This window comes from Apodemus sylvaticus, chromosome 1 (assembly GCF_947179515.1).
Source record: "Apodemus sylvaticus chromosome 1, mApoSyl1.1, whole genome shotgun sequence".
NCBI classification, from domain to species: domain Eukaryota; kingdom Metazoa; phylum Chordata; class Mammalia; order Rodentia; family Muridae; genus Apodemus; species Apodemus sylvaticus.
Window position 1 is genome coordinate 152,625,327 of NC_067472.1, and position 1,137,063 is coordinate 153,762,389.

Genomic DNA, 1,137,063 nt, shown 5'->3' on the forward strand with positions numbered 1-1,137,063 from the left:
TCTGAGATAGTGATTTAAATCTACCTTAAAGCCAATTGCTAGCTGTTCATAGGAGGAAATGCTCAATGGGTCTCAGGATATCCTTGAAACCTAGCTTGAGACCAATGTTCATTGGCACTTTCAAAGAAAAACGGGAATTTTTAAATGGATTTTGCATAGTTGATTAAATTTATGGCCATGAGTCAATTTGCACCATGGATTAGAGGATCTAAGTCCCAATGTGGCATGCCTCTGTTGGTGCTACTGAGGGGTTTGTCGTGATAATTCTTTTCAGCAAGGAAAAATCATTGCATAACAGATAAACTATGGTGGTCCCATGAAAGACGAACTATTCACAAGAGACAAAAGAGAAGACAAAAGATGGACCAAAGAGGCATGAAACCACCACTGAGAGCTTATCAAGGAAAGTGAGAGAGCCACACAGAAACACACACAAAGAAACACAGACAAACACCCCCCCCACAAACCCCCACATCCGCACCTCTATACACACACACTCTTAACATACACACACCAAGAGACAGAGACAAAGATGGAGAGAGAGCTAGAGAAAAATATTGAGAGAGAGATCCAGAGAGTCAGAGAGATATGTTGTTCCAGGGCCATTAAAGCCTGCTACTTATGAGCTTGAAAGCAGAATCAGTTTACTTGTTTGATTTCTGCCTCCTTCCAGTAGCCAGTTGAGGAAGTCAGAGTAGGATAAGAGCCATGATGGAAGATACTTATGTGGACCAGATCGACATCCCTGAAAGGACATATTTGTGGTGAACTTCCCCAGAGCCGACTCCACATTCTCACCTTTTATACTGAAGCAGAAGTGTGATTGCCCATGTTAGTGCAATTTTCTTGCTACATGCTGTATCATGTGCCCTGAATTACTTGTTAATATAGTAGAGAACTGTTGTCGAGTAGGTTGGTGTTCAGGACATCTTGGAATTTGCGGTTCATCAGTGGAGCAGCTCCCATTTCATCCTTAAGGCCTTGGATGGAGGTGAAGGCCCAGCAAGCACTTGATAACAAAGGGCGTGCTATGTCCCCAGCCGAGGTCAGAGTGGACACATAGCCCCTATGTGTATGGAGGAAGCCTACAGGTTGAGAAGAGCAGGACTGTTATGGGTGTCTGTAAAATCTGACAAGCCCAAAGGACTCAGTAAGCTCATCTTCATTCTTGCTTTGCATGGGTCCCACTAAAATGGCGGCATGTGCTCTTGCTGTCTTCACAGGGTGGCATTCCTTTCCAGCAAGGGACACTCAGAATAAATGAACACACCAACATTGGTTGACTGGACATGGCACCGCACTGATCATCTGATGAACTGGCTAACTGTTGCTGCCTTGCTCAAGGGTACCTTAGAGAAAAGGTAAGGAACACATGAATTTGCTCCAGGAACTCAATGTGCTCAGGTCTTGGTAGAGCTGTGAGGAACTGTATGGTTTGTACCCTGTGCTTTAGGGACACGAAGCAGGATTAGGGCCTCTGGTTCTCCCTTGTTTGGAGCTTAGGCCGATTGATTGATCCCTAGAAATGAATGGGCAATGGCCGGCAGTTCCTTGCTCTCCCAACACCCAAGCACTCCAGAGTACCCACAAGGTCTTTGTGAAAGGCACTGCAGAGTGCTTGGATCGATGATGATTCCCAGTCATTCCTTGGAAAAGCTGAACAAAATGAATGAAAACTCAGTACCGCAACTCTCATCGAAACTGAGGTCCGGCACCTGGGGTCCTCCAGGTCCTATGGGCATCAGAAAGAGACAGGCCAAGCACCCCTTTGCCCTTGCTTCCTCGGGCTTTAGCCAGACACACTAAAAATGGGTATGTGCTTGTCCTACTCCTCAGGAAACCATGGCCGAGGCCATGGCAGGCCCTTTTGTTCTTGTGGCTTCGTCCCGTAGCTTTTGATGACATTCTTGGCAGGGACTTAGAAGGTAGAGCCGCTTGCTCAAGGAGTGTTGTCCAGCCCTAAAGGACACTGGAATTTGGAGCAGAAGGCATAGGTTTGGCACCAAAGTTTGGCTCTTCATATGGATTTGAGGCTTTTCTGAAATGCTGACATGAATGATAACAAACTTGTGTTGCCAGGCAGAGAGACAATGGAGTGCAGGCTGCAGGAGAAGTGTAGCCTGATTGAGTAGCATAGTTTGGGCACTTTTATAGACTTTGGAAGATTAAAGTGGACAAGAGGGGACTTTGTGTCCTGAAGTCTGCAAGATTCCCATGCAAATAGCTTAGAAATAGAGCAAGGTTGATCAATTAGAGATGATGCTAGACATGTCTCCTGTAAGGTTCCACCTGATTGACACAATTCCTTACGTCCCTGGATTCATGAGCCGTTGGTGGACTCAAGTCAAAGCATGAGATTTGCAGACCTGTGACTGAAATTGATGTGTGGAGGGAGATTGGGCAGGAACCTCCACATTTAATGAATGCATTTGTCTTAAATAGTGTGGTGGAGATATCCGTTAAATCGTGTGTTTGAGATATCCCTTGATATCTTTCCACATTGTTCCAGGCCTCCTTCGCAATGTCAAAATTACAGATCCTTGAGATCTGCTCACAATGGTAGGCTTATGAGAAAATACCGGAACGATCTTCCTTCAAAACTACAAACTCATGGATCATGGTACTATTATATTTTCTGAGATAGTGATTTAAATCTACCTTAAAGCCAATTACTAGCTGTTCATAGGAGGAAATGCTCAATGGGTCTCAGGATATCCTTGAAACCTAGATTGAGACCAATGTTCATTGGCACTTTCAAAGAAAAACGGGAATTTTTAAATGGAGGTTGCATAGTTGATTAAATTTATGGCCTTGAGTCAATTTGCACCATGGATTAGAGGATCTATGTCCCAATGTGGCATGCCTCTGTTGGTGCTACTGAGGGGTTTGTCGTGATAATTCTTTTCAGCAAGGAAAAATCATTGCATAGCAGATAAACTATGGTGGTCCCATGAAAGACGAACTATTCACAAGAGACAAAAGAGAAGACAAAAGATGGACCAAAGAGGCATGAAACCACCACTGAGAGCTTATCAAGGAAAGTGAGAGAGCCACACAGAAACACACACAAAGAAACACAGACAAACACCCCCCCACAAACCCCCACATACGCACCTCTATACACACACACTCATAACATACACACACCAAGAGACAGAGACAAAGACGGAGAGAGAGCTAGAGTAAAATATTGAGAGAGAGATACAGAGAGTCAGAGAGATATGTTGTTCCAGGGCCAGTAAAGCCTGCTACTTTTTGAGCTTGAAAGCAGAATCAGTTTACTTGTTTGATTTCTGCCTCATTCCAGTAGCCAGTTGAAGAAGTCAGAGTAGGTTAAGAGCCATGATGGAAGATACTTATGTGGACCAGATCGACATCCCTGAAAGGACATATTTGTGGTGAACTTCCCCAGAGCCGACTCCACATTCTCACCTTTTATACTGAAGCAGAAGTGTGATTGCCCATGTTAGTGCAATTTTCTTGCTACATGCTGTATCATGTGACCTGAATTTCTTGTTAATATAGTAGAGAACTGTTGTCGAGTAGGTTGGTGTTCAGGTCATCTTGGAATTTGCGGTTCATCAGTGGAGCAGCTCACATTTCATCCTTAAGGCCTTGGATGGAGGTGAAGGCCCAACAAGCACTTGAGAACAAAGGGCGTGCAATGTCCCCAGCCGAGGTCAGAGTGGACACATAGACCCTATGTGTATGGAGGAAGCCTACAGGTTGACAAGAGCAGGAGTGTTATGAGTGTCTGTAAAATCTGACAAGCCCAAAGGACTCAGTAAGCTCATCTTCATTCTTGCTTTGCATGGGTCCCACTAAAATGGCAGCATGTGCTCTTGCTGTCTTCACAGGGTGGCACACCTTTCCAGCAAGGGCCCGTGGTGACACTCAGAAGAAATGAACACACCAACATTGGTTGACTCGTCATGGCACCGCACTGATCATCCGATGAACTGGCTAACTGTTGCTGCCTTGCTCAAGGGTACCTTAGAGAAAAGGTAAGGAACACATGAATTTGCTTCAGGAACTCAATGTGCTCAGGTCTTGGTAGAGCTGTGAGGAACTGTACGGTTTGTGCCCTGTGCTTTAGGGACACGAAGCAGGAATAGGGCCTCTGGTTCTCCCTTGTTTGGAGCTTAGGCCGATTGATTGATCCCTAGAAATGAATGGGCAATGGCCGGCAGTTCCTTGCTTTCCCAACACCCAAGAACTCCAGAGTACCCACAAGGTCTTTGTGAAAGGCACTGCAGAGTGCTTGGATCGATGATGATTCCCAGTCAAACATTCCTTGGAAAAGCTGAACAAAATGAGTGAAAACTCAGTACCGCAACTCTCATCGAAACTGAGGTCCGGCACCTGGGGTCCTCCAGGTCCTATGGGCATCAGAAACAGGCAGGCCAAGCACCCCTTTGCCCTTGCTTCCTCGAGCTTTAGCCAAACACACTAAAAATGGGTATGTGCTTGTCTTACTCCTCAGGAAACCATGGCCAAGGCCATGGCAGGCCCTTTTGTTCTTATGGCTTCCTCCCGTAGCTTTTGATGACATTCTTGGCATGGACTTAGAAGGTAGAGCCGCTTGCTCAAGGAGTGTTGTGCAGCCCTAAAGGACACTGGAATTGCAAGCAGAAGGAATAGGTTTGGCACCAAAGTTTGGCTCTTCATATGGGTTTGAGGCTTTTCTGAAATGCTGACATGAATGATAACACACTTGTGTTGCCAGGCAGAGAGACAATGGAGTGCAGGCTGCAGGAGAAGTGTAGCCTGATTGAGTAGCATAGCTTGGGCACTTTTATAGACTGTGGAAGATTAAAGTGGACAAGAGGGGACTTTGTGGCCTGAATTCTGCAGGATTCCCACGCAAATAGCTTAGAAATAGAGCAAGGTTGATCAATTAGAGATGATGCTAGACATGTCTCCTGTAAGGTTCCACCTGATTGACACAATTCCTTATGTCCCTGGATTCATGAGCCGTTGGTGGACTCAAGTCAAAGCATGAGATTTGCAGACTTGTGACTGAAATTGATGTGTGGAGGGAGATTGGGCAGGAACCTCCACATTTAATGAATGCATTTGTCTTAAATAGTGTGGTGGAGATATCCGTTAAATCGTGTGTTTGAGATATCCCTTGATATCTTTCCACATTGTTCCAGGCCTCCTTCACAATGTCAGAGTTACAGATCCTTGAGATCTGCTCACAATGGTAGGCTTATGAGAAAATACCGGAACGATCTTCCTTCAAAACTACAAACTCATGGATCATGGTACTATTATATTTTCTGAGATAGTGATTTAAATCTACCTTAAAGCCAATTGCTAGCTGTTCATAGGAGGAAATGCTCAATGGGTCTCAGGATATCCTTGAAACCTAGCTTGAGACCAATGTTCATTGGCACTTTCAAAGAAAAACTGGAATTTTTAAATGGAGGTTGCATAGTTGATTAAATTTATGGCCATGAGTCAATTTGCACCATGGATTAGAGGATCTAAGTCCCAATGTGGCATGCCTCTGTTGGTGCTACTGAGGGGTTTGTCGTGATAATTCTTTTCAGCAAGGAAAAATCATTGCATAGCAGATAAACTATGGTGGTCCCATGAAAGACGAACTATTCACAAGAGACAAAAGAGAAGACAAAAGATGGACCAAAGAGGCATGAAACCACCACTGAGAGCTTATCAAGGAAATTGAGAGAGCCACACAGAAACACACACAAAGAAACACAGACAAACACCCCCCCACAAACCCCCACATACGCACCTCTATACACACACACTCATAACATACACACACCAAGAGACAGAGACAAAGACGGAGAGAGAGCTAGAGAAAAATATTGCGAGAGAGATACAGAGAGTCAGAGAGATATGTTGTTCCAGGGCCAGTAAAGCCTGCTACTTATGAGCTTGAAAGCAGAATCAGTTTACTTGTTTGATTTCTGCCTCATTCCAGTAGCCAGTTGAAGAAGTCAGAGTAGGATAAGAGCCATGATGGAAGATACTTATGTGGACCAGATCGACATCCCTGAAAGGACATATTTGTGGTGACCTCCCCAGAGCCGATTTCATATTCTCACCTTTTATACTGAAGCAGAAGTGTGATTGCCCATGTTAGTGCAATTTTCTTGCTACATGCTGTATCATGTGCCCTGAATTTCTTGTTAATATAGTAGAGAACTGTTGTCGAGTAGGTTGGTGTTCAGGTCATCTTGGAATTTGCGGTTCATCAGTGGAGCAGCTCCAATTTCATCGTTAAGGCCTTGGATGGAGGTGAAAGCCCAGCAAGCACTTGATAACAAAGGGCGTGCTATGTCCCCAGCCGAGGTCAGAGTGGACACATAGCCCCTATGTGTATGGAGGAAGCCTACAGGTTGACAAGAGCAGGAGTGTTATGGGTGTTTGTAAAATCTGACAAGCCCAAAGGACTCAGTAAGCTCATCTTCATTCTTGCTTTGCATGGGTCCCACTAAAATGGCGGCATGTGCTTTTGCTGTCTCACAGGGTGGCATTCCTTTCCAGCAAGGGCCCGTGGTGACACTCAGAAGAAATTAACACACCAACATTGGTTGACTGGTCATGGCACCGCACTGATCATCCGATGAACTGGCTAACTGTTGCTGCCTTGCTCAAGGGTACCTTAGAGAAAAGGTAAGGAACACATGAATTTGCTCCAGGAACTCAATGTGCTCAGGTCTTGGTAGAGCTGTGAGGAACTTTACGGTTTGTGCCCTGTGGTTTAGGGACACGAAGCAGGATTAGTGCCTCTGGTTCTCCCTTGTTTGGAGCTTAGGCCGATTGATTGATCCCTAGAAATGAATGGGCAATGGCCGGCAGTTCCTTGCTCTCCCAACACCCAAGCACTCCAGAGTACCCACAAGGTCTTTGTGAAAGGCACTGCAGAGTGCTTGGATCAATGATGATTCACAGTCAAACATTCCTTGGAAAAGCTGAACAAAATGAGTGAAAACTCAGTACCGCATCTCTCATCGAAACTGAGGTCCGGCATTTGGGGTCCTACAGGTCCTATGGGCATCAGAAACAGGCAGGCCAAGCACCCCTTTGCCCTTGCTTCCTCGGGCTTTAGCCAGACACACTAAAAATGGGTATGTGCTTGCCCTACTCCTCAGGAAACCATGGCCGAGACCATGGCAGGCCCTTTTGTTCTTGAGCTTCCTCTCGTAGCTTTTGATTTCATTCTTGGCAGGGACTTAGAAGGTAGAGCCGCTTGCTCAAGGAGTGTTGTGCAGCCCTAAAGGACACTGGAATTTGAAGCAGAAGGAATAGGTTTGGCACCAAAGTTTGGCTCTTCATATGGCTTTGAGGCTTTTCTGAAATGCTGACATGAATGATAACACACTAATGTTGCCAGGCAGAGAGACAATGGAGTGCAGGCTGCAGGAGAAGTGTAGCCTGATTGAGTAGCATAGCTTGGGCACTTTTATAGACTGTGGAAGATTAAAGTGGACAAGAGGGGACTTTGTGGCCTGAAGTCTGCAAGATTCCCACGCAAATAGCTTAGAAATAGAGCAAGGTTGATCAATTAGAGATGATGCTAGACATGTCTCCTGTAAGGTTCGACCTGATTGACACAATTCCTTATGTCCCTGGATTCATGAGCCGTTGGTGGACTCAGGTCAAAGCATGAGATTTGCAGACCAGTGACTGAAATTGATGTGTGGAGGGAGATTGGGCAGGAACCTCCACATTTAATGAATGCATTTGTCTTAAATAGTGTGGTGGAGATATCCGTTAAATCGTGTGTTTGAGATATCCCTTGATATCTTCCCACATTGTTCCAGGCCTCCTTCAAAATGTCAAAGTTACAGATCCTTGAGATCTGCTCACAAAGGTAGGCTTATGAGAAAATACCGGAACGATCTTCCTTCAAAACTACAAACTCATGGATCATGGTACTATTATATTTTCTGAGATAGTGAATTAAATCTACCTTAAAGCCAATTGCTAGCTGTTCATAGGAGGAAATGCTCAATGGTTCTCAGGATATCCTTGAAACCTAGCTTGAGACGAATGTTCATTGGCACTTTCAAAGAAAAACTGGAATTTTTAAATGGAGGTTGCATAGTTGATTAAATTGATGGCCATGAGTCAATTTGAACAACGGATTAGAGGATCTAAGTCCCAATGTGGCATGCCTCTGTTGGTGCTACTGAGGGGTTTGTCGTGATAATTCTTTTCAGCAAAGAAAGATCATTGCATAGCAGATAAACTATGGTGGTCCCATGAAAGACGAACTATTCACAAGAGACAAAAGAGAAGACAAAAGATGGACCAAAGAGGCATGAAACCACCACTGAGAGCTTATCAAGGAAAGTGAGAGAGCCACACAGAAACACACACAAAGAAACACAGACAAACACCCCCCCCACAAACCCCCACATACGCACCTCTATACACACACACTCATAACATACACACACCAAGAGACAGAGACAAAGACAGAGAGAGAGCTAGAGAAAAATATTGAGAGAGAGATACAGAGAGTCAGAGAGATATGTTGTTCCAGAGCCAGTAAAGCCTGCTACTTATGAGCTTGAAAGCAGAATCAGTTTACTTGTTTGATTTCTGCCTCATTCCAGTAGCCAGTTGAAGAAGTCAGAGTAGGATAAGAGCCATGATGGAAGATACGTATGTGGACCAGATCGACATCCCTGAAAGGACATATTTGTGGTGAACTTCCCCAGAGCCGACTCCACATTCTCACCTTTTATACTGAAGCAGAAGTGTGATTGCCCATGTTAGTGCAATTTTCTTGCTACATGCTGTATCATGTGCCCTGAATTTCTTGTTAATATAGTAGAGAACTGTTGTCGAGTAGGTTGGTGTTCAGGTCATCTTGGAATTTGCGGTTCATCAGTGGAGCAGCTCCCATTTCATCCTTAAGGCCTTGGATGGAGGTGAAGGCCCAGCAAGCACTTGATAACAAAGGGCGTGCTATGTCCCCAGCCGAGGTCAGAGTGGACACATAGCCCCTATGTGTATGGAGGAAGCCTACAGGTTGACAAGAGCAGGAGTGTTATGGGTGTCTGTAAAATCTGACAAGCCCAAAGGACTCAGTAAGCTCATCTTCATTCTTGCTGTGCATGGGTCCCACTAAAATGGCAGCATGTGCTCTTGCTGTCTTCACAGGGTGGCATTCCTTTCCAGCAAGGGCCCGTGGTGACACTCAGAAGAAATGAACACACCAAAATTGGTTGACTCGTCATGGCACCGCACTGATCATCCGATGAACTGGCTAACTGTTGCTGCCTTGCTCAAGGGTACCTTAGAGAAAAGGTAAGGATCACATGAATTTGCTCCAGGAACTCAATGTGCTCAGGTCTTGGTAGAGCTGTGAGGAACTGTATGGTTTGTGCCCTGTGGTTTAGGGACACGAAGCAGGATTAGGGACTCTGGTTCTCCCTTGTTTGGAGCTTAGGCCGATTGATTGATTCCTAGAAATGAATGGGCAATGGCCGGCAGTTCCTTGCTCTCCCAACACCCAAGCACTCCAGAGTACCCACAAGGTCTTTGTGAAATGCACTGCAGAGTGCTTGGATCGATGATGATTCCCAGTCAAACATTCCCTGGAAAAGCTGAACAAAATGAGTGAAAACTCAGTACCGCAATTCTCATCGAAACTGAGGTCCGGCAACTGGGGTCCTCCAGGTCCTATGGGCATCAGAAAACAGGCAGGCCAAGCACCCCTTTGCCCTTGCTTCCTCAGGCTTTAGCCAGACACACTAAAAATGGGTATGGGCTTGTCCTACTCCTCAGGAAACCATGGCCGAGGCCATGGCAGGCCCTTTTGTTCTTGTGGCTTGCTCCGGTAGCTTTTGATGACATTCTTGGCAGGGACTTAGAAGGTAGAGCCGCTTGCTCAAGGAGTGTTGTGCAGCCCTAAAGGACACTGGAATTTGAAGCAGAAGGAATAGGTTTGGCACCAAAGTTTGGCTCTTCATATGGGTTTGAGGCTTTTCTGAAATGCTGACATGAATGATAACACACTTGTGTTGCCAGGCAGAGAGACAATGGAGTGCAGGCTGCAGGAGAAGTGTAGCCTGATTGAGTAGCATAGCTTGGGCACTTTTATAGACTGTGGAAGATTAAAGTGGACAAGAGGGGACTTTGTGGCCTGAAGTATGCAAGATTCCCACACAAATAGCTTAGAATTAGAGCAAGGTTGATCAATTAGAGATGATGCTAGACATGTCTCCTGTAAGGTTCCAGCTGATTGACACAATTCCTTATGTCCCTGGATCATGAGCCGTTGGTGGACTCAAGTCAAAGCATGAGATTTGCAGACCTGTGACTGAAAGTGATGTGTGGAGGGAGATTGGGCAGGAACCTCCACATTTAATGAATGCATTTGTCTTAAATAGTGTGGTGGAGATATCCATTAAATCGTGTGTTTGAGATATCCCTTGATATCTTTCCACATTGTTCCAGGCCTCCTTCACAATGTCAAAGTTACAGATCCTTGAGATCTGCTCACAATGGTAGGCTTACGAGAAAATACCGGAACGATCTTCCTTCAAAACTACAAACTCATGGATCATGGTACTATTATATTTCTGAGATAGTGATTTAAATCTACCTTAAAGCCAATTGCTAGCTGTTCATAGGAGGAAATGCTCAATGGGTCTCAGGATATCCTTGAAACCTAGCTTGAGACCAATGTTCATTGGCACTTGCAAAGAAAAACTGGAATTTTTAAATGGAGGTTGCATAGTTGATTAAATTTATGGCCATGAGTCAATTTGCACCATGAATTAGAGGATATAAGTCCCAATGTGGCATGCCTCTGTTGGTGCTACTGAGGGGTTTGTCGTGATAATTCTTTTCAGCAAGGAAAAATCATTGCATAGCAGATAAACTATGGTGGTCCCATGAAAGACGTACTATTCACAAGAGACAAAGAGAAGAAAAAAGATGGACCAAAGAGGCATGAAACCACCACTGAGAGCTTATCAAGGAAAGTGAGAGAGCCACACAGAAACACACACAAAGAAACACAGAAAAACATCCCCCCAACAATCCCCCACATACGCACCTCTATACAAACACACTCATAACATACACACACCAAGAGACAGAGACAAAGACGGAGAGAGAGCTAGAGAAAAATATTGAGAGAGAGATACATAGAGTCAGAGAGATATGTTGTTCCAGGGCCAGTAAAGCCTGCTACTTATGAGCTTGAAAGCAGAATCAGTTTACTTGTTTGATTTCTGCCTCATTCCAGGAGCCAGTTGAAGAAGTCAGAGTAGGATAAGAGCCATGATGGAAGATACTTATGTGGACCAGATCGACATCCGTGAAAGGACATATTTGTGGTGAACTTCCCCAGAGCAGATTTCATATTCTCACCTTTTATACTGAAGCAGAAGTGTGATTGCCCATGTTAGTGCAATTTTCTTGCTACATGCTGTATCATGTGCCCTGAATTTCTTGTTAATATAGTAGAGAACTGTTGTCGAGTAGGTTGGTGTTCAAGTCATCTTGGAATTTGCGGTTCATCAGTGGGGCAGCTCCCATTTCATCCTTAAGGCCTTGGATGGAGGTGAAGGCCCAGCAAGCACTTGATAACAAAGGGCGTGCTATGTCCCCAGCCGAGGTCAGAGTGGACACATAGCCCCTATGTGTATGGAGGAAGCCTACAGGTTGACAAGAGCAGGAGTGTTATGGGTGTCTGTAAAATCTGACAAGCCCAAAGGACTCAGTATGCTCATCTTCATTCTTGCTTTGTATGGGTCCCACTGAATTGGCGGCATGTGCTCTTGCTGTCTTCACAGGGTGGCATTCCTTTCCAGCAAGGGCCCGTGGTGACACTCCGAAAATGAACACACCAACATTGGTTGACTGGTCATGGCACCGCACTGATCATCCGATGAACTGGCTAACTGTTGCTGCCTTGCTCAAGGGTACCTTAGAGAAAAGGTAAGGAACACATGAATTTGCTCCAGGAATTCAATGTGCTCAGGTCTTGGTAGAGCTGTGAGGAACTGTATGGTTTGTGCCCTGTGCTTTAGGGACACGAAGCAGGATTAGGGCCTCTGGTTCTCCCTAGTTTGCAGCTTAGGCCGATTGATTGATCCCTAGAAATGAATGGGCAATGGCCGGCAGTTCCTTGCTCTCCCAACACCCAAGCACTCCAGAGTACCCACAAGGTCTTTGTGAAAGGCCCTGCAGAGTGCTTGGATCGATGATGATTCCCAATCAAACATTCCTTGGAAAGCTGAACAAAATGAGTGAAAACTCAGTACCGCAACTCTCATAGAAACTGAGGTCCGGCTCCTGTGGTCCTCCAGGTCCTATGGGCATCAGAAACAGACAGGCCAAGCACCCCTTTGCCCTTGCTTCCTCGGGCTTTAGCCAGACACACTAAAAATGGGTATGAGCTTGTCCTACTCCTCAGGAAACCATGGCCGAGGCCATGGCAGGCCCTTTTGTTCTTGTGGCTTCCTCCGTAGATTTTGATGACATTCTTGGCAGGGACTTAGAAGGTAGAGCCGCTTGCTCAAGGAGTGTTGTGCAGCCCTAAAGGACACTGGAATTTGAAGCAGAAGGAATAGGTTTGGCACGAAAGTTTGGCTCTTCATATGGGTTTGAGGCTTTTCTGAAATGCTGACATGAATGATAACACACTTGTGTTGACAGGCAGAGAGACAATGGAGTGCAGGCTGCAGGAGAAGTGTAGCCTGATTGAGTAGCATAGCTTGGGCACTTTTATAGACTGTGGAAGATTAAAGTGGACAAGAGGGGACTTTGTGGCCTGAAGTCTGCAAGATTCCCACGCAAATAGGTTAGAAATAGAGCAAGGTTGATCAATTAGAGATGAAGCTAGACATGTCTCCTGTAAGGTTCCACCTGATTGACACAATTCCTTATGTCCCTGGATTCATGAGCCGTTGGTGGACTCAAGTCAAAGCATGAGATTTGCAGACCTGTGACTGAAATTGATGTGTGGAGGGAGATTGGGCAGGAACCTCCACATTTAATGAATGCATTTGTCTTAAATAGTGTGGTGGAGATATCCGTTAAATCGTGTGTTTGAGATATCCCTTGATATCTTTCCACATTGTTCCAGGCCTCCTTCGCAATGTCAAAATTACAGATCCTTGAGATCTGCTCACAATGGTAGGCTTATGAGAAAATACCGGAACGATCTTCCTTCAAAACTACAAACTCATGGATCATGGTACTATTATATTTTCTGAGATAGTGATTTAAATCTACCTTAAAGCCAATTGCTAGCTGTTCATAGGAGGAAATGCTCAATGGGTCTCAGGATATCCTTGAAACCTAGCTTGAGACCAATGTTCATTGGCACTTTCAAAGAAAAACTGGAATTTTTAAATGGAGGTTGCATAGTTGATTAAATTTATGGCCATGAGTCAATTTGCACCATGAATTAGAGGATCTAAGTCCCAATGTGGCATGCCTCTGTTGGTGCTACTGAGGGGTTTGTCGTGATAATTCTTTTCAGCAAGGAAAAATCATTGCATAGCAGATAAACTATGGTGGTCCCATGAAAGAAGAACTATTCACAAGAGACAAAGAGAAGAAAAAAGATGGACCAAAGAGGCATGAAACCACCACTGAGAGCTTATCAAGGAAAGTGAGAGAGCCACACAGAAACACACACAAAGAAACACAGACAAACACCCCCCAACAAACCCCCACATACGCACCTCTATACACACACACTCATAACATACACACACCAAGAGACAGAGACAAAGACGGAGAGAGAGCTAGAGAAAAATATTGAGAGAGAGATACATAGAGTTAGAGAGATTTGTTGTTCCAGGGCCAGTAAAGCCTGCTACTTATGAGCTTAAAGCAGAATCAGTTTACTTGTTTGATTTCTGCCTCATTCCAGTAGCCAGTTGAAGAAGTCAGAGTAGGATAAGAGCCATGAGGGAAGATACTTATGTGGACCAGATCGACATCCGTGAAAGGACATATTTGTGGTGAACTTCCCCAGAGCAGATTTCATATTCTCACCTTTTATACTGAAGCAGAAGTGTGATTGCCCATGTTAGTGCAATTTTCTTGCTACATGCTGTATCATGTGCCCTGAATTTCTTGTTAATATAGTAGAGAACTGTTGTCCAGTAGGTTGGTGTTCAGGTCATCTTGGAATTTGCTGTTCATCAGTGGAGCAGCTCCCATTTCATCGTTAAGGCCTTGGATGGAGGTGAAGGCCCAGCAATCACTTGATAACAAAGGGCGTGCTATGTCCCCAGCCGAGGACAGAGTGGACACATAGCCCCTATGGGTATGGAGGAAGCCTACAGGTTGACAAGAGCAGGAGTGTTATGGGTGTCTGTAAAATCTGACAAGCCCAAAGGACTCAGTAAGCTCATCTTCATTCTTGCTGTGCATGGGTCCCACTAAAATGGCGGCATGTGCTCTTGCTGTCTTCACAGGGTGGCATTCTTTTCCAGCAAGGGCCCGTGGTGACACTCAGAAGAAATGAACACACCAACATTGGTTGACTCGTCATGGCACCGCACTGATCATCCGATGAACTGGCTAACTGTTGCTGCCTTGCTCAAGGGTACCTTAGAGAAAAGGTAAGGAACACATGAATTTGCTCCAGGAACTCAATGTGCTCAGGTCTTGGTAGAGCTGTGAGGAACTGTATGGTTTGTGCCCTGTGCTTTAGGGACAAGAAGCAGGATTAGGGCCTCTGGTTCTCCCTAGTTTGGAGCTTAGGCCGATTGATTGATCCCTAGAAATGAATGGGCAATGGCCGGCAGTTCCTTGCTCTCCCAACACCCAAGCACTCCAGAGTACCCACAAGGTCTTTGTGAAAGGCACTGCAGAGTGCTTGGATCGATGATGATTCCCAATCAAACATTCCTTGGAAAGCTGAACAAAATGAGTGAAAACTCAGTACCGCAACTCTCATCGAAACTGAGGTCCGGCACCTGGGGTCCTCCAGGTCCTATGGGCATCAGAAACAGACAGGCCAAGCACCCCTTTGCCCTTGCTTCCTCGGGCTTTAGCCAGACACACTAAAAATGGGTATGGGCTTGTCCTACTCCTCAGGAAACCATGGCCGATGCCAAGGCAGGCCCTTTTGTTCTTGTGGCTTTCTCCCGTAGATTTTGATGACATTCTTGGCAGGGACTTAGAAGGTAGAGCCGCTTGCTCAAGGAGTGTTGTGCAGCCCTAAAGGACACTGGAATTTGAAGCAGAAGGAATAGGTTTGGCACCAAACTTTGGCTCTTCATATGGGTTTGAGGCTTTTCTGAAATGCTGACATGAGTGATAACACACTTGTGTTGCCCCGCAGAGAGACAATGGAGTGCAGGCTGCAGGAGAAGTGTAGCCTGATTGAGTAGCATAGCTTGGGCACTTTTATAGACTGTGGAAGATTAAAGTGGACAAGAGGGGACTTTGTGGCCTGAAGTCTGCAAGATTCCCACGCAAATAGCTTAGAAATAGAGCAAGGTTGATCAATTAGAGATGAAGCTAGACATGTCTCCTATAAGGTTCCACCTGATTGACACAATTCCTTATGTCCCTGGATTCATGAGCCGTTGGTGGACTCAAGTCAAAGCATGAGATTTGCAGACCTGTGACTGAAATTGATGTGTAGAGGGAGATTGGGCAGGAACCTCCACATTTAATGAATGCATTTGTCTTAAATAGTGTGGTGGAGATATCCGTTAAATCGTGTGTTTGAGATATCCCTTGATATCTTTCCACATTGTTCCAGGCCTCCTTCACAATGTCAAAGTTACAGATCCTTGAGATCTGCTCACAATGGTAGGCTTATGAGAAAATACCGGAACGATCTTCCTTCAAAACTACAAACTCATGGATCATGGTACTATTATATTTTCTGAGATAGTGATTTAAATCTACCTTAAAGCCAATTGCTAGCTGTTCATAGGAGGAAATGCTCAATGGGTCTCAGGATATCCTTGAAACCTAGCTTGAGACCAATGTTCATTGGCACTTTCAAAGAAAAACTGAAATTTTTAAATGGAGGTTGCATAGTTGATTAAATTTATGGCCATGAGTCAATTTGCACCATGAATTAGAGGATCTAAGTCCCAATGTGGCATGCCTCTGTTGGTGCTACTGAGGGGTTTGTCGTGATGATTCTTTTCAGCAAGGAAAAATCATTGCATAGCAGATAAAGTATGGTGGTCCCATGAAAGACGAACTATTCACAAGAGACAAAGAGAAGAAAAAAGATGGACCAAAGAGGCATGCTATGTCCTCAGCCGAGGTCAGAGTGGACACATAGCCCCTATGTGTATGGAGGAAGCCTACAGGTTGACAAGAGCAGGAGTGTTATGGGTGTCTGTAAAATATGACAAGCCCAAAGGACTCAGTATGCTCATCTTCATTCTTGCTTTGCATGGGTCCCACTAAAATGGCGGCATGTGCTCTTGCTGTCTTCACAGGGTGGCATTCCTTTCCAGCAAGGGCCCGTGGTGACACTCAGAAGAAATGAACACACCAACATTGGTTGACTCGTCATGGCACCGCACTGATCATCCGATGAACTGGCTAACTGTTGCTGCCTTGCTCAAGGGTACCTTACAGAAAAGGTAAGGAACACATGAATTTGCTCCAGGAACTCAATGTGCTCAGGTCTTGGTAGAGCTGTGAGGAACTGTATGGTTTGTGCCCTGTGCTTTAGGGACACGAAGCAGGATTAGGGCCTCTGGTTCTCCCTAGTTTGGAGCTTAGGCCGATTGATTGATCCCTAGAAATGAATGGGCAATGGCCGGCAGTTCATTGCTCTCCCAACACCCAAGAACTCCAGAGTACCCACAAGATCTTTGTGAAAGGCACTGCAGAGTGCTTGGATCGATGATGATTCCCAATCAAACATTCCTTGGAAAGCTGAACAAAATGAGTGAAAACTCAGTACCGCAACTCTCATCGAAACTGAGGTCCGGCACCTGGGGTCCTCCAGGTCCTATGGGCATCAGAAAGAGACAGGCCAAGCACACCTTTGCCCTTACTTCCTCGGGCTTTAGCCAGACACACTAAAAATGGGTATGTGCTTGTCCTACTCCTCAGGAAACCATGGCCGAGGCCATGGCAGGCCCTTTTGTTCTTGTGGCTTCCTCCCGTAGATTTTGATGACATTCTTGGCAGGGACTTAGAAGGTAGAGCTGCTTGCTCAAGGAGTGTTGTGCAGCCCTAAAGGACACTGGAATTTGAAGCAGAAGGAATAGGTTTGGCACCAAAGTTTGGCTCTTCATATGGGTTTGAGGCTTTTCTGAAATGCTGACATGAATGATAACACACATGTGTTGCCAGGCAGAGAGACAATGGAGTGCAGGCTGCAGGAGAAGTGTAGCCTGATTGAGTAGCATAGCTTGGGCACTTTTATAGACTGTGGAAGATTAAAGTGGACAAGAGGGGACTTTGTGGCCTGAAGTCTGCAAGATTCCGACGCAAATAGCTTAGAAATAGAGCAAGGCTGATCAATTAGAGATGAAGCTAGACATGTCTCCTGTAAGGTTCCACCTGATTGACACAATTCCTTATGTCCCTGGATTCATGAGCCGTTGGTGGACTCAAGTCAAAGCATGAGATTTGCAGACCTGTGACTGAAATTGATGTGTAGAGGGAGATTAGGCAGGAACCTCCACATTTAATGAATGCATTTGTCTTAAATAGTGTGGTGGAGATATCCGTTAAATCGTGTGTTTGAGATATCCCTTGATATCTTTCCACATTGTTCCAGGCCTCCTTCACAATGTCAAAGTTACAGATCCTTGAGATCTGCTCACAATGGTAGGCGTATGAGAAAATACCGGAACGATCTTCCTTCAAAACTACAAACTCATGGATCATGGTACTATTATATTTTCTGAGATAGTGATTTAAATCTACCTTAAAGCCAATTGCTAGCTGTTCATAGGAGGAAATGCTCAATGGGTCTCAGGATATCCTTGAAACCTAGCTTGAGACCAATGTTCATTGGCACTTGCAAAGAAAAACTGGAATTTTTAAATGGAGGTTGCATAGTTGATTAAATTTATGGCCATGAGTCAATTTGCACCATGAATTAGAGGATCTAAGTCCCAATGTGGCATGCCTCTGTTGGTGCTACTGAGGGGTTTGTCGTGATAATTCTTTTCAGCAAGGAAAAATCATTGCATAGCAGATAAACTATGGTGGTCCCATGAAAGACGAACTATTCACAAGAGACAAAGAGAAGAAAAAAGATGGAAGAAAGAGGCATGAAACCACCACTGAGAGCTTATCAAGGAAAGTGAAGGAGCCACACAGAAACACACATAAAGAAACACAGACAAACACCCCCCAACAAACCCCCACATACGCACCTCTATACACACACACTCATAACATACACACACCAAAAGACAGAGACAAAGACGGAGAGAGAGCTAGAGAAAAATATTGAGAGAGAGATACAGAGAGTCAGAGAGATATGTTGTTCCAGGGCCAGTAAAGCCTGCTACTTATGAGCTTGAAAGCAGAATCAGTTTACTTGTTTGATTTCTGCCTCATTCCAGTAGCCAGTTGAAGAAGTCAGAGTAGGATAAGAGCCATGAGGGAAGATACTTATGTGGACCAGATCGACATCCCTGAAAGGACATATTTGTGGTGAACTTCCCCAGAGCCGATTTCATATTCTCACCTTTTATACTGAAGCAGAAGTGTGATTGCCCATGTTAGTGCAATTTTCTTGCTACATGCTGTATCATGTGCCCTGAATTTCTTGTTAATATAGTAGAGAACTGTTGTCGAGTAGGTTGGTGTTCAGGTCATCTTGGAATTTGCGGTTCATCAGTGGAGCAGCTCCCATTTCATCGTTAAGGCCTTGGATGGAGGTGAAGGCCCAGCAAGCACTTGATAACAAAGGGCGTGCTATGTCCCCAGCCGAGGTCAGAGTGGACACATAGCCCCTATGTGTATGGAGGAAGCCTACAGGTTGACAAGAGCAGGAGTGTTATGGGTGTCTGTAAAATCTGACAAGCCCAAAGGACTCAGTAAGCTCATCTTCATTCTTGCTTTGCATGGGTCCCACTAAAATGGCGGCATGTGCTCTTGCTGTCTTCACAGGGTGGCATTCCTTTCCAGCAAGGGCCCGTGGTGACACTCAGAAGAAATGAACACACCAACATTGGTTGACTCGTCATGGCACCGCACTGATCATCCGATGAACTGGCTAACTGTTGCTGCCTTGCTCAAGGGTACCTTAGAGAAAAGGTAAGGAACACATGAATTTGCTCCAGGAACTCAATGTGCTCAGGTCTTGGTAGAGCTGTGAGGAACTGTATGGTTTGTGCCCTGTGCTTTAAGGACATGAAGCAGGATTAGGGCCTCTGGTTCTCCCTTGTTTGGAGCTTAGGGCGATTGATTGATCCCTAGAAATGAATGGGCAATGGCCGGCAGTTCCTTGCTCTCCCAGCACCCAAGCACTCCAGAGTACCCACAAGGTCTTTGTGAAAGGCACTGCAGAGTGCTTGGATCGATGATGATTCCCAATCAAACATTCCTTGGAAAGCTGAACAAAATGAGTGAAAACTCAGTACCGCAACTCTCATCGAAACTGAGGTCCGGCACCTGGGGTCCTCCAGGTCCTATGGGCATCAGAAACAGACAGGCCAAGCACCCCTTTGCCCTTGCTTCCTCGGGCTTTAGCCAGACACACTAAAAAATGGGTATGTGCTTGTCCTACTCCTCAGGAAACCATGGCCGAGGCCATGGCAGGCCCTTTTGTTCTTGTGGCTTCCTCCCGTAGATTTTGATGACATTCTTGGCAGGGACTTAGAAGGTAGAGCCGCTTGCTCAAGGAGTGTTGTGCAGCCCTAAAGGACACTGGAATTTGAAGCAGAAGGAATAGGTTTGGCACCAAAGTTTGGCTCTTCATATGGGTTTGAGGCTTTTCTGAAATGCTGACATGAATGATAACACACTTGTGTTGCCAGGCAGAGAGACAATGGAGTGCAGGCTGCAGGAGAAGTGTAGCCTGATTGAGTAGCATAGCTTGGGCACTTTTATAGACTGTGGAAGATTAAAGTGGACAAGAGGGGACTTTGTGGCCTGAAGTCTGCAAGATTCCGATGCAAATAGCTTAGAAATAGAGCAAGGTTGATCAATTAGAGATGAAGCTAGACATGTCTCCTGTAAGGTTCCACCTGATTGACACAATTCCTTATGTCCCTGGATTCATGAGCCGTTGGTGGACTCAAGTCAAAGCATGAGATTTGCAGACCTGTGACTGAAATTGATGTGTAGAGGGAGATTGGGCAGGAACCTCCACATTTAATGAATGCATTTGTCTTAAATAGTGTGGTGGAGATATCCGTTAAATCGTGTGTTTGAGATATCCCTTGATATCTTTCCACATTGTTCCAGGCCTCCTTCACAATGTCAAAGTTACAGATCCTTGAGATCTGCTCACAATGGTAGGCTTATGAGAAAATACCGGAACGATCTTCCTTCAAAACTACAAACTCATGGGTCATGGTACTATTATATTTTCTGAGATAGTGATTTAAATCTACCTTAAAGCCAATTGCTAGCTGTTCATAGGAGGAAATGCTCAATGGGTCTCAGGATATCCTTGAAACCTAGCTTGAGACCAATGTTCATTGGAACTTGCAAAGAAAAACTGGAATTTTTAAATGGAGGTTGCATAGTTGATTAAATTTATGGCCATGTGTCAATTTGCACCATGAATTAGAGGATCTAAGTCCCAATGTGGCATGCCTCTGTTGGTGCTACTGAGGGGTTTGTCATGATAATTCTTTTCAGCAAGGAAAAATCATTGCATAGCAGATAAACTATGGTGGTCCCATGAAAGACGAACTATTCACAAGAGACAAAGAGAAGAAAAAAGATGGAAGAAAGAGGCATGAAACCACCACTGAGAGCTTATCAAGGAAAGTGAGAGAGCCACACAGAAACACACACAAAGAAACACAGACAAACACCCCCCAACAAACCCCCACATACGCACCTCTATACACACACACTCATAACATACACACACCAAGAGACAGAGACAAAGAGGGAGAGAGAGCTAGAGAAAAATATTGAGAGAGATACAGAGAGTCAGAGAGATATGTTGTTCCAGGGCCAGTAAAGCCTGCTACTTATGAGCTTGAAAGCAGAATCAGTTTACTTGTTTGATTTCTGCCTCATTCCAGTAGCCAGTTGAAGAAGTCAGAGTAGGATAAGAGCCATGAGGGAAGATACTTATGTGGACCAGATCGACATCCCTGAAAGGACATATTTGTGGTGAACTTCCCCAGAGCCGATTTCATATTCTCACCTTTTATACTGAAGCAGAAGTGTGATTGCCCATGTTAGTGCAATTTTCTTGCTACATGCTGTATCATGTGCCCTGAATTTCTTGTTAATATAGTAGAGAACTGTTGTCGAGTAGGTTGGTGTTCAGGTCATCTTGGAATTTGCGGTTCATCAGTGGAGCAGCTCCCATTTCATCGTTAAGGCCTTGGATGGAGGTGAAGGCCCAGCAAGCACTTGATAACAAAGGGCGTGCTATGTCCCCAGCCGAGGTCAGAGTGGACACATAGCCCCTATGTGTATGGAGGAAGCCTACAGGTTGACAAGAGCAGGAGTGTTATGGGTGTCTGTAAAATCTGACAAGCCCAAAGGACTCAGTAAGCTCATCTTCATTCTTGCTTTGCATGGGTCCCACTAAAATGGCGGCATGTGCTTTTGCTGTCTTCACAGGGTGGCATTCCTTTCCAGCAAGGGCCCGTGGTGACACGCAGAAGAAATGAACACACCAACATTGGTTGACTCGTCATGGCACCGCACTGATCATCCGATGAACTGGCTAACTGTTGCTGCCTTGCTCAAGGGTACCTTAGAGAAAAGGTAAGGAACACATGAATTTGCTCCAGGAACTCAATGTGCTCAGGTCTTGGTAGAGCTGTGAGGAACTGTATGGTTTGTGCCCTGTGCTTTAGGGACACAAAGCAGGATTAGTGCCTCTGGTTCTCCCTAGTTTGGAGCTTAGGCCGATTGATTGATCCCTAGAAATGAATGGGCAATGGCCAGCAGTTCCTTGCTCTCCCAACACCCAAGCACTCCAGAGTACCCACAAGGTCTTTGTGAAAGGCACTGCAGAGTGCTTGGATCGATGATGATTCCCAATCAAACATTCCTTGGAAAGCTGAACAAAATGAGTGAAAACTCAGTACCGCAACTCTCATCGAAACTGAGGTCCGGCACCTGGGGTCCTCCAGGTCCTATGGGCATCAGAAACAGACAGGCCAAGCACCCCTTTGCCCTTGCTTCCTCGGGCTTTAGCCAGACACACTAAAAATGGGTATGTGCTTGTCCTACTCCTCAGGAAACCATGGCCGAGGCCATGGCAGGCCCTTTTGTTCTTGTGGCTTCCTCCCGTAGATTTTGATGACATTCTTGGCAGGGACTTAGAAGGTAGAGCCGCTTGCTCAAGGAGTGTTGTGCAGCCCTAAAGGACACTGGAATTTGAAGCAGAAGGAATAGGTTTGGCACCAAAGTTTGGCTCTTCATATGGGTTTGAGGCTTTTCTGAAATGCTGACATGAATGATAACACACTTGTGTTGCCAGGCAGAGAGACAATGGAGTGCAGGCTGCAGGAGAAGTGTAGCCTGATTGAGTAGCATAGCTTGGGCACTTTTATAGACTGTGGAAGATTAAAGTGGACAAGAGGGGACTTTGTGGCCTGAAGTCTGCAAGATTCCCACGCAAATAGCTTAGAAATAGAGCAAGGTTGATCAATTAGAGATGAAGCTAGACATGTCTCCTGTAAGGTTCCACCTGATTGACACAATTCCTTATGTCCCTGGATTCATGAGCCGTTGGTGGACTCAAGTCAAAGCATGAGATTTGCAGACCTGTGACTGAAATTGATGTGTGGAGGGAGATTGGGCAGGAACCTCCACATTTAATGAATGCATTTGTCTTAAATAGTGTGGTGGAGATATCCGTTAAATCGTGTGTTTGAGATATCCCTTGATATCTTTCCACATTGTTCCAGGCCTCCTTCACAATGTCAAAGTTACAGATCCTTGAGATCTGCTCACAATGGTAGGCTTATGAGAAAATACCGGAACCATCTTCCTTCAAAACTACAAACTCATGGATCATGGTACTATTATATTTTCTGAGATAGTGCTTTAAATCGACCTTAAAGCCAATTGCTAGCTGTTCATAGGAGGAAATGCTCAATGGGTCTCAGTATATCCTTGAAATCTAGCTTGAGACCAATGTTCATTGGCACTTTCAAAGAAAAACTGGAATTTTTAAATGGAGGTTGCATAGTTGATTAAATTTATGGCCACGAGTAAATTTGCACCATGGATAAGAGGATCTAAGTCCCAATGTGGCATGCCTATGTTGGTGCTACTGAGGGGTTTGTTGTGATAATTCTTTTCAGCAAGGAAAAATCATTGCATAGCAGATAAACTATGGTGGTCCCATGAAAGACGAACTATTCACAAGAGACAAAAGAGAAGACAAAAGATGGACCAAAGAGGCATGAAACCACCACTGAGAGCTTATCAAGGAAAGTGAGATAGCCACACAGAAACACACACAAAGAAAAACAGACAAACACCCCCCCACAATCCCCCACATACGCACCTCTATACACACACACTCATAACATACACACACCAAGAGACAGAGACAAAGACGGAGAGAGAGCTAGAGAAAAATATTGAGAGAGAGATACAGAGAGTCAGAGAGATATGTTGTTCCAGGGCCAGTAAAGCCTGCTACTTATGAGCTTGAAAGCAGAATCAGTTTACTTGTGTGATTTCTGCCTCATTCCAGTAGCCAGTTGAAGAAGTCAGAGTATGATAAGAGCCATGATGGAAGATATTTATGTGGACCAGATCGACATCCCTGAAAGGACATATTTGTGGTGAACTTCCCCAGAGCCGATTTCATATTCTCACCTTTTATACTGAATCAGAAGTGTGATTGCCCATGTTAGTGCAATTTTCTTGCTACATGCTGTATCATGTGCCCTGAATTTCTTGTTAATATAGTAGAGAACTGTTGTCGAGTAGGTTGGTGTTCAGGTCATCTTGGAATTTGCGGGTCATCATTGGAGCAGCTCCCATTTCATCCTTAAGGCCTTGGATGGAGGTCAAGGCCCAGCAAGCACTTGATAACAAAGGGCGTGCTATGTCCCCAGCCGAGGTCAGAGTGGACACATAGCCCCTATGTGTATGGAGGAAGCCTACAGGTTGACAAGAGCAGGAGTGTTATGGGTGTCTGTAAAATCTGACAAGCCCAAAGGACTCAGTATGCTCATCTTCATTCTTGCTTTGCATGGGTCCCACTAAAATGGCGGCATGTGCTCTTGCTGTCTTCACAGGGTGGCATTCCTTTCCAGCAAGGGCCCGTGGTGACACTCAGAAGAAATGAACACACCAACATTGGTTGACTCGTCATGGCACCGCACTGATTATCCGATGAACTGGCTAACTGTTGCTGCCTTGCTCAAGGGTATCTTAGAGAAAAGGTAAGGAACACATGAATTTGCTCCAGGAACTCAATGTGCTCAGGTCTTGGTAGAGCTGTGAGGAACTGTATGGTTTGTGCCCTGTGCTTTAGGGACACGAAGCAGGATTAGGGCCTCTGATTCTCCCTTGTTTGGAGCTTAGGCCGTTTGATTGATCCCTAGAAATGAATGGGCAATGGCCGGCAGTTCCTTGCTCTCCCAACACCCAAGCACTCCAGAGTACCCACAAGGTCTTTGTGAAAGGCACTGCAGAGTGCTTGGATCGATGATGATTCCCAATCAAACATTCCTTGGAGAAGCTGAACAAAATGAGTGAAAACTCAGTACCGCAACTCTCATCGAAACTGAGGTCCGGCACCTGGGGTCCTCCAGGTCCTATGGGCATCAGAAACAGGCAGGCCAAGCTCCCCTTTTGCCTTGCTTCCGCGGGCTTTAGCCAGACACACTAAAAATGGGTATGTGCTTGTCCTACTCCTCAGGAAACCATGGCCGAGGCCATGGCAGGCCCATTTGTTCTTGTGGCTTCCTTCCGTAGCTTTTGATGACATTCTTGGCAGGGACTTAGAAGATGGAGCCGCTTGGTCAAGGAGTGTTGTGCAGCCCTAAAGGACACTGGAATTTGAAGCAGAAGGAATAGGTTTGGCACCAAAGTTTGGCTCTTCATATGGGTTTGAGGCTTTTCTGAAATGCTGACATGAATGATAACACACTTGTGTTGCCAGGCATAGAGAAAATGGAGTGCAGGCTGCAGGAGAAGTGTAGCCTGATTGAGTAGCATAGCTTGGGCACTTTTATAGACTGTGGAAGATTAAAGTGGACAAGAGGGGACTTTGTGGTCTGAAGTCTGCAAGATTCCCACGCAAATAGCTTAGAAATAGAGCAAGGTTGATCAATTAGAGATGAAGCTAGACATGTCTCCTGTAAGGTTCCACCGCATTGACACAATTCCTTATGTCCCTGGATTCATGAGCCGTTGGTGGACTCAAGTCAAAGCATGAGATTTGCAGACCTGTGACTGAAATTGATGTGTGGAGGGAGATTGGGCAGGAACCTCCACATTTAATGAATGCATTTGTCTTAAATAGTGTGGTGGAGATATCCGTTAAATCGTGTGTTTGAGATATCCCTTGATATCTTTCCACATTGTTCCAGGCCTCCTTCACTATGTCAAAGTTACAGATCTTTGAGATCTGCTCACAATGGTAGGCTTATGAGTAAATACCGGAACGATCTTCCTTCAAAACTACAAACTCATGGATCATGGTACTATTATATTTTCTGAGATAGTGATTTAAATCTACCTTAAAGCCAATTGCTAGCTGTTCATAGGAGGAAATGCTCAATGGGTCTCAGGATATCCTTGAAACCTAGCTTGAGACCAATGTTCATTGGCACTTGCAAAGAAAACCTGGAATTTTAAGATGGAGGTTGCATAGTTGATTAAATTTATGGCCATGAGTCAATTTGCACCATGGATAAGAGGATCTAAGTCCCAATGTGGCATGCCTCTGTTGGTGCTACTGAGGGGTTTGTCGTGATAATGCTTTTCAGGAAGGAAAAATCATTGCATAGCAGATAACCTATGGTGGTCCCATGAAAGACGAACTATTCACAAAGGACAAAAGAGAAGACAAAAGATGGACCAAAGAGGCATGAAACCACCACTGAGTGCTTATCAAGGAAAGTGAGAGAGCCACACAGAAACACACACAAAGAAACACAGACAAACACCCCCCCCACAAACCCCCACATACGCACCTCTATACACACACACTCATAACATAAACACACCAAGAGACAGAGACAAAGACGGAGAGAGAGCTAGAGAAAAATATTGAGAGAGAGATACAGAGAGTCAGAGAGATATGCTGTTCCAGGGCCAGTAAAACCTGCAACTTATGAGCTTGAAAGCAGAATCTGTTTACTTGTTTGATTTCTGCCTCATTCCAGTAGCCAGTTGAAGAAGTCAGAGTAGGATAAGAGCCATGATGGAAGATACTTATGTGGACCAGATCGACATCCCTGAAAGGACATATTTGTGGTGAACTTCCCCAGAGCCGACTCCACATTCTCACCTTTTATACTGAAGCAGAAGTATGATTGCCCATGTTAGTGCAATTTTCTTGCTACATGCTGTATCATGTGCCCATAATTTCTTGTTAATATAGTAGAAAACTGTTGTCGAGTAGGTTGGTGTTCAGGTCATCTTGGAATTTGCGGTTCATCAGTGGAGCAGCTCACATTTCATCCTTAAGGCCTTGGATGGAGTTGAAGGCACAGCAAGCACTTGATAACAAAGGGCGTGCTATGTCCCCATCCGAGGTCAGAGTGGACACATAGCCCCTATGTTTATGGAGGAAGCCTACAGGTTGACAAGAGCAGGAGTGTAATGGGTGTCTGTAAAATCTGACAAGCCCAAAGGACTCAGTAAGCTCATCTTCATTCTTGCTTTGCATGGGTCGCACTAAAATGGTGGCATGTGCTCTTGCTGTCTTCACAGGGTGGCATTCCTTTCCAGCAAGGGCCCGTGGTGACACTCCGAAGAAATGAACACACCAACATTGGTTGACTCATCATGGCACCGCACTGATCATCCGATGAACTGGCTAACTGTTGCTGCCTTGCTCAAGGGTACCTTAGAGAAAAGATAAAGAACACATGAATTTGCTCCAGGAACTCAATGTGCTCAGGTCTTGGTAGAGCTGTGAGGAACTGTATGGTTTGTGCCCTGTGCTTTAGGGACACGAAGCAGGATTAGGGCCTCTGGTTCTCCCTTGTTTGGAGCTTAGGCCCATTGATTGATCCCTAGAAATGAATGGGCAATGGCCGGCAGTTCCTTGCTCTCCCAACACCCAAACACTCCAAAGTACCCACAAGGTCTTTGTGAAAGGCACTGCAGTATGCTTGGATCGATGATGATTCCCAGTCAAACATTCCTTGGAAAAGCTGAACAAAATGAGTGAAAACTCAGTACCGCAACTCTCATCGAAACTGAGGTCCGGCACCTGGGGTCCTCCAGGTCTTATGGGCATCAGAAACAGGCAGGCCAAGCACCGTTTTGCCCTTGCTTCCTCGGGCTTTAGCCAGACACACTAAAAATGGGTATGTGCTTGTCCTACTCCTCAGGAAACCATGGCCGAGGCCATGGCAGGCCCTTTTGTTCTTGTGGCTTCCTCCTGTAGCTTTTGATGACATTCTTGGCAGGGACTTAGAAGGTAGAGCCGCTTGCTCAAGGAGTGTTATGCAGCCCTAAAGGACACTGGAATTTCAAGCAGAAGGAATAGGTTTGGCACCAAAGTTTGGCTCTTCATATGGGTTTGAGGCTTTTCTGAAATGCTGACATGAATGATAACACACTTGTGTTGCCAGGCAGAGAGACAATGGAGTGCAGGCTGCAGGAGAAGTGTAGCCTGATTGAGTAGCATAGCTTGGGAACTTTTATAGACTGTGGAAGATTAAAGTGGACAAGAGGGGACTTTGTGGCCTGAAGTCTGCAAGATTCCCATGCAAATAGCTTAGAAATAGAGCAAGGGTGATCAATTAGAGATGATGCTAGACATGTCTCCTGTAAGGTTCCACCTGATTGACACAATTCCTTATGTCCCTGGATTCATGAGCCGTTGGTGGACTCAAGTCAAAGCATGAGATTTGCAGACTTGTGACTGAAATTGATGTGTGGAGGGAGATTGGGCAGGAACCTCCACATTTAATGAATGCATTTGTCTTAAATAGTGTGGTGGAGATATCCGTTAAATCGTGTGTTTGAGATATCCCTTGATATCTTTCCACATTGTTCCAGGCCTCCTTCACAATGTCAAAGTTACAGATCCTTGGGATCTGCTCACAATGGTAGGCTTATGAGAAAATACCGGAACGATCTTCCTTCAAAACTACAAACTCATGGATCATGGTACTATTATATTTTCTGAGATAGTGATTTAAATCTACCTTAAAGCCAATTGCTAGCTGTTCTTAGGAGGAAATGCTTAATGGGTCTCAGGATATCCTTGAAACCTAGCTTGAGACCAATGTTCATTGGCACTTTCAAAGAAAAACTGGAATTTTTAAATGGAGGTTGCATAGTTGATTAAATTTATGGCCATGAGTCAATTTGCACCATGGATTAGAGGATCTAAGTCCCAATGTGGCATGCTTCTGTTGGTGCTACTGAGGGGTTTGTCGTGATAATTCTTTTCAGCGAGGAAAAATCATTGCATAGCAGATAAACTATGGTGGTCCCATGAAAGACAAACTATTCACAAGAGACAAAAGAGAAGACAAAAGATGGACCAAAGAGGCATGAAACCACCAGTGAGAGCTTATCAAGGAAAGTGAGAGAGCCACACAGAAACACACACAAAGAAACACAGACAAATACCGCCCCCCACAAACCCCCACATACGCACCTCTATACACACACACTCATAACATACACACACCAAGAGACAGAGACAAAGACGGAGAGAGAGCTAGAGAAAAATATTGAGAGAGAGATACAGAGAGTCAGAGAGATATGTTGTTCCAGGGCCAGTAAAGCCTGCTACTTATGCTCTTGAAAGCAGAATCAGTTTACTTGTTTGATTTCTGCCTCATTCCAGTAGCCAGTTGAAGAAGTCAGAGTAGGATAAGAGCCATGATGGAAGATACTTATGTGGACCAGATCGACATCCCTGAAAGGACATATTTGTGGTGAACTTCCCCAGAGCCGACTCCACATTCTCACCTTTTATACTGAAGCCGAAGTGTGATTGCCCATGTTAGTGCAATTTTCTTGCTACATGCTGTATCATGTGCCCTTAATTTCTTGTTAATATAGTAGAGAACTGTTGTCGAGTAGGTTGGTGTTCAGGTCATCTTGGAATTTGCGGTTCATCAGTGGAGCAGCTCACATTTCATCCTTAAGGCCTTGGATGGAGGTGCAGGCCCAGCAAGCACTTGATAACAAAGGGCGTGCTATGTCCCCAGCCGAGGTCAGAGTGGACACATAGCCCCTAGGTGTATGGAGGAAGCCTACAGGTTGACAAGAGCAGGAGTATTATGGGTGTCTGTAAAATCTGACAAGCCCAAAGGACTCAGTAAGCTCATCTTCATTCTTGCTTTGCATGGGTCCCACTAAAATGGCGGCATGTGCTCTTGCTGTCTTCACAGGGTGGCATTCCTTTCCAGCAAGGGCCCGTGGTGAAACTCAGAAGAAATGAACTCACCAACATTGGTTGACTGGTCATGGCACCGCACTGATCATCCGATGAACTGGCTAACTGTTGCTGCCTTGCTCAAGGGTACCTTAGAGAAAAGGTAAGGAACACATGAATTTGCTCCAGGAACTCAATGTGCTCAGGTCTAGGTAGAGCTGTGAGGAACTGTATGGTTTGTGCCCTGTGCTTTAGGGACACGAAGCAGGATTAGGGCCTCCGGTTCTCACTTGTTTGGAGCTTCGGCCAATTGATTGATCCCTAGAAATGAATGGGCAATGGCCGGCAGTTCCTTGCTCTCCCAACACCCAAGCACTCCAGAGTACCCACAAGGTCTTTGTGAAAGGCACTGCAGAGTGCTTGGATCGATGATGATTCCCAGTCAAACATTCCTTGGAAAGCTGAACAAAATGAATGAAAACTCAATATTGCAACTCTCATCGAAACTGAGGTCCGGCACCAGGGGTCCTCCAGGTCCTATGGGCATCAGAAACAGGCAGGCCAAGCACCCCTTTGCCCTTGCTTCCTCGGGCTTTAGCCAGACACTCTAAAAATGGGTATGTGCTTGTCCTACTCCTCAGGAAACCATGGCCGAGGCCATGGCAGGCCCCTTTTTTCTTGTGGCTTGCTCCAGTAGCTTTTGATGACATTCTTGGCAGGGACTTAGAAGGTAGAGCCGCTTGCTCAAGGAGTGTTGTGCAGACCTAAAGGACACTGGAATTTGAAGCAGAAGGAATAGGTTTGGCACCAAAGTTTGGCTCTTCATATGGGTTTGAGGCTTTTCTGAAATGCTGACATGAATGATAACACACTTGTGTTGCCAGGCAGAGAGACAATGGAGTGCAGGCTGCAGGAGAAGTGTAGCCTGATTGAGTAGCATAGCTTGGGCACTTTTATAGACTCTGGAAGATTAAAGTGGACAAGAGGGGACTTTGTGACCTGAAGTCTGCGAGATTCCCACGCAAATAGCTTAGAAATAGAGCAAGGTTGATCAATTAGAGATGATGCTAGACATGTCTCCTGTAAGGTTCCACCTGATTGACACAATTCCTTATGTCCCTGGATTCATGAGCCGTTGGTGGACTCAAGTCAAAGCATGAGATTTGCAGACCTGTGACTGAAATTGATGTGTGGAGGGAGATTGGGCAGGAACCTCCACATTTAATGAATGCATTTATCTTAAATAGTGTGGTGGAGATATCCGTTAAATCGTGTGTTTGAGATATCCCTTGATATTTTTCCACATTTTTTCAGGCCTCCTTCACAATGTCAAAGTTACAGATCCTTGAGATCTGCTCACAATGGTAGGCTTATGAGAAAATACCGGAACGATCTTCCTATAAAACTACAAACTCATGGATCATGGTACTATTATATTTTCTGAGATAGTGATTTAAATCTACCTTAAAGCCAATTGCTAGCTGTTCATAGGAGGAAATGCTCAATGGGTCTCAGGATATCCTTGAAACCTAGCTTGAGACCAATGTTCATTGGCACTTGCAAAGAAAAACTGGAATTTTTAAATGGAGGTGGCATAGTTGATTAAATTTATGGCCATGAGTCAATTTGCACCATGGATTAGAGGATCTAAGTCCCAATGTGACATGCCTCTGTTGGTGCTACTGAGGGGTTTGTCGTGATAATTCTTTCAGCAAGGAAAAATCATTGCATAGCAGATAAACTATGGTGGTCCCATGAAAGACGAACTATTCACAAGAGACAAAAGAGAAGACAAAAGATGGACCAAAGAGGCATGAAACCACCAGTGAGAGCTTATCAAGGAAAGTGAGAGAGCCACACAGAAACACACACAAAGAAACACAGACAAACACCACCCCACACAAACCCCCACATACGCACCTCTATACACACACACTCATAACATACACACACCAAGAGACAGAGACAAAGACGGAGAGAGAGCTAGAGAAAAATATTGAGAGAGAGATACAGAGAGTCAGAGAGATATGTTGTTCCAGGGCCAGTAAAGCCTGCTACTTATGAGCTTGAAAGCAGAATCAGTTTACTTGTTTGATTTCTGCCTCATTCCAGTAGCCAGTCGAAGAAGTCAGAGTAGGATAAGAGCCATGATGGAAGATATTTATGTGGACCAGATCGACATCCCTGAAAGGACATATTTGTGGTGAATTTCCCCAGAGCCGACTCCACATTCTCACCTTTTTTACTGAAGCAGAAGTGTGATTGCCCATGTTAGCGCAATTTTCTTGCTACATGCTGTATCATGTGCCCTTAATTTCTTGTTAATATAGTAGAGAACTTTTGTCGATTAGGTTGGTGTTCAGGTCATCTTGGAATTTGCGGTTCATCAGTGGAGCAGCTCACATTTCATCCTTAAGGCCTTGGATGGAGGTGAAGGCCCAGCAAGCACTTGATAACAAAGGGCGTGTTATGTCCCCATCCGAGGTCAGAGTGGACACATAGCCCCTATGTGTATGGAGGAAGCCTACAGGTTGACAAGAGCAGGAGTGTTATGGGAGTCTGTAAAATCTGACAAGCCCAAAGGACTCAGTAAGCTCATCTTCATTCTTTTTTTTTTTTTTTTTTTGTCTTTTTTTTTATTTGATATAATTTATTTACATTTCAAATGATTTCCCCTTTTCTAGCCCCCCCCCACTCCCCGAAAGTCCCGTAAGCCCCCTTCTCTTCCCCTGTCCTCCCTCCCACCCCTTCCCAGTTCCCCGTTCTGGTTTTGCCAAATACTGTTTCACTGAGTCTTTCCAGAACCAGGGACCACTCCTGCTTTCTTCTTGTATCTCATTTGATGTGTGGATTATGTTTTGGGTATTCCAATTTTCTAGGTTAATAACCACTTATTAGTGAGTGCATACCATGATTCACCTTTTGAGTCTGGGTTACCTCACTTAGTATGATGTTCTCTAGCTCCATCCATTTGCCTAAGAATTTCATGAATTCATTGTTTCTAATGGCTGAATAGTACTCCATTGTGTAGATATACCACATTTTTTGTATCCACTCTTCTGTTGAGGGATACCTGGGTTCTTTCCAGCATCTGGCAATTATAAATAGGGCTGCTATGAACATAGTAGAGCATGTATCCTTATTACATGGTGGGGAATCCTCTGGGTATATGCCCAGGAGTGGTATAGCAGGATCTTCTGGAAGTGAGGTGCCCAGTTTTCGGAGGAACCGCCAGACTGCTTTCCAGAGTGGTTGTACCAATTTGCAACCCCACCAGCAGTGGAGGAGTGTTCCTCTTTCACCGCACCCTCTCCAACACCTGCTGTCTCCTGAATTTTTAATCTTAGCCATTCTGACTGGTGTAAGATGAAATCTTAGGGTTGTTTTGATTTGCATTTCCCTAATGACTAATGAAGTGGAGCATTTTTTAAGATGCTTCTCCGCCATCCGAAGTTCTTCAGGTGAGAATTCTTTGTTTAACTCTGTACCCCATTTTTTAATAGGGTTGTTCGGTTTTCTGGAGTCTAACTTCTTGAGTTCTTTATATATATTGGATATTAGCCCTCTATCTGATGTAGGATTGGTGAAGATCTTTTCCCAATTTGTTGGTTGCCGATCTGTCCTCTTGATGGTGTCCTTTGCCTTACAGAAACTCTGTAACCTTATGAGGTCCCATTTGTCAATTCTTGCTCTTAGAGCATACGCTATTGGTGTTCTGTTCAGAAACTTTCTCCCTGTACCGATGTCCTCAAGGGTCTTCCCCAGTTTCTTTTCTATTAGCTTCAGAGTGTCTGGCTTTATGTGGAGGTCCTTGATCCATTTGGATTTGAGCTTAGTACAAGGAGACAAGGATGGATCAATTCGCATTCTTCTGCATGCTGACCTCCAGTTGAACCAGCACCATTTGTTGAAAAGGCTATCTTTTTTCCATTGGATGTTTTCAGCCTCTTTGTCGAGGATCAAGTGGCCATAGGTGTGTGGGTTCATTTCTGGATCTTCAATCCTGTTCCATTGATCCTCCTGCCTGTCACTGTACCAATACCATGCAGTTTTTAACACTATTGCTCTGTAGTATTGCTTGAGGTCAGGGATACTGATTCCCCCAGATTTTCTTTTGTTGCTGAGAATAGTTTTAGCTATCCTGGGTTTTTTGTTGTTCCAGATGAATTTGATAATTGCTCTTTCTAACTCTGTGAAGAATTGAGTTGGGATTTTGATGGGTATTGCATTGAATCTGTATAGTGCTTTAGGCAAAATGGCCATTTTAACTATATTGATTCTACCGATCCATGAGCATGGGAGGTTTTCCCATTTTTTGAGGTCTTCTTCCATTTCCTTCTTCAGAGTCTTGAAGTTCTTGCCATACAGATCTTTCGCATGTTTGGTAAGAGTCACCCCAAGATACTTTATACTGTTTGTGGCTATTGTGAAGGGGGTCATTTCCCTAATTTCTTTCTCAGCCTGCTTATCCTTTGAGTATAGGAAGGCCACTGATTTGCTTGAGTTGATTTTGTAACCTGCCACTTTGCTGAAGTTGTTTATCAGCTGTAGGAGCTCTCTAGTGGAGTTCTTTGGGTCACTTAGGTAGACGATCATGTCGTCTGCAAATAATGATAGTTTGACTTCCTCCTTTCCAATTTGTATCCCTTTGACCTCCTTATGTTGTCGAATTGCCCGAGCTAGTACCTCAAGTACAATATTGAAAAGATAAGGAGAAAGGGGGCAGCCTTGTCTGGTCCCTGATTTCAGTGGGATTGCTTCAAGTTTCTCTCCGTTTAGTTTGATGCTGGCTACCGGTTTGCTGTATATTGCTTTTACTATGTTTAGGTATGGGCCTTGAATTCCTGTTCTCTCCAAGACTTTAAGCATGAAAGGATGCTGAATTTTGTCAAATGCTTTTTCAGCATCCAATGAAATGACCATGTGGTTTTGTTCTTTGAGTTTGTTTATGTAGTGGATTGTATTGATGGATTTCCGTATATTGAACCAACCCTGCATTCCCGGGATAAAGCCTACTTGATCATGGTGGATGATCGTTTTGATGTGTTCTTGGATTCGGTTGGCAAGAATTTTGTTGAGTATTTTTGCATCGATGTTCATAAGGGAAATTGGTCTGAAGTTCTCTTTCTTTGTTGGATCTTTGTGTGGCTTTGGTATCAGCGTAATTGTGGCTTCGTAGAAGGAATTGGGTAGTGTTCCTTCTGTTTCTATTTTGTGGAATAGTTTGAAGAGTATTGGTGTTAACTCTTCTTTGAAGGTCTGGTAGAATTCTGCACTGAAACCATCTGGTCCTGTGCTTTTTTTGGTTGGAAGACTTTCTATGACTCCTTCTATTTCTTTAGGCTTTATGGGACTGTTTAGATGGTCTAGTTGGTCCTGATTTAATTTTGGTATTTGGTATCTGTCAAGGAAATTGTCCATTTCCTCCAGATTCTCCAGTTGTGTTGAGTACAGGCTCTTGTAGTAGGATCTGATGATTTTTTGGATTTCCTCAGTTTCCGTTGTTATGTCTCCCTTTTCATTTCTAAGTTTGTTAATTTGGATACTTTCTCTGTGCCCTTTGGTCAGTCTGGCTAAGGGTTTATCTATCTTGTTGATTTTCTCAAAGAACCAGCTCCTAGTTTTGTTGATTTTTTGTATGGTTCTCTTTGTTTCTACTTGATTGATTTCGGCCCTGAGTTTGATGATTTCCTGCCTTCTACTCCTCCTGGGTGAAATAGCTTCTTTTTGTTCTAGGGCTTTCAGGTGTGTCATTAAGTTGGTAATGTATGCTCTCTCCATTTTCTTTTTGGAGGCACTCAGGGCGATGAGTTTTCCTCTTAGCACTGCTTTCATTGTGTCCCATAGATTTGGGTATGTTGTGTTTTCATTTTCATTGTGTTCTAAAAAGTCTTTAATTTCTTTCTTTATTTCTTCCTTGACCAAGGTGTCATTGAGTAGAGTATTGTTCAATTTCCACGTGTATGTGGGTTTTCTGTTATTTCTGTTGCTATTGAAGACCACTTTTATTCCATAGTGATCAGATAGGAGGCATGGGATTAGTTCTATCTTTTTATATTTGTTGAGGTCTGTCTTGTGACCAATTATATGGTCGATTTTGGAGAAGGTACCATGAGGTGCTGAAAAAAAGGTATATTCTTTTGTTTTAGGATAGAATGTTCTATATATATCAGTTAAGTCTAATTGGTCCAAAGCTTCAATTAGTTTCATTGTGTCTTTGTTTAGTTTCTGTTTTCCTGATCGGTCCATTGAGGAAAGTGCAGTGTTGAAGTCACCCACAATTATTGTGTTAGGTGTAATGTGTGCTTTGAGTTTTAATAAAGTTTCTTTTATGAAAGAGGGTGCCCTTGCATTTGGAGCATAGATGTTCAGGATTGAGAGTTCTTCTTGTTGTATTTTTCCTTTGACCAGCAAGAAGTGTCCCTCAGAGTCTCTTTTGATGACTTTGGGTTGAAAGTCAATTTTATCTGATATTAAAATGGCTACTCCAGCTTGTTTCCTGAGACCATTTGCTTGTAAAATTGTCTTCCAGCCTTTTACTCTAAGGTAGTGTTTGTCTTTGACCCTGAGGTGTGTTTCCTGTAAGCAGCAAAATGTAGGGTCCTGTTTACGTATCCAGTCAGTTAGTCTGTGTCTTTTTATTGGGGCATTGAGTCCATTGATGTTAAGAGATATTAAGGAATAGTGATTGTTACTTCCTATCATTTTTGACGTTATTTTTTAAATTTGATTGCTTAACTTCTTTTGGGTTTGATGAAAGGTTACTATCTTGCTTTTTTCAGGGTGGAGTTTCCCTCCTTGTATTGGTGTTGTCCTCCTATTATCCTTTTTAGGGCTGGGTTTGTGGATAGATATTGGGTGAACTTGGTTTTGTCGTGAAATATCTTAGTTTCTCCATCTATGGTGATTGAGAGTTTTGCTGGATATAGTAGTTTTGGTTGGCATTTGTGTTCTCTTAGAGTCTGCATGAGATCTGCCCAGGACCTTCTAGCCTTCATAGTCTCAGGTGAAAAGTCTGCTGTGATTCTGATAGGTCTTCCTTTATATGTTACTTGGCCTTTTTCTCTTACTGCCTTTAGTATTCTTTCTTTGTTTAGAACATTTGGTGTTTTGATTATTATGTGACGGGGAGTATTTCTGTTCTGGTCCAGTCTGTTTGGAGTTCTGTAGGCTTCTTGTATATTCATGGGCATCTCTCTCTTTAGGTTAGGGAAGTTTTCTTCCATAATTTTATTGAAGATGTTTGCTGGCCCTTTAAGTTGTAAATCTTCACTCTCATCTATGCCTATAATCCTTAGGTTTGGTCTTCTCATTGTGTCCTGGATTTCCTGGATATTTTGGGTTACAAGCTTTTTGCACTTTGCATTTTCTTTAACTGTTGAGTCCATGGTTTCTATGGAATCTTCAGCATCTGAGATTCTTTCTTCTATCTCTTGTATTCTGTTGTTGATATTTGCATCTCTGTCCCCTGATTTCTTCCCAAGGCTTTCTATCTCCAAAGTTGTCTCCCTTTGAGTTTTCTTAGTTGTTTCTACTTCTGATTTTAGATCCTGGATGGTTTTGCTTAGCTCCTTCCCTTGCATGTTTGTGTTTTCCTGTAATTCTTTAAGAGATTTTTGTGTTTCCTCTTTCATGAGCTCAGCCTGTTGACCAAAGTTCTCCTGTATTTCTTTAAGAGATTTTTGTGTTTCGTCTTTCATGACCTCAGCCTGTTGAGCAAAGTTCTCCTGTATTTCTTTAAGTGTTTTTTGCATTTCCTCCTTGTTGGCTTTTGTATTCTCCTGGATTTCTTTCAATGATTTTTGTGTTTCCCTTGCAAGGGCTTCTAACTTTTGATCCATTTTCTCCTCAATGTCCTTCATGTGTTCCTGTACCAGCATCATGACCAGTGATTTTAAATCCAAATCTTGTTTTACTGGTGTGATGGGGTATCCAGGACTTGCTGGGAGAGGAGAATTTGGTTCAGATGTTGCCATATTGCCTTGATTTCTGTTAGTGACGTTTCTGCGTTTGCCTTTTGCCATCTAGCTCTCACTGGTGTTACTTGGTCTTGTCAGTGCTGGACTCACCAGTGCAAGCTGCCCCTTCCCCGTTGGCCTCTGGTGCACAGCTTACACCCTGCAATGCCTGTAGACAGGGTGCTGCTGTCCAGGCTGTTCAGATCCCGAAGCAGGCACCTGAAGGCTCCCGCTGGGGCCAGCAGGATTTATTGGAGCACACGACTTCTCCCAGCTGGCCGCCCGGAAGCCCCCACTAGCCTCTTGAGGGACCTGGAGATGTGGCGGCCTCCCAGGCTGATCTGAAGCGGAGAGAGTTGAGCTGGGGGCTTCTGCCTGAGGCCTTGCCCCAGATTGTGTCTGTGGACCAGGTGGAACCCGTGTGCACCCCCAGGGAGCTCCGAAGGTGAATGTTGCTGTGACCTCCCCTGTGCTCCGCTCACTCCGCTGGGCAGCCGATTTCCCCAACCGGGCTGGCGCACACTAGGTTAGCCTTGCCGCCTGGGCCCTGAGTCCAGGCAAACGCTTGGGAGGCCAAGGTCCGAGCAAAGTTCCCCTAGGGCTATGTCTGTTATTTGGGTCCGCCAGGTGACCCGGATGGCGGGCGTGCGCGTCCGCACTCCGCGAAAGCACCGGGAGAGTCTGTTGTGCTAATAACCTCCTGGGCTAGTTGACACACAGATGGCCCAACAAGCCGCCCAGTTCTTGGGGTCAGTCCTGTGCCTTTTGGGGCCTAGACCCCCGTTTTGTTAGCCTCAGGCTACGCTTGTTAGCAGTCTCTGCCCTCCTGAGCACTCTGGCTCCTGTAGACAAAATGGCGGCGCGTGCACCGGCCGGGGCAAAAAAAAAAAACTCCTGGCTGGGTTGGCGCCCCGATGGCTACTCGAACAGCCCAGGGCCTGGGTGAAGGCCAACGCCCGTCTGGCTCAGACCCCTGCGGTGTTGGGCCTAGGATTAAGTTTGTGTACCTCAGTCTGACCGATCTCTGGAGCCCGGGATCAAGATGGCGGTGAGTCTCTCCTGACTGGCGGGCAGCCGAGTTCTGAAGTGGCTTCCGTGCAGCGAAAGGCTCCGCAGAACCGCAGTTGCTTGCCGCCCGGCTGGTCAGCGAAGGTCAGTGGTCGTGGGCGCAGGGCCTAACTGGACCCTGTGTCGCCTTGGTTCCACCACTGATGGCCCTTCAGCTGGAGCAGCCACTGCTACCGCCGCCGCCCACTCATCTTCATTCTTGCTTTGCATGGGTCCCACTAAAATTGCGGCATGTGCTCTTGCTGTCTTCACAGGGTGGCATTCCTTTCCAGCAAGGGCCCGTGGTGACACTCAGAAGAAATGAACACACCAACATTGGTTAACTGGTCATGGCATCGCACTGATCATCCGATGAACTGGCTAACTGTTGCTGCCTTGCTCAAGGGTACCTTAGAGAAAAGGTAAGGAACACATGAATTTGCTCCAGGAACTCAATGTGCTCAGGTCTTGGTAGAGCTGTGAGGAACTGTATGGTTTGTGCCCTGTGCTTTAGGGACACGAAGCAGGATTAGGGCCTCTGGTTCTCCCTTGTTTGGAGCTTAGGCCCATTGATTGATCCCTAGAATTGAATGGGCAATGGCCGGCAATTCCTTGCTCTCCCAACACCCAAGCACTCCAGAGTACCCACAAGGTCTTTGTGAAAGGGACTGCAGAGTGCTTGGATCGATGATGATTCCCAGTCAAACATACCCTGGAAAGCTGAACAAATTGAGTGAAAACTCAGTACCACAACTCTCATCGAAACTGAGGTCCGGCACTTGGGGTCCTCCAGGTCCTATGGGCATCAGGAACAGACAGGCCAAGCACCCCTTTGCCCTTGCTTCCTCGGGCTTTAGCCAGACACACTAAAAATGGGTATGTGCTTGTCCTACTCCTCAGGAAACCATGGCCGAGGCCATGGCAGTCCCTTTTTTTCGTGTGGCTTGCTCCCGTAGCTTTTGAAGACATTCTTGGCAGTTACTTAGAAGGTAGAGCCGCTTGCTCAAGGAGTGTTGTGCAGCCCTAAAGGACACTGGAATTTGAAGAAGAAGGAATAGGTTTGGCACCAAAGTTTGGCTTCTCATATGGTTTTGAGGCTTTTCTGAAATGCTGACATGAATGATAACACACTTGTGTTGCCGGGCAGAGAGACAATGGAGTGCAGGCTTCAGGAGAAGTGTAGCCTGATTCAGTAGCATAGCTTGGGCACTTTTATAGACTGTGGAAGATTAAAGTGGACAAGAGGGGACTTTGTAACCTGAAGTCTGCGAGATTCCCACGCAAATAGCTTAGAAATAGAGCAAGGTTGATCAATTAGAGATGATGCTAGACATGTCTCCTGTAAGGTTCCACCTGATTGACACAATTCCTTATGTCCCTGGATTCATGAGCCGTTGGTGGACTCAAGTCAAAGCATGAGATTTGCAGACCTGTGACTGAAATTGATGTGTGGAGGGAGATTGGGCAGGAACCTCCACATTTAATGAATGCATTTGTCTTAAATAGTGTGGTGGAGATATCCGTTAAATCATGTGTTTGAGATATCCCTTGATATCTTTCCACATTGTTCCAGGCCTCCTTCACAATGTCAAAGTTACAGATCCTTGAGATCTGCTCACAATGGTAGGCTTATGAGAAAATACCGGAACTATCTTCTTTCAAAACTACAAACTCATGGATCATGGAACTATTATATTTTCTGAGATAGTGATTTAAATCTACCTTAAAGCCAGTTGCTAGCTGTTCATAGGAGGAAATGCTCAATGGGTCTCAGGATATCCTTGAAACCTAGCTTCAGACCAATGTTCATTGGCACTTTCAAAGAAAAACTAGAATTTTTAAATGGAGGTTGCATAGTTGATTAAATTTATGGCCATGAGTCAATTTGCACCATGGATTAGAGGATCTAAGTCCCAATGTGGCATGCCTCTGTTGGTGCTACCGAGGGGTTTGTGGTGATAATTTTTTTCAGCAAGGAAAAATCATTGCATAGCAGAAAAACTATGGTGGTCCCATGAAAGACGAACTATTCACAAGAGAGAAAAGAGAAGACAAAAGATGGACCAAAGAGGCATGAAACCACCACTGAGAGCTTATCAAGGAAAGTGAGAGAGCCACACAGAAACACACACAAAGAAACACAGACAAACACCCCCCCACAAACCCCCACATACGCACTTCTATACACACACACTCATAATATACACACACCAAGAGACAGAGACAAAGACGGAGAGAGAGCTAGAGAAAAATATTGAGAGAGAGATACAAAGAGTCAGAGAGATATGTTGTTCCAGGGCCAGTAAAGCCTGCTACTTATGAGCTTGAAAGCAGAATCAGTTTACTTGTTTGATTTCTGCCTCATTCCAGTAGCCAGTTTTAGAAGTCAGAGTAGGATAAGAGCCATGATGGAAGATACTTATGTGGACCAGATCTACATCCCTGAAAGGACATATTTGTGGTGAACCACCCCAGAGCCGACTCCACATTCTCACCCTTTATACTGAAGCAGAAGTGTGATTGCCCATGTTAGTGCAATTTTCTTGCTACATGCTGTATCATGTGCCCTTAATTTCTTGTTAATATAGTAGAGAACTGTTGTCGAGTAGGTTGGTGTTCAGGTCATCTTGGAATTTGCGGTTCATCAGTGGAGCAGCTCACATTTCATCCTTAAGGCCTTGGATGGAGGTGAAGGCCCAGCAAGCACTTGATTACAAAGGGCGTGCTATGTCCCCAGCCGAGGTCAGAGTGGACACATAGCCCCTATGTGTATGGAGGAAGCCTACAGGTTGACAAGAGCAGGAGTTTTATGGGTGTCTGTAAAATCTGACAAGCCCAAAAGACTCAGTAAGCTCATCTTCATTCTTGCTTTGCATGGGTCCCACTAAAATGGCGGCATGTGCTCTTGCTGTCTTCACAGGGTGGCATTCCTTTCCAGCAAGGGCCCATGGTGACACTCAGAAGAAATGAACACACCAACATTGGTGACTCGTCATGGCACCGCACTGATCATCCGATGAACTGGCTAACTGTTGCTGCCTTGCTCAAGGGTACCTTAGAGAAAAGGTAAGAAACACATGAATTTGCTCCAGGAACTCAATGTGCTCAGGTCTTGGTAGAGCTGTGAGGAACTGTATGGTTTGTGCCCTGTGCTTTAGGGACACGAAGCAGGATTAGGGCCTCTGGTTCTCCCTTGTTTGTAGCTTAGGCAGATTGATTGATCCCTAGAAATGAATGGGCAATGGCCGGCAGTTCCTTGCTCTCCCAACACCCAAGCACTCCAGAGTACCCACAAGGTCTATGTGAAAGGCACTGCAGAGTGCTTGGATCGATGATGATTCCCAGTCAAACATTCCTTGGAAAAGCTGAACAAAATGAGTGAAAACTCAGTACCGCAACTCTCATCGAAACTGAGGTCCGGCACCTGGGGTCCTCCAGGTCCTATGGGCATCAGAAACAGGCAGGCCAAGCACCCCTTTGCCCTTGCTTCCTCAGGCTTTAGCCAGACACACTAAAAATGGGTATGTGCTTGTCCTACTCCTCAGGAAACCATGGCCGAGGCCATGGCAGGCCCTTTTGTTCTTGTGGCTTGCTCCCGTAGCTTTTGATGACATTCTTGGCAGGGACTTAGAAGGTTGAGCCGCTTGCTCAAAGAGTGTTGTGCAACCCTAAAGGACACTGGAATTTGAAGCAGAACGAATAGGTTTGGCACCAAAGTTTGGCTCTTCATATGGGTTTGAGGTTTTTCTGAAATGCTGACATGAATGATAACACACTTGTGTTGCCAGGCAGAGAGACAATGGAGTGCAGGCTGCAGGAGAAGTGTAGCATGATTAAGTAGCATAGCTTGGGCACTTTTATAGACTGTGGAAGATTAAAGTGGACAAGAGGGTATTTTGTGGCCTGAAGTCTGCAAGATTCCCACGCAAATAGCTTAGAAATAGAGCAAGGTTGATCAATTAGAGATGATGCTAGACATGTCTCCTGTAAGGTTCCACCTGATTGACACAATTCCTTATGTCCCTGGATTCATGAGCCGTTGGTGGACTCAAGTCAAAGCATGAGATTTGCAGACCTGTGACTGAAATTGATGTGTGGAGGGAGATTGGGCAGGAACCTCCACATTTAATGAATGCATTTGTCTTAAATAGTGTGGTGGAGATATCCGTTAAATCGTGTGTTTAAGATATCCCTTGATATCTTTCCACATTGTTCCAGGCCTCCTTCACAATGTTAAAGTTACAGATCCTTGAGATCTGCTCACAATGGTAGGCTTATGAGAAAATACCGGAACGTTCTTCCTTCAAAACTACAAACTCATGGATCATGGTACTATTATATTTTCTGAGATAGTGATTTAAATCTACCTTAAAGCCAATGGCTAGCTGTTCGTAGGAGGAAATGCTCATTGGGTCTCAGGATATCATTGAAACCTAGCTTGAGACCAATGTTCATTGGCACTTTCAAAGAAAAACTGGAATTTTTAAATGGAGGTTGCATAGTTGATTAAATTTATGGCCATGAGTCAATTTGCACCATGGATAAGAGGATCTAAGTCCCAATGTGGCATGCCTCTGTTGGTGCTACTGAGGGGTTTGTCGTGATAATTCTATTCAGCAAGGAAAAATTATTGCATAGCAGATAAACTATGGTGGTCCTATGAAAGACGCACTATTCACAAGAGACAAAAGAGAAGACAAAAGATGGACCAAAGAGGCATGAAACCACCACTGAGAGCTTATCAAGGAAAGTGAGAGAACCACACAGAAACACACACAAAGAAACACAGACAAACACCGCCCCCCACAAACCCCACATACGCACCTCTATACACACACACTCATAACATACACACACCAAGAGACAGAGACAAAGACGGAGAGAGAGCTAGAGATAAATATTGAGTGAGAGATACAGAGAGTCAGAGAGATATGTTGTTCCATGGCCAGTAAAGCCTGCTACTTATGAGCTTGAAAGCAGAATCAGTTTACTTGTTTGATTTCTGCCTCATTCCAGTAGCCAGTTTTAGAAGTCAGAGTAGGATAAGAGCCGTGATGGAAGATACTTATGTGGACCAGATCGACATCCCTGAAAGGACATATTTGTGGTGAACTTCCCCAGAGCCGACTCCACATTCTCACCTTTTATACTGAAGCAGAAGTGTGATTGCCCATGTTAGTGCAATTTTCTTGCTACATGCTGTATCATGTGCCCTGAATTTCTTGTTAATATAGTAGAGAACTGTTGTCGAGTAGGTTGGTGTTCAGGTCATCTTGGAATTTGCGGTTCATCAGTGGAGCAGCTCACATTTCATCCTTAAGGCCTTGGATGGAGGTGAAGCCCAGCAAGCACTTGATAACAAAGGGCGTGCTATGTCCCCATCCGAGGTCAGAGTGGACACATAGCCCCTATGTGTATGGAGGAAGGCTACAGGTTGACAAGAGCAGGAGTGTTATGGGTGTCTGTAAAATCTGACAAGCCCAAAGACTCAGTAAGCTCATCTTCATTCTTGCTTTGCATGGGTCCCACTAAAATGGCGGCATGTGCTCTTGCTGTCTTCACAGGGTGGCATTCCTTTCCAGCAAGGGCCCGTGGTGACACTCAGAAGAAATGAACACACCAACATTGGTTGACTGGTCATGGCACCGCACTGATCATCCGATGAACTGGCTAACTGTTGCTGCCTTGCTCAAGGGTACCTTAGAGAAAAGGTAAGGAACACATGAATTTGCTCCAGGAACTCAATGTGCTCAGGTCTTGGTAGAGCTGTGAGGAACTGTATGGTTTGTGCCCTGTGCTTTAGGGACACGAAGCAGGATTAGGGCCTCCGGTTCTCCCTTGTTTGGAGCTTAGGCCGATTGATTGATCCCTAGAAATGAATGGGCAATGGCCGGCAGTTCCTTGCTCTCCCAACACCCAAGCACTCCAGAGTACCCACAAGGTCTTTGTGAAAGGCACTGCAGAGTGCTTGGATCGATGATGATTCCCAGTCAAACATTCCTTGGAAAAGCTGAACAAAATGAGTGAAAACTCAGTACCGCAACTCTCATCGAAACTGAGGTCCGGCACCTGGGGTCCTCCAGGTCCTATGGGCATCAGAAACAGGCAGGCCAAGCACCCCTTTGCCCTTGCTTCCTCGGGCTTTAGCCAGACACACTAAAAATGGGTATGTCCTTGTCCTACTCCTCAGGAAACCATGGCCGAGGCCATGGCAGGCCCTTTTGTTCTTGTGGCTTGATCCCGTAGCTTTTGATGACATTCTTGGCAGGGACTTAGAAGGTAGAGCCGCTTGCTCAAGGAGTGTTGTGCAGGCCTATAGGACACTGGAATTTGAAGCAGAAGGAATAGGTTTGGCACCAAAGTTTGACTCTTCATATGGGTTTGAGGCTTTTCTGAAATGCTGACATGAATGATAACACACTTGTGTTGCCAGGCAGGGAGACAATGGAGTGCAGGCTGCAGGAGAAGTGTAGCCTGATTGAGTAGCATAGCTTGGGCACTCTTATAGACTGTGGAAGATTAAAGTGGACAAGAGAGGACTTTGTGGCCTGAAGTCTGCAAGATTCCCACGCAAATAGCTTAGAAATAGAGCAAGGTTGATCAATTAGAGATGATGCTAGACATGTCTCCTGTAAGTTTCCACCTTAGTGACACAATTCCTTATGCCCCTGGATTCATGAGCCGTTGGTGGACTCAAGTCAAAGCATGAGATTTGCAGACCTGTGACTGAAATTGATGTGTGGAGGGAGATTGGGCAGGAACCTCCACATTTAATGAATGCATTTGTCTTAAATAGTGTGGTGGAGATATCCGTTAAATCGTGTGTTGAGATATCCCTTGATATCTTTCCACATTGTTCCAGGCCTCCTTCACAATGTCAAAGTTACAGATCCTTGAGATCTGCTCACAATGGTAGGCTTATGAGAAAATACCGGAACGATCTTCCTTCAAAACTACAAACTCATGGATCATGGTACTATTATATTTTCTGAGATAGTGATTTAAATCTACCTTAAAGCCAATGGCTAGCTGTTCGTAGGAGGAAATGCTCATTGGGTCTCAGGATATCATTGAAACCTAGCTTGAGACCAATGTTCATTGGCACTTTCAAAGAAAAACTGGAATTTTTAAATGGAGGTTGCATAGTTGATTAAATTTATGGCCATGAGTCAATTTGCACCACGGATAAGAGGATCTAAGTCCCAATGTGGCATGCCTCTGTTGGTGCTACTGAGGGGTTTGTCGTGATAATTCTATTCAGCAAGGAAAAATCATTGCATAGCAGATAAACTATGGTGGTCCCATGAAAGACGCACTATTCACAAGAGACAAAAGAGAAGACAAAAGATGGACCAAAGAGGCCTGAAACCACCACTGAGAGCTTATCAAGGAAAGTGAGAGAACCACACAGAAACACACACAAAGAAACACAGACAAACACCGCCCCCCACAAACCCCCACATACGCACCTCTATACACACACACTCATAACATACACACACCAAGAGACAGAGACAAAGACGGAGAGAGAGCTAGAGAAAAATATTGAGAGAGAGATACAGAGAGTCAGAGAGATATGTTGTTCCAGGGCCAGTAAAGCCTGCTACTTATGAGCTTGAAAGCAGAATCAGTTTACTTGTTTGATTTCTGCCTCATTCCAGTAGCCAGTTGAAGAAGTCAGAGTAGGATAAGAGCCATGATGGAAGATACTTATGTGGACCAGATCGACATCCCTGAAAGGACATATTTGTGGTGAACTTCCCCAGAGCCGACTCCACATTCTCACCTTTTATACTGAAGCAGAAGTGTGATTGCCCATGTTAGTGCAATTTTCTTGCTACATGCTGTATCATGTGCCCTGAATTTCTTGTTAATATAGTAGAGAACTGTTGTCGAGTAGGTTGGTGTTCAGGTCATCTTGGAATTTGCGGTTCATCAGTGGAGCAGCTCACATTTCATCCTTAAGGCCTTGGATGGAGGTGAAGCCCAGCAAGCACTTGATAACAAAGGGCGTGCTATGTCCCCATCCGAGGTCAGAGTGGACACATAGCCCCTATGTGTATGGAGGAAGGCTACAGGTTGACAAGAGCAGGAGTGTTATGGGTGTCTGTAAAATCTGACAAGCCCAAAGACTCAGTAAGCTCATCTTCATTCTTGCTTTGCATGGGTCCCACTAAAATGGCGGCATGTGCTCTTGCTGTCTTCACAGGGTGGCATTCCTTTCCAGCAAGGGCCCGTGGTGACACTCAGAAGAAATGAACACACCAACATTGGTTGACTGGTCATGGCACCGCACTGATCATCCGATGAACTGGCTAACTGTTGCTGCCTTGCTCAAGGGTACCTTAGAGAAAAGGTAAGGAACACATGAATTTGCTCCAGGAACTCAATGTGCTCAGGTCTTGGTAGAGCTGTGAGGAACTGTATGGTTTGTGCCCTGTGCTTTAGGGACACGAAGCAGGATTAGGGCCTCAGGTTCTCCCTTGTTTGGAGCTTAGGCCGATTGATTGATCCCTAGAAATGAATGGGCAATGGCCGGCAGTTCCTTGCTCTCCCAACACCCAAGCACTCCAGAGTACCCACAAGGTCTTTGTGAAAGGCACTGCAGAGTGCTTGGATCGATGATGATTCCCAGTCAAACATTCCTTGGAAAAGCTGAACAAAATGAGTGAAAACTCAGTACCGCAACTCTCATCGAAACTGAGGTCCGGCACCTGGGGTCCTCCAGGTCCTATGGGCATCAGAAACAGGCAGGCCAAGCACCCCTTTGCCCTTGCTTCCTCGGGCTTTAGCCAGACACACTAAAAATGGGTATGTCCTTGTCCTACTCCTCAGGAAACCATGGCCGAGGCCATGGCAGGCCCTTTTGTTCTTGTGGCTTGATCCCGTAGCTTTTGATGACATTCTTGGCAGGGACTTAGAAGGTAGAGCCGCTTGCTCAAGGAGTGTTGTGCAGCTCACATTTCATCCTTAAGGCCTTGGATGGAGGTGAAGCCCAGCAAGCACTTGATAACAAAGGGTGTGCTATGTCCCCATCTGAGGTCAGAGTGGAGACATAGCCCCTATGTGTATGGAGGAAGGCTACAGGTTGACAAGAGCAGGAGTGTTATGGGTGTCTGTAAAATCTGACAAGCCCAAAGACTCAGTAAGCTCATCTTCATTCTTGCTTTGCATGGGTCCCACTAAAATGGCGGCATGTGCTCTTGCTGTCTTCACAGGGTGGCATTCCTTTCCAGCAAGGGCCCGTGGTGACACTCAGAAGAAATGAACACACCAACATTGGTTGACTGGTCATGGCACCGCACTGATCATCCGATGAACTGGCTAACTGTTGCTTCCTTGCTCAAGGGTACCTTAGAGAAAAGGTAAGGAACACATGAATTTGCTCCAGGAACTCAATGTGCTCAGGTCTTGGTAGAGCTGTGAGGAACTGTATGGTTTGTGCCCTGTGCTTTAGGGACACGAAGCAGGATTAGGGCCTCCGGTTCTCCCTTGTTTGGAGCTTAGGCCGATTGATTGATCCCTAGAAATGAATGGGCAATGGCCGACAGTTCCTTGCTCTCCCAACACCCAAGCACTCCAGAGTACCCACAAGGTCTTTGTGAAAGGCACTGCAGAGTGCTTGGATCGATGATGATTCCCAGTCAAACATTCCTTGGAAAAGCTGAACAAAATGAGTGAAAACTCAGTACCGCAACTCTCATCGAAACTGAGGTCCGGCACCTGGGGTCCTCCAGGTCCTATGGGCATCAGAAACAGGCAGGCCAAGCACCCCTTTGCCCTTGCTTCCTCGGGCTTTAGCCAGACACACTAAAAATGGGTATGTCCTTGTCCTACTCCTCAGGAAACCATGGCCGAGGCCATGGCAGGCCCTTTTGTTCTTGTGGCTTGATCCCGTAGCTTTTGATGACATTCTTGGCAGGGACTTAGAAGGTAGAGCCGCTTGCTCAAGGAGTGTTGTGCAGGCCTATAGGACACTGGAATTTGCAGCAGAAGGAATAGGTTTGGCACCAAAGTTTGGCTCTTCATATGGGTTTGAGGCTTTTCTGAAATGATGACATGAATGATAACACACTTGTGTTGCCAGGCAGGGAGACAATGGAGTGCAGGCTGCAGGAGAAGTGTAGCCTGATTGAGTAGCATAGCTTGGGCACTTTTATAGACTGTGGAAGATTAAAGTGGACAAGAGAGGACTTTGTGGCCTGAAGTCTGCAAGATTCCCAAGCAAATAGCTTAGAAATAGAGCAAGGTTGATCAATTAGAGATGATGCTAGACATGTCTCCTGTAAGGTTCCACCTGATTGACACAATTCCTTATGTCCCTGGATTCATGAGCCGTTGGTGGACTCAAGTCAAAGCATGAGATTTGCAAACCTGTGACTGAAATTGATGTGTGGAGGGAGATTGGGCAGGAACCTCCACATTTAATGAATGCATTTGTCTTAAATAGTGTGGTGGAGATATCCGTTAAATCGTGTGTTTGAGATATCCCTTGATATCTTTCCACATTGTTCCAGGCCTCCTTCACAATGTCAAAGTTACAGATCCTTGAGATCTGCTCACAATGGTAGGCTTATGAGAAAATACCGGAACGATCTTCCTTCAAAACTACAAACTCATGGATCATGGTACTATTATATTTTCTGAGATAGTGATTTAAATCTACCTTAAAGCCAATTGCTAGCTGTTCATAGGAGGAAATGCTCAATGGGTCTCAGGATATCATTGAAACCTAGCTTGAGACCAATGTTCATTATCACTTTCTAAGAAAAACTGGATTTTTTAAATAGAGGTTGCATAGTTGATTAAATTTATGGCCATGAGTCAATTTGCACCATGGATAAGAGGATCTAAGTCCCAATGTGGCATGCCTCTGTTGGTGCTACCGAGGGGTTTGTCGTGATAATTCTTTTCAGCAAGGAAAAATCAATGGATAGCAGATAAACTATGGTGGTCCCTTGAAAGACGAACTATTCACAAGAGACAAAAGAGAAGACAAAAGATGGACCAAAGAGGCATGAAACCACCACTGAGAGCTCATCAAAGAAAGTGAGAGAGCCACACAGAAACACACACAAAGAAACAAAGACAAACACCCCCCCACAACCCCCACATACGCACCTCTATACATACACACTCATAACATACACACACCAAGAGACAGAGACAAAGACAGAGAGAGAGCTAGAGAAAAATATTGAGAGAGAGATACAGAGAGTCAGAGAGATATGTTGTTCTAGGGCCAGTAAAGCCTGCTACTTATGAGCTTGAAAGCAGAATCAGTTTACTTGTTTGATTTCTGCCTCATTCCAGTATCCAGTTAAAGAAGTCAGAGTAGGATAAGAGCCATGATGGAAGATACTTATGTGGACCAGATCGACATCCCTGAAAGGACATATTTGTGGTGAAATTCCCCAGAGCCGACTCCACATTCTCACCTTTTATACTGAAGCATAAGTGTGATTGCCCATGTTAGTGCAATTTTCTTGCTACATGCTGTATCATGTGCCCTTAATTTTTGTTAATATAGTAGAGAACTGTTGTCGAGTAGGTTGGTGTTCAGGTCATCTTGGAATTTGCGGTTCATCAGTGGAGCAGCTCACATTTCATCCTTAAGGCCTTGGATGGAGGTGAAGGCCCAGCAAGCACTTGTTAACAAAGGGCGTGCTATGTCCCCAGCCGAGGTCAGAGTGGACACATAGCCCCTATGTGTATGGAGGAAGCCTACAGGTTGACAAGAGCAGGAGTGTTATGGGTGTCTGTAAAATCTGACAAGCCCAAAGGACTCAGTAAGCTCATCTTCATTCTTGCTTTGCATGGGTCCCACTAAAATGGCGGCATGTGCTCTTGCTGTCTTCACAGGGTGGCATTCCTTTCCAGCAAGGGCCCGTGGTGAAACTCAGAAGAAATGAACACACCAACATTGGTTGACTGGTCATGGCACCGCACTGATCATCCGATGAACTGGCTAACTGTTGCTGCCTTGCTCAAGGGTACCTTAGTGAAAAGGTAAGGAACACATGAATTTGCTCCAGGAACTCAATGTGCTAATTCTTGGTAGAGCTGTGAGGAACTGTATGGTTTGTGCCCTGTGCTTTAGGGACACGAAGCAGGATTAGGGCCTCCGGTCTCCCTTGTTTGGAGCTTAGGCCGATTGATTGATCCCTAGAAATGAATGGGCAATGGCCGGCAGTTCCTTGCTCTCCCAACACCCAAGCACTCCAGAGTACCCACAAGGTCTTTGTGAAAGGCACTGCAGAGTGCTTGGATCGATGATGATTCCCAGTCAAACATTCCTTGGAAAAGCTGAACAAAATGAGTGAAAACTCAGTACCGCAACTCTCATCGAAACTGAGGTCCGGCTCCTGGGGTCCTCCAGGTCCTATGGGCATCAGAAACAGGCAGGCCAAGCACCCCTTTGCCCTTGCTTCCTCTGGCTTTAGCCAGACACACTAAAAATGGGTATGTGCTTGTCCTACTCCTCAGGAAACCATGGCCGAGGCCATGGCAGGCCCTTTTGTTCTTGTGGCTTGCTCCCGTAGCTTTTGATGACATTCTTGGCAGGGACTTAGAAGGTAGAGCCGCTTGCTCAAGGAGTGTTGTGCAGCCCTAAAAGACACTGGATTTTGAAGCAGAAGGAATAGGTTTGGCACCAAAGTTTGGCTCTTCATATGGGTTTGAGGCTTTTCTGAAATGCTGAAATGAATGATAACACACTTGTGTTGCCAGGCAGAGAGACAATGGAGTGCAGGCTGCAGGAGAAGTGTAGCCTGATTGAGTAGCATAGCTTGGGCAATTTATAGACTGTGGAAGATTAAAATGGACAAGAGGGGACTTTGTGGCCTGAAGTCTGCAAGATTCCCATGCAAATAGCTTAGAAATAGAGCAAGGTTGATCAATTAGAGATGATGCTAGACATGTCTCCTGTAAGGTTCCACCTGATTGACACAATTCCTTATGTCCCTGGATTCATGAGCCGTTGGTGGACTCAAGTCAAAGCATGAGATTTGCAGACCTGTGACTGAAATTGATGTGTGAAGGGAGATTGGGCAGGAACCTCCACATTTAATGAATGCATTTGTCTTAAATAGTGTGGTGGAGATATCCGTTAAATCTCGTGTTTGAGATATCCCTTGATATCTTTCCACATTGTTCCAGGCCTCCTTCACAATGTCAAAGTTACAGATCCTTGAGATCTGCTCACAATGGTAGGCTTATGAGAAAATACCGGAACGATCTTCCTTCAAAACTCCAAACTCATGGATCATGGTACTATTATATTTTCTGAGATAGTGAATTAAATCTAGCTTAAAGCCAATTGCTAACTGTTCATAGGAGGAAATGCTCAATGGGTCTCAGGATATCCTTGAAACCTAGCTTGAGACAAATGTTCATTGGCACTTTCAAAGAAAAACTGGAATTTTTAAATGGAGGTTGCATAGTTGATTAAATTTATGGCCATGAGTCAATTTGCACCATGGATAAGAGGATCTAAGTCCCAATGTGGCATGCCTCTGTTGGTGCTACCGAGGGGTTTGTCGAGATAATTCTTTTCAGCAAGGAAAAATCAATGGATAGCAGATAAACTATGGTGGTCCCTTGAAAGACAAACTATTCACAAGAGACAAAAGAGAAGACAAAAGATGGACCAAAGAGGCATGAAACCACCACTGAGAGCTTATCAAGGAAAGTGAGAGAGCCACAAAGAAACACACACCATAGAAACAAAGACAAACACCCCCCCACAACCCCCACATACGCACCTCTATACGTACACACTCATAACATACACACACCAAGAGACAGAGACAAAGATGGAGAGAGAGCTAGAGAAAAATATTGAGAGAGAGATACAGAGAGTCAGAGAGATATGTTGTTCCAGGGCCAGTAAAGCCTGCTACTTATGAGCTTGAAAGCAGAATCAGTTTACTTGTTTGATTTCTGCCTCATTCCAGTAGCCAGTTGAAGAAGTCAGAGTAGGATAAGATCCATGATGGAAGATACTTATGTGGACCGGATCGACATCCCTGAAAGGACATATTTGTGGTGAACTTCCCCAGAGCCGACTCCACATTCTCACCTTTTATACTGAAGCAGAAGTGTGATTGCCCATGTTAGTGCAATTTTCTTGCTACATGCTGTATCATGTGCCCTTAATTTCTTGTTAATATAGTAGAGAACTGTTGTCGAGTAGGTTGGTGTTCAGGTCATCTTGGAACTTGCGGTTCATCAGTGGAGCAGCTCACATTTCATCCTTAAGGCCTTGGATGGAGGTGAAGGCCTAGCAAGCACTTGATAACAAAGGGCGTGCTATATCCCCAGCCGAGGTCAGAGTGGACACATAGCCCTTTTGTGTATGGAGGAAGCCTACAGGTTGACAAGAGCAGGAGTGTTATGGGTGTCTGTAAAATCTGACAAGCCCAAAGGACTCAGTAAGCTCATCTTCATTCTTGCTTTGCATGGATCCCACTAAAATGGCGGCATGTGCTCTTGCTGTCTTCACAGGGTGGCATTCAATTCCAGCAAGGGCCCGTGGTGACACTCAGAAGAAATGAACACACCAACATTGGTTGACTGGTCATGGCACCGCACTGATCATCCGATGAACTGGCTAACTGTTGCTGCCTTGCTCAAGGGTACCTTAGAGAAAAGGTAAGGAACACATGAATTTGCTCCAGGAACTCAATGTGCTCAGGTCTTGGTATAGCTGTGAGGAACTGTATGGTTTGTGCCCTGTGCTTTAGGGACACGAAGCAGGATTAGGGCCTCCGGTTCTCCCTTGTTTGGAGCTTAGGCCGATTGATTGATCCCTGGAAATGAATGGGCAATGGCCGGCAGTTCCTTGCTCTCCCAACACCCAAGCACTCCAGAGTACCCACAAGGTCTTTGTGAAAGGCACTGCAGAGTGCTTGGATCGATGATGATTCCCAGTCAAACATTCCTTGGAAAAGCTGAACAAAATGAGTGAAAACTCAGTACCGCAACTCTCATCGAAACTGAGGTCCGGCACCTGGGGTCCCCCAGGTCCTATGGGCATCAGAAACATGCAGGCCAAGCACCCCTTTGCCCTTGCTTACTCGGGCTTTAGCCAGACACACTAAAAATGGGTATGTGCTTGTCCTACTCCTCAGGAAACCATGGCCGAGGCCATGGCAGGCCCTTTTGTTCTTGTGGCTTGCTCCCGTAGCTTTTGATGACATTCTTGGCAGGGACTTAGAAGGTAGAGCCGCTTGCTCAAGGAGTGTTGTGCAGCCCTAAAGGACACTGGAATTTCAAGCAGAAGGAATAGGTTTGGCACCAAAGTTTGGCTGTTCATATGGGTTTGAGGCTTTTCTGAAATGCTGACATGAATGATAACACACTTGTGTTGCCAGGCAGAGAGACAATGGAGTGCAGGCTGCAGGAGAAGTGTAGCCTGATTCAGTAGCATAGCTTGGGCACTTTTATAGACTGTGGAAGATTAAAGTGGACAAGAGGGGACTTTGTGGCCTGAAGTCTGCAAGATTCCCATGCTAATAGCTTAGAAATAGAGCAAGGTTGATCAATTAGAGATGATGCTATACATGTCTCCTGTAAGGTTCCACCTGATTGACACAATTCCTTATGTCCCTGGATTCATGAGCCGTTGGTGGACTCAAGTCAAAGCATGAGATTTGCAGACCTGTGACTGAAATTGATGTGTGGAGGGAGATTGGGCAGGAACCTCCACATTTAATGAATGCATTTGTCTTAAATAGTGTGGTGGAGATATCCGTTAAATCGTGTGTTTGAGATATCCCTTGATATCTTTCCACATTGTTCCTGGCCTCCTTCACAATGTCAAAGTTACAGATCCTTGAGATCTGCTCACAATGGTAGGCTTATGAGAAAATACCGGAACGATCTTCCTTCAAAACTACAAACTCATGGATCATGGTACTATTATATTTTCTGAGATAGTGATTTAAATCTACCTTAAAGCCAATTGCTAGCTGTTCATAGGAGGAAATGCTCAATGGGTCTCAGGATATCCTTGAAACCTAGCTTGAGACCAATGTTCATTGGCACTTTCAAAGAAAAACTGGAATTTTTAAATGGAGGTTGCATAGTTGATTAAATTTATGGCCATGAGTCAATTTGCACCATGGATAAGAGGATCTAAGTCCCAATGTGGCATGCTCTGTTGGTGCTACTTAAGGGTTTGTCGTGATAATTCTTTTGAGGAAGGAAAAATCATTGCATAGCAGATAAACTATGGTGGTCTCATGAAAGACGAACTATTCACAAGAGACAAAAGAGAACACAAAAGATGGACCAAAGAGGCATGAAACCACCACTGAGAGCTTATCAAGGAAAGTGCGAGAGCCACACAGAAACACACACAAAGAAACACAAAGACCGCCCCCACAAACCCCAGCATACGCACCTCTATACGAACACACTCATAACATACAAACACCAAGAGACAGAGACAAAGATGGAGAGAGAGCTAGAGAAAAATATTGAGAGAGAGATACAGAGAGTCAGAGAGATATGTTGTTCCAGGGCCAGTAAAGCCTGCTACTTATGAGCTTGAAAGCAGAATCAGTTTACTTGTTTGATTTCTGCCTCATTCCAGTAGCCAGTTGAAGAAGTCAGAGTAGGATAAGATCCATGATGGAAGATACTTATGTGGACCGGATCGACATCCCTGAAAGGACATATTTGTGGTGAACTTCCCCAGAGCCGACTCCACATTCTCACCTTTTATACTGAAGCAGAAGTGTGATTGCCCATGTTAGTGCAATTTTCTTGCTACATGCTGTATCATGTGCCCTTAATTTCTTGTTAATATAGTAGAGAACTGTTGTCGAGTAGGTTGGTGTTCAGGTCATCTTGGAATTTGTGGTTCATCAGTGGAGCAGCTCACATTTCATACTTAAGGCCTTGGATGGAGGTGAAGGCCCAGCAAGAACTTGATAACAAAGGGCGTGCTATATCCCCAGCCGAGGTCAGAGTGGACACATAGCCCTTTTGTGTATGGAGGAAGCCTACAGGTTGACAAGAGCAGGAGTGTTATGGGTGTCTGTAAAATCTGACAAGCCCAAAGGACTCAGTAAGCTCATCTTCATTCTTGCTTTGCATGGGTCCCACTAAAATGGCGGCATGTGCTCTTGCTGTCTTCACAGGGTGGCATTCCTTTCCAGCAAGGGCCCGTGGTGACACTCAGAAGAAATGAAAACACCAACATTGGTTGACTGGTCATGGCACCGCACTGATCATCCGATGAACTGGCTAACTGTTGCTGCCTTGCTCAAGGGTACCTTAGAGAAAAGGTAAGGAACACATGAATTTGCTCCAGGAACTCAATGTGCTCAGGTCTTGGTAGAGCTGTGAGGAACTGTATGGTTTGTGCCCTGTGCTTTATGGACACGAAGCAGGATTAGGGCCTCCGGTTCTCCCTTGTTTGGAGCTTAGGCCGATTGATTGATCCCTGGAAATGAATGGGCAATGGCCGGCAGTTCCTTGCTCTCCCAACACCCAAGCACTCCAGAGTACCCACAAGGTCTTTGTGAAAGGCACTGCAGAGTGCTTGGATCGATGATGATTCCCAGTCAAACATTCCTTGGAAAAGCTGAACAAAATGAGTGAAAACTCAGTACCGCAACTCTCATCGAAACTGAGGTCCGGCACCTGGGGTCCCCCAGGTCCTATGGGCATCAGAAACATGCAGGCCAAGCACCCCTTTGCCCTTGCTTCCTCGGGCTTTAGCCAGACACACTAAAAATGGGTATGTGCTTGTCCTACTCCTCAGGAAACCATGGCCGAGGCCATGGCAGGCCCTTTTGTTCTTGTGGCTTGCTCCCGTAGCTTTTGATGACATTCTTGGCAGGGACTTAGAAGGTAGAGCCGCTTGCTCAAGGAGTGTTGTGCAGCCCTAAAGGACACTGGAATTTGAAGCAGAAGGAATAGGTTTGGCACCAAAGTTTGGCTGTTCATATGGGTTTGAGGCTTTTCTGAAATGCTGACATGAATGATAACACACTTGTGTTGCCAGGCAGAGAGACAATGGAGTGCAGGCTGCAGGAGAAGTGTAGCCTGATTCAGTAGCATAGCTTGGGCACTTTTATAGACTCTGGAAGATTAAAGTGGACAAGAGGGGACTTTGTGGCCTGAAGTCTGCAAGATTCCCACGCTAATAGCTTAGAAATAGAGCAAGGTTGATCAATTAGAGATGATGCTAGACATGTCTCCTGTAAGGTTCCACCTGATTGACACAATTCCTTATGTCCCTGGATTCATGAGCCGTTGGTGGACTCAAGTCAAAGCATGAGATTTTCAGACCTGTGACTGAAATTGATGTGTGGAGGGAGATTGGGCAGGAACCTCCACATTTAATGAATGCATTTGTCTTAAATAGTGTGGTGGAGATATCCGTTAAATCGTGTGTTTGAGATATCCCTTGATATCTTTCCACATTGTTCCAGGCCTCCTTCACAATGTCAAAGTTACAGAACCTTGAGATCTGCTCACAATGGTAGGCTTATGAGAAAATACCGGAACGATCTTCCTTCAAAACTACAAACTCATGGATCATGGTACTATTATATTTTCTGAGATATTGATTTAAATCTACCTTAAAGCCAATTGCTAGCTGTTCATAGGAGGAAATGCTCAATGGGTCTCAGGATATCCTTGAAACCTAGCTTGAGACCAATGTTCATTGGCACTTTCAAAGAAAAACTGGAATTTTTAAATGGAGGTTGCATAGTTGATTAAATTTATGGCCATGAGTCAATTTGCACCATGGATAAGAGGATCTAAGTCCCAATGTGGCATGCTCTGTTGGTGCTACTTAAGGGTTTGTCGTGATAATTCTTTTCAGCAAGGAAAAATCATTGCATAGCAGATAAACTATGGTGGTCCCATGAAAGACGAACTATTCACAAGAGACAAAAGAGAACACAAAAGATGGACCAAAGAGGCATGAAACCACCACTGAGAGCTTATCAAGGAAAGTGAGAGAGCCACACAGAAACACACACAAAGAAACACAGACAAAGACCCCCCACACAAACCCCCACATACGCACCTCTATACACACACACTAAGAACATACACACACCAAGAGACAGAGACAAAGACGGAGAGAGAGCTAGAGAAAAATATTGAGAGAGAGATACAGAGACTCAGAGATATATGTTGTTCCAGGGCCAGTAAATCCTGCTACTTATGAGCTTGACAGCAGAATCAGTTTACTTGTTTGATTTCTGCCTCATTCCAGTAGCCAGTTGAAGAAGTCAGAGTAGGATAAGAGCCATGATGGAAGATACTTATGTGGACCAGATCGACATCCCTGAAAGGACATATTTGTGGTGAACTTCCCCAGAGCCGACTCCACATTCTCACCTTTTATACTGAAGCAGAAGTGTGATTGCCCATGTTAGTGCAATTTTCTTGCTACATGCTGTATCATGTGCCCTTAATTTCTTGTTAATATAGTAGAGAACTGTTGTCGAGTAGGTTGGTGTTTAGGTCATCTTGGAATTTGCGGTTCATCAGTGGAGCAGCTCACATTTCATCCTTAAGGCTTTGGATGGAGGTGAAGGCCCAGCAAGCACTTGTTAACAAAGGGCGTGCTATGTCCCCATCCGAGGTCAGAGTGGACACATAGCCCCTATGTGTATGGAGGAAGCCTACAGGTTGACAAGAGCAGGAGTGTTATGGGTGTCTGTAAAATCTGACAAGCCCAAAGGATTCAGTAAGCTCATCTTCATTCTTGCTTTGCATGGGTCCCACTAAAATGGCGGCATGTGCTCTTGCTGTCTTCACAGGGAGGCATTCCTTTCCAGCAAGGGCCCGTGGTGACACTCAGAAGAAATGAACACACCAACATTGGTTGACTGGTCATGGCACCGCACTGATCATCCGATGAACTGGCTAACTGTTGCTGCCTTGCTCAAGGGTATCCTAGAGAAAAGGTAAGGAACATATGAATTTGCTCCAGGAACTCAATGTGCTTAGGTCTTGGTAGAGCTCTGAGGAACTGTATGGTTTGTGTCCTGTGCTTTAGGGACACGAAGCAGGATTAGGGCCTCCGGTTCTCCCTTGTTTGGAGCTTAGGCCGATTGATTGATCCCTAGAAATGAATGGGCAATGGCCGGCAGTTCCTTGCTCTCCCAACACCCAAGCACTCCAGAGTACCCACAAGGTCTTTGTGAAAGGCACTGCAGAGTGCTTGGATCAATGATGATTCCCAGTCAAACATTCCTTGGAACAGCTGAACAAAATGAGTGAAAACTCAGTACCGCAACTCTCATCGAAACTGAGGTCCGGCAACTGGGGTCCTCCAGGTCCTATGGCCATCAGAAACAGGCAGGCCAAGCACCCCTTTGCCCTTGCTTCCTCGGGCTTTAGCCAGACACACTAAAAATGGGTATGTCCTTGTCCTACTCCTCAGGGAACCATGGCCGAGGCCATGGCAGGCCCTTTTGTTCTTGTGGCTTGCTCCCGTAGCTTTTGATGACATTCTTGGCATGGACTTAGAAGGTAGAGCCGCTTGCTCAAGTAGTGTTGTGCAGCCCTAAAGGACACTGGAATTTGAAGCAGAAGGAATAGGTTTGGCACCAAAGTTTGGCTCTTCATATGGGTTTGAGGCTTTTCTGAAATGCTGACATGAATGATAACACACTTGTGTTGCCAGGCAGAGAGACAATGGAGTGCAGGCTGCAGGAGAAGTGTAGCCTGATTGAGTAGCATAGCTTGGGCACTTTTATAGACTGTGGAAGATTAAAGTGGACAAGAGGGGACTTTGTGGCCTGAAGTCTGCAAGATTCCCACGCAAATAGCTTAGATATAGAGCAAGGTTGATCAATTAGAGATGATGCTAGACATGTCTCCTGTAAGGTTCCACCTGATTGACACAATTCCTTATGTCCCTGGATTCATGAGCCGTTGGTGGACTCAAGTCAAAGCATGAGATTTGCAGACCTGTGACTGAAATTGATGTGTGGAGGGAGATTGGGCAGGAACCTCCACATTTAATGAATGCATTTGTCTTAAATAGTGTGGTGGAGATATCCGTTAAATCGTGTGTTTGAGATATCCCTTGATATCTTTCCACATTGTTCCTGGCCTCCTTCACAATGTCAAAGTTACAGATCCTTGAGATCTGCTCACAATGGTAGGCTTATGAGAAAATACCGGAACGATCTTCCTTCAAAACTACAAACTCATGGATCATGGTACTATTATATTTTCTGAGATAGTGATTTAAATCTACCTTAAAGCCAATTGCTAGCTGTTCATAGGAGGAAATGCTCAATGGGTCTCAGGATATCCTTGAAACCTAGCTTGAGACCAATGTTCATTGGCACTTTCAAAGAAAAACTGGAATTTTTAAATGGAGGTTGCATAGTTGATTAAATTTATGGCCATGAGTCAATTTGCACCATGGATAAGAGGATCTAAGTCCCAATGTGGCATGCTCTGTTGGTGCTACTTAAGGGTTTGTCGTGATAATTCTTTTGAGGAAGGAAAAATCATTGCATAGCAGATAAACTATGGTGGTCTCATGAAAGACGAACTATTCACAAGAGACAAAAGAGAACACAAAAGATGGACCAAAGAGGCATGAAACCACCACTGAGAGCTTATCAAGGAAAGTGCGAGAGCCACACAGAAACACACACAAAGAAACACAAAGACCGCCCCCACAAACCCCAGCATACGCACCTCTATACGAACACACTCATAACATACAAACACCAAGAGACAGAGACAAAGATGGAGAGAGAGCTAGAGAAAAATATTGAGAGAGAGATACAGAGAGTCAGAGAGATATGTTGTTCCAGGGCCAGTAAAGCCTGCTACTTATGAGCTTGAAAGCAGAATCAGTTTACTTGTTTGATTTCTGCCTCATTCCAGTAGCCAGTTGAAGAAGTCAGAGTAGGATAAGATCCATGATGGAAGATACTTATGTGGACCGGATCGACATCCCTGAAAGGACATATTTGTGGTGAACTTCCCCAGAGCCGACTCCACATTCTCACCTTTTATACTGAAGCAGAAGTGTGATTGCCCATGTTAGTGCAATTTTCTTGCTACATGCTGTATCATGTGCCCTTAATTTCTTGTTAATATAGTAGAGAACTGTTGTCGAGTAGGTTGGTGTTCAGGTCATCTTGGAATTTGTGGTTCATCAGTGGAGCAGCTCACATTTCATCCTTAAGGCCTTGGATGGAGGTGAAGGCCCAGCAAGAACTTGATAACAAAGGGCGTGCTATATCCCCAGCCGAGGTCAGAGTGGACACATAGCCCTTTTGTGTATGGAGGAAGCCTACAGGTTGACAAGAGCAGGAGTGTTATGGGTGTCTGTAAAATCTGACAAGCCCAAAGGACTCAGTAAGCTCATCTTCATTCTTGCTTTGCATGGGTCCCACTAAAATGGCGGCATGTGCTCTTGCTGTCTTCACAGGGTGGCATTCCTTTCCAGCAAGGGCCCGTGGTGACACTCAGAAGAAATGAAAACACCAACATTGGTTGACTGGTCATGGCACCGCACTGATCATCCGATGAACTGGCTAACTGTTGCTGCCTTGCTCAAGGGTACCTTAGAGAAAAGGTAAGGAACACATGAATTTGCTCCAGGAACTCAATGTGCTCAGGTCTTGGTAGAGCTGTGAGGAACTGTATGGTTTGTGCCCTGTGCTTTATGGACACGAAGCAGGATTAGGGCCTCCGGTTCTCCCTTGTTTGGAGCTTAGGCCGATTGATTGATCCCTGGAAATGAATGGGCAATGGCCGGCAGTTCCTTGCTCTCCCAACACCCAAGCACACCAGAGTACCCACAAGGTCTTTGTGAAAGGCACTGCAGAGTGCTTGGATCGATGATGATTCCCAGTCAAACATTCCTTGGAAAAGCTGAACAAAATGAGTGAAAACTCAGTACCGCAACTCTCATCGAAACTGAGGTCCGGCACCTGGGGTCCCCCAGGTCCTATGGGCATCAGAAACATGCAGGCCAAGCACCCCTTTGCCCTTGCTTCCTCGGGCTTTAGCCAGACACACTAAAAATGGGTATGTGCTTGTCCTACTCCTCAGGAAACCATGGCCGAGGCCATGGCAGGCCCTTTTGTTCTTGTGGCTTGCTCCCGTAGCTTTTGATGACATTCTTGGCAGGGACTTAGAAGGTAGAGCCGCTTGCTCAAGGAGTGTTGTGCAGCCCTAAAGGACACTGGAATTTGAAGCAGAAGGAATAGGTTTGGCACCAAAGTTTGGCTGTTCATATGGGTTTGAGGCTTTTCTGAAATGCTGACATGAATGATAACACACTTGTGTTGCCAGGCAGAGAGACAATGGAGTGCAGGCTGCAGGAGAAGTGTAGCCTGATTCAGTAGCATAGCTTGGGCACTTTTATAGACTCTGGAAGATTAAAGTGGACAAGAGGGGACTTTGTGGCCTGAAGTCTGCAAGATTCCCACGCTAATAGCTTAGAAATAGAGCAAGGTTGATCAATTAGAGATGATGCTAGACATGTCTCCTGTAAGGTTCCACCTGATTGACACAATTCCTTATGTCCCTGGATTCATGAGCCGTTGGTGGACTCAAGTCAAAGCATGAGATTTTCAGACCTGTGACTGAAATTGATGTGTGGAGGGAGATTGGGCAGGAACCTCCACATTTAATGAATGCATTTGTCTTAAATAGTGTGGTGGAGATATCCGTTAAATCGTGTGTTTGAGATATCCCTTGATATCTTTCCACATTGTTCCAGGCCTCCTTCACAATGTCAAAGTTACAGAACCTTGAGATCTGCTCACAATGGTAGGCTTATGAGAAAATACCGGAACGATCTTCCTTCAAAACTACAAACTCATGGATCATGGTACTATTATATTTTCTGAGATATTGATTTAAATCTACCTTAAAGCCAATTGCTAGCTGTTCATAGGAGGAAATGCTCAATGGGTCTCAGGATATCCTTGAAACCTAGCTTGAGACCAATGTTCATTGGCACTTTCAAAGAAAAACTGGAATTTTTAAATGGAGGTTGCATAGTTGATTAAATTTATGGCCATGAGTCAATTTGCACCATGGATAAGAGGATCTAAGTCCCAATGTGGCATGCTCTGTTGGTGCTACTTAAGGGTTTGTCGTGATAATTCTTTTCAGCAAGGAAAAATCATTGCATAGCAGATAAACTATGGTGGTCCCATGAAAGACGAACTATTCACAAGAGACAAAAGAGAACACAAAAGATGGACCAAAGAGGCATGAAACCACCACTGAGAGCTTATCAAGGAAAGTGAGAGAGCCACACAGAAACACACACAAAGAAACACAGACAAAGACCCCCCACACAAACCCCCACATACGCACCTCTATACACACACACTAAGAACATACACACACCAAGAGACAGAGACAAAGACGGAGAGAGAGCTAGAGAAAAATATTGAGAGAGAGATACAGAGACTCAGAGATATATGTTGTTCCAGGGCCAGTAAATCCTGCTACTTATGAGCTTGACAGCAGAATCAGTTTACTTGTTTGATTTCTGCCTCATTCCAGTAGCCAGTTGAAGAAGTCAGAGTAGGATAAGAGCCATGATGGAAGATACTTATGTGGACCAGATCGACATCCCTGAAAGGACATATTTGTGGTGAACTTCCCCAGAGCCGACTCCACATTCTCACCTTTTATACTGAAGCAGAAGTGTGATTGCCCATGTTAGTGCAATTTTCTTGCTACATGCTGTATCATGTGCCCTTAATTTCTTGTTAATATAGTAGAGAACTGTTGTCGAGTAGGTTGGTGTTTAGGTCATCTTGGAATTTGCGGTTCATCAGTGGAGCAGCTCACATTTCATCCTTAAGGCTTTGGATGGAGGTGAAGGCCCAGCAAGCACTTGTTAACAAAGGGCGTGCTATGTCCCCATCCGAGGTCAGAGTGGACACATAGCCCCTATGTGTATGGAGGAAGCCTACAGGTTGACAAGAGCAGGAGTGTTATGGGTGTCTGTAAAATCTGACAAGCCCAAAGGATTCAGTAAGCTCATCTTCATTCTTGCTTTGCATGGGTCCCACTAAAATGGCGGCATGTGCTCTTGCTGTCTTCACAGGGAGGCATTCCTTTCCAGCAAGGGCCCGTGGTGACACTCAGAAGAAATGAACACACCAACATTGGTTGCCTGGTCATGGCACCGCACTGATCATCCGATGAACTGGCTAACTGTTGCTGCCTTGCTCAAGGGTACCCTAGAGAAAAGGTAAGGAACATATGAATTTGCTCCAGGAACTCAATGTGCTTAGGTCTTGGTAGAGCTCTGAGGAACTGTATGGTTTGTGTCCTGTGCTTTAGGGACACGAAGCAGGATTAGGGCCTCCGGTTCTCCCTTGTTTGGAGCTTAGGCCGATTGATTGATCCCTAGAAATGAATGGGCAATGGCCGGCAGTTCCTTGCTCTCCCAACACCCAAGCACTCCAGAGTACCCACAAGGTCTTTGTGAAAGGCACTGCAGAGTGCTTGGATCAATGATGATTCCCAGTCAAACATTCCTTGGAACAGCTGAACAAAATGAGTGAAAACTCAGTACCGCAACTCTCATCGAAACTGAGGTCCGGCAACTGGGGTCCTCCAGGTCCTATGGCCATCAGAAACAGGCAGGCCAAGCACCCCTTTGCCCTTGCTTCCTCGGGCTTTAGCCAGACACACTAAAAATGGGTATGTCCTTGTCCTACTCCTCAGGGAACCATGGCCGAGGCCATGGCAGGCCCTTTTGTTCTTGTGGCTTGCTCCCGTAGCTTTTGATGACATTCTTGGCATGGACTTAGAAGGTAGAGCCGCTTGCTCAAGTAGTGTTGTGCAGCCCTAAAGGACACTGGAATTTGAAGCAGAAGGAATAGGTTTGGCACCAAAGTTTGGCTCTTCATATGGGTTTGAGGCTTTTCTGAAATGCTGACATGAATGATAACACACTTGTGTTGCCAGGCAGAGAGACAATGGAGTGCAGGCTGCAGGAGAAGTGTAGCCTGATTGAGTAGCATAGCTTGGGCACTTTTATAGACTGTGGAAGATTAAAGTGGACAAGAGGGGACTTTGTGGCCTGAAGTCTGCAAGATTCCCACGCAAATAGCTTAGATATAGAGCAAGGTTGATCAATTAGAGATGATGCTAGACATGTCTCCTGTAAGGTTCCACCTGATTGACACAATTCCTTATGTCCCTGGATTCATGAGCCGTTGGTGGACTCAAGTCAAAGCATGAGATTTGCAGACCTGTGACTGAAATTGATGTGTGGAGGGAGATTGGGCAGGAACCTCCACATTTAATGAATGCATTTGTCTTAAATAGTGTGGTGGAGATATCCGTTAAATCGTGTGTTTGAGATATCCCTTGATATCTTTCCACATTGTTCCAGGCCTCCTTCACAATGTCAAAGTTACAGATCCTTGAGATCTGCTCACAATGGTAGGCTTATGAGAAAATACCGGAACGATTTTCCTTCAAAACAACAAACTCATGGATCATGGTACAATTATATTTTCTGAGATAGTGATTTAAATCTACCTTAAAGCCAATTGCTAGCTGTTCATAGGAGGAAATGCTCAATGGGTCTCAGGATATCCTTGAAACCTAGCTTGAGACCAATGTTCATTGGCACTATCAAAGAAAAACTGGAATTTTTAAATGGAGGTTGGATAGTTGATTAAATTTATGGCCATGAGTCAATTTGCACCATGGATAAGAGGATCTAAGTCCCAATGTGGCATGCTCTGTTGGTGCTACTTAAGGGTTTGTCGTGATAATTCTTTTCAGCAAGGAAAAATCATTGCATAGCAGATAAACTATGGTGGTCCCATGAAAGACGAACTATTCACAAGAGACAAAAGAGAAGACAAAAGATGGACCAAAGAGGCATGAAACCACCACTGAGAGCTTATCAAGGAAAGTGAGAGAGCCATACAGAAACACACACAAAGAAACACAGAAAAACACCCCCCCACAAACCCCCACATACGCACCTCTATACACACACACTCATAACATACACACACCAAGAGACAGAGACAAAGACGGAGAGAGAGCTAGAGAAAAATATTGAAAGAGAGAGACAGAGAGTCAGAGAGATATGTTGTTCCAGGGCCAGTAAAGAGTGCTACTTATGAGCTTGAAAGCAGAATCAGTTTACCTGTTTGATTTCTGCCTCATTCCATTAGCCAGTTGAAGAAGTCAGAGTAGGATAAGAGCCATGATGGAAGATACTTATGTGGACCAGATCGACTTCCCTGAAAGGACATATTTGTGGTGAACTTCCCCAGAGCTGACTCCACATTCTCACCTTTTATACTGAAGCAGAAGTGTGATTGCCCATGTTAGTGCAATTTTCTTGCTACATGCTGTATCATGTGCCCTTAAATTCTTGTTAATATAGTAGAGAACTGTTGTCGAGTAGGTTGGTGTTCAGGTCATCTTGGAATTTGCGGTTCATCAGTGGAGCAGCTCACATTTCATCCTTAAGGCCTTGGATGGAGGTGAAGGCCCAGCAAGCAGTTGATAACAAAGGGCGTGCTATGTCCCCAGCCGAGGTCAGAGTGGACACATAGCCCCTATGTGTATGGAGGAAGCCTACAGCTTGACAAGAGCAGGAGTGTTATGGGTGTCTGTAAAATCTGACAAGCCCAAAGGACTCAGTAAGCTCATCTTCATTCTTGCTTTGCATGGGTCCCACTAAAATGGCGGCATGTGCTCTTGCTGTCTTCACAGGGTGGCATTCCTTTCCAGCAAGGGCCCGTGGTGACACTCAGAAGAAATGAACACACCAACATTGGTTGACTGGTCATGGCACCGCACTGATCATCCGATGAACTGGCTAACTGTTGCTGCCTTGCTCAAGGGTACCTTAGAGAAAAGGTAAGGAACACATGAATTTGCTCCAGGAACTCAATGTGCTCAGGTCTTGGTAGAGCTGTGAGGAACTGTATGGTTTGTGCCCTGTGCTTTAGGGACACGAAGCAGGATTAGGGCCTCCGGTTCTCCCTTGTTTGGAGCTTAGGCCGATTGATTGATCCCTAGAAATGAATGGGCAATGGCCGACAGTTCCTTGCTCTCCCAACACCCAAGCACTCCAGAGTACCCACAAGGTCTTTGTGAAAGGCACTGCAGAGTGCTTGGATCGATGATGATTCCCAGTCAAACATTCCTTGGAAAAGCTGAACAAAATGAGTGAAAACTCAGTACCGCAACTCTCATCGAAACTGAGGTCTGGAACCAGGGGTCCTCCAGGTCCTATGGGCATCAGAAACAGTGAGCCCAAGCACCCCTTTGCCCTTGCTTCCTCGGGCTTTAGCCAGACACACTAAAAATGTGTATGTGCTTGTCCTACTCCTCAGGAAACCATGGCCGAGGCCATGGCAGGCCCTTTTGTTCTTGTGGCTTGCTCCCTTAGCTTTTGAGGACATTCTTGGCAGGGACTTAGAAGGTAGAGCCGCTTGCTCAAGGAGTGTTGTGCAGCCCTAAAGGACACTGGAATTTGAAGCAGAAGGAATAGGTTTGGCACCAAAATTTGGCTCTTCATATGGGTTTGAGGCTTTTCTGAAATGCTGACATGAATGATAACACACTTGTGTTGCCAGGCAGAGAGACAATGGAGTGCAGGCTGCAGGAGAAGTGTAGCCTGATTCAATAGCATAGCTTGGGCACTTTTATAGACTGTGGAAGATTAAAGTGGACAAGAGGGGACTTTGTGGCCTGAAGTCTGCAAGATTCCCACGCTAATAGCTTAGAAATAGAGCAAGGTTGATCAATTAGAGATGATGCTAGACATGTCTCCTGTAAGGTTCCACCTGATTGACACAATTCCTTATGTCCCTGGATTCATGAGCCGTTGGTGGACTCAAGTCAAAGCATGAGATTTGCAGACCTGTGACTGAAATTGATGTGTGGAGCGAGATTGGGCAGGAACCTCCACATTTAATGAATGCATTTGTCTTAAATAGTGTGGTGGAGATATCCGTTAAATCGTGTGTTTGAGATATCCCTTGATATCTTTCCACATTGTTCCAGGCCTCCTTCACAATGTCAAAGTTACAGATCCTTGAGATCTGCTCACAATGGTAGGCTTATGAGAAAATACCAGAACGATCTTCCTTCAAAACTACAAACTCATGGATCATGGTACTATTATATTTTCTGAGATAGTGATTTAAATCTACATTAAAGCCAATTACTAGCTGTTCATAGGAGGAAATGCTCAATGGGTCTCAGGATATCCTTGAAACCTAGCTTGAGACCAATGTTCATTGGCACTTTCAAAGAAAAACTGGAATTTTTAAATGGAGGTTGCATAGTTGATTAAATTTATGGCCATGAGTCAATTTGCACCATGGATTAGAGGATCTAAGTACCAATGTGGCATGCCTCTGTTGGTGCTACTGAGGGGTTTGTCGTGATAATTCTTTTCAGCAAGGAAATATCATTGCATAGCAGATAAACTATGGTGGTCCCATGAGAGACGAACTATTCACAAGAGACAAAAGAGAAGAAAATAGATGGACCAAAGAGGCATGAAACCACCACTGAGAGCTTATCAAGGAAAGTGAGAGAGCCACACAGAAACACACACAAAGAAACACAGACAAACACCCCCCCCACAAACCCGCACATACGCACTTCTATACACACACACTCATAACATAAACACACCAAGAGACAGAGACAAAGACGGAGAGAGAGCTAGAGAAAAATATTGAGAGAGAGATACAGAGAGTCAGAGAGATATGTTGTTCCAGGGCCACTAAAGCCTGCTACTTATGAGATTGAAAGCAGAATCAGTTTACTTGTTTGATTTCTGCCTCATTCTAGTAGCCAGTTGAAGAAGGCAGAGTAGGATAAGAGGCATGATGGAAGATATTTATGTGGACCAGATCGACATCCCTGAAAGGACATATTTCTGGTGAACTTCCCCAGAGCCGACTCCACATTCTCACCTTTTATACTGAAGCAGAAGTGTGATTGCCCATGTTAGTGCAATTTTCTTGCTACATGCTGTATCATGTGCCCTGAATTTCTTGTTAATATAGTAAAGAACAGTTGTCGAGTAGGTTGGTGTTCAGGTCATCTTGGAATTTGCGGTTCACCAGTGGAGCAGTTCACATTTCATCCTTAAGGCCTTGGATGGAGGTGAAGGCCCAGCAAGCACTTGATAACAAAGGGCGTGCTATGTCCCCTTCCGAGGACAGAGTGGACACATAGCCCCTATGTGTATGGAGGAAGCCTACAGGTTGACAAGAGCAGGAGTGTTATGGGTGTCTGTAAAATCTGACAAGCCCAAAGGACTCAGTAAGCTCATCTTCATTCTTGCTTTGCATGGGTCCCACTAAAATGGCGGCATGTGCTCTTGCTGTCTTCACAGGGTGTCATTCCTTTCCAGCAATGGCCCGTGGTGTCACTCAGAAGAAATGAACACACCAACATTGGTTGCCTGGTCATGGCACCGCACTGATCATCCGATGAACTGGCTAACTGTTGCTGCCTTGCTCAAGGGTACCTTAGACAAAAGGTAAGGAACACATGAATTTGCTCCAGGAAATCAATATGCTCAGGTCTTGGTAGAGCTGTGAGGAACTGTATGGTTTGTGCCCTGTGCTTTAGGGACACGAAGCAGGATTAGGGCCTCCGGTTCTCCCTTGTTTGGAGCTTAGGCCGATTGATTGATCCCTAGAAATGAATGGGCAATGGCCGGCAGTTCCTTGCTCTCACAACACCCAAGCACTCCAGAGTACCCACAAGGTCTTTGTGAAAGGCACTGCAGAGTGCTGGGATCGATGATTATTCCCAGTCAAACATTCCTTGGAAAGCTGAACAAAATCAGTGAAAACTCAGTACCGCAACTCTCATCGAAACTGAGGTCCGGCACCTGGGGTCCTCCAGGTCCTATGGGCATCAGAAACAGACAGGCCAAGCACCCCTGTGCCCTTGCTTCCTCGGGCTTTAGCCAGACACACTAAAAATTGGTATGTGCTTGTCCTACTCCTCAGGAAACCATGGCCGAGGCCATGGCAGGCCCTTTTGTTCTTGTGGATTGATCCCGTAGCTTTTGATGACATTCTTGGCAGGGACTTAGAAGGTAGAGCCGCTTGCTCAAGGAGTGTTGTGCAGCCCTAAAGGACACTGGAATTTGAAGCAGAAGGAATAGGTTTGGCACCAAAGTTTGGATCTTCATATGGGTTTGAGGCTTTTCTGAAATGCTGACATGAATGATAACACACTTGCGTTGCCAGGCAGAGAGACAATGGAGTGCAGGCTGCAGGAGAAGTGTAGCCTGATTGAGTAGCATAGCTTGGGCACTTTTATAGACTGTGGAAGATTAAAGTGGACAAGAGGGGACTTTGTGGCCTGAAGTCTGCAAGATTCCCACGCAAAGAGCTTAGAAATAGAGCAAGGTTGATCAATTAGAGATGATGTTAGACATGTCTCCTGTAAGGTTCCACCTGATTGACACAATTCCTTATGTCCCTGGATTCATGAGCCGTTGGTGGACTCAAGTCAAAGCATGAGATTTTCAGACCTGTGACTGAAATTGATGTGTGGAGGGAGATTGGGCAGGAACCTCCACATTTAATGAATGCATTTGTCTTAAATAGTGTGGTGGAGATATCCGTTAAATCGTGTGTTTGAGATATCCCTTGATATCTTTCCACATTGTTCCAGGCCTCCTTCACAATGTCAAAGTTACAGAACCTTGAGATCTGCTCACAATGGTAGGCTTATGAGAAAATACCGGAACGATCTTCCTTCAAAACTACAAACTCATGGATCATGGTACTATTATATTTTCTGAGATAGTGATTTAAATCTACCTTAAAGCCAATTGCTAGCTGTTCATAGGAGGAAATGCTCAATGGGTCTCAGGATATCCTTGAAACCTAGCTTGAGACCAATGTTCATTGGCACTTTCAAAGAAAAACTGGAATTTTTAAATGGAGGTTGCATAGTTGATTAAATTTATGGCCATGAGTCAATTTGCACCATGGATAAGAGGATCTAAGTCCCAATGTGGCATGCCTCTGTTGGTGCTACTGAGGGGTTTGTCGTGATAATTCTTTTCAGCAAGGAAAAATCATTGCATAGCATATAAACTATGGTGGTCCCATGAAAGACGAACTATTCACAAGAGACAAAAGAGAAGACAAAAGATGGACCAAAGAGGCATGAAACCACCACTGAGAGCTTATCAAGGAAAGTGAGAGAGCCACATAGAAACACACACAAAGAAACACAGACAAACATCCCCCCACAAACCCCCACATCCGCACCTCTATACACACATACTCATAACATACACACACCAAGAGACAGAGACAAAGACAGAGAGAGAGCTAGAGAAAATTATTGAGAGAGAGATACAAAGAGTCAGAGAGATATGTTGTTACAGGGCCAGTAAAGCCTGCTACTTATGAGCTTGAAAGCAGAATCAGTTTACTTCTTTGATTTCTGCCTCATTCCAGTATCCAGTTGAAGAAGTCAGAGTAGGATAAGAGCCATGATGGAAGATACTTATGTGGACCAGATCGACATCCCTGAAAGGACATATTTGTGGTTAACTTCCCCAGAGCCGACTCCACATTCTCACCTTTTATACTGAAGCAGAATTGTGATTGCCCATGTTAGTGCAAGTTTCTTGCTACATGCTGTATCATGTGCCCTTAATTTCTTGTTAATATAGTAGAGAACTGTTGTCGAGTAGGTTGGTGTTCAGGTCATCTTGGAATTTGCGGTTCATCAGTGGAGCAGCTCACATTTCATCCTTAAGGCCTTGGATGGAGGTGAAGGCCCAGCAAGCACTTGATAACAAAGGGTGTGCTATGTCCCCAGCCGAGGTCAGAGTGGACATATAGCCCCTATGTGTATGGAGGAAGCCTACAGGTTGACAAGAGCAGGAGTGTTATGGGTGTCTGTAAAATCTGACAAGCCCAAAGGACTCAGTAAGCTCATCTTCATTCTTGCTTTGCATGGGTCCCACTAAAATGGCGGCATGTGCTCTTGCTGTCTTCACAGGGTGTCATTCCTTTCCAGCAATGGCCTGTGGTGACACTCAGAAGAAATGAACACACCAACATTGGTTGACTGGTCATGACACCGCACTGATCATCCGATGAACTGGCTAACTGTTGCTGCCTTGTTCAAGGGTACCTTAGAGTAAAGGTAAGGAACACATGAATTTGCTCGAGGAACTCAATGTGCTCAGGTCTTGGTAGAGCTGTGAGGAACTGTATGTGCCCTGTGCTTTAGGGACACGAAGCAGGATTAGGGCCTCTGGTTCTCCCTTGTTTGGAGCTTAGGCCGATTGATTGATCCCTAGAAATGAATGGGCAATGGCCGGCAGTTCCTTGCTCTCCCAACACCCAAGCACTCCAGAGTACCCACAAGGTCTTTGTGAAAGACACTGCAGAGTGCTTGGATCGATGATGATTCCCAGTCAAACATTCCTTGGAAAGCTGAACAAAATGAGTGAAAACTCAGTACCGCAACTCTCATCGAAACTGAGGTCCGGCACCTGGGGTCCTCCAGGTCCTATGGGCATCAGAAACAGACAGGCCAAGCACCCCTGTGCCCTTGCTTCCTCGGGCTTTAGCCAGACACACTAAAAATGGGTATGTGCTTGTCCTACTCCTCAGGAAACCAAGGCCGAGGCCATGGCAGGCCCTTTTTTTCTTGTGGCTTGCTTCCGTAGCGTTTGATGACATTCTTGGCAGGTACTTAGAAGGAAGAGCCGCTTGCTCAAGGAGTGTTGTGCAGCCCTAAAGGACACTGGAATTTGAAGCAGAAGGAATAGGGTTGGCACCAAAGTTTGGCTCCTAATATGGGTTTGAGGCTTTTCTGAAATGTTGACATGAATGATAACACTCTTGTGTTGCCAGGCAGAGAGACAATGGAGTGCAGGCTGCAGGAGAAGTGTAGCCTGATTGAGTAGCATAGCTTGGGCACTTTTATAGACTGTGGAAGATTAAAGTGGACAAGAGGGGACTTTGTGACCTGAAGTCTGCAAGATTCCCAAGCAAATAGCTTAGAAATAGAGCAAGGTTGATCAATTTGAGATGATGCTAGACATGTCTCCTGTAAGGTTCCACCTGATTGACACAATTCCTTATGTCCCTGGATTCATGAGCCGTTGGTGGACTCAAGTCAAAGCATGAGATTTGCAGACCTGTGACTGAAATTGATGTGTGGAGGGAGATTGGGCAGGAACCTCCACATTAAATGAATGCATTTGTCTTAAATAGTGTGGTGGAAATATCCGTTAAAACGTGTGTTTCAGATATCCCTTGATATCTTTCCACATTGTTCCAGGCCTCCTTCACAATGTCAAAGTTAAAGATCCTTGAGATCTGCTCACAATGGTAGGCTTATGAGAAAATACCGGAACGATCTTCCTTCAAAACTACAAACTCATGGATCATGGTACTATTATATTTTCTGAGATAGTGATTTAAATCTACCTTAAAGCCAATTGCTAGCTGTTCATAGGAGGAAATGCTCAATGGGTCTCAGGATATCCTTGAAAGCTAGCTTGAGACCAATGTTCATTGGCACTTACAAAGAAAAACTGGAATTTTTAAATGGAGGTTGCATAGTTGATTAAATTTATGCCCATGAGTCAATTTGCTCCATGGATAAGAGGATCTAAGTCCCAATGTGGCATGCCTCTGTTGGTGTTACCGAGGGGTTTGTCGTGATAATTCTTTTCAGCAAGGAAAAATCATTGCATAGCAGATAAACTATGGTGGTCCCATGAAAGACGAACTATTCACAAGAGACAAAAGAGAAGACAAAAGATGGACCAAAGAGGCATGAAACCACCACTGAGATCTTATCAAGGAAAGTGAGAGAGCCACACAGAAACACACACAAAGAAACACAGACAAACACCCCCCCACAAACCTCCACATACGCATCTTTATACACACACACTCATAACATACACACACCAAGAGACAGAGACAAAGACAGAGAGAGAGCTAGAGAAAAATATTGAGAGAGAGATATAGAGAGTCAGAGAGATATGTTGTTCCAGGGCCAGTAAAGCCTGCTACTTATGAGCTTGAAAGCAGAATCAGTTTACTTGTTTGATTTTTGCCTCATTCCAGTAGCCTGTTGAAGAAGTGAGAGTAGGATAAGAGCCATGATGGAAGATACTTATGTGGACCAGATCGACATCCCTGAAAGGACATATTTGTGGTGAACTTCCCCAAAGCCGACTCCACATTCTCACCTTTTATACTGAAGCAGAAGTGTGATTGCCCATGTTAGTGCAATTTTCTTGCTACATGCTGTATCTTGTGCCCTTAATTTTTTGTTAATATAGTAGAGAACTGTTGTCGAGTAGGTTGGTGTTCAGGTCATCTTGGAATTTGCGGTTCATCAGTGGAGCAGCTCACAATTCATCTTTAAGGCCTTGGATGGAGGTGAAGGCCCAGCAAGCACTTGGTAACAAAGGGCGTGCTATGTCCCCAGCCGAGGTCAGAGTGGACACATAGACCCTATGTGTATGGAGGAAACCTACAGGTTGACAAGAGCAGGAGTGTTATGGGTGTCTGTAAAATCTGACAAGCCCAAAGGACTCAGTAAGCTCATCTTCATTCTTGCTTTGCATGGGTCCCACTAAAATGGCGGCATGTGCTCTTGCTGTCTTCACAGGGTCGCATTCCTTTCCAGCAAGGGCCCGTGGTGACACTCAGAAGAAATGAACACACCAACATTGGTTGACTGGTCATGGCACCGCACTGATCATCCGATGAATTGGCTAACTGTTGCTGCCTTGCTCAAGGGTACCTTAGAGAAAAGGTAAGGAACACATGAATTTGCTCCAGGAACTCAATGTGCTCAGGTCTTGGTAGAGCTGTGAGGAACTGTATGGTTTGTGCCCTGTGCTTTAGGGACACGAAGCAGGATTAGGGCCTCCGGTTCTCCCTTGTTTGGAGCTTAGGCCGATTGATTGATCCCTAGAAATGAATGGGCAATGGCCGGCAGTTCCTTGCTCTCCCAACACCCAAGCACTCCAGAGTACCCACAAGGTCTTTGTGAAAGGCACTGCAGAGTGCTTGGATCGATGATGATTCCCAGTCAAACATTCCTTGGAAAAGCTGAACAAAATGAGTGAAAACTCAGTACCGCAACTCTCATCGAAACTGAGGTCCGGCACCTGGGGTCCTCCAGGTCCTATGGGCATCAGAAACAGGCAGGCCAAGCACCCCTTTGCCCTTGCTTCCTCGGGCTTTAGCCAGACACACTAAAAATGGGTATGTGCTTGTCCTACTCCTCAGGAAACCATGGCCGAGGCCATGGCAGGCCCTTTTGTTCTTGTGGCTTGCTCCAGTAGCTTTTGATGACATTCTTGGCAGGGACTTAGAAGGTAGAGCCGCTTGCTCAAGGAGTGTTGTGCAGCCCTAAAGGACACTGGAATTTGAAGCAGAAGGAATAGGTTTGGCACCAAAGTTTGACTTTTCATAAGGGTTTGAGGCTTTTCTGAAATGCTGACATGAATGATAACACACTTGTGTTGCCAGGCAGGGAGACAATGGAGTGCAGGCTGCAGGAGAAGTGTAGCCTGATTGAGTAGCATAGCTTGGGCACTTTTACAGACTGTGGAAGATTAAAGTGGACAAGAGGGGACTTTGTGGCCTGAAGTCTGCGAGATTCCCACGCAAATAGCTTAGAAATAGAGCAAGGTTGAACAATTAGAGATGATGTTAGACATGTCTCCTGTAAGGTTCCACCTGACTGACACAATTCCTTATGTCCCTGGATTCATGAGCCGTTGGTGGACTCAAGTCAAAGCATGAGATTTGCAGACCTGTGACTGAAATTGATGTGTGGAAGGAGATTGGGCAGGAACCTCCACATTTCATGAATGCATTTGTCTTAAATATTGTGGTGGAGATATCCGTTAAATCGTGTGTTTGAGATATCCCTTGATATCTTTCCACATTGTTCCAGGCCTCCTTCACAATGTCAAAGTTACAGATCCTTGAGATCTGCTCACAATGGTAGGCTTATGAGAAAATACCGGAACGATCTTCCTTCAAAACTACAAACTCATGGATCATGGTACTATTATATTTTCTGAGATAGTGATTTAAATCTACCTTAAAGCCAATTGCTAGCTGTTCATAGAAGGAAATGCTCAATGGGTCTCAGGATATCCTTGAAACCTAGCTTGAGACCAATGTTCATTGGCACTTTCAAAGTAAAACGGGAATTTTTAAATGGAGGTTGCATAGTTGATTAAATTTATGGCCATGAGTCAATTTGCACCATGGATAAGAGGATCTAAGTCCCAATGTGGCATGTTTCTGTTGGTGCGACTGAGGGGTTTGTCATGATAATTCTTTTCAGCAAGGAAAAATCATTGCATAGCATATAAACTATGGTGGTCCCATGAAAGACGAACTATTCACAAGAGACAAAAGAGAAGACAAAAGATGGACCAAAGAGGCATGAAACCACCACTGAGAGCTTATCAAGGAAAGTGAGAGAGCCACATAGAAACGCACACAAAGAAACACAGACAAACATCCCCCCACAAACCCCCACATACGCACCTCTATACACACACACTCATAACATACACACACCAAGAGATAGAAACAAAGACGGAGAGAGAGCTAGAGAAAAATATTGAGAGAGAGATACAGAGAGTCAGAGAGATATGTTGTTCCAGGGCCAGTAAAGCCTGCTACTTATGAGCTTGAAAGCAGAATCAGTTTACTTGTTTGATTTCTACCTCATTCCAGTAGCCAGCTGAAGAAGTCAGAGTAGGATAAGAGCCATGATGGAAGATATTTATGTGGACCAGATCGACATCCCTGAAAGGACATATTTGTGGTGAACTTCCCCAGCGCCGACTCCACATTCTCACCTTTTATACTGAAGCAGAATTGTGATTGCCCATGTTAGTGCAATTTTCTTGCAACATGCTGTATCATGTGCCCTTAATTTCTTGTTAATATAGTAGAGAACTGTTGTCGAGTAGGTTGGTGTTCAGGTCATCTTGGAATTTGAGGTTCATCAGTGGAGCAGCTCACATTTCATCCTTAAGGCCTTGGATGGAGGTGAAGGCCCAGCAAGCACTTGATAACAAAGGGAGTGCTATGTCCCCAGCCGAGGTCAGAGTGGACACATAGCCCCTATGTGTATGGAGGAAGCCTACAGGTTGACAAGAGCAGGAGTGTTATGGGTGTCTGTAAAATCTGACAAGCCCAAAGGACTCAGTAAGCTCATCTTCATTCGTGCTTTGCATGGGTCCCACTAAAATGGCGGCATGTGCTCTTGCTGTCTTCACAGGGTGGCATTCCTTTCCAGCAAGGGCCCGTGGTGACACTCAGAAGAAATGAACACACCAACATTGGTTGACTGGTCATAGCACCGCACTGATCATCCGATGAACTGGCTAACTGTTGCTGCCTTGCTCAAGGGTACCTTAGAGAAAAGGTAAGGAACACATAAATTTGCTCCAGGATCTCAATGTGCTCAGGTCTTGGTAGAGCTGTGAGGACCTGTATGGTTTGTGCCCTGTGTTTTAGGGACACGAAGCAGGATTAGGGCCTCTGGTTCTCCCTTGTTTGGAGCTTAGGCCGATTGATTGATCCCTAGAAATTAATGGGCAATGGCTGGCAGTTCCTTGCTCTCCCAACACCCAAGCACTCCAGAGTACCCACAAGGTCTTTGTGAAAGGCACCGCAGAGTGCTTGGATCGATGATGATTCCCAGTCAAACATTCCTTGGAAAGCTGAACAAAATGAGTGAAAACTCCGTACCGCAACTCTCATCGAAACTGAGGTCCGGCACCTGGGGTCCTCCAGGTCCTATGGGCATCAGAAACAGACAGGCCAAGCACCCCTTTGGCCTTGCTTCCTCGGGCTTTAACCAGACACACTAAAAATGGGTATGTCCTTGTCCTACTCCTCAGGAAACCATGGCCGAGGCCATGGCAGGCCCTTTTGTTCTTGTGGCTTGCTCCTGTAGCTTTTGATGACATTCTTGGCAGGGACTTAGAAGGTAGAGCCGCTTGCTCAAGGAGTGTTGTGCAGCCCTAAAGGACACTGGAATTTGAAGCAGAAGGAATAGGTTTGGCAGCAAAGTTTGGCTCTTCATATGGGTTTGAGGCTTTTCTGAAATGCTGACATGAATGATAATACACTTGTGTTGCCAGGCAGAGAGACAATGGAGTGCAGGCTGCAGGAGAAGTGTAGCCTGATTCAGTAGCATAGCTTGGGCACTTTTATAGACTCTGGAAGATTAAAGTGGACAAGAGGGGACTTTGTGGCCCGAAGTCTGCAAGATTCCCACGCAAATAGCTTAGAAATAGAGCAAGGTTGATCAATTAGAGATGATGCTAGACATGTCTCCTGTAAGTTTCCACCTGATTGACACAATTCCTTATGTCCCTGGATTCATGAGCCGTTGGTGGACTCAAGTCAAAGCATGAGATTTGCAGACCTGTGACTGAAATTGATGTGTGGAGGGAGATTGGGCATGACCCTCCACATTTAATGAATGCATTTGTCTTAAATAGTGTGCTGGAGATATCCGTTAAATCGTGTGTTTGAGATATCCCTTGATATCTTTCCACATTGTTCCAGGCCTTCTTCACAATGTCAAAGTTACAGATCCTTGAGATCTGCTCACAATGGTAGGCTTATGAGAAAATACCAGAACGATCTTCCTTCAAAACTACAAACTCATGGATCATGGTACTATTATATTTTCTGAGATAGTGATTTAAATCTACCTTAAAGCCAATTGCTAGCTGTTCATAGGAGGAAATGCTCAATGTGTCTCAGGATATCCTCGAAACCTAGCTTGAGACCAATGTTCATTGGCACTTTCAAAGAAAAACTGGAATTTTTAAATGGAGGTTGCATAGTTGATTAAATTTATGGCCATGAGTCAATTTGCACCATGGATTAGAGGATCTAAGTCCCAATGTGGCATGCCTCTGTTGGTGCAACAGCGGGGTTTGTCATGATAATTCTTTTCAACAAGGAAAAATTATTGCATAGCAGATAAACTAAGGTGGTCCCATGAAAGAAGAACTATTCACAAGAGACAAAAGAGAAGACAAAAGATGGGCCAAAGAGGCATGAAACCACCACTGAGAGCTTATCAAGGAAAGTGAGAGAGCCACACAGAAACACACACAAAGAAACACAGACAACCCCCCCCACAAACCCCCACATACGCCGCTCTATACACACACACTCATAACATACACACACCAAGAGACAGAGACAAAGACGGAGAGAGAGGTAGAGAAAAATATTAAGAGAGAGATACAGAGATTCAGAGAGATATGTTGTTCCATGGCCAGTAAAGTCTGCTACTTATGAGCTTGAAAGCAGAATCAGTTTACTTGTTTGATTTCTGCCTCGTTCCAGTAGCCAGTTGAAGAAGTCAGAGTAGGATAAGAGCCATGATGGAAGATACTTATGTGGACCAGATCGACATCCCTGAAAGGACATATTTGTGGTGAACTTCCCCAGAGCCGAATCCACATTCTCACCTTTTATACTGAAGCAGAATTGTGATTGCCCATGTTAGTGCAATTTTCTTGCTACATGCTGTATCATGTGCCCTAAATTTCTTGTTAATATAGTAGAGAACTGTTGTCGAGTAGGTTGGAGTTCAGGTCATCTTGGAATTTGCGGTTCATCAGTGGAGCAGCTCACATTTCATCCTTAAGGCCTTGGATGGAGGTGAAGGCCCAGCAAGCACTTGATAACAAAGGGGGTGCTATGTCCCCAGCCGAGGTCAGAGTGGACACATAGCCCCTATGTGTATGGAGGAAGCCTACAGGTTGACAAGAGCAGGAGTGTTATGGGTGTCTGTAAAATCTGACAAGCCCAAAGGACTCAGTAAGCTCATCTTCATTCTTGCTTTGCATGGGTCCCACTAAAATGGCGGCATGTGCTCTTGCTGTCTTCACAGGGTGGCATTCCTTTCAAGCAAGGGCCCGTGGTGAAACTCAGAAGAAATGAACACACCAACATTGGTTGACTGGTCATGGCACCGCACTGATCATCCGATGAACTGGCTAACTGTTGCTGCCTTGCTCAAGGGTACCTTAGAGAAAAGGTAAGGAACACATGAATTTGCTCCAGGAACTCAATGTGCTCATGTCTTGGTAGAGCTGTGAGGAACTGTATGGTTTGTGCCCTGTGCTTTAGGGACACGAAGCAGGATTAGGGCCTCTGGTTCTCCCTTGTTTGGAGCTTAGGCCGATTGATTGATCCCTAGAAATGAATGGGCAATGGCCGGCAGTTCCTTGTTCTCCCAACACCCAAGCACTCCAGAGTACCCACAAGGTCTTTGTGAAAGACACTGCAGAGTGCTTGGATCGATGTTGATTCCCAATCAAACATTCCTTGGAAAAGCTGAACAAAATGAGTGAAAACTCAGTACCGCAACTCTCATCGAAACTGAGGTCCGGCACCTGGGGTCCTCCAGGTCCTATGGGCATCAGAAACAGGCAGGCGAAGCACCCCTTTGGCCTTGCTTCCTCGGGCTTTAGCCAGACACACTAAAAATGGGTATGTGCTTGTCCTACTCCTCAGGAAACCATGGCCGAGGCCATGGCAAGCCCTTTTGTACTTGTGGCTTGCTCCCGTAGCTTTTGATGACATTCTTGGCAGGGACTTAGAAGGTAGAGCCGCTTGCTCAAGGAGTGTTGTGCAGCCCTAAAGGACACTGGAATTTGAAGCAGAAGGAATAGGTTTGGCACCAAAGTTTGGCTCTTCATATGGTTTTGAGGCTTTTCTGAAATGCTGACATGAATGATAACACACTTGTGTTGCCAGTCAGAGAGACAATGGAGTGAAGGCTGCTGGAGAAGTGTAGCCTGATTGAGTAGCATAACTTGGGCACTTTTATAGACTGTGGAAGATTAAAGTGGACAAGAGGGGACTTTGTGGCCTGAAGTCTGCAAGATTCCCCTGCAAATAGCTTAGAAATAGAGCAAGGTTGATCAATTAGAGATGATGCTAGACATGCCTCCTGTAAGGTTCCACCTGATTGACACAATTCCTTATGTCCCTGGATTCATGAGCCGTTGGTGGACTCAAGTCAAAGCATGAGATTTGCAGACCTGTGACTGAAATTGATGTGTGGAGGGAGATTGGGCAGGAACCTACACATTTAATGAATGCATTTGTCTTAAATAGTGTGGTGGAGATATCCGTTAAATCGTGTGTTTGAGATATCCCTTGATATCTTTCCACATTGAGTGAATACTCAATTCCGCAACTCTCATCGAATCTGAGGTCCTGCACCATGGCTTTAGCAGGTCCCATAGGCATCAGATACAGGCTGCCAATCCACTATGTTGCTCTTGCCTTCCTCTGGATCTCACTAGACTTTCTAGCGACTAGCAAGTACTTTGCCTCCTCTGCCTGATAACATGTTCAAGGACAAGACACCTCCTTTTTATCTTGTGCCTTGCATTGTTTTGTAGTAAGGAGAGAAATGTCAGGCACCCAGAAGATAGGGATGCTGGGCCCAAAAATGCCCTTTTGCTATATTGTATTCTTGATTTTGAGGCAAAAACAGAAATAGTTGTCCCTCCAAAATAGGGTTGTGAATTTTGAAATATCTCTCTTTGTGCTCCCAATTCTCAGAAGCTCTGACATGAATGCTATCCATCCAGTGCTGCTATACTTAGAGACAAAGGATTAAAGACTGGAGAGTGAATGTAGCCAAATGCAGTAGAATATTTCAGACACTATTTGACTGTTGAGTACTCTCGTGGTCTAAGTAATACTCTTGTAATCCTTTGTCTTGCAGACTGCAAAATGACCAAGCAACAGGCTTGGAAATAGAAAAAGGCCCGTAAAATTCAAGTAATGATGTGCATATCTCCTGTCAGTCTCCAGCAGGTATACACACTGCCCCCTTGTCCTTGGCTACATGTCACTTTATTGCATTTTACTGGAAACAGGGGATTTGCAGACCTGCGTCTCAAAGACTTGTATTCAGGGCTCTTGGGTGTGACAGAACACTTGTATAAGTGTATTGGCTTGTTTTTTTGGATGTTGCTTTTGTTTTTGCACATCATGACATGACAGGCCTCTTTGGCAATATGACTGTGAGTATCCTTGAATTCTGGTCTCCCCAATGTCAATGAACTACCCACCTCTCTGTCAATTCTCTCAAATCTTGAGACGCCGGGATTATAGAACTGTTTATCTATATGAGATTTTGATTTTACTGTGAAAGGAATCATAGAAAGGCTAGCATTTCCTTGCATTGAATGTTCAGTGGGTCACCAGAGTTCATGTTGCCCTCGATTGATAACTATTATCAGTGGAATTTTCAAGGATAAAGAATGATTCTGAAAGCAGACTGAGCATTTGTTTTTTAGATGTTTGGAGTCAAATCGCACCATTTATTGGCCTATATCAAAACCAATGGGACTTGCCAGTGTTTATGCTAGTGATGGCTTGCTCTGATATCTCTTTTTCTTTATGTCAGATCATTGCAGACAAGTTGACAAATGGTGGTACCATTAAAGAGACCTCGTTCAAAAAAGAAGAAAGAGAAGCCAAATATGGAGAGAAGAAATGACAATCCACAACTATAATTGGGTCTATACGAGACAGAGAATTAGAGAAATAGGGAGAGAAGAAAAAAGGGTAGGAAGTGAGTCAGACACACACACACACACACACACAAACAACAAGAGAGAGATCGACAAAGATAGATAGAGAGATAGAGAAGTGAGAGAGGAAAGAGAGCATAAAAAATCCACGTCCCTATGAGCTGGAACACTGAACCTGTAGAATATTTAAATCTTGTTGTTGCAATGACACAGTTGTAGAGATGATATTAGGATTAGAATCTTGATGTAATAAATTCACCTCTAGGAAATATACATTAATGGAATAACATTTTCTGATCATTTCCAGGAATGTCCCTTTTTTGTCCCTTGGCATAGCCCAAGGAAATTTGGATAGTCATTGTTAGTGATTTTTCCTTGCTTGATGCTGTGATATGTGCCTTCAATTCCTTGATAACTTTGTAGAGGTCTCTAGTTGAACAGGTTGATGTGCTGGCATTTTGGAATGTGTTGGGTACACGTACAGGAGCACACATATCTTCACCTAGGACTTTTTGTGAGCTGAAGGCCCAGCAACCACCTGCTAGCAAAGGATATACTATGTCCACGGCCAGGTCCGAGAGGAAAAACATTCCGAGTTGGAAAGGGTTAGACCTACAGGTTGGGCAGAGCAGGAATACCCAGGGTGCCTGGGAGTTCTGACTAGCCAAGAGGACAGAGAAAGTCAGTCGGTAGTCCTGGATTACCTGGATCCCACTGAAATGGCAGCATGTGCTCTGTGCTGTCTTCCCAGGGTTGCATTCTGAATCCATCACAGAATATGGATGACACCCAGCGGAAATGTTCCCACAGATTAATCTGAGTGGTGATGGAACCCTATTGTGTTTGCAGTGAACTGCTTTCCTGTTGCTCCCTTTCATGAGGGCACCTGAGTTAAAAGGTAAGGACGCATGAATTATTACTAGAACTCAATGTTCTCAGGACAATGTTTGTGTGGGAGCAGAGCTGCAGTCCTTGCCTTGTCCTTTGGAGACATGGAGCTTGCTTCAGGTCTCTGAATGCTCCCGGGTTCTATTTTGGCTGGTTGGATCCTGATAATGTATGGGCAAGGTCTAGCAGTTTCTTGTTCTCCCTGGGACCAAAGCCTTGCAGGGGACACTGATCCTCTTTTTGCTATGCACTGCAGAGTGCTTGGATCGATGATGATTCCCAATAAAACATTCCTTGGAAAGCTGAACAAAATGAGTGAATACTCAATACCGCAACTCTCATCGAATCTGAGGTCCAGCACCATGGCTTTAGCAGGTCCCATAGGCATCAGATACAGGCTGCCAATCTACTATGCTGGTCTTGCCTTCCTCTGGATCTGACTAGACTTTCTAGCGACTAGTAAGTACTTTGCCTCCTCTGCCTGATAACATGTTCTAGGACAAGACACCTCATCTTTATCTTGTGCTTTGCATAGTTTTGTAGTAAGGAGAGAAATGTCAGGCACCCAGAAGATAGGGATGCTGGGTCCAATAATGCCCTTTTGCTATATTGTATTCTTGATTTTGAGGCAAAAACAGAAATAGTTGTCCTCCAAAATAGGGTTGTGAATTTTGAAATATCTCTCTTTGTGTTCCCAATTCTCAGAAGCTCTGACATGAATGCTATCCATCCAGTGTTGCTATACTTAGAGACAAAGGTTTAAAGACTGGAGGGTGAATGTAGCCAAATGCAGTAGAATATTTCAGACACTATTTGACTGTTGAGTACTCTCGTGGTCTAAGGAATACTCTTATAATCCTTTGTCTTGCAGACTGCAAAATGACCAAGCAACAGGCGTGGAAATAGAAAAAGGCCCGGAAAATTCAAGTAATGATGTGCATATCTCCTGTCAGTCTCCAGGAGGTATACACACTGCCCCCTTGTCCTTGGCTTCATGTCACTTTATTGCATTTTACTGGAAACAGGGGATTTGCAGACCAGTGTCTCAAAGACTTGTATTCAGGGCTCTTGGGTGTGACAGAACACTTGTATAAGTGCATTGGCTTGTTTTTTTGGATGTTGCTTTTGTTTTTGCACATTATGACAGGCCTCTTTGGCAACATGACTGTGAATATCCTTGAATTCTGGTCTCCCCAATGTCCATGAACTACCCACCTCTCTGTCGATTCTCTCAAATCTTGAGACGCCAGGATTATAGAACTGTTTATCTATATGAGATTTTTATTTTACTCTGAAAGGAATCATAGAAAGGCTAGCATTTCATTGCATTGAATGTTCAGTGGGTCACCAGAGTTCATGTTGCCCTCGATTGATAACTATTACTAGTGGAATTTTCAAGGATAAACAATGATTCTGAAAGCAGACTGAACATTTTTGGAGTCAAATCACACCATTTATTGGCCTATATCAAAACCAATGGGACTTGCCATTGTTTATGCTAGTGATGGCTTGCTCTGATATCTCTTTTTCTTTATGTCAGATCATTGCAGACAAGATGACAATTGGTGGTACCATTAAAGAGACCTCGTTCAAAAGAGAAGAAAGAGAAGCCAAATATGGAGAGAAGAAATTACAATCCACAACTATAAATGGGTCTTTATGAGACAGAGAATTAGAGAAATAGGGAGAGAAGAAAAAAGGGTAGGAAGTGAGTCAGACACACACACACACACACACACACACACACACACACACAAACAACAAGAGAGAGATCGACAAAGACAGATAGACAGATAGAGAAGTGAGAGAGGAAAGAGAGCATAAAAAATCCACGTCCCTATGAGCTGGAACACTGAACCTGTAGAATATTTAAATCTTGTTGTTGCAATGACACAGTTGTAGAGATCATATTAGGATTAGAATCTTGATGTAATAAATTCACCTCTAGAAAATATACATTAATGGAATAACATTTTCTGATCATTTCCAGGAATGTCTCTTTTTTGTCCCTTGGCATAGCACAAGGAAATTTGGATAGTCATTGTTAGTGATTTTTCCTTGCTTGATGCTGTGATATGTGCCTTTAATTCCTTGATAACTTTGTAGAGGTCTCTAGTTGAACAGGTTGATGTGCTGGCATTTTGGAATGTGTTGGGTACACGTACAGGAGCGCACATATCTTCACCTAGGACTTTTTGTGAGCTGAAGGCCCAGCAACCACCTGCTAGCAAAGGATATACTATGTCCACGGCCAGGTCCGAGAGGAAAAACATTCCGAGTTGGAAAGGGTTAGACCTACAGGTTGGGAAGAGAAGGAGTACCCAGGGTGCCTGGGAGTTCTGACTAGCCAAGAGGACAGAGAAAGCCAGTCGGTATTCCTGGATTACCTGGATCCCACTGAAATGGCAGCATGTGCTCTGTGCTGTCTTCCCCGGGTTGCATTCTGATTCCATCATAGAATATGGATGACACCCAGCGGAAATGTCCCCACAGATTAATCTGAGTGGTGATGGAACCCTATTGTGTTTGCAGTGAACTGCTTTCCTGTTGCTCCCTTTCATGGGGGCACCTGAGTTAAAAGGTAAGGACACATGAATTATTACAAGAACTCAATATTCTCATGACAATGTTTGTGTGGGAGCAGAGTTGCAGACCTTGCCTTGTCCCTTGGACACATGGAGCTTGCTACAGGTCTCTGAATGCTCCCGGGTTCTATTTTGGCCGGTTGGATCCTGATAATGTATAGGCAAGGTCTAGCAGTTTCTTGTTCTTCCTGGGACCAAAGCCATCCAGGGGACACTGATCCTCTTTTTGCTATGCACTACAGAGGACTTGGATCGATGATGATTCCCAATAAAACATTCCTTGGAAAGCTGAACAAAATGAGTGAATACTCAATACCGCAACTCTCATCGAATCTGAGGTCCAGCACCATGGCTTTAGCAGGTCCCATAGGCATCAGATACAGGCTGCCAATCCAATATGTTGCTCTTGCCTTCCTCTGGATCTGACTAGACTTTCTAGCAACTAGCAAGTACTTTGCCTTCTCTGCCTGATAACATGGTCTAGGACAAGACACCTCATCTTTATCTTGTGCCTTGCATAGTTTTGTAGTAAGGAGAGAAATGTCAGGCACCCAGAAGATAGGGATGCTGGGCCCAAAAATGCCCTTTTGCTATATTGTATTCTTGATTTTGAGGCAAAAACAGAAATAGATGTCGCTCCAAAATAGGGTTGTGAATTTTGAAATATCTCTCTTTGTGTTCCCAATTCTCAGAAGCTCTGACATGAATGCTATCCATCCAGTGTTGCTATACTTAGAGACAAAGGTTTAAAGACTGGAGAGTGAATGTAGCCAAATGCAGTAGAATATTTCAGACACTATTTGACTGTTGAGTACTCTCGTGGTCTAAGAAATACTCTTGTAATCCTTTGTCTTGCAGACTGCAAAATGACCAAGCAACAGGCTTGGAAATAGAAAAAGACCCGTAAAATTCAAGTAATGATGTGCATATCTCCTGTCAGTCTCCAGCAGGTATACACACTGCCCCCTTTTCCTTGGCTTCATGGCACTTTATTGCATTTTACTGGAAACGGGATTTGCAGACCAGTGTCTCAAAGACTTGTATTCAGGGCTCTTGGGTGTGACAGAACACTTGTATAAGTGCATTGGCTTGTTTTTTTGGATGTTGCTTTTGTTTTTGCACATTATGACATGACAGGCCTCTTTGGCAATATGACTGTGTGTATCCATGAATTCTGGTCTCCCCAATGTCTATGAACTACCCACCTCTCTGTCAATTCTCTCAAATCTTGAGACGCCGGGATTATAGAACTGTTTATCTATATGAGATTTTGATTTTACTGTGAAAGGAATCATAGAAAGGCTAGCATTTCCTTGCATTGAATGTTCTGTGGGTCACCAGAGTTCATGTTGCCCTCGATTGATAACTATTATCAGTGGAATTTTCAAGGATAAACAATGATTCTGAAAGCAGACTGAACATTTATTTCTTAGATGTTTGGAGTCAAATCGCACCATTTATTGGCCTATATCAAAACCAATGGGACTTGCCAGTGTTTATGCTAGTGATGGCTTGCTCTGATATCTCTTTTTCTTTATGTCAGATCATTGTAGACGAGATGACAAATGGTGGTACCATTAAAGAGACCTCGTTCAAAAGAGAAGAAAGAGAAGCCAAATATGGAGAGAAGAAATGACAATCCACAACTATAAATGGGTCTATACGAGACAGAGAATTAGAGAAATAGGGAGAGAAGAAAAAAGGATAGGAAGTGAGTCAGACACACACACACACACACACAAACAACAAGAGAGAGATCGACAAAGACAGATAGAGAGATAGAGAAGTGAGAGAGGAAAGAGAGCATAAAAAATCCACGTCCCTATGAGCTGGAACACTGAACCTGTAGAATATTTAAATCTTGTTGTTGCAATGACACAGTTGTAGAGATCATATTAGGATTAGAAGCTTGATGTAATAAATTCACCGCTAGGAAATATACATTAATGGAATAACATTTTCTGATCATTTCCAGGAATGTCTCTTTTTTGTCCCTTGGCATAGCCCAAGGAAATTTGGATAGTCATTGTTAGTGATTTTTCCTTGCTTGATGCTGTGATATGTGCCTTCAATTCCTTGATAACTTTGTAGAGGTCTCTAGTTGAACAGGTTGATGTGCTGGCATTTTGGAATGTGTTGTGTACACGTACAGGAGCACACATATCTTCACCGAGGACTTTTTGTGAGCTGAAGGCCCAGCAACCACCTGCTAGCAAAGGATATACTATGTCCACGGCCAGGTCTGAGAGGCATAACATTCCAGGTTGGAAAGGCTTAGACCTACAGGTTGGGAAGAGCAGGAGTACCCAGGGTGCCTGGGAGTTCCGACTAGCCAAGAGGACAGAGAAAGCCAGTCGGTAGTCCTGGATTACCTGGATCCCACTGAAATGGCAGCATGTGCTCTGTGCTGTCTTCCCAGGGTTGCATTCTGATTCCATCATAGAATATGGATGACACCCAGCGGAAATGTCCCAACAGATTAATCTGAGTGGTGATGGAACCCTATTGTGTTTGCAGTGAACTGCTTTCCTGTTGCTCCCTTTCATGAGGGCACCTGAGTTAAAAGGTAAGGACGCATGAATTATTACTAGAACTCAATGTTCTCAGGACAATGTTGGTGTGGGAGCAGAGCTGCAGTCCTTGCCTTGTCCCTTTTAGACATGGAGCTTGCTTCAGGTCTCTGAATGCTCCCGGGTTCTATTTTGGCCGGTTGGATCCTGATAATGTATGGGCAAGGTCTAGCAGTTTCTTGTTCTCCCTGGGATAAAAGCCATGCAGGGGACACAGCTCCTCTTTTTGCTATGCACTGCAGAGTGCTTGGATCGATGATGATTCCCAATAAAACATTCCTTGGAAAGCTGAACAAAATGAGTGAATACTCAATACCGCAACTCTCATCGAATCTGAGGTCCAGCACCATGGCTTTAACAGGTCCCATAGGCATCAGATACAGGCTGCCAATCTACTATGCTGCTCTTGCATTCCTCTGGATCTGACTAGACTTTCTAGCGACTAGCAAGTACTTTGCCTCCTCTGCCTGATAACATGTTCTAGGACAAGACACTTCATCTTTATCTTGCGCCTTGCATAGTTTTGTAGTAAGGAGAGAAATGTCAGGCACCCAGAAGATAGGGATGCTGGGCCCAAAAATGCCCTTTTGCTATAATGTATTCTTGATTTTGAGGCAAAAACAGAAATAGTTGTCGCTCCAAAATAGGGTTGTGAATTTTGAAATATCTCTCTTTGTGTTCCCAATTCTCAGAAGCTCTGACATGAAAGGCTATCCATCCAGTGTTGCTATACTTAGAGACAAAGGTTTAAAGACTGGAGGGTGAATGTAGCCAAATGCAGTAGAATATTTCAGACACTATTTGACTGTTGAGTACTCTCGTGGTCTAAGGAATACTCTTGTAATCCTTTGTCTTGCATACTGCAAAATGACCAAGCAACAGGCTTGGAAATAGAAAAAGGCCCGGAAAATTCAAGTAATGATGTGCATATCTCCTGTCAGTCTCCAGGAGGTAAACACACTGCCCCCTTGTCCTTGGCTTCATGTCACTTTATTGCATTTTACTGGAAACAGGGGATTTGCAGACCAGCGTCTCAAAGACTTGTATTCAGGGCTCTTGGGTGTGACAGAACACTTGTATAAGTGCATTGGCTTGTTTTTTTGGATGTTGCTTTTGTTTTTGCACATTATGACAGGCCTCTTTGGCAATATGACTGTGAATATCCTTGAATTCTGGTCTCCCCAATGTCCATGAACTACCCACCTCTCTGTCGATTCTCTCAAATCTTGAGACGCCAGGATTATAGAACTGTTTATCTATATGAGATTTTGAATTTACTCTGAAAGGAATCATAGAAAGGCTAGCATTTCATTGCATTGAATGTTCAGTGGGTCACCAGAGTTCATGTTACCCTGGATTGATAACTATTATCAGTGGAATTTTCAAGGATAAACAGTGATTCTGAAAGCAGGCTGAACATTTGTTTCTTAGATGTTTGGAGTCAAATCGCACCATTTATTGGCCTATATCAAAACCAATGGGACTTGCCATTCTTTATGCTAGTGATGGCTTGCTCTGATATCTCTTTTTCTTTATGTCAGATCATTGCAGACATGATGACAAATGGTGGTACCATTAAAGAGACCTCGATCAAAAGGGAAAAAAGAGAAGCCAAATATGGAGAGAAGAAATTACAATCCACAACTATAAATGGGTCTATACGAGACAGAGAATTAGAGAAATAGGGAGAGAAGAAAAAAGGGTAGGAAGTGAGTCAGACACACACACACACACACACAAACAACAAGAGAGAGATCGACAAAGACAGATAGAGAGATAGAGAAGTGAGAGAGGAAAGAGAGCATAAAAAATCCATGTCCCTATGAGCTGGAACACTGAACCTGTAGAATATTTAAATCTTGTTGTTGCAATGACACAGTTGTAGAGATGATATTAGGATTAGAATCTTGATGTAATAAATTCACCTCTAGGAAATATACATTAATGGAATAACATTTTCTGATCATTTCCAGGAATGTCTCTTTTTTGTCCCTTGGCATAGCCCAAGGAAATTTGGATAGTCATTGTTAGTGATTTTTCCTTGCTTGATGCTGTGATATGTGCCTTCAATTCCTTGATAACTTTGTAGAGGTCTCTAGTTGAACAGGTTGATGTGCTGGCATTTTGGAATGTGTTGGGTACACGTACAGGAGCGCACATATCTTCACCGAGGACTTTTTGTGAGTTGAAGGCCCAGCAACCACCTGCTAGCAAAGGATATACTATGTCCACGGCCAGGTCCGAGAGGGAAAACATTCCGAGTTGGAAAGGGTTAGACCTACAGGTTGGGAAGAGCAGGAGTACCCAGGGTGCCTGGGAGTTCTGACTAGCCAAGAGGACAGAGAAAGCCAGTCGGTATTCCTGGATTACCTGTATCCCACTGAAATGGCAGCATGTGCTCTGTGCTGTCTTCCCAGGGTTGCATTCTGATTCCATCATAGAATATGGATGACACCCAGCGGAAATGTCCCCACAGATTAATCTGAGTGGTGATGGAACCCTATTGTGTTTGCAGTGAACTGCTTTCCTGCTGCTCCCTTTCATGAGGGCACCTGAGTTAAAAGGTAAGGACACATGAATTATTACAAGAACTCAATATTCTCAGGACAATGTTGGTGTGGGAGCAGAGCTGCAGACCTTGCCTTGTCCCTTGGAGACATGGAGCTTGCTTCAGGTCTCTGAATGCTCCCGGGTTCTATTTTGGCCAGTTGGATCCTGATAATGTATGGGCAAGGTCTAGCAGTTTCATGTTCTTCCTGGGACCAAAGCCATCCAGGGGAAACTGATCCTCTTTTTGCTATGCACTACAGAGTGCTTGGATCGATGATGATTCCTAATAAAACATTCCTTGGAAAGCTGAACAAAATGAGTGAATACTCAATACCGCAACTCTCATCGAATCTGAGGTCCAGCACCATGGCTTTAGCAGGTCCCATAGGCATCAGATACAGGGTGCCAAACCACTATGTTTCTCTTGCCTTCCTCTGGATCTGACCAGACTTTCTACCGACTAGCAAGTACTTTGCCTCCTCTGCCTGATAACCTGGTCTAGGACAAGACATCTCCTTTTGATCTTGTGCCTTGCATAGTTTTGTAGTAAGGAGAGAAATGTCAGGCACCCAGAAGATAGGGATGCTGGGCCAAAAAATGGCCTTTTGCTATATTGTATTCTTGATTTTGAGGAAAAAACAGAAATAGATGTCGCTCCAAAAAACGGTTGTGAATTTTGAAATATCTCTCATTGTGTTCATGATTCTCAGAAGCTCTGACATGAATGCTATCCATCCAGTGTTGCTATACTTAGAGACAATGGTTTAAAGACTGGTGAATGTAGCCAAATGCAGTCGAATATTTCAGACACTACTTGACTGTGTAGTACTCTCGTGGTCTAAGGAATACTCTTGTAATCCTTTGTCTTGCAGACTGCAAAATGACCAAGCAACAGGCTTGGAAATAGAAAAAGGCCCGTAAAATACAAGTAATGATGGACATATCTCCTGTCAGTCTCCAGCAGGTATACACACTGCCCCCTTGTCCTTGGCTTCATGGCACTTTATTGCATTTTACTGGAAACGGGATTTGCAGACCAGCGTCTCAAAGACTTGTATTCAGGGCTCTTGGGTGTGACAGAACACTTGTATAAGTGCACTGGCTTGTTTTTTTTGGATGTTGCTTTTGTTTTTGCACATTATGACAGGCCTCTTTGGTAATATGACTGTGAATATCCTTGAATTCTGGTCTCCCCAATGTCCATGAACTACCCACCTCTCTTTTGATTCTCTGAAATCTTGAGACGCCGGGATTATAGAACTGTTTATCTATATAAGATTTTGATTTTACTCTGAAAGGAACATAGAAAGGCTATCATTTCATTGCATTGAAAGTTCAGTGGGTCACCAGAGTTCATGTTGCCCTCGATTGATAAATATTATCAGTAGAATTTTCAAGGATAAACAATGATTCTGAAAGCAGGCTGAACATTTGTTTCTTAGATGTTTGGAGTCAAATTGCACCATTTATTGGCCTATATCAAAACCAATGGGACTTGCCATTGTTTATGCTAGTGATGGCTTGCTCTGATATCTCTTTTTCTTTATGTCAGATCATTGCAGACAAGATGACAAATGGTTGTACCATTAAAGAGACCTCGTTCAAAAGAGAAAAAAGAGAAGCCAAATATGGAGAGAAGAAATGACAATCCAAAACTATAAATGGGTCTATAAGAGACAGAGAATTAGAGAAATAGGGAAAGAAGGAGAAAGGTTAGGGAGTGAGTCAGAAACACACACACACACACACACACACACACACACACCAAGAGAGAGACCGACAAAGACAGAGAGATAGAATAGAGAGAGAGACAGAGAGCATAATAAATCCACGTCCCTATGTGCTAGAACACTGAACCTGTAGAATATTTAAATCCTGTTCATGCAATGACACAGTTGTAGAGATCAGATTAGGATTAGAAGCTTGATGTAAAAATTTACCTCTAGAAAATATACGTTAATGGAATAACATTTTCTGATCATTTCCAGGAATTTCTCTTTTTTGTCCCTTGGCATAGCCCAAGGAAATTTGGATAGTCATTGTTAGTGATTTTTCCTTGCTTGATGCTGTGATATGTGCCTTCATTTCCTTGATAACTTGTGGAGGTCTCTAGTTGAACAGGTTGATGTGCTGGCATTTGGAATGTGTTGTACACAAGTACAGGAGGACACATATCTTCACCTAGGACTTTTTGTGACCTGAAGGCACAGCAACCACCTTCTAGCAAAGGATATACTAAGTCCACTGCCAGGTCCATGAGAAAAAACATTCCCAGTTGGAAAGGGTTAGACCTACAGGTTGGGAAGAGCAGGAATGCCCAGGGTGCCTGGGAGTTCTGAAAAGCCAAGAGGACAGAGAAAGTAAGTCTGTAGTCCTGGATTACCTGGATGCCACTGTAATGGCAGCATGTGCTCTCTGCTGTCTTCCCAGGGTTGCATTCTGATTCCATAAAAGAACATGGATGACACCAGCGGAAATGTCCCCACAAATTAATCTGAGTGGTGATGGAACCCTATTGTGTGTGCAGTGAACTACTTTCCTGTTTCTCCCTTTCATGAGGGCACCTGAGTTAAAAGGGAAGGACACATGAATTATTACAAGAACTCAATATGCTCAGGACAATGTTGGTGTGGGAGCAGAGCTGCAGTCCTTGCCTTGTCCCTTGGACTCATGGAGCTTGCTTCAGGTCTCTGAGTGCTCCCGGGTACTATTTAGGCCTGTTGGATCCTGATAATGTATGGGCAAGGTCTAGCAGTTTCATGTTCTCCTTGGAACTAAAGCCATCCAGGGGACACTGATCTTTTTGCTATGCACTGCACAGTGCTTGGATCGATGATAATTCCCAATAAAACATTCCTTGGAAAGCTGAACAAAATGAGTGAATACCCAATACCGCAACTCTCATCGAATCTGTGGTCCAGCACCATGGCTTTAACAGGTCCCATAGGCATCAGGTACAGGCTGCCAATCCACTATGTTGCTCTTGCCTTCCTCTGGATCTGACTAGACTTTCTAGCGACTAGCAAGTACTTTGCCTCCTCTGCCTGATAACATGGTCTAGGGCAAGACACTTCATTTTGATCTTGTGCCTTGCATACTTTGGTAGTAAGGAGAGAAATGTCAGGCACCCAGAAGATAGGGATGCTGGGCCCAAAAATGGCCTTTTGCTATGTTGTAGTCTTGATTTTGAGGCAAAAACAGAAATAGATGTCGCTCCAAAATAGGGTTGTGAATTTTGACATATCTCTCATTGTGTTCACGATTCTCAGAAGCTCTGACATGAATGCTATCCATCCAGTGTTGCTATACTTAGAGACAAAGGTTTAAAGACTGCAGGGTGAATATAGCCAAATGCAGTCTCTATTTCAGACTCTATTTGACTGTTGTGTACTCTCGTTGTCTAAGGAATACTCTTGTAATCCTTTGTCTTGCAGACTGCAAAATGACCAAGCAACAGGCTTGGAAATAGAAAAAGGCCCGTAAAATTCAAGTAATGATGGACATATCTCCTGTCAGTCTCCAGCAGGTATACACACTGCCCCCTTGTCCTTGGCTGCATGGCACTTTATTGCACTTTCTGGAAACAGGGGATTTGCAGACCAGCGTCTCAAAGAGTTGTATTCGGGGCTCTTGGGTGTGACAGAACACTTGTATAAGTGCATTGGCTTGTTTTTTTTGGATGCTGCTTTTGTTTTTGCACATTATGAGAGGCCTCTTTGGCAATATGACTGTGAATATCCTTGAATTCTGGTCTCCCCAATGTCCATGAACTACCCACCTCTCTGTCGATTCTCTCAAATCTTGAGACTCCGGGATTATAGAACTGTTTATCTATATGAGATCTGGATTTACTCTGAAAGGAATCATAGAAAGGCTAGCATTTCATTGCATTGAATGTTCAATGGGTCACCAAAGTTCATGTTGCCCTCAATTGATAACTATTATCAGTCGAATTTTCAAGGATAAACAATGATTCTGAAAGCAGGCTGAACATGTGTTTCTTAGATGTTTGGAGTCAAATTGCACCATTTATTGGCCTATATCAAAACCAATGGGACTTGTCATTGTTTATGCTAGTGAGGGCTTGCTCTTATATTTCTTTTTCATTAGGTCAGATCATTGCAGGCAAGATGACAAATGGTGGTACCATTAGAGAGACCTCGTTCAAAAGAGACAAAAAGAAGCCAAACATGGAGAGGAGAAATGACAATCCACCACTATAAATGGGTCTATAAGAGACAGAGAATTAGAGAAGTAGAGAGAGAAGAAGAAAGGTTAGGGAGTGAGTCAGACACACACACACACACACACACACACACACAAACACACCAAGAAAGAGACGGACAAAGAGAGAGAGAGAGAGAGATAGAGAAGAGAGAGAGACAGAGAGCATAATAAATCCATGTCCCTATGAGCTGGAACACTTAATCTGTAGAATATTTAAATCTTGTTCATGCAACGACACAGTTGTAGAGGTCAGATTAGGATTAGAAGCTTGATGTAATAAATTCACCTCTAGGAAATATTCATTAATTGAATAACATTTTCTGATCATTTCCAGGAATGTCTCTTATTTGTTCCTTGGCATAGCCCAAGGAAATTTTGATAGCCATCGTTGGTGATATTTTCTTGTTTGATGCTGTGATATGTGCCTTCAATTCCTTGATAACTTTGTAGAGGTCTCTAGTTGAACAGGTTGATGTGCTGGCATTTTGGAATGTGTTGTGTACACGTACAGGAGCGCACATATCTTCACCTAGGACTTTTTGTGAGCTGAAGGCCCAGCAACCACCTGCTAGCAAAGGATATACTATGTCCACGGCCAGGTCTGAGAGGAAAAACATTCCGAGTTAGAAAGGGTTAGACCTACAGGTTGGGAAGAGCAGGAGTGCCCAGGGTGCCTGGGAGTTCTGACAAGCCAAGAGGACAGAGAAAGCCAGTCTGTAGTCCTGGTTTACCTGGATCCCACTGAAATTGCAGCATGTGCTCTGTGCTGTCTTCCCAGGGTTGCATTCTGATTCCATCATAGAACATGGATGACACCCAGCGGAAATGTCCCCACAAATTGTTCTGAGTGGTGATGCAACCCTATTGTGTTTGCAGTGAACTGCTTTCCTGTTGCTCCCTTTCATGAGGGCACCTGAATTAAAAGGTAAGGACACATGATTTATTACAAGAAGTCAATATGCTCAGGACAATGTTGGTGTGGGAGCAGAGCTGCAGTCCTTGCCTTGTCCCTTGGAGACATGGAGCTTGCTTCAGGTCTCTGAATGATAAAGTGTTCTATTTAGGCCTGATGGATCCTGATAATGTATGGGCAAGGTCTAGCATTTTCTTGTTCTCCCTGGGACCAAATCTATCCAGGGGACACTGATCCTCTTTTTGCTATGCACTGCAGAGTGCTTGGATCAATGATGATTCCCAATAAAACATTCCTTGGAAAACTGAACAAAATGAGTGAATAACCAATACTGCAACTCTCATCGAATCTGAGCTCCAGTACCATGGCTTTAGCAGGTCCCATAGGCATCAGGTACAGGCTGCCAATCCACTATATTGCTCTTGCCTTCCTCTGGATCTGACTAGACTTTCTAGCGACTAGCAAGTACTTTGCCTCCTCTGCCTGATAACATGGTCTAGGTCAAGAAACCTCCTTTTGATCTTGTGCCTTGCATACTTTTGTAGTAAGGAGAGAAATGTCAGGCAGCCAGAAGATAGGGATGCTGGGCCCAAAAATGCCCTTTTGCTATATTGTATTCTTGATTTTGAGGCAAAAACAGAAATAGATTTCGCTCCAAAATAGGGTTGTGAATTTTGAAATATCTCCCATTGTGTTCACGATTCTCAGAAGCTCTGACATGAATGCTATCCATCCAGTGTTGCTATACTTAGAGACAAAGTTTTAAAGATTGCAGGGTGAATGTAGCCAAATGCAGTAGAATATTTCAGACACTATTTGACTGTTGAGTACTCTCATGGTCTAAGGAATACTCTTGTAATCCTTTGTCTTGCAGACTGCAAAATGACCAAGCAACAGGCTTGGAAATAGAAAAAGGCCCGTAAAATTCAATTAATGATGGACATATCTCCTGTCAGTGTCCAGCAGGTATACACACTGCCCCGTTGTCCTTGGCGTCATGGCACTTTGGTGCACTTTACTGGAAACAGGGGATTTGCAGACCAGCGTCTCAAAGAATTGTTTTCAGGGCTCTTGGGTGTGACAGAACACTTGTATAAGTGCATTGGCTTGTTTTTTTGGATGTTGCTTTTGTTTTTGTTTTTTAAGTGTGAAAATGCTGCTTTTATTTCTTTTTTTTATTCGATATAATTTATTTACATTTCAAATGATTTTTTACACACACACACACACACACACACACACACATACACACACACACACACACAGAGAGAGAGAGAGAGAGAGAGAGAGAGAGAGAGAGAGAGAGAGAGAGAGAGAGAGAGAGAAAGCAAGAGAGATGATAGAGAGAGAGACATAGAGCATAATAAATCCTGGTCCCTATGAGCTATAACACCGAACATGTAGAATATTGAAATCTTATTCATGCACAGACACACTTGTAGAGATCTGTTTAGGATTAGAGCCTTCATGGGAGAAGTTCACCTCTTGGAAACAGATATTGATGGAAAAACATTTTCTGAACATGTCTGGAAATGTCTCTTTTTTGTCTCTTGGCATAGCCCAAGGAAACTTGGATAGTCATTGTTAGTGAGTTTTCCTTGCTATATGCTGTGATAAGTGCCTTCATTGCCTTGATAACTTTGTAGAGGTCTCTAGTTGAACAGGGTGATGCAATGGCCCATTTGGAATGTGTTGTAAACACTTACAGGTGCACACATATCTTCACCTAGGGCTTTTTGTGAGCTGAAGGCCCAGCAACCACCTGCTAGCAAAGGATATACTATGTCCACGGACAGGTCTGAAAGTAAAAACATTCCCAGTTGGAAAGCGTTAGACCTACAGATTGGTAAGAGCAGGAGTGCTCAGGATGCCTGTGAGTTCTGTCTAGCCAAGGAGACAGAGAAAGCCAATCTGTAGTCCTGGATAACCTGTATCCCACAGTAATGGCAGCATGTGCTCTGTGGTGTCTTCCCAGGGATGCATTCTGATTCCATCATAGAACATGGATGACACCCAGCGGAAATGTCCCCACAAAATAGGCTGAGTGGTGATGGAAACCTATTGTGTTTGCAGTGAACTGCTTTCCTGTTGCTCCATTTCATGAGGGCACCTGAGTTAAAAGGTAAGGACACATGGACTATTACAAGAACTCAATATGCTAAGAACTTTGGTGGAGTGGGGGCAGAGCTGCAGTCCTTGCCTTGTCCCTTGGAGACATGAAGCTTGCTTGAATTCTCTGAGTGCTCCAGGGTTCTATTTATGCCTGTTGGATCCTGATAATGTATGGGTAAGGTCTAGCAGTTTCTTGTTCTCCCTGGGACCAAAGCCTTCCTGAGGACACTGATCCTCTTTTTGCTATTCACTGCAGAGTGCTTGGATCGATGATGATTCCCAATAAGACATTCCTTGGAAAGCTGAACAAAATGAGTGAATACTCAATACCACAACATTCATCGAACCTGAGGTCGGGCACCATGGCTTTAGCAGGACCTGTAGGCATCAGATACAGGCTGCCAATCCACTAAGTTGCTCTTGCCTTCCTCTGGATCTGACTAGACTTTCTAGCGACTAACAAGTACTTTGCCTACTCTGCCTGATAACATGGTCTAGGGCAAGACACCTCCTTTTGATCTTGTGCCTTGCATACTTTTGTAGTAAGGAAATAATTGTCAGGCACCCAGAAGATAGGGATGCTGGGCCCAAAAACTTGCGTTTAGTCCTATTTTAGTCTTGATTTTGAGGCAAAAACAGAAATAGCTGTCGCTGCAAAATGGGGTTGTGAATTTTGAAATATCTGTCAGTGAGTTCATGATTCTCAGATGCTCTGACATGAATTCTATCCATCCAGTGTTGCTATACTTAGAGACAAAGGTTTAAAGACTGCAGGGTGAATGTAGCCAAATGAAGTAGAATATTTCCAACACTGTTTGACTGTTAAGTACTCTCGTGGTCTACAGGAATACTCTTGTAATTCTTTGTCTTGCAGACTGCAAAACGACCAAGCAACAGGCTTGGAAATAGAAAAAGGTCCTTAAAATTCAAATCATGATGGGCATATCTCCTGTCAGTCTCCAGGAGGTATACACACTGCCCCCTTGTCCTTGGCTTTATGGCACTTTGGGGCACTTTGCTGGAAACAGGAGATTTGCAGACCAGTGTCTCAAAGAGTTGTGTTCAGGGCTCTTGAGTGTGAAGGAACACTTGTATATGTGCATTGTTTTTTTGGATATTTCTTTTGTTTCTTCACATTCTGACAGGCCTCCTTGGCTATGTCACAGTGAATAACCTTGAATTCTGCTCACACAAATGTCCTTAAACTACACTCCTGTCCTTTGATTCTCTCAAACCTTGAGATGCAGGGAATGTAGAACTGTTTATCTATCTGAGATTTTGATTTGACACTGAGAGGAAGCATAGAAAGGCTAGCATTTCATTACATTGAATGTTCAATGGGTCTTAAGAGTTCATGTAGGCCTCGATTGATAACTATTATCAGTGGAATTTTCAAGGATAAACAATGATTCTGAAAGCAGGCTGAACATGTGGTTCTTAGATGTTCGGAGTAAATTGCACCATTTATTGGCCTATATCAAAACCAATAGGACATGCCATTGTGTATGCTAGTGAGGGCTTGCTCTGATATTTATTTTTAGTTAGCTCAGATCATAGTAGGAAAGATGACCAATGGTGGCACCATTAGAGAGACCTCGTGTAAAAGAGACAAAGGAGAAGCCAAACATGAAGAGAAGAAATGAAAATTCACAATTATAAATGGGTCTATAGGAGAGAGAGAGTGAGAGAAAGAGGGAGAGAAGAAGAAAGGGTGAGGGAGTGAGTCAGACACACACACATACACACACACACACACACAAAGACAGCCAGAGAGATGAGAGAGAGAGACAGAGAGCATAATAAATCCTGGTCCCTATGAGCTGAAACACCGAACATGTAGACTATTTAAATCTTATTCATGCAAAGACATACTTGTAGAGATCTGATTAAGATTAGAGTCTTCATGGAAGAAGTTCACCTCTTGGAAACAGATATTGATGGAAAAACATTTTCTGAACATGTCCAGAAATGTCTCTTTTTTGTCTCTTGGCATAGCCCAAGGAAACTTGGATAGTCATTGTTAGTGAGTTTTCCTTGCTATATGCTGTGATATGTGCCTTCATTGCCTTGATGACTTTGTAGAGGTCTATAGTTGAACAGGTTGATGCACTGGACCTTTTGGAATGTGTTGTATACACGTACAGGTGCACACATATCTTCACCTAGGGATTTTTGTGAGCTTAAGGCCAAGCAAACACCAGATAGCAAAAGATATACTGTGTCCATAGCCAGTTACAAGAGGAAAAGCATTCACATTTGGAAAGTGCTAGACCTACAGGTTGGAAAGAGCAGGAGTGCTCATGGTGCATGTGAATTCTGACTAGCCAAGAGGACAGAGAAAGCCAATCCTGGATTACCAAGATGCCACTGTAATAGCAGCAAGTGCTCTGTGCTGTCACCCTAGGGTTGCATTCTGATTCCATCATGCTACATGGAGAACACCCAGAGGAAATGTCCCCATAATATTGGCTGAGTGTTGATGGAGCCCTATTGTGTTTTCAGTGAACTACTTTCCAGTTGCTTTCTTTCATGAGGGCACCTGAGGTAAAAGGTAAGGACACATGAATTATTACAAGAACTCAATATGCTCAGGACTTTGTTGGAGTACAACAGAGCTGCAGTCGCTGCCTTGTCCCTTGGAGACATGGAGCTGGCTTCAGGCCTCTGAGTGCTCCTGTGTTCTATTTAGGCCTGTTGGATCATGATAATGTATGGGCAACGTCTAGCAGTCTCTTGTTCTCCCTGGGAATGAAGCCCTCCAGAGGACACTGATCCTCTTTTTGCTATGCACTACTGCAGAGTGCTTGGATCGATGATGATTCCCAATAAAACATTCCGTGGGGAGCTGAACAAAATGAGTGAATACTCAATACTTCAAATCTCATCGAACCTGAGGTCCAGCACCATAGTTTTAACAGGTCCTATGGGCATCAGATACAGGCTGCCAATCCACTCAGTTGTTCTTTCCTTCCTCTGGATCTGACTAGACTTTCTAGCGACTAACAAGTACTTTGCCTACTCTGCCTGATAACATGGTCTAGGGCAAGACACCTCCTTTTGATCTTGTGTATTGCATACTTTTGTATTAAGGAGAGAATTGTCAGGCTGCCAGAAGATAGGGATGCTGGCCCCAAGGACTGGCCTTTAGCCCTATTGCAGTCTTGATGTTGAGGCCAAAACAAAAATAGCTGTTGCACCAAAATAGGGTTGTGAATTTTGAAATATCTGTCAGTGGTTTCAAGATTCTCAGAAGATTTGAAATGAATTCTATCCATCCAGTGTTGAGATACTTAGAGACAAAGATTTAAAGACTGCAGGGGCAATGTAGCCAAATACAGTGCAATATTTCAGACACTGTTTGAATGTTGAGTACTCTGGTGGACTACAGGAATACTCCTGTAATCCTTAGTCTTGCAGACTGCAAAAAGACAAAGCAACAGGCTTGGAAATAGAGAGAGGCCTGTGAAATTCAAGTAATGATGGGAATATCTCAGGTCAGTTTCCAGCAGGTATACACACTGCCCCCTTGTCCTTGGCATCACAGAATTTTGGCTCATTGTACTGGAAACAGAAGATTTGCAACCAGAGTCTCAAAGAATTGTGTTCAGGGCTCTTGAGTATGAAGGAACACTTGTATATGTGCATTGGCCTGAATCTTTTTTTGGATGTTGCTTTTGTTTTGGCACATTCTGACAGGCTTCCTTGGAAATGTCACAGTGAATATCCGTGAATTCTGCTCACCCCAATGTCCTTGATCTACCTTCCTCGCTGGAGATTGTCTCAAATCTTGAGAGCCAAGGATTATAGAACTGTTTATCTTTTTGATATTTGATTTGACTCTGAAAGAAAGCCTAGAAAGACTAGCATTTTATTGCATTGAATGTTCAGTGGGTCAGCAGAGATCATGTATGCCTCGATTGATACCTATTATCAGTGACATTTTCAAGGATGAATAATGATTCTGAAAGCAGGCTGCACATGTGCCTCTGAGATGTGCTGAGACACATTGCACCATTTATTGGCCTATATCAAAACCATTGGGACATGACAATGTGTATGCTAGTCAGGGCTTGCTCTGATATCTCTTTTAAGTTGGGTGAGATCATTGCAGGGAAAATGACCAATGGTGAAACCATTAGAGCATCCTCAGTCGGAAGAGACAAAAAAGAAGCCAAACATCGAGAGAAGAAATGAAAATCCACCACTAAAAATGAGTCTAAAAGAGACAGAGAGGGAGAGAATAAGGGAGAGAAGAGGAAAGGGTGAGGGAGTGAGTCAGACACACACACACACACACACACACACACACACACACACAGAGAGAGAGAGAGAGAGAGAGAGAGAGAGAGAGCCAGAGAGATGATAGAGAGAGAGAGAGACAGAGAGCATAATAAATCCTGGTCCGTATGAGCTGAAACAAGGAACATGTAGAATATTGAAATCTTATTCATGCAAAGACAAACTTATAAAGATCTGATTAGAATTAGAGCCTTGATGGAAGAAGTTCACCTCTTGGAAACAGATATTGATAGAAAAACATTTTCTGAACATGTCCAGAAATGTCTCTTTTTTGTCTCTTGACATAACCCAAGAAAACATGGATAGTCATTGTTAGTGAGTTTTCCTTGCTTCATGCTGTGATAAGTGCCTTCATTGCCTTGATAACTTTGTAGAGGTCTCTAGTTGAACAGGTTGATGCACTGGCCCGTTTGGAATGTGTTGTACACATGTACAGGAGCACACATATCTTCACCAAGGGCTTTTTGTGAGGTGAAGGCCCAGCAACCACCTGCTAGCAGAGGATAGACTATGTCCATGACCAGTTCCAAAAGGAAAAGCATTCCCAGTAGGAAAGTGTTAGACCTGAAGGTAGGGAAGAGCAGGAGTGCTCAGGGTGCATGTGAATTCTGACTATCCAAGAAGACAGAGAAAGCCAAACTGTAGTCCTGGATTACCTAGATCCCACTGTAATGGCAGCATGTGCTCTGTACTGTCTTCACAGGGTAGGATTCTGATTCCATCATGGGACATGGATGACACCCAGTGCAAATGTCGCCACAAAATAGGCTGAGTAGTGATGGAGCCCTATTGTGTTTGCAGTGAACTGCTTTCAGGTTGCCTCCTTTCATGAGGGCACCTGAGTTAAAAGGTAAGGACACATGAATTATTACAAGAACTCAATATGCTCAGGACTTTGGTGGAGTGCCACAAGGCTGCAGTCGTTGCCTTGTACCTCTGAGACATGGAGCTGGTTTCAGGCCTCTGATTGTTCCTGGGTTCTATTAAGGCCTGTTGGATCCTGATAATGTATGGGCAAGGTCTAGCAGTCTCTTGTTCTCCCTGGGACCGAAGCCCTCCAGAGGACACTGATCCTTTTTTTGCTATGCACTACTGCAGAGTGCTTGGATCGATGATGATTCCCAAAAAAACATTCCGTGGGGAGCTGAACAAAGTGAGTGAATACTGAATACATCAAATCTCATCTAACCTGAGGTCCAGCACCATAGTTTTAGCAGGTCCTATGGGCATCAGATACAGGCTGCCAATCCACTCAGTTGATCTTGCCTTCCTCTGGATCTGACTAGACTTTCAGGCAACTAACAAGTACTTTGCCTACTCTGCCTGATAACATCGTCTAGGGCAAGACACCTCCTTTTGATCTTGTGCCTTGCATACTTTTGTATTAAGGAGAGAATTGTCAGGCACCCAGAAGATAGGGATCCTGGGCCCAAGGACTGACCTTTAGCCCTATTGCAGTCTTGATTTTGAGGCCAAAACAAAAAATAGCTGTTGCACCAAAATAGGGTAATGAATTTTGAAATATCTGTCAGTGGTTTCAGGATTCTCAGAAGATCTGACATGAATACTATCCATCCAGTGTTGATATACTCAGAGACAAAGGTTTAAAGATTGCAGGGAAAATGTAGCCAAATACAGTGGAATATTTCAGACACTGTTTGAATGTTGAATACTCTGGTGGTCTATAGGAATACTCCTGTAATCCTTTGTCTTGCAGACTGCAAAAAGACAAATCAACAGGCTTGGAAATATAGAGAGGCCCGTGCAATTCAAGTAATGATGGGCATATTTCAGGTCAGTTTCCAGCAGGTATACAAACTGCCCCCTTGTCATTGGAATCATGGCACTTTGGTGCACATTACTGGAAACATGAGATTTGAAGACCAGTGTCTCAAAGAATTGAGTTCAGGGCTCTTGAGTGTGAAGGAACACTTGTATATGTGCATTGGCTTGAATGTTTTTTTGGATCCTGCTTTTGTTTTGGCACATTCTGACAGGCATCCTCAGAAATGTCACAGTGAATATCCGTGAATTCTGCTCAACACAATGTCCTTGATCTACCTTCCTGTCTGGAGATTGTCTCAAATCTTGACAGCCAGGGATTATAGAACTGTTTTTCTTTTGAACATTTTGACTTGACTCTGAAAGAAAGCCTAGAATGACTAGCATTTCATTGCATTGAATGTTCAATGGGTCACCAGAGATCATGTACACCTCGATTGATACCTATTATCAGTGACATTTTCAAGGATGAATAATGATTCTGAAAGCAGGCTGCACGTGTGCCTCTTAGATGTGCTGATACAAATTGCACCATTTATTGGCCTATATCATAACCATTGGGACTTGCCGTTGTGAATGCCTGTCAGGGCTTGCGCTGATATCTCTTTTATGATGGGTGTGATCACTGCAGGGAAAATGACCAATGGTGAAACCATTAGAGCAACCTCGGTCAGAGAAGACAAAAAAGAAGCCAATCATCGAGAGAAGAAATGAAAATCCACGGCTAAAAATGAGTCTAAAAGAGACAGAGAACAAGAGAAGAAGGGAGAGAAGAAGAAAGGGTGAGGGAGTGAATCAGACACACACACACACACACACACACACACACACACACACACACACACACACACACAAAGACAGCCAGAGAGATGAGATAGAGAGACAGAGAGCATAATAAATCCTAGTCCCTATGAACTGAAACACTGAACATGTAGAATATTGAAATCTTATTCATGCAAAGACACACTTGTAGAGATCTGATTAGGATTAGAGCCTTGATGGAAGAAGTTCACCTCTTGGAAACAGATATTGATGGAAAAAGATTTTCTGAACATGTCCAGAAATGTCTCTTTTTTGTCTCTTGGCATAGCCCAAGGAAACTTGAATAGTCATTGTTAGTGAGTTTTCCTTGCTTGATGCTGTGATAAGTGCCTTCATTGCCTTCATAACTGTGTAGAGGTCTCTAGTTGAACAGGTTGATGCACTGGCCCTTTTGGAATGTGTTGTATACATATACAGGAGCACACATATCTTCACCTAGGGCTTTTTGTGAGGTGAAGGCCCAGCAACCACCAGATAGCAAAGGATATACTATGTCCATGTCCAGTTCCAAGAGGAAAAGCATGCCCAGGTGGAAAGTGTTAGACCTGAAGGTAGGGAAGAGCAGGAGTCCTCAGGGTGCATGTGAATTATGACTAGCCAAGAGGACAGAGAAAGCCAATTTGTAGTCCTGGATTACCTAGATCCCACTGTGATGGCAGCATGTGCTCTGTGCTGTCTTCCCAGGGTTGTATTCTGATTCCATCATGGGACATGGATGACACCCAGGGGAAATGTCCCCACAAAATTGGCTGAGTGGCGATGGATCCGTATTGTGTTTGCAGTGAACTGCTTTCCATTTGCTTCCTTTCATGAGGGCCCCTGAGGTAAAAGGTAAGGACACATGAATTATTACAAGATATCAATATGCTCAGGACTTTGTTGGAGTGCCACAGAGCTGCAGTCCTTGCCTTGTCTCTTGGAGACATGGAGCTGGCTTCAGGCCTCTGAGTACTCCTGGGTTCTACTTTGGCCTGTTGCATCCTCATAATGTATGGGCAAGATCTAGCAGTCTCTTGTTCTCCCTGGGACCGAAGACCTCCAGAGGAAACTGATCCTCTTTTTGCTATGCACTACTGCAGAGTGCTTGGATCAATGATGATTCCCAATAAAACATTCTGTGGGGAGCTGAACAAAATGAGTGAATACTCAATAATTCAAATCTCATCGAACCTGAGGTCCAGCCCCATAGTTTTAGCAGGTCCTATGGGCATCAGATACAGGCTGCCAATCCATTCATTTGCTCTTGCCTTCCTCTGGATCTGACTAGACTTTCTAGCGACTAACAAATACTTTGCCTACTCTGCCTGATAACATGGTCTAGGGCAAGACACCTCCTTTTGATCTTGTGCCTTGCATACTTTTGTTTTAAGGAGAGAATTGTCAGGCACCCAGAAGATAGGGAACCTGGGCCCAAGAACTGGCCTTTAGCACTATTACAGTCTTGATTTTGAGGCCAAAAAAAATAGCTGTTGCACCAAAATAGGGTAATGAATTTTGAAATATCTGTCAGTGGTTTCAGGATTCTCAGAAGATCTGACATGAATTCTATCCATTCATAGTTGATATACTTAGAGACAAAGGTTTAAAGATTGCATGGGAAATGTAGCCAAATACAGTGGAATATTTCAGACACTTTTTGAATGTTGAATACTCTGGTGTTCTACAGGAATACTCCTGTAATCCTTTGTCTTGCAGACTGCAAAAAGACAAATCAACAGGCTTGGAAATAGAGAGAGGCCCGTGCAATTCAAGTAATGATCGGCATATTTCAGGTCAGTTTCCAGCAGGTATACAGACTGCCCTTTGTCATTGGCATCATGGCACTTTGGTGCACTTTACTGGAAACAGGAGATTTGCAGACCAGTGTCTCAAAGAATTGAATTCAGGTCTCTTGAGTGTGAAGGAACACTTGTATATGGGCATTGGCATTAATGTTTTTTGGATCTTGCTTTTGTCTTTGCACGTTCTGAGAGGTATCCTTGGAAATGTCACAGTGAATATCAGTGAATTCTTCTCAACCCAATGTCCTTGATCTACCTTCCTGTCTGGAGATTGTCTCAAATCTTGAGAGCCAGGGATTATAGAACTGTTTATCTTTTTGACATTTTGATTTGACTCTGAAAGAAAGACTAGAAAACTAGCATTTCATTGCATTGAATGTTCAATGCCTCACCAGAGATCATGTATGTCACGAATGATACCTATTATCAGTGACATTTTCAAGTATGAATAATGATTCTGAAAGCAGGCTGTACATGCGCCGCTTAGATGTGCTGAGAAAATTTGCACCATTTACTGGCCTATATCAAAATCATTGGGACTTGCCATTGTGTATGCTAGTCAGGGCTTGCTCTGATATCTCTTTTAAGTTGGTTGAGATCATTGCAGGGAAAATGAGCAATGGTGAAACCATTAGAGCAAACTCGTTCAGAAGAGACAAAAAAGAAGCCAAACATCGAGAGAAGAAATGAAAATCCAGACCTAAAAATGAGACTAAAAGAGACAGAGAGGGAGAGAAAGAGGGAGAGAAGAAGAAAGAGTGAGGTAGTGATTCAGACACACACACAAAGAGAGAGAGAGAGGGAGCCAGAGAGATGATAGAGAGAGGGAGACAGAGAGCATAATAAATCCTGGTCCCTATGAGCTGAAACACCTAACATGTAGAATATTGAAAACTTATTCATGCAAAGACACACTTGTAGAGATCTGATTAGGATAAGAGCCTTGATGGAAGAAGTTTACCTCTTGGAAACAGACATTGATGGAAAAAGATTTTCTGAACATGTCCAGAAATGTCTCTTTTTTGTCTCATGCCAACGCCCAAGGAAAATTGGATAGTCAATGTTAGTGAGTTTTCCTTGCTTGATGCTGAGATAAGTGCCTTTATTGCCTTCATAAATTGTAGAGGTCTCTAGTTGAACAGGTTGATGCACTGACCCTTTTGGAATGTGTTGTATACATGTACAGGAGCATACATATCTTCACCTAGGACTTTTTGTGAGGTGAAGGCCCAGCAACTACCAGATAGCAAAGGATATTCTATGTCCATGTTCAGTTCCAAGAGGAAAAGCATTCCCAGGTGGAAAGTGTTAGACCTGAAGGTAGGGAAGAGCAGGAGTGCTCAGGGTGCATGTGTATTCTGACTAGCCATGAGGACAGAGAAAGCCAATCTGTAGTCCTGGATTACCTAGATCCCACTTCAATGGCAGCATGTGCTCTGTGCTGTGTTCCCAGGGTTGCATTCTGATTCCATCATGGGACATGGATGACACCCAGTGGAAATGTCCCACAAAATTGGCTGAGTGGTGATGGAACCGTATTGTGTTTGTAGTGAGCTGCTTTCCGTTTGCTTCCTTTCATGAGGGCTCCCGAGGTAAAAGGTAAGGACACATGAATAATTACAAGAAATATGCTCAGGAATTTGTTGGAGGGCCACAGAGCTGCAGTCCTTGCCTTGTCTCTTGGAGACATGGAGCTGGCTTCAGGCCTCTGAGTGCTCCTGGGTTCTACTTTGGCCTGTTGCATCCTCATAATGTATGGGCTAGATCTAGCAGTCTCTTGTTCTCCCTGGGACCGAAGCCCTCCAGAGGACACTGATCCTCTTTTTGCTATGCAGTACTTCAGAGTGCTTGGATCGATGATTCCCAATAAAACATTCTGTGGGGAGCTGAACAAAATGAGTGAATACTCAATACTTCAAATCTCATCGAACCTGAGGTCCAGCACCATAGTTTTAGCAGGATCTATGGGCATCAGATACAGGCTGTCAATCCACTCATTTGCTCTTGCCTTCCTCTGGATCTGACTAGACTGTCTAGCGACTAACAAGTACTTTGCCTACTCTACCTGATAACATCGTCTAGGGCAAGAAACCTCCTTTTGATCTTGTGCCTTGCATACTTTTGTATTAAGGAGAGAATTGTCAGGCACCCAGAAGATAGGGAACTTGGGCCCAAGAACTGGCCTTTAGCCCTATTGCACTCTTGATTTTGAGGCCAAAACAAAAATAGCTGTAGCACCAAAATAGGGTAATGAATTTTGAAGTATCTGTCAGTGGTTTCAGGATTCTCAGAAGATCTGACATTAATTCTATCCATTCAGTGTTGATATACTTAGAGACAAAGGTTTAAAGATTGCAGGGGAAATGCAGCTAAATACAGTGGAATATTCAAGATACTGTTTGAATGTTGAATACTCTGGTGGTCTACAGGAATACTCCTGTAATCCTTTGTCTTGCAGACTGCAAAAAGACAAATCAACAGACTTGGAAATAGAGAGAGGCCCGTGCAATTCAAGTAAAGATTGGCATATTTCAGGTCAGTTTCCAGCAGGTATACAGACAGCCCCTTTGTCATTGGCATCATGGCACTTTGGTGCACTTTACTGGAAACAGGATATTTGTAGACCAGTTTCTCAAAAAATCGAGTTCAGGGCTCTTGAGTATGAAGGAACACTTGTATATGTGCATTGGCATGAATGTTTTTTTGGATCTTGCTTTTGTCTTTGCACATTCTGAGAGGCATCCTTGGAAATGTCACAGTGAATATCCGTGAATTCTGTTCAACCCAATGTCCTTGATCTACCTTCCTGTCTGGAGATTGTCTCAAATCTTGAGAGCCAGGGATTATAGAACTGTTTATCTTTTTGACATTTTGATTTGACTCTGAAAGAAAGCCTAGAAAAACTAGCATTACATTGCATTGAATGTTCAATGGGTCACCAGAGATCATGTATGCCTCGATTGATACCTATTATCAGTGACATTTTCAAGGATGAATAATAATTCTGAAAGCAGGCTGCACATGTGCCGCTTAGATGTGCTGCGAAAATTTGCACCATTTATTGGCCTATATCAAAACCATTGGGACTTGCCATTGTGTATGCTAGTCAGGGTTTGCTCTGATATCTCTTTTAAGTTGGGTGAAGTCATTGCAGGGAAAATGACCAATGGTGAAACCACTAGAGCAACCTCGGTCAGAAGAGACAAAAAAGAAGCCAAACATCGAAAGAAGATAGGAAAATCCACGACTAAAAATGAGTCTAAAAGAGACAGAGAGGGAGAGAAAGAGGGAGAGAAGAAGAAAGGGTGAGGTAGTGATTCAGACACACACACAAAGAGAGAGAGAGAGAGCCAGAGAGATGATAGAGAGAAGGAGACAGCATAATAAATCCTGGTCCCTATGAGCTGAAACACCGAACATGTAGAATATTGAAATCTTATTCATGCAAAGACACACTTGTAGAGATCTGATTAGGATTAGAGCCTTGATGGAAGAAGTTCACCTCTTGGAAACAGATATTGATCGAAAAAGATTTTCTGAACATGTCCAGAAATGTCTTTTTTCGTCTCATGGCATAGCCCAAGGAAACTTGGATAGTCATTGTTAGTGAGTTTTCCTTGCTTGATGTTGAGAAAAGTGACTGCATTGCCTTGATAACTTTGTAGAGGTCTCTAGTTGAACAGGTTGATGCACTGGCCTTTTTGGAATGTGTTGTATACATGTACAGGAGCACACATATCTTCACCTAGGGCTTTTTGTGAGGTGAAGTCCCAGCAACCACCAGATAGGAAAGGATATAATAAGTCCATGTTCAGTTCCAAGAGGAAAAGCATTCCCAGGTGGAAAGTGTTAGACCTGAAGGTAGGGAAGAGCAGTAGTGCTCAGGGTGCATGTGAATTCTGACTAGCCAAGAGGACAGAGAAACCCAATTTGTAGTCCTGGATTACCTAGATCCCACTATAATGGAAGCATGTGCTCTGTGCTGTCTTCCCAGGGTTGCATTCTGATTCCATCATGGGACATGGATGACACCCAGTGGAAATGTCCCCACAAAATTGGCTGAGTGGTGATGGAACCGTATTGTGTTTGCAGTGAACTGCTTTCCAGATGCTTCCTTTCATGAGGGCACCTGAGGTAAAAGGTAAGGATACATGAATTATTTCAAGAACTCAATATGCTCAGGACTTTGTTGGAGTGCCACAGAGCTGCAGGCCTTGCCTTGTCTCTTGGAGACATGGAGCTGGCTTCAGGCCTCTGAGTGCTCCTGGGTTCTACTTTGGCCTGTTGCATCCTCATAATGTATGGGCAAGATCTAACAGTCTCTTGTTCTCCCTGGGACCGAAGACCTCCAGAGGACACTGATCCTCTTTATGCTATTCACTACTGCAGAGTGCTTGGATCAATGATGATTTCCAATAAAACATTCTGTGGGGAGCTGAACAAAATGAGTGAATACTCAATACTTCAAATCTCATCGAACCTGAGGTCCAGAAACATAGTTTTAGCAGGTCCTATGGGCATCAGATTCAGGCTGCCAATCCACTCATTTGCTCTTGCCTTCCTCTGGATCTGACTAGACTTTCTAGCGACTAACAAGTACTTTGCCTACTCTGCCTGATAACATGGTCTAGGGCAAGACACCTCCTTTTGATCTTGTGCCTTGCATACTTTTGTATTAAGGAGAGAATTGTCAGGCACCCAGAAGATAGGGAACCTGGGCCCAAGAACTGGCCTTTAGCCCTATTGCAGTCTTGATATTGAGGCCAAAATAAAAATAGCTGTTGCATCAAAATAGGGTAATGATTTTTGAAGTATCTGTCAGTGGTTTCAGAATTCTCAGAAGATCTGACATGAATTCTATCCATTCAGTGTTGATATACTTAGAGACAAAGGTTTAAATATTGCAGGGGAAATGTAGCCAAATACAGTGGAATATTTCAGACACTGTTTGAATGTTGAATACTCTGCTGGTCTACAGGAATACTCCTGTAATCCTTTGTCTTGCAGACTGCAAAAAGACAAATCAACTGGCTTGGAAATAGAGAGAGGCTCGTACAATTCAAGTAATGATGGGCATAATTCAGGTCAGTTTCCAGCAGGTATACAGACTGCCCCTTGTCATTGGCATCATGGCACTTTGTTGCACTTTACTGGAAACAGGAGATTTGCAGACCAGTGTCTCAAAGAATTGAGTTCAGGGCTCTTGAGTGTGAAGGAACACTTGTATATGTGCATTGGCATGAATGTTTTTTGGATCTTGCTTTTGTCTTTGCACATTCTGAGAGGCATCCTTGAAAATGTCACAGTTAATATCTGTGAATTCTGCTCAACCCAATGTCCTGGATTTACCTTCCTGTCTGGAGATTGTCTCAAATCTTGAGAGCCAGGGATTATAGAACTGTTTATCTTTTTGACATTTTGATTTGACTCTGAAAGAAAGCCTAGAAAAGCTAGCATTACATTCCATTGAATGTTCAATGGGTCACCAGAGATCATGTATGACTCGATTGATACCTATTATCAGAGACATTTTCAAGGATGAATAATGATTCTGAAAGCAGGCTGCACATGCGCCGCTTAGATGTGCTGAGACAATTTGCTCCATTTATTGGCCTTTATCAAAACCATTTGGACTTGCCATTGTGTATGCTAGTCAGGGCTTGCTCTGATATCTCTTTTAAGTTGGGTGAGATCATAGCAGGGAAAATGACCAATGGTGAAACCATTAGAGCAACCTCGGTCAGAAGAGACAAAAAAGACGCCAAACATCGAGAGAAGAAATGAAAATCCACAAATAAAAATGAGTCTAAAAGAGACAGAGAGGGAGAGAAAGAGGGAGAGAAGAAGAAAGCGTGAGGTAGTGATTCAGACACACCCACAAAGAGAGAGAGAGAGAGCCAGAGAAATGATAGAGAGAGAGAGACAGAGAGCATAATAAATCCTGGTCCCTATGAGCTGAAGTACCGAACATGTAGACTATTGAAATCTTATTCATGCAAAGACTCAATTGTAGAGTTCTGTTTAGGATTATTGCCTTGATGGAAGAAGTTCACCTCTTGGAAACAGATATTGATGGAAAAACATTTTCTGAACATGTCCAGAAATGTCTCTTTTTTGTCTCTTGGCATAGCCCAAGGAAACTTGGATAGTCATTGTTAGTGAGTTTTCCTTGCATGATGCTGGCATAAGTGCCTTCATTGCCTTGATAACTTTGTAGAGGTCTCTAGTTGAACAGGTTGATGCACTGGCCCGTTTGGAATGTGTTGTATACATGTACAGGAGCACACATATCTTCACCTAGGGCTTTTTTGTGAGGTGAAAGACCAGCAACCACCAGATAGCATAGGCTATACTATGTCCATGTCCAGTTCCGAGAGAAAAAGCATTCCCAGGTGGAAAGTGTTAGACCTGAAGGTAGGGAAGAGCAGGAGTGCTCAGGGTGCATGTGAATTCTGACTATCCAAGAGGACAGAGAAACCCAATCTGTAGTCCTGGATTACCTAGACCCCACTGTAATGGCAGCATGTGCTCTGTGCTGTCTTCTTAGGGTTGTATTCTGATTCCATCATGGGACATGGATGACACCCAGTGGAAATGTCCCCACAAAATTGGCTGAGTGGTGATGGAACCATATTCTGTTTGCAGTGAACTGCTTTCCACTGGCTTCCTTTCATGAGGGCACCTGACATAAAAGGTAAGGACACATGGATTATTACAAGAACTCAATATACTCAGGAATTGTTGGAGTGCCACAGAGCTGCAGGCCTTGCCTTGTCTCTTGGAGACCTGGAGCTGGCTTCAGGCCTCTGAGTGCTCCTGGGTTCTACTTTGGCCTGTTGCATCCTCATAATGTATGGGCAAGATCTAGCAGTCTCTTGTTCTCCCTGGGACCGAAGTCCTCCCCAGGACACTGATCCTCTTTATGCTATTCACTACTGCAGAGTGCTTGGATCAATGATGATTTCCAATAAAACATTCTGTGGGGAGCTGAACAAAATGAGTGAATACTCAATACTACAAATCTCATCGAACCTGAGGTCCAGAACCATAGTTTTAGCAGGTCCTATGGGCATCAGATACAGGCTGCCAATCCACTCATTTGCTTTTGCCTTCCTCTGGATCTGACTAGACTTTCTAGTGACTAACAAGTACTTTGCTTACTCTGCCTGATAACATGGTCTAGGGCAAGACACCTCCTTTTGATCTTGTGCCTTGCATACTTTTGTATTAAGGAGAGAATTGTCAGGCACCCAGAAGATAAGGAGCCTGGGCCCAAGAACTGGCCTTTAGCCCTATTGCAGTCTTGATTTTGAGGCCAAAACAAAAACAGCTGTTGCCCCAAAATAGGGTAATGAATTTTGAAATATATGTCAGTGATTTCAGGATTCTCAGAAGATCTGACATGAATTCTATCCATCCAGTGTTGATATACTTAGAGACAAAGTTTTAAAGATTGCATGGGAAATGTAGCCAAATACAGTGGAATATTTCAGACACTGTTTGAATGTTGAATACTCTGCTGGTCTACAGTAATACTCCTGTAATCCTTTGTCTTGCAGACTGCAAAAAGACAAATCAACAGGCTTGGAAATAAAGAGAGGCCCGTGCAATTCAAGTAATGATGAGCATATTTCAGGTCAGTTTCCAGCAGGTATAGAGACTGCCCCCTTGTCACTGGCATCATGGCACTTTGGTGCACTTTACTGGAAACAGGAGATTTGCAGACCAGTGTCTCAAAGAATTGAGTTCAGGGCTCTTGAGTGTGAAGGAACACTTGTATATGTGCATTGGCATGAATGTTTTTTTGGATCTTGCTTTTGTCTTTGCACATTCTGAGAGGCATCCTTGAAAATGTCACAGTTAATATCTGTGAATTCTGCTCAACCCAATGTCCTGGATCTACCTTCCTGTCTGGAGATTGTCTCAAATCTTGAGAGCCAGGGATTATAGAACTGTTTATCTTTTTGACATTTTGATTTGACTCTGAAAGAAAGCCTAGAAAAGCTAGCATTACATTGCATTGAATGTTCAATGGGTCACCAGAGACCATGTATGACTCGATTGATACCTATTATCAGAGACATTTTCAAGGATGAATAATGATTCTGAAAGCAGGCTGCACATGCGCCACTTAGATGTGCTGAGACAATTTGCTCCATTTATTGGCCTTTATCAAAACCATTTGGACTTGCCATTGTGTATGCTAGTCAGGGCTTGCTCTGATATCTCTTTTAAGTTGGGTGAGATCATTGCAGGGAAAATGACCAATGGTGAAACCATTAGAGCAATCTCGGTCAGAAGAGACAAAAAGAAGCCAAAATCGAGAGAAGAAATGAAAATCCACAAATAAAAATGAGTCTAAAAGAGACAGAGAGGGAGAGAAAGAGGGAGAGAAGAAGAAAGCGTGAGGTGGTGATTCAGACACACACACAAAGAGAAAGAGAGAGAGCCAGAGAAATGATAGAGAGAGAGAGACAGAGAGCATAATAAATCCTGGTCCCTATGAGCGGAAGCACCGAACATGTAGACTATTGAAATCTTATTCATGCAAAGACACAATTGTAGAGTTCTGTTTAGGATTAGAGCCTTGATGGAAGAAGTTCACTTCTTGGAAACAGATATTGATGGAAAAACATTTTCTGAACATGTCGAGAAATGTCTCTTTTTTGTCTCTTGGCATAGCCCAAGGAAACTTGGATAGTCATTTTTAGTGAGTTTTCCTTGCATGATTCTGGCATAAGTGCCTTCATTGCCTTGATAACTTTGTAGAGGTCTCTAGCTGAACAGGTTGATGCACTGGCCCGTTTGGAATGTGTTGTATACATGTACAGGAGCACACATATCTTCACCTAGGGCTTTTTGTGAGGTGAAGGCCCAGCAACCACCAGAAAGCAAAGGATATACTATGTCCATGTCCAGTTCCAAGAGGAAAAGCATTCCCAGGTGGAAAGTGTTAGACCTGAAGGTAGGGAAGAGCAGGAGTGCTCAGGGTGTATGTGAATTCTGACTATCCAAGAGGACAGAGAAAGCCAATCTGTAGTCCTGGATTACCTAGTTCCCACTGTAATGGCAGCATGTGCTCTGTGCTGTTTTCCCAGGGTTGCATTCTGATTCCATCATGGGACATGGATGACACCCAGTGGAAATGTCCCCACAAAATTGGCTGAGTAGTGATGGAACCGTATTGTGTTTGCAGTGAACTGCTTTCCAGTTGTTTCCTTTCATGAGGGAACCTGGTGTAACAGGTAAGGACACATGAATTATTACAAGAACTCAATATGCTCAGTACTTTGTTGGAGTGCCACAGATCTGCCTTCCTTGCCTTGTCTCTTGGAGACATTGAGCTGGCTTCAGGCCTCTGAGTGCTCCTGGGTTCAACTTTGGCCTGTTGCATCCTCATAATGTATGGGCAAGATCTAGCAGTCTCTTGTTCTCCCTGGGACCGAAGCCCTCTAAAGGACAGTGATCCTCTTTTTGCTATGCACTACTGCAGAGTGCTTGGATCGATGATGATTCCCAATAAAACATTCTGTGGGGAGCTGAACAAAATGAGTGAATACTCAATACTTCAAATCTCATCGAACCTGAGGTCCAGCACCATAGTTTTAGCAGGTCCTATGGGCATCAGATACAGGCTGCCAAACCACTCATTTGCTCTTGCCTTCCTCTGGATCTGACTAGACTTTCTAGTGACTAACAATTACTTCACATACTCTGCCTGATAACATGGTCTAGGGCAAGACACCCCCTTTTGAACTTGTGCCTTGCACACTTTTGTATTAAGGAGAGAATTGTCAGGCACCCAGAAGAAAGGGAACCTGGGCCAAGAACTGGCCTTTTGCACTATTGCAGTCTTAATTTTGAGGCCAAAAAAAAAAATAGCTGTTGCACCAAAATAGGGTATTGAATTTTGAAATATATGTCAGTGGTTTCAGGATTCTCAGAAGATCTGACATGAATTCTATCCATCCAGTGTTGATATACTTAGAGACAAAGTTTTAAAGATTGCATGGGAAATGTAGCCAAATACAGTGGAATATTTCAGACACTGTTTGAATGTTGAATACTCTGCTGGTCTACAGTAATACTCCTGTAATACTTTGTCTTGCAGACTGCAAAAAGACAAATCAACAGGCTTAGAAATAGAGAGAGGCCCGTGCAATTCAAGTAATGATGAGCATATTTCAGGTCAGTTTCCAGCAGGTATACAGACTGCCCCTTGTCATTGGCATCATGGCACTTTGGTGCACTTTACTGGAAACAGGAGATTTGCAGACCAGTGTCTCAAAGAATTGAGTTCAGGGCTCTTGAGTGTGAAGGAACACTTGTATATGTGCATTGGCATGAATGTTTTTTTGGATCTTGCTTTTCTCTTTGCACATTCTGAGAGGCATCCTTAGAAATGTCACAGTTAATATCTGTGAATTCTGCTCACCCCAATGTCCTGGATCTACCTTCCTGTCTGGAGACTGTCTCAAATCTTGGGAGCCAGGGATTATAGAACTGTTTATCTTTTTGACATTTTGATTTGACTCTGAAAGAAAGCCTAGAAAAGCTAGCATTACATTGCATTGAATGTTCAATGGGTCACCAGAGATCATGTATGACTCGATTGATACCTATTATCAGTGACATTTTCAAGGATGAATAATGATTCTGAAAGCAGGCTGCACATGCGCCACTTAGATGTGCTGAGACAATTTGCTCCATTTATTGGCCTTTATCAAAACCATTTGGACTTGCCATTGTGTATGCTAGTCAGGGCTTGCTCTGATATCTCTTTTAAGTTGGGTGAGATCATTGCAGGGAAAATGACCAATGGTGAAACCATTAGAGCAACCTCAGTCAGAAGAGACAAAAAAGAAGCCAAACATTGGGAGAAGAAATGAAAATCCACAACTAAAAATGATTCTAAACGAGACAGAGAGGGAGAGAAAGAGGGAGAGAAGAAGAAAGCGTGAGGTAGTGATTCAGACACACACACACACACACACACACACAGAGAGAGAGAGAGAGAGAGAGAGAGAGAGAGAGAGAGAGAGAGAGAGAGAGAGAGAGAGAAGCCAGAGAAATGATAGAGAGAGAGAGACAGAGAGCATAATAAATCCTGGTCCCTATGAGCTGAAGCACCGAACATGTAGACTATTGAAATCTTATTCATGCAAAGACACAATAGTAGAGTTCTGTTTAGGATTAGAGTCTTGATGGAAGAAGTTCACCTCTTGGAAACAGATATTGATGGAAAAACATTTTCTGAACATGTCCAGAAATGTCTCTTTTTTGTCTCTTGGCATAGCCCAAGGAAACTTGGATAGTCATTGTTAGTGAGTTTTCCTTGCATGATGCTGGCATAAGTGCCTTCATTGCCTTGATAACTTTGTAGAGGTCTCTAGTTGAACAGGTTGATGCACTGGCCCGTTTGGAATGTGTTGTATACATGTACAGGAGCACACATATCTTCACCTAGGGCTTTTTGTGAGGTGAAAGCCCAGCAACCACCAGATAGCAAAGGATATACTATGTCCATGTCCAGTTCCAAGAGGAAAAGCATTCCCAGGTGGAAAGTTTTAGACCTGAAGGTAGGGAAGAGCAGGAGTGCTCAGGGTGCATGTGAATTCTGACTATCCAAGAGGACAGAGAAAGCCAATATGTAGTCCTGGATTACCTAGATCCCACTGTAATGGCAGCATGTGCTCTGTGCTGTCTTCCCAGGGTTGCATTCTGATTCCATCATGGGACATGGATGACTCCCAGTGGAAATGTTCCCACAAAATTGGCTGAGTAATGATGGAACCGTATTGTGTTTGCAGTGAACTGCTTCCCAGTTGTTTCCTTCCATGAGTGCTCCTGACGTAAAAGGTAAGGACACATGAATTATTACAAGAACTCAATATGCTCAGGCCTTTGTTGGAGTGCCACAGAGCTGCCGTCCTTGCCTTGTCTCTTGGAGACATTGAGCTGGCTTCAGTCCTCTGACTGCTCCTGGGTTCTACTTTGGCCTGTTGCATCCTCATAATGTATGGGCAAGATCTAGCAGTCTCTTGTTCTCCCTGGGACCGAAGCCCTCCAGAGGACACTGATCCTCTTTTCGCTATGCACTACTGCAGAGTGCTTGGATCGATGATGGTTCCCAATAAAACATTCTGTGGGGAGCTGAACAAAATGAGTGAATACTCAATACATCAAATCTCATCGAAACTGAGGTCCAGCACCATAGTTTTAGCAGGTCCTATGGGCATCAGATACAGGCTGCCAATCCACTCATTTGCTCTTGCCTTCCTCTGGATCTGACTAGACTTTCTAGCGACTAACAAGTACTTTGCCTACTCTGCCTGATAACATGGTCTAGGGCAAGACACCTCCTTTTGATCTTGTGCCTTGCATACTTTTGTATTAAGGAGAGAATTGTCAGGCACCCAGAAGATAAGGAATCTGGGCCCAAGAATTGGCCTTTAGCACTATTGCAGTCTTGATTTTGAGGCCAAAACAAAAATAGCTGTTGCACCAAAATACGGTAATGAATTTTGAAATATATGTCAGTGGTTTCAGGATTCTCAGAAGATCTGACATGAATTCTATCCATCCAGTGTTGATATACTTAGAGACAAATTTTTAAGATTGCATGGGAAATGTAGCCAAATACAGTGGAATATTTCAGACACTGTTTGAATGTTGAATACTCTGGTGGTCTACAGGAATACTCCTGTAATCCTTTGTCTTGCAGACTGCAAAAAGGCAAATCAACAGGCTTGGAAATAGAGAGAGGCCCGTGCAATTCAAGTAATGATGAGCATATTTCAGGTCAGTTTCCAGCAGGTATACAGACTGCCCCCTTGTCATTGGCATCATGGCACTTTGGTGCACTTTACTGGAAACAGGAGATTTGCAGACCAGTGTCTCAAAGAATTGAGTTCAGGGCTCTTGAGTGTGAAGGAACACTTTTATATGTGCATTGGCATGAATGTTTTTTTGCATCTTGCTTTTGTTTTGGCACATTCTGAGAGGCATCCTTGGAAATGTCACAGTGAATATCCCTGAATTCTGCTCAACCCAATGTCCTTGATCTACCTTCCTGTCTGGAGATTGTCTCAAATCTTGAGAGCCAGGGATTATAGAACTGCTTATCTTTTTGACATTTTGATTTGACTCTGAAAAAAACCATAGAAAGTCTATCATTTCATTGCATTGCATGTTCAATGGGTCACCAGAGATCATGTTCGCCTCAATTGATACCTATTATCAGTGACATTTTCAAGGATGAATAATGATTCGGAAAGCAGGCTGCACATGTGCCTCTTAGATGTGCTGATACAAACTGCACCATTTATTGGACTATATCAAAACCATTGGAACTTGCCATTGTGTATGCTAGTGAGGACTTGCTCTGATATATCTTTTAAGTTGGGTGAGATCATTGCAGGGAAAATGACCAATGGTGAAACCATTAGAGCAACCTCGGTCAGAGAAGACAAAAAAAAAAAAAAAAAAAAAAAAAAAAAAAAAAAAAAAAAAAGCCAAACAACGAGAGAAGAAATGAAAATCCACAACTAAAAATGAGTCTAAAAGAGACAAAGAGGGAGAGAAAGAGGGAGAGAAGAAGAAAGGGTGAGGTAGTGAGTCAGACACACACACAAAGAGAGAGAGAGAGAGAGAGAGAGAGAGAGAGAGAGAGAGAGAGAGAGAGAGAGACAGAGAGAGAGCCAGCGAGATGATACAGAGAGAGAGACAGAGAGCATAATAAATCTTGGTCCCTATGAGCTGAAACACTGAACATGTAGAATATTGAAATCTTATTCATGCAAAGACATACTTGTAGAGATCTGATTAGGATTAGAACCTTGACAGAAGAAGTACACCTCTTGGAAACAGATATTGATGGAAAAACATTTTCTGAACATGTCCAGAAATGTCTCTTTTTTGTCTCTTGGCATAGCCCAAGGAAACTTGGATAGTCATTCTTAGTGAGTTTTCCTTGCTTGATGCTGAGATAAGTGCCTTCATTGCCTTGATAACTTTGTAGAGGTCTCTAGTCGAACAGGTTGATGCACTGGCCATTTTGGAATGTGTTATATACATGTACAGGAGCACACATATCTTCACCTAGGGCTTTTTGTGATGTGAAGGCCCAGCAACCACCAGATAGCAAAGGATATACTATGTCCATGTTCAGTTCCAAGAGGAAAAGCATTCCCTGGTGGAAAGTGTTAGACCTGAGGGTAGGGAAGAGCAGGAGTGCTCAGGGTTCATGTGAATTCTGACTATCCAAGAGGACAGAGAAACTCAATCTGTAGTCCTGGATTACCTAGATCCCACTGTAATGGCAGCATGTGCTCTGTGCTGTCTTCCCAGGGTTGCATTCTGATTCCATCATGGGACATGGATGACACCCAGTGGAAATGTCCCCAGAAAATTGGCTGAGTGGTGATGGAACCGTATTGTGTTTGCAGTGAACTGCTTTCCAGTTGCTTCCTTTCATGAGGGCACCTGACGTAAAAGCTAAGGACACATGAATTATTACAAGAACTCAGTATGCTCAGGACTTTGTTGGAGTGCCACAGAGCTGCAGGCCTTGCCTTGTCTCTTGGAGACATGGAGCTGGCTTCAGGCCTCTGAGTGCTCCTGGGTTCTACTTTGGCCTGTTGCATCCTCATAATGTATGGGCAAGATCTAGCATTCTCTTGTTCTCCCTGGGACCGAAGCCCTCCAGAGGACACTGATCCTCTTTTTGCTATGCACTACTGCAGAGTGCTTGGATCGATGATGATTCCCAATAAAACATTCTGTGGGGAGCTGAACAAAATGAGTGAATACTCAATACTTCAAATCACATTGAAACTGAGGTCCAGCACCATAGTTTTAGCAGGTCCTATGGGCATCAGATACAGGCTGCAAGTCCACTCATTTGCCCTTGCCTTCCTCTGGATCTGACTAGACTTTCTAGCGACTAACAAGTACTTTGCCTACTCTGCCTGATAACATGGTCTAGGGCAAGACACCTCCTTTTGATCTTGTGCCTTGCATACTTTTGTATTAAGGAGAGAATTGTCAGGCACCAAGAAGATAGGGAACCTGGGCCCAAGAACTGGCCTTTAGCCCTATTGCAGTCTTGATTTTGAGGCCAAAACAAAAATAGCTGTTGCACCAAAATAGGGTAATGAATTTTGAAATATCTGTCAGTGGTTTCAGGATTCTCAGAAGATCTGACATGAATTCAATCCATCCAGTGTTGATATACTTAGAGACAAAGTTTTAAAGATTGCATGAAAAATGTGGCCAAATACAGTGGAGTATTTCAGACATTGTTTGAATGTTGAATACTCTGCTGGTCTACAGGGATACTCCTGTAATCCTTTGTCTTGCAGACTGCAAAAAGACAAATCAACAGGCTTGGAAATAGAGAGAGGCCCGTGCAATTCAAGTAATGATGAGCATATTTCAGGTCAGTTTCCAGCGGGTATACAGACTGCCCCCTTGTCATTGGCATCATGGCACTTTGGCGCACTTTACTGGAAACAGGAGATTTGCAGACCAGTGTCTCAAAGAATTGAGTTCAGGGCTCTTAAGTGTGAAGGAACACTTTTATATGTGCATTGGCATGAATGTTTTTTTGGATCTTGCTTTTGTCTTTGCACATTCTGAGAGGCATCCTTGGAAATGTCACAGTTAATATCTGTGAATTCTGCTCAACCCAATGTCCTGGATCTACCTTCCTGTCTGGAGATTGTCTCAAATCTTGAGAGCCAGGGTTTATAGAACTGTTTATCTTTTTGACATTTTGATTTGACTCTGAGAGAAAGCCTAGAAAAACTAGCATTACATTGCATTGAATGTTCAATGGGTCACCAGAGACCATGTATGACTCGATTGATACCTATTATCAGTGACATTTTCAAGGATGAATAATGATTCTGAAAGCAGGCTGCACATGCGCCACTTAGATGTGCTGAGACAATTTGCTCCATTTATTGGCCTTTATCAAAACCATTTAGACTTGCCATTGTGTATGCTACTCAGGTCTTGCTCTGATATCTCTTTTAAGTTGGGTGAGATCATTGCAGGGAAAATGACCAATGGTGAAACCATTAGAGCAACCTCAGTCAGAAGAGACAAAAAAGAAGCCAAACATTGGGAGAAGAAATGAAAATCCACAACTAAAAATGAGTCTAAACGAGACAGAGAGGGAGAGAAAGAGGGAGAGAAGAAGAAAGTGTGAGGTAGTGATTCAGACACACACACACACACACACAGAGAGAGAGAGAGAGTGAAGAGAGAGAGAGAGAGAGAGAGAGAGAGAGAGAGAGAGAGAGAGAGAGAGAGAGAGAGCCTGAGAAATGATAGAGAGAGAGAGACAGAGAGCATAATAAATCCTGGTCCCTATGAGCTGAAGCACCGAACATGTAGACTATTGAAATCTTATTCATGCAAAGACACAATAGTAGAGTTCTGTTTAGGATTAGAGTCTTGATGGAAGAAGTTCACCTCTTGGAAACAGATATTGATGGAAAAACATTTTCTGAACATGTCCAGAAATGTCTCTTTTTTGTCTCTTGGCATAGCCCAAGGAAACTTGGATAGTCATTGTTAGTGAGTTTTCCTTGCATGATGCTGGCATAAGTGCCTTCATTGCCTTGATAACTTTGTAGAGGTCTCTAGTTGAACAGGTTGATGCACTGGCCCGTTTGGAATGTGTTGTATACATGTACAGGAGCACACATATCTTCACCTAGGGCTTTTTGTGAGGTGAAAGCCCAGCAACCACCAGATAGCAAAGGATATACTATGTCCATGTCCAGTTCCAAGAGGAAAAGCATTCCCAGGTGGAAAGTTTTAGACCTGAAGGCAGGGAAGAGCAGGAGTGGTCAGGGTGCATGTGAATTCTGACTATCCAAGAGGACAGAGAAAGCCAATATGTAGTCCTGGATTACCTAGATCCCACTGTAAAGGCAGCATGTGCTCTGTGCTGTCTTCCCAGGGTTGCATTCTGATTCCATCGTGGGACATGGATGACTCCCAGTGGAAATGTCCCCACAAAATTGGCTGAGTAATGATGGAACCGTATTGTGTTTGCAGTGAACTGCTTTCCAGTTGTTTCCTTCCATGAGGGCACCTGACGTAAAAGGTAAGGACACATGAATTATTACAAGAACTCAATATGCTCAGGCCTTTGTTGGAGTGCCACAGAGCTGCCGTCCTTGCCTTGTCTCTTGGAGACATGGAGCTGGCTTCAGTCCTCTGACTGCTCCTGGGTTCTACTTTGGCCTGTTGCATCCTCATAATGTATGGGCAAGATCTAGCAGTCTCTTGTTCTCCCTGGGACCGAAGCCCTCCAGAGGACACTGATCCTCTTTTTGCTATGCACTACTGCAGAGTGCTTGGATCGATGATGATTCCCAATAAAACATTCTGTGGGGAGCTGAACAAAATGAGTGAATACTCAATACATCAAATCTCATCGAAACTGAGGTCCAGCACCATAGTTTTAGCAGGTCCTATGGGCATCAGATACAGGCTGCCAATCCACTCATTTGCTCTTGCCTTCCTCTGGATCTGACTAGACTTTCTAGCGACTAACAAGTACTTTGCCTACTCTGCCTGATAACATGGTCTAGGGCAAGACACCTCCTTTTGATCTTGTGCCTTGCATACTTTTGTATTAAGGACAGAATTGTCAGGCACCCAGAAGATAAGGAATCTGGGCCCAAGAATTGGCCTTTAGCACTATTGCAGTCTTGATTTTGAGGCCAAAACAAAAATAGCTGTTGCACCAAAATACGGTAATGAATTTTGAAATATATGTCAGTGGTTTCAGGATTCTCAGAAGATCTGACATGAATTCTATCCATCCAGTGTTGATATACTTAGAGACAAATTTTTAAGATTGCATGGGAAATGTAGCCAATTACAGTGGAATATTTCAGACACTGTTTGAATGTTGAATACTCTGGTGGTCTACAGGAATACTCCTGTAATCCTTTGTCTTGCAGACTGCAAAAAGGCAAATCAACAGGCTTGGAAATAGAGAGAGGCCCGTGCAATTCAAGTAATTATGAGCATATTTCAGGTCAGTTTCCAGCAGGTATACAGACTGCCCCCTTGTCATTGGCATCATGGCACTTTGGTGCACTTTACTGGAAACAGGAGATTTGCAGACCAGTGTCTCAAAGAATTGAGTTCAGGGCTCTTGAGTGTGAAGGAACACTTTTATATGTGCATTGGCATGAATGTTTTTTTGCATCTTGCTTTTGTTTTGGCACATTCTGAGAGGCATCCTTGGAAATGTCACAGTGAATATCCCTGAATTCTGCTCAACCCAATGTCCTTGATCTACCTTCCTGTCTGGAGATTGTCTCAAATCTTGAGAGCCAGGGATTATAGAACTGCTTATCTTTTTGACATTTTGATTTGACTCTGAAAAAACCATAGAAAGTCTATCATTTCATTGCATTGAATATTCAATGGGTCACCAGAGATCATGTTCGCCTCAATTGATACCTATTATCAGTGACATTTTCAAGGATGAATAATGATTCGGAAAGCAGGCTGCACATGTGCCTCTTAGATGTGCTGATACAAACTGCACCATTTATTGGACTATATCAAAACCATTGGAACTTGCCATTGTGTATGCTAGTGAGGACTTGCTCTGATATCTCTTTTAAGTTGGGTGAGATCATTGCAGGGAAAATGACCAATGGTGAAACCATTAGAGCAACCTCGGTCAGAGAAGACAAAAAAAAAAAAAAAAAAAAAAAAAAAAAAAGCCAAACAACGAGAGAAGAAATGAAAATCCACAACTAAAAATGAGTCTAAAAGAGACAAAGAGGGAGAGAAAGAGGGAGAGAAGAAGAAAGGGTGAGGTAGTGAGTCAGAAACACACACAAAGAGAGAGAGAGAGAGAGAGAGAGAGAGAGAGAGAGAGAGAGCCAGCGAGATGATACAGAGAGAGAGACAGAGAGCATAATAAATCTTGGTCCCTATGAGCTGAAACACTGAACATGTAGAATATTGAAATCTTATTCATGCAAAGACATACTTGTAGAGATCTGATTAGGATTAGAACCTTGACAGAAGAAGTACACCTCTTGGAAACAGATATTGATGGAAAAACATTTTCTGAACATGTCCAGAAATGTCTCTTTTTTGTCTCTTGGCATAGCCCAAGGAAACTTGGGTAGTCATTCTTAGTGAGTTTTCCTTGCTTGATGCTGAGATAAGTGCCTTCATTGCCTTGATAACTTTGTAGAGGTCTCTAGTCGAACAGGTTGATGCACTGGCCATTTTGGAATGTGTTGTATACATGTACAGGAGCACACATATCTTCACCTAGGGCTTTTTGTGAGGTGAAGGCCCAGCAACCACCAGATAGCAAAGGATATACTATGTCCATGTTCAGTTCCAAGAGGAAAAGCATTCCCTGGTGGAAAGTGTTAGACCTGAGGTTAGGGAAGAGCAGGAGTGCTCAGGGTTCATGTGAATTCTGACTATCCAAGAGGACAGAGAAACCCAATCTGTAGTCCTGGATTACCTAGATCCCACTGTAATGGCAGCATGTGCTCTGTGCTGTCTTCCCAGGGTTGCATTCTGATTCCATCATGGGTCATGGATGACACCCAGTGGAAATATCCCCAGAAAATTGGTTGAGTGGTGATGGAACCGTATTGTGTTTGCAGTGAACTGCTTTCCAGTTGCTTCCTTTCATGAGGGCACCTGACGTCAAAGGTAAGGACACATGAATTATTACAAGAACTCAGTATGCTCAGGACTTTGTTGGAGTGCCACAGAGCTGCAGGCCTTGCCTTGTCTCTTGGAGACATGGAGCTGGCTTCAGGCCTCTGAGTGCTCCTGGGTTCTACTTTGGCCTGTTGCATCCTCATAATGTATGGGCAAGATCTAGCATTCTCTTGTTCTCCCTGGGACCGAAGCCCTCCAGAGGACACTGATCCTCTTTTTGCTATGCACTACTGCAGAGAGCTTGGATCGATGATGATTCCCAATAAAACATTCTGTGGGGAGCTGAACAAAATGAGTGAATACTCAATACTTCAAATCACATCGAAACTGAGGTCCAGCACCATAGTTTTAGCAGGTCCTATGGGCATCAGATACAGGCTGCAAATCCACTCATTTGCTCTTGCCTTCCTCTGGATCTGACTAGACTTTCTAGCGACTAACAAGTACTTTGCCTACTCTGCCTGATAACATGGTCTAGGGCAAGACACCTCCTTTTGATCTTGTGCCTTGCATACTTTTGTATTAAGGAGAGAATTGTCAGGCACCAAGAAGATAGGGAACCTGGGCCCAAGAACTGGCCTTTAGCCCTATTGCAGTCTTGATTTTGAGGCCAAAACAAAAATAGCTGTTGCACCAAAATAGGGTAATGAATTTTGAAATATCTGTCAGTGGTTTCAGGATTCTCAGAAGATCTGACATGAATTCAATCCATCCAGTGTTGATATACTTAGAGACAAAGTTTTAAAGATTGCATGAAAAATGTGGCCAAATACAGTGGAGTATTTCAGACATTGTTTGAATGTTGAATACTCTGCTGGTCTACAGGGATACTCCTGTAATCCTTTGTCTTGCAGACTGCAAAAAGACAAATCAACAGGCTTGGAAATAGAGAGAGGCCCGTGCAATTCAAGTAATGATGAGCATATTTCAGGTCAGTTTCCAGCGGGTATACAGACTGCCCCCTTGTCATTGGCATCATGGCACTTTGGCGCACTTTACTGGAAACAGGAGATTTGCAGACCAGTGTCTCAAAGAATTGAGTTCAGGGCTCTTAAGTGTGAAGGAACACTTTTATATGTGCATTGGCATGAATGTTTTTTTGGATCTTGCTTTTGTCTTTGCACATTCTGAGAGGCATCCTTGGATATGTCACAGTTAATATCTGTGAATTCTGCTCAACCCAATATCCTGAATCTACCTTCCTGTCTGGAGATTGTCTCAAATCTTGAGAGCCAGGGTTTATAGAACTGTTTATCTTTTTGACATTTTGATTTGACTCTGAGAGAAAGCCTAGAAAAACTAGCATTACATTGCATTGAATGTTCAATGGGTCACCAGAGACCATGTATGACTCGATTGATACCTATTATCAGTGACATTTTCAAGGATGAATAATGATTCTGAAAGCAGGCTGCACATGCGCCACTTAGATTTGCTGAGACAATTTGCTCCATTTATTGGCCTTTATCAAAACCATTTGGACTTGCCATTGTGTATGCTAGTCAGTGCTTGCTCTGATATCTCTTTTAAGTTGGGTGAGATCATTGCAGGGAAAATGACCAATGGTGAAACCATTAGAGCAACCTCAGTCAGAAGAGACAAAAAAGAAGCCAAACATTGGGAGAAGAAATGAAAATCCACAACTAAAAATGAGTCTAAACGAGACAGAGAGGGAGAGAAAGAGGGAGAGAAGAAGAAAGTGTGAGGAAGTGATTAAGACACACACACAGAGAGAGAGAGAGAGAGAGAGAGAGAGAGAGAGAGAGAGAGAGAGAGAGAGAGAGAGGGAGAGGGAGAGAGAGAGAGAGAGAGAGAGAGAGAGAGAGAGAGAGAGAGAGAGAGCCTGAGAAATGATAGAGAGAGAGAGACAGAGAGCATAATAAATCCTGGTCCCTATGAGCTGAAGCACCGAACATGTAGACTATTGAAATCTTATTCATGCAAAGACACAATTGTAGAGTTCTGTTTAGGATTAGAGTCTTGATGGAAGAAGTTCACCTCTTGGAAACAGATATTGATGGAAAAACATTTTCTGAACATGTCCAGAAATGTCTCTTTTTTGTCTCTTGGCATAGCCCAAGGAAACTTGGATAGTCATTGTTAGTGAGTTTTCCTTGCATGATGCTGGCATAAGTGCCTTCATTGCCTTGATAACTTTGTAGAGGTCTCTAGTTGAACAGGTTGATGCACTGGCCCGTTTGGAATGTGTTGTATACATGTACAGGAGCACACATATCTTCACCTAGGGCTTTTTGTGAGGTGAAAGACCAGCAACCACCAGATAGCAAAGGATATACTATGTCCATGTCCAGTTCCAAGAGGAAAAGCATTCCCAGGTGGAAAGTTTTAGACCTGAAGGCAGGTAAGAGCAGGAGTGGTCAGGGTGCATGTGAATTCTGACTATCCAAGAGGACAGAGAAAGCCAATATGTAGTCCTGGATTACCTAGATCCCACTGTAATGGCAGCATGTGCTCTGTGCTGTCTTCCCAGGGTTGCATTCTGATTCCATCGTGGGACATGGATGACTGCCAGTGGAAATGTCCCCACAAAATTGGCTGAGTAATGATGGAACCGTATTGTGTTTGCAGTGAACTGCTTTCCAGTTGTTTCCTTCCATGAGGGCACCTGACGTAAAAGGTAAGGACACATGAATTATTACAAGAACTCAATATGCTCAGGCCTTTGTTGGAGTGCCACAGAGCTGCCGTCCTTGCCTTGTCTCTTGGAGACATGGAGCTGGCTTCAGTCCTCTGACTGCTCCTGGGTTCTACTTTGGCCTGTTGCATTCTCATAATGTATGGGCAAGATCTAGCAGTCTCTTGTTCTCCCTGGGACCGAAGCCCTTCAGAGGACACTGATCCTCTTTTTGCTATGCACTACTGCAGAGTGCCTGGATCGATGATGATTCCCAATAAAACATTCTGTGGGGAACTGAACAAAATGAGTGAATACTCAATACATCAAATCTCATCGAACCTGAGGTCCAGCAACATAGTTTTAGCAGGTCCTATGGGCATCAGATACAGGCTGCCAATCCACTCATTTGCTCTTGCCTTCCTCTGGATCTGACTAGACTTTCTAGCGACTAACAAGTACTTTGCCTACTCTGCCTGATAACATGGTCTAGGGCAAGACACCTCCTTTTGATCTTGTGCCTTGCATACTTTTGTATTAAGGACAGAATTGTCAGGCACCCAGAAGATAAGGAATCTGGGCCCAAGAATTGGCCTTTAGCACTATTGCAGTCTTGATTTTGAGGCCAAAACAAAAATAGCTGTTGCACCAAAATAGGGTAATGAATTTTGAAATATATGTCAGTGGTTTCAGGATTCTCAGAAGATCTGACATGAATTCTATCCATCCAGTGTTGATATACTTAGAGACAAATTTTTAAGATTGCATGGGAAATGTAGCCAAATACAGTGGAATATTTCAGACACTGTTTGAATGTTGAATACTCTGGTGGTCTACAGGAATACTCCTGTAATCCTTTGTCTTGCAGACTGCAAAAAGGCAAATCAACAGGCTTGGAAATAGAGAGAGGCCAGTGCAATTCAAGTAATGATGAGCATATTTCAGGTCAGTTTCCAGCAGGTATACAGACTGCCCCCTTGTCATTGGCATCATGGCACTTTGGTGCACTTTACTGGAAACAGGAGATTTGCTCACCAGTGTCTCAAAGAATTGAGTTCAGGGCTCTTGAGTGTGAAGGAACACTTTTATATGTGCATTGGCATGAATGTTTTTTTGCATCTTGCTTTTGTTTTGGCAAATTCTGAGGCATCCTTGGAAATGTCACAGTGAATATCCCTGAATTCTGCTCAACCCAATGTCCTTGATCTACCTTCCTGTCTGGAGATTGTCTCAAATCTTGAGAGCCAGGGATTATAGAACTGCTTATCTTTTTGACATTTTGATTTGACTCTGAAAAAAACCATAGAAAGTCTATCATTTCATTGCATTGAATGTTCAATGGGTCACCAGAGATCATGTTCGCCTCAATTGATACCTATTATCAGTGACATTTTCAAGGATGAATAATGATTCGGAAAACAGGCTGCACATGTGCCTCTTAGATGTGCTGATACAAACTGCACCATTTATTGGACTATATCAAAACCATTGGAACTTGCCATTGTGTATGCTAGTGAGGACTTGCTCTGATATCTCTTTTAAGTTGGGTGAGATCATTGCAGGGAAAATGACCAATGGTGAAACCATTAGAGCAACCTCGGTCAGAGAAGACAAAAAAAAAAAAAAAAAAAAAAAAAAAAAAAAGCCAAACAACGAGAGAAGAAATGAAAATCCACAACTAAAAATGAGTCTAAAAGAGACAAAGAGGGAGAGAAAGAGGGAGAGAAGAAGAAAGGGTGAGGTAGTGAGTCAGACACACACACAAAGAGAGAGAGAGAGAGAGAGAGAGAGAGAGAGAGAGAGAGAGAGAGAGAGCCAGCGAGATGATACAGAGAGAGAGACAGAGAGCATAATAAATCTTGGTCCCTATGAGCTGAAACACCGAACATGTAGAATATTGAAATCTTATTCATGCAAAGACATACTTGTAGAGATCTGATTAGGATTAGAACCTTGACAGAAGAAGTACACCTCTTGGAAACAGATATTGATGGAAAAACATTTTCTGAACATGTCCAGAAATGTCTCTTTTTTGTCTCTTGGCATAGCCCAAGGAAACTTGGATAGTCATTCTTAGTGAGTTTTCCTGGCTTGATGCTGAGATAAGTGCCTTCATTGCCTTGATAACTTTGTAGAGGTCTCTAGTCGAACAGGTTGATGCACTGGCCATTTTGGAATGTGTTGTATACATGTACAGGAGCACACATATCTTCACCTAGGGCTCTTTGTGAAGTGAAGGCCCAGCATCCACCAGATAGCAAAGGATATACTATGTCCATGTTCAGTTCCAAGAGGAAAAGCATTCCCTGGTGGAAAGTGTTAGACCTGAGGGTAGGGAAGAGCAGGAGTGCTCAGGGTTCATGTGAATTCTGACTATCCAAGAGGACAGAGAAACCCAATCTGTAGTCCTGGATTACCTAGATCCCACTGTAATGGCAGCATGTGCTCTGTGCTGTCTTCCCAGGGTTGCATTCTGATTCCATCATGGGACATGGATGACACCCAGTGGAAATGTCCCCAGAAAATTGGCTGAGTGGTGATGGAACCGTATTGTGTTTGCAGTGAACTGCTTTCCAGTTGCTTCCTTTCATGAGGGCACCTGACGTAAAAGCTAAGGACACATGAATTATTACAAGAACTCAGTATGCTCAGGACTTTGTTGGAGTGCCACAGAGCTGCAGGCCTTGCCTTGTCTCTTGGAGACCTGGAGCTGGCTTCAGGCCTCTGAGTGCTCCTGGGTTCTACTTTGGCCTGTTGCATCCTCATAATGTATGGGCAAGATCTAGCATTCTCTTGTTCTCCCTGGGACCGAAGCCCTCCAGAGGACACTGATCCTCTTTTTGCTATGCACTACTGCAGAGTGCTTGGATCGATGATGATTCCCAATAAAACATTCTGTGGGGAGCTGAACAAAATGAGTGAATACTCAATACTTCAAATCTCATCGAAACTGAGGTCCAGCACCATAGTTTTAGCAGGTCCTAGGGTCATCAGATACAGGCTGCAAATCCACTCATTTGCTCTTGCCTTCCTCTGGATCTGACTAGACTTTCTAGCGACTAACAAGTACTTTGCCTACTCTGCCTGATAACATGGTCTAGGGCAAGACACCTCCTTTTGATCTTGTGCCTTGCATACTTTTGTATTAAGGAGAGAATTGTCAGGCACCAAGAAGATAGGGAACCTGGGCCCAAGAACTGGCCTTTAGCCCTATTGCAGTCTTGATTTTGAGGCCAAAACAAAAATAGCTGTTGCACCAAAATAGGGTAATGAATTTTGAAATATCTGTCAGTGGTTTCAGGATTCTCAGAAGATCTGACATGAATTCAATCCATCCAGTGTTGATATACTTAGAGACAAAGTTTTAAAGATTGCATGAAAAATGTGGCCAAATACAGTGGATTATTTCAGACATTGTTTGAATGTTGAATACTCTGCTGGTCTACAGGGATACTCCTGTAATCCTTTGTCTTGCAGACTGCAAAAAGACAAATCAACAGGCTTGGAAATAGAGAGAGGCCCGTGCAATTGAAGTAATGATGAGCATATTTCAGGTCAGTTTCCAGCGGGTATACAGACTGCCCCCTTGTCATTGGCATCATGGCACTTTGGTGCACTTTACTGGAAACAGGAGATTTGCAGACCAGTGTCTCAAAGAATTGAGTTCAGGGCTCTTAAGTGTGAAGGAACACTTTTATATGTGCATTGGCATGAATGTTTTTTTGGATCTTGCTTTTGTCTTTGCACATTCTGAGAGGCATCCTTGGAAATGTCACAGTTAATATCTGTGAATTCTGCTCAACCCAATGTCCTGGATCTACCTTCCTGTCTGGAGATTGTCTCAAATCTTGAGAGCCAGGGTTTATAGAACTGTTTATCTTTTTGACATTTTGATTTGACTCTGAGAGAAAGCCTAGAAAAACTAGCATTACATTGCATTGAATGTTCAATGGGTCACCAGAGACCATGTATGACTCGATTGATACCTATTATCAGTGACATTTTCAAGGATGAATAATGATTCTGAAAGCAGGCTGCACATGCGCCACTTAGATGTGCTGAGACAATTTGCTCCATTTATTGGCATTTATCAAAACCATTTGGACTTGCCATTGTGCATGCTAGTCAGTGCTTGCTCTGATATCTCTTTTAAGTTGGGTGAGATCATTGCAGGGAAAATGACCAATGGTGAAACCATTAGAGCAACCTCAGTCAGAAGAGACAAAAAAGAAGCCAAACATTGGGAGAAGAAATGAAAATCCACAACTAAAAATGAGTCTAAACGAGACAGAGAGGGAGAGAAAGAGGGAGAGAAGAAGAAAGTGTGAGGTAGTGATTCAGACACACACACACACACACACAGAGAGAGAGAGAGAGAGAGAGAGAGAGAGAGAGAGAGAGAGAGAGCCTGAGAAATGATAAAGAGAGAGAGACAGAGAGCATAATAAATCCTGGTCCCTATGAGCTGAAGCACCGAACATGTAGACTATTGAAATCTTATTCATGCAAAGACACAATTGTAGAGTTCTGTTTAGGATTAGAGTCTTGATGGAAGAAGTTCACCTCTTGGAAACAGATATTGATGGAAAAACATTTTCTGAACATGTCCAGAAATGTCTCTTTTTTGTCTCTTGGCATAGCCCAAGGAAACTTGGATAGTCATTGTTAGTGAGTTTTCCTTGCATGATGCTGGCATAAGTGCCTTCATTGCCTTGATAACTTTGTAGAGGTCTCTAGTTGAACAGGTTGATGCACTGGCCCGTTTGGAATGTGTTGTATACATGTACAGGAGCACACATATCTTCACCTAGGGCTTTTTGTGAGGTGAAAGCCCAGCAACCACCAGATAGCAAAGGATATACTATGTCCATGTCCAGTTCCAAGAGGAAAAGCATTCCCAGGTGGAAAGTTTTAGACCTGAAGGTAGGGAAGAGCAGGAGTGCTCAGGGTGCATGTGAATTCTGACTATCCAAGAGGACAGAGAAAGCCAATATGTAGTCCTGGATTACCTAGATCCCACTGTAATGGCAGCATGTGCTCTGTGCTGTCTTCCCAGGGTTGCATTCTGATTCCATCGTGGGACATAGATGACTCCCAGTGGAAATGTCCCCACAAAATTGGCTGAGTAATGATGGAACCGTATTGTGTTTGCAGTGAACTGCTTTCCAGTTGTTTCCTTCCATGAGGGCACCTGACGTAAAAGGTAAGGACACATGAATTATTACAAGAACTCAATATGCTCAGGCCTTTGTTGGAGTGCCACAGAGCTGCCGTCCTTGCCTTGTCTCTTGGAGACATGGAGCTGGCTTCAGTCCTCTGACTGCTCCTGGGTTCTACTTTGGCCTGTTGCATCCTCATAATGTATGGGCAAGATCTAGCAGTCTCTTGTTCTCCCTGGGACCGAAGCCCTCCAGAGGACACTGATCCTCTTTTTGCTATGCACTACTGCAGAGTGCTTGGATCGATGATGATTCCCAATGAAACATTCTGTGGGGAGCTGAACAAAATGAGTGAATACTCAATACATCAAATCTCATCGAAACTGAGGTCCAGCACCATAGTTTTAGCAGGTCCTATGGGCATCAGATACAGGCTGCCAATCCACTCATTTGCTCTTGCCTTCCTCTGGATCTGACTAGACTTTCTAGCGACTAACAAGTACTTTGCCTACTCTGCTTGATAACATGGTCTAGGGCAAGACACCTCCTTTTGATCTTGTGCCTTGCATACTTTTGTATTAAGGACAGAATTGTCAGGCACCCAGAAGATAAGGAATCTGGGCCCAAGAATTGGCCTTTAGCACTATTGCAGTCTTGATTTTGAGGCCAAAACAAAAATAGCTGTTGCACCAAAATACGGTAATGAATTTTGAAATATATTTCAGTGGTTTCAGGATTCTCAGAAGATCTGACATGAATTCTAACCATCCAGTGTTTATATACTTAGAGACAAATTTTTAAGATTGCATGGGAAATGTAGCCAAATACAGTGGAATATTTCAGACACTGTTTGAATGTTGAATACTCTGGTGGTCTACAGGAATACTCCTGTAATCCTTTGTCTTGCAGACTGCAAAAAGGCAAATCAACAGGCTTGGAAATAGAGAGAGGCCCGTGCAATTCAAGTAATGATGAGCATATTTCAGGTCAGTTTCCAGCAGGTATACAGACTGCCCCCTTGTCATTGGCATCATGGCACTTTGGTGCACTTTACTGGAAACAGGAGATTTGCAGACCAGTGTCTCAAAGAATTGAGTTCAGGGCTCTTGAGTGTGAAGGAACACTTTTATATGTGCATTGGCATGAATGTTTTTTTGCATCTTGCTTTTGTTTTGGCACATTCTGAGAGGCATCCTTGGAAATGTCACAGTGAATATCCCTGAATTCTGCTCAACCCAATGTCCTTGATCTACCTTCCTGTCTGGAGATTGTCTCAAATCTTGAGAGCCAGGGATAATAGAACTGCTTATCTTTTTGACATTTTGATTTGACTCTGAAAAAAACCATAGAAAGTCTATCATTTCATTGCATTGAATGTTCAATGGGTCACCAGAGATCATGTTCGCCTCAATTGATACCTATTATCTGTGACATTTTCAAGGATGAATAATGATTCGGAAAGCAGGCTGCACGTGTGCCTCTTAGATGTGCTGATACAAACTGCACCATTTATTGGACTATATCAAAACCATTGGAACTTGCCATTGTGTATGCTAGTGAGGACTTGCTCTGATATCTCTTTTAAGTTGGGTCAGATCATTGCAGGGAAAATGACCAATGGTGAAACCATTAGAGCAACCTCGGTCAGAGAAGACAAAAAAAAAAAAAAAAAAAGCCAAACAACGAGAGAAGAAATGAAAATCCACAACTAAAAATGAGTCTAAAAGAGACAAAGAGGGAGAGAAAGAGGGAGAGAAGAAGAAAGGGTGAGGTAGTGAGTCAGACACACACACAAAGAGAGAGAGAGAGAGAGAGAGAGAGAGAGAGAGAGAGAGAGAGCGAAATGATACAGAGAGAGAGACAGAGAGCATAATAAATCTTGGTCCCTATGAGCTGAAACACCGAACATGTAGAATATTGAAATCTTATTCATGCAAAGACATACTTGTAGAGATCTGATTAGGATTAGAGCCTTGACAGAAGAAGTACACCTCATGGAAACAGATATTGATGGAAAAACATTTTCTGAACATGTCCAGAAATGTCTCTTTTTTGTCCCTTGGCATAGCCCAAGGAAACTTGGATAGTCATTCTTAGTGAGTTTTCCTGGCTTGATGCTGAGATAAGTGCCTTCATTGCCTTGATAACTTTGTAGAGGTCTCTAGTCGAACAGGTTGATGCACTGGCCATTTTGGAATGTGTTGTATACATGTACAGGAGCACACATATCTTCACCTAGGGCTTTTTGTGAGGTGAAGGCCCAGCAAGCACCAGATAGCAAAGGATATACTATGTCCATGTTCAGTTCCAAGAGGAAAAGCATTCCCTGGTGGAAAGTGTTAGACCTGAGGGTAGGGAAGAGCAGGAGTGCTCAGGGTTCATGTGAATTCTGACTATCCAAGAGGACAGAGAAACCCAATCTGTAGTCCTGGATTACCTAGATCCCACTGTAATGGCAGCATGTGCTCTGTGCTGTCTTCCCAGGGTTGCATTCTGATTCCATCATGGGACATGGATGACACCCAGTGGAAATGTCCCCAGAAAATTGGCTGAGTGGTGGTGGAACCGTATTGTGTTTGCAGTGAACTGCTTTCCAGTTGCTTCCTTTCATGAGGGCACCTGACGTAAAAGCTAAGGACACATGAATTATTACAAGAACTCAGTATGCTCAGGACTTTGTTGGAGTGCCACAGAGCTGCAGGCCTTGCCTTGTCTCTTGGAGACATGGAGCTGGCTTCAGGCCTCTGAGTGCTCCTGGGTTCTACTTTGGCCTGTTGCATCCTCATAATGTATGGGCAAGATCTAGCATTCTCTTGTTCTCCCTGGGACCGAAGCCCTCCAGAGGACACTGATCCTCTTTTTGCTATGCACTACTGCAGAGTGCTTGGATCGATGATGATTCCCAATAAAACATTCTGTGGGGAGCTGAACAAAATGAGTGAATACTCAGTACTTCAAATCTCATCGAAACTGAGGTCCAGCACCATAGTTTTAGCAGGTCCTATGGGCATCAGATACAGGCTGCAAATCCACTCATTTGCTCTTGCCTTCCTCTGGATCTGACTAGACTTTCTAGCGACTAAAAGTACTTTGCCTACTCTGCCTGATAACATGGTCTAGGGCAAGACACCTCCTTTTGATCTTGTGCCTTGCATACTTTTGTATTAAGGAGAGAATTGTCAGGCACCCAGAAGATAGGGAACCTGGGCCCAAGAACTGGCCTTTAGCCCTATTGCAGTCTTGATTTTGAGGCCAAAACAAAAATAGCTGTTGCACCAAAATAGGGTAATGAATTTTGAAATATCTGTCAGTGGTTTCAGGATTCTCAGAAGATCTGACATGAATTCAATCCATCCAGTGTTGATATACTTAGAGACAAAGTTTTAAAGATTGCATGAAAAATGTGGCCAAATACAGTGGAGTATTTCAGACATTGTTTGAATGTTGAATACTCTGCTGGTCTTCAGGGATACTCCTGTAATCCTTTGTCTTGCAGACTGCAAAAAGACAAATCAACAGGCTTGGAAATAGAGAGAGGCCCGTGCAATTCAAGTAATGATGAGCATATTTCAGGTCAGTTTCCAGCGGGTATACAGACTGCCCCCTTGTCATTGGCATCATGGCACTTTGGCGCACTTTACTGGAAACAGGAGATTTGCAGACCAGTGTCTCAAAGAATTGAGTTCAGGGCTCTTAAGTGTGAAGGAACACTTTTATATGTGCATTGGCATGAATGTTTTTTTGGATCTTGCTTTTGTCTTTGCACATTCTGAGAGGCATCCTTGGAAATGTCACAGTTAATATCTGTGAATTCTGCTCAACCCAATGTCCTGGATCTACCTTCCTGTCTGGAGATTGTCTCAAATCTTGAGAGCCAGGGTTTATAGAACTGTTTATCTTTTTGACATTTTGATTTGACTCTGAGAGAAAGCCTAGAAAAACTAGCATTACATTGCATTGAATGTTCAATGGGTCACCAGAGACCATGTATGACTCGATTGATACCTATTATCAGTGACATTTTCAAGGATGAATAATGATTCTGAAAGCAGGCTGCACATGCGCCACTTAGATGTGCTGAGACAATTTGCTCCATTTATTGGCATTTATCAAAACCATTTGGACTTGCCATTGTGTATGCTAGTCAGTGCTTGCTCTGATATCTCTTTTAAGTTGGGTAAGATCATTGCAGGGAAAATGACCAATGGTGAAACCATTAGAGCAACCTCAGTCAGAAGAGACAAAAAAGAAGCCAAACATTGGGAGAAGAAATGAAAATCCACAACTAAAAATGAGTCTAAACGAGACAGAGAGGGAGAGAAAGAGGGAGAGAAGAAGAAAGTGTGAGGTAGTGATTCAGACACACACACACACACACACACACACACAGAGAGAGAGAGAGAGAGAGAGAGAGAGAGAGAGAGAGAGAGAGAGAGAGAGAGAGAGAGAGAAAGCCTGAGAAATGATAGAGAGAGAGAGACAGAGAGCATAATAAATCCTGGTCCCTATGAGCTGAAGCACCGAACATGTAGACTATTGAAATCTTATTCATGCAAAGACACAATTGTAGAGTTCTGTTTAGGATTAGAGTCTTGATGGAAGAAGTTCACCTCTTGGAAACAGATATTGATGGAAAAACATTTTCTGAACATGTCCAGAAATGTCTCTTTTTTGTCTCTTGGCATAGCCCAAGGAAACTTGGATAGTCATTGTTAGTGAGTTTTCCTTGCATGATGCTGGCATAAGTGCCTTCATTGCCTTGATAACTTTGTAGAGGTCTCTAGTTGAACAGGTTGATGCACTGGCCCGTTTGGAATGTGTTGTATACATGTACAGGAGCACACATATCTTCACCTAGGGCTTTTTGTGAGGTGAAAGCCCAGCAACCACCAGATAGCAAAGGATATACTATGTCCATGTCCAGTTCCAAGAGGAAAAGCATTCCCAGGTGGAAAGTTTTAGACCTGAAGGTAGGGAAGAGCAGGAGTGCTCAGGGTGCATGTGAATTCTGACTATCCAAGAGGACAGAGAAAGCCAATATGTAGTCCTGGATTACCTAGATCCCACTGTAATGGCAGCATGTGCTCTGTGCTGTCTTCCCAGGGTTGCATTCTGATTCCATCGTGGGACATAGATGACTCCCAGTGGAAATGTCCCCACAAAATTGGCTGAGTAATGATGGAACCGTATTGTGTTTGCAGTGAACTGCTTTCCAGTTGTTTCCTTCCATGAGGGCACCTGACGTAAAAGGTAAAGACACATGAATTATTACAAGAACTCAATATGCTCAGGCCTTTGTTGGAGTGCTACAGAGCTGCCGTCCTTGCCTTGTCTCTTGGAGACATGGAGCTGGCTTCAGTCCTCTGACTGCTCCTGGGTTCTACTTTGGCCTGTTGCATCCTCATAATGTATGGGCAAGATCTAGCAGTCTCTTGTTCTCCCTGGGACCGAAGCCCTCCAGAGGACACTGATCCTCTTTTTGCTATGCACTACTGCAGAGTGCTTGGATCGATGATGATTCCCAATAAAACATTCTGTGGGGAGCTGAACAAAATGAGTGAATACTCAATACATCAAATCTCATCGAAACTGAGGTCCAGCACCATAGTTTTAGCAGGTCCTATGGGCATCAGATACAGGCTGCCAATCCACTCATTTGCTCTTGCCTTCCTCTGGATCTGACTAGACTTTCTAGCGACTAACAAGTACTTTGCCTACTCTGCCTGATAACATGGTCTAGGGCAAGACACCTCCTTTTGATCTTGTGCCTTGCATACTTTTGTATTAAGGAGAGAATTGTCAGGCACCCAGAAGATAAGGAATCTGGGCCCAAGAATTGGCCTTTAGCACTATTGCAGTCTTGATTTTGAGGCCAAAACAAAAATAGCTGTTGCACCAAAATACGGTAATGAATTTTGAAATATATTTCAGTGGTTTCAGGATTCTCAGAAGATCTGACATGAATTCTAACCATCCAGTGTTTATATACTTAGAGACAAATTTTTAAGATTGCATGGGAAATGTAGCCAAATACAGTGGAATATTTCAGACACTGTTTGAATGTTGAATACTCTGGTGGTCTACAGGAATACTCCTGTAATCCTTTGTCTTGCAGACTGCAAAAAGGCAAATCAACAGGCTTGGAAATAGAGAGAGGCCCGTGCAATTCAAGTAATGATGAGCATATTTCAGGTCAGTTTCCAGCAGGTATACAGACTGCCCCCTTGTCATTGGCATCATGGCACTTTGGTGCACTTTACTGGAAACAGGAGATTTGCAGACCAGTGTCTCAAAGAATTGAGTTCAGGGCTCTTGAGTGTGAAGGAACACTTTTATATGTGCATTGGCATGAATGTTTTTTTGCATCTTGCTTTTGTTTTGGCACATTCTGAGAGGCATCCTTGGAAATGTCACAGTGAATATCCCTGAATTCTGCTCAACCCAATGTCCTTGATCTACCTTCCTGTCTGGAGATTGTCTCAAATCTTGAGAGCCAGGGATTATAGAACTGCTTATCTTTTTGACATTTTGATTTGACTCTGAAAAAAACCATAGAAAGTCTATCATTTCATTGCATTGCATGTTCAATGGGTCACCAGAGATCATGTTCGCCTCAATTGATACCTATTATCAGTGACATTTTCAAGGATGAATAATGATTCGGAAAGCAGGCTGCACGTGTGCCTCTTAGATGTGCTGATACAAACTGCACCATTTATTGGACTATATCAAAACCATTGGAACTTGCCATTGTGTATGCTAGTGAGGACTTGCTCTGATATCTCTTTTAAGTTGGGTGAGATCATTGCAGGGAAAATTGACCAATGGTGAAACCATTAGAGCAACCTCGGTCAGAGAAGATTAAAAAAAAAAAAAAAAAAGCCAAACAACGAGAGAAGAAATGAAAATCCACAACTAAAAATGAGTCTAAAAGAGACAAAGAGGGAGAGAAAGAGGGAGAGAAGAAGAAAGGGTGAGGTAGTGAGTCAGACACACACACAAAGAGAGAGAGAGAGAGAGAGAGAGAGAGAGAGAGAGAGAGAGAGAGAGAGAGAGCCAGCGAGATGATACAGAGAGAGAGAGACAGAGAGCATAATAAATCTTGGTCCCTATGAGCTGAAACACCGAACATGTAGAATATTGAAATCTTATTCATGCAAAGACATACTTGTAGAGATCTGATTAGGATTAGAGCCTTGACAGAAGAAGTACACCTCTTGGAAACAGATATTGATGGAAAAACATTTTCTGAACATGTCCAGAAATGTCTCTTTTTTGTCTCTTGGCGTAGCCCAAGGAAACTTGGATAGTCATTCTTAGTGAGTTTTCCTTGCTTGATGCTGAGATAAGTGCCTTCATTGCCTTGATAACTTTGTAGAGGTCTCTAGTCAAACAGGTTGATGCACTGGCCATTTTGGAATGTGTTGTATACATGTACAGGAGCACACATATCTTCACCTAGGGCTTTTTGTGAGGTGAAGGCCCAGCAACCACCAGATAGCAAAGGATATACTATGTCCATGTTCAGTTCCAAGAGGAAAAGCATTCCCTGGTGGAAAGTGTTAGACCTGAGGGTAGGGAAGAGCAGGAGTGCTCAGAGTTCATGTGAATTCTGACTATCCAAGAGGACAGAGAAACCCAATCTGTAGTCCTGGATTACCTAGATCCCACTGTAATGGCAGCATGTGCTCTGTGCTGTCTTCCCAGGGTTGCATTCTGATTCCATCATGGGACATGGATGACACCCAGTGGAAATGTCCCCAGAAAATTGGCTGAGTGGTGATGGAACCGTATTGTGTTTGCAGTGAACTGCTTTCCAGTTGCTTCCTTTCATGAGGGCACCTGACGTAAAAGGTAAGGACACATGAATTATTACAAGAACTCAGTATGCTCAGGACTTTGTTGGAGTGCCACAGAGCTGCAGGCCTTGCCTTGTCTCTTGGAGACATGGAGCTGGCTTCAGGCCTCTGAGTGCTCCTGGATTCTACTTTGGCCTGTTGCATCCTCATAATGTATGGGCAAGATCTAGCATTCTCGTGTTCTCCCTGGGACCGAAGCCCTCCAGAGGACACTGATCCTCTTTTTGCTATGCACTACTGCAGAGTGCTTGGATCGATGATGATTCCCAATAAAACATTCTGTGGGGAGCTGAACAAAATGAGTGAATACTCAGTACTTCAAATCTCATCGAAACTGAGGTCCAGCACCATAGTTTTAGCAGGTCCTATGGGCATCAGGTACAGGCTGCAAATCCACTCATTTGCTCTTGCCTTCCTCTGGATCTGACTAGACTTTCTAGCGACTAACAAGTAATTTGCCTACTCTGCCTGATAACATGGTCTAGGGCAAGACACCTCCTTTTGATCTTGTGCCTTGCATACTTTTGTATTAAGGAGAGAATTGTCAGGCACCCAGAAGATAGGGAACCTGGGCCCAAGAACTGGCTTTTAGACCTATTGCAGTCTTGATTTTGAGGCCAAAACAAAAATAGCTGTTGCACCAAAATAGGGTAATGAATTTTGAAATATCTGTCAGTGGTTTCAGGATTCTCAGAAGATCTGACATGAATTCTATCCATCCAGTGTTGATATACTTAGAGACAAAGTTTTAAAGATTGCATGAAAAATGTGGCCAAATACAGTGGAGTATTTCAGACATTGTTAGAATGTTGAATAGTCTGCTGGTCTACAGGGATACTCCTGTAATCCTTTGTCTTGCAGACTGCAAAAAGACAAATCAACAGGCTTGGAAATAAAGAGAGGCCCGTGCAATTCAAGTAATGATGAGCATATTTCAGGTCAGTTTCCATCGGGTATGCAGACTGCCCCCTTGTCATTGGCATCATGGCACTTTGGTGCACTTTACTGGAAACAGGAGATTTGCAGACCAGTGTCTCAAAGAATTGAGTTCAGGGCTCTTAAGTGTGAAGGAACACTTTTATATGTGCATTGGCATGAATGTTTTTTTGGATCTTGCTTTTGTCTTTGCACATTCTGAGAGGCATCCTTGGAAATGTCACAGTTAATATCTGTGAATTCTGCTCAACCCAATGTCCTGGATCTAACTTCCTGTTTGGAGATTGTCTCAAATCTTGAGAGCCAGGGTTTATAGAACTGTTTATCTTTTTGACATTTTGATTTGACTCTGAGAGAAAGCCTAGAAAAACTAGCATTACATTGCATTGAATGTTCAATGGGTCACCAGAGATCATGTATGACTCGATTGATACCTATTATCAGTGACATTTACAAGGATGAATAATGATTCTGAAAGCAGGCTGCACTTGCACCGCATAGATGTGCTGAGACAATTTGCTCCATTTATTGGCCTTTATCAAAACCATTTGGACTTGCCATTGTGTATGCTAGTCAGGGCTTGCTCTGATATCTCTTTTAAGTTGGGTGAGATCATAGCAGGGAAAATAACCAATGCTGAAACCATTAGAGCAACCTCGGTCAGAAGAGACAAAAAAGAAGCCAAACATCGAGAGAAGAAATGAAAATCCACAACTAAAAATGAGTCTAAACGAGACAGAGAGGGAGAGAAAGAGGGAGAGAAGAAGAAAGGGTGAGGTAGTGAGTCAGACACACACACAAAGAGAGAGAGAGAGAGCCAGAGAGATGATAGAGAGAGAGAGACAGAGAGCATAATAAATCCTGGTCCCTATGAGTTGAAGCACCGAATAAGTAGAATATTGAAATCTTATTCATGCAAAGACAGACTTGTAGAGATCTGTTTAGGATTAGAGCCTTGACGGAAAAAGTTCACTTCTTGGAAACAGATATTGATGGAAAAACATTTTCTGAACATGTCCAGAAATGTCTCTTTTTTGTCTCTTGGCATAGCCCAAGGAAACTTGGATAGTCATTGTTACTGAGTTTTCCCTGCATGATGCTGGCATAAGTGCTTTCATTGCCTTGATAACTTTGTAGAGGTCTCTAGTTGAACAGGTTGATGCACTGGCCCGTTTGGAATGTGTTGTATACATGTACAGGAGCACACATATCTTCACCTAGGGCTTTTTGTGAGGTGAAGGCCCAGCAACCACCAGATAGCATAGGCTATACTACGACCATGTCCAGTTCTGAGAGAAAAAGCATTCCCAGGTGGAAAGTGTTAGACCTGAAGGTAGGGAAGAGCAGGAGTGCTCAGGGTGCATGTGAATTCTGACTATCCAAGAGGACAGAGAAACCCAATCTGTAGTCCTGGATTACCTAGACCCCACTGTAATGGCAGCATGTGCTCTGTGCTGTCTTCTTAGGGTGGCATTCTGATTCCATCATGGGACATGGATGACACCCAGTGGAAATGTCCCCACAAAATTGGCTGAGTGGTGATGGAACCATATTCTGTTTGCAGTGAACTGCTTTCCAGTGGCTTCCTTTCATGAGGGCACCTGACGTAAAAGGTAAGGACACATGGATTATTACAAGAACTCAATATGCTCAGGACTTTGTTGGAGTGCCACAGAGCTGAAGGCCTTGCGTTGTCTCTTGGAGACCTGGAGCTGGCTTCAGGCCTCTGAGTGCTCCTGGGTTCTACTTTGGCCTGTTGCATCCTCATAATGTATGGGCATGATCTAGCAGTCTCTTGTTCTCCCTGGGACCGAAGTCCTCCCCAGGACACTGATCCTCTTTATGCTATTCACTACTGCAGAGTGCTTGGATCAATGATGATTTCCAATAAAACATTCTGTGGGGAGCTGAACAAAATGAGTGAATACTCAATACTACAAATCTCATCGAACCTGAGGTCCAGAACCATAGTTTTAGCAGGTCCTATGGGCATCAGATACAGGCTGCCAATCCACTCATTTGCTTTTGCCTTCCTCTGGATCTGACTAGACTTTCTAGTGACTAACAAGTACTTTGCTTACTCTGCCTGATAACATGGTCTAGGGCAAGACACCTCCTTTTGATCTTGTGCCTTGCATACTTTTGTATTAAGGAGAGAATTGTCAGGCACCCAGAAGATAAGGAGCCTGGGCCCAAGAACTGGCCTTTAGTCCTATTGCAGTCTTGATTTTGAGGCCAAAACAAAAACAGCTGTTGCCCCAAAATAGGGTAATGAATTTTGAAATATATGTCAGTGATTTCAGGATTCTCAGAAGATCTGACATGAATTCTATCCATCCAGTGTTGATATACTTAGAGACAAAGTTTTAAAGATTGCATGGGAAATGTAGCCAAATACAGTGGAATATTTCAGACACTGTTTGAATGTTGAATACTCTGCTGGTCTACAGTAATACTCCTGTAATCCTTTGTCTTGCAGACTGCAAAAAGACAAATCAACAGGCTTGGAAATAAAGAGAGGCCCGTGCAATTCAAGTAATGATGAGCATATTTCAGGTCAGTTTCCAGCAGGTATAGAGACTGCCCCCTTGTCACTGGCATCATGGCACTTTGGTGCACTTTACTGGAAACAGGAGATTTGCAGACCAGTGTCTCAAAGAATTGAGTTCAGGGCTCTTGAGTGTGAAGGAACACTTGTATATGTGCATTGGCATGAATGTTTTTTTGGATCTTGCTTTTGTCTTTGCACATTCTGAGAGGCATCCTTGAAAATGTCACAGTTAATATCTGTGAATTCTGCTCAACCCAATGTCCTGGATCTACCTTCCTGTCTGGAGATTGTCTCAAATCTTGAGAGCCAGGGATTATAGAACTGTTTATCTTTTTGACATTTTGATTTGACTCTGAAAGAAAGCCTAGAAAAGCTAGCATTACATTGCATTGAATGTTCAATGGGTCACCAGAGACCATGTATGACTCGATTGATACCTATTATCAGAGACATTTTCAAGGATGAATAATGATTCTGAAAGCAGGCTGCACATGCGACACTTAGATGTGCTGAGACAATTTGCTCCATTTATTGGCCTTTATCAAAACCATTTGGACTTGCCATTGTGTATGCTAGTCAGGGCTTGCTCTGATATCTCTTTTAAGTTGGGTGAGATCATTGCAGGGAAAATGACCAATGGTGAAACCATTAGAGCAATCTCGGTCAGAAGAGACAAAAAGAAGCCAAAATCGAGAGAAGAAATGAAAATCCACAAATAAAAATGAGTCTAAAAGAGACAGAGAGGGAGAGAAAGAGGGAGAGAAGAAGAAAGCGTGAGGTGGTGATTCAGACACACACACAAAGAGAAAGAGAGAGAGCCAGAGAAATGATAGAGAGAGAGAGACAGAGAGCATAATAAATCCTGGTCCCTATGAGCGGAAGCACCGAACATGTAGACTATTGAAATCTTATTCATGCAAAGACACAATTGTAGAGTTCTGTTTAGGATTAGAGCCTTGATGGAAGAAGTTCACCTCTTGGAAACAGATATTGATGGAAAAACATTTTCTGAACATGTCGAGAAATGTCTCTTTTTTGTCTCTTGGCATAGCCCAAGGAAACTTGGATAGTCATTTTTAGTGAGTTTTCCTTGCATGATTCTGGCATAAGTGCCTTCATTGCCTTGATAACTTTGTAGAGGTCTCTAGCTGAACAGGTTGATGCACTGGCCCGTTTGGAATGTGTTGTATACATGTACAGGAGCACACATATCTTCACCTAGGGCTTTTTGTGAGGTGAAGGCCCAGCAACCACCAGAAAGCAAAGGATATACTATGTCCATGTCCAGTTCCAAGAGGAAAAGCATTCCCAGGTGGAAAGTGTTAGACCTGAAGGTAGGGAAGAGCAGGAGTGCTCAGGGTGTATGTGAATTCTGACTATCCAAGAGGACAGAGAAAGCCAATCTGTAGTCCTGTATTACCTAGTTCCCACTGTAATGGCAGCATGTGCTCTGTGCTGTTTTCCCAGGGTTGCATTCTGATTCCATCATGGGACATGGATGACACCCAGTGGAAATGTCCCCACAAAATTGGCTGAGTAGTGATGGAACCGTATTGTGTTTGCAGTGAACTGCTTTCCAGTTGTTTCCTTTCATGAGGGAACCTGATGTAACAGGTAAGGACACATGAATTATTACAAGAACTCAATATGCTCAGGACTTTGTTGGAGTGCCACAGATCTGCCTTCCTTGCCTTGTCTCTTGGAGACATTAAACTGGCTTCAGGCCTCTGAGTGCTCCTGGGTTCAACTTTGGCCTGTTGCATCCTCATAATGTATGGGCAAGATCTAGCAGTCTCTTGTTCTCCCTGGGACCGAAGCCCTCCAGAGGACACTGATCCTCTTTTTGCTATGCACTACTGCAGAGTGCTTGGATCGATGATGATTCCCAATAAAACATTCTGTGGGGAGCTGAACAAAATGAGTGAATACTCAATACTTCAAATCTCATCGAACCTGAGGTCCAGCACCATAGTTTTAGCAGGTCCTATGGGCATCAGATACAGGCTGCCAATCCACTCATTTGCTCTTGCCTTCCTCTGGATCTGACTAGACTTTCTAGTGACTAACAAGTACTTCGCCTACTCTGCCTGATAACATGGTCTAGGGCAAGACACCTCCTTTTGATCTTGTGCCTTGCACACTTTTGTATTAAGGAGAGAATTGTCAGGCTCCCAGAAGAAAGGGAACCCGGGCCCAAGAACTGGCCTTTTCACTATTGCAGTCTTGATTTTGAGGCCAAAACAAAAATAGATGTTGCACCAAAATAGGGTAATGAATTTTGAAATATATGTCAGTGGTTTCAGGATTCTCAGAAGATCTGACATGAATTCTATCCATCCAGTGTTAATATACTTAGAGACAAAGTTTTAAAGATTGCATGGGAAATGTAGCCAAATACAGTGGAATATTTCAGACACTGTTTGAATGTTGAATACTCTGCTGGTCTACAGTAATACTCCTGTAACCCTTTGTCTTGCAGACTGCAAAAAGACAAATCAACAGGCTTGGAAATAAAGAGAGGCCCGTGCAATTCAAGTAATGATGAGCATATTTCAGGTCAGTTTCCAGCAGGTATACAGACTGCCCCCTTGTCATTGGCATCATGGCACTTTGGTGTACTTTACTGGAAACAGGAGATTTGCAGACCAGTGTCTCAAAGAATTGAGTTCAGGGCTCTTGAGTGTGAAGGAACTCTTGTATATGTGCATTGGCATGAATGTTTTTTTGGATCTTGCTTTTGTCTTTGCACATTCTGAGAGGCATCCTTGAAAATGTCACACTTAATATCTGTGAATTCTGCTCAACCCAAGGTCCTGGATCTACCTTCCTGTCTGGAGATTGTCTCAAATCTTGAGAGCCAGGGATTATAGAACTGTTTATCCTTTTGACATTTTGATTTGACTCTGAAAGAAAGCCTAGTAAAGCTAGCATTACATTGCATTGAATGTTCAATGGGTCACCAGAGACCATGTATGACTCGATTGATACCTATTATCAGTGATATTTTCAAGGATGAATAATGATTCTGAAAGCAGGCTGCACATGCGCCACTTAGATGTGCTGAGACAATTTGCTCCATTTATTGGCCTTTATCAAAACCATTTGGACTTGCCATTGTGTATGCTAGTCAGGGCTTGCTCTGATATCTCTTTTAAGTTGGGTGAGATCATTGCAGGGAAAATGACCAATGGTGAAACCATTAGAGCAATCTCGGTCAGAAGAGACAAAAAGAAGCCAAACATCGAGAGAAGAAATGAAAATCCACAAATAAAAATGAGTCTAAAAGAGACAGAGAGGGAGAGAAAGAGGGAGAGAAGAATAAAGCGTGAGGTGGTGATTCAGACACACACACAAAGAGAGAGAGAGAACAAAGAAATGATAGAGAGAAAGAGACAGAGAGCATAATAAATCCTGGTCCCTATGAGCTGAAGCACCGAACATGTAGACTATTGAATTCTTATTCATGCAAAGACACAATTGTAGAGTTCTGTTTAGGATTAGAGCCTTGATGGAAGAAGTTCACCTCTTGGAAACAGATATTGATGGAAAAACATTTTCTGAATATGTCGAGAAATGTCTCTTTTTTGTCTCTTGGCATAGCCCAAGGAAACTTGGATAGTCATTTTTAGTGAGTTTTCCTTGCATGATTCTGGCATAAGTGCCTTCATTGCCTTGATAACTTTGTAGAGGTCTCTAGCTGAACAGGTTGATGCACTGGCCCGTTTGGAATGTGTTGTATACATGTACAGGAGCACACATATCTTCACCTAGGGCTTTTTGTGAGGTGAAGGCCCAGCAACCACCAGAAAGCAAAGGATATACTATGTCCATGTCCAGTTCCAAGAGGAAAAGCATTCCCAGGTGGAAAGTGTTAGACCTGAAGGTAGGAAAGCGCAGGAGAGCTCAGGGTGTATGTGAATTCTGACTATCCAAGAGGACAGAGAAAGCCAATCTGTAGTCCTGGATTACCTAGATCCCACTGTAATGGCAGCATGTGCTCTGTGCTGTTTTCCCAGGGTTGCATTCTGATTCCATCATGGGACATGGATGACACCCAGTAGAAATGTCCCCACAAAATTGGCTGAGTAGTGATGGAACCGTATTGTGTTTGCAGTGAACTGCTTTCCACTTGTTTCCTTTCATGAGGGAACCTGATGTAACAGGTAAGGACACATGAATTATTACAAGAACTCAATATGCTCAGGACTTTGTTGGAGTGCCACAGATCTGCCTTCCTTGCCTTGTCTCTTGGAGACATTGAGCTGGCTTCAGGCCTCTGAGTGCTCCTGGGTTCAACTTTGGCCTGTTGCATCATCATAATGTATGGGCAAGATCTAGCAGTCTCTTGTTCTCCCTGGGACCGAAGCCCTCCAGAGGACACTGATCCTCTTTTTGCTATGCACTACTGCAGAGTGCTTGGATCGATGATGATTCCCAATAAAACATTCTGTGGGGAGCTGAACAAAATGAGTGAATACTCAATACTTCAAATCTCATCGAACCTGAGGTCCAGCACCATAGTTTTTGCAGGTCCTATGGGCATCAGATACAGGCTGCCAATCCTCTCATTTGCTCTTGCCTTCCTCTGGATCCTACTAGACTTTCTAGTGACTAACAAGTACTTTGCCTACTCTGCCTGATAACATGGTCTAGGGCAAGACACCCCCTTTTGATCTTGTGCCTTGCACACTTTTGAATTAAGGAGAGAATTGTCAGGCACCCAGAAGATAGGGAACCTGGGCCCAAGAACTGGCCTTTAGCCCTATTGCATTCTTGATTTGAGGCCAAAATAAAAATAGCTGTTGCACCAAAATAGGGTAATGAATTTTGAAATATATGTAAGTGGTTTCAGGATTCTCAGAAGATCTGACATGAATTCTATCCATCCAGTGTTGATATACTTAGAGACAAAGTTTTAAAGATTGCATGGGAAATGTAGCCAAATACAGTGGAATATTTCAGACACTGTTTGAATGTTGAATACGCTGCTGGTCTACAGTAATACTCCTGTAATCCTTTGTCTTGCAGACTGCAAAAAGACAAATCAACAGGCTTGGAAATAAAGAGAGGCCCGTGCAATTCAAGTAATGATGAGCATATTTCAGGTCAGTTTCCAGCAGGTATACAGACTGCCCCCTTGTCATTGGCATCATGGCACTTTGGTGCACTTTACTGGAAACAGGAGATTTGCAGACCAGTGTCTCAAAGAATTGAGTTCAGGGCTCTTGAGTGTGAAGGAACACTTGTATATGTGCATTGGCATGAATGTTTTTTTTTGCATCTTGCTTTTGTTTTGGCACATTCTGAGAGGCATCCTTGAAAATGTCACAGTGAATATCCCTGAATTCTGCTCAACTCAATGTCCTTGATCTACCTTCCTGTCTGGAGATTGTCTCAAATCTTGAGAGCCAGGGATTATAGAACTGTTTATCTTTTTGACATTTTGATTTGACTCTGAAAAAAAAACCATAGAAAGTCTATCATTTCATTGCATTGAATGTTCAATGGGTCACCAGAGATCATGTTCGCCTCAATTGATACCTATTATCAGTGACATTTTCAAGGATGAATAATGATTCGGAAAGCAGGCTGCACGTGTGCCTCTTAGATGTGCTGATAAAACTGCACCATTTATTGGCCTATATCAAAACCATTGGAACTTGCCATTGTGTATGCTAGTGAGGACTTGCTCTGATATCTCTTTTAAGTTGGGTGAGATCATTGCAGGGAAAATGACCAATGGTGAAACCATTAGAGCATCCTCGGTCAGAGAAGACAAAAAAAAAAAAAAAAAGCCAAACAACGAGAGAAGGAATAAAAATCCACAACTAAAAATGAGTCTAAACGAGACAGAGAGGGAGAGAAAGAGGGAGAGAAGAAGAAAGGATGAGGTAGTGAGTCAGACACACACACAAAGAGAGAGAGAGGGAGAGAGCCAGCGAGATGATACAGAGAGAGAGACAGAGAGCATAATAAATCTTGGTCCCTATGAGCTGAAACACCGTACATGTAGAATATTGAAATCTTATTCATGCAAAGACATACTTGTAGAGATCTGATTAGGATTAGAGCCTTGACAGAAGAGGTACACCTCTTGGAAACGGATATGGATGGAAAAACATTTTCTGAACATGTCCAGAAATGTCTATTTTGGCTCTTGGCATAGCCCAAGGAAACTTGGATAGTTATTCTTAGTGAGTTTTCCTTGCTTGATGCTGAGATAAGTGCCTTCATTGCCTTGATAACTTTGTAGTGGTCTCTAGTCAAACAGGTTGATGCACTGGCCATTTTGGAATGTGTTGTATACAAGTACAGGAGCACACATATCTTCACCTAGGGCTTTTTGTCAGGTGAAGGCCCAGCAACCACCAGATAGCAAAGGATATACTATGTCCATGTTCAGTTCCAAGAGGAAAAGCATTCCCTGGTGTAAAGTGTTAGACCTGAGGGTAGGGAAGAGCAGGAGTGCTCAGGGTTCATGTGAATTCTGACTATCCAAGAGGGCAGAGAAACCCAATCTGTAGTCCTGGATTACCTAGATCACACTGTAATGGCAGCATGTGCTATGTACTGTCTTCCCAGGGTTGCATTCTGATTCCATCATGGGACATGGATGACACCCAGTGGAAATGTCCCCAGAAAATTGGCTGAGTGGTGATGGAACCGTATTGTGTTTGCAGTGAACTGCTTTCCAGTTGCTTCCTTTAATGAGGGCACCTGACATAAAAGGTAAGGAAACATGAATTATTACAAGAAGTCAGTATGCTCAGGACTTTGTTGGAGTGCCACAGAGCTGCAGGCCTTGCCTTGTCTCTTGGAGACATGGAGCTGGCTTCAGGCCTCTGAGTGCTCCTGGGTTCTACTTTGGCCTGTTGCATCCTCATAATGTATGGCAAGATCTAGCATTCTCTTGTTCTCCCTGGGACCGAAGCCCTCCAGAGGACACTGATCCTCTTTTTTCTATGCACTACTGCAGAGTGCTTGGATCGATGATGATTCCCAATAAAACATTCTGTGGGGAGCTGAACAAAATGAGTGAATACTCAATGCTTCAAATCTCATCGAAACTGAGGTCCAGCACCATAGTTTTAGCAGGTCCTATGGGCATCAGATACAGGCTGCAAATCCACTCATTTGCTCTTGCCTTCCTCTGGATCTGACTAGACTTTCTAGCGACTAACAAGTACTTTGCCTACTCTGCCTGATAACATGGTCTAGGGCAAGACACCTCCTTTTGATCTTGTGCCTTGCATACTTTTGTATTAAGGAGAGAATTGTCAGGCACCCAGAAGATAGGGAACCTGGGCCCAAGAACTGGCCTTTAGCCCTATTGCAGTCTTGATTTTGAGGCCAAAAGAAAAATAGCTGTTGCACCAACATAGGGTAATGAATTTTGAAATATCTTTCAGTGGTTTCAGGATTCTCAGAAGATCTGACATGAATTCTATCCATCCAGTGTTGATATACTTAGAGACAAAGTTTTAAAGATTGCATGAAAAATGTGGCCAAATACAGTGGAGTATTTCAGACATAGTTTGAATGTTGAATACTCTGCTGCTCTACATGGATACTCCTGTAATCCTTTGTCTTGCAGACTGCAAAAAGACAAATCAACAGGCTTGGAAATAGAGAGAGGCCCGTGCAATTCAAGTAATGATGAGCATTTTTCAGGTCAGTTTCCAGCGGGTATACAGACAGCCCCCTTGTCATTGGCATCATGGCACTTTGGTGCACTTTACTGGAAACAGATGATTTGCAGACCAGTGTCTCAAAGTATTGAGTTCAGGGCTCTTAAGTGTGAAGAAACACTTGTATATGTGCATTGGCATGAATGTTTTTTTGGATCTTGCTTTTGTCTTTGCACATTCTGAGAGGCATCCTTGGAAATGTCACAGTTAATATCTGTGAATTCTGTTCAACCCAATGTCCTTGATCTACCTTCCTGTCTGGAGATTGTCTCAAATCTTGAGAGCCAGGGATTATAGAACTGTTTATCTTTTTGACATTTTGATTTGACTCTGAAAGAAAGCCTAGAAAAGCTAGCATTACATTGCATTGAATGTTCAATGGGTCACCAGAGACCATGTATGACTCGATTGATACCTATTATCAGTGACATTTTCAAGGATGAATAATGATTCTGAAAGCAGGCTGCACATGCGCCACTTAGATGTGCTGAGACAATTTGCTCCATTTATTGGCCTTTATCAAAACCATTTGGACTTGCCATTGTGTATGCTAGTCAGGGCTTGCTCTGATATCTCTTTTAAGTTGGGTGAGATCATTGCAGGGAAAATGACCAATGGTGAAACCATTAGAGCAACCTCGGTCAGAAGAGACAAAAAAGAAGCCAAACATCGTGAGAAGAAATGAAAATCCACAACTAAAAATGAGTCTAAAGGAGACAGAGAGGGAGAGAAAGAGGGAGATAAGAAGAAAGGGTGAGGTAGTGAGTCAGACACACACACAAAGAGAGAGAGAGAGCCAGAGAGATGATAGAGAGAGAGAGACAGAGAGCATAATAAATCCTGGTCCCTATGAGTTGAAGCACCGAACAAGTAGAATATTGAAATCTTATTCATGCAAAGACACACTTGTAGAGATCTGTTTAGGATTAGAGCCTTGACGGAAGAAGTTCACCTCTTGGAAACAGAAATTGATGGAAAAACATTTTCTGAACATGTCAAGAAATGTCTCTTTTTTTTCTCTTGGCATAGCCCAAGGAAACTTGGATAGTCATTGTTACTGAGTTTTCCCTGCATGATGCTGGCATAAGTGCCTTCATTGCCTTGATAACTTTGTAGAGGTCTCTAGTTGAACAGGTTAATGCACTGGCCCGTTTGGAATGTGTTGTATACATGTACAGGAGCACACATATCTTCACCTAGGGCTTTTTGTGAGGTGAAGGCCCAGCAACCACCAGATAGCAAAGGATATACTATGTCCATGTCCAGTTCCACGAGGAAAAGCATTCCAAGGTGGAAAGTGTTAGACCTGAAGGTAGGGAAGAGCAGGAGTGCTCAGGATGCATGTGAATTCTGACTATCCAAGAGGACAGAGAAATCCAATCTGTAGTCCTGGATTACCTAGATCCCACTGTAATGGCAGCATGTGCTCTGTGCTGTCTTTCCAGGGTTGCATTCTGATTCCATCATGGGACATGGATGACACCCAGTGGAAATGTCCCCACAAAATTGGCTGAGTGGTGATGGAACCGTATTTTGTTTGCGGGGTACTGCTTTCCAGTTGCTTGCTTTCATGAGATCACCTGACCTAAAAGGTAAGGACACATGAATTATTACAAGAACTCAATATGCTCAGGACTTTGTTGGAGTGCCACAGAGCTGCAGTCCTTGCTTTGTCTCTTGGAGACATTGAGATGGCTTCAGGCCTCTGAGTGCTCCTGGGTTCTACTTTGCCCTGTTGCATCCTCATAATGTTTGGGCAAGATCTAGCAGTCTCTTGTTCTCCCTGGGACCGAAGCCCTCCAGAGGACACTGATCCTCTTTTTGCTATGTACTACTGCAGAGTGCTTGGATCGATGATGATTACCAGTAAAACATTCTGTGGGGAGCTGAACAAAATGAGTGAATACTCAATACTTCAAATCTCATCGAACCTGAGGTCCAGCACCATAGTTTTTGCAGGTCCTATGGGCATCAGATACAGGCTGCCAATCCACTCATTTTCTCTTGCCTTCCTCTGGATCTGACTAGACTTTCTAGCGACTAACAAGTACTTTGCCTACTCTGCCGGATAACATGGTCTAGGGCAAGACACCTCCTTTTGATCTTGTGCCTTGCACACTTTTGTATTAAGGAGAGAATTGTCAGGCACCCAGAAGATAGGTAACCTGGGCCCAAGAACTGGCCTTTAGCCCTATTGCAGTCTTGATTTTCAGGCCCAAAGAAAAATAGCTGTTGCACCAAAATAGGGTAATGAATTTTGAAATATATGTCAGTGGTTTCAGGATTCTCAGAAGATCTGACATGAACTCTATCCATCCAGTGTTCATATACTTAGTGACAAAGTTTTAAAGATTGTGTGGGAAATGTAGCCAAATACAGTGGAATATTTCAGACACTGTTTGAATGTTGAATACTCTGCTGGTCTACAGGAATAGTCCTGTAATCCTTTGTCTTGCAGACTGCAAGAAGACAAATCAACAGGCTTGGAAATAGAGAGAGGCCCGTGCAATTCAAGTAATGATGAGCATATTTCAGGTCAGTTTCCAGCAGGTATACAGACTGCCCCCTTTTCATTGGCATCCTGGCACTTTGGTGCACTTTACTGGAAACAGGAGATTTGCAGACCAGTGTCTCAAAGAATTGAGTTCAGGGCTCTTGAGTGTGAAGGAACACTTGTATATGTGCATTGGCATGAATGTTTTTTTGGAACTTGCTTTTGTCTTTGCACATTCTGAGAGGCATCCTTGGAAATGTAACAGTTAATATCTGTGAATTCTGCTCAACCCAATGTACTTGATCTACCTTCCTGTCTGGAGATTGTCTTAAATCTTCAGAGCCAGGGAATATAGAACTGTTTATCTTTTTGGCATTTTGATTTGACTATGGAAGAAAGCCTAGAGAAACTAGCATTTCGTTGCATTGAATGTTCAATGGGTCACCAGAGATCATGTATGCTTCGATTGATACCTATTATCTGATACCTATTATCAGTGACATTTTCAAGGATGAATAATGATTCTGAAAGCAGGCTGCTCATGCTCTGCTTATATGTGCTGAGACAATTTGCACCATTTATTGGCCTATATCAAAACCATTGGGACTTGCCATTGTGTATGCTAGTCAGGGCTTGCTCTGATATCTCTTTTAAGTTGGGTGAGATCATTGCAGGGAAAATGACCAATGGTGAAACCATTAGAGCAACCTCGGTCAGAAGAGACAAAAAAGAAGCCAAACATTGAGAGAAGAAATGAAAATCCACAACTAAAAATGAGTCTAAACGAGACAGAGAGGGAGAGAAAGAGGGAGAGAAGAAGAAAGGGTGAGGTACTGATTCAGACACACACACAAAGAGAGAGAGAGAGATAGCCAGAGAGATGATAGAGAGAGAGACAGAGAGCATAATAAATCCTGGTCTCTATGAGCTGAAACACCGAACATGTAGAATATTGAAATCTTATTCATGCAAAGACACACTTGTAGAGATCTGATTAGGATTAGAGCCTTGACAGAAGAAGTTCACCTCTTGGAAACAGATATTGATGGAAAAACATTTTCTAAATATGTCCAGAAATGTCTCTTTTTAGTCTCATGGCATAGCCCAAGGAAACTTGGATAGTCATTGTTAGTGAGTTTTCCTTGCTTGATGCTGAGATAAGTGCCTTCATTGCCTTGATAACTTTGTAGTGGTCTCTAGTCGAACATGTTGATGCACTGGTCCTTTTGGAATGTGTTGTATACATGTACAGGAGCACACATATCTTCACCTAGGGCTTTTTGTGAGGTGAAGGCCCAGCAACCACCAGATAGCAAAGGATATACTATGTCCATGTCCAGTCCCGAGAGGAAAAGCATTCCCAGGTGGAAAGTGTTAGACCTGAAGGTAGGGAAGAGCAGGAATGCTCAGGGTGCATGTGAATTCTGACTATCCAAGAGGACAGAGAAACCCAATCTGTAGTCCTGGATTACCTAGATCCCACTGTAATGGCAGCATGTGCTCTTTGCTGTCTTCCCAGGGTTGCATTCTGACTCCATCATGGGATATGGATGACACCCAGTGGAAATGTCCCCACAAAATTGGCTAAGTGTTGATGGAACCGTATTGTGTTTGCAGTGAACTGCTTTCCAGTTGCTTACTTTCATGAGGGCACCTGAGGTAAAAGGTAAGGACACATGAATTATTACAAGAACTCAATATGCTCAGGACTTTGTTGGAGTGCCACAGAGCTGCAGTCCATGCCTTGTCTCTTGGGACATGGAGCTGGCTTCAGGCCTCTGAGTGCTCCTGGGTTCTACTTTGGCCTGTTGCATACTCATAATATATGGGCAAGATCTAGCAGTCTCTTGTTCTCCCTGGGACCGAAGCCCTCCAGAGGACACTGATCCTCTTTTTGCTATGCACTACTGCAGAGTGCTTGGAACGATGATCATTCCCAATAAAACATTCTGTGGGGAGCTGAACAAAATGAGTGAATACTCAATACTTCAAATCTCATCGAACCTGAGGTCCAGCACCATAGTTTTAGCAGGTCCTATGGGCATCAGATACAGGCTGCCAATCCACTCATTTGCTCTTGCCTTCCTCTGGATCTGACGAGACTTTCTAGTGACTAACAAGTACTTTGCCTACTCTGCCTGATAACATTGTCTAGGGCAAGACAACTCCTTTTGATCTTGTACCTTGCATACTTTTATATTAAGGAGAGATTTGTCAGGCACCCAGAAGATAGGGAACCTGGGCCCAAGAACTGGCCTTTAGCCCTATTGCAGTCTTGATTTTGAGGCCAAAAGAAAAATAGCTGTTGCACCAAAATAGGGTAATGAATTTTGAAATATCTGTCAGAGGTTTCAGGATTCTCCGAAGATCCAACATGAATTCTATCCATCCAGTGTTGATATACTTAGAGACAAAGGTTTAAAGATTGCAGGATAAATGTAGCCAAATACAGTGGAATATTTCAGACACTGTTTGAATGTTGAATACTCTGGTGGTCTACAGGAATACTCCTGTAATCCTTTTCTTGCAGACTGCAAAAAGACCAATCTACAGTCTTGGAAATTGAGAGAGGCCCGTGCAATTCAAGTAATGATGAGCATATTTCAGGTCAGTTTCCAGCAGGTATACAGACTGCCCCCTTGTCTTTGGCATCATGGCACTTTGGTGCACTTTACTGGAAACAGGAGATTTGCAGACCAGTGTCTTAAAGAATTGAGTTCAGGGCTCTTGAGTGTGAAGGAACACTTGTATATGTGCATTGACATGAATGTTTTTTGGATCTTGCTTTTGTTTTGGCACATTCTTGGAGGCATCCTTGGAAATGTAACAGTGAATATCCGTGAATTCTGCTCAACCCAATGTCCTTGATCTACCTTCCTGTCTGGAGATTGTCTCAAATCTTGAGAGCCAGGGATTATAGAACTGTTTATCTTTTTGTCATTTTGATTTGACTCTGAAAGAAAGCCTAGAAAGACTAGCATTTCATTGCATTGAATGTTCAATGGGTCACCAGAGATCATGTATGCCTCGATTGATACCTATTATCAGTGCCATTTTCAAGGATGAATAATGATTCTGAAAGCAGGCTGCACATGTGCCGCTTAGATGTGCTGAGACAATTTGCACAATTTATTGGCCTATGTCAAAACCATTGGGACTTGCCATTGTGTATGCTTGTCAGGGCTTGCTCTGATATCTCTTTTAAGATGGGTGTGATCATTGCAGGGAAAATGACCAATGGTGAATCCATTAGAGCAACCTCGGTCAGAGAAGAAAAAAAAGAAGCCAATCATTGAGAGAAGAAATGAAAATCCACAGCTAAAAATGAGTCTAAAAGAAACAGAGAGCAAGAAAAGAAGGGAGAGAAGAAGAAAGGGTGAAGGAGTGAGTCAGTCACACACACATACACACAAACACACACACAGAAAGACAGCCAGAAAGATGAGAAAGAGAGACAGAGAGCATAAAAATCCTGGTCCTTATGAGCTGAAACACTGAACATGTAGAATATTGAAATCTTAGTCATGCAAAGACACAATTGAAGAGATCTGATTAGGATTAGAGCCTTGATGGAAGATGTTCACCTCTTGGAAACAGATATTGATGGACAAACATTTTCTGAACATGTCCAGAAATGTCTCTTTTTTGTCTCTTGGCATAGCCCAGGAAACTTGAATAGTCATTTTTAGTGAGTTTTCCTTGCTTGATGCTGTGATAAGTGCCTTCATTGCCTTCATAACTGTATAGAGGTCTCTAGTTGAACAGATTGATGCACTGGCCCTTTTGGAATGTGTCGTATACATGTACAGGAGCACACATATCTTCACCTAGGGCTTTTTGTGAGGTGAAGGCCCAGCAACCTCCAGATAGCAAAGGATATACTATGTCCATGTCCAGTTCCAAGAGGAAAAGCATTCCCAGGTGGAAAGTGTTAGACCTGATGGTAGGGAAGAGCAGGAGTGCTCAGGGTGCATGTGAATTCTGACTAGCCAAGGGGACAGAGAAAGCCAATCTGTAGTCCTGGATTACCTAGATCTCACTGTAATGGCAGCACGTGTTCTGTGCTGTCTTCCCAGGGTTGCATTCTGATTCCATCATGGGACATGGATGACACCCAGTGGAAATGTCCCCACAAAATTGGCTGAGTGGTGATGGATCCGTATTGTGTTTGCAGTGAACTGCTTTCCAGTTGCTTCCTTTCATGAGGGCACCTGAGGTAATAGGTAAGGACACATGAATTATTACAAGAAATCAATATGATCAGGATTTTGTTGGAGTGCCCCAGAGCTGCAGTCCTTGCCTTGTCTCTTGGAGACATGGAGCTGGCTTCAGGCATCTGAGTGCTCCTGGGTTCTACTTTGGCCTGTTGCATCCTCATAATGTATGGGCAAGATCTAGCAGTCTCTTGTTCTCCCTGGGACCAAAGCCCTCCAGAGGACACTGATCCTCTTTGTGCAATGCACTACTGCAGAGTGCTTGGATCGATGATGATTCCCAATAATACATTCTGTGGGGAGCTGAACAAAATGAGTGAATACTCAGTACTTCAAATCTCATCGAACCTGAGGTCCAGCACCATAGTTTTAGCAGGTCCTATGGGCATCAGATACAGGCTGCCAATCCACTCATTTGCTCTTGCCTTCCTCTGGATCTGACTAGACTTTCTAGCTACTAAGAAGTACTTTGCCTACTCTGTCTGATAACATGGTCTAGGGCAAGACACCTCCTTTTGATCTTGTGCCTTGCATACTTTTGTATTAAGGAGAGAATTGTCAGGCACCCAGAAGATAGGGATCCTGGGCCCAAGAACTGGCCTTTAGCTCTATTGCAGTCTTTTTTTTATTCGTTATAATTTATTTACATTTCAAATGATTTCCGTTTTCTAGCCCCCCCACTCCCTGAAAGTCCCTTAAGCCCCCTTCTCTTCCCCTGTCCTCCCACCCACCCCTTCCCTCTTCCCTGTTCTGGTTTTGCCGAATACTGTTTCACTGAGTCTTTCCAGAACTAGGTGGAAAGTGTTAGACCTGAAGGTAGGGAAAAGCAGGAGAGCTCAGGGTACATGTGAATTCTGACTTGCCAAGATGACAGAAAAGGCCAGTCTGTATTCCTGGATTAAATGTATCTGTGCTGCCTTCCCAGAGATGAATTCTGATTCCATCAAGGGACATGGCAGACACCCTGCGGATATGTCCCCACAAAATTGGCTCGGTGGTGATGGAACCCTATTGTGTTTTCAGTGAACTGCTCCTGTTGCTCCATTTCATGAGGGCACCTGAATTAAAAGGTAAGGACACATGAATTATTACAAGAACTCAATATGCTCAGGACAATGTTGGTGTGGGAGCAGAGCTGCAGTCCTTGCCTTGTCCCTTGGAGACATGGAGCTTGCTTCAGGTCTCTGAGTGCTCCTGGGTTCTATTTAGACCTGTTGGATCCTGATAATGTATGGTCAAGGTCTAGCAGTTTCTTGTTCTCCCTGGGACCATAGCCTTTCAGAGTATACTGATCTTCTTTTTGCTAGGCACTGCAGAGTGCTTGGATGTATGATGATTCCCAGTACAACATTCCTTGGAATGCTGAACAAAATGAATAAATTCTCAATACCGCAACTCTCATCCAACATGAGGTCCAGCACCTTGGCTTTAGCATTTCCTCTGGGCATTAGATACAGGCTTCCAATTTTCTCAGATGCTTTTGCCTTCCTCTGTATCTGATGAACTTTCTAGCGACTAACAAGTACTTTGCCTACTTTGCCTGATATCATGATCTAGGGCAAAACACCTCCTTTTGATTTTGTGACTTGCATACTTTTGTATTAAGGATAGAATTGAATTGTCAGGCACCCAGAAGATAGGGATGCTTGGCCCCAAAAATGGCCTTAAGCCCTATTGCAGTCTTGATTTTGAGGCAAAAACAGAAATAGCTGTCTCACCAAAATAGGGTTGTGAATTTTGAAATGTCTGGCAGTAGGGTCAGGATTCTCAGAATCTATCCATCCATTGTTGCTATACTTAGAGACAATGGTTTAAAGACTGCAGGGGGAATGTAGCCAAATGCAGTAGAATATTTCAGACACTGTTTGACTGTTCAATACTCTGGTGGTCTTCAGGAATACTCTTGAAATCCTGTGTCTTGCAGACTGCAAAACGACCAAACAACAGGCTTGGAAATAGAAAAAGGCAATTGAAATTCACGTGATGGTAGGCATATCTATGTCAGTTTACAGCAGGTATACACACTGTCCCCTTGTCCTTGGCTTAATGGCACTTTATTGGAAACCTGAGATTTGCAGGCCAGTGTCTCAAAGAATTGTGTTCTGGGCTCTAGAGTGAGAAGGATCACTTGTGTATGTGCATTGGCTTGAATGTTTTTTTGATGTCACTTGTGTTTTTGAACATTCTGACAGGCATCCTTGGCAATGTCACAATGAATATCCTTGAATTCTGCTCACCCCAATGTCCTTGAACTTCCCTTCTGTCTGTAGATTCTCTCAAATCTTGAGACTCAGGTATTATAGAACTGTTTATCTTTCTGAGATTTTGATTTGACTCTGAAAGGAAGCCTAGAAAGACTAGAATTTCATTGGATTGAATATTCAATGTGTCACTAGAGTTCATGTAGGCCTTGATTGATAACTATTATCAATGGCATTTTTAAGGATAAACAATGATTTTGAAAGCAGGATGCACATGTGGCTTTAGATGTGAAAGGTAAAATTGCACCATTTATTGGCCTATTTCAAAACCAATGGGACTTGCCATTGTGTATGCTGGTGATGGCTGCCTCTGATATGTCTTTTTAGTTAAGTGAGATCATTGAAGGGAAGATTACCAATGGTGATACCATTAGAGAGATTCGGTCACAAGAGACAAAAGAGAAGCCAAACATTGAGAGAAGGAATGACAATCCAGAACTATAAATGGATCCATAGGAGACAGAGAACAAGAGAAAGAGGGAGAGAAGAAGAAAGAATGAGAGAGTGAGACGGACACACACACACAGAGGGAGATAGAGATAGATAGATAGAGAGAGAGGAGAGAGAGAAGAGAGGAGAGAGAGAGAGTGAGAGAGAAGAGAGAAGATAGAGAGAGGGGGGAGAGAGAGAAGGGAGGAGAGAGAGAGAGAGAGAGAGAGAGAGAGAGAGAGAGAGAGAGAGAGAGAGAGAGAGAGAGAGAGAGAAGGGAGATAGAGAGACAGAGACCATAATAAATCCTGGTCCCTATGAGCTGGAACCCTGAACCTGTAGAATATTGAATTCTTTTTCATGCAATTACACAGTTGCAGAGATCATATTAGGATGAGTGCCTTGATAGAAGAAATTCACCTCTTGGACATGGAAATTGATGGAACTACATTTTTTGAACATGTCCAGAATTATCTCTCTTTTGTCCCTTGGCATAGCCCCAGGAAAGTTGGATAGTCATTGTTAGTGATTTTTTTCTTGCTTGATGCTGTGATAAGTGCCTTCATTTCCTTGATAACTTCGTAGAGGATTCTAATTGAATAGGTTGACTGCTGAACCTCTTGGAATGTGTTGTATACACATACAGGAGCACACATATCATCACCTAGGGCTTTTTTGTGAGCTGAAGGCCCAACAACCACCTGATAGCAAAGGATATACTATGTCCATGGCCAGGTCTGAGAGGAAAAACATTCCTAGTTGGAAAAGGTTAGACCTACAGGTTGGGAAGAGCAGGAGTGCTCAGGGCGCCTGTGAGTTCTGACTAGCCAAGAGAACAGAGAAAGCCAATCCTTTATTCCTGGTTTACCTGGATCCCAATGTAATGGCATCCTGTGCTCTGTGTTGTCTTCCCAGTGTCTCATTCCATTTCCAGCATTGGACATTGATGACACCCAGAGGAAATGTCCCCTCAAAATAGGCTGGGTGGTGATGGAACCCTACTGAGTTTGCAGTGAACTGCTTTCCTGTTGCTCACTTTCATGAGGGCATCTGAGTTAAAAGGTAAGGAGACATGAATTATTACAAGAACTCAATATGCTCAGGACTTTGGTGAGTGGGGCAGAGCTGCAGTCCTTGCCTTGTCCCTTGGAGACATGGAGCAGGCTTCAGGCCTCTGAGTGCTCCTGGGTTATATTTAGGCCTACGGGATCCTGATAAAGTATGGGCAAGGTCTAGCAGTTCCTTATTATCCCTGGGACCTTAGCCTTCCAGAGGACACTGATCCTCTATTTGTTAGGCACTGCTGAGTGCTTGGATCGATGATGATTCCCTGTAAAACATTCCTTGGAAAGCTGAACATTGCCTACTCTGCCTGATAACATGGTCTAGGGCAAGACACCTCCTTTTGATCTTGTGCCTTGCATCCTTTTGTTTTAAGGAGAGAATTGTCAGACATGCAGAAAAGAGACATGCCGGGCCCTAGGACTGGTCTTTAGCCCTATTGCAGTCTTAATTTTGAGGCAAAAAGAGAAATAGCTGTAGCACCAAAATAAGGTTGTGAATTTTGATATGTCTGGCAGTGGATTCAGGATTCTCAGAAGCTATGACATGAATGCTATCCATCCAGTGTTGTTATATTTAGAGACAAATGTTTAAAGACTGCAGGGGTTATGTAGCAAAATGCAGTAGAATATTTTAGATGCTGTTTGAATGTATAGTATTCTGGTGGTCTACAGTAACACTCTTGTAATCCTTGTCTTGCAGACTGCAAAACGTCCAAGCAATAGGCTTGGAAATAGAAAAAGGCCAGGGAAATTCAAGTGATGGTGGGCATATCCCATGTCAGTTTCCAGCAGGTATACACACTTCCCCCTTGCCCTTGGCTTCATGGCACTTTGGTGCACTTTAGTGGAAACATGAAATTTGCAGACCAGTGTCTCAAAGAGTTGTGTTCAGGGCTCTTGAGTGAGAAGGACAACTTGTATATGTGCATTGGCCTGAATGCTTTTTTTGGATGTTGCTTTTGTTTTGGCACATTCTGACAGGCCTCCTTGGCAATGTCACAGTGAAAATCCTTGAATTATGCTCACCCCAATGTCCTTGAACTTCCCTTCTGTCTGTAGATTCTCTCAAATCTTGAGATGCAGGGATTATAGAACTGTTTATCTTTCTGAGATTTTGATGTGACTCTGAAAGATAGCCTAGAAAGACTAGCATTTCATTGGATTGAATGTTCAATGGGTCACCAGAGTTAATGTAAGCCTCGATTGATAACTATTATCAATGGCATTTTCAAGGATAAACAATGATTCTGAAAGCAGGCTGCACATGTGGCTCTTAGATGTGAAAGGTCAAATTGTACCATTTATTGACCTATTTCAAAACCAATGGGACTTGCCATTGTGTATGCTGGTGAGGGCTGCCTCTGATATGTCATTTTAGTTAGGTGAGATCAATGCACGGAAGATGACCAATGGTGATACCATTAGAAAGAACTCAGTCACAAGAGACAAAAGAGAAGCCAAACTTGGAGGATAGGAATGAATATCCAGAACTATAAATGGATCTATAGGAGACAGAGAGCGAGAGAAAGAGGAAGAGAAGAATGAGAGAGTGAAACAGACACACACACACACACAGAGAGAGAGAGAGAGAGAGAGAGAGAGAGAGAGAGAGAGAGAGAGAGAGAGAGAGAGAGAGAGAGAAATCCTGGTCCCTATGAGCTGGAACGCTGAACCTGTAGAATATTGAATTCTTGTTCATGCAATGACACAATTGTAGAGATCAGATTAGGATTAGAGCCTTGATGGAAGAAATTCAACTCGTGGACATAGATATTGAAGGAATTCCATTTTTTGAACATGTCCAGATGTGTCTCTATTTTATCCCTTGGCATAGCCCAAGGAAATTTGGATAGTCGTTGTTAGTAAGTTTTCCTTGCTTGATGCTGTGATAAGTTCCTTCATTTTCTTGATAACTTCATAGAGGACTCTAGTTGAAAAGGTTGATGTGCTGGACTTTGGAATGTGTTGTATACACGTACAGGAGCACACATATCATCACCTAGGGCTTTTTGCTAGCTGAAGGCCCAGCAACCACCTGTTAGCAAAGGATATTCTATGTACATGGCCAGGTCCGAGAGGAAAAACATTCCCAGTTGGAAAGGGTGAGACTTACAGGTTGGGAAGAGCAGGTGTGCTCCGGGTGACTGTGTGTTCTGACTAGCCAAGAGGACAGAGAAAGCCAATCCCTTGTTCCTGGTTTACCTGGATCCCACTGTAATGGCATCATGTGCTCTGTGCTGTCTTCCCAGTGTCGCATTCCGTTTCCAGCATGGGACATGGATGACACCCAGCGGAAATGTCCCCACAAATTAATCTGAGTGGTGATGGAACCCTATTGAGTTTGCAGTGAACTGCTTTCCTGTTGCTCCCTTTCATGAGGGCACCTGAGTTAAAAGGTAAGGACACATGAATTAATACAAGAACTCAATTGCTCAGGAATTTGGTGGAGTGGGGCAGAGCTGCAGTCCTTGCCTTGTCCCTTGGAGACATGGATCAGGCTTCAGGCCTCTGAGTGCTCCCGGGATATATTTAGGCCTGTTGTATCCTGATAATGTATGGGCAAGATCTAGCAGTTCCTTGTTCTCCCTGGGACCATACCTTCCAGAGGACACTGATGCTACTTTTGCTAGGCACTACAGAATACTTGGATAAATGATGATTCCCAGTAAAACATTATTTGGAAAGCTGAACAAAATGAGTGAATACTCAATACCGCAACTCTCTTCGAACCTTAGGTCCAGCACCATGGCTTTATCAGTTCCTATGGGCATCAGATACAGGCTGACAATCCACTCAGTTGCTCTTGCCTTCCTCTGGATCTGTCTAGACTTTCTAGGGACTAGCAAGTACTTTGGCTACTCTGCCCGATAACATGGTCTAGGGCAAAACATATCCTTTAGATTTTGTGCGTTGCATACTTTTGTATTAAGGCGAGAATTGTCAGGCACCCAAAATATGCTGGGCCCAAGGACTGGCCTTTAGCCCTATTTCAGTCTTAATTTTGAGGCAAAACAGAAATAGCTGTAGCACCAAAATATGGTTGTGAATTTTGAAATGTCAGGCAGTGGGTTCAGGATTCTCAGAAGGCCTGACATGAATGCTATCCATCCAGTATTGCTTTCATAGAGACAAAGCTTTAATGACTAAAGGGGGAATATAGCCAAATGCAGCAGAATATTTCAGACTCTGTTTGACTGTTCAGTGCTCTGGTGGTCTATAGGAATACTCTTGTAATCCTTTGTCTTGCAGACTGCAAAACGACCGAGAAACAGGCTTGGAAATAGAGAAAGTCCCATGAAATTCAAGTGATGGTGGGCTTATCTCATGTCAGTTTCCAGCAGGTATACACACTGCCCCCTTGTCTTTGGCTTCATGGCACTTTGGTGCACTTTAGTGGAAACATGAGATTTGCAGACCAGTGTCTCAAAGAGTTGTGTTCTGGTCTCTTGAGTGAGAAGGACAACGTCTTTATGTGCATTGGTTTGAATATTTTTTTTTGATGTCGCTTCTGTTTTTGCACATTCTGTCAGGCCTCTTTGGCAATGTCACAGTGAATATCCTTGAATTCTGTCCACCCCAATATCTTTGAACTACCCCCCTGTCTGTAGATTCTCTCAATTCTTGAAACACACGGATTATAGTACTGTTTAACTTTCTGAGATTTTGATTTGACTCTGAAAGGAAGCCTAGCATTTCATTGTATTCAATGTTCAGTGGGTCACCAGAGTTCATGTAGGCCTCGATTGATGCCTATTATCAATGGCATTTTCAAGGATAAAGAATGATTCTGAAAGCAGGCTGCACATGTGGCTCTTAGATGTGTGGATTCAAATGACCAGTTATTGGCCTATTTCAAAACAATTGGGACATGCCATTGTGTATGCTAGTGAGGGCTTGCTCTGATATGTCTTTTTAGATAGGTGAGATCATTGCAGGGAAGATTACCAAGGGTGATACCATAAGAGAGACCTCGGTCACAAGAGACAAAAAAGAAGCCAAACATGGAGAGGAGAAATGACGAGCCACAACTATAAACGGGTGTATAGGAGACAGAGAGAGAAAGAGGGAGAGAAGAAGAAAGTGTTAGAGAGTGAGTCAGACACACACACACACACACACACACACACACACAGAGAGAGAGAGAGAGAGAGAGAGAGAGAGAGAGAGAGAGAGAGAGAGAGAGTGAGGCAGAGAAAAAGAGGCAGAGAGCATACTAAATCCTGGTCCCTATGAGTTGGAACGCTGAACCTGTAGAATATTGAATTCTTTTTCATGCAATGACGCAGTTGTAGAGATCACATTAGGATTAGAGCCTTGTGGAAGGAATTCAACTCGTGGACAAAGATATAGATGGAATTAATTTTTTAACGTGTCCAGAAATGTCTCGTTTTTGTCCTTTGACATTGCCACAGGAAACTTGGAAAGTCATTGTTAGTGAGTTTTCTTTGCTTGATGCTGTGATAAGTGCCTTCAATTCCTTGATAACTTTGTAGAGGTCTATATTTGAACAAGTTTATCTGCTGGATATTTAAGAATGTGTTGTGTATATATACAGGAGCAGACGTATCTTCACTTAGGGCTTTTATGAGCTGAAGACCCAGCAACCACCTGCTAGCAAAGGATACACTATGTCCCCGGCCATGTTTGAGAGGAAAAACATTCCCAGTTGGAAAGGGTTAGACCTACAGATTGGGAAGAGCTGGAGTGCTCAGGGTGCCTGTGAGTTCGGACTAGCCAAGAGGACAGAGAAAGCCAATCCGTAGGTCCTGGTTTACCTGGATCCCACTGTAGTGGCAACATGTGCTCTGTGCTGTCTTCCCAGGGTCACATTCTTTTTCCAGCATGGGACATGTATGACACTCAGCAGAAATGTCCCCACAAAATTTGCTGAGTAGTGATGGAACCCTATTGAGTTTGAAGGGATTTGCTATCCTGTTGCTCCCTTTCATGAGGTCACCTGAGTTAAAAGATAAGGACAAATGAATTATTACAAGAACTCAATATGCTAAGGACTTTGGTGGGGCAGAGCTGCAGTCCTTGCCTTGTCCCTTGGAGACATGGAGCAGGCTTCAGGCCTCTGAGTGCTCCCAGGTTCTATATAGGCCTGTTGAATCCTGATAATGTATAGGCAAGGTCTAGCAGTTCCTTGTAATCCCTGGGACCATAGCCTTCCATAGGACACTGATCCTCTTTTTGCTAGGCACTGCAGAGTACTTGGATAAATGATGATTCCCAGTAAAACATTCCTTGGAAAGCTGAGCAAAATGAGTGAATACTCAATACCGTAACTCTCATCGAACCTGAAGTCCAGTACTATGGCTTTACCAGATCCTATTGGAATCAGATACAGGCTGCCAATCCACTAAGTTGCTCTTGCCTTCCTCTGGATTTGACTGGACTTTCTATCGACTAGCAAGTATGTTGCATACTCTGCCTAATAACATGGTCTAGGGAAAGACACCTCCTTTTGATCTTGTGCCTTGCATAATATTGTATTAAGGAGAGAATTATCAGGCACCTAGAGGATAATCATGCTGGGCCGAAGACTGGACTTTAGCCCTTTTGCAGTCTTGATTTTGAGGCAAAAACAGAAATAGCTGTAGCACCAAAATATGGTTGTGAATTTTGAAATGTCAGGCAGTGGGTTCTGGATTCTCAGAAGGTCTGACATGAATTCTATCCATCCAGTGTTGCTCTACATAGAGACAAAGGTTTAAAGACTGCAGGGAGAATGTAGCCACATGCAGTAGAATATTTCAGATTCTGTTTGACTGTTGAGTACTCTGGTGGTCTACAGGAATATTCTTGCAATCTTGTGTCTTGCAAACTGCAAAACGACCAAGCAACAGGCTTGGAAATAGAATAAGGCCCGTGAAATTCAAGTGATGGTGGGCATATCTCATGTCAGTTTCCATCGGGTATACACACTGCCCCCTTGTCTTTGGCTTCATGGCACTTTGGTGCACTTTAGTGGAAACATGAGATTTGCAGACCTGTGTCTCAAAGGGTTGTGTTCAGGGCTCTTGAATGAGAAGGACCACATGTATATGTGCATTGGCTTAAAATTTTTTTGGAGTTCACTTTTGTTTTTGCACATTCTGACAGGCTTCCTTGGCAATGTCACAGTGAATATCCTTAAATTCTGCTCTCCCCAAGGTCCTTGAACTACCCTCCTGTCTGTAGATTCTCTCAAATCTTGAGACACATGGATTATAGTACTGTTTATCTTTCTGAGATTTTGATGTGACTCTGAAAGGAAGCCTCAAAAGACTAGCATTTCACTGGATTGAATGTTCAATGGGTCACCAGAGTTCATGTAGGCCTTGATTGATAACTATTATTAATGGCATTTTCAAGGATAAACAATTATTCTGAAAGCAGGCTGCACATGTGGCTCTTAGATGTGCGGAGTAAGATTGCACCATTTATTGGCTTATTTTAAAACCAATGGAACTTGCCATTATGTATGCTAGTAAGGGCTTGCTCTTATATGTCTTTTTAGATAAGTGAGATCATTGCAGGGAAGATGAAAAATGATGATACCATTAGAGAGAACTCTTTCACAAGAGACAAAAGAGAAGCCAAACATGGAGAAAAGAAATGATGAGCCACAACTATAAATGGGTGTATGGGAGACAGAGAGAGAGAGAAAGAGGGAGAGAATAAGAAAGAGTGAGAGAGTGAGTCAGACACACACACACACACACACACACACACACAGACAGAGAGAGAGAGAGAGAGAGAAAGAGAGAGAGAGGGGGGGGAGACAGAGAGACAGAGAGAAAGATACAGAGAGCATAATAAATCCTGGTCCCTATGAGTTGGAACGCTGAACCTGTAGAATATTGAATTCGTTTTCATGTAATGACACAGTTGTAGAGATCAGATTAGGATTAGAGCCTTGATGGAAGAAATTAAACTCGTGGACATAGATATAGAAGGAATTATTTTTTTAACATGTCCAGAAGTGTGTCTTTTTTGTCCCTGGGCATAGACCCAGGAAACTTGGATAGTCATTGCTAGTGAGTTTTCCTTGCTTGAAGCTGTGATAAGTGCCTTCATTTCCTTGTTAACTTTTTAGAGGTCTGTAGTTGAACAGGCTGATGTGCTGGACCTTTTGGAATGTGTTGTGTACATGTACAGGAGCTCACATATCTTCACCCTGGGCTTTTTGTGAGCCGAAGGCCCAGCAACCACCTGCTAGCAAAGGATATATTATGTCCACGGCCAGGTCGAGAGGAAAAACATTCCCAGTTAGAAAGGGATAGGCCTACAGGTTGGGAAGAGCAGGAGTGCTCAGGGTGCCTGTGAGTTCTGACTAGCCAAGATGACAGAGAAATCCAATACACTAGTCCTGGTTTACCTGGATCCCCCTGTAATGGCAGCATGTGCTCTGTGCTGTCTTCTCAGGGTCGCATTCCATTTCCAGCATGGGACATGGATGACACCCAGTGGAAATGTCCCCACAAAATTGGCTGAGTGTTAATGGAACCCTATTGAGTTTGCAGTGAATTGCTTTCCTGTTGGTCCCTTTAATGAGTGCACCTGAGTTAAAAGGTAAGGACACATGAATTATTACAAGAACTCAATATGTTCAGACCTGCTTTAGCAGGTCTTATTGGCATCATAAACAGGCTGCCAATCCACTCAGATTCCTCTGGATCTGACTAGACTTTCTAGCGACTATAAATGGGTGTATAGGAGACAGAGAGAGAGAGAAAGAGGGAGAGAATATGAAAGAGTGAGAGAGTGAGTCAGACACACATACAGAGGGAAAAAGAGAGAGAGACAGAGACAGAGAGAGAGACATTGAGAGAGAGAGAGAGAGAGAGAGAGAGAGAGAGAGAGAGAGAGAGAGAGAGAGAGAGAGAGAGAGAGAGAGAGAGAAAGAGCATAATAAATCCTGGTCCCTATGATCTGGAACCCTGAACCTGTAGAATATTGAATTATTGTTCATGCAATGAAAGTGTTGTAGAGATCAGATTAGGATTAGAGCATTGATGGAAGAAATTCAACTCGTAGACATAGATATTGATGGAGTTACATTTTTTGAACATGTTCAGAAGTGTCTCTTTTTGTCCCTTGGCATAGACCCATGAAATTGGATAGTCATTGTTAGTGAGTTTTTCCTTGCTTGTGTTCAGGGCTCTTGAGTGAAAAGGACCACTTGTATATGTGCATTGGCTTGACTGTTGTTTATAGGATTTCGCTTGCTATTTTTGGACATTCTGATAGGCCTCCTTGGCAATTTCACTGTGAATGTCCTTGAATTCTGCTCACCCCAATGTCCTTGCACTACCTTCCTGTCTGTAGATTCTCTCAAATCTTTAGACACAGGGATTATAGAACTGTTTATCTTTCTAAGATTTTGATATGACTCTGAAATGAAGCCTAGAAAGGCGAGCATCTCATTGGATTAAATGTTCAATGAGTCACAAGAGTTCATGTAGACCTCGATTGATAACTATTATCAATGGCATTTTAAAGGAATAACAATGATTTTGAAAGCAGGCTTCACATGTGTCTCTTAGATGTGTGGAGTCAAATTGCACCATTATTGGCTTATTTCAATACCAATGGGACTTGCCATTGTGTATGCTATTGAAGGTTTTCCCTGATATGTCTTTTATGTTAGGTGAGATCATTGCAGGAAAGATGACCAATGGTGATACCATTAGAGAGTCCTCGGTCACAAGAGACCAAAGAGAAGCCAAAAATGGAGAGAAGAAATGAAAATCCACAAGTAAAAATGGGGCTAAAGGAGACACAAACAGAGAGAGAGAGAGAGAGAGAGAGAGAGAGAGAGAGAGAGAGAGAGAGAGAGAGAGAGAGAATCTGGATAGACTTTCTAGTGACTAGCAAGTACTTTGCCTACTCTGCCTGAAATCATGGTCTAGGGCAAGGAACCTATTTTTGATCTTGTGCCTTGCATACTTTCATATGAAGGAGAGACTTCTCAGGCACCCTGAAGATAGACATGCTATGTCCAAGGACTGGCCTTTAGCCCTATTGCAGTCTTGATTTTGAGGCAAAACAGAAATGGCTGTAGCACCAAGGTATGGTTGTGAATTTTCAAAAGTCTGACATTGGGTTCAGGCTTCTCAGAAGCTGACATGAATGCTTTCCATCCTGTTTTTCTATCCTTCTTCAATTTCCTTCTTCACAGGCATGAATTTCTTGTTGTATAGATCTTTCGCTTCTTTGGTTACTCACACCAAGATACTTTATGTTGTTTACGGCTATTGTGAAGGGTGTCATTTCAGTAATTTCTCTCAGTCTACTTATCCTTTGAGTATAGGAAGGCTCCTGATTTGCTTGAGTTGATTTTTGTAACCAGTCACTTTGCTGAAGTTGTTTATCAACTGTAGGTGTTCTATGGTGGAGTTTTTAGGGTCACTTAAGTATACTATCATGTCATCTGCAAATAGTGATACTTTGACTTCTTTCTTTCCAATTTGTATCCCTTTGACCCCCTTATGTTTTCTAATTCCTCTGTCTAGGACTTCAAGGACTCTATTGAAAAGATATGAAGAGAGGGATAGTCATGTCTAGTCCCTGCTTTAGTGGGATTGGTTCAAGTTTCCTTCCATGTAGTTTGATGTTGGCTACAGGTTTGCTGTATATTGCTTTTACTATGATTAGGTTTGGACCTTGAATTCCAGTTCTTTTTAAGTCTTTTTGCAAGACAGGATGCTGACTTTTGTCAGATGCTTTTTCATCATCTAATGAAAACACCATGTGATTTTTTTTATTTGAGTTTGTTTACGTATTGGATAGCATTAATGGATTTCCATATATCGAACTTTCCCTGCATCCCTGGGATGAAGCCTACTTGATCATGATGGAAAATTGTTTTGATGTGTCTTGGATTCAGTGGGCAATTATTTTTTTGAGTATTTTTGCATCCATGTTCATAAGGGAAATTGGCCTGAAGTTCTTTCTTTCTTTGTTCTTTGTGTTCTTTTGGTATCAGTGTAATTGTGGATTCATAGAATGAGTTGGGTAATATTCCTTCTGTTTCTATTTGTGGAATAGTTTGAAGCGTATTGGTGTTAAGTCTTCATTGAAGGTCTGATAGAATTCTGCAATAAAACCATCTGGTCCTGTGCTATTTTTGGTTGGAAGGCTTTCTATGACCCCTTCTCTTTCTTTAGTGGTTATGGGACTGTTTAGATGATTTATTTGAGTCTGATTTAATTTTGGCATTTGGTATATGTCTAAGAAATTGTCCATTTCCTCCAGATTCTCCAGCTGTATTGAGTATAGGCTTTTGTTGTAAGATCTGATGATTTTTTGAATATCCTCATTTTCTGTTGTTATATCTCCCTTCTCTTTTCTAATTTTGTTAATTTAGATACTGTGTCTGTGCCCCTTGCTTAGTCTGATTAAGGGTTTATCTGCAGTGTTGTTTTTTTCAAAGAACCAGCTCCTAGTTTTGTTGATTCTTCATATGTTTCTTTGTTTCTACTTGGTTGATTTCAGCCCTGAGTTTGAGGATTAGCTGTCTTCTCCTCCTCCTGTGTTAATTAGCTTCTTTTTGTTCCAAAGCTTTCAGTTGTGCCTTTAAATTTCTAGTGTATGCTCTCTCCAGTTTCTTTTTGGAGGCACTCAGGGCTATGAGTTTTCCTCTTAGCACTGACTTCATTGTGTCCCATAGATTTAGGTATGCTGTGCCTTCATTTTCGTTAAATTCTAAAAAGGTCTTTGATTTCTTTCTTTATTTCTTCCTTGACAAAGGTATCATTGAGTATTGTTCAGTTTCCATGTGTATGTGGGATTTATGTTGTTTTTGTTGCTATTGAAGACCACCTTTACTCCATAGTGATCTGATAGAAGGCATGGGATTATTTTGATCTTCTTACATTTGTTAACGTCTGTCTTCTGATCTATGACAAGATTATTATCACAATGATTATATGATTGATTTTGGAGAAGGTGCCAGGAGGTGCTGAGAAAAAGGTATATTCTTTTGCTTTACGATGAAATGCTCTCTCTATATATATCTGTTAAATCCCATTGGTCCAAAGCTTCAATTAGTTTCACTGGGTTCCTCTTTAGTTTCAGTTTTCCTGATTGGTCCACTGAGGAGAGTGGGGTATTGAAGTCACCCACAATTATTGTGTTAGGTGCAATGTATGCTTTGAGCTTTGGTAAAGTTTCTTTTACAAATGGGGTTGCGCTTGCATTTGGACAATAGATGTTCAGAATTGAGAGTTCTTCTTTGTAGATTTTCCCTTTGACCAGCAAGAAGTGTCCTTCTGTGTCTCTTTGATGACCTTAGGTTGAAGGTCAATTTTATCTAATATTTGAATGGCTACTCCGACTTGTTTCCTGAGACCATTTGCTTATAAAATTATCTCCCAGCCTTTGCTCTAAGGGTGTTTTTGTTTTGACACTGAGGTGTGTTTCCTGCATGGAGCAAAACGTAGGGTCCTATTTATGTATCATGTCCGTTAGTCTATATCTTTTTATTGGGTAATTGAGTCCATTGATGTTAAGAGATATTAAAGAATAGTGATTATTACTTCCTGTCCTTTTTGATGTTAATTTTGTATTTGAGTGGTTATCTTCTTTTGGGTTTGATGAAAGATTACTATCTTGCTTTTTCCAGGATATAGTTTCACTCCTTGTATTGGTGTTTTCTACTATTATCCTTTGTAGGACTGCGTTTGTGGAAAGATATTGTGTAAATTTTGTTTTGTCATGGAATATCTTGGCTTCTCCATCTATAGTAATTGAGAGTTTTGCTGGGTAAAATAGCCTTGGCTGGCATTTTGTTCTCTTAGAGTCTGCATGAGATCTGTGCAGGCACTTCTAGCTTACATGTTCTCTGGTGAGAAGTCTGCTATAATTATAATAGGTCTTACTTTATATGTTATTTGGTTTTTCCCTCCTTGTATTGGTGTTTTACCACTATTATCCTGTGTAGGGCTGGGTTTGTGGAAAGATATTGTTTAAAATTGGTTTTGTCATGGAATATCTTGGTTTCTCCATCTATGGTGACTGAAAGTTTTTCTGGGTATAGTAGTTTTGGCTGGCATCTGTGTTCTCTTAGAGTCTGCATGAGATATTCCCAGGACCTTCTAGATTTCATAGTCTCTGGTGAGAAGCCTGGTGTGATTCTGATAGGTCTTCCTTTATATATTACTTGGCCTTTTTCTCTTACAGCCTTTAATTTTCTTTCTTTGTTTAGTACATTTGGTGTTTTGATTATTATGTGGCGGGAGGTTTTTCTGTTCTGGTCCAGTCTGTTTGGAGTTCTGTAGGCTTCTTGTATATTCGTGGGCATCTTTCTCTTTAGGTTAGGGAAGTTTTCTTCCATAATTTTGTTGAAGCTATTTGCTGGCCCTTTACATTGTAAATCTTCACTCTCATCTATGCCTATAATCCTTAGGTTTGGCCTTCTCATTGTGTCCTGGATTTCCTGGATGTTTTGGGTTACAAGCTTTTTACATTTTGTATTATCTTTGACTATTGAGTCCATGGTTTCTATGGTACCTTCGGCATCTGAGATTCTTCTATCTCTTGTATTCTGTTGTTGATATTTGCATGTATGGCCCCTGATTTCTTTCCAAGGTTTTCTGTCTCCAATGTTTTCTCACTTTGTGATTTCTTAGTTGTTTCTACTTCTGTTTTTAGATCCTGGGTGGTTTTGCTCAGTTCATTCACTTGCTTGTTTGTGATTTCCTGTAATTCTTTAAGAGATTTTTGTGTTTTTCTTTTATGACCTCTGCCTGTTGACCCAAATTCTCCTGTATTTCTTTAAGTGATTTTTGCATTTACTCCTTATTGACTTCTATCTTTTGACTCACATTCTCCTGAATTTCTTTAAATTATTTTTGTGTTTCCCTCATAAGTGCTTGTAACTTTTGATCCATTTTCTCCTGAATTTCTTTAAGAGATTCATGTCCTTCATGTGTTCCTCTAAGAGCATCATGACAAGTTATTTGAAATCCAAATCTTGATTTTCTGGTGTGTTCGGGTATCCAGGACTTGCTGTTGTTGGAGAATTGGGTTCAGATGCTACCATATTGCCTTGATTTCTGTTAATAGGTCCTACGTTTGCCTTTTGCCATCTATTTCTCAATGTTGTTAGTTTGTCTTGTCACTGGCTGGTGCTTCAACCTCATGTAAACCTGTAAAGGCTTATTTCTGCAAAACAAGATGACTGGGTTTCCTCTGGCAAAGATTGCTGATCTGCTGTTCTCCTCTTGTGTGCCACTGGAGCCATGCTGTGTCTTGCTCCAAGCAATGTTATACTTGGGTTGTCTCAGTGAACCTAGTGCTGCTCGTCTGCTCTGTCATGGAGTGGAGGTGGCAGCAGGGAGTCACTCCAAATGCTGATAACCTCGTAGGTCACAGGACCCATGACTGACTGGCACACAGATGAAGCACTAATCAGCCCATGTCCTGTGCACAGGCAGATCCCTGGTGTTTTGTGCCCCCAGAGATCTTAAACTTGGGATATCTCAGTACCTTGTTCTGCCCTTCTGCTCTGTCAGGGATAGAACAACAGGTTGGGGGTTTGTAGGGAGATTCTGGTCCTGTTCTTAAGACTGTGGTGGTAGTTTAGGTCTGAACAAGTACTAGATAGCTGTAGTCATGCTATATCACCGGACAATTGCTGACAGGAAAAGAGTCTGTGACTGACTGGCAGAGCAAAAGTTTTAACAATAGTCAGAGTGTTAACTGCTGCCGGGTGGTGGCGGCACACACCTGTAATCCCAGCACTCTGGGAGGCAGAGGCAGGCAGAGGCAGGCAGATTTCTGAGTTCAAGGCCAGCCTGGTCTACAGAGTGAGTTCCAGGACAGCCAAGGCCACACAGAGAAACCCTATCTCGAAAAACCAAATCCAAAAAAAAATTAGTGTTAACAGCCCCTGTGTGTTCTGACCATCCCAAAATACGCACTCAGAACATCATCAATCTCAATTTCTATGGGTTCCACTATAATGGCTGGTTTGATAAGGGTTAATGACATCATAATGAGCCAGCAGTGAACCTATTTTGATATTATTGACTTGTCTGAGAAAATTACAGGAATATAACTGAGAAATCATGGTGCTCAGGATTTAGTTTATCAAGCAGGAGCTCCCATGATTTGATCATGACACTTTAGTACCTGGAACAAACTTAGTACCTCCTGCTGCTCCTGTGATCAGAGCTTTATCCCATTGTTCCCTGGTACTGGATGTGACAGCCTTGCATTTATCTAGTCTTACCAAAACTGAACACTTTTGAGTATCATAATCTTCTTTGCACAAGGCCCTCTACTGTGCTTGGACCAATGATGATCCCCAATCAAACATTCCTTGGAAACCTGAACAAAATTAGTGAAAACTCAGTACTGCCACTTTAGTTGATACTGTGATATAGCACCTGTGATCTTTCCTGTACTCTTTGGGTCAGACCCGGGTTGTTCAATTACTCCACTGCACATGCATTCCCCTAGTTCTATTCAGAATTCCTAGTAAAGTGTCTGTAATTTGGCTACTTTGCCAGAAATCATGGCCTAGGGCAAGCCAGTCCCTTTGGTCTAGTTAGAGGCTCCCTGTTCTTTCGAGGGGATTCTTGCCAGGGTCTTTGTATAAAGTTCTACCAGTACCAGCAGTGTCCTCCAGCCTCTTGTTGATTAGACTATGAGGCAGAATTTTGGTGAGGAATGGCCCCCAGCTTGCCTGTACAAACTGGAATGCCAGGAAATGGGTTCAACTTACTTCTCATCAGTACTGATAGGAAAGGTAATTCTTTTGATCTGCTACACTAGGAAGTGTAGTCTGTATGCACAATGTGAATTGATACAGTTTTATGTCTCAGGGACTGTGTGACTGTGGTCTGTTCATGTCTGGATCTTGATGACTCTGTTCTGGAAACCTGAATAGATCCCTTGCAATGAACTTGGGAATAGAGAAAAAGCCACATAATGGAGATGATATCATGCAATTCGAGTGTCAGTAACCACTTTGTATACATGCTTCTGTGGGTCACAGGACTCAATTTGGTGGACTCGAGTAGAATATGAGACTATCTGACAGGTGACTGAAATGAGTGTGTAGTCATTTGTAGGAATCTTCCATTTTATAGATGTTGTTGTTTTGGTTGTTGCAGTTGGGATGTAACTTAGAATGCTTGAACATAATTCTAGGCCTCCTAGAATTATGATGTTCCTAGGGAAAAATCAATGTGTGCAGCACTCACATTCAAAATCTTACAAGGAATTCTAGTAGGCTGGAGGGATACTGAAATGTAGAAACAGGAAATGTGGAACTGTTTTTCTTTCAAGTTATTGTTAGGTTTGTATGGAGAAATGGGTTTAATGTGTCATGTGATTTCATGCAAACCCATGTTGATACCCATACTCATGGTCATTGTTAACAAGAATGTGGGCTTTCAAATGGAGTAGTATGTCTTATGGACTCTGTGACTGTGGTCTCTTCTTATTCTGACCACAAATTGGGAAAGGATATTCACCAACCCTACATTTGTTAGAGAACCAATATTCAATATATACAAAGAACTCAAGAAGTTAGACCCCAGGGAACCAAATAACCCTATTAAAAAATGGGGTACAGATCTAAACAAATAATTTTCACCTGAATAAATTCGGATGCCCGAGAGGCAATTAAGAAGTGCTCAACATCATTAGTCATTAGGGAAATGCAAATCAAAACAACCCTGAGATTTCAACTTACACCAGTCAGAATGGCTAAGGTCAAAAACTCAGGAGACAGCAGGTTTTGGCAAAGATGTGGAGAAAGAGGAACTCTCCTGCACTCCTGGTGGGGCTGTAAGATGGTACAAGCACTTTGCAAATCAGTCTGGCGGTTCCTCAGAAAACTGGACATGACACTTCCGGAGGACCCTGCTATACTTCTCCTGGGCATATACCCAAAGGATTCCCGGGCATGCAATAAGGACACATGCTCCATTATATTCATAGCAGCCTTATTTATAATAGCCACAAGCTGGAAAGAACCCAGATGTCCCTCAAAGGAGGAATGGATACAGAAAATGTGGTATATTTACACAATGAAATACTACTTAGCAATTAGTAACAATGAATTCACAAAATTTTTAGGCAAATGGTTTGATCTGGAAAACATCATCCTAAGTGAGGTAACCCAAACATGAAAGAATACACATGGAATGCAATCTCTGATAAGTGGATATTAATTAGCCCAGAAGCTCTGAATACCGAAGGCACCAATTGCATAACAAATGACTCCCATGAAGAAGGATGGAGAGGGTCCTGATCCTGGAAAGGATTGATCTAGCATTGGAGGGGAATATAAGGACCGAGAAAAAGGAGGGAAGTGATTGGAGAATGGGTGGAGAGAAGAAGGTTTCTGGGACATATGGGAAGCGGGTATATGGGAAAGGGTAAATAATTTTGAATGTAAACAAAGAATATAGAAAATAAAAATATTAAAATGAAAAAGAATACAAGAGATAGCAGAAAGAATTCAGATGCTGAAGATACCATAGAAACCATGGACTCAACAGTCAAAGAAAATTCAAAATTCCAAAAGCTTGTAACCCAAAATATCCAGGAAATCCAAGACACAATGAGAAGGCCAAACCTAAGGATTATAGGCATAGATGAGAGTGAAGATTTACAACTTAAAGAGCCAGAAAAAAATCTTCAATAAAATTATGGCAGAAAACCTCCCTAATCTAAAGAGAGAGATGCCCATGAATATACAAGAAGCCTACAGAACTCCAAACAGACTGGACCAGAACTTAAATATATCCTGTCACATAATAATCAAAACCCCAAATGTACTAAATGAAGAAAGAATATTAAAGGCAGTAAGAGAAAGAGGCCAAGTAACATATAAAGGAAGACCTATCAGAATCACACCAGACGTCTCACCAGAGGCTATTAAAGCTAGAAGTTCCTGGGCAAATCTCATGCAGACTCTAAGAGAGCACAAATGCCAGCCAAAACTACTACACCCAGCAAAACTCTCAATCACCAGAGATGGAGAAACCAAGATATTCCATAACAAAACCAAGTTCACCGAATATCTTACAACAAACCCAGCCCTAAAAAGGATAATAGGAGGAAAACACCAATACAAGGAGGGAAAGATCACCCTGGAAAATGCAAGATAGTAACCTTATTTCATCAAACCCAAAAGAAGATAAACAATCAAATATAAAAGATAACCTCAAAAATGACAGGAAGAAATGATGACTATTCCTTAATATCACTTAACATCAATGGACTCAATTCCCCAATAAAAAGATATAGACTAACTGACTGGATATGTAAACAGGATCCTACATTTTGCTGCATACAGGAAACACATCTCAATGTCAAAGACAAACACTACTTTAGAGTAAAAGGTTGGAAGACTATTTTACAAGCAAATGGTCTCAGGAAACAAGCCAGAGTAGCCATTCTAATATCAGAAAAAAATTGACTTTTACCCTAAAGTCATCAAAAGAGACACTGAGGGACACTTCTTGATGGTCAATAGAAAAACACACCAAGAAAAACTCTCAATCCTGAACATCTATGCTCCAAATGCAAAGGCACCCTCATTCATAAAAGAAACTTTACTAAAGCTCAAAACACACATTGCACCTAACACAATAATTGTGGGTGACTTCAACACTGCACTTTCCTTAATTGACGAATCAGGAAAACAGAAACTAAACAGGGACACAGTGAAACTAATTGAAGCTTTGGACCAATTAGAGTTAAGAGATATATTTAGAACATCTCACCCTAAAGCAAAAGATTATACGTTTTTCTCAGCACCTCGTGGTAGCTTCTCCAAAATTGACCACATAATTGGTCACAAGACAGACCTCAACAATTATAAAAAGATTGAAATAATCCCATGCCTCCTATCAGATCACTATGGAGTAAAAGTGGTCTTCAATTGCAACAAAAACAAGAGAAAGCACACATAAACATGGAAACTGAACAATACTCTCTCAATACTCTACTCAATGATACTTTGGTCAAGGAAGAAATAAAGAAAGAAGTTAAAGACTTTTTAGAATTTAATGAAAATGACGACACAGCATACCCAAATTTATGGAACACAATGAAAGCAGTGCTAAGAGGAAAACTCATAGCCCTGAGTGCCTCGACACAACTGGAGAATCTGGAGGTAATGGATGATTTCCTAGACCACACACCAAAATTAAACCATGATCAAATAGATCATCTAAACAGTCCCATAACCCCTAAAGAAATAAAAGGGGTCATAGAAAGTCTTCCAACCAAAAAACGCGCAGGGCCAGATGGCTTTAATGCAGAATTCTATCGACCTTCAAAGAAGACCTAACACCAATACTCGTCAAACCGTTCCACAAAATAGAAACAGAAGGAACACTACCCAACTCATTCTATGAAACCACACCTACACTGTTACCAAAACCACACAAAGATCCAACAAAGAGAGAGAACATCAGGCCAATTTCCCTTATGAATATCGATGCAAAAATACTCAATAAAATTTTGGCCAACCAAATCCAAGAACACATCAAAACGATCACCCACCATGATCAAGTGGGCTTCATCCCAGGAATGCAGGGATTGTTCACTATATAGAAGCCCATAAATGCAATCCACTACATAAACAAACTCAAAGAAAAAAAACATATGATCATTTCATTTGATGCTGAAAAAGCATTTGACAAAATTCAACATCCTTTCATGCTTAAAAGCCTTGGAAAAAACAGGAATTCAAGGCCCATACCTAAACATAGTTAAAGCAATATACAGCAAACCAGTAGCCAACATCAAACTAAATGGAGAGAAATATGAAGCAATCCCACTAAAATCAGGGACTAGACAAGGCTGTCCTCTCTCCCCATATCTCTTCAATTAGGACTTGTAATCCTAGCTAGAGCAATTAGGCAACATAACAAGGTCAAGGGGATACGAATTGGAAAGGAAGAAGTCAAATTATCACTATTGGCATAAGACATGATAGTCTACTTAAGTGACCTAAAAAACTATACCAGAGAAAGCCTATAGATGCAAAACAACTTCAGCAAAGTGGCAGGTTATAAAGTCAACTCAAATAAATCAGTTGCCTTCCTATACTCAAAGGATAAGCAGGCCGAGAACTTAGGGAAATGACACCCTTCACAATAGCCACAAACAATATAAAGTATCTAGGTGTGACTAACCAAACAAGTGAGAGATCTTTGTGACAAGAACTTCAGGTCTCTGAAGAAGGAAATCGAAGAAGACCTCAGGAAATGGAAAAATCTGCCATGTTCGTGGATTGGCAGGATTAATATAGTTAAAATGGCAATCTTGCCAAAATCAATCTACAGATTCAATGCAATCCCCATCAAAATCCCAACTCAGTTCTTCACAGAGTTAGAAAAAGCAATTCTCAAATTTTTCTGGAATAACAAAAAACCCAGGATATCTAAAACTATTCTCAACAGTAAAAGTACTTCTGAGGGAATGAGTATCCCAGACCTCAAGCAATACTCCAGAGCAATAGTGTTAAAAACTGCATAGTATTGGCACAGGGACAGGCAAGTGGAACAATGGAATAGAATTGAAGACCCAGAAAAGAATCAACACCTATGGTCACTTGATCTTCAACAAAGGAATGGAAAATATCCAGTGGAAAAAAGATAGACTTTTCAACAAATGGTGCTGATTCAACTGGAGGTCAGCAGGCAGGAGAATTCGAGTTGATCCATTCTTATCTCCTTGTACTAAGCTCAACTGCACGTGGCTCAAGGACCTACACATAAAACCAGACACACTGAAACTAATAGAAAAGAAACTGGGGAAAACCCTTGAGGACATAGGCATAGGGAAAAAGTTCCTGAACAGAACACCAATTGCTTATGCTCTAAGATCAAGAATTGACAAAAGGGATCTCATAAAATTACAAAGTTTCTGTAAGGCAAAGGACACCGTCAAAAGGACAAAATGGCTACCAACAAATTGGGAACAGATCTTCACCAACACTTCATCCAATAGAGGGCTAATATCCAATATACACAAAGAATACAAGAAGTTAGACCCCAGGGAACCAAATAACCCTATTAAAAATGGGGTACAGACCTAAACAAAGAATTTTCGCTTGAAGAAATTCAGATGGCTGAGAAGCACCTTAAGAAATGCTCAACTCCATTAGCCATTAGAGCAATGCAAATCAAAACAACCCTGAGATTTCCCCTCACACCAGTCAGAATGGCTAAGTTTAAAAACTCAGGAGACAGCAGATGTTGGCAAGGATGTGTAGAAAGCAATCTTTCACTGCTGGTGGGATTTGTAAGATGGTACAACTACTCTGAAAATCAGTCTGGCAGTTCCTAAGAAAACTGGACATGGCACTTCCGGAGGACCCTGCTATCCCTCTCCTGGGCATATACTCAGAGGATTCCCCAGCATGCAATAAGGGCACATGCTCCACTATGTTTGTAGCAGCCTTATTTATAATAACCAGAAGCTGGAAAGAACCAAGATATCCCTCAATGGAGGAATGGATACAGAAAACATGGTATATATACACAATGGAGTACTATTCAGCAATTAAAAACAATGAATTCATGAATTTTTTAGGCAAATGGCTGGAACTAGAAAATATCATCCTAAGCGAAGTAATGCAATCACAAAAGAATACACATGGAATGTAATCATTGATAAGTGGATATTAATTAGCCCAGAATTTCTGAGTACTGAAGATACAATTAGCAGATCAAATGATTCCCATGAAGAAGTAAGAAGAGGTCCCTAATCCTGGAAAGGCTTGATCCAGCATTGTAGAGGACTACCAGGACAGAGAAAAGGGAGAGGGAAAGATTGGAGAATGGATGGAGAGAAGACTTATGGGACATATGGGGGGGAGTGGGAAAGGGGAAAGCTTTTAGAATGTAAACAAAGAATATACAAAATAAAGAAAGAAAGAAAGAAATGTGTAGTAAAAGGTAAGGGACACATGAATTTCCCTAAGAATTTAAAGTGCTCAGGACTTGGTAGAGCAGGGAGAAGCTGTCATTTTTTAAATCATGCAAGCACTACCTTTCAAGACTTGTATCAGGCATAGTGTCTCCATCTGCTCCTGTGAATTGAGCTGAGTCCCATTCCTCCATTGATGGGTAATATCTTACATTTTTTGCTCTCCCCAAACCTGAACAATTTTTAGTATTCTAATCCTCTTTGCACAAGGCACTTTAGTGTTCTTGGATCAGTGATGAAGCACAATCAAACATTTCTCGGAAAGCTGACCAAAATGAGTGAAAACTCTGCACCACCACTCTTATTGAGACTGAGGTCCAGCAGCTGGGGTTACCTTTTTCTTTGGCTATCAGATCCAAGATGAACGAATATTCCACTGCACTTCCGTTCCTAGATATATAACCAGAATTTATGTAGATGTGCCTGTGCTTTGCCTACTTTGACAGAAACCATAGCCTAGCAAAACCAATCACCTTTGGTCAAGTGACACCCTCCCTTTGCTGTGAGGAGATGCTTGGCCAGGATTGGTATGGTAGTTCTGCTAGCTCAATGGTGTATCCTACAGCCATATTTTATAATAGACTATGAGGCAGACATTACAATAGCTGTGGCACCAAAGCTTGACTTTGCTAACTGGAGTGCCATGCAGTAGGACTAAGGTTCTTCTCTTAAGCTTTGACATAATTAGTAACCTTGCAATTTTGCTACACAGAGAGACAAGAGTACAGACTTAATGTAGAATGTGGCATGATGCAATAACTTGTCTCAGGGACCATGTGTTTGTCATCTGCTCAGGTTGTGAAAAGTAAGACTCTGTGTCCTTGGTAGACTAAAACTCCATTGGTAATCGAATTTGAAATTGACCAGAAGCCAAAAAAATATGAGTTTGTGTAAAAGAAAATGGCCGTTTTCTCATAGAAAGTGTCACTATTTTGAGTTATGGCCTTGTTGACATACGTGTGCTGTTGGTGGTGGAAGTTGTCAGAGGGGATTGGGCTTTAAGGTCTTTTGTTCTCAAACAAAGCCAAGTGTTGTATTAACCCTCAACCTTTTTTGCTTACTGAACAATTTATAGTACTAACATCTCATTTTCCTGCACCATGTATACCCACATATTGCCATGCTTTCCTTAGTGGTAATAATAGATATAACTGATGAAACTGTAAATCAGCCCCAATTAAACAATTTTTATGGTAGTTGCTGTTGTCAATGTCTTTTCATAGTGTTAAACCCTAACTAAGAAATACACAGAATACCCAATAGTAGCCTCCTCCTTTACTGATTTTTGGGGTTACCATATCAATCCATGAAAAGATGAAGATACTATACACACAGGGTAATCAATCATGCTAATGTTTATCCAGTGTGCCAGTAAAGTTCTTTCTGACCCAAGATCAATGTATATCTTCTGAGATTTAATATGAGGGAACTGCACATTCTACGGTCTTTCTCCCTGACACTGTTATGCATTTGTGTTTAAGAGAACACCGCCTCTCATACTTGTGTATTTATTATCAGGTGAATATAAAACTCTTAAACTGCAGGCTTGGAACATCATATGAGAAATATCAGGGACGTGCAGAGCTAGGAATGTTAATATTTTCAGGAGGCAAAGGACACATGAAAATATATCAATATATTTCAAACACAAAAATCAAGAATAACAAAACAACCCAAAATGTCTTCAAAGCTCCAAAAGAACCTGAAAGCCAAATGCTTTTAGGGATCTGAAAGGAAGCAAAAAGTCAAATCAAAACACATATTTAGAATAAAATTCTGTCAAAGCTAATAAATATGCACTAAATGCATGGATTAGTACAATTAATGATAGACTTCCCATCACCATAATGTATTTGTGTCACAGTAAGGAAAAAAGGGAAATAAAAGTATTTACTTGTGAAGTCTTATATCCCATTGTTTTGAGTTCTGTACATCACACTTTCTGTGTATCACCTACTATGTCTATTATCTGATTATGGATCTGTCCATATTACAATGATGACTTGAGAACCTGTACCTGTTTGTATCTTCTGCCTATGTGAGACCAGGTGTGAGTATGTGTGAGTGTACATGTGCATGTACATGAGCATGAGAGTGTGTGTGTCTTTAACAGATTCTGTATCTTTTTTCTATATATCTAGAGTCTCTCTCTCTCTATATATATATGTATGTATTTTATGTTTCTGCCTAGACAAATGTCTTTTATTTTCTGGATATCATAGAAAGAATCACATGTAGAAGAAATGGGAAACTATAGAAATCATTAACAGTATTTCATTAAGTCACTGGCCCTTATTCACTCTAACTGAACAAAACAATAAACATTATTGCAAAATGTCATTATTTATCAATCAAAATGAAGAAATAATCATTTATTTTAGAAACATGCTTACAATGTCTGTATTTGCCATATTTACTATTTTCATTTTCTCTGACACTTAAATAACTAAAAGGAAGAAAGAAATCTCAACAGGTAACTGCAGAGATTTCTCAAAAACATCAAACAGGTGCAGGAAAAATAAAGATTGACTTTTAGTGCAGGTGAGACAGTATACATATGTAGTACACACACAGAGAAAATCATTCTCCTCAAAATAGAATGGAGACTTAAAAAGCTGAAAAATGGCTAAGATTAAAAATTCAGGAGACAGCAGGTGTTGGAGAGGGTGTGGAGAAAGAGGAACACTCCTCCACTGCTGGTGGGGTTGCAAATTGGTACAACCACTCTGGAAAGCAGTCTGGCGGTTCCTCCGAAAACTGGGCACCTCACTTCCAGAAGATCCTGCTATACCACTCCTGGGCATATACCCAGAAGTCTCCCCAACATGTAATAAGGATACATGTTCTACTATGTTCATAGCAGCTCTATTTATAATTGCCAGATGCTGGAAAGAACCCAGGTATCCCTCAACAGAAGAGTGGATGCAAAAAATGTGGTATATCTACACAATGGAGTACTATTCAGCCATTAGAAACAATGAATTCATGAAATTCTTAGGCAAATGGATGGAGCTAGAGAATATCATACTAAGTGAGGTAACCCAGACTCAAAAGGTGAATCATGGTATGCACTCACTAATAAGTGGATATTAACCTAGAAAACTGGAATACCCAAAACATAATCCACACATTAAATGAGGTACAAGAAGAAAGGAGGAGTGGCCCCTGGTTCTGGAAAGACTCAATGAAACAGTATTCGGCAAAACCAGAACGGGCAAGTGGGAAGGGGTGGGTGGGAGGACAGGGGAAGAGAAGGGGGCTTACGGGACTTTCGGGGAGTGGGGGGGCTAGAAAAGGGAAATCATTTGAAATGTAAATAAATTATATCGAATAAAAAAAAAGCTGAAAAATCCAGTCTCACTTAGTAGGCTGTTTTTTAAATGTGGTTTGGTCTGGTAAGGTTTGGTTTGGTTTGGTTGTTTAGTTGTTCAATTATTTGTTTATTCACTTGGTTTTTTTTTTATTTTTATTTTTTTAAATCTCTGATATGTCTTTCTCCTCTAATTGAGAATTGGTCAGTGTGAAGGACAAAATGGATGAGGATAACCACAGTGTTGTATTAACACTTCCTGATATAGTCCCAAAAGGTTTAATCTAGTTTAAAAGCAGGTGCTTGATGAAAGGAGAAAGGCCTTCACAGCCTTTCTTCTAAAATGACCATCATTTGCCTCAGGTCTGTATGATAAAGAATACTCTTGGAGTTTCACCACCTTTATTAATTAGCCATTACCCCTTTGCTTTTCTCACTGCTTACCAGGGGGTCTGTCTAATTACTAGTCTCATGTTTTCATGAGATCAACCAAAGATGAACATGCATTATTTTGGGCCTGGGGTACAGAATAGTATACAAGGTAAGATAACAGTTATTCATTAGCTTATACTGCAAAAGTTGTTGTAGGGAGATTTAAAACAATTAATGTTATTTATACATTGTTCTCTTAAAGCCAGATTAAGAGGCTCGATATATAGTAGTCTTAAGCTTCAACTGTGATCAAGTAATTGTATTAATGCAGGGTCCATCAAATGTTTCAATCTCTCAAAATATAAGACTTTTTTTCATAATGTATTGTCACATCTGATACTTTGAAAGCAGATTTTAAAATATATCTATTAAATTATCATTCTATTATGAGGTCATCAATCAAATCAATGGCGACCCAAGTGCTTTTCAGAAAGAACTCGCGGAGAAATCTACCTGGGAGAAATTGCATCAGATGATGTAGACTCAATGGCACATGACTTCTATTGATGTGATTCCTCCAGAGAAAAGTGGTTCATTTTTGGAGTCCCAACTTGTAGCTCAACACTTTTGGCACTTGTCTTAGTTTAATAAACCACTTTCATACTTGGGTCTGTTCATGCTCAACTTGTAAACTAGGCTTTTATTCCAAATCAAGTACTCTAAGAAAACTTGTGGTGCCCACAGCCCTGGTTACAAATGAGTTATAGAAAATCCAGATAGGGAAAGAAACACAGAGAGGTTAGAACTAGTATGCTGGAATATCAGCTATCCTTTTTCAGAGATATTGCTTCCTATATGCATATATTACTGAGAAAATGAAATGAGAGTCAAGGAAGACATAATGATATGGTATGGAATCAAGTTGCTGAATATTAAATTTGAGAGCACTTTCTACTCCTTTGATTTAGAATTCTTAGAGATTCCAGATATAAATCTCCCTGATGAATTTCAGGAAGATAAGAATTATTTGTTATTAGAGGTTTAGTCATTATTTCAGATGTTCAGTGATGCAATATCCAGATTCTTGTGTCCCAGAAAAAAAACTGAACTCAAAATAAATGCATAACAATTTATTAAGGGGGAATGTGCTCACAAGAGTAGCAGAAGGTCAGAGAACGGGAAAATAGTATAAAGTTACTTATGGTTCACTTACATGAGTTTATTTTTCTTTGTGCATTCTCTGTTGGCTACATGCAGGTGGGTATTAGTCTTCAAACTAAACTAAAAAATAATATCTTAATTTCAATTGTGGTCCCTTCATTGAAGATCCTCTATACTTTATTCAACATTTGTTGTCTCATGTTTACGCTTGAGAAGATGTATAACTATGCTCTCCCTGTCAAGATTTGATCCTTCTCATGTTCTTGGAAATCTAATTGGCCCTTTGGTCTACAGCAAGCTTTTTAACCATTTCCCTACTCCCATTAAAAGATTCATGGGAAAATTCCAAATTCAAATATATTACATTAGTTTCTCCACCCTCCATTTATCCTTATTCTACAACAACCTCATTCCACACCCTATATATCTCCTTCAAAAAGGAGAAATTGTCCCAGAGACATCAACTGAACACAGAGGCCTCAAAAGGGTCAATAAGATTAGGCAAAAGCATATATATCAAGCCTGTATAAAGCAACACAAATGGAGGAAATGTGTCCCAAGAACAGGGAAAAGTGTCAGAGATATACCCCATCCCCACTCTTAGGAGTCCCACAAGGATACCAAGCTACACAAGCATAACAAATATGCAAATGAACTAAGATCAATACAAGATCTATGGTTGTCCCTTAAGTCTCAGTGATCCCTATGCAGTTAATTCTGTGGGCTTTATTCTGAAAGTATCCTTGACCCTCTGGCTCTGACACTCCTTCATTTCCTCTTCTGCTGGTTCCTAGAGCTCTGCCTAATGATTCAAATTTCTTAAATAACTTTGTGATAATTAGTTTGGTAACCAGGATTCTCAGGTTCTGAGCACAATTGCTAGACATAGAATAAATTTTTCCCTGATGAGATATTTAAGATTTCACCAAAGGTATCTACAGTATAAGTAAGTATATCACTTATTAGATGAAAAGTTAAAAAAATTCAATAAAAAGTCAAAGTAATAATTATAAGTATCCAAAAATTTATATGAAACCAAAAAGGGACACAAGCGAAATCAACTTGGATCTAAAGAAAAGAAAAAATCAGAAGTAGAATTTACATTGTTAATACCCGTGAGCAAGAATAACATCCCTACTACAGTTTTTGGGCCAAAATTTAAACAATCCTTTTTAAATAAACTTTATAAAAATGGATACTGCTTATGTTTCTCCATACACTGTATTTTCAGTGAATGACTGGGTATTATATTAGTCAATTTCTTATAAAAGCAAAGCCACAAGGCCTTTTCAATTAGAGGTAAGCATATATACTAAGGTGCCTACATTAATATTGCCTAGATTGCCTAGATGTGTGCAAGTATATCCTGTGCAATTGGGACACTTAGCCTTACTTATTGATATGAGAACACTTAGCTAGTTATCTTGCATGAATAACCCAATATCCCAGGATATTATTAATACTTGGGCAAATGGGACTTATATATATATATATATATATATATATATATATATATATATATATATATATATATATATAAACACACTAATTTAAGTTTAAAACTATGAGCCCTTAAAGCATCTTGAATTTAAAATTTACTACAAATAAATTCAAATACCCTAAATGCAGCAAAATGAAACACCAATATATAAAAATAATTTTTACGTTGGTTTCAAAGGGTGTACAATAGAAAATCATCCTGTTGATAAATTGGATGTACATATACAATATAGTCATTCCATACACTAATTTAGTACTGTATGTGAAAATATCCTCAATGGAATATCCTTTAAATGTAAAGTTAAACCTGTAAAATTTCTTGAAGAAAAAAAGAGTAAAATGTAAATTTATGAACTCGGACAAAAATAGAACAACAACAAATGACATGCAAAAAGTATAACCAAAATCTAAACAGCTTCTACATAGTGTCATATGTAATGTTCAGAATGTAGTAGAACTTTATAGGATAAAAAACATATTAACTACATATCTGATAAGGTGTGAGTAACTAAATATGCAAGTTATTCATCGAATATAGAAAAATCATTTTATTATATTTTTATTTTAAAATAAAAAGTACCTAAATAAACATAAATTCAGTAAGGAGATCAGGAGGTATGAAACCCTACTAATTGCCAAGATAATATTATCAAAATTTCAGCTAAATACCACCTTACATATGTTTGGATGGTTACTATAAAATTAATAAAAGATGAGAAGTTTGTTACTGCATATAGGGAAGATGTAAAAGTATTTATGGTAGCTTCTGAACAATCCAAGGCAGAAAGAGAGGATTTTCTGACCTTAGGTAGAATAATGTCCTTTAAAACAAAGGGACATTATATCACCCACATGAGTGGATAACCAAAAGTCCTATAGTAGGACACTACCTGAAGGTAAGGAATGGTATTTACATAATGATTATTTAAATTAATTCAGTCATTATAAAAAAGCAATATGGGATCATTTTAAAATATAAAACTATATATACCACATGTTCAGCACTACTAATTTTCATAATGCTTTTACAGTCAATGAAGTCAATATGTTGAAGACTTACTAAAGACACAGTACCTTCACAGATCTGAGTCCATCTAATTGTCCATGAACATGAGTAGCTAATTAGTATAAGTATTAATCCCATCCACTATGCTTTTGTTTTTGTTATGATTATTTGTCTCTATTATTTGCATTGTTTCACTAAATAGCATCATATGCATAGTTGTAATTTTTTACTGTTTCATTTGTTTCAAAAGAAAGCAATAATGACTTATAATAATATGACTTTTAAGACATTAATCTAACAACCATAATATTTAATATGAAGATTGTTGTCATCAATTGAATGTGTTCTTATTCTCTTTATTAATTTTCTTGGGCTATTTCTAATCATGATTTGTCTTGGGCTTATGATTATTTAGTAAATGGTGTATTGCTTCTTTGTTAATATTTTGTATCAGAGAATTCCTTTAATTTGACAAAAACTAGTCATAGTATATATTTGAAGAAGAAATATGCAGGGAGATATTCATATATTTAAATACTTGTTCTTCACCTTGATGGTGCTGTTTGGGAGCTTTTAGAACCTTTGAATGTTGATTCCAACTGGAGGTGGGATTTGAGAATTTAAAAATTCTCCATATACCCATTCTGCTTACTGTAAATAATGTTAAGATTTGGGGATATTATATCTTATACTCTTCCTCCAAGTGTCTGCTAGCATGTATCATCTACAGGTATTTTCACCATCTGAACACCAAGCCAAAATAAATTTATTCCTGAAGCTGATCTTTGTCATGGTATTTTGTCAACAGCAACAGAAGTTTAGTCACAGCAACAATAGTCATATACACTCTTCAGGTCTAAAAGGCTTAAAGTTTTACGACAGAACTTCATTGAATGTGGTTTTAGTAGCAGTTTAATGGCAGAGCTCTTTCAGTGCTGTCTGTTTAGTTCATTCATTTTGTGTTCCTACGGTGCTATGTGAGATAACAAATACTTATTTATGCCTTGGATACCTAGTCCCTTTAAATAGAAGAAAAACTCAAGCACACTGACATGAAGAGAACCTCAACTATATAATCTATCAAATGGCTCCAACTAATATATGAGGATATACTCCAGATAAATCCAACAATATGGAAATGCCTAGGCAATTGTTGGACATCTTTCCTCATTCTTTTCTCTATTCTTTCAGTTCAATGGAAATTCATCTCTAAGAATTGCAGAGAAGTGGTAGAGAATATAAGAAGGACAGCCTCAAACGTCAAGGCTCAATGAGAATAACTACAAGGTATGCAAACTTTCTAATTTTTTTTTCAAAATACATCAACATGTCTTTAACAACAGATGTTGCCTATGGAAGGCAGCTATGAGGCTGACCATCAAGTGAATAACATGGCTCCTTGTCTACAGATATGCTAGGCTCTTGATTATACTTATAAATATGATTACTAACAATGTGAACAGACAAAAAATGATCTCTTTGGAATTTAAACAAAACTATTGTGCCACAATTTGATTTAAAACATTTTCTTTTGTAACTTTCGTAAGATCTCTTTTGGAAAAGATCAAAAGAGGGAACATAGTTACTAACTTTACTCAATAAAATCAACTTCTTTTTTTTTCTGAGAAAGAAGGCAATGATAAACTCTAGTGGAAATTCTCATTGTAACATTTTCTTCATATTAATCTTGTTATTGCATTAACTATTAAGAAATGTACATGCAACGTTTTAGACCTTTCTAAATCATATACTGTTGATTTTATTGATATGTTAAATTGCTCAAAGTTGCCATTTTATTCTCTTCTGTAATTTAAGATATTTTATTCTTCCTGATGACACCTTATGTGGTAACTCTGCATGGAGACTGATTCAGATGTTCTTTCTCATTCATGTAATGCACAAAAGCTTGGCTCCTCTGAGATGTAGGTTTCTGAGCAATTCTGAGGACTCAGAAGTATGGCTAGAGAACATACTTATAATAGAGAGTTGAGTTATGGTAAGAGGGATCAGTATCTCTCCTTGTGCACTGTCCTCAAACACACAATCATTCTAGTCACATATCCATATTTTATTCTGTATGCACTTTGTCTGAAATGCTGTGCTTATACTATGTAGAATGTCCTATAGCATATAGCCTTTTGTATCCTCTACAAATTGGCAGTTTGTTAAGCTCATGAAACTTTAATATTGTGATCAATATTTAGAAAATTTGCTCTCATTGCTATATAGTATCTTTTTGGAACTTCATCCACAGCCAATTAATGAATCATTTAATCGGTAAATTTTAATACTAATTTATCATTTATTTTATTATAATTTATTATTCATTATTATAACTTTAATACTAATTCATTTATTTTAAATACAGATATTGCTATATATTGTTGTTGATGGAATCTTATCCACTCTCTCAATGATTCCAATTAATTTATCTCACACAGCTTGTTAGAAAATATTTGATGTGGTGAATTGTGGAGACAAATATAATAACTGTTGACAAACATAGTAAAAGATGAAATAACATGGAGGCATGTATGAACCTTCCCATTCTGTAGATAGCAAACTAAAATGTATGATTCTATTTGTCTCATCTTTTTATATATTTATTCTACTGCCATGGATCAGCATGCACAAAGTACTGGAATTTATACAAATGTCTTTTCCTCATCACAAGACGTGAAATTAGGTCAAATGCCATGAATAATTTTTGATATTATATCTTCATGGACTGATGGGAATTCTGAAATTGATAAAAATTTTATCTTTAAGAAATTGAAATTATATTATCCTTAAAAGTAATACATAATAATCTCGGAGATGCTGTCTTTGCTAGCCATCAGAGAAATTAGGTCACAAAGTTCCTTTCCTAATTTGTTGGTTGCTGTTTTGTCCACTTGACAGTGTCCTTTGCCTTACAGAAACTTTGTAATTTTATGAGGTCCCAATTGTCAATTCTTGATGTTAGAGCATAAGTTATTGGTGTTCTTTTCAGGAACTTTTCCCCTGTGCCCATGTCCTCAAGGGTCTTCCCAAGTTTAATTTCTATTATTCTTAGTGTGTCTGGCTTTTATGGAGGTCCTTGATCCACTTGGAGTTGAGCTTAGTACAAGGAGATAAGGATAGATCAACTTGCATTCTTCTGCACGCTGACCAACCATTTGTTGAAAGGGTTATCTTTTTTCCACTGGATGGTTTCAGCTCCTTTGTCAAAGATGAAGTGACCATAGGTGTATGGGCTTATTTCTTATCCAATATATACAAAGAACTCAAGGAGTTAGGCTCCAGAGAGCTAAATAACCCTATTAAAAATGGGGTACAGAGCCTAAAAAAGAATTTTTACCTGAAGAACTTTGAATGGCTGAGAAGCACTTTAAAATGTTCAAAACATCACTAGTCATTAGGAAAATGCAAATCAAAATAACCCTGAGATTTCACTTCACACTATTCAGAATGGCTAAGATTAAAAACTCAGGAGACAGAAGTTGTTGGCGAGGATCTGGAGAAAGAGGAACACTCCTCCACTGCTGGTAGGAATGCAAGTTGGTACAACCATTCTGGAAATCAGTCTGGTGGTTCCTCAGAAAACTGCGCATAACACTTCCAGAGGACCCTGCAATACCACCCCTGGGCATATACCCATAGGATTCCCTGGCATGTAATAAGGACACATACTCTACTATGTTCATAGTGTCCTATTTATAATAGACAGAAGGTAGAAAGAATGCAGATATCCCTCAATGGAGAAATGGATACAGAAAATGTATATTTACACAATGGAATTTTGTTCAGTAATTAAAAGCAAATAATTCATGAAATTCTTAGGCAAATGGTTGTATCTGGAAAATATCATCCTAAGTGATGTAACCCAATCACAAAAGAGCACACATGGAATGTAGTCACTGATAAGTGGATATTAGCTCAGAAGCTCTGAGTACCCAAACACAATTCACATATCAAATGACTCCCAACACAAAAGAAGGAGAGGTCCCTGGTCCTGGAAAGGTTTGATCCAGCCTTGTAGGAGAATAGCATGACAGAAATGTAGGAGGGGCTTGATCAGAGTACCAGTAGAAAGAAGAGAGCATTCCGGACTTTTGGGGTGGGAGAAACCAGGAAAGGAAAAATCATTAGCAATGTAAACGAAGAATATAGAAAATAAAAAAAAACATTTTAAAAAATTAAAAATTAAAAAAAAAAAAAGAAATTAAGTCACTAATGTGTGAAAATGGTCTCCATGCCTGATTGTGCTCGTTCAGCAGGTTCCAAATCAATGTGTTAGTTGCAGAAGGTCCTTTAAAAGCAAACAAACTAAAAACCAAAACCAACCAACCAAACAAACAAACAAACACACACACACACTCACACTCACACACACACACACTCACACTCACACACACACACACACGCGCACACACATGCACACATACACGTACACGCACACGCACACACACACACGCACACACACACACACACACACACACACACACACAAACATATCAGTGATGGCTATATTGATGAATGTTCTAGAGAAATTAACTGTAAAATCAATTCTGTAAGATAAGAGAACCAGCACATTAGGGAAAATATAGATGGAGAGGTTTGGCAGTTTGTCTAGATTTACAGACTATTAAATCTACACAAGGCATCTATGATCTGCTAAACTTCTGGTAAGTGTGATAGCTGTACAAACAATAAGCAACATATTTAAGGAAAGAGGCTTGGGATGTGTATAAGTTAACATCCCTTGAAATACTTGGTTGTATACAGAAAACATAAAAACCTAACTATGCTTTAGGAGGATGTGGTTAGATAAGAGAATTGTTGCTTTGTTGTCATAAATTGGTATTTCCACTTTTGGAAATTGTAAGGACTTATTTTTTTTCTATATTAGAGAAACAGATCTAAGTTAATCATTTGTATGAGGTACTTAATGATATTTTAATTAGTTTTAATCACATATTTTAAGGCTATGTTTTGTGAGAGCTACATACACATTTCTCTTTATATAAGTTTTAAATAATTTAAATTTATGCACAAATGTATGAGAAAGTTATTGAGTTCTCTGCTGAATAACTTTTCTTACTAATTGTGAAATATAAATTATTTTTTAAGAAAGCTAGAAAGATAAATTTAGTGAGACTCATGTGAACCACTGTGAGGACCTTGGTCCTATGAAGGCTAGATAGATGACCCAGTGTAGGGGAATTTAAGGGTGGGGAGGCAGGAGTTGGTGTGTGGAGGACCATCCTCATAGAAGCAAGGGGACTTGGTGTGGTATAGAGGGTTTCCAGGAGGGCAGAAAACTAGGAGAGGGGATAACATTTGAAATGTAAATAAAGAAAATATCCAATAAAAGAGATGAAGACCTTGAAAATATGCACAAAAATATATTGTGATGGAACAGATATGTACAAATTACTTCTACATTTTTCTGCACCATTGTAAATGGTGTTTCTTCTTTGTTTGTTTGTTTGTTTTCTATTCAGAAAATTGCCAAATACAGAAATCTATTCAATTAAACATCACTGAATGAAGACTCCTCAAACAAAGATCACATCACCATATATTAATCAAAGATGTAATCTAGAGGTATGCACATTAGTAACTTTCCTATCACTGGGATAAAACATTACCAAGAAAATTTATTAATAAATGAAAATATTTAGTTGAGTCTAACCTGCCAGAGACTTGCCCTATATTGTGGTAGAGTAAAAGCATGGCAGCACGAATATATAAGAGCTCACATCTTAATCCACATACAAGAGACAGAAAGCACACTAGAAATATCATGATTTTTTTTAAACTTCAAAAGATATTGGGAGTGTCACAATTCTCCAACAAACAAGGCTACTTCTAGTACTTTCCCAAAAGGTTTCTTTCTGGAAAACAAGTGTTAACACAGAAGAGACTATGGCATACATTCTTTTTAAAAGCACACAATACATCCTCTGGCCTAATTCATGGTCATATCATGACAAAAAAGGCATTCAGTTCAAATTCAAGGTTTCCCATAATATTTTTTGACACCATTTGAAAGGCCAAACTCTTTTCTGAGTCTCAATGCAATCTTTTCTTTATAATTCTCTATAAAATAAAAAAGCACATTGCACACTTTAAACTCACATTGTTGTAGACTATATGTTGTCATCGTGTAGCAATATGAAATAATAATGGAACAAAGCAAAACCAAAACCTATCAGGGAAAATTCAAAATCCTATAACTCCGTATCTGATGTTAGAAGTCTTCGATGTCTCTAATTTTACAGATGTCCTGCCATCAACATGTGTTTTTCAGGCTGGTTATAGTCCATATACTCAATTCTACTTGATAGATATCCCACAGTTTTGAAATATATACAGGGTTGTCATCCCCAACACAATTCAGGCTTCATTTTCACTACTTTCTGCAATTGTTCCTCAAGGCTTCATTTTGTGTTCTTCATATAAAACCTTCCCTACCACATATTTTATGACCTCTCTAGTACTTCTTACTCATATAGAAAAATTCTGCAATTTCTTTACTTGTTTATCCTTCTTACCTCTAAAATAATTACCAAATAGGTGACATTTCCAAATTTGAAAGCCTACTTAGGAGGGAACATCAACCTCTTGAATTACATTTGCATGCAATTTCATTTGTTGTTTTACAGCATCACCAAATTCCTAGACCTTTCCCTTTCACAAGTTGGAAGCTTAGCTAATTGATCTTATGTCCGAAGGTCATCCTTTCTTTCCAGTCAATATTTAATCAGGTTTCTCCTTGATTTTTTCATTAATTTAAGCACAAATCTTGGCTGTAATGTTACTTCTGGCAGCATTATTTTTCTCTTTCAACTTTACATTTTCTAAGGTTTTTGCCAAGTTTTTTTCCTTTTCCATTTTGTACTTCCGTAAAAGTGATCAATAAAAGCCACATGAGAGTATCAATATTGATATGTCTTAAAAATCTCCCAGGAAAATATTTCATTATGTTTCAGTTCTTAGGTTAGTGCTGAAGGCAGAAACATTCTTTGTCAAAAAATATCACAAGATTGTCTATACCACAGATGCTAATATTATTTCCCTTAATTTTTTTTAGACTGGCCTATATAGTACATATTTCACTTAGCCCTACTCTCTTGTATTCTCCTAGTAGTATAGCATATAAAACTTTACTTACAGCATTCTGCCTCTTTTAAAGTTGAACGTTAACTCATTCCAGAGTCTTGCAAAAAATGCTAGTTGGTTTTCACAGCAATACAACACTCCTTTTTTTAGGAAAATCTGTCTCAGTTCATTATTTGTGCTGTAATAAAGTACCATGACTATGGAAGCTTGGGAAAGAAATAATTTAATTTAGTTTATTGTTCTAGAAGTTTAGAGTCTGTGATGGTAGAATTGTTCATGGCAACAAGAACATCTGTGATCTTACATCTTGATGTACAAGCAAGAAAAAAATAAAAACAATGAACATGAAATGAATCTTTGAAACCCAACAACCACCTGAACCTACATACCTCATCCAACAAGATCGCAACTTCTATACATTCCACAACAATTTTAGACTAATGATTCAAACAAGTAAGCCTATGTGATGCATTATTATTCAATCTGCCATATTAAGGGTTTTCGGGATATACAATCTTATATTTCAAGTCATTGATATAGATGTATCTGTATGGAAACTGTAATTTTGATTTCCTTAAATTGATAACATTTGGGTATCTTCTACATATTTTATTTGCCAAACTATATAACAAGCCAATATTACAAAAATCTTTATAGTTTTTCTATAAAGCATTTCTTTGTAATTTTGCCCTATCTAATAGACAAAACTTTTTCTGATGACTCTTGTCATTGTTTTCTAGAAAATTATTTATGCAGTAAATAATTAAATAATAGTTGTTAAATTATTTTATATAAACTTATTTTATTCTCAGAAAGTAGAAAATAGAAACATGACAAATAATCCTTGGCCTAGGATTTAAGCTATGAACTAAAGAATGAACAGCATAGAATATGTAGTTCCTGGATGGTGGTTGTTACTTTTAAACTTGTATAAATGTATGAGAAAACCAAAAAAAATAAAGCAGAAAGGGAGAAAAAGGAGAAAAGGAGGAGAAAGAGGGGGAAAAGAAGAGAAAGAAGAGGAAGAAGAGGAAGAGAAAAAGAGAAAATAAAAGCAGCAGAAACAGAAATGGAAGAAGCAGAAGAAGAATGAATAGGAAGAGATGGAAGAAGAGGAGGAGGACAAAAGGAAGTGGAAAAGAAAGAAGTAAAAAGGGTGACACTATGTTTATGTTAGGAAGTTATAAAGTCATTCTTTTTTCTGGACACTTTATGAATCCATGCTTCAGTAAAAATGACTTTATGTAGTGTACCCAGATATGTTCTAGTCTATGTAAATGTACAGTATTTTCCAACCCTCTTCCTCTTTAGGAAATATATTCCTAAACTCTGCCATTTTTCTTCTGTCTCCTGGCAGATGACACCTACCGTGATGAGTTGGAGTCATTATAGATGGTGCCATTTCTTCTAACAGCAGCTTCACCAAAGCAATCTTCATTACACATGCTGATGCCTCTTTCCTGTGTAGCAACAGAGAACACCTGCAGATAATGAATGCTTAAGTGAGAAATGCTCATTTTGGGATATCATCGCTGAAACTATAATTTGGGCATGGTGACTATTTCCCTTGCTGCCACTTGACTCAATCCCAGGAGTTTAATAGATGAAATTATATTGTATAAGAAGCTCAAAATGGTGGAAGTAATTAGTGCTCCTATAAATATAAATTGATGATTTTAAATATATCATATAAAAAGAAATCATGATTGAACAATGTTGAATGCATGCTTATATGATTAATAGATAAATTATGTGCCAGACTATCCCCATGGTTTCTCTTTGTGAAGTGAAGGGCATACAAGCTTTTAAACAATAAATATAAAAGCACATACACATATTGTCTGGTGGAGGGACTTCTAGTAGTTAGGCAATATTGTTTTATAAATTGCTACTTTTGTTTGAGCTTTTTTGATGCAATTTTGCTATTTCAGTACCATAGTCATATCTATGTCATTTGTTGAATGACTACATAAATGTTTTATAAATGAAATAGAATTAAATATTTTAACATTGCTTATATATTAGCCTTTATATAGGTGCTAATTATCTGTGCAATTGACTTCCATATATATTAACATTTTGGCATTTTTCTCCTCTATCACAGTAAATTTACCTAGAACATAAATTATTGAAAATAAGTATACTGACACTTTAATTTTTTTCAATATTCATGATTCCTTTAAGAATGTACTTAAAGAGCTTTCTTCTAAAGAGACACTGAATTAGATTGTCAAATTCTTCAAAATACCATTATAATAGATTTTTAAGAAGGATTGACATCCTTTCCAGTGTGTTAACCCATACTGTTGATCTGAATTGTATTTATTTTGTTTTTGAGTTTGATCATTTTCATGTTTATTAGCCATTTGTGTTATTTTTTATTTATGCTAAAATTTGGGAGTATGTTGGAGGCTTACTCTCCTTAACAGTCTTAGGCATTGGGGAAAGATAATATTTTGGAATGTCAAACATTACAGGTTTTTCACACTTTTAAACTTTGTTTTGTTATCAGAATGTGTATTATTGCTACATGTCCAAGTATAACTGTTTGCTTTTATGGCTTCTGAGTTTCATGATATTTTTTTAAAAATATTCTACACCCATAAATCCTTTCACCTCTGTTAATTTAATTATTTTGATTTTGATGTCAAATTCTTATATCATGAAAAGAATTTTATTTTGAAATTTATAGTTGCAAAGTTATTTGTCTTTACTTATAATTATTTGCCAATAATTGCCCATTTATCTGTAATGCCATCTTGCATATGTGCTGTATTCTCATTCATGAATAGCTCCATTTTTGTTGTGTGGATATGTGTGTCTCTTCTGCCTTCTATTTCATGTTTCTTTTGTTGGAAGAAATTACAGTTTAGACTGTAATTTCATCAACCTTAATAAATTAATCTCGGAAAACTTGTTTTAAATGATATTGTCTTCATAAATAAGGACATGTCTCTTTTATTAAATATTTAATTATCATTGATATTTTCACTATGATACTGAGCTTTTCTCTCTGTTTTGATTCTTTGTTTTTGGTTTTAAAGTTTTTGAGATTTTGTTTTAGGGGCATGATTTAAAAGACTGATAGAATATACCAATTTTGCAAATACTGAGCCAATTGATAATGATTTTGATTATGTCGATAAAACTCTATGGACTGGTACTCTCAGAGCACTTAAGCAATTCTAGAAATATTTTCCACCTTTGATTTAAATGGAATTTACCACAATGCTTTGTGCATATGAGTTGCACATTGCTAATTGTCTATGTTTTCAGGAAGACAACCTTAAAAGAGCAATGATTAAGCAAACTTGACTTTACTAAACTTACTGCAGCAAGGGAAAACAACACCATAATAGGGTTTAATAGTGGTTGAAAGGCAAAATAATGGCCTTTCTCCTTGGGATACTATGGTATGAGGAATAGACCGAACAATGAGTGGCCCAAATAAGCATGCAATACTTTAGATGGATTGGGATGTGCTTCTTGATAATTAAACTGCTACGTGAGTTGTTGGCCTCAATAAGATATTAGTGACAGAATAGATATTTACATATATTTGCATATATAATTTATCCTTTAATAGTTGTGTCTTGATGAGCAGGACTCTACTATGTGTGCTATCAGCTCTTATTACCAAAAGGTAAGTTATTTTTTTCATATGACTGGATGTAATTATAAACGAAATATTGTAACTTTAACATTGAGATATTTGATTTATTATGTAGGAAGGTTATACTTCCATTTTTCATATTTTTGAATTTGAAATTAATGAATTTGAATTAAAGCCAGATGGAGGATACAATAGCTACTTTTTACACAAATACTTGTATTACAGTTTTATTAATTATTTATTACTATAAAAGATTTCCATTTTCAGTCATTAGTAATCCTTTCATTCCATGCTCAGTCATACTCTCCTTTCATTTAATTCTCTTTATTAACTGCAGAGTTCTAAGCATTAGGATTTGATTTGGATTCATTTTTGAGATTATTTGATTAAATAAAATCACATTTCCATTAACTGTCTTATCTATTTCATGCATTGGTGTTAGAATTTCTGATTATGTTTAAGTAATTTAGTGAGTTTTCATTCTGTGAAGTGATCAATGGGTTGTGACTGCAGTTAACTAAGCACATCAGGGAAAGGTCTGGTCTTTGGTGGGTAATGGAATCTTTGAGCTTATTCACACCACTACTTATTTTTTGTTTCATATCCAATGTATTATGTTTTTTTCTTTTTCTCCCAGATTACAATGCACGCGGATTTTTCTATCACATTATTTACACTCTGCATTTTCAAGTTAATAAGTTACAAATTTGGCTTTTTAGAATAGCCCATTTTCTTCTCTCTTCTTCAATCAAGATTTGATATTTTTCCTGCTTTTAAAAATGTTCCAAATGCATTTATATATTTCCCTATGCATATTTCCTACTAATTGCATAAACATTTTAACCAATTATTTTTTTGTTCTTGATAATAAAAAAATGTTCTCACATATACTTTCTGAAATAGCAAACATGGCACATGAGAAATAAGAACAGTGAAGATCTGCATACCAGTCCAAGAGCCCATGCTGTACAATTATTTATCTGCTGTGTGTTCTTAATTTTATTTTAAAAACAATTTTAAATAATTGTTTAAGAGGTTCAGGTGTTTATGAATTAGTTTCAAATCATAGAACCCATGATTAAAAAGTTGAATGTGCTGTTACATTATTTTACATATTTATACTTCCATTGCTAGTAATCAGAAACCACTTGATTGCTCTGGTTCATTGTCATTCAGGCTTTCTTAATCTCCAGAAAAATGAGAGACCCTATCTTAAAAGCAACCAACCACAAATACAAACATGCTAAGGCATACTATACTTAGGAATAACACCTACAGTTGTTCTGGCTTCATCCAAACCCTATTCCCTGAAGAAAGCACCATTAAACACAGATGTGCCTAGGTACTCAAAAATGTCCACACAAACTATATTTCAAATCAGTGAGGCTTATCTTAACAATTTCTCCCACAGACATTTTACAATATCTTCTTTTATTCTGAAAGGGCCATACATACTTGCCATAGTGCACATGGTGAAATCAGAGGGCAACCTTATTTGGTTCTTCTAGTATATAGGTTCTTAGGATTGATTTCAAAGACATGAGGCTTGGTCTCAAGCACATTTACCTGCTGAGACATCTTGATGGCTATTTTTAAATGTATTTTAAGTGACTTTATATTACAAAATTTATAGTTTACAAAGTGAATTCAGATAAATATAATTATTAATTCTAGAATCTCTGGACATGCAGTTCTTTCTTCTCCATAGACAACTAGTAGAACTACATCATTTTCATTGTCTCTGTCTCTCACATTGTCTCATAAACTCTAAATTCTCCAATGTATATCTGTGTAAATATGCATAGATAATTTTCTTCTATTACACATTAAGGCGATATTAAACAAATTTTAGTATTTTAAATAAATTATAATGTTATCATAGTAGGACCTTTTTATCTTATTTAGTACTTTATGTAACCATAACCACTCCTATTTTTTCTCCCAGCCTACACTGTGTCCTTAAAAAATAATTCAAGATAATAATTCTTTCTAATACCTTCTTTGATGTGTGGCCTTCCAATGCATATATAAATTATTTAAAAACATATACGGCTATTTTAGGTATATTTATGTTTTTCCTACGTGTATGTCTCTACTACATACATGCATGATAGCTACAATAAGTATTTGGATCCTCAAGAACTGGAATTAGACACAGTTCTAAGCCACTATGTGGATACTTGGAAAAATATCCAGGTCCTCTGGGAGAGCAGCCCGTGTTCTTAGCTTCTGAACCATATATTTTCATGGTTATATTTCCTTCTTTTTTTTATTCTTTTTTATTTTAATTTTGTATTTATTTTTACTTTTTAATTATTTACATTACATTACTTTACATTAAAGTATCAGTCTTCACTCTCCTTCAAAAGCACCATCACACAGATTCCCCCCCCCCCACTTTCTCCTCATCTTGTCCCTTGAGAACAAGGAGTCCTCCCATATAATCATCCTCCCACATATTCATTCTCCCACACTTTGACATATCAAGTCACAGTATGACTAGGTGTATTCTTTCATACTGGAGCCAAAGGATTCATTCCAGTTATTGGAGCAAGAACCACTCAGAAACAACAGATTCAGAGACAGTCTTCCCTCTAGTGGTTCAGAGATCCACCAGACAGTCAAACTGAACATTTGATACACATCTTGGGGGTGTGGGCACCACGCATTCCCTAATTGGTGGTTCAGTATATGGAGTCCACCAAGTTTCAAGGTTAATTGCCTCTGTTTTTCTTATGTTGAGCCCCTATCCACTTTGAGTCCATCAATCCTTCTTAGAACTCTTCCACAAGATTCAAAGAGTGGCTCCAGGCTGAGAAAGAAATTAGGGAAATCACACCCTTCACAATAGCCACAAACAGTATAAAGTACCTTGGGGTGACTCTTACCAAACATGTGAAAGATCTGTATGACAAGAACTTCAAGACTTTGAAGAAGGAAATGGAAGAAGACCTCAATAAATGGAAAAACCTCCCATGCTCATGGATCGGCAGGATTAATATAGTTATAATGGCCATTTTTCCAAAAGCAATATACAAATTCAATGCAATACCCATCAAAATCCCAACTCAATTCTTCATAGAGTTAGAAAGAGCAATTCTCAAATTCATCTGGAATAACAAAAATCCCAGTATAGCTAAAACTATTCTCAACAACAAAAGAAATTCTGGGGGAATCACTATCCCTGACTTTAAGCAATACTACCAAGCAATAGTGTTAAAAACTTCAGGGTATTGGTACAATGACAGGCAGGTGGATCAATGGAACAGGATTGAAGATACAGAAATGAACCCACACACCTTTGGCCACTTGATCCTTGACAAAGGGGCTGAAAATATCCAGTGGAAAAAAGATAGCCTTTTCAACAAATGGTGCTGGTTCAAATGGAGGTCAGCATGCAGAAGAATGTGAATTGATCCATTCTTGTCTCCTTTTACTAAGCTCAAATCCAAATGGATCAAGGACCTCCACATAAAGCCAGACACTCTGAAGCTAATAGAAAAGAAACTGGGGAAGACTATTGAGGACATCAGTACCGGGGGAAGTTCCTGAACAGAACACCAATATTATATGCTCTAAGATCAAGAATTGACAATTGGGACCTCATAAAATAAAAAAGTTTCTGTAAAGCAAGGGTCACCATCAAAAGGACAAATCCACAACCAACAAATTGGGAAAAGATCTTCACCAACCCTACATCAGATAAAGAGTTAATATCCAAAATATACACAGAACTCAAGAAGTTAGACCCCAGAAAACCACGTAACCCTATTAAAATGGGGTAAAGAGTTAAACCAAGAATTCTCACCTGAAGAACTTCAGATGGCGGAGAAACATCTTAAAAATGCTCAACTTCATTAGTAATCAGGGAAATGCAAATCAAAATAACCCTGAGATTTCATCTTACACCAGTCAGAATGGCTAAGATTAAAAACTCAGGAGACAGCAGGTGTTGGCGAGGATGTGGATAAAGAGGAACACTTCTCCACTGCAGGTGGGGTTGCAAATTGGTACAACCACTCTGGAAAGCAGTCTGGCAGTTCCTCAGAAAACTGGGCATGTCACTTCTGAAAGACCCTGCTATACCACTCCTGTGCATATACCCAGAGTATTCCCCAGCATGTAATAAGGATATATGCTCCGCTCTGTTCATAGCAGCCCTATTTGTAGTAGCCAGAAGCTGGAACGAACCCAGGTATCCCTCAACAGAAGAATGGATGCAAAAACTGTGGTATATATACACACAATGGAGTACTATTCAGCCATTAGAAGCAATGAATTCATGAAATTCTTAGGCAAATGGATGGAGTTGGAGAACATCATACTAAGTGAGGTAACCCAGTCCCAAAAGATCAATCATGGTATGCACTCACTAATAAGTGGGTATTAGCCTGGAAAACTGGAATACCCAAAACATAATCCACACATCAAATGAGGTACAAGAAGAACGGAGGAGTGGCCCCTGGTTCTGGAAAGACTCAGTGTAGCAGTATAAGGCAAAACCAGAACAGGGAAGTGGGAAGGGGGAAGGGGGCTTATGTGACTTTCGGGGAGTGGGGGACGTGAAAAGGGGAAATCATTTGAAATGTAAATAAAAATATATCGAATAAAATAAAAAAATATTTAAAAAAAGAGCTGCTCCATCTGTCTCTGGATGTGGGCCTCTGCATCAGTTTCAGTTAGCTGTTGGGTGAAGCCACTCAGAGGAGACTCCTGTCAGCAATTATAATAATGTATATTAGTGTTAGATACTAGTTCTTGCCCATGGGATGAGTCTCAATTTGGGCCAGTCATTGGTTGACCATCCCCTCTGTTTCATCCCTGAAAATCTTGTAGGCAGGACACATTTCTGGTCAAAGGTTTTAAAAATGAGTTGCTCTACTTATACCTATAGTGGAAATTACCTACAGGATGTGTTCACTTCAGGATCCATACCCTGACAGTTAAGTGTCTCAGATAGGGTCACCCCCATAGACACCTTGGGTCTGCTTCTGTCCAAAGTCTCTAGCATGTCCTAGAGATGCTTGGCACACCTCTGCTAATTTCCCTTCTGTCTCACTGGCATACCCAATTCTTGCTACCCTCTATTCATCTCCCAGTTCCGTCTCTCATCAAGTTCTCTCCCTCCAACAAGTTCCTATTATCTATTTTATTTCCCTTTCTGAGAAATATCCAACCATCTTCCTTAGGGCCCTTCTTGTTATTTGGCTTTAATTGGTCTGTGGATTGTAACATGGTTATATTGTACTTTATGGCTAATATTTATTTGTAAGTGAATACATACCATGCATGTCTTTTTAGGTCTAGGTTTCCTCACTTATGATCATTTTTTTTTATTTCTGGTATTTGCCTGCAAAATTCATGATATCCTTGTTTTTAAGAGCTGAGAAATATTCCATTGTGTATATGAACCACATTTTCTTTATTCATTCTTCCATTGAGGGATATTTAGGCTGTTTCTGATTTCAGACTAAGCATAGTTAGTTATATGCCCTGAAGTGGTATACCTGGGTATTGAAGTAGTTCTATTTCAAATTTTCTAAGAAATTACCAAATTCTTTCCCAGAGTGGTAGTATAATTTTATACATCCACCAGCAATGAGTGAGTGATCACGTGGCTTCAGCTCCTCACTACCATGTGTGGTCCTTTGTGTTTTTGATGTCAGCTATTCTGAGAGGTGTAAGATGGAATATCTGTGTCATTTTGATTGGTACTTACTGATAACTAAGGATATTGAACATTTCTTTAAGTGTATCGTGGCCATTAGAGACTTCTGTGGTGAGAATTCTACTTAGCTCAGTAAGAAACATTTTTTTTTTTGAAATCAGTCCGGCGGTTCCTCCGAAAACTGGACATGACACTTCCGGAGGACCCTGCTATACCTTTCCTGGGCATATACCCAAAGGATTGCCCGGCATGCAATAAAGACACATGCTCCATTGTGTTCATAGCAGCCTTATTTATATTAGCCAGAAGCTGGGAAGAACCCAAATGTACCTCAATGGAGTAATGGATACAGAAAATGTGGTATATTTACACAATGGATTACTACTCAGCAATTAAAAACAATGAATTCACTAAATTTTTAAGCAAGTGGTCGGATCTGGAAAATATCATCCTAAGTGAGGTAACCCAATCACAAAAGAATACACAAGGAATGCAATCTCTGATAAGTGGATATTAATTAGCCCAGAAGCTCTGAATACCAAAGGCACAATTAGCATAACAAATGAATCCCATGAAGAAGTAAAGAGAGGTCCTGATCCTGGAAAGGCTTGATCTAGCATTGGAGGGGAATATCGGGACAGAGAAAAAGGAGAGAAGTGATTGGAGAATGGGTGGGGAGAAGGTTTATGGGACATATGGGGAGTGGGGAACTGGGAAAGGGGAAATCATTTGGAATGGAAACAAAGAATATAGAAAATAAAAATATATAAAGAAAAAAGAAACATTTTAATTGTGTCATTTGTGTTGCTTGTGTTGAAATTCCTGTGTTCTTTACATATTTTGGATATTAGACCTCGGTCAGATGGAATGTCTGTGAGGAACTTTTTTCAACCTGTAGGCTTACTTTTTAAAGTAAAACCATATGACTCTGAATTTCTTCAGTGTCTGTTGTTCTGTCTCACTGATTATTTCTGATTTTATAAATTGGATATTGTCTGCTTTTTGTTAGTTTGGCTAAGGGTTTTTCAATCTTGCTGATTTTTCCAAAGCTATTGGCCTTGTTTATTCTTTTTACTGCTTTCTGATTTATTTCATCCCCGATTTTGATGATTTCCTTCTACCTTTTTCTCTTTGTTGTGCTTGCTTCAATTTTCTAGAGCTTTCTGTTAGTTTTAAATTACAGGAATAGGAATTAATTTCTTTCTGGGGGAACTTAGCTCTATGAACTTCCTTTTTAGCACTGTTTTCAATGTTTCTCATACACTTGAGTATATTGTGTGTCCATTTTTTTCTTGAATTCTAGGACATCTTTAATTTAATTTATTATTTCCTTCATGACCCAGAGATTATTGAGTAGAGAGTGTTTCAATATCCATGAGTGGGTAGGCTTTCAGGTGTTTCTGTTGTTGAGATCATGGTCCCCTGATAAGGTACAAGGTGGTCTATATTATTTAAATGACCACACTAATTTAATATATATTCTTTAAAGTATATTTCCATGTGCAGTTTTTCAGTTCTTAATAGTCAATCTTCAGTTAACACATTGAATTACAAACATGGTAAATTACACCACTATTTAGGAAAATCATGAGATTTAAACCACATAGGTTTAGATGATATAAATCAAGGGGCTAAATTCTTTGTATAAATCGTCATTACATTTTAATATTTTCATATATTTCTTTGAGCATATGACAGTATCCTTGAGTCCTGCCTACTTTGAAATGACTTGCAATTGATATCTACAAGGAAGCATGGCTCTCCCATAGCCAGTGATTGAATTGAAGGGTTTTGAAATAAATGTTATGTATTATTTAAGTATACTATCAGATTTCCATATTTGTATAGAACGAATTGTCATCTCTTTCACTGTAGGTATCTTCCTTTAATCTTCTTCCTCTCACACTGAAATACTCAATGATGCTCTCATATTTTCATTGGCATACTTTTGTTTTCAGCTGCACAGTTCTATATTGGAGGCAGTTTATTTTTATTTTTTATTTTTTTAATATTTTTCTTTTCTATATTCTTTGTTTACATTCCAAATGATTTCCCCTTTCCCGGAACCCCCCTCCCCATATGTACCATAAACCTTCTTCTCTCCATCCATTCTCTAATAACCTCCCTCCTTATTCTCTGTCCTTATATTCCCCTCCAATGCTAAATCAATCCTTTCAAGGATCAGGACCCTCTCCATCCTTCTTCATGGGAGTCATTTGTTATGCGATTTGTGCTTTGGATATTCAGGGCTATAGGGCTAATTAATATCCACTTATCAGAGATTGCATTCCATGTGTATTCTTTTGTGATTGGGTTACCTCGCTTACGATGATATTTTCCAGATCAAACCATTTGCCTAAATTTTTTGTGAATTCATTGTTTCTAATTGCTAAGTAGTATTCCATTGTGAAAATATACCACATTTTCTGTATCCATTCTTCCTTTGAGGGGCATCGGGGTTCTTTCCAGCTTCTGGCTATTATAAATAAGGCTGCTTTGAACATAATGGAGGATGTGTCTTTATTGCATGCCGGGGAATCCTTTGGGTATATGCCCAGGAGAGGTATAGCAGGGTCCTCCGGAAGTGTCATGTCCAGTTTTCTGAGGAACCGCCAGACTGATTTCCAAAGTGGTTGTACCATCTTACAGCCCCACCAGCAGTGGAGGAGTGCTCCTCTTTCTCCACATCCTCGCCAACACCTGCTGTCTCCTGAGATTTTGACCTTAGCCATGCTGACTGGTGTGAGATGAAATCTCAGGGTTGTTTTGATTTCCATTTCCCTAATGACTAATGATGTTGAACACTTCTTAAGGTGCCTCTCGGCCATCCGAATTTCTTCAGGTGAAAATTATTTGTTTAGATCTGTACCCCATTTTTTAATAGGGTTATTTGGTTCCCTGGGGTCTAACTTCTTGAGTTCTTTGTATATATTGGATATTAGCCCTCTATCAGATGTAGGGTTGGTGAATATCCTTTCCCAATTTGATGGTTGCTATTTTGTCCTTTTAACAGTGTCCTTTGCCTTACAGAAACTTTGTAATTTTATGAGATCCCATTTGTCAATTCTTGATCTTAGAGCATAAGCTATTGGTGACCTGTTCAGGAACTTTTCCCCTGTGCTCATGTCCTCAAGGGTCTTCCCCAGTTTCTTTTCTATTAGTTTCAGTGTGTCTGGTTTTACATGGAGGTCCTTGATCCACTTGGAATGAAGTTTAGTATATGGGGATAAGAATGGATTAATTCGCATTCTTCTGCAAATGAACCAGCACCATCTGTTGAAAAGGCTTTTTTCCAGTGGATGTTTACAGCTCCTTTGTCGAAGATCAAGTTGCCATAGGTGTGTGGATTCACTTCTGGATCTTCAATTCTATTCCATTGGTCCACTTTTCTGTCGCTGTGCCAATACCATGCAGTTTTTAACGCTATTGCTCTGTAGTATTGCTTGAAGTCAGGGATACTGATTCCCCCAGAATTTCTTTTGGTGTTGAGAATAGTTTTACCTATCCTGGGTTTTTTGTTATTCCAGATGAATTTGAGAATTGATTTTCCTAACTCTGTGAAGAACTGATTTGGGATTTTGATGGGGATTGCGTTGAATCTGTAGATCGCTTTTGGCAAGATGGCCATTTTAACTATATTAATCCTGGCGATCCATGAGCATGGCAGATTTTTCCTTTTTCTGAGGTCATCTTCGATATCCTTCTTCAGAGACCTGTAGTTCTTTTCATATAGATCTTTCACTTGTTTGGTTAGAGTCACAACTTATATTCTTTGTGGTTATTGTGAAGTGTGTCATTTCCATAACTTCTTTCTCACCCTGATTATCCTTTGAGCATAGGAAGGCAACTGATTTGCTTGAGTTGATTTTATAACCAGCCACTTTGCTGAAGTTGTTTATCAGCTATAGGAATTCTCTGGTGTAGGTTTTCGGGACACTTAAGTAGACTATCATGTCATCTGCAAATAGTGATAATTTGACTTCTTCCTTTCCAATGTGTATCCCCTTGACCTCCTTATGTTGTCTAATTGCTCTAGCTAGAACTTCAAGTACTATATTGAAAAGATATGGAGAGAGAGGACAGCCTTGTCTAGTCCCTGATTTTAGTGGGATTGCTTCAAGTTTCTCTCCGTTTTGCTACTGGATTGCTGTATATTGCTTTAATGATGTTTAGGTATGGGCCTTGAATTCCTGTTCTTTCCAAGACGTTTAGCATGAAAGGATGCTAAATTTTGTCAAATGCTTTTTCTGCATCTAATGAGATGATCATATGTTTTTTTTTCTTTGAGTTTGTTTATGTAGTGGATAGCATTGATCGATTTTTTAATACTGAACCATCCCTGCATCCCTGGGATGAAGCCTACTTGATCATGGTGGATGATCATTTTGATGTGTTCTTGGATTCGGTTGGTGAGAATTTTATTAAGTATTTTTGCATCAATATTCATAAGAGAAATTGGCCTGAAGTTCTCTTTCTTTGTTGGATCTTTGTGTGGTTTTGGTATCAGCGTAATTGTGGCTTCATATAACTAGTTGGGTAGAGTTTCTTCTGTTTCTATTTTGTGGAAGAGTTTGAAGAATATTGTTGTTAGTTCTTCTATGAAGGTCAGATAGAATTCTGCACTGCAGCCATCTGGTCCCATGCTCTTTTTTTTTTTTTTTTTTTTTTTTTTTTTTTTTTTTTTTTTGGTTGGGAGACTTTCTTGGATCCTTTTTATTTCTTCAGGTGTTATGGGACTGTTTAGATGATCTATTTGATCCTGGTTTAGTTTTGGTGTCGGGTATCTGTCTAGGAAACTGTCCATTTCCTCCAGATTCTCCAGTTGTGTTGAGTATAGGCTTTTGTAGTAGGATCTAATGATTTTTTTGATTTTAATGATTTTTCTCAGTTTCTGTTGTTATATCTCCCTTTTCATTTCGAAGTTTGTTAATCTGGATACTGCCTTTGTGCCCTTTGGTTAGTCTGGCTAAGGGTTTATCTATCTTGTTCTTTTTTTAAATATTTTTATTTTCTATATTCTTTATTTACATTTCAAATGATTCCCCCTTTCCTGGATTCCCTTCTCCCCACATCCCATAAACTTTCTTCTCTCCATCCCTTCTCCAATCACTTCCCTCCTTATTCTCCTTTCTTATATTCCTGTCCAATGCTAGATCGATCCTTTCCAGGATCAGGACCCTCTCTTACTTCCTTATGGGAGTCATTTGTTATGAAATTTGTGCATTGGGTATTCAGGGCTTCTGGGCTAATTAATATCCACTTATCAGAGATTGCATTCCATGTGTATTCTTTTGTGATTGGGTTACCTCACTTACGATAATATTTTCCAGATCAAACCATTTGCCTAAAATTTTTGTGAATTCATTGTTTCTAATTGCTAAGTAGTATTCCATTGTGTAAATATACCACATTTTCTATATCCATTCTTCCTTTGAGGGGCATCGTGGTTCTTTCCAGGTTCTGGCTATTATAAATAAGGCTGCTATGAACATAATGGAGGATGTGTCTTTATTGCATGCCGGGGAATCCTTTGGGTATATGCCCAGGAGAGGTATAGCAGGGTCCTCCGGAAGTGTCATGTCCAGTTTTCTGAGGAACTGCCAGACTGATTTCCAAAGTGGTTGTACCATCTTACAGCCCCACCAGCAGTGGAGGAGTGCTCCTCTTTCTCCACATCCTCGCCAACACCTGCTGTCTCCTGAGATTTTGACCTTAGCCATGCTGACTGGTGTGAGATGAAATCTCAGGGTTGTTTTGATTTCCATTTCCCTAATGACTAATGATGTTGAACACTTCTTAAGGTGCCTCTCGGCCATCCGAATTTCTTCAGGTGAAAATTATTTGTTTAGATCTGTACCCCATTTTTTAATAAGGTTATTTGGTTCCCTGGGGTCTAACTTCTTGAGTTCTTTGTATATATTGGATATTAGCCCTCTATCAGATGTAGGGTTGGTGAATATCCTTTCCCAATTTGATGGTTGCTGTTTTGTCCTTTTAACAGTGTCCTTTGCCTTACAGAAACTTTGTAATTTTATGAGATCCCATTTGTCAATTCTTGATCTTAGATCATAAGGTATTGGTGACCTGTTCAGGAACTTTTCCCCTGTGCCCATGTCCTCAAAGGTCTTCCCCAGTTTCTTTTCTATTAGTTTCAGTGTGTCTGGTTTTACATGGAGGTCCTTGATCCACTTGGAGTGAAGTTTAGTACATGGAGATAAGAATGGATCAATTCGCATTCTTCTGTAAATGAACCAGCACCATCTGTTGAAAAGGCTTTGTCATCTGTGGATGTTTTCAGCTCTTTGTCAAAGATCAAGTTGCCATAGGTGTGTGGATTCACTTCTGTATCTTCAGTTCTATTCCCTTGGTCCACTTTTCTGTCGCTGTGCCAATGCCATGCAGTTTTTAACACTATTGCTCTGTAGTATTGCTTGAAGTCAGGGATACTGATATCCCCCTGTTCTTTTGGTGTTGAGAATAGTTTTGCCTATCCTGGGTTTCTTGTTATTCCAGATGAATTTGAAAATTGCTTTCCTATCTCTGTGAAGAACTGAGTTGGGATTTTGATGAGGATTGCATTGATTCTGTAGATCGCTTTTTTCAAGATGGCCATTTTAACTATATTAATCCTGCCAATCCATGAGCATGGCAGATTTTTTCCATTTTCTGAGGTCTTCTTCGATTTCCTTCTTCAGAGACCTGAAGTTCTTGTCATATAGATCTTTCACTTGTTTGGTTAGAGTCACACCAAGATACTTTATAATGTTTGTGGCTATTTTGTATTTTGTCATTTCCCTAACTTCTTTCTCAGCCTGCTTATCCTTTGAGTATAGGAAGGCAGCTGATTTGCTTGAGTTGATTTTATAACCAGCTACTTTGCTGAACTTGTTTATCAGCTATAGAAAATCTCTGGTGGAGGTTTTCTGGTCACTTATGTAGACTATCATGTAATCTGCAAATAGTGAAAATTTGACTTCTTAATTTCCAATTTGTATCTCCTTGACCTCCTTATGTTGTCTAATAGCTCTAGATATAACTTCAAGTACTGTATTGAAAAGATATGGAGAGAGAGGACAGCCTTGTCTAGTCCCTGATTTTAGTGGGATTGCTTCAAGTTTTTCTCCGTTTTGCTACTGGATTGCTGTATATTGCTTTAACGATGTTTAGGTATGGGCCTTGAATTCCTGTTCTTTCCAAGACGTTTAGCATGAAAGGATGCTAAATTTTGTCAAATGCTTTTTCTCCATCTAATGAGATGATCATATGTTTTTTTTCTTTGACATTGTTTATGTAGTGGATAGCATTGATCGATTTTTTAATATTGAACCATTCCTGCATCCCTGGGATGAAGCCTACTTGATCATGGTGGATGATCATTTTGATGTGTTCTTGGATTCGGTTGGTGAGAATTTTATTAAGTATTTTTGCATCAATATTCCTAAGAGAAATGGGCTTGAAGTACTCTTTCTTTGTTGGATCTTTGTGTGGTTTTGGTATCAGCGTAATTGTGGCTTCATATAACTAGTTGGGTAGAGTTCCTTTTGTTTCTATTTTGTGGAATAGTTTGAAGAATATTGGTGCTAGGTCTTCTATGAAAGTTGATAGAATTCTGCACTGAAGCCATCTGGTCCCATGCTTTATTTGGTTGGGAGACTTTCTAGGACCCTTTTTATTTCTTCGGGTGTTATAGGACTGTTTAGATGATCTAATATTAAGATTAGATAAACTAAATTTTATCCTGATTTAGTTTTGGTGTCCGGTATCTGTGTAGGAAACTGTCCATTTACTCCAGATTCTCCAGTTGTGTTGAGTATAGGCTTTCGTAGTAGGATCTTATTATTTTTTGATTCTAATGATTTTCCTCAGTTTCTGTTGTTATATCTCCCTTTTCATTTCTAAGTTTGTTAATCTGGATACTGCCTTTGTGCCCTTTGGTTAGTCTGGCTAAGGGTTTATCTATCTTGTTCTTTTTCTCAAAGAACCACCTCCTGGTTTTGTTGATTCTTTGTATTGTTCTCTTTGTTTCTACTTGATTGTTTTCGGCCCTGAGTTTGATGATTTCCTGCTTTCTACTCCTCCTGGGTGAAATAGCTTCTTTTTGTTCCAGGGCTTTCAGCTGTGTCTTTAAGCTGTTAGTGTATGCTCTCTCCATTATCTTTTTAGAGGCACTCAGTGCTATGAGTTTTCCAGTTCGCACTGCTTTCATTGTGTTCCATAGATTTGGGTATGTTGTGTCTTCATTTTCTTTTTCTTTTTTTTTATTCGATATAATTTATTTACATTTCAAATGATTTCCCCTTTTCTAGCCCCCCCCCCCACTCCCCGAAAGTCCCGTAAGCTCCCTTCTCTTCCCCTGTCCTCCCATCCACCCCTTCCCCCTTCCCCGTTCTGGTTTTGCTGAATACTGTTTCACTGAGTCTTTCCAGAACCAGGGGCCACTCCTCCTTTCTTCTTGTACCTCATTTGATGTGTGGATTATGTTTTGGATATTCCAGTTTTCTAGGTTAATATCCACTTATTAGTGAGTGCATACCATGATTCACCTTTTGAGTCTGGGTTACCTCACTTAGTATGATATTCTCTAGCTCCATCCATTTGCCTAAGAATTTCATGAATTCATTGTTTCTAATGGCTGAATAGTACTCCATTGTGTAGATGTACCACATTTTTTGCATCCACTCTTCTGTTGAGGGATACCTGGGTTCTTTCCAGCATCTGGCAATTATAAATAGGGCTGCTATGAACATAGTAGAACATGTATCCTTATTACATGGTGGGGGGTCTTCTGGGTATATGCCCAGGAGTGGTATAGCAGGATCTTCTGGAAGTGAGGTGCCCAGTTTTCGGAGGAACCGCCAGACTGATTTCCAGAGTGGTTGTACCAATTTGCAACCCCACCAGCAGTGGAGGAGTGTACCTCTTTCTCCACACCCTCTCCAACACCTGCTGTCTCCTGAATTTTTAATCTTAGCCATTCTGACTGGTGTAAGATGAAATCTTAGGGTTGTTTTGATTTGCATTTCCCTAATGACTAATGAAGTTGAGCATTTTTTAAGATGCTTCTCTGCCATCCGAAGTTCTTCAGGTGAGAATTCTTTGTTTAACTCTGTACCCCATTTTTTAATAGGGTTGTTTGGTTTTCTGGAGTCTAACTTCTTGAGTTCTTTATATATATTGGATATTAGCCCTCTTTCTGATGTAGGATTGGTGAAGATCTTTTCCCAATTTGTTGGTTGCCGATTTGTCCTCTTGATGGCGTCCTTTGCCTTACAGAAACTTTGTAATTTTATGAGGTCCCATTTGTCAATTCTTGCTTTTAGAGCATACGCTATTGGTGTTCTGTTCAGAAACTTTCTCCCTGTACCGATGGCCTCAAGGGTCTTCCCCAGTTTCTTTTCTATTAGCTTCAGAGTGTCTGGCTTTATGTGGAGGTCCTTGATCCATTTGGATTTGAGCTTAGTACAAGGAGACAAGGATGGATCAATTTGCATTCTTCTGCATGCTAACCTCCAGTTGAACCAGCACCATTTGTTGAAAAGGCTATCTTTTTTCCATTGGATGTTTTCAGCCTCTTTGTCGAGGATCAAGTGGCCATAGGTGTGTGGGTTCATTTCTGGATCTTCAATCCTGTTCCATTGATCTTCCTGTCTGTCACTGTACCAATACCTTGCAGTTTTTAACACTATTGCTCTGTAGTATTGCTTGAGGTCAGGGATACTGATTCCCCCAGATTTTCTTTTGTTGCTGAGAATAGTTTTAGCTATCCTGGGTTTTTTGTTGTTCCAGATGAATTTGATAATTGCTCTTTCTAACTCTGTGAAGAATTGAGTTGGGATTTTGATGGGTATTGCATTGAATCTGTATAGTGCTTTAGGCAGAATGGCCATTTTAACTATATTGATTCTACTGATCCATGAGCATGGGAGGTTTTCCCATTTTTTGAGGTCTTCTTCCATTTCCTTCTTCAGAGTCTTGAAGTTCTTGTCATACAGATCTTTCACATGTTTGGTAAGAGTCACCCCAAGATACTTTATACTGTTTGAGGCTATTGTGAAGGGGGTCATTTCCCTAATTTCTTTCTCAGCCTGCTTATCCTTTGAGTATAGGAAGGCCACTGATTTGCTTGAGTTGATTTTATAACCTGCCACTTTGCTGAAGTTGTTTATCAGCTGTAGGAGCTCTCTAGTGGAGTTCTTTCGGTCACTTAGGTAGACGATCATGTTGTCTTCTAATAATGATAGTTTGACTTGTTCCTTTACAATTTGTATCCCTTTGACCTCCTTATGTTGTCGAATTGCCCGAGCTAGTACCTCAAGTACAATATTGAAACGATAAGGAGAAAGGGGGCAGCCTTGTCTGGTCCCTGATTTCAGTGGGATTGCTTCAAGTTTCTCTCCATTTAGTTTGATGCTGGCTACCGGTTTGCTGTATATTGCTTTTACTATGTTTAGGTATGGGCCTTGAAATCCTGTTCTCTCCAAGACTTTAAGCATGAAGGGATGCTGAATTTTGTCAAATGCTTTTTCAGCATCCAATGAAATGACCATGTGGTTTTGTTCTTTGAGTTTGTTTATGTAGTGGATTGTATTCATGGATTTCAGTATATTGAACCAACCCTGCATTCCCGGGATAAAGCCTACTTGATCATGGTGGATGATCGTTTTGATGTGTTCTTGGATTCGGTTGGCAAGAATTTTATTGAGTATTTTTGCATCGATGTTCATAAGGGAAATTGGTCTGAAGTTCTCTTTCTTTGTTGGATCTTTGTGTGGCTTTGGTATCAGCGTAATTGTGGCTTCTTAGAAGGAATTGGGTAGTGTTCCTTCTGTTTCTATTTTGTGGAATAGTTTGAAGAGTATTGGTGTTAGCTCTTCTTTGAAGGTCTGGTAGAATTCTGCACTGAAGCCATCTGGCCCTGTGCTTTTTTTGGTTGGAAGACTTTCTATGAATCCTTCTATTTCTTTAGGCATTATGGGACTGTTTAGATGGTCTAGTTGGTCCTGATTTAATTTTGGTATATGGTATCTGTCAAGGAAATTGTCCATTTCCTCCAGATTCTCCAATTGTGTTGAGTACAGGCTCTTGTAGTAGGATCTGATGATTTTTTGGATTTCCTCAGTTTCCGTTGTTATATCTCCCTTTTCATTTCTAAGTTTGTTAATTTGGATACTTTCTCTGTGCCCTTTGGTCAGTCTGGCTAAGGGTTTATCTATCTTGTTGATTTTCTCAAAGAACCAGCTCCTGGTTTTGTTGATTTTTTGTATGGTTCTCTTTGTTTCTACTTGATTGATTTCGGACCTGAGTTTGATGATTTCCTGCCTTCTACTCCTCCTGGGCGAAATAGCTTCTTTTTGTTCTAGGGCTTTCAGGTGTGTCATTAAGCTGGTAATGTATGCTCTCTCCATTTTCTTTTTGGAGGCACTCAGGGCTATGAGTTTTCCTCTTAGCACTGCTTTCACTGTGTCCCATAGATTTGGGTATGTTGTGTTTTCATTTTCATTGTGTTCTAAAAAGTCTTTAATTTCTTTCTTTATTTCTTCCTTGACCAAGGTATCATTGAGTAGAGTATTGTTCAGTTTCCACGTGTATGTGGGTTTTCTGTTGTTTCTGTTGCTATTGAAAACCACTTTTAGTCCATAGTGATCAGATAGGAGACATGGGATTAGTTCGATCTTCTTATATTTGTTGAGGTCTGTCTTGTGACCAATTATATGGTCGATTTTGGAGAAGGTACCATGAGGTGCTGAGAAAAAGGTATATTTTTTTGTTTTAGGATAGAATATTCTATATATATCTGTTAAATCTAATTGGTCCAAAGCTTCAATTAGTTTCATTGTGTCCCTGTTTAGTTTCTGTTTTCCTGAGCGGTCCATTGAGGAAAGTGCAGTGTTGAAGTCACCCACAATTATTGTGTTAGGTGCAATGTGTGCTTTTAGTTTTAATAAAGTTTCTTTTACGAAAGAGGGTGCCCTTGCATTTGGGGCATAGATGTTCAGGATTGAGAGTTCTTCTTTTTGTATTTTTCCTTTGACCAGCAAGAAGTGTCCCTCAGGGTCTCTTTTGATGACTTTGGGTTGAAAGTCAATTTTATCTGATATTAAAATGGCTACTCCAGCTTGTTTCCTGAGACCAATTGCTTGTAAAATTGTCTTCCAGCCTTTTACTCTAAGGTAGTGTTTGTCTTTGACCCTGAGGTGTGTTTCCTGTAAGCAGCAAAATGTAGGGTCCTGTTTACGTATCCATTCAGTTAGTCTGTGTCTTTTTATTGGGGCATTAAGTCCATTGATGTTAAGAGATATTAAGGAATAGTGATTGTTACTTCCTGTCATTTTTGACGTTATTTTTTAAATTTGATTGCTTAACTTCTTTTGGGTTTGAGGAAAGGTTACTCTCTTGCTTTTGCCAGGGTGAAGTTTCCCTCCTTGTATTGGTGTTGTCCTCCTATTATCCTTTTTAGAGCCGGGTTTGTGGATAGATATTGGGTAAACTTGGTTTTGTCATGAAATATCTTAGTTTCTCCATCTATGGTAATTGAGAGTTTTGCTGGATATAGTAGTTTTGGTTGGCATTTGTGTTCTCTTAGAGTCTGCATGAGATTTGCCCAGGACCTTCTAGCTTTCATAGTCTCCGGTGAAAAGTCTGCTGTGATTCTGATAGGTCTTCCTTTATATGTTACTTGGCCTTTTTCTCTTACTGCCTTTAGTATTCTTTCTTTGTTTAGAACATTTTGGTGTTTGATTATTATGTGACGGGAAGTATTTGGAGTTCTGTAGGCTTCTTGTATATTCATGGGCATCTCTCTCTTTGGGTTAGGGAAGTTTTCTTCCATAATTTTATTGAAGATATTTGCTGGCCCTTTAAGTTGTAAATCTTCACTCTCATCTATGCCTATAATCCTTAGGTTTGGTCTTCTCATTGTGTCCTGGATTTCCTGGATATTTTGGGTTACAAGCTTTTTGCATTTTGCATTTTCTTTAATTGTTGAGTCCATGGTTTCTATGGAATCTTCAGCATCTGAGATTCTTTCTTCTATCTCTTGTATTCTGTTGTTGATATTTGCATCTCTGTCCCCTGATTTCTTCCCAAGGCTTTCTATCTCCAAAGTTGTCTCCCTTTGAGTTTTCTTAGTTGTTTCTACTTCTGATTTTAGATCCTGGATGGTTTTGCTTAGCTCCTTCACTTGCATGTTTGTGTTTTCCTGTAATTCTTTAAGAGATTTTTGTGTTTCCTCTTTCATGAGCTCAGCCTGTTGACCAAAGTTCTCCTGTATTTCTTTAAGAGATTTTTGTGTTTCATCTTTCATGACCTCAGCCTGTTGACCAAAGTTCTCCTGTATTTCTTTAAGTGTTTTTTGCATTTCCTCCTTGTTGGCTTTTGTATTCTCCTGGATTTCTTTCAATGATTTTTGTGTTTCCCTTGCAAGGGCTTCTAGCTTTTGATCCATTTTCTCCTGAATTTCTTTAAGTATGTTCTTCATGTGTTCTTGTACCAGCATCATGACCAGTGATTTTAAATCAAAATCTTGTTTTACTGGTGTGATGGGGTATCCAGGACATGTTGGCAGAGGAGAATTGGGTTCAGATGTTGCCATATTGCCTTGATTTCTGTTAGTGACGTTCCTGCGTTTGCCTTTTGCCATCTAGTTCTCACTGGTGTTAGTTTGTCTTGTCAGTGCTGGACTCACCAGTGCAAGCTGCCCCTTCCTAGTTGGCCTCTGGTGCACAGCTTACCTCCTGCACTGCTTGTAGACAGGGTGCTGCTGCCCAGGCTGTTCAGATCCCAAAGCAGGCACCCGAAGGCTCCCGATGGGGCCCGCTGGATTCACTGGAGCACACTGACTTCTCCCAGCTGGCCGCCTGGAAACCCAGCTAGCCACTTGCAGGACTTGGAGATGTGGTGCTGCTGCCCAGGCTGATCTGGGCAGCAGAACTCCCAACCGGGTTGGTGCACACAAGGCTAGCCTAGCTGCTCAGGCCCTGAGTCTAGGCAAAAGCCTGGCAGGCCAATGTTGGTGCAAAGTTCCCCTCAGCTGTGGGTGTTAATTGGGTGTGTCAGGTGGCTAGGATGGTGGCGTGCGCGAGTTCCCTGAGAGTGCTGGGAGAGTCTGCTGGGCTAACAACCTCCTGGTTGGGTCAGCACACAGATGGCCCAACGAGCAGCCCATGGCCTGGGGGCAGTCCAGGGCCTGACTGTCTGAGACCCCTGCTATGTCCGCCTCGGGCTATGCCTGTTAGCTGGTTTGGTTTTGCCTGCTAGGTCTCTCTGGCTTTCCATAGGCAAAATGGCGGTGGTGCGCAAACTGGCCCGGATAAACAACCTCCTGGCCAGGTTGGCACACAGATGGCCCACCGAGCAGCCCAGGGCCTGGGGGCAGTCCAGGGCCTGACCGTCTGAGACCCCTGCTTTGTCTGCCTTGGGCTATGCCTGTTAGTTGGTTTGGTTTTATCTGCTAGTCTCTCTGGCTTCCCTTAGGCAAAATGGCGGCGGTGTGTGCCGGCCTGGGCAAACAAGCTCCTGGCTGGGTCGGCACACAGATGGCCCACCGAGCAGCCCAGGACCTGGGGGCAGTCCAGGGCCTGACCGTCTGAGACCCCTGCTATGTCTGCCTCAGGCTATGCCTGTTAGCCGGTTTGGTTTTGCCTGCTAGGTCTCTCTGGCTTCCCGTAGGCAAAATGGCGGTGGTGCGCAAATGGCCCCGATAAACAACCTCCTGGCCGGGTTGGCACACAGATGGCCCACCGAGCAGCCCAGGACCTGGGGGCAGTCCAGGGCCTGACCGTCTGAGACCCCTGCTATGTCTGCCTCGGGCTATGCCTGTTAGCCGGTTTGGTTTTGCCTGCTAGGTCTCTCTGGCTTCCCGTAGGCAAAATGGCGGTGGTGCACAAATGGCCCCGATAAACAACCTCCTGGCCGGGTTGGCACACAGATGGCCCACCGAGCAGCCCAGGGTCTGGGGGCAGTCCAGGGCCTGACCGTCTGAGACCCCTGCTATGTCCGCCTCGGGCTATGCCTGTTAGCTGGTTTGGTTTTGCCTGCTAGGTCTCCCTGGCTTCCCTTAGGCAAAATGGTGGTGGTGCGCGCGCCGGCCCTGGAGGAAAAATCCTCCTGGCCGGGTTTGCACCCCGGTGGACCCCCGATCAGCCCAGGGCCTGGGTGCAGGCCAACGCCCGTCGGGCTTAGACCCCCGCGATGTTGGTCTCGGGTTATATTTGCGTACCTCAGTCTGATTTCTCTGGCCGAGAACCAATATGGAGCCCTCGTAACTGACTGGCGGGAGGCAGAGTTCTGATGTGGCTTCTGTGTGGTGAAAGGCACCGTAAATCCGCCGCTGCTTGCAGCCTGGCTGGCCAGCGATGGCCAGTGGTTGTGGGCGCCGGGTCTGCCTGGACCCTGTCCGCTTGGTTCTACTGCTGATGGCCCTTCCTCTGGACCAGCCGCTGCTGCTGCTGCTGCTGCTGCTGCTGCTGCTGCTGCTGCTGCTGCCGCCGCAGAACAGTGTCCTTCATTTTCTTTAAGTTCTATAAAGTCTTTAATTTCTTTCTTTATTTCTTCCTTGTCCAAGTTATCATTAAGTAGAATATTGTTCAGTTTCAACGTGTATGTGGGTTTTCTGTTGTTTTTAATTAATGTTTTAAACATTAATTTATTAAAATATCTGTCTCACTTCTTACATCCAGAATAGTGATATTGAGATTTATCTATGACATTCTCCATAACATGTTTTAAAATATTTTCTTTACATTTTAATAAAATTATTTGAAAATACATATTGCAACTGTTAATAACCAGTCACTTCACTTACTGATAGATGTCTGAGTAGTTTGTAGCCAGTATATGTGTGTGTTTGTGTTTGTGTGTATATACATATATATGTATAGATATATACATATATATGATACATATATATCATATATGTGTGTGTATGTATATATGATATAATTACTTAAAAAGTGTAATTTCTTCACTATTTGATAGCATTTAGCTTAATTTTAATAAGAAACTGCCAAATAATCTCCTAAAATTGTTTGCATACACTTTCAATGATATATGAAACTTGTAATTTTTAGCAAAAGACTATGGAGAAAAATAAATATTTAAGTGGCAGTGTTAGTACCTAGAATTTTATGAAAACAACAATAGTTTTTTCTACTAGTGCCTAAACTTCATTTGTTATGAGCTTAAAATAGATACTATTTGATTTTTAATTATATGTCTTTGTTATTGGTGGGTTTAAGAAATTATGTGTATGTAGTACTCATGAGATCCTTTAAGGAATACAGCTGAGAGAATGAAAACACACATATATAATATTAGCACATAATGCATATAATATACTATGTAATGATTAAAATACAATAGATATAATATATATCTTTAGGAGATTTATTAGAACAGTTTGCTGGCTATGGGGTAAATAGATCAATAATGGATATCTCTTTAGAGAAAAGAAAAGGATGCAGTAGTTTTCAATTTATGTCCAGCCAATTGGTTATCCCTAAAATTGTCATTTACAATTGCAGCAGTTGTGAGACACATCTGACCAAGCAAGACAGAACTGTAGCAGTAAAGGATATGTCTGTTGTCATTTCTCCCCAGTAATCTTGCATGATACTTTTTGTCACAATGAAAGGTAGCTAGTAATGTGAGTTCCTGGTCTACTATGAGGATGTTTTTTCTATGTCCTGCATCCAAAATGTTTGGTATTTTGAAAATAATATCTTACCATGTAGTGTGGCGGAAAATCAAGAACAAAGAAGACCACCTTGCATTGTTTGGAATGCCCATAGAGTCATCCTGACTAATAACTCATAACGAAGTGTCCAGTGCCTGAAGTGGAGATTATAGTTAAAAATGCATAGCTTCTGGGGAGACCATTTTCCACCTATATGGTATATTTCTCTGTTAAATTTTATTATCATTATTGCTATTATTATTGTTGTTGCTGTTGTTCTTATTATAGACAAGTGCATGTGTGCATATATATTTATATCTATATATGTGTAGATATCTATAGATATATGCATGTATTTGGTATATGCACACATTTGTGCTATGGCATAGGTATGAAGGTAAGAAAATAACTAGTAGTTACCTGTTCTCTTCTTCCCAACTTATATTGTTTCTAAATATAATACTCAGCTAACTAGTCATGAATGCCCAAGAAGGTACCAGCTGAGTTATGTCAATAAATCCTCATCCTCATATAATATGCTATTTAATAATAGCATATTATAAAACATCTTATGTTATTATGCATAATAATTTTTCATTTTTATTAGATATATTTTTTAATTAAATTTCAAATGATTTTCCCTTTCCTGGTTCCCACCACCCACCAAAGTCCCATAAACAATTTCCCCTTCCCTGTTCCCCAATTAAGCCTCTTCCACTTCCCTGCCCTGGTATTCCCCTACACAGCTGCATCAAGCCATTTCAAGACCAGGAGCCTCTCCTTGCTTTGATATCCAACAAGACCATCCTCTGCTGCTTATGCATCTGTAGCCATGGGTAACAACATGTGAACTATCTGGTTAATGTTTTTGTCCCTGGGAGCTCAGTGAGTACTGGGTGGCTCATATCACTGTTCCTCCTATGGCACTGCAAACCACTTCAGCTCCTTGGATCATTTCTCTACCTCACCCATTGGGGAACCCATGCTCAGTTCAATGGCTGTCTGAGAGTGCCCATCTCTGTATTGGTCATGCACTAGCAGAGCCTCCCTTGTGACAGTTATATGCAACTCCAGTCAGCAAGTACTTGTGGGCATCAATAATAGTGTCTGGATTTTGTAACTGTAAATGTATTACTGGGTGTGGTAGTCTCTGGATGATCTTCCTCTCAGACTCTGCTCCACACATTATCTCTGTATCTTCTTCTGTGGGTATTTTGTTCCCCCTTCTAAGAAGAAAAAGAATATCCACATGTTGTTCTTCCCTCTTCTTGGGCATCATTTAAAATGTGAATTGTGTCTTGGGTATTCCAAGCTTCTGGGCTAATATCCACTTATCAGTGCGTGCATACCATGTGTGTTCTTTTGTGATAGGGTTACCTAACTTAGGATGATATTTTCCAGTTCCACCTACTTGCCAAGTAATTTCATAAAATTCAGGAAATTCATTGTTGTTAATAGCTGAGTAGTATTACATTGTGTAAATATACAACATTGTTTGCATCCATTTCTCCATTGAGGGACATATGGGTTCTTTCCAGTTTCTGGCTATTATAAGTAGGGCTGCTATAAACATGGAGCATGTGTCCTTATTACATGCTGGGGAATCCTCAGTGTATATATCCATGAGTGAGTGGTATAACAGGGTCGTCCGATAATATCATGCCCAGATTTGTGAGAAATCGCCAGACTGATTTCCAGAGTCGTTATACGAACTTTCAATCCCACCAGCAGTGGAGGAGTGTTCCTCTTTCTCCACATCATTGAAAGCACTTGCTGTCACTAGAGTGTTTGATCTTAGTCATTCTGACTGGTGTGAGGTGAAATCTCAGGGTTGGTTTGATTTGCATTTCCCTGGTCACTAAGGATGTTGAACATTTCTATGAGTGCTTTTCAGTCATTCGATATTGTTTAGGTGAAAATTCTTTGTTAGCTCTGTACTCTCTTTTTAATATTGTTATGTGGCTTTCCGGAGGATAAACTCTTGAGTTCTTGAGATATATTTGAAATTCTCCTGCTGTAGGATGTAGGTTTAGTTAAGATCTTTTCCCAATTTGTCGTTTGCCATTATGTTCTATTGACAGTGTCCTTCACCTTTACAGAAACTTTGTAATTTTATGAGGTCCCATTGTCAATTCTTGATCTTAGAGCATAAGTTATTGGTATTCTGTTCAGAAATTTTTCCATTGTTCTCATGTGCTCAAGGGTCTTCCCCAGTTTCTTTTCTGTTAGTTTCAGTGTGTCTGGTTTTATGTGGAGGTCCTTGTTGCACGGGGACTTGATTTTAGTACAAAGAGATAAGAATGGATCAGTTTGCTTTCTGCTGCATGTTGGCTGACAATTGAACCAGCACCATTTGTTGAAAAGGCTTTTTTCCACTGATGAGTTTTAGCTCCTTTGTCAAAGATCAAGGAACCACATGAGTGTGGGTTTATTTCTGAGTCTTCAATTCTACTCCATTGACCTACCTGCCTTTCACTGTACCAATACCATGTACTTTTTAAAACTATTGATCTGTAGTACTGCTTGAGGTCTGGCATACTGATTCCACAAGAAGTTCTTTTACTTTTGAGGATAATTTTAGCTGTCCTGGGTTTTTTGTTTTTCTAGATGAAGTTGTCAATTACTCTTTCTAACTCTATGAAGAATTGAGTTGGGATTTTGAGGATTGTACGGAATCTGTATATTGCTTTTGGCATGATGGGCATTTTTAATATATTAATGCTGTCAATCCATGAGCATAGGAGAACTTTCCATCTTCTGTGGTCTTCTTTGGTTTCTTTCCTCAAGACTTGAAGTTCTTGTCATACAGATCTTTCACTTGTTTGTTTAGTGTCACAGCAAGATATTCTGAAGGGTGTAATTTCCCTAATTTCTTTCTCAGTTTTTTAACCCTTTGATTATAGGAAGGCTACTGAATTGTTTGAGTCAATATTATATCTGGACACTATGCTGAAGTTGCTTATCACCTGTAGGAGTACTCTGTTGGAGATTTTTGCATTTGTTTTTTGTTTTTGTTTTTGGTTGGTTAAGTATACAATTATATCATCTACAAATAGAGACAATTTGACTTCTTCCTTTCCAATTTGTATTCCTTTGACCTCCTTTGTTGTCTAATAGCTCTTGCTAAAACTTCAAGAACTAAATTAAATAATAATGCAGAGACATATCAGCCTTTTCTAGTTTCTGATTTTAGTGGGATTGTTTCAAGTTTCTCTCCTTTTAGTTTGATGTTGGCTACTTGTTTTCTGTATATTGATTTTACTATGTTTAGGTATGGGCATTGAATTCCTGTTCTTTACAAGACTTTTAACATGAAAGGATGCTGAATTTTGTCAAAAGCTTTTTCAGCAAATAATGAAATGACCATGTATTTGTTTCTTTGAGTTTGTTTAGGTAGTGGATTACATTGATGGATTTGAATATATTGAATCATCTCTGCATCACTGAGATGAAGGCTACTTGATCTAGGGGACATGTTCTTGTATTCGGATGGCAAGAATTTTATTGTGTATTTTTGCATCGATATGCATAAGGGAAATTTGTCTGAAGCTCTCTTTCTTTGTTGGATCTTTGTGTGGTTGTGGTATGAGCATATTTGTGGCTTCATAGAATGAGTTGGGTAGTATTTCTTCTGTTTCTACTTTCAGGAAAAGTTTGATGAGTATTGGTGTTAGGTATTCTTTGAAGTTCTGATAGAATTCTGCCCTAAAACAATCTGGTCCTGTGCTTTCTCTGTTTGGGAGACTTTCAATGGTCGTTTCTATTTTCTTAGGTGTTATTGGACCGTTTAGATAGTCTATTTGATCCTGATTTCACTTTGGTATTTGATATCTGTTTAGGAAATTGCCCATTTCATACATATTTTCCAGTTGTTTTGAATATAGCCTTTTCTAGTGGGGTCTAATGATTTTTTAAAATTTCCTCAGTTTATATTGTTACATCTCCCATTCCATTTCTCATTTTTAATTTGGATACTGTCTGTGTTCCCTCTGGTTATTCTAGCAAAAGGTTTAGCTATCTAATTGATTTCCTCTCAAAGGATCAGCTCCTGGTTTTGTTGATTCTTTGTATAATTCCTTTTGTTTCTACATGATTCCAGCCCTGAGTTTGATGATTTCCTGCTTTCTAATCCTATTGGGTGTATTAGCTCCTTTCTGTTCTAAAGGATACAGGTGTAGTGTTCAGTTGCTAGTGTATACTCACCCCAGTTTTTCTGGAGGTACTCAGAGCTCTGTGTTTTCCTCCTAGCACTGCTTTCATTGTTTCTCATAAATTTGGGTGTGTTGTGCCTTCATTTCCATTAAATACCAGAAAGTCTTTCATTTCTTTCCTTATTTCTTACTTGACCAAGGTATCATTGAGTAGAGCATGGTTCAGCTTCCATGTGTATGTAGGCATCCTGTTGTTTTTCTTGCTCTCGAAGAACACCATTACTTCACATTGTGATCTGTTAGGAGTCATGGGATATATTTGATCTTCTTATATCTGCTGAGCTCTCTTTTGTGACCAATTTTATGGTCAATTATGGAGAAGGTACTATGAGGTGCTGAGAAGGTATATTCTTTTTGATTTAGAATGAAATGTTCTTTACATATCTATTAAATCCATTTTGTCCAAAACTTCTGTTAGTTTCACTGTGTCTCTGTATAGTTGTGTTTCCCTGATCTGTCCTTTGAGGAGAGTGGGGTGTTGAAGTCACCCCCAATTATTGTTTGCCATACTATGTGTCCTTTAAGCTTTAGTGAAGTTTCTAATAGTAATGAAGGTGCCCTTGTATTTGGAGCATGGATATTCAGAATTCAGAGTTTTTCTTGTGTTTCCTGTGTGAAACAAAATGTTTGGTCCTGTTTATGTGTCCAGTCTGTTAGTCTATGTCTTTTTATTTGGGAATTGAGCACATTGATGTTAAGAGATATTAAAGAATAGTGATTATTGCTTCCTCTTATACTTGATGTAGTTTTTATGTTTGTGTGGTTTTCTTTTTCGGTTTTGTTTAAAGAAGATTAATTTTTTTGCTTTTTTCTAGTGTGTAGTTTCCTTCCTTTTATTGGTGTTTTCCATTCATTATCTTTTGAAGGGCTGGATTTTTGGAAATATATTGTGTAAATTTTTTTATTGTCTTGGAGTACCTTGGTTTCTGCCTCTATGGTAACAGAGAGATTTGCTGAGTATAGCAGCCTGTTTTGACATTTGTGTTCCCTTAGAGTCTGTATGACATCTGCCCAGGCTCTTCTAGCTTTCATGTTCTCTGCTGAGAAGTCTGGTGTTATTCTGATAGGTCTACATTTGTACATTACTTGACCTTTTTTCCTTTTGTTGTCTATTTGCTCTTGGTAGCACATTGAGTACTATATTGAACAGGTAGGGAGAGAGTGGACATCCTTTGTCTAGTCCCTGATTTCAGAAGAATTGCTTCAAGTTTCTCCCCATGTAGTTTGATGTTGGTTACTGGATTTCTGTATATTGCTTTTACTATATTTAGGTATGGACTTTGAATTCTTGATCTTTCTAAGACTTTTATCATGAAGATGTGTTGTATTTTGTCAATTGCTTTCTTAGCATCTAATGAAATGTCCTTGTGTTTTTTCTTAAAGTTTGTTTATATATTGAATTACATTGAAAGATTTCTGTATATTGAGCCAGCCTTGAATCCCTGGGATGAAACCTACTTTATCATGGTGGATGTTTTTTTGATGTGTTCATGGATTCGGTTGGCAAGAATTATATTGAATATTTTTCATCAATATTCATAAGGGAAATTGGTCTAAAGTTCTCTTTCTTGATAAATGATTTAAACAATCCCATATCCCCTAAAGAAATAGAAGCAGTAATTAATAGTCTCCCAACCAAAAAAAAAAAAAAAAAAAAAAAACCAAAAACAAAAAACCCAAAACAAACAAACAAACAAAAACACCCAGGACCACCATATTGATTCAATGCAGAGTTCTATCAGACCTTCAAAGAAGATGCAATGCCAATAATCTTCAAACCATTCCACAAAATTGAAACAGATGGAACACTATACAATTTGTTTTATAAAGCCACAATTAATTTGATAGCTGTACCCAACTTTTAAATTTTGTTTTGTGTTTTCTGAAGTCTATCTTCTTGAGTTCTTTTTATATTTTGTATATTAGCCCTGTTTCAGATTCAAACTTAATGAAGATCTTTTTTCCGAATCAGTAGGTGGCCATTTTCTCCAATTGACTGTTTTGTTTGCCTAATAGAGAGTTTTTAGTTTCATGATGTCCCATTTGTCAATTGTTGATCTTATAGACTGAGGCCTCAAAAGCCTATAATCAACAAAACTGGAAAGTCATGATGCAATGGATGATATTCTAGACAGATAAAACGTAGTCACAGTTAATTCAATATCAGGTAAACTACCTAAATTGTTCCATAACCCCGAAGGAAATAGAAGCAATCATTAAAATCTCCAAATCAAATAAAGTTGATGGTCTTAATACTACCATCTCTTTTAAAGTAACTAATGCTGATATTCCTCAAACTGTTCCACAAAATAAAGTGCAAAAAACTCTTCCTAATTAATTCTGTGCAACCACAGGTACTCTGATATCTAAACCACATAAAAAGAACGAAATGCAGACCAATTTGCTTGTAAATATCAATTCAAAAATATGTAATAGAACTCTAACCAAACAAATCCAAGACCACCTCAAAACCATCAAACATCATCATCAAGTACACTTTATCCCAGAGTTATAGGTTTAGTTTGAAATGCAAAAATCAATTAATTAATTCCACTGTATACACAAACTCTAATAAACATCACATGACCATCTCATATGCTGAAAAAGCCTTTGACAGCATACAACATATTTTCATGTTAAAAGTCTAGGAGAGATTAGGAATTCATAACACATATGTAAACATAATATAAACAATATATAGAAGACCAACATTCAACAAAATATTAAATGGAGAGGATCTTGAAACAAACCATCTAAAATCAGGAACAAGAAAAGGCTGTACACTCTCTCCCCATATATTCAATATAGCATTCTAACTATAGCATTTAAGAAACAAAGGAATTCAAAGGAATACATGTTAGAAAGAAAGAAGTCAAGATATCACTATTTGTGAATGATATAATAATATACATAAGCAACCATAGAAATTCTACTAGAAAACTTCTTCATCTTATAAACAAACTCAGCAATGTAGTTGGATATAAAAGAAACCCCAGCAAATCAGCAGCTTTCTTTTATACAAAAGGTAAACTGGGTGAGAAAGAAATTAGAGATATATCACCTTTCATAATAATCATAAACAATATAAGATATCTTGGTGTAAATTTAATGATGCAAGTAAAACATCAATATAAGAATTTCACGTCCCTGTGAAAGAAATTGAAGAAAACCTTAGAAGGTGGAAAGATCTCCTATGCTCATTTACTCGTAGGATTAACAGAGTAAGAATGGTTGCCTTACCAAATGAAATCTACAAATTTACTTCAATCCCCAGATAAATCCCAGCACAGTTCTTCACAGACATGGTCAGAGCAATTTTTAATTTCATATGAAAAACCAAAAATTCCAGGATAGTGGAAGCAATTTTCTCAGAATAAAAGTATCCTGGGATAATCACCATCCGTGAACTTGAGTAGTACTACAGAGAAGCAGTGATGAAAACCACATGGTATTGGCAGAGAGACAGACAAGTCAATAAATGGAATAAAATCCAAGACCCAGGAATAAACCCATACACCTATGGAACTCGATCTTTGACAAAGAGGCCAAAACATACAGTGAAGAATAGAAAACATCTTCAACAAATGTTCTGATAGTCTGCATGTAAAAGAATGCCAAATGATCCATATTTATCACTTTACACACTTTACATGCAGATCAAGGAATTCAACATAAAACTAGATACACTAAACCTAATAGAAGAAAAGTGGGAAATAGCCTCAAAAGCATTTGCACAGGAGGATTTTTTTTTAACAAAACACTAATGGCCTTGGCCCTAGGGCTATTTTTGATATCATTTATTCAAAAAATAAATAAGTGTGCATCTAAAAGATAAGAATATTATGTTTCAAACTGGGAACTAATGGCTGAATTGCCTATTTAATATATCAAATTAGACCAGGCAGCCCGATTCTCCCAGTATCCCTTACTACCAACCTATAACAGAGAATGGCTAGCAAACCTTGCATCCTATACTAAAATTTCCACCACAGTTGCTGGGCAGTCCTTCTTGTAGGGGTTCTTGTCTATATTATCCAGAAGTTTTTTGGTTACTTGCTCTTTTGTACTTTTTGACATCATGACTGCTACACCTGATTCCCTTCCCTCATTTCTTTCTTCCATCCTTTGTTTCTTCACATGGCACTTGGTCATGTCCAATCTAGACAAGACCCTGATGTCACTAACTCTGCATATGCTCTATATTTCACCTATGAAAAAATTTCCACTCCACCGTAATTAGAAACATACATGTCCTTTCTTTTTGTTTTATTTCTTTTTTTTTCTTTTTTCATTTGAAAGAGTTTTACATAATGACATGAAATTCAGCCATTCTCAATTTTGGTTCACTTTTATCCTCACCACAGTTATTACTTAAAAATATTCAAAGGGAATACATTGGTATTTAAGTGAATGTCTTTGAATGCCTACTTACATTAAACAGTTATTGTTCTTCTTAATATTTATTAGTTTTGGGATGATTTCAAACATTGTGTTTTGCCATGTTAACCCCAATTACTTAACTTGTTCCAGATCCATTACCTCTCTTTAACTGCTCTAATTTCTGTCCTCATTTTTCTTGAACCCACGATCATAGGTAATTTTCAATTTTTCTGATGAGACACCATGATGAAGGCAACTTATAAAAGAAAACTTTTTTTTGGGTGGTAGCTTATACTTCTATGGCTTGAGGTGATGACTATTACGGCAGGGAATATAGCAGCAGACAAATAGGCATGGCACTGTAAGAGTAGATAGAACTTATATCCTGATTTCAAGTTGAAGATAAGAACTAGAAAAATAGTGAGAGTGGGTTTGGTGTGAGCTTTTGAAACCTTAAAGTCCATCCCAAATAACATCGACAACAATGCCACGTATTTTAATCCTTTCCCAAACAATTGTACTAAGAAAAAACAAAGCATACAAATACTTACAAGATTTTGCAGTTTATTGTCATTCAAACTATCATGCTCTACACCATGGGCCCCATAGGCTTGTAGCAGCATTATAATGAAAAGAGCATTTAATCATTTTCCAGCCTCCATAGTACTTCACAGTCTCAATACTGTTCAATCAGCAATGCTATTTAAATGCTCATTTTTTTGACATTCTAGTCAACCCCTTATTGTAATCCCATATAAAACCAAAACCGAACATCATATTTCATTATTCTAGAAGAAAATGGTGCAGAATATATATATATATATATATATATATATATATATATATATATATATATGTGTGTGTGTGTGTGTGTGTGTGTGTGTGTGTGTGTGTGTATGTATATGTATGTGTATGTGTATATGTATACATATACCTGTATGTGTATGTATATGGTGTATGTGTATGTGAATGTGCATGCGTACGTGTATGTGTATGTGTATATGTATATGTGTGTGTGTATATATATATATATATATATATATATATATATATATATAATCACTCTAATAGAGAGAAGAGTGGAAAAAAAAGAGGAAACAGTGAATTAAACAAAGCCTAAATCCCAGCAAGGCTCCAAATATTGTAACTTTCTGTATAGACTGCACTGTGTACAACTTGTACTTCAGATCTTCAACTAATTTTGTTTTCTTTTAAATTAGGCCTACGACATAATAGGCAAGATCGCTATTGGAAATGATAGTGTTCTACTGAATTTCCATTTTCTATTTTTTTCAGTCAGTATTACCTTCACCCTTGATAAAGTTTGAGTTCCCTTAAACTGTATACCTTAGTATCCCTACTTCCTAGGCAATCTGAAGATTCTGGTACATGCTCATTTTGAAGAGTTTCAATGCCATGGATATTTACATGTAAATTGTCTATGTTTTAAAGAAAACAAGGAAATAATTTATTTAGAAACAAGCATGAGTAGTCATTGGCACAGAGCCTGTATTCAGTACCCAGAATGACGTCTTCTGCAACAAATAGTGTGCATGAACTTTTATAGCCAGCAAGAGAGATGTATATCAACACACTTCACAAACACTTTGAAAAAAGTTTATTTAGGGATGATAGCCTCAGTCAATTTATATCAACAATATATTTCAGTAAGCTAACAATCTAGGTGAAAATTATAAAATAAATTCCTATTTTCTAAAAGAACTATGAAAGCAGAACATAAAATTGAGTTTTTACCTAGAACATAAAAAAAAAAAAAACACTCATTCTCTCCAAGGTTCTCCATATGGAATAAGAAATCTAGACAGTACTTAATAAATTTCATAGTTTTAAAATGTTTTATTAAATGATTGAGTGAAATAAAAAAATAAAAATAACTGAACAAAAATATACAAATCCATGGAAACTGTAAATGGTATGATTTCCTTCAATGTAGAAGCTTATTGTGGACACACATGTAAATAATAGAATAAGGGAAGCTTGTTTATCAGACATGGAAATGAAAATCATAATTAGTATATATAAAGGCTTCAATATCACCCCTTTGGGTATTGACACTATACTGAGTTCTGTAAAAGCAGTCTCAAAGAGGCTTTTTTATTACTTTTCCTGTATCTAACACAGCATTTGACATAAAGGAATGGCACAATGGAATATATTCCTTGAATTAATTTATCAGTAGTTTGGTTGACTAAATTAAGTTGACAAGCAAAATTTTTTTGGAAGCTGCTCTTTTCTGTCTCTTTTACTTATGACCATCGTGAGTTTCAACTAGAGAAATTTCATAGATACAACTTATACTTCTTAAAACACAATGAATATAATTTAGACCAATCAGAAGTATACCTCAAACAGTGACATGTGCATAGATAGATTCATTTTGTTTATGATCTGGATTCAGAAGCTTCCGTCCGTATGATAATATTGTCATTATCATTATATATTGTGGTGGTGTCATATACCATAAGTAGATGTTCAGCATAGTATCATTTATCTTTTATACCTACATGTATGTATGTATATCAATACAGAGTATAGAAAGTCTCCCAACCAAAAAAAAAAGCATGGGACCAGATGGCTTCAGTGCAGAATTCTATCAGACCTTCATAGAAGAATTAACACCAATACTCTTCAAACTATTCCACAAAATAGAAACAGAAGGAACTCTACCCAACTCGTTCTATGAAGCCACAATTACACTGATGCCAAAACCACACAAAGATCCAACAAAGAAAGAGAACTTCAGACCAATTTCCCTTATGAGCATCAATGCAAAAATACTCAAAATGTATTACTCCTTATATGGTAAAAAAAAATTCTTCCAGATGCTAGTCCCTATGGACTCAGAGACATTCAATAAATAACAACAATAAAATGAAAACCAAGACTTCAGAAAAAGGATACACTATTATTAAATAGTCAGTGACAATCTGAAGTATCAACAATACTAAAAATATGCAGCCTCATTTTATTATACTCATAATAAAATGAATAAAATTTTGGGTTAAAATATGCAGTTAGTATTATTTTCTGAGAAAAAATATGATTCTACCATATAATTTTTAAATTATTTTTATTTTCTATATTCTGTTTGCATTCCAAATGATTTTCCCTTTCCCAGATCCCCCTCCCCATATGTCCCATAAACCTTCTTCTCTCCATACATTCTCTGATCACCTCCCTCCTTTTTCTCTGTCCTTATCTTCCCCTCGAATGCTAGGTCAATCCTTTCCAGGATTCAGGAGCCTCTCCATCCTTCTTCATGGGTGTCATTTGTTATGCGATTTGTGCCTTGGGTATTTAGGGCTTCTGGGCTAATTAATTTCCACTTATCAGAGATTGTATTTCATGTGTATTCTTTAGTGATTGGGTTACTTCATTAGGATGATATTTTCCAGATGAAACCATTTTCCTAAACATTTTGTGAATTCATTGTTTCTGATTGCTGAGTAGTATTTCATTGTGTAAATATACCATATTTTCTGTATTCATTCCTCCTTTAAGAGACATCTAGGTTCTTTCCAGCTTCTGGCTGTTATAAATAAGGCTGCAATGAACATAATGGAGCATGTATCTTTATTGCATGCTGGGGAATCCTTTGGGTATATGCCCAGGAGAGGTATAGCAGGGTCCTCCGGAAGTGTCATGTCCAGTTTTCTGAGGAACCGCCAGACTGATTTCCAAAGTGGTTGTACCATCTTACAGCCCCACCAGCAGTGGAGGAGTGCTCCTCTTTCTCCACATTCTTGCCAACACGTGGTGTCTCCTGAGTTTTTTACCTTAGCCATTCTGACTGGTGTGAGATGAAATCTCAGGGTTGTTTTGATTTCCATTTCCCTAATGACTAATGATGTTGAGCACTTCTTAAGGTGCCTCTCGGCCATTCGAATTTCTTCAGGTGAAAAATTCTTTGTTTAGATCTGTACCCCATTTTTAATAGGGTTATTTGGTTCCCTGGGGTCTAACTTCTTGAGTTCTTTGTATATATTGGATATTAGCCCTCTATCAGATGTAGGGTTGGTGAATATCCTTTCCCAATTTGATGGTTGCAGTTTTGTCCTTTTAACAGTGTCCTTTGCCTTACCGAAACTTTGTAATTTTATGAGGTCCCATTTGTCAATGCTTGATCTTAGATCATAAGCTATTGGTGATCTGTTCAGGAACTTTTCCCCTGTGCCCATGTCCTCAAGGGTCTTCCCCAGTTTCTTTTCTATTAGCTTCAGTGTGTCTGGTTTTACATGGAGGTCCTTGATCCACTTGGAGTGAAGTTTAGTACATGGAGATAAGAATGGATCAATTCACATTCTTCTGCATGCTGACCTCCAATTGAACCAGCACCATCTGTTGAAAAGTCTATCTTTTTTCCACTGGGTGTTTTCAGCTCCTTTGTGAAGATCAAGTGACCAGAGGTGTGTGGATTCATTTCTGGGTCTTCAATTCTATTCCATTGGTCCACGTGTCTGTCACTGTGCCAATACCATGCAGTTTTTAACACTATTGCTCTGTAGTATAGCTTGAAGTCAGGGATAGTGATACCCCAGAATTTCTTTTGGTGTTGAGAATAGTTTTAGCTATCCTAGGTTTTTTTGTTATTTCAGATGAATTTGATTATTGCTTTTTCTGACTCTGTGAAGAACTGAGTTGGGATTTTAGTGGGGATTGCGTTGAATCTGTAGATCTCTTTTGGCAAGATAGCCATTTTAATGATATTAATCCTGCTGATCCATAAGCATGGCAGATGGCTTCAGTGCAGAATTCTATCAGACCTTCATAGAAGACCTAGCACCAATACTCTTCAAACTATTCCACAAAATAGAAACAGAAGGAACTCTACCCAACTTGTTCTATGAAGCCACAATTACGCTGATACCAAAACCACACGAAGATCCAACAAAGAAAGAGAACTTCAAGCCAATTTCTCTTATGAATATTGATGCAAAAATACTTAATAAAATTCTCACCAACTGAATCCAAGAACACATCAAAATGATCATCCACCATGATCAAGTAGGCTTCATCCCTGGGATTCAGGCATGGTTCAATATAAGGAAATCCATCAATGCTATCCACTACATAAACAAACTCAAAGAAAAAAAAACATATGATCATCTCATTAGATGCAGATAAAGCATTTCACAAAATTCAACATCCTTTCATGCTAAAAGTCTTAGAAAGAACATGAATTCAAGGCCCATACCTAAACATCATTAAAGCAATATACAGCAAACCAGTAGCCAATATCAAACTAAATGGAGAGAAACTTGAAGCAATCCCACTAAAATCAGGGACTAGACAAGGCTGTCCTCTCTCTCCATATATTTTCAATATAGTACGTGAAGTTCTAGCTAGAGCAATTAGACAACATAAGGAGGTCAAGGGGATACAAATTGGAAAGGAGGAAGACAAATTATCAGTATTTGCAGATGACATGATAGTCTATTTAAGTGACCGGACAACCTCCACCAGAGAACTCCTACAGCTGATAAACAACTTCAGCAAAGTGACTGGTTATAAAATCAACTCAAGCAAATCAGTTGCCTTCCTATACTCAAAGGATAAGCAGGCTGAGAAAGAAGGTAGGGAAATGACACCCTTTATAATAGCCACAAACAATATACAGTATCTTGGTGTGACTCTAACCAAACAAGTGAAAGATCTATGCGACAAGAACTTCAGGTCTCTGAAGAAAGAAATTGAAGAAAACCTCAGAAAATGGAAAAATCTACCATATAATTTTTAAGACACATACTACTAGTAGTCACCACTCCAATTTCAAGGTTGATAGAATCAAAGTAAATAACTAATAATTAACAAATATTATTCCAGCTTCTAACTTGTTTAAATTATAATTTTCTATGTTATTTTTGATTGCATCTCTTGGGAAAGAAGATGATCTGTTTAATCTACCACAAACATTAAAAGATACATTGTAAAATATTGTACTAGAAAAACATATGGGGTTTTAAATATGTTCAATATATGTTATAACTATTTAAAGCATTTAAAAGTCATGTGTTATGTTATATATCAATAATCAAATTTTGAAAGCACATCAAATAAAATATTTCTTAATAAAATTAAAATAAATGTATGTTACAGGGAATACAGTGAAATACAGAATTTCAAGATTGTGGTTTTGGCTATTTTCCATTTGATAAATGGCATCGTGAAGTTTCATTAAGTTTGTGTGGTAGTCATTCAATATAGGACCTTAGGAATGGTAATGAACACGGTTTACAATTTATGAGGAGACACAAAGAAGAACAGTTAAGAGATTCTAAGAGAGTGGAAAAAACTATAGTTTAGGGATGTATCTGAGTTAATTGTCTTTCCAGAAGAATTTCAAAGGAACAACACTATTTTGAACATGAGTTTTGGAAATGAGTTTTCAAGACATTTGACTATTACATGGATTAATATGGTGATCTCTCTCCTCCTCTCCTCCTTTCCCCCTCTCACTGTGTGTCTGTCTATGTCACTCTGTGCATGAATGTTAGGTTTTTTGTGTGTATGGTATGTATATATGTGTGTTTGTATATTTGTGCGTGATGACACCTTATGTCTTCACGTGTACCATTTAATTGACGAGGATAAGCAATCAGAGTTATGATTCGAGAGATCACACATATTTAGGCAACAAATCAGATGACATGAAATATTGTGTTTGGTGTATGTTAACCTCTTTTCAACCAGGATCCAGAATTTTTTCCATTGAACCAAACATCACTTCTCCTTTCAACATTCCATTATTAAATTTACAGTGTTTTGAACAATTTTATATTGCTTTGCAGTCAGGGGAACATTTCCTAACCCATCTGTGGCTTAAGACAAATCAGACATCATGAATTAATGATTTTTACTGGACCTTCATTAAAATATGAACTGTAGTGACATAATAAAAGAATAAAACAATATTTAATTCCCTCTGAATGACTAGAGTTTCAGTTCCAAAATCGATGACTGCATTTTTTTTCCCTGTAGGGCTACCTGCAGACTTTTTAGAGTAGAAATAAATGAGATTTTAAAAAGTTGATATTAGATATTATACAGAAGGAAGATACTTGTTCATGAAGAAATATCTTCAGGTCTGTGTTGTAGGTAGTAACTGACCTTTATTTAATAATAAAATTTCTGTCTTTCAGAGCTATTCAATGTCTACTTAATGTGAAATTTCTCCTGAGCTTGCCAAGTAATACAACTGTTCATATTACTTTTCAAAATAGTGATCTTGACGTCAAGAGAGTTCACAAAAAATGAGTTTTATTCATAATTTCAGTGAAAATAAGATACATCCAAGGTAATAGCCTCAAATTTATAGTCCCATAACGCCTAAAGGAATAGAAGGAGTCATAGAAAGTCTTCCAACCAAAAAAAGCACAGGACCAGATGGTTTCAATGCAGAATTCTATCAGACCTTCAAAGAAGAGTTAACACCAATACTCTTCAAACTATTCCACAAAATAGAAACAGAAGGAACACTACCCAATTCCTTCTATGAAGCCACAATTACGTTGATACCAAAGCCACACAAAGATCCAACAAAGAAAGAGAACTGCAGACCAATTTCCCTTATGAACATCGATGCCAAAATACTCAATAAAATTCTTGCCAACCGAATCCAAGAACACATCAAAACGATCATCCACCATGATCAAGTAGGCTTTATCCCGGGAATGCAGGGTTGGTTTAATATACGGAAATCCATCAATGAAATCCACTACATAAACAAACTCAAAGAAAAAAATCACATGGTCATTTCATTGGATGCTGAAAAAGCATTTGACAAAATTCAGCATCCTTTCATGCTTAAAGTCTTGGAAAGTACAGGAATTCAAGGCCCATACCTAAACATAGTAAAAGCAATATCAAACTAAATGGAGAGAAACTTGAAGCAATCCCACTAAAATCAGGGACTAGACAGGGCTGCCCCCTCTCTCCTTATCTTTTCAATATTGTACTTGAGGTACTAGCTCGGGCAATATTTTCTATTCTTGATTAATTTCTTCTGACTATTTTTGTGACTTTTTAAATGATACGTATATCCATTTTTATAAATGTGTAAAAATATTATTTTCTTATAATTAGCTCACAAGGAAACATATGACTTTATAGCATTTTCAAACACTATTTTAGTTGATTCTTCCCTGACTTTTCTCTCTTTGTAAATACTTTCAGTACTCTACTGATTTGCTTCAAAAATTGACCATTCTTTTTATGTCTCATATGTCTAATATCTTTTATACTTCTTCTTTATGACTTACCCTTTTCTCACATCTTATATTTCCTTTTGTAGTTTTCTGGAACTTAGTGATAATTAACATATATATGATATTAACATATATATATATGTATATATATACATATATATATATACCGGGATGGCCGGCGTGCGCGTCTGCGCTCCCCGAAAGCACCGGGAGAGTCTGTTGTGCTAACAATCTCCTGGGCGGGTGGACACACAGATGGCCCACCAAGCCGCCCAGTTCTTGGGGTCAGTCCTGTGCCTTTTGGGGCCTAGACCCTCGTTTTGTTAGCCTCAGGTTACGCTTGTTAGCCGTCTCTGCCCTCCCGAGCACTCTGGGTCCTGTAGGCAAAATGGCGGCGCATGCACCGGCCAGGGCAAAAAAACCTCCTGGCTGGGTTGGCACCCCGATGGCCACCCGAACAGCCCAGGGCCTGGGTCAGGCCAATGCCCGTCAGGCTCAGACCCCTGCGGTGTTGGCCTCGGATTATGTTTGTGTATCTCAGTCTGTCCGATCTCTGGAGTCCGAAATCAAGATGGAGGTGAGTCTCTCCTGACTGGCGGGAAGCCGAGTTCTGAAGTGGCTTCCGTGCAGCGAAAGGCTCCGCAGAACCGCAGCTGCTTGCTGCCCGGCTGGTCAGCGAAAGTCAGTGGTTGTGGGCGCAGGGCCTAACTGGACCCTGTGTCGCCTTGGTTCCACTGCTGATGGCCCTTCAGCTGGACGAGCCACTGAATTCATTGTTTCTAATGGCTGAATAGTACTCCATTGTGTATATATACCACATTTTTTGCATCCACTCTTCTGTTGAGGGATACCTGGGTTCTTTCCAGCTTCTGGCAATTATAAATAGGGCTGCTATGAACATAGTAGAGCAAGTATTCTCATTACATGCTGGGGAATCCTCTGGGTATATGCCCAGGAGTGGTATAGCAGGATCTTCTGGAAGTGAGGTGCCCAGTTTTTGGAGGAAACGCCAGACAGATTTCCAGAGTGGTTGTACAAATTTGCAACCCCACTAGCAGTGGAGGAGTGTTCCTCTTTCTCCACACCCTCTCCAACACCTGCTGTCTCCTGAATTTTTAATCTTAGCTATTCTGACTGGTGTAAGGTGAAATCTCAGGGTTGTTTTGATTTGCATTTCCCTAATGACTAATGAAATTGAGCATTTTTTAAGATGTTTCTCCGCCATCCAAAGTTCTTCAGGTGAGACTTCTTTGTTTAACTCTGTACCCCATATTTTAATAGGGTTATTTGGTTTACTGGGATCTAACTTCTTGAGTTCTTTATATATAGAATATTAGCCCTCTATCTGATGTAGGGTTGGTGAAGATCTTTTCCCAATTTGTTGGTTGCCGATTTGTCCTTTTGATGGTGTCCTTTGCTTGAGGTCGCATTTGTCAATTCTTGGTCTTAGAGCATACGCTATTGGTGTTCTGTTCAGGAATTTTCCCCCTGTACCGATGTCCTCAAGGGTCTCCCCCAGTTTCTTTTCTATTAGCTTCAGAGAGTCTGGCTTTATGTGTAGGCCATTGATCCATTTGGAGTTGAGCTTAGTACAAGGAGACAAGAATGAATCAATTCGCATTCTTCTGCATGCTGACCTCCAGTTGAAACAGCACCACGTGTTGAAAAGGCTATCTTTATTCCATTGGATGTTTTCAGCCCCTTTGTCGAGGATCAAGTGGACATAGGTGTGTGGGTTCATTTCTGGATCTTAAATCCTTTTCCATTGATCCGTCTTCTTGTCACTGTACCAATACCCTGCAGTTTTTAACACTATTGATCTGTAGTATTGCTTGAGGTCAGGGATACTGATTCCCCCAGAATTTATTTTGCTGTTGAGAATAGTTTTAGCTGTCCTGGGATTTCTGTTATTCCAGATCAATTTGAGAATTGCTCTTTCTAACTCTATGAAGAATTGAGTTGGGATTTTGGTGAGTATTGCTTTGAATTTTTATATTGCTTTTGGCAAAAATGGCTATTTTAACTATATTAATCCTGCCGATCCATGAGTATGCGAGGTTTTTCCTTTTTTGGAGGTCTTCTATTTCCTTCTTCAAAGTCTTGAAGTTCTTTTCATACAGATCTTGCACATGTTTGTTAAGAGTAACCCCAAGGTACTTTATACCGTTTGTGGCTATTGTGAAGGGTGTCATTTCCCTAATTGCTTTCTCAGCCTGCTTATCCTTTGAGTATAGGAAGGCTACTGATATCAGCTGTAGGAGTTGTCAAGTCGAGTTTTTTGGGTCACATCGGTAGACTATCATATCATCTGCAAATAATGATAGTATGACTTTTTCCTTTCCAATTTGTATCCCTTTGACTTCCTTATATTGTCTGATTGCCCGAGCTAGTACTTCAAGTACAATATTGAAAAGATAAGGAGAAAGGGGGCAACCCTGTCTAGTCCCTGATTTTAGTGGGAATTTTTTAAAGTTTCTCTCCATTTAGTTTGATGCTGGCTACCGGTTTGCTGTATATTGCTTTTATTATGTTTAGGTATGGGCCTTGAATTACTTTTCTTCCCAAGACTTTAAGCATGAAAGGATGCTGAATTTTGTCAAATGCTTTTTCAGCATCCAGAGAAAAGACCATGTGGCTTTTTTCTTTGAGGTTGTTTATGTAGTGGATTGCATTGATGGATTTCTATATATTGAACCAACCCTCCATCCCTGGCATAAAGCCTACTTGATCATGGTGGATGATAGTTTTTATGTGTTCTTGGCTTCGGATGGCAAGAATTTTATTGAGAATTTTTGCATAGATGTTCATAAGTGAAATTGGTCTGAAGTTCTCTTTCTTTGTTGGATCTTTGTGTGGTTTTGGTATCAGCATAATTGTGGCTTCATAGAAGGAATTGAGTAGTGTTCCTTCTGTTTCTATTTTGTGGAGTAGTTTGAAGAGTATTGGTATTAGGTCTTCTTGAAGGTCTGATAGAATTCTGCACTGAAGCCATCTGGTCCTGTGCTTTTTTTTTTTTTTTTTTTTTTTTTTTTTTGATTGGAAGACTTTCTATGACACCTTCTATTTCTTTAGGGGTTATTTGACTGTTTAGATGATCTATTTGGTCCTGATTTAATTTTGTTATTGGGTATCTGTCTAGGAAATTGTCCATATTCTCCATATTCTCCAGTTGTGTGGAGTATAGGCTTTTGTAGTAGGATCTGATGATGTTTTTGAATTTCCTCAGTTTCTGTTGTTATATCCCCCTTTTCATTTCTAATTTTGTTAATTTGGATAGTTTCTCTGTGCCCTTTGTTCAGTCTGGCTATGCGTTTATCTATCTTGTTGATTTTCTCAACGAAACATCTCCTGGATTCGTTGATTCATTGTATGGTTCTCTTTGTTTCCACTTGACTGATTTTAGCACGGAGTTTGATGATTTCCTGTCTTCTACTCTTCCTGGGTGAATTGGCTTCTTTTTGTTCCAGGGCTTTCAGGTCTGTCATTAACCTGCTAGTGTATGCACTCTCCATTTTCCTTTGGGAGGCACTCAGGACTATGAGTTTTCCTCTTAGCACTGCTTTCATTTTGTCCCAAAAATTTGGGTATGTTGTGCCTTCCTTTTCATTAAATTCTAAAAAAGTCTCTGATTTCTTTCTTTATTTCTTCTTTGGCCAAGGTGTCATTGAGTAGAGTATTGTTCAGCCTCCATGTGTATGTGGTCTTTCTGCTGATTTTGTTGCTATTGAAGACCACTCTTACTCCATAGTGTTCTGATAGGAGGCATGGGATTAGTTGGATCTTTTTATATTTCTTGAGGTCTGTCTTGTGACCAATTATATGGTCGATTTGGGAAAAGGTACCATGGGGTTCTGAGAAAAGGTATATTCTTTTGTTTTAGGTGAAATGTTCTATAAATATCAGTCAAGTCCAATAGGCCCAGAGCTTCAATTAGTTTTATTGTGTCCCTGTTTAGTTTCTGTTTTCCTGTTCAGTCCACTGAGGAGAGTGGAGTGTTGAAGTCACCCACAATTATTGTATTAGGTGCAATGTTTGCTTTGAGCTTTAGTAAAGTTTCTTTAATGAATGAGGGTGCACTTGCTTTTGGTGCATAGATGTTCAGAATTGAAAGCTCTTCTTGGGGGATTTTTCCTTTGACCAGCAAGAAGTATCCTTCTGTATCTCTTTTGATGACTTTAGGTTGAAAGTCAATTTTATCTCATATTAAAATGGCTACTCCAGCTTGTTTCCTGAGACCACTGGCTTGTAAAATTGTCTTCCAGACTTTTACTCTAAGGTAGTTTTTGTCGTTGACACTGAGGTGTGTTTCCTGTATGGAGCAAAATGTAGGGTCCTATTTCCTTATCCAGTCTGTTAGTCTATGTCTTTTTATTGGGAATTGAGTCCATTGACATTAAGAGATATTAAGGAATAGTGATTATTACTTCCTGCCATTTTGGTGTTATTTTTATATTTGAGTGGTTATCTTCTTTTGGGTTTGATGAAAGAAGGTAACTACCTTGCTTTTTCCAGGGTGTCATTTCCCTCCTTGTATTGGAGGTTTCCTCCTATTATTCTTTGTAGAGCTGTGTTTGTAGAAATATATTGTGTAAATTTGGATTTGTTGTGGAATATCTTGGTTTCTCCATCTATTGTGATTGAGAGTTTTGCTGGGTATAGTAGTCTTGGCTGACACTGTGTTCTCTTAGAGTTTGCATGAGATCTGCACAGGATCTTCTAGCTTTCATGGTCTCTGGTGAGAAGTCTGGTATGATTCAGATAGGTCTTCCTTTATATGTTACCTGGCCTTCTTCTCTTACTGCCTTTAATATTCTTTATTTGTTTAGTACCTTTGGTGTTTTGATTATTATATGACGAGAGGTATTTTTGCTAACGTCCAGTCTGTTTGGAGTTCTGTAGGCTTCTTGTATATTCATGAGCATTATCTCTCTCTTTAAGTTGGGAAAGTTTTCTTCCATAATTTTGTTGAAGATATTTGCTGGCCCTTTCAGCTGTAAATCTTCACTCTCATCTATACCTATAATCCTTAGGTTTAGTCTTCTCATTGTGGCCTGGATTTCCTGGATGTTCTGGATATAAGCATTTTGCATTTTGCATTTTCTTTGACTGTTGAGTCAATGGTTTCTATGATATCTTCGGCATCTGAGATTCTTCTTCCATCTCTTGTATTCTGTTGATATTTGCATCTGTGTCCCCTGGATTCTTCTCAATGTTTTCTATCTCCAAAGTTGTCTCCCTTTATGATTTCTTAGTTGTTTCTACTTCTGATTTTAGATCCTGGATGGTTTTTCTTAGTTCCTTCACTTCCTTGTTTGTGTTTTCCTGTAATTCTTTAAGAGATTTTTGTGTTTCCTTTCATGACTTCTTTTTTTTCTTTTTTTTTCTTTTTTTTAATTTTTTTATTCGATATAATTTATTTACATTTCAAATGATTTCCCCTTTTCTAGCCCCCCCACTTCCCCAAAAGTCCCGTAAGCCCCCTTCTCTTCCCCTGACCTCCCTCCCACCCCTTCCCAGTTCCCCATTCTGGTTTTGCCGAATACCGTTTCACTGAGTCTTTCCAGAACCAGGGACCACTCCTCCTTTCTTCTTGTATCTCATTTGATATGTGGATTATGTTTTGGGTATTCCAGTTTTCTAGGTTAATAACCACTTATTAGTGAGTGCATACCATGATTCACCTTTTGAGTCTGGGTTACCTCACTTAGTATGATGTTCTCTAGCTCCATCCATTTGCCTAAGAATTTCATGAATTCATTGTTTCTAATGGCTGAATAGTACTCCATTGTGTAGATATACCACATTTTTTGCATCCACTCTTCTGTTGAGGGATACCTGGGTTCTTTCCAGCATCTGGCGATTATAAATAGGGCTGCTATGAACATAGTAGAGCATGTATCCTTATTACATGGTGGGGAATCCTCTGGGTATATGCCCAGGAGTGGTATAGCAGGATCTTCTGGAAGTGAGGTGCCCAGTTTTCGGAGGAACCGCCAGACTGATTTCCAGAGTGGTTGTACCAATTTGCAACCCCACCAGCAGTGGAGGAGCGTTCCTCTTTCTCCACACCCTCTCCAACACCTGCTGTCTCCTGAATTTTTAATCTTAGCCATTCTGACTGGTGTAAGATGAAATCTTAGGGTTGTTTTGATTTGCATTTCCCTAATGACTAATGAAGTTGAGCATTTTTTAAGATGCTTCTCTGCCATCCGAAGTTCTTCAGGTGAGAATTCTTTGTTTAACTCTGTACCCCATTTTTTAATAGGGTTGTTCGGTTTTCTGGAGTCTAACTTCTTGAGTTCTTTATATATATTGGATATTAGCCCTCTATCTGATGTAGGATTGGTGAAGATCTTTTCCCAATTTGTTGGTTGCCGATCTGTCCTCTTGATGGTGTCCTTTGCCTTACAGAAACTCTGTAACCTTATGAGGTCCCATTTGTCAATTCTTGCTCTTAGAGCATACGCTATTGGTGTTCTGTTCAGAAACTTTCTCCCTGTACCGATGTCCACATGGTCATTTCATTGGATGCTCAAAAAGCATTTGACAAAATTCAGCATCCTTTCATGCTTAAAGTCTTGGAGAGAACAGGAATTCAAGGCCCATACCTAAACATAGTAAAAGCAATATACAGCAAACCGGTAGCCAGCATCAAACTAAATGGAGAGAAACTTGAAGCAATCCCACTGAAATCAGGGACCAGACAAGGCTGCCCCCCTTCTCCTTATCTTTTCAATATTGTACTTGAGGTACTAGCTCGGGCAATTCGACAACATAAGGATATCAAAGGGATACAAATTGGAAAGGAGGAAGTCAAACTATCATTATTTGCAGACGACATGATAGTCTACCTAAGTGACCCAAAAAACTCCACTAGAGAGCTCCTACAGCTGATAAACAACTTCAGCAAAGTGGCAGGTTATAAAATCAACTCAAGCAAATCAGTGGCCTTCCTATACTCAAAAGATAAGCAGGCTGAGAAAGAAATTAGGGAAATGGCCCCCTTCACAATAGCCACAAACAGTATAAAGTATCTTGGGGTGACTCTTACCAAACATGTGAAAGATCTATATGACAAGAACTTCAAGACTCTGAAGAAGGAAATGGAAGAAGACCTCAAAAAATGGGAAAACCTCCCATGCTCATGGATCGGTAGAATCAGTATAGTTAAAATGGCCATTTTGCCAAAAGCACTATACAGATTCAATGCAATACCCATCAAAATCCCAACTCAATTCTTCACAGAGTTAGAAAGAGCAATTATCAAATTCATCTGGAACAACAAAAAACCCAGGATAGCTAAAACTATTCTCAGCAACAAAAGAAAATCTGGGGGAATCAGTATCCCTGACCTCAAGCAATACTACAGAGCAATAGTGTTAAAAACTGCATGGTATCGGTACACTGACAGGCAGGAGGATCAATGGAACAGGATTGAAGATCCAGAAATGAACCCACACACCTATGGCCACTTGATCCTCGACAAAGAGTCTGAAAACATCCAATGGAAAAAAGATAGCCTTTTCAACAAATGGTGCTGGTTCAACTGGAGGTCAGCATGCAGAAGAATGCGAATTGATCCATCCTTGTCTCCTTCTTCTCCTGCATTTCTTTAAGTTTTGTTTTTCTTGGCGTTTTTTCTTTATTGGCTTCTATCCTTTGAGCCTTATTCTCCTGAATTTCTTTAAGTGATTTCTGTATTTCCATTATACGGGTTCCTAGCTTTTTCATGTTCCCCTGTATTTCTTTAAGAGATTCATTTATGTCCTTTTTGTGTTCTTCTAGCAGCTTCATTAACAGTGATTTTAAATCCAAATCTTGTTTTTCTGGTGTATTTGTATAACCAGAACTTGCTGATGTTGGAGAGTTTGGTTCAGACACTGCCATATTGCCTAGATTTCTGTTAATAGAGTTCCTGTGTTTGCCCTTTGCCATCTTGTTATTTCTGGCATTAGTTGGTCTTGTCTCTGGCTGGTGTTTGTGCCTCTTGTGAGGCTATAGGGCTATTTCCATAACACTGGATGGCTGGGTTTCCCCTGTTACAGACTGTTGATGTGCTGTCCTCCTCTGGGGTGCCCTTGGAACTCTAGTGTGCCTTGCCCCAGATTGTCTGTGTGAACGAGGTGGTGCCCGTTTGCTCCTTCAGGGAGTGCTGATGGTGTATGCTGTGGGACCTTTTCCAAGTGCTGGTCAATCTGCTGGGCAGCCGGTCTCCCAACCGGGTTGGTGCACACAAGGCTATCCTAGCTGCTGAGGCCCTGAGTCTAGGCAAAAGGCTGGCAGTCTAAGGCCCTAGCGAAGTTCCCCTTGGGCTATGACTGTTAATAGGTTCTATCAGGTGGCAAGGATGGCAGAGTGTGCCCATGCTCCCTGAAAGTGCAGGGAGAGTCTGCTAGGCTAACAACCTCCTGGCCGGGTTGGCACACAGATGGCCCACTGAGCAGCGCAGGGCCTGGTGGCAGTCCAAGGCTTGTCTGACTTAGACCCCCACTATGTTGGCCTCGGGCTAAGACTCTTAGCTGACTTTGCCTGCTAGAACTTTCTGGCATCCCATAGTCAAAATGGCCTCATGCAGGCTGGGCAAACAACATCCTGACCTGGTTGGCACACTGATGGCCCCCGGAACAGCCCAGGGCCTGGGTGAAGACCAACGCCCATCGGGCTTACTTTGCAGACCAACAACTGCAATGTTGGACTCGGGTTATATTTGCGTACCTCTGTCTGATTTCTCTGGCGCCTGAGATCCAAGATGGTGGAGAGTCTATCATAACTGACTGGCATCTATATTCTTTGTTTACATTCCAAATGATATTCCCTTTCCCAGTTCCACCCTTCCCATAAGTCCCATAAGCTCTCTTCCATCTGCCTGATCTCCAATCAACTTCCTCCTTCTTCTCTCTCCTGGTACTCCCCTACAATGCTGGTTCAAGCCTTTCTAGGACCAGGGACCTCTCCTTCCTTCTTCTTAGGAATCATTTGATATGTGAATTGTGTCTTGGGGATTCAGAGCTTCTGGGCTAATATCCACTTATCAGTGACTGCATTCCATGTAAGTTCTTTTGTGATTGGGTTACCTCACTTAGGATGATATTTTCCAGTTCCAAACATTTGCCTACGAATTTCATGAATTCATTGCTTTTAATTGTTGAGTAGTATTCCATTGTGTAAATATACCACATTTTGTGTATCCATTCCTCCATTGAGAGACATCTGGGTTCTTCCCAGCTTCTGGCTATTACAAATAAGGCTTCTATGAACAGAGTGGAGCTTGTGACCTTATTGCATGATGGAAAATCCTCGGGGTATATGCCCAGGAGTAGTATAGCAGGGTCCTCCATAAGTGTCATACTCAATTTTCTGAGGAACCGCCAGACTGATTTCCAGAGTGGTTGTACCAACTTGCATTCCTACCAGCAGTGGAGGAGTGTTCTTTCTCCACATCCTAGCCAAGATCTGCTTTCTCCTCAGTGTTTAAACTCAGCCATTCTGAATGGTGTGAGGTGAAATCTCAGGGTTGTTTTGATTTGCATTTCCTTAATTACTAATGATACTGAACATTTCTTAAGGAGCTTCTCAGCCATTCAAAGTTCTTCAGGTGAAAATTCTTTCTTTAGCTCTGTACCCCATTTCTTAATAGGGTTATTTGTCTCTCTGGCATCTAGCTTCTTGAGTTCTTTGTACATATTGGGTATTAGCCCTTTGTCAGAAGTAGGGTTGGTGAAGATCTTTTCCCAATTTGTTGGTTGCCCTTTTGTCCTTTTCACAGTGTCCTTTGCCTTATGGAAATTTTGTAATTTTATGAGGTGCCATTTGTCAATTCTTGATCTTAGAGCATAAGCTATTGGTGTTCTGTTCAGAAACCTTTCCTCTGTGCCCATATCCTCAAGGGTCTTCCATAGTATCTTTTCTATTAGTTTCAGTTTGTCTGGTTGTATGTGGAGTTCCTTGATCCACTTGGAGTTGAGCGTAGTACAAAGAGATAAGAATGGATCAATTTGCATTCTTTTGCAGTCTGACCTCAGTTGAGCCAGCACCATTTATTGAAAAGGATATCTTTTTCCCCACTGGATGGTTCCAGCTCCTTTGCCAAAGATTAAGTGACCATAGGTGTGTGTGTTCATTTCTGGGTTTTTAATGCTATTCAATTCATCTACCTGCCTGTCAGTGTGCCAATACCTTGAAGTTTTTATCACTATTGCTTTGTAGTACTGCTTGTGGTCCAGGATACTGATTCCCCCTGAAGTTCTTTTGCTGTTGAGAATAGTTTTAGCTATCCTTGGTGTTTTGTTATTTCAGATGAATTTGAGAATTTCTAACTCTATGAAGAACTGAGTTGTGATTTTGATGGGGGCTTGCATTGAATCTCTGTATTTATTAAGGCAAGATGGCCATTTTTGCTCTATTAATCTTGCCTATCCATGAGCATTGATGACTTTTCCATTTTCTGAGGTCTTCTTCAGAGATCTGAAGTTCTTGTCTTACAGATCTTTCACTTATTAAGTCAGAGTCACACCAAGATACTTTTTATTGATCGTGGCTTTTCTGAAGGGTGTAATTTCCATAATTTCTTTCTCAGACTGTTTATCCATTGAGTATAGGAAAGTTACTGATTCGCTTGAGTTGATTTTATATCCGGCCACTTTGCTGAAGTTTTTTATAAGCTGTAGGAGCTCTGTGGTGGATTTTTTTTGGTTCTCGTAAGTGTACTATCCTATCATCCACAATTAGTGATAGTTTGACTTCTTCCTTTCCAAATTGTATCCCTTTGGCCTCCTTATGTTGCCTAATTGCTCTAGCTAGAACTTCAAGTACTATATTGAAAAGATATGGAGAGAGGGGCCAGCCTTGTCTAGTCACTGATTTTAGTGGGATTGCTTCAAGTTTCTCTCCATTTAGTTTGATGTTGGCTACTTGTTTTCTATATATTGCTTTTACTATGTTAAGGTATGGGCCTTGAATTCTGGTTCATTTCAAGACTTTTAGCATGAAAAGATGATTATTTTTGTCAAATGCTTTTTCAGCATCTAATGAAATGACCATGTGATTTTTTTTCTTTGAGTTTGTTTATGTAGTGGATTGAATTGATAGATTTCCATATATTGAACCATTCCTGCATTCCTGGGATGAAGCCTATTTGATGATTTTGAATTATCATTTTGATGTGTTCTTGGATTCAATAAGCAAGAATTTTATTGAGTATTTTTGCATCGATATTCATGAGGGATATTGGCAGGTAGTTGTCCTTTGTTGGATCTTTGTGTGGTTTGGCATCAGCATAAATGTGGCTTCATAGAATGAGTTGGGTAGTGTTCCTTCTGTTTTTGTTTTGTGGAAGAATTTGAAGAGTAATGCTGTTAGGTATTCTTTGAATGTCTGATTGAAATCTGCACTAAAACCATCTGGTCCTGTGCTTTTTTTGTTTGGAAATCTATCTATGATCCTTCTATTTCTTTAGAGGTTATGGAACTGTTTAAATGATCTATTTGCTCCTGATTTAATTTTGGTATTTTGAATCTGTCTACGAAATTGTCCATTTCCTCCAGATTTTCCAGTTGTGTTGCATATAGGCTTTTGTTGTAGGATCTGATTTTTTTTAATTTCCTCAGTTTCTATTTTTATATTTCCCTTTTCATTTCTAATTTTGTTAATTTGGATACTTTCTCTGTGCCCTTTGGTTAGTGCCCTTGCATTTGGAGCATATATGTTCAGAATGGAGAGTTCTTCTTGGTGGATTTTACCCTTGACCAGTAAGAAGTGTCCTTCCGTGTCTCTTTTGATGAATTTAGGTTGAAAGTGAATTTTATCTGATATTAGAATGGCTACTCTGGCTTGTTTCCTAAGACAATTTGGTTGTAAAATTGTTTTCCAGCCTTTTCCTATGAGGTAGTGTTTGTCTTTCACACTGACATATGTTTCATGTAAGTAGCAAAATGTAGGGTCCTTTTTAAGTATCCATTCTGTTAGTCTATGTCTTTATTGAGGAATTGAGTCCATTGATGTTAAGAGATATTAAGGAATACTGATTATTCCTTCTTGTTATTTTTGATGTTACCTTTATATTTGAGTGGTTATCATCTTTTGGCTTTGATGGACGAAGGTTACTATCTTGCTTTTTCCAGGGTGTAGTTTACCTCCTTGTATTGGTGTTTTCCACCTATTATCTTTTGTAGGGCTGGGTTTGTGGAAAGATATTGTGTAAATTTGGTTTTATCATGGAATATCTTTGTTTCTCCATATATCATGATTGAGAGTTTTGCGAGGTATAGTAGTCTTGGCTGGCAGTTGTATTCTCTTAGAGTCTGTATGAGATCTGCCCAGGATCTTCAAGCTCTCATGGTCTCTGGTGATATGTCCGATGTAATTCTGATAGGTCTTCCTTTATATGTTACTTGACCTTTTACTCTTACTGCTCTTAATATTCTTTCATTGTTTAGTACATTTCTGGTTTTAATTATTATGTGATGGGTGGTATTTCTGTTCTGGTCCAGTCTGTTTGGAGTTCTGTAGGCTTCTTATATATTCATGGGCATCTCTCTCTTTAGGTTAGGTAAGTTTTCTTCCATAATTTTGTTGAAGATATTGCTGGCCTTTTAAGTTGTAAATCTTCACTCTCATCTATACCTATACTCCTTAGGTTTGGTCTTCTCATTGTGTCCTGAATTTCCTGGATGTTTTGGTTTAAAAGCTTTTTGTTTTTTTGCATTTTCTTTCACTATTGAGTCAATGGTTTCTAAGGTATTTCGGCATCTGAGATTTTTTCTTCTATCTCTTTTTTTTTGTAGTTGATATTTGCATCTATGACCCCAGATTTCTTCCCAAGGTTTTCTATCTCCAAAGTTGTCTCCTTTTGTGATTTCTTAATTTTTCTTACTTCTGTTTTTAGATCCTGGATGGTTTTGCTTAGCTCCTTCACTTGTTTGTTTGTATTTCCCTGTGTTTCTTTAATAGATTTTTGTGTTTCTTCTTTCATGACTTCTGCCATTTGACTCAATTTCTCCTGCATTTCTTTAAGTGATTTTTGTGTTTCCTCTTTATTGACTTCTATCTTTTGACCCCTATTCTCCTGAACTTCTTTAAGTGAGTTTTGTCTTTCCATTTTAAGGGCTTCTAACTTAGTCATGTTCCCCTGTATTTCTTTAAGAGATTTATATATGTCCTTTTGGTGTTCCTCTAACAGCATCATAACCAGTGATTTTAAATCCAAACCTTGTTTTTTGGTGTGTTGGGGTATCCAGGACTTGCTGTTGTTGGAGAATTGGGTTCAGATGCTGCCATATTGCCTTGATTTCTGTTAGTAATATTCCTGTGTTTACCTTTTGCCATCCAGTTATCTCTGGCGTTAATTGGTCCTGCTGTCACTGGCTGGTGCTTGGACATCCTGTGGTCCTGTAAGCTATTTCTGCACCCCTGAATGACTGGGTTTCCATGGCACAGATTACTGATATGCTGCCCTACTCTTGGGTGCTGTTGGAGCCCTATTGTGCCTTGTCTGGAGCAATGCTATACTAGGGTTATGTCTGTGTACCTGGTGTTGCCTGTCTGGTCCACATGGTAATGAAGATGGAGGATGCCTTGAGGACCCCCTCCAAGAACTGATTACTCTGTAGGTTAAACGACCCAGGACAGGGCTTGCTGCTAGATTTCAAATGCTCTGTTGATGTTAGTTCGCTAATGCCCAACTTCTACAGAATAACCTGCTCCTGTCCATTCTCGAAAGAGTATCAGCAAGTAGGATCTTCCCCATGTCAGATAAACCACAGGTCTACCACTTCCAATGGAAAGGGGCAGTGGTGATTATCCTGCTGGTTCTCTAGAGAGTATCAGGAAGTGGGATCTTCCCCGCGTCAGTCAGATATGGCACAGGTCTCTGTCTGAGCTGACTGCTTGGCCCCAGGAGCCAAGATGTTGGGAACCTCAGACCACTGGTCTCTCTTTAACCACAGGACTCCCTGCAAATCAGATGCTCCCCTTCAGGATATGTGCCCCGGCAACTCCCTTATGCAGAAGGAACCCAGGCAGACTGTGTCCTGAGCAATCCTTCACTCTGGTGTCCTCTGCACACCTGGCAGAGCTAGCCTCTTTGTCACAGGAGCCAACATGGTGGTGACCTCAGACTAGGGCTCTGTCTAACCGGGGGACTCCCTACAAGTCAGATGCTTCCCTGCAGGATACGAGTCCAGACAGCTGTAGAGTTGCCCAGTTCCCAGGCACAGAAGGAACCCAGGCAGGCTGTGATGCAAGTGATCCCCCACTCCAGTGTTCTCTGTGCACCTGGCCTAGCTGGCTACTTGGCCACAGTAGACAAGATGGTGTGGAACTCAGAGCTCCGGACTCCTTTTAACTGTGGGCCTCCTTGCAAGTCAGGTGATCCCCCACAGGATACATGCCCAGGTAGCTGTAGAGCTGCCCAGCTCCCTAGTGTGGAAAGAACCCAGGCAGACTGTGTCCTTAGCAATCCTTCACTTTGCTGTCTTCTGCATACCTGTCTGTGCTGGCTGCTTTGTCACAGTATCCAAGATGGTGGCAACCTCGGACCAGGGCTCCATCTAACCGCAGGACTCCCTGCAGTTCAGATGCTTTCCTGGCTGAGCTGGCCACTTTGTCACAAGATCCAAGATGGTGGCAACCTCAGACCAGGGCCCAAATCAATCCATTCTTACCTCGTTATACAAAACTCAAGTTCAAGTGGATCAAGAACCTCCACATAAAACCAGATACTGAAACTAATAGAAAAAAAGTGGAGAAGAGCCTTGAGCACATAGTCACAGTGGATATTTTTCTGAACAGAACACCAATATCTAATGTTCTAAGGTCAAGAATTAATATCTTGTTGAGGAGTTACTCCACTTATTAAATAAGAGTTACCAAGATTTATTAACTACTCAAAAGTCTATCATCTGCCCAACAGGACTCTAAATTGAAAACTCCAGGAGTATTTCTGACTCAAATTGTAAAGTAAGATTAATATACAGATACCAGTTGTTTCCTTGCATACAAGTCATGGAGAAATAAAATGAAAAAAAAATTAAATTAGAAATAAACTCTAGAATAAAATATAAGTAATGATGTACAGGATCCATTTTTTTCTCTATACCCAAAATTACATTGCTCTTGTGGTAGGAATTAAAGGTCTAAATAAGTAGGTCAGTATTTGTAGATTTATAGATGCTATACTATCTATATGTCTATTTTTTACTTGATTTACAGACTCAGTGAAGTCCTATTTAAAACAAAATTCTGTTAAAGTTTATATGAAAAGACAAGAGATCTACCTTCGACAGAAAAAATACTAAAGTAGATCAAAAGTGGATAAACAATATATAAGCCGTGTATCTTATATAATATATAATATATAAGATAATTAAGTATCTTTAATTAAAACAATGTAGAAATTGAAGTAATTTAGCACTGAAAAATAGTAAATTTTAATGCACAGTACACTGACCCAGAAATAGAAAGTGAAAATCCAGTGCAAGTAAGGTAAATTTTTAGAGGATGATATTCTAATTAGTCATGGTAATGGAACTGTATTGCAGTCATTTAAGAGGTAAACTTAGCTTCTTTGTCAAAAATTAAGAGACCATAAGAGTGTGGGTTCATTTCTGCTTCTTCAATTCTCTTCCACTGATCTACCTCCCCTTTTCTTTAGAAATACCATGCAGTTTATATCCCTATTGCTCTGTTATACCGCTTGACGTCAGGGATGGCGATTCCCCCAGAATTTCTTTTAGTGTGGAGAATAGATATTGCTGACCTGGATATTTTGCTATTACAAATGTATTTGCAAATTGCTCTTTCTAACTCGATGAAGAAATGAGTTAGAATTTTGATGGGGATTGTACTGAATCTTTAGGTTGCTTTCGGTAAGATGGCCATTTTTACTATCTTTATCCTGCCAATTCAAAAGCATGGGAGATTTTTCCATCTTCTGAGATCTTCGATTTCATTCTTCAGAGACTTGAAATTCTTGGAAAAAGGCCTTGCACTTGCTTGGTTAGAGTCACACCAAAATATTTTATATTATTTGTGTAACTTGTGAAAGATGTAATTTCTCTCATTTCTTTCTTAGCCATTTGTCCTTTGATTAGAGAAACGCTACTGGTTTGTTTGAGTTACTTTTATATCCAGCCACTTTGATGAAGTTGTTTATCATGTTTAGGGGTTCTCTAGGGGAATTTTCTATGCTTACTTATGTATACTATCACATAATTTGCAAGATGTGATAGTTTGACTTCTTTTTTCCAATTTGTATCCCTTTGAGTTCCTTTTTGTATCTAATTGCTTTGGCTAGGATTTTGAGAGCTATATTGAATAGGTAGGGAGAGAGTGGGCAACATTTTCTAGAAGGTAAACCATCCAGTGAAAACATTACAGCATTTTCAACATATGGTCCTCTTACAACTGGCAGTAAGAATGTACAGGAATGCAAATTGATCCATTCTTATATCCTTGTACATAGCTCAAGTTTAAGTGAATCAAGGACCTCCACATAAAACCAGATAAACTGAATATATTATAACAGAAAGTGGGGGAAAGCCTTGAACCCCTATACTCAGGGGAAAATTTCCTGAAGAGAACATAAATGGCATCAAAGGTCCTTTATTCACTTAGACTTGAGCTATGTAGAGGGAGAGAAGAGTGTATCAATTCTTCTACATTCTGATAGTTGAACCAGAGCCATTTCTTGAAAATGTTGTTTATTTTCCACTGGATGGTTTTAGCTTCTTCTTTGTTTTTGTTTTTTGTTTGTTTGTTTGTTTGTATGTTTTTCAAGATAGGGTTTCTCTGTATAGACCTGACTGTCCTGGAAATCACTCTGTAGACCATGGTGGCCTCAAACTCAGAAATCTACCTGCTTCTGCCTCCCAAGTGCTAAGAATAAGGCATACACCAACACTGTTCAGTGGTTTTAGCTTTTTTTTGTCAAAGATTAAGTGACCGTAGGTGTGTAGGTTCATTCCTCTGTCTTTCTTCTATTCCATTGATCAACAGGTCTGTCTCAGTACCAGTGCCGTTGTACCAGTGCTCAGTACCAAGGCAGTTTTTACCGCTATTATTCTATAGTAAAGCTTGATGTTGATTTCCCCAGTTCTTTAATTGTTGAGAATAGTTTTTAAAATCTTGGGATTTTTGTTATTTCAATTGAGTTTGAGAATTGCTCTTTGTAACTAACTCCATGAAGAATTTAGCTGTAATTTTGATAGGTATTGCACTAAATCTGTAGATCGCTTTTGGAAGGATGAACATTTTTAGTATATTAATCCTGTCAATTTATGTGATTGGGATAACTATCCATCTTCTGAAGTCTTCTTCTCTTTCTTTAGGGATTTAAAGTTCTTTTCATATAGATTTTTCTGTTGCTTGGGTAGAGTCACAACAAGATATTTTTTATTTTTCATGACTATTGTAAATGGTGTCATTTTCCTAATTTTCTTTCTCAGCCTTTGAGTAGATGAAGACTACTGATTTGCGTGTGTTAATTTTATATACAGCCACTTTGCTGAAGAGGTTAATCAGCTACAGGAGCTTTTTGGTAAAATTTTTGGGTCACTTTTGTATACTCTTATATCAGCTGTAAATATTGATATCTTGGCTTCCTCCTTTCCGATTTGCATCCCTTTGATTTCATTTTGTTGTCTACTTGATCTGGCTAGAACTTCGAGTACTATATTGAATAGAGAGGGACAGAGTGGACAGCCATAACTTGTTCATGATTTTTATGGAATTGATTTGTGTTTCTATCCATTTAGTTTGAGGTTGGATATTGGTTTGTTTTATATTGTTTTCATTATATTTAGACACTATCCTTGAATTCCTGAATTCTCCAATACTTTTAACATGAATGGGCAATGTATTTTGTTAAAATGACTTCTCAACATCTAATGAGATGAACATGTGTTTCTTCCCTCTGAGTTTGTTTATGTATCAGATTACATCAATAGATTTCCATATGTTAAACCATTACTGCATTCCTTGCATGAAGCTTCCTTAATCATATTAAATGATTTTTTTGGTTTTTATGTGTTCTTGGATTCTGTTTGCACTTTTATTGAGTATTTAAATATTGACATTCATAAGTTAATTTGGTCGAAGTTATCATTCTTTTTTAGGTCTTTTTGTGGTTGAAGTATCAGTGTAACTATGACTTGCTAGAAAGAATTGGGTAGTGTTCTTTCTGTTTCTTTTATATGGGATGCTTTGAGAAGTCTTGGTATTATTTCTTCATTGAAGGTCTAATAGAATTCTCCATTAAATATCTGGCCCTGGACTTCTTTTTTTTCCTTGGGAGACTTCAAATTTCTGTATCTATTTTATTCAGTGTTATGGGCCTGCTTGGATGATATATCTTATCCTGATTTAACTTGGTACCTGATATTTTGCTACAACATCATCATATATATTTTCAAGTTCGTTTTGTTTTGTAGTAGGATATGATTATTTTTAATTTCCTCAGGTTTTGTTATTATGTCTCCCATTTCTCTTCTGAATTTGTTAATTTGGATACTGTCTCTGCTCCCACTGGTTAGTTTGTCTAAAAGTTTTTCAATCTTGTTGAGTTTCTCAAAGAACCAGGTCCTAGTTTTCTTGATTCTATGAATAGTACTCTTTATTCCTACTTGGTTGATTTGAGCCAGGAATTTGACTATTTTCTGCAGTCTGCTCCTCTTAGGTGTATTTGCTGCTTTTTGTTCTAGAGTTTTCAAATATTCTGTAAAGCTTCTAGTGTATGATCTCTCGAATTTCTTCATGGATGCTGTTGGGGCTTTGAGTTTTCCTATTAGTACTACTTCAATTGTGCCCCATAAGTTTGAATATGTTGCAACTTAATTTTCATTAAATTCTAAAAAGTCTTTATTTATTTCTTCCCTGAGGAAGTTATCATCGAGTACAGAGTTGTTCATCTTTCGTGTGTATGTGGGCTTTCAATTGTTTTTGTTGTTATTGAAGATCATCCTTATTCTGTGTTGGACTGGTTGAATACATGTGGTTCTTTCATAAGTTGAGGTTAGTTTTGTGACTGAATATAAGGTCAATTTTTGAGAAGGTACCATGAGATACTGAGAATAGGCATAATATTTTATTTTAGGGTGAAATGTTTTATAGATATCTGTTAAATCCATTTGGTTCAAGCTTCTTTGTTTAGTTTCACTTCTTTTTTTCTCTTTAGATTTTTCTTTCTATGACCTTTCTAATATTGATAGTCGTGTGCTGAAACCAACTACTATTTTTGTGTGAGGTTGAATATGTGTTATATGCATCTGTATCATTTCTTTGGCAAGTTTGGGTAGCCTTGCATTAGGGGCATAGAGTTTTAGAATTGAGAGTTCATTTTGATAGAATTTTCCTTTGATGAGTATGCAGTATTCTTCCCCATCTTCTTGAAAACTTTTTGTTGAAAGTCTACTTTATTGGATATTAAAATTACTGTTCCATATTTTTTCCTGGAACTCTTTGCTATTGAATTTTTTCCAGCCTTCTACTGTGAGATAGTATCTGAGGTGTATTTACTTTATGCAGCAAAATGCTGGGTCCTGTCTACATATCCAGTCTGTTAGGCTGAGTCTTTTTATTGGGGAATTGAGTCCATTGATGTTTAGAGGTATTAGGTACCAATGATTGTTGCTTCCTGCTATTTTTGTTGTTAGAGGTTGCATTATGTTTTGTTTTTCACCTCTTTTAAGTTTGGTGTGAAAAGTTTAATTTCTTGCATATAATTGGTGCTTTTTCCCTGCTTTAGTTGGACTTTTCATTCTCTTATCCTCTGTATGGCTGGGTTGTTTGAATGATATTGTTTAAATTGGTTTTTGTCTTGGCATACTTTGCATTCTCCCTTTATAGTAATTGAGTTTTTTCTGGTTATAGTAGCTTGGACTGGAATACATGGTCTCATAGGTTCTTTATGTTATCTTCCCACAATGTTCTGTCTTTTACATTCTGTCCTTTACAGTCTCCATTGAGAAGTCTGGTGTAACTCCCATAGGTCTGGCTTTATATGTTACTTGACCTTTTTCTCTTTTGACTTTCAATATTTGTTCCATGCAGTTTGTGTTTTAATTGTTATGTGACAGGAGGACATTCTATTCTGCCCTCAACTATTTAGTGTTCTGCAGGTTTCTTGTATATTTGGGGCATCTTTTTGTTTCTTATTCAATATATTCTTTATTTATATTTTAAATGATTTCCCCTTTCCAGGATCTTCCCTCCCCAAAAGTCCCATGAACCCTCTTCCCTACCCCTGTTCCCCAGTCAACCTCTTCCTGCTACCCTGTCCTGGTATTCCCCTACACTGCTGCACTGAGCCTTTCTAGAAACAGGGACCTCTCCTTAGTACTTCTTGGGCATCATTTTATATGTGAGCTGTTTCTTGGGTATTCCAGTCTTCTGGGCTAATATCCGATATCAGTGAGTGCATACCATGTGTGTTCTTTTGTGACTGGGTCACCTCACTCAGTATCAAATTCTCCAGTTCCACCCACTTTCCTAAGAACTTCATGAATTCATTGTTTTTAATAGCTGAGTAGAATTCCATAGTGTAAACATACCACATTTTCTGTATCTATTCCTCCTTTGAGGGACATCTGGGTCCTTTCCAGCTTCTGGCTATTATAAATAGGGCTGCTATGAACATAGTGGGGGCATGTATCCTGATTGCATTCAGGGGAATGCTCTGGATATATGCCCAGGAGTGGTAAAGAGGGATGATCCAGTAGTATAATGACCAGTTTTCTGAGAAACTGCCATACTGATTTGCAGAGTAGTTTTACCAGCTTGCGACCCCACCAGCAGTGGAGAAGTAATCCTCTTTCTCCACATCCTCAACAGCACCTGTTTTCTCCTGAGTTTTTTTTTTTATTTATCTTAGCCATTCTGATTGATGTGAGGTGAAATCTCAGGGTAGATTTCATTTGCTTTTCCCTAATGACAAAGGATGTTGAACATTTCTTTAGATGCTTCTCCACCATTCGATATTCCTTGGGTGAAAATTCTTTGTTTAGCTCTGTAACCCATTTTTAATAGGTTTATGTGACTCACTGGAGTCTACCTTCTTGAGTTCTTTGTATATCTTGGATATTAGCCCTCTGTCAGATGCCAGTGTTGCTAAAGATATTTTCCCAATTTGTTAGTTGCCATTTTGTTCATCTGACAGTGCCCTTTGCCTTGCAGAAACTTTGTAATTTTATGTAGTCCCATTTGTCAATTCTTGATCTTAGAGCATACTTTATTAGTGTTCTGTTCAGGAAAATTTCCCCTGTGCACATGTGCTCAAGGCTCTTCACCAGTTTCTTTTCTATTAGTTTCTGTGTGTCTGGTTTAAGTGGAGGTTCTCGATCCACATAGACTTGAGCTTAGTACAAGGAGATAAGAATAGACAAATTTGCATTCTTATGTATGCTGAACTCCATTTGAACCAGCACCATTTATTGAAAAGGCTTTCTTTTTCCCACTGGATGGTTGTAGCTCCTTTGTCAAAGATCAAGTGGCCATAGGTGTGTGGGTTCATTTCTCGGTCTTCAATTCTATTCCATTGATCTACTTGCCTGTACCTGTACCAATACCATGCAGTTTTAACACTATTGATCTGTAGTACTGCTTGAGATCAGAAATTCTGATTCCCCCAAAAGTTATTTTAGTGTTGAGAATAGTTTTTGCTATCTTGTGTTTTTTGTTATTACAGATGAGTGTGAGAATTGTTTTTCTATCTATATGACGAATTGAGTTAGAATTTTAATGGGGATTGCACAAAATCTGTACATTGCTTGTGGCAAGTTGGCCATTTTTACTATATTAATTCTGGTAATCGAGGAACATGGAAGATTTTCACATCTTCTGTGGTCTTCTTTGATTTCTTTCTTCTATGACTTGAAGTTCCTGTCATACAGATCTTTCACTTGTTTGGTTAGAATCACACCAAAATACTTTATATTGTTTGTGGCTATTATGAATGGTAACATTTCCCTAATTTCTTTCTCAGCCTGTTTATCCTTTGAGTATAGGAAGGCTACTGATTTGCTTGAGTTAATTTTGTATCCAACCACTTCGTTGAAGTTGTTTATCAGCTGTAGGAGTTATCTGGTGGAGTTTTTTGGGTAGCTTATACATACTATCATATCATTTGCAAATAGTGATAATTTGATTTCTTCCTTTTCATTTTGTATTCATTTGACTTACTTTTGATGTCTTATTGCTGTAGCTTGAACTTCAAATACTATATTGAATAAATATGGAGAAGGAGGGCAGCCTTTTCTAGTCCCTGATTTTAGTGTGACTGCTTCAACTTTTTCTCCATTTAGTTTGATGCTGGCTACTGGTTTGCTGTATATTGCTTAGATTATGTTTAGGTATGGTCTTTGAATGGCTCTTCTTTACAAGACTTTTAATAAGAAAGGATGCTGAATCACTTCTTCTGTTGAAAGACATCTGAGTTCTTTCCAGCGTCTGGCTATAATAAGTAAGGCAGCTATGAACATGGTGGAACATGTGTCCTTATTACATGTAGGAGCTTCTTCTGGGTATATGCCCAGGAGTGGTATAGCTGGGTCCTCAGTAGTACTATGTAAAAATTTCTGAGGAATCCCCAAACTGATTTCCAGAGTGGTTTTACAAGCTTTTAATCCCTCCAACAATAGAGAAGAGTTCTTCTTTCCCCACATCCTTTCCAGCATTTTCTCTCACCAGTTTTTAATCTTAGCCATTCTGACTGGTCTAAAGTGGAATCTATTACATTTCCCCAATAACTAAAGATGCCATTTGTGTTTACTCAGTTGAGAATTCCCTGTTTAGCTCTGTACCCCATTTTTATTGGGTTATTTGAGTCTCTGAAAACTAACTTCTTGAGTTATTTGTATACATTGGATATTATTCCTCTATTGGATGTAAGGTTAGTAAAGATCTTTTCCCAATTTGTTGGTTGTCATTTTGTCTTATTCACCATGTCCTTTGCCTTACAGAAGCTTTGCAGTTTTATGAGGTCCCATTTGCTGATTCTTGTTCGTAGAGCATAAGCCATTGATGTTATGTTCAGGAACTTTTTCCCAGTACACATGTGTTCAAGATTCATCCTCTCTTTCTCCTATATAAGCTTCACAGTGTCTGATTTTATGTGCAGATCCTTGATCCACTTGGAGTTGGCCTTTGTACAAGGAGATAAGAATGCATCAATTTCCGTTCTTCTTCATGCTAACTGCCAGTTGACCCAGCACCATGTGTTGAAAATGCTGTCCTTTTTTTTTTTTTTTTTTTTTTTTTTTTTTTTTTTGCCACTCCATAATTTTAGCTCCTTTGTCAAGGATCAAGCGACCATAGGTCTGTGGACTCATTTCTGGGTCTTGAATTCTATTCTATTGATCTTCCTGACTGTCACTGTCCCAATTATTAAGATTACTCAGTATTATGTCTTGATGTCAGGGATGATGTACTAGCCAGAAGTTCTTTTTCTGTTGAGAATAGTTTTTGCTATCCTGGGTTTTTAGTTATTCCAGATGAATTAGGAAATTTCCCTTTTTAGTTCTATGAAAAATTGCATTAGCATTTGAATGGGGATTGCATTGAATATGTAGACTGCTTTTGGCAAGAGGGGGATGTGATTGTTATAATCTAAAAATGCTCATTAGAAAATTGTTTTGGGATTTTTGTCCAAACATAATGGTGTGAACTAAATAATGATAGAGCAAGTTAGAAGAAAATCAGAATAAAATATTGTTTTAGACATTTTTAGGAAAAGTGTTCAAGAAGAATACATATATTCATATGCGTCAACCTTTGCAAGTGAACCACTAATCTTTTATTCTACATTTCTTACTATTTATTTATTTCTCTTTACATCCTAAGATTTCCTTTATTTATGTTCATCCCCTTCTACAATCCTTCCCCCCTCCCTGTTCTCCATCTCCTCTGAGAATGTGGAGAGTGCCATGGGTATCCGTCGACAAAAACATATCATTTCTATATTGGCTAGGCATCTCCTTAACCACTGAGGCCATGCAAGACAGCCCAGCTAGAAGAATATATCAAAAAGACAAACACTTTGGGATATCTCTTGCTCTATTTATTCCACACCCACATGAAGATCTGATACAAATGTGCATGAGGATCTAGTTCCAGCCATTGTATGCTCCTTAATTAGTGGTTATGTTTCTTAGAGCTGCAAAAGATTCAAGTTATTGCCTTTCTTGGCACTTCTGTAGAGTTCCAGTTCACTTCAGAAACCTCAAACCTTCCCCCTGTCTCTTTTGTAACACTCCCCAACTACCATTCACTGTTTGGCGCTAGGTCTCTGTACCATTCTGAGTCAACTGATGGGTAGAACTTCTCAGAGTACAGCTATGCTAGACTACTGTCCTCAAAAATAATTAATTACTATTAATAGTGACAGGGATTGGTACCTGCCCATGGGATGAGTATCTAGTTTGGCCAGTTACAACTTGGAAATTTCTTCAGTCTCTGCTCCATCTCTACTCCCTCCAGGATCCTGCTAAATATTGAAGGTGGCTTCTTCAGGTTTTGTATCTGGAAATTTGTGAGGCACAAGTAAGTAATTCACCCCCATTGATGACCAAGCCTCCCCTCTCCCAGGTCTCTGGCACTTACTGGAAATGTCCACCATCTCCCCATTCCTGTCACATGCAGATTTCTATTCATACCTGTAGCCATCTGGCCATTAATCCTCTTCCCCTACACCTGATCCTAAACTTTTCATTCACCTCCTAATTCCCTGTCCCACCCAGTACCCTACATAGAACTGCCTCATGTGACTCTTTTATTCCCTTTTCTAAGTGGGATTTCAGCATCCTCACTTGGGACTTACTTGTTTATCTTCTTTGGGTCTTTGGACTAGACAATGAATGACCTGTATTTTATGGTTAATATCCACATATATGTGAGTACGTGCCATGCATATCCTTCTGTGTCTGTACTGCTTTGCTCATGTTAATATTTTCAAGTTCTATCCATTTGTCTGCAAAATGAATGTCTTTCTTCTTAATATGTGATTAGAATCCCATTGTAAAGATGTACCACATAATATTTTTTCCCTTCTGCAGTTGAAAGTTATGTAGGTTGTTTTCAGTTTCTGGTTATTGTGATTAAGGCTGCTATGAAAATAGTTTAACAAGTTTCCTTGAAGAAGTTGGAACACCATTTACATATATGCCAAAGAATGGTATAGCTAAGTTTTGACAAAGAACTGTTCCCAGTATTCTGAGAAATCAACAAATTGATTTCCAAAATAGTCATACAAGTTTTCATTCCCGGTATCAAAGAAGGACTGTTGCCCTTTTCTACATTCTTACCAGCATATACTATCACTTGTGTTTTAGAGCTTAGCCATTTTGACCAGTGTAATCTAGAAGCACAAGTCAGTAAGCAACTTTCCTTTATGAATTCTACTTCAGTTTCTGCCACCAAGTTTCTTCCTTGAGTTCCTGCTCTTATTTCCCTTGAATAACTGTTAAGTAAAAGTGTATATCAACTTGGTTTGTGTCAGCATTTTATAATAGCAACAAAAAGCAAATTAGAACACCCAATCTCTCATATCTTACGCTTATGTCAGTCAACTTCCCATAAATCTTATTCCCCTTTTATATATTTTTTATTTTGTGTTATTACACACTAAGTTTATTTTTTTAAATATCTATTTATTTATTATATGTAAGTACACTGTAGCTGTCTTCAGACACCAGAAGAGGGTGTCAGATCTCTTTACGGATGGTTGTGAGCCACCATGTGGATGCTGGGATTTGAAATCATGACCTTTGGAAGAGCAGTCGGTGCTCTTACCAGCTGAGCCATCTCTCCAGCCCACACTAAGTTTATTTATGACTCACTGTGTAATAGTGCATTTGAAATTATGCACTTCACCAAGTGATGATTAGTTATACAACCGAATCCAAAAGATTTACTTTCTATAGAATTCATTGTTAGCCAATAGTTCAGCAGAAAAATATAGGTCCATCTGAACACCAGACAAACAATATTCCATAAAAAAGAATATTCAGAGGCCAAAATTTATACAGTCTTTGTACAGTCAGCTGGGGTTGTAATATCATTATCCAAATGGATGTGTCATATTGAGAAAGTAGCAATTTACAAGCCTTCTTCCTTCATTATAATTATAATTCTTTCATAGCACCTGACTCTTCCACTAAGTTTCTAATGCCATATAAATTCCTTACATAGGGTTGATCACTGAATTGTCAATCAGAGCCTTGAACAGTGCTGATCTCCGAATTCATTACTGGTCAATAAAGAAAAATCTGGAAACACAAATGGTAAAAGAGTTAAGGACACTTCCTTCTCTTGTGCAGCATATCAATCAGGTACTGAGAATCGTCAGCAAACTTAGTTGCAGTTTTTGGGATACTGACACAATATCTTAACTCATCAGAATTAAGTGCATGTATTGTACAGACATATACATAGGTAACAACTGAAGACAGGAAATTAAATAAATGAATTTAGAACATAGGGAAAGAAGGTGCTCAGTTTAAGGCTCATATAAGAAATTGTCAAAGGATATAAACATACAAAGAGAAAGAAGTTTTGTACCATTTCAATTTAGATAAAAAAAAACAGTATCCTCAAATTTCTCTAGTCAGGCAATTCTGATTTTGATTAATGTACTAAATATATATTCACTCTTGTGAAAGAACCTCAATTATAATCATTAATCTATTCATTTTATCAAACATTCTCTACCAGTATTGTGCCAATAGATATACCTTATATGGTAAGTCATTAATGTAGCTCAAACAAATGACTTTTGCATAGAACCATTGATGCATATTCCCCAGCATCCTATGAGCATTTTTCTGAACCATGAATGCTAACCACGAAGTAGAAGGCTTCCATCTCTGTTCTAACTTAATTTCTTACATCTTGAAAAACATGGTATGCTGTATCTTTAAAAGTTGAGTATTACTGCCTATTTCTTGTAGACAACTAGAAACACTGAATGAACATAGTTGATTTGGTAATCTTTATTTTCTAATCTATCTGTAGCTTTGAGGATAGCATTATCCATCCATGCAGAATATTTGCTTTCTATCTTACATTTTAGAATTAGCTTCTTTCATAGTTAGGGTTTCTGTATCTATTGTTGTGACAAAACACCACGACCAAAAGGGAAGTTAGAGAAGAAAGGATTTATTTTTCTTCCATGTAGCATTGAAATCTATCACTGAAGGAAGCCAGGATATAAACTCAAAGAGGCAAAGAACTGGAGGCAAAAGCTTATGCAGAGTTCATGGAGAGTGATTTGGGCTTGCTCCATTTAGATGGCACATCCTGCTTTTTTATAGAAAACTGGGCAACCATGTCAGGATTGCCACCATCTGCAATGGGATGAGCTCTGTACTTTCTATCATTAATTAAGAAAATGATCCAAAATCTGTCCCACAGTTGAATTTTCTTCTATTTTTTTATTTGATATATTTTTATATATTTACATTACAAATTATTTCCCCTTTCCGGTTCCCCACTTCCCAAAAGTCTCATAGGCCATTTTCCCTCCCCCTGTTCCCCGATCCAACCCTTCCCACTTCCCTGTTCTGGTATTGCCCTAAACTGCTGCACTAAGCCTTTCCTGAACCAGGGGCCACTCCTCCGTTCTTCTTGGACATCATTTGATATGTGGATTATGTCTTGGGTATCTCAAGTTTTTAGGCAAAAATCCGCCTATCGGTGAGTGCATACCACGATTAATCTTTTGAAACTAGTATAATGTTCTCCAGCTCCATCCATTTGGCTAAGAATTTCAAGAATTCGTTGTTTCTAATGGCTGAATAGTACAACATTTTGTATATATACCACATTTTTTGGTATCCATTCCTCCGTTGAGGGACATCTGGGTTCTTTCCAGCTTCTGGCTATTATAAATATGGCTGCTACGAATGTAATGGAGCACGTATCCTTATTACATGCGCACAGCTAAATTTTATGGAGACATATTCTTAACTTATATTTTCTCTTCTCAACTGACTGCAGTTTTTGTCAAGTTGACAAAACTCTAGCCAGAAAAACTTCCATATGACTTATTCATAAACCCTTCATTATTGTTCACCCTTCCTACTGGTCCATTTTGGCATCACCTCCTTATTTTTGCCTAAACATTTTCTTTTCTTTTTTTAAGAGTTATTAACACTTAAACAATACTCTTGTTTTTTAATATTTTTTATTTTCTATCTTATTTGTTTACATTCCAAATGATTTCCCCTTTCCCGGATACCCCTTCCCCATATGTCCTTCTTCTCTCCCCATAAACCTTCTTCTCTCCATCCATTCTCCAATCACCTCCCTCCTTTTTTCTCTGTTCTTATATTCCCCTCCAAATCTAGATCAATACTTTTCCAGGATCAGGACCTTCTCCATACTTCTTCATGGGAGTCATTTGTTATGCGATTTGTGCCTTGGGTATTCAGGGCTTCTGGGCTAATTAATATCCACTTATCAGAGATTGCATTCCATGTGTATTCTTTTGTGACTGGGTTACCTCACTTAGGATGATATTTTTCAGATCAAACCATTTGCCTAAAAAATTTGTGAATTCATTGTTTCTAATTGCTGAGTAGTATTCCATTGTGTAAATATACCACATTTTCTCTATCCATTCCTACTTTTAGGGGCATCTGGGTTCTTTCCAGCTTCTGGCTATTATACATAAGGCTGTTATAAACATAAGGGAGCATGTGGCTTTATTGCATGCTGGGGAATTCTTTGGGTATATGCCCAGGAGAGGTATAGCAGGGTCCTCCAAAGTGTCATGTCCAGTTTTCTGAGGAACCGCCGGACTGATTTCCAATGTGGTTGTACCATCTTACAGCCCCACCAGCAGTGGAGGAGTGTTCCTCTCTCTCCACATCCTTGACAACACCTGCTGTCTCCTGAGTTTTTCCCTTAGCCACTCTGACTGGTGTGAGGTGAAATCTCAGGGTTGTTTTGATTTGCATTTCCCTAATGACTAATGAGCACTTCTTAAGGTGCCTCTCGACCACCCGAATTTCTTCAGGTGAAAATTCATTGTTTAGATCTGTACCCCATTTTTAATAGGGTTATTTGGTTCCCTGGGGTCTAACTTCTTGAGTTCTTTGTATATATTGGATATTAGCCCTCTATCAGATGTAGGGTTGGTGAGTATCCTTTCCCAATTTGATGGATGCTGTTTTGTCCTTTTAACAGTGTACTTTGCCATACAGAAACTTTGTAATTTTATGAGGTCCCATTTATCAATTCTTGATCTTAGAGCATAAGCTATTGGTGATCTGTTCAGGAACTTTTCCCCCGCTCCCATGTCCTCTAGGGTCTTCCTCCGTTTCTTTTCTATTAGTTTCAGTGTGTCTGGTTTTACATGGAGGTCCTTGATCCACTTGGAGGAAAGTTTAGTACATGGAGATTAGAATGGATCAATTCGCATTCTTCTGCATGCTGAACTCAAATCCAAGCAACACCATTTGTTGAAAAGGCTATCTTTTTTCCACTGGATGTTTTTGGCTCCTTTGTCGAAGATCCATTGGTCCACTTGTCTGTCACTGTGTCAATACCATGCAGTTTTTAACAATATTGCTTTGTAGTATTGCTTGAAGTCAGGGATACTGATTCCCCCAGAATTTCTTTTGTTGTTGAGAATAGTTTTAGCTATCCTGGGTTTCTTGTTTTTCCAGATGAATTTGATAATTGCTTTTTCTAACTCTGTGAAGAACTGAGTTGGGATTTTGATGGGGATTGCATTGAATCTGTAGATTGCTTTTGGCAAGATGGCCATTTAAACTATATTAATCCTGCCAATCCAAGAGCATGGCAGATTTTTTCCATTTTCTGAGGTCTTCTTGGAGTTCCTTCTTCAGAGATCTGAAGTTCTTGGCATATAGATCTTTCACTTGTTTGGTTGGAGTCACATCAAGATACTTTATGTTGTTTGTGGCTATTGTGAAGGGTGTCATTTCCCTAACTTCTTTCTCAACCTGCTTATCCTTTGAGTATAGGAAAGCAACTGATTTTCTTGAGTTGATTTTATAACCAGCCACTTTACTGAAGTTGTTTATCACCTGTAGGAGTTCTCTGGTGGAGGTTTTCAGGTCATTTAAGTATACTAGAGGGTCATCTACAAATAGTGATATTGAAATCTGTGAAATTTCTGATAAAGGCAGTGGTAGGAATCTTAGAGTCAGCTTCACAGGGGTGCCAGTGTTAAGGTATTATTCATGTAGAGATTTCCTACAATTTCTCTGAGGTTTAAGTTTCATGTATAGGAGTGTCAACCAGGGGTATGACAGCTTGCTCTTTCCTCCTCTAGAGAAATCATTCTTGCCTCCTTTGAAGAGCTTTCTACTATGCAAACTTACCCACTTACCTGTGACCATTCTCAACGCCGAGAAAGTGTTCCTTAGCCAGGTAAGGATGTGGATAGCAGATATAAAAGCATAAAAAGCTACTGTCTCTCTACTCCTGGGTCTATGATGACAGCCCAATGTCATGAAGAGAGGTGATGACATACAAATCATGCTCAATAGGATTACGCTGAGGCCCGACCAGGTTTACAGAGTTCAAAGCCGTGGTCCTCTTACTATTTGGGGATCACTTGGGGACCTTTCCTGAGGTCCTCAGAGGCGCTTTTCCTGTTTCTGATGAAAGCAAACCTGGACACTCATGGTGAAGTTTGGTTGGATAGCAGTGCAGGCCAACAAGCACCGAGTGTAGCATTCTATTTTTGTGCAAGTGTGCGAGGACTACACATTGCTGATGACCATTTCTTTCTACTCTTTTGCAGTCATCTGCCATGCCTTCTTGGAAGCCAGAGAATCACAGATAACATGTAAGTGGAAGTTTCCTGACTCATGGCTTCCCTTAGAAAAGATATGTCCCTAAGAGCATGGACTCAAATTCTCACTCATTCTCCAGGTTTACATTGTAGGGAAAATTTAAGCATGCATAGGAAAGAGAGTTTAATTCTGAGTAAGGACAACCCTGTACACAAAATGATTAAGAGAATTAAAATAATTTCTGAAAAACCCAATAATATTTCACACATCATCATGAGCTATGTCTCATGTGTAGAGGAGGATGGCACATACCCAAATTTGTAGTCTCCACAAATGTTTTCTAAATGGTGGCCAGAGATCATTACCCATATCCATGGCTTTGTAGAATTCTCTTTTCCCATGACACTAGAGACACTCAGTACAAAGCTTAGCCTTATTTTTGAATGAGAGAGATGTTGTCCAGTCTGTGATCTACAATACTGCTGGAGTCCACATGAATTGCTCCCAATTGGCACACCTTTCAGCAATATAGGAAAAACTATCACACAACAGGGAAGTAGCCTTTATTTAAAAGTTGTAGCTCACTTCCTCGCCTATGGACCCTTTTACTACCAGATTTCCTCCCCAAACATCCTTTCTACTCTGACTACAGGTCAGTGTAGAATCACCCAAAAGCTTGAGCTAATTTTCTGAGGTGGTATCAGGGCAATCTGTGTGTTGTTGAACCTAATGCCACTGTGACTCATGACAACATTGCTGGCAAGTTCCTTGCAACCTTGGGAACCTGTGTTAACTGACATGGAAATCCATTAAACCTTATCACAAACGGAACTATTGCAGTCCATATTCCCTGTCCCCTGGAAATCTGTAAATTCCATAATTTTAGTGAGAGCATTTCCCAATGATTGCAAGTATGCAAGATAGATATTGAGGGGGGAGGATATGATCCCGGAATCTTGAATATGGAATACACGTGTCTCTTTCTTTAGACTCGAGATCCTGTATTGACCTTTTGTAGACCTATCCTTAGGATTCAGGGGCTTCAACCTGAGAGTTGTCCCCTACGCATAGTTACATGAAAGTGATAGGTTGTGAGGAGATTGCTTCCACAAGAAGCAGTAAGTCTTTGTGTGAAATGAGTGGAACTCTGTGCCATTTTTACCTCATAAAGTGAAATCCATGAAAATTTGTGGTACAGGCAGTGGTAGGAATCTTAGAGTCAGCTTCACAAGGGTGCCACTGTGATGGTATTATTCATGTAGAGATTTCCTACAATTTCTCTGAGGTTTAAGTTTCATGTATAGGAGTGTCAACCAGGGGTTTGACAGCTTGCTCTTTCCTCCTCTAGAGAAATCATTCAACAAACTTTCCAGGCAAGGACCCCTTGCCTCCTGTGAACAGCTTTCTACCCTGCAAACTTACCCACTTACCTGTGACCATTCTCAACGCAGAGAAAGTGTTCCTTAACCAGGTAAGGATGCGGATAGCAGATATAAAAGCATAAATATCTACTGTCTCTCTACTCCTGGGTCTATGATGACAGCGAATGTCATGAAGAGAGGTGATGACGTAAAAATCATTCTCATTAGGATTACGCTGAGGCCCAACGAGGATTACAGAGTTCAAAGCTGTGGTCCTCTTACTATTTGGGGATCACTTGGGGACCTTTCCTGAGGTCCTCAGAGGCACTTTTCCTGTTTCTTATGAGAGAAAACCTGGAGACTCATGGTGAAGCTTGGTTGGATAGCAGTGCAGGCCAACAAGCACCGAGTGTAGCATTCTATTTTTGTGCAAGTGTGCGAGGACCTCACATTGCTGATGACCATTTCTTTCTACTCTTTTGCAGTCATCTGCCATGCCTTCTTGGAAGCCAGAGAATCACAGATCACAGGTAAGTGGAAGTTTCCTGACTCATGGCTTCCCTTCGAACAGACATGTCCCTAAGAGCATGGACTCAAATTCTCACTCATTCTCCAGTTTTACATTGTAGGGAAAATTTAAGCATGCATAGAAAAGAGAGTTTAATTCTGGATACGGACCACCCTGGACACAAAATGATTAAGAGAATTAAAATAATTTCTGAAACACCCAATAACATTTCACACATCATCATGAGCTGTGTCTCATGTGTAGAGGAGTATGACACATACCCAAATTTGTAGTCTCCACCAATGTATTCTAAATGGTTGCAAGGGATCATCACCAATATGCAAAGCTTTGTAGAATTCTCTTTCCCCATGACACTAGGGACACTGAGTACAAAGCTTTGCCTTATTTTGAATGAGAGAGATGTAGTCCAGCCTGTGATCTACACTATCGCTGGAGTCCACATGAATTGATCCCAATTGGCACACCTTTCAGCAACATAGGAATAACTATCACGCAACAGGGAAGTTGCCTTTATTTAAAAGTTGTAGCTAACTTTCTCGCCTATGGTCCCTTTTCCTACCAGATATCCTCCCCAAACATTCTTTCTACTCTGACTACAGGTCAGTGTAGAATCATCCAGAAGCTTGAGCTGATTTTCTGAGGTGGTTTCAGAGCAATCTGTGTGTTGTTGAACCTAATGCCACTGTGACCATGACAATATTGCTGGCAAGTTCCTTGAAACCTTGGGAACCTGTGTTAACTGACATGGAAACCATTAAACTTTATCACAAAGGGACCTATTGCAGTCCAAATTACCTGTCCCCTGGGAATCTGTAAATTCTATAATTTTAGTGAGAGCATATCCCAATGATTGCAAGTATGCAAGATAGACCTTGAGGTGGGAGAATATGATACCGGAACCTTGAATATGGAATACACGTGTCTCTTGCTTTAGACTCGAGATCCTGTAATGACCTTTTGTAGACCTATCCTTAGGATTCAGGGGCTTCAAACTGAGAGTTGTCCCCTACGCATAAATACATGAAAGTGATACGTGGTGAGGAGATTGCTTCCACAAGAAGCAGTAAGTCTTCGTGTGAAATGAGTGGAACTCTGTACCATTTTTACCTCATAAAGTGAAAGCCATGAAAATTTGTGGTACAGGCAGTGGTAGGAATCTTAGAGTCAGTTTCCCGGGGGTGCCACTGTGAAGGTATTATTCATGTAGAGATTTCCTACAATTAATCTGAGGTTTAAGTTTCATGTATTGGAGTGTCAACCAGGGGTTTGACTGCTTGCTCTTTCCTCCTCTAGAGAAATTATTCAAAAAACTTTCCAGGCAGGGACCCCTTGCCTCCTTTGAAGAGCTTTCAACTCTGCAAACCTACCCACATACCTGTGACCATTCTCAACGCCGAGAAAGTGTTCTGTAGCCAGGTAACGATGTGGATAGCAGATATAAAAGCACAAATAGCTGCTTTCTCTCTACTCCTGGGTCTATGATGACAGCCCAATGTCATGAAGAGAGGTGATGACATAAAAATCATGCTCAATAGGATTACGCTGAGGCCCAACCAGGTTACAGAGTTCAAAACCGTGGTCCTTTTACTATTTGGGGATCACTTGGGGACCTTTCATGAGGTCCTCAGAGGCACTTTTCCTGATTCTGATGAGAGCAAACCTGGACACTCATAGTGACGCTTGGTTGGATAGCAGTGCAGGCCAACAAGCAACAAGTGTAGCATTCTATTTTTGTGCAACTGTGCGAGGACAACACATTGCTGATGACCATTTCTTTCTACTCTTTTGCAGTCATCTGCCATGCCCTCTGGGATGCCAGATAATGACAGGTCACAGGTAAGTGGAAGTTTCCTGACTCATTCCTTCCCTTACAAAAGACATGTCCGTAAGAGCATGGACTCAAATTCTCACTCATCCTCCAGTTTTACATTGTAGGAAAAATTTAAGCATGCATAGAAAACAGTTTAATTCTGAGTAAGGACCACCCTGGACACAAAATGATTAAGAGAAGTAAAATAATTTTTGAAAAACCCAATAATATTTCACACATAATCATGGGCTGTGTCTCATGTGTAGAGGAGGATGACACATACCCAAATTTGTAGTCTCCACCAATGTTTTCTATATGGTGGCCTTGAATCATCACCCATATCCATTGCTTTGTAGAATTCTCTTTTCACATGACACTAGAGGCACTGAGTACAGAGCTTTGCCTTATTGTTGAATGAAAGACATATAGTCCAGTCTGTGATCAACACTACTGCTGGTGTCCACATGAATTGCTCCCAATTGGCACACCTTTCAGCAATATAGGTAAAACTATCACGCAACAGGGAAGTTGCCTTTATTTTTAAAGTTGTAGCTCTCTTCCTCAACTCTGGTCCCTTTTCTTACCAAATTTCCTCCCCAAACATCATTTCTACTCTGACTACAGGTCAGTGTAGAATCACCCAGAAGCTTGAGCTAATTTTCTGAGGTGGTATCAGGGCAATCTTTGTGTTGTTGAACCTAATGCCACTGTGACTCATGACAACATTGCTGGAAAGTTCCTTGCAACCTTGGGAACCTGTGTTAACTGACATGGAAATCCATTAAACCTTATCACAAATGGACCTATTGCAGTCCAAATTCCCTGTCCCCTGGGAATCTCTAAATCCCATAATTTTAGTAAGAGCATTTCCCAGTGATTGCAAGTATGCAAGATAGACCTTGAGGGGGGAGGATATGATCCCGGAACCTTGATTATGGAATACACGTGTCTCTTTCTTTAGACTCGAGATCCTGTAATGACCTTTTGTAGACCTATCCTTAGGATTCAGGGGCTTCAACCTGAGAGTTGTCCCCTATGCATAGTTACATGAAAGTGATTCGTTGTAAGGAGATTGCTTCCACAAGAAGCAGTAAGTCTTCGTGTGAAATGAGTGGAACTCTGTGCCATATTACCTCATAAAGTGAAAGTCATGAAAACTTGTGGTACAGGCAGTGGTAGGAATCTTAGAGTCAGCTTCACGGGGGTGCCACTGTGAAGGTATTATTCATGTAGAGATTTCCTACAATTTCTCTGAGGTTTACGTTTCATGTATAGGAGTGTCAACCAGGGGTTTGACCACTTGCTCTTTCCTCCTCTAGAGAAATCATTCAACAAACTTTCCAGGCAGGAACCCCTTGCCTCCTTTGAAGAGCTTTCTACCCTGCAAACTTACCCAATTACCTGTGACCATTCTCAACGCCGAGAAAGTGTTCCTTAGCCAGGTAAGGATGTGGATAGCAGATATAAAAGCAGAAATAGCTACTGTCTCTCTACATCTGGGTCTATGATGACAGCCCAATGTCATGAAGAGAGGTGATGACATAAAAATCATGCTCAATAGGATTACGCTGAGGCCCAACCAGGTTTACAGAGTTCAAAGCCGTGGTCCTCTTACTATTTGGGGATCACTTGGGGACCTTTCCTGAGGTCCTCAGAGGCGCTTTTCCTGTTTCTGATGAAAGCAAACCTGGACACTCATGGTGAAGCTTGGTTGGCTAGCAGTGCAGGCCAACAAGCGCCGAGTGTAGCATTCTATTTTCGTGCAAGTGTGCGAGGACTACACATTGCTGATGACCATTTCTTTCTACTCTTTTGCAGTCATCTGCCGTGCCTTCTTGGAAGCCAGAGAATCACAGATCACAGGTAAGTGGAAGTTTCCTGACTCATTCCTTCCCTTAGAAAAGACATGTCCCTAAGAGCATGGACTCAAATTCTCACTCATTCTCCAGTTTTACATTGTAGGAAAAATTTAAGCATGCATAGAAAAGAGAGTTTAATTCTGAGTAAGGACCACCCTGGACACAAAATGATTAAGAGAAGTAAACTAATTTCTGAAAAACCCAATAATATTTCACACATCATCATGAGCTGTGTCTCAGGTGTAGCGGAGGATGACACATACCCAAATTTGTAGTCTCCACCAATGTTTTCAATATGGTTGCCAGGAATCATCACCCATATCCATTGCTTTGTACAATTCTCTTTTCCCATGACACTAGATACACTGAGTACAGAGCTTTGCCTTATTGTTGATTGAAAGACATATACTCCAGTCTGTGATCTACACTACTGCTGGTGTCCACATGAATTGCTCCCAATTGGCACACCTTTCAGCAATATAGGAAAAACTATCACGCAACAGGGAAGTTGCCTTTATTTAAAAGTTGTAGCTCACTTCCTCAACTATGGTCCCTTTTCTTACCAAATTTCCTCCCCAAACATCATTTCTACTCTGACTACACGTCAGTGTAGAATCATCCAGAAGCTTGAGCTAATTTTCTGAGGTGGTATCAGGGCAATCTTTGTGTTGTTGAACCTAATGCCACTGTGACTCATGACAACATTGCTGGCAAGTTCCTTGCAACATTGGGAACCTGTGTTAATTGACTTGTAAATCCATTAAACCTTATCACAAATGGACCTATTGCAGTCCAAAATCCCTGTCCCGTGGGAATATGTAAATTCCATACTTTTAGTAAGAGCATTTCCCAGTGATTGCAAGGATGCAAGATAGACATTGAGGGGGGAGGATATGATCCCGGAACCTTGAATATGGAATACACGTGTCTCTTTCTTTAGACTCGAGATCCTGTAATGACCTTTTGTAGACCTATCCTTAGGATTCAGGGGCTTCAACCTGAGAGTTGTCCCCTACGCATAAATACATGAAAGTGATACGTTGTGAGGAGATTGCTTCCACAAGAAGCAGTAAGTCTTCATGTGAAATGAGTGGAACTCTGTACCATTTTTACCTCATAAAGTGAAAGCCATGAAAATTTGTGGTACAGGCAGTGGTAGGAATCTTAGAGTCAGTTTCCCGGGGGTGCCACTGTGAAGGTATTATTCATGTAGAGATTTCCTACAATTCCTCTGAGGTTTAAGTTTCATCTATAGGAGTGTCAACCAGGGGTTTGACAGCTTGCTCTTTCCTCCTCTAGAGAAATTATTCAAAAAACTTTCCAGGCAGGGACCCCTTGCCTCCTTTGAAGAGCTTTATACTCTGCAAACCTACCCACATACCTGTGACCATTCTCAACGCCGAGAAAGTGTTCTGTAGCCAGGTAAGGATGTGGATAGCAGATATAAAAGCACAAATAGCTACTTTCTCTCTACTCCTGGGTCTATGATGACAGCCCAATGTCATGAAGAGAGGTGATGACATAAAAATCATGCTCAATAGGATTACGCTGAGGCCCAACCAGGTTACAGAGTTCAAAGCCATGGTCCTTTTACTATTTGGGGATCACTTGGGGACCTTTCATGAGGTCCTCAGAGGCACTTTTCCTGATTCTGATGAGAGCAAACCTGGACACTCATAGTGACGCTTGGTTGGATAGCAGTGCAGACCAACAAGCACCGAGTGTAGCATTCTATTTTCGTGCAAGTGTGCGAGGACTACACATTGCTGATGACCATTTCTTTCTACTCTTTTGCAGTCATCTGCCGTGCCTTCTTGGAAGCCAGAGAATCACAGATCACAGGTAAGTGGAAGTTTCCTGACTCATTCCTTCCCTTAGAAAAGACATGTCCCTAAGAGCATGGACTCAAATTCTCACTCCTTCTCCAGTTTTACATTGTAGGAAAAAATTAAGCATGCATAGAAAAGAGAGTTTAATTCTGAGTAAGGACCTCCCTGGACACAAAATGATTAAGAGAAGTAAAATAATTTCTGAAAAACCCAATAATATTTCACACATCATCATGAGCTGTGTCTCATGTGTAGCGGAGGATGACATATACCCAAATTTGTAGTCTCCACCAATGTTTTCTATATGGTTGCCAGGAATCATCACTCATATCCATTGCTTTGTACAATTCTCTTTTCCCATGACACTAGAGACACTGAGTACAGAGCTTTGCCTTATTGTTGAATGAAAGACATATAGTCCAGTCTGTGATCTACACTACTGCTGGTATCCACATGAATTGCTCCCAATAGGCACACCTTTCAGCAATATAGGAAAAACTATCATGCAACACGGAAGTTGCCTTTATTTAAAAGTTGTAGCTCACTTCCTCAACTATGGTCCCTTTTCTTACCAAATTTCCTCCCCAAACATCATTTCTACTCTGACTACAGGTCAGTGTAGAATCATCCAGAAGCTTGAGCTAATTTTCTGAGGTGGAATCAGGGTAATCTTTGTGTTGTTGAACCTAATGCCACTGTGACTCATGACAACATTGCTGGCAAGTTCCTTGCAACATTGGGAACCTGTGTTAATTGACTTGTAAATCCATTAAACCTTATCACAAATGGACCTATTGCAGTCCAAATTCCCTGTCCCCTGGGAATATGTAAATTCCATAATTTTAGTAAGAGCATTTCCCAGTGATTGCAAGTATGCAAGATAGACATTGAGGGGGGAGGATATGATCCCAGAACCTTGAATATGGAATACACGTGTCTCTTTCTTTAGACTCGAGATCCTGTAATGACCTTTTGTAGACGTATCCTTAGGATTCAGGGGCTTCAACCTGAGAGTTGTCCCCTATGCATAGTTACATGAAAGTGATTCGTTGTTAGGAGATTGCTTCCACAAGAAGCAGTAAGTCTTCGTGTGAAATGAGTGGAACTCTGTACCATTTTTACCTCATAAAGTGAAAGCCATGAAAATTTGTGGTACAGGCAGTGGTAGGAATCTTAGAGTCAGTTTCCCGGGGGTGCCACTGTGAAGGTATTATTCATGTAGAGATTTCCTACAATTCCTCTGAGGTTTAAGTTTCATCTATAGGAGTGTCAACCAGGGGTTTGACAGCTTGCTCTTTCCTCCTCTAGAGAAATTATTCAAAAAACTTTCCAGGCAGGGACCCCTTGCCTCCTTTGAAGAGCTTTATACTCTGCAAACCTACCCACATACCTGTGACCATTCTCAACGCCGAGAAAGTGTTCTGTAGCCAGGTAAGGATGTGGATAGCAGATATAAAAGCACAAATAGCTACTTTCTCTCTACTCCTGGGTCTATGATGACAGCCCAATGTCATGAAGAGAGGTGATGACATAAAAATCATGCTCAATAGGATTACGCTGAGGCCCAACCAGGTTACAGAGTTCAAAGCCATGGTCCTTTTACTATTTGGGGATCACTTGGGGACCTTTCATGAGGTCCTCAGAGGCACTTTTCCTGATTCTGATGAGAGCAAACCTGGACACTCATAGTGACGCTTGGTTGGATAGCAGTGCAGACCAACAAGCACCGAGTGTAGCATTCTATTTTCGTGCAAGTGTGCGAGGACTACACATTGCTGATGACCATTTCTTTCTACTCTTTTGCAGTCATCTGCCGTGCCTTCTTGGAAGCCAGAGAATCACAGATCACAGGTAAGTGGAAGTTTCCTGACTCATTCCTTCCCTTAGAAAAGACATGTCCCTAAGAGCATGGACTCAAATTCTCACTCCTTCTCCAGTTTTACATTGTAGGAAAAAATTAAGCATGCATAGAAAAGAGAGTTTAATTCTGAGTAAGGACCTCCCTGGACACAAAATGATTAAGAGAAGTAAAATAATTTCTGAAAAACCCAATAATATTTCACACATCATCATGAGCTGTGTCTCATGTGTAGCGGAGGATGACACATACCCAAATTTGTAGTCTCCACCAATGTTTTCTATATGGTTGCCAGGAATCATCACTCATATCCATTGCTTTGTACAATTCTCTTTTCCCATGACACTAGAGACACTGAGTACAGAGCTTTGCCTTATTGTTGAATGAAAGACATATAGTCCAGTCTGTGATCTACACTACTGCTGGTATCCACATGAATTGCTCCCAATAGGCACACCTTTCAGCAATATAGGAAAAACTATCATGCAACACGGAAGTTGCCTTTATTTAAAAGTTGTAGCTCACTTCCTCAACTATGGTCCCTTTTCTTACCAAATTTCCTCCCCAAACATCATTTCTACTCTGACTACAGGTCAGTGTAGAATCATCCAGAAGCTTGAGCTAATTTTCTGAGGTGGAATCAGGGTAATCTTTGTGTTGTTGAACCTAATGCCACTGTGACTCATGACAACATTGCTGGCAAGTTCCTTGCAACATTGGGAACCTGTGTTAATTGACTTGTAAATCCATTAAACCTTATCACAAATGGACCTATTGCAGTCCAAATTCCCTGTATCCTGGGAATATGTAAATTCCATAATTTTAGTAAGAGCATTTCCCAGTGATTGCAAGTATGCAAGATAGACATTGAGGGGGGAGGATATGATCCCGGAACCTTGAATATGGAATACACGTGTCTCTTTCTTTAGACTCGAGATCCTGTAATGACCTTTTGTAGACCTATCCTTAGGATTCAGGGGCTTCAACCTGAGAGTTGTCCCCTACGCATAAATACATGAAAGTGATACGTTGTGAGGAGATTGCTTCCACAAGAAGCAGTAAGTCTTCGTGTGAAATGAGTGGAACTCTGTACCATTTTTACCTCATAAAGTGAAAGCCATGAAAATTTGTGGTACAGGCAGTGGTAGGAATCTTAGAGTCAGTTTCCCGGGGGTGCCACTGTGAAGGTATTATTCATGTAGAGATTTCCTACAATTCCTCTGAGGTTTAAGTTTCATCTATAGGAGTGTCAACCAGGGGTTTGACAGCTTGCTCTTTCCTCCTCTAGAGAAATTATTCAAAAAACTTTCCAGGCAGGGACCCCTTGCCTCCTTTGAAGAGCTTTCTACTCTGCAAACCTACCCACATACCTGTGACCATTCTCAACGCCGAGAAAGTGTTCTGTAGCCAGGTAAGGATGTGGATAGCAGATATAAAAGCACAAATAGCTACTTTCTCTCTACTCCTGGGTCTATGATGACAGCCCAATGTCATGAAGAGAGGTGATGACATAAAAATCATGCTCAATAGGATTACGCTGATGCCCAACCAGGTTACAGAGTTCAAAGCCGTGGTCCTTTTACTATTTGGGGATCACTTGGGGACCTTTCATGAGGTCCTCAGAGGCACTTTTCCTGATTCTGATGAGAGCAAACCTGGACACTCATAGTGACGCTTGGTTGGATAGCAGTGCAGGCCAACAAGCACTGAGTGTAGCATTCTATTTTTGTGCAAGTGTGCGAGGACAACACATTACTGATGACCATTTCTTTCTACTCTTTTGCAGTCATCTGCCATGCCCTCTGGGATGCCAGAAAATCACAGGTCACAGGTAAATGGAAGTTTCCTGACTCATTCCTTCCCTTACAAAAGACATGTCCGTAAGAGCATGGACTCAAATTCTCACTCATTCTCCAGTTTTACATTGTAGAAAAAATTTAAGCATGCATAGAAAAGAGTTTAATTCTGAGTAAGGACCACCCTGGACACAAAATGATTAAGAGAAGTAAAATAATTTTTGAAAAACCCAATAATATTTCACACATAATCATGAGCTGTGTCTCATGTGTAGAGGAGGATGACACATACCCAAATTTGTAGTCTCCACCAATGTTTTCTATATGGTGGCCTTGAATCATCACCCATATCCATTGCTTTGTAGAATTCTCTTTTCACATGACACTAGAGGCACTGAGTACAGAGCTTTGCCTTATTGTTGAATGAAAGACATATAGTCCAGTCTGTGATCTACACTACTGCTGGTGTCCACATGAATTGCTCCCAATTGGCACACCTTTCAGCAATATAGGTAAAACTATCACGCAACAGGGAAGTTGCCTTTATTTAAAAATTGTAGCTCTCTTTCTCAACTCTGGTCCCTTTTCTTACCAAATTTCCTCCCCAAATATCATTTCTACTCTGACTACAGGTCAGTGTAGAATCACCCAGAAGCTTGAGCTAATTTTCTGAGGTGGTATCAGGGCAATCTTTGTGTTGTTGAACCTAATGCCACTGTGACTCATGACAACATTGCTGGAAAGATCCTTGCAACCTTGGGAACCTGTGTTAACTGACATGGAAATCCATTAAACCTTATCACAAATGGACCTATAGCAGTCCAAATTCCCTGTCCCCTGGGAATCTGTAAATCCCATAATTTTAGTAAGAGCATTTCCCAGTGATTGCAAGTATGCAAGACAGACCTTGAGGGGGGAGGATATGATCCCGGAACCTTGATTAAGGAATACACGTGTCTCTTTCTTTAGACTCGAGATCCTGTAATGACCTTTTGTAGACCTATCCTTAGGATTCAGCGGCTTCAACCTGAGAGTTGTCCCCTATGCATAGTTACATGAAAGTGATTCGTTGTGAGGAGATTGCTTCCACAAGAAGCAGTATGTCTTCGTGTGAAATGAGTGGAACTCTGTGCCATATTACCTCATAAAGTGAAAGTCATGAAAACTTGTGGTACAGGCAGTGGTAGGAGTCTTAGAGTCAGCTTCACGGGGGTGCCACTGTGAAGGTATTATTCATGTAGAGATTTCCTACAATTTCTCTGAGGTTTAAGTTTCATGTATAGGAGTGTCAACCAGGGGTTTGACCACTTGCTCTTTCCTCCTCTAGAGAAAACATTCAACAAACTTTCCAGGCAGGAACCCCTTGCCTCCTTTGAAGAGCTTCCTACCCTGCAAACTTACCCACTTACCTGTGACCATTCTCAACGCAGAGAAAGTGTTCCTTAGCCAGGTAAGGATGTGGATAGCAGATATAAAAGCACAAATAGCTACTGTCTCTCTACATCTGGGTCTATGATGACAGCCCAATGTCATGAAGAGAGGTGATGACATAAAAATCATGCTCAATAGGATTACGCTGAGGCCCAACCAGGTTTACAGAGTTCAAAGCCGTGGTCCTCTTACTATTTGGGGATCACTTGGGGACCTTTCCTGAGGTCCTCAGAGGCGCTTTTCCTGTTTCTGATGAAAGCAAACCTGGACACTCATGGTGAAGCTTGGTTGGCTAGCAGTGCAGGCCAACAAGCACCGAGTGTAGCATTCTATTTTTGTGCAACTGTGCGAGGACCACACATTGCTGATGACCATTTCTTTCTACTCTTTTGCAGTCATCTGCGATGCCCTCTGGGATGCCAGAAAATCACAGGTCACAGGTAAATGGAAGTTTCCTGACTCATTCCTTCCCTTACAAAAGACATGTCCGTAAGAGCATGGACTCAAATTCTCACTCATTCTCCAGTTTTACATTGTAGGAAAAATTTAAGCATGCATAGAAAAGAGTTTAATTCTGAGTAAGGACCACCCTGGACACAAAATGATTAAGAGAAGTAAAATAATTTTTGAAAAACCCAATAATATTTCACACATAACCATGAGCTGTGTCTCATGTGTAGAGGAGGATGACACATACCCAAATTTGTAGTCTCCACCAATGTTTTCTATATGGTGGCCTTGAATCAACACCCATATACATTGCTTTGTAGAATTCTCTTTTCACATGACACTAGAGGCACTGAGTACAGAGCTTTGCCTTATTGTTGAATGAAAGACATATAGTCCAGTCTGTGATCAACACTACTGCTGGTTTCCACATGAATTGCTCCCAATTGGCACACCTTTCAGCAATATAGGTAAAACTATCACGCAACAGGGAAGTTGCCTTTATTTAAAAGTTGTAGCTCTCTTTCTCAACTCTGGTCCCTTTTCTTACCAAATTTCCTCCCCAAACATTATTTCTACTCTGACTACAGGTCAGTGTAGAATCACCCAGAAGATTGAGCTAATTTTGTGAGGTGGTATCAGGGCAACCTTTTTGTTGTTGAACCTAATGCCACTGTGACTCATGACAACATTGCTGGAAAGTTCCTTGCAACCTTGGGAACCTGTGTTAACTGACATGGAAATCCATTAAACCTTATCACAAATGGACCTATTGCAGTCCAAATTCCCTGTCCCCTGGGAATCTGTAAATCCCATAATTTTAGTAAGAGCATTTCCCAGTGATTGCAAGTATGCAAGATAAACCTTGAGGGGGGAGGATATGATCCCGGAACCTTGATTATGGAATACACGTGTCTCTTTCTTTAGACTCGAGATCCTGTAATGACCTTTTGTAGACCTATCCTTAGGATTCAGGGGCTTCAACCTGAGAGTTGTCCCCTATGCATAGTTACATGAGAGTGATTCGTTGTGAGGAGATTGCTTCCACAAGAAGCAGTAAGTCTTCGTGTGAAATGAGTGGAACTCTGTGCCATATTACCTCATAAAGTGAAAGTCATGAAAACTTGTGGTACAGGCAGTGGTAGGAATCTTAGAGTCAGCTTCACGGGGGTGCCACTGTGAAGGTATTATTCATGTAGAGATTTCCTACAATTTCTCTGAGGTTTAAGTTTCATGTATAGGAGTGTCAACAAGGGGTTTGAAAGCTTGCTCTTTCCTCCTCTAGAGAAATCATTCAACAAACTTTCCAGGCAGGAACCCCTTGCCTCCTTTGAAGAGCTTCCTACCCTGCAAACTTACCCACTTACCTGTGACCTTTCTCAACGCCGAGAAAGTGTTCCTTAGCCAGGTAAGGATGTGGATAGCAGATATAAAAGCAGAAATAGCTACTGTCTCTCTACATCTGGGTCTATGATGACAGCCCAATGTCATGAAGAGAGGTGATGACATAAAAATCATGCTCAATAGGATTACGCTGAGGCCCAACCAGGTTTACAGAGTTCAAAGCCGTGGTCCTCTTACTATTTGGGGATCACTTGGGGACCTTTCCTGAGGTCCTCAGAGGCGCTTTTCCTGTTTCTGATGAAAGCAAACCTGGACACTCATGGTGAAGCTTGGTTGGCTAGCAGTGCAGGCCAACAAGCACCGAGTGTAGCATTCTATTTTCGTGCAAGTGTGCGAGGACTACACATTGCTGATGACCATTTCTTTCTACTCTTTTGCAGTCATCTGCCATGCCTTCTTGGAAGCCAGAGAATCACAGATCACAGGTAAGTGGAAGTTTCCTGACTCATTCCTTCCCTTAGAAAAGACATGTCCCTAAGAGCATGGACTCAAATTCTCACTCATTCTCCAGTTTTACATTGTAGGAAAAATTTAAGCATGCTTAGAAAAGAGAGTTTAATTCTGAGTAAGGGCCTCCCTGGACACAAAATGATTAAGAGAATTAAAATAATTTCTGAAAAACCCAATAATATTTCACACATCATCATGAGCTGTGTCTCATGTGTAGCGGAGGATGACACATACCCAAATTTGTAGTCTCCACCAATGTTTTCTATATGGTTGCCAGGAATCATCACCCATATCCATTGCTTTGTATAATTCTCTTTTCCCATGACACTAGAGACACTGAGTACAGAGCTTTGCCTTATTGTTGAATGAAAGACATATAGTCCAGTCTGTGGTCTACACTACTGTTGGTGTCCACATGAATTGCTCCCAATTGGCACACCTTTCAGCAATATAGGAAAAACTATCACGCAACAGGGAAGTTGCCTTTATTTAAAAGTTGTAGCTCACTTCCTCAACTATGGTCCCTTTTCTTACCAAATTTCCTCCCCAAACATCATTTCTACTCTGACTACAGGTCAGTGTAGAATCATCCAGAAGCTTGAGCTAATTTTCTGAGGTGGTATCAGGGCAATCTTTGTGTTGTTGAACCTAATGCCACTGTGACTCATGACAACATTGCTGGCAAGTTCCTTGCAACATTGGGAACCTGTGTTAATTGACTTGTAAATCCATTAAACCTTATCACAAATGGACCTATTGCAATCCAAATTCCCTGTCCCCTGGGAATATGTAAATTCCATAATTTTAGTAAGAGCATTTCCCAGTGATTGCAAGTATGCAAGATAGACATTGGGGGGCGGGGGGATATGATCCCGGAACCTTGAATATGGAATACACGTGTCTCTTTCTTTAGACTCGAGATCCTGTAATGACCTTTTGTAGACCTATCCTTAGGATTCAGGGGCTTCAACCTGAGAGTTGTCCCCTACGCATAAATACATGAAAGTGATACATTGTGAGGAGATTGCTTCCACAAGAAGCAGTAAGTCTTCGTGTGAAATGAGTGGAACTCTGTACCATTTTTACCTCATAAAGTGAAAGCCATGAAAATTTGTGGTACAGGCAGTGGTAGGAATCTTAGAGTCAGTTTCCCGGGGGTGCCACTGTGAAGGTATTATTCATGTAGAGATTTCCTACAATTCCTCTGAGGTTTAAGTTTCATGTATAGGAGTGTCAACCAGGGGTTTAACAGCTTGCTCTTTCCTCCTCTAGAGAAATTATTCAAAAAACTTTCCAGGCAGGGACCCCTTGCTTCCTTTGAAGAGCTTTCTACTCTGCAAACCTACCCACATACCTGTGACCATTCTCAACGCCGAGAAAGTGTTCTGTAGCCAGGTAATGATGTGGATAGCAGATATAAAAGCACAAATAGCTACTTTCTCTCTACTCCTGGGTCTATGATGACAGCCCAATGTCATGAAGAGAGGTGATGACATAAAAATCATGCTCAATAGGATTACGCTGATGCCCAACCAGGTTACAGAGTTCAAAGCCGTGGTCCTTTTACTATTTGGGGATCACTTGGGGACCTTTCATGAGGTCCTCAGAGGCACTTTTCCTGATTCTGATGAGAGCAAACCTGGACACTCATAGTGACGCTTGGTTGGCTAGCAGTGCAGGCCAACAAGCACCGAGTGTAGCATTCTATTTTTGTGCAACTGTGCGAGGACAACACATTGCTGATGACCATTTCTTTCTACTCTTTTGCAGTCATCTGCCATGCCCTCTGGGATGCCATAAAATCACAGGTCACAGGTAAGTGGAAGTTTCCTGACTCATTCCTTCCCTTACAAAAGACATGTCCGTAAGAGCATGGACTCAAATTCTCACTCATTCTCCAGTTTTACATTGTAGGAAAAATTTAAGCATGCATAGAAAAGAGTTTAATTCTGAGTAAGGACCACCCTGGACACAAAATGATTAAGAGAAGTAAAATAATTTTTGAAAAACCCAATAATATTTCACACATAATCATGAGCTGTGTCTCATGTGTAGAGGAGGATGACACATACCCAAATTTGTAGTCTCCACCAATGTTTTCTATATGGTGGCCTTGAATCATCACCCATATCCATTGCTTTGTAGAATTCTCTTTTCACATGACACTAGAGGCACTGAGTACAGAACTTTGCCTTATTGTTGAATGAAAGATATATAGTCCAGTCTGTGATCTACACTACTGCTGGTGTCCACATGAATTGCTCCCAATTGGCACACCTTTCAGCAATATAGGTAAAACTATCACGCAACAGGGAAGTTGCCTTTATTTAAAAATTGTAGCTCTCTTTCTCAACTCTGGTCCCTTTTCTTACCAAATTTCCTCCCCAAATATCATTTCTACTCTGACTACAGGTCAGTGTAGAATCACCCAGAAGCTTGAGCTAATTTTCTGAGGTGGTATCAGGGCAATCTTTGTGTTGTTGAACCTAATGCCACTGTGACTCATGGCAACATTGCTGGAAAGATCCTTGCAACCTTGGGAACCTGTGTTAACTGACATGGAAATCCATTAAACCTTATCACAAATGGACCTATTGCAGTCCAAATTCCCTGTCCCCTGGGAATCTGTAAATCCCATAATTTTAGTAAGAGCATTTCCCAGTGATTGCAAGTATGCAAGATAGACCTTGAGGGGGGAGGATATGATCCCGGAACCTTGATTATGGAATACACGTGTCTCTTTCTTTAGACTCGAGATCCTGTAATGACCTTTTGTAGACCTATCCTTAGGATTCAGGGGCTTCAACCTGAGAGTTGTCCCCTATGCATAGTTACATGAAAGTGATTCGTTGTGAGGAGATTGCTTCCACAAGAAGCAGTATGTCTTCGTGTGAAATGAGTGGAACTCTGTGCCATATTACCTCATAAAGTGAAAGTCATGAAAACTTGTGGTACAGGCAGTGGTAGGAGTCTTAGAGTCAGCTTCACGGGGGTGCCACTGTGAAGGTATTATTCATGTAGAGATTTCCTACAATTTCTCTGAGGTTTAAGTTTCATGTATAGGAGTGTCAACCAGGGGTTTGACCATTTGCTCTTTCCTCGTCTAGAGAAAATATTCAACAAAATTTCCAGGCAGGAACCCCTTGCCTCCTTTGAAGAGCTTCCTACCCTGCAAACTTACCCACTTACCTGTGACCATTCTCAACGCCAAGAAAGTGTTCCTTAGCCAGGTAAGGATGTGGATAGCAGATATAAAAGCAGAAATAGCTACTGTCTCTCTACATCTGGGTCTATGATGACAGCCCAATGTCATGAAGAGAGGTGATGACATAAAAATCATGCTCAATAGGATTACGCTGAGGCCCAACCAGGTTTACAGAGTTCAAAGCCGTGGTCCTCTTACTATTTGGGGATCAGTTGGGGACCTTTCCTGAGGTCCTCAGAGGCGCTTTTCCTGTTTCTGATGAAAGCAAACCTGGACACATGGTGAAGCTTGGTTGGCTAGCAGTGCAGGCCAACAAGCACCGAGTGTAGCATTCTATTTTTGTGCAACTGTGCGAGGACCTCACATTGCTGATGACCATTTCTTTGTACTCTTTTGCAGTCATCTGCCATGCCCTCTGGGATGCCAGAAAATCACAGGTCACAGGTAAATGGAAGTTTCCTGACTCATTCCTTCCCTTACAAAAGACATGTCTGTAAGAGCATGGACTCAAATTCTCACTCATTCTCCAGTTTTACAGTGTAGGAAAAATTTAAGCATGCATAGAAAAGAGTTTAATTCTGAGTAAGGACCACCCTGGACACAAAATGATTAAGAGAAGTAAAATAATTTTTGAAAAACCCAATAATATTTCACACATAATCATGAGCTGTGTCTCATGTGTAGAGGAGGATGACACATACCCAAATTTGTAGTCTCCACCAATGTTTTCTATATGGTGGCCTTGAATCAACACCCATATACATTGCTTTGTAGAATTCTCTTTTCACATGACACTAGAGGCACTGAGTACAGAGCTTTGCCTTATTGTTGAATGAAACACATATAGTCCAGTCTGTGATCAACACTACTGCTGGTGTCCACATGAATTGCTCCCAATTGGCACACCTTTCAGCAATATAGGTAAAACTATCATGCAACAGGGAAGTTGCCTTTATTTAAAAGTTGTAGCTCTCTTTCTCAACTCTGGTCCCTTTTCTTACCAAATTTCCTCCCCAAACATTATTTCTACTCTGACTACAGGTCAGTGTAGAATCACCCAGAAGTTTGAGCTAATTTTCTGAGGTGGTATCAGGGCAACCTTTTTGTTGTTGAACCTAATGCCACTGTGACTCATGACAACATTGCTGGAAAGTTCCTTGCAACCTTGGGAACCTGTGTTAACTGACATGGAAATCCATTAAACCTTATCACAAATGGACCTATTGCAGTCCAAATTCCCTGTCCCCTGGGAATCTGTAAATCCCATAATTTTAGTAAGAGCATTTCCCAGTGATTGCACGTATGCAAGATAGACCTTGAGGGGGGAGGATATGATCCCGGAACCTTGATTATGGAATACACGTGTCTCTTTCTTTAGACTCGAGATCCTGTAATGACCTTTTGTAGACCTATCCTTAGGATTCAGGGGCTTCAACCTGAGAGTTGTCCCCTATGCATAGTTACATGAAAGTGATTCGTTGTGAGGAGATTGCTTCCACAAGAAGCAGTAAGTCTTCGTGTGAAATGAGTGGAACTCTGTGCCATATTACCTCATAAAGTGAAAGTCATGAAAACTTGTGGTACAGGCAGTGGTAGGAATCTTAGAGTCAGCTTCACGGGGGTGCCACTGTGAAGGTATTATTCATGTAGAGATTTCCTACAATTTCTCTGAGGTTTAAGTTTCATGTATAGGAGTGTCAACCAGGGGTTTGACAGCTTGCTCTTTCCTCCTCTAGAGAAATCATTCAACAAACTTTCCAGGCAGGAACCCCTTGCCTCCTTTGAAGAGCTTCCTACCCTGCAAACTTACCCACTTACCTGTGACCTTTCTCAACGCCGAGAGTGTTCCTTAGCCAGGTAAGGATGTGGATAGCAGATATAAAAGCACAAATAGCTACTGTCTCTCTACATCTGGGTCTATGATGACAGCCCAATGTCATGAAGAGAGGTGATGACATAAAAATCATGCTCAATAGGATTACACTGAGGCCCAACCAGGTTTACAGAGTTCAAAGCCGTGGTCCTCTTACTATTTGGGGATCACTTGGGGACCTTTCCTGAGGTCCTCAGAGGCGCTTTTCCTGTTTCTGATGAAAGCCAACCTGGACACTCATGGTGAAGCTTGGTTGGCTAGCAGTGCAGGCCAACAAGCACCGAGTGTAGCATTCTATTTTGGTGCAAGTGTGCGAGGACTACACATTGCTGATGACCATTTCTTTCTACTCTTTTGTAGTCATCTGCCATGCCTTCTTGGAAGCCAGAGAATCACAGATCACAGGTAAGTGGAAGTTTCCTGACTCATTCCTTCCCTTAGAAAAGACATGTCCCTAAGAGCATGGACTCAAATTCTCACTCATTCTCCAATTTTACATTGTAGGAAAAATTTAAGCATGCATAGAAAAGAGAGTTTAATTCTGAGTAAGGACCACCCTGGACACAAAATGATTAAGAGAAGTAAAATAATTTCTGAAAAACCCAATAATATTTCACACATCATCATGAGCAGTGTCTCATGTGTAGCGGAGGATGACACATACCCAAATTTGTAGTCTCCACCACTGTTTTCTATAAGGTTGCCAGGAATCATCACCCATATCCATTGCTTTGTACAATTCTCTTTTCCCATGACACTAGAGACACTGAGTACAGAGCTTTGCCTTATTGTTGAATGAAAGACATATAGTCCAGTCTGTGATCTACACTACTGCTGGTGTCCACATGAATTGCTCCCAATTGGCACACCTTTCAGCAATATAGGAAAAACTATCACGCAACAGGGAAGTTGCCTTTATTTAAAAGTTGTAGCTCACTTCCTCAACTATGGTCCCTTTTCTTACCAAATTTCCTCCCCAAACATCATTTCTACTCTGACTACAGGTCAGTGTAGAAGAATCCAGAAGCTTGAGCAAATTTTCTGAGGTGGTATCAGGGCAATCTTTGTGTTGTTGAACCTAATGCCACTGTGACTCATGACAACATTGCTGGCAAGTTCCTTGCAACATTGGGAACCTGTGTTAATTGACTTGTAAATCCATTAAACCTTATCACAAATGGACCTATTGCAGTCCAAATTCCCTGTCCCCTGGGAATATGTAAATTCCATAATTTTAGTAAGAGCATTTCCAAGTGATTGCAATTATGCAATATAGACATTGAGGGGGGAGGATATGATCCCGGAACCTTGAATATGGAATACAAGTGTCTCTTTCTTTAGACTCGAGATCCTGTAATGACCTTTTGTTGACCTATCCTTAGAATTCAGGGACTTCAACCTGAGAGTTGTCCCCTACGCATAAATACATGAAAGTGATACGTTGTGAGGAGATTGCTTCCACAAGAAGCAGTAAGTCTTCGTGTGAATTGAGTGGAACTCTGTACCATTTTTACCTCATAAAGTGAAAGCCATGAAAATTTGTGGTACAGGCAGGGGTAGGAATCTTAGAGTCAGTTTCCCGGGGGTGCCACTGTGAAGGTATTATTCATGTAGAGATTTCCTACAATTCCTCTGAGGTTTAAGTTTCATGTATAGGAGTGTCAACCAGGGGTTTGACAGCTTGCTCTTTCCTCCTCTAGAGAAATTATTCAAAAAACTTTCCAGGCAGGGACCCCTTGCCTCCTTTGAAGAGCTTTCTACTCTGCAAACCTACCCACATACCTGTGACCAACTCAACGCCGAGAAAGTGTTCTGTAGCCAGGTAAGGATGTGGATAGCAGATATAAAAGCACAAATAGCTACTTTCTCTCTACTCCTGGGTCTATGATGACAGCCCAATGTCATGAAGAGAGGTGATGACATAAAAATCATGCTCAATAGGATTACGCTGAGGCCCAACCAGGTTACAGAGTTCAAAGCCGTTGTCCTTTTACTATTTGGGGATCACTTGGGGACCTTTCATGAGGTCCTCAGAGGCACTTTTCCTGATTCTGATGAGAGCAAACCTGGACACTCATAGTGACGCTTGGTTGGATAGCAGTGCAGGCCAACAAGCACCGAGTGTAGCATTCTATTTTTGTGCAACTGTGCGAGGACAACACATTGCTGATGACCATTTCTTTCCACTCTTTTGCAGTCATCTGCCATGCCCTCTGGGATGCCAGAAAATCACAGGTCACAGGTAAGTGGAAGTTTCCTGACTCATTCCTTCCCTTATAAAAGACATGTCCGTAAGAGCATGGACTCAAATTCTCACTCATTCTCCAGTTTTACATTGTAGGAAAAATTTAAGCATGCATAGAAAAGAGTTTAATTCTGAGTTAGGACCACCCTGGACACAAAATGATTAAGAGAAGTAAAATAATTTTTGAAAAACCCAATAATATTTCACACATAATCATGAGCTGTGTCTCATGTGTAGAGGAGGATGACACATACCTAAATTTGTAGTCTCCACCAATGTTTTCTATATGGTGGCCTTGAATCATCACCCATATCCATTGATTTGTAGAAATCTCTTTTCACATGACACTAGAGGCACTGTGTACAGAGCTTTGCCTTATTGTTGAATGAAAGAGATATAGTCCAGTCTGTGATCAACATTACTGCTGGTGTGCACATGAATTGCTCCCAATTGGCACACCTTTCAGCAATATAGGTAAAACTATCACGCAACAGGGAAGTTGCCTTTATTTAAAAGTTGTAGCTCTCTTTCTCAACTCTGGTCCCTTTTCTTACCAAATTTCCTCCCCAAACATCATTTCTACTCTGACTACAGGTCAGTGTAGAATCACCCAGAAGCTTGAGCTAATTTTCTGAGATGGTATAAGGGCAATCTTTGTTTTGTTGAACCTAATGCCACTGTGACTCATGACAACATTGCTGGAAATTTCCTTGCAACCTTGGGAACCTGTGTTAACTGACATGGAAATCCATTATACCTTATCACAAATGGACCTATTGCAGTCCAAATTCCCTGTCCCCTGGGAATCTGTAAATCCCATAATTTTAGTAAGAGCATTTCCCAGTGATTGCAAGTATGCAAGATAGACCTTGAGGCGGGAGGATATGATCCCGGAACCTTGATTGTAGAATACACGTGTCTCTTTCTTTAGATTCGAGATCCTGTAATGACCTTTTGTAGACCTATCCTTAGGATTCAGGGGCTTCAACCTGAGAGTTGTCCCCTATGCATAGTTACATCAAGTGATTCGTTGTGAAGAGATTGCTTCCACAAGAAGCAGTAAGTCTTCGTGTGAAATGAGTGGAACTCTGTGCCATATTACCTCATAAAGTGAAAGTCATGAAAACTTGTGGTACAGGCAGTGGTAGGAATCTTAGAGTCAGCTTCACGGGGGTGTCACTGTGAAGGTATTATTCATGTAGAGATTTCCTACAATTTCTCTGAGGTTTAAGTTTCATGTATAGGAGTGTCAACCAGGGGTTTGACCACTTGCTCTTTCCTCCTCTAGAGAAAACATTCAACAAACTTTCCAGGCAGGAAACCCTTGCCTCCTTTGAAGAGCTTCCTACCCTGCAAACTTACCCACTTACCTGTGACCATTCTCAACGCCCAGAAAGTGTTCCTTAGCCAGGTAAGGATGTGGATAGCAGATATAAAAGCAGACATAGCTACTGTCTCTCTACATCTGGGTCTATGATGACAGCCCAATGTCATGAAGAGAGGTGATGGCATAAAAATCATGCTCAATAGGATTACGCTGAGGCCCAACCAGGTTTACAGAGTTCAAAGCCGTGGTCCTCTTACTATTTGGGGATCACTTGGGGACCTTTCCTGAGGTCCTCAGAGGCGCTTTTCCTGTTTCTGATGAAAGCAAACCTGGACACTCATGGTGAAGCTTGGTTGGCTAGCAGTGCAGGCCAACAAGCAGCGAGTGTAGCATTCTATTTTCGTGCAAGTGTGCGAGGACTACACATTGCTGATGACCATTTCTTTCTACTCTTTTGCAGTCATCTGCCATGCCTTCTTGGAAGCCAGAGAATCACAGATCACAGGTAAGTGGAAGTTTCCTGACTCATTTCTTCCCTTACAAAAGACATGTCCGTAAGAACATGTACACAAATTCTCACTCATTCTCCAGTTTTACATTGTAGGAAAAATTTAAGAATCCATAGAAAAGAGAGTTTAATTCTGAGTAAGGACCACCCTGGACACAAAATGATTAAAAGAAGTAAGATAATTTTTGAAAAACCCAATAATATTTCACACATCATCATGAGCTGTGTCTCATGTGTAGAGGAGGATGACACATACCCAAATTTGTAGTCTCCACCAATGTTTTCTATATGGTGGCCTTGAATCATCACCCATATCCATTGCTTTGTAGAATTGTCTTTTCCCAAGACACTAGAGGCACTGAGTACAGAGCTTTGCCTTATTGTTGAATGAAACACATATAGTCCAGTCTGTGATCTACACTACTGCTGGTGTCCACATGAATTGCTCCCAATTGGCACACCTTTCAGCAATATAGGAAAAACTATCACGCAACAGGGAAGTTGCCTTTATTTAAAAGTTGTAGTTCACTTCCTCAACTATGGTGCCTTTTCTTACCAAATTTCCTCCCCAAACATCATTTCTACTCTGACTACAGGTCAGTGTAGAATCATCCAGAAGCTTGAGCTAATTTTCTGAGATGGTATCAGGGCAATCTTTGTGTTGTTGAACCTAATGCCACTGTGACTCATGACAACATTGCTGGAAAGTTCCTTGCAACCTTGGGAACCTGTGTTAACTGACATGGAAATCCATTATACCTTATCACAAATGGACCTATTGCAGTCCAAATTCCCTGTCCCCTGGGAATCTGTAAATCCCATAATTTTAGTAAGAGCATTTCCCAGTGATTGCAAGTATGCAAGATAGACCTTGAGGCGGGAGGATATGATCCCGGAACCTTGATTGTGGAATACACGTGTCTCTTTCTTTAGATTCGAGATCCTGTAATGATTCGTTGTGAGGAGATTGCTTCCACAAGAAGCAGTAAGTCTTCGTGTGAAATGAATGGAACTCTGTGCCATTTTTACCTCATAAAGTGAAAGCCATGAAAATTTGTGGTACAGGCAGTGGTAGGAATCTTAGAGTCAGCTTCCCGGGGTGCCACTGTGAAGGTATTATTCATGTAGAGATTTCCTACAATTCCTCTGAGGTTTAAGTTTCATGTATAGGAGTGTCAACCAGGGGTTTGACAGCTTGCTCTTTCCTCCTCTAGAGAAAACATTCAACAAACTTTCCAGGCAGGAAACCCTTGCCTCCTTTGAAGAGCTTCCTACCCTGCAAACTTACCCACTTACCTGTGACCATTCTCAACGCCGAGAAAGTGTTCCGTAGCCAGGTAAGGATGTGGATAGCAGATATAAAAGCACAAATAGCTACTGTCTCTCTACTCCTGGGTCTATGATGACAGCCCAATGTCATGAAGAGAGGTGATGACATAAAAATTATGCTCAATAGGATTACGCTGATGCCCAACCAGGTTTACAGAGTTCAAAGTCGTGGTCCTCTTACTATTTGGTGATCACTTGGGGACCTTTCCTGAGGTCCTCATAGGCACTTTTCCTGATTCTGATGAGAGCAAACCTGGTCACTCATAGTGACGCTTCTTTGGCTAGCAGTGCAGGCCAACAAGCACCGAGTGTAGCATTCTAATTTTGTGCAAGTGTGCGAGGACAACACATTGCTGATGACCATTTCTTTCTACTCTTTTGCAGTCATCTGCCATGCCTTCTTGGAAGCCAGAGAATCACAGATCACAGGTAAGTGGAAGTTTCCTGACTCATTCCTTCCCTTAGAAAAGACATGTCCCTAAGAGCATGGACTCAAATTCTCACTCATTCTCAAATTTTACATTGTAGGAAAAATTTAAGCATGCATAGAAAAGAGAGTTTAATTCTGAGTAAGGACCACCCTGGACACAAAATGATTAAGAGAAGTAAAATAATTTCTGAAAAACCCAATAATATTTCACACATCATCATGAGCAGTGTCTCATGTGTAGCGGAGGATGACACATACCCAAATTTGTAGTCTCCACCAATGTTTTCTATAAGGTTGCCAGGAATCATCACCCATATCCATTGCTTTGTACAATTCTCTTTTCCCAAGACACTAGAGACACTGAGTACAGAGCTTTGCCTTATTGTTGAATGAAAGACATATAGTCCAGTCTGTGATCTACACTACTGCTGGTGTCCACATGAATTGCTCCCAATTGGCACACCTTTCAGCAATATAGGAAAAACTATCACGCAACAGGGAACTTGCCTTTATTTAAAAGTTGTAGCTCACTTCCTCAACTATGGTCCCTTTTCTTACCAAATTTCCTCCCCAAACATCATTTCTACTCTGACTACAGGTCAGTGTAGAAGAATCCAGAAGCTTGAGCAAATTTTCTGAGGTGGTATCAGGGCAATCTTTGTGTTGTTGAACCTAATGCCACTGTGACTCATGACAACATTGCTGGCAAGTTCCTTGCAACATTGGGAACCTGTGTTAATTGACTTGTAAATCCATTAAACCTTATCACAAATGGACCTATTGCAGTCCAAATTCCCTGTCCCCTGGGAATATGTAAATTCCATAATTTTAGTAAGAGCATTTCCAAGTGATTGCAATTATGCAATATAGACATGGACGGGGGAGGATATGATCCCGGAACCTTGAATATGGAATACAAATGTCTCTTTCTTTAGACTCGAGATCCTGTAATGACCTTTTGTTGACCTATCCTCAGAATTCAGGGGCTTCAACCTGAGAGTTGTCCCCTACGCATAAATACATGAAAGTGATACGTTGTGAGGAGATTGCTTCCACAAGAAGCAGTAAGTCTTCGTGTGAATTGAGTGGAACTCTGTACCATTTTTACCTCATAAAGTGAAAGCCATGAAAATTTGTGGTACAGGCAGTGGTAGGAATCTTAGAGTCAGCTTCACGGGGGTGCCACTGTGAAGGTATTATTCATGTAGAGATTTCCTACAATTCCTCTGAGGTTTAAGTTTCATGTATAGGAGTGTCAACCAGGGGTTTGACAGCTTGCTCTTTCCTCCACTAGAGAAATTATTCAAAAAACTTTCCAGGCAGGGACCCCTTGCCTCCTTTGAAGAGCTTTCTTCTGCAAACTTACCCACATACCTGTGACCATTCTCAACGCCGAGAAAGTGTTCCGTAGCCAGGTAAGGATGTGGATAGCAGATATAAAAGCACAAATAGCTACTGTCTCTCTACTCCTGGGTCTATGATGACAGCCCAATGTCATGAAGAGAGGTGATGACATAAAAATTATGCTCAATAGGATTACGCTGATGCCCAACCAGGTTAACAGAGTTCAAAGTCGTGGTCCTTTTGCTATTTGGTGATCACTTGGGGACCTTTCCTGAGGTCCTCATAGGCACTTTTCCTGATTCTGATGAGAGCAAACCTGGTCACTCATAGTGACGCTTCTTTGGCTAGCAGTGCAGGCCAACAAGCACCGAGTGTAGCATTCTATTTTTGTGCAAGTGTGCGAGGACAACACATTGCTGATGACCATTTCTTTCTACTCTTTTGCAGTCATCTGCCATGCCTTCTGGGAAGCCAGAAAATCACAGATCACAGGTAAGTGGAAGTTTCCTGACTCATTCCTTCCCTTACAAATGACATGTCCGTAAGAGCCTGGACTCAAATTCTCACTCATTCTCCAGTTTTACATTGTAGGAAAAATTTAAGCATGCATAGAAAAGAGAGTTTAATTCTGTGTAAGGACCACCCTGGACACAAAATGATTAAGAGAAGTAAAATAATATTTGAAAAACCCAATAATATTTCACACATCATCATGAGCTGTGTCTCATGTGTAGAGGAGGATGACACATACCCAAATTGGTAGTCTCCACCAATGTTTTCTATATGGTTGCCAGGAATCATCACCCATATCCATGGCTTTGTACAATTCTCTTTTCCCATGACACTAGAGACACTGAGTACAGAGCTTTGCCTTATTGTTGAATGAAAGATATATAGTCCAGTCTGTGATCTACACTACTGCTGGTGTCCACATGAATTGCTCCCAAATGGCACACCTTTCAGCAATATAGGAAAAACTATCACGCAACAGGGAAGTGCCTTTATTTAAAAGTTGTAGCCCACTTCCTCAACTATGGTCCCTTTTCTTACCAAATTTCCTCCCCAAACATCATTTCTACTCTGACTACAGGTCAGTGTAGAATCATCCAGAAGCTTGAGCTAATTTTCTGAGGTGGTATCAGGGCAATCTTTGTGTTGTTGAACCTAATGCCACTGTGACTCATGACAACATTGCTGGCAAGTTCATTTCAACATTGGGAACCTGTGTTAACTGACATGCAAATCCATTAAATCTTATCACAAATGGACCTATTGCAGTCCAAATTCCCTGTCCCCTGGGAATATGTAAATTCCATAATTTTAGTAAGAGCATTTCCCAGTGATTGCAAGTATGCAAGATAGACATTGAGGGGGGAGGATATGATCCCGGAACCTTGAATATGGAATACACATGTCTCTTTCTTTAGACTCGAGATCCTGTAATGACCTTTTGTAGACCTATCCTTAGGATTCAGGGGCTTCAACCTGAGAGTTGTCCCCTACGCATAAATACATGAAAGTGATACGTTGTGAGGAGATTGCTTCCACAAGAAGCAGTAAGTCTTCGTGTGAAATGAGTGGAACTCTGTACCATTTTTACCTCATAAAGTGAAAGCCATGAAAATTTGTGGTACAGGCAGTGGTAGGAATCTTAGAGTCAGTTTCCCGGGGGTGCCACTGTGAAGGTATTATTCATGTAGAGATTTCCTACAATTCCTCTGAGGTTTAAGTTTCATGTATAGGAGTGTCAACCAGGGGTTTGACAGCTTGCTATTTCCTCCTCTAGAGAAATTATTCAAAAAACTTTCCAGGCAGGGACCCCTTGCCTCCTTTGAAGAGCTTTCTACTCTGCAAACCTACCCACATACCTGTGACCATTCTCAACACTGAGAAAGTGTTCAGTAGCCAGGTAAGGATGTGGATAGCAGATATAAAAGCACAAATAGCTACTTTCTCTCTACTCCTAGGTCTATGATGACAGCCCAATGTCATGAAGAGAGGTGATGACATAAAAATCATGCTCAATAGGATTACGCTGATGCCCAACCAGGTTACAGAGTTCAAAGCCGTGGTCCTTTTACTATTTGGGGATCACTTGGGGACCTTTCCTGAGGTCCTCAGAGGCGCTTTTCCTGTTTCTGATGAAAGCAAAACTGGACACTCATGGTGAAGCTTGGTTGGCTGGCAGTGCAGGCCAACAAGCAGCGAGTGTAGCATTCTATTTTCGTGCAAGTGTGCGAGGACTACACATTGCTGATGACCATTTCTTTCTACTCTTTTGCAGTCATCTGCCATGCCCTCTGGGATGCCATAAAATCACAGATCACAGGTAAGTGGAAGTTTCCTGACTCATTTCTTCCCTTACAAAAGACATGTCCGTAAGAACATGTACACAAATTCTCACTCATTCTCCAGTTTTACATTGTAGGAAAAATTTAAGCATCCATAGAAAAGAGAGTTTAATTCTGAGTAAGGACCACCCTGGACACAAAATGATTAAGAGAAGTAAGATAATTTTTGAAAAACCCAATAATATTTCACACATCATCATGAGCTGTGTCTCATGTGTAGAGGAGGATGACACATACCCAAATTTGTAGTCTCCACCAATGTTTTCTATATGGTGGCCTTGAATCATCACACATATCCATTGCTTTGTAGAATTGTCTTTTCCCAAGACACTAGAGGCACTGAGTACAGAGCTTTGCCTTATTGTCGAATGAAACACATATAGTCCAGTCTGTGATCTACACTACTGCTGGTGTCCACATGAATTGCTCCCAATTGGCACACCTTTCAGCAATATAGGAAAAACTATCACGCAACAGGGAAGTTGCCTTTATTTAAAAGTTGTAGTTCACTTCCTCAACTATGGTGCCTTTTCTTACCAAATTTCCTCCCCAAACATCATTTCTACTCTGACTACAGGTCAGTGTAGAATCATCCAGAAGCTTGAGCTAATTTTCTGAGGTGGTATCAGGGCAATCTTTGTGTTGTTGAACCTCGTGCCACTGTGACACATGACAACATTGCTGGAAAGTTCCTTGCAACCTTGGGAACCTGTGTTAACTGACATGGAAGTCCATTAAACCTTATCACAAATGGACCTATTGCAGTCCAAATTCCCTGTCCCCTGGGAATCGGTAAATTCCATAATTTTAGTAAGAGCATTTCCCAGTGATTGCAAGTATGCAAGATAGACCTTGAGGGGGGAGGATATGATCCCGGAACCTTGAATATGGAATACACGTGTCTCTTTCTTTAGACTTGAGATCCTGTAATGACCTTTTGTAGACCTATCCTTAGGATTCAGGGGCTTCAACCTGAGAGTTGTCCCCTATGCATAGTTACATGAAAGTGATTCGTTGTGAGGAGATTGCTTCCACAAGAAGCAGTAAGTCTTCGTGTGAAATGAGTGGAACTCTGTGCCATATTACCTCATAAAGTGAAAGTCATGAAAACTTGTGGTACAGGCAGTGGTAGGAATCTTAGAGTCAGCTTCACGGGGGTGCCACTGTGAAGGTATTATTCATGTAGAGATTTCCTACAATTTCTCTGAGGTTTAAGTTTCATGTATAGGAGTGTCAACCAGGGGTTTGAACACTTGCTCTTTCCTCCTCTAGAGAAATCATTCAACAAACTTTCCAGGCAGGAACCCCTTGCCTCCTTTGAAGAGCTTTCTACCCTGCAAACTTACCCACTTACCTGTGACCATTCTCAACGCCGAGAAAGTGTTCCTTAGCCAGGTAAGGATGTGGATAGCAGATATAAAAGCACAAACAGCTACTCTCTCTCTACATCTGGGTCTATGATGACAGCCCAATGTCATGAAGAGAGGTGATGACATAAAAATCATGCTCAATAGGATTACGCTGAGGCCCAACCAGGTTTACAGAGTTCAAAGCCGTGGTCCTCTTACTATTTGGTGATCACTTGGGGACCTTTCCTGAGGTCCTCATAGGCGCTTTTCCTGATTCTGATGAGAGCAAACCTGGTCACTCATAGTGACGCTTCTTTGGCTAGCAGTGCAGGCCAACAAGCACCGAGTGTAGCATTCTATTTTTGTGCAAGTGTGCGAGGACAACACATTGCTGATGAAGATTTCTTTCTACTCTTTTGCAGTCATCTGCCATGCCTTCTGGGAAGCCAGAGAATCACAGATCACAGGTAAGTGGAAGTTTCCTGACTCATTCCTTCCCTTACAAAAGACATGTCCGTAAGAGCATGGACTCAAATTCTCACTCATTCTCCAATTTTACATTGTAGGAAAAATTTAAGCATGCATAGAAAAGAGAGTTTAATTCTGTGTAAGGACCACCCTGGACACAAAATGATTAAGAGAAGAAAAATAATTTCTGAAAAACCCAATAATATTTCACACATCATCATGAGCTGTGTCTCATGTGTAGCGGAGGATGACACATACCCAAATTTGTAGTCTCCACCAATGTTTTCTATATGGTTGCAGGAATCATCACCCATATCCATTGCTTTGTACAATTCTCTTTTCCCATGACACTAGAGACACTGAGTACAGAGCTTTGCCTTATTGTTGAATGAAAGACATATAGTCCAGTCTGTGATCTACACTACTGCTGGTGTCCACATGAATTGCTCCCAAATGGCACACCTTTCAGCAATATAGGAAAAACTATCACGCAACAGGGAAGTTGCCTTTATTTAAAAGTTGTAGCCCACTTCCTCAACTATGGTCCCTTTTCTTACCAAATTTCCTCCCCAAACATCATTTCCACTCTGACTACAGGTCAGTGTAGAATCATCCAGAAGCTTGAGCTAATTTTCTGAGGTGGTATCAGGGCAATCTTTGTGTTGTTGAACCTAATGCCACTGTGACTCATGACAACATTGCTGGCAAGTTCATTTCAACATTGGGAACCTGTGTTAACTGACATGGAAATCCATTAAATCTTATCACAAATGGACCTATTGCAGTCCAAATTCCCTGTCCCCTGGGAATATGTAAATTCCATAATTTTAGTAAGAGCATTTCCCAGTGATTGCAAGTATGCAAGATAGACATTGAGGGGGGAGGATATGATCCCGGAACCTTGAATATGGAATATACATGTCTCTTTCTTTAGACTCGAGATCCTGTAATGACCTTTTGTAGACCTATCCTTAGGATTCAGGGGCTTCAACCTGAGAGTTGTCCCCTACGCATAAATACATGAAAGTGATACGTTGTGAGGAGATTGCTTCCACAAGAAGCAGTAAGTCTTCGTGTGAAATGAGTGGAACTCTGTACCATTTTTACCTCATAAAGTGAAAGCCATGAAAATTTGTGGTACAGGCAGTGGTAGGAATCTTAGAGTCAGTTTCCCGGGGGTGCCACTGTGAAGGTATTATTCATGTAGAGATTTCCTACAATTCCTCTGAGGTTTAAGTTTCATGTATAGGAGTGTCAACCAGGGGTTTGACAGCTTGCTCTTTCCTCCTCTAGAGAAATTATTCAAAAAACTTTCCAGGCAGGGACCCTTGCCTCCTTTGAAGAGCTTTCTACTCTGCAAACCTACCCACATACCTGTGACCATTCTCAACACCGAGAAAGTGTTCAGTAGCCAGGTAAGGATGTGGATAGCAGATATAAAAGCACAAATAGCTACTTTCTCTCTACTCCTAGGTCTATGATGACAGCCCAATGTCATGAAGAGAGGTGATGACATAAAAATCATGCTCAATAGGATTACGCTGATGCCCAACCAGGTTACAGAGTTCAAAGCCGTGGTCCTTTTACTATTTGGGGATCACAAGGGGACCTTTCCTGAGGTCCTCAGAGGCGCTTTTCCTGTTTCTGATGAAAGCAAACCTGGACACTCATGGTGAAGCTTGGTTGGCTGGCAGTGCAGGCCAACAAGCAGCGAGTGTAGCATTCTATTTTCGTGCAAGTGTGCGAGGACTACACATTGCTGATGACCATTTCTTTCTACTCTTTTGCAGTCATCTGCCATGCCCTCTGGGATGCCATAAAATCACAGATCACAGGTAAGTGGAAGTTTGCTGACTCATTTCTTCCCTTACAAAAGACATGTCCGTAAGAACATGTACACAAATTCTCACTCATTCTCCAGTTTTACATTGTAGGAAAAATTTAAGCATCCATAGAAAAGAGAGTTTAATTCTGAGTAAGGACCACCCTGGACACAAAATGATTAAGAGAAGTAAGATAATTTTTGAAAAACCCAATAATATTTCACACATCATCATGAGCTGTGTCTCATGTGTAGAGGAGGATGACACATACCCAAATTTGTAGTCTCCACCAATGTTTTCTATATGGTGGCCTTGAATCATCACACATATCCATTGCTTTGTAGAATTGTCTTTTCCCAAGACACTAGAGGCACTGAGTACAGAGCTTTGCCTTATTGTTGAATGAAACACATATAGTCCAGTCTGTGATCTACACTACTGCTGGTGTCCACATGAATTGCTCCCAATTGGCACACCTTTCAGCAATATAGGAAAAACTATCACGCAACAGGGAAGTTGCCTTTATTTAAAAGTTGTAGTTCACTTCCTCAACTATGGTGCCTTTTCTTACCAAATTTCCTCCCCAAACATCATTTCTACTCTGACTACAGGTCAGTGTAGAATCATCCAGAAGCTTGAGCTAATTTTCTGAGGTGGTATCAGGGCAATCTTTGTGTTGTTGAACCTCATGCCACTGTGACACATGACAACATTGCTGGAAAGTTCCTTGCAACCTTGGGAACCTGTGTTAACTGACATGGAAGTCCATTAAACCTTATCACAAATGGACCTATTGCAGTCCAAATTCCCTGTCCCCTGGGAATCGGTAAATTCCATAATTTTAGTAAGAGCATTTCCCAGTGATTGCAAGTATGCAAGATAGACCTTGAGGGGGGAGGATATGATCCCGGAACCTTGAATATGGAATACACGTGTCTCTTTCTTTAGACTTGAGATCCTGTAATGACCTTTTGTAGACCTATCCTTAGGATTCAGGGGCTTCAACCTGAGAGTTGTCCCCTATGCATAGTTACATGAAAGTGATTCGTTGTGAGGAGATTGCTTCCACAAGAAGCAGTAAGTCTTCGTGTGAAATGAGTGGAACTCTGTGCCATATTACCTCATAAAGTGAAAGTCATGAAAACTTGTGGTACAGGCAGTGGTAGGAATCTTAGAGTCAGCTTCACGGGGGTGCCACTGTGAAGGTATTATTCATGTAGAGATTTCCTACAATTTCTCTGAGGTTTAAGTTTCATGTATAGGAGTGTCAACCAGGGGTTTGAACACTTGCTCTTTCCTCCTCTAGAGAAATCATTCAACAAACTTTCCAGGCAGGAACCCCTTGCCACCTTTGAAGAGCTTTCTACCCTGCAAACTTACCCACTTACCTGTGACCATTCTCAACGCCGAGAAAGTGTTCCTTAGCCAGGTAAGGATGTGGATAGCAGATATAAAAGCACAAACAGCTACTGTCTCTCTACATCTGGGTCTATGATGACAGCCCAATGTCATGAAGAGAGGTGATGACATAAAAATCATGCTCAATAGGATTACGCTGAGGCCCAACCAGGTTTACAGAGTTCAAAGCCGTGGTCCTCTTACTATTTGGTGATCACTTGGGGACCTTTCCTGAGGTCCTCATAGGCGCTTTTCCTGATTCTGATGAGAGCAAACCTGGTCACTCATAGTGACGCTTCTTTGGCTAGCAGTGCAGGCCAACAAGCACCGAGTGTAGCATTCTATTTTTGTGCAAGTGTGCGAGGACAACACATTGCTGATGACCATTTCTTTCTACTCTTTTGCAGTCATCTGCCATGCCTTCTGGGAAGCCAGAGAATCACAGATCACAGGTAAGTGGAAGTTTCCTGACTCATTCCTTCCCTTACAAAAGACATGTCCGTAAGAGCATGGACTCAAATTCTCACTCATTCTCCAGTTTTACATTGTAGGAAAAATTTAAGCATGCATAGAAAAGAGAGTTTAATTCTGTGTAAGGACCACCCTGGACACAAAATGATTAAGAGAAGAAAAATAATTTCTGAAAAACCCAATAATATTTCACACATCATCATGAGCTGTGTCTCATGTGTAGCGGAGGATGACACATACCCAAATTTGTAGTCTCCACCAATGTTTTCTATATGGTTGCCAGGAATCATCACCCATATCCATTGCTTTGTACAATTCTCTTTTCCCATGACACTAGAGACACTGAGTACAGAGCTTTGCCTTATTGTTGAATGAAAGACATATAGTCCAGTCTGTGATCTACACTACTGCTGGTGTCCACATGAATTGCTCCCCAATGGCACACCTTTCAGCAATATAGGAAAAACTATCACGCAACAGGGAAGTTGCCTTTATTTAAAAGTTGTAGCCCACTTCCTCAACTATGGTCCCTTTTCTTACCAAATTTCCTCCCCAAACATCATTTCCACTCTGACTACAAGTCAGTGTAGAATCATCCAGAAGCTTGAGCTAATTTTCTGAGGTGGTATCAGGGCAATCTTTGTGTTGTTGAACCTAATGCCACTGTGACTCATGACAACATTGCTGGCAAGTTCCTTTCAACATTGGGAACCTGTGTTAACTGACATGGAAATCCATTAAATCTTATCACAAATGGACCTATTGCAGTCCAAATTCCCTGTCCCCTGGGAATATGTAAATTCCATAATTTTAGTAAGAGCATTTCCCAGTGATTGCAAGTATGCAAGATAGACATTGAGGGGGGAGGATATGATCCCGGAACCTTGAATATGGAATACACATGTCTCTTTCTTTAGACTCGAGATCCTGTAATGACCTTTTGTAGACCTATCCTTAGGATTCAGGGGCTTCAACCTGAGAGTTGTCCCCTACGCATAAATACATGAAAGTGATACGTTGTGAGGAGATTGCTTCCACAAGAAGCAGTAAGTCTTCGTGTGAAATGAGTGGAACTCTGTACCATTTTTACCTCATAAAGTGAAAGCCATGAAAATTTGTGGTACAGGCAGTGGTAGGAATCTTAGAGTCAGTTTCCCGGGGGTGCCACTGTGAAGGTATTATTCATGTAGAGATTTCCTACAATTCCTCTGAGGTTTAAGTTTCATGTATAGGAGTGTCAACCAGGGGTTTGACAGCTTGCTCTTTCCTCCTCTAGAGAAATTATTCAAAAAACTTTCCAGGCAGGGACCCCTTGCCTCCTTTGAAGAGCTTTCTACTCTGCAAACCTACCCACATACCTGTGACCATTCTCAACGCCGAAAAAGTGTTCAGTAGCCAGGTAAGGATGTGGATAGCAGATATAAAAGCACAAATAGCTACTTTCTCTCTACTCCTAGGTCTATGATGACAGCCCAATGTCATGAAGAGAGGTGATGACATAAAAATCATGCTCAATAGGATTACGCTGATGCCCAACCAGGTTACAGAGTTCAAAGCCGTGGTCCTTTTACTATTTGGGGATCACTTGGGGACCTTTCATGAGGTCCTCAGAGGCACTTTTCCTGATTCTGATGAGAGCAAACCTGGACACTCATAGTGACGCTTGGTTGGATGGCAGTGCAGGCCAACAAGCACCGAGTGTAGCATTCTATTTTTGTGCAACTGTGCGAGGACAACACATTGCTGATGACCATTTCTTTCTACTCTTTTGCAGTCATCTGCCATGCCCTCTGGAATGCCATAAAATCACAGGTCACAGGTAAGTGGAAGTTTCCTGACTCATTCCTTCCCTTACAAAAGACATGTCCGTGAGAGCATGGACTCAAATTCTCACTCATTCTCCAGTTTTACATTGTAGGAAAAATTTAAGCATGCATAGAAAAGAGTTTAATTCTGAGTAAGGACCACCCTGGACACAAAATGATTAAGAGAAGTAAAATAATTTTTGAAAAACCCAATAATATTTCACACATAATCATGAGCTGTGTCTCATGTGTAGAGGAGGATGACACATACCCAAATTTGTAGTCTCCACCAATGTTTTCTATATGGTGGCCTTGAATCATCACCCATATCCATTGCTTTGTAGAATTCTCTTTTCACATGACACTAGAGGCACTGAGTACAGAGCTTTGCCTTATTGTTGAATGAAAGACATATAGTCCAGTCTGTGATCAACACTACTGCTGGTGTCCACATGAATTGCTCCCAATTGGCACACCTTTCAGCAATATAGGTAAAACTATCACGCAACAGGGAATTTGCCTTTATTTAAAAGTTGTAGCTCTCTTTCTCAACTCTGGTCCCTTTTCTTACCAAATTTCCTCCCCAAACATCATTTCTACTCTGACTACAGGTCAGTGTAGAAACACCCAGAAGCTTGAGATAATTTTCTGAGGTGGTATCAGGGCAATCTTTGTGTTGTTGAACCTAATGCCACTGTGACTCATGACAACATTGCTGGAAAGTTCCTTGCAACCTTGGGAACCTGTGTTAACTGACATGGAAATCCATTATACCTTATCACAAATGGACCTATTGCAGTCCAAATGCCCTTTCCCCTGGGAATCAGTAAATCCCATAATTTTAGTAAGAGCATTTCCCAGTGATTGCAAGTATGCAAGATAGACCTTGATGGGGGAGGATATGATCCCAGAACCTTGATTATGGAATACACGTGTCTCTTTCTTTAGACTCGAGATCCTGTAATGACCTTTTGTAGACCTATCCTTAGGATTCAGGGGCTTCAACCTGAGAGTTGTCCCCTATGCATAGTTACATGAAAGTGATTCGTTGTGAGGAGATTGCTTCCACAAGAAGCAGTAAGTCTTCGTGTGAAATGAGTGGAAATCTGTGCCATATTACCTCATAAAGTGAAAGTCATGAAAACTTGTGGTACAGGCAGTGGTAGGAATCTTAGAGTCAGCTTCACGGGGGTGCCACTGTGAAGGTATTATTCATGTAGAGATTTCCTACAATTTCTCTGAGGTTTAAGTTTCATGTATAGGAGTGTCAACCAGGGGTTTGACCACTTGCTCTTTCCTCCTCTAGAGAAATCATTCAACAAACTTTCCAGGCAGGAACCCCTTGCCTCCTTTGAAGAGCTTTCTACCCTGCAAACTTACCCATTTACCTGTGACCATTCTCAACGCCGAGAAAGTGTTCCTTAGCCAGGTAAGGATGTGGATAGCAGATATAAAAGCACAAACAGCTACTGTCTCTCTACATCTGGGTCTATGATGACAGCCCAATGTCATGAAGAGAGATGATGACATAAAAATCATGCTCAATAGGATTACGCTGAGGCCCAACCAGGTTTACAGAGTTCAAAGCCTTGGTCCTCTTACTATTTGGGGATCACTTGGGGACCTTTCCTGAGGTCCTCAGAGGCGCTTTTCCTGTTTCTGATGAAAGCAAACCTGGACACTCATGGTGAAGCTTGGTTGGCTACCAGTGCAGGCCAACAAGCACCGAGTGTAGCATTCTATTTTCGTCCAAGTGTGCGAGGACTACACATTGCTGATGACCATTTCTTTCTACTCTTTTGCAGTCATATGCCATGCCTTCTTGGAAGCCAGAGAATCACAGATCACAGGTAAGTGGAAGTTTCCTGACTCATTCCTTCCCTTAGAAAAGACATGTCCCTAAGAGCATGGACTCAAATTCTCACTCATTCTCCAGTGTTACATTGTAGGAAAAATTTAAGCATGCATAGAAAAGAGAGTTTAATTCTGAGTAAGGACCTCCCTGGACACAAAATGATTAAGAGAAGAAAAATAATTTCTGAAAAACCCAATAATATTTCACACATCATCATGAGCTGTGTCTCATGTGTAGCGGAGGATGACACATACCCAAATTTGTAGTCTCCACCAATGTTTTCTATATGGTTGCCAGGAATCATCACCCATATCCATTGCTTTGTACAATTCTCTTTTCCCATGACACTAGAGACACTGAGTACAGAGCTTGCCTTATTGTTGAATGAAAGACATATAGTCCAGTCTGTGATCTACACTACTGCTGGTGTCCACATGAATTGCTCCCAATTGGCACACCTTTCAGCAATATAGGAAAAACTATCACGCAACAGGGAAGTTGCCTTTATTTAAAAGTTGTAGCTCACTTCCTCAACTATGGTCCCTTTTCTTACCAAATTTCCTCCCCAAACATCATTTCTACTCTGACTACAGGTCAGTGTAGAAGAATCCAGAAGCTTGAGCAAATTTTCTGAGGTGGTATCGGGGCAATCTTTGTGTTGTTGAACCTAATGCCACTGTGACTCATGACAACATTGCTGGCAAGTTCCTTGCAACATTGGGAACCTGTGTTAAATGACTTGTAAATCCATTAAACCTTATCACAAATGGACCTATTGCAGTCCAAATTCCCTGTCCCCTGGGAATATGTAAATTCCATAATTTTAGTAAGAGCATTTCCCAGTGATTACAAGTATGCAAGATAGACATTGAGGGGGGAGGATATGATCCCGGAACATTGAATATGGAATACACCTGTCTCTTTCTTTAGACTCGAGATCCTGTAATGAACTTTTGTAGACCTATCCTTAGGATTCAGGGGCTTCAACCTGAGAGTTGTCCCCTACGCATAAATACATGAAAGTGATACGTTGTGAGGAGATTGCTTCCACAAGAAGCAGTAAGTCTTCGTGTGAAATGAGTGGAACTCTGTACCAATTTTACCTCATAAAGTGAAAGCCATGAAAATTTGTGGTACAGGCAGTGGTAGGAATCTTAGAGTCAGTTTCCCGGGGGTGCCACTGTGAAGGTATTATTCATGTAGAGATTTCCTACAATTCCTCTGAGGTTTAAGTTTCATGTATAGGAGTGTCAACCAGGGGTTTGACAGCTTGCTCTTTCCTCCTCTAGAGAAATTATTCAAAAAACTTTCCAGGCAGGGACCCCTTGCCTCCTTTGAAGAGCTTTCTACTCTGCAAACCTACCCACATACCTGTGACCAACTCAACGCCGAGAAAGTGTTCTGTAGCCAGGTAAGGATGTGGATAGCAGATATAAAAGCACAAATAGCTACTTTCTCTCTACTCCTGGGTCTATGATGACAGCCCAATGTCATGAAGAGAGGTGATGACATAAAAATCATGCTCAATAGGATTACGCTGAGGCCCAACCAGGTTACAGAATTCAAAGCCGTGGTCCTTTTACTATTTGGGGATCACTTGGGGACCTTTCATGAGGTCCTCAGAGGCACTTTTCCTGATTCTGATGAGAGGAAACCTGGACACTCATAGTGACGCTTGGTTGGATAGCAGTGCAGGCCAACAAGCACCGAGTGTAGCATTCTATTTTTGTGCAACTGTGCGAGGACAACACATTGCTGATGACCATTTCTTTCTACTCTTTTGCAGTCATCTGCCATGCCCTCTGGGATGCCAGAAAATCACAGGTCACAGGTAAGTGGAAGTTTCGTGACTCATTCCTTCACTTATAAAAGACATGTCCGTAAGAGCATGGACTCAAATTCTCACTCATTCTCCAGTTTTACATTGTAGGAAAAATTTAAGCATGCATAGAAAAGAGTTTAATTCTGAGTAAGGACCACCCTGGACACAAAATGATTAAGAGAAGTAAAATAATTTTTGAAAAACCCAATAATATTTCACACATAATCATGAGCTGTGTCTCATGTGTAGAGGAGGATGACACATACCCAAATTTGTAGTCTCCACCAATGTTTTCTATATGGTGGCCTTGAATCATCACCCATATCCATTGCTTTGTAGAATTCTCTTTTCACATGACACTAGAGGCACTGAGTACAGAGCTTTGCCTTATTGTTGAATGAAAGACATATAGTCCAGTCTGTGATCAACACTACTGCTGGTGTCCACATGAATTGCTCCCAATTGGCACACCTTTCAGCAATATAGGTAAAACTATCACGCAACAGGGAAGTTGCCTTTATTTAAAAGTTGTAGCTCTCTTCCTCAACTCTGGTCCCTTTTCTTACCAAATTTCCTCCCCAAACATCATTTCTACTCTGACTACAGGTCAGTGTAGAATCACCCAGAAGCTTGAGCTAATTTTCTGAGGTGGTATCAGGGCAATCTTTGTGTTGTTGAACCTAATGCCACTGTGACTCATGACAACATTGCTGGAAAGTTCCTTGCAACCTTGGGAACCTGTGTTAACTGACATGGAAATCCATTAAACCTTATCACAAATGGACCTATTGCAGTCCAAATTCCCTGTCCCCTGGGAATCTGTAAATCCCATAATTTTAGTAAGAGCATTTCCCAGTGATTGCAAGTATGCAAGATAGACCTTGAGGGGGGAGGATATGATCCCGGAACCTTGATTATGGAATACACGTGTCTCTTTCTTTAGACTCGAGATCCTGTAATGACCTTTTGTAGACCTATCCTTAGGATTCAGGGGCTTCAACCTGAGAGTTGTCCCCTATGCATAGTTACATGAAAGTGATTCGTTGTGAGGAGATTGCTTCCACAAGAAGCAGTAAGTCTTCGTGTGAAATGAGTGGAACTCTGTGCCATATTACCTCATAAAGTGAAAGTCATGAAAACTTGTGGTACAGGCAGTGGTAGGAATCTTAGAGTCAGCTTCACGGGGGTGCCACTGTGAAGGTATTATTCATGTAGAGATTTCCTACAATTTCTCTGAGGTTTAAGTTTCATGTATAGGAGTGTCAACCAGGGGTTTGACCACTTGCTCTTTCCTCCTCTAGAGTAATCATTCAACAAACTTTCCAGGCAGGAACCCTTTGCCTTCTTTGAAGAGCTTTCTACCCTGCAAACTTACCCACTTACTTGTGACCATTCTCAACGCCGAGAAAGTGTTCCTTAGCCAGGTAAGGATGTGGATAGCAGATATAAAAGCACAAATAGCTACTGTCTCTCTACATCAGGGTCTATGATGACAGCCCAATGTAATGAAGAGAGGTGATGACATAAAAATCATGCTCAATAGGATTACGCTGAGGCCCAACCAGGTTTACAGAGTTCAAAGCCGTTGTCCTCTTACTATTTGGGGATCACTTGGGGACCTTTCCTGAGGTCCTCAGAGGCGCTTTTCCTGTTTCTGATGAAAGCAAACCTGGACACTCATGGTGAAGCTTGGTTGGCTAGCAGTGCAGGCCAACAAGAACCGAGTGTAGCATTCAATTTTCGTGCAAGTGTGCGAGGACTACACATTGCTGATGACCATTTCTTTCTACTCTTTTGCAGTCATCTGCCATGCCTTCTTGGAAGCCAGAGAATCACAGATCACAGGTAAGTGGAAGTTTCCTGACTCATTCCTTCCCTTAGAAAAGACATGTCCCTAAGAGCATGGACTCAAATTCTCACTCATTCTCCAGTTTTACATTGTAGGAAAAATTTAAGCATGCATAGAAAAGAGAGTTTTATTCTGAGTAAGGACCTCCCTGGACACAAAATGATTAAGAGAAGTAAAATAATTTCTGAAAAACCCAATAATATTTCACGCATCATCATGAGCTGTGTCTCATGTGTAGCGGAGGATGACACATACCCAAATTTGTAGTCTCCACCAATGTTTTCTATATGGTTGCCAGGAATCATCACCCATATCCATTGCTTTGTACAATTCTCTTTTCCCATGACACTAGAGACACTGAGTACAGAGCTTTGCCTTATTGTTGAATGAAAGACATATAGTCCAGTCTGTGATCTACACTACTGCTGGTGTCCACATGAATTACTCCCAATTGGCACACCTTTCAGCAATATAGGAAAAACTATCACGCAACAGGGAAGTTGCCTTTATTTAAAAGTTGTAGCTCACTTCCTCAATTATGGTCCCTTTTCTTACCAAATTTCCTCCCCAAACATCATTTCTACTCTGACTACAGGTCAGTGTAGAAGAATCCAGAAGCTTGAGCAAATTTTCTGAGGTGGTATCAGGGCAATCTTTGTGTTGTTGAACCTAATGCCACTGTGACTCATGACAACATTGCTGGCAAGTTCCTTGCAACATTGGGAACCTGTGTTGATTGACTTGTAAATCCATTAAACCTTATCACAAATGGACCTATTGCAGTCCAAATTCCCTGTCCCCTGGGAATATGTAAATTCCATAATTTTAGTAAGAGCATTTCCCAGTGATTGCAAGTATGCAAGATAGACATTGAGGGGGGAGGATATGATCCCGGAACCTTGAATATGGAATACACGTGTCTCTTTCTTTAGACTCGAGATCCTGTAATGACCTTTTGTAGACCTATCCTTAGGATTCAGGGGCTTCAACCTGAGAGTTGTCCCCTACGCATAAATACATGAAAGTGATACGTTGTGAGGAGATTGCTTCCACAAGAAGCAGTAAGTCCTCGTGTGAAATGAGTGGAACTCTGTACCAATTTTACCTCATAAAGTGAAAGCCATGAAAATTTGTGGTACAGGCAGTGGTAGGAATCTTAGAGTCAGTTTCCCGGGGGTGCCACTGTGAAGGTATTATTCATGTAGAGATTTCCTACAATTCCTCTGAGGTTTAAGTTTCATGTATAGGAGTGTCAACCAGGGGTTTGACAGCTTGCTCTTTCCTCCTCTAGAGAAATTATTCAAAAAACTTTCCAGGCAGGGACCCCTTGCCTCCTTTGAAGAGCTTTCTACTCTGCAAACCTACCCACATACCTGTGACCAACTCAACGCCGAGAAAGTGTTCTGTAGCCAGGTAAGGATGTGGATAGCAGATATAAAAGCACAAATAGCTACTTTCTTTCTACTCCTGGGTCTATGATGACAGCCCAATGTCATGAAGAGAGGTGATGACATAAAAATCATGCTCAATAGGATTACGCTGAGGCCCAACCAGGTTACAGAATTCAAAGCCGTGGTCCTTTTACTATTTGGGGATCACTTGGGGACCTTTCATGAGGTCCTCAGAGGCACTTTTCCTGATTCTGATGAGAGGAAACCTGGACACTCATAGTGACGCTTGGTTGGATAGCAGTGCAGGCCAACAAGCACCGAGTGTAGCATTCTATTTTTGTGCAACTGTGCGAGGACAACACATTGCTGATGACCATTTCTTTCTACTCTTTTGCAGTCATCTGCCATGCCCTTTGGGATGCCAGAAAATCACAGGTCACAGGTAAGTGGAAGTTTCCTGACTCATTCCTTCACTTATAAAAGACATGTCCGTAAGAGCATGGACTCAAATTCTCACTCATTCTCCAGTTTTACATTGTAGGAAAAATTTAAGCATGCATAGAAAAGAGTTTAATTCTGAGTAAGGACCACCCTGGACACAAAATGATTAAGAGAAGTAAAATAATTTTTGAAAAACCCAATAATATTTCACACATAATCATGAGCTGTGTCTCATGTGTAGAGGAGGATGACACATACCCAAATTTGTAGTCTCCACCAATGTTTTCTATATGGTGGCCTTGAATCATCACCCATATCCATTGCTTTGTAGAATTCTCTTTTCACATGACACTAGAGGCACTGAGTACAGAGCTTTTCCTTATTGTTGAATGAAAGACATATAGTCCAGTCTGTGATCAACACTACTGCTGGTGTCCACATGAATTGCTCCCAATTGGCACACCTTTCAGCAATATAGGTAAAACTATCACGCAACAGGGAAGTTGCCTTTATTTAAAAGTTGTAGCTCTCTTCCTCAACTCTGGTCCCTTTTCTTACCAAATTTCCTCCCCAAACATCATTTCTACTCTGACTACAGGTCAGTGTAGAATCACCCAGAAGCTTGAGCTAATTTTCTGAGGTGGTATCAGGGCAAACTTTGTGTTGTTGAACCTAATGCCACTGTGACTCATGACAACATTGCTGGAAAGTTCCTTGCAACCTTGGGAACCTGTGTTAACTGACATGGAAATCCATTAAACCTTATCACAAATGGACCTATTGCAGTCCAAATTCCCTGTCCCCTGGGAATCTCTAAATCCCATAATTTTAGTAAGAGCATTTCCAAGTGATTGCAAGTATGCAAGATAGACCTTGAGGGGGGAGGATATGATCCCGGAACCTTGATTATGGAATACACGTGTCTCTTTCTTTAGACTCGAGATCCTGTAATGACCTTTTGTAGACCTATCCTTAGGATTCAGGGGCTTCAACCTGAGAGTTGTCCCCTATGCATAGTTACATGAAAGTGATTCGTTGTGAGGAGATTGCTTCCACAAGAAGCAGTAAGTCTTCGTGTGAAATGAGTGGAACTCTGTGCCATATTACCTCATAAAGTGAAAGTCATGAAAACTTGTGGTACAGGCAGTGGTAGGAATCTTAGAGTCAGCTTCACGGGGGTGCCACTGTGAAGGTATTATTCATGTAGAGATTTCCTACAATTTCTCTGAGGTTTAAGTTTCATGTATAGGAGTGTCAACCAGGGGTTTGACCACTTGCTCTTTCCTCCTCTAGAGAAATCATTCAAAAACTTTCCAGGCAGGAACCCCTTGCCTCCTTTGAAGATCTTTCTACCCTGCAAACTTACCCACTTACCTGTGACCATTCTCAACGCCGAGAAAGTGTTCCTTAGCCAGGTAAGGATGTGGATAGCAGATATAAAAGCAGAAATAGCTACTGTCTCTCTACATCTGGGTCCATGATGACAGCCCAATGTCATGAAGAGAGGTGATGACATAAAAATCATGCTCAATAGGATTACGCTGAGGCCCAACCAGGTTTACAGAGTTCAAAGCCGTGGTCCTCTTACTATTTGGGGATCACTTGGGGACCTTTCCTGAGGTCCTCAGAGGCGCTTTTCCTGTTTCTGATGAAAGCAAACCTGGACACTCATGGTGAAGCTTGGTTGGCTAGCAGTGCAGGCCAACAAGGACCGAGTGTAGCATTCTATTTTCGTGCAAGTGTGCGAGGACTACACATTGCTGATGACCATTTCTTTCTACTCTTTTGCAGTCATCTGCCATGCCTTCTTGGAAGCCAGAGAATCACAGATCACAGGTAAGTGGAAGTTTCCTGACTCATTCCTTCCCTTTGAAAAGACATGTCCCTAAGAGCATGGACTCAAATTCTCACTCATTCTCCAGTGTTACATTGAAGGAAAAATTTAAGCATGCATAGAAAAGAGATTTTAATTCTGAGTTTGGACCACCCTGGACACAAAATGATTAAGAGAAGTAAAATAATTTCTGAAAAGCCCAATAATATTTCACACATCATCATGAGCTGTGTCTCATGTGTAGCGGAGGATGACACATACCCAAATTTGTAGTCTCCATCAATGTTTTCTATATGGTTGCCAGGAATCATCACCCATATACATTGCTTTGTACAATTCTCTTTTCCCATGACACTAGAGACACTGAGTACAGAGCTTTGCCTTATTGTTGAATGAAAGACATATAGTCCAGTCTGTGATCTACACTACTGCTTGTGTCCACATGAATTGCTCCCAATTGGCACACCTTTCAGCAATATAGGAAAAACTATCACGCAACAGGGAAGTTGCCTTTATTTAAAAGTTGTAGCTCACTTCCTCAACTATGGTCCCTTTTCTTACCAAATTTCCTCCCCAAACATCATTTCTACTCTGACTACAGGTCAGTGTAGAAGAATCCAGAAGCTTGAGCTAATTTTCTGAGGTGGTATCAGGGCAATCTTTGTGTTGTTGAACCTAATGCCACTGTGACTCATGACAACATTGCTGGAAAGTTCCTTGCAACCTTGGGATCCTGTGTTAACTGACATGGAAATCCATTAATCCTTATCACAAAAGGACCTATTGCAGTCCAAATTCCCTGTCCCTGGGAATCAGTAAATTCCATAATTTTAGTAAGAGCAATTCCCAGTGATTGCAAGTATGCAAGATAGACCTTGAGGGGGGAGGATATGATCGCGGAACCTTGAATATGGAATACACGTGTCTCTTTCTTTAGACTCGAGATCCTGTAATGACCTTTTGTAGACCTATTCTTAGGATTCAGGGGCTTCAACCTGAGAGTTGTCCCCTACGCATAGTTACATGAAAGTGATACGTTGTGAAGAGATTGCTTCCACAAGAAGCAGTAAGTCTTCGTGTGAAATGAGTGCAACTCTGTGCCATTTTTACCTCATAAAGTGAGAGCCATGAAAACATGTGGTACAGGCAGTGGTAGGAATCTTAGAGTCAGCTTCACGGGGGTGCCACTGTGAAGGTATTATTCATGTAGAGATTTCCTACAATTTCTCTGAGGTTTAAGTTTCATGTATAGGAGTGTCAACCAGGGGTTTGACCACTTGCTCTTTCCTACTCTAGAGAAATCTTTCAACAAACTTTCCAGGCAGGAACCCCTTGCCTCCTTTGAAGAGCTTTCTACCCTGCAAACTTACCCACTTACCTGTGACCATTCTCAACGCCGAGAAAGTGTTCCTTAGTCAGGTAAGGATGTGGATAGCAGATATAAAAGCACAAATAGCTACTGTCCCTACATCTGGGTCTATGATGACAGACCAATGTCATGAAGAGAGGTGATGACATAAAAATCATGCTCAATTGGATTAGGCTGAGGAACAACCAAGTTTACAGAGTTCAAACCGTGGTCCTCTAACTATTTGGGGATCACTTGGGGACCTTTCCTGAAGTCCTCAGAGGCGCTATTCCTGTTTCTGATGAAAGCAAACCTGGACACTCATGGTGAAGCATGGTTGGCTAGCAGTGCAGGCCAACAAGCACCGAGTGTAGCATTCTATTTTCGTGCAAGTGTGCGAGGAATACACATTGCTGATGACCATTTCTTTCTACTCTTTTTCAGTCATCTGCCATGCCTTCTTGGAAGCCAGAGAATCACAGATCACAGGTAAGTGGAAGTTTCCTGACTCATTCCTTCCCTTAAAAAGACATGTCCCTAAGAGCATGGACTCAAATTCTCACTCATTCTCCAGTTTTACATTGTAGGAAAAATTTAAGCATGCATAGAAAAGAGAGTTTAATTCTGAGTAAGGACCACGCTGGACACAAAATGATTAAGAGAAGTAAAATAATATTTGAAAAACCCAATAATATTTCACACATCATCATGAGCTGTATCTCATGTGTAGAGGAGGATGACACATACCCAAATTTCTAGTCTCCACCAATGTTTTCTATATGGTGGCCTTGAATCATCATCCATATCCATTGCTTTGTAGAATTCTCTTTTCCCATGACACTAGAGGCACTGAGTACAGAGCTTTGCCTTATTGTTGAATGAAAGACACATAGTCCAGTCTGTGATCAACACTACTGCTGGTGTCCACATGAATTGCTCCCAATTGGCACACCTTCCAGCAATATAGGTAAAACTATCACGCAACAGGGAAGTTGCCTTTATTTAAAAGTTGTAGCTCACTTCCTCAACTATGGTCCCTTTTCTTACCAAATTTCCTCCCCAGACATCGTTTCTACTCTTACTACAGGTCAGTGTAGAATCACCCAGAAGCTTGAGATAATATTCTGAGGTGGTATCAGGGCAATCTTTGTGTTGTTGAACCTAACGCCACTGTGACTCATGACAACATTGCTGGCAAGTTCCTTGCAACCTTGGGAACCTGTGTTAACTGCCATGGAATTCAATTTAACCTTATCACAAAAGGACCTATTGCAGTCCAAATTCCCTGTCCCCGGGAATCTGTAAATTCCATAATTTTAGTAAGAGCATTTCCCAGTGATTGCACGTATGCAAGATAAACCTTGAGGGGGGAGGATATGGTACCGGAACCATGAATATGGAATACACGTGTCTCTCTCTTTAGACTTGAGATACTGTAATGACCTTTTGTAGACCTATCCTTAGGATTCAGGGACTTCAACCTGAGAGTTGTCCCCTACGCATAGTTACATGAAAGTGATACGTTGTGAGGAGATTGCTTCCACAAGAAGCAGTAAGTCTTCGTGTGAAATGAGTGGAACTCTCTGCCATTTTTACCTCATAAAGTGAAAGTCATGAAAACTTGTGGTACAGGCAGTGGTAGGAATCTTAGAGTCAGCTTCACGGGGGTGCCACTGTGAAGGTATTATTCATGTAGAGATTTCCTACAATTTCTCTGAGGTTTAAGTTTCATGTATAGGAGTGTCATCCAGGGGTTTGACCACTTGCTCTTTCCTCCTCTAGAGAAATCATTCAACAAACTTTCCAGGCAGGAACCCCTTGCCTCCTTTGAAAAGCTTTCTACCCTGCAAACTTACCCACTTACCTGTGACCATTCTCAACGCCGAGAAAGTGTTCCTTAGCCAGGTAAGGATGTGGATAGCAGATATAAAAGCACAAATAGCTACTGTCTCTCTACATCTGGGTCTATGATGACAGCCCAATGTCATGAAGAGAGGTGATGACATAAAAATCATGCTCAATAGGATTACGCTGAGGCCCAACCAGGTTTACAGAGTTCAAAGCCGTGGTCCTCTTACTATTTGGGGATCACTTGGGGACCTTTCCTGAGGTCCTCAGAGGCGCTTTTCCTGTTTCTGATGAAAGCAAACCTGGACACTCATGGTGAAGCTTGGTTGGCTAGCAGTGCAGGCCAACAAGCACCGAGTGTAGCATTCTATTTTCGTGCAAGTGTCGAGGACTACACATTGCTGATAACCATTGCTTTCTACTCTTTTGCAGTCATCTGCCATGCCTTCTTGGAAGCCAGAGAATCACAGATCACAGGTAAGTGGAAGTTTCCTGACTCATTCCTTCCCTTTGAAAAGACATGTCCCTAAGAGCATGGACTCAAATTCTCACTCATTCTCCAATGTTATATTGAAGGAAAAATTTAAGCATGCATAGAAAAGAGAGTTTAATTCTGAGTAAGGTCCACCCTGGACACAAAATGATTAAGAGAAGTAAAATAATTTCTGAAAAACCCAATAATATTTCACACATCATCATGAGCTGCGTCTCATGTGTAGTGAAGGATGACACATACCCAAATTTGTAGTCTCCACCAATGTTTTCTATATGGTTGCCAGGAATCATCACCCATATCCATTGCTTTGTACAATTCTCTATTCCCATGACACTAGAGACACTGAGTACAGAGCTTTGCCTTATTGTTGAATGAAAGACATATAGTCCAGTCTGTGATCTACACTACTGCTGGTGTCCACATGAATTGCTCCCAATTGGCACACCTTTCAGCAATATAGGAAAAACTATCACGCAACAGGGAAGTTGCCTTTATTTAAAAGTTGTAGCTCACTTCCTAAACTATGGTCCCTTTTCTCACCAAATTTCCTCCCCAAACATCATTTCTACTCTCACTACAGGTCAGTGTAGAATCATCCAGAAGCTTGAGCTAATTTTCTGAGGTGGTATCAGGGCAATCTTTGTGTTGTTGAACCTCATGCCACTGTGACTCATGACAACACTGCTGGCAAGTTCCTTGCAACCTTGGGAACCTGTGTTAACTGACATGGAAATCCATTAAACCTTATCACAAATGGACCTATTGCAGTCCAAATTCCCTGTCCCCTGGGATTTGTAAATATCATAATTTTAGTAAGAGCATTTCCCAGTGATTGCAACTATGCAAGATAGACCTTGAGGGGGGAGGATATGATCCTGGAACCTTGAATATGGAATACACGTGTCTCTTTCTTTAGACTCGAGATCCTGTAATGACCTTTTGTAGACCTATTCTTAGGATTCAGGGGCTTCAACCTGAGAGTTGTCCCCTATGCATAGTTACATGAATGTGATACGTTGTGAGGAGATTGCTTCCACAAGACGCAGTAAGTCTTCGTGTGAAATGAGTGGAACTCTGTGCCATTTTTACCTCATAAAGTGAAAGCCATGAAAATTTGTGGTACAGGCAGTGGTAGGAATCTTAGAGTCAGCTTTCCGGGGGTGCCACTGTGAAGGTATTATTCATGTAGAGATTTCCTACTATTCCTCTGAGGTTTAAGTTTCATGTATAGGAGTGTCAACCAGGGGTTTGACAGCTTGCTCTTTCCTCCTCTAGAGAAATTATTCAAAAAACTTTCCAGGCAGGGACCCCTTGCCTCCTTTGAAGAGCTTTCTACTCTGCAAACTTACCCACATAACTGTGACCATTCTCAACGCTGAGAAAGTGTTCCTTAGCCAGGTAAGGATGTGGATAACAGATATAAAAGCACAAATAGCTACTGTCTCTCTACTCCTGGGTCTATGATGACAGCCCAATGTCATGAAGAGAGGTGATGACATAAAAATCATGCTCAATAGGATTACGCTGAGGACCAACCAAGTTTACAGAGTTCAAAGTCGTGGTCCTTTTACTATTTGGGGATCACTTGGGGACCTTTCCTGAGGTCCTCAGAGGCACTTTTCCTGATTCTGATGAGAGCAAACCTGGAAACTCATAGTGACGCTTGGTTGGATAGCAGTGCAGGCCAACAAGCACCGAGTGTAGCATTCTATTTTTGTGCAAGTGTGCGAGGACAACACATTGCTGATGACCATTTCTTTCTACTCTTTTGCAGTCATCTGCCATGCCTTCTGGGAAGCCAGAAAATCACAGATCACAGGTGAGTGGAAGTTTCCTGACTCATTCCTTCCCTTACAAAAGACATGTCCGTAAGAGCATGGACTCAAATTCTCACTCATTCTCCAGTTTTACATTGTAGGAAAAATTTAAGCATGCATAGAAAAGAGAGTTTAATTCTGAGTAAGGACCAACCTGGACACAAAATGTATAAGAGAAGTAAAATAATATTTGAAAAACCCAATAATATTTCACACATCATCATGAGCTGTATCTCATGTGTAGAGGAGGATGACACATATCCAAATTTCTAGTCTCCACCAATGTTTTCTATATGATGGCCTTGAATCATCACCCATATCCATTGCTTTGTAGAATTCTCTTTTCCCATGACACTAGAGGCACTGAGTACAGAGCTTTGCCTTATTGTTGAATGAAAGACATATAGTCCAGTCTGTGATCAACACTACTGCTGGTGTCCACATGAATTGCTCCCAATTGGCACACCTTTCAGCAATATAGGTAAAACTATCACGCAACAGGGAAGTTGCCTTTATTTAAAAGTTGTAGCTCACTTCCTCAACTATGGTCCCTTTTCTTACCAAATTTCCTCCCCAAACACCATTTCTACTCTGACTACAGGTCAGTGTAGAATCACCCAGAAGCTTGAGATAATTTTCTGAGGTGGTTTCAGGGCAATCTTTGTGTTGTTGAACCTAATGCCACTGTGACTCATGACAACATTGCTGGCAAGTTCCTTGCAACCTTGGGAACCTGTGTTAACTGCCATGGAATTCAATTAAACCTTATCACAAAAGGACCTATTGCAGTCCAAATTCCCTGTCCCCTGGGAATATGTAAATTCCATAATTTTAGTAAGAGCATTTCCCAGTGATTGCAAGTATGCAAGATAAACCTTGAGGGGGGAGGATATGATCCTGGAACCTTGAATATGGAATACACGTGTCTCTTTCTTTAGACTCGAGATACTGTAATGACCTTTTGAAGACCTATCCTTAGGGTTCAGGGACTTCAACCTGAGAGTTGTCCCCTACGGATATATACATGAAAGTGATACGTTGTGAGGAGATTGCTTCCACAAGAAGCAGTAAGTCTTCGTGTGAAATGAGTGGAACTCTGTACCATTTTTACCTCATAAAGTGAAAGCCATGAAAATTTGTGGTACAGGCAGTGGTAGGAATCTTAGAGTCAGTTTCCCGGGGGTGCCACTGTGAAGGTATTATTCATGTAGAGATTTCCTACAATTTCTCTGAGGTTTAAGTTTCATGTATAGGAGTGTCAACCAGGGGTTTGACAGCTTGCTCTTTCCTCCTCTAGAGAAATTATTCAAAAAACTTTCCAGGCAGGGACCCCTTGCCTCCTTTGAAGAGCTTTCTACCCTGCAAACTTACCCACTTACCTGTGACCATTCTCAAAGCCGAGAAAGTGTTCCTTAGCCAGGTAAGGATGTGGATAGCAGATATAAAAGCACAAATATCTACTGTCTCTCTACATCTGGGTCTATGATGACAGCCCAATGTCATGAAGAGAGGTGATGACATAAAAATCATGCTCAATAGGATTACGCTGAGGCCCAACCAGGTTTATAGAATTCAAAGCCGTGGTACTCTTACTATTTGGGATCACTTGGGGACCTTTCCTGAGGTCCTCAGAGGCGCTTTTCCTGTTTCTGATGAAAGCAAACCTGGACACTCATGGTGAAGCTTGGATGACTAGCAGTGCAGGCCAACAAGCACCGAGTGTAGCATTCTATTTTCGTGCAAGTGTGCGAGGACTACACATTGCTGATGACCATTTCTTTCTACTCTTTTGCAGTCATCTGCCATGCCTTCTTGGAAGCCAGAGAATCACAGATCACAGGTAAGTGGAAGTTTCCTGACTCATTCCTTCCCTTAGAAAAGACATGTCCCTAAGAGCATGGACTCAAATTCTCACTCATTCTCCAGTTTTACATTGTAGGAAAAATTTAAGCATGCATAGAAAAGAGAGTTTAATTCTGAGTAAGGACCACCCTGGACACAAAATGATTAAGAGAAGTAAAATAATTTCTGAAAAACCCAATAATATTTCACACATCATCATGAGCTGTGTCTCATGTGTAGCGGAGGATGACACATACCCAAATTTGTAGTCTCCACCATTGTTTTCTATATGGTTGCCAGGAATCATCACCCATATTTATTGCTTTGTACAATTCTCTATTCCCATGACACTAGAGACACTGAGTACAGAGCTTTGCCTTATTGTTGAATGAAAGACATATAGTCCAGTCTGTGATCTACACTAGTGCTGGTGTCCACATGAATTGCTCCCAATTGTCAAGCCTTTCAGCAATATAGGAAAAACTATCACGCAACAGGGAAGTTGCCTTTATTTAAAAGTTGTAGCTCACTTCCTCAACTATCGTCCCTTTTCTTACCAAATTTTCTCCCCAAACATTATTTCAACTCTGACTACAGGTCAGTGTAGAAACATCCAGAAGCTTGAGCTAATTTTCTGAGGTGGTATCAGGGCAATCTTTGTGTTGTTGAACCTAATGCCACTGTGACTCATGACAACATTGCTGGCAAGTTCCTTGCAACCTTGGGAAGCTGTGTTAACTGACATTGAAATCCATTAAACCTTATCACAAATGGACCTATTGCAGTCCAAATTCCCTGTCCCCTGGGAATATGTAAATTCCATAATTTTAGTAAGAGCATTTCCCAGTGATTGCAAGTATGCAAGATAGACCTTGAGGGGGGAGGATATGATCCCGGAACATTGAATATGGAATACACGTGTCTCTTTCTTTAGACTCGAGATCCTGTAATGACCTTTTGTAGACCTATTCTTAGGATTCAGGGGCTTCAACCTGAGAGTTGTCTCCTACACATAGTTACATGAAAGTGATACGTTGTGAGGAGATTGCGTCCACAAGACGCAGTAAGTCTTCGTGTGAAATGAGTGGAACTCTGTGCCAATTTTACCTCATAAAGTGAAAGCCATGAAAATTTGTGGTACAGGCAGTGGTCAGAATCTTAGAGTCAGCTTCCCGGGGGTGCCACTGTGAAGGTCTTATTCATGTAGAGATTTCCTACAATTACTCTGAGGTTTAAGTTTCATGTATAGGAGTGTCAACCAGGGGTTTGACAGCTTGCTCTTTCCTCCTCTAGAGAAATTATTCAAAAAATTTTCCAGGCAGGGACCCCTTGCCTCCTTTGAGGAGCTTTCTACTCTGCAAACTAACCCACATACCTGTGACCATTCTCAACGCTGAGAAAGTATTCCTTAGCCAGGTAACAATGTGGATAGCAGATATAAAAGCACAAATAGCTACTGTCACTCTACTCCTGGGTCTATGATGACAGCGCAATGTCATGAAGAGAGGTGATGACATAAAAATCATGCTCAATAGGATTCCGCTGAGGCCCAACCAAGTTTACAGAGTTCAAAGCCGTGGTCCTTTTACTATTTGGGGATCACTTGGGGACCTTTCCTGAAGTCCTCAGAGGCACTTTTCCTGATTCTGATGAGAGCAAACCTGGACACTCATAGTGACGCTTGGTTGCATAGAAGTGCAGGCCAACAAGCACCGAGTGTAGCATTCTATTTTTGTGCAAGTGTGCGAGGACAACACATTGCTGATGACCATTTCTTTCTACTCTTTTGCAGTCATCTGCCATGCCTTCTGGGAAGCCAGAAAATCACAGATCACAGGTAAGTGGAAGGTTCCTGACTCATTCCTTCCCTTCCAAAAGACATGTTTGTAAGAGCATGGAATCAAATTCTCACTCATTCTCCAGTTTTACATTGTAGGAAAAATTTAAGCATGCATAGAAAAGAGAGTTTAATTCTGAGTAAGGACCACCCTGGACACAAAATGATTAAGAGAAGTAAAATAATTTTTGAAAAACCCAATAATATTTCACACATCATCATGAGCTGTGTCTCATGTGTAGAGGAGGTTGGCACATACCCAAATTTGTAGTCTCCACCAATGTTTTCTATATAGTGGCCTTGAATCATCACCCATATCCATTGCTTTGTAGAATTCTCTTTTCCCATGACACTAGAGGAACTGAGTACAGAGCTTTGCCTTATTGATGAATGAAAGACATATAGTCCAGTCTGTGATCAACACTACTGCTGGTGTCCACATGAATTGCTCCCAATTGGCACACCTTTCAGCAATATAGGTAAAACTATCACGCAACAGGGAAGTAGACTTTATTTAAAAGTTGTAGCTCACTTCCTCAACTATGGTCCCTTTTCTTACCAAATTTCCTCCCCAAACATCATTTCTACTCTGACTACAGGTCAGTGTCGAATCACCCAGAAGATTGAGCTAATTTACTGAGGTGGTATCAGGGTATTCTTTGTGTTGTTGAACCTAATGCCACTGTGACTCATGACAACATTGCTGGAAAGTTCCTTGCAACCTTGCGAACCTGTGTTAACTGACATGGAAATCCATTAAACCTTATCACAAAAGGACCTATTGCAGTCCAAATTCCCTGTCCCATGGGAATCTGTAAATTCCATAATTTTAGTAAGAGCATTTCCCAGTGATTGCAAGTATACAAGATAAACCTTGAGGGGGGAGGATATGATCCTGGAACCTTGAATATGGAATACACGCGTCTCTTTCTTTAGACTCGAGATCCTGTAATGACCTTTTGTAGACCTATCCTTAGGATTCAGGGGCTTCAACCTGAGAGTTGTCCCCTACGCTTAGTTACATGAAAGTGATACGTTGTGAGGAGATTGCTTCCACAAGAAGCAGTAAGTCTTCGTGTGAAATGAGTGGAACTCTGTGCCATATTACCTCATAATGTGAAAGCCATGAAAACTTGTGGTACAGGCAGTGGTAGGAATCTTAGAGTCATCTTCACCGGGGTGCCACTGTGAAAGTATTATTCATGTAGAGATTTCCTACAATTTCTCTGAGGTTTAAGTTTCATGTATAGGAGTGTCAACCAGGGGTTTGACCACTTGCTCTTTCCTCCTCTAGAGAATTTATTCAACAAACTTTCCAGGTAGGAATCCCTTGCCTCCTTTGAAGAGCTTTCTACCCTGCAAACTTACCCACTTACCTGTGACCATTCTCAATGCCGAGAGAGTGTTCCTTAGCCAGGTAAGGATGTGGATAGCAGATATAAAAGCACAAATAGCTACTGTATCTCTACATCTGGGTCTATGATGACAGCCCACTGTCATGAAGAGAGGTGATGACATAAAAATCATGCTCAATAGGATTACGCTGAGGCCCAACCAGGTTTACAGAGTTCAAAGCCGTGGTCCTCTTACTATTTGGGGATCACTTGGGGACCTTTCCTGAGGTCCTCAGAGGCGCTTTTCCTGTTTCTGATGAAAGCAATCCTGGACACTCATGGTGAAGCTTGGTTGGCTAGCAGTGCAGGCCAACAAGCACCGAGTGTACCATACTATTTTCGTGGAAGTGTGCGAGGACTACACATTGCTGAAGACCATTTCTTTCTACTCTTTTGCAGTCATCTGCCATGCCTTCTGGGAGGCCAGAAAATCACAGATCACAGGTAAGTGGAAGTTTCCTGACTCATTCCTTCCCTTACAAAAGACATGTCCGTAAGAGCATGGAATCAAATTCTCACTCATTCTCCATCTTTACATTGTAGGAAAAATTTAAGCATGCATAGAAAAGAGAGTTTAATTCTGAGTAAGGACCACCCTGGACACAAAATTATTAAGAGAAGTAAAATAATATTTGAAAAACCCAATAATATTTCACACATCATCATGAGCTGTATCTCATGTGTAGAGGTGGGTGACACATAGCCAAATTTGTAGTCTCCACCAATGTTTTCTATATGGTGGCCTTGGATCATCACCCATATCCATTGCTTTGTAGAATTCTCTTTTCCCATGACACTAGAGACACTGAGTACAGAGCTTTGCCTTATTGTTGAATGAAAGACTTATAGTCCAGTCTGTGATCAACACTACTGCTGGTGTCCACATGAATTGCTCCCAATTGGCACACCTTTCAGCAATGTAGGTAAAACTATCACGCAACAGGGAAGTTGCCTTTATTTAAAAGTTGTAGCTCACTTCCTCAACTATGGGCCCGTTTCTTACCAAATTTCCACCCCAAATATCATTTCTACTCTGACTACAGGTCAGTGTAGAATCACCAAGAAGCTTGAGCTAATTTACTGAGGTGGTATCAGGGCAATCTTTGTTTTGTTGAACCTAATGCCACTGTGACTCATGACAACATTGCTGGAAAGGTCCTTGCAATCTTGCGAACCTGTGTTAACTGACATGGAAATCCATTAAACCTTATCACAAAAGGACCTATTGCAGTCCAAATTCCCTGTCCCCTGGGAATCTGTAAATTCCATAATTTTAGTAAGAGCATTTCCCAGTGATTGCAAGTATGCAAGATAAACCTTGAGGTGGGAGGATATGATCCTGGAACCTTGAATATGGAATACACGTGTTTCTTTCTTTAGACTCGAGATCCTGTAATGACCTTTTGTCGACCTATCCTTAGGATTCAGGGGCTTCAACCTGAGAGTTGTCCCCTACGCATAGTTACATGAAAGTGATACGTTGTGAGGAGATTGCTTCCACAAGAAGCAGTAAGTCTTCGTGTGAAATGAGTGGAACTCTATGCCATATTACCTCATAAAGTGAAAGCCATGAAAACTTGTGGTACAGGCAGTGGTAGGAATCTTAGAGTCAGCTTCACGGGGGTGCCACTTTGAAAGTATTATTCATGTAGAGATTTCCTACAATTTCTCTGAGGTTTAAGTTTCATGTATAGGAGTGTCAAGCAGGGTTTTGACCACTTGCCCTTTCCTCCTCTAGAGAAATCATTCAACAAACTTTCCAGGCAGGAACCCCTTGCCTCCTTTGAAGATCTTTCTACCCTGCAAACTTACCCACTTACCTGTGACCATTCTCAATGCCGAGAAAGTGTTCTTTAGCCAGGTAAGGATGTGGATAGCAGATATAAAAGCAGAAATAGCTACTGTCTCTCTACATCTGGGTCTATGATGACAGCCCAATGTCATGAAGAGAGGTGATGACATAAAAATCATGCTCAATAGGATTACGCTGAGGCCCAACCAGGTTTACAGAGTTCAAAGCCGTGGTCCTCTTACTATTTGGGGATCACTTGGGGACCTTTCCTGAGGTCCTCAGAGGCGCTTTTCCTGTTTCTGATGAAAGCAAACCTGGACACTCATGGTGAAGCTTGGTTGGCTAGCAGTGCAGGCCAACAAGCACCGAGTGTAGCATTCTATTTTCGTCCAAGGGTGCGAGGACTACACATTGCTGATGACCATTTCTTTCTACTCTTTTGCAGTCATCTGCCATGCCTTCTTGGAAGCCAGAGAATCACAGATCACAGGTAAGTGGAAGTTTCCTGACTCATTCCTTCCCTTAGAAAAAACATGTCCCTAAGAGCATGGACTCAAATTCTCACTCATTCTCCAGTTTTACATTGTAGGAAAAATTTAAGCATGCATAGAAAAGAGAGTTTAATTCTGAGTAAGGACCTCCCTGGACACAAAATGATTAAGAGAAGTAAAATAATTTCTGAAAAACCCAATAATATTTCACACATCATCATGAGCTGTGTCTCATGTGTAGCGGAGGATGACACATACCCAAATTTGTAGTCTCCACCAATGTTTTCTATATGGTTGCCAGGAATCATCACCCATATCCATTGCTTTGTACAATTCTCTTTTCCCATGACACTAGAGACACTGAGTACAGAGCTTAGCCTTATTGTTGAATGAAAGACATATAGTCCAGTCTGTGATCTACACTACTGCTAGTGTCCACATGAATTGCTCCCAATTGGCACACCTTTCAGCAATATAGGAAAAACTATCACGCAACAGGGAAGTTGCCTTTATTTAAAAGTTGTAGCTCACTTCCTCAACTATGGTCCCTTTTCTTACCAAATTTCCTCCCCAAACATCATTTCTACTCTGACTACAGGTCAGTGTAGAAGAATCCAGAAGCTTGAGCAAATTTTCTGAGGTGGTATCAGGGCAATCTTTGTGTTGTTGAACCTAATGCCACTGTGACTCATGACAACATTGCTGGCAAGTTCCTTGCAACATTGGGAACCTGTGTTAATTGACTTGTAAATCGATTAAACCTTATCACAAATGGACCTATTGCAGTCCAAATTCCCTGTCCCCTGGGAATATGTAAATTCCATAATTTTAGTAAGAGCATTTCCCAGTGATTGCAAGTATGCAAGATAGACATTGAGGGGGGAGGATATGATCCGGGAACCTTGAATATGGAATACATGTGTCTCTTTCTTTAGACTCGAGATCCTGTAATGACCTTTTGTAGACCTATTCTTAGGATTCAGGGGCTTAACCCTGAGAGTTGTCCCCTACGCATAAATACATGAAAGTGATACGTTGTGAGGAGATTGCTTCCACAAGAAGCAGTACGTCTTCGTGTGAAATGAGTGGAACTCTGTACCATTTTTACCTCATAAAGTGAAAGCCATGAAAATTTGTGGTACAGGCAGTGGTAGGAATCTTAGAGTCAGTTTCCCGGGGGTGCCACTGTGAAGGTATTATTCATGTAGAGATTTCCTACAGTTCCTCTGAGGTTTAAGTTTCATGTAATGGAGTGTCAACCAGGGGTTTGACAGCTTACTCTTTCCTCCTCTAGAGAAATTATTCAAAAAACTTTCCGGCAGGGACCCCTTGCCTCCTTTGAAAAGCTTTCTACTCTGCAAACCTACCCACATACCTGTGACCATTCTCAACGCCGAGAAAGTGTTCTGTAGCCAGGTAAGGATGTGGATAGCAGATATAAAAGCACAAATAGCTACTTTCTCTCTACTCCTGGGTCTATGATGACAGCCCAATGTCATGAAGAGAGGTGATGACATAAAAATCATGCTCAATAGGATTAGGCTGAGGCCCAACCAGTTAAAGAGTTCAAAGCCGTGGTCCTTTTACTATTTGGGGATCACTAGGGGACCTTTCATGAGGTCCTCAGAGGCACTTTTCCTGATTCTGATGAGAGCAAACCTGGACACTCATAGTGACTCTTGGTTGGATAGCAGTGCAGGCCAACAAGCACCGAGTGTAGCATTCTATTTTTGTGCAACTGTGCGAGGACAACACATTGCTGATGACCATTTCTTTCTACTCTTTTGCAGTCATCTGCCATGCCCTCTGGGATGCCAGAAAATCACAGGTCACAGGTAAATGGAAGTTTCCTGACTCATTCCTTCCCTTACAAAAGACATGTCCATAAGAGCATGGACTTAAATTCTCACTCATTCTCCAGTTTTACATTGTAGGAAAAATTTAAGCATGCATAGAAAAGAGTTTAGTACTGAGTAAGGACCACCCTGGACACAAAATGATTAAGAGAAGTAAAATAATTTCTGAAAAACCCAATAATATTTCACACATAATCATGAGCTGTGTCTCATGTGTAGAGGAGGATGACACATACCCAAATTTGTAGTCTCCAGCAATGTTTTCTATATGGTGGCCTTGAATCATCACCCATATCCATTGCTTTGTAGAATTCTCTTTTCACATGACACTAGAGGCACTGAGTACAGAACTTTGCCTTATTGTTGAATGAAAGACATATAGTCCAGTCTGTGATCAACACTACTGCTGGTGTCCACATGAATTGCTCCCAATTGGCACACCTTTCAGCAATATAGGTAAAACTATCACGCAACAGGGAAGTTGCCTTTATTTGAAAGTTGTAGCTCTCTTTCTCAACTCTGGTCCCTTTTCTTACCAAATTTCCTCCCCAAACATCATTTCTACTCTGACTACAGGTCAGTGTAGAATCACCCAGAAGCTTGAGCTAATTTTCTGAGGTGGTATCAGGGCAATCTTTGTGTTGTTGAACCTAATGCCACTGTGACTCATGACAACATTGCTGGAAAGTTCCTTGCAACCTTGGGAACCTGTGTCAACTGACATGGAAATCCATTAAACCTTATCACAAATGGACCTATTGCAGTCCAAATTCCCTGTCCCCTGGGAATCTGTAAATCCCATAATTTTAGTAAGAGCATTTCCCAGTGATTGCAAGTATGCAAGATAGACCTTGAGGGGGGAGGATATGATCCCGGAACCTTGATTATGGAATACACGTATCTCTTTCTTTAGACTCGAGATCCTGTAATGACCTTTTGTAGACCTATCCTTAGGATTCAGGGGCTTCAACCTGAGAGTTTTCCCCTATGCATAGTTACATGAAAGTGATTCGTTGTGAGGAGATTGCTTCCACAAGAAGCAGTAAGTCTTCGTGTGAAATGAGTGGAACTCTATGCCATATTACCTCATAAAGTGAAAGTCATGAAACCTTGTGGTACAGGCAGTGGTAGGAATCTTAGAGTCAGCTTCACGGGGGTGCCACTGTGAAGGTATTATTCATGTAGAGATTTCCTACAATTTCTCTGAGGTTTAAGTTTCATGTATAGGAGTGTCAACCAGGGGTTTGACCACTTGCTCTTTCCTCCTCTAGAGAAATCATTCAACAAAATTTCCAGGCAGGAACCCCTTGCCTCCTTTGAAGAGCTTTCTACCCTGCAAACTTATCCACTTACCTGTGACCATTCTCAACGCCGAGAATGTGTTCCTTGGCCAGGTAAGGATGTGGATAGCAGATATAAAAGCAGAAATAGCTACTGTCTCTCTACATCTGGGTCTATGATGACAGCCCAATGTCATGAAGAGAGGTGATGACATAAAAATCATGCTCAATAGGATTATGCTGAGGCCCAACCAGGTTTACAGAGTTCAAAGCCGTGGTCCTCTTACTATTTGGGGATCACTTGGGGACCTTTCATGAGGTCCTCAGAGGCGCATTTACTGTTTCTGATGAAAGCAAACCTGGACACTCATGGTGAAGCTTGGTTGTCTAGCAGTGCAGGCCAACAAGCACCGAGTGTAGCATTCTATTTTTGTGCAACTGTGCAAGGACAACACATTGCTGATGACCATTTCTCTCTACTCTTTTGCAGTCATCTGCCATGCCTTCTTGGAAGCCAGAGAATCACAGATCACAGGTAAGTGGAAGTTTCCTGACTCATTCCTTCCCTTAGAAAAAACATGTCCCTAAGGGCATGGACTCAAATTCTCACTCATTCTCCAGTTTTACATTGTAGGAAAAATTTAAGCATGCATAGAAAAGAGAGTTTAATTCTGAGTAAGGACCTCCCTGGACACAAAATGATTAAGAGAAGTAAAATAATTTCTGAAAAACCCAATAATATTTCACACATCATCATGTGCTGTGTCTCATGTGTAGCGGAGGATGACACATACCCAAATTTGTAGTCTCCACCAATGTTTTCTTTATGGTTGCCAGGAATCATCACCCATATCCATTGCTTTGTACAATTCTCTTTTCCCATGACACTAGAGACACTGAGTACAGAGCTTTGCCTTATTGTTGAATGAAAGACATATAGTCCAGTCTGTGATCTACACTACTGCTGGTGTCCACATGAATTGCTCCCAATTGGCACACCTTTCAGCAATATAGGAAAAACTATCACGCAACAGGGAAGTTGCCTTTATTTAAAAGTTGTAGCTCACTTCCTCAACTATGGTCCCTTTTCTTACCAAATTTCCTCCCCAAACATCATTTCTACTCTGACTACAGGTCAGTGTAGAATCATCCAGAAGCTTGAGCCAATTTTCTGAGGTGGTATCAGGGCAATCTTTGTGTTGTTGAACCTAATGCCACTGTGACTCATGACAACATTGCTGGCAAGTTCCTTGCAACATTGGGAACCTGTGTTAATTGACTTGTAAATCCATTAAACCTTATCACAAATGGACCTATTGCAGTCCAAATTCCCTGTCCCCTGGGAATATGTAAATTCCATAATTTTAGTAAGAGCATTTCCCAGTGATTGCAAGTATGCAAGATAGACATTGAGGGGGGGGGGGGGATATGATCCCGGAACCTTGAATATGGAATACACGTGTCTCTTTCTTTAGACTCGAGATCCTGTAATGACCTTTTGTAGACCTATCCTTAGGATTCAGGGGCTTCAACCTGAGAGTTGTACCTTACGCATAAATACATGAAAGTGATACGTTGTGAGGAGATTGCTTCCACAAGAAGCAGTAAGTCTTCGTGTTTAATGAGTGGAACTCTGTACCATTTTTACCTCATAAAGTGAAAGCCATGAAAATTTGTGGTACAGGCAGTGGTAGGAATCTTAGAGTCAGTTTCCCGGGGGTGCCACTGTGAAGGTATTATTCATGTAGAGATTTCCTACAATTCCTCTGAGGTTTAAGTTTCATGTATAGGAGTGTCAACCAGGGGTTTGACAGCTTGCTCTTTCCTCCTCTAGAGAAATTATTCAAAAAACTTTCCAAGCAGGGACCCCTTGCCTCCTTTGAAGAGCTTTCTACTCTGCAAACCTACCTACATACCTGTGACCATTCTCAACGCCGAGAAAGTGTTCTGTATCCAGGTAATGATGTGGATAGCAGATATAAAAGCACAAATAGCTACTTTCTCTCTACTCCTGGGTCTATGATGACAGCCCAATGTCATGAAGAGAGGTGATGACATAAAAATCATGCTCAATAGGATTACGCTGATGCCCAACCAGGTTACAGAGTTCAAAGCCGTGGTCCTTTTACTATTTGGGGATCACTTGGGGACCTTTCATGAGGTCCTCAGAGGCACTTTTCCTGATTCTGATGAGAGCAAACCTGGACACTCATAGTGACGCTTGGTTGGATAGCAGTGCAGGCCAACAAGCACCGAGTGTAGCATTCTATTTTTGTGCAACTGTGCGAGGACAACACATTGCTGATGACCATTTCTTTCTACTCTTTTGCAGTCATCTGCCATGCCCTCTGGGATGCCAGAAAATGACAGGTCACAGGTAAGTGGAAGTTTCCTGACTCATTCCTTCCCTTACAAAGACATGTCCGTAAGAGCATGGACTCAAATTCTCACTCATTGTCCAGTTTTACATTGTAGGAAAAATTTAAACATGCATAGAAAAGAGTTTAATTCTGAGTAAGGACCACCCTGGACACAAAATGATTAAGAGAAGTAAAATAATTTTTGAAAAACCCAATAATATTTCACACATAATCATGAGCTGTGTCTCATTTGTAGAGGAGGATGACAAATAGCCAAATTTGTAGTCTCCACCAATGTTTTCTATATGGTGGCCTTGAATCATCACCCATATCCATTGCTTTGTAGAATTCTCTTTTCACATGACACTAGAGGCACTGAGTACAGAGCTTTGCCTTATTGTTGAATGAAAGACATATAGTCCAGTCTGTGATCAACACTACTGCTGGTGTTCACATGAATTGCTCCCAATTGGCACACCTTTCAGCTTATAGGTAAAACTATCACGCAACAGGGAAGTTGCCTTTATTTAAAAGTTGTAGCTCTCTTTCTCAACTCTGGTCCCTTTTCTTACCAAATTTCCTCCCCAAACATCATTTCTACTCTGACTACAGGTCAGTGTAGAAACACCCAGAAGCTTGAGCTAATTTTCTGAGGTGGTATCAGGGCAAGCTTTGTGTTGTTGAACCTAATGCCACTGTGACTCATGACAACATTGCTGGAAAGTTCCTTGCAACCTTGGGAACCTGTGTTAACTGACATGGAAATCCATTATACCTTATCACAAATGGACCTATTGCAGTCCAAATTCCCTGTCCCCTCGGAATCTGTAAATCCCATAATTTTAGTAAGAGCATTTCTCAGTGATTGCAAGTATGCAAGATAGACCTTGAGGGGGAGGATATGATCCCAGGACCTTGATTATGGAATACACGTATCTCTCTCTTTAGACTCGAGATCCTGTAATGACCTTTTGTAGACCTATCCTTAGGATTCAGGGGCTTCAACCTGAGAGTTGTCCCCTATGCATAGTTACATGAAAGTGATTCGTTGTGAGGAGATTTCTTCCACAAGAAGCAGTAAGTCTTCGTGTGAAATGAGTGGAACTCTGTGCCATATTACCTCATAAAGTGAAAGTCATGAAAACTTGTGGTACAGGCAGTGGTAGGAGTCTTAGAGTCAGTTTACGGGGGTGCCACTGTGAAGGTATTATTCATGTAGAGATTTCCTACAATTTTTCTGAGGTTTAAGTTTCATGTATAGGAGTGTCAACCAGGGGTTTGACCACTTGCTCTTTCCTCCTCTAGAGAAATCATTCAACAAACTTTCCTGGCAGGAACCCCTTGCCTCCTTTGAAGAGCTTTCTACCCTGCAAACTTACCGACTTACCTGTGACCATTCTCAACGCCGAGAATGTGTTCCTTAGCCAGGTAAGGATGTGGATAGCAGATATAAAAGCAGAAATAGTTACTGTCTCTCTACATCTGGGTCTATGATGACAGCCCAATGTCATGAAGAGAGGTGATGACATAAAAATCATGCTCAATAGGATTACGCTGAGGCCCAACCAGGTTTACAGAGTTCAAAGCCGTGGTCCACTTACTATTTGGAGATCACTTGGGGACCTTTCCTGAGGTCCTCAGAGGCGCTTTTCCTGTTTCTGATGAAAGCAAACCTGGACACTCATGGTGAAGCTTGGTTGGCTAGCAGTGCAGGCCAACAAGCACCGAGTGTAGCATTCTATTTTTGTGCAACTGTGCGAGGACAACACATTGCTGATGACCATTTCTTTCTACTCTTTTGCAGTCATCTGCCATGCCCTCTGGGATGCCAGAAAATCACAGGTCACAGGTAAATGGAAGTTTCCTGACTCATTCCTTCCCTTACAAAAGACATGTCCGTAAGAGCATGGACTCAAATTCTCACTCATTCTCCAGTTTTACATTGTAGAAAAAATTTAAGCATGCATAGAAAAGAGTTTAATTCTGAGTAAGGACCACCCTGGACACAAAATGATTAAGAGAAGTAAAATAATTTTTGAAAAACCCAATAATATTTCACACATAATCATGAGCTGTGTCTCATATGTAGAGGAGGATGACACATACCCAAAATTGTAGTCTCCACCCATGTTTTCTATATGGTGGCCTTGAATCATCACCCATATCCATTGGTTTGTAGAATTCTCTTTTCACATGACACTAGAGGCACTGAGTACAGAGCTTTGCCTTATTGTTGAATGAAAGACATATAGTCCAGTCTGTGATCAACACTACTGCTGGTGTCCACATGAATTGCTCCCAATTGGCACACCTTTCAGCAATATAGGTAAAATTATCACGCAACAGGGAAGTTGCCTTTATTTAAAAATTGTAGCTCTCTTTCTCAACTCTGGTCCCTTTTCTTACCAAATTTCCTCCCCAAACATCATTTCTACTCTGACTACAGGTCAGTGTAGAATCACCCAGAAGCTTGAGCTAATTTTCTGAGGTGGTATCAGGGCAATCTTTGTGTTGTTGAACCTAATGCCACTGTGACTCATGACAACATTGCTGGAAAGATCCTGGCAACCTTGGGAACCTGTGTTAACTGACATGGAAATCCATTAAACCTTATCACAAAAGGACCTATTGCAGTCCAAATTCCCTGTCCCCTGGGAATCTGTAAATCCCATAATTTTAGTAAGAGCATTTCCCAGCGATTGCAAGTATGCAAGATAGACCTTGAGGGGGGATGATATGATCCCGGAACCTTGATTATGGAATACACGTATCTCTTTCTTTAGACTCGAGATCCTGTAATGACCTTTTGTAGACCTATCCTTAGGATTCAGGGGCTTCAACCTGAGAGTTGTCCCCTATGCATAGTTACATGAAAGTGATTCGTTGTGAGGAGATTGCTTCCACAAGAAGCAGTATGTCTTAGTGTGAAATGAGTGGAACTCTGTGCCATATTACCTCATAAAGTGAAAGTCATGAAAACTTGTGGTACAGGCAGTGGTAGGAATCTTAGAGTCAGCTTCACGGGGGTGCCACTGTGAAGGTATTATTCATGTAGAGATGTCCTATAATTTCTCTGAGGTTTAAGTTTCATGTATAGGAGTGTCAACCAGGGGTTTGACCACTTGCTCTTTCCTCCTCTAGAGAAATCATTCAACAAACTTTCCAGGCAGGAACCCCTTGCCTCCTTTGAAGAGCTTTCTACCCTGCAAACTTACCCACTTACCTGTGACCATTCTCAACGCCGAGAAAGTGTTCCTTAGCCAGGTAAGGATGTGGATAGCAGATATAAAAGCACAAATAGGTACTGTCTCTCTACATCTGGGTCTATGATGACAGCCCAATGTCATGAAGAGAGGTGATGACATAAAAATCATGCTCAATAGGATTACGCTGAGGCCCAACCAGGTTTACAGAGTTCAAAGCCGTGGTCCTCTTACTATTTGGGGATCACTTGGGGACCTTTCCTGAGGTCCTCAGAGGCGCTTTTCCTGTTTCTGATGAAAGCAAACCTGGACACTCATGGTGAAGCTTGGTTGGCTAGCAGTGCAGGCCAACAAGCACCGAGTGTAGCATTCTATTTTTGTGCAACTGTGCGAGGACAACACATTGCTGATGACCATTTCTTTCTACTCTTTTGCAGTCATCTGCCATGTCCTCTGGGATGCAAGAAAATCACAGGTCACAGGTAAATGGAAGTTGCCTGACTCATTCCTTCCCTTACAAAAGACATGTCCGTAAGAGCATGGACTCAAATTCTCACTCATTCTCCAGTTTTACATTGTAGGAAAAATTTAAGCATGCATAAAAGAGTTTAATTCTGAGTAAGGACCTCCCTGGACACAAAATGATTAAGAGAAGTAAAATAATTTTTGAAAAACCCAATAATATTTCACACATAATCATTAGCTGTGTCTCATGTGTAGAGGAGGATGACACATACCCAAATTTGTAGTCTCCACCAATGTTTTCTATATGGTGGCCTTGAATCATTACCAATATCCATTGCTTTGTAGAATTCTCTTTTCACATGACACTAGAGGCACTGAGTACAGAGCTTTGCCTTATTGTTGAATGAAAGACATATAGTCCAGTCTGTGATCTACACTACTGCTGGTGTCCACATGAATTGCTCCCAATTGGCACATCTTTCAGCAATATAGGTAAAACTATCACGCAACAGGGAAGTTGCCTTTATTTAAAAATTGTAGCTCTCTTTCTCAACTCTGGTCCCTTTTCTTACCAAATTTCCTCTCCAAACATCATTTCTACTCTGACTACAGGTCAGTGTAGAATCACCCAGAAGCTTGAGCTAATTTTCTGAGGTGGTATCAGGGCAATCTTTGTGTTGTTGAACCTAATGCCACTGTGACTCATGACAACATTGCTGGAAAGATCCTTGCAACCTTGGGAACCTGTGTTAACTGACATGGAAATCCATTAAACCTTATCACAAATGGACCTATTGCAGTCCAAATTCCCTGTCCCCTGGGAATCTGTAAATCCCATAATTTTAGTAAGAGCATTTCCCAGCGATTGCAAGTATGCAAGATAGACCTTGAGGGGGGATGATATGATCCCGGAACCGTGATTATGGAATACACGTGTCTCTTTCTTTAGACTCGAGATCCTGTAATGACCTTTTGTAGACCTATCCTTAGGATTCAGGGGCTTCAACCTGAGAGTTGTCCCCTATGCATAGTTACATGAAAGTGATTCGTTGTGAGGAGATTGCTTCCACAAGAAGCAGTAAGTCTTCGTGTGAAATGAGTGGAACTCTGTGCCATATTACCTCATAAAGTGAAAGTCATGAAAACTTGTGGTACAGGCCGTGGTAGGAATCTTAGAGTCAGCTTCACGGGGGTGCCACTGTGAAGGTATTATTCATGTAGAGATTTCCTACAATTTCTCTGAGGTTTAAGTTTCATGTATAGGAGTGTCAACCAGGGGTTTTCTCCTCTAGAGAAATCATTCAACAAACTTTCCAGGCAGGAACCCCTTGCCCCCTTTGAAGAGCTCCCTACCCTGCAAACTTACCCACTTACATGTGACCTTTATCAACGCAGAGAAAGTGTTCCTTAGCCAGGTAAGGATGTGGATAGCAGATATAAAAGCAGAAATAGCAACTGTCTCTCTACATCTGGGTCTATGATGACAGCCCAATGTCATGAAGAGAGGTGATGACATAAAAATCATGCTCAATAGGATTACGCTGAGGCCCAACCAGGTTTACAGAGTTCAAAGCCGTGGTTCTCTTACTATTTGGAGATCACTTGGGGACCTTTCCTGAGGTCCTCAGAGGCGCTTTTCCTGTTTCTGATGAAAGCAAACCTGGACACTCATGGTGAAGCTTGGTTGGCTAGCAGTGCAGGCCAACAAGCACCGAGTGTAGCATTCTATTTTCGTGCAAGTGTGCGAGGACTACACATTGCTGATGACCATTTCTTTCTACTCTTTTGCAGTCATCTGTCATGCCTTCTTGGAAGCCAGAGAATCACAGATCACAGGTAAGTGGAAGTTTCCTGACTCGTTCCTTCCCTTAGAAAAGACATGTCCGTAAGAGCATGGACTCAAATTCTCACTCATTCTCCAATTTTACATTGTAGGAAAAATTTAAGCATGCATAGAAAAGAGAGTTTAATTCTGAGTAAGGACCACCCTGGAAACAAAATGATTAAGAGAAGTAAAATAATTTCTGAAAAACACAATAATATTTCACACATCATCATGAGCAGTGTCTCATGTGTAGCGGAGGATGACACATACCCAAATTTGTAGTCTCCACCAATGTTTTCTATATGGTTGCCAGGAATCATCACCCATATCCATTGCTTTGTACAATTCTCTTTTCCCATGACACTAGAGACACTGAGTACAGAGCTTTGCCTTATTGTTGAATGAAAGACATATAGTCCAGTCTGTGATCTACACTACTGCTGGTGTCCACATGATTTGCTCCCAATTGGCACACCTTTCAGCAATATAGGAAAAACTATCACGCAACAGGGAAGTTGCCTTTATATAAAAGTTGTAGCTCACTTCCTCAACTATGGTCCCTTTTCTTACCAAATTTCCTCCCCAAACATCATTTCTCCTCTGACTACAGGTCAGTGTAGAATCATCCAGAAGCTTGAGCTAATTTTCTGAGGTGGTATCAGGGCAATCTTTGTTTGTTGAACCTCATGCCACTGTGACTCATGACAACATTGCTGGCAAGTTCCTTGCAACCTTGGGAACCTGTGTTAACTGACATGGAAGTCCATTAAACCTTATCACAAATGGACCTATTGCAGTCCAAATTCCCTGTCCCCTGGAAATCTGTAAATTCCATAATTTTAGTAAGAGCATTTCCCAGTGATTGCAAGTATGCAAGATAGACCTTGAGGGGGGAGGATATGATCCCGGAACCTTGAATATGGAATACACGTGTCTCTTTCTTTAGACTTGAGATCCTGTAATGACCTTTTGTAGACCTATTCTTAGGATTCAGGGGCTTCAACCTGAGAGTTGTCCCCTACGCATAAATACATGAAAGTGATACATTGTGAGGAGATTGCTTCCACAAGACGCAGTAAGTCTTCGTGTGAAATGAGTGGAACTCTGTGCCATTTTTACCTCATAAAGTGAAAGCCATGAAAATTTGTGGTACAGGCAGTGGTAGAAATCTTACAGTCAGCTTCCCGGGGGTGCCACTGTGAAGGTATTATTCATGTAGAGATTTCCTACAATTCCTCTGAGGTTTAAGTTTCATGTATAGGAGTGCAAACCAGGGGTTTGACAGCTTGCTCTTTCCTCCACTAGAGAAATTATTCAAAAAACTTTCCAGGCAGGGACCCCTTGCCTCCTTTGAAGAACTTTCTACTCTGCAAACTTACCCACATACCTGTGACCATTCTCAACGCCGAGAAAGTGTTACGTAGCCAGGTAAGGATGTGGATAGCAGATATAAAAGCACAAATAGCTACTGTCTCTCTACTCCTGGGTCTATGATGACAGCCCAATGTCATGAAGAGAGGTGATGACATAAAAATTATGCTCAATAGGATTACGCTGAGGCCCAACCAGGTTTACAGAGTTCAAACTCGTGGTCCTTTTGCTATTTGGTGATCACTTGGGGACCTTTCCTGAGGTCCTCATAGGAACTTTTCCTGATTCTGATGAGAGCAAACCTGGTCACTCATAGTGACGCTTGGTTGGATAGCAGTGCAGGCCAACAAGCACCGAGTGTAGCATTCTATTTTTGTGCAATTGTGCGAGGACAACACATTGCTGATGACCATTTCTTTCTACTCTTTTGCAGTCATCTGCCATGCCTTCTGGGAAGCCAGTAAATCACAGATCACAGGTAAGTGGAAGTTTCCTGACTCATTCCTTCCCTTACAAAAGACATGTCCGTAAGAGCATGGACTCAAATTCTCACTCATTCTCCAGTTTTACATTGTAGGAAAAATTTAAGCATGCATAGAAAAGAGAGTTTAATTCTGAGTAAGGACCACCCTGGACACAAAATGATTAAGAGAAGTAAAATAATATTTGAAAAACCCAATAATATTTCACACATCATCATGAGCTGTGTCTCATGTGTAGAGGAGGATGACACATACCCAAATTGGTAGTCTCCACCAATGTTTTCTATATGGTGGCCTTGAATCATCACCCATATCCATGGCTTTGTACAATTCTCTTTTCCCATGACACTAGAGACACTGAGTACAGAGCTTTGACTTATTGTTGAATGAAAGACATATAGTCCAGTCTGTGATCTACACTACTGCTGGTGTCCACATGAATTGCTCCCAATTGGCACAACTTTCAGCAATATAGGAAAAACTATCACGCAACAGGGAAGTTGCCTTTATTTAAAAGTTGTAGCTCACTTCCTCAATTATGGTCCCTTTTCTTACCAAATTTCCTCCCCAAACATCATTTCTACTCTGACTACAGGTCAGTGTAGAATCACCCAGAAGCTTGAGCTAATTTTCTGAGGTGGTATCAGGGCAATCTTTGTGTTGTTGAACCTCATGCCACTGTGACTCATGACAACATTGCTGGCAAGTTCCTTGCAACCTTGGGAACCTGTGTTAACTGACATGGAAATCCATTAAACCTTATCACAAAAGGACCTATTGCAGTTCAAATTCCCTGTCCCCTGGGAATCTGTAAATTCCATAATGTTAGTAAGAGCATTTCCCAGTGATTGAAAGTATGCAAGATAGACCTTGAGGGGGGAGGATATGATCCTGGAACCTTGAATATGGAATACACGTGTCTCTTTCTTTAGACTCGAGATCCTGTAATGACCATTTGTAGACCTATTCTTAGGATTCAGGGGCTTCAACCTGAGAGTTGTCCCCTATGCATAGTTACATGAAAGTGATACGTTGTGAGGAGATTGCTTCCACAAGACGCAGTAAGTCTTCGTGTGAAATGAGTGGAACTCTGTGTCATTTTTACCTCATAAAGTGAAAGCCATGAAAACTTGTGGTACAGGCAGTGGTAGGAATCTTAGAGTCAGCTTCCCGGGGGTGCCACTGTGAAGGTATTATACATGTAGAGATTTCCTACAATTCCTCTGAGGTTTAAGTTTCATGTATAGGAGTGTCAACCAGGGGTTTGACAGCTTGCTCTTTCCTCCTCTAGAGAAATTATTCAAAAAATTTTCCAGGCAGGGACCCCTTGCCTCCTTTGAAGAGCTTTCTACTCTGCAAACTTACCCACATACCTGTGACCATTCTCATCGCCGAGAAAGTGTTCCGTAGCCAAGGAAGGATGTGGATAGCAGATATAAAAGCGCAAATAGCTACTGTCTCTCTACTCTTGGGTCTATGATGACAGCCCAATGTCATGAAGAGAGGTGATGACATAAAAATCATGCTCAATAGGATTACGCTGAGGCCCAACCAGGTTTACAGAGTTCAAAGACGTGGTCCTTTTACTATTTGGGGATCACTTGGGGACCTTTCCTGAGGTCCTTAGAGGCACTTTTCCTGATTCTGATGAGAGCAAACCTGGACACTCATAGTGACGCTTGGTTGGATAGCAGTGCAGGCCAACAAGCACCGAGTGTAACATTCTATTTTTGTGCAAGTGTGCGAGGAAAACACATTGCTGATGACCATTTCTTCCTACTCTTTTACAGTCATCTGCCATGCCTTCAGGGAAGCCAGAAAATCACAGATCACAGGTAAGTGGAAGTTTCCTGACTCATTCCTTCCCTTACAAAAGACATGTCCGTAAGAGCATGGACTCAAATTCTCACTCATTCTCCAGTTTTACATTGTAGGAAAAATTTAAGCATGCATAGAAAAGAGAGTTTAATTCTGAGTAAGGACCACCCTGATCACAAAATGATTAAGAGAAGTACAATAATATTTGAAAAACCCAATAATATTTCACACATCATCATGAGCTGTGTCTCATGTGTAGAGGAGGATGACACATACAAAAATTGGTAGTCTCCACCAATGTTTTCTATATGGTGGCCTTGAATCATCACCCATATCCATTGCTTTGTAGAATTCTCTTTTCCCATGACACTAGAGGCACTGAGTACAGAGCATTGCCTAATTGTTGAATGAAAGAGATATAGTCCAGTCTGTGATCAACACTACTGCTGGTGTCCACATGAATTGCTCCCAATTGGCACACTTTTCAGCAATATAGGTAAAACTATCACGCACAGGGAAGTTGCCTTTATTTAAAAGTTGTAGCTCACTTCCTCAAATATGGTCCCTTTTCTTACCAAATTTCCTCCCCAAACATCATTTCTACTCTGACTACAGGTCAGTGTAGAATCACTCAGAAGCTTGAGCTAATTTTCTGAGGTGGTATCAGGGCAATCTTTGTGTTGTTGAACCTAATGCCACTGTGACTCATGACAACATTGCTGGCAAGTTCCTTGCAACCTTGGGAACCTGTGTTAACTGACATGGACTCCATTAAACCTTATCACAAAAGGACCTATTGCAGTCCAAATTTTCTGTCCCCTGGGAATCTGTAAATTCCATAATTTTAGTAAGAGCATTTCCCAGTGATTGCAAGTATGCAAGATAGACCTTGAGGGGGGAGGATATTATCCCGGAATCTTGAATATGGAATACAAGTGTCTCTTTCTTTAGACTCGAGATCCTGTAATGACCTTTTGTAGACCTATCCTTAGGATTCAGGGGCTTCAACCTGAGAGTTGTCCCCTACGCATAGTTACATGAAAGTGATACGTTTTGAGGAGATTGCTTCCACAAGAAGCAGTAAGTCTTCGTGTGAAATGAGTGGAACACTGTGCCATTTTTACCTCATAAAGTGAAAGCCATGAAAACTTGTGGTACAGGCAGTGGTAGGAATCTTAGAGTCAGCTTCACGGGGGTGCCACTGCGAAGGTATTCTTCATGTAGAGATTTCCTACAATTTCTCTTAGGTTTAAGTTTCATGTATAGGAGTGTCAACCAGGGGTTTGACCACTTGCTCTTTCCTCCTCTAGAGAAATCATTCAACAAAGTTTCCAGGCAGGAACCCCTTGCCTCCTTTGAAGAGCTTTCTACCCTGCAAACTTACCCACATACCTGAGACCATTCTCAACGCCGAGAAAGTGTTCCTTAGCCAGGTAAGGATGTGGATAGCAGATATAAAAGCACAAATAGCTACTGTCTCTCTACATCTGGGTCTATGATGACAGCCCAATGTCATGAAGAGAGGTGATGACATAAAAATCATGCTCAATAGGATTACGCTGAGGCCCAACCAGGTTTACAGAGTTCAAAGCCGTGGTCCTCTTACTATTTGGGGATCACTTGGGGACCTTTCCGGAGGTCCTCAGAGTCGCTTTTCCTGTTTCTGATGAAAGCAAACCTGGACACTCATGGTGAAGCTTGGTTGGCTAGCAGTGCAGGCCAACAAGCACCGAGTGTAGCATTCTATTTTCGTGCAAGTGTGCGAGGACTACACATTGCTGATGACCATTTCTTTCTACTCTTTTGCAGTCATCTGCCATGCCTTCTTGGAAGCCAGAGAATCACAGATCACAGGTAAGTGGAAGTTTCCTGACTCATTCCTTCCCTTTGAAAAGACATGTCCCTAAGAGCATGGACTCAAATTCTCACTCATTCTCCAGTGTTACATTGAAGGAAAAATTTAAGCATGCATAGAAAAGAGAGTTTAATTCTGAATTTGGACCACCCTGGACACAAAATGATTAAGAGAAGTAAAATAATTTCTGAAAAGCCCAATAATATTTCACACATCATCATGAGCTGTGTCTCATGTGTAGTGGAGGATGACACATACCCAAATTTGTAGTCTCCATCAATGTTTTCTATATGGTTGCCAGGAATCATCACCCATATACATTGCTTTGTACAATTCTCTTTTCCCATGACACTAGAGACACTGAGTACAGAGCTTTGCCTTATTGTTGAATGAAAGACATATAGTCCAGTCTGTGATCTACACTACTGCTTGTGTCCACATGAATTGCTCCCAATTGGCACACCTTTCAGCAATATAGGAAAAACTATCAAGCAACAGGGAAGTTGCCTTTATTTAAAAGTTGTAGCTTACTTCCTCAACTATGGTCCCTTTTCTTACCAAATTTCCTCCCCAAACATCATTTCTACTCTCACTACAGGTCAGTGTAGAAGAATCCAGAAGCTTGAGCTAATTTTCTGAGGTGGTATCAGGGCAATCTTTGTGTTGTTGAACCTAATGCCACTGTGACTCATGACAACATTGCTGGCAAGTTCCTTGCAACCTTGGGAACCTGTGTTAACTGACATGGAAATCCATTAATCCTTATCACAAAAGGACCTATTGCAGTCCAAATTCCCTGTCCCTGGGAATCAGTAAATTCCATAATTTTAGTAAGAGCATTTCCCAGTGATTGCAAGTATGCAAGATAGACCTTGAAGGGGGAGGATATGATCCCGGAACCTTGAATATGGAATACACGTGTCTCTTTCTTTAGACTCGAGATCCTGTAATGACCTTTTGTAGACCTATTCTTAGAATTCAGGGGCTTCAACCTGAGAGTTGTCCCCTACGCATAGTTACATGAAAGTGATACGTTGTGAAGAGATTGCTTCCACAAGAAGCAGTAAGTCTTCGTGTGAAATGAGTGGAACTCTGTGCCATTTTTACCTCATAAAGTGAGAGCCATGAAAACATGTGGTACAGGCAGTGGTAGGAATCTTAGAGTCAGCTTCACGGGGGTGCCACTGTGAAGGTATTATTCATGTAGAGATTTCCTACAATTTCTCTGAGGTTTAAGTTTCATGTATAGGAGTGTCAACCAGGGGTTTGACCACTTGCTCTTTCCTACTCTAGAGAAATCTTTCAACAAACTTTCCAGGCAGGAACCCCTTGCCTCCTTTGAAGAGCTTTATACCCTGCAAACTTACCCACTTACCTGTGACCATTCTCAACGCCGAGAAAGTGTTCCTTAGCCAGGTAAGGATGTGGATAGCAGATATAAAAGCACAAATAGCTACTGTCCCTACATCTGGGTCTATGATGACAGACCAATGTCATGAAGAGAAGTGATGACATAAAAATCATGCTCAATAGGATTAGGCTGAGGACCAACCAAGTTTACAGAGTTCAAACCGTGGTCCTCTAACTATTTGGGGATCACTTGTGGACCTTTCTTGAGGTCCTCAGAGGCGCTTTTCCTGTTTCTGATGAAAGCAAACCTGGACACTCATGGTGAAGCTTGGTTGGCTAGCAGTGCAGGCCAACAAGCACCGAGTGTAGCATTCTATTTTCGTGCAAGTGTGCGAGGACTACACATTGCTGATGACCATTTCTTTCTACTCTTTTTCAGTCATCTGCCATGCCTTCTTGGAAGCCAGAGAATCACAGATCACAGGTAAGTGGAAGTTTCCTGACTCATCCTTCCCTTAGAAAAGACATGTCCCTAAGAGCATGGACTCAAATTCTCACTCATTCTCCAGTTTTACATTGTAGGAAAAATTTAAGCATGCATAGAAAAGAGAGTTTAATTCTGAGTAAGGAACACCATGGACACAAAATGATTAAGAGAAGTAAAATAATATTTGAAAAACCCAATAATATTTCACACATCATCATGAGCTGTATCTCATGTGTAGAGGTGGATGACACATACCCAAATTTCTAGTCTCCACCAATGTTTTCTATATGGTGGCCTTGAATCATCACCCATATCCATTGCTTTGTAGAATTCTCTTTTCCCATGACACTAGAGGCACTGAGTACAGAGCTTTGCCTTATTGTTGAATGAAAGACATATAGTCCAGTCTGTGATCAACACTACTGCTGGTGTCCACATGAATTGCTCCCAATTGGCACACCTTTCAGCAATATAGGTAAAACTATCACGCAACAGGGAAGTTGCCTTTATTTAAAAGTTGTAGCTCACTTCCTCAACTATGGTCCCTTTTCTTACCAAATTTCCTCCCCAGACATCATTTCTACTCTGACTACAGGTCAGTGTAGAATCACCCATAAGCTTGAGATAATATTCTGAGGTGGTATCAGGGCAATCTTTGTGTTGTTGAACCTAATGCCACTGTGACTCATGACAACATTGCTGGCAAGTTCCTTGCAACCTTGGGAACCTGTGTTAACTGCCATGGAATTCAATTTAACCTTATCACAAAAGGACCTATTGCAGTCCAAATTCCCTGTCCCCTGGGAATCTGTAAATTCCATAATTTTAGTAAGAGCATTTCCCAGTGATTGCAAGTATGCAAGATAAACATTGATGGGGGAGGATATGGTACCGGAACCATGAATATGGAATACACGTGTCTCTCTCTTTAGACTCGAGATACTCTAATGACCTTTTGTAGACCTATCCTTAGGATTCAGGGACTTCAACCTGAGAGTTGTCCCCTACGGATAGTTACATGAAAGTGATACGTTGTGAGGAGATTGCTTCCACAAGAAGCAGTAAGTCTTCCTGTGAAATGTGTGGAATTCTCTGCCATTTTTACCTCATAAAGTGAAAGTCATGAAAACTTGTGGTACAGGCAGTGCTAGGAATCTTAGAGTCAGCTTCACAGGGGTGCCACTGTGAAGGTATTATTCATGTAGAGATTTCCTACAATTTCTCCGAGGTTTAAGTTTCATGTATAGGAGTGTCAACCAGGGGTTTGACCACTTGCTCTTTCCTCCTCTAGAGAACTCATTCAACAAACTTTCCAGGCAGGAACCCCTTGCCTCCTTTGAAGAGCTTTCTACCCTGCAAACGTACACACTTACCTGTGACCATTCTCAACGCCGAGAAAGTGTTCCTTAGCCAGGTAAGGATGTGGATAGCAGATATAAAAGCACAAATAGCTACTGTCTCTCTACATCTGGGTCTATGATGACAGCCCAATGTCATGAAGAGAGGTGATGACATGAAAATCATGCTCAATAGGATTACGCTGAGGCCCAACCAGGTTTACAGAGTTCAAAGCCGTGGTCCTCTTACTATTTGAGGATCACTTGGGGACCTTTCCTGAGGTCCTCAGAGGCGCTTTTCCTGTTTCTGATGAAAGCAAACCTGGACACTCATGGTGAAGCTTGGTTGGCTAGCAGTGCAGGCCAACAAGCACTGAGTGTAGCATTCTATTTTCGTGCAAGTGTCGAGGACTACACATTGCTGATAACCATTGCTTTCTACTCTTTTGCTGTCATCTGCCATGCCTTCTTGGAAGCCAGAGAATCACAGATCACAGGTAAGTGGAAGTTTCCTGACTCATTCCTTCCCTTTGAAAAGACATGTCCCTAAGAGCATGGACTCAAATTCTTACTCATTCTCCAATGTTATATTGAAGGAAAAATTTAAGCATGCATAGAAAAGAGAGTTTAATTCTGAGTAAGGACCACCCTGGACACAAAATGATTAAGAGAAGTAAAATAATTTCTGAAAAACCCAATAATATTTCACACATCATCATGAGCTGCGTCTCATGTGTAGTGGAGGATGACACATACCCAAATTTGTAGTCTCCACTAATGTTTTCTATATGGTTGCCAGGAATCATCACCCATATCCATTGCTTTGTACAATTCTCTATTCCCATGACACTAGAGACACTGAGTACAGAGCTTTGCCTTATTGTTGAATGAAAGACATATAGTCCAGTCTGTGATCTACACTACTGCTGGTGTCCACATGAATTGCTCCTAATTGGCACACCTTTCAGCAATATAGGAAAAACTATCACGCAACAGGGAAGTTGCCTTTATTTAAAAGTTGTAGCTCACTTCCTAAACTATGGTCCCTTTTCTCACCAAATTTCCTCCCCAAACATCATTTCTACTCTGACTACAGGTCAGTGTAGAATCATCCAGAAGCTTGAGCTAATTTTCTGAGGTGGTATCAGGGCAATCTTTGTGTTGTTGAACCTCATGCCACTGTGACTCATGACAGCATTGCTGGCAAGTTCCTTGCAACCTTGGGAACCTGTGTTAACTGACATGGAAATCCATTAAACCTTATCACAAATGGACCTATTGCAGTCCAAATTCCCTGTCCCCTGGGAATATGTAAATTTCATAATTTTAGTAAGAGCATTTCCCAGTGATTGCAACTATGCAAGATAGACCTTGAGGGGGGAGGATATGATCCTGGAACCTTGAATATTGAATACACGTGTCTCTTTCTTTAGACTCAAGATCCTGTAATGACCTTTTGTAGACCTATTCTTAGGATTCAGGGGCTTCAACCTGAGAGTTGTCCCCTATGCATAGTTACATGAAAGTGATACGTTGTGAGGAGATTGCTTCCACAAGACGCAGTAAGTCTTCGTGTGAAATGAGTGGAACTCTGTGCCATTTTTACCTCATAAAGTGAAAGCCATGAAAATTTGTGGTACAGGCAGTGGTAGGAATCTTAGAGTCAGCTTCCCGGGGGTGCCACTGTGAAGGTATTATTCATGTAGAGATTTCCTACTATTCCTCTGAGGTTTAAGTTTCATCTATAGGAGTGTCAACCAGGGGTTTGACAGCTTGCTCTTTCCTCCACTAGAAAAATTATTCAAAAAACTTTCCAGGCAGGGACCCCTTGCCTCCTTTGAAGTGCTTTCTACTCTGCAAACTTACCCACATACCTGTGACCATTCTCAACGCTGAGAAAGTGTTCCTTAGCCAGGTAAGGATGTGGATAACAGATATAAAAGCACAAATAGCTACTGTCTCTCTACTCCTGGGTCTATGATGACAGCCCAATGTCATGAAGAGAGGTGATGACATAAAAATCATGCTCAATAGGATTACGCTGAGGCCCAACCAAGTTTACAGAGTTCAAAGTCGTGGTCCTTTTACTATTTGGGGATCACTTGGGGACCTTTCCTGAGGTCCTCAGAGGCACTTTTCCTGATTCTGATGAGAGCAAACCTGAACACTCATAGTGATGCTTGGTTGGATAGCAGTGCAGGCCAACAAGCACCGAGTGTAGCATTCTATTTTTGTGCAAGTGTGCGAGGACAACACATTGCTGATGACCATTTCTTTCTACTCTTTTGCAGTCATCTGCCATGCCTTCAGGGAAGCCAGAAAATCACAGATCACAGGTAAGTGGAAGTTTCCTGACTCATTCCTTCCCTTACAAAAGACATGTCCGTAAGAGCATGGACTCAAATTCTCACTCATTCTCCAGTTTTACATTGTAGGAAAAATTTAAGCATGCATAGAAAAGAGAGTTTAATTCTGAGTAAGGACCACCCTGGACACAAAATGTTTAAGAGAAGTAAAATAATATTTGAAAAACCCAATAATATTTCACACATCATCATGAGCTGTATCTCATGTGTAGAGGAGGATGACACATATCCAAATTTCTAGTCTCCACCAATGTTTTCTATATGATGGCCTTGAATCATCACCCATATCCATTGCTTTGTAGAATTCTCTTTTCCCATGACACTAGAGGCACTGAGTACAGAGCTTTGCCTTATTGTTGAATGAAAGACATATAGTCCAGTCTGTGATCAACACTACTGCTGGTGTCCACATGAATTGCTCCCAATTGGCACACCTTTCAGCAATATAGGTAAAACTATCACGCAACAGGGAAGATGCCTTTATTTAAAAGTTGTAGCTAACTTCCTCAACTATGGTCCCTTTTCTTACCAAATTTCCTCCCCAAACACCATTTCTACTCTGACTACAGGTCAGTGTAGAATCACCTAGAAGCTTGAGATAATTTTCTGAGGTGGTTTCAGGGCAATCTTTGTGTTGTTGAAACTAATGCCACTGTGACTCATGACAACATTGCTGGCAAGTTCCTTGCAACCTTGGGAACCTGTGTTAACTGCCATGGAATTCAATTAAACCTTATCACAAAAGGACCTATTGCAGTCCAAATTCCCTGTCCCCTGGGAATATGTAAATTCCATAATTTTAGTAAGAGCATTTCCCAGTGATTGCAAGTATGCAAGATAGACCTTGAGGGGGGAGGATATGATCCCGGAACCTTGAATATGGAATACACGTGTCTCTTTCTTTAGACTCGAGATCCTGTAATGACCTTTTGTAGACCTATTCTTAGGATTCGGGGGCTTCAACCTGAGAGTTGTCTCCTATACATAGTTACATGAAAGTGATACGTTGTGAGGAGATTGCGTCCACAAGACGCAGTAAGTCTTCGTGTGAAATGAGTGGAACTCTGTGCCAATTTTACCTCATAAAGTGAAAGCCAAGAAAATTTGTGGTACAGGCAGTGGTAGGAATCTTAGAGTCAGCTTCCCTGGGGTGCCACTGTGAAGGTATTATTCATGTAGAGATTTCCTACAATTGCTCTGAGGTTTAAGTTTCATGTATAGGAGTGTCAACCAGGGGTTTGACAGCTTGCTCTTTCCTCCTCTAGAGAAATTATTCAAAAAACTTTCCAGGCAGGGACCCCTTGCCTCCTTTGAGGAGCTTTCTACTCTGCAAACTAACCCACATACCTGTGACCATTCTCAACGCTGAGAAAGTATTCATTAGCCAGGTAAGGATGTGGATAGCAGATATAAAAGCACAAATAGCTACTGTCACTCTACTCCTGGGTCTATGATGACAGCCCAATGTCATGAAGAGAGGTGATGACATAAAAATCATGCTCAATAGGATTACGCTGAGGCCCAACCAAGTTTACAGAGTTCAAAGTCGTGGTCCTTTTACTATTTGAGGATCACTTGGGGACCTTTCCTGAGGTCCTCAGAGGCACTTTTCCTGATTCTGATGAGAGCAAAGCTGAACACTCATAGTGACGCTTGGTTGGATAGCAGTGCAGGCCAACAAGCACCGAGTGTAGCATTCTATTTTTGTGCAACTGTGCGAGGACAACACATTGCTGATGACCATTTCTTTCTACTCTTTTGCAGTCATCTGCCATGCCTTCTGGGAAGCCAGAAAATCACAGATCACAGGTAAGTGGAAGTTTCCTGACTCATTCCTTCCCTTACAAAAGACATGTCCGTAAGAGCATGGACTCAAATACTCACTCATTCTCCAGTTTTACATTGTAGGAAAAATTTAAGCATGCATAGAAAAGAGAGTTTAATTCTGAGTAAGGAACACCATGGACACAAAATGATTAAGAGAAGTAAAATAATATTTGAAAAACCCAATAATATTTCACACATCATCATGAGCTGTATCTCATGTGTAGAGGAGGATGACACATACCCAAATTTCTAGTCTCCACCAATGTCTTCTATATGGTGGCCTTGAATCATCACCCATATCCATTGCTTTGTAGAATTCTCTTTTCCCATGATACTAGAGGCACTGAGTACAGAGCTTTGCCTTATTGTTGAATGAAAGACATATAGTCCAGTCTGTGATCAACACTACTGCTGGTGTCCACATGAATTGCTCCCAATTGGCACACCTTTCAGCAATATAGGTAAAACTATCACGCAACAGGGAAGTTGCCTTTATTTAAAAGTTGTAGCTCACTTCCTCAACTATGGTCCCTTTTCTTACCAAATTTCCTCCACAGACATCATTTCTACTCTGACTACAGGTCAGTGTAGAATCACCCAGAAGCTTGAGATAATATTCTGAGGTGGTATCAGGGCAATCTTTGTGTTGTTGAACCTAATGCCACTGTGACTCATGACAACATTGCTGGCAAGTTCCTTGCAACGTTGGGAACCTGTGTTAACTGCCATGGAATTCAATTTAACCTTATCACAAAAGGACCTATTGCAGTCCAAATTCCCTGTCCCCTGGGAATCTGTAAATTCCATAATTTTAGTAAGAGCATTTCCCAGTGATTGCAAGTATGCAAGATAAACCTTGAGGGGGGGAGGATATGATACCGGAACCATGAATATGGAATACACGTGTCTCTCTCTTTAGACTCGAGATACTGTAATGACCTTTTGTAGACCTATCCTTAGGATTCAGGGACTTCTACATGAGAGTTGTCCCCTAAGGATAGTTACATGAAAGTGATACGTTGTGAGGAGATTGCTCCCACAAGACGCAGTAAGTCTTCGTGTGAAATGAGTGGAACTCTGTTCCATTTTTACCTCATAAAGTGAAAGCGATGAAAATTTGTGGTACAGGCAGTGGTAGGAATCTTAGAGTCAGCTTCCCGGCGGTGCCACTATGAAGGTATTATTCATGTAGAGATTTCCTACAATTCCTCTGAGGTTTAAGTTTCATGTATAGGAGTGTCAACCAGGGGTTTGACAGCTTGCTCTTTCCTCCTCTAGAGAAAGTATTCAAAAAACTTTCCAGGCAGGGACCCCTTGCCTCCTTTGAAGAGCTTTCTACTCTGCAAACCTACCCACATACCTGTGACCATTCTCAACGCCGAGAAAGTGTTCTGTAGCCAGGTAAGGATGTGGATAGCAGATATAAAAGCACAAATAGCTACTTTCTCTCTACTCCTGGGTCTATGATGAAAGCCCAATGTCATGAAGAGAGGTGATGACATAAAAATCATGCTCAATAGGATTACGCTGAGGCCCAACCAAGTTTACAGAGTTCAAAGCCGTGGGCCTTTTACTATTTGGGGATCACTTGGGGACCTTTCCTGAGGTCCACAGAGGCACTTTTCCTGATTCTGATGAGAGCAAACCTGGACACTCATAGTGACGCTTGGATGGATAGCAGTGCAGGCCAACAAGCACCGAGTGTAGCATTCTATTTTTGTGCAAGTGTGCGAGGACAACACATTGCTGATGACCATTTCTTTCTACTCTTTTGCAGTCATCTGCCATGCCTTCTGGGAAGCCAGAAAATCACAGATCACAGGTAAGTGGAAGGTTCCTGACTCATTCCTTCCCTTCCAAAAGACATGTTTGTAAGAGCATGAAATCAAATTGTCACTCATTCTCCAGTTTTACATTGTCGGAAAAATTTAAGCATGCATAGAAAAGAGAGTTTAATTCTGAGTAAGGACCACCCTGGACACAAAATGATTAAGAGAAGTAAAATAATTTTTCAAAAGCCCAATAATATTTCACACATCATCATGAGCTGTGTCTCATGTGTAGAGGAGGTTGACACATACCCAAATTTGTAGTCTCCACCAATGTTTTCTATATAGTGGCCTTGAATCATCACCCATATCCATTGCTTTGTAGAATTCTCTTTTCCCATGACACTAGAGGCACTGAGTACAGAGCTTTGCCTTATTGTTGAATGAAAGACAAATAGTCCAGTCTATGATCAACACTACTGCTGGTGTCCACATGAATTGCTCCGAATTGGCACACCTTTCAGCAATATAGGTAAAACTATCTCGCAACAGGGAAGTAGCCTTTATTTAAAAGTTGTAGCTCACTTCCTCAACTATGGTCCCTTTTCTTACCAAATTTCCTCCCCAAACATCATTTCTACTCTGACTACAGGTCAGTGTAGAATCACCCCGAAGCTTGAGCTAATTTACTGAGGTGGTATCAGGGTAATCTTTGTGTTGTTGAACCTAATGCCACTGTGACTCATGACAACATTGCTGGAAAGTTCCTTGCAACCTTGCGAACCTGTGTTAACTGACATGGAAATCCATTAAACCTTATCACAAAAGGACCTATAGCAGTCCAAATTCCCTGTCCCATGGGAATCTGTAAATTCCATAATTTTAGTAAGAGCATTTCCCAGTGATTGCAAGTATACAAGATAAACCTTGAGGGGGGAGGATATGATCCTGGAACCTTGAATATGGAATACACGCGTCTCTTTCTTTAGACTCGAGATCCTGTAATGACCTTTTGTAGACCTATCCTTAGGATTCAGGGGCTTCAACCTGAGAGTTGTCCCCTACGCTTAGTTACATGAAAGTGATACGTTGTGAGGAGATTGCTTCCACAAAAAGCAGTAAGTCTTCGTGTGAAATGAGTGGAACTCTGTGCCATATTACCTCATAAAGTGAAAGCCATGAAAACTTGTGGTACAGGCAGTGGTAGGAATCTTAGAGTCATCTTCACCGGGGTGCCACTGTGAAAGTATTATTCATGTAGAAATTTCCTACAATTTCTCTGAGGTTTAAGTTTCATGTATAGGAGTGTCAACCAGGGGTTTGACCACTTGCTCTTTCCTCCTCTAGAGAATTCATTCAACAAACTTTCCAGGTAGGAATCCCTTGCCTCCTTTGAAGAGCTTTCTACCCTGCAAACTTACCCACTTACCTGTGACCATTCTCAACGCCGAGAAAGTGTTCCTTAGCCAGGTAAGGATGTGGATAGCAGATATAAAAGCACAAATAGCTACTGTATCTCTACATCTGGGTCTATGATGACAGCCCACTGTCATGAAGAGAGGTGATGACATAAAAATCATGCTCAATAGGATTACACTGAGGCCCAACCAGGTTTACAGAGTTCAAAGCCGTGGTCCTCTTACTATTTGGGGATCATTTGGGGACCTTTCCTGAGGTCCTCAGAGGCGCTTTTCCTGTTTCTGATGAAAGCAATCCTGGACACTCATGGTGAAGCTTGGTTGGCTAGCAGTGCAGGCCAACAAGCACCGAGTGTAGCATTCTATTTTTGTGCAAGTGTGCGAGGACTACACATTGCTGAAGACCATTTCTTTCTACTCTTTTGCAGTCATCTGCCATGCCTTCTGGGAGGCCAGAAAATCACAGATCACAGGTACATGGAAGTTTCCTGACTCATTCCTTCCCTTACAAAAGACATGTCCGTAAGAGCATGGAATCAAATTCTCACTCATTCTCTAGCTTTACATTGTAGGAAAAATTTAAGCATGCATAGAAAAGAGAGTTTAATTCTGAGTAAGGACCACCCTGGACACAAAATGATTAAGAGAAGTACATAATATGTGAAAAACCCAATAATATTTCACACATCATCATGAGCTGTATCTCATGTGTAGAGGAGGGTGACACATACCCAAATTTGTAGTCTCCACTAATGTTTTCTATATGGTAGCCTTGGATCATCACCCATATCCATTGCTTTGTAGAATTCTCTTTTCCCATGACACTAGAGACACTGAGTACAGAGCTTTGCCTTATTGTTGAATGAAAGACATATAGTCCAGTCTGTGATCAACACTACTGCTGGTTTCCACATGAATTGCTCCCAATTGGCACACCTTTCAGCAATATAGGTAAAACTATCACACAACAGGGAAGTTGCCTTTATTTAAAAGTTGTAGCTCACTTCCTCAACTATGGTCCCGTTTCTTACCAAATTTCCACCCCAAATATCATTTCTACTCTGACTACAGGTCAGTGTAGAATCACCAAGAAGCTTGAGCTAATTTACTGAGGTGGTATCAGGGCAATCTTTGTGTTGTTGAAGCTAATGCCACTGTGACTCATGATAACATTGCTGGAAAGGTCCTTGCAATCTTGCGAACCTGTGTTAACTGACATGGAAATCCATTAAACCTTATCACAAAAGGACCTATTGCAGTCCAAATTCCCTGTCCCCTGGGAATCTGTAAATTCCATAATTTTAGTAAGAGCATTTCCCAGTGATTGCAAGTATGCAAGATAAACCTTGAGGTGGGAGGATATGATCCTGGAACCTTGAATATGGAATACACGTGTCTCTTTCTTTAGACTCGAGATCCTGTAATGACCTTTTGTCGACCTATCCTTAGGATTCAGGGGCTTCAACCTGAGAGTTGTCCCCTACGCATAGTTACAAGAAAGTGATACGTTGTGAGGAGATTGCTTCCACAAGAAGCAGTAAGTCTTCGTGTGAAATGAGTGGAACTCTATGCCATATTACCTCATAAAGTGAAAGCCATGAACACTTGTGGTACAGGCAGTGGTAGGAATCTTAGAGTCAGCTTCACCGGGTTGCCACTGTGAAAGTATTATTCATGTAGAGATTTCCTACAATTTCTCTGAGGTTTAAGTTTCATGTATAGGGGTGTCAAGCAGGGATTTGACCACTTGCCCTTTCCTACTCTAGAGAAATCTTTCAACAAACTTTCCAGGCAGGAACCCCTTGCCTCCTTTGAAGATCTTTCTACCCTGCAAACTTACCCACTTACCTGTGACCATTCTCAACGCCGAGAAAGTGTTCCTTAGCCAGGTAAGGATGTGGATAGCAGATATAAAAGCAGAAATAGCTACTATCTCTCTACATCTGGGTCTATGATGACAGCCCAATGTCATGAAGAGAGGTGATGACATAAAAATCATGCTCAATAGGATTACGCTGAGGCCCAACCAGGTTTACAGAGTTCAAAGCCGTGGTCCTCTTACTATTTGGGGATCACTTGGGGACCTTTCCTGAGGTCCTCAGAGGCGCTTTTCCTGTTTCTGATGAAAGCAAACCTGGACACTCATGGTGAAGCTTGGTTGGCTAGCAGTGCAGGCCAACAAGCACCGAGTGTAGCATTCTATTTTCGTGCAAGTATGCAAGGACTACACATTGCTGATGACCATTTCTTTCTACTCTTTTGCAGTCATCTGCCATGCCTTCTTGGAAGCCAGAGAATCACAGATCACAGGTAAGTGGAAGTTTCCTGACTCATTCCTTCCCTTAGAAAAGACATGTCCCTAAGAGCATGGACTCAAATTCTCACTCATTCTCCAGTTTTACATTGTAGGAAAAATTTAAGCATGCATAGAAAAGAGAGTTTAATTCTGAGTAAGGACCACCCTGGACACAAAATGATTAAGAGAAGTAAAATAATTTCTGAAAAACCCAATAATATTTCACACATCATGATGAGCTGTGTCTCATGTGTAGCGGAGGATGACACATACCCAAATTTGTAGTCTCCACCAATGTTTTCTATATGGTTGCCAGGAATCATCACCCATATCCATTGCTTTGTACAATTCTCTTTTCCCATGACACTAGAGACACTGAGTACAGAGCTTTGCCTTATTGTTGAATGAAAGACATATAGTCCAGTCTGTGATCTACACTAATGCTGGTGTCCACATGAATTGCTCCCAATTGGCACACCTTTCAGCAATATAGGAAAAACTATCACGCAACTGGGAAGTAGCCTTTATTTAAAAGTTGTAGCTCACTTCCTCAACTATGGTCCCTTTTCTTACCAAATTTCCTCCCCAAACATCATTTCTACTCTGACTACAGGTCAGTGTAGAATCATCCAGAAGCTTGAGCTAATTTGCTGAGGTGGTATCAGGGCAATCTTTGTGTTGTTGAACATAATGCCACTTTGACTCATGACAACATTGCTGGCAAGTTCCTTTCAACATTGGGAACCTGTGTTAACTGACATGGAAATCCATTAAATCTTATCACAAATGGACCTATTGCAGTCCAAATTCCCTGTCCCCTGGGAATATGTAAATTCCATAATTTTAGTAAGAGCATTTCCCAGTGATTGCAAGTATGCAAGATAGACATTGAGGGGGGAGGATATGATCCCGGAACCTTGAATATGGAATACACGTGTCTCTTTCTTTAGACTCGAGATCCTGTAATGACCTTTTGTAGACCTATCCTTAGGATTCAGGGGCTTCAACCTGAGAGTTGTCCCCTACGCATAAATACATGAAAGTGATACGTTGTGAGGAGATTGCTTCCACAAGAAGCAGTAAGTCTTCGTGTGAAATGAGTGGAACTCTGTACCATTTTTACCTCATAAAGTGAAAGCCATGAAAATTTGTGGTACAGGCAGTGGTAGGAATCTTAGAGTCAGTTTCCCGGGGGTGCCACTGTGAAGGTATTATTCAAGTAGAGATTTCCTACAATTCCTCTGAGGTTTAAGTTTCATGTATAGGAGTGTCAACCAGGGGTTTGACAGCTTGCTCTTTCCTCCTCTAGAGAAATTATTCAAAAAACTTTCCAGGCAGGGACCCCTTGCCTCCTTTGAAGAGCTATCTACTCTGCAAACCTACCTACATACCTGTGACCATTCTCAACGCCGAGAAAGTGTTCCATAGCCAGGTAAGGATGTGGATAGCAGATATAAAAGCACAAATAGCTACTGTCTCTCTACTCCTGGGTCTATGATGACAGCCAATGTCATGAAGAGAGGTGATGACATAAAAATCATGCTCAATAGGATTACGCTGAGGCCCAACCAGGTTTACAGAGTTCAAAGTCGTGGTCCTTTTACTATTTGGGGATCACTTGGGGACTTTCATGAGGTCCTCAGAGGCACTTTTCCTGATTCTGTTGAGAGCAAACCTGGACACTCATAGTGACGCTTGGTTGGATAGCAGTGCAGGCCAACAAGCACCGAGTGTAGCATTCTATTTTTGTGCAAGTGTGCGAGGACAACACATTGCTGATGACCATTTCTTTCTACTCTTTGCAGTCATCTGCCATGCCTTCTGGGAAGCCAGAAAATCACAGATCACAGGTAAGTGGAAGTTTCCTGACTCATTCCTTCCCTTACAAAAGACATGTCCGTAAGAGCATGGACTCAAATTCTCACTCATTCTCCAGTTTTACATTGTAGGAAAAATTTAAGCATGCATAGAAAAGAGTTTAATTATGAGTAAGGACCACCCTGGACACAAAATGATTAAAAGAAGTAAAATAATATTTGAAAAACCCAATAATATTTCACACATCATCATGAGCTGTGTCTCATGTGTAGAGGAGGATGACACACACCCAAATTTGTAGTCTCCACCAATGTTTTCTATATGGTTGCCAGGAATCATCACCCATATCCATTGCTTTGTACAATTCTCTTTTCCCATGACACTAGAGACACTGAGTACAGAGCTTTGCCTTATTGTTGAATGAAAGACATATAGTCCAGTCTGTGATCTACACTACTGCTGGTGTCCACATGAATTGCTCCCAAATGGCACACCTTTCAGCAATATAGGAAAAACTATCACGCAACAGGGAAGTTGCCTTTATTTAAAAGTTGTAGCCCACTTCCTCAACTATGGTCCCTTTTCTTACCAAATTTCCTCCCCAAACATCATTTCTACTCTGACTACAGGTCAGTGTAGAATCATCCAGAAGCTTGAGCTAATTTTCTGAGGTGGTATCAGGGCAATCTTTGTGTTGTTGAACCTAATGCCACTGTGACTCATGACAACATTGCTGGCAAGTTCCTTTCAACATTGGGAACCTGTGTTAACTGACATGGAAATCCATTAAATCTTATCACAAATGGACCTATTGCAGTCCAAATTCCCTGTCCCCTGGGAATATGTAAATTCCATAATTTTAGTAAGAGCATTTCCCAGTGATTGCAAGTATGCAAGATAGACATTGAGGGGGGAGGATATGATCCCGGAACCTTGAATATGGAATACACGTGTCTCTTTCTTTAGACTCGAGATCCTGTAATGACCTTTTGTAGACCTATCCTTAGGATTCAGGGGCTTCAACCTGAGAGTTGTCCCCTACGCATAAATACATGAAAGTGATACGTTGTGAGGAGATTGCTTCCACAAGAAGCAGTAAGTCTTCGTGTGAAATGAGTGGAACTCTGTACCATTTTTACCTGATAAAGTGAAAGCCATGAAAATTTGTGGTACAGGCAGTGGTAGGAATCTTAGAGTCAGTTTCCCGGGGGTGCCACTGTGAAGGTATTATTCATGTAGAGATTTCCTACAATTCCTCTGAGGTTTAAGTTTCATGTATAGGAGTGTCAACCAGGGGTTTGACAGCTTGCTCTTTCCTCCTCTAGAGAAATTATTCAAAAAACTTTCCAGGCAGGGACCCCTTGCCTCCTTTGAAGAGCTTTCTACTCTGCAAACCTACCTAAATACCTGTGACCATTCTCAACGCCGAGAAAGTGCTCCATAGCCAGGTAAGGATGTGGATAGCAGATATAAAAGCACAAATAGCTACTGTCTCTCTACTCCTGGGTCGATGATGACAGCCCAATGTCATGAAGAGAGGTGATGACATAAAAATCATGCTCAATAGGATTACGCTGAGGCCCAACCAGGTTACAGAATTCAAAGCCGTGGTCCTTTTACTATTTGGGGATCACTTGAGGACCTTTCATGAGGTCCTCAGAGGCACTTTTCCTGATTCTGATGAGAGCAAACCTGGACACTCATAGTGACGCTTGGTTGGATAGCAGTGCAGGCCAACAAGCACCGAGTGTAGCATTCTATTTTTGTGCAACTGTGCGAGGACAACACATTGCTGATGACCATTTCTTTCTACTCTTTTGCAGTCATCTGCCATGCCCTCTGGGATGCCAGAAAATCACAGGTCACAGGTAAGTGGAAGTTTCGTGACTCATTCCTTCACTTATAAAAGACATGTCCGTAAGAGCATGGACTCAAATTCTCACTCATTCTCCAGTTTTACATTGTAGGAAAAATTTAAGCATGCATAGAAAAGAGTTTAATTCTGAGTAAGGACCACCCTGGACACAAAATGATTAAGAGAAGTAAAATAATTTTTGAAAAACCCAATAATATTTCACACATAATCATGAGCTGTGTCTCATGTGTAGAGGAGGATGACACATACCCAAATTTGTAGTCTCCACCAATGTTTTCTATATGGTGGCCTTGAATCATCACCCATATCCATTGCTTTGTAGAATTCTCTTTTCACATGACACTAGAGGCACTGAGTACAGAGCTTTGCCTTATTGTTGAATGAAAGACATATAGTCCAGTCTGTGATCAACACTACTGCTGGTGTCCACATGAATTGCTCCCAATTGGCACACCTTTCAGCAATATAGGTAAAACTATCACGCAACAGGGAAGTTGCCTTTATTTAAAAGTTGTAGCTCTCTTCCTCAACTCTGGTCCCTTTTCTTACCAAATTTCCTCCCCAAACATCATTTCTACTCTGACTACAGGTCAGTGTAGAATCACCCAGAAGCTTGAGCTAATTTTCTGAGGTGGTATCAGGGCAATCTTTGTGTTGTTGAACCTAATGCCACTGTGACTCATGACAACATTGCTGGAAAGTTCCTTGCAACCTTGGGAACCTGTGTTATCTGACATGGAAATCCATTAAACCTTATCACAAATGGACCTATTGCAGTCCAAATTCCCTGTCCCCTGGGAATCTGTAAATCCCATAATTTTAGTAAGAGCATTTCCCAGTGATTGCAAGTATGCAAGATAGACCTTGAGGGGGGAGGATATGATCCCGGAACCTTGATTATGGAATACACGTGTCTCTTTCTTTAGACTCGAGATCCTGTAATGACCTTTTGTAGACCTATCCTTAGGATTCAGGGGCTTCAACCTGAGAGTTGTCCCCTATGCATAGTTACATGAAAGTGATTCGTTGTGAGGAGATTGCTTCCAAAAGAAGCAGTAAGTCTTCGTGTGAAATGAGTGGAACTCTGTGCCATATTACCTCATAAAGTGAAAGTCATGAAAACTTGTGGTACAGGCAGTGGTAGGAATCTTAGAGTCAGCTTCACGGGGGTGCCACTGTGAAGGTATTATTCATGTAGAGATTTCCTACAATTTCTCTGAGGTTTAAGTTTCATGTATAGGAGTGTCAACCAGGGGTTTGACCACTTGCTCTTTCCTCCTCTAGAGTAATCATTCAACAAACTTTCCAGGCAGGAACCCCTTGCCTTCTTTGAAGAGCTTTCTACCCTGCAAACTTACCCACTTACCTGTGACCATTCTCAACGCCGAGAAAGTGTTCCTTAGCCAGGTAAGGATGTGGATAGCAGATATAAAAGCACAAATAGCTACTGTCTCTCTACATCAGGGTCTATGATGACAGCCCAATGTAATGAAGAGAGGTGATGACATAAAAATCATGCTCAATAGGATTACGCTGAGGCCCAACCAGGTTTACAGAGTTCAAAGCCGTGGTCCTCTTACTATTTGGGGATCACTTGGGGACCTTTCCTGAGGTCCTCAGAGGCGCTTTTCCTGTTTCTGATGAAAGCAAACCTGGACACTCATGGTGAAGCTTGGTTGGCTAGCAGTGCAGGCCAACAAGAACCGAGTGTAGCATTCAATTTTCGTGCAAGTGTGCGAGGACTACACATTGCTGATGACCATTTCTTTCTACTCTTTTGCAGTCATCTGCCATGCCTTCTTGGAAGCCAGAGAATCACAGATCACAGGTAAGTGGAAGTTTCCAGACTCATTCCTTCCCTTAGAAAAGACATGTCCCTAAGAGCATGGACTCAAATTCTCACTCATTCTCCAGTTTTACATTGTAGGAAAAATTTAAGCATGCATAGAAAAGAGAGTTTTATTCTGAGTAAGGACCTCCCTGGACACAAAATGATTAAGAGAAGTAAAATAATTTCTGAAAAACCCAATAATATTTCACGCATCATCATGAGCTGTGTCTCATGTGTAGCGGAGGATGACACATACCCAAATTTGTAGTCTCCACCAATGTTTTCTATATGGTTGCCAGGAATCATCACCCATATCCATTGCTTTGTACAATTCTCTTTTCCCATGACACTAGAGACACTGAGTACAGAGCTTTGCCTTATTGTTGAATGAAAGACATATAGTCCAGTCTGTGATCTACACTACTGCTGGTGTCCACATGAATTACTCCCAATTGGCACACCTTTCAGCAATATAGGAAAAACTATCACGCAACAGGGAAGTTGCCTTTATTTAAAAGTTGTAGCTCACTTCCTCAATTATGGTCCCTTTTCTTACCAAATTTCCTCCCCAAACATCATTTCTACTCTGACTACAGGTCAGTGTAGAAGAATCCAGAAGCTTGAGCAAATTTTCTGAGGTGGTATCAGGGCAATCTTTGTGTTGTTGAACCTAATGCCACTGTGACTCATGACAACATTGCTGGCAAGTTCCTTGCAACATTGGGAACCTGTGTTAATTGACTTGTAAATCCATTAAACCTTATCACAAATGGACCTATTGCAGTCCAAATTCCCTGTCCCCTGGGAATATGTAAATTCCATAATTTTAGTAAGAGCATTTCCCAGTGATTGCAAGTATGCAAGATAGACATTGAGGGGGGAGGATATGATCCCGGAACCTTGAATATGGAATACACGTGTCTCTTTCTTTAGACTCGAGATCCTGTAATGACCTTTTGTAGACCTATCCTTAGGATTCAGGGGCTTCAACCTGAGAGTTGTCCCCTACGCATAAATACATGAAAGTGATACGTTGTGAGGAGATTGCTTCCACAAGAAGCAGTAAGTCCTCGTGTGAAATGAGTGGAACTCTGTACCAATTTTACCTCATAAAGTGAAAGCCATGAAAATTTGTGGTACAGGCAGTGGTAGGAATCTTAGAGTCAGTTTCCCGGGGGTGCCACTGTGAAGGTATTATTCATGTAGAGATTTCCTACAATTCCTCTGAGGTTTAAGTTTCATGTATAGGAGTGTCAACCAGGGGTTTGACAGCTTTCTCTTTCCTCCTCTAGAGAAATTATTCAAAAAACTTTCCAGGCAGGAACCCCTTGCCTCCTTTGAAGAGCTTTCTACTCTGCAAACCTACCCACATACCTGTGACCAACTCAACGCCGAGAAAGTGTTCTGTAGCCAGGTAAGGATGTGGATAGCAGATATAAAAGCACAAATAGCTACTTTCTTTCTACTCCTGGGTCTATGATGACAGCCCAATGTCATGAAGAGAGGTGATGACATAAAAATCATGCTCAATAGGATTACGCTGAGGCCCAACCAGGTTACAGAATTCAAAGCCGTGGTCCTTTTACTATTTGGGGATCACTTGGGGACCTTTCATGAGGTCCTCAGAGGCACTTTTCCTGATTCTGATGAGAGGAAACCTGGACACTCATAGTGACGCTTGGTTGGATAGCAGTGCAGGCCAACAAGCACCGAGTGTAGCATTCTATTTTTGTGCAACTGTGCGAGGACAACACATTGCTGATGACCATTTCTTTCTACTCTTTTGCAGTCATCTGCCATGCCCTTTGGGATGCCAGAAAATCACAGGTCACAGGTAAGTGGAAGTTTCCTGACTCATTCCTTCACTTATAAAAGACATGTCCGTAAGAGCATGGACTCAAATTCTCACTCATTCTCCAGTTTTACATTGTAGGAAAAATTTAAGCATGCATAGAAAAGAGTTTAATTCTGAGTAAGGACCACCCTGGACACAAAATGATTAAGAGAAGTAAAATAATTTTTGAAAAACCCAATAATATTTCACACATAATCATGAGCTGTGTCTCATGTGTAGAGGAGGATGACACATACCCAAATTTGTAGTCTCCACCAATGTTTTCTATATGGTGGCCTTAAATCATCACCCATATCCATTGCTTTGTAGAATTCTCTTTTCACATGACACTAGAGGCACTGAGTACAGAGCTTTGCCTTATTGTTGAATGAAAGACATATAGTCCAGTCTGTGATCAACACTACTGCTGGTGTCCACATGAATTGCTCCCAATTGGCACACCTTTCAGCAATATAAGTAAAACTATCACGCAACAGGGAAGTTGCCTTTATTTAAAAGTTGTAGCTCTCTTCCTCAACTCTGGTCCCTTTTCTTACCAAATTTCCTCCCCAAACATCATTTCTACTCTGACTACAGGTCAGTGTAGAATCACCCAGAAGCTTGAGCTAATTTTCTGAGGTGGTATCAGGGCAAACTTTGTGTTGTTGAACCTAATGCCACTGTGACTCATGACAACATTGCTGGAAAGTTCCTTGCAACCTTGGGAACCTGTGTTAACTGACATGGAAATCCATTAAACCTTATCACAAATGGACCTATTGCAGTCCAAATTCCCTGTCCCCTGGGAATCTGTAAATCCCATAATTTTAGTAAGAGCATTTCCAAGTGATTGCAAGTATGCAAGATAGACCTTGAGGGGGGAGGATATGATCCCGGAACCTTGATTATGGAATACACGTGTCTCTTTCTTTAGACTCGAGATCCTGTAATGACCTTTTGTAGACCTATCCTTAGGATTCAGGGGCTTCAACCTGAGAGTTGTCCCCTATGCATAGTTACATGAAAGTGATTCGTTGTGAGGAGATTGCTTCCACAAGAAGCAGTAAGTCTTCGTGTGAAATGAGTGGAACTCTGTGCCATATTACCTCATAAAGTGAAAGTCATGAAAACTTGTGGTACAGGCAGTGGTAGGAATCTTAGAGTCAGCTTCACGGGGGTGCCACTGTGAAGGTATTATTCATGTAGAGATTTCCTACAATTTCTCTGAGGTTTAAGTTTCATGTATAGGAGTGTCAACCAGGGGTTTGACCACTTGCTCTTTCCTCCTCTAGAGAAATCATTCAAAAACTTTCCAGGCAGGAACCCCTTGCCTCCTTTGAAGATCTTTCTACCCTGCAAACTTACCTACTTACCTGTGACCATTCTCAACGCCGAGAAAGTGTTCCTTAGCCAGGTAAGGATGTGGATAGCAGATATAAAAGCAGAAATAGCTACTGTCTCTCTACATCTGGGTCTATGATGACAGCCCAATGTCATGAAGAGAGGTGATGACATAAAAATCATGCTCAATAGGATTACGCTGAGGCCCAACCAGGTTTACAGAGTTCAAAGCCGTGGTCCTCTTACTATTTGGGGATCACTTGGGGACCTTTCCTGAGGTCCTCAGAGGCGCTTTTCCTGTTTCTGATGAAAGCAAACCTGGACACTCATGGTGAAGCTTGGTTGGCTAGCAGTGCAGGCCAACAAGCACCGAGTGTAGCATTCTATTTTCGTGCAAGTGTGCGAGGACTACACATTGCTGATGACCATTTCTTTCTACTCTTTTGCAGTCATCTGCCATGCCTTCTTGGAAGCCAGAGAATCACAGATCACAGGTAAGTGGAAGTTTCCTGACTCATTCCTTCCCTTTGAAAAGACATGTCCCTAAGAGTATGGACTCAAATTCTCACTCATTCTCCAGTGTTACATTGAAGGAAAAATTTAAGCATGCATAGAAAAGAGAGTTTAATTCTGAATTTGGACCACCCTGGACACAAAATGATTAAGAGAAGTAAAATAATTTCTGAAAAGCCCAATAATATTTCACACATCATCATGAGCTGTGTCTCATGTGTAGTGGAGGATGACACATACCCAAATTTGTAGTCTCCATCAATGTTTTCTATATGGTTGCCAGGAATCATCACCCATATACATTGCTTTGTACAATTCTCTTTTCCCATGACACTAGAGACACTGAGTACAGAGCTTTGCCTTATTGTTGAATGAAAGACATATAGTCCAGTCTGTGATCTACACTACTGCTTGTGTCCACATGAATTGCTCCCAATTGGCACACCTTTCAGCAATATAGGAAAAACTATCACGCAACAGGGAAGTTGCCTTTATTTAAAAGTTGTAGCTCACTTCCTCAACTATGGTCCCTTTTCTTACCAAATTTCCTCCCCAAACATCATTTCTACTCTGACTACAGGTCAGTGTAGAAGAATCCAGAAGCTTGAGCTAATTTTCTGAGGTGGTATCAGGGCAATCTTTGTGTTGTTGAACCTAATGCCACTGTGACTCATGACAACATTGCTGGAAAGTTCCTTGCAACCTTGGGAACCTGTGTTAACTGACATGGAAATCCATTAATCCTTATCACAAAAGGACCTATTGCAGTCCAAATTCCCTGTCCCTGGGAATCAGTAAATTCCATAATTTTAGTAAGAGCATTTCCCAGTGATTGCAAGTATGCAAGATAGACCTTGAGGGGGGAGGATATGATCGCGGAACCTTGAATATGGAATACACGTGTCTCTTTCTTTAGACTCGAGATCCTGTAATGACCTTTTGTAGACCTATTCTTAGGATTCAGGGGCTTCAACCTGAGAGTTGTCCCCTACGAATAGTTACATGAAAGTGATACGTTGTGAAGAGATTGCTTCCACAAGAAGCAGTAAGTCTTCGTGTGAAATGAGTGCAACTCTGTGCCAATTTTACCTCATAAAGTGAGAGCCATGAAAACATGTGGTACAGGCAGTGGTAGGAATCTTAGAGTCAGCTTCACGGGGGTGCCACTGTGAAGGTATTATTCATGTAGAGATTTCCTACAATTTCTCTGAGGTTTAAGTTTCATGTATAGGAGTGTCAACCAGGGGTTTGACCACTTGCTCTTTCCTACTCTAGAGAAATCTTTCAACACACTTTCCAGGCAGGAACCCCTTGCCTCCTTTGAAGAGCTTTCTACCCTGCAAACTTACCCACTTACCTGTGACCATTCTCAACGCCGAGAAAGTGTTCCTTAGTCAGGTAAGGATGTGGATAGCAGATATAAAAGCACAAATAGCTACTGTCCCTACATCTGGGTCTATGATGACAGACCAATGTCATGAAGAGAGGTGATGACATAAAAATCATGCTCAATAGGATTACGCTGAGGACCAACCAAGTTTACAGAGTTCAAACCGTGGTCCTCTAACTATTTGGGGATCACTTGGGGACCTTTCCTGAAGTCCTCAGAGGCTCTATTCCTGTTTCTGATGAAAGCAAACCTGGACACTCATGGTGAAGCATGGTTGGCTAGCAGTGCAGGCCAACAAGCACCGAGTGTAGCATTCTATTTTCGTGCAAGTGTGCGAGGAATACACATTGCTGATGACCATTTCTTTCTACTCTTTTTCAGTCATCTGCCATGCCTTCTTGGAAGCCAGAGAATCACAGATCACAGGTAAGTGGAAGTTTCCTGACTCATTCCTTCCCTTAGAAAAGACATGTCCCTAAGAGCATGGACTCAAATTCTCACTCATTCTCCAGTTTTACATTGTAGGAAAAATTTAAGCATGCATAGAAAAGAGAGTTTAATTCTGAGTAAGGACCACGCTGGACAAAAAATGATTAAGAGAAGTAAAATAATATTTGAAAAACCCAATAATATTTCACACATCATCATGAGCTGTATCTCATGTGTAGAGGAGGATGACACATACCCAAATTTCTAGTCTCCACCAATGTTTTCTATATGGTGGCCTTGAATCATCATCCATATCCATTGCTTTGTAGAATTCTCTTTTCCCATGACACTAGAGGCACTGAGTACAGAGCTTTGCCTTATTGTTGAATGAAAGACACATAGTCCAGTCTGTGATCAACACTACTGCTGGTGTCCACATGAATTGCTCCCAATTGGCACACCTTCCAGCAATATAGGTAAAACTATCACGCAACAGGGAAGTTGCCTTTATTTAAAAGTTGTAGCTCACTTCCTCAACTATGGTCCCTTTTCTTACCAAATTTCCTCCCCAGACATCGTTTCTACTCTTACTACAGGTCAGTGTAGAATCACCCAGAAGCTTGAGATAATATTCTGAGGTGGTATCAGGGCAATCTTTGTGTTGTTGAACCTAATGCCACTGTGACTCATGACAACATTGCTGGCAAGTTCCTTGCAACCTTGGGAACCTGTGTTAACTGCCATGGAATTCAATTTAACCTTATCACAAAAGGACCTATTGCAGTCCAAATTCCCTGTCCCCTGGGAATCTGTAAATTCCATAATTTTAGTAAGAGCATTTCCCAGTGATTGCACGTATGCAAGATAAACCTTGAGGGGGGAGGATATGGTACCGGAACCATGAATATGGAATACACGTGTCTCTCTCTTTAGACTTGAGATACTGTAATGACCTTTTGTAGACCTATCCTTAGGATTCAGGGACTTCAACCTGAGAGTTGTCCCCTACGCATAGTTACATGAAAGTGATACGTTGTGAGGAGATTGCTTCCACAAGAAGCAGTAAGTCTTCGTGTGAAATGAGTGGAACTCTCTGCCATTTTTACCTCATAAAGTGAAAGTCATGAAAACTTGTGGTACAGGCAGTGGTAGGAATCTTAGAGTCAGCTTCACGGGGGTGCCACTGTGAAGGTATTATTCATGTAGAGATTTCCTACAATTTCTCTGAGGTTTAAGTTTCATGTATAGGAGTGTCAAGCAGGGTTTTGACCACTTGCCCTTTCCTCCTCTAGAGAAATCATTCAACAAACTTTCCAGGCAGGAACCCCTTGCCTCCTTTGAAGATCTTTCTACCCTGCAAACTTACCCACTTACCTGTGACCATTCTCAATGCCGAGAAAGTGTTCCTTAGCCAGGTAAGGATGTGGATAGCAGATATAAAAGCAGAAATAGCTACTGTCTCTCTACATCTGGGTCTATGATGACAGCCCAATGTCATGAAGAGAGGTGATGACATAAAAATCATGCTCAATAGGATTACGCTGAGGCCCAACCAGGTTTACAGAGTTCAAAGCCGTGGTCCTCTTACTATTTGGGGATCACTTGGGGACCTTTCCTGAGGTCCTCAGAGGCGCTTTTCCTGTTTCTGATGAAAGCAAACCTGGACACTCATGGTGAAGCTTGGTTGGCTAGCAGTGCAGGCCAACAAGCACCGAGTGTAGCATTCTATTTTCGTCCAAGGGTGCGAGGACTACACATTGCTGATGACCATTTCTTTCTACTCTTTTGCAGTCATCTGCCATGCCTTCTTGGAAGCCAGAGAATCACAGATCACAGGTAAGTGGAAGTTTCCTGACTCATTCCTTCCCTTAGAAAAAACATGTCCCTAAGAGCATGGACTCAAATTCTCACTCATTCTCCAGTTTTACATTGTAGGAAAAATTTAAGCATGCATAGAAAAGAGAGTTTAATTCTGAGTAAGGACCTCCCTGGACACAAAATGATTAAGAGAAGTAAAATAATTTCTGAAAAACCCAATAATATTTCACACATCATCATGAGCTGTGTCTCATGTGTAGCGGAGGATGACACATACACAAATTTGTAGTCTCCACCAATGTTTTCTATATGGTTGCCAGGAATCATCACCCATATCCATTGCTTTGTACAATTCTCTTTTCCCATGACACTAGAGACACTGAGTACAGAGCTTTGCTTTATTGTTGAATGAAAGACATATAGTCCAGTCTGTGATCTACACTACTGCTACTGTCCACATGAATTGCTCCCAATTGGCACACCTTTCAGCAATATAGGAAAAACTATCACGCAACAGGGAAGTTGCCTTTATTTAAAAGTTGTAGCTCACTTCCTCAACTATGGTCCCTTTTCTTACCAAATTTCCTCCCCAAACATCATTTCTACTCTGACTACAGGTCAGTGTAGAAGAATCCAGAAGCTTGAGCAAATTTTCTGAGGTGGTATCAGGGCAATCTTTGTGTTGTTGAACCTAATGCCACTGTGACTCATGACAACATTGCTGGCAAGTTCCTTGCAACATTGGGAACCTGTGTTAATTGACTTGTAAATCGATTAAACCTTATCACAAATGGACCTATTGCAGTCCAAATTCCCTGTCCCCTGGGAATATGTAAATTCCATAATTTTAGTAAGAGCATTTCCCAGTGATTGCAAGTATGCAAGATAGACTTTGAGGGGGGAGGATATGATCCGGGAACCTTGAATATGGAATACACGTGTCTCTTTCTTTAGACTCGAGATCCTGTAATGACCTTTTGTAGACCTATTCTTAGGATTCAGGGGCTTAACCCTGAGAGTTGTCCCCTACGCATAAATACATGAAAGTGATACGTTGTGAGGAGATTGCTTCCACAAGAAGCAGTACGTCTTCGTGTGAAATGAGTGGAACTCTGTACCATTTTTACCTCATAAAGTGAAAGCCATGAAAATTTGTGGTACAGGCAGTGGTAGGAATCTTAGAGTCAGTTTCCCGGGGGTGCCACTGTGAAGGTATTATTCATGTAGAGATTTCCTACAGTTCCTCTGAGGTTTAAGTTTCATGTAATGGAGTGTCAACCAGGGGTTTGAAAGCTTACTCTTTCCTCCTCTAGAGAAATTATTCAAAAAACTTTCCGGCAGGGACCCCTTGCCTCCTTTGAAAAGCTTTCTACTCTGCAAACCTACCCACATACCTGTGACCATTCTCAACGCCGAGAAAGTGTTCTGTAGCCAGGTAAGGATGTGGATAGCAGATATAAAAGCACAAATAGCTACTTTCTCTCTACTCCTGGGTCTATGATGACAGCCCAATGTCATGAAGAGAGGTGATGACATAAAAATCATGCTCAATAGGATTACGCTGAGGCCCAACCAGTTAAAGAGTTCAAAGCCGTGGTCCTTTTACTATTTGGGGATCACTAGGGGACCTTTCATGAGGTCCTCAGAGGCACTTTTCCTGATTCTGATGAGAGCAAACCTGGACACTCATAGTGACTCTTGGTTGGATAGCAGTGCAGGCCAACAAGCACCGAGTGTAGCATTCTATTTTTGTGCAACTGTGCGAGGACAACACATTGCTGATGACCATTTCTTTCTACTCTTTTGCAGTCATCTGCCATGCCCTCTGGGATGCCAGAAAATCACAGGTCACAGGTAAATGGAAGTTTCCTGACTCATTCCTTCCCTTACAAAAGACATGTCCATAAGAGCATGGACTTAAATTCTCACTCATTCTCCAGTTTTACATTGTAGGAAAAATTTAAGCATGCATAGAAAAGAGTTTAGTACTGAGTAAGGACCACCCTGGACACAAAATGATTAAGAGAAGTAAAATAATTTCTGAAAAACCCAATAATATTTCACACATAATCATGAGCTGTGTCTCATTTGTAGAGGAGGATGACAACTAGCCAAATTTGTAGTCTCCAGCAATGTTTTCTATATGGTGGCCTTGAATCATCACCCATATCCATTGCTTTGTAGAATTCTCTTTTCACATGACACTAGAGGCACTGAGTACAGAGCTTTGCCTTATTGTTGAATGAAAGACATATAGTCCAGTCTGTGATCAACACTACTGCTGGTGTCCACATGAATTGCTCCCAATTGGCACACCTTTCAGCATATAGGTAAAACTATCACGCAGCAGGGAAGTTGCCTTTATTTAAAAGTTGTAGCTCTCTTTCTCAACTCTGGTCCCTTTTCTTACCAAATTTCCTCCCCAAACATCATTTCTACTCTGACTACAGGTCAGTGTAGAATCACCCAGAAGCTTGAGCTAAGTTTCTGAGGTGGTATCAGGGCAAGCTTTGTGTTGTTGAACCTAATGCCACTGTGACTCATGACAACATTGCTGGAAAGTTCCTTGCAACCTTGGGAACCTGTGTTAACTGACATGGAAATCCATTATACCTTATCACAAATGGACCTATTGCAGTCCAAATTCCCTGTCCCCTCGGAATCTGTAAATCCCATAATTTTAGTAAGAGCATTTCCCAGTGATTGCAAGTATGCAAGATAGACCTTGAGGGGGAGGATATGATCCCAGGACCTTGATTATGGAATACACGTATCTCTCTCTTTAGACTCGAGATCCTGTAATGACCTTTTGTAGACCTATCCTTAGGATTCAGGGGCTTCAACCTGAGAGTTGTCCCCTATGCATAGTTACATGAAAGTGATTCGTTGTGAGGAGATTTCTTCCACAAGAAGCAGTAAGTCTTCGTGTGAAATGAGTGGAACTCTGTGCCATATTACCTCATAAAGTGAAAGTCATGAAAACTTGTGGTACAGGCAGTGGTAGGAATCTTAGAGTCAGTTTACGGGGGTGCCACTGTGAAGGTATTATTCATGTAGAGATTTCCTACAATTTTTCTGAGGTTTAAGTTTCATGTATAGGAGTGTCAACCAGGGGTTTGACCACTTGCTCTTTCCTCCTCTAGAGAAATCATTCAACAAACTTTCCTGGCAGGAACCCCTTGCCTCCTTTGAAGAGCTTTCTACCCTGCAAACTTACCGACTTACCTGTGACCATTCTCAACGCCGAGAATGTGTTCCTTAGCCAGGTAAGGATGTGGATAGCAGATATAAAAGCAGAAATAGTTACTGTCTCTCTACATCTGGGTCTATGATGACAGCCCAATGTCATGAAGAGAGGTGATGACATAAAAATCATGCTCAATAGGATTACGCTGAGGCCCAACCAGGTTTACAGAGTTCAAAGCCGTGGTCCACTTACTATTTGGAGATCACTTGGGGACCTTTCCTGAGGTCCTCAGAGGCGCTTTTCCTGTTTCTGATGAAAGCAAACCTGGACACTCATGGTGAAGCTTGGTTGGCTAGCAGTGCAGGCCAACAAGCACCGAGTGTAGCATTCTATTTTTGTGCAACTGTGCGAGGACAACACATTGCTGATGACCATTTCTTTCTACTCTTTTGCAGTCATCTGCCATGCCCTCTGGGATGCCAGAAAATCACAGGTCACAGGTAAATGGAAGTTTCCTGACTCATTCCTTCCCTTACAAAAGACATGTCCGTAAGAGCATGGACTCAAATTCTCACTCATTCTCCAGTTTTACATTGTAGAAAAAATTTAAGCATGCATAGAAAAGAGTTTAATTCTGAGTAAGGACCACCCTGGACACAAAATGATTAAGAGAAGTAAAATAATTTTTGAAAAACCCAATAATATTTCACACATAATCATGAGCTGTGTCTCATATGTAGAGGAGGATGACACATACCCAAATTTGTAGTCTCCACCCATGTTTTCTATATGGTGGCCTTGAATCATCACCCATATCCATTGCTTTGTAGAATTCTCTTTTCACATGACACTAGAGGCACTGAGTACAGAGCTTTGCCTTATTGTTGAATGAAAGACATATAGTCCAGTCTGTGATCAACACTACTGCTGGTGTCCACATGAATTGCTCCCAATTGGCACACCTTTCAGCAATATAGGTAAAATTATCACGCAACAGGGAAGTTGGCTTTATTTAAAAATTGTAGCTCTCTTTCTCAACTCTGGTCCCTTTTCTTACCAAATTTCCTCCCCAAACATCATTTCTACTCTGACTACAGGTCAGTGTAGAATCACCCAGAAGCTTGAGCTAATTTTCTGAGGTGGTATCAGGGCAATCTTTGTGTTGTTGAACCTAATGCCACTGTGACTCATGACAACATTGCTGGAAAGATCCTGGCAACCTTGGGAACCTGTGTTAACTGACATGGAAATCCATTAAACCTTATCACAAATGGACCTATTGCAGTCCAAATTCCCTGTCCCCTGGGAATCTGTAAATCCCATAATTTTAGTAAGAGCATTTCCCAGCGATTGCAAGTATGCAAGATAGACCTTGAGGGGGGATGATATGATCCCGGAAACTTGATTATGGAATACACGTATCTCTTTCTTTAGACTCGAGATCCTGTAATGACCTTTTGTAGACGTATCCTTAGGATTCAGGGGCTTCAACCTGAGAGTTGTCCCCTATGCATAGTTACATGAAAGTGATTCGTTGTGAGGAGATTGCTTCCACAAGAAGCAGTATGTCTTAGTGTGAAATGAGTGGAACTCTGTGCCATATTACCTCATAAAGTGAAAGTCATGAAAACTTGTGGTACAGGCAGTGGTAGGAATCTTAGAGTCAGCTTCACGGGGGTGCCACTGTGAAGGTATTATTCATGTAGAGATGTCCTATAATTTCTCTGAGGTTTAAGTTTCATGTATAGGAGTGTCAACCAGGGGTTTGACCACTTGCTCTTTCCTCCTCTAGAGAAATCATTCAACAAACTTTCCAGGCAGGAACCCCTTGCCTCCTTTGAAGAGCTTTCTACCCTGCAAACTTAACCACTTACCTGTGACCATTCTCAACGCCGAGAAAATGTTCCTTAGCCAGGTAAGGATGTGGATAGCAGATATAAAAGCACAAATAGGTACTGTCTCTCTACATCTGGGTCTATGATGACAGCCCAATGTCATGAAGAGAGGTGATGACATAAAAATCATGCTCAATAGGATTACGCTGAGGCCCAACCAGGTTTACAGAGTTCAAAGCCGTGGTCCTCTTACTATTTGGGGATCACTTGGGGACCTTTCCTGAGGTCCTCAGAGGCGCTTTTCCTGTTTCTGATGAAAGCAAACCTGGACACTCATGGTGAAGCTTGGTTGGCTAGCAGTGCAGGCCAACAAGCACCGAGTGTAGCATTCTATTTTTGTGCAACTGTGCGAGGACAACACATTGCTGATGACCATTTCTTTCTACTCTTTTGCAGTCATCTGCCATGCCCTCTGGGATGCAAGAAAATCACAGGTCACAGGTAAAAGGAAGTTGCCTGACTCATTCCTTCCCTTACAAAAGACATGTCCGTAAGAGCATGGACTCAAATTCTCACTCATTCTCCAGTTTTACATTGTAGGAAAAATTTAAGCATGCATAAAAGAGTTTAATTCTGAGTAAGGACCTCCCTGGACACAAAATGATTAAGAGAAGTAAAATAATTTTTGAAAAACCCAATAATATTTCACACATAATTATTAGCTGTGTCTCATGTGTAGAGGAGGATGACACATACCCAAATTTGTAGTCTCCACCAATGTTTTCTATATGGTGGCCTTGAATCATTACCAATATCCATTGCTTTGTAGAATTCTCTTTTCACATGACACTAGAGGCACTGAGTACAGAGCTTTGCCTTATTGTTGAATGAAAGACATATAGTCCAGTCTGTGATCTACACTACTGCTGGTGTCCACATGAATTGCTCCCAATTGGCACATCTTTCAGCAATATAGATAAAACTATCACGCAACAGGGAAGTTGCCTTTATTTAAAAATTGTAGCTCTCTTTCTCAACTCTGGTCCCTTTTCTTACCAAATTTCCTCCCCAAACATCATTTCTACTCTGACTACAGGTCAGTGTAGAATCACCCAGAAGCTTGAGCTAATTTTCTGAGGTGGTATCAGGGCAATCTTTGTGTTGTTGAACCTAATGCCACTGTGACTCATGACAACATTGCTGGAAAGATCCTTGCAACCTTGGGAACCTGTGTTAACTGACATGGAAATCCATTAAACCGTATCACAAATGGACCTATTGCAGTCCAAATTCCCTGTCCCCTGGGAATCTGTAAATCCCATAATTTTAGTAAGAGCATTTCCCAGTGATTGCAAGTATGCAAGATAGACCTTGAGGGAGAGGATATGATCCCGGAACCTTGATTATGGAATACATGTGTCTCTTTCTTTAGACTCGAGATCCTGTAATGACCTTTTGTAGACCTATCCTTAGGATTCAGGGGCTTCAACCTGAGAGTTGTCCCCTATGCATAGTTACATGAAAGTGATTCGTTGTGAGGAGATTGCTTCCACAAGAAGCAGTATGTCTTCGTGTGAAATGAGTGGAACTCTGTGCCATATTACCTCATAAAGTGAAAGTCATGAAAACTTGTGGTACAGGCATTGGTAGGAGTCTTAGAGTCAGCTTCACGGGGGTGCCACTGTGAAGGTATTATTCATGTAGAGATTTCCTACAATTTCTCTGAGGTTTAAGTTTCATGTATAGGAGTGTCAACCAGGGGTTTGACCACTTGCTCTTTCGTCCTCTAGAGAAAACATTCAACAAACTTTCCAGGCAGGAACCACTTGCCTCCTTTGAAGAGCTTCCTACCCTGCAAACTTACCCACTTACCTGTGACCATTCTCAACGCCGAGAAAGTGTTCCTTAGCCAGGTAAGGATGTGGATAGCAGATATAAAAGCACAAATAGCTACTGTCTCTCTACATCTGGGTCTATGATGACAGCCCAATGTCATGAAGAGAGGTGATGACATAAAATCATGCTCAATAGGATTACGCTGAGGCCCAACCAGGTTTACAGAGTTCAAAGCCGTGGTCCTCTTACTATTTGGGGATCACTTGGGGACCTTTCCTGAGGTCCTCAGCGGCGCTTTTCCTGTTTCTGATGAAAGCAAACCTGGACACTAATGGTGAAGCTTGGTTGGCTAGCAGTGCAGGCCAATAAGCACCGAGTGTAGCATTCTATTTTTGTGCAACTGTGCGAGGACAACACATTGCTGATGACCATTTCTTTCTACTCTTTTGCAGTCATATGCCATGCCCTCTGGGATGCCAGAAAATCACAGGTCACAGGTAAGTGGAAGTTTCCTGACTCATTCCTTCCCTTAGAAAAGACATGTCCGTAAGAGCATGGACTCAAATTCTCACTCATTCTCCAGTTTTACATTGTAGGAAAAATTTAAGCATGCATAGAAAAGAGTTTAATTCTGAGTAAGGACCACCCTGGACACAAAATGATTAAGAGAAGTAAAATAATTTTTGAAAAACCCAATAATATTTCACACATAATCATGAGCTTTGTCTCATGTGTAGAGGAGGATGACACATACCCAAATTGGTAGTCTCCACCAATGTTTTCTATATGGTGGCCTTGAATAAACACCCATATACATTGCTTTGTAGAATTCTCTTTTCACATGACACTAGAGGCACTGAGTACAGAGCTTTGCCTTATTGTTGAATGAAAGACATATAGTCCAGTCTGTGATCAACACTACTGCTGGTGTCCACATGAATTGCTCTCAATTGGCACACCTTTCAGCAATATAGGTAAAACTATCACGCAACAGGGAAGTTGCCTTTATTTAAAAGTTGTAGCTCTCTTTCTCAACTCTGGTCCCTTTTCTTACCAAATTTCCTCCCCAAACATTATTTCTACTCTGACTACAGGTCAGTGTAGAATCACCCAGAAGTTTGAGCTAATTTTGTGAGGTGGTATCAGGGCAACCTTTTTGTTGTTGAACCTAATGCCACTGTGACTCATGACAACATTGCTGGAAAGTTCCTTTCAACCTTGGGAACCTGTGTTAACTGACATGAAATCCATTAAACCTTATCACAAATGGACCTATTGCAGTCCAAATTCCCTGTCCCCTGGGAATCTGTAAATCCCATAATGTTAGTAAGAGCATTTCCCAGTGATTGCAAGTATGCAAGATAGACCTTGAGGGGGGAGGATATGATCCCGGAACCGTGATTATGGAATACACGTGTCTCTTTCTTTAGACTCGAGATCCTGTAATGACCTTTTGTAGACCTTTCCTTAGGATTCAGGGGCTTCAACCTGAGAGTTGTCCCCTATGCATAGTTACATGAAAGTGATTCGTTGTGAGGAGATTGCTTCCACAAGAAGCAGTAAGTCTTCGTGTGAAATGAGTGGAACTCTGTGCCATATTACCTCCTAAAGTGAAAGTCATGAAAACTTGTGGTACAGGCAGTGGTAGGAATCTTAGAGTCAGCTTTATGGGTGTGCCACTGTGAAGGTATTATTCATGTAGAGATTTCCTACAATTTATCTGAGGTTTAAGTTTCATGTATAGGAGTGTCAACCAGGGGTTTTCTCCTCTAGAGAAATCATTCAACAAACTTTCCAGGCAGGAACCCCTTGCCCCCTTTGAAGAGCTCCCTACCCTGCAAACTTACCCACTTACATGTGACCTTTATCAACGCAGAGAAAGTGTTCCTTAGCCAGGTAAGGATGTGGATAGCAGATATAAAAGCAGAAATAGCAACTGTCTCTCTACATCTGGGTCTATGATGACAGCCCAATGTCATGAAGAGAGGTGATGACATAAAAATCATGCTCAATAGGATTACGCTGAGGCCCAACCAGGTTTACAGAGTTCAAAGCCGTGGTCCTCTTACTATTTGGAGATCACTTGGGGACCTTTCCTGAGGTCCTCAGAGGCGCTTTTCCTGTTTCTGATGAAAGCAAACCTGGACACTCATGGTGAAGCTTGGTTGGCTAGCAGTGCAGGCCAACAAGCACCGAGTGTAGCATTCTGTTTTCGTGCAAGTGTGCGAGGACTACACATTGCTGATGACCATTTCTTTCTACTCTTTTGCAGTCATCTGCCATGCCTTCTTGGAAGCCAGAGAATCACAGATCACAGGTAAGTGGAAGTTTCCTGACTCATTCCTTCCCTTAGAAAAAACATGTCCCTAAGAGCATGGACTCAAATTCTCACTCATTCTCCAGTTTTACATTGTAGGAAAAATTTAAGCATGCATAGAAAAGAGAGTTTAATTCTGAGTAAGGACCTCCCTGGACACAAAATGATTAAGAGAAGTAAAATAATTTCTGAAAAACCCAATAATATTTCACACATCATCATGTGCTGTGTCTCATGTGTAGCGGAGGATGACACATACCCAAATTTGTAGTCTCCACCAATGTTTTCTTTATGGTTGCCAGGAATCATCACCCATATCCATTGCTTTGTACAATTCTCTTTTCCCATGACACTAGAGACACTGAGTACAGATCTTTGCCTTATTGTTGAATGAAAGACATATAGTCCAGTCTGTGATCTACACTACTGCTGGTGTCCACATGAATTGCTCCCAATTGGCACTCCTTCAGCAATATAGGAAAAACTATCACGCAACAGGGAAGTTGCCTTTATTTAAAAGTTGTAGCTCACTTCCTCAACTATCGTCCCTTTTCTTACCAAATTTCCTCCCCAAACATCATTTCTACTCTGACTACAGGTCAGTGTAGAATCATCCAGAAGCTTGAGCCAATTTTCTGAGGTGGTATCAGGGCAATCTTTGTGTTGTTGAACCTAATGCCACTGTGACTCATGACAACATTGCTGGCAAGTTCCTTGCAACATTGGGAACCTGTGTTAATTGACTTGTAAATCCATTAAACCTTATCACAAATGGACCTATTGCAGTCCAAATTCCCTGTCCCCTGGGAATATGTAAATTCCAAAATTTTAGTAAGAGCATTTCCCAGTGATTGCAAGTATGCAAGATAGACATTGAGGGGGGCGGGATATGATCCCGGAACCTTGAATATGGAATACACGTGTCTCTTTCTTTAGACTCGAGATCCTGTAATGACCTTTTGTAGACCTATCCTTAGGATTCAGGGGCTTCAACCTGAGAGTTGTACCTTACGCATAAATACATGAAAGTGATACGTTGTGAGGAGATTGCTTCCACAAGAAGCAGTAAGTCTTCGTGTGAAATGAGTGGAACTCTGTACCATTTTTACCTCATAAAGTGAAAGCCATGAAAATTTGTGGTACAGGCAGTGGTAGGAATCTTAGAGTCAGTTTCCCGGGGGTGCCACTGTGAAGGTATTATTCATGTAGAGATTTCCTACAATTCCTCTGAGGTTTAAGTTTCATGTATAGGAGTGTCAACCAGGGGTTTGACAGCTTGCTCTTTCCTCCTCTAGAGAAATTATTCAAAAAACTTTCCAAGCAGGGACCCCTTGCCTCCTTTGAAGAGCTTTCTACTCTGCAAAACTACCTACATACCTGTGACCATTCTCAACGCCGAGAAAGTGTTCTGTATCCAGGTAATGATGTGGATAGCAGATATAAAAGCACAAATAGCTACTTTCTCTCTACTCCTGGGTCTATGATGACAGCCCAATGTCATGAAGAGAGGTGATGACATAAAAATCATGCTCAATAGGATTACGCTGATGCCCAACCAGGTTACAGAGTTCAAAGCCGTGGTCCTTTTACTATTTGGGGATCACTTGGGGACCGTTCATGAGGTCCTCAGAGGCACTTTTCCTGATTCTGATGAGAGCAAACCTGGACACTCATAGTGACGCTTGGTTGGATAGCAGTGCAGGCCAACAAGCACCGAGTGTAGCATTCTATTTTTGTGCAACTGTGCGAGGACAACACATTGCTGATGACCATTTCTTTCTACTCTTTTGCAGTCATCTGCCATGCCCTCTGGGATGCCAGAAAATGACAGGTCACAGGTAAGTGGAAGTTTCCTGACTCATTCCTTCGCTTACAAAGACATGTCCGTAAGAGCATGGACTCAAATTCTCACTTATTGTCCAGTTTTACATTGTAGGAAAAATTTAAACATGCATAGAAAAGAGTTTAATTCTGAGTAAGGACCACCCTGGACACAAAATGATTAAGAGAAGTAAAATAATTTTTGAAAAACCCAATAATATTTCACACATAATCATGAGCTGTGTCTCATTTGTAGAGGAGGATGACAAATAGCCAAATTTGTAGTCTCCACCAATGTTTTCTATATCGTGGCCTTGAATCATCACCCATATCCATTGCTTTGTAGAATTCTCTTTTCACATGACACTAGAGGCACTGAGTACAGAGCTTTGCCTTATTGTTGAATGAAAGACATATAGTCCAGTCTGTGATCAACACTACTGCTGGTGTCCACATGAATTGCTCCCAATTGGCACACCTTTCAGCATATAGGTAAAACTATCACGCAACAGGGAAGTTGCCTTTATTTAAAAGTTGTAGCTCTCTTTCTTAACTCTGGTCCCTTTTCTTACCAAATTTCCTCCCCAAACATCATTTCTACTCTGACTACAGGTCAGTGTAGAATCACCCAGAAGCTTGAGCTAATTTTCTAAGGTGGTATCAGGGCAAGCTTTGTGTTGTTGAACCTAATGCCACTGTGACTCATGACAACATTGCTGGAAAGTTCCTTGCAACCTTGGGAACCTGTGTTAACTGACATGGAAATCCATTATACCTTATCACAAAAGGACCTATTGCAGTCCAAATTCCCTGTCCCCTGGGAATCTGTAAATCCCATAATTTTAGTAAGAGCATTTCCCAGTGATTTCAAGTATGCAAGATAGACCTTGAGGGGGAGGATATGATCCCAGGACCTTGATTATGGAATACACGTATCTCTCTCTTTAGACTCGAGATCCTGTAATGACCTTTTGTAGACCTATCCTTAGGATTCAGGGGCTTCAACCTGAGAGTTGTCCCCTATGCATAGTTACATGAAAGTGATTCGTTGTGAGGAGATTTCTTCCACAAGAAGCAGTAAGTCTTCGTGTGAAATGAGTGGAACTCTGTGCCATATTACCTCATAAAGTGAAAGTCATGAAAACTTGTGGTACAGGCAGTGGTAGGAATCTTAGAGTCAGTTTACGGGGGTGCCACTGTGAAGGTATTATTCATGTAGAGATTTCCTACAATTTCTCTGAGGTTTAAGTTTCATGTATAGGAGTGTCAACCAGGGGTTTGACCACTTGCTCTTTCCTCCTCTAGAGAAATCATTCAACAAACTTTCCAGGCAGGAACCCCTTGCCTCCTTTGAAGAGCTTTCTACCCTGCAAACTTACCGACTTACCTGTGACCATTCTCAACGCCGAGAATGTGTTCCTTAGCCAGGTAAGGATGTGGATAGCAGATATAAAAGCAGAAATAGCTACTGTCTCTCTACATCTGGGTCTATGATGACAGCCCAATGTCATGAAGAGAGGTGATGACATAAAAATCATGCTCAATAGGATTACGCTGAGGCCCAACCAGGTTTACAGAGTTCAAAGCCGTGGTCCACTTACTATTTGGAGATCACTTGGGGACCTTTCCTGAGGTCCTCAGAGGCGCTTTTCCTGTTTCTGATGAAAGCAAACCTGGACACTCATGGTGAAGCTTGGTTGGCTAGCAGTGGAGGCCAACAAGCACCGAGTGTAGCATTCTATTTTTGTGCAACTGTGCGAGGACAACACATTGCTGATGACCATTTCTTTCTACTCTTTTGCAGTCATCTGCCATGCCCTCTGGGATGCCAGAATATCACAGGTCACAGGTAAATGGAAGTTTCCTGACTCATTCCTTCCCTTACAAAAGACATGTCCGTAAGAGCATGGACTCAAATTCTCACTCATTCTCCAGTTTTACATTGTAGAAAAAATTTAAGCATGCATAGAAAAGAGTTTAATTCTGAGTAAGGACCACCCTGGACACAAAATGATTAAGAGAAGTAAAATAATTTTTGAAATACCCAATAATATTTCACACATAATCATGAGCTGTGTCTCATATGTAGAGGAGGATGACACATACCCAAATTTGTAGTCTCCACCCATGTTTTCTATATGGTGGCCTTGAATCATCACCCATATCCATTGGTTTGTAGAATTCTCTTTTCACATGACACTAGAGGCACTGAGTACAGAGCTTTGCCTTATTGTTGAATGAAAGACATATAGTCCAGTCTGTGATCAACACTACTGCTGGTGTCCACATGAATTGCTCCCAATTGGCACACCTTTCAGCAATATAGGTAAAATTATCACGCAACAGGGAAGTTGCCTTTATTTAAAAATTGTAGCTCTCTTTCTCAACTCTGGTCCCTTTTCTTACCAAATTTCCTCCCCAAACATCATTTCTACTCTGACTACAGGTCAGTGTAGAATCACCCAGAAGCTTGAGCTAATTTTCTGAGGTGGTATCAGGGCAATCTTTGTGTTGTTGAACCTAATGCCACTGTGACTCATGACAACATTGCTGGAAAGATCCTGGCAACCTTGGGAACCTGTGTTAACTGACATGGAAATGCATTAAACCTTATCACAAATGGACCTATTGCAGTCCAAATTCCCTGTCCCCTGGGAATCTGTAAATCCCATAATTTTAGTAAGAGCATTTCCCAGCGATTGCAAGTATGCAAGATAGACCTTGAGGGGGGATGATATGATCCCGGAACCTTGATTATGGAATACACGTGTCTCTTTCTTTAGACTCGAGATCCTGTAATGACCTTTTGTAGACCTATCCTTAGGATTCAGGGGCTTCAACCTGAGAGTTGTCCCCTATGCATAGTTACATGAAAGTGATTCGTTGTGAGGAGATTGCTTCCACAAGAAGCAGTATGTCTTAGTGTGAAATGAGTGGAACTCTGTGCCATATTACCTCCTAAAGTGAAAGTCATGAAAACTTGTGGTACAGGCAGTGGTAGGAATCTTAGAGTCAGCTTCCCGGGGGTGCCACTGTGAAGGTATTATTCATGTAGAGATGTCCTACAATTTCTCTGAGGTTTAAGTTTCATGTATAGGAGTGTCAACCAGGGGTTTGACCACTTGCTCTTTCCTCCTCTAGAGAAATCATTCAACAAACTTTCCAGGCAGGAACCCCTTGCCTCCTTTGAAGAGCTTTCTACCCTGCAAACTTACCCACTTACCTGTGACCATTCTCAACGCCGAGAAAGTGTTCCTTAGCCAGGTAAGGATGTGGATAGCAGATATAAAAGCACAAATAGCTACTGTCTCTCTACATCTGGGTCTATGATGACAGCCCAATGTCATGAAGAGAGGTGATGACATAAAATCATGCTCAATAGGATTACGCTGAGGCCCAACCAGGTTTACAGAGTTCAAAGCCGTGGTCCTCTTACTATTTGGGGATCACTTGGGGACCTTTCCTGAGGTCCTCAGAGGCGCTTTTCCTGTTTCTGATGAAAGCAAACCTGGACACTAATGGTGAAGCTTGGTTGGCTAGCAGTGCAGGCCAATAAGCACCGAGTGTAGCATTCTATTTTTGTGCAACTGTGCGAGGACAACACATTGCTGATGACCATTTCTTTCTACTCTTTTGCAGTCATCTGCCATGCCCTCTGGGATGCCAGAAAATCACAGGTCACAGGTAAGTGGAAGTTTCCTGACTCATTCCTTCCCTTAGAAAAGACATGTCCGTAAGAGCATGGACTCAAATTCTCACTCATTCTCCAGTTTTACATTGTAGGAAAAATTTAAGCATGCATAGAAAAGAGTTTAATTCTGAGTAAGGACCACCCTGGACACAAAATGATTAAGAGAAGTAAAATAATTTTTGAAAAACCCAATAATATTTCACACATAATCATGAGCTGTGTCTCATGTGTAGAGGAGGATGACACATACCCAAATTGGTAGTCTCCACCAAAGTTTTCTATATGGTGGCCTTGAATAAACACCCATATACATTGCTTTGTAGAATTCTCTTTTCACATGACACTAGAGGCACTGAGTACAGAGCTTTGCCTTATTGTTGAATGAAAGACATATAGTCCAGTCTGTGATCAACACTACTGCTGGTGTCCACATGTATTGCTCTCAATTGGCACACCTTTCAGAAATATAGGTAAAACTATCACGCAACAGGGAAGTTGCCTTTATTTAAAAGTTGTAGCTCTCTTTCTCAACTCTGGTCCCTTTTCTTACCAAATTTCCTCCCCAAACATTATTTCTACTCTGACTACAGGTCAGTGTAGAATCACCCAGAAGTTTGAGCTAATTTTGTGAGGTGGTATCAGGGCAACCTTTTTGTGGTTGAACCTAATGCCACTGTGACTCATGACAACATTGCTGGAAAGTTCCTTGCAACCTTGGGAACCTGTGTTAACTGACATGGAAATCCATTAAACCTTATCACAAATGGACCTATTGCAGTCCAAATTCCCTGTCCCCTGGGAATCTGTAAATCCCATAATGTTAGTAAGAGCATTTCCCAGTGATTGCAAGTATGCAAGATAGACCTTGAGGGGGGAGGATATGATCCCGGAACCGTGATTATGGAATACACGTGTCTCTTTCTTTAGACTCGAGATCCTGTAATGACCTTTTGTAGACCTATCCTTAGGATTCAGGGGCTTCAACCTGAGAGTTGTCCCCTATGCATAGTTACATGAAAGTGATTCGTTGTGAGGAGATTGCTTCCACAAGAAGCAGTAAGTCTTCGTGTGAAATGAGTGGAACTCTGTGCCATATTACCTCATAAAGTGAAAGTCATGAAAACTTGTGGTACAGGCAGTGGTAGGAATCTTAGAGTCAGCTTCACGGGGGTGCCACTGTGAAGGTATTATTCATGTAGAGATTTCCTACAATTTCTCTGAGGTTTAAGTTTCATGTATAGGAGTGTCAACCAGGGGTTTTCTCCTCTAGAGAAATCATTCAACAAACTTTCCAGGCAGGAACCCCTTGCCCCCTTTGAAGAGCTCCCTACCCTGCAAACTTACCCACTTACATGTGACCTTTATCAACGCAGAGAAAGTGTTCCTTAGCCAGGTAAGGATGTGGATAGCAGATATAAAAGCAGAAATAGCAACTGTCTCTCTACATCTGGGTCTATGATGACAGCCCAATGTCATGAAGAGAGGTGATGACATAAAAATCATGCTCAATAGGATTACGCTGAGGCCCAACCAGGTTTACAGAGTTCAAACTCGTGGTCCTTTTGCTATTTGGTGATCACTTGGGGACCTTTCCTGAGGTCCTCATAGGCACTTTTCCTGATTCTGATGAGAGCAAACCTGGTCACTCATAGTGACGCTTGGTTGGATAGCAGTGCAGGCCAACAAGCACCGAGTGTAGCATTCTATTTTTGTGCAATTGTGCGAGGACAACACATTGCTGATGACCATTTCTTTCTACTCTTTTGCAGTCATCTGCCATGCCTTCTGGGAAGCCAGAAAATCACAGATCACAGGTAAGTGGAAGTTTCCTGACTCATTCCTTCCCTTACAAAAGACATGTCCGTAAGAGCATGGACTCAAATTCTCACTCATTCTCCAGTTTTACATTGTAGGAAAAATTTAAGCATGCATAGAAAAGAGAGTTTAATTCTGAGTAAGGACCACCCTGGACACAAAATGATTAAGAGAAGTAAAATAATATTTGAAAAACCCAATAATATTTCACACATCATCATGAGCTGTGTCTCATGTGTAGAGGAGGATGACACATACCCAAATTTGTAGTCTCCACCAATGTTTTCTATATGGTGGCCTTGAATCATCACCCATATCCATGGCTTTGTACAATTCTCTTTTCCCAGGACACTAGAGACACTGAGTACAGAGCTTTGCCTTATTGTTGAATGAAAGACATATAGTCCAGTCTGTGATCTACACTACTGCTGGTGTCCACATGAATTGCTCCCAATTGGCACAACTTTCAGCAATATAGGTAAAACTATCACGCAACAGGGAAGTTGCCTTTATTTAAAAGTTGTAGCTCACTTCCTCAATTATGGTCCCTTTTCTTACCAAATTTCCTCCCCAAACATCATTTCTACTCTGACTACAGGTCAGTGTAGAATCACCCAGAAGCTTGAGCTAATTTTCTGAGGTGGTATCAGGGCAATCTTTGTGTTGTTGAACCTCATGCCACTGTGACTCATGACAACATTGCTGGCAAGTTCCTTGCAACCTTGGGAACCTGTGTTAACTGACATGGAAATCCATTAAACCTTATCACAAAAGGACCTATTGCAGTCCAAATTCCCTGTCCCCTGGGAATCTGTAAATTCCATAATGTTAGTAAGAGCATTTCCCAGTGATTGAAAGTATGCAAGATAGACCTTGAGGGGGGAGGATATGATCCCGGAACCTTGAATATGGAATACACGTGTCTCTTTCTTTAGACTCGAGATCCTGTAATGACCTTTTGTAGACCTATTCTTAGGATTCAGGGGCTTCAACCTGAGAGTTGTCCCCTATGCATAGTTACATGAAAGTGATACGTTGTGAGGAGATTGCTTCCACAAGACGCAGTAAGTCTTCGTGTGAAATGAGTGGAACTCTGTGTCATTTTTACCTCATAAAGTGAAAGCCATGAAAATTTGTGGTACAGGCAGTGGTAGGAATCTTAGAGTCAGCTTCCCGGGGTTGCCACTGTGAAGGTATTATTCATGTAGAGATTTCCTACAATTCCTCTGAGGTTTAAGTTTCATGTATAGGAGTGTCAACCAGGGGTTTGACAGCTTGCTCTTTCCTCCTCTAGAGAAATTATTCAAAAAACTTTCCAGGCAGGGACCCCTTGCCTCCTTTGAAGAGCTTTCTACTCTGCAATCTTACCCACATACCTGTGACCATTCTCAATGCCGAGAAAGTGTTCCGTAGCCAGGTAAGGATGTAGATAGCAGATATAAAAGCACAAATAGCTACTGTCTCTCTACTCTTGGGTCTATGATGACAGCCCAATGTCATGAAGAGAGGTGATGACATAAAAATCATGCTCAATAGGATTACGCTGAGGCCCAACCAGGTTTACAGAGTTCAAAGACGTGGTCCTTTTACTATTTGGGGATCACTTGGGGACCTTTCCTGAGGTCCTCAGAGGCACTTTTCCTGATTCTGATGAGAGCAAACCTGGACACTCATAGTGACGCTTGGTTGGATAGCAGTGCAGGCCAACAAGCACCGAGTGTAACATTCTATTTTTGTGCAAGTGTGCGAGGAAAATACATTGCTGATGACCATTTCTTTCTACTCTTTTACAGTCATCTGCCATGCCTTCAGGGAAGCCAGAAAATCACAGATCACAGGTAAGTGGAAGTTTCCTGACTCATTCCTTCCCTTCCAAAAGACATGTCCGTAAGAGCATGGACTCAAATTCTCACTCATTCTCCAGTTTTACATTGTAGGAAAAATTTAAGCATGCATAGAAAAGAGAGTTTAATTCTGAGTAAGGACCACCCTGGACACAAAATGATTAAGAGAAGTACAATAATATTTGAAAAACCCAATAATATTTCACACATCATCATGAGCTGTGTCTCATGTGTAGAGGAGGATGACACATACCCAAATTTGTAGTCTCCACCAATTTTTTCTATATGGTGGCCTTGAATCATCACCCATATCCATTGCTTTGTAGAATTCTCTTTTCCCATGACACTAGAGGCACTGAGTACAGAGCTTTGCCTTATTGTTGAATGAAAGAGATATAGTCCAGTCTGTGATCAACACTACTGCTGGTGTCCACATGAATTGCTCGCAATTGGCACAACTTTCAGCAATATAGGTAAAACTATCACGCAACAGGGAAGTTGCCTTTATTTAAAAGTTGTAGCTCACTTCCTCAACTATGGTCCCTTTTCTTACCAAATTTCCTCCCCAAACATCATTTCTACTCTGACTACAGGTCAGTGTAGAATCACCCAGAAGCTTGATCTAATTTTCTGAGGTGGTATCAGGGCAATCTTTGTGTTGTTGAACCTAATGCCACTGTGACTCATGACAACATTGCTGGCAAGTTCCTTGCAACCTTGGGAACCTGTGTTAACTGACATGGACTCCATTAAACCTTATCACAAAAGGACCTATTGCAGTCCAAATTTCCTTTCCCCTGGGAATCTGTAAATTCCATAATTTTAGTAAGAGCATTTCCCAGTGATTGCAAGTATGCAAGATAGACATTGAGGGGGGAGGATATGATACCGGAACCTTGAATATGGAATACACGTGTCTCTTTCTTTAGACTCGAGATCCTGTAATGACCTTTTGTAGACCTATCCTTAGGATTCAGGGGCTTCAACCTGAGAGTTGTCCCCTACGCATAGTTACATGAAAGTGATACGTTTTGAGGAGATTGCTTCCACAAGAAGCAGTAAGTCTTCGTGTGAAATGAGTGGAACACTGTGCCATTTTTACCTCATAAAGTGAAAGCCATGAAAACTTGTGGTACAGGCAGTGGTAGGAATCTTAGAGTCAGCTTCACGGGGGTGCCACTGTGAAGGTATTATTCATGTAGAGATTTCCTACAATTTCTCTTAGGTTTAAGTTTCATGTATAGGAGTGTCAACCAGGGGTTTGACCACTTGCTCTTTCCTCCTCTAGAGAAATCATTCAACAAAGTTTCCAGGCAGGAACCCCTTGCCTCCTTTGAAGAGCTTTCTACCCTGCAAACTTACCCACTTACCTGTGACCATTCTCAACGCCGAGAAAGTGTTCCTTAGCCAGGTAAGGATGTGGATAGCAGATATAAAAGCACAAATAGCTACTGTCTCTCTACATCTGGGTCTATGATGACAGCCCAATGTCATGAAGAGAGGTGATGACATAAAAATCATGCTCAATAGGATTACGCTGAGGCCCAACCAGGTTTACAGAGTTCAAAGCCGTGGTCCTCTTACTATTTGGGGATCACTTGGGGACCTTTCCTGAGGTCCTCAGAGGCGCTTTTCCTGTTTCTGATGAAAGCAAACCTGGACACTCATGGTGAAGCTTGGTTGGCTAGCAGTGCAGGCCAACAAGCACCGAGTGTAGCATTCTATTTTCGTGCAAGTGTGCGAGGACTACACATTGCTGATGACCATTTCTTTCTACTCTTTTGCAGTCATCTGCCATGCCTTCTTGGAAGCCAGAGAATCACAGATCACAGGTAAGTGGAAGTTTCCTGACTCATTCCTTCCCTTTGAAAAGACATGTCCCTAAGAGCATGGACTCAAATTCTCACTCATTCTCCAGTGTTACATTGAAGGAAAAATTTAAGCATGCATAAAAAAGACAATTTAATTCTGAGTTTGGACCACCCTGGACAAAAAATGATTAAGAGAAGTAAAATAATTTCTGAAAAACCCAATATTATTTCACACATCATCATGAGCTGTTTCTCATGTGTAGCGGAGGATGACACATACCCAAATTTGTAGTCTCCATCAATGTTTTCTATATGGCTGCCAGGAATCATCACCCATATCCATTGCTTTGTACAATTCTCTTTTCCCATGACAGTAGAGACACTGAGTACAGAGCTTTGCCTTATTGTTGAATGAAAGACATATAGTCCAGTCTGTGATCTACACTACTGCTTGTGTCCACATGAATTGCTCCCAATTGGCACACCTTTCAGCAGTATAGGAAAAACTATCATGCAACAGGGAAGTTGCCTTTATTTAAAAGTTGTAGATCACTTCCTCAACTATGGTCCCTTTTCTTACCAAATTTCCTCCCCAAACATCATTTCTACTCTGACTACAGGTCAGTGTAGAATCATCCATAAGCTTGAGCAAATTTTCTGAGGTGGTATCAGGGCAATCTTTGTGTTGTTGAACCTAATGCCACTGTGACTCATGACAGCATTGCTGGCAAGTTCCTAGCAACCTTGGGAACCTGTGTTAACTGACATGGAAATCCATTAATCCTTATCACAAAAGGACCTATTGCAGTCCAAATTCCCTGTCCCTGGGAATCAGTAAATTCCATAATTTTAGTAAGAGCATTTCCCAGTGATTGCAAGTATGCAAGATAGACCTTGAGGGGGGAGGATCTGATCCCGGAACCTTGAATATGGAATACACCTGTCCCTTCCTTTAGACTCGAGATCCTGTAATGACCTTTTGTAGACCTATCCTTAGGATTCAGGGGCTTCAACCTGAGATTTTTCCCCTAAGCATAGTTACATGAAAGTGATATGTTGTGAGGAGATTGCTTCCACAAGAAGCAGTAAGTCTTCGTGTGAAAGGAGTGGAACTCTGTGCCATTTTTACCTCATAAAGTGAAAGCCATGAAAACTTGTGGTACAGGCAGTGGTAGGAATCTTAGAGTCAGCTTCACGGGGGTGCCACTGTGAAGGTATTATTCATGTAGAGATTTCCTACAATTTCTCTGAGGTTTAAGTTTCATGTATAGGAGTGTCAACCAGGGGTTTGACCACTTGCTCTTTCCTCCTCTAGAGAAATCATTCAACAAAGTTTCCAGGCTGGAACCCCTTGCCTCCTTTGAAGAGCTTTCTACCCTGCAAACTTACCCACTTACCTGTGACCATTCTCAATGCCGAGAAAGTGTTCCTTAGCCAGGTAAGGATGTGGATAGCAGATATAAAAGCACAAATAGCTACTCTCTCTCTACATCTGGGTCTATGATGACAGCCCAATGTCATGAAGAGAGGTGATGACATAAAAATCATGCTCAATAGGATTACGCTGAGGCCCAACCAGGTTTACAGAGTTCAAAGCCGTGGTCCTCTTACTATTTGGGGATCACTTGGGGACCTTTCCTGAGGTCCTCAGAGGCGCTTTTCCTGTTTCTGATGAAAGCAAACCTGGACACTCATGGTGAAACTTGGTTGGCTAGCAGTGCAGGCCAACAAGCACCGAGTGTAGCATTCTATTTTCGTGCAAGTGTGCAAGGACTACACATTGCTGATGACCATTTCTTTCTACTCTTTTGCAGTCATCTGCCATGCCTTCTTGGAAGCCAGAGAATCACAGATCACATGTAAGTGGAAGTTTCCTGACTCATTCCTTCCCTTTGAAAAGACATGTCCCTAAGAGCATGGACTCAAATTCTCACTCATTCTCCAGTGTTACATTGAAGGAAAAATTTAAGCATGCATAGAAAAGAGAGTTTAATTCTGAGTTTGGACCACCCTGACACAAAATGATTAAGAGAAGTAAAATAATTTCTGAAAAACCCAATAATATTTCACACATCATCATGAGCTGTGTCTCATGTGTAGCAGAGGATGACACATACCCAAATTTGTAGTCTCCATCAATGTTTTCTATATGGTTGCCAGGAATCATCACCCATATACATTGCTTTGTACAATTCTCTTTTCCCATGACACTAGAGACACTGAGTACAGAGCTTTGCCTTATTGTTGAATGACAGACATACAGTCCAGTCTGTGATCTACACTACTGCTTGTGTCCATATGAATTGCTCCCAATTGGCACACCTTTCAGCAATATAGGAAAAACTATCACGCAACAGGGAAGTTGCCTTTATTTAAAAGTTGTAGCTCACTTCCTCAACTATGTTCCCTTTTCTTACCAAATTTCCTCCCCAAACATCATTTCTACTCTGACTACAGGTCAGTGTAGAATCACCCAGAAGCTTGAGCTAATTTTCTGAGGTGGTATCAGGGCAATCTTTGTGTTGTTGAACCTAATGCCACTGTGACTCATGACAACATTGCTGGCAAGTTCCTAGCAACCTTGGGAACCTGTTTTAACTGACATGGAAATCCATTAATCCTTATCACAAAAGGACCTATTGCAGTCCAAATTCCCTGTCCCTGGGAATCAGTAAATTCCATAATTTTAGTAAGAGCATTTCCCAGTGATTGCAAGTATGCAAGATAGACCTTGAGGGGGGAGGATCTGATCCCGGAACCTTGAATATGGAATACACGTGTCCCTTCCTTTAGACTCGAGATCCTGTAATGACCTTTTGTAGACCTATCCTTAGGATTCAGGGGCTTCATCCTGAGATTTTTCCCCTACGCATAGTTACATGAAAGTGATACGTTGTGAGGAGATTGCTTCCAAAAGAAGCAGTAAGTCTTCGTGTGAAATGAGTGGAACTCTGTGCCATTTTTACCTCATAAAGTGAAAGCCATGAAAACTTGTGGTACAGGCAGTGGTTGGAATCTTAGGGTCAGCTTCACGGGGGTGCCACTGTGAAGGTATTATTCATGTAGAGATTTCCTACAATTTCTCTGAGGTTTCAGTTTCATGAATAGGAGTGTCAACCAGGTGTTTGACCACTTGCTCTTTCCTCCTCTAGAGAAATCATTCAACAAACTTTCCAGGCAGGAACCCCTTGCCCCCTTTGAAGAGCTCCCTACCCTGCAAACTTACCCACTTACATGTGACCTTTATCAACGCAGAGAAAGTGTTCCTTAGCCAGGTAAGGATGTGGATAGCAGATATAAAAGCAGAAATAGCAACTGTCTCTCTACATCTGGGTCTATGATGACAGCCCAATGTCATGAAGAGAGGTGATGACATAAAAATCATGCTCAATAGGATTACGCTGAGGCCCAACCAGGATTACAGAGTTCAAAGCCGTGGTCCTCTTACTATTTGGGGATCACTTGGGGACCTTTCCTGAGGTCCTCAGAGGCGCTTTTCCTGTTTCTGATGAAAGCAAACCTGGACACTCATGGTGAAGCTTGGTTGGCTAGCAGTGCAGGCCAACAAGCACCGAGTGTAGCATTCTATTTTCGTGCAAGTGTGCGAGGACTACACATTGCTGATGACCATTTCTTTCTACTCTTTTGCAGTCATCTGCCATGCCTTCTTGGAAGCCAGAGAATCACAGATCACAGGTAAGTGGAAGTTTCCTGACTCATTCCTTCCCTTAGAAAAGACATGTCCCTAAGAGCATGGACTCAAATTCTCACTCTTTCTCCAGTTTTACATTGTAGGAAAAATTTAAGCATGCATAGAAAAGAGAGTTTAATTCTGAGTAAGGATCTCCCTGGACACAAAATGATTAAGAGAAGTAAAATAATTTCTGAACTACCCAATAATATTTCACACATCATCATGTGCTGTGTCTCATGTGTAGCGGAGGATGACACATACCCAAATTTGTAGTCTCCACCAATGTTTTCTATATGGTTGCCAGGAATCATCACCCATATCCATTGCTTTGTACAATTCTCTTTTCCCATGACACTAGAGACACTGAGTACAGAGCTTTGCCTTATTGTTGAATGAAAGACATATAGTCCAGTCTGTGATCTACACTACTGCTGGTGTCCACATGAATTGCTCCCAATTGGCACACCTTTCAGCAATATAGGAAAAACTGTCACGCAACAGGGAAGTTGCCTTTATTTAAAAGTTGTAGCTCACTTCCTCAACTATGGTCCCTTTTCTTACCAAATTTCCTCCCCAAACATCATTTCTACTCTGACTACAGGTCAGTGTAGAATCTTCCAGAAGCTTGACCTAATTTTCTGAAGGGGTATCAGGGCAATCTTTGTGTTGTTGAACCTAATGCCACTGTGACTCATGACAACATTGCTGGCATGTTCCTTGCAACATTGGGAACCTGTGTTAATTGACTTGTAAATCCATTAAACCTTATCACAAATGGACCTATTGCAGTCCAAATTCCCTGTCCCCTGGGAATATGTAAATTCCATAATTTTAGTAAGAGCATTTCCCAGTGATTGCAAGTATGCAAGATAGACATTGAGGGGGGAGGATATGATCCCGGAACCTTGAATATGGAATACACGTGTCTCTTTCTTTAGACTCGAGATCCTGTAATGACCTTTTGTAGACCTATCCTTAGGATTCAGGGGCTTCAACCTGAGAGTTGTCCCCTACGCATAAATACATGAAAGTGATACGTTGTGAGGAGATTGCTTCCACAAGAAGCAGTAAGTCTTCGTGTGAAATGAGTGGAACTCTGTACCATTTTTACCTCATAAAGTGAAAGCCATGAAAATTTGTGGTACAGGCAGTGGTAGGAATCTTAGAGTCAGTTTCCCGGGGGTGCCACTGTGAAGGTATTATTCATGTAAAGATTTCCTACAATTCCTCTGAGGTTTAAGTTTCATCTATAGGAGTGTCAACCAGGGGTTTGACAGCTTGCTCTTTCCTCCTCTAGAGAAATTATTCAAAAAACTTTCCAGGCAGGGACCCCTTGCCTCCTTTGAAGAGCTTTCTACTCTGCAAACCTACCCACATACCTGTGTCCATTCTCAACGCCGAGAAAGTGTTCTGTAGCCAGGTAAGGATGTGGATAGCAGATATAAAAGCACAAATAGCTACTTTCTCTCTACTCCTGGGTCTATGATGACAGCCCAATGTCATGAAGAGAGGTGATGACAAAAAAATCATGCTCAATAGGATTACGCTGAGGCCCAACCAGGTTACAGAGTTCAAAGCCGTGGTCCTTTTACTATTTGGTGATCACTTGGGGACTTTTCATGAGGTCCTCAGAGGCACTTTTCCTGATTCTGATGAGAGCAAACCTGGACACTCATAGTGACGCTTGGTTGGATAGCAATGCAGGCCAACAAGCACCGAGTGTAGCACTCTAATTTGAGCAACTGTGCGAGGACAACACATTGCTGATGACCATTTCTTTCTACTGTTTTGCAGTCATCTGCCAAGCCCTCTGGGATGCCAGAAAATCACAGGTCACAGGTAAGTGGAAGTTTCCTGACTCATTCCTTCCCTTACAAAAGACATGTCCGTAAGAGCATGGACTCAAATTCTCACTCATTCTCCAGTTTTACATTGTAGGAAAAATTTAAGCATGCATAGAAAAGAGTTTAATTCTGAGTAAGGACCACCCTGGACACAAAATGATTAAGAGACGTAAAATAATTTTTGAAAAACCCAATAATATTTCACACATAATCATGAGCTGTGTCTCATGTGTAGAGGAGGATGACACATACCCAAATTTGTAGTCTCCACCAATGTTTTCTATATGGTGGCCTTGAATCATCACCCATATCCATTGCTTTGTAGAATTCTCTTTTCACATGACACTAGAGGCACTGAGTACAGAGCTTTGCCTTATTGTTGAATGAAAGACATATAGTCCAGTCTGTGATCAACACTACTGCTGGTGTCCACATGAATTGCTCCCAATTGGCACACCTTTCAGCAATATAGGTAAAACTATCACGCAACAGGGAAGTTGCCTTTATTTAAAAGTTGTAGCTCTCTTCCTCAACTCTGGTCCCTTTTCTTACCAAATTTCCTCCCCAAACATCATTTCTACTCTGACTACAGGTCAGTGTAGAATCACCCAGAAGCTTGAGCTAATTTTCTGAGGTGGTATCAGGGCAATCTTTGTGTTGTTGAACCTAATGCCACTGTGACTCATGACAACATTGCTGGAAAGTTCCTTGCAAACTTGGGAACCTGTGTTAACTGACATGGAAATCCATTAAACCTTATCACAAATGGACCTATTGCAGTCCAAATTCCCTGTCCCCTGGGAATCTGTAAATCCCATAATTTTAGTAAGAGCATTTCCCAGTGATTGCAAGTATGCAAGATAGACCTTGAGGGGGGAGGATATGATCCCGGAACCTTGATTATGGAATACACGTGTATCTTTCTTTAGACTCGAGATCCTGTAATGACCTTTGGTAGACCTATCCTTAGGATTCAGGGGCTTCAACCTGAGAGTTGTCCCCTATGCATAGTTACATTCAAGTGATTCATTGTGAGGAGATTGCTTCCACAAGAAGCAGTAAGTCTTCGTGTGAAATGAGTGGAACTCTGTGCCATATTACCTCATAAAGTGAAAGTCATGAAAACTTGTGGTACAGGCAGTGGTAGGAATCTTAGAGTCAGCTTCACGGGGGTGCCACTGTGAAGGTATTATTCATGTAGAGATTTCCTACAATTTCTCTGAGGTTTAAGTTTCATGTATAGGAGTGTCAACCAGGGGTTTGACCACTTGCTCTTTCCTCCTCTAGAGAAATCATTCAACAAACTTTCCAGGCAGGAACACCTTGCCTACTTTGAAGAGCTTTCTACCCTGCAAACTTACCCACTTACCTGTGACCATTCTCAACGCCGAGAAAGTGTTTCTTAGCCAGGTAAGGATGTGGATAGCAGATATAAAAGCACAAATAGCTACTGTCTCTCTACATCTGGGTCTATGATGACAGCCCAATGTCATGAAGAGAGGTGATGACATAAAAATCATGCTCAATAGGATTACGCTGAGGCCCAACCAGGTTTACAGAGTTCAAAGCCGTGGTCCTCTTACTATTTGGGGATCACTTGGGGATCTTTCCTGAGGTCCTCAGAGGCGCTTTTCCTGTTTCTGATGAAAGCAAACCTGGACACTCATGGTGAAGCTTGGTTGGCTAGCAGTGCAGGCCAACAAGCACCGAGTGTAGCATTCTATTTTCGTGCAAGTGTGCGAGGACTACACATTGCTGATGACCATTTCTTTCTACTCTTTTGCAGTCATCTGCCATGCCTTCTTGGAAGCCAGAGAATCACAGATCACAGGTAAGTGGAAGTTTCCTGACTCATTCCTTCCCTTAGAAAAGACATGTCCCTAAGAGCATGGACTCAAATTCTCACTCATTCTCCAGTTTTACATTGTAGGAAAAATTTAAGCATGCATAGAAAAGAGAGTTTAATTCTGAGTAAGGACCTCCCTGGACACAAAATGATTAAGAGAAGTAAAATAATTTCTGAAAAACCCAATAATATTTCACACATCATCATGAGCTGTGTCTCATGTGTAGCGGAGGATGACACATACCCAAATTTGTAGTCTCCACCAATGTTTTCTATATGGTTGCCAGGAATCATCACCCATATCCATTGCTTTGTACAATTCTCTTTTCCCATGACACTAGAGACACTGAGTACAGAGCTTTGCCTTATTGTTGAATGAAAGACATATAGTCCAGTCTGTGATCTACACTACTGCTGGTGTCCACATGAATTGCTCCCAATTGGCACACCTTTCAGCAATATAGGAAAAACTATCATGCAACAGGGAAGTTGCCTTTATTTAAAAGTTGTAGCTCACTTCCTCAACTATGGTCCCTTTTCTTACCAAATTTCCTCCAAAACATCATTTCTACTCTGACTACAGGTCAGTGTAGAAGAATCCAGAAGCTTGAGCTAATTTTCTGAGGTGGTATCAGGGCAATCTTTGTGTTGTTGAACCTAATGCCACTGTGACTCATGACAACATTGCTGGCAAGTTCCTTGCAACATTGGGAACCTGTGTTAATTGATTTGTAAATCCATTAAACCTTATCACAAATGGACCTATTGCAGTCCAAATTTCCTGTCCCCTGGGAATATGTAAATTCCATAATTTTAGTAAGAGCATTTCCCAGTGATTGCAAGTATGCAAGATAGACATTGAGGGGGGGGATATGATCCCGGAACTTTGAATCTGGAATACACGTGTCTCTTTCTTTAGACTCGAGATCCTGTAATGACCTTTTGTAGACCTATCCTTAGGATTCAGGGGCTTCAACCTGAGAGTTGTCCCCTACGCATAAATACATGAAAGTGATACGTTGTGAGGAGATTGCTTCCACAAGAAGCAGTAAGTCTTCGTGTGAAATGAGTGGAACTCTGTACCATTTTTACCTCATAAAGTGAAAGCCATGAAAATTTGTGGTACAGGCAGTGGTAGGAATCTTAGAGTCAGTTTCCCGGGGGTGCCACTGTGAAGGTATTATTCATGTAGAGATTTCCTACAATTCCTCTGAGGTTTAAGTTTCATCTATAGGAGTGTCAACCAGGGGTTTGACAGCTTGCTCTTTCCTCCTCTAGAGAAATTATTCAAAAAACTTTCCAGGCAGGGACCCCTTACCTCCTTTGAAGAGCTTTATACTCTGCAAACCTACCCACATACCTGTGACCATTCTCAACGCCGAGAAAGTGTTCTGTATCCAGGTAATGATGTGGATAGCAGATATAAAAGCACAAATAGCTACTTTCTCTCTACTCCTGGGTCTATGATGACAGCCCAATGTCATGAAGAGAGGTGATGACATAAAAATCATGCTCAATAGGATTACGCTGATGCCCAATCAGGTTACAGAGTTCAAAGCCGTGGTCCTTTTACTATTTGGGGATCACTTGGGGACCTTTCATGAGGTCCTCAGAGGCACTTTTCCTGATTCTGATGAGAGCAAACCTGGACACTCATAGTGACGCTTGGTTGGATAGCAGTGCAGGCCAACAAGCACCGAGTGTAGCATTCTATTTTTGTTCAACTGTGCGAGGACAACACATTGCTGATGACCATTTCTTTCTACTCTTTTGCAGTCATCTGCCATGCCCTCTGGGATGCCAGAAAATCACAGGTCACAGGTAAGTGGAAGTTTCCTGATTCATTCCTCCCCTTACAAAAGACATGTCCGTAAGAGCATGGACTCAAATTCTCACTCATTCTCCAGTTTTACATTGTAGGAAAAATTTAAACATGCATAGAAAAGAGTTTAATTCTGAGTAAGGACCACCCTGGACACAAAATGATTAAGAGAAGTAAAATAATTTTTGAAAAACCCAATAATATTTTACACATAATCATGAGCTGTGTCTCATTTGTAGAGGAGGATGACAAATACCCAAATTTGTAGTCTCCACCAATGTTTTCTATATGGTGGCCTTGAATCATCACCCATATCCATTGCTTTGTAGAATTCTCTTTTCACATGACACTAGAGGCACTGAGTACAGAGCTTTGCCTTATTGTTGAATGAAAGACATATAGTCCAGTCTGTGATCAACACTACTGCTGGTGTCCACATGAATTGCTCCCAATTGGCACAGCTTTCAGCATATAGGTAAAACTATCACACAACAGGGAAGTTGCCTTTATTTAAAAGTTGTAGCTCTCTTTCTCAAATCTGTTCCCTTTTCTTATCAAATTTCCTCCCCAAACATCATTTCTACTCTGACTACAGGTCAGTGTAGAATCACCCAGAAGCTTGAGCTAATTTTCTGAGGTGGTATCAGGGCAAGCTTTGTGTTGTTGAACCTAATGCCACTGTGACTCATGACAATATTGCTGGAAAGTTCCTTGCAACCTTGGGAACCTGTGTTAACTGACATGGAAATCCATTAAACCTTATCACAAATGGACCTATTGCAGTCCAAATTCCCTGTCCCCTGGGAATCTGTAAATCCCATAATTTTAGTAAGAGCATTTCCCAGTGATTGCAAGTATGCAAGATAGACCTTGAGGGGGGAGGATATGATCCCGGAACCTTGATTATGGAATACACGTGTATCTTTCTTTAGACTCGAGATCCTGTAATGACCTTTGGTAGACCTATCCTTAGGATTCAGGGGCTTCAACCTGAGAGTTGTCCCCTATGCATAGTTACATTCAAGTGATTCATTGTGAGGAGATTGCTTCCACAAGAAGCAGTAAGTCTTCGTGTGAAATGAGTGGAACTCTGTGCCATATTACCTCATAAAGTGAAAGTCATGAAAACTTGTGGTACAGGCAGTGGTAGGAATCTTAGAGTCAGCATCACGGGAATGCCACTGTGAAGGTATTATTCATGTAGAGATTTCCTACAATTTCTCTGAGGTTTAAGTTTCATGTATAGGAGTGTCAACCAGGTGTTTGACCACTTGCTCTTTCCTCCTCTAGAGAAATCATTCAACAAACTTTCCAGGCAGGAACACCTTGCCTACTTTGAAGAGCTTTCTACCCTGCAAACTTACCCACTTACCTGTGACCATTCTCAACGCCGAGAAAGTGTTTCTTAGCCAGGTAAGGATGTGGATAGCAGATATAAAAGCACAAATAGCTACTGTCTCTCTACATCTGGGTCTATGATGACAGCCCAATGTCATGAAGAGAGGTGATGACATAAAAATCATGCTCAATAGGATTACGCTGAGGCCCAACCAGGTTTACAGAGTTCAAAGCCGTGGTCCTCTTACTATTTGGGGATCACTTGGGGATCTTTCCTGAGGTCCTCAGAGGCGCTTTTCCTGTTTCTGATGAAAGCAAACCTGGACACTCATGGTGAAGCTTGGTTGGCTAGCAGTGCAGGCCAACAAGCACCGAGTGTAGCATTCTATTTTCGTGCAAGTGTGCGAGGACTACACATTGCTGATGACCATTTCTTTCTACTCTTTTGCAGTCATCTGCCATGCCTTCTTGGAAGCCAGAGAATCACAGATCACAGGTAAGTGGAAGTTTCCTGACTCATTCCTTCCCTTAGAAAAGACATGTCCCTAAGAGCATGGACTCAAATTCTCACTCATTCTCCAGTTTTACATTGTAGGAAAAATTTAAGCATGCATAGAAAAGAGAGTTTAATTCTGAGTAAGGACCTCCCTGGACACAAAATGATTAAGAGAAGTAAAATAATTTCTGAAAAACCCAATAATATTTCACACATCATCATGAGCTGTGTCTCATGTGTAGCGGAGGATGACACATACCCAAATTTGTAGTCTCCACCAATGTTTTCTATATGGTTGCCAGGAATCATCACCCATATCCATTGCTTTGTACAATTCTCTTTTCCCATGACACTAGAGACACTGAGTACAGAGCTTTGCCTTATTGTTGAATGAAAGACATATAGTCCAGTCTGTGATCTACACTACTGCTGGTGTCCACATGAATTGCTCCCAATTGGCACACCTTTCAGCAATATAGGAAAAACTATCATGCAACAGGGAAGTTGCCTTTATTTAAAAGTTGTAGCTCACTTCCTCAACTATGGTCCCTTTTCTTACCAAATTTCCTCCAAAACATCATTTCTACTCTGACTACAGGTCAGTGTAGAAGAATCCAGAAGCTTGAGCTAATTTTCTGAGGTGGTATCAGGGCAATCTTTGTGTTGTTGAACCTAATGCCACTGTGACTCATGACAACATTGCTGGCAAGTTCCTTGCAACATTGGGAACCTGTGTTAATTGATTTGTAAATCCATTAAACCTTATCACAAATGGACCTATTGCAGTCCAAATTTCCTGTCCCCTGGGAATATGTAAATTCCATAATTTTAGTAAGGGCATTTCCCAGTGATTGCAAGTATGCAAGATAGACATTGAGGGGGGGGATATGATCCCGGAACTTTGAATCTGGAATACACGTGTCTCTTTCTTTAGACTCGAGATCCTGTAATGACCTTTTGTAGACCTATCCTTAGGATTCAGGGGCTTCAACCTGAGAGTTGTCCCCTACGCATAAATACATGAAAGTGATACGTTGTGAGGAGATTGCTTCCACAAGAAGCAGTAAGTCTTCGTGTGAAATGAGTGGAACACTGTACCATTTTTACCTCATAAAGTGAAAGCCATGAAAATTTGTGGTACAGGCAGTGGTAGGAATCTTAGAGTCAGTTTCCCGGGGGTGCCACTGTGAAGGTATTATTCATGTAGAGATTTCCTACAATTCCTCTGAGGTTTAAGTTTCATCTATAGGAGTGTCAACCAGGGGTTTGACAGCTTGCTCTTTCCTCCTCTAGAGAAATTATTCAAAAAACTTTCCAGGCAGGGACCCCTTACCTCCTTTGAAGAGCTTTATACTCTGCAAACCTACCCACATACCTGTGACCATTCTCAACGCCGAGAAAGTGTTCTGTATCCAGGTAATGATGTGGATAGCAGATATAAAAGCACAAATAGCTACTTTCTCTCTACTCCTGGGTCTATGATGACAGCCCAATGTCATGAAGAGAGGTGATGACATAAAAATCATGCTCAATAGGATTACGCTGATGCCCAATCAGGTTACAGAGTTCAAAGCCGTGGTCCTTTACTATTTGGGGATCACTTGGGGACCTTTCATGAGGTCCTCAGAGGCACTTTTCCTGATTCTGATGAGAGCAAACCTGGACACTCATAGTGACGCTTGGTTGGATAGCAGTGCAGGCCAACAAGCACCGAGTGTAGCATTCTATTTTTGTTCAACTGTGCGAGGACAACACATTGCTGATGACCATTTCTTTCTACTCTTTTGCAGTCATCTGCCATGCCCTCTGGGATGCCAGAAAATCACAGGTCACAGGTAAGTGGAAGTTTCCTGATTCATTCCTCCCCTTACAAAAGACATGTCCGTAAGAGCATGGACTCAAATTCTCACTCATTCTCCAGTTTTACATTGTAGGAAAAATTTAAACATGCATAGAAAAGAGTTTAATTCTGAGTAAGGACCACCCTGGACACAAAATGATTAAGAGAAGTAAAATAATTTTTGAAAAACCCAATAATATTTTACACATAATCATGAGCTGTGTCTCATTTGTAGAGGAGGATGACAAATACCCAAATTTGTAGTCTCCACCAATGTTTTCTATATGGTGGCCTTGAATCATCACCCATATCCATTGCTTTGTAGAATTCTCTTTTCACATGACACTAGAGGCACTGAGTACAGAGCTTTGCCTTATTGTTGAATGAAAGACATATAGTCCAGTCTGTGATCAACACTACTGCTGGTGTCCACATGAATTGCTCCCAATTGGCACAGCTTTCAGCATATAGGTAAAACTATCACACAACAGGGAAGTTGCCTTTATTTAAAAGTTGTAGCTCTCTTTCTCAAATCTGTTCCCTTTTCTTATCAAATTTCCTCCCCAAACATCATTTCTACTCTGACTACAGGTCAGTGTAGAATCACCCAGAAGCTTGAGCTATTTTTCTGAGGTGGTATCAGGGCAAGCTTTGTGTTGTTGAACCTAATGCCACTGTGACTCATGACAATATTGCTGGAAAGTTCCTTGCAACCTTGGGAACCTGTGTTAACTGACATGGAAATCCATTAAACCTTATCACAAATGGACCTATTGCAGTCCAAATTCCCTGTCCCCTGGGAATCTGTAAATCCCATAATTTTAGTAAGAGCATTTCCCAGTGATTGCAAGTATGCAAGATAGACCTTGATGGGGGAGGATATGATCCCAGAACCTTGATTATGGAATACACGTATCTCTTTCTTTAGACTCGAGATCCTGTAATGACCTTTTGTAGACCTATCCTTAGGATTCAGGGGCTTCAACCTGAGAGTTGTCCCCTATGCATAGTTACATGAAAGTGATTCGTTGTGAGGAGATTGCTTCCACAAGAAGCAGTAAGTCTTCGTGTGAAATGAGTGGAACTCTGTGCCATATTACCTCATAAAGTGAAAGTCATGAAAACTTGTGGTACAGGCAGTGGTAGGAATCTTAGAGTCAGCTTCACGGGGGTGCCACTGTGAAGGTATTATTCATGTAGAGATTTCCTACAATTTCTCTGAGGTTTAAGTTTCATGTATAGGAGTGTCAACCAGGGGTTTGACCACTTGCTCTTTCCTCCTCTAGAGAAATAATTCAACAAACTTTCCAGGCAGGAACCCCTTGCCTCCTTTGAAGAGCTTTCTACCCTGCAAAATTACCCACTTACCTGTGACCATTCTCAACGCCGAGAATGTGTTCCTTAGCCAGGTAAGGATGTGGATAGCAGATATAAAAGCAGAAATAGCTACTGTCTCTCTACATCTGGGTCTATGATGACAGCCCAATGTCATGAAGAGAGGTGATGACATAAAAATCATGCTCAATATGATTACGCTGAGGCCCAACCAGGTTTACAGAGTTCAAAGCCGTGGTCCTCATACTATTTGGGGATCACTTGCGGACCTTTCCTGAGGTCCTCAGAGGCGCTTTTCCTGTTTCTGATGAAAGCAAACCTGGACACTCATGGTGAAGCTTGGTTGGCTAGCAGTGCAGGCCAACAAGCACCGAGTGTAGCATTCTATTTTTGTGCAACTGTGCGAGGACAACACATTGCTGATGACCATTTCTTTCTACTCTTTTGCAGTCATCTGCCATGACCTCTGGGATGCCAGAAAATCACAGGTCACAGGTAAATGGAAGTTTCCTGACTCATTCCTTCCCTTACAAAAGACATGTCCGTAAGAGCATGGACTCAAATTCTCACTCATTCTCCAGTTTTACATTGTAGAAAAAATTTAAGCATGCATTGAAAAGAGTTTAATTCTGAGTAAGGACCACCCTGGACACAAAATGATTAAGAGAAGTAAAATAATTTTTGAAAAACCCAATAATATTTCACACATAATCATGAGCTGTGTCTCATGTGTAGAGGAGGATGACACATACCCAAATTTGTAGTCTCCACCAATGTTTTCTATATGGTGGCCTTGAATCATCACCCATATCCATTGCTTTGTAGAATTCTCTTTTCACATGACACTTGAGGCACTGAGTACAGAGCTTTGCCTTATTGTTGAATGAAAGACATATAGTCCAGTCTGTGATCAACACTACTGCTGGTGTCCACATGAATTGCTCCCAATTGGCACACATTTCAGCAATATAGGTAAAACTATCACGCAACAGGGAAGTTGCCTTTATTTAAAAATTGTAGCTCTCTTTCTCAACTCTGGTCCCTTTTCTTACCAAATTTCCGCCCCAAACATCATTTCTACTCTGACTACAGGTCAGTGTAGAATCACCCAGAAGCTTGAGCTAATTTTCTGAGGTGGTATCAGGGCAATCTTTGTGTTGTTGAACCTAATGCCACTGTGACTCATGACAACATTGCTGGAAAGATCCTTGCAACCTTGGGAACCTGTGTTAACTGACATGGAAATCCATTAAACCTTATCACAAATGGACCTATTGCAGTCCAAATTCCCTGTCCCTTGGGAATCTGTAAATCCGATAATTTTAGTAAGAGCATTTCCCAGTGATTGCAAATATGCAAGATAGACCTTGAGGGGGGATGATATGATCCCGGAACCTTGATTATGGAATACACGTGTCTCTTTCTTTAGACTCGAGATCCTGTAATGACCTTTTGTAGACCTATCCTTAGGATTCAGGGGCTTCAACGTGAGAGTTGTCCCCTATGCATAGTTACATGAAAGTGATTCGTTGTGAGGAGATTGCTTCCACAAGAAGCAGTATGTCTTAGTGTGAAATGAGTGGAACTCTGTGCCATATTACCTCATAAAGTGAAAGTCATGAAAACTTGTGGTACAGGCAGTGGTAGGAATCTTAGAGTCAGCTTCACGGGGGTGCCACTGTGAAGGTATTATTCATGTAGAGATTTCCTACAATTTCGCTGAGGTTTAAGTTTCATGTATAGGAGTGTCAACCAGGGGTTTGACCACTTGTTCTTTCCTCCTCTAGAGAAAACATTCAACAAACTTTCCAGGCAGGAACCCCTTGCCTACTTTGAAGAGCTTTCTACCCTGCAAACTTACCCACTTACCTGTGACCATTCTCAACGCCGAGAAAGTGTTCCTTAGCCAGGTAAGGATGTGGATAGCAGATATAAAAGCACAAATAGCTACTGTCTCTCTACATCTGGGTCTATGATGACAGCCCAATGTCATGAAGAGAGGTGATGACATAAAAATCATGCTCAATAGGATTACGCTGAGGCCCAACCAGGTTTACAGAGTTCAAAGCCGTGGTCCTCTTACTATTTGGGGATCACTTGGGGACCTTTCCTGAGGTCCTCAGAGGCGCTTTTCCTGTTTCTGATGAAAGCAAACCTGGACACTCATGGTGAAGCTTGGTTGGCTAGCAGTGCAGGCCAACAAGCACAGAGTGTAGCATTCTATTTTTGTGCAACTGTGCGAGGACAACACATTGCTGATGACCATTTCTTTCTAATCTTTTGCAGTCATCTGCCATGCCTTCTTGGAAGCCAGAGAATCACAGATCACAGGTAAGTGGAAGTTTCCTGACTCATTCCTTCCCTTAGAAAAGACATGTCCCTAAGAGCATGGACTCAAATTCTCACTCATTCTCCAATTTTACATTGTAGGAAAAATTTAAGCATGCATAGAAAAGAGAGTTTAATTCTGAGTAAGGACCACCCTGGACACAAAATGATTAAGATAAGTAAAATAATTTCTGAAAAACCCAATAATATTTCACACATCATCATGAGCAGTGTCTCATGTGTAGCGGAGGATGACACATACCCAAATTTGTAGTCTCCACCAATGTTTTCTATATGGTTGCCAGGAATCATCACCCATATCCATTGCTTTGTACAATTCTCTTTTCCCATGACACTAGAGACACTGAGTACAGAGCTTTGCCTTATTGTTGAATGAAAGACATATAGTCCAGTCTGTGATCAACACTACTGCTGGTGTCCACATGAATTGCTCCCAATTGGCACACCTTTCAGCAATATAGGTAAAACTATCACGCAACAGGGAAGTTGCCTTTATTTAAAAGTTGTAGCTCTCTTTCTCAACTCTGGTCCCTTTTTCTTACCAAATTTCCTCCCCAAACATCATTTCTACTCTGACTACAGGTCAGTGTAGAATCACCCAGAAGCTTGAGCTAATTTTCTGAGGTGGTATCAGGGCAATCTTTGTGTTGTTGAACCTAATGCCACTGTGACTCATGACAACATTGCTGGCAAGTTCCTTGCAACATTGGGAAACTGTGTTAATTGACTTGTAAATCCATTAAACCTTATCACAAATGGACCTATTGCAGTCCAAATTCCCTGTCCCCTGGGAATATGTAAATTCCATAATTTTAGTAAGAGCATTTCCCAGTGATTGCAAGTATGCAAGATAGACATTGAGGGGGGAGGATATGATCCCGGAACCTTGAATATGGAATACACGTGTCTCTTTCTTTAGACTCGAGATCCTGTAATGACCTTTTGTAGACCTATCCTTAGGATTCAGGGGCTTCAACCTGAGAGTTGTCCCCAACGTATAAATACATGAAAGTGATACGTTGTGAGGAGATTGCTTCCACAAGAAGCAGTAAGTCTTCGTGTGAAATGAGCGGAACTCTGTACCATTTTTACCTCATAAAGTGAAAGCCATGAAAATTTGTGGTACAGGCAGTGGTAGGAATCTTAGAGTCAGTTTCCCGGGGGTGCCACTGTGAAGGTATTATTCATGTAGAGATTTCCTACAATTCCTCTGAGGTTTAAGTTTCATGTATAGGAGTGTCAACCAGGGGTTTGACAGCTTGCTCTTTCCTCCTCTAGAGAAATTATTCAAAAAACTTTCCAGGCAGGGACCCCTTGCCTCCTTTGAAGAGCTTTCTACTCTGCAAACCTACCCACATACCTGTGACCAACTCAACGCCGAGAAAGTGTTCTGTAGCCAGGTAAGGATGTGGATAGCAGATATAAAAGCACAAATAGCTACTTTCTCTCTACTCCTGGGTCTATGATGACAGCCCAATGTCATGAAGAGAGGTGATGACATAAAAATCATGCCCAATAGGATTACGCTGAGGCCCAACCAGGTTACAGAGTTCAAAGCCGTGGTCCTTTTACTATTTGGGGATCACTTGGGGACCTTTCATGAGGTCCTCAGAGGCACTTTTCCTGATTCTGATGAGAGCAAACCTGGACACTCATAGTGACGCTTGGTTGGATAGCAGTGCAGGCCAACAAGCACCGAGTGTAGCATTCTATTTTTGTGCAACTGTGCGAGGACAACACATTGCTGATGACCATTTCTTTCTACTCTTTTGCAGTCATCTGCCATGCCCTCTGGGATGCCAGAAAATCACAGGTCACAGGTAAGTGGAAGTTTCCTGACTCATTCCTTCACTTATAAAAGACATGTCCGTAAGAGCATGGACTCAAATTCTCACTCATTCTCCAGTTTTACATTGTAGGAAAAATTTAAGCATGCATAGAAAAGAGTTTAATTCTGAGTAAGGACCACCCTGGACACAAAATGATTAAGAGAAGTAAAATAATTTTTGAAAAACCCAATAATATTTCACACATAATCATGAGCTGTGTCTCATGTGTAGAGGAGGATGACACATACCCAAATTTGTAGTCTCCACCAATGTTTTCTATATGGTGGCCTTGAATCATCACCCATATCCATTGCTTTGTAGAATTCTCTTTTCACATGACACTAGAGGCACTGAGTACAGAGCTTTGCCTTATTGTTGAATGAAAGACATATAGTCCAGTCTGTGATCAACACTACTGCTGGTGTCCACATGAATTGCTCCCAATTGGCACACCTTTCAGCAATATAGGTAAAACTATCACGCAGCAGGGAAGTTGCCTTTATTTAAAAGTTGTAGCTCTCTTCCTCAACTCTGGTCCCTTTTCTTACCAAATTTCCTCCCCAAACATCATTTCTACTCTGACTACAGGTCAGTGTAGAATCACCCAGAAGCTTGAGCTAATTTTCTGAGGTGGTATCAGGGCAATCTTTGTGTTGTTGAACCTAATGCCACTGTGACTCATGACAACATTGCTGGAAAGTTCCATGCAACCTTGGGAACCTGTGTTAACTGACATGGAAATCCATTAAACCTTATCACAAATGGACCTATTGCAGTCCAAATTCCCTGTCCCCTGGGAATCTGTAAATCCCATAATTTTAGTAAGAGCATTTCCCAGTGATTGCAAGTATGCAAGATAGACCTTGAGGGGGGAGGATATGATCCCGGAACCTTGATTATAGAATACACGTGTCTCTTTCTTTAGACTCGAGATCCTGTAATGACCTTTTGTAGACCTATCCTTAGGATTCAGGGGCTTCACCCTGAGAGTTGTCCCCTATGCATAGTTACATGAAAGTGATTCGTTGTGAGGAGATTGCTTCCACAAGAAGCAGTAAGTCTTCGTGTGAAATGAGTGGAACTCTGTGCCATATTACCTCATAAAGTGAAAGTCATGAAAACTTGTGGTACAGGCAGTGGTAGGAATCTTAGAGTCAGCTTCACGGGGGTGCCACTGTGAAGGTATTATTCATGTAGAGATTTCCTACAATTTCTCTGAGGTTTAAATTTCATGTATAGGAGTGTCAACCAGGGGTTTGACCACTTGCTCTTTCCTCCTCTAGAGAAAACATTCAACAAACTTTCCAGGCAGGAACCCCTTGCCTCCTTTGAAGAGCTTCCTACCCTGCAAACTTACCCACTTACCTGTGACCACTTAGCCAGGTAAGGATGTGGATAGCAGATATAAAAGCAGAAATAGCTACTGTCTCTCTACATCTGGGTCTATGATGACAGCCCAATGTCATGAAGAGAGGTGATGACATAAAAATCATGCTCAATAGGATTACGCTGAGGCCCAACCAGGTTTACAGAGTTCAAAGCCGTGGTCCTCTTACTATTTGGGGATCACTTGGGGACCTTTCCTGAGGTCCTCAGAGGCGCTTTTCCTGTATCTGATGAAAGCAAACCTGGACACTCATGGTGAAGCTTGGTTGGCTAGCAGTGCAGGCCAACAAGCACCGAGTGTAGCATTCTATTTTCGTGCAAGTGTGCGAGGACTACACATTGCTGATGACCATTTCTTTCTACTCTTTTGCAGTCATCTGCCATGCCTTCTTGGAAGCCAGAGAATCACAGATCACAGGTAAGTGGAAGTCTCCTGACTCATTTCTTCCCTTACAAAAGACATGTCTGTAAGAGCATGTACACAAATTCTCACTCATTCTCCAGTTTTACATTGTAGGAAAAATTTAAGCATCCATAGAAAAGAGAGTTTAATTCTGAGTAAGGACCACCCTGGACACAATATGATTAAGAGAAGTAAAATAATTTTTGAAAAACCCAATAATATTTCACACATCATCATGAGCAGTGTCTCATGTGTAGAGGAGGATGACACATACCCAAATTTGTAGTCTCCACCAGTGTTTTCTATATGGTGGCCTTGAATCATCACCCATATCCATTGCTTTGTAGAATTCTCTTTTCCCAAGACACTAGAGGCACTGAGTACAGAGCTTTGCCTTATTGTTGAATGAAACACATATAGTCCAGTCTGTGATCTACACTACTGCTGGTGTCCACATGAATTGCTCCCAATTGGCACACCTTTCAGCAATATAGGAAAAACTATCACGCAACAGGGAAGTTGCCTTTATTTAAAAGTTGTAGTTCACTTCCTCAACTATGGTGCCTTTTCTTACCAAATTTCCTCCCCAAACATCATTTCTACTCTGACTACAGGTCAGTGTAGAATCATCCAGAAGCTTGAGCTAATTTTCTGAGGTGGTATCAGGGCAATCTTTGTGTTGTTGAACCTCATGCCACTGTGACTCATGACAACATTGCTGGCCAGTTCCTTGCAACCTTGGGAACCTGTGTTAACTGACATGGAAATCCATTAAACCTTATCACAAATGGACCTATTGCAGTCCAAATTCCCTCTCCACTGGGAATCTGTAAATTCCATAATTTTAGTAAGAGCATTTCCCAGTGATTGCAAGTATGCAAGATAGACCTTGAGGGGGGAGGATATGATCCCGGAACCTTGAATATGGAATACACGTGTCTCTTTCTTTAGACTTGAGATCCTGTAATGACCTTTTGTAGACCTATTCTTAGGATTCAGGGGCTTCAACCTGAGAGTTGTCCCCTACGCATAAAACATTAAAGTGATACGTTGTGAGGAGATTGCTTCCACAAGACGCAGTAAGTCTTCGTGTGAAATGAGTGGAACTCTGTGCCATTTTTACCTCATAAAGTGAAAGCCATGAAAATTTGTGGTACAGGCAGTGGTAGGAATCTAAGAGTCAGCTTCCCGGGGGTGCCACTGTGAAGGTATTATTCATGTAGAGATTTCCTACAATTCCTCTGAGGTTTAAGTTTCATGTATAGGAGTGTCAACCAGGGGTTTGACAGCTTGCTCTTTCCTCCACTAGAGAAATTATTCAAAAAACTTTCCAGGCAGGGACCCCTTGCCTCCTTTGAAGAGCTTTCTACTCTGCAAACATACCCACATACCTGTGACCATTCTCAACGCCGAGAAAGTGTTCCGTAGCCAGGTAAGGATGTGGATAGCAGATATAAAAGCACAAATAGCTACTGTCTCTCTACTCCTGGGTCTATGATGACAGCCCAATGTCATGAAGAGAGGTGATGACATAAAAATTATGCTCAATAGGATTACGCTGAGGCCCAACCAGGTTTACAGTGTTCAAACTCGTGGTCCTTTTGCTATTTGGTGATCACTTGGGGACCTTTCCTGAGGTCCTCATAGGCACTTTTCCTGATTCTGATGAGAGCAAACCTGGAAACTCATAGTGACGCTGGGTTGGATAGCAGTGCAGGCCAACAAGCACCGAGTGTAGCATTCTATTTTTGTGCAAGTGTGCGAGGACAACACATTGCTGATGACCATTTCTTTCTACTCTTTTGCAGTCATCTGCCATGCCTTCTGGGAAGCCAGAAAATCACAGATCACAGGTAAGTGGAAGTTTCCTGACTCATTCCTTCCCTTACAAAAGACATGTCCGTAAGAGCATGGACTCAAATTCTCACTCATTCTCCAGTTTTACATTGTAGGAAAAATTTAAGCATGCATAGAAAAGAGAGTTTAATTCTGAGTAAGGACCACCCTGGACACAAAATGATTAAGAGAAGTAAAATAATATTTGAAAAACCCAATAATATTTCACACATCATCATGAGCTGCGTCTCATGTGTAGAGGAGGATGACACATACCCAAATTTGTAGTCTCCACCAATGTTTTCTATATGGTGGCCTTGAATCATCACCCATATCCATGGCTTTGTTCAATTATCTTTTCGCAAGAAACTAGGGACACTGAGTACAGAGCTTTGCCTTATTGTTGAATGAAAGACATATAGTCCAGTCTGTGATCTACACTACTGCTGGTGTCCACAGGAATTGCTCCCAATTGGCACACCTTTCAGCAATATAGGAAAAACTGTCACGCAACAGGGAAGTTGCCTTTATTTAAAAGTTGTAGCTCACTTCCTCAATTATGGTCCCTTTTCTTACCAAATTTCCTCCCCAAACATCATTTCTACTCTGACTACAGGTCAGTGTAGAATCATCCAGAAGCTTGAGCTAATTTTCTGAGGTGGTATCAGGGCAATCTTTGTGTTGTTGAACCTCATGCCACTGTGACTCATGACAACATTGCTGGCAAGTTCCTTGCAACCTTGGGAACCTGTGTTAACTGACATGGAAATCCATTAAACCTTATCACAAAAGGACCTATTGCAGTCCAAATTCCCTGTCCCCTGGGAATCTGTAAATTCCATAATGTTAGTAAGAGCATTTCCCAGTGATTGAAAGTATGCAAGATAGACCTTGAGGGGGGAGGATATGATCCCGGAACCTTGAATATGGAATACACGTGTCTCTTTCTTTAGACTCGAGATCCTGTAATGACCTTTTGTAGACCTATTCTTAGGATTCAGGGGCTTCAACCTGAGAGTTGTCCCCTATGCATAGTTACGTGAAAGTGATACGTTGAGAGGAGATTGCTTCCACAAGACGCAGTAAGTCTTCGTGTGAAATGAGTGGAACTCTGTGTCATTTTTACCTCATAAAGTGAAAGCCATGAAAATTTGTGGTACAGGCAGTGGTAGGAATCTTAGAGTCAGCTTCCCAGGGGTGCCACTGTGAAGGTATTATTCATGTAGAGATTTCCTACAATTCCTCTGAGGTTTAAGTTTCATGTATAGGAGTGTCAACCAGGGGTTTGACAGCTTGCTCTTTCCTCCTCTAGAGAAATTATTCAAAAAACTTTCCAGGCAGGGACCCCTTGCCTCCTTTGAAGAGCTTTCTACTCTGCAAACTTACCCACATACCTGTGACCATTCTCAACGCCGAGAAAGTGTTCCGTAGCCAGGTAAGGATGTGGATGGCAGATATAAAAGCACAAATAGCTACTGTCTCTCTACTCTTGGGTCTATGATGACAGCCCAATGTCATGAAGAGAGGTGATGACATAAAAATCATGCTCAATAGGATTACGCTGAGGCCCAACCAGGTTTACAGAGTTCAAAGACGTGGTCCTTTTACTATTTGGGGATCACTTGGGGACCTTTCCTGAGGTCCTCAGAGGCACTTTTCCAGATTCTGATGAGAGCAAACCTGGACACTCATAGTGACGCTTGGTTGGATAGCAGTGCAGGCCAACAAGCACCGAGTGTAGCATTCTATTTTTGTGCAACTGTGCGAGGACAACACATTGCTGATGACCATTTCTTTCTACTCTTTTGCAGTCATCTGCCATGCCCTCTGGGATGCCAGAAAATCACAGGTCACAGGTAAGTGGAAGTTTCCTGACTCATTCCTTCACTTATAAAAGACATGTCCGTAAGAGCATGGACTCAAATTCTCACTCATTCTCCAGTTTTACATTGTAGGAAAAATTTAAGCATGCATAGAAAAGAGTTTAATTCTAAGTAAGGACCACCCTGGACACAAAATGATTAAGAGAAGTAAAATAATTTTTGAAAAACCCAATAATATTTCACACATAATCATGAGCTGTGTCTCATGTGTAGAGGAGGATGACACATACCCAAATTTGTAGTCTCCACCAATGTTTTCTATATGGTGGCCTTGAATCATCACCCATATCCATTGCTTTGTAGAATTCTCTTTTCACATGACAATAGAGGTACTGAGTACAGAGCTTTGCCTTATTGTTGAATGAAAGACATATAGTCCAGTCTGTGATCTACACTACTGCTGGTGTCCACATGAATTGCTCCCAATTGGCACACCTTTCAGCAATATAGGAAAAACTATCACGCAACAGGGAAGTTGCCTTTATTTAAAAGTTGTAGCTCACTTCCTCAATTATGGTCCCTTTTCTTACCAAATTTCCTCCCCAAACATCATTTCTACTCTGACTACAGGTCAGTGTAGAATCATCCAGAAGCTTGAGCTAATTTTCTGAGGTGGTATCAGGGCAATCTTTGTGTTGTTGAACCTCATGCCACTGTGACTCATGACAACATTGCTGGCAAGTTCCTTGCAACCTTGGGAACCTGTGTTAACTGACATGGAAATCCATTAAACCTTATCACAAAAGGACCTATTGCAGTCCAAATTCCCTGTCCCCTGGGAATCTGTAAATTCCATAATGTTAGTAAGAGCATTTCCCAGTGATTGAAAGTATGCAAGATAGACCTTGAGGGGGGAGGATATGATCCCAGAACCTTGAATATGGAATACACGTGTCTCTTTCTTTAGACTCGAGATCCTGTAATGACCTTTTGTAGACCTATTCTTAGGATTCAGGGGCTTCAACCTGAGAGTTGTCCCCTATGCATAGTTACGTGAAAGTGATACGTTGTGAGGAGATTGCTTCCACAAGACGCAGTAAGTCTTCGTGTGAAATGAGTGGAACTCTGTGTCATTTTTACCTCATAAAGTGAAAGCCATGAAAATTTGTGGTACAGGCAGTGGTAGGAATCTTAGAGTCAGCTTCCCAGGGGTGCCACTGTGAAGGTATTATTCATGTAGAGATTTCCTACAATTCCTCTGAGGTTTAAGTTTCATGTATAGGAGTGTCAACCAGGGGTTTGACAGCTTGCTCTTTCCTCCTCTAGAGAAATTATTCAAAAAACTTTCCAGGCAGGGACCCCTTGCCTCCTTTGAAGAGCTTTCTACTCTGCAAACTTACCCACATACCTGTGACCATTCTCAACGCCGAGAAAGTGTTCCGTAGCCAGGTAAGGATGTGGATAGCAGATATAAAAGCACAAATAGCTACTGTCTCTCTACTCTTGGGTCTATGATGACAGCCCAATGTCATGAAGAGAGGTGATGACATAAAAATCATGCTCAATAGGATTACGCTGAGGCCCAACCAGGTTTACAGAGTTCAAAGACGTGGTCCTTTTACTATTTGGGGATCACTTGGGGACCTTTCCTGAGGTCCTCAGAGGCACTTTTCCAGATTCTGATGAGAGCAAACCTGGACACTCATAGTGACGCTTGGTTGGATAGCAGTGCAGGCCAACAAGCACCGAGTGTAGCATTCTATTTTTGTGCAACTGTGCGAGGACAACACATTGCTGATGACCATTTCTTTCTACTCTTTTGCAGTCATCTGCCATGCCCTCTGGGATGCCAGAAAATCACAGGTCACAGGTAAGTGGAAGTTTCCTGACTCATTCCTTCACTTATAAAAGACATGTCCGTAAGAGCATGGACTCAAATTCTCACTCATTCTCCAGTTTTACATTGTAGGAAAAATTTAAGCATGCATAGAAAAGAGTTTAATTCTGAGTAAGGACCACCCTGGACACAAAATGATTAAGAGAAGTAAAATAATTTTTGAAAAACCCAATAATATTTCACACATAATCATGAGCTGTGTCTCATGTGTAGAGGAGGATGACACATACCCAAATTTGTAGTCTCCACCAATGTTTTCTATATGGTGGCCTTGAATCATCACCCATATCCATTGCTTTGTAGAATTCTCTTTTCACATGACAATAGAGGCACTGAGTACAGAGCTTTGCCTTATTGTTGAATGAAAGACATATAGTCCAGTCTGTGATCAACACTACTGCTGGTGTCCACATGAATTGCTCCCAATTGGCACACCTTTCAGCAATATAGGTAAAACTATCACGCAACAGGGAAGTTGCCTTTATTTAAAAGTTGTAGCTCTCTTCCTCAACTCTGGTCCCTTTTCTTACCAAATTTCCTCCCCAAACATCATTTCTACTCTGACTACAGGTCAGTGTAGAATCACCCAGAAGCTTGAGCTAATTTTCTGAGGTGGTATCAGGGCAATCTTTGTGTTGTTGAACCTAATGCCACTGTGACTCATGACAACATTGCTGGAAAGTTCCATGCAACCTTGGGAACCTGTGTTAACTGACATGGAAATCCATTAAACCTTATCACAAATGGACCTATTGCAGTCCAAATTCCCTGTCCCCTGGGAATCTGTAAATCCCATAATTTTAGTAAGAGCATTTCCCAGTTATTGCAAGTATGCAAGATAGACCTTGAGGGGGGAGGATATGATCCCGGAACCTTGATTATAGAATACACGTGTCTCTTTCTTTAGACTAGAGGTCCTGTAATGACCTTTTGTAGACCTATCCTTAGGATTCAGGGGCTTCAACCTGAGAGTTGTCCCCTATGCATAGTTACATGAAAGTGATTCGTTGTGAGGAGATTGCTTCCACAAGAAGCAGTAAGTCTTCGTGTGAAATGAGTGGAACTCTGTGCCATATTACCTCATAAAGTGAAAGTCATGAAAACTTGTGATACAGGCAGTGGTAGGAATCTTAGAGTCAGCTTCACGGGGGTGCCACTGTGAAGGTATTATTCATGTAGAGATTTCCTACAATTTCTCTGAGGTTTAAATTTCATGTATAGGAGTGTCAACCAGGGGTTTGACCACTTGCTCTTTCCTCCTCTAGAGAAAACATTCAACAAACTTTCCAGGCAGGAACCCCTTGCCTCCTTTGAAGAGCTTCCTACCCTGCAAACTTACCCACTTACCTGTGACCACTTAGCCAGGTAAGGATGTGGATAGCAGATATAAAAGCAGAAATAGCTACTGTCTCTCTACATCTGGGTCTATGATGACAGCCCAATGTCATGAAGAGAGGTGATGACATAAAAATCATGCTCAATAGGATTACGCTGAGGCCCAACCAGGTTTACAGAGTTCAAAGCCGAGGTCCTCTTACTATTTGGGGATCACTTGGGGACCTTTCCTGAGGTCCTCAGAGGCGCTTTTCCTGTTTCTGATGAAAGCAAACCTGGCCACTCATGGTGAAGCTTGGTTGGCTAGCAGTGCAGGCCAACAAGCACCGAGTGTAGCATTCTATTTTCGTGCAAGTGTGCGAGGACTACACATTGCTGATGACCATTTCTTTCTACTCTTTTGCAGTCATCTGCCATGCCTTCTTGGAAGCCAGAGAATCACAGATCACAGGTAAGTGGAAGTTTCCTGACTCATTTCTTCCCTTACAAAAGACATGTCCGTAAGAGTATGTACACAAATTCTCACTCATTCTCCAGTTTTACATTGTAGGAAAAATTTAAGCATCCATAGAAAAGAGAGTTTAATTCTGAGTAAGGACCACCCTGGACACAATATGATTAAGAGAAGTAAAATAATTTTTGAAAAACCCAATAATATTTCACACATCATCATGAGCAGTGTCTCATGTGTAGAGGAGGATGACACATACCCAAATTTGTAGTCTCCACCAATGTTTTCTATATGGTGGCCTTGAATCATCACCCATATCCATTGCTTTGTAGAATTCTCTTTTCCCAAGACACTAGAGGCACTGAGTACAGAGCTTTGCCTTATTGTTGAATGAAACACATATAGTCCAGTCTGTGATCTACACTACTGCTGGTGTCCACATGAATTGCTCCCAATTGGCACACCTTTCAGCAATATAGGAAAAACTATCACGCAACAGGGAAGTTGCCTTTATTTAAAAGTTGTAGTTCACTTCCTCAACTATGGTGCCTTTTCTTACCAAATTTCCTCCCCAAACATCATTTCTACTCTGACTACAGGTCAGTGTAGAATCATCCAGAAGCTTGAGCTAATTTTCTGAGGTGGTATCAGGGCAATCTTTGTGTTGTTGAACCTCATGCCACTGTGACTCATGACAACATTGCTGGCAAGTTCCTTGCAACCTTGGGAACCTCTGTTAACTGACATGGAAATCCATTAAACCTTATCACAAATGGACCTATTGCAGTCCAAATTCCCTGTCCCCTGGGAATCTGTAAATTCCATAATTTTAGTAAGAGCATTTCCCAGTGATTGCAAGTATGCAAGATAGACTTTGAGGGGGGAGGATATGATCCCGGAACCTTGAATATGGAATACACGTGTCTCTTTCTTTAGACTTGAGATCCTGTAATGACCTTTTGTAGACCTATTCTTAGGATTCAGGGGCTTCAACCTGAGAGTTGTCCCCTACGCATAAATACATGAAAGTGATACGTTGTGAGGAGATTGCTTCCACAAGACGCAGTAAGTCTTCGTGTGAAATGAGTGGAACTCTGTGCCATTTTTACCTCATAAAGTGAAAGCCATGAAAATTTGTGGTACAGGCAGTGGTAGGAATCTAAGAGTCAGCTTCCCGGGGGTGCCACTGTGAAGGTATTATTCATGTAGAGATTTCCTACAATTCCTCTGATGTTTAAGTTTCATGTATCGGAGTGTCAACCAGGGGTTTGACAGCTTGCTCTTTCCTCCACTAGAGAAATTATTCAAAAAACTTTCCAGGCAGGGACCCCCTGCCTCCTTTGAAGAGCTTTCTACTCTGCAAACATACCCACATACCTGTGACCATTCTCAACGCCGAGAAAGTGTTCCGTAGCCAGGTAAGGATGTGGATAGCAGATATAAAAGCACAAATAGCTACTGTCTCTCTACTCCTGGGTCTATGATGACAGCCCAATGTCATGAAGAGAGGTGATGACATAAAAATTATGCTCAATAGGATTACGCTGAGGCCCAACCAGGTTTACAGAGTTCAAACTCGTGGTCCTTTTGCTATTTGGTGATCACTTGGGGACCTTTCCTGAGGTCCTCATAGGCACTTTTCCTGATTCTGATGAGAGCAAACCTGGACACTCATAGTGACGCTTGGTTGGATAGCAGTGCAGGCCAACAAGCACCGAGTGTAGCATTCTATTTTTGTGCAAGTGTGCGAGGACAACACATTGCTGATGACCATTTCTTTCTACTCTTTTGCAGTCATCTGCCATGCCTTCTGGGAAGCCAGAAAATCACAGATCACAGGTAAGTGGAAGTTTCCTGACTCATTCCTTCCCTAACAAAAGACATGTCCGTAAGAGCATGGACTCAAATTCTCACTCATTCTCCAGTTTTACATTGTAGGAAAAATTTAAGCATGCATAGAAAAGAGAGTTTAATTCTGAGTAAGGACCACCCTGGACACAAAATGATTAAGAGAAGTAAAATAATATTTGAAAAACCCGATAATATTTCACACATCATCATGAGCTGCGTCTCATGTGTAGAGGAGGATGACACATACCCAAATTGGTAGTCTCCACCAATGTTTTCTATATGGTGGCCTTGAATCATCACCCATATCCATGGCTTTGTACAATTCTCTTTTCCCATGACACTAGAGACACTGAGTACAGAGCTTTGCCTTATTGTTGAATGAAAGACATATAGTCCAGTCTGTGATCTACACTACTGCTGGTGTCCACATGAATTGCTCCCAATTGGCACACCTTTCAGCAATATAGGAAAACCTATCACGCAACAGGGAAGTTGCCTTTATTTAAAAGTTGTAGCTCACTTCCTCAATTATGGTCCCTTTTCTTACCAAATTTCCTCCCCAAACATCATTTCTACTCTGACTACAGGTCAGTGTAGAATCATCCAGAAGCTTGAGCTAATTTTCTGAGGTGGTATCAGGGCAAACTTTGTGTTGTTGAACCTCATGCCACTGTGACTCATGACAACATTGCTGGCAAGTTCCTTGCAACCTTGGGAACCTGTGTTAACTGACATGGAAATCCATTAAACCTTATCACAAAAGGACCTATTGCAGTCCAAATTCCCTGTCCCCTGGGAATCTGTAAATTCCATAATGTTAGTAAGAGCATTTCCCAGTGATTGAAAGTATGCAAGATAGACCTTGAGGGGGGAGGATATGATCCCGGAACCTTGAATATGGAATACACGTGTCTCTTTCTTTAGACTCGAGATCCTGTAATGACCTTTTGTAGACCTATTCTTAGGATTCAGGGGCTTCAACCTGAGAGTTGTCCCCTATGCATAGTTACGTGAAAGTGATACGTTGTGAGGAGATTGCTTCCACAAGACGCAGTAAGTCTTCGTGTGAAATGAGTGGAACTCTGTGTCATTTTTACCTCATAAAGTGAAAGCCATGAAAATTTGTGGTACAGGCAGTGGTAGGAATCTTAGAGTCAGCTTCCCAGGGGTGCCACTGTGAAGGTATTATTCATGTAGAGATTTCCTACAATTCCTCTGAGGTTTAAGTTTCATGTATAGGAGTGTCAACCAGGGGTTTGACAGCTTGCTCTTTCCTCCTCTAGAGAAATTATTCAAAAAACTTTCCAGGCAGGGACCCCTTGCCTCCTTTGAAGAGCTTTCTACTCTGCAAACTTACCCACATACCTGTGACCATTCTCAACGCCGAGAAAGTGTTCCGTAGCCAGGTAAGGATGTGGATAGCAGATATAAAAGCACAAATAGCTACTGTCTCTCTACTCTTGGGTCTATGATGACAGCCCAATGTCATGAAGAGAGGTGATGACATAAAAATCATGCTCAATAGGATTACGCTGAGGCCCAACCAGGTTTACAGAGTTCAAAGACGTGGTCCTTTTACTATTTGGGGATCACTTGGGGACCTTTCCTGAGGTCCTCAGAGGCACTTTTCCAGATTCTGATGAGAGCAAACCTGGACACTCATAGTGATGCTTGGTTGGATAGCAGTGCAGGCCAACAAGCAACGAGTGTAACATTTTATTTTTGTGCAAGTGTGCGAGGAAAACACATTGCTGATGACCATTTCTTTCTACTCTTTTACAGTCATCTGCCATGCCTTCAGGGAAGCCAGAAAATCACAGATCACAGGTAAGTGGAAGTTTCCTGACTCATTCCTTCCCTTACAAAAGACATGTCCGTAAGAGCATGGACTCAAATTCTCACTCATTCTCCAGTTTTACATTGTAGGAAAAATTTAAGCATGCATAGAAAAGAGAGTTTAATTCTGAGTAAGGACCACCCTGGACACAAAATGATTAAAAGAAGTACAATAATATTTGAAAAACCCAATAATATTTCACACATCATCATGAGCTGTGTCTCATGTGTAGAGGAGGATGACACATACCCAAATTTGTAGTCTCTTCCAATGTTTTCTATATGGTGGCCTTGAATCATCACCCATATCCATTGCTTTGTAGAATTCTCTTTTCCCATGACACTAGAGGCACTGAATACAGAGCTTTGCCTTATTGTTGAATGAAAGACATATAGTCCAGTCTGTGATCAACACTACTGCTGGTGTCCACATGAATTGCTCCCAATTGGCACACCTTTCAGCAATATAGGTAAAACTATCACGCAACAGGGAAGTTGCCTTTATTTAAAAGTTGTAGCTCACTTCCTCAACTATGGTCCCTTTTCTTACCAAATTTCCTCCCCAAACATCATTTCTACTCTGACTACAGGTCAGTGTAGAATCACCCAGAAGCTTGAGCTAATTTTCTGAGGTGGTATCAGGGCAATCTTTGTGTTGTTGAACCTAATGCCACTGTGACTCATGACAACATTGCTGGCAAGTTCCTTGCAACCTTGGGAACCTGTGTTAACTGACATGGACTCCATTAAACCTTATCACAAAAGGACCTATTGCAGTCCAAATTCCCTGTCCCCTGGGAATCTGTAAATCCCATAATTTTAGTAAGAGCATTTCCCAGTGATTGCAAGTATGCAAGATACACCTTGAGGGGGGAGGATATGATCCCGGAACCTTGAATATGGAATACACGTGTCTCTTTCTTTAGACTAGAGATCCTGTAATGACCTTTTGTAGACCTATCCTTAGGATTCAGGGGCTTCAACCTGAGAGTTGTCCCCTACGCATAGTTACATGAAAGTGATACGTTTTGAGGAGATTGCTTCCACAAGAAGCAGTAAGTCTTCGTGTGAAATGAGTGGAACACTGTGCCATTTTTACCTCATAAAGTGAAAGCCATGGAAACTTGTGGTACATGCAGTGGTAGGAATCTTAGAGTCAGCTTCACGGGGGTGCCACTGTGAAGGTATTATTCATGTAGAGATTTCCTACAATTTCTCTTAGGTTTAACTTTCATGTATAGGAGTGTCAACCAGGGGTTTGACAGCTTGCTCTTTCCTCCTCTAGAGAAATTATTCAAAAAACTTTCCAGCCAGGAACCCCTTGCCTCCTTTGAAGAGCTTTCTACCGTGCAAACTTACCCACATACCTGTGACCATTCTCAACGCCGAGAAAGTGTTCTGTAGCCAGGTAAGGATGTGGATAGCAGATATAAAAGCACAAATAGCTACTTTCTCTCTACTCCTGGGTCTATGATGACAGCCCAATGTCATGAAGAGAGGTGATGACATAAAAATCATGCTCAATAGGATTACGCTGAGGCCCAACCAGGTTACAGAGTTCAAAGCCGTGGTCCTTTTACTATTTGGGGATCACTTGGGGACCTTTCATGAGGTCCTCAGAGGCACTTTTCCTGATTCTGATGAGAGCAAACCTGGACACTCATAGTGACGCTTGGTTGGATAGCAGTGCAGGCCAACAAGCACCGAGTGTAGCATTCTATTTTTGTGCAACTGTGCGAGGACAACACATTGCTGATGACCATTTCTTTCTACTCTTTTGCAGTCATCTGCCATGCCCTCTGGGATGCCAGAAAATCACAGGTCACAGGTAAGTGGAAGTTTCCTGACTCATTCCTTCCCTTACAAAAGACATGTCCGTAAGAGCATGGACTCAAATTCTCACTCATTCTCCAGTTTTACATTGTAGGAAAAATTTAAGCATGCATAGAAAAGAGTTTAATTCTGAGTAAGGACCACCCTGGACACAAAATGATTAAGAGAAGTAAAATAATTTTTGAAAAACCCAATAATATTTCACACATAATCATGAGCTGTGTCTCATGTGTAGAGGAGGATGACACATACCCAAATTTGTAGTCTCCACCAATGTTTTCTATATGGTGGCCTTGAATCATCACCCATATCCATTGCTTTGTAGAATTCTCTTTTCACATGACAATAGAGGCACTGAGTACAGAGCTTTGCCTTATTGTTGAATGAAAGACATATAGTCCAGTCTGTGATCAACACTACTGCTGGTGTCCACATGAATTGCTCCCAATTGGCACACCTTTCAGCAATATAGGTAAAACTATCACGCAACAGGGAAGTTGCCTTTATTTAAAAGTTGTAGCTCTCTTCCTCAACTCTGGTCCCTTTTCTTACCAAATTTCCTCCCCAAACATCATTTCTACTCTGACTACAGGTCAGTGTAGAATCACCCAGAAGCTTGAGCTAATTTTCTGAGGTGGTATCAGGGCAATCTTTGTGTTGTTGAACCTAATGCCACTGTGACTCATGACAACATTGCTGGAAAGTTCCTTGCAACCTTGGGAACCTGTGTTAACTGACATGGAAATCCATTAAACCTTATCACAAATGGACCTATTGCAGTCCAAATTCCCTGTCCCCTGGGAATCTGTAAATCCCATAATTTTAGTAAGAGCATTTCCCAGTGATTGCAAGTATGCAAGATAGACCTTGAGGGGGGAGGATATGATCCCGGAACCTTGATTATGGAATACACGTGTCTCTTTCTTTAGACTCGAGATCCTGTAATGACCTTTTGTAGACCTATCCTTAGGATTCAGGGGCTTCAACCTGAGTGTTGTCCCCTATGCATAGTTACATGAAAGTGATTCGTTGTTAGGAGATTGCTTCCACAAGAAGCAGTAAGTCTTCGTGTGAAATGAGTGGAACTCTGTGCCATATTACCTCATAAAGTGAAAGTCATGAAAACTTGTGGTACAGGCAGTGGTAGGAATCTTAGAGTCAGCTTCACGGGGATGCCACTGTGAAGGTATTATTCATATAGAGATTTCCTACAATTTCTCTGAGGTTTAAGTTTCATGTATAGGAGTGTCAACCAGGGGTTTGACCACTTGCTCTTTCCTCCTCTAGAGAAATCATTCAACAAACTTTCCAGGCAGGAACCCCTTGCCTCCTTTGAAGAGCTTTCTACCCTGCAAACTTACCCACTTACCTGTGACCATTCTCAACGCCGAGAAAGTGTTCCTTAGCCAGGTAAGGATGTGGATAGCAGATATAAAAGCAGAAATAGCTACTGTCTCTCTACATCTGGGTCTATGATGACAGCCCAATGTCATGAAGAGAGGTGATGACATAAAAATCATGCTCAATAGGATTACTCTGAGGCCCAATCAGGTTTACAGAGTTCAAAGCCGTGGTCCTCTTACTATTTGGGGATCACTTGGGGACCTTTCCTGAGGTCCTCAGAGGCGCTTTTCCTGTTTCTGATGAAAGCAAACCTGGACACTCATGGTGAAGCTTGGTTGGCTAGCAGTGCAGGCCAACAAGAACCGAGTGTAGCATTCTATTTTCGTGCAAGTGTGCGAGGACTACACATTGCTGATGACCATTTCTTTCTACTCTTTTGCAGTCATCTGCCATGCCCTCTGGGATGCCAGAAAATCACAGGTCACAGGTAAGTGGAAGTTTCCTGACTCATTCCTTCACTTATAAAAGACATGTCCGTAAGAGCATGGACTCAAATTCTCACTCATTCTCCAGTTTTACATTGTAGGAAAAATTTAAGCATGCATAGAAAAGAGTTTAATTCTGAGTAAGGACCACCCTGGACACAAAATGATTAAGAGAAGTAAAATAATTTTTGAAAAACCCAATAATATTTCACACATAATCATGAGCTGTGTCTCATGTGTAGAGGAGGATGACACATACCCAAATTTGTAGTCTCCACCAATGTTTTCTATATGGTGGCCTTGAATCATCACCCATATCCATTGCTTTGTAGAATTCTCTTTTCACATGACACTAGAGGCACTGAGAACAGAGCTTTGCCTTATTGTTGAATGAAAGACATATAGTCAAGTCTGTGATCAACACTACTGCTGGTGTCCACATGAATTGCTCCCAATTGGCACACCTTTCAGCAATATAGGTAAAACTATCACGCAACAGGGAAGTTGCCTTTATTTAAAAGTTGTAGCTCTCTTCCTCAACTCTGGTCCCTTTTCTTACCAAATTTCCTCCCCAAACATCATTTCTACTCTGACTACAGGTCAGTGTAGAATCACCCAGAAGCTTGAGCTAATTTTCTGAGGTGGTATCAGGGCAATCTTTGTGTTGTTGAACCTAATGCCACTGTGACTCATGACAACATTGCTGGAAAGTTCCTTGCAACCTTGGGAACCTGTGTTAACTGACATGGAAATCCATTAAACCTTATCACAAAAGGACCTATTGCAGTCCAAATTCCCTGTCCCCTGGGAATCTGTAAATTCCATAATGTTAGTAAGAGCATTTCCCAGTGATTGAAAGTATGCAAGATAGACCTTGAGGGGGGAGGATATGATCCCGGAACCTTGAATATGGAATACACGTGTCTCTTTCTTTAGACTCGAGATCCTGTAATGACCTTTTGTAGACCTATTCTTAGGATTCAGGGGCTTCAACCTGAGAGTTGTCCCCTATGCATAGTTACGTGAAAGTGATACGTTGTGAGGAGATTGCTTCCACAAGACACAGTAAGTCTTCGTGTGAAATGAGTGGAACTCTGTGTCATTTTTACCTCATAAAGTGAAAGCCATGAAAATTTGTGGTACAGGCAGTGGTAGGAATCTTAGAGTCAGCTTCCCAGGGGTGCCACTGTGAAGGTATTATTCATGTAGAGATTTCCTACAATTCCTCTGAGGTTTAAGTTTCATGTATAGGAGTGTCAACCAGGGGTTTGACAGCTTGCTCTTTCCTCCTCTAGAGAAATTATTCAAAAAACTTTCCAGGCAGGGACCCCTTGCCTCCTTTGAAGAGCTTTCTACTCTGCAAACTTACCCACATACCTGTGACCATTCTCAAAGCCGAGAAAGTGTTCCGTAGCCAGGTAAGGATGTGGATAGCAGATATAAAAGCACAAATAGCTACTGTCTCTCTACTCTTGGGTCTATGATGACAGCCCAATGTCATGAAGAGAGGTGATGACATAAAAATCATGCTCAATAGGATTACGCTGAGGCCCAACCAGGTTTACAGAGTTCAAAGACGTGGTCCTTTTACTATTTGGGGATCACTTGGGGACCTTTCCTGAGGTCCTCAGAGGCACTTTTCCAGATTCTGATGAGAGCAAACCTGGACACTCATAGTGATGCTTGGTTGGATAGCAGTGCAGGCCAACAAGCACCGAGTGTAGCATTCTATTTTTGTGCAACTGTGCGAGGACAACACATTGCTGATGACCATTTCTTTCTACTCTTTTGCAGTCATCTGCCATGCCCTCTGGGATGCCAGAAAATCACAGGTCACAGGTAAGTGGAAGTTTCCTGACTCATTCCTTCACTTATAAAAGACATGTCCGTAAGAGCATGGACTCAAATTCTCACTCATTCTCCAGTTTTACATTGTAGGAAAAATTTAAGCATGCATAGAAAAGAGTTTAATTCTAAGTAAGGACCACCCTGGACACAAAATGATTAAGAGAAGTAAAATAATTTTTGAAAAACCCAATAATATTTCACACATAATCATGAGCTGTGTCTCATGTGTAGAGGAGGATGACACATACCCAAATTTGTAGTCTCCACCAATGTTTTCTATATGGTGGCCTTGAATCATCACCCATATCCATTGCTTTGTAGAATTCTCTTTTCACATGACAATAGAGGCACTGAGTACAGAGCTTTGCCTTATTGTTGAATGAAAGACATATAGTCCAGTCTGTGATCTACACTACTGCTGGTGTCCACATGAATTGCTCCCAATTGGCACACCTTTCAGCAATATAGGAAAAACTATCACGCAACAGGGAAGTTGCCTTTATTTAAAAGTTGTAGCTCACTTCCTCAATTATGGTCCCTTTTCTTACCAAATTTCCTCCCCAAACATCATTTCTACTCTGACTACAGGTCAGTGTAGAATCATCCAGAAGCTTGAGTTAATTTTCTGAGGTGGTATCAGGGCAATCTTTGTGTTGTTGAACCTCATGCCACTGTGACTCATGACAACATTGCTGGCAAGTTCCTTGCAACCTTGGGAACCTGTGTTAACTGACATGGAAATCCATTAAACCTTATCACAAAAGGACCTATTGCAGTCCAAATTCCCTGTCCCCTGGGAATCTGTAAATTCCATAATGTTAGTAAGAGCATTTCCCAGTGATTGAAAGTATGCAAGATAGACCTTGAGGGGGGAGGATATGATCCCGGAACCTTGCATATGGAATACACGTGTCTCTTTCTTTAGACTCGAGATCCTGTAATGACCTTTTGTAGACCTATTCTTAGGATTCAGGGGCTTCAACCTGAGAGTTGTCCCCTATGCATAGTTACGTGAAAGTGATACGTTGTGAGGAGATTGCTTCCACAAGACGCAGTAAGTCTTCGTGTGAAATGAGTGGAACTCTGTGTCATTTTTACCTCATAAAGTGAAAGCCATGAAAATTTGTGGTACAGGCAGTGGTAGGAATCTTAGAGTCAGCTTCCCAGGGGTGCCACTGTGAAGGTATTATTCATGTAGAGATTTCCTACAATTCCTCTGAGGTTTAAGTTTCATGTATAGGAGTGTCAACCAGGGGTTTGACAGCTTGCTCTTTCCTCCTCTAGAGAAATTATTCAAAAAACTTTCCAGGCAGGGACCCCTTGCCTCCTTTGAAGAGCTTTCTACTCTGCAAACTTACCCACATACCTGTGACCATTCTCAACGCCGAGAAAGTGTTCCGTAGCCAGGTAAGGATGTGGATAGCAGATATAAAAGCACAAATAGCTACTGTCTCTCTACTCTTGGGTCTATGATGACAGCCCAATGTCATGAAGAGAGGTGATGACATAAAAATCATGCTCAATAGGATTACGCTGAGGCCCAACCAGGTTTACAGAGTTCAAAGACGTGGTCCTTTTACTATTTGGGGATCACTTGGGGACCTTTCCTGAGGTCCTCAGAGGCACTTTTCCAGATTCTGATGAGAGCAAACCTGGACACTCATAGTGATGCTTGGTTGGATAGCAGTGCAGGCCAACAAGCACCGAGTGTAGCATTCTATTTTTGTGCAACTGTGCGAGGACAACACATTGCTGATGACCATTTCTTTCTACTCTTTTGCAGTCATCTGCCATGCCCTCTGGGATGCCAGAAAATCACAGGTCACAGGTAAGTGGAAGTTTCCTGACTCATTCCTTCACTTATAAAAGACATGTCCGTAAGAGCATGGACTCAAATTCTCACTCATTCTCCAGTTTTACATTGTAGGAAAAATTTAAGCATGCATAGAAAAGAGTTTAATTCTGAGTAAGGACCACCCTGGACACAAAATGATTAAGAGAAGTAAAATAATTTTTGAAAAACCCAATAATATTTCACACATAATCATGAGCTGTGTCTCATGTGTAGAGGAGGATGACACATACCCAAATTTGTAGTCTCCACCAATGTTTTCTATATGGTGGCCTTGAATCATCACCCATATCCATTGCTTTGTAGAATTCTCTTTTCACATGACAATAGAGGCACTGAGTACAGAGCTTTGCCTTATTGTTGAATGAAAGACATATAGTCCAGTCTGTGATCAACACTACTGCTGGTGTCCACATGAATTGCTCCCAATTGACACACCTTTCAGCAATATAGGTAAAACTATCACGCAACAGGGAAGTTGCCTTTATTTAAAAGTTGTAGCTCTCTTCCTCAACTCTGGTCCCTTTTCTTACCAAATTTCCTCCCCAAACATCATTTCTACTCTGACTACAGGTCAGTGTAGAATCACCCAGAAGCTTGAGCTAATTTTCTGAGGTGGTATCAGGGCAATCTTTGTGTTGTTGAACCTAATGCCACTGTGACTCATGACAACATTGCTGGAAAGTTCCATGCAACCTTGGGAACCTGTGTTAACTGACATGGAAATCCATTAAACCTTATCACAAATGGACCTATTGCAGTCCAAATTCCCTGTCCCCTGGGAATCTGTAAATCCCATAATTTTAGTAAGAGCATTTCCCAGTTATTGCAAGTATGCAAGATAGACCTTGAGGGGGGAGGATATGATCCCGGAACCTTGATTATGGAATACACGTGTCTCTTTCTTTAGACTCGAGATCCTGTAATGACCTTTTGTAGACCTATCCTTAGGATTCAGGGGCTTCAACCTGAGAGTTGTCCCCTATGTATAGTTACATGAAAGTGATTCGTTGTGAGGAGATTGCTTCGACAAGAAGCAGTAAGTCTTCTTGTGAAATGAGTGGAACTCTGTGCCATATTACCTCATAAAGTGAAAGTCATGAAAACTTGTGATACAGGCAGTGGTAGGAATCTTAGAGTCAGCTTCACGGGGGTGCCACTGTGAAGGTATTATTCATGTAGAGATTTCCTACAATTTCTCTGAGGTTTAAATTTCATGTATAGGAGTGTCAACCAGGGGTTTGACCACTTGCTCTTTCCTCCTCTAGAGAAAACATTCAACAAACTTTCCAGGCAGGAACCCCTTGCCTCCTTTGAAGAGCTTCCTACCCTGCAAAATTACCCACTTACCTGTGACCACTTAGCCAGGTAAGGATGTGGATAGCAGATATAAAAGCAGAAATAGCTACTGTCTCTCTACATCTGGGTCTATGATGACAGCCCAATGTCATGAAGAGAGGTGATGACATAAAAATCATGCTCAATAGGATTACGCTGAGGCCCAACCAGGTTTACAGAGTTCAAAGCCGTGGTCCTCTTACTATTTGGGGATCACTTGGGGACCTTTCCTGAGGTCCTCAGAGGCGCTTTTCCTGTTTCTGATGAAAGCAAACCTGGACACTCATGGTGAAGCTTGGTTGGCTAGCAGTGCAGGCCAACAAGCACCGAGTGTAGCATTCTATTTTCGTGCAAGTGTGCGAGGACTACACATTGCTGATGACCATTTCTTTCTACTCTTTTGCAGTCATCTGCCATGCCTTCTTGGAAGCCAGAGAATCACAGATCACAGGTAAGTGGAAGTTTCCTGACACATTTCTTCCCTTACAAAAGACATGTCCGTAAGAGCATGTACACAAATTCTCACTCATTCTCCAGTTTTACATTGTAGGAAAAATTTAAGCATCCATAGAAAAGAGAGTTTAATTCTGAGTAAGGACCACCCTGGACACAATATGATTAAGAGAAGTAAAATAATTTTTGAAAAACCCAATAATATTTCACACATCATCATGAGCAGTGTCTCATGTGTAGAGGAGGATGACACATACCCAAATTTGTAGTCTCCACCAATGTTTTCTATATGGTGGCCTTGAATCATCACCCATATCCATTGCTTTGTAGAATTCTCTTTTCCCAAGACACTAGAGGCACTGAGTACAGAGCTTTGCCTTATTGTTGAATGAAACACATATAGTCCAGTCTGTGATCTACACTACTGCTGGTGTCCACATGAATTGCTCCCAGTTGGCACACCTTTCAGCAATATAGGAAAAACTATCACGCAACAGGGAAGTTGCCTTTATTTAAAAGTTGTAGTTCACTTCCTCAACTATGGTGCCTTTTCTTACCAAATTTCCTCCCCAAACATCATTTCTACTCTGACTACAGGTCAGTGTAGAATCATCCAGAAGCCTGAGCTAATTTTCTGAGGTGGTATCAGGGCAATCTTTGTGTTGTTGAACCTCATGCCACTGTGACTCATGACAACATTGCTGGCAAGTTCCTTGCAACCTTGGGAACCTGTGTTAACTGACATGGAAATCCATTAAACCTTATCACAAATGGACCTATTGCAGTCCAAATTCCCTGTCCCCTGGGAATCTGTAAATTCCATAATTTTAGTAAGAGCATTTCCCAGTGATTGCAAGTATGCAAGATAGACCTTGAGGGGGGAGGATATGATCCCGGAACCTTGAATATGGAATACACGTGTCTCTTTCTTTAGACTTGAGATCCTGTAATGACCTTTTGTAGACCTATTCTTAAGATTCAGGGGCTTCAACCTGAGAGTTGTCCCCTACGCATAAATACATGAAAGTGATACGTTGTGAGGAGATTGCTTCCACAAGACGCAGTAAGTCTTCGTGTGAAATGAGTGGAACTCTGTGCCATTTTTACCTCATAAAGTGAAAGCCATGAAAATTTGTGGTACAGGCAGTGGTAGGAATCTAAGAGTCAGCTTCCCGGGGGTGCCACTGTGAAGGTATTATTCATGTAGAGATTTCCTACAATTCCTCTGAGGTTTAAGTTTCATGTATAGGAGTGTCAACCAGGGGTTTGACAGCTTGCTCTTTCCTCCACTAGAGAAATTATTCAAAAAACTTTCCAGGCAGGGACCCCTTGCCTCCTTTGAAGAGCTTTCTACTCTGCAAACATACCCACATACCTGTGATCATTCTCAACGCCGAGAAAGTGTTCCGTAGCCAGGTAAGGATGTGGATAGCAGATATAAAAGCACAAATAGCTACTGTCTGTCTACTCCTGGGTCTATGATGACAGCCCAATGTCATGAAGAGAGGTGATGACATAAAAATTATGCTCAATAGGATTACGCTGAGGCCCAACCAGGTTTACAGAGTTCAAACTCGTGGTCCTTTTGCTATTTGGTGATCACTTGGGGACCTTTCCTGAGGTCCTCATAGGCACTTTTCCTGATTCTGATGAGAGCAAACCTGGACACTCATAGTGACGCTTGGTTGGATAGCAGTGCAGGCCAACAAGCACCGAGTGTAGCATTCTATTTTTGTGCAAGTGTGCGAGGACAACACATTGCTGATGACCATTTCTTTGTACTCTTTTGCAGTCATCTGCCATGCCTTCTGGGAAGCCAGAAAATCACTGATCACAGGTAAGTGGAAGTTTCCTGACTCATTTCTTCCCTAAGAAAAGACATGTCCGTAAGAGCATGGACTCAAATTCTCACTCATTCTCCAGTTTTACATTGTAGGAAAAATTTAAGCATGCATAGAAAAGAGAGTTTAATTCTGAGTAAGGACCACCCTGGACACAAAATGATTAAGAGAAGTAAAATAATATTTGAAAAACCCGATAATATTTCACACATCATCATGAGCTGCGTCTCATGTGTAGAGGAGGATGACACATACCCAAATTGGTAGTCTCCACCAATGTTTTCTATATGGTGGCCTTGAATCATCACCCATATCCATGGCTTTGTACAATTCTCTTTTCCCATGACACTAGAGACACTGAGTACAGAGCTTTGCCTTATTGTTGAATGAAAGACATATAGTCCAGTCTGTGATCTACACTACTGCTGGTGTCCACATGAATTGCTCCCAATTGGCACACCTTTCAGCAATATAGGAAAAACTATCACGCAACAGGGAAGTTGCCTTTATTTAAAAGTTGTAGCTCACTTCCTCAATTATGGTCCCTTTTCTTACCAAATTTCCTCACCAAACATCATTTCTACTCTGACTACAGGTCAGTGTAGAATCATCCAGAAGCTTGAGCTAATTTTCTGAGGTGGTATCAGGGCAATCTTTGTGTTGTTGAACCTCATGCCACTGTGACTCATGACAACATTGCTGGCAAGTTCCTTGCAACCTTGGGAACCTGTGTTAACTGAAATGGAAATCCATTAAACCTTATCACAAAAGGACCTATTGCAGTCCAAATTCCCTGTCCCCTGGGAATCTGTAAATTCCATAATGTTAGTAAGAGCATTTCCCAGTGATTGAAAGTATGCAAGATAGACCTTGAGGGGGGAGGATATGATCCCGGAACCTTGAATATGGAATACACGTGTCTCTTTCTTTAGACTCGAGATCCTGTAATGACCTTTTGTAGACCTATTCTTAGTATTCAGGGGCTTCAACCTGAGAGTTGTCCCCTATGCATAGTTACATGAAAGTGATACGTTGTGAGGAGATTGCTTCCACAAGACGCAGTAAGTCTTCGTGTGAAATGAGTGGAACTCTGTGTCATTTTTACCTCATAAAGTGAAAGCCATGAAAATTTGTGGTACAGGTAGTGGTAGGAATCTTAGAGTCAGCTTCCCAGGGGTGCCACTGTGAAGGTATTATTCATGTAGAGATTTCCTACAATTCCTCTGAGGTTTAAGTTTCATGTATAGGAGTGTCAACCAGGGGTTTGACAGCTTGCTCTTTCCTCCTCTAGAGAAATTATTCAAAAAACTTTCCAGGCAGGGACCCTTTGCCTCCTTTGAAGAGCTTTCTACTCTGCAAACTTACCCACATACCTGTGACCATTCTCAACGCCGAGAAAGTGTTCCGTAGCCAGGTAAGGATGTGGATAGCAGATATAAAAGCACAAATAGCTACTGTCTCTCTACTCTTGGGTCTATGATGACAGCCCAATGTCATGAAGAGAGGTGATGACATAAAAATCATGCTCAATAGGATTACGCTGAGGCCCAACCAGGTTTACAGAGTTCAAAGACGTGGTCCTTTTACTATTTGGGGATCACTTGGGGACCTTTCCTGAGGTCCTCAGAGGCACTTTTCCTGATTCTGATGAGAGCAAACCTGGACACTCATAGTGACGCTTGGTTGGATAGCAGTGCAGGCCAACAAGCAACGAGTGTAACATTCTATTTTTGTGCAAGTGTGCGAGGAAAACACATTGCTGATGACCATTTCTTTCTACTCTTTTACAGTCATCTGCCATGCCTTCAGGGAAGCCAGAAAATCACAGATCACAGGTAAGTGGAAGTTTCCTGACTCATTCCTTCCCTTACAAAAGACATGTCCGTAAGAGCATGGACTCAAATTCTCACTCATTCTCCAGTTTTACATTGTATGAAAAATTTAAGCATGCATAGAAAAGAGAGTTTAATTCTGAGTAAGGACCACCCTGGACACAAAATGATTAAAAGAAGTACAATAATATTTGAAAAACCCAATAATATTTCACACATCATCATGAGCTGTGTCTCATGTGTAGAGGAGGATGACACATACCCAAATTTGTAGTCTCTTCCAATGTTTTCTATATGGTGGCCTTGAATCATCACCCATATCCATTGCTTTGTAGAATTCTCTTTTCCCATGACACTAGAGGCACTGAATACAGAGCTTTGCCTTATTGTTGAATGAAAGACATATAGTCCAGTCTGTGATCAACACTACTGCTGGTGTCCACATGAATTGCTCCCAATTGGCACACCTTTCAGCAATATAGGTAAAACTATCATGCAACAGGGAAGTTGCCTTTATTTAAAAGTTGTAGCTCACTTCCTCAACTATGGTCCCTTTTCTTACCAAATTTCCTCCCCAAACATCATTTCTACTCTGACTACAGGTCAGTGTAGAATCACCCAGAAGCTTGAGCTAATTTTCTGAGGTGGTATCAGGGCAATCTTTGTGTTGTTGAACCTAATGCCACTGTGACTCATGACAACATTGCTGGCAAGTTCCTTGCAACCTTGGGAACCTGTGTTAACTGACATGGACTCCATTAAACCTTATCACAAAAGGACCTATTGCAGTCCAAATTCCCTGTCCCCTGGGAATCTGTAAATCCCATAATTTTAGTAAGAGCATTTCCCAGTGATTGCAAGTATGCAAGATACACCTTGAGGGGGGAGGATATGATCCCGGAACCTTGAATATGGAATACACGTGTCTCTTTCTTTAGACTCGAGATCCTGTAATGACCTTTTGTAGACCTATCCTTAGGATTCAGGGGCTTCAACCTGAGAGTTGTCCCCTACGCATAGTTAAATGAAAGTGATACGTTTTGAGGAGATTGCTTCCACAAGAAGCAGTAAGTCTTCGTGTGAAATGAGTGGAACACTGTGCCATTTTTACCTCATAAAGTGAAAGCCATGAAAACTTGTGGTACATGCAGTGGTAGGAATCTTAGAGTCAGCTTCACGGGGGTGCCACTGTGAAGGTATTATTCATGTAGAGATTTCCTACAATTTCTCTTAGGTTTAAGTTTCATGTATAGGAGTGTCAACCAGGGGTTTGACAGCTTGCTCTTTCCTCCTCTAGAGAAATTATTCAAAAAACTTTCCAGGCAGGAACCCCTTGCCTCCTTTGAAGAGCTTTCTACCGTGCAAACTTACCCACATACCTGTGACCATTCTCAACGCCGAGAAAGTGTTCTGTAGCCAGGTAAGGATGTGGATAGCAGATATAAAAGCACAAATAGCTACTTTCTCTCTACTCCTGGGTCTATGATGACAGCCCAATGTCATGAAGAGAGGTGATGACATAAAAATCATGCTCAATAGGATTACGCTGAGGCCCAACCAGGTTACAGAGTTCAAAGCCGTGGTCCTTTTACTATTTGGGGATCACTTGGGGACCTTTCATGAGGTCCTCAGAGGCACTTTTCCTGATTCTGATGAGAGCAAACCTGGACACTCATAGTGACGCTTGGTTGGATAGCAGTGCAGGCCAACAAGCACCGAGTGTAGCATTCTATTTTTGTGCAACTGTGCGAGGACAACACATTGCTGATGACCATTTCTTTCTACTCTTTTGCAGTCATCTGCCATGCCCTCTGGGATGCCAGAAAATCACAGGTCACAGGTAAGTGGAAGTTTCCTGACTCATTCCTTCCCTTACAAAAGACATGTCCGTAAGAGCATGGACTCAAATTCTCACTCATTCTCCAGTTTTACATTGTAGGAAAAATTTAAGCATGCATAGAAAAGAGTTTAATTCTGAGTAAGGACCACCCTGGACACAAAATGATTAAGAGAAGTAAAATAATTTTTGAAAAACCCAATAATATTTCACACATAATCATGAGCTGTGTCTCATGTGTAGAGGAGGATGACACATACCCAAATTTGTAGTCTCCACCAATGTTTTCTATATGGTGGCATTGAATCATCACCCATATCCATTGCTTTGTAGAATTCCCTTTTCACATGACAATAGAGGCACTGAGTACAGAGCTTTGCCTTATTGTTGAATGAAAGACATATAGTCCAGTCTGTGATCAACACTACTGCTGGTGTCCACATGAATTGCTCCCAATTGGCACACCTTTCAGCAATATAGGTAAAACTATCACGCAACAGGGAAGTTGCATTTATTTAAAAGTTGTAGCTCTCTTCCTTAACTCTGGTCCCTTTTCTTACCAAATTTCCTCCCCAAACATCATTTCTACTCTGACTACAGGTCAGTGTAGAATCACCCAGAAGCTTGAGCTAATTTTCTGAGGTGGTATCAGGGCAATCTTTGTGTTGTTGAACCTAATGCCACTGTGACTCATGACAACATTGCTGGAAAGTTCCTTGCAACCTTGGGAACCTGTGTTAACTGACATGGAAATCCATTAAACCTTATCACAAATGGACCTATTGCAGTCCAAATTCCCTGTCCCCTGGGAATCTGTAAATCCCATAATTTTAGTAAGAGCATTTCCCAGTGATTGCAAGTATGCAAGATAGACCTTGAGGGGGGAGGATATGATCCCGGAACCTTGATTATGGAATACACGTGTCTCTTTCTTTAGACTCGAGATCCTGTAATGACCTTTTGTAGACCTATCCTTAGGATTCAGGGGCTTCAACCTGAGAGTTGTCCCCTATGCATAGTTACATGAAAGTGATTCGTTGTTAGGAGATTGCTTCCACAAGAAGCAGTAAGTCTTCGTGTGAAATGAGTGGAACTCTGTGCCATATTACCTCATAAAGTGAAAGTCATGAAAACTTGTGGTACAGGCAGTGGTAGGAATCTTAGAGTCAGCTTCACGGGGATGCCACTGTGAAGGTATTATTCATGTAGAGATTTCCTACAATTTCTCTGAGGTTTAAGTTTCATGTATAGGAGTGTCAACCAGGGGTTTGACCACTTGGTCTTTCCTCCTCTAGAGAAATCATTCAACAAACTTTCCAGGCAGGAACCCCTTGCCTCCTTTGAAGAGCTTTCTACCCTGCAAACTTACCCACTTACCTGTGACCATTCTCAACGCCGAGAAAGTGTTCCTTAGCCAGGTTAGGATGTTGATAGCAGATATAAAAGCAGAAATAGCTACTGTCTCTCTACATCTGGGTCTATGATGACAGCCCAATGTCATGAAGAGAGGTGATGACATAAAAATCATGCTCAATAGGATTACGCTGAGGCCCAATCAGGTTTACAGAGTTCAAAGCCATGGTCCTCTTACTATTTGGGGATCACTTGGGGACCTTTCCTGAGGTCCTCAGAGGCGCTTTTCCTGTTTCTGATGAAAGCAAACCTGGACACTCATGGTGAAGCTTGGTTGGCTAGCAGTGCAGGCCAACAAGAACCGAGTGTAGCATTCTATTTTCGTGCAAGTGTGCGAGGACTACACATTGCTGATGACCATTTCTTTCTACTCTTTTGCAGTCATCTGCCATGCCCTCTGGGATGCCAGAAAATCACAAGTCACAGGTAAGTGGAAGTTTCCTGACTCATTCCTTCCCTTACAAAAGACATGTCCGTAAGAGCATGGACTCAAATTCTCACACATTCCCCAGTTTTACATTGTAGGAAAAATTTAAGCATGCATAGAAAACAGTTTAATTCTGAGTAAGGACTACCCTGGACACAAAATGATTAAGAGAAGTAAAATAATTTTTGAAAAACCCAATAATATTTCACACATAATCATGAGCTGTGTCTCATGTGTAGAGGAGGATGACACATACCCAAATTTGTAGTCTCCACCAATGTTTTCTATAAGGTGGCCTTGAATCATCACCCATATCCATTGCTTTGTAGAATTCTCTTTTCACATGACACTAGAGGCACCCTGTACAGAGCTTTGCCTTATTGTTGAATGAAAGACATATAGTCCAGTCTGTGATCAACACTACTGCTGGTGTCCACATGAATTGCTCCCAATTGGCACACCTTTCAGCAATATAGGTAAAACTATCACGCAACAGGGAAGTTGCCTTTATTTAAAAGTTGTAGCTCACTTCCTCAACTCTGGTCCCTTTTCTTACCAAATTTCCTCCCCAAACATCATTTCTACTCTGACTACAGGTCAGTGTAGAATCACCCAGAAGCTTGAGCTAATTTTCTGAGGTGGTATCAGGGCAATCTTTGTGTTGTTGAAACTAATGCCACTGTGACTCATGACAACATTGCTGGAAAGTTCCTTGCAACCTTGGGAACCTGTGTTAACTGACATGGAAATCCATTAAACCTCATCACAAATGGACCTATTGCAGTCCAAATTCCCTGTCCCCTGGGAATCTGTAAATCCCATAATTTTAGTAAGAGCATTTCCCAGTGATTGCAAGTATGCAAGATAGACCTTGAGGGGGGAGGATATGATCCCGGAACCTTGATTATGGAATACACGTGTCTCTTTCTTTAGACTCGAGATCCTGTAATGACCTTTTGTAGACCTATCCTTAGGATTCAGGGGCTTCAACCTGAGAGTTGTCCCCTATGCATAGTTACATGAAAGTGATTCGTTGTGAGGAGATTGCTTCCACAAGAAGCAGTAAGTCTTCGTGTGAAATGAGTGGAACTCTGTGCCATATTACCTCATAAAGTGAAAGTCATGAAAACTTGTGGTACAGGCAGTGGTAGGAATCTTAGAGTCAGCTTCACGGGGGTGCCACTGTGAAGGTATTATTCATGTAGAGATTTCCTACAATTTCTCTGAGGTTTAAGTTTCATATATAGGAGTGTCAACCAGGGGTTTGACCACTTGCTCTTTCCTCCTCTAGAGAAATCATTCAACAAACTTTCCAGGCAGGAACCCCTTGCCTCCTTTGAAGAGCTTTCTACCCTGCAAACTTACCCACTTACCTGTGACCATTCTCAACGCCGAGAAAGTGCTCCTTAGCCAGGTAAGGATGTGGATAGCAGATATAAAAGCACAAATAGCTACTGTCTCTCTACATCTGGGTATATGATGACAGCCCAATGTCATGAAGAGAGGTGATGACATAAAAATCATGCTCAATAGGATTACGCTGAGGCCCAACCAGGTTTACAGAGTTCAAAGCCGTGGTCCTCTTACTATTTGGGGATCACTTGGGGACCTTTCCTGAGGTCCTCAGAGGCGCTTTTCCTGTTTCTGATGAAAGCAAACCTGGACACTCATGGTGAAGCTTGGTTGGCTAGCAGTGCAGGCCAACAAGCACCGAGTGTAGCATTCTATTTTCGTGCAAGTGTGCGAGGACTACACATTGCTGATGACCATTTCTTTCTACTCTTTTGCAGTCATCTGCCATGCCTTCTTGGAAGCCAGAGAATCACAGATCACAGGTAAGTGGAAGTTTCCTGACTCATTCCTTCCCTTAGAAAAGACATGTCCCTAAGAGCATGTACTCAAATTCTCACTCATTCTCCAGTTTTACATTGTAGGAAAAATTTAAGCATGCATAGAAAAGAGAGTTTAATTCTGAGTAAGGACCTCCCTGGACACAAAATGATTAAGAGAAGTAAAATAATTTCTGAAAAACCCAATAATATTTCACACATCATCATGAGCTGTGTCTCATGTGTAGCGGAGGATGACACATACCCAAATTTGTAGTCTCCACCAATGTTTTCTATATGGTTGCCAGGAATCATCACCCATATCCATTGCTTTGCACAATTCTCTTTTCCCATGACACTAGAGACACTGAGTACAGAGCTTTGCCTTATTGTTGAATGAAAGACATATAGTCCAGTCTGTGATCTACACTACTGCTGGTGTCCACATGAATTGCTCCCAATTGGCACACCTTTCAGCACTATAGGAAAAACTATCACGCAACAGGGAAGTTGCCTTTATTTAAAAGTTGTAGCTCACTTCCTCAACTATGGTCCATTTTCTTACCAAATTTCCTCCCCAAACATCATTTCTACTCTGACTACAGGTCAGTGTAGAAGAATCCAGAAGCTTGAGCAAATTTTCTGAGGTGGTATCAGGGCAATCTTTGTGTTGTTGAACCTAATGCCACTGTGACTCATGACAACATGGCTGGCAAGTTTCTTGCAACATTGGGAACCTGTGTTAATTGACTTGTAAATCCATTAAACCTTATCACAAATGGACCTATTGCAGTCCAAATTCCCTGTCCCCTGGGAATATGTAAATTCCATAATTTTAGTAAGAGCATTTCCCAGTGATTGCAAGTATGCAAGATAGACATTGAGGGGGGAGGATATGATCCCGGAACCTTGAATATGGAATACACGTGTCTCTTTCTTTAGACTCGAGATCCTGTAATGACCTTTTGTAGACCTATCCTTAGGATTCAGGGGCTTCAACCTGAGAGTTGTCCCCTACGCATAAATACATGAAAGTGATACGTTGTGAGGAGATTGCTTCCACAAGAAGCAGTAAGTCTTCGTGTGAAATGAGTGGAACTCTGTACCAATTTTACCTCATAAAGTGAAAGCCATGAAAATTTGTGGTACAGGCAGTGGTAGGAATCTTAGAGTCAGTTTCCCGGGGGTGCCACTGTGAAGGTATTATTCATGTAGAGATTTCCTACAATTCCTCTGAGGTTTAAGTTTCATGTATAGGAGTGTCAACCAGGGGTTTGACAGCTTGCTCTTTCCTCCTCTAGAGAAATTATTCAAAAAACTTTCCAGACAGTGACCCCTTGCCTCCTTTGAAGAGCTTTCTACTCTGCAAACCTACCCACATACCTGTGACCAACTCAACGCCGAGAAAGTGTTCTGTAGCCAGGTAAGGATGTGGATAGCAGATATAAAAGCACAAATAGCTACTTTCTCTCTACTCCTGGGTCTATGATGACAGCCCAATGTCATGAAGAGAGGTGATGACATAAAAATCATGCTCAATAGGATTACGCTGAGGCCCAACCAGGTTACAGAGTTCAAAGCCGTGGTCCTTTTACTATTTGGGGATCACTTGGGGACCTTTCATGAGGTCCTCAGAGGCACTTTTCCTGATTCTGATGAGAGCAAACCTGGACACTCATAGTGACGCTTGGTTGGATAGCAGTGCAGGCCAACAAGCACCGAGTGTAGCATTCTATTTTTGTGCAACTGTGCGAGGACAACACATTGCTGATGACCATTTCTTTCTACTCTTTTGCAGTCATCTGCCATGCCCTCTGGGATGCCAGAAAATCACAGGTCACAGGTAAGTGGAAGTTTCCTGACTCATTCCTTCACTTATAAAAGACATGTCCGTAAGAGCATGGACTCAAATTCTCACTCATTCTCCAGTTTTACATTGTAGGAAAAATTTAAGCATGCATAGAAAAGAGTTTAATTCTGAGTAAGGACCACCCTGGACACAAAATGATTAAGAGAAGTAAAATAATTTTTGAAAAACCCAATAATATTTCACACATAATCATGGGCTGTGTCTCATGTGTAGAGGAGGATGACACATACCCAAATTTGTAGTCTCCACCAATGTTTTCTATATGGTGGCCTTGAATCATCACCCATATCCATTGCTTTGTAGAATTCTCTTTTCACATGACACTAGAGGCACTGAGTACAGAGCTTTGCCTTATTGTTGAATGAAAGACATATAGTCCAGTCTGTGATCAACACTACTGCTGGTGTCCACATGAATTGCTCCCAATTGGCACACCTTTCAGCAATATAGGTAAAACTATCACGCAACAGGGAAGTTGCCTTTATTTAAAAGTTGTAGCTCTCTTTCTCAACTCTGGTCCCTTTTCTTACCAAATTTCCTCCCCAAACATCATTTCTACTCTGACTACAGGTCAGTGTAGAATCACCCAGAAGCTTGAGCTAATTTTCTGAGGTGGTATCAGGGCAAGCTTTGTGTTGTTGAACCTAATGCCACTGTGACTCATGACAACATTGCTGGAAAGTTCCTTGCAACCTTGGGAACCTGTGTTAACTGACATGGAAATCCATTAAACCTCATCACAAATGGACCTATTGCAGTCCAAATTCCCTGTCCCCTGGGAATCTGTAAATCCCATAATTTTAGTAAGAGCATTTCCCAGTGATTGCAAGTATGCAAGATAGACCTTGAGGGGGGAGGATATGATCCCGGAACCTTGATTATGGAATACACGTATCTCTTTCTTTAGACTCGAGATCCTGTAATGACCTTTTGTAGACCTATCCTTAGGATTCAGGGGCTTCAACCTGAGAGTTGTCCCCTATGCATAGTTACATGAAAGTGATTCGTTGTGAGGAGATTGCTTCCACAAGAAGCAGTAAGTCTTCGTGTGAAATGAGTGGAACTCTGTGCCATATTACCTCATAAAGTGAAAGTCATGAAAACTTGTGGTACAGGCAGTGGTAGGAATCTTAGAGTCAGCTTCACTGGGGTGCCACTGTGAAGGTATTATTCATGTAGAGAATTCCTACAATTTCTCTGAGGTTTAACTTTCATGTATAGGAGTGTCAACCAGGGGTTTGACCACTTGCTCTTTCCTCCTCTAGAGAAAACATTCAAAAATCTTTCCAGGCAGGAACCCCTTGCCTCCTTTGAAGAGCTTTCTACCCTGCAAACTTACCCACTTACCTGTGACCATTCTCAACGCCGAGAAAGTGTTCCTTAGCCAGGTAAGGATGTGGATAGCAGATATAAAAGCAGAAATAGCTACTGTCTCTCTACATCTGGGTCTATAATGACAGCCCAATGTCATGAAGAGAGGTGATGACATAAAAATCATGCTCAATAGGATTACGCTGAGGCCCAACAAGGTTTACAGAGTTCAAAGCCGTGGTCCTCTTACTATTTGGGGATCACTTGGGGACCTTTCCTGAGCTCCTCAGAGGCGCTTTTCCTGTTTCTGATGAAAGCAAACCTGGACACTCATGGTGAAGCTTGGTTGGCTAGCAGTGCAGGCCAACAAGCACCGAGTGTAGCATTCTATTTTTGTGCAACTGTGCGAGGACAACACATTGCTGATGACCATTTCTTTCTACTCTTTTGCAGTCATCTGCCATGCACTCTGGGATGCCAGAAAATCACAGGTCACAGGTAAATGGAAGTTTCCTGACTCATTCCTTCCCTTACAGAAGACATGTCCGTAAGAGCATGGACTCAAATTCTCACTCATTCTCCAGTTTTACATTGTAGGAAAAATTTAAGCATGCATAGAAAAGAGTTTAATTCTGAGTAAGGACCACCCTGGACACAAAATGATTAAGACAAGTAAAATAATTTTTGAAAAACCCAATAATATTTCACACATAATCATGAGCTGTGTCTCATGTGTAGAGGAGGATGACACATACCCAAATTTGTAGTCTCCACCAATGTTTTCTATATGGTGGCCTTGAATCATCACACATATCCATTGCTTTGTAGAATTCTCTTTTCACATGACACTAGAGGCACTGAGTACAGAGCTTTGCCTTATTGTTGAATGAAAGACATATAGTCCAGTCTGTGATCAACACTACTGCTGGTGTCCACATGAATTGCTCCCAATTGGCACACCTTTCAGAAATATAGGTAAAACTATCACGCAACAGGGAAGTTGCCTTTATTTAAAAGTTGTAGCTCTCTTCCTCAACTCTGGTCCCTTTTCTTACCAAATTTCCTCCCCAAACATCATTTCTACTCTGACTACAGGTCAGTGTAGAATCACCCAGAAGCTTGAGCTAATTTTCTGTGGTAGTATCAGGGCAATTTTTGTGTTGTTGAACCTAATGCCACTGTGACTCATGACAACATTACTGGAAAGTTCCTTGCAACCTTGGGAACCTGTGTTAACTGACATGGAAATCCATTAAACCTTATCACAAATGGACCTATTGCAGTCCAAATTCCCTGTCCCCTGGGAATCTGTAAATCCCACAATTTTAGTAAGAGCATTTCCCAGTGATTGCAAGTATGCAAGATAGACCTTGAGGGGGGAGGATATGATCCCGGAACCTTGATTATGGAATACACGTGTCTCTTTCTTTAGACTGGAGATCCTGTAATGACCTTTTGTACACCTATCCTTAGGATTCAGGGGCTTCAACCTGAGAGTTGTCCCCTATGCATAGTTACATGAAAGTGATTCGTTGTTAGGAGATTGCTTCCACAAGAAGCAGTAAGTCTTCGTGTGAAATGAGTGGAACTCTGTGCCATATTACCTCATAAAGTGAAAGTCATGAATACTTGTGGTACAGGCAGTGGTAGGAATCTTAGAGTCAGCTTCACGGGGGTGCCACTGTGAAGGTATTATTCATGTAGAGATTTCCTACAATTTCTCTGAGGTTTAAGTTTCATGTATAGGAGTGTCAACCAGGGGTTTGACCACTTGCTCTTTCCTCCTCTAGAGAAGTCATTCAACAAACTTTCCAGGCAGTAACCCCTTGCCTCCTTTGAAGAGCTTTCTACCCTGCAAACTTACCCACTTACCTGTGACCATTCTCAACGCCGAGAAAGTGTTCCTTAGCCAGGTAAGGATATGGATAGCAGATATGAAAGCAGAAATAGCTACTGTCTCTCTACATCTGGGTCTATGATGACAGCCCAATGTCATGAAGAGAGGTGATGACATAAAAATCATGCTCAATAGGATTACGCCGAGGCCCAACCAGGTTTACAGAGTTCAAAGCCGTGGTCCTCTTACTATTTGGGGATCACTTGGGGACCTTTCCTGAGGTCCTCAGAGGCGCTTTTCCTGTTTCTGATGAAAGCAATCCTGGACACTCATGGTGAAGCTTGGTTGGCTAGCAGTGCAGGCCAACAAGCACCGAGTGTAGCATTCTATTTTCGTGCAAGTGTGCGAGGACTACACATTGCTGATGACCATTTCTTTCTACTCTTTTGCAGTCATCTGCCATGCCTTCTTGGAAGCCAGAGAATCACAGATCACAGGTAAGTGGAAGTTTCCTGACTCATTCCTTACCTTAGAAAAGACATGTCCCTAAGAGCATGGACTCAAATTCTCACTCATTCTCCAATTTTACATTGTAGGAAAAATTTAAGCATGCATAGAAAAGAGAGTTTAATTCTGAGTAAGGACCTCCCTGGACACAAAATTATTAAGAGAAGTAAAATAATTTCTGAAAAACCCAATAATATTTCACACATCATCATGAGCAGTGTCTCATGTGTAGCGGAGGATGACTCATACCCAAATTTGTAGTCTACACCAATGTTTTCTATATGGTTGCCAGGAATCATCACCCATATCCATTGCTTTGTACAATTCTCTTTTCCCATGACACTAGAGACACTGAGTACAGAGCTTTGCCTTATTGTTGAATGAAAGACATATAGTCCAGTCTGTGATCAACACTACTGCTGGTGTCCACATGAATTGCTCCCAATTGGCACACCTTTCAGCAATATAGGCAAAACTATCACGCAACAGGGAAGTTGCCTTTATTTAAAAGTTGTAGCTCTCTTCCTCAACTCTGGTTCCTTTTCTTACCAAATTTCCTCCCCAAACATCATTTCTACTCTGACTACAGGTCAGTGTAGAATCACCCAGAAGCTTGAGCTAATTTTCTGAGGTGGTATCAGGGCAATCTTTGTGTTGTTGAACCTAATGCCCCTATGACTCATGACAACATTGCTGGAAAGTTCCTTGCAACCTTGGGAACCTGTGTTAACTGACATGGAAATCCATTAAACCTTATCACAAATGGACCTATTGCAGTCCAAATTCCCTGTCCCCTGGGAATCTGTAAATCCCATAATTTTAGTAAGAGCATTTCCCAGTGATTGCAAGTATGCAAGATAGACCTTTAAGGGGGAGGATATGATCCCGGAACCTAGATTATGGAATACACGTGTCTCTTTCTTTAGACTCGAGATCCTGTAATGACCTTTTGTAGACCTATCCTTAGGATTCAGGGGCTTCAACCTGACAGTTGTCCCCTATGCATAGTTACAAGAAAGTGATTCGTTGTGAGGAGATTGCTTCCACAAGAAGCAGTAAGTCTTCGTGTGAAATGAGTGGAACTCTGTGCCATATTACCTCATAAAGTGAAAGTCATGAAAACTTGTGGTACAGGCAGTGGTAGGAATCTTAGAGTCAGCTTCACGGGGGTGCCACTGTGAAGGTATTATTCATGTAGAGATTTCCTACAATTTCTCTGAGGTTTAAGTTTCATGTATAGGAGTGTCAACCAGGGGTTTGACCACTTGCTCTTTCCTCCTCTAGAGAAAACATTCAACAAACTTTCCAGGCAGGAACCCCTTGCCTCCTTTGAAGAGCTTCCTACCCTGCAAACTTACCCACTTACCTGTGACCATTCTGAAAGCCGAGAAAGTGTTCCTTAGCCAGGTAAGGATGTGGATAGCAGATATAAAAGCAGAAATAGCTACTGTCTCTCTACATCTGCGTCTATGATGACAGCCCAATGTCATGAAGAGAGGTGATGACATAAAAATCATGCTCAATAGGATTAAGCTGAGGCCCAACCAGGTTTACAGAGTTCAAAGCCGTGGTCCTCTTACTATTTGGGGATCACTTGGGGACCTTTCCTGTGGTCCTCAGAGGCGCTTTTCCTGTTTCTGATGAAAGCAAACCTGGACACTCATGGTGAAGCTTGGTGGGCTAGCAGTGCAGGCCAACAAGCACCGAGTGTAGCATTCTATTTTGGTGCAAGTGTGCGAGGACTACACATTGCTGATGACCATTTCTTTCTACTCTTTTGAAGTCATCTGCCATGCCTTCTTGGAAGCCAGAGAATCACAGATCACAGGTAAGTGGAAGTTTCCTGACTCATTCCTTCCCTTAGAAAAGACATGTCCCTAAGAGCATGGACTCAAATTCTCACACATTCTCCAATTTTACATTGTAGGAAAAATTTAAGCATGCATAGAAAAGAGAGTTTAATTCTGAGTAAGGACCACCCTGGACACAAAATGATTAAGAGAAGTAAAATAATTTCTGAAAAACCCAATAATATTTCACACATCATCATGAGCAGTGTCTCATGTGTAGCGGAGGATGACACATACCCAAATTTGTATTCTCCACCAATGTTTTCTATATGGTTGCCAGGAATCATCACCCATATCCATTGCTTTGTACAATTCTCTTTTCCCATGACACTAGAGACACTGAGTACAGAGCCTTGCCTTATTGTTGAATGAAAGACATATAGTCCAGTCTGTGATCTACACTACTGCTGGTGTCCACATGAATTGCTCCCAATTGGCACACCTTTCAGCAATATAGGCAAAACTATCACGCAACAGGGAAGTTGCCTTTATTTAAAAGTTGTAGCTCACTTCCTCAACTATGGTCCCTTTTCTTACCAAATTTCCTCCCCAAACATCATTTCTACTCTGAATACAGGTCAGTGTAGAAGAATCCAGAAGCTTGAGCAAATTTTCTGAGGTGGTATCAGGGCAATCTTTGTGTTGTTGAACCTAATGCCACTGTGACTCATGACAACATTGCAGGCAAGTTCCTTGCAACATTGGGAACCTGTGTTAATTTACATGTAAATCCATTAAACCTTATCACAAATGGACCTATTGCAGTCCAAATTCCCTGTCCCCTGTGAATATGTAAATTCCATAATTTTAGTAAGAGCATTTCCCAGTGATTGCAAGTATGCAAGATAGACATTGAGGGGGGAGGATATGATTTCGGAACCTTGAATATGGAATACACGTGTCTCTTTCTTTAGACTCGAGATCCTGTAATGACCTTTTGTAGACCTATCCTTAGGATTCAGGGGCTTCAACCTGAGAGTTGTCCCCTACGCATAAATACATGAAAGTGATACGTTGTGAGGAGATTGCTTCCACAAGAAGCAGTAAGTCTTCGTGTGAAATGAGTGGAACTCTGTACCATTTTTACCTCATAAAGTGAAAGCCATGAAAATTTGTGGTACAGGCAGTGGTAGGAATCTTAGAGTCAGTTTCCCGGGGGTGCCACTGTGAAGGTATTATTCATGTAGAGATTTCCTAAAATTACTCTGAGGTTTAAGTTTCATGTATAGGAGTGTCAACCAGGGGTTTGACTGCTTGCTCTTTCCTCCTCTGGAGAAATTATTCAAAAAACTTTCCAGGCAGGGTCCCCTTGCCTCCTTTGAAGAGCTTTCAACTCTGCAAACCTACCCACATACCTGTGACCATTCTCAACGCCGAGAAAGTGTTCTGTAGCCAGGTAAGGATGTGGATAGCAGATATAAAAGTACAAATAGCTACTTTCTCTCTTCTCCTGGGTGAATGATGACAGCCCAATGTCATGAAGAGAGGTGATGACATTAAAACCATGCTCAATAGGATTATGCTGAGACCCAACCAGGTTACAGAGTTCAAAGCCGTGGTCCTTTTACTATTTGGGGATCACTTGGGGACCTTTCATGAGGTCCTCAGAGGCACTTTTCCTGATTCTGATGAGAGCAAACCTGGACACTCATAGTGACGCTTGGTTGGATAGCATTGCAGGCCAACAAGCACCGAGTGTAGCATTCTATTTTTGTGCAACTGTGAGAGGACAACACATTGCTAATGACCATTTCTTTCTACTCTTTTGCAGTCATCTGCCATGCCCTCTGGGATGCCAGAAAATCACAGGTCACAGGTAAGTGGAAGTTTCCTGACTCATTCCTTCCATTACAAAAGACATATCCATAAGAGCATGGACTCAAATTCTCACTCATTCTCCAGTTTTACATTGTAGGAAAAATTTAAGCATGCATAGAAAAGAGTTTAATTCTGAGTAAGGACCACCCTGGACACAAAATGATTAAGAGAAGTAAAATAATTTTTGAAAAACCCAATAATATTTCACACATAATCATGGGCTGTGTCTCATGTGTAGAGGAGGATGACACATACCCAAATTTGTAGTCTCCACAAATGTTTTCTATATGGTGGCCTTGAATCATCACCCATATCCATTGCTTTGTAGAATTCTCTTTTCACATGACACTAGAGGCACTGAGTACAGAGCTTTGCCTTATTGTTGAATGAAAGACATATAGTCCAGTCTGTGATCAACACTACTGCTGGTGTCCACATGAATTGCTCCCAATTGGCACACCTTTCAGCAATATAGGTAAAACTATCACGCAACAGGGAAGTTGCCTTTATTTAAAAGTTGTAGCTCTCTTCCTCAACTCTGGTCCCTTTTCTTACCAAATTTCCTCCCGAAACATCATTTCTACTCTGACTACAGGTCAGTGTAGAATCACCCAGAAGCTTGAGCTAATTTTCTGAGGTGGTATCAGGGCAATCTTTGTGTTGTTGAACCTAATGCCACTGTGACTCATGACAACATTGCTGGAAAGTTCCTTGCAACCTTGGGAACCTGTGTTAACTGACATGGAAATCCATTAAACCTTATCACAAATGGACCTATTGCAGTCCAAATTCCCTGTCCCCTGGGAATCTGTAAATCCCATAATTTTAGTAAGAGCATTTCCCAGTGATTGCAAGTATGCAAAATAGACCTTGAGAGGGGAGGATATGATCCCGGAACCTTGAATATGGAATACACGTGTCTCTTTCTTTAGACTCGAGATCCTGTAATGACCTTTTGTAGACCTATCCTTAGGATTCAGGGGCTTCAACCTGAGAGTTGTCCCCTATGCATAGTTACATGAAAGTGATTCGTTGTGAGGAGATTGCTTCCACAAGAAGCAGTAAGTCTTCGTGTGAAATGAGTGGAACTCTGTGCCATATTACCTCATAAAGTGAAAGTCATGAAAACTTGTGGTACAGGCAGTGGTAGGAATCTTAGAGTCAGCTTCACGGGGGTGCCACTGTGAAGGTATTATTCATGTAGAGATTTCCTACAATTTCTCTGAGGTTTAAGTTTCATGTATAGGAGTGTCAACCAGGGGTTTGACCACTTGCTCTTTCCTCCTCTAGAGAAATCATTCAACAAACTTTCCAGGCAGGAACCCCTTGCCTCCTTTGAAGAGCTTTCTACCCTGCAAACTTACCCACTTACCTGTGACCATTCTCAACGCCGAGAAAGTGTTCCTTAGCCAGGTAAGGATGTGGATAGCAGATATAAAAGCAGAAATAGCTACTGTCTCTCTACATCTGGGTCTATGATGACAGCCCAATGTCATGAAGAGAGGTGATGACATAAAAATCATGCTCAATAGGATTACGCTGAGGCCCAACCAGGTTTACAGAGTTCAAAGCCGTGGTCCTCTTACTATTTGGGGATCACTTGGGGACCTTTCCTGAGGTCCTCAGAGGCGCTTTTCCTGTTTCTGATGAAAGCAAACCTGGACACTCATGGTGAAGCTTGGTTGGCTAGCAGTGCAGGCCAACAAGCACCGAGTGTAGCATTCTATTTTCGTGCAAGTGTGCGAGGACTACACATTGCTGATGACCATTTCTTTCTACTCTTTTGCAGTCATCTGCGGTGCCTTCTTGGAAGCCAGAGAATCACAGATCACAGGTAAGTGGAAGTTTCCTGACTCATTCCTTCCCTTAGAAAAGACAAGTCCCTAAGAGCATGGACTCAAATTCTCACTCATTCTCCAGTTTTACATTGTAGGAAAAATTTAAGCATGCATAGAAAAGAGAGTTTAATTCTGAGTAAGGACCTCCCTGGACACAAAATGATTAAGAGAAGTAAAATAATTTCTGAAAAACCCAATAATATTTCACACATCATCATGAGCTGTGTCTCATGTGTAGCGGAGGATGACACATACCCAAGTTTGTAGTCTCCACCAATTTTTTCTATATGGTTGCCAGGAATCATCACCCATATCCATTGCTTTGTACAATTATCTTTTCCCATGACACTAGAGACACTGAGTACAGAGCTTTGCCTTATTGTTGAATGAAAGACATATAGTCCAGTCTGTGATCTACACTACTGCTGGTGTCCACATGAATTGCTCCCAATAGGCACACCTTTCAGCAATATAGGAAAAACTATCATGCAACAGGGAACTTGCCTTTATTTAAAAGTTGTAGCTCACTTCCTCATCTATGGTCCCTTTTCTTACCAAATTTCCTCCCCAAACATCATTTCTACTCTGACTACAGGTCAGTGTAGAATCATCCAGAAGCTTGAGCTAATTTTTTGAGGTGGTATCAGGGTAATCTTTGTGTTGTTGAACCTTATGCCACTGTGACTCATGACAACATTGCTGGCAAGTTCCTTACAACATTGGGAACCTGTGTTAATTGACTTGTAAATCCATTAAACCTTATCACAAATGGACCTATTGCAGTCCAAATTCCCTGTCCCCTGGGAATATGTAAATTCCATAATTTTAGTAAGAGCATTTCCCAGTGATTGCAAGTATGCAATATAGACATTGAGGGGGGAGGATATGATCCCGGAATCTTGAATATGGAATTCACGTGTCTCTTTCTTTAGACTCGAGATCCTGTAATGACCTTTTGTAGACCTATCCTTAGGGTTCAGGGGCTTCAACCTGAGAGTTGTCCCCTATGCATAGTTACATGAAAGTGATACGTTGTGAGGAGATTGCTTCCACAAGAAGCAGTAAGTCTTCGTGTGAAATGAGTGGAACTCTGTACCATTTTTACCTCATAAAGTGAAAGCCATGAAAATTTGTGGTACAGGCAGTGGTAGGAATCTTAGAGTCAGTTTTCCGGGGGTGCCACTGTGAAGGTATTATTCATGTAGAGATTTCCTACAATTCCTCTGAGGTTTAACTTTCATGTATAGGAGTGTCAACCAGGGGTTTGACAGCTTGCTCTTTCCTCCTCTAGAGAAATTATTCAAAAAACTTTCCAGGCAGGGACCCCTTGCCTCCTTTGAAGAGCTTTCTACTCTGCAAACCTACCCACATACCTGTGACCATTCTCAACGCCGAGAAAGTGTTCTGTAGCCAGGTAAGGATGTGGATAGCAGATATAAAAGCACAAATAGCTACTTTCTCTCTACTCCTGGGTCTATGATGACAGCCCAATGTCATGAAGAGAGGTGATGACATAAAAATCATGCTCAATAGGATTACGCTGAGGCCCAACCAGGTTACAGAGTTCAAAGCCGTGGTCCTTTTACTATTTGGGGATCACTTGGGGACCTTTCATGAGGTCCTCAGAGGCACTTTTCCTGATTCTGATGAGAGCAAACCTGGACACTCATAGTGACGCTTGGTTGGATAGCAGTGCAGGCCAACAAGCACCGAGTGTAGCATTCTATTTTTGTGCAACTGTGCGAGGACAACACATTGCTGATGACCATTTCTTTCTACTCTTTTGCAGTCATCTGCCATGCCCTCTGGGATGCCAGAAAATCACAGGTCACAGGTAAGTGGAAGTTTCGTGACTCATTCCTTCACTTATAAAAGACATGTCCGTAAGAGCATGGACTCAAATTCTCACTCATTCTCCAGTTTTACATTGTAGGAAAAATTTAAGCATGCATAGAAAAGTGTTTAATTCTGAGTAAGGACCACCCTGGACACAAAATGATTAAGAGAAGTAAAATAATTTTTGAAAAACCCAATAATATTTCACACATAATCATGAGCTGTGTCTCATGTGTAGAGGAGGATGACACATACCCAAATTTGTAGTCTCCACCAATGTTTTCTATATGGTGGCCTTGAATCATCACCCATATCCATTGCTTTGTAGAATTCTCTTTTCACATGACACTAGAGGCACTGAGTGCAGAGCTTTGCCTTATTGTTGAATGAAAGACATATAGTCCAGTCTGTGATCTACACTACTGTTGGTGTCCACATGAATTGCTCCCAATTGGCACACCTTTCAGCAATATAGGTAAAACTATCACGCAACAGGGAAGTTGCCTTTATTTAAAAGTTGTAGCTCTCTTCCTCAACTCTGGTCCCTTTTCTAACCAAATTTCCTCCCCAAACATCATTTCTACTCTGACTAAAGGTCAGTGTAGAATCACCCAGAAGCTTGAGCTAATTTTCTGAGGTGGTATCAGGGCAATCTTTGTGTTGTTGAACCTAATGCCACTGTGACTCATGACAACATTGCTGGAAAGTTCCTTGCAACCTTGGGAACCTGTGTTAACTGACATGGAAATCCATTAAACCTTATCACAAATGGACCTATTGCAGTCCAAATTCCCTGTCCCCTGGGAATCTGTAAATCCCATAATTTTAGTAAGAGCATTTCCCAGTGATTGCAAGTATGCAAGATAGACCTTGAGGGGGGAGGATATGATCCCGGAACCTTGATTATGGAATACACGTGTCTCTTTCTTTAGACTCGAGATCCTGTAATGACCTTTTGTAGACCTATCCTTAGGATTCAGGGGCTTCAACCTGAGAGTTGTCCCCTATGCATAGTTACATGAAAGTGATTCGTTGTGAGGAGATTGCTTCCACAAGAAGCAGTAAGTCTTCGTGTGAAATGAGTGGAACTCTGTGCCATATTACCTCATAAAGTGAAAGTCATGAAAACTTGTGGTACAGGCAGTGGTAGGAATCTTAGAGTCAGCTTCACGGGGGTGCCACTGTGAAGGTATTATTCATGTAGTGATTTCCTACAATTTCTCTGAGCTTTAAGTTTCATGTATAGGAGTGTCAACCAGGGTTTTGACCACTTGCTCTTTCCTCCTCTAGAGAAATCATTCAACAAACTTTCCAGGCAGGAACCCCTTGCCTCCTTTGAAGAGCTTTCTACCCTGCAAACTTACCCACTTACCTGTGACCATTCTCAACGCCGAGAAAGTGTTCCTAAGCCAGGTAAGGATGTGGATAGCAGATATAAAAGCAGAAATAGCTACTGTCTCTCTACATCTGGGTCTATGATGATAGCCCAATGTCATGAAGAGAGGTGATGACATAAAAATCATGCTCAATAGGATTACGCTGAGGCCCAACCAGGTTTACAGAGTTCAAAGCCGTGGTCCTCTTACTATTTGGGGATCACTTGGGGACCTTTCCTGAGGTCCTCAGAGGCGCTTTTCCTGTTTCTGATGAAAGCAAACCTGGACACTCATGGTGAAGCTTGGTTGGCTAGCAGTGCAGGCCAACAAGCACCGAGTGTAGCATTCTATTTTCGTGCAAGTGTGCGAGGACTACACATTGCTGATGACCATTTCTTTCTACTCTTTTGCAGTCATCTGCCATGCCTTCTTGGAAGCCAGAGAATCACAGATCACAGGTAAGTGGAAGTTTCCTGACTCATTCCTTCCCTAAGAAAAAACATGTCCCTAAGAGCATGGACTCAAATTCTCACTCATTCTCCAGTTTTACATTGTAGGAAAAATTTAAGCATGCATAGAAAAGAGAGTTTAATTCTGAGTAAGGACCTCCCTGGACACAAAATGATTAAGAGAAGTAAACTAATTTCTGAAAAACCCAATAATATTTCACACATCATCATGAGCTGTGTCTCATGTGTAGAGGAGGATGACACATACCCAAATTTGTAGTCTCCACCAATGTTTTCTATATGGTGGCCTTGAATCATCACCCATATCCATTGCTTTGTACAATTCTCTTTTCCCATGACACTAGAGACACTGAGTACAGAGCTTTGCCTTATTGTTGAATGAAAGACATATAGTCCAGTCTGTGATCTACACTACTGCTGGTGTCCACATGAATTGCTCCCAATTGGCACACCTTTCAGCAATATAGGAAAAACTATCACACAACAGGGAAGTTGCCTTTATTTAAAAGTTGTAGCTCACTTCCTCAACTATGGTCCCTTTTCTTACCAAATTTCCTCCCCAAACATCATTTCTACTCTGACTACAGGTCAGTGTAGAATCATCCAGGAGCTTGAGCTAATTATCTGAGGTGGTATCAGGGCAATCTTTGTGTTGTTGAACCTAATGCCACTGTGATTCATGACAACATTGCTGGAAAGTTCCTTGCAACATTGGGAACCTGTGTTAATTGACTTGTAAATCCATTAAACCTTATCACAAAGGGACCTATTGCAGTCCAAATTCCCTGTCCCCTGGGAATATGTAAATTCCATAATTTTAGTAAGAGCATTTCCCAGTGATTGCAAGTATGCAAGATAGTCATTGAGGGGGGAGGATATGATCCCGGAACCTTGAATATGGAATACACGTGTCTCTTTCTTTAGACTCGAGATCCTGTAATGACCTTTTGTAGACCTATCCTTAGGATTCAGGGGCTTCAAACTGAGAGTTGTCCCCTACGCATAAATACATGAAAGTGATACGTTGTGAGGAGTTTGCTTCCACAAGAAGCAGTAAGTCTTCGTGTGAAATGAGTGGAACTCTGTACCATTTTTACCTCATAAAGTGAAAGCCATGAAAATTTGTGGTACAGGCAGTGGTAGGAATCTTAGAGTCAGTTTCCCGGGGGTGCCACTGTGAAGGTATTATTCATGTAGAGATTTCCTACAATTCCTCTGAGGTTTAAGTTTCATCTATAGGAGTGTCAACCAGGGGTTTGACAGCTTGCTCTTTCCTCCTCTAGAGAAATTATTCAAAAAACTTTCCAGGCAGGGACCCCTTGCCTCCTTTGAAGAGCTTTCTACTCTGCAAACCTACCCACATACCTGTGACCATTCTCAACGCCGAGAAAGTGTTCTGTAGCCAGGTAAGGATGTGGATAGCAGATATAAAAGCACAAATAGCTACTTTCTCTCTACTCCTGGGTCTATGATGACAGCCCAATGTCATGAAGAGAGGTGATGACATAAAAATCATGCTCAATAGGATTACGCTGAGGCCCAACCAGGTTACAGAGTTCAAAGCCGTGGTCCTTTTACTATTTGGGGATCACTTGGGGACCTTTCATGAGGTCCTCAGAGGCACTTTTCCTGATTCTGATGAGAGCAAACCTGGACACTCATAGTGACGCTTGGTTGGATAGCAGTGCAGGCCAACAAGCACCGAGTGTAGCATTCTATTTTTGTGCAACTGTGCGAGGACAACACATTGCTGATGACCATTTCTTTCTACTCTTTTGCAGTCATCTGCCATGCCCTCTGGGATGCCAGAAAATCACAGGTCACAGGTAAGTGGAAGTTTCCTGACTCATTCCTTCCCTTACAAAAGACATCTCCATAAGAGCATGGACTCAAATTCTCACTCATTCTCCAGTTTTACATTGTAGGAAAAATTTAAGCATGCATAGAAAAGGGTTTAATTCTGAGTAAGGACCACCCTGGACACAAAATGATTAAGAGAAGTAAAATAATTTTTGAAAAACCCAATAATATTTCACACATAATCATGAGCTGTGTCTCATGTGTAGAGGAGGATGACACATACCCAAATTTGTAGTCTCCACCAATGTTTTCTATATGGTGGCCTTGAATCATCACCCATATCCATTGCTTTGTAGAATTCTCTTTTCACATGACACTAGAGGCACTGAGTGCAGAGCTTTGCCTTATTGTTGAATGAAAGACATATAGTCCAGTCTGTGATCAACACTACTGCTGGTGTCCACATGAATTGCTCCCAGTTGGCACACCTTTCAGCAATATAGGTAAAACTATCACGCAACAGGGAAGTTGCCTTTATTTAAAAGTAGTAGCTCTCTTCCTCAACTCTGGTCCCTTTTCTAACCAAATTTCCTCCCCAAACATCATTTCTACTCTGACTAAAGGTCAGTGTAGAATCACCCAGAAGCTTGAGCTAATTTTCTGAGGTGGTATCAGGGCAATCTTTGTGTTGTTGAACCTAATGCCACTGTGACTCATGACAACATTGCTGGAAAGTTCCTTGCAACCTTGGGAACCTGTGTTAACTGACATGGAAATCCATTAAACCTTATCACAAATGGACCTATTGCAGTCCAAATTCCCTGTCCCCTGGGAATCTGTAAATCCCATAATTTTAGTAAGAGCATTTCCCAGTGATTGCAAGTATGCAAGATAGACCTGGAGGGGGGAGGATATGATCCCGGAACCTTGATTATGGAATACACGTGTCTCTTTCTTTAGACTCGAGATCCTGTAATGACCTTTTGTAGACCTATCCTTAGGATTCAGGGGCTTCAACCTGAGAGTTGTCCCCTATGCATAGTTACATGAAAGTGATTCGTTGTGAGGAGATTGCTTCCACAAGAAGCAGTAAGTCTTCGTGTGAAATGAGTGGAACTCTGTGCCATATTACCTCATAAAGTGAAAGTCATGAAAACTTGTGGTACAGGCAGTGGTAGGAATCTTAGAGTCAGCTTCACGGGGGTGCCACTGTGAAGGTATTATTCATGTTGAGATTTCCTACAATTTCTCTGAGGTTTAAGTTTCATGTATAGGAGTGTCAACCAGGGGTTTGACCACTTGCTCTTTCCTCCTCTAGAGAAATCATTCAACAAACTTTCCAGGCAGGAACCCCTTGCCTCCTTTGAAGAGCTTTCTACCCTGCAAACTTACCCACTTACCTGTGACCATTCTCAACGCCGAGAATGTGTTCCTTAGCCAGGTAAGGATGTGGATAGCAGATATAAAAGCAGAAATAGCTACTGTCTCTCTACATCTGGGTCTATGATGACAGCCCAATGTCATGAAGAGAGGTGATGACATAAAAATCATGCTCAATAGGATTACGCTGAGGCCCAACCAGGTTTACAGAGTTCAAAGCCGTGGTCCTCTTACTATTTGGGGATCACTTGGGGACCTTTCCTGAGGTCCTCAGAGGCGCTTTTCCTGTTTCTGATGAAAGCAAACCTGGACACTCATGGTGAAGCTTGGTTGGCTAGCAGTGCAGGCCAACAAGCACCGAGTGTAGCATTCTATTTTCGTGCAAGTGTGCGAGGATTACACATTGCTGATGACCATTTCTTTCTACTCTTTTGCAGTCATCTGCCATGCCTTCTTGGAAGCCAGAGAATCACAGATCACAGGTAAGTGGAAGTTTCCTGACTCATTCCTTCACTAAGAAAAAACATGTCCCTAAGAGCATGGACTCAAATTCTCACTCATTCTCCAGTTTTACATTGTAGGAAAAATTTAAGCATGCATAGAAAAGAGAGTTTAATTCTGAGTAAGGACCTCCCTGGACACAAAATGATTAAGAGAAGTAAAATAATTTCTGAAAAACCCAATAATATTTCACACATCATCATGAGCTGTGTCTCATGTGTAGCGGAGGATGACACATACCCAAATTTGTAGTCTCCACCAATGTTTTCTATATGGTTGCCAGGAATCATCACCCATATCCATTGCTTTGTACAATTCTCTTTTCCCATGACACTAGAGACACTGAGTACAGAGCTTTGCCTTATTGTTGAATGAAAGACATATAGTCCATTCTGTGATCTACACTACTGCTGGTGTCCACATGAATTGCTCCCAATTGGCACACCTTTCAGCAATATAGGAAAAACTATCACGCAACAGGGAAGTTGCCTTTATTTAAAAGTTGTAGCTCACTTCCTCAACTATGGTCCCTTTTCTTACCAAATTTCCTCCCCAAACATCATTTCTACTCTGACTACAGGTCAGTGTAGAATCATCCAGAAGCTTGAGCTAATTTTCTGAGGTGGTATCAGGGCAATCTTTGTGTTGTTGAACCTAATGCCACTGTGACTCATGACAACATTGCTGGAAAGTTCCTTGCAACATTGGGAACCTGTGTTAATTGACTTGTAAATCCATTAAACCTTATCACAAATGGACCTATTGCAGTCCAAATTCCCTGTCCCCTGGGAATATGTAAATTCCATAATTTTTGTAAGAGCATTTCCCAGTGATTGCAAGTATGCAAGATAGTCATTGAGGGGGGAGGATATGATCCCGGAACCTTGAATATGGAATACACGTGTCTCTTTCTTTAGACTCGAGATCCTGTAATGACCTTTTGTAGACCTATCCTTAGGATTCAGGGGCTTCAACCTGAGAGTTGTCCCCTACGCATAAATACATGAAAGTGATACGTTGTGAGGAGATTGCTTCCACAAGAAGCAGTAAGTCTTCGTGTGAAATGAGTGGAACTCTGTGCCAATTTTACCTCATAAAGTGAAAGCCATGAAAATTTGTGGTAAAGGCAGTGGTAGGAATCTTAGAGTCAGTTTCCCGGGGGTGCCAATGTGAAGGTATTATTCATGTAGAGATTTCCTACAATTCCTCTGAGGTTTATGTTTCATGTATAGGAGTGTCAACCAGGGGTTTGACAGCTTGCTCTTTCCTCCTCTAGAGAAATTATTCAAAAAACTTTCCAGGCAGGGACCCCTTGCCTCCTTTGAAGAGCTTTCTACTCTGCAAACCTACCCACATACCTGTGACCATTCTCAACGCCGAGAAAGTGTTCTGTAGCCAGGTAAGGATGTGGATAGCAGATATAAAAGCACAAATAGCTACTTTCTCTCTACTCCTGGGTCTATGATGACAGCCCAATGTCATGAAGAGAGGTGATGACATAAAAATCATGCTCAATAGGATTACGCTGAGGCCCAACCAGGTTACAGAGTTCAAAGCCGTGGTCCTTTTACTATTTGGGGATCACTTGGGGACCTTTCATGAGGTCCTCAGAGGCACTTTTCCTGATTCTGATGAGAGCAAACCTGGACACTCATAGTGACGCTTGGTTGGATAGCAGTGCAGGCCAACAAGCACCGAGTGTAGCATTCTATTTTTGTGCAACTGTGCGAGGACAACTCATTGCTGATGACCATTTCTTTCTACTCTTTTGCAGTCATCTGCCATGCCCTCTGGGATGCCAGAAAATCACAGGTCACAGGTAAGTGGAAGTTTCCTGACTCATTCCTTCCCTTACAAAAGACATGTCCGTAAGAGCATGGACTCAAATTCTCACTCATTCTCCAAGTTTACATTGTAGGAAAAATTTAAGCATGCATAGAAAAGAGTTTAATTCTGAGTAAGGACCACCCTGGACACAAAATGATTAAGAGAAGTAAAATAATTTTTGAAAAACCCAATAATATTTCACACATAATCATGAGCTGTGTCTCATGTGTAGAGGAGGATGACACATACCCAAATTTGTAGTCTCCACCAATGTTTTCTATATGGTGGCCTTGAATCATCACCCATATCCATTGCTTTGTAGAATTCTCTTTTCACATGACACTAGAGGCACTGAGTGCAGAGCTTTGCCTTATTGTTGAATGAAAGACATATAGTCCAGTCTGTGATCAACACTACTGCTGGTGTCCACATGAATTGCTCCCAGTTGGCACACCTTTCAGCAATATAGGTAAAACTATCACGCAACAGGGAAGTTGCCTTTATTTAAAAGTAGTAGCTCTCTTCCTCAACTCTGGTCCCTTTTCTAACCAAATTTCCTCCCCAAACATCATTTCTACTCTGACTAAAGGTCAGTGTAGAATCACCCAGAAGCTTGAGCTAATTTTCTGAGGTGGTATCAGGGCAATCTTTGTGTTGTTGAACCTAATGCCACTGTGACTCATGACAACATTGCTGGAAAGTTCCTTGCAACCTTGGGAACCTGTGTTAACTGACATGGAAATCCATTAAACCTTATCACAAATGGACCTATTGCAGTCCAAATTCCCTGTCCCCTGGGAATCTGTAAATCCCATAATTTTAGTAAGAGCATTTCCCAGTAATTGCAAGTATGCAAGATAGACCTTGAGGGGGGAGGATATGATCCCGGAACCTTGATTATGGAATACACGTGTCTCTTTCTTTAGACTCGAGATCCTGTAATGACCTTTTGTAGACCTATCCTTAGGATTCAGGGGCTTCAACCTGAGAGTTGTCCCCTATGCATAGTTACATGAAAGTGATTCGTTGTGAGGAGATTTCTTCCACAAGAAGCAGTAAGTCTTCGTGTGAAATGAGTGGAACTCTGTGCCATATTACCTCATAAAGTGAAAGTCATGAAAACTTGTGGTACAGGCAGTGGTAGGAATCTTAGAGTCAGCTTCACGGGGGTGCCACTGTGAAGGTATTATTCATGTAGAGATTTCCTACAATTTCTCTGAGGTTTAAGTTTCATGTATAGGAGTGTCAACCAGGGGTTTGACCACTTGCTCTTTCCTCCTCTAGAGAAATCATTCAACAAACTTTCCAGGCAGGAACCCCTTGCCTCCTTTGAAGAGCTTTCTACCCTGCAAACTTACCCACTTACCTGTGACCATTCTCAACGCCGAGAAAGTGTTCCTTAGCCAGGTAAGGATGTGGATAGCAGATATAAAAGCACAAATAGCTACTGTCTCTCTACATCTGGGTCTATGATGACAGCCCAATGTCATGAAGAGAGGTGATGACATAAAAATCATGCTCAATAGGATTACGCTGAGGCCCAACCAGGTTTACAGAGTTCAAAGCCGTGGTCCTCTTACTATTTGGGGATCACTTGGGGACCTTTCCTGAGGTCCTCAGAGGCGCTTTTCCTGTTTCTGATGAAAGCAAACCTGGACACTCATGGTGAAGCTTGGTTGGCTAGCAGTGCAGGCCAACAAGCACCAAGTGTAGCATTCTATTTTCGTGCAAGTGTGCGAGGACTACACATTGCTGATGACCATTTCTTTCTACTCTTTTGCAGTCATCTGCCATGCCTTCTTGGAAGCCAGAGAATCACAGATCACAGGTAAGTGGAAGTTTCCTGACTCATTCCTTCCCTAAGAAAAAACATGTCCCTAAGAGCATGGACTCAAATTCTCACTCATTCTCCAGTTTTACATTGTAGGAAAAATTTAAGCATGCATAGAAAAGAGAGTTTAATTCTGAGTAAGGACCTCCCTGGACACAAAATGATTAAGAGAAGTAAAATAATTTCTGAAAAACCCAATAATATTTCACACATCATCATGAGCTGTGTCTCATGTGTAGCGGAGGATGACACATACCCAAATTTGTAGTCTCCACCAATGTTTTCTATATGGTTGCCAGGAATCATCACACATATCCATTGCTTTGTACAATTCTCTTTTCCCATGACACTAGAGACACTGAGTACAGAGCTTTGCCTTATTGTTGAATGAAAGACATATAGTCCAGTCTGTGATCTACACTACTGCTGGTGTCCACATGAATTGCTCCCAATTGGCACACCTTTCAGCAATATAGGAAAAACTATCACGCAACAGGGAAGTTGCCTTTATTTAAAAGTTGTAGCTCACTTCCTCAACTATGGTCCCTTTTCTTACCAAATTTCCTCCCCAAACATCATTTCTACTCTGACTACAGGTCAGTGTAGAATCATCCAGAAGCTTGAGCTAATTTTCTGAGGTGGTATCAGGGCAATCTTTGTGTTGTTGAACCTAATGCCACTGTGACTCATGACAACATTGCTGGCAAGTTCCTTGCAACATTGGGAACCTGTGTTAATTGACTTGTAAATCCATTAAACCTTATCACAAATGGACCTATTGCAGTCCAAATTCCCTGTCCCATGGGAATATGTAAATTCCATAATTTTAGTAAGAGCATTTCCCAGTGATTGCAAGTATGCAAGATAGTCATTGAGGGGGGAGGATATGATCCCGGAACCTTGAATATGGAATACACGTGTCTCTTTCTTTAGACTCGAGATCCTGTAATGACCTTTTGTAGACCTATCCTTAGGATTCAGGGGCTTCAACCTGAGAGTTGTCCCCTACGCATAAATACATGAAAGTGATACGTTGTGAGGAGATTGCTTCCACAAGAAGCAGTAAGTCTTCGTGTGAAATGAGTGGAACTCTGTACCATTTTTACCTCATAAAGTGAAAGCCATGAAAATTTGTGGTACAGGCAGTGGTAGGAATCTTAGAGTCAGTTTCCCGGGCGTGCCACTGTGAAGGTATTATTCATGTAGAGATTTCCTACAATTCCTCTGAGGTTTATGTTTCATCTATAGGAGTATCAACCAGGGGTTTGACAGCTTGCTCTTTCCTCCTCTAGAGAAATTATTCAAAAAACTTTCCAGGCAGGGACCCCTTGCCTCCTTTGAAGAGCTTTCTACTCTGCAAACCTACCCACATACCTGTGACCATTCTCAACGCCGAGAAAGTGTTCTGTAGCCAGGTAAGGATGTGGATAGCAGATATAAAAGCACAAATAGCTACTTTCTCTCTACTCCTGGGTCTATGATGACAGCCCAATGTCATGAAGAGAGGTGATGACATAAAAATCATGCTCAATAGGATTACGCTGAGGCCCAACCAGGTTACAGAGTTCAAAGCCGTGGTCCTTTTACTATTTGGGGATCACTTGGGGACCTTTCCTGAGGTCCTCAGAGGCACTTTTCCAGATTCTGATGAGAGCAAACCTGGACACTCTTAGTGACGCTTGGTTGGATAGCAGTGCAGGCCAACAAGCACCGAGTGTAGCATTCTATTTTTGTGCAACTGTGCGAGGACAACACATTGCTGATGACCATTTCTTTCTACTCTTTTGCAGTCATCTGCCATGCCCTCTGGGATGCCAGAAAATCACAGGTCACAGGTAAGTGGAAGTTTCCTGACTCATTCCTTCCCTTACAAAAGACATGTCCGTAAGAGCATGGACTCAAATTCTCACTCATTCTCCAGTTTTACATTGTAGGAAAAATTTAAGCATGCATAGAAAAGAGTTTAATTCTGAGTAAGGACCACCCTGGACACAAAATGATTAAGAGAAGTAAAATAATTTTTGAAAAACCCAATAATATTTCACACATAATCATGAGCTGTGTCTCATGTGTAGAGGAGGATGACACATACCCAAATTTGTAGTCTCCACCAATGTTTTCTATATGGTGGCCTTGAATCATCACCCATATCCATTGCTTTGTAGAATTCTCTTTTCACATGACACTAGAGGCACTGAGTGCAGAGCTTTGCCTTATTGTTGAATGAAAGACATATAGTCCAGTCTGTGATCAACACTACTGCTGGTGTCCACATGAATTGCTCCCAGTTGGCACACCTTTCAGCAATATAGGTAAAACTATCACGCAACAGGGAAGTTGCCTTTATTTAAAAGTAGTAGCTCTCTTCCTCAACTCTGGTCCCTTTTCTAACCAAATTTCCTCCCCAAACATCATTTCTACTCTGACTAAAGGTCAGTGTAGAATCACCCAGAAGCTTGAGCTAATTTTCTGAGGTGGTATCAGGGCAATCTTTGTGTTGTTGAACCTAATGCCACTGTGACTCATGACAACATTGCTGGAAAGTTCCTTGCAACCTTGGGAACCTGTGTTAACTGACATGGAAATCCATTAAACCTTATCACAAATGGACCTATTGCAGTCCAAATTCCCTGTCCCCTGGGAATCTGTAAATCCCATAATTTTAGTAAGAGCATTTCCCAGTGATTGCAAGTATGCAAGATAGACCTTGAGGGGGGAGGATATGATCCCGGAACCTTGATTATGGAATACACGTGTCTCTTTCTTTAGACTCGAGATCCTGTAATGACCTTTTGTAGACCTATCCTTAGGATTCAGGGGCTTCAACCTGAGAGTTGTCCCCTATGCATAGTTACATGAAAGTGATTCGTTGTGAGGAGATTTCTTCCACAAGAAGCAGTAAGTCTTCGTGTGAAATGAGTGGAACTCTGTGCCATATTACCTCATAAAGTGAAAGTCATGAAAACTTGTGGTACAGGCAGTGGTAGGAATCTTAGAGTCAGCTTCACGGGGGTGCCACTGTGAAGGTATTATTCATGTAGAGATTTCCTACAATTTCTCTGAGGTTTAAGTTTCATGTATAGGAGTGTCAACCAGGGGTTTGACCACTTGCTCTTTCCTCCTCTAGAGAAATCATTCAACAAACTTTCCAGGCAGGAACCCCTTGCCTCCTTTGAAGAGCTTTCTACCCTGCAAACTTACCCACTTACCTGTGACCATTCTCAACGCCGAGAAAGTGTTCCTTAGCCAGGTAAGGATGTGGATAGCAGATATAAAAGCAGAAATAGCTACTGTCTCTCTACATCTGGGTCTATGATGACAGCCCAATGTCATGAAGAGAGGTGATGACATAAAAATCATGCTCAATAGGATTACGCTGAGGCCCAACCAGGTTTACAGAGTTCAAAGCCGTGGTCCTCTTACTATTTGGGGATCACTTGGGGACCTTTCCTGAGGTCCTCAGAGGCGCTTTTCCTGTTTCTGATGAAAGCAAACCTGGACACTCATGGTGAAGCTTGGTTGGCTAGCAGTGCAGGCCAACAAGCACCGAGTGTAGCATTCTATTTTCGTGCAAGTGTGCGAGGACTACACATTGCTGATGACCATTTCTTTCTACTCTTTTGTAGTCATCTGCCATGCCTTCTTAGAAGCCAGAGAATCACAGATCACAGGTAAGTGGAAGTTTCCTGACTCATTCCTTCCCTAAGAAAAAACATGTCCCTAAGAGCATGGACTCAAATTCTCACTCATTCTCCAGTTTTACATTGTAGGAAAAATTTAAGCATGCATAGAAAAGAGAGTTTAATTCTGAGTAAGGACCTCCCTGGACACAAAATGATTAAGAGAAGTAACATAATTTCTGAAAAACCCAATAATATTTCACACATCATCATGAGCTGTGTCTCATGTGTAGCGGAGGATGACACATACCCAAATTTGTAGTCTCCACCAATGTTTTCTATATGGTTGCCAGGAATCATCACCCATATCCATTGCTTTGTACAATTCTCTTTTCCCATGACACTAGAGACACTGAGTAGAGAGCTTTGCCTTATTGTTGAATGAAAGACATATAGTCCAGTCTGTGATCTACACTACTGCTGGTGTCCACATGAATTGCTCCCAATTGTCACACCTTTCAGCAATATAGGAAAAACTATCACGCAACAGGGAAGTTGCCTTTATTTAAAAGTTGTAGCTCACTTCCTCAACTATGGTCCCTTTTCTTACCAAATTTCCTCCCCAAACATCATTTCTACTCTGACTACAGGTCAGTGTAGAATCATCCAGAAGCTAGAGCTAATTTTCTGAGGTGGTATCAGGGCAATCTTTGTGTTGTTGAACCTAATGCCACTGTGACTCATGACAACATTGCTGGAAAGTTCCTTGCAACATTGGGAACCTGTGTTAATTGACTTGTAAATCCATTAAACCTTATCACAAATGGACCTATTGCAGTCCAAATTCCCTGTCCCCTGGGAATATGTAAATTCCATAATTTTAGTAAGAGCATTTCCCAGTGATTGCAAGTATGCAAGATAGACATTGAGGGGGGAGGATATGATCCCGGAACCTTGAATATGGAATACACGTGTCTCTTTCTTTAGACTCGAGATCCTGTAATGACCTTTTGTAGACCTATCCTTAGGATTCAGGGGCTTCAACCTGAGAGTTGTCCCCTACGCATAAATACATGAAAGTGATACGTTGTGAGGAGATTGCTTCCACAAGAAGCAGTAAGTCTTCGTGTGAAATGAGTGGAACTCTGTACCATTTTTACCTCATAAAGTGAAAGCCATGAAAATTTGTGGTACAGGCAGTGGTAGGAATCTTAGAGTCAGTTTCCCGGGGGTGCCACTGTGACGGTATTATTCATGTAGAGATTTCCTACAATTCCTCTGAGGTTTATGTTTCATCTATAGGAGTATCAACCAGGGGTTTGACAGCTTGCTCTTTCCTCCTCTAGAGAAATTATTCAAAAAACTTTCCAGGCAGGGACCCCTTGCCTCCTTTGAAGAGCTTTCTACTCTGCAAACCTACCCACATACCTGTGACCATTCTCAACGCCGAGAACGTGTTCTGTAGCCAGGTAAGGATGTGGATAGCAGATATAAAAGCACAAATAGCTACTTTCTCTCTACTCCTGGGTCTATGATGACAGCCCAATGTCATGAAGAGAGGTGATGACATAAAAATCATGCTCAATAGGATTACGCTGAGGCCCAACCAGGTTACAGAGTTCAAAGCCGTGGTCCTTTTACTATTTGGGGATCACATGGGGACCTTTCCTGAGGTCCTCAGAGGCACTTTTCCAGATTCTGATGAGAGCAAACCTGGACACTCATAGTGACGCTTGGTTGGATAGCAGTGCAGGCCAACAAGCACCGAGTGTAGCATTCTATTTTTGTGCAACTGTGCGAGGACAACACATTGCTGATGACCATTTCTTTCTACTCTTTTGCAGTCATCTGCCATGCCCTCTGGGATGCCAGAAAATCACAGGTCACAGGTAAGTGGAAGTTTCCTGACTCATTCCTTCACTTACAAAAGACATGTCCGTAAGAGCATGGACTCAAATTCTCACTCATTCTCCAGTTTTACATTGTAGGAAAAATTTAAGCATGCATAGAAAAGAGTTTAATTCTGAGTAAGGACCACCCTGGACACAAAATGATTAAGAGAAGTAAAATAATTTTTGAAAAACCCAATAATATTTCACACATAATCATGAGCTGTGTCTCATGTGTAGAGGAGGATGACACATACCCAAATTTGTAGTCTCCACCAATGTTTTCTATATGGTGGCCTTGAATCATCACCCATATCCATTGCTTTGTAGAATTCTCTTTTCACATGACACTAGAGGCACTGAGTGCAGAGCTTTGCCTTATTGTTGAATGAAAGACATATAGTCCAGTCTGTGATCAACACTACTGCTGGTGTCCACATGAATTGCTCCCAGTTGGCACACCTTTCAGCAATATAGGTAAAACTATCACGCAACAGGGAAGTTGCCTTTATTTAAAAGTAGTAGCTCTCTTCCTCAACTCTGGTCCCTTTTCTAACCAAATTTCGTCCCCAAACATCATTTCTACTCTGACTAAAGGTCAGTGTAGAATCACCCAGAAGCTTGAGCTAATTTTCTGAGGTGGTATCAGGGCAATCTTTGTGTTGTTGAAGCTAATGCAACTGTGACTCATGACAACATTGCTGGAAAGTTCCTTGCAACCTTGGGAACCTGTGTTAACTGACATGGAAATCCATTAAACCTTATCACAAATGGACCTATTGCAGTCCAAATTCCCTGTCCCCTGGGAATCTGTAAATCCCATAATTTTAGTAAGAGCATTTCCCAGTGATTGCAAGTATGCAAGATAGACCTTGAGGGGGGAGGATATGATCCCGGAAACTTGATTATGGAATACACGTGTCTCTTTCTTTAGACTCGAGATCCTGTAATGACCTTTTGTAGACCTATCCTTAGGATTCAGGGGCTTCAACCTGAGAGTTGTCCCCTATGCATAGTTACATGAAAGTGATTCGTTGTGAGGAGATTGCTTCCACAAGAAGCAGTAAGTCTTCGTGTGAAATGAGTGGAACTCTGTGCCATATTACCTCATAAAGTGAAAGTCATGAAAACTTGTGGTACAGGCAGTGGTAGGAATCTTAGAGTCAGCTTCACGGGGGTGCCACTGTGAAGGTATTATTCATGTAGAGATTTCCTACAATTTCTCTGAGGTTTAAGTTTCATGTATAGGAGTGTCAACCAGGGGTTTGACCACTTGCTCTTTCCTCCTCTAGAGAAATCATTCAACAAACTTTCCAGGCAGGAACCCCTTGCCTCCTTTGAAGAGCTTTCTACCCTGCAAACTTACCCACTTACCTGTGACCATTCTCAACGCCGAGAAAGTGTTCCTTAGCCAGGTAAGGATGTGGATAGCAGATATAAAAGCACAAATAGCTACTGTCTCTCTACATCTGGGTCTATGATGACAGCCCAATGTCATGAAGAGAGGTGATGACATAAAAATCATGCTCAATAGGATTACGCTGAAGCCCAACCAGGTTTACAGAGTTCAAAGCCGTGGTCCTCTTACTATTTGGGGATCACTTGGGGACCTTTCCTGAGGTCCTCAGAGGCGCTTTTCCTGTTTCTGATGAAAGCAAACCTGGACACTCATGGTGAAGCTTGGTTGGCTAGCAGTGCAGGCCAACAAGCACCGAGTGTAGCATTCTATTTTCGTGCAAGTGTGCGAGGACTACACATTGCTGATGACCATTTCTTTCTACTCTTTTGCAGTCATCTGCCATGCCTTCTTGGAAGCCAGAGAATCACAGATCACAGGTAAGTGGAAGTTTCCTGACTCATTCCTTCCCTAAGAAAATACATGTCCCTAAGAGCATGGACTCAAATTCTCACTCATTCTCCAGTTTTACATTGTAGGAAAAATTTAAGCATGCATAGAAAAGAGAGTTTAATTCTGAGTAAGGACCTCCCTGGACACAAAATGATTATGAGAAGTAAAATAATTTCTGAAAAACCCATTAATATTTCACACATCATCATGAGCTGTGTCTCATGTGTAGCGGAGGATGACACATACCCAAATTTGTAGTCTCCACCAATGTTTTCTATATGGTTGCCAGGAATCATCACCCATATCCATTGCTTTGTACAATTCTCTTTTCCCATGACACTAGAGACACTGAGTACAGAGCTTTGCCTTATTGTTGAATGAAAGACATATAGTCCAGTCTGTGATCTACACTACTGCTGGTGTCCACATGAATTGCTCCCAATTGGCACACCTTTCAGCAATATAGGAAAAACTATCACGCAACAGGGAAGTTGCCTTTATTTAAAAGTTGTAGCTCACTTCCTCAACTATGGTCCCTTTTCTTACCAAATTTCCTCCCCAAACATCATTTCTACTCTGAATACAGGTCAGTGTAGAATCATCCAGAAGCTTGAGCTAATTTTCTGAGGTGGTATCAGGGCAATCTTTGTGTTGTTGAACCTAATGCCACTGTGACTCATGACAACATTGCTGGCAAGTTCCTTGCAACATTGGGAACCTGTGTTAATTGACTTGTAAATCCATTAAACCTTATCACAAATGGACCTATTACAGTCCAAATTCCCTGTCCCCTGGGAATATGTAAATTCCATAATTTTAGTAAGAGCATATCCCAGTGATTGCAAGTATGCAAGATAGTCATTGAGGGGGGAGGATATGATCCCGGAACCTTGAATATGGAATACACGTGTCTCTTTCTTTAGACTCGAGATCCTGTAATGACCTTTTGTAGACCTATCCTTAGGATTCAGGGGCTTCAACCTGAGAGTTGTCCCCTACGCATAAATACATGAAAGTGATACGTTGTGAGGAGATTGCTTCCACAAGAAGCAGTAAGTCTTCGTGTGAAATGAGTGGAACTCTGTACCATTTTTACCTCATAAAGTGAAAGCCATGAAAATTTGTGGTACAGGCAGTGGTAGGAATCTTAGAGTCAGTTTCCCGGGGGTGCCACTGTGAAGGTATTATTCATGTAGAGATTTCCTACAATTCCTCTGAGGTTTATATTTCATCTATAGGAGTATCAACCAGGGGTTTGACAGCTTGCTCTTTCCTCCTCTAGAGAAATTATTCAAAAAACTTTCCAGGCAGGGACCCCTTGCCTCCTTTGAAGAGCTTTCTACTTTGCAAACCTACCCACATACCTGTGACCATTCTCAACGCCGAGAAAGTGTTCTGTAGCCAGGTAAGGATGTGGATAGCAGATATAAAAGCACAAATAGCTACTTTCTCTCTACTCCTGGGTCTATGATGACAGCCCAATGTCATGAAGAGAGGTGATGACATAAAAATCATGCTCAATAGGATTACGCTGAGGCCCAACCAGGTTACAGAGTTCAAAGCCGTGGTCCTTTTACTATTTGGGGATCACTTGGGGACCTTTCCTGAGGTCCTCAGAGGCACTTTTCCAGATTCTGATGAGAGCAAACCTGGACACTCATAGTGACGCTTGGTTGGATAGCAGTGCAGGCCAACAAGCACCGAGTGTAGCATTCTATTTTTGTGCAACTGTGCGAGGACAACACATTGCTGATGACCATTTCTTTCTACTCTTTTGCAGTCATCTGCCATGCCCTCTGGGATGCCAGAAAATCACAGGTCACAGGTAAGTGGAAGTTTCCTGACTCATTCCTTCACTTACAAAAGACATGTCCGTAAGAGCATGGACTCAAATTCTCACTCATTCTCCAGTTTTACATTGTAGGAAAAATTTAAGCATGCATAGAAAAGAGTTTAATTCTGAGTAAGGACCACCCTGGACACAAAATGATTAAGAGAAGTAAAATAATTTTTGAAAAACCCAATAATATTTCACACATAATCATGAGCTGTGTCTCATGTGTAGAGGAGGATGACACATACCCAAATTTGTAGTCTCCACCAATGTTTTCTATATGGTGGCCTTGAATCATCACCCATATCCATTGCTTTGTAGAATTCTCTTTTCACATGACACTAGAGGCACTGAGTGCAGAGCTTTGCCTTATTGTTGAATGAAAGACATATAGTCCAGTCTGTGATCAACACTACTGCTGGTGTCCACATGAATTGCTCCCAGTTGGCACACCTTTCAGCAATATAGGTAAAACTATCACGCAACAGGGAAGTTGCCTTTATTTAAAAGTAGTAGCTCTCTTCCTCAACTCTGGTCCCTTTTCTAACCAAATTTCGTCCCCAAACATCATTTCTACTCTGACTAAAGGTCAGTGTAGAATCACCCAGAAGCTTGAGCTAATTTTCTGAGGTGGTATCAGGGCAATCTTTGTGTTGTTGAAGCTAATGCAACTGTGACTCATGACAACATTGCTGGAAAGTTCCTTGCAACCTTGGGAACCTGTGTTAACTGACATGGAAATCCATTAAACCTTATCACAAATGGACCTATTGCAGTCCAAATTCCCTGTCCCCTGGGAATCTGTAAATCCCATAATTTTAGTAAGAGCATTTCCCAGTGATTGCAAGTATGCAAGATAGACCTTGAGGGGGGAGGATATGATCCCGGAAACTTGATTATGGAATACACGTGTCTCTTTCTTTAGACTCGAGATCCTGTAATGACCTTTTGTAGACCTATCCTTAGGATTCAGGGGCTTCAACCTGAGAGTTGTCCCCTATGCATAGTTACATGAAAGTGATTCGTTGTGAGGAGATTGCTTCCACAAGAAGCAGTAAGTCTTCGTGTGAAATGAGTGGAACTCTGTGCCATATTACCTCATAAAGTGAAAGTCATGAAAACTTGTGGTACAGGCAGTGGTAGGAATCTTAGAGTCAGCTTCACGGGGGTGCCACTGTGAAGGTATTATTCATGTAGAGATTTCCTACAATTTCTCTGAGGTTTAAGTTTCATGTATAGGAGTGTCAACCAGGGGTTTGACCACTTGCTCTTTCCTCCTCTAGAGAAATCATTCAACAAACTTTCCAGGCAGGAACCCCTTGCCTCCTTTGAAGAGCTTTCTACCCTGCAAACTTACCCACTTACCTGTGACCATTCTCAACGCCGAGAAAGTGTTCCTTAGCCAGGTAAGGATGTGGATAGCAGATATAAAAGCACAAATAGCTACTGTCTCTCTACATCTGGGTCTATGATGACAGCCCAATGTCATGAAGAGAGGTGATGACATAAAAATCATGCTCAATAGGATTACGCTGAGGCCCAACCAGGTTTACAGAGTTCAAAGCCGTGGTACTCTTACTATTTGGGGATCACTTGGGGACCTTTCCTGAGGTCCTCAGAGGCGCTTTTCCTGTTTCTGATGAAAGCAAACCTGGACACTCATGGTGAAGCTTGGTTGGCTAGCAGTGCAGGCCAACAAGCACCGAGTGTAGCATTCTATTTTCGTGCAAGTGTGCGAGGACTACACATTGCTGATGACCATTTCTTTCTACTCTTTTGCAGTCATCTGCCATGCCTTCTTGGAAGCCAGAGAATCACAGATCACAGGTAAGTGGAAGTTTCCTGACTCATTCCTTCCCTAAGAAAATACATGTCCCTAAGAGCATGGACTCAAATTCTCACTCATTCTCCAGTTTTACATTGTAGGAAAAATTTAAGCATGCATAGAAAAGAGAGTTTAATTCTGAGTAAGGACCTCCCTGGACACAAAATGATTATGAGAAGTAAAATAATTTCTGAAAAACCCAATAATATTTCACACATCATCATGAGCTGTGTCTCATGTGTAGCGGAGGATGACACATACCCAAATTTGTAGTCTCCACCAATGTTTTCTATATGGTTGCCAGGAATCATCACCCATATCCATTGCTTTGTACAATTCTCTTTTCCCATGACACTAGAGACACTGAGTACAGAGCTTTGCCTTATTGTTGAATGAAAGACATATAGTCCAGTCTGTGATCTACACTACTGCTGGTGTCCACATGAATTGCTCCCAATTGGCACACCTTTCAGCAATATAGGAAAAACTATCACGCAACAGGGAAGTTGCCTTTATTTAAAAGTTGTAGCTCACTTCCTCAACTATGGTCCCTTTTCTTACCAAATTTCCTCCCCAAACATCATTTCTACTCTGACTACAGGTCAGTGTAGAATCATCCAGAAGCTTGAGCTAATTTTCTGAGGTGGTATCAGGGCAATCTTTGTGTTGTTGAACCTAATGCCACTGTGACTCATGACAACATTGCTGGCAAGTTCCTTGCAACATTGGGAACCTGTGTTAATTGACTTGTAAATCCATTAAACCTTATCACAAATGGACCTATTACAGTCCAAATTCCCTGTCCCCTGGGAATATGTAAATTCCATAATTTTAGTAAGAGCATTTCCCAGTGATTGCAAGTATGCAAGATAGTCATTGAGGGGGGAGGATATGATCCCGGAACCTTGAATATGGAATACACGTGTCTCTTTCTTTAGACTCGAGATCCTGTAATGACCTTTTGTAGACCTATCCTTAGGATTCAGGGGCTTCAACCTGAGAGTTGTCCCCTACGCATAAATACATGAAAGTGATACGTTGTGAGGAGATTGCTTCCACAAGAAGCAGTAAGTCTTCGTGTGAAATGAGTGGAACTCTGTACCATTTTTACCTCATAAAGTGAAAGCCATGAAAATTTGTGGTACAGGCAGTGGTAGGAATCTTAGAGTCAGTTTCCCGGGGGTGCCACTGTGAAGGTATTATTCATGTAGAGATTTCCTACAATTCCTCTGAGGTTTATGTTTCATCTATAGGAGTATCAACCAGGGGTTTGACAGCTTGCTCTTTCCTCCTCTAGAGAAATTATTCAAAAAACTTTCCAGGCAGGGACCCCTTGCCTCCTTTGAAGAGCTTTCTACTTTGCAAACCTACCCACATACCTGTGACCATTCTCAACGCCGAGAAAGTGTTCTGTAGCCAGGTAAGGATGTGGATAGCAGATATAAAAGCACAAATAGCTACTTTCTCTCTACTCCTGGGTCTATGATGACAGCCCAATGTCATGAAGAGAGGTGATGACATAAAAATCATGCTCAATAGGATTACGCTGAGGCCCAACCAGGTTACAGAGTTCAAAGCCGTGGTCCTTTTACTATTTGGGGATCACTTGGGGACCTTTCCTGAGGTCCTCAGAGGCACTTTTCCAGATTCTGATGAGAGCAAACCTGGACACTCATAGTGACGCTTGGTTGGATAGCAGTGCAGGCCAACAAGCACCGAGTGTAGCATTCTATTTTTGTGCAACTGTGCGAGGACAACACATTGCTGATGACCATTTCTTTCTACTCTTTTGCAGTCATCTGCCATGCCCTCTGGGATGCCAGAAAATCACAGGTCACAGGTAAGTGGAAGTTTCCTGACTCATTCCTTCACTTACAAAAGACATGTCCGTAAGAGCATGGACTCAAATTCTCACTCATTCTCCAGTTTTACATTGTAGGAAAAATTTAAGCATGCATAGAAAAGAGTTTAATTCTGAGTAAGGACCACCCTGGACACAAAATGATTAAGAGAAGTAAAATAATTTTTGAAAAACCCAATAATATTTCACACATAATCATGAGCTGTGTCTCATGTGTAGAGGAGGATGACACATACCCAAATTTGTAGTCTCCACCAATGTTTTCTATATGGTGGCCTTGAATCATCACCCATATCCATTGCTTTGTAGAATTCTCTTTTCACATGACACTAGAGGCACTGAGTGCAGAGCTTTGCCTTATTGTTGAATGAAAGACATATAGTCCAGTCTGTGATCAACACTACTGCTGGTGTCCACATGAATTGCTCCCAGTTGGCACACCTTTCAGCAATATAGGTAAAACTATCACGCAACAGGGAAGTTGCCTTTATTTAAAAGTAGTAGCTCTCTTCCTCAACTCTGGTCCCTTTTCTAACCAAATTTCGTCCCCAAACATCATTTCTACTCTGACTAAAGGTCAGTGTAGAATCACCCAGAAGCTTGAGCTAATATTCTGAGGTGGTATCAGGGCAATCTTTGTGTTGTTGAAGCTAATGCAACTGTGACTCATGACAACATTGCTGGAAAGTTCCTTGCAACCTTGGGAACCTGTGTTAACTGACATGGAAATCCATTAAACCTTATCACAAATGGACCTATTGCAGTCCAAATTCCCTGTCCCCTGGGAATCTGTAAATCCCATAATTTTAGTAAGAGCATTTCCCAGTGATTGCAAGTATGCAAGATAGACCTTGAGGGGGGAGGATATGATCCCGGAAACTTGATTATGGAATACACGTGTCTCTTTCTTTAGACTCGAGATCCTGTAATGACCTTTTGTAGACCTATCCTTAGGATTCAGGGGCTTCAACCTGAGAGTTGTCCCCTATGCATAGTTACATGAAAGTGATTCGTTGTGAGGAGATTGCTTCCACAAGAAGCAGTAAGTCTTCGTGTGAAATGAGTGGAACTCTGTGCCATATTACCTCATAAAGTGAAAGTCATGAAAACTTGTGGTACAGGCAGTGGTAGGAATCTTAGAGTCAGCTTCACGGGGGTGCCACTGTGAAGGTATTATTCATGTAGAGATTTCCTACAATTTCTCTGAGGTTTAAGTTTCATGTATAGGAGTGTCAACCAGGGGTTTGACCACTTGCTCTTTCCTCCTCTAGAGAAATCATTCAACAAACTTTCCAGGCAGGAACCCCTTGCCTCCTTTGAAGAGCTTTCTACCCTGCAAACTTACCCACTTACCTGTGACCATTCTCAACGCCGAGAAAGTGTTCCTTAGCCAGGTAAGGATGTGGATAGCAGATATAAAAGCACAAATAGCTACTGTCTCTCTACATCTGGGTCTATGATGACAGCCCAATGTCATGAAGAGAGGTGATGACATAAAAATCATGCTCAATAGGATTACGCTGAGGCCCAACCAGGTTTACAGAGTTCAAAGCCGTGGTCCTCTTACTATTTGGGGATCACTTGGGGACCTTTCCTGAGGTCCTCAGAGGCGCTTTTCCTGTTTCTGATGAAAGCAAACCTGGACACTCATGGTGAAGCTTGGTTGGCTAGCAGTGCAGGCCAACAAGCACCGAGTGTAGCATTCTATTTTCGTGCAAGTGTGCGAGGACTACACATTGCTGATGACCATTTCTTTCTACTCTTTTGTAGTCATCTGCCATGCCTTCTTGGAAGCCAGAGAATCACAGATCACAGGTAAGTGGAAGTTTCCTGACTCATTCCTTCCCTAAGAAAAAACATGTCCCTAAGAGCATGGACTCAAATTCTCACTCATTCTCCAGTTTTACATTGTAGGAAAAATTTAAGCATGCATAGAAAAGAGAGTTTAATTCTGAGTAAGGACCTCCCTGGACACAAAATGATTAAGAGAAGTAAAATAATTTCTGAAAAACCCAATAATATTTCACACATCATCATGAGCTGTGTCTCATGTGTAGCGGAGGATGACACATACCCAAATTTGTAGTCTCCACCAATGTTTTCTATATGGTTGCCAGGAATCATCACCCATATCCATTGCTTTGTACAATTCTCTTTTCCCATGACACTAGAGACACTGAGTACAGAGCTTTGCCTTATTGTTGAATGAAAGACATATAGTCCAGTCTGTGATCTACACTACTGCTGGTGTCCACATGAATTGCTCCCAATTGGCACACCTTTCAGCAATATAGGAAAAACTATCACGCAACAGGGAAGTTGCCTTTATTTAAAAGTTGTAGCTCACTTCCTCAACTATGGTCCCTTTTCTTACCAAATTTCCTCCCCAAACATCATTTCTACTCTGACTACAGGTCAGTGTAGAATCATCCAGAAGCTTGAGCTAATTTTCTGAGGTGGTATCAGGGCAATCTTTGTGTTGTTGAACCTAATGCCACTGTGACTCATGACAACATTGCTGGCAAGTTCCTTGCAACATTGGGAACCTGTGTTAATTGACTTGTAAATCCATTAAACCTTATCACAAATGGACCTATTACAGTCCAAATTCCCTGTCCCCTGGGAATATGTAAATTCCATAATTTTAGTAAGAGCATTTCCCAGTGATTGCAAGTATGCAAGATAGTCATTGAGGGGGGAGGATATGATCCCGGAACCTTGAATATGGAATACACGTGTCTCTTTCTTTAGACTCGAGATCCTGTAATGACCTTTTGTAGACCTATCCTTAGGATTCAGGGGCTTCAACCTGAGAGTTGTCCCCTACGCATAAATACATGAAAGTGATACGTTGTGAGGAGATTGCTTCCACAAGAAGCAGTAAGTCTTCGTGTGAAATGAGTGGAACTCTGTACCATTTTTACCTCATAAAGTGAAAGCCATGAAAATTTGTGGTACAGGCAGTGGTAGGAATCTTAGAGTCAGTTTCCCGGGGGTGCCACTGTGAAGGTATTATTCATGTAGAGATTTCCTACAATTCCTCTGAGGTTTATGTTTCATCTATAGGAGTATCAACCAGGGGTTTGACAGCTTGCTCTTTCCTCCTCTAGAGAAATTATTCAAAAAACTTTCCAGGCAGGGACCCCTTGCCTTTTTTGAACAGCTTTCTACTCTGCAAACCTACCCACATACCTGTGACCATTCTCAACGCCGAGAAAGTGTTCTGTAGTCAGGTAAGGATGTGGATAGCAGATATAAAAGCACAAATAGCTACTTTCTCTCTACTCCTGGGTCTATGATGACAGCCCAATGTCATGAAGAGAGGTGATGACATAAAAATCATGCTCAATAGGATTACGCTGAGGCCCAACCAGGTTACAGAGTTCAAAGCCGTGGTCCTTTTACTATTTGGGGATCACTTGGGGACCTTTCATGAGGTCCTCAGAGGCACTTTTCCTGATTCTGATGAGAGCAAACCTGGACACTCATAGTGACGCTTGGTTGGATAGCAGTGCAGGCCAACAAGCACCGAGTGTAGCATTCTATTTTTGTGCAACTGTGCGAGGACAACACATTGCTGATGACCATTTCTTTCTACTCTTTTGCAGTCATCTGCCATGCCCTCTGGGATGCCAGAAAATCACAGGTCACAGGTAAGTGGAAGTTTCCTGACTCATTCCTTCCCTTACAAAAGACATGTCCGTAAGAGCATGGACTCAAATTCTCACTCATTCTCCAGTTTTACATTGTAGGAAAAATTTAAGCATGCATAGAAAAGAGTTTAATTCTGAGTAAGGACCACCCTGGACACAAAATGATTAAGAGAAGTAAAATAATTTTTGAAAAACCCAATAATATTTCACACATAATCATGAGCTGTGTCTCATGTGTAGAGGAGGATGACACATACCCAAATTTGTAGTCTCCACCAATGTTTTCTATATGGTGGCCTTGAATCATCACCCATATCCATTGCTTTGCAGAATTCTCTTTTCACATGACAATAGAGGCACTGAGTACAGAGCTTTGCCTTATTGTTGAATGAAAGACATATAGTCCAGTCTGTGATCAACACTACTGCTGGTGTCCACATGAATTGCTCCCAATTGGCACACCTTTCAGCAATATAGGTAAAACTATCACGCAACAGGGAAGTTGCCTTTATTTAAAAGTTGTAGCTCTCTTCCTCAACTCTGGTCCCTTTTCTTACCAAATTTCCTCCCCAAACATCATTTCTACTCTGACTACAGGTCAGTGTAGAATCACCCAGAAGCTTGAGCTAATTTTCTGAGGTGGTATCAGGGCAATCTTTGTGTTGTTGAACCTAATGCCACTGTGACTCATGACAAAATTGCTGGAAAGTTCCTTGCAACCTTGGGAACCTGTGTTAACTGACATGGAAATCCATTAAACCTTATCACAAATGGACCTATTGCAGTCCAAATTCCCTGTCCCCTGGGAATCTGTAAATCCCATAATTTTAGTAAGAGCATTTCCCAGTGATTGCAAGTATGCAAGATAGACCTTGAGGGGGGAGGATATGATCCTGGAACCTTGATTATGGAATACACGTGTCTCTTTCTTTAGACTCGAGATCCTGTAATGACCTTTTGTAGACCTATCCTTAGGATTCAGGGGCTTCAACCTGAGAGTTGTCCCCTATGCATAGTTACATGAAAGTGATTCGTTGTGAGGAGATTGCTTCCACAAGAAGCAGTAAGTCTTCGTGTGAAATGAGTGGAACTCTGTGCCATATTACTTCATAAAGTTAAAGTCATGAAAACTTGTGGTACAGGCAGTGGTAGGAATCTTAGAGTCAGCTTCACGGGGGTGCCACTGTGAACGTATTATTCATGTAGAGATTTCCTACAATTTCTCTGAGGTTTAAGTTTCATGTATAGGAGTGTCAACCAGGGGTTTGACCACTTGCTCTTTCCTCCTCTAGAGAAATCATTCAACAAACTTTCCAGGCAGGAACCCCTTGCCTCCTTTGAAGAGCTTTCTACCCTGCAAACTTACCCACTTACCTGTGACCATTCTCAACGCCGAGAAAGTGTTCCTTAGCCAGGTAAGGATGTGGATAGCAGATATAAAAGCACAAATAGCTACTGTCTCTCTACATCTGGGTCTATGATGACAGCCCAATGTCATGAAGAGAGGTGATGACATAAAAATCATGCTCAATAGGATTACGCTGAGGCCCAACCAGGTTTACAGAGTTCAAAGCCGTGGTCCTCTTACTATTTGGGGATCACTTGGGGACCTTTCCTGAGGTCCTCAGAGGCGCTTTTCCTGTTTCTGATGAAAGCAAACCTGGACACTCATGGTGAAGCTTGGTTGGCTAGCAGTGCAGGCCAACAAGCACCGAGTGTAGCATTCTATTTTCGTGCAAGTGTGCGAGGACTACACATTGCTGATGACCATTTCTTTCTACTCTTTTGTAGTCATCTGCCATGCCTTCTTGGAAGCCAGAGAATCACAGATCACAGGTAAGTGGAAGTTTCCTGACTCATTCCTTCCCTAAGAAAAAACATGTCCCTAAGAGCATGGACTCAAATTCTCACTCATTCTCCAGTTTTACATTGTAGGAAAAATTTAAGCATGCATAGAAAAGAGAGTTTAATTCTGAGTAAGGACCTCCCTGGACACAAAATGATTAAGAGAAGTAAAATAATTTCTGAAAAACCCAATAATATTTCACACATCATCATGAGCTGTGTCTCATGTGTAGCGGAGGATGACACATACCCAAATTTGTAGTCTCCACCAATGTTTTCTATATGGTTGCCAGGAATCATCACCCATATCCATTGCTTTGTACAATTCTCTTTTCCCATGACACTAGAGACACTGAGTACAGAGCTTTGCCTTATTGTTGAATGAAAGACATATAGTCCAGTCTGTGATCTACACTACTGCTGGTGTCCACATGAATTGCTCCCAATTGGCACACCTTTCAGCAATATAGGAAAAACTATCACGCAACAGGGAAGTTGCCTTTATTTAAAAGTTGTAGCTCACTTCCTCAACTATGGTCCCTTTTCTTACCAAATTTCCTCCCCAAACATCATTTCTACTCTGACTACAGGTCAGTGTAGAATCATCCAGAAGCTTGAGCTAATTTTCTGATGTGGTATCAGGGCAATCTTTGTGTTGTTGAACCTAATGCCACTGTGACTCATGACAACATTGCTGGCAAGTTCCTTGCAACATTGGGAACCTGTGTTAATTGACTTGTAAATCCATTAAACCTTATCACAAATGGACCTATTACAGTCCAAATTCCCTGTCCCCTGGGAATATGTAAATTCCATAATTTTAGTAAGAGCATTTCCCAGTGATTGCAAGTATGCAAGATAGTCATTGAGGGGGGAGGATATGATCCCGGAACCTTGAATATGGAATACACGTGTCTCTTTCTTTAGACTCGAGATCCTGTAATGACCTTTTGTAGACCTATCCTTAGGATTCAGGGGCTTCAACCTGAGAGTTGTCCCCTACGCATAAATACATGAAAGTGATACGTTGTGAGGAGATTGCTTCCACAAGAAGCAGTAAGTCTTCGTGTGAAATGAGTGGAACTCTGTACCATTTTTACCTCATAAAGTGAAAGCCATGAAAATTTGTGGTACAGGCAGTGGTAGGAATCTTAGAGTCAGTTTCCCGGGGGTGCCACTGTGAAGGTATTATTCATGTAGAGATTTCCTACAATTCCTCTGAGGTTTATGTTTCATCTATAGGAGTATCAACCAGGGGTTTGACAGCTTGCTCTTTCCTCCTCTAGAGAAATTATTCAAAAAACTTTCCAGGCAGGGACCCCTTGCCTTTTTTGAACAGCTTTCTACTCTGCAAACCTACCCACATACCTGTGACCATTCTCAACGCCGAGAAAGTGTTCTGTAGTCAGGTAAGGATGTGGATAGCAGATATAAAAGCACAAATAGCTACTTTCTCTCTACTCCTGGGTCTATGATGACAGCCCAATGTCATGAAGAGAGGTGATGACATAAAAATCATGCTCAATAGGATTACGCTGAGGCCCAACCAGGTTACAGAGTTCAAAGCCGTGGTCCTTTTACTATTTGGGGATCACTTGGGGACCTTTCATGAGGTCCTCAGAGGCACTTTTCCTGATTCTGATGAGAGCAAACCTGGACACTCATAGTGACGCTTGGTTGGATAGCAGTGCAGGCCAACAAGCACCGAGTGTAGCATTCTATTTTTGTGCAACTGTGCGAGGACAACACATTGCTGATGACCATTTCTTTCTACTCTTTTGCAGTCATCTGCCATGCCCTCTGGGATGCCAGAAAATCACAGGTCACAGGTAAGTGGAAGTTTCCTGACTCATTCCTTCCCTTACAAAAGACATGTCCGTAAGAGCATGGACTCAAATTCTCACTCATTCTCCAGTTTTACATTGTAGGAAAAATTTAAGCATGCATAGAAAAGAGTTTAATTCTGAGTAAGGACCACCCTGGACACAAAATGATTAAGAGAAGTAAAATAATTTTTGAAAAACCCAATAATATTTCACACATAATCATGAGCTGTGTCTCATGTGTAGAGGAGGATGACACATACCCAAATTTGTAGTCTCCACCAATGTTTTCTATATGGTGGCCTTGAATCATCACCCATATCCATTGCTTTGCAGAATTCTCTTTTCACATGACAATAGAGGCACTGAGTACAGAGCTTTGCCTTATTGTTGAATGAAAGACATATAGTCCAGTCTGTGATCAACACTACTGCTGGTGTCCACATGAATTGCTCCCAATTGGCACACCTTTCAGCAATATAGGTAAAACTATCACGCAACAGGGAAGTTGCCTTTATTTAAAAGTTGTAGCTCTCTTCCTCAACTCTGGTCCCTTTTCTTACCAAATTTCCTCCCCAAACATCATTTCTACTCTGACTACAGGTCAGTGTAGAATCACCCAGAAGCTTGAGCTAATTTTCTGAGGTGGTATCAGGGCAATCTTTGTGTTGTTGAACCTAATGCCACTGTGACTCATGACAAAATTGCTGGAAAGTTCCTTGCAACCTTGGGAACCTGTGTTAACTGACATGGAAATCCATTAAACCTTATCACAAATGGACCTATTGCAGTCCAAATTCCCTGTCCCCTGGGAATCTGTAAATCCCATAATTTTAGTAAGAGCATTTCCCAGTGATTGCAAGTATGCAAGATAGACCTTGAGGGGGGAGGATATGATCCTGGAACCTTGATTATGGAATACACGTGTCTCTTTCTTTAGACTCGAGATCCTGTAATGACCTTTTGTAGACCTATCCTTAGGATTCAGGGGCTTCAACCTGAGAGTTGTCCCCTATGCATAGTTACATGAAAGTGATTCGTTGTGAGGAGATTGCTTCCACAAGAAGCAGTAAGTCTTCGTGTGAAATGAGTGGAACTCTGTGCCATATTACTTCATAAAGTTAAAGTCATGGAAACTTGTGGTACAGGCAGTGGTAGGAATCTTAGAGTCAGCTTCACGGGGGTGCCACTGTGAACGTATTATTCATGTAGAGATTTCCTACAATTTCTCTGAGGTTTAAGTTTCATGTATAGGAGTGTCAACCAGGGGTTTGACCACTTGCTCTTTCCTCCTCTAGAGAAATCATTCAACAAACTTTCCAGGCAGGAACCCCTTGCCTCCTTTGAAGAGCTTTCTACCCTGCAAACTTACCCACTTACCTGTGACCATTCTCAATGCCGAGAAAGTGTTCCTTAGCCAGGTAAGGATGTGAATAGCAGATATAAAAGCACAAATAGCTACTGTCTCTCTACATCTGGGTCTATGATGACAGCCCAATGTCATGAAGAGAGGTGATGACATAAAAATCATGCTCAATAGGATTACGCTGAGGCCCAACCAGGTTTACAGAGTTCAAAGCCGTGGTCCTCTTACTATTTGGGGATCACTTGGGGACCTTTCCTGAGGTCCTCAGAGGCGCTTTTCCTGTTTCTGATGAAAGCAAACCTGGACACTCATGGTGAAGCTTGGTTGGCTAGCAGTGCAGGCCAACAAGCACCGAGTGTAGCATTCTATTTTCGTGCAAGTGTGCGAGGACTACACATTGCTGATGAACATTTCTTTCTACTCTTTTGCAGTCATCTGCCATGCCTTCTTGGAAGCCAGAGAATCACAGATCACAGGTAAGTGGAAGTTTCCTGACTTATTCCTTCCCTTAGAAAAAACATGTCCCTCAGATCATGGACTCAAATTCTCACTCATTCTCCAGTTTTACATTGTAGGAAAAATTTAAGCATGCATAGAAAAGAGAGTTTAATTCTGAGTAAGGACCTCCCTGGACACAAAATGATTAAGAGAAGTAAAATAATTTCTGAAAAACCCAATAATATTTCACACATCATCATGAGCTGTGTCTCATGTGTAGCGGAGGATGACACATACCCAAATTTGTAGTCTCCACCAATGTTTTCTATATGGTTGCCAGGAATCATCACCCATATCCATTGCTTTGTACAATTCTCTTTTCCCATGACACTAGAGACACTGAGTACAGAGCTTTGCCTTATTGTTGAATGAAAGACATATAGTCCAGTCTGTGATCTACACTACTGCTGGTGTCCACATGAATTGCTCCCAATTGTCACACCTTTCAGCAATATAGGAAAAACTATCACGCAACAGGGAAGTTGCCTTTATTTAAAAGTTGTAGCTCACTTCCTCAACTATGGTCCCTTTTCTTACCAAATTTCCTCCCCAAACATCATTTCTACTCTGACTACAGGTCAGTGTAGAATCATCCAGAAGCTAGAGCTAATTTTCTGAGGTGGTATCAGGGCAATCTTTGTGTTGTTGAACCTAATGCCACTGTGACTCATGACAACATTGCTGGAAAGTTCCTTGCAACATTGGGAACCTGTGTTAATTGACTTGTAAATCCATTAAACCTTATCACAAATGGACCTATTGCAGTCCAAATTCCCTGTCCCCTGGGAATATGTAAATTCCATAATTTTAGTAAGAGCATTTCCCAGTGATTGCAAGTATGCAAGATAGACATTGAGGGGGGAGGATATGATCCCGGAACCTTGAATATGGAATACACGTGTCTCTTTCTTTAGACTCGAGATCCTGTAATGACCTTTTGTAGACCTATCCTTAGGATTCAGGGGCTTCAACCTGAGAGTTGTCCCCTACGCATAAATACATGAAAGTGATACGTTGTGAGGAGATTGCTTCCACAAGAAGCAGTAAGTCTTCGTGTGAAATGAGTGGAACTCTGTACCATTTTTACCTCATAAAGTGAAAGCCATGAAAATTTGTGGTACAGGCAGTGGTAGGAATCTTAGAGTCAGTTTCCCGGGGGTGCCACTGTGACGGTATTATTCATGTAGAGATTTCCTACAATTCCTCTGAGGTTTATGTTTCATCTATAGGAGTATCAACCAGGGGTTTGACAGCTTGCTCTTTCCTCCTCTAGAGAAATTATTCAAAAAACTTTCCAGGCAGGGACCCCTTGCCTCCTTTGAAGAGCTTTCTACTCTGCAAACCTACCCACATACCTGTGACCATTCTCAACGCCGAGAACGTGTTCTGTAGCCAGGTAAGGATGTGGATAGCAGATATAAAAGCACAAATAGCTACTTTCTCTCTACTCCTGGGTCTATGATGACAGCCCAATGTCATGAAGAGAGGTGATGACATAAAAATCATGCTCAATAGGATTACGCTGAGGCCCAACCAGGTTACAGAGTTCAAAGCCGTGGTCCTTTTACTATTTGGGGATCACTTGGGGACCTTTCATGAGGTCCTCAGAGGCACTTTTCCTGATTCTGATGAGAGCAAACCTGGACACTCATAGTGACGCTTGGTTGGATAGCAGTGCAGGCCAACAAGCACCGAGTGTAGCATTCTATTTTTGTGCAACTGTGCGAGGACAACACATTGCTGATGACCATTTCTTTCTACTCTTTTGCAGTCATCTGCCATGCCCTCTGGGATGCCAGAAAATCACAGGTCACAGGTAAGTGGAAGTTTCCTGACTCATTCCTTCCCTTACGAAAGACATGTCCGTAAGAGCATGGACTCAAATTCTCACTCATTCTCCAGTTTTACATTGTAGGAAAAATTTAAGCATGCATAGAAAAGAGTTTAATTCTGAGTAAGGACCACCCTGGACACAAAATGATTAAGAGAAGTAAAATAATTTTTGAAAAACCCAATAATATTTCACACATAATCATGAGCTGTGTCTCATGTGTAGAGGAGGATGACACATACCCAAATTTGTAGTCTCCACCAATGTTTTCTATATGGTGGCCTTGAATCATCACCCATATCCATTGCTTTGTAGAATTCTCTTTTCACATGACACTAGAGGCACTGAGTGCAGAGCTTTGCCTTATTGTTGAATGAAAGACATATAGTCCAGTCTGTGATCAACACTACTGCTGGTGTCCACATGAATTGCTCCCAATTGGCACACCTTTCAGCAATATAGGTAAAACTATCACGCAACAGGGAAGTTGCCTTTATTTAAAAGTAGTAGCTCTCTTCCTCAACTCTGGTCCCTTTTCTAACCAAATTTCCTCCCCAAACATCATTTCTACTCTGACTAAAGGTCAGTGTAGAATCACCCAGAAGCTTGAGCTAATTTTCTGAGGTGGTATCAGGGCAATCTTTGTGTTGTTGAAACTAATGCCACTGTGACTCATGACAACATTGCTGGAAAGTTCCTTGCAACCTTGGGAACCTGTGTTAACTGACATGGAAATCCATTAAACCTTAACACAAATGGACCTATTGCAGTCCAAATTCCCTGTCCCCTGGGAATCTGTAAATCCCATAATTTTAGTAAGAGCATTTCCCAGTGATTGCAAGTATGCAAGATAGACCTTGAGGGGGGAGGATATGATCCCAGAACCTTGATTATGGAATACACGTGTCTCTTTCTTTAGACTCGAGATCCTGTAATGACCTTTTGTAGACCTATCCTTAGGATTCAGGGGCTTCAACCTGAGAGTTGTCCCCTATGCATAGTTACATGAAAGTGATTCGTTGTGAGGTGATTGCTTCCACAAGAAGCAGTAAGTCTTCGTGTGAAATGAGTGGAACTCTGTGCCATATTACCTCATAAAGTGAAAGTCATGAAAACTTGTGGTACAGGCAGTGGTAGGAATCTTAGAGTCAGCTTCACGGGGGTGCCACTGTGAAGGTATTATTCATGTAGAGATTTCCTACAATTTCTCTGAGGTTTAAGTTTCATGTATAGGAGTGTCAACCAGGGGTTTGACCACTTGCTCTTTCCTCCTCTAGAGAAATCATTCAACAAACTTTCCAGGCAGGAACCCCTTGCCTCCTTTGAAGAGCTTTCTACCCTGCAAACTTACCCACTTACCTGTGACCATTCTCAACGCCGAGAAAGTGTTCCTTAGCCAGGTAAGGATGTGGATAGCAGATATAAAAGCACAAATAGCTACTGTCTCTCTACATCTGGGTCTATGATGACAGCCCAATGTCATGAAGAGAGGTGATGACATAAAAATCATGCTCAATAGGATTACGCTGAGGCCCAACCAGGTTTACAGAGTTCAAAGCCGTGGTCCTCTTACTATTTGGGGATCACTTGGGGACCTTTCCTGAGGTCCTCAGAGGCGCTTTTCCTGTTTCTGATGAAAGCAAACCTGGACACTCATGGTGAAGCTTGGTTGGCTAGCAGTGCAGGCCAACAAGCACCGAGTGTAGCATTCTATTTTCGTGCAAGTGTGCGAGGACTACACATTGCTGATGACCATTTCTTTCTACTCTTTTGTAGTCATCTGCCATGCCTTCTTGGAAGCCAGAGAATCACAGATCACAGGTAAGTTGAAGTTTCCTGACTCATTCCTTCCCTTAGAAAAAACATGTCCCTAAGAGCATGGACTCAAATTCTCACTCATTCTCCAGTTTTACATTGTAGGAAAAATTTAAGCATGCATAGAAAAGAGAGTTTAATTCTGAGTAAGGACCTCCCTGGACACAAAATGATTAAGAGAAGTAAAATAATTTCTGAAAAACCCAATAATATTTCACACATCATCATGAGCTGTGTCTCATGTGTAGCGGAGGATGACACATACCCAAATTTGTAGTCTCCACCAATGTTTTCTATATGGTTGCCAAGAATCATCACACATATCCATTGCTTTGTACAATTCTCTTTTCCCATGGCACTAGAGACACGGAGTACAGAGCTTTGCCTTATTGTTGAATGAAAGACATATAGTCCAGTCTGTGATCTACACTACTGCTGGTGTCCACATGAATTGCTCCCAATTGGCACACCTTTCAGCAGTATAGGAAAAACTATCACGCAACAGGGAAGTTGCCTTTATTTAAAAGTTGTAGCTCACTTCCTCAACTATGGTCCCTTTTCTTACCAAATTTCCTCCCCAAACATCATTTCTACTCTGACTACAGGTCAGTGTAGAATCATCCAGAAGCTTGAGCTAATTTTCTGATGTGGTATCAGGGCAATCTTTGTGTTGTTGAACCTAATGCCACTGTGACTCATGACAACATTGCTGGCAAGTTCCTTGCAACATTGGGAACCTGTGTTAATTGACTTGTAAATCCATTAAACCTTATCACAAATGGACCTATTGCAGTCCAAATTCCCTGTCCCCTGGGAATATGTAAATTCCATAATTTTAGTAAGAGCATTTCCCAGTGATTGCAAGTATGCAAGATAGTCATTGAGGGGGGAGGATATGATCCCGGAACCTTGAATATGGAATACACGTGTCTCTTTCTTTAGACTCAGATCCTGTAATGACCTTTTGTAGACCTATCCTTAGGATTCAGGGGCTTCAACCTGACAGTTGTCCCCTACGCATAAATACATGAAAGTGATACGTTGTGAGGAGATTGCTTCCACAAGAAGCAGTAAGTCTTCGTGTGAAATGAGTGGAACTCTGTACCATTTTTACCTCATAAAGTGAAAGCCATGAAAATTTGTGGTACAGGCAGTGGTAGGAATCTTAGAGTCAGTTTCCCGGGGGTGCCACTGTGAAGGTATTATTCATGTAGAGATTTCCTACAATTCCTCTGAGGTTTAAGTTTCATGTATAGGAGTGTCAACCAGGGGTTTGACAGCTTGCTCTTTCCTCCTCTAGAGAAATTATTCAAAAAACTTTCCAGGCAGGGACCCCTTGCCTCCTTTGAAGAGCTTTCTACTCTGCAAACCTACCCACATAACTGTGACCAACTCATCACCGAGAAAGTGTTCTGTAGCCAGGTAAGGATGTGGATAGCAGATATAAAAGCACAAATAGCTACTTTCTCTCTACTCCTGGGTCTATGATGACAGCCCAATGTCATGAAGAGAGGTGATGACATAAAAATCATGCTCAATAGGATTACGCTGAGGCCCAACCAGGTTACAGAGTTCAAAGCCGTGGTCCTTTTACTATTTGGGGATCACTTGGGGACCTTTCATGAGGTCCTCAGAGGCACTTTTCCTGATTCTGATGAGAGCAAACCTGGACACTCATAGTGACGCTTGGTTGGATAGCAGTGCAGGCCAACAAGCACCGAGTGTAGCATTCTATTTTTGTGCAACTGTGCGAGGACAACACATTGCTGATAACCATTTCTTTCTACTCTTTTGCAGTCATCTGCCATGCCCTCTGGGATGCCAGAAAATCACAGGTCACAGGTAAGTGGAAGTTTCCTGACTCATACCTTCCCTTACAAAAGACATGTCCGTAAGAGCATGGACTCAAATTCTCACTCATTCTCCAGGTTTACATTGTAGGAAAAATTTAAAAATGCATACAAAAGATTTTAATTCTGAGTAAGGACCACCCTGGACACAAAATGATTAAGAGAAGTAAAATAATTTTTGAAAAACCCAATAATATGTCACACAAAATCATGAGCTGTATCTCATGTGTAGAGGAGGATGACAAATACCCAAATTTGTAGTCTCCACCAATGTTTTCTATATGGTGGCCTTGAATCATCACCCATATCCATTGCTTTGTAGAATTCTCTTTTCACATGACACTAGAGGCACTGAGTACAGAGCTTTGCCTTATTGTTGAATGAAAGACATATAGTCCAGTCTGTGATCAACACTACTGCTGGTGTCCACATGAATTGCTCCCAATTGACACACCTTTCAGCATATAGGTAAAACTATCACGCAACAGGGAAGTTGCCTTTATTGAAAAGTTGTAGCTCTCTTTCTCAACTCTGGTCCCTTTTCTTACCAAATTTCCTCCCCAAACATCATTTCTACTCTGACTACAGGTCAGTGTAGAATCACCCAGAAGCTTGAGCTAATTTTCTGAGGTGGTATCAGGGCAAGCTTTGTGTTGTTGAACCTAATGCCACTGTGACTCATGACAACATTGCTGGAAAGTTCCTTGCAACCTTGGGAACCTCTGTTAACTGACATGGAAATCCATTAAACCTTATCACAAATGGACCTATTGCAGTCCAAATTCCCTGTCCCCTGGGAATTTGTAAATCCCATAATTTTAGTAAGAGCATTTCCCAGTGATTGCAAGTATGCAAGATAGACCTTGAGGGGGGAGGATATGATCCCAGAACCTTGATTATGGAATACACGTATCTCTTTCTTTAGACTCGAGATCCTGTAATGACCTTTTGTAGAGCTATCCTTAGGATTCAGGGGCTTCAACCTGAGAGTTGTCCCCTATGCATAGTTACATGAAAGTGATTCGTTGTGAGGAGATTTCTTCCACAAGAAGCAGTAAGTCTTCGTGTGAAATGAGTGGAACTCTGTGCCATATTACCTCATAAAGTGAAAGTCATGAAAACTTGTGGTACAGGCAGTGGTAGGAATCTTAGAGTCAGCTTCACGGGGGTGCCACTGTGAAGGTATTATTCATGTAGAGATTTCCTACAATTTCTCTGAGGTTTAAGTTTCATGTATAGGAGTGTCAACCAGGGGTTTGACCACTTGCTCTTTCCTCCTCTAGAGAAATCATTCAACAAACTTTCCAGGCAGGAACCCCTTGCCTCCTTTGAAGAGCTTTCTACCCTGCAAACTTACCCACTTACCTGTGACCATTCTCAACGACGAGAATGTGTTCCTTAGCCAGGTAAGGATGTGGATAGCAGATATAAAAGCAGAAATAGCTACTGTCTCTCTACATCTGGGTCTATGATGACAGCCCAATGTCATGAAGAGAGGTGATGACATAAAAATCATGCTCAATAGGATTACGCTGAGGCCCAACCAGGTTTACAGAGTTCAAAGCCGTGGTCCTCTTACTATTTGGGGATCACTTGGGGACCTTTCCTGAGGTCCTCAGAGGCGCTTTTCCTGTTTCTGATGAAAGCAAACCTGGACACTCATGGTGAAGCTTGGTTGGCTAGCAGTGCAGGCCAACAAGCACCGAGTGTAGCATTCTATTTTTGTGCAACTGTGCGAGGACAACACATTGCTGATGACCATTTCTTTCTACTCTTTTGCAGTCATCTGCCATGCCCTCTGGGATGCCAGAAAATCACAGGTCACAGGTAAATGGAAGTTTCCTGACTCATTCCTTCCCTTAGAAAAGACATGTCCATAAGATCATGGACTCAAATTCTCACTCATTCTCCAGTTTTACATTGTAGAAAAAATTTAAGCATGCATAGAAAAGAGTTTAATTCTGAGTAAGGACCACCCTGGACACAAAATGATTAAGAGAAGTAAAATAATTTTTGAAAAACCCAATAATATTTCACACAAAATCATGTGCTGTGTCTCATGTGTAGAGGAGGATGACACATACCCAAATTTGTAGTCTCCACCAATGTTTTCTATATGGTGGCCTTGAATCATCACCCATATCCATTGCTTTGTAGAATTCTCTTTTCACATGACACTAGAGGCACTGAGTGCAGAGCTTTGCCTTATTGTTGAATGAAAGACATATAGTCCAGTCTGTGATCAACACTACTGCTGGTGTCCACATGAATTGCTCCCAATTGGCACACCTTTCAGCAATATAGGTAAAACTATCACGCAACAGGGAAGTTGCCTTTATTTAAAAGTTGTAGATCTCTTCCTCAACTCTGGTCCCTTTTCTAACCAAATTTCCTCCCCAAACATCATTTCTACTCTGACTAAAGGTCAGTGTAGAATCACCGAGAAGCTTGAGCTAATTTTCTGAGGTGGTATCAGGGCAATCTTTGTGTTGTTGAACCTAATGCCACTGTGACTCATGACAACATTGCTGGAAAGTTCTTTGCAACCTTGGGAACCTGTGTTAACTGACATGGAAATCCATTAAACCTTACACAAATGGACCTATTGCAGTCCAAATTCCCTGTCCCCTGGGAATCTGTAAATCCCATAATTTTAGTAAGAGCATTTCCCAGTGATTGCAAGTATGCAAGATAGACCTTGAGGGGGGAGGATATGATCCCGGAACCTTGATTATGGAATACACGTGTCTCTTTCTTTAGACTCGAGATCCTGTAATGACCTTTTGTAGACCTATCCTTAGGATTCAGGGGCTTCAACCTGAGAGTTGTCCCCCATGCATAGTTACATGAAAGTGATTCGTTGTGAGGAGATTGCTTCCACAAGAAGCAGTAAGTCTTCGTGTGAAATGAGTGGAACTCTGTGCCATATTACCTCATAAAGTGAAAGTCATGAAAACTTGTGGTACAGGCAGTGGTAGGAATCTTAGAGTCAGCTTCACGGGGGTGCCACTGTGAAGGTATTATTCATGTAGTGATTTCCTACAATTTCTCTGAGGTTTAAGTTTCATGTATAGGAGTGTCAACCAGGGGTTTGACCACTTGCTCTTTCCTCCTCCAGAGAAATCATTCAACAAACTTTCCAGGCAGGAACCCCTTGCCTCCTTTGAAGAGCTTTCTACCCTGCAAACTTACCCACTTACCTGTGACCATTCTCAACGCCGAGAATGTGTTCCTTAGCCAGGTAAGGATGTGGATAGCAGATATAAAAGCACAAATAGCTACTGTCTCTCTACATCTGGGTCTATGATGATAGCCCAACGTCATGAAGAGAGGTGATGACATAAAAATCATGCTCAATAGGATTACGCTGAGGCCCAACCAGGTTTACAGAGTTCAAAGCCGTGATCCTCTTACTATTTGGGGATCACTTGGGGACCTTTCCTGAGGTCCTCAGAGGCGCTTTTCCTGTTTCTGATGAAAGCAAACCTGGACACTCATGGTGAAGCTTGGCTGGCTAGCAGTGCAGGCCAACAAGCACCGAGTGTAGCATTCTATTTTCGTGCAAGTGTGAGAGGACTACACATTGCTGATGACCATTTTTTTCTACTCTTTTGCAGTCATCTGCCATGCCTTCTTGGAAGCCTGAGAATCACAGATCACAGGTAAGTGGAAGTTTCCTGACTCATTCCTTCCCTTAGAAAAAACATGTCCCTAAGAGCATGGACTCAAATTCTCACTCATTCTCCAGTTTTACATTGTAGGAAAAATTTAAGCATGCATAGAAAAGAGAGTTTAATTCTGAGTAAGGACCTCCCTGGACACAAAATGATTAAGAGAAGTAAAATAATTTCTGAAAAACCCAATAATATTTCACACATCATCATGAGCTGTGTCTCATGTGTAGCGGAGGATGACACATACCCAAATTTGTAGTCTCCACCAATGTTTTCTATATGGTTGCCAGGAATCATCACCCATATCCATTGCTTTGTACAATTCTCTTTTCCCATGACACTAGAGACACTGAGTACAGAGCTTTGCCTTATTGTTGAATGAAAGACATATAGTCCAGTCTGTGATCTACACTACTGCTGGTGTCCACATGAATTGCTCCCAATTGGCACACCTTTCAGCAATATAGGAAAAACTATCATGCAACAGGGAAGTTGCCTTTATTTAAAAGTTGTAGCTCACTTCCTCAACTATGGTCCCTTTTCTTACCAAATTTCCTCCCCAAACATCATTTCTACTCTGACTACAGGTCAGTGTAGAATCATCCAGAAGCTTGAGCTAATTTTTTGAGGTGGTATCAGGGCAATCTTTTGTTGTTGTACCTAATGCCACTGTGACTCATGACAACATTGCTGGCAAGTTCCTTGCAACATTGGGAACCTGTGTTAATTGACTTGTAAATCCATTAAACCTTATCACAAATGGACCTATTGCAGTCCAAATTCCCTGTCCCCTGGGAATATGTAAATTCCATAATTTTAGTAAGAGCATTTCCCAGTGATTGCAAGTATGCAAGATAGTCATTGAGGGGGGAGGATATGATCCCGGAACCTTGAATATGGAATACACGTGTCTCTTTCTTTAGACTCGAGATCCTGTAATGACCTTTTGTAGACCTATCCTTAGGATTCAGGGGCTTCAACCTGAAAGTTGTCCCCTACGCATAAATACTTGAAAGTGATTCGTTGTGAGGAGATTTCTTCCACAAGAAGCAGTAAGTCTTCGTGTGAAATGAGTGGAACTCTGTGCCATATTACCTCATAAAGTGAAAGTCATGAAAACTTGTGGTACAGGCAGTGGTAGGAATCTTAGAGTCAGCTTCACGGGGGTGCCACTGTGAAGGTATTATTCATGTAGAGATTTCCTACAATTTCTCTGAGGTTTAAGTTTCATGTATAGGAGTGTCAACCAGGGGTTTGACCACTTGCTCTTTCCTCCTCTAGAGAAATCATTCAACAAACTTTCCAGGCAGGAACCCCTTGCCTCCTTTGAAGAGCTTTCTACCCTGCAAAATTACCCACTTACCTGTGACCATTCTCAACGACGAGAATGTGTTCCTTAGCCAGGTAAGGATGTGGATAGCAGATATAAAAGCAGAAATAGCTACTGTCTCTCTACATCTGGGTCTATGATGACAGCCCAATGTCATGAAGAGAGGTGATGACATAAAAATCATGCTCAATAGGATTACGCTGAGGCCCAACCAGGTTTACAGAGTTCAAAGCCGTGGTCCTCTTACTATTTGGGGATCACTTGGGGACCTTTCCTGAGGTCCTCAGAGGCGCTTTTCCTGTTTCTGATGAAAGCAAACCTGGACACTCATGGTGAAGCTTGGTTGGCTAGTAGTGCAGGCCAACAAGCACCGAGTGTAGCATTCTATTTTTGTGCAACTGTGCGAGGACAACACATTGCTGATGACCATTTCTTTCTACTCTTTTGCAGTCATCTGCCATGCCCTCTGGGATGCCAGAAAATCACAGGTCACAGGTAAATGGAAGTTTCCTGACTCATTCCTTCCCTTAGAAAAGACATGTCCATAAGAGCATGGACTCAAATTCTCACTCATTCTCCAGTTTTATATTGTAGAAAAAATTTAAGCATGCATAGAAAAGAGTTTAATTCTGAGTAAGGACCACCCTGGACACAAAATGATTAAGAGAAGTAAAATAATTTTTGAAAAACCCAATAATATTTCACACAAAATCATGAGCTGTGTCTCATGTGTAGAGGAGGATGACACATACCCAAATTTGTAGTCTCCACCAATGTTTTCTATATGGTGGCCTTGAATCATCACCCATATCCATTGCTTTGTAGAATTCTCTTTTCACATGACACTAGAGGCACTGAGTGCAGAGCTTTGCCTTATTATTGAATGAAAGACATATAGTCCAGTCTGTGATCAACACTACTGCTGGTGTCCACATGAATTGCTCCCAATTGGCACACCTTTCAGCAATATAGGTAAAACTATCACGCAACAGGGAAGTTGCCTTTATTTAAAAGTTGTAGATCTCTTCCTCAACTCTGGTCCCTTTTCTAACCAAATTTCCTCCCCAAACATCATTTCTACTCTGACTAAAGGTCAGTGTAGAATCACCCAGAAGCTTGAGCTAATTTTCTGAGGTGGTATCAGGGCAATCTTTGTGTTGTTGAACCTAATGCCACTGTGACTCATGACAACATTGCTGGAAAGTTCCTTGCAACCTTGGGAACCTGTGTTAACTGACATGGAAATCCATTAAACCTTACACAAATGGACCTATTGCAGTCCAAATTCCCTGTCCCCTGGGAATCTGTAAATCCCATAATTTTAGTAAGAGCATTTCCCAGTGATTGCAAGTATGCAAGATAGACCTTGAGGGGGGAGGATATGATCCCGGAACCTTGATTATGGAATACACGTGTCTCTTTCTTTAGACTCGAGATCCTGTAATGACCTTTTGTAGACCTATCCTTAGGATTCAGGGGCTTCAACCTGAGAGTTGTCCCCCATGCATAGTTACATGAAAGTGATTCGTTGTGAGGAGATTGCTTCCACAAGAAGCAGTAAGTCTTCGTGTGAAATGAGTGGAACTCTGTGCCATATTACCTCATAAAGTGAAAGTCATGAAAACTTGTGGTACAGGCAGTGGTAGGAATCTTAGAGTCAGCTTCACGGGGGTGCCACTGTGAAGGTATTATTCATGTAGTGATTTCCTACAATTTCTCTGAGGTTTAAGTTTCATGTATAGGAGTGTCAACCAGGGGTTTGACCACTTGCTCTTTCCTCCTCCAGAGAAATCATTCAACAAACTTTCCAGGCAGGAACCCCTTGCCTCCTTTGAAGAGCTTTCTACCCTGCAAACTTACCCACTTACCTGTGACCATTCTCAACGCCGAGAAAGTGTTCCTTAGCCAGGTAAGGATGTGGATAGCAGATATAAAAGCACAAATAGCTACTGTCTCTCTACATCTGGGTCTATGATGATAGCCGAACGTCATGAAGAGAGGTGATGACATAAAAATCATGCTCAATAGGATTACGCTGAGGCCCAACCAGGTTTACAGAGTTCAAAGCCGTGATCCTCTTACTATTTGGGGATCACTTGGGGACCTTTCCTGAGGTCCTCAGAGGCGCTTTTCCTGTTTCTGATGAAAGCAAACCTGGACACTCATGGTGAAGCTTGGCTGGCTAGCAGTGCAGGCCAACAAGCACCGAGTGTAGCATTCTATTTTCGTGCAAGTGTGCGAGGACTACACATTGCTGATGACCATTTTTTTCTACTCTTTTGCAGTCATCTGCCATGCCTTCTTGGAAGCCTGAGAATCACAGATCACAGGTAAGTGGAAGTTTCCTGACTCATTCCTTCCCTTAGAAAAAACATGTCCCTAAGAGCATGGACTCAAATTCTCACTCATTCTCCAGTTTTACATTGTAGGAAAAATTTAAGCATGCATAGAAAAGAGAGTTTAATTCTGAGTAAGGACCTCCCTGGACACAAAATGATTAAGAGAAGTAAAATAATTTCTGAAAAACCCAATAATATTTCACACATCATCATGAGCTGTGTCTCATGTGTAGCGGAGGATGACACATACCCAAATTTGTAGTCTCCACCAATGTTTTCTATATGGTTGCCAGGAATCATCACCCATATCCATTGCTTTGTACAATTCTCTTTTCCCATGACACTAGAGACACTGAGTACAGAGCTTTGCCTTATTGTTGAATGAAAGACATATAGTCCAGTCTGTGATCTACACTACTGCTGGTGTCCACATGAATTGCTCCCAATTGGCACACCTTTCAGCAATATAGGAAAAACTATCACGCAACAGGGAAGTTGCCTTTATTTAAAAGTTGTAGCTCACTTCCTCAACTATGGTCCCTTTTCTTACCAAATTTCCTCCCCAAACATCATTTCTACTCTGACTACAGGTCAGTGTAGAATCATCCAGAAGCTTGAGCTAATTTTTTGAGGTGGTATCAGGGCAATCTTTGTGTTGTTGTACCTAATGCCACTGTGACTCATGACAACATTGCTGGCAAGTTCCTTGCAACATTGGGAACCTGTGTTAATTGACTTGTAAATCCATTAAACCTTATCACAAATGGACCTATTGCAGTCCAAATTCCCTGTCCCCTGGGAATATGTAAATTCCATAATTTTAGTAAGAGCATTTCCCAGTGATTGCAAGTATGCAAGATAGTCATTGAGGGGGGAGGATATGATCCCGGAACCTTGAATATGGAATACACGTGTCTCTTTCTTTAGACTCGAGATCCTGTAATGACCTTTTGTAGACCTATCCTTAGGATTCAGGGGCTTCAACCTGAAAGTTGTCCCCTACGCATAAATACTTGAAAGTGATATGTTGTGAGGAGATTGCTTCCACAAGAAGCAGTAAGTCTTCGTGTGAAATGAGTGGAACTCTGTACCATTTTTACCTCATAAAGTGAAAGCCATGAAAATTTGTGGTACAGGCAGTGGTAGGAATCTTAGAGTCAGTTTCCCGGGGGTGCCACTGTGAAGGTATTATTCATGTAGAGATTTCCTACAATTCCTCTGAGGTTTAAGTTTCAGCTATAGGAGTGTCACCCAGGGGTTTGACAGCTTGCTCTTTCCTCCTCTAGAGAAATTATTCAAAAAACTTTCCAGGCAGGGACCCCTTGCCTCCTTTGAAGAGCTTTCTACTCTGCAAACCTACCCACATACCTGTGACCATTCTCAACGCCGAGAAAGTGTTCTGTAGCCAGGTAAGGATGTGGATAGCAGATATAAAAGCACAAATAGCTACTTTCTCTCTACTCCTGGGTCTATGATGACAGCCCAATGTCATGAAGAGAGGTGATGACATAAAAATCATGCTCAATAGGATTACGCTGAGGCCCAACCAGGTTACAGAGTTCAAAGCCGTGGTCCTTTTACTATTTGGGGATCACTTGGGGACCTTTCATGAGGTCCTCAGAGGCACTTTTCCTGATTCTGATGAGAGCAAACCTGGACACTCATAGTGACGCTTGGTTGGATAGCAGTGCAGGCCAACAAGCACCGAGTGTAGCATTCTATTTTTGTGCAACTGTGCGAGGACAACACATTGCTGATGACCATTTCTTTCTACTCTTTTGCAGTCATCTGCCATGCCCTCTGGGATGCCAGAAAATCACAGGTCACAGGTAAGTGGAAGTTTCCTGACTCATTCCTTCCCTTACAAAAGACATGTCCGTAAGAGCATGGACTCAAATTCTCACTCATTCTCCAGTTTTACATTGTAGGAAAAATTTAAGCATGCATAGAAAAGAGTTTAATTCTGAGTAAGGACCACCCTGGACACCAAATGATTAAGAGAAGTAAAATAATTTTTGAAAAACCCAATAATATTTTACACATAATCATGAGCTGTGTCTCATGTGTAGAGGAGGATGACACATACACAAATTTGTAGTCTCCACCAATGTTTTCTATATGGTGGCCTTGAATCATCACCCATATCCATTGCTTTGTAGAATTCTCTTTTCACATGACACTAGAGGCACTGAGTGCAGAGCTTTGCCTTATTGTTGAATGAAAGACATATAGTCCAGTCTGTGATCAACACTACTGCTGGTGTCCACATGAATTGCTCCCAATTGGCACACCTTTCAGCAATATAGGTAAAACTATCACGCAACAGGGAAGTTGCCTTTATTTAAAAGTTGTAGCTCTCTTCCTCAACTCTGGTCCCTTTTCTAACCAAATTTCCTCCCCAAACATCATTTCTACTCTGACTAAAGGTCAGTGTAGAATCACCCAGAAGCTTGAGCTAATTTTCTGAGGTGGTATCAGGGCAATCTTTGTGTTGTTGAAACTAATGCCACTGTGACTCATGACAACATTGCTGGAAAGTTCCTTGCAACCTTGGGAACCTGTGTTAACTGACATGGAAATCCATTAAACCTTATCACAAATGGACCTATTGCAGTCCAAATTCCCTGTCCCCTGGGAATCTGTAAATCCCATAATTTTAGTAAGAGCATTTCCCAGTGATTGCAAGTATGCAAGATAGACCTGGAGGGGGGAGGATATGATCCCGGAACCTTGATTATGGAATACACGTGTCCCTTTCTTTAGACTCGAGATCCTGTAATGACCTTTTGTAGACCTATCCTTAGGATTCAGGGGCTTCAACCTGAGAGTTGTCCCCTATGCATAGTTACATGAAAGTGAATCGTTGTGAGGAGATTGCTTCCACAAGAAGCAGTAAGTCTTCGTGTGAAATGAGTGTAACTCTGTGCCATATTACCTCATAAAGTGAAAGTCATGAAAACTTGTGGTACAGGCAGTGGTAGGAATCTTAGAGTCAGCTTCACGGGGGTGCCACTGTGAAGGTATTATTCATGTAGAGATTTCCTACAATTTCTCTGAGGTTTAAGTTTCATGTATAGGAGTGTCAACCAGGGGTTTGACCACTTGCTCTTTCCTCCTCTAGAGAAATCATTCAACAAACTTTCCGGGCAGGAACCCCTTGCCTCCTTTGAAGAGCTTTCTACCCTGCAAACTTACCCACTTACCTGTGACCATTCTCAACGCCGAGAAAGTGTTCCTTAGCCAGGTAAGGATGTGGATAGCAGATATAAAAGCACAAATAGCTACTGTCTCTCTACATCTGGGTCTATGATGACAGCCCAATGTCATGAAGAGAGGTGATGACATAAAAATCATGCTCAATAGGATTACGCTGAGGCCCAACCAGGTTTACAGAGTTCAAAGCCGTGGTCCTCTTACTATTTGGGGATCACTTGGGGACCTTTCCTGAGGTCCTCAGAGGCGCTTTTCCTGTTTCTGATGAAAGCAAACCTGGACACTCATGGTGAAGCTTGGTTGGCTAGCAGTGCAGGCCAACAAGCACCGAGTGTAGCATTCTATTTTCTTGCAAGTGTGCGAGGACTACACATTGCTGATGACCATTTCTTTCTACTCTTTTGCAGTCATCTGCCATGCCTTCTTGGAAGCCAGAGAATCACAGATCACAGGTAAGTGGAAGTTTCCTGACTCATTCCTTCCCTAAGAAAAAACATGTCCCTAAGTGCATGGACTCAAATTCTCACTCATTCTCCAGTTTTACATTGTAGGAAAAATTTAAGCATGCATAGAAAAGAGAGTTTAATTCTGAGTAAGGACCTCCCTGGACACAAAATGATTAAGAGAAGTAAAATAATTTCTGAAAAACCCAATAATATTTCACACATCATCATGAGCTGTGTCTCATGTGTAGTGGAGGATTACACATACCCAAATTTGTAGTCTCCACCAATGTTTTCTATATGGTTGCCAGGAATCATCACACATATCCATTGCTTTGTACAATTCTCTTTTCCCATGACACTAGAGACACTGAGTACAGAGCTTTGCCTTATTGTTGAATGAAAGACATATAGTCCAGTCTGTGATCTACACTACTGCTGGTGTCCACATGAATTGCTTCCAATTGGCACACCTTTCAGCAATATAGGAAAAACTATCACGCAACAGGGAAGTTGCCTTTATTTAAAAGTTGTAGCTCACTTCCTCAACTATGGTCCCTTTTCTTACCAAATTTCCTCCCCAAACATCATTTCTACTCTGACTACAGGTCAGTGTAGAATCATCCAGAAGCTTGAGCTAATTTTCTGAGGTGGTATCAGGGCAATCTTTGTGTTGTTGAACCTAATGCCACTGTGACTCATGACAACATTGCTGGCAAGTTCCTTGCAACATTGGGAACCTGTGTTAATTGACTTGTAAATCCATTAAACCTTATCACAAATGGACCTATTGCAGTCCAAATTCCCTGTCCCCTGGGAATATGTAAATTCCATAATTTTAGTAAGAGCATTTCCCAGTGATTGCAAGTATGCAAGATAGTCATTGAGGGGGGAGGATATGATCCCGGAACCTTGAATATGGAATACACGTGTCTCTTTCTTTAGACTCGAGATCCTGTAATGACCTTTTGTAGAACTATCCTTAGGATTCAGGGGCTTCAACCTGAGAGTTGTCCCCTACGCATAAATACATGAAAGTGATACGTTGTGAGGAGATTGCTTCCACAAGAAGCAGTAAGTCTTCGTGTGAAATGAGTGGAACTCTGTACCATTTTTACCTCATAAAGTGAAAGCCATGAAAATTTGTGGTAAAGGCAGTGGTAGGAATCTTAGAGTCAGTTTCCCGGGGGTGCCAATGTGAAGGTATTATTCATGTAGAGATTTCCTACAATTCCTCTGAGGTTTATGTTTCATGTATAGGAGTGTCAACCAGGGGTTTGACAGCTTGCTCTTTCCTCCTCTAGAGAAATTATTCAAAAAACTTTCCAGGCAGGGACCCCTTGCCTCCTTTGAAGAGCTTTCTACTCTGCAAACCTACACACATACCTGTGACCATTCTCAACGCCGAGAAAGTGTTCTGTAGCCAGGTAAGGATGTGGATAGCAGATATAAAAGCACAAATAGCTACTTTCTCTCTACTCCTGGGTCTATGATGACAGCCCAATGTCATGAAGAGAGGTGATGACATAAAAATCATGCTCAATAGGATTACGCTGAGGCCCAACCAGGTTACAGAGTTCAAAGCCGTGGTCCTTTTACTATTTGGGGATCACTTGGGGACCTTTCCTGAGGTCCTCAGAGGCACTTTTCCAGATTCTGATGAGAGCAAACCTGGACACTCATAGTGACGCTTGGTTGGATAGCAGTGCAGGCCAACAAGCACCGAGTGTAGCATTCTATTTTTGTGCAACTGTGCGAGGACAACACATTGCTGATGACCATTTCTTTCTACTCTTTTGCAGTCATCTGCCGTGCCCTCTGGGATGCCAGAAAATCACAGGTCACAGGTAAGTGGAAGTTTCCTGACTCATTCCTTCACTTACAAAAGACATGTCCGTAAGAGCATGGACTCAAATTCTCACTCATTCTCCAGTTTTACATTGTAGGAAAAATTTAAGCATGCATAGAAAAGAGTTTAATTCTGAGTAAGGACCACCCTGGACACAAAATGATTAAGAGAAGTAAAATAATTTTTGAAAAACCCAATAATATTTCACACATAATCATGAGCTGTGTCTCATGTGTAGAGGAGGATGACACATACCCAAATTTGTAGTCTCCACCAATGTTTTCTATATGGTGGCCTTGAATCATCACCCATATCCATTGCTTTGTAGAATTCTCTTTTCACATGACACTAGAGGCACTGAGTGCAGAGCTTTGCCTTATTGTTGAATGAAAGACATATAGTCCAGTCTGTGATCAACACTACTGCTGGTGTCCACATGAATTGCTCCCAGTTGGCACACCTTTCAGCAATATAGGTAAAACTATCACGCAACAGGGAAGTTGCCTTTATTTAAAAGTAGTAGCTCTCTTCCTCAACTCTGGTCCCTTTTCTAACCAAATTTCGTCCCCAAACATCATTTCTACTCTGACTAAAGGTCAGTGTAGAATCACCCAGAAGCTTGAGCTAATTTTCTGAGGTGGTATCAGGGCAATCTTTGTGTTGTTGAAGCTAATGCAACTGTGACTCATGACAACATTGCTGGAAAGTTCCTTGCAACCTTGGGAACCTGTGTTAACTGACATGGAAATCCATTAAACCTTATCACAAATGGACCTATTGCAGTCCAAATTCCCTGTCCCCTGGGAATCTGTAAATCCCATAATTTTAGTAAGAGCATTTCCCAGTGATTGCAAGTATGCAAGATAGACCTTGAGGGGGGAGGATATGATCCCTGAACCTTGATTATGGAATACACGTGTCTCTTTCTTTAGACTCGAGATCCTGTAATGACCTTTTGTAGACCTATCCTTAGGATTCAGGGGCTTCAACCTGAGAGTTGTCCCCTATGCATAGTTACATGAAAGTGATTCGTTGTGAGGAGATTGCTTCCACAAGAAGCAGTAAGTCTTCGTGTGAAATGAGTGGAACTCTGTGCCATATTACCTCATAAAGTGAAAGTCATGAAAACTTGTGGTACAGGCAGTGGTAGGAATCTTAGAGTCAGCTTCACGGGGGTGCCACTGTGAAGGTATTATTCATGTAGAGATTTCCTACAATTTCTCTGAGGTTTAAGTTTCATGTATAGGAGTGTCAACCAGGGGTTTGACCACTTGCTCTTTCCTCCTCTAGAGAAATCATTCAACAAACTTTCCAGGCAGGAACCCCTTGCCTCCTTTGAAGAGCTTTCTACCCTGCAAACTTACCCACTTACCTGTGACCATTCTCAACGCCGAGAAAGTGTTCCTTAGCCAGGTAAGGATGTGGATAGCAGATATAAAAGCACAAATAGCTACTGTCTCTCTACATCTGGGTCTATGATGACAGCCCAATGTCATGAAGAGAGGTGATGACATAAAAATCATGCTCAATAGGATTACGCTGAGGCCCAACCAGGTTTACAGAGTTCAAAGCCGTGGTCCTCTTACTATTTGGGGATCACTTGGGGACCTTTCCTGAGGTCCTCAGAGGCGCTTTTCCTGTTTCTGATGAAAGCAAACCTGGACACTCATGGTGAAGCTTGGTTGGCTAGCAGTGCAGGCCAACAAGCACCGAGTGTAGCATTCTATTTTCGTGCAAGTGTGCGAGGACTACACATTGCTGATGACCATTTCTTTCTACTCTTTTGCAGTCATCTGCCATGCCTTCTTGGAAGCCAGAGAATCACAGATCACAGGTAAGTGGAAGTTTCCTGACTCATTCCTTCCCTAAGAAAAAACATGTCCCTAAGAGCATGGACTCAAATTCTCACTCATTCTCCAGTTTTACATTGTAGGAAAAATTTAAGCATGCATAGAAAAGAGAGTTTAATTCTGAGTAAGGACCTCCCTGGACACAAAATGATTAAGAGAAGTAAAATAATTTCTGAAAAACCCAATAATATTTCACACATCATCATGAGCTGTGTCTCATGTGTAGCGGAGGATGACACATACCCAAATTTGTAGTCTCCACCAATGTTTTCTATATGGTTGCCAGGAATCATCACCCATATCCATTGCTTTGTACAATTCTCTTTTCCCATGACACTAGAGACACTGAGTACAGAGCTTTGCCTTATTGTTGAATGAAAGACATATAGTCCAGTCTGTGATCTACACTACTGCTGGTGTCCACATGAATTGCTCCCAATTGTCACACCTTTCAGCAATATAGGAAAAACTATCACGCAACAGGGAAGTTGCCTTTATTTAAAAGTTGTAGCTCACTTCCTCAACTATGGTCCCTTTTCTTACCAAATTTCCTCCCCAAACATCATTTCTACTCTGACTACAGGTCAGTGTAGAATCATCCAGAAGCTAGAGCTAATTTTCTGAGGTGGTATCAGGGCAATCTTTGTGTTGTTGAACCTAATGCCACTGTGACTCATGACAACATTGCTGGAAAGTTCCTTGCAACATTGGGAACCTGTGTTAATTGACTTGTAAATCCATTAAACCTTATCACAAATGGACCTATTGCAGTCCAAATTCCCTGTCCCCTGGGAATATGTAAATTCCATAATTTTAGTAAGAGCATTTCCCAGTGATTGCAAGTATGCAAGATAGACATTGAGGGGGGAGGATATGATCCCGGAACCTTGAATATGGAATACACGTGTCTCTTTCTTTAGACTCAAGATCCTGTAATGACCTTTTGTAGACCTATCCTTAGGATTCAGGGGCTTCAACCTGAGAGTTGTCCCCTACGCATAAATACATGAAAGTGATACGTTGTGAGGAGATTGCTTCCACAAGAAGCAGTAAGTCTTCGTGTGAAATGAGTGGAACTCTGTACCATTTTTACCTCATAAAGTGAAAGCCATGAAAATTTGTGGTACAGGCAGTGGTAGGAATCTTAGAGTCAGTTTCCCGGGGGTGCCATTGTGACGGTATTATTCATGTAGAGATTTCCTACAATTCCTCTGAGGTTTATGTTTCATCTATAGGAGTATCAACCAGGGGTTTGACAGCTTGCTCTTTCCTCCTCTAGAGAAATTATTCAAAAAACTTTCCAGGCAGGGACCCCTTGCCTCCTTTGAAGAGCTTTATACTCTGCAAACCTACCCACATACCTGTGACCATTCTCAACGCCGAGAAAGTGTTCTGTAGCCAGGTAAGGATGTGGATAGCAGATATAAAAGCACAAATAGCTACTTTCTCTCTACTCCTGGGTCTATGATGACAGCCCAATGTCATGAAGAGAGGTGATGACATAAAAATCATGCTCAATAGGATTACGCTGAGGCCCAACCAGGTTACAGAGTTCAAAGCCGTGGTCCTTTTACTATTTGGGGATCACTTGGGGACCTTTCCTGAGGTCCTCAGAGGCACTTTTCCAGATTCTGATGAGAGCAAACCTGGACACTCATAGTGACGCTTGGTTGGATAGCAGTGCAGGCCAACAAGCACCGAGTGTAGCATTCTATTTTTGTGCAACTGTGCGAGGACAACACATTGCTGATGACCATTTCTTTCTACTCTTTTGCAGTCATCTGCCATGCCCTCTGGGATGCCAGAAAATCACAGGTCACAGGTAAGTGGAAGTTTCCTGACTCATTCCTTCACTTACAAAAGACATGTCCGTAAGAGCATGGACTCAAATTCTCACTCATTCTCCAGTTTTACATTGTAGGAAAAATTTAAGCATGCATAGAAAAGAGTTTAATTCTGAGTAAGGACCACCCTGGACACAAAATGATTAAGAGAAGTAAAATAATTTTTGAAAAACCCAATAATATTTCACACATAATCATGAGCTGTGTCTCATGTGTAGAGGAGGATGACACATACCCAAATTTGTAGTCTCCACCAATGTTTTCTATATGGTGGCCTTGAATCATCACCCATATCCATTGCTTTGTAGAATTCTCTTTTCACATGACACTAGAGGCACTGAGTGCAGAGCTTTGCCTTATTGTTGAATGAAAGACATATAGTCCAGTCTGTGATCAACACTACTGCTGGTGTCCACATGAATTGCTCCCAGTTGGCACACCTTTCAGCAATATAGGTAAAACTATCACGCAACAGGGAAGTTGCCTTTATTTAAAAGTAGTAGCTCTCTTCCTCAACTCTGGTCCCTTTTCTAACCAAATTTCCTCCCCAAACATCATTTCTACTCTGACTAAAGGTCAGTGTAGAATCACCCAGAAGCTTGAGCTAATTTTCTGAGGTGGTATCAGGGCAATCTTTGTGTTGTTGAACCTAATGCCACTGTGACTCATGACAACATTGCTGGAAAGTTCCTTGCAACCTTGGGAACCTGTGTTAACTGACATGGAAATCCATTAAACCTTATCACAAATGGACCTATTGCAGTCCAAATTCCCTGTCCCCTGGGAATCTGTAAATCCCATAATTTTAGTAAGAGCATTTCCCAGTGATTGCAAGTATGCAAGATAGACCTTGAGGGGGGAGGATATGATCCCGGAACCTTGATTATGGAATACACGTGTCTCTTTCTTTAGACTCGAGATCCTGTAATGACCTTTTGTAGACCTATCCTTAGGATTCAGGGGCTTCAACCTGAGAGTTGTCCCCTATGCATAGTTACATGAAAGTGATTCGTTGTGAGGAGATTTCTTCCACAAGAAGCAGTAAGTCTTCGTGTGAAATGAGTGGAACTCTGTGCCATATTACCTCATAAAGTGAAAGTCATGAAAACTTGTGGTACAGGCAGTGGTAGGAATCTTAGAGTCAGCTTCACGGGGGTGCCACTGTGAAGGTATTATTCATGTAGAGATTTCCTACAATTTCTCTGAGGTTTAAGTTTCATGTATAGGAGTGTCAACCAGGGGTTTGACCACTTGCTCTTTCCTCCTCTAGAGAAATCATTCAACAAACTTTCCAGGCAGGAACCCCTTGCCTCCTTTGAAGAGCTTTCTACCCTGCAAACTTACCCACTTACCTGTGACCATTCTCAATGCCGAGAAAGTGTTCCTTAGCCAGGTAAGGATGTGGATAGCAGATATAAAAGCACAAATAGCTACTGTCTCTCTACATCTGGGTCTATGATGACAGCCCAATGTCATGAAGAGAGGTGATGACATAAAAATCATGCTCAATAGGATTACGCTGAGGCCCAACCAGGTTTACAGAGTTCAAAGCCGTGGTCCTCTTACTATTTGGGGATCACTTGGGGACCTTTCCTGAGGTCCTCAGAGGCGCTTTTCCTGTTTCTGATGAAAGCAAACCTGGACACTCATGGTAAAGCTTGGTTGGCTAGCAGTGCAGGCCAACAAGCACCAAGTGTAGCATTCTATTTTCGTGCAAGTGTGCGAGGACTACACATTGCTGATGACCATTTCTTTCTACTCTTTTGCAGTCATCTGCCATGCCTTCTTGGAAGCCAGAGAATCACAGATCACAGGTAAGTGGAAGTTTCCTGACTCATTCCTTCCCTAAGAAAAAACATGTCCCTAAGAGCATGGACTCAAATTCTCACTCATTCTCCAGTTTTACATTGTAGGAAAAATTTAAGCATGCATAGAAAAGAGAGTTTAATTCTGAGTAAGGACCTCCCTGGACACAAAATGATTAAGAGAAGTAAAATAATTTCTGAAAAACCCAATAATATTTCACACATCATCATGAGCTGTGTCTCATGTGTAGCGGAGGATGACACATACCCAAATTTGTAGTCTCCACCAATGTTTTCTATATGGTTGCCAGGAATCATCACACATATCCATTGCTTTGTACAATTCTCTTTTCCCATGACACTAGAGACACTGAGTACAGAGCTTTGCCTTATTGTTGAATGAAAGACATATAGTCCAGTCTGTGATCTACACTACTGCTGGTGTCCACATGAATTGCTCCCAATTGGCACACCTTTCAGCAATATAGGAAAAACTATCACGCAACAGGGAAGTTGCCTTTATTTAAAAGTTGTAGCTCACTTCCTCAACTATGGTCCCTTTTCTTACCAAATTTCCTCCCCAAACATCATTTCTACTCTGACTACAGGTCAGTGTAGAATCATCCAGAAGCTTGAGCTACTTTTCTGAGGTGGTATCAGGGCAATCTTTGTGTTGTTGAACCTAATGCCACTGTGACTCATGACAACATTGCTGGCAAGTTCCTTGCAACATTGGGAACCTGTGTTAATTGACTTGTAAATCCATTAAACCTTATCACAAATGGACCTATTGCAGTCCAAATTCCCTGTCCCCTGGGAATATGTAAATTCCATAATTTTAGTAAGAGCATTTCCCAGTGATTGCAAGTATGCAAGATAGTCATTGAGGGGGGAGGATATGATCCCGGAACCTTGAATATGGAATACACGTGTCTCTTTCTTTAGACTCGAGATCCTGTAATGACCTTTTGTAGACCTATCCTTAGGATTCAGGGGCTTCAACCTGAGAGTTGTCCCCTACGCATAAATACATGAAAGTGATACGTTGTGAGGAGATTGCTTCCACAAGAAGCAGTAAGTCTTCGTGTGAAATGAGTGGAACTCTGTACCATTTTTACCTCATAAAGTGAAAGCCATGAAAATTTGTGGTACAGGCAGTGGTAGGAATCTTAGAGTCACTTTCCCGGGGGTGCCACTGTGAAGGTATTATTCATGTAGAGATTTCCTACAATTCCTCTGAGGTTTATGTTTCATCTATAGGAGTATCAACCAGGTGTTTGACAGCTTGCTCTTTCCTCCTCTAGAGAAATTATTCAAAAAACTTTCCAGGCAGGGACCCCTTGCCTCCTTTGAAGAGCTTTCTACTCTGCAAACCTACCCACATACCTGTGACCATTCTCAACGCCGAGAAAGTGTTCTGTAGCCAGGTAAGGATGTGGATAGCAGATATAAAAGCACAAATAGCTACTTTCTCTCTACTCCTGGGTCTATGATGACAGCCCAATGTCATGAAGAGAGGTGATGACATAAAAATCATGCTCAATAGGATTACGCTGAGGCCCAACCAGGTTACAGAGTTCAAAGCCGTGGTCCTTTTACTATTTGGGGATCACTTGGGGACCTTTCCTGAGGTCCTCAGAGGCACTTTTCCAGATTCTGATGAGAGCAAACCTGGACACTCTTAGTGACGCTTGGTTGGATAGCAGTGCAGGCCAACAAGCACCGAGTGTAGCATTCTATTTTTGTGCAACTGTGCGAGGACAACACATTGCTGATGACCATTTCTTTCTACTCTTTTGCAGTCATCTGCCATGCCCTCTGGGATGCCAGAAAATCACAGGTCACAGGTAAGTGGAAGTTTCCTGACTCATTCCTTCCCTTACAAAAGACATGTCCGTAAGAGCATGGACTCAAATTCTCACTCATTCTCCAGTTTTACATTGTAGGAAAAATTTAAGCATGCATAGAAAAGAGTTTAATTCTGAGTAAGGACCACCCTGGACACAAAATGATTAAGAGAAGTAAAATAATTTTTGAAAAACCCAATAATATTTCACACATAATCATGAGCTGTGTCTCATGTGTAGAGGAGGATGACACATACCCAAATTTGTAGTCTCCACCAATGTTTTCTATATGGTGGCCTTGAATCATCACCCATATCCATTGCTTTGTAGAATTCTCTTTTCACATGACACTAGAGGCACTGAGTGCAGAGCTTTGCCTTATTGTTGAATGAAAGACATATAGTCCAGTCTGTGATCAACACTACTGCTGGTGTCCACATGAATTGCTCCCAGTTGGCACACCTTTCAGCAATATAGGTAAAACTATCACGCAACAGGGAAGTTGCCTTTATTTAAAAGTAGTAGCTCTCTTCCTCAACTCTGGTCCCTTTTCTAACCAAATTTCCTCCCCAAACATCATTTCTACTCTGACTAAAGGTCAGTGTAGAATCACCCAGAAGCTTGAGCTAATTTTCTGAGGTGGTATCAGGGCAATCTTTGTGTTGTTGAACCTAATGCCACTGTGACTCATGACAACATTGCTGGAAAGTTCCTTGCAACCTTGGGAACCTGTGTTAACTGACATGGAAATCCATTAAACCTTATCACAAATGGACCTATTGCAGTCCAAATTCCCTGTCCCCTGGGAATCTGTAAATCCCATAATTTTAGTAAGAGCATTTCCCAGTGATTGCAAGTATGCAAGATAGACCTTGAGGGGGGAGGATATGATCCCGGAACCTTGATTATGGAATACACGTGTCTCTTTCTTTAGACTCGAGATCCTGTAATGACCTTTTGTAGACCTATCCTTAGGATTCAGGGGCTTCAACCTGAGAGTTGTCCCCTATGCATAGTTACATGAAAGTGATTCGTTGTGAGGAGATTTCTTCCACAAGAAGCAGTAAGTCTTCGTGTGAAATGAGTGGAACTCTGTGCCATATTACCTCATAAAGTGAAAGTCATGAAAACTTGTGGTACAGGCAGTGGTAGGAATCTTAGAGTCAGCTTCACGGGGGTGCCACTGTGAAGGTATTATTCATGTAGAGATTTCCTACAATTTCTCTGAGGTTTAAGTTTCATGTATAGGAGTGTCAACCAGGGGTTTGACCACTTGCTCTTTCCTCCTCTAGAGAAATCATTCAACAAACTTTCCAGGCAGGAACCCCTTGCCTCCTTTGAAGAGCTTTCTACCCTGCAAACTTACCCACTTACCTGTGACCATTCTCAACGCCGAGAAAGTGTTCCTTAGCCAGGTAAGGATGTGGATAGCAGATATAAAAGCAGAAATAGCTACTGTCTCTCTACATCTGGGTCTATGATGACAGCCCAATGTCATGAATAGAGGTGATGACATAAAAATCATGCTCAATAGGATTACGCTGAGGCCCAACCAGGTTTACAGAGTTCAAAGCCGTGGTCCTCTTACTATTTGGGGATCACTTGGGGACCTTTCCTGAGGTCCTCAGAGGCGCTTTTCCTGTTTCTGATGAAAGCAAACCTGGACACTCATGGTGAAGCTTGGTTGGCTAGCAGTGCAGGCCAACAAGCACCGAGTGTAGCATTCTATTTTCGTGCAAGTGTGCGAGGACTACACATTGCTGATGACCATTTCTTTCTACTCTTTTGTAGTCATCTGCCATGCCTTCTTGGAAGCCAGAGAATCACAGATCACAGGTAAGTGGAAGTTTCCTGACTCATTCCTTCCCTAAGAAAAAACATGTCCCTAAGAGCATGGACTCAAATTCTCACTCATTCTCCAGTTTTACATTGTAGGAAAAATTTAAGCATGCATAGAAAAGAGAGTTTAATTCTGAGTAAGGACCTCCCTGGACACAAAATGATTAAGAGAAGTAAAATAATTTCTGAAAAACCCAATAATATTTCACACATCATCATGAGCTGTGTCTCATGTGTAGCGGAGGATGACACATACCCAAATTTGTAGTCTCCACCAATGTTTTCTATATGGTTGCCAGGAATCATCACCCATATCCATTGCTTTGTACAATTCTCTTTTCCCATGACACTAGAGACACTGAGTACAGAGCTTTGCCTTATTGTTGAATGAAAGACATATAGTCCAGTCTGTGATCTACACTACTGCTGGTGTCCACATGAATTGCTCCCAATTGTCACACCTTTCAGCAATATAGGAAAAACTATCACGCAACAGGGAAGTTGCCTTTATTTAAAAGTTGTAGCTCACTTCCTCAACTATGGTCCCTTTTCTTACCAAATTTCCTCCCCAAACATCATTTCTACTCTGACTACAGGTCAGTGTAGAATCATCCAGAAGCTAGAGCTAATTTTCTGAGGTGGTATCAGGGCAATCTTTGTGTTGTTGAACCTAATGCCACTGTGACTCATGACAACATTGCTGGAAAGTTCCTTGCAACATTGGGAACCTGTGTTAATTGACTTGTAAATCCATTAAACCTTATCACAAATGGACCTATTGCAGTCCAAATTCCCTGTCCCCTGGGAATATGTAAATTCCATAATTTTAGTAAGAGCATTTCCCAGTGATTGCAAGTATGCAAGATAGACATTGAGGGGGGAGGATATGATCCCGGAACCTTGAATATGGAATACACGTTTCTCTTTCTTTAGACTCGAGATCCTGTAATGACCTTTTGTAGACCTATCCTTAGGATTCAGGGGCTTCAACCTGAGAGTTGTCCCCTACGCATAAATACATGAAAGTGATACGTTGTGAGGAGATTGCTTCCACAAGAAGCAGTAAGTCTTCGTGTGAAATGAGTGGAACTCTGTACCATTTTTACCTCATAAAGTGAAAGCCATGAAAATTTGTGGTACAGGCAGTGGTAGGAATCTTAGAGTCAGTTTCCCGGGGGTGCCACTGTGACGGTATTATTCATGTAGAGATTTCCTACAATTCCTCTGAGGTTTATGTTTCATCTATAGGAGTATCAACCAGGGGTTTGACAGCTTGCTCTTTCCTCCTCTAGAGAAATTATTCAAAAAACTTTCCAGGCAGGGACCCCTTGCCTCCTTTGAAGAGCTTTCTACTCTGCAAACCTACCCACATACCTGTGACCATTCTCAACGCCGAGAACGTGTTCTGTAGCCAGGTAAGGATGTGGATAGCAGATATAAAAGCACAAATAGCTACTTTCTCTCTACTCCTGGGTCTATGATGACAGCCCAATGTCATGAAGAGAGGTGATGACATAAAAATCATGCTCAATAGGATTACGCTGAGGCCCAACCAGGTTACAGAGTTCAAAGCCGTGGTCCTTTTACTATTTGGGGATCACTTGGGGACCTTTCCTGAGGTCCTCAGAGGCACTTTTCCAGATTCTGATGAGAGCAAACCTGGACACTCATAGTGACGCTTGGTTGGATAGCAGTGCAGGCCAACAAGCACCGAGTGTAGCATTCTATTTTTGTGCAACTGTGCGAGGACAACACATTGCTGATGACCATTTCTTTCTACTCTTTTGCAGTCATCTGCCATGCCCTCTGGGATGCCAGAAAATCACAGGTCACAGGTAAGTGGAAGTTTCCTGACTCATTCCTTCACTTACAAAAGACATGTCCGTAAGAGCATGGACTCAAATTCTCACTCATTCTCCAGTTTTACATTGTAGGAAAAATTTAAGCATGCATAGAAAAGAGTTTAATTCTGAGTAAGGACCACCCTGGACACAAAATGATTAAGAGAAGTAAAATAATTTTTGAAAAACCCAATAATATTTCACACATAATCATGAGCTGTGTCTCATGTGTAGAGGAGGATGACACATACCCAAATTTGTAGTCCCCACCAATGTTTTCTATATGGTGGCCTTGAATCATCACCCATATCCATTGCTTTGTAGAATTCTCTTTTCACATGACACTAGAGGCACTGAGTGCAGAGCTTTGCCTTATTGTTGAATGAAAGACATATAGTCCAGTCTGTGATCAACACTACTGCTGGTGTCCACATGAATTGCTCCCAGTTGGCACACCTTTCAGCAATATAGGTAAAACTATCACGCAACAGGGAAGTTGCCTTTATTTAAAAGTAGTAGCTCTCTTCCTCAACTCTGGTCCCTTTTCTAACCAAATTTCGTCCCCAAACATCATTTCTACTCTGACTAAAGGTCAGTGTAGAATCACCCAGAAGCTTGAGCTAATTTTCTGAGGTGGTATCAGGGCAATCTTTGTGTTGTTGAAGCTAATGCAACTGTGACTCATGACAACATTGCTGGAAAGTTCCTTGCAACCTTGGGAACCTGTGTTAACTGACATGGAAATCCATTAAACCTTATCACAAATGGACCTATTGCAGTCCAAATTCCCTGTCCCCTGGGAATCTGTAAATCCCATAATTTTAGTAAGAGCATTTCACAGTGATTGCAAGTATGCAAGATAGACCTTGAGGGGGGAGGATATGATCCCGGAACCTTGATTATGGAATACACGTGTCTCTTTCTTTAGACTCGAGATCCTGTAATGACCTTTTGTAGACCTATCCTTAGGATTCAGGGGCTTCAACGTGAGAGTTGTCCCCTATGCATAGTTACATGAAAGTGATTCGTTGTGAGGAGATTGCTTCCACAAGAAGCAGTAAGTCTTCGTGTGAAATGAGTGGAACTCTGTGCCATATTACCTCATAAAGTGAAAGTCATGAAAACTTGTGGTACAGGCAGTGGTAGGAATCTTAGAGTCAGCTTCACGGGGGTGCCACTGTGAAGGTATTATTCATGTAGAGATTTCCTACAATTTCTCTGAGGTTTAAGTTTCATGTATAGGAGTGTCAACCAGGGGTTTGACCACTTGCTCTTTCCTCCTCTAGAGAAATCATTCAACAAACTTTCCAGGCAGGAACCCCTTGCCTCCTTTGAAGAGCTTTCTACCCTGCAAACTTACCCACTTACCTGTGACCATTCTCAACGCCGAGAAAGTGTTCCTTAGCCAGGTAAGGATGTGGATAGCAGATATAAAAGCACAAATAGCTACTGTCTCTCTACATCTGGGTCTATGATGACAGCCCAATGTCATGAAGAGAGGTGATGACATAAAAATCATGCTCAATAGGATTACGCTGAGGCCCAACCAGGTTTACAGAGTTCAAAGCCGTGGTCCTCTTACTATTTGGGGATCACTTGGGGACCTTTCCTGAGGTCCTCAGAGGCGCTTTTCCTGTTTCTGATGAAAGCAAACCTGGACACTCATGGTGAAGCTTGGTTGGCTAGCAGTGCAGACCAACAAGCACCGAGTGTAGCATTCTATTTTCGTGCAAGTGTGCGAGGACTACACATTGCTGATGACCATTTCTTTCTACTCTTTTGCAGTCATCTGCCATGCCTTCTTGGAAGCCAGAGAATCACAGATCACAGGTAAGTGGAAGTTTCCTGACTCATTCCTTCCCTAAGAAAATACATGTCCCTAAGAGCATGGACTCAAATTCTCACTCATTCTCCAGTTTTACATTGTAGGAAAAATTTAAGCATGCATAGAAAAGAGAGTTTAATTCTGAGTAAGGACCTCCCTTGACACAAAATGATTAAGAGAAGTAAAATAATTTCTGAAAAACCCAATAATATTTCACACATCATCATGAGCTGTGTCTCATGTGTAGCGGAGGATGACACATACCCAAATTTGTAGTCTCCACCAATGTTTTCTATATGGTTGCCAGGAATCATCACCCATATCCATTGCTTTGTACAATTCTCTTTTCCCATGACACTAGAGACACTGAGTACAGAGCTTTGCCTTATTGTTGAATGAAAGACATATAGTCCAGTCTGTGATCTACACTACTGCTGGTGTCCACATGAATTGCTCCCAATAGGCACACCTTTCAGCAATATAGGAAAAACTATCACGCAACAGGGAAGTTGCCTTTATTTAAAAGTTGTAGCTCACTTCCTCAACTATGGTCCCTTTTCTTACCAAATTTCCTCCCCAAACATCATTTCTACTCTGACTACAGGTCAGTGTAGAATCATCCAGAAGCTTGAGCTAATTTTCTGAGGTGGTATCAGGGCAATCTTTGTGTTGTTGAACCTAATGCCACTGTGACTCATGACAACATTGCTGGCAAGTTCCTTGCAACATTGGGAACCTGTGTTAATTGACTTGTAAATCCATTAAACCTTATCACAAATGGACCTATTACAGTCCAAATTCCCTGTCCCCTGGGAATATGTAAATTCCATAATTTTAGTAAGAGCATTTCCCAGTGATTGCAAGTATGCAAGATAGTCATTGAGGGGGGAGGATATGATCCCGGAACCTTGAATATGGAATACACGTGTCTCTTTCTTTAGACTCGAGATCCTGTAATGACCTTTTGTAGACCTATCCTTAGGATTCAGGGGCTTCAACCTGAGAGTTGTCCCCTACGCATAAATACATGAAAGTGATACGTTGTGAGGAGATTGCTTCCACAAGAAGCAGTAAGTCTTCGTGTGAAATGAGTGGAACTCTGTACCATTTTTACCTCATAAAGTGAAAGCCATGAAAATTTGTGGTACAGGCAGTGGTAGGAATCTTAGAGTCAGTTTCCCGGGGGTGCCACTGTGAAGGTATTATTCATGTAGAGATTTCCTACAATTCCTCTGAGGTTTATGTTTCATCTATAGGAGTATCAACCAGGGGTTTGACAGCTTGCTCTTTCCTCCTCTAGAGAAATTATTCAAAAAACTTTCCAGGCAGGGACCCCTTGCCTCCTTTGAAGAGCTTTCTACTTTGCAAACCTACCCACATACCTGTGACCATTCTCAACGCCGAGAAAGTGTTCTGTAGCCAGGTAAGGATGTGGATAGCAGATATAAAAGCACAAATAGCTACTTTCTCTCTACTCCTGGGTCTATGATGACAGCCCAATGTCATGAAGAGAGGTGATGACATAAAAATCATGCTCAATAGGATTACGCTGAGGCCCAACCAGGTTACAGAGTTCAAAGCCGTGGTCCTTTTACTATTTGGGGATCACTTGGGGACCTTTCATGTGGTCCTCAGAGGCACTTTTCCTGATTCTGATGAGAGCAAACCTGGACACTCATAGTGACGCTTGGTTGGATAGCAGTGCAGGCCAACAAGCACCGAGTGTAGCATTCTATTTTTGTGCAACTGTGCGAGGACAACACATTGCTGATGGCCATTTCTTTCTACTCTTTTGCAGTCATCTGCCATGCCCTCTGGGATGCCAGAAAATCACAGGTCACAGGTAAGTGGAAGTTTCCTGACTCATTCCTTCCCTTACAAAAGACATGTCCGTAAGAGCATGGACTCAAATTCTCACTCATTCTCCAGTTTTACATTGTAGGAAAAATTTAAGCATGCATAGAAAAGAGTTTAATTCTGAGTAAAGACCACCCTGGACACAAAATGATTAAGAGAAGTAAAATAATTTTTGAAAAACCCAATAATATTTCACACATAATCATGAGCTGTGTCTCATGTGTAGAGGAGGATGACACATACCCAAATTTGTAGTCTCCACCAATGTTTTCTATATGGTGGCCTTGAATCATCACCCATATCCATTGCTTTGTAGAATTCTCTTTTCACATGACACTAGAGGCACTGAGTGCAGAGCTTTGCCTTATTGTTGAATGAAAGACATATAGTCCAGTCTGTGATCAACACTACTGCTGGTGTCCACATGAATTGCTCCCAATTGGCACACCTTTCAGCAATATAGGTAAAACTATCACGCAACAGGGAAGTTGCCTTTATTTAAAAGTAGTAGCTCTCTTCCTCAACTCTGGTCCCTTTTCTAACCAAATTTCCTCCCCAAACATCATTTCTACTCTGACTAAAGGTCAGTGTAGAATCACCCAGAAGCTTGAGCTAATTTTCTGAGGTGGTATCAGGGCAATCTTTGTGTTGTTGAAACTAATGCCGCTGTGACTCATGACAACATTGCTGGAAAGTTCCTTGCAACCTTGGGAACCTGTGTTAACTGACATGGAAATCCATTAAACCTTATCACAAATGGACCTATTGCAGTCCAAATTCCCTGTCCCCTGGGAATCTGTAAATCCCATAATTTTAGTAAGAGCATTTCCCAGTGATTGCAAGTATGCAAGATAGACCTTGAGGGGGGAGGATATGATCCCAGAACCTTGATTATGGAATACACGTGTCTCTTTCTTTAGACTCGAGATCCTGTAATGACCTTTTGTAGACCTATCCTTAGGATTCAGGGGCTTCAACCTGAGAGTTGTCCCCTATGCATAGTTACATGAAAGTGATTCGTTGTGAGGTGATTGCTTCCACAAGAAGCAGTAAGTCTTCGTGTGAAATGAGTGGAACTCTGTGCCATATTACCTCATAAAGTGAAAGTCATGAAAACTTGTGGTACAGGCAGTGGTAGGAATCTTAGAGTCAGCTTCACGGGGGTGCCCCTGTGAAGGTATTATTCATGTAGAGATTTCCTACAATTTCTCTGAGGTTTAAGTTTCATGTATAGGAGTGTCAACCAGGGGTTTGACCACTTGCTCTTTCCTCCTCTAGAGAAATCATTCAACAAACTTTCCAGGCAGGAACCCCTTGCCTCCTTTGAAGAGCTTTCTACCCTGCAAACTTACCCACTTACCTGTGACCATTCTCAACGCCGAGAAAGTGTTCCTTAGCCAGGTAAGGATGTGGATAGCAGATATAAAAGCACAAATAGCTACTGTCTCTCTACATCTGGGTCTATGATGACAGCCCAATGTCATGAAGAGAGGTGATGACATAAAAATCATGCTCAATAGGATTACGCTGAGGCCCAACCAGGTTTACAGAGTTCAAAGCCGTGGTCCTCTTACTATTTGGGGATCACTTGGGGACCTTTCCTGAGGTCCTCAGAGGCGCTTTTCCTGTTTCTGATGAAAGCAAACCTGGACACTCATGGTGAAGCTTGGTTGGCTAGCAGTGCAGGCCAACAAGCACCGAGTGTAGCATTCTATTTTCGTGCAAGTGTGCGAGGACTACACATTGCTGATGACCATTTCTTTCTACTCTTTTGTAGTCATCTGCCATGCCTTCTTGGAAGCCAGAGAATCACAGATCACAGGTAAGTGGAAGTTTCCTGACTCATTCCTTCCCTTAGAAAAAACATGTCCCTAAGAGCATGGACTCAAATTCTCACTCATTCTCCAGTTTTACATTGTAGGAAAAATTTAAGCATGCATAGAAAAGAGAGTTTAATTCTGAGTAAGGACCTCGCTGGACACAAAATGATTAAGAGAAGTAAAATAATTTCTGAAAAACCCAATAATATTTCACACATCATCATGAGCTGTGTCTCATGTGTAGCGGAGGATGACACATACCCAAATTTGTAGTCTCCACCAATGTTTTCTATATGGTTGCCAGGAATCATCACACATATCCATTGCTTTGTACAATTCTCTTTTCCCATGGCACTAGAGACACGGAGTACAGAGCTTTGCCTTATTGTTGAATGAAAGACATATAGTCCAGTCTGTGATCTACACTACTGCTGGTGTCCACATGAATTGCTCCCAATTGGCACACCTTTCAGCAGTATAGGAAAAACTATCACGCAACAGGGAAGTTGCCTTTATTTAAAAGTTGTAGCTCACTTCCTCAACTATGGTCCCTTTTCTTACCAAATTTCCTCCCCAAACATCATTTCTACTCTGACTACAGGTCAGTGTAGAATCATCCAGAAGCTTGAGCTAATTTTCTGAGGTGGTATCAGGGCAATCTTTGTGTTGTTGAACCTAATGCCACTGTGACTCATGACAACATTGCTGGCAAGTTCCTTGCAACATTGGGAACCTGTGTTAATTGACTTGTAAATCCATTAAACCTCATCACAAATGGACCTATTGCAGTCCAAATTCCCTGTCCCCTGGGAATATGTAAATTCCATAATTTTAGTAAGAGCATTTCCCAGTGATTGCAAGTATGCAAGATAGTCATTGAGGGGGGAGGATATGATCCCGGAACCTTGAATATGGAATACACGTGTCTCTTTCTTTAGACTCGAGATCCTGTAATGACCTTTTGTAGACCTATCCTTAGGATTCAGGGGCTTCAAGCTGAGAGTTGTCCCCTACGCATAAATACATGAAAGTGATACGTTGTGAGGAGATTGCTTCCACAAGAAGCAGTAAGTCTTCGTGTGAAATGAGTGGAACTCTGTACCATTTTTACCTCATAAAGTGAAAGCCATGAAAATTTGTGGTACAGGCAGTGGTAGGAATCTTAGAGTCAGTTTCCCGGGGGTGCCACTGTGAAGGTATTATTCATGTAGAGATTTCCTACAATTCCTCTGAGGTTTAAGTTTCATGTATAGGAGTGTCAACCAGGGGTTTGACAGCTTGCTCTTTCCTCCTCTAGAGAAATTATTCAAAAAACTTTCCAGGCAGGGACCCCTTGCCTCCTTTGAAGAGCTTTCTACTCTGCAAACCTACCCACATAACTGTGACCAACTCAACACCGAGAAAGTGTTCTGTAGCCAGGTAAGGATGTGGATAGCAGATATAAAAGCACAAATAGCTACTTTCTCTCTACTCCTGGGTCTATGATGACAGCCCAATGTCATGAAGAGAGGTGATGACATAAAAATCATGCTCAATAGGATTACGCTGAGGCGCAACCAGGTTACAGAGTTCAAAGCCGTGGTCCTTTTACTATTTGGGGATCACTTGGGGACCTTTCATGAGGTCCTCAGAGGCACTTTTCCTGATTCTGATGAGAGCAAACCTGGACACTCATAGTGACGCTTGGTTGTATAGCAGTGCAGGCCAACAAGCACCGAGTGTAGCATTCTATTTTTGTGCAACTGTGCGAGGACAACACATTGCTGATAACCATTTCTTTCTACTCTTTTGCAGTCATCTGCCATGCCCTCTGGGATGCCAGAAAATCACAGGTCACAGGTAAGTGGAAGTTTCCTGACTCATACCTTCCCTTACAAAAGACATGTCCGTAAGAGCATGGACTCAAATTCTCACTCATTCTCCAGGTTTACATTGTAGGAAAAATTTAAAAATGCATAGAAAAGATTTTAATTCTGAGTAAGGACCACCCTGGACACAAAATGATTAAGAGAAGTAAAATAATTTTTGAAAAACCCAATAATATGTCACACAAAATCATGAGCTGTATCTCATGTGTAGAGGAGGATGACAAATACCCAAATTTGTAGTCTGAACCAATGTTTTCTATATGGTGGCCTTGAATCATCACCCATATCCATTGCTTTGTAGAATTCTCTTTTCACATGACACTAGAGGCACTGAGTACAGAGCTTTGCCTTATTGTTGAATGAAAGACATATAGTCCAGTCTGTGATCAACACTACTGCTGGTGTCCACATGAATTGCTCCCAATTGACACACCTTTCAGCATATAGGTAAAACTATCACGCAACAGGGAAGTTGCCTTTATTGAAAAGTTGTAGCTCTCTTTCTCAACTCTGGTCCCTTTTCTTACCAAATTTCCTCCCCAAACATCATTTCTACTCTCACTACAGGTCAGTGTAGAATCACCCAGAAGCTTGAGCTAATTTTCTGAGGTGGTATCAGGGCAAGCTTTGTGTTGTTGAACCTAATGCCACTGTGACTCATGACAACATTGCTGGAAAGTTCCTTGCAACCTTGGGAACGTCTGTTAACTGACATGGAAATCCATTAAACCTTATCACAAATGGACCTATTGCAGTCCAAATTCCCTGTCCCCTGGAAATCTGTAAATCCCATAATTTTAGTAAGAGCATTTCCCAGTGATTGCAAGTATGCAAGATAGACCTTGAGGGGGGAGGATATGATCCCAGAACCTTGATTATGGAATACACGTATCTCTTTCTTTAGACTCGAGATCCTGTAATGACCTTTTGTAGAGCTATCCTTAGGATTCAGGGGCTTCAACCTGAGAGTTGTCCCCTATGCATAGTTACATGAAAGTGATTCGTTGTGAGGAGATTTCTTCCACAAGAAGCAGTAAGTCTTCGTGTGAAATGAGTGGAACTCTGTGCCATATTACCTCATAAAGTGAAAGTCATGAAAACTTGTGGTACAGGCAGTGGTAGGAATCTTAGAGTCAGCTTCATGGGGGTGCCACTGTGAAGGTATTATTCATGTAGAGATTTCCTACAATTTCTCTGAGGTTTAAGTTTCATGTATAGGAGTGTCAACCAGGGGTTTGACCACTTGCTCTTTCCTCCTCTAGAGAAATCATTCAACAAACTTTCCAGGCAGGAACCCCTTGCCTCCTTTGAAGAGCTTTCTACCCTGCAAACTTACCCACTTACCTGTGACCATTCTCAACGCCGAGAATGTGTTCCTTAGCCAGGTAAGGATGTGGATAGCAGATATAAAAGCAGAAATAGCTACTGTCTCTCTACATCTGGGTCTATGATGACAGCCCAATGTCATGAAGAGAGGTGATGACATAAAAATCATGCTCAATAGGATTACGCTGAGGCCCAACCAGGTTTACAGAGTTCAAAGCCGTGGTCCTCTTACTATTTGGGGATCACTTGGGGACCTTTCCTGAGGTCCTCAGAGGCGCTTTTCCTGTTTCTGATGAAAGCAAACCTGGACACTCATGGTGAAGCTTGGTTGGCTAGCAGTGCAGGCCAACAAGCACCGAGTGTAGCATTCTATTTTTGTGCAACTGTGCGAGGACAACACATTGCTGATGACCATTTCTTTCTACTCTTTTGCAGTCATCTGCCATGCCCTCTGGGATGCCAGAAAATCACAGGTCACAGGTAAATGGAAGTTTCCTGACTCATTCCTTCCCTTAGAAAAGACATGTCCATAAGAGCATGGACTCAAATTCTCACTCATTCTCCAGTTTTACATTGTAGAAAAAATTTAAGCATGCATAGAAAAGAGTTTAATTCTGAGTAAGGACCACCCTGGACACAAAATGATTAAGAGAAGTAAAATAATTTTTGAAAAACCCAATAATATTTCACACAAAATCATGAGCTGTGTCTCATGTGTAGAGGAGGATGACACATACCCAAATTTGTAGTCTCCACCAATGTTTTCTATATGGTGGCCTTGAATCATCACCCATATCCATTGCTTTGTAGAATTCTCTTTTCACATGACACTAGAGGCACTGAGTGCAGAGCTTTGCCTTATTGTTGAATGAAAGACATATAGTCCAGTCTGTGATCAACACTACTGCTGGTGTCCACATGAATTGCTCCCAATTGGCACACCTTTCAGCAATATAGGTAAAACTATCACGCAACAGGGAAGTTGCCTTTATTTAAAAGTTGTAGCTCTCTTCCTCAACTCTGGTCCCTTTTCTAACCAAATTTCCTCCCCAAACATCATTTCTACTCTGACTAAAGGTCAGTGTAGAATCACCCAGAAGCTTGAGCTAATTTTCTGTGGTGGTATCAGGGCAATCTTTGTGTTGTTGAACCTAATGCCACTGTGACTCATGACAACATTGCTGGAAAGTTCCTTGCAACCTTGGGAACCTGTGTTAACTGACATGGAAATCCATTAAACCTTACACAAATGGACCTATTGCAGTCCAAATTCCCTGTCCCCTGGGAATATGTAAATCCCATAATTTTAGTAAGAGCATTTCCCAGTGATTGCAAGTATGCAAGATAGACCTTGAGGGGGGAGGATATGATCCCGGAACCTTGATTATGGAATACACGTGTCTTTTTCTTTAGACTCGAGATCCTGTAATGACCTTTTGTAGACCTATCCTTAGGATTCAGGGGCTTCAACCTGAGAGTTGTACCCCATGCATAGTTACATGAAAGTGATTCGTTGTGAGGAGATTGCTTCCACAAGAAGCAGTAAGTCTTCGTGTGAAATGAGTGGAACTCTGTGCCATATTACCTCATAAAGTGAAAGTCATGAAAACTTGTGGTACAGGCAGTGGTAGGAATCTTAGAGTCAGCTTCACGGGGGTGCCACTGTGAAGGTATTATTCATGTAGTGATTTCCTACAATTTCTCTGAGGTTTAAGTTTCATGTATAGGAGTGTCAACCAGGGGTTTGACCACTTGCTCTTTCCTCCTCCAGAGAAATCATTCAACAAACTTTCCAGGCAGGAACCCCTTGCCTCCTTTGAAGTGCTTTCTACCCTGCAAACTTACCCACTTACCTGTGACCATTCTCAACGCCGAGAATGTGTTCCTTAGCCAGGTAAGGATGTGGATAGCAGATATAAAAGCACAAATAGCTACTGTCTCTCTACATCTGGGTCTATGATGATAGCCCAACGTCATGAAGAGAGGTGATGACATAAAAATCATGCTCAATAGGATTACGCTGAGGCCCAACCAGGTTTACAGAGTTCAAAGCCGTGATCCTCTTACTATTTGGGGATCACTTGGGGACCTTTCCTGAGGTCCTCAGAGGCGCTTTTCCTGTTTCTGATAAAAGCAAACCTGGACACTCATGGTGAAGCTTGGCTGGCTAGCAGTGCAGGCCAACAAGCACCGAGTGTAGCATTCTATTTTCGTGCAAGTGTGCGAGGACTACACATTGCTGATGACCATTTTTTTCTACTCTTTTGCAGTCATCTGCCATGCCTTCTTGGAAGCCTGAGAATCACAGATCACAGGTAAGTGGAAGTTTCCTGACTCATTCCTTCCCTTAGAAAAAACATGTCCCTAAGAGCATGGACTCAAATTCTCACTCATTCTCCAGTTTTACATTGTAGGAAAAATTTAAGCATGCATAGAAAAGAGAGTTTAATTCTGAGTAAGGACCTCCCTGGACACAAAATGATTAAGAGAAGTAAAATAATTTCTGAAAAACCCAATAATATTTCACACATCATCATGAGCTGTGTCTCATGTGTAGGGGAGGATGACACATACCCAAATTTGTAGTCTCCACCAATGTTTTCTATATGGTTGCCAGGAATCATCACCCATATCCATTGCTTTGTACAATTCTCTTTTCCCATGACACTAGAGACACTGAGTACAGAGCTTTGCCTTATTGTTGAATGAAAGACATATAGTCCAGTCTGTGATCTACACTACTGCTGGTGTCCACATGAATTGCTCCCAATTGGCACACCTTTCAGCAATGTAGGAAAAACTATCATGCAACAGGGAAGTTGCCTTTATTTAAAAGTTGTAGCTCACTTCCTCAACTATGGTCCCTTTTCTTACCAAATTTCCTCCCCAAACATCATTTCTACTCTGACTACAGGTCAGTGTAGAATCATCCAGAAGCTTGAGCTAATTTTTTGAGGTGGTATCAGGGCAATCTTTGTGTTGTTGTACCTAATGCCACTGTGACTCATGACAACATTGCTGGCAAGTTCCTTGCAACATTGGGAACCTGTGTTAATTGACTTGTAAATCCATTAAACCTTATCACAAATGGACCTATTGCAGTCCAAATTCCCTGTCCCCTGGGAATATGTAAATTCCATAATTTTAGTAAGAGCATTTCCCAGTGATTGCAAGTATGCAAGATAGTCATTGAGGGGGGAGGATATGATCCCGGAACCTTGAATATGGAATACACGTGTCTCTTTCTTTAGACTCGAGATCCTGTAATGACCTTTCGTAGACCTATCCTTAGGATTCAGGGGCTTCAACCTGAAAGTTGTCCCCTACGCATAAATACTTGAAAGTGATATGTTGTGAGGAGATTGCTTCCACAAGAAGCAGTAAGTCTTCGTGTGAAATGAGTGGAACTCTACCATTTTTACCTCATAAAGTGAAAGCCATGAAAATTTGTGGTACAGGCAGTGGTAGGAATCTTAGAGTCAGTTTCCCGGGGGTGCCACTGTGAAGGTATTATTCATGTAGAGATTTCCTACAATTCCTCTGAGGTTTAAGTTTCAGCTATAGGAGTGTCACCCAGGGGTTTGACAGCTTGCTCTTTCCTCCTCTAGAGAAATTATTCAAAAAACTTTCCAGGCAGGGACCCCTTGCCTCCTTTGAAGAGCTTTCTACTCTGCAAACCTACCCACATACCTGTGACCATTCTCAACGCCGAGAAAGTGTTCTGTAGCCAGGTAAGGATGTGGATAGCAGATATAAAAGCACAAATAGCTACTTTCTCTCTACTCCTGGGTCTATGATGACAGCCCAATGTCATGAAGAGAGGTGATGACATAAAAATCATGCTCAATAGGATTACGCTGAGGCCCAACCAGGTTACAGAGTTCAAAGCCGTGGTCCTTTTACTATTTGGGGATCACTTGGGGACCTTTCATGAGGTCCTCAGAGGCACTTTTCCTGATTCTGATGAGAGCAAACCTGGACACTCATAGTGACGCTTGGTTGGATAGCAGTGCAGGCCAACAAGCACCGAGTGTAGCATTCTATTTTTGTGCAACTGTGCGAGGACAACACATTGCTGATGACCATTTCTTTCTACTCTTTTGCAGTCATCTGCCATGCCCTCTGGGATGCCAGAAAATCACAGGTCACAGGTAAGTGGAAGTTTCCTGACTCATTCCTTCCCTTACAAAAGACATGTCCGTAAGAGCATGGACTCAAATTCTCACTCATTCTCCAGTTTTACATTGTAGGAAAATTTTAAGCATGCATAGAAAAGAGTTTAATTCTGAGTAAGGACCACCCTGGACACAAAATGATTAAGAGAAGTAAAATAATTTTTGAAAAACCCAATAATATTTCACACATAATCATGAGCTGTGTCTCATGTGTAGAGGAGGATGACACATACCCAAATTTGTAGTCTCCACCAATGTTTTCTATATGGTGGCCTTGAATCATCACCCATATCCATTGCTTTGTAGAATTCTCTTTTCACATGACACTAGAGGCACTGAGTGCAGAGCTTTGCCTTATTGTTGAATGAAAGACATATAGTCCAGTCTGTGATCAACACTACTGCTGGTGTCCACATGAATTGCTCCCAATTGGCACAAATTTCAGCAATATAGGTAAAACTATCACGCAACAGGGAAGTTGCCTTTATTTAAAAGTAGTAGCTCTCTTCCTCAACTCTGGTCCCTTTTCTAACCAAATTTCCTCCCCAAACATCATTTCTACTCTGAATAAATGTCAATGTAGAATCACCCAGAAGCTTGAGCTAATTTTCTGAGGTGGTATCAGGGCAATCTTTGTGTTGTTGAACCTAATGCCACTGTGACTCATGACAACATTGCTGGAAAGTTCCTTGCAACCTTGGGAACCTGTGTTAACTGACATGGAAATCCATTAAACCTTATCACAAATGGACCTATTGCAGTCCAAATTCCCTGTCCCCTGGGAATATGTAAATCCCATAATTTTAGTAAGAGCATTTCCCAGTGATTGCAAGTATGCAAGATAGACCTTGAGGGGGGAGGATATGATCCCAGAACCTTGATTATGGAATACACGTGTCTCTTTCTTTAGACTCGAGATCCTGTAATGACCTTTTGTAGACCTATCCTTAGGATTCAGGGGCTTCAACCTGAGAGTTGTCCCCTATGCATAGTTACATGAAAGTGATTCGTTGTGAGGTGATTGCTTCCACAAGAAGCAGTAAGTCTTCGTGTGAAATGAGTGGATCTCTGTGCCATATTACCTCATAAAGTGAAAGTCATGAAAACTTGTGGTACAGGCAGTGGTAGGAATCTTAGAGTCAGCTTCACGGGGGTGCCACTGTGAAGGTATTATTCATTTAGAGATTTCCTACAATTTCTCTGAGGTTTAATTTTCATGTATAGGAGTGTCAACCAGGGGTTTGACCACTTGCTCTTTCCTCCTCTAGAGAAATCATTCAACAAACTTTCCAGGCAGGAACCCCTTGCCTCCTTTGAATAGCTTCCTACCCTGCAAACTTACCCACTTACCTGTGACCATTCTCAACGCCGAGAAAGTGTTCCTTAGCCAGGTAAGGATGTGGATAGCAGATATAAAAGCAGAAATAGCTACTGTCTCTCTACATCTGGGTCTATGATGACAGCCCAATGTCATGAAGAGAGGTGATGACATAAAAATCATGCTCAATAGGATTACGCTGAGGCCCAACCAGGTTTACAGAGTTCAAAGCCGTGGTCCACTTACTATTTGGGGATCACTTGGGGACCTTTCCTGAGGTCCTCAGAGGCGCTTTTCCTGTTTCTGATGAAAGCAAACCTGGACACTCATGGTGAAGCTTGGTTGGCTAGCAGTGCAGGCCAACAAGCACCGAGTGTAGCATACTATTTTCGTGCAAGTGTGCGAGGACTACACATTGCTGATGACCATTTCTTTCTACTCTTTTGTAGTCATCTGCCATGTCTTCTTGGAAGCCAGAGAATCACAGATCACAGGTAAGTGGAAGTTTCCTGACTCATTCCTTCCCTTAGAAAAAACATGTCCCTAAGAGCATGGACTCAAATTCTCACTCATTCTCCAGTTTTACATTGTAGGAAAAATTTAAGCATGCATAGAAAAGAGAGTTTAATTCTGAGTAAGGACCTCCCTGGACACAAAATGATTAAGAGAAGTAAAATAATTTCTGAAAAACCCATTAATATTTCACACATCATCATGAGCTGTGTCTCATGTGTAGCGGAGGATGACACATACCCAAATTTGTAGTCTCCACCAATGTTTTCTATATGGTTGCCAGGAATCATCACACATATCCATTGCTTTGTACAATTCTCTTTTCCCATGACACTAGAGACACTGAGTACAGAGCTTTGCCTTATTTTTGAATGAAAGACATATAGTCCAGTCTGTGATCTACACTACTGCTGGTGTCCACATGAATTGCTCCAAATTGGCACACCTTTCAGCAATATAGGAAAAACTATCACGCAACAGGGAAGTTGCCTTTATTTAAAAGTTGTAGCTCACTTCCTCAACTATGGTCCCTTTTCTTACCAAATTTCCTCCCCAAACATCATTTCTACTCTGACTACAGGTCAGTGTAGAATCATCCAGAAGCTTGAGCTAATTTTCTGAGGTGGTATCAGGGCAATCTTTGTGTTGTTGAACCTAATGCCACTGTGACTCATGACAACATTGCTGGAAAGTTCCTTGCAACATTGGGAACCTGTGTTAATTGACTTGTAAATCCATTAAACCTTATCACAAATGGACCTATTGCAGTCCAAATTCCCTGTCCCCTGGGAATATGTAAATTCCATAATTTTAGTAAGAGCATTTCCCAGTGATTGCAAGTATGCAAGATAGTCATTGAGGGGGGAGGATATGATCCCGGAACCTTGAATATGGAATACACGTGTCTCTTTCTTTAGACTCGAGATCCTGTAATGACCTTTTGTAGACCTATCCTTAGGATTCAGGGGCTTCAACCTGAGAGTTGTCCCCTATGCATAAATACATGAAAGTGATACGTTGTGAGGAGATTGCTTCCACAAGAAACAGTAAGTCTTCGTGTGAAATGAGTGGAACTCTGTACCATTTTTACCTCATAAAGTGAAAGCCATGAAAATTTGTGGTACAGGCAGTGGTAGGAATCTTAGAGTCAGTTTCCCGGGGGTGCCACTGTGAAGGTATTATTCATGTAGAGATTTCCTACAATTCCTCTGAGGTTTAAGTTTCATGTATAGGAGTGTCAACCAAGGGTTTGACAGCTTGCTCTTTCCTCCTCTAGAGAAATTATTCAAAAAACTTTCCAGGCAGGGACCCCTTGCCTCCTTTGAAGAGCTTTCTACTCTGCAAACCTACCCACATAACTGTGACCAACTCAACACCGAGAAAGTGTTCTGTAGCCAGGTAAGGATGTGGATAGCAGATATAAAAGCACAAATAGCTACTTTCTCTCTACTCCTGGGTCTATGATGACAGCCCAATGTCATGAAGAGAGGTGATGACATAAAAATCATGCTCAATAGGATTACGCTGAGGCCCAACCAGGTTACAGAGTTCAAAGCCGTGGTCCTTTTACTATTTGGGGATCACTTGGGGACCTTTCATGAAGTCCTCAGAGGCACTTTTCCTGATTCTGATGAGAGCAAACCTGGACACTCATAGTGACACTTGGTTGGATAGCAGTGCAGGCCAACAAGCACCGAGTGTAGCATTCTATTTTTGTGCAACTGTGCGAGGACAACAAGTTGCTGATAACCATTTCTTTCTACTCTTTTGCAGTCATCTGCCATGCCCTCTGGGATGACAGAAAATCACAGGTCACAGGTAAGTGGAAGTTTCCTGACTCATACCTTCCCTTACAAAAGACATGTCCGTAAGAGCATGGACTCAAATTCTCACTCATTCTCCAGGTTTACATTGTAGGAAGAATTTAAAAATGCATAGAAAAGAGTTTAATTCTGAGTAAGGACCACCCTGGACGCAAAATGATTAAGAGAAGTAAAATAATTTTTGAAAAACCCAATAATATGTCACACAAAATCATGAGCTGTGTCTCATGTGTAGAGGAGGATGACAAATACCCAAATTTGTAGTCTCCACCAATGTTTTCTATATGGTGGCCTTGAATCATCACCCATATCCATTGCTTTGTAGAATTCTCTTTTCACATGACACTAGAGGCACTGAGTACAGAGCTTTGCCTTATTGTTGAATGAAAGACATATAGTCCAGTCTGTGATCAACACTACTGCTGGTGTCCACATGAATTGCTCCCAATTGACACACCTTTCAGCATATAGGTAAAACTATCACGCAACAGGGAAGTTGCCTTTATTGAAAAGTTGTAGCTCTCTTTCTCAACTCTGGTCCCTTTTCTTACCAAATTTCCTCCCCAAACATCATTTCTACTCTGACTACAGGTCAGTGTAGAATCACCCAGAAGCTTGAGCTAATTTTCTGAGGTGGTATCAGGGTAAGCTTTGTGTTGTTGAACCTAATGCCACTGTGACTCATGACAACATTGCTGGAAAGTTCCTTGCAACCTTGGGAACCTGTGTTAACTGACATGGAAATCCATTAAACCTTATCACAAATGGACCTATTGCAGTCCAAATTCCCTGTCCCCTGGGAATCTGTAAATCCCTTAATTTTAGTAAGAGCATTTCCCAGTGATTGCAAGTATGCAAGATAGACCTTGAGGGGGGAGGATATGATCCCAGAACCTTGATTATGGAATACACGTATCTCTTTCTTTAGACTCGAGATCCTGTAATGACCTTTTGTAGAGCTATCCTTAGGATTCAGGGGCTTCAACCTGAGAGTTGTCCCCTATGCATAGTTACATGAAAGTGATTCGTTGTGAGGAGATTTCTTCCACAAGAAGCAGTAAGTCTTCGTGTGAAATGAGTGGAACTCTGTGCCATATTACCTCATAAAGTGAAAGTCATGAAAACTTGTGGTACAGGCAGTGGTAGGAATCTTAGAGTCAGCTTCACGGGGGTGCCACTGTGAAGGTATTATTCATGTAGAGATTTCCTACAATTTCTCTGAGGTTTAAGTTTCATGTATAGGAGGGTCAACCAGGGGTTTGACACTTGCTCTTTCCTCCTCTAGAGAAATCATTCAACAAACTTTCCAGGCAGGAACCCCTTGCCTCCTTTGAAGAGCTTTCTACCCTGCAAACTTACCCACTTACCTGTGACCATTCTCAACGCCGAGAATGTGTTCCTTAGCCAGGTAAGGATGTGGATAGCAGATATAAAAGCAGAAATAGCTACTGTCTCTCTACATCTGGGTCTATGATGACAGCCCAATGTCATGAAGAGAGGTGATGACATAAAAATCATGCTCAATAGGATTACGCTGAGGCCCAACCAGGTTTACAGAGTTCAAAGCGGTGGTCCTCTTACTATTTGGGGATCACTTGGGGACCTTTCCTGAGGTCCTCAGAGGCGCTTTTCCTGTTTCTGATGAAAGCAAACCTGGACACTCATGGTGAAGCTTGGTTGGCTAGCAGTGCAGGCCAACAAGCACCGAGTGTAGCATTCTATTTTTGTGCAACTGTGCGAGGACAACACATTGCTGATGACCATTTCTTTCTACTCTTTTGCAGTCATCTGCCATGCCCTCTGGGATGCCAGAAAATCACAGGACACAGGTAAATGGAAGTTTCCTGACTCATTCTTTCCCTTAGAAAAGACATGTCCGTAAGAGCATGGACTCAAATTCTCACTCATTCTCCAGTTTTACATTGTAGAAAAAATTTAAGCATGCATAGAAAAGAGTTTAATTCTGAGTAAGGACCACCCTGGACACAAAATGATTAAGAGAAGTAAAATAATTTTTGAAAAACCCAATAATATTTCACACAAAATCATGAGCTGTGTCTCATGTGTAGAGGAGGATGACACATACCCAAATTTGTAGTCTCCACCAATGTTTTCTATATGGTGGCCTTGAATCATCACCCATATCCATTGCTTTGTAGAATTCTCTTTTCACATGACACTAGAGGCACTGAGTACAGAGCTTTGCCTTATTGTTGAATGAAAGACATATAGTCCAGTCTGTGATCAACACTACTGCTGGTGTCCACATGAATTGCTCCCAATTGGCACACCTTTCAGCAATATAGGTAAAACTATCACGCAACAGGGAAGTTGCCTTTATTTAAAAGTTGTAGCTCTCTTCCTCAACTCTGGTCCCTTTTCTTACCAAATTTCCTCCCCAAACATCATTTCTACTCTGACTACAGGTCAGTGTAGAATCACCCAGAAGCTTGAGCTTATTTTCTGAGGTGGTATCAGGGCAATCTTTGTGTTGTTGAACCTAATGCCACTGTGACTCATGACAACATTGCTGGAAAGTTCCTTGCAACCTTGGGAACCTGTGTTAACTGACATGGAAATCCATTAAACCTTATCACAAATGGACCTATTGCAGTCCAAATTCCCTGACCCTGGGAATCTGTAAATCCCATAATTTTAGTAAGAGCATTTCCCAGTGATTGCAAGTATGCAAGATAGACCTTGAGGGGGGAGGATATGATCCCGGAACCTTGATTATGGAATACACGTGTATCTTTCTTTAGACTCGAGATCCTGTAATGACCTTTTGTAGACCTATCCTTAGGATTCAGGGGCTTCAACCTGAGAGTTGTCCCCTATGCATAGTTACATGAAAGTGATTCGTTGTGAGGAGATTGCTTCCACAAGAAGCAGTATGTCTTCGTGTGAAATGAGTGGAACTCTGTGCCATATTACCTCATAAAGTGAAAGTCATGAAAACTTGTGGTACAGGCAGTGGTAGGAGTCTTAGAGTCAGCTTCACGGGGGTGCCCCTGTGAAGGTATTATTCATGTAGAGATTTCCTACAATTTCTCTGAGGTTTAAGGTTCATGTATAGGAGTGTCAACCAGGGGTTTGACCACTTGCTCTTTCCTCCTCTAGAGAAAACATTCAACAAACTTTCCAGGCAGGAACCCCTTGCCTCCTTTGAAGAGCTTCCTACCCTGCAAACTTACCCACTTACCTGTGACCATTCTCAACGCCGAGAAAGTGTTCCTTAGCCAGGTAAGGATGTGGATAGCAGATATAAAAGCAGAAATAGCTACTGTCTCTCTACATCTGGGTGTATGATGACAGCCCAATGTCATGAAGAGAGGTGATGACATAAAAATCATGCTCAATAGGATTACGCTGAGGCCCAACCAGGTTTACAGAGTTCAAAACCGTGGTCCTCTTACTACTTGGGGATCACTTGGGGAACTTTCCTGAGGTCCTCAGAGGCGCTTTTCCTGTTTCTGATGAAAGCAAACCTGGACACTCATGGTGAAGCTTGGTTGGCTAGCAGTGCAGGCCAACAAGCACCGAGTGTAGCATTCTATTTTGTGCAACTGTGCGAGGACCACACATTGCTGATGACCATTTCTTTATACTCTTTTGCAGTCATCTGCCATGCCCTCTGGGATGCCAGAAAATCACAGGTCACAGGTAAATGGAAGTTTCCTGACTCATTCCTTCCCTTACAAAAGACATGTCCGTAAGAGCATGGACTCAAATTCTCACTCATTCTCCAGTTTTACATTGTAGGAAAAATTTAAGCATGCATAGAAAAGAGTTTAATTCTGAGTAAGGACCACCCTGGATACAAAATGATTAAGAGAAGTAAAATAATTTTTGAAAAACCAAATAATATTTCACACATAATCATGAGCTGTGTCTCATGTGTAGAGGAGGATGACACATACCCAAATTTGTAGTCTCCACCAATGTTTTCTATATGGTGGCCTTGAATCATCACCCATATACATTGCTTTGTAGAATTCTCTTTTCACATGACACTAGAGGCACTGAGTACAGAGCTTTGCCTTATTGTTGAATGAAAGACATATAGTCCAGTCTGTGATCAACACTACTGCTGTTGTCCACATGAATTGCTCCCAATTGGCACACCTTTCAGCAATATAGGTAAAACTATCACGCAACAGGGAAGTTGCCTTTATTTAAAAGTTGTAGCTCTCTTTCTCAACTCTGGTCACTTTTCTTACCAAATTTCCTCCCCAAACATTATTTCTACTCTGACTACAGGTCAGTGTAGAATCACCCAGAAGTTTGAGCTAATTTTCTGAGGTGGTATCAGGGCAACCTTTTTGTTGTTGAACCTAATGCCACTGTGACTCATGACAACATTGCTGGAAAGTTCCTTGCAACCTTGGGAACCTGTGTTAACTGACATGGAAATCCATTAAACCTTATCACAAATGGACCTATTGCAGTCCAAATTCCCTGTCCCCTGGGAATCTGTAAATCCCATAATTTTAGTAAGAGCATTTCCCAGTGATTGCAAGTATGCAAGATAGACCTTGAGGGGGGAGGATATGATCCCGGAACCTTGATTATGGAATACAGGTGTCTCTTTCTTTAGACTCGAGATCCTGTAATGACCTTTTGTAGACCTATCCTTAGGATTCAGGGGCTTCAACCTGAGAGTTGTCCCCTATGCATAGTTACATGAAAGTGATTCGTTGTGAGGAGATTGCTTCCACAAGAAGCAGTAAGTCTTCGTGTGAAATGAGTGGAACTCTGTGCCATATTACCTCATAAAGTGAAAGTCATGAAAACTTGTTGTACAGGCAGTGGTAGGAATCTTAGAGTCAGCTTCACGGGGGTGCCACTGTGAAGGTATTATTCATGTAGAGATTTCCTACAATTTCTCTGAGGTTTAAGTTTCATGTATAGAAGTGTCAACCAGGGGTTTGACCACTTCCTCTTTCCTCCTCTAGAGAAAACATTCAACAAACTTTCCAGGCAGGAACCCCTTTCCTCCTTTGAAGAGCTTCAAACCCTGCAAACTTACCCACTTACCTGTGACCATTCTCAACGCCGAGAAAGTGTTCCTTAGCCAGGTAAGGATGTGGATAGCAGATATAAAAGCAGAAATAGCTACTGTCTCTCTACATCTGGGTCTATGATGACAGCCCAATGTCATGAAGAGAGGTGATGACATAAAAATCATGCTCAATAGGATTACGCTGAGGCCCAACCAGGTTTACAGAGTTCAAAGCCGTGGTCCTCTTACTATTTGGGGATCACTTGGGGACCTTTCCTGAGGTCCTCAGAGGCGCTTTCCTGTTTCTGATGAAAGCAAACATGGACACTCATGGTGAAGCTTGGTTGGCTAGCAGTGCAGGCCAACAAGCACCGAGTGTAGCATTCTATTTTCGTGCAAGTGTGCGAGGACTACACATTGCTGATGACCATTTCTTTCTACTCTTTTGCAGTCATCTGCCATGCCTTCTTGGAAGCCAGAGAATCACAGATCACAGGTAAGTGGAAGTTTCCTGACTCATTCCTTCCCTTAGAAAAGACATGTCCCTAAGAGCATGGACTCAAATTCTCACTCATTCTCCAATTTTACATTGTAGGAAAAATTTAAGCATCCATAGAAAAGAGAGTTTAATTCTGAGTAAGGACCACCCTGGACACAAAATGATTAAGAGAAGTAAAATAATTTTTGAAAAACCCAATAATATTTCACACATCATCATGAGCAGTGTCTCATGTGTAGCGGAGGATGACACATACCCAAATTTGTAGTCTCCACCAATGTTTTCTATATGGTTGCCAGGAATCATCACACATATCCATTGCTTTGTACAATTCTCTTTTCCCATGACACTAGAGACACTGAGTACAGAGCTTTGCCTTATTGTTGAATGAAAGACATATAGTCCAGTCTGTGATCTACACTACTGCTGGTGTCCACATGAATTGCTCCCAATTGGCACACCTTTCAGCAATATAGGAAAAACTATCACGCAACAGGGAAGTTGCCTTTATTTAAAAGTTGTAGCTCACTTCCTCAACTATGGTCCCTTTTCTTACCAAATTTCCTCCCGAAACATCATTTCTACTCTGACTACAGGTCAGTGTAGAATCATCCAGAAGCTTGAGGTAATTTTCTGAGGTGGTATCAGGGCAATCTTTGTGTTGTTGAACCTAATGCCACTGTGACTCATGACAACATTGCTGGCAAGTTCCTTGCAACATTGGGATCCTGTGTTAATTGACTTGTAAATCCATTAAACCTTATCACAAATGGACCTATTGCAGTCCAAATTCCCTGTCCCCTGGGAATATGTAAATTCCAAAATTTTAGTAAGAGCATTTCCCAGTTATTGCAAGTATGCAAGATAGACATTGAGGGGGGAGGATATGATCCCGGAACCTTGAATATGGAATACACGTGTCTCTTTCTTTAGACTCGAGATCCTGTAATGACCTTTTGTAGACCTATCCTTAGGATTCAGGGGCTTCAACCTGAGAGTTGTCCCCTACGCATAAATACATGAAAGTGATACGTTGTGAGGAGATTGCTTCCACAAGAAGCAGTAAGTCTTCGTGTGAAATGAGTGGAACTCTGTACCATTTTTACCTCATAAAGTGAAAGCCATGAAAATTTGTGGTACAGGCAGTGGTAGGAATCTTAGAGTCAGTTTCCCGGGGGTGCCACTGTGAAGGTATTATTCATGTAGAGATTTCCTACAATTCCTCTGAGGTTTAAGTTTCATGTATAGGAGTGTCAACCAGGGGTTTGACAGCTTGCTCTTTCCTCCTCTAGAGAAACTATTCAAAAAACTTTCCAGGCAGCGACCCCTTGCCTCCTTTGAAGAGCTTTCTACTCTGCAAACCTACCCACATACCTGTGACCAACTCAACGCCGAGAAAGTGTTCTGTAGCCAGGTAAGGATGTGGATAGCAGATATAAAAGCACAAATACCTACTTTCTCTCTACTCCTGGGTCTATGATGACAGCCCAATGTCATGAAGAGAGGTGATGACATAAAAATCATGCTCAATAGGATTACGCTGAGGCCCAACCAGGTTACAGAGTTCAAAGCCGTGGTCCTTTTACTATTTGGGGATCACTTGGGGACCTTTCATGAGGTCCTCAGAGGCACATTTCCTGATTCTGATGAGAGCAAACCTGGACACTCATAGTGACGCTTGGTTGGATAGCAGTGCAGGCCAACAAGCACCGAGTGTAGCATTCTATTTTTGTGCAACTGTACGAGGACAACACATTGCTGATAACCATTTCTTTCTACTCTTTTGCAGTCATCTGCCATGCCCTCTGGGATGCCAGAAAATCACAGGTCACAGGTAAGTGGAAGTTTCCTGACTCATACCTTCCCTTACAAAAGACATGTCCGTAAGAGCATGGACTCAAATTCTCACTCATTCTCCAGTTTTACATTGTAGGAAAAATTTAAGCATGCATAGAAAAGAGTTTAATTCTGAGTAAGGACCACCCTGGACACAAAATGATTAAGAGAAGTAAAATAATTTTTGAAAAACCCAATAATATGTCACACATAATCATGAGCTGTTTCTCATGTGTAGAGGAGGATGACAAATACCCAAATTTGTAGTCTCCACCAATGTTTTCTATATGGTGGCCTTGAATCATCACCCATATCCATTGCTTTGTAGAATTCTCTTTTCACATGACACTAGAGGCACTGAGTACAGAGCTTTGCCTTATTGTTGAATGAAAGACATATAGTCCAGTCTGTGATCAACACTACTGCTGGTGTCCACATGAATTGCTCCCAATTGACACACCTTTCAGCATATAGGTAAAACTATCACGCAACAGGGAAGTTGCCTTTATTGAAAAGTTGTAGCTCTCTTTCTCAACTCTGGTCCCTTTTCTTACCAAATTTCCTCCCCAAACATCATTTCTACTCTGACTACAGGTCAGTGTAGAATCACCCAGAAGCTTGAGCTAATTTTCTGAGGTGGTATCAGGGCAAGCTTTGTGTTGTTGAACCTAATGCCACTGTGACTCATGACAACATTGCTGGAAAGTTCCTTGCAACCTTGGGAACCTGTGTTAACTGACATGGAAATCCATTAAACCTTATCACAAATGGACCTATTGCAGTCCAAATTCCCTGTCCCCTGGGAATCTGTAAATCCCATAATTTTAGTAAGAGCATTTCCCAGTGATTGCAAGTATGCAAGATAGACCTTGAGGGGGGAGGATATGATCCCAGAACCTTGATTATGGAATACACGTATCTCTTTCTTTAGACTCGAGATCCTGTAATGACCTTTTGTAGAGCTATCCTTAGGATTCAGGGGCTTCAACCTGAGAGTTGTCCCCTATGCATAGTTACATGAAAGTGATTCGTTGTGAGGAGATTTCTTCCACAAGAAGCAGTAAGTCTTCGTGTGAAATGAGTGGAACTCTGTGCCATATTACCTCATAAAGTGAAAGTCATGAAAACTTGTGGTACAGGCAGTGGTAGGAATCTTAGAGTCAGCTTCACGGGGGTGCCACTGTGAAGGTATTATTCATGTAGAGATTTCCTACGATTTCTCTGAGGTTTAAGTTTCATGTATAGGAGTGTCAACCAGGGGTTTGACCACTTGCTCTTTCCTCCTCTAGAGAAATCATTCAACAAACTTTCCAGGCAGGAACCCCTTGCCTCCTTTGAAGAGCTTTCTACCCTGCAAACTTACCCACTTACCTGTGACCATTCTCAACGCCGAGAATGTGTTCCTTAGCCAGGTAAGGATGTGGATAGCAGATATAAAAGCAGAAATAGCTACTGTCTCTCTACATCTGGGTCTATGATGACAGCCCAATGTCATGAAGAGAGGTGATGACATAAAAATCATGCTCAATAGGATTACGCTGAGGGCCAACCAGGTTTACAGAGTTCAAAACCGTGGTCCTCTTACTATTTGGGGATCACTTGGGGACATTTCCTGAGGTCCTCAGAGGCGCTTTTCCTGTTTCTGATGAAAGCAAACCTGGACACTCATGGTGAAGCTTGGTTGGCTAGCAGTGCAGGCCAACAAGCACCGAGTGTAGCATTCTATTTTTGTGCAACTGTGCGAGGACAACACATTGCTGATGACCATTTCTTTCTACTCTTTTGCAGTCATCTGCCATGCCCTCTGGGATGCCAGAAAATCACAGGTCACAGGTAAATGGAAGTTTCCTGACTCATTCCTTCCCTTAGAAAAGACATGTCCGTAAGAGCATGGACTCAAATTCTCACTCATTCTCCAGTTTTACATTGTAGAAAAAATTTAAGCATGCATAGAAAAGAGTTTAATTCTGAGTAAGGATCACCCTGGACACAAAATGATTAAGAGAAGTAAAATAATTTTTGAAAAACCAAATAATATTTCACACAAAATCATGAGCTGTGTCTCATGTGTAGAGGAGGATGACACATACCCAAATTTGTAGTCTCCACCAATGTTTTCTATATGGTGGCCTTGAATCATCACCCATATCCATTGCTTTGTAGAATTCTCTTTTCACATGACACTAGAGGCACTGAGTACAGAGCTTTGCCTTATTGTTGAATGAAAGACATATAGTCCAGTCTGTGATCAACACTACTGCTGGTGTCCACATGAATTGCTCCCAATTGGCACACCTTTCAGCAATATAGGTAAAACTATCACGCAACAGGGAAGTTGCCTTTATTTAAAAATTGTAGCTCTCTTTCTCAACTCTGGTCCCTTTTCTTACCAAATTTCCTCCCCAAACATCATTTCTACTCTGACTACAGGTCAGTGTAGAATCACCCAGAAGCTTGAGCTAATTTTCTGAGGTGGTATCAGGGCAATCTTTGTGTTGTTGAACCTAATGCCACTGTGACTCATGACAACATTGCTGGAAAGATCCTTGCAACCTTGGGAACCTGTGTTAACTGACATGGAAATCCATTAAACCTTATCACAAATGGACCTATTGCAGTCCAAATTCCCTGTCCCCTGGGAATCTGTAAATCCCATAATTTTAGTAAGAGCATTTCCCAGTGATTGCAAGTATGCAAGATAGACCTTGAGGGGGGAGGATATGATCCCGGAACCTTGATTATGGAATACACGTGTCTCTTTCTTTAGACTCGAGATCCTGTAATGACCTTTTGTAGACCTATCCTTAGGATTCAGGGGCTTCAACCTGAGAGTTGTCCCCTATGCATAGTTACATGAAAGTGATTTGTTGTGAGGAGATTGCTTCCACAAGAAGCAGTATGTCTTCGTGTGAAATGAGTGGAACTCTGTGCCATATTACCTCATAAAGTGAAAGTCATGAAAACTTGTGGTACAGGCAGTGGTAGGAGTCTTAGAGTCAGCTTCACGGGGGTGCCCCTGTGAAGGTATTATTCATGTAGAGATTTCCTACAATTTCTCTGAGGTTTAAGTTTCATGTATAGGAGTGTCAACCAGGGGTTTGACCACTTGCTCTTTCCTCCTCTAGAGAAAACATTCAACAAACTTTCCAGGCAGGAACCCTTTGCCTCCTTTGAAGAGCTTCCTACCCTGCAAACTTACCCACTTACCTGTGACCATTCTCAACGCCGAGAAAGTGTTCCTTAGCCAGGTAAGGATGTGGATAGCAGATATAAAAGCAGAAATAGCTACTGTCTCTCTACATCTGGGTCTATAATGACAGCCCAATGTCATGAAGAGAGGTGATGACATAAAAATCATGCTCAATAGGATTACGCTGAGGCCCAACCAGGTTTACAGAGTTCAAAACCGTGGTCCTCTTACTATTTGGGGATCACTTGGGGAACTTTCCTGAGGTCCTCAGAGGCGCTTTTCCTGTTTCTGATGAAAGCAAACCTGGACACTCATGGTGAAGCTTGGTTGGCTAGCAGTGCAGGCCAACAAGCACCGAGTGTAGCATTCTATTTTTGTGCAACTGTGCGAGGACAACACATTGCTGATGACCATTTCTTTCTACTCTTTTGCAGTCATCTGCCATGCCCTCTGGGATGCCAGAAAATCACAGGTCACAGGTAAATGGAAGTTTCCTGACTCATTCCTTCCCTTACAAAAGACATGTCCGTAAGAGCATGGACTCAAATTCTCACTCATTCTCCAGTTTTACATTGTAGGAAAAATTTAAGCATGCATAGAAAAGAGTTTAATTCTGAGTAAGGACCATCCTGGATAAAAAATGATTAAGAGAAGTAAAATAATTTTTGAAAAACCCAATAATATTTCACACATAATCATGAGCTGTGTCTCATGTGTAGAGGAGGATGACTCATACCCAAATTTGTAGTCTCCACCAGTGTTTTCTATATGGTGGCCTTGAATCATCACCCATATCCATTGCTTTGTAGAATTCTCTTTTCACATGACACTAGAGGCACTGAGTACAGAGCTTTGCCTTATTGTTGAATGAAAGACATATAGTCCAGTCTGTGATCTACACTACTGCTGGTGTCCACATGAATTGCTCCCAATTGTCACACCTTTCAGCAATATAGGAAAAACTATCACGCAACAGGGAAGTTGCCTTTATTTAAAAGTTGTAGCTCACTTCCTCAACTATGGTCCCTTTTCTTACCAAATTTCCTCCCCAAACATCATTTCTACTCTGACTACAGGTCAGTGTAGAATCATCCAGAAGCTAGAGCTAATTTTCTGAGGTGGTATCAGGGCAATCTTTGTGTTGTTGAACCTAATGCCACTGTGACTCATGACAACATTGCTGGAAAGTTCCTTGCAACATTGGGAACCTGTGTTAATTGACTTGTAAATCCATTAAACCTTATCACAAATGGACCTATTGCAGTCCAAATTCCCTGTCCCCTGGGAATATGTAAATTCCATAATTTTAGTAAGAGCATTTCCCAGTGATTGCAAGTATGCAAGATAGACATTGAGGGGGGAGGATATGATTCCGGAACCTTGAATATGGAATACACGTGTCTCTTTCTTTAGACTCGAGATCCTGTAATGACCTTTTGTAGACCTATCCTTAGGATTCAGGGGCTTCAACCTGAGAGTTGTCCCCTACGCATAAATACATGAAAGTGATACGTTGTGAGGAGATTGCTTCCACAAGAAGCAGTAAGTCTTCGTGTGAAATGAGTGGAACTCTGTACCATTTTTACCTCATAAAGTGAAAGCCATGAAAATTTGTGGTACAGGCAGTGGTAGGAATCTTAGAGTCAGTTTCCCGGGGGTGCCACTGTGACGGTATTATTCATGTAGAGATTTCCTACAATTCCTCTGAGGTTTATGTTTCATCTATAGGAGTATCAACCAGGGGTTTGACAGCTTGCTCTTTCCTCCTCTAGAGAAATTATTCAAAAAACTTTCCAGGCAGGGACCCCTTGCCTCCTTTGAAGAGCTTTCTACTCTGCAAACCTACCCACATACCTGTGACCATTCTCAACGCCGAGAACGTGTTCTGTAGCCAGGTAAGGATGTGGATAGCAGATATAAAAGCACAAATAGCTACTTTCTCTCTACTCCTGGGTCTATGATGACAGCCCAATGTCATGAAGAGAGGTGATGACATAAAAATCATGCTCAATAGGATTACGCTGAGGCCCAACCAGGTTACAGAGTTCAAAGCCGTGGTCCTTTTACTATTTGGGGATCACTTGGGGACCTTTCCTGAGGTCCTCAGAGGCACTTTTCCAGATTCTGATGAGAGCAAACCTGGACACTCATAGTGACGCTTGGTTGGATAGCAGTGCAGGCCAACAAGCACCGAGTGTAGCATTCTATTTTTGTGCAACTGTGCGAGGACAACACATTGCTGATGACCATTTCTTTCTACTCTTTTGCAGTCATCTGCCATGCCCTCTGGGATGCCAGAAAATCACAGGTCACAGGTAAGTGGAAGTTTCCTGACTCATTCCTTCACTTACAAAAGACATGTCCGTAAGAGCATGGACTCAAATTCTCACTCATTCTCCAGTTTTACATTGTAGGAAAAATTTAAGCATGCATAGAAAAGAGTTTAATTCTGAGTAAGGACCACCCTGGACACAAAATGATTAAGAGAAGTAAAATAATTTTTGAAAAACCCAATAATATTTCACACATAATCATGAGCTGTGTCTCATGTGTAGAGGAGGATGACACATACCCAAATTTGTAGTCTCCACCAATGTTTTCTATATGGTGGCCTTGAATCATCACCCATATCCATTGCTTTGTAGAATTCTCTTTTCACATGACACTAGAGGCACTGAGTGCAGAGCTTTGCCTTATTGTTGAATGAAAGACATATAGTCCAGTCTGTGATCAACACTACTGCTGGTGTCCACATGAATTGCTCCCAGTTGGCACACCTTTCAGCAATATAGGTAAAACTATCACGCAACAGGGAAGTTGCCTTTATTTAAAAGTAGTAGCTCTCTTCCTCAACTCTGGTCCCTTTTCTAACCAAATTTCGTCCCCAAACATCATTTCTACTCTGACTAAAGGTCAGTGTAGAATCACCCAGAAGCTTGAGCTAATTTTCTGAGGTGGTATCAGGGCAATCTTTGTGTTGTTGAAGCTAATGCAACTGTGACTCATGACAACATTGCTGGAAAGTTCCTTGCAACCTTGGGAACCTGTGTTAACTGACATGGAAATCCATTAAACCTTATCACAAATGGACCTATTGCAGTCCAAATTCCCTGTCCCCTGGGAATCTGTAAATCCCATAATTTTAGTAAGAGCATTTCCCAGTGATTGCAAGTATGCAAGATAGACCTTGAGGGGGGAGGATATGATCCCGGAAACTTGATTATGGAATACACGTGTCTCTTTCTTTAGACTCGAGATCCTGTAATGACCTTTTGTAGACCTATCCTTAGGATTCAGGGGCTTCAACCTGAGAGTTGTCCCCTATGCATAGTTACATGAAAGTGATTCGTTGTGAGGAGATTGCTTCCACAAGAAGCAGTAAGTCTTCGTGTGAAATGAGTGGAACTCTGTGCCATATTACCTCATAAAGTGAAAGTCATGAAAACTTGTGGTACAGGCAGTGGTAGGAATCTTAGAGTCAGCTTCACGGGGGTGCCACTGTGAAGGTATTATTCATGTAGAGATTTCCTACAATTTCTCTGAGGTTTAAGTTTCATGTATAGGAGTGTCAACCAGGGGTTTGACCACTTGCTCTTTCCTCCTCTAGAGAAATCATTCAACAAACTTTCCAGGCAGGAACCCCTTGCCTCCTTTGAAGAGCTTTCTACCCTGCAAACTTACCCACTTACCTGTGACCATTCTCAACGCCGAGAAAGTGTTCCTTAGCCAGGTAAGGATGTGGATAGCAGATATAAAAGCACAAATAGCTACTGTCTCTCTACATCTGGGTCTATGATGACAGCCCAATGTCATGAAGAGAGGTGATGACATAAAAATCATGCTCAATAGGATTACGCTGAGGCCCAACCAGGTTTACAGAGTTCAAAGCCGTGGTCCTCTTACTATTTGGGGATCACTTGGGGACCTTTCCTGAGGTCCTCAGAGGCGCTTTTCCTGTTTCTGATGAAAGCAAACCTGGACACTCATGGTGAAGCTTGGTTGGCTAGCAGTGCAGGCCAACAAGCACCGAGTGTAGCATTCTATTTTCGTGCAAGTGTGCGAGGACTACACATTGCTGATGACCATTTCTTTCTACTCTTTTGTAGTCATCTGCCATGCCTTCTTGGAAGCCAGAGAATCACAGATCACAGGTAAGTGGAAGTTTCCTGACTCATTCCTTCCCTAAGAAAAAACATGTCCCTAAGAGCATGGACTCAAATTCTCACTCATTCTCCAGTTTTACATTGTAGGAAAAATTTAAGCATGCATAGAAAAGAGAGTTTAATTCTGAGTAAGGACCTCCCTGGACACAAAATGATTAAGAGAAGTAAAATAATTTCTGAAAAACCCAATAATATTTCACACATCATCATGAGCTGTGTCTCATGTGTAGCGGAGGATGACACATACCCAAATTTGTAGTCTCCACCAATGTTTTCTATATGGTTGCCAGGAATCATCACCCATATCCATTGCTTTGTACAATTCTCTTTTCCCATGACACTAGAGACACTGAGTACAGAGCTTTGCCTTATTGTTGAATGAAAGACATATAGTCCAGTCTGTGATCTACACTACTGCTGGTGTCCACATGAATTGCTCCCAATTGGCACACCTTTCAGCAATATAGGAAAAACTATCACGCAACAGGGAAGTTGCCTTTATTTAAAAGTTGTAGCTCACTTCCTCAACTATGGTCCCTTTTCTTACCAAATTTCCTCCCCAAACATCATTTCTACTCTGACTACAGGTCAGTGTAGAATCATCCAGAAGCTTGAGCTAATTTTCTGAGGTGGTATCAGGGCAATCTTTGTGTTGTTGAACCTAATGCCACTGTGACTCATGACAACATTGCTGGCAAGTTCCTTGCAACATTGGGAACCTGTGTTAATTGACTTGTAAATCCATTAAACCTTATCACAAATGGACCTATTACAGTCCAAATTCCCTGTCCCCTGGGAATATGTAAATTCCATAATTTTAGTAAGAGCATTTCCCAGTGATTGCAAGTATGCAAGATAGTCATTGAGGGGGGAGGATATGATCCCGGAACCTTGAATATGGAATACACGTGTCTCTTTCTTTAGACTCGAGATCCTGTAATGACCTTTTGTAGACCTATCCTTAGGATTCAGGGGCTTCAACCTGAGAGTTGTCCCCTACGCATAAATACATGAAAGTGATACGTTGTGAGGAGATTGCTTCCACAAGAAGCAGTAAGTCTTCGTGTGAAATGAGTGGAACTCTGTGCCATTTTTACCTCATAAAGTGAAAGCCATGAAAATTTGTGGTACAGGCAGTGGTAGGAATCTAAGAGTCAGCTTCCCGGGGGTGCCACTGTGAAGGTATTATTCATGTAGAGATTTCCTACAATTCCTCTGATGTTTAAGTTTCATGTATCGGAGTGTCAACCAGGGGTTTGACAGCTTGCTCTTTCCTCCACTAGAGAAATTATTCAAAAAACTTTCCAGGCAGGGACCCCCTGCCTCCTTTGAAGAGCTTTCTACTCTGCAAACATACCCACATACCTGTGACCATTCTCAACGCCGAGAAAGTGTTCCGTAGCCAGGTAAGGATGTGGATAGCAGATATAAAAGCACAAATAGCTACTGTCTCTCTACTCCTGGGTCTATGATGACAGCCCAATGTCATGAAGAGAGGTGATGACATAAAAATTATGCTCAATAGGATTACGCTGAGGCCCAACCAGGTTTACAGAGTTCAAACTCGTGGTCCTTTTGCTATTTGGTGATCACTTGGGGACCTTTCCTGAGGTCCTCATAGGCACTTTTCCTGATTCTGATGAGAGCAAACCTGGACACTCATAGTGACGCTTGGTTGGATAGCAGTGCAGGCCAACAAGCACCGAGTGTAGCATTCTATTTTTGTGCAAGTGTGCGAGGACAACACATTGCTGATGACCATTTCTTTCTACTCTTTTGCAGTCATCTGCCATGCCTTCTGGGAAGCCAGAAAATCACAGATCACAGGTAAGTGGAAGTTTCCTGACTCATTCCTTCCCTAACAAAAGACATGTCCGTAAGAGCATGGACTCAAATTCTCACTCATTCTCCAGTTTTACATTGTAGGAAAAATTTAAGCATGCATAGAAAAGAGAGTTTAATTCTGAGTAAGGACCACCCTGGACACAAAATGATTAAGAGAAGTAAAATAATATTTGAAAAACCCGATAATATTTCACACATCATCATGAGCTGCGTCTCATGTGTAGAGGAGGATGACACATACCCAAATTGGTAGTCTCCACCAATGTTTTCTATATGGTGGCCTTGAATCATCACCCATATCCATGGCTTTGTACAATTCTCTTTTCCCATGACACTAGAGACACTGAGTACAGAGCTTTGCCTTATTGTTGAATGAAAGACATATAGTCCAGTCTGTGATCTACACTACTGCTGGTGTCCACATGAATTGCTCCCAATTGGCACACCTTTCAGCAATATAGGAAAACCTATCACGCAACAGGGAAGTTGCCTTTATTTAAAAGTTGTAGCTCACTTCCTCAATTATGGTCCCTTTTCTTACCAAATTTCCTCCCCAAACATCATTTCTACTCTGACTACAGGTCAGTGTAGAATCATCCAGAAGCTTGAGCTAATTTTCTGAGGTGGTATCAGGGCAAACTTTGTGTTGTTGAACCTCATGCCACTGTGACTCATGACAACATTGCTGGCAAGTTCCTTGCAACCTTGGGAACCTGTGTTAACTGACATGGAAATCCATTAAACCTTATCACAAAAGGACCTATTGCAGTCCAAATTCCCTGTCCCCTGGGAATCTGTAAATTCCATAATGTTAGTAAGAGCATTTCCCAGTGATTGAAAGTATGCAAGATAGACCTTGAGGGGGGAGGATATGATCCCGGAACCTTGAATATGGAATACACGTGTCTCTTTCTTTAGACTCGAGATCCTGTAATGACCTTTTGTAGACCTATTCTTAGGATTCAGGGGCTTCAACCTGAGAGTTGTCCCCTATGCATAGTTACGTGAAAGTGATACGTTGTGAGGAGATTGCTTCCACAAGACGCAGTAAGTCTTCGTGTGAAATGAGTGGAACTCTGTGTCATTTTTACCTCATAAAGTGAAAGCCATGAAAATTTGTGGTACAGGCAGTGGTAGGAATCTTAGAGTCAGCTTCCCAGGGGTGCCACTGTGAAGGTATTATTCATGTAGAGATTTCCTACAATTCCTCTGAGGTTTAAGTTTCATGTATAGGAGTGTCAACCAGGGGTTTGACAGCTTGCTCTTTCCTCCTCTAGAGAAATTATTCAAAAAACTTTCCAGGCAGGGACCCCTTGCCTCCTTTGAAGAGCTTTCTACTCTGCAAACTTACCCACATACCTGTGACCATTCTCAACGCCGAGAAAGTGTTCCGTAGCCAGGTAAGGATGTGGATAGCAGATATAAAAGCACAAATAGCTACTGTCTCTCTACTCTTGGGTCTATGATGACAGCCCAATGTCATGAAGAGAGGTGATGACATAAAAATCATGCTCAATAGGATTACGCTGAGGCCCAACCAGGTTTACAGAGTTCAAAGACGTGGTCCTTTTACTATTTGGGGATCACTTGGGGACCTTTCCTGAGGTCCTCAGAGGCACTTTTCCAGATTCTGATGAGAGCAAACCTGGACACTCATAGTGACGCTTGGTTGGATAGCAGTGCAGGCCAACAAGCAACGAGTGTAACATTTTATTTTTGTGCAAGTGTGCGAGGAAAACACATTGCTGATGACCATTTCTTTCTACTCTTTTACAGTCATCTGCCATGCCTTCAGGGAAGCCAGAAAATCACAGATCACAGGTAAGTGGAAGTTTCCTGACTCATTCCTTCCCTTACAAAAGACATGTCCGTAAGAGCATGGACTCAAATTCTCACTCATTCTCCAGTTTTACATTGTAGGAAAAATTTAAGCATGCATAGAAAAGAGAGTTTAATTCTGAGTAAGGACCACCCTGGACACAAAATGATTAAAAGAAGTACAATAATATTTGAAAAACCCAATAATATTTCACACATCATCATGAGCTGTGTCTCATGTGTAGAGGAGGATGACACATACCCAAATTTGTAGTCTCTTCCAATGTTTTCTATATGGTGGCCTTGAATCATCACCCATATCCATTGCTTTGTAGAATTCTCTTTTCCCATGACACTAGAGGCACTGAATACAGAGCTTTGCCTTATTGTTGAATGAAAGACATATAGTCCAGTCTGTGATCAACACTACTGCTGGTGTCCACATGAATTGCTCCCAATTGGCACACCTTTCAGCAATATAGGTAAAACTATCACGCAACAGGGAAGTTGCCTTTATTTAAAAGTTGTAGCTCACTTCCTCAACTATGGTCCCTTTTCTTACCAAATTTCCTCCCCAAACATCATTTCTACTCTGACTACAGGTCAGTGTAGAATCACCCAGAAGCTTGAGCTAATTTTCTGAGGTGGTATCAGGGCAATCTTTGTGTTGTTGAACCTAATGCCACTGTGACTCATGACAACATTGCTGGCAAGTTCCTTGCAACCTTGGGAACCTGTGTTAACTGACATGGACTCCATTAAACCTTATCACAAAAGGACCTATTGCAGTCCAAATTCCCTGTCCCCTGGGAATCTGTAAATCCCATAATTTTAGTAAGAGCATTTCCCAGTGATTGCAAGTATGCAAGATACACCTTGAGGGGGGAGGATATGATCCCGGAACCTTGAATATGGAATACACGTGTCTCTTTCTTTAGACTAGAGATCCTGTAATGACCTTTTGTAGACCTATCCTTAGGATTCAGGGGCTTCAACCTGAGAGTTGTCCCCTACGCATAGTTACATGAAAGTGATACGTTTTGAGGAGATTGCTTCCACAAGAAGCAGTAAGTCTTCGTGTGAAATGAGTGGAACACTGTGCCATTTTTACCTCATAAAGTGAAAGCCATGAAAACTTGTGGTACATGCAGTGGTAGGAATCTTAGAGTCAGCTTCACGGGGGTGCCACTGTGAAGGTATTATTCATGTAGAGATTTCCTACAATTTCTCTTAGGTTTAACTTTCATGTATAGGAGTGTCAACCAGGGGTTTGACAGCTTGCTCTTTCCTCCTCTAGAGAAATTATTCAAAAAACTTTCCAGCCAGGAACCCCTTGCCTCCTTTGAAGAGCTTTCTACCGTGCAAACTTACCCACATACCTGTGACCATTCTCAACGCCGAGAAAGTGTTCTGTAGCCAGGTAAGGATGTGGATAGCAGATATAAAAGCACAAATAGCTACTTTCTCTCTACTCCTGGGTCTATGATGACAGCCCAATGTCATGAAGAGAGGTGATGACATAAAAATCATGCTCAATAGGATTACGCTGAGGCCCAACCAGGTTACAGAGTTCAAAGCCGTGGTCCTTTTACTATTTGGGGATCACTTGGGGACCTTTCATGAGGTCCTCAGAGGCACTTTTCCTGATTCTGATGAGAGCAAACCTGGACACTCATAGTGACGCTTGGTTGGATAGCAGTGCAGGCCAACAAGCACCGAGTGTAGCATTCTATTTTTGTGCAACTGTGCGAGGACAACACATTGCTGATGACCATTTCTTTCTACTCTTTTGCAGTCATCTGCCATGCCCTCTGGGATGCCAGAAAATCACAGGTCACAGGTAAGTGGAAGTTTCCTGACTCATTCCTTCCCTTACAAAAGACATGTCCGTAAGAGCATGGACTCAAATTCTCACTCATTCTCCAGTTTTACATTGTAGGAAAAATTTAAGCATGCATAGAAAAGAGTTTAATTCTGAGTAAGGACCACCCTGGACACAAAATGATTAAGAGAAGTAAAATAATTTTTGAAAAACCCAATAATATTTCACACATAATCATGAGCTGTGTCTCATGTGTAGAGGAGGATGACACATACCCAAATTTGTAGTCTCCACCAATGTTTTCTATATGGTGGCCTTGAATCATCACCCATATCCATTGCTTTGCAGAATTCTCTTTTCACATGACAATAGAGGCACTGAGTACAGAGCTTTGCCTTATTGTTGAATGAAAGACATATAGTCCAGTCTGTGATCAACACTACTGCTGGTGTCCACATGAATTGCTCCCAATTGGCACATCTTTCAGCAATATAGGTAAAACTATCACGCAACAGGGAAGTTGCCTTTATTTAAAAGTTGTAGCTCTCTTCCTCAACTCTGGTCCCTTTTCTTACCAAATTTCCTCCCCAAACATCATTTCTACTCTGACTACAGGTCAGTGTAGAATCACCCAGAAGCTTGAGCTAATTTTCTGAGGTGGTATCAGGGCAATCTTTGTGTTGTTGAACCTAATGCCACTGTGACTCATGACAAAATTGCTGGAAAGTTCCTTGCAACCTTGGGAACCTGTGTTAACTGACATGGAAATCCATTAAACCTTATCACAAATGGACCTATTGCAGTCCAAATTCCCTGTCCCCTGGGAATCTGTAAATCCCATAATTTTAGTAAGAGCATTTCCCAGTGATTGCAAGTATGCAAGATAGACCTTGAGGGGGGAGGATATGATCCTGGAACCTTGATTATGGAATACACGTGTCTCTTTCTTTAGACTCGAGATCCTGTAATGACCTTTTGTAGACCTATCCTTAGGATTCAGGGGCTTCAACCTGAGAGTTGTCCCCTATGCATAGTTACATGAAAGTGATTCGTTGTGAGGAGATTGCTTCCACAAGAAGCAGTAAGTCTTCGTGTGAAATGAGTGGAACTCTGTGCCATATTACCTCATAAAGTGAAAGTCATGAAAACTTGTGGTACAGGCAGTGGTAGGAATCTTAGAGTCAGCTTCACGGGGGTGCCACTGTGAAGGTATTATTCATGTAGAGATTTCCTACAATTTCTCTGAGGTTTAAGTTTCATGTATAGGAGTGTCAACCAGGGGTTTGACCACTTGCTCTTTCCTCCTCTAGAGAAATCATTCAACAAACTTTCCAGGCAGGAACCCCTTGCCTCCTTTGAAGAGCTTTCTACCCTGCAAACTTACCCACTTACCTGTGACCATTCTCAACGCCGAGAAAGTGTTCCTTAGCCAGGTAAGGATGTGAATAGCAGATATAAAAGCACAAATAGCTACTGTCTCTCTACATCTGGGTCTATGATGACAGCCCAATGTCATGAAGAGAGGTGATGACATAAAAATCATGCTCAATAGGATTACGCTGAGGCCCAACCAGGTTTACAGAGTTCAAAGCCGTGGTCCTCTTACTATTTGGGGATCACTTGGGGACCTTTCCTGAGGTCCTCAGAGGCGCTTTTCCTGTTTCTGATGAAAGCAAACCTGGACACTCATGGTGAAGCTTGGTTGGCTAGCAGTGCAGGCCAACAAGCACCGAGTGTAGCATTCTATTTTCGTGCAAGTGTGCGAGGACTACACATTGCTGATGAACATTTCTTTCTACTCTTTTGCAGTCATCTGCCATGCCTTCTTGGAAGCCAGAGAATCACAGATCACAGGTAAGTGGAAGTTTCCTGACTTATTCCTTCCCTTAGAAAAAACATGTCCCTCAGATCATGGACTCAAATTCTCACTCATTCTCCAGTTTTACATTGTAGGAAAAATTTAAGCATGCATAGAAAAGAGAGTTTAATTCTGAGTAAGGACCTCCCTGGACACAAAATGATTAAGAGAAGTAAAATAATTTCTGAAAAACCCAATAATATTTCACACATCATCATGAGCTGTGTCTCATGTGTAGCGGAGGATGACACATACCCAAATTTGTAGTCTCCACCAATGTTTTCTATATGGTTGCCAGGAATCATCACCCATATCCATTGCTTTGTACAATTCTCTTTTCCCATGACACTAGAGACACTGAGTACAGAGCTTTGCCTTATTGTTGAATGAAAGACATATAGTCCAGTCTGTGATCTACACTACTGCTGGTGTCCACATGAATTGCTCCCAATTGGCACACCTTTCAGCAATATAGGAAAAACTATCACGCAACAGGGAAGTTGCCTTTATTTAAAAGTTGTAGCTCACTTCCTCAACTATGGTCCCTTTTCTTACCAAATTTCCTCCCCAAACATCATTTCTACTCTGACTACAGGTCAGTGTAGAATCATCCAGAAGCTTGAGCTAATTTTTTGAGGTGGTATCAGGGCAATCTTTGTGTTGTTGAACCTAATGCCACTGTGACTCATGACAACATTGCTGGCAAGTTCCTTGCAACATTGGGAACCTGTGTTAATTGACTTGTAAATCCATTAAACCTTATCACAAATGGACCTATTGCAGTCCAAATTCCCTGTCCCCTGGGAATATGTAAATTCCATAATTTTAGTAAGAGCATTTCCCAGTGATTGCAAGTATGCAAGATAGTCATTGAGGGGGGAGGATATGATCCCGGAACCTTGAATATGGAATACACGTGTCTCTTTCTTTAGACTCGAGATCCTGTAATGACCTTTTGTAGACCTATCCTTAGGATTCAGGGGCTTCAACCTGAGAGTTGTCCCCTATGCATAGATACATGAAAGTGATACGTTGTGAGGAGATTGCTTCCACAAGAAGCAGTAAGTCTTCGTGTGAAATGAGTGGAACTCTGTACCATTTTTACCTCATAAAGTGAAAGCCATGAAAATTTGTGGTACAGGCAGTGGTAGGAATCTTAGAGTCAGTTTCCCGGGGGTGCCACTGTGAAGGTATTATTCATGTAGAGATTTCCTACAATTCCTCTGAGGTTTAAGTTTCAGCTATAGGAGTGTCACCCAGGGGTTTGACAGCTTGCTCTTTCCTCCTCTAGAGAAATTATTCAAAAAACTTTCCAGGCAGGGACCCCTTGCCTCCTTTGAACAGCTTTCTACTCTGCAAACCTACCCACATACCTGTGACCATTCTCAACACCGAGAAAGTGTTCTGTAGTCAGGTAAGGATGTGGATAGCAGATATAAAAGCACAAATAGCTACTTTCTCTCTACTCCTGGGTCTATGATGACAGCCCAATGTCATGAAGAGAGGTGATGACATAAAAATCATGCTCAATAGGATTACGCTGAGGCCCAACCAGGTTACAGAGTTCAAAGCCGTGGTCCTTTTACTATTTGGGGATCACTTGGGGACCTTTCATGAGGTCCTCAGAGGCACTTTTCCTGATTCTGATGAGAGCAAACCTGGACACTCATAGTGACGCTTGGTTGGATAGCAGTGCAGGCCAACAAGCACCGAGTGTAGCATTCTATTTTTGTGCAACTGTGCGAGGACAACACATTGCTGATGACCATTTCTTTCTACTCTTTTGCAGTCATCTGCCATGCCCTCTGGGATGCCAGAAAATCACAGGTCACAGGTAAGTGGAAGTTTCCTGACTCATTCCTTCCCTTACAAAAGACATGTCCGTAAGAGCATGGACTCAAATTCTCACTCATTCTCCAGTTTTACATTGTAGGAAAAATTTAAGCATGCATAGAAAAGAGTTTAATTCTGAGTAAGGACCACCCTGGACACAAAATGATTAAGAGAAGTAAAATAATTTTTGAAAAACCCAATAATATTTCACACATAATCATGAGCTGTGTCTCATGTGTAGAGGAGGATGACACATACCCAAATTTGTAGTCTCCACCAATGTTTTCTATATGGTGGCCTTGAATCATCACCCATATCCATTGCTTAGTAGAATTCTCTTTTCACATGACACTAGAGGCACTGAGTGCAGAGCTTTGCCTTATTGTTGAATGAAAGACATATAGTCCAGTCTGTGATCAACACTACTGCTGGTGTCCACATGAATTGCTCCCAATTGGCACACCTTTCAGCAATATAGGTAAAACTATCACGCAACAGGGAAGTTGCCTTTATTTAAAAGTAGTAGCTCTCTTCCTCAACTCTGGTCCCTTTTCTAACCAAATTTCCTCCCCAAACATCATTTCTACTCTGACTAAAGGTCAGTGTAGAATCACCCAGAAGCTTGAGCTAATTTTCTGAGGTGGTATCAGGGCAATCTTTGTGTTGTTGAAACTAATGCCACTGTGACTCATGACAACATTGCTGGAAAGTTCCTTGCAACCTTGGGAACCTGTGTTAACTGACATGGAAATCCATTAAACCTTATCACAAATGGACCTATTGCAGTCCAAATTCCCTGTCCCCTGGGAATCTGTAAATCCCATAATTTTAGTAAGAGCATTTCCCAGTGATTGCAAGTATGCAAGATAGACCTTGAGGGGGGAGGATATGATCCCAGAACCTTGATTATGGAATACACGTGTCTCTTTCTTTAGACTCGAGATCCTGTAATGACCTTTTGTAGACCTATCCTTAGGATTCAGGGGCTTCAACCTGAGAGTTGTCCCCTATGCATAGTTACATGAAAGTGATTCGTTGTGAGGTGATTGCTTCCACAAGAAGCAGTAAGTCTTCGTGTGAAATGAGTGGAACTCTGTGCCATATTACCTCATAAAGTGAAAGTCATGAAAACTTGTGGTACAGGCAGTGGTAGGAATCTTAGAGTCAGCTTCACGGGGGTGCCACTGTGAAGGTATTATTCATGTAGAGATTTCCTACAATTTCTCTGAGGTTTAAGTTTCATGTATAGGAGTGTCAACCAGGGGTTTGACCACTTGCTCTTTCCTCCTCTAGAGAAATCATTCAACAAACTTTCCAGGCAGGAACCCCTTGCCTCCTTTGAAGAGCTTTCTACCCTGCAAACTTACCCACTTACCTGTGACCATTCTCAACGCCGAGAAAGTGTTCCTTAGCCAGGTAAGGATGTGGATAGCAGATATAAAAGCAGAAATAGCTACTGTCTCTCTACATCTGGGTCTATGATGACAGCCCAATGTCATGAAGAGAGGTGATGACATAAAAATCATGCTCAATAGGATTACGCTGAGGCCCAACCAGGTTTACAGAGTTCAAAGCCGTGGTCCTCTTACTATTTGGGGATCACTTGGGGACCTTTCCTGAGGTCCTCAGAGGCGCTTTTCCTGTTTCTGATGAAAGCAAACCTGGACACTCATGGTGAAGCTTGGTTGGCTAGCAGTGCAGGCCAACAAGCACCGAGTGTAGCATTCTATTTTCGTGCAAGTGTGCGAGGACTACACATTGCTGATGACCATTTCTTTCTACTCTTTTGTAGTCATCTGCCATGCCTTCTTGGAAGCCAGAGAATCACAGATCACAGGTAAGTGGAAGTTTCCTGACTCATTCCTTCCCTTAGAAAAAACATGTCCCTAAGAGCATGGACTCAAATTCTCACTCATTCTCCAGTTTTACATTGTAGGAAAAATTTAAGCATGCATAGAAAAGAGAGTTTAATTCTGAGTAAGGACCTCCCTGGACACAAAATGATTAAGAGAAGTAAAATAATTTCTGAAAAACCCAATAATATTTCACACATCATCATGAGCTGTGTCTCATGTGTAGCGGAGGATGACACATACCCAAATTTGTAGTCTCCACCAATGTTTTCTATATGGTTGCCAAGAATCATCACACATATCCATTGCTTTGTACAATTCTCTTTTCCCATGGCACTAGAGACACGGAGTACAGAGCTTTGCCTTATTGTTGAATGAAAGACATATAGTCCAGTCTGTGATCTACACTACTGCTGGTGTCCACATGAATTGCTCCCAATTGGCACACCTTTCAGCAGTATAGGAAAAACTATCACGCAACTGGGAAGTTGCCTTTATTTAAAAGTTGTAGCTCACTTCCTCAACTATGGTCCCTTTTCTTACCAAATTTCCTCCCCAAACATCATTTCTACTCTGACTACAGGTCAGTGTAGAATCATCCAGAAGCTTGAGCTAATTTTCTGATGTGGTATCAGGGCAATCTTTGTGTTGTTGAACCTAATGCCACTGTGACTCATGACAACATTGCTGGCAAGTTCCTTGCAACATTGGGAACCTGTGTTAATTGACTTGTAAATCCATTAAACCTTATCACAAATGGACCTATTGCAGTCCAAATTCCCTGTCCCCTGGGAATATGTAAATTCCATAATTTTAGTAAGAGCATTTCCCAGTGATTGCAAGTATGCAAGATAGTCATTGAGGGGGGAGGATATGATCCCGGAACCTTGAATATGGAATACACGTGTCTCTTTCTTTAGACTCAGATCCTGTAATGACCTTTTGTAGACCTATCCTTAGGATTCAGGGGCTTCAACCTGACAGTTGTCCCCTACGCATAAATACATGAAAGTGATACGTTGTGAGGAGATTGCTTCCACAAGAAGCAGTAAGTCTTCGTGTGAAATGAGTGGAACTCTGTACCATTTTTACCTCATAAAGTGAAAGCCATGAAAATTTGTGGTACAGGCAGTGGTAGGAATCTTAGAGTCAGTTTCCCGGGGGTGCCACTGTGAAGGTATTATTCATGTAGAGATTTCCTACAATTCCTCTGAGGTTTAAGTTTCATGTATAGGAGTGTCAACCAGGGGTTTGACAGCTTGCTCTTTCCTCCTCTAGAGAAATTATTCAAAAAACTTTCCAGGCAGGGACCCCTTGCCTCCTTTGAAGAGCTTTCTACTCTGCAAACCTACCCACATAACTGTGACCAACTCATCACCGAGAAAGTGTTCTGTAGCCAGGTAAGGATGTGGATAGCAGATATAAAAGCACAAATAGCTACTTTCTCTCTACTCCTGGGTCTATGATGACAGCCCAATGTCATGAAGAGAGGTGATGACATAAAAATCATGCTCAATAGGATTACGCTGAGGCCCAACCAGGTTACAGAGTTCAAAGCCGTGGTCCTTTTACTATTTGGGGATCACTTGGGGACCTTTCATGAGGTCCTCAGAGGCACTTTTCCTGATTCTGATGAGAGCAAACCTGGACACTCATAGTGACGCTTGGTTGGATAGCAGTGCAGGCCAACAAGCACCGAGTGTAGCATTCTATTTTTGTGCAACTGTGCGAGGACAACACATTGCTGATAACCATTTCTTTCTACTCTTTTGCAGTCATCTGCCATGCCCTCTGGGATGCCAGAAAATCACAGGTCACAGGTAAGTGGAAGTTTCCTGACTCATACCTTCCCTTACAAAAGACATGTCCGTAAGAGCATGGACTCAAATTCTCACTCATTCTCCAGGTTTACATTGTAGGAAAAATTTAAAAATGCATAGAAAAGATTTTAATTCTGAGTAAGGACCACCCTGGACACAAAATGATTAAGAGAAGTAAAATAATTTTTGAAAAACCCAATAATATGTCACACAAAATCATGAGCTGTATCTCATGTGTAGAGGAGGATGACAAATACCCAAATTTGTAGTCTCCACCAATGTTTTCTATATGGTGGCCTTGAATCATCACCCATATCCATTGCTTTGTAGAATTCTCTTTTCACATGACACTAGAGGCACTGAGTACAGAGCTTTGCCTTATTGTTGAATGAAAGACATATAGTCCAGTCTGTGATCAACACTACTGCTGGTGTCCACATGAATTGCTCCCAATTGACACACCTTTCAGCATATAGGTAAAACTATCACGCAACAGGGAAGTTGCCTTTATTGAAAAGTTGTAGCTCTCTTTCTCAACTCTGGTCCCTTTTCTTACCAAATTTCCTCCCCAAACATCATTTCTACTCTGACTACAGGTCAGTGTAGAATCACCCAGAAGCTTGAGCTAATTTTCTGAGGTGGTATCAGGGCAAGCTTTGTGTTGTTGAACCTAATGCCACTGTGACTCATGACAACATTGCTGGAAAGTTCCTTGCAACCTTGGGAACCTCTGTTAACTGACATGGAAATCCATTAAACCTTATCACAAATGGACCTATTGCAGTCCAAATTCCCTGTCCCCTGGGAATTTGTAAATCCCATAATTTTAGTAAGAGCATTTCCCAGTGATTGCAAGTATGCAAGATAGACCTTGAGGGGGGAGGATATGATCCCAGAACCTTAATTATGGAATACACGTATCTCTTTCTTTAGACTCGAGATCCTGTAATGACCTTTTGTAGAGCTATCCTTAGGATTCAGGGGCTTCAACCTGAGAGTTGTCCCCTATGCATAGTTACATGAAAGTGATTCGTTGTGAGGAGATTTCTTCCACAAGAAGCAGTAAGTCTTCGTGTGAAATGAGTGGAACTCTGTGCCATATTACCTCATAAAGTGAAAGTCATGAAAACTTGTGGTACAGGCAGTGGTAGGAATCTTAGAGTCAGCTTCACGGGGGTGCCACTGTGAAGGTATTATTCATGTAGAGATTTCCTACAATTTCTCTGAGGTTTAAGTTTCATGTATAGGAGTGTCAACCAGGGGTTTGACCACTTGCTCTTTCCTCCTCTAGAGAAATCATTCAACAAACTTTCCAGGCAGGAACCCCTTGCCTCCTTTGAAGAGCTTTCTACCCTGCAAACTTACCCACTTACCTGTGACCATTCTCAACGACGAGAATGTGTTCCTTAGCCAGGTAAGGATGTGGATAGCAGATATAAAAGCAGAAATAGCTACTGTCTCTCTACATCTGGGTCTATGATGACAGCCCAATGTCATGAAGAGAGGTGATGACATAAAAATCATGCTCAATAGGATTACGCTGAGGCCCAACCAGGTTTACAGAGTTCAAAGCCGTGGTCCTCTTACTATTTGGGGATCACTTGGGGACCTTTCCTGAGGTCCTCAGAGGCGCTTTTCCTGTTTCTGATGAAAGCAAACCTGGACACTCATGGTGAAGCTTGGTTGGCTAGCAGTGCAGGCCAACAAGCACCGAGTGTAGCATTCTATTTTTGTGCAACTGTGCGAGGACAACACATTGCTGATGACCATTTCTTTCTACTCTTTTGCAGTCATCTGCCATGCCCTCTGGGATGCCAGAAAATCACAGGTCACAGGTAAATGGAAGTTTCCTGACTCATTCCTTCCCTTAGAAAAGACATGTCCATAAGATCATGGACTCAAATTCTCACTCATTCTCCAGTTTTACATTGTAGAAAAAATTTAAGCATGCATAGAAAAGAGTTTAATTCTGAGTAAGGACCACCCTGGACACAAAATGATTAAGAGAAGTAAAATAATTTTTGAAAAACCCAATAATATGTCACACAAAATCATGAGCTGTATCTCATGTGTAGAGGAGGATGACACATACCCAAATTTGTAGTCTCTTCCAATGTTTTCTATATGGTGGCCTTGAATCATCACCCATATCCATTGCTTTGTAGAATTCTCTTTTCCCATGACACTAGAGGCACTGAATACAGAGCTTTGCCTTATTGTTGAATGAAAGACATATAGTCCAGTCTGTGATCAACACTACTGCTGGTGTCCACATGAATTGCTCCCAATTGGCACACCTTTCAGCAATATAGGTAAAACTATCACGCAACAGGGAAGTTGCCTTTATTTAAAAGTTGTAGCTCACTTCCTCAACTATGGTCCCTTTTCTTACCAAATTTCCTCCCCAAACATCATTTCTACTCTGACTACAGGTCAGTGTAGAATCACCCAGAAGCTTGAGCTAATTTTCTGAGGTGGTATCAGGGCAATCTTTGTGTTGTTGAACCTAATGCCACTGTGACTCATGACAACATTGCTGGCAAGTTCCTTGCAACCTTGGGAACCTGTGTTAACTGACATGGACTCCATTAAACCTTATCACAAAAGGACCTATTGCAGTCCAAATTCCCTGTCCCCTGGGAATCTGTAAATCCCATAATTTTAGTAAGAGCATTTCCCAGTGATTGCAAGTATGCAAGATACACCTTGAGGGGGGAGGATATGATCCCGGAACCTTGAATATGGAATACACGTGTCTCTTTCTTTAGACTAGAGATCCTGTAATGACCTTTTGTAGACCTATCCTTAGGATTCAGGGGCTTCAACCTGAGAGTTGTCCCCTACGCATAGTTACATGAAAGTGATACGTTTTGAGGAGATTGCTTCCACAAGAAGCAGTAAGTCTTCGTGTGAAATGAGTGGAACACTGTGCCATTTTTACCTCATAAAGTGAAAGCCATGAAAACTTGTGGTACATGCAGTGGTAGGAATCTTAGAGTCAGCTTCACGGGGGTGCCACTGTGAAGGTATTATTCATGTAGAGATTTCCTACAATTTCTCTTAGGTTTAACTTTCATGTATAGGAGTGTCAACCAGGGGTTTGACAGCTTGCTCTTTCCTCCTCTAGAGAAATTATTCAAAAAACTTTCCAGCCAGGAACCCCTTGCCTCCTTTGAAGAGCTTTCTACCGTGCAAACTTACCCACATACCTGTGACCATTCTCAACGCCGAGAAAGTGTTCTGTAGCCAGGTAAGGATGTGGATAGCAGATATAAAAGCACAAATAGCTACTTTCTCTCTACTCCTGGGTCTATGATGACAGCCCAATGTCATGAAGAGAGGTGATGACATAAAAATCATGCTCAATAGGATTACGCTGAGGCCCAACCAGGTTACAGAGTTCAAAGCCGTGGTCCTTTTACTATTTGGGGATCACTTGGGGACCTTTCATGAGGTCCTCAGAGGCACTTTTCCTGATTCTGATGAGAGCAAACCTGGACACTCATAGTGACGCTTGGTTGGATAGCAGTGCAGGCCAACAAGCACCGAGTGTAGCATTCTATTTTTGTGCAACTGTGCGAGGACAACACATTGCTGATGACCATTTCTTTCTACTCTTTTGCAGTCATCTGCCATGCCCTCTGGGATGCCAGAAAATCACAGGTCACAGGTAAGTGGAAGTTTCCTGACTCATTCCTTCCCTTACAAAAGACATGTCCGTAAGAGCATGGACTCAAATTCTCACTCATTCTCCAGTTTTACATTGTAGGAAAAATTTAAGCATGCATAGAAAAGAGTTTAATTCTGAGTAAGGACCACCCTGGACACAAAATGATTAAGAGAAGTAAAATAATTTTTGAAAAACCCAATAATATTTCACACATAATCATGAGCTGTGTCTCATGTGTAGAGGAGGATGACACATACCCAAATTTGTAGTCTCCACCAATGTTTTCTATATGGTGGCCTTGAATCATCACCCATATCCATTGCTTTGCAGAATTCTCTTTTCACATGACAATAGAGGCACTGAGTACAGAGCTTTGCCTTATTGTTGAATGAAAGACATATAGTCCAGTCTGTGATCAACACTACTGCTGGTGTCCACATGAATTGCTCCCAATTGGCACACCTTTCAGCAATATAGGTAAAACTATCACGCAACAGGGAAGTTGCCTTTATTTAAAAGTTGTAGCTCTCTTCCTCAACTCTGGTCCCTTTTCTTACCAAATTTCCTCCCCAAACATCATTTCTACTCTGACTACAGGTCAGTGTAGAATCACCCAGAAGCTTGAGCTAATTTTCTGAGGTGGTATCAGGGCAATCTTTGTGTTGTTGAACCTAATGCCACTGTGACTCATGACAAAATTGCTGGAAAGTTCCTTGCAACCTTGGGAACCTGTGTTAACTGACATGGAAATCCATTAAACCTTATCACAAATGGACCTATTGCAGTCCAAATTCCCTGTCCCCTGGGAATCTGTAAATCCCATAATTTTAGTAAGAGCATTTCCCAGTGATTGCAAGTATGCAAGATAGACCTTGAGGGGGGAGGATATGATCCTGGAACCTTGATTATGGAATACACGTGTCTCTTTCTTTAGACTCGAGATCCTGTAATGACCTTTTGTAGACCTATCCTTAGGATTCAGGGGCTTCAACCTGAGAGTTGTCCCCTATGCATAGTTACATGAAAGTGATTCGTTGTGAGGAGATTGCTTCCACAAGAAGCAGTAAGTCTTCGTGTGAAATGAGTGGAACTCTGTGCCATATTACCTCATAAAGTGAAAGTCATGAAAACTTGTGGTACAGGCAGTGGTAGGAATCTTAGAGTCAGCTTCACGGGGGTGCCACTGTGAAGGTATTATTCATGTAGAGATTTCCTACAATTTCTCTGAGGTTTAAGTTTCATGTATAGGAGTGTCAACCAGGGGTTTGACCACTTGCTCTTTCCTCCTCTAGAGAAATCATTCAACAAACTTTCCAGGCAGGAACCCCTTGCCTCCTTTGAAGAGCTTTCTACCCTGCAAACTTACCCACTTACCTGTGACCATTCTCAACGCCGAGAAAGTGTTCCTTAGCCAGGTAAGGATGTGAATAGCAGATATAAAAGCACAAATAGCTACTGTCTCTCTACATCTGGGTCTATGATGACAGCCCAATGTCATGAAGAGAGGTGATGACATAAAAATCATGCTCAATAGGATTACGCTGAGGCCCAACCAGGTTTACAGAGTTCAAAGCCGTGGTCCTCTTACTATTTGGGGATCACTTGGGGACCTTTCCTGAGGTCCTCAGAGGCGCTTTTCCTGTTTCTGATGAAAGCAAACCTGGACACTCATGGTGAAGCTTGGTTGGCTAGCAGTGCAGGCCAACAAGCACCGAGTGTAGCATTCTATTTTCGTGCAAGTGTGCGAGGACTACACATTGCTGATGAACATTTCTTTCTACTCTTTTGCAGTCATCTGCCATGCCTTCTTGGAAGCCAGAGAATCACAGATCACAGGTAAGTGGAAGTTTCCTGACTTATTCCTTCCCTTAGAAAAAACATGTCCCTCAGATCATGGACTCAAATTCTCACTCATTCTCCAGTTTTACATTGTAGGAAAAATTTAAGCATGCATAGAAAAGAGAGTTTAATTCTGAGTAAGGACCTCCCTGGACACAAAATGATTAAGAGAAGTAAAATAATTTCTGAAAAACCCAATAATATTTCACACATCATCATGAGCTGTGTCTCATGTGTAGCGGAGGATGACACATACCCAAATTTGTAGTCTCCACCAATGTTTTCTATATGGTTGCCAGGAATCATCACCCATATCCATTGCTTTGTACAATTCTCTTTTCCCATGACACTAGAGACACTGAGTACAGAGCTTTGCCTTATTGTTGAATGAAAGACATATAGTCCAGTCTGTGATCTACACTACTGCTGGTGTCCACATGAATTGCTCCCAATTGGCACACCTTTCAGCAATATAGGAAAAACTATCACGCAACAGGGAAGTTGCCTTTATTTAAAAGTTGTAGCTCACTTCCTCAACTATGGTCCCTTTTCTTACCAAATTTCCTCCCCAAACATCATTTCTACTCTGACTACAGGTCAGTGTAGAATCATCCAGAAGCTTGAGCTAATTTTTTGAGGTGGTATCAGGGCAATCTTTGTGTTGTTGAACCTAATGCCACTGTGACTCATGACAACATTGCTGGCAAGTTCCTTGCAACATTGGGAACCTGTGTTAATTGACTTGTAAATCCATTAAACCTTATCACAAATGGACCTATTGCAGTCCAAATTCCCTGTCCCCTGGGAATATGTAAATTCCATAATTTTAGTAAGAGCATTTCCCAGTGATTGCAAGTATGCAAGATAGTCATTGAGGGGGGAGGATATGATCCCGGAACCTTGAATATGGAATACACGTGTCTCTTTCTTTAGACTCGAGATCCTGTAATGACCTTTTGTAGACCTATCCTTAGGATTCAGGGGCTTCAACCTGAGAGTTGTCCCCTATGCATAGATACATGAAAGTGATACGTTGTGAGGAGATTGCTTCCACAAGAAGCAGTAAGTCTTCGTGTGAAATGAGTGGAACTCTGTACCATTTTTACCTCATAAAGTGAAAGCCATGAAAATTTGTGGTACAGGCAGTGGTAGGAATCTTAGAGTCAGTTTCCCGGGGGTGCCACTGTGAAGGTATTATTCATGTAGAGATTTCCTACAATTCCTCTGAGGTTTAAGTTTCAGCTATAGGAGTGTCACCCAGGGGTTTGACAGCTTGCTCTTTCCTCCTCTAGAGAAATTATTCAAAAAACTTTCCAGGCAGGGACCCCTTGCCTCCTTTGAACAGCTTTCTACTCTGCAAACCTACCCACATACCTGTGACCATTCTCAACGCCGAGAAAGTGTTCTGTAGTCAGGTAAGGATGTGGATAGCAGATATAAAAGCACAAATAGCTACTTTCTCTCTACTCCTGGGTCTATGATGACAGCCCAATGTCATGAAGAGAGGTGATGACATAAAAATCATGCTCAATAGGATTACGCTGAGGCCCAACCAGGTTACAGAGTTCAAAGCCGTGGTCCTTTTACTATTTGGGGATCACTTGGGGACCTTTCATGAGGTCCTCAGAGGCACTTTTCCTGATTCTGATGAGAGCAAACCTGGACACTCATAGTGACGCTTGGTTGGATAGCAGTGCAGGCCAACAAGCACCGAGTGTAGCATTCTATTTTTGTGCAACTGTGCGAGGACAACACATTGCTGATGACCATTTCTTTCTACTCTTTTGCAGTCATCTGCCATGCCCTCTGGGATGCCAGAAAATCACAGGTCACAGGTAAGTGGAAGTTTCCTGACTCATTCCTTCCCTTACAAAAGACATGTCCGTAAGAGCATGGACTCAAATTCTCACTCATTCTCCAGTTTTACATTGTAGGAAAAATTTAAGCATGCATAGAAAAGAGTTTAATTCTGAGTAAGGACCACCCTGGACACAAAATGATTAAGAGAAGTAAAATAATTTTTGAAAAACCCAATAATATTTCACACATAATCATGAGCTGTGTCTCATGTGTAGAGGAGGATGACACATACCCAAATTTGTAGTCTCCACCAATGTTTTCTATATGGTGGCCTTGAATCATCACCCATATCCATTGCTTAGTAGAATTCTCTTTTCACATGACACTAGAGGCACTGAGTGCAGAGCTTTGCCTTATTGTTGAATGAAAGACATATAGTCCAGTCTGTGATCAACACTACTGCTGGTGTCCACATGAATTGCTCCCAATTGGCACACCTTTCAGCAATATAGGTAAAACTATCACGCAACAGGGAAGTTGCCTTTATTTAAAAGTAGTAGCTCTCTTCCTCAACTCTGGTCCCTTTTCTAACCAAATTTCCTCCCCAAACATCATTTCTACTCTGACTAAAGGTCAGTGTAGAATCACCCAGAAGCTTGAGCTAATTTTCTGAGGTGGTATCAGGGCAATCTTTGTGTTGTTGAAACTAATGCCACTGTGACTCATGACAACATTGCTGGAAAGTTCCTTGCAACCTTGGGAACCTGTGTTAACTGACATGGAAATCCATTAAACCTTATCACAAATGGACCTATTGCAGTCCAAATTCCCTGTCCCCTGGGAATCTGTAAATCCCATAATTTTAGTAAGAGCATTTCCCAGTGATTGCAAGTATGCAAGATAGACCTTGAGGGGGGAGGATATGATCCCAGAACCTTGATTATGGAATACACGTGTCTCTTTCTTTAGACTCGAGATCCTGTAATGACCTTTTGTAGACCTATCCTTAGGATTCAGGGGCTTCAACCTGAGAGTTGTCCCCTATGCATAGTTACATGAAAGTGATTCGTTGTGAGGTGATTGCTTCCACAAGAAGCAGTAAGTCTTCGTGTGAAATGAGTGGAACTCTGTGCCATATTACCTCATAAAGTGAAAGTCATGAAAACTTGTGGTACAGGCAGTGGTAGGAATCTTAGAGTCAGCTTCACGGGGGTGCCACTGTGAAGGTATTATTCATGTAGAGATTTCCTACAATTTCTCTGAGGTTTAAGTTTCATGTATAGGAGTGTCAACCAGGGGTTTGACCACTTGCTCTTTCCTCCTCTAGAGAAATCATTCAACAAACTTTCCAGGCAGGAACCCCTTGCCTCCTTTGAAGAGCTTTCTACCCTGCAAACTTACCCACTTACCTGTGACCATTCTCAACGCCGAGAAAGTGTTCCTTAGCCAGGTAAGGATGTGGATAGCAGATATAAAAGCAGAAATAGCTACTGTCTCTCTACATCTGGGTCTATGATGACAGCCCAATGTCATGAAGAGAGGTGATGACATAAAAATCATGCTCAATAGGATTACGCTGAGGCCCAACCAGGTTTACAGAGTTCAAAGCCGTGGTCCTCTTACTATTTGGGGATCACTTGGGGACCTTTCCTGAGGTCCTCAGAGGCGCTTTTCCTGTTTCTGATGAAAGCAAACCTGGACACTCATGGTGAAGCTTGGTTGGCTAGCAGTGCAGGCCAACAAGCACCGAGTGTAGCATTCTATTTTCGTGCAAGTGTGCGAGGACTACACATTGCTGATGACCATTTCTTTCTACTCTTTTGTAGTCATCTGCCATGCCTTCTTGGAAGCCAGAGAATCACAGATCACAGGTAAGTGGAAGTTTCCTGACTCATTCCTTCCCTTAGAAAAAACATGTCCCTAAGAGCATGGACTCAAATTCTCACTCATTCTCCAGTTTTACATTGTAGGAAAACTTTAAGCATGCATAGAAAAGAGAGTTTAATTCTGAGTAAGGACCTCCCTGGACACAAAATGATTAAGAGAAGTAAAATAATTTCTGAAAAACCCAATAATATTTCACACATCATCATGAGCTGTGTCTCATGTGTAGCGGAGGATGACACATACCCAAATTTGTAGTCTCCACCAATGTTTTCTATATGGTTGCCAAGAATCATCACACATATCCATTGCTTTGTACAATTCTCTTTTCCCATGGCACTAGAGACACGGAGTACAGAGCTTTGCCTTATTGTTGAATGAAAGACATATAGTCCAGTCTGTGATCTACACTACTGCTGGTGTCCACATGAATTGCTCCCAATTGGCACACCTTTCAGCAGTATAGGAAAAACTATCACGCAACTGGGAAGTTGCCTTTATTTAAAAGTTGTAGCTCACTTCCTCAACTATGGTCCCTTTTCTTACCAAATTTCCTCCCCAAACATCATTTCTACTCTGACTACAGGTCAGTGTAGAATCATCCAGAAGCTTGAGCTAATTTTCTGATGTGGTATCAGGGCAATCTTTGTGTTGTTGAACCTAATGCCACTGTGACTCATGACAACATTGCTGGCAAGTTCCTTGCAACATTGGGAACCTGTGTTAATTGACTTGTAAATCCATTAAACCTTATCACAAATGGACCTATTGCAGTCCAAATTCCCTGTCCCCTGGGAATATGTAAATTCCATAATTTTAGTAAGAGCATTTCCCAGTGATTGCAAGTATGCAAGATAGTCATTGAGGGGGGAGGATATGATCCCGGAACCTTGAATATGGAATACACGTGTCTCTTTCTTTAGACTCAGATCCTGTAATGACCTTTTGTAGACCTATCCTTAGGATTCAGGGGCTTCAACCTGACAGTTGTCCCCTACGCATAAATACATGAAAGTGATACGTTGTGAGGAGATTGCTTCCACAAGAAGCAGTAAGTCTTCGTGTGAAATGAGTGGAACTCTGTACCATTTTTACCTCATAAAGTGAAAGCCATGAAAATTTGTGGTACAGGCAGTGGTAGGAATCTTAGAGTCAGTTTCCCGGGGGTGCCACTGTGAAGGTATTATTCATGTAGAGATTTCCTACAATTCCTCTGAGGTTTAAGTTTCATGTATAGGAGTGTCAACCAGGGGTTTGACAGCTTGCTCTTTCCTCCTCTAGAGAAATTATTCAAAAAACTTTCCAGGCAGGGACCCCTTGCCTCCTTTGAAGAGCTTTCTACTCTGCAAACCTACCCACATAACTGTGACCAACTCATCACCGAGAAAGTGTTCTGTAGCCAGGTAAGGATGTGGATAGCAGATATAAAAGCACAAATAGCTACTTTCTCTCTACTCCTGGGTCTATGATGACAGCCCAATGTCATGAAGAGAGGTGATGACATAAAAATCATGCTCAATAGGATTACGCTGAGGCCCAACCAGGTTACAGAGTTCAAAGCCGTGGTCCTTTTACTATTTGGGGATCACTTGGGGACCTTTCATGAGGTCCTCAGAGGCACTTTTCCTGATTCTGATGAGAGCAAACCTGGACACTCATAGTGACGCTTGGTTGGATAGCAGTGCAGGCCAACAAGCACCGAGTGTAGCATTCTATTTTTGTGCAACTGTGCGAGGACAACACATTGCTGATAACCATTTCTTTCTACTCTTTTGCAGTCATCTGCCATGCCCTCTGGGATGCCAGAAAATCACAGGTCACAGGTAAGTGGAAGTTTCCTGACTCATACCTTCCCTTACAAAAGACATGTCCGTAAGAGCATGGACTCAAATTCTCACTCATTCTCCAGGTTTACATTGTAGGAAAAATTTAAAAATGCATAGAAAAGATTTTAATTCTGAGTAAGGACCACCCTGGACACAAAATGATTAAGAGAAGTAAAATAATTTTTGAAAAACCCAATAATATGTCACACAAAATCATGAGCTGTATCTCATGTGTAGAGGAGGATGACAAATACCCAAATTTGTAGTCTCCACCAATGTTTTCTATATGGTGGCCTTGAATCATCACCCATATCCATTGCTTTGTAGAATTCTCTTTTCACATGACACTAGAGGCACTGAGTACAGAGCTTTGCCTTATTGTTGAATGAAAGACATATAGTCCAGTCTGTGATCAACACTACTGCTGGTGTCCACATGAATTGCTCCCAATTGACACACCTTTCAGCATATAGGTAAAACTATCACGCAACAGGGAAGTTGCCTTTATTGAAAAGTTGTAGCTCTCTTTCTCAACTCTGGTCCCTTTTCTTACCAAATTTCCTCCCCAAACATCATTTCTACTCTGACTACAGGTCAGTGTAGAATCACCCAGAAGCTTGAGCTAATTTTCTGAGGTGGTATCAGGGCAAGCTTTGTGTTGTTGAACCTAATGCCACTGTGACTCATGACAACATTGCTGGAAAGTTCCTTGCAACCTTGGGAACCTCTGTTAACTGACATGGAAATCCATTAAACCTTATCACAAATGGACCTATTGCAGTCCAAATTCCCTGTCCCCTGGGAATTTGTAAATCCCATAATTTTAGTAAGAGCATTTCCCAGTGATTGCAAGTATGCAAGATAGACCTTGAGGGGGGAGGATATGATCCCAGAACCTTAATTATGGAATACACGTATCTCTTTCTTTAGACTCGAGATCCTGTAATGACCTTTTGTAGAGCTATCCTTAGGATTCAGGGGCTTCAACCTGAGAGTTGTCCCCTATGCATAGTTACATGAAAGTGATTCGTTGTGAGGAGATTTCTTCCACAAGAAGCAGTAAGTCTTCGTGTGAAATGAGTGGAACTCTGTGCCATATTACCTCATAAAGTGAAAGTCATGAAAACTTGTGGTACAGGCAGTGGTAGGAATCTTAGAGTCAGCTTCACGGGGGTGCCACTGTGAAGGTATTATTCATGTAGAGATTTCCTACAATTTCTCTGAGGTTTAAGTTTCATGTATAGGAGTGTCAACCAGGGGTTTGACCACTTGCTCTTTCCTCCTCTAGAGAAATCATTCAACAAACTTTCCAGGCAGGAACCCCTTGCCTCCTTTGAAGAGCTTTCTACCCTGCAAACTTACCCACTTACCTGTGACCATTCTCAACGACGAGAATGTGTTCCTTAGCCAGGTAAGGATGTGGATAGCAGATATAAAAGCAGAAATAGCTACTGTCTCTCTACATCTGGGTCTATGATGACAGCCCAATGTCATGAAGAGAGGTGATGACATAAAAATCATGCTCAATAGGATTACGCTGAGGCCCAACCAGGTTTACAGAGTTCAAAGCCGTGGTCCTCTTACTATTTGGGGATCACTTGGGGACCTTTCCTGAGGTCCTCAGAGGCGCTTTTCCTGTTTCTGATGAAAGCAAACCTGGACACTCATGGTGAAGCTTGGTTGGCTAGCAGTGCAGGCCAACAAGCACCGAGTGTAGCATTCTATTTTTGTGCAACTGTGCGAGGACAACACATTGCTGATGACCATTTCTTTCTACTCTTTTGCAGTCATCTGCCATGCCCTCTGGGATGCCAGAAAATCACAGGTCACAGGTAAATGGAAGTTTCCTGACTCATTCCTTCCCTTAGAAAAGACATGTCCATAAGATCATGGACTCAAATTCTCACTCATTCTCCAGTTTTACATTGTAGAAAAAATTTAAGCATGCATAGAAAAGAGTTTAATTCTGAGTAAGGACCACCCTGGACACAAAATGATTAAGAGAAGTAAAATAATTTTTGAAAAACCCAATAATATTTCACACAAAATCATGTGCTGTGTCTCATGTGTAGAGGAGGATGACACATACCCAAATTTGTAGTCTCCACCAATGTTTTCTATATGGTGGCCTTGAATCATCACCCATATCCATTGCTTTGTAGAATTCTCTTTTCACATGACACTAGAGGCACTGAGTGCAGAGCTTTGCCTTATTGTTGAATGAAAGACATATAGTCCAGTCTGTGATCAACACTACTGCTGGTGTCCACATGAATTGCTCCCAATTGGCACACCTTTCAGCAATATAGGTAAAACTATCACGCAACAGGGAAGTTGCCTTTATTTAAAAGTTGTAGATCTCTTCCTCAACTCTGGTCCCTTTTCTAACCAAATTTCCTCCCCAAACATCATTTCTACTCTGACTAAAGGTCAGTGTAGAATCACCGAGAAGCTTGAGCTAATTTTCTGAGGTGGTATCAGGGCAATCTTTGTGTTGTTGAACCTAATGCCACTGTGACTCATGACAACATTGCTGGAAAGTTCCTTGCAACCTTGGGAACCTGTGTTAACTGACATGGAAATCCATTAAACCTTACACAAATGGACCTATTGCAGTCCAAATTCCCTGTCCCCTGGGAATCTGTAAATCCCATAATTTTAGTAAGAGCATTTCCCAGTGATTGCAAGTATGCAAGATAGACCTTGAGGGGGGAGGATATGATCCCGGAACCTTGATTATGGAATACACGTGTCTCTTTCTTTAGACTCGAGATCCTGTAATGACCTTTTGTAGACCTATCCTTAGGATTCAGGGGCTTCAACCTGAGAGTTGTCCCCCATGCATAGTTACATGAAAGTGATTCGTTGTGAGGAGATTGCTTCCACAAGAAGCAGTAAGTCTTCGTGTGAAATGAGTGGAACTCTGTGCCATATTACCTCATAAAGTGAAAGTCATGAAAACTTGTGGTACAGGCAGTGGTAGGAATCTTAGAGTCAGCTTCACGGGGGTGCCACTGTGAAGGTATTATTCATGTAGTGATTTCCTACAATTTCTCTGAGGTTTAAGTTTCATGTATAGGAGTGTCAACCAGGGGTTTGACCACTTGCTCTTTCCTCCTCCAGAGAAATCATTCAACAAACTTTCCAGGCAGGAACCCCTTGCCTCCTTTGAAGAGCTTTCTACCCTGCAAACTTACCCACTTACCTGTGACCATTCTCAACGCCGAGAATGTGTTCCTTAGCCAGGTAAGGATGTGGATAGCAGATATAAAAGCACAAATAGCTACTGTCTCTCTACATCTGGGTCTATGATGATAGCCCAACGTCATGAAGAGAGGTGATGACATAAAAATCATGCTCAATAGGATTACGCTGAGGCCCAACCAGGTTTACAGAGTTCAAAGCCGTGATCCTCTTACTATTTGGGGATCACTTGGGGACCTTTCCTGAGGTCCTCAGAGGCGCTTTTCCTGTTTCTGATGAAAGCAAACCTGGACACTCATGGTGAAGCTTGGCTGGCTAGCAGTGCAGGCCAACAAGCACCGAGTGTAGCATTCTATTTTCGTGCAAGTGTGAGAGGACTACACATTGCTGATGACCATTTTTTTCTACTCTTTTGCAGTCATCTGCCATGCCTTCTTGGAAGCCTGAGAATCACAGATCACAGGTAAGTGGAAGTTTCCTGACTCATTCCTTCCCTTAGAAAAAACATGTCCCTAAGAGCATGGACTCAAATTCTCACTCATTCTCCAGTTTTACATTGTAGGAAAAATTTAAGCATGCATAGAAAAGAGAGTTTAATTCTGAGTAAGGACCTCCCTGGACACAAAATGATTAAGAGAAGTAAAATAATTTCTGAAAAACCCAATAATATTTCACACATCATCATGAGCTGTGTCTCATGTGTAGCGGAGGATGACACATACCCAAATTTGTAGTCTCCACCAATGTTTTCTATATGGTTGCCAGGAATCATCACCCATATCCATTGCTTTGTACAATTCTCTTTTCCCATGACACTAGAGACACTGAGTACAGAGCTTTGCCTTATTGTTGAATGAAAGACATATAGTCCAGTCTGTGATCTACACTACTGCTGGTGTCCACATGAATTGCTCCCAATTGGCACACCTTTCAGCAATATAGGAAAAACTATCATGCAACAGGGAAGTTGCCTTTATTTAAAAGTTGTAGCTCACTTCCTCAACTATGGTCCCTTTTCTTACCAAATTTCCTCCCCAAACATCATTTCTACTCTGACTACAGGTCAGTGTAGAATCATCCAGAAGCTTGAGCTAATTTTTTGAGGTGGTATCAGGGCAATCTTTTGTTGTTGTACCTAATGCCACTGTAACTCATGACAACATTGCTGGCAAGTTCCTTGCAACATTGGGAACCTGTGTTAATTGACTTGTAAATCCATTAAACCTTATCACAAATGGACCTATTGCAGTCCAAATTCCCTGTCCCCTGGGAATATGTAAATTCCATAATTTTAGTAAGAGCATTTCCCAGTGATTGCAAGTATGCAAGATAGTCATTGAGGGGGGAGGATATGATCCCGGAACCTTGAATATGCAATACACGTGTCTCTTTCTTTAGACTCGAGATCCTGTAATGACCTTTTGTAGACCTATCCTTAGGATTCAGGGGCTTCAACCTGAAAGTTGTCCCCTACGCATAAATACTTGAAAGTGATTCGTTGTGAGGAGATTTCTTCCACAAGAAGCAGTAAGTCTTCGTGTGAAATGAGTGGAACTCTGTGCCATATTACCTCATAAAGTGAAAGTCATGAAAACTTGTGGTACAGGCAGTGGTAGGAATCTTAGAGTCAGCTTCACGGGGGTGCCACTGTGAAGGTATTATTCATGTAGAGATTTCCTACAATTTCTCTGAGGTTTAAGTTTCATGTATAGGAGTGTCAACCAGGGGTTTGACCACTTGCTCTTTCCTCCTCTAGAGAAATCATTCAACAAACTTTCCAGGCAGGAACCCCTTGCCTCCTTTGAAGAGCTTTCTACCCTGCAAACTTACCCACTTACCTGTGACCATTCTCAACGCCGAGAATGTGTTCCTTAGCCAGGTAAGGATGTGGATAGCAGATATAAAAGCAGAAATAGCTACTGTCTCTCTACATCTGGGTCTATGATGACAGCCCAATGTCATGAAGAGAGGTGATGACATAAAAATCATGCTCAATAGGATTACGCTGAGGCCCAACCAGGTTTACAGAGTTCAAAGCCGTGGTCCTCTTACTATTTGGGGATCACTTGGGGACCTTTCCTGAGGTCCTCAGAGGCGCTTTTCCTGTTTCTGATGAAAGCAAACCTGGACACTCATGGTGAAGCTTGGTTGGCTAGTAGTGCAGGCCAACAAGCACCGAGTGTAGCATTCTATTTTTGTGCAACTGTGCGAGGACAACACATTGCTGATGACCATTTCTTTCTACTCTTTTGCAGTCATCTGCCATGCCCTCTGGGATGCCAGAAAATCACAGGTCACAGGTAAATGGAAGTTTCCTGACTCATTCCTTCCCTTAGAAAAGACATGTCCATAAGAGCATGGACTCAAATTCTCACTCATTCTCCAGTTTTACATTGTAGAAAAAATTTAAGCATGCATAGAAAAGAGTTTAATTCTGAGTAAGGACCACCCTGGACACAAAATGATTAAGAGAAGTAAAATAATTTTTGAAAAACCCAATAATATTTCACACAAAATCATGAGCTGTGTCTCATGTGTAGAGGAGGATGACACATACACAAATTTGTAGTCTCCACCAATGTTTTCTATATGGTGGCCTTGAATCATCACCCATATCCATTGCTTTGTAGAATTCTCTTTTCACATGACACTAGAGGCACTGAGTGCAGAGCTTTGCCTTATTGTTGAATGAAAGACATATAGTCCAGTCTGTGATCAACACTACTGCTGGTGTCCACATGAATTGCTCCCAATTGGCACACCTTTCAGCAATATAGGTAAAACTATCACGCAACAGGGAAGTTGCCTTTATTTAAAAGTTGTAGATCTCTTCCTCAACTCTGGTCCCTTTTCTAACCAAATTTCCTCCCCAAACATCATTTCTACTCTGACTAAAGGTCAGTGTAGAATCACCCAGAAGCTTGAGCTAATTTTCTGAGGTGGTATCAGGGCAATCTTTGTGTTGTTGAACCTAATGCCACTGTGACTCATGACAACATTGCTGGAAAGTTCCTTGCAACCTTGGGAACCTGTGTTAACTGACATGGAAATCCATTAAACCTTACACAAATGGACCTATTGCAGTCCAAATTCCCTGTCCCCTGGGAATCTGTAAATCCCATAATTTTAGTAAGAGCATTTCCCAGTGATTGCAAGTATGCAAGATAGACCTTGAGGGGGGAGGATATGATCCCGGAACCTTGATTATGGAATACACGTGTCTCTTTCTTTAGACTCGAGATCCTGTAATGACCTTTTGTAGACCTATCCTTAGGATTCAGGGGCTTCAACCTGAGAGTTGTCCCCCATGCATAGTTACATGAAAGTGATTCGTTGTGAGGAGATTGCTTCCACAAGAAGCAGAAAGTCTTCGTGTGAAATGAGTGGAACTCTGTGCCATATTACCTCATAAAGTGAAAGTCATGAAAACTTGTGGTACAGGCAGTGGTAGGAATCTTAGAGTCAGCTTCACGGGGGTGCCACTGTGAAGGTATTATTCATGTAGTGATTTCCTACAATTTCTCTGAGGTTTAAGTTTCATGTATAGGAGTGTCAACCAGGGGTTTGACCACTTGCTCTTTCCTCCTCCAGAGAAATCATTCAACAAACTTTCCAGGCAGGAACCCCTTGCCTCCTTTGAAGAGCTTTCTACCCTGCAAACTTACCCACTTACCTGTGACCATTCTCAACGCCGAGAAAGTGTTCCTTAGCCAGGTAAGGATGTGGATAGCAGATATAAAAGCACAAATAGCTACTGTCTCTCTACATCTGGGTCTATGATGATAGCCCAACGTCATGAAGAGAGGTGATGACATAAAAATCATGCTCAATAGGATTACGCTGAGGCCCAACCAGGTTTACAGAGTTCAAAGCCGTGATCCTCTTACTATTTGGGGATCACTTGGGGACCTTTCCTGAGGTCCTCAGAGGCGCTTTTCCTGTTTCTGATGAAAGCAAACCTGGACACTCATGGTGAAGCTTGGCTGGCTAGCAGTGCAGGCCAACAAGCACCGAGTGTAGCATTCTATTTTCGTGCAAGTGTGCGAGGACTACACATTGCTGATGACCATTTTTTTCTACTCTTTTGCAGTCATCTGCCATGCCTTCTTGGAAGCCTGAGAATCACAGATCACAGGTAAGTGGAAGTTTCCTGACTCATTCCTTCCCTTAGAAAAAACATGTCCCTAAGAGCATGGACTCAAATTCTCACTCATTCTCCAGTTTTACATTGTAGGAAAAATTTAAGCATGCATAGAAAAGAGAGTTTAATTCTGAGTAAGGACCTCCCTGGACACAAAATGATTAAGAGAAGTAAAATAATTTCTGAAAAACCCAATAATATTTCACACATCATCATGAGCTGTGTCTCATGTGTAGCGGAGGATGACACATACCCAAATTTGTAGTCTCCACCAATGTTTTCTATATGGTTGCCAGGAATCATCACCCATATCCATTGCTTTGTACAATTCTCTTTTCCCATGACACTAGAGACACTGAGTACAGAGCTTTGCCTTATTGTTGAATGAAAGACATATAGTCCAGTCTGTGATCTACACTACTGCTGGTGTCCACATGAATTGCTCCCAATTGGCACACCTTTCAGCAATATAGGAAAAACTATCACGCAACAGGGAAGTTGCCTTTATTTAAAAGTTGTAGCTCACTTCCTCAACTATGGTCCCTTTTCTTACCAAATTTCCTCCCCAAACATCATTTCTACTCTGACTACAGGTCAGTGTAGAATCATCCAGAAGCTTGAGCTAATTTTTTGAGGTGGTATCAGGGCAATCTTTGTGTTGTTGTACCTAATGCCACTGTGACTCATGACAACATTGCTGGCAAGTTCCTTGCAACATTGGGAACCTGTGTTAATTGACTTGTAAATCCATTAAACCTTATCACAAATGGACCTATTGCAGTCCAAATTCCCTGTCCCCTGGGAATATGTAAATTCCATAATTTTAGTAAGAGCATTTCCCAGTGATTGCAAGTATGCAAGATAGTCATTGAGGGGGGAGGATATGATCCCGGAACCTTGAATATGGAATACACGTGTCTCTTTCTTTAGACTCGAGATCCTGTAATGACCTTTTGTAGACCTATCCTTAGGATTCAGGGGCTTCAACCTGAAAGTTGTCCCCTACGCATAAATACTTGAAAGTGATACGTTGTGAGGAGATTGCTTCCACAAGAAGCAGTAAGTCTTCGTGTGAAATGAGTGGAACTCTGTACCATTTTTACCTCATAAAGTGAAAGCCATGAAAATTTGTGGTACAGGCAGTGGTAGGAATCTTAGAGTCAGTTTCCCGGGGGTGCCACTGTGAAGGTATTATTCATGTAGAGATTTCCTACAATTCCTCTGAGGTTTAAGTTTCATCTATAGGAGTGTCACCCAGGGGTTTGACAGCTTGCTCTTTCCTCCTCTAGAGAAATTATTCAAAAAACTTTCCAGGCAGGGACCCCTTGCCTCCTTTGAAGAGCTTTCTACTCTGCAAACCTACCCACATACCTGTGACCATTCTCAACGCCGAGAAAGTGTTCTGTAGCCAGGTAAGGATGTGGATAGCAGATATAAAAGCACAAATAGCTACTTTCTCTCTACTCCTGGGTCTATGATGACAGCCCAATGTCATGAAGAGAGGTGATGACATAAAAATCATGCTCAATAGGATTACGCTGAGGCCCAACCAGGTTACAGAGTTCAAAGCCGTGGTCCTTTTACTATTTGGGGATCACTTGGGGACCTTTCATGAGGTCCTCAGAGGCACTTTTCCTGATTCTGATGAGAGCAAACCTGGACACTCATAGTGACGCTTGGTTGGATAGCAGTGCAGGCCAACAAGCACCGAGTGTAGCATTCTATTTTTGTGCAACTGTGCGAGGACAACACATTGCTGATGACCATTTCTTTCTACTCTTTTGCAGTCATCTGCCATGCCCTCTGGGATGCCAGAAAATCACAGGTCACAGGTAAGTGGAAGTTTCCTGACTCATTCCTTCCCTTACAAAAGACATGTCCGTAAGAGCATGGACTCAAATTCTCACTCATTCTCCAGTTTTACATTGTAGGAAAAATTTAAGCATGCATAGAAAAGAGTTTAATTCTGAGTAAGGACCACCCTGGACACCAAATGATTAAGAGAAGTAAAATAATTTTTGAAAAACCCAATAATATTTTACACATAATCATGAGCTGTGTCTCATGTGTAGAGGAGGATGACACATACCCAAATTTGTAGTCTCCACCAATGTTTTCTATATGGTGGCCTTGAATCATCACCCATATCCATTGCTTTGTAGAATTCTCTTTTCACATGACACTAGAGGCACTGAGTGCAGAGCTTTGCCTTATTGTTGAATGAAAGACATATAGTCCAGTCTGTGATCAACACTACTGCTGGTGTCCACATGAATTGCTCCCAATTGGCACACCTTTCAGCAATATAGGTAAAACTATCACGCAACAGGGAAGTTGCCTTTATTTAAAAGTTGTAGCTCTCTTCCTCAACTCTGGTCCCTTTTCTAACCAAATTTCCTCCCCAAACATCATTTCTACTCTGACTAAAGGTCAGTGTAGAATCACCCAGAAGCTTGAGCTAATTTTCTGAGGTGGTATCAGGGCAATCTTTGTGTTGTTGAAACTAATGCCACTGTGACTCATGACAACATTGCTGGAAAGTTCCTTGCAACCTTGGGAACCTGTGTTAACTGACATGGAAATCCATTAAACCTTATCACAAATGGACCTATTGCAGTCCAAATTCCCTGTCCCCTGGGAATCTGTAAATCCCATAATTTTAGTAAGAGCATTTCCCAGTGATTGCAAGTATGCAAGATAGACCTGGAGGGGGGAGGATATGATCCCGGAACCTTGATTATGGAATACACGTATACCTTTCTTTAGACTCGAGATCCTGTAATGACCTTTTGTAGACCTATCCTTAGGATTCAGGGGCTTCAACCTGAGAGTTGTCCCCTATGCATAGTTACATGAAAGTGAATCGTTGTGAGGAGATTGCTTCCACAAGAAGCAGTAAGTCTTCGTGTGAAATGAGTGGAACTCTGTGCCATATTACCTCATAAAGTGAAAGTCATGAAAACTTGTGGTACAGGCAGTGGTAGGAATCTTAGAGTCAGCTTCACGGGGGTGCCACTGTGAAGGTATTATTCATGTAGAGATTTCCTACAATTTCTCTGAGGTTTAAGTTTCATGTATAGGAGTGTCAACCAGGGGTTTGACCACTTGCTCTTTCCTCCTCTAGAGAAATCATTCAACAAACTTTCCGGGCAGGAACCCCTTGCCTCCTTTGAAGAGCTTTCTACCCTGCAAACTTACCCACTTACCTGTGACCATTCTCAACGCCGAGAAAGTGTTCCTTAGCCAGGTAAGGATGTGGATAGCAGATATAAAAGCACAAATAGCTACTGTCTCTCTACATCTGGGTCTATGATGACAGCCCAATGTCATGAAGAGAGGTGATGACATAAAAATCATGCTCAATAGGATTACGCTGAGGCCCAACCAGGTTTACAGAGTTCAAAGCCGTGGTCCTCTTACTATTTGGGGATCACTTGGGGACCTTTCCTGAGGTCCTCAGAGGCGCTTTTCCTGTTTCTGATGAAAGCAAACCTGGACACTCATGGTGAAGCTTGGTTGGCTAGCAGTGCAGGCCAACAAGCACCGAGTGTAGCATTCTATTTTCGTGCAAGTGTGCGAGGACTACACATTGCTGATGACCATTTCTTTCTACTCTTTTGCAGTCATCTGCCATGCCTTCTTGGAAGCCAGAGAATCACAGATCACAGGTAAGTGGAAGTTTCCTGACTCATTCCTTCCCTAAGAAAAAACATGTCCCTAAGAGCATGGACTCAAATTCTCACTCATTCTCCAGTTTTACATTGTAGGAAAAATTTAAGCATGCATAGAAAAGAGAGTTTAATTCTGAGTAAGGACCTCCCTGGACACAAAATGATTAAGAGAAGTAAAATAATTTCTGAAAAACCCAATAATATTTCACACATCATCATGAGCTGTGTCTCATGTGTAGCGGAGGATTACACATACCCAAATTTGTAGTCTCCACCAATGTTTTCTATATGGTTGCCAGGAATCATCACCCATATCCATTGCTTTGTACAATTCTCTTTTCCCATGACACTAGAGACACTGAGTACAGAGCTTTGCCTTATTGTTGAATGAAAGACATATAGTCCAGTCTGTGATCTACACTACTGCTGGTGTCCACATGAATTGCTTCCAATTGGCACACCTTTCAGCAATATAGGAAAAACTATCACGCAACAGGGAAGTTGCCTTTATTTAAAAGTTGTAGCTCACTTCCTCAACTATGGTCCCTTTTCTTACCAAATTTCCTCCCCAAACATCATTTCTACTCTGACTACAGGTCAGTGTAGAATCATCCAGAAGCTTGAGCTAATTTTCTGAGGTGGTATCAGGGCAATCTTTGTGTTGTTGAACCTAATGCCACTGTGACTCATGACAACATTGCTGGCAAGTTCCTTGCAACATTGGGAACCTGTGTTAATTGACTTGTAAATCCATTAAACCTTATCACAAATGGACCTATTGCAGTCCAAATTCCCTGTCCCCTGGGAATATGTAAATTCCATAATTTTAGTAAGAGCATTTCCCAGTGATTGCAAGTATGCAAGATAGTCATTGAGGGGGGAGGATATGATCCCGGAACCTTGAATATGGAATACACGTGTCTCTTTCTTTAGACTCGAGATCCTGTAATGACCTTTTGTAGAACTATCCTTAGGATTCAGGGGCTTCAACCTGAGAGTTTTCCCCTACGCATAAATACATGAAAGTGATACGTTGTGAGGAGATTGCTTCCACAAGAAGCAGTAAGTCTTCGTGTGAAATGAGTGGAACTCTGTACCATTTTTACCTCATAAAGTGAAAGCCATGAAAATTTGTGGTACAGGCAGTGGTAGGAATCTTAGAGTCAGTTTCCCGGGGGTGCCACTGTGAAGGTATTATTCATGTAGAGATTTCCTACAATTCCTCTGAGGTTTAAGTTTCATGTATAGGAGTGTCAACCAGGGGTTTGACAGCTTGCTCTTTCCTCCTCTAGAGAAATTATTCAAAAAACTTTCCAGGCAGGGACCCCTTGCCTCCTTTGAAGAGCTTTCTACTCTGCAAACCTACCCACATACCTGTGACCATTCTCAACGCCGAGAAAGTGTTCTGTAGCCAGGTAAGGATGTGGATAGCAGATATAAAAGCACAAATAGCTACTTTCTCTCTACTCCTGGGTCTATGATGACAGCCCAATGTCATGAAGAGAGGTGATGACATAAAAATCATGCTCAATAGGATTACGCTGAGGCCCAACCAGGTTACAGAGTTCAAAGCCGTGGTCCTTTTACTATTTGGGGATCACTTGGGGACCTTTCCTGAGGTCCTCAGAGGCACTTTTCCTGATTCTGATGAGAGCAAACCTGGACACTCATAGTGACGCTTGGTTGGATAGCAGTGCAGGCCAACAAGCACCGAGTGTAGCATTCTATTTTTGTGCAACTGTGCGAGGACAACACATTGCTGATGACCATTTCTTTCTACTCTTTTGCAGTCATCTGCCGTGCCCTCTGGGATGCCAGAAAATCACAGGTCACAGGTAAGTGGAAGTTTCCTGACTCATTCCTTCACTTACAAAAGACATGTCCGTAAGAGCATGGACTCAAATTCTCACTCATTCTCCAGTTTTACATTGTAGGAAAAATTTAAGCATGCATAGAAAAGAGTTTAATTCTGAGTAAGGACCACCCTGGACACAAAATGATTAAGAGAAGTAAAATAATTTTTGAAAAACCCAATAATATTTCACACATAATCATGAGCTGTGTCTCATGTGTAGAGGAGGATGACACATACCCAAATTTGTAGTCTCCACCAATGTTTTCTATATGGTGGCCTTGAATCATCACCCATATCCATTGCTTTGTAGAATTCTCTTTTCACATGACACTAGAGGCACTGAGTGCAGAGCTTTGCCTTATTGTTGAATGAAAGACATATAGTCCAGTCTGTGATCAACACTACTGCTGGTGTCCACATGAATTGCTCCCAGTTGGCACACCTTTCAGCAATATAGGTAAAACTATCACGCAACAGGGAAGTTGCCTTTATTTAAAAGTAGTAGCTCTCTTCCTCAACTCTGGTCCCTTTTCTAACCAAATTTCGTCCCCAAACATCATTTCTACTCTGACTAAAGGTCAGTGTAGAATCACCCAGAAGCTTGAGCTAATTTTCTGAGGTGGTATCAGGGCAATCTTTGTGTTGTTGAAGCTAATGCAACTGTGACTCATGACAACATTGCTGGAAAGTTCCTTGCAACCTTGGGAACCTGTGTTAACTGACATGGAAATCCATTAAACCTTATCACAAATGGACCTATTGCAGTCCAAATTCCCTGTCCCCTGGGAATCTGTAAATCCCATAATTTTAGTAAGAGCATTTCCCAGTGATTGCAAGTATGCAAGATAGACCTTGAGGGGGGAGGATATGATCCCGGAACCTTGATTATGGAATACACGTGTCTCTTTCTTTAGACTCGAGATCCTGTAATGACCTTTTGTAGACCTATCCTTAGGATTCAGGGGCTTCAACCTGAGAGTTGTCCCCTATGCATAGTTACATGAAAGTGATTCGTTGTGAGGAGATTGCTTCCACAAGAAGCAGTAAGTCTTCGTGTGAAATGAGTGGAACTCTGTGCCATATTACCTCATAAAGTGAAAGTCATGAAAACTTGTGGTACAGGCAGTGGTAGGAATCTTAGAGTCAGCTTCACGGGGGTGCCACTGTGAAGGTATTATTCATGTAGAGATTTCCTACAATTTCTCTGAGGTTTAAGTTTCATGTATAGGAGTGTCAACCAGGGGTTTGACCACTTGCTCTTTCCTCCTCTAGAGAAATCATTCAACAAACTTTCCAGGCAGGAACCCCTTGCCTCCTTTGAAGAGCTTTCTACCCTGCAAACTTACCCACTTACCTGTGACCATTCTCAACGCCGAGAAAGTGTTCCTTAGCCAGGTAAGGATGTGGATAGCAGATATAAAAGCACAAATAGCTACTGTCTCTCTACATCTGGGTCTATGATGACAGCCCAATGTCATGAAGAGAGGTGATGACATAAAAATCATGCTCAATAGGATTACGCTGAGGCCCAACCAGGTTTACAGAGTTCAAAGCCGTGGTCCTCTTACTACTTGGGGATCACTTGGGGACCTTTCCTGAGGTCCTCAGAGGCGCTTTTCCTGTTTCTGATGAAAGCAAACCTGGACACTCATGGTGAAGCTTGGTTGGCTAGCAGTGCAGGCCAACAAGCACCGAGTGTAGCATTCTATTTTCGTGCAAGTGTGCGAGGACTACACATTGCTGATGACCATTTCTTTCTACTCTTTTGCAGTCATCTGCCATGCCTTCTTGGAAGCCAGAGAATCACAGATCACAGGTAAGTGGAAGTATCCTGACTCATTCCTTCCCTAAGAAAAAACATGTCCCTAAGAGCATGGACTCAAATTCTCACTCATTCTCCAGTTTTACATTGTAGGAAAAATTTAAGCATGCATAGAAAAGAGAGTTTAATTCTGAGTAAGGACCTCCCTGGACACAAAATGATTAAGAGAAGTAAAATAATTTCTGAAAAACCCAATAATATTTCACACATCATCATGAGCTGTGTCTCATGTGTAGCGGAGGATGACACATACCCAAATTTGTAGTCTCCACCAATGTTTTCTATATGGTTGCCAGGAATCATCACCCATATCCATTGCTTTGTACAATTCTCTTTTCCCATGACACTAGAGACACTGAGTACAGAGCTTTGCCTTATTGTTGAATGAAAGACATATAGTCCAGTCTGTGATCTACACTACTGCTGGTGTCCACATGAATTGCTCCCAATTGTCACACCTTTCAGCAATATAGGAAAAACTATCACGCAACAGGGAAGTTGCCTTTATTTAAAAGTTGTAGCTCACTTCCTCAACTATGGTCCCTTTTCTTACCAAATTTCCTCCCCAAACATCATTTCTACTCTGACTACAGGTCAGTGTAGAATCATCCAGAAGCTAGAGCTAATTTTCTGAGGTGGTATCAGGGCAATCTTTGTGTTGTTGAACCTAATGCCACTGTGACTCATGACAACATTGCTGGAAAGTTCCTTGCAACATTGGGAACCTGTGTTAATTGACTTGTAAATCCATTAAACCTTATCACAAATGGACCTATTGCAGTCCAAATTCCCTGTCCCCTGGGAATATGTAAATTCCATAATTTTAGTAAGAGCATTTCCCAGTGATTGCAAGTATGCAAGATAGACATTGAGGGGGGAGGATATGATCCCGGAACCTTGAATATGGAATACACGTGTCTCTTTCTTTAGACTCGAGATCCTGTAATGACCTTTTGTAGACCTATCCTTAGGATTCAGGGGCTTCAACCTGAGAGTTGTCCCCTACGCATAAATACATGAAAGTGATACGTTGTGAGGAGATTGCTTCCACAAGAAGCAGTAAGTCTTCGTGTGAAATGAGTGGAACTCTGTACCATTTTTACCTCATAAAGTGAAAGCCATGAAAATTTGTGGTACAGGCAGTGGTAGGAATCTTAGAGTCAGTTTCCCGGGGGTGCCATTGTGACGGTATTATTCATGTAGAGATTTCCTAATTCCTCTGAGGTTTATGTTTCATCTATAGGAGTATCAACCAGGGGTTTGAGAGCTTGCTCTTTCCTCCTCTAGAGAAATTATTCAAAAAACTTTCCAGGCAGGGACCCCTTGCCTCCTTTGAAGAGCTTTATACTCTGCAAACCTACCCACATACCTGTGACCATTCTCAACGCCGAGAAAGTGTTCTGTAGCCAGGTAAGGATGTGGATAGCAGATATAAAAGCACAAATAGCTACTTTCTCTCTACTCCTGGGTCTATGATGACAGCCCAATGTCATGAAGAGAGGTGATGACATAAAAATCATGCTCAATAGGATTACGCTGAGGCCCAACCAGGTTACAGAGTTCAAAGCCGTGGTCCTTTTACTATTTGGGGATCACTTGGGGACCTTTCCTGAGGTCCTCAGAGGCACTTTTCCTGATTCTGATGAGAGCAAACCTGGACACTCATAGTGACGCTTGGTTGGATAGCAGTGCAGGCCAACAAGCACCGAGTGTAGCATTCTATTTTTGTGCAACTGTGCGAGGACAACACATTGCTGATGACCATTTCTTTCTACTCTTTTGCAGTCATCTGCCGTGCCCTCTGGGATGCCAGAAAATCACAGGTCACAGGTAAGTGGAAGTTTCCTGACTCATTCCTTCACTTACAAAAGACATGTCCGTAAGAGCATGGACTCAAATTCTCACTCATTCTCCAGTTTTACATTGTAGGAAAAATTTAAGCATGCATAGAAAAGAGTTTAATTCTGAGTAAGGACCACCCTGGACACAAAATGATTAAGAGAAGTAAAATAATTTTTGAAAAACCCAATAATATTTCACACATAATCATGAGCTGTGTCTCATGTGTAGAGGAGGATGACACATACCCAAATTTGTAGTCTCCACCAATGTTTTCTATATGGTGGCCTTGAATCATCACCCATATCCATTGCTTTGTAGAATTCTCTTTTCACATGACACTAGAGGCACTGAGTGCAGAGCTTTGCCTTATTGTTGAATGAAAGACATATAGTCCAGTCTGTGATCAACACTACTGCTGGTGTCCACATGAATTGCTCCCAGTTGGCACACCTTTCAGCAATATAGGTAAAACTATCACGCAACAGGGAAGTTGCCTTTATTTAAAAGTAGTAGCTCTCTTCCTCAACTCTGGTCCCTTTTCTAACCAAATTTCGTCCCCAAACATCATTTCTACTCTGACTAAAGGTCAGTGTAGAATCACCCAGAAGCTTGAGCTAATTTTCTGAGGTGGTATCAGGGCAATCTTTGTGTTGTTGAAGCTAATGCAACTGTGACTCATGACAACATTGCTGGAAAGTTCCTTGCAACCTTGGGAACCTGTGTTAACTGACATGGAAATCCATTAAACCTTATCACAAATGGACCTATTGCAGTCCAAATTCCCTGTCCCCTGGGAATCTGTAAATCCCATAATTTTAGTAAGAGCATTTCCCAGTGATTGCAAGTATGCAAGATAGACCTTGAGGGGGGAGGATATGATCCCTGAACCTTGATTATGGAATACACGTGTCTCTTTCTTTAGACTCGAGATCCTGTAATGACCTTTTGTAGACCTATCCTTAGGATTCAGGGGCTTCAACCTGAGAGTTGTCCCCTATGCATAGTTACATGAAAGTGATTCGTTGTGAGGAGAGCGCTTCCACAAGAAGCAGTAAGTCTTCGTGTGAAATGAGTGGAACTCTGTGCCATATTACCTCATAAAGTGAAAGTCATGAAAACTTGTGGTACAGGCAGTGGTAGGAATCTTAGAGTCAGCTTCACGGGGGTGCCACTGTGAAGGTATTATTCATGTAGAGATTTCCTACAATTTCTCTGAGGTTTAAGTTTCATGTATAGGAGTGTCAACCAGGGGTTTGACCACTTGCTCTTTCCTCCTCTAGAGAAATCATTCAACAAACTTTCCAGGCAGGAACCCCTTGCCTCCTTTGAAGAGCTTTCTACCCTGCAAACTTACCCACTTACCTGTGACCATTCTCAACGCCGAGAAAGTGTTCCTTAGCCAGGTAAGGATGTGGATAGCAGATATAAAAGCACAAATAGCTACTGTCTCTCTACATCTGGGTCTATGATGACAGCCCAATGTCATGAAGAGAGGTGATGACATAAAAATCATGCTCAATAGGATTACGCTGAGGCCCAACCAGGTTTACAGAGTTCAAAGCCGTGGTCCTCTTACTATTTGGGGATCACTTGGGGACCTTTCCTGAGGTCCTCAGAGGCGCTTTTCCTGTTTCTGATGAAAGCAAACCTGGACACTCATGGTGAAGCTTGGTTGGCTAGCAGTGCAGGCCAACAAGCACCGAGTGTAGCATTCTATTTTCGTGCAAGTGTGCGAGGACTACACATTGCTGATGACCATTTCTTTCTACTCTTTTGCAGTCATCTGCCATGCCTTCTTGGAAGCCAGAGAATCACAGATCACAGGTAAGTGGAAGTTTCCTGACTCATTCCTTCCCTAAGAAAAAACATGTCCCTAAGAGCATGGACTCAAATTCTCACTCATTCTCCAGTTTTACATTGTAGGAAAAATTTAAGCATGCATAGAAAAGAGAGTTTAATTCTGAGTAAGGACCTCCCTGGACACAAAATGATTAAGAGAAGTAAAATAATTTCTGAAAAACCCAATAATATTTCACACATCATCATGAGCTGTGTCTCATGTGTAGCGGAGGATGACACATACCCAAATTTGTAGTCTCCACCAATGTTTTCTATATGGTTGCCAGGAATCATCACCCATATCCATTGCTTTGTACAATTCTCTTTTCCCATGACACTAGAGACACTGAGTACAGAGCTTTGCCTTATTGTTGAATGAAAGACATATAGTCCAGTCTGTGATCTACACTACTGCTGGTGTCCACATGAATTGCTCCCAATTGTCACACCTTTCAGCAATATAGGAAAAACTATCACGCAACAGGGAAGTTGCCTTTATTTAAAAGTTGTAGCTCACTTCCTCAACTATGGTCCCTTTTCTTACCAAATTTCCTCCCCAAACATCATTTCTACTCTGACTACAGGTCAGTGTAGAATCATCCAGAAGCTAGAGCTAATTTTCTGAGGTGGTATCAGGGCAATCTTTGTGTTGTTGAACCTAATGCCACTGTGACTCATGACAACATTGCTGGAAAGTTCCTTGCAACATTGGGAACCTGTGTTAATTGACTTGTAAATCCATTAAACCTTATCACAAATGGACCTATTGCAGTCCAAATTCCCTGTCCCCTGGGAATATGTAAATTCCATAATTTTAGTAAGAGCATTTCCCAGTGATTGCAAGTATGCAAGATAGACATTGAGGGGTGAGGATATGATCCCGGAACCTTGAATATGGAATACACGTGTCTCTTTCTTTAGACTCGAGATCCTGTAATGACCTTTTGTAGACCTATCCTTAGGATTCAGGGGCTTCAACCTGAGAGTTGTCCCCTACGCATAAATACATGAAAGTGATACGTTGTGAGGAGATTGCTTCCACAAGAAGCAGTAAGTCTTCGTGTGAAATGAGTGGAACTCTGTACCATTTTTACCTCATAAAGTGAAAGCCATGAAAATTTGTGGTACAGGCAGTGGTAGGAATCTTAGAGTCACTTTCCCGGGGGTGCCACTGTGAAGGTATTATTCATGTAGAGATTTCCTACAATTCCTCTGAGGTTTATGTTTCATCTATAGGAGTATCAACCAGGGGTTTGACAGCTTGCTCTTTCCTCCTCTAGAGAAATTATTCAAAAAACTTTCCAGGCAGGGACCCCTTGCCTCCTTTGAAGAGCTTTCTACTCTGCAAACCTACCCACATACCTGTGACCATTCTTAACGCCGAGAAAGTGTTCTGTAGCCAGGTAAGGATGTGGATAGCAGATATAAAAGCACAAATAGCTACTTTCTCTCTACTCCTGGGTCTATGATGACAGCCCAATGTCATGAAGAGAGGTGATGACATAAAAATCATGCTCAATAGGATTACGCTGAGGCCCAACCAGGTTACAGAGTTCAAAGCCGTGGTCCTTTTACTATTTGGGGATCACTTGGGGACCTTTCCTGAGGTCCTCAGAGGCACTTTTCCAGATTCTGATGAGAGCAAACCTGGACACTCTTAGTGACGCTTGGTTGGATAGCAGTGCAGGCCAACAAGCACCGAGTGTAGCATTCTATTTTTGTGCAACTGTGCGAGGACAACACATTGCTGATGACCATTTCTTTCTACTCTTTTGCAGTCATCTGCCATGCCCTCTGGGATGCCAGAAAATCACAGGTCACAGGTAAGTGGAAGTTTCCTGACTCATTCCTTCCCTTACAAAAGACATGTCCGTAAGAGCATGGACTCAAATTCTCACTCATTCTCCAGTTTTACATTGTAGGAAAAATTTAAGCATGCATAGAAAAGAGTTTAATTCTGAGTAAGGACCACCCTGGACACAAAATGATTAAGAGAAGTAAAATAATTTTTGAAAAACCCAATAATATTTCACACATAATCATGAGCTGTGTCTCATGTGTAGAGGAGGATGACACATACCCAAATTTGTAGTCTCCACCAATGTTTTCTATATGGTGGCCTTGAATCATCACCCATATCCATTGCTTTGTAGAATTCTCTTTTCACATGACACTAGAGGCACTGAGTGCAGAGCTTTGCCTTATTGTTGAATGAAAGACATATAGTCCAGTCTGTGATCAACACTACTGCTGGTGTCCACATGAATTGCTCCCAGTTGGCACACCTTTCAGCAATATAGGTAAAACTATCACGCAACAGGGAAGTTGCCTTTATTTAAAAGTAGTAGCTCTCTTCCTCAACTCTGGTCCCTTTTCTAACCAAATTTCCTCCCCAAACATCATTTCTACTCTGACTAAAGGTCAGTGTAGAATCACCCAGAAGCTTGAGCTAATTTTCTGAGGTGGTATCAGGGCAATCTTTGTGTTGTTGAACCTAATGCCACTGTGACTCATGACAACATTGCTGGAAAGTTCCTTGCAACCTTGGGAACCTGTGTTAACTGACATGGAAATCCATTAAACCTTATCACAAATGGACCTATTGCAGTCCAAATTCCCTGTCCCCTGGGAATCTGTAAATCCCATAATTTTAGTAAGAGCATTTCCCAGTGATTGCAAGTATGCAAGATAGACCTTGAGGGGGGAGGATATGATCCCGGAACCTTGATTATGGAATACACGTGTCTCTTTCTTTAGACTCGAGATCCTGTAATGACCTTTTGTAGACCTATCCTTAGGATTCAGGGGCTTCAACCTGAGAGTTGTCCCCTATGCATAGTTACATGAAAGTGATTCGTTGTGAGGAGATTTCTTCCACAAGAAGCAGTAAGTCTTCGTGTGAAATGAGTGGAACTCTGTGCCATATTACCTCATAAAGTGAAAGTCATGAAAACTTGTGGTACAGGCAGTGGTAGGAATCTTAGAGTCAGCTTCACGGGGGTGCCACTGTGAAGGTATTATTCATGTAGAGATTTCCTACAATTTCTCTGAGGTTTAAGTTTCATGTATAGGAGTGTCAACCAGGGGTTTGACCACTTGCTCTTTCCTCCTCTAGAGAAATCATTCAACAAACTTTCCAGGCAGGAACCCCTTGCCTCCTTTGAAGAGCTTTCTACCCTGCAAACTTACCCACTTACCTGTGACCATTCTCAACGCCGAGAAAGTGTTCCTTAGCCAGGTAAGGATGTGGATAGCAGATATAAAAGCACAAATAGCTACTGTCTCTCTACATCTGGGTCTATGATGACAGCCCAATGTCATGAAGAGAGGTGATGACATAAAAATCATGCTCAATAGGATTACGCTGAGGCCCAACCAGGTTTACAGAGTTCAAAGCCGTGGTCCTCTTACTATTTGGGGATCACTTGGGGACCTTTCCTGAGGTCCTCAGAGGCGCTTTTCCTGTTTCTGATGAAAGCAAACCTGGACACTCATGGTGAAGCTTGGTTGGCTAGCAGTGCAGGCCAACAAGCACCAAGTGTAGCATTCTATTTTCGTGCAAGTGTGCGAGGACTACACATTGCTGATGACCATTTCTTTCTACTCTTTTGCAGTCATCTGCCATGCCTTCTTGGAAGCCAGAGAATCACAGATCACAGGTAAGTGGAAGTTTCCTGACTCATTCCTTCCCTAAGAAAAAACATGTCCCTAAGAGCATGGACTCAAATTCTCACTCATTCTCCAGTTTTACATTGTAGGAAAAATTTAAGCATGCATAGAAAAGAGTTTAATTCTGAGTAAGGACCACCCTGGACACAAAATGATTAAGAGAAGTAAAATAATTTCTGAAAAACCCAATAATATTTCACACATCATCATGAGCTGTGTCTCATGTGTAGCGGAGGATGACACATACCCAAATTTGTAGTCTCCACCAATGTTTTCTATATGGTTGCCAGGAATCATCACACATATCCATTGCTTTGTACAATTCTCTTTTCCCATGACACTAGAGACACTGAGTACAGAGCTTTGCCTTATTGTTGAATGAAAGACATATAGTCCAGTCTGTGATCTACACTACTGCTGGTGTCCACATGAATTGCTCCCAATTGGCACACCTTTCAGCAATATAGGAAAAACTATCACGCAACAGGGAAGTTGCCTTTATTTAAAAGTTGTAGCTCACTTCCTCAACTATGGTCCCTTTTCTTACCAAATTTCCTCCCCAAACATCATTTCTACTCTGACTACAGGTCAGTGTAGAATCATCCAGAAGCTTGAGCTAATTTTCTGAGGTGGTATCAGGGCAATCTTTGTGTTGTTGAACCTAATGCCACTGTGACTCATGACAACATTGCTGGCAAGTTCCTTGCAACATTGGGAACCTGTGTTAATTGACTTGTAAATCCATTAAACCTTATCACAAATGGACCTATTGCAGTCCAAATTCCCTGTCCCCTGGGAATATGTAAATTCCATAATTTTAGTAAGAGCATTTCCCAGTGATTGCAAGTATGCAAGATAGTCATTGAGGGGGGAGGATATGATCCCGGAACCTTGAATATGGAATACACGTGTCTCTTTCTTTAGACTCGAGATCCTGTAATGACCTTTTGTAGACCTATCCTTAGGATTCAGGGGCTTCAACCTGAGAGTTGTCCCCTACGCATAAATACATGAAAGTGATACGTTGTGAGGAGATTGCTTCCACAAGAAGCAGTAAGTCTTCGTGTGAAATGAGTGGAACTCTGTACCATTTTTACCTCATAAAGTGAAAGCCATGAAAATTTGTGGTACAGGCAGTGGTAGGAATCTTAGAGTCACTTTCCCGGGGGTGCCACTGTGAAGGTATTATTCATGTAGAGATTTCCTACAATTCCTCTGAGGTTTATGTTTCATCTATAGGAGTATCAACCAGGGGTTTGACAGCTTGCTCTTTCCTCCTCTAGAGAAATTATTCAAAAAACTTTCCAGGCAGGGACCCCTTGCCTCCTTTGAAGAGCTTTCTACTCTGCAAACCTACCCACATACCTGTGACCATTCTCAACGCCGAGAAAGTGTTCTGTAGCCAGGTAAGGATGTGGATAGCAGATATAAAAGCACAAATAGCTACTTTCTCTCTACTCCTGGGTCTATGATGACAGCCCAATGTCATGAAGAGAGGTGATGACATAAAAATCATGCTCAATAGGATTACGCTGAGGCCCAACCAGGTTACAGAGTTCAAAGCCGTGGTCCTTTTACTATTTGGGGATCACTTGGGGACCTTTCCTGAGGTCCTCAGAGGCACTTTTCCAGATTCTGATGAGAGCAAACCTGGACACTCTTAGTGACGCTTGGTTGGATAGCAGTGCAGGCCAACAAGCACCGAGTGTAGCATTCTATTTTTGTGCAACTGTGCGAGGACAACACATTGCTGATGACCATTTCTTTCTACTCTTTTGCAGTCATCTGCCATGCCCTCTGGGATGCCAGAAAATCACAGGTCACAGGTAAGTGGAAGTTTCCTGACTCATTCCTTCCCTTACAAAAGACATGTCCGTAAGAGCATGGACTCAAATTCTCACTCATTCTCCAGTTTTACATTGTAGGAAAAATTTAAGCATGCATAGAAAAGAGTTTAATTCTGAGTAAGGACCACCCTGGACACAAAATGATTAAGAGAAGTAAAATAATTTTTGAAAAACCCAATAATATTTCACACATAATCATGAGCTGTGTCTCATGTGTAGAGGAGGATGACACATACCCAAATTTGTAGTCTCCACCAATGTTTTCTATATGGTGGCCTTGAATCATCACCCATATCCATTGCTTTGTAGAATTCTCTTTTCACATGACACTAGAGGCACTGAGTGCAGAGCTTTGCCTTATTGTTGAATGAAAGACATATAGTCCAGTCTGTGATCAACACTACTGCTGGTGTCCACATGAATTGCTCCCAGTTGGCACACCTTTCAGCAATATAGGTAAAACTATCACGCAACAGGGAAGTTGCCTTTATTTAAAAGTAGTAGCTCTCTTCCTCAACTCTGGTCCCTTTTCTAACCAAATTTCCTCCCCAAACATCATTTCTACTCTGACTAAAGGTCAGTGTAGAATCACCCAGAAGCTTGAGCTAATTTTCTGAGGTGGTATCAGGGCAATCTTTGTGTTGTTGAACCTAATGCCACTGTGACTCATGACAACATTGCTGGAAAGTTCCTTGCAACCTTGGGAACCTGTGTTAACTGACATGGAAATCCATTAAACCTTATCACAAATGGACCTATTGCAGTCCAAATTCCCTGTCCCCTGGGAATCTGTAAATCCCATAATTTTAGTAAGAGCATTTCCCAGTGATTGCAAGTATGCAAGATAGACCTTGAGGGGGGAGGATATGATCCCGGAACCTTGATTATGGAATACACGTGTCTCTTTCTTTAGACTCGAGATCCTGTAATGACCTTTTGTAGACCTATCCTTAGGATTCAGGGGCTTCAACCTGAGAGTTGTCCCCTATGCATAGTTACATGAAAGTGATTCGTTGTGAGGAGATTTCTTCCACAAGAAGCAGTAAGTCTTCGTGTGAAATGAGTGGAACTCTGTGCCATATTACCTCATAAAGTGAAAGTCATGAAAACTTGTGGTACAGGCAGTGGTAGGAATCTTAGAGTCAGCTTCACGGGGGTGCCACTGTGAAGGTATTATTCATGTAGAGATTTCCTACAATTTCTCTGAGGTTTAAGTTTCATGTATAGGAGTGTCAACCAGGGGTTTGACCACTTGCTCTTTCCTCCTCTAGAGAAATCATTCAACAAACTTTCCAGGCAGGAACCCCTTGCCTCCTTTGAAGAGCTTTCTACCCTGCAAACTTACCCACTTACCTGTGACCATTCTCAACGCCGAGAAAGTGTTCCTTAGCCAGGTAAGGATGTGGATAGCAGATATAAAAGCACAAATAGCTACTGTCTCTCTACATCTGGGTCTATGATGACAGCCCAATGTCATGAAGAGAGGTGATGACATAAAAATCATGCTCAATAGGATTACGCTGAGGCCCAACCAGGTTTACAGAGTTCAAAGCCGTGGTCCTCTTACTATTTGGGGATCACTTGGGGACCTTTCCTGAGGTCCTCAGAGGCGCTTTTCCTGTTTCTGATGAAAGCAAACCTGGACACTCATGGTGAAGCTTGGTTGGCTAGCAGTGCAGGCCAACAAGCACCGAGTGTAGCATTCTATTTTCGTGCAAGTGTGCGAGGACTACACATTGCTGATGACCATTTCTTTCTACTCTTCTGTAGTCATCTGCCATGCCTTCTTGGAAGCCAGAGAATCACAGATCACAGGTAAGTGGAAGTTTCCTGACTCATTCCTTCCCTAAGAAAAAACATGTCCCTAAGAGCATGGACTCAAATTCTCACTCATTCTCCAGTTTTACATTGTAGGAAAAATTTAAGCATGCATAGAAAAGAGAGTTTAATTCTGAGTAAGGACCTCCCTGGACACAAAATGATTAAGAGAAGTAAAATAATTTCTGAAAAACCCAATAATATTTCACACATCATCATGAGCTGTGTCTCATGTGTAGCGGAGGATGACACATACCCAAATTTGTAGTCTCCACCAATGTTTTCTATATGGTTGCCAGGAATCATCACCCATATCCATTGCTTTGTACAATTCTCTTTTCCCATGACACTAGAGACACTGAGTACAGAGCTTTGCCTTATTGTTGAATGAAAGACATATAGTCCAGTCTGTGATCTACACTACTGCTGGTGTCCACATGAATTGCTCCCAATTGTCACACCTTTCAGCAATATAGGAAAAACTATCACGCAACAGGGAAGTTGCCTTTATTTAAAAGTTGTAGCTCACTTCCTCAACTATGGTCCCTTTTCTTACCAAATTTCCTCCCCAAACATCATTTCTACTCTGACTACAGGTCAGTGTAGAATCATCCAGAAGCTAGAGCTAATTTTCTGAGGTGGTATCAGGGCAATCTTTGTGTTGTTGAACCTAATGCCACTGTGACTCATGACAACATTGCTGGAAAGTTCCTTGCAACATTGGGAACCTGTGTTAATTGACTTGTAAATCCATTAAACCTTATCACAAATGGACCTATTGCAGTCCAAATTCCCTGTCCCCTGGGAATATGTAAATTCCATAATTTTAGTAAGAGCATTTCCCAGTGATTGCAAGTATGCAAGATAGACATTGAGGGGGGAGGATATGATCCCGGAACCTTGAATATGGAATACACGTGTCTCTTTCTTTAGACTCGAGATCCTGTAATGACCTTTTGTAGACCTATCCTTAGGATTCAGGGGCTTCAACCTGAGAGTTGTCCCCTACGCATAAATACATGAAAGTGATACGTTGTGAGGAGATTGCTTCCACAAGAAGCAGTAAGTCTTCGTGTGAAATGAGTGGAACTCTGTACCATTTTTACCTCATAAAGTGAAAGCCATGAAAATTTGTGGTACAGGCAGTGGTAGGAATCTTAGAGTCAGTTTCCCGGGGGTGCCACTGTGACGGTATTATTCATGTAGAGATTTCCTACAATTCCTCTGAGGTTTATGTTTCATCTATAGGAGTATCAACCAGGGGTTTGACAGCTTGCTCTTTCCTCCTCTAGAGAAATTATTCAAAAAACTTTCCAGGCAGGGACCCCTTGCCTCCTTTGAAGAGCTTTCTACTCTGCAAACCTACCCACATACCTGTGACCATTCTCAACGCCGAGAACGTGTTCTGTAGCCAGGTAAGGATGTGGATAGCAGATATAAAAGCACAAATAGCTACTTTCTCTCTACTCCTGGGTCTATGATGACAGCCCAATGTCATGAAGAGAGGTGATGACATAAAAATCATGCTCAATAGGATTACGCTGAGGCCCAACCAGGTTACAGAGTTCAAAGCCGTGGTCCTTTTACTATTTGGGGATCACTTGGGGACCTTTCCTGAGGTCCTCAGAGGCACTTTTCCAGATTCTGATGAGAGCAAACCTGGACACTCATAGTGACGCTTGGTTGGATAGCAGTGCAGGCCAACAAGCACCGAGTGTAGCATTCTATTTTTGTGCAACTGTGCGAGGACAACACATTGCTGATGACCATTTCTTTCTACTCTTTTGCAGTCATCTGCCATGCCCTCTGGGATGCCAGAAAATCACAGGTCACAGGTAAGTGGAAGTTTCCTGACTCATTCCTTCACTTACAAAAGACATGTCCGTAAGAGCATGGACTCAAATTCTCACTCATTCTCCAGTTTTACATTGTAGGAAAAATTTAAGCATGCATAGAAAAGAGTTTAATTCTGAGTAAGGACCACCCTGGACACAAAATGATTAAGAGAAGTAAAATAATTTTTGAAAAACCCAATAATATTTCACACATAATCATGAGCTGTGTCTCATGTGTAGAGGAGGATGACACATACCCAAATTTGTAGTCCCCACCAATGTTTTCTATATGGTGGCCTTGAATCATCACCCATATCCATTGCTTTGTAGAATTCTCTTTTCACATGACACTAGAGGCACTGAGTGCAGAGCTTTGCCTTATTGTTGAATGAAAGACATATAGTCCAGTCTGTGATCAACACTACTGCTGGTGTCCACATGAATTGCTCCCAGTTGGCACACCTTTCAGCAATATAGGTAAAACTATCACGCAACAGGGAAGTTGCCTTTATTTAAAAGTAGTAGCTCTCTTCCTCAACTCTGGTCCCTTTTCTAACCAAATTTCGTCCCCAAACATCATTTCTACTCTGACTAAAGGTCAGTGTAGAATCACCCAGAAGCTTGAGCTAATTTTCTGAGGTGGTATCAGGGCAATCTTTGTGTTGTTGAAGCTAATGCAACTGTGACTCATGACAACATTGCTGGAAAGTTCCTTGCAACCTTGGGAACCTGTGTTAACTGACATGGAAATCCATTAAACCTTATCACAAATGGACCTATTGCAGTCCAAATTCCCTGTCCCCTGGGAATCTGTAAATCCCATAATTTTAGTAAGAGCATTTCACAGTGATTGCAAGTATGCAAGATAGACCTTGAGGGGGGAGGATATGATCCCGGAACCTTGATTATGGAATACACGTGTCTCTTTCTTTAGACTCGAGATCCTGTAATGACCTTTTGTAGACCTATCCTTAGGATTCAGGGGCTTCAACCTGAGAGTTGTCCCCTATGCATAGTTACATGAAAGTGATTCGTTGTGAGGAGATTGCTTCCACAAGAAGCAGTAAGTCTTCGTGTGAAATGAGTGGAACTCTGTGCCATATTACCTCATAAAGTGAAAGTCATGAAAACTTGTGGTACAGGCAGTGGTAGGAATCTTAGAGTCAGCTTCACGGGGGTGCCACTGTGAAGGTATTATTCATGTAGAGATTTCCTACAATTTCTCTGAGGTTTAAGTTTCATGTATAGGAGTGTCAACCAGGGGTTTGACCACTTGCTCTTTCCTCCTCTAGAGAAATCATTCAACAAACTTTCCAGGCAGGAACCCCTTGCCTCCTTTGAAGAGCTTTCTACCCTGCAAACTTACCCACTTACCTGTGACCATTCTCAACGCCGAGAAAGTGTTCCTTAGCCAGGTAAGGATGTGGATAGCAGATATAAAAGCACAAATAGCTACTGTCTCTCTACATCTGGGTCTATGATGACAGCCCAATGTCATGAAGAGAGGTGATGACATAAAAATCATGCTCAATAGGATTACGCTGAGGCCCAACCAGGTTTACAGAGTTCAAAGCCGTGGTCCTCTTACTATTTGGGGATCACTTGGGGACCTTTCCTGAGGTCCTCAGAGGCGCTTTTCCTGTTTCTGATGAAAGCAAACCTGGACACTCATGGTGAAGCTTGGTTGGCTAGCAGTGCAGACCAACAAGCACCGAGTGTAGCATTCTATTTTCGTGCAAGTGTGCGAGGACTACACATTGCTGATGACCATTTCTTTCTACTCTTTTGCAGTCATCTGCCATGCCTTCTTGGAAGCCAGAGAATCACAGATCACAGGTAAGTGGAAGTTTCCTGACTCATTCCTTCCCTAAGAAAATACATGTCCCTAAGAGCATGGACTCAAATTCTCACTCATTCTCCAGTTTTACATTGTAGGAAAAATTTAAGCATGCATAGAAAAGAGAGTTTAATTCTGAGTAAGGACCTCCCTTGACACAAAATGATTAAGAGAAGTAAAATAATTTCTGAAAAACCCAATAATATTTCACACATCATCATGTGCTGTGTCTCATGTGTAGCGGAGGATGACACATACCCAAATTTGTAGTCTCCACCAATGTTTTCTATATGGTTGCCAGGAATCATCACCCATATCCATTGCTTTGTACAATTCTCTTTTCCCATGACACTAGAGACACTGAGTACAGAGCTTTGCCTTATTGTTGAATGAAAGACATATAGTCCAGTCTGTGATCTACACTACTGCTGGTGTCCACATGAATTGCTCCCAATAGGCACACCTTTCAGCAATATAGGAAAAACTATCACGCAACAGGGAAGTTGCCTTTATTTAAAAGTTGTAGCTCACTTCCTCAACTATGGTCCCTTTTCTTACCAAATTTCCTCCCCAAACATCATTTCTACTCTGACTACAGGTCAGTGTAGAATCATCCAGAAGCTTGAGCTAATTTTCTGAGGTGGTATCAGGGCAATCTTTGTGTTGTTGAACCTAATGCCACTGTGACTCATGACAACATTGCTGGCAAGTTCCTTGCAACATTGGGAACCTGTGTTAATTGACTTGTAAATCCATTAAACCTTATCACAAATGGACCTATTACAGTCCAAATTCCCTGTCCCCTGGGAATATGTAAATTCCATAATTTTAGTAAGAGCATTTCCCAGTGATTGCAAGTATGCAAGATAGTCATTGAGGGGGGAGGATATGATCCCGGAACCTTGAATATGGAATACACGTGTCTCTTTCTTTAGACTCGAGATCCTGTAATGACCTTTTGTAGACCTATCCTTAGGATTCAGGGGCTTCAACCTGAGAGTTGTCCCCTACGCATAAATACATGAAAGTGATACGTTGTGAGGAGATTGCTTCCACAAGAAGCAGTAAGTCTTCGTGTGAAATGAGTGGAACTCTGTACCATTTTTACCTCATAAAGTGAAAGCCATGAAAATTTGTGGTACAGGCAGTGGTAGGAATCTTAGAGTCAGTTTCCCGGGGGTGCCACTGTGAAGGTATTATTCATGTAGAGATTTCCTACAATTCCTCTGAGGTTTATGTTTCATCTATAGGAGTATCAACCAGGGGTTTGACAGCTTGCTCTTTCCTCCTCTAGAGAAATTATTCAAAAAACTTTCCAGGCAGGGACCCCTTGCCTCCTTTGAAGAGCTTTCTACTTTGCAAACCTACCCACATACCTGTGACCATTCTCAACGCCGAGAAAGTGTTCTGTAGCCAGGTAAGGATGTGGATAGCAGATATAAAAGCACAAATAGCTACTTTCTCTCTACTCCTGGGTCTATGATGACAGCCCAATGTCATGAAGAGAGGTGATGACATAAAAATCATGCTCAATAGGATTACGCTGAGGCCCAACCAGGTTACAGAGTTCAAAGCCGTGGTCCTTTTACTATTTGGGGATCACTTGGGGACCTTTCATGTGGTCCTCAGAGGCACTTTTCCTGATTCTGATGAGAGCAAACCTGGACACTCATAGTGACGCTTGGTTGGATAGCAGTGCAGGCCAACAAGCACCGAGTGTAGCATTCTATTTTTGTGCAACTGTGCGAGGACAACACATTGCTGATGACCATTTCTTTCTACTCTTTTGCAGTCATCTGCCATGCCCTCTGGGATGCCAGAAAATCACAGGTCACAGGTAAGTGGAAGTTTCCTGACTCATTCCTTCCCTTACAAAAGACATGTCCGTAAGAGCATGGACTCAAATTCTCACTCATTCTCCAGTTTTACATTGTAGGAAAAATTTAAGCATGCATAGAAAAGAGTTTAATTCTGAGTAAAGACCACCCTGGACACAAAATGATTAAGAGAAGTAAAATAATTTTTGAAAAACCAAATAATATTTCACACATAATCATGAGCTGTGTCTCATGTGTAGAGGAGGATGACACATACCCAAATTTGTAGTCTCCACCAATGTTTTCTATATGGTGGCCTTGAATCATCACCCATATCCATTGCTTTGTAGAATTCTCTTTTCACATGACACTAGAGGCACTGAGTGCAGAGCTTTGCCTTATTGTTGAATGAAAGACATATAGTCCAGTCTGTGATCAACACTACTGCTGGTGTCCACATGAATTGCTCCCAATTGGCACACCTTTCAGCAATATAGGTAAAACTATCACGCAACAGGGAAGTTGCCTTTATTTAAAAGTAGTAGCTCTCTTCCTCAACTCTGGTCCCTTTTCTAACCAAATTTCCTCCCCAAACATCATTTCTACTCTGACTAAAGGTCAGTGTAGAATCACCCAGAAGCTTGAGCTAATTTTCTGAGGTGGTATCAGGGCAATCTTTGTGTTGTTGAAACTAATGCCGCTGTGACTCATGACAACATTGCTGGAAAGTTCCTTGCAACCTTGGGAACCTGTGTTAACTGACATGGAAATCCATTAAACCTTATCACAAATGGACCTATTGCAGTCCAAATTCCCTGTCCCCTGGGAATCTGTAAATCCCATAATTTTAGTAAGAGCATTTCCCAGTGATTGCAAGTATGCAAGATAGACCTTGAGGGGGGAGGATATGATCCCAGAACCTTGATTATGGAATACACGTGTCTCTTTCTTTAGACTCGAGATCCTGTAATGACCTTTTGTAGACCTATCCTTAGGATTCAGGGGCTTCAACCTGAGAGTTGTCCCCTATGCATAGTTACATGAAAGTGATTCGTTGTGAGGTGATTGCTTCCACAAGAAGCAGTAAGTCTTCGTGTGAAATGAGTGGAACTCTGTGCCATATTACCTCATAAAGTGAAAGTCATGAAAACTTGTGGTACAGGCAGTGGTAGGAATCTTAGAGTCAGCTTCACGGGGGTGCCCCTGTGAAGGTATTATTCATGTAGAGATTTCCTACAATTTCTCTGAGGTTTAAGTTTCATGTATAGGAGTGTCAACCAGGGGTTTGACCACTTGCTCTTTCCTCCTCTAGAGAAATCATTCAACAAACTTTCCAGGCAGGAACCCCTTGCCTCCTTTGAAGAGCTTTCTACCCTGCAAACTTACCCACTTACCTGTGACCATTCTCAACGCCGAGAAAGTGTTCCTTAGCCAGGTAAGGATGTGGATAGCAGATATAAAAGCACAAATAGCTACTGTCTCTCTACATCTGGGTCTATGATGACAGCCCAATGTCATGAAGAGAGGTGATGACATAAAAATCATGCTCAATAGGATTACGCTGAGGCCCAACCAGGTTTACAGAGTTCAAAGCCGTGGTCCTCTTACTATTTGGGGATCACTTGGGGACCTTTCCTGAGGTCCTCAGAGGCGCTTTTCCTGTTTCTGATGAAAGCAAACCTGGACACTCATGGTGAAGCTTGGTTGGCTAGCAGTGCAGGCCAACAAGCACCGAGTGTAGCATTCTATTTTCGTGCAAGTGTGCGAGGACTACACATTGCTGATGACCATTTCTTTCTACTCTTTTGTAGTCATCTGCCATGCCTTCTTGGAAGCCAGAGAATCACAGATCACAGGTAAGTGGAAGTTTCCTGACTCATTCCTTCCCTTAGAAAAAACATGTCCCTAAGAGCATGGACTCAAATTCTCACTCATTCTCCAGTTTTACATTGTAGGAAAAATTTAAGCATGCATAGAAAAGAGAGTTTAATTCTGAGTAAGGACCTCGCTGGACACAAAATGATTAAGAGAAGTAAAATAATTTCTGAAAAACCCAATAATATTTCACACATCATCATGAGCTGTGTCTCATGTGTAGCGGAGGATGACACATACCCAAATTTGTAGTCTCCACCAATGTTTTCTATATGGTTGCCAGGAATCATCACACATATCCATTGCTTTGTACAATTCTCTTTTCCCATGGCACTAGAGACACGGAGTACAGAGCTTTGCCTTATTGTTGAATGAAAGACATATAGTCCAGTCTGTGATCTACACTACTGCTGGTGTCCACATGAATTGCTCCCAATTGGCACACCTTTCAGCAGTATAGGAAAAACTATCACGCAACAGGGAAGTTGCCTTTATTTAAAAGTTGTAGCTCACTTCCTCAACTATGGTCCCTTTTCTTACCAAATTTCCTCCCCAAACATCATTTCTACTCTGACTACAGGTCAGTGTAGAATCATCCAGAAGCTTGAGCTAATTTTCTGAGGTGGTATCAGGGCAATCTTTGTGTTGTTGAACCTAATGCCACTGTGACTCATGACAACATTGCTGGCAAGTTCCTTGCAACATTGGGAACCTGTGTTAATTGACTTGTAAATCCATTAAACCTCATCACAAATGGACCTATTGCAGTCCAAATTCCCTGTCCCCTGGGAATATGTAAATTCCATAATTTTAGTAAGAGCATTTCCCAGTGATTGCAAGTATGCAAGATAGTCATTGAGGGGGGAGGATATGATCCCGGAACCTTGAATATGGAATACACGTGTCTCTTTCTTTAGACTCGAGATCCTGTAATGACCTTTTGTAGACCTATCCTTAGGATTCAGGGGCTTCAAGCTGAGAGTTGTCCCCTACGCATAAATACATGAAAGTGATACGTTGTGAGGAGATTGCTTCCACAAGAAGCAGTAAGTCTTCGTGTGAAATGAGTGGAACTCTGTACCATTTTTACCTCATAAAGTGAAAGCCATGAAAATTTGTGGTACAGGCAGTGGTAGGAATCTTAGAGTCAGTTTCCCGGGGGTGCCACTGTGAAGGTATTATTCATGTAGAGATTTCCTACAATTCCTCTGAGGTTTAAGTTTCATGTATAGGAGTGTCAACCAGGGGTTTGACAGCTTGCTCTTTCCTCCTCTAGAGAAATTATTCAAAAAACTTTCCAGGCAGGGACCCCTTGCCTCCTTTGAAGAGCTTTCTACTCTGCAAACCTACCCACATAACTGTGACCAACTCAACACCGAGAAAGTGTTCTGTAGCCAGGTAAGGATGTGGATAGCAGATATAAAAGCACAAATAGCTACTTTCTCTCTACTCCTGGGTCTATGATGACAGCCCAATGTCATGAAGAGAGGTGATGACATAAAAATCATGCTCAATAGGATTATGCTGAGGCGCAACCAGGTTACAGAGTTCAAAGCCGTGGTCCTTTTACTATTTGGGGATCACTTGGGGACCTTTCATGAGGTCCTCAGAGGCACTTTTCCTGATTCTGATGAGAGCAAACCTGGACACTCATAGTGACGCTTGGTTGGATAGCAGTGCAGGCCAACAAGCACCGAGTGTAGCATTCTATTTTTGTGCAACTGTGCGAGGACAACACATTGCTGATAACCATTTCTTTCTACTCTTTTGCAGTCATCTGCCATGCCCTCTGGGATGCCAGAAAATCACAGGTCACAGGTAAGTGGAAGTTTCCTGACTCATAGCTTCCCTTACAAAAGACATGCCGTAAGAGCATGGACTCAAATTCTCACTCATTCTCCAGGTTTACATTGTAGGAAAAATTTAAAAATGCATAGAAAAGATTTTAATTCTGAGTAAGGACCACCCTGGACACAAAATGATTAAGAGAAGTAAAATAATTTTTGAAAAACCCAATAATATGTCACACAAAATCATGAGCTGTATCTCATGTGTAGAGGAGGATGACAAATACCCAAATTTGTAGTCTGAACCAATGTTTTCTATATGGTGGCCTTGAATCATCACCCATATCCATTGCTTTGTAGAATTCTCTTTTCACATGACACTAGAGGCACTGAGTACAGAGCTTTGCCTTATTGTTGAATGAAAGACATATAGTCCAGTCTGTGATCAACACTACTGCTGGTGTCCACATGAATTGCTCCCAATTGACACACCTTTCAGCATATAGGTAAAACTATCACGCAACAGGGAAGTTGCCTTTATTGAAAAGTTGTAGCTCTCTTTCTCAACTCTGGTCCCTTTTCTTACCAAATTTCCTCCCCAAACATCATTTCTACTCTCACTACAGGTCAGTGTAGAATCACCCAGAAGCTTGAGCTAATTTTCTGAGGTGGTATCAGGGCAAGCTTTGTGTTGTTGAACCTAATGCCACTGTGACTCATGACAACATTGCTGGAAAGTTCCTTGCAACCTTGGGAACGTCTGTTAACTGACATGGAAATCCATTAAACCTTATCACAAATGGACCTATTGCAGTCCAAATTCCCTGTCCCCTGGGAATCTGTAAATCCCATAATTTTAGTAAGAGCATTTCCCAGTGATTGCAAGTATGCAAGATAGACCTTGAGGGGGGAGGATATGATCCCAGAACCTTGATTATGGAATACACGTGTCTCTTTCTTTAGACTCGAGATCCTGTAATGACCTTTTGTAGAGCTATCCTTAGGATTCAGGGGCTTCAACCTGAGAGTTGTCCCCTATGCATAGTTACATGAAAGTGATTCGTTGTGAGGAGATTTCTTCCACAAGAAGCAGTAAGTCTTCGTGTGAAATGAGTGGAACTCTGTGCCATATTACCTCATAAAGTGAAAGTCATGAAAACTTGTGGTACAGGCAGTGGTAGGAATCTTAGAGTCAGCTTCATGGGGGTGCCACTGTGAAGGTATTATTCATGTAGAGATTTCCTACAATTTCTCTGAGGTTTAAGTTTCATGTATAGGAGTGTCAACCAGGGGTTTGACCACTTGCTCTTTCCTCCTCTAGAGAAATCATTCAACAAACTTTCCAGGCAGGAACCCCTTGCCTCCTTTGAAGAGCTTTCTACCCTGCAAACTTACCCACTTACCTGTGACCATTCTCAACGCCGAGAATGTGTTCCTTAGCCAGGTAAGGATGTGGATAGCAGATATAAAAGCAGAAATAGCTACTGTCTCTCTACATCTGGGTCTATGATGACAGCCCAATGTCATGAAGAGAGGTGATGACATAAATATCATGCTCAATAGGATTACGCTGAGGCCCAACCAGGTTTACAGAGTTCAAAGCCGTGGTCCTCTTACTATTTGGGGATCACTTGGGGACCTTTCCTGAGGTCCTCAGAGGCGCTTTTCCTGTTTCTGATGAAAGCAAACCTGGACACTCATGGTGAAGCTTGGTTGGCTAGCAGTGCAGGCCAACAAGCACCGAGTGTAGCATTCTATTTTTGTGCAACTGTGCGAGGACAACACATTGCTGATGACCATTTCTTTCTACTCTTTTGCAGTCATCTGCCATGCCCTCTGGGATGCCAGAAAATCACAGGTCACAGGTAAATGGAAGTTTCCTGACTCATTCCTTCCCTTAGAAAAGACATGTCCATAAGAGCATGGACTCAAATTCTCACTCATTCTCCAGTTTTACATTGTAGAAAAAATTTAAGCATGCATAGAAAAGAGTTTAATTCTGAGTAAGGACCACCCTGGACACAAAATGATTAAGAGAAGTAAAATAATTTTTGAAAAACCCAATAATATGTCACACAAAATCATGAGCTGTATCTCATGTGTAGAGGAGGATGACAAATACCCAAATTTGTAGTCTCCACCAATGTTTTCTATATGGTGGCCTTGAATCATCACCCATATCCATTGCTTTGTAGAATTCTCTTTTCACATGACACTAGAGGCACTGAGTACAGAGCTTTGCCTTATTGTTGAATGAAAGACATATAGTCCAGTCTGTGATCAACACTACTGCTGGTGTCCACATGAATTGCTCCCAATTGACACACCTTTCAGCATATAGGTAAAACTATCACGCAACAGGGAAGTTGCCTTTATTGAAAAGTTGTAGCTCTCTTTCTCAACTCTGGTCCCTTTTCTTACCAAATTTCCTCCCCAAACATCATTTCTACTCTCACTACAGGTCAGTGTAGAATCACCCAGAAGCTTGAGCTAATTTTCTGAGGTGGTATCAGGGCAAGCTTTGTGTTGTTGAACCTAATGCCACTGTGACTCATGACAACATTGCTGGAAAGTTCCTTGCAACCTTGGGAACGTCTGTTAACTGACATGGAAATCCATTAAACCTTATCACAAATGGACCTATTGCAGTCCAAATTCCCTGTCCCCTGGAAATCTGTAAATCCCATAATTTTAGTAAGAGCATTTCCCAGTGATTGCAAGTATGCAAGATAGACCTTGAGGGGGGAGGATATGATCCCAGAACCTTGATTATGGAATACACGTATCTCTTTCTTTAGACTCGAGATCCTGTAATGACCTTTTGTAGAGCTATCCTTAGGATTCAGGGGCTTCAACCTGAGAGTTGTCCCCTATGCATAGTTACATGAAAGTGATTCGTTGTGAGGAGATTTCTTCCACAAGAAGCAGTAAGTCTTCGTGTGAAATGAGTGGAACTCTGTGCCATATTACCTCATAAAGTGAAAGTCATGAAAACTTGTGGTACAGGCAGTGGTAGGAATCTTAGAGTCAGCTTCATGGGGGTGCCACTGTGAAGGTATTATTCATGTAGAGATTTCCTACAATTTCTCTGAGGTTTAAGTTTCATGTATAGGAGTGTCAACCAGGGGTTTGACCACTTGCTCTTTCCTCCTCTAGAGAAATCATTCAACAAACTTTCCAGGCAGGAACCCCTTGCCTCCTTTGAAGAGCTTTCTACCCTGCAAACTTACCCACTTACCTGTGACCATTCTCAACGCCGAGAATGTGTTCCTTAGCCAGGTAAGGATGTGGATAGCAGATATAAAAGCAGAAATAGCTACTGTCTCTCTACATCTGGGTCTATGATGACAGCCCAATGTCATGAAGAGAGGTGATGACATAAAAATCATGCTCAATAGGATTACGCTGAGGCCCAACCAGGTTTACAGAGTTCAAAGCCGTGGTCCTCTTACTATTTGGGGATCACTTGGGGACCTTTCCTGAGGTCCTCAGAGGCGCTTTTCCTGTTTCTGATGAAAGCAAACCTGGACACTCATGGTGAAGCTTGGTTGGCTAGCAGTGCAGGCCAACAAGCACCGAGTGTAGCATTCTATTTTTGTGCAACTGTGCGAGGACAACACATTGCTGATGACCATTTCTTTCTACTCTTTTGCAGTCATCTGCCATGCCCTCTGGGATGCCAGAAAATCACAGGTCACAGGTAAATGGAAGTTTCCTGACTCATTCCTTCCCTTAGAAAAGACATGTCCATAAGAGCATGGACTCAAATTCTCACTCATTCTCCAGTTTTACATTGTAGAAAAAATTTAAGCATGCATAGAAAAGAGTTTAATTCTGAGTAAGGACCACCCTGGACACAAAATGATTAAGAGAAGTAAAATAATTTTTGAAAAACCCAATAATATTTCACACAAAATCATGAGCTGTGTCTCATGTGCAGAGGAGGATGACACATACCCAAATTTGTAGTCTCCACCAATGTTTTCTATATGGTGGCCTTGAATCATCACCCATATCCATTGCTTTGTAGAATTCTCTTTTCACATGACACTAGAGGCACTGAGTGCAGAGCTTTGCCTTATTGTTGAATGAAAGACATATAGTCCAGTCTGTGATCAACACTACTGCTGGTGTCCACATGAATTGCTCCCAATTGGCACACCTTTCAGCAATATAGGTAAAACTATCACGCAACAGGGAAGTTGCCTTTATTTAAAAGTTGTAGCTCTCTTCCTCAACTCTGGTCCCTTTTCTAACCAAATTTCCTCCCCAAACATCATTTCTACTCTGACTAAAGGTCAGTGTAGAATCACCCAGAAGCTTGAGCTAATTTTCTGTGGTGGTATCAGGGCAATCTTTGTGTTGTTGAACCTAATGCCACTGTGACTCATGACAACATTGCTGGAAAGTTCCTTGCAACCTTGGGAACCTGTGTTAACTGACATGGAAATCCATTAAACCTTACACAAATGGACCTATTGCAGTCCAAATTCCCTGTCCCCTGGGAATATGTAAATCCCATAATTTTAGTAAGAGCATTTCCCAGTGATTGCAAGTATGCAAGATAGACCTTGAGGGGGGAGGATATGATCCCGGAACCTTGATTATGGAATACACGTGTCTCTTTCTTTAGACTCGAGATCCTGTAATGACCTTTTGTAGACCTATCCTTAGGATTCAGGGGCTTCAACCTGAGAGTTGTACCCCATGCATAGTTACATGAAAGTGATTCGTTGTGAGGAGATTGCTTCCACAAGAAGCAGTAAGTCTTCGTGTGAAATGAGTGGAACTCTGTGCCATATTACCTCATAAAGTGAAAGTCATGAAAACTTGTGGTACAGGCAGTGGTAGGAATCTTAGAGTCAGCTTCACGGGGGTGCCACTGTGAAGGTATTATTCATGTAGTGATTTCCTACAATTTCTCTGAGGTTTAAGTTTCATGTATAGGAGTGTCAACCAGGGGTTTGACCACTTGCTCTTTCCTCCTCCAGAGAAATCATTCAACAAACTTTCCAGGCAGGAACCCCTTGCCTCCTTTGAAGTGCTTTCTACCCTGCAAACTTACCCACTTACCTGTGACCATTCTCAACGCCGAGAATGTGTTCCTTAGCCAGGTAAGGATGTGGATAGCAGATATAAAAGCACAAATAGCTACTGTCTCTCTACATCTGGGTCTATGATGATAGCCCAACGTCATGAAGAGAGGTGATGACATAAAAATCATGCTCAATAGGATTACGCTGAGGCCCAACCAGGTTTACAGAGTTCAAAGCCGTGATCCTCTTACTATTTGGGGATCACTTGGGGACCTTTCCTGAGGTCCTCAGAGGCGCTTTTCCTGTTTCTGATGAAAGCAAACCTGGACACTCATGGTGAAGCTTGGCTGGCTAGCAGTGCAGGCCAACAAGCACCGAGTGTAGCATTCTATTTTCGTGCAAGTGTGCGAGGACTACACATTGCTGATGACCATTTTTTTCTACTCTTTTGCAGTCATCTGCCATGCCTTCTTGGAAGCCTGAGAATCACAGATCACAGGTAAGTGGAAGTTTCCTGACTCATTCCTTCCCTTAGAAAAAACATGTCCCTAAGAGCATGGACTCAAATTCTCACTCATTCTCCAGTTTTACATTGTAGGAAAAATTTAAGCATGCATAGAAAAGAGAGTTTAATTCTGAGTAAGGACCTCCCTGGACACAAAATGATTAAGAGAAGTAAAATAATTTCTGAAAAACCCAATAATATTTCACACATCATCATGAGCTGTGTCTCATGTGTAGCGGAGGATGACACATACCCAAATTTGTAGTCTCCACCAATGTTTTCTATATGGTTGCCAGGAATCATCACCCATATCCATTGCTTTGTACAATTCTCTTTTCCCATGACACTAGAGACACTGAGTACAGAGCTTTGCCTTATTGTTGAATGAAAGACATATAGTCCAGTCTGTGATCTACACTACTGCTGGTGTCCACATGAATTGCTCCCAATTGGCACACCTTTCAGCAATGTAGGAAAAACTATCATGCAACAGGGAAGTTGCCTTTATTTAAAAGTTGTAGCTCACTTCCTCAACTATGGTCCCTTTTCTTACCAAATTTCCTCCCCAAACATCATTTCTACTCTGACTACAGGTCAGTGTAGAATCATCCAGAAGCTTGAGCTAATTTTTTGAGGTGGTATCAGGGCAATCTTTGTGTTGTTGTACCTAATGCCACTGTGACTCATGACAACATTGCTGGCAAGTTCCTTGCAACATTGGGAACCTGTGTTAATTGACTTGTAAATCCATTAAACCTTATCACAAATGGACCTATTGCAGTCCAAATTCCCTGTCCCCTGGGAATATGTAAATTCCATAATTTTAGTAAGAGCATTTCCCAGTGATTGCAAGTATGCAAGATAGTCATTGAGGGGGGAGGATATGATCCCGGAACCTTGAATATGGAATACACGTGTCTCTTTCTTTAGACTCGAGATCCTGTAATGACCTTTTGTAGACCTATCCTTAGGATTCAGGGGCTTCAACCTGAAAGTTGTCCCCTACGCATAAATACTTGAAAGTGATATGTTGTGAGGAGATTGCTTCCACAAGAAGCAGTAAGTCTTCGTGTGAAATGAGTGGAACTCTGTACCATTTTTACCTCATAAAGTGAAAGCCATGAAAATTTGTGGTACATGCACTGGTAGGAATCTTAGAGTCAGTTTCCCGGGGGTGCCACTGTGAAGGTATTATTCATGTAGAGATTTCCTACAATTCCTCTGAGGTTTAAGTTTCAGCTATAGGAGTGTCACCCAGGGGTTTGACAGCTTGCTCTTTCCTCCTCTAGAGAAATTATTCAAAAAACTTTCCAGGCAGGGACCCCTTGCCTCCTTTGAAGAGCTTTCTACTCTGCAAACCTACCCACATACCTGTGACCATTCTCAACGCCGAGAAAGTGTTCTGTAGCCAGGTAAGGATGTGGATAGCAGATATAAAAGCACAAATAGCTACTTTCTCTCTACTCCTGGGTCTATGATGACAGCCCAATGTCATGAAGAGAGGTGATGACATAAAAATCATGCTCAATAGGATTACGCTGAGGCCCAACCAGGTTACAGAGTTCAAAGCCGTGGTCCTTTTACTATTTGGGGATCACTTGGGGACCTTTCATGAGGTCCTCAGAGGCACTTTTCCTGATTCTGATGAGAGCAAACCTGGACACTCATAGTGACGCTTGGTTGGATAGCAGTGCAGGCCAACAAGCACCGAGTGTAGCATTCTATTTTTGTGCAACTGTGCGAGGACAACACATTGCTGATGACCATTTCTTTCTACTCTTTTGCAGTCATCTGCCATGCCCTCTGGGATGCCAGAAAATCACAGGTCACAGGTAAGTGGAAGTTTCCTGACTCATTCCTTCCCTTACAAAAGACATGTCCGTAAGAGCATGGACTCAAATTCTCACTCATTCTCCAGTTTTACATTGTAGGAAAATTTTAAGCATGCATAGAAAAGAGTTTAATTCTGAGTAAGGACCACCCTGGACACAAAATGATTAAGAGAAGTAAAATAATTTTTGAAAAACCCAATAATATTTCACACATAATCATGAGCTGTGTCTCATGTGTAGAGGAGGATGACACATACCCAAATTTGTAGTCTCCACCAATGTTTTCTATATGGTGGCCTTGAATCATCACCCATATCCATTGCTTTGTAGAATTCTCTTTTCACATGACACTAGAGGCACTGAGTGCAGAGCTTTGCCTTATTGTTGAATGAAAGACATATAGTCCAGTCTGTGATCAACACTACTGCTGGTGTCCACATGAATTGCTCCCAATTGGCACAAATTTCAGCAATATAGGTAAAACTATCACGCAACAGGGAAGTTGCCTTTATTTAAAAGTAGTAGCTCTCTTCCTCAACTCTGGTCCCTTTTCTAACCAAATTTCCTCCCCAAACATCATTTCTACTCTGAATAAATGTCAGTGTAGAATCACCCAGAAGCTTGAGCTAATTTTCTGAGGTGGTATCAGGGCAATCTTTGTGTTGTTGAACCTAATGCCACTGTGACTCATGACAACATTGCTGGAAAGTTCCTTGCAACCTTGGGAACCTGTGTTAACTGACATGGAAATCCATTAAACCTTATCACAAATGGACCTATTGCAGTCCAAATTCCCTGTCCCCTGGGAATCTGTAAATCCCATAATTTTAGTAAGAGCATTTCCCAGTGATTGCAAGTATGCAAGATAGACCTTGAGGGGGGAGGATATGATCCCAGAACCTTGATTATGGAATACACGTGTCTCTTTCTTTAGACTCGAGATCCTGTAATGACCTTTTGTAGACCTATCCTTAGGATTCAGGGGCTTCAACCTGAGAGTTGTCCCCTATGCATAGTTACATGAAAGTGATTCGTTGTGAGGTGATTGCTTCCACAAGAAGCAGTAAGTCTTCGTGTGAAATGAGTGGATCTCTGTGCCATATTACCTCATAAAGTGAAAGTCATGAAAACTTGTGGTACAGGCAGTGGTAGGAATCTTAGAGTCAGCTTCACGGGGGTGCCACTGTGAAGGTATTATTCATTTAGAGATTTCCTACAATTTCTCTGAGGTTTAAGTTTCATGTATAGGAGTGTCAACCAGGGGTTTGACCACTTGCTCTTTCCTCCTCTAGAGAAATCATTCAACAAACTTTCCAGGCAGGAACCCCTTGCCTCCTTTGAATAGCTTCCTACCCTGCAAACTTACCCACTTACCTGTGACCATTCTCAACGCCGAGAAAGTGTTCCTTAGCCAGGTAAGGATGTGGATAGCAGATATAAAAGCAGAAATAGCTACTGTCTCTCTACATCTGGGTCTATGATGACAGCCCAATGTCATGAAGAGAGGTGATGACATAAAAATCATGCTCAATAGGATTACGCTGAGGCCCAACCAGGTTTACAGAGTTCAAAGCCGTGGTCCACTTACTATTTGGGGATCACTTGGGGACCTTTCCTGAGGTCCTCAGAGGCGCTTTTCCTGTTTCTGATGAAAGCAAACCTGGACACTCATGGTGAAGCTTGGTTGGCTAGCAGTGCAGGCCAACAAGCACCGAGTGTAGCATACTATTTTCGTGCAAGTGTGCGAGGACTACACATTGCTGATGACCATTTCTTTCTACTCTTTTGTAGTCATCTGCCATGTCTTCTTGGAAGCCAGAGAATCACAGATCACAGGTAAGTGGAAGTTTCCTGACTCATTCCTTCCCTTAGAAAAAACATGTCCCTAAGAGCATGGACTCAAATTCTCACTCATTCTCCAGTTTTACATTGTAGGAAAAATTTAAGCATGCATAGAAAAGAGAGTTTAATTCTGAGTAAGGACCTCCCTGGACACAAAATGATTAAGAGAAGTAAAATAATTTCTGAAAAACCCATTAATATTTCACACATCATCATGAGCTGTGTCTCATGTGTAGCGGAGGATGACACATACCCAAATTTGTAGTCTCCACCAATGTTTTCTATATGGTTGCCAGGAATCATCACACATATCCATTGCTTTGTACAATTCTCTTTTCCCATGACACTAGAGACACTGAGTACAGAGCTTTGCCTTATTGTTGAATGAAAGACATATAGTCCAGTCTGTGATCTACACTACTGCTGGTGTCCACATGAATTGCTCCAAATTGGCACACCTTTCAGCAATATAGGAAAAACTATCACGCAACAGGGAAGTTGCCTTTATTTAAAAGTTGTAGCTCACTTCCTCAACTATGGTCCCTTTTCTTACCAAATTTCCTCCCCAAACATCATTTCTACTCTGACTACAGGTCAGTGTAGAATCATCCAGAAGCTTGAGCTAATTTTCTGAGGTGGTATCAGGGCAATCTTTGTGTTGTTGAACCTAATGCCACTGTGACTCATGACAACATTGCTGGAAAGTTCCTTGCAACATTGGGAACCTGTGTTAATTGACTTGTAAATCCATTAAACCTTATCACAAATGGACCTATTGCAGTCCAAATTCCCTGTCCCCTGGGAATATGTAAATTCCATAATTTTAGTAAGAGCATTTCCCAGTGATTGCAAGTATGCAAGATAGTCATTGAGGGGGGAGGATATGATCCCGGAACCTTGAATATGGAATACACGTGTCTCTTTCTTTAGACTCGAGATCCTGTAATGACCTTTTGTAGACCTATCCTTAGGATTCAGGGGCTTCAACCTGAGAGTTGTCCCCTATGCATAAATACATGAAAGTGATACGTTGTGAGGAGATTGCTTCCACAAGAAACAGTAAGTCTTCGTGTGAAATGAGTGGAACTCTGTACCATTTTTACCTCATAAAGTGAAAGCCATGAAAATTTGTGGTACAGGCAGTGGTAGGAATCTTAGAGTCAGTTTCCCGGGGGTGCCACTGTGAAGGTATTATTCATGTAGAGATTTCCTACAATTCCTCTGAGGTTTAAGTTTCATGTATAGGAGTGTCAACCAAGGGTTTGACAGCTTGCTCTTTCCTCCTCTAGAGAAATTATTCAAAAAACTTTCCAGGCAGGGACCCCTTGCCTCCTTTGAAGAGCTTTCTACTCTGCAAACCTACCCACATAACTGTGACCAACTCAACACCGAGAAAGTGTTCTGTAGCCAGGTAAGGATGTGGATAGCAGATATAAAAGCACAAATAGCTACTTTCTCTCTACTCCTGGGTCTATGATGACAGCCCAATGTCATGAAGAGAGGTGATGACATAAAAATCATGCTCAATAGGATTACGCTGAGGCCCAACCAGGTTACAGAGTTCAAAGCCGTGGTCCTTTTACTATTTGGGGATCACTTGGGGACCTTTCATGAAGTCCTCAGAGGCACTTTTCCTGATTCTGATGAGAGCAAACCTGGACACTCATAGTGACGCTTGGTTGGATAGCAGTGCAGGCCAACAAGCACCGAGTGTAGCATTCTATTTTTGTGCAACTGTGCGAGGACAACAAGTTGCTGATAACCATTTCTTTCTACTCTTTTGCAGTCATCTGCCATGCCCTCTGGGATGACAGAAAATCACAGGTCACAGGTAAGTGGAAGTTTCCTGACTCATACCTTCCCTTACAAAAGACATGTCCGTAAGAGCATGGACTCAAATTCTCACTCATTCTCCAGGTTTACATTGTAGGAAGAATTTAAAAATGCATAGAAAAGAGTTTAATTCTGAGTAAGGACCACCCTGGACGCAAAATGATTAAGAGAAGTAAAATAATTTTTGAAAAACCCAATAATATGTCACACAAAATCATGAGCTGTGTCTCATGTGTAGAGGAGGATGACAAATACCCAAATTTGTAGTCTCCACCAATGTTTTCTATATGGTGGCCTTGAATCATCACCCATATCCATTGCTTTGTAGAATTCTCTTTTCACATGACACTAGAGGCACTGAGTACAGAGCTTTGCCTTATTGTTGAATGAAAGACATATAGTCCAGTCTGTGATCAACACTACTGCTGGTGTCCACATGAATTGCTCCCAATTGACACACCTTTCAGCATATAGGTAAAACTATCACGCAACAGGGAAGTTGCCTTTATTGAAAAGTTGTAGCTCTCTTTCTCAACTCTGGTCCCTTTTCTTACCAAATTTCCTCCCCAAACATCATTTCTACTCTGACTACAGGTCAGTGTAGAATCACCCAGAAGCTTGAGCTAATTTTCTGAGGTGGTATCAGGGTAAGCTTTGTGTTGTTGAACCTAATGCCACTGTGACTCATGACAACATTGCTGGAAAGTTCCTTGCAACCTTGGGAACCTGTGTTAACTGACATGGAAATCCATTAAACCTTATCACAAATGGACCTATTGCAGTCCAAATTCCCTGTCCCCTGGGAATCTGTAAATCCCTTAATTTTAGTAAGAGCATTTCCCAGTGATTGCAAGTATGCAAGATAGACCTTGAGGGGGGAGGATATGATCCCAGAACCTTGATTATGGAATACACGTATCTCTTTCTTTAGACTCGAGATCCTGTAATGACCTTTTGTAGAGCTATCCTTAGGATTCAGGGGCTTCAACCTGAGAGTTGTCCCCTATGCATAGTTACATGAAAGTGATTCGTTGTGAGGAGATTTCTTCCACAAGAAGCAGTAAGTCTTCGTGTGAAATGAGTGGAACTCTGTGCCATATTACCTCATAAAGTGAAAGTCATGAAAACTTGTGGTACAGGCAGTGGTAGGAATCTTAGAGTCAGCTTCACGGGGGTGCCACTGTGAAGGTATTATTCATGTAGAGATTTCCTACAATTTCTCTGAGGTTTAAGTTTCATGTATAGGAGGGTCAACCAGGGGTTTGACCACTTGCTCTTTCCTCCTCTAGAGAAATCATTCAACAAACTTTCCAGGCAGGAACCCCTTGCCTCCTTTGAAGAGCTTTCTACCCTGCAAACTTACCCACTTACCTGTGACCATTCTCAACGCCGAGAATGTGTTCCTTAGCCAGGTAAGGATGTGGATAGCAGATATAAAAGCAGAAATAGCTACTGTCTCTCTACATCTGGGTCTATGATGACAGCCCAATGTCATGAAGAGAGGTGATGACATAAAAATCATGCTCAATAGGATTACGCTGAGGCCCAACCAGGTTTACAGAGTTCAAAGCGGTGGTCCTCTTACTATTTGGGGATCACTTGGGGACCTTTCCTGAGGTCCTCAGAGGCGCTTTTCCTGTTTCTGATGAAAGCAAACCTGGACACTCATGGTGAAGCTTGGTTGGCTAGCAGTGCAGGCCAACAAGCACCGAGTGTAGCATTCTATTTTTGTGCAACTGTGCGAGGACAACACATTGCTGATGACCATTTCTTTCTACTCTTTTGCAGTCATCTGCCATGCCCTCTGGGATGCCAGAAAATCACAGGTCACAGGTAAATGGAAGTTTCCTGACTCATTCCTTCCCTTAGAAAAGACATGTCCGTAAGAGCATGGACTCAAATTCTCACTCATTCTCCAGTTTTACATTGTAGAAAAAATTTAAGCATGCATAGAAAAGAGTTTAATTCTGAGTAAGGACCACCCTGGACACAAAATGATTAAGAGAAGTAAAATAATTTTTGAAAAACCCAATAATATTTCACACAAAATCATGAGCTGTGTCTCATGTGTAGAGGAGGATGACACATACCCAAATTTGTAGTCTCCACCAATGTTTTCTATATGGTGGCCTTGAATCATCACCCATATCCATTGCTTTGTAGAATTCTCTTTTCACATGACACTAGAGGCACTGAGTACAGAGCTTTGCCTTATTGTTGAATGAAAGACATATAGTCCAGTCTGTGATCAACACTACTGCTGGTGTCCACATGAATTGCTCCCAATTGGCACACCTTTCAGCAATATAGGTAAAACTATCACGCAACAGGGAAGTTGCCTTTATTTAAAAGTTGTAGCTCTCTTCCTCAACTCTGGTCCCTTTTCTTACCAAATTTCCTCCCCAAACATCATTTCTACTCTGACTACAGGTCAGTGTAGAATCACCCAGAAGCTTGAGCTTATTTTCTGAGGTGGTATCAGGGCAATCTTTGTGTTGTTGAACCTAATGCCACTGTGACTCATGACAACATTGCTGGAAAGTTCCTTGCAACCTTGGGAACCTGTGTTAACTGACATGGAAATCCATTAAACCTTATCACAAATGGACCTATTGCAGTCCAAATTCCCTGACCCTGGGAATCTGTAAATCCCATAATTTTAGTAAGAGCATTTCCCAGTGATTGCAAGTATGCAAGATAGACCTTGAGGGGGGAGGATATGATCCCGGAACCTTGATTATGGAATACACGTGTATCTTTCTTTAGACTCGAGATCCTGTAATGACCTTTTGTAGACCTATCCTTAGGATTCAGGGGCTTCAACCTGAGAGTTGTCCCCTATGCATAGTTACATGAAAGTGATTCGTTGTGAGGAGATTGCTTCCACAAGAAGCAGTATGTCTTCGTGTGAAATGAGTGGAACTCTGTGCCATATTACCTCATAAAGTGAAAGTCATGAAAACTTGTGGTACAGGCAGTGGTAGGAGTCTTAGAGTCAGCTTCACGGGGGTGCCCCTGTGAAGGTATTATTCATGTAGAGATTTCCTACAATTTCTCTGAGGTTTAAGGTTCATGTATAGGAGTGTCAACCAGGGGTTTGACCACTTGCTCTTTCCTCCTCTAGAGAAAACATTCAACAAACTTTCCAGGCAGGAACCCCTTGCCTCCTTTGAAGAGCTTCCTACCCTGCAAACTTACCCACTTACCTGTGACCATTCTAAACGCCGAGAAAGTGTTCCTTAGCCAGGTAAGGATGTGGATAGCAGATATAAAAGCAGAAATAGCTACTGTCTCTCTACATCTGGGTGTATGATGACAGCCCAATGTCATGAAGAGAGGTGATGACATAAAAATCATGCTCAATAGGATTACGCTGAGGCCCAACCAGGTTTACAGAGTTCAAAACCGTGGTCCTCTTACTACTTGGGGATCACTTGGGGAACTTTCCTGAGGTCCTCAGAGGCGCTTTTCCTGTTTCTGATGAAAGCAAACCTGGACACTCATGGTGAAGCTTGGTTGGCTAGCAGTGCAGGCCAACAAGCACCGAGTGTAGCATTCTATTTTGTGCAACTGTGCGAGGACCACACATTGCTGATGACCATTTCTTTATACTCTTTTGCAGTCATCTGCCATGCCCTCTGGGATGCCAGAAAATCACAGGTCACAGGTAAATGGAAGTTTCCTGACTCATTCCTTCCCTTACAAAAGACATGTCCGTAAGAGCATGGACTCAAATTCTCACTCATTCTCCAGTTTTACATTGTAGGAAAAATTTAAGCATGCATAGAAAAGAGTTTAATTCTGAGTAAGGACCACCCTGGATACAAAATGATTAAGAGAAGTAAAATAATTTTTGAAAAACCAAATAATATTTCACACATAATCATGAGCTGTGTCTCATGTGTAGAGGAGGATGACACATACCCAAATTTGTAGTCTCCACCAATGTTTTCTATATGGTGGCCTTGAATCATCACCCATATACATTGCTTTGTAGAATTCTCTTTTCACATGACACTAGAGGCACTGAGTACAGAGCTTTGCCTTATTGTTGAATGAAAGACATATAGTCCAGTCTGTGATCAACACTACTGCTGTTGTCCACATGAATTGCTCCCAATTGGCACACCTTTCAGCAATATAGGTAAAACTATCACGCAACAGGGAAGTTGCCTTTATTTAAAAGTTGTAGCTCTCTTTCTCAACTCTGGTCACTTTTCTTACCAAATTTCCTCCCCAAACATTATTTCTACTCTGACTACAGGTCAGTGTAGAATCACCCAGAAGTTTGAGCTAATTTTCTGAGGTGGTATCAGGGCAACCTTTTTGTTGTTGAACCTAATGCCACTGTGACTCATGACAACATTGCTGGAAAGTTCCTTGCAACCTTGGGAACCTGTGTTAACTGACATGGAAATCCATTAAACCTTATCACAAATGGACCTATTGCAGTCCAAATTCCCTGTCCCCTGGGAATCTGTAAATCCCATAATTTTAGTAAGAGCATTTCCCAGTGATTGCAAGTATGCAAGATAGACCTTGAGGGGGGAGGATATGATCCCGGAACCTTGATTATGGAATACAGGTGTCTCTTTCTTTAGACTCGAGATCCTGTAATGACCTTTTGTAGACCTATCCTTAGGATTCAGGGGCTTCAACCTGAGAGTTGTCCCCTATGCATAGTTACATGAAAGTGATTCGTTGTGAGGAGATTGCTTCCACAAGAAGCAGTAAGTCTTCGTGTGAAATGAGTGGAACTCTGTGCCATATTACCTCATAAAGTGAAAGTCATGAAAACTTGTTGTACAGGCAGTGGTAGGAATCTTAGAGTCAGCTTCACGGGGGTGCCACTGTGAAGGTATTATTCATGTAGAGATTTCCTACAATTTCTCTGAGGTTTAAGTTTCATGTATAGAAGTGTCAACCAGGGGTTTGACCACTTCCTCTTTCCTCCTCTAGAGAAAACATTCAACAAACTTTCCAGGCAGGAACCCCTTTCCTCCTTTGAAGAGCTTCAAACCCTGCAAACTTACCCACTTACCTGTGACCATTCTCAACGCCGAGAAAGTGTTCCTTAGCCAGGTAAGGATGTGGATAGCAGATATAAAAGCAGAAATAGCTACTCTCTCTCTACATCTGGGTCTATGATGACAGCCCAATGTCATGAAGAGAGGTGATGACATAAAAATCATGCTCAATAGGATTACGCTGAGGCCCAACCAGGTTTACAGAGTTCAAAGCCGTGGTCCTCTTACTATTTGGGGATCACTTGGGGACCTTTCCTGAGGTCCTCAGAGGCGCTTTCATGTTTCTGATGAAAGCAAACATGGACACTCATGGTGAAGCTTGGTTGGCTAGCAGTGCAGGCCAACAAGCACCGAGTGTAGCATTCTATTTTCGTGCAAGTGTGCGAGGACTACACATTGCTGATGACCATTTCTTTCTACTCTTTTGCAGTCATCTGCCATGCCTTCTTGGAAGCCAGAGAATCACAGATCACAGGTAAGTGGAAGTTTCCTGACTCATTCCTTCCCTTAGAAAAGACATGTCCCTAAGAGCATGGACTCAAATTCTCACTCATTCTCCAATTTTACATTGTAGGAAAAATTTAAGCATCCATAGAAAAGAGAGTTTAATTCTGAGTAAGGACCACCCTGGACACAAAATGATTAAGAGAAGTAAAATAATTTTTGAAAAACCCAATAATATTTCACACATCATCATGAGCAGTGTCTCATGTGTAGCGGAGGATGACACATACCCAAATTTGTAGTCTCCACCAATGTTTTCTATATGGTTGCCAGGAATCATCACACATATCCATTGCTTTGTACAATTCTCTTTTCCCATGACACTAGAGACACTGAGTACAGAGCTTTGCCTTATTGTTGAATGAAAGACATATAGTCCAGTCTGTGATCTACACTACTGCTGGTGTCCACATGAATTGCTCCCAATTGGCACACCTTTCAGCAATATAGGAAAAACTATCACGCAACAGGGAAGTTGCCTTTATTTAAAAGTTGTAGCTCACTTCCTCAACTATGGTCCCTTTTCTTACCAAATTTCCTCCCGAAACATCATTTCTACTCTGACTACAGGTCAGTGTAGAATCATCCAGAAGCTTGAGCTAATTTTCTGAGGTGGTATCAGGGCAATCTTTGTGTTGTTGAACCTAATGCCACTGTGACTCATGACAACATTGCTGGCAAGTTCCTTGCAACATTGGGAACCTGTGTTAATTGACTTGTAAATCCATTAAACCTTATCACAAATGGACCTATTGCAGTCCAAATTCCCTGTCCCCTGGGAATATGTAAATTCCAAAATTTTAGTAAGAGCATTTCCCAGTTATTGCAAGTATGCAAGATAGACATTGAGGGGGGAGGATATGATCCCGGAACCTTGAATATGGAATACACGTGTCTCTTTCTTTAGACTCGAGATCCTGTAATGACCTTTTGTAGACCTATCCTTAGGATTCAGGGGCTTCAACCTGAGAGTTGTCCCCTACGCATAAATACATGAAAGTGATACGTTGTGAGGAGATTGCTTCCACAAGAAGCAGTAAGTCTTCGTGTGAAATGAGTGGAACTCTGTACCATTTTTACCTCATAAAGTGAAAGCCATGAAAATTTGTGGTACAGGCAGTGGTAGGAATCTTAGAGTCAGTTTCCCGGGGGTGCCACTGTGAAGGTATTATTCATGTAGAGATTTCCTACAATTCCTCTGAGGTTTAAGTTTCATGTATAGGAGTGTCAACCAGGGGTTTGACAGCTTGCTCTTTCCTCCTCTAGAGAAACTATTCAAAAAACTTTCCAGGCAGCGACCCCTTGCCTCCTTTGAAGAGCTTTCTACTCTGCAAACCTACCCACATACCTGTGACCAACTCAACGCCGAGAAAGTGTTCTGTAGCCAGGTAAGGATGTGGATAGCAGATATAAAAGCACAAATACCTACTTTCTCTCTACTCCTGGGTCTATGATGACAGCCCAATGTCATGAAGAGAGGTGATGACATAAAAATCATGCTCAATAGGATTACGCTGAGGCCCAACCAGGTTACAGAGTTCAAAGCCGTGGTCCTTTTACTATTTGGGGATCACTTGGGGACCTTTCATGAGGTCCTCAGAGGCACATTTCCTGATTCTGATGAGAGCAAACCTGGACACTCATAGTGACGCTTGGTTGGATAGCAGTGCAGGCCAACAAGCACCGAGTGTAGCATTCAATTTTTGTGCAACTGTACGAGGACAACACATTGCTGATGACCATTTCTTTCTACTCTTCTGCAGCCATCTGCCATGCCCTCTGGGATGCCAGAAAATCACAGGTCACAGGTAAGTGGAAGTTTCCTGACTCATTCCTTCACTTATAAAAGACATGTCCGTAAGAGCATGGACTCAAATTCTCACTCATTCTCCAGTTTTACATTGTAGGAAAAATTTAAGCATGCATAGAAAAGAGTTTAATTCTGAGTAAGGACCACCCTGGACACAAAATGATTAAGAGAAGTAAAATAATTTTTGAAAAACCCAATAATATTTCACACATAATCATGAGCTGTGTCTCATGTGTAGAGGAGGATGACACATACACAAATTTGTAGTCTCCACCAATGTTTTCTATATGGTGGCCTTGAATCATCACCCATATCCATTGCTTTGTAGAATTCTCTTTTCACATGACACTAGAGGCACTGAGTACAGAGCTTTGCCTTATTGTTGAATGAAAGACATATAGTCCAGTCTGTGATCAACACTACTGCTGGTATCCACATGAATTGCTCCCAATTGGCACACCTTTCAGCAATATAGGTAAAACTATCACGCAACAGGGAAGTTGCCTTTATTTAAAAGTTGTAGCTCTCTTCCTCAACTCTGGTCCCTTTTCTTACCAAATTTCCTCCCCAAACATCATTTCTACTCTGACTACAGGTCAGTGTAGAATCACCCAGAAGCTTGAGCTTATTTTCTGAGGTGGTATCAGGGCAATCTTTGTGTTGTTGAACCTAATGCCACTGTGACTCATGACAACATTGCTGGAAAGTTCCTTGCAACCTTGGGAACCTGTGTTAACTGACATGGAAATCCATTAAACCTTATCACAAATGGACCTATTGCAGTCCAAATTCCCTGTCCCCAGGGAATCTGTAAATCCCATAATTTTAGTAAGAGCATTTCCCAGTGATTGCAAGTATGCAAGATAGACCTTGAGGGGGGAGGATATGATCCCGGAACCTTGATTATGGAATACACGTGTCTCTTTCTTTAGACTCGAGATCCTGTAATGACCTTTTGTAGACCTATACTTAGGATTCAGGGGTTTCAACCTGAGAGTTGTCCCCTATGCATAGTTACATGAAAGTGATTCGTTGTGAGGAGATTGCTTCCACAAGAAGCAGTAAGTCTTCGTGTGAAATGAGTGGAACTCTGTGCCATATTACCTCATAAAGTGAAAGTCATGAAAACTTGTGGTACAGGCAGTGGTAGGAATCTTAGAGTCAGCTTCACGGGGGTGCCACTCTGAAGGTATTATTCATGTAGAGATTTCCTACAATTTCTCTGAGGTTTAAGTTTCATGTATAGGAGTGTCAACCAGTGGTTTGACCACTTGCTCTTTCCTCCTCTAGAGAAAACATTCAACAAACTTTCCAGGCAGGAACCCCTTGCCTCCTTTGAATAGCTTCCTACCCTGCAAACTTACCCACTTACCTGTGACCATTCTCAACGCCGAGAAAGTGTTCCTTAGCCAGGTAAGGATGTGGATAGCAGATATAAAAGCAGAAATAGCTACTGTCTCTCTACATCTGGGTCTATGATGACAGCCCAATGTCATGAAGAGAGGTGATGACATAAAAATCATGCTCAATAGGATTACGCTGAGGCCCAACCAGGTTTACAGAGTTCAAAGCCGTGGTCCTCTTACTATTTGGGGATCACTTGGGGACCTTTCCTGAGGTCCTCAGAGGCACTTTTCCTGTTTCTGATGAAAGCAAACCTGGACACTCATGGTGAAGCTTGGTTGGCTAGCAGTGCAGGCCAACAAGCACCGAGTGTAGCATTCTATTTTCGTGCAAGTGTGCGAGGACTACACATTGCTGATGACCATTTCTTTCTACTCTTTTGCAGTCATCTGCCATGCCCTCTGGGATTCCAGAAAATCACAGGTCACAGGTAAATGGAAGTTTCCTGACTCATTCCTTCCCTTACAAAAGACATGTCCGTAAGAGCATGGACTCAAATTCTCACTCATTCTCCAGTTTTACATTGTAGGAAAAATTTAAGCATGCATAGAAAAGAGTTTAATTCTGAGTAAGGACCACCCTGGACACAAAATGATTAAGAGAAGTAAAATAATTTTTGAAAAACCCAATAATATTTCACACATAATCATGAGCTGTGTCTCATGTGTAGAGGAGGATGACACATACCCAAATTTGTAGTCTCCACCAATGTTTTCTATATGGTGGCCTTGAATCATCACCCATATCCATTGCTTTGTAGAATTCTCTTTTCACATGACACTAGAGGTACTGAGTACAGAGCTTTGCCTTATTGTTGAATGAAAGACATATAGTCCAGTCTGTGATCAACACTACTGCTGGTGTCCATATGAATTGCTCCCAATTGGCACACCTTTCAGCAATATAGGTAAAACTATCACGCAACAGGGAAGTTGCCTTTATTTAAAAGTTGTAGCTCTCTTTCTCAACTCTGGTCCCTTTTCTTACCAAATTTCCTCCCCAAACATCATTTCAACTCTGACTACAGGTCAGTGTAGAATCACCCAGAAGCCTGAGCTAATTTTCTGAGGTGGTATCAGGGCAATCTTTGTGTTGTTGAACCTAATGCCACTGTGACTCATGACAACATTGCTGGAATGTTCCTTGCAACCTTGGGAACCTGTGTTAACTGACATGGAAATCCATTAAACCTTATCACAAATGGACCTATTGCAGTCCAAATTCCCTGTCCCCTGGGAATCTGTAAATCCCATAATTTTAGTAAGAGCATTTCCCAGTGATTGCAAGTATGCAAGATAGACCTTGAGGGGAGAGGATATGATCCCGGAACCTTGATGATGGAATACACGTGTCTCTTTCTTTAGACTCGAGATCCTGTAATGACCTTTTGTAGACCTATCCTTAGGATTCAGGGGCTTCAACCTGAGAGTTGTCCCCTATGCATAGTTACATGAAAGTGATTCGTTGTGAGGAGATTGCTTCCACAAGAAGCAGTAAGTCTTCGTGTGAAATGAGTGGAACTCTGTCCCATATTACCTCATAAAGTGAAAGTCATGAAAACTTGTGGTACAGGCAGTGGTAGGAATCTTAGAGTCAGCTTCACGGGGGTGCCACTGTGAAGGTATTATTCATGTAGAGATTTCCTACAATTTCTCTGAGGTTTAAGTTTCATGTATAGGAGTGTCAACCAGGGGTTTGACCACTTGCTCTTTCCTCCTCTAGAGAAAACATTCAACAAACTTTCCAGGCAGGAACCCCTTGCCTCCTTTGAAGAGCTTCCTACCCTGCAAACTTACCCACTTACCTGTGACCATTCTCAACGCCGAGAAAGTGTTCCTTAGCCAGGTAAGGATGTGGATAGCAGATATAAAAGCAGAAATAGCTACTGTCTCTCTACATCTGGGTCTATGATGACAGCCCAATGTCATGAAGAGAGGTGATGACATAAAAATCATGCTCAATAGGATTACGCTGAGGCCCAACCAGGTTTTCAGAGTTCAAAGCCGTGGTCCTCTTACTATTTGGGGATCACTTTGGGACCTTTCCTGAGGTCCTCAGAGGCGCTTTTCCTGTTTCTGATGAAAGCAAACCTGGACACTCATGGTGAAGCTTGGTTGGCTAGCAGTGCAGGCCAACAAGCACCGAGTGTAGCATTCTATTTTTGTGCAACTGTGCGAGGACAACACATTGCTGATGACCATTTCTTTCTACTCTTTTGCAGTCATCTGCCATGCCCTCTGGGATGCCAGAAAATCACAGGTCACAGGTAAATGGAAGTTTCCTGACTCATTCCTTCCCTTACAAAAGACATGTCCGTAAGAGCATGGACTCAAATTCTCACTCATTCTCCAGTTTTACATTGTAGGAAAAATTTAAGCATGCATAGAAAAGAGTTTAATTCTGAGTAAGGACCACCCTGGACACAAAATGATTAAGAGAAGTAAAATAATTTTTGAAAAACCCAATAATATTTCACACATAATCATGAGCTGTGTCTCATGTGTAGAGGAGGATGACATATACCCAAATTTGTAGTCTCCACCAATGTTTTCTATATGGTGGCCTTGAATCATCACCCATATCCATTGCTTTGTAGAATTCTCTTTTCACATGACACTAGAGGTACTGAGTACAGAGCTTTGCCTTATTGTTGAATGAAAGACATATAGTCCAGTCTGTGATCAACACTACTGCTGGTGTCCATATGAATTGCTCCCAATTGGCACACCTTTCAGCAATATAGGTAAAACTATCACGCAACAGGGAAGTTGCCTTTATTTAAAAGTTGTAGCTCTCTTTCTCAACTCTGGTCCCTTTTCTTACCAAATTTCCTGCCCAAACATCATTTCAACTCTGACTACAGGTCAGTGTAGAATCACCCAGAAGCCTGAGCTAATTTTCTGAGGTGGTATCAGGGCAATATTTGTGTTGTTGAACCTAATGCCACTGTGACTCATGACAACATTGCTGGAATGTTCCTTGCAACCTTGGGTACCTGTGTTAACTGACATGGAAATCCATTAAACCTTATCACAAATGGACCTATTGCAGTCCAAATTCCCTGTCCCCTGGGAATCTGTAAATCCCATAATTTTAGTAAGAGCATTTCCCAGTGATTGCAAGTATGCAAGACAGACCTTGAGGGGAGAGGATATGATCCCGGAACCTTGATGATGGAATACAGGTGTCTCTTTCTTTAGACTCGAGATCCTGTAATGACCTTTTGTAGACCTATCCATAGGATTCAGGGGCTTCAACCTGAGAGTTGTCCCCTATGCATAGTTACATGAAAGTGATTCGTTGTGAGGAGATTGCTTCCACAAGAAGCAATAAGTCTTCGTGTGAAATGAGTGGAACTCTGTGCCATATTACCTCATAAAGTGAAAGTCATGAAAACTTGTGGTACAGGCAGTGGTAGGAATCTTAGAGTCAGCTTCACGGGAGTGCCACTGTGAAGGTATTATTCATGTAGAGATTTCCTACAATTTCTCTGAGGTTTAAGTTTCATGTATAGGAGTGTCAACCAGGGGTTTGACCACTTGCTCTTTCCTCCTCTAGAGAAAACATTCAACAAACTTTCCAGGCAGGAACCCCTTGCCTCCTTTGAAGAGCTTCCTACCCTGCAAACTTACCCACTTACCTGTGACCATTCTCAACGCCGAGAAAGTGTTCCTTAGCCAGGTAAGGATGTGGATAGCAGATATAAAAGCAGAAATAGCTACTGTCTCTCTACATCTGGGTCTATGATGACAACCCAATGTCATGAAGAGAGGTGATGACATAAAAATCATGCTCAATAGGATTACGCTGAGGCCCAACCAGGTTTACAGAGTTCAAAGCCGTGGTCCTCTTACTATTTGGGGATCACTTGGGGACCTTTCCTGAGGTCCTCAGAGGCGCTTTTCCTGTTTCTGATGAAAGCAAACCTGGACACTCATGGTGAAGCTTGGTTGGCTAGCAGTGCAGGCCAACAAGCACCGAGTGTAGCATTCTATTTTCGTGCAAGTGTGCGAGGACTACACATTGCTGATGACCATTTCTTTCTACTCTTTTGCAGTCATCTGCCATGCCTTCTTGGAAGCCAGAGAATCACAGATCACAGGTAAGTGGAAGTTTCCTGACTCATTCCTTCCCTTAGAAAAGACATGTCCCTAAGAGCATGGACTCAAATTCTCACTCATTCTCCAATTTTACATTGTAGGAAAAATTTAAGCATGCATAGAAAAGAGAGTTTAATTCTGAGTAAGGCCACCCTGCACACAAAATGATTAAGAGAAGTAAAATAATTTCTGAAAAACCCAATAATATTTCACACATCATCATGAGCAGTGTCTCATGTGTAGCGGAGGATGACACATACCCAAATTTGTAGTCTCCACCAATGTTTTCTATATGGTTGCCAGGAATCATCACCCATATCCATTGCTTTGTACAATTCTCTTTTCCCATGACAGTAGAGACACTGAGTACAGAGCTTTGCCTTATTGTTGAATGAAAGACATATAGTCCAGTCTGTGATCAACACTACTGCTGGTGTCCACATGAATTGCTCCCAATTGGCACACCTTTCAGCAATATAGGTAAAACTATCACGCAACAGGGAAGTTGCCTTTATTTAAAAGTTGTAGCTCTCTTTCTCAACTCTGGTCCCTTTTCTTACCAAATTTCCTCCCCAAACATCATTTCTACTCTGACTACAGGTCAGTGTAGAATCACCCAGAAGCTTGAGCTAATTTTCTGAGGTGGTATCAGGGCAATCTTTGTGTTGTTGAACCTAATGCCACTGTGACTCATGACAACATTGCTGGAAAGTTCCTTGCAACCTTGGGAACCTGTGTTAACTGACATGGAAATCCATTAAACCTTATCACAAATGGACCTATTGCAGTCCAAATTCCCTGTCCCCTGGGAATCTGTAAATCCCATAATTTTAGTAAGAGCATTTCCCAGTGATTGCAAGTATTCAAGATAGACCTTGAGGGGGGAGGATATGATCCCGGAACCTTGATTATGGAATACACGTGTCTCTTTCTTTAGACTCGAGATCCTGTAATGACCTTTTGTAGACCTATCCTTAGGATTCAGGGGCTTCAACCTGAGAGTTGTCCCCTATGCATAGTTACATGAAAGTGATTCGTTGTGAGGAGATTGCTTCCACAAGAAGCAGTAAGTCTTCGTGTGAAATAGGTGGAACTCTGTGCCATATTACCTCATACAGTGAAAGTCATGAAAACTTGTGGTACAGGCAGTGGTAGGAATCTTAGAGTCAGCTTCACGGGGGTGCCACTGTGAAGGTATTATTCATGTAGAGATTTCCTACAATTTTTCTGAGGTTTAAGTTTCATGTATAGGAGTGTCAACCAGGGGTTTGACCACTTGCTCTTTCCTCCTCTAGAGAAAACATTCAACAAACTTTCCAGGCAGGAACCCCTTGCCTCCTTTGAAGAGATTCCTACCCTGCAAACTTACCCACTTACCTGTGACCATTCTCAACGCTGAGAAAGTGTTCCTTAGCCAGGTAAGGATGTGGATAGCAGATATAAAAGCAGAAATAGCTACTGTCTCTCTACATCTGGGTCTATGATGACAGCCCAATGTCATGAAGAGAGGTGATGACATAAAAATCATGCTCAATAGGATTACGCTGAGGCCCAACCAGGTTTACAGAGATCAAAGCCGTGGTCCTCTTACTATTTGGGGATCACTTGGGGACCTTTCCTGAGGTCCTCAGAGGCGCTTTTCCTGTTTCTGATGAAAGCAAACCTGGACACTCATGGTGAAGCTTGGTTGGCTAGCAGTGCAGGCCAACAAGCACCGAGTGTAGCATTCTATTTTCGTGCAAGTGTGCGAGGACTACACATTGCTGATGACCATTTCTTTCTACTCTTTTGCAGTCATCTGCCATGCCTTCTTGGAAGCCAGAGAATCACAGATCACAGGTAAGTGGAAGTTTCCTGATTCATTCCTTCCCTTAGAAAAGACATGTCCCTAAGAGCATGGACTCAAATTCTCACACATTCTCCAATTTTACATTGTAGGAAAAATTTAAGCATGCATAGAAAAGAGAGTTTAATTCTGAATAAGGAGCACCCTGGACACAAAATGATTAAGAGAAGTAAAATAATTTCTGAAAAGCCCAATAATATTTCACACATCATCATGAGCAGTGTCTCATGTGTAGCGGAGGATGACACATACCCAAATTTGTAGTCTCCACCAATGTTTTCTATATGGTTGCCAGGAATCATCACCCATATCCATTGCTTTGTACAATTCTCTTTTCCCATGACACTAGAGACACTGAGTACAGAGCTTTGCCTTATTGTTGAATGAAAGACATATAGTCCAGTCTGTGATCTACACTACTGCTGGTGTCCACATGAATTGCTCCCAATTGGCACACCTTTCAGCAATATAGGAAAAAATATCACGCAACAGGGAAGTTGCCTTTATTTAAAAGTTGTAGCTCACTTCCTCAACTATGGTCCCTTTTCTTACCAAATTTCCTCCCCAAACATCATTTCTACTCTGACTACAGGTCAGTGTAGAAGAATCCAGAAGCTTGAGCAAATTTTCTGAGGTGGTATCAGGGCAATCTTTGTGTTGTTGAACCTAATGCCACTGTGACTCATGACAACATTGCTGGAAAGTTCCTTGCAACATTGGGAACCTGTGTTAATTTACATGTAAATCCATTAAACCTTATCACAAATGGACCTATTGCAGTCCAAATTCCCTGTCCCCTGGGAATATGTAAATTCCATAATTTTAGTAAGAGCATTTCCCAGTGATTGCAAGTATGCAAGATAGTCATTGAGGGGGAGGATATGATCCCGGAACCTTGAATATGGAATACACGTGTCTCTTTCTTTAGACTCGAGATCCTGTAATGACCTTTTGTAGACCTATCCTTTGGATTCAGGGGCTTCAACCTGAGAGTTGTCCCCTATGCATAAATACATGAAAGTGATACGTTGTGAGGAGATTGCTTCCACAAGAAGCAGTAAGTCTTCGTGTGAAATGAGTGGAACTCTGTACCATTTTTACCTCATAAAGTGAAAGCCATGAAAATTTGTGGTACAGGCAGTGGTAGGAATCTTAGAGTCAGTTTCCCGGGGGTGCCACTGTGAAGGAATTATTCATGTAGAGATTTCCTACAATTCCTCTGAGGTTTAAGTTTCATGTATAGGAGTGTCAACCAGGGGTTTGACAGCTTGCTCTTTCCTCCTTTAGAGAAATTATTCAAAAAACTTTCCAGGCAGGGACCCCTTGCCTCCTTTGAAGAGCTATCAACTCTGCAAACCTACCCACATACCTGTTACCATTCTCAATGCCGAGAAAGTGTTCTGTAGCCAGGTAAGGATGTGGATAGCAGATATAAAAGCACAAATAGCTACTTTCTCTCTACTCCTGGGTCTATGATGACAGTCCAATGTCATGAAGAGAGGTGATGACATAAAAATCATGCTCAATAGGATTATGCTGAGGCCCAACCAGGTTACAGAGTTCAAAGCCGTGGTCCTTTTACTATTTGGGGATCACTTGGGGACCTTTCATGAGGTCCTCAGAGGCACTTTTCCTGATTCTGATGAGAGCAAACCTGGACACTCATAGTGACGCTTGGTTGGATAGCAGTGCAGGCCAACAAGCACCGAGTGTAGCATTCTATTTTTGTGCAACTGTGCGAGGACAACACATTGCTGATGACCATTTCTTTCTACTCTTTTGCAGTCATCTGCCATGCCCTCTGGGATGCCAGAAAATCACAGGTCACAGGTAAGTGGAAGTTTCCTGACTCATTCCTTCCCTTACAAAAGACATGTCCGTAAGAGCATGGACTCAAATTCTCACTCATTCTCCAGTTTTACATTGTAGGAAAAATTTAAGCATGCATAGAAAAGAGTTTAATTCTGAGTAAGGACCACCCTGGACACAAAATGATTAAGAGAAGTAAAATAATTTTTGAAAAACCCAATAATATTTCACACATAATCATGGGCTGTGTCTCATGTGTAGAGGAGGATGACACATACCCAAATTTGTAGTCTCCACCAATGTTTTCTATATGGTGGCCTTGAATCATCACCCATATCCATTGCTTTGTAGAATTCTCTTTTCACATGACACTAGAGGCACTGAGTACAGAGCTTTGCCTTATTGTTGAATGAAAGACATATAGTCCAGTCTGTGATCAACACTACTGCTGGTGTCCACATGAATTGCTCCCAATTGGCACACCTTTCAGCAATGTAGGTAAAACTATCACGCAACAGGGAAGTTGCCTTTATTTAAAAGTTGTAGATCTCTTCCTCAACTCTGGTCCCTTTTCTTACCAAATTTCCTCCCCAAACATCATTTCTACTCTGACTACAGGTCAGTGTAGAATCACCCAGAAGCTTGAGCTAATTTTCTGAGGTGGTATCAGGGCAATCTTTGTGTTGTTGAACCTAATGCCACTGTGACTCATGACAACATTGCTGGAAAGTTCTTGCAACCTTGGGTACCTGTGTTAACTGACATGGAAATCCATTAAACCTTATCACAAATGGACCTATTGCAGTCCAAATTCCCTGTCCCCTGGGAATCTGTAAATCCCACAATTTTAGTAAGAGCATTTCCCAGTGATTGCAAGTATGCAAGATAGACCTTGAGGGGGGAGGATATGATCCCGGAACCTTGATTATGGAATACACGTGTCTCTTTCTTTAGACTCGAGATCCTGTAATGACCTTTTGTACACCTATCCTTAGGATTCAGGGGCTTCAACCTGAGAGTTGTCCCCTATGCATAGTTACATGAAAGTGATTCGTTGTGTTGAGATTGCTTCCACAAGAAGCAGTAAGTCTTCCTGTGAAATGAGTGGAACTCTGTGCCATATTACCTCATAAAGTGAAAGTCATGAAAACTTGTGGTACAGGCAGTGGTAGGAATCTTAGAATCAGCTTCACGGGGGTGCCCCTGTGAAGGTATTATTCATGTAGAGATTTCCTACAATTTCTCTGAGGTTTAAGTTTCATGTATAGGAGTGTCAACCAGGGGTTTGACCACTTGCTCTTTCCTCCTCTAGAGAAATCATTCAACAAACTTTCCGGGCAGGAACCCCTTGCCTCCTTTGAAGAGCTTTCTACCCTGCAAAATTACCCACTTACCTGTGACCGTTCTCAACGCCGAGAAAGTGTTCCTTAGCCAGGTAAGGATGTGGATAGCAGATATAAAAGCAGAAATAGCTACTGTCTCTCTACATCTGGGTCTATGATGACAGCCCAATGTCATGAAGAGAGGTGATGACATAAAAATCATGCTCAATAGGATTACGCTGAGGCCCAACCAGGTTTACAGAGTTCAAAGCCGTGGTCCTCTTACTATTTAGGGATCACTTGGGGACCTTTCCTGAGGTCCTCAGAGGCGCTTTTCCTGTTTCTAATGAAAGCAAACCTGGACATTCATGGTGAAGCTTGGTTGGCTAGCAGTGCAGGCCAACAAGCACCGAGTGTAGCATTCTATTTTCGTGCAAGTGTGCGAGGACTACACATTGCTGATGACCATTTCTTTCTACTCTTTTGCAGTCATCTGTCATGCTTTCTTGGAAGCCAGAGGATCACAGATCACAGGTAAGTGGAAGTTTCCTGACTCATTCCTTCCCTTAGAAAAGACATGTCCCTAAGAGCATGGACTCAAATTCTCACTCATTCTCCAATTTTACATTGTAGGAAAAATTTAAGCATGCATAGAAAAAGGAGTTTAATTCTGAGTAAGGACCACCCTGGACACAAAATGATTAAGAGAAGTAAAATAATTTCTGAAAAACCCAATAATATTTCACACATCATCATGAGCAATGTCTCATGTGTAGCGGAGGATGACACATACCCAAATTTGTAGTCTCCACCAATGTTTTCTATATGGTTGCCAGGAATCATCACCCATATCCATTGCTTTGTACAATTCTCTTTTCCCATGACACTAGAGACACTGAGTACAGAGCTTTGCCTTATTGTTGAATGAAAGACATATAGTCCAGTCTGTGATCAACACTACTGCTGGTGTCCACATGAATTGCTCCCAATTGGCACACCTTTCAGCAATATAGGTAAAACTATCACGCAACAGGGAAGTGGCCTTTATTTAAAAGTTGTAGCTCTCTTCCTCAACTCTGGTCCCTTTTCTAACCAAATTTCCTCCCCAAACATCATTTCTACTCTGACTACAGGTCAGTGTAGAATCACCCAGAAGCTTGAGCTAATTTTCTGAGGTGGTATCAGGGCAATCTTTGTGTTGTTGAACCTAATGCCACTATGACTCATGACAACATTGCTGGAAAGTTCCTTGCAACCTTGGGAACCTGTGTTAACTGACATGGAAATCCATTAAACCTTATCACAACTGGACCTATTGCAGTCCAAATTCCCTGTCCCCTGGGAATCTGTAAATCCCATAATTTTAGTAAGAGCATTTCCCAGTGATTGCAAGTATGCAAGATAGACCTTGAAGGGGGAGGATATGATCCCGGAACCTTGATTATGGAATACACGTGTCTCTTTCTTTAGACTCGAGATCCTGTAATGACCTTTTCTAGACCTATCCTTAGGATTCAGGGGCTTCAACCTGAGAGTTGTCCCCTATGCATAGTTACAAGAAAGTGATTCGTTGTGAGGAGATTGCTTCCACAAGAAGCAGTAAGTCTTCGTGTGAAATGAGTGGAACTCTGTGCCATATTACCTCATAAAGGGAAAGTCATGAAAACTTGTGGTACAGGCAGTGGTAGGAATCTTAGAGTCAGCTTCACGGGGGTGCCACTGTGAAGGTATTATTCATGTAGAGATTTCCTACAATTTCTCTGAGGTTTAAGTTTCATGTATAGGAGTGTCAACCAGGGGTTTGACCACTTGCTCTTTCCTCCTCTAGAGAAAACATTCAACAAACTTTCCAGGCAGGAACCCCTTGCCTCCTTTGAAGAGCTTCCTACCCTGCAAACTTACCCACTTACCTGTGACCATTCTCAACGCCGAGAAAGTGTTCCTTAGCCAGGTAAGGATGTAGATAGCAGATATAAAAGCAGAAATAGCTACTGTCTCTCTACATCTGCGTCTATGATGACAGCCCAATGTCATGAAGAGAGGTGATGACATAAAAATCATGCTCAATAGGATTACGCTGAGGCCCAACCATGTTTACAGAGTTCAAAGCCATGGTCCTCTTACTATTTGGGGATCACTTGGGGACCTTTCCTGAGGTCCTCAGAGGCGCTTTTCCTGTGTCTGATGAAAGCAAACCTAGACACTCATGGTGAAGCTTGGTTGGCTAGCAGTGCAGGCCAACAAGAACCGAGTGTAGCATTCTATTTTCGTGCAAGTGTGCGAGGACTACACATTGCTGATGACCATTTCTTTCTACTCTTTTGCAGTCATCTGCCATGCCTTCTTGGAAGCCAGAGAATCACAGATCACAGGTAAGTGGAATTTTCCTTTCTCATTCCTTCCCTTAGAAAAGACATGTCCCTAAGAGCATGGACTCAAATTCTCACTCATTCTCCAGTTTTACATTGTAGGAAAAATTTAAGCATGCATAGAAAAGAGAGTTTAATTCTGAGTAAGGACCTCCCTGGACACAAAATGATTAAGAGAAGTAAAATAATTTCTGAAAAACCCAATAATATTTCACACATCATCATGAGCTGTGTCTCATGTGTAGCGGAGGATGACACATACCCAAATTTGTAGTCTCCACCAATGTTTTCTATATGGTTGCCAGGAATCATCACCCATATCCATTGCTTTGTACAATTCTCTTTTCCCATGACACTAGAGACACTGAGTACAGAGCTTTGCCTTATTGTTGAATGAAAGACATATAGTCCAGTCTGTGATCTACACTACTGCTGGTGTCCACATGAATTGCTCCCAATAGGCACACCTTTCAGCAATATAGGAAAAACTATCATGCAACAGGGAAGTTGCCTTTATTTAAAAGTTGTAGCTCACTTCCTCAACTATGGTCCCTTTTCTTACCAAATTTCCTCCCCAAACATCATTTCTACTCTGACTACAGGTCAGTGTAGAATCATCCAGAAGCTTGAGCTAATTTTCTGAGGTGGTATCAGGGTAATCTTTGTGTTGTTGAACCTAATGCCACTGTGACTCATGACAACATTGCTGGCAAGTTCCTTGCAACATTGGGAACCTGTGTTAATTGACTTGTAAATCCATTAAACCTTATCACAAATGGACCTATTGCAGTCCAAATTCCCTGTCCCCTGGGAATCAGTAAATTCCATAATTTTAGTAAGAGCATTTCTCAGTGATTGCAAGTATGCAAGATAGACATTGAGGGGGGAGGATATGATCCCGGAACCTTGAATATGGAATACACGTGTCTCTTTCTTTAGACTGGAGATCCTGTAATGACCTTTTGTAGAACTATCCTTAGGATTCAGGGGCTTCAACCTGAGAGTTGTCCCCTACGCATAAATACATGAAAGTGATACGTTGTGAGGAGATTGCTTCCACAAGAAGCAGTAAGTCTTCGTGTGAAATGAGTGGAACTCTGTACCATTTTTACCTCATAAAGTGAAAGCCATGAAAATTTGTGGTACAGGCAGTGGTAGGAATCTTAGAGTCAGTTTCCCGGGGGTGCCACTGTGAAGGTATTATTCATGTAGAGATTTCCTACAATTCCTCTGAGGTTTAAGTTTCATGTATAGGAGTTTCAACCAAGGGTTTGACAGCTTGCTCTTTCCTCCTCTAGAGAAATTATTCAAAAAACTTTCCAGGCAGGGACCCCTTGCCTCCTTTGAAGAGCTTTCTACTCTGCAAACCTACCCACATACCTGTGACCAACTCAACGCCGAGAAAGTGTTCTGTAGCCAGGTAAGGATGTGGATAGCAGATATAAAAGCACAAATAGCTACTTTCTCTCTACTCCTGGGTCTATGATGACAGCCCAATGTCATGAAGAGAGGTGATGACATAAAAATCATGCTCAATAGGATTACGCTGAGGCCCAACCAGGTTACAGAGTTCAAAGCCGTGGTCCTTTTACTATTTGGGGATCACTTGGGGACCTTTCATGAGGTCCTCAGAGGCACTTTTCCTGATTCTGATGAGAGCAAACCTGGACACTCATAGTGACGCTTGGTTGGATAGCAGTGCAGGCCAACAAGCACCGAGTGTAGCATTCTATTTTTGTGCAACTGTGCGAGGACAACACATTGCTGATGACCATTTCTTTCTACTCTTTTGCAGTCATCTGCCATGCCCTCTGGGATGCCAGAAAATCACAGGTCACAGGTAAGTGGAAGTTTCCTGACTCATTCCTTCACTTATAAAAGACATGTCCGTAAGAGCATGGACTCAAATTCTCACTCATTCTCCAGTTTTACATTGTAGGAAAAATTAATCATGCATAGAAAAGTGTTTAATTCTGAGTAAGGACCACCCTGGACACAAAATGATTAAGAGAAGTAAAATAATTTTTGAAAAACCCAATAATATTTCACACATAATCATGAGCTGTGTCTCATGTGTAGAGGAGGATGACACATACCCAAATTTGTAGTCTCCACCAATGTTTTCTATATGGTGGCCTTGAATCATCACCCATATCCATTGCTTTGTAGAATTCTCTTTTCACATGACACTAGAGGCACTGAGTGCAGAGCTTTGCCTTATTGTTGAATGAAAGACATATAGTCCATTCTGTGATCAACACTACTGCTGGTGTCCACATGAATTGCTCCCAATTGGCACACCTTTCAGCAATATAGGTAAAATTATCACGCAACAGGGAAGTTGCCTTTATTTAAAAGTTGTAGCTCTCTTCCTCAACTCTGGTCCCTTTTCTAATCAAATTTCCTCCCCAAACATCATTTCTACTCTGACTAAAGGTCAGTGTAGAATCACCCAGAAGCTTGAGCTAATTTTCTGAGGTGGTATCAGGGCAATCTTTGTGTTGTTCAAACTAATGCCACTGTGACTCATGACAACATTGCTGGAAAGTTCCTTGCAACCTTGGGAACCTGTGTTAACTGACATGGAAATCCATTAAACCTTATCACAAATGGACCTATTGCAGTCCAAATTCCCTGTCCCCTGGGAATCTGTAAATCCCATAATTTTAGTAAGAGCATTTCCCAGTGATTGCAAGTATGCAAGATAGACCTTGAGGGGGGAGGATATGATCCCGGAACCTTGATTATGGAATACACATGTCCCTTTCTTTAGACTCGAGATCCTGTAATGACCTTTTGTAGACCTATCCTTAGGATTCAGGGGCTTCAACCTGAGAGTTGTCCCCTATTCATAGTTACATGAAAGTGATTCGTTGTGAGGAGATTGCTTCCACAAGAAGCAGTAAGTCTTCGTGTGAAATGAGTGGAACTCTGTGCCATATTACCTCATAAAGTGAAAGTCATGAAAACTTGTGGTACAGGCAGTGGTAGGAATCTTAGAGTCAGCTTCACGGGGGTGCCACTGTGAAGGTATTATTCATGTAGAGATTTCCTACAATTTCTCTGAGGTTTAAGTTTCATGTATAGGAGTGTCAACCAGGGGTTTGACCACTTGCTCTTTCCTCTTCTAGAGAAATCATTCAACAAACTTTCCGGGCAGGAACCCCTTGCCTCCTTTGAAGAGCTTTCTACCCTGCAAACTTACCCACTTACCTGTGACCATTCTCAACGCCGAGAAAGTGTTCCTTACCCAGGTAACGATGTGGATAGCAGATATAAAAGCACAAATAGCTACTGTCTCTCTACATCTGGGTCTATGATGACAGCCCAATGTCATGAAGAGAGGTGATGACATAAAAATCATGCTCAATAGGATTACGCTGAGGCCCAACCAGGTTTACAGAGTTCAAAGCCGTGGTCCTCTTACTATTTGGGGATCACTTGGGGACCTTTCCTGAGGTCCTTAGAGGCGCTTTTCCTGTTTCTGATGAAAGCAAACCTGGACACTCATGGTGAAGCTTGGTTGGCTAGCAGTGCAGGCCAACAAGCACCGAGTGTAGCATTCTATTTTCGTGCAAGTGTGCGAGGACTACACATTGCTGATGACCATTTCTTTCTACTCTTTTGCAGTCATCTGCCATGCCTTCTTGGAAGCCAGAGAATCACAGATCACAGGTAAGTGGAAGTTTCCTGACTCATTCCTTCCCTTAGAAAAAACATGTCCCTAAGAGCATGGACTCAAATTCTCACTCATTCTCCAGTTTTACATTGTAGGAAAAATTTAAGCATGCATAGAAAAGAGAGTTTAATTCTGAGTAAGGACCTCCCTGGACACAAAATGATTAAGAGAAGTAAAATAATTTCTGAAAAACCCAATAATATTTCACACATCATCATGAGCTGTGTCTCATGTGTAGCGGAGGATGACACATACCCAAATTTGTAGTCTCCACCAATGTTTTCTATATGGTTGCCAGGAATCATCACCCATATCCATTGCTTTGTACAATTCTCTTTTCCCATGACACTAGAGACACTGAGTACAGAGCTTTGCCTTATTGTTGAATGAAAGACATATAGTCCAGTCTGTGATCTACACTACTGCTGGTGTCCACATGAATTGCTCCCAATTGGCACACCTTTCAGCAATATAGGAAAAACTATCACACAACAGGGAAGTTGCCTTTATTTAAAAGTTGTAGCTCACTTCCTCAACTATGGTCCCTTTTCTTACCAAATTTCCTCCCCAAACATCATTTCTACTCTGACTACAGGTCAGTGTAGAATCATCCAGAAGCTTGAGCTAATTTTCTGAGGTGGTATCAGGGCAATCTTTGTGTTGTTGAACCTAATGCCACTGTGACTCATGACAACATTGCTGGCAAGTTCCTTGCAACATTGGGAACCTGTGTTAATTGACTTGTAAATCCATTAAACCTTATCACAAATGGACCTATTGCAGTCCAAATTCCCTGTCCCCTGGGAATATGTAAATTCCATAATTTTAGTAAGAGCATTTCCCAGTGATTGCAAGTATGCAAGATAGTCATTGAGGGGGGAGGATATGATCCCGGAACCTTGAATATGGAATACACGTGTCTCTTTCTTTAGACTCGAGATCCTGTAATGACCTTTTGTAGACCTATCCTTAGGATTCAGGGGCTTCAACCTGAGAGTTGTCCCCTACGCATAAATACATGAAAGTGATACGTTGTGAGGAGATTGCTTCCACAAGAAACAGTAAGTCTTCATGTGAAATGAGTGGAACTCTGTACCATTTTTACCTCATAAAGTGAAAGCCATGAAAATTTGTGGTACAGGCAGTGGTAGGAATCTTAGAGTCAGTTTCCCGGGGGTGCCACTGTGAAGGTATTATTCATGTAGAGATTTCCTACAATTCCTCTGAGGTTTAAGTTTCATGTATAGGAGTGTCACCCAGGGGTTTGACAGCTTGCTCTTTCCTCCTCTAGAGAAATTATTCAAAAAACTTTCCAGGCAGGGACCCCTTGCCTCCTTTGAAGAGCTTTCTTCTGCAAACCTACCCACATACCTGTGACCATTCTCAACGCCGAGAAAGTGTTCTGTAGCCAGGTAAGGATGTGGATAGCAGATATAAAAGCACAAATAGCTACTTTCTCTCTACTCCTGGGTCTATGATGACAGCCCAATGTCATGAAGAGAGGTGATGACATAAAAATCATGCTCAATAGGATTACGCTGAGGCCCAACCAGGTTACAGAGTTCAAAGCCGTGGTCCTTTTACTATTTGGGGATCACTTGGGGACCTTTCATGAGGTCCTCAGAGGCACTTTTCCTGATTCTGATGAGAGCAAACCTGGACACTCATAGTGACGCTTGGTTGGATAGCAGTGCAGGCCAACAAGCACCAAGTGTAGCATTCTATTTTTGTGCACCTGTGCGAGGACAACACATTGCTGATGACCATTTCTTTCTACTCTTTTGCAGTCATCTGCCATGCCCTCTGGGATGCCAGAAAATCACAGGTCACAGGGAAGTGGAAGTTTCCTGACTCATTCCTTCCCTTACAAAAGACATGTCCGTAAGAGGATGGACTCAAATTCTCACTCATTCTCCAGGTTTACATTGTAGGAAAAATTTAAGCATGCATAGAAAAGAGTTTAATTCTGAGTAAGGACCACCCTGGACACAAAATGATTAAGAGAAGTAAAATAATTTCTGAAAAACCCAATAATATTTCACACATCATCATGAGCTGTGTCTCATGTGTAGAGGAGGATGACACATACCCAAATTTGTAGTCTCCACCAATGTTTTCTATATGGTGGCCTTGAATCATCACCCATATCCATTGCTTTGTAGAATTCTCTTTTCCCATGACACTAGAGACACTGAGTACAGAGCTTTGCCTTATTGTTGAATGAAAGACATATAGTCCAGTCTGTGATCTACACTACTGCTGGTGTCCACATGAATTGCTCCCAATTGGCACACCTTTCAGCAATATAGGAAAAACTATCACGCAACAGGGAAGTTGCCTTTATTTAAAAGTTGTAGCTCACTTCCTCAACTATGGTCCCTTTTCTTACCAAATTTCCTCCCCAAACATCATTTCTACTCTGACTACAGGTCAGTGTAGAATCATCCAGAAGCTTGAGCTAATTTTCTGAGGTGGTATCAGGGCAATCTTTGTGTTGTTGAACCTAATGCCACTGTGACTCATGACAACATTGCTGGCAAGTTCCTTGCAACATTGGGAACCTGTGTTAATTGACTTGTAAATCCATTAAACCTTATCACAAATGGACCTATTGCAGTCCAAATTCCCTGTCCCCTGGGAATATGTAAATTCCATAATTTTAGTAAGAGCATTTCCCAGTGATTGCAAGTATGCAAGAGAGTCATTGAGGGGGGAGGATATAATCCCGGAACCTTGAATATGGAATACACGTGTCTCTTTCTTTAGACTCGAGATCCTGTAATGACCTTTTGTAGACCTATCCTTAGGATTCAGGGGCTTCAACCTGAGAGTTGCCCCCTACGCATAAATACATGAAAGTGATACGTTGTGAGGAGATTGCTTCCACAAGAAACAGTAAGTCTTCGTGTGAAATGAGTGGAACTCTGTACCATTTTTACCTCATAAAGTGAAAGCCATGAAAATTTGTGGTACAGGCAGTGGTAGGAATCTTAGAGTCAGTTTCCCGGGGGTGCCACTGTGAAGGTATTATTCATGTAGAGATTTCCTACAATTCCTCTGAGGTTTAAGTTTCATGTATAGGAGTGTCACCCAGGGGTTTGACAGCTTGCTCTTTCCTCCTCTAGAGAAATTATTCAAAAAACTTTCCAGGCAGGGACCCCTTGCCTCCTTTGAAGAGCTTTCTACTCTGCAAACCTACCCACATACCTGTGACCATTCTCAACGCCGAGAAAGTGTTCTGTAGCCAGGTAAGGATGTGGATAGCAGATATAAAAGCACAAATAGCTACTTTCTCTCTACTCCTGGGTCTATGATGACAGCTCAATGTCATGAAGAGAGGTGATGACATAAAAATCATGCTCAATAGGATTACGCTGAGGCCCAACCAGGTTACAGAGTTCAAAGCCGTGGTCCTTTTACTATTTGGGGATCACTTGGGGACCTTTCATGAGGTCCTCAGAGGCACTTTTCCTGATTCTGATGAGAGCAAACCTGGACACTCATAGTGACGCTTGGTTGGATAGCAGTGCAGGCCAACAAGCACCGAGTGTAGCATTCTATTTTTGTGCAACTGTGCGAGGACAACACATTGCTGATAACCATTTCTTTCTACTCTTTTGCAGTCATCTGCCATGCCCTCTGGGATGCCAGAAAATCACAGGTCACAGGTAAGTGGAAGTTTCCTGACTCATACCTTCCCTTACAAAAGACATGTCCGTAAGAGCATGGACTCAAATTCTCACTCATTCTCCAGTTTTACATTGTAGGAAAAATTTAAGCATGCATAGAAAAGAGTTTAATTCTGAGTAAGGACCACCCTGGACACAAAATGATTAAGAGAAGTAAAATAATTTTTGAAAAACCCAATAATATGTCACACATAATCATGAGCTGTTTCTCATGTGTAGAGGAGGATGACAAATACCCAAATTTGTAGTCTCCACCAATGTTTTCTATATGGTGGCCTTGAATCATCACCCATATCCATTGCTTTGTAGAATTCTCTTTTCACATGACACTAGAGGCACTGAGTACAGAGCTTTGCCTTATTGTTGAATGAAAGACATATAGTCCAGTCTGTGATCAACACTACTGCTGGTGTCCACATGAATTGCTCCCAATTGACACACCTTTCAGCATATAGGTAAAACTATCACGCAACAGGGAAGTTGCCTTTATTGAAAAGTTGTAGCTCTCTTTCTCAACTCTGGTCCCTTTTCTTACCAAATTTCCTCCCCAAACATCATTTCTACTCTGACTACAGGTCAGTGTAGAATCACCCAGAAGCTTGAGCTAATTTTCTGAGGTGGTATCAGGGCAAGCTTTGTGTTGTTGAACCTAATGCCACTGTGACTCATGACAACATTGCTGGAAAGTTCCTTGCAACCTTGGGAACCTGTGTTAACTGACATGGAAATCCATTAAACCTTATCACAAATGGACCTATTGCAGTCCAAATTCCCTGTCCCCTGGGAATCTGTAAATCCCATAATTTTAGTAAGAGCATTTCCCAGTGATTGCAAGTATGCAAGATAGACCTTGAGGGGGGAGGATATGATCCCAGAACCTTGATTATGGAATACACGTATCTCTTTCTTTAGACTCGAGATCCTGTAATGACCTTTTGTAGAGCTATCCTTAGGATTCAGGGGCTTCAACCTGAGAGTTGTCCCCTATGCATAGTTACATGAAAGTGATTCGTTGTGAGGAGATTTCTTCCACAAGAAGCAGTAAGTCTTCGTGTGAAATGAGTGGAACTCTGTGCCATATTACCTCATAAAGTGAAAGTCATGAAAACTTGTGGTACAGGCAGTGGTAGGAATCTTAGAGTCAGCTTCACGGGGGTGCCACTGTGAAGGTATTATTCATGTAGAGATTTCCTACGATTTCTCTGAGGTTTAAGTTTCATGTATAGGAGTGTCAACCAGGGGTTTGACCACTTGCTCTTTCCTCCTCTAGAGAAATCATTCAACAAACTTTCCAGGCAGGAACCCCTTGCCTCCTTTGAAGAGCTTTCTACCCTGCAAACTTACCCACTTACCTGTGACCATTCTCAACGCCGAGAATGTGTTCCTTAGCCAGGTAAGGATGTGGATAGCAGATATAAAAGCAGAAATAGCTACTGTCTCTCTACATCTGGGTCTATGATGACAGCCCAATGTCATGAAGAGAGGTGATGAAATAAAAATCATGCTCAATAGGATTACGCTGAGGGCCAACCAGGTTTACAGAGTTCAAAACCGTGGTCCTCTTACTATTTGGGGATCACTTGGGGACATTTCCTGAGGTCCTCAGAGGCGCTTTTCCTGTTTCTGATGAAAGCAAACCTGGACACTCATGGTGAAGCTTGGTTGGCTAGCAGTGCAGGCCAACAAGCACCGAGTGTAGCATTCTATTTTTGTGCAACTGTGCGAGGACAACACATTGCTGATGACCATTTCTTTCTACTCTTTTGCAGTCATCTGCCATGCCCTCTGGGATGCCAGAAAATCACAGGTCACAGGTAAATGGAAGTTTCCTGACTCATTCCTTCCCTTAGAAAAGACATGTCCGTAAGAGCATGGACTCAAATTCTCACTCATTCTCCAGTTTTACATTGTAGAAAAAATTTAAGCATGCATAGAAAAGAGTTTAATTCTGAGTAAGGATCACCCTGGACACAAAATGATTAAGAGAAGTAAAATAATTTTTGAAAAACCCAATAATATTTCACACAAAATCATGAGCTGTGTCTCATGTGTAGAGGAGGATGACACATACCCAAATTTGTAGTCTCCACCAATGTTTTCTATATGGTGGCCTTGAATCATCACCCATATCCATTGCTTTGTAGAATTCTCTTTTCACATGACACTAGAGGCACTGAGTACAGAGCTTTGCCTTATTGTTGAATGAAAGACATATAGTCCAGTCTGTGATCAACACTACTGCTGGTGTCCACATGAATTGCTCCCAATTGGCACACCTTTCAGCAATATAGGTAAAACTATCACGCAACAGGGAAGTTGCCTTTATTTAAAAATTGTAGCTCTCTTTCTCAACTCTGGTCCCTTTTCTTACCAAATTTCCTCCCCAAACATCATTTCTACTCTGACTACAGGTCAGTGTAGAATCACCCAGAAGCTTGAGCTAATTTTCTGAGGTGGTATCAGGGCAATCTTTGTGTTGTTGAACCTAATGCCACTGTGACTCATGACAACATTGCTGGAAAGATCCTTGCAACCTTGGGAACCTGTGTTAACTGACATGGAAATCCATTAAACCTTATCACAAATGGACCTATTGCAGTCCAAATTCCCTGTCCCCTGGGAATCTGTAAATCCCATAATTTTAGTAAGAGCATTTCCCAGTGATTGCAAGTATGCAAGATAGACCTTGAGGGGGGAGGATATGATCCCGGAACCTTGATTATGGAATACACGTGTCTCTTTCTTTAGACTCGAGATCCTGTAATGACCTTTTGTAGACCTATCCTTAGGATTCAGGGGCTTCAACCTGAGAGTTGTCCCCTATGCATAGTTACATGAAAGTGATTCGTTGTGAGGAGATTGCTTCCACAAGAAGCAGTATGTCTTCGTGTGAAATGAGTGGAACTCTGTGCCATATTACCTCATAAAGTGAAAGTCATGAAAACTTGTGGTACAGGCAGTGGTAGGAGTCTTAGAGTCAGCTTCACGGGGGTGCCCCTGTGAAGGTATTATTCATGTAGAGATTTCCTACAATTTCTCTGAGGTTTAAGTTTCATGTATAGGAGTGTCAACCAGGGGTTTGACCACTTGCTCTTTCCTCCTCTAGAGAAAACATTCAACAAACTTTCCAGGCAGGAACCCCTTGCCTCCTTTGAAGAGCTTCCTACCCTGCAAACTTACCCACTTACCTGTGACCATTCTCAACGCCGAGAAAGTGTTCCTTAGCCAGGTAAGGATGTGGATAGCAGATATAAAAGCAGAAATAGCTACTGTCTCTCTACATCTGGGTCTATGATGACAGCCCAATGTCATGAAGAGAGGTGATGACATAAAAATCATGCTCAATAGGATTACGCTGAGGCCCAACCAGGTTTACAGAGTTCAAAACCGTGGTCCTCTTACTATTTGGGGATCACTTGGGGAACTTTCCTGAGGTCCTCAGAGGCGCTTTGCCTGTTTCTGATGAAAGCAAACCTGGACACTCATGGTGAAGCTTGGTTGGCTAGCAGTGCAGGCCAACAAGCACCGAGTGTAGCATTCTATTTTTGTGCAACTGTGCGAGGACCACACATTGCTGATGACCATTTCTTTCTACTCTTTTGCAGTCATCTGCCATGCCCTCTGGGATGCCAGAAAATCACAGGTCACAGGTAAATGGAAGTTTCCTGACTCATTCCTTCCCTTACAAAAGACATGTCCGTAAGAGCATGGACTCAAATTCTCACTCATTCTCCAGTTTTACATTGTAGGAAAAATTTAAGCATGCATAGAAAAGAGTTTAATTCTGAGTAAGGACCACCCTGGATAAAAAATGATTAAGAGAAGTAAAATAATTTTTGAAAAACCCAATAATATTTCACACATAATCATGAGCTGTGTCTCATGTGTAGAGGAGGATGACTCATACCCAAATTTGTAGTCTCCACCAGTGTTTTCTATATGGTGGCCTTGAATCATCACCCATATACATTGCTTTGTAGAATTCTCTTTTCACATGACACTAGAGGCACTGAGTACAGAGCTTTGCCTTATTGTTGAATGAAAGACATATAGTCCAGTCTGTGATCAACACTACTGCTGTTGTCCACATGAATTGCTCCCAATTGGCACACCTTTCAGCAATATAGGTAAAACTATCACGCAACAGGGAAGTTGCCTTTATTTAAAAGTTGTAGCTCTCTTTCTCAACTCTGGTCACTTTTCTTACCAAATTTCCTCCCCAAACATTATTTCTACTCTGACTACAGGTCAGTGTAGAATCACCCAGAAGTTTGAGCTAATTTTCTGAGGTGGTATCAGGGCAACCTTTTTGTTGTTGAACCTAATGACACTGTGACTCATGACAACATTGCTGGAAAGTTCCTTGCAACCTTGGGAACCTGTGTTAACTGACATGGAATTCCATTAAACCTTATCACAAATGGACCTATTGCAGTCCAAATTCCCTGTCCCCTGGGAATCTGTAAATCCCATAATTTAAGTAAGAGCATTTCCCAGTGATTGCAAGTATGCAAGTTAAACCTTGAGGGGGGAGGATATGATCCCGGAACCTTGATTATGGAATACACGTGTCTCTTTCTTTAGACTCGAGATCCTGTAATGACCTTTTGTAGACTTATCCTTAGGATTCAGGGGCTTCAACCTGAGAGTTGTCCCCTATGCATAGTTACATGAAAGTGATTCGTTGTGAGGAGATTGCTTCCACAAGAAGCAGTAAGTCTTCGTGTGAAATGAGTGGAACTCTGTGCCATATTACCTCATAAAGTGAAAGTCATGAAAACTTGTGGTACAGGCAGTGGTAGGAATCTTAGAGTCAGCTTCACGGGGGTGCCACTGTGAAGGTATTATTCATGTAGAGATTTCCTACAATTTCTCTGAGGTTTAAGTTTCATGTATAGGAGTGTCAACCAGGGGTTTGACCACTTCCTCTTTCCTCCTCTAGAGAAAACATTCAACAAACTTTCCAGGCAGGAACCCCTTGCCTCCTTTGAAGAGCTTCAAACCCTGCAAATTTACCCACTTACCTGTGACCATTCTCAACGCCGAGAAAGTGTTCCTTAGCCAGGTAAGGATGTGGATAGCAGATATAAAAGCAGAAATAGCTACTGTCTCTCTACATCAGGGTCTATGATGACAGCCCAATGTCATGAAGAGAGGTGATGACATAAAAATCATGCTCAATAGGATTACGCTGAGGCCCAACCAGGTTTACAGAGTTCAAAGCCGTGGTCCTCTTACTATTTGGGGATCACTTGGGGACCTTTCCTGAGGTCCTCAGAGGTGCTTTCCTGTTTCTGATGAAAGCAAACCTGGACACTCATGGTGAAGCTTGGTTGGCTAGCAGTGCAGGCCAACAAGCACCGAGTGTAGCATTCTATTTTCGTGCAAGTGTGCGAGGACTACACATTGCTGATGACCATTTCTTTCTACTCTTTTGCAGTCATCTGCCATGCCTTCTTGGAAGCCAGAGAATCACAGATCACAGGTAAGTGGAAGTTTCCTGACTCATTCCTTCCCTTAGAAAAGACATGTCCCTAAGAGCATGGACTCAAATTCTCACTCATTCTCCAATTTCACATTGTAGGAAAAATTTAAGCATCCATAGAAAAGAGAGTTTAATTCTGAGTAAGGACCACCCTGGACACAAAATGATTAAGAGAAGTAAAATAATTTTTGAAAAACCCAATAATATTTCACACATCATCATGAGCAGTGTCTCATGTGTAGCGGAGGATGACACATACCCAAATTTGTAGTCTCCACCAATGTTTTCTATATGGTTGCCAGGAATCATCACCCATATCCATTGCTTTGTACAATTCTCTTTTCCCATGACACTAGAGACACTGAGTACAGAGCTTTGCCTTATTGTTGAATGAAAGACATATAGTCCAGTCTGTGATCTACACTACTGCTGGTGTCCACATGAATTGCTCCCAATTGGCACACCTTTCAGCAATATAGGAAAAACTATCACGCAACAGGGAAGTGGCCTTTATTTAAAAGTTGTAGCTCACTTCCTCAACTATGGTCCCTTTTCTTACCAAATTTCCTCCCCAAACATCATTTCTACTCTGACTACAGGTCAGTGTAGAATCATCCAGAAGCTTGAGCTAATTTTCTGAGGTGGTATCAGGGCAATCTTTGTGTTGTTGAACCTAATGCCACTGTGACTCATGACAACATTGCTGGCAAGTTCCTTGCAACATTGGGAACCTGTGTTAATTGACTTGTAAATCCATTAAACTTTATCACAAATGGACCTATTGCAGTCCAAATTCCCTGTCCCCTGGGAATATGTAAATTCCATAATTTTAGTAAGAGCATTTCCCAGTTATTGCAAGTATGCAAGATAGACATTGAGGGGGGAGGATATGATCCCGGAACCTTGAATATGGAATACACGTGTCTCTTTCTTTAGACTCGAGATCCTGTAATGACCTTTTGTAGACGTATCCTTAGGATTCAGGGGCTTCAACCTGAGAGTTGTCCCCTACGCATAAATACATGAAAGTGATACGTTGTGAGGAGATTGCTTCCACAAGAAGCAGTAAGTCTTCGTGTGAAATGAGTGGAACTCTGTATCATTTTTACCTCATAAAGTGAAAGCCATGAAAATTTGTGGTACAGGCAGTGGTAGGAATCTTAGAGTCAGTTTCCCGGGGGTGCCACTGTGAAGGTATTATTCATGTAGAGATTTCCTACAATTCCTCTGAGGTTTAAGTTTCATGTATAGGAGTGTCAACCAGGGGTTTGACAGCTTGCTCTTTCCTCCTCTAGAGAAATTATTCAAAAAACTTTCCAGGCAGGGACCCCTTGCCTCCTTTGAAGAGCTTTCTACTCTGCAAACCTACCCACATACCTGTGACCAACTCAACGCCGAGAAAGTGTTCTGTAGCCAGGTAAGGATGTGGATAGCAGATATAAAAGCACAAATAGCTACTTTCTCTCTACTCCTGGGTCTATGATGACAGCCAAATGTCATGAAGAGAGGTGATGACGTAAAAATCATGCTCAATAGGATTACGCTGAGGCCCAACCAGGTTACAGAGTTCAAAGCCGTGGTCCTTTTACTATTTGGGGATCACTTGGGGACCTTTCATGTGGTCCTCAGAGGCACTTTTCCTGATTCTGATGAGAGCAAACCTGGACACTCATAGTGACGCTTGGTTGGATAGCAGTGCAGGCCAACAAGCACCTAGTGTAGCATTCTATTTTTGTACAACTGTACGAGGACAACACATTGCTGATGACCATTTCTTTCTACGCTTCTGCAGTCATCTGCCATGCCCTCTGGGATGCCAGAAAATCACAGGTCACAGGTAAGTGGAAGTTTCCTGACTCATTCCTTCACTTATAAAAGACATGTCCGTAAGAGCATGGACTCAAATTCTCACTCATTCTCCAGTTTTACATTGTAGGAAAAATTTAAGCATGCATAGAAAAGAGTTTAATTCTGAGTAAGGACCACCCTGGACACAAAATGATTAAGAGAAGTAAAATAATTTTTGAAAAACCCAATAATATTTCACACATAATCATGAGCTGTGTCTCATGTGTAGAGGAGGATGACACATACACAAATTTGTAGTCTCCACCAATGTTTTCTATATGGTGGCCTTGAATCATCACCCATATCCATTGCTTTGTAGAATTCTCTTTTCACATGACACTAGAGGCACTGAGTACAGAGCTTTGCCTTATTGTTGAATGAAAGACATATAGTCCAGTCTGTGATCAACACTACTGCTGGTATCCACATGAATTGCTCCCAATTGGCACACCTTTCAGCAATATAGGTAAAACTATCACGCAACAGGGAAGTTGCCTTTATTTAAAAGTTGTAGCTCTCTTCCTCAACTCTGGTCCCTTTTCTTACCAAATTTCCTCCCCAAACATCATTTCTACTGTGACTACAGGTCAGTGTAGAATCACCCAGAACCTTGAGCTTATTTTCTGAGGTGGTATCAGGGCAATCTTTGTGTTGTTGAACCTAATGCCACTGTGACTCATGACAACATTGCTGGAAAGTTCCTTGCAACCTTGGGAACCTGTGTTAACTGACATGGAAATCCATTAAACCTTATCACAAATGGACCTATTGCAGTCCAAATTCCCTGTCAACAGGGAATCTGTAAATCCCATAATTTTAGTAAGAGCATTTCCCAGTGATTGCAAGTATGCAAGATAGACCTTGAGGGGGGAGGATATGATCCCGGAACCTTGATTATGGAATACACGTGTCTCTTTCTTTAGACTCGAGATCCTGTAATGACCTTTTGTAGACCTATCCTTAGGATTCAGGGGCTTCAACCTGAGAGTTGTCCCCTATGCATAGTTACATGAAAGTGATTCGTTGTGAGGAGATTGCTTCCACAAGAAGCAGTAAGTCTTCGTGTGAAATGAGTGGAACTCTGTGCCATATTACCTCATAAAGTGAAAGTCATGAAAACTTGTGGTACAGGCAGTGGTAGGAATCTTAGAGTCAGCTTCACGGGGGTGCCACTCTGAAGGTATTATTCATGTAGAGATTTCCTACAATTTCTCTGAGGTTTAAGTTTCATGTATAGGAGTGTCAACCAGGGGTTTGACCACTTGCTCTTCCCTCCTCTAGAGAAAACATTCAACAAACTTTCCAGGCAGGAACCCCTTGCCTCCTTTGAAGAGCTTCCTACCCTGCAAACTTACCCACTTACCTGTGACCATTCTCAACGCCGAGAAAGTGTTCCTTAGCCAGGTAAGGATGTGGATAGCAGATATAAAAGCAGAAATAGCTACTGTCTCTCTACATCTGGGTCTATGATGACAGCCCAATGTCATGAAGAGAGGTGATGACATAAAAATCATGCTCAATAGGATTACGCTGAGGCCCAACCAGGTTTACAGAGTTGAAAGCCGTGGTCCTCTTACTATTTGGGGATCACTTGGGGACCTTTCCTGAGGTCCTCAGAGGCGCTTTTCCTGTTTCTGATGAAAGCAAACCTGGACACTCATGGTGAAGCTTGGTTGGCTAGCAGTGCAGGCCAACAAGCACCGAGTGTAGCATTCTATTTTCGTGCAAGTGTGCGAGGACTACACATTGCTGATGACCATTTCTTTCTACTCTTTTGCAGTCATCTGCCATGCCTTCAGGGAAGCCAGAAAATTACAGATCACAGGTAAGTGGAAGTTTCCTGACTCATTCCTTCCCTTACAAAAGACATGTCCGTAAGAGCATGGACTCAAATTCTCACTCATTCTCCAGTTTTACATTGTAGGAAAAATTTAAGCATGCATAGAAAAGAGAGTTTAATTCTGAGTAAGGACCACCCTGGACACAAAATGATTAAGAGAAGTACAATAATATTTGAAAAACCCAATAATATTTCACACATCACCATGAGCTGTGTCTCATGTGTAGAGGAGGATGACACATACCCAAATTTGTAGTCTCCACCAATGTTTTCTATATGGTGGCCTTGAATCATCACCCATATCCTTTGCTTTGTAGAATTCTCTTTTCCCATGACACTAGAGGCACTGAGTACAGAGCTTTGCCTTATTGTTGAATGAAAGAGATATAGTCCAGTCTGTGATCAACACTACTGCTGGTGTCCACATTAATTGCTCCCAATTGGCACACCTTTCAGCAATATAGGTAAAAATATCACGCAACAGGGAAGTTGCCTTTATTTAAAAGTTGTAGCTCACTTCCTCAAGTATGGTCCCTTTTCTTACCAAATTTCCTCCCCAAACATCATTTCTACTCTGACTACAGGTCAGTGTAGAATCACCCAGAAGCTTGAGCTAATTTTTTGAGGTGGTATCAGGGCAATCTTTGTGTTGTTGAACCTAATGCCACTGTGACTCATGACAACATTGCTGGCAAGTTCCTTGCAACCTTGGGAACCTGTGTTAACTAACATGGACTCCATTAAACCTTATCACAAAAGGACCTATTGCAGTCCAAATTCCCTATCCCCTGGGAATCTGTAAATTCCATAATTTTAGTAAGAGCATTTCCCAGTGATTGCAAGTATGCAAGATAGACTTGAGGGGGGAAGATATGATCCCTGAACCTTGAATATGGAATACACGTGTCTCTTTCTTTAGACTCGAGATCCTGTAATGACCTTTTGTAGACCTATCCTTAGGATTCAGGGGCTTCAACCTGAGAGTTGTCCCCTACGCATAGTTACATGAAAGTGATACGTTTTGAGGAATTGCTTCCACAAGAAGCAGTAAGTCTTCGTGTGAAATGAGTGGAACACTGTGCCATTTTTCCGTTATAAAGCGAAAGCCATGAAAACTTGTGGTACAGGCAGTGGTAGGAATCTTAGAGTCAGCTTCACGGGGGTGCCACTGTGAAGGTATTATTCATGTAGAGATTTCCTACAATTTCTCTTAGGTTTAAGTTTCATGAATAGGAGTGTCAACCAGGGGTTTGACCACTTGCTCTTTCCTCCTCTAGAGAAATCATTCAACAAAGTTTCCAGGCAGGAACCCCTTGCCTCCTTTGAAGAGCTTTCTACCCTGCAAACTTACCCACTTACCTGTGACCATTCTCAACGCTGAGAAAGTGTTCCTTAGCCAGGTAAGGATGTGGATAGCAGATATAAAAGCACAAATAGCTACTGTCTCTCTACATCTGGGTCTATGATGACAGCCCAATGTCATGAAGAGAGGTGATGACATAAAAATCATGCTCAATAGGATTACGCTGAGGCCCAACCAGGTTTACAGAGTTCAAAGCCGTGGTCCTCTTACTATTTGGGGATCACTTGGGGACCTTTCCTGAGGTCCTCAGAGGCGCTTTTCCTGTTTCTGATGAAAGCAAACCTGGACACTCATGGTGAAGCTTGGTTGGCTAGCAGTGCAGGCCAACAAGCACCGAGTGTAGCATTCTATTTTCGTGCAAGTCTGCGAGGACTACACATTGCTGATGACCATTTCTTTCTACTCTTTTGCAGTCATCTGCCATGCCTTCTTGGAAGCCAGAGAATCACAGATCACAGGTAAGTGGAAGTTTCCTGACTCATTCCTTCCCTTTGAAAAGACATGTGCCTAAGAGCATGGACTCAAATTCTCACTCATTCTCCAGTGTTACATTGAAGGAAAAATTTAAGCATGCATAAAAAAGAGAGTTTAATTCTGAGTTTGGACTACCCTGGACACAAAATGATTAAGAGAAGTAAAATAATTTCTGAAAAACCCAATATTATTTCACACATCATCATGAGCTGTTTCTCATGTGTAGCGGAGGATGACACATACCCAAATTTATAGTCTCCATCAATGTTTTCTATATGGCTGCCAGGAATCATTACCCATATCCATTGCTTTGTACAATTCTCTTTTCCCATGACACTAGAAACACTGAGTACAGAGCTTTGCCTTATTGTTGAATGAAAGACATATAGTCCAGTCTGTGATCTACACTACGGCTTGTGTCCACATGAATTGCTCCCAATTGGCACACCTTTCAGCAATATAGGTAAAACTATCACGCAACAGGGAAGTTGCCTTTATTTAAAAGTTGTAGCTCTCTTCCTCAACTCTGGTCCCTTTTCTTACCAAATTTCCTCCCCAAACATCATTTCTACTCTGACTACAGGTCAGTGTAGAATCACCCAGAAGCTTGAGCAAATTTTCTGAGGTGGTATCAGGGCAATCTTTGTGTTGTTGAACCTAATGCCACTGTGACTCATGACAACATTGCTGGAAAGTTCCTTGCAACCTTGGGAACCTGTGTTAACTGACATGGAAATCCATTAATCCTTATCACAAAAGGACGTATTGCAGTCCAAATTCCCTGTCCCTGGGAATCAGTAAATTCCATAATTTTAGTAAGAGCATTTCCCAGTGATTGCAAGTATGCAAGATAGACCTTGAGGGGGGAGGATATGATCCCGGAACCTTGAATATGGAATACACGTGTCCCTTCCTTTAGACTCGAGATCCTGAAATGACCTTTTGTAGACCTATCCTTAGGATTCAGGGGCTTCAACCTGATATTTTTTCCCCTACGCATAGTTAAATGAAAGTGATACGTTGTGAGGAGATTGCTTCCACAAGAAGCAGTAAGTCTTCATGTGAAATGAGTGGAACTCTGTGCCATTTTTACCTCATAAAGAGAAAGCCATGAAAACTTGTGGTACAGGCAGTGGTAGGAATCTTAGAGTCAGCTTCACGGGGGTGCCACTGTGAAGGTATTATTCATGTAGAGATTTCCTACAATTTCTCTGAGGTTTAAGTTTCATGTATAGGAGTGTCAACCAGGGGTTTGACCACTTGCTCTTTCCTCCTCTAGAGAAATCATTCAACAAAGTTTCCATGCTGGAACCCCTTGGCTCCTTTGAAGAGCTTTCTACCCTGCAAACTTACCCACTTACCTGTGACCATTCTCAATGCCGAGAAAGTGTTCCTTAGCCAGGTAAGGATGTGGATAGCAGATATAAAAGCAGAAATAGCTACTGTCTCTCTACATCTGGGTCTATGATGACAGCCCAATGTCATGAAGAGAGGTGATGACATAAAAATCATGCTCAATAGGATTACGCTGAGGCCCAACCAGGTTTACAGAGTTCAAAGCCGTGGTCCTCTTACTATTTGGGGATCACTTGGGGACCTTTCCTGAGGTCCTCAGAGGCGCTTTTCCTGTTTCTGATGAAAGCAAACCTGGACACTCATGGTGAAGCTTGGTTGGCTAGCAGTGCAGGCCAACAAGCACCGAGTGTAGCATTCTATTTTCGTGCAAGTGTGCGAGGACTACACATTGCTGATGACCATTTCTTTCTACTCTTTTGCAGTCATCTGCCATGCCTTCTTGGAAGCCAGAGAATCACAGATCACAGGTAAGTGGAAGTTTCCTGACTCATTCCTTCCCTTAGATAAGACATGTCCCTAAGACCATGGACTCAAATTCTCACTCATTCTCCAGTTTTACATTGTAGGAAAAATTTAAGCATGCATAGAAAAGAGAGTTTAATTCTGAGTAAGGACCTCCCTGGACACAAAATGATTAAGAGAAGTAAAATACTTTCTGAAAAACCCAATAATATTTCACACATCATCATGAGCTGTGTCTCATGTGTAGCGGAGGATGACACATACCCAAATTTGTAGTCTCCACCAATGTTTTCTATATGGTTGCCAGGAATCATCACCCATATCCATTGCTTTGTACAATTCTCTTTTCCCATGACACTAGAGACACTGAGTACAGAGCTTTGCCTTATTGTTGAATGAAAGACATATAGTCCAGTCTGTGATCTACACTACTGTTGGTGTCCACATGAATTGCTCCCAATTGGCACACCTTTCAGCAATATAGGAAAAACTATCACGCAACAGGGAAGTTGCCTTTATTTAAAAGTTGTAGCTCACTTCCTCAACTATGGTCCCTTTTCTTACCAAATTTCCTCCCCAAACATCATTTCTACTCTGACTACAGGTCAGTGTAGAAGAATCCAGAAGCTTGAGCAAATTTTCTGAGGTGGTATCAGGGCAATCTTTGTGTTGTTGAACCTAATGCCACTGTGACTCATGACAACATTGCTGGCAAGTTCCTTGCAACATTGGGAACCTGTGTTAATTGACTTGTAAATCCATTAAACCTTATCACAAATGGACCTATTGCAGTCCAAATTCCCTGTCCCCTGGGAATATGTAAATTCCATAATTTTAGTAAGAGCATTTCCCAGTGATTGCAAGTATGCAAGATAGACATTGAGGGGGGAGGATATGATCCCGGAACCTTGAATATGGAATACACGTGTCTCTTTCTTTAGACTCGAGATCCTGTAATGACCTTTTGTAGACCTATCCTTAGGATTCAGGGGCTTCAACCTGAGAGTTGTCCCCTACGCATAAATACATGAAAGTGATACGTTGTGAGGAGATTGCTTCCACAAGAAGCAGTAAGTCTTCCTGTGAAATGAGTGGAACTCTGTACCATTTTTACCTCATAAAATGAAAGCCATGAAAATTTGTGGTACAGGCAGTGGTAGGAATCTTAGAGTCAGTTTCCCGGGGGTGCCACTGTGAAGGTATTATTCATGTAGAGATTTCCTACAATTCCTCTGAGGTTTAAGTTTCATCTATAGGAGTGTCACCCAGGGGTTTGACAGCTTGCTCTTTCCTCCTCTAGAGAAATTATTCAAAAAACTTTCCAGGCAGGGACCCCTTGCCTCCTTTGAAGAGCTTTCTACTCTGCAAACCTACCCACATACCTGTGACCAACCCAACGCCGAGAAAGTGTTCTGTAGCCAGGTAAGGATGTGGATAGCAGATATAAAAGCACAAATAGCTACTTTCTCTCTACTCCTGGGTCTATGATGACAGCCCAATGTCATGAAGAGAGGTGATGACATAAAAATCATGCTCAATAGGATTACGCTGAGGCCCAACCAGGTTACAGAGTTCAAAGCCGTGGTCCTTTTACTATTTGGGGATCACTTGGGGACCTTTCATGAGGTCCTCAGAGGCACTTTTCCTGATTCTGATGAGAGCAAACCTGGACACTCATAGTGACGCTTGGTTGGATAGCAGTGCAGGCCAACAAGCACCGAGTGTAGCATTCTATTTTTGTGCAACTGTGCGAGGACAACACATTGCTGATGACCATTTCTTTCTACTCTTTTGCAGTCATCTGCCATGCCCTCTGGGATGCCAGAAAATCACAGGTCACAGGTAAGTGGAAGTTTCCTGACTCATTCCTTCCCTTAGAAAAGACATGTCCGTAAGAGCATGGACTCAAATTCTCACTCATTCTCCAGTTTTACATTGTAGGAAAAATTTAAGCATGCATAGAAAAGAGTTTAATTCTGAGTAAGGACCACCCTGGACACAAAATGATTAAGAGAAGTAAAATAATTTTTGAAAAACCCAATAATATTTCACACATAATCATGAGCTGTGTCTCATGTGTAGAGGAGGATGACACATATCCAAATTTCTAGTCTCCACCAATGTTTTCTATATGATGGCCTTGAATCATCACCCATATCCATTGCTTTGTAGAATTCTCTTTTCACATGACACTAGAGGCACTGAGTACAGAGCTTTGCCTTATTGTTGATAGAAAGACATATAGTCCAGTCTGTGATCTACACTACGGCTTGTGTCCACATGAATTTCTCCCAATTGGCACACCTTTCAGCAATATAGGTAAAACTATCACGCAACAGGGAAGTTGCATTTATTTAAAAGTTGTAGGTCACTTCCTCAACTCTGGTCCCTTTTCTTACCAAATTTCCTCGCCAAACATCATTTCTACTCTGACTACAGGTCAGTGTAGAATCATCCAGAAGCTTGAGCAAAATTTCTGAGGTGGTATCAGGGCAATCTTTGTTTTGTTGAACCTAATGCCACTGTGACTCATGACAACATTGCTGGCAAGTTCCTAGCAACCTTGGGAACCTGTGTTAACTGACATGGAAATCCATTAATCCTTACCACAAAAGGATGTATTGCAGTCCAAATTCCCTGTCCCTGGGAATCAGTAAATTCCATAATTTTAGTAAGAGCATTTCCCAGTGATTGCAAGTATGCAAGATAGACCTTGAGGGGGGAGGATATGATCCCGGAACCTTGAATATGGAATACACGTGTCCCTTCCTTTAGACTCGAGATCCTGAAATGACCTTTTGTAGACCTATCCTTAGGATTCAGGGGCTTCAACCTGATATTTTTTCCCCTACGCATAGTTAAATGAAAGTGATACGTTGTGAGGAGATTGCTTCCACAAGAAGCAGTAAGTCTTCATGTGAAATGAGTGGAACTCTGTGCCATTTTTACCTCATAAAGTGAAAGCCATGAAAACTTGTGGTACAGGCAGTGGTAGGAATCTTAGAGTCAGCTTCACGGGGGTGCCACTGTGAAGGTATTATTCATGTAGAGATTTCCTACAATTTCTCTGAGGTTTAAGTTTCATGTATAGGAGTGTCAACCAGGGGTTTGACCACTTGCTCTTTCCTCCTCTAGAGAAATCATTCAACAAAGTTTCCATGCTGGAACCCCTTGGCTCCTTTGAAGAGCTTTCGACCCTGCAAACTTACCCACTTACCTGTGACCATTCTCAATGCCGAGAAAGTGTTCCTTAGCCAGGTAAGGATGTGGATAGCAGATATAAAAGCAGAAATAGCTACTGTCTCTCTACATCTGGGTCTATGATGACAGCCCAATGTCATGAAGAGAGGTGATGACATAAAAATCATGCTCAATAGGATTACGCTGAGGCCCAACCAGGTTTACAGAGTTCAAAGCCGTGGTCCTCTTACTATTTGGGGATCACTTGGGGACCTTTCCTGAGGTCCTCAGAGGCGCTTTTCCTGTTTCTGATGAAAGCAAACCTGGACACTCATGGTGAAGCTTGGTTGGCTAGCAGTGCAGGCCAACAAGCACCGAGTTTACCATTCTATTTTCGTGCAAGTGTGCGAGGACTACACATTGCTGATGACCATTTCTTTCTACTCTTTTCCAGTCATCTGCCATGCCTTCTTGGAAGCCAGAGAATCACAGATCACAGGTAAGTGGAAGTTTCCTGACTCATTCCTTCCCTTAGAAAAGACATGTCCCTAAGACCATGGACTCAAATTCTCACTCATTCTCCAGTTTTACATTGTAGGAAAAATTTAAGCATGCATAGAAAAGAGAGTTTAATTCTGAGTAAGGACCTCCCTGGACACAAAATGATTAAGAGAAGTAAAATACTTTCTGAAAAACCCAATAATATTTCACACATCATCATGAGCTGTGTCTCATGTGTAGCGGAGGATGACACATACCCAAATTTGTAGTCTCCACCAATGTTTTCTATATGGTTGCCAGGAATCATCACCCATATCCATTGCTTTGTACAATTCTCTTTTCCCATGACACTAGAGACACTGAGTACAGAGCTTTGCCTTATTGTTGAATGAAAGACATATAGTCCAGTCTGTGATCTACACTACTGTTGGTGTCCACATGAATTGCTCCCAATTGGCACACCTTTCAGCAATATAGGAAAAACTATCACGCAACAGGGAAGTTGCCTTTATTTAAAAGTTGTAGCTCACTTCCTCAACTATGGTCCCTTTTCTTACCAAATTTCCTCCCCAAACATCATTTCTACTCTGACTACAGGTCAGTGTAGAAGAATCCAGAAGCTTGAGCAAATTTTCTGAGGTGGTATCAGGGCAATCTTTGTGTTGTTGAACCTAATGCCACTGTGACTCATGACAACATTGCTGGCAAGTTCCTTGCAACATTGGGAACCTGTGTTAATTGACTTGTAAATCCATTAAACCTTATCACAAATGGACCTATTGCAGTCCAAATTCCCTGTCCCCTGGGAATATGTAAATTCCATAATTTTAGTAAGAGCATTTCCCAGTGATTGCAAGTATGCAAGATAGACATTGAGGGGGGAGGATATGATCCCGGAACCTTGAATATGGAATACACGTGTCTCTTTCTTTAGACTCGAGATCCTGTAATGACCTTTTGTAGACCTATCCTTAGGATTCAGGGGCTTCAACCTGAGAGTTGTCCCCTACGCATAAATACATGAAAGTGATACGTTGTGAGGAGATTGCTTCCACAAGAAGCAGTAAGTCTTCCTGTGAAATGAGTGGAACTCTGTACCATTTTTACCTCATAAAATGAAAGCCATGAAAATTTGTGGTACAGGCAGTGGTAGGAATCTTAGAGTCAGTTTCCCGGGGGTGCCACTGTGAAGGTATTATTCATGTAGAGATTTCCTACAATTCCTCTGAGGTTTAAGTTTCATCTATAGGAGTGTCACCCAGGGGTTTGACAGCTTGCTCTTTCCTCCTCTAGAGAAATTATTCAAAAAACTTTCCAAGCAGGGACCCCTTGCCTCCTTTGAAGAGCTTTCTACTCTGCAAACCTACCCACATACCTGTGACCAACCCAACGCCGAGAAAGTGTTCTGTAGCCAGGTAAGGATGTGGATAGCAGATATAAAAGCACAAATAGCTACTTTCTCTCTACTCCTGGGTCTATGATGACAGCCCAATGTCATGAAGAGAGGTGATGACATAAAAATCATGCTCAATAGGATTACGCTGAGGCCCAACCAGGTTACAGAGTTCAAAGCCGTGGTCCTTTTACTATTTGGGGATCACTTGGGGACCTTTCATGAGGTCCTCAGAGGCACTTTTCCTGATTCTGATGAGAGCAAACCTGGACACTCATAGTGACGCTTGGTTGGATAGCAGTGCAGGCCAACAAGCACCGAGTGTAGCATTCTATTTTTGTGCAACTGTGCGAGGACAACACATTGCTGATGACCATTTCTTTCTACTCTTTTGCAGTCATCTGCCATGCCCTCTGGGATGCCAGAAAATCACAGGTCACAGGTAAGTGGAAGTTTCGTGACTCATTCCTTCACTTATAAAAGACATGTCCGTAAGAGCATGGACTCAAATTCTCACTCATTCTCCAGTTTTACATTGTAGGAAAAATTTAAGCATGCATAGAAAAGAGTTTAATTCTGAGTAAGGACCACCCTGGACACAAAATGATTAAGAGAAGTAAAATAATTTTTGAAAAACCCAATAATATTTCACACATAATCATGAGCTGTGTCTCATGTGTAGAGGAGGATGACACATATCCAAATTTCTAGTCTCCACCAATGTTTTCTATATGATGGCCTTGAATCATCACCCATATCCATTGCTTTGTAGAATTCTCTTTTCACATGACACTAGAGGCACTGAGTACAGAGCTTTGCCTTATTGTTGAATGAAAGACATATAGTCCAGTCTGTGATCTACACTACGGCTTGTGTCCACATGAATTTCTCCCAATTGGCACACCTTTCAGCAATATAGGTAAAACTATCACGCAACAGGGAAGTTGCCTTTATTTAAAAGTTGTAGGTCACTTCCTCAACTCTGGTCCCTTTTCTTACCAAATTTCCTCCCCAAACATCATTTCTACTCTGACTACAGGTCAGTGTAGAATCATCCAGAAGCTTGAGCAAAATTTCTGAGGTGGTATCAGGGCAATCTTTGTTTTGTTGAACCTAATGCCACTGTGACTCATGACAACATTGCTGGCAAGTTCCTAGCAACCTTGGGAACCTGTGTTAACTGACATGGAAATCCATTAATCCTTATCACAAAAGGATGTATTGCAGTCCAAATTCCCTGTCCCTGGGAATCAGTAAATTCCATAATTTTATTAAGAGCATTTCCCAGTGATTGCAAGTATGCAAGATAGACCTTGAGGGGGGAGGATATGATCCCGGAACCTTGAATATGGAATACACGTGTCCCTTCCTTTAGACTCGAGATCCTGAAACGACCTTTTGTAGACCTATCCTTAGGATTCAGGGGCTTCAACCTGATATTTTTTCCCCTACGCATAGTTAAATGAAAGTGATACGTTGTGAGGAGATTGCTTCCACAAGAAGCAGTAAGTCTTCATGTGAAATGAGTGGAACTCTGTGCCATTTTTACCTCATAAAGTGAAAGCCATGAAAACTTGTGGTACAGGCAGTGGTAGGAATCTTAGAGTCAGCTTCACGGGGGTGCCACTGTGAAGGTATTATTCATGTAGAGATTTCCTACAATTTCTCTGAGGTTTAAGTTTCATGTATAGGAGTGTCAACCAGGGGTTTGACCACTTGCTCTTTCCTCCTCTAGAGAAATCATTCAACAAAGTTTCCATGCTGGAACCCCTTGGCTCCTTTGAAGAGCTTTCTACCCTGCAAACTTACCCACTTACCTGTGACCATTCTCAATGCCGAGAAAGTGTTCCTTAGCCAGGTAAGGATGTGGATAGCAGATATAAAAGCAGAAATAGCTACTGTCTCTCTACATCTGGGTCTATGATGACAGCCCAATGTCATGAAGAGAGGTGATGACATAAAAATCATGCTCAATAGGATTACGCTGAGGCCCAACCAGGTTTACAGAGTTCAAAGCCGTGGTCCTCTTACTATTTGGGGATCACTTGGGGACCTTTCCTGAGGTCCTCAGAGGCGCTTTTCCTGTTTCTGATGAAAGCAAACCTGGACACTCATGGTGAAGCTTGGTTGGCTAGCAGTGCAGGCCAACAAGCACCGAGTGTAGCATTCTATTTTCGTGCAAGTGTGCGAGGACTACACATTGCTGATGACCATTTCTTTCTACTCTTTTGCAGTCATCTGCCATGCCTTCTTGGAAGCCAGAGAATCACAGATCACAGGTAAGTGGAAGTTTCCTGACTCATTCCTTCCCTTAGAAAAGACATTTCCCTAAGACCATGGACTCAAATTCTCACTCATTCTCCAGTTTTACATTGTAGGAAAAATTTAAGCATGCATAGAAAAGAGAGTTTAATTCTGAGTAAGGACCTCCCTGGACACAAAATGATTAAGAGAAGTAAAATACTTTCTGAAAAACCCAATAATATTTCACACATCATCATGAGCTGTGTCTCATGTGTAGCGGAGGATGACACATACCCAAATTTGTAGTCTCCACCAATGTTTTCTATATGGTTGCCAGGAATCATCACCCATATCCATTGCTTTGTACAATTCTCTTTTCCCATGACACTAGAGACACTGAGTACAGAGCTTTGCCTTATTGTTGAATGAAAGACATATAGTCCAGTCTGTGATCTACACTACTGTTGGTGTCCACATGAATTGCTCCCAATTGGCACACCTTTCAGCAATATAGGAAAAACTATCACGCAACAGGGAAGTTGCCTTTATTTAAAAGTTGTAGCTCACTTCCTCAACTATGGTCCCTTTTCTTACCAAATTTCCTCCCCAAACATCATTTCTACTCTGACTACAGGTCAGTGTAGAAGAATCCAGAAGCTTGAGCAAATTTTCTGAGGTGGTATCAGGGCAATCTTTGTGTTGTTGAACCTAATGCCACTGTGACTCATGACAACATTGCTGGCAAGTTCCTTGCAACATTGGGAACCTGTGTTAATTGACTTGTAAATCCATTAAACCTTATCACAAATGGACCTATTGCAGTCCAAATTCCCTGTCCCCTGGGAATATGTAAATTCCATAATTTTAGTAAGAGCATTTCCCAGTGATTGCAAGTATGCAAGATAGACATTGAGGGGGGAGGATATGATCCCGGAACCTTGAATATGGAATACACGTGTCTCTTTCTTTGACTCGAGATCCTGTAATGACCTTTTGTAGACCTATCCTTAGGATTCAGGGGCTTCAACCTGAGAGTTGTCCCCTACGCATAAATACATGAAAGTGATACGTTGTGAGGAGATTGCTTCCACAAGAAGCAGTAAGTCTTCCTGTGAAATGAGTGGAACTCTGTACCATTTTTACCTCATAAAGTGAAAGCCATGAAAATTTGTGGTACAGGCAGTGGTAGGAATCTTAGAGTCAGTTTCCCGGGGGTGCCACTGTGAAGGTATTATTCATGTAGAGATTTCCTACAATTCCTCTGAGGTTTAAGTTTCATCTATAGGAGTGTCACCCAGGGGTTTGACAGCTTGCTCTTTCCTCCTCTAGAGAAATTATTCAAAAAACTTTCCAGGCAGGGACCCCTTGCCTCCTTTGAAGAGCTTTCTACTCTGCAAACCTACCCACATACCTGTGACCAACCCAACACCGAGAAAGTGTTCTGTAGCCAGGTAAGGATGTGGATAGCAGATATAAAATCACAAATAGCTACTTTCTCTCCACTCCTGGGTCTATGATGACAGCCCAATGTCATGAAGAGAGGTGATGACATAAAAATCATGCTCAATAGGATTACGCTGAGGCCCAACCAGGTTACAGAGTTCAAAGCCGTGGTCCTTTTACTATTTGGGGATCACTTGGGACCTTTCATGAGGTCCTCAGAGGCACTTTTCCTGATTCTGATGAGAGCAAACCTGGACACTCATAGTGACGCTTGGTTGGATAGCAGTGCAGGCCAACAAGCACCGAGTGTAGCATTCTATTTTTGTGCAACTGTGCGAGGACAACACATTGCTGATGACCATTTCTTTCTACTCTTTTGCAGTCATCTGCCATGCCCTCTGGGATGCCAGAAAATCACAGGTCACAGGTAAGTGGAAGTTTCCTGACTCATTCCTTCACTTATAAAAGACATGTCCGTAAGGGCATGGACTCAAATTCTCACTCATTCTCCAGTTTTACATTGTAGGAAAAATTTAAGCATGCATAGAAAAGAGTTTAATTCTGAGTAAGGACCACCCTGGACACAAAATGATTAAGAGAAGTAAAATAATTTTTGAAAAACCCAATAATATTTCACACATAATCATGAGCTGTGTCTCATGTGTAGAGGAGGATGACACATATCCAAATTTCTAGTCTCCACCAATGTTTTCTATATGATGGCCTTGAATCATCACCCATATCCATTGCTTTGTAGAATTCTCTTTTCACATGACACTAGAGGCACTGAGTACAGAGCTTTGCCTTATTGTTGAATGAAAGACATATAGTCCAGTCTGTGATCAACACTAATGCTGGTGTCCACATGAATTGCTCCCAATTGGCACACCTTTCAGCAATATAGGTAAAACTATCACGCAACAGGGAAGTTGCCTTTATTTAAAAGTTGTAGGTCACTTCCTCAACTCTGGTCCCTTTTCTTACCAAATTTCCTCCCCAAACATCATTTCTACTCTGACTACAGGTCAGTGTAGAATCACCCAGAAGCTTAGGCTAATTTTCTGAGGTGGTATCAGGGCAATCTTTGTGTTGTTGAACCTAATGCCACTGTGACTCATGACAACATTGCTGGAAAGTTCCTTGCAACCTTGGGAACCTGTGTTAACTGACATGGAATTCCATTAAACCTTATCACAAATGGACCTATTGCAGTCCAAATTCCCTGTCCCCTGGGAATCTGTAAATCCCATAATTTTAGTAAGAGCATTTCCCAGTGATTGCAAGTATGCAAGATAGACCTTGAGGGGGGAGGATATGATCCCGGAACCTTGATTATGGAATACACGTGTCTCTTTCTTTAGACTCGAGATCCTGTAATGACCTTTTGTAGAGCTATCCTTAGGATTCAGGGGCTTCAACCTGAGAGTTGTCCCCTATGCATAGTTACATGAAAGTGATTCGTTGTGAGGAGATTGCTTCCACAAGAAGCAGTAAGTCTTCATGTGAAATGAGTGGAACTCTGTGCCATATTTCCTCATAAAGTGAAAGTCATGAAAACTTGTGGTACAGGCAGTGGTAGGAATCTTAGAGTCAGCTTCACGGGGGTGCCACTGTGAAGGTATTATTCATGTAGAGATTTCCTACAATTTCTCTGAGGTTTAAGTTTCATGTATAGGAGGGTCAACCAGGGGTTTGACCACTTGCTCTTTCCTCCTCTAGAGAAATCATTCAACAAACTTTCCAGGCAGGAACCCCTTGCCTCCTTTGAAGAGCTTTCTACCCTGCAAACTTACCCACTTACCTGTGACCATTCTCAACGCCGAGAAAGTGTTCTGTAGCCAGGTAAGGATGTGGAAAGCAGATATAAAAGCAGAAATAGCTACTGTCTCTCTACATCTGGGTCTATGATGACAGTCCAATGTCATGAAGAGAGGTGATGACGTAAAAATCATGCTCAATAGGATTACGCTGAGGCCCAACCAGGTTTACAGAGTTCAAAGCCGTGGTCCTCTTACTATTTGGGGATCACTTGGGGACCTTTCCTGAGGTCCTCAGAGGCGCTTTTCCTGTTTCTGATGAAAGCAAACCTGGACACTCATGGTGAAGCTTGGTTGGCTAGCAGTGCAGGCCAACAAGCACCGAGTGTAGCATTCTATTTTCGTGCAAGTGTGCGAGGACTACACATTGCTGATGACCATTTCTTTCTACTCTTTTGCAGTCATCTGCCATGCCTTCTTGGAAGCCAGAGAATCACAGATCACAGGTAAGTGGAAGTTTCCTGACTCATTCCTTCCCTTAGAAAAGACATGTCCCTAAGACCATGGACTCAAATTCTCACTCATTCTCCAGTTTTACATTGTAGGAAAAATTTAAGCATGCATAGAAAAGAGAGTTTAATTCTGAGTAAGGACCTCCCTGGACACAAAATGATTAAGAGAAGTAAAATAATTTCTGAAAAACCCAATAATATTTCACACATCATCATGAGCTGTGTCTCATGTGTAGCGGAGGATGACACATACCCAAATTTGTAGTCTCCACCAATGTTTTCTATATGGTTGCCAGGAATCATCACCGATATCCATTGCTTTGTACAATTCCCTTTTCCCATGACACTAGAGACACTGAGTACAGAGCTTTGCCTTATTGTTGAATGAAAGAAATATAGTCCAGTCTGTGATCTACACTACTGCTGGTGTCCACATGAATTGCTCCCAATTGGCACACCTTTCAGCAATATAGGAAAAACTATCACGCAACAGGGAAGTTGCCTTTATTTAAAAGTTGTAGCTCACTTCCTCAACTATGGTCCCTTTTCTTACCAAATTTCCTCCCCAAACATCATTTCTACTCTGACTACAGGTCAGTGTAGAAGAATCCAGAAGCTTGAGCAAATTTTCTGAGGTGGTATCAGGGCAATCTTTGTGTTGTTGAACCTAATGCCACTGTGACTCATGACAACATTGCTGGCAAGTTCCTTGCAACATTGGGAAACTGTGTTAATTGACTTGAAAATCCATTAAACCTTATCACAAATGGACCTATTGCAGTCCAAATTCCCTGTCCCCTGGGAATATGTAAATTCCATAATTTTAGTAAGAGCATTTCCCAGTGATTGCAAGTATGCAAGATAGACATTGAGGGGGGAGGATATGATCCCGGAACCTTGAATATGGAATACACGTGTCTCTTTCTTTAGACTCGAGATCCTGTAATGACCTTTTGTAGACCTATCCTTAGGATTCAGAGGCTTCAACCTGAGAGTTGTCCCCTACGCATAAATACATGAAAGTGATACGTTGTGAGGAGATTGCTTCCACAAGAAGCAGTAAGTCTTCGTGTGAAATGAGTGGAACTCTGTACCATTTTTACCTCATAAAGTGAAAGCCATGAAAATTTGTGGTACAGGCAGTGGTAGGAATCTTAGAGTCAGTTTCCCGGGGGTGCCACTGTGAAGGTATTATTCATGTAGAGATTTCCTACAATTCCTCTGAGGTTTAAGTTTCATGGATAGGAGTGTCAACCAGGGGTTTGACAGCTTCCTCTTTCCTCCTCTAGAGAAATTATTCAAAAAACTTTCCAGGCAGGGACCCCTTGCCTCCTTTGAAGAGCTTTCTACTCTGCAAACCTACCCACATACCTGTGACCAACCCAACACCGAGAAAGTGTTCTGTAGCCAGGTAAGGATGTGGATAGCAGATATAAAAGCACAAATAGCTACTTTCTCTCTACTCCTGGGTCTATGATGACAGCCCAATGTCATGAAGAGTGGTGATGACATAAAAATCATGCTCAATAGGATTACACTGAGGGCCAACCAGGTTACAGAGTTCAAAGCCGTGGTCCTCTTACTATTTGGGGATCACTTGGGGACCTTTCATGAGGTCCTCAGAGGCACTTTTCCTGATTCTGATGAGAGCAAACCTGGACACTCATAGTGACGCTTGGTTGGATAGCAGTGCAGGCCAACAAGCACCGAGTGTAGCATTCTATTTTTGTGCAACTGTGCGAGGACAACACATTGCTGATGACCATTTCTTTCTACTCTTTTGCAGTCATCTGCCATGCCCTCTGGGATGCCAGAAAATCACAGGTCACAGGTAAGTGGAAGTTTCCTGACTCATTCCTTCACTTATAAAAGACATGTCCGTAAGAGCATGGACTCAAATTCTCACTCATTCTCCAGTTTTACATTGTAGGAAAAATTTAAGCATGCATAGAAAAGAGTTTAATTCTGAGTAAGGACCACCCTGGACACAAAATGATTAAGAGAAGTAAAATAATTTTTGAAAAACCCAATAATATTTCACACATAATCATGAGCTGTGTCTCATGTGTAGAGGAGGATGACACATATCCAAATTTCTAGTCTCCACCTATGTTTTCTATATGATGGCCTTGAATCATCACCCATATCCATTGCTTTGTAGAATTCTCTTTTCACATGACACTAGAGGCACTGAGTACAGAGCTTTGCCTTATTGTTGAATGAAAGACATATAGTCCAGTCTGTGATCAACACTAATGCTGGTGTCCACATGAATTGCTCCCAATTGGCACACCTTTCAGCAATATAGGTAAAACTATCACGCAACAGGGAAGTTGCCTTTATTTAAAAGTTGTAGCTCTCTTCCTCAACTCTGGTCCCTTTTCTTACCAAATTTCCTCCCCAAACATCATTTCTACTCTGACTACAGGTCAGTGTAGAATCACCCAGAAGCTTAGGCTAATTTTCTGAGGTGGTATCAGGGCAATCTTTGTGTTGTTGAACCTAATGCCACTGTGACTCATGACAACATTGCTGGAAAGTTCCTTGCAACCTTGGGAACCTGTGTTAACTGACATGGAATTCCATTAAACCTTATCACAAATGGACCTATTGCAGTCCAAATTCCCTGTCCCCTGGGAATCTGTAAATCCCATAATTTTAGTAAGAGCATTTCCCAGTGATTGCAAGTATGCAAGATAGACCTTGAGGGGGGAGGATATGATCCCGGAACCTTGATTATGGAATACACGTGTCTCTTTCTTTAGACTAGAGATCCTGTAATGACCTTTTGTAGAGCTATCCTTAGGATTCAGGGGCTTCAGCCTGAGAGTTGTCCCCTATGCATAGTTACATGAAAGTGATTCGTTGTGAGGAGATTGCTTCCACAAGAAGCAGTAAGTCTTCATGTGAAATGAGTGGAACTCTGTGCCATATTTCCTCATAAAGTGAAAGTCATGAAAACTTGTGGTACAGGCAGTGGTAGGAATCTTAGAGTCAGCTTCACGGGGGTGCCACTGTGAAGGTATTATTCATGTAGAGATTTCCTACAATTTCTCTGAGGTTTAAGTTTCATGTATAGGAGTGTCAACCAGGGGTTTGACCACTTGCTCTTTCCTCCTCTAGAGAAATCATTCAACAAACTTTCCAGGCAGGAACCCCTTGCCTCCTTTGAAGAGCTTTCTACCCTGCAAACTTACCCACTTACCTGTGACCATTCTCAACGCCGAGAAAGTGTTCCTTAGCCAGGTAAGGATGTGGAAAGCAGATATAAAAGCAGAAATAGCTACTGTCTCTCTACATCTGGGTCTATGATGACAGCCCAATGTCATGAAGAGAGGTGATGACATAAAAATCATGCTCAATAGGATTACGCTGAGGCCCAACCAGGTTTACAGAGTTCAAAGCCGTGGTCCTCTTACTATTTGGGGATCACTTGGGGACCTTTCCTGAGGTCCTCAGAGGCGCTTTTCCTGTTTCTGATGAAAGCAAACCTGGACACTCATGGTGAAGCTTGGTTGGCTAGCAGTACAGGCCAACAAGCACCGAGTGTAGCATTCTATTTTCGTGCAAGTGTGCGAGGACTACACATTGCTGATGACCATTTCTTTCTACTCTTTTGCAGTCATCTGCCATGCCATCTTGGAAGCCAGAGAATCACAGATCACAGGTAAGTGGAAGTTTCCTGACTCATTACTTCCCTTAGAAAAGACATGTCCCTAAGACCATGGACTCAAATTCTCACTCATTCTCCAGTTTTACATTGTAGGAAAAATTTAAGCATGCATAGAAAAGAGAGTTTAATTCTGAGTAAGGACCTCCCTGGACACAAAATGATTAAGAGAAGTAAAATAATTTCTGAAAAACCCAATAATATTTCACACATCATCATGAGCTGTGTCTCATGTGTAGCGGAGGATGACACATACCCAAATTTGTAGTCTCCACCAATGTTTTCTATATGGTTGCCAGGAATCATCACCCATATCCATTGCTTTGTACAATTCCCTTTTCCCATGACACTAGAGACACTGAGTACAGAGCTTTGCCTTATTGTTGAATGAAAGAAATATAGTCCAGTCTGTGATCTACACTACTGCTGGTGTCCACATGAATTGCTCCCAATTGGCACACCTTTCAGCAATATAGGAAAAACTATCACGCAACAGGGAAGTTGCCTTTATTTAAAAGTTGTAGCTCACTTCCTCAACTATGGTCCCTTTTCTTACCAAATTTCCTCCCCAAACATCATTTCTACTCTGACTACAGGTCAGTGTTGAAGAATCCAGAAGCTTGAGCAAATTTTCTGAGGTGGTATCAGGGCAATCTTTGTGTTGTTGAACCTAATGCCACTGTGACTCATGACAACATTGCTGGCAAGTTCCTTGCAACATTGGGAACCTGTGTTAATTGACTTGAAAATCCATTAAACCTTATCACAAATGGACCTATTGCAGTCCAAATTCCCTGTCCCCTGGGAATATGTAAATTCCATAATTTTAGTAAGAGCATTTCCCAGTGATTGCAAGTATGCAAGATAGACATTGAGGGGGGAGGATATGATCCCGGAACCTTGAATATGGAATACACGTGTCTCTTTCTTTAGACTCGAGATCCTGTAATGACCTTTTGTAGACCTATCCTTAGGATTCAGGGGCTTCAACCTGAGAGTTGTCCCCTACGCATAAATACATGAAAGTGATACGTTGTGAGGAGATTGCTTCCACAAGAAGCAGTAAGTCTTCGTGTGAAATGAGTGGAACTCTGTACCATTTTTACCTCATAAAGTGAAAGCCATGAAAATTTGTGGTACAGGCAGTGGTAGGAATCTTAGAGTCAGTTTCCCGGGGGTGCCACTGTGAAGGTATTATTCATGTAGAGATTTCCTACAATTCCTCTGAGGTTTAAGTTTCATGGATAGGAGTGTCAACCAGGGGTTTGACAGCTTGCTCTTTCCTCCTCTAGAGAAATTATTCAAAAAACTTTCCAGGCAGGGACCCCTTGCCTCCTTTGAAGAGCTTTCTACTCTGCAAACCTACCCACATACCTGTGACCAACCCAACGCCGAGAAAGTGTTCTGTAGCCAGGTAAGGATGTGGATAGCAGATATAAAAGCACAAATAGCTACTTTCTCTCTACTCCTGGGTCTATGATGACAGCCCAATGTCATGAAGAGAGGTGATGACATAAAAATCATGCCCAATAGGATTACGCTGAGGCTCAACCAGGTTACAGAGTTCAAAGCCGTGGTCCTTTTACTATTTGGGGATCACTTGGGGACCTTTCATGAGGTCCTCAGAGGCACTTTTCCTGATTCTGATGAGAGCAAACCTGGACACTCATAGTGACGCTTGGTTGGATAGCAGTGCAGGCCAACAAGCACCGAGTGTAGCATTCTATTTTTGTGCAACTGTGCGAGGACAACACATTGCTGATGACCATTTCTTTCTACTCTTTTGCAGTCATCTGCCATGCCCTCTGGGATGCCAGAAAATCACAGGTCACAGGTAAGTGGAAGTTTCCTGACTCATTCCTTCACTTATAAAAGACATGTCCGTAAGAGCATGGACTCAAATTCTCACTCATTCTCCAGTTTTACATTGTAGGAAAAATTTAAGCATGCATAGAAAAGAGTTTAATTCTGAGTAAGGACCACCCTGGACACAAAATGATTAAGAGAAGTAAAATAATTTTTGAAAAACCCAATAATATTTCACACATAATCATGAGCTGTGTCTCATGTGTAGAGGAGGATGACACATATCCAAATTTCTAGTCTCCACCTATGTTTTCTATATGATGGCCTTGAATCATCACCCATATCCATTGCTTTGTAGAATTCTCTTTTCACATGACACTAGAGGCACTGAGTACAGAGCTTTGCCTTATTGTTGAATGAAAGACATATAGTCCAGTCTGTGATCAACACTAATGCTGGTGTCCACATGAATTGCTCCCAATTGGCACACCTTTCAGCAATATAGGTAAAACTATCACGCAACAGGGAAGTTGCCTTTATTTAAAAGTTGTAGCTCTCTTCCTCAACTCTGGTCCCTTTTCTTACCAAATTTCCTCCCCAAACATCATTTCTACTCTGACTACAGGTCAGTGTAGAATCACCCAGAAGCTTAGGCTAATTTTCTGAGGTGGTATCAGGGCAATCTTTGTGTTGTTGAACCTAATGCCACTGTGACCCATGACAACATTGCTGGAAAGTTCCTTGCAACCTTGGGAACCTCTGTTAACTGACATGGAATTCCATTAAACCTTATCACAAATGGACCTATTGCAGTCCAAATTCCCTGTCCCCTGGGAATCTGTAAATCCCATAATTTTAGTAAGAGCATTTCCCAGTGATTGCAAGTATGCAAGATAGACCTTGAGGGGGGAGGATATGATCCCGGAACCTTGATTATGGAATACACGTGTCTCTTTCTTTAGACTCGAGATCCTTTAATGACCTTTTGTAGACCTATCCTTAGGATTCAGGGGCTTCAACCTGAGAGTTGTCCCCTATGCATAGTTACATGAAAGTGATTCGTTGTGAGGAGATTGCTTCCACAAGAAGCAGTAAGTCTTCATGTGAAATGAGTGGAACTCTGTGCCATATTTCCTCATAAAGTGAAAGTCATGAAAACTTGTGGTACAGGCAGTGGTAGGAATCTTAGAGTCAGCTTCACGGGGGTGCCACTGTGAAGGTATTATTCATGTAGAGATTTCCTACAATTTCTCTGAGGTTTAAGTTTCATGTATAGGAGTGTCAACCAGGGGTTTGACCACTTGCTCTTTCCTCCTCTAGAGAAATCATTCAACAAACTTTCCAGGCAGGAACCCCTTGCCTCCTTTGAAGAGCTTTCTACCCTGCAAACTTACCCACTTACCTGTGACCATTCTCAACGCCGAGAAAGTGTTCCTTAGCCAGGTAAGGATGTGGAAAGCAGATATAAAAGCAGAAATAGCTACTGTCTCTCTACATCTGGGTCTATGATGACAGCCCAATGTCATGAAGAGAGGTGATGACATAAAAATCATGCTCAATAGGATTACGCTGAGGCCCAACCAGGTTGACAGAGTTCAAAGCCGTGGTCCTCTTACTATTTGGGGATCACTTGGGGACCTTTCCTGAGGTCCTCAGAGGCGCTTTTCCTGTTTCTGATGAAAGCAAACCTGGACACTCATGGTGAAGCTTGGTTGGCTAGCAGTGCAGGCCAACAAGCAACGAGTGTAGCATTCTATTTTCGTGCAAGTGTGCGAGGACTACACATTGCTGATGACCATTTCTTTCTACTCTTTTGCAGTCATCTGCCATGCCTTCTTGGAAGCCAGAGAATCACAGATCACAGGTAAGTGGAAGTTTCCTGACTCATTCTTTCCCTTAGAAAAGACATGTCCCTAAGACCATGGACTCAAATTCTCACTCATTCTCCAGTTTTACATTGTAGGAAAAATTTAAGCATGCATAGAAAAGAGAATTTAATTCTGAGTAAGGACCTCCCTGGACACAAAATGATTAAGAGAAGTAAAATACTTTCTGAAAAACCCAATAATATTTCACACATCATCATGAGCTGTGTCTCATGTGTAGCGGAGGATGACACATACCCAAATTTGTAGTCTCCACCAATGTTTTCTATATGGTTGCCAGGAATCATCACCCATATCCATTGCTTTGTACAATTCCCTTTTCCCATGACTCTAGAGACACTGAGTACAGAGCTTTGCCTTATTGTTGAATGAAAGAAATATAGTCCAGTCTGTGATCAACACTACTGCTGGTGTCCACATGAATTGCTCCCAATTGGCACACCTTTCAGCAATATAGGTAAAACTATCACGCAACAGGGAAGTTGCCTTTATTTAAAAGTTGTAGCTCTCTTGCTCAACTCTGGTCCCTTTTCTTACCAAATTTCCTCCCCAAACATCATTTCTACTCTGACTATAGGTCAGTGTAGAATCACCCTGAAGCTTGAGCTAATTTTCTGAGGTGGTATCAGGGCAATCTTTGTGTTGTTGAACCTAATGCCACTGTGACTCATGACAACATTGCTGGAAAGTTCCTTGCAACCTTGGCAACCTGTGTTAACTGACATGGAAATCGATTAAACCTTATCACAAATGGACCTATTGCAGTCCAAATTCCCTGTCCCCTGGGAATCTGTAAATCCCATAATTTTAGTAAGAGCATTTCCCAGTGATTGCAAGTATGCAAGATAGACCTTGAGGGGGGAGGATATGATCCCGGAACCTTGATTATGGAATACACGTGTCTCTTTCTTTAGACTCGAGATCCTGTAATAACCTTTTGTAGACCTATCCTTAGGATTCAGGGGCTTCAACCTGAGAGTTGTCCCCTATGCATAGTTACATGAAAGTGATTCGTTGTGAGGAGATTGCTTCCACAAGAAGCAGTAAGTCTTCGTGTGAAATGAGTGGAACTCTGTGCCATATTACCTCATAAAGTGAAAGTCATGAAAACTTGTGGTACAAGCAGTGGTAGGAATCTTAGAGTCAGCTTCACGGGGGTGCCACTGTAAAGGTATTATTCATGTAGAGATTTCCTACAATTTCTCTGAGGTTTAAGTTTCATGTATAGGAGTGTCAACCAGGGGTTTGACCACTTGCTCTTTCCTCCTCTAGAGAAATCATTCAACAAAATTTCCAGGCAGGAACCCCTTGCCTCCTTTGAAGAGCTTTCTACCCTGCAAACTTACCCACTTACCTGTGACCATTCTCAACGCCGAGCAAGTGTTCCTTAGCCAGGTAAGGATGTGGATAGCAGATATAAAAGCAGAAATAGCTACTGTCTCTCTACATCTGGGTCTATGATGACAGCCCAATGTCATGAAGAGAGGTGATGACATAAAAATCATGCTCAATAGGATTACGCTGAGGCCCAACCAAGTTTACAGAGTTCAAAGCCGTGGTCGTCTTACTATTTGGGGATCACTTGGGGACCTTTCCTGAGGTCCTCTGAGGCGCTTTTCCTGTTTCTGATGAAAGCAAACCTGGACACTCATGGTGAAGCTTGGTTGGCTAGCAGTGCAGGCCAACAAGCACCGAGTGTAGCATTCTATTTTTGTGCAACTGTGCGAGGACAACACATTGCTGATGACCATTTCTTTCTACTCTTTTGCGGTCATCTGCCATGCCCTCTGGGATGCCAGAAAATCACAGGTCACAGGTAAATGGAAGTTTCCTGACTCATTCCTTCCCTTACAAAAGACATGTCCGTAAGAGCATGGACTCAAATTCTAACTCATTCTCCAGTTTTACATTGTAGGAAAAATTTAAGCATGCATAGAAAAGAGAGTTTAATTCTGAGTAAGGACCTCCATGGACACAAAATGATTAAGAGAAGTAAAATAATTTCTGAAAAACCCAATAATATTTCACACATCATCATGAGCTGTGTCTCATGTGTAGAGGAGGATGACACATACCCAAATTTGTAGTCTCCACCAATGTTTTCTATATGGTTGCCAGGAATCATCACCCATATCCATTGCTTTGTACAATTCTCTTTTCCCATGACACTAGAGACACTGAGTACAGAGCTTTGCCTTATTGTTGAATGAAAGACATATAGTCCAGTCTGTGATCTACACTACTGCTGGTGTCCACATGAATTGCTCCCAATTGGCACACCTTTCAGCAATATAGGAAAAACTATCACGCAACAGGGAAGTTGCCTTTATTTAAAAGTTGTAGCTCACTTCCTCAACTATGGTCCCTTTTCTTACCAAATTTCCTCCCCAAACATCATTTCTACTCTGACTACAGGTCAGTGTAGAATCATCCAGAAGCTTGAGCAAATTTTCTGAGGTGGTATCAGGGCAATCTTTGTGTTGTTGAACCTAATGCCACTGTGACTCCTGACAACATTGCTGGCAAGTTCCTTGCAACATTGGGAACCTGTGTTAATTGACTTGTAAATCCATTAAACCTTATCACAATTGGACCTATTGCAGTCCAAATTCCCTGTCCCCTGGGAATATGTAAATTCCATAATTTTAGTAAGAGCATTTCCCAGTGATTGCAAGTATGCAAGATAGACATTGAGGGGGAAGGATATGATCCCGGAACCTTGAATATGGAATACACGTGTCTCTTTCTTTAGACTCGAGATCCTGTAATGACCTTTTGTAGACCTATCCTTTGGATTCAGGGGCTTCAACCTGAGAGTTGTCCCCTACGCATAAATACATGAAAGTGATACGTTGTGAGGAGATTGCTTCCACAAGAAGCAGTAAGTCTTCGTGTGAAATGAGTGGAACTCTGTACCATTTTTACCTCATAAAGTGAAAGCCATGAAAATTTGTGGTACAGGCAGTGGTAGGAATCTTAGAGTCAGTTTCCCGGGGGTGCCACTGTGAAGGTATTATTCATGTAGAGATTTCCTACAATTCCTCTGAGGTTTAAGTTTCATGTATAGGAGTGTCAACCAGGGGTTTGACTGCTTGCTCTTTCCTCCTCTAGAGAAATTATTCAAAAAACTTTCCAGGCAGGGACCCCTTGCCTCCTTTGAAGAGCTTTCTACTCTGCAAACCTACCCACATACCTGTGACCATTCTCAACGCCGAGAAAGTGTTCTGTAGCCAGGTAAGGATGTGGATAGCAGATATAAAAGCACAAATAGCTACTTTCTCTCTACTCCTGGGTCTATGATGACAGCCCAATGTCATGAAGAGAGGTGATGACATAAAAATCATGCTCAATAGGATTACGCTGAGGCCCAACCAGGTTACAGAGTTCAAAGCCGTGGTCCTTTTACTATTTGGGGATCACTTGGGGACCTTTCATGAGGTCCTCAGAGGCACTTTTCCTGATTCTGATGAGAGCAAACCTGGACACTCATAGTGACTCTTGGTTGGATAGCAGAGCAGGCCAACAAGCACCGAGTGTAGCATTCTATTTTTGTGCAACTGTGGGAGGACAACACATTGCTGATGACCATTTCTTTCTACTCTTTTGCAGTCATCTGCCATGCCCTCTGGGATGCCAGAAAATCACAGGTCACAGGTAAATGGAAGTTTCCTGACTCATTCCTTCCCTTAAAAAAGACATGTCCGTAAGAGCATGGACTTAAATTCTCACTCATTCTCCAGTTTTACATTGTAGGAAAAATTTAAGCATGCATAGAAAAGAGTTTAGTTCTGAGTAAGGACCACCCTGGACACAAAATGATTAAGAGAAGTAAAATACTTTTTGAAAAACCCAATAATATTTCACACATAATCATGAGCTGTGTCTCATGTGTAGAGGAGGATGACACATACCCAAATTTGTAGTCTCCACCAATGTTTTCTATATGGTGGCCGTGAATCATCACCCATATCCATTGCTTTGTAGAATTCTCTTTTCACATGACACTAGAGGCACTGAGTACAGAGCTTTGCCTTATTGTTGAATGAAAGACATATAGTCCAGTCTGTGATCAACACTACTGCTGGTGTCCACATGAATTGCTCCCAATTGGCACACCTTTCAGCAATATAGGTAAAACTATCACGCAACAGGGAAGTTGCCTTTATTTAAAAGTTGTAGCTCTCTTCCTCAACTCTGGTCCCTTTTCTTACCAAATTTCCTCCCCAAACATCATTTCTACTCTGACTACAGGTCAGTGTAGAATCACCCAGAAGCTTGAGCTAATTTTCTGAGGTGGTATCAGGGCAATCTTTGTGTTGTTGAACCTAATGCCTCTGTGACTCATGACAACATTGCTGGAAAGATCCTTGCAACCTTGGGAACCTGTGTTAACTGACATGGAAATCCATTAAGCCTTATCACAAATGGACCCATTGCAGTCCAAATTCCCTGTCCCCTGGGAAACTGTAAATCCCATAATTTTAGTAAGAGCATTTCCCAGTGATTGCAAGTATGCAAGATAGACCTTGAGGGGGGAGGATATGATCCCGGAACCTTGATTATGGAATACACGTGTCTCTTTCTTTAGACTCGAGATCCTGTAATGACCTTTTGTAGACCTATCCTTAGGATTCAGGGGCTTCAACCTGAGAGTTGTCCCCTATGCATAGTTACATGAAAGTGATTCGTTGTGAGGAGATTGCTTCCACAAGAAGCAGTATGTCTTCGTGTGAAATGAGTGGAACTCTGTGCCATATTACCTCATAAAGTGAAAGTCATGAAAACTTGTGGTACAGGCAGTGGTAGGAATCTTAGGGTCAGCTTCACGGGGGTGCCACTGTGAAGGTATTATTCATGTAGAGATTTCCTACAATTTCTCTGAGGTTTAAGTTTCATGTATAGGAGTGTCAACCAGGGGTTTGACCACTTGCTCTTTCCTCCTCTAGAGAAAACATTCAACAAACTTTCCAGGCAGGAACCCCTTGCCTCCTCTGAAGAGCTTTCTACCCTGCAAACTTACCCACTTACCTGTGACCATTCTCAATGCCCAGAAAGTGTTCCTTAGCCAGGTAAGGATGTGGATAGCAGATATAAAAGCAGAAATAGCTACTGTCTCTCTACATCTGGGTCTATGATGACAGCCCATTGTCATGAAGAGAGGTGATGACATAAAAATCATGCTCAATAGGATTACGCTGAGGCCCAACCAGGTTTACAGAGTTCAAAGCCGTGGTCCTCTTACTATTTGGGCATCACTTGGGGACCTTTCCTGAGGTCCTCAGAGGCGCTTTTCCTGTTTCTGATGAAAGCAAACCTGGACACTCATGGTGATGCTTGGTTGGCTAGCAGTGCAGGCCAACAAGCACCGAGTGTAGCATTCTATTTTTGTGCAACTGTGCGAGGACAACACATTGCTGATGACCATTTCTTTCTACTCTTTTGCAGTCATCTGCCATGCCCTCTGGGATGCCAAAAAATCACAGGTCACAGGTAAATGGAAGTTTCCTGACTCATTCCTTCCCTTACAAAAGACATGTCCGTAAGAGCATGGACTCAAATTCTCACTCATTCTCCAGTTTTACATTGTAGGAAAAATTTAAGCATGCATAGAAAAGAGTTTAATTCTGAGTAAGGACCACCCGGGACACAAAATGATTAAGAGAAGTAAAATAATTTTTGAAAAACCCAATAATATTTCACACATAATCATGAGCTGTGTCTCATGTGTAGAGGAGGATGACACATACCCAAATTTGTAGTCTCCACCAATGTTTTCTATATGGTGGCCTTGAATCATCACCCATATCCATTGCTTTGTATAATTCTCTTTTCACATGACACTAGAGGCACTGAGTACAGAGCTTTGCCTTATTGTTGAATGAAAGACATATAGTCCAGTCTGTGATCAACACTACTGCTGGTGTCCATATGAATTGCTCCCAATTGGCACACCTTTCAGCAATATAGGTAAAACTATCACGCAACAGGGAAGTTGCCTTTATTTAAAAGTTGTAGCTCTCTTTCTCAACTCTGGTCCCTTTTCTTACCAAATTTCCTCCCCAAACATCATTTCTACTCTGACTACAGGTCAGTGTAGAATCACCCAGAAGCCTGAGCTAATTTTCTGAGGTGGTATCAGGGCAATCTTTGTGTTGTTGAACCTAATGCCACTGTGACTCATGACAACATTGCTGGAATGTTCCTTGCAACCTTGGGAACCTGTGTTAACTAACATGGAAATCCATTAAACCTTATCACAAATGGACCTATTGCAGTCCAAATTCCCTGTCCCCTGGGAATCTGTAAATCCCATAATTTTAGTAAGAGCATTTCCCAGTGAGTGCAAGTATGCAAGATAGACCTTGAGGGGAGAGGATATGATCCCGGAACCTTGATTATGGAATACACGTGTCTCTTTCTTTAGACTCGAGATCCTGTAATGACCTTTTGTAGACCTATCCTTAGGATTCAGGGGCTTCAACCTGAGAGTTGTCCCCTATGCATAGTTACATGAAAGTGATTCGTTGTGAGGAGATTGCTTCCACAAGAAGCAGTAAGTCTTCGTGTGAAATGAGTGGAACTCTGTGCCATATTACCTCATAAAGTGAAAGTCATGAAAACTTGTGGTACAGGCAGTGGTAGGAATCTTAGAGTCAGCTTCACGGGGGTGCCACTGTGAAGGTATTATTCATGTAGAGATTTCCTACAATTTCTCTGAGGTTTAAGTTTCATGTATAGGAGTGTCAACCAGGGGTTTGACCACTTGCTCTTTCCTCCTCTAGAGAAATCATTCAACAAAATTTCCAGGCAGGAACCCCTTGCCTCCTTTGAAGAGCTTCCTACCCTGCAAACTTACCCACTTACCTGTGACCATTCTCAAGGCCGAGAAAGTGTTCCTTAGCCAGGTAAGGATGTGGATAGCAGATATAAAAGCAGAAATAGCTACTGTCTCTCTACATCTGGATCTATGATGACAACCCAATGTCATGAAGAGAGGTGATGACATAAAAATCATGCTCAATAGGATTACGCTGAGGCCCAACCAGGTTTACAGAGTTCAAAGCCGTGGTCCTCTTACTATTTGGGGATCACTTGGGGACCTTTCCTGAGGTCCTCAGAGGCGCTTTTCCTGTTTCTGATGAAAGCAAACCTGGACACTCATGGTGAAGCTTGGTTGGCTAGCAGTGCAGGCCAACAAGCACCGAGTGTAGCATTCTATTTTCGTGCAAGTGTGCGAGGACTACACATTGCTGATGACCATTTCTTTCTACTCTTTTGCAGTCATCTGCCATGCCTTCTTGGAAACCAGAGAATCACAGATCACAGGTAAGTGGAAGTTTCCTGACTCATTCCTTCCCTTAGAAAAGACATGTCCCTAAGAGCAAGACTCAAATTCTCACTCATTCTCCAGTTTTACATTGTAGGAAAAATTTAAGCATGCATAGAAAAGAGAGTTTAATTCTGAGTAAGGACCTCCATGGACACAAAATGATTAAGAGAAGTAAAATAATTTCTGAAAAACCCAATAATATTTCACACATCATCATGAGCTGTGTCTCATGTGTAGCGGAGGATGACACATACCCAAATTTGTAGTCTCCACCAATGTTTTCTATATGGTTGCCAGGAATCATCACCCATATCCATTGCGTTGTACAATTCTCTTTTCCCATGACACTAGAGACACTGAGTACAGAGCTTTGCATTATTGTTGAATGAAAGACATATAGTCCAGTCTGTGATCTACACTACTGCTGGTGTCCACATGAATTGCTCCCAATTGGCACACCTTTCAGCAATATAGGAAAAACTATCACGCAACAGGGAAGTTGCCTTTATTTAAAAGTTGTAGCTCACTTCCTCAACTATGGTCCCTTTTCTTACCAAATTTCCTCACCAAACATCATTTCTACTCTGACTACAGGTCAGTGTAGAATCATCCAGAAGCTTGAGCTAATTTTCTGAGGTGGTATCAGTTCAATCTTTGTGTTGTTAAACCTAATGCCACTGTGACTCATGACAACATTGCTGGCAAGTTCCTTGCAACATTGGGAACCTGTGTTAATTGACTTGTAAATCCATTAACCTTATCACAAATGGACCTATTGCAGTCCAAATAACCTGTCCCCTGGGAATATGTAAATTCCATAATTTTAGTAAGAGCATTTCCCAGTGATTGCAAGTATGCAAGATAGACATTGAGGGGGGGGGGGATATGATCCCGGAACCTTGATTATGGAATCCATGTGTCTCTTTCTTTAGACTCGAGATCCTGTAATGACCTTTTGTAGACCTATCCTTAGGATTCAGGGGCTTCAACCTGAGAGTTGTCCCCTACGCATAAATACATGAAAGTGATACGTTGTGAGGAGATTGCTTCCACAAGAAGCAGTAAGTCTTCGTGTGAAATGGGTGGAACTCTGTACCATTTTTACCTCATAAAGTGAAAGCCATGAAAATTTGTGGTACAGGCAGTGGTAGGAATCTTAGAGTCAGTTTCCCGGGGGTGCCACTGTGAAGGTATTATTCATGTAGAGATTTCCTACAATTCCTCTGAGGTTTAAGTTTCATCTATAGGAGTGTCAACCAGGGGTTTGACAGCTTGCTCTTTCCTCCTCTAGAGAAATTATTCAAAAAACTTTCCAGGCAAGGACCCCTTGCCTCCTTTGAAGGGCTTTCTACTCTGCAAACCTACCCACATACCTGTGACCATTCTCAACGCCGAGAAAGTGTTCTGTAGCCAGGTAAGGATGTGGATAGCAGATATAAAAGCACAAATAGCTACTTTCTCTCTACTCCTGGGTCTATGATGACAGCCCAATGTCATGAAGAGAGGTGATGACATAAAAATCATGCTCAATAGGATTACGCTGAGGCCCAACCAGGTTACAGAGTTCAAAGCCGTGGTCCTTTTACTATTTGGGGATCACTTGGGGACCTTTCATGAGGTCCTCAGAGGCACTTTTCCTGATTCTGATGAGAGCAAACCTGGACACTCATAGTGACGCTTGGTTGGATAGCAGTGCAGGCCAACAAGCACCGAGTGTAGCATTCTATTTTTGTGCAACTGTGCAAGGACAACACACTGCTGATGACCATTTCTTTCGACTCTTTTGCAGTCATCTGCCATGCCCTTTGGGATGCCAGAAAAACACAGGTCACAGGTAAGTGGAAGTTTCCTGACTCATTCCTTCCCTTACAAAAGACATGTCCGTAAGAGCATGGACTCAAATTCTCACTCATTCTCCAGTTTTACATTTTAGGAAAAATTTAAACATGCATAGAAAAGAGTTTAATTCTGAGTAAGGACCACCCTGGACACAAAATGATTAAGAGAAGTAAAATAATTTTTTAAAACCCAATAATATTTCACACATAATCATAAGCTGTGTCTCATGTGTAGAGGAAGATGACAAATACCCAAATTTGTAGTCTCCACCAATGTTTTCTATATGGTGGCCTTGAATCATCACCCATATCCATTGCTTTGTAGAATTCTCTTTTCACATGACACTAGAGACACTGAGTACAAAGCTTTGCCTTATTGTTGAATGAAAGACATATAGTCCAGTCTGTGATCTACACTACTGCTGGTGTCCACATGAATTGCTCCCAATTGGCACACCTTTCAGCATATAGGTAAAATTATCACGCAAAAGGGAAGTTGCCTTTATTTAAAAGTTGTAGCTCTCTTTCTCAACTCTGCTCCCTTTTCTTACCAAATTTCCTCCCCAAACATCATTTCTACTCTGACTACAGGTCAGTGTAGAATCACCCAGAAGCTTGAGCTAATTTTCTGAGGTGGTATCAGGGCAAGCTTTGTGTTGTTGAACCTAATGCCACTGTGACTCATGACAACATTGCTGGAAAGTTCCTTGCAACCTTGGGAACCTGTGTTAACTGACATGGAAATCCATTAAACCTTATCACAAATGGACCTATTGCAGTCCAAATTCCCTGTCCCCTGGGAATCTGTAAATCCCATAATTTTAGTAAGAGCATTTCCCAGTGATTGCAAGTATGCAAGATAGACCTTGAGGGGGGAGGATATGATCCCAGAACCTTGATTATGGAATACACGTATCTCTTTCTTTAGACTCAAGATCCTGTAATGACCTTTTGTAGACCTATCCTTAGGATTCAGGGGCTTCAACCTGAGAGTTGTCCCCTATGCATAGTTACATGAAAGTGATTCGTTGTGAGGAGATTTCTTCCACAAGAAGCAGTAAGTCTTCGTGTGAAATGAGTGGAACTCTGTGCCATATTACCTCATAAAGTGAAAGTCATGAAAACTTGTGGTACAGGCAGTGGTAGGAATCTTAGAGTCAGCTTCACGGGGGTGCCACTGTGAAGGTATTATTCATGTAGAGATTTCCTACAATTTCTCTGAGGTTTAAGTTTCATGTATAGGAGTGTCAACCAGGGCTTTGACCACTTGCTCTTTCCTCCTCTAGAGAAAACATTCAACAAACTTTCCAGGCAGGAACCCCTTGCCTCCTTTGAAGAGCTTTCTACCCTGCAAACTTACCCACTTACCTGTGACCATTCTCAACGCCGAGAATGTGTTCCTTAGCCAGGTAAGGATGTGGATAGCAGATATAAAAGCAGAAATAGCTACTGTCTCTCTACATCTGGGTCTATGATGACAGCCCAATGTCATGAAGAGAGGTGATGACATAAAAATCATGCTCAATAGGATTACGCTGAGGCCCAACCAGGTTACAGAGTTCAAAGCCGTGGTCCTTTTACTATTTGGGGATCACTTGGGGACCTTTCATGAGGTCCTCAGAGGCGCTTTTCCTGTTTCTGATGAAAGCAAACCTGGACACTCATGGTGAAGCTTGGTTGGCTAGCAGTGCAGGCCAACAAGCACCGAGTGTAGCATTCTATTTTTGTGCAACTGTGCGAGGACAACACATTGCTGATGACCATTTCTTTCTACTCTTTTGCAGTCATCTGCCATGCCCTCTGGGATGCCAGAAAATCACAGGTCACAGGTAAGTGGAAGTTTCCTGACTAATTCCTTCCCTTACAAAAGACATGTCCGTAAGAGCATGGACTCAAATTCTCACTCATTCTCCAGTTTTACATTGTAGGAAAAATTTAAGCATGCATAGAAAAGAGTTTAATTCTGAGTAAGGACCACCTTGGACACAAAATGATTAAGAGAAGTAAAATAATTTTTGAAAAACCCAATAATATTTCACACATAATCATGAGCTGTGTCTCATGTCTAGAGGAGGATGACACATAACCAAATTTGTAGTCTCCACCAATGTTTTCTATATGGTGGCCTTGAATCATCACCCATATCCATTGCTTTGTACAATTCTCTTTTCCCATGACACTAGAGGCACTGAGTACAGAGCTTTGCCTTATTGTTTAATGAAAGACATATAGTCCAGTCTGTGATCAACACTACTGCTGGTGTCCACATGAATTGCTCCCAATTGGCACACCTTTCAGCAATATAGGTAAAACTATCACGCAACAGGGAAGTTGCCTTTATTTAAAAATTGTAGCTCTCTTTCTCAATTATGGTCCCTTTTCTTACCAAATTTCCTCCCCAAGCATCATTTCTACTCTGACTACAGGTCAGTGTAGAATCACGCAGAAGCTTGAGCTAATTTTCTGAGGTGGTATCAGGGCAGTCTTTGTGTTGTTGAACCTAATGCCACTGTGACTCATGACAACATTGCTGGAAAGATCCTTGCAACCTTGGGAACCTGTGTTAACTTACATGGAAATCCATTAAACCTTATCACAAATGGACCTATTGCAGTCCAAATTCCCTGTCCCCTGGGAATCTGTAAATCCCATAATTTTAGTAAGAGCATTTCCCAATGATTGCAAGTATGCAAGATAGACCTTGAGGGGGGAGGATATGATCCCAGAACCTTGATTATGGAATACACGTATCTCTTTCTTTAGACTAGAGATCCTGTAATGACCTTTTGTAGACCTATCCTTAGGATTCAGGGGCTTCAACCTGAGAGTTGTCCCCTATGCATAGTTACATGAAAGTGATTCGTTGTGAGGAGATTGCTTCCACAAGAAGCAGTATGTCTTCGTGTGAAATGAGTGGAACTCTGTGCCATATTACCTCATAAAGTGAAAGTCATGAAAACTTGTGGTACAGGCAGTGGTAGGAGTCTTAGATTCAGCTTCACGGGGGTGCCCCTGTGAAGGTATTATTCATGTAGAGATTTCCTACAATTTCTCTGAGGTTTAAGTTTCAGGTATAGGAGTGTCAACCAGGGGTTTGACCACTTGCTCTTTCCTCCTCTAGAGAAAACATTCAACAAACATTCCAGGCAGGAACCCCTTGCCTCCTTTGAAGAGCTTCCTACCCTGCAAACTTACCCACTTACCTGTGACCATTCTCAACGCCGAGAAAGTGTTCCTTAGCCAGGTAAGGATGTGGATAGCAGATATAAAAGCAGAAATAGCTACTGTCTCTCTACATCTGGGTCTATGATGACAGCCCAATGTCATGAAGAGAGGTGATGACATAAAAATCATGCTCAATAGGATTACGCTGAGGCCCAACCAGGTTTACAGAGTTCAAAGCCGTGGTCCTCTTACTATTTGGGGATCACTTGGGGACCTTTCATGAGGTCCTCAGAGGCACTTTTCCTGTTTCTGATGAGAGCAGACCTGGACACTCATAGTGACGCTTGGTTGGATAGCAGTGCAGGCCAACAAGCACCGAGTGTAGCATTCTATTTTTGTGCAACTGTGCGAGGACAACACATTGCTGATGACCATTTCTTTCTACTCTTTTGCAGTCATCTGCCATGCCCTCTGGGATGCCAGAAAATCACAGGTAACAGGTAAATGGAAGTTTCCTGACTCATTCCTTCACTTATAAAAGACATGTCCGTAAGAGCATGGACTCAAATTCTCACTCATTCTCCAGTTTTACATTGTAGGAAAAATTTAAGCATGCATAGAAAAGAGTGTAATTCTGAGTAAGGACCACCCTGGACACAAAATGATTAAGAGAAGTAAAATAATTTTTGAAAAACCCAATAATATTTCACACATAATCATGAGCTGTGTCTCATGTGTAGAGGAGGATGACACATACCCAAATTTGTAGTCTTCACCAATGTTTTCTATATGGTGGCCTTGAATCATCACCCATATCCATTGCTTTGTAGAATTCTCTTTTCACATGACACTAGAGGCACTGAGTACAGAGCTTTGCCTTATTGTTGAATGAAAGACATATAGTCCAGTCTGTGATCAACACTACTGCTGGTGTCCACATGAATTGCTCCTAAATGGCACACCTTTCAGCAATATAGGTAAAACTATCACGCAACAGGGAAGTTGCCTTTATTTAAAAGTTGTAGCTCTCTTCCTCAACTCTGGTCCTTTTTCTTACCAAATTTCCTCCCCAAACATCATTTCTACTCTGACTACAGGTCAGTGTAGAATCACCCAGAAGCTTGAGCTAATTTTCTGAGGTCGTATCAGGGCAATCTTTGTGTTGTTGAACCTAATGCCACTGTGACTCATGACAACATTGCTGGAAAGTTCCTTGCAACCTTGGGAACCTGTGTTAACTGACATGGAAATCCATTAAACCTTATCACAAATAGACCTATTGCAGTCCAAATTCCCTGTCCCCTGGGAATCTGTAAATCCCATAATTTTAGTAAGAGCATTTCCCAGTGATTGCAAGTATGCAAGATAGACATTGAGGGGGGAGGATATGATCCCGGAACCTTGATTATGGAATACACGTGTCTCTTTCTTTAGACTCGAGATCCTGTAATGACCTTTTGTAGACCTATCCTTAGGATTCAGGGGCTTCAACCTGAGAGCTGTCCCCTATGCATAGTTACATGAAAGTGATTCGTTGTGAGGAGATTGCTTCCACAAGAAGCAGTAAGTCTTCGTGTGAAATGAGTGGAACTCTGTGCCATATTACCTCATAAAGTGAAAGTCATGAAAACTTGTGGTACAGGCAGTGGTAGGAATCTTAGATTCAGCTTCACGGGGGTGCCACTGTGAAGGTATTATTCATGTAGAGATTTCCTACAATTTCTCTGAGGTTTAAGTTTCATGTATAGGAGTGTCAACCAGGGGTTTGACCAATTGCTCTTTCCTCCTCTAGAGAAATCATTCAACAAACTTTCCAGGCAGGAACCCCTTGCCTCCTTTGAAGAGCTTTCTACCCTGCAAACTTACCCACTTACCTGTGACCATTCTCAACGCCGAGAAAGTGTTCCTTAGCCAGGTAAGGATGTGGATAGCAGATATAAAAGCAGAAATAGCTACTGTCTCTCTACATCTGGGTCTATGATGACAGCCCAATGTCATGAAGAGAGGTGATGACATAAAAATCATGCTCAATAGGATTACGCTGAGGCCCAACCAGGTTTACAGAGTTCAAAGCCGTGGTCCTCTTACTATTTGGGGATCACTTGGGGACCTTTCCTGAGGTCCTCAGAGGCGCTTTTCCTGTTTCTGATGAAAGCAAACCTGGACACTCATGGTGAAGCTTGGTTGGCTAGCAGTGCAGGCCAACAAGCACCGAGTGTAGCATTCTATTTTCGTGCAAGTGTGCGAGGACTACACATTGCTGATGACCATTTCTTTCTACTCTTTTGCAGTCATCTGCCATGCCTTCTTGGAAGCCAGAGAATCACAGATCACAGGTAAGTGGAAGTTTCCTGACTCATTCCTTCCCTTAGAAAAGACATGTCCCTAAGAGCATGGACTCAAATTCTCACTCATTCTCCAGTTTTACATTGTAGGAAAAATTTAAGCATGCATAGAAAAGAGAGTTTAATTCTGAGTAAGGACCTCCATGGACACAAAATGATTAAGAGAAGTAAAATAATTTCTGAAAAACCCAATAATATTTCACACATCATCATGAGCTGTGTCTCAAGTGTAGCGGAGGATGACACATACCCAAATGTGTAGTCTCCACCAATGTTTTCTATATGGTTGCCAGGAAACATCACCCATATCCATTGCTTTGTACAATTCTCTTTTCCCATGACACTAGAGACACTGAGTACAGAGCTTTGCCTTATTGTTGAATGAAAGACATATAGTCCAGTCTGTGATCTACACTACTGCTGGTGTCCACATGAATTGCTCCCAATTGGCACACCTTTCAGCAATATAGGAAAAACTATCACGCAACAGGGAAGTTGCCTTTATTTAAAAGTTGTAGCTCACTTCCTCAACTATGGTCCCTTTTCTTACCAAATTTCCTCCCCAAACATCATTTCTACTCTGACTACAGGTCAGTGTAGAATCATCCAGAAGCTTGAGCTAATTTTCTGAGGTGGTATCAGGGGAATCTTTGTGTTGTTGAACCTAATGCCACTGTGACTCATGACAACATTGCTGGCAAGTTCCTTGCAACATTGGGAACCTGTGTTAATTGACTTGTAAATCCATTAAACCTTATCACAAATGGACCTATTGCAGTCCAAATTCCCTGTCCCCTGGGAATATGTAAACTCCATAATTTTAGTAAGAGCATTTCCCAGTGATTGCAAGTATGCAAGATAGACATTGAGGGGGGAGGATATGATCCCGGAACCTTGAATATGGAATACACGTGTCTCTTTCTTTAGACTCGAGATCCTGTAATGACCTTTTGTAGACCTATCCTTAGGATTCAGGGGCTTCAACCTGAGAGTTGTCCCCTACGCATAAATACATGAAAGTGATACGTTGTGAGGAGATTGCTTCCACAAGAAGCAGTAAGTCTTCGTGTGAAATGAGTGGAACTCTGTACCATTTTTACCTCATAAAGTGAAAGCCATGAAAATTTGTGGTACAGGCAGTGGTAGGAATCTTAGAGTCAGTTTCCCGGGGGTGCCACTGTGAAGGTATTACTCATGTAGAGATTTCCTACAATTCCTCTGAGGTTTAAGTTTCATGTATAGGAGTGTCAACCAGGGGTTTGACAGCTTGCTCTTTCCTCCTCTAGAGTAATTATTCAAAAAACTTTCCAGGCAGGGACCCCTTGCCTCCTTTGAAGAGCTTTCTACTCGGCAAACCTACCCACATACCTGTGACCAACTCAACGCCGAGAAAGTGTTCTGTAGCCAGGTAAGGATGTGGATAGCAGATATAAAAGCACATATAGCTACTTACTCTCTACTCCTGGGTCTATGATGACAGCCCAATGTCATGAAGAGAGGTGATGACATAAAAATCATGCTCAATAGGATTACGCTGAGGCCCAACCAGGTTACAGAGTTCAAAGCCCTGGTCCTTTTACTATTTGGGGATCACTTGGGGACCTTTCATGAGGTCCTCAGAGGCACTTTTCCTGATTCTGATGAGAGCAAACCTGGACACTCATAGTGACGCTTGGTTGGATAGCAGTGCAGGCCAACAAGCACCGAGTGTAGCATTCTATTTTTGTGCAACTGTGCGAGGACAACACATTGCTGATGACCATTTCTTTCTACTCTTTTGCAGTCATCTGCCATGCCCTCTGGGATGCCAGAAAATCACAGGTCACAGGTAAGTGGAAGTTTCCTGACTCATTCCTTCACTTATAAAAGACATGTCCGTAAGAGCATGGACTCAAATTCTCACTCATTCTCCAGTTTTACATTGTAGGAAAAATTTAAGCATGCATAGAAAAGAGTTTAATTCTGAGTAAGGACCACCCTGGACACAAAATGATTAAGAGAAGTAAAATAATTTTTGAAAAACCCAATAATATTTCACACATAATCATGAGCTGTGTCTCATGTGTAGAGGAGGATGACTCATACCCAAATTTGTAGTCTCCACCAATATTTTCTATATGGTGGCCTTGAATCATCACCCATATCCATTGCTTTGTAGAATTCTCTTTTCACATGACACTAGAGGCACTGAGTACAGAGCTTTGCCTTATTGTTGAATGAAAGACATATAGTCCAGTCTGTGATCAACACTACTGCTGGTGTCCACATGAATTGCTCCCAATTGGCACACCTTTCAGCAATATAGGTAAAACTATCACGCAACAGGGAAGTTGCCTTTATTTAAAAGTTGTAGCTCTCTTCCTCAACTCTGGTCCCTTTTCTTACCAAATTTCCTCCCCAAACATCATTTCTACTCTGACTACAGGTCAGTGTAGAATCACCCAGAAGCTTGAGCTAATTTTCTGAGGTGGTATCAGGGCAATCTTTGTGTTGTTGAACCTAATGCCACTGTGACTCATGACAACATTGCTGGAAAGTTCCTTGCAACCTTGGGAACCTGTGTTAACTGACATGGAAATCCATTAAACCTTATCACAAATGGACCTATTGCAGTCCAAATTCCCTGTCCCCTGGGAATCTGTAAATCCCATAATTTTACTAAGAGCATTCCCCAGTGATTGCAAGTATGCAAGATAGACCTTGAGGGGGGAGGATATGATCCCGGAAACTTGATTATGGAATACACGTGTCTCTTTCTTTAGACTCATGATCCTGTAATGACCTTTTGTAGACCTATCCTTAGGATTCAGGGGCTTCAACCTGAGAGCTGTCCCCTATGCATAGTTACATGAAAGTGATTCGTTGTGAGGAGATTGCTTCCACAAGAAGCAGTAAGTCTTCGTGTGAAATGAGTGGAACTCTGTGCCATATTACCTCATAAAGTGAAAGTCATGAAAACTTGTGGTACAGGCAGTGGTAGGAATCTTAGAGTCAGCTTCACGGGGGTGCCACTGTGAAGGTATTATTCATGTAGAGATTTCCTACAATTTTTCTGAGGTTTAAGTTTCATGTATAGGAGTGTCAACCAGGGGTTTGACCACTTGCTCTTTCCTCCTCTAGAGAAATCATTCAACAAACTTTCCAGGCAGGAACCCCTTGCCTCCTTTGAAGAGCTTTCTACCCTGCAAACTTACCCACTTACCTGTGACCATTCTCAACGCCGAGAAAGTGTTCCTTAGCCAGGTAAGGATGTGGATAGCAGATATAAAAGCAGAAATAGCTACTGTCTCTCTACATCTGGGTCTATGATGACAGCCCAATGTCATGAAGAGAGGTGATGACATAAAAATCATGCTCAATAGGATTACGCTGAGGCCCAACCAGGTTTACAGAGTTCAAAGCCGTGGTCCTCTTACTATTTGGGGATCACTTGGGGACGTTTCCTGAGGTCCTCAGAGGCGCTTTTCCTGTTTCTGATGAAAGCAAACCTGGACACTCATGGTGAAGCTTGGTTGGCTAGCAGTGCAGGCCAACAAGCACCGAGTGTAGCATTCTATTTTCGTGCAAGTGTGCGAGGACTACACATTGCTGATGACCATTTCTTTCTACTCTTTTGCAGTCATCTGCCATGCCTTCTTGGAAGCCAGAGAATCACAGATCACAGGTAAGTGGAAGTTTCCTGACTCATTCCTTCCCTTAGAAAAGACATGTCCCTAAGAGCATGGACTCAAATTCTCACTCATTCTCCAGTTTTACATTGTAGGAAAAATTTAAGCATGCATAGAAAAGAGAGTTTAATTCTGAGTAAGGACCTCCCTGGACACAAAATGATTAAGAGAAGTAAAATAATTTCTGAAAAACCCAATAATATTTCACACATCATCATGAGCTGTGTCTCATGTGTAGCGGAGGATGACACATACCCAAATTTGTAGTCTCCACCAATGTTTTCTATATGGTTGCCAGGAATCATCACCCATATCCATTGCTTTGTACAATTCTCTTTTCCCATGACACTAGAGACACTGAGTACAGAGCTTTGCCTTATTGTTGAATGAAAGACATATAGTCCAGTCTGTGATCTACACTACTGCTGGTGTCCACATCAATTGGTCCCAATTGGCACACCTTTCAGCAATATAGGAAAAACTATCACGCAACAGGGAAGTTGCCTTTATTTAAAAGTTGTAGCTCACTTCCTCAACTATGGTCTTTTTTCTTACCAAATTTCCTCCCCAAACATCATTTCTACTCTGACTACAGGTCAGTGTAGAAGAATCCAGAAGCTTGAGCAAATTTTCTGAGGTGGTATCAGGGCAATCTTTGTGTTGTTGAACCTAATGCCACTGTGACTCATGACAACATTGCTGGCAAGTTCCTTGCAACATTGGGAACCTGTGTTAATTGACTTGTAAATCCATTAAACCTTATCACAAATGGACCTATTGCAGTCCAAATTCCCTGTCCCCTGGGAATATGTAAATTCCATAATTTTAGTAAGAGCATTTCCCAGTGATTGCAAGTATGCAAGATAGACATTGAGGGGGGAGGATATGATCCCGGAACCTTGAATATGGAATACACGTGTCTCTTTCTTTAGACTGGAGATCCTGTAATGACCTTTTGTAGACCTATCCTTAGGATTCAGGGGCTTCAACCTGAGAGTTGTCCCCTATGCATAAATACATGAAAGTGATACGTTGTGAGGAGATTGCTTCCACAAGAAGCAGTAAGTCTTCGTGTGAAATGAGTGGAACTCTGTACCATTTTTACCTCATAAAGTGAAAGCCATGAAAATTTGTGGTACAGGCAGTGGTAGGAATCTTAGAGTCAGTTTCCCGGGGGTGCCACTGTGAAGGTATTATTCATGTAGAGATTTCCTACAATTCCTCTGAGGTTTAAGTTTCATGTATAGGAGTGTCAACCAGGGGTTTGACAGCTTGCTCTTTCCTCCTCTAGAGAAATTATTCAAAAAACTTTCCAGGCAGGGACCCCTTGCCTCCTTTGAAGAGCTTTCTACTCTGCAAACCTACCCACATACCTGAGACCAACTCAACGCCGAGAAAGTGTTCTGTAGCCAGGTAAGGATGTGGATAGCAGATATAAAAGCACAAATAGCTACTTTCTCTCTACTCCTGGGTCTATGATGACAGCCCAATGTCATGAAGAGAGGTGATGACATAAAAATCATGCTCAATAGGATTACGCTGAGGCCCAACCAGGTTACAGAGTTCAAAGCCGTGGTCCTTTTACTATTTGGGGATCACTTGGGGACCTTTCATGAGGTCCTCAGAGGCACTTTTCCTGATTCTGATGAGAGCAAACCTGGACACTCATAGTGACGCTTGGTTGGATAGCAGTGCAGGCCAACAAGCACCGAGTGTAGCATTCTATTTTTGTGCAACTGTGCGAGGACAACACATTGCTGATGACCATTTCTTTCTACTCTTTTGCAGTCATCTGCCATGCCCTCTGGGATGCCAGAAAATCACAGGTCACAGGTAAGTGGAAGTTTCCTGACTCATTCCTTCACTTATAAAAGACATGTCCGTAAGAGCATGGACTCAAATTCTCACTCATTCTCCAGTTTTACATTGTAGGAAAAATTTAAGCATGCATAGAAAAGAGTTTAATTCTGAGTAAGGACCACCCTGGACACAAAATGATTAAGAGAAGTAAAATAATTTTTGAAAAACCCAATAATATTTCACACATAATCATGAGCTGTGTCTCATGTGTAGAGGAGGATGACACATACCCAAATTTGTAGTCTCCACCAATGTTTTCTATATGGTGGCCTTGAATCATCACCCATATCCATTGCTTTGTAGAATTCTCTTTTCACATGACACTAGAGGCACTGAGTACAGAGCTTTGCCTTAATGTTGAATGAAAGACACATAGTCCAGTCTGTGATCAACACTACTGCTGGTGTCCACATGAATTGCTCCCAATTGGCACACCTTTCAGCAATATAGGTAAAACTATCACGCAACAGGAATGTTGCCTTTATTTAAAAGTTGTAGCTCTCTTCCTCAACTCTGGTCCCTTTTCTTACCAAATTTCCTCCCCAAACATCATTTCTACTCTGACTACACGTCAGTGTAGAATCACCCAGAAGCTTGAGCTAATTTTCTGAGGTGGTATCAGGGCAATCTTTGTGTTGTTGAACCTAATGCCACTGTGACTCATGACAACATTGCTGGAAAGTTCCTTGCAACCTTGGGAACCTGTGTTAACTGACATGGAAATCCATTAAACCTTATCACAAATGGACCTATTGCAGTCCAAATTCCCTGTCCCCTGGGAATCTGTAAATCCCATAATTTTACTAAGAGCATTCCCCAGTGATTGCAAGTATGCAAGATAGACCTTGAGGGGGGAGGATATGATCCCGGAAACTTGATTATGGAATACACGTGTCGCTTTCTTTAGACTCGAGATCCTGTAATGACCTTTTGTAGACCTATCCTTAGGATTCAGGGGCTTCAACCTGAGAGCTGTCCCCTATGCATAGTTACATGAAAGTGATTCGTTGTGAGGAGATTGCTTCCACAAGAAGCAGTAAGTCTTCGTGTGAAATGAGTGGAACTCTGTGCCATATTACCTCATAAAGTGAAAGTCATGAAAACTTGTGGTACAGGCAGTGGTAGGAATCTTAGAGTCAGCTTCACGGGGGTGCCACTGTGAAGGTATTATTCATGTAGAGATTTCCTACAATTTTTCTGAGGTTTAAGTTTCATGTATAGGAGTGTCAACCAGGGGTTTGACCACTTGCTCTTTCCTCCTCTAGAGAAATCATTCAACAAACTTTCCAGGCAGGAACCCCTTGCCTCCTTTGAAGAGCTTTCTACCCTGCAAACTTACCCACTTACCTGTGACCATTCTCAACGCCGAGAAAGTGTTCCTTAGCCAGGTAAGGATGTGGATAGCAGATATAAAAGCAGAAATAGCTACTGTCTCTCTACATCTGGGTCTATGATGACAGCCCAATGTCATGAAGAGAGGTGATGACATAAAAATCATGCTCAATAGGATTACGCTGAGGCCCAACCAGGTTTACAGAGTTCAAAGCCGTGGTCCTCTTACTATTTGGGGATCACTTGGGGACGTTTCCTGAGGTCCTCAGAGGCGCTTTTCCTGTTTCTGATGAAAGCAAACCTGGACACTCATGGTGAAGCTTGGTTGGCTAGCAGTGCAGGCCAACAAGCACCGAGTGTAGCATTCTATTTTCGTGCAAGTGTGCGAGGACTACACATTGCTGATGACCATTTCTTTCTACTCTTTTGCAGTCATCTGCCATGCCTTCTTGGAAGCCAGAGAATCACAGATCACAGGTAAGTGGAAGTTTCCTGACTCATTCCTTCCCTTAGAAAAGACATGTCCCTAAGAGCATGGACTCAAATTCTCACTCATTCTCCAGTTTTACATTGTAGGAAAAATTTAAGCATGCATAGAAAAGAGAGTTTAATTCTGAGTAAGGACCTCCCTGGACACAAAATGATTAAGAGAAGTAAAATAATTTCTGAAAAACCCAATAATATTTCACACATCATCATGAGCTGTGTCTCATGTGTAGTGGAGGATGACACATACCCAAATTTGTAGTCTCCACCAATGTTTTCTATATGGTTGCCAGGAATCATCACCCATATCCATTGCTTTGTACAATTCTCTTTTCCCATGACACTAGAGACACTGAGTACAGAGCTTTGCCTTATTGTTGAATGAAAGACATATAGTCCAGTCTGTGATCTACACTACTGCTGGTGTCCACATCAATTGGTCCCAATTGGCACACCTTTCAGCAATATAGGAAAAACTATCACGCAACAGGGAAGTTGCCTTTATTTAAAAGTTGTAGCTCACTTCCTCAACTATGGTCTTTTTTCTTACCAAATTTCCTCCCCAAACATCATTTCTACTCTGACTACAGGTCAGTGTAGAAGAATCCAGAAGCTTGAGCAAATTTTCTGAGGTGGTATCAGGGCAATCTTTGTGTTGTTGAACCTAATGCCACTGTGACTCATGACAACATTGCTGGCAAGTTCCTTGCAACATTGGGAACCTGTGTTAATTGACTTGTAAATCCATTAAACCTTATCACAAATGGACCTATTGCAGTCCAAATTCCCTGTCCCCTGGGAATATGTAAATTCCATAATTTTAGTAAGAGCATTTCCCAGTGATTGCAAGTATGCAAGATAGACATTGAGGGGGGAGGATATGATCCCGGAACCTTGAATATGGAATACACGTGTCTCTTTCTTTAGACTGGAGATCCTGTAATGACCTTTTGTAGACCTATCCTTAGGATTCAGGGGCTTCAACCTGAGAGTTGTCCCCTATGCATAAATACATGAAAGTGATACGTTGTGAGGAGATTGCTTCCACAAGAAGCAGTAAGTCTTCGTGTGAAATGAGTGGAACTCTGTACCATTTTTACCTCATAAAGTGAAAGCCATGAAAATTTGTGGTACAGGCAGTGGTAGGAATCTTAGAGTCAGTTTCCCGGGGGTGCCACTGTGAAGGTATTATTCATGTAGAGATTTCCTACAATTCTCTGAGGTTTAAGTTTCATGTATAGGAGTGTCAACCAGGGGTTTGACAGCTTGCTCTTTCCTCCTCTAGAGAAATTATTCAAAAAACTTTCCAGGCAGGGACCCCTTGCCTCCTTTGAAGAGCTTTCTACTCTGCAAACCTACCCACATATCTGAGACCAACTCAACGCCGAGAAAGTGTTCTGTAGCCAGGTAAGGATGTGGATAGCAGATATAAAAGCACAAATAGCTACTTTCTCTCTACTCCTGGGTCTATGATGACAGCCCAATGTCATGAAGAGAGGTGATGACATAAAAATCATGCTCAATAGGATTACGCTGAGGCCCAACCAGGTTACAGAGTTCAAAGCCGTGGTCCTTTTACTATTTGGGGATCACTTGGGGACCTTTCATGAGGTCCTCAGAGGCACTTTTCCTGATTCTGATGAGAGCAAACCTGGACACTCATAGTGACGCTTGGTTGGATAGCAGTGCAGGCCAACAAGCACCGAGTGTAGCATTCTATTTTTGTGCAACTGTGCGAGGACAACACATTGCTGATGACCATTTCTTTCTACTCTTTTGCAGTCATCTGCCATGCCCTCTGGGATGCCAGAAAATCACAGGTCACAGGTAAGTGGAAGTTTCCTGACTCATTCCTTCACTTATAAAAGACATGTCCGTAAGAGCATGGACTCAAATTCTCACTCATTCTCCAGTTTTACATTGTAGGAAAAATTTAAGCATGCATAGAAAAGAGTTTAATTCTGAGTAAGGACCACCCTGGACACAAAATGATTAAGAGAAGTAAAATAATTTTTGAAAAACCCAATAATATTTCACACATAATCATGAGCTGTGTCTCATGTGTAGAGGAGGATGACACATACCCAAATTTGTAGTCTCCACCAATGTTTTCTATATGGTGGCCTTGAATCATCACCCATGTCCATTGCTTTGTAGAATTCTCTTTTCACATGACACTAGAGGCACTGAGTACAGAGCTTTGCGTTATTGTTGAATGAAAGACACATAGTCCAGTCTGTGATCAACACTACTGCTGGTGTCCACATGAATTGCTCCCAATTGGCACACCTTTCAGCAATATAGGTAAAACTATCACGCAACAGGAATGTTGCCTTTATTTAAAAGTTGTAGCTCTCTTCCTCAACTCTGGTCCCTTTTCTTACCAAATTTCCTCCCCAAACATCATTTCTACTCTGACTACAGGTCAGTGTAGAATCACCCAGAAGCTTGAGCTAATTTTCTGAGGTGGTATCAGGGCAATCTTTGTGTTGTTGAACCTAATGCCACTGTGACTCATGACAACATTGCTGGAAAGTTCCTTGCAACCTTGGGAACCTGTGTTAACTGACATGGAAATCCATTAAACCTTATCACAAATGGACCTATTGCAGTCCAAATTCCCTGTCCCCTGGGAATCTGTAAATCCCATAATTTTAGTAAGAGCATTTCCCAGTGATTGCAAGTATGCAAGATAGTCCTTGAGTGGGGAGGATATGAACCCGGAACCTTGATTATGGAATACACGTGTCTCTTTCTTTAGACTCGAGATCCTGTAATGACCTTTTGTAGACCTATCCTTAGGATTCAGGGGCTTCAACCTGAGAGCTGTCCCCTATGCATAGTTACATGAAAGTGATTCGTTGTGAGGAGATTGCTTCCACAAGAAGCAGTAAGTCTTCGTGTGAAATGAGTGGAACTCTGTGCCATATTACCTCATAAAGTGAAAGTCATGAAAACTTGTGGTACAGGCAGTGGTAGGAATCTTAGAGTCAGCTTCACGGGGGTGCCACTGTGAAGGTATTATTCATGTAGAGATTTCCTACAATTTCTCTGAGGTTTAAGTTTCATGTATAGGAGTGTCAACCAGGGGTTTGACCACTTGCTCTTTCCTCCTCTAGAGAAATCATTCAACAAACTTTCCAGGCAGGAACCCCTTGCCTCCTTTGAAGAGCTTTCTACCCTGCAAACTTACCCACTTACCTGTGACCATTTTCAACGCCGAGAAAGTGTTCCTTAGCCAGGTAAGGATGTGGATAGCAGATATAAAAGCAGAAATAGCTACTGTCTCTCTACATCTGGGTCTATGATGACAGCCCAATGTCATGAAGAGAGGTGATGACATAAAAATCATGCTCAATAGGATTACGCTGAGGCCCAACCAGGTTTACAGAGTTCAAAGCCGTGGTCCTCTTACTATTTGGGGATCACTTGGGGACCTTTCCTGAGGTCCTCAGAGGCGCTTTTCCTGTTTCTGATGAAAGCAAACCTGGACACTCATGGTGAAACTTGGTTGGCTAGCAGTGCAGGCCAACAAGCACCGAGTGTAGCATTCTATTTTCGTCCAAGTGTGCGAGGACTACACATTGCTGATGACCATTTCTTTCTACTCTTTTGCAGTCATCTGCCATGACTTCTTGGAAGCCAGAGAATCACAGATCACAGGTAAGTGGAAGTTTCCTGACTCATTCCTTCCCTTAGAAAAGACATGTCCCTAAGAGCATGGACTCAAATTCTCACTCATTCTCCAGTTTTACATTGTAGGAAAAATTTAAGCATGCATAGAAAAGAGAGTTTAATTCTGAGTAAGGACCTCCCTGGACACAAAATGATTAAGAGAAGTAAAATAATTTCTGAAAAACCCAATAATATTTCACACATCATCATGAGCTGTGTCTCATGTGTAGCAGAGGATGACACATACCCAAATTTGTAGTCTCTACCAATGTTTTCTATATGGTTGCCAGGAATCATCACCCATATCCATTGCTTTGTACAATTCTCTTTTCCCATGACACTAGAGACACTGAGTACAAAGCTTTGCCTTATTGTTGAATGAAAGACATATAGTCCAGTCTGTGATCTACACTACTGCTGGTGTCCACATGAATTGGTCCCAATTGGCACACCTTTCAGCAATATAGGAAAAACTATCACGCAACAGGGAAGTTGCCTTTATTTAAAAGTTGTAGCTCACTTCCTCAACTATGGTCCCTTTTCTTACCAAATTTCCTCCCCAAACATCATTTCTACTCTGACTACAGGTCAGTGTAGAAGAATCCAGAAGCTTGAGCAAATTTTCTGAGGTGGTATCAGGGCAATCTTTGTGTTGTTGAACCTAATGCCACTGTGACTCATGACAACATTGCTGGCAAGTTCCTTGCAACATTGGGAACCTGTGTTAATTGACTTGTAAATCCATTAAACCTTATCACAAATGGACCTATTGCAGTCCAAATTCCCTGTCCCCTGGGAATATGTAAATTCCATAATTTTAGTATGAGCATTTCCCAGTGATTGCAAGTATGCAAGATAGACATTGAGGGGGGAGGATATGATCCCGGAACCTTGAATATGGAATACACGTGTCTCTTTCTTTAGACTCGAGATCCTGTAATGACCTTTTGTAGACCTATCCTTAGGATTCAGGGGCTTCAACCTGAGAGTTGTCCCCTACGCATAAATACATGAAAGTGATACGTTGTGAGGAGATTGCTTCCACAAGAAGCAGTAAGTCTTCGTGTGAAATGAGTGGACCTCTGTACCATTTTTACCTCATAAAGTGAAAGCCATGAAAATTTGTGGTACAGGCAGTGGTAGGAATCTTAGAGTCAGTTTCCCGGGGGTGCCACTGTGAAGGTATTACTCATGTAGAGATTTCCTACAATTCCTCTGAGGTTTAAGTTTCATGTATAGGAGTGTCAACCAGGGGTTTGACAGCTTGCTCTTTCCTCCTCTAGAGTAATTATTCAAAAAACTTTCCAGGCAGGGACCCCTTGCCTCCTTTGAAGAGCTTTCTACTCTGCAAACCTACCCACATACCTGTGACCAACTCAACGCCGAGAAAGTGTTCTGTAGCCAGGTAAGGATGTGGATAGCAGATATAAAAGCACAAATAGCTACTTTCTCTCTACTCCTGGGTCTATGATGACAGCCCAATGTCATGAAGAGAGGTGATGACATAAAAATCATGCTCAATAGGATTACGCTGAGGCCCAACCAGGTTACAGAGTTCAAAGTCGTGGTCCTTTTACTATTTGGGGATCACTTGGGGACCTTTCATGAGGTCCTCAGAGGCACTTTTCCTGATTCTGATGAGAGCAAACCTGGACACTCATAGTGACGCTTGGTTGGATAGCAGTGCAGGCCAACAAGCACCGAGTGTAGCATTCTATTTTTGTGCAACTGTGCGAGGACAACACATTGCTGATGACCATTTCTTTCTACTCTTTTGCAGTCATCTGCCATGCCCTCTGGGATGCCAGAAAATCACAGGTCACAGGTAAGTGGAAGTTTCCTGACTCATTCCTTCACTTATAAAAGACATGTCCGTAAGAGCATGGACTCAAATTCTCACTCATTCTCCAGTTTTACATTGTAGGAAAAATTTAAGCATGCATAGAAAAGAGTTTAATTCTGAGTAAGGACCACCCTGGACACAAAATGATTAAGAGAAGTAAAATAATTTTTGAAAAACCCAATAATATTTCACACATAATCATGAGCTGTGTCTCATGTGTAGAGGAGGATGACTCATACCCAAATTTGTAGTCTCCACCAATATTTTCTATATGGTGGCCTTGAATCATCACCCATATCCATTGCTTTGTAGAATTCTCTTTTCACATGACACTAGAGGCACTGAGTACAGAGCTTTGCCTTATTGTTGAATGAAAGACATATAGTCCAGTCTGTGATCAACACTACTGCTGGTGTCCACATGAATTGCTCCCAATTGGCACACCTTTCAGCAATATAGATAAAACTATCACGCAACAGGGAAGTTGCCTTTATTTAAAAGTTGTAGCTCTCTTCCTCAACTCTGGTCCCTTTTCTTACCAAATTTCCTCCCCAAACATCATTTCTACTCTGACTACACGTCAGTGTAGAATCACCCAGAAGCTTGACCTAATTTTCTGAGGTCGTATCAGGGCAATCTTTGTGTTGTTGAACCTAATGCCACTGTGACTCATGACAACATTGCTGGAAAGTTCCTTGCAACCTTGGGAACCTGTGTTAACTGACATGGAAATCCATTAAACCTTATCACAAATAGACCTATTGCAGTCCAAATTCCCTGTCCCCTGGGAATCTGTAAATCCCATAATTTTAGTAAGAGCATTTCCCAGTGATTGCAAGTATGCAAGATAGACCTTGAGGGGGGAGGATATGATCCCGGAACCTTGATTATGGAATACACGTGTCTCTTTCTTTAGACTCGAGATCCTGTAATGACCTTTTGTAGACCTATCCTTAGGATTCAGGGGCTTCAACCTGAGAGCTGTCCCCTATGCATAGTTACATGAAAGTGATTCGTTGTGAGGAGATTGCTTCCACAAGAAGCAGTAAGTCTTCGTGTGAAATGAGTGGAACTCTGTGCCATATTACCTCATAAAGTGAAAGTCATGAAAACTTGTGGTACAGGCAGTGGTAGGAATCTTAGAGTCAGCTTCACGGGGGTGCCACTGTGAAGGTATTATTCATGTAGAGATTTCCTACAATTTTTCTGAGGTTTAAGTTTCATGTATAGGAGTGTCAACCAGGGGTTTGACCACTTGCTCTTTCCTCCTCTAGAGAAATCATTCAACAAACTTTCCAGGCAGGAACCCCTTGCCTCCTTTGAAGAGCTTTCTACCCTGCAAACTTACCCACTTACCTGTGACCATTCTCAACGCCGAGAAAGTGTTCCTTAGCCAGGTAAGGATGTGGATAGCAGATATAAAAGCAGAAATAGCTACTGTCTCTCTACATCTGGGTCTATGATGACAGCCCAATGTCATGAAGAGAGGTGATGACATAAAAATCATGCTCAATAGGATTACGCTGAGGCCCAACCAGGTTTACAGAGTTCAAAGCCGTGGTCCTCTTACTATTTGGGGATGACTTGGGGACGTTTCCTGAGGTCCTCAGAGGCGCTTTTCCTGTTTCTGATGAAAGCAAACCTGGACACTCATGGTGAAGCTTGGTTGGCTAGCAGTGCAGGCCAACAAGCACCGAGTGTAGCATTCTATTTTCGTGCAAGTGTGCGAGGACTACACATTGCTGATGACCATTTCTTTCTACTCTTTTGCAGTCATCTGCCATGCCTTCTTGGAAGCCAGAGAATCACAGATCACAGGTAAGTGGAAGTTTCCTGACTCATTCCTTCCCTTAGAAAAGACATGTCCCTAAGAGCATGGACTCAAATTCTCACTCATTCTCCAGTTTTACATTGTAGGAAAAATTTAAGCATGCATAGAAAAGAGAGTTTAATTCTGAGTAAGGACCTCCCTGGACACAAAATGATTAAGAGAAGTAAAATAATTTCTGAAAAACCCAATAATATTTCACACATCATCATGAGCTGTGTCTCATGTGTAGCGGAGGATGACACATACCCAAATTTGTAGTCTCCACCAATGTTTTCTATATGGTTGCCAGGAATCATCACCCATATCCATTGCTTTGTACAATTCTCTTTTCCCATGACACTAGAGACACTGAGTACAGAGCTTTGCCTTATTGTTGAATGAAAGACATATAGTCCAGTCTGTGATCTACACTACTGCTGGTGTCCACATGAATTGGTCCCAATTGGCACACCTTTCAGCAATATAGGAAAAACTATCACGCAACAGGGAAGTTGCCTTTATTTAAAAGTTGTAGCTCACTTCCTCAACTATGGTCTTTTTTCTTATCAAATTTCCTCCCCAAACATCATTTCTACTCTGACTACAGGTCAGTGTAGAAGAATCCAGAAGCTTGAGCAAATTTTCTGAGGTGGTATCAGGGCAATCTTTGTGTTGTTGAACCTAATGCCACTGTGACTCATGACAACATTGCTGGCAAGTTCCTTGCAACATTGGGAACCTGTGTTAATTGACTTGTAAATCCATTAAACCTTATCACAAATGGACCTATTGCAGTCCAAATTCCCTGTCCCCTGGGAATATGTAAATTCCATAATTTTAGTAAGAGCATTTCCCAGTGATTGCAAGTATGCAAGATAGACATTGAGGGGGGAGGATATGATCCCGGAACCTTGAATATGGAATACACGTGTCTCTTTCTTTAGACTCGAGATCCTGTAATGACCTTTTGTAGACCTATCCTTAGGATTCAGGGGCTTCAACCTGAGAGTTGTCCCCTACGCATAAATACATGAAAGTGATACGTTGTGAGGAGATTGCTTCCACAAGAAGCAGTAAGTCTTCGTGTGAAATGAGTGGAACTCTGTACCATTTTTACCTCATAAAGTGAAAGCCATGAAAATTTGTGGTACAGGCAGTGGTAGGAATCTTAGAGTCAGTTTCCCGGGGGTGCCACTGTGAAGGTATTATTCATGTAGAGATTTCCTACAATTCCTCTGAGGTTTAAGTTTCATGTAATGGAGTGTCAACCAGGGGTTTGACAGCTTGCTCTTTCCTCCTCTAGAGAAATTATTCAAAAAACTTTCCAGGCAGGGACCCCTTGCCTCCTTTGAAGAGCTTTCTACTCTGCAAACCTACCCACATACCTGAGACCAACTCAACGCCGAGAAAGTGTTCTGTAGCCAGGTAAGGATGTGGATAGCAGATATAAAAGCACAAATAGCTACTTTCTCTTTACTCCTGGGTCTATGATGACAGCCCAATGTCATGAAGAGAGGTGATGACATAAAAATCATGCTCAATAGGATTACGCTGAGGCCCAACCAGGTTACAGAGTTCAAAGCCGTGGTCCTTTTACTATTTGGGGATCACTTGGGGACCTTTCATGAGGTCCTCAGAGGCACTTTTCCTGATTCTGATGAGAGCAAACCTGGACACTCATAGTGACGCTTGGTTGGATAGCAGTGCAGGCCAACAAGCACCGAGTGTAGCATTCTATTTTTGTGCAACTGTGCGAGGACAACACATTGCTGATGACCATTTCTTTCTACTCTTTTGCAGTCATCTGCCATGCCCTCTGGGATGCCAGAAAATCACAGGTCACAGGTAAGTGGAAGTTTCCTGACTCATTCCTTCACTTATAAAAGACATGTCCGTAAGAGCATGGACTCAAATTCTCACTCATTCTCCAGTTTTACATTGTAGGAAAAATTTAAGCATGCATAGAAAAGAGTTTAATTCTGAGTAAGGACCACCCTGGACACAAAATGATTAAGAGAAGTAAAATAATTTTTGAAAAACCCAATAATATTTCACACATAATCATGAGCTGTGTCTCATGTGTAGAGGAGGATGACACATACCCAAATTTGTAGTCTCCACCAATGTTTTCTATATGGTGGCCTTGAATCATCACCCATATCCATTGCTTTGTAGAATTCTCTTTTCACATGACACTAGAGGCACTGAGTACAGAGCTTTGCCTTATTGTTGAATGAAAGACACATAGTCCAGTCTGTGATCAACACTACTGCTGGTGTCCACATGAATTGCTCCCAATTGGCACACCTTTCAGCAATATAGGTAAAACTATCACGCAACAGGAATGTTGCCTTTATTTAAAAGTTGTAGCTCTCTTCCTCAACTCTGGTCCCTTTTCTTACCAAATTTCCTCCCCAAACATCATTTCTACTCTGACTACACGTCAGTGTAGAATCACCCAGAAGCTTGAGCTAATTTTCTGAGGTGGTATCAGGGCAATCTTTGTGTTGCTGAACCTAATGCCACTGTGACTCATGACAACATTGCTGGAAAGTTCCTTGCAACCTTGGGAACCTGTGTTAACTGACATGGAAATCCATTAAACCTTATCACAAATGGACCTATTGCAGTCCAAATTCCCTGTCCCCTGGGAATCTGTAAATCCCATAATTTTAGTAAGAGCATTTCCCAGTGATTGCAAGTATGCAAGATAGACATTGAGGGGGGAGGATATGATCCCGGAACCTTGATTATGGAATACACGTGTCTCTTTCTTTAGACTCGAGATCCTGTAATGACCTTTTGTAGACCTATCCTTAGGATTCAGGGGCTTCAACCTGAGAGCTGTCCCCTATGCATAGTTACCTGAAAGTGATTCGTTGTGAGGAGATTGCTTCCACAAGAAGCAGTAAGTCTTCGTGTGAAATGAGTGGAACTCTGTGCCATATTACCTCATAAAGTGAAAGTCATGAAAACTTGTGGTACAGGCAGTGGTAGGAATCTTAGAGTCAGCTTCACGGGGGTGCCACTGTGAAGGTATTATTCATGTAGAGATTTCCTACAATTTCTCTGAGGTTTAAGTTTCATGTATAGGCGTGTCAACCAGGGGTTTGACCACTTGCTCTTTCCTTCTCTAGAGAAATCATTCAACAAACTTTCCAGGCAGGAACCCCTTGCCTCCTTTGAAGAGCTTTCTACCCTGCAAACTTACCCACTTACCTGTGACCATTTTCAACGCCGAGAAAGTGTTCCTTAGCCAGGTAAGGATGTGGATAGCAGATATAAAAGCAGAAATAGCTACTGTCTCTCTACATCTGGGTCTATGATGACAGCCCAATGTCATGAAGAGAGGTGATGACATAAAAATCATGCTCAATAGGATTACGCTGAGGCCCAACCAGGTTTACAGAGTTCAAAGCCGTGGTCCTCTTACTATTTGGGGATCACTTGGGGACCTTTCCTGAGGTCCTCAGAGGCGCTTTTCCTGTTTCTGATGAAAGCAAACCTGGACACTCATGGTGAAGCTTGGTTGGCTAGCAGTGCAGGCCAACAAGCACCGAGTGTAGCATTCTATTTTCGTGCAAGTGTGCGAGGACTACACATTGCTGATGACCATTTCTTTCTACTCTTTTGCAGTCATCTGCCATGACTTCTTGGAAGCCAGAGAATCACAGATCACAGGTAAGTGGAAGTTTCCTGACTCATTCCTTCCCTTAGAAAAGACATGTCCCTAAGAGCATGGACTCAAATTCTCACTCATTCTCCAGTTTTACATTGTAGGAAAAATTTAAGCATGCATAGAAAAGAGAGTTCAATTCTGAGTAAGGACCACCCTGGACACAAAATGATTAAGAGAAGTAAAATAATTTCTGAAAAACCCAATAATATTTCACACATCATCATGAGCTGTGTCTCATGTGTAGCGGAGGTTGACACATACCCAAATTTGTTGTCTCCACCAATGTTTTCTATATGGTTGCCAGGAATCATCACCCATATCCATTGCTTTGTACAATTCTCTTTTCCCATGACACTAGAGACACTGAGTACAGAGCTTTGCCTTATTGTTGAATGAAAGACATATAGTCCAGTCTGTGATCTACACTACTGCTGGTGTCCACATGAATTGGTCCCAATTGGCACACCTTTCAGCAATATAGGAAAAACTATCACGCAACAGGGAAGTTGCCTTTATTTAAAAGTTGTAGCTCACTTCCTCAACTATGGTCCCTTTTCTTACCAAATTTCCTCCCCAAACATCATTTCTACTCTGACTACAGGTCAGTGTAGAAGAATCCAGAAGCTTGAGCAAATTTTCTGAGGTGGTATCAGGGCAATCTTTGTGTTGTTGAACCTAATGCCACTGTGACTCATGACAACATTGCTGGCAAGTTCCTTGCAACATTGGGAACCTGTGTTAATTGACTTGTAAATCCATTAAACCTTATCACAAATGGACCTATTGCAGTCCAAATTCCCTGTCCCCTGGGAATATGTAAATTCCATAATTTTAGTAAGAGCATTTCCCAGTGATTGCAAGTATGCAAGATAGACATTGAGGGGGGAGGATATTATACCGGAACCTTGAATATGGAATACACGTGTCTCTTTCTTTAGACTCGAGATCCTGCAATGACCTTTTGTAGACCTATCCTTAGGATTCAGGGGCTTCAACCTGAGAGTTGTCCCCTACGCATAAATACATGAAAGTGATACGTTGTGAGGAGATTGCTTCCACAAGAAGCAGTAAGTCTTCGTGTGAAATGAGTGGAACTCTGTACCATTTTTACCTCATAAAGTGAAAGCCATGAAAATTTGTGGTACAGGCAGTGGTAGGAATTTTAGAGTCAGTTTCCCGGGGGGTGCCACTCTGAAGGTATTATTCATGTAGAGATTTCCTACAATTCCTCTGAGGTTTAAGTTTCATGTATAGGAGTGTCAACCAGGGTTTTGACAGCTTGCTCTTTCCTCCTCTAGAGAAATTATTCAAAAAACTTTCCAGGCAGGGACCCCTTGCCTCCTTTGAAGAGCTTTCTACTCTGCAAACCTACCCACATACCTGTGACCAACTCAATGCCGAGAAAGTGTTCTGTAGCCAGGTAAGGATGTGGATAGCAGATATAAAAGCACAAATAGCTACTTTCTCTCTACTCCTGGGTCTATGATGACAGCCCAATGTCATGAAGAGAGGTGATGACATAAAAATCATGCTCAATAGGATTACGCTGAGGCCCAACCAGGTTACAGAGTTCAAAGCCGTGGTCCTTTTACTATTTGGGGATCACTTGGGGACCTTTCATGAGGTCCTCAGAGGCACTTTTCCTGATTCTGATGAGAGCAAACCTGGACACTCATAGTGACGCTTGGTTGGATAGCAGTGCAGGCCAACAAGCACCGAGTGTAGCATTCTATTTTTGTGCAACTGTGCGAGGACAACACATTGCTGATGACCATTTCTTTCTACTCTTTTGCAGTCATCTGCCATGCCCTCTGGGATGCCAGAAAATCACAGGTCACAGGTAAGTGGAAGTTTCCTGACTCATTCCTTCACTTATAAAAGACATGTCCGTAAGAGCATGGACTCAAATTCTCACTCATTCTCCAGTTTTACATTGTAGGAAAAATTTAAGCATGCATAGAAAAGAGTTTAATTCTGAGTAAGGACCACCCTGGACACAAAATGATTAAGAGAAGTAAAATAATTTTTGAAAAACCCAATAATATTTCACACATAATCATGAGCTGTGTCTCATGTGTAGAGGAGGATGACACATACCCAAATTTGTAGTCTCCACCAATGTTTTCTATATGGTGGCCTTGAATCATCACCCATATCCATTGCTTTGTAGAATTCTCTTTTCACATGACACTAGAGGCACTGAGTACAGAGCTTTGCCTTATTGTTGAATCAAAGACATATAGTCCAGTCTGTGATCAACACTACTGCTGGTGTCCACATGAATTGCTCCCAATTGGCACACCTTTCAGCAATATAGGTAAAACTATCACGCAACAGGGAAGTTGCCTTTATTTAAAAGTTGTAGCTCTCTTCCTCAACTCTGGTACCTTTTCTTACCAAATTTCCTCCCCAAACATCATTTCTACTCTGACTACAGGTCAGTGTAGAATCACCCAGAAGCTTGAGCTAATTTTCTGAGGTGGTATCAGGGCAATCTTTGTGTTGTTGAACCTAATGCCACTGTGACTCATGACAACATTGCTGGAAAGTTCCTTGCAACCTTGGCAACCTGTGTTAACTGACATGGAAATCCATTAAACCTTATCACAAATGGACCTATTGCAGTCCAAATTCCCTATCCCCTGGGAATCTGTAAATCCCATAATTTTAGTAAGAGCATTTCCCAGTGATTGCAAGTATGCAAGATAGACCTTGAGGGAGGAGGATATGATCCCGGAACCTTGATTATGGAATATACGTGTCTCTTTCTTTAGACTCGAGATCCTGTAATGACCTTTTGTAGACCTATCCTTAGGATTCAGGGGCTTCAACCTGAGAGCTGTCCCCTATGCATAGTTACATGAAAGTTATTCGTTGTGAGGAGATTGCTTCCACAAGAAGCAGTAAGTCTTCGTGTGAAATGAGTGGAACTCTGTGCCATATTACCTCATAAAGTGAAAGTCATGAGAACTTGTGGTACAGGCAGTGGTAGGAATCTTAGAGTCAGCTTCACGGGGGTGCACTGTGAAGGTATTATTCATGTAGAGATTTCCTGCAATTTCTCTGAGGTTTAAGTTTCATGTATAGGAGTGTCAACCAGGGGTTTGACCACTTGCTCTTTCCTCCTCTAGAGAAATCATTCAACAAACTTTCCAGGCAGGAACCCCTTGCCTCCTTTGAAGAGCTTATTACCCTGCAAACTTACCCACTTACCTGTGACCATTCTCAACGCCGAGAAAGTGTTCCTTAGCCAGGTAAGGATGTGGATAGCAGATATAAAAGCAGAAATAGCTACTGTCTCTCTACATCTGGGTCTATGATGACAGCCCAATGTCATGAAGAGAGGTGATGACATAAAAATCATGCTCAATAGGATTACGCTGAGGCCCAACCAGGTTTACAGAGTTCAAAGCCGTGGTCCTCTTACTATTTGAGGATGACTTGGGGACCTTTCCTGAGGTCCTCAGAGGCGCTTTTCCTGTTTCTGATGAAAGCAAACCTGGACACTCATGGTGAAGCTTGGTTGGCTAGCAGTGCAGGCCAACAAGCACCGAGTGTAGCATTCTATTTTCGTGCAAGTGTGCGAGGACTACACATTGCTGATGACCATTTCTTTCTACTCTTTTGCAGTCATCTGCCATGCCTTCTTGGAAGCCAGAGAATCACAGATCACAGGTAAGTGGAAGTTTCCTGACTCATTCCTTCCCTTAGAAAAGACATGTCCCTAAGAGCATGGACTCAAATTCTCACTCATTCTCCAGTTTTACATTGTAGGAAAAATATAAGCATGCATAGAAAAGAGAGTTTAATTCTCAGTAAGGACCTCCCTGGACACAAAATGTTTAAGAGAAGTAAAATAATTTCTGAAAAACCCAATAATATTTCACACATCATCATGAGCTGTGTCTCATGTGTAGCGGAGGATGACACATACCCAAATTTGTAGTCTCCACCAATGTTTTCTATATGGTTGCCAGGAATCATCACCCATATCCATTGCTTTGTACAATTCTCTTTTCCCATGACACTAGAGACACTGAGTACAGAGCTTTGCCTTATTGTTGAATGAAAGACATATAGTCCAGTCTGTGATCTACACTACTGCTGGTGTCCACATGAATTGCTCCCATTTGGCACACCTTTCAGCAATATAGGAAAAACTATCATGCAACAGGGAAGTTGCCTTTATTTAAAAGTTGTAGCTCACTTCCTCAACTATGGTCCCTTTTCTTACCAAATTTCCTCCCCAAACATCATTTCTACTCTGACTACAGGTCAGTGTAGAAGAATCCAGAAGCTTGAGCAAATTTTCAGAGGTGGTATCAGGGCAATCTTTGTGTTGTTGAACCTAATGCCACTGTGACTCATGACAACATTGCTGGCAAGTTCCTTGCAATATTGGGAACCTGTGTTAATTGACTTGTAAATCCATTAAACCTTATCACAAATGGACCTATTGCAGTCCAAATTCCCTGTCCCCTGGGAATATGTAAATTCCATAATTTTAGTAAGAGCATTTCCCAGTGATTGCAAGTATGCAAGATAGACCTTGAGGGGGGAGGATATGATCCCAGAACCTTGATTATGGAATACACGTGTCTCTTTCTTTAGACTCGAGATCCTGTAATGACCTTTTGTAGACCTATCCTTAGGATTCAGGGGCTTCAACCTGAGAGTTGTCCCCTACGCATAAATACATGAAAGTGATACGTTGTGAGGAGATTGCTTCCACAAGAAGCAGTAAGTCTTCGTGGGAAATGAGTGGAACTCTGTACCATTTTTACCTCATAAAGTGAAAGCCATGAAAATTTGTGGTACAGGCAGTGGTAGGAATCTTAGAGTCAGTTTCCCGGGGGTGCCACTGTGAAGGTATTATTCATGTAGAGATTTCCCACAATTCCTCTGATGTTTAAGTTTCATGTATAGGAGTGTCAACCAGGGGTTTGACAGCTTGCTCTTTCCTCCTCTAGAGAAATTATTCAAAAAACTTTCCAGGCAGGGACCCCTTGCCTCCTTTGAAGAGCTTTCTACTCTGCAAACCTACCCACATACCTGTGACCATTCTCAACGCCGAGAAAGTGTTCTGTAGCCAGGTAAGGATGTGGATAGCAGATATAAAAGCACAAATAGCTACTTTCTCTCTACTCCTGGGTCTATGATGACAGCCCAATGTCATGAAGAGAGGTGATGACATAAAAATCATGCTCAATAGGCTGAGGACCAACCAGGTTACAGACTTCAAAGCCGTGGTCCTTTTACTATTTGGGGATCACTTGGGGACTTTTCATGTGGTCCTCAGAGGCACTTTTCCTGATTCTGATGAGAGCAAACCTGGACACTCATAGTGACGCTAGGTTGGATAGCAGTGCAGGCCAACAAGCACCGAGTGTAGCATTCTATTTTTGTGCAACTGTGCGAGGACAACACATTGCTGATGACCATTTCTTTCTACTCTTTTGCAGTCATCTGCCATGCCCTCTGGGATGCCAGAAAATCACAGGTCACAGGTAAGTGGAAGTTTCCTGACTCATTCCTTCCCTTACAAAAGACATGTCTGTAAGAGCATGGACTCAAATTCTCACTCATTCTCCAGTTTTACATTGTAGGAAAAATTTAAGCATGCATAGAAAAGAGTTTAATTCTGAGTAAAGACCACCCTGGACACAAAATGATTAAGAGAAGTAAAATAATTTTTGAAAAACCCAATAATATTTCACACATAATCATGAGCTGTGTCTCATGTGTAGAGGAGGATGACACATTCCCAAATTTGTAGTCTCCACCAATGTTTTCTATATGGTGGCCTTGAATCATCACCCATATCCTTTGCTTTGTAGAATTCTCTTTTCACATGACACTAGAGGCACAGAGTACAGAGCTTTGCCTTATTGTTGAATGAAAGACATATAGTCCAGTCTGTGATCAACACTACTGCTGGTGTCCACATGAATTGCTCCCAATTGGCACACCTTTCAGCAATATAGATAAAACTATCACGCAACAGGGAAGTTGCCTTTATTTAAAAGTTGTAGCTCTCTTCCTCAACTCTGGTCCCTTTTCTTACCAAATTTCCTCCCCAAACATCATTTCTACTCATACTACAGGTCAGTGTAGAATCACCCAGAAGCTTGAGCTAATTTTCTGAGGTGGTATCAGGGCAATCTTTGTGTTGTTGAACCTAATGCCACTGTGACTCATGACAACATTGCTGGCAAGTTCCTTGCAACATTGGGAACCTGTGTTAATTGACATGTAAATCCATTAAACCTTTTCACAAATGGACCTATTGCAGTCCAAATTCCCTGTCCCCTGGGAATATGTAAATTCCATAATTTTAGTAAGAGCATTTCCCAGTGATTGCAAGTATGCAAGACAGACATTGAGGGGGGAGGATATGATCCCGGAACCTTGAATATGGAATACACGTGTCTCTTTCTTTAGACTCGAGATCCTGTAATGACCTTTTGTAGACCTATCCTTAGGATTCAGGGGCTTCAACCTGAGAGTTGTCCCCTACGCATAAATACATGAAAGTGATACGTTGTGAGGAGATTGCTTCCACAAGAAGCAGTAAGTCTTCGTGTGAAATGAGTGGAACTCTGTACCATTTTTACCTCATAAAGTGAAAGCCATGAAAATTTGTGGTAAGGGAGTGGTAGGAATCTTAGAGTCAGTTTCCCGGGGGTGCCACTGTGAAGGTATTATTCATGTAGAGATTTCCCACAATTCCTCTGAGGTTTAAGTTTCATGTATAGGAGTGTCAACCAGGGGTTTGACAGCTTGCTCTTTCCTCCTCTAGAGAAATTATATAAAAAACTTTCCAGGCAGGGACCCCTTGCCTCCTTTGAAGAGCTTTCTACTCTGCAAACCTACCCACATACCTGTGACCATTCTCAATGCCGACAAAGTGTTATGTAGCCAGGTAAGGATGTGGATAGCAGATATAAAAGCACAAATAGCTACTTTCTCTCTACTCCTGGGTCTATGATGACAGCCCAATGTCATGAAGAGAGGTGATGACATAAAAATCATGCTCAATAGGATTACGCTGAGGCCCAACCAGGTTTACAGAGTTCAAAGCCGTGGTCCACTTACTATTTGGGGATCACTTGGGGACTTTCCTGAGGTCCTCAGAGGCGCTTTTCCTGTTTCTGATGAAAGCAAACCTGGACACTCATGGTGAAGCTTGGTTGGCGAGCAGTGCAGGCCAACAAGCACCGAGTGTAGCATTCTATTTTCGTGCAAGTGTGCGAGGACTACACATTGCTGATGACCATTTCTTTCTACTCTTTTGCAGTCATCTGCCATGCCTTCTTGGAAGCCAGAGAATCACAGATCACAGGTAAGTGGAAGTTTCCTGACTCATTCCTTCCCTTAGAAAAGACATGTCCCTAAGAGCATGGACTCAAATTCTCACTCATTCTCCAGTTTTACATTGTAGGAAAAATTTAAGCATGCATAGAAAAGAGAGTTCAATTCTGAGTAAGGACCACCCTGGACACAAAATGATTAAGAGAAGTAAAATAATTTCTGAAAAACCCAATAATATTTCACACATCATCATGAGCTGTGTCTCATGTGTAGCGGAGGATGACACATACCCAAATTTGTAGTCTCCACCAATGTTTTCTATATGGTTGCCAGGAATCATCACCCATATCCATTGCTTTGTACAATTCTCTTTTCCCATGACACTAGAGACACTGAGTACAGAGCTTTGCCTTATTGTTGAATGAAAGATATATAGTCCAGTCTGTGATCTACACTACTGCTGGTGTCCACATGAATTGCTCCCAATTGGCACACCTTTCAGCAATATAGGAAAAACTATCACGCAACAGGGAAGTTGCCTTTATTTAAAAGTTGTAGCTCACTTCCTCAACTATGGTCCCTTTTCTTACCAAATTTCCTCCCCAAACATCATTTCTACTCTGACTACAGGTCAGTGTAGAATCATCCAGAAGCTTGAGCTAATTTTCTGAGGTGGTATCAGGGCAATCTTTGTGTTGTTGAACCTAATGCCACTGTGACTCATGACAACATTGCTGGCAAGTTCCTTGCAACATTGGGAACCTGTGTTAATTGACATGTAAATCCATTAAACCTTATCACAAATGGACCTATTGCAGTCCAAATTCCCTGTCCCCTGGGTATATGTAAATTCCATAATTTTAGTAAGAGCATTTCCCAGTGATTGCAAGTATGCAAGACAGACATTGAGGGGGGAGGATATGATCCTGGAACCTTGAATATGGAATACACGTGTCTCTTTCTTTAGACTCGAGATCCTGTAATGACCTTTTGTAGACCTATCCTTAGGATTCAGGGGCTTCAACCTGAGAGTTGTCCCCTACGCATAAATACATGTAAGTGATACATTGTGAGGAGATTGCTTCCACAAGAAGCAGTAAGTCTTCGTGTGAAATGAGTGGAACTCTGTACCATTTTTACCTCATAAAGTGAAAGCCATGAAAATTTGTGGTACAGGCAGTGGTAGGAATCTTAGAGTCAGTTTCCCGGGGGTGCCACTGTGAAGGTATTATTCATGTAGAGATTTCCCACAATTCCTCTGATGTTTAAGTTTCATGTATAGGAGTGTCAACCAGGGGTTTGACAGCTTGCTCTTTCCTCCTCTAGAGAAATTATTCAAAAAACTTTCCAGGCAGGGACCCCTTGCCTCCATTGGAGAGTTTTCTACTCTGCAAACCTACCCACATACCTGTGACCATTCTCAACGCCGAGAAAGTGTTCTGTAGCCAGGTAAGGATGTGGATAGCAGATATAAAAGCACAAATAGCTACTTTCTCTCTACTCCTGGGTCTATGATGACAGCCCAATGTCATGAAGAGAGGTGATGACATAAAAATCATGCTCAATAGGATTACGCTGAGGCCCAACCAGGTTACAGAGTTCAAAGCCGTGGTCCTTTTACTATTTGGGGATCACTTGGGGACTTTTCATGTGGTCCTCAAAGGCACTTTTCCTGATTCTGATGAGAGCAAACCTGGACACTCATAGTGACGCTTGGTTGGATAGCAGTGCAGGCCAACAAGCACCGAGTGTAGCATTCTATTTTTGTGCAACTGTGCGAGGACAACACATTGCTGATGACCATTTCTTTCTACTCTTTTGCAGTCATCTGCCATGCCTTCTGGGAAGACAGAAAATCACAGATCACAGGTAAGTGGAAGTTTCCTGACTCATTCCTTCCCTTACAAAAGACATGTCCGTAAGAGCATGGACTCAAATTCTCACTCATTCTCCAGTTTTACAGTGTAGGAAAAATTTAAGCATGCATAGAAAAGAGTTTAATTCTGAGGAAGGACCACCCTGGACACAAAATGATTAAGAGAAGTAAAATAATTTTTGAAAAACCCAATAATATTTCACACATAATCATGAGCTGTGTCTCATGTGTAGAGGAGGATGACACATACCCAAATTTGTAGTCTCCACCAATGTTTTCTATATGGTGGCCTTGAATCATCACCCATATCCATTGCTTTGTAGAATGCTCTTTTCACATGACACTAGAGGCACTGAGTACAGAGCTTTGCCTTATTGTTGAATGAAAGACATATAGTCCAGTCTGTGATCAACACTACTGCTGGTGTCCACATGAATTGCTCCCAATTGGCACACCTTTCAGCAATATAGGTAAAACTATCACGCGAAAGGGAAGTTGCCTTTATTTAAAAGTTGTAGCTCACTTCCTCAACTATGGTCCCTTTTCTTACCAAATTTCCTCCCCAAACATCATTTCTACTCTGACTACAGGTCACTGTAGAATCACCCAGAAGCTTGAGCTAATTTTCTGAGGTGGTATCAGGGCAATCTTTGTGTTGTTGAACCTAATGCCACTGTGACTCATGACAACATTGCTGGACAGTTCCTTGCAACCTTGGGAATCTGTGTTAACTGACATGGAAATCCATTAAACCTTATCACAAATGGACCTATTGCAGTCCAAATTCCCTGTCCCCTGGGAATATGTAAATTCCATAATTTTAGTAAGAGCATTTCGCAGTGATTGCAAGTATGCAAGATAGACCTTGATGGGGGAGGATATGATCCTGGAACCTTGAATATGGAATACACGTGTCTCTTTCTTTAGACTCGAGATCCTGTAATCACCTTTTGTAGACCTATCCTTAGGATTCAGGGGCTTCATCCTGAGAGTTGTCCCCTATGCATAGTTACATGAAAGTGATTCGTTGTGAGGAGGTTGCTTCCACAAGAAGCAGTAAGTCTTCGTGTGAAATGAGTGGAACTCTGTGCCATATTACCTCATAAAGTGAAAGTCATGAAAACTTCTGGTACAGGCAGTGGTAGGAATCTTAGAGTCAGCTTCACGGGGGTGCCACTGTGAAGGTATTATTCATGTAGAGATTTCCTACAATTTCTCTGAGGTTTAAGTTTCATGTATAGGAGTGTCAACCAGGGGTTTGACCACTTGCTCTTTCCTCCTCTAGAGAAATCATTCAACAAACTTTCCAGGCAGGAACCCCTTGCCTCCTTTGAAGAGCTTTCTACCCTGCAAACTTAGCCACTTACCAGTGACCATTCTCAACGCCGAGAAAGTGTTCCTTAGCCAGGTAAGGATGTGGATAGCAGATATAAAAGCAGAAATAGCTACTGTCTCTCTACATCTGGGTCTATGATGACAGCCCAATGTCATGAAGAGAGGTGATGACATAAAAATCATGCTCAATAGGATTACGCTGAGGCCCAACCAGGTTTACAGAGTTCAAAGCCGTGGTCCTCTTACTATTTGGGGATCACTTGGGGACCTTTCCTGAGGTCCTCAGAGGCGCTTTTCCTGTTTCTGATGAAAGCAAACCTGGACACTCATGGTGAAGCTTGGTTGGCTAGCAGTGCAGGCCAACAAGCACCGAGTGTAGCATTCTATTTTCGTGCAAGTGTGCGAGGACAACACATTGCTGATGACCATTTCTTTCTACTCTTTTGCAGTCATCTGCCATGGCTTCTTGGAAGCCAGAGAATCACAGATCACAGGTAAGTGGAAGTTTCCTGACTCGTGGCTTCCCTTAGAAAAGACATGTCCCTAAGAGCATGGACTCAAATTCTCACTCATTCTCCAGTTTTACATTGTAGAAAAAATTTAAGCATGCATAGAAAAGAGAGTTTAATTCTGAGTAAGGACCACCCTGGACACAAAATGATTAAGAGAATTAAAATAATTTCTGAAAAACCCAAATATTTCACACATCGTCATGAGCTGTGTCTCATGTGTAGCGGAGGATGACACATACCCAAATTTTCAGTCTCCACCAATGTTTTCTATATGGTTGCCAGGAATCATCACCCATATCCATTGCTTTGTACAATTCTCTTTTCCCATGACACTAGAGACACTGAGTACAGAGCTTTGCCTTATTGTTGAATGAAAGACATATAGTCCAGTCTGTGATCTACACTACTGCTGGGGTCCACATGAATTGCTCCCAATTGGCACACCTTTCAGCAATATAGGAAAAAAATCACGCAACAGGGAAGTTGCCTTTATTTAAAAGTTGTAGCTCACTTCCTCAACTATGGTCCCTTTTCTTACCAAATTTCCTCCCCAAACATCATTTCTACTCTGACTACAGGTCAGTGTAGAATCATCCAGAAGCTTGAGCTAATTTTCTAAGGTGGTATCAGGGCAGTCTTTCTGTTGTTGAACCTAATGCCACTGTGACTCATGACAACATTGCTGGCCAGTTCCTTGCAACATTGGGAACCTGTGTTAACTGACATGGAAATCCATTAAACCTTATCACAAAAGGTCCTATTGCAGTCCAAATTACCTGTCCCCTGGGAATTTGTAAATTCCATAATTTTAGTAAGAGCATTTCCCAGTGATTGCAAGTATGCAAGATAGACCTCGAGGGGGGAGGATATGATCCCGGAACCTTGAATATGGAATACACGTGTCTCGTTCTTTAGACTCGAGATCCTGTAATGACCTTTTGTAGACCTATCCTTAGGATTCAGGGGCTTCAACCTGAGAGTTGTCCTGTAAGCATAGTTGCATGAAATGATATGTTGTTTGGAGATTGCTTCCACAAGACCCAGTAAGTCTTCGTGTGAAATGAGTGGAACTCTGTGCCATTTTTACGTCATAAAGTGAAAGACATGAAAATTTGTGGTACAGGCAGTGGTAGGAATCTTAGAGTCAGCTTCACGGGGGTGCCACTGTGAAGGTATTATTCATGTAGAGATTTCCTACAATTCCTCTGAGGTTTAAGTTTCATGTATAGGAGTGTCAACCAGGGGTTTGACAGCTTGTTCTTTCCTCCTCTAGAGAAATTATTCAAAAAACCTTCCAGGCAGGGACCCCTTGCCTCCTTTGAAGAGCTTTCTACTCTGCAAACTTACCCACATACCTGTGACCATTCTCAACGCTGAGCAAGTGTTCCGTAGCCAGGTAAGGATGTGGATAGCTGATATAAAAGCACAAATAGCTACTGTCTCTCTACTCCTGGGTCTATGATGACAGCCCAATGTCATGAAGAGAGGTGATGACATAAAAATCATGCTCAATAGGATTACGCTGAGGCCCAACCAGGTTTACAGAGTTCAAAGCCGTGGTCCTTTTACTATTTGGGGATCACTTGGGGACCTTTCCTGAGGTCCTCAGAGGCACTTTTCCTGATACTGATGAGAGCAAACCTGGACACTCATAGTGACGCTTGGTTGGATAGCAGAGCAGGCCAACAAGCACCGAGTGTAGCATTCTATTTTTGTGCAAGTGTGAGAGGACAACACATTGCTGATGACCCTTTCTGTCTACTCTTTTGCAGTCATCTGCCATGCCTGCTGGGAAGCCAGACAATCACAGATCACAGGTAAGTGGAAGTTTCCTGACTCATTCCTTCCCTTACAAAAGACATGTCCGTAAGAGCATGGACTCGAATTCTCACTCATTCTCCAGTTTTACATTGTAGGAAAAATTTAAGCATGCATAGAAAAGAGAGTTTAATTCTGAGTAAGGATCCCCCTGGACACAAAATGATTAAGAGAAGTAAAATAACTTTTGAAAAACCCAATAATATTTCACACATCATCATGAGCTGTGTCTCATGTGTAGTGGAGGATGACACATACCAAAATTTGTAGTCTCCACCAATGTTTTCTACATGGTGGCCAGGAATCATCACCCATATCCATTCTTTTGTACAATTCTCTTTTCCCATGACACTAGAGGCACTGAGTACAGAACTTTGCCTTATTGTTGAATGAAAGAGATATAGTCCAGTCTGTGATCTACACTACTGCTGGTGTCCACATGAATTGCTCCCCATTGGCACACCTTTCCGCAATATAAAAAAACTATCATGCAAGAGGGAAGTTGCCTTTATTTAATAGTTGTAGCTCACTTCCTCAACTATGGTCCCTTTTCTTACCAAATTTCCTCCCCAAACATCATTTCTACTCTGACTACAGGTCAATGTAGAATCACCCAGAAGCTTGAGCTAATTTTCTGAGGTGGTATCAGGGCAATCTTTCTGTTGTTGAAACTAATGCCACTGTGACTCATGACAACATTGCTGGCAAGTTCCTTGCAACCTTGGGAATCTGTGTTAACTGACATCGAAATCCATTAAACCTTATCACAAAAGGACCTATTGCAGTCCAAATTCCCTGTCCCCTGGGAATCTGTAAATTTCATAATTTTAGTAAGAGCATTTCCCAGTGATTGCAAGTATGCAAGATAGACCTTGAGGGGGGTGGATGTGATCCCGGAACCTTGAATATGGAATACACGTGTCTCTTTCTTTAGACTCGAGATCCTGTAATGGCCTTTTGTAGACCTATCCTTAGGATTCAGGGGCTTCAACCTGAGAGTTGTCCCCTACGCATAGTTACATGAAAGTGATACGTTGTGAGGAGATTGCTTCCACAAGAAGCAGTAAGTCTTCGTGTGAAATGAGTGGAAAGCTGTGCCATTTTTACCTCATAAAGTGAAAGCCATGAAAACTTGTGGTACAGGCAGTGGTAGGAATCTTAGAGTCAGCTTCACGGGAGTGCCACTGTGAAGGTATTATTCATGTAGAGATTTCCTAAAATTTCTCTGAGGTTTAAGTTTCAGGTATAGGAGTGTCAACCAGGGGTTTGACCACTTGCTCTTTCCTCCTCTAGAGAAATCATTCAACAAACTTTCCAGGCAGGAACCCCTTGCCTCCTTTGAAGAGCTTTCTACCCTGCAAACTTACCCACTTACCTGTGACCATTCTCAACGCCGAGAAAGTGTTCCTTAGCCAGGTAAGGATGTGGATAGCAGATATAAAAGCACAAATAGCTACTGTCTCTCTACATCTGGGTCTATGATGACAGCCCAATGTCATGAAGAGAGGTGATGACATAAAAATCATGCTCAATAGGATTACGCTGAGGCCCAACCAGGTTTACAGAGTTCAAAGCCGTGGTCCTCTTATTATTTGGGGATCACTTGGGGCCTTTCCTGAGGTCCTCAGAGGCGCTTTTCCTGTTTCTGATGAAAGCAAACCTGGACACTCATGGTGAAGCTTGGTTGGCTAGTAGTGCAGGCCAACAAGCACCGAGTGTAGCATTCTATTTTCGTGCAAGTGTGCGAGGACTACACATTGCTGATGACCATTTCTTTCTACTCTTTTGCAGTCATCTGCCATGCCTTCTTGGAAGCCAGAGAATCACAGATCACAGGTAAGTGGAAATTTCCTGACTCATTCCTTCCCTTAGAAAAGACATGTCCCTAAGAGCATGGACTCAAATTCTCACTCATTCTCCAGTTTTACATTGTAGGAAAAATTTAAGCATGCATAGAAAAGAGAGTTTAATTCTGAGTAAGGACCTCCCTGGACACAAAATGATTAAGAGAAGTAAAATAATTTCTGAAAAACCCAATAATATTTCACACATCATCATGAGCTGTGTCTCATGTGTAGCGGAGGATGACACATACACAAATTTGTAGTCTCCACCAATGTTTTCTATATGATGGCCAGGAATCATCACCCATATCCATTGCTTTGTAGAATTCTCTTTTCCCATGGCACTAGAGGCACTGAGTACAGAGCTTTGCCTTATTGTTGAATGAAAGACATATAGTCCAGTCTGTGATCTACACTACTGCTGGTGTCCACATGAATTGCTCCCAATTGGCACACCTTACAGCAATATAGGAAAAACTATCACGCAACAGGGAAGTTGCCTTTATTTAAAAGTTGTAGCTCACTTCCTCGCCTATGGTCCGTTTTGCTACCAGATTTCCTCCCCAAACATCCTTTCAAATCTGACTACAGCTCAGTTTAGAATCTCCCAGAAGCTTGAGCTGATTTTCTGAGGTGGTTTCATGGTAATCTGTGTGTTGTTGAATCTAATGACACTGTGACTCATGACAACATTGCTGGCAAGTTCCTTGCAACCTTTGGAACATGTGTTAACTGACATGGAAATCCATTAAACCTTATCACAAACGGACGTATTACAGTCCAACTTGCCTGTCCCCTGGGGATCTGTAAATTCAATATTTTTAGTGAGAGCATTTCCCAGTGATTGCAAGTATGCAAGATAGACCTTGAGGGGGGAGGATATGATCCCGGAACCTTGAATATGGAATACATGTGTCTCTTTCTTTAGACTCGAGATCCTGTAATGACCTTTTGTAGACCTTTCCTTAGGATTCAGGGGCTTCAACCTGAGAGTTGTCCCCTATGCATAGTTACATGAAAGTGATACGTTGTGAGGAGATTCCACAAGAAGCAGTAAGTCTTCGTGTGAAATGAGTAGAACTCTGTGCCATTTTTACCTCATAAAGTGAAAGCCATGAAAACGTGTGGTACAGGCAGTGGTAGGAATCTTAGAGTCAGCTCCACGGGGGTGCCACTGTGAAGGTATTCTTCATGTAGAGATTTCCTAAAATTTCTCTGAGGTTTAAGTTTCATGTCTAGGAGTGTCAACCAGGGGTTTGACAGCTTGCACTTTTCTCCTCTAGAGAAATCATTCAACAAACTTTCCAGGCAGGGACCCATTGCCTCCTTTGAAGAGCTTTCTACCCTGTAAACTTGCCTACTTACATGTGACCATTCTCAATGCCAAGAAAGTGTTCCTTAGCCAGGTAAGGATGTGGATAGCAGATATAAAAGCACAAATAGCTACTGTCTCTCTGCTCCTGGGTCTATGATGACAGCACAATGTCATGAAGAGAGGTGATGACATAAAAATCATGCTCAATAGGATTACGCTGAGGCCCAACCAGGTTTACAGAGTTCAAAGCCGTGGTCCTCTTACTATTTGGGGATCACTTGGGGACCTTTCCTGAGGTCCTCAGAGGTGCTTTTCCTGTATCTGATGAAAGCAAACCTGGAAACTCTTGGTGAAGCTTGGTTGGCTAGCAGTGCAGGCCAACAAGCACCGGGTGTAGCATTCTATTTTTGTGCAAGTGTGCGAGGACAACACATTGCTGATGACCATTTCTTTCTACTCTTTTGCAGTCATCTGCCATGCCTTCTTGGAAGCCAAAGAATCACAGGTCACAGGTAAGTGGAAGTTTCCTGACTCATGGCTTCCCTTAGAAAAGACATGTCCCTAAGAGCATGGACTCAAATTCTTACTCATTCTCCAGTTTTACATTGTAGGGAAAATTTAATCATGCATAGAAAAGAGAGTTTAATTCTGAGTAAGGACCACCCTGGACACAAAATGATTAAGAGAAGTAAAATAATTTCTGAAAAACCCAATAACATTTCACACATCATCATGAGCTGTGTCTCATATGTAGAGGAGGATGACATACACCCAAATTTGTAGTCTCCACCAATGTTTTCTAAATGATGGCCAGGGATAATCACCCATATCCATGGCTTTGTAGAATTCTCTTTTCCCATGACACTAGAGACACTGAGTACAAAGCTTTGCCTTATTTTGAATGAGAGATATGTAGTCCAGTCTGAGATCTACAATACTGCCGGTGTCCACATGAATTGCTCCCAATTGGCACACCTTTCAGCAATAAAGGAAAAACTATCACGCAACAGGGAAGTTGCCTTTATTTAAATGTTGTAGCTCACTTCCTCAACTATGGTCTCTTCTCTTACCAGATTTCCTCCCCAAACATCCTTTCTACTCTCACTACAGGTCAGTGTAGAATCACCCAGAAGCTTGAGCTGATTTTCTGAGGTGGTTTCATGGCAATCTGTGTGTTGTTGAATCTAATGCCACTGTGACTCATGACAACATTGCTGGCAAGTTCTTTGCAACATTTGGAACGTGTGTTAACTGACATGGAAATCCATTAAACCCAATCACAAACGGACCTATTGCACTTCAAATTCCCTGTTCCCTGGGAATCTGTAAATTCTATAATTTTAGTGAGAGCATTTCCCAATGATTGCAAGTATGCAAGATAGACCTTGAGGTGGGAGGATATGACCCCAGAAACTTGAATATGGAATACACGTGTCTCTTCTTTTAGACTCGAGATCATGTATTGACCTTTTGTAGACCTATCCTTAGGATTCAGGAAGCTCAACCTGAGAGTTGTCCCCTACCCATAGTTACATGAAAGTGATATGTTGTGAGGAGATTTCTTACACAAGACGCAGTAAGTCTTCGTGTGAAATGAGATGAACTCTGTGCCATTTTTATGTCATTAAAGTGAAAGCCATGAAAATTAGTGGTACAGGCAGTAGTAGGAATATTAGAGTCAGCTTCACGGGGGTGCCACTGTGAAGGTATTATTCACGTAGAGATTTACGAAAATTTCTCTGAGGTTTAAGTTTCACATATAGGAGTGTCAACCAGGGGTTTGACAGCTTGCTCTTTCCTCCACTAGAGAAATCATTCAACAATCTTTGCAGGCAGGGACCCCTTGCCTGTTTGAAGACCTTTCTACCCTGAAAACTTACCCACTTACCTGTGACCATTCTCAACGCTGAGAAAGTGTTCCTTAGCCAGGTAAGGATGTGGATAGCAGATATAAAAGCACAAATAGCTACTGTCTCTCTACTCCTGGGTCTATGATGACAGCCCAATGTCATGAAGAGAGGTGATGACATAAAAATCATGCTCAATAGGAATACGCTGAGGCCCAACCAGGTTTACAGAGTTCAAAGCCGTGGTCTTCTTACTATTTGGGGATCACTTGGGGACCTTTCCTGAGGTCCTCAGAGGCACTTTTCCTGTTTCTGATGAAAGCAAACCTGGACATTCATGGTGAAGATTGGTTGGATAGCAGTGCAGGCCAACAAGCACCGAGTGTAGCATTCTATTTTTGTGCAAGTGTGCGAGGACAACTCATTGCTCTTGACCATTTCTTTCTACTCTTTTTCAGTCATCTGCCATGCCTTCTTGGAAGCTAGAGAATCACAGACCACAGGTAAATGGAAGTTTCCTGACTCATGGCTTCCCTTAGAAAAGATATGTCACTAAGAGCATGGACTCAAATTCTCACTCATTCTCCAGGTTTACATTGTAGGGAAAATTTAAGCATGCATAGAAAAGAGAGTTTAATTCTGAGTAAGGATCACCCTGGACACAAAATGATTAAGAGAATTAAAATAATTTCTGAAAAAACCAATAACTTTTCACACATCATCATGAGTTGTGTCTCATTTGTAGCGGAGGATGATACATACCCAAATTTGAAGTCTCCACCTATGTTTTCTATATGGTGGCCAGGGATCATCACCCATATCCATGGCTTTGTAGATTTCTCTTTTCCCATGACACTAGAGACACTGAGTACAAAGCTTTGCCTTATTTTGAATGAGAGAGATATAGTCCAGTCTGTGATCTAGACTACTGCCGGTGTCCACATGAATTGCTTCCAATTGGCACACCTTTCAGCAATATAGAAAAAAACTATCACGCAACAGGGAAGTTGCCTTTATTTAAAAGTTGTAGCTCACTTCCTCGCCTATGGTTCCTTTTCCTACCAAATTTCCTAACCAAACATCCTTTCTACTCTGACTACAGGTCAGTGTAGAATCACCCAAAAGCTTGAGCTGATTTTCTGAAGTGGTTTCAGGGTAATCTGTGTGTTGTTTATCCTAATGCCACTGTGACTCATGACAACATTGCTGGCAAGTTCCTTGAAACCTTGGGAAACTGTGTTAACTGACATGGAAATCCATTAAACCTTATCACAAACAAACCAAAGCAGTCCAAATTCCCTGTCCCCTGGGAATCTGTAAATTCTATAATTTTAGTGAGAGCATTTCCCAATGATTGCAAGTATGCAAGATAGACCTTGAAGTGGGAGGATATGATCCCGGAACCTTGAATATGGAATACACGTGTCTCTTCCTTTAGACTTGAGATCCTGTATTGACCTTTTGTAGACCTATCCTTAGGATTCAGGAAGCTCATCCTGAGAGTTGTCCCCTACCCATAGTTACATGAAAGTGATATGTTGTGAGAGTTCTTACACAAGAAGCAGTAAGTCTTCATGTGAAATGAGTGGAACTCTGTGCCATTTTTATCTCATTAAAGTGAACTCCAAGAAAATTGGTGGTACAGGCAGTGGTAGGAATCTTAGAGTCAGCTTCCCAGTGGTGCCACTGTGAAGGTATTATTCACACAGAGATTTACTACAATTTCTCTGAGGTTTAAGTTTCACGTATAGGAGTGTCAACCAGGGGTTTGACAGCTTGCTCTTTCCTTCTCTAGAGAAATCATTCAACAAACTTTCGAGGCAGGAACCCCTTGCCTCCTTTGAAGAACTTTCTACCCTGCAAACTTACCCACTTACCTGTGACCATTCTCAACGCCAAGAAAGTGTTCCTTAGACAGGTAAGGATGTGGATAGCAGATATAAAAGCACAAATAGCTACTGTCTCTCTACTCCTGGGTCTATGATGACATCCCAGTGTAATGAAGAGAGGTGATGACATAAAAATCGTGCTCAATAGGATTATGCTGAGGCCCAACCAGGTTTAAAGAGTTCAAAGCCGTGGTCCTCTTACTATTTGGCGATCACTTGGGGACCTTTCCTGAGGTCCTCAGAGGCACTTTTCCTGTTTCTGATGAAAGCAAACCTGGACATTCATGGTGAAGATTGGTTGGATAGCAGAGCAGGCCAACAAGCACCGAGTGAAGCATTCTATTTTTGTGCAAGTGTGCGAGGACAACACATTGCTCTTGACCATTTCTTTCTACTCTTTTTCAGTCATCTGCCATGCCTTCTTGGAAGCTAGAGAATCACAGACCACAGGTAAATGGAAGTTTCCTGACTCATGGCTTCCCTTAGAAAAGATATGTCACTAAGAGCATGGACTCAAATTCTCACTCATTCTCCAGGTTTACATTGTAGGGAAAATTTAAGCATGCATAGAAAAGAGAGTTTAATTCTGAGTAAGGACCACCCTGGACACAAAATGATTAAGAGAATTAAAATAATTTCTGAAAAAACCAATAACTTTTCACACATCATCATGAGCTGTGTCTCATGTGTAGCGGAGGATGACACATACGAAATTTGAAGTCTCCACCTATGTTTTCTATATGGTGGCCAGGGATCATCACCCATATCCATGGCTTTGTAGATTTCTCTTTTCCCATGACACTAGAGACACTGAGTACAAAGCTTTGCCTTATTTTGAATGAGAGAGATATAGTCCAGTCTGTGATCTAGACTACTGCCGGTGTCCACATGAATTGCTTCCAATTGGCACACCTTTCAGCAATATAGAAAAAAACTATCACGCAACAGGGAAGTTGCCTTTAGTTAAAAGTTGTAGCTCACTTCCTCGCCTATGGTCCCTTTTCCTACCAAATTTCCTAACCAAACATCCTTTCTACTCTGACTACAGGTCAGTGTAGAATCACCCAAAAGCTTGAGCTGATTTTCTGAGGTGGTTTCAGGGTAATCTGTGTGTTGTTTATCCTAATGCCACTGTGACTCATGACAACATTGCTGGCAAGTTCCTTGAAACCTTGGGAAACTGTGTTAACTGACATGGAAATCCATTAAACCTTACCACAAACAAACCAAAGCAGTCCAAATTCCCTGTCCCCTGGGAATCTGTAAATTCTATAATTTTAGTGAGAGCATTTCACAATGATTGCAAGTATGCAAGATAGACCTTGAGGTGGGAGGATATGATCCTGGAACCTTGAATATGGAATACATGTGTCTCTTCCTTTAGACTTGAGATCCTGTATTGACCTTTTGTAGACCTATCCTTAGGATTCAGGAAGCTCAACCTGAGAGTTGTCCCCTACCCATAGTTACATGAAAGTGATATGTTGTGAGATTTCTTACACAAGAAGCAGTAAGTCTTCATGTAAAATGAGTGGAACTCTGTGCCAATTTTATCTCATTAAAGTGAACGCCAAGAAAATTGGTGGTACAGGCAGTGGTAGGAATCTTAGAGTCAGCTTCCCAGTGGTGCCACTGTGAAGGTATTATTCACATAGAGATTTACTACAATTTCTCTGAGGTTTAAGTTTCACGTATAGGAGTGTCAACCAGGGGTTTGACAGCTTGCTCTTACCTTCTCTAGAGAAATCATTCAACAAACTTTCCAGGCAGGGACCCCTTGCCTCCTTTGAAGAGCTTTCTACCCTGCAAACTTACCCACTTACCTGTGACCATTCTCAGCGCCAAGAAAGTGTTCCTTAGCCAGGTAAGGATGTGGAGAGCAGATATAAAAGCACAAATAGCTACTGTCTCTCTACTCCTGGGTCTATGATGACATCCCAGTGTAATGAAGAGAGGTGATGACATAAAAATCATGCTCAATAGGATTATGCTGAGGCCCAACCAGGTTTACAGAGTTCAAAGCCGTGGTCCTCTTACTATTTGGGGATCACTTGGGAACCTTTCCTGAGGTCCTCAGAGGGGCCTTTCCTGTTCCTGATGAGAGAAAACCTGGACACTCATGGTGAAGCTTGGTTGAATAGCAGTGCAGGCCAACAAGCACCGAGTGTAGAATTCTATTTTTGTGCAAGTGTGCGAGGACAACACATTGCTGATGACCATTTCTTTCTACTCTTTTGCAGTCACCTGATATGCCTTCTTGGAAGCCAGAGAATCACAGATCACAGGTAAGTGGAAGTTTCCTGTCTCGTGGCTTCCATTAGAAAAGACATGTCCCTAAGAGCATGGACTCAAATTCTCACTCATTCTCCAATTTTACATTGTAGGAAAATTTAAGCATGCATAGAAAAGAGAGTTTAATTCTTAGTAAGGACCAACCTGGACACAAAATGATTAAGAGAAGTAAAATAATTTCTGAAAAACCCAATAACATTTCACACATCATCATGAGCTGTGTCTCATGTGTAGAGGAGGATGACACATACCCAAATTTGTAGTCTCCACCAATGTTTTCTAAATGGTGGCAAGGGATCATCACCCATATCCATGGCTTTGTAGAATTCTCTTTTCCCATGACACTAGAGACACAGAGTACAAAGCTTTGCCTTATTTTGAATGAGAGAGATGTAGTCCAGTCTGTGATCTACACTACTACCAGTGTCCACAAGAATTGCTCCCAAGTGGCACACCTTTCATCAATATAGGAATAACTATCACGAAACAGGGAAGTTGCCTTTATTTAAAAGTTGTAGATCACTTCCTCGCCTATGGTCCCTTTTCCTACCAGATTTCCTCCCCAAACATCCTTTCTACTCTGACTACAGGTCAGTGTAGAATCACCCAGAAGCTTGAGCTGATTTTTTGAGGTGGTTTCAGGGCAATCTGTGTGTTGTTGAGTCTAATGACACTGTGACTCATGACAACATTGCTGGCAAGTTCCTTGCAACCTTGGGAACCTGTGTTAACTGACATGGAATTCCATTAAACCTTATCACAAACGGACCTATTGCAATTCAAATTCCCTGTCCCCTGGGAATCTGTAAATTCCATAATTTTAGTGAGAGCATTTCCCAATGATTGCAAGTATGCAAGATAGACCTTGAGGGTAGAGGATATGATCCAGGAATCTTGAATATGGAATACACGTGTCTCTTCCTTTAGACTCGAGATCCTGTATTGACCTTTTGTAGACCTATCCTTAGGATTCAGGAAGCTCAACCTGAGAGTTGTCCCCTACCCATAGTTACATGAAAGTGATATGTTGTGAGGAGATTTCTTACTCAAGAAGCAGTAAGTCTTCGTGTGAAATTAGTGGAACTCTGTGCCATTTTTATCTCATTAAAGTGAAAACCATGAAAATTTTTGGTATAAGCAGTGGTAGGAATCTTAGACTCAGTTTCCCGGGGGTGCCAATGTGAAGGTATTATTCACGTAGAGATTTACAACAATTTCTCTGAGGTTTAAGTTTCACGTATAGGAGTGTCAACCAGGGGTTTGACAGCTTGCTCTTTCCTCCTCTAGAGAAATCATTCAACAAACTTTCCAGGCAGGGACCCCTTGCCTCCTTTGAAGTGCTTTCTACCCTGCAAACTTACCCACTTACCTGTGACTATTCTCATCGCCGAGAAAGTGTTCCTTAGCCAGGTAAGGATGTAGATAGCAGATATAAAAGCACAAATAGATACTGTCTCTCTACTCCTGGGTCTATGATGACAGCCGAATGTCATGAAGAGAGGTGATGACATAAAAATCATGCTCAATAGGATTACACTGAGGCACAACCAGGTTTACAGAGCTCAAAGCCATGATCCTCTTACTATTTGGGGATCACTTGGGGACCTTTCCTGAGGTCCTCAGAGGCGCTTTTCCTGTTTCTGATGAAAGCAAACCTGGACACTCATGGTGAAGCTTGGTTGGCTAGCAGTGCAGGCCAACAATCACCGAGTGTAGCATTCTATTTTTGTGCAAGCGTGCGAGGACAACACATTGCTGATGACCATTTCTTTCTACTCTTTTGCAGTCATCTGCCATGCCTTCTTGGAAGCCAGAGAATCACAGATCACAGGTTAAGTGGAAGTTTCCAGACTCATGGCTTCCCTTAGAAAAGACATGTCCCTAAGAGCATGGACTCAAATTCTCACTCATTCTCCAGGTTTATATTGTAGGGAAAATTTAAGCATGCATAGAAAAGAGAGTTTAATTCTGAGTAAGGACCACCCTGGACACAAAATGATTAAGAGAATTAAAATAATTTCTGAAAAACCCAATAACATTTCACACATCATCGGGCGCTGTGTCTCATGTGTAGAGGAGGATGACACATACCCAAATTTGTAGTCTCCAACAATGTTTTCTAAATGGTGGCCAGGAATCATCACCCATATACATGGCTTTGTAGAATTCTCTTTTCCTGTGACACTAGAGACACTGAGTACAAAGCTTTGCCTTATTTTGAATGAGAGAGATGTAGTCCAGTCTGTGATCTACACTGCTGCCGGTGTCCACATGTATTGCTCCCAATTACACACCTTTCAGCAATATAGGAAAAACTATCACGCAACAGGGAAGTTGCCTTTATTTAAAAGTTGTAGCTCACTTCCTCGCCTATCTTGCCTTTTCCTACCAAATTTCCTCCCCAAACATCCTTTCTACTCTGACTACAGGTCAGGGTAGAATCACTCAGAAGCTTGAGCTAATTTTCTGAGGTGGTATCAGGGCATCTGTGTGTTGTTGAACCTAATGCCACTGTGACTCATGACAACATTGCTGGCAAGTTCCTTGCAACCTTGGGAACCTCTGTTAACTTACATGGAAATCCATTAAACCTTATCACAAACGGTCCTATTGCAGTTCAAATTCCCTGTCCCCTGGGAATCTGTAAATTCCATAATTTCAGTGAGAGCATTTCCCAATGATTGCCAGTATGCAAGATAGACCTTGAGGTGGGAGGATATGATCCCGGAACCTTGAATATGGAATATAAGTGCCTCTTCCTGTAGACTCGGGATCCTGTATTGACCTTTTTTAGATGTATCCTTAGGATTCAGGAAGCTAAACCTGAGAGTTGTCCCCTACCCATAGTTACATGAAAGTGATATGTTGTGAGGAGATTTCTTACTCAAGAAGCAGTAAGTCTTCGTGTGAAATGAGTGGGACTCTGTGCCATTTTTACCTCATTAAAGTGAAAGCCATGAAAATTTTTGGTATACGCAGTGGTAGGAATCTTAGACTCAGCTTCCCGGGGGTGCCAATGTGAAGGTATTATTCACGTAGAGATTTACAACAATTTCTCTGAGGTTTAAGTTTCACGTATAGGAGTGTCAACCAGGGGTTTGACAGCTTGCTCTTTCCTTTTCTAGAGAAATCATTCAACAAACTTTCCAGGCAGGGACCCCTTGCCTCCTTTGAAGTGCTTTCTACCCTGCAAACTTACCCACTTACCTATGACCATTCTCATCGCCGAGAAAGTGTTCCTTAGCCAGGTAAGGATGTGGATAGCAGATATAAAAGCACAAATAGCTACTGTCTCTCTACTCCTGGGTCTATGATGACAGCCGAATGTCATGAAGAGAGGTGATGACATAAAAATCATGCTCAATAGGATTATGCTGAGGCCCAACCAGGTTTACAGAGTTCAAAGCCGTGGTCCTCTTACTATTTGGGGATCACTTGGGGACCTTTCCTGAGGTCCTCAGAGGCGCTTTTCCTGTTTCTGATGAAAGCAAACCTGGACACTCATGGTGAAGCTTGGTTGGGTAGCAGTGCAGGCCAACAATCACCGAGTGTAGCATTCTATTTTTGTGCAAGAGTGCGAGGACAACACATTGTTGATGACCCTTTCTTTCTACTCTTTTTTAGTCATCTGCCATGCCTTCTTGGAAGCCAGAGAATCACAGATCACAGGTAAGTAGAAGTTTCCTGACTCATGGCTTCCCTTAGAAACGACATGTCCCTAAGATCATGGACTCAAATTCTCACTCATTTTCCAGTTTTACATTGTAGGAAAAATTTAAGCATGCATAGAAAAAAGAATTTAATTCTGAGTAAGGACCACCCTGGACACAAAATGATTAAGAGAAGTAAAATAATTTCTGAAAAACCCAATAATATTTCACACATAATCATGAGCTGTGTCTCATGTGTAGCAGAGGATGACACATACCCAAATTTGTAGTCTCCACCAATGTTTTCTATATGGTGGCCAGGAATCATCACCCATATCCATTGCTTTGTAGAATTCTCTTTTCCGATGACACTAGAGACACGGAGTACAGAGCTTTACCTTATTGTTGAATGAAAGAGATATAGTCCAGTCTGTGATCTACACTACTGCTAGTGTCCACATGAATTGCTCCCAATTGGCACAACTTTCAGAAATATAGGAAAAACTATCACACAACAGGGAAGTTGCCTTTATTTAAAAGTTGTAGCTCACTTCCTCGCCTATGGTCCCTTTCCCTACCAAATTTCCTGCCCAAACATCCTTTCTACTCTGACTACAAGTCAGTGTAGAATCACTCAGAAGCTTGAGCTAATTTTCTGAGGTGGTATCAGGGCATCTGTGTGTTGTTGAACCTAATGCCACTGTGACTCATGACAACATTGCTGGCAAGTTCCTTGAAACCTTGGGAACCTGTGTTAACTGACATGGAAATCCATTAAACCTTATCAAAAATGGTCCTTTTGCAGTTCAAATTCCCTGTCCCCTGAGAATCTGTAAATTCCATAATTTTAGTGAGAGCATTTCCCAATGATTGCAAGTATGCAAGATAGACCTTGAGGTGGGAGGATATGATCCCGGAACCTTGAATATGGAATACAAGTGTCTCTTCCTTTAGATTCGAGATCCTGTATTGACCTTTTGTAGATGTATCCTTAGGATTCAGGAAGCTAAACCTGAGAGTTGTCCCCTACCCATAGTTACATGAAAGTGATATGTTGTGAGGAGATTTCTTACTCAAGAAGCAGTAAGTCTTTGTGTGAAATGAGTGGAACTCTGTGCCATTTTTACCTCATTAAAGTGAAAGCCATGAAAATTTTTGGTATACGCAGTGGTAGGAATCTTAGAGTCAGCTTCCCGGGGGTGCCAATGTGAAGGTATTATTCACGTAGAGATTTACAACAATTTCTCTGAGGTTTAAGTTTCACGTATAGGAGTGTCAACCAGGGGTTTGACAGCTTGCTCTTTCCTCCTCTAGAGAAATCATTCAACAAACTTTCCAGGCAGGGACCCCTTGCCTCCTTTGAAGTGCTTTCTACCCTGCAAACTTACCCACTTACCTGTGACCATTCTCATCGCCGAGAAAGTGTTCCTTAGCCAGGTAAGGATGTGGATAGCAGATATAAAAGCACAAATAGCTACTGTCTCTCTACTCCTGGGTCTATGATGACAGCCGAATGTCATGAAGAGAGGTGATGACATAAAAATCATGCTCAATAGGATTATGCTGAGGCCCAACCAGGTTTACAGAGTTCAAAGCCGTGGTCCTCTTACTATTTGGGGATCACTTGGGGACCTTTCCTGAGGTCCTCAGAGGCGCTTTTCCTGTGTCTGATGAAAGCAAACCTGGACACTCATGGTGAAGCTTGGTTGACTAGCAGTGCAGGCCAACAATCACCGAGTGTAGCATTCTATTTTTGTGCAAGAGTGCGAGGACAACACATTGCTGATGACCATTTCTTTCTACTCTTTTGCAGTCATCTGCCATGCCTTCTTGGAAGCCAGAGAATCACAGGATTTGATCACAGGATATGATCCCTGCACCTTGAATATGGAATACACGTGTCTCTTTTTTAAGACTCGAGATCCAGAGAATCACAGATCACTCATTCCTTACCATAGAAAAGACATTTCCGTAAGAGCATGGGCTCAAATTCTCACTCATTCTCCAGTTTTACATTGTAGGAAAAATATAAGCATGCATAGAAAAGAGAGTTTAATTCTGAGTAAGCACCATCCTGGACACAAAATGATTAAGAGAAGTAAAATAATTTCTGAAAAACCCAATATTATTTCACACATAATCATGAGCTGTGTCTCATGTGTAGCGGAGGATGACACATACCCAAATTTGTAGTCTCCACCAATGTTTTCTATATGGTGGCCAGGAATCATCACCCATATCCATTGCTTTGTAGAATTCTCTTTTCCCATGACACCAGAGACACTGAGTACAGAGCTTTGCCCTATTGTTGAATGAAAGAGATATAGTCCAGTCTGTGATTTACACTTCGCTGGTGTCCACATGAATTGTTCCAAATTGGCACAACTTTCAGCAATATAGGAAAAACTATCACGCAACAGGTAAGTTGCATTTATTTAAAAGTTGTAGCTCACTTCCTCGCCTGTGGTCACTTTCCCTACCAAATTTCCTGCCCAAACATCCTTTCTACTCTGACTACAGGTCAGTGTAGAATCAGTCAGAAGCTTGAGCTAATTTTCTGAGGTTGTATCAGGGCATCTGTGTGTTGTTGAACCTAATGCCACTGTGACTCATGACAACATTGCTGGCAAGTTCCTTGCAACCTTGGGAACGTGTGTTAACTGACATGGAAATCCATTAAACCTTATCACAAACGGTCCTGTTGCAGTTCAAATTCCCTGTGCCCTGTGAATCTGTAAATTCCATAATTTTAGTGAGAGCATTTCCCAATGATTGCAAGTATGCAAGATAGACCTTGAGGTGGGAGGATATGATCCCCAAACCTTGAATATGGAATACACGTGTCTCTTCTTTAGACTCGAGGTACTGTATTGACCTTTTGTAGACGTATCCTTAGGATTCAGGAAGCTAAACCTGAGAGTTGTCCCCTACCCATAGTTACATGAAAGTGATATGTTGTGAAGAGATTTCTTATACAAGAAGCAGTAAATCTTTGTGTAAAATGAGTGGAACTCTGTGGCATTTTTACCTCATTAAAGTGAAAGCCATGAAAATTTGTGGTACAGGCAGTGGTAGGAATCTTAGAGTCAGCTTCAAGGGGGTGCCACTGTGAATGTATTATTCACGTAGAGATTTACAACAATTTCTCTTAGGTTTAAGTTTCACGTATAGGAGTGTCAACCAGGGGTTTGACAGCTTGCTCTTTCCTTTTCTAGAGAAATCATTCAAAAAACTTTCCAGGCAGGGACCCCTTGCCTCCTTTGAAGAGCTTTCTACCCTGCAAACTTACCCACTTACCTGTGACCATTCTCAATGCCAAGAAAGTGTTCCTTAGCCAGGTAAGGATGTGGAGAGTAGATATAAAAGCACAAATAGCTACTGTCTCTCTACTCCTGGGTCTATAATGACAGCCGAATGTCATGAAGAGAGGTGATTACATTAAAATCATGCTCAATAGGATTACTCTGAGGCCCAACCAGGTTTACAGAGTTCAAAGCCGTGGTCCTCTTACTCTTTGGGGATCACTTGGGGACCTTTCCTGAGGTCCTCAGAGGCGCTTTTCCTGTTTCTGATGAGAGCAAACCTGGACACTCATGGTGAAGCTTGGTTGGATAGCAGTGCAGGCCAACAAGCACCGAGTGTAGCATTCTATTTTCGTGCAAGTGTGCGAGGACTACACATTGCTGATGACCATTTCTTTCTACTCTTTTGCAGTCATCTGCCATGCCTTCTGGGAAGCCAGAAAATCACAGATCATGGGTAAGTGGAATTTCCTGACTCATTCCTCCCCTTAGAAAAGACATGTCCGTAAGAGCATGGACTCAAATTCTCACTCATTCTCCAGTTTTACATTGTAGGAAAAATTTAAGCATGCATAGAAAAGAGAGTTTAATTCTGAGTAAGGACCACCATGGACACAAAATGATTAAGAGAAGTAAAATAATTTCTGAAAAACCCAATAATATTTCACACATCATCATGAGCTATGTCTCATGTGTAGCGGAGGATGACACATACTCAAATTTGTAGTCTCCACCAATGTTTTCTATATGGTGGCCAGGAATCATCACCCATATCCATTGCTTTGTACAATTCTCTTTTCCCATGACACTAGAGACACTGAGTACAGAGCTTTGCCTTATTGTTGAATGAAAGAGATATAGTCCAGTCTGTGATCTACACTACTGCTGGTGTCCACATGAATTGTTCCCAATTGGCACAACTTTCAGCAATATAGGAAAAACTATCACGCAACAGGTAAGTTGCCTTTATTTAAAAGTTTTAGCTCACTTCCTCGCCTATCGTGCCTTTTCCTACCAAATTTCCTCCCCAAACATCCTTTCTCCTCTGACTACAGGTCAGTGTAGAATCACCCAGAAGCTTGAGCTAATTTTCTGAGGTGGTATCAGGGCAATCTGTGTGCTGTTGAACCTAATGCCACTGTGATTCATGACAACATTGCTGGCAAGTTCCTTGCAACCTTGGTAACCTGTGTTAACTGACATGGAAATCCATTAAACTTATCACAAATGGACCTATTGCAGTCCAAATTCCCTGTCCCCTGGGAATCTGTAAATTCCATAATTTTAGTGAGAGCATTTCCCAATGATTGCAAGTATGCAAGATAGACCTTGAGGGTAGAGGATATGATCCCTGAACCTTGAATATGGAATACACGTGTCTCTTTCTTTAGACTCGAGATCCTGTATTGACCTTTTGTAGACCTATCCTTAGGATTCAGGGGCTTCAACCTGAGTGTTGTCCCCTACGCATAGTTACATGAAAGTGATACGTTTTGAGGAAATTGCTTCCACAAGACGCAGTAAGTCTTCATGTGAAATGAGTGGAACTCTGTGCCATTTTTAACTCATAAAGTGAAAGCCATGAAAATTTGTGGTACAGGCAGTGGTAGGAATCTTAGAGTCAGCTTCCCGGGGGTGCCACTGTGAAGGTATTATTCATGTAGAGATTTCCTACAATTTCTCTGAGGTTTAAGTTTCATGTATAGGAGTGTCAACCAGGGGTTTGACAGCTTGCTCTTTCTTCCTCTAGAGAAATCATTCAACAAACTTTCCAGGCAGTGACCCCTTGCCTCCTTTGAAGAGCTTTCTACCCTGCAAACTTACCCACTTACCTGTGACCATTCTCAACGCCAAGAAAGTGTTCCTTAGCCAGGTAAAGATGTGGATAGCAGATATAAAAGCACAAATAGGTACTGTCTCTCTACTCCTGGGGCTATGATGACAGCCCAATGTCATGAAGAGAGGTGATGACATAAAAATCATGCTGAATAGATTACTCTGAGGCCCAACCAGGTGTACAGAGTTCAAAGCCGTGGTCCTCTTACTATTTGGGGATCACTTGGGGGCCTTTCCTGAGGTCCTCAGAGGCGATTTTCCTGTGTGTGATGAAAGCAAACCTGGACACTCATGGTGAATCTTGGTTGGCTAGCAGTGCAGCGCAACAATCTCCGAGTGTAGCATTCTATTTTTGTGCAAGCGTGCGAGGACAATACATTGCTGATGATCATTTCTTTCTACTCTTTTGCAGTCATCTGCCATGCCTTCTTGGAAGCCAGAGAATCACAGATCACAGGTAAGTGGAAGTTTCCTGACTCATGGCTTCCCTTAGAAAAGACATGTCCCTAAGAGCATGGACTCAAATTCTCACTCATTCTCCAGGTTTACATTGTAGGAAATATTTAAGCATGCATTGAAAAGAGAGTTTAATTCTGAGTAAGGACCACCCTGGACACAAAATGATTAAGAGAATTAAAATAATTTCTCAAAAAACCAATAACATTTCACACATCATCGTGAGCTGTGTCTCATATGTAGAGGAGGATGGCACATACCCAAATTTGAAGTCTCCAACAATGTTTTCTAAATGGTGGCCAGGAATCATCACCCATATCCATAGCTTTGTAGAATTCTCTTTTCCCGTGACACTAGAGACACTGAGTACAAATCTTTGCCTTATTTTGAATGAGAGAGATGTAGTCCAGTCTGTGATCTACACTACTGCCAGTGTCCACATGAACTGCATCCAATTGGCACACGTTTCAGCAATACAGGAATAACTATCACGCAACAGGGAAGTTGCCTTTATTTAAAAGTTGTAGCTCACTTCCTCGCCTATGGTCCCTTTTCCTACCAGATTTCCTCCCCAAACATCAGTTCTACTCTGACTACAGGTCAGTGTAGAATCACCCAGAAGCTTGAGCTGATTTTTGAGGTGGTTTCAGGGCAATATGTGTGTTGTTGAATCAAATGACACTGAGACTCATGACAACATTACAACTGGCAAGTTCGCTGCAACCTTGGGAACCTGTGTTAACTCACATGGAAATCCATTAAACCTTATCACAAAGGGACCTATTGCAGTTCAAATTCCCTGTCCCCTGGGAATCTGTAAATTCCATAATTTTAGTGAGAGCATTTCCCATTGACTGCACGTATGCAAGATATATCTTGAGGGGGGAGGATATGATACTGGAACCTTGAATATGGAATACACGTGTCTCTTTCTTTAGACTCGAGATCCTGTAATGACCTTTTGTAGACCTATCCTTAGGATTCAGGGGCTTCAATCTGAGAGTTGTCCCCTACGAATAGTTACATGAAATGATAGGTTTTGAGGAGATTGCTTCCACAACAAGCAGTAAGTCTTCAAGTGAAATGAGTGGAACTCTGTGCCATTTTTACCTCATAAAGTGAAAGTCATGAAAATTTGTGGTACAGGCAGTGGTAGGAATCTTAGAATCAGCTTCACGGGGGTGCCACTGTGAAGGTATTATTCATGTAGACATTTCCTACAATTTCTCTGAGGTTTAAATTTCATGTATAGGAGTGTCAACCAGGGGTTTGACAGCTTGCTCTTTCCTCCTCTAGGGAAATCATTCAACAAACTTTCCAGGCAGGGACCCCTTTCCTCCTGTGAAGAGCATTCTACCCTGCAAACTTACCCACTTACCTGTGACCATTCTCAACGCCGAGAAAGTGTTCCTTAGCCAGGTAAGGATGTGGATAGCAGATATAAAAGCACAAATAGATACTGTCTCTCTACTCCTGGGTCTATGATGACAGCCCAATGTCATGAAGAGAGGTGATGACATAAAAATCATGGTGAATAGGATTAAGCTGAGGCCCAACCAGGTTTACAGAGTTCAAAGCCGTGGTCCTCTTACTATTTGGGGATCACTTGGGGACCTTTCCTGAGGTCCTCAGAGGCACTTTTCCTGTTTCTGATGAAAGCAAAACTGGACACTCATGGTGAAGCTTGGTTGGCTAGCAGTGCAGGCCAACAAGCACGGAGTGTAGCATTCTATTTTTGTGCAAGTGTGCTAGGACAACACATTGCTGATGACCATTTCTTTCTACTCTTTTGCAGTCATCTGCCATGCCTTCTTGGAAGCCAGAGAATCACAGATCACAGGTAAGTGGAAGTTTCCTGACTCATGGCTTCCCTTAGAAAAGACGTGTCTCTAAGAGCATGGACTCAAATTCTCACTCATTCTCCAGTTATACATTGTAGGGAAAATTTAATCATGCATAGAAAAGAGAGTTTAATTCTGAGTAAGGACCACCCTCAACCCAAAATGATTAAGAGAATTAACATAATTTCTGAAAAACCCAGTAACATTTCACACATCATCATGAGCTGTGTCTCATGTCTAGATGACACATACCCAAATTTGAAGTCTCCACCAATATTTTCTAAATGGTGGCCAGGAATTAGCACCCATATCCATGCTTTGTAGAATTCTCTTTTCCCATGACACTAGAGACACTGAGTACAAAGCTTTGCCTTATTTTGAATGAGAGAGATGTAGTCCAGTGTGTGATCTACACTACTGCTGGTGTCCACATGTATTGCTCCCAATTAGCACACCTTTCAACAATATAGGAATAACTATCACGGAACAGGGAAGTTGCCTTTATTTAAAAGTTGTAGCTCACTTCCTCGCCTATGGTCCCTTTTCCTACCAGATTTCCTCCCCAAACATCCTTTCTACTCTGACTACAGGTCAGTGTAGAATCACCCAGAAGCTTGAGCTGATTTTTTGAGGTGGTTTCAGAGCAATCTGTGTGTTGTTGAACCTAATGCCACTGTGACTCATGACAACATTGTTGGCAAGTTCCTTGCAACCTTGGGAACCTGTGTTAACTGACATGCAAATCCATTAAACCTTATCACAAACGGTCCTATTGCAGTTCAAATTCCCTGTCCCCTGGGAATCTGTAAATTCCATAATTTTAGTGAGAGCATTTCCCAATGATTGCAAGTATGCAAGATAGACCTTGAGGTGGAAGGATATGATCCCAGAACCTTGAATATGGAATACACGTGTCTCTTCCTTTAGACTCGAGATACTGTAATGACCTTTTGTAGACCTATCCTTAGGATTCAGGAAGCTAAAACTGAGAGTTGTCCCCTACCCACAGTTACATGAAAGTGATATGTTGTGAGGAGATTTCTTACACAAGAAGCTTTAAGTCTTTGTGTAAAATGAGTGGAAATCTGTGCCATTTTTACCTCATTAAAGTGAAAGCCATGAAAATTTGTGGTACAGGCAGTGGTAGGAATCTTAGAGTCAGCTTCACAAGGGTGCACTGTGAAGCTATTATTCATGTAGAGATTCCTACAATTTCTCTGAGGTTTAAGTTTCATGTATAGGAGTGTCAACCAGGGGTTTGACAGCTTGCTCTTTCCTCTTCTAGAGAAATCATTCAACAAACTTCCCAGGCAGGGACGCCTTGCCTCCTTTGAAGAGCTTTCTAACCTGCAAACTTACCCACTTACCTGTGACCATTCTCAACGCCGAGAAAGTGTTCCTTAGCCAGGTAAGGATGTGGATAGCACATATAAAAGCACAAATAGCTACTGTCTCTCTACTCCTGGGTCTATGATGACAGCCCAATGTCATAAAGAGAGGTGATGACATAAAAATCATGCTCAATAGGATTACGCTGAAGCCCAACCAGGTGTACAGAGTTCAAAACCGTAGTCCTCTTACTATTTGTGGATTACTTGGGGACCTTTCCTGAGGTCCTCAGAGGCGCTTTTCCTGTGTCTGATGAAAGCAAACCTGGACGCTCATGGTGAAGCTAGGTTGGCTAGCAATGCAGGCCAACAATCACCGAGTGTAGCATTCTATTTTTGTGCAAGCATGCGTGGACAACACATTGCTGATGACCATTTCTTTCTACTCTTTTTCATTCATCTGCCATGCCTTCTTGGAAGGCAGAGAATCACAGATCACAGATAAGTGGAACTTTCCTGACTCATGGCTTCCCTTAGAAAAGACATGTCCCTAAGAACATGGACTCAAATTCTCACTCATTCTCCAGGTTTGCATTGTAGGGAAAATTTAAGCATGCATGGAAAAGAGAGTTTAATTCTGAGTAAGGACCACACTGGACACAAAATGATTAAGAGAATTAAAATAATTTCTGAAAAACCCAATAACATTTCACACATCATCGTGAGCTGTGTCTCATGTGTAGAGGAGAATGACACATACTCAAATTTGTAGTCTCCAACAATGTTTTCTAAATGGTGGCCAGGGATCATCACCCATATCCATGGCTTTGTAGAATTCTCTTTTCCCGTGACACTAGAGACACTGAGTACAAAGCTTTGCCTTATTTTGAATGAGAGAGATGTAGTCCAGTCTGTGATCTACACTACTGCCAGTGTCCAATGAACTGCATCCAATTGGCACACCTTTCAGCAATACAAGAATAACTATCACACAACAGGGAAGTTGCCTTTATTTAAAAGTTGTAGCTCACTTCCTCGCCTATGGTGCCTTTCCTACCAGATTTCCTCCCCAAACATCCTTTTTACTCTGACTACAGGTCAGTGTAGAATCACCCAGAAGCTTGAGCTGATTTTTTGAGGTGGTTTCAGGGCAATCTGTGTGTTGTTGAATCTAATGACACTGTGACTCATGACAACATTGCTGGCAAGTTCGTTGCAATCTTGGGAAACTGTGTTAACTGACATGGAAATCCATTAAACCTTATCACAAAGGGACCTATTGCAGTTCAAATTCCCTGTCCCCTGGGAATCTGTAAATTCCATAATTTTAGTGAGAGCATTTCCCAAAGACTGCAAGTATGCAAGATAGTCCTTGAGGTGGGAGGATATGATACTGGAACCTTGAATATGGAATACACGTGTTTCTTCCTTTAGAATCGAGATCCTGTATTGACCTTTTGTAGACCTATCCTTAGGATTCAGGAAGCTCAACCTGAGAGTTGTCCCCTACTCATAGTGACATGAAAGTGATATGTTGTGAGGAGATTTCTTACACAAGAAGCAATAAATCTTCGTGTGAAATGACTGGAACTCTTTGCCAATTTTACCTCATTAAAGTGAAAGCCATGAAAATTTGTGGTACAGGCCGTGGTAGGAATCTTAGAGTCAGCTTCACGAGTGTGCCACTGTGAAGGAATTATTCATGTAGGGATTTCCTACAATTTCTCTGAGGTTTAAGTTTCATGGATAGGAGTGTCAACCAGGGGTTTGACAGCTTGCTCTTTCCTCCTCTAGAGAAATCATTCAACAAACTTTCCAGGAAGGGACCCCTTGCCTCCTTTGAAGAGCTTTCTACCCTGCAAACTTAACCACTTACCTGTGACCATTCTCAACGCAGATAAAGTGTTCTTTAGCCAGGTAAGGATGTGGAGAGTAGATATAAAAGCACAAGTAGCTACTGTCTCTCTACTCCTGGGTCTATGATGACAGCCCAATGTCATGAAGAGAGGTGATGACATAAAAATCCTGCTCAATAGGATTACGCTGAGGCCCAACCAGGTTTACAGAGTTCAAAGCCGTGGTCCTCTTACTATTTGGGGATCACTTGGGGACCTTTCCTGAGGTCCTCAGAGGCGCTTTTCCTGTTTCTGTTGAGAGCAAACCTGGACATTCATGGTGAAGCTTGGTTGGCTAGCAGTGCAGGCCAACAAGCACCGAGTGTAGCATTCAATTTTTGTGCAATTGTGCGAGGACAACACATTGCTGATGACCATTTCTTTCTACTCTTTTTCAGTCATCTGCCATGACTTCTGGGAAGCCAGAAAATCACAGATCACAGGTAAGTGGAAGTTTCCTGACTCATTCCTCCCCTTATAAAAGACATGTCCGTAAGAGCATGGACTCAAATTCTCACTCATTCTCCAGTTTTACATTGTAGGGAAAATTTAAGCATGCATAGAAAAGAGAGTTTAATTCTGAGTAAGGACCACCCTGGACACAAAATGATTAAGAGAAGTAAAATAATTTCTGAAAAGCCCAACAATATTTCACACATCATCATGAGCTCTGTCTCATGTGTAAAGGAGGATGACACGTACCCAAATTTGTAGTCTCCACCAATGTTTTCTATATGGTGGCCAGGAATCATCACCCATATCCATTGCTTTGTAGAATTCTCTTTTCCCATGACACTAGAGACACTGAGTACAGAGCTTTGCCTTATTGTTGAATGAAAGAGATATAGTCCAGTCTGTGATCTACACTACTGCTGGTGTCCACATGAATTGTTCCCAATTGGCACAACTTTCAGCAATATAGGAAAAACTATCATGCAACAAGGAAGTTGCCTTTATTTAAAAGTTGTAGCTCATGTCCTCGCCTATGGTCCCTTTTCCTACCAAATTTCCTCCCCAAACATCCTTTCTACTCTGACTACAGGTCAGTGTAGAATCACCCAGAAGCTTGAGCTAATTTTCTGAGGTGGTATCAGGGCAATCTGTGTACTGTTGAACCTAATGCCACTGTGACTCATGAAAACATTGCTGTCAAGTTCCTTGCAACCTTGGGAATCTGTGTTAACTGACATGGAAATCCATTAAAGCTTATCAGAAACGGACCTATTGCAGTCCAAATTCCCTGTCCCCTGGGAATCTGTAAATCCCATAATTTTAGTGAGAGCATTTCCCAATGATTGCAAGTATGCAAGATAGACCTTGAGGGTAGAGGATATGATCCCTGCACCTTGAATATGGAATACACGTGTCTCTTTCTTTAGACTTGAGATCCTGTATTGACCTTTTGTAGACCTATCCTTAGGATTCAGGGGCTTCAACCTGAGAGTTGTCCCCTACGCATAGTTACATGAAAGTGATACGTTTTGAGGAGATTGCTTCCACAAGAAGCAGTAAGTCTTAGTGTGAAATGAGTGGAACTCTGTGCCATTTTTACCTCATAAAGTGAAAGCCATGAAAATTTGTGGTACAGGCAGTGGTAGGAATCTTAGAGACAGCTTCACGGGGGTGCCACTGTGAAGGTATTATTCATGTAGAGATTTCCTACAATTTCTCTTAGGATTAAGTTTCATGTATAGGAGTGTCAACCAGGGGTTTTACAGCTTGCTCTTTCGTCCTCTAGAGAAATCATTCAACAAACTTCCCAGGCAGGGACCCCTTGCCTCCCTTGAAGAGTTTTCTACCCTGCAAACTTACCCACTTACCTGTGACCATTCGCAACGCCGAGAAAGTGTTCCTTAGCCAGGTAAGGATGTGGATAGCAGATATAAAAGCACAAATAGGTACTGTCTCTCTACGCCTGGGTCTATGATGACAGCCCAATGTCATGAAGAGAGGTGATGGCATAAAAATCATGCTAAATAGGATTATGCTGAGGCCCAACCAGGTGTACAGAGTTCAAAGCCGTGGTCCTCTTACTATTTGGGGATCACTTGGGGACCTTTCCTGAGGTCCTCAGAGGCGATTTTCCTGTGTCTGATGAAAGCAAACCTGGGCACTCATGGTGAAGCTTGGTTGGCTAGCAGTGCAGGCCAACAATCACCGAGTGTAGCATTCTATTTTTGTGCAAGCGTGCGAGGACAACACATTGCTGATGACCATTTCTTTCTACTCTTTTGCAGTCATCTGCCATGACTACTTGGAAGCCAGAGAATCACAGATCACAGGTAAGTGGAAGTTTCCTGACTCATGGCTTCCCTTAGAAAAGACATGTCCCTAAGATCATGGACTCAAATTCTCACTCATTCTCCAGGTTTGCATTGTAGGGAAAATTTAAGCATGCATAGAAAAGAGAGTTTAATTCTGAGTAAGGACCACCCTGAATACAAAATGATTAAGAGAATTAAAATAATTTCTGAAAAACCCAATAACATTTCACACATCATCGTGAGCTGTGTCTCATGTGTAGGGGAGGATGACACATACCCAAATTTGTAGTCTCCAAAAATGTTTTCTAAATGGTGGCCAGGGATCATCACCCATATCCATGGCTTTGTAGAATTCTCTTTTCACGTGACACTAGAGACACTGAGTACAAAGCTTTGCCTTATTTTGAATGAGAGAGATGTAGTCCAGTCTGTGATCTACACTACTGCCAGTGTCCACATGAACTGCATCCAATTGGCACACCTTTCAGCAATACAGGAATAACTATCACGCAACAGGGAAGTTGCCTTTATTTAAAATTTGTAGCTCACTTCCTCACCTATGGTCCCTTTTCCTACCAGATTTACTCCCCAAACATCCTTTCTACTCTGACTACAGATCAGTGTAAAATAACCCAGAAGCTTGAGCTGATTTTTTGAGGTGGTTTCAGGGCAATCTGTTTGTTGTTGAATCTAATGACACTGTGATTCATGACAACATTGCTGGCAAGTTCGTTGCAACCTTGGGAACCTGTGTTAACTGACATGGAAATCCATTAAACCTTATCACAAAGGGACCTATTGCAGTTCAAATTCCCTGTCCCCTGGGAATCTGTAAATTCCATAATTTTAGTGAGAGCATTTGCAATTGACTGCAAGTATGCAAGATAGTCCTTGAGGTGGGAGGATATGATACTGGAACCTTGAATATGGAATACACGTGTCTCTTTCTTTAGACTCGAGATACTGTAATGACCTTTTGTAGACCTATCCTTAGGATTCAGGGACTTCAACCTGAGAGTTGTCCCCTACGCATAGTTACATGAAAGTGATACGTTGTGAGGAGATTGCTTCCACAAGAAGCAGCAAGTCTTCGTGTGAAATGAGTGGAACTCTGTGCCATTTTTACCTCATAAAGTGAAAGCCATGAAAACTTGTGGTACAGGCAGTGGTAGGAATCTTAGAGTCAACTTCATGGGGGTGCCACTGTGAAGGTATTAATCATGTAGAGATTTCCTACAATTTCTCTGAGGTTTAAGTTTCAGGTATAGGAGTGTCAACCAGGGGTTTGACCACTTGCTCTTTCCTCCTCTAGAGAAATCATTCAACAAACTTTCCAGGCAGGAACCCCTTGCCTCCTTTGAAGAGCTTTCTAACCTGCAAACTTACCCACTTACCTGTGACCATTCTCAACGCCGAGAAAGTGTTCCTTAGCCAGGTAAGGATGTGGATAGCAGATATAAAAGCACAAATAGCTACTGTCTCTCTACATCTGGGTCTATGATGACAGCCCAATGTCATGAAGAGAGGTGATGACATAAAAATCATGCTCAATAGGATTACGCTGAGGCCCAACCAGGTTTACAGAGTTCAAAGCTGTGGTCCTCTTACTATTTGGGGATCACTTGGGGACCTTTCCTGAGGTCCTCAGAGGCACTTTTCCTGTGTCTGATGAAAGCAAACCTGGACACTCATGGTGAAGCTTGGAGGCTAGCAGTGCAGGCCAACAATCACCGAGTGTAGCATTCTATTTTTGTGCAAGCGTGCGAGGACAACACATTGCTGATGACCATTTCTTTCTACTCTTTTGCAGTCATCTGCCATGCCTTCTTGGAAGCCAAAGAATCACAGATCACAGGTAAGTGAAAGTTTCCTGACTCATGGCTTCCCTTAGAAAAGACATGGCTGTAAGAGCATGGACTCAAATTCTCACTCATTCTCCAGGTTTACATTGTAGGGAAAATTTAAGCATGCATAGAAAAGAGAGTTGAATTCTGAGTAAGGACCACCCTGGATACAAAATGATTAAGAGAATTAAAATAATTTCTGAAAAACCCAATAACATTTCACACATCATCGTGAGCTGTGTCTCATGTGTAGAGGAGGATGACACATACCCAAATTTGTAGTCTCCAACAATGTTTTCTAATTGGTGGCCAGGGATCATCACCCATATCCATTGCTTTGTAGAATTCTCTTTACCCATGACACTAGAGACACTGAGTACAAAGCTTTGCATTATTTTGAATGAGAGAGATGTAGTCCAGTCTGTGATCTACACTACTGCCAGTGTCCACATGAACTGCACCCAATTGGCACAAGTTTCAGCAATACAGAAATGACTATCACGCCACAGGGAAGTTGCCTTTATTTAAAAGTTGTAGCTCACTTCCTCGCCTATGGTCCCTTTCCCTACCAAATTTCCTGACCAAACATCCTTTCTACTCTGACTACAGGTCAGTGTAGAATCACTCAGAAGCTTGAGCTAATTTTCTGAGGTGGTATCAGGGCATTGTGTGTTGTTGAACCTAATGCCACTGTGACTCATGACAACATTGCTGGTAAGTTCCTTGCAGCCTTGGGAACCTGTGTTAACTGACATGGAAATCCATTAAACCTTATCACAAACGGTCCTATTGCAGTTCAAATTCCCTGTCCCCTGGGAATCTGTAAATTCCATAATTTTAGTGAGAGCATTTCCCAATGATTGCAAGTATGCAAGATAGAAGTTGAGGTGTGAGGATATAATCCCGGAACCTTGAATATGGAATACACGTGTCTCTTCCTTTAGACTCGAGATCTTGTATTGACCTTTTGTAGATGTATCCTTAGGATTCAGGAAGCTAAACCTGAGAGTTGTCCCCTACCCATAGTTACATGAAAGTGATATGTTGTGAGGAGATTTCTTACACAAGAAGCAGTAAGTCTTTGTGTAAAATGAGTGGAACTCTGTGCCATTTTTACCTCATTAAAGTGAAAGCCATGAAAATTTGTGGTACAGGCAGTGGTAGGAATCTTAGAGTCAGCTTCAAGGGGGTGCCACTGTGAATGTATTATTCACGTAGAGATTTATAACAATTTCTCTGAGGTTTAAGTTTCACATATAGGAGTGTCAACCAGGGGTTTGACAGCTTGCTCTTTCCTTTTCTAGAGAAATCATTCAAAAAACTTTCCAGGCAGGGACCCCTTGCCTCCTTTGAAGAGCTTACTTCCCTGCAAACTTACCCACTTACCTGTGACCATTCTCCATGAAAAGAAAGTGTTCCTTAACCAGGTAAGGATGTGGAGAGTAGATATAAAAGCACAAATAGCTACTGTCTCTCTACTCCTGGGTCTATGATGACAGCCGAATGTCATGAAGAGAGGTGATGACATAAAAATCAAGCTCAATAGGATTACGCTGAGGCCCAACCAGGTTTACAGAGTTCAAAGCCGTGGTCCTCTTACTATTTGGGGATCACTTGGGGACCTTTCCTGAGCTCCTCAGAGGTGCTTTTCCTGTTTCTGATGAGAGCAAACCTGGACACTCATGGTGAATCTTGGTTGTATAGCACTGCAGGCCAACAAGCACCGAGTGTAGCATTCTATTTTTGTGCAGTTGTGCGAGGACAACGCATTGCTGATGACCATTTCTTTCTACTCTTTTGCAGTCATCTGCCATGACTTCTGGAAAGCCAGAAAATCACAGATCACAGGTAAGTGGAAGTTTCCTGACTCATTCCTCCCCTTAGAAAAGACATGTCCGTAAAAGCATGGACTCAAATTCTCACTCATTCTCTAGTTTTACATTGTAGGAAAAATTTAAGCATGCATAGAAATGAGAGTTTAATTCTGAGTAAGGACGACCCTGGACACAAAATGATTAAGAGAAGTAAAATAGTTTTTGAAAAACCCAATAATATTTCACACATCATCATGAGCTGTGTCTCATGTGTAGAGGAGGATGACACATAACGAAATTTGTAGTCTCCACCAATGTTTTCTATATGGTGGCCTGGAATCATCACCCATATCCATTGCTTTGTAGAATTCTCTTTTCCCATGACAGTAGAGACACTGAGTACAGTGCTTTCCATTATTGTTGAATGAAAGAGATATAGTCCAGTCTGTGATCTACACTACTGCTGGTGTCCACATGAATTGTTCCCAATTGGCACAACATTCAGCAATATAGGAAAAACTATCACGCAACAGGGAAGTTGCCTTTATTTAAAAGTTGTAGCTCACTTCCTCGCCTATGGTCCCTTTTCCCACCAAATTTCCTCCCCAAACATCCTTTCTACTCTGACTACAGGTCAGTGTATAATCACCCAGAAGCTTGATCCATTTTTCTGAGGTGGTATTAGGGCAATCTGTGTGCTGTTGAACCTAATGCCACTGTGACTCATGACAACATTGCTGGCAAGTTCCTTGTAATCTTGGGAACCTGTGTTAACTGACATGGAAATCCATTAAACCTTATCACAAACGGACCTGTTGCAGTCCAAATTCCCTGTCCCCAGGGAATCTGTAAATTCCATAATTTTAGTGAGAGCATTTCCCAATGATTGCAAGTATGCAAGATAGACCTTCAGGGTAGAGGATATGATCCCTGCACCTTGAATATGGAATACACGTGTCTCTTTCTTTAGACTCGAGATCCTGTATTGACCTTTTGTAGACCTATCCTTAGGATTCAGGGACTTCAGCCTGAGAGTTGTCCCCTACGCATAGTTACATGAAAGTGATACGTTTTGAGGAGATTGCTTCCACAAGAAGCAGTAAGTCTTCGTGTGAAATGAGTTTAACTCTGTGCCATTTTTACCTCATAAAGTGAAAGCCATGAAAATTTGTGATACAGGCAGTGGTAGGAATCTTAGAGTCAGCTTCACGGGGGTGCCACTGTGAAGGTATTATTCATGTAGAGATTTCCTACAATTTCTCTGAGGATTAAGTTTCATGTATAGGAGTGTCAACCAGGGGTTTGACAGCTTGCTCTTTCCTCCTCTAGAGAAATCATTCAACAAACTTTCCAGGCAGGGACCCCTTGCCTCCTTTGAAGAGCTTTCTACCCTGCAAACTTACCCACTTACCTGTGACCATTCTCAACGCCGAGAAAGTGTTCCTTAGCCAGGTAAGGATGTGGAGAGTAGATATAAAAGCACAAATAGCTACTGTCTCTCTACATCTGGGTCTATGATGACAGCTCAATGTCATGAAGAGAGGTGATGACATAAAAATCATGCTCAATAGGATTACGCTGAGGCCCAACCAGGTTTACAGAGTTCAAAGCCGTGGTCCTCTTACTATTTGGGGATCACTTGGGGACCTTTCCTGAGGTCCTCAGAGGTGCTTTTCCTGTTTCTGATGAGAGCAAACCTGGACACTCATGGTGAAGCTTGGTTGGATAGCAGTGCAGGCCAACAAGCACCGAGTGTAGCATTCTATTTTTGTGCAATTGTGCGAGGACAACACATTGCTGATGACCATTTCTTTCTACTCTTTTGCAGTCATCTGCCATGCCTTCTGGGAAGCCAGAAAATCACAGATCACAGGTAAGTGGAAGTTTCCTGACTTATTCCTCCCCTTAGAAAAGACATGTCCGTAAGAGCATGGACTCAAATTCTCACTCATTCTCCAGTTTTATATTGTAGGAAAAATTTAAGCATGCATAGAAAAGAGAGTTTAATTCTGAGTAAGGACCACCCTGGACACAAAATGATTAACAGAAGTAAAATAATTTTTGAAAAACCCAATAATATTTCACACATCATCATGAGCTGTGTCTCAAGTGTAGAGGAGGATGACACATAACCAAAATTGTTGTCTCCACCAATGTTTTCTATATGGTGGCCAGGAATCATCACCCATATCCATTGCTTTGTAGAATTCTCTTTTCCCATGACACTAGAGACACTGAGTACAGTGCTTTCCCTTATTGTTGAATGAAAGAGATATAGTCCAGTCTGTGATCTACACTACTGCTGGTGTCCACATGAATTGTTCCCAATTGGCACAACTTTCAGCAATATAGGAAAAACTATCACGCAACAGGGAAGTTGCCTTTATTTAAAAGTTGTAGCTCACTTCCTCGCCTATGGTCCCTTTTCCTACCAAATTTCCTCCCCAAACATCCTTTCTTCTCTGACTGCCGGTCAGTGTAGAATCACCCAGAAGCTTGAGCTAATTTTCTGAGGTGGTATCAGGGCAAACTGTGTGCTGTTGAACCTAATGCCACTGTGACTCATGACAACATTGCTGGCAAGTTCCTTGCAACATTGTGAACCTGTGTTAACTGACATGGAAATCCATTAAACGTTATCACAAACGGATCTATTGCAGTCCAAATTCCCTGTCCCCTGGGAATCTGTAAATTCCATGATTTTATTGAGAGCATTTCCCAATGATTGCAAGTATGCAAGATAGACCTTGAGGGTAGAGGATATGATCCCTGCACCTTGAATATGGAATACACGTGTCTCTTTCTTTAGACTCGAGATCCTGTATTGACCTTTTGTAGACCTATCCTTAGGATTCAGGGGCTTCAGCCTGAGAGTTGTCCCCTACGCATAGTTACATGAAAGTGATACGTTTTCAGGAGATTGCTTCCACAAGAAGCAGTAAGTCTTCGTGTGAAATGAGTGGAACTCTGTGCCATTTTTACCTCATAAAGTGAAAGCCATGAAAATTTGTGGTACAGGCAGTGGTAGGAATCTTAGAGTCAGCTTCACGGGGGTGCCACTGTGAAGGTATTATTCATGTAGAGATTTCCTACAATTTCTCTGAGGATTAAGTTTCATGTATAGGAGTGTCAACCAGGGGTTTGACAGCTTGCTCTTTCCTCCTCTAGAGAAATCATTCAACAAACTTTCCAGGCAGGGACCCCTTGCCTCCTTTGAAGAGCTTTCTACCCTGCAAACTTACCCACTTATCTGTGACCATTCTCAACGCCATGTAAGTGTTCCTTAGCCAGGTAAGGATGTGGATAGCAGATATAAAAGCACAAATAGATACTGTCTCTCTACTCCTGGGTCTATGAAGACAGCCCAATGTCATGAAGAGAGGTGATGACATAAAAATCATGCTCAATAGGATTACGCTGAGGCCCAACCAGGTGTACAGAGTTCAAAGCCGTGGTCCTCTTACTATTTGGGGATCACTTGGGGACCTTTCCTGAGGTCCTCAGAGGCGCTTTTCCTGTGTCTGATGAAAGCTAACCTGGACACTCATGGTGAAGCTTGGATGGCTAGCAGTGCAGGCCAAAAATCACCGAGTGTAGCATTCTATTTTTGTGCAAGCGTGCGAGGACAACACATTGCTGATGACCATTTCTTTCTATTCTTTTGCAGTCATCTGCCATGCCTTCTTGGAAGCCAGAGAATCACAGATCACAGGTACGTGGAAGTTTCCTGACTCATGGCTTCCCTTAGAAAAGACATGTCGCTAAGAGCTTGGACTCAAATTCTCACTCATTCTCCAGGTTTACATTGTAGGGAAAACTTAAGCATGCATAGAAAAGAGAGTTTAATTCTGAGTAAGGACCACCCTGGACACAAAATAATTAAGAAAATTAAAATAATTTCTGAAAAACTCAATAACATTTCACACATCATCGTGAGCTGTGTCTCATGTGTAGAGGAGGATGACACATACCCAAATTTGTAGTCTCCAACAATGTTTTCTAAATGGTGGCCAGGGATCATCACCCATATCCCTGGCTTTGTAGAATTCTCTTTTCCCGTGACACTAGACACACTGAGTACAAAGCTTTGCCTTATTTTGAATGAGAGAGATGTAGTCCAGTCTGTGATCTAGACTACTGCCAGTGTACACATGAACTGCATCCAATTGGCACACCTTTCAGCAATACAGGAATTACTATCACGCAACACGGAAGTTGCCTTTATTTAAAAGTTGTAGCTCACTTCCTCGCCTATGGTCCCTTTTCCTACCAGATTTCCTCCCCAAATATCCTTTCTACTCTGACTACAGGTCAGTGTAGAATCACCCAGAAGCTTGAGCTGATTTTTTGAGGTGGTTTCAGGGCAATCTGTGTGTTGTTGAATCTAATGACACCGTGACTCATGACAACATTGCTGGCAAGTTCGTTGCAAGCTTGGGAAACTGTGTTAACTGTCATGGAAATCCATTAAGCCTTATCACAAAGGGACCTATTGCAATTCAATTTCCCTGTCCCCTGGGAATCTGTAAATTCCATAATTTTTGTGAGAGCATTTCCCAATGATTGCAAGTATGCAAGATAGTCCTTGAGGTGGGAGGATATGATACTGGAACCTTGAATATGGAATACACGTGTCTCTTCCTTTAGACTCGAGATCCTGTATTGACCTTTTGTAGACCTATCCTTAGGATTCAGGAAGCTCAACCTGAGAGTTGTCCCCTACCCATAGTGACATGAAAGTGATATGTTGTGAGGAGATTTCTTCCACAAGAAGCAGTAAGTCTTCCTGTGAAATGAGTGGAACTCTGTGCCATTTTTACCTCATTAAAGTGAAAGCCATGAAAATTTGTGGTACAGGCAGTGGTAGGAATCTTAGAGTCAGCTTCACGAGGGTGCCACTGTGAAGGTATTATTCATGTAGAGATTTCCTACAATTTCTCTGAGGTTTAAGTTTCATGTATAGGAGTGTCAACCAGGGGTTTGACAGCTTGCTCTTTCCTCCTCTAGAGAAATCATTCAACAAACTTTCCAGGCAGGGACCCCTTGCCTCCTTTGAAGAGCTTTCTACCCTGCAAACTTACCCACTTACCTGTGACCATTCTCAACGCCGAGAAAGTGTTCCTTAGCCAGGTAAGGATGTGGATAGCAGATATAAAAGCACAAAGAGCTACTGTCTCTCTACTCCTGGGTCTATGATGACAGCCCAATGTCATGAAGAGAGGTGATGACATAAAAATCATGCTCAATAGGATTACGCTGAGGCCCAACCAGGTTTACAGAGTTCAAAGCCGTGGTCCTCTTACTATTTGGGGATCACTTGGGGACCTTTCCTGAGGTCCTCAGAGGCGCTTTTCCTGTTTCTGATGAAAGAAAACCTGGACACTCATGGTGAAGCTTGGTTGGATAGCAGTGCAGGCCAACAAGCACCGAGTGTAGCATTCTGTTTTTGTGCAAGTGTGTGAGGACAACACATTGCTGATGACCATTTCTTTCTACTCTTTGCAGTCATCTGCCATGCCTTCTTGGAAGCCAGAAAATCACAGATCACAGGTAAGTGGAAATTTCTTGACTCATTACTTCCCTTAGAAAAGGCATGTCGGTAAGAGCATGGACTCAAATTCTCACACAGTCTCCAGTTTTACATTGTAGGAAAAATTTAAGCATGCATAGAAAAGAGAGTTTAATTCTGAGTAAGGACCACCCTGGACACTAAATGATTAAGAGAAGTAAAATAATTTCTGAAAAACCCAATAATATTTCACACATAATCATGAGCTGTGTCTCATGTGTAGAGGAGGATGACACATACCGAAATTTGTAGTCTCCAACAATGTTTTCTATATGGTGGCCAGGAATCATCACCCATATCCATTGCTTTGTAGAATACACTTTTCCCATGACACTAGAGACACTGAGTACAGAGCTTTGCCTTATTGTTGAATGAAAGAGATATAGTCCAGTCTGTGATCTACACTACTGCTGGTGTCCACATGAATTGCTCCCAATTGGCACAACTTTCAGCAATATAGGAAAAACTATCACGCAACAGGGAAGTTGCCTTTATTTAAAAGTTGTAGCTCACTTCCTCGCCTATGGTCCCTTTCCCTATCAAATTTCCTGCCCAAACATCCTTTCTACTCTAACTACAGGTCAGTGTAGAATCACTCAGAAGCTTGAGCTAATTTTCTGAGGTGGTATCAGGGCATTGTGTGTTGTTGAACCTAATGCCACTGTGACTCATGACAACATTGCTGGCAAGTTCCTTGCAGCCTTGGGAACCTGTGTTAACTGACATGGAAATCCATTAAACCTTATCACAAACGGTCCTATTGCAGTTCAAATTCTCTGTCCCCTGGGAATCTCTAAATTCCATAATTTTAGTGAGAGCATTTCCCAATGATTGCAAGTATGCAAGATAGACCGTGAGGTGAGAGGATATGATCCCAGAACCTTGAATATGGTATACACGTGTCTCTTCCTTTAGACTCGAGATCCTGTATTGACCTTTTGTAGAAGTATCCTTAGGATTCAGGAAGCTAAACCTGAGAGTTGTTCCCTACCCATAGTTACATGAAAGTGATATGTTGTGAGGTGATTTCTTACACAAGAAGCAGTAAGTCTTTGTGTAAAATGAGTGGAACTCTGTGCCATTTTTACCTCATTACAGTGAAAGCCATGAAAATTTGTGGTACAGGCAGTGGTAGGAATCTTAGAGTCAGCTTCAAGGGGGTGCCACTGTGAATGTATTATTCACGTAGAGATTTACAACGATTTCTCTGAGGTTTAAGTTTCACGTATAGGAGTGTCAACCAGGGGTTTGACAGCTTGCTCTTTCCTTTCCCAGAGAAATCATTCAAAAAACTTTCCAGGCAGGGATCCCTTGCCTCCTTTGAAGAGCTTTCTACCCTGCAAACTTTCCCACTTTCCTGTGACCATTCTCAATGCCAAGAAAGTGTTCCTTAACCAGGTAAGGATGTGGAGAGTAGATATAAAAGCACAAATAGCTACTGTCTCTCTACTCCTGGGTCTATGATGACAGCCGAATATCATGAAGAGAGGTGATGACATAAAAATCATGCTCAATAGGATTACGCTGAGGCCCAACCAGGTTTACAAGTTCAAAGCCGTGGTCCTCTTACTATTTGGGGATCACTTGGGGACCTTTCCTGAGGTCCTCAGAGGCGCTTTTCCTGTTTCTGATGAGAGCAAACCTGGACACTCATGGTGAAGCTTGGTTGGATAGCAGTGCAGGCCAACAAGCACCGAGTGTAGCATTCTATTTTTGTGCAATTGTGTGAGGACGACATATTACTGATGACCATTTCTTTCTACTCTTTTGCAGTCATCTGCCATGACTTCTGGGAAGCCAGAAAATCACAGATCACAGGTAAGTGGAAGTTTCCTGACTCATTTCTCCCCTTAGAACAGCCATGTCCGTAAGAGCATGGGCTCAAATTCTCACTCATTCTCCAGTTTTACATTGTCGGAAAAATTTAAGCATGCATAGTATGCTAGTAACCGCAGCTCATATTTTATTCCTCAAAAAGTACAAATAAAATCTTTTACCTACTTCAACACAGAAATATATTTCTAATGGCTAAGATTAAAAATTCAGGAGACAGCAGGTGTTGGAGAGGGTGTGGAGAAAGAGGAACACTCCTCCACTGCTGGAGGGGTTGCAAATTGGTACAACCACTCTGGAAATCAGTCTGGCGGTTCCTCCGAAAACAGGGCACCTCACTTCCAGAAGATCCTGCTATAACACTCCTGGGCATATACCCAGAGGATTCCCCACCATGTAATAAGGATACATGCTCTACTATGTTCATAGCAGCCCTGTTTATAATTGCCAGATGCTGGAAAGAACCCAGGTATCCCTCAACAGAAGAGTGGATGCAAAAAAATGTGGTATGTCTACACAATGGAGTACTATTCAGCCATTAGAAACAATGAATTCATGAAATTCTTAGGCAAATGGATGGAGCTAGAGAACATCATAATAAGTGAGGTAACCCAGACTCAAAAGGTGAATCATGGTATGCACTCACTAATAAGTGGATATTAACCTAGAAAACTGGAATACCCAAAACATAATCCACACATCAAATGAGATACAAGAAGAAAGGAGGAGTGGTCCCTGGATTTGGAAAGACTCAGTGAAACAGTATTCGGCAAAACCAGAACGGGGAACTGGGAAGGGGTGGGAGGGAGGACAGGGGAAGAGAAGGGGGCTTATGGGACTTTCGGAGAGTGGGGGGGGGGGGCTAGAAAAGGGGAAATCACTTGAAATGTAAATAAATTATATCGAATAAAAAAAATTAAAAAAAATTACTACCAACTTTGTAAACATTAAAATAGAAGCAATAAAGATGTGAAATTCCACACACAAAAAAAAAAAAAAAAAAGAAAAGAAAAGAAAAAACATGTCCCTAAGATCATGGACTCAAAATCTAACTCATTCTCCAGGTTTACATTGTATGGAAAATTTAAGCATGCATAGAAAAGGGAGTTTAATTCTGAGTAAGGACCACCTTGGACACAAAATGATTAAGAGAATTATAATAATTTCTGAAAAACCCAATAACATTTCACACATCATCGTGAGCTGTGTCTCATGTGTAGAGGAGGATGACACATAACCAAATTTGTAGTCTCCAACAATGTTTTCTAAATGGTGGCCAGGGATCATCACCCATATCCATGGCTTTGTAGAATTCTCTTTTCCCGTGACACTAGACACACTGAGTACAAAGCTTTGCCTTATTTTGAATGAGAGAGATGTAGTCCAGTCTGTGATCTACACTACTGCCAGTGTCCACATGAATTGCTCCCGATTGGCACACCTTTCAGCAAGATAGGAATAACTATCACGCAACAGGGAAGTTGCCTTTATTTAAAAGTTGTAGCTCACTTCCTCGCCTATGGTCCCTTTTCCTACCAGATTTCCTCCCCAAACATCCTTTCTACTCTGACTACAGGTCAGTGTAGAATCACGCAGAAGCTTGAGCTGATTTTTTGAGGTGGTTTCAGGGCAATCTGTGTGTTGTTGAATCTAATGACACTGTGACTCATGACAACATTGCTGGCAAGTTCATTGCAACCTTGGGAACCTGTGTTAACTGACATGGAAATCCATTAAGCCTTATCACAAAGGAACCTATTGCAGTTCAAATTCCCTGTCCCCTGGGAATCTGTAAATTCCATAATTTTTGTGAGAGCATTTCCAAATGACTGCAAGTATGCAAGATAGTCCGTGAGGTGGGAGGATATGATACTGGAACCTTGAATATGGAATACACGTGTCTCTTCCTTTAGACTCGAGATCCTGTATTGACCCCTTGTAGACCTATCCTTAGGATTCAGGAAGCTCAACCTGAGAGTTGTCCCCTACCCATAGTGACATGAAAGTGATATGTTGTGAGGAGATTTCTTACACAAGAAGCAGTAAGTCTTCGTGTGAAATAAGTGGAACTCTGTGCCATTTTTACCTCATTAAAGTGAAAGCCATGAAAATTTGTGGTACAGGCAGTGGTAGGAATCTTAGAGTCAGCTTCACGAGGGTTCCACTGTGAAGGTATTATTCATGTAGAGATTTCCTACAATTTCTCTGATGTTTAAGTTTCATGTATAGGAGTGTCAACCAGGGGTTTGACAGCTTGCTCTTTCCTCCTCTAGAGAAATCATTCAACAAACTTTCCAGGCAGGGACCCCTTGCCTCCTTTGAAGAGCTTTCTACCCTGCAAACTTACCCACTTAACTGTGACCATTCTCAACGCCGAGAAAGTGTTCCTTAGCCAGGTAAGGATGTGGATAGCAGAAATAAAAGCACAAATAGCTACTGTCTCTCTACTCCTGGGTCTATGATGACAGCTCAATGTCATGAAGAGAGGTGATGACATAAAAATCATGCTCAATAGGATTACGCTGAGGCCCAACCAGGTTTACAGAGTTCAAAGCCGTGGTCCTCTTACTATTTGGGGATCACTTGGGGACCTTTCCTGAGGTCCTCAGAAGAGCTTTTCCTGTTTCTGATGAAAGCAAACCTGGACACTCATGGTGAAGTTTGGTTGGATAGCACTGCAGGCCAACAAGCACCGAGTGTAGCATTCTATTTTTGCGCAAGTGTGTGAGGACAACACATTGCTGATGACCATTTCTTTCTACTCTTTGCAGTCATCTGCCATGCCTTCATGGAAGCCAGAAAATCATAGATCACAGGTAAGTGGAAATTCCTTGACTCATTCCTTCCTTAGAAAAGACATGTCAGTAAGAGCATGGACTCAAATTCTCACTCATTCTCAAGTTTTACATTGTAGGAAAAATTTAAGCATGCATAGAAAAGAGAGTTTAATTCTAAGAAAGGACCACCCTGGACACAAAATGATTAAGAGAAGTAAAATAATAAGTGAAAAACCCAATAATATTTCACACATAATCATGAGCTGTTTCTCATGTGTAGCGGAGGATGACACATACACAAATTTGTAGTCTCCACCAATGTTTTCTATATGGTGGCCAAGAATCATCACCCATATCCATTGCTTTGTAGAATTCTCTTCTCCCATGACACTAGAGACACTGAGTACAGAGCGTTGCCTTATTGTTTAATGAAAGAGATATAGTCCACATGAATTGTTCCCAATTGGCACACCTTTCAGCAATATAGGAAAAACTATCACGCAAGAGGGAAGTTGCCTTTATTTAAAAGTTGTAGCTCACTTCCTCGCCTATGGTCCCTTTTTCCTACCAAATTCCTCCCCAAACATCCTTTCTACTCTGACTACAGGTCAGTGTAGAATCACCCAGAAGCTTGAGCTAATTTTCTGAGGTGGTATCAGGGCAATCTGTGTGTTGTAGAACCTAATGCCACTGTGAGTCATGGCAACATTGCTGGCAAGTTCCTTGCATCCTTGGGAACCTGTGTTAACTGACATGGAAATCCATTAAACCTTATCACAAACGGACCTATTGCAGTCCAAATTCCCTGTCCCCTGGGAATCTGTAAATTCCATAATTTTAGTGAGAGCATTTCCCAGTGATTGCAAGTATGCAAGATAGACCTTGATTTGGGAGGATATGGTCCCGGAACCTTGGATATGGAATACACTTGTCTCTTTCTTTAGACTCGAGGTCCTGTATTGACCTTTCGTAGACCTATCCTTAGAATTCAGGGGCTTCAACCTGAGAGTTGTCCCCTACGCATAGTTACATGAAAGTGATACGTTGTGAGGAGATTGCTTCCACAAGAAGCAGTAAGACTTCGTGTGAAATGAGTGGAACTCTGTGCCATTTTTACCTCATAAAGTGAAAGCCATGAAAATTTGTGGTACAGGCAGTGGTAGGAATCTTAGAGTCAGCTTCACAGGGGTGCCACTGTGAAGTTATTATTCATGTAGTGATTTCCTATAATTTCTCTGTGGTTTATGTTTCATGTATAGGAGTGTCAACCAGCGGTTTGACAGCTTGCTCTTTCCTCCTCTAGAGAAATCATTCAATAAACTTTCCAGGCAGAGACCCCTTGCCTCCTTTGAAGAGCTTTCTAGCCTGCAAACTAACCCCCTTACCTATGACCATTCTCAATGCCGAGAAAGTGTTCGTTAGCCAGGTAAGGATCTGGATAGCAAATATAAAAGCACAAATAGCTACTGTCTCTCTAATCCTGGCTCTATGATGACAGCCCAATGTCATGAAGAGAAGTGATGACATAAAAATCATGCTCAATAGGATTACGCTGAGGCCCAACCAGGTTTACAGAGTTCAAAGCCGTGGTCCTCTTACTATTTGGGGATCACTTGGGGACCTTTCCTGAGGTCCTCAGAGGCGCTTTTCCTGTGTCTGATGGAAGCAAGCCTGGACACTCATGGTGAAGCTTTGTTGGCTACCAGTGCAGACCAACAAGCAACGAGTGTAGCATTCTATTTTTGTGCAAGTGTGCGAGGACAACACATTGCTGATTACCATTTCTTTCTACTCATTTTCAGTCATCTGCCATGACATCGTGGAAGCCAGAGAATCACCGATCACTGGTAAGTGGCAGTTTCCTGACTCATGGCTTCCCTTAGAAAAGGCATGTCGCTAAGAGCATGGACTCAAATTCTCACTCTTTCTCCAGTTTTACATTGTAGGGAAATTTTAAGCATGCCTAGAAAAGAGAGTTTAATTCTAAGTAAGGAAGACCCTGGACACAAAATGATTAAGAGAATTAAAATAATTTCTGAAAAACCCAATAACATTTCACACATCATCATGAGCTGTGTCTCATGTGTAGAGTAGTATGACACATACCCAAATTTGTAGTCTCCACCAATGTTTTCTAAATGGTGGCCAGGGATCATCAACCATATCCATGGCTTTGTTGAATTCTCTTTTCCCATGAGACTAGAGACACTGAGTACAAACCTTTGGCTTATTTTGAATGAGAGAGATGTAGTCCAGTCTGTGATCTACACTACTGCCAGTGTCCACATAAATTGCTCCCAATTGGCACACCTTTCAGCAATATAGGAATAACTATCAAGCAACAGGGAAGTTGCCTTTATTTAAAAGTTGCAGCTCACTTCCTTGCCTATGGTCCCTTTTCCAACCAGATTTCCTCCACAAACATCCTTTCTACTCTGACTACAGGTCAGTGTAGAATCACCCAGAAGCTTGAGCTAATTTTCTGAGGTGGTATCAGGGCAATCTGTGTGTTGTTGAACCTAATGCCACTGTGACGCATGGCAACATTGCTGGCAAGTTCCTTGCAACCTAGGGATCCTGTGTTAACTGACATGGAAATCCATTAAACATTATCACAAACGGACCTATTGCAGTCCAAATTCCCTGTCCCCTGGGAATCTGTAAATTCCATAATTTTAGTGAGAGCATTTCACAATAATTGCAAGGATGCAAGATAGACCTTGAGGGGGGAGAATATGATCCCGCAACCTTGGATATGGAATACACGTGTCGCTTTCTTTAGACTCGAGATCCTGTATTGACCTTTGGTATACCTATCCTTAGGATTCAGGGGCTTCAACCTGAGAGTTGTCCCCTACGCATAGTAACATGAAAGTGATACGTTGAGAGGAGATTGCTTCCACAAGAAGCAGTAAGTCTTCGTGTGAAATGAGTGGAACTCTGTGCCATTTTTCCTCATAAAGTGAAAGCCATGAAAATTTCTGGTACAGGCAGTGGTAGGAATCTTAGAGTCAGCTTCACGGGGGTGCCACTGTGAGGGTATTATTCATGTAGAGATTTCCTATATTTCTCTGAGGTTTAAGTTTCATGTATAACAGTGTCAACCAGCAGTTTGATAGCTTGCTCTTTCCTCCTTTAGAGAAATCATTCAACAAACTTTCCAGGCAGGGACCCCTTGCCACCTTTGAAGAACTTTCTAGCCTGCAAACATACCCACTTACCTATGACCATTCTCAACGCCGAGAAAGTGTTCCTTAGCCAGGTAAGGATGTGGATAGCAGATATAAAAGCACAAATAGCTACTGTCTCTCTACTTCTGGGTCTATGATGACAGTCCAATGTCATGAAGAGAGGTGATTACATAAAAATCATGCTCAATAGAATTACGCTGAGGCCCAACCAGGTTTACAGAGTTCAAAGCCGTGGTCCTCTTACTATTTGGGGATCACTTGGGGACCTTTCCTGAGGTCCTCAGAGGCACTTTTCCTGTTTCTGATGAAAGCAAACCTGGACACTCATGGTGAAGCTTGGTTGGATAGCAGTGCAGGCCAACAAGCAGCGAGTGTAGCATTCTATTTTTGTGCAAGTGTGTGGAGACAACACATTGCTGATGACCATTTCTTTCTACTCTTTGCAGTCATCTGCCATGCCTTCTTGGAAGCCAGAAAATCACAGATCACAGGTAAGTGGAAATTTCTTGACTCATTCCTTCCCTTAGAAAAGACATGTCCGTAAGAACATGGACTCAAATTCTCACTCATTCTCCAGTTTTACATTGTAGGAAAAATTTAAGCATGCATAGAAATGAGAGTTTAATTCTGAGTAAGGACCACCCTGGATACAAAATGATTAAGAGAAGTAAAATAATTTCTGAAAAACCCAATAATATTTCACACATAATCATGAGCTGTGTCTCATGTGTAGCGGAGGATGACACATACCCGAATTTGTAGTCTCCACCAATGTTTTCTATATGGTGGCCAGGAATCATCACCCATATCCATTGCTTTGTAGTATGAAAGAGATAGAGTCCAGTCTGTGATCTACACTACTGCTGGTGTCCACATGAATTGCTCCCAATTGGCACAACTTTCAGCAATATAGGAAAAACTATCACACAACAGGGAAGTTGCCATTATTTAAAAGTTGTAGCTTACTTCCTGACCTATGGTCCCTTTTCCTACCAAATTTCCTCCCCAAACATCCTTTCTACTCTGACTACAGGTAATCACCCAGAAGCTTGAGCTAATTTTCTAAGGTGGTATCAGGGCAATCTGTGTGTTGTTGAACCTAATGACACAGTGACTCATGACAACATTGCTGGCAAGCTCCTTGCAACCTTGGGAACCTGTGTTAACTGACATGGAAATCCATTAAACCTTATCTCAAATGGACCTATTGCAGTCCAAATTCCCTGTGCCCTGGGAATCTGTAAATTCCATAATTTTAGTGAGAGCATTTCCCAATGATTGCAAGTATGCAAGATAGACCTTGAGGTGGGAGGATATGATCCCGGAGCCTTGAATATAGAATACACGTGTCTCTTTCTTTAGACTCGAGATCCTATATTGACCTTTTGTAGACCTATCCTTAGGATTCAGGAACCTTCAACCTGAGAGTTGTCCCCTACCCATAGTTACATGTAAGTGATACGTTGTGAGGAGATTGCTTCCACAAGAAGCAGTAAGTATTCGTGTGAAATGAGTGGAACTGTGTGCCATTTTTACCGCATAAAATGAAAGCCATGAAAATTTGTGGTACAGGCAGTGGTAGGAATCTTAGAGTCAGATTCACGAGGGTGCCACTGTGAAGGTATTATTCATGTAGAGATTTCCTACAATTTCTCTGAGGTTTAAGTTTCATGTATAGGAGTGTCAACCAGGGGTTTGACAGCTTTCTCTTTCCTCCTATAGAGAAATAATTCAACAAACTTTCCAAGCAGGGACCCCTTGCCTCCTTTGAAGAGTTTCTACCCCGCAAACTTACCCACTTATCTGTAACCATTCTCAACGCCGAGAAAGTGTTCCTTAGCCAGGTAATGATGTGGATAGCAGATATAAAAGCACAAATAGATACTGTCTCTCCACTCCTGGGTCTATGATGAAAGCCCAATGTCATGAAGAGAGGTGATGACATAAAAATCATGCTCAATAGGATTACGCTGAGGCCCAACCAGGTTTACAGAGTTCAAAGCCGTGGTCCTCTTACTATTTGGGGATCACTTGGGGACCTTTCCTGAGGTCCTCAGAGGCGCTTTTCCTGTTACTGATGAAAGCAAACCTGGACACTCATGGTGAAGCTTGGTTGGCTAGCAGTGCAGGCCAACATGCACCAAGTGTAACATTGTATTTTTGTGCAAGTGTGCGAGGACAACATATTGCTGATGACCATTTCTTTCTACTCTTTTGCAGTCATCTGCCATGGCTTCTTGGATGCCAGAAAATCACAGATCACAGGTAAGTGGAAGTTTCCTGAGTTATGGCTTGCCTTAGAAAAGACATGTCCCTAAGAGCATGGACTCAAATTCTCACTCATTCTCCAGTTTTACATTGTAAGATAAAATTTAAGCATGCATAGAAAAGAGAGTTTAATTCTGAGTAAGGACCACCCTGGACAGAAAATGATTAAGAAAAGTAAAATAATTTCTGAAAAACCTAATAATATTTCACACATCAACATGAGCTGTGTCTTGGAGGATGACACATAACCAAATTTGTAGTCTCCACCAATGTTTTCTAAATGGTGGCTAGGAATCATCACCCATATGTATTGCTACGTAGAATTGTCTTTCCCAAGGCACTAGAAACAGTGAGTACAGAGCTTTGCCTTATTGTTGAATTAAAGAGATATAGTCCAGTCTGTGATCTACACTATTGCTGGAGTCCAAATGAATTGCTCCCAATTAGCACAACTTTCAGCAATATAGGACAAACTATCCCTCAACAGGGAAGTTGCCTTTATTTAAAAATTGTAGCTCAATTTCTCGCCTATGGTCCCTTTTCCTACCAGATTTCCTCCTCAAACATCCTTTCTACTCTGACTACAGGTCAGTGTAGAATCACCCAGAAGCTTGAGCTAATTTTCTGAGGTGGTATCAGGGCAATCTGTGTGTTGTTGAACCTAATGCCACTGTGACTCATGACAACTTTGCTGGCAAGTTCCTTGCAACCTTGGGAACCTGTGTTAACTGACATGGAAGTCCATTAAACCTTATCACAAACGGACTTATGGCAGTCCAAATTCCCTGTCCTCTGTGAATCTGTAAATTCCATAATTTTAGTGAGAGCATTTCCCAATGATTGCAAGTATGCAAGATAGATCTTGAGGGGGGAGGATATGGTCCCGGAACCTTGAATATGGAATACACGTGTCTCTTTCTTTAGACTCGAGATCCTATATTGACCTTTAGTGCACCTATCCTTAGGATTCAGGGGCTTCAACCTGAGAGTTGTCCCCTACGCATAGTTACATGAAAGTGACACGTTGTGAGGATATTGCTTCCACAAGAAGCAGTAAGTCTTCGTGTGAAATGACTGGAACACTGTGCCATTTTTACCTCATAAAGTGAAAGCCATGGAAATTTGTGGTACAGGCAGTGGTAGGAATATTAGAGTGAGCTTCACGGGGTGCACCTGTGAAGGTATTCATGTAGAGATTTCCTACAATTTCTCTGAGGTTTAAGTTTCATGTATAGGACTGTCATCCAGGGGTTTGACAGCTTGATCTTTCCTCCTCTACAGAAATCATTCAACAAACTTTCCAGGCAGGGACCCCTTGCCTCCGTTGTAGAGCTTTCTACCCAGCAAATTACCCACTTACCTGTGACCATTCTCAATGCCAAGAAAGTGTTCCTTAGCCAGATAAGGAAGTGGATAGCAGATATAAAGGAACAAATAGCTACTGTCTCTCTAATCCTGGGTCTATGATGACAGCCCAATGTAATGAAGAGAGGTAATGCAATAAAAAACATGCTCAATAGGATTACACAGAGGCCCAACCAGGTTTACAGAGTTCAAAGCCGAGGTCTCTTACTATTTGGGGATCACTTGGGGACCTTTCCTGAGTTCCTCAGAGGCACTTTTCCTGTTTCTGATGAAAGCAAACCTGGACACTCATGGTGAAGCTTGGTTGGATAGCAGTGCAGGCCAACAAGCACCGAGTGTAACATTCTATTTTTGTGCAAGTGTGCGAGGACTACACATTGCTGATGACCATTTCTTTCTACTCTTTTGCAATCATCTGCCATGCCTTCTTGGAAGCCAGAGAATCACAGATCACAGGTAAGTGGAAGTTTCCTGACTCGTGGCTTCCCTTAGAAAAGACATGTCCCTAAGAGCATGGACTCAAATTCTCACTCATTCTCCAGTTTTACATTGTAGGAAAATTTAAGCATGCATAGAAAAGAGAGTTTAATTCTGAGTAAGGACCAACCTGGACACAAAATGATTAAGAGAAGTAAAATAACTTCTGAAAAACCCAATAACATTTCACACATCATCATGAGCTGTGTCTCATGTGTAGGGGAGGATGACACATACCCAACTTTGTAGTCTCGACAAATGTTTTCTATATGGTGGCCAGGGATCATCACCCATAATCATGGCTTTGTAGAATTCCCTTTTCCCATGACACTAGAGACACTGAGTACAAAGCTTTGCCTTATTTTTGAATGAGAGAGATGTTTTCCAGTCTGTGATCTACACTACTGCTGGTGTCAACATGAATTGCTCCCAATTGGCACACCTTCCAGCAATATAGGAAAAACTATCACGCAACAGGGAAGTTGCCTTTATTTAAAAGTTGTAGCTCACTTCCTCGCCTATGGTCCCTTTTCCTACCAGATTTCCTCCCCAAACGTGCTTTCTACTCTGACTACAGGTCAGTGTAGAATCACCCAGAAGCTTGAGCTAATTTTCTGAGGTGGTATCAGGGCAATCTGTGTGTTGTTGAACCTAATGCCACTGTGACTCATGACAACATTGCTGGCAAGTACCTTGCAACCTTGGGAACCTGTGTTAACTGGCATGGAAATCCATTGAACCTTATAACAAACGGACCTATTGCAGTCCAAATTCCCTGTTCCCTGGGAATCTGTAAATTCCATAATTTTAGTGAGAGTATTTCCCAATGATTGCAAGTATGCAAGATAGACCTTGAGGCGGGAGGATATGATCCCGGAACCTTGAATATGGAATACACGTGTCTCTTTCTTTAGACTCGAGATCCTGTATTGACCTTTTGTAGACCTATCCTTAGGATTCAGGGGCTTCAACCTGAGAGTTGGCCCCTACGCATAGTAACATGAAAGTGATACGTTGTGAGGAGATTGCTTCCACAAGAAGCAGTAAATCTTCGTGTGAAATGAGTGGAACTCTGTGACATTTTTACCTCATAACTGAAAGGCATGAAAATTTGTGGTACAGGCAGTGGTAGAAATCTTAGAGTCAGCTTCACGGGGGTGCCATTGTGAAGGTATTATTCATGTAGAGATTTCCTACAATTTCTCTGAGGTTTAAGTTTCATGTATAGGAGTGTCAACCAGGCGTTTGACAGCTTGCTCTTTCCTCCTCTAGAGAAATCATTCAACAAACTTTCCAGGCAGGGACCCCTTACCTCCTTTGAAGAGCTTTCTACCCTGCAAACTTACCCACTTACCTGTGACCATTCTCAACGCCGAGAAAGTGTTCCTTAGCCAGGTAAGGATGTGGATAGCAGATATAAAAGCACAAATAGCTACTGTCTCTCTACTCCTGGGTCTATGATGACAGCCCAATGTCATGAAGAGAGGTGATGACATAAAAATCATGCTCAATAGGATTACACTGAGGCCCAACCAGGTTTACAGAGTTCAAAGCCGTGGTCCTCTTACTATTTGGGCATCAATTGGAGACCTTTCCTGAGGTCCTCAGAGGCGCTTTTGCTGTTTCTGATGAAAGCAAACCTGGACACTCATGGTCAAGCTTAGTTGGATAGCAGAGCAGGCCAATAAGCACCGAGTGTAGCATTCTATTTTTGTGCAAGTGTGCAAGGAGAACACATTGCTGATGACCATTTCTTTCTACTCTTTTTCAGTCATCTGCCATGCCTTCTTGGAAGCTAGAGAATCACAGACCACAGGTAAATGGAAGTTTCCCGACTCATGGCTTCCCTTAGAAAAGACATGTCCCTAAGAGCATGGACTCAAATTCTCACTCATTCTCCAGTTTTACATTTTAGGGAAAATTTAAGCATGCATAGAAAATAGAGTTTAATTCTGAGTAAGGACCACCCTGGACACAAAATGATTAAGAGAATTAAAATAATTTCTGAAAAACCCAATAACATTTCACACATCATCATGAGCTGTGTCTCATGTGTAGAGGAGGAAGACACATACCCAAATTTGTAGTCTCCACCTATGTATTCTATATGGTGGCCAGGGATCATCACCCATATCCATAGCTTTGTAGATTTCTCTTTTCCCATGACACTAGAGACACTGAGTACAAAGCTTTGCCTTATTTTGAATGAGAGAGATGTAGTCCAGTCTGTGATCTACACTACTGCCAGTGTCCACATGTATTGTTTCCAATTGGCACACCTTTCAGCAATATAGAAAAAACTATCACGCAACAGGGAAGTTGCCTTTATTTAAAAGTTGTAGCTCACTTCCTCGCCTATGGTCCCTTTTCCTACCAAATTTCCTCCCCAAACATCCTTTCTACTCAGACTACAGGTCAGTGTAGAATCACCCAAAAGCTTGAGCTGATTTTCTGAGGTGGTTTCAGGGTAATCTGTGTGTTGTTGAACCTAATGCCACTGTGCCTCATGAAAACATTGCTGGCAAGTTCCTTGAAACCTTGGGAAGCTGTGTTAACTGACATGGAAATCCGTTAAAGCTTATCACAAACAAACCAATGCAGTCCAAATTCCCTGTCCCCTGGGAATCTGTAAATTCTATAATTTTAGTGAGAGCATCTCCCAATGATTGCAAGTATGCAAGTTAGTCCTTGAGGTGGGAGGATATGATCCCGGAACCTTGAAAATGGAATACACGTGCCTCTTCCTTTAGACTTGAGATCCTGTATTGACCTTTTGTAGACCTATCCTTAGGATTCAGGAAGCTCAACCTGAGAGTTGTCCCCTACCCATAGTTACAGGAAAGTAATATGTTGTGAGGAGATTTCTTACACAAGAAGCAGGAAGTCTTCGTGTGAAATGAGTGGAACTCTGTGCCATTTTTACCTCATAAAGTGAAAGCCATGAAAATTGGTGGTACAGGCAGTGGTAGGAATCTTAGAGTCAGCTTCCCATTGGTGCCACTGTGAAGGTATTATTCACATAGAGATTTACTACAATTTCTCTGAGGTTTAAGTTTCACGTATAGGAGTGTCAACCAGGGGTTTGACAGCTTGCTCTTTCCTCCTCTAGAGAAATCGTTCAACAAACTTTCCAGGCAGGGACCCCTTGCCTCCTTTGAAGAGCTTTCTACCCTGCAAACTTACCCACTTACCTGTGACCATTCTCAATGCCGAGAAAGTGTTCCTTAGCCAGGTAAGGATGTAGAGAGCAGATATAAAAGCACAAATAGCTACTGTCTCTCTACTCCCGGGTCTATGATGACAGCCGAATGTCATGAAGAGAGGTGATGACATAAAAATCATGCTCAATAGGATTACGCTGAGGCCCAACCAGGTGTACAGAGTTCAAAGCCGTGGTCCTCTTACTATTTGGGGATCACTTGGGGACCTTTCCTGAGGTCCACAGAGGCGCTTTTCCTGTGTCTGAGAAAGCAAACCTGGACACTCATGGTGAAGCTTGGTTGCCTAGCAGTGCAGGCCAACAATCACTGAGTGTAGCATTCTATTTTTGTGCAAGCGTGCGAGGACAACACATTGCTGATGACCATTTCTTTCTACTCTTTTGCAGTCATCTGCCATGCCTTCTTGGAAGCCAGAGAATCACAGATCACAGGTAAGTGGAAGTTTCCTGACTCGTGGTTTCCCTTAGAAAAGACATGTCCCTAAGAGCATGCACTCAAATTCTCACTCATTCTCCAGGTTTACATTGTAGGGAAAATTTAAGCATGCATAGAAAAGAGAGTTTAATTCTGAGTAAGGACCACCCTGGACACAAAATGATTAAAAGAATTAATATAATTTCTGAAAAACTCAATAACATTTCACACATCATCGTGAGCTGTGTCTCATGTGTAGAGGAGAATGACACATACCCAAATTTGTAGTCTCCAACAATATTTTCTAAATGGTGGCCAGGGATCATCACCCATATCCATGGCTTTGTAGAATTCTCTTTCCCGTTACACTACAGACACTGAGTACAAAGCTTTGCCTTATTTTGAATGAGAGAGATGTAGTCCAGTCTGTGATCTACACTACTGCCAGTGTCCACATGAACTGCATCCAATTGGCACACCTTTCAGCAATACAGGAATAACTATCTCGCAACAGGAAGTTGCCTTTATTTAAAAGTTGTAGTTCACTTCCTCGCCTATGGTCCCTTTTCCTACCAGATTTCCTCCCCAAACATCCTTTCTACTCTGACTACAGGTCAGTGTAGAATAACCCAGAAGCTTGAGCTGATTTTTTGAGGTGGTTTCAGGGCAATCTGTGTGTTGCTGAATCTAATGACACTGTGACTCATGACAACATTGCTGGCAAGTTCGTTGCATCTTTGGGAACCTGTGTTAACTGACATGGAAATCCATTAAACCTTATCACAAAGGGACCTATTGCAGTTCAAATTCCCTGTTCCCTGGGAATCTGTAAATTCCATAATTTTAGTGAGAGCATTTCCCAATGACTGCAAGTATGCAAGATAGACCTTGAGGTGGGAGGATATGATACTGGAACATTGAATATGGAATACACGTGTCTCTTCCTTTAGACTCGAGATCCTGTATTGACCTTTTGTAGACCTATCCTTAGGATTCAGGAAGCTCAACCTGAGAGTTGTCTCCTACCCATAGTGACATGAAAGTGATATGTTGTGAGGAGATTTCTTACACAAGAAGCAGGAAGTCTTCGTGTGAAATGAGTGGAACTCTGTGCCATTTTTACCTCATTAAAGTGAAAGCCATGAAAATTTGTGGTACAGGCAGTGGTAGGAATCTTAGAGTCAGCTTCACGAGGGTGCCACTGTGAAGGTATTATTCATGTAGAGATTTCCTACAATTTCTCTGAGGTTTAAGTTTCATGTATAGGAGTGTCAACCAGGGGTTTGACAGCTTGCTCTTTCCTCTTCTAGAGAAATCATTCAACAAACTTTCCAGGCAGGGACCCCTTGCCTCCTTTGAAGAGCTTTCTACCCTGCAAACTTACCCACTTACCTGTGACCATTCTCAACGCCGAGAAAGTGTTCCTTAGCCAGGTAAGGATGTGGAGTGTAGATATAAAAGCACAAATAGCTACTGTCTCTCTACTCCTGGGTCTATGATGACAGCCCAATGTCATGAAGAGAAATGATGACATAAAAATCATGCTCAATAGGATTATGCTGAGGCCCAACCAGGTTTACAGAGTTCAAAGCCATGGTCCTCTTACTATTTGGGGATCACTTGGGGACCTTTCCTGAGGTCCTCAGAGGCGCTTTTCCTGTTTCTGATGAAATCAAACCTGGACACTCATGGTGAAGCTTGGTTGGATAGCAGTGCAGGCCAACAAGCACCGAGTGTAGCATTCTATTTTTGTGCAAGTGTGTGAGGACAACACATTGCTGATGACCATTTCTTTCTACTCTTTGCAGTCATCTGCCATGCCTTCTTGGAAGCCAGAAAATCACAGATCACAGATAAGTGGAAATTTCTTGACTCATTCCTTCCCTTAGAAAAGACATGTCCGTAAGAACATGGACTCAAATTCTCACTCATTCTCCAGGTTTACATTGTAGGAAAAATTTAAGCATGCATAGAAAAGAGGGTTTAATTCTGAGTAAGGACCATCCTGGACACAAAATGATTAAGAGAAGTAAAATAATTTCTGAAAAACCCAATAATATTTCACACATAATCATGAGCTGTGTCTCATGTGTAGCGGAGGATGACACATAACGAAATTTGTAGTCTCCACCAATGTTTTCTATATGGTGGCCAGGAATCATCACCCATATCCATTGCTTTGTAGAATTCTCTTTTCCGATGACACTAGAGACACTGAGTACAGAGCTTTGCCTTATTGTTGAATGAAAGAGATATAGTCCAGTCTGTGGTATACACTACTGCTGGTGTCCACATGAATTGTTCCCAATTGGCACACCTTTCAGCAATAAAGGAAAAACTATCACGCAACAGGGAAGTTGCCTTTATTTAAAAGTTGTAGCTCACTTCCTCGCCTATGGTCCCTTTCCCTACCAAATTTCCTGCCCAAACATCCTTTCTACTCTGACTACAGGTCAGTGCAGAATCACTCAGAAGCTTGAGCTAATTTTCTGAGGTGGTATCAGGGCATCTGTGTGTTGTTGAACCTAATGCCACTGTGACTCATGACAACATTGCTGGCAAGTACCTTGCAACCTTGGGAACCTGTGTTAACTGACATGGAAATCCATTAAACCTTATCACAAACGGTCCTATTGCAGTTCAAATTCCCTGTCCCCTGGGAATCTGTAAATTCCATAATTTTAGTGAGAGCATTTCCCTATGATTGCAAGTATGCAAGGTAGACCTTGAGGTGGGAGGATATAATCCCGGAACCTTGAATATGGAATACACGTGTTTCTTCCTTTAGACTCGAGATCCTGTTTTGACCTTTTGTAGATATATCCTTAGGATTCAGGAAGCTAAACCTGAGAGTTGTCGCCTAACCATAGTTACATGAAAGTGCTATGTTGTGAAGAGATTTCTTACACAAGAAGCAGTAAGTCTTTGTGTAAAATGAGTGGAAATCTGTGCCATTTTTACCTCATTAAAGTGAAAGCCATGAAAATTTGTGGTACAGGCAGTGGTAGGAATCTTAGAGTCAGCTTCAAGGGGGTGCCACTTTGAATGTATTATTCACGTAGAGATTTACAACGATTTCTCTGAGGTTTAAGTTTCACGTATAGGAGTGTCAACAAGGGGTTTGACAGCTTGCTCTTTCCTTTTCTAGAGAAATCATTCAAAAAACTTTCCAGGCAGGGACCCCTTGCCTCCTTTGAAGAGCTTTCTACCCTGCAAACTTACCCACTTAACTGTGACCATTCTCAACGCCGAGAAAGTGTTCCTTAGCCAGGTAAGGATGTGGATAGCAGATATAAAAGCACAAATAGCTACTGTCTCTCTACTCCTGGGTCTATGATGACAGCTCAATGTCATGAAGAGAGGTGATGACATAAAAATCATGCTCAATAGGATTACGCTGAGGCCCAACCAGGTTTACAAGTTCAAAGCCGTGGTCCTCTTACTATTTGGGGATCACTTGGGGGACTCTCCTGAGGTCCTCAGAGGCACTTTTCCTGTTTCTGATGAAAGCAAAACTGGACACTCATGGTGAAGCGTGGAAGGCTAGCAGTGCAGGCCAACAAGCACCGAGTGTAGCATTCTATTTTTGTGCAAGTGTGCTAGGACACACATTGCTGATGACGATTTCTTTCTACTCTTTTGCAGTCATCTGCCATGCCTTCTTGGAAGCAAGAAAATCATCGATCACAGGTAAGTGGAAGTTTCCTGACTCATGGCTTCCCTTAGAAAAGATATGTCCCTAAGAGTATGGACTCAAATTCTCACTCATTCTCCAGTTTTACATCATAGGGAAAATTTAATCATGCATGGAAAAGAGAGTTTAATTCTGAGTAAGGACCACCCTCAACCCAAAATGATTAAGAGAATTAAAATAATATCTGAAAAAACCAATAACATTTCACACATCATCATGAGCTGTGTCTCATGTGTAGATGACACATACGCAAATTTGAAGTCTCCACCAATGTTTTCTAAATGGTGGCCAGGGATCACCACCCATATCCATGCTTTGTAGAATTCTCTTTTCCCATGACACTAGAGACACTGAGTACAAAGCTTTGCCTTATTTTGAATGGAAGAGATGTAGTCCAGTCTGTGATCTACACTACTGCCAGTGTCCAAATGAATTGCTCCCAGTTGGCTCATCTTTCAGCAATATAGGAAAAACTATCATGCAACAGGGAAGTTGCCTTTATTTAAAAGTTGTAGCTCACTTCGTCGCCTATAAACCATTTTCCTACCAAATTTCCTGCCCAAACATCCTTTCTACTCTGACTACAGGTCAGTGTAGAATCACCCAGGAGCTTGAGCTGATTTTCTGAGGTGGTTTCAGGGCAATCTGTGTGTTGTTGATCCTAATGCCACTGTGACTCATGACAACATTGCTGGCAAGTTCCTTGCAACGTTGGGAAACTGTGTTAACTGACATGGAAATCCATTAAACCTTATCACAAATGGACCTATTGCAGTCCAAATTCCCTGTCCCCTGTGAATCTGTTAAGTCCATAATTTTAGTGAGAGCATTTACAAATGATTGGAAGTATGCAAGATAGACCTTGAGGGGGGAGGATATGATCCCGGGACCTTGAATATGGAATACACGTGTCTCTTTCTTTAGACTCGAGATCCTGTAATGACCTTTTGTAGAACTATCCTTAGGATTCAGGGGCTTCAACCTGAGAGTTGTCCCCTACCCATAGTAACATGAAAGTGATAAGTTGTGAGGAGATTGCTTCCACAAGAAGGAGTAAGTCTTCGTGTGAAATGAGTGGAAAAATTTAAGCATGCATAGAAAACAGAGTTTAATTCTGAGTAAGGACCACCCTGGACACAAAATGATTAAGCTCACTTCCTCGCCTATGGTCCCTTTCCCTACCAAATTTCCTGCCCAAACATCCTTTCTACTCTGACTACAGGTCAGTGTAGAATCACTCAGAAGCTTGAGCTAATTTTCTGAGGTGGTATCAGGGCATCTGTGTGTTGTTGAACCTAATGCCACTGTGACTCATGACAACATTGCTGGCAAGTTCCTTGCAACCTTGGGAACCTGTGTTAACTGACATGGAAATCCATTAACCCTTATCACCAACGGTCCTATTGCAGTTCAAATTCCCTGTCCCCTGGGAATCTGTAAATTCCATAATTTTAGTGAGAGCATTTCCCAATGATTGCAAGTATGCAAGATAGACCTTGAGGTGGGAGGATATAATCCCGGAACTTTGAATATGGAATACACGTGTCTCTTCCTTTAGACTCGAGATCCTGTATTGACCTTTTGTAGATGTATCCTTAGGATTCAGGAAGCTAAACCTGAGAGTTGTCCCCTACCCATAGTTACATGAAAGTGATATGTTGTGAGGAGATTTCTTACACAAGAAGCAGTAAGTCTTTGTGTAAAATGAGTGGAACTCTGTGCCATTTTTACCTCATTAAAGTGAAAGCCATGAAAATTTGTGGTACAGGCAGTGGAAGGAATCTTAGAGTCAGCTTCAAGGGGGTGCCACTGTGAATGTATTATTCATGTAGAGATTTCCTACAATTTCTCTGAGGTTTAAGTTTCACGTATAGGAGTGTCAACCAGGGGTTTGACAGCTTGCTCTTTCCTTTTCTAGAGAAATCATTCAAAAAATTTTCCAAGCAGGGAACCCTTGCCTCCTTTGAAGAGCTTTCTACCCTGCAAACTTACCCACTTGACTGTCAACATTCTCAACGCCAAGAAAGTGTTCCTTAGCCAGGTAAGGATGTGGAGAGTAGATATAAAAGCACAAATAGCTACTGTCTCTCTACTCCTGGGTCTATGATGACAGCCGAATGTCATGAAGAGAGGTGATGACATAAAAATCATGCTCAATAGGATTACGCTGAGGCCCAACCAGGTTTACAGAGTTCAAAGCCGTGGTCCTCTTACTGTTTGGGGATCACTTGGGGACCTTTCCTGAGGTCCTCAGAGGTGCTTTTCCTGTTTCTGATGAGAGCAAACCTGGACACTCATGGTGAAGCTTGGTTGGATAGCAGTGCAGGCCAACAAGCACCGAGTGTAGCATTCTATTTTTGTGCAATTGTGCGAGGACAACACATTGCTGATGACCATTTCTTTCTACTCTTTTGCAGTCTTCTGCCATGCCTTCTTGGAAGCCAGAGAATCACAGATCACAGGTAAGTGGAAGTTTCCTGACTCATGGCTTCCCTTAGAAAAGACATTTCCCTAAGAGCATGGACTCAAATTCTCACTCATTCTCCGGGTTTACATTGTAGGGAAAATTTAAGCATGCATAGAAAAGAGAGTTTAATTCTGAGTAAGGACCACCCTGGACACAAAATGATTAAGAGAATTAAAATAATTTCTGAAAAACTCAATAACATTTCACACATCATTGTGAGCTGTGTCTCATGTGTAGAGGAGGATGACACATACCCAAATTTGTAGTCTCCAACAATGTTTTCTAAATGGTGGCCAGGGATCATCACCCATATCCATGGGTTTGTAGAATTCTCTTTTCCCGTGACACTAGAGACACTGAGTACAAAGCTTTGCCTTATTTTGAATGAGAGAGATGTAGTCCAGTCTGTGATCTACACTACTGCCAGTGTCCACATGAACTGCATCCAATTGGCACACCTTTCAGCAATACAGGAATAACTATCACGCAACAGGGAAGTTGCCTTTATTTAAAAGTTGTAGCTCACTTCCTCGCCTATGGTCCCTTTCCCTATCAAATTTCCTGCCCAAACATCCTTTATACTCTGACTACAGGTCAGTGTAGAATCACTCAGAAGCTTGAGCTAATTTTCTGAGGTGGTATCAGGGCATCTGTGTGTTGTTGAACCTAATGCCACTGTGACTCATGACAACATTGCTGGCAAGTTCCTTGCAACCTTGGGAACCTGTGTTAACTCACATGGAAATCCATTAAACCTTATCACAAACGGTCCTATTGCAGTTCAAATTCCCTGTCCCCTGGGAATCTGTAAATTCCATAATTTTAGTGAGAGCATTTCCCAATGACTGCAAGTATGCAAGATAGACCTTGAGGTGGGAGGATATGATCCCGGAACCTTGAATATGGAATACATGTGTCTCTTCCTTTAGACTCGAGATCCTGTATTGACCTTTTGTAGACGTATCCTTAGGATTCAGGAAGCTAAACCTGAGAGTTGTCCCCTACCCATAGTTACATGAAAGTGATATGTTGTGAGGAGATTTCTTACACAAGAAGCAGTAAGTCTTTGTGTAAAATGAGTGGAACTCTGTGCCATTTGTACCTCATTAAAGTGAAAGCCATGAAAATTTGTGGTACAGGCAGTGGTAGGAATCTTAGAGTCAGCTTCAAGGGGGTGCCACTGTGAATGTATTATTCACGTAGAGATTTACAACAATTTCTCTGAGGTTTAAGTTTCACGTATAGGAGTGTCAACCAGGGGTTTGACAGCTTGCTCTTTCCTTTTCTAGAGAAATCATTCAAAAAACTTTCCAGGCAGGGACCCCTTGCCTCCTTTGAAGAGCTTTCTACCCTGCAAACTTACCCACTTGCCTGTCACCATTCTCAACGCCAAGAAAGTGTTCTTTAGCCAGGTAAGGATGTGGAGAGTAGATATAAAAGCACAAATAGCTACTGTCTCTCTACTCCTGGGTCTATGATGACAGCCCAATGTCATGAAGAGAGGTGATGACATAAAAATCATGCTCAATAGGATTACGCTGAGGCCCAACCAGGTTTACAGAGTTCAAAGCCGTGGTCCTCTTACTGTTTGGGGATCATTTGGGGACCTTTCCTGAGGTCCTCAGAGGCGCTTTTCCTGTTTCTGATGAGAGCAAACCTGGACACTCATGGTGAAGCTTGGTTGGATAGCAGTGCAGGCCAACAAGCACCGAGTGTAGCATTCTATTTTTGTGCAATTGTGCGAGGACAACACATTGCTGATGACCATTTCTTTCTACTCTTTTGCAGTCTTCTGCCATGCCTTCTTGGAAGCCAGAGAATCACAGATCACAGGTAAGTGGAAGTTTCCTGACTCATGGCTTCCCTTAGAAAAGACATGTCCGTAAGAGCATGGACTCAAATTCTCACTCATTCTCCAGGCTTACATTGTAGGGAAAATTTAAGCATGCATAGAAAAGAGAGTTTAATTCTGAGTAAGGACCACCCTGGACACAAAATGATTAAGAGAATTAAAATAGGGCAGCGGCGGTAGCAGTGGCTGCTCCAGCTGAAGGGCCATCAGCGGTGGAACCAAGGAGACACAGGGTCCAGTTAGGCCCTGCGCCCACGACCACTGACCTTCGCTGACCAGCCAGGCGGCAAGCAGCTGCGGTTCTGCGGAGCCTTTCGCTGCAAGGAAGCCACTTCAGAACTCGGCTTCCCGCCAGTCAGGAGAGACTCACCTCCATCTTGATCCCGGGCTCCAGAGATCGGTCAGACTGAGGTACACAAACATAATCCTAGGCCCAACCCCGCAGGGGTCTGAGCCAGAAGGGCGTTGGCCTGCACCCAGGCCCTGGGCTGTTCGAGTGGCCATCGGGGCGCCAACCCAGCCAGGAGTTTTTTTTTGCCCTGGCTGGCGCACGCGCCGCCATTTTGCCTACAGGAGCCAGAGTGCTCGGGAGGGCAGAGACTGCTAACAAGCGTAGCCTGAGGCTAACAAAACGGGGGTCTAGGCCCCAAAAGGCACAGGACTGACCCCAAGAACTGGGCGGCTTGGTGGGCCATCTGTGTGTCAACCCGCCCAGGAGGTTATTAGCACAACAGACTCTCCCGGTGCTTTCGGGGAGCGCGGACACACACGCCCGCCATCCGGGTCACCTGGCGGACCCAAATAACAGTCATAGCCCTAGGGGAACTTTGCTCGGACCTTGGCCTCCCAGGCGTTTGCCTGGACTCAGGGCCCGGGCGACAAGGCTAACCTAGTGTGCGCCAGCCCGGTTGGGGAAATCGGCTGCCCAGCGGAGTGAGCGGAACACAGGGGAGGTCACAGCAGCATACACCTTCGGAGCTCCCTGGGGGTGCACACGGGTTCCATCTGGCCCACAGACACAATCTGGGGCAAGGCCTCAGGCAGAAGCCCTCAGGTCAACTCTCTCCGCTTCAGATCAGCCTGGGTGGCCGCCACATCTCCAGGTCCCTCAAGAGGCTAGTGGGGGCTTCCGGGGGCCAGCTGGGAGAAGTCGGTGTGCTCCAATAAATCCTGCGGGCCCCAGCAGGAGCCTGAACAGCCTGGACAACAGCACCCTGTCTACAGGCAGTGCAGAGTGTAAGCTGTGCACCAGAGGCCAACGGGGAAGGGGCAGCTTGCACTGGTGAGTCCAGCACTGACAAGACCAAGTAACACCAGTGAGAGCTAGATGGCAAAAGGCAAACGCAGGAACGTCACTAACAGAAATCAAGGCAATATGGCAACATCTGAACCAAATTCTCCTCTACCAGCAAGTCCTGGATACCCCATCACACCAGTAAAACAAGATTTGGATTTAAAATCACTGGTCATGATGCTGGTACAGGAACACATGAAGGACATTCAGGAGAAAATGGATCAAAAGTTAGAAGCCCTTGCAAGGGAAACACAAAAATCATTGAAAGAAATCCAGGAGAATACAAAAGCCAACAAGGAGGAAATGCAAAAAACACTTAAAGAAATACAGGAGAACTTTGGTCAACAGGCTGAGGTCATGAAAGACGAAACACAAAAATCTCTTAAAGAAATACAGGAGAACTTTGGTCAACAGGCTGAGGTCATGAAAGAAAAAACAGAAAAATCTCTTAAAGAATTACAGGAAAGCACAAACAAGCAAGTGAAGGAGCTAAGCAAAACCATCCAGGATCTAAAAACAGAAGTAGAAACAACTAAGAAAACTCAAAAGGAGACAACTTTGGAGATAGAAAGCCTTGGGAAGAAATCAGGGGACAGAGATGCAAATATCAACAACAGAATACAAGAAATAGAAGAAAGAATCTCAGATGCTGAAGATTCCATAGAAACCATGGACTCAACAGTTAATGAAAATGCAAAATGCAAAAAGCTTGTAACCCAAAATATCCAGGAAATCCAGGACACAATGAGAAGACCAAACCTAAGGATTATAGGCAATGATGAGAGTGAAGATTTACAACTTAAAGGGCCAGCAAATATCTTCAATAAAATTATGGAAGAAAACTTCCCTAACCTAAAGAGAGAGATGCCCATGAATATACAAGAAGCCTACAGAACTCCAAACAGACTGGACCAGAACAGAAATACTTCCCGTCACATAATAATCAAAACACCAAATGTTCTAAACAAAGAAAGAATATTAAAGGCAGTAAGAGAAAAAGGCCAAGTAACATATAAAGGAAGACCTATCAGAATCACAGCAGACTTTTCACCTGAGACTATGAAGGCTAGAAGGTCCTGGGCAGATCTCATGCAGACTCTAAGAGAACACAAATGCCAACCAAAACTACTATATCCAGCAAAACTCTCAATCACCATAGATGGAGAAACTAAGATATTTCACGACAAAACCAAGTTCACCCAATATCTATCCACAAACCCAGCCCTAAAAAGGATAATAGGAGGAAAACACCAATACAAGGAGGGAAACTTCACCCTGAAAAAAGCAAGATAGTAACCTTTCATCAAACCCAAAAGAAGTTAAGCATTCAAATTTAAAAAATAACGTCAAAAATGATAGGAAGTAACAATCACTATTCCTTAATATCTCTTAACATCAATGGACTCAATGCCCCAATAAAAAGACACAGACTAACGGACTGGATACGTAAACAGGACCCTACATTTTGCTGCTTACAGGAAACACACCTCAGGGTCAAAGACAAACACTACCTTAGAGTAAAAGGCTGGAAGACAATTTTACAAGCAAATGGTCTCAGGAAACAAGCTGGAGTAGCCATTTTAATATCAGATAAAATTGACTTTCAACCCAAAGTCATCAAAAGAGACTCTGAGGGACACTTCTTGCTGGTCAAAGGAAAAATACAACAAGAAGAACTCTCAATCCTGAACATCTATGCTCCAAATGCAAGGGCACCCTCTTTCATAAAAGAAACTTTATTAAAACTCAAAGCACACATTGCACCTAACACAATAATTGTGGGTGACTTCAACACTGCACTTTCCTCAATGGACCGATCAGGAAAACAGAAACTAAACAAGGACACAATGAAACTAATTGAAGCTTTGGACCAATTAGATTTAACTGATATATATAGAACATTCTATCCTAAAACAAAAGAATATACCTTTTTTTCAGCACCTCATGGTACCTTCTCCAAAATCGACCATATAATTGGTTACAAGACAGACCTCAACAAATATAAGAAGATAGAACTAATCCCATGCCTCCTATCTGATCACTATGGAATAAAAGTGGTTTTCAATAGCAACAGAAACAACAGAAAACCCACATACACGTGGAAATTGAACAATACTCTACTCAATGATACCTTAGTCAAGGAAGAAATAAAGAAAGAAATTAAAGACTTTTTAGAACACAATGAAAATGAAAACACAACATACCCAAATCTATGGGACACAAGGAAAGCAGTGCTAAGAGGAAAACTCATAGCCCTGAGTGCCTCCAAAAAGAAAATGGAGAGAGCATACATTACCAACTTAATGACACACCTGAAAGCCCTAGAACAAAAAGAAGCTATTTCACCCAGGAGGAGTAGAAGGCAGGAAATCATCAAACTCAGGGCCAAAATCAATCAAGTAGAAACAAAGAGAACCATACAAAAAATCAACAAAACCAGGAGCTGGTTCTTTGAGAAAATCAACAAGATAGATAAACCCTTAGCCAGACTGACCAAAGGGCACAGAGAAAGTATCCAAATTAACAAACTTAGAAATGAAAAGGGAGACATAACAACGGAAACTGAGGAAACCCAAAAAATCATCAGATCCTACTACAAGAGCCTGTACTCAACACAACTGGAGAATCTGGAGGAAATGGACAATTTCCTTGACAGATACCAAATACCAAAATTAAATCAGGACCAACTAGACCATCTGAACAGTCCCATAAAGCCTAAAGAAATAGAAGGAGTCATAGAAAGTCTTCCAACCAAAAAAAGCACAGGACCAGATGGTTTCAGTGCAGAATTCTACCAGACCTTCAATGAAGAGTTAACACCAATACTCTTCAAACTATTCCACAAAATAGAAACAGAAGGAACACTACCCAATTCCTTCTACGAAGCCACAATTACGCTGATACCAAAGCCACACAAAGATCCAACAAAGAAAGAGAACTTCAGACCAATTTCGCTTATGAACATCGATGCAAAAATACTCAATAAAATTCTTGCCAACCGAATCCAAGAACACATCAAAACGATCATCCACCATGATCAAGTAGGCTTTATCCCGGGAATGCAGGGTTGGTTCAATATACGGAAATCCATCAATACAATCCACTACATAAACAAACTCAAAGAACAAAACCACATGGTCATTACATTGGATGCTGAAAAAGCATTTGACAAAATTCAGCATCCTTTCATGCTTAAAGTCTTGGAGAGAACAGGAATTCAAGGCCCATACCTAAACATAGTAAAAGCAATATACAGTAAACCGGTAGCCAGCATCAAACTAAACAGAGAGAAACTTGAAGCAATCCCACTGAAATCAGGGACCAGACAAGGCTGCCCCCTTTCTCCTTATCTTTTCAATATTGTACTTGACGTACTAGCTCGGGCAATTCGACAACATAAGGAGGTCAAAGGGATACAAATTGGAAAGGAGGAAGTCAAACTATCATTATTTGCAGACGACATGATCGTCTACCTAAGTGACCCAAAGAACTCCACTAGAGAGCTCCTACAGCTGATAAACAACTTCAGCAAAGTGGCAGGTTACAAAATCAACTCAAGCAAATCAGTGGCCTTCCTATACTCAAAGGATAAGCAGGCTGAGAAAGAAATTATGGAAATGACCCCCTTCACAATAGCCACAAACAGTATAAAGTATCTTGGGGTGACTCTTACCAAACATGCGAAAGATCTGTATGACAAGAACTTCAAGACTCTGAAGAAGGAAATGGAAGAAGACCTCAAAAAATGGGAAAACCTCCCATGCTCATGGATCGGTAGAATCAATATAGTTAAAATGGCCATTTTGCCTAAAGCAATATACAGATTCAATGCAATACCCATCAAAATCCCAACTCAATTCTTCACAGAGTTAGAAAGAGCAATTATCAACTTCATCTGGAACAACAAAAAACCCAGGATAGCTAAAACTATTCTCAGCAACAAAAGAAAATCTGGGGGAATCAGTATCCCTGACCTCAAGCAATACTACAGAGCAATAGTGTTAAAAACTGCATGGTATTGGTACAGTGACAGGCAGGAGGATCAATGGAACAGGATTGAAGATCCAGAAATGAACCCACACACCTATGGCCACTTGATCCTCGACAAAGAGGCTGAAAACATCCAATGGAAAAAAGATAGCCTTTTCAACAAATGGTGCTGGTTCAACTGGAGGTCAGCATGCAGAAGAATGCGAATTGATCCATCCTTGTCTCCTTGTACTAAGCTCAAATCCAAATGGATCAAGGACCTCCACATAAAGCCAGACACTCTGAAGCTAATAGAAAAGAAACTGGGGAAGACCCTTGAGGACATCGGTACAGGGAGAAAGTTTCTGAACAGAACACCAATACCGTATGCTCTAAGAGCAAGAATTGACAAATGGGACCTCATAAGGTTACAGAGTTTCTGTAAGGCAAAGGACACCATCAAGAGGACAGATCGGCAACCAACAAATTGGGAAAAGATCTTCACCAATCCTACATCAGATAGAGGGCTAATATCCAATATATATAAAGAACTCAAGAAGTTAGACTCCAGAGAACCAAACAACCCTATTAAAAAATGGGGTACAGAGTTAAACAAAGAATTCTCACCTGAAGAACTTCGGATGGCGGAGAAGCATCTTAAAAAATGCTCAACTTCATTAGTCATTAGGGAAATGCAAATCAAAACAACCCTAAGATTTCATCTTACACCAGTCAGAATGGCTAAGATTAAAAATTCAGGAGACAGCAGGTGTTGGAGAGGGTGCGGAGAAAGAGGAACACTCCTCCACTGCTGGTGGGGTTGCAAATTGGTACAACCACTCTGGAAATCAGTCTGGCGGTTCCTCCGAAAACTGGGCACCTCACTTCCAGAAGATCCTGCTATACCACTCCTGGGCATATACCCAGAGGATTCCCCACCATGTAATAAGGATACATGCTCTACTATGTTCATAGCAGCCCTATTTATAATTGCCAGATGCTGGAAAGAACCCAGGTATCCCTCAACAGAAGAGTGGATACAAAAAATGTGGTATATCTACATAATGGAGTACTATTCAGCCATTAGAAACAATGAATTCATGAAATTCTTAGGCAAATGGATGGAGCTAGAGAACATCATACTAAGTGAGGTAACCCAGACTCAAAAGGTGAATCATGGTATGCACTCACTAATAAGTGGTTATTAACCTAGAAAACTGTAATACCCAAAACATAATCCACACATCAAATGAGATACAAGAAGAAAGCAGGAGTGGTCCCTGGTTCTGGAAAGACTCAGTGAAATAGTATTTAGCAAAACCAGAACGGGGAACTGGGAAGGGGTGGAAGGGAGGACAGGGGAAGAGAAGGGGGCTTACGGGACTTTCGGGGAGTGGGGGGGGGCTAGATTTCAAAACGGGAAATCATTTGAAATGTAAATAAATTATATCGAATAAAAAAAAGAATGAAAAAAAAAGAGAATTAAAATAATTTCTGAAAAACTCAATAACATTTCACACATCATCGTGAGCTGTGTCTCATGTGTAGGGGAGGATGAAACATACCCAAATTTGTAGTCTCCAACAATGTTTTCTAAATGGTTGCCAGGGAACATCACCCATATCCATGGCTTTGTAGAATTCTCTTTTCCCGTGACACTAGAGACACTGAGTACAAAGCTTTGCCTTATTTTGAATGAGAGAGATGTAGTCCAGTCTGTGATCTACACTACTGCCAGTGTCCACATGAACTGCATCCAATTGGCACACCTTTCAGCAATACAGGAATTACTATCACACAACACGGAAGTTGCCTTTATTTAAAAGTTGTAGCTCACTTCCTCGCCTATGGTCCCTTTCCCTATCAAATTTCCTGCCCAAACATCCTTTCTACTCTGACTACAGGTCAGTGTAGAATCACTCAGAAGCTTGAGCTAATTTTCTGAGGTGGTATCAGGGCATCTGTGTGTTGTTGAATCTAATGCCACTGTGACTCATGACAACATTGCTGGCAAGTTACTTGCAACCTTGGGAACCTGTGTTAACTGACATGGAAATCCATTAAACCTTATCACAAACGGTCCTATTGCAGTTCAAATTCCCTGTCCCCTGGGAATCTGTAAATTCCATAATTTTAGTGAGAGCATTTCCCAATGATTGCAAGTATGCAAGATAGACCTTGAGGTGGGAAGATATGATCCCGGAAACTTGAATATGGAATACACGTGTCTCTTCCTTTAGACTTGAGATCCTGTATTGACCTTTTGTAGACGTATCCTTAGGATTCAGGAAGCTAATCCTGAGAGTTGTCCCCTACCCATAGCTACATGAAAGTGATATGTTGTGAGGAGATTTCTTACACAAGAAGCAGTAAGTCTTTGTGTAAAATGAGTGGAACTCAGTGCCATTTTTACCTCATTAAAGTGAAAGCCATGAAAATTTGTGGTACAGGCAGTGGAAGGAATCTTAGAGTCAGCTTCAAGGGGGTGCCACTGTGAATGTATTATTCATGTAGAGATTTCCTACAATTTCTCTGAGGTTTAAGTTTCACGTATAGGAGTGTCAACCAGGGGTTTGACAGCTTGCTCTTTCCTTTTCTAGAGAAATCATTCAAAAAATTTTCCAAGCAGGGAACCCTTGCCTCCTTTGAAGAGCTTTCTACCCTGCAAACTTACCCACTTGACTGTCAACATTCTCAACGCCAAGAAAGTGTTCCTTAGCCAGGTAAGGATGTGGAGAGTAGATATAAAAGCACAAATAGCTACTGTCTCTCTACTCCTGGGTCTATGATGACAGCCGAATGTCATGAAGAGAGGTGATGACATAAAAATCATGCTCAATAGGATTACGCTGAGGCCCAACCAGGTTTACAGAGTTCAAAGCCGTGGTCCTCTTACTGTTTGGGGATCACTTGGGGACCTTTCCTGAGGTCCTCAGAGGTGCTTTTCCTGTTTCTGATGAGAGCAAACCTGGACACTCATGGTGAAGCTTGGTTGGATAGCAGTGCAGGCCAACAAGCACCGAGTGTAGCATTCTATTTTTGTGCAATTGTGCGAGGACAACACATTGCTGATGACCATTTCTTTCTACTCTTTTGCAGTCTTCTGCCATGCCTTCTTGGAAGCCAGAGAATCACAGATCACAGGTAAGTGGAAGTTTCCTGACTCATGGCTTCCCTTAGAAAAGACATTTCCCTAAGAGCATGGACTCAAATTCTCACTCATTCTCCGGGTTTACATTGTAGGGAAAATTTAAGCATGCATAGAAAAGAGAGTTTAATTCTGAGTAAGGACCACCCTGGACACAAAATGATTAAGAGAATTAAAATAATTTCTGAAAAACTCAATAACATTTCACACATCATTGTGAGCTGTGTCTCATGTGTAGAGGAGGATGACACATACCCAAATTTGTAGTCTCCAACAATGTTTTCTAAATGGTGGCCAGGGATCATCACCCATATCCATGGGTTTGTAGAATTCTCTTTTCCCGTGACACTAGAGACACTGAGTACAAAGCTTTGCCTTATTTTGAATGAGAGAGATGTAGTCCAGTCTGTGATCTACACTACTGCCAGTGTCCACATGAACTGCATCCAATTGGCACACCTTTCAGCAATACAGGAATAACTATCACGCAACAGGGAAGTTGCCTTTATTTAAAAGTTGTAGCTCACTTCCTCGCCTATGGTCCCTTTCCCTATCAAATTTCCTGCCCAAACATCCTTTCTACTCTGACTACAGGTCAGTGTAGAATCACTCAGAAGCTTGAGCTAATTTTCTGAGGTGGTATCAGGGCATCTGTGTGTTGTTGAACCTAATGCCACTGTGACTCATGACAACATTGCTGGCAAGTTCCTTGCAACCTTGGGAACCTGTGTTAACTGACATGGAAATCCATTAAACCTTATCACAAACGGTCCTATTGCAGTTCAAATTCCCTGTCCCCTGGGAATCTGTAAATTCCATAATTTTAGTGAGAGCATTTCCCAATGACTGCAAGTATGCAAGATAGACCTTGAGGTGGGAGGATATGATCCCGGAACCTTGAATATGGAATACATGTGTCTCTTCCTTTAGACTCGAGATCCTGTATTGACCTTTTGTAGACGTATCCTTAGGATTCAGGAAGCTAAACCTGAGAGTTGTCCCCTACCCATAGTTACATGAAAGTGATATGTTGTGAGGAGATTTCTTACACAAGAAGCAGTAAGTCTTTGTGTAAAATGAGTGGAACTCTGTGCCATTTGTACCTCATTAAAGTGAAAGCCATGAAAATTTGTGGTACAGGCAGTGGTAGGAATCTTAGAGTCAGCTTCAAGGGGGTGCCACTGTGAATGTATTATTCACGTAGAGATTTACAACAATTTCTCTGAGGTTTAAGTTTCACGTATAGGAGTGTCAACCAGGGGTTTGACAGCTTGCTCTTTCCTTTTCTAGAGAAATCATTCAAAAAACTTTCCAGGCAGGGACCCCTTGCCTCCTTTGAAGAGCTTTCTACCCTGCAAACTTACCCACTTAACTGTGACCATTCTCAACGCCAAGAAAGTGTTCCTTAGCCAGGTAAGGATGTGGAGAGTAGATATAAAAGCACAAATAGCTACTGTCTCTCTACTCCTGGGTCTATGATGACAGCCGAATGTCATGAAGAGAGGTGATGACATAAAAATCATGCTCAATAGGATTACGCTGAGGCCCAACCAGGTTTACAGAGTTCAAAGCCGTGGTCCTCTTACTGTTTGGGGATCACTTGGGGACCTTTCCTGAGGTCCTCAGAGGCGCTTTTCCTGTTTCTGATGAGAGCAAACCTGGACACTCATGGTGAAGCTTGGTTGGATAGCAGTGCAGGACAATAAGCACCGAGTGTAGCATTCTATTTTTGTGCAATTGTGCGAGGACAACACATTGCTGATGACCATTTCTTTCTACTCTTTTGCAGTCATCTGCCATGCCTTCTGGGAAGCCAGAAAATCACAGATCACAGGTAAGTGGAAGTTTTCTGACTCATTCCTCCCCTTAGAAAAGACATGTCCATAAGAGCATGGATTCAAATTCTCACTCATTCTCCAGTTTTACATTGTAGGAAAAATTTAAGCTTGCATAGAAAAGAGAGTTTAATTCTGAGTAAGGACCAACCTAGACACAAAATGATTAAGAGAAGTAAAATAATTTTTGAAAAACCCAATAATATTTCACACATCATCATGAGCTGTGTCTCATGTGTAGAGGAGGATGACACATACCCAAATTTGTAGTCTCCACCAATGTTTTCTATATGGTGGCCAGGAATCATCACCCATATCCATTGCTTTGTAGAATTCGCTTTTCCCATGACACTAGAGACACTGAGTACAGAGCTTTGCCTTATTGTTGAATGAAAGAGATAATCCAGTCTGTGATCTACACTACTGCTGGTGTCCACATGAATTGTTCCAAATTGGCACAACTTTCAGCAATATAAGAAAACCTATCACGCAACAGGGAAGTTGCCTTTATTTAAAAGTTGTAGCTCACTTCCTCGCCTATGGTCCCTTTTCCTACCAAATTTCCTGCACAAATATCCTTTCTACTCTGACTACAGGTCAGTGTAGAATCACCCAGAAGCTTGAGCTAATTTTCTGATGTGGTATCAGGGCAATCTGTGTGCTGTTGAACCTAATGCCACTGTGACTCATGACAACATTGCTGGCAAGTTACTTGCAACCTTGGGAACCTGTGTTAACTAACATGGAAATCCATTAAACCTTATCACAAACGGTCCTATTGCAGTCCAAATTCCCTGTCCCCTGGGAATCTGTAAATTCCATAATTTTAGTGAGAGCATTTCCCAATGATTGCAAGTATGCAAGATAGACCTTGAGGGTAGAGGATATGATCCCTGCACCTTGAATATGGAATACATGTGTCTCTTTCTTTAGACTCGAGATCCTGTATTGACCTTTTGTAGACCTATCCTTAGGATTCAGGGGCTTCAGCCTGAGAGTTGTCCCCTACGCATAGTTACATGAAAGTGATACATTTTGAGGAGATTGCTTCCACAAGAAGCAGTAAGTCTTCATGTGAAATGAGTGGAACTCTGTGCCATTTTTACCTCATAAAGTGAAAGCCATGAAAATTTGTGGTACAGGCAGTGGTAGGAATCTTAGAGTCAGCTTCACGGGGGTGCCACTGTGAAGGTATTATTCATGTAGAGATTTCCTACAATTTCTCTGAGGATAAAGTTTCATGTATAGGAGTATCAACCAGGGGTTTGACAGCCTTCTCTTTCCTCCTCTAGAGAAATCATTCAACAAACTTTGCAGGAAGGGACCCCTTGCCTCCTTTGAAGAGCTTTCTACCCTGCAAACTTACCCACTTACCTGTGACCATTCTCAATGCCGAGAAAGTGTTCCTTAGCCAGGTAAGGATGTGGATAGCAGATATAAAAGCACAAATCGATACTGTCTCTCTACTCCTGGGTCTATGATGACAGCCCAATGTCATGAAGAGAGGTGATGACATAAAAATCATGCTCAATAGGATTACGCTGAGGCCCAACCAGGTGTACAGAGTTCAAAGCGGTGGTCCTCTTACTATTTGGGGATCACTTGGGGACCTTTCCTGAGGTCCTCAGAGGCGCTTTTCCTGTGTCTGATGAAAGCAAACCTGGACACTCATGGTGAAGCTTGGATGGCTAGCAGTGCAGGCCAATAATCACCGAGTGTAGCATTCTATTTTTGTACAAGCGTGCGAGGACAACACATTGCTGATGACCATTTCTTTCTACTCTTTTTCAGTCATCTGCCATGCCTTCTTGGAAGCTAGAGAATCACAGACCACAGGTAAATGAAAATTTCCTGACTCATGGCTTCCCTTAGAAAAGACATGTCCCTAAGGGCATGGACTCAAATTGTCACTCATTCTCCAGTTTTACATTGTAGGGAAATTTTAAGCATGCATAGAAAAGAGAGTTTAATTCTGAGTAAGGACCACCCTGGACACAAAATGATTAAGAGAAGTAAAATAATTTCTGAAAAACCCAATAACATTTCACACATCATCATGAGCTGTGTCTCATGTGTAGAGGAGGATGACACATACCCAAATTTGTAGTCTCCACCTATGTTTTCTATATGGTGGCCAGGGATCATCACACATATCCATGGCTTTGTAGAATTCTCTTTTCGCATGACACTAGAGACACTGAGTACAAAGCTTTGCCTTATTTGAATGGGAGAGATATAGTCCAGTCTGTGATCTACACTACTGCCGGTGTCCACATGAATTGCTCCCAATTGGCACACCTTTCAGCAATATAGAAAAAACTATCACGCAACAGGGAAGTTGCCTTTATTTAAAAGTTGTAGCTCACCTTCTCGCCTATGGTCCCTTTTCCTACCAAATTTCCTCCCCAAACATCCTTTCTACTCTGACTACAGGTCAGTGTAGAATCACCCAAAAGCTTGAGCTGATTTTCTGAGGTGGTTTCAGGGTAATCTGTGTGTTGTTGAACCTAATGCCACTGTGACTCATGAAAACATTGCTGGCAAGTTCCTTGAAACCTTGGGAACCTGTGTTAACTGGCATGGAAATCCATTAAACCTTATCACAAACAAACCAATGCAGTCCAAATTCCCTGTCCCCTGGGAATCTGTAAATTCTATAATTTTAGTGAGAGCATTTCCCAATGATTGCAAGTATGCAAGATAGTACTTGAGGTGGGAGGATATGATCCCGGAACCTTGAATATGGAATACACGTGTCTCTTCCTTTAGACTTGAGATCCTGTATTGACCTTTTGTAGACGTATCCTTAGGATTCAGGAAGCTCAACCTGAGAGTTGTCCCCTACCCATAGTTACAGGAAAGTGATATGTTGTGAGGAGATTTCTTACACAAGAAGCAGTAAGTCTTCATGTGAAATGAGTGGAACTCTGTGCCATTTTTCTCATTAAAGTGAACGCCAAGAAAATTTGTGGTACAGGCAGTGGTAGGAATCTTAGAGTCAGCTTCCCAGTGGTGCCACTGGGAAGGTATTATTCACATAGAGATTTACTACAATTTCTCTGAGGGTTAAGTTTCACGTATAGGAGTGTCAACCAGTGGTTTGACAGCTTGCTCTTTCCTTTTCTAGAGAAATCATTCAACAAACTTTCCAGGCAGGAACCCCTTGCCTCCTTTGAAGAGCTTTCTACCCTGAAAACTTACCCACTTACCTGTGACCATTCTCAATGCCAAGAAAGTGTTCCTTAGCCAGGTAAGGATGTAGAGAGCAGATATAAAAGCACAAATAGCTACTGTCTCTCTACTCCTGGGTCTATGATGACAGCCCAATGTCATGAAGAGAGGTGATGACATAAAAATCATGCTCAATAGGATTATGCTGAGGCCCAACCAGGTTTACAGAGTTAAAAGCCGTGGTCCTCTTACTATTTGGGGATCACTTGGGGACCTTTCCTGGGGTCCTCAGAGGCGCTTTTCCTGTTTCTGATGAAAGCAAACCTGGACACTCATGGTGAAGCTTGGTTGGATAGCAGTGCAGGCCAACAAGCACCGAGTGTAGCATTCTATTTTTGTGCAAGTGTGCTAGGACAACACATTGCTGATGACCATTTCTTTACTCTATGCAGTCATCTGCCATGCCTTCTTGGAAGCCAGAAAATCATAGATCACAGGTAAGAGGAAATTTCTTGACTCATTCCTTCCCTTAGAAAAGACATGTCCGTAAGAGCATGCACTCAAATTCTCACTCATTCTCCAGTTTTACATTGTAGGAAAAATTTAAGCATGCATAGAAAAGAGAGTTTAATTCTGAGTAAGGACCACCCTGGACACAAAATGATTAAGAGAAGTAAAATAATTTCTGAAAAACCCAATAATATTTCACACATAATCATGAGCTGTGTCTCATGTGTAGCGTAGGATGACACATACCCAAATTTGTAGTCTCCACCAATGTTTTCTATATGGTGGCCAGGAATTATCACCCATATCCATTGCTTTGTAGAATTCTCTTTTCCGATGACACTAGAGACACTGAGTACAGAGCTTTGCCTTACTGTTGAATGAAAGAGATAATCCAGTCTGTGATCTACACTACTGCTGGTGTCCACATGAATTGCTCTCAATTGGCACAACTTTCAGCAATATAGGAAAAACTATCACGCAACAGGGAAGTTGCCTTTATTTAACAGTTGTAGCTCACTTCCTCGCCTATGGTCCCGTTCCCTATCAAATTTCCTGCCCAAACATCCTTTCTACTCTGACTACAGGTCAGTGTAGAATCACTCAGAAGCTTGAGCTAATTTTCTGAGGTGGTATCAGGGCATCTGTGTGTTGTTGAACCTAATGCCACTGTGACTCATGACAACATTGCTGGCAAGTTCCTTGCAACCTTGGGAACCTGTGTTAACTGACATGGAAATCCATTAAACCTTATCACAAACGGTCCTATTGCAGTTCAAATTCCCTGTCCCCTGGGAATCTGTAAATTCCATAATTTTAGTGAGATCATTTCCCAATGATTGCAAGTATGCAAGATAGACCTTGAGGTGGGAGGATATGATCCCGGATCCTTGAATATGGAATACACGTGTCTCTTCCTTTAGACTCGAGATCCTGTATTGACCTTTTGTAGACATATCCTTAGGATTCAGGAAGCTAAACCTGAGAGTTGTCCACTACCCATAGTTAAATGAAAGTGATATGTTGTGAGGAGATTTCTTACACAAGAAGCTTTAAGTCTTTGTGTAAAATGAGTGGAACTCTGTGCCATTTTTACCTCATTAAGTGAAAGCCATGAAAATTTGTGGTACAGGCAGTGGTAGGAATCTTAGAGTCAGCTTCAAGGGGGTGCCACTGTGAATGTATTATTCACGTAGAGATTTACAACAATTTCTCTGAGGTTTAAGTTTCACGTATAGGAGTGTCAACCATGGGTTTGACAGCTTGCTCTTCCCTTTTCTAGAGAAATCATTCAAAAAACATTCCAGGCAGGGACCCCTTGCCTCCTTTGAAGAGCTTTCTACCCTGAAAACTTACCCACTTACCTGTGACCATTCTCAACGCCAAGCAAGTGTTCCTTAGCCAGGTAAGGATGTGGAGTGTAGATATAAAAGCACAAATAGCTACTGTCTCTCTACTCCTGGGTCTATGATGACAGCCGAATGTCATGAAGAGAGGGGATGACATAAAAATCATGCTCAATAGGATTACGCTGAGGCCCAACCAGGTTTACAGAGTTAAAAGCCGTGGTCCTCTTACTATTTGGGAATCACTTGGGGACCTTTCCTGAGGTCCTCAGAGGCGCTTTTCCTATTTCTGATGAGAGCAAACCTGGACACTCATGGTGAAGCTTGGTTGGATAGCAGTGCAGGCCAACAAGCACCGAGTGTAGCATTCTATTTTTGTGCAAGTGTGGGAGGACAACACATTGCTGATGACCGTTTCTTTCTACTCTTCTGCAGTCATCTGCCATGCCTTCTGGGAAGCCAGAAAATCACAGATCACAGGTAAGTGGAAGTTTCCTGACTTATTCCTCCCCTTAGAAAAGACATTTCCGTAAGAGCATGGACTCAAATTCTCACTCATTCTCCAGTTTTACATTGTAGGAAAAATTTAAGCATGCATAGAAAAGAGAGTTTAATTCTGAGTAAGGACCACCCTGGACACAAAATGATTAAGAGAAGTAAAATAATTTTTCAAAAACCCAATAATATTTCACACATCATCATGAGCTGTGTCTCATGTGTAGAGGAGGATGACACATACCCAAATTTGTAGTCTCCACCAATGTTTTCTATATGGTGGCCAGGAATCGTCACCCATATCCATTGCTTTGTAGAATTCTCTTTTCCCATGACACTAGAGACACTGAGTACAGAGCTTTGCCTTATTGTTGAATGAAAGAGATAATCCAGTCTGTGATCTACACTACTGCTGGTGTCCACATGAATTGTTCCCAATAGGCACAACTTTCAGCAATATAGGAAAAACTATCACACAACAGGGAAGTTGCCTTTATTTAAAAGTTGTAGCTCACTTCCTCGCCTATGGTCCCTTTTCCTACCAAATTTCCTCCCCAAACATCCTTTCTACTCTGACTACAGGTCAGTGTAGAATCACCCAGAAGCTTGAGCTAATTTTCTGAGGTGGTATCAGGGCAATCTGTGTGCTGTTGAACCTAATGCCACTGTGACTCATGACAACATTGCTGGCAAGTTACTTGCAACCTTGGGAACCTGTGTTAACTGACATGGAAATCCATTAAACCTTATCACAAATGGACCTATTGCAGTCCAAATTCCCTGTCCCCTGGGAATCTGTAAATTCCATAATTTTAGTGAGAGCATTTCCCAATGATTGCAAGTATGCAAGATAGACCTTGAGGTGGGAGGATATGATCCCTGCACCTTGAATATGGAATACATGTGTCTCTTTCTTTAGACTCGAGATCCTGTATTAACCTTTTGTAGACCTATCCTTAGGAATCAGGGGCTTCAACCTGAGAGTTGTCCCCTAAGCATAGTTACATGAAAGTGATAAGTTTTGTGGAAATTGCTTCCACAAGAAGAAGTAAGTCTTCGTCTGAAATGAGTGGAACCCTGTGCCCTTTTTACCTCATAAAGTGAAAGCCATGAAAATTTGTGGTACAGGCTGTGTTAGGAATCTTAGAGTCAGCTTCACGGGGGTGCCACTGTGAAGGTATTATTCATGTAGAGATTTCCTACAATTTCTCTGAGGATTAAGTTTCCTGTATAGGGGGGCTGGAGAGATGGCTCAGCGGGTAAGAGCACTGACTGCTCTTCCAAGGGTCATGAGTTCAAATCCCAGCATCCACATGGTGGCTCACAACCATCCATAAAGAGATATGATACCCTCTTCTGGCATCTGAAGACAGCTACAGTGTACTTACATATAATAAATAAATAAATATTAAAAAAAAAAAGTTTCCTGTATAGGAGTGTCAACCAGGGGTTTGACAGCTTGCTCTTTCCTCCTCTAGAGAAATCATTCAACAAACTTTCCAGGCAGGGACCCCTTGCCTCCTTTGAAGAGCTTTCTACCGCGCAAACTTACCCACTTACCTGTGACCATTCTCAACGCCGAGAAAGTGTTCCTTAGCCAGGTAAGGATGTGGGTAGCAAATATAAAAGCACAAATAGCTACTGTCTCTCTACTCCTGGGTCTATGATGACAGCCAATGTCATGAAGAGAGGTGGTGACATAAAAATCATGCTCAATAGGATTACGCTGAGGCCCAACCAGGTGTACAGAGTTCAAAGCCGTGGTCCTCTTACTATTTGGGGATCACTTGGGGACCTTTCCTGAGGTCCTCAGAGTTGCTTTTCCTGTGTCTAATGAAAGCAAACCTGGACACTCATGGTGAAGCTTGGTTGGCTAGCAGTGCAGGCCAACAATCACCGAGTGTAGCATTCTATTTTTGTGCAAGCATGCGAGGACAACACATTGCTGATGACCATTTCTTTCTACTCTTTGGCAGTCATCTGCCATGCCTTCTTGGAAACCAGAGAATCACAGATCACAGGTAAGTGGAAGTTTCCTGACTCATGGCTTCCCTTAGAAAAGACATGTCCCTAAGAGCATGGACTCAAATTCTCACTCATTCTCCAGGTTTACATTGTAGGGAAAATTTAAGCATGCATAGAAAAGAGAGTTTAATTCTGAGTAAGGACCACCCTGGACACAAAATGATTAAGAGAATTAAAATAATTTCTGAAAAACTCAATAGAATTTCACACATCATCGTGAGCTGTGTCTCATGTGTAGAGGAGGATGACACATACCCAAATTTGTAGTCTCCAACAATGTTTTCTAAATGGTGGCCAGGGATCATCACCCATATCCATGGCTTTGTAGAATTCTCTTTTCCCATGACACTAGAGACACTGAGTACAAAGCTTTGCCTTATTTTGAATGAGAGAGATGTAGTCCAGTCTGTGATCTACACTACTGCCAATGTCCACATGAACTGCATCCAATTGGCACACCTTTCAGCAATACAGGAATAACTATCACGCAACAGGGAAGTTGCCTTTATTTAAAAGTTGTAGCTCACTTCCTCGCCTATGGTCCCTTTTCCTACCAGTTTTCCTCCCCAAACATCCTTTCTACTCTGACTACAGGTCAGTGTAGAATCACCCAGAAGCCTGATTTTTTGAGGTGGTTTCAGGGCAATCTGTGTGTTGTTGAATCTAATGACACTGTGACTCATGACAACATGGCTGGCAAGTTCGTTGCAACCTTGGGAACCTGTGTTAACTGACATGAAAATCCATTAAGCCTTATCACAAAGGGACCTATTGCAGTTCAAGTTCCCTGTCTCCTGGGAATCTGTAAATTCCATAATTTTAGTGAGAGCATTTCCCAATGACTGCAAGTATGCAAGATAGTCCTCGAGGTGGGAGGATATGATACTGGAACCTTGAATATGGAATACACGTGTCTCTTCCTTTAGACTCGAGATCCTGTATTGACCTCTTGTAGACCTATCCTTAGGATTCAGGAAGCTCAACCTGAGAGTTGTCCCCTACCCATAGTGACATGAAAGTGATATGTTGTGAGGAGTTTTCCTACACAAGAAGCAGTAAGTCTTCGCGTGAAATGAGTGGAACTCTGTGCCTAAACCTTATGACAAATGGACCTATTGCAGTCTAAGATCCCTGCCCTTGAGAACCTATAAATTCCAGAATTTTAGTGAGAGCTTTTCCCACTTATTGCAAATATTTAAGATAGACCTTGACGTAGGAAGACACCACTGAGTGTAGCATTTTATTTTTGTGCAAGTGTGCGAGGACAACACATTGCTGATGAACATTTCTTTCTACTCTGTTACAGTCATCTGCCATGCTTTCTTGGACGCAAGAGAATAACAGATCACAGGTAAGTAGAAGTTTCTTGACTCATAGCTTCCCTTAGAAAAGACATGTGCCTTAAGACTTTGGACTGAAATTCTTACTCAGTCTCCATTTTTACATTGTAGGAAAAATTTAACCATGCATAGCAAACAGAAGTTGATTCTGAGTAAGGTCCACCCTGGATACAAACTGATTAAGAGAAGTAAAATAATTTCTCAAATACCCAATAACATTTCCAACATCATCATGAGCTGTGTCCCATGAATAGATGAGGATGACATATTCCCAAAATTGTGGTCTCCACCAATGTTTCCTATATGGTGGCCAGGTATCATAGGTCATCACCCAAATCCATGGCTTTGTAGAATTCTCTTTTCCCATGACACTAGAGACAGTGAGTACATGGCTTTGCTTTATTACTTAATGAGAGAGATATAGTCCAGTCTTTGATCTTCCCTACCTCTGTGGCCCACAAGAATTCTCCCAAATGGCACACCTTTCAGCAATAATACCGAAAGCTTTCACACAACAGTGAAGTTGTTTATATACATAAGTTGAAGTTCTCCTCCTTGCCTTTGGTCTCTCTTCCTTCCAAATTTCATCTACAATCATCCTTTCTTCTCTGAATAAAGGTCAGTGTAGAATCACCCAGAAAACTTGAGCCAAATTTCGGAGGTGGTTTCAGGGCAGTCTGTCTATTGTGGAACCTAACTGTGATGCATGATAAAATTGCAGGCACCTGCCTTAGCAACATTGGGAACCTGTGTTAAGGGACTTGGAAATCCATTAAACCTTATCACAAATGTACCTATTGTAGTCCAAGATTCCTGTCCCCTGAGAACCTGTAATTTCCAGAATTTTAATGACAGCATTTCCCTCCGATTTCCAATATGCAATATAGAACCTGAGGTGGGAGATACCATCCTGGCACCTTGAATATGGAATACACTTGTCTCTTCATTTAGACTCGAGATACTGTACTGACCTTTTGCAGACCTGTCCTTAGGCTTCAGGAAGCTCAACCTGATTGTTGATCCCTACACATAGTTACATGAAGGTGATATGTGGTGAGGAGATTGCTTCCACAAGAAGCAGTAAGTCTTCCTGTGAAATGAGTGGAACTCTGTGCCATTTTTACCTCATTAAAGTGAAAGCCATGAAAACTTTGGGGTACTGACACTGGTAGGAATCTTAGCGTCAGCTTCAGGGGGTGCCACTGTGAGCTATTATTCATGTAGAGATTTCCTACAGTTGCCAGTTTTAAATTGTAGGAAAAATTTAACCATGCATAGCAAAGAATTTCTAAGGTGGTTTCAGGGCAATCTGTGTGTTGTGGAACCTAATGCCACTGTGATTCGTGACAACATTGCAGGCAACTGCCTTGCAACATTGGGAAACTGTGTTAATGTACATCAAAATCCACTAAACCTTATCATAAAGGGACCAATTGCAGTCCATGATCACTTTCCTGTGGGGACCTGTAAATTCCAGAATTTTACTGAGAGTATTCCCCACTGTTGCAAATATGCAAGATAGAACTTGAGGTGGGAGGATGCCATCTTGGCAACTTGAATATGGAATACATTTGTTTCTTCATTTAGACTCGAGATCCTGTATTGACCTTTTGTAGACCTGTCCTATGGATTCAGGAAGCTCAACCTGAGTGTTGTTCTCTAGACATAGTTACATGAATGTGATATATGGTAAAGAGATTGCTTCCACAAGAAGCAGTAATACTTCCTGTGAAATGAGTGGACTTCTGTTTCATTTTTGACCTCATCAAAATGAAAGCCATGAAAATTTGGGGTACTGGCTCTTGTAGTAATTTTAGAGTCAACTTCAGAGGGGTGCTCCTGTGAAGGTATTATTCATGTAGAGATTTCCTACAATTTCTCTCAGGTTTAAGTTTCTTGTATAGGAGTGTCAACGAGGGGTTTGACAGCTTGCTCTTTCCTCCTCTAGAGAAATCATTCAACAAACTATCCAGGCAGGGTCCCCTTGCCTCCTTTGAAGAGCTTTCTACCCTGCAAACTTACCCACTTGCCTATGACCATTCCCAACTCCTAGAAAGTGTTCGCTAGCCAGGTAAGGATGTGGATACCAGATATAAAAGCATACGTGGCTGCTGTCTCTCTAATCCTGGGTCTATGATGACAATCCAATATCATGAAGAGAGGTGATGACATAAATATCATGCTCAAAGATTACGCTCTGGCCCAACCAGGTTTACAGGGTTCAAAGCAGTTTTCCTCTTACTATTTGGGAATCACTTGGGAACCTTTTCTGAGGTCCTCAGAGGTGCTTTTCTTGTTTCCAATGAGAGCAAACCAGGACACTCATGGTGCAGCTTGGTTGGCAAGCAGTGCAGGTCAAAAAGCACTGCTGGGGGGGGGGGGGTGTAGCATTCTATTTTTTGCAGATTTGCAAGGACAACACATTGCTGATGACCCTTTCTTTCTACTCTTTTGCAGTCATCTGCCATGCCCTCTTGGCAGACTGAGAATCACAGATCACAGGTAAGTGGAAGTTTCCTGACTCATGGCTTCCCTTAGAAAAGACATGTGCCTTAAGAGTTTCGGCTCAAATTCTCACTCAGTCTCCAGCTTTACATTGTAGGAAAAATTTAACCATGCATAGCAAAGAGAGATTGATTCTGAGTAAGGTCTACCATGGACACAAACTGATTAAGTGATGTAAAATCATTTCTGAAAAACCCAATAAATTTTCCCACATCATCATGAGCTGTGTCTCATCAGTAGAAGAGGATGGCACATTCCAAAATTTCTGGTCTCCACCAATATTTTCTATATGGTGGCCAGGTATCACCATATCCATGGCTTTGTAGCATTCTCTTTTCCCATGACACTAGAGACACTGAGTACAACGATTTGCTTTATTACTTAATGGGAGAGATACAGTCCAGTCTGTGATCTTCACTACCACTGTGGTCCACATGAATTGCTCCCAAATGGCATACCTTTCAGCAATATATGAAAAACTATCACACAACAGGGAAGTTGCTTTTATTTAAAAGTTGAAGTTCACTTCCTCGCCTATGGTCCCTCTTTCTTCCAAATTACATCCACAATCATCCTTTCTGCTCTGACTAAAGGTCAGTGTAGAATCACCCAGAAAACTTGAGCCAAATTTCAGAGGTGGTTTCAGGGCAGTCTGTATTTTGTGGAACCTAATGCCACTGTGATTCGTGACAACATTTCAGGCAACTGCCTTGCAACATTGGGAACCTGTGTTAACTGACATGGAAATCCATTAAACCTTATCACAAAGGGACCTATTGCAGTCTAAGATCCCTGTCCTCTGACAACTTGTAAACTCCAGAATTTCAATGAGAATATTTCCCACTGCTTGCAAATATGCAAGATAGACCTTGAGGTGGGAGGATACCATCCTGGCACCTCGAATATGGAATACAATTGTCTCTTCATTTAGACTCGAGATCCTGTATTGACCTTTTGTAGACCTGTCCTTAATATTCAGGAAGCTCAACCTGAGTGTTAATCCCTACACATAGTTACATGAAGGTAATATGTGGCGAGGAGATTGCTTCCACAAGAAGCAGTAAGTCTTCCTGTGAAATGAGTAGACCTCTGTGCCATTTTTGACCTCATCAAAATGAAAGCCATGAAAATTTCGGAGTACTGGCTCTGGTAGCAATCTTAGGCAGCTTGGGGGGGGGGGGGTGCCACTGTCAAGGTATTATTCATGTAGATATTTCCTACAATTTTTGTCAGGTTTAAATTTCATGTATAGGAGTGTCAATCAGGTCTTTGACAGCTTGCTCTTTCCTCCTCTAGAGAAATCATTCAACCAAGTTTCCAGGCAGGGTCTTCTTGCCTCCTTGAAGAGCTTTCTACCCTGCAAACTTACCCACTTACCTGTGACCTTTCCCAACTCCAAGAAAGTGTTCGCTTTCCAGGTAAGGAAGTCCTTAACAGATGTAAAAGCATAAGTAGATGCTGTCTCTCTAATCCTGAGTCTGTGATGACAACCCAATATCATGAAGAGAGGTGATAACATAAAAATTGAAAAAAAACTCTCACATGACAGGGAAGTTGCCTATATGCATATGTTGAAGTTCTCTTCCTCGCCTATGGTCACACTTCCTTCCAATTTTGCAGGCAACTGCCTTGGCAAAATTGGGAACCTGTGTTAAGGGACATGGAAATCCATTAAACCTTACAATAAAATTCTAAGAATGAGTAGGGATATAAAGTACATACCTAAACACAAATTATTACTTTATAGCAAGACTATAGCAAACATAAAATTAAATTGAGAGAAAATCAAATTAATTCTACTAAGGTGAAAACAAGACAAAGTGTTCCATTTTCTCCATATCTATTCAATATACTATCTAAAACTTTAGCTACAACAATAAAATGAAAGGAGATGATGGTAATAAAATAAATTAGAAAGGAGGAAGTAAAATTGTCTTTATTTGCAGCTAATATGATAGTGTGCATGACTGAACCAAAATGTTCAATGGCTACCCTTAGAGCTGATAAAAAATTTTCAGCAAATTTTTTGGATACATGTTTAACTAAAAATAAAAAGGTATCTTTGGTATGTACAAATGAGCGTGCAATTCCAAACAAAATAGGGATACCATAAAATTTGAATTCACTTTTGACACATCACTTCTTTTTCTACATAATAAATAAATAATCTTGAGTAACTGAATGGAATTGTATTGGGTAAGATCTTGCAAAGTCTTTTGGTATTCTTGAAGGTCCTAATAGACTGCTGTGATATGCAAAGACCTTAATTGAGTGATTACATAGTAAAAAGTTTACTCTGGTTTAAATAAACCAGAAAATACAAAGCTTTAACACACTGACTATGACTGTGCAGTTTCTCTGCATTATGAATATTTCTTATGGTCTCTGAGACTACTGCTACATGCAAAGGCTTTACTACACTGATGGTTTATAGCCTCTCTATCAAGGATGTGTTCTTTTATGTATTAATATATAACTGTTTAGTGAAAACTTTTTTTCACATTGATTACATTTCTAAGATTTCTCTTCAATGTGTGTTCTGTTGTATATTCAAAGATGACTTTGCTACATATAGGCTAGCAACAAACAAAAGAACATTGACCAAAGGACTGCCTTTTGTTGCCATCCTTCATTTAATCAGAAGTTGAAACTATGTTTAGGCTTCAAAACCTAGTGAACCTACATACTTAACAATATCTGGCCAGCTTTTATTGTTCATGTTTTGTACCACAAAATATATAACTGTCCCTAACAATAATTTCTGGTATTCTTGCTTTATTCATCATAATAAAATGCCTGTTCCTAACCACAAAATAACAAATGTCTATGTTAGGCTAGCCCATAAACCTATAATCTGTATCATTTGACTTAGATTAACAGGAGAAGGAAATCCTGATTGGTGGCAAATACAGCTCTAACTTGGCATGGATGGTTGTGCTTTTCAGATTTGGAATCTATATCAGTTTCTGGCTCAGGGAGTGGGAGAAGTGTGGTGATGCAACTAAGCTTCTGAGTGTATTTGTGTGGTCCTGTTTAGTCAGTAGCAAGTTGTCTACAAAAAATTCTTATCATTTACATTGTAATGGTATTGGAATTGTGTTGGACCTCAGTGAACCTCATGACATAAAGGTTTTATCACATTGCTGAAATTCATAGAATTTTACTCCATTATGAATAGTTTCATAATGATGAAAAGTATACAGGTGTGCAAAAGCTTCAGTATACTAAGTATATTCACATGGTTTCTAACCAGTACAAATTCTTACATGAGGAAGAAGACTACAGAACTGTACAAAGGTTTCACCACATTAAAAACACACTCAGGGTTTCTGTCTTCACATTTCTATTGTTATAAAGAGACATCATGAACAAGGCAACTCTTATAAAAAAACATTTAATTGGGGCTAGATTAAAGTTTCAGAGGTTTAATCCATTTTCTTTATAGCATGGCAGGCATGCAGGCAGACATGATACAGGGGAAGAATCTGAGAGTTCTACATCTTTATCCAAAGGCAGTTAGGAAGATACTGTCTTCCAGGGACCTAATAACAGGGTCTCTTCAGCACTGGTAAGAATTTCAAAGACCACCAACACAGTGATGCACTTCCTCGAACAAGGCCACACCACAATATAATGCTTCTCACTTAACTTAGCATACAGAATTAGATTCTGTATTGACCTTTTCTAGACATGTCCATAGGACTCAGGAAGCTCAACCTGAGTGTTGATCCCTGCAGATAGTTATGTGAAGGTGATATGTGGTGTGGAGATTGCTTCCACAAGAAGCAGTAAGTATTCTTTTGAATTGAGTGGACCTCTGTGCTATTTTGGGCCTTATAAAAATTGTAAGCATGAAAACTTCTAGGTGCTGGCCCTGGTAATAATATTAGAGGCATATTTGCTGTCTGCAGGGACACAAAAGGATCTCTAGGTACTGTAAGACCCTGAGCCTTAGATTTCTGGTGGTGCAAACCGCCAGGGGTCTGCCTGCACTCAGGAACTGAGCACCTAGGTGGCTTTTGTCTGCCAGCCCACTGGGCTCGGGAAGCTGTGGAAGGAGAGAAGCCCCGCAGCCATATTTGCTGTCTGCAGGGACACAAAAGGATCTCTAGGTACTGTAAGACCCTGAGCCTTAGATTTCTAGTGGTGCAAACCGCCAGGGGTGTGCCTACACTCAGGAACTAAGCACCTAGGTGGCTTTTGTCTGCCAGCCTGCCGGGCTCGGGGCCCATGTCCTGCCCAGGAAGCTGTGGAAGGAGAGAAGCCCCGCTGCCATATTTGCTGTCTGCAGGGACACAAAAGGATCACTAGGTACTGTAACACCCTGAGCCTTAGATTTCTGGTGGTGCAAACCGCCAGGGGTCTGCCTGCATTCAGGAACTGAGCACCTAGGCAGCTTTTGTCTGCCAGCCTGCCGGGCTCGGGAAGCTGTGGAAGGAGAGAAGCCCCACAGCCATATTTGCTGTCTGCAGGGACACAGAGAGATCACCAGGTACCGTAACACCCTGAGCCTTAGATTTCTGGTGGTGCAAACCGCCAGGGGTCTGCCTGCACTCAGGAACTGAGCACCTAGGCAGCTTTTGTCTGCCTGCCCACCGGGCTCAGGGCCCGTGTCCTGCCCAGGAAGCTGTGGAAGGAGAGAAGCCCTGTGGCCAAACTCACTGTCTGCAGGGACACAAAAGGATCACTAGGTACTGTAACACCCTGAGCTTTAGATTTCTGGTGATGCAAACCACCAGGGGTCTGCCTGTACTCAGGAACTGAGCACATAGGCGGTTCATCTGCAGGCCAGTCCATCGTAGGACCTGTGTCCTATGTGAGAACCAACAGAGGGAGTGACCCCCACCACAACTTCTTCTCTCCATAATAGAGCAGACAGAGAACACCTGGTTGACCTTGACAACCTAAGTATAGCATTGCTTGAGGCAAGACAGAGAAGGGCTCCAAAGGCACAAAAGAGGAAGCCAGCATATCAGTAATCTGTGCCAGAAGAAACCCAGTCATCCAGTGTTGCAGAAATAACCTTAAAGATCCACAGTCGGTTGAAGTTCCAGCCAGTGACAATAAGACCATCGAACTCCTGGGAGAACCAGATGGCTAAAGGCAAACGTAGGAACGTTACTAACAGAAACCAAGGCATTATGGCAGCATCTAAACCCAATTCTCCAACCTTAGCAAGTCCTGGATACCCCAACACACCAGAAAAACAAGATTTGGATTTAAAATCACTGGTCATGATGCTAGTACAGGAAAACATGAAGGACATACTTAAAGAAATTCAGGAGAAAATGGATCAAAAATTAGAAGCCCTTACAAGGGAAACACAAAAATCATTGAAAGAAATTCAGGAGAATACAAAAGCCAATAAGGAGGAAACGCAAAAATCACTTAAAGAAATACAGGAGAACCTTGATCAACAGGCAGAAGTCATGAAAGAGGAAACACAAAAATCGCTTAAAGAATTAGAGGAAAACACAAACGAGCAAATGACAGAACTGAGCAAAAATGTTCAGGATCTAAAAACAGAAGTAGAAACAACTAAGAAAGCACAAAGGGAGACAACTTTGGAGATAGAAAACTTTGGGAAGAAATCAGGGACCATAGATGCAAATATCAACAACAGAATACAAGAGATAGAAGAAAGAATCTCAGATGCTGAAGATACCATAGAAACCATGGACTCAACAGTTAAAGAAAATGCAAAATGCAAAAAGCTTGTAACCTAAAATATCCAGGAAATCCAGGACACAATGATAGCCACAACAGTATAAAGTATCTTGGGGTGACTCTTACCAAACATGTGAAAGATCCGTATGACAAGAACTTCAAGACACTGAAGAAGGAAATGGAAGAAGACCTCAAAAAATGGGAAAACCTCCCATGCTCATGGATCGGTAGAATCAATACAGTTAAAATGGCCATTTTGCCTAAAGCACTATACAGATTCAATGCAATACCCATCAAAATCCCAACTCAATTCTTCACAGAGTTAGAAAGAGCAATTATCAAATTCATCTGGAACAACAAAAAACCCAGGATAGCTAAAACTATTCTCAGCAACAAAAGAAAATCTGGGGGAATCAGTATCCCTGACCTCAAGCAATACTACAGAGCAATAGTGTTAAAAACTGCATGGTATTGGTACAGTGACAGGCAGGAGGATCAATGGAACAGGATTGAAGATCCAGAAATGAACCCACACACCTATGGCCACTTGATCCTCGACAAAGTGGCTGAAAACATCCAATGGAAAAAAGATAGCCTTTTCAACAAATGGTGCTGGTTCAACTGGAGGTCAGCATGCAGAAGAATGTGAATTGATCTATCCTTGTCTCTTTGTATTAAGCTCAACTCCAAATGGATCAAGGACCTCCACATAAAGCCAGACATTCTGAAGAAAAGAAACTGGGGAAGACCCTTGAAGACATCGGTACAGGGGGAAAGTTCCTGAACAGAACACCAATAGCGTATGCTCTAAGATCAAGAATTGACACCATCAAAAGGACAAATTGGCAACCAACAAATTGGGAAAAGATCTTCACCAACCCTATATCAGATAGAGGGCTAATATCCAATATATACAAAGAACTCAAGAAGTTAGACCCCAGAAAACCGAATAACCCTATTAAAAAATGGGGTACAAACTTAAACAAAGCATTCTCACCTGAAGAACTTTGGATGGCAGAGAAACATCTTAAAAAATGCTCAACTTGATTAGTCATTAGGGAAATGCAAATCAAAACAACCCTGAGATTCCACCTTACACCAGTCAGAATGGCTAAGATTAAAACCTCAGGAGACAGCAGATGTTGGCAAGGATGTGGAGAAAGAGGAACACTCCTCCACTGCTGGTGGGGTTGCAAATTGGTACAACCACTCTGGAAATCAGTCTGGCAGTTCCTCAGAAAACTGGGCACAACACTTCTGGATGATCCTGCTTTACTACTCCTGGGCATATACCCAGAGAATTGCCCGACATGTAATAAGGATATATGCTCCACTATGTTCATAGCAGCCCTATTTATAATATCCAGAAGCTGGAAAGAACCCAGGTATCCCTCAACAGAAGAATGGATGCAAAAAATGTGGTATATATACACAATGGAGTACTATTCAGCCATTAGAAACAATGAATTCATGAAATTCTTAGGCAAATGGATGGAGCTGGAGAACATCATACTAAGTGAGGTAACCCACTCTCAAAAGATCAATCATGGTATGCATTCACTAATAAGTGGATATTAGTCTGGAAAACTGGAATACCCAAAACATAATCCACACATCAAATGAGGTACAAGAAGAATGGAGGAGTGGCCCCTGGTTCTGGAAAGACTCATTGTATCAGTATAAGGCAAAACCTGAACAGGGAAGTGGGAAGGGGTGGGTGGGAGAACATGGGGAAGGAAGGGAGCTTATGTGAATTTCAGGGAGTGGGGGGCCAGAAAAGGGGAAATCATTTGAAATGTAAATAAAAATATATCCAATAAAAAAAACAATTAAAAAAAAAGAATTTCACGAATTCATTGTTTTTAATCCCTGAGTAGTATTTTGTTGTGTAAATATATGGCATTTTCTGTACCCATTTCTCTGTTGAGTGACATCAGGGTACTTTCCACTTCTGGCTATAATAAATAGGGCTGCTATGAACATAGTGTAGCATGTGTCCTTATTACATGCTGGGAATCCTCTGGGTATATGCCCAGGAATGTTATAAAGGAGTCCTACAGTAGCATCATGCCCTGATTTACAGAGTGGTTTTAACAGCTTGCATTCCCACCAGCAGGGGAGGAATGTTTTGTTTTCTCCACATTCTCTCCAGCACCTGCTGTCTCCTGATCTTAGCCATTCTGACTTGTATGAGGTGAAATCTCAGGGCTGTTTTGACTTGCCTTTCCCTGATTACTAAGGATGTTGGACATTTCTTTAGGTGCCACCAGCAGTTCAATTTTCCTCAAGTAAAAATTCTTTGTTTAGCTCTGTGTGCCTGTTTTAATAGAAAGTTTTTTTTTCCTTTTTTTATGGAAAAGGGAAGTAAAAACACTTTATGATAAAATTAAAGATTTACATGGAAAATATTTCAGATAAAATAGAAGATATGCATAGAAAAAGACGTTAACATTGACAATTTTCATGGAAAATTAAAGAGTAAAGTGGTACACATAAAAAACATTGCTAAGGGCCGCCACCAGCAGAACCGAGGTGACAGGGACCACGCAGGTCCTGCACCTGCTACCAGGTGCCACTGCCAATCAGACAGGCTGTGTGCAGAGGAGTTGCAGGCTTTTTACCGCACTGAAGCCCCATCAGACCTCTGCCTCATGCCAGCCAGTTACAAGAGGTGCTCTGCCATCTTGGCTCCCGGATGTCAGAGAGGTCTGACAAAGCCAGCTAGCAGACATAGCCTGAGACTAACATTGCTTGGGTGTAACCTGGCAGGCTTTTATCTGCACCTAGGCCCTGGGCAGCTCGGTGGGCCATCTGTGTGCCAACCCGGCCAGAAGGTCGTTTGACTTCCAAACTGCTCAGCACTTGCAGGGGCGCACGCCGCCATCTTGGTTAATGGATGCCAGAGAGATCTAACAGACAAAGCCAGTTAGCAGACATAGCCCAAGGCTAACATCGCTTGGGTCTAAGCTTTGCAGTCTTTTACCTGTACCCAGGCCGGTACAGGGAGAAAGTTTCTGAACAGAACACCAATAGCGTATGCTCTAAGATCAAGAATTGACAAATGGGACCTCATCAAATTACAAAGTTTCTGTAAGGCAAAGGACACTATCAAAAGGACAAAACGGCAACCAACAAATTTGGAAAAGATCTTCACCAACCCTACATCTGATAGAGGGCTAATATCCAATATATACAAAGAACTCAAGAAGCTATACCCCAAGGAACCAAATAACCCTATTAAAAATTGGGGTACAGAGCTAAACAAAGAATTTTCACCTGAAGAAATTCATATGGTCAAGAAGCACCATAAGAAATGTTCAACATCATTAGTCATAAGGGAAATGCAAATCAAAACAACCCTGAGATTTCACCTCCCACCAGTCAGAATTGCTAAGGTTAAAAACTCAGGAGACAGCAGGTGTTGACGGGGATGTGTGGAAAGAGGAACACTGCTCCACTGATGGTGGGAGTGTAAGATGGTACAACCACTCTGGAAATCAGTCTGGTGATTCCTCAGAAAACTGGGAATGACACTTCCAAAGGACCCGGCTATACTACTCCTGGTCATATACCCAGAGGATTCCCCTGCATGCAATAAGAACACAAAATCCACTATGTTCATTGCAGCCTTATTTATAATAGCCAGAAGCTGGAAAGAACCCAGATGTCCCTCAATGGAAGAATGGGTACAGAAAATGTGGTATATTTACACAATAGAATACTACTCAGCAATTAAAAACAATGAATTCATGAAATTTTTAAGCAAATGTTTGGAACTATAAAATATCATCCTAAGTAAGGTAACCCAATCACAAAAGAATACACATGGAATGCATTCACTGATAAGTGGATATTAATTAGCTCAGAAGCCCTGAATACCCAAGACACAGTTAGCATATCAAATGACTCCCATGAAGAAGTAAGGAGAGGGCCTGAATCCTGGATAGGCTTGATTCAGCATTGTAGGGGAGTACCAGGACAGAGAAAAGGGAGGGTGGTGATTGGAGAATGGGTGGAGAAAAGAGGGACTATGGGAAATATGGGAAGAAGGGAACCGGGAAAGGGGAAAGCATTTGGAATGTAAACAAAGAATTTAGAAAATAAATTTGAAATGCAAATCAAAACAACCCTGAGATTTCACCTCACACCAGTCAGAATGGCCAAGATCAAAAATCTCAGGAGAAAACAGGTGCTGGCAAGAATGTGGAGAAAGAGGAAAACTCCTCCACTGCTGGTGGTGTTGCAAATTGGTACAACCAGTGGAAATCAGTCTGGCAGTTCCTCAGAAAACTGGGCTTCTGGAAGTCACTTCTGGAGGACCCTGCTATACCACTCCTGGGCATATACCCAGAGGATTCTCCAGCATGTAATAAGGATACATGTTCTACTATGTTCATAGCAGCCCTATTTATCAGAGCCAGAAACTGGAAAGAACCCAGGTGTCTCTCAATTGAGGAATGGATACAAAAAATGTGGTATATATACACAATGGAGTACTATTCAGCCATTAGAAACAATGAATTCATTAAATTCTTAGACAAATGGATGGAGCTGGAGAACATCATACTAAGTGAGGTAACCCAGTCTCAAAAGATCAATCATGGTATGCTCACTGATAAGCAGATTTTAGCCTAGAAACTTGGATTACCCAAGTCATAATCCACATATCAAATGATGTCCAAGAAGAATGGAGGAGTGGCCCCTGATTCTGGAAAGGCTCAGTGCAGCAGTATAGGGCAATACCAAAACAGGGAAGTGGGAAGGGGGTGATGGAGGAACAGGGGGAGGGAAGAGGGCTTATGGGATTTTCGGGGAGTGGGGAGCCAGGAAAGGGGAAATCATTTGAAATGTAAATAAAAAATATATTGAATAAAAATAAAAATAAACATTGCTAAATTAATTGAAATATGAAATAGAAACATTTTATGTTAGAATTGGTGATTTAACTGGAAAATATTTCTAATAAAATTGTAGAAAAATGTAGAAAAACATGTTAGAATTGAAGATTATCATGGAAATTTTTATATAAATATAATAATGGTAGTTATAAAAGTATTCCTAAGTTGATTGAAAGTGGAATTATAAGCATTTTCTGATAAACTTCAAGATTCACATGGAAAATATTTCTGATAAAATTGAAAAAATATATAGAAAAATATGTTGAAATTAAATATTATCATGGAAATTATACAGATAAAATGATAGGCATAAAGATAATTGTAAGCTGATTGGAGGTGGAATTATAAACATTTTCAGATAAAATTGAAGATTTTCATGGAAAATATTTCTGGTAAAATTCAAGAAATATATAGACAAACACATTAAAATTGACTATTTCATGGAAAATTTACATATAAAATGGCAGTTTGGCTCTCTGGAGTCTAACTTCTTGAGTTCTTTGTGGATGTTGAATATTAGCCGTCTGTCGGATGTAGAGTTGGTAAACACCTTTTCCCAATTTTTTGGTTGCCATTTTGTCCTATTGAGAGTGTCCTTTTCTTACAGAAACTTTGTAATTTTATGAGGTCCCATTTGCCAGTTCTTGATCTAATAGCATAAGCTATTGGTGTTCTGTTCAGGAAATTTTCCACTGCGCCCAGATGCTCAAATCTCTTCACCAGATTCTTTCCTATTAGTTTCAATGTGTCTGGTTTTATGTGGAGGTCCTTGATCCACCTTGGACTTGAGCTCAATACAAGGAGATAAGTATGGATCGATTTGCTTCTTCTGCTTGTTAGCTGCCAGTTAAACCAGCACCATTTGATGAAAAACCTACCTTTTTTTAACTGGATGTTTTCAGCTCCTTTGTCAATGATCAAGTGACCATGGGTGTGTGGGTTCATCTCTGGATCTTCAGTTCTATTCCATTGATCTACCTGCCTGTCACTGTACCAATACCATGCAGTTTTTAACACTATCGGTCTGTAGTACTGTTTGGGATATGGGATACTGATTTCCCCAGAAGTTATTTTACTATTGAGAATAGTTTTAGCTATCCTGTGATTTTTGTTATTCCAGATTAATTTGAGAATTGCTCTAACTCTATGAAGAATTGAGTTGGGATTTTGAGGGGGATTGCATTGAATCTGTAGATTGCTTTTGGCAAAATGGCCACTTTTACTATATTAATCCTGCCAATCCTTGAGCATGGGAGTTCTTTCCATCTTCAGAGGTCTTCTTCAATTTCTTTCTTCAGATTTCTTACTTTTTTCAGAAGTTCTTGTCATACAAACCTTTCACTCTTTGGTTAGAGTCACACCAAGATACATTATATTGTTTGTGACTATTGTGAAGTGTGTTGTTTCCCTAAATTATTTCTCAGCCTGTTTATCCTTTGAGTATAGGAAGGCTACTGATTTGTTTGAGTTAATTTTATATCCTGCCACTTTGCTGAAGTTGTTTCTCAGCTGTAGGAGTTCTCTGGTGTAGGTTTTTAGGTTGCTTAAGTACCCTATCATATCATCTGCAAAGAGTGTAATTTGAATTCTTCCTTTCCAATTTGTATCCCTTTGACCTCCTTTTGTTGTCTAATTGCTCTAGCTAGAACTTCAAGTATTATATTGAATAAATTTGGAGAGAGGGCAGCCTTGTCTAGTCCCTTCAGTTTTCTCTCCATTTAGTTTGATGCTGGCTACTGGTTTGCTGTATATTGCTTTTACTATGTTTAGGTATGGGACATTTGTTTTGTTTCTATTTGGTTGATTTTGCTCTGAATTTGATTATTTCCTGCCATCTACTCCTCTTGGAAGTATTTCTTGCTTTTTGTTCTAGAACTTTCAGGTGTGCCATTAAGATGCATGTGTGTGCTCTCTCCAGTTTCTTTTTGGAAACTCAGAGCTATGAGTGTTCCTCTTAGCACTATTTACATTGTGTCCCATAAGATTGGGTATATTATGCCTTCCTTTTCATTAAAATCTAAAATGCTCTTAATTTCTTTATTGACCAAGTTATCCTTGAGTAGAGGGTTTGTTCTGTTGCCACGTATATGTGGACTTTCTATTGTTTATGCTGTCATTGAAGACCAGCCATAGCTTGTGGTGATCTGATAGGATGCATGGAATTATTTCAATCTTCATTTATCTGTTGAAGCCTGTTTGTGACTGATTACATAGTCAATTTTAGAGAAGGTACCATGAAGTGCTGAGAAGAATGTATTTTCTTTTGTTTCAGAATGAACTATTCTGTATATATCTGTTAACCCCATTTGGTTCATAAATTCTGATTTTCACTACATCGCTGTTAATTTTTGTTTCCATAATCTGTCCATTGATGAGAGTGTGGTATTGAAGTCTCCCACTATTATTGTGGGAGGTGAAATGTGTGTTTGAGCTTTAGTAATGCTTCTTTTATGAATGTGGTTGCCCTATCATTTGGAACATAGATGTTCTGAATTGAGAGTTCATCGTGGTAGATTTCTCCTTTGATGAGTTTGAAGTGTCCTTCCTTATCTTTTTTGAGAACTTGTGGTTGAAAGTTGATTTTGTCTGATATTAGAATGGCTACTTCAGCTTGTTTCTTAGGACCATTTGCTTGGAAAATTTTTCCAGCATTTTACTCTTAGGTAGTGTCCGTCTTTGTCACTGAGGTGCATTTCGTATATGCAGCAAAATGCTGGGTCATGTTTACATATCGAGGCAGTCTATGTCTTTTTATTGGAAATTGAGTCTGTTGATGTTAAGAGATATTAAGGAATAGTGATTGTTGCTTCCTGTTACTTTTGTTGTCAGATTTAAAATTATGTTTATGTGGCTATATTCTTTTCAGTTTGTTAAGAGTATTTTCTTGCTTTTTCTATAGTTTCCTTCCTCATGTTCGAGGCTTTGTTTTTTTTTTTTTATCTATTATTCTTTGTAGGACTAGATTTGTAGAAATATATTGTGTAAATTTGTGTTTGTCATGGAATATCTTGGTTTCTCGATCTATGGTAATTGACAGTTTTGCTGGGTATAAAAGCCTGACCTGGCATTTATGTTCTCTCAGGGTCTGTATGACATCTCTCCAAGATCTTCAGACTTTTACAGTCTCTAGTGAGAAGTCTGGTGTAATTCTGATAGCTCTGCCTTTATATGTTACTTGACATTTTTCCTTACTGCTTTTAATATTTTTCTTTGTTTAGTGCATTTGGTGTTTTGATTATTACATAACAGGAGGAGTTTTCTTTCTGCCCAATCTATTTGGAATTCTGTAGACTTCTTGTATGTTCATGGGCATCTCTTTTTAGTTAGGGATCTTTTCTTCTATAATTTTGGTGGAGATATTTACTAGCCCTTTAAGTTGGGAATGTTCACTCTCCTCTATACCTATTAGCCTTAGGATTGGTCTTCTCATTGTGTCCTGGACTTCCTGGATGCTTTGGGTTAAGAGCTTTTTGCATTTTCCATTTTCTTTAACTGCTCTGTCAATGTTTTCTCTGGCATCATCTGCACCTGAGAGTATCTCTTCTATCTCTTGTATTCTGATGGTGATGCTTGCATTTTTGACTCCGGATATCTTTCCTAGGTTTTCTATCTCCAGAGTAGTCTTCCTTTGTGAAGTCTTTATTGTTTCTATTTTCATTTTTAGATCCTACATGGTTTTGTTCAATTCCTTCACCTGTTTTCTTGTAATTCTTTAAGGGATTTTTGTGTTTCCTCTCTAAGGCCTTCTACCTGTTTACTGTGTTCTTCTGTATTTCTTTAAGGTAGTTATTTATGTTCTTCTTAAAGTCTCCTATAATCATCACTAGCTGTGATTTTAATTCCAAATTGTGGTTTTCTGGTGTGTCAGGGTATCCAGAACTTAATTTGGCATGAGAACTGGGTTCTGATGATGCCACGTAGCCTTGGTTTCTGTTGCTTGGGTTCTTGATCTTGCCTCTCACTGTCTGGTAATCTCTGGTGTTAGTTGGTCTTGCTATCTCTGACTGGAGCTTGTCACTCCTGTGGGCCTGTAAGACTGTGGTATTAGGTGTGTCAGTACTCTGGGGGATACCAACTCCGTCCTGGGCAGTGTTTGGGTTTGGAGAGCTGTGGGACAGCCATAGCTCCAGGGTGCAGATGGAGACTGGAAGGATACTGTTCAAAGCTGTTCTGCTTGTCCTGAGCCCTGTGAGCTCGTGGCCTGTCCTACTTTGGATAGTTATTGAAGCAAAAGTGTGATCTCACCTCTGAGTTTAGGACTATGAGACCTCCTGGGAGACCAGTTCTCTCCTGGAAAGTATTTGGGTACAGAGGGCTGTGGGACAGACTTAACTCCAGGGTACAAATGGAGACCAGAAGGATCCTCCAGTTGCTCCACTGTTTCTGTGCCTGTGTACTGGCTGGTTCCACCTTGGACAGTAATTGGAGTAGAAGTAGTGATCTCACCTCTCAGCTTAAGGGTGAGAACACTCCTGGAAGACCAGTTCTCTCCTGGCAAGGGATTTGTGTGTGGAGAGCTGTGGGACAGCCTTAGCTCTGGGATGCAGATGGAGACCCTATAACTATGATTCTTAGTATTGTCCCAGACTTATTCGCTATTTTCTGTTGGGTATTGCTTAGATTTAACGTTTTCTTTGACCAGTGTTTCCATTCATCTGTCATATCTTCAGCACATGATATTCTCCCTCAGTCATTGCTTGAATTCTGCTTGTAAAGCTTGCTTCTGTAGTTCATGTTCAAATTCCTAAAATTTTCATTTTCATAATTTCTTCAGTTTATCTTTTACTTATTGTTCCTATTTTCATATTCAGGTCTTGTACAATTTTGTTTGATTTCTTCAACTGTTTGTTTGTGTTTTCTTGGCTTTCTTTAAGGGATTTATTCATTTCCTATGTTTAATTATATTTTCCTGTGTTTCTTTTAGAGATTATTCATTTTCTCTTTAAGGATCTCTTTCATCTTTATATAGTTGATTCTAAGGTCTTTTCTTGTGTTTCAGCCATGTTGAAATATTCAGGACCTGATGTGGATATTTATGCTTTAGTGGAGACATATTGCCCTCACCTGTTGTTAATTTTGTTTTTATGATGGCATATCACCATCTGTTTGGGATTATTAAAGGTATAGATGATCATACCTGTGTTTGTCTTTGTTGGGTGGATGTTTTGTTCCTTGGTTTCAGGTTCCATTCTGGCTTTTTCAAGAGTATGAAGGATGTGTGGAGCCAGTTTCCCTGCTCTGTTCAGATGATGTTGGAGTTTCTTTTACTGGAATTAGCTGGGGGAAGGAAGTTGTTTGTGATACATTGAGGTTGGTATTAGAGGAATAGAAGAACGCATGTTTCCAGCTATAGACCTGGTGATGAGACTGGGGGTATTAGCTCTCTGGAGCAGTAGGAGATGTTTCAGTCTGCCTTCAGCTTACTTGTTGCCTAAGAAAAAGTCACCTTTTGGTAAACAGAGGGGGCCTAGTAGATTTGGTATTTGGGAAAAAGAAATAAGTTACTGGAGAAAGTTAAGACAGGATGGTTTGTAGGGTCCACAGAGGGTATGTGTAGGGGTGAGGGAAGGAAGCAGCTGATGTTCTATTGGAGTGCAAGGGAAAAGGCTGGGGAACTGGGTCTGAAAGAATATAGAAAAAGATGTTCTGAAGACAGCCTCCCTGTTTTCCTGGGATATGTAGCCTATAATTCATCAGGGTATATCTGCTAGACTCATGGGCTAGGATAAAGCAATAATATGTGAGGAGCAGGGGAGTTAAAAAAAGAGATGATATGTGAGGTACACAGGAGAGGTGGAAGGGTGAGAGAAAGATGCAGCTCGTGTTCAGTTGCAACACTAAGGATAAGAACAATGTGTTGGGACTTTTTGAACAAAGAGAATGGAGAAGGTCTGTGGTCAGCCTATCTCATGTGTGATAGACTTTCTACTGTTGTACAAGTATCAAATGTCCAACCTATTGCTCAGGTCCTTGTCTCCTCTAGTGTCATTCAGTTACCAGGATGCCCTCTTTGAATGCAATGCATCATACATTTCATGTAACTAGAAAGTGAAAGCCAATGGCCTGCATTCAGAGAGGCATATGTGTCAGGAAATTTAGATCCAAATTATCCTGTGTGGGTAAATTCCAAGAGACTTGGGCATAAGCAACTGATCAGGCACAAAAACGAAGATGATTCATAGCTGTAGCCACAAAACCGAAGATTATGCATAGCTGTAGCCAAGATTATGTGTCCCTGGGGTTCCTATGCCAAGAGAATATAGAAATTTACCATTTCATTCAGGCTCGGTCTTTACCATTTGCTACCTATTCTACTAGCAATGGGAAAGAAAAGTGCTTCAAGTGCTTAATGTAACTGTAGACATTCAAGCTACAAATTTGGAAGGCTCCCCCCAAAAAGATCCAAGTTGTCAACCCTACACCCCATAAGGTATATCAATATCACTTTTCTGTACAATTTGAATTACTGATAACTAAAAGGTTCTGGTGCTGGGCTGTGGCTTTGGGTACATTGACTGCGAATCCTTCTATTGTAACTTAGAAATTACTCTCCTAGCATTCAGGCAACATGCACCCAGATAAAAGAGTGAGTATTGATAGGCATTCATTTTTGGCCCCTACTCTGTGAGACAGGATAATATACACAGAGCAAGAAAAATAAGCATTTGAAGATCTTCTTGGACTGTTAAATATCAGCTAGCTCATACTTGCATTAAACAAGTGAGGGGTAGGATGACTGGGATAGCTGTATGTGCTTTCCTTGCCCATACTAATATTTTAGGTATCTAATTTTATGTGTGCTGGTCCTTGGTCTATTGAGGATCCAGGTGCTTAACATCTTTCTGCTTAATGGCATTATTCCTTGATGATTTGATCCAGGGTATAGAAAAAACTCAAACTATTCAGGGAAGTTCCTTCCTCCTGCCAACCTTTATCATTACCAGCAGGTTTCTTGTTCATAGAGTAGGCAAAGTGTCTATTGCACAATCATACTCTTCTTTTAAAACACAGTAGACAAGTTTGCTCAGGTTTTGCCTAGCTATGGAAATACTCATCTTTTAAAGGATGACTTGTATGGATTGATGATTAAAATAACTCTCTGAGGATCGTCCAGACCCACCTTTAACTAAGGAGACCTTGGTGAAGACCTCTAACTACTGTGTGATTTGTGTTTCCTAGCATTTGAGGTAAAGTGCATAGTAATTAAGTCTAGCTATCTCAAGTCTTGCTTTATTTGCATTACTCAGAGAAAAGATGCTGATATGGAATCAAAAGCATGGTAAGCAACTGTGATTACACTGAGAGTTTAACTAGAATTTCTAAAATAATATTGCATATCTATCTTAGGTAAATATAATGGAGCATACATTTTACATCTGTTACTACTAGTGTTTAATATTTTAGGACTATTTCTTTAGTTTCTTGTTTTAGTGATCTTAGACTATAAAATTTAGTTCACTTAATATAGGTGAATAATAATCAACTTTGGAGCCCATAGAATTGTTCTATGTGCAATTTTCTGAAATATATATGCATATATCTTTTTGGAGTCTTACTGGAAATTACTGTTGTGATTTGTTTCTGAAATTTTAATCCAAGATTCATTGTTGAGTATTTGTTATATCTGTTCTTTTCTTTTTATTTTATCTATTCTATACTATGTAAAAATGGCAAAATTAAGGAAATTTATTTTAGCAATGTTTTATTGGATAAAAATTAGTATGATGGAGTTGTTTAAAAACAGTATCAGACTATTATTGTTTATTTACTAGAATTTCAGAAACTCCACTTATAACTTTTAATTTATACTGATTAGTTTTTATTTGTACTATAATATCTTCTTTCTAGTTTTACCACTGAAGGATGACATGAATTCACTGTTCTTTTTCCATTATTGGATGTGTGTGTGTGTGTGTGTGTGTGTGTGTAAGTAATATTACTTCTCTATGTGATATTGAGCCATTGATGTAGATATCTATGTGGATATCTACATCAATAAGATTTGGAAATCTTGAAATACATGTTTTCTCAATGATTCCATTACTGGTGTTAGATGGTATAAATTTATTGAGCTGTAGATTTTAGTACATGGGCTTATGTACAATATTCTATACTTCAATAAAAAGAAAAATATACAAATGATATATCAAACTATTACATATTCTTCGAATTATTTCTTGTGAATGTTGTCTAGTACTTGATGCTCAATAATTCATGTCCTTAAAAGCTGGTCAAGTATTTATAAGGAAAATATTTATGTAATGCATAATATTTTGGTAGTTTTGTGGTTTGAATAAGAATGACCTGCCATAGAATTATGTGTTTGAATGCTTAGTTACCAGGCAGCGCTGCTATTAGGAGGTGTACTTTTGATGGAGTAAGTGTGGTCTATAGGAAATATATCACTCGGGTGGTGGGATTTGAGATCTCAGATGCTCAAGTCAGGCCCACTGTGGCACTAACTTCTTGCTGTCTATTGCTCCAGACATAGAACTCTCAACTACCTGTCTAGTTTCATGTCTTCCATGTCTACCTGTGGGCAACCACGCTTCCTGAAATGATGACTGACAGTGGACTACTCAGAACTGTGTAAGTCAGCCCCAATTAAATGCTTTCCCTTACAAGTTATGGCATGTACATGGTGTATTTTCAAAGCACAGAAAGAGAGAGGGGGGGGAGAGAGAGAAGAGAGAGAGAGAGAGAGAGAGAGAGAGAGAGAGAGAGTAAAATCTCTTGAGGTCTCTGGGCATTCTAGAAACTTGAGACACACTAAGAGGCATCGATAGATGTAAAAACTTTCCATTTTCAGTATAATAGTTAACACTTTCATAGTATTTAAATATATTTCATCTATATCACCTCATACTTTTATTTCTCAAAAAATATTCTTATAAAGAACAATATTTAGAAGTTACATGATGAATACAATTCTCTACATTAAGTTAATATAGTCAAATTGCCATCAAAAAATCTGATTACATATTTTGGTACTGTAATCATAATGCTGAAATAACATTGATCTATGTTTGATACATTGCTAGAAAGTAAACTAATATATTGTTATTTAAAATATTTCAAATGGTATTTGATAAAACAAATGCAGTTAAACGAAGAAAAATTGTCAGTCCTGTTTACAAATGAATATCATAGCAGTAGCTTTTATCATTGACAGTAATACCACAGAAATCTTAGTTTTTAATCATCCCAATATTTATCATTGCAATGAAAATTGTGAATCATAAAATTTTAGGGATCCAAAGCCCTAGTGCCTAAATACCTATATAACTTATAATAAGATACTTTAAATCACAAATTTATGACTTCATTTTGTTGTTGTCATACACGGAGAAAAATCAAAATAATTTAATACCATGCAATAATAAAATCACACTAAGAAATTAATCAGGATAGAATTCAGAGCATGCTGCAAAGAATAATACGAGGAAACCTCCAATGCAAGGAGGGAAACTACACCCTGGAAAAAGCAAGATAGTAACCTTCCTTCATCAAACCCAAAAGAAGATAACCACTCAAATATAAAAATAACATCAAAAATGACAGGAAGTAATAATCACTATTCCTTAATATCTCTTAACACCAATGGACTCAATTCCCCAATAAAAAGACATAGACTAACAGACTGGATAAGGAAACAGGACCCTACATTTTGCTGCATACAGGAAACACACCTCGGGGTCAAAGAAAAAAACTACCTTAGAGTAAAAGGCTGGAAGACAATTTTACAAGCCAATGGTCTCGGGAAACGAGCCGGAGTAGCCACTCTAATATCAGATAAAATTGACTTTCAACCTAAAGTCATCAAAAGAGACACTGAGGGACACTCCTTGCTGGTAAAAGGAAAAATCCACCAAGGAGAACTTTCAATTCTGAACATCTATGCGCCAAATGCAAGGGTACCCTCATTCGTAAAAGAAACTTTACTAAAGCTCAAAGCACACATTTCAACTAACACAATAATTGTGGGGGACTTCAACAATCCACTCTACTCAATGGACTGGTCAGGAAAACAGAAACTAAACAGGGACACAGTAAAACTAATTGAAGCTTTGGATCAATTGGATTTGACTAATATTTATAGAATATTTCACCCTAAAGCAAAAGAATATACCTTTTTCTCAGCACCTCATGGTACCTTCTCCAAAATGGACCATATAATTGGTCACAAGAGAGACCTCAACAAATACAAGAAGATCGAACTAATCCCATGCCTCCTATCAGATCACTATGGTGTAAGAGTTCTTTTCAATAGCAACAAAAACAATAGAAAGCCCACATACACATGGAGGCTGAACAATACTCTACTCAATGACATCTTGGCCAAAGAAGAAATACAGAAAGAAATCAGAGACTTTTTAGAATTGAATGAAAATGAAGGCACAACATCCCCAAATCTTTGGGACACAATGAAGGCAGTGCTAAGAGGAGCCTTGAGTGCCTCCAAAAAGAAAATGGAGAGAGCATAAACTAGCAGCTTAACGACACACCTGAAAGACCTGGAACAAAAAGAAGCTATTTCACCCAGGTGGAGTAGAAGACAGGAAATCATCAAACTCAGGGCTGAAATCAATCAAGTGGAAACAAAGAGAACAATACAAAGAATCAACGAATCCAGGAGCTGGTTCTTTGAGAAAATCAACAAGATAGATAAACCCTTAGCCAGACTGACCAAAGGGCACAGAGAAAGTATCCAAATTAACAAAATTAGAAATGAAAAGGTAGATATTACAACAGAAACTGAGGAAATAAAAAAAAATCATCAGATCCTACTACAAAACCCTATACTCAACACAACTGGAGAATCTGGAGGAAATAGACAATTTCCTTGACAGATACCAAATACCAAAATTAAATCAGGACCAAATAGATCATCTAAACAGTCCCATAATGCCTAAAGAAATAGAAGGAGTCATAGAAACTCTTCCAACCTAAAAAAGCACAGGACCAGATGGGTTCAGTGCAGAATTCTATCAGACCTTCAAAGAAGACTTAACACCAATACTCTTCAAACTATTCCACAAAATAGAAACAGAAGGAACACTACCCAATTCCTTCTATGAAGCCACAATTACGCTGATACCAAAACCACACAAAGATCCAACAAAGAAAGAGAACTTCAGACCAATTTCCCTTATGAACATCGATGCAAAAATACTCAATAAAATTCTTGCCAAATGAATCCAAGAACACATCAAAATGATCATCCACCATGATCAAGTAGGCTTTATCCCAGGAAAGCAGGGTTGGTTCAATATACGGAAATCTATCAATGCAATCCACTACATAAACAAACAAAAGAAAAAAAAAACACATGGTCATTTCATTGGATGCTGAAAAAGCATTTGACAAAATTCAGCATCCTTTCATGCTTAAAGTCTTGGAAAGAAAAGGAATTCAAGGCCCATACCTAAACATAGTAAAAGCAATATACAGCAAACCAGTAGCCAGCATCAAACTAAATGAAGAGAAACTTCAAGCAATCCCACTAACATCAGGGACTAGACAGGGCTGCCCACTTTATCCTTATCTTTTCAATATTGTACTTGAGTTACAAGCTTGGGCAATTAGACAACATAAGGAGGTCAAAGGGATACAAACTGGAAAGGAAGAAGTCAAACTATCATTATTTGCAGATAATATGATAGTCTACCTAAGTGACCCAAAAAACTCCACTAGAGAACTCCTACAGGTAATAAACAACTTCAGCAAAGTGGCAGGTTATAAAATCAACTCAAGCAAATCAGTAGCCTTCCTATACTCAAAGGATAAGCAGGCTGAGAAAGAAATTAGAGAAATGACCCCCTTCACAATAGCCACAAACAGTATAAAGTACCTTGGGGTGACTCTTACCAAACATGTGAAAGATCTGTATGACAAGAACTTCAAGTCTATGAAGAAGGAAATGGAAGAAGACCTCAAAAAATGGAAAAACCTCCCATGCTCATGGATCAGCAGGATTAATATAGTTAAAATGACCACCTTGCCAAAAGCAATATACAGATTCAACGCAATACCCATTAAAATCCCAACTCAATTCTTCACAGAGTTAGAAAGAGCAATCCTCAACTTCATCTGGAATAGCAAAAAACCCAGGATATCTAAAACTATTCTCAACAATAAAAGAAATTCTAGGGGTATCAGTATCCCGGACCTCAAGCAATACTACAGAGCAATAGTATTAAAAACTGCATGGTATTGGTACAGTGACGGACAGGCGGATCAATGGAACAGGATTGAAGATCCAGAAATGAACCCACACACCTATGCCCACTTGATCCTCGACAAAGGGGTGGAAAACATCCAATGGAAAAAAGCCTTTTCAACAAAAGGTGCTGGGTTAGCTGGAGGTCAGCATGCAGAAGAATGGGAATTGATCTATCCTTGTCTCCTTGTACTAAGTTCAACTCCAAGTGGATCAAGGACCTCCACATAAAGCCAGACACACTGAAGCTAATAGAAAATAAACTGGGGAAGACCCTTGAGGACATCGGTACAGGAGGAAAGTTCCTGAACAGAACACCAATAGCTTATGCTCTAAGATCAAGAATTGACAAATGGGACCTCATAAAATAACAAAGTTTCTGTAAAGCAAAGGACACCATCAAAAGGGCAAATCGGCAACCAACAAATTGGGAAAAGATCGTCACCAATCCTACATCAGATAGAGGGCTAATATCCAATATATATAAAGAACTCAAGAAGTTAGACTCCAGAAAACCAACTAACCCCATTAAAATATGGAGTACAGAGTTAAACAAAGAATTTTCTCCTGAAGAACTTCGGATGGTGGAGAAGAATCTTAAAAAATGCTCAGCTTCATTAGTCATTAGGGAAATGCAAATCAAAACAACCCTGAGATTTCACCTTACACCAGTCAGAATGGCTAAGATTAAAAATTCAGGAGACAGCAGATGTTGGCCAGGATGTAGAGAAAGAGGAACACTTCTCCACTGCTGGTGGGGTAGCAAATTGGTACAACCACTCTGAAAATCAGTCTGGCGGTTCCTCCAAAAACTGGGCACCTCACTTCCAGAAGATCCTGCTATACCATTCCTGGGCATATACCCAGAAGATTCCCCAGCATGTAATAAGGATACATGTTCCACTATGTTCATAGCAGCCCTATTTATATTTGCCAAAAGCTGGAAAGAACCCAGATATCCCTCAACAGAAGAGTGGATGCAAAATATGTGGTATATATACACAATGGAGTACTATTCAGCCATTAGAAACAATGAATTCATGAAATTCTTAGGCAAATGGATGGAGCTGGAGAACATCATACTAAGTGAGGTAACCCAGACTCAAAAGATGAATCATGGTATGCACTCACTAATAAATGGGTGTTAACCTAGAAAACTGGAATACCCAAAACATAATCCACACATCAAATGAGGTACAAGAAGAACGGAGGAGTGGCCCCTTGTTCTGGAAAGACTCAGTGAAGCAGTATAGGGCAAAACCAGATCAGGGAAATGGGAAGGGGTGGGTGGGAAAACAGGGGGAGGGATGGGTGCTGATGGGACTTTCGGGGAGTGGGGGGTCCAGAAAAGGGGAAATCATATGAAATGTAAAAAAAATATATCGAATAAAAAAATTCAGAGCATGATTTGGATAAATTTAGAAGGGGAATTCTCTGACATATTTTCTAATTTTAAACATTTTAATAAGAGTTTTAAAAATGTTTATTTCTAAATAATTTGAATATATAATTGGTATATTAGACTTTTCTTATTAATTGAATTTGTTCTTTGACAATTTCATGTATATATAAAATATATTTTTCCTTTTTATTTTTAATTTTCTACATTCTTTGTTTACATTTTAAATGATATTCCCTTTCCTGGTTTCCCCCCTCCCCAAAAGTTCCATAAGCCCTCTTCCTTCTGCCCATTCCCCAATCAACCCCTCCCATTCTCTGTCCAGGTACTCCCCTACATTGCTGCATCAAGCCTTTCCAGGACAAGGGCCCTCCCCATCCTTCTTCTTGGGAATCATTTGCTATGCTAATTGTGTCTTGAGTATTCAGAACTTCTGAGCTAATATCCACTTATCAGTGACTGTATTCCATGTGTGTTCTTTGGTGATTGAGTTACCTCACTTAGGATGATATTTTACAGTTCCAACCATTTGCCTAAAAATTTCATGAATTCATTGTTTTTAATTGATGAATGGTATTCCATTGTGTAAATATACCACATTTTCTGTATCCATTCCTCCATTGAGGGACATCTGGGTTCTTTCCAGCTTCTGGCTATTATAAATAAGGCTGCTATGAACATAGTGGAGCATGTGTCCTTATTGCATGCCAGGGAATCCTCTGGGTACATGCCCAGGAGTGGTAAAACAGCGTCCTCTGGAAGTGTCATACCCAGTTTTCTGAGAAACTGCCAGACTGTTTTTCAGAGTGGTAGTACCAGCTTACAATCCTGCCAGCAGTGGAGGAGTGTTCCTCTTTCTGCACATCCTCACCAACACCTGCTGTCTCCTGAGTTTTTAATCTTAGCCATTCTGACTGGTGCGAAGTGAAATCTCAGGGTTGTTTTGATTTGCATTTCCCTAATGACTAATGATGTTGAACATTCTTAAGGTGCTTCTCAGCTATTCAAACTTCTTCAGGTGAAAATTCTTTGTTTAGCTATGTACCCCATTTTTAATAGGGGTATTTGGCTCTCTGGAGTCTAACTTCTTGAGTTCTTTGTATATATTAGATATTAGGCCTCTGTTGAATGTAGAATTGGTGAAGATCTTTTCCCAATTTATTGATTGCCATTTTGTCCTATAGATGGTGTCCTTTGCCTTACAAAAACTTTGTAATTTATGAAGTCCCGTTTGTCAGTTCTTGATTTTAGAGCATAAGCTATTGGCGTTCTGTTCAGGAACTTTTCCCCTGTGCCCATGTCCTCAAGGGTTTTCCCAAGTTTCTTTTCTATTAGTTTCAGTGTGTCTGGTTTTATGTGGAGGTCCTTGTTCCACTTGGAGTTGAGCTTAGTACAAGGAAATAAGAGTATATCGATTTGCATTCTTCTGCATGCTGACCTACAGTTGAACCAGCACCATTTGTTGAAAAGGCTATCTTTTTTCTACTGGGTGGTTTTAACTCCTTTGTCAAAGTTCAAGTGGCCACAGGTGTGTGGCTTCATTTCTGGGTCTTCAATTCTATTCCATTGATCTACATTTTAATTATACTTATTTACCTCTTCCCCCTCCTACCATCATCAATCCAACCTTCTGACCAGAAGCTCCTTTTCTACATTTATATCTTTTTGTTTTGTTTGCAAGTTAGCTTTGCAAGGTTCATCTATGTGTCTATAGATTTCAAAACTATGCATTGTAACCTCGTAAACATACCACTGTGTATGAATATGAAAATCATGACTCCCTTTTCACCATATACAACATTACCAATAATTTAGCAAGAAGAGGGAGGTCCTCATGAGTCCTGTCCCCAACCATAGCTGGTTTTAATAGTTCCAGTTTTATATTTAATATAGATAACCACTGATGCTATGAGTTATTAGTTGCAGTAGGTTCATCACATCTAGAGGAAAATATTTCATAATTCTTATCCCAAGCTCCTCGTTCTTACTTTCTTCTTATTCCCTTTCATTTATACAGGATGGTATAATTATCCCCTTAGAGATGAGTACTTAACTATCTATGAGAGGTTCATTTACCATTTTTCATGATCATGCATGCTTGATAATAAACAACCAAAAACATAAAAATGTGATTAAAGGTTCCAAATTGAGATATTATATCACACAGGACATAAAACAGTACTCAACCTTCCTTCCTGATACTGTTACCTTTTAATACAGTTCTTATTGTTGTGATGACACCCAACCATAAAACTATGTCATTACTACTTCATATTTGTAATTTTCTACCCTTCTGGATCAGCTTGCAAATATCTGACATGCAAGGTATCTGATATATGACATCCAAAGATGCCATGACCCACAGGTTAAGGACCACTGACATAAACAGATTTCATATAGAGTGAATATGCCAAAATATAAAAATATGAATTGTATACAACATATACATATTCTCATATAATTGATATTTCTAATAAGTAATGAAATTTACATCTTTGTTTTATATTAATAATTACATCTTTATGGATTTTTCTTATGAGTGACTGTGTGTGCACATGTGTGTGCATGAGGGAGTATATATAAATGACAGAGAAGCAAGAATATCAGGCTCTCAGTGTTTCTTAGATGCTGCTTGAACTGTTAGGCTCTTAGATTTTGAGTAAATACATAACTCAAGAACATAATATTTCACTTACACTTTTTCAGTACTCTCTAAGCATATATTCTGTATGCTATAAATCAAAGATAATTTATAGGCCTAATGAGACAGAGATGCAATTATAAGCTTAATGCCCTTGTTTAGGATTGGGAATGTGGAAAACACACATGGCAAGAAATCCTTCAAACTTTATTGAAAGAACTTACCTAATTTTTTTATAAAATAGAAATACTGGATATTGTCCTGAGGTGCTTATTGTAAAACAGTCTACTGATGTGAACATGGCAGAAATTTTGTATTTCCAATGTGAAAATAACTTCTTGGTTTACTGAGAAGACACAGCAATGGTTTAAAAAAAGGTTTTCATTGGGTTATTTTGGAATTCATATTTTTTGTACTAGTCATCTAAGTGATAAATGCAGAAAGTTTAAACTTTTACCAATATTTATTGCTCTTAATTTTTATAAGTGTCAAACTGCCCTCTCCAAAATTTTAATGCTCCTATTATCATTCCACTACAACAGTTTAGCTAAAGTTGATTAAGTTGACATACTCCTAGCTTTGATAAACTAAAAACTATTTTGCAAATCCAGAAAATGGCACTGTAGGAAATTAACCCAGTTATGGAAAAGGTAGCTTGTCAGGAACAAGCTTACAAAGATCAGTGATGAACAAAATCATCTAAGGATTGTGAATTATTTCAAGATACTAATCTTGAATATTTGAGAATGTTAAGCCCTCTTTACGCACAATGTTCCTGCATAATACTTCCCTATATAATAATTTCCTTACCAAAATTCATTGTGAAAATGGCTCAATGGGAAGACTTTAGCATTAAGGTTTCACATTAATAGGAAATTTCATATTTTAATTACTGTGAACAGTATCATGTGAACACTTGATTACAGAAATATATAGAAATAAAACATGATCAACTGCACAGCATGCCATATCCAAGTGGAGCACGGAGGTAGCTAACCACCCAGGAATGTGGAAAGGCCTGATATCAGAGATCAAACCATACCTGCTGCTCAGAGGATCACATCCACAACCCAATGGCTGAAGTTTTCTGGTATCAATCTCTGGCTTGGGACCATCCTCTGCCACAGTGCACCATACCCAAGTGGCACAGGGAGGTAGCTAACCACTGAGGAGTGAAGAGAGGACAGTCAGCACAGGTAGAACCACCCTTATGCTCAGAGGAAACAGCCAGAAACTCTGAGGACAAAAGAGCCTAGGAGCAGTCTGGGACAGGAGTCTTCCAATTTCTATCCACACCCAGAGCCAATCAGGGCCACAAAGCTACACACCAAAATACAACCAAAAGAGAGATCTGGTTTTGCCAAAGTACCCACATACTTGTGTACACAGAGAAAAAGGGTCTTCCAGGAGCACAGATACAGAGACATGAAGGACAGATAAGCCACAGTCAGAGACAGCAACACCAGCTAACACCAGAGATAACCAGATGGCAATAGGCAAATGCAGGGACATTACCAACAGAAACAAAGGCAACACAGCACCATCTAAACCAAGTTATCCCACAACAGCCAGTCCTGGATACCACAAAACACTAGAAAAGCAATATCTGGATTTAAAATCACATCTCATGATGCTGATAGAGGATTTCAAGAAGGACACAAATAGCTCCCTTAAAGAAATATAAAAGAACATGAGTCAACATGTAGAAGCACTTAAAAAAGAAACGCAAAAAATACCTTAAGGAAATACAAGAGAATATGGGTGAATAGATAGAAGCCCTTAAAGAAGAAACACAAAAATCCATTAAAGAATTACAGGAACACACACACACACACACACACAAAATCAAGTGAAGGAACTGAACAAAACCATCCAGGATCTAAAAAGGGAAGTAAAAACAACAAAGAAATCATGAAAGGAGGCAACTCTGGAGATAGAAAAACATGGAAAGAAATCAGGAGTCACAGATGCAAGCATCAACAACAGAATACAAGAGATAGAAGAAAGAATCTCGGAGTTCAACATTACTTGGGACACCAGACCTCCAGGCTTCTGCATGTGTCCAAGACCTGGGCAGATCTGCAGTTTATCTATGTGCCAGCCTGTCATGGGTTGTTTGCCATGCAGAGTAATTGGCACTTGGAGGGGCTCCCTGTCTCCATCTTCTTTCCTAGTCAGACAGGACAGGCAGCTCCAGGTACACAGAGAAAAGCCTTAGTATAACATCAATTGGGGAAGTCACACCAGGGCTCCAATGGCACTCAAGATTAGGGCAGCCCATCAGCAATCTGTGCCAGGGGAAATTCAGTCATCCAGAGGAGCACAAATAGCCTTACAGGTTTACAGGAGATTCAAGCACCAGACAGTGACAACAGGACGAACTAATGCCAGAGATAACCAGATGGCAAAAGGCAAATGTCGGAATGTTGCTAACAGAAATCAAGGCAATATGGCATCATCCAAACCCAATTCTCCAACAACAGCGAGTCCTGGATACCACAATAGAGCAGAAAAACAAGATTTGGATTTAAAATCACTGGTCATGAAGCTGTTAAAGGAACAAAAGAAGGACATAAATAAAGCTCTTAAAGAAATACAGGAGAAAATGTATCAAAAGTTAGAAGCTCTTACAAAGGAAACACAAAAATCATTTAAAGAAATTCAGGAGAATATGGATCAACAGAGAGAAGCCAATAAAGAAGAAATGCAAAAACAACTTAAAGAAATACAGGAAAACTTGGGTCGACAGGCAGAAGTCATGAAAGAGGAAACACAAAAATCTCTTAAAGATTTACAGGAAAACACAAACAAACAAGTGAAGGAACTGAACAAAGTCATTCAGGATCTAAAAACAGAAGGAGAAACAATGGATCCAGATCAGCCTGGGCGGCAACACCACATCTCCAGGTCCTGCAAGAGGCAAGAGGGGCTTCCGGGGGGCCAGCAGGGAGAAGTCGGTGTGCTCTGGTGAATCCAGCGGTACCCAGCAGGAGCCTTCAGGTGCTGTCTTTGGGATCTGAACAGCCTGGGCCACAGCATTCAGCCTCCAGGAAGTGCGGGAGACCTGGTGTGCACCCAGAGGCAGTCTGGGAGCTCACAGCACAGCTTGGTCCTGTGGCAGGGAGTTTAGGTTCCAGTCCTGAGGCCTCTGGCAGTAGCCCTCAGACCTATCAGCTTCCGGATCCAGATCAGCCTGGGCGGCAACGCCACATCTCCAGATCCTACAAGAGGCTAGAGGGGCTTCCAGGCGGCCAGCAGGGAGAAGTCGGTGTGCTCTGGTGAATCCTGCAGCCCCCAGCAGGAGCCTTCAGGTGTCTGCTTCAGGATCTGAACAGCCTAGGCAACAGCACCCTGTCTCCAGGCAGTGCAGGAGGTAAGCTGTGCACCAGAGGCCACCTGGGAAGGGGCAGCTTGCACTGGTTAGTCCAGCATTGACAAGACCAACTAACACCAGGGAGAACTAGATAGCAAAAGGCAAACGCAGGAACATCACTAACAGAAATCAAGGCAATATGGCAACATCTGAACCCAATTCTCCTTTACCAGCATGTCCTGGATACCCCATCACACCAGTAAAACAAGATTTGGATTTAAAATCACTGGTCATGATGCTGGTACAGGAACACATGAAGGACATACTTAAAGAAATTCAGGAGAAAATGGATCAAAAGTTAGAAGCCCTTGCAAGGGAAACACAAAAATCATTGAAAGAAATCCAGGAGAATACAAAAGCCAATAATGAGGAAATGCAAAAAACACTTAAAGAAATACAGGAAAACTTTGGTCAACAGGCTGAGGTCATGAAAGAGGAAACACAAAAATCTCTTAAAGAATTACAGGAAAGCACAAACAAGCAAGTGAAGGAGCTAAGCAAAACCATCCAGGATCTAAAATCAGAAGAAGAAACAACTAAGAAAACTCAAAGGGAGAAAACTTTGGAGATAGAAAGTCTTGGGGAGAAATCAGGGGACATAGATGCAAATATCAACAACAGAATACAAGCGATAGAAGAAAGAATCTCAGGTGCTGAAGATACCATAGAAACCATGGACTCAACAGTTAAAGAAAATGCAAAATTCAAAAAACTTGTAACCCAAAATATCCAGGAAATCCAGGACACAATGAGAAGACCAAACCTAAGGATTATAGGCATAGATGAGAGTGAAGATTTACAACTTAAAGGGCCAGTAAATATCTTCAATAAAATTATGGAAGAAAACTTCCCTAACCTTAAGAGAGAGATGCCCATGAATATACAAGAAGCCTACAGAACTCCAAACAGACTTGACCAGAACAGAAATACTTCCCGTCACATAATAATCAAAACACCAAATGTACTAAACAAAGAAAGAATATTAAAGGCAGTAAGAGAAAAAGGCCAAGTAACATATAAAGGAAGACCTATCAGAATCACAGAAGACTTTTCACCTGAGACTATGAAGGCTCGAAGATCCTGGGCAGATCTCATGCAGACTCTAAGAGAACACAAATTCCAGCCAAAACTACTATATCCAGCAAAACTCTCAATCACCGTAGATGGAGAAACTAAGATATTCCATGACAAAACCAAGTTTACCCAATATCTATCCACAAACCCAGCCCTACAAAGGATAATAGGAGGAAGACACCAATACAACGAGGGAAACTTCACCCTGGAAAAAGCAAGATAGTAACCTGTCATCAAACCCAAAAGAAGTTAACCAATCAAATTTAAAAAATAACGTCAAAAATGACAGGAAGTAACAATCACTATTCCTTAATATCTCTTAACATCAATGGACTCAATGCCCCAATAAAAAGACACAGACTAACTGAATGGATACGTAAACAGGACCCTACATTTTGCTGCTTACAGGAAACACACCTAAGGGTCAAAGACAAACACTACCTTAGAGTAAAAGGCTGGAAGACAATTTTACAAGCAAATGGTCTCAGGAAACAAGCTGGAGTAGCCATTTTAATATCAGATAAAACTGACTTTCAACCCAACGTCATCAAAAGAGACTCTGAGGACACTTCTTGTTGGTCAAAGGAAAAATACAACAACAAGAACTCTCAATCCTGAACATCTATGCAAGCAACAAATTGGGAAAAGATCTTCACCAACCCTATATCCAATAGAGGTCTAATATCCAATATATACAAAGAACTCAAGAAGTTAGACTCCAGAGAGCCAAATACCCCTATTAAAAATGGGGTACAGAGCTAAACAAAGAATTTTCACCTGAAGAAGTTTGAATGGCTGAGAAGCACCTTAAGAATGTTCAACATCATTAGTCATTAGGGAAATGCAAATCAAAACAACCCTGAGATTTCACTTCGCACCAGTCAGAATGGCTAAGATTAAAAACTCAGGAGACAGCAGGTGTTGGTGAGGATGTGCAGAAAGAGGAACACTCCTCCACTGCTGGCAGGATTGTAAGCTGGTACTACCACTCTGAAAAACAGTCTGGCAGTTTCTCAGAAAACTGGCTATGACACTTCCAGAGGACGCTGTTTTACCACTCCTGGGCATATACCCAGAGGATTCCCTGGCATGCAATAAGGACACATGCTCCACTATGTTCATAGCAGCCTTATTTATAATAGCCAGAAGCTGGAAAGAACCCAGATGTCCCTCAATGGAGGAATGGATACAGAAAATGTGGTATATTTACGAAATGGAATACTATTAAGCTATTATAAACAATGAATTCATGAAATTTTTAGGCAAATGGTTGGAACATGCATGGTATGTACTCACTGGTAAGTGGATATTAGCCCAGAAGCTTGGAATACCAAGGACAATTCACAGATCAAACAAATGAAGCTCAAGAAGAAGAAAGAACAAAGTATGGATACTCTGGTCCTTCTTATAAGAGGGAACAAAATACCCACAGAAGGATATACAGAGACAAAGTGTGGAGCAGAGTCTGAGGGAAAGACCATCCAGAGACTGCCCCACCTAGGGGCATCACATATACAGTTACAAAACCAAGACACTATTGTGGATTCCCACAAGTGCTTGCTGACCAGAGCCTGATATAGCTGTCATCTTGAAGGCTCTGTTAATGCATGACAAATACAGAGGGGGAAACTCTCAGCCAGTCATTAAACTGAACACAGGGTCCCTAATGGAGGAGCTAGAGAAAGGACCAAGGAGCTGAAGAGGTTTGCAGCACCATAGGAGGAACAAAATATGAGTCACCCAATACCCCTAGAGATCCCAGGGAGTAAACCATCAAGAAAATAGTACACATGGAGTTACCTATGACTCCAGATGCATAGGCAGCAGTGGATGGCCTTGTTGGACATCAAAGGAGGGAGAGGCCCTTGGTCTTGGGAAGGCTTGATGACACAGTGTAGGGGAAGAACAGAACAGGGAAACAGGAGTGATTTGATTGGGTAACAAAGGGAGGGGAAATGGATTATGGGATTTGGGGGGGGGGAACCAGGAGGGTACAACATTTGAAATGTAAATAAAGAATATATCTGTCAGGCGGTAGTGGCGCGTGCCTGTAATCCCAGCACTCTGGGAGGCAGAGATAGGCAGATTCCTGAGTTTGAGGCCAGCCTGGTCTACAGAATGTGTTCCAGGACAGCTAGGGCTATACAGAGAAATCCTGTCTCGAAAAAACCAAATCCAGAATATATCTAATAAAATTTAAAAAGCATGATCAGCTGGTAATAAAGATGAATGTAACTATCAGTAATATTGAGAAAGTTCCATAGGAACATAGACACCTAAAGACAACTGTATTAGCTCATTATAATTGCAATTTATTCTTTTGAATTGGCTTTTGCCATTTATTTCTGCCAGATAAAATATCAGCATTAACATTGTGATCAGAAATAGCAATTAGGATATTCCTTTGTCATTACAAATTATTATAGGATAAAATAGTCATAAAATTAGTTGACATATTCAAAATGAGTAAATGTGTATTTATATATGATGCATTTATATTAGATATGTATATATTTTATACATTTAAAATGAGAAAATATATGTATATATAGCACAGAGTAATATATTACCATATATAAAATAAGTAAAATGTATATATGTATTTATATTTTCTCACAGATAGATAGATAGACAGACAGACAGACAGACAGACAGACAGACAGACAGATAGATAGATAGATAGATAGATAGATAGATAGATAGATAGATAGATAGAGATAGATAGATAGATAGACAGATAAAAGAGAATAAAAACGTGTTTAAACTAACCCACTAAGAAATAAATGACAACCTAGCAACTAGGGTAAAGGTTAACAGTTGAACTTCCATTTATACCTGTTTAAGGAGATAAAAGCAACTTTCTCCAATGAAGGGACACTGGATATATCAACCAATCTAGGGTAGTCCTCGTGTTCTTTAGTAGCTGACCAACATATAATAGAATACACAGGGTTTGTGTGTGTGTGTGTGTGTACTTGCATTTGGTTACAGGTCCTTTTTTTTCCTTTTGAGGTATTGTTTCATTTTGTTTTGCTGGTTTAGGATGGTTTTTGCTGTCATCATTTTGTTTGTTTGTTTGGTTGGTCTTTTTTAGAAGGAACTTAAATTTGAGTGAGTGGGTAGGGAAGGAAAAAGAATCTGGAAGGATACACACACACACACACAAAACAAGCAAATCCTTTAAGAAGATAAATAATGCGAATAAAACAAATCAATGGCTCCTCTGCCACCCCTGTTCTGTTCTGGTCAGATGTGGTAGACCCCTGCCAGCACTGCCACAGGGGATGCCACATTTCCTGACACTTTCTAGAGAACCAGCCACATGCAGGGAATTTGGTAAGAACCACCCCCATCTCTGAAGGTCCAGAGCCACTGGCTGGGACTCCACTACACAGCAAAACTCACTGACTCTGCAGATTACCATTTCCCTTCTGTCAGTTCTACCCCTCCCTCCTCCTCTGCCACTGCCTGCCCCACTCTGATCCAATGTGGTAGATCCCTACCAGTACTGCCACAGGGGAGGCCCCATTTACTGACACTTACTAGAGAACCACCACACACATGGCATTCGACCCTTGCCAGGTCTGCCACAAGGAAGACCCCATCTCCTGATACTCTTGAACCAGCTGTATGAAGGGCATTTGAAAGAAAGGGAATCCCAAGAGTACAGATAAACAGGCCTGCAGGACAGAGAAAACACAGTCAGAGACAGGAAGACAAGCTAATACCAGAGATAACTAAAGGGCAAAAGCAAAAGCAAGATCATAACCAACAGAAACAAAGGCAACATGGCACCATCAGAACCTGGTTCTCACACCACAGCAAATCCTGGATTCTCCACCACATTGTGAAAGCAAGAGCTGGATTTAAAATCATATCTTATGATGCTGATAGAGGACTTCAAGCAGAACATAAATAACTCCTTTAAAGGAATACAGGAGAACATGGGTCAAGAGGTAAAATCCCTTAAATAGTCAACACAAAAATCCCATTGGGAATTATGGGAGAATATGGGTCAACAGGCAGAAGCCCTTAAAGAGGAAACATAAAAATCCCTTTAAAATTTTCAGGGAAAAAACAAACAAACAAGTGATGGGACTGAACAAAACTATCCAGAATCTAAAAGTGGAAGTAGAAACAATAAAGAAATCACAAAGTGAGGCATGTCTGGAGATAGAAAACCTTGGAAAGAACTCAGGAGTCATAGTTGCAGGCATCAAAAACAGAATACAAGATATAGAATAAAGAATCTCAGATGCTGAAGATTCCATAGAAAACATTGACTCAACAGTCAAAGAAAATGCAAAATGCAAAAAGCTTGTAACCCAAAACATCCAGGAAATCCAGGACACAATGAAAAGACCAAACCTAAGGAGTATAGGTATAGAACAGAGTGAGGATTTACATCTTAAAGGCCCAGTAAATATCTTCAACGAAATTATAGAAGAAAACTTCTCTAACCTAAAGAGAGAGATGCCCATGAACATACAAGAAGCCTACAAAACTCCAAATGGACTGGACCAGAGCAGAAAGTCTACCTATCACATAATAATCAAACAACAAATGCACTAAATAAAAAATATTAAAAGCCATAAGGGGAAAAGGTAAAGTAATATAAATATAAAGGCAGACCTATCAGAATTACACCAGATTTCTCATCAGAAACTATGAAAGCTAGAAGATCCTAAGCAGGTGTAATACAGAACATAAGAGAACATAAATGTCAGCCCAGACTAATGTACCCAGCAAAACTCTCAATTACCATAGATGGGGAAAACAAGACATTCCATGACGAAAGCAAATTTACACAATATCTTTCCACAAATCCAGATCTACAAAGGATAATGGGTGGAAAATACCAACACATGGCATGAAAAGACACTCTAGAAAAAGCAACAAAGTAATCTTCATTCAACAAACCCAAAAGAAGAGAATTACACAAACAGAAATTCACCTTTGACAAAGAAGATAACAGTAAGCAACAATCACTTTTACTTAATGTCTCTTAACCTCAATGGTCTCAATTCCCCCAATAAAAGCACATAGACTAACAGACTGGATATATAAACAGGACCCAACATTTTACTGCCTAAAAGAAACCCACCCTAGTGACAAAGGCAGTCACTACTTCAGAGCCAAAGCTTGGAAAAAATATTCCAAGCAAATGGTCCAAGAAACAGGCTTGAGTGGCCATTTTTACATCGGATAAAATTGACTTTCAACCAAAAGTTGTCAAAAAAGAAAAGGAGGAACACTTCATACTGGTCATCTATCGAGATGAACTCTCAATTCTGAACATCTATGCTCTGAACGCAAGGGCACCCACATTCATAAAAGAAATTTACTAAATGTCAAAGCACACGTTGCACCCCACACAATAATTGTGGGAGACTTCAACACCCCACTCTCAACAATGGACAAATCATGGAAACAGAAACTAAACAGAGACACAGGGAAACTAACTGTAGTTATGGACCAAATGAATCTAACAGATATTTATAGAACATTCCATTCCAAAGCAAAAGAATATACCTTCTTCTCAGCACCACATGATACCGTCTAAAAAAAATTGACCATATAATTGGTCAGAAAACAGGCCTCAACAGATACAAAAATATTGTAATTACTCCATGTACCTTATCAGATCACCACCATGGCCTAAGGCTGGTCTTAAGTTCAAACAAAAACAATGGAAAATGCACATGCACGTGGACTTTGAACAATGCTTTTCTCAATGATAGCTTGGGCAAGGAAGAAATAAAGAAAGAAATTTAAAAAAATGTTTAGAATTTAATGAAAATGAAGACACATCATACCAAAACTTATGGGATACAATGAAAGCAGTGCTAAGAGGAAAGTTCATAGCTCTGGGCATCTTCAAAAAGAAAATGGAGAGACCTTACACTAACAGCTGGCCAGTGATCTAAAAGCTCTAGAACAAAAAGAGGCAAATACACCCAAGAGGAGTAGATGGCAGGAAATAATCAAACTCGAGGCCAAAATCAAACAAATAGAAACAAAAAGAACTATACAAAGAATCAACAAAACAGGAGCTGGTTCTTTGAGAAAATCAACAAGATAGAGAAACCCTGTGCCAGACTAACCAGAGGGCACAGGAGCACTACCCAAATTAATAAAATCAGAAATGAAAAGGGAGACATAACAACAGAAACTGTGGAAATTCAAAAAATCATCAGATCCTACTGCAAGAGCTTATACTCAACAAAGTTTGAAAATCTGGGTGAAATGGACAGCTTTCTAGATACGTACCAGTGCCAAAGTTAAAACAGGATCAGATAAACCATCTAAATAGTCCCTGAGGAAATAGAAGCAGTTGTTAATAGTGTCCCATCCAAAAAAAAAAAAAGACCAGGACCAGATGGCTTTAATGGTGAATTCTATCAGATCTTCAAAGAACTAATACCAATACTCTTCAAACTATTCCACGCAATACAAACTCAAGGAACACTACACAACTCATTCTATGAAGCTGCAGTAACACTTATACCTAAACCAAACAAAGACTAAACAAGGAAGAAGAGCTTCAGACCAATCTCCTTCATGAACATCGATGCAAAAATACTCAACAAATTTCTGGCCAACCGAATCCAAGAATGCATCAAAACTATAATTCACCACGATCAAAAGGCTTCATCCCAGGGATTCAGGGATGTTTCAATATACGGAAATCCATCAATGTAATCCACTACATTAAAAAAAAAACTGAAGGAAAAGAACCACATGGTCATTGTATTAGATGCTGAAAAGGCTTTTGGCAAAATACAGCATTCCTTCATGATAAAAGTCTTGGAGAGATCAGGAATCCAGGGCCCATACCTAAACATAGTAAAAGCAATATACTGCAAACTGGTAGCAAACACCAAATTAAATGAAGACAAACTTGAAGCAATTCCACTAAAATCTGGGACCAGACAAGGCTGCCTACTCTCTCCTTGTCTATTCGATATAGTACTAGAAGTCCTAGCTGGAGCAGTAAGACAACAAAAGAAGGTCAAAGATATACAGATTGGAAAGGAAAAGGTCAAAATATCACTATTTGCAAATGACATGATCATATACTTAAGTGACCCCAGAACGTCCACCAGAGAATTCCTAAAGCTGATAAACAACTTCAGCAACGTGTCTGGATATAAAATTAACTCAAATAAATCAGTAGTCTTCCTCTACTCAAAGGATAAACAAGCTAAGAAAGATATTAGGGAAATGACACCCTTTACAATAGTCACAAATATTACATACTTTGATGAGATTGTAACAAAGCAAGTGAAAGATCTGTATGACAAGAACTTCAAGCCTCTGAAGTAAGAAATCAAAGAAGATGTCAGAAGATGGAAAGATCTCCCATGCTCATAGACTGATAGGATTAATTTAGTAAAATTGGCCATGTTGTCGAAAGCAAACTACAGATTCAATGCAATCCCTATCAAAATCCCAACTCAATTCTTCACAGAGTTAGAAAGAGCAATTCTCAAATTCATCTGGAATAACAAAAAACCCAGGATATCAAAAAGTATTCTCTATAACAAAAGATCTCTTGGGAGAATCACCATCCCTAACCTCAAGCTCTACTACAGAGCAATAGTGATAAAAATTGTTTGGTACTGGTACGGAGACAGGCAGGAAGACCAATGGAATAGAATTGAAGACCCAGAAATTAACCCCCACACCTATAGTCACTTGATATTTGACAAAGGAACTTTTTTCCAGTGGAAAAAAGAACAGCATTTTTAACAAATGGTGCTAGATCAACTGGAGGTCAGCATGCAGAAAACTGCAAATGACCCATTCTTATCTCCTTGTACAAAGCTCAAGTCCAAGTGGACCAAGGACCTACACATAAAACCAGACACACTGAAGCTTATAGAGGAGAAAGTAGGAAAGAATCTTGAACACATGGGCACAGGGGGAAACTTCCTGAATAGAACACCAATGGCTTATGCTCTAAGAACAAGAATCGACAAATGGGACCTCATAAAACTGCAAAGCTTCTGTAAGGCAAAGGACACTGTCAATAGGACAAAATGGCAACCAACAAATTGGGAAAAGATCTTTACCAATCCTACATCTGATAGAGGGCTAATATCCAATGTATACAAAGAACTCAAGACGTTAGACTCCAGAGAGTCAAATAAACCTATTAAAAAATGGTGTACAGAGCTAAACATGGAATTATTCACTCAGGAAACTCAAAAGGATCTGAAGCACCTAAAGAGATGTTGAGCATCCTTAGTTATCAGGGAAATTCAAATCAAAAGAACATTGAGATTCTACCTCACACCAGTCAGAATGGCTAAGATGAAAAACTCAGGGGACAGCAGATGCTGGAAAGGATGTGGGGAAAGAGGAACACTTCTCCATTGTTGGTGGGATTGCAAGCAGGTAAAACCACTCTGAAAATCAGTTTGGTGGTTCCTTAGAAAATTAGACATATTACTACCTGAGGACCCCGCTATACCACTCCTGGGTATATACCCAGAAGATGTTCCAACATGCAATAAGGACACATCTTCCACTATGTTCATAGCAGCCTTATTTATAATAGCCAGAAGGTGGAAAGAACCCAGATGTCCTTCAACAGAGGAGTGGGTAGAGAAATTGTGATATATATACACAATGCAGTACTATTCCGCTATTAAAAACAGTGAATTCATGAAATTCTTAGGCTAATGGATGGAACTAGAAAGTATCATCTGAGCTAGGTAACCCAATCACAATAGAACACACATGGTATGCACTCACTGAAAAGTAGATGTTATCCCAAAAGCTCAATATAAACAAGTTACAATTCACAGATCTTAGGAAGCTCAAGAAGAAGGACTGTTTTGGGGGTGCTTCGGTTCCTCTGAGAAAAGGGACAAAATACAGGAGCAATAAAGGAGACAAAGTGTGGAGTAAAGCCTGAAGGAAAGGCCACACAGAGACTGCCCTACCTAAGGATCCATCCTATAAACAGTCACCAAACCCAGACACTATTATGGTCAATAAGAAGTACTTACCAAAAGGAGTATGTCATGGTTGTCTCTGGAGGTGCGCTGTCAGAGCCTTACACATACAGAGGCAGATACTAGCAGCCAACCATTGGACTGGGTGTGGGGTCCCCAACAGAGGAATTGGAGAATGGTCCAGAGGAGCTCAAGGGGTTTATAGTCCCATGGAAAGAACAATGATTTTGGCCACTCAGATGTCCCAGGACTCCCAGGGACTAAACCATCAACCAAGGGGTATACATGGTTCCAGCCAAAATGTGGCAGAGAAATGCCTTGTCGGGCATGAGTAGGAGGAGTGGCCCTTGGTCTGGTGAAGGCTCAATAGATGCCCCAACAAAGGGAAATCGAGGGGGGGGAGCTGGGAGTGGGTCAGGTGAAGGGGCATATACTTGGAGGCAGGGAGTTGGAGGAGGGTGTTTTGTTTTTCAGGAAGGGGGAACTGGGAAAAGTTTTAGCATTTGTAATGTTAATGAAGGTTGTATTCAATAAAAAACAGAATGAAAAAAAAATGATTTTAAAAGGATGACATAAATACATATATAAAGAAATATGAGGAAGGACATTATAATTATTTGTATTTTAAAGAATAGTAAGAAAAAATTGTGGATTTGCCAATGAATTCAGCAACTTAAATAAAGTAAAAGATTGACTTGAAACATTCAAATATAAAAATTTCTTTAGTACATAGATAACCAGAATACTGTTTATCAACAAATTAAATTCTATTGAAAACATTCTTACAAAGAAATGTAGATTATAGTTAGTTTAAAATATTAACGACATATCCCCTTCTAGAAGATCTAAAAAATGAATAATTCCAAGCTCAATATATATTAAAAGGGATACTTTTAATATATATTAACATGAATAATTATATATTTATATATAATTTAATATAATTATATAATTTAATATATTTATATATAATTTAATATATATAAATATGTTAATATATTTATATATAGTAAATATATATTTATATAATAATATAAATTATAAAATAATTTAATATAATTATATAATTATATATTTATATATAATTTAATATATATATAAATGAATAATTCCAAGCTCAATATATATTAAAAGGAATACATCAAAAATGCTACATTTAAAATGAAGAATATACAACAATATTTTCATGATTATATACGTGTGTGTGTGTGTGTGTATGTGTGTGTGTATGTTCAAATTTTTTGAAAATAGCATCTAACAATATGCAGGAATATTTTATGATTAAATCAAATTAACCATCGAATCCAATTTGGTTTCAAATTTCAAAACAAATCTATATTTAAAAATCTCTAGACAGTCAAGATTAAAAAAAACACTAGAAATATATCCTTCCTTAAAATGACTATTTACATAAATATTCGAAATTAGCCAGGCATAAAGACATACATGCAATCTCAGCTCTGAGAAAGTTATAACTCAGAAAAATGTTTATTTCAAGACTAGCTTGTACAACAAAGTAAGACCTTACCTTACTTTAAGCAGAAGTTAAAACTAATTTTTGGAATTCTGGAAATTAACCAAAGACTTAATTACATAATTACAAAACATAAAGACATAATCAAAAAGAACAGTTATGCCAGAAAAGTATCTGGCTCTCAGTTTAAAAAAAAAAAAGAGCAGAATTTGTGTGACTTTTAACATGTATTCTTTCCATAATCCTCCCTGCAACTTTGTGGTAGCATTGTAAACCAGCAGGACAGAAGCCATGAGAGAAGCAAAGATTTGTACCCGCTTCTGATCCTAATCCCCAAAGAATAAATATTTTGACTTGCTGAGCAGTTCTGTAGAAAACTATAACCCATGAGATTTTTAGTAATTTAGGCTGATACATAGGCTTATCTGTGAGTAAACCCCCATACCTGCAGTAAGCATAAGTAATAAATAGAAGTTAATGAATACCATAGAAGATAAAAGACTTAACAGTAGCTGAGATAAAAATTAAAAGATATTATTAAAATGTAAAAATAATCTGGCTGATAAAGACAAATTCTATGGTATAATTAAAAGTTCTGTGGGAAACATTGGCACACAGCTTTTTATATTGAGTCTACATCAATATTCAGAGTGCATAGTAGCACCTAAAACATAGGAAGCCCGTAGTTGCTTACTTATTTTTTTTGGGGGGGGATAATAAACAAATTTTTTATTCGATATATTTTTTATTTACATTTCAAATGATTTCCCCTTTTCTAGTCCCCCACTCCCCGAAAGTCCCATAAGCCCCCTTCTCTCCCCCTGTCCTCCCACCCACCCCTTCCCACTTCCCCATTCTGGTTTTGCCAAATACTGCTTCACTGAGTCTTTCCAGAACAAGGGGCCACTCCTCCTTTCTTCTTGTACCTCATTTGATGTGTGGATTATGTTTTGGGTATTCCAATTTTCTAGGTTAATATCCACTTATTGGTAAGTGCATACCATGATTCACCTTTTGAGTCTGGGTTACCTGACTTAGTATGATGTTCTCTAGCTCCATCCATTTGCCTAAGAATTTCATGAATTCATTGTTTCTAATGGCTGAATAGTAATCCATTGTGTAGATATACCACATTTTTTGCATCCACTCTTCTGTTGAGGGATACCTGGGTTCTTTCCAGAATCTGGCAATTATATATAGGGCTGCTATGAACATAGTAGAGCATGTATCCTTATTACATGGTAGGGAATCCTCTGGGTATATGCCCAGGAGTGGTATAGCAGGATCTTCTGGAAGTGAGGTGCCCAGGTTTCAGAGGAACCGCCAGACTGATTTCCAGAGTGGTTGTACCAATTTGCACCCCCACCAGCAGTGGAGGAGTTTGCCTCTTTCTCCACACCCTCTCCAACACCTGCTGTCTCCTGATTTTTTAATCTTAGCCATTCTGACTGGTGTAAGGTGAAATCCCAGGGTTGTTTTGATTTGCATTTCCCTAATGACTAATGAAGTTGAGCATTTTTTAAGATGCTTCTCTGCCATCCGAAGTTCTTCAGGTGAGAATTCTTTGTTTAACTCTGTACCCCATTTTTAATAGGGTTGTTTGGTTTTCTGGAGTCTAACTTCTTGAGTTCTTTATATATATTGGATATTAGCCCTCTATCTGATGTAGGATTGGTGAAGATCTTTTCCCAATTTGTTGGTTGCCGATTTGTCCTTTTGATGGTGTCCTTTGTCGTACAGAAACTTTGTAATTTCATGAGGTCCCATTTGTCAATTTTTGATCTTAGAGCATACGCTATTGGTGTTCTGTTCAGAAACTTTCTCCCTGTACAGATGTCCTCAAGGGTCTTCCCCAGTTTATTTTCTATTAGCTTCAGAGTGTCTGGCTCTGACAGTCTGTGGAGGTCCTTGATCCATTTGGATTTGAGCTTAGTACAAGGAGACAAGGATGGATCAATTCGCATTCTTCTGCATGCTGACCTCCAGTTGAACCAGCACCATTTGTTGAAAAGGCTATCTTTTTTACATCGGATGTTTTCAGCCCCTTTGCCGAGGATCAAGTGGCCATAGGTGTGTGGGTTCATTTCTGGATCTTCAATCCTGTTCCATTGATCTTCCTGCCTGTCACTGTACCAATACCATGCAGTTTTTAACACTATTGCTCTGTAGTATTGCTTGAGGTCAGGGATACTGATTCCCCCAGAATTTCTTTTGTTGCTGAGAATAGTTTTAGCTATCCTTGGTTTTTTTTGTTATTCCAGATGAATTTGATAATTGCTCTTTCTAACTCTGTGAAGAATTGAGTTGGGATTTTGATGGGTATTGCATTGAATCTGTATATTGCTTTTGGCAAAATGGCCATTTTAACTATATTGATTCTACCGATCCATGAGGATGGGAGGTTTTCCCATTTTTTGAGGTCTTCTTCCATTTCCTTCTTCAGAGTCTTGAAGTTCTTGTCATACAGATCTTTCGCATGTTTGGTAAGAGTCACCCCAAGATACTTTATACTGTTTGTGGCTATTGTGAAGGGGGTCATTTCCTTAATTTCTTTCTCAGCCTGCTTATCCTTTGAGTATAGGAAGGCCACTGATTTGCTTGAGTTGATTTTATACCTGCCACTTTGCTGAAGTTGTTTATCAGCTGTAGGAGTTCTCTAGTGGAGTTTTTTGGGTCACTTAGGTAAACTATCATGTCATCTGCAAATAATAATAGTTTGACTTCTTCCTTTCCAATTTGTATCCCTTTGTCCTCCTTATGTTGTCGAATTGCCCAAGCTAGTACCTCAAGTACAATATTGAAAAGATAAGGATAAAGTGGGCAGCCCTGTCTAGTCCCTGATTTTAGTGGGATTGCTTCAAGTTTCTCTCCATTTAGTTTGATGCTGGCTACCGGTTTGCTGTATATTGCTTTTACTATGTTTAGGTATGAGCCTTGAATTCCTGTTCTTTCCAAGACTTTAAGCATGAAAGGATGCTGAATTTTGTCAAATGCTTTTTCAGCATCCAATAAAATGACCATGTGGTTTTTTTCTTTGAGTTTGTTTATGTAGTGGATTGCATTGATGGATTTCCATATATTGACCCAACCCTGCATTCCTGGGATAAAGCCTGCTTGATCATGGTGGATGATCATTTTGATGTGTTCTTGGATTCGGTGGGCAAGAATTTTATTTAGTATTTTTGCATCGATGTTCGTAAGGGAAATTGGCCTGAAGTTTTCTTTCATTGTTGGATCTTTGTGTGGTTTTGGTATCAGCGTAACTGTGGCTTCGTAGAAGGAATTGGGTAGTGTTCCTTCTGTTTCTATTTTGTGGAATAGTTTGAAGAGTATTGGTGTTAAGTCTTCTTTGAAGGTCTGATAGAATTCTGCACTGAACCCATCTGGTCCTGTGCTTTTTTGGTTGGAAGACTTTCTATGAACCCTTCTATTTCATTAGGGGTTATGGGACTGTTTAGATGATCTATTTGGTCCTGATTTAATTTTGGTATTTGGTATCTGTCAAGGAAATTGTCCATTTCCTCCAGATTCTCGAGTTGTGTTGAGTATAGGCTCTTGTAGTAGCATCTGATGATTTTTTTGGATTTCCTCAGTTTCTTTTGTTATATCCCCCTTTTCATTTCTAAGTTTGTTAATTTGGATACTTTCTCTGTGCCCTTTGGTCAGTCTGGCTAAGGGTTTATCTATCTTGTTGATTTTCTCAAAGAACCAGCTCCTGGATTCGTTGATTCTTTGTACGGTTCTCTTTGTTTCCAATTGATTGATTTCTGTCCTGAGTTTGATGATTTCCTGTCTTCTACTCCTCCTGGGTGAATTGGCTTCTTTTTGTTCCAGGACTTTCAGGTGTGTCGTTAAGCTGCTAGTGTATGCTCTCTCCATTTTCTTTTTGGAGGCACTCAGGGCTATGAGTTTTCCTCTTAGCACTGATTTCATTGTGTCCCAAAGATTTGGGTATGTTGTGCCTTCATTTTCATTCAATTCTAAAAAGTCTCTGATTTCTTTCCTTATTTCTTCTTTGGCCAAGGTGTCATTGAGTAGAGTATTGTTCAGCCTCCATGTGTATGTGGGCTTTCTGTTGTTTTTGTTGCTATTGAAAACCACTCTTACTCCATAGTGATCTGATAAGAGGCATGGGATTACTTCGATCTTCTTATATTTGTTGAGGTCTGTCTTGTGACCAATTATATGGTCCATTTTGGAGAAGGAACCATGAGGTGCTGAGAAAAAGGTATATTCTTTTGCTTTAGGGTGAAATGTTCTATAAATACCAGTCAAATCCAATTGGTCCAAAGCTTCAATTAGTTTTACTGTGTCCCTGTTTAGTTTCTGTTTTCCCAATCGGTCCATTGAGGAGAGTGGAGTGTTGAAGTTCCCCACAATTATTGTGTTAGGTGCAATGTGTGCTTTGAGCTTTAGTAAAGTTTCTTTTACGAATGAGTGTACTCTTGTATTTGGCGCATAGATGTTCAGAATTGAAAGTTCTTCTTGATGGATTTTTCCTTTGACCAATAAGAAGTGTCCTTCTGTGTCTCCTTTGATGACTTTAGGTTGAAAGTCAATTTTATCTAATATTAGAATGGCTACTCCTGCTTGTTTCCTGTGACCATTGGCTTGTAAAATTGTCTTCCAGCCTTTTACTCTAAGGTAGTTTTTATCTTTGACACTGAGGTGTGTCTCCTGTATGCAGCAAAATGTAGGGTCCTGTTTATGTATCCAGTCTGTTAGTCTATGTCTTTTTATTGGGGAATTGAGACCATTGATGTTAAGAGATATTAAGGAATAGTGAGTATTACTTCCTGTCATTTTTGATGTTCTTTTTATATTTGAGTGGTTATCTTCTTTTGGGTTTGATGAAGGAAGGTAACTGTCTTGCTTTTTCCAGGGTGTAGTTTCCCTCCTTGTATTGGAGTTTTCCTCCTATTATTCTTTGTAGAGCTGGCTTTGTGGAAAGATATTCTGTAAATTTGGTTTTGTCATGGAATATCTTGGTTTCTCCATCTATGGTGAATGAGAGTTTTGCTGGGTATAGTAGTCTTGGCTGACATTTGTGTTCTCTCAGAGTCTTCATGAGATCTGCCCAGGATCTTCTAGCTTTCATGGTCTCTGGTGAGAAGTCTGGTGTGATTCTGATAGGTCTTCCTTTATATGTTACTTGGCCTTTTTCTCTTACTGCTTTTAATATTCTTTCTTTGTTTAGTGCATTTGGGGTTTTGATTATTATGTGACAGGAGGTATTTCTGTTCAGGTCCAGTCTGTTTGGAGTTCTGTACACTTCTTGTATATTCATAGGCATCTCTCTCTCTAAGTTAGGAAAGTTTTCTTCCATAATTTTGTTGAAGATATTACTGGCCCTTTCTGTTGTAAATCTTCACTCTCATCTATACCTATAATCCTTAGGTTTGGTCTTCTCATTGTATCCTGGATTTCCTGGATGTTCTGGGATACAAGATTTTTGCATTTTGCATTTTCTTTGACAGTTGAGTCAATGGTTTCTATGGTATCTTCAGCATCTGAGATTCTTTCTTCCATCTCTTGTATTCTGTTGTTTATATTTGCATCTATGGCCCCTGATTTCTTCTCAAGGTTTTCTATCTCCAAAGTTGTCTCCCTTTGTGATCTCTTAGTTGTTTTCTATTTCTGTTTTTAGATCCAGGATGGTTTTTCTCAGTTCCATCATTTGTTTGTTTGTGTTTTCCTGTAATTCTTTAAGAGATTTTTGTGTTTCCCCTTACATGACTTCTGCCTGTTGACTCAAGTTCTCCTGCATTTCTTTAAGTTGTTTTTTTTTTTTTTTTTTTTTTTTTTTTGCCTTTCTTCTTTATTGGCTTCTATCTCTTGGGCCTTATTCTCCTGCATTTCTTTAAGAGATTTTTGGGTTTCCATTATACGGGTTTCTAGCTTAATCATGTTCCCCTGTATTTCTTTAAGAGATTCATTCATGTCCTTTTTGTGTTCTTCTAGCAGCATCATGAACAGTGATTTTAAATCCAAATCTTGTTTCTCTGCTGTGTTGGCATAACCAGGACTTGCTGATGTTGGAGAGTTTGGTTCAGATGCTGCCATATTGCCTAGATTTCTGTTAGTAGCATTCCTGCGTTTGCCCTTTGCCATCTTGTTCTCTGGAGCCAGTTGGTCTTGTCTCTGGCTGGTGTTTCAGCCTCCTGAGAGGTTCTAGGCCTATTTCTGCAACACTGGATGGCAGGGTTTCCCCTGTTGCAGATTGCTGATGTGCTGTCCTCCTCTTGGGTGCTTTTGCAGCCCTAGTGTGTTTTGCCCCAGATTGTGTCTGTGAACCAGATGGTGCCCGTTTGCTCCTTCAGGGAGTGCTGAGGGTGTATGCTGCGGGGACCTTTTCTGCATGCTGACCACTCTGCTGGCCAGCGGAACTCCCAACTGGGTTGGTGCACACAAGGCTAGCCTTGCTGCTCAAGCCCTGAGTCTAGGCAAAAGCCTGGCAGGCCAATGTCTGAGCAAAGTTCCCCTCAGCTGTGAGTGTTAATTGGGTCTGTCAGGTGGCCAGGATGGCGGCATGCGCGCACTCCCTGAGAGTGCTTGGAGAGTCTGCTGGGCTAACAACCTCCTGGCCAGGTCGGCACACAGATGGCCCACCAAGCAGCCCAGGGCCTGGGGGCAGTCCAGGGCCTGACCGTCTTAGACCCCAGCTATGTCAGCCTTGGGCTAGCCTGTTAGCTGGTTTTGCCTGCTAGGACTCTCTGGCTTCCAGTAGGCAAAATGGCGGCAGCTCGCACAAGCGCGTGCAGGCCTGGGCTAACAACCTCCTGGTCGGGTCAGCACACAGATGGCCCACCGAGCAGCCCAGGGTCTGGGAGCAGTCCAGGGCCTGACCGTCTGAGACCCCTGCTATGTCTGCCTCGGGCTATGCCTGTTAGCTGGTTTGGTTTTGCCTGCTAGGACTCTCTGGCTACCCGTAGGCAAAATGGTGGGGGCACTTGCGCCGGCCTGAGCAAACAGCTTCCTGGCCGGGTTTGCACACCGGTGGTCCCCCGACCAGCTCAGTGCCTGGGTGCAGGCCAACGCCCGCCGGACTTAGACCCCCGCGATGTTGGTCTCGGGTTGTATTTGCGTACCTCAGTCTGTCTGATGTCTCTGGCATCCAAGAACCAATACGGAGGCCTCGTAACTGACTGGCAGGAGGCAGAGTTCTGATGTGGCTTCTGTGTGCTGAAAGGCGCCATAAATCCTCAGCTGCTTGCAGCCCGGCTGGCCAGCGATGACCAGTGGTCGTGGGCGCAGGGTCTGCCTGGACCCTGTCAGCTTGGTTCTACTGCTGATGGCCCTTCCTCTGGACCAGCCGCTGCTGCTGTTGCTGCTGCCGCCGCTGCTCCTGCCAAATAGCCCGTTGCTTACTTCTTAATTATCACTAGGCTCCACGTAAGCAGTAGGTTAAGGCTAAGAAACAGTTGTGAACTACCTGAGTACCACACATGAACCATAAACATACAGAAGGTCCCTTAAAAAAGAATGAGAGACATATTGGTTAAAGTTATTTAAAGAAATTCTATCTAATCATTGTAGTCTGCCAGCAGCAACATGTGAACCGGGTTACCTGTTAAGAGAATTTTGAGGTTATAGGGACAGAGGAGGTGGAAGAGACATGAGTCAAGGTGGGAATTCCAGTCAAGACTGGTTTTAATATTTTTAAGGCGGGTTATATAGTATTTTGGGGGATCGACCACCCCTCCCAGAAGTCGGTCACTTCAAAGGCGGTCCTGTGAATTCTCCTGGCTCCAGGTCTCAGCGGGTTGCCTGCCTTCAGACTGGCGAGTCAGGTAAACACCGCCTTGGGGGGGCGGTGTCAGTAGTCAAGGTGCGGAGCCTATTGTTCACAGGAACAAAGGCCGGAGGTAGCCATCGGAAGAGTTGGGAGCTGCCAGCCAGCTTGGATGTGGGGGGAGGAGACAATTCCCCCTTAATTATTAATTTTTAACAACTCAGTAGAAATAAATACGTTTATCTAATGGATGACGGGCATTGACCAGTGAGTGAAAGCAGAGGCCCAGCCCCCTTAAGCGTTATGGACATCTTTTTTAGGGGGGGAGGGGAATAGACCGCCTTTTTTAACTTAAGGACAGTCTTTTGATGTCAAACCCCATGTAGCTGGGCATGTTTTTCAGGGAAATTCGGAGCCAGGATTTTTTTCCTATTCCCCTGCAGTGCCTCGCCTCGCACCTCAACTGATGTCCATGTTTGTTATATAAACAAACATGCATGGTTCTGAATACCATGTAGCCTCTTTTCTGAGGATTCCACTGGCAGAGTAAATTCTCTGTGGATAAGCGCTGGCTGGCTGTAATACTACCCATCCTCAACCTGGAGCCATCGCTGAAGGAATTTCGTCTTCTGAGTGTTATCTGCTTGAAATATAAAAGGAGATTAAGAGAACAACCTGTTTGGTTAGTCTCAGAAGTTCAAAACAGTTTTAGTTTAATTGAAATTCAGTGGCCTCAGGCCAGAGGCCTGGCTTGCAACTTAATTTGCAAGAACACAAAGGAACTATACCTTCCCAAGTAAGTGGGAAGCGGCTTGAAAAACAGCCTTTTGAATTAATTATACTTACCAACAGTTTGGGGGGAATTGTCTACCTGTTTTACCAATCTCTCTGGTAACCAACGCGCTCCGTCTTCTTCCTGGGAGAAAACGCAAACGGACCCCCTTCCCCAGATTAAAACTGGGTCTGGGCCCTTCTATGTATTATTTAAAGGATCAAATATCAAAGGATTTAAACCTCATGTATATTTAAAAACTTTATCAACTTGTCTTGAGGATAATGATTATCTATACACCCTTTAAAACCAATTTGAGCTAGCAACCAATCTGTGCTATGTTGTTTTAGCCATTTATCTTGATTTACACTGTAAGGTTGTATAATAATGTCCGGCTCCTTGCCGAAATAAGTTAGCGCCTGCTTTCTACTAAGCATAATTACTTGGGCCACCGCCTCAAAATATGGCAAAATATTACGCCTTGAAGACACCCTCAAATGAATCTACATCAGAGGGGCCTTTTGCCATAATAAACCTGTAGGTGAGTGAGTAGAATTAAAAATTAGCAAATGTAGAGGTAAAGAATAATCTACATAGGTAACAAATTGATTTTCAATAGTTTCTCTACTGTCTGTAAAGTCAAAAGTCTTTCTGAAGTTAATAACCTGGGAGATGTCGGATCAGCATCTCTTTTAAGAATATCAAATAAAGGTTGCAATTCCCCTGTTGTAAGCTTTAAATACGGCCGAAGCCAATTAATGTCACCCAATAACTTCTGAAAGTCATTTAAAGTTTTTAAATTGTCCCTGTGGATAATTATCTTCTGGGAAAAAATTGTCTGGTCTGTAAGTTTAAAACCCAGATAATTATACGGCTCTTGGATCTGAACTTTTTCTGGCGCTATCTGTAACCCTTTGGCGACCAAGGCTTGCTGTAAATCTTTAAAACATAAAAGCAAGGTCTGAGGATTTTTTCCTGCAATTAGAAAATCATCTGTGAAATGGATAAAGTAAATATCTGGCCATTTCTGTCTCACAGGCTGGATGGCCTGTGCTACAAATTTCTGGCATAAATCCGGGCTGTTAGCCATACCCTGAGGAAGCACTGTCCACTGATACCTTTTCATAGGCTCTGTAAAGTTAATAGAAGGAACGCTGAATGTGAACCTTTTGTAATCTTCAGGGTGTAATGGAATAGTAAAGAAACAGTCTTTTAAATCTATGACTATTTTATGAAACCCTTTAGGGATAGCCACGGGGGATGGAAGACCCACTTGTAAGGTTCCCATGGGCAACATTGTTTTATTTACCTTTCTTAAATCCTGTAACAATCTCTATTTGTCGGATTTTTTTTAATTACAAATATTGGCGTGTTTCATGGAGATAATGACTCTATTAAATGCCCCGCCTTTAATTGTTCCTGCACTAGCAAAGAGGCGGCCTCCAATTTCTCCTTAGATAAAGGCCACTGATCAACCCACACAGGATTATCACTAAGCCATTGAATTTTATCGGCGTGGGGTGTAGTCAAGATAGTGGCCATTACTGAAAATGCCCCAGACTTCTAGAGTTGGGGTTTGGCTGGGGTTTTTTAAACTTTCTAGTGTCTTGTCCTTCATTCCCAAGCCCCTGAGCAGGTACGGATTCCTCTAACACTGTCTTTTGCTTAGAGGCGATTTCATTTGGATTACACAAGATTAAATTCATCTGAGATAGGAGGTCTCTACCCCAGAGGGTAGTAGGCAAGTTCTGCATAACAAAAGGCCGAATTTGTCCTGAATTCCCTTCTGTATCTTTCTAAGTTAAAAGTCTCGCGCTCTGTTTGGGGTTATTTGCGTAACCGATACCTTGGAGATGCGTTAGGGTCTCAGTCAGTGGCCAACTACACGGCCAATCCTGTCCCTTGATAATGGTAACATCAGCTCCCGTATCTATTAATCTTTCAAAACTCTTTCCTTCAATAGTCAATTTAAGGTTAGGTCTTTTATTGGTGATAGATTGAACCCAAAACACTCCGGAGGAGCCAAAGGCCTCCTCTCCTCTTTTATCTTTAATGAATTTGGAAGGCAGTGGATGTAAAGGGACCAAAATGAGTTGAGCAATTCTTTGATTAGCGGGTATAGTTATGACACCATGAGGGGAAGCAGCCATAATTTTTATTTCTCTCTCATAGTCACTGTCTATGACCCCTGGATAAATCTGTAGTCCTTTTACAGTAGAACTGCTTCGTCCTAACAGCAATCTCCAAGTGCCTTCAGGTAATGGTCCAAAGACTCCCGTAGGCAAAACCTGAACACCCATCTCTGGCGCTAGTACGGCATGGAATAAGCAGCAGAGGTCCAATCCTTTACTTCTTGGTGTAGCTCTGGCGAGTTCAAAGATAGATTTCCTTGGCTCGGCAGCAGCTGTGTTGCCCCACAGACTGTTCGTCCTAGATGCATCGGGGCCTGGGGCTGGCCCCTCCCCCCGTTTCCCGACACGGGTCTGCCTTGGGAATTAGTTTTGGACTTGTATCCCTTTACCCAATGATTTCCTTTTCTACGCTTAGGGCATGTTCCTGGTGGACCGCCTGATTGTCTAATTATAGTAGGCCTGTTATCAGGGCAATCACTTTTAAAATGACTCAGACTGCCACATTTAAAACACCTTCTATTTCCTCATCTCTGCGAAAGGATTCCCTGGATTGTGGTTCGCTGTAGCGCTGTAGCCATAGCTAATCCCTGATTGTAGGAGGGACCGATTTCAGAACAAAGACGAATGTAACCGGCTAAGTCTGTCTTTCCCCTATGGGGTCTAATCGCCTCCCGGCAGGCCGCGTTAGCATTCTCATAGGCTAGTTGAGTAACCAGTGGATTCTCTGCCTGAGAATTTCCAAAAATTCTATTAGCCGTTTTTAGCAATCGATCTACGAAATCTTGAAAGAGTTCGTCGGGAGCCTGTTTCACAGCTGTTAGATTTCCACTAAGATCTCCCTTAGATGGTAAAAGATTCCATGCACGGCGGGCAGCCACTGCAATCTGCACATACACTGCGATGGGAAACCCCATCTGGTTAGTATTTCCTTCATATAGGCCTTCCCCCAGTAACATCTCAGCATTTTATTCTGGATGGCCTGCCTGAGTGTTAGTGGTGGTGGTTCTTTTGCTAGTCTCACGCCATTTAGAACTCCAAAGCAAGAAATCTCCCCCCCCCCCACCCCCCGACAATGTGGCTTTGCACAGTGTTTTTCAATCCTGTGGAGTTAAATTCGACTCTATCACAGTATCTAATAACGCCTGTGTAAAGGGAGCTGTCGGGCCGTACTGGGCTACGGCTAGCTTTAATTCTTTTATCACTTTAAATTCCAAGGTCTGATATTGTCTAATCACATTGTCTTGGTCTTCTATCTCAAGGACTGGAAAAGCTAAGATTTCTGACGTATCCTGCCCCTCCCCGCGGGCCTGGTTTATAACTCTTTCTAATGGTGACTGGCGGGTCTCCGAGTTATTGTTCTCTCTAGTATTAGAGACCCTTTTTGGCTCCTGTAACTCATTAGTCAATTTCTGTAATTTAATTTCAAACTCTAACTTTTGTAATTGCATGTCTTTCTGGATCTCGCCTTCTGCCATCAAGGTCATAGGCGGAGCAGATGGCGCTACAGGGGGCCATTCTTCTCCATGAGATTCAATCGCTCTTTTTTTGGGATGAGCTATCTTTTTTCTAACAATAGACTCATCAGGGCTGTCTCTGTGTTTACGAGACTTAGGGTGTGGAGGATCTTCTCTTATAGGGATCCTCTCTATCAAGCTTTCTTCTTAAGAATCCTCAATTTTTTGAATGACACCTAATTCTTCTAATCTTCTTTCATCTATGATGTCTTTAATAAGCGTCTAAAGGCAGAGGGTAATATTGTCTGCCTTGGCTGCCTTTAGTGAATTACCAATTCTTACCCAAGTTCTCTCATTTAACGTTCGTTTTTCTTGGAACCAAGGACAACAAGAATATATCTGGTCCAAGAAATCCTCTAATCTTTCTTCTTCAAACCCTATCCCTTTCGCCTGAAGCAACTCTTGAATGTTGCGGGCGCAGATTTCGCGCGAACTTTCCTGTCTCGTATTTCTCTATCTTTTCAACCCAAGCAGCCACTGTGCCGGGTCAACACAGTTCGCTTGCAAAACCCGTATCCCTCTGCACTCACAACAATAGAAAAAATTTTCCACTAGCGCTAGTTTTTGACCTCTATGTTGTTTACCGTGCGGATACCATTCCTTATCACCTTTTCTGTGAAGCTTCGCTCGATAGGGTTACCTCAGGAAATTCTCCCGTACCAGGTTGCCCCACGTTGGGCGCCAATATGTAGTCTGCCAGCAGCTACGTGTGAACCGGGTTACCTGTTAAGAGAATTTTGAGGTTACAGGGACAGAGGAGGCAGAAGAGACATGAGTCAAGGCGGGAATTCCGGTCAAGACTGGTTTTAATATTTTTAAGGCGGGTTATATAGTATTTTGGGGGATCGACCACCCCTCCCAGAAGTCGGTCACTTCAAATGCGGTCCTGTGAATTCTCCTGGCTCCAGGTCTCAGTGGGTCGCCTGCCTTCAGACTGGCGAGTCAGGTAAACACCGCCTGGGGGGCGGTGTCGGTAGTCGAGGTGCGGAGCCTATTGTTCACAGGAACAAAGGCGAGAGGTAGCCATCAGAAGAGTTGAGAGCTGCCGGCCAACTTAGATGTGGGGGGAGGAGACAAATCATTGCATGTGTTCACAATAGAAAATATAATTCAGTATCCACATACAACAACACACATTCTTTATGCAAAAAATAATGAAAAAGAACAGATCAACTATAAAAACAAACTATGAATGATAAAAACATATAATGCATACTGCATTATATGTAAAAATGTCTAGTTTCAAAATATATATGTTGTCTTAGTTTTGGCTTTATTGCTGTGTAAAGATACTATGACCAAGACAAATCTTATAATTTAATTTGGACATTTAATTGGGATTGGCTTACAATTCCAGAGGCTCAGTCCATTGTGATCATGACAAGAAGCATGGCAGTGTCCAGGTGCAGAAGAGCCAAGAGTTCTCCATCATGATCAGAAGGCAGCCAGGAGGAGTGTCTCTTCCATACTGGGAGGAGCTTGAGCACTAGCATCCCTCAAAACCTGAGTACATAGTGACACACTTCTTTCAACAAGGTAACACCTATTCCAACAATGCCACATCTCCTAATCATACCACTTCTATGGGTCAAGCACATTCAAACCATGGTGTGTGTGTGTGTGTGTGTGTGTGGTGTAAGTATAAAAATAAGAGATTATGATACATACAGAAAAGAAATCAATAGAAACTGGAAACAACCCAGATGCCCCTCAACCAAAGAATGGATACCGAAAATGTGGTATATTTACACAATGGAATACCTTTCAGCTATTGAAAACAAGGATATCATGAATTTCACAGGTAAATTGATGGAAATAGAAAATATTATCCTGAGTGAGGTATCCCAGACCCAAAAGGACATGCATGGCATGTATTCGTTGATAGGTGCATTTTAGCCAATTTGTTCAGAATACCCATGATAAAACCCACAGACCCAAAGAAGTTAAAAAACAAAGAAGGCTCAAGTGAGTATGCTTGAATTCCACTAAAAAGGGGAACAATGCAGTCAGAGGAGGCAGAAGGAAGGAGGAACCTGGCTCAGAGAGGGGAAGGGAAGGGGAGTGAGGGGGGCAGTATCAGGCATAGGGCATGGAGAGAGACAGGAAAGAAGCTCAGAGGGTCAGGAGAATAAGTGGAAATATACAGCTGCCATGTGTGTAAGTTGGAGGATTGTCTAGGAAGTCCGAGAGATATAGGATGAGGGAAGCTTCCAGGAATCAATGCAAATGACCTTAGCTGAAATGCCTAACAGTGGTAATAGAAAAGCTGAAGAGATAACAATTTGTGAGTTTCAATGTACAATCTGAGGAAAAACTCACAGAAGGCTCTCAGAATTTTGTCTGGCATTAAGGGAACAAGAAAAGCCATACAACTTTACTCCATTTTGAAAAAGGGAAGAATGAAGCAAATTTATAAACAGAAAAGATCAAAGCTTCAGTAGCTTTTTTATTAAATGGTGAAGGTAATTCCCTTTCAGAGCAGGTCAGCACACTGGGTCTGAGGCTCCTTCAAATGCAGTGACAGCAGAAAAAAGAAACAAAAACCAAAACAAACAAACAAAGTCCAGAATTCAGGAACTAAATAATACAACAGCAGACTTGTTCAAGCAGAAGAAAGAACCTTAACTTAAAAGCAGGTCATTTAGGGGGCTGGTCTTCCAGAGAACCCAGGTGAGATTCCCAACATCAAACATCAAGATTGTATCTTTCAAACCATCTGCAGGATATGATGCTCTCTTCTAATTTCTATGGGTACTGCATACAAGTGGTTACATGCTTGAAGGCAAAATACCCATACACAGAAAATGAAAATAAAGGAGAAAAGTTGATAATTTAAATTTTTCTACTAGATGAAAAATTATAAATAAAAAGCCTGCAGGATTAATATATCATCATTCAAAGAAATAATGTAAGAATTATAGGAGTTCCAGAAGAGGAAACAAAATTACAACAAGTTTAGAAACAGAATAGCTTGAAACATCCCCATATCCATGACACAATATAGAAATCAAAATATACAGGACTCAATTATCCTTAAACATATTAAATCTTCCCCAAAGTCACAAAAACATATTATAATTAAAAAATCTCTAGTGAATCACCAAAAATGTTACCTTACAAGCACCAAACATTAAAAGTCATGTTACATTTATGCACCTATGCTACAATTATTTGAATATAACTTAATACTATTACAAACTGTATGTTAAAGGGATAATATCGAAAAATAAAGAGAAAAGCAGAAACAGCACATAATGGATTCTTTAGAATCAAAATAGTTCTTAGTAAAAAACTTACAGATAAGAAAAGAGTATGGTGATACATTCTATCTTCTGAATGAGACTGTGGAAAACTGCTCTTCTTACAGTAGCCATATTTATATATGAGAAGCTAGACTTCAAGGCAAAAATAAGAGATAAAGAAAATCAGTGCATTTTAATAAGGAGAAAAATTCCTCAAGAATATAAAATTGCATATGCACCAAATGTTAGTAATATAATTTCATACCACAAACAATATGGGCATATAACAGAGGATAAACCCATGTAAAATAAAAAATGGAGAGTCACTTCAATACCCCAGTCTCATCAATAGGTATAAAGTCCAGACAAAAATAACAGAAAAATTTCAGATTTGAATGGTATCATAAGCCCAGGATGAGATGAATGCATAAGCTTCTGAGTTCTATCAGATAATTAAAGAGTCATTATCACCAATATTTCCAAAATTATTCCATAAAACATAAAGTTAATCAGCAGTAACATAAGTTTTGTGTACAGTATTACATTGATACAAAACCTAAATAAAGAAACAAAGAAAAATCTATATTCCAATAGTTCTGAGGAGCACAGATGCAAAAATTCTTAATAAAATGCTTAGCCAAATACAAATACACATTTTAAAAGATCAGGTACCACTATAAAATTTGCTTCATTCCATATATACAAGTATAATTCATTGTATATAAGGCAGTAAATATAACACACATGCACACATATGTTAAATAGGCTGAAGGATTGCAATAAATGCAGAAAATAGCCTTCGAATAATGTCTATCAACTCCTCATGAGAAAAGACTCCAAAGAAACTATTTATGGGTAAAAGACAAACTTAATATGATAAAGGCCATATATAAAGGCAAATTGAAGGAAGAAAGAATTTATGATATACCAGCAAAAGAACTTTAAATTATTCTCAAGTAAAAATAAGAAACATGTTGTAAGTTCATGTGACCACAAACAAAAGTGTTGTTATTTTAACTCATATACTCTCATGGGAATTATCTAAATTGGGAAAATTAAGATGCTACAAAAATTAATCATAAACAGCAAGTATATTTGCTATTAGTGTTATATAATTATTTAGCGGGATTATGTTTCATTTTGCCAGAAACCAAATGAAACAGCTTATAATTTATAAGTAACAATGATTTATGATTTTCAATATATGAGAAATTTTGATTCATGTACTTTGTTAATAAGGATAGATGATCACTTTAGATATATTGAAATTGGAAAAATAAAAACTTTGTATTATCACAGAAAATTTAAAAAATTAAAAATGAAGGCAATAAACATAAATTTATAGCAAACATTATACTCAATGGAAAAAGAACTGAAAGCATCACTTGTAAAGTTAGGAAATAAGTATATCTTGTCTCTCCATTTTTTCAATATAATGTTTAAATTATTTGCTTGAGTAATAAAGCAATAGAAATCTTTATTCTACATTAAGTGAAATAATTCAATTCATTCCTACTGAAGACAATATGGACCTATACTTAGTGGGCACTAAAATTCTCACCCATGAGGAAAACCAAGTGATATGATAAATGCTTCTAGTAAAATAGAATATATAAAGTCAATCCACAAAGGTATGTTAACAACTTTTCTATATGCATAATAAACTTTCTAAGCATAAAACTGGTCTCATTTACAGGGATGTCAAAACATAACCACTAGAAATAAATCTCACCAAGAAGGTATATGAGCTCAACAATGAAAACCTTAAAATACTTCCAAAAAAAAATCAAAGACAGTAGAAGACAGATTGATAGAGTTAATAATGTAAACATTACTATGGAAATGATAGTGATTCTCATTTTTCAATGTAAGCCCTATTAAAATTCCAAACATTTTTGGAAGAATTATTTTAAATCTTAAAACCAACACAGAAGTAAAAAAAAAAAAAAAAAAAAAAAAAAAAAAAAAAAAAAAAAAAAAAAAAAAACTATGTATAACCAAAGCAATTCTAACCACAAACAGCAATGTTGGAATTGTCACAGTATGTAACTTCAAACATAGTATAGAGCCATTCTGATAAAACAACATGATACTTGCTGCAAAACAGACACATGAACAAATATACTAAACTGAACAAAACACATAATCCCATGCTGTTATGCCCAACTGGTTTTTGACATGAGTTTCAAAATTATACATTGGGGGAAAACAACATCTTTAAGAAATCATGCTAGAAAACTCACTATGTACATGTACAAGAATTAAACTAGGGTTAAAGAGATACTACACAGAAATACTTCAAGTATTTTTTTTCTTTTTTTTTATTCGATATAATTTATTTACATTTCAAATGATTTCCCCTTTTCTAGCCCCCCCCACTCCCCGAAAGTCCCGTAAGCCCCCTTCTCTTCCCCTGTCCTACCACCCACCCCTTCCCAGTTCCCCGTTCTGGTATTGCCAAATACTGTTTCACTGAGTCTTTCCAGAACCAGGGACCACTCCTCCTTTCTTCTTGTATCTCATTTGATGTGTGGATTATGTTTTGGGTATTCCAGGTTTCTAGGTTAATAACCACTTATTAGTGAGTGCATACCATGATTCACCTTTTGAGTCTGGGTTACGTCACTTAGTATGATGTTCTCTAGCTCCATCCATTTGCCTAAGAATTTCATGAATTCATTGTTTCTAATGGCTGAATAGTACTCCATTGTGTAGATATACCACATTTTTTGTATCCACTCTTCTGTTGAGGGATACCTGGGTTCTTTCCAGCATCTGGCAATTATAAATAGGGCTGCTATGAACATAGTAGAGCATGTATCCTTATTACATGGTGGGGAATCCTCTGGGTATATGCCCAGGAGTGGTATAGCAGGATCTTCTGGAAGTGAGGTGCCCAGTTTTCGGAGGAACCGCCAGACTGATTTCCAGAGTGGTTGTACCAATTTGCAACCCCACCAGCAGTGGAGGAGTGTTCCTCTTTCTCCGCACCCTCTCCAACACCTGCTGTCTCCTGAATTTTTAATCTTAGCCATTCTGACTGGTGTAAGATGAAATCTTAGGGTTGTTTTGATTTGCATTTCCCTAATGACTAATGAAGTTGAGCATTTTTTAAGATGCTTCTCCGCCATCCGAAGTTCTTCAGGTGAGAATTCTTTGTCTAGCTCTGTACCCCATTTTTTAATAGGGTTGTTCGGTTTTCTGGAGTCTAACTTCTTGAGTTCTTTATATATATTGGATATTAGCCCTCTATCTGATGTAGGATTGGTGAAGATCTTTTCCCAATTTGTTGGTTGCCGATCTGTCCTCTTGATGGTGTCCTTTGCCTTACAGAAACTTTGTAATTTTATGAGGTCCCATTTGTCAGTTCTTGATCTTAGAGCATACGCTATTGGTGTTCTGTTCAGAAACTTTCTCCCTGTACCGATGTCCTCAAGGGTCTTCCCCAGTTTCTTTTCTATTAGCTTCAGAGTGTCTGGCTTTATGTGGAGGTCCTTGATCCATTTGGATTTGAGCTTAGTACAAGGAGACAAGGATGGATCAATTCGCATTCTTCTGCATGCTGACCTCCAGTTGAACCAGCACCATTTGTTGAAAAGGCTATCTTTTTTCCATTGGATGTTTTCAGCCTCTTTGTCGAGGATCAAGTGGCCATAGGTGTGTGGGTTCATTTCTGGATCTTCAATCCTGTTCCATTGATCCTCCTGCCTGTCACTGTACCAATACCATGCAGTTTTTAACACTATTGCTCTGTAGTATTGCTTGAGGTCAGGGATACTGATTCCCCCAGATCAGTATTTTTAACCATTAAGGAAATGTAAATCAAAAGATTTGAATTTTATTGTATGCCCATCAGAAAGATTACCACTAACAAAAGAAACAAGACTCCTTTTGGAGATTGCGCAGGTTTTTGTCTTTCAAGCATTAGGATCTGAGTTTGACAAACAAAACTCAAGTACAAAGAAGCCAGGTGAGATGGCACAAACGTGTAACGCAACTGTGGTAGAGACTGAGACAAGTAGGATCTCTGGGACTCACCTTATAATTCAGGTAGTATAATCTATGATTCCAGATCACTGAGAGACTATCTCAAAATTAAAAAAAAAAAAATAAGCAAACAGGAATAACTACCACAAAACAAAAAACAAGTGAATAGAAACTTAGGAAAGACACCCAAGATTGACTTCTAGCCTCCATTTGCATGCACATGGAAAGCAACAACAGAAAATGCTGAAAACGAAGGGAGGAAAGATGGACCACTATACATAGCTAGTGACAATATGAATTAGTTCAGCCATTAGTCTGTATACAGGTTTCTTAAAAAACTAAAATGACAACTACCATATGATGGAGTGATACTACTCTTGGGAATATATTTCAGTATAAAATAGAGATATGTGAACATCCTTGTCCAGTAGGAAATGAATTAAAATGTAGATGGTATGAATTAGTTTTGATGTTCATGAACAAATTAATAGAAAAATGGGACCACATTTACAAAAACTACACACACACACACACATACACACACACACATGAATGGCATGGAAGTAGGAAAAGATATTCAAGAAAAGGAAAAAGACTTAGTGGTAAGAAAGAGAATCAATACAAGATCAGGATGAGTAGGTGATGAATGTTATTAAAGTAGAAGATATATTTTCATGAAAATGCAATCAAGCATCTGGAGCGATGGCTGAGGGGTTTAGAGCACTCACTGCTCTTCCAGAGGACCTTAGTTCACTTCCCAGCTACCACATGGTGGCTCACACCTATCTGTGAGCCATTCAATGCCCTCTTCTGATTTGTACTCATACACACGCACACACACACACACAGAGACAGAGACAGATATAGAGACAGAGAGACATAGACACAAAGAGAAAGACAGAAAGAGACAAAGAGACAGAGAGAACAAATGAAAGGAACCAGCAGTCAGAGCAGCTTTTGGGATATAAACAAACAAATTAAGAAATTAATTAAAGAAAAAATAAAATGCCATGAAGCCCATCACTTTGTAAAAAAAATATATGCTATTAAAGCAAAAAGGAAAGATAGTATCTAGCTGCATACTACATTTCTGTAGATAATAACTATAGATAGTGTGATCTCTTAGAGTCTGCCACACGTTATACATTAGTTACATTGAAGATGTAAATCATATCAGAATTCATTACACTATAATTTCAACTTACTGAGTTTAAACCAGTTAGTATAAAATTCAACTATTTCAATAAAAGTTATTGTATTTTATGTAAATACATTTTCATAATTAAAATCTTTTAACACAATTATGGAAATAAAATTAAAGCATTTAGCACAAGCTAGCATATACACACACTTTCCCCTATGTGCGTAAGTTCAACAGTGAAAACATCTCCCCTTTGATTTCTGTTTGGAATGCTACTGGTTCTTATTCTAATTTATTCAATGAATATAAGTTTATTTAGATTTCCATTTCTTGTGTGACTTTTGTCAGGTCAATTGATCAAGAAATGGGTCAACTACAACTAGATTATAAAGTTGCACTCAGAAATGATCATTATTATTTTTATAATAACACACTGAATACTCTAAAATTTATATTAACTATAGCCTTACAAAATTCATGAAACTTTTCCAAGACCCAGGTTTTGATTTATTTTATTTATTTGGTTTTGTTGGTTACTGTTAATGATAATTTCATTGGTTTAACATTACTATTTTTCTTCCTGGTTGACTTGGAACTGAATTTTTTTCTTTTTCTAGTTCTCTAAGGTAGAAAATATTAATTTTAGAACCTTGTTTTCTATAACTGCTCTAAATTTCATGCATCCTGAAGTTTGGTAAGTTGTATTTTCATTTACTTTAAAATAATTTTCAATTCCTCGAAACTTCTTTTCTAATGCCATTTTACAAATAATTTTATTTTGGAATAGGATTGTAGCTCAATGGAAAGGTACTTGCCTAGTATATGTACTTCAACATAGAAAAAATTTGCTCTAAAATCTGAAAATGCAGTCATCCTAGACCAAACTCAGATTTCAAAGAGTGCCAGATTGATCAGAGCCCTATGCTGTTCTTGTGGTTTGGAATTATTACAGGCTTAATATACATTTAAGATAGGTTTTCTGTTTTCATAAATATATTCCAGAAGAGAATATTATCATAATATTAGTTAACTTGTAAGATGGAAAAATGAGAAAAAGCCTTTGTCATCTATTTTCATATATTTATTTATTGGTCTGGGATAATTTAGTAAACACTGATTATGTAATTAGATTCATAAAAAAGAATCTATGAAACACCTAATTATATTTTCCCACATAGAAATAAATTCAATGAATTATTCGGTTTAGAGGCATGTTCATTTCAAATATTGTTACTGCTATATGCTTCTGGTAACTTTTATACCATGTGAAAGTGGTAATTTATATGCTGAACTAAACATTTCATTGTACTATTAAAACTGTACAATTTTTGTCCTTTATGCATATATAATTATTAAAAGAGGAAAAAGAACTTTTAAAAAATCTATAAATCCTTAAAACTTTTCAGTTATATATACTTAAAATTCAATTGCATTGTGAACTCAAATAAGCATCATATGACTTGTATGCTGTGAAGAGCTCTTGTTCAGATTCTGTAAATCTCCTTCCCACATCTTCAGTTCACATATGTGTATGTATGGTCCAGAGGGCACTGGGTGGCTGAACAGGGCTTTGTATAAACTCTATCACTGAACGTTTCCTTCATTTCTCATTCGTATTTTATTTGAATACATCAATCAAGTTTTTTAGTTGGATATATTAATTTGCATTTCAGTACTTTGCATTTCTTACAACTTTATTTCTTGAAAACTGCAATATCTGATTCATGTTGATGTTAGCACTTGCAAAATATTTTTCATTATTGAAGGTGTAACTTTCTTAAATTTTACTATAATGAAATATTTTTAGTCCTATCTGGAGCATTTATGGATTATGTGATTCTAAGTCCAATGTAATATTTAATCAGTCTTTCTATGTAGCTGCAGTTCAAGATCTTAGTGGCTACATTCAGGTTCCTAGTTCACAACCTTACCACCATCCACCAAAAAAAGCAATTAAGACTAATTTGCTGCATGTTTAGAAGGGAATTTCTGCTTTGCCTAGTCACATTGATACTTCCCTACTGTTGCCGCCTACCAAGGTTGTAATTTTAGTTTTTCCTTGTAACCTGCTGATGTTGAAAAGTAAAAATCCGAGTCTTGCTTATTTTCATTTATATCTGGTGTGACTGGATGTGCAAACCAGTGGCATTGAGGTGTTCTTCTGGTTAAACACTGTGGGCTAGCAATGTCTGATACTGATTTTTATTGTTTTGTGTTGGGGGCAGGTGTAGGGAGTCTCCGTGTTCCTCTAACCTCCATTAATATAACTATGATAGGAAATGAAAAATCAGTTCTCTTCTTGGTACCATTTGTAGGTGATGGAAGTTCATCTGACACTAGCCTAGCTAGGAAATTGATATACTCTTTTTACCAATACATATATTTTCCTATTCCATGCTGTGCTTTATTAAAAATCATAAACATGGGATGGAAAGTGTTACAGTTGTTTTGCAGGGACTAAAAATACATCTAATATTACCTAAAAGGTAAAATAACTTAAAACATAAATAGATATTATTAGGCAGAATATTCCATATTGTACAAGAGCTACTAGTCAGTATAGTAAATGATGAAAAAATCATGCTTGCAGATTTGAAAGGGAGGAAAGGCATTCACATATGACATGGTTATCTATAAAAAACCAACCAAACAACCCTATTCAACCGGAAATTATATATCTAACCTATAATTGGAGCAGTGAATAGTGTTGTATCTTGCTAATTATCTTTGAGATACATCATTATAATGAAGTTAATTGTTCAACTAGCTTACCTGCTAAAGCTTTATTAGATACCACCAATGACCAAAAGACTAATTTTTTTAGTATACATGTGACATCACTTCAGTTCAAACAATATAATACTTAAAGTAACAAATACTTGACTCATTCTTAGTCTGTTATGTTCAGTTAGTTAAGTTTATCTATAGATAAAATACTAGTAGAATGATTACATATGTGTTCTAGGAAATCCTTACCTACTGTTTCCCAAACTTAAGAAAAGCATACCATATTAAAGATTAGACAGTTGAAAAAAATATATTTGTTATTTTTTATCAAGAATACTGTGTATGTGTGCTTATTTACTTGGACAAAAGGTATAGTAAATGGCTTCTCTTACAAAAATTGAATTGGCTCGACAATACAAATACAGAAATGGTATTTTTCCTTTTGAATCAGAAGGACTGATTTTCACTCATCCTATCTAACTTCAGAACATTTGATTTACTGGCAAAGGTTTCCAAACATTAAACAACACAACTTTGTTATCAACAACATTCTCAGTTAAGAACTGTAACACACACATACACACACACACACACACACACATACACACACACACAAAGAGAGAGAGAGAGAGAGAAAGAGAGAGAGAGAGAAATCCTAAAATCTCATCATTTAAGTAAATTTACTGTTTCGTGTTATGATGTATTTATAGTTTTCCTTGCTTCATGAAGTCTTATTAACCCTACAAGTCATAGTTTGAATATACCTGGATAGTTTAGACCTAGTGTTGCCTTGATTGCTTTTTGTCTTGATAATCTGTGCACTCTAAAGTAGTGTATAATACACATGGAGGCTAAAGAATACTCTACTCAATGACACCTTGGCCAAAGAAGAAATAAAGAAAGAAAACAGAGACTTCTTAGAATTTAATGAAAATAAAGGCACAACATACCCAAATCTTTGGGACACAGTGAAAGCAGTGCTAAGAGGAAAATGCATAGCCCTGAGTGCCTCCAAAAAGAAAATGGAGAGAGCATACACTAGCAGCTTAACGGCACACCTGAAAGCCCTGGAACAAAAAGAAGCCAATTCACCCAGGAGGAGTAGAAGACAGGAAGTCATCAAACTCAGGGCTGAAATCAATCAAGCGGAAAAAAAGAGAACCATACAAAGAATCAACGAATTCAGGAGCTGGTTCTTTGAGAAAATCAACAAGATAGATAAACCCTTAGCCAGACTGACCAAAGAGCACAGAGAAAGTATCCAAATTAACAAAATTAGAATTGAAAAGGGGATATAAACAACAGAAACTGAAGAAATCCAAAAATTCATCAGATCCTACTACAAAAGCCTATACTCAACACAACTGGAGAATCTGGAGGAAATGGACAATTTCCTTGACAGATACCAAATACCAAAACTAAATCATTACCAAATAGATCATCTAAACAGTCTCATAACCCCTAAAGAAATAGAAATGTTCATAGAAAGTCTTCCAACAAAAAAATAAGCACAGGACCAGATGGCTTCAGTGCAGAATTCTATCAGACCTACAAAGAAGACCTATCACCAATACTCTTCAAACTATTCCACAAAATAGAAACAGATAGAACACTACCAAATTCCTTCTACGAAGCCACAATTACGCTGAAACCAAAACCACACAAAGATCCAACAAAGAAAGAGAACTTCAGACCAATTTCCCTTATGAACATCAATGCAAAAATACTCCATAAAATTCATTCCAACCGAATCCAAGAACACATCAAAACGATCATCCACCATGATCAAGTAGGCTTTATCCCAGGGATGCAGGGTTGGTTCAATATATGGAAACCCATCAATGCAATCCACTACATAAACAAACTCAAAGAAAACAACCGCATGGTCATTTCATTGGATCCCGAAAAAGCATTTGACAAAATTCAGCATCCTTTCATGCTTAAAGTCTTGGAAAGAACAGGAATTCAAGGCCCACACCTAAACATAGTAAAAGCAATATACGGCAAACTGGTAGCCAGCATCAAACTAAATGGAGAGAAACTTGAAACAATCCCACTAAAATCAGGGACTAGATAGGGCTGCCCCCTTTCTCCTTATGTTTTCAATATTGTACTTGAGGTACTAGCTCGGGCAGTAAGAAAACATAAGAAGGTCAAAGGGATACATATTGGAAAGGAAGAAGTCAAACTATCATTATTTGCAAATGATATGATAGTCTACCTAAGTGACCCAAAAAACTCCACTAGAGAACTCCTACAGCTGATGAACAACTTCAGCAAAGTGGCAGGTTATAAAATCAACTCAAGCAAATCAGTAGCCTTCCTATACTCAAAGGATAAGCAGGTTGAGAAAGAAATTAGGGAAATGACACCCTTCAAAATAGCCACAAACAGTATAAAGTACCTTGGGATGACTCTTACCAAACATGTGAAAGATCTGTATGACAAGAATTTCAAGACTCTGAAGAAGGAAATGGAAGAAGACCTCAAAAAATGGGAAAACCTCCCATGCTCATGGATCGGCAGGATTAATATAGTTAAAATGGCCATTTTGCCAAAAGCAATATACAGATTCAATGCAATACCCATCAAAATCCCAACTCAATTCTTCACAGAGTTAGAAAGAGCAATTCTCAAATTCATCTGGAATAACAAAAAACTTAGGATAGCTAAAACTATTCTCAGCAACAAAAGAAAGTCTGGGGGAATCAGTATCCCTGACCTCAAGCAATACTAAAGAGCAATAGTGTTAAAAAAAAAAAAACTGCATGGTATTGGTACAGTGACAGGCAGGCAGATCAATGGAACAGGATTGAAGGTCCAGAAATGAACCAACACACCTATGGCCACTTGATCCTCGACAAAGGGGCTGAAAACATCCAATGGAAAAAAGACAGCCTTTTCAACAAATGGTGCTGGTTCAACTGGAGGTCAGCATGCAGAAGAATGGGAATTGGTCCATTCTTGTCTCCTTGTACTAAGCTCAACTCCAAATGGATCAATGACCTCCACATAAAGCCAGACACTCTGAAGTTAATAGAAAAGAAACTGGGGAAGACCCTTGAGTACATCAGTACAGGGGGGGGGGGGGAGTTTCTGAACAGATCATCAATAGCATATGCTCTAAGATCAAGACAAACGGGACTCATAAAATTTACAACGTTTCTGTAAGGCAAAGGACACCATCAAAAGGACAAATCGGCAACCAACAAATTGGGAAAAGATCTTCACCAACCCTACATCAGATAGAGGGCTAATATCCATTATATATAAAGAACTCAAGAAATTAGACTCCAGAAAACCAAATAACCCTATTAAAAATGGGGTACAGAGTTAAACAAAGAATTTTCACCTGGAGAACTTCAGATGGTGGAGAAGCATCTTAAAAAATGCTCAACTTCATTAGTCATTAGGGAAATGCAAATCAAAACAACCCTGAGATTTCACCTTACACCAGTCAGAATGACTAAGATTAAAAATTCAGGAGACAGCAGATGTTGGCGAGGATGTGGAGAAAGAGGAACACTCCTCCACTGCTGGTGGGGTTGCAAATTGGTACAACCACTGTGGAAATCAGTCTGGCAGTTCCTCAGAAAACTGGGCATGTCACTTCCAGAAGATCCTACTATACCACTCCTGGGCATATACCCAGAAGATTCCCCAGCATGTAATAAGGACACATGCTCCACGATGTTCATAGCAGCCCTATTTATAATTGCCAGAAGCTGGAAAGAACTCAGGTATCCCTCAACAGAAGAGTGGATGCAAAAAATGTTGTATATAAACACAATGGAGTACTATTCAGCCATTAGAAACAATGAATTCATGAAATTCTTAGGCAAATGGATGGAGCTGAAGAACATCATACTAAGTGAGGTAACCCAGTCTCAAAAAATCAATCATGGTATGCACTCACTAATAAGTGGACATTAACCTAGAAAACTGGAATACCCAAAACATAATCCACACATCAAATGAGGTACAAGAAGAACGGAGGAGTGGCCCCTTGTTCTGGAAAGACTCAGTGAAGCAGTATAGGGCAAAACCAGAACAGGGAAGTGCGAATGGGTGGGTGTGAGAACAGGGGGAGGAAAGGGGGCTTATGGGACTTTTAGGGAGTGGGAAATCCTTTGAAATATAAATAAAAATATATCGAATAAACAAAACAAAACAAAACAAAAAAAAAAAAGAGGGTTAACCAAAAACAAAAAAAAAGTAGTGTATAAAGATCTAAGGCTTAACTGAACCTTAGATATCTCACTTTTTATTGTTTAATAATAACTTTCTACATTTAGATACACAAATTTTGGTTGGATATATTTATAACTGTTATAAGGTAACTTCTGTAATTCATTTTAAACTTTCACTGTCTTCGTTATAGTTATTTTTCTCTCCTTTCTTCTCTTCTCTCTCCTCTCTGTCCCTCCCATATCTCCCTCCCTCCTTCTCTGTCTCTGTCTCTGTCTGTCTGTCTCTCTGGTCTCTCCTCCCTCCCACTCTCTGTGTCTCCCTGTCTCTGTCTCTGTCTCTCTCTCTCTCTGCCTCTTTCTCATTTCTCCTTGACTCCCTCTTGAATTTCCAAGTCACATTTTAACCAATTTCAAAATACCACTTTTTTATTGTATTTATTAAGATAGCTTTGGCCCAGACTGGGGCATACATCTTTATTTCCAGCACTTGGGATTTAAAGACTGAAGTTCAGATAAACCAGGAATACATAATGAGACCCTATCTCAAACAAAGAAAACGTTTTACATTGATTTTCATACTAAAGATTATCACCAAGCCTCTTACTTTCAGATTTATTATTCTTAATTTGGGGTTGTTAAGAATCAAATACAAAGCCTTACACATTTTACACAAACATATTCTACCTCTGAACTTTGCATCTGGATATATTTCCACTTTAACACTTTTTTGTAAGACTGGAGATCAAACTTAGAATTTAATGCATTCAAGGTAAGCACTGTACTGCTGTGCCAAAGACCTTACCAATTTAACATTTTTACATAAAGCAGGTCACTTTTATCACATTAACTTTTAGAGGAAGAGGGAATGGTCTGGGAAGTCTCATGTTCCTGAAGAATAGCTCTGTTAAACATAGTAATTCTTGGTTGGCAGCATTACCCTTCATGTAATAGCATAGATATGAATTCATTTAGGGGTGACATGAACATAAGAACTCTGACATAATTAGTAGCTTAAGTGGATTAAACTGAAAGCATTATTGGAAAATGGTAGGTAGAACAAGTAGGTCTCCCAGGTTGTCTGTAGGTCTCAGTCATGTCTTAGGCTTTTCATGTCTCTTCCTGGTTCTTGGCTACTATGAAGTGAACAGTCTTGCTTCATTTATCATGTCTTTTGCCATGATGTTCTGCACTTGTAATCAACAAAAACATTGGAAGCAGTAGATCATGGACTAAAATCCCCAATACCATGAGTCAAACCAACTGTTTCCTCTTTTTAAATTGTTCAAGTATTCATCACAGCAGATAGCAGATGCTGTTCTTTAGCACTTTAAGAACTGTCCTACTTCAGAGCATGATGTTTGCATAGAGATATACGCTACATATATGAGAGGGCTCTTATATATTGTTTCTTTGTTTTCAACATTCTCCGTCTGCGTGTGTGTGTGTGTGTGTGTGTGTGTGTGTACATGCACGCGTGCATGATCATGTGGTTGTACACATATCTGTGTGGCACAAGGTGACGATTACGTCCTGGTGCAAAATATATAGACCAAACCTGGAATCCTATGAACTACCTGTACCTGGATAACATTTTCCTAGTATAGGATTTTTTTTAATATATATTTTTATTTTATATTTTCTTTGTTTACAATCCAAAAGCTTTTGGATAGTATAGGATGTTTAATGCCATTAATACTTCAGTCTCTTATACCTTTCTCTTTATTTCATTTTGGACACAAACCATTTAAACCTTTGTCCTACTGTGACACTTTGCTGTTGATTCAAGCCAGGGAATTGGGTAAGCAAAGCAAATGTGCCAACATCAAGTTCAAAAAATCTTTCCTTTTCTATAGTGCCCCACCAATGCCACAAGCTTCTTTCATTCCCTGTTCATTTTTTTCTTCTCTCTATATATTTTCAGAAAATTAATCATCTCAGTAAGATTTTTATTTTTGACTAATTGATGTTTTCAGGTCTAATATTTGTTTGCTATTATTCCAATCTTTTACTCTTCCAGTTTTCTTTGTTTTGAATCCTGAAACATTAGACTAGAATATCAGGTAAATTTGCAGTTTGGTGATCTGATAAATATTTGTATTACATTCACACAATTGCTCAGATAATTCATACTTTTCCAGCTCTTTATAATTAATCATTTATTAGTTATTTCCCCTATATTATAATGATTTTTAGCATACCTTTGACCCTTGTAATAATGGCGTGGCATCTGTGTACTAAAGTAGATACTCATTCCATGTTTTCCAGTCTTCCTTTAGAAAATGCCTATTCAAAGATCCTGGACAGAGTGCCACAACCTTTAGGTCCATGAGCAATATAGATTTTAAAACACTAGGGAATTCTCTCATTTGAACTCTACAAGGGCTATCACAATGCTGGACTAGAATCCTGTGGCTATTGATGCAGGTACAGCTTTGAGAATCACTCAAAACCTACAGCTACTGATGCTAAAACAGCACTAAAATATGCCTAAGTTCCATTATCACCAAGCCCCCTGTAATCAACCAGTAATGTATAAGAGAATGCAGATCAATTCTATCTAGTAGGCACTTCATGTTCCTATGTGATAAGAGGAAAGTGTTGTACCTCAAATCACAGGAAGGAGTCTTGTTTAAGAGGTCATAATATTCTATTCAATAAAGGGTCTTCATTGTCAGACATGGTTGGTATTGTGGTTCATAGCAAATATTACATGCTTATTCATCTATTTCATTCACTGTATTGACTGCCTAACAAACTATATAAATATATAGTTTTCTTAACAATTTAGTTGGTGAATATCTTTAATTTCTTTACATGGCAACTATTTTGAAGAGGGTGGCTTTTAAAAATTGGTGAAACGAGTGCTGGAGAGATGGCTCAGCAGTGAGTGCTGACTGCTCTGCCAAAGGTCCTGAGTTCAATTCCCAGGAAATACACTATGGCTCACAGCCATCTGTAATGGTTTGCTGGAGAGAAGGCTCAGTGGTTAAGAGCACTGACTGCTCTTCCAGAGGTTCTGAGTTCAATTACCAGCAACCACATGGTGGCTCACAACCATCTGTAATAGAATCTGATGCTCTCTTCTGGTGTGTCTGAAGACTGCTACAGTGTACTCATATACATAAAATAAATAAATCTTTTTTAAAAAGTACAAACAAAAAAAATCTTTAAAAAATGATGGGAAGTTTTTGTTTGAACTTCAGTTCATTTGGTGATATACAGGCTGGACAAATAATCAAGTCAGATTACTAATTCTCATTAGTTTACTGAGGAACTACCAATTTCTTTCTACCATATCAGCATAATTTTACACTCATATTAGTAACAAACAAAAATTCTAATTTTCCCCATACGTACCAATATATAATTCTCATCTTTGAAGAGAAAAGCCATTTAATGGGAATAATAATAAAGCATTTGATTTTGGATGTAATCTGCACTCAACTAAGGAAAAGTAAAGTTGAGCATCTTTTCAAGTTCCTGCCACTATGCATGTGTATGCTTTAGAATCTAAAAGCTTAGAAGCCTTTTACTTTGTTCATTATTTAACTCAATGGCTTTTGCTGCAGAATTACCAAGTGATAATTCCATACTCCTTATCAGATACCATTTGATTTTGATGAGCTAAAAACATACTTGTTCTTTTAGTCTTTGTCCTATACCTGAAAGTTAATTTTAAATTGAAGATCACAAACATTTTGTGAAGGTTGAGGATATTTCTAATATTTAAACATTTTATTCATTTTTAGGAAAAAAATGGTTATCTATACCATTCCCAGTTTTGTAAGTGGAAATACATACAATTGTATATAAATATTTTTGTTCATGTTACTGTTGGGTATACAATAAAGTCCTTAAAATCAGGAAGCCTGAATATAAGTTTAATTTTAATATTATACACAACAGTTCTAGTTTTGATTCCAAATATCAATATACCCAAATATTATACCCTTATATATTATGTACCCTTCAACCTATCTATAATTGCTACCAGTTTCCTTGAATCAACGAAAAATGGTGAAATCCCAAGTACAGGCAGATTATTACCTAATTAATGACCGTTCCTGTTATTTCTATTTATTTGAACTACTGTCTACTGACTTTTGTTTCAGCTTGACATACTCTAACAGTTTCTAGCAGTTGTCTACCACATGTTTACTTACCTGGAAAAGTTTCCTGTTTGCAAAATAGGTTTTGTAAATTGATACATTTACATTTTTAATACACTGAATTCTTGTGTGTTACTTCTGAAAAGATATCACATGCTAAGCCAGTCAGTAGCAGTGCACACATTTAATCCTAGCACTTGGGAGGCAAAGGTAGGTGGATGTCTGTGAGTTCAATGCTAGGTGGGTTTACAGAGCTAATGCCAAGACAACCAAAGTCAAAAAATCCTCAGGAAAATAAAACAAGACAGAAAGACAGGAAGGAAGGAAGGAAGGGAGGAAGGGAGAAAAGGAAGTAGGTAGGTAGGTAGGAAGGAAGGAAGGAAGGCAGGAAGGAAGAAAGGAAGGAAAGAAGGAAGGAGGAAACCACCTGTTATTATTACAGAGAGCATATAAGTGGAACAAATAGCATCTCACATTCTTATCACAATAGAGGACTTGGCTATCAATAATTTGACACACAATGTTTTCTCCTTGGAGTTACTGAAGTTCTTTACTGAGGTGGAGTTTCATGTAGCCTGGGCTGCCCATAAACATATGTACTCAAAAAAGACCTTGAATTTCAACTTTCCTTTTCTTCATTCAGTTGGTAATATGTTTTAGAGGTTTGATATTTACAGATTTGTAAATATGGGTTATGTTGCCTTAGTCAGATGACTAAACCCCCTTGTCTCCTCTAAACAACTCATTTTTAAACTGTCTCTACCCCTTTCCCCAAATCTGATGAGAGAGAGACAGAGACAGAGACAGAGAGACAGAGACAAAGAGACAGAGAGAGACAGAGACATAGAGACACACACACAGAGAGAAGAGCAAAACTAAAGCAAATGCTTCCTTTTCAGTGATTATTTACACATAAGTGCATTAAATTAAAAGGGCAGAAGTAAGCAGATAAACCAGGTTAGCAGTAAAAGATTGAGAAAAATGGTCCTTCCATGCAAATGTAACACAAAGTGAATCAAGGCAGAATCTCTCAATCTCTCTCTCTCTCTCTCTCTCTCTCTCTCTCTCTCTCTCTCTCTCTGTGTGTGTGTGTGTGTGTGTGTGTGCTTGGCCTGTGAGTTTCTCCAATACAACTATCACTGCTCATCTCTTTTTTTGAGGGTTAGTAATGTCACATTTTGGATTGTTCCCTTTTGTGTGTGTTCTACAGTATTCTTTGTGGAAACCATAGGGCATTATATACATTCTTCCTAATGTAAGAACAACTTTCATTGAAGTATGGCATAAGGGTTAAGTCTAAACATTTTATTATGCAGTATAAGTTAAGCATCAAGGAATTACTAATTCAAGTTCCAACACTTGCTTTCCAATACCTTTTCTTTGCTCTGATATTTTAAGCACGACAAAAAAAATTATACCTTGTAACTAACTATTCAAATCGGTCAATGTAAAAATAAAAACAGTTAAGTTGTAGGACTAGGAACATATATAAACTAACCATAATGAACAAAGCATAGATGAAATAGATGAAGAATAAGCAAAGTACAGTAGATTCAGTACTTAAGATCACTGATGTTTTATATCCAGATAATGCTACAGTGATCCTATCCCATTAAATATTTTTTCACATGGCTTCCATGATATGATACTGTAATGCAAAAGCATCTGAGTTACAATGGATATGGAATCCTTTCAGTTTTAATTAATGATTCTCACATTTAAACTTAAATTTGAACTGAGAGATTAATTGCAAGAGGCTTCATAGAAGACTACTTTATTTCAAAGTACCACAAATCACACCTTTATAAAATGTACATATAACATGGAATTTGGTAATTTCTAAAATTCTTCAGAAATACTGGATTTACCAACCAAATTGAATACTGAGGTTGTTTAACCTTAAACCACAATCTTTGTAACTTGAGAAGAGTCTAAATTGAGACCTTTCATGTTAATCTTAGTCTAATTATTTATTTAAAGCAGAATCTCATTAAGTAGCCCTGGCTGGCCTAAACTCAAGAGATCCTACTGCTTTTCTTTCCTAGTGCTCAGACTAAAGTCACAAACTACATCTGGATACATTAAAAAAACAAAAACAAAAACAAACAAAAAAACAAAAAAACAGACCTAGTAGTAATGATCTCAAAACTTTTACTTAAGAATTCCTGTCTTAATATTAGCCTCATTTTCCCAGAAACTTCACAGGATATAAAACCTCAGTGTTAATGTTCAAATTTTCTTCTTCCACCCTTCACTTTCTGCTTCTGTACCCTCCTCTTACTTCCTATGAATCTCACTCTTAACTTTGGACATCTAAAACTTCTATTAATAAGATAGCCAACAATTCAGTTGGAAACATATGGATATTAGTTGCTTCTCTTTTTGTTGCTTTCAAGATTCTTTCTCTGGCTTTTGGTAAGTATGATTATAATGGATCATGATAATTACTTTTTAGAGTTTACCCTAGACTATACTGAGTATCATATGCATGTAAATTTGTGCCTTAAAATGCAGTTTTCCAGATATTAGTCCTTTAAAGTGTCCTCTACATTTTCTACTTTGGTTCCTTTGTATACTACACTTATAAATTGTGTATACTTTTTAATCTATTGTTCCTCAGATTCAATTTAAAATGCCTTGTCTGTACTTCTTGGGCCAGCTCAAATTTTTTCTTTATTGATATATTTTTTATTTACATTTCAAATGATTTCCCCTTTTCTAAGTCCCTACTCCCCGCAAGTCCTATAAGTCCTCTTCCCTCCCCCTGTTCCTCCATCTACCCCTTCCCACTTCCCTGTTCTGGTATTCCCCTATACTGTTGCACGGAGTCTTTCCAGAACCAGGGGCCACTCCTCCATTCTTTTTGGACCTCATTTAATATGTGGATTATGTCTTGGGTATTCAAAGTTTCTAGACTAATATCCACTTATCAGTGAGTGCATACCATGATTGATCTTTTGAAACTGGGTTACCTCACTTAGTATGGTGTTCTCCAGCTCCATCCATTTGTCTAAGAATTTCATGAATTCATTGTTTCTAATGGCTGAATAGTACTCCATTGTGTAAATATACCACATTATTTTTGTATCCATTCCTCCGTTGAGGGACACCCGGGTTCTTTCCAGCTTCTGGCTACTACAAATAGGGCTGCTATGAACATACTGGAGCATGTGTCATTACATGCTGAAGAATCCTCTGGGTATATGCCCAGGAGTGGTATAGCAGGGTCCTCAGGAAGTGTCATGCCCCAGCTCAAATTTTAGCGCTAGAGTGCTTTTTTAAAGTTGAAATTGTTTTGTAGATGCATTGATTTGCTCTGGCTTTTTATACTTTTTCTGAGATGATTTCTGCAAAGTTACATTCTTTTCTTCAGTTTGCCATAGTTTGTCTTTCTGAGACATTACAAATTGGCATTTGATACACCCATCATTCCAACCTTGGAATCATCTTATCAGCTAAAGTGAAACATAGTCTTCTCATTGATCAGTCTGGGCATGAATTTTTCTTAAGCCTGTGAGTTTCTTGATGATCCAATACAAAAAGCTACTCTTTAATGTCCTCTGTTGTCTTTCCTGAGGTTTCTCTGGATATATAGTAAAATAGCAATAAGTCATATCACACTCTCTATATTCTGGTTTAATTGAGACAGAGAAAATATTCCTTCAGGAACATTCATTCTCTCTGGGAGAAATTTGGGTACAATACGTTTAGAATCATAAAATCATTTTAAATGTGAATTTTGCTTTCTACAGGTTTCGGATAGCTCCATAGCATATCACAAATGTCTTACAACTATTGTTCTAAGGGTCTTGTACATACTAGCCAAGTTCTTTATCAATGAACTAAATCAACAACTCTGAGAGCCCTACTATGACTTGTTTTAGGGTTCATAATGTGGTATGTTATGACAAATGCTCAAAACACAAATTTTTTAAAATGTCATTTCACTGTTGTGGGAGATACTCCATGTCACTTACAGTAGTTAGCAATGTTGTTCAATTAACTAATTATGGGTTTATTGTTATCCTACCAATGACTCAAACAGGTATTTAAGATTTGCAACTTCAACTGTAGATATGTCATTTTTCTTGTAATCCAGTTACAATAGGTTTTACTCCCAGTAATCTAGGACTGCTCTTAAGTATATATACAGGTTTTTCTTCTGTTTTCATAATTCTTTAATTGCTAACTGCGTATTTGTTTCAAAGAGTATTTTGTTATTAACATGATTCAACCTTTTTTCACAAAATGTTAAGATTTGTTTACATCCTTTAAAAAACATTCCTTTTAGATATGTATTGAATATGTATTTAATGTGTCTTTATACATCGCATAGTTAGGCCTTTTTAAAAATTCAATTAAAATTTTCTTCCCAATGTATAGTTTATATTATAGCTAAGTTTTATCACTTTGGTATTCAGTTCATTAGCAACATCATATATTTTCCCTTTGTTTCTGATTTTATTTATATTGAGCATTGTATTAGCTCCCTAATTTTATTTATATTGAGCATTGTATTAGTTGCTGAATTACTGTAAACTAAATGACTAAGTGACATAGTACAAAATAAACTCATTTTGTTTTTTTCTGGAAGTTAAGCACGGTAACATTCACATTCTTTAAACAATCAAAAGTATTACCAGGGCTTTATTTTACCTAAAACCCATATGGGAGAATCATTGTCTTTTCTAGGTTCTCATTTTTTTTCTTTTTTAAAAGTAATCTTTGTTATTCTTTGTCTTGTAGAAACTGCCCAATCTCTTGCTCCTTACTTCTTACTCATTTTCTTCCTATTTGTGTTTGCTCTCCTTACAGAGTAAGGGCATCAGACAATACTAAATTACAGCAACCATTCTCAATTGGATACAACTGTATAGATACTTCCAATCAAGTGCCTCTTCATAGGTATTAGGATTTCAATACCTTGTGTTGTCCAGTTTGTGTGATTGCATTTTAAGTTTGTTGAGATATTAACTTCAACTATTTTGATATAGTGGGTGTTTTAGAGTTCAAAGTCTACATATTTTTTAGTCTAACTTCAGGTTTCAACCTTTTGAGGAGTGTATAAAAGTTACAAAATGGTATCTTTTCTCATCTTTGATCTTTATTACCTGCATAACTTGAATTGTATTAACTCTATAGCATGTAGCTTTGAAGAACTATTATTTCTTACAGATTTGACATGTGTGATATTTACATATAAAAATTCATACTCAGCTCTCTTTGAATACATGCATATTAGCATTGTGCACCAATTGCTGCTACCTCAAACTAATGTCAGATTTTTCTATTATCAGTATTTAGGTCAATGGGCTGTGTGAACTGGTGAAATTTTCTTCATGATTGTCAGTCTTCAAGATTATCTTAAATCTGTATCTCAAATCTTAAATCTATATGTATAGTTCACCAAAGTTAAAATTTCTGATTATCTCCAAAATTATTTCTTTTTGTCTCTGCCTTTCTTCCTGTTAAAAAGCTTTGATTTTCACATTCTACAGATATAAGGGCCAAGTTGTTGCTTCTCTTGTTACCATTATGATATGTATATGCTAGCCTTTGCCAACATTCCCTGCAAAACAGGAACCTGAGATTGTCATAAGTACCTAAGAGAAATACCTGATCAAAATCCAAATAATGTCTTCATACTGTGACAGATGTTTACAAAATTACAGTACCAGTGTGTTACCAGGGTGATAGAAGTTTTTAGGCATTTGTTGAATTTTAGATAATGAGACTCAGATTTGTGTGGTTATGTCTTTTCATAAGTGCGATCAAAGCTAATTATAACACATTTTCAAAGAGTTACAAGAAGGTATCAACTCACTAGGAATCCTTCCAGCATTCTGCTAACCTTCATTAGGTATTCCATTCCAGGCTCACCTCCATTCCCCTCCCTACTCCCACAGACACAGAAAGGACAAAGCTCAGTTTGCCTTCTCCTTTGGCTTTTTCATTTCCCCTTCTGAATTTCTAGCAATACATTTAGTAATAGTTAACAGACAAGGCCAGTGACATGGTTTAGCATGAAAGTGGACTTGCCACTATACCTCACAATGTGTATAATCCCAGAAGCCACACAACAGAGGACCAACCCTGGCAAAATGGAGTCTACATATGAAGTTCCAGAAGAAAAACATTTAATATGCTACAAGAGGCAGAAAATTTCAGGCATACATTGTTTAATAAGAGTGACAGGAGCACACTGCTAGTTTTGTAGAGAGTTTGGGACAGTCTGATAAACAGAAGAATGGGGGAAAGGGTTCTGGGTAATTTACACATGGCATCAATGACTATCAGTGGATCCCACAAATGCAAACCTGCACATCCACGGGTGCACACACACAATAACAATTTTAATGAACAAGGCATAAAATGCTAATTCTCCACTAGAAATAAAAAGACTAGTATTTCATACAAGGATATCCTTTCAAAAATTTTGCTATAACTGACATTAGCTGAAATATTACCTTGTATGACGACAAAAAAAAAAGAAAAGAAAAAGAAAAAGAAAAAGGAACAAAAAACTGAATTCACACCACTAAGCTCATTACTAAAGAACTGAAGGTGTTACTAGATAACTAAAGACACAACTAACTTCAGGCTTATGTCCCTTAAAGTGCTGTTATACATGACAACTTCACACATATTGTTTTCACTTTATTATTTCCCCTTATGAGTTGGTTATGTAAAAACAGAAAATGAAAAGATGGTAGAGATGAAGGCAAAAAATATCCTTACATAAATAACTGATTTACAAAAGCAAAATAAAGGATTTGGAGGAATAAGTTGGGAGTTGCATAGTACTGAACAGATTGTTTAAAGTCACACATAAAAACATGATGGATTTACCCACTATCATCTAAAGAATGAGAAACAAGCTGGTTTTCCATCTCATACATCTCATACATGTGTACCACTAAGACCTATACAAGATTGTGTTTTCCCTCCACAGTGGGAAGGTGTAAGGAGTATCTGAACAGGTAGTAAAGCTTCTTCTAGGATGAGTTTTCATATACAGGAACAATCTTTGTAATGATTTTTTTCTTAGCTTTTTATTATGGGGTAGTTTTGTAGAAATTTGCATGTATGGTCTGTTTGGTTACCCAGGACCTTTGTCTTTGCAATCATTTAATCTATACATGCATTTGACAGCCTAGGCATTGGGGATTTAAAAAAAAAAAAAGTGAAAGAAAAGTTGAAACTATTGCTACTCTAGGACATATCAATGAGAAACTGAGTCAATAACTAAAGCAATAGAAAAATATATACAAATACAGATGACCTGTATAAACTATGATCCATATTCACAAAAACACAGCATAAAGATATATCGGTCCTAAACACTATAGTTGGTGTTCTTGGTGGGAGTAGGTAAGAGATGCAAGAGTTTTAGAAACAACTTCGAAAATGCAGTTACATAATAGGCTAACTTGTACCACTCAATGTACATTTAGTTAGAAACTAGGATCCTTCTGTACACTCTTATCTTGAACACACTTCTTTCCATAGCTAGCTATGTGAATTGAGAGACCTTTTTCATTTGAATGAACAAATAAACTGGAAGGGAAAGGGATGTAGCTTTAAAAAGCACTTATCTAGTTTATAAGAGGACCAGTGCTCTTTCCCAAGTCTCCTTCCCAAGCCCATAAAAACCCAACTTATTACTGTGCTGAGATCCACTAAGGGTCAAACATCTCTATGAGGCAGATGGGACCAAAAAAGGTAACTGATGCCAATTAAGCGCTAATATTTCAATTATTTGAAATATTTTGATTTGGCTAACTAGATTTTGTAAGGTATATCTGGTTATTTAAAAGCTACAATGAGAATTGAGACTGCAATGGAGGGCATTTAGATAGTCCTATGGGAGATTGTAAGGAGGATGGAAATGAGACTCTTAAGACAATCTGCTCATTGTATGGTTCCAAAAAATATCTTCATAGTTTGATGTGGATTGAAGCTTGGAATACTGAGTAGAACACAGATAGGGTCAAACAAACCAATTCCTTTTTCTCATTTCCCTTTAATGTTGATTCTTTGTGTAACTCTCAAAGGATAGTAATTCCATAGATTTTGTCCTTTGTCATCTCTCTTCATCACTGTTCCCTGAAAGTACCCTAGGGAAATAGTAAGGATGATTGCCATGCAAGAGCCACTCATTTTCATCTTCAGTGAAGAATTCTCTAGACTTACCTTTTATTAATGTGGGACAAGTACCCTTAAATAATCTCAACACTATAACTCCCCTGCCTAAATCTGTTCCAGTGAAAATCCAACAATACCATTATCCGTCCATCATTCATACCTAGTATGTGAAATCTATTCTCCTGAGTCTTCTCTATCCCATACAATATCCCTTCTTTTTTATCATGCTACATCTTTCTGGAATTATAGCAACAATCTCATTAATGCAAAGAATATACTGACACTTAGGCTTTCCCAGTTCATATGGTAATAGAAGTATGAATTTATGTCTTTGAGTGTGTCTTTTCCATATAGCTGCCAAATCACATCCAGCTGCTTATCTCATCCCAATATCTCACCTGTTAAAATGCTCTTCTTTTCTGCCTGGTAACCATCTAATCCTTTAACACATAGTGTTTGGACCTCAATTTTCAGTCTAAACAGTACATTTATACATTCCTTCTATAAACGTGTTGTGCTTTGCACATATACATCCCAATTAGATCATCTCTGTGTAAAACACCTTAGCTGAGTAAAGCAGCTCTGCCTCCATCTAAAGCATCCAGTAACCTGCCAAGCACCTAATAGCCAATAGTACTTGAAAAGGTGTCAATGAAAATTTCAAACTTTTGTTAGGACAAAAGCAAGTTTTAAAATCTTTACTACAGAGATCTTTCTTCATCGTAGACATTATCCCGTTATTTGTTATCTCCTTTGCATAGGTCTACTTTGTTGAATGATACAGATTTTATGTCTGTATAGTACAGGTAGGGTGCAGAACAAGTCATTTACTTTAAACATTGTCTCTGGGGCTTTCGAGTGGTGAAACCTCAAGCTTTGAGATTTTTCTGTTCATAAACTTTTAATTTTACAAGTAATAAAGAGCATAAATAGCCAATAGCAGTGAAACATTAAAATGACCAACTCTTAATTGAAGACAAAAGTCTTCCTCTGGCTCAAGCCCTCCTACGGTAACTAAAAACACCCTCCCTGTTCTAACAGGTACTTAAGGAACGGTTTATGACAAGTGTAGTGAGGAGTGGTGTATTATAACTTTATTTCAGAATTTACCTTTTTGGCAATTCCAACTGGCTTGTCTGTTAGTTTGCAATGCTTCCTACCATAAAAGCTTCTTTACTGGATGGCACTCAGCTTCCAAATATATGGCTTACTAAGGAAGGAAACTTCAATAGGGTAATTTTCAAAATAGCTGATAGCAAATACCTTATAATAATGATACAGGTATGCTTCATGAGAAACACCCATCTGAACCCAAGATTGGTATTACATGCATTTTATTCTGCTGTCAAATGGCACTTAAGGCAATCTTACCTTGGAATCCTTTCAAGAGTCAATTACCTCTCCCAAGTCTTCCAGAATCTAAAGACCACAGAGATAACTCTCAAAGTATATTATTTCACACACATCTCACTGGATTTAAGAACAGTTGGAAAGCTCCAGGCATATTTTGAGACCAGTGTCAGTATTACCCTGATAGCAACCAGACAGGGATACCAAAACTACAAGCCAGTATCTTTTATGAATATAGGTGTGAATATGCTAAACAAAATACTAGCAAACCAAATCCAGCAGCATAGAAAATGGTTTATGTAGCATAGACAAGTGGGGTTATTCCAGGAATGCAAGGTTCTTTCAATACAAAATTCCATCAATGTAATACAACAGCTCAATAGAATAAAGGACAAAAACTACATGGCAACCTTATTAGATACAGAAGCATTTGACAAAATTCAATACTTTTTTTTTATTTTTTTTTTTAAAAAAAAAAGACTCAGTAAGGTAGGAATAGATGGAATATTTCTCTACTTGCAACATCTATGAAAATCCCACAGCTAATATCATATTTAATGGTGAAAGACCCAATGCTTTCCCACTACAATCAAAAACAGACAAACAACAACAACAAAAAGATGTACACTCTTGCCACTTCGCTTTAATATTATACTGGATGTGCTAGCCAGGGCACTTAGGCAGGGAAATCAAATAAAAAGAATCCAGATTGGAGAGGAAACAAAGGTATTTATATTCACAGATGTACAATCTTGTATAAAAAAATTAAAGACAGAATCAGCTCAGAATAGCTAAAGTACATAAGTTTAATACACAAAAAAATCAATTCGTTCTAGATGTAGCAATGAGTAATCCAGACAAATATTTTTTTTTAAAAAAAAAGTTGTTTGTAATAGCATCAAGTGGAAAACATTTAACTCAAAAAAGTCAAGATGTATAGAATACACTGAAACCTATGAAACCACACTGAAAGAAATTACAGACCTAAATAAGTAGAAAGACATTCCATGTTTATGGATTAGAAAATTTAATACTGTTAAAATACCAACAAATGCAATCTGATGTATCAATTTAACACAAAAACTATTAAAATCACAGGAGCTTTTTATGTAGAAATTAACAAATAGATACTAAAATTCATGTGGAATGCAAGGGACCCAGAATTAACAAATAGATACTAAAATTCATGTGGAATGCAAGGGACCCAGAATAGGTAAAATGATCTTGATGTAGATCAAAGCTAGAAAATTAACACATCCTAAATACAAAACTTACTTCAGAGCTATATTAATTAAGCTACGTTGATTAAGACAGTATGGTATTGGCATAAGGAGAGACATATAAGACAATGGAATAAAGTTCAAGAGTCCAAAATTAGCCATATTTATGGTCATTTGTATGTGTTTTTGACAAGGATAGAAAGCCCACTTATAAAGAAATTATTAGTCTTTGTAACAATTAGGTATTGTTCTACTAGATATTGACATATTCAAGAATGAAACTGGATCCCTACAATGCACCACATGCAAAAATGGACCAGAGACCTAAATTTAAGAACTAAAATTTTAAGATGCTTAAAAGATATAAGGGAAATGAAAACATGTATGCAAGGTGTTCATTGTTGTATTCATAATATGCAAAAAGCAGAAAGAACACACTATGCACAACCAAGTGGACAAGCAAAAAAATACAGTATATCAATACAATGACAATATTTATCCACAAAAGTACCAGTACATGCTACAACATAGAAGCAGTTTGAACTCATTATTTTGGGGTAGGTGGCAAAACAGACGAAAAGGCCACATATTTTATGACTCCATTAACATGAAATGACCAAATTAGGCAAATTCATAGGCATATGAAGATGAGTAGTTGCCAGGGGCTGGGGTTAAGAACAGGCAGTCACTCCTAAGGGTACAGAAAACTTTTTACAGTGATGAAAATGCCCTGGAATTATATAAAGACAATTTCACAACTCTGTGAATATACTATAACCACAAATTTTACACTTTTTAAAATGATGAGTTTTTATACTATGTGAATTACATCTAAAAGATGTGGAAAACACATCTCTTCCATTTAAAGGTGGATGATATTAGGTCAGCTTTTCCAAAATAAGTCTTAATTACAGACATTTCCAACAATCTCTCTCTCTCTCTCTCTCTCTCTCTCTCTCTCTCTCTCTCTCTCTCTCTCTCTCTCTCTCTCTCTCTCTCTCTCTCTCTCTCTCAAGCAAATGTTGGGAGAACTGCTCTCAGGATGTCTTCCAAGATGTTGTCTACCATCTGCATGGTAATTTCACTGTAACCACACAACCAGAGATAAGGTAAGAGTGGGTATAATCCAAGTTAAGGGAATGGCAGCGCCAATACTAAAATTCATAGTAGTTAGACTGAAGACTAACTTCAACCAACGTATACTATATTCCAGATACATTCCCTATCATTTTCTATGAATTTGTGGATAATGGAAAATCAAGATAATGATCCCAGGTTCCATGCATGTCAGCCTAGGAATCTTAATTTGTTTTTTAATTTAGTCATTTGTTTGTTTTTGCAAAAAGATGACAAATTTTACGTGGTCATGTAGACCCACTCTCATTTGTTATCCCTTTTCCTGCCTGGATGATTTTTCGTAAGGCATATAACCTCTGAAGTTACAGTAACTGATCTGTTTTGTGAAAATGAAGGACCACATGCACAGATATTTAAAATTCTTGTCAGAATTTATAGGATTTTGACGAGCAAAGTATAAGAAAATGTTAAATATGACTTACATATATTTACAGATGACAGCATCAGGAGGATTCCTCCATGAAAATTTGAGGGACTAGATAGTAATAGCAAAACAACTTAAGGAATCAGTTGCCATGACTGCTAGGAGAGTGAGAGTGGCATAAAGAAGTTGGTCCAGAGTACACCAGAAGACAGGATATAGAGTTACAAAACTGTCTTGCTTTCAACCATCTAGTTTTTTCAAATTTACTGACTTCTTTTTCCTGGGGCTGATATGATACAGTGATTCCAGAAAATCTATCCAAGAAATATATGCATGTATTTCTTGATTAAGGATTATCTGTGTACTAAGAGACAGACAAATCAGTACATGGTAATTTCCACTGTGGATTTACTCAGATTCCATACAAGAAAGAAGATGCTTTAAAAAAATAATGGGAAAATATCAAAGTTAAAACACAGGTAAGAAGGAAGGGTCGAAGTTCTGAAGGCCTCCTCAACTGTTCCAATAAATATGATTCACGAGGCTGTGACCAGGGATATGTAGGCTGCTATTACACTATGGAGGCACACTGTAAATAACTGAAGTCTTCATGAGAGTGATACTTTCAAAATTCCAACTTAAAGAATATGTGAGTTGTATAAGTCTAAGAAAAGGAATTTTGAGTAGCGATGTAAAGGGATTCTGGTGAACAGGAGGCAAATTATGCAGAAATCTATTTCATACAAACTGGGGGAAAATGTGCTTTATGAGAATGAAAAGAATTAGAAGTAGTTCAGAGTTAGAAAGATAATCTGAGTAAATCAGTGGTTTGGGGCCTGAAAAAAAGTACAATTAAAATAGGTTTGAGACTGTGAGAGGCTAAGGAACAGCTAAAGCCATGGTACATGTGGAAAGGTCAGAGGACAACTATGCAGAGTTGCTCTTTCCTTCCATGTTTATGTGGGGCCTAGGGAGATTATTCAGGTCAAGTTTTATATAGTGAGCACCTTTACCCACTAAGCCACCTCACCGGGCCTCAAAATTGACAGTTTTAAAGGAAGTAACAAGAAATGGCTAGGAGATTAAGAATTTTGTTTTTATCAGTACTGTTTTGTACTGTATTGACTTTGAGCTATCAGGATGATGTCCTGGAAATACAGGTCTGATTTGATATGAGATGTGAGATCCACAAGATACGAGATGAGAGAAATATCTTCGGGAATTACTTGAGTTCAGAGGAGTATCTCTAAGTACAATCAGGAGAATATCCACACAAGGTGTCTAGGAGTTGGGATGAAAAAGTGAGCCTTTCAGAAAGCTGTAGTCCAACTCTGCAAGGCTATCAAGGGTTAAAACAAGGGTTCTTTACTGTGGCAAATGGAAACTATTAGTATCATTGCAAGTACATCTTCAGTGAAATATTCCTGGATTAGCAGCCCTAACTTAGTAAATGCAGTACAAACATGCACCCAAATATTCTTGTAACTGTTACCAAAGTCAATTTTCTGATTTGAAAGTAGAAGAGGAAAAAAAAAAAGACCTCTGTCTGTATTGTGTAAACATTTTCCCTACCAAACACCAAGGACTGTTTTACACTCTGACATTGAGTAAGGAAAGAAAAGAGAAGAGAAGCAGCAAATGGAAGTTACTATTATTATTATTATTATTATTTTATTCTGGGGGCCCTGGGAAAAGTAGAAAGGATAAAAATACACCTTGGGATAAGCAATTAAAGGATGAACATCACAAAGAGTAGCCTCAGTAAAACACTTCTTTCTCTAGGATACTTGGATTCTTGAGGAAAAAAATTCTTTAAAAGAGGCCGATTTCAGCATAGCCACCTTATAAAAACAGGGAGTGATGCTGCAGTGATGCATGTGCCACATGTTAATACGAACAAGTTCTCTAAAGCCTCATTTATAGGTTTCTTTGATATATATGTTCCTACACAGGGATGTATTTTCAAATAAAGGTAAGGTTGTTGCAAATAAATTTGATCACACAATTAACTATACACCACGATATGTACACTCAATTTGTTTGCTGCAGCTGCCAAGTTTCCAGAAAAGCTCTGCTGAAGGCTGTGCTTTTATGCCGTAAGTTTGAAAACTTCTACGATACTAAAAGGTATTTTTTATTCATAAGTATTGTTCCATGAAAATCTAGTAAAGCAATGATGAAAAGGCAGCCACATTAACATGGTAACATGCCCAGAAAAACTGATTAGGAAGCAAGGTTTAGGCTTTTTTTTTTTCACTTCCTTTTAAATATATTGACATTATTTCTGTTTGATAATCTATATTATCATTTGAAAACTTTCACACAGATATAGTATCACAACTACTTCAATACTGTAGTGACAATAAACTGAAGTACACAAATCTCTTCATGAGTTTATTTTATAAAATATACCCACTTAATTTGTCTTCTTATCACTTTCATAATACATAAGAAGCACAGTGGACAAGATGCCCATTAAGATGACTATAGTCACATTTAGGGGGTCCTATAATCAAGGTAGCATACATACCATGACAGTGTTCTAAAGGCTAGCTCAGGAAAAAAAAACTCACTTTACCTTATCACAATATGGAACACACTGTTCTCTTTTCCCATTAAAGTATTTAAGCCACTGTTTAATTTAGCATTACAGTAAATAATAGTTCTGTCTCAACTACTACAAGAATGAAAATAATCCTAAAAGATATCCTTTTCGAAACCCTTCCAATGATTTGGAAGCTACAATTATCCCCTGCCAATTAAAAACATCAGGTTGATTTGCTCTAGTTGTTAAAACAATCAAGGCACAAGCTCAACAGGTTATCCGTAGCTTGTAGTAAAATGATATACCAGTATGTCTCTCCTTAGTTAAAAATACATAATTCTTTTATTTTGTTATGCAACAAAAGAAATTAACACAGACATAGAAGACTAGGGATGGGAAACTACATTAAATATCCAGTAATTTAAGCCTATTTGTACTTTAATATAGGACATGAAATCTTTAACACTTTTGAAGTAAATTTTAATTTGGGGGATATACAATTTAATTCTCAGAAGTACTAGTTCCATTCATTTCCAGGCCTGTTTACTGTGTAAATAAGTAACACAAGGCACAGTAGCTGTACTTTCTGTAATGCTGCAACACTGATCAAGTGCCTTGAAAATAGTTGATTAAACAAGATGATGGCAACAGAAGGGGGAGACTTTGGATTGTCTATTTAAAATCTCGGTAATAATAAAGATTCATTTTAAGTGCACTTTTACATGCTTATTTATACAACAAATTTTCTAATTTTGTTGCAATAGGCTTGACTATTCTATCATTTGGCCAGATGCACTTTCCCAAGTAAACTTAAACAACAAAAACAACAACAAAAACAACAACAACAAAAAAAATCCCTGTCCTTTCATATACTAAGAGGATTGGCTACTGAAACAGTTCATTGCAAGACACATGAAGACAACATACTGTGGCATGAGTTGTTTTAATTTGTTGTGCTGTTACTAAAGTTCTGAGGGCTGTGGTTCAAACATTCCAAGTTCTCCCTTCCATCTTTATTGATTCTCAAAATTTTGTACAGAAAACTTGTTGGGGGCTAAAACAGCAGTACTTGCACCACACTGTTTCTTTGACTTCAAGTTTCAAAAGCAAATTGTTAGAAAAAAAAGTTCCTGATTTGACTCAGATACAGGGACAAAAAAAAAAAAAAATAGCACATACTTGAAGATTACATGTTCTACAAATGGTGGCAATGTTTTCCTTGCGAGAATAGGTTCGATGGTATATATATTTTAAATACTCAAAAAGGCTCAACCTCAAGCAGTAATAAACACAAGCAAAAGTGATTTAACCCTTAAAATAAATATTCAGAAAAACCTCTCTGTACATACAAGTGAAAGAATATGTAACACTTTCACGCAAAAAAATAATTATAATAATAATAAAGAATTTGTTCATATATGCAGCTGAAATCTGCTGTTCCAGCCCACAATGTCCCCAATGAAGAAGGGAGGCACAGACATAGATGACTACTGTGGTTCACTATCTTACAGCCTTTTTATACTGGGACACTATTACCATCAATTATCCCTCACATTTATTTTTTTTTTAACTTTTTTCCTCTTTTTTTCTTTTTTCGTTTGTTTTGTTTACAGCATGCCAAATCCTTTGGCATATGTGATGGCCTTCAACAATCTCTCTTTAAGTTTTTCTTTGCTTGAGTATTCCGGTAGTAAAAGGACATTAAAGCAAGTATGAGATGTAGGTAACCTAAATAAAGAGAAAGGGAAAAACAGAAAAAATTATGAGTCATTGGGAATATGCTCAGTGTTAAATGCTCCTATTAGATGCATATCTTATTAGGATGATTTGTAATGAGAAACTACAGATTAAATAATCATAAACATTGTACTGTTTAGTTACAAAGATCAGTTGGGAACTTTATCCTATGAAATAATACAAATATTAAAATGATGCTGATGATAGTAACATTTATTATCTATTGAGTTGTCACTATGTTACCTATTGTTTTAGATACTTTACCAGTGAGTTCTTTAAATCTTCACACAACATTCTAATATCTTACTAAACCCACTTAAAAGCTGAAGTCACTAAACAACTTACTCTGAAGTTTAAAAAATATTCAAACCTAGTTTTTAAAGGTTTCAAAGTGCATGCTCTTTATATAGATTAGAAATATTGCTGGCAAAATGACAATGATAATGACAGATATAAATTAATTAAAAGTAGAGCCATGATGAATAAAATAATGTATAATTAACAGTAGTAAAAATATTTCTGTCCATGTATACCAGTCAACATACTACCTAAGACATATTGTTCAGCCCCACCATAAATAGTAAAGTATTTATGGAGAAAGAATACAATCAAAAGTCAGAATGATTTAACCCTAGAATAAGAAACTAGTATAAAGTAAAAGAACAGACAATCCTCTAAATTTTAGTGTAGCCATTCAAAATAGAAGGCTTTCTTAATAAACTATGAAACAAAGGGGTAATAAAACATAACTTGATAATGTCTATACTTAGGTAAGCTCCATAATTACTTAAGTACACTAATTTTTAAAAAAATTCCTCAAATCATGAAAGCAAAATATTCATCCAACTAATGTTTGCTGACTTGGATATTTCTATATAACTTCAGAAGAGTATATAGAGGCTAAATGTTGGCTCCGCTTGCATGTATGGAATATGGTAAAAAGGTTTACTGAGGGCACAGAGTTGCACTTTGATATTACCTTTCTGAATCAGGGCCATTTTTGGCTATAATCATCTTCAATTTTCCCAGTCCTCCAACAGGTGCTCTGTCTGTGCCCGTTGTAAACTGCAGGAAGAGTCTTTTCTGTTCATCTGTAAACGAATGAACAGTTTCCCAGAACTCCCTAATGAGAAACAATACAATACTGTTTTAATTTGGCATTCACTGCAAACAAGCTCATAGTACTACACCATTATTAAGGCCAATATCATAGTGAATATCAAAAATGCCAATCTACTCTAGACTATATTTTATTTACCATTCTCCCATTAACTCATTCATTACTAACCCTGTGAAAGCAGAGTGATAACAGATTTTGAAAACAATGTAAACAAATATTTCATTTTACACTTAATATGTACATTTTAGTCAGCCAGATTATATATCTTGTAAGAACTATATGTGGGGAAAATGTTTATATAACGCTTTTGCTCAAAACTCTACGTGAAAAGTACTTTTGCATTCCTAATGCTAAGTGGGATTTTTTTTCAAATTTACTTTATTGTAAAAAATACATGTATTTAGAAACCTCAGAAAATACCAAATGTTCAATATCCTATTCCCATTTCTAAAACCTCAATCCAAAATCTATCCAGATCTTCTCCAAAGCAAGAGAAAAGTGTAATAAGTATGTCTGTGTTCTATGTTGATAATAAAATTGGAAATTCAAGTAATAAATCCTCAAAGTTAAAGTAGAGAGAAATCATCCAAAGGATAAGCAGATAAGGATCAGAATAGGACAAAAAAATTGCACATACTGGAAGGACCAAAGAAAAAAGTAACAAAATTTTTCACAATTTTGGATAGATATGCCTAGGGAAGGAATTTTAATTAAAAAAAAAAAAAAAGATGTAAGTGAAAAGTAGAAGGCATTGAATCACATAAAGCAGAACCAAATCTTAAAGAAACAGCAGTAAAAGGTTTTCTCTCAGAGAAACCACTTAGAATGACTGTATTCTGCTTTGCTACCCTATGATATTTACTAACAGCAGGTCCATGGAAGAAAATATGTAAAAAAGTAAAGGATAAAGTCCAAATAGGAATATTATGAAGAGTCCTTCAAATGAGAGTTAAGGTTTTTGGCATAAGAAACTATGTAAAAAAGAATGAGTTGTGAAGAATATAAACTCTAATAGTTTAGCCAAGACATCTTGAATCAGAAATAAAAGATTTTAATAAATTCAAACAAAAATAATAACATTCTAGAAATAAAAGGTGATTCATAAATGAAGTAAGCAAGAGAGGGAAGTCTAGTATATGACAAACATCCAACATTTCTCCTTGACAACAGTCTAGAAACAAAAAGTAAGGAAAGGTGTAAAAAGGAGGAGATAGCAGCTAAAATCAAATATTCAAAACTGAAGAAATGCATATCTAAGTAGAATAATGGAAACAAATTGTTAACTGACAAAACCTTTCAAGTGGTTTAAAAAAAAAACCTAACAAGTAAAGATAAATAAACTAATGACAAAGACCAATGTCTCTCATGTATAAGAAAAGGTAAGGGGAAAGGAAATCTAATGAGTATTTCTATAATTCAGCACTTACAAGGTTGAGGCAAAAGGTAGGCAAGTTCTAGGCTAGGCTGTGCTACAAACAAGGCAAGATCTTGTAGAGGGGTGTGAGGGGCATCAATAACTGAACAAAAAATATGAGTAAAAGACAGTATAGTGACCTTGAAGATAGTAAACTATACTTCAATGTTACATGACAGCTAGAGGCAAGCAAAAAAGCTGCAAAGTGACCTCTATGTCAATAAGGGGTTATTTTGATGATATCCTTAAAATTTTGAATCTTTCTAGGTTTGTTCCTTCACAAGGCCTATCAATCATAATATTCAATAGTAAAATTTATTCCTGAAAGCAGTGTTATTGCACAGTAGGGGATAATAATGTTCAAGATAAGGCAAAATTTCAAAATATAATGAAGCTATGTGTCATGTTAAAAATACACCAAGGACAAAAAAGTCAAGCAAGGCCATTCAAAGTCCTAATGGTGAAACACATTTACTACATTAAAAGCAAATTCATGAGTTCATAATACTTGAAAACAGAAAAATTAGCATATTATCTCTTCATTCTATCAAACTTAAATATTTTTTCTTTGTCTTTGTCTTTTCAATAGATTCATTTTTTTAGGGTAACAAAGTACTTGCTGATAGGAAAAAGATAGGAAGATAGGAGAATGAGGTATGTAGAATGATCAGATAAAAGAAAATCATTTCCTTAAATTTCAATTTTTATAATCACAGATGAAATGATAAATTAAGGAAAGACAGATAAAAAAGGACATACAAGGTAAAGGACTATTGATCACAGCAATTTTGTTATTGCTCCACAATCCCTGTCAACAGAGAATATTTAGATAGGAAAATTATAGACCACATTAATGTTTTGTCTCCTGAAAATAAGACAGAATTAGTTCACTATAAAAAAAAAATGATGAGGGAGTTAGAGGAGAATGAATCAGCAAGCAGTACCGCTCTGGTTCCTGCTTCAACTTCTCTCAATGATGGATTATGAACTGGGTAAGTATAAAAATATACAAAGCTGTGCCGAAGACATGGCTCCGTGGTTAAAAGCACTGACTGCACTTCCAGAGGTCCTGAGTTCAATTCCCAGCTACCACATGGTGGCTCACACCCATCTGTAAAGAGATGTGATGCCCACTTCTGGTGTGTCTGAAGAGAGCAATAGTGTACTCATACATAAAATTAATAAATATTTAAAAAATGTACAAAGCCTTATCAACTCCAAATGACATAAAGTATGAATATTTAACAAAAGAAATGTTTCTCCTCATAATAAGCAAGAGACATATTCTAAGAACAAAACGATTCAGTCTTGAAGGTAACAGTGAAGTTTAGAAGTAAATTTGCTAAAATGGAGAAAGAAAACCAGAAATATCTCAAAAGAACTGAGGAGCAATGACCACGTAGAAGTGAGCAGGATATTGGTTTTATAAAAAGGAAACAAGGATCTGGGAAAATTAAGAATACAGGGACTGGACCACCATCAGACAAAGAAGACAACTGACTGTTTCTAACAGTAGTACCTGTTAAAGATCATGAATCAAGAAAATATAATTTTGAAGATCTAGGGAAAGAATAAGAAAAGAACTAAGGAATCACTGCAACAAGGACAGGAAAATTAAAAGACTCAAAGTGAAGAAGAAACATGATATTTAAAGCAATGTGTATTTTTAAAGAAGCTAGGACAAAAACTAAGACCAAAAATAGAAAAAGAGAAAATGAAAACCTTTGAACTGAGCAGAGATAGCAATTTTATTCATACTAATAACTTAAAGACCAAATTTGAAAGAAAAAAGTTCTCTGAAAAAGAAATGTAAAAAGAAAAGCAAAAAGGACAGCTAATTGATCTTGAAACAAAAGTACAAAACTTTCAGAAAGCTATGGATCCATAGCATGCAAGAAAAAAAAATGAGGCTCCATTTACTGATAAAGTGAACATGAAAACCATATTTGAACAAATATCTAAGAAGGGGACACAAAGAACTGAAGATCAAGAGTTATTTATAATAAACTTAACGTGAATTTAAAAAGCATTGAAATAGCACTACAAAAGATTAGGAGAAAGAATGGCAGTAGCATTATGAATTACTCCACTGTGAAAGGTAAAGAGCAAACCAAACCAGGAGGAGTTAAGTGGTTCAACAAGCCATTATAAAAGCAACCATCAACTATTCAAGTACCCCACTTAGATTTAAAGTAACAGGATAGTCAAAGCCTGAAATTACAAGGTGATTGGAGGAAGAAATACTGCAGGGAGGAAAATTTGATCAGGAGACTGAAAGGAGAAGATTATTGGAATTACTTACAGAAAACAGAGAAAAATATATGTAAACCAAACAAAAACAAATGTTCCCTAGTTGGTTAGGACCTTGATTTTTACTGTAGAAATTAAGAACTAATTGATCCCAAATCTTTTAGTCTATTAACATGCTCCTGGAAAGGACCAAATCATTTTTCTCTTTTGTAGCACACAACAGCAGGTCTCTGTTCCCTTTCTCACGTTACTGAAAGTTTCTTAGTATAGACATCTTTTCTGTAGTGGCAAAAAAAAAAAAAAAAAAAAAAAAAAAAAAAGACGAAAGGTAACATGTCTTTTTTTGCACTGTTTTCTTATGTTGACTTCTTAATTCCTCTTTATGAGTTTTCAAAATAGAAGTGGAACAAAAGAACAGGCATTCTTCTACAACTGAAAATCACTATGTTGTGTAGAAGTCGTATTTGTCAAGAATGCAAAATTTACTTATCTTGTCAAAATCTAATATGGAATGTGGATTTTACATGTTTATAGCAATTGAAATATATATTATTTTGAATGAATTTAATTCTTGAGCTTTTACATCAAAAATTATTCTAACACAACATACAATGTGTTTGGAACCTTTCCCTTTAAGTAGCCAATTTTTATCATAGTAATTTTGATTTTTATAGTTTCAAAGTCTTTCTGAAGTATATATATTGATGAAGTGGTATATCATTCTTTTCATGGGAAAGAAGCATGGGCAAGAACAAAACAAAGCCAAACTTTTTATTTTTAAAAATATGTATAATAAATGATATTTACAAATATATGATGTGACCCTGCTGGACACATTATTAAACAACTGTATTTGTACTTCATGCAGAAGCAAAGATTTTCAACAATATAACTGAAGGCCTCAAGATCTAAGAGAATTAGAGGTAGGAAAAACTAATACAACTTTTCATGTAAAATTCTAGAAGTAGGACTGGAGATTGCTCAGTGGTTAATAGCACCAGCTGCTATTGCAAAGGATCCAGGTTTGATTCACAACCCCTATATGATGGCTCAATTCCAGTGCCAAAGAATCCAACTCCATCCTCTAGCCTCAGTGGACACTGCATATAATTTGAGACCAGATAGCCAAGAAACCCAGAGGTAAACCAAATACTACTTTTTATTTTTTTTTAATGAAATGTAATAATTAAATAACTTTAAAAACATCCTGCTACATTTATAGAGCTGTGCTTGGTCTCAGAAATAAAAGATGAAATAATGCATATGAAACATAATATTTAAATTTATTCAAACGAAAGTATTCATTATTCCAACACTAAAATTACAATACAATGCTGGATGAAATTATAGTATAACTAAATGGAAACTGCTATGTCATGATTGAGATTTAGATAATACAAACTGATGAAAATCACAATTCTAAATTTGATTTATTCAATCAATTCAACCCAATCAAACCATCAAAAAGAAACTTTATTCATGTAAAATTCAATAAACAGATTTTAATATTTACACAGAAGCAAAATTAGTCAAAACATTGAGAACAATGAAAATGTAAAAGGGTTCACATCATCTGATATGATGACTTGTTCTTTGTTCTGTAAAGGTAAAGGAATCAACAAGTTTGTGATTTTGGTCAAAGAACAAATGAATTGGCAGAGAAGAAACAAGTCTACAAGTAACTCACACAAAACTCAATTTCAACAAAAATAAAATTCAGTGGGGGAAAGAAAGCTACAGACTAGAATAACGTGTATAACATGATTGCACATGATCCTTTGAAAAGAATACATTCTAAAAGAAATAGTTCATAATCAGTAGAAAGAAAAGTGGGGAAGATAATTCATAAAGTAATGGTCAAAAAGATAAATCCCTAAAAGCCAGTTCAAGATCATGAGTCATCAGTGATAAACAAATTTAAATGAGATAAAATTTTATTTCACACTCCAAGACAATATTACCAAAGATTAACAGAGATGCAGAAATGAGTTCTAGCACTGTTGGTCATCTTAGATAAAATGACAGTGCTTTTTTGCAAAAGGACTCTTGTAGTGCTTCTTAAAGTTAAAAATGTTATACAATACAGAACCACAATCCTCTACTTAAAGTACTTCTTCAGGAGAAATGAAAACACTTCAACACTAAGAAAGAAAATTGCATTTGTAATAGATCCACTCTCATGATAATCCTATTGCCAATAATGATAGGAGAATAAATAAGCAAATGGCATACATTAATCTAAAACATTACTTTGTCATGTTGTAGAAATAATAGGATATTCCCATTAAGACTTTTGTATTACACCATGTTGATCCCTGTTATGAATCACCTTTAAAACTGAGCAGCAATATAATGGTTGTCATGAGAAAACCCTTTTGTGACTGGTGTTAGGAGCAAATATGAATAATAAATTTTATTTTTATATTCATTAATAACTGCTATTGTGCTTGGAAATGATTCATCATATGACATGTTATGGTTTTTGTCTTGCTTTATTCTGGATTTCCTAAAAGCTGAATAAATACCATTTTTGCTTTTTGAAAAATGAAAGGATAAAGCAACAGTAATCTACAAACTTAAATGAATAATAAAATAATACTGTAATATAAATATGGCAACAATAATGTATCATTACTAGACATAGTTAATATTCATTCTATTGTTCATGTAATTTAGTCTTATAGCTCAAGTGATCTGTCAGAAAGATATCTGTTTAAATACCTATGACATCACAGTGGATGCCAAAAGGATAGACATCTCTGTCATTTTGACCATTCACATTAGAAGATGGGGGGAAAAGATTTTCAGAATTGGATAGTAGCATATTTCAGAAGTAGAAACAAGGGCATTTGACTAGAGAATGCTATTAGTGGTAATACTGAGAATTGTTCAGAATCATTAGTACACAAGGTTCTTCCCAAGTATCTTCAAGTCTACATAATGTCCCATTTTACAGATTACCAAAAATTAGTCAAAGGTAAGAGAAAATGTGCGAGTTAAATCATTTAATTCATGAAATAAAGCATTAGACTGCATGAAAATTAGTAATATTAATAAAAGTCTAGTTTGGAGCTTACTTGTTTGGTAACCAATACCTACAGATATGGGACACAGAAGGACACAAGCACTTCTTTGATGAATAAAATCTTCCTTTTTAAGAATTAAATACCTCACCTAATCACAACAGATTCTCTGGTATAGCCACCGTCATACTCTGTAGTTTCTTCTAGTGCCTGGAAATCTAGATTCTGAAAATTATAGAAAAAAAAATGAACCTTAACATCTATAGTACACCATTAAGAAATAAAAAGAAAAGAATTACGACCTTTTTTGTATATGTATTTCTTACCCGGCTTCCACATATAAGCAATTCAATTTCTTCTGGTCTGAATAAATATTTTAAAGGCGATTCATTAGTCACCATATGAAATCCTCTGCGAAACGCCTTGAATTGTTTTTCTACAGATTTATTGAGAATATAGTCTGAATAGAGATTGACAAATTCCTGTAAAAATATTAACAAGAAATCATATGCTATACAAATGAAACACAATTAGCTATTGGGCTACATAGTTTCAATACCCACCCTCCACCCCAAGAAAACCTTCAGCAGCATTTTTTGTTGCTATGTTTAAAAAAATAGATTTCAGAGACTTGGTTAAGATCATTAGCAACTCTTAGAGAAGATCTAAGTTCAATTTCCAGCATTAACATAGCATCTAACAACCATGTATAACTCTCTTTCCAGGGGACCAAATACCCTTTTCCAGCCTCCATGAGCAATATATGCAAATGGTGCATATATATATATATATTGTCCATAGATGATAGATAGATAGAGCACACATACATATAGGATAAACATGTCTTAAAAAATTATAAAATGTTATATGCACAAAGAAAATTATTTACACAATTTCTCATTTCTGACAGATATTAAAGCTGTAATTCATATGCATCAAACAGTTATATATTATTACTGAGAGAAATTAATATAAGATGTAAGTAATAGTAATAATAATATAATAATAAAAGATTATGAAGGACTTTATATAACAACAGAACCTGTGGTATTAAAATTCATTTAAGTTATGAATGCTGAATTGGAGAAAATCAGAATGTCTCAAATTTCCTCTGGAAATTTTGGTATTGGTAAGCTAGCTACTGTATCTAGTTCAGCAAAAATGGTATTTTTGGTACCATTTTTGGTAATTAATGGTAAACTAAGCTACTGAATCAAACTATAAAAATGTAGTCTGTATCATGACAGTCCAATATTTCACCAAAAATAATAGTATAAATTAATATATTTCTTAAAATTATACTATTTGTCATCTTATTATGCTCAGCTATTTTTTGTTGCCAAGTAAACAGCTTCTAAGCTTAATAGAAATCAAATCTAATGTGAATAATTTCATATGTATAATTAGATTTCAAATGGAAAATACATATACAAATTAAACCAGATCTCAATCACTGAACTCTGTATACCTCTTACGTTTAATATGGTAAAGTCCTGTTTCTAACATTACACTATAGTAATATTTACCCATTCATTCTTTTCTAGTCTGTTGAGTCTTTCTCTAAAGGGGAATTAACAATTGTGTACAATCACAAAAGCTCGTACCTAAGAGCTAGGAAACTCTTTACTATTTAGATAAATGTATTTATGTAAAGTTTTTATAACTGCTTCAAAACATCTTAGATAATTCTCTGAAAACTTAAATATTGCTTTGAAATTAAATATTTATAAAACAATGACAAAATTTTATTACCTTCCTGTTTTCATTTGTAATTGGAATTTTATCACCATTTTCTTTTAGATCATACATCATTGGGTTACCAAAAAGATCTGTCTGTGATATTTGGAAAGTGATCATCATATCATCTTCCACATTCCCTTCATAGTCCAATAAATCCTTTAAACTCTGATATAAAACCTAACAACCAGAAAGAGAAGTGAGGTTGCCAAATAATTACTAAAACAAATAAAAATAATAGATTGTTCATTCTTTGTAGAAACAACTTGTCAAATGAAGCCATAAATAGTCCACATCTCTCGAGTCATTTAATAAGATAGAAAGGTAATACGTCAATCTTAAAAGTTCTTCAAAAGATAAGTTCAGCAACAAATTTCATACCATGCTTTAGAATATACAGAGTGATTCCATGATAGTGGCAGGGCACAAAAAAAGAGAAAAAACAAAACAACAACAACAATAAAAACAAAAACAACAACAACAACAAAAGATACATATATCAACTGATCCTACAAACAACCAGGCAATGGTCATTTTACTAGGCAGTCTCATAAGGGACGTTGAAAACATGATGTTCACAACATTTTTCAATGGGGTCAATCAAAACAAACTTGATGAAATATAAAAAATTGTGTTTATTATACTTAACCAGATTAAAATTACTTTAATGTACTAGATAGCAGCATCAACAACAGTTTACAAATAAAATCATGTTTCTAAATAAGTTAAGATAAACATCTATATTTAGATACAATCATAAAGACTATTAACAAAAGAACAAAAAACTTACTGGGTGAGAGTCTCCCAAGTCACAAAAGGTTCCTTTTTTCCCCATTAGCTTCCTGTACACAACCATGGGAAAATGGACATCCAGTATACAGTTATTGTAAATAGCCAGACCCAGGACTATGCCAATCAAAGTAAACTGACCCTCAGTTTCAAAAGAAGATGGATTAAACCAAAATAATTTTGTAGCTTCATCATATGTGAACATACCTATAAAGAAATAATTAAAATATAACTTACACTTTTTTAAAGACAAAGAATTTAAATATAATTTGAAACAAAATTATATACAAAATTTAAATACAGTAGATATGAGTCATTTTATCCACTTAATGACTGAAAAATACATATGAAACAAATGTATGACAAATTACCAAAAAAATTGAAGAAAGTTAACTTTGTTACTTAAAATTCATATCAAAACCGAGCTAATATAATTTTTAAAAATATTTTGTGATCTTTCAACTTCACATGATCTTCATTATTCAAAGCCAAACACAAGAGAGATTTTTTCCTATCAAAATCATGAGTTTAAGGACAGAGTACTAATATAATATAAAAAGATTGACTAAAAAGCCAAAACCAAAATAAACAAACCAAAAAGGCTTTGGGAAATGTTTTTCTAATCGATCAAGATTATTAAAAAAAAAAGCACTAAAATGTACTTTTAGGTTAATTTAATAAGAATTTTGAAAATATTTTAAATATTAAAATAATTAAATAATATTAAAATATTAAATAATATTTCCTCATTTTCATTTTGCTTTAATAAAAAGAAAGTACGCTTTTCCAGAACTGTAGGAATATAAATTAAGTACAGGTATTTTTCTTGCAATTTAATATATGTGGAATGCTGGTTTCAAAAGTATCCAATTCATTCTTGCATTCCAGTTTGAAAAATATGTAAATTATGTATGTACATACGTGTATTTATATATTTGCAAGCCATGTTATATTTCTATGGAGTATCAAAAGTTCCAGTTCACAAATAATAAATCGGATAGAATGTCACCAACAGATGCTCTTGGTCAGATGCCAGCAAGGATTTGGAGAGAAAGGAACACTCCTCCATTGCTGGTAAAATTTCAAGCTGGTAAAACCACTCTGGAAATCAGTTTGGCAGGTCCTCAGAAAACGTTGACATAGTACTACTGAGGACCCAGCTATACCACTCCTGGGTATATACCCAGAAGATACTCCAACATGTAAAAAGGATACATGTTCTACTATGTTCATAACAGCTTTATTTATAATAGCCAAAAGCTAAAAAGAATCCAAATTTCCCTCAACAGAGGAATGGATACTGTTAATGTGGTACATTTATAAAATGAGTAAGTACTATTCAGTGATTAAAAACAATGAATTCATAAAATTCTTAGGCAAATGGATAGAACTAGAAAATATCATCCTGAGTGAGGTAACCCAATCACAAAAGAACACACATGGTATGCACTCACTGATAAGTGGATATCAGCCCAGAAGCTTGGATTACCCAAGATATAATCCACAGACCACATGAAGCTCAAGAAAAAGGAAGACCAATATGTGGCTACTTCAGTCTGTTTTACAAGAGGGAACAAAATACCCATGGAAGCTGACAAAATGTGAAACAGATACTGAAAGGCCATCTAGACACTGCCCCACCTGGGGATTCATCCCATATACAGGTACCAAACCCAGGTACTATTGTGGATGCCAACAAGTGCTTGATGACAGGAGCCTGATATATAGCTGTTTACTGAGAGGCTCTGCCAGTGCCTGACAAATACAGAGGCAGATGAACTGAGCCAACCACTGAACTGAGCACAGGGTCCCAAAGGAGGAGCTAGAGAAAATACCAAAGGAGCTGAAGGGGTTTGCAGCGCCATAGGAGGAACAACAGCTCCCAGAGACCTAATCATCAACCAAAGAGTACACATGGGGTGGACCCATGGCTCCAGCTGCATGTGCAGCAGAGGATGACCTAATCGGACATCAATGAGAGGCGAGGTCCTGGGACCTGTGAAGGCTTCCTGACCCAGTATAAAGGAATACCAGGACAGGGAAGTGGGAATGGGTAGGTTAGTGAGCAGGGAGGGGGACGGGAGAGATGGGATAGGGGGTTTTCAAAGAGGAAATGAGGAAAGGGCATACATTTGAAATGTAAATAAAATATATATAAAAAAAGCAATTAAACTATAAATTGACCAGAGGATAAATTATATAACCTATGATTCTAATGTCTTCAGGTTTTACAAATACACCATTCTAAGGTTTTTCAAATTAAATTTACCTAGAAGGCAATTATTTTCTACTAGAATATTTGGCTAAGTAATTGATGTAAGAACCTGAATTAAGTGAGTGACAGAACATTTCCTGAAGCATATATATGTTATCTGTAATTATGGGTAAGGCATACCCAATTCATTTACAGCTTATCATAACTGAAAATTTTTATAAACCAAGTTCATAATTCAAAAGACTAACATACCATCATAATCATATCATTAATACTTACCAATATCTGGATTAAAGATTTCCTCCACAACCAACTGAAAAAACTCTTTGGAAACGCCTCCCTCATCTACTCCTTGTTCTCCTTCAAATTCAACATACAACTGTTTCTTCAAGTCTGCAGGGTTTTCCATAGCAATCATCTCTAGCTATTAATTGAAAATATACAAAAGAGGACAGTTGAGAGTAGGAAAGATGTAAGTAAGAAGAAGAAAGTAAGAAGTAGCAATAACAAAACAATACGGAAACAAAACAATGAATTTTCTGAAAGGAAAAAAAAAACAGAAGCAAACTGACTTACTATTGTTAGCAAGATTTACTTCAACACACAAGTATACATTGTGTTTAAGAAGCTATATATTTCTTAGTAAGGGATTTGCTAAAATATTGTTGGGGGGGTTGGGGATTGTTGAAATTATATCCTGTCTATCATCTTTGGGGGTCTAAGGCCCTATGAATTTATTCTGTAAAGAATCTCTATATTAGTCTTAACTCATTTATATGTCTTCATATGTGTATATTCACATGTCTCCTTCCACCTAAGATGTTTTTCCTCAGGACCTGTCCACCATGTTTGTCAGACTGCATATCACAATAGGCTGTACTGTCAGACAGCCCCTGGCATCTCTGCCAGTACCTGCCTACCTAGCATCAGGACTATAATGCCCATTCACATTTTCTTTTCTTTAACAGAGTTCTGGAAATTAAACTCAGGTCTTCTTGAAAGTTGACCTCAGCTCACATAACTAATTTTCAGGTCAGTATTTATTGAAAATTTATTTGTCAGCAGTATTTTGTTGGTGAACATATAAGAAGCTAACTGTTCTTTTAAAAGTTCCACATATCACCACTAAATATTAACATTTAATTACTAAGCTTCAATAAATCAATCTTATTTTCTAAAGTACTAAAGAAACAAATGTAATATTCTTCTGACTTTAAGATGGTATATGCTTAAAAATATATCATTTCTAAGGAGCATATGAAACTGTTAACATATTAACCTTCAAAACTATAGATTTTTTAAAATTCATAATTTTATGTCCCCAAAAGATTAATAGGTAGGTCTGATACTTTACAGATAAAAAATTAACCTTGGAAATGGAGAACAAAAGCATACTAACAACAGTATTCGCTAGAAACCTATCCTAAAACAGAAAAACTCTGAAAACTTAAATTTCCATGATCCCATTTGGTCCCAAAACAATATACCGTTATTACTGTGCTTTCTCCCAGTTCTCAACTTGCTAAGAAAATATGTTAATTATTGATTCAAAGGCTTGTTGGTATTCAAGACAGCATACATCTGTCTAGTCTCTACCCTTTTCCTCCAATTTCTGGTTCTGGTATATTCTATTGTGATCACTAAAGAATAATTTTCTATCTCTTTTGTTTGAAATGTAAGATAAGCATAATAATATAGAATCAAATAAATTAATAACTGAAGTGCTTAAATTAATTCCCTAACATTAACTCTGAGTTTGCAGTTGCAAGTATTAACATTCTAGTAACTTTTAAATATTCCAGGCTTTCTATATGATTGAACATGCATTTGATCCCAACACTCAAACTCAGTGGGTCTTATACACTTATGTCTACATAGAAAATATGAGTCCAATGAGCGCTTTGTAGTGATTCTCTATCTAAAATAAGACTAACAAATAAGTATTTCCAGTTTTGTCACAATATTTAACTACAAGATTTTAAAAATTAGTATTCCAGGATTAAGAGCAGCAACAGCAATATATGAAACTTACGGGTCATTTTACAATTAAAATTGATTTGATATCTACATCCTTAGCAAGCAGGCTGCTAAAACCATTTTACAGAAAATCCCTTGAATAGAAGGATGAATAACTTAAATAGTAATTCAGAGAAGAGGTTTTAATCCAAGGAGCAAGTATTTAGCCCACAGTTTACCTATTTTTCCAAAGAAACTAGAGATAATATTTGCTTTTAGATTTTGTGTGACTTCTTTAGGTATCAATATTTTCAACAATATTTATGTATTATGTTCAGAATCAGGATATATTCAAATATAATTTAAAAATAGTTGGCAGCTTAATTCTGAAGGTGAAAATGTCCGATTAGCAAATTAAGAAAGAAGACCATTCTCAATGTGGCCAAAGTGATTTTTATAAATTATTATCTTGCTTGAGAGGATGCATTAGTAGCCTATATTTTCAAAAGCTGTGGTAACAAAAACAAAACAAAATTTAATACTAAACATACACGAAAGCTATTAACAAAAGAAGTCACATTAATTTTTTTTTCCCTTAAAAATAGTAACTCTTGCTGAGTGGTGGTAGCACAAGCCTTTAAACTCACCAATTGGGAGACAGAGGCAGAGTGAGTTCCAGGACAGCCAGTTCTACAAAGACAAACTGTCTCAAAATATACACTGCCCAAAATTATAACTCTTAAAAGATACGTGAGCACATGCACACACAACCACAACCACAACCACCACCACCACCACCACCACCACCCAACCACACCTTTAAGCTATTGTTTTATCAACTAAAGAATAGTGTAGAAAAGAAAATTAAATTTATATTACTTTAAAAATGAATTTATAAAATCAAGTTGTCTTACATGAAGTAGGATACATAAAAACTGTTGGAATATATTTATAATTCTGCAAAATATCTGCACACGTAGAAGTATAAGATAAAATAGATAGCATTGGCTTCATAGATAGCACCGGAGAAAATTAAAATAACTGATATTATTATGCTGTATTAATATCCAATGGTAACTATTACTTCCTATCTGTACTTCTCTTTGTACTAGGAAATCTCATTGACTGTTAAAATATTTTTCTTAACTTTAATCGGCAACACAAAATCCTAGAGAGAATATATTTTACAAGTTGACCTTATATGAAAGCATTCCCAGAACTCTAAGCAGAATGATATACTGATTTAAAAAAAAAATTCTATAACCATATCTTCAAGGGTCAAAAAAAATTTTAGTGCCATCATTTAAAACCTTTAGACAGGGCTGAAGGGATGGTTCAGCAGTTAAGAGCACTGACTGCTCTTCCAAGTCCTGAGTTCAATTTCCAGAAAACACATGGTGGCTCAAAACTATCTATAATAGGATCTGATTCCCCCTTCTGATGAGTCAGAAAATAAATGAACAAGGAAGGAAAGAACAGAGGGAGGAAGGAAGGGAAAGGGAGGGATGAAGGGAGGTCTAAAACCATTGGACATCCAGAGATAGTATCTCATATCCTATGTTCACATAATTGAAAATAGAACCTGCTAATATTATTTAAGTAGAAACAACACTCAAATTAGCTCTATTTTAAAATATTTAGACTCTCCAAGAAGGGTAAAGAAGAGTGATTTATACACTTTGATAAACAACATTAAAATATTGATCACAAACACAATTATCTTGATGAATTCAACGTTTTCATGTTCTCTGTAAACAACTCAAGACCAGTCTAACAGCTGAGTTAAATGATTACATCTTATATCCTAAGTCCTATACAAAATCCAAATATGACATTCATTTCTGCAAGTATGACTCTCTCTAAATTCCATTTTTTTCTAATGCAGCACTGGGGAGTTTGATCAATATCTTTCTTTTAAATTATTATATGAAACTAAGCTGCTATGGATACTGACTACTTCATCTCTCATTCTGGTTCTAAGAAATTACTTTGAAGATAAAGGGAAGAAGATTCCATTAATTTTAAATAATAACTATCACATTAAGGATAATTTTATTAATGAATGAATGAAATACACTTAGACTACTACAGAAAAATTTCAATATTAAAGCACTGTATGTCGAATGATTTAAAAAAATCAAGTTCATGTTGCAAAAGATATTTATACTAAGGGAAATGATAGAAGCTGAGTAGGACAATGCTTTTAGACTTTCAGAGAAAATTGGGCAATAATTCAAACAAGTTCTTCTTTATCTTCATACGCCAGCTCCTGGGTTTTTTGATTTTCCTTTCCAATTCTACATCTTAGCAATTATTTTTGTTAACAAAAATTCTAAAACTTAACTAATCAACTCCTACTTTAGTCACACTGACTTCATTATGCTTTATAAATACTGGCAATATTCTATACATGTAAATTAAAGTAGTCAATAACCTATATATATATATATAAACTGTACTAATCGCTGTTTCCCAAATATTGGTTTGTAACATAGATGTACCAAAACATCTAAAGGAACAGACTAGTACATTTTCATATGAGAATTCCTAATCTAAACCCCTAAAAGGCCAGACCTTGACTTTTGTTATTGTGCTTTTATATGGGGGCAATTCTGCTTTAGATTGTGAAGGCAGTCTAAAGTACCTTGTACAAGGTAATACTGTCTCTTTCTTGATACATCTGATCTTATACTACTTTTTAAAGAAAGGTTTTAAGATTTTATATATGTTATATCCTTCAAAATGCTTTATTTTTTTAAATAAGGGGTGGAAAAAAAACATGTCCTTCATTTGCTGGGTGGTAGAGGAAAACATGTGCAAAAGAACAACTGGAGGAATTCAGAGCATAAGATTTAGGAGCCAATTATTTCCTACCACATACATCTTGGGGATTAAAACTGTCATCAAGCCTGGTGGCAAGTGACTTTACCCACTAAACCAACACAATAGCCTACTAAGAATATCTTTTTTGTTTTTTTTAAGAATCTGTTGAAACTTCAAAACTAGGATTGTTATTCAAATGGAAAATGGCTTCTCATTAATATTTGTATCTGTTATTAGTTTTTAATTTAAAAAAATAGGCCAAAATCATTTAAAACAAAGCAAAAGAAATATTGATGATTTTTTTAGTAGAAATAAATTGTAGATTTATTTAATATTTTTGTTGAGTAGATATAAATTTAAAAAGAATAGCACCTTATACTTTTACACTGACTATTCTCTTGTCAATGAGACAGATCTTCTAAAAATGCCAGTTGCGGAAAAGAGTTGTTAGACTGATTGAAATCAATGAATAAACTTTTGCTTTAAAAAAAAAAAAAGATGGCTAGGAGTGTTTGTACACACTTATAATTATAACACTCAGCTGGGAAAGGGGAATAAGATCACAAGTCCAAGGATAGGCTATATAAACATTCTTTATCAAGCTAGTCTAATTAACAATGAAATAGAAAATTTACAAAAGTTACATTTTCTGTCAAGCTATTATTTTATGAAAAGAAAAACAAGGTTTAAAAACAATAGGGATTTGTGTAGAATAAAGACATGGAATGAGAATAGAATTCCATCAGTTCATCTATGGGCATTTTTTTGAAAATAGCTTGCTGTAAACCTCCAACTTTCTGCTATTAATCTAATATGACTATAATAATGACCCTTTACAGGGGACGGGTCGGGGGCGGGGGGAGGTCATCAATGTGATCTCTAAGGCCTGAGTCTACGCTTCTATTTTTAACCCTTTCACACTGGTATGCTGAAAAAGCAAGAAAGTTTAGAGGGGTCAGTTTAAAATGATTCAGAAAGAGAAAAAAGAGGAGAAAGGAAAAAGAAAGTAATATAGAAGAAAGAAGAGCTAGGTGAAAATCTTATAAATTTTCTCAATAAATACTTTATCTTTGTAATTCTACTGCTTATCAGTGACACAAACACACAGAATTGCTGTAGGACAGGGCTTCTATAAAAGGATACTAGTCAAGTATGGGTAGTATCAAATGAATCACGATTTATAACATGTCAATTAGTTGACATAACTAAATAGTATTTACTAGCAACAGTTTGTTAGCATAATTACAAAGCTTAACTGTTATCTTTATTCCAACAATTCATTAGGAAAATATAAAAATGGCTAATTTTGTCCTAAATGACAATTTAAAATCTTACAAATACTATCTAAGGTTTTACTGGTTCTTAACTCAATAACTTTATTAAAGAAAAAAAATTAGGATATTAAGAAGAAAATAATGAAAAAAATCAGGTAGGACAGTTGCATAATTTTTTATTAAATGTGAATTTAGCTCAGTCTTATGGCTTTTCAGATTTAGACAAATCCATCCCAAAACAAAAATAAATGTTCAAATAAATATTATTTGTTAGTTATCTGTTAATGGGTTAATATTATTTGTTAGTATATAAGGATGATGCTTCAATTTGTAACTAGTACTAAATCTTACATCAAGTTTATACAAGAACTAGCACTAACAGGACTAATTAATACCAAGGAATACCCTGAATTATTTATATATAATTTTGTTAACAAATGACTAGCAATTTCCAACTAATTTTCTGGTTTAACTGACAAGACTCTGCAATTCTTGTCATCTGTGGAAAAGAGGAACAGACACGAGGCATTATCATTTGGGGAAAAAAAAAAAAAAACAGGCATTTAGAAGTTCCCAGTTAAATTATCTAGATTTACTTGATATTACTAACATTAATTTCAAGCTCCCAAATAGCTACTTTACAGAAGTTTCAAGATTCATATAATTATTATTAAAAAAAAAATGCTACAGTGTCACACAAGACACTGAGTAGCTTAGAACTCCTAGCCTTTCCTGGTGATATCATCAAGTTCACAATAGAACGCTGAGTTGGGTTACGAAAAGCAGCTCTTATTCTTTTACAATGCAGATTTATTGTATTATTTCCTCCAATAACACCTACTTAACACTAGGTATAACAATACCATTTTCCATGTGTTCCAATCTTCGAAAACAAATCTTTTCTTCTTAATGGAAACATAAGGCTGGCTATCAAGATTCAGAAAATCCACTCCCCTTTTGTTTGCTTTGTGCCTGTCTGTGCATGTTGCACATGTGTATGCATGCATGTGTGTATGTAAATGCCAAAAGGAAAAAATATATGTGCGGAGATCAGAGAACATTAAGTATCAGTCTTTGCTTTCCAACGACTAAGACAGGGTCTAGTTATTTGTCAGTTTATGTATTAGGTTAGCTTCTGAGGATTCTTCTGTCTTTACTTTCTATCTTGCTTTAGGAAGTACTATTACAAAATGGAACTACCATATCCTGTTTTACATGTATTCAGGAAATCCAAGGCTAACTCCTCATGCTTGCACAGCAAATGCTTTAACCACTGAGTCATCTCCCCAGTGCTAGAAAATCAATTCTTGTTCAAAAGAGAATTATCATTAGACAACCAGGTTAATAGTATTTTTGGTAAGTAGCAACAAAGGAGTAGTAATATAGATCTAAAATGTTAACATGATCCTATCTTTTTCAAAATTATGGATAAAATGAGTACACTGAAATATATTACTTTGCAGGTTTTAGTTTAATTCCAGTTTTAAATAATAGTCAAACTTACCCGGACCAGTGCATCATCTATAATATGGTCACGTCTGACTTTGAGTCTCAAATATGGATTCAACTGCTGTCCTTGAACTAGGCTGTAAAGAACAGTGATTCTTCTTTCACTGTACATGCGAATTCTATTGTCATAATATAATCCCAGATTCTTTGTGACAGCATTCAATATAAAGGGACATGTCATAAAAGAGAATTTGTTCTCTGTTTCAACTTTGAAAAAAGTATAATCTTTGTCCATTTCTAGAACATCATTCAGTGGTTCATTAATGAATTCTTCAAAGGAGATAAGTGGTTTTCGACAGTCTAGAGTTTTAACGCCAAGTTCAGTTTCTAGTGGATCCACTCGAGGACCTTTCTTATTTCTTCTTTCATCTCCCAGAAGCTCCTGAAGTGTTAATTCACTGGACTCAGGTATGGGCTCTTCATCATCTTCCTCATTATGATTTGTGTCCACATCACCTCCTACTACATTTGCATAGTAAACCATTTTCAAACACTTTGAGGCAGCAACAATGGAATCATCATCATTCACTAGATTTCGGCTATTAAATTCATTGCTTATGACTTTGTAGGTAATAAGTTGCTGAAATGTTTCCATCATTCTCCGAATCTGATCTGCACTGTATTTAGACCACAGCCTAATCAGTTTTCCTTGAGCTTCAAGGGGCAGCTTACACATAGCTTTGCAAAATAATGGCAATGCCATTTCCAGATATTCAGGACTGTGGAGATTACTATTCTCCATTACAATAATGAACAAATTGAGATAATTAGGATCTCGAGCATACACACTATGATATGTCAAATCACATTCCACGTTAGGTGACAGATATACAAGTGCATTTAGGAAGGCAGTTTCTAGTTTTTCATTAGCGAGCAAACTGCTGTAGACCCTTCTAATAGCATCAATATCCACAGTCACTTCATCAGGACCTAATTTTTGTACATTGTTGTCTCCCTGTGAACTATCACCCATCCTAGAAGAAGATGCTTCTGAGTCTTCTTCCATAGCAGCAGCAGAACACGCAGCTTTTTCCTTTTCATCTTCATCCTTGTCTTCATCCTTTTCTTGAAGAGATTTCAATTCCTCCTTAGTGTGTTGTTTGACTTTTCGAAAGCTCTGAACCAGTGCTTCGGCACTAGAAAATATTCTTCCAATTACACGAATTAAAGGGGAGTAATCTTCACTCTCTCTACATAATTCATAAATTTCATATACTATCTCTTCAGTTAGGTAATTCACATCTAGAAAATGGAAAGAAAAAGAACATTTACTGTTGTAATATACATGTTTATTTTGTTATAATTTCTAATAAAAAAGTAAAATATCTAATATTCTGGACTTGATTTAGAATTTTTTAAAAATGTAATTACTTATTAATACCATAGACTTACCAGCTCCTTTTTCATTCAAGTAATCCCAACAACCTCACCCCTTCTTGGCATACATTTGACAACATATAATTATTAATTATACAATGATAATTAAGACTTGCCTTGTAAGCAAGACATATACTGATATGTAACATTAATTGTAGATATATATATATATATATATATATATATATATGTCATTTCGTTGTACTTTACTACAACCTTAATGAAAAGCTACTATACTAAAATCCTGAAATCATTTTCCTTTCCATTGCTCTCAAAAAACTAAAGAGGCAAGGTTTTATAACAAGGTTTCCTTAACCCCTTAATTTGCAATCAATTTTTTCTATACTTTTGTATATACTAAAACCAAACTGATTCATCTTACATGTTCCTCATTTCTTCCAGAGTTTTCATTCTGAGACTGAAGAAAAGATATTACTACGCATGTAAATTCTGCTGAAGTTAAAATTGCTTACGACCACCTATGACCATCACTTGGGTTCTAAGAACTCTTAACACAGCAAATGGAAATTATTACAGTCATTTAAAAACAAACAGAACAAAGAAGCTAAGAAAGCAAAGACCACAAGCACCAAAACTTGTATTTATTTTCTCCCAGAAACAGAATTGAGATGATAAACTTCCTAGCTTCTCACCAATAGAGAAAATGTAACTTTCAACAAAGGTTTTACCATTTCAGATTAACAAAACAAAAGGTATTTTATCTTATTGGGAAAAGATGACATTTTATACACTAAAGTTTTAGAAATTAATCTATCAAATAATAATTCTGAAACAAAACTTAATCTTGTTCATCAAAGAGTAACATATTTATTAAACATTTAAGATAAACATTAAACATTAAGTTACATTGATATGGGATAAGTTATATTGTATGGGATAATATATCTTATACACTGTAAATATATCTAACATAACATCTTTATTATGATAGTTACATATTATTCAAGGAAACTATTCAAAAGTAAGAGACAATATAAAATTCAAGTCTTCATTGATGGAACGGCTTCCAAAATATAAACCACAAAGAACTAAACTATATATACTACAAACATGATCTATGGCCCATTCTAGAGTATTGATACTTTTTTATTATTTATTATCTTCAATTCTTTCTTTTAAAAACATGTTATATTTACTTATTAGGGGTGATAAGGGTGTGGAGTTGAGTGGATAACCTAAAGGAATTAATTTTCTCCTTCTACAAAGTGGGTCCCAGTAGTTACATGTACCTACCTGAGGCAGCATGACAATCCAAGTTCAATTCTTAGTCTACTAAGAATAGGTAAGAAACATATCACTAACATGGAGCTGATTTCTCATTATTCTAACTGAAAAAAAATTATGGTATCTTCTTTGACCATTCAAGTCTATCTAATTTCTCTAAATGGTAACTAAATCACAGAAAATATCTACAATGAATAGGCAGACTCTTGGAATATTTTATCTCCCTGTCACTGAATTATAAAATTATTTAGAAAGTGCATGTTCTATACACAGAACAATATACATCCTGCCTGAGGGAGAATAATGATCTAGATCCACATACCTTTGATTTGCAATGTCTTCCTTTCAGAGCACATTCATCAAATAACTCTGACATTCTGGTAATACAAACTATTACTCATCAATATTTGTTCCACGTAGTACTCTATTTAAAATGTTTATCTCTATCTATCTATCTATCTATCTATCTATCTATCTATCTATCTATCTACCTACCTACCTATCTATCTATTTATCATCTCTCTCTCTCTCTCTTTCTCTCTCGGGCGTGTGTGTGTGTGTGTGTGTGTGTGTGTGTGTGTAAAGCACTGCAATCAGAAATAAAAAGTTATAATCTGGGTATCAACGAACAGGTAAGTAAGGAAATATTTTTTTTAAGATTCACCTGTAATTCTAATATATATGTTCTTGAAAAGTGTTTGTTTGAGACATGGTTTCACATACTAGAAACAGACAGAACTGGAAATCAACACGGTCTTTCCTTAGCTTCCTGAGTATCTGAACTACAATGCCACTAAACTCTGCTCAAAAACATTCTTAAAACATTATGTTTTATACTCCAAACAGTTTCATGCAAGAACAGAGTTGTGATACACTAATTGATAACTATACATCTAATTAAATTGAACAAATATAAATATCAAAATGAGAGTATAAGTATGATTAAGCATATATAATTCCTACTTAAAAAGGTTAAAGAAAATAAGACAATAAAATTTGGAGTGACCCACCAAACAAGAACCTGTACAAAATGAACACACATGGGCTAAAAACAAGGCAGATACACCCATTATATACTAGATTTTTCCCAGTTAGTTGCATTCAACCATGTTGGGATATTATATTTCGTTTACTGTTACTCTGTGTTGTCTACTCTGTGGTAGAAACATGTATAATTGAGCCAATGCAGCTTCCGCATTCAAAATAATGATAGCATTCACCTACTTATCTACAATGTAAACAAATACATGATATAGGACTGGCTATATAGTTCTATAGTAAAGGTAGTACCATTAAGCTGTAATATAATTTCACTTCACTAATTCATTTAAACACGTTTCAAATGATAGTGGGGCTAATCCCTGCCAATCTGAAACATTCAATTACTTTATTACTAACTGAAAAATATTTTCATTAAGAGGAGGGAAAAAAAAGACTGAACAATCAATCATGAGGGAAAGTACAAAGTTTCAAGAATTTTCAAAATACGGGACTGTTTTTAAAAGACAAGTGTACTGGGATGTAGATTAGTTGGTAGTATTTATCTTTCATTTATGAGGCCATCCTCAGTAGCACATAAATCAGGTAAAGGAGTGCAAACCTTTAATTTCATTACGGGGGAAGTAGAAGTGGGAGTATTAAAGGTATAAGAACAGTGTCACCTCACTTGACCAAAACAAAATGAAAAAAAAACCCACAAAACTTGAGTAAGAATTACCACTGGTAACTTAGGTCGCTAAGCAGTATGAATATACCAAATTCCTGATGTAGAAAGGGCAGTATATAAGAAGAAAATGTTAGAAGGAAAAAATATATTTTACCCTGATTTCTAAAAAAAGGAAAATAAAGACTACCTTATACCTTATATTTGTATCTCTCCTTTTACCATAATCCCTGGAGTTCTGGAGCTGATACCAGGTATTTACTGCAAATGCAATATGCGTAGTAGATTTTTATGATCTAATAAGGTATTAGTTACAATATAAATCATTACAAATTGAGTTCAACTCATAATCATATTAATTTTTAGAGTATAATCTGCTTCTGACTGACAACTATTGATTCAGTAAAATATAAGAATAAAATGTAATTTAACTTAAATACCTGTCCTTCACCACACTTTACCAAAAACAGGGGCTTTTACTACACTGCGGTATCTTTAGGTCATAAAAAAGTAAAAAAAAAAAAAAAAAAAAAAAACAACAAACAAAAAAACAAAACAAAAACACATTAAAATCTCTGATACATAATATGAAATATAATCTCTTACCTTTAAAATCTTTTCCATCCTTCTTGTTCATTTTTATCTCTGAGTTGTTAGATGCACCTTTTGAGTTCTCAAGGTACGCTGAACTTGCTCCTTTCTTGGAGGGATGAGGATCACAGAGTTTTGCATTAATTTTATAAAGCTCAAGGGCTTTAATAGCTGCTGCATTGTTATCCATACGAAGAAAAGTTGGACAGGAAGCACAAAACTCATTCGTGCAGGCCTCATTTCCACAGCCCTCAGTTAACTGATGGTAGTAGCGTTCTATTAGATGCTTTGCAGCTGCTCGCTTCCTGTACCAGACATTCAAATAAGCATAGTTATTAGTATAGCTCAGAAACAAAGCCCAACAGATAAGACAGTTAGCTAAGCAATAAAGCAATAAATTAAATATTTAGAAGTAGAAGCTGGAAAATCACTATGACCCCCCAAAGTGTTAGTGAAATAATAAACACTTTCTAAAAAACTGTGATAAAATTATTTCAATACGGTAAGCTTTTCTTTGTTTTAAAAAAGATAAGCTTACATTGATGGTGTATGATCCTTAACTGTTTAGTATAACAACAAAAAGAAACAAAAACAATAAAAACATTGAGTTCATTACTGTTACATCTCCATGGCAGTTTTCCTTTTCAATATATATAAAATCAATAATTCATTATAATAATTCCAAATATTTGATTTCCAGATCAAATTTCTAGAGTTTAAAATTTTTTCTCATTTAATAATCACGAAAGATTTAAAAGTGTTTTATAAATAAGCTATCTAATATCATATTTTACCAAGAGAGAAAAGCACTAAAGCATACAACCTTGAGCCCACACTTGTCACTAACCCTCTTCGTCAAACTCTTGTCATAGGAAAGATAAAGGGTTTAGCTTCCATTAGGGGAAACTCATATTCATCTTACTTCATCAACTTACCCATGAAAAGTAACATACACATTTTTCATGCAAAGTAACCAATACAATTTAAGGAATTAATTATTTTATCAAACAAGAAGTAGTTCTATATAATTTTAAATTCTATACTTTGACTTTAAAATTCTATTCTTTGAGATTAGTACAAAATTTAAGTAGAAATGTATATTTAGTCCAGAATTATAAAATTCAAAGCAATCCTTTTGGTTCTATACAAACATGGGCATTTCAAATAGAAAGAATTTACCTAATTTCATTCTAAAAATTCATACCATCATTTTAGATAGAACTAAGTGGCTGATGGCACAAGAGATAGACAAATAAATATTGGGCACTGATAAGTGACTTTAGGACTATGTCATTCTTTGCATGACAAAGAATGCTGTCATACATTCCTAACTCATTCAGGTACTTATATTTAGAACTAGTCCCTGTATATTTACCATACATAGTGTATAAAAGCCAAGCCTGATAACTCAAACTTGATCCCTGGATCCGACTTGGTGAAAGGAGAGAATTAATAACAAATTGTCCTCTGACCTCTAAACACACCAAAACATATGTCCAGTCACATGTATCTACAGAAAATAAATAAATGTAATAAAGTTTAAAATGAATCATGGAAGTTAGAGAGAGCACTTATGGGAAAAATTCATCAAAAGAAGACATATTTCCCTATTACTTATGGAAACTCAGCATGCCTAACAATACCAAACAGCTTCAATATACTGACAGCATGCATCAAATTATAATTATCAACAGCCTTCCTATTATTTGCTTAACAAAAGCCAGTGACCAAGTTATAAATGTAGGATGAATCTGTTTCAAAATATTAAATATGTTTCTAAATGGTTGACTGACTTAATTCTTCCTAGCTACTTTTTTTTCATCCTAGCTACTTTTTTTCCTATAAGTATGCACTTAAAAATTTCTAAGTATCAGTAGGGAAGTTTCAAAACTTCAACTATATAATTTGAATGGGGCCAACATTTATTTACATATCCATGATTTTTAAGCATTAGTTTCAAAGTTCAAAGTACTAAAATATTTGTTTTCTTAAGAGTGCTAGGTTTTGTCTGAAAAAGCCAGTTCTCCCATCCCCCCCCACACACACATACTGCTTCTTTATGTGATAAAGAACTGTCAATACTGAAAGGAGAAATCAGATCATCCAAGAGTCAGCTCAATGTCATTAGTTGTATGAACTAATTTTCTAGGCCTCATTTTACTCTTAAGTCCTTATAATTTGTCAAGCTACCATTCACTACATGCCAAGTAATACACTATGAAACTCTCAGAGAATTAATCATCAGTAAGCAATTTCATTAAAAGAATGTAGACAAAAATAATCACAAAGGGTAGAGAGATAAATATTTTAAAAGTCCCAATATTAATTATGTCAGTTTTCACTCATCTTTTAAAAAGTGAAGTTAGAAATTAAGAATAATAGAATTAAGAAATTATTATATAAATATATTTATGTAAGAAAATAAGTCTTCATTCCTAGCTCTACATTAGTCCAAGACTTTCTAAGTCCCTAGGACTTACACATAAGCTTCCCACTTTCTGGATTTAACTGGATGCCTTCATGGTTGTTCCTTAGTTGTAAATCAGCACCCAAGTTAAAACATGGGTCTATGAATGTCCAAACCATACTCTGATTAACATGATTAAGGAAGGGAATGGGTAAGGAGGAAGGGACGGACATAAAAGAAAATGGAAAGTCAGGATATGAAGTGAATCCTTTTCCTGATATTCATGACCAAAACTCTACAAAGAGGAGGTGCCAGTTACTTTTGCCTATTCACATTCCACTGACTTTTCTTGTAAATCAAAGTACAATATATTGATTCCTTAAATAAAAATATGCCTTTTTCATTTAGTTCATAATAAGAATCAAGTGAATCCTAACAGTGAAAGAATTCCACTTTAAACAATAGTTACCAGTTGTTTATTACTTTCTATGAAGCAACTGGCCATTAAAAAGGATTCTACAGGGGGCTGGAGAGATGGCTCAGTGGTTAAGTGCACCAACTGCTCTTCCAAAGATCCTGAGTTCAAATCCCAGCAACCACATGGTGACTCACAACCATCTGTAACAAGATCTGAAGCCCTCTTCTGGAGTGTCTGAAGACAGCTACAGTATACTTACATATAATAAATAATTTTTAAAAAAAAGGATTCTACAGAAACTGATAGAAGCAGATACAGGGACCCACAGCCAAGCCCTTGAAGAGTCCTGCTGAAGAGGGGAATGGAGACAGAGGGGACAAGGATAACACAAAAGCACACTCCACAGAATCATCTCAGCAGGGCTCATAGGGATTACCAGAGACTGAATCAACAATCAGGAAGTCTGAATAAGTCTAACCTAGGTCTTCTGTATATGTTATATATTTGTAGCTTGGTGCCCTTGTAGGACAATTAGCAGTGGAAATAAGGATGTCTCTGACTCTCTTGCCTGCTTTTGAGAACCTTATCCTCCTAATGGCTTACCCTGTCCAGCCTCAATGTGAGGGTATATGCCTACTCTTATTGAAACTTGTTATGCCAGGTTTGGTTGATATCCATAGGAATCTTGCTCTTTAATGAAGGGAAAAAAGAGGGTAGTGGTTCTGAAGGGTGAGGGAAGGTAGGAGGAAGGGACTGAGAGGAGTGGAGGGAGAAGAAAATGTAGTCAGGAAAAAACAATATGAAAGAATTAATAACTAATTGAAGTTTTCCACAAGTGACAATAAAAGGAGAAGTAATTTTCAGTGTTCTCAGTAGCACTAATAACACTATTTGTTGGTTCCTAAGTTAATTTCTGGATAGTTGAATACTTAGAAATAGAAAGTAAATCATAGTAAAAACTGATAAAGTTATAAGATAATGTAACTACACAGAAAATATCAAGGAGATTATATACTAGAAGAATAAAGAATTCCCATATAAATAGTTCAGCATGGGAATAAAAAACAAATGAGTGCCATGAAACCAAGAAACATAAGCAGAAAAATGAAAGAGATAACTAAGAATATGACTTACTAGTGTCTTTTTAAAAAGATAGGCAGAATGAAAACATAAAGATTTGACAAAAGAGGTAAGAAACAGAAACAGCCTAAGACTCAATTAACCCAGGTACTGCTTAGTTTTTCATAGGTAAATGTCTCACTATTTTATAAGGGGTTTAATAAAGGATGTGTCTTTATATATTCCGACAAGGAATGGTGGCATATTCTTATAATAGTAGCATATATTAGACTGAGGCAGGAAGATCTTGAGTCTAAAGTTATTTTGAACTTTATGTGGGGACTCAGAAAAACAAATTTCATAACCTGCCCCAAATTATTTTTAATGTAGAAACTTGTCAAGAATAACAGTGTGATCTCAAAAAGACCAGAGATATTCATAATGCAGCTAAAATCAGTATAAGGTAGGGTCTACTGAGGTGCTATCATATCATGTATTACAAGACTGAAAGTATAAATATGACCCAATTAGTACCAGGAACAACTTGAAAGGCCATTATATATAAAATAAGGAGAGTTTTTAAAAGATAAGTGGATGGATGGATACTAAAAATATTTTTATTCATCTTTTCAAACCCAATGACCAATTGCTAATTGTTAAAATAGAACTGTGGAATTAAAATTTCACATAGAATTATTTATCTTTTAAAATGAATAATCTTCTGCCCCATTTCATGGTTAGAAGAAAAGTAAGTAAACATTTACAAATTAAGAAATTGAATAGTGGAGCTAGAAACGTGGAGTGGTGTAGGCATACCACCAATATATATTGTATAAATATACAAAACTTTCAAAGAATATTATTTATTTAAAAAAAAAAACAAAGATCTTTTCCTAAGACCTAAAAGGTTGACTACTCTTTCTGTAAACAGGAGGTGAATATTGGCTGATTGCAGAGAATGCTAGTTTTAGAACTTGCTGTCATATAAGAATTTTGAAACTGGCAATCTGTCCTGTATTAGTGGAGAAACAGTACCACTGCCATACAAACAACAGATACTCGATACTCATTTAGCCTAAGTTACATACTTCCAGCTTTTTATTCCCTTGTTAGTCTTACTTAATGGTAGGTTTTATTCAAATCACTTTTCCAAGCAGAAGTCTATTTACTATAGCCACAATTAAAAATAGATAATTAGATATAAACATTTATTGAACGATTTCATTCAACTATGAACTAAGATCTAAACAAAGCAATTGAAGTTGCTTACAACATTATTTCTGTAATATAGTTCTGAAATTGTCTATAATATGGAACAGGATTATATTTTGATCATTGTGCAAACATATTACCCAGCCTATTTGTTTGGTGATTTGAATAAATAATCTGTAAATCAAGGAAGGTGAGAATGACCTTTAAGAGTTTAAATCCCAAAATCATCAGAACAAATGGAAACAAATAAAAGCAGAGAAAAAAATATACTTTATTAAATTTTCATTTTGTCTATATATCACATTTTCTTTTATTCATTCGTTGATAGACACTGGACACAAGTTTTACTTTCTAGTTACTATGAACAGTGCAGTTAAAAGAATAGAGATCTGCAAGCATCCCTCATTTAAAGAATTAAAAATAGTTTTCAAACATAGAAAAATTAAAGAAAACATTTCTAAGATCATTTACTTTTGAAGGTCAGCATTACTTAGACTCCAAAATCAGATGAGTTTACTCAAGGAAAATGAAACAGGACAGGACAGGCTGCTATGGCTCAATGCAGTAATCTTAGCACACAGTAGCCTGAGTCAGAAAAAAAGAGAGTGAGTCCAAGGCCAGCAAGGGCTATAGAGATCTTATCTGGGAAAAGGAAGCAAGGAAAAAAGAAACTACCTATCAATCATTTAATAGAAAAATATAAATGTAAACAACAAACTAAATATCGATCTCAACAATACATTTAAAAGATTATAAATCATAAATTTCCATATGATATTTGCTGGTGAAAGGAGAATTCTGTGTAAAAATTAGTCAATTTCCTGAATTGTATTAAAAGAGTAAGATTAAAAAACAATAATTTAGGCTAGGATGATGGCTCACAGGTCAAAAGCACTAGCTGCTTTTTCAGAGGAAGAGTTCAGTTGCTAGCATGATGTCAGGTAGCTTACAAAACTGCATTACTCCAGTTTCAGAGCATTCAATGCCACAGACACCATATACATACATATATATATATATATTCATACATATATTAGATCTAAACAGTCAAAACCAATACATAAAACACATTTGACAAAGCAGAACACATGTCCTTGCTAAAATCACATTACTTAAAGGAAATTATGTGAAGCTTTCAGACTCCAGTCTGAGAACATGAATAACCACTCCCAATGTTTCAGTAGTTAAGAGCACTGATTCCTCTTCCAGGGAATCCAGGTTTGATTCTCAACACAAACAAACAGATCAGCTGTAACTTTTGGAGGAGTTACACACTCATCTGGTCTCCATGGTCACCAGCCATGCTACAAGATATACAGACATTTATGTAGGCAAAACATAGATACACACAAGTTAAATTAAAAAAACGAGGAGGAAGAAGAGAAGCAAAAGGAGGAAATGGAGAAAGAGGAGGAAGAAGAGGAAGAGGTAGATGCAGCTATCAGATAAAAAAAAGATAAAACGATAAAGGTTCATTTGGAATAAGATACAAAACTACAGGCTGCTAATGCAACAAAATGAATGAAAAGAGTGAGAGTATCAAAGGGTAAATTCAAACTCTGAGAATAATAATATTGGAAATCACAGAAGAGATAAGGCAACAACTGAGAAACAGAAAAACACTGTAGCAAAAAGGAAAAGCAGCAAGTGGCTCCAGCCAAAATAAACTGTTGGTGATAGGGATATCTCCTCCATAAGGTAAGAAGACAGGTGGGACTGACAAAAAAGACGCTAGTCTTGATCACAGAACAAGCAAGAGTCCTCACAAAGAACTGGAGGTGTTGGCATGACACTAACTTATTCTAAGTCTGCACTGGAGAAGGGAAAATCCAGTTTATAACTATATTCTGGAGAACTAGACAGGTCCATTGATAAAGGACCTACATCTGTTTGAGAACAAACTATACTGGGGATTGAAAAACTTGAAACAATTAGAAGTAAGGAAAATGGGGTAAGTCTTGCCTTAGTCTATGGGTGGGAAGACAGCTGAGCAAGGTAGATATGGAGTAGAGCCTTGAATGCAAAAATGTTGAGAAATTCAAGTAGACAAGGCTTGAAGGGCACTCTGTCAATTAACCAGCCCTTCTGTGACAAGGATCAAACCCTACAGCGTGGAGGATAAAGTGTCAAGCCCATCCATGTTCATGGACTGCTCAGCCTACAAAATTGGCTCTGTCATGAGGTTTGCTGCCTACACTAATTGACAACTCTGAAGGTAAGGTCTAGTGGAGAAATCGATTCCAGCTGCCTGATACCCCTTGGAGTGTGGTGACTACAGGCAGGATCTAAGAGTACAGAGACCAGTTCTCTAGAAGAAATAGTGTTTCTTGACATCCCTCATTTTAACACACACTTGGGAGATATCCTGTGGCTTGAAACTAGCCAACTAGGAGAGAAAAGCTGGAAAGTCCCTGAAGGAAATAATGAATGAATGAATAAATGAATACGTAATAGGTGAAAATTAAAAACAAAAATTAAAAATTCCTAGGCCATGTAAAGCAAAGTTCAGCTAGCAAAGACACTGGTATTCAAAAACACTGACAGTCTCAAACCAAAAACAGTTGTCTACAACATCTGAGCTTTGACTGGTTCCAAATCAGCACCTACTTAAATACCATGACTGAAATATTAGGGGATGCAGAAGAAATTACTCCAATACACTTTCATTTTACTTGTTATTGTTTTAGACTATTATTTGTAAGACTATTATTTATTTACTATACTATTTATTTTATTTTGTTTGCTTTGTTTACTTATTTACCATTTGTTCCATTGCTCTGTTCTTCTTAGTATGCTTCTACATTCTTTTCATTTAAACTTGCTTCCCATTTTTTCCTGCCCCTTACCCCTTTTTTTCATTAAGATACTATTTATAATATGATCCTAAATGATTTTTAATTTCTTACATAATTATTCTCAACATATTTTTAATGATCAATTGTACTATAAATGCTGGCATCAATCAATTTAAAGTCTACTTCTGAAAATGATTTGGTTTTATTGTATGTGTTAGAGATTTCTTTCCTCCTTTGAGTAGTACTAAGGATTGAAAACTCAACAGAAGGTAAATTACAAATAAAACTAGAAAACAAACCCATCCTGACAAGTGTACAAATCACAACACAGAAACAAACAAAACATAAATGAAACAAAGTTATTTCAGAAGATCAACATTTAATAAAGAATAAATAAATGGTCAACTGATTGAAATGCTGTTCAAAGAATTCTGAAGTACAAAAATGTCAGTAAGTACAGCAAAGAAACTGAGATTGGTGGTGGGAGAGAGAATGATGGAAATGAATAAAATAATTAAAAATCTCAGTGGAAACCTTCAATAATAGACCAAATCAAGAACAAGACAGAGCAGCAGGAATCAAAGATAAATCTTTATTCAGACACACAACAATACAAAATTAAATACAACTAAACCTTTGGTACATGATCAAAATGAAACAAGAATGCATGGAGCAGAAGGAACTAAAAAGCATTGAGACCAAGTCAATGAAATAACAGCAGAAAATTTCTAGAATCTCAAGAAAGAAATGAACATTTATACAGAAAGATGTTTAAAACCCAAATAAGTCATGGCTAGAGAAAGAACTGCTCCTCAGCACATTATAGTTCAAATCCTAACACTACAAAGAAAATAAAAGTATTAACATACTAACAAAAGCAAATTCACTGTAACATCCATTCTCTCACCAGAATTTTTTAAAGACAAAAATCGTTTTGGTGATGATTACTATATTCAAAGTTATCTTTTAAATCTAATATAAAAAGTTTCCAAGGCAGGAATAACATAAAGCCCCTCATGACCACTACACTACAGTATACATTTAAAGGAAACCTACACACAGCAGAATGACAAAACACAGGAGCTCAAGGAAAATGAAATTTGTAATTCTATAGATGAAAAAATAAAAATTAAGAAGGAAGCAACTATATCTACATAAAGTTAATAAAAGAAAATCAACTATGAAAGAAACAACAAAATTTGGCCAACAAAATATGTTTTTAGCATTCCAATTATGATACAGATTAGCAGAATGAAATTAAAAACAAAATGAAATTATTTGTTGTCTATAACAAATATATTTCACTTGAACACAAGCTAAAAGAGAACAAAATGGAAACTGAAGAGTGGAAATCCAAAAAGAACTGGAACAGTGACATAAATATATGATTATATACTATAAAAGAAAACAACCAATAAGGGATGTGCAATTCTAAGTATATATGCATTAAATGATGGTGTACCGAAGTTCATAAAACAAGCACGACTAGACTACTGTAAAGTCCAACCTCTCACCAGAAAGTACTGTATCCATATAGAAAGTAACAAGTTAAGTCAAAATACAGTAATAATCTTAACTTTCCAAATTAATGGCTTATCTAAAAGAAAGAGAGAGAGAGAGAGAGAGAGAGAGAGAGAGAGAGAGAGAGAGAGAGAGAGAGAGAGAGAGAGAGAAAGAAAGAAGGGGAGGGAGGTAAGGGGGAAGGAGGGAGGGGGGAAAAGATGGTTGATTTTATCTAAACTGTACCAAACATCAAATGGACTTATTTCAAGACATCCAAAGAACATCTCACATTCCGCAAAAAAAAAAACTTGGTATCCCATGGAATTCACCAAGAGATAAACCACATTTTAGAACCTCAGGCAAGTCACCAACAACAGTAAAAATTATTTTCTTGCACTTATCAGATCATAAGAGAATAAAACTAGAAATGCAAAAGGAACTATGCATACTACACAAATACCTGGAGATAATACAATACAATTTTGAATATCATAAGAGTAACTGAAGAAAGCAGAAAAGAAACATTTTAAAGAAGTAAGTCAAATGAAAAGAAAACATATACAGCAAAAATCATCCTTAGTGGGATAACTCAGACTCAGAAAGATAAATATGGTATGTATTCACTTATAAAAGAATATTATCAGTTAAGTAAATAATAACCAAGGTACAATCTGTAGACCAAGAGAGGTTAGGTAAAGAGGAGGGATCCAGCAGGGATACATGAATCTCCCTAGAAGAGTGAAATAGATTTTACAAGCCAACTGGGAGCATATGGGGAGTTATCAGGTGTGGGGAGGTGAGGAGTTGTGGAAGAGATGAGGTTGAGAGAGAGTGTAGTAGAAACAGCTGGAATTAGGGAGGGGGGCATTTCCGTGTTGGTATAGAAACCTATTGCATTGGAAACTTCCTTGAATGTATGAAAGTGATCCTAATGAGATGGTCTAGTAAAGGAAGATACAGAATCTTAAGTGGCCACCTCTGGTCTCCAGACAACCAAACTAAGTTGCACTTCAATTAAATGAAGAAGGTTCCATAGAAATTCCCAAACAGGGCTTGAGAGATGGTTCAGTGATTAACACTGACTACTCTTCCAGAGGTCCTGAGTTCAATTCCCAGCAACCACACAGTAGCTCACAACCATCTGTAATGGGCATCCAATGCCCTCTTCCGGTGTGTCTGAAGACAGCGACAGTGTACCCACATACACGAAAGAAATGAATAAATTGGAGGAGGAGGAAGAGGAAGGAGGAGGAAGGAAGGAGGAAGGAAGGGGGCAAGAGGAGGAAGGAAGGGGGAAGAAGTAAGAAGGAGGAGGAGGAGGAGGAGGAGGAGGAGAAGGAGGAGGAGGAGGAGGAGGAGAAGGAGAAGGAAGAAGGAAGAAGGAAGAAAGAAAAAGGAAGGAAGAAGAAGGAAGGAGAAGGAAGGAGGAGGAGGAGGAAGAGGAGAAGGTGAAGGGGAAGAGGAGGAGGAAGAGGAGGAGGATGAGGAAGAGGAAGAGGAAGAGGAGGAGGAGGAAGAAGAAGAAATAATTCCTAAACAGTCCAAGCTGTGACCAAAACAATGGATTGCTACCTGAAAACTAACAGCAGAGTCCTGCTGCTGAGGACAACACCCAGACAACCCAAGGAATATGAAGAAGCCAAGCTGCTGTCTGCATGATGGATCCTTCACCCCTACACTCTACTTCTTTGTTATGAGAAGATACTCTACAAGCTACCAAAAGAGATACCAACCCAGCCACCAATCCTTTGACCTACAATCTGTCCTTCCTGTAAAATAGGCTAAGGCAGTAGTGTCACAGAACTAGTGGGAGCAGCCAAGTGATGTCTGATTTGACTTAAGGCCCACTTCATGAAAAGAAACCCATACCCAAAACTGCTTGATAACTAAGAACCAAAAACCTAGGATAAAACAAAAAACTACTGATGTTTTAAAAATTAAATAAATAAATAAATTTAAAGACAATAAAATGATTTGCTAATGATATTCTGGTATACACATTATACTAGTGCCTAATCTAGTAATCATCAGAGAGATTTTCCCTGGCAGCAGATGGGAACAGATGCAGAGTCCACAGTCAGACATTACATGGACAGAGTATTTAAATGGGAGCTCTCAGTCAAATCCCTTGCAGCAGAGCTCAGGAAATCCCTTAGAAGACAAGATAGAAAAACTTGAGAGCCACAGGGGATGGAAGATAACAGAACAAGGCCCTCTGAATCAACTAAGAAAGTTTCATATGAAATCTCAGAAAGTAAAGCAGCAAGCACAAGTGGATCTGAACCAAGTATGTATGTATGTATGTATGTATGTATGTATGTAAGTATGTATGTATGTATATATACACATATATAATATACATATACACATACTATAATGTATATAATAGATACACACACACATAGACACAGACGCACACATGTAAAATACCTATATGCTTAATATTATATGGTACTGCTTAGTGTGAGAATGAGTTAGGCTTCTGACTCTTGTGCCCACTCTTGTGACTCTTTTCCTCTTACTGAATGCCAAGTTAAACTTCAATGATAGTTTTTGCTTCATCTTTTATTTTATTTTATCATGTTTTTAAAAAACAATCAAAGAAAGGAAAATATACTAGGATATAGCAAAAGCATCTCTAACAGCGAAGTTTCACTTCTTCCTTTAGAAAATTCAGTCAGAATTAAAAATAAAAACTTAACGATGCACCTCAAGATTTCAGAAAAATAAAAACAACCCAAACTACAAACTAATACCTGGAAAAAAGAATAAAGACCAGTATAGAAATGAATGAACTGGATTCTAAAACAACACAGTAAAACAAAGAGTCCTTTCTTTCAAGAGAATAACAAATCCTCAGCCCAAATAACCAAAGAAAGGCAAGACCAACTTAATAAAAATCAACACTAAAGGACAAAATAAAGGTTAGTACTGAAAACTCATAAGGTCTTTAATAATTAATATGAAAAGCAACATTTAAAAAGAATGAAATATCTATAAGAAAGTTATATATTCCTAAAAAGGTATGATCTATAAAAATTATATTAAAATGAAATAAAAAAACAAAAAGATACAAAAAGCGGGGCTGGAGAGATGGGTCAGTGGTTAAGAGCACTGAGTGCTCTCCCGAAAGTCCTGAGTTCAAATCCCAGCAACCACATGGTGGCTCACAACCATCAGTAATGAGATCTGACACCCTCTTCTGATGTATCTGAAGACAGTTACAGTGTACTTAGATACAATAAATAAATCTTTTTAAAAAAAGATACAAAAGCAACAAAATTGAAGCAGTATATCCTTCCAATAAAGAAAAGCCAAGAACAGATTCATTGCTAAAATATACCAGTTCTTTATAGAAGAACAAACAACAAAAGAACCTCAAAGTAGTATAAAAAGAAACATCTTTATGTGGAGGTCCTTGATCCATTTGGAGTAGAACAGGGAAGTGGGAAGGGGTGGATGGGAGAACAGGGGGAGGGAAGGGCGCTTATGTGACTTTCGGGGAGTGGGGGGCCAGAAAACAGGAAATCATTTGAAATGTAAATAAAAAATATATTGAATAATAAAAAAAAAAGAAGTAGTGCTGCCCTTTAACCTGAAAAAAAGAAAAAAAGACATCTACAACCTGCACACTGCAAAAACAAGAGTGTATTCAAATAGTGCTGGTCAAAAGCAGAGGGCTCATGTAGAAGAATGAAAGTTGATAATCATCTCTTACCCTGTACAAAGCTCAAACAAAGTTCAACTACAAATGGATCAAGAGCCTTGAAATGTGATCTGATACCCAGAATCAGAGAAGAAAGCAGGAAATACGCTTGAGTTCATAAGCACAAGACAGGACTTTCTGAATAGAAGTCTAGTAATATAGGCATTAAGACTAGCAACTGACAAACAGGACCACATAAAATTATAACTGAAAACTCTATAGTAGATGACACTACCATTGAAGACAGCCCACCTCTTCACCCAGTCGTACTGATCATGGACTTTTATCTAGAATATACGAAGTGCTCAAATAAATACATACATACATACATACATACATACATACATACATACATACATACTCAAAAATAAAAAATAAAAAAACACAGGGACAGGAATTAAACAAATACAAATGGCTGAAAGACACTTAAAACATTTTCAGCACCCTTAAAATCAAGGAAAAGCATACAAAAACTTCCTTGAGATTAGACCAACCTAGTCATAATGGCCATGTCAAAAAAAAAAAAAAAAAAAAAAAAAAAAGGGATAACAAGTGCTGAAATGGAATGTGGGGAGAGGAAAATAACTAAGCACTGTTGAGAATTTAAACCGGGGTATTCACTATGGAAATCAGTGTATAACTTCCTCAAAAAGATTTTAAAAAAGATGTACCATTTGATCCACCTATACCATTTTTGGGTACCCAAAAGACTTCATGACTTACTCTAGACAAACCTGCTCATACATATTCATTCTCCTGTAATGCTCAAAACTATTTAACTCTCACTGGATTCTATCAACTTATAAATGGATAATTAAATATATGGTACTATATGGAGGAATATTATTCAGATATTAAGAACAACAATTATTAAATTTGCAAGTAAATGGATAGAGCTGGAAACAATCATTCTGACTCATGAAAATCAAACCCAGAAAGACAAATGACACATATATTCACTCATCTGTGGATGTTAGCTTTTAATCTATAGATATGTGTGTTTCATTTCAAAAACTCATAGACGCTGGGAAATTACTTGGGGCCATTGGGGGAATGACTTTCAAGGGAAAGTATGCTGAACGAAATAGTATTAAAAATTAAAGAGGAATAATGGAACAAAAAGTTTACACTGGGTATGTAGATGGGTAAGCAGGACAGTAGAAGGAATAGATGGGAGGAATAACAACACTAAAACGTTTTCCAGATGATGACCTCCTACTATAGACTTCCTAAAATATACACACACAATATAGAAAAAGTGGTTAAATAGCCCCACCAGCTTTCTGCCAGTGACACACATCTTATTATGAGCCAGTAAGTCCCACACAAAAAGCCTCAGAAACTGTAGGCAGGTCAAGCCCAATTTCTTTTCTGCATGTCATTTGCCACACTGACCACTCCATAAGATACTGCCTAGCATGGTCTGACCAGAAGTACCAAGGAGTTAAGACAGTTTAGACACATTTAAAAACTTTAACAGTTGCCCAAAGATTAAAAGGCAAGCACTATTCAGCTGATCTACAACCTGACAGGTTATGGTAATACCAAACAAGGGACAGAACCACTACCACTCAACAAAAGAGAGACTAGGTCCACATCAAGAACAACTACTAAAAACATAATTCCAGATGCTTTGGTCCTACTGCAAAGACAGAAATAACTAAATACACAAGTAACTAAAGCAGTATCTCCACTAGAAAATAACAACCACAGTTTATATAGCTCTGAGAAAAGCATCATAAATGATGCACAAGAAAATGTCTTCAAACAGCAAATCCCTGTTGAAGGAACTCAAATACAATATGAACAAATGACTGAATGAGAACTGCAAAAACACATAGCTGAATCAAGTAATAAAAGTAACACAGGAAGTTTAACCAAAAGCTTAAGAGATGCCGCCAAAAGGGGAAATGTGGTTCTGGAAAAGAAGGGAAAGAAGGTGCAGCCTCTGGGAGTGATAGTACTGACAAGAAGTTTCAGGGTCCTTAAGGTGGTGGCAATGTAATAAAGGTCAAATATATTCTATGTGAAAACATGGGAAAATCATGGAAGCCATGCAAGTAGCCACACAATATAGTGAAGATAAAGCCAGAAAAGGGGTAACTTGGGTTGGATGACCAAAGGATTCATAGTGAGGCCATACCAAGAAGCAGCATTTGCCTTGCCCATAAGTGGGATGGATAAGCCTGTGTTTACAGACCCAACAGTTAAGACAAAATTTGGATAGCACATTTTTATGGTTGAAGGGAGAAAATAAAATTACATCAAAGACTGAAAAAAAAAAAGTAGCACAGTATATAAATATCAAATTAAAAAAAATATGGAAATCCTGAAGAAAAGTCAAAATGAATTACTACTAAAAATTAAGAATTCAGGAAACCAAACAAAAAAGCTCAAAAGAAAGTTTTGTAGAAGACATAATATCAGGCCAGGAGAACAAGGTAGAGGATATGATCATTCAAAGAAAATAATAAAAATATTTAGAAAATACTAAAAATCTATGGAACTTAACATAGGGTATAGAGAAAAGCACATACACATACACACACAAAAAAAATCTGAAAATAGTTATATACGAAGAAACACCAGTCAAAGGCACAGAAAATATTTTCAATACAAATCATAGATGAAAATCCAAAATGTATAAATATGTCTATTAGGGTACAAGAGGCATACAGAACACCCAACCAGAAAACGCATCAACATCCCATCAAATCCAAGAAGGCTTCCAACAAAAACCCACCAATTCTTCAACACTAAAGTTCTAGAGAACCCTGGGATACAGAGGATATTGCAACATAATAAAGGAAAAACAGAAGAAACTCCTGGGAAACATGTTAAATAAAAAATAATAAATAAATAATAAATAAAATAACCCTCAAAACAAGACAAGCATGTTCAGTCTTGCTATTCCAGGTCAATATTATACTTGAAGCGTTAATAAGGGAAATACTGTAAGCGAAGGAAAATAAAGAAAACACCAGTAGGGAAAGAAGTCAAATTGTCCTTATTTACAATAAAATGGTTCTATAAAAAATAAATAAAACAGACTGTAGAATCCACCAGACAACTCCTACAGCTGATAAACACACTCAGCACAGTAACAAGATACAAAATGAAGACACACAAAACTTAGAAGCCATTCTATATACAAATAAACACAAAGACAAAGAAATCAGGAAAACCATCCCAGTCACAATAACCTCAAAAATTACTTGAATAAAGCTAACTAAGGAAGTAAAATAGTTATATAATTAAAACTTTAACAAATTAAAGAAAGTATTTGAAAAAGCAACCAGAAGGTGGAAAAAACACCCATGCTCACCTCAGAATGGTATGATTAATGTTGTAAAAGTAGTCATTCTACCTAAATCAATTTACAGACTCAACACAATCCCCATCAAAATCATAGCTTGATTTATCATAGAAAGTAAGAAATATTAAAATTTAATGTATTGATAATACACATGACAGAAAAACAATCCTGAACAGCAAAAGAAATGCTAGAAATTTCATCACCTATGATTTCAAGTTATACTACAAAACTTTAGTAAAAAACTTTAGTACTGTCATAAAACAAACACATCAATTAATGAAATCTTAGTGAAGACTTCTTGATGGTAAGATTGGAAAGCTTAGACACCAACCACATCCTTGAATCACAGAGCATGGAGACATCATGCTGGTACTCACTGGCAAACTTTATCCCAAATGGCTATAACCCACTATGCTGGCAGGTGCTATACAAACTCTCTTGAGAAGAAAGGCCTCAATCTCATCCAGTCATAAACCCTGAAGGTTAAAAGTGGCCTGACAATATAGGATTGCTAATAATGGCATACGTGTTTTAGGAGTAACTAGCCACTACATGATTGCATCAAAGGTTTACTCCATAAGGTGGAGGACATACCAGGTACTATTAAAGGAGTCACGAGCCTGTGAATAGATAAGGCCCTAGGATAGAACCCATACCATTACTCTGCTAAACACACATAATATTAAAATGACCCCTAATGATTTATTGCTATACCCAGAGAAAAGCGCATTTCTTAGTTTTCACTAGAGAAGCTTTGCTCCATAATGTATGGAAAGTAACATGAGATGATCCTACCCCAAAACTGGTAGGCATGGCAAGAAAAGAAAAACTGTAAAGTGCTCAATCCCACATCAGACATTCATCTCACTCCAAAGGGCTGGAAGTATGGTCACTCACAAGTGGTAGACAACTTCAAGGAAACAGTCTTTTCCAAGAGACAAGACACATATATAAACTTATGATAAGCCATTATGATAATACACCCAAGCTACAGCTAGCCAAAATCCCAGCATGGCAAGGGAGGTGGGTGGGGAGGAGATAGAGATGTCATCCCACCAGAAGTATCTTATGAACCCCTAGTAGGCTGACACATGCTACAGCTTGACAACATAAAACTAGATTCAATGGGAAATGAAGGAGAAAAATTTGAAAAAGTATAATCTTAAAATAATGGAAGACTTCAGTGGAAGAATTGGAGAAATGATTATACTCAATTAGAGACTGGATGAAATTCTTAAGATTTTTTTTTTTAAAGGAAAACAGAATTTTGCAAAGAAAAAAAAACATTGAACTTCAACCTCTTTGGAACTGTTGACTAGTGACATCCTAGTGATCACTCTCTTCCATGGTTGGCTATTTATTACCATAGTTTTTGGTTACTCTCCAAAAGTTGATAAGACACTACTGCTGAAGGCATAACATCCTTTAATCAAGAAATGAATCATTTGAAATGTAAATAAAGAATATATCAAATAAAAAACAAAGAAAAGAAATGGAAAAATTAAGGAAAAAACTCACCTTGAAGCTTGATCCCTACTGACTAGGATCTGTAGAACTTGACAGTGCTATGCAGACTACCAGAGGAGAAAAGTAACCAGAAGATATTCAACTTATAACCAACTTCCACGTCATGGTCTTCAGTGATCAACTGAGTCTTTCTACTTTTAATTGTTTCATATCTCTCTCTCATCACCTTACCTCTGCATTCCACTAATACTGAGTCTATGCACAGTCTAGTGGACTTGTCCATAGTCATCTTCCTACCTAGAACACTAAGGTCCTTAGTTATCACAGCTCATTCCCAAAGTTTCCATATCATTTCTGTGCTCCAATAGCAATCACAGACTCCAACAATCCACCACTTCATATTAACTATACATAGTGAAAGCATGACCTTATAACTTATGACAGGCATTATTCTAAGAATTCTGAAACAAATAAAGAGGAAAAACATGTAGGTTAACTCAAGAGGGAAGAGTAAGTGCCAGGCTTAAAACATCAAAAGTTCCAGGTTAAGAACATAAAGCTAGTACAGGATGTCACATAAATGAAAGAGTCAGTTCACATAGAGCCAAAGTTTAGGGAAGTGGGAAGGAGTAGATGGGGGAACAAGGGGGAGGGAAGAGGGCTTATGGGACTTTAGGGGAATGCGGAGCCAGGAAAGGGGAAATCATTTGAAATGTAAATAAAGAACATAATAAATAAATAAATAAATAAATAAATAAATAAATAAATAAATAAGGAACCTTTGAAAGTTGAGTACAGAAAAGATGGTTTACCTTTTTTTAATCAGAAAAGCCCATTGAGTTGTTGGTAGTAAATAGAGATAGGAACAAAAGTACTGAGAAACAATAATGTCCTTTATCAAAAGATGGCAATAGTACTACAAATGCTTTTTAAAGTAGCTGAAATGTATTCTGAAGGTAAGTTCAACAAAACTTACAAACAGTTCCAATATGTGACACAAACAGAAATTAAGGATGCTTTCTAGAACTTGGTTAACAGTTGTGGGGAAAAAAACTCCTAATAAATAAAATGCAAAGGTTTATCAGATTTGAAGGGATCAATAGCATACAAATAATAGCTCTATTTTAGATGAGTCAATTTCTGATTTGGATTTTTTGGGGTGGGGGGGGGCGTGTATACATGTTTGTGCACACAAGCATGCAGGTATGCATGCCTATGTATGTGCATTTGGAGACCAGAAATCAATGGCAGTCATAATTTTCTAGTGCTTCTCACACAACTTTTTAAGACAACATCTCTCACTAAACCTGACACTTGCTGAATTATCTAGACTGAATGAACACATTTCAACCATCATTCTCTTTCTGCCCCTCCATCAAGGCTGGGGTAAAAGGCCTTGCCACACTTTTTACATAGGTTCTGAAAATCTAGTCCATATAGTTGAAAAGCACTAAGCAACTCTTTAGGCCCTGATTTTAGCTGATTTTTTTATTTTTATTTTTATTTATTTATTTTTAAGCTACAGCCTCATGTAACTTCGACGGGCCTTACAGTATAAGTGAAGCTGTCCGTGAATAATTCCCAAGTACTGGGATTACAGGAGGAGAGTAAGCCAATGCCCAGCCAAATATCAAGATTCTTAATAAATCTATATGCACAAACTCCTAATATGAATTTCATATAATCCGCCTGAATACCTTCTGGTTTTCTTTCCTCTTCTATTAAACTCATTAGCTAAAGGACATCAATGCCAGTGTGTACTCCAGAATGAGAGTCTCCAAAATTATTTATATTTCTTAATATAAAACAACTTTAAGGTCTTGTTATTTCCAATAATTATTCCTTTATCTTAAGCATATTAAACATCATATTTAGGATTATTAAAATGTTACTGATCTGTTAAAAACTCTCACTCATGCAATAATAATTTTAATATATGAAGACACAAGTGTTTTTCCAAAGATTTTATTTTCATTGACAAATAAGAACTATATTTATTATCATATGCAAAAATGATGTATCAAATGAGTTTATAAATTCTAACATACATAGCACTTTTTGCACAAATATTTAAAATATTATTGATATTCAAGAAAAAATACAAGAAAAAGCCACCATACTGTACAATAGGGTTCCTGAACTACATTCTATTCATTTTCCATTTTTTATTTTATGCCCATCATCTATTCTACTCTAAGTAACAAAAACTTTTAGAAAATCAATGTTTTTACAGTCTACATACAGTAAGATTCATGTACTACCTGTTTCTGTGCTGATATATTTCATTGAAAATATAGAGCATCATTTCCATCCACGTCACAGACATAAGATTTCAGAAAAAAAAATTTTAATGGCTAAATATTACATCATCATATATACCAATTTTTATTTATTTATTCAATGACAAACACTGGTTTATTTCTGCATTTTGTTTAATTAATGCTGCAATCAACATTAAACTGCAGGTATCTCTTTCAACACACTATATATTTCTATAATATAATTGCTATGTCATGGCAATACTATTTTTAAACTTTTAGGAAGCTATTATTTTCCATAATTGATCTAATTTACATGCCAAACAACTGTGTGCAAGATTTGTTTGCTTACAATCTCACAAACATGAACATTCATATATTCTAGCAGGTAAGAGGTGGTATCTCACTGTTGTTTCATTTCTTAGATGAATAGAGGGTAAAGAATTTTTTTCTCATAAATTTGATGCTGGTGATGGTGGTACATACCTTTAATCCCACACTCAGAAAGTAGAGGCATGAGGATATCTGAGTTTGAAGCCAGCCTTGTCTACAGAGCAAATTCCAGGACACTCAAGGCTAGAGAAAAACTTGTCTCAAAAGACATAAAATACATAAATAAATAAACAAACAAACAAGCAGACAGGTTTTTCCTCTGCGAAAAAAAATCAAGGATTAATATATGTGAAATTCTGCAGAGAATAGAGGAAAGGGAGAAATAGTATAATCTCAAAATCATTTTTAAAAATTCATTTAACCACTTTGCCATTTGTACTCCATTTTTCCATGTGTGGGCCCCAGTACAACCTTACTTGTCATCATCTGGACTTTAGTCTAGTTCTACATTCTCTCACTAGCATAGAGCTTACCAATTAGGTTAGCCCCATGCATCCTCCTGTATCTTCCCCCCCAGCACCAGAATTTTATGTGTACACTACCACACACTGCATTGAAAGTTATCAAATCAGGCCCTTATGCTTTTTAGGCAAGCACTTTACCTACAGAGCTATCTTCCTACCAGAATTACTTCTTCAGAAGCATCTATTTAGGTCCCCTATCCACTTCTTCAATGGGCTGACTGACTTACACATTTTATATATTAACTATTCTTCATATGAATGCTCTCATTCATTCCATAGGGATCGTTATCTATTACCTATATCTTTTCTTGTGTAGAAAGCTATTGTTTTATATAATCCCATTATTCTATTTTTTGTAGTCATGCTTTTAAAACAAAGTTCACAAACAAGCTTTTCCTGTTTTCGTCTATTAGCTGACAGTTTATAAAGGATATTAACTAAGGACACAATTTTGTCCTGTTTAACATACTGGTTTTTATTCTGCAAGAGTGGTCAGTGCTCTTAACAACTGAGCCATCTTGCAGCCTCAAGAATCCTTGAGTCAGAGAGTAAGGCAATATAATCCCTGTAGTTAGGCAGACTTGGGTTTGGATTTTAGTTGATGTTGTTTCTTCTAGGAATTTCAAGACAGTGTTTCTCTATGTAGCTTTGGGTGTCCTGGCACTTCCTCCTGACTGTCTCTGCCTCCCAAGGGCCCACATTAAGGCATGCAACCCCACCACATTAGACTAAAATAAATTCCACTTAATTATAATGACTAATAATTATGTATTGTTTAATTCAGTTTGCTATTACTTTCTGAAGAACTCTTATTACTAGCCTATAATACTAGACTTTTGTTTTCATATGAGAGCAACGATTTGACTGATAAAAAGTTGGGAAACCTTCAATGTTTTTGGCTGACCTTGGAAAAATATTAGCATAGTTCTTCAAGGTTTAGTGAATTTCAGCAATGATGTCATTGGGTTGCGGGCTTTATGTGACAAAAGACTCAATTCCTGAGTTTCCATTTTCTGACAGCCTTAACCATGGCCATCAATAATAGCATGTAAATTTAAAATGCTCTAATGCTAAAAGTGTCATATGCAAACCACTATTAATGGTTTGTCCTATCTATACGGCTAACATTCGTTCTAAACTCAGTGGACCATTCAGTGCATGAAACTTTCAACATGTGGTCTGTTTCTTTAAAACCCTTCATATCTTTTAAGTTTTCAGCACATTCAATCTCAACTCAATTTATAACTATAGTGTTCCATGAAATACCATTAGACCTTTTTCACTAAAAAAAAAAAAAAAAAAAAAAAAAAAAGTCCTTAGGGAGCCATGGTGGTGGCACACACTTTAAGCTCAGCCAGTGCTCAGAAGGCAGAGGTAAGCCAGTCTCTTGAATTTGAGGCCAACCTGGTCTACAGAGCCAGTTTTGGGACAGCCAGGGCTAAACAGAGAAACGAATGGTATCTCAAGGAGGAGGAAGAAAAAAATGGTACATGGTTAAGGCAGTTCTTTAGCTTCTGCTATGCCTGCAGCTATCTAGATATACAAAATAAACTTGTTTTCTTTTAAAAAACAAAAACAAAAAAGTTACTTGGCTACTAAACTACAATAAAATACCACCTCCCATTCAATAGGATGATTACTGCTCCCCAAATTTTAATACATGGGTCAAGTTGTAAAAAAAAAATTTATACTACTTTTATTCTAAGGAATGTAAGTAAAATGGTATAGATGTTACTTAAAACAGCATGATATATTCTCAAAATATTAAAAATACAATTACCATGATATGCTATAGGCCCAAAAGAATTTGACAAGTTCTCAAAGAATAGAGCCATGCTAATCACAACATTATTCACAATTGCTAGAGTACAGAAATAACCCATTAGCAGATACAGCATATACAAGCAAGCGTTATTCAGCCTAAAAAATAGGGACGGAGTTCTACTATATGCTACACATAAACTTCGAGGACATTGTGTTATATGAAAATAAGCCAATCATCAAAACAAACAAACAAAAAAGTTGTGTGACTATACTTACTTGAGATAGTTAGAAGCACCAAACCCACAGACAAAAAGTAGAATTGTAATTGCCAGCCACAGTGGAAAAACACAAGTCACTATTTAATGCATACAAAGTTTCAGTAGTGCACAATGCAAATAGTTCTGATGACAAAGGCTCAAAAAATATTAATATTTGCAATACCACAGGTTTACTCCACAGTAAGGAGTAAATTTTATAACTTTTCTAAAGTGTTTTAAAGTTATCAGAGAAATTACCTAGTATCATAAATGTAAAGGATATTTCATAGGTGTTTCCTAGAATTCATAATGTACATAAGCATTTAAAGAGATGTAATCTGCTTTTAGTAAGGAAAACCTTAACTCTTCAAGCACACCTTAAACATAGCTCCACATACCTATCTCTACTTCCTCCTAATTTCTTAAGACAGGAGTACATGTGTTTATGCATTAACGTATGTGGTATAAGTAGGTTTATACATGTGTGTAGGTATGTTCAGAAGTCAGAGGATTGTTTTCACTGTATTCAAAGCTTGTCAATTCAGCTAACCTAGAAGCCAACTTGCCTCCTCTGAATATTTACATGTCAAGTGCTATATTCACCAAGTCATTGCCACAGTCCCCTGCTTAATTCCTTCTATGTATTCTTATTTTGATTTTTCTTTCCCCATTGTCAAATTTTGAAAAGGTCTCAATTCCCTACTTCTCCCTGCACTCAAGGGTCCTGCTTCAGAACCTTGACAATGACTTGGCCTAGAACACTGCTCAAATATCCAACTGCTTAATCCCCAGTAACATTTCAGGATTCAAGCCAGTTTTAATCAGTTATACCAATTTTCCCACTATGCACTAAATTTCTTTTGCATAACTTGGTACTCCTCTGTATTCCCACTGTACCCCAATTATAATTCAATCTCAATAATTAAAAAAAAAAAATCTTATTCTGCTGCTTCTGAAGGTAGGAAATAAATCTCAAGCATCTTTATACCCAACACAGGACCTGATGATTAATATTTAGAGTAAACAGAAGTCATAAATATTTTAAATAAAACAGTATAGGGCAACTTAAGACACAGAATAACCTGAACCAAGTTATACTTACATTCGGCTAGCTTCAATGTCCTCAGACTGGGGTTCTCCTGGTGATCTGTAAAATGCAAATTACGAACAACATTAGTGAATTCCAAAAAAGTATTAAAATATAAGTAAGGAAGATAAATTTGAAAGCAAGACTTAAATTCTAATGAAAGGGTGTTTTAAAAGATTTAAAACTAAGAAAAAAGTAAGCAGATCTGATTGTTGCAACATTTAACAACAAACTTTAGAAAGATCAATGTTTGAAAAGAAAATTAAAATCATTATACTTAGATATCAAATTAGTATAAAACATAATTATTTACAAAATCAAACATGTATTCAAAAACAAAACTGTTACTTTCTATTAAGTTGGATTGTGGTATTCATAGTCTTAAAATTAAATAAAGTGTCTGCAAACTGTAACCTGAGCAAACACACTAAGGTGTAGGATCATCACCTTTATTTCAAAATACTATACTGAGAGATTTATATTCATTTAAACACTGTCTATGTATACAGAAAAAGCAAGGATAAGTACTTGCAGGGTAGACCATATTTCCCTCAAAACCTAAAACATTACAAAAACTCCCTTGAAAAATGTCTGCCAATTTCTGCAATAGAAACTTTAAGCTCAAATATAATAGTATTCATAAATCTTTAAGATATTTAAATGCTATGTACCATTCTAATCATAATTCCTGTGGTTCAATAAGGTAACTAGATTTCCCTAAAAAACAGTATCTGCTGTCAGCATGTATATGGAGTATTATATTTGCTACATAATTATAAGCTAGTTTTAGTTTTAATAGCTGCTGGTTATTTTCTTTATTTTTAATATATTAGCTAATATAGAAACTACATCTAAAACACCAAAAAGCATCCCATTTTTATTGGGTGGAAATTTTCCCTATTCTGAGCATCTGGTTAAAGAACAAATTCCAGACCTGGGCACAGCAATACTTTCCTATAATTCCTGTCATCAGAATGCTAAACCAGGATTTAACATGAGGACAGCCTGTTCTACTTAGTGAGACACTGCCTCACAAAAAGAAAAAAATCTGTTACCCTCTATGTCTTTACTGGGAGAGAGTAAAAGGTAAATTGATTTCAATACCTATTTCTGATGCTTTAAATTCTAAAAAAAGGTTAAAAAAGAAAAAATTTAAATTTTCAAGTTCATCTTGTAGATAACTGTGAATTTATTATTGACTTTAGACTTTCAAATGAAAGACTTGATATGTGAATTTATCACTGACTTCAGACTTTCAACTTAAACCAACAAAAGGTTTATAAATGGTGTATTTTGGCTTATGGTTATAAAAGTTTTTGTTTTTGTTTTTGTTTTAAACAATGATCCTTAAGTTAGGGGTTGGAGAAGTGGCTCACTAGTGAAGAGCACTTGCTGCTCCCAGAGAAACCAAGGTTTGCCTCTCAGCACCCACACAGTTGCTCACAACCATCAGAAACTCCAATTCTAGGTCTGATGCCCTCTTCTGGCCTCTGTAAGCATGAGGTATACATGTGAATCGGGCACATGCATGCATACCTGCAAGTAAAACTCAAACACATAAAATTAAAAACAAAAAAAATCTTAAAAATTAATGTATTCACTTCTTTAGTGTCAAAGAAATTTCACTTCTTTACTAGACTTTCAAAATAATACTCATTGTAATTCATTTAGATTCCAAGTCAGTAATGCAGACAGAGAGAGAAAAAGGAAAAAAGATCCAATTAAAAACAAACCCCAAAAGCGCAGATAGTTTATATTTTCTTAGTAGTTTATTTATATTTTATGTTTATCACAAAATTACATAATTGAAAATGTAGATTGGCAGTGATAACAAATGAAAAATTATCCACTCTCTTCCCCCAGGAAACAAGCAAATATCTCAGAAATAATGTCCTCCACTAGCCTTAATTAAACTACCAAGATTGTTTCCAAACTTTATCTCAAATAAAATGGCTAGAAGAGTTAAAACATGATGGCAACCCATACATTAACTAACTCACTTTGGAATGTGTCTTTCCAACATCTGATATATTATTAGACTGTGAGATAAAGCTGGCTTGCAAAACAACAAAAACCTGTTAGCAATGAGGAAGCCAAATCAGAAGCCTCTAAACATGTAGGAAGCAAAATGTTCTAAATGTACAGGAAAAGAGAAAAATTTAGAATGTTAAGAATGATGAGAGGAAAAAAAATTATACAAGAAAATGTAAGATAAGAGAAAAACAGAACCATATCTCAAGAGAATATTATAGAACTGCTACAATTTGAAGACCCTAAGATGAACTACAGAACAAACATTGTCAAATGCCCAACTACAACTACTTTCCCAATTTCTGATTGCTACAGAGTATGTGAATGCTAGTATCATAATGCCAATCAAGTATTACAAATATACTAGACTTCTATTTAATATTTGCATATATTAGAGTGAGCTATTAAACACCATTTAGCCAAACTAAAAATTTAAGAAACCCCAGGAAGATCAGAGTAAAAATAATCCAAAACGTATTATTCTTAAATTATACTCTTCTTGGTCTCTTAGACATAGTATAGCAGAGGCTGCTTCCATCCAAAAAGTTTTACTTTAGTCAAGAGAAAAATATATAAATACAACAGAAACATGTTTCTGATCATAGCGTACATCTGAATTTCTACTCAAAGACTATTTTAATAATATTCTAACTTAGTTACCAAAATATATCCTAAAACTAGAGTTAACTCCCAAACCTCAAAGTATACGTTAACACATACAAATAGTTCCAAAACTGTTCTTTGGCTCTTAAAGAGCTTACTGTTTCTTTATTGCCAATACATTTGCAACAAGAATCCAGTACAGGCTCCTAAGTTTACCAAATTCAAAATATAAAACCAACCAAAACTTAATAATAATTAAAAAAAAAAAGCTACTAGCAATCCGAGACTGACCCAAGTTATCCTAAAGTTTGCCAGAATATTAATAAATGAATAAATGAAATTTGAAACCTGAAACATACTTAGTAATATTGGTGAGGAAAAAGTCTCTTGAAAATATCAATTTTAGGTATTTAAAGATAGAAAAATGTAATCATAAAACACCAACTAATCTGAACACTGGAACATGAGCTAGCAAATCCATCCTTCTAAGGAGGTAAAGCTGCACTTTTAACGCCACTATAACTCTCGGAGAAAAAGGACACTAGTTTTACTAAAGGTGCAACATTTCTAGAGAAGCATTTAAACTTCTGCCACAACAAATATTAAAAATACTACTTAAGATATTTTCCATGTATCTCTTAAAATGTCCATACTGTAATCTTCAAAATTCTTAAGAAATATTTTATTTATCTACACAAAAAAACAAGTCTTTGGCAATTACTTATCTTCATGAATGGAAGGGCAAGTAAGAAATGCACTATAATAAATATCTAAGAAAGGAGGTTAAATGAAGAAATGGCTCCATTCTTAGGTCTTTTATTCTTAGCAATATTCCTGCTACCTATGCATTTTTGTCATTTTTATAGCACGTAATTTATTTTACAATGACAGCCTTTTTAAGACTGTAAAATAACATTCAAAATTACCTTTTACAAGCTGTGGCCATTCGGTGACATCAGGGTGATAACAGCTTTGAGTCACTGATTAAAAACAGGTTGTCACACCAGTCTAGCTGCTAACTTGATCTGAACGTAGGCTTAATAATTCTAATAAATTAAACAAACCTTTAGTTAGAACACTAGCATAAACCCAATTCATTGTTCAAATCATAATCTTCAAAGCTTTAAATTAGTAGTCAATATAAAAATTATTAGAAGAAGAATTATCACAGGAAAACCTTTATGAACTATTCTACAGTATATTGTTTTTTTAAATGATCTCTTCATTTGAGAAAATGAGGTATATTCTCAATCCAAAACTCAAAACTACTCCAAAATCCAGAAAGTTTTCAATCATCATAGCAGCGACTAAAAAAGGGTTGGATTTAGAAGTATTTCTGATTTTGAATTTTCACATTAGATACGTTCAAGCACTAAAGTCTATAGAAACATGCGAAAATCTGAAAAATTCTTAAATCTGAAACATAATCTTGCCCCAGGCATTTCTAATAAAGATAATAATCCCTACTTTTCAATATAGTATTATATAGTTCACAAAATACAATAATCACAGTACCCTTATGATCCACTGACTTTAGCTTACATGAGCAAAATAGACACTAACAGTCTCAGAGTGATTAACTGACTTGCCCAAAATTTTGCAAATAATGCTTAAATTAAGACCAAAGAACAAGGTCTGGTAAATCTCTACTAAGTATTAGAATTTTGCTATGGTTTTGTTTTGCTTTACAGTGTTTTATAATTTAAATATATAAAAATAAGCAAATAATTAGATAATAATTAGAAAGAGACTAATAAGCAAATAATTAGATAATAATTAGAAAGAGACTAATTTAGTATCAAGTCTTTAACTGATGGGAGAAACCAGCTACCAAACAAGCAAAATCTTGAAAGTTACATACACACACACACACACACACACACACACACACATACACACACAGAGAGAGAGAGAGACAGACAGACAGACAGAGAGTATTTAAGTAGTATAATCTATCATTAACGTTTAAACCCTTGGATCTATAAGAAAGTATTCTTTTTCAACCCCATTAAGACTCAATTCTAGGAAAAAATAAAGCAAAAATATGAATACATATCCTATCATTCACATAACTATCATGTGATTTTAAACAAATCTAATTCGTTTCACAGCCCTCCTTATCATACTATAATCATGACAAAATGCCAATACTTTTATGATTTTATCCAGTTTTTCCCACACTCCTCTTCCACTGATATATACATATAGAACAAATTTGAGTGAGCTTCAAACAAACAAACAAACAAAAAGAAGTACAAGATTAGGAAGAGAAAAGCCCCTTCAGAATTAACATCCTCAAATTGACAGCACAAACAAGATGGCTGAAAGCAAGGAATCTGAACCCAACTTAAAATAGGAAGGTATGTGAGAATCCCAAAGGAATTATTAAATCATCAATGTTTGAGCCCATATTATTGCTAGAGTTGGCCCAAGTATATACATAAACAAATTTAGGGTATCCCAATAAAATAAGATTTATAAACCCTGTTAAGAAATAACCCAATTTCCCAAATTTTCCTATCATAACTATATATCTTCTATTAAGAACCTAGGCATCACTGAACTAGCAAGAGAGAACAAACAACCATGTATTTCATGTATGTCATGTTGTCCATGACATAGCTCCCTTAGTTTCTGATGAAACTAATAGCTTATATGGAATTATGTGAATACTGAAATGATTCTAACTTCTAACTAACAAACACAAGTATAACACAGTTTAAATAAAAAATCAACTAATTCATTAAAGAACTACACACACTCTTAGGATTATTAAGTCAAGTACTCTCCACTAGTCTCTTCTTTATTAGGTTTAGCATTCAGCTGAACAGTTTCCAAAGACATTCTAAGATTCTACTCTCTACCTAATCACTTACTATCTGGGAAATATTGGACAAGTTACATAACCTCTCTAAACTTCAGTTATCTTAAAGTAGAATTAAAACCCTAGTCTGAGTTATCATAAGAGTGTCTTGTATATAATATGCTTGCAAAAAAATAAAACAGATTTTTTCCATACCCACAGCCTAACAGCCAAGTCTATTTCCTTGGTCTTCTTGTCCATATTACTTTATGTCTCATAACACAGTAAATTCTCACAAATTCTTCCAGCGCCCCACTTATATCCATCACAGTCTACCTGGTAGCATACTCAGCACCTAGTATGATCCTTTAAAAATGACAGGCGCCCAAATTTATTGAACGCATTTGTCATTATGCTAGCCGTAATATTAAAATAATTCATGCAGTATGATTTTCAAAAAATAAAACAGAAACATACCATATTTCGCCAAACTTCTGAGGAACTGGTGAATTCTAAAATCAGGCTCTTACAGATTTTTAACCTAAAATATAAAACACCTCACTCAATTCTTTTAATATAAACTGGATAGTCTTTCAGAAATTCAAAGACAGACTTGGCTGTGCAGTAAGTTCTAGAATAGCCTAAGCAATATGAGAACCTGTCTTTAAAAAAAAAAAAAAAAAAAAAAAAGAAAGACAACCAGATGCAGCCTTCTCTACAGTAATTCTGATTCAAACAGTTGGAGTACAAGAATTTCCATTTTGAACACACTCCAAGAGATATATACACACCATTTTACCTCTATACTTAATATCATAAACAAACCTATTTTTAAGACCCTATCTTTGGCATTATAACTTCCAGCTCCCAATTATCAAAGGTATTAACTACTTGAATATCTCAGCATCTAAAGTAATTTTAAAAATTTTTTTACATCTCAATTATCCTCACAGACTCACATACACACACACAAAACATTCTATTCTATATATTTGTACATCAGCAATCTCATTATCCTAACAGAGAGAAAAATCTCATGTCATCTTCTTCCCCTATTTCTTTAACCTAACTACTACTTGCAAATCTTCAAATTCTTCATTCAACAGATATCAATTCAATTTTTAGTGTATATTGGTAGCTAAAAACACCATGGTCGGGCTGGAAAGAAGGCTCAGCAGTTAAGAGCACTGACTGCTTTTCCAAGGGTCCTGAGTTCAAATCCCAGCAACCACATGGTGGCTCACAACCATCTGTAATGAAATCTGATGCTCTCTTCTGGGGTGTCTGAAGACAGCAACAGCCGTGCACTTACATATAATAAATAATAAATAAATAAATCTTTTTTTAAAAAAAAAACACGCCATGGTCTCTACAAAGATAAGATTTATCACATACTAGTAAATCCTATGGCATAACAGTAGGATTCTCGTTCCAATGACTCAAATCAGAAAAGCTCAATTAATATTGTAGAATCTCTCCTGCCAAATATAACATGTTGCATGCTCACTGCTACCAATTCTACCTTAGGAATCTCCCCACAATCCAACACTATCCCTAATAATTATTTTGTGTCCTTTACTTGCTTTCGGAATAAAGTTTAATCTCTCCATCACAACATGTAACACTATGGCTTCCAAACCCTGCTAGTATACCCTTTCTTCCAGACTAGACAAAACATTAAAAAAATATGTCATTAATTTTTATACTAAATGCTTTAAAAGGCTTATAGAATAAAACAGCTCACAGGAAAAAGAAAAAAAAAAAACTTGGGTGGCTACGTAAATGCAAGGCTAAGAAACTTCCATCTGTTTCAAAAGACTATCCATGTCCATTTCCTTATAAACCATTCTAGCTCAAAGTCAGGGCTGGAAATAGTAGCTTTAAAATTCGTTTTTGTTATATGTCATCTTTAAAGAAAGAATCCATTGCTTCTTTTCCCCTACCTGGTTACTAAGATTGTTGTGATACAGAGCCTTGTTATTTTATCCAGTTTCTCTCTTACATATTTTGACAGAACTACCCTCCCATAAATTAGAATTTGATATCTCTCTCATATTAAAAAAAAAAATCCCTATGCTATCTCAATGCTGATAGAATAAATGTCAAACTATTTTTTTTTAATATTAACTGCAGTCCTTGTCATAGGATCACATCCAGTCATCCAAACATTGCCCATATATGATGACATCCTCAAGTATCAAACTCCCTAGGTTCTTGTACTCTATCATATATTAAATATCTTTAGTTCTGTTCTTAATAATTTTGCTTCTCAGGACATTCCACTAGGAATGTTTTCCTGTGTTCTGCAACTTCCATCCTCTCTTTATCTATAAAAACCTATTTAAAAAACAAGCAAAACTACTCTTCTAAAACTTTAGAGCACCCCAAATGAACAATGACAATAAAAATGACTGAGAATGACAATACTAACAATGAGAAAAATCAGAACCTTCACACATTGCTAGTAAAATTATTTCAAATATATATATATATAGCCACTTTGAGAAAAGTTTAAAAATGCCTCTAGTTTTAAACAGTTACCATATGCCCCAGCCAACTCAAACCTAGATAATCAAGAAAATATATATGCTATATATTCACAACAAAAGCTGAACCTATATATACATACATATATAGATGGTATTATACACACATGTACATACACACACACACACACACCAAATACTGTAACAACCCAAACTGAAAGCATACCCAAGCCCATATACTGATGACTGGACAGATAATCAGTCACAAAAAAAATAAAAATAGAAATTTGAATAAGATGGTTTTCAAGGTCCTTGTCAACATGAACCTTGTACAGTTTCTTTTCTTTTCATGTTTTTTCTGTAAATTATAAAACACACAGAAAATTGCTTAGTATACAGAAGGCCCTGGATTTCAAACACCAGTACTTTAAAAAATAATTAAATTTGTTAAATTGAAGAGTGTAGAAAAAAAATCATAAAACTCTTATCATTTTACCAACCACTCAGAATTAAAGCAAACAAAAAAAAATGCCATTTGATATCATTATTTAAAATATAACTATTCCAAATACTGGTAAAAAGATGCTAGAAACAAAAATGTTCATTCACTGGTGATACAGAATGTGTTGGCAAATCTAATTTACATAAAATTTGCCGTATCTAATTAAGTTAAAGATATTCTCTAACAACTTCATTTCTTTAATTTTCACTAAAAAAAACCTTTTACAAAGGAAGTATAAAAATAATTGGAGCTGGGCGGTGGTGGTGCATGCCTTTAATCCCAGTACTTGGGAGGCAGAGGCAGGCAGATTTCTGAGTTCGAGGCCAGCCTGGTCTACAGAGTGAGTACCAGGACAGCCAGGGCTACACACAGAAACCCTGTCTCAAAAAAAAAAAAAAAAAAACAAAAACAAAAACAAAAACAAATCGGAGCAGGACTGGAGAGATGGCTTAGTGGTTAAGAGCACTGACTGCTCTTCCAAAGGTCCTGGAGTTCAAATCCCAGCAACCATATGATGGCTCATAACCATCCATAACAAGATCTGACTCCCTTTTCTGGAGTGTCTGAAGATTATTATATATATTATTATATATTACTATATTATATATATATATATGTTTTATATATAAATAAATCTTTTAAAAAATGATCTGTGCAATATAGGAAAGCAATCCAAAATTGTCATAAGCAGTGGGATTCAATACTATTTAGTTATCCATATACTGTAATACTACAAAGTTCTAAATGTGTCAACATACACATCTCAAAAACATAACAGATAAAACACATAAAATTATAAAAATTTAAAAACCCATAAACAGATGGCAAGTATGTACAAAACACATCTACAAATTCTTAAGCATTGTATATCACTTATGAGCAAAGGTCATATTTAAATACAAAACAAGAGATATTCAAGAGCCTCAAGAAATCTTACAGCTGGGCAGTGGTGGCACATGCCTTAAATCCCAGCACCTGGGAGGCAGAGGCAGGCAGATTCCCGAGTTTGAGGCCAGCCTGGTCTAGAGAGTGAGTTCCAAGACAGCCAGGGCTACACAGAGAAACCCTGTCTCAAAAAAAAAAAAAAAACAAAACAAAAAAACAAAAAACAAAAAACAAAAAAAACAACAAAAAAAACCCAAAAAACAAAAAACAAACAAAAAAAAACAAAAAAAGAAATCTCTTACATAGATATGAGAGGATTTAAGACTTGGAGGAAGGAATTAAGTTTACAAAACAAAATCAAAACTGGCATCATTTATATTCCTGGGTAGTAAGTAATTATTGATGTATTATTAAATGCTTTAAGTATTTTATAACATGTTTTAATAAGAAAACAATCTAAATATAAAATGTCTAAGCTAAAAACAAAACCCTGAGACTATGGAGAATTCCATGACACAATCTTCCCAATTTATGAAAAATATCCTAGTAAGATAAAAATGTATAGCTCCTGAGATTATCTCTGTGAGTAAGATAAAGCCAAACAAGCCTGACATCTGGGAGAAAAAAAACAAAAACAAAAACAAAAACAAAAAAACTAAAAATCTCTGGGATTAAAGTTAAAAATTGAGAGAACTCAAAACTATTTGTCCTCTGACTTCCACACACAGCATAGCATGGCACTCTTATGCCCAAATATACACCACACAACACATAATGTTAATAATAGTAATAATTCAAAAGATTAAGATAAAATATAAAGGACTGAAGGACTAAAAAAACCTATTATTATAACATGATAATTTTAAGCAAAGAATAGGTGTCTAAATAATTAAGCTATTAATACCATCTCCAGTCTACAAACCTGGAAAATGTTATAGAATTAGTAAGAAACAGTAACAGAGAGGAAGGAGAATGGAACAGCATTTATAAGTGGAGAAATTTCATTTCTTTGAAACTAAGGATTTGGACTTTTTTAGTGTATTTTCTGTCAGTAACACAGGATACACAGTCAACTCACTTCAAAAGAGAGGACAAAAACACATTCTTTAATGAGTCTTTATCTGAAATAAGATTTATCTATTAGTACACATACTGTACAATGGGTACTCAAAAAACAATATTTTAAATTACCAAACAAAAACACATTTAACAAAGGCAAATATTAATTATTCTTATTTTTGGCAAATTGTGTGTTTAGCAAATATATCTACACAGAGGGGCATGATAAACAGAAATCTTAAGGAGGAAATACTAATAAATTGGGGATACTCTAAGGGGTGGGGGGACTATGCATTTCATCTTTTGCTTTCCAAAAAACAGTTTGATTCACATCTGATATTAGGTAGAATACTGAAACTATAATGAAGAAATTCTTACAGTAGTATCATCTCAAGAAAATAGAATGAGTTTCAGAAAAGACAAGAGTTCAAGGAAATAACAAAATATAAAGTTTGTTCATACTAAATGGTACATTATGTAGCTTGTTTGTTAAATTTTCTTCTATACTGTTCATATCTTCTATATTTAACTAGAGGTATCAGAATTTACTTTACATCACAGATTATAAAACTAAATAACTTATGGCCATGGTTTAATCGACAAAGGCATCTCTAAAAAAACAAAACACAAAAAATATATTTTTTAAAGAAAAATTTTTTATCACATTAAAACTATTTTAAAAACTACAACACTGACAGTATCTTCATTCATGTCATAACTATGTAATTTGTGTGACAAACTGCTTGCTTTAAATGTCCAGAAGAACATTTTGAATTGAGCATGTATGCATTGGACACAAAAAATAATGGTTCACACCCATAGTCCCAGCACTGGAGCAGTGTAGTAGTCAGAAGGATAAGTAGGTGACGTCATCTTCAACTACAAAGAAATTGAGACCAGCATGGACTACATGATACCCTGTCTTTAAAAAAAACATACAAGACCAACAAGAACTAAAAAGTATCCCAGCACCTGGGCCAAAGACCCAAGGGCAGTCTGGACTACATGTCCAGACACAGTCTAGCCTGGGTTACATACCTTGACTTTTATCAACTATTACTATTCCTGATGCCTCTGTCAGCACAACTGCCACTGCCACAGCCACGACCATCCACCAACACATACCCCATCACCACAAAAAAAGATCCATAAGGCTCCATAACATATGTTTTTCAAAGTATTTCTTTCAACCTGGGGATGTGGCTCACTGCTAGGTAGCAAAGTATTCTATCCCCAGCAACACAAAACTAAAATTGAAGGGTTTTTTTGTTGTTTTTTTTTGAATGTCTGATTTCTGTCAAATTAATGAGATCTATGCTATACTGCTCAAATAATGCTGACAGGTAAGGAAGACCAACTTCTGAAATGTACTGAGCTGCTAAGAGTAACAACAGATTCCATTCAAGACAGACAACAGATGTATAAGTAAAATTTTATCCTGCTCATGTAAAAAATGTTCAGGACCGAAACACTACTCTGTTTTCTCTTCAACTAAAGATTCCAACTTCTGCAATATTTACCTAGGATTTTCTTTCATACGCCCGATGTAATTTCTTAGGCTCCTACTCAGATTTGCTACAGATGACCTGCAAGAATAAGCCTAAGTATGGTGCTATGGTCCCTAAAGCCTGCCCTTGCCCATTATTCTTATATCTGATTCACTTGCAATTCATTTAATAAACAGGTCAAGTAGTGCAAATGACAAGGAATTTAGCTTTGCAAATAACTTATCACTAACAATTAAGAGGTATTGTTCATGTTAAATGTACATTATGCATTTCTAAGTTTTACTTGAAGCCATAGAATAAGCACTTTAGAGTGTCAGTGGTATAGGAAACAAAACAACCTAAGCTTATTGAAATTGAGTTATCAAATCTAAATCAAAGTCATATACTATAAATGCAGCTGTAAAGGAGGTGCACACCTGCAATCCCAGCACTCAAAAGAGGTAGAAAGACCAAGAGTTAAAGTTTATTCTTCCAGTCAGTTCCAAGCTAGCATGGACTGAAGACCCTTTGTCCCAAAATAAATAAACAAAAATAAATTAAAATATTCCCAGATGATGTTTCTTTAAAAGGCTTAGCCATGTTAACAGAAAATAACATTATTCCATCATCTTTTCTCCTACAAATTTCCTGAGCAAGTCACTTTCTTTATACAGTTATCAATGAATATTCAAGAAGTATCACATATGAAGAGCAGCAGAGTCTTCTTTAACAAGAAGAGAGTACAACTTTAATATGATTAACAAAGCCTTAAAAAGATAAATGGCCTGCTCCTTTTTAGCTCACTCTGGCTCAAGACAGAAGTCAGGAGAGCAACAACTTCAGGCAACAAGAATAGTGCATTCTTTATTCCATTTCAATAATCCTACGTTGTTTTGTTTCCTAAACCACTGAAATTCTGAACCACTTGTTTATTCTGTGGCTTCAGGTAAAACCGAGAAATAAGTAATATATATTTAAACCTCTTTCAAAAAGCAGCATTAAAGAAAACTATTTCATTTATAGATAGGCCCAATACTATAATCTTTCCAAATTACTATTCAGTTAATTTAGTTGTTATAGACAACTGAAATCAAGAAACTATAGTATTTTGAAATTAAATGAAAACATTAGAAGAAATTTAATGTGTACTGATTAGAAAGCCACTTTATTAAGAAGGAATAAAGTATCTTCAAGTATTTCAAGCATTTCATGTTTGGAAAAAGAAATTGAGAAAAATAGTAGTATCTCTACTTAATACAATTTATTTCACATCTTTTATACAAAAGAATAAAATCATGTGTTATGTTATAAGGATTATTTTTTACTAATAGTATAAAAATATATAACTTCATAAAAGTAAATCAAACTAAGTGTAGCTGAACAAATAGGTCAGAACTTCTGCCAATAAAAGTAGAACTTTGACCTAGGAGCCAGAGAGTCCAGACTAATTCTGGCTTTAGATGAACTTAAGAAATCCATTTTAAAACTCTTCAATTTCCTCGTGGATTAAAATAATTGAATACTGTAGCTGATCTCAAATAGAGGAGTATTTAGTTTTATAACATCTTTGACTCTTATTGAAAGTCAGAATGGTAATCACTCTCCAAAAAATAGGTCCTAACAGGATAAGTGGTATACCAGACTAAATCTATCTTATTTTACATATACCACACATGCATGTGTGCATAAATAGGATACTGATGGGCTGCAAGCAAGACATAAACACATATACTGGATTGTTACCATCACCCCAAAAAAGGGTACAAACCAGTATCCTTTACAATTGAAGCTGAGGGGTTAAAAGGTACTAAAGTCTACAAAGCTACCCTAAAATTAGGAGCATTAGACAATTAAGTTCCATAACATAACAGGATATCACATAAAAAAATGAAATGGTGTTATGTGCAATGAATAACCAACCTATCAGTTTCCAAATGATAGATATTTGCTCAGCTCACAGAATTCAAAGGAGCCTCAGAAATGCTAGCTGATACCAATAACTATTTCAGACATACTCCACTGTATGATCTGAATCTTTGCAACCCCCTAAAAGTTCTCTAAAAGCCTAAAATCTGAGGTGATGAAATTACAAGTAGACCTTTTAGGATCTACATTGAGGAATGAAAGTCATATCCTAATTTTAAAAGACTCTATGTCTTAATCTTGATGAGGCAAGTAAATCTTTGAGTTGGAGGACAGCTTCACCTATTTAGCTAGCTTCAGAGGATAATGAGAGACCCTGTCACAAGAAATGGAGGGGGGAGGGGAAAAAGACAAAAGACAAAAGAAAAAAGAGGGGAGGGGAGGGAAATGGAGGGAGGACTGGAGAGATGACTTAAAAGTTAAATTAAAAGCACTTGTTGCTCTTTCAGAGGACCTGGGTTCAATTTCCAAAGCCCACATGGCAACTAACAACAGTCTGTAATCCTAGTCACAGCAGTTCCAAGACTCGCTTCTCACCCCCAGACACCACACCCACACGTGCATGCTCATGCAATAAAATCCAAACAAACAAACAAACAAACAAACAAACAAAAAAACCTAATAAACAGAGACACAGGCCAACCCAAAAATAGTGATACAGACCTGCAATCACAGCTACTATGGAAGGAGGCAGGAGGATTCCCAGTTCAGGGTCTGCCTGAACTGGAGTGAGTACAGAGGACTAGGGAGTGGTAGAGCAATTCCTAGAATTTGAGAGGCCCTAGGTTCAGCCCCTAGTCCTCCTAACACTACTCAAATTTCAATGAAAATTAGCTTTGATATTAAGACTTCTCAATGTACTTAACTCTGAGATACATTTTCTTTTTTTGCAGGGGGCAGGGGGATGGAGGGGGGTAGGTGTAGACCAATCTTTGGTATTTTATAAATAGGCCAAACAGACTTAAGGCTTCTGGAAAAATAGTCTCTGATTAAACAATATAAATCCTTGCACTGACTTCATGAGAAAGAAAACAGAACAGATTATGGGTTATAAACCTCTATATACAAGATGCTTTGAGACTTTTCAGAAAAACTGGGTAAGAAGTCCTCAAAGATAAAATTGAAAGACTTACTAGGCACTTTACAATTTTTAATTCTCACAAATCTGGAATATCTTCACCATCCTGTTTATAGATAAAGCCATGTCTCATCAAACTGAAACCAAGCTCTAACTACAAAGCTATTTCCAGGCCGGGTGGTGGTACCCATAGCTCTAATCCCAGCACTGGAGAGGCAAAAGCAGATGGATCTCTGTGAGTCTGAGGCCAGCTAGCTCCAGGATGGCCACAGCTACACAAAGAAATCCTGCCTCAAAAAAAGTAATTAATTAAAGGAAAAAAAAACCTTTTTCCATTACACATTCTATCACATCTCGGATTGATAACCTTTTGGATATAAGTTCTCGACTCTTAGTCTCTAGGTTGACCTAGACCTTGCCACAATCCTTCCTCATCTTCTCCACAATTGTTGGGTTTACAGATATGAGACAGCATGCCTAACATGACATTGTCTTTATTTTTTTCAGTAAAAAAGAAAAACACTGTCAAAACCAAAACTCTATTATACTAAACCTTTATGAAGAGAATATGAAAGACTTTAAAGACTATTTTTATATGACTTTAAAGACTATTTTTATCTGGCACATGTTTTTCCATATTTGAAAGTACTTAAAAGACCACCTCTTAAAACTCATCTCCAGTTGAAAAAATCAGAACACTGATGTTTTTAATAGCTGCACAGACAGGTAATAAAAATCCATTAACAGTAATGTTATCATTAGTAACAAACATAAATCTAAGTAGAATAAATGATACTATACCAGTAACCATTTAAGGCTATTTTTTTAAGGACATTTGAAAAGATCATCATAAACTCTTGAACAGAAAAAAATTAACTTTGGGCAATTAAAAAGAAAATATTCATAAAAACTGAGAGAAACAATTACTACAGCAATTATTTGAGGAAAGACACAAATGTTTAAGAAATACAACTGAATAAAATTTACATGTCAGATACATTATAGATATCTAATGAATGCAATGTTTAAAAAACTAATTTAAATAGAATGAGTTTGTCTCTGGTAGAAATCACATTTTCTACTTAAAACCATAAAAAGGCCAAGGAGGAAGGCAAGTAGCCCATCCTGGTGGTATACATTTTTAATCGCACAACCCTGGAGACAAAGCCAAAAGGAGAGTTACATGTCATCCAGCGATATACTGTAAGACCCTTTCTCAAAAAAAAGGGGGGATGATGGTGGATATTTCAGGGATAAAAAGCCACTACAAAACCTGTATACAAAAGGAATTTTCTAAACTCAAAGTTAAGTGCCTCAGTTATATGAGGAGCAGCATCCAAAGAAGTATGTGTATACCACTCCACAACATACCAATGTAAGGTAAATACTGACACAAATATTTTACAGCCTACATTCTGATTTTTGAAAACAAAGCTACAAGTCATCTCATCTGTATTATATGCTGTATCTTTATTAAAATATACTGTAAATTGTTTACGTTCTCACTTTTATTAACAGATTCTGATACATGGCTTTTTTGTAATGCTAAGTATTTATGGATTTACAGTCATTCTTAGGCTTCTCAGCAATACAGATGCAGTATTCATTTCCTTAAAAGCACAATAAGCAGAGTTAAGCAGAATCTATTTAAGAGGAGAATTTAATACGAAAGCAGTTTCTATCATACCTAACAAGACAAAATTTTCCTTTTATTTCTCCTAAATTCTGAATTTACATGATTTACCCAACAGATATCTTAAGAGTAATCACTAATCTGAGGTGTGACAAAAACATTTGTCATGTCACTTGTCCAATTTATTCAACAAGATTTACAGGGTCTTTGCTATTTTGCTTTTTAACAGCTTCATTTCTTAATGTTCATGCCATCTTTATTTCAAACGCACTTCCCTATCCAAAACATTTTAACATAATCTGCTGCTTCTCCCAAAACTGTGGGTTATACAAATATCCTTGACGATGTAAAATAATTGTGGACCACACATTCCATATACTATTTAGCTAACATTTCCAACAGCACACTAGCTACTTAATATAATCCCAAAGAGATTTTGTACTGTTCTATTTTAGCATGCTCAAAAGACATAAAAAAAATGACGTAAAATTGTCTTTAGAGGATTCTAAAGCTGAAAAAGTCTTATTAAAATTATATTTTCTATTTTTAAGGCTAACGCAATTATAGCACATTCAACTCTGATTCTTCCAACAAAAAGCCTCCGCATCAAAATGGGGAAAACGTCCTTTTCATTTTCTCAACTGAAAAGGGGGAGGGGAGAAGAGGAGGAGGCCAACTGCTTACAGGTTTGCATTTAAAATTAACACAGCAGTTTCTGAGGAATCCAGTAACTCACGTTCAACTACTGAATCCTACCAGAAGCAGCACACGAATAAAACCAGAGCGCAATCCTTGGGCTTGAGGTGCCGCTTCATCCGTCTTCCTTTCAATCCACCCTCAATACCCCAACCCACTAAGCACACATCTAAATATGTCTTCCCCACCAGAGCGCCCCTTTGGAGGAAAAGGCCTGCCTTTCGCAGCCTGAAGCCACGGCTGGCTCTCTGATCTCTGCTTAGTGGAGGCCCCAATCTCGACGCCCTGCACGTCCGCCCCACCCCGGGCCCACTCGGGTACCCGCGGGTGACAAAACCCTCCCTCCTGCGCTCAGCCAGCACTGACAGTTAAGGCTGCAGCAGCCGCAGCCACCAGGGCCTAGTCCTGGCACCTGCCCCTCCAGACCACGCGCCCCAAGCACTCGCTCACGGAGGCGGGTGAGGGCCCAGGCGCCTAGCCTGTCAGCGCGGCCCGGAGGGTGACGAGGGGAGCGGCGGTACAGACCAGAGGGAGCGCGCCGAGCGGGCCGCGGCCGCAGCAGCACTGACCTGTCCTCGCCCCCGCGCGTGGGCTGCGGCCCTCGCAGCTGCGGCCGCCTCACTGGTCCTTGTCGCCCTCGTCCACCGCCGCCGCCCGCCACCGCCTCGTTCCCTTTCGCTGGCGCCACCGCCGGGTCTCATGCGGGACCCGCGCTTCTCCTCAGGAAACCGAGGCCGGGAGGCCGGGCGCCTGGGCAACCTTGAAGTCCGCGCTGAACCGCTGCTGCCGCGATCTGACCACAGTGGGGGGCGAGGGCGGCGAGCAACTCCGAAGAGCAGCAGAAGGAGGCGCCACCGTCCGCGACAGGTCGACAGAAGAGAGGCGTAATGAGGCGGGGGAACAGCTGCGTGGCCGGGGGCGCGAGCGACCGCAGGAGGGACGGCGAGGTGCTGGCGAACACGAAAGGCCCTGTCGTCTCCTGTAGTCACCCAAAGAGGAGAGCCACCATCTTGGGAGAAACACGGATCTCGCGAACGCAGCACTGGACGAGATGACTAGGTGGGCGGACCGAGTATCCCGACAGGCAGCGCGCGCCACCCTGCCGGGCGAGGGCTCCAAGTCGGGAGGCGGGAGGCGAGGTGGGGTTGCGCGTGCGTGGGATGGCGACAGGCTCTGCCCCGCCCCGATCGCCACCCTGTCGGGCCCTCCTCTAGTTAGTCTTCGCCGACGGCGCGGGGGCCTTTGGGAAGGGGAGATGGTCTTGGGCTGGGTGGAAGCTGTCCAGCACCGTCGCCATCTTGAGACAGGGCTGAGGGAGGCTCGGTGGTTTTAGCCTTTGCTCCTTTGACCCAATCTGTAGACCGATGTGCTTCGGTGTACTCGAGAGAGCGGACAGAGCTAGCCAGCCGAGGAAAGCCGAGGAGTCAGTTAGAGGCAGGAACAGGCTGAGAGGGTGTAGCCTACCGGCGGCAGCAGGGGTCGTAGAAGTGTTTTGTTGCTAGAGCTGACCCCTACGACTGACTGTCTTGGTAAACGTTTCAAGAGTTACCGAGATTGAGCAACCTTTCAGCAAACAAAGTCATCAGTTTACGCTTCTGCCAGAACTTGATATGTCTCTGGTTTACCTGACTAGTAGGTAAAAGCCCAGCCCCTCCAGGGTTGTCTTCCAGTAGATTGTCAACTGAGAAGAAACCACCTGGCTTGATCCCACGTGGATAGAGGCTAATTTTGATTTACAGAACACCTGAACCCTGTTAGAGCCCTGTGACTTGTTGATACCAGAGTGACGGTTTACTTAGCCTTGTTGTTAATGGTTTTGACACTCGACACTAAATTATTATAAAGACTGGCAGACGTGTTATTTTCTGGCTTGCTACTTCGTAAACCTTAATCATCTAGTGCTCAAAATGTAACAATCACATGTAGCAATGTGCTTTTCTGTTTATTACAGCTCCTATAAATGTGTGTGTGTGTGTATAAATGTATATGTATTATGTATACACACATCTCCCCACTATAAACAGCTATTTTTGTTACTGTTTTTTAAGAAAGAATTTCTCTTTGAAGCCGTGGCTGTCCTGGAACCCACTCTGTAGACCAGGCTGGCCGTGAATTCATAGATTTCTGCCTCTGCTTTCTGAATGCGGGGATAAAAGGCTTGCTATTTTTTAAAACTTAAAAACATAAACCGGGGTGTGTGTGTGTGTGTGTGTGTGTGTGTGTGTGTGTGTGTCTGTCTGTGTGTCTGTGTCTGTGTGTGTCTGTGAACTATTAAGGATAAATAAGTGCAACAGTTATGTCAGATTTTAAGACACTTTAACTTTTTTCTATTCGTTTTTTTCTTCTCTCCCTCCATAAAAATTCCTCATTAGTAATACCATTTTATTATATGAAAAAAGCCAGTAACAAATGTAACCCTTTAAAGAGTTATCCTTGAAAAGTATTAAAATACAAAACCAAGAATGAAGATCATTAGGCTACTAAGAAAAGTAAAGTACATATACTATTGCAGCATGTGATGATACTTTCAGCTATTCACTCCTAAATAGAAGTTGTCTGAAAATGAAAGGTAATTTTCTAGTAATGCTAATTATCAAAATGTAGCCAACAGTCCAGAATACTAAAAAGCTTAAAAGTTTAAAGGAAATAGATATCCAAATGCCAGTCAAGTTCTATATGGAGATCATGGAGAATCCTAATTTCTCTTAACAATCTGAAAAATTATTTACTTAATGTTCAATGTGTATTCTTATATGGGCCTCTGGTGTTCAGGACTTCGTGTATTTTGATTTATCATTTTTAAAATTTAGAAACATTAATGCTAGACATGAAAGTGCTTGTCTGAAACCCCAATATAGGCAGGGAAATCTAGAGTTCGATGGCAGGCCTCACTATAGAGACTATCTCAAAGAGAGGTGGAGAAATCAATGTGTGTGCTAAAAATTATTACCATGAGTGATTCCTAACAACATATTTGCATACTTTTCATGAAAAGTATTTCATTATCAGGCTTGTACTTTTTTTCCAGACATGTTTTCTAGGAAAAGCTACTTGATATCTAGGTGTGCAGTAAAGTCTAAATGTGACTCCATAGTTTGAAATATTTTCTCAATTCAAATGTAAGAGAACCATGTAACTGTATAAGCAGATCATGCTTTAAACAAGCTTAGTGTCTACTATTTATTTACTTAGAACAACCTGGGCCTTGTAAAACAATTCAAGATAATCTCTATACATATCTTCAGTAAATCAGTTAAAGTAGAAATCCTGCCTGTAAAAGTTTTTTAGAGCAGTTGAGCACGTGTATGGTTTTCCGGCTGTCAAATAATATTTTTTATTTATCTGTTACTCCTGAGCTAGAATAAAATATCAATAAACAGTATAAATCCCCAACATAAAAAAATGGTCAGGGGAAAATTTCCTGAACAGAACACCAGTAGTTCAGGCTCTAAGATCAAATATTGACAAATAGAATCTCAAAAAGTTTCTGTAAGGCAAAGGATACTCTCAACAGGACAAAATGGCAGCCTACAGATTGGGAAAAGATCTTTACCAACCCTACAGCTGATAGAGGGCTAATATCCAACAACAGTGTACTTGTATAAATAAATAAATCTTTAAAAAGGCACCTGGTTTGCTGGTTCAACTGGAGGTCAGCATGCAGAAGAATGCGAATTGATCCATCCTTGTCTCCTTGTACTAAGCTCAAATCCAAATGGATCAAGGACCTCCACATAAAGCCAGACACTCTGAAGCTAATAGAAAAGAAACTGGGGAAGACCCTTGAGGACATCGGTACAGGGAGAAAGTTTCTGAACAGAACACCAATAGCGTATGCTCTAAGAGCAAGAATTGACAAATGGGACCTCATAAGGTTACAGAGTTTCTGTAAGGCAAAGGACACCATCAAGAGGACAGATCGGCAACCAACAAATTGGGAAAAGATCTTCACCAATCCTACATCAGATAGAGGGCTAATATCCAATATATATAAAGAACTCAAGAAGTTAGACTCCAGAAAACCGAACAACCCTATTAAAAAATGGGGTACAGAGTTAAACAAAGAATTCTCACCTGAAGAACTTCGGATGGCGGAGAAGCATCTTAAAAAATGCTCCACTTCATTAGTCATTAGGGAAATGCAAATCAAAACAACCCTAAGATTTCATCTTACACCAGTCAGAATGGCTAAGATTAAAAATTCAGGAGACAGCAGGTGTTGGAGAGGGTGCGGAGAAAGAGGAACACTCCTCCACTGCTGGTGGGGTTGCAAATTGGTACAACCACTCTGGAAAGCAGTCTGGCGGTTCCTCCGAAAACTGGGCACCTCACTTCCAGAAGATCCTGCTATACCACTCCTGGGCATATACCCAGAGGATTCCCCACCATGTAATAAGGATACATGCTCTACTATGTTCATAGCAGCCCTATTTATAATTGCCAGATGCTGGAAAGAACCCAGGTATCCCTCAACAGAAGAGTGGATACAAAAAATGTGGTATATCTACACAATGGAGTACTATTCAGCCATTAGAAACAATGAATTCATGAAATTCTTAGGCAAATGGATGGAGCTAGAGAACATCATACTAAGTGAGGTAACCCAGACTCAAAAGGTGAATCATGGTATGCACTCACTAATAAGTGGTTATTAACCTAGAAAACTGGAATACCCAAAACATAATCCACACATCAAATGAGATACAAGAAGAAAGCAGGAGTGGTCCCTGGTTCTGGAAAGACTCAGTGAAACAGTATTTGGCAAAACCAGAACGGGGAATTGGGAAGGGGTGGGAGGGAGGACAGGGGAAGAGAAGGGGGCTTACGGGACTTTCGGGGAGTGGGGGGGGGGCTAGAAAAGGGGAAATCATTTGAAATGTAAATAAATTATATCAAATAAAAAAAAAAAAAAAAGAAAAAAAAAAAAAGGCACCTGGTTAATCAATAATTATGAATATTATATGTAATTTAAAGATTATATTTAAATTTTAAGTCTTACCTGACACTCATATATGCAGAATACAAAATTCTATTGCTGAAATGATATTTTACTTTGTAAATTCTTACCATTGCTGCAGAACTCAATTATTGAAGCTTATTTTTTTGTTTTGTAGTATTAACCTAGCCTATTAGCATACAAAACCCAAGCATTTTAACGGTAATAAGACAAGTATCATTCACAGTGTAAGACTCTGGAGAGCCTTGACTTACTGGAGACCCCTCCCTCTCTTCACCGGCCCCCCCCAAATGAACTACTGGGAGCTGAGAATGGATGCTAAAGCAAGAGGAATTTTATTGTTCAGGCATGCTGGGGTCACCCTGCACATAAAGGAGAGAGAGAAAGACCCATCACAGCACGTTTTTATACAGTTTTCAAAGCAGCAGCCATTAGGCACAATGTGATTGGCAGAACAGTGTGACTTTTAAACTGAGAAATGTGTCTACTTGCTCTGTGCCTCCCCTACCTGTAGGTGGCCAGTGGTGGGTCCCCACACCCACACCCACCCACCCACCCACCCACACCCACACTCCCCACCTCACCCCCCCACCCCCCACCACTGTGGTCTGAGGAATGTAATTAGACCCTCCCTTCCTGAGGAGAGGTTTGCCCATGTTCTCTATGACCTTTCTCTTCTAGGAGGGGAGGGGTCTAGTGGAATTTTCCAAAGTTCCTGAACTGACCTCTTCAATATCAATAAATTTCCTGTTGCTTTTATTTATTTATTTATTTATTTATTTATTTATTTAGTATACTGATAACATCTATATAAATTTGAGTAGTTAACAGCAAGTTTCTGAAATGATAATGTGTTCTGTGTGTCTTTTCCTATCCTGCCTACACTCCTAGAATGGGCAGAGCTACCAGCTTCAATCCACCTTCCCTTGAATCCATGAATAAAACACACACACACACACACAGTTGTTCAAGTTCATCTTGTCTTTTGACACAATTTCTGGGCAACAAACTTGGCAAGTATACATTTTGTGTATTAGCAAATTGAATTTATAGAATTTATAGTAAGAGGTAAGCAATTGGCTCATGTTTCACAACTTAAAAACTAATAGAATTACAATTTAAACAAAGGGATGTGTGTGTGCGCGTGCATGCACATGCTTGTGTTTTGTTGTAGAATTTGCTTTGAGTTTTTGTCATTTTGCTGTGCAGAACCTTTTGAGTTTTATGGACACTTGACAGCTGTTGACATTAATTCTTGGGCAAATGGACTCATATTCCTATAGTCTCCATACATCCTCCTACAAGAGCATCCTACATCTACATATTGGAGGGCACTATGTTTTCTGCTAGCAGTTTTGGTATTTCAGGGGTTTTCTTGTTTTGTTTGTTTTAAGATTTATTTATTTATTTATTTATTTTATGTGTGTAAGTACACTGTTGCTGTCTTCTAACATACCAGAAGAGGGCATCAGATCTCATTACAGATGGTTGTAAGCCACCATGTGGTTGCTGGTAATTGAACTCAGGGCCTCTGGAAGATCATTTACTGCTCTTAACCACTAAGTCATCTCTCCAGCCCCTCAGTGTTTCAGGTTTTATATTTAGGTCTTTGTCTCATTTAGAGGACGGGTTTTTGTTTTGTTTTGTTGTTCTGAAAGCTGATGGATATGTGTCAATTTCATTCTTCTCCGTGTCAACATTCAGTTTTTGCCTCACCACTTGGTTAATATATTTTTTCTCCAGTGTATAATTTTGACATCTATGTTGAATATTAAATGACTGAAATTACATGTACTCATCTTCAGGATTTACATTTTATTGCATTAATTTGCATATCTCTGTTATGCCAGTACAAGATGTTTTTTATGGCTCATAGTTTGAAATACCTTGAAATCTAAATTGGTAATTTCTCCAGCATGGTTCTTTTAGCTCAGCATTGTTTTGGGATATCTGTGTTATTTTGTGGTTCCATATGACTTTAAGGTGAGTTTTTTTTTTTCCTATTTCTTTGAGAAATAAGATAAGGATTTTAATTCAGGTTGCAGTGAGTATGTAAAAAGCGTTTGATAAAATGATCAAACTCACAAAATTAAATCTTCCAAGTCATGAGCATGACTTTCCATTTTATACTATTCTCTATCTTTTTCTTTAGACATATAAACTTCTCATTGTAACATTCTTTGACCTCCTTGGCTATATTTATTCCTAAGTATTTATTTTTTTTATATTGTTGTGAGTGGGAACATGCCCATGAACTTTCTTTTATCTATGTTGTTGGTATACAGAAAAATTATTGATTGTCCAAGCTGATTTTATATCCTATCATATTGCTGAATTTTATTGTTTCTAGTAGTAGTTTTCTGGTAGAATTTTTGGCATCTCTTATGTAAAATATGTCATCTGCAAATGGTGATATTTTTACTTTTTTTTCTACTTTTGGCCTTTTAATTTCTTTCTCTTAATTTACTCCATGATAGTTTACTAGCATGATATTGAAAAGGACTGAGAATAGTGGGCAGCTCTGTCTCCCTTCTGATTTTGATGCAATTGCTTTAAGTTGTTCTCAATTTAGTATGATGCTCATTGTATCTTTCTCATATATAGCTTTTTTATGTTAATATATTTTCTTTCTTATCCTAATTTCTCTAGGATATTCAAAATGAGTTTGTGATAGACTCTGTCACAGTTTTTGCTGTATCTATTGATCATCTCAATAGATGGACTTTTTTCCTAAAAGTCTGCTTATGGGATTTATTACATTTATTGCTTGTGTATATTGAACTATCCTTGTTTTTCAAGGATAAATAAAGCCAGTGTGGTCATGGTGGATAATCTTTTGATGGATGTCTATTTGAGAGTGTATTGTTGAATTTTTTGGAATCTATACTCATCATTGTATTGAGCTGTAGATTTCTTGTTAAGTAGTAGAGTGATCTTTGCTTATTGAAGGAGTTTAGGGATGAGCCTTCTGTTCTTATTTCTTTGATTAGTTTAAGAATGCTTGGCCCTAGATCATTTTTGACATATTGTACAATTCTGCTGTGATCCCATCAGGAACTGGACATTTTTAACTAGAAGACTTTGTATTACTACTTTAATTTCCAAATTTTTATGGGTTAATTGAAACTGTTGACTTCTTCTTGCTATAATTTTGATTGTTTAAATCTTAAAATTCACCCATTTCTTTTGAATTTGCTGCTAAATGGGATTCACATTTTAAAGTATCCCCTTAATTTGAATTTCTTTGATTTCTGCCCTATTCATTTCATATCCTATTAGAGTCCTTTCTTTCTTTAATTGACTTGGTTAGGCCAAGGGTCTCTCAATCATGTTTATCTTCTCAAGGAACCATGTAATAGATTTGTTGATTCTTTTTATTTTTTCACTGTTTATATTTCATTGTTTTCTGCTCTGATTTTTATTATTTCTCATGCTTGACTATATTAAGATTTGGTTTGCTTTGGTTGGTTTTTCCAAAATTTTGAGTGAGATTATTAATTCATTTATTTGTGCTCTAATTTTTAAATGTAGGACTTAGCAGCATAAATTTTCTTTATGGGATTATTTTTAATGTATCCAGAGATTTTGTTCTTTACTTTTTATTTTATTCCAGGAAAGTTTTTTTTTCTTTTCTTATTTCTCTCTTGATTTCTTCTTTTTCCACTTCATTATTCATAATGAGTTATTTAATCTTCCTGAGTTTATATATTAATATATATTCATTTACTACTCAATTAAATTTTATTGAATTATGGTCTAAGAGAATTCACAGAGGTACTTTATTCTTCAATGAATTTGTAAATATTTGTTTTATATCCCAGGGTATTGTCTATTTTAGAGAAATTCCATGTGCTGCTGAATTGAATTTTTATTCTTCATTATGTATGTCAAATATTCTAGAGATATCTGTTAAGTCCATTTGGCATATGATATCATTTAATTCTGATATTTCCTTATTTTTTTGTTCAGATAACCTGTCTATTAGAAAAAGTAGGATACCAAATGTTGATCTACTAATGTTACTCTGTATCTTTAAGTCCAATAGAATATTTTCTATGAAATTGGGCATAATATATTTTGCTGTATGGGTAATTAGGATAATAAGGACTTCTTGATTAACTTTAATTAACTAGTTCAATTATTTGATCAATTAACAAAATTACTATGCAGAATTTATCTCTTTGGGTAAATTTCAATTTGAAATCTGTTTTGTTAAATAGAAGGGTATCAACACATACTTGCTTCCTGTCCCCATTTAATTGGAAAATATTTTCTTATACTTTTATTCTTAATTAAAGTTTTTTATTGAAGTATGTGTGTGGTAGTCATTATGGTTGATTGCTGATACTGTTATATTCTTAGTGGTACGTTGAATTTTAATAATTATGGCTTTTTGTTTCCTCCCACAGTTTCATGGCTATGTTCATTCCTTCTTCAACCTGAAATATTCCTTGATTTGTTTTATTTATTATTTTTACTTATTCACTTTATATCTTGCTTACTGCCCCCTTCTTGTCAACCTCTCCTACAATACTTCCCCCATCTCCCCTCCCCTGTGGAGTGGTCCACCAGGAGAAGAAGCCTGGTAAGGTCAAGCAAAGGCTCGAAGCCCTGGGTACCATGAAGAGACAATAGGAGCTTCATCTACTCCCAGTATGAGGCCACAGTCATAGAGAGAATTTTGGCCATCTGTCACATAGGAGCAGTACCCCTAAGCCCCTGCACATGTAGATGAGGCATCCCTAACATCTCAGACCAAGCCAATAGGCAGCACCTACTGACAGACAACAGTTATACCCCAAAACTGTAAATAAGATCTTATCCAGAAGGAATAAAGGTGTGTGAGAATTACTCCTGAGAGTAATCTATCATAAGAGTTATAACACTCCCTGGAAAGAAAACTGTTCTGCAAAACTTTCACCAACAGAGGCTCCACTGTGCTCCACTTTGATGGCTAGCCAGGACCCTTCCTGGTACAACCAGGCTCAGCTCAGCACTTCCAGTGCAGCATCTTGGAGCAACAACAGCTGCTAGGGCAGCAACACCACCAGAGGTGGTGGCAGCACCAACTGAGCTGGAGGCAATTCCCCATCCCTGCTAGTGTTCCTTTCACTTGAACCCTCCCACCTGGCCAGGCCATCGATCTCTGCAGATAGCCTCCAATACATAGACTGGCAGTTGGCACCCAACATGGGGCATAAACCAACAACCCTGAGATTAAGAGTTTCATCTAGCGGGACTATAAATATTGTCATTGGCCATACATGGAAGGATCTGAAGGAATTCCTCCCAAAACATGGAGGCTTGGCTATTTTTCTTCTGTGGAATTTTAGTAGCACACATATCTCCCTAGTCTGGGGGGATTTTTTTATTTATAAGATGACCAATTGCCCATGACAGAAAAGAGGATAAAGAAATGTTTGTCCAATGGGGACGTTTCCCTTGTCCCATTGGCTTTGGGGGATTCCACAGAAGTCCAAAATGCCTTCCTGCAGATTTAAGAACTGGCAGCCACCTTGTACCTTTTAAGTGGCTGCTGCATTAACAGTTTTTTTTTTTATTTTGTTATAAGAAGTTAGATAGTCTTTGCCAGTGCCCATCAGGATTAAGATAGAGTCCAGACGGGCCTTCAGCCAACCCCAGACAGTAGCTCTGGCTAGGAAACTTCAGTTGCCCCTTCAGCTTGTCCAAATCTACACAATGGCGCTGAATAAAAGCACAAGAGGAAAGGACAGGTTGCTTGTCACCAGAGTTAGGGGAGGGAAGAAGGGCTCGACTTCCTGTGGTATTTATTCGTGTATTTGCTGTCCTTGTGCTCCAAGAGTGATCTCACAGTCCTCGTCAAGGTCCTGTGTCTGATAGAAATGCACTCACTGACCAAACCACCTCAACAGGAACATGCATAGCCTTCACTGAGCAAGCAGACCAATTTCATTCATACACACTCCCAAATACAAAGGGACTTCCTGATCACTTCCCCACATACCCCTTGCTCAACTCCAAAGGATAATAAAAACATGCTCCTCTTGTGCATCCCTTATTACCACACCAGCTTTACAAATGATGGGCACCAATCCCTGAGGCCACAAATCCAATGCCTTATGACAAATTAATGTCGCCCATATTCCCTAATTCAGTATCAGAAATATGTTTTTGTCACCACAGATACATACTCACATTTTATATGGGTTACAGCCCAAACAAGTGAAAACTCAAAAAGATTAATTCACCATATGATCTCCACCTTTGCCATCATGGGCATTCCTCTACAGATAAAAACTGATAATGGCCCTACCTTCACTAGCTCTCAATTCAAAACCTTCTGCACATATTGGGAAATTGCCCACCATACAGGTATTCCCCACAATTCTCAGGGCCAAGGAATAATAGAAAGAATATATCAAATCCCCAAATCCCAACTTCTAAAACAAAAGGCAACCGCCTATCCCCCTAATGTACAATTAATGATGATGGCTCTGACTACACTAAATATATTTAACATCTACAAAAACTCCAAACACCCCGTATCTCCCTCCATTGGCACACACCAAAATTAACCCCCAATCCTAATATAATGGCATGATACTTTGGATGGAATTTTGAAGGGACTAAGATCCTCAACTTACAACCAGGGGGGGTTTCATTTGTCTTTTTCCACAGGACCAGCCTAAGCCTATCTGGGTTCCTGCCAGAAATGTCCAACACCACCCCACTAAACAAGAAAACACCCTGCCTCCTACTGTTATATCAATGACAGAGGAAGAGAAGGAGGCAGAGGAAAGACCACATCCAGAGGGACAGCAAGATCTACTGAAGGGACATCCATGACCTGGTGACTGCTGCCCAGCCCATGTGCCTCCCACAAGCTCTCCTCTCTTCTATACTTATGGCTGTTTTTGTTATTCTTCATGCTAACTCTGCTACTGCCTAGCCTCTCCCTAGGCTTCCCAACACCTACCACTGGAGAGTCTTTGCTAAGGAAACCTATAATGAACACAACAAAGTTATAGGAACTCAGGATTGCCCACTTGAATGATGCCAGACCAGAATTGAGATCCCTCTACACTTGGATTCCATCTCCACTTCCCCCAAGCCCTTTCCTCTGCTCTCTTTACCAAAACACAGGCAAATGTTACCAGGAGGTCTCCCTATATGGATGTTGCAAATATTGGAGCTGCAGAATGGAATCTAACAGCCTCAGGGGCATCATGTTCACCAATCTTAAAACTCATTATCTTCTTTCCAATAGCAATCCATGCTATTAACATTGAGAATGGGAATCATAGGTAAACTTTAACAGCTATGCCAAATACCCCATACCTGACCTACATGTCTCCTGTAAGCTTCGTTCTGCCTCCAAACAGTCTTTACCCATGTTAATATTCTCTAACAGGAAAATCAGTCTGAGAAGGAACTCTAAGCTACCTTCTCCTGGCTACAGAACACCCAGTATGTAGCTGACCTCTTCCCTTAACCACCCATCCAAACTTCTCCCAATGTGTTTTCTGTGCTTCTCTCTCCCAACAATTATTAGCAGCCATTCCTATTAACATTTCCCTTTATGAACTCCATAGATCCTTACCCACAAGGAAAGCACAAAACATTCCTCTCTTCTACCTACCCCCACCCTGCCCCCACAACCGCTTTGCCTTGAAGGGCCCTCTCCATCTTACATGTGCCTGTGACATCACCATCACCAAGTCAGTATATATTAATCCTCCTGCTCTCCTCTGATCCAAAGGCACTACAGGTAACTGTATTAAACCTCCTTTCCAAGGCTCTTGCACCCCTATGATAATTGTTCCCCAGGTTTTTCTATGAACCTGAACAACTCACCTTGCAGATGGGGGTTGGGGGCTTGGGGAGGAAGCCAAAAGCAAAGAATGATCTTCATTCCTCTGCTCATTGAACAGGGCTTCACTGTCTTACTGTGTGCGACAGGAACCGCTGGAGCAGCCCTTGTCTAAACACATTTAGCCAGCCACTTCCAGGTCCAGCTTGACCAGGTAATGGCCTCCACTACAGACAACCTAGAATCTCTTCAATGCCAGATAACTTCCTTAGCTGGAGTTGTTTTTCCAAAACTGGAGAGCACTGGACTTACTGACCAGGGAGGGACTTGCATTTTTCTAGGGGAGGAATGTTGCTTCTATGTCAACGAATCTGGGCTGATAGAACAAGATGAACAAGAGCCCAACAAGCTCCAGGGAAACATCCGGGCATGCTATGCTCCCAGGACCCCTATCTAATCCCTTAGTAGCTTGGCTTCTTCCCTTCCTTGGCATCATACTAGCTGCTGGAGCCTTGCTTCTTTTGGCACCTTGCCTCATTCTGTTTGTAAAGTAGCAGATGAGTAGCATTGCAAAAATCACTACTAATCAGTTCTTGGTTCAATATCAAACTGTTCCCAACATAAGAAACAATTATTCTGCTGACACCTCTTCTTTAAAAAAAAAAATGGAAGTTGTGGGGCAGTGGACCGTGAGAGGAAGCTTGGTAAGGTCAAGATAAGGTTTGAAGCCCCAAGGATACTGAAGGAATGGTAGGAGCTTTGCCTACTCCCAGCATCAGGCCCCTGTCTTGTAGCCACAGCCCCCTATAGAGAGAATTGTGGCTATCAGTCATGTAGGGGTAGCACCCCCAAACCCCTGCACATATAGATGAAGTATCCCTAATATCTCAGACAAAGCCAATAGGAAGCACCTACTGTCAGACCACAACCCACCCTAAAACTGTATGCCAGAAGGAATGAAGGTGGGTAAGGATTACTCCATAGTCTGAGAGTATCTGTCACAAGAGCTGTAACACTGCCTGGAAAGAGAACTCTCCCAAAGTTTTCATCATTAGAATCTCTCCTGCATTCCCCTTGCCAGCTATCCAGCCCCTTCTCCAGCATAGTCCAGCTCAGCTCAGCACAACCAGTGCAGTGTTTCATAACAACAGCAGCTGCTGGGGCAGTGGCACTAAAGGAGTGGCAGCAATGGTGGCAGCAGCAGAGGTGTAAGAGGCAATTCCCCCTCCCTGCTCATGCCATTTCTGCTTCATTTTAACCCTCCCACCTGGCCAGGCTAGAGATTCTCTGCAGATAGCCTACAGTGCACAGATTTGCAGGTAGGGAACCCCCTGGGTATCTCCCTATGCTAGCACTTCAAGTCTACCTGCCTAGATGCTTCCTTTTCCATTGACACCAGACAAGACATTACAGCTAGAAGAACATATCCCACATACAGGCAACAAGTTTTGAGATAGCCCTCAATCCAGTTGTTCAGGACCCACATGACAACCAAGCTGCACATCTGCTATATTACATATATATGGAAAGGCCTAGGTCCATCGCATGTATGTTCTTTGGTTGGTGGTTCAGCCTCTGAGGGCCTCAAGGGTTCAGGTTAGTTGATTCTGTTGGTCTTTCTGTGGAGTTCGTATTCCCTTAGGGGCTCTAATCCTTCCTTCTATCTCCAACCTCCGTCCACTGCTTAGCTGTGGTCGTCTGCATCTGCCTGAGCTAGCTAGTGGGGGGGAGCCTCTCAGAGGACAGCCATGCTAGACTCCTGACTGCAAGCATTACAGAATATCATTAGTAGCGTCAGGGATTGGTGTTTGTCTATGGAATGGGTCTCATGTTGGGACAGGTATTGGTTGGCCATTCCCTCAGACTCTGCTCCATCCCCAATCCCTGAATTTCTAGTAGACAAGATACAATTTGGATCAAAAGTTTTCTGGGTGGGTTGGTGTCCCTATAGCTCTACTGGAGTTCCTGCCTGGCCACAGGAGGCAGCCTCCCCAATTCTGTGAGTCACAGCTTATGTCATACACATTGTGTTTTGGGTGCCTCCCCTTTTCCAGGTCTCTGTCTCTTCCTGGAGATGTTTCCCTCTGCCCCAGTCAAGTTGCAGATTTCCATTTATGCTCATGGCCAGCCAGTCAGCTCCCTACACCTCCCCATACCCAAGCCCCTAAGCCCCTTCTACTCTCCTGATTCTCTTTCTCACCCAGTTCCCTCCCTCCATCTGCCTTTAACAACCATTCCAGTCCCTCTTCTGAGTATGACTCAAGCATCTTTGTTGTGCACATCTTCCTGCACAGCTTCCTTGGATCTGTGGAATATAACATGTGCATCCTGTATTTTATGGCTAATCTCTACTTATAAATGAATATATGCCATGCATGTTCTTTTGAGACCAGGTTATCTCCCCCAGAGTGGTATTCTCAAATTGTATCAATTTGCCTTCAAAATTCATGAAGTCTTGCTTTTTCATAGCTGAATAGCATTCTATTTGTGTAGATGTACTATATTTTCTTTATCCATTCTTTATCCTCATTGTCAGTTGAGGGACATCTATGTTGTTTCCAGTTTCTGGATATTACTAATGAGGCTGCTATAAACACAGTTGAGCAAGTGTCTTTGTGGGATGGTGGGACATCTTGTGTATATATACCCAGACTGTGCCAGGGTCTTGAGGTAGAACTGTTTACCAGTTTTCTGAGAAAACACCAAGTTGATTTTCAGAGTGGTTGTAAAAGTTTGCACTCCCACCACAATGGAGGAGTGTTCTCCTTGCTCCACATCCTAGCTAGCATGTGCTATCACTTGAGTATCTTAGCTATTCTGATGGGTAGTCTCAGAGTTGTTCTGATTTGCATTTCCCTGATAACTAAGGCTTTGAACATTTCTTTAAGTGTTTCTCTGCCATTCGAGATTCCTCTGTTCAGAATTCTGTTTTGGTCTGTGCCCCAGTTTTAAATTGGGTTATTTGAGTTGCTGGTGTATAACTTTTGAGGTTTTTAGTAAATGTTGTATATTAGCCCTCTGTCAGATGTAGGGTTAGTGAAGATACTTTCCCTATATTGAGGCTGCCATTTTGTCTTATTAACAGTGACTGTTGACTTAAAGAAGCTTCGCAGTTCAATTGTTCAACAGTTTTCAATTGTTGTTCTTAGAGCCTGAGCAACTGGTGTTCTGTTCAGAAAATTGTCTCCTGTAGAAATGCATTCAGTATTGTACTATTAATGTGTGTGTGTGGGTGTGGGTGTGTTGATGTGTGTTAAGCTTTAGCAATGTTTCTTTTACAAATGTGGATGCCATTGTGTTTGGGGCATAGATGTCCAGAATTAAGATGACATCTTGGTAGATTTTTCCTCTGAAGAGTAAGAAGTTTCTGTTTTGATTAATTTTGGTTGAAAGTCTATTTTATTAGCTATTAGAATGGCTACTCCAGCTTGTTTCTTTGGTCAGTTTGCATGGAAAATTTTCTTCCATCCCATTAATCTGAGGTAATATCTACCTTTATTGCTGAGGTGTTTCTTGTATGCAGCAGAAGGATGGATCCTGTTTTCCACATTCTGTGAGCATACTTCCCTTTCTTTAGTGGTATGACTTATTTTCTGTGTTTTGTTGGATGTAGTTATCTTCCTTTGGTTGGAGTTTTCTTTCCAGTATTTTTTATAGGGCTGTATTTGTGGATAGATATTGTTTGAAATTGTATTTTTCTTGAAATATCTTATTTTCTCCATCTATGGTTATTGAGAGTTTTTCTGCATATAGTATTCTAGGATGGCATCTATTGTTCTTTAGTGGTTCCAAGACATCTGTCCAGGCCCTTCTCAATTTAAGAGTCTCTGTGGAGAAGTCATGTGTAATGCTGATACGTCTACCTTTGTATGTTATCTGTTCTTTTCCCCTTACTACTTTTAATATTCTTTCTTTGTTCTGTAGACTGTGTGTTTTGATTATTATCTGGTGAGAGGATTTTCTTTTCTGGTTTAGTCTAATTTGTATTCTTTAAGCTTCTTGTATGTTTATAGGCATCTCTTTCTTTGGGAAATTTTTCCTGTATGATTTTGTTAAGAATCGTTTCTGGGCCTTGAAGCTGAGACTCTTCACCTTCTTCTATTCCTATTATTCTTATGTTAGGTCTTCTGATGGTATCCCAGATTTCCTGGACATTTTATGTCAAGGATTTTTTTTTTTTTTAGATTTAATGTGTTCTTTGATGGATATATCAATTTCTTGTATTGTACCTTCTGCACCTGATATTCTCTCTTCCATCTCCTGTATTCTGTTTATGATGCTTGCATCTGTCATTTCTGTTCTTTCCCCTAAGTTTTTCATCTCCAGTATTCCCTCAGTTTAAGTGTGTTTTTTCTTATTGTTTCTATTTCCACTTTCAGGTCTTGCACAGCTTTATTTTCTTACCTGTCTCATTGTATTTTCCTGTATATCTTCTTTTTTTGTTTTGTCTTATTGTTTTAGTTTTTATTTGTTTGTTTGCTTGTTTGTTTGTTTTTTGAAGACAGGGTTTCTCTGTGTAGCCCTGGCTCTCCTAGAACTCACTTGGTAGATCAGGCTGGCCTTGAACATAGAAATCCACTTGCCTCTGCCTCCCAAGTGCTGGAATCAAAGGCATACACCACCACTGCCTGGCTTTCCTGTATATCTTTAAGGAATTTATTTGTTTCCTTTTTAAAGACCACTACCTGTTTGATTATAGTTTCCTGTATTTCTTTAAAGGATTTATTCATTTCATCTTTAAAGACTTCCATTATCTTTATAAGATTAGATTTAAAGTCATTTTCACGAGCTTCAGTTGTGTTAGAATATCTAGGGCTTACTATAGAATGGCAGCAATGCTCTGAAGGTGTCATTTTGCTCTGTCTTTTGTTGATTGTGTTTTTTCAAGAACCTTTAGCCATTTGTATGGCTGTGTTCCCTGGATGCTCCTGTTGCAGTATATGTTGAGAGGGGGGTTAACCTTGATGATCCTGGTGTGGAAGGCCTCTTACGTGTGTCCTGGGGTTGTATGGTTCTACATCTGCAGGTTGGTATGGCTCAGAAGCTGCAGGTCTGTGTGTTTTAGAAGCTGTGGATCTGATGAAGATAAGCAGAGAAATGGTGGGAGAATGGATGCATGCATGGGATGGAAGGATTCTCAGAAAAGCTTGCCATGACCAGAGGACTGAGCAAGCAGGGAAAGATGAATGGAGAAAGGGAAGTTTAATTGTATGGTTCAGGCTTAATAGATCTGATGAATGTGTGAGGAGAAGTGGGGTAAGAATAGATATACCCCTTGGATAGAAAGCTGCTCAGAGCAGCTCTCTTAATATATTTTCTTTTAGTTTGGTTTGGAAATATTTTTAGACTATTTATATCATAGAAAATTGTTTGTTTATTTTCCCTTTTTCAACATGGTAGATAGTTTTGCTGGCTATATGAGTCTAGTTTGTCTTTTAGAAGCTGGAATGCATTGTTCCCTGCTCTTCTGGATTTCAGAGTTTTCACTGAGAAATCTGTTAATCAGCTGGTTTTCTGAAGGGTTTACCTTTGTGACTTTTTTTTTTTTTTTTTTTTTTTTTTTTTTTTTTGCTTTTCAGATTTCAATACACTTTATTTGTACACTTAGTTTTTTTCGATATACTTTATTTACATTTCAAATGATTTCCCCTTTTCTAGCCCCCCCCCCCACTCCCCGAAAGTCCCGTAAGCCCCCTTCTCTTCCCCTGTCCTCCCTCCCACCCCTTCCCAGTTCCCTGTTCTGGTTTTGCCAAATACTGTTTCACTGAGTCTTTCCAGAACCAGGGACCACTCCTGCTTTCTTCTTGTATCTCATGTGATGTGTGGATTATGTTTTGGGTATTCCAGTTTTCTAGGTTAATAACCACTTATTAGTGAGTGCATACCATGATTCACCTTTTGAGTCTGGGTTACCTCACTTAGTATGATGTTCTCTAGCTCCATCCATTTGCCTAAGAATTTCATGAATTCATTGTTTCTAATGGCTGAATAGTACTCCATTGTGTAGATATACCACATTTTTTGTATCCACTCTTCTGTTGAGGGATACCTGGGTTCTTTCCAGCATCTGGCAATTATAAATAGGGCTGCTATGAACATAGTAGAGCATGTATCCTTATTACATGGTGGGGAATCCTCTGGGTATATGCCCAGGAGTGGTATAGCAGGATCTTCTGGAAGTGAGGTGCCCAGTTTTCGGAGGAGCCGCCAGACTGCTTTCCAGAGTGGTTGTACCAATTTGCAACCCCACCAGCAGTGGAGGAGTGTTCCTCTTTCTCCGCACCCTCTCCAACACCTGCTGTCTCCTGAATTTTTAATCTTAGCCATTCTGACTGGTGTAAGATGAAATCTTAGGGTTGTTTTGATTTGCATTTCCCTAATGACTAATGAAGTTGAGCATTTTTTAAGATGCTTCTCCGCCATCCCAAGTTCTTCAGGTGAGAATTCTTTGTTTAACTCTGTACCCCATTTTTTAATAGAGTTGTTCGGTTTTCTGGAGTCTAACTTCTTGAGTTCTTTATATATATTGGATATTAGCCCTCTATCTGATGTAGGATTGGTGAAGATCTTTTCCCAATTTGTTGGTTGCCGATCTGTCCTCTTGATGGTGTCCTTTGCCTTACAGAAACTCTGTAACCTTATGAGGTCCCATTTGTCAATTCTTGCTCTTAGAGCATACGCTATTGGTGTTCTGTTCAGAAACTTTCTCCCTGTACCGATGTCCTCAAGGGTCTTCCCCAGTTTCTTTTCTATTAGCTTCAGAGTGTCTGGCTTTATGTGGAGGTCCTTGATCCATTTGGATTTGAGCTTAGTACAAGGAGACAAGGATGGATCAGTTCGCATTCTTCTGCATGCTGACCTCCAGCTGAACCAGCACCATTTGTTGAAAAGGCTATCTTTTTTCCATTGGATGTTTTCAGCCTCTTTGTCGAGGATCAAGTGGCCATAGGTGTGTGGGTTCATTTTTGGATCTTCAATCCTGTTCCATTGATCCTCCTGCCTGTCACTGTACCAATACCATGCAGTTTTTAACACTATTGCTCTGTAGTATTGCTTGAGGTCAGGGATACTGATTCCCCCAGATTTTCTTTTGTTGCTGAGAATAGTTTTAGCTATCCTGGGTTTTTTGTTGTTCCAGATGAATTTGATAATTGCTCTTTCTAACTCTGTGAAGAATTGAGTTGGGATTTTGATGGATATTGCATTGAATCTGTATAGTGCTTTAGGCAAAATGGCCATTTTAACTATATTGATTCTACCGATCCATGAGCATGGGAGGTTTTCCCATTTTTTGAGGTCTTCTTCCATTTCCTTCTTCAGAGTCTTGAAGTTCTTGTCATACAGATCTTTCGCAGTACACTTAGTTTTTTAACTATTGAATGGCATGCATATTTCCTATGATATTGTCTATTTGTTTTGCTGTGAAGTTGTTGTATCTGTATAAGCCTCTCTTTCCTGAGTGTTTTCTACTATAATCTTATTGAGGATCTGTTCTATGTCATAAACTTAGGATTGCTCTCCCACACTATTCCTATAAGTCTAAGGTTTGATCTTCTTATAGAGTACCACAACTCTTACACATTCTTTCCTATGTTTTCTTCCCATTTACTTTGGTTATTTCATCTAGATCCCCTGTATCTTCCAGACTTGATATTCTATAATCTGCTGGATTCCATTTCTACTTATAAGGCATTCCTTTGAGTTTTAGAGTTGGGTTAGATTTTTCAGTTCCATGTTAGCAGCTTATGTTCTCTTCAATGTTTCTATCTCTTTATTAAATTCCCTTTTGGATTCCTGGATTATTTTAGCATTTGATCAACCCTCTGTTTGTATTTTTTTGGCTATCACACCACTTTTCTTTAACTTATTACCTTTAAGTTGATTGAGCTGATTTTATGTCTTCTATAAACTCCTGAATTCTTTTGTAAAGCTTATAATTTTTCATTTAAATTCTGTTTCCTAAGGTCCATCTAGATGTTTCTCATTGGCAAGCACTTCTAGCTGACTGAAGGGTTTTGTTTGTTTGTTTCAGGGGTGCAGATACAATACAGGCTATTGTAGATACATGAGTTGATGATAATTCATTAGAATTTTGACAAGCTAACAGACATAGAATATAAAATAAACCAGAGTCTGTCAGGGATGGAGCTCCTGGGAGAGCTTCATGATGTGAGATGAGACCCCAAGGAGTTAATCCTTACAAATAAGGAAAATTTAAAGAAATCAAGGTGTTCCACAAAATTACAAAACTGAAAAGTAAATAACAGATAGTTCAAAGTCACATGAGAAAGTCAAATACAATACAAATATAACCTAAAAATAAAGTATGAACAAGTGAAGCAGCACTATTCTAGTACAGTTTTCTGAATATGTATATGCTAATAGTTACTTGTGACTTTGGAGGGGATTAATATAATTAAAATTGTCCGTAATGCTTATATCATCCAAGAGAATTACAAAAAATTCTCAAAATTAGATGATACATAATCAAAATAATTTATACTACAACTATAAAATATTTTTTAAAATTCTTTTAAATGTGTAGAATGAAAACTGTAATCACCAAATTAATAAATTTACAACAATACAGGAAAACACAAGATAGAAGCAGAAAATATGGTGAAACAACATAAACATAACAACAACAAAATTAATTTCATTAGTAAAAACAGTAAACAAAATAAACCAAATGCTACAGAAAAGGAAAGATATTGAGTCTTCCAATTTTTGTCTGCAGCTGGACATGATCCTCTGCCAAAGGGCTCTATACCCAAGGGGCACAGGGAGTTAACTAGCCTTCCAGCAGTGCAGACAGGCCTGTGAGTGCAGGTAGGACAATCATCGCTGCTCAGAGGAACCTGCCCTGAACCTTCAGGGCACAGGAACTTTGCCTGAGACAGGAGTCTTCTGATCTCTGTCTATGCCCAGACCTGATTCTGGGCCACAAAACTACATACATAAATACCGCCAAAAAAGCTGGTCTCCCAGGAATGCCTACACACCTTTGAGCACAAAGCTGACCCCGTACTACAGCTCTCCTTACCTAAATTCCTTAGTGAGAGAATTGATCTCCCAGGAGTACTGACGCACAGGCTTGCAGGACAGACAAACCACAATCAAGACAGCAAGACCAGCTAACATCAGGAATAACCATATGGCTAAAGGCAAGCACAAGAACACAAGCAACAGAAACCAACAGCTATTTGGCATCATCAGAACCCAGTTGTCTCACCACATCAAGCACTGGTTACCCAAAACACCAGAAAAACAAGATTCTCATTTGAGTCAAATCTCATGATAATGATAAAGGACTTTAAAAAGGACAAAAGTAAGCCCAACAATGGTGGCGCATACCTTTGATCCCAGCACTTGGGAGGCAGTGGCAGGCAGATTTCTGAGTTCAAGGCTAGCCTGGTCTACAGAGTGAGTTCCAGGAGAGCCAGGGCTACACAGAGAAATCCTGTCTTGAAAAACCAAAGAAAAGAAAAGAAAAGAAAAGAAAAGAAAAGAAAAAAAAATACCTCCCTTGAGGAAATAGAAGAGAACACAGGTAAACAGGTAGAAAACCTTAAGGAGGAGACACGAAAATCCCTTAAAGAATTATAGGAAAACACAAGCAAACAGATGAAGGAACAGAACAATACTATCCAGGATCTAAAAATGGAATTAGAAACAATAAAGAAACTGCAAAGGGAGACAACACTGGAGATAGAAAACCGAGAAAAGAGATCAGGGGTCATAGATAGATTCAAGCATCAACAGCAGTAATCCACTACATAAACAAACTCAGAAAAATAAAAAAAAACCCCATGATCATTTCATTAGATACTGACAAAGCATTTGAGAAAATTCAGCATCCTTTCATGTTAAAAGTCTTGGAAAGATCAAGAATTCAAGGCCCATACCTAAACATAGTAAAAGCAATATACATCAAACCAGTGGCCAATAACAAACTAAATGGAGAGAAACTTGAAGAAATCCCACTAAAATAAGGGATGATACAAGTCTGTTCTCTCTCTCCTTACTTATTCAATATAGTACTCAAAGTCCTAGCCAGAGCAATTCGGCAACAAGGAGGTCAAAGGGATACAAATTGGAAAAAAAAAAAGAAGTCAAAATAGCACTATTTACAGATGATATGATAGAATACTTAAGTTACCCCAAAAATCCCACCAGAGAACTTCTACAACTGATAACAAACTTCAGCTAAGTGGCTGTATATAATATGAATGCAAATAAATCAGTGGCCTAATTTTACTCAAAGGATTAAAAGGCTGCAAAAGAAATTAAACAAGCAACCCTCTTTACAATAGTCACAAATAATATAAAATACCTTGGTGAGAATCTAATTAAACAATGAAAGATCTGTATGATAAGAACTTCAAGTCTCTGAAGAAAGAAATAAAGAAGATGTCAGAAGATGGAAAGAGCTCCCATGCTCATGGATTACCAGGATTAATATAGTAAAAATGGCCATCTTGCCACAAGCAATCTTCAGTTTCAGTACAATCCCCATTAAAATCCCAAATCAATTCTTAGTAGAGTTAGAAAGAGCAATTCTCAAATTGATCTGGAATAACAAAAAAAAAAAAAACAGGATATTGAAAACTATTCTCAACAATAAAAGAACTCCTAGAGGAATCAGCATCCCTGACCTCAAGCTTTACTACAGAGCAATAGCGTTAGAAACTGCATGCTATTGGTACAGTGACAGGCAGGTATATCAATGGAATAGAATTGAAGACCCAGAAATGAACCCGCATAACTATGGTCACTTGATCTTTGACAAAGGAGCTAAAACCATCCAGTGGAAAACAAGGTTGCCTTTTCAACAAATGGTGCTGGTTCAACTGGTGGTTAGCAAGCACAAGAATGCAAATCAATCCATTCTTATCTCATTATACAAAGCTCAAGTCCAAGTAGATCAAGGACTTCCACACAAAACCAGATACACTGAAGCTAATGGAAAAGAAAGTGGGAAAGAGCCTTGAGCACATACACACAGGGGAAATTTTCCTGAACAGAACACCAATAGCCTATGCTCTAACATCAAAAATTGACAAATGGGACCACATAAAATTACAAAGCTTCTGTAAGGCAAAGGACGCTGTCAATAGGACAGAACAGCAACCAACAAATTGGGACAAGATCTTTACCAACCCTACATCCAACAGAGGGCTAATGTCCCAATATATTCAAAGACCTTAAGAAGTTAGACTCCATAGAACTAAATAACCGTATTAAAATGGGGTATGGAGCTAAACAAATAATTCTCAACTGAGGAATACAGAATGGATAAGAAGCACCTAAAGAAATGTTCAACATTCTGGGTAATCAGGGAAATGCAAATCAAAACAACCCTGAGATTCCATCTCACACCAGTCAGAATGGCTAAAATCAAACTCAGGTGGCAGCAGGTACAGGAGAAGATGAGGAGAAAGAGGAACACTCCTCCACTGCTGATGGGATTGCAAGCTGGTACAACCACTCTGGAAATCAGTTTGGCAGTTCCTCAGAAAATTAGACATTGTACTACCAAAGGACCCAGCTATACCACTCCTGGGCATATACCCAGATGACTTCCACCTTTTAATAAAGACACATGCTCCACTATATTCACAGCAGCCTTATTTATAATAGATGTCCCTCAACAGAGGAATGGATACTGAAAAATGTGGTCCATTTATACAATGGAATACTACTTAGCTATTAAAAGCAATAAATAAAAGAAATTCATGAAATTCTTAGGCAAATGGATGTAACTAGAAAATATCATCTTGAGTGAGGTAACCCAATCACAAAAGACCAAACATGGTATGCTCTCACTGATAAGTGGATATTAGCCCAGAAGCTTAGAGTACCCAAGATACAATTCACAGACCAAACAATGCTCAAGAAGAAGGAATACCAAAGTATGGATACTCGGGTCCATCTTAGAAGCAAGAATAAAATACCCACAGGAAGAGATACAGAGCAAAGTGTGGACCAGAGACTGAAGGAAAGACCATCCAGAGACTGTCCCACCTCTGCATCCATCCCATATACATTCACCAAACCCAGAAATTATTATGGATGGCAACAAATGCTTGAAGACAGGAGCCTGATATAGCTGTCTCCTGAGAGGCTCTCCCAGTGCCTGACAAATACAGAGGGGGACGCTCTCAGCCAACCATTGAACTGAACACAGGGTCCCTGATGGAGGAGCTAGAGAAAGGACCCAAGGAGCTGAAGGTGTTTGCAGCCCCATATGAGGAGCAACAATATGAATCAACCAGTGCACCCAGAGTTCCCAGGGACTAAACCACCAACAAAAGAGCACACATGGAGGGACCCATGGCTCCAGCTGCATATGCAGCAGAGGATAGCCTTGTTGGACATCAAAGGAAGGAAAGGCCCTTTTTCCTAAGGCTCAATGCTCCAGTATAGAGGAATGCCAGGACATGAAAGCTGGAGTGGGTGGGTTGGTGACCAGGTTGAGGGGGGTGGGGTGAGTTAGGGTGTTTTCGGAAGGGAAAGCAGAAAAGGGGATAACATTTGAAATGTAAATAAAGAAAATATTTAAATATATATATTTTACACAAAAAATATTTAGAATATAAAATAAAATTTAACTATATGCTATTAAAAGGAAACAGGGAACCAGAAAGAACAAGAAGTTAAATGATGAAAACCTATATACACTAATCAAAATGGTATTACCACGTTAATCAATATTTTACAAAACAGAGGGTGGCATATATTACATAGTACATAGTACTTTACTGTCTTAGGGTCACTTTGTAAGGTTCTAAAATTCACTGAAGGAAGGCCACAAACACAGATAGTATGCAAAAAGAAAGAGTTTATACTGCAGAAACTACAAGCACGCTAGGGTCACCATCATTTCAGAAGGGCAACACACAGACACTAGAGCCCCTTTTATAACAGAAATGCTTAATTACTTCTGAGATAACAACAGATTCTAGAACCTAGGAAATGTTCTAGGGGTTATAAAAATCATTAACTGAATGTCATAAAGAAGATATACTCCACAGATACAAAAGTAAGAGATATTAGCTGGGTTTATCTATACAAAACTTCAAGAACAACTTAGTTATCATCTTTAATTTTCCATGAACCTGTAAGTTAGTAACAAATGATGAATATTTGGCTAGATAATTACTCCTAGTCAATATACAAATAGACATTCTCTGTTATAAGCCTCTTATTCAATTTATGACCTGAATTTATGTGTCAACTCATAGTGACCTTTTCACCATGTTAACACATACTCTGAAAGTGCTGAAAACAAAGGACAGAGACAAGCCTCTATCCCTTTCTCTTCCAGAGACACAGAAAAGTGCAGTTCCTGCAGAGAAAGAACAAAGGCTGCTTTACCTAGCCTCCAGATGTTTTACTATGAGGTGCTAAAGCACAGACCTCACCTTCTCTCCTCAGAGCAACCCAGACAGGCCAATCAGCTGTGGAAGCAAAGTACCTCACACTTAGGATGGATAGCAAATTGTTTATGACCTTGTTTCTGAGTGAAAACAAAATGGAATTAAAAGGACTTTTATATTATTGCTGTGGTGTTATTAACACCATAACCAAAGCAATTTCAGGAGGAAAGTGTTAATTTGGCATATGCTTTCACATCATCAAAGGAGGGCAGGACAGAAACTCAAAAGGACAGAAGCCTAGGCCCAAAAGCTGATGTAGAAGCCATGGGTTAATGTTGCTTACTGGCTTATTTGCTTCCTCTGTTTTTTTTTCTACCTGACTAATTATAGAACCCAGAACCATCCACCTGTGAACAGCATCTAGGGATAGTTCCTTCTCCATGGATTACTATTAAGAAAATACCTTATAGCCTGAAACCTGATCTAGTTTTTTGTTTTTGTTTTGTTTGAGATTTTTCTATTTGGAGTGTGAATGGAAGTGTGGGTTGAAACAGGATTTTTCTGAGTAACCGCCTTCGCTCCTACAATAGCAAGTTGGCCTTGAACTTCTGCTGCCATGCCTGGCTAAATTTACAGCTTGATCTCATGGAGGTATGTTCTTAATTGAGGTTCACCAATGTCATATGACATTAGCATGTGTCAAGTTGACATAAAACTATCCAATACACTTACACATTAAAAACATGTAGTAACATACATATAACACAATCTTTACAAAGTAAAATTCAAGGCATTATCCTAAGTAGAGATAAAAAGAAATAGTGACATCAAAAGTTTGGATTCAGCCAGGAGATAGAATTACTCTAAATTCATGTGTGCCCATTAATGTACCTTCAAAATGTATAATGCATAAAGGGGAAAACTCAAAAAGAAAAGAGGAAGGAAAAAAGAAAGGAAAGAAAGAAAGAAAAAAAAGAAAGAAAGAAAGAAGGAAAGAAAGAAAAAAGAAAGAAAGAAAGGAAGGAAGAAAGGAAGAAAGAGAAAGAAGGAAGGAAGGAAAGAAAAGAAGAAACCAAAATTATAATCAAAGTGAAATGTGTTTATGTACTTCAGCCAATAATTGACAGCACAGTAAACAAAAGATTGACAAGAGCATAAAATATTTAAATAACACAATCTAAGAGCTAGTCTTAATTGTTCTACTTTCTCTGTGTAGTTATTTAGTTATGAGCCAATTCGTGCATCTTGAAACCTGGGCCTAAAAGACAAAGTGAAATGTCTCAGGGACTTATGATGCTAAATTTTACTTATATAAAAAGGATTACATTAACAAATGTAGGATTTCCTCTTAAGACATTAACTACATTCTGAATTTGTATAGAACAGATGAATAAAGTTCAAAACTTACAGTTTTTAGAGATATGATTTAGGTTTTTTTCATTCTCTACTCAAAAGTCTTAATCTTTATCAAAAATATGTTTTAAAGCAAGACAAGAAAAAACAGTTAAATGCATTGTGATGGATATTCTTGGTTGTAAACCTGAAATTAACTAAAACCAAGGAGTTGTGTATTCTTCCTGTGAGGTTTTTTCTTTCATAGTTGAGTTATTTGAAATTAGAAGAGCCACCCTAAATCCACTTTTTTTTTTTATGGTGAGAAGATCCAACTTAAATATGGGCCATACCTTCAGGTAGCATCCTATATGAAGTTCATGAAATAAGGAAGAATTTCCACTTTTTCCTCACCATGACTGGCAATTTCAATCCTTCTCTGCCATGGAGCTTACTTTAAGATTTAGGTATAAAATAAAGACAATCACCTTATAGACTGAACAACTACTGTGTTCTCGAACTTTTTCTGGTTAGGCAACCATTGTTGGACTAGCTAAAACTAGCCTGTCAACTACTCTAATAAATCCTGTGTATGTGTTCTAGTCCTCTAGAGAACCCTGACATGCATTGATAGTTTAGCAGTTGTAAAAACAACAACAATAACAAAAACCACACAAACAAACCAAACAAACTTGAAACTATAAAGAAATTTCAACAGGAATCTGAAACTAAAATTTAATTAAATGGATAATGTAGAAGTAAAAACTTCTATGTCTCAATTAAGAATTAAATGGACATGTATTAGTATGCACTCACTGATAAGTGGGTATTAGCCAAAAAGTACAGAATATTCATGATATAACCCACAGAACATAAGAAGCTTAACAAGAAGGAAGGCCTAAGTGAGGATGCTTCAGTTCCGCTTAGAAGGGAGAACAAAATAATCACTGGAGGGAGAGGGAGGAAGGGACCTGGTGAGAGCAGAAGAAAGAGGAGAAAAGGGTGCATGATGATGTATGGGGGGGGGGGCGACAGGTGAAAAGAACAAAGGAGCATGAAAATGAATGGAAATATGCAGGTGCTGGGAGGTGCAAACTCTACAAAGTCCCAGAGACCTGGGATGTGAGAGGCTTCCAGGACTCAATGGGGATGACCTTAGACAAAATGCCCATCGACGGGAGACAGAACTGGAAGAGAGCACCTCCAGTAGATTGATCAGGTTCCCAGTAGAGGGATGGAGTCACCAACCCACCTTTAAAACTTTTAACTTAGAGTTGTTCCTGTCTAAAAGAAATACAGGGAAAAAATGGAGCAGAGACTGAAGAAAAGGCCAACCAGTGACTGGCCCAATTTGGGATCCATCCCATGGGCAGGCAACAAACTCTGACACTATTACTGATGCTATATTGTGCTTACAGACAGGGTCCTAGCATGACTGCTCTCTGAGAGTCTCTACCAGAAGCTTACTGAAACAGATGCAAAGACGGACAGCCAAGCATTGGACTGAGGTTGGGCACCCCTATGGAAGAGTTGGGGCAAAGGATTGAAGGAACTGAAGAGGATGGCAACCAACAGTGTGAATTAACCTGGACCCATGGGAGCAACCAAAGAACATACATGGACTAGTCTGTGGCCCCTGGCACATATGTAGCAGAAAACTGCCTTGTCTGGCCTCAGTGGGAAAGGATGCACCTAATCCTATAGAGACTTGATGCCCCAGGGACTGGGGGTGCCCAGGGATGGGACAGTAAACTGAGGTGAGGTGGGGGTAGGGAGGAAACTCACTCTCAGAGGCAAAGGGTAAGGGAACTGGAGTAAAGAACTCTGGTAGGGGACCAGGAAGAGGGACAAGATTTGGAATATAAATAAATAAAATAATTTTTAAAAAGATTTAAATGAATTAAATAGCTTTTCAGTATATAAAAAAGGAAGAATTTTTAAAATAAATTATTAAATAACCAAACACTGGTGTGATATAAGTTCCAGTAGAAAGTCATGGAAATATGGGGCAGAAGGATTATTGTGAAATAGTATGAAAATAATGTCTTCAAAGTATTGAAGGCAGTGAAATTACAAATTAAAGGGTAGCAAACACTGGGAATGATATAAAGAGAACCCAACCCAAGTACATCATCATCCAGTTGTTATAAAGCCGAATAGAGTTAGATGCCTCTAAAAGTCACAAGGAAAATGAGACAGGTGATCTTTAAAGTATGAATCATAAGAATGACAGCTGCCATTATGATAGAAATTATGGTTACATAAAGACAATTGAATGACATATTCAAGAATAGGAAAGAAGAAAAGCAGCCATTCTAGGGTTCTAAACTCAGATAAAATGATTTTTATTTTATGTATATGGGTGTTTTGTCTATATGTATGTACAAAATGTACACTAGCAGCTCTCTAAAGCCAGAAAAGAACATTAGAGCCCTGGAACAGGAATTACAGATTGTTGTAAGCCACCATGCAGGTACTGTGAACTAAAGTAGGTCTTCTGGAAGGGCTTCCATTACTCTTAATCACTAGCCCATCTCTCCATTCTTGAAAATGCACTCTTAATAAATAAATGTAAAATAAGAATGAATTAGAGAATAAAGCTTGCAATATTCACATCAGCAAGTCTTTTCTAAATAAATTCTTTATGGTGCAAGAAAATCACTCCAGATAAAAACATTGTAAGAAGAAAAAAGACTGAATGAATAACCTTGTAAAAAATATTATAAGCAAGTAACAACTGCCAGACATAATTGTAATGTACTATAAGGATTATGATAGAAAATTGAAATATATGCCAGCAAGAACACAGAAAATGAAGCCTTATGTGGATAAAATAGTTTTAATGCATTGCTGTAGAGGTAGTAAAAATAAGGAAGATAATTATTTGGAACCAAGAAATTAATACTGAGCATTTATTCAACCATTAGTATATTGAAAAATAGGTAAGAGGTTGGTAAAATTGTATAACATGTTCCTTTGCATTTGACAAACACAAAAAAAAAAAGAAGGAAAGAAAGGAAAGAGAAGAAATGATGTTCTAACTGTATAAGATTTGTCTAGGATTCACCTTAGTTTTGAACACAAACAAAATCAGTTAACTCAATACTAAAATACAAAAAAAGAAAAAGAAAAAGAAAGAAAGAAAAGAAATGTTATCCATGATGTATCGTGTATCTATATTTAGTTCATTTTCATTGCTAAGCAATGCTAATATACTATAAATTATTTATTCACTCTACTGCTGACAGGCATTTGGATTTATTCCTATTTGGGGATTTGATGAGTAATGCTGCTAGGAAAATACTTGAATGTAGCCAGCCTGCTGCTTCCAGAACTGTGACTAGCAGAATCTTCCACAAAAGCAGAACCCCAAGCTCTTAGGATTCCTTATTACATTTCGATTTTTTGACCTTCTAAAGCTATTTACTAAGCTTGGCAAGGTGACACAACTTGTGATTCCTGCACTCAGATGGTAGGAACAGGAGGATCACTATGAATTTGAATGCAGCCTAGTGTACATAGTGTGTAAGCTAACTTAACAAAAGCCCCAGTGCCCTAGCATTGGAAGCCTCCTTTCAAGTTGTTGATCAGGGGAATCCAACCAAGTCTGTAAGCAATATAGGCTATTGATTTTGCCCTTGTTTGCTCCCATCTCTTGAAAGTATGAGCCTATTACTGAAGATACTACATATTTTAGACACATGACTTGGAAAAATACAGGTAGAACCAACCTAGAAGGCTCCTCCTCAGGGACTAGTTGCCCCTGTATTACAAAGATCTATGCAAGCTGCCTAGAATGAAAAACAACAATTAGTTCTATCCATCTGTAAAGCCTGTGAAACCCAGTAATAACCAAGAATCCTCAATGGTGCAAAAATCGCACTTACATTTTTGTGGGCAACCAACAACTATCTAATTGGGTTTAAGTCCCACTAAATAGGAAGGAACTTAAGCCTGGTATTTTAAGTCTAGCCTACTGATGAAATCATGGGCTCTAGATTTCTTAAACCAAAATACTTTCTAACTGTATTCTAAATATTTATCCTATATTCATAGGTAAGGGCTGTTCTCACACCCAGTATCAAAGAAATTTCTTTGCAGTAGATCATCACAGAAATCTACATGTGGTCAAAATCCAAAAATCAACTAAATGATGGTGAGATTCCTGGTCCCAATTGATATCACTTCAATGCATCCCCTATACTTAAACCTCAGTAAATATATTACTTGTATATAAAATTTTCAAATAAATATCATAAAATCTGTGGCAGAAAGACTATAAGAACCAGAAATATAAAATGTATGCTATAAGATGCTGTATTTTTAGTGTCTGAGAAATCTTAATTGGTATAGCTGCCTAAAAAGATAAAACTTGAATAATAACACCACCAGTTAAAATACCAGTGTAGATTTGGGAACCTAGATGAAGAGCTTCAATCAGTTAATGTCTGATAAATAAGGGATAGTATGTTCCTGTGATAGGTTATTAATTCTCAAGTAGTCACACCTAAACATACATGCATATGACAAACACTGAATGAACTTTAATTATATATTGATATTAGACACACATACAGACTCATCATATATACCTAAAACACTTTATAAGGTTATAATTCTCTTTATAAGGTTTATACGAATTGTAAGGTTATAATTCTCTTGGGGAGAATGGAAAGAGTTGCTGGGGTGAGGTAGAAATGATATAAATACAATACTTTGGTATAAAATTTCACAAAAATTAAAACACAAGAAAACAGGCAGCTTACCTTGACCGTGTTCTCTCATTAGACAGTGTGATTAATCAGTGCTATGTAACCCTCACTTTATTTATTGTTCTATTAACATATTGATCATATCTTAGGATTAAGAAACCTGCAAGTTATTTGTTGTATTTTATGGTTGTTTTGTTGTTGTTTTGAGACAAGGCTATGTGTCTACTTTGACCATGCTCCTCTGCCTCATGCTTTGTCTCAAACTCAAGATCTTCCTTCTACTTTCCTTGTGATGGAAATACAGGCATGAACTGTTGCATATAATTTTAAAACATGCTACCACCTTTCTCAGGACTGCTACTCTCACTCCCAGCTCAGCACTGGCCCCACTCCCAACTTACCAGTTCTTCCCAATGGCCAGCTGCCACCTTTCCTGGGTGCGTTCATTGTGCTTTCAGCGCCTTCCAGCTAGGCCTCTGCAATCTGCCATCAGAAACCCAGCTTCTCTCTCTCTCTCTCTCTCTCTCTCTCTCTCTCTCTCTCTCTCTCTCTCTCTCTCTGGATGCCCAACTTTTCTCCACAGGAGAAAAAACATTCAGACAGCTTTATTGTATTAGAACTTGTCATACAGCATGATTGTTGGATGCAGAATCGCCTGCCCTAAACTTATGAGCTAACCTGTATCAGCTTGCCTGTATTAGCCAGCTTCCGCCAGTGGAGGAGGCCACTGGTTCTAGCTACCTCAGAATATTACATGGCTGTTGCATTCTTCTCATTCCAGAACCTGACCTAAAAGCCTCTTCTCTTTTTCCCATCTCTTTTTCCCACCTTTATCCTTTGCCCAGCAATTGGCTCCTGCCTTCTTTATTGACCAAATCAAGTACCAATTATGAAACCAGATTTTAGTATCAGCTCCTCCCTCTATAATAAACCACCGTTTCCCACTGATATAAAACAAAGTCCTTTGAAACCCTTGGATAAGTCCACTAGACTTATTCCATGTGTATTTTTAGTAATGGAATCTGGAAATATTGCAGATCTGTATTATCAACAACAAATGAAAATCATGCAATTCAGTCTCTTCCAATTTAATAAAACTGCTTTAAAATAGCAAAAATAGAACTAGCAATGATTCTGAACAATTAATATCTATAACCAACTCATGGAGGTAGGTCTTTTTTAATTGCATATTTTATTTATTTATATTTCAAGTGTTTTTCTTTCCTGCCTTTTCCTTCTGCAAACCCCCAATCCCATCCCCCGAATCGTGCTTCTATGAGGATGCTCCTCCACCCACCTACCCACTCCCACCTCACCGCCCTAGCATTCATCTACACTGGGAGCATCAAACCTTCACAGGACCAAGGACCTCACCTCCCACAGATGCCAGAGAAGACCCCTTTAGCTCCTTCAGTCCTTCCTCTAACTCTTCCAGTGAGGTCCATGTGCCTCAGTCTGATGGTTGACTGCGAGCATATGCATTTGTATTGGTCAGGATTTGGCAGAGCCTTTCAAGAGAGAGCTGTATCAGGCTCCTTTCAGCAAGCACTTCCTGATATTCACAATAGTGTCTGGGTTTGGTGTCTGCATGTGGGATGGATGCCCAGGTGGGGCAGTCTCTGGATGGCCTTTGCTTCAGTCTCTCCTCTATTCTTTGTCCCTGTACTTTCTTTAGACAGGAGCAATTCTGACTTAAAATTATGGAGATGGGCCGGTGGCACCTCTGGATATGGTATCAGCAGGTTCTATATCCCCTTTATGGGGTATTTCAGCTAATGTCATCCCAATGGGGTCCTGGGAAGCTCTTGCTTTCCTGGCATCTGGGACTTTCTCATTGCTACCCCCAGTTCCCCATCTTCTATTGCTATACACCTCTTCAATTTCCTGACTTTTTGTACATCTCTTCCATCCGCTCCCATACCTGATTCTTCCCTTCTTTCCCCCAAGAGAACCCCTCTTCTCTTCCTCCCAAGTCCCTCCCACCTTCTACTTCCCTTGATTATTTTGTTCCCCCTTCTAAGCAGGACTAAAGCATCCATTCTTTCTTCTTCTTTCAATGTGGTCTATGAGTTGTATCATAGATATTCCATGCTTTTTTAACATCCAATTTCCAGAAATCAAGTCACAGAACAGTGATCAATGCTGCTGAGTAAAAGGTATTGAAGCTATATTTTTATATCACCAAAAAGAAGACTTTGGCATGGGAGCTTTTTGAACCATAAACTACTGTAGTGAAACCACAAAGAAACAATGCAGAGAGGGGGGGGATAGAGGAAGGGGGAGGGAGAGGAGGAGGAAGAGAAGAAAGGTAATATGCTTTGGAAGTGAAGACAAAGAGAACTACATGAAAAGTTTAGAAGAGTGCTTAATATTGGACACAATAGTAAATATCTGACTCTAGGCCATGAATCCAAGCAGAAAATAAATTGTCATTATATTCATATAATATGTCCTCTGTTACAGATCTATAATAATTACTTCCATATTGATCTATTAATTGACAATACTTCCAACCAAATATTTAAAAGATATACAGCCTGTGATGATTGTATTGGAAAAGTTAATGCTTAGAAACATACATTTTTGAAAGAGAATTTATATTAGTAATTGTAAGCATTTCCTTTAAAAAAATAAAAGAGTAACTTAGTAGTTGTTTTGTATATGGATAGAACCATAAACATCAAACAATTAGAATTAGATCCCCCAAATATGATATGGGAAGCCAGGCAATTATCAGAAGGAAAAGGAGATTAGAGATGATCCAGAAAAGTAATTATGTAATAAAAAATGTTTATTCTATTTAAATGAATGATTTTAATGTACAAACAGAACTTCAAAACTCACACGGAAAATATAGGCAATTGTTTTCTATACTGAATTGCTTTAAAAAGACACAAAATTTTAGCTAAAGTACGGTGTTAATAATGTATGTTAAAGTAGAGAATTTTATTTATGAAAGCATGCTGTATACAAACTGGGAATTGTATATGATCAGAAAGACAAATATTACATGTATTTGCTTATAAGTGAATATTAGTTGAGTCAATAACTGGGTTACACTCTGTAGTACTACAGAGGTTACATATAGAGTAAAGGACTGAGGGGGTGGTGGCAGAAAGATCTCCTTAGGAAAGAAAAGTAGAATTGATAATGAAAGATGAGTGGTGGAACAGGAGGATCAAAATAAGAGGGGAAGGAGGGGAATGGTGTTGTCTAAAGAAGTCCTAGAGCATTCCCCCAAACAACTCAGACTGTTTTCAAAGCTATAGTTTGTTCTTCACAAACTGACAGCTAGGCCCATTGCTAAAGACAACACCTACACAGCTTAAGAAGAAGTCAAGCTGGTAGCTAAATAGAGCCTTCACCCTTACATTCTAACATCTTTGATACAGGAAATTACTCTGTATACTACCAAAAGAGAAATGTAATGTCAAGGTAGCTACAAAACTTTTGATCTACAATGGTGTTCTACCTGCATGATATATACTAGGGGAGTGGAGGCACAAACGACTTGGACATAACCAACTAATATCTTATTTGAATTAAGGCCCACTTCATGAGATGGAACCCGATTCCCCTTGTGACCAAAAATATAAGACTAGATAGCCTAGGAACAAAGGGATAAAACAAATACTGCTGTTTAAAAAAGGAACAAAAAATGACTTCCAATTTCTGCTATACTCAAGAATCAGTCCCTGGTTCAGCTATTATCAGAGAAGCTTCCTCTTACAGCAATGGTAGTAAATACAGATATTCATAGTCATACATTATGCAACAAGTGACCTCTTCTTTCAGGGCCAAAAAGAAGGCAGAAAGTGTACAAGAGCCAGAGGGATGTAAACAACAAGAAAAGAATACCCTCCAAATCAACATAATCAAGAATCATGTGAAGTCAGAGAGACTAAGGCAGCCTGCACAGTCTCTACCAGGTCCTCTCCATATATACTATGGCTTCCAGTTTAGTATTTATGAGATGTTCCTGAGTATATGAATGAGATGGTTTCTTAATCTTAGGCCTTCTCTTGGGATCTTTTCCTTCTGTTCCCCACAATTCCCGAATGCTAGTTTTTGTTATATTTTATATAATATGAATTCCTGCAATTAGAAATGATCTGGATTCAGATATCGCTACCTTTCCTCAAAGACCTGACATATGAGCAATGAGAAATTACCAATAGCAGAGGTATTAAAGAAAATCTTCCAGTGACTGTAGTATAGGCAGACCTGCTTGGGTAGCATAGGGCTTTAAGGTGCAGAGTTGTAAGGTGACACTTCTTGCCACATAGAAACAATGAATTCAGTAGCACCATAAGCATTCACAAACTGCAGTCTGGGCATAGGCATTATTGCCACATAATAGGCAGAATGGGGTAAAAATGTCCCGATTAGGGCTCTTGAACTTGAGAATTGTTTGATCAGGCATCTTGGGAGCTAAGTCTGACGATAAGAACATGTGGTATGTGTGTGTATATATATATATATATATATATATATATATATATATATATATATATATATATATATATATATATATATATATATATATATAATATAATATATATATGGGGGGGGTTGGTTATTTTTTTGAGACAGGGTTTCTCTGTATAGCCCTGGCTGTCCTGGAACTCACTCAGTAGACCAGGCTGGCCTCAACCTCAGAAATCCGCCTGCCTCTGCCTCCCAGAGTGCTGGAATTACAGGCATGTGCCACCACCACCTGGTGAACATGTGGTATTTTAATCTTAACTTATCAAAGGCTGATGCTGACTCAGTGTAAGGTTAATAGTACTAGAATCCGAAAGGAGTTACATTTATCAGTAAATGATATCTTTTAGAAGGTCAGGTAAAATGACACATACCTGTAATTCTAGCACCCAGGAGGCAGACACAAATAGATCTGAGTTTGAGGCTAATGTTGTTCTGCACCATTCTTGTCTCAAATAAACAAAATAAAAAGCAAAATTTTTACAACCAGGTTAATTCAGTTCAAATTTTGGAACAGTGTTTACTTACTATTGTGATCTTAGTAAGCCACTAAACTGCAGCTTGAGGTTGCTATGATCTGGAGGAAGGATAGTATCAGGTGGACTGCCACATTGCTGCCAGTCCCTATGGGGATTTAGGAGAGGCAGGATGTATTAGTCAGGGTTCTCTAGAGTCAAACTAATGGCCTTGAGTATCATTAGGGTGACACAGTGATCTGCTGCAGCCCAACCATATAAAGATCACATTACAAAAAAAAAAAAAAGAATGGATTGTTGGTTGATTTAAACATTTAATCATGTAAGAAAGAACTTGTCTTGCTGGGGCAAACTCTTTACTGGTTTGCTCCGGTGAAGTCACCATCTTTTGATCCATCCTAGAGATCCTGCTGCATGCAGAGCAGTTGGTAAGAAACCCACCCCCTCTCTGGAGTCCCAGAATTTCTGCTGGGGGCCTAGCTGACTCAGAACCATCAGTCACCAAAACCCCCACCCTCCCTAATACCATTCACCTTCAGTCCCTTCTGCCCCTTCCATCACCTAGTCCTTTCTTCTGGGGGCAGACTCTTGGCTTGTCTGCTCCAGTGAAGACATTATATCCAGATCCATTCTAAAGAACTCACTGCACTCAGAGCAGTTGAGAAACCGCTGCAATCAGAGCAGTTGACCCAACAGTCTGAAGGCCTCTCAGAAGATCTACTGCAGCCATGGCAACAGATCAGCACCCTCTCTGCCCCTTTGAAGAACCCCCTCTCCTCCCCCCTCTCCTTCTCCCCCTGCGCCCCCCCCACCACATCGGAAGGCCCCACAGGTGGTCTGCTACAGCCAGGACTCCAGAAGACGTGAAGCAACCCAGGGTCAAAAGAGGCAGACTTCAGACAATCACCCAGACCAACAAACACCAGGGATATGCAGATAGCGAAAGGCAAGTGCAAGACCAGAAGCAACAGAAACCATGGGCATCATCAGAACCCAATTCTCCCACCACAGAAAGCCCTGAATGTAACAATACACCTGAAAATCAGGAAGCTGACCTAAAATCCTATCTCATGAAGATAATAGAGCCCTTTAATTGGGATATTAATAAATCACTGAAAGAAATACAGGAAAGCACAGGAAAACAGGTGAAGGAATTGAAGGAAGTGATTCAAGACCTAAAAGTGGAAGTAGAAACAATAAAGAAAACACAAGTGGAGGCAAACCTGAAAATGGAAAACCTAGGAAAGAAGTCAAGAATTACAGATAGAAGTATTGCCATCAGAATACCAGAGACAGAAGGGAGAATCTCAAGTGTAGAAGATGTCATAGAAGGGGTAGATACAACAGTCAAAGAAAATGCAAAATGCAAAAAGCTTCTGACCCAAAACATACAGGAAATCCAGGACACAAAGAGAAGACCAAGCCTAAGGATTATAGGTATAGAAGAGACATAAGACTCACAACTTAAAGAGCCAGTAAATATCTTCAAAAAATTTAGAAGAAAACTTCCCTATCCTAAAGAAAAAAATATCCATGAATATACAAGAAGCCTACAGAACTCTGAATAGACTAGATCAGAACAGAAATTACTCCTGTTGATCCACCCAGCAGCCAGCACAGAGGAGGCAGCCTGCACAGGTAAGACTTGTCCTGCAGATCGGAGGATCCTGTCTGTAGGCCTCTGGCAGGAACCTTCTGATTTTTGCCTCCATATCAGGACATCCCTTGCCACAGTGCACCATCTCCAAGTGGCTCAGGAAGTCAGCTATACACCCAGTGGCGCAGAGGAGACAGGCAGCACAGCCTGCATCCAGAGTTGATCAGGGCCACAGAGCTGCATACCCAAATACAACTACAAGAGAGTGTGTCTCGGCCACCATCTTTGCTCTTATGATGCGTAACAGATTGGTAAGCAGGGATCACCAGAGTAGAGGATCACTTAGGACACACCCCTGCCTGCACCCAGGAGCTCCACAGCAACAAAACCAGCCAGCTGGGCACCTGCTCTGCCAGGAATCATCTGCCCTGCAGGGAGGTGGGTAGAGGAAGTCCTGCACTTGGAGTGAGGACCCCATCTGTGCTCCCATAACGTGTAGAGGGACAGTATAGTAGGTAGGGATCACCAGAGTAGGGGATCACTTGGGACACACCACACCAAGACTCCACCTGCACCCAGGAACTCAGCAGCACCATAGCAATCTGTGCCAGGGGAAAGCAGGTCACCCAGAGTTGCTGAGATAGGCATGCAGGCACAAAGGAGTGGCAAGCACCAGCCAGTGACAGCAGGACCAACTAACACCAGAAATAACCAGATGGCAAAAGGCAAGCGTAGGAATGTTGCTAACAGAAATCAAGGCAACATGACAACATCTGAAACCAATTCTCCCACAACAGCAAGTCCTGGATACCACAACACACCAGAAAAGCAAGATTTGGATTTAAAAATCACAGGTCATGATGTTGATGGATGGCTTCATGGAGGGCTTCAAGAAGGACATAACTCCCTTAAAGAAATACAGAGAGCACAAGTAAACAGGTAGAAGCCCTTGAAAAATTAGGGAAAAATACAACAAAACAGGTGAAGGAATTAAACAAAGCCATCCAGGATCTAAAGAAGTAGGTAGAAATAATAATGAAATCACAAAGGGAAACTACTCAAGTCATAGAAAACCTAGGAAAAAAGTCAGGAGTCATGGATCCAAGCATCAGCAACAGAATACAAGAGATAGAAGAGAGAATCTGAGATGCAGAAGATACCATAGAAAGCATTGATACAATAGTCAAAGAAGATGAAAAGTGGAAAAAGATCCTGACCCAAAACTCCAGGAAATCCAGGACAAAATGAGAAAAACAAACCTAAGGATTATAGGTATAGAAGAGAGTGAAGATTTCTAACTTAAAGGGCCAGTAAATGTCTTCAACAAAATTAGAGAAGAAAACTTCCCTAACCTAAAAAAAGAGATGCCCATGAACATACAAGAAACCTACAGAATTCCAAACAGACTGGATCAGAACAGAAATACCTCTACTCACATAATAATTAAAACACCAAATGTATTAAACAAAGAAAGAATATAAAAAGCAGTAAGGGAAAAAAGTCAAGTAACATATAAGGGTAGACCTATCAGAATTACACTGGATTTCTCACCAGAGACTGTGAAAGCCAGAAGAGTCTGCACAAATATCATGCAGAAACTAAGGGAACACAAATGCCAACCCAGACTGCTATATCCAGCAAATCTCTCAATTACCATAGATGGAGAAAGTAAGCTATTTCATAAAAAAACAAATTTACACAGTATCTTTCCACAAATCCAGCCTTTCAAGGGATAATGAATGGAAAACACCAACAAAAGGAGGGAAACTACATACTAGAAAAAGCACCAAATTAATCTTCTTTCAACAAACCCAAGAGAAGATAACGACACAAATATAAGAATTACATCAGAAATAGCAGGAAGCAACAATCACTAATTCTTAATATCTCTTAACATCAATGGAATCAATTCCTCAATAAAAAGACATAGACTAACATATTGGATTTGTAAACAAGACCCAACATTTTGCTGCATACAGGAAACACATCTCCGTGTCAAAGACAAACACTACCTCAGAGTGAAAGGCTGGAAAACAGATTTCCAAGCAAATGGTCCCAGGAAACAAGCTGGAGTAGTGATTCTAATATCAGATAAAATAGACTTTCAACCAAAAGTCATCAAAAAGTCACAGAAGAACACTTTATACTCAGCAAAGGAAAAATCTACCAGGAAGAACTCTCAATTTTGAAAATCTATGCCCCAAATACAAGGGTACCCTCATTCGTAAAGGAAACTTTACTAAAGCTTAAAGCACAAATCACACCCCACACATAAATTGTGGGTGACTTAACCATGCCACTCTCTTCAATGGACAGGTCAAGGAAACACAAACTAAACAGAGAAACAGTGAAACTAACAGAAGTTTTGTACCAAATATATTTAATAGATATCTTTAGAACATTTCATCCTAAATCAAAAGAATATACCTTCTTCTCAGCACTTCATGGCACCTTCTCCAAAATTGACCATATAATTGGTCACAAAACAGACCTCAGCAGATATAAGAAGACCAAACTACTTCCATGCCTCCTATAAGATCACTATGAAGTAAGAGTGGTCTTCAATAGCAACAAAAACAACAGAAAGCCCACATACACATGGAAACTGAACAATGCTCTACTCAATGATACCTTGGTCAAGGAAGAAATAAGGAAAGAAAACAAAGACGTTTTAGAATTTAATGAAAATGAAGGCACAACATACCCAAATTAATGGGACACAATGAAAATAGTGCTAAGAGGAAAACTCATACCTCTGAGTGCCTCCAAAAAGAAACTAGAGTGAGCATACTAGCAGCTTGTTCACACACCTGAAAGCTTTAGAACAGAAAGAAGTTAATACACTCAAGAGGAGTAGAAGGCCAGAAATCATCAAATTCAGGGCTGAAATCAACCAAGTTGTAACAAAAGAACTATACAAAGAATCAACAAAACCAGGATCTTGTTCTTTGAGAAAATAAACAATATAAATAAACTTTAGTCAGATTAACCAGAGGGCACAGAGACAGTATCCAAATAACAAAATCAGAAATGAAAAGGGAGAAATAACAACAGAAACTGAGGAAATTCAAAACATCATATCCTACTACAAAAGCCTATACTCAACAAAACGGGAAAGTCTGGATGAAATGGACAATTTCCTAGACAGATACCAACTACCAAGGTTTAATCAGGATCAGATAGACCATCCAAAAGGTCCCATAACCCTTAAAGAAATAGAAGTGGTCATTGACAGTCTCCCAACCAAAAAAAGTACAGGACCAGATGGTTTTAGTGCAGAATTCTATCAGACCTTCAAAGGAGACCTAATACCAATACTCTTCAAACTATTCCACAAAATAGATACAGAAGGAACATGATCCAACATGTTCTATGAACCCACAATTTTGCTGATACCAATACCAACCAAAAAAAAAAATGAACTTTAGACAAATTTCTCTTATAAATATCAATGCAAAAATACTTAATAAAATTCTTGCCAACCGAATCCAAAAACACATCAAAACGATTATTCACCATGATCAAGTAGGCTTCATCCCAGGGATGCAGGGATGGTTCAATATATGGAAATCCATCAATGTAATCCACTACATAAACAAACTCAAAGAAAAAAACACATGGTCATTTCATTAGATGCTGAAAAAGCATTTGACAAAATTCAGCATCCTTTCATGTTAAGGGTCTTGGAAAGAACAAGAATTCAAGGCCCATACCTAAACATATTAAAACCAATAGACAGCAAACCAGTAGCCAACATGAAACTAAATGGAGAGAAACTTGAAGCAATCCCACTAAAATCAGGGACTACACAAGGCTGCCCTCTTTCTCCATATTTATTCAATAGAACACTTGAAGTTCTAGCTAGAGCAATTAAGACAACAAAAGGAGGCCAAATGGATACAAATTGGAAAGGAAGAAGTCAAATTATCACTATTTGGAGATGATATGATAGTATACTTAAGCGACCCAAAAAACTACACCAGAGAACTCCTACAGCTGATAAACAACTTCAGCAAAGTGGCTGGATATAAAATTAACTCAAGAAAATCAGTAGCCTTCCGATACTCAAAGGATGAGCAGGCTGGGAAAGAAATTAGGGAAATGACACCCCATTTTTTGTTTTGTTTGTTTGTTTGCTTTTTGTTTTTTGGTTTTTTTTTTCTGGGTTTTGGGTTTTTTTTGAGACAGGGTTTCTCTGTATAGCCCTGGCTGTCCTGGAACTCACTCTATAGACCAGGCTGGCCTCGATCTCAGAAATCCACCTGCCTCTGCCTCCCAAAGTGCTGGGATTACAGGCATGAGCCAACACTGCCTGGATACCCTTCACAATAGCCACAAACAATATAAAGTATCTTAGTGTGACCCTAACCAAACAAGTGAAAGATCTGTATGACAGGAACTTCAAGTCTTTGAAGAAAGAAATCAAAGAAGACCTCAGAAGATGGAAAAAATCTTCCATGCTCTTGGATTGGCAGGATTAGTATAGGAAAAATGGCCATCTTGCCAAAAAGGAATATACAGATTCAATGCAATCCCTATCAAAATCCCAACTCAATTCTTCATAGACTTAGAAAGAGCAATTCTCAAATTCATCTGCAATAACAAAAACCCAGGATAGCTAAAAAATATCTTTAACAGTAAAAGACCTTCTGGGGGAATCAGTATCCCAGACCTCAAGCAGTACTACAGAGAAATTGTGTTAAAAACTGCATGGTATTGGTACAGTGATAGCCAAGTGGATCAATGGAATATAATTGAAGACCCAGAAATGAACCCACACACCTATGGTCACTTGATCTTTGACAAAGGATCTAAAACCAGACAGTGGAAAAAAAGATAGCCTTTTCACCAAATGGTGCTGGTTCAACTGAAGGTCAGCATGCAGAAGAATGCAAACCGATTGGTTCTTATCTCCTTGTACAAAGCTCAAGTCCAAGTGGATCAAGGACCACCACTTAAAACCAAACACACTGAAACTAATAGAAAGGGAATTGAGGAAGACCCTTTAGGACATGGACATGGGGAAAAAATTCCTGAACACTGAACAGAACACTAGTATCTTATGCTCTAAGATCAAGAATTGAGAAATGGGACCTCATAAAATTACTAAGTTTCTGTAAGGCAAAGGTCACTGTCAATAAGACAAAATAGCAAACAACAAATTGGGAAAAGATCTTTACCAACCCTAGATCTGACAGAGGGCATATATCCAAGATATACAAAGAACTCAAGACGGTAGACTCCAGAGAGCAAAATAATCCCATTAAAAATGGGGTACAAGTTTGCTGTATATTGCTTTTACTATGTTTAGGTATGGGCCTTGAATTCCTGTTCTTTCCAAGACTTTAAGCATGAAAGGATGCTGAATTTTGTCAAATGCTTTTTCAGCATCCAATGAAATGACCATGTGGTTTTGTTCTTTGAGTTTGTTTATGTAGTGGATTGCATTGATGGATTTCCGTATATTGAACCAACCCTGCATTCCTGGGATTAAGCCTACTTGATCATGGTGGATGATCGTTTTGATGTGTTCTTGGATTCGGTTGGCAAGAATTTTATTGAGTATTTTTGCATCAATGTTCATAAGGGAAATTGGTCTGAAGTTCTCTTTCTTTGTTGGATCTTTGTGTGGTTTTGGTATCAGCGTAATTGTGGCTTCATAGAAGGAATTGGGTAGTGTTCCTTCTGTTTCTATTTTGTAGAATAATTTGAAAAGTATTGGTGGTAACTCTTCTTTGAAGGTCTGATAGAATTCTGCACTGAAACCATCTGGTCCTGTGCTTTTTTTGGTTGGAAGACTTTCTATGACTCCTTCAATTTCTTTAAGCATTATGGGACTGTTTAGATGATCTATTTGGTCCTGATTTAACTTTGGTATTTGGTATCTGTCGAGGAAATTGTCCATTTCCTCCAGGTTCTCCAGTTGTGTTGAGTACAGGCTCTTGTAGTAGGATCTGATGATTTTTTTGGATTTCCTCAGTTTCTGTTGTTCTATCTCCCTTTTCATTTCTAAGTTTGTTAATTTGGATACTTTCGCTGTGCCCTTTGGTCAGTCTGGCTAAGGGTTTATCTATCTTGTTGATTTTCTCGAAGAACCAGCTCCTGGTTTTGTTGATTCTTTGTATGGTTCTCTTTGTTTCTACTTGATTGATTTCAGCCCAGAGTTTGATGATTTCCTGCCTTCTACTCCTCCTGGCATCAAACTAAATGGAGAGAAACTTGAAGCAATCCCACTAAAATCAGGGACTAGACAGGGCTGCCCCCTTTCTCCTTATCTTTTCAATATTGTACTTGAGGTATTAGCTCAGGCAATTCGACAACATAAGGAGGTCAAAGGGATACAAATTGGAAAGGAAGAAGTTAAACTATCATTATTTGCAGATGACATGATAGTCTACCTAAGTGACCCAAAAAACTCGACTAGAGAACTCCTACAGCTGATAAACAACTTCAGCAAAGTGGCAGGTTATAAAATCAACTCAAGCAAATCAGTAGCCTTCCTATACTCAAAGGATAAGCAGGCTGAGAAAGAAATTAGGGAAATGACCCCCTTCACAATAGCCACAAATTGTATAAAGTATCTTGGGGTGACTCTTACCAAACATGTGAAAGATCTGTATGACAAGAATTTCAAGACTCTGAAGAAGGAAATGGAAGAAGACCTCAAAAAATGGGAAAACCTCCCATGCTCATGAATCGGTAGAATCAATATAGTTAAAATGGCCATTTTGCCAAAAGTAATCTACAGATTCAATGCAATACCTATCAAAATCCCAACTCAATTCTTCACAGAGTTAGAAAGAGCAATTATCAAATTCATCTGGAAAAACAAAAAACGCAGGATAGCTAAAACTATTCTCAGCAACAAAAGAAATTCTGGGGGAATCAGTATCCCTGACCTCAAGCAATACTACAGAGCAATAGTGTTAAAAACTGCATGGTATTGGTACAGTGACAGGCAGGAGGATCAATGGAACAGGATTGAAGATCCAGAAATGAACCCACACACCTATGGCCACTTGATCCTCGACAAAGAGGCTGAAAACATCCAATGGAAAAAAGATAGCCTTTTCAACAAATGGTGCTGGTTCAACTGGAGGTCAACATGCAGAAAAATGCGAATTGATCCATCCTTGTCTCCTTGTACTAAGCTCAAATCCAAATGGATCAAGGACCTCCACATAAAGCCAGACACTCTGAAGTTAATAGAAAAGAAACTGGGGAAGACCCTTGAGGACATCGGTACAGGGAGAAAGTTTCTGAACAGAACACCAATAGCGTGTGCTCTAAGAGCAAGAATTGACAAATGGGACCTCAAAAAATTACAAAGTTTCTGTAAGGCAAAGGACACCATCAAGAGGACAAATCGGCAACCAACAAATTGGGAAAAGATCTTCACCAATCCTACATCAGATAGAGGGCTAATATCCAATATTTACAAAGAACTCAAGAAGTTAGACTCCAGAAAATCAAACAACCCTATTAAAAAATGGGGTACAGAGTTAAACAAAGAATTCTCACCTGAAGAACATCGGATGGCGGAGAAGCATCTTAAAAAATGCTCAACCTCCTTGGTCATTAGGGAAATGCAAATCAAAAACAACCCTGAGATTTCACCTTACACCAGTCAGAATGGCTAAGATTAAAAATTCCGGAGATAGCAGGTGTTGGAGAGGGTGTGGAGAAAGAGGAACACTCCTCCACTGCTGGTGGGGTTGCAAATTGGTACAACCACTCTGGAAATCAGTCTGGTGGTTCCTCCGAAAATTGGGCACCTCACTTCCAGAAGATCCTGCTATACCACTCCAGGACATATACCCAGAGGATTCCCCACCATGTAATAAGGATACATGCTCTACTATGTTCATAGCAGCCCTATTTATAATTGCCAGATGCTGGAAAGAACCCAGGTATCCCTCAACAGAAGAGTGGATGCAAAAAATGTGGTATATCTACACAATGGAGTACTATTCAGCCATTAGAAACAATGAATTCATGAAATTCTTAGGCAAATGGATGGACCTAGAGCACATCATACTAAGTGAGTTAACCCAGACTCAAAAGATGAATCATGGTATGCACTCAATAATAAGGGGATATTAACCTAGAAACCTGGATTACCCAAAACATAATCTACACATCAAATGAGGTACAAGAAGAAAGGAAGAGTGGCCCCTTGTTCTGGAAAGACTCAATGAAGCAGTATTCAGCAAAACCAGAACGGGAAGTGGGAAGGGGTGGGTGGGAGGACAGGGGGAGAGAAGGGGGCTTAGGGGACTTTTTGGGAGTGGGGGGGCTAGGAAAGGGGAAATCATTTGAAATGTAAATAAAAAATATACCGAATAAAAAAAATTTTTAAAAAATGGGGTACAGGGCTAAACAAAGAATTTTCACCTGAGGAATATCGACTGTCAGAGAAACACCTAAAAAAATGTTCAACATACTTAGTCATCAGGGAAATACAAATCAAAACAACCCTGAGTTTCACCTCACACCAGTCAGAATGGCTAAGATCAAAAACTCAGAAGAAAGCAGGTGCTGGCAAAAATGTGGAGAAAGAGGAACACTCCTCCACTGCTGGTGGGATTACAAGCTGGTACAACCACTCTGGAAATCAGTCTGGTTGTTCCTCAGAAAACTGGGCATGATACTTCCAGAGGACCCCACTATATGACTCCTGGGCTTATACTCAGAGGTTTCCCCAGCATGTAATAAGAATACATCCTCTACTATGTTCATAGCAGACCTATTTATAATAGCCAGAAGCTGGAAAGAATCCAGATGCTCCTCAACAAAGGAATGGATACAGAAAATGTGGAATATATACACAATGGTGCACTATTAAGCCATTAAAAACAACAAATTCATGAAATTCTTAGACAAATGGATGGAACTTGAAAATATCATCCTAAGTGAGGTAACCCAGTCACAAAAGAACACTCATGGCATGCACTCACTGATAAGCAGATATTAGCCTAGAAGCTTGGAATACCCAAGACACTATTCACAGATCAAATGATGCCCAAGAAGAAGGAAGTAGTGGCCCCTGGTCCTAGAAAGGCTCATTGCAGCAGTGTAGGGGAATACCAGGACAGGGAAGTGGGAAGGGGTGGATTGGGGAACAGGTGGAGGGAAGAGGGCTTATGGACTTTCAGGGAGGGGGGATCCAGGAAAGGGGAAATCATTTGAAATGGAAACAAAGAATATATCTAATAAAAAATTCTATAGCGTAAGTTATCTTGTCAATGTCTAGAAAAAAAAAGATATTACTCCTGTCACATAATATTCAAAAAAACAAATGCACTTACAAAGGAAGAGTATTAAAAGCAGAAAGGGAAAAAGTTCAAATAACATATAAAGGCAGACCTAAAAGAATTACAGCACCTGCTCAACAGAAACTATGAAAGCTAGAAGATCCTGGGCAGATGTCATACAGAACCTAAGAGAACACAAATGCCAGCCCAGGCTACAATACCCAGAAAGACTCTCAATTATCATAGAGAAAACAAGATATTCCATGACAAAATCAAATTTACACAGTATTTTTAGTCAAACCAAGCTCTACAAAGGTGGAAAATCCCAATACAAGAATGGAGACTAAACCCTAGAAAAGCATAAACGTAGTGTTTCAACAAATCCAGGAGAAGATAGCCACACAAACATAATTCCAACTTTAACAACAAAAATAACAGGAAGTCATAATCACTTTTCCTTAATATCTCTTAACATCAATGGACTCAATTTTCCAATAAAAACACATAGACTAACAAACTGGGTACATAACAGAACCTAACATTTTGCTATGTACAAGAAACCCAACTCAGTGACAAAGACAGGCAAAAGTTGAAAAACAATTTTGCAAGCAAATGGTCCTAAGAAACAAGCTGGAATAGCCATTCTTAAATCAGATAAAATCGACTTTCAACCAAAAGTTGTTTAAAAAGATAAGGAAGGACACTTCATACTGGTCAATGAAAAAAAAATCTACCAAGAGGAACTCTCAATTCTGAATAACTAATGCTCCAAATGCAAAGGCACCTGCATTCAAAAAGAAAATTTACTTAAGCTCAAAGAACACATTGAACCCCACACATCAATACTGAGAGACTTCAACACCACTCTCAGCAATGGACAAATCATGGAAACAGAAACTAAACAGAGACACAGTTAAAGTTTTAACAAAAAACAATGGAAAACACATACAAATGGAAGCTGAACAATGCTCTACTCAATGGTAACTTGATCAAGGAAGAAATAAAGACATTAAAGACATTTTAGAATTTAATGAAAATGGAGATACATCATGCAAAAGCTTAAGGGATATAATGAAAGCAGTCCTAAGAGGAAAACTCACAGCTATAAGTGCCTCTAAAAAGAAAATGGAGAGAGTGTTTTGTCTAGCAGCTTGACAACACACCTGAAAGCTCTAGAACGAAAAGAAGCAAATACACCCAAGAGGAGTAGATGGCAGGAAATAACCAAAATTGTGGCTAAAATCAACCAAATAGAAACAAAATGAACTAAAAGAATCAACAAAACCAGAAGCCGGTTCTTTGAGAAAATCAACAGGATAGATAAACACTTAACCAGACTAACCAAAGGGCACCGAGGCACTACCCAAATTAACAAAATTAGAAACAAAAAGAGAGAGATTACAACAGAAACTGTGGAAATTCAAAAAATCAACAGATCCTACTACAGAATTCATACTCAACAAAACTTGAAATTCTGGACAAAATGGACAATTTTCTAGACACATACTAGGTGTCAAAGTTAAGACAGGATCGGATAAACCATCTAAGTCATCCCATAACCCCTGAGGAAACAGTCTCCCAACCAAAAAAAAAGTCCAGGTGCAGATGAGTTTAGTGGAGAATTCTAACAGCTCTTCAAAGAAGACCTAATACCAATACTCTCCAAACTATTCCACAAATAGAAACACAAGGAACACTACCAAATTCATTCTATGAAGCCACAATTAGGCTTATACCTACACCAAACAAAGACCAAACAAGGAAAGAGAAATTCAGATCAATTTCACTTAAGAATATTGATGCAAAAATACTCAATACCCATCAAATTTCCAACTCAATTCTTCATAGAGCTAGAAAAAGCAATTCTCAATTTAATCTGGAATTAAAAAAAAAAACCCAAGATAGCTAAAATTATTATCAATAGTAAAAGAATTTCTGGTGTATTCAGTATTTTGGAACTCAAGCAGTACTACAGAGCAATAGTGTTAAAAACTGTATGGTATTAGTACAGTGACAGGCAGGAAGATCAATGGAATAGAAATGAAGACCCAGAGATGAACCCACACACCTATGGTCACTTGATCTTTGACAAAGAAGCTACACCCATACAGTGGGAAAAAAGATAGCCCTTTCAACAAATGGTGCTGGTTCAACTGGCAGTTAGCATGCAAAAGAAGACAAATTGATTCATTCTTATCTCTTTGTACAAAGCTCAAGCCCAAATGGATCAAGGACCTCCATGCAAAACCAGACACACTAAAACTAATAGAAAAGGAACTGGGGAAGACCCTTGAGCACATGGGCACAGGAGAAAATTCCCTGAACAGAACACCAATAGCTTATGTCTAAGACCAAGAATTGACAAGTGGGACCTCATAAAATTACAAAGCTTCTGCAAGGCAAAGGAAACTGTTAATAGGACAAAATGGCAACCAACAAATTGGGGAAAGATCTTTACCAACCCTACATTCAACAGAGGGCTAATATCCAATATATACAAAGAACTGAGGAATTTAGACTCCAGATAACCAAATTACCCTATTAAAAATGGGGTACAGAGCTAAAAAATTTTCACCTGAGGAATATCTAATGGCTGAGAAGCACCTAAAGAAATGTCCAACATCCTTAGTTATGAGGGAAATGCAAACCAAAACAACTGAGATTCTACCTCACACCAGTCAGAATGGCCAAGAACAAAAACTCAGGGGACAGCAAATGCTGGAGAGGATGTGGAGAAAGAGTAACACTCTTCCACTGCTGGTGGGATTGCAAGCTGGTACAACCACTCTGGAAATCTGTTTGTCAGTACCTCAGAAAACTGGGCATAATACTACCAGAGGATCCTGCTATACCACTCCTGGGTATATACCCAGAGGATTCTCTAGCATTTAATAAGGACACATGCTCTACTATGTTCATAGCAGTCCTATTTATAATAGCCTGAAGCTGGAAAGAACCCAGATGTCCCTCAACAGAGGAATGGGCACAGAAAATGTGGTATATTTACACAATAGAATTCTAATCAACTATTAAAAATGAATTCATTTTTAATTCATTAAAATGAATTTCACAATGAATCCATGAAATTCTTAGGCAAATAAATTCTAATCAACTATTAAAAATGAATTCATTTTTAATTCATAATTCATTAAAAGTGAATTTCAACAATGAATCCATGAAATTCTTAGGCGAATGGGTAGAACTGGAAAATATCATTCTGAATGAGGTAACCCAATCACAAAAGAACACACATGGTATACACTCACTGATAAGTGGATATTAGCCCAGAAGCTTGGAATATACAAGACACAATTTGCAGATCAAATGAAGCTCAAGAAGAAGGAAGAACAAAATATGGATACTCTGGTCTTTCTTAGAAGGGGGAACAAAATATCTACAGAAGGAGATACAGATACAAAGTGTGGAGCTGAGTCTGGGGGAAAGACCATCCAGAGACTGCCATACTTAGGAATCCTTCCCATATACAGTTAGAAAATCCAGACACTATCATGGATGCCCACAAGTGCTTGCTGACCAGAGCAGGATATAGCTGTCACCTGGAGGCTCTGCTAGTGCATAGCAGATACAGAGGGGGGACACTCTCAGCCAGCCATTGAACTGAACAATGGAAGAGCTAGAGAAAGGACTCAAGAAGCTGAAGGTGTTTGCAGCACCATAGAAGAACTAACAATATGAGCCACCCAGTACTCCCAGAGTTCCCAGGGACAAAACCATCAATCAAATAGTACACATGGTGTTACCCATGGCTCCAGATGAATAGGCAGCAGAGGATGGCCTTTTTGGACATCAAAGGGAGGAGAGCTCCCTGGTCCTGGGTAGGTGGAATGCTGCAGTATAGGGGAATACCAGGACTGGCAAGTGGGAGAGGGCTGATTGGGGAGCAGCGGGAGGGGAGATGGGTTATGGGATTTTCGGAGGGAGGAACAGGAAAGGGGACAACATTTGAAATGTAAATAAAGAATATATCTAATAAAAAACAATATTCAATAAAATTCTTGCTAACTGAATCCAATGATCATTCACCATGATCAAGTAAGCTTCATTCCAGTCATGCGTGGATGGTTCAATGTAGGGAAATCCATCAATGCAATCCACTACATGAACAAACTCAAAGGAAAAAAACATGATTATTTCATTTCATTATATGCTGAAAACCCATTTGACAATATTCAGCATCCCTTCATGTTAAAAGTATTGGAAAGATCAAGAATTCAAGGTCCATACCTAAACATAGTAAAAGCAATATACAGCAAACCAGTAACCAACAACAAACTAAATGGAGAGAAACTTGAAGAAACCCCACTAAAATTAGGGACCAGACAAAGCTGCCCACTCTCTTCCTATCTATTCAATAAAGTACTTGAAGTTCTAGAGCAATTAGACAACAAAAGGAGCTACAAAATGTATACAGATTGGAAAGAAGTCAAAATATCATTATTTGCAGATGATATGATAGTATATTTAAGTGATCCCAAAAATTGCACTTGAGAACTCTTAGTCCTGATAAACAACTTCAGCAAAGTGGCTGGATATAAAATTTACTCAAGCAAATCAGTAGCCTTCCTCTACTCACTGGATAAACAAGCTGAGAAAGAAATTAGGGAAATGACACCCTTCACAATAGTCACTAATAATATTTCATACCTTGGTATGACTTTAACCAAGCAAGTGAAAGATCTGTCTGACAAGAACTTTGAGCCTCTGAAGAAAGAAATTGAAGATCTCAGAAGATGGAAAGATCTCCCTCATGGATTGACGGGATTAATACAGTAGAAATGGTCATCTGACCAAAAGCATTCTACAGATTCAATGAGATCCCCAACACAATTCCAAATCAATTCTTCATAGAGCTAGAAAGAGCCACCTGCAATTTATTTGGAATAACAGAAAACCCAGGATAGGGAAAACTCTTCTCAACAGCAAAAGAACTTCTAGAGAAATCACCACCCTAACTTCAAGTTATACTTCAGAGCAATAGTGATAAAAACTGTGTGGTATTGGTGCAGTGACAGGCAGGAAGATCAATGGAATGAACCCATACAGCTATGGTCACTTGATGTTTGACAAAGGAGCTAAAATCATCCAATGGAAAAAAGACAGCATTTTTAACATATGGTGCTGGATCAACTGGCAGTCAGCATGTAGAAAAATGCAAATCCACACATTCTTATCTCCTTGTACAAAGCTCCAGTACAAGTGGATCAAGGACCTCTACATAAAACCAGATACACTGAAGCTTGTAATGCAGAAAATAGGGAAGAGCATTGAACAAATGGGCACACAGGAAAATTTCCTGAACAAAGCAGCAATGGCTTATACTTGACAAACAAGAATCGACAAATGGGACCTTGTAAAATTACAAAGTTTCTGTAAGGCGAAGGGTACTGTCAATGGGACAAAATGACAAACAACAAAGTCGGAAAAGATCTTGACTGCATCTGATAGAGGGCTAATTTCCAATATATTCAAAGAACTCAAGAAGTTAGACTCCAGAGAATCAAATAACCCTATTAAAAATGGGGTACAAAGCTAAATAGAATTCTCAACTGAGGAAACTCAAATGGCTGTGAAGCACCTAAAGAAATGTTCAACATCCTTAGTCATGAAGGAAATGCAAATCAAAACACTGAGATTTCACCTCACACCAGTCAGAATGTCTAAGATGTAAAACTCAGTTCACAGCAGATGCTGGTGAGGATGTGGAGAAAGAGGAACACTCCTCCACTGCTGTTGGGATTGCAAGATGGTACAACCACTCTGGAAATCATTTGGATGTTCCTCAGAAATTTAGAGATAGTACTGTCTGAGGACCCAGATATAACACTCCTGGCCATATACCCAAAGGATGTTCCAACATGCAGTAAGGGTACATGTGCCACTATGTTCATAACAGCCTTATTTATAATAGCCAGAAGCTGGAAATAACCCAGATGTGCTTCAACAGAAGAATGGATACAGAAAATGTGGTATATTTATACAATGGAGTACTACTCAGCTATTAAAAACAATGAATTCATGAAATTCTTAGGCAAATGGATGGAAATAGAAGATATCGTCCAGTGAGGAAACTCAATCATGAAAGAACACACATCGTATGCATTCACTAATAAGTAGATATTAGCCCAAAAGCTTAGAATAAACAATTTACAATTCACAAACCACATGAAGCTCAAGAAGGAAAACCAAAGTGTGGGTGCTTAGGTTTTTCTGAGAAAGGGAACAAAATTCTCACAGGAGCAATTATGGAGATATAGTGTAGAGTAGAGACTGAAGGAAAGGCCATCCAGAGACTGTCCTACCTGGGGATTTATCCCATAAACAGTCACCAAACTATTGTGGATGCCAAGAAATGCTTGCTGAAAGAAGCCTGATATGGCTGTCTCCTGAGAGATCCTGCCAGAGCCTTAGAAGTACAGAGGCAGATGCTAGCACTCAACCTTTGGACTGAGTGTGAGGATTAGTCCAGTTGGCGGATCAGAGAAAGGACTGGAGGAGCTGAAAGGGTTTGCAATCTCATAGGAAGAACCAACATCTCCAGAGCTCCCGTGAACTAAGCTATCAACCGAGGGGTATAAGTGGCTCCAGTTGCATTTGTAGAAAATGAATGCCTTGTCAGACATCAATGGGAAGAGAGGTCCTTGGTCTTATGAAGGCTCAATAGACACCCCAGCATAGGGAAATTGAGGGACGGTAGGTGGGAGGGGTGTGGCATATGAGGAGGCATATCCTCATAGAAGCCGGGGAGGGAGGATGAGTTAGGGGTTTTCTTGTATGGGGGGAACAGGGAAAGGGAACAACATTTGAAATGTAAATAAAGAAAATATTCAATAAAACATAAAATAAAATAAAATAAAATAAATAAAACAAAGAACTTGATTACATGATTGGTGAAACCCAAATATACTTGAATGCATATTGGGCCAGAGGCCTGTAGGAAACTAATGGATTTGATGAGAGTCAAATGTTATCATTATGTGCCCACAGAGAGTATTAAGAAGGAGAAGGAGCACATGTTAATTAGTTCTCCAGGCAAACGGGTTCTAATGAGCATTGTTTGTTTGTCAAGCCAGTCACAGTCTTTGTTGTCAGTGTGACTTATGTTCCAGGCACTTGTACGGGAGAGATCGGAGAATGGTTAGATCATCTACAAGAAATACCACACTGCTTACTGTCTAAGTGCAAAGAAGAATATTTTCTCACAATAAAACCAAAAAGCCTGGTGCAGAAAGACAAGTTCCAGAGGAGCCCTTAGCTGTGTGTTTTGAAGATGGTCACTCAGGAGGTGGGGAGGGTGGAGGAGGCTCATCAGTGGGTGTGAGTTACAGTTCAACAGGAATCAGACACTGGCAGTTGCTATGGAGCAGCAGTTACCAGCGTAACCTAGTTCACACTGACAGTGATGCACTGAACATTTCAAAAACCTAGAAGACATCACTTTTAATGTTTCCACTATAAAGAAATAATACATTTTGGAGGAAATGTTTTTGATTTAGTTTAAACATAACCCATGTATATGTATGTTGAAAACATCCCAGGGTACTCTTTAAAATCTAACATTTGGCAAGGTGAAGTGTCTCGGTAGATTAAAAAGCTTCTTGTGCATTACTGAACACCTTACTTACATCCCCACATCCCATCATGGAGGCAGAGCAACTACTTCCAAAAGTTGTCCCCTGCTACATGCACACAGACACACACACACACACACACACACACACAAACAAACACACACGCACACAGAGTACATAAAATTTTTGAGAAATATGTAAAAAAAAAAAAAAGAGGAGGAGAGAAACAGGGTCTCAGGAGTTCTCTTGTCTAACACATCTGAAGATCAACAGTGTGACTTTAAATACCACCTCATGAAAATGATAGAAGCCATTTAAAAAGAAATAAGTACATTCATTAAAGAAATAGAGGAAAACCCAGCCAAAGAGCCAGAAGCCCTTCAAGAAAAAAACAAATCTTTGTAAAAATACAGAAAAATACAATCAAGTAGGTGAAGGAAATGAATAAAACAGTCCAAGACCTAAATATGGAAATTAAGGCAATAAAACACACACACACACACACACACACACACACACACACACAAATAGAGGAAACACTGGAAATGGAAAACCTAGGAAAGAGTACAGGAACTATAGACACCAACAGAATACAAGAGATGGACAGGAATCTCAGGTATAGAAGATACTATACAAGAAAGTTATATGTCCATCAAAGACAATGCCAAATGTAAAACATTCCTAATGCAAAACATCCAGGAACTTTGGGACACTATGAAAAGCAGAAACCTAAGAATAATAGGAATAGAAGATGATGAAGATAGCCAGTTAAAAAGGACCGGAAAACATAAAATATATTTTCTTCAACAAAATCATACAAGATAACCTTCCCTGACCTAAAGCAAAAATAGCTATAAATATACAAAAAGCTTACAGAACACCATAGATTGGACCAGAAAATAAAATCCTCTCACTACATAATAATCAAACCCCTAAATTTACAGTGGAAGGAAAGAATATTGAAAGTTTCAGGGTAAAAAAACAAGTAACATAGAAAGGCAGACCTATCAGAATTATACCTGACTTTCCAACATTGACTCTAAAAGCCATAAGATTCTGGACGAATGTCTTGCAGACCTTAAAATATCACAGATGTTAGCCTAGACTACTATACCAAGCAAAATTCTCAATGACTGTAGATGGAGAAACCAAGATATTCCATAAAAAACACAAATTTAAGCAATATCTTTCTAGTAATCAAGCACTACAGAGGAAACTAGAAATAAAATGCCAACACATGGAGGGTAACTACATCCAAGAAAACACAAGATGTAAATAAAGAATATACAGAATTAAAAAAAAAGAAAGAAAAAGAAAATATTCACTCACCAAAAAAACCCAATAAAATATTGTTATTCTCATCCAAATTTATAGAGCTGTAAAGTATTACATAAATGGAAGTAAGCCAGACACAAACACCCAAGTATTATACATTTTCACAAGTACATGCAGGCTAAAAGGGCTGACTCAAAGCAAATAGCTGAACAAAAGTGATTATTGGAAGCATTAATTGAAGGGTATAAGAATGTGAGTTGGGTGACGCCGGATAATAAGTGCCAAAACAGTAGGTCACAATAGTTTATAAAAATACTCTTTGGACAATTAAGTAACTACCTAATGATCTGTAACTACACTGTTTTAAATGATCATGTAAGGAGATATGACATCTTCTCTGAGAGCTTCTTCCTACTGGAGAAATTTGACAATCAAATATGGAAAATTGGTGTGTTCTTTAGTAGGACTAGCAAAATAAATCCAATACAATGGTTAGGTTTTTCTCTCTAGAAATGCTTGGAGAATGGAAGCAAAATGTGGTATCTCATGATGACACAAAAGCCAGAAATTAATCATACACATGTGACTCAATGCAAACCAATCAACAATATATAAACTTTATTATTTGAAAAAGTGGAAAAGTATTAATTCTTTCTGTATAAGCTTTCAGCTCTTGGAATTAAGTTTTAATTTCCAAGCTGGCCTGTTCAAGTCCTAAGAAAACCCACACCTATAACCTATGGCTAAATAAATAGACTTTTCACCAGTTACCTATGTCTGAAACCAGAGTCCTATGGAGGCAGGGAAGAGGGACCCTCTGTCTAAACTCTGCCTATTGTAGCTTTCTTTTGCTCTATTATGTCTACTACCTAAGCCATGGACTCATTAAACTCCAGAGGAATGGCTGCCATAAGTACTGAGATTCTCGCTGCTGTCTATCAACTTATACACTAAGAATTGCCTGAGAGAATCCACTTGTGTGAAGCTGAGCTGTCAAAAGAAGGGACACACAACCAGGGTGTTCTATTAGGACTATAAGGAAATGTGACTGTTTTGCTTTCTGTGTATTATTGGCATGAACTTCTTTCTGTCTCCAGTCCATGCTGACAGATTTGCCATTTCTTGTACTACCATCTCTTATCATTCTTGAGATCAAAGTTTGAAGTCATCCTGTCCCACAATCCTTCCTTCCTCTCTCCTCCCTTTCTCCTCTAGGCAGGTGGGGCTCCCAGGGTATCTCCCCACCTTAATGCTAGGCATTTTAACGAAGGCATTTGTATATCATCCTAGCATTAAAGAGGTGAAAACAGGTTCATTGGCCAGATAGCCTAGAGTACTTAGTGAGTTCCAGGCCAATGAGAGGCATGCATTTAACTAACTAATAAAATAAAATAAAAATAAAAATAAAATAAAATAAAATAAAATAAAATAAAATAAAATAAAATAGATACATGATGTTGTCTTCTGACCTCCACAAAAACATGTACACGTGTACATATATACCTTTACAAGTGAGAGAGTAAGAGAGCAGAGAGTGAGAGTTATGGGGGAGGGGGAGGATATATTCCTCCTCAGCCCCTTTTCTCTGTATTTCTTTTTGGTTAAGATCTCCTGAAGAAATAAGAAAGTCACTGGACACCTGTCTCTTCCTTTCTCTGTTTTGCAGTGGATGTCAGCATTTCATACGTTTCCTTTGAAACAACCTAGACTCAAACTTCTTGGGAGCCTCCAAGAAAGCATGACTCAGGCTGCTCACATACAACTCTCTCTGACTCTCTGGGCCTGCTTCCTTACAATCCCCAACTTACAGTTTCTGGAAATGCAGGAAGAGCCTATTGCTGCTTCTGACCTTTGTACTGCTGTTTTCCGGATCTGGGTACCCTCTCCAGCAACAGTTACTTCATAATATTGACCTAAGAGTGGAACACAGACAGAAAAAAAGGCCATCCAGAGATTGCCTCACCTGGGGATCCATCCCATACAAAGACACCCAACACAGACACTATCTTGGATGCCAAGAAGTGCATGCTGAAAGGAGCCTGATATAGCTGTCTCCTGAGAGGCTCTGCCAGAACCTGACATATACAGAGGTGAATGCTTGCAGCCAACCATTGAACTGATCATGGGGGTCCCCAATGGAGGAGTTAGAGAAAGGACTGAAGGAGCTGAAGGTGTTTGCAACTCCATAGGAATAACAACAATATCAACTAACCAGAGCTCCCAGGGTCTAAATTGCCAACCAAGGAGTACACATGGAGGGACCCATGGCTCCAGCCATATATGTAGCAGAACATGGTCTTGTTGGGCATCAATGGGAGAAGAGGCCTTTGGTCCTATAAAGGCCCCATGCCCCAGTATAGGGAAATGTGAGGGTGGGAAGGAGTGGAGGTACACCCTTATAGAAGCAGGAGGAGTGGGAATGAGATAGGCAGTGTGTGGGGGTGGGTGGGAAAGAGGATAACCTTTGACATGTAAATAAATAAAATATCCAATAAAACAAAAAGAAAAAAAGAGTTCATAACAGAGAAGCCTTGCCTTCCCAACTGATGTAAGGTAGAGACTTAATTTTCTTTCTTTTACTCCTATTATTTTCTTTCAGAGTGCACTTTCTAATTTATGTATTTTTTCTTGTTCGTACCCTAGCTCACTAGATTGTGAGTTTCAGAAGGCTTAGTAATTGTAGTTTATCACTGTACTAAACCCAGTTCCTGAATCCAGCAAATGTTGATTTATAAAAGCAGTGAATTAATAAAACTCTTTTTAGGGATCACTCATGTGCCCCCTGGCTTCCTTATTCCACACTTGAATGCATGCCTGAGGGAGTGAATAACAATGCTAAAGCCCAAGTTCCTTCAGGAAAAAAGCCAGTGCTTTTCATTGTGGCTGATCCTGTTTCTAGAATAGCCTTGGAGAGCTTTGTTTTTTTAATGATTTCAGTCTAAAGAGAGCAAAAAGATTGTTTTTTTCCCTTGGTTCAGAAAGATGGTGTGGCTGATGATACCCTGTGATTACAGGATAATCTTCATAAATCTTCTGAGGCCTGTCCTTTGTTAGCTATTACAGAGTGAATGAAATAAAAGAGAGGTCTGACTCATTATCCACCTCCTGCTTAGCACAGTGGCACTCAGCATCCGTTCCCTTAGAAACCAAGGTTTCAGAGCTCTTTCAGCATCCCTGAATCACCTTCTTCATGCTTAGTGCAGGGTCCACAATGTTCTCTCGCAGCTGCACTTCACTTTCCTTTCTGAGGACATATATTTGCTGGCAATGAAAATATACAGGTGGGTTATAATTTGTATATGCACAATGCTAATGCTCCTGATTTTTGTTAAGTGGTGATAATACTTATTTAATGTTTTGTCTAAAGCACTTAAAAAAACCTTCTGACTTCATAAAAGTCAGAGGAGGTAAGAAACCTAAGCAACACACATTCATACACAAATACTGAAAACATCTACAGATCATTATATCATCTTCAAGATATTTTCTGAACATTCATTCTGGGTGAAAAAAAACCTTCATTTCCTCACTTTATTGTTTATATTTAAGATTTTTTTGAAGCATAATCCAAATGAAATAGAATTAAAAACAATTACTTGGAGAGGGGGAGTGTTTAGTATCATATTCCCTTAACGCCAGTGATCCATTTCAGAGATCTCTGATTTCAAGTCCAGCCCAGTTACAAGGCTAGTTCTAGGATAACCAAACTTACACAAAGAAATCTTGTATCAAAAAAATAAAATAAAAAAATAAAGAACAGTTACCAAAATGGAGGAATGTTAGAGCTAGCTAAAGAGCTATGGACAGGGAATGACTTCTGGGAGAGGGAGAGTTCATTTTTATAAGCATGTGATCCTTGGTAGGTAGACACTCCAGAAGAATCCAACATACCCAGAAATATATAGGCAGCACGAACTGGGCATGGTGTGTTATTAAATAATAAGAGGACAGGAAGTTGGGGAGAAAGGTTAGCCGAGGATGATTCCGGGAGGAGTTAGGAGAGAGTTCAGGTAAATATGATGAAAATATGTTATATGTAATTGTCAAAGAATTAATAAAAAATAGTATTAATAAACAACCAGAAAAGGTCAGAGTTAAGACCCCACAAATGTTAATTGCTTAGAATTAGCATAGATAGCAAAAAAGTTTAAAAATCAAGGTAATACTGCTCACTTACGATATATTTATCTCTGTGTGCAGGTATATAGGATTCTGAAATGTTGAATAGATAAATGGGTTTCAGATTAACACTAGTTAACTTTGATAGTGCCTTTTTAGCCCCTTGTAATGTCTAACATCAATGCTGAGTTTTGGCATTTCAGAAAATATTTTTTTCTCCTGTAATATGTCTTCTTTAACTTCCATAACCTCCTTTCATAGATTCCATGACCTACAAATATATATGTAAACTTGTTCAAATATATGCACATACACACATATATAGATATATTCATAATATATAATTTTAAATCCAAGTTCCTCATATGAGAGAAATGTACAATATCTATTGTTGTGTTTATAAAAAAAAAGGTAAAGGAGAGAAGGAATATGTTTGGTGTATGTGTAGTCAGGTATGGGGGAAGGGAGTGCCTTTATCGGCCCATACTGAGCAGCCCATGGTATAGTATAGAATAGAGTCTATATTGAGCATGGGGAGGGGAGTCAAAAGGATAATAGAGATAGAGAAAGGCAGATGGGGGTGGAGTGAGGGGGAGAAAGGGGGGAGGGAGAGAGAGAGAGAAGGAATAAAGAAGTAGATGCTGGCCATGAGCATGTAGAGAGGGAGGAGGGCAATGAGGACAGAAGAGGAAGGGGTAAGAGGAAGAGTGGGAGCAGGAAGGTAAGAGAGAGAGAGAGAGAAGGGGGCAAGTGGCCCCTTTTATAGTGAGTCGGGTGCCAGGTATTTATGGGACAGAGCTTAGACAAACTAACATTCCCCCATTTAGGTTTAACTACAAGAGAAAAAAATTAGAAAGAGGTGATGGTGGAGCAGGAATAGGGTTGTCGTGATCTTTGTGATCTTTAGTTACTTCCTGCTGACTCTGGGGTGATGTCTCTAGGAAACCTAGGAAAGTAGGTATGAGAATGTTGGTCCAGTCTTAGGAGAACTGGCTGTTTCCTTGCTGTTGAGGGTTTGTGGATAGATCAGAAGGAACAAGTCCAGTAGAAGTGTCCATGTCTGTGAGAGGAGATTGGAGCATCTGGAGGATGCTTCTCTGGAGTTGTCCTGGATTCAGTAAGCACATGGACTTGACAAGATGCTAAAACACACACACACACACACACACACACACACACACACACACACACACACACATTAGAGGTAGAGAATAAGATTAAGTACATTTGGAAGAATTTTTTCCCTTAGATGTATATTTGAAACCCAGAGGAATCCCACCCTCTGGAATAGGTAGTAAGTGGGAACTTCAGACTGTTGATTAGCAGATGTACTTGTCTGGATGGAGTCTATTAGGGCCATGAGAGGTAGATCTGAGTGGGTTTCCTGTAGCTTATAAGTTTATAAAAGAGATAACAACATAAGTTAACAGCATGACCATTCTTTAAGATGAGCCTTTCATGAGTAGGACAAAAGGAACAAGGGCTTTTCTCTTCTGTTTAGGAGACTGAATATACACAATGAGAAAAAAATTTAAGTTTAGTTAAATGACAATCAAAGAAAACTTAAAATTTGAATTTGTGATTATATAGTTGGATCATAGAGTGGAATGTTCCATTAGATTAGGCAAATGTACAAGAACTCAAATAATGTTAGATCAGTGACAGAGCAAGGAGAGGAAATATGAAGCATTCAGTTGATGGAAACCCATCAGTTTAGATAAGTTTAGGTAAGATCACATCTGACCTTGTATCTGAACTTGTGTATTGTTTATCATGAAGTCTGTAAGAAATCTGGCAGTCTTACAAATTTAGTTAGCAAATTTAGTAATGAGTAAATATACCTTAGGGTAAGGAGCTTGGTCTGTTTTCTAGCTGTGAAGCTACAGTTATCTTAGCTGTCAATGTAGTCAGAAATCTGGGGAAAAATAAATTGTAATCTAGGAGTCATGTATTAATTAAAAATGACAGAGTCCATCTACAGTCCAAACAGTTCCCAGATCCCTGGGTCTCCATGGTAACATGGGCAGAGTCAATCTGGCTTTCAAGCCCAGAGGAAAGAATGCCTTTTCTCTGGGGAATATATAACGCGTGGAATGAGAAATGATCCACCTTGACTTCAGGCAATACGAGGTATTTGACTCTCCAGTTTGTCCACAGTGTAGACCAAGCCTGGGCAAGGCAATGTCATTGCTTTTCAGTGTTTTTTATACGACAATCCAGGCAGTCTCTTGCAGCTGTGTCCATTATCTTCTGAGACCTTGGGGGTAAGCTGTTAGGCTCTGGGAGTCTCTGTCGTAAGCTTGAATTAACATATATATACAAATACACATACACATACACATATACATATACATATACAATTAGCAGACTTCTGACAAGATTGAGAGCTATATCGATTGGTCATATCTGAGTTAGACAACTTGTGTTTATTAAATTACTTATTTGATAATGTATATGGTAATTATAGCACACTATAATTTAGTAGTAGTGGCAAAAATCATTTACCAAGGCAGTATAGGAACAAAAATATTAATTGTTAAGTGATTTTGGTAGGTTACATAGTATAGAGAAACACATTTTGCATTAGTAAAGAAACACTTGGCTCAAGAGTTGTTGTGGACAAGAATATGAGATTGTGGTGACAGAAACTGAATGTGTCTAGGCAGGCAGTGGGAATGTGAGAACAGGCCTGAGAGCATTGACCACTTTCGTTTCTGGCCTGGACCAATGTGTGGAGCAAGAGACAGGCATGCACGCATGTGCATTTGAGGTACCAGGCTGGGGCTGGGATTGTGGGACATGCACAGCCTCAAGAACACAGATTTCGAGGAGCATCTCATGGATGCTGGCAGGACGTTCACCTGTCAACTGGAAGCCAAAGGATGCTTCAGCTGCACTCTGGCACTGTCAGCCTGGTGGAGTCCTCAGTGGGCAGTGGAAGGGAAGAACCTAAAGTAGTGCTCTGTATCCTAGTAACAAGTGCTGTATTCCTGTGGTGGTGGTGCTAGTGCTCACTTTACAAGTCCTTGAGGGAGGGGGAGGGGGAGGGGAAGGGGAGGGGGAGAGAAGGAGAGGGCTCACATGCATGAAGAGACCACAAGTAGAGACACCAGAATGAAAGTGTGCCTGCCTGGGACTGCTGAAGGCACAGTGGTGACAGAGATGGGCAGATAGGGCAGGGCAGGGCCAAAGCTGCTTTTCTCAATGAGTACAGGGAGCAGAGCAAATCACAAGAGAATGAGGGCTGTTGCCAGCTGGCAGGGCAGCAGCAGATGCAGTGGCAGGGCTGGCAGCAAGCGAGGGAGTGAGTGAATGCGGGAGTGCAGAGGGGATCACCAGTGAAAGAGTTGGTAATGTTTTTTAAGACTTTTATTTATTTTATGTATATGAGTACACTACTGCTCTCTTCAGACACATCAGAAGAGGACATCAGATCTCATTACAGATGGGTGTGAGCCACCATGTGATTGCTGGAAATTGAACTCAGGACCTCTGGAAGAACAGTAGGTGCTCTTAACTGCTGAGTCATCTCTCTTGCCCAGGAGAGTTGTTTTAAAGTGCCAATTTAGTGGCCATGTAGAGATGGACCGGGGCATCCCAGTAAGTAGGTACAAGGCGACAAAGATCAGCTCATAGCTGAGAATAGGGTTATTAACTACCCCCTACGAGTGCCCTGAGTAAATTATTAATAACCAGAGACACTTCTAGCCAGGCCAGACCAGCAGGTTATCACACGATGGGCTAGGGGCTAAGCTCTGAGCTGGTGCCCTGAGCTACAGAAAGCAGTTCATGCAGGCCTGGGATTTCTCAGCAGCAAGAAAGGAACTGTCTCAGAGGAAAGAGGAAAATCTCACCCAAGGGAAAGCATCTGAGAACAAGGATCAGTGAAAAGCCTGAATGTCTCCATTCTCAAGGGCAGCACATAGATAGCTCCAAGCTCAAGAACTCTGCCCTGACACCATGGGGACATTTAAGCTGACCAGTGGTGGTACGGGACTTACCAATTTTCTGAAGTTTGGGCTAGCGAGTGTTGGCTCTCCATGTGGTAGTAAGGGGGTGGGGGATGCAAACCTATGGAGTTTCTAAATCTGAGTCGACACCAAATGTTGTGCTTATAAAAAGATAAAACAGAGCAGGAATATACTTGGTTTGTAGTCAGGTATGGAGCAAGAGGGTACCTCTGCAGGCCCAGTCAAGCACACCTGGATGTTTCAAGGCAACTGAGGGGCGGAGCTTAGACAAAATGTCCATCTTGCTGCATCTGGCTTAATTTTATTAACGTGATTACCACTTCTACTCATTTTTCTTATTTTTCCCTATAACTTCAAAAATTCTGTTATATATGTGTACTATACTTTCTTTATCCAGTTATCTGTTGACACATCTAGATGGGTTCCTTTTCTTCGCTATTGTAAATAAATTAGAAAGAATGTGTAAGTATTGTGTGAGATGTTGACTTAGAATCATTTGGATATATACACAATAATGGCATAGCTAGATCATATGGTAGTTGTTCTTAATTATTTTTGGAGAAAATGCCATGCTGATTTCCATAATAGCTGTACAAGATAACATGCCCAGAAGGACTGAATAAACATCCCTCCTTTTCCATATATTTACCACATTGTGTTGACATTTGTTTTCCTGACATTCACAATTATTCCATTATTTTAGAACCTCAAAGCAACTTTAATGTTCATTTCTTTGATGGCTAGGGATATAGCATATGTTTTCAAATATTTATTGCCTATTTGCATTTCTTCTTTTTGGGAATGTCTATTCAGATCATTAGCCCATTTATTGATAGAATATTTTGGCATTTAAACATTTAAGTATTTTCTGTTTTCTAGATCTCGATCCCTTGTGTGATATGCAGTTTGTAAAGATTTTCCTTCCCATTTAAGGCCATTTTCAGGTTGCTGGTTGTTTCTACAGCTGTGCTAGAGATTTCTAATTTCATACGAGCCCAGTTTTTAGGTCTGAATTATTTCTTTTGTTATTGGAGGACTTTACAAAGAATCCTTGTTTAAACCTTAATCTTAAAGTGTTTTACCTAATGTGTTTCCCCAGAAGTTTCAAAGTTTTAGGCCTTACAGTATTAAGGTCTATGATTCAATTTGAATTGATTTGTTCAGATACTGAAATATATGGATTTTGTTTCTTTCATTTACATATAGAAATCTACTTTTCGTCTGCCTTTGATGTTTTGGCTAAGAATAGATCGTATTACTTAGGTGTTTTGTGCTTTTATAGAAATTTTAATGTTGTTTTTCCCTAGCTCTGTAAAGGATGACATTGGAATTTTTATAAGGATTACCTTGACTTATATTTTGTATATTCTAACAATATATGTTCCCTATATAGGCTTTATTGTGCTATTGTATGCCCTGTCTATTTTTTAAGCGTTTTAATCATGAAAAGATATTGAATTTTATTGAATCCCTTTTTAGAATATATTGAGATGATCACATGACTTCTGTCCCATATTCTGTATTATACTTGTAGATTTATGTGTGTTAAAACAGTCTTTCATCCTGGAATCAAACCAACATTGCCATGGTATAATGATCATCAATCATAGTGTGTTCTTGAGATAGTTTCACAAGAATTTTCCTGAGAATTTATTTTGCATGTATGTTCATTGCACAATCTTATCTTTACTTTTCTTATTTCTTCTTTTGTCATTATTCCTTATATGGTTTTGCTATCAGAATAAAGCTGACTTCACAGTATGAGAGCGATAATCTTCTTTCCCTTTCTCCCATTATAAGAAAGTTTGAGGAACATTGTAACTAACTCTTCTTTAAAAGTGTAGTAGAATTTGGCCATGAAGTTTTTAGTTCCTGAGTTTTCTCTATTGATAGATTTGTTTTTATGATCTCCATAATCTTCTCAGTTGTTATATATTTGTTAAGATTATTTTTATGTTCTTCACCCAATTTTGGTAAGTTTATATTTCTGGGAATTTATCTATTTGTTCTAGTTTTTCAAGGTTTATTTATTTATTAGTTTATTTTATTCCTTTGTGATTCTTTGAATTTCATTGGAATCTGTGCTACTTCTCTCTTTTCCCCTTGATCACATCATTTTGTGTCTTCTTTTCATTTTCAATGTATCTTAGTTAGGTTTTACTAAGATAAAACTGCTGTGAACAAACACTATAACCAAAGCAAGTATGTGAGAACAACATTTAATTAGGGTTAGCTTATAGGTTCAGAGGTTTAGTCCATTGTCATCAAGGCAGGAGCATGGAAATGTAAGGCAAGCATGATGTAGGAAGAGGTGAGTGTTCTGCATCTTGTTACAAAGACACACAGAAGATTGGCTTCCATGTGGTTAGGAGGAGGGTCTTAAAGACAATGTCCACAGTGACACACTTTCTACAAGGCGACACCCCCAAATAGTGCTACTCCCTGGGCCAAGCATATTCAAACTTCCACAGGATGCATTGCCTGAGGTTGATGGTCTTGTATATTTTTTCAAAGAACCAATTCTGATCAGTATTATATGTTTCTTTCTATTTCATTAATTTGGGTCCTAATGTTCAGTATTTCTTGTTCTCTATTACTTTCCTATATTTTTGATTTTCTTTTTTTTTTCTCTTTTTCTTTTTTTTTTTTTTTTCGAGACAGGGTTTCTCTGTATAACCCTGGCTGTCCTGGAACTCACTCTGTAGACCAGATTGGCCTCGAACTCAGAAATCCACCTGCCTCTACCTCCCAAGTGCTGGAATTAAAGGGGTGTGCCACCGCCGGCCTTTGTTTTTCTAAGAACTTGATATACATTAGATCAGTCATTTGACATCTTTCAGATTTTTAATGGAAGCACTCAGAACCATTAAAGTCTCCTCTTTGAGAATTCAGATCTCATGAACTGTGCTTTCATTTCTTTGAATTTTAGGAATTTTAAGACTTCCTTCACAGTTTCTTCAAATAGTGACTGATAATCCAAGAATAAATCTTGGGACTGGAAAGATGGCTCAGCAGGCAATGCACTTGCTACTTTTATACAGAACCCAAGTTTGTTTCCCAGCATTCACATTGCAGCTTACAACTTCTGTTCCAGGGTGTCCAACACGTTTCTGTACTCTCTGGGTACCAGGCACATAAGTATTGCATATACGTATTTGTAGGAAAAATACCTAAACACGTAAGTGTCTAAGTGTTGTTTCTGTTCTCCTTCTAACAATTTCTAATTTTATTGAGCTATAATCTGCTCAGATATAAAAAAATTGTTTTGATTCCTTTGTATTTGGTAAAATTTGATTTTTTGGACTAGAGTATGATCTATTTTAGAGAGAGTTCCATGGGCTGATAAGAACAATGTTTGTTCTTCATCTGTTGGATGAACGTTCTGCAGTTACTGGTGTACTCCATTGGATCCATGGAATAGTTTAAACCTGTAAATTGGATTTGGGGTTTTGGATTTGGCTGTTGTGGATTTTCAGTTTAAATGAAGTCTTCTTGTGCCTATCAAACCTTTATACTTATTATCTTTTAAAAATGAAATTGGACTTCACAACCTTGATGCATTTGTACTGATGATTGTTATTTATTCAAGGAATTATCCTCTTTATTCATTAGGTAGTGGTGTTATTTATCTATCTATCCATCCATATATTTATTTTTGCTTTCTGACTAATTTGATTTGAAGTCTACTCTATCAGAATGACTATGCCAGCTTGTGTTCAACTCTCATTCTCTTGATAGATTGTTTTTTATCCTTTGAGTTTCTATATGTATCTTTGTCTTAGAAACAGCACATAGTTGATTCCTTTGTTTCCTTTATAAATACGGTTTAATTTTCCTTTATAAATTTGGTTTAATTGAGGCCATTACATGAAGGTTTTATTGATGAAAGATGATAGCTTATTCATGAAATTTTACTTTTGGCTGTTTTTCGGATAGCTTCTTTCTTCTTTCTTCCCTGTTTTCTGGGTTAGGTGTCCTGGAAATAATGGATTCATTCCTTGCTTTCCTTGTCTTCTATTCCTAATTTACTCTTTCTTTTACTGTGAACAAGACTGTCATTTGTCCTGCATTGTATATGACATTCTTTTAGTGCCTTCAGCAGTTCTACTTTAAAGGATATAAACACACTTAGTTTGTGCTTACCTTGACAGTTATTCATTTTATTTATATATACATCAATTGCTGGATGGAAGGAAAGAGACAGGACTTCTGGGTCCCTGCAGGCAGGCTAAAGTTGCAGGGGAGGAAAAAATATTCGCCATGCTTCGGAGGGAGAAAGGGCCACAAGCCATGTGAGATCTAGGGTGTGGTGGCCATTGGTCACTACTCCAAATGGGCCTGTGGTAACAACAAAAGCTGGGAGTAGATTCAGAGTGTGCAGCTGGGATTAAATGTAACTGACCAACTAAAGTTGTGGGCAAATTTAGTGTGATGAGTTAAGAGTATTGGGAAGGGCACACTAGTCACAGGAGATTAGAAGCACCCAACAATTGAGCCTAAAAGGCAGATTGAAAATAAGTGTGTGTGTGTGTGTGTGTGTGTGTGTGTGTGTGTGTCTGTTTTATCCACAGATCTGAGGGAACCTGGGCCAGGCTGGTAGTGCAGTCTGCCCAGAGCTTAAAGGAAAAACTACATGCTATGAACGTGCATGCACACACACACACACACACACACACACACATACATACACCAATTTGGTTAATCATATCTACATTGGACATTGGGGCCTTGTGCTTTTCTGGTTTTAGGGTTGGTATGAAGAGAATTGTTATTCTGCTATGTTTGCCTTTGTAGTACAGTAAGGTATTTTATTTTCTTACGGCTTTTAGTATTGCTTCTTTACATTTTATTTTTACTATCTTGACTATAATGTGTCATGAAGAATATACTGGATAGTTTTGTGTGTCAATTTTACATAAGTTAGAATCATCAAAGAGAAAGAAGCCACACTGAGAAAATGCCTTCATGAGATCCACCTGTAGGGCATTTTCTCAGTTAGTGATCAACTAAGGAGAGCCCAACCTGGACTGGAGGTCCTTAGTTTTAAGAAAGCAGAATGAGCAAGCCATGGGAAGCAAACCAACAAGCAGGATCCCTCCATGGCCTCTGCATCAACTCCTGCCTCCAGGTTCTAGCCCTGCTACAGCTATTGTCTTGACTTCTTTGAGTATTGAACTATGATCTGGAAGTATAAGCCAAATAAACCCCTTTTCTTCCCAACTTTCTTTATGGTCATGGTGCTTTGTCACAGCAACAGAAACTCTAAGACAAGGACATTGCTTTTTTTGGTCATGTCACTTTGTGACTCTAAATTCCTCTTATGTTTGGATGTGATTTTTCATCCTATAGATTTTTAGATCTGATGACTGTAATTTCATTGAGTAGATTCTCTATAATTTTATTTTTTATTTTTCTATCCAATGATTTCTTGGATTTGATCTCTTGATCACATCCAAGTTCTTGGACATGTCAGACATGTTTGTCCCCATTGTTGATGTTTGAATTCAATATTTCCTCCAGCATGCCTCTGATTTTGACATTCTTTCTATTGATAGATCAAGTTAATTTATAAAGCATCTGTTTATATAATTCATTGAGTTTTCTGTTTCTTGCATTTTTCTATAAAATTTTTCAAATTTAGTATCTTGATTGAACTTTTCTGCTATGTTGGTGACTTTTTGTTCATATTGATGATTTTCTCATCCATTTTGATAGCTTTCTTCTGTATGTTGCTGAGTTTCATTTCCTGTCTTGGACTCGATTAATCTTATTTGTTTCATCTTCCATATCAATGTCAAAATCTCAGTTGTAATATTATCCTTTTAAATATTACTTCTAGAGAAAGCTGCACAAGCACACAGAAGGTCCTCTGGTATCTGGTTTTTATAATTGCATGTGGCTCTAAAATTAAAATGTTAAATTCAATGAAAAAATTAAATAATTTTTATGTTTACAGATAGCTTTAAACACATGTACCTCTTTATTGAAACATTATTCCACACATCCCCCAACTCCCCTGAGTTCATCAGCTCTCTGATTCCTGACATATTCCCTTTAGGTATTTGAATTCCTCTCTAAAGTGTTTGATGAAGAGATGCACTACTGGAGGGAAACTAGACCCTGTGTCTGTCTCTGCTTGTGTCTCTGTTTCTGGATGAAGTCCTGATCCTGCTCTTTCATTCTGAGTCAGTGTAAACTTGGCTCATTATGAACTTCAGTGTTAATTCTCCAGCACTGACTAAGCCCAAATTTAGCAAGCTAAGAAGGGGTAAAAAGGCAAAACTATAGTGGGAAGCATTCAGACATAGAGATTTGAAGCCATTGCTGTTCTTCAGGTCTTTAAGAAATCACTTGCTTCTCTCTTGCAACTCATACATAAGTAGGAAGGTCCCTGTACATTAGTCTCTGTCTTTATTGTTAATTCTAATCTTTATAAAACACTAGGCAATAGGACATGAAAAACAACAGCCCAAACCATGAACCATTTAAATTTCTAAGACTAACAAGTTATGACAGTACCTTGGAATATGGAACTAGGGTGCAAGGTTATATATTCATCAAGGTAGTATTGTGATTCTTGGTAACACATTTATTAGTCACATTTGGTCTTTTGTTAGCATTGACACACATTATGTGATGGTGTAGTCAATCCTGTCCTGAGATAAGGACAACACTTCCATAATTTTGACACCCGTTTAGGTTGAAATCCAAGCATTCAGGTAATCCATCATGAGGAACAATCATCAGTCCCATGATGAAAGAGCAAGTGAATAAGCAGAGGTAGAAAGCTTTGCTAGTCTTTCTAAGGGGAGGAAGATTTGGACCATAATTCAGATTTTCTCGAGTTTCAAGAAGACATTGCTTCTTTTCAAATTTTTACTCCTCCTTTCATTTTCTTCAAAGAATTTCTAGAGAAAATTTTGCAGTTTTGATTTTTCTGTATTAGTGCAAAGTATAATCTAGCCCTTGGAGTGATTGTCTTCCTTACGGTTTCTATTCCTGCACAAACATGACCAAAAAGCATGTTGGGGAGGAAAGGGTTTATTCATTGATACAATCTATTATTGATGTAAGCTTCCTGTTTGATTGTACCTGTATATTTATTTTAAATTAAAATACTACACCATTTCCCTGCTCTCTTTTATCTCTCCAAACTGTCTCATATTTTCTCTCCTATTCCCTCACAAATTCATGGCTATATGTATATGCATGTGTGTATGTATGTATGTATGTATATGTGAATATATGCACATACATACATATGAGTAAGTGTCTAAATATAACCAGCTATGTGAATTTAGTGCTGCTTGTATGTATGTATTTTTAGCCTTGGTAATTAGGGGGGTTCATCATAAGAAGGACTGATATCCCCACCACAGTCACACAAACACACATACCAGTGATTAACTGCTTGTACTCCTTCATCTAGGGGCAGGGCCCCATGAGATTTGTCACATTCATGACGGTATGCCAATTGGTTGTCATTGTTAAGGTCTTATTTATGCAATGATATCGTTGAGGTTTCATGGATGCAGCTTTCCTACTATATGTAGAAAACATAATTTCACAGCAGACTTCTTGATTCTATGGCTTTTACAATCTTTCCATCTTCTCATCCTCAATGTTTTCTGAGCCTTAAGTGTAGGTATTGTTTTGCATATATATCTATAAAATCTGGACAACCCGTAATATGTTGATCAAAGACAACTCATGCCTTTCTGTGTAATAGCCTTGTCTGCCTCACACAGCAACTTCTTGGAGAGGAGTGAAATTTACACTTATCTGTGGGTGTAAGGTTAAGTATTTAGAAACAGGAATTATACTGGTTTAAGGAAGTGGCAATAGTAAGTTTTTCTCCAATATTCATAACCTGATTAGTTCTAATTAGTTACCTAGGTTCTAGCTAGTTAACTAGTTCTACCATTAATTAACTAGGTTCTAGCATACATTCTGATTAGTTAGCAAGGTACCAGACATGGAATCCCTTCTATTAAATAGTTCTTTTTTTTTTAGACCAAACATAAAGAAAATGGTATTAAATAATAAATACTGACCAAGAGATGGACTTTGGTCAGGACCATTCCCTAGATTTTCCCAGCTGAGAATGACTCTGAGCTACAGAACAAACCTATAGACCATTGTACTTTCCCATGAAGCTTTCTTATTTTCCAAGAACTACAATTCCCAGTATTATAGGAAGCTTCCTGGTTCCTGCAGAGGTAAAGCTTACAGGTTAATGTTGGCATTATGCAACATAACACATTACATAGTCAATGCTATACTGTTTTGAAATCTCAGCCAAGAAAGTCAATTCACTATTTTTCAATTTAGCCTCTGGTACATTCTTAGGATGTAGAAAATTTATTATTGTTATTTTTTTAATTAGGTATATTCTTTATTTACATTTCAAATGATTTTTCCTTTTCTGGCTCCCCACTCCCCAAAAGTCCCATAAGCCCTCTTCTCTCCCTCTGTTCCCCCATCTACTCCTTCCCACTTCCCTGTTCTGGTATTCCCCTATACTGCTGCACTGAGTCTTTCCAGAACCAGGGGCCACTCCTCCATTTTTCTTGGACATCATTTAATATGTGGATTATGTCTTGGGTATTCAAAGTTTCTAGGCTAATATCCACTTATCAGTGAGTGCATACCATGATTGATCTTTTGAGACTGGGTTACCTCACTTAGTATGATGTTCTCCAGCTCGATCCATTTGTCTAAGAATTTCATGAATTCATTGTTTCTAATGACTGAATAGTACTCCATTGTGTAAATATACCACCGTTTTTGTATCCATTCCTCCGTTGAGGGACACCTGGGTTCTTTCCAGCTTCTGTCTACTACAAATATGGCTGCTATAAACTTAGTGAAGCATGTGTCCTTATTGCATGCTGGGGAATCCTCTGGATATATGCCTAGGAGTGGTATAGCAGGGTCCTCCAGAAGTGTCATACCCAGATTTCTGAGGAACCGCCAGACTGATTTCCATAGTGGTTGCACCATCTTGCAATCTCACCAGCACTGGAGGAGTGTTCCTTTGTCTCCACATCCTTGCCAACACCTGCTGTCTCCTGAGTTTTTGACCTTAGCCATTCTGACTGGTGTGAGGTGAAATCTCAGGGTTGTTTTAATTTGCATTTCCCTAATGATTAATGATGTTGAACATTTCATAAGGAGCTTCTCAGCCCTCTGAAGTTCTTCATGTGAAAATTCTTTGTTTAGCTCTGTACCCCACTTTTTAATGAGGTTATTTGGTTCTCTTGGTTCTACCATCTTGAGTTCTTTGTATATATTAGATATTAGCCCTCTGTCGGATTTAGGGTTGGTGAAGATCCTTTCCCAATCTGTCAGTTGACATTTTGTCCTTTTGACAGAAACTTTGTAGTTTTATGAGGTCCCATTTGTCAAGTCTTGATCTTAGAGCATAAGCTATTGGTGTTATGTTCAGGAACTTTTCCTCTGTGTCTATGTCCTCAAGGGTCTTCCCCACTTTCTTTTCTATTCGTTTCAGTGTGTCAGGTTTTATATGGAGGTCCTTGATCCACTTGGAGTTGAGCTTAGTACAAGGAGATAAGGATGGATTGATTTGCATTCTTCTGCATGCTGATCTCCAATTGAACCAGCACCATTTGTTGAAAAGGCTATCTTTTTTCCACTGGATGCTTTCAGCTCCTTTGTTGAAGATCAAGTGACCATAGGTGTGCGAGTTCATTTCTGGGTCTTCAATCCTATTCCATTGATCTGCTTGCCTGACATTGTACCAATACCATGCAGTTTTTATCACTATCGCTCTGTAGTAATGTTTGAGGTCTGGGATACTGATTCCCCCAGAAGTTCTTTTACTGTTGAGAATAGTTTTAGCTATCCTGTTTTTTTTTTTATTCCAGATGAATTTGAGAATAGCTCTTTCTATTTCTATGAAGAACTGAGTTGGGATTTTGATTGGGATTGCATTGAATCTGTAGATTGCTTTTGACAAGATGGCCATTTTAACTATATTAATCCTGCCAATCCACGAGCATGGAAGGTTTTTCCATTTTCTGAGATCTTCTTCGATTTACTTCTTCTGAGATCTGAAGTTCTTGTCATATAGGTCTTTCACTTGTTTGGTTAGAGTCACCCCAACATACTTTATGCTGTTTGTGGCTATTGTGAAGGGTGTCATTTCCCTAATTTCTTTCTCAGCCTGCTTATCCTTTAAGTATAGAAAGGCTACTGATTTGCTTGAGTTGATTTTGTAACAAGCCACTTTGCTGAAGTTGTTTATCAGCTGTAGGAGTTCTCTGGCAGAGTTTTTTGGGTCACTTAAGTATACTGTCATATCATCTGCAAATAGTGATAGTTTGACTTCTTCCTTTCCAATTTGTATCCCTTTGACCTCCTTATGTTAACTAATTGCTCTAGCTAGGACTTCAAGAACTATATTGAAAAGATATGGAGAGGGGGGCAGCCTTGTCTAGTCCCTGATTTTAGTGGGATTGCTTCAAGTTTCTCTCCATTTAATTTGATGTTGGCTACCGGTTTGCTGTATATTGCTTTTACTATGTTTAGATATGGGCCTTGAATTCCTGTCCTTTCCAAGACTTTTAGCATGAAAGGATGCTGAATTTTGTCAAATGCTTTTCAGCATCACTGCTGGTGGGATTGCAAGATGGTGCAACTACTTTGGAAATCAGTCTGGTGGTTCCTCAGAAATCTGGGTATTACACTTCTGGAAGACCATGCTATACCACTCCTGGGCATATACCTAGAGGATTCCCTGGCATGCAATAAGGACACATGCTCCACTATGTTTATAGCAGCCCTATTTGTAGTAGCCAGAAGCTGGGAAAAACCCAGGTGTCCCTCAACGGAGGAATGGATACGAGAAAGGTGGTATATTTACACAATGGAGTACTATTCAGCCATTAGAAACAATGAATTCTAAATAAGGCTGCTATGAACATAGTGGAGCATGTGTCCTTATTGCATGCTGGGGAATCCTCTGGGTATATGCCCAGGAGAGATATAGTAGGGTCCTCTGGAAGTGTCATGTCCAGTTTTCTTAGGAACGACCAGACTGATTTCCATAGTGGTTGTACCATCTTACAATCCCACCAGCAATGAAGGAATCTTCCTCTTTCTCCACATCCTCGCCAACACCTGCTGTCTCCTGAGCTTTTAACCTCAGCCATTCTGACTGGACCCAGATATCCCTCAATGGAGGAATGGATACAGAAAATGTGGTATATATTCACAATGGAGTACTATTCAGCAATTAAAAACAATGAATTCATGAATTTTTTAGGCAAATGGATGGAACTGGAAAATATCATCATAAGCGAGGTAACGCAATCACAAAAGAATACACATGGAATGCAATCATTGACAAGTGGATATTAATTAGCCCTGAAGCTCTGAATACTGAAGATACAATTAGCATATCAAATGATTCCCATGAAGAAGGAAGAAGAGGGCCCTAATTCTGGGAAAGCTTGATCCAGCATTGTAGGGGAGTACCAGGACAGAGAAAAGGGAGGGGGAAAGATAGGAGAATAAATGGAGAGAAGAGGACTTATGGGACATATGGGGGGGGGGGACTGGGAAAGAGGAAAGCTTTCGGATTGTAAACAAAGAATATAGAAAATAAAAATATATATTAAAAATTTCTTACAAATGATGGTTGATAAAAAAAAAAACAATGAATTCATGAAATTCTTAGACAAATGGATGGAGCTGGAGAACATCATACTAAGTGAGGTAACCCAGTCTCAAAAGATCAATAACGGTATGCACTCACTGATAAGTGGATATTAGCCTAGAAACTTTGAATACCCAAGACATAATCCGCATATTAAATGATGTCCAAGAAGAATAGAGGAGTGGCCCCTGGTTCTGGAAAGACTCAGTATAGGGGAATACCAGAACAGTAAAGTGGGAAGGGGTAGATGGGGGAACAGGGGGAGGGAAGAGGGCTTATGGGACTTTCGGGCAGTAGGGAGCCAGAAAAAGGAAAATCATTTGAAATGTAAATAAAGAATATATCGAATAATAAAAAAGAAATGTTCAACATCCTTAACCATCATGAAAATGTAAACCAAAACAATCCTGAGATTCCACCTCACACCAGTCAGAATGGCCAAGATCAAAAACTCAGGGGACAGCAAATGCTGGAGAGGATGTGGAGAAAGAGGAACACTCCTCCATTACTGGTGGGATTGCAATCTGGTAAACCACCCTAGAAATCAGTTTGGAGATTCCTCAGAAAACTGCATATAGCACTACCTGAGGACCGAGCTATTCTACTCCTGTGCATATACCCAGATGATGCTCCAACATGTAGTAAGGACACATGCTCTACTATATTCATAGCAGCCTTATTTATAATAGCCAGAAGCTTGAAAGAACCCACATATACCTCAACAGAGGAATGAATATAGAAACAGTGGTACATGTTCACAATGGAATACTACTCAACTATTAAAAACAATGAATTCATGAAATTCTTAGGCAAATGGATGGAGCTAGAAAGTATCATCCTGAGTGAGGTAACCCAATCACAAAAGAAGACAGAAGATATGCAATTATTGATTGCCAGGAGACATTCTCACAGAGATCTCAAAACCCCCTCCCCTCAGCCATTTCCAGTTTGCTTTCTCTAGGCTGCCTTTAGAAGGAAATGTACTAGTTTAGAGATTAGCCAAGTAAGCTAGATGGTCAGTATGTACAGAGCTCACCCGAGTGGGATCGAACAAATGAAGCTCACCTGCGGTCAAGTTACCATAGCAACTCCTTTCCATTTTACCTCCTCATGATCGAAATATGATGCCAAGTTCCTACTGCACCTGCCAAATCTTCACTGAGATCCTGAGAGACAATTCTGAGAAACTGTTCCTGAGATATGATGCTACTAGCCCCCTGAGATTGTACCCTGAATACAATGACTTTCCCCCTTCACCCCTTCCCACACCTGCTTTCTTGCCTTTATAATACCTTGTGTGAAAATTAAAGATTGACAGCTTGATCGGAATTCAGACTTGCTGTCTAATTCTTTTGTGTCTGTCTTGTCTCTCGCCATTCCCCTAGGTAGTTCCAGGACACTGCTGACTGTCCTGCAGGTCGGGACAATTGATAAGTGGGCATTAACCCAAAATCTTGGAGTACCCAAGATACAACTCACAGACCACATAGAACTCAAGATGAAGGAAGACCAAAGTATGGATAAGTTGATCTTTATTGGAAAGTGGATCAAAACACCCAGGGCTCACAGCCAACCAATAGAATGAGGATAGGGTCCCCAATGGAGCAGCTAGAAAGAGGATCCAAGGAACTGAAGAGGTTTGCAGTTCTACAGGAGGAACAATAATATGGACCAACCAGCACCCCCTCAGAGCTCCCAGGTATTAAACCACCAACCAAAGAGTACACATGGAGGGTCCCACAGCTCCAGGTACATATGTAGCTGAAGATGATCATTTAACACATCAATGAGAGGAGTGGCCATTGGTCTTGTGAAGGCTTGATTCCCCAGGGATTGCAAGTCAGAAAATTGGAGGGGGGGTGTTATGGGCATTGGGAGGGGAATGGGATAGGGGGTTTTTAACAAGGAAAGGGACTATCATTTGAAATGTAATTAAAGAAAATATCTAATTAAAAAGCAGAAATAAAAATAAAGCTTAGAAACAAAATGCAAACTCAGCAAGTAAACAAAATTTACATGGGCCCTATAATAAACAACTTAAAAGATTCAGAGGACTTCCTCCAGGTTATACAGCAATATACATTTTGATACAGAAAAGAGATCCTATCAAGTCAAACTCCCTGTAAGTCATTCAGGTCACTTCTGGTATGCAACTTGTATCAGTTATCCCTCATGCTAGGGTTGGCTTTTTGATGGTGCAGCTGTCTTTGAGCTGTCTCTGCTCCGGTAAGTAACTCCTTGTCTGTATACCTGGACATAATTTTAATAAACATCCTGGCTCACTGTAAGATGGACTTAAATGCAATTGTTTCTTTTGTCTCTTGTTAGTGCCCTATCTGGGCTAAATAGGTGCTCGTTTGTATTCCTCCAGGGAAAGGGAATAAACCCCAAAGCAGTCTAAACCCATATTGTCAGACTATAGGCCTGTTTTGCTCAAGAATAAACTATTTCTTATTTCCTTTAGGTGTGAGCTGTATTTACCTTGAACCCGATTTTACCAGCTTTTCACCTGAGGAGCTGGCAATTAAAGAGTATAATCCACCACCCAGCCCCCATTTCTTTTTTTTTTTTTTTTTTTCCCCCATTTCTTTATATGTTTCAAGATTCCATTTATTATCAGCTCACCTTTGTTTGATAAATTATTTTAGCCAGTATTAAAAGAGTATTTCAGACAGGGATGCATTCTTTTCCCATGAGAATCTCTTTGTTTTTCTTTCATTCCTGAAGCAAACTGTTCCCAAATACAAAATTCATGGCTGGAATTTTGCTTTTCAAGTACTTGAAAAACACTGTGCTATTTTCCTTTATTTTCTGTTATTTCAGATGAGCAATCTACTGTCATTTGAGTCATTTTACTCCTACAGGTAATGTGTCATTTGCCTCTAGTTTTTTTCAAGATTATTTTTCTTCATCTGTGACAAGGATTTCTGTGGTTTGAACCAATTTGTATCTATGGTTCTCTGTGTTACCAAATTTGGTGATATTATATTTGTATTGTTAAAAACCCTTTCAGTCTCACTGCCTCCATATTAAAAGTTCCATAACCTCCTGCTCCAGACATAAGTTTCCAGCTACTGAGAAGACAGAAGCAATAGCATCTAAGAAGACATTTAAGGCCAGTATCAACAAATTAGTATTGCCCTGTTGCAAAATTGAAATATTTAAAATAAGGGTAGGGATATAGCTTGTAGTAGGACACTACTTAGATTATGCAAGGCCCTGAGTTCAGTTTCTTTTCTTTTTTTTTTTTAAAGATTTATTTATTACATACAGTACACTGTCTCTGTCTTCAGACACTCCAGAAGAGGGCGCCAGATCTCATTACAGGTGGTTGTGAGCCACCATGTGGTTGCTGGGATTTGAACTCAGGACCTCTGGAAGAGCAGTCAGTGCTCTTAACCGCTGAGCCACCTCTCCAGCCCCTGAGTTCAGTTTCTTATATCACTCTGAAAAAAATCTCCCACCACATTTCTACCTTTCAATCACTCCTTGGGTTGGTGACTGAGCCTTTAAAATGTAGGTATCTATTGTGAGAACATTCCAAGTCCAAACTCTCATAAGACCTATGGAAATAAAACCACATCTACTGTAAGTATGTGGTTGATGATCCACTGCATACAATCAAATGTATAATGGAGTGTATGAGGCAAGCTAAGCTAGCTGTGTTATTTTTATCCAACACCCAGGGCGCTTTGAAATGTGCTTTATCCTTGTGACTCATCTGACTAATGAAATACAGGCAGAAGAGATGAGTATCACTTACAGGTGGCGGCTCTGAGAGCCCAGAGGACTTTGCTTTGTTCTCTTCCATCATGATTACAAATGATGTTTTAGTCAGCAGCAATTCAATCAACCCACATCTCGGAATGAGAATGATGACAGCTCAGAATACAGCCCCTGCAGATTTTTGGAGGACACATGGTGTGAGTAAGGAGGAACAAATTTGTGTGTGAACTATAGAACTCTGGGTGTTGGGCTTGTCATCGTAGCTTCACTCCACCTATTTCTTCTGCAGTGAATTTTACCAAATGAATCTAATGCAGAGACAAATTCTGTTATTAGAGGGGAACAGGAATGCACAGAAATATGTACAATAAAAATTACATTTATTAAGGAATAGGGATATAACTCAATGACAAAATGTTTTCCTAATACATGCAAAGTTGTGGTGTGATCTACAGCACTATTAAAAATACATTAATTATGCATCTTATTAATTTATCTGTGATCCCTAGTTAAATATAATAATTGTGATTTTCCTGAATCAAGATGAAAAGCTATACACTTGGCTGTCAGGATCCATCTATGTTAGAGTAGTTGAATGATCTACAAACACAGCTGAAAGAAATAAATGCTTTGTTCTAGCAGAATTTTGTGGGGCTAGGGATTTTTTGTTTACAAATGAAAGTTTCCACTTTGCCTCTATTCCTAGGATGGACTCTAGAATCTAAAGATTATTAACTTGGTGACTCTGTACTTATCTACAAAGTGTTACTATTTACAGTATTTGCCTACCTTTGAGAATTTCTGTCTTCAACTTACAACTTTGTATTAACATTTTCATGGGCCAGTAATGGTGTCTACTTACTTTACAACAAACCAGAAGCATAGTCTCTCTGTTTGTGAAGAAAATACATAAAGGAAAAGATATATCTATATAAAGGGAAGGAAAACAATCTTCCTCTGAGGGTCCTTGGTAAACCTGCAATGCTTACACCATTTCCAGATGATGTTTCTTAGATTAAACTGGGCTTACTACTTTCTCAGATGTTCTTAAAATAATTTACTCCTGAGGAAAGCTCACTTATTCACTTAATAAAGGCACAGAAATATTTTCTTCTAAATTATGAGAGGGAATTTGAATTTTTAAAAACCATATTGGATTGGTGAAAATAAAATAACTTTAAAATTAAATGAGAAGGATTCATGTACCTTTGAATTATAGAACCATAAGGACATCTGGCCCTTTCAACCCACCACATTTGCTTTATCTCTTTTTAGTTTTATTTTAAGTTCATACCACTTACTTTTTGTGATCAAAGATTCCATATTTCCTAAATTTAGAAATGAAATCAAATCCTTCTTATGGCCCATTTCTAAGATTTGGATCAAGGTATATTGAAACCTTTATTTTTAAAGAATTTTATTCTCACACAGCTATTTTCAAATTTACTGTACCATTAGAAATAAGGGGATGGCATTAGATCAAATTACAGTATCATTCAGCCTTATGGTCTTACTCAGTTTTAGGTATTTTTCTTTAAAAATAAAAACAAACACGATTTTGTGTGACTTCTAGAAGTCACATTCTTTGGAAAGAAGTAATGGTATTTCATTTTCTATTTCATTTATTGTTTCAATAGAATAATTTATAGAATTTGTTAATTTATGTTTGTAGTAGCAAATTTTAAATAAGAAATTATGGGATAATGAACCTAGAAAATAAAGCATTCTACCAAGAAAAGCTTTCTTGAATGGCCAATGTTTGAAAAACTAGGAATCAGGCTGACAATCCAGTGGGAAAAAAATAGAATTTGCTTTACAAACCTTCATCCAAGATCTTTTTCTCAATGTATTTGTTGCAGGTGTATAGGAAGACTACTGATTCCAACAGCAAACACACTGAAAAAAACCATGGACACATTCTGATTTATAATAAAGTCATAAGCAGCAAGATTATCTTGGAATAAAGCAAGTCAAAAAGGTGAAAACATCCACAAAGAAAATTTAAAATCTCTAAGAAACTGAGAAAAATGCTAGAAAATTAAAGAAATCCCTATTCACTAATCAGTAGAATTAATATTGTGAAAATGTCCATGCTACCAAAATCAATTTACAAATTCAATGCAATGTCAACAAAAATCACAACATTCTTCACAAAAATACAAAGTAAAAATATGCTACAATTCTTACAGAACCAGAAAAAAAATCCCAGATTGCCAAAGCATTCCTGAGCAAAAAGAATACTACAGAGATTGCTATTTTATACTTTGAGGTATATTATAGAATTATTGGAATAAAACTAATATAATAATGAAACAAAAACAGATATGTAGAGCAATGAAATAAGATAGAGGTTCCAAATGTGAGTATTCATAACTCTAGCCACATGATATTTTAAAAAAGTAAAAAACAGCAACAAAATAAAAAATCTGTATATAAAGGAAGAAAATACAGTATCATTGACAAATGGTACTGGAGAACTGAATGTCTACATGTAGAACAATAAAATAGAGCCAAATAGATCACCATAAAAATTAGAACCAAGTGGATCAAAAACCACAATTTGAAACTTGAAACATTGAATCTTCCAGAAAAAAATATGAGTATCATCCTACATGATATAGGTTTAGCAGAGGACTTTCTGAACAGAAGTTCATTAACCAAAGAAATGCAGTCAACAACTGACAACTGGGACCTCATAAAATGACAGCGTTTATACAACCAATAAAATAATGACTAAAGAAGATATAGACCCTGAGCTGCTGACATGTAGCATCACCTATCCAACCACCTAGGATAGCTCTGTAGGTGTCTTGATTCTGTGTCCTAGTTCCTTCTTTGGGGTGTTCAGGCCCCATTGCACACCCAATGGGGGTTGATTCTAATACTTTGTCTTAATTCAGCTCCCCAAATCACACTGGAATCTGGATATCCGGATTGTGAGAGTTCCTATCTCTAACTGGGTTTTGATTAATCAATAAAGAGCCAATGGCCAATGGCTGGGCAGAGTGAAAGAGGTGAAACTTTTAGAATTCCTGGACAAGAGACAAATGGATGAGGAAGGAAAAGTGACTTCATGAAGTAGAAGCAGAGAGTTCAGATTTAAGAGCTGCAGGAGAGAAATCATCCAGCAATGTAGGTACAAAGGGAAGGTGGCCCTATGGGAGTGCGTCCCAGGAGGAATCAAAGCAGACAAAGGTAAAATGTATAGTTTTAGAAAGTGCTAACTCAGGAATACCAGAGGGGAGTGTGTGCTAACCAAGGGGAGGTTCAGGAAGTACCCAGCCATTGACTAATAAGACATATTAAAAGCAATGCTGTGTGTGTGTGTTTCATTTGCAAATTTAGAGAGCTCTGGCTAGAAGCTCAATCACCCACCAGGAGCCAGAGAGGATTAACAATTCACTGCTACAACATCCTACTCTCTAGATACTTACTGAGTAATAGTCATAGTGACTACATTCATATTAGACAGGAGATGGAAACTTTAATGTCCGTCAATAAATGAATGAATGCTGAAAATGTGTTATATACATAATGTAATACAATTCTGCTGTAAAGAAAACTAAACTCATTAAATTTTTTGGCAAGTGGATGTACTGAGAAAAGATTATGTTGAGTGAAGTAAACCAGACTCAGAAAGACAAGTGCCACATGTTCTCTTTCATATGTAATTCCTAGCTTCAAATCTTTAGATGTAAGTATATAACATGGAATAACCATAGAAACCAGGAAAATGTAAAGACCCTGGGTAGGAAGGCAGACATGAGAGGAAAATAGAAGAAAGTGGGTGATATTAAGTGGGAGAAAGAATAATAAGGAGGGAGCTCCAACTGGAGAGAAGAAAGAAAGGTCAGTATAGAAGGACAAAGGAGGATGAAAGACAAATACTACCAAGGTTGTTTCATAAAACTTTATGAAATCATATTATATATTTACAGAATATTATACTTCACATAGAGAAAACACACACACACACACACACACACACACACACACACCACACACACACACACAAAACCTGGGTTGGTGGTACTTTCCATAAGAATGATAAAGTAACAAAAGCCCAGTACAAGACATGAAAAAAAACCTCCTTTTATACTGGTAGCTAAGGTAAACCATCTCAAAACATTATATATTTTTAGATGTAGCCCATGGCTGTCTCTCAGAGGTTGAATGTGAGTCCCTATTACTAAGGAATGCACACTCTGGACATAGGTCTTGTATAATTCTAGTAAGTCTGACCTGAAAGCATCTTTCCTGCAGTTTAGCTTCCATGGTCACAGAAAATAATATGCAAGTTGTCAAGAAAGGGAAGCAGGTAAACAGTTCTACAGAACGGTATCTCTTCTGAGTGATGACAATCACACAACATAGCAGGATGTGCTAAAAGGTAGAGTAAGTGGCACCCACATGTCTGTGGTAACCAACAGCTGACTAATTGAACTTAAAGCTCATTCAACCAGAGGGAAAACATGCATAGTACTGGAAACCTAGCTGGATTCCTCAGGATAATTCAGTCATGATCCTCAGAAAAGACTCTATTACTGCCACTTTGATAGACCCACACAATTCCTTATCACACTTTAAATTTTATTTTAATAACCACAGATAATTGTTCTTGCCAAGCCTTGCCAAAGAAGCCTCTCTTTAGAGCAAGTAGACACTGTCAGAGAAAAGCACAACTGGACACAATGGAGCAGCAAATAAGGGGAGACCAGTCTCAGCTATATCCTAGTCACTTTTCCATTGCTGTGTTAAAATTCTATTGTGTTTCTCCTCAGATGTAAGGATAGCCTGGGACTCAGGAGCCCAGAAGCCATACAGCTCTGAGATGTGAGTGTCTCAAGGGAAGGGCTTCCTGAGAGGGAAAATACAGTTCTGAGTTAGAACAGGGCAGAGCTTAAATACAATTTCTCAGGGGGCACAGCTTTTCAGGGCAGCTATTTCCAGAGAGAGGATTGGTGGGATTTCAAATCCTCAGATCTCAGAGAACTCAAGGAATTGGTAGGTTTTCCTCTTCAAGAACTAGTGAGTTCTGTGTTTAGGAACTGGATTTTGTGAGAATCTTATGGATTGGTATGTTTTTCCTGCTTGGAGATTGCTGGCTTTACACACACACACACACACACACACACACACACACACACATTATGCCTATAGGTTAGGATGTGAAGTCCTTCTTGGCCATAGGTGGTTTTGGCTGAGGCACAATCTCTGTAGAGCTGCTCAGGCAGGCTGGAAAGGAGGTGCTGCCACTGTGGACAGATCCTGTGGTACAGCTCCTGTAATGATATTGCACAAAAGCCAGTAGGCTGAAGTGGTTAAGAAGATGGGCTACCATGGACAAATACTCTGACAGCTGTTGGCTATGAAGGCACTGTGGTACCAGCATTTCAACAGGAGCCACCATTTTGACAGCTCCTGTGTGGGCATCTTATGGTGGCTATAGGCTAGGATAGGAAGGAGGGACCAGCCACCACTTTGAGAGCTTTTGTGGCATGCTGCTTAGGGAGTACAACTATGAGCAAGCCATCTTATAGAAGAATGAGTTTACTGGACTTATAGTTTCCAAGGGTTGGTCCATGACCATCATGACGGAGAGCTTGGCAGCACATGGGCAACATGGTGCTATAGCAGTGGCTGAAAGATTACATGCTGAAACAATAACCACAAAGCAGGTAAAGAGCTAACTGGAAACCACATGGATTTTTGAAATTTCAAGTATCTCCAATGACACAACTCCTTCAACAAGGCTTTACCCTCTAATCCTTTGCTAATAATTTCACCAACTGGGAAACAGACATTCAAGTATATGAGCCAATGAAACCATTCTCACATTCAAATATATGAGCCAATGGAACCATTCTCATTTAAACTACCACAATGGATAAATCTCAACCACAACTCCTGCATCTATGACTGAAGGAAAATCACAGAATAGGAAAAGGAAAAATTTAAGACCATCACACAATCTTTCAAATTGTCCTCTCTAGAAATGTCTGTATAAAGAAGACCTGAGCAATGGCAATATTAGGGAATTTGATGACATGGAAGGAAATTTGCCATGGGACCCCACTCCTAAACAAAGATCTACAATCAACTAATGATTCTTAGAAGGATAATTAGTCTCTAATATGAATGAACTCCACAGTTGGTTGTCCAGTCACAGTGGTTAGCTTTGAAGCTATGTACACACAAACAATAAGACAGACTCAGCAGTTTTTATTGATGTATATTTGTAAACACACATTGTCTCCGGGTATTACTGCTTTGAAGAGACACCATGACAACAGCAAATCTTATAAAAGAGAATATTAAAGTGGCTTGAGTTTCTAGGACATCAAAGCCCGCTCCAAAGTGATACGCATCCAATATAGCCTACTCTAACATGGCCACATTTTCTAATAATGCCATTCCCATTGGATCTATGGAGGCCATTTTTTTTATTCAAACCACATTCAACTCTATAGTCCCCATAGGCTTGTAGCTATGTCATAATGCCATGTGAATTTAGTCCAACTTCAAATGTCTCCATAATCTATAACAATCTCAAACTTTCTAAAAGTTTGAGTTTGAAAGTACAAAGTTCATGGTCTCATCTGAGACCCCTGCCTCCTCTTAATTGTAAATCCTTGTAAAATCAAAATCAAGACACAGATTACATACTTCCATCATAAAATGGCACAAGATATATGTTATCATTTCAAAAGGGAATATGGTAAGGAAATACTGGATGTAAGCAAGACTAAAAGCTGTCTGGGCAAACTCCATACTCTGCAGCTCCATGTCTGATGTCAAAGTGTTCTTCAGATTTCCAACTCTTTCCAGCTTTGTTGACTGCAAGATACCTTTCTCTCTCTGAGATCTTCAACATCTTGGGGTCTCCAAGAACAGTGAGGCTTCTCTTATACAGCTTCATATAGTGGCTTCTCTAGGCCTCCATACAGGGTCATCCTTGCCAGAGGTGGGCTAGAAGCTGGCCGTTTCATTCAGCTACATCTTAACCAGCTTTCTGTTTTCAATGGTTTCTTTCACTGCCTAAGCTTTGATGCCATGAAACTCAGTCTGTAGAACAGGATGATCTGAAATTTAGAAATCTTTCTGCCTCTGCTTTTGCCACCGAAGTGCTGCAATTAAAGGAATGCAGCATCACACCCAGCTCTAAGTTTTTCATTAACTTCTTTTGCAAATTCCAAGTAGGGTGGAATCTTGCACTGAGATCATCATACCTTTTATTTCATTTAACATCCAGATTTTCTTTAATTTACTTATTTCCTTGAACACAGGATTTAGCTCTATTGCACTTACTGGTACTACTTTTCTTTTTGAACTTTATAATTTTACTTGTTCAACTTGTTCCTTTTTGTAGATTTTCATAAGCATAAACACTGATAACTACCTAACAGTCTCAATACTATTCTCTTTTGAAATTTTCTAACAGTGTTACTAATCCAAACCTTTTTAATTTAGCCTCAGGAACACAAGGGCAAAAAAGCAGTCACATTATTCAACAAAATATCACAAGAAATGTCTCTAGATCATATATTAATTTTGTAATGTTGTTGTGATAAAATACCACAACAAGAGCAATTTAGGGAAGAAAGGTTTAGCTTTGTTCACAGTTCCAGGGTATAATTAATCAAAACAGGGACCATCAGGAGCTTGAGGCAGCAGGTCACATTGCATCTACAGTTAGGAGGAAGAGTATAGTGAATGCTTGTGCTTAGCTTCTTTGTCTATGGTCCAGGAACTTATCCAAGGGAATAATGCTGCCACCAACCTGCTGCCTTTCCCATATCAAATAATATAATCAAGATAATTCCCAACAGAAATTCCCAGGAACTTTTTTTCAAGATAATCAACTATTTTTATCAAGTTGACAATTTAGATTAAGCATCACACCCACTGACCCATGATAAAGACCAATGAGTTAGAGGAAAGAAAAAATAGAGAGAAATATTTCAAATATCAATGGCCCAAAGTATCAAAAGTGTGAGGAAATGCATATATGTACCTATTCAATAATGTAAAACTAGGTAAAGTGGAGCAAACACACACACAAACAAACAGATTTTTAAAAATATTTATTTATTATATGTAAGTACACTGTGGCTGTCTTCAGACACCCCAGAAGAGGGAGTCAGATCTCATTATGGATGGGTGTGAGCCACCGTGTGGTTGCTGGGATTTGAACTCAGGACTTTTTTCTGAAAAGCAGTCAGTGCTCTTAACCATCTCTCCAGCCCCCAGAATTTTTAAACATGTAACTCATACAAATCTCAAACAGCATATAGAGCAAAAGAAGAAAGGCTACATGAAAAAAATTATGGTGGACATAAAATGATGAAGGGATGTTTGAGAGGTGAGAAGCAATCAATTGCAAAGATCTTGTATTTGACTGAGCAATGTAGATACATTTAGTACCTAAAACTCACTAAACTCTACACACAGTGAATTATTTTGTATAAATTATATTTCCATAATACAGGTTTGAAGAACACATTCTAACACAGAAAATGGCTGCACTGGTATTAATTTTTGAAAATCCATGAGCTGAGACATTACTCAGAGAAAAATAAAGAGAAGTTGGAACACAGAGCTTTAAATAAGAAGTCTCCCTCCGATTTCTCCTATCAGAGCACAGGGTACTTTTTAGAAGAGGACTCTGAGTGTCACAGCTGGATGGGATGGAGGACACCATGTACTGTAAAGATTGGTTTGGATCCCAGGATCCAACTATCAAACCATGTGTTCCCTAAACTCCTAGGGATGCAGAGACAGAAAATCACTGGGGCTTGCTGGCTTCTTGCCTAGCCAAGAAAATACTACCTTCAGATTCATCTATAGATACCACGTCAAAGGAATGGGTGGATAGTAATAGAGGATATTACACAAGCATACACGTGCACACACACCCACTGAAATACACTTTCTTTACTATTCTCTCTCTGTCTCTCTCTGTGTGTCCCTCTCTGTCTGTCTCTGTCTCTGTCTCTCTCTCTCTCTGTCTCTGTCTGTCTCTCTCTTACACACACACACACACACACACACACATGCACACACACACACACACACACACCCCTCAGGCAGGAGCAGTTTGGAGCCAGTAGAAATCAGTATTAAACACTCTCCTCTCGCCTGCACACTGGAACCTTGAGCTGTCTAAGGGAGGAGTGGCTACAGAACCTGAGCCAGCAATATTGTGCATATGGATCACAGTCCAGAACACACATGCTGGAATTTTTAGGTTCACATGTCCCAGAACAAAGAACAAGTACATATACTGATAGAAACAAAGACAGTTTATTAAAAAAGAGAAAGACTATCCAGGAAGGGAGCCAGCTATCTGGAACAAGTTAAAGACTAAAAACCCTAGATCCCTAGCATCAAGTCCCAATGTAGCTAAATTACAGAGCACCATCCCTTCCTATATTTGTACTTGGTAGAGTTTTTCTGGCATGCACCATTACTTGTAGTTGTGGTGGGGAGGGGTTTATTGGGGGATGGGGGTTGTCCTTGCCAGCTGACTTTATTTTTTAATTCTCCTCCTCTTCTTCATTCTTCTTCATCTTTGCCTCATCTCCTCTTCCTCCCCTTCCTCCTCTTCTTCCTCCAGCAGCTTCTTTTTTTATTGATATATTTTTATTTACATTGCAAATGATTTCCCCTTTTCTGGGTCCCCACTCCCCGCAAGTCCCATAAGCACTCTTTCGTCCCCCTGTTCTTCCATCCACCCCTTCCCACTTCCCTGTTCTGGAATTCCCCTATACTCTTGCACTGCGTCTTTCCAGAACCAGGGGCCACTCCTCCATTATTTTTGGACATCATTTAATTTGTGGATTATGTCCTGGGTATTCAAAGTTTCTAGGCTAATATCCATTTATCAGTGAGTGCATGCCATGATTGATCTTTTGAGACTGGGTTACCTCACTTAGTATGATATTCTCCAGCTCCATCCATTTGTCTAAGAATTTCATGAATTCATTGTTTCTAATGGCTGAATAGTACTCCATTGTGTAAATATACCACATTTTTTTGTATCCATTCCTCCGTTGAAGGACACCTAGGTTCTTTCCAGCTTCTGGCTACTACAAATAGGGCTGCTATGAACATAGCGGAGCATGTGTCCTTATTGCATGCTGAAGAATCCTCTGGATATATGCCCAGTAGTGGTATAACAGGGTCCTCAGGAAGTGACATGCCCAGTTTTCTGAGGAACCGCCAGACTGATTTCCAAAGTGGTTGCACCATCTTGCAATCCCACCAGCAGTGGAGGAGAGTTCCTCTTTCTCCACATCCTCACCAGCACCTGCTGTCTCCTGAGTTTTTGACCTTAGCCATTCTGAATGGTGTGAGGTGAAATCTCAGGGTTGTTTTGATTTGCATTTCCCTAATGATTAATGATGTTGAACATTTCTTAAGTTGTTTCTCAGCTCTCTGAAGTTCTTCAGGTGAAAATTCTTTCTTTAGCTCCATACCCCACTTTTTAATGAGGTCATTTGGTTCTCTGGGTTCTACTTTCTTGAGTTCTTTGTATATATTAGATATTAGCCCTCTGTCAGATTTAGGGTTGGTGAAGATCCTTTCCCAGTCTGTTGGTTGGCGTTTTGTCCTTTTGACGGTGTCCTTTGCCTTACAGAAACTTTGTAGTTTTATGAGGTCCCATTTGTCAATTCTTGAGCTTAGAGCATAAACTATTGGTGTTCTATTCAGGAACTTTTCCCCTGTGCCCATGTCCTCCAGGGTCTTCCCCAGTTTCTTTTCAATTAGTTTCAGTGTGTCAGGTTTTATGTGGAGGTTCTTGATCCATTTGGAGTTGAGCTTGGTACAAGGAGATAAGAATGGATCGATACGCATTCTTCTGCATGCTGACCTCCAATTGAACCAGCACCATTTGTTGAAAAGACTATCTTTTTTCCACTGGATGCTTTCAGCCCCTTTGTCGAAGACCAAGTGACCATAGGTGTGTTGGTTCATTTCTGGGTCTTCAATCCTATTCCATTGATCCGCTTGTCTGATATTGTACCAATACTATGCAGTTTTTATCACTGTTGCTCTGTAGTAGAGTTTAAAGTCTGGGATATTGAATCCCCCTAAAGTTCTTTTACTGTTGAGAATAGTTTTAGCTATCCTGGGTTTTTTGTTATTCCAGATGAATTTGAGAATTGCTCTTTCTAGCTCTATGAAGAACTGAGTTGGGATTTTTATGGGAATAGCATTGAATCTGTAGATTGCCTTTGGCAAGATGGCCATTTTAACTATATTAATCCTGCCACTCCACGAGCATGGAAGGTTTTTCCATTTTCTGAGATCTTCTTCGATTTACTTCTTCAGAGATCTGAAGTTGTTGTCATATAGGTCTTTCACTTGTTTGGTTAGAGTCACCCCAAGATACTTTATGCTGTTTGTAGCTATTGTGAAGGGGGTTCTCTAGTAGAGTTTTTAGGGTCACTTAAGTATACAATCATATCATCTTCAAATAGTGATAGTTTGACTTCTTCCTTTCTAATTTGTATCCCTTTGACTTCCTTCTGTTGTCTAATTGCTCTAGCTAGGACTTCAAGAACTATATTGAAAAGATATGGAGAGGGGGGCTGCCTTGTCTAGTCCCTGATTTTAGTGGGATTGCTTCAAGTTTCTCTCCATTTAGTTTGATGTTGGCTACTGGTTGGCTGTTTATTGCTTTTACTATGTTTAGATATGGGCCTTGAATTCCTGTCCTTTCCAAGACTTTTAGCATGAAAGGATGCTGAATTTTGTCAAATACTTTTTCAGCATCTAATGAAATGATCATGTCGTTTTTTTCTTTGAGTTTGTTTATGTAGTGGATAGCATTTATGGATTTCCTTATTTTGAAACATCCCTGCATCCCTGGGATGAAGCCTACTTGATCATGGTGGATGATCGTTTTGATGTGTTCTTGGATTCGGTGGGCAAGAATTTTATTTAGTATTTTTGCATCAATATTCATAAGGGAAATTGGCCTCAAATTCTCTTTCTTAGTTGGATCTTTGTGTGGTTTTCGTATCAATGTAATAGTGGATTCAAAGAAGGAGTTGGGTAGTGTTCCTTCTGTTTCTATTTGGTGGAAAAGTTTGAAGAGTATTGGTGTTAAGTCTTCTTTGAAGGTCTGATAGAATTCTGCACTGAAACCATCTGGTCCTGTGCTTTTTTTGGTTGGAAGCCTATCTATGACCCCTTCTATTTCTTTAGGGGTTATGGGTCTGTTTAGATGGTCTATTTGATCCTGGTTTAATTTTGGTAATTGGTATCTGTCTAAGAAAGTGGCCATTTCCTCCAGATTCTCGAGTTGTGTTGAGTACAGGTTTTTGTAGTAGGATCTGATGATTTTTTGAATTTCCTTGCTTTCTGTTGTAAGATCTCCCTTTTCATTTCTAATTTTGTTAATTTGGATACTTTCTCTGTGCCCTTTGGTTAGTCTGGCTAAAGGTTTATCTATCTTGTTGATTTTTTCAAAGAACCAGCTTTTGGTCTTGTTGATTCTTTGTATGGTTCTCTTGGTTTCTACTTGATTGATTTCAGCCCTGAGTTTGATGATTTCCTGTCTTCTCCTCCTCCTGGGTGAATTAGCTTCTTCTTGTTCCAGGGTTTTCAGTTGTTTCATTAATCTTCTAGTGTAAGCTCTCTCAATTTCTTTTTGGAGGCACTCAAAGCTATGAGTTTTCCTCTTAGCACTGCTTTCTTTGTATCCCATAGATTTGTGTATGTTGTGCCTTCATTTTCATTAAATTTTAAGAAATCTTTGATTTCTTTCTTTATTTCTTCCTTGACCAAGGTATCATTGAGTAGAGTATTATTCAGTTTCCATGTGTATGTGGGCTTTCTGTTGTTTTTACTGTTACTAAAGACCACTTTTACTCCATAGTGATCTGATAGGAGGCATGGGATTATTTCAGTCTTCTTATATTTGTTGAGGTCTGTCTTGTGACCAACTATATGATCGATTTTGGAGAAGGTACCATGAGTTGCTGAGAAAAAGGTATATTCTTTTGCTTTGGGATAAAAAGTTCTATATATATCTGTTAACTCCAATTGGTTCAAAACTTCAATTAGTTTCACTGTCTCCCTGTTTAGTTTCTGTTTTCCTGATCGCTCCATTGGTGAAAGTGGAGTGTTGAAGTCACCCACAATTATTGTGTTAGGTGCAATGTGTACTTTGAGCTTTAGTAAAGTTTCTTTTATGAATGAGGGCGCCCTTGTATTTGGGGCATAAATGATCAGGATTGAGAGTTCTTCTTGTTGGATTTTTCCTTTGACCAACAAGTAGTGACCTTCCATGTCTCTTTTGATGACATTAGGTTGAAAGTCAATTTTATCTGAAATTAGAATGGCAACTCCGGCTTGTTTCCTGGGACCATTTGCTTGTAGAATTGTCTTCCAGCCTTTTACTCTAAGGTAGTTTTTGTGTTTGACATTGGGGTGTGTTTCCTGTATGCAACAAAATGTAGGGTCCTGTTTACGTAACCAGTCTGTTAGTCTGTGTCTTTTTATTGGGGAATTGAGTCCACTGATGTTAAGAGATATCAAGGAGTAGTGGTTATTGCTTCCTAACATTTTTGATTATAATTTTATACGTGTCTGGTTATCCTCTTTGGATTTGATGAAAGAAGCATAATATCCTGCTCCTTCTAGGGTATAGTTTCCCTCATTGTACTGGTGCTTTCCCCCTATTATCCTTTGTAGGGCTGTGTTTGTAGAAAGATATTGTGTAAATTTGGTTTTGTCATGGAATATCTTGGTTTCTCCATCTATAGTAATTGAGAGTTTCGCTGGGTATAGTAATCTCGGCTGGCATTTGTGTTCTCTTAGAGTCTGCATGAGCTCCGCCTGGGATCTAGCTTTCATGGTCTCTGGTGAGAAATCTGGTGTAATTCTGATAGGTCTTCCTTTATATGTTACTTGCCCTTTTTCTCTTACTGCCCTAAGTATTCTTTCTTTGTTTAGTACATTTGGGGTTTTGATTATTATGTGATGGGAGGTATTTCTGTTCTGGTCCAGTCTGTTTGGAGTTCTGTAGGCTTCTTGTATATTCATGGGCATCTCTCTCTTTAGGTTAGGGAAGTTTTCTTCCATAATTTTGTTGAAGATATTTGCTGGCCCTTTAAGTTGTAAATCTTCACTCTCATCAATACCTATAATCCTTAGATTTGGCTTTCTCATTGTGTCCTGGATTTCCTGGATATTTTGGGTTACAAGCTTTTTGCATTTTGCATTTTCTTTGACTGTTGAGTCCATGGTTTCTATGGTATCTTCGGCATCTGAGATTCTTTCTTCTATCTCTTGTATTCTGTTGTTGATATTTGTATCTATGGCCCCTGATTTCTTCCCAAGGTTTTCTATCTCCAAAGTTGTCTCCCTTTGTACTTTCTTAGTTGTTTCTACTTCTGTTTTTAGATCCTGGAAATTTTTGCTCAGTTCTGTCATTTGCTTGTTTATGTTTTCCTCTAATTCTTTAAGCGATTTTTGTGTTTTCTCTTTCATGACTTCTGCCTGTTGATCAAGGTTCTCCTGTATTTCTTTAAGTGATTTTTGCGTTTCCTCCTTATTGGCTTCTGTATTCTCCTGAATTTCTTTCTATGATCTTTGTGTTTCCCTTGTAAGGGCTTCTAATTTTTGATCCATTTTCTCCTGAATTTCTTTAAGTATGTCCTTCATGTGTTCCTGTACTAGCATCATGACCAGTGATTTTAAATCCAAATCTTGTTTTTCTGGTGTGTTGGGGTATCCAGGACTTGCTAATGTTGGAGAATTGGGTTTAGATGCTGCCATAATGCCTTGGTTTCTGTTAGTAACGTTCCTAAGTTTGCCTTTAGCCATCTGGTTCTCCCAGGAGTTAGATGGTCTTATTGTCATTGGCTGGTGCTTCAACCTACTGCAGATCTTTAAGGTTATCTCTGCAACACTGGATGACTGGGTTTCTTCTGGCACACATTACTGATATGCTGGCTTCCTCTTTTGTGCCTTTGGAGCCCTTCTCAGTCTTGCCTCAAGTAATGTTATACTTAGGTTGTCAAGGTCAACCAGGTGTTCTCTGTCTGCTCTATTATGGAGGGAAGAAGTTGTGGTGGGGGTCACTCTCTCTGTTGATGCTCACATAGGACACAGGTCCTGCGATGGACTGGCTTGCAGATGAACCGCCTATGTGCTCAGTTCCTGAGTACAAACAGACCCCTGGCGGTTTGCACCACCAGAAATCTAAAGCTCAGGGTGATACAGTACCTAGTGATCCTTTTGTGTCCCTGCAGGCAGCGAGTATGGAGGGGCTTCTCTCCTTCCACAGCTCCCAGGGCAGGACACAGGCCCCAAGCCAGGCAGGCTGGCAGACAAAAGCCGCCTACCCCTCCAGCGTTTTCATAGACATCTTATTTACTTCTATACTAACTTTGAAGATTTGGTATGAATATATTATTTTTCCATTAATATTAGTGATTTTAAGTGTTCTCATCACAAATAAGTGCATGAAGCAATGTATATACTAAATAGATAATTTTAACCATTACATAATGTTTTCATATTTGAAAATATTTCAAATTTGAAAGTAGTCAACACCATCATATATATAATACTTTTCAGTTTTAAATACCTCTAAAATAGCTTTACAATCCCCATTTTCTCAAACGTTTTATGAATACAAAATTTAAGTATTTGAGGACAGATTGTTCTTTGATATTTATTTTTATCTATTTATTCTTCTTTTTAATTTAATTTTATTTTTTATTGTTCTCTATGTTCTTTGTTTACATTGTAAGTGTTACTGTTCAGATGGAAAGGTATTCTGGCAGTCAGGAGTCAAAGAATATCACAAAGTCACATTGCTCAACAAAAGTCACACAAGAGATTTCTTGGGAGGGAAACACCTGAAGATTGCTGCTTCTGCTTAGGTGGAAAGCAGCAGAAAATTGAGCAGAAGGCAGGGTTTCTAAAGCATTTCTCGGAGAGGGGTTTTTCCAGGGTGATTTCCAGGGTGGGTATTGGTGGAATTTCAGCTCTAGAGCTTAGTCAGATGTTTTACTCTGTAGGGAAGAGACTGAGTCCAGCCATAAGGGCAGTTAGAATATTCTTTAGATAGAACTGGACAATTGGAAAGTGGCCAACCATTTGTGTGCCTTGAGGAGCTTATATTCCCCTCTTGTTGGTTATTATTGATAAACAGTCAGAAATTGAGAAAGAGAAGGACAATGTTGTCATCAGTTCTACAGACTTGGAACATCAAAATTCTTTTGGCAAACTTGTATTACTGGGACTTGACAGCCTCTGCTTCTATAATTAAGAGTCAATAATTATGTAGTATCAACTGATCAAAAGTATGGTTAGAAATCATTTGGATCTTTTGTTAGAGTAATCTAGACAAGAATTTTTAAGGCAGAATATAACTAGTAGATTATAAAAAGTAGGTGAAGAAGGGTTAGAGGTATAGTATCCAATTCTATATTGAACTGTGAATGACCCATTGGCCAGAAGAATTGAGCTGTGAAACTTTTGGAGATCTATCTGGAGTTGTCAGATCTTGTCTTTTAATATACTTGACTGGTTGATGTATAACCAACATTTCTCCCCAAGTAAGAGACAAATACCAACTCTCTCTCTTGTTAGTAAATCTACTCCTTGCAGATTTTATAACATTAAATTGGCTGGTGAGTCTATTTTACCCAAGAGGATAAGGATAGTCTGAGCCACCTGTTGAAGATCCTGGATGAATTAGATGGAAACTGATGGTAAACACTTAGGAAAGTTGTCAATCCTGCAGCTCTAGTGGCAATGCTAGCCATTATATCCAGGATGCAAGAAAGGGTAGGATCTGAACCACTTAGTTGTCATGCTGTACCACTATAAATCCTGTGATAGGAATCAGCAAGAGTTCTTCACCGGGTACCACTCTTGATTTCAGAAAAAGAAACATCAGTGAAAAAATTCCAGACCATCTAGTTGATAAGCAGAAGTAAACCTGAGTGTCAGAGAAGAGTGAGGCCTTGTGAATGTTCAGTCCTAAGTTCTGGGTGGCAGTTCTCTTAGTGAAAGTATTATTTCTGTCTGGGTGATCCAGTGTGCCTATATAATATGTCCCTGAGGAGTCAAAACAGTTTGAGATACCAAAGAGAAAGAGAGATGTGGGGAAAGATAAAAGAAAGTAATGGCATTTTGATCAGAGAAGTTAATGAGAGATGAAGTAAAAGAGTCAGATCTGGGAGAGTCAGATAACCATCACTCTCCAAAGCAGCCAGACAGAGTGTTATTCAGTAGCTGCTATGCAAACAGAACCATGCAGATTTGTCTCATGGTCTTTACAGAACACACATGATGGAGTGTTCTGCAATTTCTATGAGTAATCTCTAAGTTTCTGCCCCCTTTTACACTATTCTTCCTTTTGGTCATAGAAAAAAGCAAAGGTGCTGCTTACAGGAAACACACCTCGGAGTCAATGACAAACACTACCTTAGAGTAAAAGGCTGGAAGACAATTTTACAAGCAAAGGGTCTCAGGAAACAAGCTGGAGTAGCAATTTTAATATCAGATAAAATTGACTTTCAACCCAAAGTCATCAAAAGAGACTCTGAGGGACACTTTTTGCTGGTCAAAGGAAAAATACAACAAGAAGAACTCTCAATCCTGAATATCTATGCTCCAAATGCAAGGGCACCCTCTTTTGTAAAAGAAACTTTATTAAAGCTCAAAGCACACATTGCATCTAATACAATAATTGTGGGTGACTTCAACACTGCACTTTCCTCAATGGACCAATCAGGAAAACAGAAACTAAACAGGGACACAATGAAACTAATTGAAGCTTTGGACCAATAAGATTTAACAGATATAGATAGAACATTCTATCCTAAAGCAAAAGAATATACTTTTTTTCTCAGCACCTCGTGGTACCTTCTCCAAAATCGACAAACTTCAGAAAAGTGGCTGGTTATAAAATCAACTCAAGCAAATCAGTTGCCTTCCTATAATCAAAGGAGAAGCAGGCTGAGAAAGAAGTTAGGGAAATGACACCCTTCAAAATAGCCACAAACAATATAAAGTATCTTGGTGTGACTCTAACCAAACAAGTGAAAGATCTATATGACAAGAACTTCAGGACTCTGAAGAAGGAAATCGAAGAAGACCTCAGAAAATGGAAAAATCTGCCATGCTCATGAATTGGCAGGATTAATATAGTTAAAATGGCCGTCTTGCCAAAAGCGATCTACAGATTCATTGCATTCCCCATCAAAATCCCAACTCAGTTGTTCACAGAGTTAGAAAAAGCAATTCTCAAATTCATCTGGAATAACAAGAAACCCAGGATAGATAAAACTATTCTCAACAACAAAAGAAATTCTGGGGAAATCAGTATCCCTGACTTCAAGCAATACTACAGAGCAATAGTGTTAAAAACTACATGGTATTGGCACAGTGACAGACAAGTGGACCAATGGAATAGAATTGAAGATCCAGAAATGAATCCACAAACCTATGGTCACTTGATCTTCGACAAAGGAGCCAAAAACATCCAGTGGAAAAAAGATAGCCTTTTCAACAAATAGTGCTGCATCAATTGGAGGTCAGCATGCAGAAGAATGCGAATTGATCCATTCTTATCTCCATGTACTAAACTTTACTCCAAGTGGATCAAGGACCTCCATGTAAAACCAGACATCCTGAAACTAATAGAAAAGAAACTGGGGAAGACCCTTGAGGACATGGGCACAGGGGAAAAGTTCCTGAACAGATCACCAATAGCTTATGCTTTAAGATCAAGAATTGACAAATGGAACCTCATAAAATTACAAAGTTTCTGTAAGGCAAAGGACACTGTTAAAAGGACAAAACGGCAACCATCAAATTGGGAAAGGATATTCACCAACCCCACATCTGATAGAGGGCTAATATCTAATATATACAAAGAACTCAAGAAGTTAGACCCCAGGGAACCAAATAACCCTATTAAAAAATGGAGTACAGATCTTAACAAAGAATTTTCACCTGAAGAAATTCGGATGGCCGAGAGGCACCTTAAGAAGTGCTCAACATCATTAGTCATTAGGGAAATGCAAATCAAAACAACCCTGAGATTTCACCTTACACCAGTCAGAATGGCTAAAGTAAAAAACTCAGGAGACAGCAGGTGTTGGTGAGGATTTGGAGAAAGAGGAACACTCTTCCACTGCTGGTGGGGCTGTAAGATGGTACAACCACTGTGGAAATCAGTCTGGAGGTTCCTCAGAAAACTGGACATGAGACTTCCAGAGGACCCTGCTATACCTCTCCTGGGCATATGCCCAAAGGATTTCCCAGCATGCAATAAAGACATGTGCTCCATTATGTTCATAGCAGCCTTATTTATAATAGCCAGAAGCTGGAAAGAACCCAGATGCCCCTCAAAGGAGGAATGGATACAGAAAAAGTGGTATATTTACACAATGGAATACTACTCAGCAATTAGAAACAATGCATTCACAAAAGTTTTAGGCAAATGGTTTGATCTGGAAAATATCATCCTAAGTGAGGTAACCCAAAGAATACACATGGAATGCAATCTCTGATAAGTGGATATTAATTAGCCCAGAAGCCCTGAATACCCAAGGCACAAATTGCATAACAAATGGCTCCCATGAAGAAGTATGGAGAGGGTCCTGATCTTGGAAAGTATTGATCTAGCATGGGAAGGGAATATAAGGACAGAGAAAAAGGAGGGAGGTGATTGGAGAAGGGATGGAGAGAAGAAGGTTTATGGGACATATGGGGAGGGGGGATCCTGGAAAGGGGAAATCATTTGGAATGTAAACAAAGAATATAGAAAATAAAAATATTTTTTAAAAAAAGAAAAAAGATAAAAGCAAAGGGACAGAGGTTAACTCCTAGTGAATGAAAGATGAATAAAGAAGTTGTAGGATACTGAATCAGTCTTTGACAGCCTAATATACAGAAATTGCCTAAATTCTAAGGTATTAGGAAAGGATATTGTTTAGAGTAGAGTTCTCTTGGACATTGAACTACCACAAACAGATGTAGACAGGAAGAAATACAAGAGGGCAAATTTAGATATAAATGATTTTTGTCATATGTGAAGCAGACGAGCAATGAATAGGTCCATGGGGCTCTGATTCAGCTGGAAATGTCAAAAGGGTTACAGCTCTTAGAATAGAAGTGAGAAGGCTTGGGCAGCCTGAGCAGGGCAGGTAGCCAAGGTCTTGGATGTTTCTTCAGCTACTGTAGCAGTGAAAGTACCAGTGGCAGGAGTCATCCAGGTGGGTCCAAGGTGCAGTGATGGTTCAAGAGTGAGAACTCTTCCCTAAGTGTTACACCTCAGTAAAACCGGCCACACTCAGATGATTCTCAGAGAAAAACATGTGTGCTTTATTTCACATGGACAGGGGACTTTATAAACTTTGAGGAGTGGGTTAAGACTTAGGAGTATGTGTTTCCTATTGGCTCAATTTGGAATGTTAGTGATCCTCTATTTGCAGTAGGAAGGACTCCAGCTGATTTGAACAATTGCCATGGTCCTTGGTCCTCTCAGTGGGGTGTTATGGTTACATGTTCCAGAGCAGGTAGGGGAATGGAATGCTGAATTCAAGTCTCTGAGGTTTCCAAAAATCCAAGGTCACTCAAACTTACCAGTTCTTATGCCTTTCTGGTAACAAGATGCCACAATGTGGTGGTTTGAATGTGCTTGGCCCAGGGACTGGCTATATTATTCAAGAAGTGGGGCATTGTTGAAGAAGTGTGACCCTCTGGGAGACGGGCATTGAGACCCTACTCCTAACTACTTGAGAGCAAGTCTTCTCTTATTGGTCTTCAGATGAAGATGTAGAACTCTGAGTTCCTCCTGCACCAATCCTGCTGCCATGCTCCAATGTTGATGATAATGGACTGTACCTGTGAACCTAGTTTTCTGAGACTTGATATGCCAGGGCTGGTTGAATGAAGTCTTTTTTCTGAAGAGAAATATAGAAGTGGAGGCTGGGGAGGGAGGGTGGGGTGAGGAACAAGGAACTGGAATTTGGAATGTAAAAATAAATTAAATTAAAAATATCCACATCTTACATGTCTTAGCTGAATATTTGGCTGTGGGTCTAAGAAGGTTGAAAATTTAGGTGAAGACTCTCAATGATACATTGTGTTATTACATCATGTATGGGGAATTTCCCAAGGCTAGATTTGATATTAATAATTCCTTTTACTTTGCAGTATTTCTGTTAATGACAATTACTATTGCTAGTTCATTTTTGTAAATGACCTTGAGTTGTCATTTAAGCTGACAACAAACCATCAATTCTGGAATGAAAATTAGTGATTTTGAGCATTGTCTGTTCTACCCCCACTTCATACCCAGATTTTCTACATCCTCCTCCAGGATCGAGCCTCATGAGTATCCCCAACAACCTGTTCTTTATTTTCCTGTAACTTGTCAAAACTAGCCTAGGTTCGATAGCCAGTGCTCGATACTAGTATGATCACATGCACATGAATCTTTTTTCCAAAATAGTTCACATATTTGGTGTGGTGGTTTGAATAGAAATGTCCCCCCAATAGACTCATGTATTGGAATGTTTCTTCACCAGGAAATAGGAGGTATAGCATTGATAAAATAGGTGTGGCCTTATTACAGAAAGTGTTGGGGTTTATTGTGCTTAATTCAGGCCTAGTCTCTCTCTTCTTATTGCCTGTCAAGATGCAGAATTCTCAGCTGCTTTCTGGAAATGGGTGTCTTCATACTTCTAGTTATGTGGATTTTATTTAACCTCTGAAATGAGAACAAGCTCCAAGTAAATAATGCTTCCCTTTATAAGAGTTTCCATGGTTATGGAGTCTCTTCATAGCAATAGACCTTTGACTGATATGCTCAGCACAAAGACTGAACAGATATAAGAAAACTAAGATAACACACTGAATCCAATTTGGCTAACATGAATTAAAGCTAGATATCAGCAACAGAAAATGTACAAACTCATAGAAATTTAACTTCACAACCCAATGGAAAATTGGTCAAAGTAGAAATAAAACCTTTTAAAACTTGTGCCTGACCATAGCCCAACCACCAACTCCTGCAACTCATCCAAATTCTAGATTTCTTCCCCACCTACAACTACTCCAAAGTTTCTTGAGTGTCTCTACGAATTTGGTAGATACCCATACTTCCCAAGTCTACCTCCCAAGAAGTACCCTATTTAAGTACTCCTGACCTCTTCATCTATGACTTTTACTCAAATCTTCATATTTAGCCTTGGTCCCACAAACAGTATGGTAGCTTAGAGTGCCCTTCTCTGTCTTCACTGTAAAGGTGCTGTAGTTCTAGACCAGGATCCTCCACATTTGTCCTCCAAACCATAGAACTTTTCCATATCATCCCTAATATTTCCACCAAGACAGACCAGACCTACCCTTACACAGCAGTCTTGGAACAATATGCCTGTATACCAAGCCATTCCCCTCAGTCCATCTGACTTCATTCCACCATAAAAACTTCAACCCTCTGGTTCCTATTCATCCTTACATCATTTCTCCTTCACAAAACTTCTCTGTCCACAACAAATTCAGAACTAACCAAGGATATTCACAGGCCCAAATTTCATCACCCAAATACCAATCATTTAAAGGATTAAGTCAATATCTTCTCTCTAAAACTTACCAGTCTCATAGAAATGTATACCAATGAAAATTACATCAAAGAAATATAGAATTTAAAACAATGACTATAAACCACATCAGAAAATTCAAGAAGTTTAAAGAGGATACAACAAAACAGCAAAATGAACTTGAGAAGAAAGAGCTGAAGGAAAATGAATGCTTACATGATTCCCAAGAAAATACAAAATAAGGAAAATGAAAATGAACAAGAAGAATTCTGCTCTCCATTTGTGTCCCAGAGCTAAACATCATATTGCTAAGCACCCAGGGACAGGATCATTCCAGTTTCCATCAGTGCTCTGGAGGTGACCCTGTGACATGGCTCTCTACATCCAAATCCATCCAGAGAGAATTTGTCTCCCAAGAATGCTGACACACCTATGATCACAGGCTCACAGCTCCAAAGAGGGATAGGCTCCAGTAAGAGATAGCAAGACCAACTAACAGCAGAGATAATGAGATGGTGAGAGGCAAGGACAAGAACCTAAGTAACAGAAACCAAGACTACTTGGCTTCATCAGAAACCAGTTTTCATACCATAGCAAGCCCTGGATACCCCAACACACTGAAAAAGGAAGACTCTCATTTAAGATCACAGCTCATGATGATGATAGAGGACTCTAAAAAGGACATAAATTACTCCTTTAAGGCAATACAGGAGAACATAGATAAATAGGTAGAAGCCCTTAAAGAGGAAACACAAAAATCTCTTAAAGAGTTATAGGAAAAGACAAATTAACAGGTGAGAGAATTGAACAAAATCATCCAGGATCTAAAAAATGGAAATAGAAACAATAAAGAAATCACACAAAAAGACAACTCTGAAGTTACAAAACCTAGAAAAGAGATCAGGAGTCAGAGATGCAAGCATCACCAACAGACTAAAAGAGATAGAAGAGAGCATCTCAAGTGCAGAAGATACCATAGAAAACATTGACACAACAGTCAAAGAAAATGCAAAATGCTAAAAGCTCCTAACTCAAAACACCCAGGAAATCCACGATACAATGAGAAGAACAAACTTAAGGATAATAGGTATAGAAGATGGAAAAGACTCCCAACTTAGAGGGCCAGTATCTTCAACAAAATTATAGAAGAAAATGTCCTTAACCTAAAGAAAGAGATGCCTGTGCACATACAAGAAGCCTATAGAACTCCAAATAGACTGGACCAGAAAAGAAACTTCTCCTGTCACATAATAATCAAAAGACCAAATGCACAAAACAAAGAGAATATTAAAGGCAGTAAGGGGAAAAGGTCAAGTAACATATAAAGGCAGGCCTATCAGAATGACACCAGACTTCTCACCACAGACTATGAAAGCTAGAAGATCCTGGATAGATATCATACAGACCCTAATGAAACACAAATGACAGCCTAGGATACTATACCCAGAAAATCTCTCAATTACCACAGATGTAAAAACCAAGATATTCCATGACAAAAACAAGTTTACATAATTTCTTTCCACAAATCCAGGTCTACAAAGTATAATATATGGAAAACTCTAACACAAGAAGGGAAACTATACCCTACAACAAGGAAGAAATTAATCTTCTTTCAACAAATCCAAAAGAAGATAGCCACACAAACATAATTCCACCTCTAACAACAAAAATAACAGGAAGCAACAATCACTTTTCCTTAATATCTCTTAATATCAATGAACTCAATTCCCCAATAAAACGATAAAGACTAAAAGACTGAATACGTGAACAGTACACAGCATTTTGTTGCATACAGGAAGCATACCTATTGGCAAAGACAGACACTACCTCAGATTAAAAGGCTGAAAAAAATTCCAAACCAATGATCCCAAGAAACAAACTGGAGTAGGCATTATATTATCAAACGAAATTGACTTTCAACCAAAATTATCAAAAAAGAAAATTAAGGGCACTTCATACTCATCAAAGAAAAAAATATACCAAGGTGAACTCTCAATTCTGAACATCTATGCTTCAAATGTGAGGCCACTCATAGTCATAAAAGAAATTTTACTACAATTCAAAGCACAAATTGCACCTTACACAATAATAGTGGGAAACTACAATACCCCACTCTCAGCAATGGACAGATCATGTAAAAAGAAAATAAACAGAGACACAGTGAAATATAGTACATGAATTTCTAGCTAGAGCAATTATACAACAAAAGGAGGTCAAAGGGATACAAATTGGAAAGGAAGAAGTCACAGTATTACATTTGCAGATGATATGATACTACATTTAAGTGACCCCAAAAATTCCGCCAGAAAATTCCTTTCTTAAATTAAATATTTTCTTTATTTACATTTCAAATACTATCCCCTTTCCTCATTTACCCGCCAAAAACCCCTATCACAGAACCCCCCACCCCTACTCATTAACTAACCCACTCCCCTTTCCCTTACCTGGCATTCCCCTTCCGGGGATATGAGCCTTCACAGGTCCAAGGGCCTCTGCTCTTATTGATATCCAACCAGGCCCATGTGACTGAAACCATGAGTCCCTCCATGTGTACTCTTTGCTTGGTGGTTAAGTTCCTGGGTGCTCTAGAAGTACTGGTTGATTCATATTATTGTTCCTCCTGTGGGGCTGTAAACTCTTTCAGCTCCTTGGATCCTTTTACTAGCTCCTCCATTGAGGACCCTGTGCTCAGTCCAATGGTTGGCTGAGAGCATCCTTCTCTATATTTGTCAGGCACTGGAAAGGCCTCTCTGGGAACAGCTATATTAGGCTCCTGTCAATGAGCACTTGTTGGCCTCCACAATAGTGTCTGGGTTTGGTAACTGTATAGGATGGATGCCCAGGTGGGGCAGTTTCTGGATGATCTTTCCTTCACTTTCTGCTCTACATTTTGTCTCCGTATTTTCTCCTATGGTTATTTTGTAACTTATCTAAGAAGGACAAAAATATTCACACTTTGATCTTTCTTCTTAAGCTTCAGGTGGTCTGATATCTTGGGTATTCCAAGCTTCAGGGCTAATATCCACTTATCAGGGAGTACATACCATGTGTGTTCTTTTGTGATTGGGCCATCTCACCACTAAAATCAGGGACTAAACAGGGCTGCCCCCTTTCTCCTTATCTTTTCAATATTGTACTTGAGGTATTAGCTCAGGCAATTCGACAACATAAGGAGGTCAAAGGGATACAAATTGGAAAGGAAGAAGTCAAACTATCATTATTTGCAGATGACATGATAATCTACCTAAGTGACCCAAAGAACTCCACCAGAGAACTCCTACAGCTGATAAACAACTTCAGCAAAGTGGCAGGTTATAAAATCAACTCAAGCAAATCAGTGGCCTTCCTATACTCAAAGGATAAGCAGGCTGAGAAAGAAATTAGGGAAATGACCCCCTTCACAATAGCCACAAACAGTATAAAGTATCTTGGGGTGACTCTTACCAAACATGTGAAAGATCTGTATGACAAGAACTTCAAGACTCTGAAGAAGGAAATGGAAGAAGAACTCAAAAAATGGGAAAACCTCCCATGCTCATGGATCGGTAGAATCAATATAGTTAAAATGGCCATTTTGCCAAAAGCAATATACAGATTCAATGCAATACCCATCAAAATCCCAACTCAATTCTTCACAGAGTTAGAAAGAGCAATTATTGAATTCATCTGGAACAACAAAAAACCCAGGATAGCTAAAACTATTCTCAGCAACAAAAGAAAATCTGGGGGAATCAGTATCCCTGACCTCAAGCAATACTACAGAGCAATAGTGTTAAAAACTGCATGGTATTGGTACAGTGACAGGCAGGAGGATCAATGGAACAGGATTGAAGATCCAGAAATGAACCCACACACCTATGGCCACTTGATCCTCGACAAAGAGGCTGAAAACATCCAATGGAAAAAAGATAGCCTTTTCAACAAATGGTGCTGGTTCAACTGGAGGTCAGCATACAGAAGAATGCGAATTGATCCATCCTTGTCTCCTTGTACTAAGCTCAAATCCAAATGGATCAAGGACCTCCACATAAAGCCAGACACTCTGAAGTTAATAGAAAAGAAACTGGGGAAGACCCTTGAGGACATCGGTACAGGGAGAAAGTTTCTGAACAGAACACCAATAGCGTATGCTCTAAGAGCAAGAATTCACAAATGGGACCTCATAAAATTACAAAGTTTCTGTAAGGCAAAGGACACCATCAAGAGGACAAATCGGCAACCAACAAATTGGGAAAAGATCTTTACCAATCCTACATCAGATAGAGGGCTAATATCCAATATATATAAAGAACTCAAGAAGTTAGACTCCAGAAAACCAAACAACCCTATTAAAAAATGGGGTACAGAGTTAAACAAAGAATTCTCACCTGAAGAACTTCGGATGGCAGAGAAGCATCTTAAAAAATGCTCAACTTCATTAGTCATTAGGGAAATGCAAATCAAAACAACCCTAAGATTTCATCTTACACAAGTCAGAATGGCTAAGATTAAAAATTCAGGAGACAGCAGGTGTTGGAGAGGGTGTGGAGAAAGAGGAACACTCCTCCACTGCTGGTGGGGTTGCAAATTGGTACAACCACTCTGGAAATCAGTCTGGCGGTTCCTCTGAAACCTGGGCACCTCACTTCCAGAAGATCCTGCTATACCACTCCTGGGCATATACCCAGAAGACTCCCCACCATGTAATAAGGGTACATGCTCTACTATGTTCATAGCAGCCCTATTTATAATTGCCAGATGCTGGAAAGAACCCAGGTATCCCTCAACAGAAGAGTGGATGCAAAAAATGTGGTATATCTACACAATGGAGTACTATTCAGCCATTAGAAACAATGAATTCATGAAATTCTTAGGCAAATGGATGGAGCTAGAGAATATCATACTAAGTGAGGTAACCCAGACTCAAAAGGTGAATCATGGTATGTACTCACTAATAAGTGGATATTAACCTAGAAAACTGGAATACCCAAAACATAATCCACACATCAAATGAGGTACAAGAAGAAAGGAGGAGTGGCCCCTGGTTCTGGAAAGACTCAGTGAAACAGTATTTGGCAAAATCCGAACGGGGAAGTGGGAAGGGGTGGGTGGGAGGACAGGGGAAGAGAAGGGGGCTTACGGGACTTTCGGGGAGTGGGGGGGCTAGAAAAGGGAACTCATTTGAAATGTAAATAAATTATATCGAATAAAAAAAAGAATTTCATGAAGTCATTGTTTTTAATAGCTAAGCAGTACTCCATTGTATAAATGTAATACATTTTCTGTATCTATTCCTCTGTTGAGGAATATCTGAGTTCTTTCCAGCTTCTGGCTATTATAAAAAAGGCTGCTATGAACATAGTGGAGCATGTGTCCTTATTAAATGTAGGAGCATCTTCTGAGTATATGTCCAGGAATGATACAGCTGGGTTGTCCGGTAGTACAATGCCCAATTATCTGAGGAACCACCAAACTCATTTCCAGAGTGATTGTACCAGCTTGCAATTTTGCCAGCACTGGGCAAGTATTCCTCTTTCTCCACATCTGCTGTCACCTGAGGTTTTTTTTAATCTTAGCCATTCTGACTGGTGTGAGGTGGAATCTCAAGGTTGTTCTGATTTGCATTTCCTTTATGACTAAGGATGTTGAACATTTCTTTAGGTGCTTCACAGCCATTTGGTATTCCTCAGTTGAAAATTCTTTGTTTAGCTCTTTACCACAGGTTATAATAAGGTTATTAGGTTGTCTGAAATCTACCTTCTTGAATTCCTTGTATATACTGGATTTTAGTCCTCTATCAGATGTAGGATAAGTAAAGATATTTTCCCAATCTGTTGATTGACATTTTGTCCTATTGACAGTGTCCTTTGCCTTACAGAGCTTTGCAATTTTATGAGGTCCCATTTGTTAATTCTTGATCTTAGAGTGTTAGCTATTGGTGTCACCAGAGAACTCCTACAGTGGATAAACAACTTCAGAAAAGTGGCTGGATATAAAATTAACTCAAAAAAATCAGTAGCCTTCATATACTCAAATAACAAACAAGATGGGAAAGAAATTAGGGAAATGACACACTTCACAATAGTCACAAATAATATAAAATACCCTGGTGTGAATCTAAGCAAGTGCAAGATCAGTATGACAAGAACTTCAAGTCTCTGAGAAAAGAAATCCAAGAAGATCTGAGAAGGTGGAAAGATTTCATATGCTTATGGATTGGCAGGATTAATATAGTAAAAATGGCTATTTTGCCAAAAACCATCTGCTAATTCAATGCAATCCTCATCAAAATTCCAACTCAATTCTTCATAGAGTTAGAAAGAACAATTTGGCTCCTTGCCGTCAGATGTGGGAGACCTGCACCACATCTGGCATGGAGAGAACACCGCTTCCTGATGCTCTCTTGAGAATCGACAGGAGCAGGGTATTAGTTAAGCATCACCGCTTAACACAGAGAGTCGGGGAGCCCCTCTGCTCAGGGACTCACTATCCAGCAACCTCCAGTTCACCTATCCCCTTCCGCCCATTCTACCCCTCCCTCCTCCCCCGTCACTGCCCCTTGCCAGGCAGATGTGAAAGACCTGCACCACATCAGGCACAGAGAGGACACCACTTTCTGATGCTCTCTAGAGAACCAAGAGGAGCAGGGTATTAGTTCACCTATCCCCTTCCGCCCCTTCTACCCCTTCCTCCTCCCCTGTCGCCGCCCCTTTCCATAGGATGTGGGAGACCTGCACCACATCTGGCACAGACAGAACACCACTTCCTGATGCTCTCTAGAGATCCGACAGGAGCAGAGTATTAGAGAACCTACAGGAGCAGGGCATTCGAGAATTGGCAGGAGCAGGGCATTCAACCCTTGCCATATCTGCCACAGGGGAGATCCCATCGCCTGATACTTCCTGGAGAATCAGCTGTTTGCAGGGCATTGGACAGAAAGAGAATCCCAGGAATACAGAAACACAGCCTGGCAGGATAGAGAAGATAGTGTCAGCAAGACCAGCTAACACCAGAAATAACGAGATGGCCAAAGGCAAACACAAGATCATTATCACTAGAAACCAAGGCAACATGGCACCATCAGAACCCAGCTCTCCCACAACAGCAAATCCTGCATACTCCATCACATCAGAAAAGCAAGAACCAGATTTGAAATCACATCCCATATTGCTGATGGAGGACTTCAAGAAGGACAAAAATAACTCCTTTAAAGAAATACAAGAGAACATGGGTCAACAGGTAGAAGCACAAAAATCCCTTAAAGAAAGACAAGAGAATATGGATCAAAAGGTAGAAGCCCTTAAACAGGAAACACAAAAAATCTCTTAAAGAAATAAGGGAGAACATGGGTCAACAGGTTGAAGTCCTTAAAGAGGCAATACAAAAATCCCATAGGGAATTATGGGAGAACATGGGTCAACATGTAGAAACCCATAAAGAGGAATCACAAAAATCCCTAAAAGAAACACAGGAGAACATGGATCAACAGGTAGAAGCCCTTAAAGAGGTAACACAAAAATTTCTTAAAGAATTTCAGGAAAAAACAAACAAATAAGTGAAAGAACTGAACAAAATTATCCAAGATCTAAACGTGGAAATAGAATCAACAAAGAAATCACAAAGTGAGACATCTTTGAAAATAGAAAACCTTGGAAAGAATTCAGGAGTCATAGATGCAAGCATCAAAAACAGAATACAAGAGATACAAGAAAGAATCTTGGATGCTGAAGATTTCATAGAAATCATTGACTCAACAGTCAAAAAAATACAAAATGCAAAAATCTTGTAACACAAAAGATCCAAGAACTCCAGGACACAATGAGAAGACAAACCTAAGGATTATAGGAATAGAAGAAAGTGAGGATTTACATCTTAAAGGCCCAATAAATATCTTCAACAAAATTATAGAAGAAAAATTCCTTAACCTAAAGAAAGAGATGCCCATGAACATACAGGAAGCCTATAGAACTCCAAACAGATTGGACCAGAACAGAAACTTCTCCCAACACATAATAATCAAAACACCAAATGCACTAAACAAAGAAAGAATATGGAAAGTGGTGAGAGAAAAAGGTCAAGTAACATATAAAGGCAGACCTATCAGAATTACACCAGACTTCTCACCAGAACTATGAAAGCCAGAAGAGCCTGGGCAGATATCATACAAACCCTAAGAGAACATAAATGTCAGCCCAGACTACTATACCCAGCAAAACTTTCAATTACCATAGATGGTGAAAACAAGACCTTCCATGACAAAAGCAAATTTACACAGTATCTTTCCACAAATCCAGCTCTGCAAAGGATAATGGGTAGAAAATACCAATACAAGACAGTGAACCACACTGTAGAAAAATCAATAAGGTAATCTTTCATCAAATCCAATAGAAGATAACTACACAACCAGAATGTCAACTTTAACTAAGAAGATAACAGTATGCAACAATCACTTTTCCTTAATATCTCTTAATATCAATGGCCTCAATTCCCCTATAAAAAGTCATAGACTAATGGACTGGATACATAAACAGAACCCAACATCTTGCTGCATATAAGAAACCCACCTCAGTGACAAAGACAGGCACTATTTAAGAGTCAAAGGATGGAAAACAATTTTCCAAGCAAATGGTCCCAAGAAACAAGCTGGAGTGGCCATTCTTATATTGGATAAAATTGACTTTCAACCAAAAGTTGTCAAAAAAGATAAGGAGGGACACTTCATACTGGTCAAAGAAAAAGTCTACCAAGATGAACTCTCAATTCTGAACATCTATGCTCCAAACGCAATGGTGCCTGCATTCATAAAAGAAACTTTACTAAAGCTCAAAGCACACATTGCACCCCACACAATAATAGTGGGAGACTTCAACACCCCACTGTCAAAAATGGACAAGTCATGGAACCAGAAACTAAACAGAGATACAGTGAAACTAACTGAAGTTATGGAACAACTGTTTCTAACAGATATTTATAGAACATTGCACCCTAAAGCAAGAGAATATACTTTCTTCTCAGCACCTCATGGTACCTTCTTCAAAACTGACCATATAATTGGTCACAAAACAAGCTCAACAGATATAGAAATATTGAAATTATTCCATGTATCTTATCAGATCACCACGGCCTAAGGCTGGTCTTAAGCTCAAACAAAAGCAATGGAAAACACACATACACATGGACTTTGAACAATGCTCGTCTCAATGATAGCTTGGTCAAGGAAGAAATTAAGAAAGAAATTAAAGACTTTTTAGAATTCAATGAAAATGAAGACACATCATACCAAAATTTATGGGACACAATGAAAGCATTGCTAAGAGGAAAACTCATAGCCTGTGTGCCTCCAAAAAGAGAATGGAGAGAGCTTACACGAACAGCTTGACAGTGCACTTGAAAGCTCTAGAACAAAAGGAAGCAAATACCCCCAAGAGGAGTAGACAGCAGGAAATAATGAAACTTAGAGCTGAAATCAACCAAGCAGAAGCAAAAAGAGCTATACAAAGAATCAACAAAACAAGGAGCTGGTTCTTTGAAAAAATTAACAAGATAGATAATCCCTTAGCCAGACTAACCAGGGGGCACAGAGACAGTATTCAAATTAATAAAATCAGAAATGAAAAGGGAGACATAACAATGGAAACTGTAGAAATTCAAAAAATCACCAGATCCTACTACAAGAGTTTATACTTAATAAAGTTTGAAAACCTGGATGAAAGGGACAACTTTCTAGATACTTACCAGGTGCCAATGTTAAAACAGGATCAGATAAACCATCTAAATAGTCCCATAAGACATGAGGAAATAGAAGCAGTCATTAATAGTCTCCCTTCAAAAAAAAAAGCCCAGGACCAGATGGGTTTAACGGGGAATTCTGTCAGATCTTCAAAGAATAATTAATACCGATACTCTTCAAAATTTTCCATGAAATAGAAACTCAAGGAACACTACCCAACTCATTCTATGAAGCCACAATCATACTTATACCTAAACCAAACAAAGACCAAACAAGGAAGGAGAACTTCAGACCAATCTCCCCCATGAACATTGGTGCAAAAATACTGAACAAAATCCTGGCCAACTGAATCCAAGAATGCATCAGAACTATACTTCAGCACGATCAGGTAGGCTTCATCTCAGGGATGCAGGGATGGTTCAACATACAGAAATTTGTCAATGTAATTCACTACGTAAACAAACTAAGGGGAAAAAAAACACACATGGTCATTTCATTAGATGCTGAAAAGGCTTTTGACAAAATTCAGCATCCCTTCATGATAAAAGTCTGGGTGAGATTGGGAATCCAAGGCCCATACCTAAACATAGTGAAAGCAATATACTGCAAACTGGTAGCCAACATCAAACTAAATGGAGAGAAACTTGAGGCAATCCCACTAAAATCGGGGACCAGACAAGGCTGCCCACTCTCTCCCTATCTATTCAATATAGTACTTGAAGTCCTAGCCAGAGCAACCAGGCAGTAAAAAGAGGTAAAAAGGAATACAAATAGGAAAGAAAGAAGTCAAACTATCACTATTTGCAGATGATATGATAGTATACTTAAGTGACCCCAAGACTTCCACCAAAGAGCTCCTAAAGCTGATAAACAACTTCAGCAAAGTGTCTGGATATAAAATTAACTCAAGCAAATCAGTAGCCTTCCTCTACTCAAAGGATAAACAAGATGACAAAGAAATTAGGGAAATGACACCCTTCACAATAGTCCCAAATAATATTTCATACCTAGGTGTGACCCTGACAAAGCTAGTGAAGGGTCTATATGATAAGAACTTTAAGCCTCTGAAGAAAGAAATTGAAGAAAGTCTCAGAAGATGGAAAGATCTTGCATGTTCATGGATTGGCAGGATCAATATAGTAAAAATGGCCATCTTGCTGAAAGCAATCTACATAATGCAATCCCCATCAAAATAGCAAGTCAATTCTTCATAGATCTAGAAAGAGCAATTCTCAAATTAATCTGGAAAAACAAAAATCCCAGGATAGCAAAAACTATTCTCCACAACAAAAGATATTCTGGGGGAATTACCATCCCTGACCTCAAGCTCAACTACAGAGTGATAGTGATAAAAAACTGTTTGGTATTGGTATGCAGACAGGCAGGAAGATCAATGGAATAGAATTAAAGACCCAGAAAAGACCCACACACGTATGGTCACTTGATATTTGACAAAGGAGCTAAAAAAAATCCAGTGGAAAAAAGACAGCATTTTTTTTATTGATATATTTTTTATTTACATTTCAAATGATTTCGCCTTTTCTGGACCCCAACTCCTCGAAAGTCCCATCAGCCCCCTTCCCTCCCCCTGTTTTCCCACCCAACCCTTCCTACTTCCCCGTTCTGGTTTTGCCCTATACTGCTTCACTGAGTCTTTCCAGAACAAGGGGCCACTCCTCCGTTCTTCTTGTACCTCATTTGATGTGTGGATTATGTTTTCGGTATTCCAGTTTTCAAGGTTAATATCCACTTATTAGTGAGTGCATACCAGAGTCATGTGTTTTTGGGGCCATAGAGAATGGTACCACTTGTGCCTTGTTGTTGAGATGTGGCCTTGTTGCAGGTAGTGTGTCACTGTGGGGGGTGGACATTGTGACCTCCTCTGCTCACGCTCCTACAGGTGTAGAATTCCAATCTCTTTCTGGCTGCCTTCAGATCAACATGTACAACTCTCAGTTTCTTTAGCATCATATCTGCCTGCATGCCACCATGCTTCTTGCCATTTTATGCTAATTGGCCAAACCTCTAAAATGGTAATCCAGTCCCAATTAAATGATTGAATTTATAAGACTTACCTTGTTCATGGTGTCTCTTTACAGCAATAAAATCCTAACTAAGACAGAAGTTGGTTCCAGGAACTGGGGTATTGTAATAGCCCTGACCATGTTTTTATTTGGAATTGTGTGGATTTGGGGACTATGGATTAAGGAAGCAGTGGAATGATTTAAGTGGTGTTTAATAATCCATTCTAGCAGGTACATGGAAGAGAGTGGTCCTGAAGATGGTTTTAACCGTGAGGCCTTGGCTCACAATGTTATTATGTTGCCTAGAGATCATTCTTGTGATATTTTTACGAAGAATGTGGCTGCTTTTTGCCTTTGTCAAGTGTCTGCCTGAAGCTAAATTGAAGAGATTTAGATTAATTTCTTTGACAAAGGAAATCTTAAAACAGTCAATATAGACTCTGTCATGTGGTTCACTCTTATGAAAAGTTGTTTAATTAAACATAGCATGCCGAAAAAGGAAAAATACAAATGTGTGGTTCAAGAATGAAAGGGGCTTTGAAAAGTAGAATGGACCTATATCCTGTGTTCAAGGAGAAAATCAGATTAAAGACATTACCTGGGATTAAGGTAATGGTAATTTTAGCTAAACTTCCATCCTGTGAAAAGGTTGTTCCCCAATGGACACTGCCAAGTATTCTAAATTTACAATGCACTTAACATTTGTATGCGGGATAGATATATTATGTTAGGCATTATTGTGATCCGGTTCTTGCTTATGAATTTAGAGTTGTACAACAATAGTTATCTCTTATTAGGTGCTTTTTAAAAAAATGTTAAACATTTTAATCTTCAGGGAAATACAAATTAAAACTGTATTGAAATTTCCTCTTACAATAGTCAGAACGATCAATAAAATGAATAGCTAGAAATTTAATAATATGATACATTTAAACAACAGAATATTCTTCAGCTGATGAAAAAAATGACACCATATACTTTTCAAGGAAATGAATGGAGCTACAAAAACCCTTCAGAGCAAAGAAACCTAGAAGCCAAAAGACAGCTATGGTATGTATCTGCTTTTGCTTTGGATATTTTTTAGTTTTTTTTTAAACTGAATATTTTCTTTATTTACATTTCAAATGTTATCCTCTTTCCTGGTCCATCCCCACCCCCACATGCACCTGGAATTCCCCTATCCTATTCTGTTCTCCCCTTGCTTCTATGAGGGTGTTCCCCTACCAACACAAACTCTTGCCTCCCTGTCCCTGAATTCCCCTACATTGGGCCATCCATCTAGCCTTCACAGGACCAAAGACCTCTCCTCCCATTGATGCCTGACAAGCCCATCCTCTACCTCCCCCCTCCAGGGGGAAGTGTAGTTGGTTGATATTGTTGTTCTTCCTGTGGGGTTGCAAACCCCTTCAGCTCCTTCAGTCCTTTCTCTAACTCCTCCTTTGGGGACCCTGAGCTCAGTCCAATGGTTACCTGAGAGCATCCACCTCTATTTGTCAGGCTCTGGCACAGCCTCTCAGCAGACAGTTATGTCAGGCGCCTTTCAGTAAGTACTTCTAGCATCCACAATAGTGTCTGGGTTTGGTAACTGTATATGGGATGGATCCCCAGGTGGAGAGTCTCTGGATGGCCTTTCCTTCAGTCTCTGCTCCACACTGTCTTCATATTTGCTCTCATGAGTATTTTGATCCCCTTTCTATGGCAATATTATTGTCAGCATTCTCCAGTGAAGAAAATGAAACATGTGTGTTCTTTTGTGATTGGGTTACCTCACTCAGGATGACATTTATAGTTCTATCCATTTGCCTGCAAATTTCATGAAGTCATTATTTGTAATAGCTGAGTAGTACTCCACAAGCCCGAAGGTAGTACCACCTTGATCACTAATTGAGAAAATGCCTCACAGCTGGATCTCAGGGAGGTACTTCCCCAACTAAAGCTCCTTTCTCTGTGATAACTCCAGCCTGTGTCAAGTTGACACACAAAACTAGCCAGTACATCAGGTTTTGACGTGTCCTTGGATTTGATTGGCAAGAATTTTATTGAGTATTTTTGCATCGATATTCATAAGGGAAATTGGTCTAAGGTTTTCTTTTTTGTTGGATCTTTGTGTGGTATTGGTATCAGCAAAACTGTGGCTTCATAGAACGAGTTGGGTAATGTTCCTTCTGTATCTATTTTTTGGAATAGTTTGAAGAGTATTGGCATTAGGTCTCCTTTGAATGTCTGATAGAATTCTACACTAAAGCCATCTGGTCTTGTGCTTTTTTTTTTTTTTTTTTTTTTTTTGGTTGGGAGACTGTCAATGGCCACTTCTATTTCTTTAGGGGATATGGGAACATTTAAATGGTCTATCTGATCCTGATTAAATTTTTGTGATTGGTATCTGTCTAGAATATTATCCATTACATCCAGATTTTCCAGTTTTGTTGAGTATATGGTTTTGTAGTAGGATCTCATGATTTCTTGGATTTTCTGTTTCTGTTTTTATTTCATCCTTTTCATTTCTGATTTTGTTAATTTGAGGACTGTCTCTGTGCCTTCTGGATAGTCTGGCTAAAGCTTTATCTATCTTGTTCTCAAAGAACCATCTCCTACTTTTGTTCATTCTTTGTATAGTTCTTTTATTTCAACTTTATTTCAGTCCTGAGTTTCATGATTTCCTCCTGCCTTCTACTCCTTTTGGGTGTATTTGCTTCTTTTTGTTCTAAACCTTTCAAGAATTCTGTTAAACTGCTAGTGTATGCTCTCTCTAGCTTCTTTTTGTCGGCACTCAGAGCTATGAGTTTTCCTCTTAGCACTGCTTCCATTGTGTCCCATAAATTTGGGTATGTTGTTCCTTCATTTTCATTAAATTCTAAAAAGTCTTTGATTTCTTTCCTTATTTCTTCCTTGACCAAGGTATCATTGAGTAGAGAATTGTTCAGTTTCCATGTGTATGTGGGCTTTTTGGTTTTGTTGCTATTGAAAATGACCCTTATTCCATAGTGATCTAATAAGAGGCATGGAATTAGTTCGATCATCTTATATCTGTTGAGGTCTGTTTGTGACCAATTATATGGTAAGTTTTGGAGAAGGTAACATGAGGTGCTGAGAAGAAGGTATATTCTTTTGATTAGGATGAAATGTTCTAAAGATATCTATTAAATCCATTTGGTACAAAACTTCTGTTAGTTTCACTGTGACTCCGTTTAGTTTGTCTTTCCCTTATCTGTCCATTGAAGAGAGTGGGGTGTTTAAGTCCCCCACAATTATTGTGTGGGGTGCAATGTATGCTTTAAGCTTTAGTAAGGTTTCCTTTATGAATGCAGGTGCCCTTGTATTTGAGGCATAGATGTTCAAAATTGAGAGTTCTTCCTGGTAGATTTTTCCTTTGATGAGTATAAAGTGGTCTTCTGTATCTTTTTTGATGACTTTTGGTTGAAAGTCTATTTTACCTGATACTAGAATGGCTACTCCAGCTTGTTTCCTGGGACCATTTGCTTGGAGAACTGTTTTCCAGCCTTTTACTCTTAGGTAGTGTTTGTCTTTGACACTGAGATGTGTTTCCTGTATGCAGCAAAATGTTGGGTCTTGTTTACAACAAGACTAACAGATTAACATAGTCTGTTACTCTATGTCTTTGTATTGGGGAATTGATTCCATTGATGTTAAGAGATATTAAGAAATAGTGATTGTTGCTTTCTGCTGTTTTTTATGTAATTTTTACGTTTGTGTGGTTATCTTCTTTTGGGTTTGTTGAAAGAAGTTTACTTTCTTGCTTTTTCTTGTGTGTAGTTTCCCTCCCTTTGTTTGTGTTTTCCATTCATTATCCTTTGAAAGGCTGGATTTGTGGAAAGATACTGTGTAAATTTGTTTTTGTCATGAAAAACCTTGGTTTCTCCATTTATGGTAATTGAGAACTTTGCTGGATATAGCAGTTTGGGTTGGCATTTGTGTTCCCTTAAGGTCTGCATGACATCTGCCCAGGCTCTTCTGGCTTTCATAGTCAGAAATGGTGAGAAATCTGTTGTAATTCTGATAGGTCTACCTTTATATGTTATTTGACCTTTTCTCCTTACTGCTTTTAATATTCTTTCTTTGTTTGGTACATTTGGTGTTTTAATTATTATGTGAGGAAGGTATTTCTGTTCTGATTCAGTCTGTTTGGAATTCTGTAGGTTTCTTGTATCTTCATGGGCATCTCTTTTTTTAGGTTAGGGAAGTTTTCTTCTATAATTTTGTTGAAGACATTTACTGGCTCTTTAAGTTGGAAATCTTCACTCTCTTCTATGCCTATAATCCTTAGGGTTGGTCTTCTCATTTTGTCCTGGATTTCCTGGATATTTTGGGTCAGGAGCTTTTTACATTTTTCATTTTCTTTCACTATTGTATCAATGCTTTCTATGGTATCTTCTGTATCTGAAATCCTCTGTTCCATCTCTTGTATTCTGTTGTTGATGCTTGGATCCATGACTCCCGACTTCTTTCCTAGGTTTTCTATGTCCTGAGTTGTCTCCTTTTATGATTTTGTTATTGTTTTTACCTCCTCATTTAGATCCTGGATGGCTTTGTTTAATTCCTTCACCTGTTTTGTTGTGTTTTCCCTTAGTTCTTCAACGGCTTCTCTATGTTTTCTTGTGTTCTCCTCTATTTCTTTAAGGAAGTTATTTATGTCCTTCTTGAAGCCCTCCATGATACCCTTCATTAGCATGATGACCTGTGATTTTAAATCCAAATCTTGCTTTCCTGGTGTGATGGGGGTATCCAGGACTTGCTGTTGTGGGAGAATTGGATTCAGATGGTGCCATATTGCCTTGATTTCTTTTAGCAACATTCCCACATTTGCCTTTTGCCACCTGGTTATCTCTGGTGTTAGTTGGGCCTGCTGTCACTGGCTGGAACTTGTCCCTCCTGTGTGTGTGTCTGTAGGCCTATCTCAGCAACCCTGGGTATGCTGCTTTCTTCTGGCACAACTCTGTGGTGCTGCAGAGTTCCTGGAAGCAGGTGGAATTCTGGTGAGGTGTGTCCTAAGTGATCCTCTACTGTGATGAGACCTACCTACCAATCTGTTGCACAGTCCCAGAAGCAAAGATGACAGCCAAGACCCACTATCAAGTAGTTGTATTTGGGTATGTATCTCTGTGGAACCGATCAGCTCTGGATGCAGGCTGTGCCGGCAGTCTCCTCCTCACTGGCTGCTGGATATATAAATGGCTCCCTACACTGCTTGAAGATGGCGTGCTGTGGCTGAGGGTGTTTCTGGTCCAGTGGCAGAGACCTTCAAAGAATACCTAGCACTAATACTCTTCAAACTATTCCACAAAATGGAAACAGAACTAACACTACCCATCTCCTTCTACGAAGCCACAATTATGCTGATACCAAAACCACACAAAGATCCAACAAAGAAAGAGAACTTCAGGCCAATTTCCCTTATGAACATCAATGCAAAAATACTAAATAAAATTCTTGCCAACTCAATCCAAGAACACATCAAAACGATCATCCACCATGATCATGTCGGCTTCATTCCAGGGATGCAGGGACAAACACAAAGAAAAAAGAGCACACGATCATTTTATTAGATGCTGAAAAAGCATTTGAAAAAAATTCAGCATCCTTTCATGTGAAAAGTCTTGGAAAGAACAGGAGTTCAAGGCCCGTAACTAAACATAGTTAAAGCAATATACAGCAAACTGGTAGCCAACAACAAACTTAATGGAGAGAAACTCGAAGCAATCCCACTAAAATCAGGGACTAGACAAGGCTGCCCCCTCTCTCCATATTTATTAAATATAGTACTTGAAGTATCTTGGTGTGACTCTAACCAAACAAATAAAAGATATGTATGGCAAGAACTTCAGGTCTTTGAAGAAGGAAATTGAAGAAGACCTCAGAAAATGGAAAAACCTTCCATGCTCGTGGATTGGCAGGATTAATATAGTAAAAATGGCTATCTTGCCAAAAGCAATATACAGATTCAATGCAATACCCATCAAAATCAAACTCAGTTCTTCATAGAGTTAGAGTTAGAGTTAGAGTTAGAGTTAGAGTTAGAGTTAGAGTTAGAGTTAGAGTTAGAAAGAGCAATTCTCAAATTCATCCCAATAACAAAAAACCAGGATAATGAAAACTATTCTCAACAGTAAAAGAACTTCTGGGGGAATCAGTATCCCAGACCTCAAGCAATACTACAGAGCAATAGTGTTAAAAACTGCATGGTATTGGTACAGTGATGGGCAGGCGGATCAATGGAACAGGATTGAAGATCCAGAAATGAACCCACACACCTATGGCCACTTGATCTTTGAAAAAGGAGCAGAAAACATCCAGTGGAAAAAACGATAGCCTTTCAACAAAAAGTGCTGGTTCAATTGGAGGTCAGCATGCAGAAGAATGTGGTTGATCCATTCTCATCTACTCGTACTAAGCTCAACTCCAAGTGGATCAAGGACCTCCACATAAAATCAGGCACACTGAAACTAATAGAAGAGAAACTGGGGAAGACCCTTGTGGACATGGGCACAGGGGGAAAGTTCCTGAATAATAGAACACCAATAGCTTATGCTCTAAGATCAAGAATTGACAAATGGGACCTCATTAAACTACAAAGTTTCTGTAAGTCAAAGGGCATTGTCAAGCAGACAAAATGGCATCCAACAAATTGGGAAAAGATCTTTACCAATACTACATCCGACAGAGGACTTATATCCAAGATATACAAAGAACTCAAGAAGGTAGATTCTAGAGATTCAAATATCCCCCTTAAAATGGGGTGCAGAGCTAAATAAAGAATTTTCACCTGAGGAATATCGAATGGTTAAGAAGCAGCTAAATAAATGTTTAACATCCTTAGTCATAAGGGAAATGCAAATCAAAACCCTAAGATTTCACCTCATACCAGTCAGAATGACTAAGATCAAAAACGTAGGAGTAAACAGGTGCTGGCCAGATGTGGAGAAAGAGGAACACTTCTCCACTGCTGGTGGCATTGCAAGTTGGTACTACTACTGTGGAAGTCAGTCTGGCCATTCCTCAGAAAACTGGGAATGATACTTTCTGAGGACCCTGCTATACCACTCCTGGGCATATACCTAGAGGATTCCCCAGCATGTAGTAAGGACACATGCTCCACTATGTTCATAGCAGCCCTATTTGTAGTAGCCAGAAGCTGGAAAGAACCCAGATGTCCCTCAATGGAGGAATGGGTACAAAAAATGTGGTATATATATACAATGGAGTACTATTCAGTCATTAGAAACAATGAATTCATAAAATTCTTAGACAAATGGATGGAACTGGAGAAAACCATCCTAAGTGAGGCAACCCAGTCTCAAAAGGACACTCATGGTATGCATTCACTGATAAGTGGATATTAGCCTAGAAGCTTGGAATACCCAAGACACAATTCACATATCAAATGATGCCAAAGAAGAAGGAAAGAGTGGCCCCTGGTTCTGGAAAGGCTCAATGCAGCAGTGTAGGGGAATACAAGGACAAGGAAGTGGGAAGGGGTGGATTGGGGAACAGGTGGAGGGAAGAGGGCTTATGGGACTTTTGAGGATGGAGGATATATATATATATATATATATATATATATATATATATATATATATATATATATATATATATATATATGTTAAATCTAATTGATCCAAAGCTTCATTTAGCTTCACTGTGTCCCTGTTTAGTTTCTGTTTTCCTGATCAGTCCATTGACGAGAGTGGAGTGTTGAAGTCACCCACTATTATTGTGTTAGGTGCAATGTGTGCTTTGAGCTTTCGTAAAGTTTTTTTTACGAATGAGGGTGCCCTTGCATTTGGAGCGTAGATGTTCAGGATTGAGAGTTCTTCTTGGTGTATTTTTCCTTTGACCAGCAAGAAGTATCCTTCCATGTCTCTTTTGATGACTTTAGGTTGAAAGTCAATTTTATCTGATATTAGAGTGGCTACTCCGGCTCGTTTCCCGAGACCATTGGCTTGTAAAATTGTCTTCTAGCCTTTTACTCTAATGTAGTGTTTGTCTTTGACACTGAGGTATGTTTCCTGTATGCAGCAAAATGTAGGTTCCTGTTGACGTATCCAGTCTGTTAGTCTATGTCTTTTTTATTGGGGAATTGAGTCCATTGATGTTAAGAGATATCAAGGAATAGTGATTATTACTTCCTGTCACTTTTGATGTTATTTTTTATATTTGATTGGTTATCTTCTTTTGGGTTTGATGAAAGAAGGTTACTATATTGCCTTTTCCAGGGTGTAGTTTCTCTCCTTGTATTGGTGTTTTCCCCCTATTATCCTTTGTAGGGCTGGGTTTGTGGAAAGGTATTGTGTAAATTTGGTTTTGTCATGGAATATCTTGGTTTCTCCATCTATGGTGATTGAGAGTTTTGCTGGGTATAGTAGTTTTGGCTAGCATTTTTCTCTCTTAGAGTCTGCATGAGATCTGCCCAGGATCTTCTAGCTTTTATGGTCTCTGGTGAGAAGTTTGGTGTAATTCTGATAGGTCTTTCTTTATATGTTACTTGGCATTTTTCTAAATGCCTTTAATATTCTTTCTTTGTTTAATACATTTGGGGTTTTGATTATTATGTGACAGAAGATATTTCTGTTCTGGTCCAGTCCATTTGGAGTTCTGTAGGCTTCTTGTATATTCATGGACTGCTCTCTCTTTAGGTTAGGGAAGTTTAATTCCATAATTTTGTTGAAGATATTTGTTAGCCCTTTAAGTTGTAAATCTTCACTCTCATCTATGCCTATAATCCTTAGGTTTGGGCTTCTCATTGTGTCCTGGATTTCCTAGATGTTTTTGGTTACAAACTTTTTGCATTTTGCATTTTCTTTGACTGTTGAGTCTATGGTTTCTATGGTATCTTTGGCATCTGAGATTCTTTCTTCTATCTCTTGTATTCTGTTGTTGATATTTGCATCTATGGCCCCTGATTTCTTTCTAAGGTTTTCTATCTCCAAAGTTGTCTCCCTTTGCAATTTATTAGTTGTTTCTAATTCTATTTTTAGATCCTGGATGACTTTGCTCAGTTCCTTCACTTGCTTGTTTGTGTTTTCCTGTAATTCTTTAAGAGATTTTTGTGTTTCCTCTTTCATGACTTCTGCCTGTTGACCCAAGTTCTCCTGTATTTCTTTAAGTGGTTTTTGCATTTCCTTCTTATTGACTTCGATCTGTTGACACATATTCTCCTGAATTTCTTTAAACGATTTTTGTGTTTCCCTTGTAAGGGCTTCTAACTTTGGATCTATGTTGTCCTGTACTTCTTTAAGAGACTTATTTATGTCCTTCTTGTGTTCCTCTAACAGCATCATGACTACTGATTTTAAATCCAAATCTTGTTCTTCTGGTGTGTTGGGGTATCTAGGACTTGCTGTTGTTGGAGAATTGGGTTCAGATGCTGCCATATTGCCTTGATTTCTGAAGGTAGCATTCCTACATTTGCCTTTTTCTATCTTGTTATCTCTGGCATTAGTTGGTCCTGTTGTCACTGGATGGTGCTTGAACCTCCTGTGAGCCTGTAAGGCTATTTCCGCACCAATGGATGACTGGGTTTCCCCTGGCACAGACTGTTGATTTGCTGCCCTCCTCTTGGGTGCTGTTGGAGCCCTGGTGTGTCCTGCCCCAAGCAATGTTACACTTGGGTTGTCTCTGTGAGCTAAACCTGGTGCTGCTCGTCTGCTCCGTCAGGGAGCAGAGATGGCGGTGGAGATCCCACAGGCACCCCACAGGGCACAGGACCCATGCCTGGCTGGCACACAGATGAACTGCTGATCTGCCCACATCTTGTCACTGGCAGCAGCCTGCAGCTGGGTGGTCTGCATCCCCAGATATCTTAAACTTGGGATATCTCAGTACCTGGGGCCTCTTGTCCTGTCCAACCAGAGTGAAGATGGCAGTGGGGGGGGGGATTAGGTGTTATTATAACCTGGTTTTTGTTTTAATTTGGACATAAGGAGATAAGGTTTTGTGTCAAGTTGACAAGGAGTGAACCGTGATGGTTATTCTCTGTTGACAACTTGACTGTATCTGAAATGAACTACAGTTCATTTCACCTGAACTGGATTTTAAGGCCGGAAGATAACATGCCTTTGATTAAAATCTTGGGCCTGGAAGATACAGGAATTTGACTAGAATCTTGAGATGAGATAATGTATGCTTTAGATACAGATTGAAGCAATCCTTTAATCCACATCTTGAGTCACAGTGGCCATACTTAATAAATTTTATAAAAAGGAATTAAAGAAAAACTTAGGTTCATGTGAGGTGGTACATTCCTTTAATCCCAGCAGAAAAGATTATGCTCAGGAATCAGAGGCCTGTATCTCTCTAAGTTCAAGGCCAGTTTTGTCTACAGAGTAAAGCTTTTTTTCTTTCTTTCTTTTTAATGATAAAATTAAATATCTACATGGAAAATATTTCAGATAAAATAGAAGAGATACATAGAAAAACACATTAAAATTGACAATTTTCATGGAAAATTAAAGAGTGAAGTGGTAGACATGTAAAACATTGCTAAATTAATTGGAATATGAAATAGAAACATTTGATGATAGAATTGAAGATTTATATGGAAAATATTTCTGATAAAATTGAAGAAAAATTTTAGGTGTTAAAAATTTTAAACAAGTTAGAATTGAAAATTATCATGGAAAATGTTATATAGATGTAATAATCCCAGCAGAAAGAGTCTTTCCTGTGCTCAGGAGTCAGAGACCGTGTATCACTCTAATTTCAAGGCAAGTTTTGGCTACAGATTAAAGTTTTAATACATAAAAAGTACATGACAATCAAACATAGGCAGTGAAGTAAACCATTGAAAACTGAAAGCTAGTGGAGTTGTAATTGAATAAAAGGACCAAGTTCTAGTACCAGCAAGCAGCAGAACTGAGAAGCTTCTAATAAATGGTTCTGGCTTTAGAATCAAGGATAGAATTTTCCTTTGTGACTAAGAAAAGCAGGTGAGACCAGGCATGTGACAAGGGGGTTCTCAAATGGATGCCCAGAGACACCACTGTATGAAGCTGCGAAGATGATACCTGGATTCCCTTGGAGACCCCAAGAGGTTAAATATGTCAAAGCTGTGGGATCCCTGCCAAGAAAAACTGATTAACATGGAGTAGATACATACTGAGAGAAATGTGTTGTCGCCAACAAAGTTGAAAGGAGTTGGAAATCTGAAAAGATGAACAATCTGGAATTTTGCCAGATGGTTTTATGTCTTGCCTAGTATTTCCTCACTGTGCTCCCTTACCTATATTTTGAATGGTAATTCTTGTGCCATGATATGTTAGAAATATGTGGTTTGCTTTTTGATTTTACACAGGATTGTAGTTTATAGATTGCACTAATATCAGAAAAGATTTTGGACTTTTAAACATTTTTGAGACTGTGATAGACTCAAGGGGACTTTTGAAGTTGGACTAAATGCATTTTATATTAATTAGGGCTACAAATCTTTGGGGACAGGGAGTGAAATGTGGGGTTGAATAGGGATTGCCTTTACAAATCATGTGCTTAGCCCATAGGGAAGGGCACTATTAAGAGGTATGGCCTTGTTGGAATGGATGTGGCCTTGTTGGAAGAAATGTGTCATTGTGTATGTGTGGTGGGTTGGGGGAGGGAGTTTGAGGTCTCCAATGCTTAAGCTCCACCCAGTGTGGAATTCTAGTTTTCTCCTTGTTGCCTTTGGATCAAGATGTAGAACTCTAATCTTCTTCAGCACCACATCTGTACACTGCCATCTTTCCTGCCATGATGATAGTGGACTAAATCTCTAAAACTATAAGCCAGCCCAACTTATATGTTTGGATTTATTGGACTGGGCATGAGGTCCCCAATGGAGGAGCTGAAGGGGTTTACAGCGCCATGGGAAGAACAATTATTTCGGCCACCCAGATGCCCCAAGACTCCCAGGGACTGAACCATCAACCAAGGGACACACGTGGTTCCAGCCAAAACTGTGGCAGAGGAAGGCCTTGTTGGGCATCAGTGGGAGGAATGGTCCATGGTCAGGTAAAGGCTCAACAGAGGACCCAACAAAGGGAAACTGAGTTGGGGGGGAGGTGGGAGGGTGTCAGCTGGAGGGGCATATTTGTGGAGGCAGTGGGAGGGGGAGGGGTTGGGGATCATAGAGGAGGGGGAAAATCGGGAAGAGTTTTACCATTGGCAAAGTAAATGAAGACGATATTCAATAAAAAAGAAAAAAAGAAAAAAAGAAAAAAGAGTTGCATTGTTCATGGTGTTTCTTAACAGCAATAAAATTGTAACTAAGACAGATTCCTCCCTATCAGTTTTTGGTCAACAGCAGCTTCCCAAACAATACAGACTACTCTCATTGCTCTTGGTTGCCTACTGTTAATAGATACTAAAACCACATTGCTCACAATTCCACTCACTGCTTGCAGAATACAGAGAAGCCAGTCTGAAACTGACTTTAAAATTTCATTTTTACTGGCTGGTTTTCATGGCTCTGATAGGTGTGGCAAATGCTTAGGTGAGAGAAAGGTCACTAAGAGTATTACCAAGTAGCAAACTCTATTTGCTATGATATCAACCTGTCTGACAAAATGTATCTACTACTGCAATAGTAGTATTACAATGTTATGATTATAACCACTTCTATATTAAATCTATGTCTTGGTTTGCATCAGGGAATTATTGCCTGGATTGTTAAACTAGTCAAAATTCCATGGGTCAGAGTTCATAGGCCTGAGTAAGGAAATTTACTCCTGTTGTCATGATAAAAAGACAGTTTGTCAAAGTGCCTTCTAAATATTTATGTTTCCACACTCTTAGATTAGACCTGCCTTCAACCTTCTCTCTTGGCATTGGCTAGCAGTTAATTCAGGGACTCATAACAAGTGTTCAGAATAAAATGACAATTGTGTGCCCAAAACAAAATAAAACTCCTATATCCATCCTTCAGCAACCCCCATTCTCTGAGAACATTATGAAAGAATAGTCAGAATAGTTTTGTAAAATGCTGTCTTCTGGACATGACCATCACCATTTTACCCATGACCTCACTGCAGTTATGGCTACATGTACAACATCTGTACAAGACCAGTCAACATTCCACTAGAAAAAAGAAATTGGATTCAATAATTTGCCAAAAATGAGACAACATGAACAAAGAATGTGAATATATTGAGTGTACATGGAGGAATAGAGGAGAGGTTTTAAATGTAGAAAATATTAACATATATTATTTACATGTATGCCAATTTCAAATAATAATACATAGTTTTAAATTTTATTTTTTGATCTTGTGAACTCATGTGTATATTGGAGGAGAGAGAAGATGAAACACAAAGCAATGGTTAGTATTAATCTGTAATCATAATCATGCTTTTAGTTGACTTTTTTCCAGATGTGTTAACTTAGGTTTTCTTTTCCTGCCTCTTACTTCAAGGGGATGGATGGCTTTGATTTTGATAGAGATATCTTACTAAAAGATAAGGTATCTCATATTACTGTTTTTTTTCTTAACATCTGTCTTCTATGTGCTCATTAAAAAAAAAAAAAGAAAAGTGGCTACTGCTATTTCCTGGAGGGGTGAGCCTTAATCAGATCTGGGACCTTAAAGACCTGACCTTTCATTTTAACTACATGGCTTGTATTCTAAAAGCTAAAATTTTGCCTTTGAGGTATATTCATGGAGCATGTCTTCCATCCCCAGAATTTAATTTATTTAAGGAGTGTTTTCATCATGGCACGGTGTTTTCTCTTTGGCAGTTTGAATTCTTTATGCTAAAGAGAATGTAAAATTTGTATTTTTTTTTTACACTGATGCAGACATGCATAGTAGGATGATTGTTGCTGTGTACTTTTAGAAGAAAAATGTGCTTTTAAATTTACACTCTATTAAATATTAGTACAATAAAATCCATGTTACCAGATGTTTGTGGATTTTGGGACCAGTGATCTTGTTTCTCTGGGATTTACTTTTCTCATCTCTAAATGGAAGACATTGAAGCCTTATTGGATGTTGTCAGAATGGGAACCTATGGAGCCATGCTTCTGTTCAGTGCTCTTTGTAGGGTATGATTCCTGTGCTGTTATAGTCTCCCACCTACTTTCTCCCTGAGATTTGGAGTGATTGAGATTTGGGGTGATTTGGGGTATAGAAAGCACAGCCAGTCTGCTGGTGCTTAAATTTTCAAGGAAATAAATGTAGTCTTTCTTAAAAAAAAAAAACCTGGGGGAGATTCCTAGACTTTCCTGTTTCTAAAAGAAAGATTTAGAAGGTGGTAAGAAGAAGAAAATGTTGCAAGAAAATATGCTGGAGGAAAATCCTCTATGTCACTGATGGAGAGAAATGTAACTGGTTATATTATTCATTTCCTCAGTCAAGGTTTGGGAAGTTTTTCATTGGAATCTGAAAGAGTCATTGCTACATCTGGCAAGAAAGGAAATCTAAATGATTATCAAGTACTCTTCGGAATTTGAACATCTTTGGAAATCTCAACACTATAGTCACCTTGGACTGCAAGAAAAATACCATAAATGGCCATCTCAGAAAAAAAAAGACATTGTTCTTATACTTATAGAGTCCAGAAGTCTAAGTTGAGGTGCCAGTCTGATAGATTCTCATAACTCCACCCTCTTTGTTTTATACAGCTAATGTTTTCCACTATGTCCTCACATAAAGGAAACATAAAGCAACTCTACAAGCCCACTTTCATAAAAGCACAGTTCCATTTTTGTAGGCATATTAATTCCTTTTGCATTGCTGTGACAAAAATACTCATAAGAAACAAGGTAAGGGAATAAAGTTTGGCACATAGCTTCTGGGAAATTCCATTCCATCATTGTGGGGAAGGCAGGAAAAAGTATGAAGTCGATGGTAACAGAAGCATATAGCAATGACCAAGCTATTCCCACCATGGTGGACAAGTGATTGGAGGGTACCCATAACCAAGGACTATATAATACAAAGTTCCCCCAGCAATATGCTTCTTAGAGGTATGCTCTATCTTCTGAAAGTTCCATAGCCTCCCACAATAGTGCCATCAGGTGGGAACCAAACATTCAAAATATGGACTTGTGGGGGACATTTCAAACCACTATAGTGGAGTTTATCTTGATGACCTAGACTTCTGTGACCTAAGCACTTATCCCAAGGCTTCCCCTTCTCCCTTGGAAGTTAGGAGTTTAATATGTAAATTTTGTAGAAATATGCTTCAGAGCTATAATCAATAGCATTATTTGAGAAAACTGTAATGTGGAACTGTGATATTGAAAAATAAATTAACTAAGCAAATGTCTATGTTGCTATAATAACTCCTATAAATATTAATATCCTAAGAGTAAATGGCAGTAAGTATATAAACATGTAGTATATATTCAAAAAACTTATGTTCAAATATGTATCTCATTATTTTACTGAGTATGACCAGCATTCATATTGAGGAATGAATTTAGGGTCTTGATCATAGTAAGCACAACTTCTATCACTGAACTACACCCCTACTTCAAACTTTCATACTCAAAGATATAATACTTCATACTATATTTGAATATTTCATACTTCAAAGATATAATAACACCATTATTGGTGTTCACATTGCCAAATTAGCTAGTATTTTTCTAAGTACTGGCTGCTTGTAGACAGACAATGATCAAAATACTTAATACATCAATTCCCTCCATAGATTTGCTTCAAAAGTGGTGAACACTGGATGAACTGTTTGCTAGTATAGAAAGCAAACTTTCCAAGAATAAAGTCCACTCACTTATCCTTGGTTTATTTTGCTGGTACTGAGAAAATCTGTGGTTCAGAGAGTCATAGAACTCACCACTATTACAAATGCTGACCTAGGTCCTAGAAATGTGTAGTTGCAATTCATAGCTTTTACTCCAGAGGGTACATAACTTTCATAATATTTATTCTTTATCATCGGCATTAAAGAAGCCATGGTTGAGGACTGATCCAGTTCCTAAATTTAGCCAACACTAAATATACCTTAGACACTGGATCAAAGGATCACTAACTCCTTAACTCTGCATTGTCCTCTGTCTGTAAGTTGCATGTCATGAAAAAAGAGATAAAAATCTCTAGCACTATGAAGTATATAGACTTAAAAGCCTAATGCTAATGCACAATGATACAATTTATTTTTAAAAATTAGTTGTTATTGCAAAATGATACTGATTTATATGCTTGTATAAGTAGATTATTTGTGTGTTTAAACAAATATATTTTGCATCTCAAGAAATAAAAAACTTCATTAATTCAACCATTGTTTACCTATCCATCCATCCAACCACCATCTACCAACCCACCCGCTAATCCATGTATGTTGGAGATCCAAACTCTAGTCCTCAGATGCAACAATCCATATGAACAGAGAATACTGGAGCCCAACCATTGAGCAGACCACTACCATGGTTCTTATCAAGTAGCTGAGTCTGAACAAGGGGATGTTGATAGAAGTAGCACAAACAGTGAGAGGCAAGAAAGAATGGATGGACCCAAAATTCCATAAGAAGTGGGGATATAGAATGATGGGGATGAAGACTTAAATGCATCAGGAAGAGTTCTGGGTTTGCATGTTGCAGTGCCAAGGTCTGTGACAGTGGTTCTGTCGGTACCTGAGCCTTGGGCAATCCTTTCCTGGAGCCAGGTCTTGAGAGGATTCCAAATGCAGAGCCCTATAAAATCAAGTTGGCTATAAAAGTCACTCCTTTTGTGGTTTGAATAGAAGGCCCATCAGCTGGTGGCATTTGGCATTTACCTTCCTAAGGGTGCCAAGTTTCATCTCTGCCCCCAGTGTTAGTGTTGGCAGGGTATGAATGGAAGGAGGGGAGTCCTCACCAACCTTCATTCTCTGCACATTTTGTCAATAATTCTCAGCTTCCATTTCAAATATGATTTTATCACTGATGACCTTTTTAAAAAACAACATTGCAAGAAAAACAGAACTATAGAACAAATGTACTCAAGGTTGCTTAACTATAAAAAGATTGATATTTCAAGTACATCACCTCCAAAGGAAACTAAGCAGGACTCTACCAAGTGAAAGTGTATCTCAAGGGGAGATAATTAAATTGGAAGAGATATTAATGAATCTGATAAATGAAGAATTTTTAATAGTTAGTATTATTATGAATTATTATATAAATTGTTATTATATATTATTTAATATATTATTGAATGTAAACATTGTATTTTAATTGTAGTTTTATTGTATGTATGTGTATCTTTGTGGGCATATGTGCTCATGTATACTGATTCCTTCAAGACTAGAGAAGATATGAGATACCTTGGAGATGAATTGAGCAGGCCAGTGCTGAGCTAGTAATCAATCTCTGCTTCTTTGCAGGAATAGTAAGAAGTCTTAACTGCTAAGCCATGTCTCCAGCTGCCATTTCCTTGTCTTAATCAAATGTATGATTTCCCAAAAATATTATGTCTCTATCAATTATCTTAGCTTTATTTTTCTTTCTGTGATAGAGCACAATCACAAAAGCAACCTGTGAAGAAAAGAGTTTATCTTACCTTATAGCTTACAGCCCTTCAGGAGGCAAGTCAAGGCAGGAACTCAAGCACGGCAGGAACCTAAAGAAAGGAACTGAAGCTAAGACTAAAGAAGACTTCTCCTTATTGACTTGTTTCTTCTGGTTTGTTCAGTTGTCTTTCCAATAGGATCCCTTTCCCATGGGTGACATCACCTACGCTGGTTGGGCCCTCCTGTATCAATCATTTTTCAAGAAAATGCCCTACAGGTTTGCCTACAGGCAGGTAAGGCATTTTCTCAATTGAGGTTCCCTCTTCTCAGATGAGTCTAGTTTGTGACACATCAAATGTGAGCCCTATCTCCGGGTCTCAGGCAAGCTGCTCAGTGTCTCTCTGAAGGGAAGCCCTGTGAAATCTAAATTCTGAACCCTAAATCTGGTTGGCATGCACTGCAACAACACTGTTGTTACCAGCAGATGTCACTGTTTACATGTAAAACTCCAGCAGCCCCTCAATGCTTTTACATTAGGTTAATTTGCATTTTCTTATTCTAAAACAAGACAAGCTCACTCACAGTTTCGTGTAAAGCCGTATCATGTCATACTTTTTCTTCTGGAAAAGAACTGTGTGTCCTCTAAGGAAGAATTAGACATGTGAAGGGAGACACACTTTTTCTATGTTTAGCTACTCTAGGAAGGCCTATCAGAAAAATAAATATCACTGGGTGTGGTAGTATATATCATCAATTCTAGCACTGAAGGGCTGAGGCAAGAGGCTCAAGAGTTTGAGGTCATCTCAGGCTATATAACAAGGCTCTGTTTCAGGGATAAGGATAACAATAACTGCAGAACACTCACTGATCATCTCAGGTTAGTTTCTGTGATTAGAAGCATCTGGAGCTGGATGAAAACCTATCCTCTAGGATTTCAAAACCACTTCTGAAGAGGCTAGACTCAAACAATGCAGTAACTTAGAATGTTGGTAGTCAAGTTGAGAAATAGAAAATGAGTATTCTTTTTGTCTTAGGAAGATTGGAGGTTATGTGGAAGATTAAAGAGTGGATGTAAAATCTAAAGGGTATATTCATCAGGTTCACAATAGAAAATTACTTTTTTGTTGTGTTTTGTGTTTGCTGAGAGATGAAAAATATATTTAGATAATATATGTAATGCAGTTATGAAAAATGAAATGGATTTTGGGGTGTGGTTGTAGGATCTGGGAATAAGAATAGAAATGTCATTGGTGATCAGCCAAGTGAGCCTGGAATCTCTCTGCCTGGGAGGCTGAGTCAGGGTGATTATCTCAATTCCCAAACTCAGTCTAGAAGCTTGAATCTGCATTTCTCCACCCATATTGTGGTGCTATAGTTTGGGTGAAGAATGTCTCTGAATGGTTTTGTATGCTACAGCCACTCTGGAAGAAAGGTATTTTCAGGAAGTAAAGCCTAGTGGGAAGAAGTTGCATCATTGGGAATATGTACTTGATGAAAATATTAGGACCCTAGCCTTTTCTCCATCTCTTTGCTTTCTGACCCCAAGGTGAGCAGCCTTGCCAAACCCTCCTCCCATGACATGGTCCTTCACCATAAAAAAGCAAAAGGGACAGCTGCCCATAGATTGAAATCTCTGACATGTCGAGTCAAAGCAAATCTTTCTTATAATCTTATCACCCCAGATATTTTATCACAATGATAGAGAGGTGACTAAGACACAGTTTTGTCAAAATTATCTGATAGCTCCAAATGTTCCTCTTTCAGGGACCACTTTATAATCTCTTTAGATCTCTGTAATGCTGACAATCCAATATGAAATACCTTATTCTCTATTTAAGGAAATTTCCAGTGTGTGTGTGTGTGTGTGTGTGTGTGTGTGTGTGTGTGTGTGTGTGACAGAGAGAGAGAGAGAGAGAGAGAGAGAGAGAGAGAGAGAGAGAGAGAGAGAGAGAGAGAGAGAGAGAGGAGAGAGAGAGAAAGGAGAGAGAGAGAAAGGAGAGAGAGAGAGAAAGAAGAGAGAGAAAGGAGAGAGAGAGAAAGGAGAAAGAGAGAGAAAGGAGAGAGGAAGGGAAGAGAAGGGAAGAGAAGGGAAGGGAAGGGAAGGGAAGGGATGAGAAGAGAATGGAAGAGAAGAGAAGAGAAGAGAAGAGAAGAGAAGAGAAGAGAAGGGAAGGGAAGGGAAGGGAAGGGAAGGGAAGGGAAGGGAAGGGAAGGAAGGGAAGGGGGAAGGGAAGGGAAGGGAAGGGGGAAGGGAAGGGAAGGGAAGGGAAGGGGAAGGGAAGGGAAGGGAAGGGGAAGGGAAGGGAAGGGAAGGGAAGGGAAGGGAAGGGAAGGGGATGTGGGATGTGGGATGTGGGAATGAATTTAATACATACACATTCATTTCCAAAATGTCCTGTCCTTTCTTTCTCACAGGGTTTCTCTCTGACCTTGACAAGATCTTCAGTACACATGCTTCTTAGTTTGTTTCTTGAATGATGGGGATGATTTCTACTTCTCAATGTGGAGTGACATAGTAGGAACAATTTATATTAAGTCCTGTGAAACTGTATAGTTAATAAGGATGATAGCACTAGCTCAGTGTTTTCCTTTGACCCCCATCGTGGGTGAGTTTGAGAAAAGACCTAGTAACAGAAGGAGCAGGGTGATGATGATCATGAAGAATTTAAATTGAACCATATTATCTCCCTGTACAAAGCTCAAGTCCAAGTGGATCAAGGACCTGCACATTAATCCCAACACACTGAAACTAATAGAAAATAAACTGAGGAAGAACCTTGAGCACATGGGCACAGGGAGAAATTTCCTGAACAGAACACCAATACCTTATGTTCTTCATTCAAGAATTGACAAATGAAATCTCATAAAATTACAAAGTTTCTGTAAGGCAAAGAATACTCATTGTCAATAGAACAAAATGGCAACCAACAGATTGGGAAAAGTTCTTTACAAACCCTACATCTGACAGATGGCTATACAAAGAACTCAAGAAGTTAGACTCCAGAGAACCAAATATCCCTGTCAAAAAATGGGGTACAGAGTGAAACAAAATTTTCCAACTGAGGAATACTGAATGGCTTAGAAGCACCTAAAGAAATGCTAAGCATCCTTTATCATCAGGGAAATGCAAATCAAAACAACCCTGAGATTCCACCTCAGACCAGTCAGTATGGCTATGATCAAAAATTCAGGTCACAGCAGGTGCTGGCAAGGATGTGGTAAAAGAGAAACACTCCTCCACTGCTGGTGGGATTGCAAGCTTGTACAACCACTCTGTAAATCAGTTTGGCAGTTCTTCAGAAAATTGGATATAGCACTACCTGAGGACCCAGCTATATCACTCCTGGGCATATACCCAGACGATGATCCAACATATAATAATGACACATGCTCCACAATGTTCATAGCAGTCTTACTTATAACAGCCAGAAGCTGAAAAGAACCCAGATATCCTTCAACAGAGGAATGAATACAAAAACAGTACTATATTTTCACAGTGGAATACTACTCAGATACTAAAAACAATGAATTTGATATTTGCTGTCTGCAGGGACACAAAAGGATCACTAGGTACTGTAACACCCTGAACCATAGATTTCTGGTGGTGCAAACTGCTAGGGGTCTGCCTGCACTCAGGAACTGAGCACCTAGGCGGCTTTTGTCTGCCAGCCCACCAGGCTCAGGGCCCGTGTCCTGCCCAGGAAGCTGTGGAAGGAGAGAAGCCCTGCGGCCAAACTTGCTGTCTGCTGGGACACAAAAGGATCACTAGGTACTGTAACACCCTGAGCTTTAGATTTCTGGTGGTGCAAACCACCAGGGGTCTGTCTGCACTCAGGAACTGAGCACATTGTTCCTATACCAATACCATGCAGTTTTCATGACTATTGCTCTGTTGTACTACATGGGATCTGGGATACTGATTGCCCAAGAAGTTCTTTTATTGTTGTGAATAGTTTTAGCTATCCTGGGTTTTTTGTTATTCCAGATGAATTTGAGAATTGCTCTTTCTAGCTCTATGAAGAATTGAGTTGGTATTTTGCTGGGATTGCATTGAATATGTATATTGATTTGGGAAGATGGCCATTTTTACTATATAATCCTGCCAATCCATGCGCAAGGGAGATCTTTCCATCTTCTGAGGTCTTCTTTGATTTCTGTCTTCATAGACTTGAAGCTCTTGTCATACAGATCTTTCACTTGTTTGGTTAGAGTCACACCAAGATATTTTACGTTTGTGACTATTGTGAGGAGTGTTGTTTTCCTAATTTCTTTCTCAGCCTGTTTATTCTTTGAGTAGAGGAAGGCTACTGATTTGTTTGAGTTAATTTTATATCCAGCCACATTGCAGAAGTTGTTAATCAGCTGTGGAGTTTTGGGGGGGGTCACTTAAGTATACTATCATATCATCTACAAATAGTAATAGTTTGATTTCTTCCTTTTTACTTTGCATCACTTTGAACTCCTTTTGTTGTCTGAGTGCTTTAGCTAGAAATTCAAGTACTATATATATGCATATACACATACACACACACACACACATATATATATATGTATATATATATATATATATATATATATATGAAGAACTCTCAATCCTGAACATCTATGCCCCAAATACAAGGGCGCCCTCATTCATAAAAGAAACTTTACTAAAGCTCAAAGTACACATTGCACGTAACACAATAATTGTGGGTGACTTCAACACTCCACTTTCACCAATGGACCGATCAGGAAAACAGAAACTAAACAGGGAGACAATGAAACTAATTGAAGCTTTGAACCAATTGGAGTTAATATATATATATATATATATATATATATATATATATATATATATATATATATATATAACTTTTTATCCCAAAGCAAAAGAATATACCTTTTTCTCAGTAACTCATGGTACCTTCTCCAAAATAGATCAGATAGTTGGTCACAAGACAGACCTCAAAAAATATAAGAAGATTGAAATAATCCTATGCTTCCTATCAGATCACTATGGAGTAAAAGTGGTCTTTAGTAACAGTAAAAACAACAGAAAGCCCACATACACATGGAAACTGAATAATACTCTACTCAATGATACCTTGGTCAAGGAAGAAATAAAGAAAGAAATCAAAGATTTCTTAGAATTTAATGAAAATGAAGGCACAACATACACAAATCTATGGGACAAATTGAAAGGAGTACTAAGAGGAAAACTCATAGCTTTGAGTGCCTTCAAAAAGAAATTGAGAGAGCTTACACTAGAAGATTAACGGAACAACTGAAAACCCTGGAACAAGAAGAAGCTAATTCACCCAGGAGGAGGAGAAGACAGGAAATCATCAAACTCAGGGCCGAAATCAATCAAGTAGAAACCAAGACAACCATACAAAGAATCAACAAGACCAAAAGCTGGTTCTTTGAAAAACTCAACAAGATAGATAAACCCTTAGCCAGACTAGCCAAAGGGCACAGAGAAAGTATCCAAATTAACAAAATTAGAAATGAAAATGGAGATATCACAACAGAAACCGAGGAAATTCAAAAAATCATCAGATCCTACTACAAAAACCTGTACTCAACACAACTGGAGAATCTGGAGAAAATGGACATTTTCTTAGACAGATACCAATTACCAAAATTAAACCAGGATCAAATAGACCATCTAAACAGACCCACAACCCCTAAAGAAATAGAAGGGGTCATAGATAGGCTTCCAACCAAAAAAAGCACAGGACCAGATGGTTTCAGTGCAGAATTCTATCAGACCTTCAAAGAAGACTTAACACCAATACTCTTCAAACTCTTCCACCAAATAGAAACAGCAGGAACACTACCCAACTCCTTCTTCAAAGCCACTATTACGCTGATACCAAAACCACACAAAGTCCCAACTAAGAAAGAGAATTTCAGGCCAATTTCCCTTATGAATATCGATGCAAAAATACTAAATAAAATTCTTGCCCACCGAATCCAAGAACACATCAAAACGATCATCCACCATGATCAAGTAGGCTTCATCCCAGGGATGCAGGGATGGTTCAATATACGGAAATCGATAAATGCTATCCACTACATAAACAAACTCAAAGAAAAAAACCACATGATCATTTCATTAGATGCTGAAAAAGCATTTGACAAAATTCAGCATCCTTTCATGCTAAAAGTCTTGGAAAGGACAGGAATTCAAGGCCCATATCTAAACATAGTAAAAGCAATATACAGCCAACCGGTAGCCAACATCAAACTAAATGGAGAGAAACTTGAAGCAATCCCACTAAAATCAGGGACTAGACAAGGATGCCCCCTCTCTCCATATCTTTTCCATATAGTTCTTGAAGTCCTAGCTAGAGCAATTAGACAACAGAAGGAAGTCAAAGGGATACAAATTAGAAAGGAAGAAGTCAAACTATCACTATTTGCAGATGATATGATCGTATACTTAAGTGACCCTAAAAACTCTACTAGAGAACTCCTACAGCTGATAAACAACTTCAGCAAAGTGGCTGGCTACAAAATCAATGCAAGCAAATCAGTAGCCTTTATATATTCAAAGGATAAGCAGACTGAGAAAGAAATTAGGGAAATGACCCCCTTCACAATAGCTACAAACAACATAAAGTATCTTGGGCTGACTCTAACCAAACAAGTGAAAGACCTATATGACAACAACTTCAGATCTCTGAAGAAGGAAATCGAAGAAGATCTCAGAAAATGGAAAAACCTTCCATGCTCGTGGATTGGCAGGATTAATATAGTTAAAATGGCCATCTTGCCAAAGGCAATCTATAGATTCAATGCAATTCCCATCAAAATCCCAACCCAGTTCTTCATAGAGCTAGAAAGAGCAATTCTCAAATTCATCTGGAATAACAAAAAACCCAGGATAGTTAAAACTATTCTCAACAGTGAAAGAACTTCAGGGGGATTCAATATCCCAGACTTTAAACTCTACTACAGAGCAATAGTGATAAAAACTGCATGGTATTGGTACAATATCAGGCAAGAGGATCAATGGAATAGGATTGAAGATCCAGAAATGAACAAACACACCTATGGTCACTTGGTCTTCGACAAAGGGGCTGAAAGCATCCAGTGGAAAAAAGATAGTCTTCAACAAATGGTGCTGGTTCAATTGGAAGTCAGCATGCAGAAGAATGCGCATAGATCCATTCTTATCTCCTTGTACCAAGCTCAACTCCAAATGGATCAAGGACCTCCACATAAACCTGACACACTGAAACTAATTGAAAAAAAAACTGGGGAAGACCCTGGAGGACATGGGCATAGGGGAAAAGTTCCTGAATAGAACACCAATAGCTTATGCTCTAAGCTCAAGAATTGACAAATGGGACCTCATAAAACTACAAAGTTTCTGTAAGTCAAAGGACACTGTCAAAAGGACAAAACATCAACCAACAGACTGGGAAAGAATCTTCACCAACCCTAAATCCGACAGAGGGCTAATATCTAATATATACAAAGAACTCAAGAAAGTAGAACCCAGAGATCCAAATAAAAACTGCATGGTATTGGTATAGTGACAGGCAGGCAGATCAATGGAACAGGATTGAAGATCCAGAAATGAACCCACACACCTATGGCCACTTGATCCTCGACAAAGGGGCTGAAAACATCCAATGGAAAAAAGATAGCCTTTTCAACAAATGGTGCTGGTTCAACTGGAGGTCAGCATGCAGAAGAATGCGAATTGATCCATCTTTGTCTCCTTGTACTAAGCTCAAATCCAAATGGATCAAAGACCTCCACATAAAGCCAGACACTCTGAAACTAATAGAAAAGAAACTGGGGAAGACCCTTGAGGACATTGGTACAGGGAGAAAATTTCTGAACAGAACACCAATAGCGTATGCTCTAAGATCAAGAATTGATAAATGGGACCTCATAAAATTACAAAGTTTCTGTAAGGCAAAGGACACCATCAAAAGGACAAATCGGCAACCAACAAATTGGGAAAAGACCTTCACCAATCCTACATCAGATAGAGGGCTAATATCCAATATATATAAAGAACTCAAGAAGTTAGACTCCAGAAAACCAAACAACCCTATTAAAAAATGGGGTACAGAGTTAAACAGGGAATTTTCACCTGAAGAACTTCGGATGGCAGAGAAGCATCTTAAAAAATGCTCAACTTCATTAGTCATTAGGGAAATGCAAATCAAAACAACCCTGAGATGTCACCTTACACCAGTCAGAATGGCTAAGATTAAAAATTCAGGAGACAGCAGGTGTAGGAGAGGATGTGGAGAAAGAGGAACACTCCTCCACTGCTGGTGGGGTTGCAAATTGGTACAACCACTCTGGAAATCAGTCTGGCGGTTCCTCAGAAAACTGGGCACCTCACTTCCAGAAGATCCTGCTATACCACTCCTGGGCATATACCCAGAGGATTCCCCACCATGTAATAAGGATACATGCTCTACTATGTTCATAGCAGCCCTATTTATAATTGCCAGATGCTGGAAAGAACCCAGGTATCCCTCAACAGAAGAGTGGATGCAAAAAATGTGGTATATCTACACAATGGAGTACTATTCAGCCATTAGAAACAATGAATTCATGAAATTCTTAGGCAAATGGATGGAGCTAGAAAACATCATACTAAGTGAGGTAACCCAGACTCAAAAGGTGACTCATGGTATGCACTCACTAATAAGTGGATATTAACCTAGAAAACTGGAATACCCCAAACATAATCCATACATCAACTGAGGTACAAGAAGAAAGGAGGAGTGGCCCCTTGTTCTGGAAAGACTCAGTGAAGAAGTATAGGGCAAAACCAGAACGGGGAAGTGGGAAGGTGTGGGTGGGAGGACAGGGGGAGAGAAGGGGGCTTATGGGACTTTCGGGGAGTGGGGGGCTAGAAAAGGGGAAATCATTTGAAATGTAAATAAAAATATATCGAATAAAAAAATATAGAATTGAAAAAAAAAGTGGGGTATGGAGCTAAACAAAGAATTTTCACACGAAGAACTTTGGAGAGCTGATAAACAACTTAAGAAATGTTCAACATCATTAATCATTAGGGAAATGCAAATCAAAACAACCCTGAGATTTCACCTCACACCAGTCAGAATGGCTAAGGTCAAAAACTCAGGAGACAGCAGGTGTTGGCGAGGATGTGGAGAAAGAGGAACACTCCTCCACTGCTAGTGGGATTGCAAGATGGTGCAACCACTTTGGAAATCAGTCTGGCGGTTCCTCAGAAAACTGGGCATGTCACTTCCTGAGGATCCTGTTATACCACTACTGGGCATATATCCCTAGGATTCTTCAGCATGCAATAAGGACACATGCTCCACTATGTTCATAGCAGCCCTATTTGTAGTAGCCAGAAGCTGGAAAGAACCTAGATGTCCTTCAACGGAGGAATGGATACAAAAAATGTGGTATATTTACACAATGGAGTACTATTCAGCCATTAGAAACAATGAATTCATGAAATTCTTAGACAAATGGATGCAGCTGGAGAATACCATACTAAGTGAGGTAACCCAGTCTCAAAAGATCAATCATGGTATGCACTCACTGATAAGTGGATATTAGCCTAGAAACTTTGCATACCCAAGACATAATCCACAAATTAAATGATGTCCAAAAAGAATGGAGGAGCGGCCCCTGCTTCTGGAAAGACTCAGTGCAAGAGTATAGGGGAATTCCAGAACAGGGAAGTGGGAAGGGGTGGATGGAAGAATAGGCGGATGGAAGAGGGCTTATGGGACTTGCGGGGAGTGGGGACCCAGAAAAGGGGAAATCATTTGCAATGTAAATAAAAATAAATAAATAAATAAAATAAAAATAATAAAAAATTAAAAAAAAAACCAATGAATTCATGAAATTCTTAGGCAAATGGATGGAGCTAGAAAATATCCTGAGTGAGGTAACCCAAACACAAAAGAACACACAAGGTATGCAATAACTGATAAGTGGACATTATCCCAGAAGATTGGAATACCCAAGATACAATTCACAGACTAAATGTAGCTCAAATAGAAGGAAGACTTTCGTCCTTCTTAGAAGCAGGAACAAAATACCCATGGGAGGAGATACAGAGACAAAGTGTGGAGCAAAGACTGAATGCAAGGCCATTCAGAGACTGCCCCACCTGGAGATCCATTCTATACACTGTCACCAAATTCAGACGTTAATGTGGATGACAAGTGCTTGCTGCCAGGAGCCTGATTTAGCTGTCTCCTGAGAGGCTCTGCCAGTACCTGACATATACAGAGGTGGGTGCTCTTAGCCAACCATTGGACACAGCACAAGGTCCCTAAATGGAGGAGCTAGAGAAAGGATCCAAGGAGCTGAAGGAGCTTTTAGCTCCAAAGGCAGAACAACAATATGAAGCAACCAGTATCCCTAGAGCTCCCAGGCACTAAATTACCAACCGTAGAGTATACATGGAGGGACCCATGGCTCCAGCTGCATATGTAGCAGAGTATGGCCTTGATGGGCATCAAAGGGAGGAGAGGTCCTTGGCCCTGAGAAAGCTCAATACCCCAGTGTAGGGGAATACCAGGACAGGGAAGCAGGAGTGGGTGGATTGGTAAGGATAGGGAGGTGGGGATGGGATACGGTGTTTTCAGATGGGAAACCAGAAAAGAAGATAACATTTGAAATGTAAATAAAGAAAATATCTGGCGCGGCCATATTCTCTGCCAGCCAGGGCAGAAGAGCTTCACTAGGTACTGTATCACCCCAAGCTTTAGATCTCTGGGGGTACAAACTGCCAGGGTTCTGCCTGCACTCAGGAACTGAGCACGCAGGTGGTTCATCTCCCAGCTGGTAGGTCTTGGGGCCTGTATCCTTTGTAGAGAACAGCAGAGGGAGCAACTCCCATAGCCATGTTTGTGGCCTGCCAGGGCAGAAAAACATCACTAGGTACTGTATTATCCTGAGCTTAAGATCTCTGGGGGTGCAAATCTCCAGGGGTCTGCCTGCATTCAGGACCTGAGAACATAGGCGGTTTATCTGCAAGCCCGTCAGTCCTGGGCCCTGTATCCTACATGAGAATCAACAGAGGGAGTAACCCCCACGCACCATCTTTGCTCCATAACAGAGCAGTCTGAGAACACCTGGTTCACCTTGACAACCCAAGTATAACATTTCCTGAGACAAGACTGAGCAGGGCTCCAAAGGCACAAAGGAGGAAGGCAGCATATCAGTAATCTGTGCCATAGGAAACCCAGTCATCCAGTGTCTCCGAAATAGCCCTAAAGGTCCACAATAGGTTGTGGCACCAGCCAGTGACAATAAGACCATCTAACACCAGTGAAAACTAGATGGCTAAAGGCAAGTGTAGGAATTTTGCTAACAGAAACCAAGGCATTATGGCAGCATCTGAACCCATTCTCCAACAATAACAAGTCCTGGATACCCCAACACACCAGAAAAACAAGAGTTGGATGTAAAAGCACTGGTAAGGATATTGTTAGAGGAACACATGAAGGACATAAATAAATCTCTTAAAGAAATTCAGGAAAAAAATGATCAAAAGCTAGAAGCCCTTACAAGAGAAACACAAAAATCACTTAAAGAAATTTAGGACAATATGGGTCAGAAGTTTGTAGCCAATAAGGAGGAAATGCAAAATTCACTTAAAAAATACAGGAGAAGGTTGATCAATAGGCAGAAGTCACGAAAGAGGAAACATAAAAATCTCTCAAAGTATTAGAGGAAAACACAAACAAGCAAATGACAGAAGTAAGCAAAAACTTCCAGGATCTGAAAACAGAAGTAGAAACAACTAAAAAAGCACAAAGGGAGACATCTTTGGAGATAGAAAACCTTGGGAAGAAATCAGGGACCATAGATGCTAATATCAACAACAGAATACAAGAGATAGAAGAAAGAATCTCAGATGCCAAAGATAGAAACCATGGACTCAACAGTCAAAGAAAATGCAAAATGCAAAAAGCTTGTGACCCAAAACATCCAGGAAATCCAGGACACAATGAGAAAGCCAAATCTAAGGATTATAGGCATTGATGAGAGTGAAGATTTACAGCTGAAAGGGCCAGCAAATATCTTCAACAAAATTATGGAAGAAAACTTCCCTAACCTAAAGAGAGAGATGTCCATGAATATACAAGAAGCCTACAGAACTCCAAACAGACTGGACCAGAACAGAACTACCTCCCGTCACATAATAATCAAAACCCCAAATGTACTAAACAAAGAAAGAATACTTAGGGCAGTAAGAGAAAAAGGGCAAGTAACATATAAAGGAAGTCTTATCAGAATTATACCAGACTTCTCACCAGAGACCATGAAAGCTAGAAGATCCTGGGCAGAGCTCATGCAGACTCTAAGAGAACACAAATGCCAGCCAAGACTACTATACACAGTGAAAAATCTCAATCACTATAGATGGAGAAACCAAAATATTCCATGACAAAACCAAATTTGCACAATATCTTTCCACAAACCCAGCCCTACAAAGGATATTAGGGGGAAAACACTATTACAACGAGGGAAACTATACCCTGAAAAAAGCAGGACATTAAGCTTCTTTCATCAAAACCAAAGGAAGATAACCACACTAGTATAAAATTAACATCAAAAATGATTGGAAGCAATAACCACTACTCCTTAATATCTCTTAACATCAATGGACTCAATTCCCCAATAAAAAGACATAGACTAACAGACTGGTTACGTAAACAGGACCCTACATTTTGCTGCATACAGGAAACACACCTCAGTGTCAAAGATAAAAACTACCTTAGAGTAAAAGGCTGGAAGACAATTCTACAAGCAAATGGTCTCAGGAAACAAGCCGGAGTTGCCATTCTAATATTAGGTAAAATTGACTTTCAACCTAATGTCATCAAAAGAGACATGGAAGGTCACTTCTTGCTGGTCAAAGGAAAAATCCAACAAGAAGAACTCTCAATTCTGAACATCTATGCTCCAAATACAAGAGCACCCTCATTCATAAAAGAAACTTTACTAAAGCTCAAAGCACACATTGCACCTAACACAATAATTGTGGGTGACTTCAGCACTCCACTCTCATCAATGGACCGATCAGGAAAACAGAAACTAAACAGGGAGACAGTGAACCTAACTGAAGCTTTGGACCAATTGGATTTAACAGATATATATATATATATATAGAACTTTCCATCCCAAAGCAAAAGATTATACCTTTTTCTCAGCACCTCATGGTACCTTCTCCAAAATTGATCATATAATTGGTCACAAGACAGACCTCAACAAATATAAGAAGATTGAAATAATCCCATGCCTCCTATCAGATCACTATGGAGTAAAAGTGGTATTTAATAACAATAAAAACAACAGAAATCCCACGTATACATGGAAACTGAACAATACTCTACTCAATGGTACCTTGGTCAAGGAAGAAATAAAGAAAGAAATCAAAGCTTTTTTAGAATTTAACGAAATTGAAGGCACAACATACACAAATCTATGGGACACAATGAAAGCAGTGCTAAGAGGAAAATTCATAGCTTTGAGTGCCTCCAAAAAGAAAATTCGATAGAGCATACACTAGAAGATTAACGGAACAACTGAAAGCCCTGGAACAAAAAGAAGCTAATTCACCCAGGAAGAGGAGAAGACAGAAAATCATCAAACTCAGAGCTGAAATCAATCAAGTAGAAACCAAGAGAACCATACAAAGAATCATCAAAACCAGGAGCTGGTTCTTTGAAAAAATCAACAAGATATATAAACCCTTAGCCAGACTAACCAAAGGGCACAGAGAAAGTATCCAAATTAACAAAATTAGAAATGAAAACGGAGATATTACAACAGAAACTGAGGATATTCAAAAAATAATCAGATCCTACTACAAAAGCCTGTACTCAACACAACTGGAGAATCTGGAGGAAATGGATAATTTCATACCAAATACCAAAATTAAACTAGGATCAAATAGATCATCTAAACACACCCATAACCCCTAAAGAAATAGAAGGGGTCATAGATAGCCTTCCAACCAAAAAAAGCACAGGACCAGTGCAGAATTCTATCAGACCTTCAAAGAAGACTTAACACCAATACTCTTCAAACTCTTCCACCAAATAGAAACAGAAGGGACACTACCCAACTCCTTCTACGAAGACACAATTACATTGATACCACAGCCACACAAAGATCCAAATAAGAAAGAGAATTTCAGGCCAATTTCCCTTATGAATATTTATGCAAAATTACTCAATGAAATTCTTGCCCACCGAATCCAAGAACACATCAAAACGATCATCCACCATGATCAAGTAGGCTTTATTCCAGGGATTCAAGGATGGTTCAATATAAGGAAATCCATCAATGCTATCCACTACATAAACAAACTCAAAGAAAAAAGCCACATGATCATTTCATTAGATGCGGAAAAGGCATTTGACAAAATTCAGCATCCTCTCATGCTAAAAGTCTTGGAAAGGACAGGAATTCAAGGCCCATATCTAAACACAGTAAAAGCAATATACAGCAAACTGGTAGCCAACATCAAACTAAATGGAGAGAAACTTGAAGCAATCCCACTAAAATCAGGGACTAGACAGGGCTGCCCTCTCTCTCCATATCTTTTTAATATAGTTCTTGAAGTCCTAGCTAGAGCAATTAGACAACATCAGGAGGCCAAAAGGGTACAAATTGGAAAGGAAGAAGTCAAACTATCACTATTTGCAGATGATATGATAGTATCCTTAAGTGACCCAAAAAACTCTACTAGAGAACTTTCTACAGCTGATAAACAACTTCAGCAAAGTGGCTGGCTACAAAATCAACTCAAGCAAATCAGTAGCCTTTATATACTCAAAGGATAACCAGACTGAGAAAGAAATTAGGGAAATGACACCCTTCACAATAGCCACAAACAGCATAAAGTATCTTGGGGTGACTCTAACCAAACAAATGAAAGACCTATATGACAAGAACTTCAGATCTCTGAAGAAGGAAATCGAAGATCTCAGAAAATGGAAAAATCTTCCATGCTCGTGAATTGGCAGGATTAATATAGTTAAAATGGTCATATTGCCAAAGGCAATCTACAGATTCAATGCAATTCCCATCAAAATCCCAACCCAGTTCTTCATAGAGCAAGAAAGAGCAATGCTCAAATTCATCTGGAATAACAAAAAACCCAGGATAGCTAAAACTATTCTCAACAGTAATAGAACTTCAGGGGGATTCAGCATCCCAGACCTCAAACTTTACTACACAGCAATAGTGATAAAAACTGCATGGTATTGATACAATGTCAGGCAAGCAGATCAATGGAATAGGATTGAAGACCCAGAAATGAACCCACACACCTATGGTCACTTAATTTTCGACAAAGGAGCTGAAAGCATGTAGTGGGAAAAAGATAGTCTTTTCAACAAATGGTGCTGGTTCAATTGAAAGTCAGCATGCAGAAGAATGTGAATCGATCCATTCTTATCTCCTTGTACTAAGCTCAACTCCAAATGGATCAAGGACCTCCACATAAAACCTGACACACTGAAACTAATTGAAAAGAAACTGGGGAAGACCCTTGAGGACATGGGCACAGGGGAAAAGTTCTGGAATAGAACAGCAATAACTTATGCTCTAAGATCAAGAACTGACAAATGGGACCTCATAAAACTACAAAGTTTCTGTAAGGCAAAGGACACTGTCAAAAGGATGAAACGTCAACCAACAGATTCAGAAAGGATCTTCACCAACCCTAAATCTGACAGAGGGCTAATATCTAATATATACAGAGAACTCAAAAAGGTAGAACCTAGAGAACCAAATAACCCCATTAAAAAGTGGGGTACCAAACTAAACAAAGATTGTTCACATGAAGAACTTCAGAGGGTTGAGAAACACCTTAAGAAATGTTCAACATCATTAATCATTAGGGAAATGCAAATCAAAACAACCCTGAGATTTCACATCACACCATTCAGAATGGCTAAGGTCAAAAACTCAGGACACAGCAGGTGCTGGTGAGGATGTGGAGAAAGAGGAACACTCCTCCACTGCTGGTGGGATTGCAAGATGGTGCAACCACTTTGGAAATCAGTCTGGCATGTCCTCAGAAAACTGGGCATGGCACTTCCGGAGGACCCTGCTATACCACTCCTGGGCATATACCCAGAGGATTCCCTAGCATGTAATAAGAACATATGCTCCACTATGTCCATGGCAGCCCTATTTGTAGTAGCCAGAAGCTGGAAGCAACTCAGGTGTCCCTCAACAGAGGAATGGATACAAAAAATGTGGTATATTTATACAATGGAGTACTATTCAGCCATTAGAAACAATGAATTCATGAAATTTGTAGACAAATGGACGGAGCTGGAGAACATCATACTAAGTGAGGTAACCCAGTCTCAAAAGATCAGTCATGGTATGCACTCACTGATAAGTGGATAATAACCTAGAAACTTGGAATACCCAAGAAATAATCCACATATTAAATGATGTCCAAAAAGAACAGAGAAGTGGCACCTGGTTCTGGAAAGACTCAATGCAACAGTATAGGGGAGTACCAGAACCGGGATGTGGGAAGGAGTTGATGGAGGAACAGGGGGAGGGAAGAGGGCTTATGGGACTTGCAGGGAGTGGGGACCCAGAAAATGGGAAATCATTTGAACTGTAAATAAAGAATACATCAAATAAAAAAAAAATCCCAGATAGAGAAAAGAAAAAAAAAGGAAATATCTAATAAAAAAGAGAGAAAATATAATGAGCAAAAACAAAAGCTCTCATGCCAGAGTTGGATAAGACAAACTGAAGGAAAACAGAATGAGGAAGTCACAAGAATCAGACATATTCAATCACACAGTTAGGAATTTTACCAAAATTATAAACTCAGAACCACAAGACAGAGGATGTGGTGCAGACCCATGCAGACTCTGTGCATGGTGGCTCAGTCTTTGTAAGTTTACATGAACATTGATAATGTTGATGTAGAGAGCCTTGTTTTCTTGGTATTCCCCCATGCCTTCTAGTTCTTACACTCTTTCTGACTCCTCTTTTGCACGGTTGGATGAAGGGGTGTGGAGGGGGCTGAGCGGTATATGTGGGCAGGGTGAGGTGTTTTCTAAGGGGTGGCATTTGATAGAGATATTCTTTTTAAGATTGTGTGTCCCAAGGTCTCCCACTTTGTGCATGATATCTGGCTGGGGGAGGGTCTCTATCTTCCTATCTATTGCTAGAGGAAACATTTCTAAGGATGGCTGTTCTATGAATATAGCAGAATATCATTATGAGTAATTTTAATACTGTGTTTTTGTTTTTGTTTTTGTTTTTGCCTTTATTATATTTTAAACCATACTATTTAGGTTTCATTTAGGTACCAGGCTATTTGGACTTTGTTCACCCAAGCAGGGACAAGTATGTATTTTATCTGGTAGCATGGGCCTTAAGTCAAATAAAATATTGATCAGTTCTTCTCACAGGCTTTGTGTAACCATTGCCCTAACATATTTTGCAGGCAGGACACATTGTACATCAGATGTTTTGTGATTAGGGGTGGTATTTACTTTTCTCTTTTGGTAGCCTGCAGAGTGCCTTTCCATGTCATAGATATTAGGTCATGAGAATAAAGGTTCTATGTTGGTACCAGGTGAACCTCTCCATGTATGTATGAATGCTCTCTTCAGCAATAGGGCTCTGTGCTGTCAGTTTATTGAAAGCAATCTATTGTTTTGGCATCAGCCGGGTTGTTGTAAATACATATATATTTTTTGGAAGCTTCTATTTATATTAGGATTCCATACTACACTACAATATTATCTGTTTCTTTCTGTATCCCCTACCTTGTAAACTCTACATTCCTCCATCCCATCATCCCTTCTAACTCACCCATCCATCCATAATTATCTTTTCCATCTCCTTTCTCTAATGAGATCTATTTGTTCCTTCAGGATCTTACTCTATGCCTACCTTTTGCAGTTCCATGGATTATAGATCTTTTATCATTTGGATTAGCAGTTAATATCTAGGTATAAGTGATATATACTATATTTGTCTTTCTGGGTCTGGATATCTCACTCAGGAAGATACTTCTTAGTTCTGTTTATTTCCTGATAATTTCCTGATGTCATTTTCTTTTTAAATGGTGGGGTAATATTCCATTATACTAATGTAGTACTTTCTTTGTGCATTCTGAAGTTTAGGGATATCTAGGTGGGTCCCAGTTTTTATCTATTATAAAGCAGCAATGAAAATGGTATAGCAAGTGTCTCAGTGGTATGATGAAATATCCTTTGGGCATATGCCCAAGAAGGATAGAGCTAGTTCTTGAAGTAAATGGATTACCATCTTTCTGAGGATCTTCCCCACTGATTTCCATAGTGACTACACACGTTTTTCACTCCTACCAACAATGAAGGAGTGTTCCCCTTACTGAACATCCTTGCCAGAACAAGGTATTACTTGCATTATTGATCTAAGCCATTCTGACAGATGTAAGACTAAATCTCAAAGTAGTTTTGATTTGCATTTTTCTTATGGCTAAGGACATTGAACAATTTGAAGACTGGAAGGTAAACAAAAAGATGACTAAAAAAATACCCAATGTGAGGCCACCTCAACAAAGATGATTTTCAAGTTTCCTTCCAGATAGACTTCGTGGAAATGCCCAGAACTAGTTGATTTTTTTTAAAAAATTTTATTCGATATAGTTTTTATATACATTTCAAATGATTTCCCCTTTTCTGGTCCCCCACTCCTTGAAAGTCACATAAGCCCCCTTCCCTCCCTGTGTTTCCCACCCATCCCTTCCCACTTCCCTATTCTGGTTTTGTCTTACACTGCTACACTGAGTCTTTCCAGAATTAGGGGACACTCCTCCGTTTTTCTTGTACCTCATTTGATGTGTGGATTATGTTTTGGGTATTCCAGTTTTCCAGGCTAATATCCACTTATTAGTGAGTGAATACCATGATTGATCTTTTGAGACTGGGTTACCTCACTTAGTATGATGTTCTCCAGCTCCATCCATTTGCCTAAGAATTTCATGAATTCATTGTTTCTAATGGCTGAATAGTACTCCATTGTGTATATATACCACATTTTTTGCATCCATTCTTCTGTTGAGGGATACCTGGGTTCTTTCCAGTTTCTGGCTATTATAAATAGGGCTGCTATGAACATAGTGGAGCATATATCCTTATTACATGCTGGGGAGTCCTCTGAGTATATGCCCAGGAGTGGTATAGCAGGATCTTCTGGAAGTGAGGTGCCCAGTTTTCGGAGGAACCGCCAGACTGCTTTCCAGAGTGGTTGTACCAATTTGCAACCCCACCAGCTGTGGAGGACTGTTCCTCTTTCTCCACATCCTCTCCAACACCTGCTGTCTCCTGAATTTTTAATCTTAGCCATTCTGACTGGTGTAAGGAGAAATCTCAGGGTTGTTTTGATTTGCATTTCTCTGATGACTAGTGAAGTTGAGCATTTTTTAAGATGTTTCTCTGCCATCCAAAGTTCTTCAGATGAGAATTCTTTGTTTAACTCTGTACCCCTTTTTTTAATAGGGTTATTAGGTTTTCTGGGTCTAACTTCTTGAGTTCTTTGTATATATTGGATATTAGCCCTCTATCTGATGTAGGGTTGGTGAAGATCTTTTCCCAATTTGTTGGTTGCTGATTTGTCCTTTTGATGGTGTCCTTTGCTTTACAGAAACTTTGAAATTTTATGAGGTCACATTTGTCAATTCTTGATCTTAGAGCATAAGCTATTGGTGTTCTCTTCAGGAACTTTCCCCCTGTACCGATGTCCTCATGGGTCTTCCCCATTTTCTATTCTATTAGCTTCAGAGTGTTTGACTTTATGTGGAGGTCCTTGATCCATTTGGAGTTGAGCTTAGTACAGGGAGACAAGGATAAATCAATTCCCATTCTTCTGCATGCTGACCTCCAGTTGAACCAGCACCATTTGTTGAAAAGGCTATCTTTTTTCCATTGGATGTTTTCAGCCCCTTTGTTGAGGATCAAGTGGCCATAGGTGTGTGGGTTCATTTCTGGATCTTTAATCCTCTTCCTTTTATCTGCCTGCCTATCACTGTACCAATACCATGCAGTTTTTTTAACACTATTACTCAATAATATTGCATGAGGTCAGGGATACTGATTCCCCCAGAATTTCATTTGTTGTTGAGAATAGTTTTAGCAATCCTGGGTTTTTTGTTTTTCCAGATGAATTTGAGAATTGCTCTTTCTAACTCTATGAAGAATTGAGTTGGAATTTTGATGGGTATTGCGTTGAATCTGTATATTGCTTTTGGCAAAATGGCCATTTTAACTATATTAATCCTGCCGATCCATGAGCATGGGAGGTTTTCCCATTTTTTGAGGTCTTCTTCCATTTCCTTCTTCAGAGTCTTGAAGTTCTTGTCATACAGATCTTTCACATGCTCGGTAAGAGTCACCGCAAGGTACTTTATACTGTTTGTGGCTATTGTGAAGGGTGTCATTTCCCTAATTTCTTTCTCATCCTGCTTATCCTTTGAGTATAGGAAGGCTACTGATTTGCTTGAGTTGATTTTATAACCTGCCACTTTGCTGAAGTTGTTTATCAGCTGTAGGAGTTCTCTAGTGGAGTTTTTTGGGTCACTTAGGTAGACTATCATATTATCTGCAAATAATGATAGTTTGACTTCTTCCTTTCCAATTTTTATCCCTTTGACCTCCTTATGTTGTCTAATTGCCCAAGCTAGTACCTCAAGTACAATATTGAAAAGATAAGGAGAAAGTGGGCAGTCCAGTCTATTCCCTGATTTTAGTGGGATTGCTTCAAGTTTCTCTCCATTTAGTTTGATGCTGGCTACTGGTTAGCTGTATATTGCTTTTACTATGTTTAGGTATGGGCCTTGAATTCCTGTTCTTTCCAAGACTTTAAGCATGAAAGGGTGCTGAATTTTGTCAAATGCTTTTTCAGCATCCAATGAAATGTCCAAGTGGTTTTTTTTCTTTGAGTTTGTTTATGTAGTGGATAGCATTGATAGATTTCCATATATTGAACCAACCCTGCATCCCTGGAATAAAGCCTACTTGAACATTGTGGATGTTCATTTTTTATGTGTTCTTGGATTCGGTTGGCAAGAATTTTATGGAGTATTTTTGCATTGATGTTCATAAGGGAAATTGGACTGAAGTTCTCTTTCTTTGTTGGATCTTTGTGTGGTTTTGGTATCACCGTAATTATGGCCTCATTTCCCAGAAAAGGGGAAATCATTTGAAATGTAAATAAAAAATATATCGAATAAAATATAAAAAAAGGGGGGGGGAGAAGGAACTGGGTAGTGTTCCTTCTGTTTCTATTTTGTGGAATAATTTGAAGAGTATTGGTGTTAGGTCTTCTTTGAAGGTCTGATAGAATTCTGCACTGAAACCATCTGGTCCTGTGCTTTTTTTGGTTGGAAGGCTTTCTATGATCCCTTCTATTTCTTTAGGGGTTATGGGACTGTTTAGATGATCTATTTGGTCCTGATTTAATTTTGGTATTTGGTATCTCTCTAGGAAATTGTCCATTTCCTCCAGATTCTCCAGTTGTGTTGAGTATAGGCTTTTGTAGTAAGATCTGATGTTTTTTTTTTTTTAATTTCCTCCGTTTCTGTTGTTATATCCTCCTTTTCATTTCTAATTTTGTTAATTTGGATACTTTCTCTCTGCCCTTTGGTCAGTCTGGCTAAGGGTCTATCTATCTTGTTGATTTTCTCAAAAACCCAGCTTCTGGATTCATTGATTGTTTGTATGGTTCTCTTTGTTTCCACTTGACTGATTTCAGCCCTGAGTTTGATGATTTCCTGTCTTCTACTCCTCCTGGGTGAATTGGCTTCTTTTTGTTCCAGGCCTTTCAGGTGTGTCCTTACGTTGCTAATGTATGAACTCTCCATTTTCTTTTTGGAGGCACTCAGGGCTATGAGTTTTCCTCCTAGCACTGCTTTCATTGTGTCCCAAAGATTTGGGTATGTTGTGCCTTCATTTTCATTAAATTCTAAAAAGTCTCTGATTTCTTTCTTTATTTCTTCATTGGCCAAGGTGTCATTGAGTATTGTTCAGCCTCCACGTGTATGTGGGCCTTCTGTCATTTTTGTTGCCATTGAAGACCACTCTTATTCCATAGTGATCCAATAGGAGGCATGGGATTAGTTCGATCTTTTTATATTTGTTGAGGACTGTCTTGTGACGAATTATATGGTCTATTTTGGAGAAGGTCCCATGAGGTTCTGAGAAAAAAGTATATTCTTTTGTTTTAGGGTGAAATGCTCTATAAATATCAGTCAAATCCAATTGTTCCAAAGCTTCAATTAGTTTTATTGTGTCTCTGTTTAGTTTCTGTTTTCCTGATTGGTCCATTGAGGAGACTGGAGTGTTGAAGTCACCACCATTATTGTTTTGGGTGAAATGTGTGCTTTGAGCTTTAGTAATGTTTCTTTTACGAATGAGGGTGCCCTTGCATTTGGCGCATAGATGTTCAGAATTGAAAGTTCTTCTTGGTGGATTTTTCCTTTGACCAGCAAGAAGTGTTCTTCTGTATCTGTTTTGATGACTTTAGGTTGAAAGTCAATTTTATCTGATATTAGAATGGCTATTCTGGCTTGTTTCCTGAGACCATTGGCTTCTAAAATTGTCTTCCAGCCTTTTACTCTAAGGTAGTTTTTGTCTTTGACAATGAGGTGTGTTTCCTGTATGCAGAAAAATGTAGTATCCTGTTTCCTTATCCAGTCTGTTAGTCTATGACTTTTTATTGGAGAGTTGAGTCCATTTATGTTAAGAGATATTAAGGAGTAGTGATTATTACTTCCTGTCATTTTTGATGTTATGTTTATATTTGAATGGTTATCTTCTTTTGGGTTTGATGAAAGAAGGTAGCTATCTTGCTTTTTCCAGGGTGTTGTTTCCCTCCTCGTATTGGAGTTTTCCTCCTATTATTCTTTGTAGAGCTGGGTTTGTAGAAAGATAGTGTAATTTTGATTTTGTCATGGAATATCTTGTTTTCTCCATCTATTGTGATTGAGAGTTTTGCTGGGTATAGTAGTCTTGGCTGACATTTGTGTTCTCTTAGAGTCTGCATAAGATCTGCCCAGGATCTTCTAGATTTCTCTGGTGAGAAGTCTGGTGTGATTCTGATAGGTCTTCTTTTATATGTTACTTTGCCTTTTTCTCTTACTGCCTTTAATATTCTTTCTTTGTTTAGTACATTTGTAGTTTTGATTATTATGTGACGAGAGGTATTTCTGCTCAGGTCCAGTCTGTTTGGAATTCTGTAGGCTTCTTGTATATTCATGGGCATCTCTCTCTTTAAGTTGGGAGAGTTTTCTTCCATAATTTTGTTGAAGATATTTGCTGGCCCTTTCAGCTGTAAATCTTCACTCTCATCTATACCTATAATCCTTAGGTTTGGTCTTCTCATTGTGTCCTGGATTTCCTGGATGTTCTGGGATACAAGCTTTTTGCATTTTGCATTTTCTTTGACTGTTGAGTCAATGGTTTCTATGGTATCTTCAGCATCTGAGATTCTTTCTTCCATCTCTTGTATTCTGTTGTTGATATTTGCATCTATGGCCCCTGATTTCTTCTCAAGGTTTTCTATCTCTAAAGTTGTCTCCCTTTGTGATTTCTTAGTTGTTTCTACTTCTGATTTTAGATCCTGGATGGTTTTGCTTAGCTCCTTCACTTGCTTGTTTGTGTTTTCCTGTAATTCTTTAAGAGATTTTTGTGTTTCCTCTTTCATGACTTCTGCTGTTTGATTCACTTTCTCCTGCATTTCTTTAAGTTTTTCTGTGTTTCTTCTTTATTGGCTTCTATCTCTTGAGCCTTATTCTCCTGAATTTCTTTAAGTGATTTTTGTGTTTCCATTAATCGGGTTTCTAGCTTATTCACGTTCCCCTGTATTTCTTTAAGAGATTCATTTATGTCCTTTTTGTGTTCTTCTAGCAGCATCATGAACAGTGATTTTAAATCAAAATCGTGTTTTTCTGGTGTGTTTGCATAATCAGGACTTGCTGATGTTGGAGAGTTTGGTTCAAACGCTGCTATAATGCCTAGGTTTCTGTTAGTAGTGTTCCTACATTTGCCCTTTGCCATCTTGCTATTTCTGGCGTTAGTTGGTCTTGTCTCTGGCTGGTATTTGTGCCTACTGTGAGGCTATATGGCTATTTCTGCAACACTGGATGGCTGGGTTTCCCCTGTTACAGATTGCTAATGCGCTGCCCTCCTCTTGGGTGTCCTTGCAGCCTTAGTGTGCCTTGCCCCAGGTTGTCGGTGTGAACCAGGCAGTGCCCGTTTGCTCCTTCAATGAGTGCTGATGGTCTATGCTGCTGCAGGACCTTTTCTGAATGTTGATCACTCTGCTGGGCAGCCGATTTCCTAACCAGGTTGGTGCATACAAGGCTAGCCTAGCTGCTGAGGCCCTGAGTCTAGGCAAAAGACTAGGCCTGAGCAAAGTTCCCCTCGGGCTATGGGTGTTAATTGGGTCTGTCAGGTGGCCAGGATAGTGGAGTTTGCTTGCGCTCCCTGAAAGTGCCTGAAGAGTCTGCTGGGCTAACAACCTTCTGGCTGGGTTGGCACACAGATGGCCCTCGGAGCAGCCCAGGGCCTGGGGTCAGTCCTAGGCCTGTCTGTCTTAGACCCCCACTATATTCGCCTCAGGCTATGACTCTTAGCCGACTTTGTGTGCCTGAACTCTCTGGTGTCCTGTATTCATAATGGCGGAGTGTGCACCGGGCCGGGCAATCAACCTCCTGGCCGGGTTCCCATACCAATGGCTCCCCAAAAGCCCAGGGCCTGGGTGCAGGCCAATGCCTTTCAGGCTTAGACCCCCGAGACGTTGGCCTTGGGTTATATTTGCGTACCTCTGTCTGATTTCTCTGGCACCCGAGATCCAAGATGACGGAGAGACTCTCATAACTGACTGGTGGGAGGCAGAGTTCTGATGTGGCTTCTTGGTTCCACTGCTGATGGCCCTTCCGCCGCTGCCACTGCCACTGAACTAGTTGACTAAAATGTTCTTTATTATTGAACACCTTAGTAATTGGGCATAATCTTTTCCTTTCCCCAGTGCTACAGTGCTAACAAAGATACTCCAGTAAATAGTCCCAAGACTTGTGTTATTAGGAAGCCATTTTACTGTTACTGTTCTAAAAGACTACATGAAGGCATTAGATATCAACTGGGCTCCCAAATTCTTTGGAACATTTCTTTTCAGATAAAATTGAAAGAAAAAATAATACCCTCAAACAGTAGAAGGTACATTCCAATAGCATTATTTTGAAGCTACACAGTCCTTTAAAATGACATAAGATTGTCACCTAAGGCAATTCTATATGAATTCCCATAGCAGAGAAGGACTGTCATTCTTTCTACCATGGAGCTTGAAGATTAATTTCTCAGAAAATATATGCTCAGTCTTCTTCAGTTACAAACACCTTTTCACCACACATCTCCACTATAATTGCAAACCTATCATTTATAAATTAGAGATAGAAAGCTACCCAAAAGACCCAAAGAGAATAACTTGGAACTAATGGACGAGCAGCCTTTTCTGTAGTTTCAACAGCTAAAAGAGGTTGCAAATGAAGACTACTGTGGATGACAGTGACCAGAAACAATGAAAACTTTTATCACAAGAAGACACTTTTAAATTGAGACTAAGAATTATTTTTAGTGAGTTTATAATGGGGAAAGATAATAGGAATCTTAGTAAGCAATGTAAATAAAATTCTCTTAACTTTTCAGTTTGATACATGTCTGGTCTTTCCATATACGTCCCATGGAAAATGAAAACCAGAGATGACTTTCTTGAATGGACCAATATATGTGTTCCAAGTTTTACCATCATCCATGGGTCTTCTACTCTATATCATGAATATAATAATATATGGTGGAACTTTGTTTTGTAGGGAGTGAGGACATGGTTGATATGGCCGGCTGTCTGCATTTTGCTTAAAGGGGGTCCAGGGAGAAAAGACTAAATAATATCAGAAGATGTTCCAGAAAACTGCAATGACTATGTGTGTGCGTGCATGTGTGTGTGTGTGTGTGTGTGTGTTTGAACATGTTCGAAAAAATGATACATGGTGAACATGCTTTGGGGGAACTGTGAGAGAGGTTCTAAGAGAAAAGGCAGAGGCTTTTTTACCTCATATGGATTTTGTTGCTTGGACTATTTTGCAAGTGATTTCATGCTTCCTGTGACAAACATTTCCATTTGATTTATAAAACATGTTTGTTCTTGCTGGATGTTAAAACATGAAAGGATATGTTGAATGCTGTCCTTAATGCACTCTGAATCTGGATATGGACTTCTGGTTTGCTTTTGTGCTTTCCCAGATATAATCTATATTATGAGCCGGGCGGTGGTGGCGCACGCCTGTAATCCCAGCACTCTGGGAGGCAGAGGCAGGCAGCTTTCTGAGTTCAAGGCCAGCCTGGTCTACAGAGTGAGTTCCAGGACAGCCAAGGCTATACAGAGAAACCCTGTCTCGAAAAAACCAAAAATAAAAAAAAATAAAAATAATCTATATTATGGCCAGTTATTCTGTTAAAGTTGATCTGTCTTAAGAAAGTTTCAGGAAACTGCTGCTCTGCTAATATTTATTATGTGGTTACTTGTATTATGTAGAGGTTTTTCTGAACTAAAAATACTTTCTTGAATCATTGCTTTCTTTGTTACATTCATGTGATAATAAATAAGAGCACATTAACTTAAGTAAGATTGTCTACAGCATTAGACTGTAGTCTGATGCATTTTTCCAGGTCCTTAGTTCCCATATGCAGCAGACAAGATCTGCATAGGTCCACCAAAAAAACATAAATTATAAAATATACATAAGGTATAAGATATTAATGTATATACATGTACATAATATATATATGTGTGTGTATAATACACACACACACACATACACACACACACACACACACACACACACACACACACACACACACACACACTGGTTGTTTAGTCCATAAGCCTGGATGTCTTAGCTGGTCTTCAATTTATGTTAGTATCTTATATTCATATGAAGTTCTTAGAGAAAACTATAGTTTGAACCCATAATAAATAACCATGTGTTCTTTATATACTTTCCCCTTTTCTCATTCTCTAAGGTATATCAGGGTTAATGTATCACACAAGAAAAAGAAAGGCTTTCTTCTAAATAATCACTACATAAAAGTCACCCTCAGTCACCCTTCATTTGCTTTAACAACTAAATAAGCTTCAGAACAGAGACCAAAATAAGCATCTAGGCACTGAAACCCAGCATCATGTTATTACATGGGAAGACCCTCTTGAGGGAGGGGACCAGAACCCATGATTACTCAGAAAGAAAGGATGCTTAAGAATCAAAGGGGACCACAAAAAAAGATGCACAAAGAAAAACCTCAAAAAGGATGTACATGGAGAGGCTAGGGTAGAATGTAGTGGATCTGGACTCCATAATATTTAAGCCATGTTCATCTATTTATAAAAGGATATGTATGGACACAATACCTTCCCCAGAAGCCTCACATGTGCACTGAACCTTTGATAGTATAACATGAAACTCATGTGAGCAGAAGATGAGATCAAGCCCTAGATTTAGCCTAGGTTTCAGAATCAGGCTAAAAAAATGAAGGTAAACATCAATATCACTGTCCTGTCTTTTCTTATGACATCAAATGAAATATTTACCTAGACATCTGACTCCAATTAAGTTATCTTTTCCCAACAAATGCAGCTTGAGTTTGACAGGCAATAAAAAAGGCACAATTAATCACAGGCATCTGCTTATTAGCATATTCTTCTCCCAATTACCTTGGTGATGTGATCCACAGCTGTGCCTGCCCAACAGGTGCAATGCCAGGGTTCACACTGCTCAGCTCCAAAGCAAGCATAACAGGAACAAAACAGCTTATTTTCTCTAATGCTGGGGTCAATGGCATTGAAAATGTACATAAATGCAAATCTATACCAAGCAACAGTCCTCTACGAGGAAACTGCTTCCTTGTGCCAAATAAAAGAAGAGGTTGAGAGATGATCTCCATTACTTCCATTATTTTCAGTACCCTCAAAGATAACATGTTCCTTGTCTGCTAGATACAAAAGAAATGCAATCCTGTTTGCACCTCTGTCCCACAGTTCATGGTTTGATCAGAAACAGACTGACCCAAGGGTACAGAACACACACACACACACACACACACACACACCAAACACAGCAAACAAAAACAACCTTGGGTCTTTGGTCAAATATCCTGGAGTCAACTTGTTCTCACAAACAACTTTATACTGCTACTTATACACCAATGGTAATCAAATGAGTTCAACGCAAATCTGTATTTTAGTCTACATACTGAAAGTAATATGACTCTTCTGTCTTTTTTTTTTAATGCCTCACTTTCATAACCCATTATTCAGTTGGAAAAACATAGGCAAATGGTTGGAACTGGAAAATATCATACTAAGTGAGGTAACTCATTCACAAAAGAACACACATGGAATGCAGCCACTAAGTGGATATTAGCACAGAAGTTCAGAATACCCAAAACACAATCCACACATCAAACCATTCCTAAGAAGAAGGAAGGAGAGTGCCTGGGTCCTAGAAAGGCTTGATGCAGCATTGTAGGGAATTACCAGGACACAGGACTGGGAGGCAGTTGATTGGGGAACTGGCAGAAGGAAGAGGACTTATGGGACTTAGGGGGAGGGGGGAAACTGGAAAAGGGAAAATCATTTGGAATGTAATCAAAGAATATAGAAAATAAAAAAAAAGAAGAAAAGAAAAAGAAAAATAGAATACTGGAACATATCATGATAAGGATAATTTTAGTAGATTTCCTATTTTCAAGATTTATTTATTCAGACAGGCAGTACCAGGTACACAGAGATATCCCGAGTTTAACATCACTCGGGACACAGTTTGCCAGGCTTCTTCCTGCACCCAAGGTCTGGGCAGCTCTGTAGGTCATTTCTGTACCAGCCCTGTCATGGGACATTTGCCCTACAGAATGATCGGCACTTGGAAGGGGTCCCTGCACCTCCACCATCTTCACTCCTGGATGGACCAGACAGGCATCACAGGTACACAGAGACAACTGGTGTATAACATTGCTTGAGGCAAGGCACACCAGGGATCCAACGACACCCAAGAGTTGGACAGCCCATCAGCAACTTCTGCCAGGGGAAACCCTGTCATCCAGAGGGGCAGAAATAGCCTTACAGGCTCACAGGCGGTTCAAGCACCAGCCAGTGACAACAGGAGCAACTAACGCCATAGATAACTAGATGGCAAAAGGCAAATGCAGGAACATTATTAACAGAAATCAAGGCAATATAGCAGCATCTGAACCCAATTCTCGGACAACAGTGAGTCCTGGATACCCCAACACACCAGAAAAACAAGATTTGGATTTAAAATCACATATCATGATGCTATTAGAGGATTACAAGAATGACATAAATAAAGCCATCAAAGAAATACAGGAGAACATGAATCAAAAGATAGAAGCCCTTAGAAAGGAAACACAAAATCACTTAAAGAAATTTAGGAGAATATGGGTCAACAGATAAAAGCCAATAAAGAGGAAACACAAAAATCACTTAAAGAAATACAGGAGAACTTGGGTCAACAGTCAGAAGTCATGAAAGAGGAAACACACACAAAAAAATCTTAAAGAATAACAGGAAAACACAAACAAACAAATTAAGGAACTGAACAAAACCATCCAGGATCTAAAAACAGAAGGTTTTAATCTAAAAACTAAGTTCTAAAGTTAAAAGTTTTAATTCTAAAAACTAAGAAATCACAGAGGGAGACAACTTTGGAGATAGAAAACCTTAGGAAGAAATCAGGGGTCATAGATGCAAATATCAACAACACCAATACAAGGAGGGAAACTACACCCTGGAAAAAGCAATATAGTAACCTTGTTTCATCAAACCCAAAAGAAGATAACCAATCAAATATAAAAAATAACACCAAAAGTGACAGGAAGTAATAATCACTATTCCTTAATATCTCTTAACATCAATGGACTCAATTCCCCAATAAAAGATATAGACTAACAGACTGGATATGTAAACAGGACCCTATATTTTGGTGCATACAGGAAACAACCTCAGTGTCAAAGACAAACACTACCTCAGAGTAAAAGGCTGGAAACCAATTTTACAAGCAAATGGTCTCAGGAAACAAGCCGGAGTAGCCATTCTAATATCCGATAAAATTCACTTCCAACCTAAAGTCATTAAAAGAGACACAGAAGGAAACTTTTTACTGGTTAAAGGAAAAATCCACTAAGAAGAACTCTCAAGTCTGAATATATATGCTCCAAATGCAAGGGCACCCTCATGAATGAAACTTTACTAAAACTCAAAGTACACATCACATCTAACACAATAATTGTGGGTGACTTCAACCCACAATTCTCCACAATTCTCATTGAGGAGAGTGGAGACTCTCCTCAATAGACCAATCAGGAAAACAGAAACTAAACAGGGACACAGAGAAGCTAATTGAAGCTTTGGACCAATTGGATTTAACAGATATATATATATATAGAACATTTCATCCTAAAGCAAAAGACGATACCTTTCTCTCAGCACCTCATGGTACCTTCTCCAAAATCGACCATATAATTGGTCACAAGACAGACCTCAACAGATATAAGAAGATCAAACTAATCCCATGCCTCCTATCAGATCACTATGGAATAAGAGTCATCTTCAATAGCAACAAAGCAACAGAAAGCGCACATACACATGGAAACTGAGCAATACTCTATTCAACGATACCTTGGTCAAGGAAGAAATAAAGAAAGAAATCAAAGACTTTTTAGAATTTAATGAAAATGAAGGCACAACATACCCAATTTTATGGGACACAATGAAAGCAGTGTTAAAAGGAATAGCCCTTAGTGCCTTCAAAAAGAAACTGGAGAAAGCATGCACTAGCAGCTTAAGGGCACACCTTAAAGCCCTGGAACAAAAAGAAGCTAATTCACCCAAGAGGAGTAGAAGACAGGAAATCATCAAAACTCAGGGCTGAAATCAATCAAGTAGAAACAAAGAGAACCATACAAAGAATCTGCAAAACCAGGAGCTAGTTCTTTGAGAAAATCAGCAAGATAGATAAACTCTTAGCCAGACTAACCAGAGGGCACAGAGACAGTATCCAAATTAACAAAATTAGAAATAAAAAGGGAGATATAACAACAGAAACTGAGGAAATTTAAAATAATCATCAGATCCCACTATACTCAACAAAACTGGAAAATCTGGAGAAAATGGAAAATTTCTTAGACAGATACCAAGTACCAAAATTAAATCAGGATCAAATAGATCATCTAAACAGTCCCCTAACCCCTAAAGAAATAGAAGTGGTCATTGAAAGTCTTCTAACCAAAAAAAGGACAGGACCAGATGGTTTTAGTGCAGAATGCTATCAGATCTTCAAAGAAGACCTAACACCAATACTCTTCAAACTATTCCACAAAAGAGTATCAGAATAAACACTATTCAACTCGTTCTATGAAGCCACAATTATGCTAATACCAAAACCACACAAAGATCCAACAAAGAAAGAGAACTTCAGACCCTTTTCCCTTATGAATATTGATGCAAAAATACTCAATGAAATTCTTGCCAACTGAATCCAAGAACATATCAAAAGGATCATTCATCATGATCAAGGCTTCATCCCAGGAACCAGGTAGCATTCTTGCATTTGCCTTTGGCCATTTGGTTATCTCTAGTGTTTGTTGGTCTTGCTGTCTCTACCTGGAGATTGTCCCTCCTGTGGGCCTGGAAGCCTGTCTCAGCACTCCTAGGGGACAAGCTCTCCCCTGGCACAAAGCACTGTGACTCAGCCCAACTTCTGGGTTGAGGTGGAACCAGAAAGTATTTATCCTAGCTCCTGTGGTGCTGTGAAATCACCTGTCTCAGCTGCTCTGCCACTCCTGTGTTCCCTGTGCTCTATGCTGTACTTGCCTGCACTGTCACCAGAAAGAAAATGGCGGTTGCACTCCCTGGAGATCTGTTCTCTCTTGGTAGGACCAGTGCACAGATGGCTATGGAGCAGCCCAGCTCCTGGGTGCAGATGGAGCTTAGAAGAACCCTGTCCCAGCTACTTTGCCACCCCCTGCGTTCCCTGTGCATCAGGGTGTACCCACCTGCACAGTCCCTAGAGAGAAAATGGTGGTCTCACCTTCAAACCTGAGAGTCAAAGCATTCCCTGGAGATCTGTTCTTCCCTAGCAGGATAGGTACACAGAAAGCTGTGGAGCAGCCCAGCTCCTGGGTGCAGATGGAGCCCGGAAGGACCCTGTCCCAGCTGCTCTCCCACTCTTATGTTCCCTGCATTTCTGGCCATACCCACCTTCACAGTCACCTGAGAGAAAATGTATACCATTTTTTATACAGACAACTGATCCTAATGGATAAAGACAATCCTTAGCATGGGACAACAATATCATATTTTCTCCTATGACAGACATGCCTTTGACAAAAGGCATTTTGATTCTGCATTGGCAAGCTGAGAGTTAATATGTAATACAGTCAAGAAACATAACAGCATTAAATTGGAGGTCAGCAGTATAGTGTACTTGATGTTTCTGCAAAGTCTCGGCTTGATGAGCTAAAATCTTGATGTCTGAAGGAGGTAGCCAAGTTGTCTACTTACTCTTCCTCTTAAGAACATCTCCTCTTGATGGTTTTGTCATCTGCTTTAGATATTTCATCTGTCTAGCATCTTGGATACTATTCTGGCTGGATGCATAGAAATCGGGGCTATCTGGAACTTTGCTCATTCTGGAAAGATCCAAGCCTAATCTAATCCTAATGTTAAAAGAATATATGGCCGAGTCAGGAGAGACTCACCTCCATCTTGATTTCAGACTCCAGAGATCGGACAGACTGAGGTACACAAACATAATCCGAGGCCCAACACCGCAGGGGTGTGAGCCCGACGGGCGTTGGCCTGCACCCAGGCCCTGGGCTGTTCGGGTGGCCATCGGGGTCCCAACCCAGCCAGGAGGTTTTTTTGCCCTGGCCGGCGCACGCGCCTTCATTTTGCCTACGGGACCCAGAGTGCTCAGGAGGGCAGAGACGGCTAACAAGCGTAGCCTGAGGCTAACAAAACGGGGGTCTAGGCTCCAAAAGGCACAGGACTGACCCCAAGAACTGGGCGGCTTGGTGGGCCATCTGTGTGTCAACCCGCCCAGGAGGTTGTTAGCACAACAGACTCTCCCGTTGCTTTCGGGGAGCGCGGATGCGCACGCCGGCCATCCAGGTCACCTGGTGGACCCAATTAACAGTCATAGCCCTAGGGGAACTTTGCTCGGACCTTGGCCTCCCAGGCTTTTGCCTGGACTCAGGGCCTGGGCGACCAGGCTAACCTTGTGTGCGCCAGCCTGGTTGGGGAATCGGCTGCCCAGCGGAGTGTGCAGAACACAGGGGAGGTAACAGCAACATATACCTTCAGCGCTCCCTGGGGGTGCACACGGGCTCCATCTGGTCCACAGACACAATCTGGGGCAAGGCCTCAGGCAGAAGCCCTCAGCTCAACTCTCTCCGCTTCAGATCAGCCTGGGCGGCCGCACCACATCTCCAGATCCCTCAAGAGGCTAGCAGGGGCTTCCGGGGCGGCTAGCTGGGAGAAGTCGGTGTGCTCCGGTAAATCCTGCGGGCCCCAGCGGGAGCCTTCAGGTGCCTGCTTCGGGATCTGAACAGCCTGGACAGCAGCACCCTGTCTACAGGCAGTGCAGGGTGTAAGCTGTGCACCGGAGGCCAACGGGGAAGGGGCAGCTTGCACTGGTGAGTCCAGCACTGACAAGACCAAGTAACACCAGTGAGAGCTAGATGGCAAAAGGCAAACGCAGGAACGTCACTAACAGAAATCAAGGCAATATGGCAACATCTGAACCCAATTCTCCTCTACCAGCATGTCCTGGATACCCCATCACACCAGTAAAACAAGATTTGGATTTAAAATCACTGGTCATGATGCTGATACAGGAACACATGAAGGACATCCTTAAAGAAATTCAGGAGAAAATGGATCAAAAGTTAGAAGCCCTTGCAAGGGAAACACAAAAATCATTGAAAGAAATCCAGGAGAATACAAAAGCCAACAAGGAGGAAATGCAAAAAACACTTAAAGAAATACAGGAGAACTTTGGTCAACAGGCTGAGGTCATGAAAGACGAAACACAAAAATCTCTTAAAGAAATACAGGAGAACTTTGGTCAACAGGCTGAGGTCATGAAAGAGAAAACACAAAAATCTCTTAAAGAATTACAGGAAAGCACAAACAAGCAAGTGAAGGAGCTAAGCAAAACCATCTAGGATCTAAAATCAGAAGTAGAAACAACTAATAAAACTCAAAAGGAGACAACTTTGGAGATAGAAAGCCTTGGGAAGAAATCAGGGAACAGAGATGCAAATATCAACAACAGAATACAAGAAATAGAAGAAAGAATCTCAGATGCTGAAGATTCCATAGACACCATTGACTCAACAGTTAAAGAAAATGCAAAATGCAAAAAGCTCGTAACCCAAAATATCCAGGAAATCCAGGACACAATGAGAAGACCAAACCTAAGGATTATAGGCATAGATGAGAGTGAAGATTTACAACTTAAAGGGCCAGCAAATATCTTCAATAAAATTATGGAAGAAAACTTCCCTAACCTAAAGAGAGAGATGCCCATGAATATACAAGAAGCCTACAGACTCCAAACAGACTGGACCAGAACAGAAATACTTCCCATCACATAATAATCAAAACACCAAATGTTCTAAACAAAGAAAGAATATTTAAGGCAGTAAGAGAAAAAGGCCAAGTAACATATAAAGGAAGACCTATCAGAATCACAGCAGACTTTTCACCTGAGACTATGAAGGCTAGAAGGTCCTGGGCAGATCTCATGCAGACTCTAAGAGAACACAAATGCCAACCAAAACTACTATATCCAGCAAAACTCTCAATCACCATAGATAGAGAAACTAAGATATTTCACGACAAAACCAAGTTTACCCAATATCTATCCACAAACCCAGCCCTAAAAAGGATAATAGGAGGACAACACCAATACAAGGAGGGAAACTTCACCCTGGAAAAAGCAAGATAGTAACCTTTCATCAAACCCAAAAGAAGTTAAGCAATCAAATTTAAAAAATAACATCAAAAATGATAGGAAGTAACAATCACTATTCCTTAATATCTCTTAACATCAATGGACTTAATGCCCCAATAAAAAGACACAGACTAACTGACTGGATACGTAAACAGGACCCTACATTTTGCTGCCTACAGGAAACACACCCCAGGGTCAAAGACAAACACTACCTTAGAGTAAAAGGCTGGAAGACAATTTTACAAGCAAATGGTCTCAGGAAACAAGCTGGAGTAGCCATTTTAATATCAGATAAAATTGACTTTCACCCCAAAGTCATCAAAAGAGACTCTGAGGGACACTTCTTGCTGGTCAAAGGAAAAATACAACAAGAAGAACTCTCAATCCTGAACATCTATGCTCCAAATGCAAGGGCACCCTCTTTCATAAAAGAAACTTTATTAAAACTCAAACCACACATTGCACCTAACACAATAATTGTGGGTGACTTCAACACTGCACTTTCCTCAATGGACCGATCAGGAAAACAGAAACTAAACAAGGACACAATGAAACTAATTGAAGCTTTGGACTAATTAGATTTAACTGATATATATAGAACATTCTATCCTAAAACAAAAGAATATACCTTTTTTTCAGCACCTCATGGTACCTTCTCCAAAATCGACCATATAATTGGTCACAAGACAGACCTCAACAAATATAAGAAGATCGAACTAATCCCATGCCTCCTATCTGATCACTATGGAGTAAAAGTGGTCTTCAATAGCAACAGAAACAATAGAAAACCCACATACACGTGGAAATTGAACAATACTCTACTCAATGATACCTTGGTCAAGGAAGAAATAAAGAAAGAAATTAAAGACTTTTTAGAACACAATGAAAATGAAAACACAACATACCCAAATCTATGGGACACAATGAAAGCAGTGCTAAGAGGAAAACTCATAGCCCTGAGTGCCTCCAAAAAGAAAATGGAGAGAGCATACATTACCAGCTTAATGACACACCTGAAAGCCCTAGAACAAAAAGAAGCTATTTCACCCAGGAGGAGTAGAAGGCAGGAAATCATCAAACTCAGGGCCGAAATCAATCAAGTAGAAACAAAGAGAACCATACAAAAAAATCAACAAAACCAGGAGCTGGTTCTTTGAGAAAATCAACAAGATAGATAAACCCTTAGCCAGACTGACCAAAGGGCACAGAGAAAGTATCCAAATTAATAAACTTAGAAATGAAAAGGGAAATATAACAACGGAAACTGAGGAAATCCAAAAAATCATCAGATCCTACTACAAGAGCCTGTACTCAACACAACTGGAGAATCTGGAGGAAATGGACAATTTCCTTAACAGATACCAAATACCAAAATTAAATCAGGACCAACTAGACCATCTAAACAGTCCCATAAAGCCTAAAGAAATAGAAGGAGTCATAGAAAGTCTTCCAACCAAAAAAAGCACAGGACCAGATGGTTTCAGTGAAGAATTCTATCAGACCTTCAAAGAAGAGTTAACACCAATACTCTTCAAACTATTCCACAAAATAGAAACAGAAGGAACACTACCCAATTCCTTCTACGAAACCACAATTACACTGATACCAAAGCCACACAAAGATCCAACAAAGAAAGAGAACTTCAGACCAATTTCCCTTATGAACATCGATGCAAAAATACTCAATAAAATTCTTGCCAACCGAATCCAAGAACACATCAAAACGATCATCCACCATGATCAAGTAGGCTTTATCCCGGGAATGCAGGGTTGGTTCAATATACGGAAATCCATCAATACAATCCACTACATAAACAAACTCAAAGAACAAAACCACATGGTCATTTCATTGGATGCTGAAAAAGCATTTGACAAAATTCAGCATCCCTTCATGCTTAAAGTCTTGGAGAGAACAGGAATTCAAGGCCCATACCTAAACATAGTAAAAGCAATATACAGCAAACCGGTAGCCAGCATCAAACTAAATGGATAGAAACTTGAAGCAATCCCACTGAAATCAGGGACCAGACAAGGCTGCCCCCTTTCTCCTTATCTTTTCAATATTGTACTTGAGGTACTAGCTCGGGCAATTCGACAACATAAGGAGGTCAAAGGGATACAAATTGGAAAGGAGGAAGTCAAACTATCATTATTTGCAGACGACATTATAGTCTACCTAAGTGACCCAAAAAATCCACTAGAGAGCTCCTACAGCTGATAAACAACTTCAGCAAAGTGGCAGGTTATAAAATCAACTCAAGCAAATCAGTGGCCTTCCTATACTCAAAGGATAAGCAGGCTGAGAAAGAAATTAGGGAAATGACCCCCTTCACAATAGCCACAAACAGTATAAAGTATCTTGGGGTGACTCTTACGAAACATGTGAAAGATCTGTATGACAAGAACTTCAAGACTCTGAAGAAGAAAATGGAAGAAGACCTCAAAAAATGGGAAAACCTCCCATGCTCATGGATCGGTAGAATCAATATAGTTAAAATGGCCATTTTGCCAAAAGCAATATACAGATTCAATGCAATTCCCATCAAAATCCCAACTCAATTCTTCCCAGAGTTAGAAAGAGCAATTATCAAATTCATCTGGAACAACAAAAAAACCCAGGATAGCTAAAACTATTCTCAGCAACAAAAGAAAATCTGGGGGAATCAGTATCCCTGACCTCAAGCAATACTACAGAGCAATAGTGTTAAAAACTGCATGGTATTGGTACAGTGACAGGCAGGAGGATCAATGGAACAGGATTGAAGATCCAGAAATGAACCCACACACCTATGGCCACTTGATCCTCGACAAAGAGGCTGAAAACATCCAATGGAAAAAAGATAGCCTTTTCAACAAATGGTGCTGGTTCATCTGGAGGTCAGCATGCAGAAGAATGGGAATTGATTCATCCTTGTCTCCTTGTACTAAGCTCAAATCCAAATGGATCAAGGCCCTCCACATAAAGCCAGACACTCTGAAGCTAATAGAAAAGAAACTGGGGAAGACCCTTGAGGACATCGGTACAGGGAGAAAGTTTCTGAACAGAACACCAATAGCGTATGCTCTAAGAGCAAGAATTGACAAATGGGACCTCATAAGGTTACAGAGTTTCTGTAAGGCAAAGGACACCATCAAGAGGACAGATCGGCAACCAACAAATTGGGAAAAGATCTTCACCAATCCTACATCAGATAGAGGGCTAATATCCAATATATATAAAGAACTCAAGAAGTTAGACTCCAGAAAACCGAACAACCCTATTAAAAAATGGGGTACAGAGTTAAACAAAGAATTCTCACCTGAAGAACTTTGGATGGCGGAGAAGCATCTTAAAAAATGCTCAATTTCATTAGTCATTAGGGAAATGCAAATCAAAACAACCCTAAGATTTCATCTTACACCAGTCAGAATGGCTAAGATTAAAAATTCAGGAGACAACAGGTGTTGGAGAGGATGTGGAGAAAGAGGAACACTCCTCCACTGCTGGTGGGGTTGTAAATTGGTACAACCACTCTGGAAAGCAGTCTGGCGGTTCCTCCAAAAACTGGGCACCTCACTTCCAGAAGATCCTGCTATACCACTCCTGGGCATATACCCAGAGGATTCCCCAGCATGTAATAAGGATACATGCTCTACTATGTTCATAGCAGCCCTATTTATAATTGCCAGATGCTGGAAAGAACCCAGGAATCCCTCAACAGAAGAGTGGATGCAAAAAATGTGGTATATCTACACAATGGATTACTATTCAGCCATTAGAAATAATGAATTCATGAAATTCTTAGGCAAATAGATGGAGCTAGAGAACATCATACTAAGTGAGGTAACCCAGACTCAAAAGGTGAATCATGGTATGCACTCACTAATAAGTGGTTATTAACCTAGAAAACTGGAACACCCAAAACATAATCCACACATCAAATGAGATACAGGAAGAAAGGAGGAGTGGTCCCTGGTTCTGGAAAGACTCAGTGAAACAGTATTCGGCAAAACCAGAACAGGGAACTGGGAAGGGGTGGGAGGGAGGACAGGGGAAGAGAAGGGGGCTTACGGGACTTTCGGGGAGTGGGGGCGGGCTAGAAAAGGGGAAATCATTTGAAATGTAAATAAATTATATCGAATAAAAAAAATTAAAAAAAAACAAAAAAAACAAACAAAAAAACTATACTTCATTCTGAAAAACTGAGCCATTTAAATAAATCACCTTAATTTAAAAAAAAAAAAGAATATATGGCCATTTTGATTGATTATTCTTTAGGTCTCTCCATTTAACATATACTTTAGGCCATGCCACCTTTAGGGCAAAATGCTTTGGGGCAGCAGAAAGGCGCTACCATTTAAAGTGATTTTTAAAAATTTAAACTAGCAAATTATATGGGAATAAAGATAGGTGTAACTTCCTGTATTCCTTTTAATTTTTTTAAAAAATTGTCAGTTAATTATTGTCTTTCATATAAATTTACCTTGTGGAGTGTAAGAGATTTTAATAAAATTAATATTAAAATTCCTTAAAGTGTTTGCTAGCATCAACAGGACCATTATTAGCATTTGGTTGTAATGAGAGTCCCAGTAAAGACAGGCACAGAGAGTTATTTGACAAAGTTAAATTCCAGATGTGGCTCAGTGGCTCTTTTCCTAGAGATACCAAAACAGAACAGAGGAAGTCCTATAGTTGGTAATTACAGATATCAAGCTGATATCTGTTCATTATTAATTATGCAGGAGAAGCTTGGTATACAGCTTAAAATAATGCCTTTAATAGAGGATAAGATCTCATATGAATCTTTTAAAACTACCTCCATTGCCAGAATTTGATCATTTATCAGACCGTGAGCAAGTACAAAACTAAAAAAAACAAACAAAACATACTTAATTGACAGTGGTCATTAACTTTTAAAAATTTATAGCCAAGTCTTTATTAAGATCTTTTAATTTTAGAACAACCTTAGTTTTGAGCTAAAAAATATGTTTTTACTAGGTAACAATATTTAGTAATATCTGAGAAATAATAGAAAATCCTGAAGGCAAAACAGCTGGATTTTTCATATAAGTATGATAGTTTACATCCAACCAGTCTTATAATTAAAACAAAAATGTGGACAATATCAATGGATAACAGTTCCATGGAGTAAAATACTTGTTGGAAAGCTTTAACTTTTACTACATTCTGCCGACAAGACAATTCAGATTGTCGTAAAAATCTGTAACAGATTTTTAGAATGTATCACAAAATAATTTTAGGTGAAAATTTCCAAATAATTTAACTTTAATGATTCTATATTTGTTTTAAGCCCTTTTGGTCTTCATGGGAATTTGAGAAACATACAACAATGTTTGAGTGTTTAGCCACCATATTAGCTACAGGAAATAATGCCTTTGTTACCATTTACCCTTATTTTGCTTTTAAAATGTCATTTTGTATAAAGATATAAAATAAAAATAAAATTTTACTAATAAAAGAGATTTTTGTTTCATTAATCCCACTGTTACACTAATACAGTTACAGTTAGCTATCAACATCAACTAAGATCTGAAAAGAATAAATTAGAGCAGGGAGTATAATCCAAATGGCCTCTATATCCATCATTAAACACTTTAAATGCTATTTTCAGCTAATTTCCAAGGATTTTGAAGACCATCCAATTAGTATATCTGATTTTAAATGAGCATTATTTGGTTTTTATTATTTGCTTTAGGCTTAATCTTGAAAGCATATATAGAAGGCTAAATGAAGCTTATGCTTATTAATGATTGACATTTGTATTTAGCATAATTTCAAGCACAGTTTTGAGCACATTAAAATTTTGATCATTTATAATGTGACTGACTATTAACTAGCATGGCTTAATTATTTTTTTTATTTTCTATATTCTTTGTTTACATTCCAAATGATTTCCCTTTTCCTGGATCCCCCCTCCCCATATGTCCCATAAACCTTCTTCTCTCCATCCATTCTCTAATCACCTCCCTCCTTTTTTTCTCTGTCCTTATATTCCCCTCCAATGCTAGATCAATCCTTTCCAGGATCAGGACCCTCTCCATACTTCTTCATGGGAGTCATTTGTTATGTGATTTGTACCTTGGGCATTCAGGGCTTCTGGGCTAATTAATATCCACTTATCAGAGATTGCATTCCATGTGTATTCTTTTTTGACTGGGTTACCACACTTAGGATGATATTTTCTAGATCAAACAATTTGCCTAAAAATTTTGTGAATTCATTGTTTCTAATTTCTGAGTAGTATTCCATTGTGTAAATATACCACATTTTCTGTATCCATTCCTCCTTTGAGAAGCATCTGGGTTCTTTCCAGCTTCTGGCTATTATAAATAAGGCTGCTATGAATATAATGGAGCATGTGTCTTTATTGCATGCTGGGGAATCCTTTGGGTATATGCCCAGGAGAGGTATAGCAGGGTCCTCCGGAAGTGTCATGTCCAGTTTTCTGAGGAACCACCAGAATGATTTCCAAAGTGGTTGTACCATCTTACAGCCCCACCAGCAGTGGAGGAGTGTTCCTCTTTCTCCACATCCTCGCCAACACCTGCTGTCTCCTGAGTTTTTGACCTTAGCCATTCTGACTGGTATAAGGTGAAATCTCAGGGTTGTTTTGATTTGCATTTCCCTAATGACTAATGATGTTGAGCACTTCTTAAGGTGCCTCTCGGCCATCCGAATTTCTTCAGGTGAAAATTCTTTGTTTAGATCTGTACCCCATTTTTAATAGGGTTATTTGGTTCCCTGGGGTCTAACTTCTTGAGTTCTTTGTATATATTGGATATTAGCCCTCTATCAGATGTAGGGTTGGGGAATATCCTTTCCCAATTTGATGATTGCCATTTTGTCCTTTTAACAGTGTCCTTTGCCTTACAGAAACTTTGTAATTTTATGAGGTCCCATTTGTCAATTCTTGATCTTAGAGCATAAGCTATTGGTGATCTGTTCAGGAACTTTTCCCCTGTGCCCATGTCCTCAAGGGTCTTCCCCAGTTTCTTTTCTATTAGTTTCAGGATGTCTGGTTTTACATGGAGGTCCTTGATCCACTTGGAGTGAAGTTTAGTACATGGAAATAAGAATGGATCAATTCACATTCTTCTGCATGCTGACCTCCAATTGACCCAGCACCATTTGTTGAGAAGGCTATCTTTTTTCCACTGGATGTTTTTGGCTCCTTTGTCAAAGATCAAGTGATCATAGGTGTGTGGATTCATTTCTGGATCTTCAGTTCTATTCCATTGGTCCACTTGTCTGTAACTGTGCTAATACCATCCAGTTTTTAATACTATTGCTCTGTAGTATTGCTTGAAGTCAGGGATACTGATTCCCCCAGAATTTCTCTTGTTGTTGAGAATAGTTTTAGCTATCCTGGGTTTTTTGTTATTCCAGATGAATTTGAGAACTGCTTTTTCTAACTCTGTGAAGAACTGAGTTGGGATTTTGATGGGGATTGCATTGAATCTGTAGATTGCTTTTGGCAAGATGGCCATTTTAACTATATTAATCCTGCCGATCCACGAGCATGGCAGTTTTTTCCATTTTCTGAGGTCTTCTTAGATTTCCTTCTTCAGAGACCTGAAGTTCTTGTCATATAGATCTTTCACTTGTTTGGTTAGAGTCACACCAAGATACTTTATATTGTTTGTGGCTATAGTGAAGGGTGTCATTTCCCTAACTTCTTTCTCAGCCTGCTTATCCTTTGAGTATAGGAAGGCAACTGATTTGCTTGAGTTGATTTTATAACCAGTCACTTTGCTGAAGTTGTTTATCAGCTGTAGGAGTTCTCTGGTGGAGGTTTTTGGGTCACTTAAGTAGACTATCATGTCATCTGCAAATAGTGATAATTTGACTTCTTCCTTTCCAATTTGTATCCCCTTGACCTCCTTATGTTGTCTAATTGCTCTAGCTAGAACTTCAAGTACTATATTGAAAAGATATGGAGAGAGAGGACAGCCTTGTCTAGTCCCTGATTTTAGTGGGATTGCTTCAAGTTTCTCTCCGTTTAGTTTGATGTTGGCTACCGGTTTGCTGTATATGGCTTTAATGATGTTTAGGTATAGGCCTTGAAATCCTGTTCTTTCCAAGACTTTTAGCATGAAAGGATGCTGAATTTTGTCAAATACTTTTTCTGCATCTAATGAGATGATCATATGTTTTTTTTCTTTGAGTTTGTTTATGTAGTCGGTAGCATTGATGGATTTCCTTATATTGAACCATCCCTGCATTCCTGGGATGATCATGGTGGATGACCGTTTTGATGTGTTCTTGGATTCAGTTGGCAAGAATTTTATTAAGCATTTTTGCATCAATATTCATAAGAGAAATTGGCCTGAAGTTATCTTTTTTTGTTGGATCTTTGTGTGGTTTTGGTATCAGCGTAATTGTGGCTTCATAGAACGAGTTGGGTAGAGTTCCTTCTGTTTTTATTTTGTGGAATAGTTTGAAGAGTATTGGTGTTAGGTCTTCTATAAAGGTCTGATAGAATTCTGCACTGAAGCCATCTGGTCCCGTGCTATTTTTGGTTGGGAGACTTTCTATGACCCTTTTCATTTCTTCATGTGTTATGGGACTGTTTAGTTGATCTATTTGATCCTGATTTAATCCTGGTGTCAGATATCTGTCTAGGAAACTTTCCATTTCCTCCAGATTGTCCAGTGTGTTGAGTATAGGCTTTTGTAGTAGGATCTAATGATTTTTTGAATTTCCTCAGTTTCTGTTGTTATATATCCCTTTTCATTTCTAAGTTTGTTTATCTGGAATCTGTCTCTGTGCCCTTTCATTAGTCTGGCTAAGGGTTTATCTATCTTGTTGATTTTCTCAAAGAACCAGCTCCTGAATTCGTTGATTCTTTGTATGGTTCTCTTTGTTTCCACTTGATTGATTTCAGCCCTGAGTTTGATGATTTCCTGTCTTCTACTCCTCCTGGGTGAAATAGCTTCTTTTTGTTCCAGGGCTTTCAGGTGTGTCATTAAGCTGTTAGTGTATTCTCTCTCCATTTTCTTTTTGGAGGCACTCGGGGCTATGAGTTTTCCTCTTAGCACTGCTTTCATTGTGTCCCATAGATTTGGGTATGTTGTGTCTTCATTTTCATTAAGTTATAAAAAGTCTTTAATTTGTTTCTGTATTTCATCCTTGACCAAGGTATTACTGAGTAGAATATTGTTCAGTGTCCACATGTATGTGGGTTTTCTGTTGTTTTTGTTGCTATTGAAGACCACTTTTACTCCATAGTGATCTGATAGGAGGCATGGGATTAGTTCGATCTTCTTATATTTGTTGAGGTCTGTCTTGTGACCAATTATATGGTCGATTTTGGAGAAGGTACCATGAGGTGCTGAGAAAAAGGTATATTCTTTTGCTTTAGGATAGAATGTTCTCTCTCTCTATATATATATATGTTAAATCTAATTGGTCCAAAGCTTCAATTAGTTTCATTGTGTCCCTGTTCGGTTTCTGTTTTCCTGATCGGTCCATTGAGGAAAGGGCAGTGTTGAAGTCACCCATAATTATTGTATTAGCAGCAATGTGTGATTTAAGCTTTAGTTAAGTTTCTTTTACGAATGACGGTGCCCTTTCATTTGGAGCATAGATGTTCAGAATTGAGAGTTCTTCTTGTATTTTTCCTTTGACGAGCAAGAAGTGTCCCTCAGAGTCTCTTTTGATGACTTTGGGTTGAAAGTCAATTTTATCTGATATTAGAATGGCTACTCCAGCTTGTTTCCTGAGGCCATTTGCTTGTAAAATTGTCTTCCAGCCTTTTACTCTAAAGTAGTGTTTGTCTTTGACCCTGATGTGTGTTTCCTGTATGCAGCAAAATGGAGGGTCCTGTTTACGTATCCAGTCAGTTAGTCTATGTCTTTTTATTGGGGCGTTGAGTCCATTGATGTTAAGAGATATTAAGGAATAGTGATTGTTACTTCCTGTCATTTTTGGTTATTTTGTAAACTTGATTGGTTAACTTCTTTTGGGTTTGATGAGAGAAGGTTACTATCTTGCTTTTTCCAGGGTAAAGTTTCCCTCCTTGTATTGGTGTTTTCCTCCTTTGTAGGGCTGGGTTTGTGGATAGATATTGGGTAAACTTGGTTTTGTCATGAAATATCTTAGTTTCTCCATCTATGGTGATTGAGAGTTTTGCTGGATATAGTAGTTTTGGCTGGCATTTGTGTTCTCTTAGAGTCTGCATGAGATCAGCCCAGGATCTTCTAGCCTTCATAGTCTCAGGTGAAAAGTCTGCTGTGATTCTGATAGGTCTTCCTTTATATGTTACTTGGCCTTTTTCCCTTACTGCCTTTAATATTCTTTCTTTGTTTAGTGCATTTGGTGTTTTGATTATTATGTGACAGGAGGTATTTCTGCTCTGGTCCAGTCTGTTTGGAGTTCTGTAGGCTTCTTGTATATTCATGGGCATCTCTCTCTTTAGGTTAGGGAAATTTTCTTTCATAATTTTATTGAAGATATTTGCTGGCCCTTTAAGTTGTAAATCTTCACTCTCATCTATGCCTATAATCCTTAGGTTTGGTCTTCTCATTGTGTCCTGGATTTCCTGGATATTTTGGGTTACAAGCTTTCTGCATTTTGCATTTTCTTTAACTGTTGAGTCCATCATTTCTATGGTATCTTCAGCGTCTGAGATTCTTTCTTCTATCTCTTGTATTCTGTTGTTGATATTTGCATCTATGTCCCCTGATTTCTTCCCAAGGTTTTCTATCTCCAAAGTTGTCTCCCTTTGAGTTTTCTTACTTTTTTCTACTTCTGATTTTAGATCCTGGATGGTTTTGCTTAGATCCTTCACTTGCTTGTTTGTGCTTTCCTGTAATTCTTTAAGAGCTTTTTGTGTTTCCTCTTTCATGACCTCAGCCTGTTGACCAAAGTTCTCCTGTATTTCTTTAAGTGATTTTTCCGTTTCCTCCTTATTGGCTTTTGTATTCTCCTGGATTTCATTCAATGATTTTTGTGTTTCCCTTGCAAGGGCTTCTAACTTCTGATCCATTTTCTCCTGAATTTCTTTAAGTATGTCCTTCATTTGTTCCTGTACCAGCATCATGACCTGTGATTTTAAATCCAAATATTGTTTTACTGGTGTGATGGGGTATCCAGGACATGCTGATATAGGAGAATTGGGTTCTGATGCTGCCATATTGCC

General features: G+C 40.5%; 1 protein-coding gene, 348 non-coding genes and 2 pseudogenes across 352 annotated transcripts; 350 read left to right on the forward strand and 1 right to left on the reverse strand.

Moving 5' to 3' along the window:
• The first annotated feature begins 1,620 nt into the window (after positions 1 to 1,620).
• LOC127676463 (small nucleolar RNA SNORD116) lies at positions 1,621 to 1,710 on the forward strand. Its single transcript, XR_007975940.1, has one exon. It is a non-coding gene; the product is annotated as a small nucleolar RNA SNORD116 (small nucleolar RNA).
• Positions 1,711 to 4,263: 2,553 nt separating this feature from the next.
• Positions 4,264 to 4,357, forward strand: LOC127676359 (small nucleolar RNA SNORD116). The gene has a single exon (XR_007975841.1). It is a non-coding gene; the product is annotated as a small nucleolar RNA SNORD116 (small nucleolar RNA).
• A 2,550-nt stretch (positions 4,358 to 6,907) lies between these two features.
• On the forward strand, positions 6,908 to 7,001 carry LOC127676431 (small nucleolar RNA SNORD116). Its single transcript, XR_007975909.1, has one exon. It is a non-coding gene; the product is annotated as a small nucleolar RNA SNORD116 (small nucleolar RNA).
• A 2,552-nt stretch (positions 7,002 to 9,553) lies between these two features.
• Positions 9,554 to 9,647, forward strand: LOC127676438 (small nucleolar RNA SNORD116). The gene has a single exon (XR_007975916.1). It is a non-coding gene; the product is annotated as a small nucleolar RNA SNORD116 (small nucleolar RNA).
• Positions 9,648 to 12,196: 2,549 nt separating this feature from the next.
• Positions 12,197 to 12,289, forward strand: LOC127677023 (small nucleolar RNA SNORD116). The gene has a single exon (XR_007976426.1). It is a non-coding gene; the product is annotated as a small nucleolar RNA SNORD116 (small nucleolar RNA).
• A 2,549-nt stretch (positions 12,290 to 14,838) lies between these two features.
• On the forward strand, positions 14,839 to 14,931 carry LOC127677008 (small nucleolar RNA SNORD116). Its single transcript, XR_007976412.1, has one exon. It is a non-coding gene; the product is annotated as a small nucleolar RNA SNORD116 (small nucleolar RNA).
• A 1,902-nt stretch (positions 14,932 to 16,833) lies between these two features.
• LOC127677009 (small nucleolar RNA SNORD116) lies at positions 16,834 to 16,926 on the forward strand. Its single transcript, XR_007976413.1, has one exon. It is a non-coding gene; the product is annotated as a small nucleolar RNA SNORD116 (small nucleolar RNA).
• A 2,551-nt stretch (positions 16,927 to 19,477) lies between these two features.
• LOC127677010 (small nucleolar RNA SNORD116) lies at positions 19,478 to 19,570 on the forward strand. Its single transcript, XR_007976414.1, has one exon. It is a non-coding gene; the product is annotated as a small nucleolar RNA SNORD116 (small nucleolar RNA).
• Positions 19,571 to 22,120: 2,550 nt separating this feature from the next.
• On the forward strand, positions 22,121 to 22,213 carry LOC127677011 (small nucleolar RNA SNORD116). The gene has a single exon (XR_007976415.1). It is a non-coding gene; the product is annotated as a small nucleolar RNA SNORD116 (small nucleolar RNA).
• A 2,552-nt stretch (positions 22,214 to 24,765) lies between these two features.
• On the forward strand, positions 24,766 to 24,859 carry LOC127676415 (small nucleolar RNA SNORD116). The gene has a single exon (XR_007975893.1). It is a non-coding gene; the product is annotated as a small nucleolar RNA SNORD116 (small nucleolar RNA).
• Positions 24,860 to 27,412: 2,553 nt separating this feature from the next.
• On the forward strand, positions 27,413 to 27,506 carry LOC127676360 (small nucleolar RNA SNORD116). Its single transcript, XR_007975842.1, has one exon. It is a non-coding gene; the product is annotated as a small nucleolar RNA SNORD116 (small nucleolar RNA).
• A 2,554-nt stretch (positions 27,507 to 30,060) lies between these two features.
• On the forward strand, positions 30,061 to 30,153 carry LOC127677037 (small nucleolar RNA SNORD116). Its single transcript, XR_007976440.1, has one exon. It is a non-coding gene; the product is annotated as a small nucleolar RNA SNORD116 (small nucleolar RNA).
• Positions 30,154 to 39,324: 9,171 nt separating this feature from the next.
• Positions 39,325 to 39,417, forward strand: LOC127676468 (small nucleolar RNA SNORD116). The gene has a single exon (XR_007975945.1). It is a non-coding gene; the product is annotated as a small nucleolar RNA SNORD116 (small nucleolar RNA).
• A 2,551-nt stretch (positions 39,418 to 41,968) lies between these two features.
• LOC127676361 (small nucleolar RNA SNORD116) lies at positions 41,969 to 42,062 on the forward strand. The gene has a single exon (XR_007975843.1). It is a non-coding gene; the product is annotated as a small nucleolar RNA SNORD116 (small nucleolar RNA).
• A 2,551-nt stretch (positions 42,063 to 44,613) lies between these two features.
• On the forward strand, positions 44,614 to 44,707 carry LOC127676363 (small nucleolar RNA SNORD116). The gene has a single exon (XR_007975844.1). It is a non-coding gene; the product is annotated as a small nucleolar RNA SNORD116 (small nucleolar RNA).
• Positions 44,708 to 47,258: 2,551 nt separating this feature from the next.
• On the forward strand, positions 47,259 to 47,352 carry LOC127676364 (small nucleolar RNA SNORD116). The gene has a single exon (XR_007975845.1). It is a non-coding gene; the product is annotated as a small nucleolar RNA SNORD116 (small nucleolar RNA).
• A 915-nt stretch (positions 47,353 to 48,267) lies between these two features.
• LOC127676365 (small nucleolar RNA SNORD116) lies at positions 48,268 to 48,361 on the forward strand. Its single transcript, XR_007975846.1, has one exon. It is a non-coding gene; the product is annotated as a small nucleolar RNA SNORD116 (small nucleolar RNA).
• A 2,548-nt stretch (positions 48,362 to 50,909) lies between these two features.
• LOC127676366 (small nucleolar RNA SNORD116) lies at positions 50,910 to 51,003 on the forward strand. The gene has a single exon (XR_007975847.1). It is a non-coding gene; the product is annotated as a small nucleolar RNA SNORD116 (small nucleolar RNA).
• Positions 51,004 to 53,554: 2,551 nt separating this feature from the next.
• Positions 53,555 to 53,648, forward strand: LOC127676367 (small nucleolar RNA SNORD116). Its single transcript, XR_007975848.1, has one exon. It is a non-coding gene; the product is annotated as a small nucleolar RNA SNORD116 (small nucleolar RNA).
• Positions 53,649 to 56,196: 2,548 nt separating this feature from the next.
• LOC127676368 (small nucleolar RNA SNORD116) lies at positions 56,197 to 56,290 on the forward strand. Its single transcript, XR_007975849.1, has one exon. It is a non-coding gene; the product is annotated as a small nucleolar RNA SNORD116 (small nucleolar RNA).
• A 2,552-nt stretch (positions 56,291 to 58,842) lies between these two features.
• LOC127676442 (small nucleolar RNA SNORD116) lies at positions 58,843 to 58,936 on the forward strand. Its single transcript, XR_007975920.1, has one exon. It is a non-coding gene; the product is annotated as a small nucleolar RNA SNORD116 (small nucleolar RNA).
• A 2,548-nt stretch (positions 58,937 to 61,484) lies between these two features.
• On the forward strand, positions 61,485 to 61,578 carry LOC127676369 (small nucleolar RNA SNORD116). Its single transcript, XR_007975850.1, has one exon. It is a non-coding gene; the product is annotated as a small nucleolar RNA SNORD116 (small nucleolar RNA).
• A 2,552-nt stretch (positions 61,579 to 64,130) lies between these two features.
• LOC127676443 (small nucleolar RNA SNORD116) lies at positions 64,131 to 64,224 on the forward strand. Its single transcript, XR_007975921.1, has one exon. It is a non-coding gene; the product is annotated as a small nucleolar RNA SNORD116 (small nucleolar RNA).
• A 2,551-nt stretch (positions 64,225 to 66,775) lies between these two features.
• Positions 66,776 to 66,869, forward strand: LOC127676422 (small nucleolar RNA SNORD116). The gene has a single exon (XR_007975900.1). It is a non-coding gene; the product is annotated as a small nucleolar RNA SNORD116 (small nucleolar RNA).
• Positions 66,870 to 69,422: 2,553 nt separating this feature from the next.
• LOC127676457 (small nucleolar RNA SNORD116) lies at positions 69,423 to 69,515 on the forward strand. Its single transcript, XR_007975935.1, has one exon. It is a non-coding gene; the product is annotated as a small nucleolar RNA SNORD116 (small nucleolar RNA).
• Positions 69,516 to 72,062: 2,547 nt separating this feature from the next.
• LOC127677020 (small nucleolar RNA SNORD116) lies at positions 72,063 to 72,155 on the forward strand. The gene has a single exon (XR_007976424.1). It is a non-coding gene; the product is annotated as a small nucleolar RNA SNORD116 (small nucleolar RNA).
• Positions 72,156 to 74,707: 2,552 nt separating this feature from the next.
• Positions 74,708 to 74,801, forward strand: LOC127676371 (small nucleolar RNA SNORD116). The gene has a single exon (XR_007975852.1). It is a non-coding gene; the product is annotated as a small nucleolar RNA SNORD116 (small nucleolar RNA).
• A 2,552-nt stretch (positions 74,802 to 77,353) lies between these two features.
• LOC127677022 (small nucleolar RNA SNORD116) lies at positions 77,354 to 77,446 on the forward strand. Its single transcript, XR_007976425.1, has one exon. It is a non-coding gene; the product is annotated as a small nucleolar RNA SNORD116 (small nucleolar RNA).
• Positions 77,447 to 79,996: 2,550 nt separating this feature from the next.
• LOC127676388 (small nucleolar RNA SNORD116) lies at positions 79,997 to 80,090 on the forward strand. The gene has a single exon (XR_007975867.1). It is a non-coding gene; the product is annotated as a small nucleolar RNA SNORD116 (small nucleolar RNA).
• Positions 80,091 to 83,406: 3,316 nt separating this feature from the next.
• Positions 83,407 to 83,499, forward strand: LOC127677024 (small nucleolar RNA SNORD116). Its single transcript, XR_007976427.1, has one exon. It is a non-coding gene; the product is annotated as a small nucleolar RNA SNORD116 (small nucleolar RNA).
• A 2,478-nt stretch (positions 83,500 to 85,977) lies between these two features.
• On the forward strand, positions 85,978 to 86,070 carry LOC127677025 (small nucleolar RNA SNORD116). Its single transcript, XR_007976428.1, has one exon. It is a non-coding gene; the product is annotated as a small nucleolar RNA SNORD116 (small nucleolar RNA).
• A 2,477-nt stretch (positions 86,071 to 88,547) lies between these two features.
• Positions 88,548 to 88,640, forward strand: LOC127677026 (small nucleolar RNA SNORD116). The gene has a single exon (XR_007976429.1). It is a non-coding gene; the product is annotated as a small nucleolar RNA SNORD116 (small nucleolar RNA).
• Positions 88,641 to 91,115: 2,475 nt separating this feature from the next.
• LOC127677032 (small nucleolar RNA SNORD116) lies at positions 91,116 to 91,208 on the forward strand. The gene has a single exon (XR_007976435.1). It is a non-coding gene; the product is annotated as a small nucleolar RNA SNORD116 (small nucleolar RNA).
• Positions 91,209 to 93,674: 2,466 nt separating this feature from the next.
• Positions 93,675 to 93,767, forward strand: LOC127676441 (small nucleolar RNA SNORD116). The gene has a single exon (XR_007975919.1). It is a non-coding gene; the product is annotated as a small nucleolar RNA SNORD116 (small nucleolar RNA).
• A 2,486-nt stretch (positions 93,768 to 96,253) lies between these two features.
• On the forward strand, positions 96,254 to 96,346 carry LOC127676467 (small nucleolar RNA SNORD116). Its single transcript, XR_007975944.1, has one exon. It is a non-coding gene; the product is annotated as a small nucleolar RNA SNORD116 (small nucleolar RNA).
• Positions 96,347 to 98,363: 2,017 nt separating this feature from the next.
• Positions 98,364 to 98,456, forward strand: LOC127676466 (small nucleolar RNA SNORD116). Its single transcript, XR_007975943.1, has one exon. It is a non-coding gene; the product is annotated as a small nucleolar RNA SNORD116 (small nucleolar RNA).
• A 2,450-nt stretch (positions 98,457 to 100,906) lies between these two features.
• Positions 100,907 to 100,999, forward strand: LOC127676469 (small nucleolar RNA SNORD116). The gene has a single exon (XR_007975946.1). It is a non-coding gene; the product is annotated as a small nucleolar RNA SNORD116 (small nucleolar RNA).
• A 2,505-nt stretch (positions 101,000 to 103,504) lies between these two features.
• On the forward strand, positions 103,505 to 103,597 carry LOC127676494 (small nucleolar RNA SNORD116). Its single transcript, XR_007975971.1, has one exon. It is a non-coding gene; the product is annotated as a small nucleolar RNA SNORD116 (small nucleolar RNA).
• A 2,492-nt stretch (positions 103,598 to 106,089) lies between these two features.
• LOC127676492 (small nucleolar RNA SNORD116) lies at positions 106,090 to 106,182 on the forward strand. Its single transcript, XR_007975968.1, has one exon. It is a non-coding gene; the product is annotated as a small nucleolar RNA SNORD116 (small nucleolar RNA).
• Positions 106,183 to 108,634: 2,452 nt separating this feature from the next.
• Positions 108,635 to 108,724, forward strand: LOC127676500 (small nucleolar RNA SNORD116). Its single transcript, XR_007975976.1, has one exon. It is a non-coding gene; the product is annotated as a small nucleolar RNA SNORD116 (small nucleolar RNA).
• A 2,456-nt stretch (positions 108,725 to 111,180) lies between these two features.
• LOC127676489 (small nucleolar RNA SNORD116) lies at positions 111,181 to 111,273 on the forward strand. Its single transcript, XR_007975965.1, has one exon. It is a non-coding gene; the product is annotated as a small nucleolar RNA SNORD116 (small nucleolar RNA).
• Positions 111,274 to 113,732: 2,459 nt separating this feature from the next.
• LOC127676483 (small nucleolar RNA SNORD116) lies at positions 113,733 to 113,825 on the forward strand. The gene has a single exon (XR_007975960.1). It is a non-coding gene; the product is annotated as a small nucleolar RNA SNORD116 (small nucleolar RNA).
• Positions 113,826 to 116,284: 2,459 nt separating this feature from the next.
• On the forward strand, positions 116,285 to 116,377 carry LOC127676478 (small nucleolar RNA SNORD116). Its single transcript, XR_007975955.1, has one exon. It is a non-coding gene; the product is annotated as a small nucleolar RNA SNORD116 (small nucleolar RNA).
• A 2,521-nt stretch (positions 116,378 to 118,898) lies between these two features.
• On the forward strand, positions 118,899 to 118,991 carry LOC127676488 (small nucleolar RNA SNORD116). The gene has a single exon (XR_007975964.1). It is a non-coding gene; the product is annotated as a small nucleolar RNA SNORD116 (small nucleolar RNA).
• A 2,544-nt stretch (positions 118,992 to 121,535) lies between these two features.
• Positions 121,536 to 121,628, forward strand: LOC127676486 (small nucleolar RNA SNORD116). Its single transcript, XR_007975963.1, has one exon. It is a non-coding gene; the product is annotated as a small nucleolar RNA SNORD116 (small nucleolar RNA).
• Positions 121,629 to 124,158: 2,530 nt separating this feature from the next.
• LOC127676471 (small nucleolar RNA SNORD116) lies at positions 124,159 to 124,251 on the forward strand. Its single transcript, XR_007975948.1, has one exon. It is a non-coding gene; the product is annotated as a small nucleolar RNA SNORD116 (small nucleolar RNA).
• A 2,507-nt stretch (positions 124,252 to 126,758) lies between these two features.
• On the forward strand, positions 126,759 to 126,851 carry LOC127676481 (small nucleolar RNA SNORD116). Its single transcript, XR_007975958.1, has one exon. It is a non-coding gene; the product is annotated as a small nucleolar RNA SNORD116 (small nucleolar RNA).
• A 2,557-nt stretch (positions 126,852 to 129,408) lies between these two features.
• LOC127676491 (small nucleolar RNA SNORD116) lies at positions 129,409 to 129,501 on the forward strand. Its single transcript, XR_007975967.1, has one exon. It is a non-coding gene; the product is annotated as a small nucleolar RNA SNORD116 (small nucleolar RNA).
• A 2,515-nt stretch (positions 129,502 to 132,016) lies between these two features.
• LOC127676470 (small nucleolar RNA SNORD116) lies at positions 132,017 to 132,109 on the forward strand. Its single transcript, XR_007975947.1, has one exon. It is a non-coding gene; the product is annotated as a small nucleolar RNA SNORD116 (small nucleolar RNA).
• Positions 132,110 to 134,608: 2,499 nt separating this feature from the next.
• Positions 134,609 to 134,701, forward strand: LOC127676477 (small nucleolar RNA SNORD116). The gene has a single exon (XR_007975954.1). It is a non-coding gene; the product is annotated as a small nucleolar RNA SNORD116 (small nucleolar RNA).
• Positions 134,702 to 137,195: 2,494 nt separating this feature from the next.
• Positions 137,196 to 137,288, forward strand: LOC127676475 (small nucleolar RNA SNORD116). The gene has a single exon (XR_007975952.1). It is a non-coding gene; the product is annotated as a small nucleolar RNA SNORD116 (small nucleolar RNA).
• Positions 137,289 to 139,814: 2,526 nt separating this feature from the next.
• LOC127676472 (small nucleolar RNA SNORD116) lies at positions 139,815 to 139,907 on the forward strand. Its single transcript, XR_007975949.1, has one exon. It is a non-coding gene; the product is annotated as a small nucleolar RNA SNORD116 (small nucleolar RNA).
• Positions 139,908 to 142,418: 2,511 nt separating this feature from the next.
• On the forward strand, positions 142,419 to 142,511 carry LOC127676476 (small nucleolar RNA SNORD116). The gene has a single exon (XR_007975953.1). It is a non-coding gene; the product is annotated as a small nucleolar RNA SNORD116 (small nucleolar RNA).
• Positions 142,512 to 144,972: 2,461 nt separating this feature from the next.
• LOC127676485 (small nucleolar RNA SNORD116) lies at positions 144,973 to 145,065 on the forward strand. The gene has a single exon (XR_007975962.1). It is a non-coding gene; the product is annotated as a small nucleolar RNA SNORD116 (small nucleolar RNA).
• Positions 145,066 to 147,524: 2,459 nt separating this feature from the next.
• On the forward strand, positions 147,525 to 147,617 carry LOC127676479 (small nucleolar RNA SNORD116). The gene has a single exon (XR_007975956.1). It is a non-coding gene; the product is annotated as a small nucleolar RNA SNORD116 (small nucleolar RNA).
• Positions 147,618 to 150,073: 2,456 nt separating this feature from the next.
• LOC127676480 (small nucleolar RNA SNORD116) lies at positions 150,074 to 150,166 on the forward strand. The gene has a single exon (XR_007975957.1). It is a non-coding gene; the product is annotated as a small nucleolar RNA SNORD116 (small nucleolar RNA).
• Positions 150,167 to 152,638: 2,472 nt separating this feature from the next.
• Positions 152,639 to 152,731, forward strand: LOC127676474 (small nucleolar RNA SNORD116). The gene has a single exon (XR_007975951.1). It is a non-coding gene; the product is annotated as a small nucleolar RNA SNORD116 (small nucleolar RNA).
• A 2,459-nt stretch (positions 152,732 to 155,190) lies between these two features.
• Positions 155,191 to 155,283, forward strand: LOC127676490 (small nucleolar RNA SNORD116). The gene has a single exon (XR_007975966.1). It is a non-coding gene; the product is annotated as a small nucleolar RNA SNORD116 (small nucleolar RNA).
• Positions 155,284 to 157,757: 2,474 nt separating this feature from the next.
• On the forward strand, positions 157,758 to 157,850 carry LOC127676499 (small nucleolar RNA SNORD116). The gene has a single exon (XR_007975975.1). It is a non-coding gene; the product is annotated as a small nucleolar RNA SNORD116 (small nucleolar RNA).
• A 2,465-nt stretch (positions 157,851 to 160,315) lies between these two features.
• Positions 160,316 to 160,408, forward strand: LOC127676482 (small nucleolar RNA SNORD116). The gene has a single exon (XR_007975959.1). It is a non-coding gene; the product is annotated as a small nucleolar RNA SNORD116 (small nucleolar RNA).
• Positions 160,409 to 161,374: 966 nt separating this feature from the next.
• Positions 161,375 to 161,467, forward strand: LOC127676501 (small nucleolar RNA SNORD116). Its single transcript, XR_007975977.1, has one exon. It is a non-coding gene; the product is annotated as a small nucleolar RNA SNORD116 (small nucleolar RNA).
• A 4,984-nt stretch (positions 161,468 to 166,451) lies between these two features.
• LOC127676493 (small nucleolar RNA SNORD116) lies at positions 166,452 to 166,544 on the forward strand. Its single transcript, XR_007975970.1, has one exon. It is a non-coding gene; the product is annotated as a small nucleolar RNA SNORD116 (small nucleolar RNA).
• A 2,477-nt stretch (positions 166,545 to 169,021) lies between these two features.
• LOC127676459 (small nucleolar RNA SNORD116) lies at positions 169,022 to 169,114 on the forward strand. The gene has a single exon (XR_007975937.1). It is a non-coding gene; the product is annotated as a small nucleolar RNA SNORD116 (small nucleolar RNA).
• An 8,971-nt stretch (positions 169,115 to 178,085) lies between these two features.
• Positions 178,086 to 178,178, forward strand: LOC127676502 (small nucleolar RNA SNORD116). Its single transcript, XR_007975978.1, has one exon. It is a non-coding gene; the product is annotated as a small nucleolar RNA SNORD116 (small nucleolar RNA).
• A 6,802-nt stretch (positions 178,179 to 184,980) lies between these two features.
• LOC127676497 (small nucleolar RNA SNORD116) lies at positions 184,981 to 185,073 on the forward strand. Its single transcript, XR_007975974.1, has one exon. It is a non-coding gene; the product is annotated as a small nucleolar RNA SNORD116 (small nucleolar RNA).
• Positions 185,074 to 272,419: 87,346 nt separating this feature from the next.
• On the forward strand, positions 272,420 to 272,498 carry LOC127676948 (small nucleolar RNA SNORD115). The gene has a single exon (XR_007976355.1). It is a non-coding gene; the product is annotated as a small nucleolar RNA SNORD115 (small nucleolar RNA).
• Positions 272,499 to 274,258: 1,760 nt separating this feature from the next.
• LOC127676976 (small nucleolar RNA SNORD115) lies at positions 274,259 to 274,336 on the forward strand. Its single transcript, XR_007976382.1, has one exon. It is a non-coding gene; the product is annotated as a small nucleolar RNA SNORD115 (small nucleolar RNA).
• Positions 274,337 to 276,093: 1,757 nt separating this feature from the next.
• Positions 276,094 to 276,172, forward strand: LOC127676675 (small nucleolar RNA SNORD115). Its single transcript, XR_007976114.1, has one exon. It is a non-coding gene; the product is annotated as a small nucleolar RNA SNORD115 (small nucleolar RNA).
• Positions 276,173 to 277,929: 1,757 nt separating this feature from the next.
• LOC127676676 (small nucleolar RNA SNORD115) lies at positions 277,930 to 278,008 on the forward strand. Its single transcript, XR_007976115.1, has one exon. It is a non-coding gene; the product is annotated as a small nucleolar RNA SNORD115 (small nucleolar RNA).
• Positions 278,009 to 279,768: 1,760 nt separating this feature from the next.
• LOC127676677 (small nucleolar RNA SNORD115) lies at positions 279,769 to 279,847 on the forward strand. Its single transcript, XR_007976116.1, has one exon. It is a non-coding gene; the product is annotated as a small nucleolar RNA SNORD115 (small nucleolar RNA).
• Positions 279,848 to 281,606: 1,759 nt separating this feature from the next.
• On the forward strand, positions 281,607 to 281,685 carry LOC127676679 (small nucleolar RNA SNORD115). The gene has a single exon (XR_007976117.1). It is a non-coding gene; the product is annotated as a small nucleolar RNA SNORD115 (small nucleolar RNA).
• A 1,759-nt stretch (positions 281,686 to 283,444) lies between these two features.
• Positions 283,445 to 283,523, forward strand: LOC127676940 (small nucleolar RNA SNORD115). Its single transcript, XR_007976347.1, has one exon. It is a non-coding gene; the product is annotated as a small nucleolar RNA SNORD115 (small nucleolar RNA).
• A 1,756-nt stretch (positions 283,524 to 285,279) lies between these two features.
• On the forward strand, positions 285,280 to 285,358 carry LOC127676680 (small nucleolar RNA SNORD115). The gene has a single exon (XR_007976118.1). It is a non-coding gene; the product is annotated as a small nucleolar RNA SNORD115 (small nucleolar RNA).
• Positions 285,359 to 287,115: 1,757 nt separating this feature from the next.
• On the forward strand, positions 287,116 to 287,194 carry LOC127676681 (small nucleolar RNA SNORD115). The gene has a single exon (XR_007976119.1). It is a non-coding gene; the product is annotated as a small nucleolar RNA SNORD115 (small nucleolar RNA).
• A 1,762-nt stretch (positions 287,195 to 288,956) lies between these two features.
• On the forward strand, positions 288,957 to 289,035 carry LOC127676941 (small nucleolar RNA SNORD115). Its single transcript, XR_007976348.1, has one exon. It is a non-coding gene; the product is annotated as a small nucleolar RNA SNORD115 (small nucleolar RNA).
• Positions 289,036 to 290,791: 1,756 nt separating this feature from the next.
• Positions 290,792 to 290,870, forward strand: LOC127676682 (small nucleolar RNA SNORD115). Its single transcript, XR_007976120.1, has one exon. It is a non-coding gene; the product is annotated as a small nucleolar RNA SNORD115 (small nucleolar RNA).
• A 1,753-nt stretch (positions 290,871 to 292,623) lies between these two features.
• Positions 292,624 to 292,702, forward strand: LOC127676909 (small nucleolar RNA SNORD115). Its single transcript, XR_007976317.1, has one exon. It is a non-coding gene; the product is annotated as a small nucleolar RNA SNORD115 (small nucleolar RNA).
• A 1,759-nt stretch (positions 292,703 to 294,461) lies between these two features.
• Positions 294,462 to 294,540, forward strand: LOC127676683 (small nucleolar RNA SNORD115). The gene has a single exon (XR_007976121.1). It is a non-coding gene; the product is annotated as a small nucleolar RNA SNORD115 (small nucleolar RNA).
• Positions 294,541 to 296,295: 1,755 nt separating this feature from the next.
• Positions 296,296 to 296,374, forward strand: LOC127676939 (small nucleolar RNA SNORD115). The gene has a single exon (XR_007976346.1). It is a non-coding gene; the product is annotated as a small nucleolar RNA SNORD115 (small nucleolar RNA).
• Positions 296,375 to 298,056: 1,682 nt separating this feature from the next.
• Positions 298,057 to 298,135, forward strand: LOC127676951 (small nucleolar RNA SNORD115). Its single transcript, XR_007976358.1, has one exon. It is a non-coding gene; the product is annotated as a small nucleolar RNA SNORD115 (small nucleolar RNA).
• Positions 298,136 to 299,893: 1,758 nt separating this feature from the next.
• On the forward strand, positions 299,894 to 299,972 carry LOC127676952 (small nucleolar RNA SNORD115). The gene has a single exon (XR_007976359.1). It is a non-coding gene; the product is annotated as a small nucleolar RNA SNORD115 (small nucleolar RNA).
• Positions 299,973 to 301,731: 1,759 nt separating this feature from the next.
• Positions 301,732 to 301,810, forward strand: LOC127676979 (small nucleolar RNA SNORD115). Its single transcript, XR_007976385.1, has one exon. It is a non-coding gene; the product is annotated as a small nucleolar RNA SNORD115 (small nucleolar RNA).
• Positions 301,811 to 303,568: 1,758 nt separating this feature from the next.
• On the forward strand, positions 303,569 to 303,647 carry LOC127676684 (small nucleolar RNA SNORD115). The gene has a single exon (XR_007976122.1). It is a non-coding gene; the product is annotated as a small nucleolar RNA SNORD115 (small nucleolar RNA).
• Positions 303,648 to 305,405: 1,758 nt separating this feature from the next.
• LOC127676980 (small nucleolar RNA SNORD115) lies at positions 305,406 to 305,484 on the forward strand. Its single transcript, XR_007976386.1, has one exon. It is a non-coding gene; the product is annotated as a small nucleolar RNA SNORD115 (small nucleolar RNA).
• Positions 305,485 to 307,242: 1,758 nt separating this feature from the next.
• Positions 307,243 to 307,321, forward strand: LOC127676686 (small nucleolar RNA SNORD115). The gene has a single exon (XR_007976123.1). It is a non-coding gene; the product is annotated as a small nucleolar RNA SNORD115 (small nucleolar RNA).
• A 1,760-nt stretch (positions 307,322 to 309,081) lies between these two features.
• On the forward strand, positions 309,082 to 309,160 carry LOC127676982 (small nucleolar RNA SNORD115). The gene has a single exon (XR_007976388.1). It is a non-coding gene; the product is annotated as a small nucleolar RNA SNORD115 (small nucleolar RNA).
• A 1,756-nt stretch (positions 309,161 to 310,916) lies between these two features.
• LOC127676883 (small nucleolar RNA SNORD115) lies at positions 310,917 to 310,995 on the forward strand. The gene has a single exon (XR_007976293.1). It is a non-coding gene; the product is annotated as a small nucleolar RNA SNORD115 (small nucleolar RNA).
• Positions 310,996 to 312,753: 1,758 nt separating this feature from the next.
• Positions 312,754 to 312,832, forward strand: LOC127676687 (small nucleolar RNA SNORD115). Its single transcript, XR_007976124.1, has one exon. It is a non-coding gene; the product is annotated as a small nucleolar RNA SNORD115 (small nucleolar RNA).
• Positions 312,833 to 314,588: 1,756 nt separating this feature from the next.
• Positions 314,589 to 314,667, forward strand: LOC127676900 (small nucleolar RNA SNORD115). The gene has a single exon (XR_007976309.1). It is a non-coding gene; the product is annotated as a small nucleolar RNA SNORD115 (small nucleolar RNA).
• Positions 314,668 to 316,426: 1,759 nt separating this feature from the next.
• Positions 316,427 to 316,505, forward strand: LOC127676688 (small nucleolar RNA SNORD115). Its single transcript, XR_007976125.1, has one exon. It is a non-coding gene; the product is annotated as a small nucleolar RNA SNORD115 (small nucleolar RNA).
• A 1,755-nt stretch (positions 316,506 to 318,260) lies between these two features.
• On the forward strand, positions 318,261 to 318,339 carry LOC127676906 (small nucleolar RNA SNORD115). The gene has a single exon (XR_007976314.1). It is a non-coding gene; the product is annotated as a small nucleolar RNA SNORD115 (small nucleolar RNA).
• A 1,757-nt stretch (positions 318,340 to 320,096) lies between these two features.
• Positions 320,097 to 320,175, forward strand: LOC127676996 (small nucleolar RNA SNORD115). The gene has a single exon (XR_007976402.1). It is a non-coding gene; the product is annotated as a small nucleolar RNA SNORD115 (small nucleolar RNA).
• A 1,757-nt stretch (positions 320,176 to 321,932) lies between these two features.
• Positions 321,933 to 322,011, forward strand: LOC127676689 (small nucleolar RNA SNORD115). Its single transcript, XR_007976126.1, has one exon. It is a non-coding gene; the product is annotated as a small nucleolar RNA SNORD115 (small nucleolar RNA).
• A 1,758-nt stretch (positions 322,012 to 323,769) lies between these two features.
• Positions 323,770 to 323,848, forward strand: LOC127676967 (small nucleolar RNA SNORD115). The gene has a single exon (XR_007976373.1). It is a non-coding gene; the product is annotated as a small nucleolar RNA SNORD115 (small nucleolar RNA).
• A 1,760-nt stretch (positions 323,849 to 325,608) lies between these two features.
• LOC127676693 (small nucleolar RNA SNORD115) lies at positions 325,609 to 325,687 on the forward strand. The gene has a single exon (XR_007976128.1). It is a non-coding gene; the product is annotated as a small nucleolar RNA SNORD115 (small nucleolar RNA).
• A 1,759-nt stretch (positions 325,688 to 327,446) lies between these two features.
• LOC127676950 (small nucleolar RNA SNORD115) lies at positions 327,447 to 327,525 on the forward strand. The gene has a single exon (XR_007976357.1). It is a non-coding gene; the product is annotated as a small nucleolar RNA SNORD115 (small nucleolar RNA).
• A 1,759-nt stretch (positions 327,526 to 329,284) lies between these two features.
• On the forward strand, positions 329,285 to 329,363 carry LOC127676884 (small nucleolar RNA SNORD115). The gene has a single exon (XR_007976294.1). It is a non-coding gene; the product is annotated as a small nucleolar RNA SNORD115 (small nucleolar RNA).
• Positions 329,364 to 331,122: 1,759 nt separating this feature from the next.
• LOC127676694 (small nucleolar RNA SNORD115) lies at positions 331,123 to 331,201 on the forward strand. Its single transcript, XR_007976129.1, has one exon. It is a non-coding gene; the product is annotated as a small nucleolar RNA SNORD115 (small nucleolar RNA).
• Positions 331,202 to 332,960: 1,759 nt separating this feature from the next.
• Positions 332,961 to 333,039, forward strand: LOC127676962 (small nucleolar RNA SNORD115). The gene has a single exon (XR_007976369.1). It is a non-coding gene; the product is annotated as a small nucleolar RNA SNORD115 (small nucleolar RNA).
• Positions 333,040 to 334,794: 1,755 nt separating this feature from the next.
• On the forward strand, positions 334,795 to 334,873 carry LOC127676924 (small nucleolar RNA SNORD115). Its single transcript, XR_007976331.1, has one exon. It is a non-coding gene; the product is annotated as a small nucleolar RNA SNORD115 (small nucleolar RNA).
• A 1,764-nt stretch (positions 334,874 to 336,637) lies between these two features.
• Positions 336,638 to 336,716, forward strand: LOC127676942 (small nucleolar RNA SNORD115). Its single transcript, XR_007976349.1, has one exon. It is a non-coding gene; the product is annotated as a small nucleolar RNA SNORD115 (small nucleolar RNA).
• A 1,752-nt stretch (positions 336,717 to 338,468) lies between these two features.
• On the forward strand, positions 338,469 to 338,547 carry LOC127676695 (small nucleolar RNA SNORD115). Its single transcript, XR_007976130.1, has one exon. It is a non-coding gene; the product is annotated as a small nucleolar RNA SNORD115 (small nucleolar RNA).
• A 1,757-nt stretch (positions 338,548 to 340,304) lies between these two features.
• Positions 340,305 to 340,383, forward strand: LOC127676696 (small nucleolar RNA SNORD115). Its single transcript, XR_007976131.1, has one exon. It is a non-coding gene; the product is annotated as a small nucleolar RNA SNORD115 (small nucleolar RNA).
• A 1,740-nt stretch (positions 340,384 to 342,123) lies between these two features.
• On the forward strand, positions 342,124 to 342,202 carry LOC127676697 (small nucleolar RNA SNORD115). Its single transcript, XR_007976132.1, has one exon. It is a non-coding gene; the product is annotated as a small nucleolar RNA SNORD115 (small nucleolar RNA).
• A 1,759-nt stretch (positions 342,203 to 343,961) lies between these two features.
• On the forward strand, positions 343,962 to 344,040 carry LOC127676895 (small nucleolar RNA SNORD115). The gene has a single exon (XR_007976304.1). It is a non-coding gene; the product is annotated as a small nucleolar RNA SNORD115 (small nucleolar RNA).
• A 1,760-nt stretch (positions 344,041 to 345,800) lies between these two features.
• LOC127676699 (small nucleolar RNA SNORD115) lies at positions 345,801 to 345,879 on the forward strand. The gene has a single exon (XR_007976133.1). It is a non-coding gene; the product is annotated as a small nucleolar RNA SNORD115 (small nucleolar RNA).
• Positions 345,880 to 347,637: 1,758 nt separating this feature from the next.
• On the forward strand, positions 347,638 to 347,716 carry LOC127676700 (small nucleolar RNA SNORD115). Its single transcript, XR_007976134.1, has one exon. It is a non-coding gene; the product is annotated as a small nucleolar RNA SNORD115 (small nucleolar RNA).
• Positions 347,717 to 349,473: 1,757 nt separating this feature from the next.
• LOC127676993 (small nucleolar RNA SNORD115) lies at positions 349,474 to 349,552 on the forward strand. The gene has a single exon (XR_007976399.1). It is a non-coding gene; the product is annotated as a small nucleolar RNA SNORD115 (small nucleolar RNA).
• Positions 349,553 to 351,310: 1,758 nt separating this feature from the next.
• On the forward strand, positions 351,311 to 351,389 carry LOC127676938 (small nucleolar RNA SNORD115). The gene has a single exon (XR_007976345.1). It is a non-coding gene; the product is annotated as a small nucleolar RNA SNORD115 (small nucleolar RNA).
• Positions 351,390 to 353,148: 1,759 nt separating this feature from the next.
• Positions 353,149 to 353,227, forward strand: LOC127676701 (small nucleolar RNA SNORD115). The gene has a single exon (XR_007976135.1). It is a non-coding gene; the product is annotated as a small nucleolar RNA SNORD115 (small nucleolar RNA).
• Positions 353,228 to 354,987: 1,760 nt separating this feature from the next.
• On the forward strand, positions 354,988 to 355,066 carry LOC127676702 (small nucleolar RNA SNORD115). Its single transcript, XR_007976136.1, has one exon. It is a non-coding gene; the product is annotated as a small nucleolar RNA SNORD115 (small nucleolar RNA).
• A 1,761-nt stretch (positions 355,067 to 356,827) lies between these two features.
• On the forward strand, positions 356,828 to 356,906 carry LOC127676672 (small nucleolar RNA SNORD115). Its single transcript, XR_007976111.1, has one exon. It is a non-coding gene; the product is annotated as a small nucleolar RNA SNORD115 (small nucleolar RNA).
• Positions 356,907 to 358,665: 1,759 nt separating this feature from the next.
• On the forward strand, positions 358,666 to 358,744 carry LOC127676919 (small nucleolar RNA SNORD115). Its single transcript, XR_007976326.1, has one exon. It is a non-coding gene; the product is annotated as a small nucleolar RNA SNORD115 (small nucleolar RNA).
• Positions 358,745 to 360,502: 1,758 nt separating this feature from the next.
• On the forward strand, positions 360,503 to 360,581 carry LOC127676704 (small nucleolar RNA SNORD115). The gene has a single exon (XR_007976137.1). It is a non-coding gene; the product is annotated as a small nucleolar RNA SNORD115 (small nucleolar RNA).
• A 1,760-nt stretch (positions 360,582 to 362,341) lies between these two features.
• LOC127676905 (small nucleolar RNA SNORD115) lies at positions 362,342 to 362,419 on the forward strand. The gene has a single exon (XR_007976313.1). It is a non-coding gene; the product is annotated as a small nucleolar RNA SNORD115 (small nucleolar RNA).
• Positions 362,420 to 364,175: 1,756 nt separating this feature from the next.
• Positions 364,176 to 364,254, forward strand: LOC127676670 (small nucleolar RNA SNORD115). The gene has a single exon (XR_007976109.1). It is a non-coding gene; the product is annotated as a small nucleolar RNA SNORD115 (small nucleolar RNA).
• A 1,756-nt stretch (positions 364,255 to 366,010) lies between these two features.
• LOC127676903 (small nucleolar RNA SNORD115) lies at positions 366,011 to 366,089 on the forward strand. Its single transcript, XR_007976311.1, has one exon. It is a non-coding gene; the product is annotated as a small nucleolar RNA SNORD115 (small nucleolar RNA).
• A 1,759-nt stretch (positions 366,090 to 367,848) lies between these two features.
• On the forward strand, positions 367,849 to 367,927 carry LOC127676706 (small nucleolar RNA SNORD115). Its single transcript, XR_007976138.1, has one exon. It is a non-coding gene; the product is annotated as a small nucleolar RNA SNORD115 (small nucleolar RNA).
• A 1,755-nt stretch (positions 367,928 to 369,682) lies between these two features.
• LOC127676707 (small nucleolar RNA SNORD115) lies at positions 369,683 to 369,761 on the forward strand. The gene has a single exon (XR_007976139.1). It is a non-coding gene; the product is annotated as a small nucleolar RNA SNORD115 (small nucleolar RNA).
• A 1,757-nt stretch (positions 369,762 to 371,518) lies between these two features.
• Positions 371,519 to 371,597, forward strand: LOC127676975 (small nucleolar RNA SNORD115). Its single transcript, XR_007976381.1, has one exon. It is a non-coding gene; the product is annotated as a small nucleolar RNA SNORD115 (small nucleolar RNA).
• Positions 371,598 to 373,356: 1,759 nt separating this feature from the next.
• On the forward strand, positions 373,357 to 373,435 carry LOC127676708 (small nucleolar RNA SNORD115). The gene has a single exon (XR_007976140.1). It is a non-coding gene; the product is annotated as a small nucleolar RNA SNORD115 (small nucleolar RNA).
• Positions 373,436 to 375,194: 1,759 nt separating this feature from the next.
• Positions 375,195 to 375,273, forward strand: LOC127676709 (small nucleolar RNA SNORD115). Its single transcript, XR_007976141.1, has one exon. It is a non-coding gene; the product is annotated as a small nucleolar RNA SNORD115 (small nucleolar RNA).
• A 1,752-nt stretch (positions 375,274 to 377,025) lies between these two features.
• Positions 377,026 to 377,104, forward strand: LOC127676710 (small nucleolar RNA SNORD115). The gene has a single exon (XR_007976142.1). It is a non-coding gene; the product is annotated as a small nucleolar RNA SNORD115 (small nucleolar RNA).
• Positions 377,105 to 378,861: 1,757 nt separating this feature from the next.
• LOC127676711 (small nucleolar RNA SNORD115) lies at positions 378,862 to 378,940 on the forward strand. Its single transcript, XR_007976143.1, has one exon. It is a non-coding gene; the product is annotated as a small nucleolar RNA SNORD115 (small nucleolar RNA).
• Positions 378,941 to 380,694: 1,754 nt separating this feature from the next.
• LOC127676963 (small nucleolar RNA SNORD115) lies at positions 380,695 to 380,772 on the forward strand. The gene has a single exon (XR_007976370.1). It is a non-coding gene; the product is annotated as a small nucleolar RNA SNORD115 (small nucleolar RNA).
• A 1,741-nt stretch (positions 380,773 to 382,513) lies between these two features.
• Positions 382,514 to 382,592, forward strand: LOC127676712 (small nucleolar RNA SNORD115). The gene has a single exon (XR_007976144.1). It is a non-coding gene; the product is annotated as a small nucleolar RNA SNORD115 (small nucleolar RNA).
• A 1,760-nt stretch (positions 382,593 to 384,352) lies between these two features.
• Positions 384,353 to 384,431, forward strand: LOC127676943 (small nucleolar RNA SNORD115). Its single transcript, XR_007976350.1, has one exon. It is a non-coding gene; the product is annotated as a small nucleolar RNA SNORD115 (small nucleolar RNA).
• A 1,752-nt stretch (positions 384,432 to 386,183) lies between these two features.
• LOC127676713 (small nucleolar RNA SNORD115) lies at positions 386,184 to 386,262 on the forward strand. The gene has a single exon (XR_007976145.1). It is a non-coding gene; the product is annotated as a small nucleolar RNA SNORD115 (small nucleolar RNA).
• A 1,757-nt stretch (positions 386,263 to 388,019) lies between these two features.
• Positions 388,020 to 388,097, forward strand: LOC127676965 (small nucleolar RNA SNORD115). Its single transcript, XR_007976371.1, has one exon. It is a non-coding gene; the product is annotated as a small nucleolar RNA SNORD115 (small nucleolar RNA).
• A 1,742-nt stretch (positions 388,098 to 389,839) lies between these two features.
• Positions 389,840 to 389,918, forward strand: LOC127676714 (small nucleolar RNA SNORD115). Its single transcript, XR_007976146.1, has one exon. It is a non-coding gene; the product is annotated as a small nucleolar RNA SNORD115 (small nucleolar RNA).
• A 1,760-nt stretch (positions 389,919 to 391,678) lies between these two features.
• Positions 391,679 to 391,757, forward strand: LOC127676715 (small nucleolar RNA SNORD115). Its single transcript, XR_007976147.1, has one exon. It is a non-coding gene; the product is annotated as a small nucleolar RNA SNORD115 (small nucleolar RNA).
• Positions 391,758 to 393,516: 1,759 nt separating this feature from the next.
• On the forward strand, positions 393,517 to 393,595 carry LOC127676717 (small nucleolar RNA SNORD115). Its single transcript, XR_007976148.1, has one exon. It is a non-coding gene; the product is annotated as a small nucleolar RNA SNORD115 (small nucleolar RNA).
• A 1,759-nt stretch (positions 393,596 to 395,354) lies between these two features.
• Positions 395,355 to 395,433, forward strand: LOC127676718 (small nucleolar RNA SNORD115). The gene has a single exon (XR_007976149.1). It is a non-coding gene; the product is annotated as a small nucleolar RNA SNORD115 (small nucleolar RNA).
• Positions 395,434 to 397,191: 1,758 nt separating this feature from the next.
• On the forward strand, positions 397,192 to 397,270 carry LOC127676720 (small nucleolar RNA SNORD115). Its single transcript, XR_007976150.1, has one exon. It is a non-coding gene; the product is annotated as a small nucleolar RNA SNORD115 (small nucleolar RNA).
• A 1,760-nt stretch (positions 397,271 to 399,030) lies between these two features.
• LOC127676928 (small nucleolar RNA SNORD115) lies at positions 399,031 to 399,109 on the forward strand. Its single transcript, XR_007976335.1, has one exon. It is a non-coding gene; the product is annotated as a small nucleolar RNA SNORD115 (small nucleolar RNA).
• A 1,755-nt stretch (positions 399,110 to 400,864) lies between these two features.
• On the forward strand, positions 400,865 to 400,943 carry LOC127676721 (small nucleolar RNA SNORD115). Its single transcript, XR_007976151.1, has one exon. It is a non-coding gene; the product is annotated as a small nucleolar RNA SNORD115 (small nucleolar RNA).
• A 1,758-nt stretch (positions 400,944 to 402,701) lies between these two features.
• LOC127676944 (small nucleolar RNA SNORD115) lies at positions 402,702 to 402,780 on the forward strand. The gene has a single exon (XR_007976351.1). It is a non-coding gene; the product is annotated as a small nucleolar RNA SNORD115 (small nucleolar RNA).
• Positions 402,781 to 404,535: 1,755 nt separating this feature from the next.
• On the forward strand, positions 404,536 to 404,614 carry LOC127676722 (small nucleolar RNA SNORD115). Its single transcript, XR_007976152.1, has one exon. It is a non-coding gene; the product is annotated as a small nucleolar RNA SNORD115 (small nucleolar RNA).
• A 1,758-nt stretch (positions 404,615 to 406,372) lies between these two features.
• On the forward strand, positions 406,373 to 406,451 carry LOC127676945 (small nucleolar RNA SNORD115). Its single transcript, XR_007976352.1, has one exon. It is a non-coding gene; the product is annotated as a small nucleolar RNA SNORD115 (small nucleolar RNA).
• Positions 406,452 to 408,205: 1,754 nt separating this feature from the next.
• Positions 408,206 to 408,284, forward strand: LOC127676927 (small nucleolar RNA SNORD115). Its single transcript, XR_007976334.1, has one exon. It is a non-coding gene; the product is annotated as a small nucleolar RNA SNORD115 (small nucleolar RNA).
• A 1,757-nt stretch (positions 408,285 to 410,041) lies between these two features.
• On the forward strand, positions 410,042 to 410,120 carry LOC127676723 (small nucleolar RNA SNORD115). The gene has a single exon (XR_007976153.1). It is a non-coding gene; the product is annotated as a small nucleolar RNA SNORD115 (small nucleolar RNA).
• A 1,760-nt stretch (positions 410,121 to 411,880) lies between these two features.
• LOC127676922 (small nucleolar RNA SNORD115) lies at positions 411,881 to 411,959 on the forward strand. Its single transcript, XR_007976329.1, has one exon. It is a non-coding gene; the product is annotated as a small nucleolar RNA SNORD115 (small nucleolar RNA).
• Positions 411,960 to 413,692: 1,733 nt separating this feature from the next.
• Positions 413,693 to 413,771, forward strand: LOC127676724 (small nucleolar RNA SNORD115). The gene has a single exon (XR_007976154.1). It is a non-coding gene; the product is annotated as a small nucleolar RNA SNORD115 (small nucleolar RNA).
• A 1,759-nt stretch (positions 413,772 to 415,530) lies between these two features.
• Positions 415,531 to 415,609, forward strand: LOC127676896 (small nucleolar RNA SNORD115). The gene has a single exon (XR_007976305.1). It is a non-coding gene; the product is annotated as a small nucleolar RNA SNORD115 (small nucleolar RNA).
• Positions 415,610 to 417,369: 1,760 nt separating this feature from the next.
• Positions 417,370 to 417,448, forward strand: LOC127676725 (small nucleolar RNA SNORD115). Its single transcript, XR_007976155.1, has one exon. It is a non-coding gene; the product is annotated as a small nucleolar RNA SNORD115 (small nucleolar RNA).
• Positions 417,449 to 419,206: 1,758 nt separating this feature from the next.
• LOC127676726 (small nucleolar RNA SNORD115) lies at positions 419,207 to 419,285 on the forward strand. Its single transcript, XR_007976156.1, has one exon. It is a non-coding gene; the product is annotated as a small nucleolar RNA SNORD115 (small nucleolar RNA).
• A 1,734-nt stretch (positions 419,286 to 421,019) lies between these two features.
• LOC127676727 (small nucleolar RNA SNORD115) lies at positions 421,020 to 421,098 on the forward strand. The gene has a single exon (XR_007976157.1). It is a non-coding gene; the product is annotated as a small nucleolar RNA SNORD115 (small nucleolar RNA).
• A 1,760-nt stretch (positions 421,099 to 422,858) lies between these two features.
• On the forward strand, positions 422,859 to 422,937 carry LOC127676897 (small nucleolar RNA SNORD115). Its single transcript, XR_007976306.1, has one exon. It is a non-coding gene; the product is annotated as a small nucleolar RNA SNORD115 (small nucleolar RNA).
• A 1,760-nt stretch (positions 422,938 to 424,697) lies between these two features.
• Positions 424,698 to 424,776, forward strand: LOC127676729 (small nucleolar RNA SNORD115). The gene has a single exon (XR_007976158.1). It is a non-coding gene; the product is annotated as a small nucleolar RNA SNORD115 (small nucleolar RNA).
• A 1,759-nt stretch (positions 424,777 to 426,535) lies between these two features.
• LOC127676730 (small nucleolar RNA SNORD115) lies at positions 426,536 to 426,614 on the forward strand. Its single transcript, XR_007976159.1, has one exon. It is a non-coding gene; the product is annotated as a small nucleolar RNA SNORD115 (small nucleolar RNA).
• Positions 426,615 to 428,370: 1,756 nt separating this feature from the next.
• On the forward strand, positions 428,371 to 428,449 carry LOC127676955 (small nucleolar RNA SNORD115). The gene has a single exon (XR_007976362.1). It is a non-coding gene; the product is annotated as a small nucleolar RNA SNORD115 (small nucleolar RNA).
• Positions 428,450 to 430,207: 1,758 nt separating this feature from the next.
• LOC127676731 (small nucleolar RNA SNORD115) lies at positions 430,208 to 430,286 on the forward strand. Its single transcript, XR_007976160.1, has one exon. It is a non-coding gene; the product is annotated as a small nucleolar RNA SNORD115 (small nucleolar RNA).
• Positions 430,287 to 432,044: 1,758 nt separating this feature from the next.
• LOC127676732 (small nucleolar RNA SNORD115) lies at positions 432,045 to 432,123 on the forward strand. Its single transcript, XR_007976161.1, has one exon. It is a non-coding gene; the product is annotated as a small nucleolar RNA SNORD115 (small nucleolar RNA).
• Positions 432,124 to 433,857: 1,734 nt separating this feature from the next.
• Positions 433,858 to 433,936, forward strand: LOC127676733 (small nucleolar RNA SNORD115). The gene has a single exon (XR_007976162.1). It is a non-coding gene; the product is annotated as a small nucleolar RNA SNORD115 (small nucleolar RNA).
• Positions 433,937 to 435,696: 1,760 nt separating this feature from the next.
• LOC127676898 (small nucleolar RNA SNORD115) lies at positions 435,697 to 435,775 on the forward strand. Its single transcript, XR_007976307.1, has one exon. It is a non-coding gene; the product is annotated as a small nucleolar RNA SNORD115 (small nucleolar RNA).
• Positions 435,776 to 437,535: 1,760 nt separating this feature from the next.
• On the forward strand, positions 437,536 to 437,614 carry LOC127676734 (small nucleolar RNA SNORD115). The gene has a single exon (XR_007976163.1). It is a non-coding gene; the product is annotated as a small nucleolar RNA SNORD115 (small nucleolar RNA).
• A 1,759-nt stretch (positions 437,615 to 439,373) lies between these two features.
• Positions 439,374 to 439,452, forward strand: LOC127676736 (small nucleolar RNA SNORD115). Its single transcript, XR_007976164.1, has one exon. It is a non-coding gene; the product is annotated as a small nucleolar RNA SNORD115 (small nucleolar RNA).
• A 1,756-nt stretch (positions 439,453 to 441,208) lies between these two features.
• LOC127676737 (small nucleolar RNA SNORD115) lies at positions 441,209 to 441,287 on the forward strand. The gene has a single exon (XR_007976165.1). It is a non-coding gene; the product is annotated as a small nucleolar RNA SNORD115 (small nucleolar RNA).
• Positions 441,288 to 443,044: 1,757 nt separating this feature from the next.
• Positions 443,045 to 443,123, forward strand: LOC127676966 (small nucleolar RNA SNORD115). Its single transcript, XR_007976372.1, has one exon. It is a non-coding gene; the product is annotated as a small nucleolar RNA SNORD115 (small nucleolar RNA).
• A 1,759-nt stretch (positions 443,124 to 444,882) lies between these two features.
• LOC127676738 (small nucleolar RNA SNORD115) lies at positions 444,883 to 444,961 on the forward strand. Its single transcript, XR_007976166.1, has one exon. It is a non-coding gene; the product is annotated as a small nucleolar RNA SNORD115 (small nucleolar RNA).
• A 1,756-nt stretch (positions 444,962 to 446,717) lies between these two features.
• On the forward strand, positions 446,718 to 446,796 carry LOC127676956 (small nucleolar RNA SNORD115). The gene has a single exon (XR_007976363.1). It is a non-coding gene; the product is annotated as a small nucleolar RNA SNORD115 (small nucleolar RNA).
• Positions 446,797 to 448,553: 1,757 nt separating this feature from the next.
• On the forward strand, positions 448,554 to 448,632 carry LOC127676904 (small nucleolar RNA SNORD115). Its single transcript, XR_007976312.1, has one exon. It is a non-coding gene; the product is annotated as a small nucleolar RNA SNORD115 (small nucleolar RNA).
• A 1,759-nt stretch (positions 448,633 to 450,391) lies between these two features.
• LOC127676990 (small nucleolar RNA SNORD115) lies at positions 450,392 to 450,470 on the forward strand. The gene has a single exon (XR_007976396.1). It is a non-coding gene; the product is annotated as a small nucleolar RNA SNORD115 (small nucleolar RNA).
• A 1,760-nt stretch (positions 450,471 to 452,230) lies between these two features.
• LOC127676989 (small nucleolar RNA SNORD115) lies at positions 452,231 to 452,309 on the forward strand. Its single transcript, XR_007976395.1, has one exon. It is a non-coding gene; the product is annotated as a small nucleolar RNA SNORD115 (small nucleolar RNA).
• A 1,756-nt stretch (positions 452,310 to 454,065) lies between these two features.
• LOC127676739 (small nucleolar RNA SNORD115) lies at positions 454,066 to 454,144 on the forward strand. The gene has a single exon (XR_007976167.1). It is a non-coding gene; the product is annotated as a small nucleolar RNA SNORD115 (small nucleolar RNA).
• A 1,760-nt stretch (positions 454,145 to 455,904) lies between these two features.
• Positions 455,905 to 455,983, forward strand: LOC127676741 (small nucleolar RNA SNORD115). The gene has a single exon (XR_007976168.1). It is a non-coding gene; the product is annotated as a small nucleolar RNA SNORD115 (small nucleolar RNA).
• Positions 455,984 to 457,739: 1,756 nt separating this feature from the next.
• LOC127676674 (small nucleolar RNA SNORD115) lies at positions 457,740 to 457,818 on the forward strand. Its single transcript, XR_007976113.1, has one exon. It is a non-coding gene; the product is annotated as a small nucleolar RNA SNORD115 (small nucleolar RNA).
• Positions 457,819 to 459,578: 1,760 nt separating this feature from the next.
• On the forward strand, positions 459,579 to 459,657 carry LOC127676742 (small nucleolar RNA SNORD115). Its single transcript, XR_007976169.1, has one exon. It is a non-coding gene; the product is annotated as a small nucleolar RNA SNORD115 (small nucleolar RNA).
• A 1,756-nt stretch (positions 459,658 to 461,413) lies between these two features.
• LOC127676743 (small nucleolar RNA SNORD115) lies at positions 461,414 to 461,492 on the forward strand. The gene has a single exon (XR_007976170.1). It is a non-coding gene; the product is annotated as a small nucleolar RNA SNORD115 (small nucleolar RNA).
• Positions 461,493 to 463,252: 1,760 nt separating this feature from the next.
• LOC127676744 (small nucleolar RNA SNORD115) lies at positions 463,253 to 463,331 on the forward strand. Its single transcript, XR_007976171.1, has one exon. It is a non-coding gene; the product is annotated as a small nucleolar RNA SNORD115 (small nucleolar RNA).
• A 1,756-nt stretch (positions 463,332 to 465,087) lies between these two features.
• On the forward strand, positions 465,088 to 465,166 carry LOC127676745 (small nucleolar RNA SNORD115). The gene has a single exon (XR_007976172.1). It is a non-coding gene; the product is annotated as a small nucleolar RNA SNORD115 (small nucleolar RNA).
• A 1,760-nt stretch (positions 465,167 to 466,926) lies between these two features.
• On the forward strand, positions 466,927 to 467,005 carry LOC127676746 (small nucleolar RNA SNORD115). The gene has a single exon (XR_007976173.1). It is a non-coding gene; the product is annotated as a small nucleolar RNA SNORD115 (small nucleolar RNA).
• A 1,756-nt stretch (positions 467,006 to 468,761) lies between these two features.
• On the forward strand, positions 468,762 to 468,840 carry LOC127676747 (small nucleolar RNA SNORD115). Its single transcript, XR_007976174.1, has one exon. It is a non-coding gene; the product is annotated as a small nucleolar RNA SNORD115 (small nucleolar RNA).
• Positions 468,841 to 470,600: 1,760 nt separating this feature from the next.
• On the forward strand, positions 470,601 to 470,679 carry LOC127676748 (small nucleolar RNA SNORD115). The gene has a single exon (XR_007976175.1). It is a non-coding gene; the product is annotated as a small nucleolar RNA SNORD115 (small nucleolar RNA).
• Positions 470,680 to 472,435: 1,756 nt separating this feature from the next.
• LOC127676931 (small nucleolar RNA SNORD115) lies at positions 472,436 to 472,514 on the forward strand. Its single transcript, XR_007976338.1, has one exon. It is a non-coding gene; the product is annotated as a small nucleolar RNA SNORD115 (small nucleolar RNA).
• Positions 472,515 to 474,274: 1,760 nt separating this feature from the next.
• LOC127676749 (small nucleolar RNA SNORD115) lies at positions 474,275 to 474,353 on the forward strand. The gene has a single exon (XR_007976176.1). It is a non-coding gene; the product is annotated as a small nucleolar RNA SNORD115 (small nucleolar RNA).
• A 1,756-nt stretch (positions 474,354 to 476,109) lies between these two features.
• On the forward strand, positions 476,110 to 476,188 carry LOC127676750 (small nucleolar RNA SNORD115). The gene has a single exon (XR_007976177.1). It is a non-coding gene; the product is annotated as a small nucleolar RNA SNORD115 (small nucleolar RNA).
• Positions 476,189 to 477,948: 1,760 nt separating this feature from the next.
• On the forward strand, positions 477,949 to 478,027 carry LOC127676753 (small nucleolar RNA SNORD115). The gene has a single exon (XR_007976178.1). It is a non-coding gene; the product is annotated as a small nucleolar RNA SNORD115 (small nucleolar RNA).
• A 1,756-nt stretch (positions 478,028 to 479,783) lies between these two features.
• On the forward strand, positions 479,784 to 479,862 carry LOC127676754 (small nucleolar RNA SNORD115). The gene has a single exon (XR_007976179.1). It is a non-coding gene; the product is annotated as a small nucleolar RNA SNORD115 (small nucleolar RNA).
• Positions 479,863 to 481,622: 1,760 nt separating this feature from the next.
• LOC127676755 (small nucleolar RNA SNORD115) lies at positions 481,623 to 481,701 on the forward strand. Its single transcript, XR_007976180.1, has one exon. It is a non-coding gene; the product is annotated as a small nucleolar RNA SNORD115 (small nucleolar RNA).
• Positions 481,702 to 483,457: 1,756 nt separating this feature from the next.
• LOC127676756 (small nucleolar RNA SNORD115) lies at positions 483,458 to 483,536 on the forward strand. The gene has a single exon (XR_007976181.1). It is a non-coding gene; the product is annotated as a small nucleolar RNA SNORD115 (small nucleolar RNA).
• Positions 483,537 to 485,296: 1,760 nt separating this feature from the next.
• On the forward strand, positions 485,297 to 485,375 carry LOC127676757 (small nucleolar RNA SNORD115). Its single transcript, XR_007976182.1, has one exon. It is a non-coding gene; the product is annotated as a small nucleolar RNA SNORD115 (small nucleolar RNA).
• A 1,756-nt stretch (positions 485,376 to 487,131) lies between these two features.
• On the forward strand, positions 487,132 to 487,210 carry LOC127676758 (small nucleolar RNA SNORD115). Its single transcript, XR_007976183.1, has one exon. It is a non-coding gene; the product is annotated as a small nucleolar RNA SNORD115 (small nucleolar RNA).
• Positions 487,211 to 488,970: 1,760 nt separating this feature from the next.
• LOC127676759 (small nucleolar RNA SNORD115) lies at positions 488,971 to 489,049 on the forward strand. The gene has a single exon (XR_007976184.1). It is a non-coding gene; the product is annotated as a small nucleolar RNA SNORD115 (small nucleolar RNA).
• Positions 489,050 to 490,805: 1,756 nt separating this feature from the next.
• Positions 490,806 to 490,884, forward strand: LOC127676760 (small nucleolar RNA SNORD115). Its single transcript, XR_007976185.1, has one exon. It is a non-coding gene; the product is annotated as a small nucleolar RNA SNORD115 (small nucleolar RNA).
• A 1,758-nt stretch (positions 490,885 to 492,642) lies between these two features.
• Positions 492,643 to 492,721, forward strand: LOC127676761 (small nucleolar RNA SNORD115). The gene has a single exon (XR_007976186.1). It is a non-coding gene; the product is annotated as a small nucleolar RNA SNORD115 (small nucleolar RNA).
• A 1,755-nt stretch (positions 492,722 to 494,476) lies between these two features.
• LOC127676762 (small nucleolar RNA SNORD115) lies at positions 494,477 to 494,555 on the forward strand. The gene has a single exon (XR_007976187.1). It is a non-coding gene; the product is annotated as a small nucleolar RNA SNORD115 (small nucleolar RNA).
• Positions 494,556 to 496,311: 1,756 nt separating this feature from the next.
• LOC127676912 (small nucleolar RNA SNORD115) lies at positions 496,312 to 496,390 on the forward strand. The gene has a single exon (XR_007976320.1). It is a non-coding gene; the product is annotated as a small nucleolar RNA SNORD115 (small nucleolar RNA).
• A 1,758-nt stretch (positions 496,391 to 498,148) lies between these two features.
• On the forward strand, positions 498,149 to 498,227 carry LOC127676764 (small nucleolar RNA SNORD115). The gene has a single exon (XR_007976188.1). It is a non-coding gene; the product is annotated as a small nucleolar RNA SNORD115 (small nucleolar RNA).
• A 1,756-nt stretch (positions 498,228 to 499,983) lies between these two features.
• LOC127676921 (small nucleolar RNA SNORD115) lies at positions 499,984 to 500,062 on the forward strand. Its single transcript, XR_007976328.1, has one exon. It is a non-coding gene; the product is annotated as a small nucleolar RNA SNORD115 (small nucleolar RNA).
• Positions 500,063 to 501,822: 1,760 nt separating this feature from the next.
• Positions 501,823 to 501,901, forward strand: LOC127676765 (small nucleolar RNA SNORD115). The gene has a single exon (XR_007976189.1). It is a non-coding gene; the product is annotated as a small nucleolar RNA SNORD115 (small nucleolar RNA).
• Positions 501,902 to 503,657: 1,756 nt separating this feature from the next.
• Positions 503,658 to 503,736, forward strand: LOC127676766 (small nucleolar RNA SNORD115). The gene has a single exon (XR_007976190.1). It is a non-coding gene; the product is annotated as a small nucleolar RNA SNORD115 (small nucleolar RNA).
• A 1,760-nt stretch (positions 503,737 to 505,496) lies between these two features.
• LOC127676768 (small nucleolar RNA SNORD115) lies at positions 505,497 to 505,575 on the forward strand. The gene has a single exon (XR_007976191.1). It is a non-coding gene; the product is annotated as a small nucleolar RNA SNORD115 (small nucleolar RNA).
• A 1,756-nt stretch (positions 505,576 to 507,331) lies between these two features.
• On the forward strand, positions 507,332 to 507,410 carry LOC127676769 (small nucleolar RNA SNORD115). Its single transcript, XR_007976192.1, has one exon. It is a non-coding gene; the product is annotated as a small nucleolar RNA SNORD115 (small nucleolar RNA).
• Positions 507,411 to 509,170: 1,760 nt separating this feature from the next.
• Positions 509,171 to 509,249, forward strand: LOC127676770 (small nucleolar RNA SNORD115). The gene has a single exon (XR_007976193.1). It is a non-coding gene; the product is annotated as a small nucleolar RNA SNORD115 (small nucleolar RNA).
• A 1,756-nt stretch (positions 509,250 to 511,005) lies between these two features.
• LOC127676771 (small nucleolar RNA SNORD115) lies at positions 511,006 to 511,084 on the forward strand. Its single transcript, XR_007976194.1, has one exon. It is a non-coding gene; the product is annotated as a small nucleolar RNA SNORD115 (small nucleolar RNA).
• A 1,760-nt stretch (positions 511,085 to 512,844) lies between these two features.
• Positions 512,845 to 512,923, forward strand: LOC127676772 (small nucleolar RNA SNORD115). The gene has a single exon (XR_007976195.1). It is a non-coding gene; the product is annotated as a small nucleolar RNA SNORD115 (small nucleolar RNA).
• A 1,756-nt stretch (positions 512,924 to 514,679) lies between these two features.
• Positions 514,680 to 514,758, forward strand: LOC127676920 (small nucleolar RNA SNORD115). The gene has a single exon (XR_007976327.1). It is a non-coding gene; the product is annotated as a small nucleolar RNA SNORD115 (small nucleolar RNA).
• A 1,760-nt stretch (positions 514,759 to 516,518) lies between these two features.
• On the forward strand, positions 516,519 to 516,597 carry LOC127676773 (small nucleolar RNA SNORD115). Its single transcript, XR_007976196.1, has one exon. It is a non-coding gene; the product is annotated as a small nucleolar RNA SNORD115 (small nucleolar RNA).
• Positions 516,598 to 518,353: 1,756 nt separating this feature from the next.
• On the forward strand, positions 518,354 to 518,432 carry LOC127676774 (small nucleolar RNA SNORD115). The gene has a single exon (XR_007976197.1). It is a non-coding gene; the product is annotated as a small nucleolar RNA SNORD115 (small nucleolar RNA).
• Positions 518,433 to 520,192: 1,760 nt separating this feature from the next.
• LOC127676776 (small nucleolar RNA SNORD115) lies at positions 520,193 to 520,271 on the forward strand. The gene has a single exon (XR_007976198.1). It is a non-coding gene; the product is annotated as a small nucleolar RNA SNORD115 (small nucleolar RNA).
• Positions 520,272 to 522,027: 1,756 nt separating this feature from the next.
• Positions 522,028 to 522,106, forward strand: LOC127676777 (small nucleolar RNA SNORD115). The gene has a single exon (XR_007976199.1). It is a non-coding gene; the product is annotated as a small nucleolar RNA SNORD115 (small nucleolar RNA).
• Positions 522,107 to 523,865: 1,759 nt separating this feature from the next.
• Positions 523,866 to 523,944, forward strand: LOC127676968 (small nucleolar RNA SNORD115). The gene has a single exon (XR_007976374.1). It is a non-coding gene; the product is annotated as a small nucleolar RNA SNORD115 (small nucleolar RNA).
• A 1,755-nt stretch (positions 523,945 to 525,699) lies between these two features.
• LOC127676778 (small nucleolar RNA SNORD115) lies at positions 525,700 to 525,778 on the forward strand. The gene has a single exon (XR_007976200.1). It is a non-coding gene; the product is annotated as a small nucleolar RNA SNORD115 (small nucleolar RNA).
• A 1,756-nt stretch (positions 525,779 to 527,534) lies between these two features.
• On the forward strand, positions 527,535 to 527,613 carry LOC127676914 (small nucleolar RNA SNORD115). The gene has a single exon (XR_007976322.1). It is a non-coding gene; the product is annotated as a small nucleolar RNA SNORD115 (small nucleolar RNA).
• Positions 527,614 to 529,371: 1,758 nt separating this feature from the next.
• On the forward strand, positions 529,372 to 529,450 carry LOC127676779 (small nucleolar RNA SNORD115). Its single transcript, XR_007976201.1, has one exon. It is a non-coding gene; the product is annotated as a small nucleolar RNA SNORD115 (small nucleolar RNA).
• Positions 529,451 to 531,206: 1,756 nt separating this feature from the next.
• Positions 531,207 to 531,285, forward strand: LOC127676780 (small nucleolar RNA SNORD115). The gene has a single exon (XR_007976202.1). It is a non-coding gene; the product is annotated as a small nucleolar RNA SNORD115 (small nucleolar RNA).
• A 1,759-nt stretch (positions 531,286 to 533,044) lies between these two features.
• LOC127676781 (small nucleolar RNA SNORD115) lies at positions 533,045 to 533,123 on the forward strand. Its single transcript, XR_007976203.1, has one exon. It is a non-coding gene; the product is annotated as a small nucleolar RNA SNORD115 (small nucleolar RNA).
• Positions 533,124 to 534,877: 1,754 nt separating this feature from the next.
• Positions 534,878 to 534,956, forward strand: LOC127676782 (small nucleolar RNA SNORD115). Its single transcript, XR_007976204.1, has one exon. It is a non-coding gene; the product is annotated as a small nucleolar RNA SNORD115 (small nucleolar RNA).
• Positions 534,957 to 536,712: 1,756 nt separating this feature from the next.
• Positions 536,713 to 536,791, forward strand: LOC127676969 (small nucleolar RNA SNORD115). Its single transcript, XR_007976375.1, has one exon. It is a non-coding gene; the product is annotated as a small nucleolar RNA SNORD115 (small nucleolar RNA).
• Positions 536,792 to 538,547: 1,756 nt separating this feature from the next.
• Positions 538,548 to 538,626, forward strand: LOC127676784 (small nucleolar RNA SNORD115). Its single transcript, XR_007976205.1, has one exon. It is a non-coding gene; the product is annotated as a small nucleolar RNA SNORD115 (small nucleolar RNA).
• A 1,758-nt stretch (positions 538,627 to 540,384) lies between these two features.
• LOC127676785 (small nucleolar RNA SNORD115) lies at positions 540,385 to 540,463 on the forward strand. The gene has a single exon (XR_007976206.1). It is a non-coding gene; the product is annotated as a small nucleolar RNA SNORD115 (small nucleolar RNA).
• Positions 540,464 to 542,218: 1,755 nt separating this feature from the next.
• Positions 542,219 to 542,297, forward strand: LOC127676974 (small nucleolar RNA SNORD115). The gene has a single exon (XR_007976380.1). It is a non-coding gene; the product is annotated as a small nucleolar RNA SNORD115 (small nucleolar RNA).
• Positions 542,298 to 544,054: 1,757 nt separating this feature from the next.
• On the forward strand, positions 544,055 to 544,133 carry LOC127676957 (small nucleolar RNA SNORD115). Its single transcript, XR_007976364.1, has one exon. It is a non-coding gene; the product is annotated as a small nucleolar RNA SNORD115 (small nucleolar RNA).
• Positions 544,134 to 545,891: 1,758 nt separating this feature from the next.
• LOC127676786 (small nucleolar RNA SNORD115) lies at positions 545,892 to 545,970 on the forward strand. Its single transcript, XR_007976207.1, has one exon. It is a non-coding gene; the product is annotated as a small nucleolar RNA SNORD115 (small nucleolar RNA).
• A 1,756-nt stretch (positions 545,971 to 547,726) lies between these two features.
• LOC127676788 (small nucleolar RNA SNORD115) lies at positions 547,727 to 547,805 on the forward strand. Its single transcript, XR_007976208.1, has one exon. It is a non-coding gene; the product is annotated as a small nucleolar RNA SNORD115 (small nucleolar RNA).
• Positions 547,806 to 549,565: 1,760 nt separating this feature from the next.
• On the forward strand, positions 549,566 to 549,644 carry LOC127676899 (small nucleolar RNA SNORD115). Its single transcript, XR_007976308.1, has one exon. It is a non-coding gene; the product is annotated as a small nucleolar RNA SNORD115 (small nucleolar RNA).
• A 1,760-nt stretch (positions 549,645 to 551,404) lies between these two features.
• LOC127676789 (small nucleolar RNA SNORD115) lies at positions 551,405 to 551,483 on the forward strand. Its single transcript, XR_007976209.1, has one exon. It is a non-coding gene; the product is annotated as a small nucleolar RNA SNORD115 (small nucleolar RNA).
• A 1,759-nt stretch (positions 551,484 to 553,242) lies between these two features.
• Positions 553,243 to 553,321, forward strand: LOC127676790 (small nucleolar RNA SNORD115). Its single transcript, XR_007976210.1, has one exon. It is a non-coding gene; the product is annotated as a small nucleolar RNA SNORD115 (small nucleolar RNA).
• A 1,756-nt stretch (positions 553,322 to 555,077) lies between these two features.
• Positions 555,078 to 555,156, forward strand: LOC127676791 (small nucleolar RNA SNORD115). The gene has a single exon (XR_007976211.1). It is a non-coding gene; the product is annotated as a small nucleolar RNA SNORD115 (small nucleolar RNA).
• A 1,760-nt stretch (positions 555,157 to 556,916) lies between these two features.
• On the forward strand, positions 556,917 to 556,995 carry LOC127676792 (small nucleolar RNA SNORD115). The gene has a single exon (XR_007976212.1). It is a non-coding gene; the product is annotated as a small nucleolar RNA SNORD115 (small nucleolar RNA).
• A 1,756-nt stretch (positions 556,996 to 558,751) lies between these two features.
• LOC127676793 (small nucleolar RNA SNORD115) lies at positions 558,752 to 558,830 on the forward strand. Its single transcript, XR_007976213.1, has one exon. It is a non-coding gene; the product is annotated as a small nucleolar RNA SNORD115 (small nucleolar RNA).
• A 1,758-nt stretch (positions 558,831 to 560,588) lies between these two features.
• LOC127676794 (small nucleolar RNA SNORD115) lies at positions 560,589 to 560,667 on the forward strand. The gene has a single exon (XR_007976214.1). It is a non-coding gene; the product is annotated as a small nucleolar RNA SNORD115 (small nucleolar RNA).
• A 1,755-nt stretch (positions 560,668 to 562,422) lies between these two features.
• LOC127676795 (small nucleolar RNA SNORD115) lies at positions 562,423 to 562,501 on the forward strand. The gene has a single exon (XR_007976215.1). It is a non-coding gene; the product is annotated as a small nucleolar RNA SNORD115 (small nucleolar RNA).
• Positions 562,502 to 564,258: 1,757 nt separating this feature from the next.
• LOC127676796 (small nucleolar RNA SNORD115) lies at positions 564,259 to 564,337 on the forward strand. The gene has a single exon (XR_007976216.1). It is a non-coding gene; the product is annotated as a small nucleolar RNA SNORD115 (small nucleolar RNA).
• Positions 564,338 to 566,093: 1,756 nt separating this feature from the next.
• Positions 566,094 to 566,172, forward strand: LOC127676797 (small nucleolar RNA SNORD115). The gene has a single exon (XR_007976217.1). It is a non-coding gene; the product is annotated as a small nucleolar RNA SNORD115 (small nucleolar RNA).
• A 1,760-nt stretch (positions 566,173 to 567,932) lies between these two features.
• LOC127676799 (small nucleolar RNA SNORD115) lies at positions 567,933 to 568,011 on the forward strand. The gene has a single exon (XR_007976219.1). It is a non-coding gene; the product is annotated as a small nucleolar RNA SNORD115 (small nucleolar RNA).
• Positions 568,012 to 569,767: 1,756 nt separating this feature from the next.
• LOC127676800 (small nucleolar RNA SNORD115) lies at positions 569,768 to 569,846 on the forward strand. The gene has a single exon (XR_007976220.1). It is a non-coding gene; the product is annotated as a small nucleolar RNA SNORD115 (small nucleolar RNA).
• A 1,758-nt stretch (positions 569,847 to 571,604) lies between these two features.
• LOC127676801 (small nucleolar RNA SNORD115) lies at positions 571,605 to 571,683 on the forward strand. Its single transcript, XR_007976221.1, has one exon. It is a non-coding gene; the product is annotated as a small nucleolar RNA SNORD115 (small nucleolar RNA).
• A 1,755-nt stretch (positions 571,684 to 573,438) lies between these two features.
• LOC127676802 (small nucleolar RNA SNORD115) lies at positions 573,439 to 573,517 on the forward strand. Its single transcript, XR_007976222.1, has one exon. It is a non-coding gene; the product is annotated as a small nucleolar RNA SNORD115 (small nucleolar RNA).
• Positions 573,518 to 575,273: 1,756 nt separating this feature from the next.
• Positions 575,274 to 575,352, forward strand: LOC127676915 (small nucleolar RNA SNORD115). Its single transcript, XR_007976323.1, has one exon. It is a non-coding gene; the product is annotated as a small nucleolar RNA SNORD115 (small nucleolar RNA).
• A 1,758-nt stretch (positions 575,353 to 577,110) lies between these two features.
• On the forward strand, positions 577,111 to 577,189 carry LOC127676803 (small nucleolar RNA SNORD115). Its single transcript, XR_007976223.1, has one exon. It is a non-coding gene; the product is annotated as a small nucleolar RNA SNORD115 (small nucleolar RNA).
• A 1,756-nt stretch (positions 577,190 to 578,945) lies between these two features.
• Positions 578,946 to 579,024, forward strand: LOC127676916 (small nucleolar RNA SNORD115). Its single transcript, XR_007976324.1, has one exon. It is a non-coding gene; the product is annotated as a small nucleolar RNA SNORD115 (small nucleolar RNA).
• A 1,760-nt stretch (positions 579,025 to 580,784) lies between these two features.
• On the forward strand, positions 580,785 to 580,863 carry LOC127676804 (small nucleolar RNA SNORD115). The gene has a single exon (XR_007976224.1). It is a non-coding gene; the product is annotated as a small nucleolar RNA SNORD115 (small nucleolar RNA).
• A 1,756-nt stretch (positions 580,864 to 582,619) lies between these two features.
• On the forward strand, positions 582,620 to 582,698 carry LOC127676805 (small nucleolar RNA SNORD115). The gene has a single exon (XR_007976225.1). It is a non-coding gene; the product is annotated as a small nucleolar RNA SNORD115 (small nucleolar RNA).
• Positions 582,699 to 584,458: 1,760 nt separating this feature from the next.
• Positions 584,459 to 584,537, forward strand: LOC127676806 (small nucleolar RNA SNORD115). Its single transcript, XR_007976226.1, has one exon. It is a non-coding gene; the product is annotated as a small nucleolar RNA SNORD115 (small nucleolar RNA).
• Positions 584,538 to 586,293: 1,756 nt separating this feature from the next.
• Positions 586,294 to 586,372, forward strand: LOC127676807 (small nucleolar RNA SNORD115). Its single transcript, XR_007976227.1, has one exon. It is a non-coding gene; the product is annotated as a small nucleolar RNA SNORD115 (small nucleolar RNA).
• Positions 586,373 to 588,130: 1,758 nt separating this feature from the next.
• On the forward strand, positions 588,131 to 588,209 carry LOC127676808 (small nucleolar RNA SNORD115). The gene has a single exon (XR_007976228.1). It is a non-coding gene; the product is annotated as a small nucleolar RNA SNORD115 (small nucleolar RNA).
• A 1,756-nt stretch (positions 588,210 to 589,965) lies between these two features.
• Positions 589,966 to 590,044, forward strand: LOC127676811 (small nucleolar RNA SNORD115). The gene has a single exon (XR_007976229.1). It is a non-coding gene; the product is annotated as a small nucleolar RNA SNORD115 (small nucleolar RNA).
• Positions 590,045 to 591,804: 1,760 nt separating this feature from the next.
• LOC127676812 (small nucleolar RNA SNORD115) lies at positions 591,805 to 591,883 on the forward strand. Its single transcript, XR_007976230.1, has one exon. It is a non-coding gene; the product is annotated as a small nucleolar RNA SNORD115 (small nucleolar RNA).
• Positions 591,884 to 593,639: 1,756 nt separating this feature from the next.
• LOC127676813 (small nucleolar RNA SNORD115) lies at positions 593,640 to 593,718 on the forward strand. The gene has a single exon (XR_007976231.1). It is a non-coding gene; the product is annotated as a small nucleolar RNA SNORD115 (small nucleolar RNA).
• A 1,758-nt stretch (positions 593,719 to 595,476) lies between these two features.
• Positions 595,477 to 595,555, forward strand: LOC127676814 (small nucleolar RNA SNORD115). Its single transcript, XR_007976232.1, has one exon. It is a non-coding gene; the product is annotated as a small nucleolar RNA SNORD115 (small nucleolar RNA).
• A 1,756-nt stretch (positions 595,556 to 597,311) lies between these two features.
• Positions 597,312 to 597,390, forward strand: LOC127676815 (small nucleolar RNA SNORD115). The gene has a single exon (XR_007976233.1). It is a non-coding gene; the product is annotated as a small nucleolar RNA SNORD115 (small nucleolar RNA).
• A 1,760-nt stretch (positions 597,391 to 599,150) lies between these two features.
• Positions 599,151 to 599,229, forward strand: LOC127676817 (small nucleolar RNA SNORD115). Its single transcript, XR_007976234.1, has one exon. It is a non-coding gene; the product is annotated as a small nucleolar RNA SNORD115 (small nucleolar RNA).
• A 1,756-nt stretch (positions 599,230 to 600,985) lies between these two features.
• LOC127676818 (small nucleolar RNA SNORD115) lies at positions 600,986 to 601,064 on the forward strand. The gene has a single exon (XR_007976235.1). It is a non-coding gene; the product is annotated as a small nucleolar RNA SNORD115 (small nucleolar RNA).
• Positions 601,065 to 602,824: 1,760 nt separating this feature from the next.
• Positions 602,825 to 602,903, forward strand: LOC127676819 (small nucleolar RNA SNORD115). The gene has a single exon (XR_007976236.1). It is a non-coding gene; the product is annotated as a small nucleolar RNA SNORD115 (small nucleolar RNA).
• Positions 602,904 to 604,659: 1,756 nt separating this feature from the next.
• On the forward strand, positions 604,660 to 604,738 carry LOC127676820 (small nucleolar RNA SNORD115). Its single transcript, XR_007976237.1, has one exon. It is a non-coding gene; the product is annotated as a small nucleolar RNA SNORD115 (small nucleolar RNA).
• Positions 604,739 to 606,497: 1,759 nt separating this feature from the next.
• Positions 606,498 to 606,576, forward strand: LOC127676984 (small nucleolar RNA SNORD115). Its single transcript, XR_007976390.1, has one exon. It is a non-coding gene; the product is annotated as a small nucleolar RNA SNORD115 (small nucleolar RNA).
• A 1,754-nt stretch (positions 606,577 to 608,330) lies between these two features.
• LOC127676935 (small nucleolar RNA SNORD115) lies at positions 608,331 to 608,409 on the forward strand. Its single transcript, XR_007976342.1, has one exon. It is a non-coding gene; the product is annotated as a small nucleolar RNA SNORD115 (small nucleolar RNA).
• Positions 608,410 to 610,165: 1,756 nt separating this feature from the next.
• LOC127676821 (small nucleolar RNA SNORD115) lies at positions 610,166 to 610,244 on the forward strand. The gene has a single exon (XR_007976238.1). It is a non-coding gene; the product is annotated as a small nucleolar RNA SNORD115 (small nucleolar RNA).
• A 1,756-nt stretch (positions 610,245 to 612,000) lies between these two features.
• Positions 612,001 to 612,079, forward strand: LOC127676917 (small nucleolar RNA SNORD115). The gene has a single exon (XR_007976325.1). It is a non-coding gene; the product is annotated as a small nucleolar RNA SNORD115 (small nucleolar RNA).
• Positions 612,080 to 613,839: 1,760 nt separating this feature from the next.
• On the forward strand, positions 613,840 to 613,918 carry LOC127676823 (small nucleolar RNA SNORD115). Its single transcript, XR_007976239.1, has one exon. It is a non-coding gene; the product is annotated as a small nucleolar RNA SNORD115 (small nucleolar RNA).
• A 1,756-nt stretch (positions 613,919 to 615,674) lies between these two features.
• Positions 615,675 to 615,753, forward strand: LOC127676824 (small nucleolar RNA SNORD115). The gene has a single exon (XR_007976240.1). It is a non-coding gene; the product is annotated as a small nucleolar RNA SNORD115 (small nucleolar RNA).
• A 1,759-nt stretch (positions 615,754 to 617,512) lies between these two features.
• Positions 617,513 to 617,591, forward strand: LOC127676825 (small nucleolar RNA SNORD115). Its single transcript, XR_007976241.1, has one exon. It is a non-coding gene; the product is annotated as a small nucleolar RNA SNORD115 (small nucleolar RNA).
• Positions 617,592 to 619,346: 1,755 nt separating this feature from the next.
• On the forward strand, positions 619,347 to 619,425 carry LOC127676826 (small nucleolar RNA SNORD115). Its single transcript, XR_007976242.1, has one exon. It is a non-coding gene; the product is annotated as a small nucleolar RNA SNORD115 (small nucleolar RNA).
• Positions 619,426 to 621,181: 1,756 nt separating this feature from the next.
• LOC127676971 (small nucleolar RNA SNORD115) lies at positions 621,182 to 621,260 on the forward strand. Its single transcript, XR_007976377.1, has one exon. It is a non-coding gene; the product is annotated as a small nucleolar RNA SNORD115 (small nucleolar RNA).
• Positions 621,261 to 623,016: 1,756 nt separating this feature from the next.
• On the forward strand, positions 623,017 to 623,095 carry LOC127676827 (small nucleolar RNA SNORD115). Its single transcript, XR_007976243.1, has one exon. It is a non-coding gene; the product is annotated as a small nucleolar RNA SNORD115 (small nucleolar RNA).
• A 1,758-nt stretch (positions 623,096 to 624,853) lies between these two features.
• Positions 624,854 to 624,932, forward strand: LOC127676828 (small nucleolar RNA SNORD115). The gene has a single exon (XR_007976244.1). It is a non-coding gene; the product is annotated as a small nucleolar RNA SNORD115 (small nucleolar RNA).
• A 1,756-nt stretch (positions 624,933 to 626,688) lies between these two features.
• On the forward strand, positions 626,689 to 626,767 carry LOC127676829 (small nucleolar RNA SNORD115). The gene has a single exon (XR_007976245.1). It is a non-coding gene; the product is annotated as a small nucleolar RNA SNORD115 (small nucleolar RNA).
• A 1,757-nt stretch (positions 626,768 to 628,524) lies between these two features.
• LOC127676830 (small nucleolar RNA SNORD115) lies at positions 628,525 to 628,603 on the forward strand. Its single transcript, XR_007976246.1, has one exon. It is a non-coding gene; the product is annotated as a small nucleolar RNA SNORD115 (small nucleolar RNA).
• Positions 628,604 to 630,360: 1,757 nt separating this feature from the next.
• Positions 630,361 to 630,439, forward strand: LOC127676669 (small nucleolar RNA SNORD115). The gene has a single exon (XR_007976108.1). It is a non-coding gene; the product is annotated as a small nucleolar RNA SNORD115 (small nucleolar RNA).
• Positions 630,440 to 632,197: 1,758 nt separating this feature from the next.
• LOC127676831 (small nucleolar RNA SNORD115) lies at positions 632,198 to 632,276 on the forward strand. The gene has a single exon (XR_007976247.1). It is a non-coding gene; the product is annotated as a small nucleolar RNA SNORD115 (small nucleolar RNA).
• A 1,759-nt stretch (positions 632,277 to 634,035) lies between these two features.
• Positions 634,036 to 634,114, forward strand: LOC127676930 (small nucleolar RNA SNORD115). Its single transcript, XR_007976337.1, has one exon. It is a non-coding gene; the product is annotated as a small nucleolar RNA SNORD115 (small nucleolar RNA).
• A 1,755-nt stretch (positions 634,115 to 635,869) lies between these two features.
• LOC127676832 (small nucleolar RNA SNORD115) lies at positions 635,870 to 635,948 on the forward strand. The gene has a single exon (XR_007976248.1). It is a non-coding gene; the product is annotated as a small nucleolar RNA SNORD115 (small nucleolar RNA).
• Positions 635,949 to 637,707: 1,759 nt separating this feature from the next.
• LOC127676972 (small nucleolar RNA SNORD115) lies at positions 637,708 to 637,786 on the forward strand. Its single transcript, XR_007976378.1, has one exon. It is a non-coding gene; the product is annotated as a small nucleolar RNA SNORD115 (small nucleolar RNA).
• A 1,759-nt stretch (positions 637,787 to 639,545) lies between these two features.
• On the forward strand, positions 639,546 to 639,624 carry LOC127676834 (small nucleolar RNA SNORD115). Its single transcript, XR_007976249.1, has one exon. It is a non-coding gene; the product is annotated as a small nucleolar RNA SNORD115 (small nucleolar RNA).
• A 1,755-nt stretch (positions 639,625 to 641,379) lies between these two features.
• Positions 641,380 to 641,458, forward strand: LOC127676835 (small nucleolar RNA SNORD115). Its single transcript, XR_007976250.1, has one exon. It is a non-coding gene; the product is annotated as a small nucleolar RNA SNORD115 (small nucleolar RNA).
• A 1,758-nt stretch (positions 641,459 to 643,216) lies between these two features.
• Positions 643,217 to 643,295, forward strand: LOC127676836 (small nucleolar RNA SNORD115). The gene has a single exon (XR_007976251.1). It is a non-coding gene; the product is annotated as a small nucleolar RNA SNORD115 (small nucleolar RNA).
• Positions 643,296 to 645,052: 1,757 nt separating this feature from the next.
• On the forward strand, positions 645,053 to 645,131 carry LOC127676889 (small nucleolar RNA SNORD115). Its single transcript, XR_007976299.1, has one exon. It is a non-coding gene; the product is annotated as a small nucleolar RNA SNORD115 (small nucleolar RNA).
• Positions 645,132 to 646,886: 1,755 nt separating this feature from the next.
• LOC127676985 (small nucleolar RNA SNORD115) lies at positions 646,887 to 646,965 on the forward strand. Its single transcript, XR_007976391.1, has one exon. It is a non-coding gene; the product is annotated as a small nucleolar RNA SNORD115 (small nucleolar RNA).
• Positions 646,966 to 648,722: 1,757 nt separating this feature from the next.
• LOC127676837 (small nucleolar RNA SNORD115) lies at positions 648,723 to 648,801 on the forward strand. Its single transcript, XR_007976252.1, has one exon. It is a non-coding gene; the product is annotated as a small nucleolar RNA SNORD115 (small nucleolar RNA).
• A 1,757-nt stretch (positions 648,802 to 650,558) lies between these two features.
• LOC127676838 (small nucleolar RNA SNORD115) lies at positions 650,559 to 650,637 on the forward strand. Its single transcript, XR_007976253.1, has one exon. It is a non-coding gene; the product is annotated as a small nucleolar RNA SNORD115 (small nucleolar RNA).
• A 1,758-nt stretch (positions 650,638 to 652,395) lies between these two features.
• On the forward strand, positions 652,396 to 652,474 carry LOC127676894 (small nucleolar RNA SNORD115). Its single transcript, XR_007976303.1, has one exon. It is a non-coding gene; the product is annotated as a small nucleolar RNA SNORD115 (small nucleolar RNA).
• Positions 652,475 to 654,230: 1,756 nt separating this feature from the next.
• On the forward strand, positions 654,231 to 654,309 carry LOC127676839 (small nucleolar RNA SNORD115). Its single transcript, XR_007976254.1, has one exon. It is a non-coding gene; the product is annotated as a small nucleolar RNA SNORD115 (small nucleolar RNA).
• A 1,757-nt stretch (positions 654,310 to 656,066) lies between these two features.
• On the forward strand, positions 656,067 to 656,145 carry LOC127676840 (small nucleolar RNA SNORD115). The gene has a single exon (XR_007976255.1). It is a non-coding gene; the product is annotated as a small nucleolar RNA SNORD115 (small nucleolar RNA).
• Positions 656,146 to 657,905: 1,760 nt separating this feature from the next.
• Positions 657,906 to 657,984, forward strand: LOC127676841 (small nucleolar RNA SNORD115). Its single transcript, XR_007976256.1, has one exon. It is a non-coding gene; the product is annotated as a small nucleolar RNA SNORD115 (small nucleolar RNA).
• A 1,759-nt stretch (positions 657,985 to 659,743) lies between these two features.
• On the forward strand, positions 659,744 to 659,822 carry LOC127676842 (small nucleolar RNA SNORD115). Its single transcript, XR_007976257.1, has one exon. It is a non-coding gene; the product is annotated as a small nucleolar RNA SNORD115 (small nucleolar RNA).
• A 1,757-nt stretch (positions 659,823 to 661,579) lies between these two features.
• Positions 661,580 to 661,658, forward strand: LOC127676843 (small nucleolar RNA SNORD115). The gene has a single exon (XR_007976258.1). It is a non-coding gene; the product is annotated as a small nucleolar RNA SNORD115 (small nucleolar RNA).
• Positions 661,659 to 663,417: 1,759 nt separating this feature from the next.
• On the forward strand, positions 663,418 to 663,496 carry LOC127676845 (small nucleolar RNA SNORD115). Its single transcript, XR_007976259.1, has one exon. It is a non-coding gene; the product is annotated as a small nucleolar RNA SNORD115 (small nucleolar RNA).
• A 1,757-nt stretch (positions 663,497 to 665,253) lies between these two features.
• Positions 665,254 to 665,332, forward strand: LOC127676846 (small nucleolar RNA SNORD115). Its single transcript, XR_007976260.1, has one exon. It is a non-coding gene; the product is annotated as a small nucleolar RNA SNORD115 (small nucleolar RNA).
• Positions 665,333 to 667,090: 1,758 nt separating this feature from the next.
• LOC127676847 (small nucleolar RNA SNORD115) lies at positions 667,091 to 667,169 on the forward strand. Its single transcript, XR_007976261.1, has one exon. It is a non-coding gene; the product is annotated as a small nucleolar RNA SNORD115 (small nucleolar RNA).
• Positions 667,170 to 668,924: 1,755 nt separating this feature from the next.
• Positions 668,925 to 669,003, forward strand: LOC127676907 (small nucleolar RNA SNORD115). Its single transcript, XR_007976315.1, has one exon. It is a non-coding gene; the product is annotated as a small nucleolar RNA SNORD115 (small nucleolar RNA).
• Positions 669,004 to 670,762: 1,759 nt separating this feature from the next.
• LOC127676986 (small nucleolar RNA SNORD115) lies at positions 670,763 to 670,841 on the forward strand. The gene has a single exon (XR_007976392.1). It is a non-coding gene; the product is annotated as a small nucleolar RNA SNORD115 (small nucleolar RNA).
• Positions 670,842 to 672,597: 1,756 nt separating this feature from the next.
• LOC127676848 (small nucleolar RNA SNORD115) lies at positions 672,598 to 672,676 on the forward strand. The gene has a single exon (XR_007976262.1). It is a non-coding gene; the product is annotated as a small nucleolar RNA SNORD115 (small nucleolar RNA).
• Positions 672,677 to 674,435: 1,759 nt separating this feature from the next.
• LOC127676960 (small nucleolar RNA SNORD115) lies at positions 674,436 to 674,514 on the forward strand. The gene has a single exon (XR_007976367.1). It is a non-coding gene; the product is annotated as a small nucleolar RNA SNORD115 (small nucleolar RNA).
• A 1,756-nt stretch (positions 674,515 to 676,270) lies between these two features.
• Positions 676,271 to 676,349, forward strand: LOC127676849 (small nucleolar RNA SNORD115). The gene has a single exon (XR_007976263.1). It is a non-coding gene; the product is annotated as a small nucleolar RNA SNORD115 (small nucleolar RNA).
• A 1,759-nt stretch (positions 676,350 to 678,108) lies between these two features.
• LOC127676851 (small nucleolar RNA SNORD115) lies at positions 678,109 to 678,187 on the forward strand. The gene has a single exon (XR_007976264.1). It is a non-coding gene; the product is annotated as a small nucleolar RNA SNORD115 (small nucleolar RNA).
• A 1,760-nt stretch (positions 678,188 to 679,947) lies between these two features.
• LOC127676852 (small nucleolar RNA SNORD115) lies at positions 679,948 to 680,026 on the forward strand. Its single transcript, XR_007976265.1, has one exon. It is a non-coding gene; the product is annotated as a small nucleolar RNA SNORD115 (small nucleolar RNA).
• A 1,756-nt stretch (positions 680,027 to 681,782) lies between these two features.
• On the forward strand, positions 681,783 to 681,861 carry LOC127676671 (small nucleolar RNA SNORD115). Its single transcript, XR_007976110.1, has one exon. It is a non-coding gene; the product is annotated as a small nucleolar RNA SNORD115 (small nucleolar RNA).
• Positions 681,862 to 683,618: 1,757 nt separating this feature from the next.
• On the forward strand, positions 683,619 to 683,697 carry LOC127676937 (small nucleolar RNA SNORD115). Its single transcript, XR_007976344.1, has one exon. It is a non-coding gene; the product is annotated as a small nucleolar RNA SNORD115 (small nucleolar RNA).
• A 1,760-nt stretch (positions 683,698 to 685,457) lies between these two features.
• LOC127676853 (small nucleolar RNA SNORD115) lies at positions 685,458 to 685,536 on the forward strand. Its single transcript, XR_007976266.1, has one exon. It is a non-coding gene; the product is annotated as a small nucleolar RNA SNORD115 (small nucleolar RNA).
• A 1,754-nt stretch (positions 685,537 to 687,290) lies between these two features.
• On the forward strand, positions 687,291 to 687,369 carry LOC127676854 (small nucleolar RNA SNORD115). Its single transcript, XR_007976267.1, has one exon. It is a non-coding gene; the product is annotated as a small nucleolar RNA SNORD115 (small nucleolar RNA).
• Positions 687,370 to 689,125: 1,756 nt separating this feature from the next.
• LOC127676855 (small nucleolar RNA SNORD115) lies at positions 689,126 to 689,204 on the forward strand. The gene has a single exon (XR_007976268.1). It is a non-coding gene; the product is annotated as a small nucleolar RNA SNORD115 (small nucleolar RNA).
• Positions 689,205 to 690,961: 1,757 nt separating this feature from the next.
• LOC127676858 (small nucleolar RNA SNORD115) lies at positions 690,962 to 691,040 on the forward strand. The gene has a single exon (XR_007976269.1). It is a non-coding gene; the product is annotated as a small nucleolar RNA SNORD115 (small nucleolar RNA).
• A 1,759-nt stretch (positions 691,041 to 692,799) lies between these two features.
• Positions 692,800 to 692,878, forward strand: LOC127676859 (small nucleolar RNA SNORD115). The gene has a single exon (XR_007976270.1). It is a non-coding gene; the product is annotated as a small nucleolar RNA SNORD115 (small nucleolar RNA).
• Positions 692,879 to 694,634: 1,756 nt separating this feature from the next.
• LOC127676860 (small nucleolar RNA SNORD115) lies at positions 694,635 to 694,713 on the forward strand. The gene has a single exon (XR_007976271.1). It is a non-coding gene; the product is annotated as a small nucleolar RNA SNORD115 (small nucleolar RNA).
• Positions 694,714 to 696,472: 1,759 nt separating this feature from the next.
• LOC127676861 (small nucleolar RNA SNORD115) lies at positions 696,473 to 696,551 on the forward strand. The gene has a single exon (XR_007976272.1). It is a non-coding gene; the product is annotated as a small nucleolar RNA SNORD115 (small nucleolar RNA).
• A 1,756-nt stretch (positions 696,552 to 698,307) lies between these two features.
• Positions 698,308 to 698,386, forward strand: LOC127676862 (small nucleolar RNA SNORD115). The gene has a single exon (XR_007976273.1). It is a non-coding gene; the product is annotated as a small nucleolar RNA SNORD115 (small nucleolar RNA).
• A 1,758-nt stretch (positions 698,387 to 700,144) lies between these two features.
• Positions 700,145 to 700,223, forward strand: LOC127676863 (small nucleolar RNA SNORD115). The gene has a single exon (XR_007976274.1). It is a non-coding gene; the product is annotated as a small nucleolar RNA SNORD115 (small nucleolar RNA).
• Positions 700,224 to 701,979: 1,756 nt separating this feature from the next.
• On the forward strand, positions 701,980 to 702,058 carry LOC127676864 (small nucleolar RNA SNORD115). The gene has a single exon (XR_007976275.1). It is a non-coding gene; the product is annotated as a small nucleolar RNA SNORD115 (small nucleolar RNA).
• A 1,759-nt stretch (positions 702,059 to 703,817) lies between these two features.
• LOC127676865 (small nucleolar RNA SNORD115) lies at positions 703,818 to 703,896 on the forward strand. Its single transcript, XR_007976276.1, has one exon. It is a non-coding gene; the product is annotated as a small nucleolar RNA SNORD115 (small nucleolar RNA).
• Positions 703,897 to 705,652: 1,756 nt separating this feature from the next.
• LOC127676866 (small nucleolar RNA SNORD115) lies at positions 705,653 to 705,731 on the forward strand. Its single transcript, XR_007976277.1, has one exon. It is a non-coding gene; the product is annotated as a small nucleolar RNA SNORD115 (small nucleolar RNA).
• Positions 705,732 to 707,490: 1,759 nt separating this feature from the next.
• Positions 707,491 to 707,569, forward strand: LOC127676867 (small nucleolar RNA SNORD115). Its single transcript, XR_007976278.1, has one exon. It is a non-coding gene; the product is annotated as a small nucleolar RNA SNORD115 (small nucleolar RNA).
• A 1,756-nt stretch (positions 707,570 to 709,325) lies between these two features.
• On the forward strand, positions 709,326 to 709,404 carry LOC127676869 (small nucleolar RNA SNORD115). The gene has a single exon (XR_007976279.1). It is a non-coding gene; the product is annotated as a small nucleolar RNA SNORD115 (small nucleolar RNA).
• A 1,760-nt stretch (positions 709,405 to 711,164) lies between these two features.
• On the forward strand, positions 711,165 to 711,243 carry LOC127676870 (small nucleolar RNA SNORD115). The gene has a single exon (XR_007976280.1). It is a non-coding gene; the product is annotated as a small nucleolar RNA SNORD115 (small nucleolar RNA).
• Positions 711,244 to 712,998: 1,755 nt separating this feature from the next.
• Positions 712,999 to 713,077, forward strand: LOC127676871 (small nucleolar RNA SNORD115). The gene has a single exon (XR_007976281.1). It is a non-coding gene; the product is annotated as a small nucleolar RNA SNORD115 (small nucleolar RNA).
• A 1,760-nt stretch (positions 713,078 to 714,837) lies between these two features.
• On the forward strand, positions 714,838 to 714,910 carry LOC127676997 (uncharacterized; annotated as a pseudogene).
• A 1,756-nt stretch (positions 714,911 to 716,666) lies between these two features.
• LOC127676872 (small nucleolar RNA SNORD115) lies at positions 716,667 to 716,745 on the forward strand. Its single transcript, XR_007976282.1, has one exon. It is a non-coding gene; the product is annotated as a small nucleolar RNA SNORD115 (small nucleolar RNA).
• A 1,759-nt stretch (positions 716,746 to 718,504) lies between these two features.
• On the forward strand, positions 718,505 to 718,583 carry LOC127676873 (small nucleolar RNA SNORD115). The gene has a single exon (XR_007976283.1). It is a non-coding gene; the product is annotated as a small nucleolar RNA SNORD115 (small nucleolar RNA).
• Positions 718,584 to 720,339: 1,756 nt separating this feature from the next.
• On the forward strand, positions 720,340 to 720,418 carry LOC127676874 (small nucleolar RNA SNORD115). The gene has a single exon (XR_007976284.1). It is a non-coding gene; the product is annotated as a small nucleolar RNA SNORD115 (small nucleolar RNA).
• Positions 720,419 to 722,174: 1,756 nt separating this feature from the next.
• On the forward strand, positions 722,175 to 722,253 carry LOC127676875 (small nucleolar RNA SNORD115). Its single transcript, XR_007976285.1, has one exon. It is a non-coding gene; the product is annotated as a small nucleolar RNA SNORD115 (small nucleolar RNA).
• A 1,759-nt stretch (positions 722,254 to 724,012) lies between these two features.
• On the forward strand, positions 724,013 to 724,091 carry LOC127676876 (small nucleolar RNA SNORD115). The gene has a single exon (XR_007976286.1). It is a non-coding gene; the product is annotated as a small nucleolar RNA SNORD115 (small nucleolar RNA).
• A 1,755-nt stretch (positions 724,092 to 725,846) lies between these two features.
• On the forward strand, positions 725,847 to 725,925 carry LOC127676882 (small nucleolar RNA SNORD115). Its single transcript, XR_007976292.1, has one exon. It is a non-coding gene; the product is annotated as a small nucleolar RNA SNORD115 (small nucleolar RNA).
• A 1,759-nt stretch (positions 725,926 to 727,684) lies between these two features.
• Positions 727,685 to 727,763, forward strand: LOC127676929 (small nucleolar RNA SNORD115). Its single transcript, XR_007976336.1, has one exon. It is a non-coding gene; the product is annotated as a small nucleolar RNA SNORD115 (small nucleolar RNA).
• Positions 727,764 to 729,520: 1,757 nt separating this feature from the next.
• LOC127676973 (small nucleolar RNA SNORD115) lies at positions 729,521 to 729,599 on the forward strand. Its single transcript, XR_007976379.1, has one exon. It is a non-coding gene; the product is annotated as a small nucleolar RNA SNORD115 (small nucleolar RNA).
• Positions 729,600 to 731,355: 1,756 nt separating this feature from the next.
• Positions 731,356 to 731,434, forward strand: LOC127676949 (small nucleolar RNA SNORD115). Its single transcript, XR_007976356.1, has one exon. It is a non-coding gene; the product is annotated as a small nucleolar RNA SNORD115 (small nucleolar RNA).
• Positions 731,435 to 733,193: 1,759 nt separating this feature from the next.
• LOC127676978 (small nucleolar RNA SNORD115) lies at positions 733,194 to 733,272 on the forward strand. Its single transcript, XR_007976384.1, has one exon. It is a non-coding gene; the product is annotated as a small nucleolar RNA SNORD115 (small nucleolar RNA).
• Positions 733,273 to 735,031: 1,759 nt separating this feature from the next.
• On the forward strand, positions 735,032 to 735,110 carry LOC127676932 (small nucleolar RNA SNORD115). Its single transcript, XR_007976339.1, has one exon. It is a non-coding gene; the product is annotated as a small nucleolar RNA SNORD115 (small nucleolar RNA).
• Positions 735,111 to 736,870: 1,760 nt separating this feature from the next.
• LOC127676933 (small nucleolar RNA SNORD115) lies at positions 736,871 to 736,949 on the forward strand. Its single transcript, XR_007976340.1, has one exon. It is a non-coding gene; the product is annotated as a small nucleolar RNA SNORD115 (small nucleolar RNA).
• Positions 736,950 to 738,771: 1,822 nt separating this feature from the next.
• On the forward strand, positions 738,772 to 738,850 carry LOC127676991 (small nucleolar RNA SNORD115). The gene has a single exon (XR_007976397.1). It is a non-coding gene; the product is annotated as a small nucleolar RNA SNORD115 (small nucleolar RNA).
• A 1,758-nt stretch (positions 738,851 to 740,608) lies between these two features.
• On the forward strand, positions 740,609 to 740,686 carry LOC127676994 (small nucleolar RNA SNORD115). Its single transcript, XR_007976400.1, has one exon. It is a non-coding gene; the product is annotated as a small nucleolar RNA SNORD115 (small nucleolar RNA).
• A 1,760-nt stretch (positions 740,687 to 742,446) lies between these two features.
• Positions 742,447 to 742,525, forward strand: LOC127676988 (small nucleolar RNA SNORD115). The gene has a single exon (XR_007976394.1). It is a non-coding gene; the product is annotated as a small nucleolar RNA SNORD115 (small nucleolar RNA).
• A 1,751-nt stretch (positions 742,526 to 744,276) lies between these two features.
• LOC127676954 (small nucleolar RNA SNORD115) lies at positions 744,277 to 744,355 on the forward strand. Its single transcript, XR_007976361.1, has one exon. It is a non-coding gene; the product is annotated as a small nucleolar RNA SNORD115 (small nucleolar RNA).
• Positions 744,356 to 746,113: 1,758 nt separating this feature from the next.
• On the forward strand, positions 746,114 to 746,192 carry LOC127676946 (small nucleolar RNA SNORD115). The gene has a single exon (XR_007976353.1). It is a non-coding gene; the product is annotated as a small nucleolar RNA SNORD115 (small nucleolar RNA).
• Positions 746,193 to 747,952: 1,760 nt separating this feature from the next.
• Positions 747,953 to 748,031, forward strand: LOC127676977 (small nucleolar RNA SNORD115). The gene has a single exon (XR_007976383.1). It is a non-coding gene; the product is annotated as a small nucleolar RNA SNORD115 (small nucleolar RNA).
• A 1,759-nt stretch (positions 748,032 to 749,790) lies between these two features.
• Positions 749,791 to 749,869, forward strand: LOC127676877 (small nucleolar RNA SNORD115). Its single transcript, XR_007976287.1, has one exon. It is a non-coding gene; the product is annotated as a small nucleolar RNA SNORD115 (small nucleolar RNA).
• Positions 749,870 to 751,626: 1,757 nt separating this feature from the next.
• Positions 751,627 to 751,705, forward strand: LOC127676923 (small nucleolar RNA SNORD115). Its single transcript, XR_007976330.1, has one exon. It is a non-coding gene; the product is annotated as a small nucleolar RNA SNORD115 (small nucleolar RNA).
• Positions 751,706 to 753,465: 1,760 nt separating this feature from the next.
• On the forward strand, positions 753,466 to 753,544 carry LOC127676891 (small nucleolar RNA SNORD115). Its single transcript, XR_007976300.1, has one exon. It is a non-coding gene; the product is annotated as a small nucleolar RNA SNORD115 (small nucleolar RNA).
• A 1,760-nt stretch (positions 753,545 to 755,304) lies between these two features.
• On the forward strand, positions 755,305 to 755,383 carry LOC127676911 (small nucleolar RNA SNORD115). The gene has a single exon (XR_007976319.1). It is a non-coding gene; the product is annotated as a small nucleolar RNA SNORD115 (small nucleolar RNA).
• Positions 755,384 to 757,143: 1,760 nt separating this feature from the next.
• LOC127676878 (small nucleolar RNA SNORD115) lies at positions 757,144 to 757,222 on the forward strand. The gene has a single exon (XR_007976288.1). It is a non-coding gene; the product is annotated as a small nucleolar RNA SNORD115 (small nucleolar RNA).
• Positions 757,223 to 758,980: 1,758 nt separating this feature from the next.
• On the forward strand, positions 758,981 to 759,059 carry LOC127676908 (small nucleolar RNA SNORD115). The gene has a single exon (XR_007976316.1). It is a non-coding gene; the product is annotated as a small nucleolar RNA SNORD115 (small nucleolar RNA).
• A 2,752-nt stretch (positions 759,060 to 761,811) lies between these two features.
• On the forward strand, positions 761,812 to 761,890 carry LOC127676892 (small nucleolar RNA SNORD115). Its single transcript, XR_007976301.1, has one exon. It is a non-coding gene; the product is annotated as a small nucleolar RNA SNORD115 (small nucleolar RNA).
• A 1,728-nt stretch (positions 761,891 to 763,618) lies between these two features.
• On the forward strand, positions 763,619 to 763,697 carry LOC127676983 (small nucleolar RNA SNORD115). The gene has a single exon (XR_007976389.1). It is a non-coding gene; the product is annotated as a small nucleolar RNA SNORD115 (small nucleolar RNA).
• Positions 763,698 to 765,454: 1,757 nt separating this feature from the next.
• Positions 765,455 to 765,533, forward strand: LOC127676961 (small nucleolar RNA SNORD115). Its single transcript, XR_007976368.1, has one exon. It is a non-coding gene; the product is annotated as a small nucleolar RNA SNORD115 (small nucleolar RNA).
• A 1,694-nt stretch (positions 765,534 to 767,227) lies between these two features.
• On the forward strand, positions 767,228 to 767,306 carry LOC127676673 (small nucleolar RNA SNORD115). Its single transcript, XR_007976112.1, has one exon. It is a non-coding gene; the product is annotated as a small nucleolar RNA SNORD115 (small nucleolar RNA).
• A 1,746-nt stretch (positions 767,307 to 769,052) lies between these two features.
• Positions 769,053 to 769,131, forward strand: LOC127676987 (small nucleolar RNA SNORD115). The gene has a single exon (XR_007976393.1). It is a non-coding gene; the product is annotated as a small nucleolar RNA SNORD115 (small nucleolar RNA).
• A 1,757-nt stretch (positions 769,132 to 770,888) lies between these two features.
• LOC127676910 (small nucleolar RNA SNORD115) lies at positions 770,889 to 770,967 on the forward strand. The gene has a single exon (XR_007976318.1). It is a non-coding gene; the product is annotated as a small nucleolar RNA SNORD115 (small nucleolar RNA).
• A 1,758-nt stretch (positions 770,968 to 772,725) lies between these two features.
• Positions 772,726 to 772,804, forward strand: LOC127676885 (small nucleolar RNA SNORD115). The gene has a single exon (XR_007976295.1). It is a non-coding gene; the product is annotated as a small nucleolar RNA SNORD115 (small nucleolar RNA).
• Positions 772,805 to 774,561: 1,757 nt separating this feature from the next.
• On the forward strand, positions 774,562 to 774,640 carry LOC127676959 (small nucleolar RNA SNORD115). Its single transcript, XR_007976366.1, has one exon. It is a non-coding gene; the product is annotated as a small nucleolar RNA SNORD115 (small nucleolar RNA).
• A 1,759-nt stretch (positions 774,641 to 776,399) lies between these two features.
• On the forward strand, positions 776,400 to 776,478 carry LOC127676893 (small nucleolar RNA SNORD115). The gene has a single exon (XR_007976302.1). It is a non-coding gene; the product is annotated as a small nucleolar RNA SNORD115 (small nucleolar RNA).
• A 2,385-nt stretch (positions 776,479 to 778,863) lies between these two features.
• Positions 778,864 to 778,942, forward strand: LOC127676886 (small nucleolar RNA SNORD115). The gene has a single exon (XR_007976296.1). It is a non-coding gene; the product is annotated as a small nucleolar RNA SNORD115 (small nucleolar RNA).
• Positions 778,943 to 780,701: 1,759 nt separating this feature from the next.
• Positions 780,702 to 780,780, forward strand: LOC127676880 (small nucleolar RNA SNORD115). The gene has a single exon (XR_007976290.1). It is a non-coding gene; the product is annotated as a small nucleolar RNA SNORD115 (small nucleolar RNA).
• An 8,347-nt stretch (positions 780,781 to 789,127) lies between these two features.
• On the forward strand, positions 789,128 to 789,206 carry LOC127676887 (small nucleolar RNA SNORD115). The gene has a single exon (XR_007976297.1). It is a non-coding gene; the product is annotated as a small nucleolar RNA SNORD115 (small nucleolar RNA).
• A 1,759-nt stretch (positions 789,207 to 790,965) lies between these two features.
• On the forward strand, positions 790,966 to 791,044 carry LOC127676888 (small nucleolar RNA SNORD115). Its single transcript, XR_007976298.1, has one exon. It is a non-coding gene; the product is annotated as a small nucleolar RNA SNORD115 (small nucleolar RNA).
• A 1,758-nt stretch (positions 791,045 to 792,802) lies between these two features.
• On the forward strand, positions 792,803 to 792,881 carry LOC127676881 (small nucleolar RNA SNORD115). The gene has a single exon (XR_007976291.1). It is a non-coding gene; the product is annotated as a small nucleolar RNA SNORD115 (small nucleolar RNA).
• A 1,756-nt stretch (positions 792,882 to 794,637) lies between these two features.
• On the forward strand, positions 794,638 to 794,716 carry LOC127676926 (small nucleolar RNA SNORD115). The gene has a single exon (XR_007976333.1). It is a non-coding gene; the product is annotated as a small nucleolar RNA SNORD115 (small nucleolar RNA).
• Positions 794,717 to 796,470: 1,754 nt separating this feature from the next.
• LOC127676934 (small nucleolar RNA SNORD115) lies at positions 796,471 to 796,549 on the forward strand. Its single transcript, XR_007976341.1, has one exon. It is a non-coding gene; the product is annotated as a small nucleolar RNA SNORD115 (small nucleolar RNA).
• A 1,958-nt stretch (positions 796,550 to 798,507) lies between these two features.
• LOC127676953 (small nucleolar RNA SNORD115) lies at positions 798,508 to 798,585 on the forward strand. The gene has a single exon (XR_007976360.1). It is a non-coding gene; the product is annotated as a small nucleolar RNA SNORD115 (small nucleolar RNA).
• Positions 798,586 to 802,342: 3,757 nt separating this feature from the next.
• On the forward strand, positions 802,343 to 802,419 carry LOC127676995 (small nucleolar RNA SNORD115). Its single transcript, XR_007976401.1, has one exon. It is a non-coding gene; the product is annotated as a small nucleolar RNA SNORD115 (small nucleolar RNA).
• An 83,674-nt stretch (positions 802,420 to 886,093) lies between these two features.
• Ube3a (ubiquitin protein ligase E3A) lies at positions 886,094 to 959,852 on the reverse strand. 4 transcript variants are annotated; one of them, XM_052161512.1, is made up of 13 exons: positions 959,321 to 959,852; positions 947,480 to 947,543; positions 945,126 to 945,245; positions 941,581 to 941,625; positions 917,475 to 917,764; positions 912,579 to 913,825; positions 905,301 to 905,445; positions 902,808 to 903,013; positions 902,033 to 902,197; positions 900,607 to 900,762; positions 900,432 to 900,505; positions 893,453 to 893,596; positions 886,094 to 892,464 (listed from the first exon to the last, which is right to left on the reverse strand). In XM_052161512.1, the coding sequence occupies exons 3-13, from the start codon at positions 945,143 to 945,145 to the stop codon at positions 892,344 to 892,346; spliced, it is 2,613 nt and encodes an 870-aa protein (XP_052017472.1). In that variant the 5' UTR covers positions 945,146 to 945,245; positions 947,480 to 947,543; positions 959,321 to 959,852; the 3' UTR covers positions 886,094 to 892,343. The 4 variants fall into 4 exon arrangements, with proteins under 4 accessions (XP_052017472.1, XP_052017478.1, XP_052017481.1 ...); XM_052161518.1 differs by lacking the exon at positions 947,480 to 947,543; XM_052161521.1 differs by lacking the exon at positions 945,126 to 945,245.
• LOC127684648 (peptidyl-prolyl cis-trans isomerase NIMA-interacting 4-like) lies at positions 928,916 to 932,816 on the forward strand (annotated as a pseudogene).
• Positions 959,853 to 1,137,063: the final 177,211 nt, after the last annotated feature.

Coding starts and splice junctions, on each gene's coding strand:
- Ube3a (XM_052161518.1), bottom strand. CDS start 945,145: ATGGCCACAGCTTGTAAAAG. Junction 917,765..941,580: donor GACATTGAAGCTAGCCGAAT/GTAAGTATAACT, acceptor TGTCTGGTACAG/GAAGCGAGCAGCTGCAAAGC. Junction 903,014..905,300: donor AATCTTTAATCCAGATATTG/GTAAGTATTAAT, acceptor ATTTCTTTATAG/GTATGTTCACATATGATGAA.